General features: G+C 43.8%; 64 protein-coding genes and 6 long non-coding RNA genes across 178 annotated transcripts; 35 read left to right on the top strand and 35 right to left on the bottom strand.

Moving 5' to 3' along the window:
- Positions 1-556: 556 nt before the first annotated feature.
- Lnpk (zinc-ribbon metal-binding protein lunapark) lies at positions 557-7,804 on the bottom strand. Its single transcript, XM_076322669.1, has 14 exons — positions 7,666-7,804; positions 6,747-6,788; positions 6,489-6,673; positions 6,210-6,396; positions 6,093-6,104; positions 5,707-5,968; positions 5,297-5,458; positions 5,019-5,204; positions 4,579-4,666; positions 1,787-2,054; positions 1,583-1,702; positions 1,282-1,377; positions 1,031-1,189; positions 557-828 (listed from the first exon to the last, which is right to left on the bottom strand). The coding sequence occupies exons 1-14, from the start codon at positions 7,690-7,692 to the stop codon at positions 814-816; spliced, it is 1,809 nt and encodes a 602-aa protein (XP_076178784.1). The 5' UTR covers positions 7,693-7,804; the 3' UTR covers positions 557-813.
- Positions 7,666-10,483, bottom strand: LOC143152474 (malate dehydrogenase, mitochondrial). Of its 2 annotated transcripts, none has more exons than XM_076322668.1 (3): positions 10,049-10,483; positions 9,579-9,692; positions 7,666-9,070 (listed from the first exon to the last, which is right to left on the bottom strand). In XM_076322668.1, the coding sequence occupies exons 1-3, from the start codon at positions 10,466-10,468 to the stop codon at positions 8,696-8,698; spliced, it is 909 nt and encodes a 302-aa protein (XP_076178783.1). In that variant the 5' UTR covers positions 10,469-10,483; the 3' UTR covers positions 7,666-8,695. The 2 variants fall into 2 exon arrangements, with proteins under 2 accessions (XP_076178783.1, XP_076178782.1); XM_076322667.1 differs by having other exon boundaries at positions 9,303-9,692.
- A 34-nt stretch (positions 10,484-10,517) lies between these two features.
- On the bottom strand, positions 10,518-14,016 carry LOC143152473 (condensin complex subunit 2). Its single transcript, XM_076322666.1, has 4 exons — positions 13,866-14,016; positions 13,318-13,441; positions 10,979-13,055; positions 10,518-10,756 (listed from the first exon to the last, which is right to left on the bottom strand). Exons 3-4 carry the CDS (start codon positions 12,979-12,981, stop codon positions 10,750-10,752), a joined length of 2,010 nt encoding a protein of 669 aa, XP_076178781.1. The 5' UTR covers positions 12,982-13,055; positions 13,318-13,441; positions 13,866-14,016; the 3' UTR covers positions 10,518-10,749.
- On the top strand, positions 13,754-17,863 carry Naa35 (N-alpha-acetyltransferase 35). The gene is made up of 10 exons (XM_076322665.1): positions 13,754-13,965; positions 14,144-14,205; positions 14,491-15,026; positions 15,120-15,312; positions 15,379-15,560; positions 15,629-15,961; positions 16,040-16,432; positions 16,513-16,686; positions 16,752-16,868; positions 16,944-17,863. Exons 1-10 carry the CDS (start codon positions 13,886-13,888, stop codon positions 17,097-17,099), a joined length of 2,226 nt encoding a protein of 741 aa, XP_076178780.1. The 5' UTR covers positions 13,754-13,885; the 3' UTR covers positions 17,100-17,863.
- Positions 17,864-18,052: 189 nt separating this feature from the next.
- Positions 18,053-21,241, top strand: LOC143152476 (IQ motif and ubiquitin-like domain-containing protein). The gene is made up of 6 exons (XM_076322670.1): positions 18,053-18,475; positions 18,672-18,899; positions 18,962-19,509; positions 19,601-19,801; positions 20,288-20,666; positions 20,852-21,241. Exons 1-6 carry the CDS (start codon positions 18,255-18,257, stop codon positions 20,955-20,957), a joined length of 1,683 nt encoding a protein of 560 aa, XP_076178785.1. The 5' UTR covers positions 18,053-18,254; the 3' UTR covers positions 20,958-21,241.
- A 1,108-nt stretch (positions 21,242-22,349) lies between these two features.
- On the top strand, positions 22,350-25,092 carry LOC143151911 (hydroxylysine kinase). 3 transcript variants are annotated; one of them, XM_076321409.1, is made up of 3 exons: positions 22,350-22,838; positions 22,956-23,070; positions 23,443-25,092. In XM_076321409.1, the coding sequence occupies exon 3, from the start codon at positions 23,457-23,459 to the stop codon at positions 24,534-24,536; it is 1,080 nt and encodes a 359-aa protein (XP_076177524.1). In that variant the 5' UTR covers positions 22,350-22,838; positions 22,956-23,070; positions 23,443-23,456; the 3' UTR covers positions 24,537-25,092. The 3 variants fall into 3 exon arrangements, with proteins under 3 accessions (XP_076177524.1, XP_076177523.1, XP_076177525.1); XM_076321408.1 differs by having other exon boundaries at positions 22,350-22,772; XM_076321410.1 differs by lacking the exons at positions 22,350-22,838; positions 22,956-23,070 and adding an exon at positions 23,091-23,319.
- A 67-nt stretch (positions 25,093-25,159) lies between these two features.
- On the bottom strand, positions 25,160-330,880 carry Nolo (ADAMTS-like no long nerve cord). 2 transcript variants are annotated; one of them, XM_076321406.1, is made up of 24 exons: positions 330,195-330,880; positions 152,008-152,124; positions 119,322-119,374; positions 115,718-115,817; positions 75,195-75,521; positions 63,116-63,257; positions 62,207-62,339; positions 52,849-52,951; positions 50,477-50,575; positions 39,612-39,753; positions 39,355-39,448; positions 35,173-35,564; positions 33,770-33,899; positions 33,063-33,276; positions 32,502-32,812; positions 31,895-32,022; positions 31,662-31,829; positions 31,266-31,435; positions 30,975-31,064; positions 29,401-30,436; positions 29,062-29,144; positions 28,473-28,862; positions 28,018-28,171; positions 25,160-27,757 (listed from the first exon to the last, which is right to left on the bottom strand). In XM_076321406.1, exons 1-24 carry the CDS (start codon positions 330,228-330,230, stop codon positions 27,657-27,659), a joined length of 4,713 nt encoding a protein of 1,570 aa, XP_076177521.1. In that variant the 5' UTR covers positions 330,231-330,880; the 3' UTR covers positions 25,160-27,656. The 2 variants fall into 2 exon arrangements, with proteins under 2 accessions (XP_076177521.1, XP_076177522.1); XM_076321407.1 differs by lacking the exon at positions 30,975-31,064.
- A 47,531-nt stretch (positions 330,881-378,411) lies between these two features.
- LOC143151951 (uncharacterized) lies at positions 378,412-383,343 on the bottom strand. 2 transcript variants are annotated; one of them, XR_012993468.1, is made up of 2 exons: positions 383,033-383,343; positions 378,412-378,742 (listed from the first exon to the last, which is right to left on the bottom strand). It is a non-coding gene; the product is annotated as an uncharacterized LOC143151951 (long non-coding RNA). The 2 variants fall into 2 exon arrangements; XR_012993469.1 differs by lacking the exon at positions 383,033-383,343 and adding an exon at positions 379,030-379,597.
- On the top strand, positions 380,293-386,055 carry Start1 (Steroidogenic acute regulatory protein-like). 2 transcript variants are annotated; one of them, XM_076321500.1, is made up of 11 exons: positions 380,293-380,606; positions 382,631-382,908; positions 383,050-383,130; positions 383,248-383,325; positions 383,410-383,463; positions 383,537-383,669; positions 383,760-383,962; positions 384,056-384,211; positions 384,294-384,398; positions 384,467-384,572; positions 384,763-384,916. In XM_076321500.1, exons 2-11 carry the CDS (start codon positions 382,666-382,668, stop codon positions 384,777-384,779), a joined length of 1,176 nt encoding a protein of 391 aa, XP_076177615.1. In that variant the 5' UTR covers positions 380,293-380,606; positions 382,631-382,665; the 3' UTR covers positions 384,780-384,916. The 2 variants fall into 2 exon arrangements, with proteins under 2 accessions (XP_076177615.1, XP_076177614.1); XM_076321499.1 differs by having other exon boundaries at positions 380,314-380,606; positions 384,467-384,642; positions 384,763-386,055.
- Positions 386,056-387,525: 1,470 nt separating this feature from the next.
- Positions 387,526-503,429, top strand: Dgk (diacyl glycerol kinase 1). Of its 5 annotated transcripts, none has more exons than XM_076322730.1 (18): positions 387,526-387,765; positions 438,734-438,862; positions 442,455-442,543; positions 481,227-481,361; positions 481,885-482,101; positions 484,315-484,476; positions 493,087-493,209; positions 494,007-494,056; positions 496,300-496,374; positions 496,644-496,881; positions 497,829-498,034; positions 498,340-498,513; positions 498,895-499,186; positions 499,324-499,448; positions 499,537-499,824; positions 500,264-500,465; positions 500,561-500,742; positions 501,036-503,429. In XM_076322730.1, the coding sequence occupies exons 2-18, from the start codon at positions 438,799-438,801 to the stop codon at positions 501,123-501,125; spliced, it is 2,712 nt and encodes a 903-aa protein (XP_076178845.1). In that variant the 5' UTR covers positions 387,526-387,765; positions 438,734-438,798; the 3' UTR covers positions 501,126-503,429. The 5 variants fall into 5 exon arrangements, with proteins under 5 accessions (XP_076178845.1, XP_076178846.1, XP_076178847.1 ...); XM_076322731.1 differs by having other exon boundaries at positions 498,931-499,186; XM_076322732.1 differs by lacking the exons at positions 387,526-387,765; positions 438,734-438,862; positions 442,455-442,543 and adding an exon at positions 451,166-451,292.
- A 4,230-nt stretch (positions 503,430-507,659) lies between these two features.
- Ge-1 (Enhancer of mRNA-decapping protein 4 homolog Ge-1) lies at positions 507,660-512,234 on the top strand. Its single transcript, XM_076321479.1, has 9 exons — positions 507,660-507,831; positions 507,940-508,015; positions 508,320-508,525; positions 508,596-508,975; positions 509,054-509,322; positions 509,384-510,924; positions 511,013-511,220; positions 511,289-511,582; positions 511,666-512,234. Exons 2-9 carry the CDS (start codon positions 507,963-507,965, stop codon positions 511,853-511,855), a joined length of 3,141 nt encoding a protein of 1,046 aa, XP_076177594.1. The 5' UTR covers positions 507,660-507,831; positions 507,940-507,962; the 3' UTR covers positions 511,856-512,234.
- A 1,262-nt stretch (positions 512,235-513,496) lies between these two features.
- LOC143152500 (rRNA-processing protein UTP23 homolog) lies at positions 513,497-515,051 on the bottom strand. 2 transcript variants are annotated; one of them, XM_076322735.1, is made up of 4 exons: positions 514,863-515,051; positions 514,495-514,708; positions 514,165-514,397; positions 513,497-514,091 (listed from the first exon to the last, which is right to left on the bottom strand). In XM_076322735.1, exons 2-4 carry the CDS (start codon positions 514,612-514,614, stop codon positions 513,656-513,658), a joined length of 789 nt encoding a protein of 262 aa, XP_076178850.1. In that variant the 5' UTR covers positions 514,615-514,708; positions 514,863-515,051; the 3' UTR covers positions 513,497-513,655. The 2 variants fall into 2 exon arrangements, with proteins under 2 accessions (XP_076178850.1, XP_076178851.1); XM_076322736.1 differs by lacking the exon at positions 514,863-515,051 and adding an exon at positions 514,781-514,797.
- On the top strand, positions 514,953-515,948 carry LOC143152502 (putative small nuclear ribonucleoprotein Sm D2). Its single transcript, XM_076322738.1, has 3 exons — positions 514,953-515,150; positions 515,327-515,582; positions 515,665-515,948. Coding segments are annotated over exons 1-3 (363 nt in total). The 5' UTR covers positions 514,953-515,148; the 3' UTR covers positions 515,770-515,948.
- On the bottom strand, positions 515,940-517,253 carry LOC143152501 (proteasome subunit alpha type-6). Its single transcript, XM_076322737.1, has 5 exons — positions 517,097-517,253; positions 516,834-516,928; positions 516,660-516,741; positions 516,138-516,567; positions 515,940-516,045 (listed from the first exon to the last, which is right to left on the bottom strand). Exons 1-5 carry the CDS (start codon positions 517,170-517,172, stop codon positions 515,988-515,990), a joined length of 741 nt encoding a protein of 246 aa, XP_076178852.1. The 5' UTR covers positions 517,173-517,253; the 3' UTR covers positions 515,940-515,987.
- A 476-nt stretch (positions 517,254-517,729) lies between these two features.
- Galt (Galactose-1-phosphate uridylyltransferase) lies at positions 517,730-520,276 on the top strand. Of its 5 annotated transcripts, none has more exons than XM_076321940.1 (7): positions 517,730-517,930; positions 518,554-518,619; positions 518,700-518,869; positions 518,950-519,155; positions 519,223-519,451; positions 519,570-519,658; positions 519,882-520,045. In XM_076321940.1, exons 1-7 carry the CDS (start codon positions 517,915-517,917, stop codon positions 519,904-519,906), a joined length of 801 nt encoding a protein of 266 aa, XP_076178055.1. In that variant the 5' UTR covers positions 517,730-517,914; the 3' UTR covers positions 519,907-520,045. The 5 variants fall into 5 exon arrangements, with proteins under 5 accessions (XP_076178055.1, XP_076178051.1, XP_076178054.1 ...); XM_076321936.1 differs by having other exon boundaries at positions 517,731-517,930; positions 519,570-519,786; positions 519,882-520,276; XM_076321939.1 differs by lacking the exon at positions 517,730-517,930 and adding an exon at positions 518,167-518,313 and having other exon boundaries at positions 519,570-519,786; positions 519,882-520,275.
- Positions 520,249-523,210, bottom strand: Uba4 (Ubiquitin-like activating enzyme 4). Of its 5 annotated transcripts, none has more exons than XM_076321931.1 (6): positions 522,621-523,210; positions 521,793-522,350; positions 521,412-521,625; positions 521,040-521,338; positions 520,500-520,967; positions 520,249-520,434 (listed from the first exon to the last, which is right to left on the bottom strand). In XM_076321931.1, the coding sequence occupies exons 2-6, from the start codon at positions 521,968-521,970 to the stop codon at positions 520,283-520,285; spliced, it is 1,311 nt and encodes a 436-aa protein (XP_076178046.1). In that variant the 5' UTR covers positions 521,971-522,350; positions 522,621-523,210; the 3' UTR covers positions 520,249-520,282. The 5 variants fall into 5 exon arrangements, with proteins under 5 accessions (XP_076178046.1, XP_076178049.1, XP_076178050.1 ...); XM_076321934.1 differs by having other exon boundaries at positions 522,591-523,210; XM_076321935.1 differs by lacking the exon at positions 522,621-523,210 and having other exon boundaries at positions 521,793-521,999; positions 522,207-522,553.
- LOC143152146 (ras-related protein Rab-39B-like) lies at positions 522,620-524,692 on the top strand. The gene is made up of 3 exons (XM_076321948.1): positions 522,620-523,110; positions 523,684-523,793; positions 523,959-524,692. The coding sequence occupies exons 1-3, from the start codon at positions 523,003-523,005 to the stop codon at positions 524,395-524,397; spliced, it is 657 nt and encodes a 218-aa protein (XP_076178063.1). The 5' UTR covers positions 522,620-523,002; the 3' UTR covers positions 524,398-524,692.
- Positions 523,431-531,704, bottom strand: LOC143152137 (uncharacterized). The gene is made up of 8 exons (XM_076321912.1): positions 531,443-531,704; positions 530,362-531,186; positions 529,914-530,277; positions 529,533-529,836; positions 529,345-529,416; positions 529,172-529,242; positions 529,008-529,091; positions 523,431-524,108 (listed from the first exon to the last, which is right to left on the bottom strand). Exons 1-6 carry the CDS (start codon positions 531,568-531,570, stop codon positions 529,184-529,186), a joined length of 1,752 nt encoding a protein of 583 aa, XP_076178027.1. The 5' UTR covers positions 531,571-531,704; the 3' UTR covers positions 523,431-524,108; positions 529,008-529,091; positions 529,172-529,183.
- LOC143152150 (uncharacterized) lies at positions 528,016-529,409 on the top strand. The gene is made up of 3 exons (XR_012993515.1): positions 528,016-528,447; positions 528,549-528,777; positions 528,924-529,409. It is a non-coding gene; the product is annotated as an uncharacterized LOC143152150 (long non-coding RNA).
- On the top strand, positions 531,470-532,163 carry LOC143152149 (uncharacterized). Its single transcript, XR_012993514.1, has 3 exons — positions 531,470-531,509; positions 531,623-531,790; positions 531,899-532,163. It is a non-coding gene; the product is annotated as an uncharacterized LOC143152149 (long non-coding RNA).
- Positions 532,078-548,464, bottom strand: LOC143152131 (DNA mismatch repair protein Msh2-like). Of its 6 annotated transcripts, XM_076321888.1 has the most exons (15): positions 548,232-548,464; positions 547,198-547,932; positions 535,817-535,940; positions 535,479-535,735; positions 535,231-535,398; positions 534,946-535,134; positions 534,455-534,849; positions 534,175-534,386; positions 533,770-534,087; positions 533,475-533,696; positions 533,154-533,386; positions 532,981-533,072; positions 532,688-532,910; positions 532,510-532,602; positions 532,078-532,365 (listed from the first exon to the last, which is right to left on the bottom strand). In XM_076321888.1, exons 1-15 carry the CDS (start codon positions 548,352-548,354, stop codon positions 532,210-532,212), a joined length of 3,540 nt encoding a protein of 1,179 aa, XP_076178003.1. In that variant the 5' UTR covers positions 548,355-548,464; the 3' UTR covers positions 532,078-532,209. The 6 variants fall into 6 exon arrangements, with proteins under 6 accessions (XP_076178003.1, XP_076178008.1, XP_076178007.1 ...); XM_076321893.1 differs by lacking the exon at positions 548,232-548,464 and having other exon boundaries at positions 535,817-535,903; positions 547,198-547,229; XM_076321892.1 differs by lacking the exons at positions 547,198-547,932; positions 548,232-548,464 and adding an exon at positions 537,546-537,558.
- Positions 538,011-544,988, top strand: LOC143152130 (uncharacterized). Of its 2 annotated transcripts, XM_076321887.1 has the most exons (3): positions 538,011-538,166; positions 538,389-543,349; positions 543,437-544,988. In XM_076321887.1, exons 2-3 carry the CDS (start codon positions 538,405-538,407, stop codon positions 543,862-543,864), a joined length of 5,373 nt encoding a protein of 1,790 aa, XP_076178002.1. In that variant the 5' UTR covers positions 538,011-538,166; positions 538,389-538,404; the 3' UTR covers positions 543,865-544,988. The 2 variants fall into 2 exon arrangements, with proteins under 2 accessions (XP_076178002.1, XP_076178001.1); XM_076321886.1 differs by having other exon boundaries at positions 538,389-544,988.
- Positions 545,126-563,327, top strand: LOC143152144 (uncharacterized). 5 transcript variants are annotated; one of them, XM_076321946.1, is made up of 6 exons: positions 545,126-545,721; positions 545,798-545,998; positions 546,177-546,308; positions 546,404-546,544; positions 562,978-563,110; positions 563,182-563,327. In XM_076321946.1, the coding sequence occupies exons 1-5, from the start codon at positions 545,632-545,634 to the stop codon at positions 563,071-563,073; spliced, it is 660 nt and encodes a 219-aa protein (XP_076178061.1). In that variant the 5' UTR covers positions 545,126-545,631; the 3' UTR covers positions 563,074-563,110; positions 563,182-563,327. The 5 variants fall into 5 exon arrangements, with proteins under 5 accessions (XP_076178061.1, XP_076178059.1, XP_076178058.1 ...); XM_076321944.1 differs by lacking the exons at positions 562,978-563,110; positions 563,182-563,327 and adding an exon at positions 548,108-548,241 and having other exon boundaries at positions 546,404-546,720; XM_076321943.1 differs by lacking the exons at positions 562,978-563,110; positions 563,182-563,327 and adding an exon at positions 547,331-547,909 and having other exon boundaries at positions 546,404-546,720.
- On the top strand, positions 548,293-557,119 carry LOC143152148 (uncharacterized). 2 transcript variants are annotated; one of them, XR_012993512.1, is made up of 3 exons: positions 548,293-549,998; positions 550,460-550,959; positions 551,041-557,113. It is a non-coding gene; the product is annotated as an uncharacterized LOC143152148 (long non-coding RNA). The 2 variants fall into 2 exon arrangements; XR_012993513.1 differs by lacking the exon at positions 548,293-549,998 and having other exon boundaries at positions 550,005-550,959; positions 551,041-557,119.
- Positions 549,104-555,931, bottom strand: LOC143152133 (uncharacterized). 4 transcript variants are annotated; one of them, XM_076321895.1, is made up of 8 exons: positions 555,773-555,931; positions 553,497-554,210; positions 551,355-552,598; positions 550,836-551,003; positions 550,516-550,756; positions 550,285-550,411; positions 549,804-549,985; positions 549,104-549,724 (listed from the first exon to the last, which is right to left on the bottom strand). In XM_076321895.1, exons 2-8 carry the CDS (start codon positions 554,157-554,159, stop codon positions 549,479-549,481), a joined length of 2,871 nt encoding a protein of 956 aa, XP_076178010.1. In that variant the 5' UTR covers positions 554,160-554,210; positions 555,773-555,931; the 3' UTR covers positions 549,104-549,478. The 4 variants fall into 4 exon arrangements, 3 of the variants coding, with proteins under 3 accessions (XP_076178010.1, XP_076178009.1, XP_076178011.1); XM_076321894.1 differs by lacking the exon at positions 555,773-555,931 and adding an exon at positions 555,216-555,540; XM_076321896.1 differs by lacking the exon at positions 555,773-555,931 and having other exon boundaries at positions 551,355-552,226; positions 552,299-552,598; positions 553,497-554,197.
- LOC143152138 (putative fatty acyl-CoA reductase CG5065) lies at positions 556,944-561,980 on the bottom strand. The gene is made up of 10 exons (XM_076321913.1): positions 561,843-561,980; positions 561,198-561,413; positions 560,890-561,138; positions 560,652-560,797; positions 560,322-560,431; positions 560,049-560,241; positions 559,510-559,758; positions 559,236-559,415; positions 559,000-559,080; positions 556,944-557,202 (listed from the first exon to the last, which is right to left on the bottom strand). The coding sequence occupies exons 1-10, from the start codon at positions 561,846-561,848 to the stop codon at positions 557,085-557,087; spliced, it is 1,548 nt and encodes a 515-aa protein (XP_076178028.1). The 5' UTR covers positions 561,849-561,980; the 3' UTR covers positions 556,944-557,084.
- LOC143152135 (dynein axonemal intermediate chain 7) lies at positions 563,202-569,532 on the top strand. Of its 5 annotated transcripts, none has more exons than XR_012993511.1 (14): positions 563,202-563,585; positions 563,714-563,900; positions 564,835-564,975; positions 565,038-565,112; positions 565,177-565,376; positions 565,780-565,964; positions 566,472-566,768; positions 566,829-566,990; positions 567,387-567,540; positions 567,652-567,943; positions 568,026-568,121; positions 568,723-569,015; positions 569,109-569,216; positions 569,278-569,415. XR_012993511.1 is itself a non-coding variant. In XM_076321907.1 (14 exons), the coding sequence occupies exons 1-14, from the start codon at positions 563,482-563,484 to the stop codon at positions 569,416-569,418; spliced, it is 2,400 nt and encodes a 799-aa protein (XP_076178022.1). In that variant the 5' UTR covers positions 563,203-563,481; the 3' UTR covers positions 569,419-569,532. The 5 variants fall into 5 exon arrangements, 4 of the variants coding, with proteins under 4 accessions (XP_076178022.1, XP_076178024.1, XP_076178023.1 ...); XM_076321907.1 differs by having other exon boundaries at positions 563,203-563,585; positions 568,723-568,980; positions 569,278-569,532; XM_076321908.1 differs by having other exon boundaries at positions 563,206-563,585; positions 568,759-568,980; positions 569,278-569,532.
- Positions 569,533-574,958: 5,426 nt separating this feature from the next.
- Positions 574,959-608,875, bottom strand: Syt7 (Synaptotagmin 7). 16 transcript variants are annotated; one of them, XM_076321928.1, is made up of 11 exons: positions 596,171-596,431; positions 593,727-594,463; positions 581,850-582,081; positions 581,223-581,234; positions 579,388-579,730; positions 578,334-578,474; positions 577,286-577,433; positions 577,086-577,195; positions 576,811-576,979; positions 576,468-576,680; positions 574,959-575,096 (listed from the first exon to the last, which is right to left on the bottom strand). In XM_076321928.1, exons 3-11 carry the CDS (start codon positions 581,912-581,914, stop codon positions 574,996-574,998), a joined length of 1,302 nt encoding a protein of 433 aa, XP_076178043.1. In that variant the 5' UTR covers positions 581,915-582,081; positions 593,727-594,463; positions 596,171-596,431; the 3' UTR covers positions 574,959-574,995. The 16 variants fall into 16 exon arrangements, with proteins under 16 accessions (XP_076178043.1, XP_076178036.1, XP_076178030.1 ...); XM_076321921.1 differs by having other exon boundaries at positions 579,388-579,742; XM_076321915.1 differs by lacking the exons at positions 581,850-582,081; positions 593,727-594,463; positions 596,171-596,431 and adding exons at positions 600,683-600,933; positions 608,249-608,875.
- Positions 608,876-623,214: 14,339 nt separating this feature from the next.
- LOC143151815 (uncharacterized) lies at positions 623,215-636,400 on the top strand. The gene is made up of 38 exons (XM_076321257.1): positions 623,215-623,298; positions 623,832-623,975; positions 624,070-624,216; positions 624,332-624,501; positions 625,471-625,685; positions 625,758-625,862; positions 625,937-626,690; positions 626,929-627,100; positions 627,220-627,249; positions 627,332-627,373; positions 627,439-627,578; positions 627,640-627,706; positions 628,113-628,176; positions 628,252-628,319; positions 628,381-628,388; positions 628,461-628,539; positions 628,650-628,783; positions 628,949-629,081; positions 629,203-629,343; positions 629,397-629,543; positions 629,617-629,786; positions 629,863-630,077; positions 630,150-630,254; positions 630,343-631,084; positions 632,238-632,270; positions 632,394-632,401; positions 633,014-633,079; positions 633,236-633,324; positions 633,466-633,533; positions 633,617-633,679; positions 633,789-634,046; positions 634,140-634,182; positions 634,286-634,426; positions 634,486-634,635; positions 634,700-634,869; positions 634,954-635,165; positions 635,435-635,539; positions 635,604-636,400. The coding sequence occupies exons 1-38, from the start codon at positions 623,230-623,232 to the stop codon at positions 636,257-636,259; spliced, it is 6,123 nt and encodes a 2,040-aa protein (XP_076177372.1). The 5' UTR covers positions 623,215-623,229; the 3' UTR covers positions 636,260-636,400.
- On the top strand, positions 631,155-632,359 carry LOC143152145 (cytochrome b-c1 complex subunit Rieske, mitochondrial). The gene is made up of 4 exons (XM_076321947.1): positions 631,155-631,470; positions 631,555-631,732; positions 631,805-632,133; positions 632,238-632,359. Exons 1-3 carry the CDS (start codon positions 631,245-631,247, stop codon positions 632,094-632,096), a joined length of 696 nt encoding a protein of 231 aa, XP_076178062.1. The 5' UTR covers positions 631,155-631,244; the 3' UTR covers positions 632,097-632,133; positions 632,238-632,359.
- On the top strand, positions 632,260-633,200 carry Med11 (mediator complex subunit 11). Of its 2 annotated transcripts, XM_076321951.1 has the most exons (3): positions 632,327-632,521; positions 632,610-632,750; positions 632,827-633,200. In XM_076321951.1, the coding sequence occupies exons 1-3, from the start codon at positions 632,446-632,448 to the stop codon at positions 632,946-632,948; spliced, it is 339 nt and encodes a 112-aa protein (XP_076178066.1). In that variant the 5' UTR covers positions 632,327-632,445; the 3' UTR covers positions 632,949-633,200. The 2 variants fall into 2 exon arrangements, with proteins under 2 accessions (XP_076178064.1, XP_076178066.1); XM_076321949.1 differs by having other exon boundaries at positions 632,260-632,521; positions 632,610-633,200.
- A 722-nt stretch (positions 636,401-637,122) lies between the features above and the next one.
- Positions 637,123-642,366, bottom strand: Rtgef (Rho-type guanine nucleotide exchange factor). 9 transcript variants are annotated; one of them, XM_076321904.1, is made up of 12 exons: positions 641,741-642,330; positions 641,524-641,650; positions 641,267-641,444; positions 640,987-641,202; positions 640,712-640,910; positions 640,405-640,641; positions 640,233-640,311; positions 639,977-640,101; positions 638,094-638,241; positions 637,863-637,964; positions 637,688-637,772; positions 637,123-637,612 (listed from the first exon to the last, which is right to left on the bottom strand). In XM_076321904.1, exons 1-12 carry the CDS (start codon positions 641,807-641,809, stop codon positions 637,450-637,452), a joined length of 1,728 nt encoding a protein of 575 aa, XP_076178019.1. In that variant the 5' UTR covers positions 641,810-642,330; the 3' UTR covers positions 637,123-637,449. The 9 variants fall into 9 exon arrangements, with proteins under 9 accessions (XP_076178019.1, XP_076178021.1, XP_076178018.1 ...); XM_076321906.1 differs by having other exon boundaries at positions 637,123-637,554; positions 638,046-638,241; XM_076321903.1 differs by having other exon boundaries at positions 638,046-638,241; positions 641,741-642,328.
- A 692-nt stretch (positions 642,367-643,058) lies between these two features.
- On the bottom strand, positions 643,059-664,250 carry LOC143151924 (uncharacterized). Of its 3 annotated transcripts, none has more exons than XM_076321452.1 (10): positions 664,018-664,250; positions 659,947-660,356; positions 658,679-658,953; positions 658,391-658,456; positions 655,610-655,817; positions 654,085-654,336; positions 653,286-653,488; positions 651,277-651,368; positions 648,003-648,195; positions 643,059-647,677 (listed from the first exon to the last, which is right to left on the bottom strand). In XM_076321452.1, the coding sequence occupies exons 2-10, from the start codon at positions 660,291-660,293 to the stop codon at positions 647,352-647,354; spliced, it is 1,962 nt and encodes a 653-aa protein (XP_076177567.1). In that variant the 5' UTR covers positions 660,294-660,356; positions 664,018-664,250; the 3' UTR covers positions 643,059-647,351. The 3 variants fall into 3 exon arrangements, with proteins under 3 accessions (XP_076177567.1, XP_076177565.1, XP_076177566.1); XM_076321450.1 differs by lacking the exon at positions 664,018-664,250 and adding an exon at positions 661,579-664,007; XM_076321451.1 differs by lacking the exons at positions 658,391-658,456; positions 664,018-664,250 and adding an exon at positions 661,579-664,007.
- Positions 664,251-664,297: 47 nt separating this feature from the next.
- LOC143152028 (uncharacterized) lies at positions 664,298-668,787 on the bottom strand. Of its 2 annotated transcripts, none has more exons than XR_012993477.1 (2): positions 668,740-668,787; positions 664,298-664,622 (listed from the first exon to the last, which is right to left on the bottom strand). It is a non-coding gene; the product is annotated as an uncharacterized LOC143152028 (long non-coding RNA). The 2 variants fall into 2 exon arrangements; XR_012993476.1 differs by lacking the exon at positions 668,740-668,787 and adding an exon at positions 664,989-666,231 and having other exon boundaries at positions 664,572-664,622.
- LOC143152029 (uncharacterized) lies at positions 664,563-668,729 on the bottom strand. 3 transcript variants are annotated; one of them, XR_012993478.1, is made up of 3 exons: positions 668,409-668,729; positions 666,238-666,577; positions 664,563-664,695 (listed from the first exon to the last, which is right to left on the bottom strand). It is a non-coding gene; the product is annotated as an uncharacterized LOC143152029 (long non-coding RNA). The 3 variants fall into 3 exon arrangements; XR_012993480.1 differs by having other exon boundaries at positions 664,593-664,695; positions 666,423-666,577; XR_012993479.1 differs by having other exon boundaries at positions 664,600-664,695; positions 666,406-666,577.
- A 1,894-nt stretch (positions 668,788-670,681) lies between the features above and the next one.
- Positions 670,682-679,324, bottom strand: LOC143152182 (uncharacterized). 3 transcript variants are annotated; one of them, XM_076322012.1, is made up of 13 exons: positions 678,590-679,324; positions 677,286-677,386; positions 676,074-676,206; positions 675,918-675,985; positions 675,570-675,827; positions 675,379-675,481; positions 675,155-675,285; positions 674,823-675,072; positions 674,689-674,756; positions 674,553-674,627; positions 674,109-674,489; positions 673,778-674,041; positions 670,682-673,712 (listed from the first exon to the last, which is right to left on the bottom strand). In XM_076322012.1, exons 2-13 carry the CDS (start codon positions 677,383-677,385, stop codon positions 673,594-673,596), a joined length of 1,950 nt encoding a protein of 649 aa, XP_076178127.1. In that variant the 5' UTR covers position 677,386; positions 678,590-679,324; the 3' UTR covers positions 670,682-673,593. The 3 variants fall into 3 exon arrangements, with proteins under 3 accessions (XP_076178127.1, XP_076178126.1, XP_076178128.1); XM_076322011.1 differs by having other exon boundaries at positions 678,319-679,324; XM_076322013.1 differs by lacking the exons at positions 677,286-677,386; positions 678,590-679,324 and adding an exon at positions 676,617-677,231.
- Positions 679,325-680,017: 693 nt separating this feature from the next.
- Positions 680,018-689,765, top strand: LOC143152469 (5'-3' exonuclease PLD3). 4 transcript variants are annotated; one of them, XM_076322659.1, is made up of 13 exons: positions 680,045-680,103; positions 681,132-682,131; positions 682,225-682,354; positions 682,802-683,044; positions 683,144-683,319; positions 683,444-683,792; positions 683,869-684,003; positions 684,151-684,342; positions 684,970-685,098; positions 685,160-685,299; positions 685,483-685,648; positions 685,746-685,887; positions 685,978-689,765. In XM_076322659.1, the coding sequence occupies exons 3-13, from the start codon at positions 682,238-682,240 to the stop codon at positions 686,172-686,174; spliced, it is 1,986 nt and encodes a 661-aa protein (XP_076178774.1). In that variant the 5' UTR covers positions 680,045-680,103; positions 681,132-682,131; positions 682,225-682,237; the 3' UTR covers positions 686,175-689,765. The 4 variants fall into 4 exon arrangements, with proteins under 4 accessions (XP_076178776.1, XP_076178774.1, XP_076178775.1 ...); XM_076322660.1 differs by having other exon boundaries at positions 681,132-681,588; XM_076322661.1 differs by lacking the exon at positions 681,132-682,131 and having other exon boundaries at positions 680,018-680,103.
- Positions 689,766-690,697: 932 nt separating this feature from the next.
- On the top strand, positions 690,698-700,450 carry LOC143152471 (fatty acyl-CoA reductase wat). 2 transcript variants are annotated; one of them, XM_076322662.1, is made up of 9 exons: positions 690,698-690,854; positions 693,991-694,363; positions 696,913-697,161; positions 697,235-697,380; positions 697,545-697,654; positions 698,486-698,681; positions 699,089-699,349; positions 699,437-699,694; positions 699,775-700,450. In XM_076322662.1, the coding sequence occupies exons 2-9, from the start codon at positions 694,031-694,033 to the stop codon at positions 699,872-699,874; spliced, it is 1,653 nt and encodes a 550-aa protein (XP_076178777.1). In that variant the 5' UTR covers positions 690,698-690,854; positions 693,991-694,030; the 3' UTR covers positions 699,875-700,450. The 2 variants fall into 2 exon arrangements, with proteins under 2 accessions (XP_076178777.1, XP_076178779.1); XM_076322664.1 differs by lacking the exon at positions 690,698-690,854 and adding an exon at positions 690,861-691,011.
- A 2,619-nt stretch (positions 700,451-703,069) lies between these two features.
- Positions 703,070-712,887, top strand: LOC143152289 (uncharacterized). 3 transcript variants are annotated; one of them, XM_076322237.1, is made up of 8 exons: positions 703,070-703,272; positions 703,345-703,440; positions 703,954-705,309; positions 705,387-705,553; positions 705,677-705,747; positions 707,528-707,623; positions 707,695-708,038; positions 712,825-712,887. In XM_076322237.1, the coding sequence occupies exons 3-7, from the start codon at positions 705,162-705,164 to the stop codon at positions 707,738-707,740; spliced, it is 528 nt and encodes a 175-aa protein (XP_076178352.1). In that variant the 5' UTR covers positions 703,070-703,272; positions 703,345-703,440; positions 703,954-705,161; the 3' UTR covers positions 707,741-708,038; positions 712,825-712,887. The 3 variants fall into 3 exon arrangements, with proteins under 3 accessions (XP_076178352.1, XP_076178353.1, XP_076178351.1); XM_076322238.1 differs by lacking the exon at positions 712,825-712,887 and adding an exon at positions 709,150-709,556 and having other exon boundaries at positions 707,528-707,627; XM_076322236.1 differs by lacking the exon at positions 712,825-712,887 and adding an exon at positions 709,150-709,556.
- Positions 705,753-707,544, bottom strand: Pasi2 (Protein pasi2). Its single transcript, XM_076322235.1, has 4 exons — positions 706,942-707,544; positions 706,739-706,868; positions 706,303-706,634; positions 705,753-706,176 (listed from the first exon to the last, which is right to left on the bottom strand). The coding sequence occupies exons 1-4, from the start codon at positions 707,137-707,139 to the stop codon at positions 706,075-706,077; spliced, it is 762 nt and encodes a 253-aa protein (XP_076178350.1). The 5' UTR covers positions 707,140-707,544; the 3' UTR covers positions 705,753-706,074.
- Positions 707,769-709,334, bottom strand: LOC143152286 (formylglycine-generating enzyme). 2 transcript variants are annotated; one of them, XM_076322231.1, is made up of 4 exons: positions 708,585-709,334; positions 708,332-708,503; positions 708,062-708,248; positions 707,769-707,983 (listed from the first exon to the last, which is right to left on the bottom strand). In XM_076322231.1, exons 1-4 carry the CDS (start codon positions 709,171-709,173, stop codon positions 707,828-707,830), a joined length of 1,104 nt encoding a protein of 367 aa, XP_076178346.1. In that variant the 5' UTR covers positions 709,174-709,334; the 3' UTR covers positions 707,769-707,827. The 2 variants fall into 2 exon arrangements, with proteins under 2 accessions (XP_076178346.1, XP_076178347.1); XM_076322232.1 differs by having other exon boundaries at positions 708,049-708,248.
- Positions 709,274-712,607, top strand: Meigo (Solute carrier family 35 member B1 homolog meigo). Its single transcript, XM_076322234.1, has 2 exons — positions 709,274-709,986; positions 710,169-712,607. Exons 1-2 carry the CDS (start codon positions 709,600-709,602, stop codon positions 710,748-710,750), a joined length of 969 nt encoding a protein of 322 aa, XP_076178349.1. The 5' UTR covers positions 709,274-709,599; the 3' UTR covers positions 710,751-712,607.
- On the top strand, positions 712,703-719,155 carry LOC143151816 (sodium/potassium/calcium exchanger 3). Its single transcript, XM_076321259.1, has 6 exons — positions 712,703-712,716; positions 712,802-713,321; positions 714,082-714,295; positions 714,855-715,034; positions 715,132-715,440; positions 716,305-719,155. The coding sequence occupies exons 1-6, from the start codon at positions 712,703-712,705 to the stop codon at positions 716,598-716,600; spliced, it is 1,533 nt and encodes a 510-aa protein (XP_076177374.1). The 3' UTR covers positions 716,601-719,155.
- A 640-nt stretch (positions 719,156-719,795) lies between these two features.
- On the bottom strand, positions 719,796-730,389 carry Hk (potassium voltage-gated channel subfamily A regulatory beta subunit hyperkinetic). 2 transcript variants are annotated; one of them, XM_076322230.1, is made up of 9 exons: positions 730,254-730,389; positions 728,735-728,985; positions 726,874-727,087; positions 726,030-726,157; positions 725,697-725,903; positions 725,519-725,616; positions 724,655-724,711; positions 724,347-724,553; positions 719,796-723,947 (listed from the first exon to the last, which is right to left on the bottom strand). In XM_076322230.1, exons 1-9 carry the CDS (start codon positions 730,376-730,378, stop codon positions 723,846-723,848), a joined length of 1,389 nt encoding a protein of 462 aa, XP_076178345.1. In that variant the 5' UTR covers positions 730,379-730,389; the 3' UTR covers positions 719,796-723,845. The 2 variants fall into 2 exon arrangements, with proteins under 2 accessions (XP_076178345.1, XP_076178344.1); XM_076322229.1 differs by having other exon boundaries at positions 724,347-724,556.
- On the top strand, positions 727,765-728,328 carry LOC143152308 (uncharacterized). The gene is made up of 3 exons (XM_076322277.1): positions 727,765-727,837; positions 727,931-728,068; positions 728,156-728,328. The coding sequence occupies exons 1-3, from the start codon at positions 727,765-727,767 to the stop codon at positions 728,326-728,328; spliced, it is 384 nt and encodes a 127-aa protein (XP_076178392.1).
- On the top strand, positions 728,314-752,473 carry LOC143152282 (sodium/potassium/calcium exchanger 4). 2 transcript variants are annotated; one of them, XM_076322227.1, is made up of 10 exons: positions 728,314-728,324; positions 745,348-745,618; positions 747,708-747,929; positions 748,064-748,251; positions 748,833-748,980; positions 749,062-749,163; positions 749,241-749,294; positions 749,802-750,011; positions 750,143-750,244; positions 751,807-752,473. In XM_076322227.1, the coding sequence occupies exons 3-10, from the start codon at positions 747,863-747,865 to the stop codon at positions 752,139-752,141; spliced, it is 1,206 nt and encodes a 401-aa protein (XP_076178342.1). In that variant the 5' UTR covers positions 728,314-728,324; positions 745,348-745,618; positions 747,708-747,862; the 3' UTR covers positions 752,142-752,473. The 2 variants fall into 2 exon arrangements, with proteins under 2 accessions (XP_076178342.1, XP_076178341.1); XM_076322226.1 differs by lacking the exons at positions 728,314-728,324; positions 745,348-745,618 and adding an exon at positions 746,569-746,816.
- Positions 733,746-743,974, bottom strand: Zyd (sodium/potassium/calcium exchanger zydeco). The gene is made up of 8 exons (XM_076322228.1): positions 743,863-743,974; positions 738,716-738,889; positions 738,308-738,495; positions 737,931-738,174; positions 736,680-736,808; positions 736,262-736,477; positions 736,063-736,164; positions 733,746-735,536 (listed from the first exon to the last, which is right to left on the bottom strand). Exons 1-8 carry the CDS (start codon positions 743,909-743,911, stop codon positions 735,193-735,195), a joined length of 1,446 nt encoding a protein of 481 aa, XP_076178343.1. The 5' UTR covers positions 743,912-743,974; the 3' UTR covers positions 733,746-735,192.
- A 17,783-nt stretch (positions 752,474-770,256) lies between the features above and the next one.
- LOC143152204 (lysosomal phospholipase A and acyltransferase) lies at positions 770,257-772,783 on the top strand. 2 transcript variants are annotated; one of them, XM_076322052.1, is made up of 7 exons: positions 770,257-770,683; positions 770,767-770,909; positions 770,987-771,221; positions 771,309-771,536; positions 771,605-771,776; positions 771,877-771,999; positions 772,118-772,281. In XM_076322052.1, the coding sequence occupies exons 1-7, from the start codon at positions 770,578-770,580 to the stop codon at positions 772,140-772,142; spliced, it is 1,032 nt and encodes a 343-aa protein (XP_076178167.1). In that variant the 5' UTR covers positions 770,257-770,577; the 3' UTR covers positions 772,143-772,281. The 2 variants fall into 2 exon arrangements, with proteins under 2 accessions (XP_076178167.1, XP_076178166.1); XM_076322051.1 differs by having other exon boundaries at positions 770,262-770,683; positions 772,086-772,783.
- A 368-nt stretch (positions 772,784-773,151) lies between these two features.
- LOC143152203 (TBC1 domain family member 20) lies at positions 773,152-775,760 on the bottom strand. The gene is made up of 5 exons (XM_076322050.1): positions 775,174-775,760; positions 774,710-774,953; positions 774,384-774,587; positions 774,079-774,298; positions 773,152-773,995 (listed from the first exon to the last, which is right to left on the bottom strand). Exons 1-5 carry the CDS (start codon positions 775,592-775,594, stop codon positions 773,690-773,692), a joined length of 1,395 nt encoding a protein of 464 aa, XP_076178165.1. The 5' UTR covers positions 775,595-775,760; the 3' UTR covers positions 773,152-773,689.
- Positions 775,761-777,125: 1,365 nt separating this feature from the next.
- On the top strand, positions 777,126-777,881 carry Ox (ubiquinol-cytochrome C reductase complex subunit oxen). Its single transcript, XM_076321315.1, has 2 exons — positions 777,126-777,405; positions 777,750-777,881. Exons 1-2 carry the CDS (start codon positions 777,262-777,264, stop codon positions 777,783-777,785), a joined length of 180 nt encoding a protein of 59 aa, XP_076177430.1. The 5' UTR covers positions 777,126-777,261; the 3' UTR covers positions 777,786-777,881.
- LOC143151855 (uncharacterized) lies at positions 777,875-784,774 on the bottom strand. Its single transcript, XM_076321314.1, has 14 exons — positions 784,191-784,774; positions 783,204-783,400; positions 782,339-782,521; positions 781,809-782,022; positions 781,425-781,642; positions 781,162-781,347; positions 780,679-780,829; positions 780,403-780,597; positions 779,665-779,732; positions 779,404-779,586; positions 778,727-779,152; positions 778,450-778,644; positions 778,235-778,373; positions 777,875-778,147 (listed from the first exon to the last, which is right to left on the bottom strand). Exons 1-14 carry the CDS (start codon positions 784,210-784,212, stop codon positions 778,020-778,022), a joined length of 2,505 nt encoding a protein of 834 aa, XP_076177429.1. The 5' UTR covers positions 784,213-784,774; the 3' UTR covers positions 777,875-778,019.
- Positions 784,775-785,876: 1,102 nt separating this feature from the next.
- Fancm (FA complementation group M) lies at positions 785,877-792,537 on the bottom strand. Of its 3 annotated transcripts, none has more exons than XM_076321312.1 (14): positions 791,963-792,537; positions 791,575-791,802; positions 791,324-791,491; positions 791,081-791,253; positions 790,911-791,000; positions 790,592-790,816; positions 790,357-790,510; positions 790,142-790,263; positions 789,953-790,072; positions 789,713-789,878; positions 789,461-789,615; positions 789,100-789,346; positions 787,080-789,010; positions 785,877-787,004 (listed from the first exon to the last, which is right to left on the bottom strand). In XM_076321312.1, exons 2-14 carry the CDS (start codon positions 791,741-791,743, stop codon positions 786,738-786,740), a joined length of 3,987 nt encoding a protein of 1,328 aa, XP_076177427.1. In that variant the 5' UTR covers positions 791,744-791,802; positions 791,963-792,537; the 3' UTR covers positions 785,877-786,737. The 3 variants fall into 3 exon arrangements, with proteins under 3 accessions (XP_076177427.1, XP_076177426.1, XP_076177428.1); XM_076321311.1 differs by having other exon boundaries at positions 791,907-792,537; XM_076321313.1 differs by having other exon boundaries at positions 787,080-788,641; positions 788,759-789,010; positions 791,575-792,537.
- A 190-nt stretch (positions 792,538-792,727) lies between these two features.
- Positions 792,728-795,487, bottom strand: LOC143152390 (uncharacterized). Of its 2 annotated transcripts, none has more exons than XM_076322438.1 (4): positions 795,397-795,487; positions 794,749-794,826; positions 794,527-794,670; positions 792,728-794,444 (listed from the first exon to the last, which is right to left on the bottom strand). In XM_076322438.1, exons 2-4 carry the CDS (start codon positions 794,809-794,811, stop codon positions 792,921-792,923), a joined length of 1,731 nt encoding a protein of 576 aa, XP_076178553.1. In that variant the 5' UTR covers positions 794,812-794,826; positions 795,397-795,487; the 3' UTR covers positions 792,728-792,920. The 2 variants fall into 2 exon arrangements, with proteins under 2 accessions (XP_076178553.1, XP_076178552.1); XM_076322437.1 differs by lacking the exon at positions 795,397-795,487 and adding an exon at positions 795,105-795,280.
- Positions 795,488-797,122: 1,635 nt separating this feature from the next.
- On the top strand, positions 797,123-802,016 carry Mbt (serine/threonine-protein kinase PAK mbt). 2 transcript variants are annotated; one of them, XM_076322019.1, is made up of 7 exons: positions 797,123-797,205; positions 798,170-798,542; positions 798,625-799,021; positions 799,110-799,523; positions 799,615-800,147; positions 800,226-800,379; positions 800,459-802,016. In XM_076322019.1, exons 2-7 carry the CDS (start codon positions 798,178-798,180, stop codon positions 800,618-800,620), a joined length of 2,025 nt encoding a protein of 674 aa, XP_076178134.1. In that variant the 5' UTR covers positions 797,123-797,205; positions 798,170-798,177; the 3' UTR covers positions 800,621-802,016. The 2 variants fall into 2 exon arrangements, with proteins under 2 accessions (XP_076178134.1, XP_076178133.1); XM_076322018.1 differs by lacking the exon at positions 797,123-797,205 and adding an exon at positions 797,655-797,885.
- A 981-nt stretch (positions 802,017-802,997) lies between these two features.
- On the bottom strand, positions 802,998-838,873 carry LOC143152396 (RING-box protein 2-like). Of its 3 annotated transcripts, XM_076322452.1 has the most exons (4): positions 838,766-838,873; positions 838,316-838,448; positions 837,735-838,251; positions 802,998-807,748 (listed from the first exon to the last, which is right to left on the bottom strand). In XM_076322452.1, exons 3-4 carry the CDS (start codon positions 837,886-837,888, stop codon positions 807,564-807,566), a joined length of 339 nt encoding a protein of 112 aa, XP_076178567.1. In that variant the 5' UTR covers positions 837,889-838,251; positions 838,316-838,448; positions 838,766-838,873; the 3' UTR covers positions 802,998-807,563. The 3 variants fall into 3 exon arrangements, with proteins under 3 accessions (XP_076178567.1, XP_076178568.1, XP_076178569.1); XM_076322453.1 differs by lacking the exons at positions 838,316-838,448; positions 838,766-838,873 and having other exon boundaries at positions 837,735-838,256; XM_076322454.1 differs by lacking the exons at positions 837,735-838,251; positions 838,316-838,448; positions 838,766-838,873 and adding an exon at positions 820,269-820,687.
- Tret1 (trehalose transporter 1) lies at positions 815,027-837,413 on the top strand. Of its 2 annotated transcripts, XM_076322435.1 has the most exons (7): positions 815,027-816,033; positions 823,674-824,147; positions 830,710-830,835; positions 832,719-832,842; positions 833,613-833,786; positions 834,115-834,494; positions 835,062-837,413. In XM_076322435.1, the coding sequence occupies exons 1-7, from the start codon at positions 815,962-815,964 to the stop codon at positions 835,644-835,646; spliced, it is 1,935 nt and encodes a 644-aa protein (XP_076178550.1). In that variant the 5' UTR covers positions 815,027-815,961; the 3' UTR covers positions 835,647-837,413. The 2 variants fall into 2 exon arrangements, with proteins under 2 accessions (XP_076178550.1, XP_076178551.1); XM_076322436.1 differs by lacking the exons at positions 815,027-816,033; positions 823,674-824,147 and adding an exon at positions 829,079-829,490.
- Positions 838,848-840,453, top strand: LOC143152395 (cobalamin trafficking protein CblD). Its single transcript, XM_076322451.1, has 5 exons — positions 838,848-839,021; positions 839,158-839,296; positions 839,388-839,800; positions 839,914-840,130; positions 840,229-840,453. Exons 1-5 carry the CDS (start codon positions 838,968-838,970, stop codon positions 840,318-840,320), a joined length of 915 nt encoding a protein of 304 aa, XP_076178566.1. The 5' UTR covers positions 838,848-838,967; the 3' UTR covers positions 840,321-840,453.
- On the top strand, positions 840,316-853,293 carry Tilb (touch insensitive larva B). Of its 9 annotated transcripts, none has more exons than XM_076322440.1 (7): positions 840,316-840,450; positions 840,759-848,364; positions 848,451-848,712; positions 849,066-849,343; positions 849,612-851,267; positions 851,323-851,617; positions 851,937-853,293. In XM_076322440.1, the coding sequence occupies exons 2-5, from the start codon at positions 848,036-848,038 to the stop codon at positions 850,039-850,041; spliced, it is 1,299 nt and encodes a 432-aa protein (XP_076178555.1). In that variant the 5' UTR covers positions 840,316-840,450; positions 840,759-848,035; the 3' UTR covers positions 850,042-851,267; positions 851,323-851,617; positions 851,937-853,293. The 9 variants fall into 9 exon arrangements, with proteins under 9 accessions (XP_076178555.1, XP_076178559.1, XP_076178558.1 ...); XM_076322444.1 differs by having other exon boundaries at positions 849,612-851,185; XM_076322443.1 differs by having other exon boundaries at positions 849,612-850,952; positions 851,024-851,617.
- Positions 840,710-843,095, bottom strand: LOC143152394 (clavesin-2). Its single transcript, XM_076322450.1, has 4 exons — positions 841,863-843,095; positions 841,394-841,704; positions 841,213-841,306; positions 840,710-841,140 (listed from the first exon to the last, which is right to left on the bottom strand). Exons 1-4 carry the CDS (start codon positions 842,245-842,247, stop codon positions 840,992-840,994), a joined length of 939 nt encoding a protein of 312 aa, XP_076178565.1. The 5' UTR covers positions 842,248-843,095; the 3' UTR covers positions 840,710-840,991.
- Rhp (GTP-Rho-binding protein rhophilin) lies at positions 844,818-847,531 on the bottom strand. Its single transcript, XM_076321260.1, has 9 exons — positions 847,526-847,531; positions 847,107-847,490; positions 846,919-847,020; positions 846,329-846,599; positions 845,916-846,242; positions 845,542-845,870; positions 845,311-845,358; positions 845,112-845,264; positions 844,818-845,018 (listed from the first exon to the last, which is right to left on the bottom strand). Exons 1-9 carry the CDS (start codon positions 847,529-847,531, stop codon positions 844,818-844,820), a joined length of 1,821 nt encoding a protein of 606 aa, XP_076177375.1.
- On the bottom strand, positions 850,243-873,062 carry Dia (diaphanous related formin 1). 10 transcript variants are annotated; one of them, XR_012993562.1, is made up of 19 exons: positions 873,007-873,062; positions 872,493-872,729; positions 871,802-871,883; positions 868,081-868,263; positions 867,707-868,005; positions 867,581-867,601; positions 866,744-867,053; positions 866,143-866,489; positions 865,656-865,947; positions 865,050-865,415; positions 864,833-864,975; positions 864,483-864,750; positions 864,161-864,400; positions 863,817-864,071; positions 863,411-863,575; positions 863,073-863,316; positions 860,511-860,592; positions 850,483-850,598; positions 850,243-850,374 (listed from the first exon to the last, which is right to left on the bottom strand). XR_012993562.1 is itself a non-coding variant. In XM_076322434.1 (17 exons), exons 2-17 carry the CDS (start codon positions 871,835-871,837, stop codon positions 860,263-860,265), a joined length of 3,273 nt encoding a protein of 1,090 aa, XP_076178549.1. In that variant the 5' UTR covers positions 871,838-871,883; positions 872,493-872,859; the 3' UTR covers positions 859,273-860,262. The 10 variants fall into 10 exon arrangements, 1 of the variants encoding a protein (XP_076178549.1); XR_012993564.1 differs by lacking the exon at positions 873,007-873,062 and adding an exon at positions 872,875-872,933; XR_012993565.1 differs by lacking the exon at positions 873,007-873,062 and adding an exon at positions 872,218-872,274 and having other exon boundaries at positions 872,493-872,860.
- LOC143152393 (uncharacterized) lies at positions 860,792-863,062 on the bottom strand. The gene has a single exon (XM_076322449.1). The coding sequence runs from the start codon at positions 862,990-862,992 to the stop codon at positions 861,850-861,852; it is 1,143 nt and encodes a 380-aa protein (XP_076178564.1). The 5' UTR covers positions 862,993-863,062; the 3' UTR covers positions 860,792-861,849.
- Positions 873,063-874,795: 1,733 nt separating the features above from the next.
- Positions 874,796-880,977, bottom strand: Patr-1 (Protein associated with topo II related - 1). Of its 2 annotated transcripts, none has more exons than XM_076322168.1 (9): positions 880,860-880,977; positions 880,041-880,235; positions 879,563-879,968; positions 879,373-879,476; positions 878,763-879,277; positions 878,481-878,661; positions 878,191-878,391; positions 877,864-878,127; positions 874,796-877,777 (listed from the first exon to the last, which is right to left on the bottom strand). In XM_076322168.1, the coding sequence occupies exons 1-9, from the start codon at positions 880,896-880,898 to the stop codon at positions 877,520-877,522; spliced, it is 2,163 nt and encodes a 720-aa protein (XP_076178283.1). In that variant the 5' UTR covers positions 880,899-880,977; the 3' UTR covers positions 874,796-877,519. The 2 variants fall into 2 exon arrangements, with proteins under 2 accessions (XP_076178283.1, XP_076178282.1); XM_076322167.1 differs by having other exon boundaries at positions 878,481-878,697.
- Positions 880,978-881,349: 372 nt separating this feature from the next.
- Positions 881,350-892,318, bottom strand: LOC143152069 (43 kDa receptor-associated protein of the synapse homolog). 4 transcript variants are annotated; one of them, XM_076321745.1, is made up of 10 exons: positions 890,109-892,318; positions 887,521-887,737; positions 885,814-885,965; positions 883,575-883,721; positions 883,294-883,459; positions 882,784-882,984; positions 882,526-882,624; positions 882,243-882,434; positions 881,971-882,170; positions 881,350-881,890 (listed from the first exon to the last, which is right to left on the bottom strand). In XM_076321745.1, exons 1-10 carry the CDS (start codon positions 890,144-890,146, stop codon positions 881,683-881,685), a joined length of 1,620 nt encoding a protein of 539 aa, XP_076177860.1. In that variant the 5' UTR covers positions 890,147-892,318; the 3' UTR covers positions 881,350-881,682. The 4 variants fall into 4 exon arrangements, with proteins under 4 accessions (XP_076177860.1, XP_076177861.1, XP_076177862.1 ...); XM_076321746.1 differs by having other exon boundaries at positions 883,300-883,459; positions 890,109-892,317; XM_076321748.1 differs by having other exon boundaries at positions 881,732-881,907.
- A 3,152-nt stretch (positions 892,319-895,470) lies between these two features.
- On the top strand, positions 895,471-911,219 carry Nau (myogenic-determination protein nautilus). 2 transcript variants are annotated; one of them, XM_076322184.1, is made up of 5 exons: positions 895,471-896,680; positions 897,679-898,006; positions 900,199-900,369; positions 904,832-904,910; positions 908,868-911,219. In XM_076322184.1, the coding sequence occupies exons 1-5, from the start codon at positions 896,337-896,339 to the stop codon at positions 908,999-909,001; spliced, it is 1,056 nt and encodes a 351-aa protein (XP_076178299.1). In that variant the 5' UTR covers positions 895,471-896,336; the 3' UTR covers positions 909,002-911,219. The 2 variants fall into 2 exon arrangements, with proteins under 2 accessions (XP_076178299.1, XP_076178300.1); XM_076322185.1 differs by having other exon boundaries at positions 896,331-896,662.
- Positions 911,220-911,597: 378 nt separating this feature from the next.
- Ints14 (integrator complex subunit 14) lies at positions 911,598-914,353 on the top strand. Of its 2 annotated transcripts, none has more exons than XM_076321423.1 (7): positions 911,598-911,956; positions 912,054-912,314; positions 912,390-912,714; positions 912,804-913,015; positions 913,089-913,343; positions 913,420-913,749; positions 913,819-914,353. In XM_076321423.1, exons 2-7 carry the CDS (start codon positions 912,138-912,140, stop codon positions 914,044-914,046), a joined length of 1,527 nt encoding a protein of 508 aa, XP_076177538.1. In that variant the 5' UTR covers positions 911,598-911,956; positions 912,054-912,137; the 3' UTR covers positions 914,047-914,353. The 2 variants fall into 2 exon arrangements, with proteins under 2 accessions (XP_076177538.1, XP_076177537.1); XM_076321422.1 differs by having other exon boundaries at positions 911,598-911,960; positions 913,819-914,352.
- On the bottom strand, positions 914,058-915,158 carry LOC143151915 (pyroglutamyl-peptidase 1). Its single transcript, XM_076321424.1, has 2 exons — positions 914,691-915,158; positions 914,058-914,625 (listed from the first exon to the last, which is right to left on the bottom strand). The coding sequence occupies exons 1-2, from the start codon at positions 914,907-914,909 to the stop codon at positions 914,236-914,238; spliced, it is 609 nt and encodes a 202-aa protein (XP_076177539.1). The 5' UTR covers positions 914,910-915,158; the 3' UTR covers positions 914,058-914,235.
- A 121-nt stretch (positions 915,159-915,279) lies between these two features.
- Positions 915,280-919,397, top strand: Socs36e (Suppressor of cytokine signaling at 36E). Its single transcript, XM_076322183.1, has 6 exons — positions 915,280-915,573; positions 915,826-916,444; positions 916,536-916,849; positions 916,931-917,170; positions 917,247-917,513; positions 917,609-919,397. Exons 2-6 carry the CDS (start codon positions 915,973-915,975, stop codon positions 917,942-917,944), a joined length of 1,629 nt encoding a protein of 542 aa, XP_076178298.1. The 5' UTR covers positions 915,280-915,573; positions 915,826-915,972; the 3' UTR covers positions 917,945-919,397.
- Positions 919,398-920,585: 1,188 nt separating this feature from the next.
- On the bottom strand, positions 920,586-921,440 carry Apf (purine phosphoribosyltransferase family protein Apf). The gene is made up of 2 exons (XM_076321752.1): positions 921,186-921,440; positions 920,586-920,967 (listed from the first exon to the last, which is right to left on the bottom strand). Exons 1-2 carry the CDS (start codon positions 921,292-921,294, stop codon positions 920,651-920,653), a joined length of 426 nt encoding a protein of 141 aa, XP_076177867.1. The 5' UTR covers positions 921,295-921,440; the 3' UTR covers positions 920,586-920,650.
- A 7,293-nt stretch (positions 921,441-928,733) lies between these two features.
- LOC143152190 (ankyrin repeat domain-containing protein 16) lies at positions 928,734-930,408 on the top strand. Its single transcript, XM_076322022.1, has 3 exons — positions 928,734-929,288; positions 929,359-929,622; positions 930,029-930,408. The coding sequence occupies exons 1-3, from the start codon at positions 928,979-928,981 to the stop codon at positions 930,388-930,390; spliced, it is 936 nt and encodes a 311-aa protein (XP_076178137.1). The 5' UTR covers positions 928,734-928,978; the 3' UTR covers positions 930,391-930,408.
- Positions 930,409-936,699: the final 6,291 nt, after the last annotated feature.

The raw sequence follows: 936,699 nt of genomic DNA on the forward strand, positions 1-936,699 counted from the left end.
CGATCTTATCACATTGCTAAAACTATTGCGCGGATTTCTGAAATCGATACACCATTAACAAAAACATTCCGCGAAGATTATCTCACCTTCTTGGCTATGATGGTCCACTGATACTAAAGTTCGAAGATCGACAATTACATTTGAAACTATCATCAAATTACACTTCGCAGAATTTCTTGGAATTGTAATTTCAAAAAACCCGCGAAAAATGAATACCTCCTCGGCTATCGTGTGCTCCTGATACCAAAGTTCCAAAATGGGCGAAAAATTCTAGTAAACGTTCAGAAATTCGCTTGAAATTCTCGCCACAGTTTAATTCGCGGAAATTCATACAAATGACGTTATTACCAAGAAATTCCGCGAATTGAACTGTGGTGGGAATTTCAAACTAATTTCCGAACATTTCTCGATCTTCCTCTACATGCATTACAAACGGAATTACTAAACCGAGGAGATGGAAGGAATCGAAGTTGCTTTGTGCATCAATACTTGATAAGTATTACGTAACATTGTCCCCGATTTCGTAAACTCAATTTCACACAAAAAATTCATCAAATAAGATGCCAGCGAGATAGTATCCTTAGTGTATTTTTTTTTTTCTTTCATATGAATTATGTATATACATGTGGATTTTTTTGAGACAAGCATCACGGCCTTCGTGCGAACTCTGATCTCTCTGTATTCGTGCTTATCCTTTCAATGTAATGAGACAAAAAGAAGAATGATGTATTTTCTTGATGACGCAGATGATAAAATAAGACGACCTCACAATGCGAGCTACGACGTAGCACATCCTATTGCTAAGCAGCCTCATCACATCGTCAATTCCTGAAACGCACGAGAATCGCTACATCAATTTTTTAAACTATGTAAAGTGAAATGTTTATTGCATAAAAGCTTTTTTCAGTCTGCCAAGATTTTCAACATTATTTTAATTCTGATTGTAATAAAAACAAATGCGAAACCATAAAATGAATCATCATATAGAATTCTGAGAAATAGTACTATATACCTGGTTTTGAAGACTTACCATAATAGCATTGACAATGTCGTTTTGATTATTTTTGAGAGCTTTAATAGCTTTCCCTCGAGACACATTTGCTTGACTCATTACTAACTCAATATCCTTTTCTTCGACGCCTGTTTCATCGACTTCTTCCTCAGATTCTTCTTGTATAGGTGCAACGACCTGTAACGAAACAATATTCGAGAATAAAGTGCAAATATAATGTAAAATTGATTACTACTTTCTACAATAAATGAGATAGTAGTACATCTTACCATAGTACTGCCACCCGCTTCGGTTGCTGGAATAACTGGTGGTTCCTTGAACTTCTCGGCTGCTGCCATTTGGGCCTGCTGACTAAGATCCTCGATCTGCAAAGTATTCTTTTATTATATACAGATGTGGTAGAATAACTGTTGAAAAGGCTGAATTATTTACAAAAAAATATCAGTCTGCCAAGGAATTTCTCAACAAAATTTTTCAGTTAATAATTTGCGAAACTGTTAGAGATCATCATTTACTTGAAACAATAAAATTACAAACACATAATTTTAATAAATATTTTAGAAATTTCACCTTGGCTTCGCCAAATACTATATAAGTATCTGAGGCTGGATTCTTCAATACATCTGGCTTGTTGATTACAAACAGAATATTCTTTGATTTACGAATTGTTACTCTATTGACACCTTGAATCTGTGTACAATAATGAAAATGTTAAAATATTTATTTCCACGATAAAGCAATACTATGATAAAAGTACAAATACATTCGACGTACAGGCTTCAATCCTAGTTTGCTCATAAGCTTCCTAGCCTTTTTCTCTCCGCGACTTTGTTTAGCCTTGGATACAATATCGATTGGAAGACCAGTAACGGTCGGTCCTGGAAAGCCAACGGTACCACCGGTACCTGCATCGTCCAAATCTGGAAGAGTATCGTCCGAGTCTGTGTCAGTTCCAGATCCTGCTGCTGCTGCTGCTTCAACCTTGGTAGGTTCGGAGCTAGCGGCTTTGACAAGTTCAGTCAGTTCTGGCATATTTGTTGATCTGCAACAAATCATGACGAAAAAAGTTATTTTAATGATAACATAAAATATATGGATGCGTTGTATAATTAAACGCTATCTGATCTCGTTCTTGTTAAAAACAAAATTTCTAATACGGTTTATAAATTAAATTCAATCATTTTGTGAAACACAATCACACGTGTTTGATACCGGGTTAACAAAGTCCGCCCCACCTCATGCACTTACCGAACGTATTACGATTTTCAATGAAAATACGCGATTTGGTGTATGCGAATGAAAAGTTAACGAAATCCGGCAACAAAGTGGAAATTACTTGTGACTACAAAGAAATTATACGAGAATAGTAAACACTTATCGCACAATGATTGTCACAGACAAATGGACGTTGTTATGGCGCCCACTGAAGGTAGTCGGAAAATATTTGCAGCAATGCGATCAACAATATTTTTCGTTACTTGGACTTAACTATCGCAACATGTTCAAGGAAGTTTCGACAAACACGAACAACACGTTTCGAGCCTCTTTACGATCGCATACGTTTTAATAGTGTTATCATGCACGGCGAATTTCGCGAATGAAGATCATTGAGGCACAAACATCTCGTACGTTCATCATTGACAATAAGTCATATCATACGGTACGATTCGCATGGAAAACTACGTTGGTTACTTGTCTCTCGATATTCGCGCTCTTTTACCATCATTGTAGAACGATGGCGAAAAAATCGTTAGATTTACCTCGAACGATAGTCCGTCGACGACCGAGCACTATTTTTACCATGTAAACTAAGACCGATTCACGCGTATACCCGAATGAGCATAGTTTTGCACTTTTGTGAACGCAGAATGCTTCGTTAAATCAGCACCCGCAATTGGCCACGCGAAGCGACAAGAAAAGTTAACACAACTTTATGAAATCCATTTTTTGTAACAATCAAAAACAGCAGCTATTCGTTTGAACATCTTTAATTCTGTTTAATATTTTGTTCTCATATAATTAAATATTGTCATAAAATTATCGGACATAGCAATAACGTTCAGATACTAAAAATATATTGAAAAGTTATAAAAAGGCTTTATTGCTATTAATACGTTCAAATACAAATTAAAAACTTTCGTAGAGCTTTTCGAAGTAATAGTTCTTTAAGTTTCCTTCATGTTTGTTACTTATTATTATTTATTATAATTGAAGATACTAATGTTATGCAATTTCATCGAAAAGTATATTTTCTTTAACAATTATTCAAACAGCTTTGATTCATCATATAAATACAAGTTTTAAATCACATTAAGTTTTATATTAAATTAAAGCATTAAGTAACAGTCGAAAAGAAGGTAAAACGATATCATTTTTTCTAAAAGCAAGAACTGCTTTTAACGACTTTCTGGTTCACGTAAGTATAAACTGAAAATCAAGTGTAGGTATCGCGTCTTTCACGGACGCCTAATTTTTTTCTGGCGTGTGAATAAATTGTATTCATTTCCAACAAGTATTAGTAGGACACAAAATACATGTCATCACAACAATACTTATACTAAGAGTCTATCTTCTTTCACATTTTCTTCCTTTACATACATATGGATATAAAAAAATTCGTACCCTCCACAATAAGTAATATTAAAAATGTACTTAATTTATCAAAAATATTATCAAGCATTCAATTTGTATTTCTTGAATGTTTTGTAAGGTCGAAAAACAACATGCACTTAATAAGAGAACGAAATACAGTAGATTATTTGACATTTAAAACAATAAAAATGCAAAGAAAAATCAAATTTACTGTTCTCAAAAAAAAAAGGAACGATTTTTTAACTACTATAAATACTAATGTCCACTATTGACAAGATAAGCAGTCTTGCATAAAATTGGTTATTGACTACAATTTTCAACGTGGGCATTTTTGTAATGCTTCCGATAATTTACGATCTTTACAAGAATAAACGATTTCTAAAAGTTCTTAAGTATATTATAAAATGTCACGATTTTATAGGTAACAGATAGATGAAGCAAAAATCTTTTGATAGGATTAACAAGGTATTAATTCAACAGTATCTTTTAAGAACTTGTGATAGTTTTGCTTCATTTTACAGTTACGCAAAATCCTAACAAGAATTAGACAAGAACAATTTGGAATGATTTTTCATTCGAATACGAGAATATAGTATTTATATAGCTTATGCAAATGCTATATTACTATCTGCCACTGAGTATGATACCTTTTGGTTTTTCAGAGATTATTTAAGTAATATAGTATTTACATTTTTGCTATACATATAATATACCTGTACACCAATATACTACAACGTTAATTGTATTGTAGTATGGTTCATAACAAAATGTTTCATGTCGCAAATTCGTTGAGAATATGTTCTTGTTAGGAGAAGGATTCGTCGACGTCCATTTTTTCACCTTTGTCACATTGATTCGCTTCTTCTTTGTTCGTCTCTTTTTTTTCGTTGACTTTTTCTGTATCAGACTCATCTACGGTTTATAATTATTTATGCAATTAGAGAAATATTAAATCATATTAATAAAATCATTACTTACCACATTCTTTCTTTATTTGTTTAGTCATATCGTCAGCATCTTCTAATATTTCCGTTGATCTCTCAACTACTTCGATATCCGAATCTAAAAAGTATAAAAAAAAGTATTTCAAAATTTGTCATATCTATCAAATCATTTTATAGAAGTTTTCTTGTACCAAAAGCAGTTTTGCATTCTTCACTTTGTTATCTGGTACTTCAACTTTGAAATAAATATCAAAATATGCTATATAAGTTTAGCCCACATACAATTCTTTCCTTCTTAATATTTAGGCAATAAAATGCATATTCTAAATATGTATACAATAAAGTATCTTTTATTCGGATCGTTACATATAAATATTTTACCTAAATAATGCCCAATTCTGTTCATGTATTATGATAGAAAATTATACTAAAATAAAGTATTATTAAACGCAAAATAAATTTGCTCAAACCTGTATCTGATGAACTTGGTAGCTCCATTTGTACAAGCTTCATTGATTCTGTATTTGCAATAGCTGGCAAATGTTCAGGCGTATTTGAAGGTGATGGACTGAAATAAGAAGTTACAGTCAATTTTGGTGTAGTGGGCTTCTGTTTTCTTGCAGGATTCCAAAAGTTGCAATAACAACATCTGTATCCTGTAAAAGGAAAATACATATATTTTACACATTTATTGCTATAATCGAATCTTTATACTTAACTCTCTTTGTAGTTTATGATAAATGTTTACCAAAATATTCAAATTCTTCTTTCAATGCCATTCCATTATGCGACTCACAATTTTTGCAAATAAGTGCATATCGATTCGATGGTCCATCGCCCACTATATAATCAACCAATCGATCGAAAGCACTTCTTTGATGAGGTAACACCGGCCGCGGTAGAAACGATCCTAGTAAACAATAAATTCTATAATGTCCTGTTATAAGTTTGTACATTTATAATGTCTATGTTTTGTTATTATAAATATTTGATCTTTATAAATTCAAATAAAAGAAAATATATTTGTAAAATAATTACGTAACTTATGCAGTTAAAAAATATGTTTAATAGTTTTAAAAATTTGGAATGTAACGAAACTAACGGTGCTGTTTAAATAAAGAAATTAAATGTAACAATTATAATCCTAACAGTACTAACGATAAGCCATAGCTGGATTAGTAACTGGTTTAACACCACTCTGGAAAGGAGTGATTGGTGTATTCCGAATGGGAGCCGTGCCAATGGGGACAAGGCCAGTGTTAGTGGGCATTCCACTTTGCACATTTAATAGTTGATTTTGACTTGCTACTACTCTTCTTCTTAGTTCTCCAGAACTAGGCAATGGGGATATTACATTTTGTGGTATACTAGATTTTACATTTGGAGATGTTTCTACTGGTGTTGATACTCTAAACGGTGGCTAAAATAAAAGTTTCTTTTACTATAATTTTTATCTTCTCCATTTTTTACTACTTTTAAGAATTTTTTACCCACAAATGAAATTTTTTTATGCAAAACGAAATTAATACATATAAACTACAAACCTGTGGAGATAACTGCAAAAAATAGAAACAAAATTTAATTAATGAAAATAAATTTAGGTATAAAATATACATAATAATTGAAATAATGAAAAATGATATGATGGTATTCTTACTCACAGGTGTCACGTTTAACTTATCTGGAGCATACTTTAAGAGAATTTCCTTAGCTTTTTTATATGTCTCTGTTTCAGTAACTTCATCTAGAATTCTTTGTTTCTCTATCAGCATTGTACTTAATTTTTCTTCATTTTCAGAAATTTTACGTTTATAATACCATGTAACAATCTTTTTTGTAAGCAATATTCTGTGACAACAAAATATCCAATTAGAGTTTGAAAGTAACATGAACAAATAAATGAATAAATAAACAATTTTGTACAAAGACAAAAGACTTACAGAATTGGGAAGATCAACAATGGAATGATATAAAATATTTGATCATATAATGATGCCGGAAAGAAATAGAAATAAAAAATGAATGCTGTTATAATATAAAGTATGCTATAAAGAAAAAGGGTCCCAATAATTTTTTTGCGCCTTTGTTCTGTGGTATGTCCATATCTTTCTATTTCTCTAATATTCTGTTAGAAAAGATATTTATTATAATACTTAAAGTCTTTGTGCTACATTTAAAAAAGAAAGTAAGTTTCTTACCTTATCAAGGTCCTCTAAGATTTCAATGGTTGTTTTCTTTCTCTAAAATGTGCAAAATATTCATATTTATATAGGTTTATATAGTTTATTAAATTCTTTTATTTAATTTTTAATTAGACATAAGAAAGAATAATTATTTGCATAATATTAAGCATATCTATGTACTCATACAAATGTAAAAGAATACTGAACTCTTTCATTGAATTTATTCTTATGGGTCACACATGTTTATGGAATAATAATTAATGCTAAACTTACGTTCAGCATATTAATTCATATCTTTTAATAATCCGTGTCAAATTATTACATTAAATTACTAGTTTTATATTTAAGTAAAGAAATGTACAGTTGAATCATAGCATATGTATAAATTTCTTAATAAAAAGTCACTTAAAAATAATGTAGCATTATAATGTTTTCACATATTTTTGATTTGACAATGAAGAATTCAAATACGATCCATGCAAAGTCATTGAATGGTAATTCTGTAATGCATGATAATTCTGATGCATAAATTATATTTCATTTTGATTAATCATTGTATACTAGAAATTTCAATTGTATCAAGTTATATCGTTAGTATCGTAAAATACAGTATTATAAAGATACTGTCTACTATTTAAATTGTAGAAAGTTACACATATGTTACTTTTTCATTAAATTTCGTTTAAAACCTTATCTTTGCGCCTAACCTCAAAAAGCTGTCAACCGTGATAAACCCATATTTTTATTTAGATTTAATCCTAGCATTGAGAAAATACAAAATATCATACACTAACGGTAACTAATGCGCTACAGAAAAGTATGGTTGCAAAATAATTTTTAAACGTATAGTAAAAGAGCATGATATGGTAGAACGTTAACCTTAAAAACAGAAAAGATAGTTAAATAATTTTTGTAAATATTGACACAGACTTACACGAAATTTTGATAATATCATTCCCATGTTGTAGATACTTTAGTAGAGTCCTCTACGAATCGAAAATTGTTTTGTTCGACAGAGATAAAACAGCTCGCACAAAACGTATCAGTCAAAACAAGAGATTCGTGTAAATTTTAAAATAGACTAGCCGGGCGGTATCTATGTGCAGTTGTACGACCCATATTTAAATCCTTCCAAGTTTTGTTTCGATATTTATAGATCGAATTATCTATAAACACTTCCCAAACGGCAATAGTAAGAAATTCAATATCAAACCGATGTATTTTCCGTCGATGTACGGATTATTCATATAATGCGAAAATATATTAGCGAATCAACAGATGTGATGATTCCTTTTCTTACTTGTCACTTTTATACATTACAAAGCAATGGAGTATAGAAATATTTCTTCGATAAGATTACTGTTCGTTAAGTACGTAGTAACGAATTTTGGAGACCCGTTAGTTCAGTTCGTTCTTGAAAATTAACCGGAGTCGTAATTGTCGCACCGTTTGAAACTGCAAACCGAACTGAGGCATGAACGACCATGCATAGCATCAGAGGCGGTTTTGCTCGAAGAACTGTACGCTTCCCGTATCGATAAGGAAGAAATGCAACAAGCAAAATAAACGTTAGCACCGCTGAACATAGGCATGCAACATTTTAGTGAATATGTGTATCTATAAATAGATCTGATGTGATACACTCGATCGCTTAATGAAATCGATATGTTAAAATTACATTTTTATTTAAGTATAACGATACGTGCTTGACAATATACGATGAAGACAAAGATAAAAATTATTTTGGCATCGGTGAAAATCCAGAAAATGTAACAACCAAAATTAATATCGATATTTTAAAGTCACTATTTAAAGCAATGTTAAAATATTAGTATTTAGCATATTTCTGTATAAATCTCTGCTTCTTGCGTATCTGTTTACATTCCAAAAATTATGATATCTATGTGATAACATAGATAATGCTTTTATTAAATGATGCAATTCTCTCATGGGAAAACGTGAATTTATATATTTTTCCGCTTGACGTATCTATGGCTGAAGACCGCTTTCATTGCCGTTTCGATGTATTCATTAATAAATGGGATCGCTTGTTCGATAAGTGCTACTTCCGTAGGTGACATTTTTGGTAGTCCAAAATTTTTCTTTACACCGGCTGGACCGAAAAGTAACTCGTTCGTAAAATATCGGCACCCTGGTAATACGTTCGATCGAACATAAGCACATGTGACGACGTTCGGGAATCCCCTAAGTCCACCGGCAAGCACGAGAATCAACTTAGCAGCGGCTGCTCCAACGGACAATATTGGCCTTCTGGATTCAATGTTTGCCATTTCTTTGTCTCTATCACGAAAAGATTGCAACAGCATGCTTTGTTGTGCCTAGATATAATATTTTACTTAGTTGGAAATTTGATCAACCACATGTAAAAATTAAGCAAAGAAATATTGACAGAATACTACAGACATGCGTTAACATTATATTCTACGTTATACTATCTTTTTTATATCTGTCGTAAATCTTATTTCGGGATATGCCAACGTTTGATCAGTATTGTATTGTCAATATTCGTTCAGTGGCAGAAATTTAATCCGAATGACAGTACTCTCGTACATTGGTAAACCGGTTGACTGGACAAGCCCGCGATAAAAGCGGAACAATGGTATACGGATCTGCTCCACCGACCATAGGGATTGACAGGAACGCAGGATTTAAATTTAGAAGATTCGCAGTTGTTGCTTCCATTCGCATACGGTCAAGAGCAACAGAACCGACGATTCGATCCGGATCCCACCATCCAGCGAGTTTATAAATCTCTGAGACCATAGGAAGCATGACTGTGACTGGTCGAACGAAAACGACTACCAAAGCGTTCGAGCTGACTGTTACCATTTGTTCAGCCATTTCACACGTGTACGCCGTGGCATCTTCGAACTGAGCCTCGGAATTCGAGTCCATCATTGCATTTGGTTCTGTTTCGTCCATCAGCGCTATAATGTTCGTCTGCAGATAATATTGATTTATGCATATCAATCGTATTTAGTAACACTGAATTAAATATGATATATCATTACATTCTCGATTAATTCATATAAGATTAATGTTAATACTGCGATTGCAGTGACCAATTTAGTATTGTTAAGTAGCTTTAGGGAATCTCATAACAACTGTTGTAAGTTTTTTGCTTGAAAAACAATACTCTTCTTTCATACTTTATGGCTCACTGATACCGAAATACATATATGCAAGAGACAGAAATGAACAAATTATTGATCCCTCTCATATTTTTAAAGGGAAAGACACATAAACATTTTACATTTTCCACTAATTGTGACCGGAAAATGATAATAGAAACGTACGTCTTTTAGAGCGTGTTTTATACTTTTCCTTTCAAAGTATTTTACACGAGTCGAGGTGTCGATATGATTTGTATCTAAAACTGCATCAGCCATTGAGTTGCGTATGTCTACTAGGTGAACGCATTTTATCATTCGAGATTGCTTTAAAAGAACAGCCGTGTAAATCGATGCCTCACCTCCTCCGATTATACAGACTTGTATGTCACCTTTCCGATCTGGTAGAAAGCAATCATAACCATTGAATTCGGGTTTCTTTAGGTTATTAGGATTTGATTCTTTTTCAGAATTTTGATCATTTTTATTGCATTTTTTGTTTTTGGTTTTTTCATTGTCGGTTAACATTTTCGAGGTGTTTCGACGAAGACAGCATAACATACATTTCTTGGCGAATTTTAAAAGGCACTGTTGTGTTCCAATCATGTTCGACCGTTTGCTTTGAAATGCGATTCATTGACGATAATTTTTTGAATACTGTTGAGATTTATAAGATACATCGAAAATAAAATTTGGTGAACATTCAGGTTATTGGTTTAATATTGACCAATAAAAATATATAATGAACAATTGAAAGACTTTGTATAAATAAAATATGTTGCAGGTTTATGCAAGTGGTAGTGATAACAATTTTTACAATTTTATTTTTATTTTATCGTTAATCCATTGAACGAGATGGCTGAGATTTCGCCGTTGCGTGGCCAACTTCAACATCTGCAAGAATGATGATCATTTATTAAATCATTACAAGTTTATAAATAACAGAAAAAGATGCACATTGATAAAGTTTTTCTTTATTACACTGTGTATATATTTTTATAAAAAGGTACAAAATTGATTACACAAATTTAGTAAAAACAAATATAACGATTAACAATTTTTTGTATTGATTATAGTTATATTTTAATAATTAATAAATGTATCATGTATATTTACTTTGATACTATAATAATATCGGACATATCTGGAAGAGATTGTATTTCTAATGTTTTTTCATTTGCTAAATGTAGCAGGGATACAAAGGCAAGAGGAACACTTAGTGCCTCTGTATTAGCTTTTGTCAATAAGTCTGGTAGTTTCTTATAAATGTCGCTAAAATATTTATTTTCCTTCATTTCATTCTCTGTTTGCTGTTGTCCTGCATTCTGTATATTGTCATTTGCGTTTTCACTGTTCGAAATCAGAGCTTTCCAAATAGATTGTTTCAATTGTCGCATATCAATTCTTTTTTCACAAACGCTATATGCGATAGATGTTTTATTTACTAATTTAGGAACCAGAACTAGATTATTTGCATCAAAAATCATTTGAGTTCCTGGTGTACCATCTTCATTGCAATTATCATTATCTTCGTTTGTTCCATAATCATCATTAGGAATATTAGGACAATAGTTTGAAATGTCATTTTCATTACTGTAATTGTAATCTTCTATGTCAGACACATGAGCAGCATTTAATTCATCTCTGTTTACTAAATCTGTGTGTATTAATTGATGATAATACAGGTTGGTAGCAGATACAATATTGTAATGCATATCTCGCGGTAGTGTGATCATTTCTTCCTGCCACTTTTTTCTGACAGACTTATTTTCGAACCTTGTACTTTTAACCACCGAGAACTTTGGTAGTATACTTTCTTTTGTAATGTCATCATAACATATTTTTATTTCTTTTCTTTTTTTACCTTGTTCTTGGTGGCATTTTTCTATGACTTTACTGTCTCCAAAATGTTTGTTGAAGTTATAAAGTTTCCAGTGAGATGGACCAGCCCAATGAATATTCATATTTTTTTGAAGAAAAGAATATTCAGACATTTTTGTTGCTCCAACGTGAGTCACAACTTTATAAAAATCAACAATTTTTTCCACTGGTTTTTGTACTGCAATGCATTTATTTACATTATCCTCTTCATTCTCAATATCAAAATATTTAGTATTGGTATAAGGTGCTTCATCTTCAGATGGTAAACTGGCATTCAAGTCAAACTGAAATCTGTTCTCATTAGTTTCTTCTTGTTGTGCATCTTTAGTTTCGTCTTTTTCTTCTTCATCATTATTGGTCCAATTAAGGAATTCAAAATTAGTCAAAGATGAACATATATTCAATCTAGAAAAATCATCTATCTTCTGTATATTTCCTTTTATAGTTTTAGTATTTGTTTCAGACTCTATTGTATCGACAATGACATCTTTGTACAAGTGTAAATAAAACTTGGAATTTGCATGAATTGGCAGTATTACTTGGTACAATGTATCTGTAGTTTGTGAATCTTCATTTTCCAACATCCACAATGAAGGTTTCAATATTTCAACAGTTCCTTTTAAACTATCTACAGAACTAAGAATTTTTCGTTTATTTCTTCTCCTTTTTGTTTTTTTAGTTTTCTCTGAATCATTTCCTTGCATATCATTCGTGTTTTCATGGCAACTATCAGTTGGTGTTTCAGACTCTTGTTTATCCAATCCACCAGCTAAATTCATTATTTCTGTATGAATACCATCTACACGATATCCATAAATTTTAGTGCTTACATCTAAGGATGTACTGGCTACCTGCAAACTAGACATGTCAGCATCTTGTTTTTTAATCATAAAAGTCATAAAATCAATCATTTCAAGGCTAAAAGCATTTTTTATATTAATCTTGTTTTCAGTGTTAAGTTTAATGCATTCGCATATACGATTTCTCATTTCAAGAGATGAAATTTGTGCTGAAACACTCAGTTCAAGAGATTGCCGTTTAGCACTGCTTACATTTGTTTTCAATGTGTTAGAAATATTCATCTCACGGCGCAGACATAAACGTTCTTCTTCATCATTATTTTCTAATAGTGTATTTTGCGCGTACATAGATTTTCTTCTTAGAGAAGATGAAGAGTTTAAAGGGACAACTACCGGACTGTCCGATGATACAACTTTTTCATTTTCATGAGTTGCCATTTTGTAACTTTATTTAAACTAATATTTAATATTTAGATTTATAAGCAATCCCAAAAGTGTACATATTTACTTTCCTGAAAGAAATATTTCTATTTGTTCACTTTGTTTTGCTTTGTATCAATAATATAGTTTTTGTACACATAAAAGTATTTAAATAAACATTTTTAGAAACAGAACTATTATTTCTAATTGTATAATACTCTGCATGCAATATTTAAACTAATTTTATAATTAAATTACCTTAGAACATTGTATTATTTCACTGTTTATTATAATTGTTTATGTTTACCAACCCACATTTAATCAAGTAACAAATGAATCGTTAAAAATATTTACCGTTTAAAACGATGAAGTTGTTCATAATCTTTTCCAAATCGGTCCTCATTAATTGTAATAAGGTGTAGTATTGTTGCAATTCGTGATGTACTTGTTGCAGTAGCTTCAATTCTTTTTTATGATCCTGAAAGTATCGCATAAATAATTGCGTAAACTTTAAAACTGTAAAAATAACAGTCGGACCGAAAGACAGATATTTTCTTTATTTCGTTGTACCTTATCCATTTATTCTAAAATTCATAAAAACAAAGACACAGAAGAAATTAAAAAAAAAGAAACCGTAGGCACATTCAACGGTAATTGGAACAGAATATACCATAAATTCGAATAAATTTGAATATACGTGTTCCTAAAATCATTTTATTCGAACAGTCTAGTCAATCTTGATTTTCATTTGATACATAGGTATGTCACTCGTGATTCGTGTAAACATACTTTGTCCGTAAAATGGAAGAACACTCTATATTTCTATAAAGCTTGAAAAACTTAAAAGCTCCACGAGTAAATATAAAAGTATCTTTTAATAAAACGATAACATGGTTCCTTACTGTTGGTAGTGCCGTTAAATATGACAGGTCAGTCTGCAAGAATGGCGACCATGGTTGAAGAACAGAGTTCGGTTGACACGAGTGACGATACAAAATTACAGTGAGTTATAAGACATTAAATATAACAAAAAAATCAATCTACATGTTACGTACAATCCCGAAAAATTCTAATGAAAAGAATATTACAATCTTGATCGGGCTTTTGGAAAATAACCTAACGTACATCTTTCGTGATCCTCGGTAATATTTTTTAATTTATACATTCATTTACATTGCAGATTCGACCAAGTTACTTACAATTGGGTGGATATTACCCAAGAATTTTTCGAAGCTATCACAGGTGCTTATTTTAAAAATTAATTTTTTCCTTTACAAACGCTTCTCGAATTTTTTCACCCTTTTTATTTGTGTCGTTCATGTAGAAGTAAGAGAATAAAATTCAATCTGTCTGCAATTTCTTTCTGTTTAAATAATATTGCACTTTTATCAATGCATTTACGTATCATGTTTGAAAAAGTATACAAAGGGGTTATTCTCTGATATTTTAATTTCCACCGATGCATGGTAGATATTAATTTGAATGGTTGTTATCAGTGTAAAATATTTTATCAATGTGTTTATTTAGAGTTGGAACTGGGAGAACTTTTACACGATGAGCTGTTTGGATTATTTGAAGCAATGTCTGCAATTGAAATGATGGATCCAAAAATGGATGTTGGAATGCTATGTAATCGAGGCAACAATAAACCATGTACTTTTACGCAAGCTGTTGATTCGGGTGCATTGAAGCTGGACAATTTAACTCCATCCGAAGTCATAGGAATAATTGATTCAACTTATGCGTGTATAGTATCTTGGCTAGAAGGTCATAGTTTGGCACAAACAGTTTTTACTAATTTGTACCTTCATCAACCCAGTCAAATAGTGGATAAACCTTTGAAGACTTTTTGTTTTGCTGTGTACAAAATAATTGAAATAATTAAAGATTGTATCAATAATGCATCAGTGTTCGAGGAAGAAGACTTTCAAAGTGTTACTTATGGCTATAGATTGCAACAAGATATTGCGGAACAAAAGACTATATCCATGTTACGCGAGGTAGAAGAAGAATTACATAGGAAAAGTAGAATAAAACTAGTTGATGTAGAATCCGAGAAAAAAGTAGGTGTAATAGAAATAAAATATATTAAATACGATATAATTTTATTAATTAATTAATGTAGTTGCTCAAGTATTATCGTTATTTTGTTTCAGTATAATGATGGGTTAGCCTTGTACGCAAGAATTAGATTTACCAAATTGTTTTATCAAATATTATCATTAATGGGGAAGAAAGAACAGTTGCAGCAGAATTTAAACGATTGTCATAGATTGTTAAGCATGTGTTCATACATGATTCAAGTTATGATTAAGACAGTAAATCGTGGGGAGAAAGCTGACGAGATATGTGAGTGTTTAAAAATTACTTTTTCATTTACTTGTAGAAGTATATTATATTGTATATTAATTTTAGCAAATTATCCAAATATTATGGGGTTCGATCCCATGGTGAATCAAAGATTATTGCCACCAACATTCCCTAGATATGCTAAAATAAAACCGAGGACAGAGGCTCTAAAATATTTGGATGAATTAATAAGTAGATTTCGAATGGTTACTATGATAACTATCCAGAATGGATTTCATGCAGCTTTGGTAAGAAATGACTTGCAAGTTAATAGCAATTTTTGGCATAAATACCAAGTACACTGATTTCTTTTTAGGACTTTTTTTTAGAATTCTCACGACAAAGTCCCTGTATATTATCTAGATCAATGCTACAAATAGTTTATTTGCCTACAACAAATCGAGTGTTTGGTGTGCAAAATTTTGTTGATGTTTTAAAAGACGCGGCACGGAATTTCATAGCGCCGCCGGTTTTAATGCCAAAGAGCACGTTACTTCAAAATCATCAAGCCAAGGAATACGTCGATAGTTTCATGTCCCATTGTGTAAGCCTCTTTACTAGTTTATTACGGCTTACTGGTCACAATAGAGCAAGACAGAGAGATAAATTAGCTCATTTATTGGAAGACTTTGCTGCATTGCAAGATGAAGTAAGTTTAAAAATAATTTAAATTAGTTTAATACAATAACTTAAGAATTCTGTTATTCAAAATTTTAAATTTCGACAGGCTGAAAGAATAGATGGGTTCTTGCATACCTTGTCTGTAAAAAGTGTTACACCCAGATCCCATCTAGCTTGTTTTGGAACATGGATTTTGTATCATACACTACGAGTTATGGTCATGTATTTGTTAAGCGGCTTTGAGCTTGAATTGTACTCGGTACACGAATATCATTATATATTTTGGTATCTGTATGAGTTTCTTTATGGATGGCTTGTATCAGCTATTACAAGAGCTGTTACATTTTTAATGGAACAGGATGCACATAACGATGCGCAGAAAGGCAGAGGAGCCAGGAAAAGTGCTAAAAATAAAAAAAAGAAATCGACGCCGAGACCATATGACTTTGAAATATTGATGTATCAGGCTATGCAAAATATATGCGGAGGATATTATAAAGTAAATTTTACTTGAATAGTTCTACGACATGAAAGGAATACGTAATTTAATGTAGAATACAAAATCCGTTTATATTATAGGCTTTAGTTGGTTTTCGTATAGATGGAAGAATACCACTTCCTGAGATACAATTTGATTCGGAACGAGTCCGATACGAGCACAGGTTAATACCGTTTTCTGTATTATTGACACCACCACCGGTACATTACCAAGAATTCTTAGATATGACTAATGCGCAAATGCATAAAAGAAATGTGAGTGTAATAGTTTTTTCTTCATGCAATACTGAGCTTTTCTTTCTTACCGTCTATTTCTTTAGGAAAAGGGCACTGGTGAAATGCAGTACTTAGCAGGCTGCCGACATTTTCATCAAGCTAGAAATTTGTTGGAACGAGCACTGCCTCTTTGCCCACCAAATGCCAGTACTGTAAACGAGGTAGGATAATTGAAAACTTTCCTAGAATTTAATTTTGTTAAATTCATTATTCGTTGTATATTTTTTGCTTTACAGATTAATGACTTATTAAGAGTGGCTAAAACAAATTTTGTGGTTCTAAAGTTACTCGCTCATGGACATCAGAAGGATTCCAAAGAACCTCCAGTATTCGATTTTTCTTGTCATCAACATTTTCCACTGATAAAACTCACTAAAAGAAAATCTTTGTAATAGCTCTCACTTCAAGCTGCAAATGACATATTATTTATTTTAGCTTTAACCGTACAAAAAATATTTTTGTGTTGTTGTCTTTTAGATGCCTTTTTTCCGTTTAATACAACCTTTAAAGTCCCTCCCCCTCTATTTTTTTTTTTCTTTCTTTCATTAACGAATGTCCCTTCATTGTACAGATATGTATTATTTGCCGTATATATTTTGTGGATAAATTTCTATACTAAATGAAAATGATGTTTGTATATAGGTTATCGCAAATTGTATATGTTTTAAGTGAGTTCATGTGGATATTAAGGATGAATGTGTCGATCGTTTGAGGATAAGGTTCGTGAAATTTACAGATCGTTACGAAATGTAAATACAAATGTAGAATATATCGCCTCGAAATGTTGTACAGTAGTTACACCTTGTCAATGAAACTGTTACCAGTTTTTGTTAATGACATGTGCAACATTTTGAATATATTGCAGGCTTCAGCTATGAAATAACCATTCATGTGGATATTCTGTTTTACAATAACGATCCCGTAATTTCATTAATCTCACGATCCAATTTGTTTGCGTGTAAAATCACAACGGTTTATACATTGTTAAAGTCTGTATAATACAGAAACGCAAATACAGAAAAGTGAATTTGATTGTAAAATTGACAGATAAATACGATTGAGAGGTAAAGATACTTGTAAATCACAAAATTCACGCGAGAAAGTGATGTATGTCTAATAAAAATAATAGTCCAAGAAGAGAATGAAACGTACATAATAGCATTTATTATCTTGTATATTTAGATTACCTTGGTCGAATTAAATTTCACCAAATTACTAACAAATTTTAAATATTCAAACGTAACTGAATCGAGCTTCGGAACTATTGAAATTTAAATGGCCTACGAAGCGATAAATTGATTTCAAATGTCCCAATTGCACATCTACAATCAAAACGATTACGAACTACACCATATCTGTACTATACATACTTGCAAACAAAGAAAAATGAACAGCAGATTATTTTATGCTGAAAACTGAACTCGATCCTCGATTTGATAATTTCCCGAAAATCGAGTGAAATAATTTTCTGTCATTTTAAGTAGACGAATATCTCCGATTTAATGAATTCTGGTCCGTTTGTTTCCGAGTGAAGAATATTTCACAAAATGGTTTGCGCTCGAGACACGGTAAAAGATTCAAAAGCAATGAGACCCTATTTAGGCGGATGGCGGCATAAATGCACTGGCGTGATATATTTAAATGTCCAGACTCAGACAGAGACACTGAAAATGCTAACAAAAGAAACATGCACCAGATTTGTGCAATACATCTGGATGATAGACAAGGAAACACAAACACCATGTGATCATCCCACACAAATGTGTCGGTACGGTATTCTGTCCAAATTTTCTCTTTATCGCTCGAATACAATACAATAAAATCGCGTTTTTCGTTATTCGCGGTACAATATTTTTCTTGAACGGTTACACATGGTTTTACAGTGGAATAATTTTGATAACATTAATTCAACATTTTTTGTATCTTATTTTGTTTTTTTAAATGTCTTCTTTGTCTCTATTCAGATCGGATTGTTTTATATCGAACGAATCAGACAAGTACTTGACATCGAAACCCTACGAAACCCACAATGAAATGATACGGCGTATAGGCTACGACGAGAAGGCACGAATTATTCAAAGGAGTTACAGGATGTACAAGTTGCTGAAGCACATCAGAGAGTTCGCGAGACAGTACCGGGAGCTGGTCGAGAATTCTAAAAAGTACGAGGAAGAAAAGGCGATAATATACAAGTACGTACGTATTTGAATGCAATGGATTCCTTTGTAAACGATACGTCTTCGATTGTTTACAGGAAAAGACATCAAGAGGAAATTCTTCGACGAATCGATCCCAAGTCTCGGCTGGATTTTGATATGCTGTACGATATTGTGGAGAAATGGCGACACGATCGCCTCGCTTCCATCAAGAAACGTTTCTTCCGCGCGGCAAGATGCGCGGAGAATTATTTGATCTTGGAAAAAACTGTGGAGATGTTGAACGCGATTGATCGGAACAGGCAGAAATTGAGGAACCGTTGCAGGATTCAGAAACGCGTGAAATTTCTGACGATCAACTGCAAGTCGGTGTCCTGGCACGGTTACAAGGGGAAGCTGGTGAAAATGGTCACCATGAGGAATCAAAGAGCGCGGGAGCTGAAGACTATTTACGAATCGTTGACGGACTACAGCGTCACGCGTGGCGAACGCATGGAGATACTGACGATGCTGAAGAAATCGTTGGAAGTGCACAACTGCGTCGCCGTGTTCCACTTGATTCGACTTCTGGACGAAGAACTGGACTATCTGTCGCGAGGAATGACGAAATACATGTCATTGAATTATTTCAGGGAAAGAATAGCTTGTAAGAGAGTAAATTCGTGGGACCTGTGATCCTATATTGTTGCTTGCGACGCTCTGTAAACCGTGATATCTTTTCTCGTTCGACAACGCAGACAGTTATTTGTACTTCGTACGGTCGTCGCACTCGTGTTGTTGCCAGAACGACGACAAAGATTTCTGTAAGAACGTGGACGATGAAAAGCTGCGTGAACCTGTCGTGGGTAGGACGAGAATGTGTCACAGTTGCTCGAAACTGCTTCCGTATAACAAGTTCACGGTTCATGGGAGAATGACAAGGCTGTCCACTTGCATTGGTACCTGTATCGTGCTATCCGTAGGTCGAAATATTCTTCAATGGGTTCTGCGCGGAAATTTCAAACAAGGAAATCGCTCGTTGCTAAATGACTGTACAGCTCGGCCAAGCGAGAACGAGACTCCAAACGCGCATGCGTGAACCGGAGTGTGCAATCGGCACAGTCCCGTCCCCCACCACTTTCCATTCCGTGTCTGGTGACATCAACCGACTCGCCGATTGCTCGTGAATTTAAAGTCCATCCTCGGATTCATCGAAAACTTCATCGAATTTCACTCTCGCTTGATCGAACTGGATCAACTTTTAGAAAAATAGATGTTAGAGTTAGTCAATACGATGCAACGAACGAGGTTCACAAGTGTCGAGATTCTATCGCGTTTACGTTGACCACTACCGTTTTGTCTCGCTAAGCCCCCTTGAAGAATGTTTTAACAGACGGGCTATTCGACGGACAAAGCAACTAAAAATAATGTACAATCGTTTCAAGCTTGCACCTGGTTGCGCGAGCGAAATACTATGCACGTGAATTACGATTCCTACATGTATCTTCTAACTTGCGTGCGCTCCGACGAGAAAGCAAGGGATCCTTGTTCAGCGATCGCATTCATGATGCAAAAACACGATATGTACCACCTGGTGAACAATTTGTGGCACGGCCACTCGATCGTCAGCGAGAACAGGGACTTGTTCGTCTTGAGGATGATTCGATACGACACGAACAAGGAATGGTCGCCGTGGAATTGCATCCTTTTGACGATAGAGGAAGCCGAGGTCCATTGCAGGATCAAGGATCTTGCGTCTGTCTACTCGAAGCCCCTGATCGAGCAAATTTTATTGTCCCATGAGTTAGCGAGAAACCAATTTAAGTAGGTGTACGCTTTTAGCATTATTTTTGTATAGAAAGGGGTCGTGTAATTTGACGACGATAGGGGAAAGTTGTAGAGGAAAATGTTGAAGGGTATGAACAATGTCTATCTTTCAATGTTGTTTCGATAAAGACTGCTAAGATGATCGAGAAGTGGAAATAACGCATCGTTTCAATTCGTTGCAGACACTTGAGAAAATTTGAGAACAAGTTCCGAGAAATGTTTCACGATATTGAAGATAAATTGGTGTACAAGCCGGCAATTAAAGTGGACGATTATAATTTCACGTAACGCGAAAATGTACGTGAAACACACTCGACAAAAGTGTTCCGAATAGCCGAATGCAATATGGGTGTCTTAAAACTTTAAGAATTGTCTTTCGTTCGTGTGGAAATTATATTTTTTGAAACTACATAATGTGCGTCGCAATGTAACCAATCATTGAACAAAAAGCTAAACTACTTACAGAAGATTCAATGATTTTTCTGTCTAGGAGTAAAATAAATTTACTTATCATATTGTACACAAAACGAAACTTAAAATTTATTAAATATTCTGATAGAAGAGAAATCATATTTCTTTCGATGTTCGATTCTTGTCGTCCTTGAAATTTCTTTACTTCTCCAAAGAGAAACAACGTTCTTACGAACAAAACGAATTTTAAAGAAATGTCACATTAACGTGTCAAATAAATAATTATCATTTTCCATGTTTCAAAACTTCAATTATTTAAAAGACAGCCGAGTAACCATTTCTTACTTTGAAACTCAATCAAAATTTCTATATATATATATATATATATATATATACATACACTAATTAAGTGATTTATAATGCATAAATAACATGCAAAATGTAACGGTACATTTAGAAAATGCATAAATATTAATAATAATTACAATTGAGAATAAAAATTTATCGAAACCTTAAACCTTTACAAACTTCTCTATATCTTGATCTTTATTAATCATAATTATTAATCATTTTTATCGGACAGTAACTAAAATAATTACTAACAGTCTCTATCGTACAAGTAATGATTGTGAATATCGTGTTACCGAAGCATCGACTGTGTCCATAATAATTTTTCAACGAATCGATCGTACTCGTAGGAAGAATTGAAACTTGGTGAACGAATTATAGTCTCTTGAACAGATTGGGCGTGAAATATTAACGTTTAAGAAATTTCTTTAAGAATATCGAACCTTTAGCAGAAAATACAACTTCGGTGTCTACTCGAACTGTAAGCGTTGTACTTCTAAGAAGCAACAATCCTTGTGCTAGTAACAGCAACTCTGCACACTCTGTAAGGGGATTCCCTTTCGGGGAGAGACATTCTCTTAATTGTATCGCTTCCAGTGGTTGAACGTGATTCCCAGAATCACCGCTGTAGGGTGGCCTATGGAACCACTAGATTTTTGGTTACCAACTCCCATAAAGCGAAACGTTTATGCTACACTTCGTGTCTTAACAGGAACAAAGTGTCGAAACAGATCCAGCCACGAGAACTGTCTTCTCTAAAGCCAGATGTTAAAGAGCTTTGTACAAATATCAAACAATATCCCAAGTTACGGTGATTTAGTATCATATATTTATCAAATTATGTAGTTGTAGCCACAAAGTTTTTAAATTTGATATTATACATCGACAAGGTTCAAGTTCTAACACGATAAACATCGATAAATAACAGAACCCGTACGGTTGGATCGTAAAGGACCCTGAGGAGCGATAAGTTTGAGAACCGTTGCTTCGAGACATTGTGCTCATCGAGCAACATAAATTTCAATCATCGCGCATTTACGCCCTACCGGTGAAATTGATTGAGCGTCAACTGCATTTATTGCGTACGGCGATCAGTACAGTTTGCTTCCCGAACTTCGTACGCGGTGCGCGTCTCTCGTTTCGTGGCGACGTATCTATTCTCGGAGCGAAGGCATTCGAATAGAATTTCGAACATAATTATACACTTTCGGAATTTTCTCGACGGATCGGTGGTGGACACTTCGTTTTCATTTTTTTGTTTTCATACTTCACGGTCAACTTCTCGAGTTCGTGTTCGCGAACCCGACGAGCTGTTCGTACTTTCGAAACGAATCCCTCGTGTAGGTAAGAGAGAGGCAGGAGTGTGTGACGATTCTCGATTAAAAACAAATTCGGAAAGGAAACGAACCGGTTTGATTCTCTAATTTGTTTAAAATTTTGAAACGCTCTCGTCTTATCGTTCTTCCAGCGATAAACGCGCGCACAAGGTTTTCTCGTCTAATCTTATCTCTTTGTTTGATCGTTTAGTGCACAATTGGAACAGGTACACAGATGAATGAACCTAACGATGTCCAAAGATACTATTATTGAATCGTGCTCCGCGCTCAGGTAGAAGATAATTGCGGACAGAGACAAATAAACGGTAATTAGAATTGCTCGTTTGCTGTATTTTGATTATACAGGGTGTTCGTACGCGAGGAAACGTTTCCTTGATCGTTCTTCGTGTAAAATCGCTCGATACCGAGGCAAACATTTTAATCTCTCTGCACACCGTCTCGACCACCGTCGTAAGATTACGTTCGTGAACGAAACACACGGAGCGATTTGAAAACGGAGATTGCCAAGATCAGGGAGAACGACGAACTACTGACTAGTTGGGTGATCGATAGATGTCAGTACCGTAGAAAGTACCCTGTTTCGAGTGCTAGCAACTACCGGAATTCCCTTACGATTCGTCCGTTGCATCGGTTACTCGAACAATTTTCCATTTTACCATCCTTTGAAACGTTTTCAGAGACAGCCCGAAGAATGGAGAGAGAAGTACCAGCGTTGATGCCCGGTCAACGTATACGTCCACCGGGTAGCGATCAATTGGCCACGGACCTCCTCGAGAAGCTTTACGGATTGAAAGTGACCCGAGTGACCGAGTTGAACGCGTACGACGATAGAAACTACCACGTAATGTGCGAGGTTTCGCGCGAAAATCCCCGCGCCGTTGTCGTCAGCGAGCACGGCTACGTGTTGAAGATCGTCAACTCGCTGGACTCGAAGAAGTGTCGGGTGCTGGACGCACAGACCGAGATGTTGATTTACCTGAACCAACGGAACGTCACTTGCCCGGCGCCGGTGGAAAACATCAACGGGACCTACTACTCCCTGGAGACGTTGACCGTGGACGGTTTCACGGACACCTACGCGGTGAAGCTGCTGATCTATCGTCCTGGCGAGTTGTTGCATCGCGTACCGATCACCGATCGGTTGCTCCGTAACGTGGGCAGTTTCACGGCCAAGCTGGACCACGTTCTCATGGGTTTCTCCCATCCGGTCTACGACGACCACAACACCGTGTGGATGTTGAGCTCGGTGCCCAAGTTGCGTCAGTTCACTTACGCGGTGAGCAACACCCACGAAAGGCTGCTCGCACACCAGGTGATCCAAGTCTTCGAGCGAGACGTGCTGAGGATAATCCCGTTGCTCGAGCAGAGCATCGTTCACGGCGATCTGAACGAACAGAACATCGTGATGTGCCCGAACCGTACAGACATCGCCGCGGTGATCGATTTCGGAGACGCTCACAAGACCTGTCTCGTCTTCGAGTTGGCCATCGCTTTGTGTTACATGATACTCCAGGCGGGTGACGTGACGATGGGCAAACACGTGATCGAAGGCTACCAGGACGTTCGAAAATTGACGGAACTGGAGAAGAGGGTCCTGAAGATCACCGTCTGCGCGAGGATCTGTCAGAGTCTCGTCATGGGCGCTTACTCTCACGTCCTCGATCCCCAGAACGAGTATCTGCTCGTCACGCAGAAATCCGGATGGAGTTTGCTGAAGAAACTTTGGCCCATCGACGAGGAGGAAGTGCTCCGTATTTGGGGCTTGATATGACGATCGAAGACGATGGTTAAGAGGAACTTGAACTTTTATTTACGGACGGATTGCAGCAACAGGGTCGCTTTTGAAGATCGTGGGGGGGTCTCTGGTAATTAAAAAATGTTCAGGTGGCGGTCATTACGATGTAGTACGTGCTTTAAGAATTTATATTTTTCGAGAAACCACATTTTACGGCATATCATGATTCCGTCGATGTGGTTTCCGATTTAAATTTACCACAAGAATAGTACGAATAGTTTTAAGAGTACATTGAAAGAAACTGGATATCGTGGCTGGTACAATTACGTTTGTTTATTTGTTATAAAATGCGGATGCGATTAACAATGAGTGTACGGGGTCCTTTAAGCGAGGTGCGAGTGCTCCGTTTGCTCAGTGCTGAGAGTGGTATTGTATAGCAATAAGGGTAGGTTTAACATAGCTGTAAACGTAGTAATAGCGCTGCTGAGCATTTTATACCGTTTGCATCGTTACGGTCAATTTTGTATCGTCAATTATTAATGCCGTCTGTACACCGTTGTCAATTCGTTGAGCAATAAATTTAATACGGACAGCGGGTTGTAAATTATTCGCGGTCTCCATATCGTATCAAAGCTGTCGAGAAATTATTTAAGGTACTGTGCAGTGATATATCCTCTGGTTTTATTCGTATTTAGGCAGTTACATATTTACATAGATATAATGAACAATAATGCTCTTCGTATAATAGTGTGGAGTCACTTTACATAACTAGATCGTGGTATATACAAAAATGCGGGTATCGGAAATCAATTATTCGGGAAATTGTGTTTACTGGCAGACGACATTAAAGAAACGCGTACGTTGTGTGTAATTGGATCGAATAACAATTACCGAGGACTTGAGTACCGACTAAAATCTTTGTCGAAATATATCGATAATGTACAGAATTTGCACGTAAGTTATACCGTAAGACAATATATTATACTTCGATCCTGAATAATTACGCTCATACCTGCGCTTAAGGTGTAGAAGTTAATTTTTTTTTTTTTATCCGCGTGCGCTTTCATCTTATTTACGTAGCTTGTAATATATATATGTGTGTATGTATATATATATATATATTTTTTTTCTTTTTATCTCGATTTCAATAATATACTAATTTATTTATATCTCATTTCATTTACGTCAGCTCGTTTTGGCAAACTGTCTAGCTGTGTCGAGGCAAATTCGTTGATAGCGAAAATCTGTTCACAATACCGTACAACAACCGAGATTAATGCAAATTGGAAAAATCACTGTACAAAAAAAAAAAAGAAACTGAAAACTCTGCATGGATCCGTGTTTCGTGCTCGAACGAAGTAGACGTTTTTTCTTATACACGTACGTATTATATTCGCGTCGATATGGAAGAGAAATTAAACAGCGCAAGAGAGTAATCATTGATATTCTCATGGTCGAGATTGTTCGTAAATGGTCGCGCAAGTAAATCCATCGAGGTGTCTCGACTAAACAATGGAACGTCATGTTAACGAATTTTCGCCAGAGGTTATTAACAAAATAGTATATTACAGTACCTATATAATTTTATTGCTTAGAATCTATTGGCTTACGTACGCCCGACGAGGCGCCCGCAGGCGCGTAATAATTCATTTATTTAACTTATGTCGTTAGTAACTTCAATAACTTTTTCTTCTTTATCATTTCGTTATAACTCAACATCCCCGTCGTTCGTTAATATAATTTATACTTTGCATCGTCGAAATCAGAGGTAACGTCGCAATAAATACCGCCATATATCGTTTATACTCCCGAGGAAACGTTAACAAAGTAACAAACCTGTACGGAACGGTACGCGCGGAATGTATATCGAAGACTCTTATTTTTTTTTCTTTTCTTTTTTTTCGGGACGAATACGGATAACGGAAAAAGTGGTTCGCGAGATCGTTTCGTTGGTGCCCGGATCTGGGAAACGAACACCGAGAACAGCTTACAGAAGAAGCGTAGAGCGTTTCAGTCTTCCGGTTTGAATGATTCCGCCGCGCGTTTTTTCTTTCTTTCTTTCTTTTTTTTCTTTCTTTTTCTTTTCATTTCTTTTTCGAAACCCAATCGAGCGGAGTCGTGCGTGGTCGAAGAGTACGTAAAAAAATAAAGCCTCGAAGAACGAATTTTTCGTGACGTCCTTTTTTTTTTTTGCGGAGCGCGGTCGAGAGACATGGCTGTACCGTTCAGCACACACACACATACATTTACACACACCTCACCCCCTCCACCGTAACAGTTTCGTTCCGTAAAATATTCGAATAAGCTTCGAAGCTCGTCTTTGAATCGCTCGCGCGACAGCTTCGCTCTCCTTTCAGGATACAATTACATTTTCTACTTATTCCCCGTTCTCGTTCAACGTCAACAATATAATTTCTCGTGCTTCGTTTCTCCGTGTTTCTTCTTTTTCTTTCTTTTCTTTTCTTTCTTTTTTTTTTGTTCCCCCTCCCCCCTCTTCTCCTTTTTCTTCTTTTGGACGTACGCCAGGATTCACTTCGTTCTATTCCCCCCCTTCGGGTCACGAGCGTGCGCAATTAGGAACGGTGCCAAACTAACGCGTTACACGCGTTTGAAAATTATAGCTTTAATTAGCACACAATTAGGAATCAGATTCTTACTGGGGTTTCGGGGGAGGTCGCGCGAAGAATCTCGGTACTTGGACGCGAATAGGTGCAACGTTTGGTTCGAGGGGGCACGGCGCGAAGCGCTGTGGGGGGAGACACGCAGGAAGGATTTTACGGGGTACAATTACGAACGGAAGTAATTTTGGTCGCTCTTGAATGTCTTGAATGTCTTTCTTACGTATCCGTAGTTGCCGGACGAACGTTCGCTCGATGAGTCGAACACGTTCAACCGCGAGAAGGTGGTGGTTCTCTCACCCCTTCCCCCATTTTCATTATTTTTTTTTGTTTTTGTTTTTTTGAATTATTTCCCTCTTTCGTCTATTCGCGGACAAATCGGTGTTACGGGCCGCGTACCGAAAAAACGCCGCGAAGACAATCCTCGTACTCGTTGCCTTGTACCGACGTACTTCCTTCGCGCGTTTCTCGACGCGTCGATTACGACCTGATCTTTTTTATCTTTCGCGCAACAATCGTTACCGATTGCTTCGGGAACCTAGTGACACGACCGACAGCACTGCTTCTGGTAGGGGAACACCCTGCACATGTTCATCGTCTTCACCCTGCTGCACAGTGGCGTCTGGTCCTTGCAATCGTCTGGAAGCATCGTGGATATCGGTTGATTTTTCCGAGAGAACAGTACTCGAAGATGGCCGTATTTAACCACCTCGTACACACGAAGATTCGTTTTAGGTTAAGCGAAACGAGACTCTCCCTAAATAATTATTGTGCCCTGACTCTTCGTGATGGTCGTCCACGCGGACATTCTTCCTGTTCGTCGAGTACCAAACACAGCCATTTTCGAATACTGTTATTTTTCTAGCCGAGTGTCGCAGATTTCATCAGGAGTGTCTTACTGGACACTTGAGGACACGATGAACCTTTACACGTCTTCATGACAGGCGGTCGAGGGATGTCCCTGCACGCGTTCCCGGCTGGTTTCTTCGTTCCGTACCAAACGCATTGCAGGATTCTGTACTTGATCCCGCCTTCCTCGCAGGACGCCGTGCACTGTAGACATTAATTAGCGAATATTTTGCAAACTTTACAGTCACGGTTTGAACCGTGAAACTTCACGGATGTGTTGCGCAAAGAGCGGTAGGAAGATCGAATAAGCTCTCGTGTCGTTACAGAGCTGACACTTTAACATCGAAACTAAAATACGAAAATGTATTAGACATTTTGCTTTCGAGAACGATTCCCGTTTATCTCGAAGATGTCTTCGTAACGAAACGTCCGACCGGAAAGAGTTAAACAAATCGTACAACCTTGGAAGCGAGTTAAACAATTTTAAGATCGACGAAGAACGTACCTCGGACCATTCACCGACTCTCCAGACTCCCTTGCAGGCGTCGTTGTAACACTCTTGCCTCTGTAGGGGTCTGGTGGTGTTGTCGCATTTGTTCTGATCGAGTAACGTGATGTTTCGTTGCCCGTTCTCCGTATCCTCGATCAAACGACAGGTCACGTTGCGTCTCTGCATCGCTGTTTTCCAATTGAAACACCTGGACGTCTCGCACGGGGACCACTTGGTTGCGTGCCATTGGGGACATTTACCGAATCCGCATGGTCTCACCTTCTGGGGCATAGGGTGTCCCGCGTCCTCGCACAATGCAGCTCTGATCACAGTTCGTAGTACCGAGGTGCGTGTTGAATTTCCAAGTGGTTTCAACGAACGTACCGTGCACTGGGCCTCGCGCAACTTGACACACGCGAAAACAATTTTATTAGTAGATTCGCTTTTTTCTTTTTAACTATCACAAGCATGGACGACTCGTTGCGGATATCGTTAAGGCGAACAACTTCTTCCCAAGTCTTAGTTTCAGAGATACTCGCGACAAGATTAAAGTAAACTAGGTCTACCTAGAGAGACTCGGTTGTCCGATCGGAAATTTCATTACCTGGAATCCGCTTCCTCCGCAATTTTGAGAGCACTTGGACCAATCCGTCATCACCCATTCGAATAAAAGGTCTTCGCTGGTATCTATACATTTTCAGTTCGATCAGAGGTGATAATTTACAGTGTCATAGTGGAATAGTTTTGTGGAAGAGGTATGTCTTGGTTTCATCGAGCGACGTAACAGAGTCGCGTCAATTATTCGTTGAACAGTGCTAAAAGGGATATCGGAGAATGTAACGTTGACGAACAATTGATTCGACTTTACCACGTTGTTCGACGCAACGAACAATACATAACTCGACTAACTCGAATGGTAATAACGTTCAATGTGATGTTCTACCTAACATGGTAAGCGAGGCTACTGTAGACTCGATGGTGGTGTTCGGTCCATTCGTTGTGCTAGCCACGACATCCAGCGATTTGTTCGTCTTGAGTGTCTCCTCGTTCATCGATCGTTCTCGAAAATCGATCGTGTCCTCCGAGGCGGTGTCGCGATCCTCGTCGGCCGAGTAGTTCTTCGCCTCTTGGTTCTTCTCCGTTGAGATCGATCCTCGATCCTCCGTGGACGCCAAATCGCTGAGATCCTCCTCCAGGTCTCTGCTACTGGCTGTTCGATCCACACCATCGTCTACGGTGTCGTTCTCCACGTGGAACCTTCGTTTCTTCATTTCCTCTTCGAGGATCTCGCCGTAATCCTCCGTTCTGTCCAATACCTCGGTTTCTTCGTCCTTGGTGTTCGCTTTCCTCGAGTCGTCGAGACCTTTCAGCGACATCGTGGAGAAAACGTGCTCGGTCTCGGAACTGTCGCGATTTCTCCGATTGGTGCCTTGCCTGTGGGATTTTACGGACGTGTCGTGGTCCGAGCTCGAGTCTGGAATGTAATACACCTCCAAACCGATACCATCCGAAGTGGTCTCGGCGTTCATGGTCTCCTTGCGTCGATCCTTGGCCGTGGAGTTCCAGTGGCCGTTAACATCCGGGATGTTCTGCCATTGTCTCTTCACGTTTTTCAGGGATTCCTCCACGTAGTCGATCTCGGGGCTGGTTGGTGTCCCTGGATCGTCTTTCTCGTCAACAGGTGTGATCTTCACCGGATCGTTGTGTTGCAGACCGAACATCGACTCGTCCAAGTCGTAGGAATCGACGTTGATGAAGATCCTCTCCTCGTCCGGTCCGAAGGTCTCGTCCGGTATGGCAGTGTTGCGGTACAATGTGTCCAAGTTCTCCTCCACGTTCTGATACCTCAGACCGGATGTCCTGTCCGGCATGGTGCGTTTCGCGGCGACCGTTTCCTTTTGGGTTTCGTCGACGAACGTCAATGGGGCGGTTCTGTGGGACCTTCCGGAAGTGGGATCGCTCTGGAACGGCCAGTACTCCTGTTGGAAAATTAACAATTATCACAAGGTCCGCGTTTATCGTTGCGCGCAACAACATGAATATTTATACGACGAGTAGGAGACACGCGCGAGTTTTCGGGCGATAAAGATATTTTCTCGAGGTAAAAACGAGTAGAAGGTAGAGTCGTGGAGAGAACGCAATTATCGCAGAACACTGCGGCTTGCGTTTCTCTTTACGTAACGTTTACACGGTAATGAAGACACACGTGATATCTTGTCGAGGTAAAAAACGCGTGGAAGGATGAGTCGCGGGAAAATGAAATTGTCGCGGAACATTTGGTCCCGCGTTCGTTTCGTTGAACGTGACGATACACGAATATTTACAAAGATGATGGGCGCTTGGACGACGGAGATGTGTTTTATCCCGAGTGAAGACGAGCGAGAAGGGAGAGTTAAAGGAGGAGATGCAACAATCTCGAAGAGGTTTCACAATTTTTTTTAAACGAAAATCCGGAAGATGGGAAACTTAACGATCGACGATTAGTCCTGGTTGTGTAAATTGCTCGGATTGTCTCACCTTTAAGCTCGATATAAAATAAGTTAAGTGCGGTACGAGAGTAGAGGCACTTGACGATGCAGTAGACTCCACGGATTCGTGGTAACCCGGCTGATACATTCACACCGCAGATATCCACCACCGTGAAAAGATTTTGTCCACGCATATAGGAAGCAGGAAAGTAAAGAATCATAGACGGAGAATTAATTCACTATGCGTTCGTCGAGCGAGTAGTAATCTTTCGATAATATTTCACCAGGTGGAATTTAGGGAAGCAAATTTATTCTCGAAGCTTCGATCTAACGATCTTACCTGATTCTGGGAGGTGACTGTGTGCTCCTTGTGCATGATCGTGGAATCCGGTGGTGTCGGGCTGGTCTTCTGTTTCCTCTGATGGGGTTTCGACGTCGTTTTACTGGGCACTGCTCGCTCGTGGCTCAAATCTTCGCTGTCTATGGGGGCGAAACGATTCCCGTAAGCAGCTGCAGAAAAAACGAAAGTAGTGCCAAAGGGATTCGTTTGAAGTTTCAATTACCGTCGCGACTCGCGACTTTCCCGATATCTGATTCCTCGCGTCGTACAAATTCAGTCTCTAAACACGTTCGATAGACCGTAATGGAAATTGTACGGTGCACAGTGTAATCGACAACGCGTGGTATAGTATTCTCGATCACTGTTCGACGAATCGGGATATAATTAATTTTTTACCCGCCCGATCGGTGTACAGACTCTCGCCAGAGTTCGCCGGCGCCGAGTCCAAGTTCGTGTTTCGTTGCAGGTGGACGGAATTGCTCAGTCGTAAATATTCCTCGCTGCTTATCTGCTCCTTGGAACGAAATTTTACGATCAGCCGCGTCTCCGCGTGCGAGCTGCCAGCTGGAACGAAAATTTACATTGTACTCGAAGCCGAATTCACTCGTAGCCGAGCGCCGCCTGTTTACCTATGCACGCGTACACGCCCGAGTCCACGTCCGTGATGACGTTTATCTTCAGCGCCCCCTTCCTGCTGATCTTGTATTTCCTCGATCTGCGTAATTCCTTGTTGTCCTTGGTCCATTTGATCAGCGATCTGAAAGCGTGTTCCAGTACAGACCGTGGTCTCGTTTCGAGAATCAGGCGATTTTAATGTACACCGAGAGACTCGAGTCTGAAAACGTTTCGGTTCTACCGTGAATCGTAGGGTTAATATTTGAAAGTGTCTCGATTCTACTGTAGGCTAAAGGGGTCGAAGGGTCCGAAGCGTTTCCATTTTAACAGAGATTGAGAGTGTTTGAAAGCTCTTCGAAGTTGGTACACCCTTTAGGTGTTAAAAGCGTTTCAATTCTATTACAGGCTGGAAGTGTTTCGAGCCTGTTGTAAGCCAAGATGGTTTTGCGCTCGGTTCCACCAGCTCGAGAGTAGCCGCGTTAAAGCAACTGTCTTCAAGTTGGAAGAAACTATGAATTAATTAATCGTAGACACGAAACGAAAAAAGTAACGAGGAATCGATCTTTCATCGATAGAACTGAGTAATAACGGTGTTGCCGAACGGAGAACAAAACTACTCACTTGTCGAACTTCCTCACGGGGCAACGTATCTTGATGGAGTGCGTGCCTTGGAAGACCTTGGCGATCCCACCGATTTTCAGATTCACCTCGGCGTTGAGATCGGTCTGATTGTACGTGGTGTTCTGGCTGGAGATGATCGGCATGGGACCGGAGTTCAGGTCGTGGCAGGATCTGGTGTTGCAGGGTTCCTCGGTGGCTGGTTTCTTCGAGGGGCATTCGCGATCCTCGCGGCTCTGCTCGTGCCCCTGGGCCATTATTTGCCCGCAAACCACTTTGCGTCTCTTCACGCCACCGTTGCAGGTCCTCGAACACTGAAACACACGCTCGATAATGTCCGATTCTCGAACTCTTTATCGTCAATAGTTCCCGTTCGTGAAACTTGATCAACGATTTTCTTCGTGCACCACGCGCATCAACGATTTTCGATGCACCGGTACCTCGACCGCGCGATACCTCCACCCCCGAATTTTCCTACGATCGAGTTCAGACCGAAGGTAATCGCGATAATTCGATTTTCGATCCAATTTGGATCGCTTAATTCACCGAATAGACAGAAAGTACCTCGCTCCATTCGCCGGTACTCCATTCAACCGGGCAATCCCATACATTGCAGTATCGTCTGTCGGCCGGCTGTGGTTGTGGGCACATGTGGTTTGGCACAGGGACTGCCTTACCTGTGGAGCCTCGTATCACTTCGTGTATACACGTGACGTCGCGTGTCTGTATACCGATTCCGCATGGGCTCATGCACGGCGAGAAATCACTGTAATTCCATCTGCGGGCGGGAAATTAATTGCAATAATCAGGTTCACCGACGACACGATGCTTGAAACGGTATCGGGCCAGACGGGGGAGAACTTTTTCCAACGAACCGCACGATCTCGTTCCTCGTACAGGGACGATTGTTTCGAAATACAGAAATAGAAAGAATCTGTTCTGAACGCGATCTTGATCCATCTAGGAACGATGGCAAAATTTTGTAATTATCGCGAACGTGGCAAAATTTTTCACCGAGCTATCGATCGATTCGATCGAACATTGAACTCGGGTAAGACGTTCGTCACGAATTTGGAAAACGATTCGATCGAAAATTAATATCTCTTGGGAACACGAATACGTTTCCGACGATTACCTTAATTTAATTAATCGATCAGAATTCCGGCAAACGAAGGATTCAATTTTATATCTCGAATCCGGAGATCGTCGGCTCTCCCCTACCCGGCGGTTAATTTCTCTCGATTTTAATTAATACTGTGGTTTCTCGTTACCTGGGGGGACAAGGATGATCGTTGCAGACTCTTATCCTGGCTTCCGGTTTGGTCTCCGATGTGCACAGCAACGGCATCACGGTTTTCCCCGTGTCGTCTCGTACGCAATTTATTATCAGCTCTTGAAAACCTACAAGATCAAAGGTACACGTCGATAACCGTCGATTCATGGATCGATTCGTTGCACACGGTGGAAATGTCTCTGTGTTTGTCACGGCTAAGTCGATACAGCTCGTTCGACTTTAATCTGTCGGATTCGATGCAATTCAATCGGCTGACTCGTTACTAAGCGCTGTTAATTGCACAATCGTGTCGAATTATCCCGGATAATTAAACGCGCTATGTGGAACGAACGCAGATCAGTTCCGTTAATCTTTCCTGATCTGATCATTGATAATTCCCTGACTTATGCTTGCGACTGATTACTGACGACTGAATACAGAATTCACAGAGCAGCGATCGGCATTTAATGGCTTTGTACCGAATAGGTAATTCCGTTAAAGGATTTTTCGAGAGTCGATGACGATTTTCGAAAGGGTAATTCGATAGTGGAGGAATAGTGCAATCGGTAATAGGTAAATTATCGGTTAAATTACTCGAAGAACGGGAAAAATTGCAACACGCCTTTACCGGATAAATATACTTTTATCGTTGGTTTCTCTGTCCGAAGAAGTTGCAAAAATTCGAAATACTATTTTTTAATACCAAGGATCAAAGAGTTTCTTGTCTCCGCTGCGAATTTGCATTCAATTTCCGCGCAGCCTTCATGAAATTTCAGTCCCATCTTCGGAGGGAATTTATCGAATTTTCTCGCGAACCGTGTCGAAGTTTGCGCAAGCTTCTTTTTACCATACGTGGAATCGCATTTATGCGTCGAACCATCTCGATCCTTCTTATTGATTGCGCGGAAGATTTCGACGACATACTTCGCTCGGGTAATAAATCGTTCGAGTAATCGAATTTCTAGACTTGCGTCTTACATTCATTTAACTCTAGAGTAGTCTGATCATTAAGGTTAAGTTACGAGATAAGTTACAGAAGAAGAATCGGTAATCGAAAGGGTCCCGAAAATACAATAAAATTACTTTTAACGTTACACGGACTTCGTTGGACCAAATACTGTGCACGACTCGCAAGAAGTCTCACGAGATGCTCGATGGTACGCTACAGCGGAAAGTGGGCGTGTCGCAAGGCGTGTCCTTGCATTCTGACGAATAAGACTCGCGTTCCTTCGGCGGGACTTCTCGCGCACAGTACCAGGTCTAACGAAGTTTGTCCAAAAATAATTTCTCTCTACTACCGAGTCTTTTTTTTTCTACCGATCCTAGAGTACGTTAGAATTTTTATCCTACTCGAAAGTTAATCTCGTCACGAGACGAGTGATTGAACAAGAAATCTCTTACCTCCGAGGCAGGTGGCACTGCAAGGGGTGTAACCTGACTGCTTCCACGAGTAGGTGGTTTGCACGTCGCTGCCTGGTGCGACCTTGATCCCTCCATCGTAACCGCTTCCTCCGGAACCTCCCGCGGATGATCTGTAAGTGTCCGTAAGACTGGGCTCGGCGTATCCGCTGTCACCGACTGTGTCGATGCCGTAAGACAAACTGTTCTCGATCATGTTGCACGGCTCCATCACGCATTTCTCGACCTTGGCCGGCTTGGGACCCGAGCACTGTCGATTCGGTAGATTGGCGATGGTACGACTGAACTCGAGGAATATTTGACAACGGACGTCCCGATGTCGCGTTCCCTCCCCGCAGGTGACGCTGCACGGCGACCATACGTCGGCGATGAACCTGGAGGGTCGTTCGTTCGATGATTCGCGTTCGAAACGATCCATAATCTTTCCAAAGCCCGTTACGAGTTTCTCACTGGCTCAGGAATCTTGTCTCGGGGGTTTACTCGTGACTCGAATCGTCTAATTTTGGACTTTTTATCACGATTTTCGTTGTTTCGACGATTAACAGCGACTCGAGAACAAAGCCGATTCCCGATTGCAAATTTCACGAGACGCGGCAGAATGTATTGGCCGCTCCGGGTCACCGAGCGACTACTCCCACTCCGTGTTTCGACCACCCTTTCCTCGAGTCTCTTCGCTCCGCCCCCTCCCCGACGATGTATTCGATTCAAGGCGTGGCGCAACGACGAGGAAGAAAACTCTATTTTACACGCGTCTTTTCTCAACAATCGCGACCGGTGAATCTTGAAACACGATGTATATGTAATACCACGTTGCACGGTGTCTCTGCAGTGAAGTTTTGTTTTCACTTTAGTCGTCGATTCACTGCTATCGTTTTAAAAGTCTTCAATCGAGCGATCACTATCCATTTTCAGTGGAAATATTACTTTACATAAAAGAGACGAACTCGCGAACGATAAAAGGATATATATGTCTCGTGGGAACGGTATCGAGTCTCGATGCCACGCTGATTTCAAAAGCAGTCTTTCGCTTTGGATGCCTAAACAAACGATAACAGCGAGACACGGGAGAGACAGAAAAAGGAAATCGCGTACGACAAAATAAACCATCCAGTATCTACATATAATAGACCGATGCTCGGATCCATCGTCTTGTTCGTGTCTTCGACGACGAGAGGGCGTGTCCAAACTGCGACGCTCGAGTTCGGTGTGATTTGCAGCGGGGGAAGTGACCTTGAGTGGGCAATATTTTCTACCGTACCGTGTAAACTGAATATTTTACGCCCGAGCCCGAATATACGGTCGATGACTCTCCATTTATTCTTAGACCGTAAGATTCTCTCGATAATTTCCTAATTGACTTTTCTTTTTCGTTGAACGTTTGTTCGAAGATACGTAGAGAAATGTTTGTACCTTTCTTAGTTATTTCCCTACGTACTTTCGAACAAACATTTTCGAATTCCAATCGATTTCAGCGAGCTCTCGAAGGGTCCACGTTCCCTAAAGGTGAAGAAACCTTCTCCTCTAGACGGAACTTTGGAGAGTCGTGTAGAGTTCGGTGAAGTTTCACAGCGAATGCAAAATCCAGATTCGAATTTCAGACCGGATGAACTTTCTCTCCAGGCTGTATGACGAGACGCGGACAAAATATGACGGGGATCGACTTTGTAGGAATGCATCCGGTTGTCCGTGTGTTCCTTTTTTATTCTCGAGTCAAACGTCGCGCACGATGTAGAATTTATTGAACCTCTTTCAACCGGTTCGTAGCTCATAAAGCGACGTGCATGTACGTCTGTCCCGTCATCGATTGAATCGTATAAATAACGGCCAGTTATTCCGGAATTACGCCCGTTCGCTTTTATTCCCAGTGGATTCAACGTGGATTCGAAACCGACTCATTGAAACTTATTCTCGAGTACCCGTTGTTGTCCATCGATCAACAATATCCTGCCGAAAACAACGTTCTCGATTCACATCCACCGAGGAGAGACAGAGAGCGTTCGTTTTCGATTTTCGTATTTGCCCACCGATTCGACACCATCGTAAACAACGTGCGCCTTTCCCTCGAAAACGATAAACTTTTACGACTCTTGAGCATTCTTTTATTCAATTTTCCTAAAAAAGGGGAACCGTCGGGACACAAGAGAGTCTTCCTTGCGAAAGAGACGCAATTCCCGCGGTTGACGATGAATCTGGCCGAGACTCGTGTAAAATTTTCCGGAGAAAGAGAGAGAGACGGGGGTGAGGGGGTGGGGACAATTCTACGTTATAAATTATGCATGCCAAGTCTACCAGGAGAGTACCGCGAAATAAACGCAAGCCGGAAAAACTGGAAAAAACATCGGGTGGGGATAGAAACGACGGTAGCCAGTCTACGTAACATTATCATCGTAAGTCTATGCTAATGCTTGTTCTACGGCATTCGGTGTTATGAGCTAATTAAATCACGGTAAATCTCGTAATCTCGTAAATGCATTAGGAGCAAGAGCCAGGAAAAAGTTTGCGAAAAGAACGAACAGGAAAGGAAAAGGGATTAAGCTTCCCTTGAATTTAAGCGGGGACGAGATCCAACTTGGGGAACTGTTGTGCGTCAGCAGAAAATGTCGCGCTAGGTCCCGGAAACTATTTTTTCGCGGATAAAAGGAAATTCCATTCGGAAAGAGGAAACATCCACCGACGAATTATACTCCGTTAATTGCGACAATATTCCTGCTGACGCACGATGCGAACGTTCAGGCGGACGAAAGAACCAGCGTTAACAAAAATTGGAATTCGTGAACTTTGGGCCCGAGGAGGGGTTCGTAACGAAGGTACAAGGAACCGGAAGCGGTGGACACGAGGATAGTGTACACAGAGCGAATCGATGAGAAGAATCGTAAAAATCGTACGATACGTAGTCTTCAATTTGAAAGAATTAAATACGTTGAGTATCTAAAACATTTCGTTTAACGCACCCGAGTTACCCAATTCGCATTTCGGAGAAATCTAATACGGAACATTTAGACACTTTGTTTCAAACACGATGCTTCGTAACCTAAAGCGTTCCAATTACCACCGAGAACAATCGTGAGTATTTAGAAAATGTACACAAGTACTCGAGGTGTATTATACGCAGAATGATAATACTTTTCGACTGTTGGTACAAATGTTACTGTTGCGAACGCATCGTACAATTTTCCCAGAGCAATTTTTCCAATGTTTCCCAAACCCTTTCCAAGGATATCTCGTGCAATTGTTTCCGTTAAACCGCGACGTATTTTACAATTTTCACGTAAACGAAACTTTTGTACTCTCGTCCGTCCTACCGTTCGAATACTTTCGTCGTTCGCTACGAACGAGGGGGGAGAGGGGTTGGTAGCAAAAGCGAGGCGTTCGATGGGAAAGTCATCCGGGGAGTTGGCTGGAGGGTAGCGGGGCCAAATGCTTCTAAAACTCGCTTAGCCCTGATTTCGCTCCCAAAAGGAGAAGCGTCGTCGGGCTTGGCGGCTCTGCGGTGAGTTACACAAGCGTGCGGGGAATCTACGAAACTACCGACACACGGTGGAGGGGATAGAGTGGGCTTGCTTATTGGCTCGGGTAACAAAGAAAAATAGAGGAAAAATTCCACCAGAAGGGGGTCGGAGGAGAGGAACGTCGGTGTGGTTTGCACCATCGTCTGGATGGCAGGCGACGGAGTTCGGGGGATGCGAGAAGCGAGAGAAAGAGAGAGAGAGAAAGAGAGAGAGACGCGAAAGCAGAGGGTGAGGAACCGTGAAAAAGAACAGAGCAAGTGTACCGGGGTGGTAGCGAGGTACTGGTGCGAGCGAAAGAGGAAGAAACAAAAGGTAGACGAAGAAGAAGAAGAAGAAGAAGAAGAAGAAGAACAAGTTAAAGTAATAGAAGAAAGAGACACCAATAATGGGATACCTCAGATACAACCAGCCACAGGCAAAGTAGTTCGTATATCTGTCGGGACAGACCAATTGACGTCAAGAAATGAACGCTTTTTGGACGGAGATGATAGTCTGTACGCTATCCTAGCTTGTTTTTGTACGCGTTTCGTGTGTAAAAGGGTAAGGCGCGTAGCGAGGCGGCTAGAGAGGTTTGTTCGCGACGACGAGGTGACGTCCTGGCCATCCGAGAGTGTGTCGCGTGTCCGTGTGTCTGTTTTTGCAATTTTCTACTCACGTGGATTCCGAGGGTATCGGTTGATCGACCAGCTTCTCCGAGACCGGTGGCGGTGGGTATGGCTGCATCAGCGGCTGCGTCATTTCCTCGCCATCTGAACGAAAAGGTTTCGTAGTACGGGGTTGGACTCGCGTTCTTCGCGCGAGAACAACCTCTCGGGGTCAGGTTGGGTCTCGAACGATACCCGAACGCGACGTCCCGAACGTTACCGATGCTAGACTTCGGTATATGGAAATTGGTGACTGGTAAGAACTTACATATCGGACAGGCGATGTTTGTCTCGCACTCCTGCTCGGTGTGAGGCCGTTCGACCAGATCGCACTCCTTCGAGATGGCACCGAGAGCGTCCCTGCACTCGATGGTTCTCGTCCTGACGCCGGTGCCACAGGTCACGGAACACTATCGATCGTACGCGAAAAAGTGAATCTCGTACCGACGAGGAATCGCATCTGGACAAGGGGGACACGACTCGGACGAAAGAGACCCGAAGACACGATCGAAAAGCTTCACGGTGGTTACGCGAGTCCGCTTGTACTCTCTTCGAAGTGTCGGTACCGATAGCTTTAAGAATTCACCGCTAAGACTTTTCTACGAGAATGTCGAGCAGACTCGAAATTGCAGGTTCGAAGGTTCTATATTATTCTTGACTCGGCGACCGTCGAAACGAATCAATCTGAACAACAATACGCGTCGATATTCTCGTCGCAAGATTCCTCGACGAGATTCGTTTCAAATTAAATACCATCGAGGGATCCGAAACGTTTCGTAACCTGTTTCATTTTTAACATTTTATTTCGGCGAATGTGAACGGCTTGAACTCGGTACGTACGTGTTCTCGGACGGAACGGGGGTGAAAGGGACGAGAAGGGGAAAAGAGCACGGGTCAAGATAATACTCTCGGTGCAGGATAAAAGTCCATAGAAACGGAGAGTACGGGCGGAGCGCGGAGAAAAGGCAGAGCGAAGGAACAATAAACCCTCGCGACGTTACCGTGGAATCTAATTTCGTATACTAAGTGGTGTTTGCAGGGTTCCGTTCTAACGTTCAACAGATTTAAAAGATCCTTCCAGGGCAACTCGAAACCCCGAGATCATTATCGTAGCGAGGTGCGCGCCGAGGGATGTTGGAGAAGGGACGGGAATCGAAGCGGAGGAGACCGAGATTCGTGTACCGGTTGTTATCCGCGCGAGGATTTCGCGATCCGGGTTGTTGATCGCGGTGATTTTACATTTCATTTCGGCCGGGTCCTCGAGCGGGAACCCGTGAGCGTTTCGAAGAGCGCGAACGTTCCACGTCGGGGTTTTCTATCTTTTTTCTCTTTTTTTCAAACTTCGCGATATCCGTGCTTCATTATCCGCGGTACGTGCGGACGTCTCGCGGTGTACACGGTGGCGGACGAGGGGGGGAGTACGTGACATGCAGAAACCATCGAACGGATTTCCTCCGCGCGCGTTGTAAATCCGGAAACAAAGCGCACGAGGCCTGACCTCTTTGCTTCCCGTCACGGAAGACACGAAGTAATTGCTTCTGTTGATCGCTTCTGACGTAGAAACTCTCTTCTTTTCAGCGTTCGCGTTACGCCCGCGAGGGCCCGCGGAACGCAACGGGGCGCGGTTGATACTACAACGAAAAGCCGCTGATTAAATTCCCTCGCGTGCGGAATTAACAGTCAGAAGCCAAGCAAATTCCAATCGGGAACCGTGTGTCCCGCGTTACAGTGGACTGCGCGTTCTGCGCAGCCCGGACACGATATTTTCGAAACGGTACGAATGGGAGCGATCCGTGTTAACGTACCTTGTGCTGGATCATATACCGACGAAATAATTATAAAGTGGAAAGCAATTGTAAAGTTTTTCATTTGTATTCGAACCGAATATGTAATTCGTTTGTATCGATAAAAAAAAATATATATATACATTTGAATCTTGCGAGATTTCTTTTACCCTTCGATTCGTATTATTCCGCGGAGCAAGTGTATTAACGAAGAACGATTATTTCGGTACATACCCACTATTGTGCGCGTCGAGTACTGTTCGTTCGTGAGAAGATTGCAAACGAGCGTTTACGTCCCCACTCTGGTTCGCGGTCTACCTGTTCCCCCACCATTGTCGCTATTGGTTCGATCTCCAACGTCCTCGGCCAATAGAACCGGTGGACCGCGAACCAGAGGCGTAACCGCTCGTTGGCTCTCTTCTCGCGAACCGACGGTATATATTCTTTCTAAAATAGCGAACCGATCCTTCCGCGTGTCGTCGAGCGATGCACGCACAGTACACAGGGCGATGCAAGATGTATCGAATACGTTTCACGGTCGTACGGTTTCGAATTGATTAGCGCGGAGAGAAAAGGCGATCGAAAATCACCCGGCGACGCAACGATTCGCCTGGCCCCGTATCCCCGCGCTATTTTATCCGGAACGATCAGATTCGCTTTTATGTCGAGCCAAATCGCAGCCGAATCTCAAGTGGCAGGGTACCGTTTTCAGCGCGCCGGTTCACAGGAAACGGGACGTCTCGTTCGAGGCGCGCGGTGGCCTCAAACTTCTCTCAGCCAGAATAAAGTCTGCTTGATCGGGAAAGTAAGAACCGTGGGGGCGGGCTGAGCGGTTTAGAAGCGAGCGAGCGAGCGAGAGGGACGCCGAACAAAAAGCCCGGACGCCGGAGCTATCGTTCAAGACGTCGAAGGTGGAAAGGTAACATGAACGGAAAAGCGGAAACCCGCTCGACTTAGGCACTCTGCCTTCTCTTTTACCACCTCCATCGTTGTTTGCTTCTATCCCCCGTTCAACCTCTCACCCTACCCCCGATCACCTTTTTCTTTTTTTTTTTACTTTACCTTCCCCTTGTGCTCGTTCTACTCGTCTATCACGCTTCCCACTTCTCCTCGAGTTCCATCTTCCCCGTTTTATTTCGATTTCTTCTATACACAGTGCGTTCGGGGAACAGGGCGCTCGTTTTCCAAACGATTCCCACGGATAACGCGACGAAGAACATTCTTCGGGCGAAATTAATCGAACTTCCATCACGTAAGACGATCGAGAATTCGACGAAGAGGATTTACGTTATTGTACATTTACGAGTAACCGAGAAATAATCATTTCTTCTTCGATGAAATGTAAATTAAAAGCAATAACGAACAGTGGCCCCTGTTTAGCGATTCGTTTCGGATGTTCGATAACGCGGTTTCGTTTATAAAGAGATTCGGTTTTCGAAACACCACTTCCATCGTCGCGAATTAATCGATTTCACCTACGACTCTTCTTCTTTCGAGTTGCGTCAAGCGATCGTGGAATCGCGAGTACCGTACGAACACCCTGTACACACCGGTTCTCTACTTCGCCAAACAATTCTCCCTCCTTTTCAATCTCTATTTTTGCCTTTTCCTTTCAGTTTCTTTTCGCTCTACTTTGTTTTCGCTTCATCTACTCCGTCTTTTCCTTTTTTTTTTCTTCTCCCTCCACCCTTCTCCTCCCTCTGTTTTCCAACTTCCAACCGTCTCGATGTTTCCCCTGATATCCCCCACCCACGCAGCTCAGTTCGTTGCTTTCCCTCAACGTCTTTCTCGAAACGTTCCTACCCCTTTTCCACGAGGAGCCCCGAGGAGGAGGTCCGATATCGCGGGGAGTGCTTTAAGGAGCCCTGCGCTTTCAGTTCAATATTTGCATGGCTCCTGGGCGCACAAAAGGGAGAAATCTATCAATTCCTGTCTTCCGGGGGCGGTTCTCTCTCTCTCTCTCTTTTTTTCTTTCTCTCTTTCGCGCGAAGCCTCGGATGAAATCATTACCGCGCTGACGGGTATAAGAGGCTGCCTTTATGTATCGCTGGCAAAAGGATACCGACGTCATCTCCTCGTTCCTGGCAGCCAGCACGGTTTCCTTCGTCAAGAGGAGCGACGGGGAGCGCCATTGTGTATCGATCAAGCGCGAAGATGAGCCGTAAATCACACCGCGGGCAAGACTTTCGCTTACACGTGACTAGGGATATTTTTGTGCCGCGCGCTTTTCAAAGTACCCTGTTTACCGTCCTGTTATCGGTCCCGATAACAGAACGAGCGAGGTTATCGCCCGAGAGACCCGGTCACCGACTCGTCGCGTGCTTTGCCATTGTTCCAGACATTTTGCATTTCTCGAGGAGCTCTCCGAGGGAGGGATCGTTGTTCGATTTCCGTTCGTTAATTTCCATTACTTCTTTTTTCCTTTTTCTTTTTTCCCCTCTTCTCTCTTTAGCAAGATATCGCGAATTTGCATCGTTCGTTTACCATTTCTCGACGAGCTCTCGAGGATCATCGATCGTTGCTCGGTCTCCTCGTGTATCAATCTCGATTCCTTTTCCTTTCTTTCGCGATACATCACGAATTTACATTTACACCTCAAACGTCGTGGAAAAGTAATTTTTCCAGACGGTGAACTCTCGAGTAGAGTGAAAAAGAGGATTGTTGGGCTGTATCCACCGAAGAACGAAACGTCATAAATCATACGGACCGCTTTCTTCGTACGTGACTAGAATTTTTTCCTTCACCGAGTGGTTACGCTCGCGATAAACCCTCCTGACGTTGCCCCTCGGTGATTTTAGTACGTGCATCGACGCGCGATTTTAGTGTTCCCCCTCCTCTCCGCGAATCAATCCGAAACCGGGTAGGGTAACATTTACAATGAACTATATTTCCTTTCACTTTCGAGGGACTTCGACGGTGATTTCACCGCGCGCTCTGTCATCCATTATCGAAAGATCGCCTCTCCTCGGTTTCGAAACGTTCTCGTTTACAAGATTCTACGAAGACGAAGACACGGTCGAATTCACGATAATTGTGCATCGATCGAGAACAAAAATTCTTCGCAAAACACGAGACGAACACTGCAGTCTCACCGATAAATTTTCGATGAAATACCTAGGAAAAGACGAACGACGCGTTCAAAATTTCGTTATGGAAAAAATAACAGTAGAAGTTCTTCCCGATGATTGAGCAGAATCGACAAATGTTTTTTTTCCCCCGGTGTCGTACTTACGCGAAACCGGCATTGTACACGGTGAAGATCCGATCGCGGCGTAACAGTAATAAATACGGTATCTGGGATCCGCGAGTGCATTTAGCGGGCTCATGAATAAAGCATAACTCGGAGCTGGATCTCGCGGGGAATCCCCCGTTGATTTTTCCCACTCGGCGTGTACCAGTTGGAAAGTTCCCTCGTCCCGAGCGTAGAAACGAGGGGCGGCGCCGGTCTCGACCTTTCTTGTACAACTTGTCCCTTTATTGTTGCATCTCTTTGCACCTCTTATTGCAGCCTTATTCCACCCCCCGCGCTCCTCTCGAGGTTGCGTCAACAGCCCGGGACCGCGAGTCACTTTTCCCCGCCGCTCGTTGCATTCGCGAACGCTTCCCTTGTTTCTCACTCGGGACGCTGAGATACGATGCTGTAAAATTTTATTGTTCCCAGAACTTTCTCAGCGTTTCCAGTTTGTCCCTGAATATAAACGAAACGGTCCGGAGCGCGCCAAGTTACGGAGAAGTTACTTTAATTTCCTACACCGAAACAACGTCGTCGTGACGCTCGCGTCCCGATGATGTTACGTACTCCGTACGCGTCACGAGGATCTCGGTTTATCCGTGCTCTGGACTACTGGAGTTTCGCTACGGTCGGTTAGCCACTGTCGGTGATTTTTTCGCGTTGATCGATCAACGTGGACGGACTTGGATTCCGTCTCGGTTGGTTATCGACTCGACGAGTCCTGTGTCACATATTTTTGAACGTTCATTGCTCGGAGAGAGCAATAAAATCTTTGCTATTTCAAAGATTCTTTATCGACAGACTGGAATTCGGTAGGGTTAGAAGCTTGTCGAAAGGTTTTCTGTATTACAATCACGTTGATATCACGTGAATGGAACGCGATGTAGATACGTGAACCGAGTAACAGTGCGCGTACGGTACACGTATCGGTACGAGTGAGATATTTAGATAAATTGGAGAGATTAATTTCGAAGCCTGGTTTACGAATAAGTGGATCGAGGTACGAATAGTAAAGGTAAAATTGGATAGTGAACTGTACGAATGCAAGCGTTGTCTCTCCTCGAAAGGAACGTCTTTCCCCGTGGAGTGTTCTTCGACGTTGTAACTTCCGTTTCGACTGGAGAAGATTGTAAAACTTGAGAAAAATTGAGAAATTGCAGGGCAAAGGCAACTCGACTGCGACGATTATCGCGGCGAACGTTGGATCCCGTTCGCGGGATGTTCTCTCGCGTTCGAATGCATTTTCGATGCATCGTGCCGAGCCGGGACAAAGGGTAGGGAAGAATCTAAGAGGGCCCGAGTGGACTTAAATTTCCATAAACGCATGAAATCGGACGTCCCCGAAACCAAATGTCTGGAACGCTTCCAGCAGATATCGCGCTTTCCAGGACACGGTCGTCCGGCCAGACAAGAAATGGCACGAGTTGCGAGTCGGTCATCGAGCATCGTGCCAAAACGATGCCAACCACCCTCTCCATCCAGCGGGAAACTCCCACGGGCGCCACCGAGTCGTTGAAACCGTCCGCGATGTGCATCCTCTGTATCTCAATCGCAATTCGTTACTACGACGACGACGACGACGAGGAGGACGACCACGACGACGACCACGACGCACCGATGAAATTTCGTGGGATCGTCGACGAGTTTCTGCATGTGCAACGCTGCAACGGCGACGCACTTGGCGGCGAGGCTCTCGATGCAGCGTCTCGAATCGATTTGCGTGTTTCCTCGGTTTCTCTTCGTCGCTCTCGTCGATTCCACGTGCGCGACCACGGTTTTCAAGACGGTGTACAATCGTCCACCGCGATCGCCAAGGAAGATGATGACGGTGAATTCGACGAGACGTTTTCCGCGAGAATGCACTCCTCTTCCATTTCCCTCTCTCTCTCTCTCTCTTTCTCTGTGTTCCTTCTCTCGTCTCTTTTTCCGCCTCTCTCAAACCTCTTATCGCTTCTGTATTTTTTTCCTACCCAACCCCGTTTGTCTTCCACTCGTTCGTAGCTTCTCGCGAAATGTCCCCTTAAACATCGCGAAATTGCCCCTCTCGGCTCGAGAACCCACACCCGTTTTCCATCGCGCGTTCTTCGTTTCCGTACGCTTTGAGACTACGATTTCCGTGTTTACGGAGCGGAACGATGGAATGAAATTCACCTCGCGAGTACCTGTAATTTCGAGGGCAACGGGAATTTTACCACGTTACCGGTACGCTATTCGGATTATCGTTCGAACGTGGCGCGTTCACCGGGAATATCTATTGCCAGCTCGTCGATGACGATCGATGTTAATTTTGCATCGGAATTTTACCGCCATGGGATCTCTTTAATCCAAAATTCAATTACGTTCAAGTTTCTCATCCTGGAACCTCTCACCGAGAACTTACCAACGAGCTAGCGATGATTACGATATTTCGGAAAAGCGTTCGATCGAAATTCGACGAAATCGTTGAAAACTTCGAACAGGTAGTATATAAAATCGACGAGCAGTCCCGGGCTCTGCTTTCAAAAGCACGAACACGGACGAGGAACTTGCGAGAAGCGTCTGCCTCTTATTTTTTTTTCTTTTCTTTTTTTTCAACCCCCGTAGAAAAGCGTCGAAGAGACGCGCGGAACGGGACCTGAGGAACGCGGATAAGAACGAACAGGGAGGGACGAGGGGCGGTGGTTATTTGACGACTAAATTGTCCTGTTTGATGTCGACGATGCGGCCTGAAGCGTTCTCAAAGAGCCAAAGAACCGAGGGGTCAGAGGGGACGACGAGAGAAATCTCTCGCGAAACGGAAGCGGAACGAGCGCAACGCGCCGCGCGTTTATCGCCGCGAAGCTTAGACGCTCCCGCGGCAGATGAAAATTTATCTAGGTTTTGCTCGTTGCAGTTTTACGCGCTCGAATGTGTCGCCTTTCCCGCGGGTTATTGGGCGCGGTTCCGTGGCAGCAGTTATGTTTCTCCGATTCCCTCAGTTTCGAGAAAATCCGATTTCAGCGAATTTCAGACGCCGCGGTCGGAGGAGGAGTCCTTTGGGCTCGCTCGGCGGCGACGACGACGACGACGACAACGTCGACGATTTAGAGGGGTGCTAATGTCGTTAGCGGGGCGGGCCAGGAGCCGAGGGTGAGCAAAAATGTTTGGGGAAAACCGAGAAGCTCGACGACCACCGAGCGTGGAGCAGAGATATTAAGGGAAACGTCTTTCGGCTGGAATTCCTATTTGTTTGTAAATCGGTACGAATATTTCAAATTGGAAGCGTTTCGTCCGGCGACGTATTGCTCATTGGCACAGTTCGCGTAACGTTTCGACGACACGAAACAGTAAGAAAGAGAGAAACTTTCTTCACATACTTTACAATAGTTTCGATGTACGATAAATATTGTTCGTTACGAATAAAAAGCAATGTTATTCATTTAACGTTTCCACATTTATTACCCCATGATTCCGTTGTCCGTTTAATAACGCTACTTATGGGGAAAAAATTAGACAAGTTTAAGTCTGATATGGGTCACTCTCGACCCAACGTACTCCGATATTTAACGATGTTACCGATTCTAAACGTTAACGGAGAGTAAGATCGTTGGAACTCGTTCTCGGTTGGTAGTTTAGATGAACCGCAGGTGTGGTCGGACAGAGGGAAATACGTGCACTCTTATATGCAACTGGGTGCAAGTTGTACCTAAATTAAGGAAAGAAAAGGGAAAAATGTTCGTGGGAAGGTTCCCTGGGAATGTGATTCTACAAAACCGCGGTAAAGCTAATGGAAAAACGTTTCCTCGTTTCACTCGTAGGATTCTTCTCCTAAATTCATAAAGTAGAATACTCCTGTTACGTAACAAGTACCTACGTGCGGCGTTATTTTAAAGAGATTTTACCTAATGGTCGTTTACACAATAGGACCGCGGAATATCGTCTTTGTTACAGTTTTAACGGGCGGTAATATTACGAGGTAGCTAGCATCTTCCTTCTTTTCGACGTTTCAGCTTCGCAAGTTTGTTCCCTTCTGGAGAGAGCGAGGGAAGTTCGCGGAATTACTCAATTGCCGAAGTTCGTGTCGACCTTAGTTGGAGAAGTTCGGTACACGTACAGGTGTTCGACTCTTTGTCGGTCTTACGGACGCGACGATTCAAATTTCCTTCAACACCGATGTATCCATTCTTGGGCGGTATCGGAGGATCCCGAACGAGCGCAAGAAAACGTCTAGACGGATGTCTCGTTTCTCTCGAAGTTTGCGCGCGATAAAAGAACGGAACGGGCGATCCAATCGCGGGCGTTCATTTTTTCAACCAATTGGTCGCGCGGATGAATTCAATAATGGATTCATCGCTCGTGTCTATTTCATTTCCAACGAATTCGTCGCGATTTAAAACCGTTTGACGGTAGCAGTCTCGTTTCTCTCGCGTGGTGCGCACAGTCGCGTCGTGCATCGTTAAACCCCTAATTCGAAAGAATCCGCGCCTCGTCCCACGGGAACGAGAAACATCATTTCGAGGAGTTTCGAGTCCTCCGGCTCAAAATTCTCCAGCGGTTAAAGAAGAAACGGAAAATTGCATTCGACGGTACCCGCTCGGGCCGATGTTAACCTCCCCGACGAAACGCGATAACAAAACATCCGGCTCGCAACAAAGCAAATTGTAGAACGAGTTTCATTTCCCTTTGCAACAATCAACCCGACCTGTTTACTGTTCCCGGAGGAAATCGGATTTCCTGATACGAATAGACAGATATAACTGGATAGAGAAACGTTACGCGTTCGTCCGCCTCATCCTCGAAACCCGTTAACGTCCTTTTAAGAGACAAAAGGTCCGTCTGAACTCGTGTAACGTTGTTAACCTCGTCCCGGATAGAAATTGTTACTCGTTGCTTATCCGACGCGAAATTGCGCGCTTTATCGCGTAACACTTAACACGCGCGCGAGCGCGAGTGAAAATTATCAATTAACCCGTTCATTGCGCGAGCGGTGCGAGTTTGTCCATCTTTGTTACGAGAGACAAAAGACTTTTGTGTTTCGATCGACGCGAAAAGCTTCACGAACCGGCTCGTTGCGTTTAATAACGTTTATCGGTTGTCGAATCGTCTGTCGTCGAATATTTAAAAAAATTTTGATTTTCAGACGCGCGAGGATATCATCGAGGACGATTTTCAGACGCATGAAGCTATCGAGGACGATTTTCAGATGCGTGAGGTCATCGAGGACAATTTTCAGACGCGCCAGGTTATCATCGAGGATGATTTTCAGATGCGCGAGGTTCTCGAGGACGATTTTCAGACGCGCGAGGTTATCGATGACGATTTTCAGACTTGCAAGGTTAACGAGGACGATTTTCAGATGCGCGAGATTATGGAGGACGATTTTCAGACGTACGAGGTTCTCGAGGACGATTTTTAGACGCGCGAGGTTCTCGAGGACGATTTTCAGACGCGCGAGGTTATCGAGGACGATTTTCAGACGTCCAAGGTTAACGAGGACGATTTTCAGATACGCGAGGTTCTCGAGGACGATTTTCAGACGCGTGAGGTTATCGAGGACGATTTTCAGACGTGAAAGGTTAACGAGGACGATTTTCAGATGCGCGAGATTATGGAGGACGATTTTCAGACGTACGAGGTTCTCGAGGACGATTTTTAGATGCGCGAGGTTCTCGAGGACGATTTTCAGACGTGCGAGGTTATCGAGGACGATTTTCAGACGTGCAAGGTTAACGAGGACGATTTTCAGACGCGCGAGATTATCGAGGACGATTTTCAGACACACGAGGTTATCATCGAGGCCGAATCCTCTCGCTGAAAAAATTCCACTCTTATTTTCTTGAAACGTAGCAGACTCTCGAGAAACAAGGGCGAGAAACGAGTTCACGATTCCTCCGATTTCGCGCGCGTACCAACGAAGGACTCATCCGAAGCGCTAATAAATACCGGTACTCAGGACCCCGTCGGTCGCGACACTGTCACACCAGCCGGCAATAAATACTCCTTGAACCCCACTCCGGTGTCTCGTAAAGCCCTAAATTCCTGCGTGAAGCGTATGACTCTTTCGTCCGTCTGTACGTGTAACTCCCCCGTTTTGCATGTTCACGGGCCGCGCCAAGGGTCGTAGTTCCGGGTAGGTACCTGAGATTGCCTTCTACTCACCTCGCTCCATTTATTGGTCTCCCACATGGGACAAGAGATGGTGTTGCAGGTCTCCTGGCTACGTGGCTTGTGCGTGTTGCTGCACTTGTGGTCGGGCAACTGTAACGAGAAGGATTTAAAGCTCTTACGCGATTCGTCTTGTTGGACGTGGTGTTCCACGGTGTGTCTAGAGGGTACTTTGACTTCATCTTGACGAGGGGTTTCGACCTTCTTTCTTTCGCGTGGACATACGGGGTGTTTCGAAAATCAATCCCGTAACTTGACCACCGCCATTTCGACACTGGCCGGTCGTTCGTTATTTTACAATTGCGAAGTAGACACGCGGTAGATTTATCGCGAACGTGGACGATGATAAACATCGTCGACCCCGATGATTTATATCGGTCGCGTCTCTTCGAATTATTTAATTTTATACCGCGCGATGGAAAGAGAAAATATTTCACTTCGCGATGAATATTTTTTTAGCAAAAATACGAGAATCATTTTTTTTTTCAGAACACCGAAATTGTTTTCAGATACGGTGCGCATTACGGACTGTGAAATCTCCTCGAAGATTGTAAATGAATGTTACAGCGAGTTGAAATAGATACAAGTCGACAAGGATGTATTGTAGCAAGTAGGTGGGAAACACGTCGTCATTATCTAATAACACTTACGCGAACGAAAAATATGTTTTCTCAGAAGTTACGTAAAAATAAAATTAGAGAACCAATTCGCGGGACACCCTGCGCTATAAATTTATGTTTGCTTGGAGTTACCGACACTGACAGCAGTAAACTTGCTCCGCTGCTTGAAACATTCAAGTGCTCGAAACTCGAGCGAAAGTTATTTCATCGAATCGAGTCGGGCGTTCGATCGTTCGACGATACGTTCGAAACGTTTGTTCGATCGATTTATCTCGCTAAAGAAAAAAAATCATGCCCAATAATAAACACCGTCTTTTTTGATCACAGATCATTTCGATGCTTGTCCATTCCCAGAATTTCAAACTTTCGCGTGGCACTCTCGCGTCGTAAAAGTGAATAATTCTACGAGCGTAAACGTACCTGGAAATAATTACGACGTTAACTCGTCACGGTCCTCTCGCTATCTCCACGCTCGTTACAACCGAGTTCAATTGCAATTAAACAAAAATTTCCCGTTTAGGATATTCCGGTGACGAGAAACTCGTAACATCGTTCCAAGTGGGACAAACTGCTCCATTTTTTTATTTACACCCCGAGTCGAGCGAGCACTTGTGTTATAATCCTATAGTTTCTTCGTCTCCAGTGAATTTCACTCTCCTCGCACGCATCCATTGTAAATCCTCGGATTCAAAAATGAACGCGTTTCACGAGCGGTATATTCGAACCGGTAGACGGTAACCGTGGGCGCGCGTCGTCGTTTCCTAATAATCGCACGAGCCAGGAAACATTATTACACATATTATATCCTCCATTACCGGCTCGAGTGTTATCCAACCGTTTTCCCCGGGACAGGCACACGGTAAACGGTAGGAGATGCAAATTCTCGCGAGGCACACGTCCAACCGTACATATTTCCCGGTCGTACGTGTGTTCCAGGTGCTCGTGGAGTCTCGGATGAGAGGATTTTACGGTGGCTGACAGAGAACCGCGAGCGGCCCTTCCAGTTTAAACGAACCGAACTGGGTTAGGGTTCGCGATGGTGGCGAGGGGTAGCGGGCAGGATGGTTTTCCAAGGCTGTCGTAGGCACCGAATGGATGGACGGATGGATGAGCGTGTATCTGCACGACAGTTCCGGAGACACGAGCACGTCGTAAAGCCTCAAAGATGGAGGAAATTATTAACCCATTTATGCGGTGTGCAACCTCGAGGAACACGGAGACGCGTGGAGAGGGGAAGTGGGATGAATTTCTCTGGATTTGTATTAACGGAGCACGGGATTATGAACCGTAAAAGTTTCGATATTGCGATCGAAATTCCGCGCCCAATAAAAAGTAGGGTTCGGGATGAGTTTTCGATCGCATTATCGTTGCACGTAGTCTCGCGAGTCGGAAGTATCGGAGCGATAAACTCTACGAGCGAAATCGAGGGCGGAAAAAAAAAAAAAGAAAAAAAAAAACACCACACACAGACAGACACACGTGGAAGCCAACTTTCGAGAAACTGAATCCACGTGATAAAACAAAGCGCGTGGAAATTTACACGAACGCTTCTCTCGCTTTTTCTTTCGTTCTTTTTTTTTTTTTGTCCTCTTTCATCCAGTGCCCCTCCCGCACGCCACGAGTCGGAAAACACTGCACCGTGTTTTCCACGGGAACGAAACCAGGTCGGTTTCGAGCCGAAATCCCGGAATTTAATATAAAGGGATTCCGCGTATTTAAATTATCTCTGTTCCGCCCCTTATTTACCTTTGTAGTCTCATTGCCATTCTCCTCGGTGCAGAAAATGGCTCTGGTCCTGGATCCACCTCCGCAGCTCGCGCTGCACATACTCCAGTCGCCGGTCACCCACCTGGAAACGTAAAAAGAATCAATTGAAACACGCAACGCGGGACCAGCGTTCTCCACGTTCGGTGGCAGGAAGCCACGATGTTACGTAATGTCTGAAAACGCGAGCGTTCACGAGCCTTTCGGCATATTTTCAAACCGGTGGGGATCATTTTTCTTTTTTTCTACGCGAACGACAAGTATTCGCGCGTTCGATCATCGGTAACATCGAGCGTTGATTCTTCGTTTTTAAATCAAAAGCTAGGAACGAGCACGTACGTTGTTCGTTGAGAATACGAGAATACTTTTATTTCTTTTTTTTTCAAACGGAGCCTTCGTTCGGAGAGAACAATTTTTTCAAATTTAAAAAATTTCCACTCGTTTCTGTTTCTACACGTTCGAGAAACGATCGTAAACATACTCCGGAAAATTGTACTCGGGAAAACGACTAACAGCTGGGTACCCGAGTATAGAACGAAATTTTCCACGGCGGCTCGAAAAGTCACGGGGCGGCGGGCGTTGTTGTGATTCTTCGGCGGCAAAATCACGCGGTCCCGTAAAAAGTTATTAACTTAGCAACCCCCCGTGGGAAGGAAGAGCTCCGGGTAGAGGTCGTCGGTGGAATGCTTAAAATTCATGTATGCCCTCGGTAATCCTAATATTTGCATGCCTTTTTACGGGGAAAACGAATATTTTCATCAGCGGAGGATCAAAGGACCGGGGAACAGCCCCGACAGACGTCGTAATCGTTTTAATATTTTCGAACCTCTCTCCCTTAGAAATCCGGGTTACACGGAGTTCCACGAGGTCCTGGGGATCTCCCCGGCCGTGTCCTGGAATTATAATCGAGCTTTCGTTTCGTCGAGAGTTACCTTTGACCCGATTAGAAATTTAAGTTCCATCGTTCGTGGGGGGACGATGGAAAAGGTCCTTGATTAGGACCTTTGATACCGACGATCGAACTTTGGCTAAGATTAGTTTCAATCGGGGGGCGAGTTCCATCGTTCGGATGACTCGATTAAGTACGAATGGAAATAGATCAAAAAGTTTCGTTCGGACCTGGCTTCGGATCCGTGACACGGATGTTCCGATGTCGGGAAAGATTGGTCCCAATTAGAAAGTAAGTTCGGTGGGAGGACGCGCGATAAAAGTAAATGGAAAAGTCTGGGGCAGATCTTCCGGTTTAGGATCTTCGACGTCAACGATTGAACGTTGGCCGGGGAAAGATTGATCCCGATTGGAAAGTAAGTTTCATCGTTCGGAGATACGAGTTAGGGACGATACGCGATGGAAACAGATCGGAAGGTTTCGGTCGGACCTTGGATTAGGACCTTTGACACGAAAGTTCCAATTGAAACCCAAGTTCCATGATTCGTAAGGATACGCAACGAGGACGGGTGAAAAGGTTCGGGTCGGAAGCTTGCACGGAGAGGATCGGACGTCGGGAGAGACTGGTCCCGATTAGAAGGTAAGTTCCGTCGTTGAGAAGAAGGTTGATACGCGATGGAAACAAGGGAAAGGTCGTCGTGTCGATCGAGACGACATTAATTATCGTGGACTTGTTCAATTTCCGAGTGCATCGCGTGTTTCTCGTGGCGAAAGTGTACCACGAGTGGCCAGATCGATCCGTCGATCGTCTCAGAGAGGGTAGCTCGAAACTTTCGCTCGATACGCGGGTTTCCTCTCGCGTAACACGTCTACGGAAGCGTCTCGATGCGTTCCGCTCGATTATTTTCATCGATAGTGTCCCGACGTTAAAGCCAACTGGAATTCCGAGAAAGTAGATCCTCGACGTACGCGTCCCCTTCGAACAACCGCTGGTTCTTCTCGTTTCGTTCTGTTCTCGCAATCTTCCGACCGTTGGCTTCCTCGTTCGGTAGATAATCGAGACAGATCTCCTCCGAAGATTAACCTCCGTGAAACTACCGCGAGATACAATCGGAAAGAATTTCGTCCACGTACCGACCAAATGTCCCGCAACGATCAACCGTTTCAAAGGAAACACCGTGTTCCTTTAACAGCAGACCCCGATAGGATTCGTTGCGGGACTCGGCTCGCAAGATTAATTACCGAATTTAGTTCGCTGGATGTTTAAGACTCTGTAATATGCAAGTCGTCCCTTTAAAGCGAGACATCGACTCCTTGGCCCGATTTAGCCCAAGATTGATCGTTGGATTAATCTCCAAAATCTGTCGGACAGTTGGGAGTATCAACGCGAATAACAGTAGCTCGGGACTAAGCGGGAGGAACGGTCGTACAACGATTGCAACAATTTGGAAATAATCGTCAACCAACGAGAAACAATCGATAATACATTCGTTTATCGACTCCTCGATGTAGACTTTACAGGGAGTCGTTTACGACTTCTAGACGCGACGACCAAGGCGTGTTCCTCTCAGTGTCTTTCTCGCGGTATTTTTAAATACTCTCGTTAATCGGGCATCGATTCGTAATCACCGTTGATTACCGGACCGATTGACGCGCCGAATTTACCGTTACCGTTTCCTCCACGATTTCCTCCTCGTCGCGACAAGTCCGTCGAGCGTTGTTCGTCTCTACGCTATATTCCCAAGCGTTCTCATTAGCCAGACAACGTCTTGGCAGACGTCTCCGCGACTTACCATCGTGTTTCACGTTCTCTGTCAATTACGGAATTAGCACGATTGACATCGTTTGTCGGTAATAACCGTATCTACGGCGACCAGACGGGGCACGGAACGGTGTCGTCGTCTTCCTCTTCTTCTTTCGGCCTACGGGACCGTACCTTGTACGACGTTTAACGGAATCGATCACGGGCTGCAAGATCAACCGTCAAACTTCCGGATAATAGAATTTAATTGGGGGTGTATCCCTGCCGCGACACGGAATAATGGCCGCTGAAGTATTTAGTGGCTTAATACACAGTTGCGGGTAGGCAGCGGTTTAGGAATCCCCGGTCCCTCTTGGGGGATGGTTGAAACGCCGACCACTTGGCTGGCCTGGCCAGGACCAAATTAAACTAAATTCTCGGCCGTGGCAATTAGCGCCAATTTACCGTTGACGAGGCCCACTCCACCGATGATTTATTAACGCCGGTGCCCGTTAACGTTGCAATCACCTCCCGCGACGTCTGGATTTTTAAGCACCGAACACCGCGATCGATCGCCCCACGTTACCCCGTGGACGCGAATATTCCGCGTAATTAACGACGAATACCGGTGGCTGCTCGATTATTCGTACTCGGAATTGGTACCATCGCGATGAAGCGATCCGAGCAATCGGTACTTTCACGAATGGTTTCACCTGTGGTGATCACTCATCTTCGACGAACCTCGAGTTTCGATTATTCTTAGAGGTGTTCCACGGTCGGGAACGTGTAGAGGATCGATGATGGGTACAGAGGATTCTTAACTTCGATCTTCAGCACTTGGAGAAGTTTCTCGGGTCGTTGCTACCGGAGTTGAAGAAACAATGGTCGAGTAACTGGGTCTTACAACGACCCATATATTTCGATTTCGTAAGGGATGCGATTTGTAGAGTACAAGCTCTACGATTCTCTCCGATTCTCTCCGATCTTCACTTCGACACTATCGATCGAACGTGAAATTGATATCACAGTGTCGATCCTCTCTGCGTCGATTCTCCACTTTCGTAGCGGAACGAACGATCCGGTTAAGTGTATCGTCGCATTGTCCGCCGTGACGATTCTCGAGGAGGTATTTCTGTCCCTAAGGAAAGCATCCTGTCTCGTGGAAAGATCCGACGCGGTGTCTACGTGGAAAATATGTCGCGAATCAGTCGCGTCGACTCGCCTCTCGCGGAAAGTTAAACGAGAGTTCGAGTAACCGTAGCCACTCGAGATTCTGGTCGGTGGCGGCGTTAACCCACGAGTTCCCGGATACGTGCGTCATCGAAGCACCGAAGTTCTCGCGCCCCGGGTGCATATAATAACGTTCAAGAGACGGTCTCGAGACAATGGTGGAGGACTCGTGAAATTTTCGTACGTCGGGCCCCCGCGACGCCTTTGTTTCTCGCTCCGAAGCGAAACGATATGCAATCCCGAAGCGAAAATTCGGATTTAATTCGGACAAATTTCTGACGATATAACCTGGAACAGCGTGGAACGCGGTTAACTCGCGACGTGGCCCACGTACGCGTCAGCTACGTGTAGAAGCACAATTTATTTTCCACTTCTCTTGAGATTCTTCAACGCTCTGGAAAACACGAATGCGAACCGGTAATGGAAATTTCTACCTACCGTAGAACGTGAATATTTGCTTCTCGTTTCCTTCGCACGTGATTCAGCCTTGGATTTTAAATTCGTGGGAATACAGGGGCTACATGTACAACCTGGATCGCTTATAGGCTACTCGTTGGAAATCCGCGAGATTAACGGCAACGTTTATTCTTCGCTGAGTGAATTTCTTTTTTCTTTTCTTTCTCTCTTTCTCGTAAAATAGGTGGTGGATAATTTTTCAAACTTTACAGATTAGGATTAAAAAAGCAAAGGTTCCGCGTCTCGGTACGCGTACGAACACATCGGCGAGAGAGCGATTACACACTTTCGTACACTTTACAAGTAGGTAATTTGGGTCGTGGCTTTCACTGGGTGTGCGAGCCGAAAACTACGATCAATTCGGACCCGAATTCTACCAATTTGCTATCGGAGCTGTCGTTCGTGATCTGTGCGACGGACTCGAAACTTCACGATAATTTTTTCTCATTTGTGGGCGGTGATTGGCGCACGTTTTCGGAGCAACCGAAGAGATTGTATATTTACTCGCGACGGTGTCGTTCCATCGATGGTATCGCCCGATTCGTGGAACACTCGCGAAAGAAATAAAACCCAGCGCCGATTCCCCGGAAATAAGCGTCGCGTCGAGGCGGACCGGCGAGCCTTTCGTGGACATTGAACCATAATTTCGATCACAAAGGAACAGGTCCTATATACACACGCCTCTGTACGTTTCAGCGCGACGTGCTGCGTTTTCAGCGCGGCTGTATATCCAGTAAGAATGGTTCGCGGCGAGTTTTTGTCCGAACTTCGTCGCCGACGTAGTGTCTGCTCGTCCGGCGAACGATTCTCATCGAGAGCGAGCTTTAAACCACCGCTTTTTATCCCCCCTTTCCTTTATCCGGACAAAGAACAGGCCGTATCGTTCCGAGAACTAAGATTGTTTCTTCGAAAAAATATCCTCGGGACGTTTTGCCCTGCCCCTCCACTCTCCGCTCGTTCCCCTCCTCCTTCAGCTCGTTCCTCTCCCCTCCTCACCGCGTGCTTCCTCGTTATTTCGTTCGATCGTTACGCTTTATCGAGAACGGTTTACCCAGCGTGGACGGTCCGTGTTATAAATCGAAGAAGCACGCTTTATGTTCGAGCGTCGTAGCACCGAAACCACTTGCCAACTTGCTGGCCGACGAAAAAGTATCCTACACACACACATATATATGTGTATGTACGTATAGAAATTCCAAGAATTGCGAAACGATTTCTCTCGATAAAGAGCCACGAAGGAGAAACGTGTAGGGCAAAACTCCTCGATAAAACGCCGCGTTGTCCCTCTATAAAGCGCATCGATTCCTCCCCACCGTCGTTCACCTTGTTACTTCGGTAGCTACGGGCTTGGAAACTTTTCCGTTTCGCGTTTTACCTTCGCGAAAGTGGCGCCAATGAATCGACGAGATTCTCGCGATGAAAAAGAGGCCAATCGTGACCATCCTTCGACTATTTTCAATTGTGAATGTTTGCGAAAACTATTGGTACAATATGCGAGTGAAAATAATCCGAACGCTGCAAAGTTTGGTATATTGATGATCGAATGTACCGACTGATCGTAATGGTACGCTACAGTTAAAATTGTGCATCATGGTGGGGGAACCGAGTATGATCAATTGTGTTCCTTAGACTCCTCAGCTCCGAATAGTAGCCGGTGTTTCGCAATTTTTGGAATTTTCGAGATGCAAATCTTCTCTGCCACGTTCAGTGTACCAATGATCGAATGCACCGACTGATCGTAATGGTACGCTATAGTTAAAATTGTGCATCAGTGGAGGGGGAACCGAGTATGACCAATTGTGTTCCTTAGACTCCTCAGCTCCGAATAGTACCTGGTGTTTCGCAATTTCTTGAATTTTCGAGATGCAAATCTTCTCTGGCCCGTTATAAATCGTCGCGAGTTTTCTGCACCGCGAGAGTGCACCGGCCATGTTCGGTGCACTAATGATCGAATGCACCGACTGACCTAATGGTACGTTACAGTTAAAATTGTGCATCAGTGTAGGGGGAACCGAGCTACCGTGACCGACCGTACTCCTTAGAATCCTCGGGTCGGTGTAGTACCCGGTGTATCGCAATTTTTGGAATTTTCGGGTTGCAAATCTTCCCGGGGCCGCTATAAATCGTCGCGAGTTTTCTGCACCGCCTCGAGGATCGAGAACGCAAAACCCACGGTGCCGTGGGCGCGGGTGATAAACCGTCTTGGTTCTTCCTCGCAACCAGTCGTAATTTCGAGCCGGAACGATACAACGAGCATCATCGAGTGGAACAGGGAGTTGTTCCACGGCCGTGAATTCGCGTTTCGGTGAACAGTAAACGTCGTGGTATTCCGTTGAATAAGTTTTTCAGGAGCACCGCGTCGAGGAGAACCGGTGATACTTTCGTTGGTCCGATCTCTCCCCGTGGCCCGTACTTTATTGCCGTACGGCACATCGTTCCGCGGAGTTTTCTTACAGGCCACTCTGATCGCGACGAACGCAAGAAACAACCTTCACGTCGGCGCAATCCGTCCCCTTGGAAAAAGAGTCATATCGTCGGACGAATTGTTTGCTCGGGAGTCAGCCGACGCTCTCTCGTTTCTCCGTTCGCTCGTCTGTTTTTTTTTTTTTTTTTTCATCGACGATCGCGATCGAGGGAAGGTAAAAGGAACGCTAGGCTCGATCGAACACGCGAAGTTAACGCGCGGGAGAAAGATCGAATCGCGGGGACGATATCAATTTTTACGCCGGATTTATGGGAAGAACGATCGCGGGGAAAAAGAGACGAATCGAACGAAGAGAGGAGAGCAACTGTCGGAAATTTTTAATCGCGTTGTACGGAGATCTACTCGGAGTGGAAATAGTACGGTGCGAATCTATCGTCGTGATTCCCAAGGAAACTTCGAAACGAGTTCCGGCTGAATTTGACAATTTCTTCTGTGATTAAGAGCCTGCCCGTCTTTTGGGACAATTGCCGTACTGTACCGCGAATATACAAGACCGTTGGATCGCGCACTTGACGCTCAAGCAATTATCTTGTCGCAAAGCTCTGTCTCGAGCAACGAGAAACGGCTAACCGAATGCTGGAGAATCGATAAGAAAATAGGTCCACGATGGAAAAGCAACGGTCGTCCACGTTTCGCGTTTACGAAACGATCGATCCCCTCCGCGTTCGATTATTTCGGCGCAACGTTACCGGAAATGTCACGACACGAATCGTACTTCCGCTTATTGTTAGCCGTTAAAAATAATCACCTCGCGACGAAACTCGCCCCTCGACAATGAAAACCTACAACCGAGTGCCGTAGCAATCGATAAGAAATAAGGTCCGATAAAAGCAACGTAGCTCGCGTTACGAAGCGATCGATGCCTCTGTGTGTTCGATAATTTCGGAATAACATTCCGGGGGAACGCCAAGCGCTTCCACTTATTGTTAGCTGTTAAGAATAATCACCTTGTTACGAAACTTTTTCTCCGGCAATGAGAAACGCTAACTACATTCGAGATAATTGATAAGAAAATAGGTGGAGTGGCAATGTAACCAGAGTTTCACGGTTACTCGTCGATCGATCCCTCCCTCGTTCAATAATTTCGGTACAATGCTCTAAGAGATACCGAATCCAATCTATATCTATTCGCGTAGGTGTTAGTACCGTCGCGAAATATTCTCCAAAAATAAAAATACTATACCAAAGAAAGATAGACAATTTGCTGCGACACTGTGTTACACGAACGTTGGAAAATCGCCGGGAAATCATCACCTGAAATTAATGCAAACCTTCTCACGGTTACTCATCGATCGATTCCTCCCTCGTTCAATAATTTCGGTACAATGCTCTAAGAGATACCGAATCCAATCTATATCTATTCGCGTAGGTGTTAGTACCGTCGCGAAATACTCTCCAAAAATAAAAATACTACACCAAAGAAAGATAGACAATTCGCTGCGACACTGTGTTACACGAACGTTGGAAAATCGCCGGGAAATCATCACCTGAAATTAACGGAAACCTACTCACTCACGGTAACTCGTCGATCGATTCCTCGCGCGTTCAATAATTTCGGTACACGTTGGTTTCCGTAACGCGGCAAGTACGACCCGTTTCGATATTCAGGCAGCGATTGTCGCGGGCAAAGTGTTCGCAATCGGTGCTTTCCACGGCACGTTGCGCCGTGTATCTCTGTTGGAAAGGACCGGGCTTGTTTTTCCAGGTCTCTTTCAGAAAGAGGCCCGCCGGGCTTTTGCTCTTTCCCTCCCGTTCTCTCGACTAATGGCCGTTCAGTCCGCTTGAAAGCTCCGGCCCATCGTTCGCGGCGAGCGTTTCGAGACTACGCGGCCACCGCGCCGCGCGTATCCATTTCTGTACTCGCGCCCCTGCACACGGTTCTCCTTGTGTTCGTCGGGTTGCCTTGTTCCAACGATAATCGGAACTGCTCGCCTTTGTTCGCGAAGGAAATTGGTCAGGGAAGATTGGCCGGTGTTAATCCCAAAAGTGGGAATTCCGATTTCCTAGAGCGGGGATTTCGAGCACCTGTTCGCGAATACGTCGCAGACCGATTCCACGAGGGGAAACACGCACGACGTCTCGACGGCTGCGCGATTCAAGAAAACTTCGAGCATTCGACGTTCGAGACGTCGTTACGTGTTACACGTTATCAGTTATTCGTTATACGTTATCCGTTATCCGTTATACGTTATGTGTTGTGTGTTATACGTTATTAGTTATTCGATATACGTTATACGTTATACGTTATACGTTATACGAGACCTGGCGAGTAATTGTACAGCTGCCTTCGGAGATAAGTGACCGCGTCTCGAAGTAAGTGCGCTTCTTTCTCGATACTTTACGAGAAACGAGCAGAATTCACGATCTTCCGTACGAAGCTCCTCGAAGTCGAAAATCGAGTTTATCCGAACGTGTACGAGCTGTCCGTTCGAGTTCGATGGGAAAATCCGCGCCGCGAGCGCGAATAGTTTAACGTTCTTTGACGCGGATAATGTGCACGCAGACCCGGCGGAGAGTTCTCTATGTCAGAAAGTACTCACTTTGCAGTGCAGGGGTGCGTGTTGCACGGCATCCGGGTCTTCTCCGGTCTGCTGTCCGGATCGCAATAGCTGTCGCCCACCACGCTCTCGTCCGGTTCGGTGCTCTTGCACACCGCCATTGCCAATTTGAAGCCTGGTGGAAAGAGTACATTGTTCACCTCGCGGTACCGAAGAAAACTTTCAAACAAATTTCAAACGAAAATTCTTCGCACCTTACGCGTCCAATAGATCAAATTTTCGCCACGGTGGAAATTCTTTAATACTTTTGAAAATTTAACCACAACTGTATCGAACGTACACCGATTACTCTATCGGCAAAGATTTTCCGTACGATAGAAAATATTCGAAGAAATATTTCCTAAATCGTTCAAAGATTTGGACCGATTTCTCGCGTATTCCAAAAATTCGAACACCCGTATTTTTTCATTCTCGCGGCTCGTCGCGTATGCTTCCAAAGAGGTACATTTCGAAATCACCCACTGTAAGAAGGGTAGGGTAGCGGTTCGTAACCACCCAATTTTCCGCTATTTTCTCCGCGGAACAAATAGAGAACGGAAACGGTAGTTTCGGTGGCGTTCGGTCCCAAGGAGCAAAGCAATCTCGACTCGAAACGCAACACCCCGGATAGGTGGAAACCGACCGGTTTAAGTAGTCGTTATTAATTTCGGGCCAAGGGCCGAGGGAACGTTTAACGATTCGCGGGGCTCAAAGTTCATTAGAATTCATTGCTCCCAGTGCCGATGTAAATGGACTGGCATCGCCCGCGCAAGCTCGCTCATTCTCTCTCTCTCTCTCTCTCTCTCTCTCTCTCTCTCTCTCTCTCTCTCTCTCTCTCTCTCTCTCTCTCTCTCTCTCTCTCTTTGAGAACCGTGGCGTTTCGAGCAAATGAACTTGGTAACCGCTACTAACCTCCGCCGCATGATTTCGAGCAAGCGGATATCGATTCCAAACTCCACGAGTACCGCGATTGGCAGCTCGATCCGTTTCCACCGCACACGCCGCACGCGTCCGTGTTCTTGTTGCTCCCGACTCGTAAGTCGCAGCCGACCTTCTGAAACAGAAACCCCGCGCGCTCGATTAATAATACGTTTCCATCTCTACCGCACCGCGGCCACCGACCGCCCCGCCTCGCCTCGCCCCCCCTCGTCCGTCGGGTACAAATGGCTCTTTCACCGTACGCTCGCTATTACTCACGCCGCGCTGAATTAGCAAAGAAAAATTGACCTATAGAAATACACCGCCCCTATTTTACCAGCGGGGTTTTATTGTCCTCGTCGAATTCTTCAATGTCGCCCGCGAAAGCGTTACTTCGCTCCTCGAAGGGCGAACGCGGCCGTGGTTTATTTTCAACCGTGGGGAAAAATGATTTTTCACGACCGTACCTCGATTTTTGGAGGTTAGGACCGAGTCTCGCGGGGATACGTGTTGTAGCGTGTCGGTGAATTCGCGAGGGTGAGCTCGTGAGATCGTTCGATATTCAGAATCGAGCGTATCGTGACTTAGGGCCGGGTACAGGAAGAAATTTCGAGTTTCGTTGTTCCATTTAATAAAGTGTTTTCAACTCTTTGGCGGCTCTATATTTGAAAATGTATGAGAAAGGAATAGGAGCGGGGAGAGCGTTTCATCCGGGGCCTGTTGGTGGATTCGTCAGTAAGGCATCCTAGCAGGCCCTGCCTTATACGCCGGGACATTGGAAGATCGGTAAGGGATCGTATATATACCGATCGGAGCAGGTACGGGAACTTGCGGGAAACGGTTGGTGGTGAGTTTCCCTCTGGTGGCAAGTGTGGGTAGCGCCGCCACAACTCTTTCCACCGTGTCCCTCAACGGTAATACGAGCGGACCGTGACTCGAACGAGTCGCGATGAAGACCGAACGGATGAAACAACGGAGCTCCAGAGGATTGTAGTTGCAAGAAAGAGGATTGTCGCGTCCCTTGTAAAAAGATAAAATTTCTTCTTACGATACACCGAGACCGGATGTACATCGGTACGCCCCGGTGTGATCAAGTGCGTAACGAACTCGATATGTTTTTTTTCCTCTCGAAAAGAGAAAACCGAGAAATTGTACCCGCGTCTCGTAGACATTTCGGAAGGAACGGGGAAATGCTTGCAGGACTCGAGTAGCTGGAGCGTCAAAGCTTTAAAGATTGATCAACGAAAGGAACGAAAAGAAAAAAAAAGAAAGAGCAAGCACTCAACCTGGATGGCTTCTATTCGCAAGAAAGAATCGTCCGTAAGAATAAAATAAAATTTCTGTAACGATAAACTCGAACAAGACTTTCAACGCCCCTTTACGAGAACCAACCTGCTACTCTTGATGTTTTTCTCTTCTCGACAAAAAGAAAATGAAAAAAAAAAGAAAAATACGAAAAATTACGTACGCGTGTGTCGTTGTACGCATACGGTGAAAACCGCGGGAAAAACGAGCAAGTGCTCCCAGGACGTAGCTCGAGTACCAAAAGCGTCAAAGCGTTAAAGATTAATCAACGAAACGAGGGAAAAAAAAATGGCGAACCACTCGACCTAGCTGGCGTGGAATCCGGATGCGGGCTGGTACGGTTCGACGTTGCACGGTACAAATTCAGAAGCCTCGTTGGAAAGAAGGGAAAAGGCAGAAGGAGAAGCTGACGTCGATTCGTGACCTGGCTCGGACGGTGAACTGATTTGTCATTCAGGCTGCATGGAGGTTTGCTCCGAGGTCGGGGAGTACATTATTCATCCCTTATCCGGGCGAGAAGAGTGAACCAAACTGGTGGCAAAGGTTCCGGGCGAGGGGGGCTCAGGAGATAGGATATAGATGGGAGACGGGGAGGAGGGGGGCAGGAGAGCCTAACGAGATCCTTGGAACGATCGACTGCCGTACGTAGATAATCCGAGATTTCGTTGAGCGACGTCTATTCGGATAAATCTTTGCGCTCATCGTTCCGCTCGTCCTAACATCGTTTGGTAAAGTTATACCGGATCGCATTTACGTGGACAATTGACGCTACGGGGTCAATAATGCAACTTTACTCCAAAAAAAAGGTACACGCAGAGATAGTGGGAAATACGTGACATTTATCATTTGTTACAGAAATATTTCGCGATAGGGGAGTAATCTCTAAATATTGTGAACGTATATTTTGAATTTTTTAGGAATAGATAACAGGAAATGTCGGTTTACTTCGAACGAAATAATTAGTTCACGAATTAGGGGATGAGAAGGTAATATTGATGTTTTCAATCCTTCAGGATCTAAAGTGGGGATTCTAGTATCACCGAAGACCTCCAGATGTCGTTCGAGGGTTAATTTTCACATTTATTGCAAATAATGTTAATCGTAGATCTCTTCCACCGATCGATATTCATACGAATTTTTATCCCGCGTAAATTTTGCTCCTAGAGAACTCCACTTCTTCTAAAAGACTAGCAAACACACCGAGGAGACAACAAATGAAAATATTCGAAGGAAATACCAGAGAAACGACTTATTCCCAACGTCACCGTAAGCGTACACCTTCTTAACGCGCGTACATTAGGACGATGTTTACGACAGACGTGTTTCGCGCGTGGATCGTTGAAAATTTTACATCCACGGAACGGTACTTTGCTAGACGGACCGGGGAACGGTTAATATTCAATTTTGCGCCTTTGCGCGGGGGAATATTTTGAAAAATTCTGTCAATCTCCTGTCTCGCTTTGCCAGAGGAGGCGCGTCCCCGCATCGCGTTCTTTAGATCGAGAACACGTTCGGTTCTTCGTCAGCGTTTAGAAACTACGTTTATACTTCGGTGAAAATTCTTCGACAGCTGGAAACGCGCGCTGTCTGCGGAATTTACGTGGAAAGTAACTTCGACGAATCGTGCTTCCCGATCGAAGAAGGAAAAGAAAAGAAAAGAAAGAAAAAAGAAAAAAAAGAAACAGAAAGGAGGGAAAAAAGAAAATAAGAAGGAAAGAAAACGTACAAAGGGGGTTTAAAGTCCGGAGTTTGTTCACCTGTGCTACGATTTAACGGAACCACCGAACGGCATAATAATTCCGCGTGAAGAGGGGAGAGTGTTACAAGGGGAGGGACGAGGTGTGGAAAAAAAGCACGAGTTTCGAGAAATCGAACGGAACGACCGCGGGTTCGAAAGGACGAATTGAGAATTAATTTTACACGCGGGCTTTTTCTTCGTTGCACGCACCGGTGCAACGGTGCAACCGTTGCAACCGTGTGGGAGAGCTGGCTTCGAGTGCAGGCGCCACCAGTTCGAATGGAGTTTTAAATCTGGGATATACGATTTTAGTAACGCGTCGAAACAACGCTCGCCGTTTTCCCTTCGCTCCTTTTTTTCCCTCCCCATTTTTTTGTGTTTTTTTTTTTATTTCACGGCTCGACTCTTTAACCTCGTTCTCGAAACAAAAAACAATCCCCCGATATCGTTATTTCGAAACAGCTCCGACGAAGGATTGTTTTACAAAAACGATAAAAATCAATCTTCTCGGGCTGTAACACGGTTCGAAGATACCTAGAATTTTTCATCGACGTTGAAAAGCGACGATTGGCCCCCCCCTCCCGAGAAAAAAAGAAAAGAAAAAGGAATAAAACGATCGTCGATAATTGGCACACTTATCGCGACATTAATATTGAACACCTGAAACGTCACATATCCCCCGACGAGGTACACCCGCGAACATCGAGGACGATTAAAAATGCATATCTCTTCCTCCATTCCATGCTCGAGCGAACTTACAATACGGGTAGAAATTTTCGCGATAGAAATCGTTCGAAAATTCGTACGAAATTTCATCGCACGGTTCTCGAAATCGAAGATTCCACGTTCCTCGATTAAGAAACAATCGATGCCTTCGGTGATTCGAATCTATCGGAAGCGATTATCGTTTACACGTCGAAGAAGAAGAAGAAGAAGAAGAAGAAGAAGCAAAGGAAGAAGTAGAGGAAGAAAAAGAAGAATAAGAAGAAGAGAGAGCACACGTGTTTCTCAAGTGCTGGAAAACGGTTGGAAGTCGACCGCTCTTAACCGTCGAAAAATCGCTCTTATCTCTCGAAATCCCATTTCGGGCTGGTAAAAAATTCATAGAGATTTCCTGGTAGCCGAGAATCTCGACGGGCTCGACGGGTTTTTAGATCCTGTCGGGATCGCAAACGTTGAAAGGGACAGCCCGCACATACGCGCGCCTCCTGTGTCCACAAGCGAGCGAGCGGGCGGGCGCGCGCGCGTACTCGCTCGCGCACGCTCGCAAACAGAACGGGAAGAGACACACAATACGGGCGCTCAGGATTAGGTTTACTTTGCCCGAGAAGTGGAAACCTGCAGCGGAGAGAGAGCCGTAATTGAAGGATAGGACCATCGAAGCAACCGGTTATTTCTCTAGGTAAACAAGCCGAGAGAAAAGGGGAAGCCGGTCGGGCGTGCAAAATGAAATATCGCGGAACTTAACTGCGTCGATCCTACGGTTCCGCGATCCTCACTGTCCCTGTCTCGATCCGTACAAATAATACCTTTGCATCCGTTAAATGCCTTCACCAAGACGTACGGCGGCTTATACGCGCGAACGACGAACGTATACAACAACCGTCGATAGTTTCCAAACGAGGGAACCGCTCGCGAGAGGATATTCGCGAGCAAATTAACTCTGGAAACGGGGTGCAGCGTCTCGTTTTCGAAAGAAACGAGGATTATATCGCACACCTTCCCGCGACACCGGAGTTATCGTTAACAATCGTTACTTTCGAGAACCCAGCGAGGAGAAGGAGGAACGTTGGTTGGTAAATTGGTACGTTTAACCTAATCGGTCTCTCGGTGTACTTTACAGAATCTATGGTATCGATCCGTAGGTATCAATTCGAGTATAAACGGGTCGTCGAGTCACCACAGAGAACTGTACTCCGAACGATACCGGTGAATCTTCTCGATGATTTCACGATTCGAAAATTCAAGATTTTCGATAGAGAGAATCGACGTTACTTTGCGAGATGTTGAACCTAACCCAGACTTAACCCAGACCTTGAACAATCCGATTTATAATTTCTTCCTCGGGTATTCTCCCGATATAATAGTAAAGCTCTCCGCGTCGAGTATTCACTTGTACTCGAGGGCCACGAACGAACGAACGAACGAACGAACGAGCGAACGAAAAAAGCTATAAAAATAAATTCTCTTTTCTATTTATTAAACCTCTCTTCCCTTTCCAACGAGTCTTCCCATTCACCTGTTAGATAACAAGATCCCGGTTGGAAGCAAATCGACGATCTCCGCGACTTTTCGTCCCTCAGCTATTTCGTTACGTAAATTTGACTGGCGTTCAATTATTCAAACCGGCTTTCAAGGTTCCATTCGACAGTCGGTACACCTTCCGCAGCCCTTACCGCCCGTTGGAGTTAGCCCATTACGTTCAATACACCCTTCCACGGTACACCCCCTCTCGCCCATCACCCGAGCCACCCCCCATCGGCCTTCTTTTCTCTACACTCGTTTCTGCCTTTTAACATAGTTTCCCGGAGAACAGGATTTCCTCGGCTGCGAAGCGGGCTTTGCCTCGACCTCCTCCCTCCCGTCATCTCCAGCCCCCCGATCACTTTGTCCGCCTTATTCTGGCCGTTTTCACTGAAACGACGGAAACTTATTGCACACAGCCGTCGAAGCCCGTGTATCCCTAATTTCTTGCATACTTTTTATCCGTATCGAGTCCCTCCTTCTGCTCCGCGAATGCAAACGGATATTACGAGAGTTTTGTATCACGAGCCGAGTAACTGAAAGGAACTGAACATAGGAGAGAGAGAGGGGAGTGATAAGGGGGTAGAGATAAGAAGCTACTTTCATCGATCTCTCTTTTTCTCTTTCTCTCTTCGTTGGATGCTCTCCGTGGACTCCTTCCAACCAACGATTATTCGCGAGTTATGGATATTATATTTAAGAAAGTTATATACGCAGACGTTACACGACCCGGTGAAAATAGATATTCAAAAGAGGGACGAGTGGGGGGAGAGGTGGGTGTGGAACGTTGAATCCGAGATGCAGCTCACGATCGAATCGTGTTCTTCCGGAAGACACGACGCAAGTTCCGGAAGTCTCTTGGAAAGGTAATGGAATAGCGAGCGAAAGACCCTTTCGATGAAAAGGAGACAGGTTAGAGAGATCGAATTCTCTTTTAAGTTTTACTCGCGAAAACCTAATCGATACTTCTGTCCGCTGCTCGAGTGCGATTTCTTCGCGAGGTTGCGCGTCGGAACATCGAGATTATCCTCGATTTTAGTTAACAGCGAAGATTTATACGGTACAAATATTTATCCATTGGGTCGTTCGGAAAGTGTTTCCGTTTTTTGTTTTTTTGGTGAAAATGAAACACGATTTTTTTTAGAATGTATAAACATTCTACTAAATTATATATTCTCCGTTTTGGAAAACGAAATGACTTTCCAAAAGATCTAACAGAATATTAACAAAGGTAATTATTTCGATAATTCGTCTAGAATGTTGGCCAATTGTTTGGACGTTCTATCTAGAATAGGTGATGATTGACGATGATTTCACGAACCTTGAAATTTCGTAGATACACCGAAAAGTGCGTTTAGAACTCCATCTTGCGACAACCGAGACATTGTATTCCATTTCGGTACGATATCGTCCGCGCGTATTTACATATTTAATGTGCCATTGTTTACGCCACAAGGGCTGTGTTCCAGCTCGAACCGACGTTGATTATTATCTTACGTCCGCGTTGCTGACCGCCTCTGGCCAGTCGGATATTAATTCATCCCGACCTGTAACCCGTGAAATTTCCTCCGTGTTGATATTAAAAATGATTATCACCATCGAGTGCGTTGGTAAACTCGAATCAAATTTTTTGCGTACACCTCGACAATTAAGGTCGAGCGGCGGTCGTACGGGACAAAGTTTAATTATCATTCTCTACAGAGTGGCGTGTTGGAAAGTGTATTCTGATTTTAAATAATCGTTAACCACGAGAGTAGCAAACCGTGTGTAGAAATCCACCGATAACTTTTCACTCGTTTGTAAGAGGAAACACGTCGAGAGAGATAGAGAGAGAGAGAGTCGAGATACACAACGATTCGCGTTACACGCCAACCAGAGAGGGGGACAAGCGGAAAGGCCACAGAACGAAACAATTGGAGGAATTTCACGGGGAAGACAAACTCTAACGAGTCGTGATAGCACAAAAGCGTTGCCCACTTATCGAGCGTGTCCGACGCGAAAGGAGAACTCGCCCCGTCGCTTTAATAATGCAAAACCAGTTTGCGTTCGTTGGAGCTCGGTTAGTGCTTAATTACGTGGACTCGTCTGCTGATTAGATATTGTCCTTCCAACTTCACCGTCACTGTCATCGCCATGAAAATCTCGTTAATTATTTCTTGACGGACCCGCGAACATACCCACGAATCGTTCGTGCTCGTCCAGTCTCCTCCTTGAAACGCGTTTGTCCTTCTTCGTGACGAATCGACTCAACAATCGGTTGAATCTAAGAAGAATTTGAATTTCAAAGTGTCGTCTCAGGTGAGATAATTTTCCAGTCGATTCGTCGCGAAGAGTTACGCACTTTTGCCTGTCCCGATCCTAAGGGATCGTTCGAAACGGAAATACAGGTGTCGCGAGATTCGAAGTGTGACGGTTTTGCGTCGTAGAAAATTCCAAGTGCGGTGAAACCAGATCGAATCGAACGATCGGACGCAGGATCGGTTCTCCGGCTTAATAGCTTCGAACCGATCGAGAGGTCCGAGCAGGGAAAGAATTTGTTCCAGGTACGTGAAATTAGATCGAATGGATCGGGTAGACACAGAATCTTGACAGGCAGCTTGATTCGTTCGAAACGGTCGACGAAGTCAAGCAAGAGTTTCTTCTCGAAAAAGAAAAAGGTCGAATATAGAGGAGGGTAGATCGGACACGAGATATTCTAGAGTGTAATTGATTACAGAGTGGAACCGTGTTAGGTGGAACCGAAGGTAGGAGAGCGTAGCTGACGGTAGATAGTTTCTTGGAACCGATATAATAGTTACATCTATTGTATTTTCGTGTAATTTCGCCTCTCGGTATATCAAAGGAACACGATTCTTCGGTTGTCCACGGGACTCGATATCGAACGATAAAAATTCTTTCGTTGACCAGCGTTTTTTTCATCCGAAAATGTTATGTAATTTTCGTTTTCCATCCCAGGAAGAGGTGTACGGCTAGCTAATGTCGGTTGACGTTCATTGTCAGAACAATCGGTTCGCGTTGGTCGCGACTACTTAAGGGTATAATCGACGTGGCAGCCCTTCTCCAAGTTCCTTTCTTGTTTCTCGGTACACAGAGTCGCCGGTGGTGCAAAGTAAGATCGAATTAACTTAATGGACGAGACGTGCGGGCGTCGCGACGCACCCACGGTAAATATTGGCGGAAGACGACCGGACGCGCGCCTCGTTAGCTCGCATTTTCTCTGACCCGAGGAAAAACGCGGCCGCGTACAATCGTAGCGGAAACCAAAAGTTATAAATAAGTTCTGGACGAGCTCCGCTCGGGGGACAAGTGCAGGGGCCACTGTGTGTGCTCCACCTGAGCAAATCTCCGGGCCCTCGAGTTTCCAACCCAACTTTCTTCTCCTTGGTCGAGTTTCGACAAGAGATGCAACGATTGCGACTTAATTCTTCGGCCGCCCTTCCGTAACCTTGAGCCGGAGGGATCTCGAACTTACTGGGAGGGAGTCTCTCTCGATCAAAAACTCGTACTTGTTATATTCTTCTTTATCGTTTATAATTTACAGAGACAATTTTAGGGAGAAATTGACAGGGTTACGAGTGTTCGAAACGGACGATGTTCCGCGGGGGATTTTTACCGAAGACTTGTTCAAGTTTGGGAAAGATTTGCGATTTCTACGACTCGTGGAAAACACTATTCCGAACCGGAGATAAATTCCAATGTTTCGAGCGATCGATCTAATTTTTCATCACGATCATTTCTCAAAAAGTATTTCCTAGGATCTTGTTTGTAATTTCCTTACTCGGTGTTTCGAATCGACTTTGAGAAGAGGTTAAAAAGAAAAAAAAAAGGAAAAAGGTACGATTTAACGAGAGAGACAAGACTTCTATTTACGCTCCTCTTTTATATTTGAAATTCGCGAGTTGGCTGCCAATAAATTTGGCAGACACCCACGACTCGGGTGAGGAAATAAAGTCCGTCCGCGAGTAGAACCGAGCCGGATATTTACACGCGCGGAGGTTCTTTGTATACGTTAATCGCGTATTAACGACGCGATAAAACTTGCAAACGAAAAACTTGAACAATTTCACCGGTGTCCCGCGACCGTGAATGCGAAATTCGTGGCTCTGGTTCGGGTCGACGAAAATATTTTTCCGCGTCGAATGTTTCGGGACGATCGGTACATATATATACATATATATTTTTTTTTTCTATGAGTCGCGATTCGGTGTCGCGTTTCCGAAATTAACGTCCCGAAATTGGTCCGGTAATTGAGTCGGTTGTTTTTGAAATTGGCCGATACGTCACGCGCAGTTTCGCGCGTCTGATCAGTGAACGACCTCCACCACTAATTAGAGTAGCATCGGCCTTTCGATCCGTGTGTATCCGATGAGAAAGATTTCGTTTCAGGAACACCTATCGTTCGAATGCAACACTGTTTCGCAATTACCGTTAATTGTCATCTTTGAAATTAATTCCACAATGAAAATTTCAACGAGCCCAATTTACAGTCGAGTATCCGAACGTGTGCGAATGGTTCATCGTTTGTACGTTGGTTAGTTCAACGCGGTTGCGATATTAGACAGCTGCTTCGATAATCCATTGAATTCGATGGAGAAATTTTCGTGAGCGTTAACGATTACATTGTCGAGCAGCCGCGATAAAAATGATCGAAACAAACGAACCGTATTACGCACGCTGTTGTATTATTTTTATAAATCGTTAACGAGGGGTTCGGTAATGTTTCGAGCCTGGTAAATAATATTTTAGACGAGAACCGAGTATTTGTATCGCGGAATTATTCCATCGAAATGTTTTTAACTCGCGCTTGTTCCCTCACCCTTTCATACTTACTCCCTTTTCTCTCGATATCGATTGTTTAATTTCTAAAATGAACGAGCGGTGGTATTTTCGGTTAACGAACACGGAAGCTTAAAAAGTCGACGTCATTTGTTTGCGCAATTCCGTGTCTGTAACAAACGGCGCCGTTTTCGTTTTGTTTGCGCGCAGTTCCTCGTTATGAAATTATGCAGCGCGCGCGTACGCGCATGCGGGGCTATAATTTGTTCGTAACAAATTCAATCAAGTATAATAAGCGCAACCATAGGGGGTTGTCCATTATTGTTAATCAATCCGAAGATTACAGCGCGCTTCAATTAATGGGAAACGAAGTTTCATTCGGTCAAAGTAAATTGCGACGAGCTTTAACGGAGAGACGAGAGGGATCGATACGCGAGAGAATTTCAACGTGTAACGTCATCGAAAAGGCTTGCATTCGTTCTGCATCTTGTCGCCAGACACAAAAATCCAAGATCGCAAACACCTCAATTTTCGTTTAATTAGAATCGTCGGATCGAACAGTACAAACGGCGAATATTTAACGAACGTATTACTCTTTCTTCGATTATTCGATACGATTTTCTGTAATTATCGAATAGAAGTTAAAAATCGAAGAGGATTCGAAATAATATTCTTCGTTTCGTTGTTCGTTGCTTTTCAGTATAATATCGTGAAAAGAGAACTTCTAATACGATATTTTACTCGTATTATAATAGAAAGATTTACCTTTGTATTATATTTCAATTATTACGAACCTTGGACGTAATTTGTATTCAAGATGTAAGAAAGGAACGTAGCATCGAAACGTAGAAACTTCGTAACGCGTGTGCAACTCCACGGAACTCTAAATATTTCAACGAAACGGGAAAACACAAATTGCGCACCGTTGACTCACCATAAATACGTTCTTGGTATCGCAAACACACTCGTCTCCTTTTGTTTGCCCTCTAAGCAACCACCGACACTCCGACGTATACTTTGCGATCCTTCGTCTACGGGTTCTATAATTAATTTGAGTAATTGAATTTGTAACGGTGTCTGCGATGCACTACGCTCGATTAAATGCGAACCGGAAACCGCGGCGGTGTGCGTGAAGCGCAAGATTGGATGGAGCCCCGGTTTGGCCTGCCAAACCTCGCGAACTTTCGCGCGTAGCAGAAAATATGGCGCATCGGAAGCGATACCGACGCGGCGCAAAAATTACGCTCCCTCCCGGGAGATGAACGTTTCCGGGTCTCGTTGGCGCCAACTTCCCTCAAATCGAGCACCGCACGGCGGTTCACTTAACAAATTGGATTTTTAACCGGACTGAATTTTTCACGAGAGAAACCCCCGCTAGTTTGGCGTTTCGATTAGAACCAACAGTTTCTTTACAAAGCAAAGACAAATTGGATTTCCGGGGTACTTGGTTGCCCACCGAGTTTACCATTTTCACCCGGATACGTTATCTCGCTTGAATCCTTGGCGCTCTTGTTAAAAGCACGATCCTCTCGAACGATCAATCCGTTTATTCTCGATCGAGATTTCGGCGTACAGAAAACGATGGGTCACGATTCAACCGTCTCGATTCATTCACGTATCGCGCAAATTAACTTCCACGTTAGGATCTACCGCGAGATCCATTCATCGTACTTTCATACCTCTCCAAACGACTCTTCCAACCTTTTCTCTCGTCTCCACTCGCGAAACATCCAGTCACCGACCGTTACATTTCTGCAACACCCTGTACGTTCTCCAAGATCGCGTGTAAAAAATGCCAAGGCGGTGAAATACCCCGTGTAAATCTCGCGAATCGATGTATTAATTAAACGAGCTTCACGAAGCTCGATATCTCATTAAACGACAAGGTAACTGGAATTAAATGTAAGACTTTTTTCTCCCTCCGCGTTTGCTTTCGTTACGTGGCTACCTTCTATTACGTAATTAATTTTCCGTAATCGGATTTAAAGACTGGAGAGAGACACTACTCACCATGCACTCACCGACGATACAGACGTCGGTGCCATCGGTGTAACATTTGGTACCGTCCTCCACTTTGTCCGCGAGCTGGACCACGATGGTCTCGTCGCTGTCGAGCTGCAATGCCTCGGTGGCGTCGCGCGGAAGTGTCTTTTCGGCGGACGTTTCCTGCCTGAGTCGGTTACCAGTGTTCTCCAGGGATTGCTCACCGCGGCAGATCAAAGCGCACGGTCTCGCCGGATCGTAATGCGGATACCATTTTAGTAGCTGCCCGCTGTAAGGTACGTCGTCGTACGCCGCGCATTGCTCCGCCCTGAAGTCGCTCGGTTTCTTGCACGGCTGAAATCAAAGGAGAGGATATTGTCTCGAGAAAGATCTGGTCGGACATCACGATCGAATGACTGGGATTTGGCGAGACTACATTTTTTTTTTGTTTCTCATTGTGTCTTCGTTGTGCTCCGCAATTTGTCCACGGAGACGTTAAGTGTTATAGATTGTATTTTGTGGTATGGATGGTGAGAGTATCTACGAGGGTTGATTCTAGGGATCTATTAGGTCTGTCGGATGAGTTTTTCGAAATCTTTGAGAAATATTTCTCTTATATTTCTATTATGTTTTATAGTACGTCTATGAGGACTTTGAGTGTTATACTTTACTCGATAGAGTAGACAATGAAAGTGTCCACGAGGGTAAATTCTATGGATCTATTAGGTCTGTCGGATGAGTTTTTCGAAATCTTTGAGAAATGTTTCTCTTATATTTCTATTATGTTTTATAGTACGTTCATGAAGACGCTGAGTGTTATACTTTACTCGATAGAGTAGATAATGGGAGTATCTATGAGGGTAGATTCTATCTATTAGGTCTGTCGGATGAGTTTTTCGAAATATTTGAGAAATGTTTTTTTTATATTTCTATTATGTTTTATAGTACGTTCATGAAGACGCTGAGTGTTATACTTTACTCGATAGAGTAGATAATGAGAGTATCTATGAGGGTAGATTCTATGGATGTGTCAAGTCTATTGAGTTTTTCGAAACCTTCGCCAAGTACCATTTTTTTTTAAATTTTATATAATGATGTATCGAGTAATAATGTACGAAATACTGTACGTATCGAGTATGAACCGAGTGGTTCGAGTTTTTCGTTTATACAGAGTTCAGATTTCGTTGACAATTAATCGCGACGTTTGTCTCCTTTGTAATCCAAGTTGTACAATTTGTACGGTGTTTAATCGTGTTTGTTAGATGTAAGCGCGTATTAAAATTCATTCGAACATCGCGTGATTTTTAATGCACCGACTCGGGAATAGAATGGGCTGTAATTTTTGTTGCAATCAATTTGATAAAACAGTGGAACAAATTACAGTACGGACGCGTACGGGAATCGGGGAACCGAACAATAATAAACAGGTTGTTAATTCATCGTTTAGGGTATCGCGTTTTTTCACGTAACTCCGTTTATAATTGTTTCGTTTTTCCAGTCTACCGGTTACCCATCGTTTCACCGGATCCGTTCTTTCTTTATCTTTACCGGTGGTTCTAATTAATCGTAGCGAGGATATTCGAGCACGATATCGCGTTACGATAATGAAACATCGTTTTAACAATAACGGGGATTATTTTGTCGAAACGGCACGTTGTAACGCACAACGAGTATCCCACCATTATTTCCGTTTTAGTTATCCGTAAGCTGTTAAACGAACCGTGACGAGCGACTCTGGAAATCGCTCGGATTTTCACAGGACCGAAAGCAAAGGCGCAAGATTTCGTCGTGGCGGATCATTAACCAATTAGGTCGAACCATTATCGATATTTTAAGATGTCCACTCTAGCCTCGCGGCCGGGTAATCGCGTTTATTAATGTCCCGTTTAAGTCAATGAAACGATAAAACGCTGATGGCGTAACGGCTCGGTGGACTTTGTTTTTCCCCGTGTAATTTGCGGGCCGCCTGTAATTTCAACACAAATTATTTAATTGGAACGATACGTGCTTCCGCTGAATTACTTGCACGATTCGCGTGCCTCTGTTGCGTTTCGAAAACATTCTATTCTGCGCAGTCCCATTGTTTTATACCCGATGGCTTCATTATTTCTCCAATATTTTTGCGCGCCCGGCACCCGGAATTGGCTTGCTTTCACGATCGAAATAATTCGGGAAATTACATTTTAACGGAGACCCCGCCGTTTTATTTGCGTTTCGTTTACATTCCACTCCTGATCGCGATTTAACGTTAAAATCGTCCGTTTTTCCCGGTTTTACCACATTCGACTCCCTGTAACCCCACCGCGCGCGACTCCGAAATCACGCACCGGTTTACCCATATTTTCGGTGTCTGATTTTTTTATCATCGCGGCTACGAAACAATAGCAATCGGTCGCGGATAATCGTTAACTGGAATTTCTCGAATCAGAATCCACACGGTTTACAATTTCTTCAGTTCGAAGCTACTTTTATATAATTTCGGTCGGAGAGCATTTTATACATCGATGTCAGGAACTTGTCGTTTTTTTCTCGACGATCTTCTCTCCTCGCATTACGCCACGAATTGGCTCGATAGATTGGAAATCGATCGGAAATTTTAACAACGGTCAGCTTTAACGATTCAACGACTCGCTTCCTTATCGTTTCAAATTAACGAAGAAAATTTAGAAGGTGGAATCGCTCGAGGAAAAGAAAAGAAAAAAAATTGAATTCACATGATCGTGACTCACGATCGGAAGAATACGGAGAGTAAAGAAGCCGGATTAAATCGATAGGTGATCCCCGTTTACGGTTCCAGATATTCGATCATCCATAGTTCACCGAGGCGAGCCAGTCAACAAACCGAACCGAACCGATGGCCGCTAATTATCGATGTAATTAACGGCTTCGTAATCAGATCAGATATGACCCGAGGGCATATCGATTGTACGTTTTTGCCGGCGTTCCGAGTTTACCTCGTTCTCTCATCGAGTGAACGTCCTAGAATGTAAATTGACCAAAGTGGACGATAATCGATCGTTTCGTTCATTTTCCACTCGTTCGAACGCGAACGGAACCGGTGAATACGAAAGGAATTGAAGAGGATTCGGTTAACTATGTAGCTTGGAACATTAATTTTGCGGAAAGTAGGTCGATTCGGAAAATTCTTCGAAGATTATCCGACTCGCGTTGACCTTGAGAGTTGTTCGAGAAGAGAACTTAATTAAACTTTGTCGTCTTTAATTTTATTCCAGATTCAATTACCCGTTTCTACCGTTGAATTCTTTATTTTTAACTACCCTTCGACCCTTGTTTATCTCTCCAACGAATTATAAATTGTCTCGATTAATTTCACACTTTTCTTGGCTCGTTTTTTTCGAATTCTTTCACGTTGACTGGCTCGTATCGATCGAAGGGAAAGATTCTCCACCCGTTATGGCATCAATTTCGAGCGATTAGTTCAAAGATTATTTCCCAGGCCCCGGTCCTCTCTGTTGACGTGATCTAATAAATTGTTGGAGTACGAGCGGGTATTAAGACCAACGTGGAACGGTGACTTTGTTATTAAAATGAATTTTCCACGAGACACGAGCAGACCGTGTCTCGAATTAACGAAATCAAGGCGAAATCATTGGTCGTGTTCACGGATCGGATGAATCGCGAGTCTGCAGTTTTAATCCCATTACGGGGTATCGAATCCTCTCGAGACACAATCAAATTATCCACCGATAGATCCTAACGGGGTGAGAAGTTTCAGATTCGAGGAATGGCCGTGTTGCGATTCGTGCTCGGGGAAACTTCGATCCATAGACGAAATTAAAACTTTCCCGATCTATGTAAATACTAATTCGCGGCGAACCTCTTTGAATTCCCCGCACGGAATACGCTAAGAAGGTACTTGTCTCCAAGCACGATTTCAACCATCTCCACGATCGTTAGCCAAGAGAATAATTGTAGCTTCTTTGTTCTTCAGTATCGATACTGAATTCTTATAAGCCACACTTGTAAATACTACGGTCTGCAACGATATTCGATGTACTTTGTTAAAAAGATACGTACACTACCGCTTTGGTAGACGGTACAAACATTCCCTCGACAATCTGTACTATAGCTAATTATTACTTTTAAAATTCACGATCATTGTAAATATCCTACGAAACTAATATACTCGACACATGTAAATACTACGGTCTGGAATGATATCCGATATACCTTGTTAACAAAATACTTCTAACATACTTAACGCCTTGGTCGATTGTACAAACATTCCCTCGACAATCTGTACTATCCCTAATTATTACTTTTAATATTCACGATCATTGTAAATATCCTACGAAACTAATATACCGACACTTGTAAATACAACAGTCTCAAACGATATACGATATACCTTGTTAACAAAATACCTAACGTACTTAACGCCTTGGTCGATCGTACAAACATTTCCTCGACAATCTGTACTATCCCTAATTATTACTTTTAAAATTCACGATCATTGTAAATATTCTACGAAACTAATATACCGACACTTGTAAATACAACAGTCTCAAACGATATACGATATACCTTGTTAACAAAATACCTGACGTACTTAACGCCTTGGTCGATCGTACAAACATTCCCTCGACAATCTGTACTATCCCTAATTATTACTTTTAATATTCACGATCATTGTAAATATTCTACGAAACTAATATACTCCACACTTGTAAATACTACCGTCTGAAACGATATTCGGTGTACTTAACCGTAAAGTACTGCGTACATTATTGCCTCGACTGATACCCTCGACGATCCTCGCCACTCTTAAATTCTCCGAACTGGATCGTAATTCATCGTCGACGTAAACACCTTCGAGACGACACTGTCCGCCGAACGAGTAAACAACCTTCACCTGGAAACTCGATTCGTCTTATATCGTCGTCTGTCTATCGAGAATATTTATAAACACGGATAGAACGTAGAAAACGTACGACGCGCTCGTTGTTGCTTCTCTGTTTCCAGTAATTATCAAACTCGAGGAAAAACATACACTCGGAGGAAAACCGGAGCAACGAGCGACGACCTCGCGACCAGAACCGTGAAACTCGCGCGAGTTTCGGTGTTGACAGAGTCGGTCGATTTTCAACAACGGGGCCATCGAGGTTTCGTGTCACTTTCCGTGTTCTAACGAAGCTGATTAGCAACGGTGCCAATGGTAATTAATTAACGCGGTGCGCCGGCTGTAATTTAGTCGGATCGGCAGCCATGTGTTTCTGTCGCGATTACACAACGGCACGGTTTCTTTTCTCGCGGTTGCAATTTCAAGGCAAACTGCAAATTAACGTCAAGCTCGACGCTCGATTGTAACTTAACCACTCGCGCTGGAACAACGCGGTACCTACCACGCCTGTTTGTTTGTTTGTTTGTTCGTTCGTTCGTAACGTGACTGAAAACCGGTGTAAATACCTCCTCGGGAAACTTGGAACAAAAATACAAAAACAAATCGTGGAATATAATATGGAACGTTACGAACAACTTCGATTTCAACGAATTCGATTCGAGCGGGTCTCCTTGCGGACACCGTGATGTTCAAAGCTGTGAAAAATCGTGTAAAAGTTTGCGAGGAAAACAAAAATTCAAATTGCAACAGATTCCGTTTCTCATTGCATAATTGCTACCTAACCGACGCGATTTCTGCCTCAGAATTAAAGCGATTAACCGGGAAATAATCCACGCCTCTTTCTGGTTTCAAAAGTAAAACTTTATTGCTCTTAAGAACCGGAAAGGACGTACGTAGTCTCGCAAGGTTAATAATTTCAAATACTCGAGCGAAAGGAATCCCAATGAATTTATATTTTTAAATTAAAGTCAGAAGGAAAGGTTAAAGTTAGAATCGGAAAGTAGTCTACGTAATTCCCGGTGTTAATAATTTCAAATACCGGCGAGAGTACAACGAAAAATTTATATCTCTAAATTAAACGCCACCGGCCGAGACTCGTGTGGATTTCCAGGGACACGTTCGTTCGTACGAGAATTAAAGATACATTTCTCGTAACGCGTTTCGTCTCGGCGTCGATACGTCGTGTTTACGATATCGATGGTGTAACATTTATTTTGATCCTGATTTTGTATTTCATGGCGTGACGAAGCAGCGATCTAGTTCTTTTTTTCATAAACGGTTAATCTTCATTTACACCGACCCGGGATCAGCGTGGACCGATGATAAAGAAGAAGAGGATGACGAAGAAGAAGGTACTTATAACGAGGAGAGGAAAGAAATCTTCGTTTCTCTCCTCTTTGCATCTGTTCTCTCCTCTGTCCTCCCTTGCAGTTCATACCTTTTTTTACGGGGTGAAAGAGGAGAAAGAATATAAAGAAGAAGTGGAAGAAATCCTCGTGTCTCTCATTTTTACATCTCTCCCCTGTTTTTCCATTTTCGATGTTCGAGCTATACCTTTTTCGTAGGATGAAAGGGAAAGTGGAGGACAATAAAGAGGAGGACGATACAAAGGAGGAGTATAAAGAAGAGGTGGAAGAAATCCTCGTGTCTCTCATTTTTACATCTCTCCTCTGTTTTTCCATTTTCGATGTTCGAGCTATACCTTTTTCGCAAGATAGAAGAGAAAATGGAGGACGATAAAGTGGATGAGTATAAGTAGGTGTATAAGGAGGAGCAGTACAAGGAGAAAAAGGAAAAGCTACCCTTCGTTTGTTCCCTCTCTATATCTGTTCCCTTGTACACTATATTCGCGGGACAGTGGCGTCGAATTACCCAACGATGCATTATTTCTCGCACTTGGAATGCAAAAGGCTACTTACGAGACACCTGTTACTGAGCCAATCGATACAGAAGCGAGACGCACCCGTCGAAAGTATCGTCGATACCGCCTGTCGCGAACCGTGTTGTTGGTAAGCGTGGAACCGACTGCGACCTCGAGAGCCATTGGACCGAGTGAAAATTTCGACATTGTTCCCCCCACTCCCGGACAATGTTTATTCGTTACCTGGTTCACCGTTCTCTCTCTATCCTTCACCATCACGTAGAATGAGAAAAATATTTGCAACCCGGCCCGAATTATTTGGGACTCATTCTTTGCAAGTGTAATCGAACGGAAAAATGTACAAATATAGTTCTTAACGATTTACAAGTGTATTCATTTATTTATCCTTGGAAGAACTACGTCCAAAGAGAAATAGTTTCTACATCGTTTAATCTGTTATTAAATTGTCGAGTCCTTTGGATATTTAACGTCACGTTTTCTGATTCATTTTACGCGTTATGTCCCACGTATCGTTCCAAAATTATTGCCAATTGGGTTATAATCGAAATCTAATATCGCGTAGATATTCGATAATTTTAATTTACTACGAAATAGGGGTACGTTGAATTTTGTTCGCTGGTTGTTGTTCAGAACGATGAATTACAGTTTCGTGCAAGGAATAAACCGTGCTCGATTCTCGTTCGGGATTGAGATTCTCGAAGGGATGAAAAGAATGTTCAGAGTCTCGACTTTCACGAAGAAGATATTTTCATGCGCGAACGAGGGGACAGAGAATATTCAGGGATTAAACGCGGTACACGAGCGTTACTCGAGCTACGTTTCCTAGATACAAACTCGCTATACCCACCCGCTATCTTTCAGCTGTTATTTCAAAGAATTTCCTCTCCGAGGGCGTTGTTATTTAGCTCGCGTCGGTGAAAGTAGTTTTCACAGACTGAAAGAGGGTGACAGTCTCCTCCTTCCGGTCGTTCGCTTTGCCTACGTTTACGCAGACACACCCCCTGCTATTTCACCGCGGCCCGAGACGCGAGGAGCTTTAAATTCTTAATCTCCCGGGATTACATCACAATTACGACAATGGGATTCAAACCGCTTTTACTCCGTGTTAACATACTATTACCATTCCAGTCGTAATAATTATTAAATACAGACGCGACCGCGGGACACGGAATTTCACGAGCCAAGTTCGCGTGAAAACCGGGAGAAAAATCGAGAGAAGAGTCGTTTTATTATTCTTCGTCGATGTGAAAAGAAAATTTCATATTTACCGCGACGAGATTCGCATCGATCTCGAAAATTCTCCAATGGTCTCCATTGGTCGACTCGAGATCAACAGATAATAAAAAAAGATTAAAATAAGAGGATTGTAAAGTTTAGAGAAGACATTCTCTAAAAGGAAAAAAGAGAAAATCACGATTTATTCTCACGCTGTAACTTACCAAGAGGAAATAAACAAATAATAAAAAAAGATTAAAACAAGAGAAATGTGAAATTTAGAGAAGACATTCTCCGAAAGAAAACAAACAAAAATGACGATTTACTCTCGCGCTGTAACTTATCAAGAGGAAGGTTGGTCACGGTGTAACACATCCGTTACAATCTTTTAATTATTTACTGGACTACCCATCCACGGTGCATTTTTTTTTCTCATTTCCACTCGCAATCTTCCAGCACCGGGTTACCCATTCAATCCCAAGACACTCTGCGTAACGTAAAAAAAACCCCGGTACAAGTGTCCCGGTATCTTAACCGAAAAGGTTAAGAGGTCCTCTCTTAAAATAACGACACCGATGGAACCCTTTTTCAAGTCAGCCGGTGAAAAATACCTGCGACCCTGAGACTCGAAATGGATGACGGATACCCGGGTTAACAAAAGAAGTTCCACGCTCGTTCCGTGCGGAGATCCAGCGTTAAATCGGATCCGGTCTCACCTGGTGAAAAACGAGAACGTTTTCCTCTTCGGTGTTCGTTTCATTGTTCCCCTCTCCGCGCGGTAGCGGTAGTAGACGAAGGGGTGTTTTCACGTAGCGTTCAATTTTTAATTCCACCCTCTCGAAATCGTTCGTTCGCGAAAGTTCTGCTCCGTGGAAGCAACTCGCGTGACGATGCACGATATATCGTGGACAATCTCTCATCGGGGGTCAAACGAATGCTAGTCTGGTTTCGACGGCGTGGATTCGGTGGGGGTTGATGACAGAAACGGGGGAAGAAACTATGCGAAACGCCGAAACCGGTTTAGGAACCGCGAAAACCGCAGCGCGGAGTTCAGACGCTCCTTTAACAAGGAATCTCAACTACTCATTACCGGAGAACGTTTCTACATCCATCGTTTCCTGGGATACCCGGCGGCCATTCGCCAGACGTTTCAGACGGTTGCGGTACTACCGGGCCCCCCTTTACCCGGAAACAATGGATTATATCTTCCCAGTGACACGGTTGTCGTCGTCGTCGTGGAAAAAGCCATTGACCAGTGCCGCTTGTTCGTCCCGATTGGAGCAACGTTATCTATCCATCGTCGAGCTTCCACGAACTACCCCTCGAGTGGATCGAGATTCTTTGGTGTGGCAGAGGGTACTTCGAAACGCGTGAAATGTGTTCGTCGTCCGAACGCATCGGATCATTTGTGCGGTTCTTGAATCGATTTGCCGAAAGATCGGAGAAATATTCTCATCGATGTAATTTCCACCCAAAGGAGAGAATCATTTACACGATGATTCTCCCGAAAGAATTTTCTGGGGAACAGAATCGTCTCGATAGCTTTGATTCTTCGCGAGGTGTTCCACCGTACGCGAAACAGACACCCTGTGTACAGGGTGGTTCCAGAAACTGGGACAAGCTCCCATCCAGGCGGAGACGCGAAAAATTCATAGATGAAAAAGTTCAACCCATGTGGGATCGTCTTCGGACGGCATCGTTCTTCTCATCGGCGCGATGTGCACTTTTCACGAATTAAATTTTTAACTCCGAATTTTCACTCGCTTCCCCGCGACGAAGGGAAACGTTCCAAACGAAATTTCTTCCCTCGAGACATTGCAACTTATTCCCGCGTAACGATTCTAACGCGTCGATACCGTTCCCAACGAAACAATTACCATAGTCCTCTTGTCTTCTCCTTCCACGTGCAAATCCGCGTTCCTCGACGTTCGTTCCGCGTCCCAACCGGTCGAGAATTCGTGGAAAAAAGTTCTTCAGCGATCTCGCCTCGAAATACATCTGTCGAAATTTCTCAGCCCGCGGCGGAGCTCGGTCCTCGTGAAATCAACCTCGAAATTCCTTCTCCTTGTAGCTGCTTCGCGAGCCCGTTGCGCAGCGCGGGATTCGAGGGAAGGCCAGCTCCGAAGGAAACCGTATTTCCGCAAATTTCCCGAATCATCCCGACGAGGTAACAGGATTGCTCGAGCCACTTGTCCCGGCCGCGGTTTCAAAAACGTTATTTTCGCGAGCATTTCCCAGCACCGGGAGCACCAACCACCTTGTATCCGTTTCCCCGGTTCGTGGCGGTGGGTCCCCCCGCCTCTTTCGCCCCTTTCCACCCCCTCGTTTCTCACCGTTTCACCGTCACCGGGGGATCGGGTCCTCGTCCGTGAAAAAGGAACGGGCGGGTGTTATCGCAGGAATAAGGCCACCGCGACCGTGTGTTTTCCTTTATACACGTCTCTCGGCACGAAGAGACGTCACTTGCTCGCCGGATGGCGAAAATGACCTTCCGCCGGGCCCGTTTCCATCATCTCGAGAGATACCGTCCGATTCTCGTTCGCGTTACGGCCCGGGGTGGGGGTAGCTCGGGGAGTGGACCAATGGGGACACGGGACGACGGGCGCGTCCTCGAAGCGTCTCCCTCTTTATTTTCGCCGCGCCTCAACGAGCCAGGCTATTCACGAGCGTGCTCTCTCTCTTTCTCTCTCTTTCTCTCGGTCTCTCTCGTTGCGACTTTGACATCGTCGAAGGTGAAACGTATTCTTTTCTCTTGTCGGTCGGCGTACGGCTCTCCGGACGACGCTTCTCTCTCTTTCTCTCTCTCTCTCTTTCTCTCTCGTGATACTCGCGTTTCCGCGCTTTGAAGCCGACGCTCCACGGGTAATTTACGCCGCAATTGCGGCCCCGTACCCTCTTTCGTCGTGGCTTGGAAACTGATACTTTGAAACGGACCTCCCTTGAAAGAGCGGAGGAGAAAAAACGAACACGCGTTTCGGCCCGCAACCCCTGATTATTCCTTTTAATTATGATTTTCGCCGGCAGAGAAGACGCTTCTTCTTCTTCTTGCCGAGCGTTTCGACAAGGGGCTGATTTTTCGGGGAGTGGTTTCTCTTCTATCGACGAGAGATCGCGTTTCGTTCGAAACGAAGAAACATCAGCTTCCTCCGGAGTCGTAAATAAACGCGTTGTTAGGGCACGGTGGGGTGTACGCGAAAATATTTTAAAGAGACAAGAGTTCCCGTGTTGTTATTCATCATTTTCCGTAAGGAACACGATGGCCCCGATTTCGACAATAAAGGCGAACCTCCTTTGTGGCGGTGAACATTTCAGACGACGGCTTTTCAGAGTCACTTTATACGCGGAAAATAAATACAAAGCCATGTAAAATTTCGACGCGGTTCAACGAGAAGATTGCGCGGAAATTTTTATATTTCCCGGTTTTCTTAATTCCATCATTTCCCGCGAGGAACACGATGCCCTCGATTCCGACAATAAAAGCCGATCCCCTTTCCGGTGAGACACTTTAGACGACCCAGCTTCTCGGAATCACTTTGTACATGGAAAATAAATACAAAGTCACGAAAAGGGAAGACTTCGACGACGAGATTGATTTTGACGTTATCCTATTTCTCATTCTTATCATTTCCTGTAAGGAACACTCGGCTCTCGATTCCGACGATAAAGGCGACCCATTTTGTAAAGCGACATTTTAACCGAAGCCGGTCTTTCGGTATCGCTCGGAAAATAAATAGAAAGGTAACCAGAAATATCGACACAGCTCGATGTGTACAATTTTAATATTCTCCTATTTCTTAATTTCCTTATTTCACCCCTCAAGAAACACCATGTGTCCTCGATTCCAACGATAAAACTTCGGACAACTCGGTTTTTTTTCCTCGATCGTTTTGTGTCTGAACACCGATTACAAAGAGACAGGAGACCTCGAGTTGGTAATTTTCGATCGTTCTCTTAATTACGTTCTTTCGATACGGGGCTTGGAAAACACCGAACGTTGGAGCTTCGAGAAACGCTGCAAGAACAATTTCGTGGCGGAGATCCTGGTCGTCGATCGATAGTCCGCGAAGTGGAATCCATCAGGGGGGAGTACGGGGTTACGGGGGAAGAAAGGGAAACAGAGGAAGCTGGCACGTTTCTCGATTATCCGTATTTACGGAAATTCCGTGCACGTTACACCCGATAACTTTCGTAACGGATTACTCGTCGAAAGTTTCTCCCGGTTGGCTCACCCCGACAAACTACACCGTGCGAATCGTCAATGCAGTCAAATGGACCCTGAGGGCTGCCGTTCGCCCAAACGGATGGAAACGTGTCCGTCCACGAGAGTTTTCGCTCTCGTGGAATTTCACGACGACTCTGCTTCCGTGCAGTTTACACGACCACCCTTCTTCTTAGGATAGGATGTGACTGCAAACACGTCGACCCTCGAAATGTTTTTCTCCGGTGAATACGCGAGTCACCTTCGATTACGTACCCGTATCCGATCGTTTTTCCCGCCATCGGTCCCAATCTCCACCGAATTTTTATTCCCAGACCCGCGTCAATTTTCCGAACGAATATTAAACGTTGGAATTTTCCACCGTCTCGGAGCTCATCTTTCGCGCAATATAAATAGATCTCGTCTAATTGTAAGAATTTCAGGAAACGAGCTAGATCCAGGGTTTACTATTAATATCGGGGAAATAATATTCGGGGAGTTCTGAAAAATGAAGCGAGCTACTTTCGAGATAGTAACTATATTTGAAGTAGTAGATTTGTAAATTCCGTGGAACGATACAGTCACCGTACGTTAAACCGTGTATTGGTAACAGCGAGGAAAGTATATTCCTCAACCGGGAATATTTATTCGGAGTTTGAACGGTTTCGTGTTTTAAAATAATTTAAAAATCAAAAGGTGCACCGATGCACCGATGTTCTCCAAGTGGTTCGAAACTTGTACGTTAAAACGATGCAGCGGAGGTCTGGGGAGGGAAAATCGAAAAACTTCCAGAATCGTTCGACTGGTTTCCGAACGAAACGGCCACGGGGTCGTTACAAAAGTAAAATGTTGTTAATAAAGTTTTCCAGGGAAGACAGGAACCCGTTTCACTGGTTCCGCGATATTTTTCCCGACGGTTATCGCACGGATCGGCTCATTGTGGAACGAAAACGGCAGTCGATATTATCGCGCGGAACGAGCGGGACAGAAATTATTTCACCGAACGAACCTACGAGACACACGGAAAGAAAACGGCCAAGTTTATGCAATTACGTAGAAACGCAATTTCGTTATCGTCGATCTCGGATCCGGATCGCTCGACCTTTCACGTTTCGGTTGTTACGTATCGAAAAGTTTCCTGTGTCGCGGCCAATATCCGAAAACGACACTTATTGCCGTGGATTGAAGATCGGGACGTGCAAACCCTCTCCTCGCTATTAAAGCTACTCGACTGGAACAGGAATGAACTTCGAGAAAAGACTGATCCCCACCGTCGACGAAATAAAACCAGCTTCGATTAGAGAGACTACGACATTTCCACGATCGAATCGATACGGCTCACTTTCACCGTTCGTTAAGCGCGAAAAATGATTTGGTATTTCGTAATTTACCGTTTTCATGGATCGGAGTAGTTTCCAATCTTAGCCGCGGTACGCGTAGAAAATTCACTGTTATCTCTCGGGCATTGGATTTTAATATTTTGTAATTTTTGTAATTTTCAGGATACGAAAAGTTTCTTGAATCGGTAATTCTTTTGCAATAAATATCTAAGTTTCGCGACTAATAACACGCTATATACGCGAATATATTTACCACGTATCGCGATGCTGTCGAAATTATAATATCGCGCACGAGTCTCGCCAAAGGAATGAAAGGCTACTGCATCATCGTAGCAGTGTTTTATAAATAACGATTGTTTCGTTATTCAGGTAGATGCTCTTTTATGGGGGTCGATGTATTAAATTCAACGGTTTCGTTGCTGGTGAAACCTCGCCCGTTCACTGTTTCATTAAACAATAAGTTTGCTCAAAAACAGGGCTCGGATTACCAACGGTACAAAATCGAAGGACCGAGAGATGTTAGTGCAACTTTCAACGCTACGATTGCAACGATTCCACGAACTGTATCATCGTACACACCGGCAACTGTATTAACCGTTTGCGTACGATCGACGCGTTCGAGGAATTTATAACGTTTCCATACGTGCTCCGTGAACCATATTGTTTCACCCTCTTGATAAAACTTGAACGAGATCCTTCTCTTCGAACGAAACAAGCGTGTCTGGCGAATATAGAAAAAAAAAAAATGAAATGAACGCAACGGAAGAAACTCTCGCGTATTGCAAGTTCAACAGCCGGAGAACAGTGGGGCACGGGGTTACGATAACCGTGGAGTATAACGAAGAATATCCACGTTTCTCGGTAAACAAGAAACAGAACGATGATGCATCCGGCTACCGTTGCCAAGTTTACACGGCGAAACGGTCGCGTTAATTCCAAAGACAGATCCCCTCGGATAACAAGAATCGCCGATGCAGCCCGTAACACGAGCTCGAGGTTCTTCAGGACGCCCAGAGGTTTCCACGATTTTAATCCCGAAGGCCCCGGGATTCGACTTGATCCACCAATTCCCACTGGTAGCCCGCTACCCTCAGCGCAAACAGATTCAACCCCGTTCTCGGCCACGTTGTAATGGCCGTTCGTTCTCCTTCCCTACGATCTGACCCCGATTCCGCCCCCGTGGTCTACGTTTACACCTCCCTTCCCCGCCATTCGAAAGATGTTTCGATCACAGTCGTTGATTAGCTCCGCGAACCGATCGAATCTTTCCGAATGTTCGAGTCGTCGATTTTTTATTACATCTTGGAGGATTAGGGTGGTGAATATTAAACAATGAATCGAACTGAACGAAGAGTGAAAAAGGTGATTCATAGGTGTGATATTTACGGTAAATATTCTTGTCGATGGTACGACTCTGACCGTTTTCTTCTTTATTGTTTTCGAGAACTGTGGTCGTACGCAAAGAAACAGAGATTTGGATCTTTTACGAAAATAAAACGCAAAGGGGTTTTTATCGTTGTTTAAAAGTAAAGTTAAGATTGAATACAGTTTTGCGTTTAGTTTCTTTTATTATGTTTCTTGGTGTGCTCTGTACCAGGTTGGTACGATCGTTGTCGATAAACTTTACTCTCGGGGAACTTTCATAGATTGTTCGATCGGATCACCGTAAACGTTCACTGCGCTGTATTTCTAACTGTACGAAGCTTCTTCTTAAATGTATTTCTTTCGATCCTTTTGAAACCGGAGTGAAGTTATTCGATAATCCAAAGAACGAACGATCGTGTGCGGCGTTTGGAACGCGAAACAACGAGCGGTTGGAAATTCCGGACGATAGAAAACTTGGAAATTAGAGGTCAGTGGGAAAACGAACTCGAGAATTTTTGCCACCGGAATCTCGGTATCTTCGATTCCGTGGAGACCACGATTATGAGAGTGCACGGAAGATGGGGTTCGGAAGAAATGACGCGATTAGTTGTCGATTTAATCTCACGAATCGCTTCTCCCCAGAACCGTCGGTCGGATCACGGGCACCGATTTATTAATTGGATTAAGGGCGCCGCGAGTGCAACAAGTTCAGCCTCCATTTTAGGCCGCGATGTAATTGCCCCTGGTTTCATCGAATTTGACCCGATTCGGGTCGCCTGATACTCTTCGTCGAGCTATTGACGTCAAACGATCTGCCGCGTTTCGATTATGTCAATTATCGTGTATCGACCGCAGCACCGTGTTCGTTCGCATATCCCCCGTACCCCTGTTTGTTTTTTTTCTTCCAAATTTTGTTTCGCGGTTTCGTTCGAAAAACAAAAATAAATGAATGAATAAATAAATGAATAAAAAAAAAAAAAGAAATACCATCCACCACGACGTTCGCCAGGCGAGAACTGCGTTTGAAAAGCAAATTAATTTTTTTTTTCGGTCATTTATTCACCCCTACCTTTTTTCAAAAGCGCTCTCACGGTTCTTGCCAGCCCCCCTCCGCGCTTCCAATTTCAAACTTTCATGGAAAATAACCACGAACTCGACTTCGATCGACCCAAGTTTCCCGAGCTTTGCACGCTGGAAAAACATAAACGAACTTCCATTTAATTCCTTTCTCGTTCGTCAGGTCGCCGCGCGGGATCATTTGTTGCCTTTCTTCGTCTCTCTCTCTCTCTCTTTCCCTCTCTCTCTCGTTTCTTCTTTTTTTTCCAACCTTTCCCCACTCGATTCCGGTTGAATTTTTCATCCCAGCACCGCGAACGTTTTCCAAGCGGTTTCGGCTCGCGAATCCGTAGGAAAAGGTTCGCACGAGTATCAGGACGTCGTTGAAACGACACGATGGCAATCGATCTCTAATTAAAGCTCGAGCCCACCGATGGAAAGATACGAGCATTAGAGGCGAATGCAACATTGTTATCGATCGCGGGGTGGTCGTCTGGCCTTGGTTTCATGGAAACTGACCTGATTTCCCATCGTGTTCTTCGTCAGGTATTGACGTCAAACGACCTTTCGCGTCGCAACCGCGGATGCTTTAATGGTATGTTTATAGGCCCTGGATGCATAAATAATTTCCTCGGGTCGAGGCTGCGCCCCGTCCCTTCCCGTATTAATTAACGAAAACCGTATCGACGTCGATGCGGTGAACCGTTCCGCACGAAGACGACCAGTCGCGGGCCAAAATTCTCCAACGATCACGAATGTCCGAATTTTAACCCAATTGGTCGTTTAATCGCGACGAGAAAAGTTCCTTGTAAATAAATCCGTCTCGGTCTGCGCAACGTTGTAATAATACCAACCATTTGACCCGATTTCGCTCGCGGCTGTTCGTGCGCCAATCGTGTCGGATAATCTCGCACGAATCGACCACACGTTAACGCGGCTTTAATTCCGCTCGCGAGTGGAAGACGTTCTCCGCGTGGCTGGGCGGATGATACGTTTTTTTTCTTCTTTTTTTTTCTTTTTTTTTTTTTTTAAGGAAAATCTTGCCTCGTTATTTTCGCGGCACGAGGAGGCTCCGTTCGACGACGCGTTAATTGGTGGTAATTTTCTTCGTTAGCGGATCGCGCATTGTCAGCAACGCGGCGTTCCGATATTTTTCAACGTAACGATTCTGATTAACCCCGATACGAACGACGAATATTGGAAAATGTTGCAAGTTTCCTTTCGCGGCCAGACCGGCCGATAACTCCTCGCCGCGCTCTTATTAAATATTCGTATTTATCATTTCTCAATTGTCATTTCGATAATTTATTCTTCCGATTACGGATCACCGAAGATTCGGATTTTCTTCGTATCATCGTTTCGGGTATGTTCGCGAGCGAAATCTGGAAAATTCTCTGTATCGATTTCAACGATTTCGCGAACGCGTTCCTGGCAATTATTCTCGCTTTCGTATTCGTCGCGTTTCGAAGGTCGAGTTCGTCTTTCGTTCCGTATGGTATCCCGGCTGGTCGTCGCGCGCACGATTTCTCCGAATCACGAGGATCGGGCCCGTATCGCTCCCAAATGGCATCAATTTGCCTCACCGGGTGGTCTCGGCCATTTTCTTTCGGTTCTCCGTTTAATTCGCGCTCTCAGTCCTTTGCGAGCGTTGACGATGTGGGCTGCGACCGTACACGCAGGTGCACACACACACACACAACACACACACAGTACAAACGGCCACGTACGCATGCACGCACAAAGGGATATTCACGTGGCAGAACGCGGACGTCTGGTGCACGGAAATGCACCACTCCACACGGTTCGCTGAATGCATTTCTGTGATTGCCATCGGACACGGGACCGTTGCTCGTCAGAATGGAACGCGGATTCGGGATTCTGAGCGAACGTATCTCGTCCCGTTGTCTTTCGAGGAACGAGAACCTGGACACTTCGCTCTTTTATTAGGAACGAGGACACGGCCAGCTATAAAAATCAACCGAGCGCGGAGCGATCCCGGGGAGTCGTTCATCGTCGGAGGAGGTATCGTTTAAGTTTTACGCGTAGAAACGAACGAAGAAAGACGTTTCAAATGTATTATCAACGTCTACTAATAATTGAGTACTCGTGACGGGTTATCCGTCGATATCGAACGCGTAATAAATTGGAGAACGAACGAGCCAGTTGGTGAAGCGCACTCGAATTTTCTATGTTTTTTCATTTTTAAATTTCCAAGAAACTGAACAATTATTTTATCACGCTCACTTAATAAGATTCATCGTGAAAGATATCGCGCGACTCGATTTCGATACGCTCGTAGACCATCGAGCCGAGATACACTTTCCGGAGATTTGTCCATTTGTTACGAAATATTTGCAGCTCGTTCATTCGAGAGTTTGCGCATAAAATAAATCTTATTTAAACCGTCTGGCGTGCCACTTTGGACACACGTGCTATTGGTTCGCCACCCCTGGTTTATGCTCTCGAAAGGCGCGAACAATGTGCAAAACAGGCACGTTCGTTTCTCCGGTGCGCCTTTTTCCTTTGTTTCTTTTGCAGGACCGTGCACGTTCGTTTCGCGCGGAATCTCGGGGCTCTCGATTCGGCGGTGACGCGTCACGGTGCCGCTAAAAATGGTTGTTTATCGATTTTGCGGGACGGAAATGTTTGACGGGACGCGATGTCCCGGCAGGAAAATAATATTCGTTGTTTGTGCACGGGAGAGCGCGGCGCCGGTAAAATATTTATTTTTGTCGGGCGACGTGGCGTGGCGAAAATACGGGGAACATTCTCGAGTATTTTCCTCGGACGTGCATAATAATATTTTGGCGCGCCGGGGCGCTCGCTGAAACCCCCGGTGGATGCACTTGAAACGAAATCGGACCGTGTTTCGTTGTAACGCGGTGTTTTCCAAAGTGAATGGGCGCATAAAAACCAACGGTGGTGGTGGGGAGAGCTGGAGCGCCCCGGAAAATTTCGAACGCGGAAAAATATGAAATTTTGGAAAACCGTTTCGATTTGTCTGCAATCGAAAGCTGAAATAGGAAGCGTAACGGGATCAACGTATCGGATAAAATGAAAAGTACGACTTGATCAACGAGGAGTATATTTTAGCAAAGGAAGTAATCATGGTATTTTTATTTTATAACGTTGCAAAGGTGTTTAATAATAGTTACTGTTACTCTCTAGAATACTATCGGATAAAACGAAGAGTGAGTCGATCAACCAAGAGTATATTTTAGGAAAGGAAGTAACTATGGTAATTTTATTTTATAACGTTGCAAAGGTGTGTAATAATAGTTACTGTTACTCTCTAGAATACTATCGGATAAAACGAAGAGTGAGTCGATCAACCAAGAGTATATTTTAGGAAAGGAAGTAACCATGGTATTTTTATTTTATAACGTTGCAAAGGTGCGTAATGGTAGTTGATATTTCTTTCTAGAGCAAGGACAGCTGATCGAGATTTAATTAGAAATCGGCAAATTACCGTGCACCGTGTTCTTCGAGTTCGTTATTGGTCTCACCGTGGTCGAATCGTGCCGCCGTAGTTAATTACACCAATAATTATTTTCGATATCGGATTACGTTACATTAGTGCATAAATTTCAGAAATCGTATTAACCCTCTACCGCGCAAATTCCATTTTATTTTTCAAAAACGACCGAACGGAATTATTTCGCGGTACGCGTTCACGAATTAACGAACATCCAACGTAAACTATAATCGAATTCCGCTACACGTTTCGTATTAAAATATCAAACTGAAATTCCTCGAAATTTCCTCGGCGAACTTTACATACTTTCTTTTTCACCTAGTCCTCGATTGATCGCTTCATGCAACCAACGGGTCACGCGATCGTGAATTCTCGTTAAGTCGCGATTAATCCGGAATCATCGAAAGTATTTCATAAAATTGTCCAACGTTTGAATTACACATACACGACCTTGGATAAAATCAAAGGAATTGCAATCCTATCGTCGTCCACTGAACCAGAAACTTTTCCCTCGATTTTTCCCCTTGGCTACACCTTCTCGACACACGAAACGAACAAAATTCCTTCGTTGCTCGTTAACGGAGAACTTGGAACAACGATGGTACACGAAACCGTAAAAATTCTTTCGTACTCCACGTATCGGTGTTCCATCCGCACGGAATCCGTTTCTCTCGCGGCAAGAATGCCAAATCTACCAGCTATTAATTCAACGTTTGATTCTCTCGTCAATTATTCCCCGTCCACCGAATATAAAAAGGTAACAATCCCTTTATCGCACGCCAATGGAGAACACGGAATAACCACGATGGTAGGCGAAACGATAAAAATTCTTTTCGTACTGCATTAACCGACATTCTCTCCGCGTGGAATTCGCTTTTCTCCCGCGGAAAGAATTCGCCAGCGGCGTGTGGCTAGTTAATTTCACGGCACGTGGAAGCGATGATTTCGACGCATTTCATGACACCGCAACGCCCTTGAAACCTAATCGAGCCAAAACCGCGATCTTCTGTCCTGACCGAGATTGCGGTTTCGCGGCATGCACGCGGCATCCGGTTCGTAACGCGGCCCCCGACGCCGCTTGTACACGTTAGGAGAGACAAAGGCGCTCGATTATCGAACCATCGATGAAAAATACGACCGGGCAACGTACCATCGACGCGCGAACCCCATGATTCAACGGGATTTAGGAGTCGCCAAGTCGCTGAAACGCGTCACTCGGATCGTTTCGTTCCCCGGCGTCTTTCAGGACGCGAAAATCACGAACGAATTTTTCCAGCGGAGAAACACCTACACTTGGGATCGAATTGAACGGTTTTTTTAATACTTGCACGGGAGGAGAAGGAAAAATTAACGATCATTGGGTGCTCGTTGTTCTTGGTCGCGTGTCACTATTTCGCGACACTTGGGTGAAGGTGTATCGTTTAGAAATTGTTGAGAACGAGTAACAAGCTTGTAAGCTAATATAAGTTCGAATGCTGATAAAAGTTTGAATATTAAAGATAGGTCTTCGTTGCACGGAGTCGTTAGTCAAGAGAGGAATTACGATAGAAGTAAAAGTTGAAGAAGCTAACCGACGATTCTCGGAATATTTTTAGAAAATTCGTCGAGATCTTCGATCGAATACTTTTTTTTCTCGTTTAACGCGGGAATTTGTGCACGATTCGAGACACTCAGGTCGAGGAATCCACTTTCGACGTTCTCGTCACGAAGATACGAAACGGAAGAGAAATAGAAGCTTCGAAACGCCCGCGCGCGCGCGAGCGCGCTACGGGGAGTCTCGATTTTTTTTCTTATCGCGATTCAACGATCGCTCGACTCCCCGGAGAGAAGAGGAGGTTTCGTGTAAACGGGTCAAAAGTCGTCGTCACAGTCTCTAGACGTGCCAGCCTCGATCGTAAAAAATTAATCGCCCGGAAAGCGGAAGTACGGACGCATATGTCGTTGGTATGTCCCTCGTGGTACGGCTATACTGTACAAGCGACGCGTCGGTGCATTATCGAGGTTGTTGCACCGATTCCGAGCCCCTAGCGACGGACGTGTTTAGGAATAATTTTCCGCGTCGTTCGATCGATTATTTCGGGATTATCCGTCGCCTGGAAAAACACAACGAAACGCGGAAAGACACACCGCGAACTATGGTTCTTTTTCCATCTCTCCTTGCGAATTTTCAACCCGAAGGAAATTAACGCGACACGTATAGAAATTTCACGGGGACAACGTTACCGCGGTTTTCAAAGGCAACGGAAAGAAATATGGTGGCCGTCGCTGCTGGTAAATCTGCATGCATCCGGAATTTAAATACAAATTCGATAACTTTTGCGGAAGCTTTCGTTAAATTTGGAAAAAGTTCGCCGGGCTTTGTGACCCACTTCTCTTTCGTCGAGTTTTTCGACTCGTTTATGAAACGTTGACGGCTTCGTTCGAGCCGTTTCGCTTTGCTTTTCGAAGAATACTAAAATATCGTACGGGAATAATCGGCGCGAAATGGACTATTATTTCTAACGAGTTCTCGACGCTGAACATTACGATTTCGATGTAAGTTCTCGTTTGATCAATCACCTTGTCGTACCTGCGATTCTTCCCTACCAGATCTTCACTTTTTATTTCTACACACTCGAACTCTCCATAGTAAGTCTCGTTCGTTCTGTTGCATCGAAAGCACGTTACGCGTAATCTAAACGGAAAGGTGTGATAGGAGACTTTTAAAAGTCTAGGAAACTTTGTTGCAATCGCAATTTTTGCATCGCGTTTCAAGAGGATCCAGCCTACGATTTTCTCGCATAAATTTAATCAGTGCACCGTATTGTCGTCCTGTTGATGACGCGTTGCAACAACCATACCGAATTACTTCGACACTGTGTTCGTACACTGTTACTCGTTACTACTCGTACATTTAATAGCAATTTTATGAAAGAACAATTTCATCAACCGGTCACGTTGGTTACGAACAGAAACGTTGCTTTTACCGCGCGGGGAACGAGCAGCGCGAGTTATTTAATCGAAGGACAAGAAGATCGCACGATGCAACGATTTCAATGATCGTTTAGCCGTTGGCGAGTTGCGGTCGATCGACAATAAAGATCGAGCGGCGAGCAACGTTCCAATTGACCCGATGAAACTCGTAATTTCAGTAAATCGTAGGTACACGTTGCCTCGTCTCTCCTCCGTTGCGTCACGCTTCTTCCCGCGGCACGGAAATCGATATTTCGATTTATTATTATCAAGGGGACGAGTTGGTCGTGGCTCATTATTGTAAAGCCCGGGTGGAACGTTGCCGCCATAAAATCACTGCTAACCGAATTACCGACACGATAATGCTCGATTCCGTGGCGTCGCGTGTACGCGTTACGCGCGCGCGAAAATTAATTAATGTCCATTGCATCGTCGCTGGATTTTATACGTGTCGGTTTATTTGTAATTTTCGTGGTCTGGTAAAGGACGATTGGAGGAACAAAGCGGGAAATATTGCGGAGGCACGGTGGTCCCGTTTTGTTCGATCCCCGGCGAAATATTATTCGTTCGGTAGGGTCACCGTGATTGTTTCAAACCTCGTCTCTTCTCTCTTCTTGTTTGTTTATTTTTTTCTTTCTTTTTCTTTTCCATCACCGTTGTAATTTTGCCCGGTGTAACCCCCCTCTCCCCCCTGATACATAATTTTCGTTCGTGTGTACGTTTTCAGAACGATTCTAGGGATTTGCGCGACACACTCGTCTCGTTAAACGCGCTTGTTTTCTCACGCGTGACACTTGAGACTGCGCTGCACCGTTGGTGATTTCAATGCTTGGCGAAAAACCATGCGCGTTTCGTCAATCGACGGTGCATAATTCATTTCTGGCGTACGAACGAGCCTCGGGGTTCTCGATCAGTTTTTTTCGTAAATTGAAACATACGTAGGCTGTTGAGAGAATCGCGATACAATGGACAGAAGGAGGGGGAATCTGTGAAGAAATAAGTGGAAAACGTGGAACGAAATTTGTTTAGAGAAGGTTTCGTCGACGTGACGATCAACTGGGACAAGTTTCGCGTTAACGAAACGACGATCGCGGAATTTTGTTTCTCAAGATTAATTATTCACGAACTGGGTACGTTTCTTCGAACGAAGGTCAAGGTACCGAGCTGGAAATGCAATCTCTGCGTAAGATAAAAAGAACGCATCGTCCAGATTGGAGGTTTACATTACAAACGAAGAACGAAAGAACGCGTGACATTTGATAAAATTTTCATGTAACCTCGTACCGGTTGTAATTCGGCGTTGACCGCGTTTTCCGGGAAGTTTTAAGCAACATGGCAGATAGAACTTCCGAATGCACGGTTTCGCGGGTCACGCGATTCGTTTCCCCAGTTTTTTGTTTCGAACATAATACGCGCGACCTTCTGACCCTCATTTTTCACGTAATAAAGTCGATTTGGCGCACCGCGCCTGGAAGTTTCGCAAAAATTCCATTCACACGAGGAGAGGAGTGGGAGGAGGGACGGCGGTGGTGATGGTGGTGGTGAGTATTCGAAAAACCGCTTTAATTTATCTTTAAAATTCGTGCACTAAATTTCCCGCTGCTAATTACAAATTACGCGTACCACTCCACGGGAACCTTTGATTCTACTTGGAAAAGCTCTCTTTCCCCGTCTCTTTAATTCAAACGAACTTTGGTAATTATAAATTACAAAGTATGTCGGTAATGCCCGAACATCGTTCGGAGAACCGATTCAGCGTAGAATACGTTTCAACCGCCTTTATTTCGTTATATTGAATCGTGGGTCGCGTGTATCGTTAGGTTCGTTGATAAAATTGCACTGATATATTATATAACAACGGTAATAATAATGTTTTATTAGATCGCACGAAAAGAAAGTAAACGTAGGCAGAAAAATTATGTTGAATCTTTTCTTTCCCACCGCGTGGATTTCGTTTAAATATACCTTCTTATATTATTTGCGCGGTATAATTTCTTACCATAAAGTCAAATTCGCATGATTACCTACAATATCTCGCTACGAAACACTCGAATATTTATAACAGCTCGCTGTAAAATATTTCAAGATTCGTATATAGTACCTCGTTTCAAAATATGTATTCAAATACCTACGTGTAACGCCTCGTTGTAAACTATTCGAATATTAAATTATTCGGATATACCCAGGCTCTAATCACCGTTCCCCGAGAGTATTTAATTCTTTTCAAATCCCTCTCTCCGCATCTCTCCCCGTTGCTTATCACTTTACGCGCACCGTTAACGGAGATTGTCCGTACATTTTTGTCGCGGGACCGCAAACGAATTTCCCCTGTTTTCACCGCGGGCGAAAGCGGAGGGGAAGCAGCAGTCACCACGCCGGGTGAAATACACACTGGGCCATTACGAGCGTTAACGGAGTACAGCAACCGAGGACAGGAGACAGAGGGAAACCGTAGGGGTTGGAAAATCTGAATTCGCAGCACGCCTCTCCGTTTCGTTATGCTAATGGTGTTGTGTCCCCTTTTTCTCGTCGCTCGTTTCAACCGTCTCCCATCCCCACTCCGCGCGACCGTGTGATTCCACCGCGGTCACGCGGAGTCATTCGGCGTCACCTGACCGCACTCTGACCGCACTCTGACGCCCGTTTTCTTTTTTCACGTCGCGGCGAGATCACGCGACGATACCCCGTCTCGCATCGATGTTCGAGCGTTCCCTCGAACTAGAATTATTTAAACAACGATCCAGCGCGGCGAGTTTCGGGCCTCGAATATTAATGGACGAGTATGCGAGGAACTTGTCCCGTCGCGGGCGCCATTTGTACCGTTTTCGTTTAATATCACGGCTGACACCCCTCCACGAGTGTTTCGGCCCGTTCGATCGGTACATTACGACGTTGTTTATAGGATTACGTCGGCGGAAGAGAGTCGTGAATACGAAATTTCACGCGAGAGGAAGAATTCCAGACGACACGATACACACACACACACACACACACATATTCGTGGAGCCACGAGACGTGATTTTCAAAGTTATTTCGCGGAGAGAATGGCGACGCGAAACGCGTTGAATTTGCGATCGCGAGGTGGTTAACGAACGTTGGAACGTCTCGGTGTATCGCCCGCGTATGCTAATTTTTGCAAACGGAAACTGTGTTAACGACCCTCGTATTTATCGAAGGTGAAGGGCTTTTCGTAGCCTGGCTTCGATTCAAACGCGACAACAAATTCAGTCGCGGTGGCCGTGGGTGATTATCTCGACACCGCGGAAACGGAAGAAATGCATTACACGCGCGCTAAATGCACTCCGCTTGGCAAGGAAGTTCTATTATTTATAATTGCGCTACCGCGACCTGGTGAGGTTGACTGGTGGGGGGGCGGGGGGTTGGGTGGAACCTCGATGTTGCTCCACGCGGACCGAACGCGATATTAATAACGCGCCGAAGTTATAATTACGCCAGCTGTAATTCACAAGCGAATAAAAATTCCACTTTGTTTTCACCGGGGAATAGATACGTTGTATTTGTACGGCGTCTACCGTGCGCGAATTGTTTTTCTATTTGCCAACGACGCGAGAACTTCGAGAGCAATTCGGGAAGACCTACTCGAAGCGAGCGAAAGATTGAAAATAGAAACGAAGGCGAAACGGTTAACGGGAAGAGGAATCAGTTGTCATTCGGTTCTCCGTTTTCGAAGGAAAAAATATGAGAAATAAAACCAAGATCGAACTTATTTGGAGATATATATGTATCACGCGGTCGATCGTAATTCGAACAATGGTGGATGGGTCAGAAACGAGAAGGTACGCTAGAAGCTAGAAATCCTCTAATGGAGATACGCAAATTGAGGATATCGTATCGTACGAAACCACCAGTGAATACTTTGTATAATAACAACGCCATCGAAGACTCAAGAGGAAACACCCCCGAGACCTAGTAACATCATTGATACAGACATGACCTGTAACTATGATGCTGCTCCATTGGGTATAGCATCCACTCGATATCTATCTTTACCTGCTACAGTTAACCCAATGTCCATTTGGATATATCTGTAAGGATTAATTTATTAAGGTTACGCGAAGAAACGAACCTTTTCAAATCTCGATTGAACAACGATCGAACGACTCTTCGTTTATTTTCGAATTGAATTTGCCGAGCGTTTCATGTTTTTATTCAACGACGATCGAATATCAACGCGATATTTCGACATAAATTCCCATTCTCAAAGCTCGCGCGACAATTCATCGTAATATCCCGACACGGTCGATAATTAGTAGTAGGTACTTGTGGTAACTGCGTTAAAATATTGTTCATCGCTTGGAAGAAGTGTTCCGCGGTTTTACGATGCGACGGTGTAACGGCATTCGTCGTTACGATACGAACGCGACATTAATGTCACCGTAAAGTTTCGATTACTTTAATAAAAGTTACAACGATATCATTCTCGCGTATTGGATACGATTTTATCTGCGAAATTACGAGCGCTCGTAGCGCGCCCCTTTCCTTCGAATCGCGACGATCTGCGCATCAGTGGATACGAGGATTGGAACACGATTCTTCTCAAATAAATAGTTACATATATATATAGTTTCAGCATTTCGAAAGAAAATTTCTGTCCGAAATCCAAGTTTTCAAGACCGAGTTTTCAAGATCAAAGTAATTCTTCGACTCTCGGTTCTCGAAACGTATCCCACGACCCAAAGAACAAGTTACCTTTTTGTAAATATAAAAATCGTAGGGTCGCAAAGTTGAAGGTAACCGTGAAAACTTGCCAAACTTACACTCGTTCGTCCAGTCGCTGGTTGTTGTCCACGAAAGAGAAGCCTCTCGAATTCGAACAACGTCCGTTAAGAAAGGATTCATTCCGGTCGCGTTTGACACAGACTATTCGCGTACAATTTATCTCTCAAATTGGTAATTAAGAATCCCCGGAAATCACTGCGCACCGTTAATTTGGAACACCGGGAGCGTTGGTTTGTTATCGCGGCACGGTGTATCGAGTAAGTGGAAGAGTAAATCGGAGATTCGATTTTGCGGCACGTTGAAGCAGGTGAGTCTAGAAATTACTATCATCCCGCGGAATGATTTACCGCCCCCGGAGTTGGCGGTTGGGTTGTACGTGGCACGTGGTACCGATTGATTCTATATTTTTTTTAAGCATCCACCCGGCTCCGGTGGCTCGCGGAGGCCCGGAGATAAAAATCCGCGTTTTATTGTGGCACGTGCGGTGGAATCGAAATGTTTAGAGCACGATCACAGGACCCCCGGCTCTCCCGGTTCTTTGTTTCCTTTTTATTCCACGAGATGGAGGCGGCAACCCTTCGCCGAAGTCTCGATTTACGCGCCTCGAGGTAGTACCGAAAAGATCGAGAAATGATCTCGAAATCGCGTTCTTGTCTCGGCGAAATATATTCATACTGTAACTTGCACGCACACAATGTAGGCAAAGGATTCTCTATCCACTGTTCTCGTTCACGTGCACCTTCGCGGAGAAGCTTGCTCCGTTTTCCGTGCAACGACGTCGATTTTATAGTCTTACCCATCCAACGTACGAGATTGATATATATCTATAATATCTATAATATATATTCAACGTAGAAGTGGCTCGTGTCCTAAAAATTAATCCCGTGCTTCCTACTATTACAGTAAAGACACCGAGGAAAGAGCTTTCGTTTCTCTTATTTAAAATAAATATCGCGCTGGAAAGTTTCCCGTATCGTCACCGTGGTGAATTCGTCACGGTCGTGAGACGCGTGTAGAATTAATTCTCTAACTAGGACACCTAACAATTTAATACAAATACTATTTGCGCTTCCGGGAGCAAAAGGATTCGGGGCAAAGCAAACAGAACCAGCGCGGAGAGTGCTGACTAAACACTACAATACAACTTTTCACTCAATCTGTTAAATTCTCCGGGACCCGGTTCATTGAAAGGATAAAGTACTCGAGCATTGTCTTCACCTTTTCTCGGGCTCCTTACGCGTCGATGAAAGAAGACAAAAATAATGGACGAAAGACCCTCCGGTGAGGCGAGAATAAAGAATTTGGAGCAATTTGCGGCCGGCCCGTGAAAGGGTGGAAAATGGAAGGCACTTTGTATTCTCTCGTCTTGACTTGTATCCTTTTCTCTTGTTTCTTCGATTCGGGGATAGAGGATCCACGCTTTGGAGACCAGACCTCTAAAATCGAAGTTTCCGCGAAAAAGACAAATAAACGGGGTAATACAACGCGGGTGATCCTTCTTCGATTCGGGACTTTTCCAAAATTCGTCTTTCACTTCCGATTTTGCCAGTATCGAAATTCTAGATATTTCTTTTCTCTGTCCACGAGTACGTTTTCGATCGTGCACCATCATTTGGAACGTACGAGCGAAAATAAAAGACTAAAAGACAAACGATGCAACGAAACAGCAGACGACTTCGTTGCAAATCATAAATACCTAATAGTCTACGCCTACGAAACGATATTTCTCAACTCGATTTTTAATTCTCGATCGCGCAATTTCTTACCACTCCTCCGATTATCAATACTCGCACGGTCTGCGTATAGAATTTTTCGTACCAAAGATTTCAAGTATCTCGGATTCACGCACGCGTACTTCTCTTTATTCCTTTCCCTTTACGTCGCGCGAGTTTTTTTTTTTTCTTCTTTTTCATTACTCCACCTACCACTCACTCACACGCTCTGTCGGCTTTAGGATCTTTCGTATCAAAGATACCGAGGGTTTTAAATCCGCGCGTATTTTCCTTTTATTCTTCTTTCGGAGATTTCTTCTTTTATTTTTTTAATCAGTTCTCTCGCCGCCGACTCGCGCTCGAGCGTCGCGTCAAGTTTAGAATTTTTCGTATCTCACGGGGGACCGGATCGAAGTGGGCCAATTTCGTTGAAACGGTAGCCGGAAAATCGCGAAACACCACGGTTACGGAATCGCGTCATTAATAAACGTCGAACGACTAATCAGAATTCTCTCTGGGTTTTTTCCTTTTTTCTTTTTATCGGACACGATTATCGCGCGGCGCATTACCCGCGAAAATGAAACGATCCTATCCATATTCGACGCGACTGCGTTCCCTTTTTTTGCCTGTTTTATTTTTCCTTTTTTCTTCTTTTTTTTTTTAGTTTCTCGTGGGGGGTTCCACGCGTGGATCCGTGATATTGGAATTTAAAAATTCACTCTAGCCGTTACACCGCCCCGTGGAATTCATATAACGCGCACTCGGCCCGCGTTGAAACACAAGCAGTGAAATTGATACAGAAGTGCGAGAATTATTTAACGGTCCGATATCTGAATATACATACACGTTTTCGTTTTTTATTCGTAACAAAGGGAGCACCGGGGAGAGAGAAATACCGGATTTTATCGTCCGAAAAATTTACCCCACTGTTTTGTAATAATGAGTAACGCTACCTGAGAGACCTTCGGGGTTTTCACGGGACTCGGCGTACGGGTACAATGCGACCATTCCTATTTGATTTTTATTCAGGTGGAGGCGTTCGATGGATATTTCCATGGTCCGTAACGGGTCGATTCGATATTTTAACGCTCACGAGTGAATATTACGACGGAAAGTTTTTTTTGAAAAAAACACGTTATCGGTGACTCGAACTCGAAACGAGTTTTTGTTTGCAATTTTCCTTGGAAACGTTTCTCGACATCTTTTCTAATTAGATAAAATTGCAACGAAGTGGTTCTGGTATAACCGTGTACAGTTCTAATCGTCAAAAACGATACTCTTTCGTATCGAAATAACATCGATTACTTAGGTAAGTCGTGAAACAAAAATTGCCTATTACATATACATTACAAGTTACATCGACGAATATTATCCCGTAGAAAAAGTTGGCGAGATTGTTCGGAGTTTTCTAAACAAATACAATTACAACTTCCATCACCGATTCTCGAGTAACCCACGATTAATACCTTGAGATAATATTACCGAAACGTTCGCGTACCCGCGGAAAAAGGTTCCGTGTGCACGAAAGATCAAAGGGTGAACTTTCGAGGTGCACCATACCGTGTACTTGTACACACAGTGAAAAAAAGGAAGTACCTTTTCTATCAGTCGAAACGGGGTCACCGGGTCTTGGAAACCCCTCCTCGCGAAGAATCTTCGATCGCGTTACTTTCCTGGCCGGTGGATCGGTGTAAAAAGTTCGTGGAATGCGAAACGACGAAACAGAAATCGTCAAGAGAGAAAAGTATGGAAAATGGTCGCGAGCAACCCGGTGAACGAGCAGGACGGAAGCAATGTCGGGGTAAAACGAGCGAGAGAAACGTGGAATGACGCGAATAGAGGTCTCCGGGTAACCCGCGAACGTAAATCCCTTCCGGCTGGATTTTAACGTGAAATTTATCGTTGCACCGGTGAAATTATTGTCCGTCACGGTCTCCCGTAGGACCTCCTGGTCGATGCCGGGCTACGGTGGAAGGGTTTCCAGAGCTCGTCGATCGAACCTGCACCCTATTAATATTTCGCCGAGGCTAACGTGTCTTTGATTGCTTTATAAATACTCCGGGATGTAGGGGCGGTGGGGGTTACCGAGTGCACCGTTGCGAAACGAACGACCAGGTTTTCATAAATTTTCCAATTCCGCGGCCGTCGGCCCGTGTAATCCCTCCTTTCAGCATAATCCTTCCCTTGGTTTTGTATTAACCGTTGGCTTGGTCAGTGCTTCGCGAGCCAAATTTACGTTCGCGGGCTGACGAGCTCCGCTGAAACGCTATCGTTTGCGCGGGATCGCGAATTAAATATTTCCCGTGTACGTTTCCCATCTTCTTTCCCCTATTTTTTTTCCTTTCGTTTCTTTCTTTCCTTCTTTCTTTCTCTTTTTTTCTTTCTTTCTACGCTCCCTCTCCGCCCGCCGAACTATGAATACCCCGTTCCTCTTTGTTTCTCGCGTTTTCTTCTTTTTTCGGGTAACGAGCTACGGTAAATCTTGCCGGTTCACGAGTCGCGGATATCCGCTCGCGTAATCTCGCGTTTTATTTCCCGTCGCCGGCGATAGATTTATACGCCCTGTCGCTTCCCCTACCTGCCATCCCCGAACCCACCGCCACTTCGTATCTCTTTGATCTCGACTCGAACCACGCGTTCAAATGTTTTCGGGATTCTTTTAACGTTTTCGAACGCAAAGTCTATATACATATATGTATATATTTTTTCTTTCTTATTTTTCTTTTGTGGTTCGTTGTGTAATTTTTTTTCCCCTGGTTGTTTCGCGGGTTCGAGGATCGTTCGAGCGATGGTGAACTCTCGATTGAAATTACGCGATCACGCCAAGTAAACTGGCGCGAAGTTGGACTCGATTCGATGCATCGTGTCTTATTTCGCGCGAGGAGTCGAATCGAGGATGGAAAATAAATGAAAGCAAGGCGATGGTGCTCGAGAAATCGTCTCGAACGTAGTATTTTAAGGGACGGTGTAATTCGACGCGAGAGTTCGGATATAAATATTCGACTTTTGACGACCTCGTTTCGCTTCGAGATCGAATTAGAAGGAACCGTCGCGAATCGTTTTGCGGAAAATGAGCGAATAAAAAAAAAAAGAAAAAGAAAAAGAAAGTTTGAAGTTACGTATCGGAGAGATTTCAATAAGAAGCACTTACGGTGTCCAATTGGAGCGTAGCTATAAATGTTTGTCTATTACGGACGAACTGGTTTCCCTCGGGTCCTCGAGATCGAATTAGAAGGAGAAGTTTCGAAATAGGAAATACATATCGTCGGAAATAAAACTCGCGACAAGGAGAGAATAGAATTTAAGGTTAAATATTCGTGAAATTTCAATAAGAGACGGTTATAGCTTATCCCGACCGGTGCGCGAATTAAAATATTTTTATATTTTAAACGACCTCGTTCCGCGTCTGCTCTCTCGAATGATAATTAAACGCTAGGGTTGGAAAGACGAGAAACGACGACGTGTACCGTAGATGAGAACGAGAGAAGGGAAAAATCAAATTTTAGTTTAAACAGCGATTCGGATTCCATTCCGTTTCTCGAGTACTTTGAATAAAACGGTTCCGAGTGTGATCGTAATTGGTCGGCCGGTAAATTTTCCTTCGACCGAGGTGTCGAAAGCAGTCGCACGACTTCGAGCCCCAATTTCGTGACAAAACACACTTCTCGACCAGGGGAAGGTTCACCCTCGAAAGAAAAGTCCAAGTCGGACACGTCGTCCCCAATTTTTCCCCAGTTTCGTCACAGGCGAGGTCGTAACTTCACCGTACCTAAACCGCGCGATATCTCCAGCGATGTCTAACAGCGAACGTAGAGATTCCAGTATCGTCGATACCGTGGATAAACTCGTTACCCATGAAACGAACGAGTCTCCGTTTATTCGGGCGTTTCATCTCGAAGGATCCTCGTGGAAATTGGCGTGGAAGACCTTTTCGTTCGCACGAAACCTTTTCCGCGAGACGCCGTAAAAAAAAAAGTATACACACTACCCTCCGTTATTTCTACCGTATCGATAGAAATAGTCGTCGAAGCTGCGACGTTTTCCACGGTGTCCTGAGGTGGGGACGAATCGATGGGATACAGGGGGTGACGTTCGACGATCGTCAGATTTGTCAGGCCAACGTTTCGACTCGTTTAACACCGCGAGAAAATCTGCGCCCGGATCCGCGTTGACCAATCGCGCTCGATGGGATTGGTCCTTGCGTCGTAAAGAAGATCAGAAACGAACGGGTGCGGCGCTGTGAGCGAGGCTACCACGGAAAATTGTCCATCGTGGCGAATGAGAGATGTCGCGAGGTCGCCTGGAATCCGTGTCGTTTTGACGCTCGGAGGTCGCGAACGTGACGAGACTTAAGAGCGAACTGACTCGAGCGCGCTTTCTTCGTCGATGGAACGAACCAACTCCCACCCTCTCTCTTTCTTTCTCTTTCTCGTTCTTTCGAGCGAGCTGGTGACCGACTCGAGGCGATTTCGATCGTAATTAGAGAGGGGAATTTTTTCACCAGTGATCGCGAGGTGTGAGACTCGAATCGAAGATGCGTCGGTTTAAATATTTGACGATTTAATTTTCTTTTGAGTTTTATTACCAGGGGATATCAAGTAGGGTTTATCAAGACTCGACCAGTAATCTCGACTGGTTAATTTTTCTATAATGTTCGCGAGGTGTGAGACTCGAATCGAAGATGCGTCGGTTTAAATATTTGACGATTTAATTTTCTTTTGAGATTTGTTACCAGGTTATAGCAAGTAGGATTTATCAAAACTCGATCAGTAATCTTGATTATTAATTTTTCTATAATGTTCGCGAGGTGTGAGACTCGAATCGAAGAGCACGTCTGTTTAAATACACGTCGAATGAATTTTCTTTCGCGTCTTGTCTTAAACTCGACCAGTGATCTTGACTATTAATTTTTTAAAGCGGCGATTCATCATGTTGGGTGACGGAGTTGGCTGTGTGTATTCTCGAACGCATCGTGAATACATTTATCGTACAGCTCCGATCGATATTACGTTCACCGTAATGCAACGAATCCCCGAAATCTCGAGACGAGGTCCACCATATTTTTATACCTCTTAAATCCTGGGCTGCGCTTTTAGCGAGATTTTCGAGGCGCTCAGGGACACGACAGTGGTCCATACTTTTCGTCTATTTCCGATTTCAAGACTCTTCATCGATGCTTTTAATGCACCATCGTTCGGCGAGGAGTCCCGCTCGAGTAATTCTCCAGCCGCAGTTTTTTACCGAGCTCGCGACGTTGCATTTGCATCGGTATTCGTGCCGCGGAGGGTGTAAATGGCGCGAGAATCTAATTTAAAGTGCAATCAAGACTGCAACGGAGTAAATGAATTTGTAAGACAGAGGTGGGTTGTGTACCGTGGTCCGTTCGAGTGGTTAACTTCGAGAACCCGTTAAATCTTCGGTGTTCTCGTCTGGAAAATGAAAAAGACAAAACAAAAAAAAAAACTGCCTTTACGTTGCTTAAATTTTCTGTCCTCGAACGACTTATTTACCAGCGAAGACCGAATTCGACGAAACGAGCTCGAAACGTGAAGATCCTTCGGTTCGTTTTCTTCTACGAATCTTTCCTTCGATACACGAAACACAATTTTCAAATTTTCAATACACGATAAATTCTCTCGAAAGAAGAAAACATTTGTTTTCTTTTCCGTAAGGAAATTTTGTTTCTTAGCTGAAAGTATCAACGACTTCAAAATGATATTTCACATTTCCAAGAATCGTGATCGCAAGATTAATGCAATTACACGCGAGAAACCTGACTCGTTCCACAATATTCTATCGTACGCTCTCGGGTCGATCTTTTCTTTTCTCCTCCCCTTCAAACCATTTTCTGTTTCGTCACGGCGCAACGAACGCGTTCAACGCGAAAGAAACTACACGAAACCTAATACAAGGAATCTAATAGAGAACGCCAGGAACGGGAACGTTCTATCGAGCGATTTCGCGAAATTAATACCGTCATTGTCGAGCGGTTCGGTCGCTCGGTCGATTTCGCGCGTTCTCGAGAAAATTCCACGAGCGGAATTCCCGAGGAGTTCGACTTATTTCTCCAGTGGGTGGTTCTCTGTTCGTTGGCCGTAATGGACAGCACGTTTACAGGTCGGGTCGGTGAGCGTAAACGCGGGAAAGAGAATCGTCGGTTCGGGTTGCAGCAAAGCTTCGATGGAGCTGGTTCCGGTTGCCGCTTGAGCGAAAGATATCGCGCGTTACGTATGCGGGGGCCGTAGCCGTTTGGAAAAAGGGCAGCGGGGATCGACGTGTTGGCTTTGGGAAGGGAACCTATCGACAGCTTTGTCGGTGGCGCATTTACGAAGCCGTCGAGCGCAGGCCTCGCTACTCGGAAGGCGAGCGCCGCGACGTCGGCCCCTACGGGCGAAATGTCACGTCGGTCGCACGGTAGACGGGAACCGGCTTCTCACCTGGGACCCAACCAGACCGTTTCGCGACCATGCGAAAACTCCAGGCGCAATTTTGCATCCCATGGTGTATCCTCCATACGCGAAACAGAAAGAGAGATCGCTACAGAGATACGGAGAGACGATCGCGACGATGATTTTAACGCGTTCCAGGCGCTTGGTTCACCGTGTCCAGAGTTACGCTCGATATTTGTTCCAGTTGCAAGCTGGAAGTTAGAAATATTCTTGAAAATTGAACGCGGTGCTCGGTAGGTGTTTCGTAGAACGTTCAACGACGATGCAAAGTCGCGCGGAAGTTCAAGAGTCAGAGTATTGACGGGTGAGAAGAAGATTCACCTGGATAGGGATGATGTGACATTTGTTACGGTTGCACGGCGGAAGAAATATACGAAAATTTAACGGCGTATTTGGTAGGTATTTTGTAGAACGTGAGAAGAAAATTCAACCGAACAGGGGTGATAGAACATTTAGGTATTTTGCAGAGTTTTCGATTTAATAGAGTTGGAGTATCGTGGAAACGGGATAAAAGTACGATTGTTCGATCATTCTTGGACGTACACGGTATGCGATATTGTCGAGACATTCAATTGGGTACATTTAATGGCATCGGTTTCCGTATTAAAAGGCAATTGTACACGTACCGGTCCGTATCTTCGAAGAGCTCGAGATAGTTACCCATTTTTGGGTAACACGAGCTGCACTGCGTTAAAAAAGTCGTTTTATCCGACGGTAGCCTTTGCTACCATTTTTATCGTCTTGGCAGAAAGTTAAGTACTATTTCGCGTGGTTTCTAGGCGAGGGGCCAACTGGAACTTTCGAGCCAAATATGTGTTGCCTCTTCCTCCGTTCTCGCGGGACAATAAACCTGTGCACCGAAAGAGTATTCTAAAAATATTCATACAGCGTACCAAAGTGTACGCTGTTAAACTCGATCGCGGACACGTAGTCCACCGTATTCGATAATTAACAAAATATCGCAGCTCGTTCAAAGTTCACCGGAGCTCTTATCGATTTTTCGTATATCAGTTTCCTTTGTAACGCAATAAATATTTTCTTAATTGTTTCGATAAGTATTTGTCAGTAATTCGGTACACTTCTTACCGTGGATCTTTCGTTTTAAACTCGCGGCGGTCGTTGAATTTACCTTATTGTTTCGCAAACTTCCATCTAGAATTGTAAATAATACTTTGCGTACTCCCCGCAAACAAGTATCGTGAATTGTTACGTTCAAGACTCTCGAGACCGGTTATTCTGGAATTTGAAGAACAAATAGTTGCGCGAATGATTGGTCACGGAAACACACAGACGCTTCAAGAGGGGAGGGAAACGGAATATCGAATCGTGACGTGCATCGGAAATGACTGATTAACCATCGAACAATAATAATTTACATCGTGCAATATTCCACGGTTAAAAGTACCACGTCTCGTTCGCGATATTCATGGAACGTTCGTAGAAATCCCTGGCATCGAATGAAATATAAACAATTGAATCTAGACACCGTAAATAACGAATGATTTATTCGTTTCCTCGCGGAACGGGAACGCTCGCTTCTTACCGTATAATGAAACGCCGATTGCTCCTCGAGAGCTCCGGGAAAAATTGAAAAAAAAAGAAAAAAGAAACAATCTCGAACTCTTTGATTCCTCACCTATAAAAAGTAAACAAACGTATGCCAATTTATTTTCTCCCGCAGAGTAGAAAAGCTCCACCGAACACCGACGCGATCGTTCTATCGCGTAAGATCGATCTCGAGCTAAGGGGAATATGACAGTCCTTGGTCCGACTCGAACGTCTGACTCGACACTGCTAGACAATCCCCACCACGTTCTTTCCCCTCAGTGGAATGAGCGCGCAATGCACGTACACGTCCCAACGACTCTCTCGCGCGCCCCGCACGTTTTCGGATTCAATTTTCTCGAAAACGAAGCCTCGCGCGAAAAAATCTCCTTCCACATTTTCGATGTATTTTTACGCGTGAAATCGCCTCGACCGTCTTATTACGTCAGCCGTCCCCGAGAATTCACCCGTGGACTCCGGGGCCGAGTATCGGACGCTCTCGAAAACAAGGAGCGACGTTACGTAAACGGTGGAGAAATATCGTGCGCAAAAACCCGGGGACACTTTTACGGGGCGCCAAGCGTCACAAAGGGTTCGAACGGGGTGGTAGGGGACCGAGATCGATTTTCACTCGGGAATTTACGATCCGCAGCGAGGCGCAACTTTTCTGCGGTCCGTCTTTTTTTCTTTTTTCTCTTTTTCTTTTTTTTTTTTCCGTTTTTCGTCCTGAGGAAATCGAGTCCGTTCGCCCGCGGACAGAGGTAACAGGCAGCGAAAGACAATGCCGCTCGCGAGGAGGCTTTCGAAAATAGCTTGGGTAAATTCGACAGGGGGTGGAATATCGAGTTGGCAGATATCAATGGGGGATGGTCGCGTGTACGCGGCGGGGGTCGAGACTCGGCCCAGATTCGAATGTGGGTCGGGTCACCTGCATCTCTACATCCCCCGGGGGTTGCGCCCGGGTGCTGCGGAGCGCGATGCACTTGCAGCACGGGACACGGTCGTATGTGTCAACCGCAGCTGACCGTCAAGCGTCGAATTTGAATTGATAATACGCGTAATATCTGACCGTCGTGTTGGCGGTCGTGATAACGGAGGAATAATTAATTACGGAGCCGGCCGCGCGTTGTTCTTCGACGCGTAAACTGCACGTCGCTTTGCCAACGACAGGGTTGCACGCGTGTTTGGAGTTTCTTGAACGATTCGCGCCGCGTTTGATCACGAGACGGGGGTCGAGATTTCAAACTCGAATTCGAGAGAAACTCGTTCCGAAGAGTTTTTCTTCAACGTAGGTTTTATACGTACGAGGAAAAACGTTCCACGAAACTTGCCTCGTTAATTTCATATTGTTGGAAGAGGACCGAGGAAATGCAGGTGCATCTTGTCTCTATTGTAGAAGCTCCAGTTGTGGAAGTGTGTATTACGATGGCTAGAGAACGTCGATGTAAAGGAAGAGTGAGTATATTGTACCTTTGAATATTATTTTTCAAGTAGAAAGAAGGTACTCGTATGTTTGCACTATTTAAGCAATACGGATATCGGTTGTATATTTGAATATTGGCATCGGCCGTATATCGGATCACACACGCGGATAAACCGTTGCGGTGGAATCGATGATGCTTAAAAGATGTTCGATAATTTGTACATATGTGTACACAGTCGTATATAAAGGTACACGGATGCGAAATTCTTTCTAGAATTTTGGAAGAACGAAACGAGGAGTTTACTTGGAAATCACCTATTTCTTGGAGACATAAAAATGTCGTACGATGTTCCAAAAAATTCCAGGACGAGATAATCGACTCCATTTATTAAACTTCGAATGACATTCAGACTTCGTGTCGCGCGATTATTCACTAAACAAGGTATTCCACGGTACGATAGAAGGGTACAAAAAGTACAAAGACAAAGAAACCTATTACCAATCCTAACGCTAAAAACCGTAGCCAAAAAGAGAAGAATACAAATAAAAAACTTCAAGGTTGCATTTAAAAAATCGACGAAAGATCGAATTTCCCGCGTAAAAGCGTTCTCCTCGCAGATGATACACGTGAAATCGATATCGACTACCACTCGAACCGGAGTATTGTACCACCGTGAAATTAACATTCGCGACTTCCACTTGCGGTGCATCCCACGGGTTTGGCGTTGCACCAACGACGCTTGGTCCCCGCGAGTCGGAGAACTAAAAACGCTCGACTGTTTTGCATAATCGGTAAAAATTCGCTCCAGTTTATCGGAAACTCCGCCAGGTTAGGGATCGGTGTTCCGATATACGAGAGAGACGTCACCAGCGTGGATGGATTCCCGTTTGGTGGATCTACGCGCCAGACGAAGCGAATCGAGGCTATCGCTGCGGGGACACCGAGGCCTCGAAATTTCTCGGTTAAACGACGAGGTGAACTTCGTTTGGTTGTTTGCCGCGTACCGCGAATTTTCACCGGTTACTCGAACACCAAGGGTTGGCTCGCAGTTATAATCGCGGGGAGAATGCACCGAGCGTTGTCTGTTGTTGTTGGTGGTGGGGAAATGGCGAGAGGTGCACGATACTCGAGACGAAAGGGGTGTACGACGTCCCGTTTTCCCTTCGCGTGACAACTTGCTCGTCGTGCGCTTCGTTCGCGATAAAGGATAGGCGGTTAACACACCGGTTTCCAACTGCACCCGCGGCTCCAGTTGCATCTCCGCGCGGTACCGCGCTCTCTCATAGACCGCTGTGTCTTCCAACGCGAATAGAATTATATCGATAAGGCCGGCACCGCTTTCAGCGGAATAATTCAATTTAGGGTGTACACGAACTTGGGTATTCCCTCACGCCGCGGCGGGGAATCCCGCGGCTCGTTCTTTTCTCACCGGGACCTCGTTACGCCGGCATTCAATCGTAAATGGAACGACGGATAGACGAGTTCGTGGTTTACTACTCCGTGGCGGTGGTGGGGGTTGAGATACACCGATTTGGTCCAACTGTCGCGGAGGACGTGTATCGATTATTAAAATTGAACGTTTCGGTCTCATTGCGGCCGAATTATACTTTTTCGTTATTTACGATATGGGTTAGTTTTATTACGATTACTGGTTTTATTACTTATTGCGTTTTTTGGCTTTTTATAACGGCCTCTTGTTCACGGTCCGCGCAACGAAACGGAAGAATAGTGATTTCGTTCGAGATTGCGCAGCACGTAAAATTACAATTCAAATTTCGACTGTTCGAATTTATCGGAACGTGTTTTTCGGTAAATTACGGAGCAGGTCGAGACACTTGTTTCGGGGACTTTTTAACTCGTGTATTTGTTATTCAATTCTGTTTCTCTACGATGGTGTTTTTAGACGTTACGTGTAATACATGACCGATAGAACGCGTCGAATTTTCGAATTTAAATATTGATGCTTGTAGGTGTACAGAACGGAGCCATCGATTTTGTTTTAGTTTAATGTGACGATAACGGTGTTTTTAGACGTTACGTGTAATACATGATTGATAGAACGCGTCGAATTTTCGAATTTAAATATTGATGCTTGTAGGTGTACACAACGGAGCCATCGATGTTGCGTTACTTTGACGTGAAAAATGTAAGAGTGATTATTACGAAAGGAGCGAGAGAACGAATAAATCTTGACCCGGATGTTGCTCCGAAGGATCAAATTGCTCTTCAACGGTAATGATATCGTAACGATACCGTGAGATAAAACGAACCGTTGGAGGATCGCCGTGTTCGAAAGTAATTAAAAATCCTGACGGTCACTTTTGATAACGACTCACCTCGGGATTGCAGATCTTGTATTTCGTGCTCCATGGTCTACCTTTGCATGGCTTCTTCCTGCATCGCCTCTGCTGCCGAGAAATTCCACCGCCGCAGCTCCTGCGAAGTGGGACGAGCATAATTAAAAAAACAATAAACTATGCGCTAACAAGGAGCATACGTGAAATGTCCGACACCGTGTTACAAGAGAGGCGTGTTCGCGTGGTGGTAAAAAAAAAAGGAAAAGAAAAAGAAAAAGAAAACAAAAATGGCGAGTCACGAATTCCCCTTCCATCGGTGAGAATTTTAAAACGAGGTATATACATTGTTCGATTCGGATCCGATGTTTAAAAGTTGGCGTCATCGCGGCGTGAAAATTTTTGCGAAATTGGTCCTCGCGTTACCATAAATTCGATTCTCAGAATCGAAGTTTATTCCCGTACTCACGAAATTACTCCGCGAATGATTACTCCGGATTACCACAGATTTCCACGATCGGTGGAATCGCTGGAATTCGAGACGGTTTCAAAAATCTCGCTGGATACCCTATGGGTTTCGAGGTTATCGATGGTTCTAGGATTTGCAGAATTTCTGAGATCTCCGGTACACCTGGGACTTCTGACCTGTTACGACCTCCTTAAGTGTCAGGAGTTTCTGTACTTTCGGGACTCCCGGATTTATCCAGACGCCTCGGTGTCTCTCGTGACTTCGGGGTTTTCTTAGTTTTACGGACCATCGGACCACAGAGACACCCAGACACGATCCTAGCGATCTCCGGGGTACTCGGATTTCGAAAAAAATGTCGAACCTTGTGATCTCCGAGAGCTTCTGGAAAATCTGGGGATCTTTGAAAAAATCTCTGGAACCTGGAAAAATCTGACTTCTCGTGACCTCCGGTAACCTCGAAACCTCGAGAACGTTAGAAAATCGAAACGCTCGCGATCTTCGTCTCGTGTATTTGATTCTGTATATATTTTATATTTTGTGTATTTTAATCTCGTTCGCAATTCTGTTCTTCAAGAAATCGTGATCGGTGATATATCTTTTTCCCGATAAACCGTCACGGTGCCGCCAGAGCGGCGGGAAATTCGAAGGAAATTCCTAAGCACCGAGCGAAGTTACGCAGCACCGTTTTCTTGATCGTGAACGACTCGCTACGAGAGTTTAAGTGGCACTCGTGCTTTCGGTAGACTGCAGAGCTCGGTAGTTCGCAGCAGTGACGTCGTCGCTGCTTAAAATTTGTTTCAGACGCGGGCCGCGGACTTTAATATTTAAAAGCGACGTAATACAGAGAACATGCATAACGAAGAGCGCCGACTAAACGAAGAGGATCCTCGAGTCTGCGACAACGAAACGTTTGTACGAAATTGCCGTCAAAGGGAGCTCGTTTTCGAAAGCTTTCGTCGATGGCTGGAAATTTCGTTCCACGATGGTCGGTTCGACGTTTATGCGTGTTTCAATTTTCAAATTAAATCCACGTTATAACTGGATAATAATTTCTCGGCGGAAGAGCTCGCGATAAACGAACGGGCCACGATTTTCGATCTTTCGGTCCAACCTTCGGTGAAATTATTTCGTACGCTTTGTGAACGCGATCCGCTTGGTAACCGGTCCGCCGAATATCGCGAAAATATAATCCTCGGGACTGTCTAAAATTATCTATGTTACGCGAATAACGGTCGGCGCGATTCGAACAACGCCAACCGTCTGAAATTTCCGAGTCGTCGTTTCCGCGTTCAATGAACGTCGTTTCTAATTTTCCACCGGTAAGTTTATTAAATTCCCGAACAAACTCGGTCTTATTCGATGGCAGCCAATGTTCCTACCGACTCCGTTCGGGGGAAAGTTAACGAAATCCCGCGGAAGTTTCGATTCGGTTCTTGGTTACGTTCGAATTTGAAATCGAAATTTATCGGCTCGCGAGCGGCGCGCGTGCCTCGCGTTTGCGATTAATTAACGGGGAGTTGCTCGTATCTTTACCGGGGTACGGAGTGCGAACGATCCTCGATCTAATTCACTTCCGTGGTTCGTCTCTGTTGCTAAACGATTCGTACAGTTTCTACCGGAAAAAATCACGGAAGAAAAGTCGTTATCCTCTTTCTTTCACTTTCCTCGAGATTCCTCGAGTCGTTATTTTCCACCTAGAAAACCATACCTTCCGCACAGGTGGTCTCTTCCATTCGAAGACCCTCTTGTACACTCTAGTTCATCGCATTTTCCCTAGTCGTCTATCTCTCGTAACCTCTCGATTCGCGTACTCGAGTTTCTACAACTCGTTTCCACGTACGTGAAACGTGGTGTACACTGAGAAATTCACCGGGACACCCTGTAGATCGTGCGACATTAGTCGGTCGTGTCGCGGGGCTCACGAGCGCAAATTTCGAAACGGGCGATCGTAAATCGAGCGTGCGCGTTCGCGGTAACGGGAAAAAATTTTAATAATTGTATCGGGGCGAACGCGGAACGAAGATTTACCGGTCGGTGGCTGGAAGCGTCGAATGTACGGCCCCGTACATCATACAATAAGCTTCTCCGGAGGGGAGAGGGGAGGGCGAGTGCAGTTCACCAGTAGCAAGCGTCATAAATTATTTGCCGGCGCAGTCTGTGCCGTTTCTGGCCGGTTGAAAAACGAGCTGGCCGCCAACCGGAACTCGCCTCCAACGAAATGAGTTCTGAAACGCTTAACATTCCGTCGGTGTACCGGCGACCCGATATTAGACGCTACGAAACGACCCTTCCAGGATATCGAGTCGCGATTCCCGCGCGAAACACCACCACCCGACACGGACAAGACCGATCTCGAGATTCCGTACGACACCACGTCCATTGTGCATTCGAATGCACGCGCCACGATGCGAACTGCAACGCACGGGCCAACGTACCCGAAATAACCACCGATTTCGATGCAACTTCCCCGAGGTCTACAGACCGGATGAAAATTGAGATTCTTTCGTGTCGGGTTACGCGAACTTTCGAATTTAATCGTTTAATCGCGATCGAAGTTTCGACGTCGCGACGAAATCTTTGGAATTACGAGTAGGTAAAAAGACGCGAGGATTTTAACGCGTGGGCGGTAAAAATAGAAAAAATGCGGGTGTATATTATAGGTATCGATAAATTTGGCACACTGGTGAGGATTTCTAACGGCCGTTTCAACCAAGCTGAAACGTTTTTCGGAAAGTTTTCGAGTTGACTTCGAATACCCCGACACTTTTTCTTTGTAATCTGTTTCTTTGTCCCGAGTAATGAATTCCTTTAGAAATGTTCCGATTGAAAAACCGGCTCACGGTTCGAGCAGAATTTTGAGAACAGGGGTGGTAACAGCTTGACTCTTTAATTAATGTTCTCTTTCACCGACGTGTACACTACGTTTCGTTAAAGGCTATAGAAAACTTTCCGAACAAAATTCTTCGTATCTCCGGTAGTTTTCCAGATAGCGTTAAGGGGTGAACTTTCGAGGGTAGTTTCGCCCCCTTGAACCGAGACCGATCCGCAAGTATCAATGACGATGGAAGAAATCGTTCCTTGGAGATTTTCGCAACGTAAATAATACACGTGGATTAATTTCATTCGGTGTACGGTGTTCACGAATTTCTCGATCGTTCAAATACGGGATTTACTCACCTGGAGCAACCGGACCACTTGGACCAAGGTGACCACTCGCCCCACACGATGCTCTGAAACCAGAAAACAATTTGTCATGCGATTAAATTGTATAAATAAAACGCGCGTCCGCGAAACGGTGGCGCGTGTTTATCACGTCGCGCAAAAATTCGGACATTCAATTATACCGCGCGCTGAATTAATCAGAGATAGTATTTGCGGAACCACCCCCGTCGGTTCGACGTTACTTTTAACGAAATTGGAGAATCCGCGTCGAGCGAACAAATTTGTTAAAACGCCGACCGGCGGAGAAATATTCGAAAGGTAATTGAACCTGCCCCCATGAAATTGTTGGACAATTTGTCCGTGTAACGAGAAATTTCGTGTTTACCGCGCGGATCCGTTTTGTTAAACAATTCTCCGCCGGTGGTTAATTACGAATCGGACGTCTCGCGACACTAATCGTTTCCCGAATCGATCGCGATGCTTATCGAAAGCTCGTTTTTCGGGTGTTATTCGAGAGAATCTTAACAGGTCGACGAACCTTCCAAACTGAATATCGTTCTCTGTATTTCCAACGAATATATTTCTTTCTTTTCCAAATTCTTCACTCAACTATCGTAGAATATTTCCTTCGAACGGAGTCTCCACTTCCTATGAGTATCTTTCTAAATGTTTCATTTTCCTTCGCAAAGTATTTTCTCTCGTATGTTACTTGAACAAAGTATTCTGAAATTTGTTCCACGCAAACATCAACTCGCACATCCGGTGATATCGAATCGATTTCCCCGCGGCAATTAAATTTCTACGGTTCGCGCTAAACAAGCACAACTTAGCACCGTTCCATGAATCGGGATTAAGAAACAGGAAAGGTATTCGACGTTCCGTTTCGCAGATTTACACGAAGATACTTTGAGGGGGGGAATGTAGGAACGTTGGTACAGGGAGCAAAGCTCGACGATAAAAGTGCAGCGGTAAGAACGTCGATATATCAAAGTATTTAGCGGCCATGCCCGATACGGAAACAGAAAAATCTCGTCCGGAGGGTTGGCACGGGAGGGGTTTGGCTTGCACATCGATATCCCTCTACGAGCAATAAGTTCGCCGCGAGACGTGATAAAAATTTCGGCGCCCCTCCAGGACCTCTCGCGAAATGCTCGGCACGTACGCGGCCGAACTGAGCGGATTTCGAAAATTCACTTTTGCCAGTCGGCTCGAGACCCCGTGGTGGTGAATTCCTGCTCGGATATTTCGCCGAGGGGTGACCACGATGACGGCTCGCGGCCATTCAACAATACACGGAAATAAAACCTGGAGGGATCGATGAAGGGATTAATCGGGCATCTCGATGGATCTTAACCGTGAATCTCGGGGCTTGTTCTTCGAGAGAAGATTCTTTTGTACGTGTCGCGTTTGTTTTATTACGAGGGAAGTTAAAGGAGCTGAACGTTTGGAAAATTTGGAACACTGAGTATAGTAGCGAGTGAATAAAATTTGAAAGAGGGTAATACCATTCGTTGAGAAGATTGAGCAAAGAACGAATTAATCGGGTCTCGAGAAGACTTTTTCATAGATAGAGGACACGTGTCGCGTTTGTCTTCTTACGAGGGAAGTTAGAGAAGCTGAACGTTTGGAAAATTTGGAACATTGAGTAGAGTAGCGAGTGAATAAAATTTGAGAGATTGTAATACCATTCCTTGAGAAGATTGAACAAAGAATGAATTAATCGGGTCTCTCGATGGATCCTAACTGTGGATTTTTGGGGTTATTCTTCGAGAGAAGATATTTTCATAGATAGAGGATACGTATCGCGTTTGTCTTCTTACGAGGGAAGTTAAAAAAGCCAAAAGTTTGGAAAATTTGGAACACTGAATGGAGTAGTAGTTGGTCCTTAACCCGGAGAGTCCTCCTTGGAACTATAATAAAATTTGAAGGGGTAGCACCGTCCCTCTAGAAAGTTAATCTTTTGCTTTCAGATCTTAAAAAATACTCGTACCCTACAGTGGTCCGTCCTTAAGGCGAAAGATACTTTTCGTCGGAGGTATAATACAATTTAAAAGGGTGAGATCACCCCTTAAAAAAAAACCGTTTCGTTTATACCTTAAAGAAGAGTTGCACCTTAGAGTGGTTTATTTTTAACGCGGGAGATATTTCTCCTAAGAGCTGTAGTACAATTTTAGGGGGTGAAATCACCCCTCGAGAGGGCCAGTGTTTTCCCTTTTATATCTTAAAAACGAGTTGCAAGAGAGAGTGGTTCGTCCTCAACGCCGAAGATACTTTTCGTTGGAGCTACGATACCATTCAGCAAAGCTTGAAATCACCCCTTATCGAGAGAATCCTCTCTCGTTTCGTTTGTACCTTAAAAAAAGAGTTGCACCCTCTGTTTCGAATCGTCGAGAAATCCGTACGTTGCGTTTCAGTTTCTCTCGTAACTTCCTTCAACGCGTGCAATCCTCTCCAATTTTATTCGATTAAACTCTGGTCGTTTGCTCCTCTCGTTTGCAACCCTTCGTTTGTACCATTCTTTATTAAACGAGATCGTAGGACAGGTCATCGGGTACGAATACCCTTGTACGCGAGTCGCGAAAGTAAATTTGATCATGGGATGGTAGTTTAGCGAAAAAATATCAACGTTCGCATTGTCTTCCGATCGTATCAGCTACCATTCAACTTCTTTCTCCCGGTAACTTCCTATTTTCTTTCCTTTTTTTGTTTTCAATTTATTTTCAGCCCCTTCGTTTCGCGACTCTATCGCCATTTTCATCTTCGATTGGTCCCTGTTCCACTTTCCTCTCGCGGGGTGCTCGTTCCCCCTGAATCTTCGCCCTCTTCTCTCTCTCACCCTCCGGAGGGACGGTAATCGGATAAAAAGGATTAATCGCCGGCTCTTCGAGTCCCTCTTTCGGTAGAAAACCGATACAACAGCTCATTATCAGGCAGTCGTGGGTAAAGTGAGCGAACGATCCGCGTAAAATCGTCGGGGGAAGATATTCCATATTTTATTCCGCTCCGTTGCCCCCACTCCCCCTCCCACCACCTTACTTTCCTACCGTACGGGGAAGAGTGTTAACGATTCCGCGTAGATTTAGTAGATTGTAAATTTTAATAGTCGCGTCGGGATAACCGTGTTCGTTAATTGGAGGTAGCTCGGGCTTCTTTGTCAAGGGGCACGAGGTTAACGTAATTTGTCGGGAAACTATGCACTGCTGCGCACCCCGTACCCCCTCCCCCCTCCCTACTCCCCCTCGCGCCGAGTTTTGAAACATTTAACTTCCGGCGGCGGTAATGGAATCAGGAGTGATAATGCTGGCGGCGCTGGAAAAGATGTTCCGTCGCGATTCGCGATACACGACCGTGTAAAATTTTGCGGATTGCCTCCGAGACGAATTAACCCTCCAGGGTTAATTAACTTAAGGGTTGTACGAGCAGTCGACAACCCTGTACGGGTCATTTCGACGCGAAAGTTTCTTATCGGAGGAGATTTGAAAAGTATCTGGTTAGAAAAGTCATTTTATTTTTTTTTTGGTGGAAATGAAACACGATTTTTTCAGAGTGTATAAATGTATTTTATTAAATTATATATTCTCCATTTTGGAGAACGAAATCACTTCCCGAACAACCGAATACAATCGGTGGTTTCACCGATCGGTATTTTTTTCTTTCTTCGGGATTTTTGACAGCTCGAATTTTCGATCGAAGGATTCAAAAATATTTCTCAACGGGCGACTACGCGATCGCGGCGTCACTGATTTTTTCCCCAAATTTTTCGTACAGCAGAATAGGAGAAATTGCGCGGAAAATTGATTTTCGTTTTCCACCACCTCCGAGTGGAGATACAGAATTTATTCTCGGCTCCAATGACGCGAATCTCTCGCTGGATAAAAAATTGCGCGAGAGGTTCGAATCGGGACGAAACCCGAATGTTTTTTAGAGATTGAAAACACCGGGTGTTGCTGGATAATTGAATGCAATTGGAGGCGATTGTTCGATTAAACAAGCCGCGTTGTGTTCGCGTAAAACGCGGCTGGTTCCCGTGTAAACACGCTCGCGAAGCAAGTGCACGCGTCTGTCGTAAACGCGCACGCTCGTTCGTAAGTATCGTGACACCCTGTATTTTTTTTGTGAAAAACAAGCGCGACCCCCTTGAAATCCGCGTGGATATCGAAGAATATAAACGCAGCAATTCACGCGGGTATTTTCGTGAATTGTTATTATTTTTCTAGGTACGATTTCGTTGGAATTTTTTCAATTTACGACGAAAGAGCCTTCGTCGATCGTGACCGCACACGTAGTCCTGATAAGTAATCGAAACGGAAAAGAAAAAAAGAATCGTCAAGGAACGTTTTCGATAGAAATTTCTATTAAGAGTATTTCGTGTATACAGAACGACAACACGATGTACGATCTCGTTTCTGCTTTGTTTACGTAACGATCACGATCAGCGTAGACAACGAGGACGACGATAAATTCTGATCGTGAGAGGGAAAAATCGGTGTAGCTGTACCAGAATTCGGTCCCGCGTTCTACCCTCGCGAGACAATAATCCCGTAGCTAGCCGCGTCATTCTCAGATTCCACGTCCTCGCCCTAAAATTCCGTAACTACCGGTCCGGGGGTTACCCGGAGCTTGCGGCGTTTCAGAAATTGTCTGGTACAGCCACTCGGGGACTCGGAATATCGTAAGTGGCAGCTATCCCACGCACCACGAGCTACGGTTCAAGACCCGTGTACAGGTTTCGAGGTGTGGTCGTGGTTCGTATCGGGTGGAACGATTAATAGGGATCAGGGAGGAGTTTGAAAAAGCAACCGAAGAGAAATTGTTCGCGAAAGAAATACGGGTCGGCGTGGCTGGCGTGGAACGTGTTTTATCTTCGAATTCGCTCGATAAACAACCACTGATCCCCGTGCCGGTCGACGATCGTCATAGCTGCATCGATTTCCGTAACGGGAAAAAGCCGCGGTATCCGAAAACGAGCGGCTCGTTTATCTTCTGGTGTGGTTATTTCGCGAAAGCTCGTGTCACCGGTGGTCAGATGTTTCGGTAACGATGTTAACGCGACCGATGTCGACATCGGTCGCGTTGACATTCGTCGAGGGCCGGTACGTTGAAAAGAGCCGCGAACAGGCTCGTGGCGCCCTCGTTTGTTAAAAATGTTCCACCGTGGTCGCTTTTCCGATCGTTGTACGAAGAAATTGTGCTCCTTCGTTTTTTCGTTCGGTTCCCTACGTTTCGATCGGGTTCGCGCGAGTTTTAAGACACGACGACTCCCCTCGGATCGCGTTGCCGCTATTATTGCCGGGGGATAGAAGTTTGTTGTCCACGGTCGAGGAATCGTGATACGAGCCACTGTTGGGACTTTTGTTACCGAGGGGAGCGAAGTTTCCTCTTCACGGTCGAGGAATGACGATACGAAGCTTGAATTGAACGCTGGGGGTCGTTGAACGCGGACTAACAAGCAACATCGTCCGGGAGATAATCTCCGATTTTGATGGAACTTGCCAGCCCGACGGAGCATTGAAAAATATACGATTTCTATGTTTTTTTCATCGATTGAATGCTCGATGGCTGGAAACCGTTCTCAAAGGGTGAATAAAAATTTGCTTAAACGCTTCAAGAAGCGGCAGAGATAGAGAAAACTATTGAACAGGGACTAGGATTTTTCTGCTGGCATCCACGACTACTTTGGACCAGCTTCTCGAGTGACCAAATACGTAACAAAGTCAAAATAAAGTCTTCTATTAAAAGTCAAATGTTAAACACACTCTTAAAAGGAAAGTTTTTGAAATTAATCCAAGGTATTACCTAAAGTACCCGACTAACTCGGTACTAGGAGTAACTTCAATCGTACCAGGTCACTAGAATCCCCTGAGAACCGAATCCTCTAAAACTCTAAAAATTGTTCAACGTATCGCCTAAACTACCCAACTAATTCGTCACCAAGAGTAACTTCAATCGTCCAGGTCACTAGAATCCCCTGAGTACCGAATCCTCTCGAAATCCAACTCTCGAAAGACACTCCCAAATACGAACTACACTTTTCAAAGGAAAACTCTAAAAATCGTTCAACGTATCGCCTGAACTACCCAACTAATTCGTCACGAGGAATAACCTCAATCGTCCAGGTCATTCGTATCCTCCGAGGCACCGAATCCTCTGAATAGATCCCCCGCAATGCAAAATTCACTTCTCGAGAAATGAAAAACGCACTCGTTAATCGCACTCGGCCGAACTAGCGACCAAAGTACCGAAAGTGTCTCGGAAGCGTCGGTGTCGGATTCATTTACGATCGTCGAGGGACCAGAAGGTTCTCCGCGAACCTGAGCATCTCGTTACAGCTACCTACAGATAGGTACCCGTTGCGCATTGATTTCGTCGATGAACCAAACCGGTCCCAACAGTCTACCGAGGCACAACAGGGGTGGTCGTCGTTGAAAAAAAAACGGTCCATCCTCCGTTTCGAAGACAGAGACGATCGCGTTGATTGGCGGAAGGTGGGCACTCGATGAGACGATTCGTCCTGGAGGAATCCTGGGGGGATCCTGGGGGGTTACGAGAGCCCGATGCAAGAGGCAAAGTGGCTACGGCACCGCGGCGTATATAGGGCGGTGCAAAAGCCCGCATTGCGGAATGAGAGATCGCCTATCGGCCTATTGGCCTGTCCTCTCCGCTCGTCCATCTCCTCCTCTTTCGCTCTCGCAATCCGCTCGTCTGCTCGTATCTACCGTCTCTGTTCAGCTGGCTCGACACACACACCGACCACCGCACCCTCCCCTCGCGTCCTTCCTCTTGCACCCTCGTGCTCCTCTTTCGTTGCCAATTTGCGAGAGATTCGCAGCTGGAGGTGATACCGTAGCTGCGACGTGTGCGTGTCCGATAAGAATCGCTTTTCGTTTCCGAGCTATCCATAGCTACCGAGCGATCGCATAAATCGACGCGACGATCCGATCGGGACGCGACGCCCGGAAAGATTTAAACGACGCGAACTCGCGGAGGATGTTCGTTCACCGTTCTTTTTTTTTTTTTTTTTTTTTTTTTTTCGTACAGCTCCTTCGCGATAAGCGGCCTCGTGGAATTTTTGTCGGTTAACACCGCCCCTCGTGTTCGACAGGGGGTGGTGTCTTCGCCGTGGGTCGAGAGGCGGATCGTGGGTTCGAACGTTCTTTATTTTCCGGTCCCCCGTTGGCTGGACGACGAGTTTCCTGGATTATTGCGCGGCGAGCCGGACATTGTGAAATCTCTTTTCAACCGGGTCTCTCGCTTTTATCGTCGGAATTGATTAAACGATTCTTTAAACACCGCGCGACGGTTCACGAGATTCGAGTTTCGCGCGAAGCGTCTCCACCAAGGGAACATTTTCCAGCACTCTCCAGTGGGATCGTGTGATCGGTTTTTAATACACTTTCAATATGTTTCTTGATGTTTCTCGTACAATTTTTACGGTTTGCGCATCGTGTAAAAATTTCTCGCGATGTTGGTAATACACTAAGTCTCTAGTTGGTCTTCTTGGGATCGGTATAATTTAATAGTAATTTTTCAGTTTATTTGAAAATTGAAGGGGATGTTTTAGGTATAATTATAAAGATGTCTCAGGATTTAGTTGTCGTATTTATACGAAAAATGGATTTGTAAAAGGAATGGTTTAATTCCATCGATTGCATTTTTCGATTCTTGCGAGTAGATGTTTCGCAAATTGTCGATCTTTGATTCCACGGTCGGTCATTTTGCATTTACTTTCGATGGAAAATTGAAACGCTACAAGACGCGGGACGAGATGAATCAACCGTAATGTCTAGTAATCCGGTAATTAATTTGTAACGCCCCCCAGACCGGACGGGGGACGGGTTACCCGGAACGAAAGCAAACATTGCTCTTCTTTGCATATTGCGCGTGCATCTCGCCGCGGTCAGAGGCTTGCATCTGCCGCGGGGATTCCGCGTATTTATGCATGCGAATCTTTGCAGCGGCGTGCAATCGCCCCCGCTTAGTTTTGCGTCTGGTGTTCACCGATTTTGCATATGCATGCGTAAATGTGGCCGCGTGTTAAATATGGTTGGCCGAACCGCGGATATTTAGACGGGAAACAGGTTTACGGGCTTCCTATAATTTGTCGTCTCCCCTCTCGTTTACAGAAAAACCGTATAAACGAGAAATACTCGATCCACGATCCTCGTTCATCGATTTATCATCGATTTATCATCCAGAGAATACTCTGGATCGATTTTGATTCTTTTTAATCGTCGAATCTGAGATCAATTTTGATTTTTTCCCGGAACATTGTATTTTTCATCTTGGTAAAAGTTGCAGCAGTGCTCTTCTCGCAGATTATTTGAAAAAATATTATTTTTCCAGTGGTAAAATTTATTCGAACGTCGTTCGATCTTAAAGGTACGCAGTACAATGTTTCGGAACACTCAAAATTATATTTGAGAATACTTTGAATTTTCTAGTCTACGATTATTCCCTGTTGAATTTCTTACTCCTTTTCTATGTTTTATATCGGTGTACCGTGTAAGCCTCTTACGATCGAAAAATTTGTTCCCTACGACAAAGTACTCTTTCCAAATTCGGTGCTCGACGGGTTACGGTAAGTGCAACGATCCATCGTGAAAAATTTCCACGCGATTTGCAACCTCGAACGCGACAGTTCAAGCTCGGTAACTACACCTTGAACAGCTCGCGCAACCTGGCGAGCTTTATAATTATAATTCGGCCGAACATTAGAATAATCCGGTAATTAAACTATGATACGAATACGAGTAAATGTATATTTAAATTTTCAATTTCACCGTGAACCCGGGGCCACCTCGAATTTCCCAGCTACCTCTTTACTGATACGATATTAAATTCCGTCACTCCGTGCTGCAATTATCACTCTGATATAATTCCAACTAAAATATTGCGTTAAACGTAATTCGAATCCCACCGAAACCGCGTAAAACTGTACGCAACCCCGTACCCGTATACCTCGCTCTTTACCTTCCGCGGGATCTCTTAAGCGACAAAATGATTTCACGCATTCGCAGCTCCTTTCAAAGCATTCCGCCAATTTACATGCATACAAGCTCATACCGCCCGCCAAACGGGGAACTTTAATAAAATCAAGCAGCGGGGTAGATAAAAGCGTAGAAGTGGAAAGAAGGGGTTGAGAGTCGCAACGAGAACGAGAGAGCGAGAGAGAAAGAGAGACAGAGAGGGTGAGAAAGAGAAGGGAGGGTAGTGGGGAGAAGTGTGTTACCAGAGAGTAACGGGCCAGCTATTCCCAATTCCCACCCAATCTAAAATCAATCTTAGTTCGTGCTCTTAGACGAACTGGAAGTAGGATTCTAAAGGGAACCGCGAGGGGTTGAAGGGAGGGAGGGGGTCGGACCGATCACTTTTAAGCAGGCTTGCAAGTCTGCATTATTCAAACTCCGGCGCCAACCAAACTAGAGCTCCTATCGGCACCTTCTAAGGAACCTTGTGTCTTTTCGCGCACCCTCTCCCCACCTCCGGCACACCTTCCATCCCTTTAACACACCCACCACTTTCCTCGCCATCCATTTTCGTTTGGGTAAATGCGCGAGGCTGAATTTTTAATTGGCCCTCCGTCCTTGTCGGCGGTGCTGCCATCTACCTCGAAATGTGCTCGTGATTATTTATGTACGAATTCCTTTTACGGTCTTCTCGTTCACCCTTTTGTATCTTTTGTATACGATCGAAGGAACGTACGACAGTGACACTCTTCCCTCTGAAGAAACACAAAGAATTTAGAGAAATAACGAAGAGTCTCGGATGAAAACGAGTGAAAAAATAAGGTGAACGTGTCCGAGAAGAAGCGACAAGAGCCCGACTCCTCCTATCGCGAAAGATAAATTTGGATAAGCAGGGTAAACAGCTTGCTTTCTCGCAAAAAACTCCCCGTTAAAATTACCCTCCGGGAAGATTTACACTGCGATCTTGAAACCGAGTAAAATACCGCCAAAGTTACGGGAACATCCCGAGGATCTCGGTTACTCGGACGCTCGATGCATAATACCAACGATGAGATCTTACGCCATTGCGATCGGTGGAGCCGATTATCGATAAGCGAGGCACAGCTTGGAATTTGTTACTCGAAAGGGAGCCGGGGGGGGGGGGGGGGAGAACTCCCGATAGACCGAACGAATAGGATACAAAGCTCGAGTCGAAGAAACACGAACACCGGTAGGGTATGACTCGTGATCTTGAATCCGGGCAACAGGCTTTATCGATAACCGAGACGTTGCTCGCCTAAACTAACATTTTTACGACGCAATAAAAGCACTAAGGAAACACGGGAGCAACCAGTTGCATCTACTGCGATAGCTTTAACTATGGAAAAATAATACCAGAAGAAACCAGACCCGAGGAACACTCCAGGAATAAAGGTAATAGGTTACGCGGAATCACCGGTGAATGGAACAAAGAAACGCAGACGGTGTTCCGATCTTGAATCCGAGCAACGAACTGTATCGACACCACGTGACACCACCGTGTCGCTTTGGTGTTCCTCGTAAGAGATCCGTCTTCGTTGAGAAACGAAAAGCGATATTCTTGGATGCTTAATGCAGTGCGTATTTGTCGCCAGATTATTTCCAGGACCGTTTCAACGGTGGCGAATAACGATGTCGAGAGTAACAAGGGATTATGGGAGTTTATATATATACATATATATACGCGGGTTCACCGAAAGCGGCCACGGAGGTGAGAGGAGTCGTGGCGTCGGTTCACGGGCCGGTGTCGGGTTAAAAGGGACGCGTAATAGGCTTAAAAAAGACTGATGTCTTAAGCGGGATAAGAAATAAGCCGCGGAAATAAATCTCGCGGTGTAACCGAGGACAGAGAGAGTTCGACGTCCACGTAGAGGACCGGTTATCCCGCGTAATGATATTCGGAAGCGCTTATGGCTCTCGAGTGTTTGGAAATAAATGCCCCGATAGTAGATAGCGAGTCGTTTGCCCGATCGTTTAAACGTTACGGTGAAATCCTTTCGCGGCGGAGAGAGAATTTAATTTGGCGCCGCGACGATAATGGCCGCCCGATTTTAATAACAATGGACCACTGAATATTGAGGCAGGAAAAGCAACTTGTAAATTTCAACCGTGCATCGGATAATCACTCCTACCGTAAGAGGATTAGGGGGTTCGTGTGGATCTCGAACGAGAAGTGTAATAGATATTTTTAATTTTTTCGCTGTACAGGTATCCGCGTTATTTTATCTAATGACGAGAATAAAATTCGGGTACAAGGAAGAAACTCGTCACAGAAACAACCTGACCTCTGGTCGTCGGTTCGAGCAAAATGGCGACGTACGATACGGAGAAACAACGTACAGAAAGAAACTTTTTCTCTACCATCGTAAGAAAAATCTTCGTTCGCTTTGATGTAATTCGTTTTTCGCTTTCGAATCGTTACCAACATCCCCACGAAGTATACTTTTGGATAATAAACGGTGGGAATACTAAACTATATATGTACGCGTTCCACTTTCAAAAATACTTGTTCGCGAGGTATCCACCCGTTGACGAAGAGAAGCGATCAAGAATCCGGGGCGCGCGAAACAGCTCGAGGATTCTATATCTCGTTCTAGATCACTCTTTCATGGCTAACTCTTAATCGAAGTTCGCCGGTGGCGCGCAATCGGCGATAATGTTGCCGAGTGTTTTCTTTTTCGGGGTCCGTATCGACAAGAGGGGGCCAAGGGGGTTGGTTGGGTAGGTATCTCGAAACGTTGGGAATAAAACGGATGATCGGACTTTTAAGCAGGGATCCTCGCGTCGGTTGCATTATTCAGGCTTCTCTTCCTCGTCGACGCTTTCGTCCTCGCCGCATCCTTCGATTCGAGGGAGGGCGGGGAGGGGGGAAGGAGGGGGGTTGCTCGCGTGCAGGTGTCAATTTGTCTCCGTCCTGGTCTCGCGCGCTCGATCCCGGTGTTTTCATCCCCGGACCGTCTTTCTTCGATCTCCGATCTTTCCAGAGAGAGTCGGGATGCTCTTCCGCGACGAACGGGCCGCATTAGACTCCCAAATTATTGAAAGCAACAGCAGGATAGCGAGAGGGACCCTCGCCGCGTCCCCTTTCCTTTAAGCACGTCCGTCCTCCCGTCATCTTAGCGATTCCATCTTCGTCGGCCCCGTTGCTAATGGAGGCCCCGGGACTGCGACCGAATCCGAGATCCCTATCCAAGGAGGAGTGGGGATTGGGAGGGACAGGGAGCGCACTCTCGCGGCCGTTTCCAACGTTAATCGCATCGTCTGGAAAAGTTAACGTGGCTCGTGGTGAACCAACGATCGTTGGAACGGATCACGGGCCCAATTTATCGATGCGAGCCTATCGAGCGTGACGGTCCCACGTCGAAGCTAATGTCGCGATATTCGCTCGTGGAACAGGACCGGGGAGATCATCGCGCTTGGGCGTTAATCGCGGCACGAGAAGTGGAACGAGCACTTTTCGAGGAATTTTTCGAGCAACGCGAGACTCTTCAATTGATAGAAGTGGAATTGAGACCGGTTATTTTTTCTTTTTTTAGTTCTTTTTCACCTTGGCGGGGTTAAACTTCCCGACGAGGATGGATGGTATTTTTTAAATCTATCCCCGAAACAAGGACACGTTGCGAAGATATTAAATACACGATTATTCTCCGCGATTGAACGCGATTCGTCGTTGAATTTCGTCGCGCGAATATTCGAGCTCGTCTCACGAGTAACTCGTATCGTTTCATTGAAACGTCTCGTTCAATTATACGAAACATTCGTTCGGTCCGCGATACTTTAATTACGCGCGTAACGTCGCAAGAATTCCCGCGGTATCGCCGCTGGAATTTTGTACCAGTTCGGTTGATTCGGAGACCGAGAGACACCGTGGATCGAGACGGTAATTAAAAGTATCTCTTGCACGCAAAAAGTTCATCGGGAGGCTCGCGAGAAACTTGGCGAATTATCGCGTATCGACCAACTGCTCAATTTCTAACCAATCGGCCGAGTCGACGAGTCTCGTCGGTGTTTAACGGGGACCCTAACGAGCATCGAAGGACGCTCACCGTCGCGACGACGCGGGACGCGAATTTTTCTTTCCAGAACGAGCTCGGTTCGGTGTACGTGCGTTAAATACGGAATGATTCTACTGCGAGAGGCTTTACGGGCCGATAAAACCGTGAGGGCCGGGCCCCGAGTTCCCAGAGCTCCCGATAGCGCAGGATTAACGTCTTATATTTATGATTATTCGCTGTTGATCTCTGTTCCACCTGCGATTTCGGCCAGCAGCTTCGTTAACCATTTTCGACGATCATTCCGCGTCGATTAACGAAGCGGGCCCTTCGAAGACCCGGTACGAAGACGAGATTCTGTTTCTTTTTCTCTCTCGCGCGGCAACGCTTTTCGATTGGAATCTGATACGTTGTAATTAATGTTCGGGGAAGTTTGCAAGGGAGAGGAGAATTGGAGCGCCAAAAGCTACGGTAGAATGCAGTCTCGAAAAGGGATCCTCGCAATGTTATCTGGACGATTGAAGACACCGACGATTTAAAAATATTTGAAACAAGGGACTGGTTTCTTCATCTTGGTCGTACATGTCCACGTATCGTGTTTCGACGGTGGATTACGTAACGCGGAGTGTATACGCGGTACTGTAAATTTTATTTACAGTTTTCATTCGATACGGTTATTTGTCGAAACGTCCACAGTATTATTCATTTTTGTTTTACATGCTTTATCCGCGTTGCAACGGATTTCGCACAAATTATCGCGCCGGATGATTTAACGTTCGCGAAAATATGAATCGGGGTGGTACGAAACAGGTGAATATTACAATAAATCGTCACCGTCGTCGATAAATAATTCATTAATTCGACCTCGTTCCGGTTCGTATTTTATTTCAACGAAAGAGGAGGCGGGGATCTTTTAAGAAAGAAAATTCCCTTTTCATCCACGGAGAAGCACCAAAGGGATACGGAATAAAATGTACAGCATGGTTTATTAGAAGCAGAAGACTTAATTACGTCCCTCGGAGTTAAAAAATAAAAATCCTCCGGACAGAAGCTGAATGGCGGACAGGACGACCGAGCTGCGTAGATAATTCTTTGAAAAAGTCACTTCTACCGAAGCACGCCGACCGAGAGAACACTTTTTCCTTGTTTTCGGTCGGCTCTTTCATACGTACACGGGCGTTGCTTGGTTTTCAAGTTGTTTCGCGACGTAAATTTTCTTCAACAACCGCGTAAATTTCCCTTCCGCGATCCAAGAAAATTTCTATCGTCGTTTTCACAAACTTGCCGCAGAAAGGTTTCCGCGGACGCGTTTCGAATAGAATTCGAAATTCGATCTACGCGACCGTGTTCGTCGATCTTTGCCACGCAACAACTAATGGTAAATATCCGCGCGATATTCGCGAAGGTCGCGCGATCGATTTCGAAACAACGGAACCGTTTACAGTAAAACGGGGGGGTTTCTTCTTTTTTGGTCGGTGACCCGGTTACGGTTTGGAAAGGTTAATTTCCAACGAACACCGACGTTACACCGTACGGATTACTTGATTAAAAGCCGGAGTTCCACATTTTAATGAAACGCAGGGGAGCGGATATTATACCGGCGCGCTTTTAAATAATGGTTTCCGATGTTTTATCCGTGAAAAGCGGGCCCGGTTAGGGAAACGAGGATACCGGAGGGGGATAGCTGGAAAGAGCGCCGAAGAGAGAGAGGGAGAGAGAGAGAGACGGACCGTTACACCCTCTGGAATCCCTGCACCCCCTCCGAGGGTGGGTTAATTTAACTTGTTCCCATCGAGACATGCTCAGGGTACCTCGAGGAGGAGGGTAGGAAAAAATGGCTCCACTCTGGGGTTAATTTGTAAGCGGTGCTTCGTTTAAAGGTAGAATCGATGCCCGAGCATGAATTCGCGGAGGGTTGGAAAAGGTTGGAGAACGTTGGGATCGGTCTGATGGGGAGGGGTGGGTTTCGCGCGGTGCCACGGGGATTATTACACGTCAGTCACACCTCTCTCAAAATTGCGAAAGTTTTATAAGACACAACGATCCTCGTCCGATTACGTCCCACGCGACTTATGACCGGGGCTTTATTATTGCGCGGAGTCTCGCCTTTATATTGCATCCGCGAGAAACAAATTGCCTCGGAGTCCGCCGCGGCATCCGTTTCCGCGGAGACAGGTTTCCGTGTCCCCCGTTCACCCTCCCTGCAACCAGATTCGAATGGATCGTACCCGGTATAACGGTGCTCGTTATTGGCTAAGATCGAAAATTTCGCGGTGAAATAAACGCGACGATTTCACCGTGGCTCGAACCACGAGGAAACCAATGAAAACGAACGAAAGAACAAAGACGAGACGAGGAGAAACGTCGCGAGGAGAAATTTTACACGCGTCGCGCGTGAATTAAAAGATACAGAAGGAAAAGCTCGAAGAAACGAAGAAATTTGTTCACCGAGTCGTCCCGAGTGAATTGAAAAGGACGAAAGTGCAAGAGGAAATATTAATGCGAAAAGATGCAAGGGAAAGCGAAGTTTGGAAATGATCAATCTGAGTAGAATTGAATCGAGTGGTCGTAGCGTTTTCTAGAAAATAAATATTCAGTCGTAATTGACAGCCGAAAATATGGCTAATCAAATTATTTCTGTATTCTGGCTACGATGGAACCGGTTTTCTTTCGCGAGGAGAACACGTGCGAGCGAGTGTCGCATCGCGAAACTTTTTGATGAAAACGCGACGCGTACAAGCCGCACGCACTTTCGCAAAAGTACGTCAAGGTGGAGGAAAAGTAGCGTGGTCGTTCCGGATATCCCGAAATCTAAATTAAACGGGGGTACCGTGTGTGTACGCGAGTGTGGCTGCCGCACGACGAGTGCTTGTATAACGAGAAGCGAAAAAAGTTGTGAAGAGCCGTAGCAGAGGAGTAAACACTCGTGACTCGATCTGTTTTTCTTCGTTTTGCCGTCGGATTCAGCAAAGAGGGTTGATTAACTAAACACGCCTCTAACTCGAGATCGTTTTATTTTAATAAAACGAGAACCACGGACTCTTGGCGATTTTCCTGCTCGGTAGGAGGAAAACAAATCCGTCTCTCTGTATCCTCGGCGACGGTGTTTGTGAATTTTGATTTTTATTCGGTAATTCGGAGGGAAGAAACGATCCAAAAAAGAAAAAACAGGCGAAGTGTCGGGAACGCGTGTCGTGGTTGAAGAGGGTGAAAGCAGACGGAGTTTTACGACAGGTAATGCCCAAGGTTTTGTTGCTCGGTTTTCTTCCTGGCCGACACGTGCGCTGCAATTGACTTTCATTCGGTGAAAAACATTTGGAAAGCGAGAAAATTCTCAAGGGAAATGCTTCGAGAGCGATGTTCACCGTTCAACGTTGCCCCGTCTCTCGAACTCGTTCGTTAAGAAGATAAATAATATATCGGCCCGTGTAAAAGTTTCTCGTGGATACTGTAAACGGTCGTGGGAAACGGTACTTAAAAATAAGACGATTACAGGGAATGTTCACGGCTACTTTAAATCTTATTACCGCGTCAATTGTCGCGGAGGATTGCCAAGTGGCTTTAACAAACGATTTAGAAGCACGACGAGAGCTCGAACGACGAATGTTGTACAACTTGGAAGAGAGTCGTTCTACGGTATTCAAGAGGATGAAGACGATGCAAAAAGTAGTCGCTTTGACGAACTACAATTGCTCATAACGTGCACACACGTACACGTGCACACCCAAACGAGGAAAGAGAGAGAGAGAGCGAGGAAGAGAAAGAGCACACACGTAGAGAGAGAGAGAGAGAGAGAGAGTGCGCTTGCATCCAGGAACTGGGGAAGACATAACTGATATCGCGTGCACGGCAGAGTGAGGTTTATCGTTCGGTGATATGAACTTGGCGTATGCGATGTCTGAAGAGAGAGGAGGCAGACAACATTCGAATATGAAAGTCGAGGAAATTGAGAGCAACTCGAAAGGAAAAGTAGCAGGAACGATGGAATCGCGCAAACGGAACAACCGAGGGGTACAATTTAAAACGATGGTCCTCGATAAAACAATGCCCTAATTGCCTACTTTGTCGAGCATTTAACCGTACTCGTTCTTTATTTTGCAACCGTGCCACGTGTGGATCACGTTAACAACTCGAAGCCACGCCGTAGTAAAACACGACTTCCATTCATCGCGAATCGAAAACTAATTCCTTTTTTTTTAGACGATCATTCGTATTTACATCGGGGACAAATAGAGCGATCGTTAATTAGATTGCTATTAATGTAATATCCACGAAATTCCTTGTTTATTCTGTACGCGGATTCGGGAATTTGTAATTCGGCAACCGCTAATATTTATCGAGTCAATCGTTATTCTATTTATACATTTGGCAATTTGTAATTTGCCAACTCGTAAATTGGTCACTATTAATACAGTTAACCAAACGAGTGGTTATTCCGTTTGATATGGACACGTGAACGTTACGTTACTTTCCTTCGCAATCGAAACGCTCGCTTTGGAAAAAATGATGAAATTTCATATTTTTCAGCAGCTTCCGGAAACTTAACTTTTATTAAAACACTCCCGGTCGTGTTTATTCGATCCCTGCCGGTAAAAAATATGTAAACTTCGTAACGCGAACGTACATAAATTGCGAGCGCACAGAGGAGGAACGTGGACGATATAATTTCTGTTTTTACGTCTGGAGAAAGGGTGGTTGAATTAACGAGTATCTCGCACGTGGTTAATTATAATTTAACTTCGATCAAAATTAATCTCGATGCTACGAATTTTTACGAACACGACACGTAATAAGAAATAATCCATTACCATCTACTATATGTATATTCCTACCGATTAATTGCAGCGGATGCACCGATAACGCAGTGCAGAAAATCGAAGTTCGGTTACCCAGAACCATCGAAAAACAACTGGAAACCATTCGATGTACTGACCAGTACCGTCATTGGACACGATCGAAACAAACCGGGGAGAGGAAACGTTTACACGGGCGCTCTTCAAAATTCAAGGAAAATAGATTCGCGGGCCAAGTGGTCCACGTTGCCGTTGAATTAGCAAATGTACACGAGTGGATGGTCGTCGATATCCGCTGGCAAATTCCAATTATTCCATGGAACGAGGCGTCGGGCGATTCGCGAAATTATTGGCTCGCGAATAGATCCCTCGAATTTGTCCCTGACGTTCTCTCCCTTTCCCGGTTGAACCCCCAAGGCACGCGACACCGTAAAAATTGTTCAAACACCCGTCAAACCGCGCAGCGCTTTACGAGAAACAGAAATATACGACTCTTCTTTTTTTTTTTTTTACACACCCACTCGTTTCGCAGGGCAGAGATAAAATGGGTTACTCAAACACACGAGTCGACGACTATGGGTTAAAATTAATAAATTTACGAACTCCGGGAAAGCTACACCTAACCAGACTCGCGCGTGAATATTACAAAAGTTATTGTACTTCCCTAAGGGGGTTGCTCGCGCAACCGAATGTTCCAAGAGCTTCGTACAAGCCAAGGATAGTCACTCACACGTGTGAGTCGTCGACTATAGGTTACAATTAACAAATTCACCTATACCTTGCACTCTCGTATACAGAGTACTCCGAAAGTTACATTCCAAGGAGTGTTACTCGCGCGAGTCTTCCTCGACCATGGGTCACGAATAATAAATTTATACACAGTCGACTCAAATCCAACCTGGACGCGCGAATATTTGAAAATTTACTCCCTTAGGGCACTGATCGCGAGTCGTCGATTGTAGGTTACAATTGACAAATTTATCTATACCTTAGACTCTCGTGTACAGAGTACTCCGAAAGTTACGTTCCAAGGAATGTTACTCACGCGAGTCTTCTTCGACCATGGGTCACAATTAATAAATTTATCCACATTCGAAAAGTTGCTCCCTTAGGGCACCTTCGTCGACCGTGAGTCGCAATTAATAAATTCACCCGTACCTAACCCGTACCTAACCCGAACTCAAACCGAGTGCTACTACCCTAGAGGGATGACTTACGACTGCAGGGTCGAGATGAGCAAATTTGCGGAAACTCCGCCCTTGGGAGGTAAAATTGGCGTAGAGGGCCGATGGAGAAAATTCGAGAATCGAGATACGCGTGATCGAAGATCGTGGTGCCTCGAGGACAATGCACCCTGCTCGAGAAAGCTGCGGTGCAAAAGCTTGGCCAAGTTTCGCGGCAAGACAGCCGGACGGGAATTATTCAATGATTTTCCGGATAATGCAATAACGCAGCCCGCGCACCACGGTGAGAAATTAGCGGCATGAATTATGAATGAGACCGACTTCCCCGGCCGTTTATCTTCTTTAATGTTTCTTGGCGTCTCTCGGTGGACGAGTACGCTCCGAGTGGTATCCGGCTGCACGGCGCTGTGTGTCGTGATTTTCGTCTCCCTCTGCTCGCCGTTTTGCGAATGGAACCGGTAATTGGGACCGTGGCGGGAAACGGTGAACAGGTGCACGACGCGGGGTGGGTATTGTATCGCGATGTGAAATTTCACCAGCGCTATACCACGAGCTAAGATCTTCCGTCGATTATTTTTCGATAGCTCGAGTGGAACGAGTAGAAGAGAGAGGAAAGATCGTTTGTCGCATACTCCGGGACGAGATCCTCCGAGAGGAACCAACGATACGTCAAACGTACAGGATACGAGATGGATGGTAATTAATCGCGATCGGAACGTTTCGTTTGCTCTCGGAACCAAAGTGAATCGAATTAACAACGAACAGGGAAATACTGTCGATAAGAAAGTAAATAACGGTCACGATCGTACGGGAACTTGGACCGAGAATACGGTATTGAACGGTAACGATGAATCTCGAGGCGAGCCGTACCCGCTGGTACGATTTTTATCGCGCGTTTGAAAAGTCACTCGCGCGTAGCGAAAGCGCGTGCACGTCGAGTAGAAAGTTTCCGTACGTACGAGAACACGTATTAAAAAACTAAAAATTCCGTCCCGGTACGGCAAAAAAAAAAAAAGAAAAAAAAAATCTCCACGGACGGGGAAAGTTTCGAGAAACGAACTTTTAAATTATTCACAGCGCGATTCGTTTCGCGTTCGACGATTCGATTACAAACGATCTTCCGTAGGGGGGTTACTGCGGAATCGTTGGTCGAGTCTTTCGATTCACCCGCCCCCCTGAAAGCCGCGCGCCAGCTCGCGTTCGCGGTTTGCCAAAAAATGTCCGGGGAAAATCGATGTATTCGCTGGTCGGGTTGCCCCCGAGTCGTCGAACCCTGGTTCTCGACTAAATAAAAACGAGCCAGAGACACGGGAACGTTCCCCGAGAGGCGAGTTTTCTCGTTCAACGATGCCCTTGCCCGTTCCGGGGGCGGTGCTCGGGGCACGGGGCGAGTGCACGCTGTAGCACGCGTTGCATACATTTTTACGCTCCCGGAACGATTACGCGAACCGTAAACGTGGCCGAGGTCTGGGCGTTAACCAACCTAATAGCGAGAAGGGGATCCACTTATTTCGGGGCCGTGTTCGCTTGTATCTTTCAGTGGCGTCTCAGGGAATGATATTAGCGTCGGTTACGGTAATTCCAGCGGCGTTCGTGGCCCCACAGCACCGCTTCAAACGACCGCCATTACGTATGGAACGCTTCCCTCCCCCTCACCGTCCCTCCCGCTCCGAACACGAGCGTGCACCGCCAACTCCGTTTCCAACCGTAAGCAACCACCTTTGAAATCGAACACCCGTTAAATGCAATTAGACAATTAGCCCCCCGGAAGCACGATAGACCGAACCGGAGTGCTTCGTCGACGCTTTTCACCCTTCTGTTCTTCGAGAGCGTCCACTAGAGCCGAACGACGACGCGGAGCGTCGTGTTCGCCAAGGGTGAGATAGGAATGTTCATTGTCGCGGCACGCACGGTCCTCCGTCGAAAGACCTTTCGACGCTTGGCGTCCTCCTTCTTGCATTTTCTTTGTGGTCGAGCTAATTTTCCTTTCTTTTTCTTTTCTCTTCCCCCTCCTTTCTCTTTTCCTCCCCACCTCTCGTTTTATCACCGCGCGTGACAAACCTCCGCGCGGGAAACAACCGACGGAACGTAGGTTCGCGATCGATTGTGGAGATTTTTTAAAAATTTGGAGATGCAATTTTGCAAAATGGTGTACATCTCTTCGAAAGCGTTAAGAGAAAATTTGAATTAAGGGAATAAGTGGTACAAGAGGGTCCAAGTTTGTCGTACGTTGAAAGTAATCGTGGAATCGTCGACTTTTTCGTACCGTGTTACGCGTTGGTGGAAGCTGAATATTATTGAAAAATTTTCACGAAAGTTACCGGCGATAAGGTATCCGATAACCGTATCGTGCCCCCCACAGTGGTACTGGGAACGATATTAATGGTTGTTTCGGTTCATTTGACGCGAAGGAGCGTAATTATCGCTCGGTAAACGGTGACTTGTCCAACGAAGAGAGATAGCGGTATCTAATGCGCGATTTGAAGTTTGTTAATTATTCTCGGCTTGGCCGAAGTAACGACTCGAAGATACCAGACGGTCCGGGGAATTTCGTACAACTACGGGGAGTTATTTTTAATTTCCTACGGAGATATCAACGATATCGCCGCGTCCGATTCCGTAGTGGTAATATTTATTTTAACAAATGGGTCGATAATTCACGCGAGAGAATTTCTTATCTTTCGCACCGAAACGATACTTCGCTAGCAACGATAGATAGAAGTGTTCTAACCGAAATAAACTATTTTACAAATCGAGAACTCTTTTTTTTAGAAGAGCACCGAAAAAATATCGGTACAAAGATAGGAAGAATTTCTACGCTCTTTTGATACAAGCCGTGATATTCCGTGACAAAATTTCGTGACATTGTATTTTGCGTTTATCGTCGTGTTCCGCGGCAAAACGTGTATAACAGAATATTCCCCATCTCGCCCGACGAACAAATTAATACCCACGTATCGAAACTTATATATTTTCCCCAATATTGCAAACGCGCAAATTTCCCCGACTTTTACCACGGTCCACGAACAGGTACCGATAATTAAAAAAAAAAATAAAACCGAAAAAAAATCTCCCGCGTCTCACGGAATTATCGTATTTCGTTTTAAAATATTCGTTTGTCACGATCGGTCCCTCGAACTTGGTTAATCGGTGGCACTCGTTTTAGAAACGTTTCACAGGAGGCATTGAAATGCGGGCTGTTGAATCTTTGCGTAATAAAAATTCCAACCGTAGGAGAGAGGCGTTCAATGGATAACTCTCGAGCTTTGATTTTGAGCATTGATTGCGTTCCGCGTGAATGCGTTCAATTAAAATCTCGACGGGAAGGAGAACAAAAAAAAAAAAAAAAAAAATAAAATAAAAGAAAAAAGGAACGCGAGAGTGGGTGGGCAACGATTGTACGGGAACAACGCGCGAATGGTCCACAATGCGAGGCTAACGATAATTTATTAACCGAGTCGATTACACCGGTTCGCGGGTATTTCGTCGACGATCGGGGGAGAAATCGAGCGAATCGTTACCGGGTGTACAAGAAAATTCAATCGCGACGGAGAATCACGATTATCGTCGTCCCCGAGATCGATTATTTGTCCATCGACGAGAGTGGAAGCCGCAGTGCGCAACGATAACGACGAGCCACGGACCTCGTTATCATTTTCATAAAAATTCAGCTCGGTCCCCGCGCGTTTCGTTCGCGTCTCCTTTGCGTTGGAACACACCGCGCTTGATATATCAACGCGTTAGTATTACTCGCAATGAAAATTAATCTCCCGTTAATCCCGCCTCCCATCGCTCTTATAATTAGTTAAGTGCGCAGAGGCAAGTTTTATCGCGATTCCACGATAAATGTACACGCGACGTTTTTTTTTTCCTCCTTCTTTTCTCTTTTTCTTCTTTTTTTTTTCAACGGGACGCGAGCTGACTTCTTTTTTAATTTTCCAGATCACGGAGGATAGCGAAGCTTCCACGTTTCCGCGGGGATAAAGAGCTTTTGAAATTACGCAGCGCGCGACATACGACCGCGCACCAGATTTCAACGATGCCTTGTTTATCGTAAATATACGCAGGAATCCAGTTTCGCGTACAACGATCTCGTTTCGAGGACCGAAAGAACCTTTCGAAGCGTATTTACCACGCGCGGGGATTTGTTTTTTTTTTTTTTCTTTTTATATCGAGATCGAGATCGTAGTTTTCTTCGTGAACGAAGAATTTTTATCCCAAACGAATCCGGGGTAGGGATCTTTGAATTTCGCGCGAGACTTGGTCCCTTCGACGTTCCTTTTGTTCTTTAACGGAGAATATTGTATCGCGTAGAAGTGTATCGATTTAATTGAAACGCGCGACAAGTGGTCGCGCTCGAGCTACGGAACAAAGTTGACGATTTACGTTGCTCGATAATAAAGTAATTACAAGTTGGACGAACGGATTCAACGCGGCTACTTTTACGGGAATAATTGCCAGCGATAGACAACCGTTCCCTCCCGATAACTCTTCTGGCAATTATCCAAGTAACTCGTGTTAACGTGGACGCTCATCAAGACTTTCCACGAAGTTCGAACTTTCGGAGTCTGGATAACATCGTAGTCGAACGAATTCGCGAACCATCACAATTCCAATTACGATTCTGTTACCCTCTCGCGCGACCTATCGTGTATCGATTCGGAATTCACAGAGAGTTTCGAGTTTGTTGAATTTTTACCTTCAAGTTTCGGATCGTCGTAAAAATTCCGCTCGATCGAACAACGAACCGTTGCTATTTCAATTACGTTTCTTTTTTTGTCTACGGTCCATTCAGAATTCCGCACTTTCGTGGACAGCGTACAGAGGGAATCGGAGTTGGCAAATTTTCCAAGCATCGGGAAATTCGCCATCGAACATTGGCAGTGACACAATGGACCATCACTATCCCAATTATGTTCTTTTTCCATTTCCGCTCGTGGCTTCCGGTTTCGTTCGACGTGAAACGGACAGGCGTCCCGAAACCGTGTTAATACACCGTGGATAGTTACCAGAAGACGAATCATTCATTTGTCTACGAGCCCTCAATTTTCTCACATGGGATGCATCGTTCAACTCGTCTCGATTTTTCTAATATCAGTTCTTCGACACTCGTTGGCTCGCGAAAAATTCAAGGTTTACGTTTACAAAAGTCGAACCTGACTTACAGAACTTACAAAAAATCGAATACCATCCTCTCGAAGGGAACTTGAAAAACTATCGAGCTTGATAACGAAAAAAATCGAATCAGCAATTTGCAAGAAAAACTCCCTTGTTACACTGTCCTCTTTCTCCGCGTACATTTCCAATACTTATCCCAAAGAAATTCGTGTCGTCCCCGACAAATATCGACTACCATAAAATATTGTATCCCGAAGCACCGATTACATCTAAGTACCCCACAAAATATATCTCCACGAGGGGTTCCCCGCTAACTTTTCACCCCATCTCGATCCGATCTCCGAACCAAGGATTCTCCAAGGCTCTTGCGCGTGTCTCGAGAAATCACCACCGATTCGAAAACAAAGAAACTCGAACGATTTCAATTATCTCTCCATTCTCGTCCGTCGACTCTTTCGGGTATATTCGCGTATATTCGAGCCAAAGTCTACCGTCTACGAGACACTGTATCAGAGAAATCGAGTTGCCAAATTTTCCAAGCTCGCGAAAGTTCGCCGCCCGATGCCTCCTCCCTCATTCGGTATTCGCGACGCGGCAAAAGGAATTCCTGAAAATACGCGCGGTCCCGAGACAAACGTTATTTCGATACTGCCGCGACATCCTAATTCGCTTGCAAAATCCGGCGTGCACAGCCAGCGTGCACGGGGGTAAAGAGAACACGGGGGTACAAAAAGAGAGAGAGAGAGAGAGAGGAGGCCATAGGGCGCAGACTGCATTCGGGCGAAGTTAGTTTTACGCTCGGGGTTCGGGACGCGCAATGCAATCACCGCGAAACAGTGAAATATCCGAAAGGAAATGTACGGGAGCGAAGGATACACGTCGAGCACGATTTCCTATACGAGATATGACCTTGTTCGTCTTATCTGTACCGGTGCCCGTATCAAAGCTATTTTTCTATGCGCATGCGAAAATAGTTTCGCACGAGGATTGTCTTACAGGAGCGGTCTTATTGTCCCTGAATTTCGTCGGTGGCCGCATTCCTGTGACCGGGGACACGTACGCTCGGATTATGCTGAAATCTGATCACGGATATGTCTCCTGCCGGGGTGAAGCTACGTACGGTTGCGTTTTTATTTCAAATTTTTCCTGTCGAAGAGCTGAATTCGAGACGACTCGCAGAGAGATGGCACGCGAGAACTATAATTAAAGAGTTTTCGGTATCGTTCGACGCTACGGTGGGATTGGTTCAATTCTTTATTCACGATGTAGATAAGCTTCTCGAGTGTAATGTAACTTTGTGGCGCGAAACTCTAGTAGAGAATTAAATTAATTGTAACTCGTGTTTGTCGGGTGTGAATAACGGGCAGTTTCTCGGTAATTTTCGGTAAGTAATAGCAATTTCTTTTTAATTGACATCGAAGTTGGTGTAGGGAAAACTACAAGGCTTTGGTGTAATAGGTACTGTGATAGGCAAATGGTTGAATGGTTTAATTTGTATTGAGAATATTGAGCGGTTAAGTTCTTCGAGACTTAAAAGTGAAATTTTGTCCATTGAGTACGCTGCGAGACGTCGACTGGAAGTTTATTCGATTACGTTCGGATATTATCGATAATGTGTATCGTACGAGCAGCGTGTAAAAATAAGCAACGAAGAATCTCACGAGTATACGTCACCCGAAATTACTTTATTTATACCGTCCCTCCCCCCGCGATGTTACATCGTGTATATTTTGATATCTGAATACAAACCAGTTTCGAATACGATACATTCATGCATGATGTGATAGCGCGAGTATACCACGGTCATCTTCGGGGATAGCATCACTGCTTACAGAAAGCCCCGCGCGCGAGCGCGCCATAGTACGTATCGAATTCATAAATTCTGATTTGCGTATTCAAAACGCGATAACGTTACCGGTGCTTCCGATGATACATGCGCGTTAAACCGAACATTTCGAATTTTTGTAATTTGTAGTCGCTATCTATCGTGTAATTCGCGTTGTTATCGATCCTGCGGGTGCTGTTCCTTTCCCCGTGACAAAGTATTTATTTTTTTTTACGTCCATACGTTTCATCGATTAATAGAACGATCGAAACGCAAACTTTCGGAAAATCCAAGACGGTGGCTCGAGTTTGATCGAGCAACATGGGGAGGACATCTTCGACGAGATGCGTATCGTTGAGCGATCGATACGATTCGTTAAGATTCCACGCGCGATAACTTTCGCACACGGATTCTAATTAGACTCGAAGCTTCGAAGATCAATTCACGCAAGGTCGAAGTTTTATTCCTTGGGTTGCCCCTCGTAAAAATTCCATTCCCCTGGTAAATATACATCCCCATGTCGGAGCGATCGTTCTCGTGTAAATCCGCGCGCGTTCAAGGCGATTCACAGCGGTGACCTTGAACAGCCGTTTCTTCCATGCAGACTGTACACTCGTCGAATTAAAAACTGTCTCCCTATCTCTCGTTCGGGAAAGAATTAATTTCATGTCCCTTGGATCATCCTCAGCCCCGTGTTCCTTGTACTCCACGCGATTTCATCCCTTAACCACCGCCCCGGAAAACGTTTCATCGTAAACGAAAAAACGAGCGTCCACATTGCGGGCACTTTGCAACAGCGTTGTCCCTAGTATCGATAAAAAGAAGCCGACCGATTGCTCGATAAAAATATCATCGTAAAATTCTGATCGCGTAGAAATGGAGGGGATGATCGAGGATGATCAGTGGTTCTCAACGTCGTGGATCGAAGGGAGCAAGGGTGTCGATTTCACGCTCGACGCGGAGGAGGACTTCCGGTCTGTCGGAGAAACGGGTCGAAATAAAATCACGCGCACAGCGGAGGGTCGAAGGGAGGGGAGGATATCGCTGGTAGCGATTTTCCACACACAAACACGCACACCTTCTCGTGGCGTGTCACGACCATAAAACCGGTCGTACGTTTTTCGGGCGTTTCGTGTCGCCGCGAGCGTTTTACGAATGCGCGTCGCGACGCCGAACGATTCTCGGCGGCTTCCGGCACGTCGGGAATCCGGCCCGATGGAATTTAATAGCATCGGACAATAACGAAACAACGTCGCAAAGTTTACGCGAACGTGGCCACGGGAGACGCGTTACGATTTTTCGAGGACCTACGTCTCTGGAATTAGGATGGATGAACCGCGGACTGATAGAAATTTTTCATACCTTTCCACCCTGGGGAGGGGTGACTCCGCGGAGTTCTAACTACGAGATCTAAAATGTTACCCAAGGGAGGATATTTGACGCAGAGTCTAACGAGAGTATACTTATTAATATTTAGATATTTCGAGTGTTTGGGTACCTAACCTCGACCACACCTAGATCCATTGTTAAAGTAAGGACGAAGAAGAGAAATTCTGTAAATAAGAGTAGAGCATGTTCACACGAACCCTGACAAAGTTAACACGATGTTGCGTCTTTCCATAGACGTGAAAAGATTCGGGATCCGTAACGCGAAGAATTTAATAACGAAATTTTCAAGCTCGTTTACGTAAGTTTATTATGTAATGCCATCCCGGCGTATCCGGAAGCTTTGACCCCCGATCGAAAAGTTTTAATTCATTTTTCCGACGGATTGAAAATTGGTTAAGCGGCCGGCTGTTGAGTGAGCAAACTTTGAGCGCAGATAAGTGTGGGGCTGGGAAAGGGGAGGGAAAATTGTCAGACCGACCTACATAGGAACGACGAGTGTTCTCCGTTCCTTCGTATAACTTCGCTCTCCGCGCGATTGTCTTTTTTTTTTTTGCCCCTCCCCCGGTTAACAAGTGCATTTAATTAATGCAGCCCTTTCGAGAAAGAATGCACACTAATTAACGGTACGACCACGACCGCTGGAGAAGCGTTATCTCTCGGCGTTAAATTGAAACGCACGATGCGTTGTCGTACACGCGCTGGTAAATTCACCCACGCGAACAATTACACCGTCGTTTACCGGTATTATATTATTTTTCCAAGTATTTCTCTGCTTCCCCTTTATTCGCGCGCGAAACCTCCGAGTACTTCGCAGTCCTCTATCGTTTCCGAATCTTTGAAACTGGATCTACGATAAAATAGATAAAAATATACCGAATCGTTTGAAAATATTGACAAATTATTTTTCGTACGACAGATCTCGTTTAGAAAAAGCATCTTCCGCCCGGAAACTTCCCTTACTATAGTTTCCAAGTTGCAACGAGAAAATCAAAAGTAACCGAACTCATTGGATCGAATTTGTAATCATTGGAGCGAATTTCGGCAGCGAAAAAAATCGCGCGATACGTATCTACGTTTACCAATATGTACCGATATCTACACGTAGCCTGTGTAAGCGAAAAGTTCCCCAATTTTTGGAATTTCCAAGTCGGAGGGAACATCCGTTGTTAGTACTGTGCGCGCGTCTCGACGAGTCACAAGTGACTTCGGGCACTGTACTCGGAGGGTCAGACGTCGACCGGTCAGTGCTCGTGATCGATGCGCGTAGCTTCCTGCGCGGAGATCTGTCGTCGACGTCGCTGGAAATAATGGCGGCGGAACAGGTTCGCGCCGAAACTACCGAAGTTAAGCGTCGCGATGATTTTTCTGTTTTTTTTTCCCAGCGAAATTACGCGCGAGAAACGCTTCGAAATTTTAGAATTCCCCGCACAACCGGGCTGACAACGGAAAGGAAAACGGAGATAGAGATAGAGATAGAGATAGAGATAGAGATAGAGAGTGAGAGAAAGAGGAGAAGAGATCCCCCTTGCGTAATTTACGTACATTCGACGCGAAATTGAGCGCGGACACGCTTAACTTTCTCGCTTGCCGATGCATTCACGGATACGCGTGGCCAACACATGGGCCGAGAACATTTTTTTCAGGATCATCGAGTTCGCCCGGCTACAAGGCTTTCGCGAGCTTTGCATTTTTTATAAAAGCTGAACAACGAAATGCTGTTGCAAAAATTCCCTCGGAATATTGAGATCGAGCTTCAAACCACGGAACGGTGAAATTTGAGAATTTTTTCGTGCAATTGCAAGCGAAGGTATCTGGACGAGCGAAGAGGGTTGGGAAGAGTTTGAAATACTTTCGTGACTCGCGGAGAAAATTGTTGTAAAATTGAAAATGACGTAGGGGGCACGTTTTTTTTTTTTTCGAAGAGTGTGAACACTCCCGATCGCCCAAATCGATTCACACACATTAGTCGTCGGCGCTTTGAAAGCGATTTCGTGTAAGTCTTTAAGGGTATTGGAAAAGTGTGCTCCATCGTCATTGTGTAATGTACCATTATCGCCGTACCAGATGGCAGAGGCTATCAACTCTTTCCTCGCGAGAATTTTCAAGCCTATTCCGGCGAAGCGTTTCGAGTTACGTACGAGCGTAATGGTAACGATACCGATTCGAAGATCTCGATTTCAATAACGGTGGCAATATCTGCGGAAAATACGTTCCGTGGAATACGACGAAGAACCGTGTACCATTTCGACGAAATTAATTATTTGCAATCGTCCGGTAGATCATTGAAGAAGAATCGTTACGTATCGACGATAATTTTCTGTAAAAAAAGAAATTCTTAGAGAATGTTCGGTGCACCAAATTAGGCGCTCTTGATTCGGGAGCGAGCATTCTTTCCCTCCCACGATGCAATCGTTCCGGTGACCTAATCCTGCACGCGGACACATTATGCCACACGGAGCAGCGGTACGCTAAAAGCGGGCGAAGGACCATCGATCCAGCGAGTTGGGCCACGACGACGATATTCAAAACGCGTTCCGCGTCTAAGAGGAAATATGAAGAAGTGTTACACGTGTATCGACTGCGATGCATCGCGGTGCATTCGTGTCTCGCCTTACCGCCAGGCGAAACTAGGCCAACGGAGCTTCCCAAGCCGCGCGTTCTCGAAGCTCTCAAGGAAAGTGGAAATTCCTCGTTGGCGACGTAGGGGTGTAGGTAACCCCCCCAGTTGCGAGAGGACGACGCGATCGCAGTGGAAAAACGAAACTGCTCGCGAATTTTCCGCGAGGGTGAAAAAAAGAAACGAGGGAAGAAAAAAAAGAAAAACAAGAAGGAGAACCGAAATTACTCGCGCGGAACACGAGCGCGCGCGTATCTCAAAGCGTAGGATTTCCGGAGGAAAGGCGTCTCGATTATCGTGTAATTTACTTTCGCTTTGCTTGTAAATCGTCGCCAAGTATTTATTATCGTCGAAAGTATTTTCGAGCGGGGCGTACACTTATGAAATACGGATAAACGAACGAACCGGACGAATCGATACCGTGTTCCCCGAGACTCGATGAAATTTAATTATCGATAATCGAATCACATCGTTGGCTAGTGCGCTGAATAATTTTATGGCGAATTACTTACCGAACGTTCCGACCAAGGTTATATATTTAAATCAGTCGTGCGCGAGCGATGTTGAAATTGTAACTACATTCAAACGTTTTCTAACTTTCCTCGAATAAAACGCTTCTTCGTACACTTTCGTTTGTCAATTTTTACTTCGTCTCCTTCCCGACATTTTACCACGTTTGCGTATTCGATTTTCATAGATTTATACTCGACCGAGCGTTTCGAATATACAATTTAAACGCGCATTTGGCGAATATTGCGCAAAAGAATATTTCGTAGAACACTTTGTAGAATATTTCATAGAATATTTAAAAGAAAAAAGATTCTACAGCGCAGTTACAATTTCTCTACGTACCCATTAATATACATAACGTAACGATAATTTCGATTAGAGAAAATCAACGTGGAAAATTCCCTAAGAAGAAAAGGGTCACGCGAAGATCCACACCATCGATAAACGTCCACGTTCCTTCGAACTCGAGTATTTCGGTGAGGGAAAAAAATTGAATCTCGGATTCCCGGAAGTAATCATCCGATCGGTTCGAGTTAATTCGCGCGGTCCAGGTCGTACGGGAGAAAACGGGATCGAATCGACGAGAAGACAAAGGGGTTTACCGGATAAAGAACGACGAATAGAATTGACCCCGACGCTCGTAGGAGAGAATCGGGTCGCGGTGAAATATATAGGGGAGAAGATTTAAAGCGAAATTATGCAAAGCAGTCGGTCTCGTAGGGTAGGAACGAGTGGCACCAGGGTGAACGTCCACGGAGAGGTAGACCCTTTCACGCGAGTGTATCCCGGAAAAAAAGGAGGGATTCCAAGAGGGCGTCCGCAACGTCATCTTGAGATTAGTCGAGTCGCGCGGAGACCGTACAAGACGCCGGAAGTCCCGTTGACGAACTGCCGGCTAAACAGAGCACGAAAGGCCAACGAGGAGGAGGAGGAGGAGGAGGCCTCGCGAGGCGTAAAAGACTTTTGCACGAGGCGCTGTGTTTTGCTTGGGAGGGAAGAAAAGGAGGAAAAAAAAAAAAAATTCTACCAGAAAGAGGGAGATAAAGGTGTGTAGAGAGAAAGAAAGAGAGAGAGAGAAGCAGCTACGACGTGTTCGGCGCCCGGTGTAACGGTTTCTGCGACCTATTTCCGGTTGGCTGGCATGAATAAAGGTGTTTATTTTTCCTGCAGCTCCGACGACGCCCGCCCTTATTCTTTCTGAAATCCACAGGTACGAGGCACCGGAAACCGGTGAAATATACGGGCCGGAACGTGTGCGAGACGTTCGCGCTCGGATGGGATTGATGCTTCAATTTGCCTCACTTCAGCTGTGAGAGGGAATTATATTGGGAGTCGAGGGGTTCAAGCGATCCCCTGTCGTTGAGCTTATCGAGTGGCGATAGGGGTGGTGGGTTCCGCTTGGAACTTGGAATTAAGCTTTCGACTCGGGAGAACACGGGTTAGCTTATCGTTTTTCTGGTAATTGTTTGTCGGTACACGGTTCACAGTCGGGACAGTGTTTCTCAAGGGGATGCTTCGTTCTTTCCACGGTGAAATTATACACGGTGAAACGAGACCGACCAAGATTCTTTCCGATGGAAGAAACAACTATCGTTATTACCGTTTACGATTCCTTGATCCCGGATTCGAGAGACGATTGTCGTTTCTGTGCACGATTCGCAAATTCCTCGAAGAGGTAACGATTTTTATTTCCATCGACGATTCGTTAGTTTACGACCGAAGAGACAACGATTGTTATTTACTATGCAGAATGTACGTTATCTAGTATGTGGAGTGTACGTTATCTACCATGTAGAATGTACGTTATGTACTATGTATTATAGAATGTACGTTATCTATTATGTAGAGTGTACGTTATCTACCATGTAGAATGTACGTTATCTACTAGGTAAAATGTACGTTATCTATTATGTAGAGTGTACGTTATCTACCATGTAGAATGTACGTAATCTACTAGGTAAAATGTACGTTATCTACCATGTAGAATGTACGTTGTCTACTATATAGAATGTACGTTATCTAGTATGTAGAATGTACGTTATCTACCATGTAGAATGTACGTTGTCTATTATGTAGAATGTACGTTATCTACTATGTACAATGTTTTGATTTATTATCAAATTCTATTCGTCGTATTCGACGACTTATAATACGTTAAGTTTTATTTCTCCTAACCAAAAATGTTACGCGTTAACTTCTTCGAGAATTTTTTGTTTCAAGGCCTACGTTCTGTCGCGAAAGGTTTCGAGATTCGAGCGAAAGAGCGTAATTTTGAAAATTCTCTCTCACCTGTTCACCCGAGTCTGCGTTCAGATTGTTGCCCGTGTTCGCAACCTCCGAGACATCCTCGATGACTGAATCGCCAATGGTGCTGTTGTCGCTCACGACGAGGCCCAGCAGGCATATCTAGAACATCCAACGAAAACATAGTTAGCGCGCGATTCAAAATTTTTCCTTCCAGAAATCACGCTAGAATATTACAAACGATTATTTAACCGATTCCAGATGCCACCTCACCTCACCTGCGCAAAGATAGTATAATTATTCGCTATAGACGTACAAACTAAACGAACCCTCAAGACGAGATCGTCGAGAAGAATCGTCCTTGAGAAACTTGAAAAATTCCCCTCGATTACAAAAACAAGAGAAACGAAACAGAAAATTCGATCACGAATCTACATTACATTTCAACGTTTAATCACGTCTCGATTCCCCAGTAATCCTAAGAATACACGAATCGAGTTAAAATTCGATTACAGGTCAGAAATCTAATACGCACGATCAATAACCTCAAAGGTTAATTAACCGCGCGGTACAATCGTGATTTTAATCACGGTCGATGGGATCACGGTTCAAGGAGGACTTGTCGACCGATTGTTTCCGGTAAAAACGCATTCAGGTGTCGCGATACACGAATCTGCCTAATACGGACAGGGTTGAGTATCCTACGAAATTTCCCGAAACGAGGTGTACGTGCACCGGGAAAAGCGGCCGAGCCGGTCGGCTTGTTATAAAAGTTCTACCCTTGCAACGCCAGAAAGTGGGTATCCGTTTTCGGACGGAAGTGCGGCTACAATTAAATTGCACCGTCCCCGTTCTCCAGAAGCGAGGCGTCCCCTTTTATTTCGGTGAAACGCCGCCCGGTCCACTTTTCGGTTTCCATTGTCTCGGGGATCGATCGCCGAACGATTCGTTTCTCCAACGGTGGAAATGTTTGCGCAGCGATGTTTTCAAGGAGAACGAACCCGAACGAATGAGAGTCACAGCGCGCGATACGTTCGGCCGGGTAAACAGACGAACTGAGAATTACAACCGCGTCGAAATACCAGGAATAGTAATAATTTCGTAAACAGACTCGACGTACCCTTGAACGCGGACGACGATAACGTCGTTTCGTAAACACTCTTGCCAGTGAACGTGTATCGTCCATTGGCAATCGAACTCGCGTCGAGAGAACGTTTGCACACGTAAATTTCTGAACTAAATATTGCTGCGAATATTCTCCGGAGAGGCACGAACCGTCCCAAATTGGTCGGAGATCACGATGCGTCGAGTTCGATTGTCCTTTGTAATTCTAGTTTGTGAATTATAACTGTGATTTCTACTTCCTCGAAGAGTTTATCCAGGAAGATTATCAAAGGTGGAAAATCTGAGTAATTCTTGTTCAGAAGTGATCTTCTTTTGAAACTTCTCTGCATTCTTTGAAATTTGTCTACGAAGATATTTGGTAAGTTGTTAGAGCGAGTGGATTCGATAGCACGTGGATCGAAAATTTTATCAAGACGTTACGAAGTGATCACAGTGGTTGTACGGTACGAAGAGAAAAATTGAAAGATCGTGGAACGTTTGCAAAATTTGTTGCTCACTTCGATGAAACGAAGTGCTGTTGTTCGTAACGCGGGAAGAGTTCGATTGTGAATCGTTCCCATTTATCGAGAATATTTGCGACGACACTGTATCCACGCGTGCAGAATTTTCGGTAAACGCTACGAATTCGCAATGAGTAAATTCACAGGTTCGTTTCAATTCTCGCGCGACAGGAATATATTCGCCATAGTCGGGCGTTGTTTCGACGTTGTTTTAGCGACCTACGAGATAGAACCTAGGAGACTGCCACGCGTTATTAGCGATAAATTTAAACGCCTGGTCCGCCCTGTAATTAAAGGTTAACGATAGACGCCTCGGGGCTCCAGAAAATGAACTCGTACGGATTGGGATTAGTACGGCGGGGTAAAGATACCTACGGCTTATGGACTTTACGATCATGATGTTGTGTTTACAGGCTTGTTATTAGCTGGCCGCGATTAGATCCTGAACGCGGTTGAAATCGTTCACAATGCACCCTTTCCGAGCGTGGTTTCGCGGACGTTATTAAGAAATATCGTTCGACCATCGTTACCGTTGGATCAGTATACACGGGATCGAATTATTTCGTACGTAACGGAGAGGAACTGAAACCGACCTCGACTCACTTACCACGATTAATTTAATTACGATCGTTTAAAACGAATTAAAAAGTAAAAATCACGCGACAGCTATTTCCGAAAAGCTTAATACACGTCTATTCGTACGAGGAATATTTTCAGATAGTCAAAGATCAAATTACGGTGAAAGTTTCGTACGACGGATGTCTCCTACGCAGAGTTCGATAATTATTAATTAATTAATTACCGCTCAACGGAGTCGTTAAGGTTGCGTAAACGAGGATCGGAATTTACGCGCAATCGTAGAGACCGGTCGTTAACGAGCCATCGAACGAGGAAGTTTCAAAATATTCGGGATCGTAATTCCCGCGAAATTCATCAAGTCGTAATACGTGGCGGGGCTTCCCATTCAAACTGGAAAGTCATTATTCATCTTCTAGTACGATCATTATGATTAGCCAATCGACCACCTAGGGCGTTCGCCGGGCGAACCTCTGCAACGTGCCTTCGAAAAAGGAGAAAATTATAGTGATCGGGGCCGTCGATCGATTAGGCCGATCACCGTTATTATCCCGGTGGTAATGCGTGCACCTAAACGTCGATATCGTTTAATCTCGGCAAAGTACTCGTTGTCACCGATTTGTTAGGAAAACAGCAACTAATTGTCCCGCGCGAGAATCATCTATTTATAAACACATAGACAACTCGGCCATTCTCGAAACGGTGTTTCGGGCGCACGGTTCAACGATGAATTCGGCGTTCAGTATTTTTTGAAAATAAATATCGCACCACCGTGAATAACAAGCGATACATTTCACGCCGATACAAATCGCCCGATGGGATTAGATCGCGCGATTAATTTTCCATCGTGGCTTAGACGTTTGTTTCGTAGCTAGTCTCGTTCCGAATCATTTTCAATTTTCTTCGTTCGCTGTTACAAATCTTTCGAATAATTTTCAAGTTTCTTCTCTCGACGTTCCGAGCCTTGCTCCGAATTATTTTCGAAAGCTCTCGATACTGCAAGTTCGATATCAAATAATTCTCGAAGCTCTCCGTGGTACAAATTTAGCTTCCCAATAATGCCCGAAAGATCGTAATTATTTTGATCCATAGCGACGTATGTTCGTGAAATTCGTAATCCAGACCTAACATTTTCCCACTGTTCGCATATATCGTCCGGCGGAAGACACAAAAGTGCAGCGTATTCCCGTCACGCGTACACGCGCACGGTGGACAATAATATCGATGAATAACCCAGATTACAATTGAAATACGCGCGGCCCGAGAGATGCCTGCCGATATGGAATTCCATCGGACATCGGCGCGAACCCGCTCGAACGAACCGGCTTAACGCGAAATTTATGTCCGACACGGTACGACTAACAAGGCGTCGTCTGTTCGATACCATTTAATTCTTATCTGGCCCCCTTGATTGGCTCGCGTGCCGTGCCAGGATTAACGCCGCCGGTCCGTATTAATTCTGGTAATTAACTTAGTCCCGCCTCGACACGACCTGGATCGCGCCGCATCGACACGGAGTTCGGAAACTTCCGCGGTCTCGGGTCAAAAACGTTGTCGTGATTGAATCGATCGTTTCACGATTGTGGCGCATCGTCGATACGGATTCAAAACACGCTACGTACCCGAGAATAAATGAATCACCACCGTGTTCCCGCGTGGAGAATATTATTTTGCCGGTGTACGCAACCGATAAGCCGAAAGAGGTCTCGAGATTCTTCCGAAGGGTCTATTTAGGGGGCTTGAGCATCGAGCGATACTTGAAATTTCTTCTCAAGTACGCGAATACGGTACGGAAATGAATATAGTATCGCGCTGTGAACAAATGTTCAAATTTTACCACCTTGGAAAAGGAAAGAGGTAATTTTCTTCGGGTGTAACGAGTACTCTCGACGTCTCACGAGTAGGATCGTTTTGTTACGTGAAATATGTAACGGGTAGAGTAGAAAGGGTCTTGAATTTGTTCTATAGGGACTACTTGGATATTTGATATTTATCTTTGAGTGCATTTAGTACCGAAATAAGGAGGAATCTATCAAAGTTTTACTGTATTGTCAATTTTTTCGAATCTTAATGCTGTTTTTTCAAGATAGTTCTCTCAAGGGTTGAATATAGAAAATGTAAAAAAAGAAATCAATTTTTCTGGGGTAGTACGAAGTAGTGTCGAGTGTATGTTATTATATAAAGTTGTACACGTTCAATTAGAACGGGATATTGACCCAATTTGTGGAAATCTGGTTCACGGTGTCTGTTCGTTATATGTAAACTTTTTGAAGGTAAACAACTGGCTACAATTCTGCACGGTGTTCCGTCTCGATCGATGTTTCGGCGCGCTCTCGTTCCTTTTTTATCAAACCTCGAAGCACATCAAACAGAACGTTACCAAGAGTATTTCTTTGCCACGAATAAAGAGTTGCTCCGAATGAAAAGTTGTAGCCGTGTATCGGTCGGTTTTCGAGGTTAAATTTTTTTCAAGATCGAGTACCATCGATGGAAATTTCGATCTTTCGGAGCCACGCGTGCAGAGCAACGATGCACACGTGTGTCATGAACGATGTCGAGAATGGCTTGTTTCCGATACATGCAAATTCCTCTTTCACCGAACATTCGCTGCCTTGTTTGCCCGGGTCCCGAGCGAGAAAAAGCGTACCGGGATAATTATGATGAATAATGCGAGTGGCCTGTAATTAAATTTCGCGCGAACGTAGGTAAACTCGGCGCGTTTCGCTGGAGCTAGGAGTATTTTCACTTGTCTCTACCATTAACTAAATTCAGATCTTTACGATTACAATATAAAGTACAACTTTGTAAAATACTCCTCGCATTTTACCATAGTCGATGCATAGATGTCGTTTCACGTTGTCCATTAATTCAATTACGAATGTTCGCAATTTTAGCGACTTCTATGCTCCGATATTTAAAATAATTTGAAAAGTAAACGTGGAAAGTATAACAGTAAAATTCAGCGTGGAGTATTTGCTTCGAGGTAATTAAAAATCGATCGAATCGATGAAATATTGTCGCTACACATTTTACGCGTATTTGCAAGCATTAGCAGTGATCGATTCTTGCACGTTTCGCGGGACGAAACGAGAGAGAGAGCGGTGGGGGTAGCCGAACGTTGGAGTGGGGATAGCGCCTCGGTGACCTCGAGCGATCAATTTATTCGACTCTCACTCAGTACCCTAGCCAAGTCCGATCTAACAGGTTCTGGCCCTCTTGTTTTCAATTATTTTCCAATCTATCTTCGTCGACATCAGCCTAAATAATCTTCCGACCTACCGAAAGATTACTAACAAATTTCTACATCGAGCTCCCAGGAAGAATCATTTCAAACGTCTCGTAGATCGAAGCCAGGGAATCCAAACGAGGATTTTCCCCCGAGTCTTCGGATCCGCGTTAACGCGAACAGAGAAGAACGTATGCATTTAGGATGCGCCACGGATCATCGTTGGTCGTAAACGTTCCACGAACAGAATCATTTTTCAGTCCCCTGGACAGGAAGCGCCGCGACGATTTATCTCGTCAATCGTTGGGGGGACGCTTTATCGTCGTAGAAAAATTGATATTCGATTACGCGGCTCGCACGAGCAACGAGGATACTTTCGTTTCGAGCGTTTACACGGTTCCTGCCTCCTTGCGCAGTCGAGACGGGAACAAAGGATCCTGGACGAGAACACGGGACGCTACTTTGTGGCCGAGTGTGAATAATATTAATTTTCTCGCTCGTTGGAATTAATATCGGAGGCTCTACCGTATCAAGATTATTTGTGGGAGGACAGGGGAGGGGGCCTCGCTAAAAGGTACCTCGTGTAAACAGATTAGATCCTCTACCGATGGACCGACCTAATCTCTCTCCAGGGAGGACTATGGACAAAGCGTCGAAGCCGATATACATGTTGTATCGCTTAAGATAACTTCTTTATTTATGATCGGGGAGGATCTTTCGCGTATTAGAGGTAGTCGAGAGACGGTTGTTTATTTGTTAGAGATTCGATGTCAAACTTTCACGTAGGCTATATTTCCTCGAATAGTATTCGCGAGCGTCGAATATGGTACGTACGATCGTTTCTGATCGAAATAGAGTATGTAATTCGTAATATTTCTCCCCGGGGGATGTAACGTATTTTCTGTTCACAATGGTTACGTATTTTCACGAACGAAAATTGGTTACTTTACTTTTCCGTACGGTGGTACGCCGCGTCGAACGAAAGTTTTTAATATTCGGGAGTTCGTTTCGCCTCGGAAATTTGAGATCGCAACGCGAATAAAACACGGGCGATTTAGATGTTAATATCGAACAACACGTTTCAAAGAGAACAATATCGGTTCCGCGCACGTGGATAATGTCCATCGCATGATAATAACTCTGTTTATTTAGCACGGTCTCTGAAACGCTTTGATCGCAATAACAATCCCGACGCTGTTTCGCATAACGAATATGTTATTTCAGCATTCATGGACGATCAGGACCACATTGAACCGAGAAAGACAATATTGTTCTTTATTACTTCTCATTCCTTGCTGTTGAACCGATCGATCGACAATAACGAAAAAAGAGACGACGTTTAAACGAATCGAACGTGGGGAAACGTTCTCAACGTAAATTCCTTCGTACGAAGATTCGTGAAAGAGTATTGTTCCAAATTACCATAAAATCGCTTTTCGCAACGCCTCGAGACGCGCTTAAAACTCTCGGGACACTTTTAAAATTGTCAAAGAAAATAATCGATCGCTTCTCGAGGAAAAAGTAAGTGTTCGAGGATCGTTATGGAATTTGTTTCGTCTTCGACGAGATCGTCCGCAATCAGTTACACGACTACGACGAAGAAGATCGACGCTCCTCGAGCTCGTTCAAGTTTTAAAGTCACCGGAAGTCCGTCGACGGCGGAAACTACGTCGAAATTGTTACGTCATTGTGGGGCTTCTCGGACCGGAGGATAGATTTTCGCAAGAAGATTGTCCTCTTAGAAGAACGACCGTCTACGACATCGACGCCTCTCAGAATCTTCGGGAATAACTTGGAGACCTTTGGACGGTTTATAATTCGATACTTTCCGCAAAAATGACCGAACGTAATGGGTCGATTTTTTCAAATAATTCCTAACGCAGGTTGGGAGACTATTCGATTTATAAATATTATATCGTGGCTTCAAATAATATGGTATCTGTTAGGTCTCTGTCCGTAAAAGAGAAATACAGAAGCCATTATATACGTTGAATAATCGTTACGTCTCCTTCTGTAGCGAATAAGATATCTAAGAATAATTGTTTCGACGAGAACCCTCTTTTAATATTATTTACAACCCTTCGAACTACTCGTTACGAGTGCAAGTTTTCCATCGGTTCCGATAACGTGATAACAATTTTCACTTTGAAATAATTATCTACGCAGCTGTAACGAAACGTTTGCAAACTCGAACCGATTTAACGAGGATCCAATAGCAACGCGAATGTCTCTAATTTCAAATGCCTGCTCCTCGTCCCGTAAACCCGTGGAACAATATGCGGACAATTCGAGCCAGAAGGTACCAAAATGGCGACAGCGGTGGAAGACACCGGGGAAACCACGAGGAAAAATTGCTTCATCCGTGGATACAGGAGTTGAAAGATTACTTCCCTCTTTTGGTACTTCGTTTCACCGGCGTCTTTATTCGCGGTAATGGAAAGAGCGCGGGCTACTCCCATTTTCCTATTCGCTTTTAATGAAATATCGTCAGGGAAAGTTAATCCGTGGTTACTTAGCGAACCCTTTCCGGTCCACTTTTCTCATCGAAATTAAAATTAAAATTAATCGGACCAGTGGCGCGCAACGAGCACGGGAAAACGTATCATTCTCGAAGACATCTCGCCCGGAGGGGAAAACGTTTCAACGTGTATATCTCGTGGACCGTTTCAACGTATTTTCTCTCGAGTGTTTACCTTTCTTTTCTTTTCTTTTTTCTATTTTTTTTTTTTATTTTCACGAGGAAAATACTTACTCCCGGTACCGCGATAAGCGCGTGACAGCGTAGACTCGAATACGCGTCCATCAGCTCCTTTTGGCCCGCGGTGGGAAATTTATCAGCGGGAAGGACGGCAACTGGAATCCGACTGTGCAAATTTTCCTACGTTTCCCCTTTGTATACCTCCCCTACCCGCTGTGACGAGTCGTAAAAGAAACGGCGCCATTTGCTCGACATCGCGACGGTCAGATACGCGCCGCGCGTATTAGAACCACGTGTATGCTAAACCCTGTCGATGTTCGTGCACCATAACCGTCCAATAGTTGTGCGATAAAATCTCTCACCGTGGACCTCCCAGGGACGAAAGGTGTTTTTCTACCGCTTAAACGGGGCTAAACTCGTTTACCTATCTGCTCCATCATCTACAGACCTAAACACCTACCGCTCCCTTATTCTCGTAAAGTATGATTGGAGCGTCCTAAACGCGTTCTCCTGCGGAATCTTTCGTCGGTGTTACGAATGTTACCATTTCTGCTTTAAAGTATGGCGATCTGGTCCAACGTTTCGTCGAGGTTACGAAGAGATCTTTACTGGCGTCACGCGTGACTCCGTTTTACGAGCGTCAGACGTGACTCCGCTTTACGAGTATAGGACAAAGACGAGAATAAGGACAAAGCGTGTATATATATATTTTTTATATATTCCCTAGAGACCTACTCCATACGTTCACCAATGTTCTCGAAATTACGCTCGTATTCACGCAACGCGTCCTACGATTTATTTCGGTCCTGATCTTTCAATGAGCGAAAATCTTCGTTCCCCGATGGGAGAAGGGTGCAATGATCCTGGTTATTTCGCGACCCTGTCTTTACCCTTATCTCAGCTCCAGACTGAGCCAATTAAAGTGGCCCGTGAATTTTACAGCCAATCGAGCTCGTTCGCTCTGAATAATACATCCAGGAGGAGGAGGGGGATAGGAATCGCTGTCCATTCGCTGTCAAACTTTCCCGTGGCATTCTTGCGTCTGGATTCACGGTGGATCGATCGTTGCCTCATACTCGCAGATGTTACGCGCGTCGTTCTCCAAAAATAAATCGACCGACCGTCAGACGCCTTGATATCGTTACCAACAACCAACATCTCGAACCGAGAGAATCTAACGAAGTTGCTCGAATATATTTATCTCCGACTGCGTCTATATCTGGCGATCTTTAATATTCGAAAGATATGCTTCAACGTCTAGAGGAAAGTTTGATCCAGAGTGTAACGTTTAATCTTGAGCACGCAAGCGCGCGAAGCGTCGACGTGAAACGTTCGTCGTTCGACTTTCAACGATTGAAAAAAAGAATCTACGCGCACTTTTTACTTCTCACGGGACGTTTGCGTTACAAAACCAACCGGTAGGTTACCGCGAGGCATTTCAATCCATCCGCTAGGGTTACTACGAGGCATTTAAATCCAACGGGAATCGGTTAATTGAACGAAATCGATCGTAGCTTCCCGGTATTCGATAATTTAGATTTCGTTCGGGTAAATTGGCCGCTGTGAAATTTATATTACGTTCGTTCGATCGCTCGTTCGATAACTGTGTCACGCGGAACGGAACATCCCCTCGTTCATCGTCGCGATCGTATCGTTGGGTGCCCGTGTTTCCTTCGTTCCCCCCCGGTTCCTCCTACGCCCTCGAATCGGTGTAATCGAAAGATTCCGCGAGGGTTGGCTTTTCAGCGCGGAAACGGAATAAGAGCCGGCCGTTTCCACTTTCGTTCGGTTATCTGGACGAATTCTGCATAGCGGATAAGGCTAGGTATGCGCGACGCGGAGAATTTCAGCGAGATAGAATCTTTATTCAGGGGGATGCGGAATCAAGCAGTCGAAAGGGAAGCCCTCGCGACCGCGCTGGAAAGAGAGAGAGAGAGAGAGATTGAAAAGAAGACGTGCCGTGGATAGGAAAACTGGCTTAATTTACGATATTCCTCCCCGCGCCCGCGTATCGGTTTTCATTACGCTCCGTACGAACTTTTGCGCCGCGTTTTCGGGACCGTGGAGCCCGGTGATGTATTTCGTGCAACGTTCACCGATGAAAACTTTCTCGACAACCGGATTCTCGAACCGGATAACGTTCGCGAACGAGAATCCATTTCAAATTTGAAATCTTCGAGACCGAGCGACAGGGGGGCGACTGGAAAATGTCGAATCGATGGAATTTTGAGCAAAACTTTTCGGAAAACGTAGTTGGGACGGAAGTAGGGGGCCAGAAAACGTCGAGTAACAGTCGAGATCGAAGAAACCTTCCGAAAAGTGGAATCTTGTCCGTCGACAGTGGGAAAGGGTGGAAACGAGGAAATTTCAACGAGAAACGGATATGTCCGTAGACCCACGATAAATTTCACAGCGTGTCGCGGGATGGAAGACAAAGGGTAGACGGGGGAGGAGTTTCCTGACAGATAAAATCGGTTTATCTCGTCCGTTTGGAGCGATCCGGACCGATAACGGGTACACGCGTGGACTTTGAACTTTCGGTTCGTGTCCGGGTAGGATCTTCCTCGTTACGCACAAATTGATGTAGCGCCGAAACTTGTACCCCGGGACGAAGCGGAAAACGTAGGCGGAACAGTTAAGGGTTAACGAAAATCGATTTCTGATCTTCGTTCTCGCCGCGTTTCCCTCGTTTCTTCTTTCGGTCTTGTTTGCAGTCTAACTTTTCGCTCCTTGGAGTACCATCTTCTATTCGCGAACTCCCTTCTCGAGACGCGTTTCTTTCGTTCAATATAATAACGCGCGATGTATCGAGTAACGCGTTTTCGGTTCCACGAAGTAGAATTTTGTTTCCGGGTCGTTCGAGCAGACGCCTCGAATGCAATAATTATCATCGAACGTGATTATCGTTATCACCAGGAGTACGCGAGTAATTAAGAGACGAGTACCAAAATGTTGTCAAAATCTAAAAATCTGACCTAAATAATATTCACCCCTTGGCTTTCTCTTGTCTCTAATTTTTTCTCAGCGTCGACCACCACTGTCGCGGATCTTTCCCCCTTTTCTGGATACACCGGGGAGCGAAGAGATTTCACGGCTGTTTCTTTCTCTCGCTTAATAATCTTCACCTTCTTTACTTTATTCCACCCCCCCCCCTTACGATATTACTTATCCTAATTACTCCTATCTTCCGTTTCTTCCTCGTCTCTCCGTACAATATAATATTTCTACTCCATCTTTTTCACTTCATTCCTCTTGGTCCCCCACCCTTCCCAAAGTAAACTACGTTCACCTTCCACCGCCATACTTGTTACCTCCCGTCTCTTTTTATCTTCCTCGGCACTGTCTTGTCCTTTTCATTTAATCCCCACCACTTCGTTTAATAATAATCGTCTCTCCGCAACTTGTACCTTCTTTGTTTCATTGTCTCTCCTCAACGTTTCTCCTCTGTTCCTTATTTTCACTCGATAACCCTCCTCCGTTTCTTTCTCTCTCCCTGAATATTATTCATCCCCCAATTACCCCTATCCTTGGTTCCTGCGTGCACAATAACTGCACCTCTCCATCTTCCCAGTTCCGCTTCACCTTTTCTCCCACTCTTTCCAAGTCAACAATGTTCATCTTCTTCGTACTCGTTTTTCGTCCCAGTGTCTCCCTACCCTCCATTTTTTTTTTGTTGTTTTTCGTTCTACATCGGTACCTTGTCCTTCTTACTTCACCTCCAGTTCTCCGTTGAATAATAATCGTCTTCTCTCCGGCTCGCGCCTTACTCGTCTCCTCTCTGGCATCGTACATTGTCGTTCACCACTCCTCGCACCCTTCCCGCTCGTTTTCCCTCTTCTCTCAACCCTTTCCCCCTTTTTATCCCCGGCTCGATTCCTCCACTGTCGTTTCGCACGTCCAGCTGCATTTTTCATCGCTTCAAGCTGCCAGCGCCGTTATTTTCCCCGCGATGGCGTCTCTCGCACGTACCGGTCGGTCTTTCTTCTTCGATCCTCTTCCGCGCCCTCTGTGTGTACGAACGTGGTCGCAGAGGGTGGGTAAAGCGTGGAAGAAAAGCGTCCCGTTTAATCACGCTGGCACCGGTAAATTGAATTATCCCAAGGAACTCGGGGGGGAGGGCAGGGTGGCCCGAATGTGGAGGAAAAAAAAAAGAAGAAGGGGTAGAAAAAAGAGGAACGAAGGAGGACGCCGAGAGAGGAGTTTGCGCAAGGCTCGAATAGGGGATGGGTTGTAGGCAGGGGTGGTTTATCGAGGAGGTCGCGTAGACCAGATCCGCTAATGATAGGTTATAATGGAGCTGCCCGTGCCACTGGTTAACCTCGAAAATGGAACGCGAATTTAAGTGGTGCGCCCCGCTACGGGATTATTTCTCGGGTAAACGGAAGTCAATTCCGATGCCTCGGATAATGCGATCGATCGACCGATTAAACAACCACCGATTCCCCTATTCTTCTTCCTATTCGCTCCGGAGTGCTCCCGTGATCTAGCCAACGATCGAATCGTCAGAGGCCCGGGATAGATTTAAAAATTACCTCGCTTTCAACTCGAAGCTGCTTCGGACGCCATTGTACCGCGATGGAATCCGGTTACGGTCAGGTATGATCGACCGCGTGAAAATATTCTTGGGAAATTAGTTAAAAATATACGGGACAATCGATACGAGTTAGCATCGATGCTGGAAAGTTTCACAAAATTTGGTCCTTTCCGTGTTTGTTAAAAAATACACCTTTACCGATTAGTTATAGATAAAATTCAATATTATACAGGGTGTTTAAAGGAGGCTATGTTTTCCTATTAAAGTAGATGAACGATAGAAAGAAAACGAAAACATTTTCTTCCGAGATACTTTTGCTTTAAAATCATTCGAAGAAATATTTCTCGAACGTTCAACCCTACATTTCGGACTCAGAGATTCACCGTTCTTAAGTTCGTAAAGTGGTCGCGCAATCGATTACGAATATTTCCCCAACTAATTCGCGATCATCGAGGAATCGGAGTTCAGAAACCGCGCCTCGATCACTGGATCGAGAGTCAAGATTCAATTTCGGATCGTTTACAAATCGATCCCGTGTCTCGATAACGTCGTAAATTTCACAAACTTCACGAAACGAGGGATCCCGTCTCGGTGGTCCGATCGTAAATTTCGTCACGCGCGGCGGTATTTTTTTGAAGGACGCCGTGAGAATCGAAACAAATCATGGTGGTCAATTAGGCGCTTGTCCCAACGAGTCCACGGGACGTTCTCGGCCCGATATTCGTGTTCTCGGTCTCCCAGTTGGATTAGAAATTTATTAGAACCCCTCGAGGGCGAGGTCTCGTCCCGTGTGGGCACAACGATGGGTCTTTTACAATTTTCGGGGAGAAAATGGAGGGCGTGGTCCGTGGTTCGCTCTCTTTGACCGGACAGAGGGGAAAGAAACGCGGTCGAATTTATAACCTGCCCCTTTGTCACTTTCCCGTGCAACAGGGTGGATCCGAAGGATGCACCGCGCGTGCACCGTGGGCGTCCTCCCACCACCTTGAAACCACTCGATTTTATTCGACGACTGCTTTACGGAAACTACGTGGAACTGTTCGTAATTTTACGAAGGACCGTTGGACATTTTCGTATCGCGACGCGCGACGTTATTATTTCGTTTAATCGATCCGGACTACCCCCCGGGGAGATTTTCGATCGTGGAAAAATACGAAAGAAAGATAAACGAAACGTTTCGCTCGCTCGAGGACCGGTGTGTATCGATTAACGATGTTAATTTCGCGGTACGAGTCTCGAGCGAAAAAGTATTGGCAGCTTGGTAACGGTAGAATTATTTACGAGACGTCTGTTTTCTAGAGGACGATCTATCCCCGAAGAGTGAACACACTTCGGTCTAATTATGTAATTATAATTCAGCGAAAATGTTGCCAGCAATCGTCACCGAAATATATAGAGAGCGGGCTCGGTTATCGTAGAGCGGATGTACGTAAACGATCGATTTAAATTCATGAGTGCGGGACGATCTCCGTCGCTAGAACGTGTTAGGTGTTTTCAATTTGTAGGGACGTCTCGATAGACGATCGAGTCGAACACAAAATTAAACGGCCGAAATACCATGCGACTGGCACGTACAACGAAGAAATCCCATCAGGGATAGCTCGGGGCTCCGGAATCGACTTAAATACGAAAAGGTGTTAAGGCGCTTAAGTCATCAGGCTTTCGTCGAGCGATCAGGGCCAAATCCAAGAACGTTTTGTTCGAGCCGGAGATCAGATAAGGTGGAACGATGAGCGCGGTATTGCTTTCAAATTGGTTTCCGATTCGAGCGTACGATAGTACCGATCCACACCTTGGCTATACTCGCGTCTATTCATCTACTCGATCTCGCGTTATTAGAGCCCCGTCCGTTTTTCTTCCTCCTCCTCCTCCCCCATACACCCTCTTCTGGCCGTTCTTTTTTCGGTTCGTGCCACGATTCGATTCATCGCGCCGGTCGATTAGCCGGTAGATCGATCTCGTCGATCTGGCCGACTCGTTCGGCGATCACTCACGGTGAAGCGTAACGCCGCAGAAAGTGGGGCTATCACTGCGAATTTTCTAGCTCGACGACTTCGAGGCCCCTCTTTCGCGTGATTTAAGCGCGACCCCCGTTCAACGCGGCCATCGGTCCGCCGGTCAACCGGTGTAAATGATTAAAGACAATGGATTCCTTCGCGGGGAAAATTATCGCTGGAACATTCGATGGTAATAACCGAGACGTTCGTGATCGCGATGTAAATAGCGCGCTGGATACCGAGAGAGCGATCGATTGCGAACGGAGACGCGATTTTTGCGAGTTTCAACACGCAGAGATTATACTTTGGTGACTCCGGAGTCATGGAGTCGGTACACGTTGGTCGCGGAGTCACGATGACCCAAGTTCGACGTCACGGAGTCACGCAGACCCAACTTCGGTGACGATCGAACTTTAGAGATCGTACGTCAACTCGTGGAACTCTCTATCGATGAACGGACACCGAAATGAATATCGAAAGTGTTCGTATCTTTTAATTTCGTCTTTCCTCGGTATCGTTACAGTCGCTCGATGTTGTTTCGCGTTCGAGTACCGGGGAACCGGTAAACACTGAAGAAGGTGAGAACACGGGTCTCGAGTGGCGCGCGAGAACATTATTCGAGGATACACGATCGGGCGATAAGCAGCCAGCCGAGAACGACGAACCGTTTAATTTTCGCGCGTATGAATCAGGACGCTCCTTAAGGCTCGACGAAAATTGGTGTCGCTTCGATTAAGTCGCAACCGGATCTCGAGTGCACCACCTTCTACCGGGGACGTGTACTTTCTAACTGCACAACTGCAACCAACAGCGAAACTTGTTGCGTGTTGTTCACAGGAACGCCGTGAATTTAACGCCCAAGTTATAATTAGACTACACCGGGGAATTATTAATCGAACGAACGTATTCGGAGCGGTATTTGTCCGCGGTTGGTCTCGATGGCGATACAAACTGGTCCCCGCGTCGCGATTTTAAGTAGAAAATAATTAATAAAACGCTCCCGTTTCACGAAAGAACGCCATTGTAATTTCCCGGTTGAATTATGCCCGCAATAAACTGTCCTCTCGCGATTGTCGCGAGGCCGGTACCACGGTAACCGCGTGCGAGATATCGATGGCTTTGTACCCGTCTACCGGGATTCTCGAAGCTAACGAGCGTTTTAATTGCGCATCGACCGCGGAATTTTTCGAAAAGCTTTCAGAAAGCAAATAGACGCTCGCGGACCGTTGTTCGCCGTTAAAAAAAAAAGCTGATAACAATCTAACGAGTCACGTGTCGCCAATATGTGCTCATCAATATTCCGCTGTACGTGTTCTTTTTTTTCCATATTTTTTTTCTTTTTTTTTGCCCACCCACGATAAAGGAGTGTTTTTCACCGAACCGAAGAATTTTTCTTTGGGCGTTGCTCGCGCGTTTCGCGATTTTCTTCCGCGCGGAAAACGCGTTCGCGCGACTGTGCGCGATACCGCGTTCAGGTTTTATCAGTTTTTAGCTTCTGTTTCAGAGAACAAAGGCATTTTTCATCCCGAAAAAGGAGCAACTCGTATACAATCGACGCGGAATGGAAATTTCTAACTAAAAGAATTAGTGTCGTTCTTTAATTGAAACCACCGGAACCTCGATCGACACCGCGAGAATAATTGATCGAGTTGTCGGCACGGGGGAACGTGAAATGCGAGAAAGACGTTCGATCTCGTCGGTTGGGCGATTTTCTAGAGAAAGATACGAGATGCGAAGAGAAAGGAAAGAATTCGAGCCTGAGAACGACAAACGAAGAAGGTAAACCGAAGAGGAAACGAGACAAATTAGTCGCACCGACAATCGTGTCGTTCGTGCGAGAATCAAAGCGAATTAATGCGGTGTGTCGAGCGTAATGACCAATCTAGGCTGGGTGAGAGCACACTCGAGTAACCGCTCAAGGCCACTGCCCCCACCGTACCGACTGGCCGCCCCCACCATTCCGCCACTCGTTTCTCAGCGTAGAACCTGCAGGCATACCGCTCTCCGTTTCTCGTGGGGGGAAGCTAGCGTAACATAAAAGTCGGAGTCATGCTCCGCGTGATTCCTTACTCGTGAAAGTGGCTTTGAGCCGCCGGTTGACTTTCTTTCCGCTACAATAAACTCCTACCGTATTCGCGGAGAACAAACCGTCTCGTTCCCTTCAAGTTTCTTTGAACTTGCGACCATTCTTTAAAACGGAATTCCGTAACGAAACGAGATTCGAATATTCGCGTACGTCTTCCGATGAGTGATCGTCTCTTCGCGCAACGCGATTCCTTCGAACACAATTCCATCGAATCAGGAACAAAATGATTAAAAATTTGATCTTTCGCACGGTACAATTCCTTAGACTAGGATTCCATCGAATGTAAAAAAGAAGAAGAAGTATTTACCTATATTCTAAAAAAAGATAACCTCCACTCGACGATTCTTTGAAACACAATAACACAATCCCAACCAACCGACAAAAGAAGAAACAATATTATTCCCGTATACACGTACCATTCGAAAAGACTGAAATTTCTAAAAACCATCGAAAGTTGTCCCCCGTGGAAACGTGACGAATTAAAACCCCATGCGCAAAGAGCGGGTAACTTCCACTGACCCCCTATATTTCCCCGTGAAATTCGTTTCCACGGTAAAACCTTCATGGCCACCGTCCCGGGGGGCGGGGGGCGGCGTAACGCCGATAAATCGGGGAAAGGAACGGGCATTGTTGCACGTACGTAACAATGACTACTTGACAGCGGAAAAGATTCGAGAAGTTTCGCCAGCTGCAGTCGCTCTCGCTGGTCGCTCTTTTTTCTCATTTTTTTTTTTTTTCTCTCTCTCTCTCCGTCCTCCGACCTCCCGCACCTTCACCTCCGCCCCCGCGGGTTTCTTCTTTTCATTCGTTCGCGGAAGTTTCCGCGTAAGACCTCGAGAGGAGTCGGGAGATCCGGGAGAGCCAGCCGATGCTACTCGTCGAAAGTCTTAACGATCTCCAAGATTCCGGGGTTCCATGGGATCCACCGCCCCTGCCCCACCGTCCCGTGGATAGGTTCCCCTTCGCGAGTCTGCAGAAAACCGGAGAAGTGCCGCGCTCGAAGTTTTTCTCCGTCTACCGTTGCTCCTCTTCGGCCCCCCTTCTCGCTCCGTTGTTTATTTTACAGCGGTCGCGGCACAGAAGCAACGGGTTCGGGGTTCAGTTGTTCGAAATTTTCGGATCGTTAACGGTTCTCGGAACGACTTGCCCGTTGATCTTTTATTCAACGTCGTAGGATAGAATTTTTGAGGACCGCGCGAGCCCCGTGCACCTCGCTCTCGTTGCATCGTTTCTGTCCTCGGTGGGTCGGCCGCGTTCGTATTTATGACGTTTCGCGTCGCTGGTTGTCAATTTTTTAACGCGAGAAGGATCCCGGTCGGTTGGTCGTTACACTCGTCGGGAGAACGTTCTCTAACGAAGATCTACGGAGCACTCGCCCCGTGAGCGTTTCGCACCGTTCGTGATTACGTCTTTAAAGAGTCATAAGTTCGCCACGCAACCGTCTTTCAACGAGAGCTTTCCAAAATTCGGTGAACGATGGTCTCGTAATCCGGCCGCACCATTTGGGAATCTTTTCGTTTGGAAATTGCCGAGTTAAGTCCGGATCAACTGTACCGCGGATTTGATGCATTTATATCGTACCCGAATATGAGAAGGCACGCTCAACGTATGCAGAATAGATTCATTTATGCGAGGTGCAATATGAATATTATTATATTAATCTATCAAATATATTCCATATGCATTTTGCATACGTTTATCCCCACCGCAGTTATCACTGTCCTCTGTTTAGCAAATCGTCGAGTTCGCACGGTCATCGATCCCAGCTTCTAATTGTTGCGAAAGGAAGGGATAAACGAACGACGAAAGGAGTATCGAATGGATGGTACGATCACGAGGGTATCGATTGCGTTCAGAGGAAGAAAAGAACGAGGAAAGATTGTCGATCGATCGACGGAACGATCGTCGTTATGTACTTTGGCTTATTGGCGACGATCGGTAGTACACTTCGGTTCGTGGACATCAAACAACGTTCATCGGTTTACCGGTCGGTGGAAGTGTACCAACGCGGTATGAGGTGTTCAACGAGGCTGCGCGTGTACTGCATATTTGCAGCTAATCCGATCGATATGGAAGGATTATTCAATTCGAATTCCAGCTCGACGGGCGACCCATACCGTTCTCGCCCCCCATAGAATTCTGTCAGCTGTCAGAAATTCTAGAATCTTGGGTGTCTCGATCGTTCGCCTCGACGAACGGTCTGAGCGTTTACCAGTTCGACGTTTCCGAATTAAACATATACCGTGGGTTGTTTTCGATTTTTTAATAATAATTACAATTCCTTTGCTCCACCGTAGGAAACTTTGGGAAAGACATCGTCTTCGAAAGAATATCGTTGGCCCTTGCGACGAATAACGCGAGTGTCGCAACCGTTCCACGCTCTGCTACTTAAATATCTGAAGACAGTTGTAATTGCACAGGGTGTAGTACCAGGTCCCCCATACTTTCAATAAGCAGGTTAGCTCGGCCCAGACGTGGACGAATAGATTTGGCGTAGGTCTGGTCGATATCTTGGCTCTAAATTAGCTCTCAACGACGTTTGTACTGTGTTCGAGGGGGGTTAGGTTTATGTTATGTCTATATGTGTCTGGTCAGCCCTATATTAGGTCTTGTCAGCTCTATATTAGGTCTCCTCGGATCTGTGTTGGGTCTAGATTAGCTCTATCCAGATGGTCTCTTCTCAGCCCGTAACTGCTCTCCTCCGCGCTCTCGACGTTTGGAAACGTTTCGTTCCTTCTCTTCTAAACGTATGGACTCACCATCCGCGTAAGAGTCGGTTCGTCGGATGGTCCAGTTGCAGACGCTTCGTAGCGAGGAATCGGTCTCGCTAATTGCATTCGTTTTTACGCGTCACGTTGTTCGACGCGAGCAAGGACGCGTGGACGTATTACCGATTCGTCGTGACGCTTCCCCAGTTGGAGGAGAGAGAAACGGGGCGGTGGTGGGGAGAGGAAACGACGGACTTATTAAAATGCCGCGCGCGCACCACGCCGTGAAGCACAATAACATTTTGTTCGTTAGGTACGGGAAGAAAACAAATTGAAGCCGCCAACGCGGGACCGTTTTTAACTTTTAATTGGATCGCGTGGACCGGGCTTTACCCGACAGACGCGGCTCTCGGACCCGTCTAATTAATTCGCGATCGCGTTCGATGCGATGGTTCTCCGAATCAATTCGGAACGAAAAACAAAAAAAAAAGAAAGGAAAAAATTGAAAAAAAAAAAGGAAACGTTTCCTCGCGTGGAATTATCGCTCACCTATCGGTTTCCCGACTTCCGGCGTCTCTGTTCGGAAGCCAATCGTCGGTCGAGTGTCATTGATAATTTCGTTCGCGAATTAATCTTCCCGGAGCTATTCGCGCGTACACTCGAGTATTCCCGATATTTTTCGTACGAGTCGTATCAAAGCGAGATTCTCCCAAAAGGGACACCGAGTATTGAATATCGTCCATCTTACACCACCGAAACAATTATCCTGAAACTAACTGAAATCTCTACCCTACTAAATTAGTATCCTCTCAGAATCTTTCTAAACGGAAGTCTCTGTATCAAATAACCCATCGATTCTCCACGATCGAACGAATCGTTGAAACGATCCTCGGTTACTATCGTTACTCGATCAAACTCCGTTTCCCTTTATTTCGAGCTGGATTCCGAATTCTCCACGCGGTGACTTCAATTGGCGAAATTACGTGCACCTGACCGAAGGACGTCGCGTTTCGCGATGAAGTCACGTTCCTCCTCTCGTCCCCTTCCTCTCTCCTCCCCCCGGGGAGGGTGACGGTGGGGGCCACCGCGTATTAACATTCGCGGAGACGCGCCACTTTGCGGCTCATATCCGGCTTAAAGGGCCGACGTGCTCGCGAAACATCGCAAACCGGCTCGCGATCGATTTTCCCGGTGGCCGCGCGGTCCTCGTTACCGAGCACCGGGGAATTCGATATTAATCCGAGATGGAAGCCTGCGGACGACAGGCTTGATCTCGCGTTAATCAACCACGTGGAGAGCGGGGCCGAGTAGCATCGACGTCGACGATCTGTCCGGGATATACACGGCCGATATATCAACGCGCATCTGCCCGCGCGATAATGTAGCCTTAAGCCTTCGCATACGATTCGACGTGGGCGCTGGAAGGTGCTGGGAATTGCTACTCTAACCTGGGCACGTGAGCTGTTCCGTAATGCGTCCTTAAACCTTCGATCGACGGTGGTGGGGAGCAACGAAGGGGGTTGCTCGCCACCGACGTCGACGCCGCGCGATTCAACCGTGGATACCGACCGGCTGATCAATGTAATTACCTCGATCGGACGTTATTTGCGTTGCTACCTGTCGCGGCGCGCGTCCGAGCGATGATAAATTCCCCGGATCGACCATACGGGTTAATTGCACCAACGAATTATACCGAGACGCGCACCCTGCGTCGAAACATCGAGATCTGGGGATCCTGGAACGAAGTGTCGTACGCGAGCGTACGTTTATTTGGTCTTGGATCGAATGGATCGTACGTGGATCGAGAAAATTCTCTCAATTGGCACGCGGACGATCTTTGATCGGTGGACGGAATTGGTAGAGGGAAAGTGCGCAGGGTCGACGAGAGTAGGATCATTTTTGCGTAGATTACACAATCTGTACCGAGTGTGTATAGAATCTGGAAGAATGTAATCATTTTGGTAAATAGGAGAGAATTTTTACTAAGTGTGTACGATCGAGAATCTATGATTGGCGATAAAAAGTAAGCAGTAATTTGTATGATAATTATAAGATTCTTTCGCATAAATATCTACTCCTTAACATAGCTACTATGAATCGAAAAAATATCTACTCCCAAATACAGTTACCATGAATCGTAAAGATATCAAGTCCCTAACATAGTTCCTATAAACACAGTACGATATTACGTACCCTAGAAAATCGGTACGGTTACATCGACACTTTGGAATGCGTTGGAAACAGTTGACGCGCACTTGCGCAAAATAGGAAACACGCGCAGAGTTTAGAAACCGGAGATTACGCGAATTAACCGAGAATCGTCAGCTACAAGAGCTCGACCGCTATTTGAATATTCGTACCGCTCGAAAGTATACGAGAGGTCGAGCGCCGTGTACGGTGAACGCACAAAGGTGTTCGGCGGACAGCCTTGGTAAACACGACTACGAGGCTCACGCAAGACCCCCTGTCGAGTCTTCGTAACAAAACAAATCGTGGTTTGCAAACAAGCGGGTTCCGAGTACTCGTCACGATTCCGGTGATAAACGTCACGGGGGTCCTTCCGCGAAATTGGCCGGTGAAATTTCGACGTTTACCGTACGGAGCACGGCGACGGTATTCGACGCAAGACATCGAGAGAGAAAAAAAAAGATAACGCGCGGGAATTTCATTGGACGTGTCTAGCACTCGGCGTGTTGCTCGAGATATCGTTTGAAGCGGTGCCAACGATAATAAGATTTGCCGCGGTCGACGATTCCCGACGACTTGCCGCGTTTTCATCGAGTTTCGTGCCGTTTCGACAGCGACCCGGTTCACCGTAGTGTCGCGGCCCGGCTACAGTCGATAACGCGATTAAAAATGGAAGCTGCGTTCAAAAGGTGCAGGCGGTGTCACGGAATTCGATCGAACGTCTACAGTTCATTTTGTGTATTTTTTTTTTTTTTTTTGTTCAATATTGTACCGTTAAAAGCTTCGATCGTCCTTTGATGTCCGGAGTTTGGAAATCGCGCGGTGCGACGAACACTCGCGATTAAATATTTTTTTCCCCCGAGTGTAAAATTCTACTTAGTACACGACACTTGGACACTGTACTATTCTCGACGATCACCACCCTTCATCAAACCCCGAAGAGATCAAAGCAACCGTCCTCGTAATTTTTCCGAGCAGATCCATCGCGCACCGAATATTAAAAATGCACCGCGGATGCACCGTTGGTCCGGGTAAAAAATCATCGGTATCGGTCGTGGAATCACGGGGGGTTGTGGGCGACGTAATATCCAGTTACGTCGAGAAATCGTTCGGAAAGAAATTCTTCCTCGGGAATGGCTCGCCTCAGCGATCGGAATCATCGATTCCAGCGGAGAAGAGACGGATGGCGAATTAACGCGTATTCCTTCCCGTTCGTTTCGAAAATCGTTCACGTAGAGAACAGCCAGCCAGCCCCGGGGGGTTGCGTTTCGTTGATCAGCGCGCAAGATGGGCTTCCCTGCTGGAAGAGAATCAAGCGATCGAGTCGCCTGGGTGGAAGAGGGGCTTGGTCGGGGGACGAAGCCGAGGACAGCCAGGAATCTCGAGACGGTGGATGCGATCGTACACACCGGCACCATCTGCTGCACGCTACGGGAACGACGGCAATTCCGACAAATTGGGCCGAATATAATTTTTAAGGAATCGAGCGGGAATAGACGGAATTCCAATCGGGTTTTCTTCCGCGCGCCGGAGGATCCCGATATCGATACACTTATGGATACGCTTGCCACGTAGAGTCTGCCAGGTGAATGGAAATGGGACAGGGGTTATACGACGGCTAGGTAATACCGAATTCAACGCGGATATAATACGAGCCAGTTGGGGCAATCAGGTAAATGCCGAGGGACGCGGGTTTTCCGCGTTGCTGGCAGGACAGCGTTGACGTATCGTTGCCACGCGCCGTCTGCTGATGCACCCTTGTGCAGTTGCCGGGAGAGCACCCGTGTTACACGAGTCCACGGTAATTAATCACGGTACCGGGTAGTTGACACTTTTTTCGAGAAAGAAAATACGAACGGTGAAAGGGGACACTCGTTACCGTGTTTCGGAAAGAAAAGTAACGTTGCACGGGCACGATTATTGTGTATCGCACCGTTTCGAATTAATTAGAATCGATCAAATGACATTGAGGAGTATTTTTTTTTTTATATTTTACTAAAGAACGTACCGATATACGTTACGATTCTTCAAATTGTTTTCTTTTAGATCCGAATAGGTGTTTTCTGTGAACGAAGGTTTTTTTAATAATTTCTAATCGTAGATTCGATTATTTTTCGTTTCAAATGCACCAGGGAGCGTTCGATACCGCCGAATATTATCCATATTGCGTTACCGGCGAATATTGCCAGGAATTCTAATTCTAATTCCATTCGACTGTTTACAACGCTCGATATCTCACGCACGGCTTTGTTGGCTATTTCTGAACACTATCTTACAGCACTCTATGAATCATTTCGGTTTTGTTGATAAGAGCGTTGCGTGTTGGAAATTTGCGGGAGCGTTTGTGTAATGTACCAGCCCTTTTAAGTACAGCTAGTCACACAAGTCTAGACACGCTCGTATAATATATTATGAAAAGCCAAGGTAACGATGCACGCGGTTACACGACTATTTGTATTTACCATTTATCTGCGAAACGGAAGGCAATAAAGTTTACCAACGGGAACAATTTCCCTTCTCTTTGATGTACCCGGGATATTGTGCGTGAATTTTTTAAAGGATGTACGCGGATCGTACTTAATGTTTCAAAATCGTATCTAGAAAATAAAATCGTGGTGTATTATTCACTTTCATACGTTACTCGCTTTAACCTTCGAATGCACATTCTCCAATTGCAACTTTCGAAAAAAGTCACAGGCTCTCAATTTACCTTCCCTTTCTCCAACAACGAATAAAATACCACACAGTCCTTATCTTAGCTCTAGAAATAATGTATTCAATTGAAAAAAAAATAATAGCCAATTATCACGCTGCAGAATAAAATGCATCTCAGTGAGGGGTCTAAAAAAACTCCCCTGCGCGCTTATTTGAAATCCGCCAAGATCCACGGAGACCAACGGATCGATTTCAATTTATTGATCGCTCGTTGCAACCTTTGTTACCAATATCGGGACAACATCGCGACTTCGCGCGAGTTCTCCGCTTTGAAGTGTCCAGCTCCGTATATTATGCTACAAGCTGTACACGAAAGACTGACCGGATGAAATTGAAATGGTTTGTCAATACGCGTTAGGAGGAAGGGTGCCGTGTTTGCTGCGGCTTGTCGATAATCCCCAGTGAACCTGTTAATTGATGAACGCTCGCTCGACCCGCTCGTCGCGTGGCTTCCTATTTTTTTTGTTTTTTTTTTCTCTCTCTCTCTCGTCTGCGAAGAGAGCGGGGGGAGAAAGGGTGGGGCCACCGACGGACGCGTAAATAATAGTTATCGTTCCGAAATGGTACGGATCCCGGCGTCGCGGCGCGATTTCGTTGGCGTCGGTACGGTTTTCAATCCGTTCCGAGCCGCGCTGGCGAATTGTTTTCGCGGGGATTGATGTCGGGAGGAAATCTCCAGAGAGACGAAAGAACAACAGGATCGGAGAAGTTCGACGATCCGTCTCGTTGACGAATTATTGAGCGCCGAGTCGCCAGACATGATTTCAAGGCTGTCGCGCAGCGAGCGACGGGACCGATTTAACGATTGTACTCGTTAATACAGATGGCTATGGATTAGCGATGATATCGAGTGGATATCGAAATTCTTTGTTAATCGATCTCCGTTAACTTTGCACCGATTCTTCGTCGTTGAGGAAGAATTTTTATTCCGTATCGTCGTTCGCGAAAAAGTTGAAATTATTTCTTTCCTTGATTTTCAAAAGTTTGCAGCGATCGATCGTGGAGTTGATCGATCGTTGATCGAATTCTAAATTTAATGCGATTACGATTGACGAAATAAATAAAAGAATAAAGGAGAGAAAAGGTTGAGAATGTTCCTTGGAAGTACACGAAGGCTAGAGTGTTAAATTTCATACCTAAATGTGTGGACGGAATCGGAACACGTCTCATTCTCGTCACTGTGAGGCGCCAATGAAGATACCATAACTGTTACCCAGGATCGTTACGCCCATATATTGGCGGTTCGATGACAAACCATGCATACCTAATGGCAGTTATCGCGCGATAGTTATTATCGTTTAATTACCCTTAATTTACTGACGCGCCGGCCTAATTAGTGTTTATACGTTGGACACGGTGCGGGCGAATTTACCAGGTCCACATATTCAATACGCGACAATTAGTCGCGTTTATTTTAGCACGGTGCGCAACTAGTCTCGTTCTAGTTCGCGCGGCGCGCCGAAATGATGGAATTTCAAAGCGGTAACGATCCCGCGATGGTCAAATAATCGCTGATAATGTTACTCAACGCGGAATACGATCTACGCGCTACGCTGGAAATACTTTTCGCTTAATTTCCGAGCCAACTTGGTCGCCGAGCCAAGGATTTATCGATATTCCGACGTAGTCTCCACCGGTCTTACATTTAATTCGCGTACGTGGAAATCAAGTGGACATCTATTATCAATTTCCACCTGTATCGTTTAAGAATATTACGGATTTAAATTCTAGATTCACCTATGTTGAAATAATTCTCGAGAGCAACGGTGTAACTCGGTTTCTAAAACGACTGCACACGTTTCTCAAGTAATTTCTAGCTAAGAAAAGTATGTCGTTTAAATAACTCAGGTTCGCCCTGATGTCTCTGTAAAACATACAAAATTACAGTATTTTTTTCAATGTACCTTTTCGAGTAGGAAAATGTTCACACGTGTTCACAAATCTATTCGTTATCCAACTTTGAATGACCCGATGCTAAGGGTTCGAAAGTCGCGATTAGAAATTGTCGAAACGGTGCACCGAGAATTTCAAACGAAGAAAAGAAATTCTTTCTCGAAGCGTTCTTCGTACGTTCTCGCGCATCGTTGAATTATACGCAACGCGGAACAGACGAGGTAAAAAGCCGTGATTCCTGATCAACGATTGTAACCAGTTGCCGTGCGGTGGATCCACGGATACGAGTCGGCTTCAATTCCGGTTTCAATTCCAGCGGGACAAGGACCCTGTGTCGTGGAACATTAACCGCCTAATGCGAAAGGGGGCCCTAGGTATCTCAAACAAGGGACGAGCTTCGATTCTCGGTGTTCGACGTTATTTGTCAGCCGTAATCCCTCGAAACGACGATCATCGTTTTCGAAGGACAGCTGATAAACGGGCTGGTTATTGCGCGCGTGTAATCCACTTTAACGCGGTACCATCGCTTCGCACCCCGCCTCGGTATTAATCCCTCCTGTTGGGAATACTATTGGAAATCGTAAAGTCGCGGCTCGTCCGATATTTCACGTTGCATCATAATTGACTCGCGTTGCGTACAGCCCGGTTACCCGTAAGTGTAAACAACACGGAGAACGTACGTGCAAGTAATCCGCGTTTAACGCGATATAATTTGTCGCGCAATTTTCCGCCAGCTCGCGAGTAGGTGGGGTAGGTCACCAGGTTTTCCAGAAACACGAACGAGCGTAACTCCGAGTCGGAGTTAACGACCACCCGTATAAAATAACGACCATCCTCCCCCTCTACCCTTTTCACGAGGTTGAACAAGGTTCGGGTGAACGCGAACGATTTGCGTTCGACAATACGAAACGGAGCTTCCGTGCGCTCGGTGAATCACTGCGAGTAAACGGTGTTAAAAAATAGAAAAAAAAAGAAGAGGAGAAGTCTTTGGTCGTTGAACGAGGACTATAACGGCGCGAGAGCTTCCGGGAGGGGTGTAACTCGAAGCGTTGACATGGAACCGTTAAGGATGCGATTGATTGATTATTTCGAGCGAGTAAGTTCGGTTCGAGGTGTCGAACGTTGATACGATTGTTTAATAAGTGTTATTAATGTCGATTGTTTAATCTCGAAGTGGATTTAAACGTTTATTACGTTGATGGACAAGTTTATTATAAGCAGGGATATCTAATTGTTTCTGAGATTGGTTCAATTAACTCGAGTTGCACGACAAAGTATGCACGATTTATGCACCGAGTCCGATGTACCGTGCTTCTCATATTTTTTTTTTCGACAAAGCGTCAAGGTACCTCGAATTCGAGCTTTTCTCATATCGATCAGTAACGGAGAAAGCTTTCGCAGGGATATCTAAATCTTCCGAATTGATTTCACGATTTATTCCTCGATGATTGTACCTCGAGACAGACGCGAGAATCGAAAGAAGTATAAAAAAATCTTACGGACTTGTGCGTAGCAGCTAAAAAAGTTTACGTAACCGATGTTTCCTTTAACTCGAGAATCTGGAATAGTATCGTTACACGTGCTAGACAGTTAAAGGTATACTAGAAAGCACCGGTTAAAGATATACTCCAATATAACGGTTGAAAGTTGAAAATATTTTTCAACGCGAAGAAATTGTGAATCGAACGTGCACCTAATTAGACACATATTTCTCGCTTCTTCGAAAGTCGACGTTGCTTTTTTAACTGCCTTCGACAACGGTAACCATCCCTGCCTGTGCCCCAGAATTTCTACTTCGTCTCGATAAGAATGTTCTCCGATGAAAAATTATCTTCGACTTAAAAAACTTCCAGCGTGAAAAAAATGAGTCGATATAGGAGACGTTCGGTCACTTTGCGAAGGTTCGTAGCGACTACGCTTCGGCGACAAGCTGCGTATCGGAATGTCTAAAAGCATCTCGATAAAAAAATGTTCTCCAATAGAAAACTATCATCGACGGGACTCCTCTCGCGAACCTGTTCAACGTTCACGGTGAAACGCTCGCTCGCGAGTGGATCGCGCGGCGCTGCGCGCGTTTACGAGCTTTAATGCGAGCAGACCCGACGCGCGTGCACGCAAAGAGGGAAAAGAGGTAAAAGAGAGAAGGTACGTTACCCACTACATCGGGTCAGCCGGTGCTTTTACGAGAACGATCCATCGTGGGTCGGGCGCCTCCATCGTGCACAACAAATGTCATAGCAACGATGCTCGCGGTTTTTACGAGGAGCCGGCCATTGTTTCGCTGGATTTACACGAAATCGATAAAAATATGGAACATCTAGCTTTCGAGTCGGGGGCAGGCGAGCAGCGGTGCGCCAACGACGGGGAGCATTGCCTTCCTATTCTAGTTTCTTGGATGATGTACACGGTCCCACGATTATTTTCCCTCTTCCGTCGAGGGAGGAGGAGGAAGAGGAGGGGAGGGGAGGGGTGTGTGCGCGGAGGCTACATATGTACCCACCGGTGCACGTGTGCCCACGTACCGGTTATCAATGCGAAACGGTGCATATAGAACACCGCGATTATCGCCACGGTGTGTATCGCGCGAGTCAAGGTACAACTGGTCCGCGATTCGACTCTTGGACTACTCTCGGTCACCAGGGAGTTGTTTCTCGAATATCGTTAGCCCGATCGCTTCGATCGGGTTCCCCGTGGGATCGGAATTCGATCGGATGTTTTCGAATTCGGTTGTAACCACCTCTCGAGACTTTTCGAACGTTCGAGCGAATTATCGGTTCTGATCGTGGTTCACTGCAACGTCGAAGGATCCGAAATCAAGGAACCGCCTTCGGGTGGAGAGCAACGAGAATTCTTCGCTCGAACTTGCGAAAACGAAATTTTTCTCGCTCTTGGAAACAAATGGCTCGGTGTTTCTTTTTAATTTCGCGTAGAATCTTCTCTCCTCGTTATCCGAATCGCGTAGCAACTCCAACAATTGGAAAAGACGTTTTACTCTCGGAGAATCTGCCGAAGTCCAAGAAGATTCCATCGTTGAACTTCACTACCATCGAGAAGAACGATAAAGGTTGGCCCGAACTTCTATCGGTCGAACGCGATTGCCCGTGTTACGGGAGATGCTCGAGGACTGCAGCGATGGTACTGGGAAATAGATAAAACGAGACGATCTCGGTACAGTTCTTGGATCTTTTACAAATTACTGCGCCGTGCCGCGTCAGTCGAGAATTCTCGCCGCTCAGGGCCATCGAGAAGTCATCTCCACCGTGTTCGTGGAAGTTAACCTTGTTCCGTAGGGGTAACCCCCGTCCATAGAGATAATTCCCACTGTGTTCGTGGAAGTTAACCTTGTTCTGTAGGGGGGTCCATAGAGATAATCCCCACCGTGTTCGTAAAAGTTAACCTTGTTCTGCAGGGGTAACCCCCACCGTGTTCCATAATCCCCACGGTGTTCAGGAAGAACACTCTTGTTCCAAAGGGGTAACCCCGATGGTGTTCAACGAACCATGGAACGTTCGATCTAACGCTGGTCGATTCGTCGTTTCTTTAAAGAGAGATATCGCGACCCAGCATTGACCTCGTCTCTGTTTACAAGCTTCTCGAAGAGAAGAAAATAAAATCGTACACGGAGTAATCCCATTAATAGCGCGAAGATAAAATTTCTATACTGCTGTTAATATAGTCGTCCGTGCTACGGAAGAACAATGGACCCTACCGCGATGGCACAATTGAGGAGGTATAATAGAACAGTGTTGGTAGGGTTCTCGGGGTCTTCTAAAAATGATCGTCCGAGGTTAGTCGAACGCCTGGTCTCGCGCTCAAGGAATTTAGGCTATCGAGAGACTCCCATGGTGTCTCTATCGTTGATCAATCGTTTGCTCTCTATCTTTTCTCTCGAAGAAAGGAAGCTTGAATATCGTCGAGGGGGAACGAAAGGAACGAATGTCGTCTCTCGATTAATTTCACAGCGAGGTAAAGTTTCTATCGTTGACACAGTCGTCGGTGTACGACCACACTTTTAGAGGAAGGAAAATTACGAAGATCTCGGTCCGTTTGTTAGGCGAACCGTCTCTCCGATCGAGCAGCATTCTCGGAAAACAGAACGGCCGGAATTCGTTTCCCTCGGTCTCGATTCGCGCGTGTACGGGCGTATTGTTGCACCTGCAGCTGCGAGAAGCCCGCACGCGTCTCAGATTTCCTCGAGTTGCCCCGAGTTGCCCGAGGGACCACGGTGAAAAGCTCCTCGCGAACCTGGCTCCCGTTCGCTCGATCCCTTCACCGGCGATTGAATTCGCACGGGTCCGATTTCCTGCCACGATTCGCGACCCCTTTCCAACCTGGACAATACCAGAGAAGGGATTTCGTTTCGTCGAATTGTGCCACGGTGACGTCGCGGCTGATGGATACCGGGCTGCACGTGCGTAAGAATATCGTCCGAGGATTTCACGGGAATCGCGCGATAGGGGGACGTCGAGGTTGATGATGGATACTGCAGGGGCGGGGGAGGAGATCCGAGCGAGTTCTTTCGTTTGCAAACACAGAGAGAGAGAGAGAAAGAGACACGCAAGAAATTGGCCATCGAATGCAGTTATCGGTGCAACGATGCATTTTGTACCAATCGAAACTTTACAGCTACGCAAACGATAACGGTTACCTCCGATTAGTTTCTCCGCAAAGAGGCAAAGAGCAAGGGATAAAATAAATGGAATTATTCATCGATCGTGGCCCCTAGTTGTAATTTATCCGAATTTTACAAACATTTTCTTCCATCGAATTCAGGGGTCCCGATTCCCTCGTGCATCGAGTTTTCTCGTAAACATTTACCTTCCCAAATCTCCGTATTTAGGTATAGGTAGTACAGAGGGTGAACCACCGCCATTCACCCCTATTAATTTCCTTCTCGGGTTGGACCTCTTCGGGAGATCCCTCGAAGCGATAACGTACGTTTCCAAGGTCGCCCTTTTACGCGCCATCGCGTGCCATTTTAAGCTCGTGTTATTGCGGTGGATATCTTTCTCGCGCAACGATATGCGAGAAATAAAAAATAGAAAAAGAAAAAAGATAAAAGAAAACTCGATGTTGATTTTGTTCCCGATGAACGATACCGCGAAGAAGAAAATAAATACAGAGGGAAAAGCCAGAGTGGAGACGAAGACTCGCGACGACAAGGGCCTCATCTTGCGAGATTTCCCCGATGTCTTCTTCCCCTCGTCGTCGTATTCCGCTCCGATTCCGACCAGTAGTCGTTCAAAGGTTTCCACGGCGACTGACGGTGTTTTAAGACGTACTCGGGCTTAGCGTAATCACGGAATCTCGCTCGAGGACGAACGAAGCGGACCGAGGCTGTACGGCGCGGCGTATCCGGTGTTACTCTCGATCGCAGGAAAATCCTCGCGAGACGATCAAACCGAGACCGAACGCGGCAATCGAATTTTCGAACGAACGCTAGGCATTTTCGTTTCGGTGCAGGTGTATTTCTAAAGGGATGACTGCACTTTTTGGAACGCGTCGCTTCAACGTCAACGTCGATACCTGCGAATCGAGGCGGGGGGGTAGACACGAAACGTGCTCTCGTGACAGCCCGAACAAAAACGAGATCGAGTGTAATCGAAAACGTTCCAGGGGGATACCGACGAACCGAGAACGACTCGTTCGAGCGTCCTTCGCGATTATCCGAAACTTGTGCACCGGCAGCGTGACACGTGCCAGATGCAAATCGCTCGAAACGAAAATAACGCTAGTCTCTCGAAAAACGCCGGAGGAGGGGAGAAGGGCAGGAACAGAGGAGGGAAATTTTCATTCGACGGGATCCACCTCCCCTTAACCTCCACCCATCGTCCAACCCGGAGCGTGTGTCCACGTTCGGTCAATTTCACGCGTTCCCGCGTCGCGTATGTTAATCGATCCGATCGAGGTATCGCGCCAGCGAGCGAGCGCGCGCACGTTCGAAAATGCAAAAGCTCCGAGCGCCGATTTATCGCACGCGTCCGGGAACGTTCACCGTGACGAATTTTCGCGCGCTGAAATATTCCTGGGAATGGCCATAGACCGAGCTCGATGTTTCGTTTGATAAATTTTCTATGAAATGTACAGGGTGGCCACGGACGAAAACGAGTGAAACTCGAAAATGAAATTCAGATACCGCGGGAGAAAGTGTGTTCCCGTTGGAAGTTTCGAGAGGCACTGACTTTCGAAATTGTACGGCTAATGATTTGGTCAATGATTTGGGTTTGTTTATCGTTGTTTCGAAAATACGATCGTTAAGTATTCTTTTGTGAACACTGACCGTCTTCTTGTTGCTACGCAAGAAAGTTGAATATTTTTCTTGTTTTCGGAACGATGGAACGGGACGAGCGTTGCACTTCATCGGTGAGAGTGATCGACGAGCGGAATTTTTTTTTACACGCTCGCACAATTCTCTACTTTAACGATCGAAGGTCATTAACTTTGTACGGTTTTTTGCTACGGATCAGTGTACATAAAAAAAAAAATTGTCCAACGCTGTTAAATCCGGTGAACGCGAAGGCCAATCCACAGGTCCAACAACACCGATCCATCTTCCGGGAGGATGAATATTACAATGCAAACAAAAACATATCGGTAACCATCGATCTTCGAAACAAACGAGATATTTCGATGTTATTTATTCCTATAAATAATCTTTGAACTTTAGAAGTCGATATCTCGAACGAATCGTTTGCGAATACATTTTCAGTGGACAATTTTTTTCGTTCGTCGCTCCTGAAATCTCGTATTTCACATTTGACTATTTCGTATTGACAGTACCGTGTAGATTGCTCGATGGCCGTTTGAACAATCTCGAAAGTGTGGCAAATGGATAAAAGGAGACAAAAATTGTTCGACGAACGACAAGTACAAATTCGAATTGCTTCGATAAACGAAGATAGAGGATTATTCCTTTAAATGGAATTACGATGTACAATGTTCAAACGTTCGGTCGCTCGTTGTACGTACGCCTAACAAAAGAGTATGATCACTATTCTCCAGTAGCCAATAGCGTGCGTAATATTACCGTCTCCGTGGAAACAAATATTTGTCGTAAGGGCATATTTAACTTGAAAGCGGTGACATTCTTTTAAAAAATAAAAACAAACGTGGGACGCGCGATAGACTGCGATACGTTTGTATATTTTATCGCGATGTGCATTGTTTAAAGCGACGGAGACCTGTCCGATAACTATGGATAGGAACGCAAATAGAAACGACCGGTACCGAACAGACACGACGGAACGCACGCGCCCCGAACAACTCTTCGAAATTGATTATCTCCTGAACGAAGCCTCGTACGAACAAACATTACATCATATTTTCAACTTATTTTTACATGACTTTGGGACCTCCGTTACCAAACCGGAAGTTGAGGACTTCCGGTTCCAGGGAACTTCCGGTTCCAGGTAACTTCCGGTTCCAGGGAACTTCCGGTTCCAACCGGAAGTTGAGGACTTCCGGTACCAGGGGACTTCCGGTTCCAGGGAACTTCCGGCTCCAACCGGAAGTTGAGGACTTCCGGTACCAGGGGACTTCCGGTTCCAGGGAACTTCCGATTCCAGGGGACTTCCGGTTCCAACCGGAAGTTGAGGACTTCCGGTACCAGGGGACTTCCGGTTCCAGGGAACTTCCGGTTCCAACCGGAAGTTGAGGACTTCCGGTACCAGCCGGAAGACTTCCGGTACCAAGCGGAAGTTGAGGACTTCCGGTACCAGGGGACTTCCGGTTCCAGGGGACTTCCGGTTCCAGGGGACTTCCGGTTCTAGGGAACTTCCGGTTCCAAACCGGAAGTTGAGGACTTCCGGTACCAGGGGACTTCCGGTTCCAGGGAACTTCCGGTTCCAAACCGGAAGTTGAGGACTTCCGGTACCAGGGGACTTCCGGTACCAGGGAACTTCCGGTTCCAGGGGACTTCCGGTTCCAAACCGGAAGTTGAGGACTTCCGGTTCCAAACCGGAAGTTGAGGACTTCCGGTACCAGGGGACTTCCGGTTCCAGGGAACTTCCGGCTCCAACCGGAAGTTGAGGACTTCCGGTACCAGGGGACTTCCGGTTCCAGGGAACTTCCGGTTCCAGGTAACTTCCGGTTCCAAACCGGAAGTTGAGGACTTCCGGTACCAGCCGGAAGACTTCCGGTTCCAAACCGGAAGTTGAGGACTTCCGGTACCAGCCGGAAGACTTCCGGTACCAACCGGAAGTTGAGGACTTCCGGTACCAGGGGACTTCCGGTACCAGGGAACTTCCGGTTCCAAACCGGAAGTTGAGGACTTCCGGTTCCAGGGAACTTCCGGTTCCAGGGGACTTCCGGTTCCAGGGAACTTCCGGTTCCAAACCGGAAGTTGAGGACTTCCGGTACCAGGGGACTTCCGGTTCCAGGGAACTTCCGGTACCAGGGGACTTCCGGTTCCAGGGAACTTCCGGTTCCAGGGAACTTCCGGTTCCAAACCGGAAGTTGAGGACTTCCGGTACCAGCCGGAAGACTTCCGGTTACAAACCGGAAGTTGAGGACTTCCGGTACCAGCGGACTTCCGGTTCCAGGGGACTTCCGGTTCCAAACCGGAAGTTGAGGACTTCCGGTTCCAGGGAACTTCCGGTTCCAGGGAACTTCCGGTTCCAGGGGACTTCCGGTACCAGCCGGAAGACTTCCGGTTACAAACCGGAAGTTGAGGACTTCCGGTACCAGCGGACTTCCGGTACCAGGGGACTTCCGGTACCAACCGGAAGTTGAGGACTTCCGGTTCCAGGGAACTTCCGGTTCCAGGGAACTTCCGGTTCCAGGGGACTTCCGGTTACAAACCGGAAGTTGAGGACTTCCGGTACCAGCGTACTTCCGGTACCAGGGGACTTCCGGTACCAACCGGAAGTTGAGGACTTCCGGTTCCAGGGAACTTCCGGTTCCAGGGAACTTCCGGTTCCAGGGGACTTCCGGTTCCAAACCGGAAGTTGAGGACTTCCGGTACCAGCCGGAAGACTTCCGGTTCCAAACCGGAAGTTGAGGACTTCCGGTACCAGGGGACTTCCGGTTCCAGGGAACTTCCGGTTCCAGGGGACTTCCGGTTCCAAACCGGAAGTTGAGGACTTCCGGTACCAGCCGGAAGACTTCCGGTTCCAAACCGGAAGTTGAGGACTTCCGGTTCCAGGGGACTTCCGGTACCAGGGAACTTCCGGTTCCAAACCGGAAGTTGAGGACTTCCGGTTCCAGGGAACTTCCGGTTCCAGGGAACTTCCGGTTCCAGGGGACTTCCGGTTCCAAACCGGAAGTTGAGGACTTCCGGTACCAGCCGGAAGACTTCCGGTTCCAAACCGGAAGTTGAGGACTTCCGGTACCAGGGGACTTCCGGTTCCAGGGGACTTCCGGTACCAGGGAACTTCCGGTTCCAAACCGGAAGTTGAGGACTTCCGGTACCAGCGGACTTCCGGTACCAGCCGGAAGACTTCCGGTTCCAAACCGGAAGTTGAGGACTTCCGGTACCAGGGGACTTCCGGTACCAGGGGACTTCCGGTTCCAGGGAACTTCCGGTTCCAAACCGGAAGTTGAGGACTTCCGGTTCCAGGGAACTTCCGGTTCCAAACCGGAAGTTGAGGACTTCCGGTACCAGGGGACTTCCGGTTCCAGGGAACTTCCGGTTCCAGGGAACTTCCGGTTCCAGGGGACTTCCGGTTACAAACCGGAAGTTGAGGACTTCCGGTTCCAGGGAACTTCCGGTTCCAGGGAACTTCCGGTTCCAGGGGACTTCCGGTTCCAAACCGGAAGTTGAGGACTTCCGGTACCAGCCGGAAGACTTCCGGTTCCAAACCGGAAGTTGAGGACTTCCGGTACCAGGGGACTTCCGGTTCCAGGGAACTTCCGGTTCCAGGGGACTTCCGGTTCCAAACCGGAAGTTGAGGACTTCCGGTACCAGCCGGAAGACTTCCGGTTCCAAACCGGAAGTTGAGGACTTCCGGTTCCAGGGAACTTCCGGTTCCAGGGAACTTCCGGTTCCAGGGGACTTCCGGTTCCAGGGAACTTCCGGTTCCAAACCGGAAGTTGAGGACTTCCGGTACCAGGGGACTTCCGGTTCCAGGGGACTTCCGGTACCAACCGGAAGTTGAGGACTTCCGGTACCAGGGGACTTCCGGTTCCAGGGAACTTCCGGTTCCAGGGAACTTCCGGTTCCAGGGAACTTCCGGTTCCAGGGGACTTCCGGTTCCAAACCGGAAGTTGAGGACTTCCGGTACCAGCCGGAAGACTTCCGGTTCCAGGGGACTTCCGGTTCCAGGGAACTTCCGGTTCCAAACCGGAAGTTGAGGACTTCCGGTTCCAGGGAACTTCCGGTTCCAAACCGGAAGTTGAGGACTTCCGGTACCAGGGGACTTCCGGTACCAGCGGACTTCCGGTTCCAGGGCACTTCCGGTTCCAGGGCACTTCCGGTTCCAGGGAACTTCCGGTTCCAGGGGACTTCCGGTTCCAGGGAACTTCCGGTTCCAAACCGGAAGTTGAGGACTTCCGGTACCAGGGGACTTCCGGTACCAGGGGACTTCCGGTTCCAAACCGGAAGTTGAGGACTTCCGGTACCAGGGGACTTCCGGTACCAGGGGACTTCCGGTACCAGCGGACTTCCGGTACCAGCCGGAAGACTTCCGGTTCCAAACCGGAAGTTGAGGACTTCCGGTACCAGGGGACTTCCGGTTCCAGGGGACTTCCGGTACCAGGGAACTTCCGGTTCCAAACCGGAAGTTGAGGACTTCCGGTACCAGCGGACTTCCGGTACCAGCCGGAAGACTTCCGGTTCCAAACCGGAAGTTGAGGACTTCCGGTACCAGGGGACTTCCGGTACCAGGGGACTTCCGGTTCCAGGGAACTTCCGGTTCCAAACCGGAAGTTGAGGACTTCCGGTTCCAGGGAACTTCCGGTTCCAAACCGGAAGTTGAGGACTTCCGGTACCAGGGGACTTCCGGTTCCAGGGAACTTCCGGTTCCAGGGAACTTCCGGTTCCAAACCGGAAGTTGAGGACTTCCGGTACCAGGGGACTTCCGGTACCAGCGGACTTCCGGTTCCAGGGCACTTCCGGTTCCAGGGCACTTCCGGTTCCAGGGAACTTCCGGTTCCAGGGGACTTCCGGTTCCAGGGAACTTCCGGTTCCAAACCGGAAGTTGAGGACTTCCGGTACCAGGGGACTTCCGGTACCAGGGGACTTCCGGTTCCAAACCGGAAGTTGAGGACTTCCGGTACCAGGGGACTTCCGGTACCAGGGGACTTCCGGTACCAGCGGACTTCCGGTTCCAGGGGACTTCCGGTTCCAAACCGGAAGTTGAGGACTTCCGGTACCAGCCGGAAGACTTCCGGTTCCAAACCGGAAGTTGAGGACTTCCGGTACCAGGGGACTTCCGGTTCCAGGGGACTTCCGGTACCAGGGAACTTCCGGTTCCAAACCGGAAGTTGAGGACTTCCGGTACCAGCGGACTTCCGGTACCAGCCGGAAGACTTCCGGTTCCAAACCGGAAGTTGAGGACTTCCGGTACCAGGGGACTTCCGGTACCAGGGGACTTCCGGTTCCAGGGAACTTCCGGTTCCAAACCGGAAGTTGAGGACTTCCGGTTCCAGGGAACTTCCGGTTCCAAACCGGAAGTTGAGGACTTCCGGTACCAGGGGACTTCCGGTTCCAGGGAACTTCCGGTTCCAGGGAACTTCCGGTTCCAGGGAACTTCCGGTTCCAAACCGGAAGTTGAGGACTTCCGGTACCAGGGGACTTCCGGTTCCAGGGAACTTCCGGTTCCAGGGGACTTCCGGTTCCAGGGAACTTCCGGTTCCAAACCGGAAGTTGAGGACTTCCGGTACCAGGGGACTTCCGGTTCCAGGGAACTTCCGGTTCCAAACCGGAAGTTGAGGACTTCCGGTTCCAGGGAACTTCCGGTTCCAAACCGGAAGTTGAGGACTTCCGGTACCAGGGGACTTCCGGTACCAGCGGACTTCCGGTTCCAGGGCACTTCCGGTTCCAGGGCACTTCCGGTTCCAGGGAACTTCCGGTTCCAGGGGACTTCCGGTTCCAGGGAACTTCCGGTTCCAGGGGACTTCCGGTACCAGGGGACTTCCGGTACCAACCGGAAGTTGAGGACTTCCGGTACCAGAGGACTTCCGGTTCCAGGGAACTTCCGGTACCAGGGGACTTCCGGTTCCAGGGGACTTCCGGTTCCAAACCGGAAGTTGAGGACTTCCGGTACCAGCCGGAAGACTTCCGGTTCCAAACCGGAAGTTGAGGACTTCCGGTACCAGGGGACTTCCGGTACCAGGGAACTTCCGGTTCCAGGGGACTTCCGGTTCCAAACCGGAAGTTGAGGACTTCCGGTACCAGCGGACTTCCGGTACCAGCCGGAAGACTTCCGGTTCCAAACCGGAAGTTGAGGACTTCCGGTACCAGGGGACTTCCGGTACCAGGGGACTTCCGGTTCCAGGGAACTTCCGGTTCCAAACCGGAAGTTGAGGACTTCCGGTTCCAGGGAACTTCCGGTTCCAAACCGGAAGTTGAGGACTTCCGGTACCAGGGGACTTCCGGTTCCAGGGAACTTCCGGTTCCAGGGAACTTCCGGTTCCAGGGGACTTCCGGTTACAAACCGGAAGTTGAGGACTTCCGGTTCCAGGGAACTTCCGGTTCCAGGGAACTTCCGGTTCCAGGGGACTTCCGGTTCCAAACCGGAAGTTGAGGACTTCCGGTACCAGCCGGAAGACTTCCGGTTCCAAACCGGAAGTTGAGGACTTCCGGTACCAGGGGACTTCCGGTTCCAGGGAACTTCCGGTTCCAGGGGACTTCCGGTTCCAAACCGGAAGTTGAGGACTTCCGGTACCAGCCGGAAGACTTCCGGTTCCAAACCGGAAGTTGAGGACTTCCGGTTCCAGGGGACTTCCGGTACCAGGGAACTTCCGGTTCCAAACCGGAAGTTGAGGACTTCCGGTTCCAGGGAACTTCCGGTTCCAGGGAACTTCCGGTTCCAGGGGACTTCCGGTTCCAGGGAACTTCCGGTTCCAAACCGGAAGTTGAGGACTTCCGGTACCAGGGGACTTCCGGTTCCAGGGGACTTCCGGTACCAACCGGAAGTTGAGGACTTCCGGTACCAGGGGACTTCCGGTTCCAGGGAACTTCCGGTTCCAGGGAACTTCCGGTTCCAGGGAACTTCCGGTTCCAGGGGACTTCCGGTTCCAAACCGGAAGTTGAGGACTTCCGGTACCAGCCGGAAGACTTCCGGTTCCAGGGGACTTCCGGTTCCAGGGAACTTCCGGTTCCAAACCGGAAGTTGAGGACTTCCGGTTCCAGGGAACTTCCGGTTCCAAACCGGAAGTTGAGGACTTCCGGTACCAGGGGACTTCCGGTACCAGCGGACTTCCGGTTCCAGGGCACTTCCGGTTCCAGGGCACTTCCGGTTCCAGGGAACTTCCGGTTCCAGGGGACTTCCGGTTCCAGGGAACTTCCGGTTCCAAACCGGAAGTTGAGGACTTCCGGTACCAGGGGACTTCCGGTACCAGGGGACTTCCGGTTCCAAACCGGAAGTTGAGGACTTCCGGTACCAGGGGACTTCCGGTACCAGGGGACTTCCGGTACCAGCGGACTTCCGGTACCAGCCGGAAGACTTCCGGTTCCAAACCGGAAGTTGAGGACTTCCGGTACCAGGGGACTTCCGGTTCCAGGGGACTTCCGGTACCAGGGAACTTCCGGTTCCAAACCGGAAGTTGAGGACTTCCGGTACCAGCGGACTTCCGGTACCAGCCGGAAGACTTCCGGTTCCAAACCGGAAGTTGAGGACTTCCGGTACCAGGGGACTTCCGGTACCAGGGGACTTCCGGTTCCAGGGAACTTCCGGTTCCAAACCGGAAGTTGAGGACTTCCGGTTCCAGGGAACTTCCGGTTCCAAACCGGAAGTTGAGGACTTCCGGTACCAGGGGACTTCCGGTTCCAGGGAACTTCCGGTTCCAGGGAACTTCCGGTTCCAGGGAACTTCCGGTTCCAGGGGACTTCCGGTTCCAGGGAACTTCCGGTTCCAAACCGGAAGTTGAGGACTTCCGGTACCAGGGGACTTCCGGTTCCAGGGAACTTCCGGTTCCAGGGGACTTCCGGTTCCAAACCGGAAGTTGAGGACTTCCGGTACCAGGGGACTTCCGGTACCAGGGGACTTCCGGTTCCAGGGAACTTCCGGTTCCAGGGAACTTCCGGTTCCAGGGGACTTCCGGTTCCAGGGAACTTCCGGTTCCAAACCGGAAGTTGAGGACTTCCGGTACCAGGGGACTTCCGGTACCAGCGGACTTCCGGTTCCAGGGCACTTCCGGTTCCAGGGCACTTCCGGTTCCAGGGAACTTCCGGTTCCAGGGGACTTCCGGTTCCAGGGAACTTCCGGTTCCAAACCGGAAGTTGAGGACTTCCGGTACCAGGGGACTTCCGGTACCAGGGGACTTCCGGTTCCAAACCGGAAGTTGAGGACTTCCGGTACCAGGGGACTTCCGGTACCAGGGGACTTCCGGTACCAGCGGACTTCCGGTTCCAGGGGACTTCCGGTTCCAAACCGGAAGTTGAGGACTTCCGGTACCAGCCGGAAGACTTCCGGTTCCAAACCGGAAGTTGAGGACTTCCGGTACCAGGGGACTTCCGGTTCCAGGGGACTTCCGGTACCAGGGAACTTCCGGTTCCAAACCGGAAGTTGAGGACTTCCGGTACCAGCGGACTTCCGGTACCAGCCGGAAGACTTCCGGTTCCAAACCGGAAGTTGAGGACTTCCGGTACCAGCGTACTTCCGGTACCAGGGGACTTCCGGTACCAACCGGAAGTTGAGGACTTCCGGTTCCAGGGAACTTCCGGTTCCAGGGAACTTCCGGTTCCAGGGGACTTCCGGTTCCAAACCGGAAGTTGAGGACTTCCGGTACCAGCCGGAAGACTTCCGGTTCCAAACCGGAAGTTGAGGACTTCCGGTACCAGGGGACTTCCGGTTCCAGGGGACTTCCGGTACCAGCCGGAAGACTTCCGGTTACAAACCGGAAGTTGAGGACTTCCGGTACCAGCGGACTTCCGGTACCAGGGGACTTCCGGTACCAACCGGAAGTTGAGGACTTCCGGTTCCAGGGAACTTCCGGTTCCAGGGAACTTCCGGTTCCAGGGGACTTCCGGTTACAAACCGGAAGTTGAGGACTTCCGGTACCAGCGTACTTCCGGTACCAGGGGACTTCCGGTACCAACCGGAAGTTGAGGACTTCCGGTTCCAGGGAACTTCCGGTTCCAGGGAACTTCCGGTTCCAGGGGACTTCCGGTTCCAAACCGGAAGTTGAGGACTTCCGGTACCAGCCGGAAGACTTCCGGTTCCAAACCGGAAGTTGAGGACTTCCGGTACCAGGGGACTTCCGGTTCCAGGGAACTTCCGGTTCCAGGGGACTTCCGGTTCCAAACCGGAAGTTGAGGACTTCCGGTACCAGCCGGAAGACTTCCGGTTCCAAACCGGAAGTTGAGGACTTCCGGTTCCAGGGGACTTCCGGTACCAGGGAACTTCCGGTTCCAAACCGGAAGTTGAGGACTTCCGGTTCCAGGGAACTTCCGGTTCCAGGGAACTTCCGGTTCCAGGGGACTTCCGGTTCCAGGGAACTTCCGGTTCCAAACCGGAAGTTGAGGACTTCCGGTACCAGGGGACTTCCGGTTCCAGGGGACTTCCGGTACCAACCGGAAGTTGAGGACTTCCGGTACCAGGGGACTTCCGGTTCCAGGGAACTTCCGGTTCCAGGGGACTTCCGGTTCCAAACCGGAAGTTGAGGACTTCCGGTACCAGCCGGAAGACTTCCGGTTCCAGGGGACTTCCGGTTCCAGGGAACTTCCGGTTCCAAACCGGAAGTTGAGGACTTCCGGTACCAGCCGGAAGACTTCCGGTTCCAAACCGGAAGTTGAGGACTTCCGGTACCAGGGGACTTCCGGTTCCAGGGGACTTCCGGTACCAGGGAACTTCCGGTTCCAAACCGGAAGTTGAGGACTTCCGGTACCAGCGGACTTCCGGTACCAGCCGGAAGACTTCCGGTTCCAAACCGGAAGTTGAGGACTTCCGGTACCAGGGGACTTCCGGTACCAGGGGACTTCCGGTTCCAGGGAACTTCCGGTTCCAAACCGGAAGTTGAGGACTTCCGGTTCCAGGGAACTTCCGGTTCCAAACCGGAAGTTGAGGACTTCCGGTACCAGGGGACTTCCGGTTCCAGGGAACTTCCGGTTCCAGGGAACTTCCGGTTCCAGGGGACTTCCGGTTACAAACCGGAAGTTGAGGACTTCCGGTTCCAGGGAACTTCCGGTTCCAGGGAACTTCCGGTTCCAGGGGACTTCCGGTTCCAAACCGGAAGTTGAGGACTTCCGGTACCAGCCGGAAGACTTCCGGTTCCAAACCGGAAGTTGAGGACTTCCGGTACCAGGGGACTTCCGGTTCCAGGGAACTTCCGGTTCCAGGGGACTTCCGGTTCCAAACCGGAAGTTGAGGACTTCCGGTACCAGCCGGAAGACTTCCGGTTCCAAACCGGAAGTTGAGGACTTCCGGTTCCAGGGAACTTCCGGTTCCAGGGAACTTCCGGTTCCAGGGGACTTCCGGTTCCAGGGAACTTCCGGTTCCAAACCGGAAGTTGAGGACTTCCGGTACCAGGGGACTTCCGGTTCCAGGGGACTTCCGGTACCAACCGGAAGTTGAGGACTTCCGGTACCAGGGGACTTCCGGTTCCAGGGAACTTCCGGTTCCAGGGAACTTCCGGTTCCAGGGAACTTCCGGTTCCAGGGGACTTCCGGTTCCAAACCGGAAGTTGAGGACTTCCGGTACCAGCCGGAAGACTTCCGGTTCCAGGGGACTTCCGGTTCCAGGGAACTTCCGGTTCCAAACCGGAAGTTGAGGACTTCCGGTTCCAGGGAACTTCCGGTTCCAAACCGGAAGTTGAGGACTTCCGGTACCAGGGGACTTCCGGTACCAGCGGACTTCCGGTTCCAGGGCACTTCCGGTTCCAGGGCACTTCCGGTTCCAGGGAACTTCCGGTTCCAGGGGACTTCCGGTTCCAGGGAACTTCCGGTTCCAAACCGGAAGTTGAGGACTTCCGGTACCAGGGGACTTCCGGTACCAGGGGACTTCCGGTTCCAAACCGGAAGTTGAGGACTTCCGGTACCAGGGGACTTCCGGTACCAGGGGACTTCCGGTACCAGCGGACTTCCGGTACCAGCCGGAAGACTTCCGGTTCCAAACCGGAAGTTGAGGACTTCCGGTACCAGGGGACTTCCGGTTCCAGGGGACTTCCGGTACCAGGGAACTTCCGGTTCCAAACCGGAAGTTGAGGACTTCCGGTACCAGCGGACTTCCGGTACCAGCCGGAAGACTTCCGGTTCCAAACCGGAAGTTGAGGACTTCCGGTACCAGGGGACTTCCGGTACCAGGGGACTTCCGGTTCCAGGGAACTTCCGGTTCCAAACCGGAAGTTGAGGACTTCCGGTTCCAGGGAACTTCCGGTTCCAAACCGGAAGTTGAGGACTTCCGGTACCAGGGGACTTCCGGTTCCAGGGAACTTCCGGTTCCAGGGAACTTCCGGTTCCAGGGAACTTCCGGTTCCAGGGGACTTCCGGTTCCAGGGAACTTCCGGTTCCAAACCGGAAGTTGAGGACTTCCGGTACCAGGGGACTTCCGGTTCCAGGGAACTTCCGGTTCCAGGGGACTTCCGGTTCCAAACCGGAAGTTGAGGACTTCCGGTACCAGGGGACTTCCGGTACCAGGGGACTTCCGGTTCCAGGGAACTTCCGGTTCCAGGGAACTTCCGGTTCCAGGGGACTTCCGGTTCCAGGGAACTTCCGGTTCCAAACCGGAAGTTGAGGACTTCCGGTACCAGGGGACTTCCGGTACCAGCGGACTTCCGGTTCCAGGGCACTTCCGGTTCCAGGGCACTTCCGGTTCCAGGGAACTTCCGGTTCCAGGGGACTTCCGGTTCCAGGGAACTTCCGGTTCCAAACCGGAAGTTGAGGACTTCCGGTACCAGGGGACTTCCGGTACCAGGGGACTTCCGGTTCCAAACCGGAAGTTGAGGACTTCCGGTACCAGGGGACTTCCGGTACCAGGGGACTTCCGGTACCAGCGGACTTCCGGTTCCAGGGGACTTCCGGTTCCAAACCGGAAGTTGAGGACTTCCGGTACCAGCCGGAAGACTTCCGGTTCCAAACCGGAAGTTGAGGACTTCCGGTACCAGGGGACTTCCGGTTCCAGGGGACTTCCGGTACCAGGGAACTTCCGGTTCCAAACCGGAAGTTGAGGACTTCCGGTACCAGCGGACTTCCGGTACCAGCCGGAAGACTTCCGGTTCCAAACCGGAAGTTGAGGACTTCCGGTACCAGGGGACTTCCGGTACCAGGGGACTTCCGGTTCCAGGGAACTTCCGGTTCCAAACCGGAAGTTGAGGACTTCCGGTTCCAGGGAACTTCCGGTTCCAAACCGGAAGTTGAGGACTTCCGGTACCAGGGGACTTCCGGTTCCAGGGAACTTCCGGTTCCAGGGAACTTCCGGTTCCAGGGAACTTCCGGTTCCAAACCGGAAGTTGAGGACTTCCGGTACCAGGGGACTTCCGGTTCCAGGGAACTTCCGGTTCCAGGGGACTTCCGGTTCCAGGGAACTTCCGGTTCCAAACCGGAAGTTGAGGACTTCCGGTACCAGGGGACTTCCGGTTCCAGGGAACTTCCGGTTCCAAACCGGAAGTTGAGGACTTCCGGTTCCAGGGAACTTCCGGTTCCAAACCGGAAGTTGAGGACTTCCGGTACCAGGGGACTTCCGGTACCAGCGGACTTCCGGTTCCAGGGCACTTCCGGTTCCAGGGCACTTCCGGTTCCAGGGAACTTCCGGTTCCAGGGGACTTCCGGTTCCAGGGAACTTCCGGTTCCAGGGGACTTCCGGTACCAGGGGACTTCCGGTACCAACCGGAAGTTGAGGACTTCCGGTACCAGAGGACTTCCGGTTCCAGGGAACTTCCGGTACCAGGGGACTTCCGGTTCCAGGGGACTTCCGGTTCCAAACCGGAAGTTGAGGACTTCCGGTACCAGCCGGAAGACTTCCGGTTCCAAACCGGAAGTTGAGGACTTCCGGTACCAGGGGACTTCCGGTACCAGGGAACTTCCGGTTCCAGGGGACTTCCGGTTCCAAACCGGAAGTTGAGGACTTCCGGTACCAGCCGGAAGACTTCCGGTTCCAGGGGACTTCCGGTTCCAGGGAACTTCCGGTTCCAAACCGGAAGTTGAGGACTTCCGGTTCCAGGGAACTTCCGGTTCCAAACCGGAAGTTGAGGACTTCCGGTACCAGGGGACTTCCGGTACCAGCGGACTTCCGGTTCCAGGGCACTTCCGGTTCCAGGGCACTTCCGGTTCCAGGGAACTTCCGGTTCCAGGGGACTTCCGGTTCCAGGGAACTTCCGGTTCCAAACCGGAAGTTGAGGACTTCCGGTACCAGGGGACTTCCGGTACCAGGGGACTTCCGGTTCCAAACCGGAAGTTGAGGACTTCCGGTACCAGGGGACTTCCGGTACCAGGGGACTTCCGGTACCAGCGGACTTCCGGTACCAGCCGGAAGACTTCCGGTTCCAAACCGGAAGTTGAGGACTTCCGGTACCAGGGGACTTCCGGTTCCAGGGGACTTCCGGTACCAGGGAACTTCCGGTTCCAAACCGGAAGTTGAGGACTTCCGGTACCAGCGGACTTCCGGTACCAGCCGGAAGACTTCCGGTTCCAAACCGGAAGTTGAGGACTTCCGGTACCAGGGGACTTCCGGTACCAGGGGACTTCCGGTTCCAGGGAACTTCCGGTTCCAAACCGGAAGTTGAGGACTTCCGGTACCAGGGGACTTCCGGTTCCAGGGAACTTCCGGTTCCAGGGAACTTCCGGTTCCAGGGAACTTCCGGTTCCAGGGGACTTCCGGTTCCAGGGAACTTCCGGTTCCAAACCGGAAGTTGAGGACTTCCGGTACCAGGGGACTTCCGGTTCCAGGGAACTTCCGGTTCCAGGGGACTTCCGGTTCCAAACCGGAAGTTGAGGACTTCCGGTACCAGGGGACTTCCGGTACCAGGGGACTTCCGGTTCCAGGGAACTTCCGGTTCCAGGGAACTTCCGGTTCCAGGGGACTTCCGGTTCCAGGGAACTTCCGGTTCCAAACCGGAAGTTGAGGACTTCCGGTACCAGGGGACTTCCGGTACCAGCGGACTTCCGGTTCCAGGGCACTTCCGGTTCCAGGGCACTTCCGGTTCCAGGGAACTTCCGGTTCCAGGGGACTTCCGGTTCCAGGGAACTTCCGGTTCCAAACCGGAAGTTGAGGACTTCCGGTACCAGGGGACTTCCGGTACCAGGGGACTTCCGGTTCCAAACCGGAAGTTGAGGACTTCCGGTACCAGGGGACTTCCGGTACCAGGGGACTTCCGGTACCAGCGGACTTCCGGTTCCAGGGGACTTCCGGTTCCAAACCGGAAGTTGAGGACTTCCGGTACCAGCCGGAAGACTTCCGGTTCCAAACCGGAAGTTGAGGACTTCCGGTACCAGGGGACTTCCGGTTCCAGGGGACTTCCGGTACCAGGGAACTTCCGGTTCCAAACCGGAAGTTGAGGACTTCCGGTACCAGCGGACTTCCGGTACCAGCCGGAAGACTTCCGGTTCCAAACCGGAAGTTGAGGACTTCCGGTACCAGGGGACTTCCGGTACCAGGGGACTTCCGGTTCCAGGGAACTTCCGGTTCCAAACCGGAAGTTGAGGACTTCCGGTTCCAGGGAACTTCCGGTTCCAAACCGGAAGTTGAGGACTTCCGGTACCAGGGGACTTCCGGTTCCAGGGAACTTCCGGTTCCAGGGAACTTCCGGTTCCAGGGAACTTCCGGTTCCAAACCGGAAGTTGAGGACTTCCGGTACCAGGGGACTTCCGGTTCCAGGGAACTTCCGGTTCCAGGGGACTTCCGGTTCCAGGGAACTTCCGGTTCCAAACCGGAAGTTGAGGACTTCCGGTACCAGGGGACTTCCGGTTCCAGGGAACTTCCGGTTCCAAACCGGAAGTTGAGGACTTCCGGTTCCAGGGAACTTCCGGTTCCAAACCGGAAGTTGAGGACTTCCGGTACCAGGGGACTTCCGGTACCAGCGGACTTCCGGTTCCAGGGCACTTCCGGTTCCAGGGCACTTCCGGTTCCAGGGAACTTCCGGTTCCAGGGGACTTCCGGTTCCAGGGAACTTCCGGTTCCAGGGGACTTCCGGTACCAGGGGACTTCCGGTACCAACCGGAAGTTGAGGACTTCCGGTACCAGAGGACTTCCGGTTCCAGGGAACTTCCGGTACCAGGGGACTTCCGGTTCCAGGGGACTTCCGGTTCCAAACCGGAAGTTGAGGACTTCCGGTACCAGCCGGAAGACTTCCGGTTCCAAACCGGAAGTTGAGGACTTCCGGTACCAGGGGACTTCCGGTACCAGGGAACTTCCGGTTCCAGGGGACTTCCGGTTCCAAACCGGAAGTTGAGGACTTCCGGTACCAGGGGACTTCCGGTACCAGCGGACTTCCGGTTCCAGGGCACTTCCGGTTCCAGGGAACTTCCGGTTCCAGGGAACTTCCGGTACCAGGGGACTTCCGGTACCAACCGGAAGTTGAGGACTTCCGGTACCAGGGGACTTCCGGTTCCAGGGAACTTCCGGTTCCAGGGGACTTCCGGTTCCAAACCGGAAGTTGAGGACTTCCGGTACCAGCGGACTTCCGGTTCCAGGGGACTTCCGGTTCCAGGGAACTTCCGGTTCCAGGGGACTTCCGGTACCAGGGGACTTCCGGTACCAACCGGAAGTTGAGGACTTCCGGTACCAGGGGACTTCCGGTTCCAGGGGACTTCCGGTACCAGGGAACTTCCGGTTCCAAACCGGAAGTTGAGGACTTCCGGTACCAGGGGACTTCCGGTACCAGGGGACTTCCGGTTCCAGGGAACTTCCGGTTCCAAACCGGAAGTTGAGGACTTCCGGTTCCAGGGAACTTCCGGTTCCAAACCGGAAGTTGAGGACTTCCGGTACCAGGGGACTTCCGGTTCCAGGGAACTTCCGGTTCCAGGGAACTTCCGGTTCCAGGGAACTTCCGGTTCCAAACCGGAAGTTGAGGACTTCCGGTACCAGGGGACTTCCGGTTCCAGGGAACTTCCGGTTCCAGGGGACTTCCGGTTCCAGGGAACTTCCGGTTCCAAACCGGAAGTTGAGGACTTCCGGTACCAGGGGACTTCCGGTTCCAGGGAACTTCCGGTTCCAAACCGGAAGTTGAGGACTTCCGGTTCCAGGGAACTTCCGGTTCCAAACCGGAAGTTGAGGACTTCCGGTACCAGGGGACTTCCGGTACCAGCGGACTTCCGGTTCCAGGGCACTTCCGGTTCCAGGGCACTTCCGGTTCCAGGGAACTTCCGGTTCCAGGGGACTTCCGGTTCCAGGGAACTTCCGGTTCCAGGGGACTTCCGGTACCAGGGGACTTCCGGTACCAACCGGAAGTTGAGGACTTCCGGTACCAGAGGACTTCCGGTTCCAGGGAACTTCCGGTACCAGGGGACTTCCGGTTCCAGGGGACTTCCGGTTCCAAACCGGAAGTTGAGGACTTCCGGTACCAGCCGGAAGACTTCCGGTTCCAAACCGGAAGTTGAGGACTTCCGGTACCAGGGGACTTCCGGTACCAGGGAACTTCCGGTTCCAGGGGACTTCCGGTTCCAAACCGGAAGTTGAGGACTTCCGGTACCAGGGGACTTCCGGTACCAGCGGACTTCCGGTTCCAGGGCACTTCCGGTTCCAGGGAACTTCCGGTTCCAGGGAACTTCCGGTACCAGGGGACTTCCGGTACCAACCGGAAGTTGAGGACTTCCGGTACCAGGGGACTTCCGGTTCCAGGGAACTTCCGGTTCCAGGGAACTTCCGGTTCCAGGGGACTTCCGGTTCCAAACCGGAAGTTGAGGACTTCCGGTACCAGCGGACTTCCGGTTCCAGGGGACTTCCGGTTCCAGGGAACTTCCGGTTCCAGGGGACTTCCGGTACCAGGGGACTTCCGGTACCAACCGGAAGTTGAGGACTTCCGGTACCAGGGGACTTCCGGTTCCAGGGAACTTCCGGTTCCAGGGGACTTCCGGTTCCAAACCGGAAGTTGAGGACTTCCGGTACCAGCCGGAAGACTTCCGGTTCCAAACCGGAAGTTGAGGACTTCCGGTACCAGGGGACTTCCGGTTCCAGGGGACTTCCGGTACCAACCGGAAGTTGAGGACTTCCGGTACCAACCGGAAGTTGAGGACTTCCGGTTCCAGGGAACTTCCGGTACCAGGGAACTTCCGGTTCCAGGGGACTTCCGGTTCCAAACCGGAAGTTGAGGACTTCCGGTACCAGGGGACTTCCGGTACCAGCGGACTTCCGGTTCCAGGGCACTTCCGGTTCCAGGGAACTTCCGGTTCCAGGGAACTTCCGGTACCAGGGGACTTCCGGTACCAACCGGAAGTTGAGGACTTCCGGTACCAGGGGACTTTCGGTTCCAGGGAACTTCCGGTTCCAGGGGACTTCCGGTTCCAAACCGGAAGTTGAGGACTTCCGGTACCAGCGGACTTCCGGTTCCAGGGGACTTCCGGTTCCAAACCGGAAGTTGAGGACTTCCGGTACCAGGGGACTTCCGGTACCAGGGGACTTCCGGTTCCAGGGGACTTCCGGTACCAACCGGAAGTTGAGGACTTCCGGTTCCAGGGAACTTTCGGTTCCAGGGAACTTCCGGTTCCAGGGGACTTCCGGTTCCAAACCGGAAGTTGAGGACTTCCGGTACCAGCGGACTTCCGGTACCAGCGGACTTCCGGTTCCAGGGCACTTCCGGTTCCAGGGCACTTCCGGTTCCAGGGAACTTCCGGTTCCAGGGGACTTCCGGTTCCAGGGAACTTCCGGTTCCAGGGGACTTCCGGTACCAGGGGACTTCCGGTACCAACCGGAAGTTGAGGACTTCCGGTACCAGGGGACTTCCGGTTCCAGGGAACTTCCGGTTCCAGGGAACTTCCGGTTCCAGGGGACTTCCGGTTCCAAACCGGAAGTTGAGGACTTCCGGTACCAGCCGGAAGACTTCCGGTACCAGGGGACTTCCGGTTCCAGGGGACTTCCGGTACCAACCGGAAGTTGAGGACTTCCGGTTCCAGGGAACTTCCGGTACCAGGGGACTTCCGGTTCCAGGGGACTTCCGGTTCCAAACCGGAAGTTGAGGACTTCCGGTACCAGCCGGAAGACTTCCGGTTCCAAACCGGAAGTTGAGGACTTCCGGTACCAGGGGACTTCCGGTACCAGGGAACTTCCGGTTCCAGGGGACTTCCGGTTCCAAACCGGAAGTTGAGGACTTCCGGTTCCAAACCGGAAGTTGAGGACTTCCGGTACCAGGGGACTTCCGGTACCAGCGGACTTCCGGTTCCAGGGCACTTCCGGTTCCAGGGAACTTCCGGTACCAGGGGACTTCCGGTACCAACCGGAAGTTGAGGACTTCCGGTACCAGGGGACTTCCGGTACCAACCGGAAGTTGAGGACTTCCGGTACCAGGGGACTTCCGGTTCCAGGGAACTTCCGGTTCCAGGGAACTTCCGGTTCCAGGGGACTTCCGGTTCCAAACCGGAAGTTGAGGACTTCCGGTACCAGGGGACTTCCGGTACCAGGGGACTTCCGGTTCCAGGGGACTTCCGGTACCAACCGGAAGTTGAGGACTTCCGGTTCCAGGGAACTTCCGGTTCCAGGGAACTTCCGGTTCCAGGGGACTTCCGGTTCCAAACCGGAAGTTGAGGACTTCCGGTTCCAGGGAACTTCCGGTTCCAAACCGGAAGTTGAGGACTTCCGGTACCAGGGGACTTCCGGTACCAGGGGACTTCCGGTTCCAGGGAACTTCCGGTTCCAGGGGACTTCCGGTTCCAAACCGGAAGTTGAGGACTTCCGGTACCAGCCGGAAGACTTCCGGTTCCAAACCGGAAGTTGAGGACTTCCGGTACCAGGAGACTTCCGGTTCCAGGGGACTTCCGGTTCCAAACCGGAAGTTGAGGACTTCCGGTACCAGCGGACTTCCGGTTCCAGGGGACTTCCGGTTCCAAACCGGAAGTTGAGGACTTCCGGTACCAGCCGGAAGACTTCCGGTTCCAAACCGGAAGTTGAGGACTTCCGGTACCAGGGGACTTCCGGTTCCAGGGGACTTCCGGTTCCAAACCGGAAGTTGAGGACTTCCGGTACCAGCCGGAAGACTTCCGGTTCCAAACCGGAAGTTGAGGACTTCCGGTACCAGCCGGAAGACTTCCGGTTCCAAACCGGAAGTTGAGGACTTCCGGTACCAGCCGGAAGACTTCCGGTTCCAAACCGGAAGTTGAGGACTTCCGGTACCAGGGGACTTCCGGTTCCAGGGGACTTCCGGTTCCAAACCGGAAGTTGAGGACTTCCGGTACCAGCGGACTTCCGGTTCCAGGGGACTTCCGGTTCCAAACCGGAAGTTGAGGACTTCCGGTACCAGCCGGAAGACTTCCGGTTCCAAACCGGAAGTTGAGGACTTCCGGTACCAGGGGACTTCCGGTTCCAGGGGACTTCCGGTACCAGGGAACTTCCGGTTCCAAACCGGAAGTTGAGGACTTCCGGTACCAGCGGACTTCCGGTTCCAGGGGACTTCCGGTTCCAAACCGGAAGTTGAGGACTTCCGGTACCAGCCGGAAGACTTCCGGTTCCAAACCGGAAGTTGAGGACTTCCGGTACCAGGGGACTTCCGGTTCCAGGGAACTTCCGGTTCCAAACCGGAAGTTGAGGACTTCCGGTTCCAGGGAACTTCCGGTTCCAAACCGGAAGTTGAGGACTTCCGGTACCAGGGGACTTCCGGTTCCAGGGAACTTCCGGTTCCAGGGAACTTCCGGTTCCAGGGAACTTCCGGTTCCAGGGAACTTCCGGTTCCAAACCGGAAGTTGAGGACTTCCGGTTCCAGGGAACTTCCGGTTCCAAACCGGAAGTTGAGGACTTCCGGTACCAGCGGACTTCCGGTTCCAGGGAACTTCCGGTTCCAGGGAACTTCCGGTTCCAGGGAACTTCCGGTTCCAGGGGACTTCCGGTACCAGGGGACTTCCGGTACCAACCGGAAGTTGAGGACTTCCGGTACCAGGGGACTTCCGGTTCCAGGGAACTTCCGGTTCCAGGGGACTTCCGGTTCCAAACCGGAAGTTGAGGACTTCCGGTACCAGCCGGAAGACTTCCGGTACCAGGGGACTTCCGGTTCCAGGGGACTTCCGGTACCAACCGGAAGTTGAGGACTTCCGGTTCCAGGGAACTTCCGGTTCCAGGGAACTTCCGGTTCCAGGGGACTTCCGGTTCCAAACCGGAAGTTGAGGACTTCCGGTACCAGCCGGAAGACTTCCGGTTCCAAACCGGAAGTTGAGGACTTCCGTTACCAGGGGACTTCCGGTTCCAGGGGACTTCCGGTACCAACCGGAAGTTGAGGACTTCCGGTTCCAGGGAACTTCCGGTACCAGGGGACTTCCGGTTCCAGGGGACTTCCGGTTCCAAACCGGAAGTTGAGGACTTCCGGTACCAGCCGGAAGACTTCCGGTTCCAAACCGGAAGTTGAGGACTTCCGGTACCAGGGGACTTCCGGTTCCAGGGAACTTCCGGTTCCAGGGGACTTCCGGTTCCAGGGAACTTCCGGTTCCAAACCGGAAGTTGAGGACTTCCGGTACCAGGGGACTTCCGGTTCCAGGGAACTTCCGGTTCCAGGGGACTTCCGGTTCCAAACCGGAAGTTGAGGACTTCCGGTACCAGGGGACTTCCGGTACCAGGGGACTTCCGGTTCCAGGGAACTTCCGGTTCCAGGGAACTTCCGGTTCCAGGGGACTTCCGGTTCCAGGGAACTTCCGGTTCCAAACCGGAAGTTGAGGACTTCCGGTTCCAGGGAACTTCCGGTTCCAAACCGGAAGTTGAGGACTTCCGGTACCAGGGGACTTCCGGTACCAGCGGACTTCCGGTTCCAGGGCACTTCCGGTTCCAGGGCACTTCCGGTTCCAGGGAACTTCCGGTTCCAGGGGACTTCCGGTTCCAGGGAACTTCCGGTTCCAAACCGGAAGTTGAGGACTTCCGGTACCAGGGGACTTCCGGTACCAGGGGACTTCCGGTACCAGGGGACTTCCGGTTCCAAACCGGAAGTTGAGGACTTCCGGTACCAGGGGACTTCCGGTTCCAGGGGACTTCCGGTACCAGGGGACTTCCGGTTCCAGGGAACTTCCGGTTCCAGGGGACTTCCGGTTCCAAACCGGAAGTTGAGGACTTCCGGTACCAGCCGGAAGACTTCCGGTTCCAAACCGGAAGTTGAGGACTTCCGGTACCAGCGGACTTCCGGTTCCAGGGGACTTCCGGTTCCAAACCGGAAGTTGAGGACTTCCGGTACCAGGGGACTTCCGGTTCCAGGGAACTTCCGGTTCCAGGGAACTTCCGGTTCCAAACCGGAAGTTGAGGACTTCCGGTACCAGGGGACTTCCGGTACCAGGGGACTTCCGGTACCAGGGGACTTCCGGTTCCAAACCGGAAGTTGAGGACTTCCGGTACCAGGGGACTTCCGGTTCCAGGGGACTTCCGGTACCAGGGGACTTCCGGTTCCAGGGAACTTCCGGTTCCAGGGGACTTCCGGTTCCAAACCGGAAGTTGAGGACTTCCGGTACCAGCCGGAAGACTTCCGGTTCCAAACCGGAAGTTGAGGACTTCCGGTACCAGCGGACTTCCGGTTCCAGGGGACTTCCGGTTCCAAACCGGAAGTTGAGGACTTCCGGTACCAGGGGACTTCCGGTTCCAGGGAACTTCCGGTTCCAGGGGACTTCCGGTTCCAAACCGGAAGTTGAGGACTTCCGGTACCAGCCGGAAGACTTCCGGTACCAGGGGACTTCCGGTTCCAGGGGACTTCCGGTACCAACCGGAAGTTGAGGACTTCCGGTTCCAGGGAACTTCCGGTTCCAGGGAACTTCCGGTTCCAGGGGACTTCCGGTTCCAAACCGGAAGTTGAGGACTTCCGGTACCAGCCGGAAGACTTCCGGTTCCAAACCGGAAGTTGAGGACTTCCGGTACCAGGGGGCTTCCGGTTCCAGGGGACTTCCGGTTCCAGGGGACTTTCGGTTCCAGGTAACTTCCGGTTCCAGGGAACTTCCGGTTCCAGGGAACTTCCGGTTCCAAACCGGAAGTTGAGGACTTCCGGTACCAGGGGACTTCCGGTTCCAGGGAACTTCCGGTTCCAACCGGAAGTTGAGGACTTCCGGTACCAGGGGACTTCCGGTTCCAGGGGACTTCCGGTTCCAAACCGGAAGTTGAGGACTTCCGGTACCAGCCGGAAGACTTCCGGTTCCAAACCGGAAGTTGAGGACTTCCGGTACCAGGGGGCTTCCGGTTCCAGGGGACTTCCGGTTCCAGGGGACTTTCGGTTCCAGGTAACTTCCGGTTCCAGGGAACTTCCGGTTCCAGGGAACTTCCGGTTCCAACCGGAAGTTGAGGACTTCCGGTACCAGGGGACTTCCGGTTCCAGGGAACTTCCGGTTCCAACCGGAAGTTGAGGACTTCCTGTACCAGCCGGAAGATTTCCGGTACCAACCGGAAGTTGAGGACTTCCGGTACCAGGGGACTTCAGGTACCAGCCGGAAGACTTCCGGTACCAAACCGGAAATTGAGGACTTTTGACGAATTTTTACACGACTTTTCGCTCGCACTACGAAATCCACTGCATTCTCTGCGAGAAGCTTCTCCATTAAAGATCGCTTTAAAAATCCTTCTTGAAAAACGATGCTCCGATTTTAATCTTGATATTTATCCTCGTCACCCTCTGATAACTTTTACTCCGTACAAATTTAATTTAGCGCGTGACAGAATTTTTTCCATCAACGCAATTTTTACACACTCCTCTGGGAACAATTACAAATAAATAAAATATGATTTTGGCACACCTGGTCTACGCAGTACCATCGGTAATGGATTATCAAATAATCCCGAAAGGGAAACCAGGGCTGAGCACTGGCTCCGATTATACAGATAGCAGTCTTGATTTATCCTTGGCCGTCTGTTCCTTCCATTCAGCCGGCGGCTACTTTGGTAATTCGGATCGTAGGGTGAGTAGAGGGGGGAGAGTTAAGACCGTGATTGTCCCAGAATGTACATTGCAGCGATACAATTATCGAGAAGTCCATCCCGATGGATACGAAATCGTTACCCGTGTTAATACCCTTTGACTTTGCGTCGCGAGATCCTCCGTGTTCGCTACGCGCTCGAAATGTAACGTAACGTTTTGATCGAGTACATACGCCGCGCTGTGCGGTTCTATTGACTGCGAAACGCTCGCTAATTACCGGTAAAATGTTATCGATTTTACCGGAGTCGAAATTGTGACGAGACCGAGGGGTGGATTGATGTATCTCGCGACGATAAGTGCGCACGATCGAACGCCGCGAATTTTGACGTAATTGTCGGTAATGAAAGATACAGGAGCGGACGAAAGTCGAACGAGAGGCGTTGGATAATTGATACCACATCTTCGTGAATAAAGCTCCGCGGATAAAACGCTTCTCCAGTCGCTTCTTCGAAGGTATCTGTATGAACTGGCTCCGAGTGTTCTTTTCGTTTCGCTTTCATCGAATCTGTTAAAAAGAACACACGTTCTCGATTCGTAGATCGTTCCAGGCCCCTCTGAATACATCAACCTTCGAATATTATCTTCTACTTCAGTTTCGATTGATCCAATCGCTACAATAATCCGTTTTCTCGACCAACGGATAATTCTCCGGGCGAAGAATTATCCTCGCCAAGAGCCCGTTTCTCGAAATAATTCCCAGGTGCATCGATTTTCGAGCGAAAAAACCAGGTAGAATCTTGGCCTCGGTATCGCGGGCGGCCATTTTGCAACGCGAGTCGGCCGATCGCGTGCTCCGTTTCGCGGCAGACCCCTCCACGCCCCCTCTGGAACGACGAAACGGAAAATTGAGGGTAAAGTGAGAAACGACAATGGGTGCTCGGCCATGCTGTACACATCTCTCGAGGAGAACGACCGGAAGTGGAACAACGACGGCCAGGTGGATCGTCGAGACGAGGACGATCGAGAGAGCTTCGCGACTCGGGAAACTTTTGGATCCGGATACAGGAAGAAGTGGGGGGTTGGAACGGGGGTTAGAGGCGAGGACTTTTTGGGAAATGAGGGCGTTTGAATGCCGCCCCCGAAAACGGGTTATCTCGTTATCTTTAGGAGGTTGTTTCACAACCTACCTTCCCCCACCACCTCTCCCGATCCACGCGCTGAATAAACGGGTTTTATACCGAGACGAAAAAGTGTATTAGTTCTCGGCCCCCTGTCCCGTAACTTTACGGCCGAACCACCCAATCCGAGCGGATCCGAGAAATCTTCGGGGATGGCGACACGACCAGGGGTGGAAGGTCTCCTACAGAAACGAAAAAAAAAAAAAATAAAACAGTATCCAGAAACCTGTTTCTTGTCCCGTGACCGTGGACGTAAATGTAAATATCGTCGCGAGATCACTCGAATTCGAACGTTCGTGGACTCCTGAAGGGTGTGCACGATTTTCTTTTCAGTCTTCTGGACTCTCTTCGTTAACAGTTCAACCCTTCCTCGAAGGAGATTCGTGTTTCTCGGAGTACGTTTTCGAATCGAATTAAATTCTTCGTTCGTTTTGGTTGCTCTTCGGTGAGACTTTTTGCATCGTTTTAGATTGGAAACGCGCAGGGTTTTCGTGAGGTAAATTTGTCTGGTTCTAGGTTGAAGAATAAATCGAAAACGCGGGATAGATTTTTCGCGTACCGTGTTTCGGTTTTCGAGAAAATTATTTTCCAAATGGTTTCTAGGCGAGCGAGTAACGTAGAAGTATTTTATATTCGCACGTGTAGTACTTGGAAGCGATGGTACCGTATCCAGAATTTTTCCATTATCGACCACACTTTGCGTACAAACCGAGAATCAACTACGGTCGAGACTTATCGGCGAATCACGACCGACCTATGCGTCTTCGAGATCGATTTTCGCGAAAAGACCGTACCTAAAAATATTGTACCACGTTCTCGATCTATTTTTGCGCGTGGAAGCAATTTCTGACGCTACTCTCGTATACGTCGCGACGATAAATTTCAAAATTAATGCGAAACGGCTAACGAATAACCGATCAAACGCGTAGAAAAAAGAAAAGAAAAAAAGAAATACTATTCTCGATTTGTTTTTGCACGTAGAAGCAATATCTCTCGGATTCCCCAAATACGTGACTTCGCTTATCTTAAAATTAGGTCTCGTATATACCTTCGATTCGACTACCGTGTCCCCGCTCGCATACGATCGTTTCCGAGTTATCTTCGTCCCGGTATGGTCGGTTTCAAGTTAAAGAGCCGTGTTCTAATAAAACTACCGAGCGTTAAGACGCTCGAAAACCATCTGGGATTTAAAATCGAAATTGGCCACCCTCGTTGTCCACGGTACCACCCTCCATGGTATTTCCTTGGCTTCGATTTCGTATTTCATTTCGTCCCGTCCAGCTACGTTTCCCCTGTCTCTTGTTCCTGTCCTATTCCTCTTCCGTTCGAGGCGACCGACTCTCCTCTTTCCACGCCGGATATCGCAGCCGGGGTAGATTGAAATCGTGGACCGTCCGCTCGGTTATGCTCGAAGGATGCTCGCGCTCGTAGCATCCGATCGACGCAATCGATGCTCGGAGAGAAGCTGATTAGATTAAGGTCGCGGCGCGAACTGAACGGGGGCCGAAAGGCGAATAAATTTTTGAGGCGTTGTTTTTAAAGCAACCGAACGGATTTCTTTTTTTTTCTTTTTTCTTTTACAGGGAGCCGTGTTTTCGTGAGCTCGCTTCCGCGGGATACCTTGTTTCGAGGATTTATTCAACGCGATTCTCGTCCGATACGAAAACCGTATCTCCCTCCATTTTGTTTTCTTTTCCTTTCGGCTTAGCGTCTCCGGAACGCGAGACGAAAAGAAATTAAAACGAACCGGTGTACTTCGACGAGGATGTACCTGCTCGCGTTCGACGGGAAGAACACCGCGGGACATTTATCAATTTTCGAACGAGACATAAATATTCGAGTATCTTTATTTTATAAACAGCAACGAAACGCGTGAGAATTTCATTCAGTTTCACGGTTTCGGTCGTTCGTCGGTTTCGCACCTCGTGTTCGAAATATAAAATTTATCGTTGCGATATTTGCATCCGGATCTATTTCGCGGTTATCACGTTTCGTTACGGTGATCCTCGAAAGTTGTATTTTGATATCGCGCGGATACTTAGTTCAATTAATCGTATTCCCTCCCGTAGGATCGTATTCGGGCTCGAATTAAATAAAACGTATCCTCGCGAAAGGGATCCCTTTGATACCGAGGAGCGAAAAGAAACTACAATAATTATTATTCCCTTCGCCATTAATTTTGTAGCTTCCTTTAGCGTTGAATTTATAAGGGAGGAAGACATCTTCTTTAATTCGGAGGCCGCTTCGTTAGCGCCCCTTTTCAGCCCTTGAACGCGAGAAATATAAATTAAAAAGGATCTGGAATGAATGGAAAAATTTGGACGTTCGCGGAGTCTTGAACTACAAAGGGTATTGTTCGGGGTGAATGTATAAAAGATATATAAATTTCGGGACGTGGTAGCCGAGTCTGTGGACGCGTTTGTTAAAGAAATAGCGACAACTCGTACGCACGATTACGCTTCGCACGAAACTCCTATTCAAAGAAACATCTCCCGCTTGGTTTCGCGGTAGGTGAAAAATCATCGAAAAAAAAATATTTTGAAAAATATTATGATCGTTTGTATCAATTTTTCACCAGATGTACTGAAAGTAACTTATATAAATCGACAAGAAAGTTACAATTATTCGTATCAATTTTTCAACGATACTTGACTAAGTTGCATCGTAGATGGTACATATTATTTCACATAGATCGAACATAAGGTTACGGTTATTCGTAGCAATTTTTCAACGAGAGATATTTCAGTCGTTTGGGAAGTAATCTAGAGGGAAGAGCGAAAAGTATACTCACCGATCGATAAATTATAGTAGCCGTGTGTTTCGCGATCGTGGCAAGCACCGTTGAATAAATACCCTTGTTTCACGGTCTAATTTCGACCGATGGGGCCATTCGCAAAGATTATCGAAGTTCTCGCGCAGACGGGGCGGAATTTTTTTGTTGGAATTAACTGGCGCCGCGGCGCTCGCCGGTGGACCGGGCCCCGGGAAGAGAAACGACCGAATTTGCATTCGATCCTCTCTTTCGTGGAAACGCGTGTTAAGGATACGGCGGTGTAGAAACAATACAGAGAAGAAACGAAAGAGGTATCGAACTGCATTAAAGAGGACGACGCCTAATGATACGGTCCCGTAGCGCAAATGGCCATTATAGGAAACATCGATGCAATCTTGTTACGCAACCGATACAGAAAGTCCACCTAATTGCTGTTATGGAGCCTGGGGTAATTTAACCGCGACTGGACGATTAAATTGAATGTCTTAATCTTTGGGATTTTATCGTACCGGTTCCCGTAGCCACCACCGTTCCGAACACAATAATATTCTTAAAATTCTCGAAACGATACCGCCTCTGATCGTTTCCGTACCGTGGAATTTTCTTGCGTTCACTTTACACGCGATTATTTTTATATTTTACCGTTCCGTGCCACGGTGAGTAGAATTTTGTAGGTTTCATCGCATTGTTCGCGAAGAACGAACGGATCGAACATTTATCGTGTATAAAATTGCAGTTTAAATATTACGTTAGTTGAAACGCAAATATTAAAATTCACAGGCTTCGGTAACCGACGAACACTCGCGTTATTAATTTTCCACTCGAACGATATTAACATTTCAACGTTTTCTAGACTTCGAAGACCGACGGAACCTTCCGCGGGATCTAATTGCCTGTCGCGAGCAGCGTTAATATTTTTATCGGACGAATATTTGTACAATTGGGAACGTTTAAATTTGAAGAGAACGCGTCGTTAATTTTTTCATTCGAACAATATGTACGGATTAAACTTTGACAGAACCTTCCGCGAAATCAGTGTTCCACAATAGCTACCAAAGGGATCGTTAATTTTTCTCGCGATCAATGTGCATCGAGTTCGTAAAATTTGAACGTTGACGGATCTTTGGGAGCAGGTAGCCTAGAACGACCAACGAGCGCATCGTTAATTTCTTCCTCGATCGATATCTATCGAATTTGTGATATTTAAATATTAACGAAACTCTTCTCGATGATAAATGGTCTACAATGATTTAATCGCGCGAGTGCCAAAGTGAGTAACGTCTTCAGTACGGAGAGTGGGATTAAACAAGGTCCCCTCCTGTTCTGAATCACCATATAACCTTTCCATCTATTGCTCGAACTTGGCGATGAATCTCCGCGCTCGACAAACCGCGAACGAGGGACCATCGAGACCAAAATCCATTCTATCTGACCGCAAATAGACGAAGGAGCGAAACAATACCACTCGACGGTTCCACAGAGAGGGGCATAAAGATGGGGAGGAAGGAACACGATGGTCGTGCGTTAAACAGCCATAGGAAGGGGTCTTGTTAACTAGATTTATCTTCTTCTTTTGAAATCCTAATGCAGATGGTGTTCCGTATGTGTGGCAATAAATGGGAGTTACATAGATCGGTACATTGCTGCAATAAGGACAATTTTACTGTTGTACCATAGACCACAGATATTTACAATTCGACCATTAGACCATAGACCACAGATATTCATAATTCGACCACTAGACCATAGACCACAAATATCCATAATTTAACCACTAGATCATAGACCACATATATTCATAATTCGACCACTAGACCATAGACTACAGATATTTACAATTCGACCACTAGACCATAGACCACAGATATTCACAATTTAATCACTAGACCATAGACTATAGATATTCACAATTCGACCATTAAACCATAGACCACAGGTATTCACAATTCGATCATTATTAGACCGTATATCACAGATATTCGTGAAAATGGACGTGAGGAAGAAATTGGAACGCGCCTTTGGAAAATTTTTATATCGCCACACGCGGATCGGTACACACGGGGACGAGTAGACAGTCGAGGTTATCAATGGTGGTCTACGCGTGCAAAGTGAATCCATGACCGTTCTCGGGGCTTTAAAACGTTTCGTTGGCTTCGTCTTTCGCGACGATGCATCGCAGACCGCAGACACCTCCTCCGTCGGCATCGACGAGCCGGTTTTCTCGTGCTCGTTCCCTCCTCCTCCCCCGATCCTCTCATCCCTCGGTTTCTTACTCCATCGTTCCCGTAGCTCGTTTCACCGGCTGAAATTCACGTTCGGGGAACCGTGGACGCGAAACGACTCCGGCAGCCTGTTCTTAACACCTTCGTACCCGGTTCCTCGATTTTACCCGGTTTTCGACGAGCTTCAACGTCACGATGGGTTACCTCCACCGGTGGATATTTACGAGCCGAGTGCGGTGAACAGCGCGGGAAATTTCTAGCTTAGGTCCCGGACGATGGCGGTCGTGGTGTTCGATGTGTACCCGCGAATACAAAAATTTCGTCGAGAGCACTCGATGGAGTTCTACGTTCGAAATTTAAAACTCGAACACTGTACCGAGTCGGTACAGTCAAAGTCATCGTTCGAAACAATTCGATCCCCGTTGAAAGAAATCTACGAACGCGACAACCCGAAGCTCAGGTCCGCGTACAACTTAACGACGAGACGATAGAAGTTTGCCTCGATAATAGAGCCAATAATTGCCCCCCTCCCGCGCGATTCCAAAACGTTCGCGAAACGAACAAGAGCGGGGAACGCGTACTTTCGCGCGCGTCGAGCGGAATATCTTAATTGCTGGCGAGCAGAAATTTGCCAACGAGAATCGCGGAACACCGTTGGAAATTTGTTTCGCGCCGGTGGCGACATTAATTCCTAGAAACAGAGAGGAGACCCCCGGAACCGGGGCACACCGTCGGTTTTCTTGTTACCCCCGTTCCGGCGTACCCCCCTCGGTGTCACGCACCGTGTACGACGCCGCGAGATAAGAAGTTCGCGAATTATTCAAAGTTAATGCCGGCGTAAACGCCGCAACTTTTGGTTGTTATTGCTACCGCGAAGACCGTGCAGTCAGAAAAGAGACGGGGATCCCGCGGACCGGAAGTCATCGAGAGAATTATGAAGTAGACCGCGAACTGAGAGGGGATCGTGAAACTCGTCGGGGAACTTTCCTCGTTTTGCACCGAGACGATTCTTTAACCGGTAGACACAATTATTTGAAAATTAAGAATCAATGTTACAAGTAATTCTCTGGTTCTGAGAATTCCACGATGTCAATTTACGAAAGATGTGAACTTTTAACTGTTGATCTCCTGGATCTGGAGGACCCATAATTAGATTTCTAGATCTCTAAAGGAGGACTATAGTTCCGGAGAAATCAAATTCAGCTCCGCAGCGAGAGAAAAGATTTTCGTAACGAGATCGTGCGGAAGAAAATTTTATTTTCCATGTCGGACAATAGAAGGGGTAAATTTTTCTTAATTCCTCCTGGCGATCCCCGGACGAGTCTACGAGCGAAGCGTGCACTCTTTCGACATTATCAACCGAACGAGAGATTTATGACCACTCTCCTACCGAGATATAAGTGCCGATACGAACGTATCGCACGTATTCGACCATACTTGCCTCGTTCGTAGCTCCTCGTCGAGCTAACCAATCTGCCAGAACTCCGTCTCGTGCGCGCAAACTTATGCAAACTGCCTGCAAAGTGCAGTCGTACAGAAAAAAGAAAAAAAACGCTCGCAGTTTCACGAGACAGAACGCACATACGTGTATCCGCGAATCGGAATTCATCGGGAATCGGCGCCACAATTGTAAAATTCATCGGAAACGTTTATCCGACAATGGTGGTGAATATTTCACCGCGCGGTAACGATTTATTCGGGTATATACACTTTCGTCACGAGTGGAGGACCGAAGTGGGTAGCGGGAGTTTAGATAAACACCGAGTGAGAATAAAGAACGTTGCACGGTCTCACGGTTTCGGTTATGCGAGAGCTTGTAAAGCTCTTTCCTTCCCATAAACACGACGACGCTTTCTTTCGGTCATTGTCGCTCGTATCGTTAAAATCCCCACTCTCTCCGTGGTACTCCAACCCCTCGCGTGTCTTCTCGTGGCAGACACTTGCATTCTCGTCGTACGGTATCCCCTGTACCGCGACGCAGATTCAATCGAACGAATAGTTAACGTTATCGGTAAACGATGCTGTCTATTCGCGACGAAAGCAATTCTTCGTCGCGGGTAGTCCCGAGCTAATTGGCTGCGAATTTAGAGTAATTGGTATGTAAGAAACAATTGAATATCTTAATACAAAACATTGTTGTGACGCGCATTAAACACTGAGTACTTTGGTCCAATGTAACAATACGAATGTAACATTAATGCATGTCGATAAATTCATTAAGGAAAGCACGAATAGCATTTTCATTTCTCCTTCTATGTTCCACTTCCTATATGCGGACTTAAATTATAAGCCAAAGGACGATATATGCAAGTTTAAACTCACGGAATTCCTTCTCAATATTTCGCAAATAATGAATAACTACCCCGCGATTATGTTCTCCTGATTCCAAACTGTTTAAATTGGACAAAAATTTTAGAAATGGCTCGATTTCGGAACTTTGGTATGAGGAGCACATGATATGCGAGGAGGTATTCCTATTTCGTGGATTCATGGAAATGACTTCAAATTCCAGGACTTTCTGCGAATTGAAATTTTGTGGGACTTTTGAATGAATTTCTGAACTTATGCTAACATTTATTGCTGATTTTGGGACTTTGGTATCAGGAGAACATGATATGCGAGGAGGAAACCGTTCGCCTTTGCAGATTACTCAATATCTTGATGTTTATTCATCATAAGTATTAACAATCATCGTCGGACCATAGTTTAAACAATTATTAACAATGTCCTAGTATAAATAATAGCTTAAAAGCCATCAATTTCTTGAAATATCCGCTTAAATCGTACAAATAAAATGAAATCGAAGTAACGGTAAGTCACCTTCTCGAGGGTATAAATAGAACCGCTGGTTGCCGAAAATTTCATTCGCCCGGAAGCCTCCGCGGCGGACGGAGCTCCCCGTCTCGGGGACCTCGACCCTCAGGGGTGGGGTGGCCCGACGCGGAGAAGGGCGGATCCGCGGCCGACGGAGCTTCTCCTCCGGGGGACCGCGGACCCTCCGTGCCAGGGGCCCCGACGCGTACCCGCGGAGGACGGAGATCCTCCTCTGGGGGACCTGCACCCTCCGGGCCAGGGTGGCCGGACGAGGAGAGGCGCGGTAACGCGGCGTGCTCGAGGAGGAACCGCGAAAATTCTCAGAAATGACGTCATTTTCGCGAAATTCCGAAAATTCTCAGAAATGACGTCATTTTCGCGACATTCCGAGAATTCTCAGAAATGACGTCATTTCCAAGAAGAGGCACGATAGGAGTACCTCCTCGCACTTCATGTTCTCCTGATACCAAAGTCTCGAAACTCGTTTAAAATTCGCGCCTAGAAGAAATTCTTGGAAATGACGTCATTTCCAAGAAGTGGCACGATAGGAATACCTCCTCGCACATCATGTTCTCCTGATACCAAAGTCTCGAAACTCGTTTAAAATTCGCGCCTCGGGGAAATTCCTGGAAATGACGTCATTTCCAAGAAGTGGCACGATAGGAATACCTCCTCGCACATCATGTTCTCCTGATACCAAAGTCTGAATTTCGGACAAAAATTTTTGAACTTTCGCTAAAATTTTCGTCAATGTCGAGACTTTGGTATCAGGAGAACATGATGTGCGAGGAGGTATTCCAATCGTGCCACTTCTTGGAAATGACGTCATTTCCAGGAATTTCCCCGAGGCGCGAATTTTAAACGAATTTCTGTACTTTAACTGGAATTTTTCACGGTTTTCGAGACTTTGGTATCAGGAGAACATGATGTGCGAGGAGGTATTCCAATCGTGCCACTTCTTGGAAATGACGTCATTTCCAGGAATTTCCCCGAGGCGCGAATTTTAAACGAATTTCTGTACTGTTTTCGAGAGTATGGTATCAGGAGAACATGATGTGCGAGGAGGTATTCCTATCGTGCCACTTCTTGGAAACGACGTCATTTCTGAGAATTCTCGAAATTTCGCGAAAATGACGTCATTTCTGAGAATTTTCGGAATTTCGCGAAAATGACGTCATTTCTGAGAATTTTCGGAAAAATTTTAGCAAAACTTTTGGTAATTTACGACGCGGTTCCTCCGCGAGTACGGCGCATTACCGCGCCTCTCCTCGTCCGGCCACCCTGTCCCGGAGGGTGCAGGTCCCCCAGAGGAGGATCTCCGTCCTCCGCGGTTACGCGTCGGGGCCCCTGGCACGGAGGTTCCGCGGTCCCCCGGAGGAGAAGCTCCGTCGGCCGCGGATCCGCCCTTCTCCGCGTCGGGCTACCCTGGCCCTGAGGGTCGAGGTCCCCCAGAGCGGGAGCTCCGTCCGCCGCGGAGGCTTCCGGGCGAATGAAATTTTCGGCAGCCGGGGGTTCTATTTATACCCTCGAGAAGGTGACTTACCGTTACTTCGATTTCATTTTATTTGTACGATTTAAGCGGATATTTCAAGAAATTGATGGCTTTTAAGCTATTATTTATACTAGGACATTGTTAATAATTGTTTAAACTATGGTCCGACGATGATTGTTAATACTTATGATAAATAAACATCAAGGTATTGAGAAATCTGCGAAGACGTACGGTTTCGGTGAATGTTTTTTTCCTTTCCGTGATTGTTATTAATATTTACGCACGTTCCCAATATTAACATTACAATATGCACCTTGTTCGTGTATTATAAATCATTAATTACTTTACAAATATTAATTTTGATCGATAGTCGTGAAACATCTGAATACCACGTTTTATTTTAATTTTCGATCAAATGTAATTTCTATAGGCAAATCAATGATTTACAAGGCATAAATAAGATTCATTCTGCAACACAAATGTTCGGAACATGCGTAAATGTTAATAACAATCGCGTGGATATACAAAAATTCACTGAAAACATTCCCCTTTGCAGTTTTCGCAATATCCTGTAGTTTATTTATCATAATGATCAACAACCGTCGTAGGACCGTCGTTTAAACAATTATTAATAATGTCCCAGTATAAATAATGCCTAAAAATATCATTTTGTTTCAATATTCTTTGTTCGTGATGGAATTTTTCATTGATCTACAATCGACATTGTCAAGGCTACAAGTATCGATTATCGATTCACAAGTGATTATCACGAAGATTTTTCTATCTAAAAAAGCGATTAATTGAATTTCGGCGCTTTCAAGTAAAAAATGAAACATTTATACGTATTGTGTAAATTATAAGAATTGAATAAATGGTAAATTAATGTAACAAATAGACAATTATTAGTTTCCATGCTTAAAAACTTTACGAAACACTTTTTACTTCGAATCTCGATCAAAATCAATTTCTATAAGTTACTTAATCATTTGTAATGTATAAATAAGATGCACATTGTTCGATTGATATTGGGAACATGCATAAATGTTAGTAACAATCGCGGAAATGAACAAACATTCACCGAAACCGTTCGCCTTCGCAGATTTCGCAATATCTTGACGTTTCTCTTGACTTTTTCAAAATTACTCAATTATTAACGGTGTCTTTGGCTACTATATTCGTGTACAACCAATGAAAGAGATAAATACTGGTATCTGCAAATTAATTTGCCTTTTTCTCGTCTAACTTCGATGATACTTATGCGATCCAATACAAACAGGAGTACATTCACGATCTCCACCGCGAAAGTATCGGCGGGCATAAAACGAATGGATTTCGCGAGCGAACGGGTGGGGGAACACGACGCTTTAATGGGGTATTTACGATATTGTTTTCGAGGGAAACTGCCGGCACCGCAGCCGACGCCGCGCATCCACGATGAGACGATCGCTCTATTTTCGCGCGGAACGCGGCACCGGGAATCTTGATACGTCGAAACGATAAACTTCTGATAATCGTTCAACCGGGGACGCCAGAGAACGATAAGAGTTAAACGAAATTAGTAGCGAACTTTCTTCTATTTCTCGACTGGGATCTGGTGGATATTACGAAGCAACGATGAAACGGATTCTCGAACGGGTGAAAGAAGAGATATTTTTCCAACAAATTTCTTCCTACCCGACTCTTACAAGTTTGACAAATTTTTGAATCGAAAATTCGTATTGTATTTACTTCGATCGATTCGAGTGTTTTACAATTTTCTTTTATTTCTTCGTTGTGTTTGGAAATTTTCCGAATCAGTGTCTCTCTGTTACACGGTCAGTGTGGTCGGAAATAATGACGACGTTAATGACAGACACCCGTTCGGTTGATAATTGGGAGAAAAGTATCGAGTTGAAATAATACCAACGTTACGGTGCACCGAGAGGAGATTTAATTTCAACGAAGACGGTATGAGGATGATGTAACGCGGAAATTAGCGAAAAGAATGATCGTATTATAGTTATTACCCTCGAGGACGCGTTTCCGTGACTTTGATTCGATTACGTCCAGGGCCGATAGGAGCGGGATCTAATTGTTCGTGTTCGTGGAAAGTAAAATCACGGCGAAGGGGACCGTGGAATTATCCATCGCGAGTTCCATGAAGAAGCCAGGCAGACTGCTGCATTAAACGTTGCCTGGCCGGAAATACGTGTGTCTTACGTAACTTAATATAATTACACGAACGAAGAAAGTGGATAAACGGGCTGGCTCGCGTCCAATTGGCCACCTGAGAAAGAAACGACGTTCACCGATACTTTCCGGTGTACTCGTCGCCTCGTCGATAAATCGAACAAACCCTTAATTGTAAGACTGAATTGCAAAAACGGGCACGTGGACCCTCTTGAATATCGAAATCGAGCCGGAGACCAATCGAACAATTTAACACGATACTTCGGTGCTGGCTTTTAGAGAACCGTTCCAAGACTCTATCCTGTCGCAACTTATTATTCTTGGCTCGTTGTATAATTCAACGTTTATTGTAGCTGAGACCAGAGGTGTTGATAAACATTCCAGACTCGATCTTGCTAATCTTTTTTAATAGACGTTGCCAATAGCTCTCTTCGACACTCCACTCGATCGTGTTTCGAGCAAAAATGGTACAAGTAGTTAAAACCACCGATATTGGAAGAGTTGGAGCACAGAAAGGACGGAGTACTTCCTCGTAAAAAGAGGATTAACCTCGAACCTGGCTCGAAAAATACAACGCGATCCCGTACGTCCGCTGATCCTCGGGAGCAACGGGAGGGGGAAAAAAAAAAGATTTCTACGTCTTATCGCACATTTTTCTGCTTCCTCTTCCGATAAACTAGGTACTCCGATTCGAACAAATGGACCGGACCGGCTCGAAACGCTACGCCAAATTTTAACGCGTCGTATTATTCGTTTCCCGTCGCTTATTTAACTCGACCCCTGCACACCGAATTAATGAGCATTATTATCTATTAAATGTCACTCTACGTAAACAAGTAGCGATGTATTTTCAGAATCGAATTGCAAGCGGAGCAAAACCGATCCACGTGTACTCCGTATCACGTTCCATCGAACGAACACACAACTAGATGTCAGTTTTGAATAATAGGGAAATTTGATGAAATCCGCTCGAATTATTTTCTTCTTATATTGCTTGGAAATTTAATCGCGAGTATTCGATCAAATTAACGTAAGGAGCGTCTCGAGAAATCAATTTTCCGTTCTCAATTACTGGACGACTACATTACGAACGCAGCACCGTGCCTTTGCCAATATTACAATTACTCCGTAGATCGTCCGAGAGAAATCGAGGAGGTTAGAAACGGGGTTCTCACCGCTCCGAACACGGAGTTCATTTTTCGACACTTTCTACTTTTCACTAGTCCTTCCCGATAACTCGTGCATTAGAAAATATCACAGTGACGAATATACGTAACGTTCGACATCGGATATGTCTCGTAACTTTCTCAAAAAAAAAAAAAAAGAAAACATTCCTCACCGTACGTGTACGCGTGATCGTCAAACTGGTGAAAAACGGGGTTCTCACGAGCCGGAACACGGAACGCAGTGTTCGACAATCTCTGTCCAAGAGTCGATCGAGCTTATCGGTGGTTCCCGGAAGCGGTGGAATCGGTGAGACGATTTCCAAGCCGTTTCCCTGACATTTTCCCGCAAAGGGTCGGACACGGGTTTTCCCGGTAGGGAAAATAATTTAGGAAACGTCCTTCGTCGCGTGCCAACGGCAGTGGTTCAATATGGCGCACGCGTGACATAAATCACAGCGTGCTCGCTAGGTCCAAGTAGAAACGGCGAAATGGGCCGTGTTTTAACCGGGCAAATAACCAGCGATGCTGCGCGCCGCTCGTTACAGGGCGGAGAAAGGCCGCGAGCGCTCGTTTGCGAAAATGCTCGGAAACTCTCGAGACGGACAATCATATTTTTCCCCCCCTCCTACCTTCGGCTCACATTTTTCCTTTTTTCGTCCTTTTTCCCTTCTCCCACTCTCTCTCTTTTTTTCTCATTCTCTCTCTATTTCGAAACCCGTACCGCTTTCGTGGTCGCCGCCACTCGAATCGTTCGCTCGTTGGAGCAGCGCCTGAAGAGTCACTTTGCTGAATAAAAGGAACATTTTCCACGAATCAAGATTATTCGGTTAATGCACGGGAATCTTTTCTTTTCTCTGTGCTCGTTTTCGTCTCTACCTTTCCTTCTTTTTTTTTCCCCCTCCCTTCCCCGTTACGGTTTTCGAGAGCATTACGACCGAGAGTCGCGAGTGTTTGTTCGAGAACGCGTCGAGAAAGTTTCGCGTGGCGAAAATGGGCCCCCGACGACGACGGTAGACGCGAGAGAGGGAGACGCACTCGTATTGTTTCCTTTCGCTGGAAAGAATGGAACAGGGTGTTGTTGAACTGTCTGGTTAAACTTCACCGGCGTATTTTACTAATCGGGCCGGTGAAAAAGTGTCCGTAGAACATAGTTCCGTGGATTCTTTCTTCCCGAGTTTCTTTAAAGTTGCACGATGGAGGACGATGCTCCGAGTGGGCTACCAGGGGAGCTCGAACCCCTACCGAAGTGTACGCTCGTCCATATTGTAAAAAGTAACGAGCGATTATCGGATACCGGACAAGTTGTTTTTTTTGAAAAGTCTTCTTCGGTGACAAATAGCTCCGACTCAACCGACACCCACGGGTATATTTGTCGATGTTATAAATAACGATTATCAGATGTCAAAGAAGTTATTTTTCGTGACGACCGAAGAGGTTATTCTTTCCAACGGCTCGAATTAAACCAGCGCGGAGGAGCGTGCTTGTTCGTATTATAAATAAGCAACGATTATCGATTATCAAAGAAACTGCTTCTTCGAGCAGCCTAGAAAATGAGAGTTTATTTTTTTCAACGACAGCTTGGATTCAATCGGTACCCGTGGGACAGGCCTGTCCACGAAAAGGGAACCTGTTTAGTCTTTCGCCACTGTCACGGACAGACCGGGATAGTTTAAAAAGAGAGAAACAAATGAACGAGAGTCGGTATTGGACGCTGTCAGCGGTTAACGTCTTTGTAGCAACGCGACGAGGGTGGAGCGGGAGAAGCTCTCTAAGCTCCGAAGCTTAGCTGGTGTAGGTCTGACCCAAGTGCTTGTCGATGTTACGAATAAGCAACGACCGATTATCGCCGGTCGAATCGACGTTCGATAAGATTTAGAAAATAGTGTACCTTCTCGTCCGTAACCATCTTAATACACGCACGATATTAATGATCCCTGGTGTCTCGGGATGGATCCGACCTACATTTGCGTAAAATTTCTTCGCCGATACGATTAACGAGACACGCGAACGAATCTCGATGGAAAGATTTCGGGGTAACTCGCGGATATCGAGAATCCATCCCACGGATGAAAAGATTTTAAATGGAGCGCCGCGAAAAATTTCACAGGGGGGACGTCCACAGCTGGAGTCAGAGAGGGGTCACGATTAGGTCACGATCTACTTTCAAAACTGTGAGCCATTAGCAAAGCGATTTACCGTCCAATCAGAATATCCATCACACGGCTCGGGGATTATAATATAATTTCGATCCATCGGGTAGATAATATCGATGGGAACTTGCCTCCGTCGCTGATCAGTGATTCGATATTTCTTGCACGAAAGGCCCCCCTACCACCCCCACTCCCCCCCATCCCTTTTCTAGTCGCTCGAGAACTTCCATCCCCGAATTTACGCCAACGAGAGACGCCAAAATTAAAGCTCGCGCGGGTAAGCGAATTGCTTTCGGCGCTTTCCAGCCTGGATTCCCGAAATCAATTTCTTTGCACGCGACGATCCATCGTCCTCTTGTGAAACGCTTCGGACGATCGTTTACCAAGACTTGACGGTTGTGGAACACGTTCCCCTCGGCAGAAATAGAGACGCGAGTCGCGTTCAATTGGTCGCGCTGTAATAATTCTCGGCACGCGCGCTAATCGAGCGTAACGTTTCGCAAAATGAAAAAAATATTCAAAGGAGGAGGTTTAAACGTATACGACTTGCTTGTTTAACGCTCGCGTTGAATTTTCCGGCTACGGATGATCCTTTCGCGAACGTATCTTCACCGAGGGAAAATTTCAAAGTTCGAGAGTGCGGAGAATATTTAAATTACAGAGTCTCGAGTGAAACAAATTAAAATACTATATAAGTTTACTTAATTCTTTGGCAGGTTACGATTTTTCAACATCTCGAAGACTTGGAATTTAAAAATTGCAAAGTTTCAAAGTGTGGATCGAAATTGAAATCGTAATACTCCGAGAAAGTTACGAGAAGTATATCTCAATTGTAGCCTAAAGGTTCAGTGTGTTTGAGTAACGTGACGAATTACACCTAGGGGAAACCGATAGCAATGTCCATAATTTTTGTCCAGTCGTCTCGCGTTCTACGACCACACGTATCAATCATTTTTGACCATCGTTCAACCGCCACGGGGCGCAGCAATTTTTTTCGTCACCGTTCGCTCAAGACGCCGAATTCGAAGCGCGATTCTTTATCAGACGAGGAGATACGCGTCTCATAAATTATTCACGAACTTTCCCAGTGCGAAATTGCATGTAAACGCAGTCTGGTTGCGTGGCGGGGCGATGCAAAGGAGGATGGAAAAAAAAAGAAAAAAACGCTGACAATAAAACGAGCTTTATCTTCGAACTAGCTTGTAGGAAAACAATTTCGCGTGGGTAGTGGGTGCTCGACCCTGATTACGATACAAGCATAACACCGTACTTACATGAATGGCTCGTACGAGGAAACGGCTGTCGGCCCGTAGTTCGAATCGATAAGTCGATTTGAATATAACCGGCGACGTACAATATAATGCGGCGCGGCGTGTAACCGGCCGTGAACGTTCAACTATTTTAAAATCCGTTAATTTTACGCTCCAAATATTCGACAGCCCATTTCTGTCCGTACGCGGGCTCGTACGCGGGCTCGTTAATGCGGAAAGAGCGAAAACAGGAATAAAAAAAAAAAAAAAAAAAAAAACAAAAGAGAGAAAGGGAAAGAGAGAGAAGAAGGGAGAAAAAAAAGATCGATTACCAACGATGAGCCAGCATTCTTACAAAAAAATTCGACAGCGATTCGCGAACCGTGTTTTCGATTTCCAAACGTTCGAAATTTCCAACCGAATTCGAGGGGGTGGTTGCTGTTTCAATTGAAATTGTTAACTCGCGCGTCAATGAGGATTTTTGTTCCGTGATATTGTTCGGACAACGACATTAATTACGCGAGGATTTCGGTGTTCTTTCCAAAAAAAGAGAAACGATTCGCGAATTATGAACGCGTAAGGAAAGGACGAGAGCGGAGAGCGTTTAACGGGACCGCTGGAACCACTTTTAATTAAATGTAATTTAATCGGCCGCTTTTGGACGCCAGGTTGCTCCCATTCGATGAACTTTCCCATTGTGAAACCTTTACCAGCGCGGAGGGTGGGATTTCAAGGGGGGGAGGTGGAGAGCGTTTATAAATGAGCGCACGACGATATATCGCGGGGCTTATACGCGGAGCTTCGTGTAAATGTCACGAGTCCGAGGGAATGAAAGCGAACGTCGGGTTACGTTGAAACGAAATGAAAACGGAATACGGATACCAACCTTTTGTAACGGCTACAAAATTACCACCAACGATTTTCGTTACCGTTACCACTGTTCCTACGTTTCCTGTAACTTCGATTATCGCCGCTATTAATACCATCGATATTATCGTTGCGCATCGCAACGAGCGTATCTAATCCTCGTGGGTACAGATTCGTGTACGCACATACGGTACCGTGTTTCGATGAATTAAAGTTACATCGGTTTAAAGAAACCTGGTCTCACTTTCTCCGCGCATACCCTTTCCCTTCGATGCTACGATTCGATCTCGTGTATGTCTGGAATTGTAACTTCGTTTCTCGTAACGAAAATTTTCCATTTCTCGACGAGACGTTTCGATCGATTTCGAAATCGGAATTTCAAGTTTGCGAGAACGCGACAGCCAAGATCGTGATCCTGGAAATTCCACGAATTAAAATTCTCCTAAGACGCACTCGAAATTTTCAAAGTGTCTAATCGAACGACTCTAGCCGAGATACTCCGAGACCGTGTTACCCACTCGAATGGAAACGTTCGTTTCTCGCTCGTTGTTGAAAATTTCAACCGTTCAAACGTTCGTGAAATAATAGCCACATCTGTACACACGTTATCGTGTACGTATTTTGAGGGCGTTACGCTCCTCGAAGCTTTACGGTCGGCTCAAGGGCTGAATAGGCTCGAGGGTTGCGCCGGTCCTTGATCCCGGTGGGTTGGCTCTGAATTACTTCAATGGCTGGCTACTCGCGGTGGTTATTGGGTGTCGGATGGTATTGTTTAGAGAACTTGTTTATCTCGTTTGCCGGAAACTCCGCTCCGATCTCTTCGAAGACAAAGCCGAGTAACGCTCCGCCCGCGAAACACGTCGCGGTCGATCCTTAAAGTGGACGCGGGGAAACGTGCCCGATCACCGTCTGTTTCTCGCAATCCTCGAAATTCCAGCTCTTTTATCCCGGGTCGTCACTGCGTTCCAGCGAAATTAAATCCCCGTGACTCTCGCGCCTTGCCGGCGAACGGAATAAAATCCAGCGTTAATCGAATGACAGTTCCCCGATGACTGGATATCTTTTAACGAATCCGATAGGATCGACCCGATCCGTCTCTGCAAATTTTATGGCAGCTCCTAATCCGCGCGACCGTTCATTATCGAATCGTTCGACGCTCGAGATACTGCTGATACTTTCCCCGAAGCGCGCCACGGCCGAATTAATTGGCCGCTCAAGGCCATCGAGGAGCTATCCCCACCACGCGGGCTCGAGACTTCGCTGTACCCCTCCTCGGGGTGGAGTGGACGAAAAAAGGGACTGAATTGGGTTCGATCCGTTTATGATAGTAATAAACAACTCTTTTTTGTTGGTACATTATAATATGGTTTACGAAAGTTGGGGGGAGAAACGAGATCCATTTTTTCAGATTTTTCGTTTCACAACACGTTTCGTTCACGACGAATGGGACTAAGGATTTCGTGTACCGGTTAAGAATAGAGAATATCCAATCAGTATTGAAACAATACGTTATCATTGTTTAACAAAAAAGGAAAAGACAAAGTGGACGGAACTTTACGAAACGACCGGACTCTGTGTACCCATGGCATGTGACTACAGCAAGTCGTGAATTTGTTCACCTAAAGCCACGTCCTTGCACGTCCAAACACGAGTTGTCCCTTTTACGTGAAAAACTTTCGAAAAGTGACAAACAATCGCGCATCTATTTTTCTGCCACGCGCTATCAAGGCTGTTTCCGAACGTGTCGTGCATCTAGCATACGATAACGTGGGTGAAAGTCGAGTATCGTATTTAAAAAACTGAAACAGTCCGGGGATTAAAATTAGCCCCAATGATGCTCGCGCTTGCTCGCGCGAACGAACGCACGGGTCTCTGTAAATTAGAGTGTTCCAATTTCATACGGTCCGAGCTTCTTGGCGTAGAAGAATATTTCTGCAATGCAGCATTTTAGCAGGGGGAACGTAATTATGAAATTCTGTTGTTCTGCTTTTCTCGCGAACCTGTTGGCCGCAATATGCACAACATCTGGCGGAAATAAGTCGGGGTGCATTAAAACGATCGGATAACAGGGGAGGGGGCAACGAAATTAAATTAATATCGTTATTAATCCGTTAGAATCGGATACGATTGTTGTAAAATAACAACGAATCACCGGCACGATCCGTGAACGCGAACGAATTCCATTTTAAAACGTAGAAAATGAATCGTCGAAGAGACGGGGACGGAATAACGGGCCAACTTAACGCGGAAAAGATATTCAGCCTCGTTACGGAACAATCGCGACCCCTCGACCGAGAAAACGAACTCAATGACTCGCGCATCCTATCCACCAACTCTGACGAACATGACAAATTAGTCGTTTTATATGCAAATCGAGCTTCTTTGCATCGCGAGCGGCGCGCGTGTGTCTAATGACACGTGTCACCGAGAAAAGAATCGTTCGCGTCGGTGCATCCGACTCGAAAATTTCATCGCGCTCGATTGCTCGATTCGAGGACCGTTGCAACTTCTCCGCGACGTTTTGCATAATGTGCATCGTACGTGGTCTCCGCGTTTAATCGGATACAGACACGGTGGTTACGTGGGAGACATTTACGCGCCACGTCATCCTGATTGTTAATGATCCGTCTTCCTAGCTGGAACAAGATAAACGAGTTATCCTGGATGTTCTTTGTCCAAAGTGTACGCTGTTCGATAATTACGCGACGGATGGAGTTGTTGGAGACGTCTTACTTAGACGTCTGTTCACCAGGGCACGAAACTAGGCCCCGTTTGCTGCTTTTTGGAAATCTTGGTCAATTCCTCGAAGAATATTCTAATCCTAGAAACGATCGATTCTCTATGCTTCTATAAGTTCTTCGATGCACAGAATGTATCCTCCAAGTTTGACATTACTTCGAAACGTCTGCTGAGCTGTCGAATAAATAGACGTCGGTCGGCTTGGATAATAAAAATGTCTTTTTCCCAAAGAGTCAAGGTCACCGAGACAGTCTTCGGTTTAGAGTTGTACTCGGTGGGTTGTATTTCCTTCAACAACGAAAATCTAGGAAATGGTAGGACACCACTGTGCATGTTGCGCCGGAAACTCGTAGATAGTTTACAAAGACGAGTCGAGTGCATCTGGCGCTATCTGTCCAAAATCTCGGTTATAACTGGAGGCAATAACTCTGCGGTACGGGTTTTCAAGTGGCCCACGGTTGCTTACTTAAGCAGTTGGCAACGGGTGTTTAACATTGGATACTACGACCCAATAATCGATTACGAAATTCAAGATACTGGAATCGCTCTGTGTTTTTATTGGTCAAAGATTGCACGAATTTTTTTCAATGTCCGAATCTCTCTCATCGATGGAATGTAATGTATTCTCCGCAAAAGTAGTGTATCGTTAGCGAATGTTGAAGATCGGTGATTACCGTCGCTGGGGAATCTCACATGTGAATTTCAAAGTCTCACTTGAGAGTTTCAAAGTCTCACTTCTGAATTTCAAAGTTTCACTTGTGAGTTCCAAAGTCTCACTTCTGAATTCAAAAGTTTCACTTGAGAGTTCCAAAGTTTCACTGGTGAGTATCAAAGTTTCACACGTGAGTTTCAAAATCTCACACGCGAATTTCAAAGTCTCGCGCGCACACACCGCTTCCCCAACGGTGAAGTACAAACTAGAAGAATACGCGTCTCGAAAATTAGCAAACGCTTCGTAAACCTTCGCTCTTGAGCGCCACGGAAAATCCCGGTTGCGAACGCCATAACTTCCCTCCGTCCTTGCAAACTTTTCCACTCGCTCGCACCGCTAGTGGACAACGGGCACTTCGACCAACGGCCGAACCGTGAAACCCAATAGAATCCGACGAATCGAAAGGGGAAAGGTGGAGGGGTGCGAAAAACGCGAAGGAAAGACGTTCGATAACGAGGAAGGATCTCGGCGATAAAGAGCAACGATGGTGAAATATCTCTTCGAATGTGGCGTAGAGCCGGTCGAGCTCGTAAGAAACTGCGTCGCGAGCCGTACGGGGGTGGGGGCGGCGGAGGGGATCGGAAAGATGAGAAAGAACCCCGAGAGCCAAGAATCGGATATAAAAGAACGGTCCGGGCGAAGAAACGTTCGACGTTCAACGAGGACGGAGAATCGCTCGGTAGGGGTAAGATAAGGGGAAGGAAGAGGAGGAACGCGAGGGAGCACGCGAAACGTGGATGGGGCAGAGGGGGCACCGACGGCGCCGAGACGGCGGGAGCGTCCTCCGTACGCCGTCGGCGAAACGCGACGACCGAAAACCAAAGGTGCATTAAACTTTGGCAACCGTACCGTACCGGGGGTAACGTCGCCATCCGCGTCCCGGTTGTGCGTAAAAGACGACGCGGAGCCGCTGCACGAGGAGGCGAAGCGGAGGCGAAGCGGAGACGAAGCGGAGGCGAAGCAGAGGCGAAGCGGAGGCGGTGCAGACGACCGTGCACACGCGGTGAGACACGACGTTCGCTCGGTGCTCTTCTGGGGGCTGTGACCCTACTTCTCCGCTCGCGAGAACGATCTTACCCCCTTGGCGATCGTTTCTCCGATACGACACGACGAGTAATTCCGCGCGTCTCCTCCGTTGGCTACCCTCCTCCCCCTTCCTCCACCGCGTCCCTCTTGCGACTACCGTCATTCACCACTACCCAAGAACGTCTCCGGCCGCACCGACTGACCCATCCGATTAAACGGCTCGTTGGGTTTCCGAATCCCGAATCGGGGAGGACCTGTTAATCGCGAGCGCAGGGCAAACACAAGTTTCACCCGGACAACGAAGATGGCGGAGAATCGTGGTGGGGGAACGTTTAACCGGAAGTTTTCCTTGTATTATGGTCCGGGAATTATTCTCGGATAGTGGAGAAATTAACGTAACTTTGTCAGGGAAGTGCCGAAAGTTAGGGGATGTACTGTCGGGAAATGGAAAGATGTCACCTGACAGGAATTGCGAATCGTGGTGGACGATTAAGCCTTCGAAGGTGTATAGATGGGTGTATAGATGAAAATTGCTCGATGATTAACTTTTGGAATATCTCGTAATCGAAATCGAGATAGATGTTGAAAATATCGTCTCGCGTTCCTCTTCGCGTTCTCGTCCTCGTTCTCGTCTTCTTTGCATCCACGAGCGAACACACACCTGAAAACATCGTTTCGGTCGTCTGCCAACACTCGACCTCGGTAATTTTCATCTCCGGCGTTTGCGCTCTTCGTCTACTTTGTAGCCGGCGTCGTATTTACGACTCCTCGCCGATTTACTCGGCGAAAGCGCTTTGTAGAAGCCCCACGCGATGTGTAACGTCGGCAGAGTGGGCGAGGTACTCGTGTCGGGATACCACGAATACCCGCGTACTCGACGGCACGAACATTCACCGGCCATGTCGGACCGAGTCAAGGCACGCGTGAACATCGATTCCTGATCGTTTCGGTGCCAGACACCAGAAGGTCCTGTCACGTGATCGTATATTGCACGGACAGAGCCAGAGGGCGGGAGGACAGGGTGATTTCCATCGTTCTTGATAGGCGTTCGTAACTCGCCCGAACATCCCGATACGATATCAGATATCGAGCACTCGACAACGTTTTTCCTCCCGTTTGGATTCGTTGCAGCGAATATCGATCGAAAGCGTCACCTCGGAATTTTCAACGCCTTTAAAAGTGGTATATCGATCGTTCACCCTTCTAACGAAATTTTCAGCTTTATTAAACTGGATGTCAATTATCTACGTAAGGGAATTTCGAGCGCTATCGAACACGATATCGAGTAACTGGGCAACGGAATGTTGAGAATCTAATAATAGATTTAGTAACCTTATAGATTGTATCGTCTTATTGTTCGAGAACTCTATCGATTCACCTTAGTTCCGGATCGTATAAATAGCCGAGAGAATTTTATTGTATATAATTTGTGAAAATTTAATAAAATTCACGCAACGGAGGGTTAACTTCTCGCTAACTTTACCATCGAAAATCTTCTTAATATCGTGTACCAGTTATGGGAAATATTTTCCGTAATTCCAGGGAGAGGAAAAATTTCTGATAGTAAACTTGGGCTGAACGCTCCGCTCCGCGGCGGTATTTATTTCCACGCGGAGGGAACTGAAAGTAAAGTTTTAATTGGCTAATTAATTGTTGCAGTGGCCTAGTATGGCAGCTGCCCCACTTAACCGAGCCGAGTGATTTTTTTTCCTATATTCGACCTTTGTGAAACTTTCCCGAACGGAGGATCCTCGCGAGTGGATCGATCAATCGGAGCAATTGTACCGTCTGGTTATCAGAAGATTTGAACAATCTGCAGTTTAATCGCGAGTCTACCATTCGAGGAGTCCAATGCCTCCCGTAGGTGCAAGTTCACCGATAGTCGATCTTGGATAACGCAAAAAGTCTCCGATCGTACGTTTCTACGATTCGTCTCTAACAACGTCGACGAGCAATTGTGTTCAACACCGCCGCAGACGCAAAAGACCGAAAGGGCAAACGTGCTTCTGGATGCAATCTCGTCCACTTAACCCGGACCAATTTCCATTGTGTGAAATAATGCACAGTTTGAACTGCCGCACCTGGACCGTAATACATCGTTGTTGTTAACCCTGGCACAGGTCAGCGCGGAATCCTCTCGGATCTATGGTTCTCCGGGGACGTTTACTTACAGTCCAAACGAAAACTAGCACACCCGCGGGGACGGAAGTATGTAACGGTCGACTTTGAAAATCGGCGACACGTAACGATTGTTCGTTGCACCTTGAGGACCCCTGGCAACGAGTGATCGAACTTCACCGAAGATGCTCCGGAAAAACACCGATAGTCGAGCAATGTCGAAAGTCACCCCTGCTTTAATTTTCCGCATCGCTGAAGGATTCCTAGTATCTAATCGAGAGGTTCTATTCTCCGATCCTATCGAGCCTAAACTTACCAGAACATCCTACAATTCCATCGTAAACCCACCGTTCAATTTCGTGCCCCTAATTCTCGATCTTAACTCGATCTTCGAAAATTCAAAGAGTGTCTATTCTTCGATATCCCCGTGAATTAACGTTACCGATTTGCGCAACGAGACTGTACATTCGTACGCAAGAAGACCGAACAGCGATCCGTTCGATCGTCCAACCAGAGGATCGGTGTCTCGTGCCCCCGTAGGAGCAAGTTCCCTCGATCTCGGAAACTCCGCGAACTTTCGGTTCCCCGATCGTAATCGTACTAATGTCCGACATGGAATACCTGAGCGAGCAGCGATCAGAATTCCGAAGAGTCTTCGTTACCCTCGACTAGAGGGTCACCCCACCATCTCGCGTTGTCGTCGTAGGGCGCGTTTCGTTCGCGCGCAACTTCCACCGGCAAGATAATTACGTGCAATCTTGGAAGTTCGACTGGATATCCATCCAGTCCCATCATCCTCGAGGTACACGTCGTTTTCATGTAGCGAGCAAGTTTCCACGCGGCACGAAAGCCAAGCGACCGCACCGGCGGCAGCGGTAGCGGGCTACGGCGCATTATGGGGTCCGAGCACTGTCAGTCGCACCTTCCGGCTGCACGCGATTCGACGACGTTTACAATTTCCGGCAGACGTCGTGCGGCACGGCGTCGATCCCCGCCCGGTCCCCCCACGAGCCCCTCCTCGCCATCCCGTGGCGGCAATCGCTTGCGCAACACGTCCCGGGTAAACGGGTTCTACGCAATCGTGCTGTAATAATCCGGAAAGCCGAATTGACAGAAGACGTCGGTTACCGTGTACGTGCTTGTTCGTATCGACGTCACTGTTAGCGTAATGGGGAACGCTCCCCACGATGCCGAGCTTACGAATCTCTGGAATTTTGATCCTGACCTTTGCTACTATCCCGACGAGACTGAACGTTAGGGTACCACGGAGTCGATTCCCTTGCACCGATTCACTGATTTCGTTTCGTACGTTACCCCGTTATCTGTGGGATTCGATTCTACTCGTAGATGGTGCGACGATGTTTTTGAAAACGGACATGGAGGGATCGATTGCGGAGGAATCGAAAATTAGCGAGACGGGGAAACATCAGTTTTCCGCGGAGTCGTTGTTGGGGTTTCTCAAGGGGGTAGTGTGGTATTTTGAGTCGAAAATTTGGGGGTCTTTTTCAAGGAGAGTGATAATTAGCGGGCATATGTCTCTTGCGACGAAGTTTAACGGGATATGTATTATTTTCTTTGGAGGAATTGTTTTCGTTACTTTTCCTGTTCGATATTTTGAGCAGAAAATCGAAGTGCTTTTCTCTGTGAAAGAATAATCGAAGATTCAGCTTTCTCGACGTTGTAATATCAAAGATTAAGAGGTGTCAGATCCCAATGTGCAGAACCGTGGCCAGGTTAAATTTTCGGTGACTAAAGCTTGGCAGCCAACGTGTTGAACAGTTCGAGAGTCGTTCAGGTAGTTTGGTTGGACTTTCGGTTTAGTGTAACTTTGTCCTTAGAGCGGACCAACTTCTAAGTGAATATTTTTGTTTTCCAACTCAATCTGTTTTTACGTCAAGCTCGCGTCACCGAATCCCGAGTCATGACCCGGGACACCGTGTCCCGAAGTCCGCGTTGTTCCCTCGAAGCGACACTCGAAACCTCTCGACGATTTTTAAATCACTCGACCGGTACGCGTTTAGACAGCCGATCCATGTTCGGTCCTTATCGATTCGGTGTTCGATCGTCTCCGAACAACTGTGCCTTATTCTCTACCTCTGTATTTCGTTATCCGTTACTCTGCCGCGTAAAATCCTAAAGCAACAACTATATGTCAACCTTTTGTAAGATTCCCACTGCATCCTCCGCTGCACTTAAAATTTCATACAGTGTGTTACGATCAAAGGAAATCTATACCCTCCAGGTGCACGTACCCGGTGCTGATATTTCTCTCTTCGAGCGTGTTTGATCAAGAAAACCCTATATTTATGATCTCCGTCGAGACTCTGGCCTCGTGCTTGAATATTACAAATTATTCGAACCCCGGCCCTTTTCTCCGACTATTTGCTACGCGATATACGATCTAACGGACGAATGCGTTAAGGTTAAAAGCGAAACCTTCTATTTATGACTCGCACCGAGACCCCGTGGCTCTTGAATATTGCAAATTACACGAATCCGTACCTATCTACGACTATTCGCGACTCGGCGCGCAGTCGAACGGTAGAAGGTATCCTGGATAAGGCGTAACTATGAAAGATTCCACGAGATCTAAGTCGTCTCGTCGAACAGCGATACGAAACATCGACGTCCCGTTGGGATGTTGGCCCGTTCCGGCCAGACGGAATAACTTTACGCAAACCGAGGATCGTGGTACGGTACGCGCAAGGTCCAATTAACAGAAGACGACAGCTGTCAAGCGCACAGAGGACTACCCACCGAGCCGCGGGATGCGTATCAGAAGCGATCGATGAATCATTAACGTACGGCGCGTGTTCGATTGTCGTAGACAAGACCTTTGTTCGTTGCTTAATTGATAATCCTCATTCGATGGCAGCCAAGTCGACCGAAGTGAGCCACCTGTGCGATAGCGGTCTGACAGCCGCCGCCGCTCACCGGGACCAGCTTCCCGATCAACTAAATGGGAATCGCTCGTCACAGTGTCTAGCCTTTCGTGCAAGATTATATACGATATCGCGTCTATACCGTAACGTGTCCTGTTGCCTGGATGCAACTCGCGTTTACGTGTCCCGCGCGGTGATACGCTCGTCCGAATTGTCACTCGGGGAACGACACGCGCGGTGCAACCAACACGAGACGTCCACGAAGACGGTTAGTTAACAGAGACGCGCGATATTTTTGCAAATGGGATTCCTGTACACGGAATGAGAATCATTCCTCGCGGAAGTTTCGCAAGTTAGAGCTGTCGAAGATCGACGAAGATTGAAGACTCACGCGAGCTGCAAGGGTATCGTTGAACGACGTCTCGCGTTGGATGTCGGTGACTTACCGATTGTCCTACGCGACGAGGAGTAGACATTTGGGAAACAAGAATTCCTAGCTGCAGGATTTTTTTATGGTAATTTTTAATTCGCGGAGATACGAAGTGGTTCAATTTTTTTGTTTTTTTATCCCAGTCGCGATAAAATTTTACCAATGCTAATGCGTAGCTGGAAATACAGAGTCGGAGATAAATTAAATTCGACGGTGGAAATGTAGCAGTAGGTGAGAAACTCGTTTGTCCAGGTTAACGAATGACAAATACGTTACAGTTACGCAACCGTACGCGTTGAAAAGGTTAAAAAAGGTTAAGCTCGACGTAGCGGAGTTTATAGCTCGCTCGAGTTACGTTTGCGCGCGAGTCGTGTATTCCAGGAGAACGTTGAAACAATCGCAACGGGATATCCGAGCGTCTCGGTGAAACGTGCAGCTATAAACGATTTAGTTCTAACGAAGTAGCCGCGAGGAGATACACCACCTCGGTTTCGTTTAATATAGTTTATTTAGCGAAAGATAATATCCCGTAAACGAGGAACACGCGAACGTCTTACGTATCCACTTGAACGCGTACCACCGTTGAAATTAATTTCACTCCTCCCGTTAACTTATACGTGTCGAAAATTGCTCACCGTTCACCTCCATTTAATTCTTCTTCCGTACAAATACAATTCATCGCGGAACATTCACCCCCAAGGTCATTAATAAATACTAATACCCAAGAGATAACCAAACGCACGCGAACTGCATAGAATTTTCCAGCTGCATTTTTTCCCCCCTAAGTACTATTCATTCTTTCCTACTTGTTTTTACAAAAATCCTGTTCTTTCTTTCCGATTTATTTTTACCAAAATCCTACTCTCTCTTCTCTTAATCTCCGCGTAAGATTTTCATTTGTACTTCTTCACCTAAGATTTTCATTTGTACTTCTTCACCTAAGATTTTCATTTGTACTTCTTCACCTAAGATTTTCATTTGTACTTCTTCACCTAAGATTTTCATTTGTACTTCTTCACCTAAGATTTTCATCTCCACCTAAGATAGTCCCTCGTCTGTTTATACCACGTGTAATCCCTTCTCTCGTTCCGAGAGGTGCGAAATGGTGGTCGAGAATTTCGCACGAAATAAACTAGCCTCGTTCGTCGCAAAATTCGCATTCGAAACTCGATCCGGGGAAGGCTGTAGATCACAATCGCCTCCTCCCCGATCGTCTCGCGTTCCACGGTGGCGCGTTCCAAGATGCACCTGGTAAATTTTCCGCGTTCCAAGCGCGAGCGAGCGTGCAGCGCGCCAATCGAGCTCGTTAATCCTGGCCAGGAGAGGGCAGGTGACGTTGCATCCTCCAATTTCTCATCGAATCGGTCTTCCTTCCGGCTTTCAGCGTCTCAGACCGAATTGCGTTCCCCGCGTTTCGCGGTCCCGTCGCAAACACTCGTACCCCTCGTCCCCCTTTCGCCCTATCTTTTTCTACGCCCCGCGCGTCCCTCGGCTACGAACCGAGCAATACCATCGGAGAACAGACACCACGGCGCCGGAACTCGCTCGTAGATCGCGTTCGCAGCCGGGGGGGAATGCGGGGGGTTCTGGAAACGCCTCGCGAGGAATCCTCGAGACACACGGCCACGAATCGCTACCACCTCGTGCCCCCCTCGATTCACAATAATCTCATCGATACCGGTGGCCGTCCATCTCGTCGCCACCGTTCAAGCGTCTCGAGTAGCGAACGATGACTTCGCGAGTACGTTTTCTCTCGCGAATCGCGGACCAGGGGGACGAATGTAATTTTAGGGGGCACCTTCCGTGTTTCACGAGGCTGGACGTCGTAAATATCGAACGAATTTATCATTGAAACGTAACGAAAACTAGGAGAGATTAAAATCGAGGGAAGAGTTAAAAGTCGAGGGGGGCCGAGCAATTAAGAACCCCCTTGAATTTATCTCCCGTTTTTCGTCATTCCTGATTCGACAGGGGGCAGAGAGGTTTCCGGAGTTCGTTTGGAGTTCGTTCTTCGAGACTTTGGGAACGTCTCGTGCGTTTTATCGCGCGTCGAGGTTTTTTCATCCACGTCGCGGAGTAGAGGATCGTGGGTATTTGTACACGGGACCCGGATAGCGGCGAGCGTTTGGGAAACGCGCACGTTGGACACGGTGCAACTTGTGAGTCATTGCTGCGGGAGTGGATGTTGCGACACCGAGTTCGTGAAGGCTTACGAAACGGTACTCGCGAGTTGACGGTGCATGGATTAGAGGGGTATCGTGGTCGTGAGCTGCTGTGTTTTATTTCTCGAGTGATATAATTGTGGGATGCGCGATAACGTACCGTAACGCGCGCCGAAACACCGATTTCTTCTACTTTTTATTTCGAGACTTCCAAGGTACCAGATGTACCCTTTTATTTTTCAATCTCCAGATGCAAATCGTACAACTAACTCCTTTTAGACATTTCACGCAGAAGACGAAAGGATGCTTACAAATTTTTAGCGACGACTTATGGATATTAACAAAATTCAGAGTTCAGTTTCCAGCGAATGCACGCGAAACCTTCTTTCCAGATCCAATAGTACTCCGAACTTTCCAACGGCAGTTTATCCATATCGATTACTTTCAAAGAACGCGCAAAAATCGAAGAGAACCTACGGGAGTGTCACAATTCGCGACAGTCACGGTTCCGCTCGATTCAATTATCCCCGGTTACGGTGATCGTCGCGTGGTTGGATCACGAAGGAACACGGGGCGGAAAAAGGGGGGTTTTAGACGAGCCACGGGAGGCTGGTGGAATCGTTCTCTAAGATTAATGAGGCGGATCGCGCGTACGTAACGTCCGCGACGGAATTTTGAAAGCACTCGCGGGAGGACACGGTGCCGCGCGGTTTCGAAAGGCGAGGCGAGGCGAGACGAGGCTGCGCGCGGATAGGCATCGGGAGAGCCCGCGCCCCCGTCCTCATTTGAATAAGACGGCAGTTAGTTGTGTTTACGGTGTACAGCGGCTGACAAACGATTACAAATTGTCCCCGTGACAAATCGCCGGGCATTACTCGTGCACTTTTGGCGCGCGAGGCTACCGCCCGCCTCGCCGACTACGCCACCCACGCGCGCGGTGAACGCGGAACGACGACGCGACGTGTCCGACGCTTCAACCACGGGGGGATATACAAACTGGCGCTGCGTGATCGTCCTCTTCCTGTTTCGTCGCGTACACCGAGTTACCGAGTCTCTCGAGCACCTGCTTTGATCGAGACGATGCGTTTCCTACACTTTCAGAGGAGGATGGTGAATCTTGGAGAATTAATCCTCGCGTGTTGATGCGTTTTCTACACTTTCAGAGCAAGAGATGGTAGACCTTGGAGAATTAATCCTCGCGTGTTGATGCGTTTTCTACACTTTCAGAGCAAGAGATGGTAGACCTTGGAGAATTAATCCTCGCGTGTTGATGCGTTTTCTACACTTTCAGAGCAAGAGATGGTAGACCTTGGAGAATTAATCCTCGCGTGTTGATGCGTTTTCTACACTTTGAGAGCAAGAGATGGTAGACCTTGGAGAATTAATCCTCGCGCGTCAATACGTTTTCTACACTTTAAGAGCAAGATGGTGGAACGTGGAGAACTCATACGTAAGATTCTTATGCGTTCGGTAGATGTGGAGTAAGAATGGATAAAAGAAACATCTTCCTTGAAACTAGGCATTATATTATATTTCTAGACTTTGAGAGGAAGATGGTAGACCTTGGAGAACTCACAAGTAAGATTATTGTGCATTCGGTAGATGTGGAACGAGGGAAAGTGAAAGAATCATCTTCCTTGACCCTAGCATGCATTGCATTATCATTCTGCACTTTGAGAGGAAGATGGTGGACCTTGGAAAATTAATCCTCGCGTGTTGATGCGATTTCTACACTTTGAGAGGAACATGGTGGACCGTGGAGAACTCTCAAATAAGATTATTTTGCATTCGGTAGACGTGGAATAAGGAAAAGTGAAAGAATCATCTTCCTTGACCCTAGCATGCATAACATTATTATTCTACACTTTGAGAGGAAGATAGTGGACCGTGGAGAACTCGCAAGATTATTCTGCACTTGGTAGATGTGGATCAAGGATGGATAAAAGAAACATCTTCCTCGGCCCTGTGCATTATATTATATTTCTAGACTTTGAGAGGAAAATGGTGGACCTTGGAATAAGGAAGAGTGAAAGAATCATCTTTCTTGACCCTATTATTTTTCTACACTTTGAGAGGAAGATGACGGACCTTGGAGTACTCACAAATTAAAGCACCGAGTGCTCGGTAAACATGGAACACAAGCAAGTAAAAGAATCATCGTCACTGGATTCCTGCGCGCATTGCATTCCATTTGTATAATTATATCTATCGGAAAATAACGGAAGCAACGTTGTACACCTAATAAAACTATCGCGATAGATACAAGTGAATGCCGCAGTATTCCCGTTACACGCTTCATCGTGTAATAAAGTTGGAGAACTCGAGTTCCGTGCATTCGGGACATTTTTGCCCCGAAGACTTTGCGTGGATACCGGATATATACGGAGGAGAACGCTTTAAGGTTAATATCGATCGATTAAAGTTACACGGTGTTCCTCGGGAATCGGCCAGGGAGGGTGGATACTTTTGAGTAATATAATCTGGAAAATTTAGAACGCCTTTGAATCTCCATTTAAATCCTCCCGGAGCGTCTTCGGGAGAGAGACGGTTACTTTACTTCGCAAGTTATGGACAGTTCGTTCGGAGTGCCCAGGGACCAGCTAAAATTAGGACTTTGTAGGAAGTAAGACTCCGCGAGTTGTTGGTTTGTCGACGTTAAATCGATTATGTATTTTCCGCTCGAACTACAATTAGATCTCTTTCGAGTTTCCCCTTACGTTCCCAACACCTGGCATTTGTGTTCGAGCTATGGCCAGGTTAACGATTAATTGGCCAGAGAAATGGAATTCGCTAGGAACGGCTAGGTCTATAGTTAACTTCGGCGTGTGGCTCGGTGTTACTGGGTTAACTACTAATTCACTAAAGTACTAATTAATAAAGTCGAATCAGGCATTCAGGCAATCGGGAATTTGGATAATTGATGTCACGCAGCGTTTGCAATATGCGTATCTATAATTACGCGAGAAGGGGGAGGGGGGGGGCAACATTTTCCCGTATAAATGTGCCCTCCGCGCGCGCGGAACGCCGTGATTCGCGTTCGTTTGCCCCATTTCGCTTCAATATTTAAACCTCGTTTAGATAATTCAGTTAGCCGGTCCTTCGAGCATCGTTAGCGAAACTAGCATTAATTTCTGCGGGTAAACTTTCGGGTAGAGAACCGAACGCGGAAACAGGCTTTTCTAATTACCTCGACTCGAAGATCTCGAAGAACCATCGATGTTCCTTTACCGATGGAGGAAGAACCTTTGTATTTCTTCGAAAACGAGCCACCGTGGACCTTGAAATACGACGATCCCTCGAACGCGTCTTACAATTAAACAACACCATCCCGCTTTCCGAAATATTTCAACGAATCTTCGAGGATTCCCAAAGATCTCGTCAATTTCGCGAAGATCGTCACGGTGACGGTACACCGTAAAAACGCGCCGCGAATCACGGTAGCGATTTCGAACATTTCCCGGAATATTTATGAAAGCTCGCGAAGCACTGTATCAATCTTTCCCCGTCCGCGTCGTCCCCCTAACTCCTCTAGTTTGCATTCCAGCGCGGAGCACGATATCATTTATCTTCTATTAACATCGGGATCCGTGTAAGGCAGACAAATTTTCGATGCTGGGCGATTCACCGTTGCGGGATCTAACCTTTTTAGGTGCCGTGAGCCGGGGGAGCATGATAGATACATCGCGATACACGGACACGTGTATTGACGCAACGAGCATTACTCGCTCTATTCTCGCGCTGTCGAGTGGCGCTCGAGTGGCGCGCACGAAATAGAGAGAGAGAGAGAGAGAGAGAGAGAGAGAGAGAGAGAGAGAGAGAGAGAGAGAGAGAGAGAGAGAGAGAGAGAGAGAGAGAGAGAGAGAGAGAGCTCGTCGTTCGCCGCGTGCTCGGAAGCATGGAAAGATGTACGTACGTTTCTATGGAGGCCCTCGCTCGTGGCAAATGACAAGAATCGACGATAACAAGGACGTTCTCGACGATTTGTTAATTAATACCGCCTCGACGATTCTTACGGATGGTAAGACGACTACCATCGCGATGGTCGCGAGCACGATCGAAAGTCGGTTACGAAGAAAACCTCCAAGTAGAGAGAAATCGAACGGCTCGATTCGCGCGCGCGACACTTGTCCGCGCGCGTGACATTTGTTTCCAGCGTTGTACGTAAACCATCTATCTGCGAGCATCGCGCTCGGATCACCGATACACGGTGTCGGAAACAACCGTAGACAGAAATAGAACGATCGCTATTTTCCGACCGTACGCTGTTTCTTTCCCCTTCTCGCTATACGCGTCAAAAAAAAAAATCAAAATAAATATCATCTCCCTCTCCTCGCTTTCCCACCTCTCATACTTTCGTTTCTATGCATTCGAAACTCGCAACTGGAAACTTCGACGTTCGAGCACTCGCCAAGAATATCGTCGGACCTCCGAATCTGCGAATCGGTTGTTTCGAATCGTTGAGGTTTCTCTTCGGAATCATCTGTCAATTCGCCCGTGGAAGCTTTCGAAATTTTCGGTAATTCTCGATAACGAGAACACAGTCGCAAAAATGTCCGACCTTCGATAAACCCAGGCCCGCGTCTCCAGCGAGTGTCCCACGAGATAAAACTTTCGACACCCGGCAACCCTCTCCCACCGCGTTGCAACCGAAACTCTCTTCTCGAAGCAACAATCCCGATGGCCGGCGCTATCCCACGGATCCTACGGATCAACCTCGACTTCGGCTTTCTCTCTCTCTCTCTCTCTCGACTTCGTGGCGAAGACTATGGCCCATTAATCGATTCCAGGAGGGGTGTAGGGGCTCGGTGGGGCGGAGAACAGCTCAGCCGTCGCGCATTCAGCTCGCCGACCCACTTTCGCGGGGGATAATAGCAGCGTCGGTCGACGAGTACGCAAAACTGGTCTTTTCAGAGCCGGGGAGCGAACGGGACCGCGTAATTTAGCAAGACGTAGGACGAGAGAGTGACGGAGGGATGAAGGGACGAACCGAGGGGGCTAGACAACGATGATCCGCGATATCCCAGCGACGAGACGCGTGGTTATCGACCCCTCGTGGAGGACGACTGGCTCTGGCCAGGGGTAGCCATTCTGGCGCCTAAAAGACCGTTCGGACGCCGCTCTCACCCTTGGATCGTGGAACGGGGGGTGGGGAGGAAAGCTGGTTACATCATCCGACAGCCGAGTACTCGGCCGATGTCGATGATCCCGCGTCTGTTCTTTAAAGGAGTTCATCGTTGGGAAGACTCTATCGCCCGGTGGTAGTCTGCGACCGGTCAGGGTTCACGTGTGCTACCAGCGTAGAGGATTTGTTTTTCTTTCGACCGAAACCGGATGCATATTTATGCACACGAGGAGCAGAAAGGCGAAAGGGGGATCTCTTCCTGGAGAGAATTTGGTAACGAGTCCGATGTTTACTCAGGGGGTGAACGAGATTGATTTTTGGACGTTATGATAAGTCTTTGGAAACGTGATACGCGTTGGATGCGATGTTTGTCTCCGCGAGAGTGTTATCAATGGATCGGCGTGATTCTCACGGTGGAAACGAGTACAAACACGACCGTATTCGAATCAATTTTAATCGCGCGCAATGGAGACTTTCTCGAAATTTATTCCGTTTGAAAATAAATCGAACACGGTCGTGTTCGGTCTCATTTTCACCGGGAGAATCTTCTTCATTCCTTAAAGATACTTTCACGAAAATACGACGAGTGATGGAAAGGTTTTTTAATTCGCAGTAGCGGCTGTCACCGGTGCGCGATGGTCGCTTTGAAGTTCGCCGAACGAGGAGCACTTGTAACGCGACACTCCCTCGCTGTTGCGCGCGCTCTCGATGTACGGTTACGCAAGACACTCGGTCGTTTCGTAGACACGGAAGGTCGATTCCGGGAACAAATTCGATACCGTCCCCCGTTAAAGCGTTTCGAGTTGCCCCGAAAGTTATATACGTTTCGAGTACCGGGATCGTTCGCGGAATAATCGAACAGCTTCTAGAGTTTCACGGTGTATCCGATCCACGACTGGCCTCCGTTTTATTTGGAATATTCAGCTCGACGCGAGAGAAGCGTACACGTCGAGACGCTCGACGTCGCCGCGGAATATGTATATCTCCGTTGCTTTTAGCGATACGAAGAAATATCCGAGGAGGAAAATATTTACTCGGCGGGGGTGGGTGGAGACGAATGTTGCGAAAAAGTTCTCCTCGTCAAGGTCGGATTTCCCCGCGGAAACTTCTTGGGGGGAGGATACAATTCTTTCGTCGGGTTTAAGATGGCGGCCGCGCTACTTAATTGCCGCGGACATAAAGTTCGAGCGAATCCGAAAAATATGTTCCCGCGGGACGTTTCAAATTACTACAAATCTCGAATGCGCGCGTCAGCTTATCTCCTGTCCGGAGGTTCAACGATGTACGACCCACGGAGGAAGTCGTGATTTACAGTTTGATTTAGGTAGGCACTGGATTAAAGCAGCGTCTTTCAAGAGACCGTTTCGTCGGATTTATTACAGTTTCCCTCTCTCTTCTCTCATTTTTTCTTTTCCTTCCTTTTTTTTTTTTCTCTCTCCCCTCTTCTCGCGTTGGAAAGAGCGAAAGAGGGAGAAAGGAAGTTGGACAACGATCATTTCTCCGGCTCCTTGTTTCCGATGGAACGAAATTAGGTCGTAAGCCACGGTGAAGCGATGAAAATGAAGCACGACGGGACGCAACCAAAGTTCATTTCGCATTGGACGACAGCTATTTAAGAAATCTATCGGAAGAAAAATTATTGCCGATATTACGAAAATTGTTCGAGCTTCGTCGGTACGTACGAGATTCCGTTACGAGGGAGGGAGGGGCAAAATTTGAATACGGATTTCGGTCAATCCTCGGGAAAATTTCGGGGCGGGGAAATTTTTCGAGGAAATTATTTCCTCCGTTGAAATCCGAAGCACGCCGCGTAAGATTAAAAATTCTGGACGTTATTGCATAAACATCCTTTCGACGCGCGCCTCCTTGCGAATATATCGGAGAGGGACCGGAGAGAATTCCAGAGATTTATCATCGGTCGAAATCTTATCGAATTTTTCGCCATTGATCGTCGAACCGATAACTATACACGAGAAGATTGCGCTCGCGTCTCGATCGTCGTTCGCTTGCATTCTTTCCAGTTGCTTTCGGTACATTCTTCTCAATGTACGAATTTTCTCTCGGTTTTCCCCCCGAAATGACTGATTTTCGTTCGGTGAATAATTCGATACCGGCTCGCGAACGTCCCAAATGACTCTCTGCTCGTGAAAACTAATCTATGGTTAATTTCTCGCGATGGCTTCGAGTCTCCGGGAAAACGGGCAGTTAAATCTGAGGATAAAGCAACCGAAAGCGTCGCGAAAAGTTGCTGCCTGCGAGCCGTGTACGCAGCTGCGACTGGGAGAAAAACTGGCGCAAACCGGATGTTGTAAAAATTTCCAGAAGCTAATTTTCCTTCCACATTTTCTTCCCGCGATAGCTGGAGGGGGAGAATTGACCGACAGACTCACCACCACGACGACGACGCGCCCGTTAATGGATTTTCTATTAAAATTCTGGAACTAATTCGATCGTCGATAAATACTCGCTTCCATTTAGAGGGGACGGGGGAGAACGGGGTATTCGATCACGCTTTCGGAATTTCATTGCTTTCGAGAAAATTTTTTTTTTCCCTTACGTTTCTTTTTTTTTCTCTACTCTTCGTAACACCGTGGAAACAGACTGAAGCGGAAAAGGTCAATTTTGGGGTGAAAAAAAAAAGAAAAAGATAATACCTCTGCAGGAAATCCGTATTCGGTATCCCGCGAATAATTCATCGTCGCTTGATTAAATATGAGCAAGGGTCGCTCAAAGGTCGGGTATCATCTATTTTTATCGAAGAAGTTCGTAAATTTTATATACCTCGCGTTAGACCGAAATATGATCGGTCTGTGCATATTTCATGTGAAAAAAGTCGAAAAATAGTGCATTTGCATATTATTCATGCGGATGACCGAGGGGAGTTTTTTTGCTTCGGTTTATTCCGAAAAATCATCCCCTGACTTTGCACTCTCCATCGTGGGAGACATAAATCATCGATTGACAAAGTTTCTTTCGCATTCAGTGTTGTCAAATTGTGCAGTAACGATACTGTATTTACCGGTGAGAAAACCGTAAACGTAAACGTTGAATTGACAAAATACAAAGGTCAAAGATTTCTTCCTGTTTGATGTTTTACAGCAAACAAGAGTCCCTCGTTTAAAATACCGGTACGAGATCAATCGTTATCTCTCCTGACAATTCGAAATATTCAATTTATACGGAGCGATCAACGTTTTTCACCTTGGTTTAAAATTAAAATACTATAAATTATACAGGGATTAATGTATCTGGGTTAATCACGCGGAGCCGTGTTTGCGTAGAACGACATTATAAATTACACCGTTAAATAGAAATTACAGGTCCGAGTGGCGCGGTGTGTTTTGAAAACGAGCGGCGATTAATCGCTATATCGAAGGAAACCTTAATGGGCTCGCGTCGAAGCGAGACCGCCGGTTCGTGGTTCGCGTAGAAAAGTGCGAATTCGTTGAAAAAACGTGATTAATCAATAGGACGTTATTAATTACTCGGTGCACGGAACGTGCACGCGAACGGAACGCGAACGGGAGAGCGCGTGCGTGCCGCGAAATCGATTCGCGTGCACGCTGTTAATGTGTTATTCGCATAACAATAACAGTGAAACGTTTCGTGAGCAACGTACGAGAAATATTTCTAGGTCAGCGTCGTCTGGCCGTTACGTCGATCGCGATAATATCGATCACGTCGCAACAACGATACGCGGATCACGAGGTGTTCCGCGATCGCGAACAGAGTATTATTATTATTATTATTATACCGTGGTCGTGTTTTAAGAGAAGGGACCTGAATCGAGAGAAGACGATCCAATAGATAGGAGAACTCATCGGATATCGGGATTTGCCTCGCGACATCGTGGTTTAGTACGAGGATTCAACGAAACGATTTCTAGCCGAGCCAACAGGACTTTCCACGGACTACTTCGGTGAAACTCGAGGATTCCACGGGACAGCTTTTAAATCTTTGAGATATTCAAATCTTATGTAGATAGTTACCGATCCTCTTGCACCGTTTCAGCTCGGTAGGAAATTCTATTCAACAGGATCTAGGCCTGTTAAGTACAAATTGCGCTATATTAAGTTCCCCGGGTGGAAACGAGAGCGGTTAGAATAGGCTAAACGATTTAGGGATCTAACAGGATTCTGGTACACTTTTTCCAAATCCCCAAAATATTGAAATTGTCGCACGGATGATACCTGCTGCTCCGTTCGAGTCCCATGGAAGAGTTTTAAATCCAACAGGGTCTATTAATTAACGATTGCCACTGTCTTAACCTAACTCCCTCCGTCTTAACCCCGAACAGAAGGGAGAACGGTTACAATAGACTGGGTGGTTTCGGGAAAATAATGGAACTAAGTCCACGGTGTGATCACAGGCACGAGAGTCATCGTGTGCGAGGATTTTCCTTGTACAATTGTGGTTTAATTCGAGAATTTAGCGGAACGGTTTCCAAGCGAGCTAACAGGACTACTTGGGTGGAACTTGAAGCTTCCGTGACACAGCTTTTAAATCCCTAAGCTACCACTCCCGTATTACATCGTTTACTATTTAATCACCTCGAGCCTCTCTTAACTCCGTTCGAAACCCCAAACAATAGCACCCTGTGTTCGATAGATTCCAGGTCTACCGATCACCAAACTGGGCTATTTCAAAACCCAGCCTTCCAGCTTGTCCCAAACTCCGTATAAACCGGGAGAACAACGGAGAAACGACCTCGAAGTAAAAATTCAACGACGAAATGAAAAAGTTTCCAACAAGTAGAGACGCATCTCGAACGTTTCATCGTTAGCTCGAAACACGAGTACGACTCGTCGGTGGAAAGACCGTAATAATTTTCGCATTCGGATAATATTCCAGACCCGTGACTCATCGGGCCGTTGGATCGGTGATATCGAATCCTGGTTTCGAAGTTCCAGGGCACTTAACGCAACCAGAATCTTTCAGGAATGGCGAAAGCCGAGTAGTCGGTTACCTCGTCGAAGCATCTCCCGTCCAATCGCTGACCGACGCCACCGAGTTGTTTTCATTTTAGCGATCGACGTCGATACCACGGCCGACGATTCATCCGTTTTATTTACCCTGTACTTCTCCGCCGATGGCCGATTATTGCTCTTCCGCTCGGTTTGGTCTCATTAACCGGGCTGGAGATATTCGTTTCGTACTCGGCCGCGGACGATTCCTCTGCTTCTTTCTGTACGCGAGGCGCCACGTTGCTCGAATGGAAACGAGGCTTCCCCCTTTTCATGGAAACGGCCACGGATGCGGTAATCGGCGAGCAAGTAAGCCCGGTTCGCGCGTAAATCGAATTCCCCCGGCGAGGAAATAATTGATCGTTCCCCTTTGACGTCGAGACGCTTCCAATACCTTCGACGAACACCAACGGCTTCGTGGCGTAAAATATTGTCCGTAACGATTAATTATTTGCCCATCCATTGAGAGTAACCTCGGCCATTGTTTCCAACGGACGGAGGAACTGGAGGATCGTTTCATTTACGCGCGGTTTTCTTTCCCGTTTACCACCGAGAGGTCGCTGAATAATGAAGTACCGCGGAACGGAAGGACGAAGAGGGTCGGGGGGCGAGGGGCAGGGCGCACAGCTTTGCGTTTCGAAAGGTTCGTTTCGGTGCACGATCAACGTCGAAGCAGCTCATTGAACGCCGAGCGCGGAGAGCCACGGTTCGTTTCACGGTAAGCGTTACACGATCGGAAACGAAAATCGTGGAAACCGTTGTACCGGTTTCGACACCTTTTCCTTTCCCCCGGAAACGCGCTAATGGACGTTACGTGGCCACTCGCACGCGATACACAACGGTTATCTGGTTGAATCCTACTTTGTCGCAACGTGTAATTAGTATCGCGCCAACGAACTCGTAAAATTTCGATCTCGACGTGGAGCACGAGACGGTGGGGGCTATCCGAGAATCGCGATTCGTGCACGCTCGAGGACCAACGGGAGGGGTAAGGGGGGTGTGTCCTTCTGCAATTGCAGAACCGCGAAAAGTTTGTTAATTAGTGCCCGTATCGAGCCAACTTCCCGGAATCGAGTTTTACGCGCGTTTCTGGGACAAATTGCGTGCAACAATGCGTCGGTTCCGCGATGGAGCACGCGGCGAGCTCGTGTAACCGGGGAAAATGAGAATTTTCCGTTACTCGTGGCCACTCACCCCCCATACCACACCCCCTTCCATCATTCTGTCCGCACCCTCGCCTTTTGCATCGCGTGTCGCGCAATAATGTCGCGGTTGTAAATCCCTCTTGAACCGGTTCTTGCGCGCGCATCTCTTTCGTTTCTTCGTCGCTCGTTCCTGTCGTACGCGTTATTGAAAATGAACGACCTTCAGGTTTCAAGGACGACGAACTCGATGGAAATCTCCCAGCCGCGATGGATGAAATTTTTGATCCTTCTCGACGTGCACGGAGCGATGAAATTTGCCTCCGCCGCGGATTCGCGATCTCGTCTCGAGTTATTTTCTAGAATGTACAGGGTGTGAAAGTTCATTTTGCGCCGAAAGATCGACAGACCTGAATCGATTGGAAACTTTCCTCTCGATGTGTGGTACAAGCCCTTCGAGGTTTGAACTCTTTTCTCGTCACTCTGTGTACGATACAATCTCTGTAACATTCACTGCGCGTAAAGAGTAAGTTTTTGAAAAACTGTAAAATTTTGAAAAGGAACTAACGAAAAGTAACGTTAGAAAATCATTCGGAACCTTTCAAATTCTATGGTATTCTATCGTGAACGTTTTTCAGGCTGTTAAAAGTGTGAGAGATATTTAGGTGGGCTTCTCCGAGCCAGACACCCTGTATATTATGAAAATAAAACTGGGTCGGCCGAATTTCCTCTCATTGTATCCCATTCATCGTTCCCTTCGAGTGGTCGCTTTCAATTCGACCAGTTCCGATAAAAAAATTCTCAACCCGTGCCTCGCATATTGATAATTGGCGGTCTCGGTTTTCGAACGTTACGCGCACCGCTCTACACCCAGAAATAAATTTCTCTCCCGGGTTTCGGACCCGTGGCCTCGTATTCCGCCCGACAGAAGGTTCTCCAGCAATCCCTATTCTTAAGAGATATCGCGTAATCGTGGATTCACCTAGATCCGCGGTCATAAACGCCCGAGTGTTGCGTCTAAGACAGTGTTTGGGTTAAGTAGGCTTCTCGACTTATCATCGGGGTACGCTGTTCTCGGTTTCTACGGTTTCAGCCACTGTCATCCGCGATAATTACGACGGCAGCGTTGAGAAAGGAACACGCTACGAACAACAAAGACTTTTCACCTCGCGATCGTCTGCAAAAAATTACGACCACGTCGAGGAAGAAATACGAACGTCAAAGATGTTTTCATCTTGAAACTCGAGGGATGATTATTCGTGTTACTTGTAAGTAAAACGAGCGAACGAAACATCTGCATTGTTAATTCGAATAGCCGTAAGATTGGTCTTGCCGTTGTTTTCGTATCGGGTTAAAAAGTATATTTGAATTCTTCGCATGAAAAGCTCAACGTTTCGAAAATCAAATTTCGAACAACGCGCGAAATCGAGACCAATCTACGCGAATCGTAACACGTACTCGTTGCACGCGAGTACTGGCACGTGTGCGCGTAATAATTTTCGTAATTGAAAATCGTATGGTTGCTATCTAATTGATAGATTGCAAGATATAACGTTGTAACGCCGCGTTATAAACGTTTTCCAACGGTGGAACGTAATTACAAGTATGGTGACCGACGATGAATACCTGGGTAATACCGCGATCGTTCGATCGAATTCCCTTTAGTTCGCGCTGCCGAACAGAATGGGGGAATTGTTCTAAAATATGATTGATGTTGCAGCGCGCATCTGAGCCTGTTGCGAGGGCGTACAATGCCAATGAATTATTTCAATGTCTTCGCCAAAAGCGTCCCAAAGCCGAAAATGTAATTGAAAGACGAGCGAGTCAGTTTAACGGGGACAAAGCGACAACGCGTCGGATTTCGCGTAATATTAATCCACTTTTTCACGAAGGGTAAAGCTGTTATCGATAATAACGTTCGACAAGGTGAATTGCACCGCTGTTAAATGTGATTGGACGCCATTGTTCGATGTAAAATCCCGTTCGTTGAACCTCGAGGACAATTTCAGACACGGAACTGACAATATTACGTGTCGTTGAATGAATTTTTGCAATTCTCTACGATCAAGTAACGTTAAAGAAACCCTTTCGATGGTTAACGAACTGCTTTCGATACTCGCGAGTGTTTCGTGCAACAGAGACTTATCAGAGGTGAAAATCAATTTCCAATGGTTGATTTACGCGCGAATTCTAAACTCCGAGATACACGATCGATCCAACGAGATCGACCATCGTTGCGAGTAATCTAGCATTGGTACACTTTAACCGTATAAATTCCTTTAAATTGTATCTCCCCTAGAATATTTCCAAACCGCGGTTTCTTCCCTAGAATGGTTCCCAACCGTGCTCTTTTCTCGCCAGAATTTGTTTCCATTACGAGAATATATTCGAAACGTTCGACTCCCGATAACGCTGGTTACCAAATAGCGAAATTCCGATCGGTAATGAAATTTCCCGAATATCGGGGTCGCGGTGTGAAAATTGTTTCGTCACGCGGGAAATTTCCACTCTTGGAGTAGCACTCGTAGGTGGTTCTCGTATCCGTAGACGTTTCGATTAACGTCACGACGTCACGCGAGCGTAATCGAGCGCTAATTTTCGTGTCGCGTATTCATTTCATTAGCCGGTGGCTAATTGACGTAGGAAAGTCGCGTTCGCGGAGGGCAACCGCCCTCGTCTTCCGCGTACGCGACACCGTTACGAGCCCGTGGGATTTTTATTCCCGGCCAATTAATTCCGATGCGCTCGGTGTGTCCGCGACGCTCCGAAACGCGACGAACGGGATCGCAAACTCACGGTGAAAAATAATCGAAAGAAAAAATCGGGCAAGTATCTCCCCACCGATACGTGGGAACGTCTGCTCGGTAGCCGGGGAAGGTCCGGGTCGAGATACAAACACCCCGGTTGTAGAAATAAAAACAACGAGCACGTTTTATATCGAGGAACGGGAACGTTTTCCACGACCAGCCCTCAGGAACACTTTAACGCACGGCGCGACTCGAAGCGATAAACGTTCGACATTCGACTGCTCGAACTTCCCAGGAGAAAGGGAAGACGCGATCGAGAGGGTTTGGTTCGATCTTGGCAACTCGATAACGAGGGTGGAAAGGGTATCAAAAAAATCGAGTTAAAAGTTTGCACAAGCTGCCAGCGGGGCGGTTCGGCTTTTAATAAAGACTTTACGGTGAAGAAATCCCAAAGAATAATATCGGCGAAGTAGCCGCGGAGAGAAGAGAGTAAAAGGGAGTACGAGGGAGGGAAAAAAAAAGGAAGAGAGAGAGGAACAGAGAGAGAGAAGGAAGGAGAGAAGTTGGCCGACTACCGCGAGCTCGTCGACCACGCTCGATTTCCTCTATTTTTCCTTTCCGGAATTATCGATCGTTCGGGGCGCGCACCGCTCGAGCTCGTGGGGCCGTGGCGGCGAAATCACGTTTACCACCGTGGAAGCTTCCCTCGGTTACGAGATAAAAACCGTTTTAGACCGTTTAGCGGCCGTTCCGTGAGTGGAAAACGGTGTTTTCGGAGGGGAAGGATCACACGAAGGCGATCGTGCGTTCCGGGCCCCGAAGGCGAGCTCTCTCTCTCTCTCTCTCTTCTCCCGCGAGAAGTCACGGCACGCTCGTAAAATCGTGTTTGAATTGTTTTAAGCCGAGTGACACGAACGCTCTCGTGTTTTCGTTTCCGTGTTAAAAGCGCGGCGAATCGAACCAGGGGAACGGGCCACGGGAATTCCTGTACCTGGGATTAATACCACCCAACCCCGTACCTCGCCGGAACCCTTCGCACCTTTGACTCTTCGTCGAACGTTGTTTCTAACGGAGGATGTAACCGTGACTGGGTCAGTATACAGATCCTCTGTCCTTTTTTCTAGTTCAACGTTCCATGGATCGCCCTACCGAGTTTGAAATGAACAGCACCCGGGGTAAAATTACTCGAAATTTCGCGAAACATTTGAAAGGGTTGAAAGATCATCTCACGGACTCGACGATAGCGTTAGAACCACAGCTGAGATTCTACTGTCCAATTGCCTTGGAATATTTTCTGCAACTATCGCGTGGATTTTTCACCGTTTTCTTCTTCTTCCATGAAGTTCAATTATTTATTTTCAGTCGTCTAACGTGGGTAAGAATCTCTTCGGTACGAGGTAAAGTGGACACAGATGAGAGAGAAAGCACGAATAACTAAACGGAAAGTTTAGATCGATGGATAAGAGAAGGAGAACAGAAGTTAGTTGACAATCGGAACCACCGGGACTGGTACTATCGTTCGAAGAATCTCTTTCGGTGGAGGATGAAACGGGAAAGAAAGAAAAAAAAAAAAAAGAACGGTACGTCGACGTACATTATTCGAACGGGTAAACGATAGCCGAGATACTCGAGCACGAGGAAGAAATAAAAGCCAGCAGACACAGAGTAACTCGTACGTAACTCGCGGGTACACGTTGTTCATGTTCCTGCTTATTATCCCCCCAAAACTTCCGTAACAAACTTCACTCCCGCGCGTACGAGATTCGCGATACACATTCGCGTAGCCCGCGTTTCAACGGTGGGTATACTCGCGCGAAAGAACGCTCGGTTCACTCGCGGAGAGAGAACCGTCGTCTTCGATTCGCGAATACGCGTACGCTTCCATCCAAGCCCAGAAGTCCTTGACCCGTCTTTGTCGTTCGCCTCGACGAACCGCCCCTCGTGCGAGCCACCCCCGTGTTCCGCAGTAACGATTCTCGTCCCGCCTCCGCCGTAACGGCACGCGTGGAATATTAAAATTGACAGAGAACGTAACTTTTCTCGAGGCGTTGGTGTTCGTTATGGCAACAAAGCGAGCGGAACTCGCCCCGCGTCGCGCCGGGGAGGGTACCGAAGAGAGAGAAAGAGAATAAAACGTATAGGGGGGCCCTAAAGGGGCCATTTAAATTTCAGAAGCAAACTTCGCGAATCGATAGGAGAACCGGTCGTTCCTTCTTCGGTTGTCTGCAAAAATAAAACATTCGAGCAGGAAGAAACGGGTTGGGGGTTACGGTTCGACGGTTCACGGGGGGACGCGGAGAGGAGGAGGTGGAGGTGGTGGAGGAGCGGCGAGAAACAGGGGGAACGAGGGTAGAGAAAAGTTGGATGGCTCGATGCTCGGGTTGCCAAATGGCGCTTAGTATTCCGCGGGACGATCGGACTTCGCGAGTACCCGCGAGCGGCCCACTGTGACGGAAGTGCCAAGTACCCTCCCGAGTAGGAAACCCCCGTTGCGAGAAGTGACTAAGAAGCGGGGTTGGCCGAGTTGAAAATAGCCCGGTGAGATGTGACCGGCAGTTTTAAAGGTACGAGCCACCGCGAGTCCAAGAGGGGGGGTAGGAATTAACCACGCTAAACGAAAGATTTAGACGACGGCTGCCAGGGGCTCGTTCCCCGCGAAACTCCCGATTAAATTAACTCGTCTGGGTACCCTTTCTCCCCTACCGACGTGAACTGTCCCGAAACTCGGTTAACGTTCGCAATAGAGAACCTCGCGAGTGAGAACCGGTCCACCTATATCGATCGATGTTCCACGCGCGAAACCAATCTCCATATTCATACGCGCGGGCTCACCCTCGAAATCGACGGCTAATCTACAGATGGAAAGACGTTTTAGAGACCGGTGTATTAATTGGAGAAGTGGGTAGCGTGTACCGGACGGTAAACGGCTCGAGGAACGAGATATACGACTCCGTTGTTCGGTCTTCGACGGTAGAAACGTTCAACCGTTCGGAAGTCATCGAATACTTGGATCGGATAATCTTCGGAGAGGTTTCGACTATCGGTGTATCAATTAAGGGGAATGTTCGTATCGACCGAACGATGATTCCAGGAGCGAGAAATTCGATTCTTAATTTCCATTTGAGGAGGGTGGACATCTGGAATCCATTGGGGGTCGTTAAATATTTACAAAATCGGTTACTCTTCAGAGGGAGGTTTTACCCACCAGTTTATCAATTAGAGAAAACAGGTAGCATTCTTTTCAGTCTTGCGTGGGTAGACGAACCATGAAAACCGAGCGGGTTGGAAGTCATCGAAGACTCGTGGAATCGGGTAATCTTCTCGGAGCGACTTCTTAGCGACAGGTGTATCAATTAAGGAGGATTCGAGTTCCCGGTCGAGTGGCCTTGAATCGTAGAAGCGAATCCATCGGAGCATTGTGACGAGGCACGAGCCGCCACGCTCGGGACCCCCGACTGTAAACCGACCTTTTAGAGTTTAAGTTGACGCCGCCAGTCCGGCCGTTCGGGCGAAGAATACACAAAAAGGTCCGAGGGAGGACGAAAGGTCGCCGCGTTCCTTTGCATAAGCAAGCGGGCACAAGTTTGTTTGCTCAGCTTTCCGCGACACTCGGTGTCCTTGAACCGTGGAAGAATAATACGCTCTACGAGGGTACCTCTAACGTAGACACGGACACGAATCGGTCTCACGAACGAAGCGGTTAGGATCCGAGTTCGTTCGGTGAGTTTCGATGGACGGACGTTCCGAACGAATGAAGAGATCGAGGCGGGAACAGGGGGAGAGAGGGGGATGGTGGACGAAACGACGAGGAAAGAAGAATCGAAGCACCATCGGTCCGTGTGGAAAGTTTGGAACACGAAGCGATAGAACCATCGGCGGCGTGTCTCTCAGGAGAGATCCCCGTCTTAGTTCGACCTGCGTTGGCTGACTCGCAGGTTAGCAAACGGGTCCCAGAACGGATCTCTCCGCTTTTAACTACGTCCCGACGCTGATTGCTTGCAAATTGCCTTCCTTTACCGTGCACACCATCTTTCTACCTCGTTCCCCGTTCCCCGTTCCACGGTAGACGACGACGACGCGATCGTGCCGCGACGCCTTACGATCAAAGTCTGAACTCAAAGGTAATTATAGGATCCGCGGACTTCTGTCGGAGGAGGACGAAGAAATTGAGAACTCTCGACTAAATATCCGTTTCCGGCGTCATCGCGACGTCCCGGTACCGTGTTTCCCAAGTTCTCGCGTTAGACGATACTACCGTGCGAAATTCGGATGCTAACAACGAGAATGGGTAATTAAATTTGTCGGAAATAAATGGCACCGAGTGCTACACCCGTTCGAGGAATATATCGCCCGGAAGGAACACGATACTGGTAGCTTACAGTCGGTAACGTTAGATGGGAAATATTCGGGCCGAGATGTTTCGAATTCTTACCGAAATAAATGACCTCCTTGCCCGGTTCGATCTCGAGAACGTTCAACTTGTCACCGATTGTACGGATAAGTCCGCGCCGAATCAATTTCTCGAATCTTTTAACGATCGTACTCGTAAACGAGGATACAAAGGAAACGAAGAGACGAAGAATTTTGAACAATCTACTCGTGGTTTTCTTCGATTCGAGCACCTAGAATTGTATTCGAAACGAAGGCTGCAAATGTTCCAATAAAAGTGACCGAAGAAGAGATATCACAAAGCTGTCTAAGGATTCTGCAAAATTTACCTACAGATGTTTGTACAAATCTATCCAACGAGTGTTTCGATCCACTCGCTACAAGCTTCTCGGATTTTCTTCGATCGATCGAAGAGATACTTGGAAAATTCATCTTCCACGAGAATCTTCTTCTGATTTTCCCCAAACGGAGGAAACGTTTCGTTGATTTATTTATTTCGTTCGATCGAGGATGAGATCGAACTAATTCGGGGATGACTAATTCGGGAAAGCGTCTTCGACGACCGACTTTCATAATTATAACTTCCGTCACGTGCCAACAGTCCGCGGTGCACCGTATTCTTCGGCAAGTTGTAATTAAACGACGCCCGTTCGCGAACTGTCGCGGCCGCGGTGACAATCTGCGAGCGGAAACGTTTTGAATGCAATTAACGTGGCGCTTTAACGAAGTTCCGTTGCGGGCGAACGGAGTCGTCGCTCGCCCGTGGAAAGAAGCCACCCCCGTTCGCCGAAGTAATTCCACTATCGATTCGTTTCCGCGTCCACCCGAACACCACCCCCGAAAAGTCGTCGAATTTACCGCCTCGCGGGGAAGAAGCGTTCTGTAACCAAATTTTACATCGACCACCCCCCGCGATAAATTCGCCGTTAAAACTATTTTACGAACTCGCCGCATCGAATGTATTCTACGTACGGTTCTACAGGGTCGTTTACGCGGGAGAAAATGTCCAACCTCGCGATTTCTCCATCGACGAAAGCAATGTTCCACGTTCGGTATTCGCCATCGACGTTCACCGCGAATGAGAACAAAAATTCGGAATTGGGAGTTTTGTTTCGATTTGTCACGATTTACGAGAGAAATAATCTGTGAGTGTTTCTCAAATATAGATTCTATATAGGTTTCCAGAATGTGGTGTTGTGGGGGATGTCTTGCGAATTTGTATGTGCAAGCTGTACATTTGTTGGGGGTAGCAACGAGAAAAGGTGTTTCTGCTCTAAGATACATCGAGATAGAAATTTGTAGAAATTGAGTGGCTCGTGTAATTCTAAGGGTTGAAGATTTGTATGAAATAATACGGTAAGTTTTGTCAAAGTACGAAAATTATTTTGGGAACACCCGTATGTTATAGCGATGGAAAGATATTTAATTAATTAGTATCCGCTCCGGAGTAACCAAATTTCTACGAAAAACATTATCTATGCTGAAATTGTTTGGCGCCAGTGTTCCCCAAATTGTAGCCCGCGGACCCTTGGGAGGTGTCGTAATTCGAATTATTAATATTATTAATCATTCCCGGTTTACGCTGTATACCAACGCGGACGATTATTCGGTAATTTTATTAAAACTCGAATGCGGGAATCGAGCGAACAACGGGATCGGAAGCGAGACCACTTTCCAGCGACGTTTCAAAATTTATCTCGACGAAAAATATTACACGGCGGAAGAAAATTCGGATCGGTATTTTTGCACGAACCCGTTCGTCGCTGATGAAAAAAAAAACTCTACCTTGTAAATGTTATCAACCGGTGACGCAAACGTCGACGGAACTCTACCTCGCGATCTTCAACGGGATTCGACGTTTATGCGTTATAAAAAATCTAGGTCGCAATTTCGTATCGACTAGTGATTTGCATGTTCAACAATTTTCCACGTTGAAAGTTTCTCGTGCCATTTGCGCATTGGAAGAATTCCGCGCTCCGATTTTGCATCGACTTGACATTTTCACTTTGAACTCCGTGCTGGAATGTTTCATCCGCTCGCCACTTACACGGATCAGGGAAAAATTCTGTGCAATTCGAGAGGAGCTCCACGACGCGATAAAATTATTCCATCCAATTTTTGGAATCCGATAAAAATTGCTGGCAGTCGTAACGAATCGTGGTTGCACCTTGTCCCCTACTCGCGTATGTTACATGTACCCTACCATTGTATCCATTTCTCTGATAAATTTTAAAATTACGTTCGATTCTAATTTTGTTTTCTTTCGTCGAGTTGTTCTTCTTTTTTTTCCATTAATTTCAATTTCGAAATCAGGAGTTCCAAACTCGTGTGGAAGTAACGTCTCATTGTCGCAGAATGTGGACGCGGAAGATCGCTGGTTTTGCCGTTTAACAATTAACTGATAATTACCGGTAGCTTCGGTAACTTTTACCGCCAAAAACACCGTTTCTTCACCGATCCCCAAGACCGCGAAACGAAGGGTTAATTACCACCGAGTTAACTAACCACCCAACTAAATTGCAAGTCAACCGAATCCTCTCTCCGTACCCTAGATCCCGGGCTAACTTTTCCAAGAGGGTGCGTCGTCGCGCCGGAAAAACCGTAGTTCGCCTAAGTGCGCGTTTGCTCATTCTGGGGGCATTCGGCGATGAAAACGGTGGTTAATCGCCGCTGAGATCTTCAAGGATCACCGAAACGCGAGAGGAACTTTGGCTTCCGTTGCATCGGTTCGAAGTTACCTACCGATGGGAAAGTTGCAACTTCTTGGACACCCTGGATCGTTTCTTCGCATTGTCGACGCCGAAGGCGCGTTTACGTGCAATACACACGGTGAATCTCGAAATAAAGCATCAACGAATGATCTTGAATACCGTCCGAAGTACTTTCATGGAATTTCAAACGCATGGAAATCTATTATACAACAGATACAAGACTACGTTATCTAGACGCGAATACCTCGCGAAGAATAGAAACTTTCGAAAATATAAATTATTCGATCCGGAGAACCATCTCGGATAAATAATTTGTCTCTACTGAACGACATTCCTGAACAAAATTTTCGTAACGTTGTCTCCGAATTTAAACGTCGTTTGTTAATTATGAGACCTTCCACCGTGTCGAACGGTGAGGCACCATGTGTATTCGCAAACATATAAATTACAAATAAGAAAAGTACACACCCTTGCGATACTTTCGTCGATGTACAATACACTCACGTTAATAATACCCAAACCCTCTGTATAAACACAGATTTATCAATTCTCTTACTCAGAGACAAACACAACGCGCGATCAGACTATGTGTATTCGCTGCGTGTAAACGCACCTTAAAGCGACCACGAGCGGTGGGGTGCACGGATGGAATGTAAACGAGGGAGAAGAAGGTAGGCCGGTGAACTGTTTAAAAGAGTTTGGCTCGGTTACAAAATTTGTACCGCGGCGCCCGTGGCTCCTCGGACTTCCACTACTCGAGCCCTCGAGGCTTGCATCTTTCGCCCCCTTTATCCCGGTACGTTTATTGAAAGGCTTTCTTTGGCCGAGCAAAGGACGATTCTACTGGAAATACCGCAATCCCTGAAGCCGCTCGCCGAATAAAGACGATTCTTGAAAAACTCTTGCTAAGAGGGGGCGGAGAGATCCCCCGAAACGTCGCTTGTCTTTTGTAAATACACTCCGCGGCATCGGTGGCCCGAATTGGAGAAGAAGCCACGTTTCTCCTCTCGAGGTAGACGCGTCGCGTTGCGACACGGTGGCCGACAGCTCGGGACGACGTTAAAATTACAATCGATGGGAAGTTTCGCGTTAAATCAATCGCCTTCAACTGTCATCGTTTCTTCCTTTCCGAACTCTCACGTTTCGAAGCACACATAGATTCTCGACGATACACTTTCAGAATGGATCTGAATCTTCCCAGCGGTGAACAAAGAAGTGAACAATTCCGACCCAGATTTTTCCACTTCTCTATTTCCTTTACTAAGTGTACCCAAGGTGATCCAAGTGTTAGAATAAATTATCTACTCGTCGGTAACAGCTTCTCGTTACCGATCTCGCGTTCCAAGCGTTCAGTGCGCACCCTGATTCGAAACGATCGCTCGAACATCGTCCAATGGAATTCTCGCGGAGTTCTCGCGGTCTTTGATTCTTTTTCTTCTCGCGTGGTTACGCGCATGCCTAAATCTCCGTGGCGGTGAACAAAGCTGCGAAGGGACCGCGATAGACTCTCGACAAAGCTGGAATCCGCGCGGAGGCCACAAAATACGAATCGTTGGCCCGTCGAGGCTCATGAAACACTCGACGAGCTGCGGCACGGTTCCAGAGCGGCGGCCCATTCCGGCTCGTTCGAGCGTTAAGATCGCCCGCTCAATTACGAAGAGAACGAACAGGCCACGAGGAGAGAAAACGAGCACCGGGCCAACCAACGGAGGACTCGGTTACACGCCGGGCCTCGACTCTTCGTGACGCTCGCCGACCCCAAAGGGCAAGGACGCCAGATATCTACCGATGTTTCGTACCCTTCGGAGGCCGGACGAAAGTTAAACGGAAAAAAGAAACTGGTCTACCTTTATCTCGCTGGGAAGAGAGACACCGCGGAACGGTGTACGGTGATTTCAAACGGACGACTTGTACAGGGGGTTTCAAAAGGAACGTTGACGATTTCTCGTGGCTAGTTACTTTGGAGAACTTTGTTCGTTAGGAGGAAACGAAATACGAAGCGGAGAAGGTACACGACACGGTGGAAAAATAGAAAGTTTAAGCTTCTACGATAGGTAATCTTCTAGAGAATACTTTCACGGTACCAGGGAAAACTCTCCGATCAATGTACAAGGGTTCGATCGGTATACGATATAGAATCCTACGATCGATCATTTCGATGTAAAATTAACTGTGGACAGGGAGAAGAATCATAAAGTAGAGTAGGGAGAAGAATCAAGTTCCACCGCGTAAAAGATGCATAGTCTCCGTGACAGGAAAAAAAAAAGAAGTGCAACTGCACGTTGCACTTGTGTACGGTATATATAACGTTCTCCAGCCGAGAGAAGAAAGACGCTATAGGTCTCGTCCGGTCGTTTAACTTCTTCTAAGTATATACACACGGGACTATGGACTGTTCCAGTTTAACCACCCTGTACGGAGCGGTGAATAACTGATGGTAGCCGGTGATCGTAGCCGATTCCGCGTAAAGGGGGTTGGAAATCGAGACGATACCAGAAACGGAGACGGTGTAAAATTACAAAAGCGGGTTGATTTCTTTCCGAGAAGGGACGATCGTCGCTTAAATAACTTGTGGAACGGAACGACGTTCGTCGACGCGACGTTACACGCGTCTCCGCGTATCGTTCTCCTCGTGTTCAATTGTCGCGATTACGAGATAGAGTAACAGAGGTAATACCGAAGCCGCGTTAGCAGCGAGTGCCTGTTGCAACGGTGCATCCGCGAGCTGCCTATTATCGCAGACGGTAATTTACATGTTTTCCGCGTTAGAAGCGCGCGCAGAGAATAGCGGAGCCGTTTAGCATCTCGCGAGTGTTCGGTATCCCGCTCGTCGGCAAATGGTACGTCTTGTTTACCGGTGTACTCGAGAATCTGTTCGCTCGACGCGCTCCCTTTTTTCCTTTCGAGCGTAAATACAACGGTCCCGCGAACTTTTCGATTCGTGGAACTTGGAAGAAGTTGAACGCTGGAGTTGCATTAAGGAAGCTTCGTCCACGGAACGCGATCGAGTGTACACCGAACTCGAACGAATTTAAACACTCGACCGAGATTGATTTCCACGACGGTAAGGTCAAAACGAGACCGAGCGTAGCATCGCCTGCGTGCGTTCATTCCGCGTTTCTTCGCGGGTCCGCCTTTATTTCTCACCCGGTTTCTCGGCAGGCGTCTAAGCAACGAACCGACCGAAGGATAATTGCCGAGAGGAGCGTGTCATTCGAGACCCAGGCCGGGGGCGAAGAGGACAAAGGTGACGCGGAAGTGGTCAATGAAGAAATGATGAAGCGAAGAGAAAGAGAGGGAACGAAGAAAGGAGCGCCTCTCTTTGTAAAGAGTTCTAGGCCACAGGACGCACCGAGACACACGCTTGGAAGGTGTCGAGCCTGGATCGTTTTAGAAATTTTCACTTGGACATTCTTCCTCGGGAAAATATCGATCGTTCGCGCGTATACCGAATACTTCTTCGATGTTTCATTAACGTGAATTTTAACGAAGAAACGAAGAAATTGAACAGTGCGAAGCGAAGTTCTCGAAAATCGCGACGAAAGCGATCTTACCGAACGTAAGATGACTTTTGGTGTTGAGTGTGTACAATTTGCCGCGCGATCGGTGCACGCGTTCGTGCGATCGTTCGTAAGGTTCAAGGCGCGGGGGAAACCTCGCCAGGGGCGTGAAGAAGACCGAGGACGCTGGCCACGGTTGTATCAAAGGAAGGAAAACGAAAAACGAAACGGGGGGAGGGTATACCAGAAGTCCCGTCGAGGGAAAGAAAGAGACGCGCGCGGGCGCGCGAGTATCACGGTGAAAAGGCAGGAGGCCTCAAAGTGTCTCGTACGCTTTTGAAAAAGTAATCGGCTCGTCGAAAGGAATTGCGCTAATCTCAGCCTCGGCGGTGACTCTTCCTTTTTAAACGGCGCACTCAAACGACGCGGAGAGTGCCGGCGTCGTCGAGCGAAACTCCGCGAAATCTTTCATCGTCGCTTCTCTTTTGTACGGCTATTCTTCGTCACCCTCTGTCGCCCACTCTCGCGCCTTTCAAACCTTCGGTGGGGGTTACGGAGAAGAAGACCACGACGAAGATGAGGAAGATGACGACGACGAAGAAGGAGAAGAATAAGAAGAGGAAGCAACGAGGGGAATACCACGAGGACCAAGAGGAGTGCGCTCCAACGTATTTCGAGTGGTCGAATCAAAAGCCGCGTCGATTACCAGGAGGACACTACCACCGCCGCCGCCGCCGCCGCCGCCGCCGTGGGAAACGCGAATCGATCTTTCTCTCCCTTCTCGTTCACCAACCCCCGTATCTGGTGTTGTGGCGCGCAGTTGAAGGCCCGTAGGGGGCCACGAGGGGGGTCTGCCAGCCGCGGACAACCTACAATTACCTCAGGCGTCGTTTAATTTCATTAACGACGCCGCGGCGTTCGTCGCGCGAGCCGCGCGCGCGTTTCGCCGAATTCTAATTGATTTTCCACCGGTACGGTCAACATTAGGATTCAATTAGACACGGTGCCGCGGAGTCCTGGTCCCCGGATCGAGTTTGCAAATTCGACGCGAAAAACCGTGCTCTCTCCAACATTCTCTGTCCGTTTCTCTACCATAGGTCCCTGTCTCGCTTTTTCCATCGCGGTCTATCGTACGAACGAACGGCTCGTGTTTATTGATACACGAACGGAGCGACGGTGTATTTGGCTCCGATATTGCGCGTTCAATGTTCAGACGTCGGTCCGGCTCTGTTCATTTCACCGTTTTAAAGGGAATGTTTCAGCGAGGCGGTGTTCGCCTATCGGGATCCCGGGGTTACCAGAATCGGTTCCCAACGTTCGATCGGGATAGCTCTTCGCGACACCATCGCGGTGGATCGTGTACGAATTTGCGGCCGATACGGAAAATACCTATTGCATTATTTCGTATCGTTTATTCGTTTCGCTCGCAGGTGTACCGATGATGGATTTGGGTATATCGAAGTGTTCGTACCGTGTCTCGGGAAAATCAACGATCGAGGAAAAAGAGGAACTTACGAAATTGAATTTAAAGAAGTCGCGACGTGTTTCGAAAATTTGCTATGGAATTTTAAAAAAAATTTCTTCGCGAAAGAGTCGAATTTCAATTGGTAAATCCGGTGTTAATCGCGGTGATCTTAATTCCATTTGGGTCGCGACGTGTTTGGAAAATATACTATGGAAATTAAAAAAAAAATTTCTTCGCGAAAGAGTCGAATTTCAATTGGTAAATCCGTTGTTAATCGCGGTGATCTTAATTCCCTTTGGGTGGTCGCTTCCCCTCGATCCCGCGTAATTGTTCACGCTAGCTCGTACACCATCGTTGATAAAAGAATTCTCACTCGGGCGGTGTTTCCGATATTATCGCGAGCGCCGGTCGCGAATAAACAAAATCTCCCCGAGAACCGAGCCGAGTTCCCACGAACTCCGCAAACCGAGCGCTGAAAAATACACAGACGAGCGCGCGAAAGTTTACCCCCGGGTGCAGGTCGATGCAGAATGCAGCCGGAAAACTCTCCCCGGTTGTCTTTCGTTTGACGCACGTCGAGGTTCGAGGTGGAAGGTTTAAAGGTGACGTTCGGGGCTCGTCTTGCATCGTAATCTTGGCCCGAAACCCGCGACACGTACCGAGTTCCCCAAGACAAATGGAACTTTCGCCGAACGGGGGTAGAGTCGGTTTGGAAGAAAAAAAAAAGAAAAAAAACGCTCGATTCCACGGCGGTGACGACTCGAGGGCCAGGTAGGGGGTACACGGAGAATTAAGTCGTGCTAATCCGCGCGGATACGCGAACACGGCGGGGTAAATTTACTCGACGCAAGGCAAACAGGAACTACCCCCCCGACTAGAATCCACGCTTCAAAATTTCACGTCGTCGTTCTCGTTCTCGTTCTCGTTCTCGTCGTCGTCGAGCGACCGGGCGATTCCGCGCGACACGATCCTCCATCCTCTTCGGTGGATGGTCTCTCAAGTATTAATCGCGATCCCGTGACGGTTCGAAACACGAAGCACGGGAACGATCACCTAGCGGCGTTCCATCGCCTCCTTCCGACGGACACGGAACAATTTAAAACCGAGTCCGTTCGCAACGAACGTTTCCTGCTCCTTCCGCGATGCATTATTTCGCGGTACTCTACCGTGGAAGCGCTCCACGCGTTACGTTATTGAATTTCCACCGGCGAACAACACGCGACCTTAAAAATCTGAAAACCGTGGCGACCGGGCGCGGATACAACATCGAGCTCGATCCTCGAGGGATACCTGAAAAATTCAACGCCGTTTTTTTCGCAACGCCGAGTCAACCGTAGAAACGGGCCCGTTCCGAGAGACACATTGCGAGCGAGCGAGGTGCTAAATTGCAGTCGGTGGATTGTTCGAAATGGAGATTCCCGTTACAGAAACGTTCGTCGATTCAACGGAGTTGCGTTTTTTTCTTTTTTTTTCTTTCTTTCTCCAGTCGAGCGAAACGAAGAGATCATAAATGCGTTCCCACGGGATACACGGTGAATTTAATCGCTCGTTCGATCGGTCCTCGACCCTTCGTGCGATCGAGCTGGACGTCACTCTGAATTCGAAGCACGGATTCTGAGACACGTGTCGCAAGATGTCAGATTGTACTCTTTTCGTAGAAAATTCGAAACGAAACTTCGAGTAACAAAATATTTATCGTACGGACGAGTTTCGTTCTCGCGAGAGACAATTACTAGATCGTGTACCATCGTAAGACACATTTGTCACCAAAGATACCTTGATTTATCCTCGTTCCGGTGTCTCCGTTGCTAACGATCGGAGAATTACACAGCGGTCGCGGAATCCTTCCGAGTGAAACAACGAAACAACCATTCCGTTCCTCACGGTTTGGAAAATAAAGGGAACCTTCGTTACCCCCCTATCCTGAGTTTCTTACCCTCTGCTACCACCTCGTGAAGCATCGATACGCAAGGTGGTATCACCGTGATAATAACACGGAAAGATCGAAACAAAATCGAGCAACGCGTTGTTCTCGCCGAGAGTTGTTCGGGCATCGGTTTCGATCGATACTTGGTGGATGAGTGGCGATTGTTCAGGGTCTTTTGGTGCTCCGCTCACGCTCTACTTGGCGGCAACAACAACGCCCCACGTCCGTTGGAATCACGGCTAGCGGCATCGCGAAGTCGTTCGCGAGGACCATTCCCGCGAAACTGTATCCCTCCCTACATCCCCCTACCCAACCTCTTCTTTCGAACGAAGAATGTCGAAATCGTTTTCTCCAAGATGACGAACGCAACCCTCCGGCGGTGTATTCTCGTTTGGAGGACGCAGCCGTATCTACCCTAGCTCGGGGGCGCGACGAAGAAATCGAGAGGGGTGGAGGGATGAAGTCGTTTAGTCGCACGGTTTAAACCGCAGAGCTTCGCGCCGGACGGATTCATCTGATCGCATGAAAATCCAGGAAACGCCGTGAAAATATCCCCCAGAAATTTAATATGCTCCGGGCGGGCCTGGGGAATAGAGAAACGAAAGAGAGAGAGAGGGGGGAGAGAAAGGGAGAGAGAGATAGGGGGGATCATGTAGGTTTCCGGGTCAGAGGGGATCACAGAGGGTGGAAAACGGATAAGACAAAGTAAAGCCTCTCGTTACGATTTCGATCTAGCCCGGGAAAATGGAATCGCGTAACATCCGTAGTCCAGTTTTGACCGAGATTTTCGTCCCGATGCTTTTTATCCGGTCGTTTCTGGAATCATTTCTACGGGAGTACGTCGGTAAATGTACAGAAGGTTTTAGTCGAATCGTTCAAAGGAAACGATGCTTATCGAGGTACAGGGGCGGTGTCGAAACTTTCCGATCCGAAGATCGTTCATTCCTGTAATTGGTGTTCCATCGAAATCGAAACTAACGAGAGTGGTTCGGAGGTTAATTAGATCGGAAAACGATGTTGGACGTTATTTCGTAAATGTGAGATAATTGGTTGGTAAATATTAGTAGGACGAAAAGAACATTTTCTTGCGCGAATTTTATCGAACCGGGAAAGAATGGTAGCTCCTCTCGAAATGGTTTAACGGGCAATTGATAATACACGTATCTTGTGTAGAGCTTTCGAGATACAAGGGGATACAGCCAGCCATCGTGACGGTTGCAAATTATGTCTGACAATAGATGATCCGCATTCCCTTGTGTCTTGTCCTACTCTCGGTTACATATTGTTCTCGTTTGCTACGTCTCGCTGTACGTAAGTCCTATCTCGTGCATTGTTTTACAAATTGTTTCGGGATAGAAGTTGTACGAATTGATAAAAGCTCCGAGGAAGGTGTTCGGCGTTAGCGGTGCTCGCATTCGCGCTCGCGGAAGGTTTTTTTCCAGCAACAACTGAACATTTTGGGATTAGAAGTGTTCTTCTTCCCTTAATTTAACACGAGATATTTTCATCCATGAAAAAAATTGTCAAGAATTTTATTCGAACCTACTCAAGATCAACGAATAGTGCCTTAAGAATATTTAAAGAAAGTTTCATATACTATGTTTATCCACGATTCGAGGATTGAGTGTTGTCTTGGAATAGCAATAAATTTCTACAAATTCATTGTAATTACAACCAAGCTTCGTACCCGTTGGACAATCTTTCATTCATAATAAGAAAATTAAAATCGATCGTAATTGCAGCAAGGTTCGATCGGTTTCTCGGTTAAGAGCGTATCGAGGGCTCGGTTTCTAACTCGGTAGAAAAAAGCTCGGGCCAACGACGGTCTTGTACACTATTCTCTGCCCCGAACTCTATTTTCCCCGACTCTGGTGGAAGTTCATTCAACTGTCACGACTCCGGAATTCACTTCAGGGGGAGGAAATTTATAACAAAAGCTTTATGCAGCGGGGCGACTTTTAACGTTACTGGCTGAAACAACTCGTTCCCTTGTCGACCGTAGCTGGGGCTCTTTCAGAGGGAAGTTGCGCGAAAAGAAGACACCGAGTCTCGCGGAAAAGTGAACAATCAACGTACCTCGGCAAACGACGAAACTTGATTACACTTTGTCGCATAAATTCGCCGTCAAAGTTAAGTTACGCTTTACATCCGAAAGAAGGAGGAAGAGAGAGGCCCGTGGAAGAAGCGAAAGAAGAGGAAGAAGAAGAAGAAGAAGAAATAATCACCGCACAGACTGCGGAATAATTTCAACTTTTATGTAACGTGTTTTCCTCCCGCATAGGAGGGAGGGTATAGGGGCTCGCGAGAGGGAAAAAGAAACAGGAACGCGGAAAATGGTCGATAACGACCCGGTGGGGAGACGGAAGGGAAAGACGAGAGGCAAAGAGGATAAGGACGAGATGAACGATAGTTTACTCGGCTTAACCCATTCCCATTCCATGCAAATCCTTTGAAGGTTACCGGTTGAAACGCGTCACGGTTTTATTTTAGCATCGACGTTTACCCTGGATCCTCTTGTTTGCGCGGCTTACCCCTTTGTGGCCAGGGGAGCAAGGACGAATCGACTGCAGCTCTCGTGAGCACCGAGAAAGGGACCAAGAGGGGGGACACACCGTCGGTTTCCTCGATGAGAGTCCAAGGCGATCCTTGACGGAAAAGGGAGGACACACCGGGGAACGTAAATAACCCCGAGGCTCGATTATTCGCTCACGTGGGAAGATGTAGGTCGAAATCGACGAGATGTCTCGTAGAATAACGATTCCCGCCTTTATTTAGAGACACGGTCTGCCCTTGAGGACCCGCGACGAATCGTAAATATCCCGGAAGGATTTTTATCTAAAATTAGCGACCGTTTTATACGTCGTTCGTCATAAATATAGAGGTTGAAGGGCTGTTACGCGCGGCTCACCCCGTTGAATAAATAATTCATAGGGGTTCCTTCGTCCCGTTTCGTAGGAAAGTGTTGTCACGGGAGATGGAGAGAGAGAGAAGGAGAACCGAGAGGGCGAAACTGTAGAGTAACGCGGAATATAATGCGATTCGAGGAAGTAAATATTAGAGAATCGGTACGCGTTCGCGTTTTCAATCGACGGCCTCGCCAACGTGGCGGCTATAAACATTTTTACAAGCCCGTTCGAAAAATATTTTACGACCCCGATAACCTCGCGCTGCACGCTGTCTAACGATCGAATTCTATCGCCGGGAATGAAATGGTCGAAATCAAAGGAGAACCGTACCATGGAAACACCTACTTCCCCGATGATAGGACCGTATACACGGTTCGTGGATCGCGAGAGAGAACCGGGTTTGTTTAGCACTTGAAAACAGAAACTTCCCGAAGAGCTAGTTAGAAAACTGCTCCGACACCCGGTATGGAATTCTTTCGTCGTTTGCTCTCGCACGGAGATTTCGTATTTCGAATCAACGATGTCTCGCGAGAATCTTGAAACTGATACATTTAATATTATAAAATCGAATATTAACGCACGGTGAACGAAAACGAACGTTGATAATTGGTAAACACGTTGCGTTCGTCTCGTCGAGAAAGCAGAAGGAAAGTAGAAGTTCGATCGATGTCGATTGAAATTCGAATTCGTCTCCGAAACGCTCGATGGTTCCGCTCACGATTCAATTGGCAACGCGCGGTGGTTAATTACCGGACGCGAATCATCGAGCGACCGAACGGAATCTTTTCGAAGCAAATAACATCATCGATGAAACTTGGGGTCGGGATATTCGTCCGGTTAATCTTCCGGGAGTAATTCGTAGTCGCGTATCTCGCGCGTTACAATCGGGTGTTTAATTATGATATGTACACTCGCAAATTCGTGTCGCGTACACATCTGGCCTGGACGCAATCACCGGTACCCTCTCTACCCGCTCAGAGTTCGTCGATCGATTTTATTTAACGCGAACGCGCCATTAGCGGACACACGGGGCTTCCACGACCGAAAACACGGACGAACGGAGTTCGACGCGAGCTGATAAATCTTACGGTTGTTTGAACACCGGTAGCCGATTACCGTCACACTTCGCTCGGTGGAAAAAAAAAAGGAAAAAAAAAAATAACTTGTTGCGTTCGTTGGTTGCACGCGTCGCTCGAAAAGCCCTGGGAACATCTGGGCGTGAAAACGTTTTTATTCGTTGCGGTCGGCCGCGCCCCGGTTTGTCGCGTCTCCCCGAGCGAAACGTTTGTTTCGAAATCGTTCGCGAAAATTCCCGTGCGCGTCGAAAACGCTCGGGAAATCGTTCCGGGTTGTGACGCGATTCTCCATCGAATTTTGTCCGTTGCGGGACGAACGCGAACACGTGGCGCGACGAGATACGTAATCGTAACGTCGACGAAGCGGGAACCTCCTCGACGAACCGACGCGACCGGGCGTTACTCGCTTCGATCTTCGGGAAAATTTTCCACGACGCTCCGCGCCGTATTTTCGGCCAGCACGTGGCCCGAAGAACGCCGAATAATCGAACGTAAACGCCGCTTTCGCGTACGGTGCGAATTTCGTCCCGCGGACCGATGTGACTGGAATGCGACGTAACCGCGCGGCCCGCTGCTCCACGAGTTTACACTCCGGGGCGACGTTTACGGGCTCACCTCCGACTGTAAAATATAACCTAACGGCGTACGGGGATTATGGGAGGGGCTGTACCCGCTGAGTTACGGGCCACGTACGAAATGAGCTGCGATACGGGGGAAATTTTGAGAAACACACGGCGAACCGTTGATCCTACTTTGGTAAATTCTCGTGGTGATGTACCTTTTTGTACTTTAATTTCTGGAACGACTTCGTTTATGTATATTTAAATGTGTATGAAAATTATAACCGATGAGAAACTTACTTTTGGAAGCTAATTACGTATTTTTCTGACGAGTTTGCGTTTCTAATTGAGGGTCGAAAGCTGTTGGTGGAGAGGGGATAAAATTCGAATAGATCCTTCGCGAAAACATTGAATATACCTAACCCTACCTCTCCTCTAGAGGTTAGGTTTGCTAGGTAACTTTTACGATACTTTTCTTCAATATTCTTTCTTTCATTTTCGTACCAACGTTGTGGGGATTCTGTTAAACCGTCAAACGTTCGAAAAAGTTCTACAGTAAGAAATCGTGATTGTAACAAACGTAAAATTGATCGGTCATTGCAAGTGCTCGAAATGCTTGAACAAACGGTGCTTTAAGTTCGCGAAATTCCTAGCGTGCATCAACTATCGTAACTAACGAGGTGAGGCCGGTTACAGGTATTCGTTGCATCTCCACTCTTTTTGCTGTACACGCCACTTAATTAGCACGCACGGTTGTATGGAGCCTCTCTCGAATACGCACGAATACGCAGGATGGAAAGTTTCGGGAGTTAGATGTGGGCAAACACGGTGAAAGCGTGCGCCCGTTTGAAAGCCAAAGAGCTAAAACTCGTAGTATGCACAATTCGCGTAGAACGAGGTAGAAATAAAACAAATATACGCGTGTATAAAATTGAAATTTTCCGATTAAAATAAATTCACCGTCGTTTCGTTCGAACGATACAAATTATACCGAAAAGGAACCGATTGCGTTCGATCGTGTCGCTTTATCGTACGTTTTCACGATTGAAATAAACTCGTCGCGATTACTTCGCGCGAACTTGCATCCGAAATAAATAATCGCGAGTCTTTCGCACGGAACAATTTCAGTCTCGGGCGAGCCGCCGTACGAATTATTCCAAAGAGAAGAATCACACTCGATTATAACTTTATCGCGTATTCCAACGGTTCGCGATTATCGCGTCACAATATAGGGATAAACACGCGCAAATTGCTTCGTTTAAATTTGCGTCGCTCGTTCCCAAAACAAATAACGTGTTCCGCGATCACCGGTTCCCGGAAACTTCTTACCGTTTCCCCGTTTTCGGCTCAATTTTCGTCGTTCGTCGAACCGATCGTGCAATTACACGCTTCGGTTCGTTCAAGTACATCGCTAACTGCCGCTGATCATGAGCAATCAGGCTTGCGCTAATGACGATCGTCCGTTATTAAATAACACGAGTCCCCCCACTGGTGTCGGACGAGGGAACGCGGGTGGGGGGTGTTCGTATGCGAAATGTCACGGCTCTGTGGACACGCCCCCTCCGCCAACGAAATATTTGACGATAAATGTTTGCATCGGAAATGGAGCTCGATGTATTCGACAGTAATCAGGCAAACCGTGTTAATTGCGCGATGACGCGAATAATTGCGACGGGATCGTCTCAGGTTGCGTGGTGTGTGCACGTGTGCGGGTCCGTTCGCCCGTACGAATCGTGTAAAAAATTTTTTACGACGTCCGTTTCCTCGCGCTGTTCCAATTATTCTCGTCTACTCGATAGAGACAGAGAGGTGTAGCCACCAGGGAGAATTCATTTTCCGTTCGCGACACGTTGATAAAATCCTCCGAAAATGCGACTCGTTCCCCCTCATTATTTTTTTATTATCGCTTCGAATATTCGTATTGCACTCGAAAACGACGGATATAAAATTCGCGCTTGCGATCCAATTAAAACGCGATTCCGACGCTCTTCGCGCCCGTTGGCTACGTGCCTGCGCGCGAAAATTTTCACCGGAAAAGAGCATTTCCCACCGATGACACGGATTACACTTCGATATAATTTTCTCGAAGAATTCCACGACAACGCGTCCGTTTCGTCGCGATGTCTACGTAACGGTGGTCGCGAGACGTTGGGGGGGAGAAAGAAGAGAGTAATTTTGATTCGGTGTGCTCGATCGAACGACGTCGAGGGTCGTGCACCCTTCGACGCGTCTGGAAAAGGTGAAGGAGAGATTCGTCCCGGAATACCACGACCTCGTGGGGTGTTTATACACACCCGTGTTACACCTCCGCGGACTCATACGGGAGGAATTAACGTTTCAGAAGCTGTCCGTGGACTTTTGAACGGCGAACGCGACCGTAATCGAATGAGTTCGATCGATGACGCAAATGGAACCGTGCATTCGCGCGACGCCCACCAGAAGCGCATTAATGTCAATCAAGGCCTGGCTCTCCCCCTCTCTCTCAATCGGGAAGTCGAATTTATCGAGCCCCCGGACGTTTCGGATTTATCTACGATATATTTTATTATTTATTTTGCGAAATCTGAATTTTACCGAACGTTGCTAACGAATTGTACACCCCTCCGACCGAGCGGAAGAGAACAGTTGCGGGAAATTTGTAACATTGACGGTTTAGTATTTTTTATTCACCCAATTCTCCCATTATTTCATCGGTGATTTTCTCTCTACAGATGGAAATTTACCTGCCAAGTATTACATCATTTATTGCCGGAATATTACCGGAGTGAAAATTCGATAAAATCTCAATCATTGTAAGAATAAGAATTGGGATCATCTCTCTTCCCTCCTGTTCGTCGATTCATCGATTCTCTCGTCGTTTAATTCGAAAAGAATGATTCTAAACCACGAGAACGATACGCGAGTTCCCGTATTACGCTGCGCTTCGGAGGGTCCCATAAATTCTCTACTTTCTCAAGCCCGTTATCAAGGATACTTAACAACAACCATCCAAACTACGATCCAACGCGTATCCGAAATTACGCGAATTAGTTCGAAAGGGCGATAAATCGTGGGGCCGGTGGGGCAGGGATTCGCGAGTCTTTCGTGTGACGAAACGGCAAAAAGTCAACGGCTGTGACGCAGCCATTAACTGAAATAACTACAGTGGAACGAAAGTTTTCGTTCCGGTCTTCGGGAACTGAAAACGAGCAACGGGTCCGTTTCGCCGCAAAATCAACGCAATTTAATTGCTTAAAACTGGTCGGCCGGTCGGTGATCCGTGATTTTCCACGGACGATGAAATCCGTGTTGAACAATCACACGTCGACCCGAGGCTTAATTGTATTTTAAGCTCCGTGGCGTTATTAAACGGTTTTTGTCCGGTACGGTGTCCGTTCGAGGCGAACTTCCATGCCGTACATTACCAATTCTCCTCTCAGTTTTTTCAACGGGGTTAAGCTCGTTCCAGATTTACGATAGGGCCGCTAATACCGCTTTGAATGTCTGATACGTCGTAACGCCGGAAACTCCACACTGGAGGCTTCGCTTCCGCTCGGTCGTTTGGAACTTGGCCGATAACACTATGTTGCGGCGGGACGAGCCAGTCCACCCCTTTGCACCGCAGTTAATTTGCGCTTAATCTCTTGATGCCGCCTAATTTTTTCCTTTTATTTTTGCCCCCGCGTTGTAATGCCTGTTTCGGTGTCGCGTCGTCCACCACCCCCAGCCCGATCCTCCCGTACACGCGCAAACGATGCTTTTATTTTTTTACACTTTACTTTTAACGATCTTTAGTCCCGATAAAGATACACCGATACGCGACGATCAAATACAATCGTCGCGGGTGTGAATTTTCTCGTCGCGTTATCAATCTCGGAGACCAAAAACGAGATCATTCGTCGGGATCTGGAAACCGGATCAACTTCAAACGGGATACTTTTATCACTTCGGGGCTTTGTTTCTTAATATTCGTTCAAGATGTGGACAATTAATTCTTCTTTTATTTATTCAGTCTCTTCGATATTATATTCTTCTCAAAATTCAATTCTTGCTTTGCCTTTATGTTCCATTTACACTCGTCTCTGAACAGTACTCTGAACAGTATGCGCAAACATTGTATTATAAAGGGTTGCAGAATTTATTCGGCAATTTTTGTGGAGTTGTGTGTCTAATTGTTTTATTCAGAGAATGACTCGTTTACGATGATCCGGTACCGGATAATTGAAGTCATTGACAAGAACTCGGAGAACTTTCGGACCAAGTTTATCGTAATTCGGGGACTTCCGAGTCCGTGGCGATATCTCGGCGATATTAAGCTGAATTTTAAAGACGCGGAGTCGGACAACTCCTGTTGGACGTTCACTGAACTTCAATAATTACTTGGTGTGGAATTTACAACGACCGATGTTAAACGCGGGGGTTTCCGGTAGCCGAGTAGGAGGTGTGCACCGTGGCCATCGCGAATTAAACATTTATTAAACCCCGCTGGTAGCAATAACAAACACGCAGGGACGTAAAAACGTTTGTGCTCGCGGGTTAAAACTTTAATTGCGCCCCGAGAATGCTAATTAGGAAACGTTGCAACTACGGGAAGGAAGTTCGTTGAACAAACCGTCCGATCGTGTTGCGAAATCGACGTGCGTACGTTCCGCCTTCTTGCAGTTTCTTGTTTTTTTTGTTTTTAATACCGAACCTCGCGTTGCTACTACGCTAACGCTTGTTAAAAAATAAAACAGTCCTTTCAAGGTGAAAATTTCACCGATCGTCGAAGGTTCGAGGAAGGTTAAATTAAAATCGCGATAGAAAATTGCAACTGGCGGTGCAACATCGATCACCTTGAATGTCTGCTGTATTCGCAAACGCGAAACTTTCTCAAAGGATGCAGAAAAGGGATGCTAATACGGGGGTAGTAATTTTTCTATAACCGGAAGGCTTTCTAAATATAATCGCATCTCTAAAAATAACAAAAAGTATTCAAGGTGTACGTTGAATATAATCGAAACAATCCTCTCGGAAGATCGCGACCCTCTTATTAACGTCTAAGCGCTTCTAATTACTCGAATGGAAAACAATCGATAAAGATTGTTCCGCAAAGTGGACGCGCGATAACAGATCATCCGTGATTCTCGTAAGCTCGATTATCGGAGCGATTCGCAACCCCCGCGTTCCCCAAAGACAAATTTCGTTTTCCGAAAATAAAGAAAAATCCTTTTCCCACGGAGTTGCTGAATCATTGTATTCCCGATGCGTACCGAGCGTCATTTTTTTTTTGGTTATATTTCTCGTACGAGATGATCGGGGGTGGGTCAGAAATTGGTAAAAAATCGCCCGTGCTCCGCGCGAAATAATTTATGCCCGTGGTAAGTTCAATAGGGAAACAGTGACGCTCGATCCTAAGTGCTTGCAGTCCAGGAGCGGTCTCGAAACGCTTGACCTAAAAAACGGGCGCAGAAACGCGTCATCGGGTTGCGTTCGAGCGCGCTCGTGATTGGTAAACGAACGCTTTTTTGTATCGACGCGGTGTACGTAGGGGGAGGAAGGAGGGTGCAACGCAACCTCGAGTGGAAAAAGAAGCCGAGATTTCGGTGTCAGCCGATTCGACTTCCGTCGGGTAGCGCGTGCCCTGCCCGCGAGAGAGACTCGGCGGCGTCTCCGGTAATTTTGAATCTGTATGCAGCCGAAGAGGAATCCACGGGCCAATAACGCCCGCGTATTATTATGCAGATTACACCGTAACCCGTATTAGTTCGTTATCACGCCCACATCTTGAGCAGCCAACTCCCGAGGCCCTCCCCCACGCCCCCTGTCTGTCCCCTGTATAGATCGCGCTAGGAAAAAAAGGAACCGTGGGGTCACGAACAAGACATCCACCCACCACCCTGGAACGCGATCAGCATCCACGCTCCGATCGAGCACGGTTCAACGTCAACGATTCCCGTGAAACGCGTCACAATCACCATCGACGAGCTCCGATTAAACGTTACGGTGTCTCCTGGTCGACGAAATGTCGGTGATGCACTCGTCGCGAAAACCGTGGTTGTTTGGACATGGGGACGATAGGACATCATCGTCGCTTAGACGAGACGAGCGAATCGCAGGATCATAGAACGACGAATTTTATGTAATTCGAGAACAGGAGGAACGTGTACCTCGATTCGTTGAGTCGTAGGCACTTCTCGAAACGAGTTGCTGCCGGTTTGAAAATAAGTGCAACTGACGCGCGTCGGTGAGCTCGTCTTGACGTCAGTTGCAACTCTGCGTGGTTCGAAGATGATATTTAAAGTTTCGATCGAAATATTTCACCCTGTCTACCGTGATTTAATTTTTCTTCGTATTTATTTTTAAAATCTCTAATATACGTCGAACAACGTTGGCAGAGCACCGTCTAGATCGTACTTTCGTTCGAATTTATTACGAATATACTGTGTATAAAATTGAGGGAAATTTACGATTCGTACTGTACAAAATTAAATAAAGTTTACGATGTACGCTGTACAGAATGAAATCAAATTTATTATATATATATATCGTGTACGATATACATCATATATGTGTGTACATCGTACACAGAATTGAATCGAATAAAGCGATCGTATCCTTTTTCTGTTTCTTGCAATTTCGCGAACAGACGCGACGATCAAATTTTCCCTACCGCGCTTCCTCGTACGGATTCGCCCTTTCGAATTGTTAATACGTGATTGAAACTCGTTCTAAATAAAAACCTCGGAGGTTCGTTCGAAATAAAAATTCGCCTCGTTCCGTGGACGCTGCAACCTGTTTGAGCTCACCGAGATCCGATCGGTAATGAAACTGCTTTATCCTTTTGTATCCGCGCGAAAAATAATTTAATGGTTTCATCTCCGCTCCGCGCGTTGAAAACTGGTGCCGGTACGATGGAAATCATGCTGTATTCACCGAACGTTCGCCGGTCCCGCTTAAAACTCGAACTGCCCGATAATTGTGTTTCGATTAAACGTACTTTCGCTCGGTTTTTCGTCCCGATTAAACTGCCAGGAGCATTCTTCTGGCGCCGCGCTGCGTAACGAAGAGAACTTTTAAATTAGTTTGATATTTCTAGCCCGGGCACTACGCGCCGTTGTGTGCACAGCCCGAAGTGGGTTAATAGAGTTCGGTATTTTGCGAAAGCCTGGCTGGAATCGGGGTTACGAAAAGACCGGGCCGGATCAGCCACCATTCGTAGATGACAGTTCTATTTGTTCGACGGCAAACGACGTCGGGAAGTAACTTCCGACGAGTGCTTAATAAACGATAAACGTAAAGAGTTTCGATGCACGTTCACGGGAATTGCCCTGTTATTTTCGATCGAAGATATCGCAGCTTCAAGCGTGAAAAGTGACGCCACTCGAGACAAACGTCGCTGTTCGAACGACCAACGAATCGAAACTGTTGCAGTATTTTTTTCGTCTCGATTCATTTTCCAATTCGTAAGTTCATTTAATCCCCATTCTTGGACATTCTTCGCGGCGCTTGTTTATCTCTTGCACGATGGTCGCTGATAATTTTTCCACGATTTTCCTTACAGCCGTGCAATACGCTCTGTCCAAATATTTGTTCCCGAACGAGAATATTAAAGAGGAGAGAGAGAGAGAGAAAAAAAAAGTATTAACATCGAATATTGCTTACGAAATGAAACAGTTCGCGCGTGCTCCGATTCGATATGTATGCAATCTCTTTGGTCGAGATTTGTTCGTACTCGATATTCTATAGCGTAACGAACAAGTATCGCGTAGATTCTACGCTCAGCGGAATAGCATCTCCGCAGCGGTATAATTCGTAGTATATTCGGATGATTTTGTGTTCTCGATTTGCACCTCTCTAGTAGCTGGAATATTCCTGCTGCCGCAGAGAGGACTCGCGGGGTGTCTCGTCGTTTCTGACCATCGAGTTATAACCATTCAAAAACTGTCGACCGTTGAAATTCAATCAGGAGTAACGCTATCGAATCGAAGGAATTCCGTACGGATTGGACGGGAATGAAACGCGTATTAATTATCGATAATGGAACGTACCGCGTGCAGCCTGTCAAAGGCTCTCGTCGCTCGCATCAATCAGTGACCCCGTCATCGATCACGGTGTCGCGGCGAACAAGACGGGACACAGTTCGCGAGCAATTTTTCGTCGAAAAATCCCTTATCCGCGAAACGCACCGCGAACAAAACAGGGAACGATCGGTTCGCGCTGCTTGTTCCCGGTGGCAGTTGTTTCCCGGTAGCGGGTTGTTTGCGCTGGCCGCGCGTCGATTACGCCGACGCGTGTTTTTCGATTAATGAGACGGGGGCCGATGCGCGTCCAACGAGCGATTCCGCATATTTGTACGGAGATAACGTCAAACAGGAGCAATTCTGTTGTGTAAATCCGGCCGCGCGAACGTGCAAATAAATGATCGTCGAACGACAGTTAAATAACAGGCGTTACGCGATGGCAACGCAGCGTCACCGTTCACGAATCACCTGGAACACCCGTAGACCTCAAAATGCTCGGGGATTTTAAGTTGTTTTGCGCGGGAACGGTGTTTCCTACTCGTACCGGTCGATCGTTCGTTAATTTTTCCATCGCGCCGCGGTCGAGCGTTCAACGGCTCGCTCGAGAGGATTTTATCCACGGTGTTTCCACGCGTAACATTTTCGCCCTGTATATCTACGAGGCGAACGCAGAAGCCCACGGCTCGATTTTAAGCTTTCGTACGCTCTAGAAGCTACGTGATCTCTATTTACCCGTCCTGAACCCGTTTTAACGATCTCGCGTTCCGTCGTCTACTTAAAGCGCGTTCGTCCGGGGGCGCGGTTGCACGTGCAACCCGGAACATTTTCGAAAGAATCGAGCGCGCGAAATTTTCGCTTTCGCGGGCTCCGAACTGTCTGCGGGTTTCCTCTCGACGACCGCGTTGATTTTTCCGTGTTCGCGGCCCGTGTTCGTCGAACAGCCGAAATAGACTCGCTTTTGATTCAGTACACCAAACGGGAGAGAAAGTTCCGCGTTGAAATCACTAGCGTTTTTTTATCTCGTTACGGTTGCACGATCATTTTTTCTTCTTCGTAAACTGCCCGATAATCCCGCGGTATTCGTCGTCGTTGACCAACGACTTCGAAACCGGTCTGGGTTGGGTCTCTTTTATTATTGTACCGTTGATTTTCTTTCAAGAGTAAATCCATACTCGATCTCCTTACCTCTCTTTTGTTTCTAATATTTTCAATCGACGCGGATCAATATTTTCGTTCAAATCGCGCAATATTAACGCGCGAATCGCCGAGCGGAAAATTGAACCTTCCGTAGCGTTTTAACGAAGCTCCAACTTCTGGAGAATGACCAAAAAAAAAAACAATTTTTTCTTCATCGGATGAGATTAGCCAATTTTTCAATTCCTTGCAGCGTCGAGTTCCCCCTCTCTCTGTTGGAAAGCGACCAGAACGCGAACGTTCCGTAGATCGTTCGCGAATCGACGCGTTCCTGGCGTCGCTCGAGGATGTTCAACGTGTCCCTATTGCGCGCGGAGGATCCCGGGGAGTGGTGAAAAAACGAGGAGAGGCAACGCGATAAAGCGGAATATAAATTTCCCCGCGACGAGGCCATTATATTTCAAAGCGGCCGTTCAATCATGATTTAGATACTCCCGGTGTATCACCCGCGGGGTCAATGAAAAATTCAAATCACAGTTTCGTCGATACTGCATGCGGGATTCACCGTCGCTTCCTCCGTATCCCGGTACCCGGGCGCGAAACTGAAAACTTCGTTCGAAAATTCCAACTCCCACGGTGTTTGCTGCTCAAATTTTCACCGATCTGTGGAACACCGACGGTGTACCCGCGTCTTCTCGCCAATGGTATTCGCGGTGACTGCGAAACAGTTTCCTTCTTCATTTTGCAATAACTTCCGATCCGACTTGGGCTATCTTCGCGGAAAGAAGATGTTCGACCGTCACTCCCGGGACTTGTACAACTCCGCGATACTTTGTATTCCAGCTGTACTCGAGAAAACGTTGTTATGATGGTGGTCCGTCCCGCGGGAATACCCGAGAAAGAGAGGAATAAGAACACGGGCGAAAGAGGGCGAGAGAAAGAGATAGAGGGCAAGATTGAGCGAGGGAGAGGTGGAGAGAGACCTGGAGAGACATGGAGAGACATGGAGAGACATCGAGAGACGGATAGAGACGCGGAGAGGCGGGGAGAGACGGGGAGAGACAGGGAGAGACGGGGAGAGCCAGGGAGATCCGCGAACGAAAGCGAACGGAGGACAGGAGCGAGATGGTGGCAGTCAGCGCGAGGAAGCACAGTTTTATTAACGTTCCCGAGTTAAAAAGCCGAGGACGAGGGTTCAAGGCGCCGCTTCCGAGTATAATTAAATGTTTCCATACCCGACGTAACAATAATTCCAACGTCGCGAGCCCAACCACCCTCCCCGGGTCCCGCCCGTTTTTCTTCGCGCGTCGTGAAATTTAATTGCGCACGCTGGGAAAGATACGAGAAAGATAAGGATGAATTATATTCAAAGGGTAGAACAAAGAGGGGTTGGGTAACGGTGTGAGGGCTAGCAAGCGACAGGAAGAAACTGACACGGCGATAGTGCGCGAGAATGATGCGAGTTTCGCCGAGTACTTTGATTTCGCTGCGGTTGTTCCAGTTTCAACTGCATTTCCGCGAAATGGTTCCGTGAAGGTCTTAACTCGGTTTTGTATTTACGATTCGGAGCCTTCTTTGCCAAGATAACGAGAAAGAGTTCGTTACTCGAATGTCGTACGCGTTTGTTCCATCACGCGGCTAATTATATTTTAAGAATTGTATTTGTAGACCTGTGTCGACGAGTCGTACTATTCGTCCACAGATACGTGCTATGAATTTTTTTTTTTTCCTGTCTAAAGGGCACCCTGTAATTTTCGTCGTTCGTAGATGAAAATTACGTGCATCGATTATTTCTCGAATCAAGATCTTTTGGAGAAATCTTTTTTACCGAGTTATCCGTGTTCGAGACGAATTTGTTTCCCCCTCAATATCTAAAGTTTGAAAATGGCGCCTCGTATCTCGAAGCAAGCACGATCCTCGCGATCTTCGAACGCAGTCCAACCGACTCGAGTAACGTTTCCATTACGTGAGATTCAATTGGCGAAATTTCGGTCCAGAATCGATCCATCGATCGAGCAATTTCGGCCGCACCGGAAACCGACGGTACTATAAATGTTGCCACCGTCGACACCAATGCTCCGGCTTCGCTGTTAACTTTAACGGAACAATACTTTAATACGAGTGTCGTAAAATCCAAAGCCTGTTACTCGCGAGTAACCGCAGCCTGAGTTTCTATTAGGAAGTTCGTGCTTAACGACGATTATTCGGAATCCCCCTCCTCGAACCACGAGAACTTCCCACGATTTTCGAGATCCCCGATCCGAGTGGATCGATAAATATTCCCATTGCAAGATTCAATCGTCGAAATTTCGCCCGTGGAATCGTTCTGTCCATTAACCTTTCGTGAAACTTTTCCCACGAACTGGTAGGTACTCCAGAAACGAAGATGGCGGTCCCGATACAGGTTACAACCGTTCGAGCCAATGTTCCCGTTCCCTGGTTAACTTCGCTACGGAAACTATCGACAAATAATTTGTCCATCGTGGGATTCAATTGTCGAAATTTCGCCCCGGAATCGTTCCATCCATTAATCGGACAGTTTTGAATCGAAATACCAACCCCCAGACACGAAGATAGCGGTCATGGAAATGTTTCACCCGATCGAGCTAACGCTCGTGTTATCTCGTTAACTTTATTACAGAAATCACCGACAAATAATCTTTCCGTTAGCAGATTCAATTGCCGACATTTGACCCAGAATCGATCCATCGATCCGATTCGCCGTCGCGGTCAGAAGTTTCTGTACACCACAATGGAAATAGATGCGTGATAAATAAAATTTCACGCGCAAGTAAATCGAGGTTACGTTTGGAATGCACTTCGCCTCCGTGGTGCACCACGCCTTCTTGTATTTCATTTCTCGTGGCAGGCTGTTTACAAGGCTGCGAACTTTCTGCAGCGAAGACGTTTCGGGGAAAAAATAAATAAATTTCCAAGATAAATGTATCCGGAATCGAAAAAGACTCGCGGGGAATGTTTCAATGTCGAAACGAAGTTAACCCAGAAACTGAAAAACTTCGTTGGCGTCGAACATTCGCAAAGTAGACGGATATCTAATTATTTTTCAATAACCTCGAAGATTAACGTGTTTGCGATCAAAGGACCGGCGGATATTACGGTAAAATTAGCTGGAAATAATTTAATCGACGGAGTGCCTCGATTATTTAGAAGAATCGTTTCCAAACGTGACGAGCGTCTAATTATTTTGAATCGATTTCGTTTATTTTTTTTTTTCAAGTTGAACGTCGTCTACGATCAATGAACAATTTACGAAATATATTGCAGGGAATAAAATTACTTCGAGAAGTGCTGAGAAATTGAAACGACGGAGTACCTCGATTCGAAACAATGATCTCCAGACGGAGCAGGTGTCTAATTATTTCGAATAATTGATTTCGTCCATTTCTGAAATTTTCAATCTTCGACCAGTTCCTAACACGTAAGGTCGAGAAACGGTTGCATCGGTGGAAACTCGTACTCTCTCGATTTTGTTCCAGCGTCGATAGTCGATACCGCGAACCTAACGCGACTAAGGATAAACGTCATTGGCGCTAACGATATTCCCTAGATAACGCAGGAGTATTCCTCGTTCGTCGATCGAGAAGTTTCGCCACATATTAAGCCGAGGATGGACTCAACGTCGCCGCAGAGCAGCGGTCTGCGCTGGCCCTCGTGAAACTGCATGCTGCACCGAGCGGATGTGCAGCGCGCGACGGCTGCAGCCGCAATGCAACACGCGCGCGCGTCGAACGCGAACCTCCGCACCGCCAGGAGGCCGCATATCGGCCAGGAGGACGAATCTGCAAGGAGAGCAGGTAGAGGGGGGTAGAACGACGAGCCTCGATAATGTCACGGGTGATCCATAAACGAGGATCGGACCGGAGAGGTTTCAGCGACCCGGATGTCGAACACAAATGATATGTAATCGATTTTATTGCTCCGCCGAGGGATCATTACTCGAATGGGAAAATTATATTTCACGGTAAAGCGTGAAAAACATTTACAATGTTCTTCGATTTCAAAAGAAATTATCCTAACGTTCGAACTCGCGTCTAGAAGATTCATTGTGAACCTCTCGTTATCCATATGCAATAGATAAAGTATAATACGAAAATAAAATTGAAGACAAATGCTCTGGAGAGAAGATAATCGATAAAACGGTACAAAAATAAAATTTGAAAGGTAGGTTAAAACGGAGAGGAATTTTCATCGAGAACATCGGAGCTCTTTGAGATTGATCCTTTTAAATGTTTACACATCGAAACTTGCAGGTTCCTTGCAACCATACTGATTTCTACACCCAATACGGTAGATGCGTCTCGTCCGAGCGACAAAGATGCTTCTTACGCTCACAATGGACGACTACGTGACAGTGGAACCGTGGTGTAAATTCATCGGGAACACGGAACGTCCTACTCGTCGATGAACAATAAGCAACATCGATACGATGAAAGATAGTAACGCGACGACCGCCACCGAAACAGACCACGAACTTCCACAATGGTATCGTCTTCGATGGACCAGTACGAGTTAGCAAACACACTTCCGAATGGTAAATTGTGTCAACGTAAACAACGGTCCGATTCGAGTCGAGTAATTGTAATCGTGTACGTATAAATCCGTTGCCACGACTGCAAAGTTCATCGGATCTCCGGTAGAAGATAATAGTTGGAGACGCAACAATTCCAAATACGAGGGAACTCGACCCAAGAAGCACGTGTCATCGTTCAGCGGTTGATAAATCCTTAATGGTTGCTCGCGCGTGTTCCGAAGTTTATCAGGACACCGAGTGACAGCATTTCGAGGACTAGTTCCCGCGTAGTTCTACGCGAAAGGATTATACCGATGCGCAACGATCGCGAGCTCTTGCCCTGGTTTACTCCAGGGGGCACAGAATACGTAGAACTTGAGTAGAATTTTTTCCGCTAGTGTGTATACAAGGAGATTTTCAGTGACAATATCTTCTAACGATAACAGTTTTCAAACGGAGGAACCGTTAGGTTCCGTGTCACTGATAATATTTTTCCTAGGATTTGGAATTTGGAATACGATTGGTCTGTACCTTTTCCCTGAAATTAGTGTTGTGATTTAAAACGTAAACCGTGTGTGCAAACGACGAGACAAGATGCTCGTACGATAATAATTTTTGAACGGAGGAACCTTTAGGGTCCACGTGTCGATGATAATTTTTTTCCTAGGATTTGCAATTTGGAATACGATTGGTACCTTTTAGAATACAATTTTTTTCTCAGGATTTGCCTCGCAATTTAGAATACGATTCGTCTGTACCTTTCCCCTAAAATTAGCGTTGCGATTTAAAACGTGAACAGGGTCTGTTATTTTTGACGTCACTCTGCTAGTGGGATTACACGAGTGTGGGATTATACACGAGCAGTTTTGTCGTGTTTGCGTGGATTTCTAACCGAGTACAAGCACGTCACGAGAGTTCGTCGATTGTACGATCACGATGTCGACAAGATCCTGAAGTTGTTCGCTAACGAGGTTCGATACAATCCCATATTGTCTGGATGGGACTATGACCATCACAATCGAGATCGATATTAACGCTCGCCTTAACTCCGAATCTTGTACAACGTGATTGCTTTCGGAATCTACAGGGTGATCCATAAAGTGCGTTACGGGATGTTTTTTGGGAAAGTAACTTATTTTACTTATTTTTAATTAAATTAATCGTGGAGAATGATCTTTTCGCGAGGAACAAATTTTTGAAAAGTCGACCGATAAGAGACTAGATTTTTTTTTAACCAAAGGTGGTATACGTTTTGTTTCATTTGGATTCATCACGGTACCGTGAGCAATTTCTCTCGTGTACAAATCATAGTGACGCACCGTGTGTACGAAACATTCAGTTACGTAAACGTAGAAAACACATTACCCTCCACGTGAGGAACGAAACGGAATACATCGTCGAATAATTAGTGTCTGGCTCGTAAATATTTAGAGATACCGACGATGACACGTGTACCTACAAACGGTGTGAAGCCACTCGGTATTGGAAACGCATTTGTAAATGGAATCGAAAGTTGTACCGGGAAAAGTAAAAGGTGTAACTTCGAACGGGCGCTTGTGTGAAAATTGTTTAAAACGAGCTGCACTTACGGAAGTTGTCTCGGTAACGAACATACCCGGAAGAGAAGTTTCTCGGTCGTACGTATGAAAACGCCTCGGGGTGATCGAGCTGTCTTTAGAAATTATTTTTGAATCGCGAACGAACGGTGCTCTCGCTCTCGTCGAGCATCGAAAGCGACAAGAATCGATAACCTCCGTTACAATCGATTGAACGGAAAATTCGCGCGGAAAAGAGATTCCGAGTTTCGAAATTTCATTTCCAAGGATTTTCGTCGCCGACGTTCCCTATCCTTAAATCGTCTCCGTGAATTCGTTTCGTCCTGATTACAGGAACAGTCAGATGTATTTTGCGATTCAACGACCGAGCGATTGACTTTAAAATCGAACCACTCGTACCGACGGATTTCCCTTAACAATGACGCCGCGATCGAGTTGTTTCTTACCCGAGAACGAGCTACCACGAAACTATGTAATCCAGAATGTTTACGGTGTACGAAGCCAGTAAAAACGATAGTTGGGTAAAAGTTGAAGAGATTGCGAAAAAGCTGTTTGCATTTTGAAGGAGTTCTCAAAGAGAGCTAGCATCGCGTGGCGCGTGCAACCTGACTCAGGTGTGCAATCTCTGCCCGCGGGGCTATCGATTTTCGTACTTTTCGTTTAACGACGATTCTTCTGGCACGCTGTCTTCGCGCAGCTAATTATAGACGAGACTCTCCGGTATAATTAGCCCAATTTTGAAACAACGTTTCGAGTACTTCCCGAGCCCCGATCACTGCGCCAACGCGGCATATTCCCGGCCACTCGTACGGACCCGCTTTCAAATTTCAACGGTCTCAAATTTTATTTCGCACAACTTCCGAAACGAATAAAACTCGATCGATCTCGTCCATTATTGATCGAAACTTTGGAATTGAATACGAAAACCGATATGGATCGGATATCGTGGAAACGTCTCCAATTTTCCAGCGGTATCCATCACAATTTAATAGCTCCTGAGTTTGACTTTCAGCGCGGAACCTCTTTAAAAAAAAGTCTCGAAGATAGAAATCGGGTCAGGTGGAGCGACCCGGACAGTCCTCGCGATAGTTTTTAAATAAACAAACGAATCTCCCCTGGGCAACCGTGACGACCGTAAACCGATAATCAAGTTTACGAAACTAATTTTCGAAAGACTCTGGGTAATTAACGGCAACTTTAAAATTACCTCGGAGGAAAATTAAATAAAATACGAGCGAGGATCGATCGAACGCCCCTCAGATTCTCTTCGCGGTTAACGCGGCGTTTTCGTCGATCTGGTTGCAATTTTCGTTACCACGACTCACGTGTGCGGTCTCGATCTCGAAAATGTTGCACGACCATTATTCGCGAATCCCTGGACGATCCTACCTAACGATCGTACCTAACGATCGTACCTAACAGAAGCAAAAATCAGTTTCCACGGAATCAATTCCGCTCGGTTCCGGGCATCTCCGTCCATTCGATGCAAAAAAAACATGGAACGGGTACACCTCGTCCGGCCACGGTCAGATTTACAGAATATACCGCGACAGCGGCAAGAGTCGCTTCGTGATCGGACTCCATACGAGCCGTTGGTTCCGGAGTTTTTTTTCGCAAGGATGACGAGTGCTCGGACAGCAACCACCGGAAGCCACCAACATTTTCCCGGCTGGTTTTCGTACCCTCCACGTCGATTCCTTTTCGTCGTGGATGGACGACACATCGTGCCCGTGCACTGTGCTCCTACTCTTCGCAAACGCTCGTATTTTCCATTTTTCCATCGATGCTCGCGAGAATCCGGCTACGTAGACGTCGATTCGCTTTCGACACAATGGGCCAATCGGCACGCAAACAACAACCGTTCGTTTCGGCGTGCCTCGAATCGAACCGCGCTTTTTAATACCGTAAGGTACATTTTTCTATCTCCCCAATGGCTGTTGAAAAGCGATAAATTTTTGTATACCCCGTAGAGACCGTTCCCTGTATGTTTAACGACAACGGTGTGTTTCAATTTTTTTAATAGCACGGATGCAAAGTTATCGAAGCAGTATTGTAGCGGTGGACGGTTACGGGGCACGAACCGTGCTTTCCTACAAATTTCTAAATTTTTCTATTCGTTCCAAGTGGATGTTTTTATCGCGAGCGATAGAACGTTACGATCACGAGCGGTTGAAATTCACCGGTGAAGTTTGCAAAAATGAAACGACGGTGATGGACGGTTCTCGAGAACTTGTACTGTTTACTTTATAGTATCGCATCGTTCTCGAAATTGAAACCAAAGGACTAGTATTTAAATCGCGAATTTTCATTTTGAATTCTAGATCCAAGGTCGACGGAAGGTCGCCCTTTGGATTCTTCTTTCGATTAAGAAACGGTACCGTAGAAACAAAAATCGCCACTTGAGAAACTTAACTTCGATATTTCGGAAAATACAAGCTAAACGGTAGCTTCGCAAAAATTCGAGAAACTCTCTCGGCAATATTTTGTCACGAGTCCGATGGATAACGAATCATTTCGGGGCGGTGGTTCTCGTCGACTGAGGCGGTGTGCGTCGATGTGTCTCGGCTCTCCGCGCGAAACTCGAGCCTCTCGAGAAATTGTTATTTTATTTCGTTCCGCGCGGCTAACGAGGAAAGGTCGAGAGCGCCACTGATTCCCGTCCCGAGTAAATAAACTTCCACTCGGTATCGGAACGCGTATCCGCGAGATCTCGCGATAACGTTGGCTTCGAAATCAGTGGCGGGCGACTCGCGTTCCTTCGGTTCACGATCGCGTCGTTTTCCACCCGGCGTTTCGAGCGAGAAAGCGTTCGATGATCAGCTTTCCTCGCGGATCAACGAACCGGCATCGCCGCGAGTTAAAGAAGATTTACGAACGAGCACCGAGTCCCTCCCGTTCTCCGGGACAAGCGCCACTTTTTACGGAATTGGATTGTAGCGAGATTTATGCGCCGAGCTTTCATCCCCCTCCGCGCTGACTCGAGGAGGATTAATTAAGGGGCGTTAATTAAAATTCACCGGGTAAATGTAAATCAGCCACCGGGTTCTCGCGTTGTTGTCCCGGGTCCCCCCGTTTGATCCCTATCGATTTTATTAATTTCGCTACCGTCCCAATTTCTCCACGGAGACCCAAGAACCTGAAGTTACGAACAATCGTGTGTGTATTTATGTGTATATACATATATGTGTTATTTCTATACTATGCTTCTATTTTCTATACTTGGTCAATTTGTCACGCGTCTCGTTATTCTCGACTCGGGAAGCCTAAACTTTCATGTTCGATCTTTTAGCGAAATCACCGCAAACATTCCACCGTTCGTGGACGAGAGACAGTATACGATCTTTTCCTTCCCTTCGAATCTTCTCGGAATTGTCAAGGGTCGGGAGTTAATTTCTCAGATCTTTCGGGAATCCGCTCGGACACTGGGATTTACAAAGAAACGGTTTAATTATTTTCTCTTCTTCTCCCTTATTTCTCGTCTCGACGTATTAATCAACAGTGTACCGCGACCCTTGGTGTTCACCTTATTGCAAAATTCCACGAGCGGAGGAGCGTACCGCCATAGGCGACGATGGTGTTCGCGGCACCCTTTCAGAACGGAGACTGGAATATTCCTCGTGTTCCTCTTCGTTCGTTGATAAGAGAGCGATCAAGGATTTCGCGAATAGAATCTCCGCGATAACCGATTCTCGTCGAATTGAACGGGTTCGTTCTACGTCCAACCGAGGAGAAATCGCGAGACCGGATTTCGGAAACAGCGGTACACAAGAGCCGTGAGCCGCGTTTAAAACTCGCATACTCGATATTCCCTGCTCTCGATTCCAGGGTGCTCAAATTTCTCCGCGTATATCGGGAGTTATTTCCGGATCGATATCCGATTCGCTCGTTACGATCGATATTAATACACCCGTAACGGGGGTGGTTTCACGAGCTGACTGCGATAGCGAGCGAAGCGGGCCAGGTTAGGGAGGAACGAAGTTATTTTTCCTAGGTCACTTCACGTAGCAGCGAATACTTCCGTATTTAATATAGAGAGGTTGTTCCGCAACGTATCTTCGTTATTCATCGACCGGTGCCCTCTTCGGATGCCCGCGAAACCATCACGGTCGAGGAAAGTTAATTTTATCCGTGGGGCTCGGATCCTCCACGAATTCCATAACTTGGTACGGGTACCGCCTCCTACGGAACTACGGGCCACGGAGGCCACTCTTTTTCCAACGATCGTTCTCCCCCTGTTCTACACCCGGTACCCCCCACCAACCGGCTTCTTAATCGATAATTGATTTACTGGGAGAGGCTGATTGGAAGAAACGGGACCGAATCAACGCCGGAGTTTATCGAATTAACCGCGTAACCGCTCCGACGACATTATTTACCAGAGGAGGAGGAGAGAAACGGTGAAAAAATCCGGTTAGTCGTTTGTTTTTTTCTTTCTTTTTTTTTTTGTTCTTCTTCTCGCTCCCGTTTTTACCGGCGTGACTATTCGAAAGACGGTCCATCGCGCGACTTTTTCGCGAACGTTTATTCGCGGAATGGATTCGGTGCTGCTTCGAGGGAAACACCTTTATCCCGTTAAAGATGTTCCCGAAGGCTCGCAATTACGTTAAAGTAGCCTTAACAATGGCCGACGGGGGCGGGGGAAAAAAAAAAGGGAAGAGGAGGAAGCCTGCAGCACTTCGAATTACAATTTGCTGGCTTAAGCCCCCGTTACTAAGTCGCCCTCTATTACCGGGAACGACGGAGAAAGAATTGAACGTCGCGGCGGGATAAAGTATCGGGGACGTAAGAATTTGAAAATTTCGTTCCGGGGACGTTACGGGGAATCCGTGGAAACGGGGGTAATAGATTGCTCTCCGCGACGAAAGTTCTCCTTCCCTGTTTTTTTTTATTTCAAATTACGCGAAATCGATCTTTCTCTTTCCGTTCCGCGTTCGCGATATTTGTATCTCGATTTTTCGTACACCGTGCACTCTATTTGGAGAATAATATCACCAAAGGATCTTCGATTCGAGTAATCGTGTACAGCTCTGCATTTGGAGCGTAATTTTCTAACTGTGCTCGAATTCTTTTTGTTTTTAGAATATTCGAAAATTTGTACTCGTTAAAAGTACAATACGGACCGTCGTCATTACAGAAACTTATTGGTCGACTTGTACGAAAATAACAAAAGAAAAGACCGCACGAAAGTGCACGGTGAAGTTTCGTTCTGCGCGTAGATAACCCGAACACTGGAACGAATTGTCCGCGTAGAATATTCCATTGTGAAGTTAACTTCTCGAAACAACGCGATAAGAATGCGATACGATGATACACCGAAGAAAAACGAAGAGAAAAGTACACACAGGGTCTGTGATCCGTGTACGTTACGAGGAGAGAAGCGTAAAGTGTGTACCAATTTAGAAAACGAAGAATAGAATGAGTATCGTTGATAAGAAAACAAACGTCGAAGGTACGAAGTCAAAAAGTACAACGAGAGGGAACGAAAAGAAGAATAACCGAGAATCGTTAACGCGTGTTCGCGCGAGGTTCGAAATTTCTCGGAGAGAAATGATTCCTCGATGGTCTCGATGACCGTGGGACGATTTTGCACCGTTTCGAGACTCGTTGTCTAACGAGCGATTAACAGCCACCGTTTTACGTATACAATTCTTCGCCATCTTAATTGCAAGGGAAACGAACCTAAACGCAATTTAAACGCCATCAACGGCCAGCTACAACGAGATCGCGCAGTCTTCGAGGGGATTTCGTTCGGCAATGGTAATCGTTACGGCCCGGAGGAACTCGTGTCCTCCAACGGGAAGCAAATTCGTCGTAAACGAGAAAGAATCGGGCCAGCTGTCGGCTTAATCGGCAACGATTTACCTTCCCGGATACGAAAGCTCGCGACTGGCGTAAATGCGTACAAAACCACCGTGTGTCCCTTCAACGAGCCGCGACTTTATCGCCGCGTTTCGCGAAACAACCATCAGGGCTTCATCGTTTTAACAGCTTTGTCGCTTCTTCGGCCACGGTTTATCGGATTTCGATCCGATTATCGTCGTCGGTGAAAGAAACGGTGACGTGCCGAGCGAATTCAAATTTTTTTGGTTTCCACCGTGAAACGAGAAACCGGGAATAGGGGAACGAACGGGTGGAAGGGAGGGAGAGAAATCGAGAATGAAATCGTCGAGCGAGCGGGAAAGCTATGACAATATTTTTTAAACGATCTTCGCCCGAGTCCTTTTATAAATCAATGATTCGTTCAGCGATTGTGGAACAGGAACGAATCGATATATTACCGAGTGAGTGTTAATCAAACGGTTGTTAATCCTTTGAAGGGTTTCTCGGGTATTGTCGAGGGTAGTGAAAATTATGAAATATTTCTTTAAGAGGTACGCGAAGTCTTGATACCCTGTTGTTTAAGTTCTCGAGCACTCGTCTCGATCTTGTGCAAACCTTTCCAACGAGAATATATCGTATCGGAAATAAGAAAATAATTAAGTACAAGGAAAGAATTGATTTTTATTAGTGTATTTATATCTTCGAAACGACGCAAACGAACGAGCGATCGCGACGAGCCGAGTCTCGAATTAAGAGGCTCTACTCGCGCGTGAGCGAGTTACCGAGGAAGTCCGAGTAGTCGAACCGTGTCTCGAAAGTTACATCCGTGCGGTGGGAAGCTATAATTTCACGGAAATTGGTTCCCGGAGATTATCAAATTGCGAGCGAGGTTCGACAAAAGTTCGAAAATACGAGGGGCTTCGCGGTGCGGGTTCCCGTGACTCGTACACCGGTGGAGCTGATACGCAATCGCATTGTAACGAAAGATCGTTCGAGCGGAATCGATCTCATTTGTGGCAACGGAACGTCTCGATGAGAACGCGACTGGGACTATTTCGCGTGGCGAATCGCGAAACATTCCGCGTATGTAATGGAATTGGTTCGTTCCAGATTCCACGTTCGGTGATCATCGTTCATTTCTCCGGGTTTTTTCTTCCCCAAAGCGAGAGAAAGGATCCCGTCGACCGAAGACGACCGGAGTGGTTGGTTTTCACGACGATTCATTTCTGTAAAAATGAAAATGATGTCTTCGTGCTGAGGCAGGACTCGAGACCCCCCGGGAGAATTTCAGCTAGTACGTGGAACGATCTCGACGCTTCGTCAACGTTACGGCTTCATCGAAGATCCTTAAACTCCGAGCGGGGAAACTTTTCAACGGTCTTGCGGTTAAGAACTGAAACCGCGCTATTATTTGTCCTGAAAATATTATTCCCGACAGCGACGCCCCGGCCATGATATTCTTACCCTTATTTTCCCCGCGACGATCTCCTCGACACACGTGGAAAGGTTTCCAGTCGACTCGTCGACGGGGTTACGACTGATCGTCCGAGTTTTTTTTCGTTACAAATGGTCCAACACCTTGGGCGATTCAAATATTCCCGGAATGTCGTTCGAATACTCGATAATTTGAATATTGTTCCAATACTACTGATTATTCGAATACTATTGAAATACTACTGATTATTCGAATACTATTGAAATACTTTACCATTCAAATACGATTGAAATACTATTCATTAGTCGAGTACTATTGAAATGCTACTGATTATTCGAATACGATTAAAATACTTCATTATTCAAATACTGTTAATACACTTCATAATTCGAATACCATTGAAATGCTTCGTTATTCGAATACGATTGAAATACTACTCGTTAGTCGAGCACTATTGAAATGCTATTCATTATTCGAATAAGAGTACCTACCGAGTAACATTTAAGAAATATTCGAACATCGTTCGAACTGTTCCCGGTCTGATCGCCGATCGTTCGGTGACGAGAAACATTGGTCGAATGCACGCGGTTTTAAATATAAAATAAATTCACTTTGATTGACCGCGGTCCTCCAACAAGTGGAGGCTCGTTCGAGGAAGCAAATCGGCGTACCTTTATACCCGCGTAATCATAGCCGTGGAAAATCAATAGAGCCCGATTCGGGGGAGGTTCTTAAACCGTCGTGGAAACAGTTAGTCGACGATATTTCTCCGTTGCGGAGGCCACCCCGAGGAAACGGAAGAGGATCTTATGCCCATCGAGTCGCCAATCCCTCTGGAGATAGGGTAACGAAGGGCTTCCTGATTCGATTCTCATTATTAGCGGGCGACGGAGTTTGTTTAACTGGCTTTATCACGGTGTTTCGCAATTACGGATCTTATTACGACAGTTTACCCCGCGGTAGACACTCTTGAAAACTTGTCGAATCGCAACACGATTAAACCACTGGGAACTTTCTTATCGATATTAACGATGTTCCGAGTTCACCTTTTCTTTCGCGCTGCGGTCACGTAGCTATAGATATTTAACCCCGTTCAGGTGGCAATTTCGTTTGTTTCCAAACGAACAAAGTTTCGAACTGACACCGACACGTGACATCTATCGATCCCGCGAAAATCTTGTCGCATCACGTCTTTCAATGTTACCGAATATTTTCAATTATTCGCGAACCAACGGTTTACGTGTACACCGATTTTCGTATCTACGTGTGCGTACACCGAAATATGCAAAGTAAAAGGAGAACGTGGAACAATATTTTTTCATAGGTGAATTCGCATTCGGGAGAAACCGATTTGAGAAGTTCCTAGGGAACATGTACGCTCGAGTACGGACCAACGCGTCTGACTATTACTCGCTCGTTCTACTTGTCTCGATGTTCGTAGACATTTTCCATTCATCGTTACACCGGCTTTGTAGCTCCCGCGTAATAATCTACTATTGCACGTTGCTCTGCAATGCGTAATAAATTATCGTAATGAAACTCGCGGATAAAAACGAGGAACATTCTCGAACGTTTTCGAAACGTTCGAATAATTTTGTAAATGGAAATATTTTCCGTACGCGCGTTGAATTATTTGCGAACAAAGTACACCGATTATCACGATTCGCGGATCCCGGTTCGAAACTAATTTTCCTCGAGCTAATTGACCTCGATATTTTTCTTGCGCAAGAAAATTCTAACACGCTCGAAATAATGGTTCCGCAGCGAAGAACGCCGGGTCCGCAACTGCGGGCAACTAGTTAACACAAAGAGCTCGCCTTTGCCGCGTACCCCGTGCAAACGAAACCGAGCCGTGTCTGGCGTTAATTTCGCGCGTTGCTCGCACGAAAAGACAGCGAGTAACGCGGCTCAGCCGACAGAAATAATTCCGACGGTGGCCGCAGTCGCTCGTATTTGCGACACGGACTCGAGACGCATTCGACAGAACGTACCGAACCTACGAGTACATCGGAACCGGTGCCACCACGCTCTCTCGAGGAATCTTGCACCCGCGAACGTGACACGAACAGGTGAGTGCTCCGTCAACATCGATAAACTCTACGCGGTTTAGCATCCAGACTGCTCCTGATCCGAAGAACCCCTGTCCTCGAAGATGCCACTCAAAGACGCACTCAAAGCGCACGTGCAACGCGAGCATCGACCATCGGAAGCTGCGAACATTTTTCCCATTTTTTCACCAACACACACTCTCGTTACGCGAGAAAGGATGCTACTTCATTTTATTATTACTCCAAGGCGAACGACACAACGATCCTCGAGATCGAGTTCCCGGAAAATTGCGAAAAATCTTTTCGAGTTTCCGAAAAATTGCGACAAATCTTTTCGAGTTCCCGAAAAATTGCGAAAAATCTTTTCAAATTTTCTAAATAAATTTCATCCCCCTTGTATCGTAATACAACTGTAACAACTTGCAGTGTCGAGTACCGAAAATTAGACACGGTAGAACCTCGCTATAAGAAAAGGGACAGGGAATTGGTACAATAAACGAGGTAACATTCAACGAGATGGAGCCACGTCCCTCTTCGATAACTGTACTCGTTGCTAAGCGACCTTCCCTTTCACTTGGGAACGCGTCGCGACGAACGAGGCCCTCGCGCAATTATCGAGGTTCCACGTCACTCGACGCACAATTTCTCCGTTGGAATCGCTCCTCCACCTTTCTCAATCCCTCCTCGCTCTGTGAATTTCAATTTTTGGGACCAGGAGAGAAAGCCCCGTGCCACATCACCCCGGAAATAATTTCCTTCTCGTTTCCTTTTGATCGCGGGAGCAAAAAGCCACGTCGGGGTCTCCGAAACTGCTCGAAACTCCATTCGAAATTGGAACTGGCCGCGTTCCGCGGCAATTCGTTGTATAAATGAGGCTAACTGGATTGGACCAGACAGTGGGGTGCATCAAAGGCATCGAAAACTGCGCGACGCGTCCACGAGAGCCAACAGATATAATAAAATCAATTCGAATGTTTATTTTCGTGGCGCGCTCGTACGGTGGTCGTTTTCTCTCACCGTTAGGGAAAATTCGCCGCGAACCGAGCCCCCACGTCCCTCCGCCCATCCACCATTCCGCGATTGGTGACGGCTGCCAGGTAGTTATTTAACGGGCGCAGCCACTTCCGTCGTGAAATAAAAATAAAAAAAAAAAAGAAAAAAAAAATTTTTTTTACCACCGCGCGCCAGTAATGCGAGGACCGTCTCTTTTTTCCTCTCTCTCTCTCTCTCTTCTTCTCTCGATATGACGAATCGGTGAAATCAATGTCGAGAGAGTGAACGAGAAGAAGAAGAAGAAAAAAAAAAAGAAAACGAATATAGGCGACGAGTTGAACGGCCTGAATTAAAAAGCAACGTGACTTTCCTGTCAAAGAGTTTATCGAGGAATCTACGGTACGTTCCTGGCGCTTCTGACGAGTCTTTGTCCCCCTCGGAGCGTAGACAGTTCCGGAGGAATGAATTCCAAGACTTTAAAACGACGAGGAAAGTTCAAGTACAAGTGTTTCCGAAATTGTTACCGAGTTACGAGCTCTTCCACCGTCTCGCGATAATTGCCGGCTGTGAAAATTTATGAAAACGGTCGTTTTTCACTCGAACGCAAATCCAACGAATAAAAAGGTCCCCGAAGTCTTCCGGTTAGAATTCACGGGTCGTGGGTTATTTTTGGTGAATTATTTTTCGGTATCGACAGGTAGCTTTATAAATAATCCGATCATTTTTAATCGAAGATAAAATACTATCAAGCTTCGGTTACGACAGGTCGGTGTGTCGATAAATACTAGATATTATTTGAAATGATAAAATTCTAGGGACACGTGGGGGCTGTTTACGGCCGATGCTATCGATCGAGCTGTACCAAATTGCGTTATTTTTGTTGCTCGTAAGATGATTTACCAGATGACAAGAACCGGTTGATTAGAAAATAACGCGGAGACAAACTTTGTTATCGTCCCGCGACGAATCCACGCTCGCGCGATGCACCGCTACTATTTTGGTAGCGGCAAATTGCTTCAACAACCTCGATAATTCGACTCGCAAAATGTTACTTTTCCATCCAAACGCGACCATTCCATTTCGAATCACATCCGTAACGAATCTAATTCTGAACACCAACCCGATTCGCTTTCAATTAAATCCACTCTCGTTTCTCAAACATCCCGTGTCGTTTAATCCGTCCGATCGGGGAGACGCGATAAATTTCCCGAATAAAATCGGCCATTCGCTTCGAATGTACAAACGGAGTCTTCTTTACTAATAAATGCTCGAATCTCTCTATCGTCTTTGTTTATCTCTTCTCGATCCCGATCCTCTCCGCATATTTTCCAAAAATAGTATACCCAAGTACGATACAAGCTTAAAGTACCGCTTACCGTGGAACAACGATTTCCTCTATGTTCGATGGGTAAATAAACAAAGAAAAAAAGGGTGCATAGGTAGCATGACGCGATGAACGAGAGAACGAATGAAAATCTCGACGTTCTCTACCCTTGGTAGACCCCCCTGAAACGGGTTGGTGGTGGTCTCTCTCGCTTTGAATATAAAAATGGAATCTTCTTTGCTAATGAATGGTCGAATTTCTGTACGTTCTTTGTTTATTTCTTTTCGATCCCTATCCTCTCCGCATATTTTCCAAAAATATTATACACACGTACGATACAAGCGTAAAGTACCGTTTACCGCGGAACAACGATTTCCTCCGCGTTCGATGGGTAAATAAACAAAGAAAAAATAGAGTGCATAGGTGGCACGACGCGGCTAGGCGATGAACGAGAGAACGAACGAAAATCTCGACGTTCCCGACCCCCATAAACCCCCCCAACGGAGTGGTGGTGGTCTCCCGTGTATCCGTGCACGAGAGAACCGAGAGAGACGGATCGAATTTGTCCGGTAAAAAATTGCGCTCGCGTCCGTGGCCATCCGCCCTTGTTTTCCAGTCTTTTAAGCAAGCCTGGGGGCGGCCAGGAAGTGTTCAGCTATAGCCACTCGGTCGAGGTCGACGTCGTCGTCGTCGTCGTCGTCGTCGTCGTTTGCGAGACTCCCCTTTTCCTTTTCTATCGAGCGACTCGCTCCGCCGAGGGAAAAATGTCGACGATAGATAAATCGTTCCGCGGTGTCGGCAAGTGTCGCGTTGCCCTTCGAATTAGCCGCGATTAAGATTGGTGGGCCACGATAATTAATCTCCAAGCGACGACGAGCACCCCGCCGACTAATCTGATCGTTTATGCATCGAGCACGCGTCGAACGAAAGCCCCTTTCGATACGTTGTTCCGCGCTGGTCCCGCTTGGTCGAAGGACTCCACGGAGATTCTTTTCAGGATTATTTCGAGCCACGGAAAAGTCCCTCGACCCCTTAGACGCCGGGTATCTTAAGCTATGATTAATCTTTTCCAGAGGGCCGGAGAATAGACGACGAGCTACGGAGACACTGTTAATCTTTATCAATACGAGCGACGCCGGAGCACGCTCCGATAGTTTCTTTGAGGGCCGTAATCCGGTTCAAGCCGCGGAGATAGCGATTCTCGCGAGCCACGTAATTTCGTGCGTTGTAAATATTGAAGTCCCGGGGTATAACGCCGATCGTGGCACACGCGAGCCGGTAATTGCATCGAACTTTGCGGTCGGACGGGGTATTATCGTTTGCGATGCACGGTAGAAAAAAAAGAAATAGTCAAAATCCTAACGTATATAAACTCGACGTATATATACACACCAGTGTTTCGAGAAAGAACGCAACAATTTTGACGCAATTATCTCGCGTGTTTACAGAGTTATTAAACATTCCCTGTACCGTGCTCTCTCTGTCTCGTAGATGTTCCTCGAGACACGATCTCTTCAGCTCTTCGAGATTTCGTACGAAAAACAGTCCAAGATCTCAAAAAATCTCTCCTACGTTCACCAACTTGTTAATTATTACCCCGTGGTGTGCACCGTTACTCAAGAACGGATTCTTTCCGGTTTGTCGTTTTCTCGGTTTCGTAGTTCCGTTTCGAGGGTCGCTGATTTGCGTACAATACTTCCAATTTCCACGTTCGAGGTACCGAGAATTAATGGCCTCCGCTCGCGAGATTCTTCGATCGAGATAAAAAAAAAAAAAAGAAAAAAAAAGAAAAAGAAAGAAGAGGGGTCGCGGTTCTCCCAGCAGACCGGAGCTCACCTGATAGAAGACCGCGACGCTCGTGCGACATCGACGCCCGTCGCTGCCGGTAAATCTCGTCCAAAAAAAGTCCTGTCCCCGTTTCAGGGACTCGTTGGTGCCGCGGTTGGACAAAAGTTACGCGGTCGCGGCACCGACGGCACGTTTCGCCGCATTTATCTAGATGTATCTTCTAGTTCGGGGCGAGGTAAAAATATGGCAACGGGAATCGAGTTTGGCGCGGGTGGACTCTCGCAGTCCTCGCTGCCTCTTCGTCTCTCCGTTTAACGTCCCCGCACCGCCCCCGGCCCGCTACGGTAACACTTACGCAATTTCTGCTGCCACGGTCCGTAAACAGCGGTGTCGATCGGCCGTGAAACGTGTTAATTTTCTCGAAACACTCCACCGAGCTGTTCACGACCGCAGCAACCGCGTCTCTCGTTACTCGGAGCCAAAGCTCGAACTTCGCGAACACGTTCGTCCGAACAACTTGCGTCCTTCGACGAATTAATTCCACTTTCGATCGATTTTCGTTTTTCGAGAGAGAGAGAAAGAGAGAAAAAAGAAAAACTTCCAGCGGCGAATCTGGACCGTGAACGGAGAAGAAAACGTTACCAACCGTAACGTTGCTGCATTGTTTCTCGAGTTACGACGAGCGAAACAAGGAACGCGCGCAGCACCGAGATAAAGCCACGTTTCCACTTGAGCTGCGCGCGGTGTTGAATAGACGCGAGACGCATTCTTCGGAAAGAACGGGGACTATTTTTAGGTGTTTTCGTCGCTCGGTGTTTGTTAACGTTGTCATTTTTTCTTCTCCCCGGTGCACGGTGCAGAGAAGTATCAGGTACTTTGGGATTGTCACGAACGCGAGATATTCTATTGAGAGACTTTAATAAAGTGGGTAGGGAAATATTTTTTTTATTTCGCGAAGTTTAAATAGCGTGCACCCGAGGCCAAAGGGTACGAGACCGAACGTTACCGAGATCGGTAAAATACGAACGTGTTCGATTCGCGTACGATATTGTATATAGGCGGTTAAAGTGGCTTGTAACCGATCGAATTCGCGTGCATTCGATTTAATGTATTTTCCAAGCATCTTGGTGAAGTAAGGAGCAACGTTGAAGAATTTTGCGCGTCGGTGGTTGATTTTGCGGAAAAGTCACCGAAAGGTTCTTCGGGAAACCGACGTAGCTGGATGCACGAGGGAGGACGCGGTGAAATTTGCATCGCCCGTTTATAAGAAAAATGTATGTTGATTTAAAAATTGCGGGAGAATGGGGCGAAGTATTTTCATGCAGTTCACACAGCTCGACAAATTCTCTGGCGAGTTTGCTCGAGTTACGTATTGGTATTTCTATTCGAGTACGTAGAAGCGATTTCGAGAACTTTCCCGAGGAAAACAGAAGCAAAAGGAGGACGGTTCGGCGACTAGGGAGAAATTGCAAATAGAAGGCAGATCCACGGTGCCGTTTTATTGCAACTTTTTATCTCCCTTGGCGACGAAAAGAAAAAAAAAAAGAAAGAAAGAAAGAAACAAAAGAAACGAAGAAACAACAGACACGAATATAAAGGGGAACATCGAAAGCGTAAGGGAAATATGAATGCAATTGAAACCCGAGCGAGGAGATAACGCAAAAGTACTTAGAACAACGATGTCGGAAAGAACGGATACAAGATTTAATTTCGTCGACCGTGGTGTACCTTCTTTCCATCGAAAAAAAAAAAACTATCCCGATTTATTTCCCTCGCATTGTTCTATTTTTAACGACCGAGCGGATCGAATTCCGTGTACATTTCCACCGTTTGTTTCTTTTCTTTCCTTTTTTTTTTCGCGATTCGATCAAAGTCGAATCGCGACATCGAATTTGTTATGAACAAACCCCGCGGCTACGAGAACTCTTCCTGCTTCCGTCTTTTCGTCATCGAGAAGAAAAAAGAAAGGAACGGAGGGGGGAAAATATCGATATCGTCGGAACAACGAGAAAGAAAATCTCCATTGACGCGTTCGGTTTATCCGCATTGTGCCGCGCCAACGTGAAATTCGAAATTGCGGACACCGTTGAAAGATCGGTCGGTAGACGCGGAGAAAAAAAAAAGGAGGAGGAAAAATCGTGACGGTGATAGGACGAGGGGAGGGGGCACAGAAACGAAGAGGGGGACGCAAACAAGTGGAGGAAAACGGGGACAGAGAGACGCCGATTAAACGGGCGAAAAAGAGGAAACGCGACCGGAAAAAAAATGCGGGGGAGAAATATAAAAGGAACCGTCGAAAAATAGAGGGAAGAATCTGACTAGCCGACTCTGCAGAAAGCTGTTTAAACGAAACAGACCGATGGTACGTGGAGGAGGGTAGCAGGGGGACGAGAGTGGAACGGGAACAAAATCTGGCTTGGTCATTTGGCCAAAAGAAGCCTTTCATTTTTTTTCTTTTTTTTTTCTTTCTTTTTTCCTCTCTCTCTCTCTCTCTCTCTCGTATTCTGCTTCCCTTTACAGAGAGCCTCCGCGAGCCCGGTCCAAGAAACTTCCATGGAAATTAGCTCCGTGTGGCTCTTTCGGAACGATTCGCCGTGGAATCGCGGGGCGTTATGGAAAAAACCAATCGACTCGTCGAAACAATGTGACGCGAACGAACGAACGACCGGGAAACGTCGCGTAGCATCGACGATTCCTGGAACGGATGCACCGACTCGATGCACCCAGGTAACTCCAGTCAATTCGGTCGATCAACATTCGTTCCATCGACCGACTGCTCCGTCAAATATTCCTTTCGAACGAGCACGGTGCTCGCGCGAGTAAATGCAGAACAGTTTCTTCGTGCTCGTCAGTGCTCGACGAGGATGAGGACGACGACGACAACGTCGACGACGTCGACGACGTTCCCGACACGCTAATCCAACGATATCGAATTCTTGATTTCCGACCGTCTATTCTCATACGTCGATAGACATCCATCGTGACTATCCGCGATCGTTGCGCGAGATTGCTTCGGGAAATCGGTGAACGAAGACTAGTTCCATGGATCGGAACATATCCGAACTACCATCGGGTTATATTCTACCGGAAAAATCAGGTGTGTATAAGAGAAACGAAAATTGTGGAGCACGAAAACGGGACACCGAAAAACTTCTCGGGAAGGAATCACGCGACTCGAAGAATTTTTCAGATTCTTTTCACGAGATTTAATTCGTAACGAAATACTTTGGATTAGATAACGTAATTACGATTTTAATCTAGGAGAGACTTGGTACAGGCAACAGACACCGTCCCATCTGGTGTGTTTCAAAGATCTTCGATATTTAAGATCCGCGTGATCGATACCGATTCCAGGATTGCTTCTCGAGCCGGTGTATTTTTCGTGTAAATAGAAATACAAATCTGAACGAAACCCGAGTATTTAAATAGTCAACCAGAAATATAGACCGGGATAGTAACCCCTATACCGTTCAAGGTCGACCTAGAAATAGAATGAAATTACCGTATCTCGAGGAGGACCCACCCCAAAGGATCGATTACATTACCTACGATCGAAACAACCGATACTGAGAACTCGAAGATTTCGCTAAGTGGTCCGAAACAATTATGGTAACTGTGCCCTTCGAGATCGACCACCGACACGTATATTGCGTTCAAAATTTGAGCGTGCATTCGTGAGAAGAGCAGGTCGGTCAGGAAAGCGGAGAAAAGTCAAGTCGACGATCGTCCACGCGTTAGTAATGACGCACAGCTAGCCCCAACCAAGATCCACCCGAAAGATACGATGCACCTGCGAGCCAGCTTGCAAGAGACGTCGTGGTAATTTCTAGCTCAATCTCTATTCGTACCGCGTGATTGCAGGCCCGAGGACTATTTTCTAATCCGTGAGACGATCACGTAGCGCGGACCCGTGTGTCCCCGGGTGTCCTCGGTCCCGATCGGCTCCAGCAGAAAGACATCAAAGTGACGTCACCTCGTCTGCGTCTTCGTCGCCATGGAGACGCCAATCAATGAATGAAATTGCATTTGCATCTCTCCCGGCGTCATCCCGCGCCGCCTTTCCAGGGCTCGCCTCCTATATAGGCCAGGACAATTTATCGGATAAGGCAATCTGGGATCACGGCGAACGAATAAACAAGAACCCCACCGAGGTAGCACGGGGTGGGGTTTGCGGCGTTCCTCGAAATATCGACGAGCGGGTTCCGCGCGATTTCCGTGGCTGAAGCAGGGTAAACACCGTCGAGCCACCGCGCCAAACCGTGAAGAGGATTTCGGCGGAGGGAGCCGGAAGATTGATGGACTTATCCGTGTAACGGTTTGCATGATGCAGCGAGAAGGGGACCACCCTACCCCGACCCGGTTCCGGGATAAGGTCGAAGAAATGAACTGTTTGATACGGTATCGAGGGGCCTGACACGCGGAGGGAAATGCCGTGTTGCTATCGACACCTCGTGGCGAAAAATTGAAATGCAGCTACGTTTAACCGGCCCTCGCGTGCAAAGAAGCTCGCCCAGTATCGCTGCAATTGATGATCGGACATTTTTCAACGTTTCCCTCGGATACGGGAAATACGCCTCGCTCGGACGAGATCGGTCTCGAGGGCGATAAAATGCGTACGGAGAAACGGCGGAGTGGAGAGAGAGAGAGAGAGAGAGAAAAAAAAGAATTGGAACCAACGGGGGACCTATTAGTCGGGTTAAGGGGAGGGTTTACGATTCGGCGAACGATACCCGAACGCGTCGGATTCCCAACGATTTCGAGTCGCTCGCTTCGGTGCATTAACACTGCGCTTCGCGGTGCATCGCCGGTAACGCGATTCTTTTGCTCGTTGAATATTCACGCACGTTTTAACTCCGTTCCTGGACAATACGCTTCGATCTTCATCCCAATGATATTCGATCTTGCGTACGTCTTTCTTTCAGAATTTCCAGGGTCATACACATCGTTTTTCTCCTCTCAAAATTTCAATTGGTTATATCCGATCAGATACACCTCACCTGATCGGTGGAAAGAATAATAGAATTTTGCACAATGTTGAAGACGACCTTTGTACAAAATTCTATTTTATGAGTTTCTAAGTTAAAGATGACCTTTGTAGAAAATTCTATTTTCTAAGATGACCTTTGTACAAAATTCTATTTTGTAAGTTTCCAAGTTAAAGATGACCTCAGAAACCCCCGCGCGAAGAATCTTCGAAACCCTTTGAACGAATCAGTTGCGGAAAAAAATCGAGACGGTCGACCCTAGGCGCAATCGTAGCCTCTCGCGTTACCCCGTGAAATATTTATCGCTACGTCGATGAACCCGGACCAATGATCGGGCCTGTGGTCCGTTCGTGGTCGTTCGGTGCGCGTGAACGTGTCTTAAGCAACGATCTAACGAGCGGGCGAGAAACACGCCGGGGAAGCTGTCGCGCGATTAATAATTTCGCGGAGCGTAGCAGGCCGGCGGCTGTTCGAGGAGTACGCGCGTGTAATTCAGGACGCCGAGTCCAGGCTGCGTAACACGTTATTTGCGCGAAATTCAACGAACGAACGTTACGGAACTTCGTGGCCCGTTTATAATCCCCCGCCGCGCGAGAGTATTCGCGCTCGTACAGGCTGATCAATATAAACGGCGCCTCCCCGGCCACCCCTCCCCCGTGGCACGCTCCCCCTCCCTCTTCCTCCAGGCTCGTTCCTCTCTCGACTCGAGCTGGCCCGGCCGAGGGAGAGAGACTTAAGGCGGAATTTAGAGCGAAGCTCGACTAGAACTCGCGAGAACCGTGGAATAAGGATATTCGTGCGCGCAAGTGGTTCCCTTGGAAAATGCACACATCCGTGGGCAAAATAACGCGGAGCGTGTTGAGTTTCTCCGCGCGGGACGTTCCTGGTAGCGACCGCGACGACGCGTGGAACCCCGGCTCGGTGCCACGGAGAGGAACATTTTCAATATTTCGTTTCCTCGAGGAATATTTTTTGCTCGTGCGGTGTGCATCACGGAACGACTCTGGATCGTTTCGAGTGCATTCGTCGCGCGTGTTCGGAGCACGGGCCTCTTCGAGGCACGAGTCCCATCGCGCGGTAATCTTTTCTAACGGGGATATCGATGCACGGATATACGCGTACGTTTTCGATTCGTTTCGAGTGTCGTGACGCGTAAATGACTCGTGGCGCAACGAATCGACGAACCGTGTTCCATTCGATGCAAAACGTTCGATCGGGCTCGCTGTTACGACAGGGATGTATAATTGATTAACTCGAAGTGAGTTACGGCCAGGTACCACGCTAGCTCGTTACTTAGTTAAGGGTAGCGCGCGTGTTCGACGTCATAAAAGATCGCAATCGGGGAAATAATTGGCAGTCCGACCGCCGAGTCGTTTATTTGTACCGGGTACCATGGATCCGGGGACTTCTGCACCGTGCTGGATTCACCGATCTATGAATTTCTCTTGCGGATGTCACGAGACACCATGTTGGCTAAGTTTCGCGAGACGTTCCGTAGGTGGTTATCTATATATCGCGTAGGTCTCTGGATATCTGTATTACGTTCTATGTACTCCGATCTACGAGTTTCGAGATTGTCGCTATTAGGTCCCGCGAGTTCTGGCCTACAAGTTCAAGATCGTTACTATTGACTCCCGCGAGTCTCACGTTCTTCGATCTCGTGTGTTCGACGTTGTTACCGTTGGTCTCGATTACGAGTTCAAAATTCCCGCTATCAGGGTCCCGTAAGTTTCGACCCGGAACGAAGATCATTCCGCGAGTTCAAGACGCACCCAACGAATTCAAGATCGTCGCCATTAGCCCAGATTCCACGAGTCCGATGTAATCTACGTTGCATTCCACCGGCTGCGAGATCCTCGATACCCAGTCCCGCAGGATCAAGATAGTCTACATTGCGTTCCACGATTACAAGATCTGCCCTATTACGCGCGTCGGAGGTCTTCCATATTGCGCCTCGAGTCTTCTACACCGGGTACCCCGAATCCAAGATCGTTCGTATCGCGACTCGCGTCAAATTCCGTGAATTCGAAATCCGTATCGTGGACCATCCCGTCGGTGTTTAGACACCAAAATTCAAGCTCCGTTCCCGAAACGTTCCAAGTCAAACACACGGAGCTCCCTCCAACTTCGACCGCAACGAAGCTCGAAGCTCCGGCGAGTTCCAGCGAGATTTTTCACGCTGATTCGCAGACAGGGAGAACCACCGACCGAATGGTGTCCCGTGAAAAGGACTCGTCCTCCCCGAGAGGACGCCTATGTCGGCCTGTGCGCGCGCGCGTAAATTCTATTTAGCCACGGACGGCGCTCGAACGCGCGCGTGATTTACACCGCGCGCGAATCGTTTACGCGGAACGCTCTCGCGAGCGAGCGAGTGTAACAGGAGGCTAAGGTACGCGGAGAGAAAAAGAAAAGGGATCTCCGGAGTGTCTCGTATCTCACAAATCTCATTAACTGGCGGTTGCACTCTTCCATGCACCGCGGAGAACTCCAAAGTCTGTCGTCGACGGTCGATGCACGCTTCTCGGAAGCCTATGGTCGAGAAGCGAAAAGAACTTTGGATCGATGGGTAGGGGATTGCGTCGAGAGAACGTCAACTTTCGTTCGACGGTCGAGGAATTGCGAATTTTTCGACACAGAATGAAACGATGATTCAAGTTCGTCGATCCATGAGCGAACGAACAATTTTGTCTCAAACCTAGGTGAGATTCTAGACTCGAGACACCTGGAAATACGAGTCTAACTGTGGATGAAACATTTATGCAGAAATATACGTTTTCAACCTCCGTTCGACCGATCGAATATTAATGCTGTAAAATATTCGCAGGGTCACCTTAAACGGAATATACCGGTACAATGTATTTCGTCCGGAGGGAAGATACCAAAGAACGCGTACAAATTATTCGTGTTACGAAAATTCAACTGTAAACAGATGGCGCACGTTACGCGCCATTGTCCTTTTCGTTCCACCTTAATCCCCGACTTGAAAATCTTCTTGTTAATATTTCCTGACTTTCCAACCGCGAAAGAACGCGTGTCGGAGCAAAAGTTAGGGGGCACGCTGTTACTGTTTCAATGTAACCGAAAATTCTACCACGGCGTACAATGTATTTTAATAAAGTATATTTTTCATAAATCTACGTATCGCGACACTTGTAAAAATAATTTAAAGATTAGATACTTCCACTGATAAAATTACGTTCATTTTCTACGAAGTGCGAAAGTAATCAACCGTAAGTGTCCACCCAGTTGTTGTTTCTCCCTGTACCTTAATCTCTCTCTTTCTCGAGTTCTTTTCCCAAATTATTTCCAAGCTTCCTAATTACGAAAGAGTACGCGCGCCGAAACAAAACACGAGACTGATGCTCGCCGGTGTTTCTCGCCGTGAAACGGTGGCGTTTAGTTCAAGTTGGCATAACTGTTGGGAAAACGGTGGTAAATAGACGAGTGTACGCTTGTCTTCCCGGTCGGTCGCGTGAAAACGACGATTCGGGATAGTTCGAACGGAACGCGGAGCCGGCTACGTTTCGGTACCGTACGCTTGACAAATTGACGCGAGACTCGAGCAAGTTTTCCTATTTTTTTTTTCTCTCTCTTCTTCTTCTTCTTCCTCTCCCCTTTTCCTCTTTTTTTTTTCTCCTTCGAACGCCTCTCGCCCCGGTGACGCGAACTTAGCGCATTACTTGGCGCAAGTTCACGAGGCGGCCCCCGGTCGCCCGACGTCACGGGCTCCCAGTTATTTCTCGGTGCTGGACCGTTTTCGGTTCCCCCCGTTCGATAAAGTATGAGAAACGCGGAAAACTTGGAATTTCATATTGTCGAAAGTTGCGTGCCGCTCGAGACGCGGAGGAATATTGGAAGGAAACCGATAATAAACGCCTCCTTCTCTCGTCCGCGATCGATCAAACCGATATCCGTCATCCCTCCCCTCTTCGAATTGTCATTCAACGTCGAATCGATCCGCGTCGACTGTTTCTTTTTCTTTGTTTTCTTTTCTTTTCTTTTCTTCTTTTTCTTTCTTGTTCTCTTTACGAATTCGCGCGGATAAAAATTATTTTACGACCCGTCGTGAATTGACCGGTGGACGATGGTACACGGTGTCATCTTCCTTGTTCCTGTTTTCGTTTTAGAGCAACGTAAAGATGAAAGGACGTAAATTTTACGCTCGAGGATTCGATGTTATTGGAGCTGTAACGCTTCCACCCAAATATTCCCCCCGATTACGCCCGCAAAGGCCGGAGGAGATCCACGCGTTTAGGATACGTTTAACCGTTTGCACTCCAGGTGTTAATTAGGTTGGCTTTGAGCGCTCAGCCTTTCCACGGGGCGTGACAAAGTGACGGGGGCCTTCGTTGTGGCTGGAACGGAACAATCCCCCTTATTTACATGCTTTACGCGAACAATCTCTTATCCACAAAGGTGTATACCGATGGTATATTCGAAAACATACCACGCGTGCTGTCAACCGCGGTTAATTCGAACTCGAGAGTGTACCGATTCTGAGACTCGGCTCGAGATTTCCTAAAGGAAAATCAAGATCGCTGACACGAAACGACGAATCTTCCCTGATCGATTTCCGAAGATGTTCATCGATCGTGGATGCGCTTCGTTCGTAACGTGGGGCGTAATCTTTGATCGATGAAAAAAAGAAAAAAAAAAAAAATATACGCCTCTTGTCGTTTACACGTTCCCTTCTGTGCAATTACCACGTCCGTACTCTCTTAATTACAAGGAGTGGTAATTGTTCGAGAAACACGGCGCAACTTCGAAGATAGTTATCGTCCCTCGAACCTGAACAACAGCTGACAAAAGAGATACGCGTCTTCCTTGTCATTTGCGCGCTGCTTCACCGGTCATCGTTTCTTTTTGACAATTTCCTGCGCGATTACACGTCCGTGGACACCTAATTACGCGAGCTGGTAATTGTTCGAGACACACGCCGCGATAAGACACCACGCGAGACCGATACGAATCTCGGCGATCGAAGCGTCGTCAATAGTCCCGAAGCGGTTGCAATTGCGCGCCGCGCCGCGCCGCGCCGCGCCGCGCCGCGCCAACGCGAATGTCATTTGCGTAAGGGTAATTAAGGTCGGGCAAACGAGGAGGATCGACCACGAGATTCAATTCGTCTCTAGGTTTCCAAAGGGTGACGCAACGTGGGATGCACCAGGGCACCATACTTCGCTAATAATTCCGGCAAACGAATTTTTGACTAATTAAAGACCCCGCGACGAATTGCCGCTCGCTCGCCGTGCAAGTGACGAACGACGAAATCGTTTCCACCGATCGATCTGCAACCGGTACCCGATTCGAGATCGTTGAAACTGTCGGCAACGGTCGGCGTGCACCTTTATTTGTTCGTTCGCTTTTTACGACGCAAGTTCGCGCGGAAACGCGTGAAATTCTTAACGACTCGGGAGGTTGTTACGGGAAACCGTGGTCGATTTGAAAAAAAAAAAATAAAAAAATAAAAAATAGTTTGCTTCGGAGAATTTCACGGTTACCTTTAATTCTAAACTCCCGGGGGAATATTGGCTCCGCGAAGCGACGCGTGTCAGTTCGTTTCACCCTCTGTTACGCATTAAACAGTAATCGCTTTGCTTTGACGCGAAGTTAATTTATCTCCCAGTCATCGTGTTTTTGCCCATCAAAGAGGCGAGCGTAGTGTGAAACCTGCGGTAAATGTATATTCGTAAAATTCGACCGGGCAATAAATGCCGCGTCACGGGTGAAATCACGTGGATTGCTGGAAATGTAAATAGAGGCTCGCAAGAAAATTTCACCACGAGCTGAAATTTCAAGCTCGAGAATTTCCACGACGAGACGTCGACGTCGAATCGTTTAACGTGTCGGGTGCTCCGAAAATCGGTCTCGTGCATCGATGGCCAGCAATTTCTCTCTTTGAAGTTCACCCAAAGCGCCAAAGTCCACGTTAATAAACTCGATGCCGCGAAGCGATTAAGAAAATTGGAAAAATTTCCCTGGAAGCCTTTGGAAACGTGTCGCGCGAAACGCGTCCGAAAATGTTCGAATTTGTGTCGGCAACAGAAGCGGTCATCGGACCGATATCGTTTCCCGTGTTTCACTCCCAAGCTTCGATAAATAATATACACACGTGTGCAAGTTATTTTTATTTTCGTTAAAAGTTATTCGAGAGCGAGATATCGAAGTAATTTTCGGGACTGCAGTGCAGATGTTTGCCTCGAGTTATCGATACCGATACCGGGGCAGAAATTTTATTCCATTTTATTCCAAGTTTCGCTCCTGAACTTCGACAAAGTGCACGCGGTAAAAAAAATCAGCACTTTTACGAAAGGAAAATAACAACGATAAAAATAGTCATTCTTCGTCCATTGTTCCACCGATCTTGGACGGTAATAAAAATATTCGCGGTTCATTCGATATCATTGACACGATCCACGCGAGATTTCGATCTGGACGCCTCTCGCGTTGAACCAACCACTTAACAAAATCGTCCTTCCCCATCCCGCAAGTGGAGGGGATCGATCGATCGAATTAGATTACGCAACTTCCATTTTCAATTTCCAGGTACACGACCGGCCAATTTCGGAAGGGAGGGGTACGATGGCGGGTGGGTGGGGGTGGAAAAACTTTCCGCTCACGAAGGATGGTACCCCAGGAACTGTTCGATCGAACAAGATATTCACGATAACGAATCAAACGCGTCCGTAATTAATCTCCTCGGAAGTTCGGTGTTGGCTGGCTGCCGAGGAAGAACCCGACGGAGCCCGCTCGCGATCCTCCAAGAGTTCGTAGAAAATTTCAGCGTCGAGTTGAAATTATATCGACGGAAAAGGGATAACGGAGGACGCGAGAAGACCAAGAGGAGGAGAAGGACCGGCGAATAGGGAAGGAGTGGCCACTCGAAGACCGAAAGTAATGGGAGAATCTCTTCGCGCAAAGATTGCCCGATCGAGAACAGCCTGGACCAATCTCGTGTGCCCCCCTCAATTTTTTCGTTGTCTCGTACGGCCGTTTCTATTTCGACGGGGCTAAATCGCGCGATCTATCGGTCGAAGGGCCCTCGATGATTCCATTTCCCCCCTACGAGCTCGTAGTGTCACACGGCCGAGAAAAGACGTTCGTCGAACGGTTCGAAGCTTTTCGCGCTTCGAGGTTGCCCCCCCTGTCCCCCGTCCTCTCTGTGAACCCTCTCGTGCGTCGATGTATCGACGAAACGATTATTCGTTCGATGTTTTTGCCCGGTGTCTGGACGAGCGACACGAATGATTCTCGGAACCCTCGTGTCCGAGTAATTGCTCGAGCGACGGTTCTTGTGTCGAGAGATCGGGAACAAGCGGGAAACTTCCTAATAACTATATAGTTAAGTAGCCGCTAATGGTGCTTCACGGTTAACCAGTTGTACAACTCAATCGAACGGGGCACCGGCGCTCGACTCAATCCTGTTTACGCGGTAATTGTTTTTGCGGATTAACGAGGGCCGGGAACAGAAAGTCCTAATAGGAGAAAAAGCGACTGTTCCTGACCCCTTAGCGATCCAATTATTTGGCGCGAGTAGACCGCTCGGCCGCGATCAACCTCCAATGGATTTCGTCAGATTTAGATGGCTAATTCGCTTTTTTTATTTCCCGTGCCCCGACCAATCGACACGTCCGGTCCATTGAGTGCCGAATTATTGCTCTTTTTTCTTTTCTTTTTTTCTTTTGCTCCAACATCGATATTCCTTTCTTGCGCGATGCACTCGTTTTATCGATTATGAATTTCGGCGAGACGAAGCTGGTAATTCGGGGTAGAATCTGTAACAGATCCGTAAAAGGATATTTCCCGAGGAGGTTTTTTTCCCCGATTATTAATATTAACGCGTTTACTAATTAGACGACTGATTAAGCAGCATTATTTATTTCCAATATCGTAGCTTGTTCGGTGTTTCGAGCAATATCGATTCTCTCGTTTATTTATAACCAGGAGACCGCGATATTTCGCGAGCAATATTAAAAACTGGGTTACACGAACGTTTTAACGGTGCATCGAGATACTGGATATCCTCGACGAATTTACTCGAAGAGGTGTCGTTTCGTTTTCACCGATGGGTATGTTTAAAAAAATTTCAATCTATTCCAGGAAAATCCTAAGTGAGGATATACAGAACGTTACGCAGAGTATGAAAATCGTGCGAGATTAACCGAAATCTCGAGTATCCGCGATGAAAAGACCCGAGACTACTCAACCAGCTGCAGTAGCTTTTTGCTCCAAAGACCAAAAATTTCTTCCGATTGAACTATTTAACTTCGTCCTCTGTCATTCGTCTCCATTTGCAATTAACGAGATTCGTCTCCGTCCCCCAGAATCACCCCTGTATCCTATCAACCGTTTTCAATATTAAACTTCGAGAGAAAGGATAATTGGTACTCATCGTGTCTCCCTCTGTCGTCCGTCAAGTACAATAATTATTCCCGGGAAATTTATTCTCCAACGAAATTCATTTTGAAGGTAAAGATCATCGGTCCCGCGATAAAAAGAGACGTCTCCTCTCGATATGGTTGTCACCCTCGACACCTACGAAGCGACCACAATTGGCAGCCGATGATCGAATGCAGCCGTCCCGGTGACGAAACTACCCCGCGAACCGTCTCGCTAATAATTTTATTTACAACGCGATCCGTTTTAACAAGTGACAAACCTATACGTTCCGCTTGACAAATTACCATCGTCGGTTATCACACAGATCGTTAACGTCCACGTCCAATCCATCCTCACCGGGACGAATTGCTCCTGTCCGTCTATACGGGAACACTCGCGACATCGTTTCACCGAAATTTTCCACATTTTCCGCAACTCGTGTTCTTAATAAACCTCGCCGTTACCGTGACAAAGTGCCCGGTTCCGTTTCACAGCATTTCAAACACGTCGCCAATGTTTGCGGTGATATTTCGCATACCGTGAGGGAACTATGGAAAACCATGGAATCTCTCATTCGCATGGAGTCGCATACCACTCAACGCGGAAGTATTCCTCGCAGGGCGAGAGAACACACGGCTCGTTGAAACGACCGTGGCTCGTTCGAGATCGATGATCGATCGTCGTTTATTTGTAATATCGGCGAGCACGCTCTCTCTCTGGATATCGAAAGGCTCGATGTTCTCTTTCAATTCGAAATTCATTCCCGCGTAGCTACCTCGTTCTTTTTCTTAAATTCTCACAATTTCGATCTTCGTGTTTTACGGATCGCGCGATTGCGGTTCGCACCGAGGACGACCGAAAACGAGCGGTGAAATAAAAAAAAAAATAGTTCGAGATCGTTGCTTGTCCGAAGCAACGACCAGCCGAGGGTAGAATAAAACCGTTCGAAACGAATCGCTAACGATAAGCATTTTACGATGACATTTAGTACCAACGATACTTTAGTATCGACGATATTTCTTGAATAATTTGTAACGAAATATCGACAAGGTTTCGTTACACAATTCACGATCGGAACGAAGCGAACCAACCGCGCAAGACACGTCAAGAGTGATTTCAATGCTTTTCTGTTCGTCTCTCTGGAAGACGGAGACCTCGTGCTATCCCTCGGCTAATAACCACCTTAATCGAATTTATCTCGAAGACTTTTCATTGACACAAAGGAACGATGTATCCTATAAAGACTACCATCGTTCTTCGATGAAAAATTAAGCTAAATCCAACCCCTCTGTAAAATTGTCGCACCAGATGCACTCTAGACACTGCCATCTTTTGCAAGAGGTGCGTATCTCTTCCGCGAAAAAGACACGGACTATTTAACGCTTTCGTGGAGCAACGTCAAGATTCCGATCAAAATTTCACCACCCTCCCCCCTGTTCCTCGATAATATATTTTACTATCGGACATGTATCGAATAAAAGCATCGGGGGCGGTTGTAGGCGCGTCGGGACGTATTAACGTCGTAAAATGGTCGTTCAATCAGAAATTCTCTATAAAAATTTTATACCGTGTTCGTCGTCGTGTCACGTCTCGACGAGACGCTTATGCCACTGCTGCGTCATGTAATCAGCCGCTTAAAACGAGCATCGTCGAGGCCCGTTACGACGCTCCGAGGAACACCGAGGAATGTAAGCGCGGCTCGTCGTTCCTCCCGCGGAGGGAACGGAATTTTTTCGCGGCCTCGTTTGTCGCTCGTGGCACCGTGAAACCACCGGGTAAGGTGGCTCCCACGGGAGGCGGTGGTTGGAGGAAACCAGCGACGAAGAGAAAACGAACGAGGACCGCGGCGGAAAGTAATTAGAAGAAGCGACGAGCGGCAGTTAGCGACGATTATCGCGATCGAAATATCTCGTCGAGGTAATCCCGGAGATTCGTATCGAGCCGGCTACGATTTCCATAATCCCTCAAAGACAACGCGAGATTTCGTCCCGTTGCATTATTCTTTCCATAACTGAGGCGGCGTAATCTCGTAAATTACCCGCCCGTGCACGGGCGAAGTCATTGCGGCGAGCGTGGCTCGTCACGACCGATTGGGAAACAATGGACGACCGATAAAACACCGCTTACGAAACGTATTTTTGCAGCTCGAAGAGGTCCCCGTCCGGTACCTTGGTCGAGGCATGTGGAACCACGTTCGTCGCTGCATCACGCGTGCAAATGGAACACGGACTCCCACCCCACCCGGTTGACCTTAATTTCTTTTCTGCTTAATGTTATTGTCTTCGGCCACCGCACCGTTTCCCTGGAATTTCAACAATTTTAACACCGCACCGTACAATTCCCCGTTGCTCTCGTCCCCCTTGTTGTTTCCCTCGAATCTTGACAATTTTCATTTTTCCGTTTCCACGGACTGGCCAATATCATTCTTTTCCATAGTTCTCTTATTTAAACGCGTTCTCTATTACGTTTCTCCAGAAACGTTTCCAATTTTAATTTCAATCCGCACTTTCTATCTTTCGATAATCGCGTCTAAGATTACTCGAAAGTCGACGTATCCCATTGCTATCGAAAAACATTCGGACGGATCCAGTGTTCCGCTCGATTGTAAGCGTTTCTGGATGTCTCTGGATGTTTCGAAGCCCCGCGAAAATTTGACGAAGCCTGCTCGCCAACCCAGACACAGACGATCCTTAGAATTAATTCACCGAGCCACGAGGATAACGTCGGTGAAAGCTTTTTGTACACATCGGGGAGCGGTTGCGCGATAATAATGAACCCAGCCGTTGTAATCGTGGACCAACGTGTTATGGTTGCTGGATTGTCGACGACACGAACCGTACAGCAGCCGAGCGTTAATAAAGTGCACGGTGAGCCTTACAATACGCTCGGCGCGCGAGCATGTGCTTCTGCATATACCGCGGCGCGGGTTTGCGAAAGCGAGGGACTCGCGGTAAAATTCGATGCAATTACCGGGGCGACCATAATCATCGCGGAACTGCACGTCCACCGGGGTGATTTGAATCGTTCGACGTTGGCCGCACCGTGGCGTGGAGAATTTGAAAAACATTCCGCCACGGTGATTTCGCCGTGCGGTGAATTTCGAAGTCTGAACTTTAATTGAGTCCGGATATAACGGAGAAATGAATTCGTCGAGCGAGAATCTCGAAAGGTCTCGCGATTAAAACCGGTACGGGTGTCTGGCCGTGTACCGGTGTTACTTTGAGAAACTCTTGGACAATTTATAATTTACTTTCGTCGATTAAAATTCAACGACTTCGCGTACGATTGATCAACGCCGTGTACACGTTTGTGAAAAATTCAAACGGATGTAACGAACGTACCGTGATTTGTACATTCGAGTTTAAATACCGTTCGCTGGTTTTGTTACGTCACGGCTCGAGCGAGTACAACCGAGCTTCAACGACGCGTAAGATACGAATCAATCGAACCTCGATCGTCTCGACGATCCTCCCTGGCCGTTATAATCGAGTCGGATGGTAGAGAAGGAGAGAAGAACAGGGGGCGATTATTTTTCGCTGTCCCATCGATAAAATCGAATCCGTAGTAATTCGAGCGCCACGCGGCCATTACAAAACCAATTTACTCCGTTTCACGCCCAATCGCGTGCAAAATGGCAGGGGCCGATATAAAAATTTTAATTCCCCGGTTATAGGCTCGTAAAAGGCGCGTCCTGGCTTGTAACTCGGCGTATGTGTGCACGGGTACCTGCCGATGAATATATTCATACCTCGATAACGTGTGCACCGCTCTCCTACGCGAAAGTGGAATTCCTCTGGTAGCCTCGCGCCTTTTTCATCGATATGGATTGTATATTAATTGCGTCCCGACGATGGCCGGGGGTGGGGCAGCGACGGTGATGATGGTAGCTCGTCCACGAGAGGCGGGGGCCAGCATCTGGGTACCGTGTCAACGTAGACGGTGTAACAGGGTCCGAAGTCGTGGCGGAAAATCGAAATGGAAAAGCTCGCGGCACGAAACTACCGTGTTAAACGCTGTGTCGATGGATATTCGTATCCGGGCGTACTGTACCGCGTTGCCAATGGGGTACGCGAAATTCTGATTTTACAGCTATAATTCTATTCATAGCTTCGGGGCCTTTTTCGTTGATCAGGGTGTGTTCACTGTGTTTTGTAGCGTCTACCGGCCGATACGATGGGAAAGTGCACGACAATGATGTTATTACCAAATTGACAGATCCATCGAGTAATTGCATACAGTGCTGTCAGTAAACATTAGTCGATAGTGGCGATACCGATGCTTTCAGCAGATATTCGCGTTTCAACGGGGTGCTCTACTCGTCAAGTCCCGTACTTTAACGATACACCGTTCGCGAGTGATTAAAGAATCGCTCGCTCAAACGTGGTAACCAATACTTTCGAATCTACGAGCGTGTTTCTTGGTAATTTTATTTTTTTTTTTCGTAAAAATAAAAAACAGAAAGTTTCCTCGTGAAGAGTTTCACGATTGCGACGTCGCGAACGATACGCAACGAGGAATGCACAATAATTATCGGGAACGTCGAGTTACGTCTTCCCTTACGAATGTTTATACGTTGTTAACGTTTCGAAAACGTATCCAGACCGAGCTAAATCGTTACTTTTCGTTGCGGAACCTTTTATTGTCTTGGAAACAAAACCAGAACGACGCACGGCCATTACTTTTCGCTCTGTAATGGTCTAGCTCGGTCTGGCTCTGTTTTCGAGGCAATAAAAGCTTTTCAGAGCGAAAAGTAATGATTCGGGTCGGTCGGTTTCTGCTAATGATTCGAGTCGATCTAATTTTCGAGACGATGGCAAACAGGGACCGAAATTTTAAACAATTGTACCTAGAGAACTAAACGATCGTATTTCGCGTCAGAGTCATCGCGAACGATATCATCTTACGCTTTGTTTATTTTTCGGACACAACTTCCACTTCCAATATTTCGAGCGGTGTTTTCCATACGATCGATTAAATCTTTTCACGCTAACTCCACGTGTCGTTCCACAGACACCGTGACGCACCAATTACGGCGAGATCGATCTCTCGACGACCTTGAGCGGCCGAAACATCTGGCGCAGACCCGAGGATACCGCCGCGCGCCTCGCACGACACCGAAATTGGCAACGAACCGACATCCGAGCTATCGAGAAACGATTTCCTAATGAGAGGAACAGAAACGTTGCTCGCGGAAGGCCGAACAGTCGCTAGTCGTACGAAACAATCGAAGTAACGACCCTGTCGATAGATAAGGCGGGTTTGTAACCGTCGATAAAGGCCACCGTATACAAAGCAACGACCGCGCGAGGCATCGGTGTTGCACGTGGCAACACTCGCGCGCGAATCGATTCTCGTAGAAATCATTTCCTCGAACTTCCACAATGGGCTCTCGCTGCTACGGAATACTTGTGTACACGCGTCTTATCGCTCGTATCGGTCCGCATAACGTGACACCCTCGAGGAATCCTCCTCGCGCGAGATTAGGTCTACCGGTAGGTACGTAGGCAACCGAGAGCCAACTTTAAGGTTGCTTTCTCACGAGGAGACCGGCTCGCTATCGGGGAAACAACTGTCCCTTCACGAGCGTGAATTTACCAAGCGATCGGTGTACTTTCGACCAGATACCGCTGGGATTCTCGAATTTTCGCGCTCGTCTCGAATCGAACGCTTTTCCGTTTCGTTTCCCTCGATGGAAACGCGGTACCCTCGTTATTGGGAATCTGAATTTACCCGGCACGGACAACGAAGACTTTAATTGTATTAACGCGACGCATTAGCGATCGCGCCGATTTTCCGTTAAAATATTCACCGGTTACAATCATTTACATCCGTAAGGTCGATGACTGTTAATGGAACGTGTAACGAGACGTCACGGTTCTAATGGACCGATAAGTACTGATTATCGAAGTTTCGTTTATTTAACGCCTCGATAATGATACTTTCGCGCGCCATCACCGTCTATTCGAACGCGCGAAAATTCTTCGACGTATTCGGAACGCACTTTGAACGAGTGCGAACCATAGAGAAGCACCGGATATAGAAATCCATCGAGGAGGAAGTGACGATGGAAGAGAGCACGGATATGAATCGTCTGCTCGGTGGATCGTGTACAAGAAAATACAAAAATAGCGCGTACCGATAAGGATGATCGACGTACGATAACGGGGCAACATTGAAAAAAGTATGGCGTCACAGTGGACGGAATTGTCCGTGTTAAAAGGTCGCGAACTAGAATTCTAGTAACTGTACCACATCCGGTAATAGACCACGGCTAAGAATATTGCTGCCCCGGAGGGGAAAAGATTTTAATCGCACACGGTATTACCATATTTAGTCCCGTAAAGGATTTAAAGTTTACCTATCTAATGCTCGGAGAAAGTCACTTCGCGTTTGAACCGCTTGCATCCAGCTGGTCGATTCGAGGTTAATACATGATACCAATTCGAGCCAGAATTAGACGATTACGAATCGCCGTGGCCCCGTAATCGACGTCAATAACGACTCCCGGGGTTTAATAATAGACGCGAAACCGAGTATCGAAACTATTTTCCATTTTAAAATCGATTCTCCTTATTCGTTTCCTCCAGGCATTCCCTCTCCATCGTGTTGGCCGTCGGTCGAGCAAACTATCGTTTCGTCCGCAGTGCGTGACATCGATGTAATCGATATCTAATCTCGTCGTCCTCGTTACCCGGTGCGCCAGCCCCGAAATCCCGAATTCCAGGATCGATCGACGATAGACGAAAAATCCATCGGGAAGTAACACGAAGGAATCCCGGACACGCGTCAACAGGGACGTGCACAGTCCGCGTTCGTGATTTCTCTCGGAGGTATTGTACATCGTGGTTCGTTGTAAACGAACTAAGAAAAAGTCCCTTTGAAGTCTTCCTTTAAAATAACAGAACCACCTTGCGTATCGTATTGTTCCTGAATCCCTTCGAAAGTGTATCGAAGGTTATCGTAAACAAAATAGAAAACGGTACCTTCGAAGTCTCTTACTCTTACCGCGATAACCTGTAACATTATCAGGCTCGCAACTAACTCTTTCGCTCGTTATCCCTCTACACGACCTTCGAAACCACCAACGATAAAAATAATAGAACACGTTACTCTCCACACTGCCCGTGAATTCCCTTGGAAGTGTATCGGAGGGGACCATTGTGAGCAAAACGGCCAAGGTTTTCTATATATATACATATACATATACATTTTTTTTTTCTCCTTCTTCCGCAACAGCTCGTAACTTCCGGTAGAACCGGGGTACTCTATGCAAAACGATCTCGTCGCGGGCTGGCTTTGTGCCGTAACGATTCGCCGGCAGCGAAAATCTCGAGAGACCCGAAGATTCCTCGTGATCTTCGTGGCTTTGGGGCGTCGTGGGGGGGAAGTTAAAGGGCCGACCCGATCCGGACGCGTCCGAGGTAAAATTCCATTTTCATAATACGTTTCACCGACCGGGTTCCACGGAGCGGGCAAACATTTGTCCAACGTAACGTCCGGGGAAACTCGGCTTCGCAAATACGAAACCGGAGTATTTTTACAACTAGCGGGCCCGATCGTTACGAAAGCAACTCTCGACCGTTCCTTGTTTATAGACAGTCCCGGTGATTCCCGCGGGAGGAACGTGGGCGGTGATCGGGGCCCGAAACGACTCGTAAGAGTGTATAACGTCGTGCGAGACTATCAATCACGCTAGAAGAAGCTGGCCGGGTGGAGGTTGTCCGTTGGTTGTGTCCCACCTCCGGGTTGTTTTGTTCGCCGGGCTCGCTAACGTTTACGCGGGTAATTGCTTTCGAGACACGTGTGCACGACGACGTCGTGGCCGGACGATCTTCTGAATACGGAACACGAGAGAGGAACAGAGAGAGAGAGAGAGAGAGGACGGTGTGTTTAATCGCGCGCGATAAATCTGCCCTACGCGCTCAAGAATCGCTTATTGTTACGTTAACGGTTCACGTTTAAAGCGAACGACAACGCGTCGAGAGCGACACCGACGCGTGCAATCGCACACCTGCGATTTTTGGCGGGATTTGAGAACGACTTCGTCGAGTGCTCGTCGAACGAAGATTTAGATTTGAGAATACGTGGATCGAAACGGAAGAACTAGGTTGCGATTTCGTATCGGGGTAACCAAGGTAACGTGGAATTAGGTTGTAAAATAGAGACGTCCTCCTGTGTCCTCGCGAGCTGGAATTTGCATTTTGTAAAGGTAGCAAATAAAGTCCGTTGCGCGAGGGAAAAATAACCGTGACTTCGCTCGGTATTTGTCGAGGGAAGATGGTAAGAGTCGTGGGCCGATTGAAACGGATGAATAAAATTGTGAGTTTCGAAATAAAGCTAAAGGCTGGCTAACGTAGATGTAGGTTGTAAAACGAAAATTCTTCTTCCATGGTACGCAACGTTATTGTGACGTGGAATTTGCATCCCGTAACGACGGCGAATAAACTCGTCGCGTAAAAGGAATAAGTAAATACTCGGTGGCTGTGTTCGAGGGAAAGCGTAAGGTCGACGCCACCGATTAAAAAATGTCGAACGTTCTCAACGATCGGGCAAAATTCCCGAACCGATCGTTGCAGAAATGTTCCGCGATCGGTTTCCACGCGATGTGCGAATTTTACGCGTACGAAAATACCAACGGAGTGATATCACCATCGCTTTTCCTTTCCTTTGTTTCAATATTTGCCAAAACCGTGAAATCGTGTCACGTATTCCCGTGAATTGTAAAGAATCACCGTTAGAAATTATAGGAATTATCAGGAATGCTTTCAACCGGTCCGCGCGAACTCTAACTCCCGATTGTGCATCTATGAATAACGAAGAACGGCAAATTTTGAATTGTCATTGTTCGAAGGGGAGTTAACGAATCAACTCTGCATCGTGCATCGAACGATACATTGCGCTCTCGAATTGTACGCCGTGCTTACAATATAATTGGTGACCGAATCGCTCCAAGATTTTGTTGCGCGAATTATCCACGCGTTCGGTGATTCCGTCATTATTTCGAAAACGCGGTATTATTTCGTCGAACATTTCGACCATTATTTCGGGAAACTGGATAAAGAGTTTCGATGCTAAAGTAAACGTACGAACGACTATTTCGGTTGGTAATTTGCGCTATTGAGATTCGCGGACTCGACTGAAATTCGAATTCCGTCGAACTTACGCATCCCCCGAGACCATTGGTGGATGCACCCTGCCCGGTGGAATTTTGTTCACCGAAAAATAGAAGTTGGCCCGAAACGTTACATTTCATTGAAACGTCCCCGGCGAACAGCGGACGCCAAATTACCGACCAGACGAAGGACTCGAGAATACAGCATACAGAGTATCCTGACGTTACTGGCCCATTACCAGCTCGCAACGATGAAAGGAGACTGTACATCCACGACTACCGACGTCTCGCTGGTAGGTGGTTGGATGTACTTCGATTCACGTCATCCGAAACGTCTTGGTCGTATCGATTGGCGCTAGAGAATCCATAAAACGCGAGAGTGGCTATTACCGTAGGAGAGCATTGTGCTTCTTTGGCACGTAAATCGGTCACAAAGTTAGACACGTCTATACGCCTCTTACTGCGACGTTAATCGCGCTGTCTGCCCATTACCGTCTTCATCCACGTATGGACCCTGAGCTCGTTCCTCGAGTCCTTGGTATCGGTAGACTCTGGACCGCGAGTAGGCGGATACGAGAAGGGAAATTTTTACTCGACGAAAGGTCGATAATTACGTACATCGGGATAAACGAGGAACGCCTCGAAGCGTACCGTAGACGTAATACTTTAAAAGGGCGTTCCAGAAGTAGCGACACTCGGCTCCGATTGGACTCTCGTTACCATTCGAAATTTTCATCGACGCGCGACACTCGTAACGAACTTCATCCGTGCAAGTTTCAGTTACCCGTCGAAAGATCGATTCGATTCCGCGATCGATCGATCCCCGAGAAATCATTTCGAAGCGCGCGGCAATGATTCAACCGGCCACGCGCTGAACGTATCCACGGTGACTATCGCACACGGTTGGGTGATTCATAGATCGTTTCGTAATCTCGGAATCCACGGAACATCTCACCTGCACGGGAATACCAGCGGTGGACCACCGATTGGCAGACGACGGAATCCATAAAACGCGAGTGGGGTCGTTAGAGAGATAAGCTCGGGGAGCTTCCACAGTTAAATGCTGGTCTCGCGCGTGGTCACGCCGGATCGGCCATAATCCTTTTAGGCCGGCAGCCCTTCGTTCTTAAAACATTTTCTGTACAGCGGCGGGCTTAACGGCTTACTACTTGAGGGCAATCTGTAAAGTGCCCGCTAGGACCAGCGGAGTTGCTCCTCGACCCATTAACGGGCCACTTACCGCCCAGGGCCGAGGCGGAGGCTGATCGAAGGGACGACCACTCGCGCGCCCCGACGATCGCTGCCCGCTTCGAGGACTCCGGTAATGAGCGCATTTTTTATCGCGAACGCGCTCCCGAGACTCCACGGATACCTTCAATTTGTATTTGCACACGGTGCAACGAGTGTCCCGATACTCGTTCCAACGCGAAAAAGAGTGTTCTCGCGTTGCACGGACACCGATGCAACGGATACCGATAACGACCTACTCCGCTCCCTCCGTAACCAACGTTTCGACCGAACAAAGTGTCGAGTTAACGCTGTTAACGTGTTCGAGGGGTTAGGAACACACACGGTACTCGAAGAATGCGATCCATCGATGGAACGGGCTAGTTGGAACTCGCGTCACGGTGATCGAATGGATACGGACTCGGTCGTAGAAGAAACGATTGTTAAGGATGCGGTTGTCTCCCGAGGTATTACAGTTTCTCCCCAATCGTATCGAATCTTAGCAACGAGTATTCAAAGTTTCGTTTCCGGAGGGTTTCGGGCGTCGAAGTCTCGGTACTCGTAAACGCTCCGCGACTTGATACTTCCAAGTTCGGTGCTGGAGGTTCCAAAAGTTGTCGCGTCATTGTCGCGGACCGTCTACCCAACCAACGAGAAAGAATCCGAAGGATCGTAATTGGAGGAGTCCCGGTTTTGAAGAAACAGGGAGAAACGGCTCGCTAACGGTATCGAGACAAACGATCGAGTTCCAAGCTTCACTGTCTACGTAGGTTAAATTTAGAAACACTTTTGCGACGGTGTCTCTACGGTCGAATCGAGATCGAAGTGGAACACCGGATTCGGGTAACATTAACGTTATCGAACCAACGGAGGACGTCGTTTCTATTCTTGAAATCCCGTTCGCGATAAGGTTCGTCACCCGGTGCAATATTCCCGTCGACCTGACCGGGGTTCGCGGCAATCGGTCCACCGGATTACCTCTGCGGGCATCGGGAAAATTTAATCGAAAGTCTCGACCGTACGGGACACCGGACCAGAATTCATTCGCAAAGCATAGTAATAATCCGAGGAAACCTCTCGAAATTCTCGCAGCCATTACCGATCTCGGTGTCCCAGTCACTCGTGGAACGCGTCCATAGAATGTTTCCTTATGCCTCGCGAGCGACTCAAGGGTCGCTGCAACGTCGGAGATGCTCGCAGAGATTTCCCATGGGTGGCCGTGTAACTAGGACCCACGGAACAAGTTGGTCTGTAGGCCTTTGACGTGCTACTTTACATTGAATCGCGTCACAATTCCGATTACGGTTGGCGCGACATGCCGCGTCAATTAGGGAGAAACAAACCGGATTTGCATAAATTGTAATTACCGTGGAGGCGAGGAGTGCTCCGTTTGTATGCAAATCGAAACGACCGAAAAAAAGAAAAGGTACCCTCTGTTTTCGAAATCTTCTACCGCGAACGGAGACTAGAGTGATTCACGAATTGCACCGTGAAACTGTGTATCGAAAACGTGGACGACTATGTACCGAAGGACACTTCCTTTTTGGAAAAATCTACTTTTTTATCATTTTTAGCGAACAACAAGATCATCGGTGTACAAAGTTTCCCGCGACGAGCAATAAAGCCAAGAGCAAACGATCCTAGCTACGAACGACGAATTCCACGTAAACATGGAATACAATTCTTTTTTTTTTTTAATCTCTCGATGTACCTTTTCTCGTGAAAAATCGATTCGAAGTTTCGATGGATTGTTAGCGACAGTGATAGTAATCGCGCGGTGGTACGCGGCGCGAAAAATTCTCCGGTATACCGTTGGCTTCGACCGACGGAAGTGATATCAGATGCATATCCTGTGGCACGTGCAACGCAATCGCCCGATGCGGCTATTCGGCTTGGTTTTCTCCGGGATTATCCGATAGCTTGACAGTAACATTGTCGATCCTCATCGTCGAACCTCTAATTACCACGTTTCATCCGACACTTCGATCGGCAAAATACAACAGGTTGGGACGGGAGGATGGAGAGACACGATAGGGAGAGAGAAAGAGAGAAATACGGAGAGAGAGAGGGAGATAGCAGAGTGAACGGATATCGACGTGAGAATGGTCTACACAACCCTCGCGCGGGTTCGGCCGCTTGTAATTCCGCTCGCAGAGCGAACGTTCCAGCTCGTTAGAAAACGAACGTGGCCGAATTCATCGGAGTTGCACGACAAAGCGTGGATCGCACTTGGCCGACGACCTTTGCCGTTTCTGCCAAAAGCCGTGAACGAGCCCCCGATGAACACCACCTGGCAGAACTGTGCGAACAAGCCGTACTACAGGCCGCAACAAGCTGTCTCGAAACACGGGGAGAAATTGGCACGTACCGTCGTTCCCTGTCGTCGTACCCGGGCTGCAAGGGTTTGCAAACTCTTCTGAAAATACCTCCGCGCCACCCCTCGCTACCCTGTAATTATCGTCATCGCGACAACGGGTATACCATTGCCACGAAGACATCAATATTGCCGACATAGTCGTCGCCAAGGGCCACACAATTTCAAATTCTCGTTTACGCTCGTGTTTATATCCGGGTAATCTTCTCCAACGAGATAACCGGTATAATTTCGTTGCGATTGGACGAGATTGTTTGTATAAACGTCGATGGCGTTGCGTAAGATTATTTCTATCGACGATTATCCGTCAGGAGATGTATAATTTAAACGATACTCGAATCCCTGGTGCTTCCCCCGAGATATTTCTCCAACCACCTTTGCGATTATTTTTTACAATTGCATTACAGCTAATGCAATAGATACGACTGTTTCGATACTCTCTTAGTCGTACGTTACCAAGTTAGAAAATCGAGTTCCGCGCATTAGAAACATTTTTGTATCTGGTATTTACGCGTCCGGTGGAACGGAAGAACTGCTTTAAGGTTAGAGGTCTTTAATTTGGATCCTTTCTAACGATACCGTAATGTAAATTTAATATTACACAAGTCCTCGATAACTGCGCGGTAAATGCCAGTATCGTGGCTACGAATTACTGTAGGTCTACGCAGGTGTAAATTTCCACTCCACCGTCCGTCGTTGGCTATGAATAATTATCGACGATTATGAATAATCACCGTCGCAACGAGAAGACTTATTTCCACGAAGTAATAAATATTACATAAATATTACCGACGGAAATTCTTGACAGAGTTCGTCTTAACTTCAGACTGAAGCCGAGTCACCGTTGAGGGTACTATCGTTTCAAATGCCTTTCTAATTGCGATCGTGTTGGTATCCAGGTAATTTCGTTGCCGAAGAAAACTGGAATAATTCGATTGGCGGACCTTACGTAAGAATCTTTCCAGCGAAAGGTTGCTCGTCTGATGCGAAAACGGTCGACCCGCGATAAGACAACATTGTACTCGAACGCGTCGACCCTAATTTGGATCTTTGTAGGTAAAATCTCGCGCAAGACCTTGTCTGTTTGGTAAACACGGGTGTGAATCACTGAACGTACGTAAAGTCGCAAGACGGTCACTCTACTACCCGTCACCACCTATAAATAATTATCGACAATAACACAGCTGCGACGGAATCGAGCTCGAAGACGTAAACATTGCAATTACCAGGAATTCCCAGCGGTCGTAAGAATTATTCATTCAGAGATTGCTCGTTTGAATACCAATGGACGAAATAACATTACCGCGCTCACGATTTGTCGACGTATTGCAACCTAGGTTCTCCGTAAGCTCGTTTCAAAAATATAAAAAAACACTACTCGACGAACACAGTATCACCTTCGATTCCAAGTTCCCTGTAAGCTGCTTCGAAAATATACAGAAACGTTACTCCGAACGTCTCGGTGATCGTTATCGTTCTCCACGAGCACGAATCATTTCTAGCCCGGGGGAACGGTCACTCACCGTCTTTAAGGATATTTAACGCTTCCTGGGAACTCGAAAATTCTCCGTGCACAGTGTTCGAGACGGAGCCAAATGGGTCACACGATTGCACACGAACCGCTTCTATTATCTTTTTGCCCCGATTCCAGGCCTCCGAAGCGCGATTCTCGCTCCGTAACGACACGTCGTCGTGTCGTCTCCCTCTCTGGGCTCGCGCGCGTGTTTGTCGACCGTTCTCGAAACACGTGATCAATACGGAGGAAAAAATAATTTCATGTCAAGCGCCGTTCCCACCATCCCGTGGCAACGGATAGCGTCCGCGATGAATTTTCTGCAAGCGTCGGACCACTTGTGATCTCGGCCCGGTGTCGTCATTAACACGGCAAGCACTTCGGTGTTATTTTTTCTCGTTTCTTTTTTTTTTTTATTTTTTCCACGACACCGTCACCCCTCCTCGCGCGTTTCCACATCGGAGGGCCCCTGTCGCCCTTCGACTTATTCGCTTCCGCGCTCCCAGTTATCCGTTCATCTACGTCCCTGGTCTCGTCCAGAGAATACCTTTTTATTTCGTCGGATGTTTGCGGGCGGTTGGCTCGTGCTGATTTCGTGTCCATTGTCTGAAACACCTTCCCCGAGCCCTTCAGGCCAGGTAGGGTGGGAAACGGAGAGGCCAGAGGGGCGACAGGTCCGACGAGAAGAGGCCTTACAATGGTCCCTCGACCAGCGAGGGTTGTCTACAGGGGTGGTCGCGCGAAATCGTCCAGGTAATAAAGCGGAGACCATTTTTGCTGTAGACAGTGTCTTCACGGTCCCGAAAGGTGAGAAAATGTTCCGAGACACGGGTAACCGAGACGTTTCGGCATTGTTGGAGAAGAGGAGGCGTCGATGACTTCGAGATTTGGCGATATTAAAGGTTGAGTAGGGAATTTGGAGAATCGATCAACTTTAACCGATTGTTGAGCATATTCTTCAAAGAAAACGACCGTATGTACGAGATGGTAGCAAGAATAATGAGAAACAAATACGGTTGTCACCTGTCCTAGACTAGATTTAAATATCGCTGCTTCTTAAACTCTCTGTCGTGTACTCCATCCCCTAGAGCACGCGTAAAAACAAATAGACGCATTCTAGATATAAACCTCGAAGTGGTTTTCGGTAGAAAAAAGTTGTTCTCGAAGATTCGCGGTGTAGAGTGCCTATCGTTGGGCTTGTTTACCAGAGAATAGAAACAGGGTCAGAAATTTCCGTCGGAAGACGGGAGAGCGAACTCCGACGGTAGGTACGATAGAGCGCGAAGATGGGAGTGTTTTGCGAAGTATTCGCGAAGTTTCGCGAAAACAGTGGACGAGGGGAAAAAAGGAAGCGATAAAATCGGAACCGGGACGCAGAATTTCACCGAGTCGATGGTGTTCGTATCTTGCGCTTTTAATCTACGGTTACATCGAAGACGACGTAGAAATTGCAACCGAGAAATTATCCAGTTTCGTCGAAAGAATTCTCAACTTTTCGCGACTCAAAAGCGAGACGAGAAAATAATCAATGTTCGTATTTTCACGAGAGATTCCGTCGATTCGTCCGACGAAACGCGAGACGGTATTTGTTTGTTTGTTTGTTTCTTTCTTTCTTTTCTCGGGGTTGGCCGTAAGAATGGCAAACAAAGGCAAACCGTACGTTGGATATTCGCAGATTCGCGAGTTCTTTCGAAGCACCCCTACGAAACGAGGAAACACCGGAAGAAGCTCTTTCCTCGGGCATTGTACGTAGCGGAGCGTCGCTCGTAAGTTTCGGACAAGTTTCTGCAGCGTCAAACAGCCATGGCCCAAAATTCGTACAATACGATTCAAAAGGCATATAACTTTCTTCGGAAACTGAGGATACAGTTGCGAGAACGACTGTGATTCCGTTGATGCGAAATCCACCGCTCCCTGCCAACTTCGCGACACTGGCGTCGCGATATTAATTAGAACGCGAAGCTTACGTACGATATCGTATCGTCGAAAGATTTTCGAGGGCTCGTTGTTCGAGACGAGTCGAACAAGCGGAGAGAAAAAAAGGAATTGAAACGGGAAAGGGGACATTGAAATTCGTTACACGGAACTCGATACCGGTGGATAATGGTCGAAAATTGATAGTAATTTGCTACGTATTCGGAACGCAATCAATAACGACTGTTTTTCGCGAAACACCCTCCTTTGTCCGCAGATTTAACTCCCATTTTTGCCCTGTTACTTTCGTGCGACGATTCACGGTATAGCTTCCGTGCGCGCGACCTAAATATTGTACAAGCTTGGAAAATTGATCATTCATTCCGAGTCTATACAACTGCGCTTTCAAATTCTGATTTACCGTAACCCAAATTTCTGACCCGAAATATCAACGGTAACGAAAAAAAAAAAAAAGAAAAATATTCCACCGAGCCGAAATTCAAACAGTGGCGATAACTTCGGGGGGGAAACCTATCCAATTCCATTGAAAACTTATAAAAACCAGGGAGAGATGCAGGGCGTATCTCTTCTCTCGTGCGCGTTTGCTATTTTCCGACGAATCCCGACTGATCAAAATCTATTAATCATTGAACCGATAGAATCCGAAGCAAAAGCAATTAACTGATTTCGAAGAGTACCGGGCTTAGGGAAATATTAAAGATTAATTTTGTTTATATTCCTCTGCGGTACAGTGCAGGTTATCGTACGTGAAATATTATAGAAATTACTCGGGCAAATACTGACATTGATTGAACTCTATCCGAAATTGGACGAAATAAAAATCGGGGACAAAAGTGTTTCACGTTCGGTGAGGAATGCGCTTGGAAAAATATTCGATATACAATTCCTTTAATGTTCCCGTACGATATGCGCGCTGATCGTAAAGAAATTGATTGAAATCTTTTAATCACCGACCGAGTGAAATTCGTGGCCAAAGATAATTAACCGATTTCGTTGAGAACCGTGTACGGGGAAGCACGTAGTAACTAATTTCCTCGATAAATAATTCCTTTAATAATTCTCTATGACACGTACGCGGTATCGTACGGGAATATTATAAAAATTACTGGGTCGCGTACCGATATTCCTTGGTATCGAAGACGAGGATAATTCAATTTCGGCGAGAACTACGGTCAGGGAAATATTAAATTAACGAGAGAAATTATTTATCGAAAATTGTCCTAGTTTCCATAGAGATCGATCGATCGATCGTGTGCGTCGCGTTACAGATTTTCAGCCCCCTGTTCAACGACTCACCGATCTCCCCGCAATTGCCAATTTAAACATCGTTAATGTTAAGAGTAAGCGGTGATACGTTCACCGGGTCTCTGGTGGCCCATTCGCAAGGGTTGAATTCCGCTCGTAAAACTTCCGGGTGGATTTCTCGAGGCCCCCGAAAAGTCTCGAAATCGACATTGCGCGGGTCGCGTGCACCGACTGACCTCGTTCCATCCTCGAGCGGAAGATAGTCACGTGGCCCGTTAATTTCACCGTTCTTTCGAACGAGGCGAAGGCCCAGGACGAATGACTCGCCGTAGACGCGAAGGGATTCGGGGAAAGAAGTGCACGCATCGTCCTCTCGAAGCGAGAGAAAAAAAAAAAAATAAAGAAGCATCGCGAAGAGGGGAAAAAACGGTAAGAAGAAGGGAGCAAAGACGCACCGGATTCCGCCATTGGCAGATTAAAGCGACGACGGTGGTCTTTGATCTTTGGCGACCGGCAAGAAAGAGCCAAGAGAAGCGTGAAACGCGAGCATTCGCGTGCTAGATGCTGGGGGTCGTGGGGGGTTGTTGGGACGGTGACAAACTCCCCGGAGAATACCAACTCGCTTTTACCGTCAACTTGCAAGTAACGACAATCGGATGAAGGAAGGAAACGGCCTGCAGAGACGAACGAAGAACCGGTGGAAACGAAAGAAAAGAAAAAAAAAAAAAAAAAATTAAAGAATGAACGAAAAAGAAGAAGACTCCAGTACCCCGGAGCAAAGTCGAAGAATGGGGCACGCGCTCCAATACGGGGAACACTCCAATCAGACCTTCGGGTCTTTTGGTCGTGGCGCGCGCGCGCATCCCCCCATAGAATAAAAGAAAATTTTTTTACTCACGAAAACGAGGTAAGATTTCTTCATGGTCCCCGTCATCTTCCTCCACGGCTTCGTCTTCGTCGATCGTCGAGGCTGTTTTGTTTCGCGTAGAGTCGTTCTCCTCCCTGCACGCCTATTCAGCGCCGCGACGCCTCCGCTCGCTCGTACTCTGTCCCGCGAGCTTTCGTCAAAGGTTCTCGGTTTCCCACCGCGTACAGGCTGCGCCCTCCAAGAAAGGGCGCATCGAGGAACCGGTTACAACCCTTCTCCACGACGCAACTCTCCAACGGTGGTCGCAGTGTCTCACTTTATCAAAATTTACATACCACGCACTCTTTTCCTTTTCCAATTATTTATATTTATTCTCCTTTTTCATTCACCCTCGTTCGCGGTGCGGTTCACACATCGCCACTTGAGAAACCGGGTGTCGACGCGCGAGGGGAACTACAGCGAGAGAAACGCGAGAAGAGAACCGTTTCGGGGGAAACTTCGGGAACTGACGCGAAACGGAGCGACGCGACGACGATCACGACGACCGTGTTCAGAAATATTCGAGTTAATATTCCAAAGAGCGTAGGACGAACGATTCTCGTGGCGCGACGATTTACGATCGTCCTTCGTTACGCGTGAAGGATCTCGCTCGAAAGGATACCGAGAACGCACGTGTCCAACGATACCGGCCGATGTCGTCGGGCCGAAGTGCGCCGCACGAGTGTCGGCCTTAACGTCTCGAAAGCGCTTGACGTTGGCGCCCGTGCGGCCAAGGTGGGGGCTGGAGGGGTTCGCGGAGAAACACAGTCTGCCCTTCCCCCCCTCCGCGGCTAACCGACTCCAACCCTCGTGCACCCCCACCGCGACTATCTCTCGCTCGCTCGCTTGCTCTCGTTTCGACGGTGCTCCGTCTCTGTTCCTCTCTCACCCCTTTGGCGAAACCCGCCGACCCCGCGTCCACCCGTTTCGCGTTGGTGCCGAGGTTGGAATAAAGTGCTGCCGTAGGGGGTGGTTCGGATGCACGACCAACGGGTAAGAGCAGCGAAAAGGACACTCGCATCGAGACGTTGAAACGTACGAGAGAGAACGGGACAGCGCGAGCCGCGAGGTTGCGGCGATCGCGCGGCCCCCGAACATCGAGTTCGCTTTACGTTTTCGTCCGTGCACGGTGCCTCGTTCACGGGGGAATTCTTAACTCTTGAACGGAGCACTGGAGAACGGTCTCCAGCGAGAGAGATCGAGGCACGAGTAATTATTGTATATTTCGGGTATGGAAACGTACGCGACGGTTTCGCGCGTTACGAACCTCGCGAATAAAGAAATGTATTTCATAGATCGCTTTTTTCCCGCTCTGCTTGGAATTCCACGAGTATACTATTAACCAGTTTGAGTACACGTGACAATTTCGTGCGTTACGAATGACACGAATGAAAACGAGTATCTCGATGATCGGTCTTTTTCTAGTTTTGGAAGTATGTATTATTTTCTCGATCGAACGAGAGACCATCTTGCTTAACGAGATACACGTTTAGAGTTCGACGAGTGACATTGTATCGTCTCGCGCGTAGCTTCTACGCAAAAGAAGACCAAGAGTGTCAAGAAGGGATGCAAAACCAAGGTACGCACACGTTGGATCCAATCGCGGCGTCTTTCGACCATCGGTTGAGAAACTTGTTTTCACCGATTCTCGAAGAAACTCGTTCATCGAATTCTCCGATCGGCAATGAAAATCTTTCGTAAGCCGCGTGATTAATGCATTGTGCCCGGAATTATGGGAGTAAAGTTTTCAACTACGGTTGCGCAACAAAACCGATACCAAAGTTCTAACCCTATTACACAGTGTAATACGCGGTATAACCCCGAGCGTCGTAAAAGGGTAGCATAAATTCGTTACGGGTACCATGGAGACCCGGTAGCGAAATAAATGAACGAAAAATACGGAAACCGGCCGTAAATGGGCGAAAATGAACCTCCATCCGCGGTTGGTTTCTTAAATCGTATTTAATACGGCGAACGTCGGAGCCCGCGAGCATCGAGGATACCGCGATGATCTTCGTCGGTATTGTTCGGGGCAATGATCGCGGGGTTGCGTTTCAGGCAAAGAATACAGACTGCGGTATGGTTGTACGTAATGCGCCCCAGGGGTTTCCGTCCTTCTTTTTTCTGTTTTTTCTTTTCTTTTTCTTTTTTTTTTCATTTTTACTTTTTCACTTTTCTTTTTTTTCTCAACCGAGGTAGGAATTTAATTCTGGAAAATTTCTCGAGAGTCTTTGTACGTCGTTTGGATGGCGCTTCACGGTCGTTTACTTTGTTGGGAAGTTGAATGATTGTCGTCGGAACTTTCCGGGGGAATAATATTTTTTTGCAATTTCAGATCGGGAATAGGTAGTTTAACGAGGAACTTTCCGCAACCGCACAATTAGGAGAACAATACTGTGCCGAATCCGGCGCGTTCGAAAAATTCAAAAGCAGCTTCGAGAATATTAAATACTCGATTTGAGAATATTCGGCTCACCGTGGAAGACGTCGGGAGGAAATGGCCGAAGACTCGAACCTCGGTACTGATCGAATAAAAGGTTGGTCGGTTCGTAAATGACGAGCAACGTTAAAAAAAAAAAAAACATGGTACACCACGTGGAGAACGCGGAAATTTTATGCGATCCCTGTAACAACACCTTTGGATTCAACGAAACCTAATTGACTTCGTGCTTTTTTCAATCCCTCGAAAATTTGCATTCCACCCCCCTGAATGAAAGGGGAAACCTATACGCGGGATTAAACAAGTCGTTCGATGGGTATCGATGTTACCGACAGGTGGATGAGAAAAAAGGGTTGTAAATATTCTTGGGGCGCGCGCGCGCGAGCTGGCCCGCACACACACACACACACACACGGAGAGAATTTTATAGCTCGGCGAATTTCCTGATTTACCAAGGAAATATCTTTTGTGAAACGGCCGGGGAAGATGGATTCCGGTGACGGAGATTGAAGCGGCCCGATGGAGATTTATCGACGTTGAAAATCCAACGGGGTGGCGTCAGTATCCGGGACTATTATTTGAAAGCTTGTCAATGCGTCAAAAAATCGGTCAGCACAGAAATGATTACTGTCGTGTACCGTGGTGCGTTCGTTGTTTGATGAACGTTAATCGAAACGTTGACCCAGTTCGCGTGTGTGCACGCCGTGCTCGAGAGAGAACGCGCGCGCGGGCGCACGCGCGTGCACGGTTACGCGCGCGCGTGTGTCCGCCGATTACGCACACACGCCCCGAATCGAACGTCTATTTGTTCTGCGTGCACGCAGCGTGCGTGAGAAACGGTGCGTGCGACCTGGGACCACCGACGTAATGGGGAAGGTGTATTGTTAAACGTTGTTGATTTTTTTTTCCTTTTTTTTTTTTTTTGGAGGGATAGGGGTGGGGACGAAATATATATATATATAGCTCGTAACAGAAATTTCAATCGGAGCCCCACAGGTGCCATCTTCGCGCGCGTCCGATTCAATCGTCGATCAGCGCACTTTTTACCCGACCGAAACGCTTTTCCACGATTTATACGTGTTTGTGCAACCATGACAGGTAGGTCCGACAATTTTGACAGCCGACTTGTTAAAAGCTCGATACCGAAATATTGGTAATAAATACCCCCCCTGGTTCGAAACACTCGAATCTAACCTAGACCTATAAAAAGAACGTTAACCCACGGTGAACTGTTCAATATTTGGTAGCGCGTTGCGTGTTTCGCGATATCGCCATTGTTTTGCACCCGTGCAACCCGTTTGTTCCCGTGAAACTATTTACAAGTTGCACGAATATCAATACAGAGGTGCCAGCCGACGTTCTGTCAACGAACGTCGTTAGCGGAAACTGCACCGTGGCGAACGCGAACGTGTTAATATTTTTCGAAGATATTGTTCGGTTAGATATGCATACAATTTCGTACACAATCGTGGGGCAGTAATCCGAACTTCTTCGGGCGGGGACCGTTGCTTCGTTGCAATCTCAAGTTTGCAAGGCAAGAACCATTGTACGCAGCTTCTGAGCATATATTGCACGTTTCTTTAGATCGAGCGTACTATTACCGTCGCGCATACAAAGCGTTCCCTGGTAAATAAATGAATAATGGTTTAACTAACATTGAATAACCTCGGATGGTTTTCTAACGCCGACCGGTACTAGTGAACGTATTCGAAAACGAAAATCGTTCCAGAGACCGAAAGAGACGATTAAAAATGAATCAGTCGATGAATCGAGCGTTGTGTTTCTTACCACGTTTGCGAAAAAATCGGTGCACGGTCCAACACGTGTTCTCTCGTAAATAAACGAACGATAGTTTAACAACGGGACAAAAGAAGGATTAGAAGTAAAACTCCATCGGTGAATTAAATATTGCATATTTTTTTCCATCGATAGAAAAGTCATGTCCAACACGTGGACTCTGGAAAAGGGTGGATCTTTGTGTCGAACGAATTTTAATCCTCGCACGTACGCGAAATTGCGGTTTGAAGTAGCCGGCGTGCCGTTCGATGTGCAACGAAGAAAGAAAAAAAAAGAAGAAAAAGAAAAAAAGAAACGCAACGTTTCGATCGCATCGATGTTCGGTAGCCACCGGCGAATCGATAGGTACAACAACCGTGCTCGAGTTTCCTTAGAACGTGTGCTCGATACGAGACAAGGTCGTACGACATACCGGTAGACGAGATCCGTATACCACTACGGATAAGCCGTGCTCGGACGATCGCCGTTTTAGATAAACGACATCCGGATAAACTGGATCCCCCTGCATCTTAAATCGAACCGTGCACTTTGTACACGCTGCCCGTGCCGCGTTTTTTCGTAGCTTTCTCTTATTACGAGGGACGACCGCTGCGACGACGAGACGACGAACGCGCGCGAAACGCGGAAAGTCGATCGTTCTTCCCACGGTGAACTTTCTTCTGGCGAGGATTCGAGAGAGGTCGTACGATCGACGCGCGTAACGACGAAAGCCGACTAAGATCGTTGAATTCGATCATCGATTCGATACACATCCGTACCGCGAAGATGCAATAGCCGTGATTCATACCGGCGACTGAATAATTCAACGATCGTTCTCACGATACGACGGAACGGATCGATCGTTAAAATATGAATTTCGATACGCGTAATTAAGCACATCCGGTATTACGCGTGGACACGAAATTATCGAGATATTTGCTCCAAATTCTCCGCGCGATGTTTGTTTAACCCCTTTAGGGTCGAATAATTTCGTACGAAGTAAACTACAATTCAAAATTACATTTACCCGACTAACAAACTTGTAACTAGTTCGACGCGTTCTATCGTTTGGGGAATTTAATTACAAATATTTGTACGCGCGGCGATGTTTAAAATAATCGAAAAACACGGTACACGGGAACGTACGTTGGTTGAATAGGTTTTGTAATCCGGTAACGATTTACGTTGGAAAAGTACGTTTTCCACCTCGAAGAATACTCCCGGCTTAATTAAACAATAATATAATATTAATCTTTCGTCGTTCAAGCGAGTCCCCGAACTCCAATTCCAAGTCCAACTGCTCCAATGGGACTCGTTCGAGTATAGTTTCACCCGAGAACTTTGTCATCTTATTACAACAAACTTTCTGTAATGTCGAAGAATACATACATGGTGTTTCAAAAGTTTCTAGATAAACTGTGCCAACATGTTATAACGTTTTCTTTTTATTTCTAGTCGTAAAACCATACCGGTAGCGTTTCTTCGATGAATCAAAGAACACTATGTGTTCTTAAAATATCTTTCAATTATTCGTCACGAATCGAAACGTGGAACAATATTCTGTTCCGTTATAAGAAAAAAATGCGTACGTTCGACGTGCATTCGTAGATTATACTCGATAAATAATATTGCAAATAACCTATTCACGGAACCGCGAAATGCGACACTGGATCAAGTACAACCCCGATAAACTCTCAAAGTTGTCTATCTCGATAACGCAGAGTTATAGGGAAAAAAAATTATTCCACATTTTTTAGATATATTTTCGCGTAAAATCACAGGCCCTGTATTATTCCGGAAACACGGTATCGCGTGGTATACGAACCGAGAAAGACCAAAGAAACTCCGCCCCGAGAATTACTTCTAAACAAGTTCAATGAGGAAAAACTTATATTATCCGAGCGACGTTAACACCGGGACGATAAGAAGCACGGAAATCGAAGCGCCTTAAAGTCTTTGACATCCCCTAAGGTGCGAAATCCCAGACGGTCCCTTCTTTGGGGGCGGGATAAGCGCTTAGCACGGGTTGAAGGGGTCGCCAATTTCGTATAAAACCTGCTTTCTCTTTCCGGTATATTTATTTCGATGAAAGGCGGCGTGTTACGGCTCGTGTATCTCAGGGTGGAAGAGATGGAAGAAAAAGAAACGACGAGACGAGGGAAGCGAATATTCAAGATCGTTCGCCGAGTAAAGGCCGCAACGAGGGAACATCGAACGGGGGCGAAATCTTGGCGTTAAAACTGACCGAAGTTTATTATTTCGAGGTGAAAAAGTTTTCTATTAATTCCTGAAGCGCGTCGGAGAGAGAGAGAGAGAGGGAGAGGTAAAGAGGGTAGAGATGAAATCAAAAACTTTGAAGTAGCTCCAATTACCGAATAAAAATGAAAATCTCATTATACCGGTTCTCCCTCCGCAACGTTTAATATCGAAGTTAGTGCAACTTCTTGTTTTCGGTCAGAAATTGCCCGATTATAAGAGAGGCGCGCGTGCAATTACCCGAGGCAGTACGGGAACGTTTACAAAAATTCAACGATAGAAAATGTGTTTTTAAATCGCGAAATAAGGGATCGTCGTTGTCGTTCGATTGCTACTGGTGGACGTTTTCACGGTGGTCTTCGAATTAAAATTCCGAAATTTCGTTTGGCACGCGTCGAAGCGGTTCGCGTAACCGCTATTCTGGAACGGGTTCGAGGGACAAAATGAAAAATCCTGCGATGGAAATCTACGAAACAAAAGGTTGGGAAAAAAAGGAAAAAAAAAAATGCACATTCTTGCCACCGCGAACGATCCTAACGCGGAACACGTTAAAGCTGAAATAAAAGCACGAACCGTGGGGTGTCCCTTCGCCCCTATAAAAATCGATTTCCATCGATGACTTGCGTCGCGAACCGGACCAAAAACGGAACCGTGGAAATTTCAACTTGGACGATACGCTGCGAGCTTACCGCGTAACTATGCACGTATGACCGTCACCGGTGCATTTTTACGCCGCTGTTTCGCCAGTGGCTCGCGTCAGAACGAAAGCGGCAGTGCATCCAGTTTCCGGTTTATTTTATCCCGGGCCAGGTGCGCGAGCCAACAGCCTACTTTTTTCACTCCCTACCTTTATTTATCTACGTACGCGTATTCGGAGCAACGGGTCCGCGCGCCGGAACAGGCGTTACCTGTCCTCGACGTTACGTGCCCGAGCGCAAACAAAATATCGCGCACTGATACGGGGACAAATTCGAACGTGGACGCATCGGCGAAAAATTATGTCGATATCGGTGCGTTCCCGTGGAAAAAAAAAAAAATATCGGGGTACGTGTAACCCCGTTGCAAAAAGAGCGACACGGGTAAAAAAGAATTCAATCAATGTAGAAACGAATCAATGAATTTCCTCGGCGGTTCCCATATGCTGCAGGACACCCTGTACAATGTACAAGAGATATTGTCCATTATAGAAATACACTCTCTTGTAAAAAGAAGACTTGTATTCATTTTATTAATGGAAAGTTTTCTTTCCTAGAAGACGACTCGGTGCTCCGTTTGCACATACAGGAAGTCTTTGTGGATAAAGTAAGCAGGTGATATTTTCTTTCCGCGTTATCGTCCAACTTTTAAAAATATAAAAGATATTGTTACTCGGAGCATAAGTGGGTTAAAGGAACTCGGGTTACGTCGAGTCAAACGGTTTTGTCACCGATGGAATCGTGTATTAAAGCAACAATTACACGAGACTAAACTTCCACGCAATTACCAGAGCTCAGAGTTTCGGATTCCCCGTAGTGGACACTAGGGTGTAGATACTTTCATGATCTCTGTACAATAGGGTGAACAAATATCAGAATCCATGAGCGTTACGATGCACGGAACTTACACTCCATATATTTTGTATCTTCTGATTCTATGCAACAACTTAAGAACAAACATCTTCTCAATCGTTCAAGACTAGATTCTAAGACTTCTAGTTATTCCGAGTTATTCCCTAGGAACGATGGATGTTCAGTATCATAAAACCTTGGTGTTCTAAAAATGATTCAATCTCTCCGAATCGTTCTCCTAAACTTTCTAATCACCTCAACGTGGACCAAAGAATCTAAAAAATCTGACAAATACGAACAAATTATTTACAGAATAAACGCAAAAGGTCACCGTCCCTGTCGCGAACTTTCTAAAAATGAACCTCGCAATGGTTCAAGTTCCAATTACGGTCAAGTTCCAATTCTTCGAAGAGGATTTCGCGAGCGGTCTCGTCGTCGTTACCTTTCATCTTTTCCTCGTACCTTTGGTGCAAAAAAAAAAAAAAAAGAAAACAGTCCGAGGCATCTGCCTCTTCCGGGACAGAAGCGACTCGTATCTTTACAGCCCCGGGGCGTCGAACGAAATCACCTGCGGAAATTCACTTGCGTCGCGACGCGCGAGCCCGGACCGTTTACGGAGGACGCCTGTGCCGCCTCGACGTTGTCGTAGCGCGTTGCCAGCAAGGCACAATGAACAATAGACCTCATCTCCTTATATCTACACGTGTACGAACGCGGTCGCGTGACACACGGGGGTTGCCGGTGTTTCACGCACGTACGGGAACGTGACGCGTGTACGACCAGCCCCCACGATGTCGCACCGAGTAGACACACCGGGGGGGAACGTGAGGGGGACCGCACCCCCTCTCCTCTTCGTCGACTCGTATAATGTCGCCGTTTATGCGGCGCACGTGCGCGAACAGCTGCATTTTAAAATCACGGATTCCGGCGGGCAATTTGTCAGAAAATTCGCGCGACGTCCCCGTTGGAAGTCAGCCTCGCAGAACGGTTCAACCCTACCACGAGGAGGGGGGTTGGAAAGGGCCCCACGACGCGAATCCAGCCGTTCTCCGAACACCCCTCCCTCACCCGCACCTCGACGACATCAATTTCCCTCCTTCGTGTAAGGACAATCGATTCCCACCCGCGAAGATCCTAGCCGACGAACACCTGAACGGGCAGCAGCATGGGGGCTTGGTAGGGGGTTAGAGGTGAGAGAAATCGTCGACGAGATTTCTCTGTGACGGAAATACGACGCAGACGTTGCAACGTTCGATTATTGACGGTTGAAGAATTTTATACTCGTGACGCGCAAGGGGAATTCCTTTGCTTCCTCGAATCCCCGCCACGGGCGAAGAATGACGATGACAGCTCGAACAGTGATATGCGCGCGGAGTAAGAGGAGGACGATTGACGCGAGAATTGCAGATTTTTAGCTGCTCCTCGGTGGCTTCCGAGTATCGAATTTTCGTTGGGGAGATGTTTCTACTCGCGAGCGATTTTTACCGCTACCCGGATTGCCGCGTTCTATCTCACGTATTAAAATATTAATCCACCGGTTGGCGAGGCATCTTGAGAAGCAATCGTGGGCCAGACTGGGTGTAAAGGAAGAAGTCTCGTCGGTCTTCCGTGAAATACGAACTTTCGTACCGTTTAAGACCAGCCGGAAGAAATTGCCAATATCGCCGGGAAAAGTTAATAAATTTGTCTTGCGCGTAGTTGGGTGTACTGTGTCGAATTTTTGTGTACACCGTGCGATGAGATTGGCGTGATCAAATATTCAATGTTGATTCGCGAATTTACCGCCGGGCTCTGGTCTCAAGAGTTGATCAAGGGAATATTAAATTTACGCGGGCTCCGTTGTCGCGTTTTGTTCCAGTGAAAAGAAATCTAAGCCTCGATCTACGTCGAAACGATCATCGAATCGGGGATTCGAGATTCGATGTATTGACCAGTCGAAAAATAATACAAATCCTAAAACTATATTTCCAGATATTCGAAGAAACAACTTTTCGCACTTTGTAGAGTGTAAGGTGTATAAAGTTCTTTTACACGTGTAATTCCCAACGTGTAGTTCTGTCAATTTTACATACAGTATCGAAATTGTTCGAAAGTGATTCATTTTGGACTCGAACCTTTCTTCGAATCCTCCGATCAATTACGAAGCACAGCGATAAGAAATCGCGACCAAAATGGAAGCCATGCGATCGATCGTACTTCGAACAATAGCAAACGAACCATACGCAAGGATCTACGAGTCCTCTCTATAGATTAACAGAGAGATACAAATTGAGGACATCGAATCATCCAAACCTGCCATGAATACTTTGTATAACAACAGCATCGGAAGACTCGGGAGGAAACACCCGCAAGACCTGGTAACCCAATCATCGGCACAGACACGATCTACTATGCAAAGATGCTGCTCCACTGGGCATAGCATCTACACGACACCTGTTTCTCGCGCTATAGCAACTTCATCGATACGACCATCCGGTTAAATTCTAAGGATTAATTTGGATTTATGAAAAAATAAAGTGTCTCGCGATAGATACGTACGTCGTTCTTATTTCTGGAACCGTTTCGAATGATCACGAATGCGAATATCGTGAATCGAAAAGTGATTTTAATAGACGATGTTCTTGAAATTTTCGTAACAACGTATACTCGTGTTTTCTCGTTCGTAACAATTTTACATCTCCCGCCTCAAAAGTAGACGCGAAGATTGCATAAATACGAAACGTTGAGAGAGGGAGAAAGAGAGAGAGAGAAAGGGAGAAAGAGACTTTAAAACGATTTCCAGGGTGTTTCACGGGAACGTTAGTGTTCTTAGTTTCCCGGGGTTTTACGCGCGTTTATTTTCTTCGAGAAAAATGGCGAAAACGTGGCGGCGCGGAAGGCCACGCAAGCCCCCGGAAAACGAACATTTCCTTATCCGCGGAAAATTTACTCCGCGACGAAAAGGATTCGAGGAATTCTTTCCTGTTTTTTTTTATCCGCGTTAAAATTAATTTCCCTCGACATTAAAATCGTTCAGGACGAAGGAACAACTTGGAGCGGGGTTTAAAAACGCGGTTGAAATCTCGTCGAGGAGTCTAACTGGTTCGTTGCTCTACAAATTCAGCGATGTTCGAGATTTTTCAGAGAGAAACTATCAGACTGTTAAATTTCTTAAATTGTATAAATAAAACTGATGAAAACGACTTTAAACTTGTATCGTGGTACATTAAATGTCAGGGTACAGGGAGAAAGATCGCCAAATTCTCAAATTCAACGACAATCCTCTCAAAGACGATGCCTTTAACGCTTCGATCCTCGAGAAACCGTAGAAAAAAAAAAAAAAAAATAAAATTATCTCTCACCTCCGAACTAGGTAGAGCGCATAAACGAGAACCGGATATTGTGCCCTCACGAGCGCGTGTTCGCGATGATAAAGCTCGAGCATTGCGCATAATTCGATCCGGCACGGAGTTACTTGTCGGCTTAATTACACACTGCTCTCGTACTTCAACCGGCATAATCATGAATTTCAGATTAGACTTGGGCAGAGTCGGTGGTCCACCCCGGAGATACGGCGGTAGAAGCACCGCGGAAACCGCGGTGCGTTCTTTCGAATCGACCGATAACGTCGATAATTAAAATCGAACCCCCGGCAACGGTTACTAGTTGCGAGCGAGTGTAATCCCGAGTTATAGATCCGTGACAACCGGGTGGGGGGAGTAAAGATGAGAGAAAGCAACAACGGTTGAATGCTAATAACCGGGCGTAATTGAATTTCAATATAAACTTTCCATTCGTTTCGCATTCAAAGACCCGTTCGATCGTTTGAGACGAACCCGGTGCCGCGGGACCGTCGAACGCGGGAAAAGGAAAAAGCGTAGGGGGTCGGAGGGGGCACGTAAAAAAGAAAAGAAAAAAGAAGAAAAAAAGACGAAAGGATCGAAGGAGGAAGAAAAATAATAAAAGGACGAAGGACGGAATAATACGAATAACCGAGGTCTCGGTACACCGATTACGTTCCGGGGTTAAAGACCCGGAGAGCGAGTCTCAAAGTTCCCTTCGTTAGCGGAGTCGGTAATAAAGGACGTCTTTTTTGCATTGAAAGCGTTTACTGTTGCCTCAGCTAGTCTTTCTGAAAAGCCCTGAGACCCACTTACGCGGGCGAGACCCTTGAATTCGCTAATTAACGCGGCTGAGTCATGATGTCACCCGTCAGGTATACACTCACCCGGAAAGGTCACGTCCAGTTGTGTGAAACACTTGACCGACACTATATCCCGCCATTATTCCTCCGCCCAAGCTTTTCCACGTTCCCGAGTATTCTCTGTTCCGGCCACGGTACGCTGCAAGGGAAACACAGGCCTGCCGCGATCGTAAAGTACACAACGGTATGCCAAGAAACTCGAGACATCGTCATATTTCTGGTTTCTCCAGCCGGAGTGCTCGGCTGTTCGCTTAATTCGTTTCGCGCGGCCGTCCTATGCGCGTTGATACCCTCTGAAAATCATCCACCCACGTCCTCCTCCCCTTGGGTCTGCCTCGAACACTGCACGGTCATGGAACTGTTTGCGACAAAGTTACCCGACGCTGTTGCTAAATACGATGTATTACTTTCGCGCGAAATAATATCGGCGACGTTGGAACGAGAGTCTGCTCATGGTCTGCCCGAGAGGAGAAAATAAACTTGGAACGAGGGACCGGGAATACGCGTCCAATTTTTTCTCCGCTCGAATGTTCCGAACGAATATTCAGTGAGCCGAATGCGATCAGAGCAGTCGAATATTTCGTGCAACGATCGAATATTTTCGCGTTAGTATCCGAATGTACGAACACTTGGGTGATTCAAATTTTCAGCGATTATAATTCAAATGATATCGAAACAGTCGAGTATTGTACACCCAATTGAGTATTCGGATATTCGTAGTATCCGAATACTTCGAGCACCGATCGAGTATCTATATATTCGAAGTGTTCGAATACTTTGCGTCACGATCAAGTATCCAGACATTGTTCTTTGCCAGTGTCTCCAATGTTTCGTCCCTTTAAAGGCAATTTTCTTACCTCTAGCATTGCTGACAACGATGTATACAAGAATTATATTCGAAGGTACACGAAACGAATGCAGGTCGTAAACAAGAGTGTTTTATATTTGAATTTCAAAACAAGAGAACCGTAACGACGAAACATCGAATATGGACAAAGTCGAAAATAACTACACTTCGTGTTGCGAAATGTAGCAATTAGAGAGAACAGATTTAAAAAAGGTTCCCCCGTCTCTTCGAAATATAAATTTAAACTCGATAGCATATGGGCGGAGCGATTGATTTATCATTATAGAATATTAAATCGTCACGATTCAATCGAATCTCCATATTCATTAGGACATCGATTCGGGACCAATTTTATGTTTTCTTATACCTTGTAATTAGCCAGGGCCGCGTGTCGCAATCGGGAATTGGCCGAGCGAAACAACGAACCCTCTTCGGGGAGAGATCCTTCGTTGTACATAGATCACGACTACTTACAAAAGTGTCGCCATACACGCCAAACGGGGCGAATAAACGGGCAACATTTATACGTAAATTTATAAAGATCCTTCGATTTATATTTTGCAACGCGGGTATGCCTGTTGCAAATTCGAAGCGGTGCCAGCAGCCGTTCCCCGCGAATTTGTGGAAGAAACTTCGGAATGCTCGGAACTGGCTGCACTGGCCAAGACTAATTTCAACTTTTCCCGTGAAGTTTCCAGTGACAAATTATCCCCGGTGAAAATGGAGTGCCGCTTGAGATTCAACGAGGAATTTTATTGCGTTACACTCGTAAGACCCTCCTACGCGTTCTCGAACGCGAAAGGGGGAGCCGGAACTGCGTGTATACAAATAGGAGTGAAAAATGAACGCTTTAACGACGACGCAGAAACATCCCGACGTGCAAATGAATTTGCAGCAACGTAACGGGTCAATAATGTCACGCGCAAATATTTACTTCGCGCTGGATTTGTCGTTACGCGACACTTCATGAAAGAGCGCGAACTGTTGCACAAATATTGTCGCATCGAATGAAAATTAATGTTTCCCGTTATGTGTCGGTCGTCTCTCGACGACACAGTTGTCCTTTTTAAGCATCTCGATTCTATCTTCGAAGTCGAACACGGACCGTCCTCAATTTTTACCCGTTAACATTTAATATACAAGTATCGCGTTTCCATTAACACAAGTATCGTCCGATGCTTGCCGAGTACACAATAATTTATTCCTTCTCCAAACTCCTCGTTCACCAGATTACGAATTCTTCGTTCACCTCCAAGTCTAAGAAGGCTCGTGGCTCATCCTCCAGATTAAAATTTCTCTTTCAAAATCGATCAAACCACTTTCCGCGCGTACGAGCCGATAAAACACCACTACAACGTGACTTCGTATCGGGTATTAAATGTAAAATTCTTACAACGTCACGATCTACGACGTTCGAATGCCTTCTGCGAACTAAACCGAAGTATAACAATTTAGTCACCGAAGTCTCTTTGTGTCCGTCTCTTCTCTCTGTGTTCATAAAACGTAACGCGAGAAGTATAAACACACCGCAGTTCGAACTTACAGGACGACCTGATATTTATTCTCCGATGTTCTCTATAGGAATTACAACATTTTTTCTGTTTACACAGTAATCAAGTAACGCGGAAAATCGTACGAAAAACAGACAATTTTCAACGGTGGTTTACCTGTTACTCGATACCGTTCGATTCGTAAATTCGAAATCGTTGTACAAAAATCGAGCAACCTTTCCACCTACTTAACGTTCGCGAATACAAAGATTTCCTTTTCCTTATTTCTTCGTATTTTACCAGAGATACGTCAGTGTATCGGAAGAAAGGTTGATTACGCTCCGAAATAAAGTTTCGTAAGGGTATAATACAAATTTCATTTAAACCCGTGGAAAGTAGTTTGGAAGTTAAATTAATTTTAGTATAAATATGCAAATTCCGTAATATTGTGCAAGCTACTCGGTTGGCAGAGTGTCAAGTAATTTGTCAGAAACTTTGACCAAGTATCACCGACATTATCCGTAACATTAATTATACAACTTGTAACTTCCGTGTTCCGTCGTTCTTTTACGTTCTTTGAACACGCGCGCGAACGACGCAATTTTATCATCGAACACTTTTCGGTTACGATACTCGGCCCGTGAAAAATTAAACTAGTTCGCGAATTTCTTTCCCCCTGTTTTTTCTTCTTTCTTCGTTTTTCTTTTTTTTTTCAACTACGCTCTTGTTCTCGCGAGAACTTTATAGACGAAAGTTTACAACCCAGCTACGACCCTCGGGGAAAACATAAACGAAGAAACTCAGCAGAAACGGATCACATTACTTTTCGCTAGACGAACGCGTGTCTGCTGGACTCTGGCAGAAGTCAAAGCACGAAGCAATCACGGCACTAGTTGAATCGAGTTTCGTACCAACAGTAACGTCTACATGTAATTCGACTTCTGTAAATGAGCCGCGCGTTAACTTGCACCTGCAACCCTGGTAAATTGACGTCTGATTGAATGGCTCGTTCGAAATACATGAATATCGTTTGAATGGATCGTGTGTCGCGTTCATTTTTAATGCATCGGCGTTGCTCTCGTTCGGTCGAAACTTTCCTTTCAATGGGAACAGATTTCCTTACTGTCTGGAAACATTAAACGCAAGAAACGAACGTAATACCCCGGAGCGAGGGAAAGCAGCACTTTTCGCGTTATTCCATTACGGTAACCGTTGCGACATTCTCGGTACGTTGAAAAATACAACTTTATCGTCGTTGCTCGTCTTCTTGTTATTGGGCAAAATTTGTTACCCTTCCCTCGAACGAAACGAAATTATCTACGTCACTGTTCGTGTTTCAAATTTGTATATTCGCGCTTTTGTCTCCACGTGAGTATTATCGTTGAATTTACGTAGTTCTCAAAAAATGAACCCAAAAACGAACTTATTCGATTAACACGTAACGGAAAGCTTGTAAAAAATATTTCCAGCAAATTACAATTAAAATATTCCAAAACGAGTAACGTTCGGATTCCTTTCCACCGAAGAAATCCCACCGATACGTTGACAACTGTCTCGTGAAATTACAACGAAAAATAAAAGAATCTTGATTCCCATTAGAGGACTCATCCACGGCTGGGACTACCCGTTGAATTTTTCGAATAATTCCGTACACTCGAGTACCTTCCGCGAGTAACCGAGACGTTGAGGACCCACTTCGTTCCAGTCATTTGCATTTTACAGTACTTTGTTTCCATCTTTCCTCCCGAAGAGACCGTATAACTGTAAGACGAACCAAAATATAAAGCATCAAACAGTAACGTACATTCACTTCCACAAAATCTTCATTAACCGCTCAATTTGCTCGGTACGTCGTATCAAGATTCCTCGGATGAGTTCTAGAAAGTCTACATTGTCCCGAAATACGCGTTTCGAAATTGTACGATACTCGAACGATACTTCGAACGACGATACTTAAAAAAAAATGCGTTTAGAAGTAAATCCACGTGAAGAAAAAATTAAAAAAAATCCCCCATCGATGTCCTAGAAATCGCGAACCCGTGGACGTAGCGGATCGAACCTATTCACGAGCGATCGAAAGATAAACGTCTCGTCCTGACGAAACGCAACAAGAAGCCCTTAGGGTGGGAAAGTCTCGCGCTGAGAGACGCCCTGCGGAGTAGGGGTTGCGCGTTCGCGGTAAAATCACTTGGCCGTTCTGTAACGAGAACTGGTCGTGCCGCAGAGCAGTTTCCGGGTTAAAGATTTCGTTGGAGCCACGGCAAAAAAGTCGTGGTGAGTGGTGGATCGATGCCACAGCAGCGACAGCGTGGCTCCAGCCAGCAGACGTCGTCGCCGTCCCGTACCGCCGCGTGTATACACCCATACACCCCACCCCATACACCACCCACCCTCTTCCACTATCCGCCCCATTGCCATTCCCATTCCAACGATCTCCTCATCTCCATCGCCATCTATGTTCATCCCCCTTTCACGTTCCACTCCTTTACCTCCGGGCTCCGAGGGCATCCTCGTCGCCGCGTTCACCCTCTCTCGTCCGCCCCGTATCCTCCTTTTCCAACCCCCGTTGGTTCCTGCACACCCCCTGCTAGTTCGCCCGTGGGCGTTCTAATACGACTACGAACCACCGCCGCTGTACTTATGAGAATGTAACCCATATTTCGAGCTAACGTTACTTCCGGTTTCCACGGGAAACCGTATTGTGAGTTACGTTCAATGCCGTTTCGATATCTGTCACCGTTAATGCCATTAGCAACGGACAACGGAACACTCGATCGGTAAGTTTTACCTAACGGTTCGAGTACACCGGAACGCTGCAAATTTTAACCAATTTCGGAACATTTCGAAAGACCGGTCGCGCAAGATTACGCGCGATATCGCCTAACGTGGAGGATGGTTCTCAGGGTACTCGGTAAGTTTCGCAAGAGGATGGTATCCGTTCGAATAGGGTAAACAACGTTGATCGGTAACGAATAGGAATCGTTTGGTAGGGAGTATTTTTCCGTACGGGTAAATTGAAATTGTTGAGAGATTTAACGAAATGAAAATTACGCTTCAGAGGGTAGATTTATAATCGAATATATCTTAGGGTACTCGGTGAGTTTTGCAAGAAGATGGTGTCCGTTTGAATAAGGTAAATAACGTTGATCGAAAACGAATAGAAATCGTTTAATATGGAGTATTTTGCCGTACGAGTGAATTGAAATTGTTAATAGATACAACGAAACGAAACTTACGCTACGGAGAATAGATTTAAATCGAATGTATCTTCCACGCGGAAATAACGTAACTCTGGTAATTTCTAACGATCGAATTAATAGTATCCGGCGTTAACGTTGAAGTTACAAAGGAGGCAACGTGACGCCCAACAATTTTGCAAGGCTGCGTCGCAGTTCTGTAATTCGGTATACATTAGACCAATATCTGCGCGGTTGTTGCTTAATTTCGAGACACGTGAACGTGCCGCCACAGAGCGATGGCTCCGAATACCATTCGAAGTTTCATCCGTCCCTGGCTACTCTATTACGACTATATCGTGTTCCGCTAGACGCATTGGGAATAGGAGCGCAATACACATTCCGGAATGTTACAACCACTCCTCGAGCACTGTCGCGAATACCGGCTGTCTTATAACGCCGTGCTCAATGTTATCTTGTCTTGTTTCGACTGTTTGCGAGAGAGAAACTCGTGGCACTGAATAGAAGCGAAGAGTGTTCGACGAGGAAAGACATCCGTTAATGTTTCGCGACCGGTGTTATCTAAATTCGTTTACGTCCAACTTGGTGAACGTTCGAGCGCGTTAACGCGCTGGTTCGTTAACACCGAGAACCGTAATGCCCAGGTACGTTAACATCCACGAACGTTAATGACCGTTACCGTTGATATCTGAAATCGTTGGCATCCAACTTCGTTAATGTTTCAATTCCTCGACGTGGTAGCCTCGATAACATCACGGCCGTCACACTCGTTAACTTGCACGACCATTAATCTCCGCATCGTTAAGATCTAAATTCGTCAACGTCCGACTTGGCGAACGTTTAAATTCCCTCGCATCCGAGCTCGTTAACGTTGTGAATCGTTACGTCTAAATTCCTTATCTTCCTTACGCAACCGTTAATGTTCGCAACGTTAACAAACGACTTCGTTAACGCGAAGAATTCGTTCAGGTTGAAGAATCGCGACTTACGATTTCATTGATCGTTCAGAGTACCGAAGAGTACAGTGTTCCGAGTTGAAACCGTTAGATGAAACTCGGTGTCGCACAGAGCACGAGTATTCGTCAAAATTAATGGAACCGTGCTTACGGAAACCATCTTGCGAGAGTATCGCACGATGGAGGATCTTTCGCGATTTTGGTACCGCGCGTTACATCGAAACGGTATTTTCGAGAGTCGCGATAGGATCGAGTCGTGACCGATTTCTGTATCCAATGACGAAAAGTCTGCCCCGTTTATCGGAGTAACGCAATCACGATAGCGAAATCTGGCGCGACTCGCGCGCTCGCCAAGTCCGCTCGCCAAATAAAAGCCGATGACTCCGACGATATATCGGCGATCCATTTCTTAAATCTACGCGATTTGTTCCACGAAAGAATACAACCTAATAGCGCGAGCATTTATCGAAGAATGCCACTCGTTCCAAGGATCTCGTCTCCGTTTCCATTGGTTCGCTCCTCACCCTTTCCAGCAGGCATCCTTGTCGCCCAACCCCTGCGTAATGCGGTCGTAGGTACCTGCCGGGAAGTGTTCCTGGGAGAAAAATGTAACCCACATTCTATCGGAATGTTATTTCAAAGGCGCTCGATAACGACCGCCGTGAACGAACACGATTCTCGATTCTCGAACATTCCAAGTGCGACCGAACGAACGCTTCGACAATTAATACGTATCGTTCGTAATCCGGATCCAAATTCCACGATCTCCAGAGCCCCGTTTCACGAGAAGTGTACGTTCGAATTTTAAAGATCGTTCTCTGGATCGTAACCGCGCGTTCGACGAGACTCTCGACCGATTTGAAACATTTCGCACAAATTCTTCCGGACGACCGTGAACGCCTATTTCCACGTCTAATCTTTTCACCGTAGCTCGGTAACAAGGTCCGGGCATCTTCGTCTGTCCGTGTCGACGGCATTAAATTTTTATAAGATGATTACGATAAGATTGCGAACACAATATACGGGCGGGTCTCGCGGGGTAAGTAAAAAGGAACGGTAAAAGCCCTGGTCTTCCATTCTCCCTCGCTACTCCATAAATATACACATTTCGTCAGACTGCAGTGTCTTTCCACGGACCTCGTAGATGTCTTTTTAGCGTAATAATATCTTTTTTCTCCCTCGGTTCCGCGCTCGTCCGCTTCTGCTTGCTCTGCCGCCCCTAGACGGGAGGGGCGGAGAAGCCGGTAGAGTTTGTAATTAATTTTCACGGCCCGGCGACGTAATATCAACCCTTCTCGGTAGAGTGTTCTCTGTTAATCTCCCGACGAGAGAGAAATTTTGACCTTCATGGTTATCGTACCGGTCCCGCGTTCCGTCGGTCTTTGTTCCCGCGCTTTATTACCGCCAACTTACGTACCGGCCGCAAGACTTTTCGAGTTCCTTCGTGGAATTTACGAGCATTTATCGAGTCCTCCCGTTAATTCTACGATTCGTGGCAGATTTGCTCGAGGAGAATTTCGCACGGTGGAACGACCTCTTAATCGCCAATCGCGACGACTTTCACCGAGGAGAACAAGGGAGAATTGCGAACAAAGGGTTCGCGCGAAAATCGAAACGGTGTAAATAAACCGATCTTCCACCGGTGAATCGGCTACCTTCATTTTCGTATCGATCGCGAGAAACTGTTGGGTAAAAATTAACGGTCAATTCTTGAGAAGCTCAATTAACATCGAAGACAGTGATACGATAATTTTACCAACACCTGTGCATTATCTAGCACTCGTTACACGCGACAATCTATCATACAAAGAGCGAAACGATGTAATTTGCACGCATAGAATTGCGAGACTACTGGTAGAATAATTGTCAAACTTTACCGAGTGCATATGGCACTCGTATGCGACAATCTACAAAGAAGCAATGAAAATAATAGCGAGGACACTCGTAAGATAATTTTCAACGAAACTGATCGAAAACGTATACGTGTTTCCTTCGTACGTATAAAATATTTCTTTTCGAAAGAGGAATGTACGTACCCGCTCGGAGTTTTCGATGTAAAGTAAGAACCGTAACATCGATGACAACGTACGAAAGAATTTTGGTGGCGCGTTCCAGTCGATCGATGTTCCTCGATCGTGGATAGTTGTACGTTTTAAATTCAATGAAACGTAGATACGAAAAGGATCCCTTTATCGACGACGTTCCCCCGAAATAATGAATGGAAGCGAGATTTAAAGAAGACGGTGGCGTGGGTGGAAGGAGGACGAGCAGCAAATAGAAATCCTATGGTAATCTTAGCATGTTCTAGCACACTGACGTTATCTAGCCGGATCGCTATTTCGCGCCTCGCAGTCGGATAATTTATTATTGCAGCGCCGTTGCATGTGTTATCGATCGACGGTGGTGCTTTTAACGTTCGACCGAAGGCGTGTGATTCTGGCAAGCTTGTTTCTTCGACTCGAAACCGTCGCCTCGATCTTTACGACGAACATTCTGACGCTGGATGTTTCCTTCGAAACGGCCTATACTTCTTTTTTTTTTTCTTTTTTTTTTTGTCGAGAATAATCGCCCGACGAACCGGGAAAACCGAACATCGCGAACACGATCGATTCACGAACCGTAAATTTTGTTCGTCCATTCGAATCGTATCGACCAACCAAATTTCTACTTGCGCTTCTACTCACACGTTTCGCGATTGGAGATCAATGTTCAATGGATATAACAATCGATTCAGGAAGATTGTATGAAAATTCTACGAGAATAAAAAATTCTCAACTGACGTTTCGTAAAGTATTTTAAGCTGTAACTAACGTTTCCACGAAGCTTCCTTTTTTCCATTACGCGTTATCGGTTACGGCGGCTGCGTAAACAACAACTTCTACTCACACGTTTCACGATTCGAGATCAATGTACAATGGATATAACAATGGGTTCAAGAAGATTGTATGAAAATTCTACGAGAATAAAAAATTCTCAACTGACGTTTCGTAAAGTATTTCAAGCGGTAACTAACGTTTCCACGGTGTTTCCTTTTTTTCATTACGCGTTATCGGTTACGGCGGCTGCGTAAACAACAACTTGCGCCGCTGATATGTATATATCGTAACGAACGGGATATCTTGCATCCGAAATTGGAGAAAAATGTGAAGTGGACCGCGGAGGGAAGAGATAAACGTAAAAACTTGTTCCATTCCGCGACCGTGCTCAAAATTTTCGACGGAATTACAAGGCAAGCGTCCGTTTTAACGAGAGAAGTAGACGAAATTTTGTCGCGAGCTGTATTCGCGACCGGGAATTTAAAGTTTCACAGGAATTGAAGGTAAGTCGAGCGGATAAACTTAATCCGATTCGACGATCCGATTAAAATAACCAAACGATATCACGGGAGTCGTTTAAAACGCTTCGAAATCGTGTCTGCGTACAATTTTTCGATAAATCGTTTAAAATTCCTAAAACACCGATCTCTGAACAACGAAACAAGTACACTCGTTCCTTAAGAACACCAACGTTACACGTTTCTTTATTTAACATCAATCGAGTCGCCCTTTAAACCCTCCTAGAAAATTTCCAACCGTTGAACCATCTATTACGAAACGTTACTCGAAAACTGTCCAGACAGAATCGACTATATTCTAATCGTCGGCGACAAAGTCCCATCCGGAACCGTATACAGAAACCCACGAACGGAAGCCACGATTATCCTTATTCACTTTGTTCGCGGCTTGAAATCCACGAGGAATCGCGTGGCAGGATTCGTTTGATCCCCCATCCCTGAAACCGTAAGACTTCGAGAGCCCGGTATCCTGCAATTTTCACAAAACGAGGGTACCTTGCGGTTATGGAAGGGACGCGCGTGAAACTCGTGCCTTTCTATTACCAACGCGAGAGCACTTTTGCATTCCTTTCCGTTCTTCCTGCCCTCTACTTTTTACTACGTTACACCGACCGAACCGTATACACAGCCAGCTGCGCGAGAAGCGTTAAATCATTTCCACGGTACTGTTTCGTCGCAATCGGAGCCCACGAATGCTCCCGGAGTTCTTTCGCGCGAACATTTTAATGAATTCGGCTCCTCTGATGCGCGCGAAACCGTCTAGTACTCCTCCAACGTTACAATGCACGGCCCTTCACACCCCCACACCCCCACACCACACCCCCTTGGGCCCCGTTCTCGCTTATTTTTCCATTTCGAGAAAAGAAAGAGAGAGCTCGTACCGTCATCCAGAGACGAGAGGAGCGAGAAAAACCATCGACGATTCTTTCACTTCCAACGGTTAAAAGGCTAAAAAGCGCGAAACCGAAACTCGATGCGAACATCTCTCACGGATACGCGTCGAACGAGATTAAAGAATCTCGTTCCTCCCATCGCGGACCGTTCCTTTCCGCTCGGTCGGTCGCGCGCTTTTTTACGCTCCGATCGCGTTCAGGAGGGTGAAAACGTCCAACGTACAAACCAACGAATCGAGAAGCGACTCGATGTTAATCTCGAGACCAGAACGCGGCGGTATGTACTCGAAATTAACGAAATAATTCCTTTCGTACGATTTCCAAAATTGCAATGTTTCGTGCAATGCAATTTTGCGTAAGGTTTCATTCTTTTATGGATCGAGAATGCAATTTGAAGAAATTTGTTGAAAAGTTTACATCGATACCTCCTTTGACACCGCGTATTTGATAGCTTCGCCGTCCAGTTTACGAATGTGTCGAAAATTGATTAATTTTGCTCCAATGCGAGGAAACTTGCGTTTGCACGCGCGAAATTGTAAGATAATCGAGCGAACCTATCGAAGGGGAAGGTTTCGTCGATTTTGAAGGCGATCGAACGTTGAGAAGTGGTCGAAGTCCAATGAAGAAAATACGTTTACGTGAATTTTTCACCGCGCGCGTTTGAAAAGTAATATTACAGGGTACGCGGTCGACTATCGCGTCAGAAAGTGCAACGCGTCGAGTTACACCGCGGAATTCAATTTTGAGGAGTTTAATGTGACTCGTAACTGGGGAAAATTGCCAGAAACACCGTTTAAAGTACTTTTAATGTATGTATGAAACGTTTGTAACGGTTACTCCGTTTCGTTGGGTGAACTTCCCAAATACGAAGGGGATGCACTTTCAGTATTACGCGTTCAATAGCTTAGTAATCCAATTGAAGAAAATATCGAAATTGTTCTTTTAAAAAGTGGTGCAACAATCCCACGAATCGTTCGAAAATTATTATCGTTATCGTCAGAGAAGTGAACGAGACACCGTCATTTTTCGCGTGCATTTGCAACGTTGCGATTCGCGATCGAGTTCGATGCAGAAAAGTGCAACGCGTCGAGTTACACCGCGGAATTCAATTTTGAGGAGTTTAATGCGACTCGTAACTGGGGAAAATTGCCAGAAACACCGTTTAAAGTACTTTTAATGAATGTATGAAACGTTTGTAACGGTTACTCCGTTTCGTTGGGCGAACTTCCCAAATACGAAGGTGATGCACTTTCAGTATTACGCGTTCAGTAGCTTTGTAATCTAATTGAAGAAAATATCGAAATTGTTCTTTTAAAAAGTGGTACAACAATCCCACGAATCTTTCGAAAATTATTATCGTTATCGTCAGAGAAGTGAACGAGCCACCGTCATTTTTCGTGTGCATTTGCAACGTTGCGATTCGCGATCGAGTTCGATGCAGAAAAGTGCAACGCGTCGAGTTACACCGCGGAATTCAATTTTGAGGAGTTTAATGTGACTCGTAACTGGGGAAAATTGCCAGAAACACCGTTTAAAGTACTTTTAATGTATGTATGAAACGTTTGTAACGGTTACTCCGTTTCGTTGGGCGAACTTCCGAAATACGAAGGGGATGCACTTTCAGCATTACGCGTTCAGTAGCTTAGTAATCTAATTGAAGAAAATATCGAAATTGTTCTTTTAAAAAATGGTGCAACAATCCCACGAATCGTTCGAAAATTATTATCATTATCGTCAGAGAAGTGAACGAGTCACCGTCATTTTTCGTGTGCATTTGCAACGTTGCGATTCGCGATCGAGTTCGATGCAGAAAAGTGCAACGCGTCGAGTTACACCGCGGAATTCAATTTTGAGGAGTTTAATGCGACTCGTAACTGGGGAAAATTGCCAGAAACACCGTTTAAAGTACTTTTAATGTATGTATGAAACGTTTGTAACGGTTACTCCGTTTCGTTGGGTGAACTTCCCAAATACGAAGGTGATGCACTTTCAGTATTACGCGTCCAGTAGCTTAGTAATCCAATTGAAGAAAATATCGAAATTGTTCTTTTAAAAAATGGTGCAACAATCCCACGAATCGTTCGAAAATTATTATCATTATCATCAGAGAAGTGAACGAGACACCGTCATTTTTCGCGTGCATTTGCAACGTTGCGATTCGCGATCGAGTTCGATGCAGAAAAGTGCAACAGTTGATTCCTCGCGCGGTGCAACGCGTTCCCAAAGGGTTCGATGCAATATTAAGACCACGCGATTACAGTAGGTTTACAATCGGATTTAAGAGAGTGGCGAAAGTGATCCAGTTTAGGCAGCTTTGCCTCAATAAGCTTACGCGTCACGTTTGGATTTACAAAGCGGGGGAAGATACGTTGCAGCCGATTGTCACGTGCACGAACACCCTCGAAAATTGTCGTCGACGTTTCGCTTCGTTTCATCGCCAAGCTCGAAATTCACCGCTGGCACGAATTCATTTTTTTTTTTTTTTTTATTTTTGACCGCGAGTTGCTAGATTTACCGGCTCCTGTTGGCGACTCGTCGTCGATGATCTTGATCGGAGAACTCGAAACGAACGGAATGGAAATGAGGTTTGCTTTCGTGTCGGCGCGAAACCGAAGTTGAATTTATAATTGTTGGAACGAATGCAACAACGATCTTAAGGGTGCCAGATGTCGATGACAGTTTTAAGTATTGGCGCGGAAGGGTCGTCTGCCACGCGGTCAACGGTTTGGGTTAGGTTTGGGTTAGGTCTGGGTTAGATCGCTTTTCCTTTTGGCTTTTCTTTTTAGTCGAGTTCCAAATCCAGAGTCAGAAAGACCACACGACATCGTCGTCGTTCACGTCAAGACGTATCACTGTATACGCATTTCTTCGAACTTTATATTCTTATATATACAATAACTATACTACTAGATACGCGAGATCCCTGCATATTATAATAAACTAGATATTATAATCTGAACTTTACAACAATAATAGCGAAAATCTGAGGAAAAGAACAATTGGTCGATCGACTTCGAGAAGTGGAGAAAAAAAAAAGAAACAGATATCGACGTGTTGGTTAAATTTTAATTTCTGAACGGGAACGAATTACGTTCGTTATTGTTTTGCAAAATGAAATTAAACGTGTTCACGGGTTTGATCACCGTTGCATTCTTTCGAATTTCGAGGAAATTCAGATTTCCCCGAATCGATCGTTAAGGAAAACATCGTCGCCTCGCGGTATTGTACTTTCGAGAAAGAAAGAAAAATCGACTTGGAAATCGGTGAAAATTCCACAACACGTCGAGGGAAACTTGCAATTTGGAAAAACGTTCGAAAACAGTCTTAAAAGCGTCGAAACGAAAGTTTAGAGTCAGGAATATTGACGATACGTTTATAACGTCCCAGGAGAGAGAGAGAGAAAAAAAAAGGGGGGCAAGTTTCAGTCTCAATTTGAAAAAAGGTTCGAAAACAGTCTTAAAAGCATCGAAACGAATGTTCCGTATCGGGCGAGACCCGATCAATTATTTTTATAACGAGTTTTCAAATATTCGTTTAATGAAAAACCATGGTGCAACGTGGATTACGTTAGGAATCGTCTGTTTGAATTTTTCAACGGTAAAACCGGAAGCTCTCGTGTTAACAGAACGGGCCGGAAAAATGATGAAAAATAATAGCGGATCGTGCCGTGGACGAATTCGTTGTTCGCTTAACGGTGAGATTTCGAGTAAAACTGTTCCAACGATGAGAATATTTGATCAACTGTCTCCTATTTAATTAATAATACTCCGACGATCCTGTGATAATTTCGCAAAGATTACAATTTCAAATTCGTATACTGTCCATCGTACCGATACCTTACAGTAACCGAGGAAGAAAAAAATATAATTTACGAACGGAACGTTACAAAAATTATAAACCACGACTCGCGGAAGATTTCATCTGTTGGAATACGACATTGAACCATGCACTTGAGAAGTCAAGGAATGGTATCGAGCTTGATACCGGCTTTCCTATTTTTTTCGTTGCTGTGCCGACGTAACCGTTACAATCTGCACGACTGTAATAAATTTATCTAAAAATAAACGTCCTATTTACATTTGTTCTCTTGTGCTAAACAATTCCATAATCCCACAAGACAATACACTATAAAAATTCTTATCCGGTTCGCCATTGTTTCTCCACTTCTTCCCAAAATTGAAATCGTTCAGTAATTGAAATCTCTTACTTTTCGATAACAATTTTTATCTTCGTAGTCTCGACGTGCACGAGAATCTCCCTCGTCCCACATAATCCCAACGTGGTTTCTAGCGAATTGCGAGACGAGCGCGCGTCGAAGAACAAATACTCGCGAATTTCCGCTCGTTCTTCACCCGGCGTTGAAATCTTCGCGACTCGAGATCACGCGAGTCGCATCACTTCTGGTGAAAAAATCACTCGAGCCAACGCTCGCGGTCCCTTTACAATACTTGACGAAGGAGCACGCGGAGAAGAAGATCTAGGGCTCAACGACGAAACGTGAAAGTTGTCGACTCGCTGGCGAGTGTCCCTTGAAGGGCTCGCACAGCCGGACATTAAGTACGGATTCGTATCGCGCGACGTGACGCTGGTCATCCAGCTAGTCAGCTTTCGGTTTCGTTTATTTCTCGCGGGGCAATTGTGCTCCCACAACAATACGGGAATCACTGTCGTCTGCAGCGTAAGACGAGAACGCACCGTTGAGGGCTTGTCAATTAGAACAAAATCGAACCGCGCAACCCTTCGAAAACCCGCGAAAGGATAAGTACTATTGTCGCGTGACGCCACGAGACACGTCTGGGACGGATATAACGACAGAAGTGTCAAAATTCAAGGCTCGCGAACAATGAACGTAATGGCACAATGGTGGAAAGTGAGAGCGCTTTTGTTGAAAATATTATATCTAGGAACCGTCAATTTCTAACCCTGGCGAGCGCGAATGGTAGAAAAGATCGAATTCGTTTCGGTTTGCAGGGCGTGAATATTTTCTTTCGAGATTTCGATTATTCGAGATGGTACAATTTACGGATAGATTTCTTTCGTTTGTTGATTTCGTCGTTCTCTTCGAGAATTTTTGTGGAAACGTTTCGCTTTCGACGAACGTTACCAACGCTGGAATATTTTCCTTTGTTTAACCGTCTGGGTGTGAAGATTCCGGCAACGATTCTGACACCACGATGTATCGTTTCGAGGAAGAAGGATCGGTAAGAGAACATTATTATCTGATTATTCGTGGTAACCGAGTCATTCGTCTCGTGGGCCAGGAAATCCATTAGACATGGTCTCCCGATGATTCACAGCTCCGGGCAATAAAATTTACCGACCTCTTTCCGTTACGAGGCCGTTTAGAACGTAAAGTTTCAGTCGCGAGATTAACCCCGTGCGTATCAGGAAAATGGACCCCCATAGACACGTAATATGTCTGTGTCGGGCGTAACAATGCGGCCCGTGGCATAAAGAGCTTCTATTCGTATCAAATTCTTTGGAGCGTAGCGACATGAAAGGTCGAGTGAGGAATATTGACGATACGTTTATAACGTCGCAGAAGAGAGAGAGAGAGAGAGAGAGAGAAAAAGGGGGAAGAAACGATGTATTCTAAACATTGAATAAACCGAAAGGATTTTCATCCGTCCAGCTTGCAACTGTTCACGGAAACGAACGAAACGTACGCGAATCTTTTCCGGTTCGCATTAACCCCCTGTGGATCAAGGCAACAAGGCGAGAGAATTGTTTGCAGAAGAAGACGAGCGATCGACAATATTAATTTGCTCAACAGCGGGGGTGTTACTTCGATGTAACTTTCAAATTGATTTTTTTTTGAAAGTTGCACTGAATTTTTATTCTGAAAGTTATTTTACATTCCTGCAGAAATGGAAGGTCTCTGAATAATCGTGTATTGATTTATACGACGAATTGTTGCGCAATTGATGCCGTGGCGGAGATGAGAAATATTTAGGAGAGATTGAAAACGATTCGAAGATTTAGAAACATTCGATTGTGGAACAATTTTTCGAAGAATTCCTCGAATGTGAGTACCTCGAGCCTCGGGCACTTCGCGCTTTAACGTTATGGAAATCCCTTGGAAAAAAGATTTACCTCGAGTGTGAACGTAGAGACGATTCGTTTCAAGATTACCAAATCATCGAAACTGTATTCATGATGTACTGAACACCGATAACGACTGTAACATTATTCGTACAAACAAATTTCGTAATTTGTTGACAGTGTGGAATGTCTACGTGAACACGTGTCTGAAGATTGGAATCGTACGAGGATATTGTGTAAAAATTTTGTATCGATAAATCATCGTGGAAAAACACTGTGTGAAGAATAAGAAAAAATGTTGAAAATCAATTGAATGTAGAAAAAAACAATAATTAATATCAATCGGGAATCGGAATTATTATTTATAATTTTAGAGTATTGTATATTATTGTAATGTATATAATATAACACGAAAATTTGAATTTATTCAAAAATATCTATATAAAATGTATATCCAAATGAAATGAGTCTGTTTTTATTGGAGATTGTGTAAATTATTGCATATATAGAGGATTTCTAACGATTGCTTGCAAAATAATTTAATAAAATAATTATTTTCCACATATAGTGTAAGTGGCGCCATCTATGGCTACTAGGCCAAGTTTGTCGAGAAATAATTACCATTTCTACTACTAGATGGCGAAACAAGAATAGTTTTGACATTTTAGCAGATTTAAATCGCACTTTAACGTGAATAAACAAGTTGAACAAGCAATTGGAATACTAGAGAATCTTAAGTGGAATTATTTAATACTACAGAATCACTACAAAATGAAGAATTGCATAAAGTATTATGAATTCTCGCGCGATAGTAAAAAATTATTTTATGTTACGAAACCTAATGAAAAAAGATACTTAACGCACCGATAATTCAGTTTATACACGGTTCAGCGGATTTCTAACGATTTTTTTCCAAAATAATTAATAAAATAATTAATTACCACATATAGTACATGTTGCGCAATCTATGACTACTCGGCCAAGTTTGTCGAGAAATAAATCCTGCTTACCTCGCTAGATGAAAATACAATGATTACATTCCATTTTCAGCTGTATTACTTAGCTTTTTAACATAAACAAACAAGCAGGTGAAGAACTTGAAAAGCTAAGAATGAATCAATATGTCAATCACTGTTGAATGAAATAAATATACCCTTTCATATGTTATTAAAAAATGACTTGTATAAATACATCAATTGATTTAACCTAAGTTTCTAACGTACTCGGATATGTTATTTGTCTACGAAACAAAGCGAATTAAAACTGCCAGAATATGCATTGTTCTGCCATCTAGTGACATAAATAGACAATATTCCTCGACAAACTTGGCCTATTAGTCACAGATGGCGACACCTGTATTATTTGTGCAGCAAAATAATTTTATTAAATGATTTTGCAAACATTTGTTGAAAACACTCTGAATCATATATAAACTGTACAATTGTGAAGTTAAATTTATTTTCCACATTAAGTTTATTATCATGCAATAATTTTGTAGTATACTATAAGAAGAAATGATGATTTATACAGGTATTCAGTAGCTATTCATTCTGCGACATGTATTGATATATCCTTAGCGTTTCAAATACTCCAATTAAGTGTTCATTCATCTTGTAAAGCGATTTAAATCTGCAAAATAGCAAATATAGTCCTTGAGTCTCCATCTGGCGACACGAACAGGAATCATTTCTCGACAAACTTGGCCCAATAGCCACAGATGGCGCCTCCACCCAAAAAAACGCACTAATTGAAAATGCAAGGACTTCGTAAAATGGCTATAATTTCGTTAGAAATCACCTTATTTTAATGCCGTCGCGCTTATTTGAAAGGCAAATGATTACTCTATCCGAAAATGTAGCCAATTATTTACCAATTCAATTTTCTACCAGCAAAATACCACCTCGAAAACTTGCAACTTTAAAATTTAACAACACCCTATTCAAGTGGCGATTTCCTTACTCCTCTGTAGACCGCAATAAAATAGGCCATAGTACAAACGAAGCGGAAGGTTTAAGCTTCAATTTGATTACCGTAGCAATAATCTGCGTTCAGTATTAACAAAGTTATAGCTGTCTGAATTCTACGTTGCTACAGTACCCTAGTAACGAACGAAACGCAAGGATTGGAAAAGCAAGGGGTTCGCAAAATTGCTTTAACTTCGTTGAAAATTACATCATTTTAATGTTGCTGCGTTTTTTCGAAGTGCAAATGATTACTTCATCCGCAAATCTGGCCAATAATTTACTAACTCTTTTTTTGTACCTAATAGTCTGAATATATACGCTGACATTTTCCACATGTTTGACCATAGACGAGGGGTAATACTACTTGTCCGACCATGGACTAGGTTTATGCCACCAGACTGACCAAGAACGGGGATTATACTACATGCCTGACCACGGACGGGGATCATACATCATGTCTGACCACGAATGGGGGTTATTCTACTTGTCTGAACACATACGGGGTAATACTACTTGTCTGACCATGGCGGGATATACTAGTTGTCTGACAATAGACGGGAATAATACTACTTTTCCAATCATGAACGAGGCAATACTACTTATCTGAACATGCACTCGCAAATCCAGTTGTCCGAATTCTACGTTGCGACAGTAATCGAGTAACGAAGGAAAACCAAGGACTGGAAATGCAAATGATCGTCGAATGACTATAACTTCGTGAAAAATCACGCGAGTTCAATGCTGTTACGCTTATTTGAAAGGAAAACGAACTAGCTCAATGAAACATTGTCTAGCTTGGATACACTGATGTACACTAGAATCAAACTAGGTATATGGTAAAGCCCACAAGAAAGACCGCAGCTATTAGCTCATATTATTCGTATGTAGTTAATAATTGCATTATGCTGATATAATGTAATTAGTAATTACATACTAAATAATATAGATTGCCCAGGTCTCACCACGTGGAGGTTGCTGCGTGTGGAGACCTACCCTAACCCTACCCAACCACTCTCCATTTACACAGAATTTTGATTTACAACTTTCCTAATATACGAATCAACAAAGCAACGATCGTGGTTAGATCGTTGTTCGAAGAACCAACAACCGTTAAAGTTTTCAGAAGAATCTGCCTTGAAAAGGCTAACTACGACACAAGTCGATGGAAAATGGAGTACAAGTCGATGGAAAATGGAGTACAAGTCGATGGAAAATGGAGAACAAGTCGACGCAAAATGGAGAACAAGTCGATGCAAAATGGAGTACAAGTCGATGCAAAATGAAGTACAAGTCGATGGAAAATGGAGAACAAGTCGATATAAAATGGAGTACAAGTTGATGCAAAATGGAGTACAAGTCGATGCAAAATGCAGCACAAACCTACCTAATTAAATTCTAATTATTCGTACCTAAGCTAGTAATTGCACTTAATAGTAATATCCTCCCTATATAAAAGCTAATGTTAAATTGTCCTGAAATATAAACTGTGGATATTAAATACAATGTCATACCTAGGAGCCTACCTAACTAAACATCTAATTTCATTTTCATCCTACCTAATAGAAATATCTAGAAATATAGGAGGAAACATTATGTTTCCTTTTTGTTTTGGTGATCGGTGCCACGAAGATTGTCCTGAAACATAAATTGAAAGATATTAGACCAAATGTCATAAGTTTTACCATTTTTTCCTCTTGGCTATAGTAAGTTCCATTCTGAGCTTCTCACACTTCATTTCCGATTCCTTTACCCTTATCTATAGTCCCAATTCAAAATGTGCACACACACATACCCTAAAACATAACTTATTTTATCGATTAGTAGACATAGAAATAAAAAAAAGGAAATAGCTGAAAATAAAATTTGTTATTAGACAGAAAAACAAATTATGCACAGTCAAAATTGGTATTCTACGTCAATCACAATAACACTGACACCGAAAAACTAACATTTTTATTGTATCCTTGTTATATAAAAATTGAATTTCCATTTTATTTCATATATTATTTAACGAGAATCCACAAATTTAAAAATATTTTTAACGTCATTGATATTGGAATAATCATATTTTACTGGATTTAATCGAAATTATTTTTGCATCTAGAAGTAAACGATAACGACGCGATAATATAGACTCTACTTGAAAATTTATTATCAATACAAACTATCGAATTGCAGTTTGCGTACTTTTTCGGTACGAGTCTTTTAATTTTTCATTAAATTACGCAACGATCGCGAGTCGACTTTGATCGATGCAAAGAACTTCGAATATTTATAAAATAAATACGCTACTTCGTTACACAAATTTTTGTGTAAATCAACTACGCTTGCAAAAATAATATATCCCGTAGCAAACTTAACAACGAAAACCCTCTATTGTAGAAGCTACAATAATTCGTTAAATTTATCATAGTCATCGTTTTACTGGCACCGTACCAGAATTATTATACAAATACACCAAATGTGTAATAAATATGTATGATTCGTAAAAATGATATTTCAGATACGATTCTACGTTTCAGCAGTATTTTCAGTTACAAACGCTCGACTTGCGCGACAATTGCAATTTATTTGCAATGTGGTCCACTTCTCAAATATGCAAACAAACCCGTGAGTGGACCGCGTTTTTTTCGCAACTCTACTCTACTAATTATATAATAATGAGAAAAAAGAACGATACTCCCGAGAGCAACCAAATCGGTATGCTTTCATATTCGTGAAGTTAACTGATCGAAATATAAAAAAAATTCGCAATAAAAATCGCGCGAGGTGCTTCGTTATTCGCAACACTAATATATATAGTAAAATGCAAAATGAAAAGACTCCCGAAAGCAACCACGTTAGGGCGCTTTATATTTCGCAACGCTAATTGAATACCGTGCACCAATGTTTGTTAAATAATACGCAACGCTAACATTAATAGTTATTTTGTGCAGTCATTTCAGACTGCGGGTGGATCACGTGTTGGACAGCTGATTCAGCTGTTTCGTGATTCCAACAGGGATTCCAGTGGCAATTTTTGGGCGTTTAGGGAGTCGCAACGCTAATTGAAAAAATACGCGATCAATCGATATCGCAACACTAATTGAAAAAAGACGCGATCGATCGATATCGCAACGCTAATAGAAAATACAAATACAACCGCGATCAATATTCGTCGTTCGCAACGCTAAAAGTAATCGCGATCGGTCAGTACTCATCGAACGCAACGCTATTTTAGAAATAAATGAAATCTGCATTCAGATCTCGCAAAATGAAAAGCAAGCGCGCTCGATATTCGTTCGCAACGCTAATTCGAACTATAATTACTATTTGTATAGCTAATTCCAATCGCGATTGATATTTGTTCGCAACGCTAATTCAAATCGTGAAGATTTATCGTCCGTACAGCTAATTGCAATCGCGATTGGTATTTGTTCGCAACGCTAATTCAAACGCGATCCTTCCTCATTCGCAAAGCTAACTCAAATCGCGATCATGGCTTGTTCGCAACTCTAATTCAAATCGTGACGATTTCTCGTCCATGTATCTAATCGCAATCGCGATTCCTTCTGATTCGCAACGCTAATTCAAACCGTGATGGTTTCTTGTTCGCAACGCTAATTCTAACCGCGAATTGCCCGATATAATGGGGGGATCAGGTGCCACGGCACGTGTGATACACGCAAGTGTACACGTGCCAAACAAACTAACTACTACAGAATTACGTGCGAGTACAGTGACAAAATAGTAATAGTAATGACTTTCCATCCTCGGATAGATACATCCGAAGATGGAGAGCCATTCGTTGCAGCCCACTCTTGAGACGATTTGTCTAGGGCCTCTTCGGCTTCCAGCCTGTTCTCTCTTCGGGCGGCATTGCCCGATCTGAAACCCTACGGTTTCGCGAAATCCGCGTACAAAACGCGTGCGACCGTGCAAACGATTCAGAAATCGTTGGTCGTGCAATGCACGCGTGAACAAATGGAATGTCGAGCGTTCGTTCGTTTCGAGGCCCTAATTCGACGCGACCGCGTCCGCGAACAATTAAAGCAGAGAAACCCGAAGAATAGAAAGCTACGCTAGATGCAAACGATATTATTCGTTTGCACCAGCTTCGCTATCAATTCTTCGAATTGTCCTACAGGTGCAGGTACGTCACGCGAAAACGCGCCTACCCGAATTGAGAATGTGACGACCTGCCCTGGTCCTACCTACCCGTTCATAGCACACATACGAGAAGGTAAGTTACCTGACCTCCCTAGACCTATATTTAAAAAATGGCAAAACGCATTCTCTCAAACACAAGCACTCCACGGTTCTCATTCATAACGCTCGGGTGCAATAAGCCTAACCTAGGGAGGCGTCCCCGGGACGCCTCCGACACCCGAGCTTATCACAACATACACACTCTAAGGGTACATACCAAGTTCCTGAAATTGTCTGACAATGGCTGGCGATCTTTGCGTATATCTACTCGTAACGAGCGTAAGAATTTATCGCGTGGCTCTTTAAAGAGAGCAATCGTCGCGTGAATAATCGTCGCGTGAATAATCGTCGCGTGAACAATGGTCGCGTGAACAATGGTCGCGTGAATGTAATAGCAAAAGTTAAGTCAATATAGATAGTTACCGTCATTGATAATACGACGTAGTCATATTACAAGAATACAGAGTATTCTTCGATTCGTAGTCTCTATGATATAATTTCGCGAAACGACGCAATTCCACAGCCTAACCACACATACATATGTGATAATTACGTCGTGCACGATACGCCAGCGCATTGTCAGACACTCATATATATTATTATTATTAATCTTACGGACTAAGAAGTCATCGTGCCCGTTGCCCTCGCTCGAGCAAGTAGCACCTGGGCACTTGAACGAGTTCAGGCAACGAACACGGAAAATTATGCTGAAAATCCTCAACTAGAAACGTGTGGTTAGCTTAACTAGTATCTAACGAGATTCTTTTATTCTTTCGTTCCGATAAAATGACTCGACTTTTTATTTGTGAAAAATCAAGAGAAAATTGAAAAATACTACTATGCAAAGAAGTTACTCGTAAGTGAATTATTCGTAAGAAAAAATTGAATAAGTAGAATTGAATAATAGAAAATCTAATATAGAATATTTAATTATTGAAAAATTTGAATAACCCTTGGTCGATTTCGTCGTCAAAGTAAATTATTTCAAAGTTGGAAAATTGTGTACAAATCTGTTACTTTGACTCGGAAATCTAACCATCGCGAAATGCCTTCTTGTATACGAAATGTAGCATAAAAGCTACGGATAAACGTTAATACTCGAATAATATTCTAACGCGAGACTCGAACAATATATAAAATAATCAAATATACGACAATATCGTTTTCGCGTAATACTAATCGATAGAATTGCGAAGTCGGAGGGTATCCGACTTCTTCGCTAAATAATTATATCGCGGTACAAAGAACGCGGTATACAAGAAGGCCCTACAACCTCAACTAAGAAATACGTACACGTAAAACCAGAAATATCGTTGCTCGCGAGTATATGGTTAATATATTCGCGGTCACTGTACTCGCAAAAATCAAGAAATATAAATACAACCGGTCACCCGTGTCGATTCGGACCTTTCGTCCTACGACATGATGGGGGACCGGAGGAATACAAAATTGCATGCGACTCACCGATCGTAGAACACGAACTGGTGAATACCTCGGCAACGTGACATCGTAGTAGACCCAAGGTGGAGGATCTGTAACAAAAAGAAATCAAAAAACGTGACGATCTGATTCTAAAGTTTCAAAATGGTTTCAATTCTAGTGCTGACAGATAGGTACTTACGTTGTGCGCTGGTGGAGCCCGGCCCGATGTCCCAGCCAGATGTCATCGTGGAAGTCCTCGGACCCTGGAACTAAAAAAATCAGAAAACACATATAGTAAACTGCAAGGGCTGACATGCATGCATTTCAGAACAGTGGCGATAGATACTTACGTTGGTCGCTGGTGGAGCCCGGCCCGATGTCCCAGCCAGATGTCATCGTGGAAGTCTTCGGACCCTGGAACTAAAAAAATCAGAAAACACATATAGTAAACTGGAAGGGCTGATATGCACGCGTTTGAGAACAGTGGCGATAGATACTTACGTTGGTCGCTGGTGGAGGACTGCCCGAGACCCTTCCTGAGTCAATGATGCACCGACTCTAATACCGGTGACGATTGATTTTAGATATTAGAAAAAGAAAAAAAAAAAGAAAAAAAATAAACTAAATTAACAACGCGACCGAGTATCAAAGCCGGCGAACAAAAGCGAACAACGAGCAAAGAGAGCCACGATGCTCTGGAAAGAATTTACGATACGCGAGAAATACTGAATCTATTTCGCGTGGACCTAAACTCTGTACGAGACTCTACTCGGAGCCACTTTGCTCCGAAATACATTACAAATTTACGCAACAAACACTGATTCTACTGGCCGCATTGCGCGCGGCCGTCAAAATTGCTGAAAGAAAAGATGGGAGGAAGGGAGGAGTTGTTTATCGGGCGTTTGTAAAGAAAATACTGCTTGTTCCTAATGGTTCGCACTTTGTCGTGCCAAGCAACAAATTGATTTAATTTGCAATTATTCGATAGAGGGTTTTCGTTATTAAATTTGCGAACGTGTTCATTCTCGTCGAGAAATACATATCGCGATTTTCATAGATATTGGAAAACTCGTTGCAAAGATCAAAGTCGATCGGTTCTTACTCGTGTTCCAAAGACACGTAAATTCGCGGCTACGCGTAGAAAAACTCGCATCCGAAACGCGTACGCAAACGCAATTACGATGGGTTCGTAGAGATAATTTTATGGTACATTGATTACATTATTTGCAAAGGAAAAATATAAAACCACGACCGAAATCCAGTAATATACGAGTTATTCCAATTATCAAATTGGTACTCGCATCGAAATCGAAATTAGATCCGAGTTAATCTATTTTTATTTGATTTGTGCACTGATCGAATACGAAAACACATATGCTCGCGATAAATCACACTTAAGTGACAGACGATTGAAATAAAATACACATATACGTGTTACAAGTATGCAATGAATAAAGAGAAATATAATTTGTAATTCTTACTACTTGGAAGATTTTACCAATGATCCTTAAGTGTAACAGCGTCCGTCAGTAGTACGACACCATCGCTACCATTGGTGATCTGCAACAAAAGAAACTATAAATGTAAAACACATTTATCGAAATAAACATTGTTCTTTATAATTAAGTAATAAGTGAAAACGAAATATTTTACCGAAAATTAAAATTTAATTCGATATACGGTTTTATTTCTATAGATCCGCACTTTGTAATGAATAGAAAAAGCACAAATACGATTTGTTTCACTTGCATTGATTAAATTTACAATTAGAAGTGTAGCAATATTATACGAAACACCGATAGGAAGTAACGAGAGTATTAGGAATGATTAGACACTATTAAATATTAGAAAACTAATGCTCACTTACTTCCATGCTCTCAACACGTCTTAGCCTGTCAACTAATACGAACTGAAAGCGTAAACTACTACTAAAAGTCACTGAATTCTGTTTCAACTTCGAACGAGAGTAAAAGCACAAAAACAATTTAATTATTTCACTCGCTTTGGTTAAATTTACAATTAAAAGTGTATTAATACCATTCGAAACACCGATAGGAAGTATCGAGAGTATTAGGAATGATTAGACACTATTAAATATTAGAAAACTAATGCCCACTTACTTCTATGCTCTCGACACATCTTAGCCTGTCAACTAATGCGAACTGAAAGCGTGAACTATTACTAAAAGTTACTGAATACTGTTTCAACTCCGAACGAGGGAAAAAGCACGAAAACAATTCAATTATTTCACTTGCTTTGGTTAAATTTACAATTAAAAGTGTATTAATATTATACGAAACATCAATAGGAAGTAACAAGAGTATTAAGAATGATTAGACACGATTAAATCGTAGAAAATTAATGCTAACTTACTTCCATGCTCACGCATCTCTCGACACGTCTTAACCTGTCAACTGTTACGAACTGAATGCGTGATCTACTACTGTAAGTCACTGAATTCCGTTTCAACTTCGAACAAGGGAAAGAGAACGAAAACGATTCAATTGTTCCACTCGTGTTAATAAATTAATAACTAAAAGTGTATTAATATTACACAGATCACCAATAGGAAGCAGCAGAAGTATTAGGAATGATTAGACACTATTAAATATTAGAAAACTAATCCTGGCGTACCTCTACACTCGCACGTCTCTCGACACGTCTTATCCTGTCAACTGTTACGAACTGAATGCGTGATCTACTGCTGTAAGTCACTGAATTCCGTTTCAACTTCGAACAAGGGAAAGAGAACGAAAACGATTCAATTGTTCCACTCGTGTTAATAAATTAATAACTAAAAGTGTATTAATATTACACAGATCACCAATAGGAAGCAGCAGAAGTATTAGGAATGATTAGACACTATTAAATATTAGAAAACTAATCCTGGCGTACCTCTACACTCGCACGTCTCTCGACACGTCTTATCCTGTCAAGTGTTACGAACTGAATGCGTGACCTACTACTGTAAGTCACTGAATTCCGTTTCAACTTCGAACAAGGGAAAGAAAACGAAAACGATTCAATTGTTCCACTCGTGTTAATAAATTAATAACTAAAAGTGTATTAATATTACACAAATCACCAATAGGAAGCAGCAAAAATATTAGGAATGATTAGACACTATTAATATTAGAAAACTAATGCTAACTTACTTCCATGCTCTCGCATCTCTCGACACGTCTTAGTCTGTCAACTGTTACGAACTGAATGCGTGATCTACTACTGTAAGTCACTGAATTCCGTTTCAACTTCGAACAAGGAAAACTTACGAAAACCATTTAATTGTTCCACTTGCGTTAATAAATTTATAACTAAAAGTGTATTCATGTTACACCGAACACCAGTAGGAAGTAACGACAGCATTAGGATTGATTAGACACTATTAAATATTAGAAAACTAATGCTGATGTACCTTCACACTCAGCGCGTCTCTCGATACGTCTTATCCTGTCGGCTGTAGCGTATACAATGGCGACCTTCTACTGTAAGTCACTGAATTCCGTTCAACTTCGAACAAGGAAAACTTACGAAAACCATTTAATTGTTCCACTTGCGTTAATAAATTTATAACTAAAAGTGTATTTATGTTACACCGAACACCAGTAGGTAGTAACGACAGCATTAGGATTGATTAGACACTATTAAATATTAGAAAACTAATGCTGATGTACCTCCACACTCAGCGCGTCTCTCGATACGTCTTATCCTGTCGGCTGTAGCGTATACAATGGCGACCTTCTACTGTAAGTCACTGAATTCCGTTTCAACTTCGAACAAGGAAAACTTACGAAAACCATTTAATTATTCCACTTGCGTTAATAAATTTATAACTAAAAGTGCATTTATGTTACACGGAACACCAATAGGAAGCAGCAAAGTTATTAGTTTCGATTAGACACTATTCAATATTAGAAAACTAATGCTCACGTACCTCTAAAACTATTTAATTGTTCCACTCGCGTTAATAAATTTATAATTAAATGTGTATTAACATTCAACGAAACACCAATAAGAAGTAACGAGAGCATTAGGAATGACTAGAAACGAATAAATGGTAGAAAAATAATGCTAACTTACTTTCATACTCGTACATTTCTTGATGCGTATTATCCTGTCCTCTGCCGCGAACGGAATATTTACCTCCGCTATTGTTAGTCACCGAATTTCGCTTGAACTTCTAGCGAGTGTAAAAACACCATGTATTGATATTACACGAGACACAAACACACAGAAACAAAGTTGGTGGGATAAGACGCCAACTGTCTATCTTTGTCTCGTCTAATATTAATACACCTTCACTTGTAAATGTAAACAACGCGAGTGAAACAATTAAATTTTTTTGTTGCTCCTTCCCTCGCTTCATGTTCAAAGGGAAATCAGTAACTAACAATAGGAGGGGTAAACATTCCGTTCGCGGCAGAGAACAGGATAATACGCATCAAGAAATGTACGAGTATGGAAGTAAGTTAGCATTATTTTTCTACCATTTACTCGTTTCTAGTCATTCCTAATGCTCTCGTTACTTCTTATTGGTGTTTCGTTGAATGTTAATACACATTTAATTATAAATTTATTAACGCGAGTGGAACAATTAAATAGTTTTAGAGGTACATGAGCATTAGTTTTCTAATATTTAATAGTGTCTAATTAATCCTAATACTTTAGGTACTTCCTACAGGTGTTCCTTGTAACATAAATACACTTTAAGTTATAAATTTATTAACGCAAGTGGAACAATTAAATGGTTTTCGTGAGTTTCCCTTGTTCGAAGTTGAAACGGAATTCTGCGACTTACAGTAGAAGGTCGTCATTGTATACGCTACAGCCGACAGGATAAGACGTGTCGAGAGAGCTGCGAGTGTACAGGTACGTGAGCATTGGTTTTCTAATATTTAATAGTGTCTAATCAATCCTAATGCTTTCGTTACTTCCTACTGGTGTTCCGTGTAACATAAATACACTTTTAGTTATAAATTTATTAACACGAGTGGAACAATTAAAAAGTTTTAGAGGTACGTGAGCATTAGTTTTCTAATATTTAATGGTGTCTAATCAATCCTAATACCAATGATGCTTCCTATTGGTGTTTCGTTGAATGTTAATACACATTTAATTATAAATTTATTAACACGAGTGGAACAATAAAATGGTTTTCGTGATTTTCCCTTGTTCGAAGTTGAAACGCAATTCAGCGACTTACAGTAGAAGGTCGTCATTGTTTACGCTACAGCCGACAGGATAAGACGTGTCGAGAGAGCTGCTAGTGTACAGGTACGTGAGCATTGGTTTTCTAATATTTAATAGTGTCTAATCAATCCTAATGCTTTCGTTACTTCCTACTGGTGTTCCGTGTAACATAAATACACTTTTAGTTATAAATTTATTAACACGAGTGGAACAATTAAAAAGTTTTAGAGGTACGTGAGCATTAGTTCTCTAATATTTAATAGTGTCTAATCAATCTTAATACCTTTGCTGCTTCCTATTGTTGTTCTGTGTAACATAAATACACTTTTAGTTATAAATTTATTAACGCTATTGGAACAATTAAATGGTTTTCGTGAGTTTTCGTCGTTCGAAGTTGAAACGGAATTCATTGACTTACAGTAGAAGGTCGCCATTGTATACGCTACAGCCGACAGGATAAGACGTGTCGAGAGACGCGCTTAGTGTGACGGTACGTCAGCATTAGTTTTCTAATATTTAATAGTGTCTGATCAATTCTAATGCTTTCGTTACTTCCTACTGGTGTTCCGTGTAACATAAGTACACTTTTAGTTATTAATTTATTAACTGAAAGGGAACAATCAAATCGTTTTAGTGTTTCTTCTCTTCACTACAGAGTGCGGAGCTATATATATTAATTCGTATCTTCGATTTGTAATTCCCTGCAAAATATTTCGAGTTCACTTATTGCTTAATTATAATACGACAGTGATTATTTAGATAAATGCGTTTCAAATTTATCGTTTCTTTTGTTACAGTGTGTCGCACTATCGATGGATGCTATGTCACTTCAGGATCAATTCACGGATTATTGGTAAAATATTCCAATGTAGTAAGAATAACATATGATATTTTCCTTTATTCTCATTGCATATTTGTGACATGTATATGTGTATTTTATTTCAATTGTGTGTCATTTCGGATTCGATTAATGCAAAATCATATAAGAATAGATTAACTAGAATCTAATTTCGATAATTATATCTATTTGATAATTGGAATAACTCGCATATTACTGGATTTCGGTCGCGATTTTCAATTTTTTTTTTTTTGCACATAATGTAATCAATGTACCATAAAATTATCTCTACGAACCCATCGCAATTGCGTTTGCGTACGCGTTTCGGATGCGAGTTTTTCTACGCGTAGCCGCGAATTTACGTGTCTTTGGAACACGAGTAAGAGCCGATCGATTTTGATCTTTGCAACGAGTGTTCCAATATCTATGAAAATCGCGATATGTATTTCTCGACGAGAATGAACACGTTCGCAAATTTAATAACGAAAACCCTCTATTGAATAATTGCAAATTAAATCAATTTGTTGCTTGGCACGACAAAGTGCAAACCATTAGGAACAAGCAGTATTTTCTTTACAAACGCCCGATAAACAACTCCTCCCTTCCTCCCATCTTTTCTTTCAGCAATTTTGACGGCCGCGCGCAATGCGGCCAGTAGAATCAGTGTTTGTTGCGTAAATTTGTAATGTATTTCGGAGCAAAGTGGCTCCGAGTAGAGTCTCGTTCAGAGTTTAGGTCCACGCGAAATAGATTCAGTATTTCTCGCGTATCGTAAATTCTTTCCAGAGCATCGTGGCTCTCTTTGCTCGTTGTTCGCTTTTGTTCGCCGGCATTGATACTCGGTCGCGTTGTTAATTTAGTTTATTTTTTTTCTTTTTTTTTTTTCTTTTTCTAATATCTAAAATCAATCGTCACCGGTATTAGAGTCGGTGCATCATTGACTCAGGAAGGGTCTCGGGCAGTCCTCCACCAGCGACCAACGTAAGTATCTATCGCCACTGTTCTCAAACGCGTGCATATCAGCCCTTCCAGTTTACTGTATGTGTTTTCTGATTTTTTTAGTTCCAGGGTCCGAAGACTTCCACGATGACATCTGGCTGGGACATCGGGCCGTGCTCCACCAGCGACCAACGTAAGTATCTATCGCCACTGTTCTGAAATGCATGCATGTCAGCCCTTGCAGTTTACTATATGTGTTTTCTGATTTTTTTAGTTCCAGGGTCCGAGGACTTCCACGATGACATCTGGCTGGGACATCGGGCCGGGCTCCACCAGCGCACAACGTAAGTACCTATCTGTCAGCACTAGAATTGAAACCATTTTGAAACTTTAGAATCAGATCGTCACGTTTTTTGATTTCTTTTTGTTACAGATCCTCCACCTTGGGTCTACTACGATGTCACGTTGCCGAGGTATTCACCAGTTCGTGTTCTACGATCGGTGAGTCGCATGCAATTTTGTATTCCTCCGGTCCCCCATCATGTCGTAGGACGAAAGGTCCGAATCGACACGGGTGACCGGTTGTATTTATATTTCTTGATTTTTGCGAGTACAGTGACCGCGAGTATATTAACCATATACTCGCGAGCAATGATGTTTCTGGTTTTACTTGTACGTATTTCTTAGTTGAGGTTGTAGGGCCTTCTTGTATACCGCGTTCTTTGTACCGCGATATAATTATTTAGCGAAGAAGTCGGATACCCTCCGACTTCGCAATTCTATCGATTAGTATTACGCGAAAACGATATTGTCGTATATTTGATTATTTTATATATTGTTCGAGTCTCGCGTTAGAATATTATTCGAGTATTAACGTTTATCCGTAGCTTTTATGCTACATTTCGTATACAAGAAGGCATTTCGCGATGGTTAGATTTCCGAGTCAAAGTAACAGATTTGTACACAATTTTCCAACTTTGAAATAATTTACTTTGACGACGAAATCGACCAAGGGTTATTCAAATTTTTCAATAAGTAAATATTCTATATTAGATTTTCTATTATTCAATTCTAGTTATTCAATTTTTTTTTACGAATAATTCACTTACAAGTAACTTCTTTGCATAGTAGTATTTTTCAATTTTCTCTTGATTTTTCACAAATAAAAAGTCGAGTCATTTTATCGGAACGAAAGAATAAAAGAATCTCGTTAGATACTAGTTAAGCTAACCACACGTTTCTAGTTGAGGATTTTCAGCATAATTTTCCGTGTTCGTTGCCTGAACTCGTTCAAGTGCCCAGGTGCTACTTGCTCGAGCGAGGGCAACGGGCACGATGACTTCTTAGTCCGTAAGATTAATAATAATAATATATACGAGTGTCTGACAATGCGCTGGCGTATCGTGCACGACGTAATTACTACATATGTATGTGTGGTTAGGCTGTGGAATTGCGTCGTTTCGCGAAATTATATCATAGAGACTACGAATCGAAGAATACTCTGTATTCTTGTAATATGACTACGTCGTATTATCAATGACGGTAACTATCTATATTGACTTAACTTTTGCTATTACATTCACGCGACCATTGTTCACGCGACAATTATTCACGCGACAATTATTCACGCGACGATTATTCACGCGACGATTGCTCTCTTTAAAGAGCCACGCGATAAATTCTTACGCTCGTTACGAGTAGATATACGCAATGGTCGCCAGCCATTGTCAGACAATTTCAGGAACTTGGTATGTACCCTTAGAGTGTGTATGTTGTGATAAGCTCGGGTGTCGGAGGCGTCCCGGGGACGCCTCCCTAGGTTAGGCTTATTGCACCCGAGCGTTATGAATGAGAACCGTGGAGTGCTTGTGTTTGAGAGAATGCGTTTTGCCATTTTTTAAATATAGGTCTAGGGAGGTCAGGTAACTTACCTTCTCGTATGTGTGCTATGAACGGGTAGGTAGGGCCAGGGCAGGTCGTCACATTCTCAATTCGGGTAGGCGCGTTTTCGCGTGACGTACCTGCACCTGTAGGACAATTCGAAGAATCGATAGCGAAGCTGGTGCAAACGAATAATATCGTTTGCATCTAGCGTAGCTTCCTATTCTTCGGGTTTCTCTGCTTTAATTGTTCGCGGACGCGGTCGCGTCGAATTAGGGCCTCGAAACGAACGAACGCTCGACATTCCATTTGTTCACGCGTGCATTGCACGACCAACGATTTCTGAATCGTTTGCACGGTCGCACGCGTTTTGTACGCGGATTTCGCGAAACCGTAGGGTTTCAGATCGGGCAATGCCGCCCGAAGAGAGAACAGGCTGGAAGCCGAAGAGGCCCTAGACAAATCGTCTCAAGAGTGGGCTGCAACGAATGGCTCTCCATCTTCGGATGTATCTATCCGAGGATGGAAAGTCATTACTATTACTATTTTGTCACTGTACTCGCACGTAATTCTGTAGTAGTTAGTTTGTTTGGCACGTGTACACTTGCGTGTATCACACGTGCCGTGGCACCTGATCCCCCCATTATATCGGGCAATTCGCGGTTCGAATTAGCGTTGCGAACAAGAAACCATCACGGTTTGAATTAGCGTTGCGAATCAGAAGGAATCGCGATTGCGATTAGATATATGGACGAGAAATCGTCACGATTTGAATTAGAGTTGCGAACAAGCCATGATCGCGATTTGAGTTAGCTTTGCGAATGAGGAAGGATCGCGTTTGAATTAGCGTTGCGAACAAATACCAATCGCGATTACAATTAGCTGTACGGACGATAAATCTTCACGATTTGAATTAGTGTTGCGAACAAATACCAATCGCGATTGGAATTAGCTATACAAATAGTAATTATAGTTCGAATTAGCGTTGCGAACGAATATCGAGCGCGTTTGCTTTTCATTTTGCGAGATCTGAATGCAGATTTCATTTATTTCTAAAATAGCGTTGCGTTCGATGAGTACTGAGCGATCGCGATTACTTTTAGCGTTGCGAACGACGAATATTGATCGCGGTTGTATTTGTATTTTCAAATAGCGTTGCGATATCGATCGATCGCGTCTTTTTTCAATTAGTGTTGCGATATCGATTGATCGCGTATTTTTTCAATTAGCGTTGCGACTCCCTAAACGCCCAAAAATTGCCACTGGAATCCCTGTTGGAATCACGAAACAGCTGAATCAGCTGTTCAACACGTGATTCACCCGCAGTCTGAAATGACTGCACAAAATAACTATTAATGTTAGCGTTGCGTATTATTTAACAAACATTGGTGCACGGTATTCAATTAGCGTTGCGAACTATAAAGCGCCCTAACGTGGTTGCTTTCGGGAGTCTTGTCATTTTGCATTTTACTATATATATTAGTGTTGCGAATAACGAAGCACCTCGCGCGATTTTTATTGCGAATTTTTTTTATATTTCGATCAGTTAACTTCACGAATATGAAAGCATACCGATTTGGTTGCTCTCGGGAGTATCGTTCTTTTTTCTCATTATTATATAATTAGTAGAGTAGAGTTGCGAAAAAAACGCGGTCCACTCACGGGTTTGTTTGCATATTTGAGAAGTGGACCACATTGCAAATAAATTGCAATTGTCGCGCAAGTCGAGCGTTTGTAACTGAAAATACTGCTGAAACGTAGAATCGTATCTGAAATATCATTTTTACGAATCATACATATTTATTACACATTTGGTGTATTTGTATAATAATTCTGGTACGGTGCCAGTAAAACGATGACTATGATAAATTTAACGAATTATTGTAGCTTCTACAATAGAGGGTTTTCGTTGTTAAGTTTGCTACGGGATATATTATTTTTGCAAGCGTAGTTGATTTACACAAAAATTTGTGTAACGAAGTAGTGTATTTATTTTATAAATATTCGAAGTTCTTTGCATCGATCAAAGTCGACTCGCGACCGTTGCGTAATTTAATGAAAAATTAAAAGACTCGTACCGAAAAAGTACGCAAACTGCAATTCGATAGTTTGTATTGATAATAAATTTTCAAGTAGAGTCTATATTATCGCGTCGTTATCGTTTACTTCTAGATGCAAAAATAATTTCGATTAAATCCAGTAAAATATGATTATTCCAATATCAATGACGTTAAAAATATTTTTAAATTTGTGCATTCTCGTTAAATAATATATGAAATAAAATTGAAATTCAATTTTTATATAACAAGGAAACAATAAAAATTTTAGTTTTTCGGTGTCAGTGTTATTGTGATTGACGTAAAATACCAATTTTGACTGTGCATAATTTGTTTTTCTGTCTAATAACAAATTTTATTTTCAGCTATTTCCTTTTTTTTATTTCTATGTCTACTAATCGATAAAATAAGTTTTGTTTTAGGGTATGTGTGTGTGCACATTTTGAATTGGGACTATAGATAAGGGTAAAGGAATCGGAAATGAAGTGTGAGAAGCTCAGAATGGAACTTACTATAGCCAAGAGGATAAAATGGTAAAACTTATGACATTTGGTCTAATATCTTTCAATTTATGTTTCAGGACAATCTTCGTGGCACCGATCACCAAAACAAAAAGGAAACATAATGTTTCCTCTTATATTTCTAGATATTTCTATTAGGTAGGATGAAAATGAAATTAGATGTTTAGTTAGGTAGGCTCCTAGGTATGACATTGTATTTAATATCCACAGTTTATATTTCAGGACAATTTAACATTAGCTTTTATATAGGGAGGATATTACTATTAAGTGCAATTACTAGCTTAGGTACGAATAGTTAGAATTTAATTAAGTAGGTTTGTGCTGCATTTTGCATCGACTTGTACTCCATTTTGCATCGACTTGTACTCCATTTTGCATCGACTTGTTCTCCATTTTCCATCGACTTGTACTTCATTTTGCATCAACTTGTACTCCATTTTGCATCGACTTGTTCTCCATTTTGCGTCGACTTGTTCTCCATTTTCCATCGACTTGTACTCCATTTTCCATCGACTTGTACTCCATTTTCCATCCACTTGTGTCGTAGGTAGCCTTTTCAAGGCAGATTCTTCTGAAAACTTTAACGGTTGTTGGTTCTTCGAACAACGATCTAACCACGATCGTTGCTTTGTTGATTCGTATATTAGGAAAGTTGTAAATCAAAATTCTGTGTAAATGGAGGGTGGTTGGGTAGGGTTAGGGTGGGTCTCCACACGCAGCAACCTCCACGTGGTGAGACCTGGGCAATCTATATTATTTAGTATGTAATTACTAATTACATTATATCAGCATAATGCAATTATTAACTACATACGAATAATATGAGCTAATAGCTGCGGTCTTTCTTGTGGGCTTTACCATATACCTAGTTTGATTCTAGTGTAGATCAGTGTATCCAAGCTAGACAATGTTTCATTCAGCCTGTTCGTTTTCCTTTCAAATAAGCGCAACAGCATTGAACTCGCGTGATTTTTCACAAAGTTATAGTCATTCGACGTATCACTTGCATTTTCAGTCCTTGGCTTTCCTTCGTTACTCAATCACTGTAGCAATGTGGAATTCAAACAGCCACAACTTTGGAAATACTGAATGTAGATTATTGCTATGATAATCAAATTAAAGCTTAAACCTTCCGCTTCGTTTGCACTATAGCCTATTTTATCGTGGTCTACGGAGGAATAAGGAAATCGCCACTTGAAGAGGGTGTTGTCAAATTCTAAAATTTGCAAATATTCGAGGTGTCATTTTACTCGTCAAAAATTGAGTTGGTTAATTATTGACTACATTGTCGGGTAGAGTAATCATTTGTCTTTGAAATAAGCTCAACGGCATTAAAATAAGGCGATTTTTAAAGAAATTATAGCCATTTTACGAAGCCCTTGCATTTTCAATCGCTGCGTCTCCTTCGGTGAAAGCGCCATCTATAGCTACTGGGCCAAGTTTGTTGTGGAATGATTTCTATTTATGTCACTAGATGGCAGAACGATGCATATTCTATCAGATTTAGATTGTTTTTTTACATAAGTAAACAACTAATCCCAGTTCTTTAGAAGCCTAGGTTGAATCAATTGATGTATTTATACAAGTAATTTTTGTTAACATGTGGAAGGGTATATTTATGTCAATCAACAGTATATAGTCAGAGTTTTTGAAGTGTTTTTAAAATAGAGCATTTTTGTGATGTAATTTATAAGTAAAGGATTAATTGTAACATTATTTTTAGTCGATAGATTTGATTTCAATAGAAATTTTGATTTGAGTTTTCGTTTGCAGTTATTTAGTTGTAAGTAGTTCTCAGTATCCCCGTTTTGAAACGAAGAAGTCGCACCATAGTTATTGTTATTTTACGTGGTCGGTATTTCAGATCTTTCAATGCGACCTCAATAATATGAAATGTCTGTTCGCTATCTCATGTGTGGTTGTACTTCCTCTGTGATAAGAATAATCGAATAATTTTAAATCCGCATAATTGACGAAATAACTCACCTTTAGGTGTATGAACAATTCAAATTCATTGTGCTTTATTAATTATTTTTTTCTAATAATATGCAATATACTCGAATTATGATATTTGCAAACATACATTTCTTTTTATTTTTAAACAAATTCTGCAATGATATGAAATTTATCAGAATAATTCAGCTTTAATGAAATGTGTTAACATGCGTTGGTAGAAAAGTAACCAAAAGGTGTCAGTTTGATGTGCCTACCTCATGGCGTCTCCGTCACTATGTAAAAAGTTCACACACAACTCTAATGGAGAAGTGGACCTTTGCATGTGTTTATTCCTGCTACAACAAATCGTGACGTTAGTGGTGCTCTTTATATTTATAATATTTCCCTGAGAATTGTGTTTAGCGCAATGATATGCGAGTGTAACACGTTGATTCTTGACTCTTCATCAACGCAATTGGATTTATGAGAATTCACAAGATTTGAACGGTAAATAGTCTTTGATTGCTTGGAATTATTTTGTAGCGATTGAAACATCATAACTTTTATTCTTTTTAAGTTTGAATAACTATAAATGCATACTTTCCTTGAAATTTAATCGTGTAATTGGTGGTAATATAAAAACTGACAGCCTTCTAAATTATATTGACTGTCCCGTAGTCGATTTTGAGGTTAGAATGTATCGTTGACGTGAAAAAAGATGACCAAGCTATGAAAGCTCTTTCAATGTCAATATATTATCATTGATTCCCCCATTTATATTGATTCATGAAATATAAATGCTAATATGAGAAAATTAATACAAAGACTGAACAATTTGCACGAAACGCATTCTATTTCTATGGGAGGAAGGAGTTTCTTTATTCAGTAAGGCCGTCGACCGTATCAACTGTTGCATTTTGTTCGTATTAGAGGCTTAAATTTTTTACTTTTTTTAATATCAGTTTACAAGATCAGTATTTAAGATCTTTCGATGCGACCCCCATAATATGAAACGTTTATTCGATATCTCGTTTGTACTTCCCCTGTGATAAGAATAATCCAATAATAGTAACTGATCTTTAGTTGCATAAACAGTTAAAATTCATTATGTTTTATTAATTCTTTTTTTCTAATTACAAGCAATATACTCGAATTGTGATATTTGAAAAGGTATATTTTTTTATTTTTAAATAAATTTTAAAAAATCCAGTAATATGAAATTCTATTTACGAAGACAATTTTAGCTTTAACAAAGTGTATTTTCATTTGATGACTTCTTATTTCCAATTTGTGACACGTAAGATCTTACTTGAATAAGTAATAAATGAAAAAAAGTGTACTAAAATCATTCTGAAACAAAGGTTTGTGTCACTATCTCTATAATCACAATTAAAGTTATTCTATATTTTCTTTTAATATAAACTTTGATTTTAGATTTACAAAAAAATGTGATTTCAATAATTTCTTTCATATATTAGTAGTTTTAATTAGCGAATTCCCGATGGACTTATACAGAGTATTTGTGATAAAAACCATAAAGTATGAATTTACCGATTTCATTCGTTTTTTATCTTCTTCAAATATCAAAAATTAATTTTTACGCTTAGGAAGTTTGTTTCTCATTAGAATTACGTCATCGTAAATTCACTCTACTCGCTTATTGATGCATTTGTTGTTTATCATTTTAGTTATCATATTATTTTGGTATTTTCCTAGTATTCAGGTTATCATCATAAATTTGAAATACAACTTGCTTTTTATTATTATTTGAATAATAATAAAAGTATATTATGCAAGATAATCGTAAGAATGTATTTTCTTAAAGTTACGTTAAAGACTGTAATTTCATTGTAAATGATGCTAAAAATAGATAAAATATATCCAGTAATTTAAAGGAAACAACAATTATAAGTACAATTTATAATAACGATTTTTTTTTTTTAATACGAACAAGCAACTGTAATTGAAAAAGTTTGTTCGAAGATATTATTAGTAACGACCGATTATTAAAATAACATTCTTATAAAATGAGCGTGCAATAATAAAAAGTGTTGCGAACCATGTTATCATGTGTTGATATTCTTGGCAATACGATATCGAGAGAAACTTAAGGAGGAGTGAGCGATAGAACAAATCGCCTGTTCATAAGAAGGGTGATACAATTAAAAAATGTTCGAGTCTCAAGATTTTAAGGTCAATGTACATCGAAGTAAATTATTTTTTAGCACAAAATACAATTCAATGATGATTTTATTTTCAGTATATATCATTAACATAAATATATATTATTAAGAGAAGATTTCTGAATTTAACTTTCAATTTATTCGTAATTCCTTCGATCGAATTGGAAAGCATTCTTTATTGCGATACATTGCGAGTTTAATTTTTAATTTATTAGCGACGATTTCGATTGATTTCCATTGATTTTCATTGGTAATGTTCTCAGGACGAATCAATCGCGTAATGTTATGTATCATGACGCGTAAAATCATCCGTAGTACTACTAACACGTGTTCAATTGTTATTTTCAGGCTACTGTCGCGGATATCAACGAGACACTCGTAGAATGGCAGAAGATGAGAGGCAACTTAGAGCTGCCGCAGAAAACTTGCTGAGCAATTCTATTAACTCCCAGCGGAGTTCGTACACTCAGTCGAGTTTAACGCGAACACCGGATATCATTCTAAGCGAGGATCTGATCGCGGGTGCAATGCAAAACGGGAGAATATCGAATGTTAGGCGTTTCTTTTGCCTTTTTGTCACCTTCGATCTATTACTCATTTTTCTTATGTGGTTCATTTGCACGATGGTAAGTAAATGGTATAATTCACACGATAATTACAAATAGATAAAATTTAATTCAATAGAGACTTTTCACGTGCCGCTTAATCCCCGATTAAACAACAATGTATAATATTATTATTTATACTTACGTGAAACATATTTTCAGATCGCCGGCGAGGATTTGGAGTCTGCCTTTATGAATCAAGTGGTCCATTATCATATTAAAACTTCGCTCTTCGACATCGTGGTAAGTATCCGTGTTTGCACGGCGAGGTGCAAAAATTTGTCGAAGATGACACTCAGGTTGTCATAATTTTTCATCGTTCGTCGGAAAACGGACATTTTACGGATTTCATCTTCTCAGATGACAGCGATTTGCAGGTTTATAGTCTTGATCCTTTTCTACGCGTTGTTGCATTTGAATCATTGGATCATCGTAGCTGTAAGTGTAACGATTTTATTAAAAATTGTATTTCACTTATTTGTGCAATTTTATACAATGTATGTATTATGTTGTTTGTTGTAGTTATCAACCGCCATTACGTGTGCCTTTTTACTTGTCAAAGTATTTCTTTTCGATGTAAGTCTCGTGTGTATCGGTTACGCGTTGAATGCCAATAAAAAAAATTCTTATTTTATGATTCAAATTTTAGTGGTCAACGTGCAGTCAACCAGTATTTCAAGTTCTCCTCATCCTTATATCTTTTGTATTATCCTGGGTGGAAGCTTGGTTTTTTGATATTCGTGTATTACCTCAAGAAACACAAGCTAGACATTGGTTTAGAAGTACGTTACTGTATCGTTAGTTTCGTAACTCGGTAATGTAAAAAGCAACGAGTATATCAAGTGATTGATACTGTTACTATGTATTTTCAGATTACGTAGAAAACGAAAGACAACCGCTGCTTCGAGGTGCTGCTTCAGAATCGCGACAATACACTAACGTTGAACCTACTGGCACATTTTTTACGCCTGTGGACTCGCCGAATCATTCCGATGAGGAGGAAGATGAACCTTCTGGAAGGTCAAAGGGATCTAAAGATTGGTCTAAACCCATACAAGAACTAACAGCAGAAATGGTGAGCAAGTATTGTTGTTAGACAGTAAAAGTTTTAATCAGCTAACAGTACACTTATCAATCCCCTTTATAAGTAATCTTTTTGAATTTGTAGATAGCAGATTACAGGAGGAAGGCGTTTGTATTAGTGCAAAATTGTCATGAATTACTGCAATCTAAAAATTGGAAAATTAAAAGTATAATGCCAAATGGTGATATTATCTTTTCAATGGAGCGTTCTAAACCAGAAGGGAAAATTTTAAAAATAGTGGCGAGTTTCGCTAAAACATTGAATGTTTTTTCAAACGATTTCTATATTGCATGTAATTAATTTAATCAATTATTGCTATTAGGGAACCGTCGATGTCTCTGCTAGTGTACTTGTAGATCAATTATTTGATGAAATTGAATCGTTACCGTCATGGAATAAGTTGGTCACGGAGTCGAAAAAGATACAGGTAATATATTTTGATTTTATATTTCTCGCTTTAGCTACAATAAGTTATTTTACTTATTTGTTGATTAGCATATTGACGAGAATACGGATATTATTTATCAAGTTGTCAGCCCTCAAGGCGGTGGCATTATTGGTGCTCGAGATTTCGTTATTCTAAGACATCGCGTTCGTTATGGTAACTATTATATTAACACTGGTATGTCAGTGCCTTTTTCATCATTACCATGTCGCAGTAACATTATCAGGTAATAGTAAGAGAAGGGAATTTTTAATTAAATTATATTATACAAATTATATGTTCAAATACTCATACTAATGTACTATTTTCTCATTTCACAACTACATCATCGAACATTTTGTTCAAGGGCTGAAAATAATGTAAGCTGCTGTGCTGCAGAAGAACTGCCAAATGAATTAAATAAATGTCGCTTCACGTGGATTATCGATACAAATTTGAAAGGGTGGATACCACAAAGAATCGTAGATAAATCAATGTCTACTGCATTGGTAGATTTTATGATTTGTGTAAGAAAATACGTGGATAAGCTGCAAGGATCATCCGCTTAGTGCAAGATTCGCATCGATAATCGATCGAAAAACCAAGATCTTTCATGATCATGTTCTGTATTTGTGTCGTCAACGAAATTTTGATTTTGTATAGCATTTCTGATGTGTTTTAAAAAACGCGAAATCCTCACAAAATCAAACACAGCTTCTGCAATCTTTCCCATACGTTATACCTATGTATAGTAGTGAAAACTAAGTGACAGATGTAAGAAGAGTCTGTGAATGTTTTGTGTTGGAGAGCTGATAAACTGACGGAACAAAGGCAAAAGACTTTTTTTACACGCTCTACATTTCGTAATCAAGATTTCTTAAAGTTAAGATACACGCGTTATGTATAAAGTATATAAAAGTCACGTTTTAATTTCCCCACGGTTATGTATTAAATTAATACAGACATTTTAAGTTTTCTAATGAATGTAAAACAACGTAGCGTATAAACTGTTTTTTTTTTTATAATTACTTTACATTAAAAAATGATTTAATCTTTGCTTTTATCGTGCGTTTATAAATCATGTATAATTAATTTTATTACGATAATATCAATATATCTGACTTATGCAATTTAAATGTTTAATTCTTCTGTGTAACTTCGCGATACTTGCATTTATTCTGTATAATATCTGTTTCTGAGATAAAAATGATAATCTTTGAACTTAAAATAGTATGAAATGTAATGTTCTGTGTTTGAGGAACTTTAACTAAATTGCAGTGTACATACACAAATGTATATTAATGCATAAGTGCTTTGAAGTTTAGACAAACTGTTACATATCTAGATATTTCACAAACTTTAATCATATATTCATGGTATACATAAAACCGCAATTCATATACAAATGCAATTAAATCTGTTTTCTTTCATTATAGCTCCAACCATAAAATCATTACTTTGACGTGTACATAAAATGCAGCAATGTCTTGAAATGTATTAAATAATAAAAGAAAGAGAAACCTTGCAAAGTGAATACCTGATTATATAAATAATTAGAACAAATTTCATATTATTTGATATTGTTGAAATAAATGAATAAAAATTACTATTTACACTATTAGAACGAAACAAAAATATATGTATATAATGCCAATAGTAAATATTTTTTATCTTCTATCAATGTACTAAGCTCTATTAAATACTATACAATATATATGAAATTTAACATCAAAGCTGTTTCTATGTTAAATTTTCTTTTATTTATAATTACGTAGCAAATAAAGTTGCAAAAATTATAAATTGTATTGTTATACGTAAATATGATTAACCAATTTTGTTCCTACATTTTATATTTTTTGTTGAATATATTAATTAGAAATATAATAATCGTGCACTTGATTCGAAGGAAATGTGAATAATTTACAATTTCAAAGGAACAATGACTAATCGTTGATGTAGTTATAAATAATTAACTCCATTGTGTCTAATTTTATAGGCCTAAATAAACACTAATGCTTGTACGAAATGATGTTAACTGCATGAGAATAATAAAATTGAGGAATTACATTTACCTAACGAATTTTGTATAATTTTTCAATTTGAAAATATTTATTCTTGCGTAACTTTTTGCGATGAAAATCATGATTTAATTTTAATAAAACATACTCAACTGTTTGAAATTAAATAATAATGCTGAGTAATACTACTAAATTCTAAAGATTATCGATAGAAATAATAGAAATTTATTTTTAATACAAATTTGCAACATATGATATGCGTGTAATTAATAGCATCTAGATCAGTGTAATCAAATATTACTAATAAATACGATTAATTTTTGCGAATTATTATAGAACAATTAGCAGACGCTTGCATTTAAGCGAACAAATTGTTATAGCTTATATTGCAATCAATGAACAAATTTAAAAAGATTACTTACTCTTAATTTCCATAATTATGAACTATTTTCAAGAAATAAACGTTTCGTGCTTATATTCCAAAAGTTCTCGGAAATGTAAGTGCGACAATGATCTGTGCGTCTATGATTTCGCGCAATTTTAACAAGTGTTTTGATTCTGATTTTTACCGCCTCAATTAGTATCTAAATATTTATCGTTCTACTAAGATTCTTGTAAATACTACAAGAACTTGTAATCTAGTTAGAATACCATAATCTATCATAATCTGTGTTACGAAAGAAATGAGATTTTTAATGAAGTTATAACTTATAACGTTATCGTAATAGTTCAAACTTTTTTAAAGTTTTATGAACACACCAGAGTTTACTTTCTATTTCAGTTCTTGCGTTCGCGGAATAGCGTCAAAGACAGATTTCAATGCTTATGATATTTATATCTAAGTGCGAAAGATGACAGTTACCGTAATTTCTTCGAGTTTCAAGAAGTAATGCATAAACTTAACTTTATTGTTGTTGTTGTTGTTGTTGAACATAGTTTCAACAAAATGAAGAAGACAGAGCCACGAAGAAAGTTATTAATGTACTCTCAACAATGCGCACGCATTTGTGTGACAACAGATATACAATCGGTGGGACGGTCGCGTCGAACAGGTGGCGCTAGTGCAGGAGCCACGACCGAGATCGCAAGAGTCAGTCAGTCGGTCTCGCGCCTCACGCGTATGCGTATCTGGTTTTGCGATTCGTTTACTGCATCGAGGGCATCGTGTTTCGCGCTTGCGTATTCGGTTTCAAGAAGATTGTCAACGATTACTGTGACGACAGATTTCCTGTTGTTCGATCATACGAATCTACGACTGCGATTTGCATCTCAACAGAGCGACGCCGGTCCAGGACGATACCGGAAACATAAAGGACGCTTAGGAGCGTCTGCGACAGGATGATGTAGAAATGGTAAGTCCGAATGATTTTCTTCAGACTTTCTTTATTTCAAAATGTGCTTTAACCATACCGGGAAGTATTACATTGGTAGATAAAAAATCATTTTATTTTCTACGCGTTTTTCGTACAAAAAAGGTTCCTTAATACGCCGGTTGCGATGTTTTTTCTCGACGAATTCGTTCATTTATACGAACAAATGAAAATTTGACTCTTTACGAGTGATACTTAACTATACATGGTTCACAGATCTATCTGTAAACGTATACTACGCGATTACTTTTAAACTGTAGTGCATATGTGTAGGAGAATACGGTTTTGACATAGATGTTGATTAAGATCGATTTGAAATGGTGAACCCTATTGACGAAAGATTACAAAATTCGTAGGGAGTCGTCGATTTTCCAAGCTCGACGAGCCTTCGATTCAAAATCGCGCGAGACAGACGTTTGATAAATCGACATTTCTGTCTTCTGGCATTCGTTTCTCGTTTATCCATCTTGAAGAGCATCGGGGTCGCACAGTTCGACGTTTATCCCTTTCCTTCGGGGACGATCCTTTTGACCTTCGACCTTCGCCGAGCGACATGCATATTACGTATCTATGTATAGGTGTACAGAATCATATGTACGAGGACTCACGGCAGAATCCTCCCGTTTTTTCCGTAAAAGATAAGATACTGCGGTTTCGAATGCATTACCGTTAGGAAAGTAGTGCCCCTCCTTCCTCCTCGCTGCACGCGCACTTCCGTTCCGTGGTAACTTAGTTTGAAACTAGTTCCTGCCGCCTTTTTCTCTGGGGAATTTTTAACGTCGCTGGGAAAAACTTTTTCACTCGTGTTCGTTCAAAAGGACTCGCGCGAGTTTAACCGTAGAACGTTTCGTAATAACATGTACACGGTTACACTTATGTTTTTCGATACCGGTGAAACGGTTCTTTTGGGGTTAGTTTCAATCGGCTTTCGACGTTGCGTGTAGTGTCACGAATCTTTCGACCTGTCCAAAACTGACCAATTAAGGTTATGTTCAATAGGTTCGACGAACTGAATTTCAAATCGAACGGAAACCAATCAAGATTCTCGTTCCAGGGCGAAAGAGGTAACGATATTTTTCTAAAACGATCGATGTAGCTCGATTCACGGCGATTAAATTTACACAGGGACGCTTTCGAGACGCGAAATTGTAGATGTCCGCGTAACCTTTGCACGCTGGGACGCACGTTCGACGAGTATTTTTTTCTTTTTTTATTCGTTTCAAAGGGTCTCTCTTTTTTTTAAAGAAATTCTCCCGGGTGTTCGGCCCGCTCGCGCGGAAGTAAACGAACGACGACACCGCATTGGCTTTTGTTGACAATCGCGTAGACGTTGACCTTTGGCGGAGACGAACGGTTTTCTAGGCGTGACGCGACGCTACCCAAGGTGAATCGATTTCGCGCGCTGCTTCGAAAATTTAAATTTAAACACGCGGATCGTGGCGCACCGAAATTTCTCGTTCGGTTTGTGCAATCGAGAGCGTGGAAAGCTGATCAAAAAGCGAATCGTTCGTATATCCGTCGTGCACGCGATAAAACTGTTATCGATTTCAATTTACGGATGTTGTCCAATCGACTGGACGAAAAAATTTCGTTTGCAACACGAACGTTGGCCACGATTTAAAGAATTCGTTTCCAGTACCGCGGGACAGTTTCGTATGAATGGTAATTACTTCGGTTTCGAGTGTTCCAGGTGGTTCGGGGTTTCTCGCGGGGTTCGACGTTTCTGAAAATTTACGCAATGTGCCAACTACTTTAACTGTTTAAAATTCTCGACGGTCTCGAGTGCGCGTAAGAGTTTCTCGCGTGGAACTCGTCCCTCGATGGGAATACTTCTAAACACGGTTCGAATTCTTTCGTAGCGGCGTGAAATCAGCTCAAGATCGAATATTCGTGCAAAGTAACGTTTAACCGAGATCGATGTCCCGGAACTGTCGCGAATCTCGCTTGGTCAGGCTCGTCGTTAGCGACGCCCTTGGGTTTGTCTTTCCGAGTAGCAGACCATTAATCCGACGTTGGCATTATTTCAAGAGCAACTTCTGCTTTTCATTTGTAAATAGCCCGTGGTTAACGTTTTCTCGCGCCGCGACACTCGGTTCATTAAACAGATTTAATTTCCTCTCGTTCAACCATATTGAGCTTTCTTTCTCCCATAGAGTGTTCAATGTTTCCATCTCGCGTACTTCCCCCGTTATCGTTCCTTTACCGAGTTTCCATTACGAACCATTAAATACAAAATGGAAATTTAGTAATAATCTTCGAATTACCGTGATCACCCGTGTTGTTGTATTTTAATCGTTGTCCAAAGAAAAGGTAAATGCATTCTTTTGAAGTACACACTATGCTACAAGTACACTGTAAGTGGACTTAAGATGGAAACCACATCGACAGTATATTCCTCGCTAAAGCGATCAATATCTGAAGATTTTTTAATTACATCGGAATAGAAATACCGGCATCTACAATCTCTGAAGGCGAATGTATACAATTTCTTTGTAGATTTTATCGCGCGAGTAATTAATTTCACTACGAGTCGCCCTATTTGCGATCGAAACTCGTTTCTTCGTTACGAAACGTGTCGGAAATCTTTATACGACTTTTGGGCCAGAAATCCTTGCGTATTTCTGGGGTTGATATATCGACGATAATCGTGACAAATGATCGTCGTTATGTAGACGAGCAATACGTTTCCCCAAGCAATATATTAATATTACATTAGCAAGGAGACACGAAGGCCCACGAAACGTTCCGATACGTTTCAACAGGTTGTTGATACGCTCGCTTATTTTTCTTCCCCTAAATCATCGAAGACGATTACGCACAACTCCCAACCGTTCCCTCCCTCTCGTATGACGATATTGTTTCTATTCTGGAATTGCTTTCGGTTATACTGCCGCGTTACTGGGAACAGGAATAAATGTACTGCTCGAAAGGAGCGTGATACAACCTCGGATAATTTTAGACGGTTTACGACTGTTTTGCGATAAAACGAAATTCGTGTGAAACGAAGTTGACGACTGCTGGGGTAGTGCGTACATTAATACGCGTGTTCGCTTGTCTCTGGTAAATTATCGCCCTTTCTCCGCGGAGCGAGTCAACATCGAACGTTGTGTCTCCATATTTTTAAATCACACTCGGACAATGGTGACTTTGACCGATTTTCGAATAAAACTTTCAACCTTTTCTATCGTTGTGTTCTACCTTGAGTCGAAGCACCGATACGTCTCTGAATCGTTCGAGCATAGATCTTGCTTAGAGAACGGTGAAGATAATTACGTTATCACCAAATTTGAAAAATCGCGCGGAAAATTTCGACACGTGGCGACATTCGTCGAGAATTTTCGACTTTGTACAGTTCGTCGACGATTGTTTACGAACTTGATTATCACTAGTTACACCCGGGAAAGAGGGTGACTCTACCTCGTGAAATTCCCCTTTTTTACACCACTTTTGAACATCAATGGAGGTAGTAATTATCCTCTTGCTGGAGGTTGGAGAAAATGATGGTATCCAATCGGAAAAATTGCCTAGATAAATTTCGCGCGTGGAAATTTTCATTGAGGATCTTCGAGAAAGAAAGTTCGTTGTTATCGGATACTTATATACGATATTTAATTTATTTTTGAAGTTATTTTTGTCGACGACTGTTGGTAAATTTAAATTTACCGCCAGAAAACGCGAGATCATTTGAGCTGACTTTGTCCTATTAAATTTCCCCTTACTTTTTATGCCATTTTTAAGCAACCTGGCTGGGTTACGGGTGTGGCAAGATTCTGTGTGGAAGGGATGTAGCATGACCAAAACGTTCTAGGCACGGCGCCCCATAATTGGACGAAGATCAGTCTCGGGTGGGTTAAGCTCTCCAAAACACTTCGTTTCCTGGGACGACTGCGCAGTTACGGGCATTTTGTCCGCTAAAACAACAATTTCCTCGGTATAGTCGGTTTCCTTCACGAGTAAATAAGACGGTGAGGGATTGACGGCCCACAATTGTGATTTTAAAGGTTTCTTTACGAGAGACTCTACAATGGGACAAAGTCACCCTTAGTTAGCGCGCGACTTTGTCCATTCTGTCTTTTATTTATTTAATCTCCGCTCGTTCAAAAATTGATACACTACCTCTGATTGGAAACAATGAGAAAAACTAAACCAGTTGACATTTTTTTATAGAAATTTCGGGAAGAAAGTTTATTCCCCCAGAGATGTGAGAAATTATTCGATAGAAAGTTCGCTCGTAGTACACCGAACGATCTGTAAATTATTTAACGATAAAGAGGATCAACGATCGACGACGGAAAGGATTTCCAAAGATTTGTCAATGATGTCTCTCTATCGTGGCTTCGAAGAGTTACGGTGCACGTTTTGATTCAATGAAACGACTCGCAATTAATCGAAAGCTCGACAGCTGCGATAACTCCGGCTGGAAGATCAAAGGCTCAAGAAAACGCGTAAAAGAGCGGCAAAAGTCGCGTAAAGATTTTATGCAGTTTTTCAGCGTTTCTAATCCTTTGAGACCACCGTTACGCCGTTATCCTCAAAGTAATCTTTAAATATATCTCCGTACTTATTTACATCGTACTCCCGTTATTTTTCCACGATAAATCGGAACGTTCCGGTGCGCGTACAACGCGAGATACTTTTGATTTAGATTTCCTATTACCATACGGTAACCGTTCCTTTTGTCTCTTGATTTTTTACCGAGCGGAAATTGAAGGTTTCCGGTGAAAGTTTAAAAACAGATCGACGAGTTACGACGCGATACTTAATTCCCAGAAATCGAATATACACGACGAGGCGAAAATCCTCTGTCCACGGTGTTTATCGTGCGTTCACTTTATCCAAAGACGTTTCTTTTTTTCAACTCGTTACCGAAAGTATCCAACGGAAAGTTTCTCGGGATATCGAATCTCAGTTGCTTGGAAAAACAGAAAAGAACTTGGGACAATTACTTTCACCGTTCCTCTATTCCCGCTATCTCGTAACGATCAGATTCTCCTATTGTCGAGTATACTTAGTATCGACGTCTGTCCCGGTTTATATATCTATACGTTGTAATCGATACCTCTCCGTATTTTCTCGTAGGTATGGAAACGATTCGGACCGAAACCGCACGCTTCGTTCTTCCGGTATCGAAAGTAATATTAATCCAATCGTCGCTTACGGGTCGACCGAGAAAGCCCTCAACGCGACAATGGTCTTTCCCAATCCCTTTTCGATCCATCCCTTTGTTACTTCCGCTATCGTCCGTGTGTAGAGACGACTCGAGCACGGGAGGATTCTCGGGTCATCGGAGAGTTTAAAGTAAAATCTTGAACCAATTATTTTTTACGCGTCTCGTCAACGACGGTTACCAAACCCCCTCCAGGGATCGAGGGGTAGTGGAAAAATTTCCTGTTGGGGCCGTAAAGAACTTTTTTAACGTTGTCCTGGTTCTCTTCCCCGCTCGATCCTCGTCACTCCCCGAGGATAACCTCTGTAACACTTTTGTTCCTCTTGCTCCCTCGGTATCGTTCCCTCGACCAAGGTCAACCAACGGAGGTTACGTTACCATGGCGACGCACAAGTTCAGGTTGATGCGACGCGCCCGTTTTCATCCCTTATCCGCTCGCTAATCGTGCCTTTGTGCGTTTCGCGACCAGAAATAGGCACGAAACACGGAACCGCGCGTGTAATTTCCATCGGGCCCCCGAAGCGTATCCCCACCACGCGGTAGATTCCCCTTCGATACGGTTTGGGCATCGTAAGCTCCTCCCCCCGTGTTTCCTCGCGCGTTCATTGGACGAGGAGACGACGATGTCCCGTCTCGTTCGCGTTTCGAGCGAACTGCCATCCCGTGATTAGATTTCGAGGACTTTCGCGACCGCAGTTCTTGCGGTTTAACGTTGTTTCGGATTCTCGAGCCTTCTCCCCGCGGATGAGCACTTCGGTGTCTCGCTCGCGTCGTCTCCAGCTTTGTCAGATTTTGATCGGGTTCGATCGATGACGAGGACGCTCGGAGCATTGTTCGGAGAGACTTATACGCGAACAATACCCTGTAATTCGAAGCACGGCCCCCCAAAGGGGGTACCGATGGTGTCTTTGGAACGATTGATTGGAAGGTATATTTAGTCGAATTAATCGTTGGAGCGTATATATTTTGTAAACTTAATTACAGTCGGAATATTGCAAACGATGTCCACCGTCGAGAACTCAGGATCTTGGTGGTCCTTTTGTGCTCAATTTGTGCGACAACGATGGTTCTATTCGTAACGGTTTTGATCGTTTCGAATTGTGTTTCATCGAGGTTCTCGATCCCGACACGTTCTGCAACGTGCTTGCGGATGTTGCGGCGTTACACGCGGAATTGTTGTAATATCTACATTGACCGAGCAATTTGTGCCCCCTTTGCCACCCCGTGTACGCTAGAATCCCATCGACAACGGCCACTGTCCGTCGAATGTCCCGTTAAATGCGTTTAATAATCATCGTTCCGTCGCCAAATTGTTAATTGTTGGCCTTCGTTGTAGGAATATTCACGATCGTGCGTGTTCTCCAGTATACTCGTAACAAATTCCGTACGAAGCTTTGAAACGAGACATCGATCGTTAATTTTGTTATTTCGTAACTGTAATGTTGCAACCAACATCGAAACACTCCTCGAGCTCTTCATTTCCAACTTGTGCATCATCGAGGATAACATCGATGACCCGAAGGCAACAGCTTCATTTTATGATTTCACCCTTTACCTACTAACAGGGAAATTTGACTCAATTGAACAGTCATCCTTGTTTGATCGGTGTTATAATTCGAAATTTGGGGAAAATTTCATTTGAAAATTGATTTGTACCATATTTGAGTTCGCCATCTTTCTTAACTCCTGAAAATAAGATCTTAGGAAAATTTCTTCAGTTCGACTACATGTTTTCTCAAAGATTTACGCAAGGAATTTACTTTCGACTTTTCTGTTCCTTGAGAATATTTCATTTTCCACGTACCGAGTGTAGTTTTTACGTTATCACTTATCGTCTACTTTGTATTAATTGTAGACTGTGTCTTTTGCCAAAATTTTTACACTTCGCAGTTCTGCGGTGCCCATTACACTATTTTACACATGTTTAAAATTTTCCGGTGTATGTTTCACGTATTATTTTAACGACCCTTGTCCCAAGAGTTTGGAAAAGGTTATCTACTCCCGGAGGTGCGCTCGTTTCCTAGTAAAATACGTTATCACCCACGTCGAGATGTACATGAGTCTACTTTTTCAGACAGGACATTCGTAGAAAAATTCCACATTTTTTACTCATTGACGAATTAATTTACAATGTGTTCCCCACCATTAGTAACAACTTCTTGCCGAGATGATCGTAGTGGATCATTGCGTAAGAAAGCTTTGAAATTTTCACTAAAAGCAAAACGTCTTGAAGATGTTCATTTTTGTTAACTCGATGCTCCATATTTCTTGAAAAATGAATCGCTTTGTCAGACAAAAAACGAATCGGACAAAAAAAAAGAAAACAAAAGCTATCGAATGACGTACGATAGACGATCATTATCCGGGAAATCTAAATAGCGATAAAAACCGCACGAACTTCTGGATCGAGCCAGTGATAAAAATATTCGTTTCGTGGGTTAACAGAAACGAGATCACGAAATTGAAACCGATTCGAAATCGCCTCAAGGTTTACTCGAACGGCAGCAAGACCGCGTTTGAAGTTCTGCTTTCGAGTTTCGACTCGAACGAATAAGATTAGTTTATTTATAAACACTTGTCAATGAGTTTCCCTTATCGCGAAGTTGGATTGGTCTCGAGATCGTTTACCGTAACTTCGCTTGTATCTCTTTCAAACCTTCTCGTTGATAATAAGATCGAATCTGCGTCTATTGGTACCGAAAATAGTTTCGGTAGGAAATTTAGCAACTAGAGGTAGTAAAATTTGCAATTTTTGTTCAACGTTCGCCTCGCGTTTTCTTGTTTGCGAAACAAGCGCGGTAAGGCGATTCGACTTTATTTTATCGCGCAACTCGAGGCTACGATCCACGAATCGCGCGCGAATCGTGGTGTCGTTTTCACCGCGAAATCGTTAGCGCGGCGCCACGGAGCTCTTATAGCGCTCTTTTAGATTTCGCGTAACGTTGCCAAGAGTTTCGTAACAGGAGCTACCGTGTAGATCCGACCGAGTGCCATTGACATCGAGAATGCCAACCGACCACCTGTGGGAACGAACGTTCAAGCCAAACCACTGTCGTCGCCGGTTGTCGTTCTAACATTGGAATTGTGTTACGTGTACACCGAGTGTCGATGAATGGCTGTCGACGGACCAACCGAGGAAATTAGTGCACGAACACGATGGCGAATTATGCGCGGTACCGGGAAATTTTTTCACACCGGGGGAAGCAATAATAAAATTATTCCCGACCTTTTCCCCCAATTTTCGCAATTTTCGCGCGTTGCGATATTCTCGCTTACGTATACACGTATACGTATAAATTCACCGATATTTTATCAGCGATTCCACGCCACTTACTCAAATAATTCAAAGCGTGACGAATAATTTGAAAACGTAACCGATAATTTCGAATACCATCGTCGGTGTTTTCAATATTCGAACTCCGAATGCGCGAAACTGGAACATTCACGAGTCATCCTCGATGATGTAATCCTATCCATGATCGAACACCGTTTTATCGCCAACGGTGACACGAATTCACGGTTCAACGTCGAAACTCGAGTGGATTCGTTGATCGTGCATTCTAGTGTCGCGCGAAATTTAACGGTAAGTGAATTTTCAGAGATTGAAAATTTAAGATCACGTACGCGTAAACAATGATAATCGAGATAATGATTACCGTGTTAGCGAATATTACCAATTGAGCGGTGCAAAGCCGAAATAGAGTTCGCGATTTGTAATAAAGTTTCAGTTAGATTGGACAAAGTTCAAAGAACGTGGAAAAATTGCATTCTTTCACGACTTGAATCGAAGTTGAATCAGGAGACAATTTCGTTCGTTCGATTTTATTCTTCTATTTTATCTTCTCGATTAATCACTGTAAGATTGTTTCATTATTTCGAGGTTCACATCCATCACCTCTTTAGAAGTAGTATAGTCTCGTCACGGGTCAGACGAGCCTCGGTGCGGTCTTGGAAGTTTTCTTTTTTCTCGAACCACTTCCATTTATTTCTCTCAATTATTGTCGAATTCCACTTTACAGAATGTATTTGCCCCTGCCTGAAACGGGGCAGAAATTCCCTCTTATTTCCAAACAATTTAAATCGACTTCGAACAATTCCGTACGATTATTGCTCGATTTTTCGGTCGAAAATTGGACAAAGATGTCGTTTCCTCGTGGTCTCGTGTGCGTTCGCACGACCCGATCTTACGTACCTTAACGATGTATCGAATGTATCAGAGGCACGATCGAACTTTGGATTATTCCGTGAGCGAATCATATCGAACACGTGTCGAGCGAAGCACGTGTTTCGCACGAGATTGTTCGGTTGCCAAAAATTTCGAGCGTGTACGCGATCTCCGCCGTGAGCCAAGTTAAATCGAATTCAATCTTCCTCGAGCTTTCCGAATAAATTTAGCAAGTTTTATGGAATTTTCTTCCGAGTTGTCAGCTACGATTTTTGAACATTCGCTAGGTATCGGTAGCGACCAGCGGCGTCCAACCGCTGCCTCGTTTCGTAGATTTTCCAAGAATTTGTTTCCTAACACGCGCTCCGTATCGTTGAGCGTGTTCTCGTCGTCGCGTTACAACGTTCCGAAATTATAGGTATGAGCTCACCGTGTTTCGAAGCTGTTTGTTTGTCACGCGAATATTCGAAATTTTCGCAAAGATCCGTCGCGCTCGAAAATAGTTTGAGAATTCTAAACACGATTCACCCCACTTATCGATGTTTTCGAACTTGTTGGGAACTGTTATCATAACCGGGAACCGTCGAATACCTTCGCGAGTCGGAAACTGTTCTCGCTCGTGCCAAATTCGACCTCGTAGCGTGCTTTCGTTAGACGTCTATTGCGGAAGTTTATCTCGTAACGTGTCTAAGACATTGGTGTTCAATCGCGTTCGCGACTACCGCAACGGGCCGCACCTCTTTGCTTTCGTTCGCGACTCGAATTACCCAAGATACGGAAGAACAATAGAACAACACGGATATCGCGAGGAATGAATTGGATCGCGAGCCCGAAGCAGTTAACCGAGTTCCGTGGTTACCGAAAATTAAGAGGGCTGAACAACGGAAACGTATTACCATACTTGGATCGTGCTCCGTAGGAACACCCTATCGATTTTTTCGTTACCCTGTAGAAGCCATTCTTTCGTAGCTCACCCACCATTTGTACTCCCACAAAGGGGGATCAAACGGTCGAAACGCCGAACCCGGTAAACATATTTTCATTACTCCAACCGAGTGGAAAAGAGGAACACATTCCTCCTGATACTTATCCGGCGATTTTCAGGGGTAAAGGAATCTAGAATTATTACTTACTATATATAGCATTCTATGGTTCCATTGTGTTTTATATAGACACTTTATCGATCTCTTCTGTACTATACGCACCACTTTTGTATTCGTCTTACGCCGTTTGTACGCCCGAAGATCGCATGGTCGAAATGTGACTCGAGTAGAGCTATTTTCTTTGCCTCTCTTGGACGGAAAAAGAATATTCTTCTTTAGAATATATATATATATATTATATATAGATTTCCATTGTTCTATTGTGCGCTACAAGCACACTTTATTGATCTCTTTTATATCATCGACGCTACTCTTTTGTTCGTCTTTCTCCATTTGTACACCTAAAAAGAGTAGACATATCGCTCCAATTTGAACGAAATGAACTCCAGACGCTTATCGAGTAATCTCGAACGGCGAAAGAATCGAGGATTCGATCAACGCTTTCGTTATTCCTGAAATATATATCCATTGCTTCGATCGGTGTAATCGTGTCGATTAATGTCGTTTGGAAATTCAACTCGTGATTGCGTTTCGGGGTCGTGTCGGGATTAGACGATCGGTCACAACCATCAATCCAAGCACGACGAACACGCCCACGATCATTCGATCACGAAATATTGCATCGTTGCGTGGCACAATGACGCTTGATTTACAAACGGGCCGGTCACGGTGCACTCACATTGCGGACGGATATTATTCGAGCGTCTTTCGAGCAGGTTAATCGCGCAGTGTTCACGCCTCGATCGTGTTCGCGATCGAATCGTGATGGACCACAATCGTAAATCGCGTAAACATATGCCCGATGTGTCCGTACAAGCATCGGCTCGACGATAGAGCCATTTAAATAATGTGCCATCGATAGGACGAGGAAAATATATATATCGTGCGATATTTTATCGATCCTCGGTATCGGCCGATCGCGTGCCGTCATCGAAACATATTCAATTTCCATCGACTGAAAAGCACCCGATTGCCAGTTAATGGGTACGGCAATCGATAACAGCGGCTCCCGATAATGTATAAATACACACGGAATATAATTGCGATAGTTTATTACTCGAGGGAGAGTCTATAACTCTTTGCTGTTCAAACACACCGATGTTTAATTCCGTGGCGGTGTTTCCAGTCGAAGGTATCAACGAAGATCGATATTGAATTAGTCCCGATCCTTCACGATAAAGGGTTACTAAATTTCCAACCTACTAAATTGCATCCATAGATTGCATCGGTTGCATCGAGTGTAACCTCGGTTGAGCGTCGATGAACGGTCGGAATCGAGTTTCAAAGACGTTTTTCCGAACGCGCAACGATTTTTATTTCGTTCGACGGTGATTTTCAATACGTCTTCATCACCTGATCGGAAAATTCGCCGTGCTCGCGGTACGAGCACCCGATAGAAGCCCGCACACCGAGAACCTAGACGTGGTAAACATATACGCGTCGATACCAATAACCGTAACTCGACAATTCCCTTCCATCACCGTAACGCGTTTCATCCTATCGAACGGCCGATATCTCGTAACTCGTCAACATAACACTATTCCGAGAAGTTCCCTCGCGAGCCCACTTGTATCCATTTCACCTCGTATCTATTGCAGCCCTTCGAGCGATGCAAAACGATCGATCGAGATTTCCTCGTATCTCAGACTCGGGGTAATACGTATCACCGAGATAAACTCTCGGTCGACGATTCTTGCGAAACGTGTTCGCGTACGAGTAATTCGAATAATTGCTTTTTTTTTTTTACAAAACGAGCCCCACTCTTTCGGTAATTTAACGCCAAAAGTGAGTTCACTCTGTCGATTGTCCGTGGTATATTTGTATTTACGGTGAGAGGAGCGACTCAATCGATGAAAGAATTCTGAACTGGTTGAGTTCTACTGTTCGATTTGAGTTCTGTAGGTTCGATCTAACACTCGTGAGTCCTGGTCGAGATTCTGGGTGAACGAACAGTACAATTTTTCAATTGTCGTGTTCCACGAAGCGTTGTTGGCAATCTTGGAAACCGATCGGTGCACGTACGCGAGCTCGCGACGCGTTTCGGTAATAATTTTCGACGTAGAGGTTGCTAACTTTCGCTTCCAGAAACTGGGTATTGTTCCCGGAGTTTTGGAGTTCGTCGTTTGTTAACAATTATGACTGTCCTTTGGTCGGGGCTGCAGCAGCCGCGATATACAACCGTCCAAGAATCCCAAGTTTCGTCGTTTCGAGACCATAAACCTAAGCCTCGAGACGAGGAGCACTGCTGTCGAATTGCCGCTCCGATGCGCGACTCTTGTGCAATAAAGCAGCGAACTGCAGGGCGTCCGAGAAGGAAATTCTTATTTCCACACTGGAGAACGGTGTGTGAGTAGAATGAATACGGATTCCACTTGGTCAGGAATCGACTTGGCCGGGACCATTTCGCGAAGATCGCAATAATCTACGAGTCACAGGCTAAATTAATCTTGCGTGACTGGTAAATGAATTGTTCGGAGGTAGTTTGCGCTTAGGTGAACTGGTTCACGATTATCATAGTTGGGTACCGCGTTTGCTGTCTGCTCCGCTTCGATAGTTGCATCATGCTTGGCTAACTTCGAAACAGGACGAGCTCGGATTCTACAATTGTGATCTTTGAAATGGGTGAATCTTTTTTCTTTTTTTAATACGGATAGAAAATATTCTTGGGAACTATTGGTCACGCGACGGAATAGAGCGATGACACGAATTGTAAATTTAGGATACACGACACGAGTGATACACTTTTATCGTTGCGCAACGAGTCGATCCCCTTCTTCGCTGTCCAGAGATTTCTCCAGACATCTGCATTTACAACGGTTACGTCGGTAATAAAATTCCGAACGTAGGAGGTACTGAAACCGGAAGTTGCGCCGGTTCACGGGGGGTTGAGCTAGCTCGTGTCCGGAGTATCTACACGAAGGCAAAGAGCCTCGCAATCGACGCTGAAACGTCGCCGACGCAAAGTGAAGGTCTGAGTGGCCACTTAAAATCTTACGGTGACGGGATCCCTGCACCGCCTCCGTAGATCGAATAAAATTATCTCCTCGAGTGCTCGCGGCAGCGAGGATTTTTACCAAGGGTACGGAATCTCGTCGAGATGCTAACTCGCAGTAAAAATGATCGTTCGACGTTCGCGGAACGTTGGCGTCGATCAACGCGACGCGGTAGAGACGAAATATTATGGCCGTTCAAGGCCAAACGTCCCCACCATCCCGTTTATCTACTCCCACCATTTAATCTTGTCTTCTCGGGGCGATAGGGAGTTCACGAGCCTAGAGATACCGCTGTTTGTATAATATTATAGTCTGGAAGATCTTATATTTGAGTTTATATTTGACGATCTTGAGGGTGATTGAAGAAAAGTATTCTAATTTCATTTTTAACCCTTGTCGTTCGTTAAGTACTATATGCAGTGTGTTCGTTAAGTACTTCACTGATTAGCTTGTTCTTAATTGTTTTCGGTTACTCGACTCTATCGTCCAGTTTCAAATGCACGTACTTGCATCTCGGTTGCATCGAAGATTATCATTTGCGCGGACGTTTAAAATATCGCGAGTATGTATAGAGAATAGGTTAAACTCGTCGGTCGACAGTGAGCGGTAGTGAAAACGCGAAACGGGTGTTTAAAAGACGGTAAAATAGGATTATTGTTCGAGGAGTCTGAGAAATACACGCGAAGCGTTTGAGTGTCTCGTGATCTCACGGATTATGTACCATTGCTACGGAGTTACGATACGCCTACACCGTCCAGATTGAAAATGTCATTTCTCTACTACAATTTGACGTAGCGAAGTTCAACGCGACTTTTGGAATTTTCCTGGAAAGATCGAGTGAAATTAGGTAACAGGAAGTTGAGCTCAACGATGTTACGTAGTTAATAGCTATTGGAAACTATCCGATGACCTTAGGTAATCTTGTCGATGGCTTTGCTAATCGTAAACTGTTTAAGTGCAGCCCTACGCGCAAGTGGAAAATGTTAATCCCGCATACGATCCGCATCGGTTATGCTAATCGTGTAATAGACCCGGAACGCGTGCGCGGGAAATACCTATCGTCTAGCTTTTTAAATTCACCATTCGATTGAGTTATAAATTCGGTTTAACGCGGATACGTTCAACGTACGTCCTCCTAAATGGTACTCTAACTTCCTATTTAAGACGCAACCATAAATTTTGGAAGTATTCGCAATTCGGTGAAATTGGTTCGTAGGATCTGAACGAAGTACAGGACGCGTTGGTCGAGACAACGAAGGTTTGTTATTTTTTTTACTAATTAAATGTCCTTATTGTACGCGTATAGAATAAGTGAACAAAATATGTTTGTTCTGTTTGTTGTTATACCGACAATTGTGCAAAAAATACGGGAGTAAAAAGTCGCAGAAAAAAAATTAAAATAAACTAATTTAAGTGTACACGGTGCTACGAACGATATTAAAGCTTCTCGGTTTTACCTTTAACTTGCACCGATAATTAGAAGAGAACGATATATAAAAAAAAACGCGAGAGAATTGGGAAATTGAAAGATCCGGATTAGGAGAGGAGAGTATATTAAGGGTAACGAAGAAGGATATTTGATTCAGGATCTCGGTGGACAAGACGGTTCTTGAACGCTTCACGAAATAATTGGAGGATTACGTGAGCGAATACCCTTGATCCGTCCGACTCCCAAACAACAAACAAGGACACCGGGGTTGCTCAGAGACGTTTCGAAAAATTCTAGATATTCTGCCGAAGACAGACAATTAACGACCAATCTGTACCTACTCAATGTTTCCCCCACGAAATGGACCACCTAATTATGTAAATACCGGTACACAACCCCTCTGTTAAGATTGGAACGTGCCGAATAAGAAGTTCCGAATTCGAGTGCGGCCGTTTCAGCGTCGTTTTCAATCCAATCGTTCCAATTATATCGAAAGTTTCTAATTACTTCGTCCGCGGTATAGTTCGCGACATGAAATGCGAACGTTTCGGGATTAAACCGATATCGCAACTTCGAATTAAGGGATACAGATGGGCGAACTTTTCGACACTGAATTCTGGGTTTTCAATGACGCGACAATAAACGACGGCGCACCGACACGATTACGGCGGTCGTAATTAATTATCGTGTGGCCGGGGACCGGTTGATGATGGTTCTCCGTGGAAGGTTATCGGCTACACGTATCCATCGCGTGCAATAAATGTAACTTTAGGTGTTCGTTTGTGGAAAACTTCGAAACGTATCCACGTCGAAGTTTTCCCGGTTCAATGGAACTGACGATGGTACGTTTATCGGGAATCTCTGCTAGCCGGAAATTTTCATTGCTCGTCACCTGTTTTCCGACGATGGAATCTGCAGTGTCAACTTCGTTACGTTCGAGTATTTCTCTCACGACTTCGTAACCCTTCCTCGGATTTGGAACACCGAGGCTATCTCCCCTAGAGCGCAGCCTGAACACGTATGGCATAGCAATATCGGAACTTTTCCGGTAAGGCTCTCGAACGAAGCGACATAATTCTCCGTCAGTTTTCACGTAGAGTACAGGTTTTCCACTTCCATTGGCGAGAAATCTGTTAACCGTATACGAATACGTTGATCTTCCGAGATGTTTGTATCTCTTCGAATTTGATAAGGAAAATCAGATCGAAGGATCACACTTGCGGAGGAAATTTAACCACGTTCGAGAATCAATGTTGATCTTTTCTGGATAAATCGAACGCTTGGAATTGAATTACGGTATCCGAAAAACTGTACCACTGGGATGTTCAATTCTAAGTTTCGAGTTCTATTTATTCACTCAACGGTCATCTCTATGGAAGACCACGAGAAAAAATTGCAATTTTCGTTATACAAAATGATAGTTTCACCCCGTAAGAATGGTACAAGAAAGGTCTCGCGATGAAAAATTGCTATTGTCGACGAAAGTACAATGCCTACAGCGAGAACCTTATTTCTTACGAACACGATTTTCGTTCCATTTTCACGAAAAATATAGTGTATCCTACCACTCGCGAACGGAGGTAGAAATGTAAACTGTAGAAATAATTTTCAAAACTGTACGATCCACATCCGTAAGCTTCGGAACGGTTTCAATCTCGGTTTCGCGAGTTGGAAAACACACCTCGCCAATCTCTCGAGTGGCAAGATCTGGGTGTCACCGATGTCGAGTTCGCTGTTCCAGTCATTAGTTTCAAAATTTTCCAGCCACGCGTGTCTTCCAGATAAGGACCAGCGACACGATGGAACAATCGGGGGAGAAATTGATACGCCTTGAAGGCGGAAGTAAAGGGTGAGAAAGAGGATGACGTTGCACTGCCGCGAATCCAGACCTCCATATGCAAGACTCCAAGTTCGATCCTCGTTCCAACTCACTTAAACTCTTCTTCGAACTTCTCATTCCAACTCGCTTAATCTCTTCTTCGACGCATGTTCTCATCCCGAATCACTCGATCTCTTTTTCAACGTTGTTCTCATTCCGATTCGCTCAACCTGCTCTTCAACATCGTTTCTACGAAAGACCAAAACGCCTCTACGGTCTTTGGACCTCGCGACTAATCGAGGCTCAGGTTCTTATGGAAATTTCCTCATTGGAATTCTATACAGATCGTATATCCTCTATTAAAACATTACCCTTGAATGTATACTACTCCAATGATCGATACAACGTGTATACGGAATATTGAAAAGAAATCACCGGTGCCGCGTTATTTCGCTGATATAATTCTAGGTTGTCTAGGTGTACGGAGACCGACTAATGCAATCGTTGGAGCAGTCTCGTCCACCGATAGATCGTGTCGCTTTAACGAGCTCCATCGGCGTCCAGTAACGAAACTTCCATGGGGATTTAGGTTGAGGATGTAACCTGGGCCAACCGCCCCGCTAATAACGCGGCACCGGTGTCACGTTTGGTGTCGCTTGACGCCGGGGTTCGATCGCTTTGGGACTTGTCGATCCTGGACTGGTTATAGGTACACTCGCGGATGACGGCGTAATCTTTATTATTGGAAAAATATGTCGTCGGTGACCCGTGGATTGGGTTCATCTGCGTGGAAACGGTTGCAGATAAATCGCAGAGACAGGACACGTTTTTCGAAATAGCGTCGCCGTGTGCAGAGAAAGATCGTGCACGGTTCGTTCGTAGAATCTTTCGCGATTGTTTCGACCGATTATGGTCTCCGTATCGTGTAAAATTCATTTCTTCCTCGTGTTCGAAACGAACATATCGTGTTCTCTTTCGTCCTCCGTGGGTTTCAACGAAGGTGTTTCGTCGTAACGATCTATCGAAGGTTATCGGTGGTTCTAGTTCGCTTCCAATTAATGGATATTCTTGCCGGTGTAATGGCGAGACTTAGAGCTCGTTAGGAAGTTGTCGGTATCATGTTTGAGATTGCCTTACGTAGAGTTTGATTGCTTTGCGAAAGTTCGCTCTCGGTTCTCGGCGTTGGATACTTTGTATGCGCATGTGTCGCGCGAGATCAGGCGCGGACAGATAACCGTAGTTGCCGAAACTCTTCGATATACTATACACCCCCGTCGGCTTCGGATTTGAATTGATGGCCTTTGTTCGACTGCGGACAGCTCGACAAAGAGAGCCACCGGATGCTTTTCGAAGTATTCTTTTAACACACGCGTGGGCCTTGGTATTCGTACACGGGACCGGATCGAATCCCGAACGGTGTCAGGGTGTGGTTTCGAGAGTGAACAGGCGCGGTGGGATCGAGCTCGGTTTTGAATCGAACGACATCGAGCTCGTGTAATCCGAAAACATCGTTTACGAATCGAGCGGGCCGAGCCACGTGCATGGTGCAATTGCACTTTCTTCTTGAAGCGAAAGTGCAGCTTAATTGCACCTTTTTCCCTCGAACGGAAGTGTCGCGCAATTGTGCCACTCTCTTGAAACAAAAGTGCACCGTAATTCTTTTGTTTCTTTCTTCTTCTTTTTCGAAAAAAATTGAAGTGAAAATCGATTCTCTCTATTTTGTATACGTACGCGTCCTCGTCTCTCGAGTCACCGTTCGAGAGAAAAGCTAATATCGTAGAGAAGTAGATGTTGTCTCTGGAATGTTTCCTTCGTCGGTTTTGTTTTCTTTCGTCGTGCAAGGTCCACGGTCGTTCGAAAACAGGGCCAGGAACGTTCTGTTTACAGTTTCATAATTCAAGGAAATAAATTTCCCGAACGGAGTTTCACCAAGAGACACGCCTTCTGTCCACTCGATCGCGAAGATTCGACGAAGAAATCGTAAATTTTCTCGACGAGCTTTCCGTTACACCAGGGGAGGCAAAGTCCAATAAGGATGTCGGTGTACTCGGTACGGGTATTTATAATCGAGTTGCGTTCCACTGTCGACTCTTCGGGTAAATTGGTCACGACGTTTCGCGAGGAGCGGGCCAGCTCCTCCGTGTCCAGGTTCGTTACGAACTCGCGCTTTTCAAATTTCGCTTCCGGCCACGTCTCTAATTCGCCACGGTCGTTAAGCGCCGGGAATTATAAGTCTCCCCCGGAGCGTTCTTTACCAATTCTTCTTTCTTTATTTCTCGCCCACCGTTTCCTCGAGCACCACTTGGACGCGATGTTGCTTCATAATTCGTCAGTCCCCGTTCGTGATTTCGCCCATACCGGGCCCGCGGCGGTCGACGATGTTGTACATATCTACGAGTTGTTCGGAGAGTCGTTTCGTTTTCCAAAACAGAGAACGTACAATTCAATAGAACGTTTACACACCCTGAAAAAAATCGTGTTTCATTTCCACTCGAAAAAAAAAATCCAAATGACTTTTCGAGCAATCCGATACGAACGATTCATCGGATCTAGAATTTCATTGGAAAATCGTATCGAGCGCGTGAAATAATCTCTTACCGTTTCCTCGCGACTGTATCAAAAATTGGGTAGAAACGAAGCGATCATTCCACATCGATTTACCCGAAAAACCCCACGGATAGGTCCGAAAATGTACCGTTTTTTCGATTCAGTTTTCCCTCCGGAATCGGTTTCCTTCCGGTGGTGACCACGCTCGACCTGGTACACCCTGTGTATTTATATACCGCGTTACACGTACGTCCCAGGTTTCTCCTAGTTCGTACGTCCGCGGGTTTCTGGCTCGATGGCACTGCACTGTCTGCTGCACCTACTGCATTATTCCGCGTCGCGCCGGTCGAAATTTGTGAGTCGAATCCGCAAAGTATACGGGGGCCTTAACGCGAACGATAAATATCGTCCGCGATATATCACGGTTTCGAGGATGGGATGTGGCACGCCAGCATCCGGAAACGGTACGTTGATATCCGTCGAGAGTATCCGCGATCGATCCGGCGGACCGAGCGGACGGATCTCGGCCAGCGAAATCTCACGGATCACGAGCCTTTCGAGGGACTTTGATCGGGGTTTTGGGGCGAAAGCTGCGCCGTGGCTCGTAAAAGTTACGTAGACGGTGGCTGCTCTAATTTCCCGCGGTCCATCGATAATGTTGCCCATCGTCTCGGTCTCACCGAGTAACCCGCTCGCGGTGTTTCCGTCGAGGGTTCCGTTCGTGCGATTCCGTCGAAGGTTCGCGCGATTCCGTCGATTGCTCTCGGTCGAATAGTTCGCGGAATAACCAACGTTCGAAACAATTGGAGGAACCCACACATTCCAGTGACTTTATCAGTGGGAAAGGTATTCGATAACTTAGATGCTGTTCAACGTGGTATGGAACGATCCGGGTCCATTAAACGTGGCCAGGAAATATTGGCCGCTCAAGGTCACCGAGCGGTTACCCCCAAGTGGAATACCTTTGTCTTTCCGTTAAAAGTCCAACGAACGGGGGATCGCAACGACGAAAGAGTTATATTCGCAATCGAGGGTGCGATCTCGAGCGGTTGAAATATTTTTCTCCCTCGAGCGCGGCGTACCTTTTGCATCCCTTCGCGTTTCTTTTTTTTCCTGCTATCTTACGTTTCGCTCGTAAGAACCGTGCAATCTCTGTACCGCTTCTAATAAAAAATAAACGTCGGATACACCGGATGTTTTCCAACCGGTGGTACAAGAGGGGTGAATCAACGCGGAAGGATAAGTTGAGTGGCGAATTTTTCCTGTTGTTCTGTTGCGAGAATGTACAGTGCAATGTACATTGTATACGCAAGTCGGTTCTTGGCGCGTGTTTTGAAGTCGTTGTGGAGATACAACGTAGAAGATTGTAATTGCAACGTAATCGATCGATGTTGGGTCTTTGTAGCGTTAAACTTGCGTCACGTTGGGTCAGCTTTGCGTTACTTCCCCGTTGGATTTCTCACGTTTCCACGGACCGTCGAGATCGTGACAAACAAAAGCCAATCTCGTCGCGCGAAGCGTGAAGTTCGTCGAAACGACACGGACCATGCAAAATTTCGTACACCAACTTTCGCGAGCCTCTCGAGACCGGTTCGGTACGCGTCTTGAACAATTCCCCGCGGAACGAGGCAACGAGTTTTTCATTGTAATTGTCGCGAAACTGGCGCCGGAACAACGAGGCACGGCGATCTGTCTCTAATCGATTTTCGAGAACTGTTCACGCAATTGTACCCTCGAAAACTCGCGACGGCCATTTCGAGCGCACGAGAGTCCCGCGCGGATCGTACGACCGGGACGAGAGAAGTCAACGACGACGACGACGTTTTTCAACAATGCGTTTAATTCGCCGCGAGATCGATTCGGGAAACGGAATTCGTGTACCGAGAAACACGTTGAAGGGAACTTGGGAAATTGGAGCAACGGATAAAGGACGGGACGAGAAACGGGGAAATGGAAAAATACGAGGGGCCGACCAACAACGAGAAGAATTGTTCGAAGATTCCCGAGTGTTATACCTAGCAGACAGATCGCGACACTTTCCCGGGAACAGTTTCCACCGCGTCGGAACTTTTGCAACGGTACAACGCTCGTGAAACAGAGAAATAGCCTGAGCATGATTGCACCGTGCATATTGCATCCGTCGAGACTATGAACTTACAGAATTACTGCGATATTTGCGCGCGAGAACTATCCGCGACACAACACGAACTTAAGGACAACTCCGTTTGGAAATGTTAATCGACACATTACGAGAATTGTTGATTAGCAATTGCTCGCGAGTACAGTTGTCCGCAATCGGGTAAGGAACAAGGGGAAACTTCTCGTACGAAGAGTACATGTTCACGATCTTACATAAATATTCTAGCGTACTTAAAATAAACGAATCCAGTTCCAACAGAAATTCGATTCGTACCGAAAATGTCGTATTTCTTACCGTTACTCGCGCCGATAAATACATTGCAAGATCACTTCGTAGATATTTACAGACTTCGTAGCGTTCGTAGGACGAGAAGGGTGAATTTTTCGAATTTTTGTTTCCATAGCGATCGATTCGAAACGAGGGGTAGGGTGAGAGGCAACCCTGTCCGTGAATCGGACTCGATCGCGAGTCGATTTCCTCCGCTTCGATCAGAAACAAAGATATTCGCGGGTAATTCGTCGTTCGATCCCGTTTTTCGGGTGGCCGCGAACCATGGAAACGTTTCACCTCGATTTCTCACCGGGCGAGTACCTTTTCCTTCGTGCTCGCTTCTCTCGGGTTATTTGTCACGTACACCGGTCGGAGCACTTTATTTTCATTGGTTCCTGTAGCTCGAGTTCGTATCGAGAAGAATGGAACGTTGTCGGCCAGAACCTATTGAGAATCGAAAGGCGTTCGAATTTCCCGACGCGTGAACTCGCAGCTTCGCCTTTAGAATTCCCTCGGATATTTATTAAACGTATTACGGCTGGTAGTTTATTGCCTCGGAACTGCGACGAAACGTTCTACGCGCGTCTCGTTTATGCGGCTACTCGCCCGTTTGAAACATCGGCCAACTGTTAGCTCCGGCTTGATCCGCGAGTACCCTCTTCTCGGTAAAAAAGAGAGGCACATTTTTCACGGCGGTGGAAAATCGGTGTTCAACGTCACCGGATTCTTCAACGTCACCGGAGTCTTCAACGTCCCTTTCACCGGTCATTCTGATGCTAGTTTTTTCGTTGAACCGACACGGCCATTCATCCGTGAAAGTTTAACGATGTGTATTTAAGGTTGTATCCGATGCAAAGCCGGTCCGGCGCTCAAACAGAATGCGTCTTTGCCCATTACACCGATAGAGAGCTCAAATGGCGTAGTTTATAATCCTCCGGGTATGGCAAACTCGATTAATATTTAAACCGGGACCACCACCGGTTCTCGTACCGCGGTCGAACGAATGATTAATCGTAACCAGCTGCGCGAACCGAACAATGCGCCGCGCAGATATTAATTAAAAGGGCTGCAAAGGGATTGCAGAAACAGGTGTAATTAGCAGTGGGTCGAACGAAAGGACTTTGGGTAAAACCTAAAGCTTCTTTCGTCTCGTTTTCGAGCATCAGACACGATTTTGTTAATCTCGGAGAGGACTTCTACCCGCGGTCGACGAATAAGAAAACCACCCCCTCTTCCGGGGGCTTGTTTCCTTGCCTTTATTTTCGGTTCGGCTCACGTGGCTTTTAACCGACCGTACACACCAACGTTTCTCTCGCGAGGAAAACGGATTTTGCGCGAAAAGAACGCCAGTTAGTGCGCCACGAAAGGATTTTTGTTCTAATTTTCTTTTTCTGTCTTTTTTACAAGTTCTTCGGGTTACTGGGTTACGAAAGGATTACGTTCCTCTCGTACATCGGATAACCATAGACTGTAACTACTAGCGAGGGAAACATGTCCAGTCATCTCGTCCGTGATTAGTATTCGCAACCTTGGCGTAATTTCTTCGTCAAATCTCTCTACGTTTATAGTTCGACGCTACCAAGGTTCCCGGTACCGCATTCAAAACACTTGGTCGCGTATGTAGAGGAACCAGGCTCTTTGGGAATGTCAACACTCTTGGTTCTTCGGTCTCGTCTCGAGTACTGCTCCATCGTTTCCGCAATTTTTCTCCGAACGACCACCTGATTATCACCCTTCTTCTCTGTTCCCTTCGAAACGCTTTCCACGGAATTTTCGTCACCGCAGTGGCGTGGAATTACCAAAGTGGCTCTAAAAATTCGAGTGAAAGAAGTTCTCCGATCGTGATATTTTTAACAATGACGTAGAATATATAATAGATAGAATGTTAGCAAATATTGTTGGAAAAATTCAACGTTCTTCGTAAACTCTCGCACACTTGTCTCTGTCGGAAGCTCTTCCAAACTGATGGTTCCTTTGACTCTCGAAAGATGACATCTTCGAGGACTGTACGGTCAGCTTTTGTTCCTCGAAAACAAACGAGCGAGAAATGGGCAAACTGCGACGAAACAATAATATATTCGAAGTTTGCGTCGATCGAAACGCGTCAGCGAAGTGGACGCCGACGTCGATGCGTGGCGAGATAGTCGACGAGTTTCAGCACGGTCCATTGTATTATCGATGCGAGAAGTCTGGCGAGAGTTTCCGCGACAATGGTTGCCGGGGAACATGTACCGTGACTTTCGAGCGTGGATCGAAATTGTTTCGGTGGCACGTCGAGCGGTAAAGACCGAGTTCGCGATCCGTTTTCGAGAGATTCGCGCGCACGCGAATTGCATTTCGGTATTTTCGAGTCGCTGGAAATTCACACAAGGTGTTTGATTTTCCAGCGTGTGTGATTTTATCGGAAGGAACATACGGACCGAATTTTTTCGCGCGGTGAAAAATTCCTTGTCCTCGTTTGGGAAGTAATTGCAGAAAAATATTGCATCGCGTTCAGATTGGCGAACACGTACTCCGTAACGACTGAAAGGATTAAGGACACGTGCAGAGCACTCTGTCCCGGTGTTCCCACTCCTGAGTGTCCACAGTACCCAAGAATTCCCGGAGAAAGAAATTAGAGTCATCCTTGGACTCTAATTATTCACCGAGCGGAATTTCGTTTCTCGTTATGTATCAAGTGTGTCATTGGACCTTTAAGGTGTTCGAAAACTAATCGTAGTCGAACTTTTGGAGTATTCGAACGTCGTGGTCGAACTCCGAGGATATTCGAACGCGGCTTGGTTGAACTGTCGGGTTATTCCGATCTTTTTACACGGAGCTCGGTTCGACCTGACCAAGTTGAGGCTCCCACCCACCGTCCGTGTACGGAACATGTATTCACGTGGGAGTATGTTAAGATCGATGAGAATTGGGGCGGTTTCCTCATTATGTAACACCGACGAGGCTGGAATCGTCCTACGAGAGGTCTGCGAAAGGACGTCGAACACCTTTGTTCGTGGAAACTGTCCTGCGACATTTCCACGAGTCCTTTTGGGCACGATGATGCATCGTGTACTGTTGAGAATGCATTCTCCGACTTTCTCTTTCCGTGGACAAAGTCAGCAGATATTTTCCAGCTGGATCCGTGTCCTTGAAAATGTGGACGAATTCCACGTACGCTCGAGGAACGATCTCTCCCTCTCGAAAACGACACGGTTCTCTTCGATGGGATCTAAAACGAGCCACGTGGCCTCGTCGGGCTCCAATTTGCTGTAAAATCGTTCCCAGGAACCCCGAGTACACCGTTCACGGAGCTTGCGAGTTAGAAACGTTCAGAACCCTCGGACGTACGGTTACTCGGGCTACGCGCATCTTCGGAACCAACCCGTGAAGTATTGCATCGGATTAGCCTGGAGGTTACTAAAAATACCTCCCACGGTGCTGTATATTGTTACGCGACCATAACCGATGAGAATTCACGCTGGACGTCGGCCAAACACTAAACAACCGCGCGTCCAACTTCGACGTTTGCGTTCTCACGAAACCAGTGGGTCCTCGACTAACCGTCAACCTCTTCGGATCGCGACCAGTTTTTTTTTTTTTTCTATTCGGTGTTTGTCAATTACCGTTTCGTCGCGTAGGCGGTTTATTTGGTAACCGTAGAGTCGTAAACTCGACAGTTTTTGAAACGTAGAATCGAACGCTCCCGATATATTTGCCAGATAGAACACGATCGCTTCTACTGTTGACTTTCGTGATCTTTTCAGTAGGTCAGGTCATACGTAACAGGGTTAAAAAGTTCCGATTTCCGTAAAAATTTGAAGAATTCGTCAACCTTCACGTACGAAACGATCGACCGATATTTTTCTAATGTTGTTTCTCTTTCGATGTGTACATGTACTGTACGAAGCTGAGAAGTTGACCTTCGAAAGGAAATTCGGATCGTGTCGGGTCAGACGTTCTGGTCAGCCTTCCAAGGTTCACGACTGAACAATAATCGATACTGTTCACATTCCCCTTACACACGATACTCTACATTTTCTTTCATGGAAGAGTTATATTTCCAACTTTTAACTATACATTGTCGCTGAAAAGTTTGCACCCCTCGATTTTTACAGGAAGGAAGCTTTTTCAAGTAGAAACAAAAACACCGATGTGGTGCAGAGTGCTCTGCACGTATTCTTAATCCTTTGAGTCGTTGCGAGTACGTGTTCGCCGATCTCGGCACGATTTTTCTGTAATTACTTCTAAACGAGGACAAGGAATTTTTCATAGCGCAACACCCCCCTATCCGATACTTTTCTTCGTCGTTGTTGCATTTGTTCCACGATCGTGTTTCGTTTAATGTTCTCCCAACGTTTATTTGGCAGCTCCCAGTACACAGGCAAGGAACGGTTATCTAGTAATCCGTACTGCCCATTTCTAGGATTATAACAACAGCACCGTTAGAGTCGCCTTTCGGTAATCGTACCATAGAATATAATTGAGAGTAATATTATCCAGCGCTTTGGCCGGCAGTGTACCGTCCAAAATAGGTAATTCGAATAATATGTTGCCTAATTGGGACCATAGAAAAATATAATCCACACGTAATAATAAATCCCCTGTACTTTTAGCGTATACTATCTAAAATATTTTAAATAATATTCTTGTCCAATTGCGACAATTAGAAAAATATAATCCATAAAATAGTAACAGATCCGTTAGAGTCACTTCCCGTTAATCGTACTACGAAATATACAAATTTACAGATCGCAAACTTCGTGTACACGGTCTACAAAGTAGTACAAAACGATTGGAATAACCTTCCGCTAATTATTTGCTATAAAATTTGCGTTGTTCCTCAAGTAATTTCGTTTTTTTTTTGATGGAAATGGAACACGATCTTTTCAGAGTGTATAAACATTTTATTAAATCATATATTGAATATATAATATAAAAAAGACCAAAGTGGTCGCAAACTTGGACCGGTAGTGGAGTTCGATGCGGGTCCATCGCACTCGCAGGCGTTTCGACCGATTTAGGCGAGCGGTCCGCGTGCGTTCCGTCAGCGCGCGCGGGCGCGCACCTGCAGGATGACGTTTGCAGAAGACCGTTTCGCATTCCCGTTGCCGGATGACGTGCACGTCGAGCAGCCTGCGATTCCTCAGTCTGGATGCACTTTCGCGGTGTTTATCGTTTCGATCCCACCTTGATTCGAGCAATTTTCGGACGCAGCGCCGCGACGTCAATCCGGGCGGGCTACGGGCCTGTTTCTCTGCAACGTATCACGACGTACCGACGAAACGTTCCACGCGGCGTTGTTTGCAAACAAGTAAGTTACACGCCGCTTAAAATAATTGTTGGCCTGCGCGTTCTAACGAGGCGATCGACACACCTCCGGTACTAACCACGGTGGTGTTAAATGCACGATATTTATTTCTCGGGCTGAGAATCGTTGTTCAACCGCACGGTAAATATTTCGGAAATCCGTGTTTAAATAGGACTCGGTTGGCACCGTTCGCGACATGAAAATAGGTCCGCGTATTTAGACAGAATAGTCGTATTTAAGCACAAATTTCCGAGATATTTATTCGTATTTATTAATACACCTGTCCGCGTATAAATAAAAGTACACCCGGGGCGAGGTAATCTTCTTTTCCTTGTTGATATTCATTCGATTGTTACCCCGCGTTCACGATCGCGCAATTAATATGGATTTTCACGTTTTTGCTCGCGCGCTTCAATAGTCGGAGACAATTCCGCACAGAGGTTTACATCCATCCTCGTTTACGATCGAATTTGTTTCGTTTCGTTCGATAGTTTTTTCTCATTTCTTTCGTTTTCGCTCGATCGTGCGCGTTGTTCCTCTTTCGCGTATCCGTTCGCGCGCGTCGCTCGTTCGAACATTCGCTTTTATATGTTTAATTTTCGTATCCACCGATAGAGTAACCTTTTTTCTTTCCTTTTGTTTGCTGTTCGACGCCCGTGTCGCGACAACCGGCCACGTGTAATAACGCGGCAGAGATACCCGCGCGCGGATCTTACGGAACGAGTAACACGGTTCCGCGCGACCGTGGATCGTCCATCGATCGAATTTACAACATTTTTCATTCTCCGGGGTTTTTCGTGAAATCCGGTGTCGGCGCGTGAAACGAATTTATGAAAGTGTCGGTGCGCGGGTGTATTTACGAATTATCCTCACCCACGCGCACCGACGCGCGAATTTCGCGGATAGAGGCGAGCGAACGATAAATTCCCGGCGAATTATCGCGTTTCCTCGGACAGCGAAACAGCCATCGTTGCGTCCCTCGATTAATTACGCATTGCGTAACGAACCGCTCGTATTCTTCTCGTTGCAACGAGGATCGTCCACGGAACGATCCGTGAATTGCATCACCGAAATTTACGAACGTTGTTCGCGCAGTTCGTAGCTGTTGGAGATTGTCCGCGAAACTTTCGTTTCCGCGACACAACCGCCTCGAGTTCGCCGCGGTGTTTCGTTTCGCGAAGTAGCTTGTATCGTCACGATCCAGACCGAATCAAACGACGGTCGAAGGTTCCTCCCACCACGTCCATTTGCGACGAAGAACGGATTTATTGCCGGACAATGCACGTAACGAGAGTTCACGTTTATCGTAACGAGAGTTCACCTTTATCGTAACGAGAGTTCACGTTTATCGTAACGAGACACTGAACGAGAGAAGCGCGACATGGCTGTTTGCAAAGTCGAGTTTGCCTCTTGGAGCGTGTGCTCGCGGAGACGATAAATAGAGCGTTGATGCGACGAAACGTGTGGTGGGGGGATCCTCGGTGACCTTGCGCGGCCAATTCATTTCGTTCGGAGCGTAATATCCATAATCGTCGCGTACGAACGACGCACGATGAATTTATAACGAAATACACTACCGATGTGGACCAATCGTACGTATAAAAATCGATAGAATTCGTGCAAGAGTGTCGGTTTGATTGTGTGCACCAGTGAACTGGAAATGAATTTTGAAACTGGAGAGTTTTCGACGGATGCTTGAGAAATCGCGTTAAAGAAACAAAAATGAAAGCAAAGTCGAGAATGTATCGAGTGGACGAAACGAGCACGCGTCGAGTCGCATGGATCATCTTTCGCGTCCTTCCCGCGTATTTTCGCCACGTGAAAATAGCTCGACTTTCCGTACGATGATGGCCTTTACCGAGCGCAACTTCTGAGATACTATTTGCGTAAACCTGTGCACGACTGGTAATTTACGAAATTGTAAGCTTCCTGCATCGATATCAAAGCTGTGTCAATATTTACATTATTCCGATGCATCGAAAAGGAATTGCATTTTTCCAACCTCGATGGAATAATTTTCATTTACTGTTGTTATCGTAAGGGTAGAAACCCTCTGGTAACGGTACATAGAGAATACATTGTAAACAGAAACTTGGGGCACAAATAGATCCAAGTATAATACCAGAGATTGGACAGTGTAAGCAAGATTACGTTTAAATTTTCTCAACGAATTTCAACGAGCAATTGATAACCCATTTAGTTGATGATGAATTTGATCGAAACTGCTGTTTAGTAGGAATTGAAGGGATCCTTTTCTCGCGGTATACCTTTATCGATAAAATAATACACTTCGTTCGTAGGCACAATGTGTCGAAATGTTTGAACATTCGTCGAAATTGAACGTCCACAGGGACGCGTGTAGTTGAAATCGAGACTCGTTAGGGAATGTCGACTATCGAGTAGCGTGCTTTCGATCGGTGTACAATAACCGTTTGCGTTCACACACGCGCGCGCGCGAACAGTAGCGTATAAACAATGGTAATATTCACGCGAGGCTCGCCGGCGTCGATTGCACGCGGCGGAGACTCGCGGTTTACTTACGTACGCGAGCAACGATCGACGTGAAACAGTAAATTGAAGGTAAATAGACCGGTGAAATATTTTTGGATCTATCGAAACGGAAAATTCCAATCGCGGGAACGCGACGCGCAACTACTTTCAGTGATTTCGATCCTCATCGCGAAATTGCACCGGTAGCTTCTGCAACCTGTCGTTGCGTTCATCGATCACCAGAAACGCGTTTAAAAACATACGGTGATTTATATCTGACCCGAAGTTCCGCCCGAAATACTCGAAACGTTCCTCCTTTCGAGAATCGCGTTACGAAAGATCCACGAGTCGGTTCCCTCGACGCGTTTCTCACTGTGCGCGACGAAATTGATACTCTCGCGACGTTAGAGAAGAAAATTTGCAATCCTTGCTCGCCGTAGGTGAAAATTCCGTAGGTTACCTAATCGTGGCATCGATCCCCATGCCGAGGTCCAACGTGGAAAAATGGAAACCCGGATCGAAAGCTGGTTCGACTCGACGCGAGAAAAGAGGGGAAGAAGCCGAGAAAAAAAGTTTCCTTCTCGCGATAACGTGCCAACCGACCATTTATCCCCTTGGAGCATCCCTTATCTCGCTTCTCTCACGTGGTACGTGCCGTTCGTACTTAAAAATCGTCAATTTTCCCCCCGAGTCCCTCCTCGCGATTTTCCTCCCTAATTTTCGAACAACATTTTCGCGATTCCACACCTCGAAGATCCATAGTCCCTCCTCGCGATTTTCCTCCCTAATTCTCGAACATTTTCGCGATTCCACACTTCGAAGATTCTACTCTCGTGTGAATACGCGCGCGAAAATTTCGAATAATCGTAACCGGTACAACGGAAGCAAATTCGGAGATTTTCGGCGCGTCCGTTCGTTACTCGCTGTTTCTACTTGCTCGATCTGTCCTCCCACCGGTTGGAACCCAGACGCGAGTGGAAACAGTGAGCAATGGACAGACGCGCCGGTAGAGGTGCTCGATCGCGCACCCCATGCATATTGAAAATTCATTTACTCGAAAACGATGTTTCCTAGGAGAAAAATTCATTGTACGTTTTCGATTCGATTTTACGCGACGAATCGCCTCGTACGCGTTTCCTTGTACCGTACGAGTCGCACTCCGCGGAACGATGATTCGAAATTTACGCGCGAGTATTCGCGAGCTAGTAGAACATTGTTCGAATCCGTGCAGCTCTTTCTTGCCCTCGGAGTTTCGATTTTCGGGTTCACGGATTGGCGAAAACGTTCTTCGAATCCACCGTGACGATTCCACCGTAATTTCAACGGTGTACTTATAGAACGATATCGCGTTATTAAAAATATGCAACGAAATCAACGGTGTCTCTCATTTCGGTTAATCCTCGTTCCCGATAGTTCGAGGCTTCGTCGACCCCGCTTACCGAGGATTATCGAAACTCCACTGTACACAAGTCCGCAGAATTCCGTGGATCAAACTACCGAACACATCGTGGTGTGGGTCGAGAGTGGTGGCAGTCTTTCCTGACCTCAGTCGACCCACATCGGACCCCTGTCGTTCCTCGTGATCGTGGCAGAACAGCGTGGACCCGTCTTGGCTGGGGGTATATGTTCCACTTAATTCCACCTTCGACCTTCTCTCTCTCTCTCGAAAGAGAGAGGAGGAAAGGGGTAAAAAAAAAAAAAAAGAAAAAAGAAGCACCACCGATCGCCGCTGCCTGAAACGGCTTTACGGCCGAAGCTCGTAAATTTGTCGGCGCTGATTCGCCTTTCGGGTCGCGTCGACTGGCAATAAGCTCGAAAACTGGAGCTCGCGCCCACGTGATTCACTATCGGGACGCAGAATCCACGGGATTCGTTCTTATTTCGTTCGAAAATCACCGAAATGTGTTCGCGCGTCTCGAGCGATACACAGAGAGCGACTGGAAAATCTTGTTGAAAATGTCCGGTGAACGTGGAGAGTACAGAATCATTTTTCGTTTCCATCCGATTCGAGTTACGGTGTTGATTATATCTTCGATATCGATGTTGAAAGAGATCGAGGGGAAAATTAATATCCTCACCGAAATACATCGGTTCGGTTTGTACAATATTTAAAGGGTCCGAAATCCTATTGAAACTCTTCGATAAACGTGGACCGTGTGATTCGAGTTGCAGCGTAATTAAAGCGTCTTTGATATCGACGTCGAAAGTGTAGCGGAATATCGAAGAGGGAACAAAGTTCGTTCGGAATGGAGAATTTGAATTACAGAAGCAAGTATTATTTCAAAATTCATTTCGTTTCACGAAACGGAGATTCCAGTGAGAAAGAAAGATCAGTCTCGGGGTAAAGAGTAGGTGTTTTTATTGTCGTTAAATAGAACGTGGACAACGTAGTGCTCGGAACATTGACTTCCAGCGATGTGACTGCGTCTAGAGAAGAAACGGTTCAGGATCAGGGTCTGTCGGAGGTTTCTCGTTAGACGTGGATCCGTCTCGCGACAGGAGTTTTAAAAACACTCGGTATAGTCGCGTTTCGAACATCTGAGGATGTCTTGGCCCGTGGTGTGGCGCCTCTTGGCAACGATTCCCGAAAGGAAAATTGATAATTCCGGCTGCCTCTCCGGCCGAGAAAATTGACGCTTCCGTACGGCGCGACGAGCGTTCCAAAAATTTTGATGAGATGCTGTACGTCGAACGTCGCTGGCATCCGACGAATGCACGATCGAGGGCAGTCGGAAAAGGTTAAGGGAAACCACACTCGGGCCTTGAATCGCCACGAAGCTGGAAATACACTTCAATTATATGATTTCGTTGGCGCGTGTTCCAGCGAGCCGGGCGTTATTAATTGCGAATTATCGCGTTGCATTGGAATCGGTTTCGAGAGGTGATTTTTGGTAAATTGTATGCAACGCGCACCTTCCCTTTTCTATAGGAATTTCGGTGATTTTATTCGTTCGTCGTCGTTCGTTTATTCATGATTTCATTGTTATCTGGCTCGGGGTGTTCCACGCGCGAGAAACGCAATTCGTATCCGAATCTTGAAACGTTCGTGGATCATAATGCAAAGCGAGCAACGATGTTAAAGAGAAGAACCGAATCGATCGACAACGGTGTAAGTCTGAAAAAAAACATGACTGGTCTTTAAAGAATGGATATTTCGATATTCGAATATCCCCGAGCGATATATTATGCGCGTTTATTTACATGTCATACATCGCGTTACGTGTACGTATATACAGGTAAATACTCACAGTCTGAAAGTTAACGCATTAAGCATCGCGCGAGCTACCAATCACACGGTAGATTAATTCAAATCGGCGACACGAGCCATTTTTCTCATTTCACCATGGAAGAACAATTCCATTTTTTCTACTATTCGCGAGTCCAGCGTTCCAGAAAGTTGCGCAAAGTTCCTTTATTTTTCTGTCATCGATCGTTACAATCACCGTGACTTTTTGTTTTTTTTTTCTTTTAAATTGAAAAATTCCCTCTCGCGTGTTCATTACGCGAAATTTCATTCGACTATTTTTATCGACGACCGTTCACGAGACATTACTCGGTGCTCTTTTGTCGTGAACGCAACGAAGAGGTTTTCTTTGATAAAATATTTTAGCCCCGGCTTCCTTGCCAGCTATTTTTCACTTTTCATTAAGTCTTATGTTCTCGTAATAGCCGCGACAACCTTTTCTTGCCCCGCGGTATTTCCCTCCGGTTTCAATTACACGGTGCTTTGTTTCGACGTTCGGATGCCCGTTTTGAAAATTTCGGCTCCTCGGTTATACGCATAAACTCGCGGACGGTACTTAACGCGAGAAATCCGCGTTACGAGCATCAACGCGTACCCGTGTGTGTGCCCGTGGAGGAAGAGAAACGCTTTATGGGAAATGAATGGAACGCGAAATGAATAGAACAATGGCGGAAAAAATGACACGATCTTCGTTGGAATACGAATATGAACGCGACGGTGATAGAACTGTAATTAAAGGCGGGAATTCGGCGAGCCATGTTCTTTTTTTTTCTTTTCTTTTTCTTTTTTTTTATTAAACTAGAAAATTCCCTCCATTATTCGTCGCGTTGGAAATTACGTCTAGGGGGACCGGTCGCGATAGAAAAAAGTAAAAGAAATTATTTGAAAACATTCGATTACGGTAAAATGTGTTCTATATAATTTGTTTTCGCGCGTGCTGTCGACCTTCTGTATTTCATAAAGCTTGAAATGTTTTGGCGATCGTACTGTACCAAACAAACAGGCGATATTGAAAGCACGAGGAATTGGTTTTTCGGGATTCCGGAATTTTTGATAACGTCTATCGTTAAAGAAAATGAGAAATCCGAATTGGAGAAACGGGAAAAGCCGTTTCGAGCTGGCGAAGCGTGTTCCACCGTGTAATTTGTTTATTAATCGCAGTTTGCACACATTTACCGACGGATTGCATTTTGTACGTACACTCGGGATAAACGTTGTCAACAAGAGTCGAATCGATTCCTCGTTGTTTCGCAAAACATTGAAAACACATCACGGATGATGTGAGTTATTTACGTGATTCGAGGAACGGATAAACTTTATTTTCTTTAAACGTTGTCTTCGATACAATAGTGGTCGACGATCATGTTTGCGCAGCAGTGGAAAACAAACTACGCATCGGTGATTGGAGAAAAAAAATAGGAAATATTATATACAAAACAGGAGAATATTTCCGTTCGATTGTAAATCTCTCTCGAGACTACAAACTTTTAATCGAACACCAGGCCTTTCGTACATACTTGATCGACACTTTGAGCTCGGTAACGCTCGCCGTAAGTGAACCTCGATATTGGTAGTATTAAAAATACTTTAAACTTCGAAAGTTCACCGCAAATAAACCTCGATATTTGTAGACCTTTGACTGACACGCATTAATGCCATTAAAAATACTTGAAACTTTCGAAGCTCGCCACGAATAAATCTCGATAATTATCTAGACCTTTTGCTTGCGCGTATCGATGCCATTAAATGTACTTTGAACTTCCACAACTCCCGATAAATAAATCTCAATATTTGCACACCTTTCGTCCCTATCTGATCAAAAATACCGTGAAATACACACGTGGAACGGTTTCGATCGTCGAGGAAACATTTTTAAACGAACGCAACCCTACGAAACGCCCTTGGAGGGCGATCAGGTGCGATTGGAAAGACGCGAGGAATTTGCCAGGCACTCGACGCGTTAATTGCGTCTCCGGTTAGATTAACAAGCGTTGCGTGGTAGCAGAGATGGGAACGATCGGTTGTAAAATCGAGTCCTTGATTTCGTCACACCGAGATGCCAGTCGAAACGCGTCCCAGACGGTTAGTACGTATTGATTCCTTCCTGGCAAGCTTACCCTCCCACTGGAAAAGCATCCTTTGCCCCGCACGGATCTTCCTTAAACGTCCTTACCTTTAGGCGGAGCTCCCTTTGATCTCGTCGGCTGGATACATAACGAGACTTCCGTACCAGCCATGCTAAAAAGATTTCGCGGGACACGAAGAGTGTGAGATTCCGCGAGACGAGCTCTCCTTATTTTTCCACCACGGAATCAACTAACGAGGAAACATTATATAAGTACGTTACCTTTGCGACGTCTCCCGCGACTTCCTTCTGCACGGTTCTCAGCATTGCCGTGGTAGACTACAGTGCCCGAGAAGCTTTCGAACGTAAAAATTCGGAAAAGGTGGAACCAACGTGGACTCCATGGCGTGCAAGCTGCTCGCTGGAAATAAATTTATCTCGCGGAATGAAATTGCAAAATGGTTCCGGGATTTATTTACGTTCTCAACAGGGTATAAACGACCAATAGCCGAACCGAGTGTCTTGGTTACGACACGATTTGATCATTTCGATCAATATGGTGACATTTGGTTGTACACTCGTGGTGTGGACGCTCGGTGGAAATAAATTATTTCGCGGAATAAAATTGCAAAATAGTTTCGGGATTTATTTATATTCTCAACGAGGGTATAAACGACCAATAGCGAACCGAGTGCTTCACTTGTGATACGATTTGATTATTTCGATCGATATGGTGACATTTGGTGGTACACTCGTTGTGTGGCTGCTCGGTGGAAATAAATTATATCGCGGAATAAAATTGCAAAATGCAATCGACATTAAAATTAGAGATCCTCTGGTAAGTGGTACGAGACAGTGGTCAGACAACGCAGTGTCCGATCGATCGTTGTCTCGTACTACTTGCCCGTGGTATTATGGGCATCCGGTATTAAAGGTTCGAGCGCGATGACCACGTGCGGATTGTTAACGTTAATCTCTATATTCGATCTCGGAGCGAACGTACCCCCGATGCACGATAAATTCGGACGTATGAAATAATAATCGTTTCACCGGGCCATCGTTTTAACCGGTTCGTTTCGATTTCGAATCAATTTACGGCAAACGTGTGCGTCTCGAAAACGTGATAATGTAGATACGCGTAATCGATTCAACCACGACGTTAAAAGCGACCGATAAACGAACGAGCAAAAATAATTTCGCTTCCCGTGCGGTGTACGAATTAAACCCTCGAAAGCTGATTCCATTTTCTTTTTTTCGTACGCGCGAATAAATATTCCAGATCGCCACGGTTCAAAAGTGACCGTAAACGTTCGGTCTGCGGGGAGATCGTTGTTTCAATTTCGAAAACGATTAACGACGAGTATCGGTGACTATTAACCGGGCATTTCTAACGTTACCGCGATAATACTCGACTCGTTCGTAAACAATTCGAATCGTGGATTCTCGTTACTCATGGGGAACCTGTCCGGTGGGATTTTGGGTCACCATTCGTTCGGCGAATCGCGAGAAGATACGAATCTCGCGACGGGGAACGATACAATTCGCGTACGATCCCGCGTAAACGTTATCCATGAGCGAGCAACGAACGTTTTCGAAACTTCCTTTTAACGAGGTATCGAATTACAGTCGGCGCGAGAAATGCATTCTCCGCGTTACGGTGGATGCAACCGTGCAAGCGTCAACAGTGTAGAATTCCTTCTCGATTGTAGTAATACAGTTTGTTATCGGAGTGGTGTAACGATGTTAGGCGAAGAAAACGATATTAGGCCAAGAAAACTGAATTCGTGAGCGGTCAAAGAAATACGGTAACGAAGGTAGCGCGAGCGCAATTAAAGCGCGGTGTATGCGTTCTCGCGTTGAGAAGTAAATTCCTTGGACGTGGACAGTTCTTGGCGACGGTACGGTTAACGAGTTTCCGTCGTGGATAATTAATGCAAACTTGCGTTTCGGGGTATCTCGCGATAAAGCACCCTTGACTACGAAAATCGATTGCATATTTCATCGGGGACACCGTTTTGCGAGAAAAAAACGAACCAGCGTCGAACGACGCAATTCTGCGGAGATTGACGTTGACGAAGCTGTCGAAAACCGGGCATCGGTCGCGGGATTATTTTTACAATCCCATCGGCGCGAATTTGCGTCTCTCCCGCACCGGTTCCGATCGTGATCGTCGATAACGTTAACGACGAACGTTAACTGAAAACGTTTTTCGAGCGTACGACTCGACAAACGTCCGAAATTCTCCAACGTCGAAACCCGATCGGGTTGAATCGATCGGTAAGAAACGATCGGGTAACAGTTACGATGATTGTTCGTTACGCGAAAGATCCGCTTTGAAAATGTACACCGTTCCGTTCGCGGAACAACGAGCGACACGATCTCGCGAGAAATCGAAGAGAAAATTTATTCCTTTGTGATACTTCCGATGGTACCGGGAACTAATTTTCCGCCCGATCGACAAATAGAATAACTTCCCGCGGAAGGTGAGTCGATAAAAATTTCCGCGTCGAGTATCCCGTTCGTGGAACCACCTCGTGGAAATGCTCTTTTAATTTTTCATGGACACATTCCCAAAGATGTCACGATCGCGTGTTTCCAAACTCGACTCGACATCACCTCTATATCATTGAATTCGTTCGTTCGAGAAACCAAAGGCACTTCGACATTCCTGAGAATACAATTTGCGAAAAAATTGAAACCACGTTCGTTCCATAAACCCTCTCGAATATGTATCTCGTACGAAACCTGTTTCATAGAATCGGACGGATAACGAGATACTTCGAATGGGATATTCTCGTTGACCGAACCTCTCGTAATAGTATCGATGTCGAGGAATTCTATTACTTAACGATTCTTTCGTCGCTAGCACGTTACGTTTCGCAGTTACGAGGACCACACCACACCACGTACGCATTAATCACGCGGAAGATGCGTTCGATCGAATTCCTTTCATCCCGATCAGAGGATTTTTCCGTTCCATCTCGTAATGGCAGGCCTCCTGTGTACGTTTCGACAACGTGTGGTTGCTTTAGCTGCTCGAGAGTGTTCCCGTGAAATTTGTCCGACCATCGTGAACATCCATCGGTTTTTTCACGGTGGCAAATAAATTCCACTGGTTCTGGTATACACTCTTTGGTCCGGCGAGTCCGCGAGAGGCACACGCCCTTCGTTTTTAATTAAATGCTCGCTAACCCCACACCGGTCGGCTTTGCCCCTTTCTCTCGTCTTTTTCCGCCCTCATTTATTCCTTCCGTTCATCCGACCGTTGCTTTTTCCCTTTCGTTAATCCTATCTCTGTTTTCAAGCCCCGAGAACCCTTCGTCCCGGTTCCTCTGGTCGTTTGTTGCTCTTCGAGTTTCGTTTCCTCGGCAAACTCCCCCGCGATCCGTTCTTTATCATTTTCCTACGATTGTCCGCCTTACCGTGGCTGCTCTAAACGTATACGAATGTCACGCGTTTCATATCCATAATTTATTAAGTTCCTTCCTGTCCCTTTTTTCACCCTTCCCTCGCGTCGTCGTGTTATTATTTTTCCTCGTATTTTCTCCTTCGTGTGTCCCGGCTCGCTCCCCCTCGCGATCTTTCCCGTTAACTTGTCTCTCTTCGTCGGTCCTTTCTCCTTTTCTCCCGTCTCTTCGTACATCGATCGCGGCGTATAATCTGTAACGGTACCGGAAGTCGAAACGCCGACCGACTTGTTTACCGCCACGTATCGCGAGGAGGGTGAAAACGAGGGACGTCGATCACATTTTTACAAGACTCGTGGCAATCGACTGTGGATACCCTGACGAACAACCGTCCGGATATCGCGTCTCGATATCCACGTGCTTCTTCTCGATGGAAAATTATTGTTCTTTTCTTTTTTTTTTCGAGGTATCTTGGCCGGTTGCTTCCGTCGATCGTCCAAAACTGACCGCGGAGGATGTTATCGTTTCGATTTTGTCCTCCGAGTTTTATATCATCCGTGCGGATTTTCGGTGGAAGAAACGCTTCGGAGTTCACGCGCTCGACGACGCGAACGTTTCGAGGGCGAAGTGTTTCGCCGTAGACACGTTTCGAGGGCGACTCGCTCGAGATCGTATTCGCAGCTCGTTCGTTCGCCTGAATTTTACATTCGGCCCGTTCGAATGTCGAGAAACCGATGTTTCGAAGCGTATTATTTATTGGCTGCTCGGAACGCTCAAGTACGCGGCATTGTCGAATCGGGGTTAAACGCGAGGAGTGTTCCGTCGATATGACGTCGACTTATTTACGGTTGAGCGACGTCTTCGTGAAATGTACTCCAAGGGACTCTCGCGAACTTTTACCGAGTACTACAAACTACTGAAAATTATTAGAAATTACTACAATCTACCAGAAACTCTTCAACTCTTCTATATTCTTAGAAACTTTTATAAACGTTTACAAACCCTTCGAAACTCTTATGCATTCTTATACACTCTTGTACGTTCTTGTACATTCTTATACATGTACATTCTTATACATTCTTATATATTCTTATACATTCTTATACATTCTTATACATTCATATACATTGTTATACTTTCTCATACATATTTGTACATTCTTATACATTATTATACTTTTTTATACATACTTGTACTTTCTTGTACATGCTTATACATTCGTGTACATTCTTGTACATTCTTGTACATTCTTGTACATTCTTGTACATTCTTATACATACTTGTACATTCTTATACATACTTGTACATTCTTATACATACTTGTACATTCTTATACATACTTATACATTCTTATACATCCTTATACATTCTTATACATCATTGTACTTTCGACCTAACCGACCAGACTCGAACGTTAATCGAGTGATTCTTTCCAAACGATCAACAAAAGAAACCTCGCATCAACGAAACCGAGATGTTGATTCTCCCCCGGTGTGACAAAGTTGGATATACGAGTATACCGTCTGCGGGACGTAATACTTCTCGTTAACGTCTTCCACTCGCTTTTCCAACAACTTTTCACAGCACGGTCTTTGAAGCGATCTCGCGATCGGGGACCACGTAGAAAAGGTTCGTAAATGACTTTCCGTCCTCGAGGAAACTTTAATTTCGTGGCCGAGCATCGCGACGCGCGGACACTCGCTCGTTTCATTTTGACTTTTACATTTAAATGGGCATTGTCACCGTTCCCGCGAACGACGGAAGTTCTTATCTACCAAACTTTCGACTTTATCTCTCGTCAACGAGCCTCTCCGTCCGTTAGCGGTGGTTTATTAACAACGGCGCTCGCCGGAGAGCCTCTCGAGTTGCGGCTCGCGCGGAATAAACGCGCGGCAAATTTTTTTTTATCGACTCTCTCGCCCGGTCCGGATTCACGTTCGTGTGAGAAACGTTTTTCCACGAATATTCCTAGTGTTATTCGAACGACACTGCGTATTTTCGTAAGGTCGAGTCAATGTTAACCCGCTGTCGATCATCGAACGATCCTTTCATCGGCGGTAACGAGCTGCTAAAAAAAAAATGTACCCGCGGTGTGTCGTTTAGAAAACTCAAGGTCACCACCTTGACGTCTCCGAAAATATAATAAGATACAAAAATATTGCGAAGCCTGTTCGTTCGATAGACCCTCTCGAATACAATGTGCCTCTTGTAATAGGTTTTCGATCGATCACGAGATACTTCGGATAGTAGTTCTGGTTGATTGACTCGCCCCGTGTACAAGATAATCGTATCGGTATTCGTATATTTTATTATTCAACGATTCTTTCGTCGTTGATATCGCGATGTATTTTTACGAGTGTGTCACGAACCCGTTGACATACCGCGGAAAATTTCTTTCACTTCCGTTAACGGTGGTTCATCAACAACGATCCTCGTTGAAGATCCTCTTTCGAGCTTCTTTTACAAGAACGATCGCTCGACGAATTTTCAACGAATCTCTTAAAAATTTCTCAGCGCTACCTCACGCCCCCATTGATCAAATTCAAGAATAGAATTCTACTCGTTTCTTTCTCTCTCTCTCTCTCTCGTCGATGGCTGCGCGAAAGCCATCGACCCTGATTGAACCTAATTTATTTCCCGCCACGTAAACAACTTCTCATCTTGGACGGGTAGATACGAAACGGGCCCCGCCACCCTCGATAATTCACCGACGATCGGTGTCGTTATTGTTTAACGGGATCGACCCTGGCGAGAAACGAGCAAAAAGAAACCGGGGCTCGATTAAAAACAAACAAAAACCACCGCACGCGCAAACATATACGTACGTGCACGTACATACGCGCGCGTGGTTCATCATCGACCAATCGTCTCTGGGTCTGCGCGTACCGCGTCGATAATTGCCCCGGTAATCGAAAATCCACAATGAGCCCTCGTTTCGTCTCGATTCGCTCCGAATCCCGTTTGAATGGAGGAACACTTTGGCCCCGTGCAATTTCCCGGACCAATCGCGATTTAACGAGGACGCTCGACGTCAAGAACGTCCGAGAAAACATCTTATTATGTCCCAGTTCTGTGGTAAACACCGTCTTGGCGTCGGCCTAACTTAGTTGTGTGCGACCAACGTTGCCTCCGGCTCGTACGGTCTGTTCCTCGTTACTGTTCGGCTGCTTCGATCGACCAATGGATCATTTACTCGAGACGCGATACCACACGGTCCACGAACTTCCACGGATGATTTTCTTTGGACTGTTTAATCCTCGAATGCATAGTTTTCGTCGAAAGTCGCTTCCAACTCGCGCGGTTTATTTACGTTGTTAATGTTTGGCTGCTTCGATCTACCAATGGATCATTTACTCGAGACGCGGTACCACACGGTCCACGAACTTCCACGGATGATTTTCTTTGGACTATTTAATCCTCGAATGCATAGTTTTCGTCGAAAGTCGCTTCCAACTCGCGCGGTTTATTTACGTTATTAATGTTTGGCTGCTTCGATCTACCAATGGATCATTTACTCGAGACACGATACCACGATGTTCCACGGATGATTTTCTTCGGACTGTTTAATCCTCGAACGCACAGTATTTGTTGAAAGTTACTTCTGGCTCGTAGGGTCCGTTGCTTTGTCGATGTTTGGTTGCTTCGATCGATCAATGGATCGTTTACTCGAGACACAACACGCGCACGGTATATTTACGAAGTTTCGGGATTTATTTTCTTCAGTCCTGGATCACGTGATCCTTAAATGCATAGTTTCTCTGGCTCGTACGGTCTGTTCCTCGTTAACGTTTGTCAATCGGTGCGTGGATCCGGAAGGGGACAATGTCGATAACTTAGAAGGAACGAGGTTGTTTTTTCGTTGGTTGAAAGTCGTTCGGTATTAATCGCGAGAAAAAATATGTCACAGTTCAGTAAGCAGAGAGAGCGCTCTCGAGCTTCGTTATTTTATTCATTCGAAAGCACTCTCGCACTCGCGCGTGTACTTATCAGCTCGCGAACGTTTCAAAAATTTACGTGGATCTTCGTTGCAACTCTATTAGAATGTTACTTTTACCGAGGAAGGCCCCGGAACGTTTGCGAACGTTCCGATAAACGAAACTCGAGAGAACTGTTCGCTGGATCCTTCATCTCCAGAATAATCTTCTAGCTCTAAAAATAAATGAATTAAACCATTCGAATACTTGGCTCTATTGTTACTGGCGTTCCATACGTAAATCGGCAAGATAAAATACACCACACTCGTACCGGATACGCGATACCTCTTTATTTTCGGCTCAGTGATAACCACAGTCTCGTTTTTGCTCCAAGAGAGAATTTTCTCCGCGAAAATTCCGGAGAAATTTCTTTCGACGAACATTTCCCCTGATCCTTACATCGTGCACGGTAGTAATCGGATTGCTCTCAACGTTATAATAGGGCCATAGATAGTGCATCTTTGTTATCAAGCAGGAAGCACATTACTCCATCGAGGCCGTGCTCTACGAAACGATGCCTTAGGTGCTATCGTACCTTCGTTAATCCGACTAATAGCAGTTTATTAACGGCCATTACCTACCGCACAGAGCCAGCCCCGGCCGTCTGAGTGGCTCCGACTCGCTCGAACGACGAAGATCGACGATATTGCGGGGGTGTGTTGAGAAACGAGTATTTGTTTTTAATGGGACGCGTCAAGTCTCGTCGTAATTTCCAGCGTGACATACAATTAGTTCCAGTTTGCGAGCGAGCCGGGTGATCGTCGAGCTCGCAATTTCGCAACACGGTCGCCGGCCTCCGCTTAGCGAAGTTCGCGGAAAAACCGCACCGATTTCGCTTCTCGTCTCGCGAATCGCTCGCGAGATCGAGGAGACCGCAAATTTTATAATTCGAACCAATAGAATACCATCCGAACGAATAGAAGGTGACGTAACGATCGTTCATCGGGTGAACGTTAATTCGTTGGGCGAAATTAATTCGCGCAACGGGTCTACCGGACAACGATCCAAGAACACGAAAAAATAAAAAAAAAATACATTCCGATCGATAATTGTTTTTAACGTCCTGTTGCGTGCAAAGTGACCCCTTAGGTGCAATCGCGACTTCATTAGCCGGATTAATTACAATTTACCGGCGAGCGTTCGTGAGTAATGGAATTCCCATCGCGTTTGTAATTCTTTTATTAGCGCTCGCTACGACGAGGTATCTGGGACGATTTTCATCGGTGGTGTATTAAGTTACTGTCAGAGATCGTTTCTCTCGGGTTTGAGCAACGTAGAGTAGCATTTTAATGGTAAATATGGTACGGGGATCTTCATCGGTTTGTAATTTTTTTTATCAGTCTATGAGGAGGTATTAGGGACGATTTTCAACGGTTTGTTAATTTTTCTATCAGTGTTCGTAACGAGGAGGTATCAGGGACGATTTTCATCGGTTTGTTAATTTTTCTATCAGTGTTCGTAATCTGGAGGTGTTAGGAACGATATTCATCGATGAATCGTTGGATTACTATCAGCCACCGTAATTCTGTTATCAGTGTTTGCAACGACGAGGTATTAAATACGCTTTTCATCGCGGAATCGCTCGATCGTTCTCGATGATCGTTTCCGTCGTTCGGTACGACCGATGTAAACCAAAGTTTCGAAGATGAAACGCGAGTTTTCAAAGATAGGAAATTTTCGGGAAATCGAAAGCAAGAACTCGATTAACGGTCCGAGTTGCGCGAAACCGAAGTTGTGTTCGAAGTTCGAGAATTCACGATATTAACCGAGTTAAAAGTTCTTGACCAAATTCTCCGGTACTCTTCGTCGATGGAGTTTCTCTGTTCGGAAGTGATTTAATTGAGGAATGTTCCGGCAAAGGAGTACGCAAATTCGGTATCTTGATAACCAAGATGGATTCGCGAAAGAAAACAGCCCCCGTTTAGTGCGTGAACGCGTAATTATACACAGTCAGGGCGGGGTGCCGGTTTATGGAGCACTTAACTCGGCTAATTTAAATAATTGATGCAACGCCGGTGTACGCGGTCCCGAATAATTAGTGCATTTTCCACGAAAGAAGGAAATTTCATTAAGAGAAACACTAACCAAATTGAACCTTTCGCGGGCACGTTTATTTATGGAAAGTAATTGTTTCCAGGACGCGCGGTCATTTGTCTTTCCATTTTGGATCTATTTAGTTTTCTAATTAACCGAAGCTTCGTAAAACGAGAAGTTAAATTAGCGCGCTGTGGGGTGAAACGCACGTATACAACCGCGTTGCGAAGCGATCGTTGCCAGGTTGGCGCTTCGTTGTGGTTTTGTTTCTTTTTTTCTTTTATTTTTATTTTTATTTTTATTTTGTCTCGTGCTTTTTCTTCTTCTTTTTCTTTTTTTCCTTTTCGTTTCGACATCGCAACGCCAAACGTTACCGTTGTAGATACTCGAAGACGCGCGCCGCTGAAATGGAAAATATCAGCCCCGTGAAATTAACATAAATTACGATACTACGTCATGCATTATGTAACGGGAATCCACGCCTTAATTTACATGACGCGAACATAATTGCGAGTAGTTATCAACGCTCTTACGATTACATTATACACGGAACGGTAAGTTCTAGGTTAAATTAATTATTCAGTTAATCTAACAAATTAGCTACCATCGAACGATCGTTGTCGAACGAAGAATATAACACTCACCCCTCCCCCTCCCCGATCGTGATGGAAAGTCGAAAATTATCATACGATAATACGGTAGTGGCCTCAAAGTTCATCGGGATGTCCGTGGAAAATGGTGTCAGCCGGCATTACCATTTCGTTATAAAAACTTTCTGAAATTACTCCGATTTCCAGAAAGCGAAACGAAAAAGTGGGCAAACTTTTCCACCGAGAGAACGAAGAGGTGGCGATTGAGCCGCGACTGGTCGGTTATATCGATTAAAAATTTTCCGTTCGGTTTCGCGAGATTTTACAGCTGGTAGAGGTGTACTCGTTCGGAGACAATCGAACAACGATCGTTCGATCCTCGTAACGTTGCGAAATTGTTAGAAATATTCACGCGTTGTTGCGAAATTGTACCGGGAGGATAAGTGATTGGACGCGATGCGTCGATGGATCGCGATACTCGAAATTTCATCCGCGTTCTCGTTCGTTTGAAAATATCGCGTGAACGTTAACTTGTAATCGGTTTATTTGTCAAGTTGCTCGAAACGTGTCCGATTCACGGGAAGAAGAAGCACGGTAATTTTCGAACGAATACACCAGAATGAAACTTCCCAACGATACGGGATTAATAGATGTCATGGGTCAATATCGGTCCGAGTTTCTGTTTAATTCGAGCAAAGTAATTCACCCCTGAAGAGATTAAAACCATCCAAGCCTTCCGCTACCCTGATCTAATTCGCGTAAAGGTTACTAAATCTCCCTTTTAGATTAGCGTTCGTGTCAATAACCAAAATGTTTCACGGATGTTCGATAAATGGGTTAACCCAAGTACCCGGAGCACGTTTTATTTGGATAAATCGAATATACAGAGACTATTTCGCCCCCTTATTGGCTCGGGACTCTTTCCTCGCTTGGTTGACGGCCATAACTCGATACCAGAATGTCGCGGGAATTGCAGATTCTGCCCGGTCATTTACAAATACAATATTCCTAGCGCATCGAACAATACAGTAGTAAAAATTTACTACATTTTCCCTCGAACTCGGGTCAAGAACCAAAAACCATGATACTTTACAAATCTGTTTCTATACACCACACTGACGATTCTATAATTCGAGACAATGCTCGATCTTTTTATATCGGATTACAAAATACAAAATTGTATCGTCAAGCATTTTTATCGACAAAGGCTGTAAAATAACAAATTTCTTCTCCCAAGTTCTTTTTTCCATTTTCTCTCGTTTAACGACTTCGCTCGTTCATTGACATATCGATCTTTAAAAATTCCCTGAATCGGCGCAGATTCGAATTTCAAATATTTTAAATGTTTCAAATGTTCCAAATTTTGAAGTTTTTAAAATTTTAAATTTTTAAATTTTCAAATGTTTCAAATGTTCCAAATTTTGAAGTTTTTAAAATTTCAAATTTTTAAATTTTCAAATGTTTCAAATATTTCACATGTTTCACTTGTTTCACTTGTTTCAAATGTTTCAAATGTTTCAAATGTTACAAACGTTTCAAATGTTTCAAATCTATTTCTTTCAAATTGCCCGATCGTCCACGACCGAGATTACGGTTACTCTTATCGTAGCATACGGATCTGTAAATCTGTCAGATTTGATCGCAATCGGTATCACACCTGTACAGCGCTCGCTGCGACCGGTGCACGTGTTGGTGTTCTTCGGAAACGGAACAAGAGGATCCGTGGGACTGATAACCGGTTGCGTTTCGTTCGCGGTCGCGGCCGGGGGAATAGTAAATTCGCTTAACTACCCCTCGTTGGCGGTTTTGTTCACGGTGGTGCAAGCTTGCGTTTGCCGCGTGAAACTTGCCACCGCAACAAAAGCTCGCCGGTCCCGGCGACTCGCGGAACGCAAATTAAAGCCCGCGACGCGTACACTCTCACGATAGGGAAAACCTCGAAACGTCCAATGGTCGTGTAATCTACCGTTCGTTTTACGAAAATTCACCCTTGCCTCGCGAATCTTTCCCTGAGCTGGATGGAATTGCGGTTTTCCCGTTCGCTCCCGCAGCTCGTACGCGTACGAACGAGAGAGCGCGCGCGCAAATGCGATTTTGATGTGTTTGCGCGGAGAAACGAAGGCCACGAGAACGAATTAGTTAAGAGGATCGCCCGAAGTTCTGTTTATCGCGCGGAATCGTAATCAATTATCTTCTGTCGCGTGCGTCTAGCTTTCTCTGCTCGGTGGGAATTGGAATCGTGCGGTAGTCGATGTTCTGGTGAACTTCGGAGCATTTCGAGGCTGAAAGAGATCATTTTGTTCGAAGTTTCGATGCGACGAGATGAGTGGAAATAATGGATCGGGTCGAAAATGACCGGAGGAACTCAACAGGATTAACAAGTGAGAAGTAAATTGTTACGAAAGGATCGTTCAAACCCGTTTGTACGTATGGAATCCCATTGCGAGAGTAATTGTACCGAACGGTTGAACATCGTGTGGAAAAATGATCGAATCGTGTTAAATTTTCAAAGGATCGACGTTGAAAATAATCCCTCGGATCAGTTAACTGTTTCGCAATTGGAATTTTTTTTTTATTTCCTTTTTTTGTGATTCGATTGATAGAGTTACGGAAGAAACACGGATGTAGAAAAGTGAATAATTTGCGAGGTATTTATCAAAGATAAAACGTAACCAGTAGGGCGGATAAAGCACATAACATTAGAATACATTGGTATCGTGAAACGATTCGTCAATTTGTATTCCGGACGTAGAAAAAAAAGGCGATAACTCGTAAGTTATCCGCGGATAAATGCAGCTAAATGAGAGTAAAAAAAGAAAAATATATATATATATATATATATCAACAAACGTCGCGATAGGAAATTTATGGCTGCCAGTGCAAATGCAAGGAAATATATAAATACACCGTTTCGAGATAAATTCCCAAGAGCAAATATAAAATACATTATCGTGGAATTTGATAACGCTCCAATGAAAGTGCACGTTTAAAAGTATTATCGTTATTCGAGTAGTAAAACCTTTGCTAATAATCTGAGTGCATATGCGCGCGAATTGATACAATATTGATAAATATACGGGCGGACAGTGAGCTGAACGTTGCGTATTAATTTTCCATAATGAATCTTTTCAAAGAGTCGATAACGTAGAAAAAACCACGACACGATGGAGGAAAAGAAAATTGTTACAATGGGCGTACAATTAAGCTCCCTTAATAATTCGGGAAAATCTACCGTTTAAAATCTATTCTTCGTTAACACCCAATATAATTTCCATCTCGTCCACGATGGTAAGAATATTATTTCCTAAAGTTGATCAATTTGATTCTTCGTTTACCAAATATCCACCGACTCTCGTGCAGCATCAATCCTTTGCAGTAAATTTTCTTTCGTAACCTGAAATTAATTCTTCGTTAATTTTCGCGTTAATCATTCGACAAACTACTATAGCACAAAAGACGATTATCGCCTAGACGCTATACCCAATAGACTAACGTTATCGCGCGCTATAATTCGTGTCTACATCGAACAATTGTATTACCGAGTCTTGGTTGGTGTTTTCTCTCGAGTATACCAATACTGTTATTATTGCGCAAAGTATTCACCGGATCCGCGCGACTCGATGTCCCCAATTCGTATCTCTCGGTTACAGTACCCCGTTTCCGCTATTATTCTAAATTTCAAACCGCGAACAACAAACGACACAAATCCACGTCGTACGAGTGCGAACGAACCGAGAGTCTCGAATCTTTCTCGCGCGACACCGATCGAAAGTGAACAGTTATCGATCTTCGGGAAACTCTCACGATCGTTCGAAAATTTCTCGTTTCGCGATATGCAGTTTTCACGCGTAATCGCGCCGGTGCATCGATGCGTTTCCACCAGCTTCGTATTTCCGGCGGTGTGAATTATACGCTATCCGGTTGAATCGACCGAGTCCCATACACTGTCCAGAGATCACGTATGGAGCGTCCATTAGAATTAAAACGACCACGTTCCGCCGCTTTCGTCGATTAAGCTTATTATCGGTTTCGCTTTGTGTAGAGATTAGGTGGCCCCGTGACGCGTTCGAGCTCGAGTACCAGGAAAATCTACATTCCGGGAAAAGTGGAAGGTGCGGAGACGAAGGGAGTTGTCTCATTACGGAATTCGAGAGGTTTTTTTTTAACTTTTTTCTTCTTCTTTTTTTTTTTACTCTTGCGTGTTCGCAGTGAAATTCGTAACCGCTGCTCGCTTCGAGTTTCTTTCTTCTCTTTTTCGCAACGGAACTTCTGGAACGGTTTCAACGAAATTGTATCAACGTCGGTTGTACTTCGACCGTTTTATCGTTCGATCGATGACCAACGAATCCATCCGCGTTAAGAATCATCGAACGCCACCCGCTCCGAATATACGTCGTCGGCGTTCCTCGAATTCGTCGGTAAACTTCACCGCGTTTCCGGTGAAAACTGATAACTTTCGGTTTCCGGAATGTTCGCCCGTTTGGAGAGAATCGTTAGCACCGGGTTCGAGTTTCCCCGCACGGCTGATTCCGTAGTTGAGAATTTCGAAGTGGATACCGATCGGGGAATCAACGAATATCGATTCGCGACACGTGGAATCGCTGTTCTCGCGGATCGGTGTCTCGATCGGCGGATGAATTGTCCCTTTACGGTGGAAGGGCGTACGATTGAATTTAGGGCGACTTTCGTGTCGCGACGTGGAAAATTGCGATACATTCGCGTTCGAACGTCTTGTATAATGCAAAACCGTACCAAGTATGAAATGTAGATAGGTGAAATGTAAGTAAAAAATTGAATTTGTATAAAAATTAGGTGTACAAAGGAAGAAGATTTCGTTGAATTTTCTTCTTCGTCGGAGAAGACGGGGATAAAGTTTGCATAGATTTCAATACGAAATTCAGTTCTCGATTACGTTTAATTACGATTTTTCTCGATTACTTTCCCTACAGATCGAGAAGTCCTCGTTAATTTATACAGTTCGAAAGACTCGACGCTCGAATAAAATTACAGATCGCAGTACCGTGATAAGTGTCGTGTAACACAATGAAGATATTAACTTCAAATTACGACTAATCGCATACAGTACAAAAAGAAACTTTCAAACTCTTCGACGTTCGTTGGCGTCGACTTGGTCGTTCCCTTTCGAATTTTCCACGATTCCCGCTTTGATAACGCAGATCTGTAGCTACAATTCACGTCGAAAAAATAGCTCGAGGCTCGTTCTTCAGCGTTTCATCTCCGAGTCCTTTGAATCGCGAAGAATCCGAGGAATCGTTCGCGGAACGACGCTGTTTGATGCAAATTCAAACGAACAGGACGAGAATGGCTTCCTGAGAAGTATAATCGTATATTCGACGAAATCCTTTACCGGTTTGACGACACTCGAATTTGGAAAATCTCCTTTTGTATATCGAGTTTTGCCAGATCTCGCGCCAATTTGAAAATAAAAATTCCCTCCCGAGTAAATAAAACGGAGAAAGCGTCGATGCCTGATTCTCCTCGATATTTTGCCAGGATTTTCTCACCAAGTTTGTTGATCTATCGTACAAGTGGTTTTTGACGACTGAAAAGAAAAATTTATTTCTCAGACACAGAGGGAAACAACCATTGCGATCATACGTCGAGTGATTTCTCGTTGCAAATTATATCAGTTCGTTAAATGAGAAAATACACGTGTAGTATAGTGTTCGTATAGAAAAAGAATAAGAAAGCAATTCTACGAAAATTTCTTTCCAGGAATTGCGATATTTAATTCAAAACCTTTAGGTATACTTTAAACTTTGAGAATTAATTATACCAGATATTGTATTAAATATTTTCGTAAGACACCTGTCCTAAGGGATGTGTTTGGAGAAACGCTCTACCTTCCATCGAGTTTCATTTCAAACTATCAATAATCAAGTCAGGAAAAAATCGCTGCAAGTATTCGAATAACGCTAAACGAATATTATTGAGTTGTTCGAAAAGTCATTTCCTTTTTCCAAAACGGAGAATATGTAATTGAATAAAATGTTTGTACGCTAAAGAAATAGTGTTTCATCTTCACGAAAGAAAAAAAAACGAAACGACTTTCCGAAGTAGCCAATAATTATAAAAGTTATCGTATCGCGATGGTAAAATCGTAACGTCGTAACGTTCAATTTATTCATGTACACGCGCAACTCTCGGGAGAAGGTAGTTGGGGAAACCTTTTCCTAATCCGGCAATATCTTTCTATCTACAGGTGACGGTCTTCGGTATTCAGCGACCGGGCGTTCGTCCTGTGGGAGATAGAGACCAGAAGTAAGGATGGCCTTTCACTGGGATAAGCTCTCACCAACGGAATTTCAACAGCTCCAGAACTTGGCAGCTTGTAAGTAAAAAGTGAAACAACTCGGCTGCCGTGAGTTTCGCAGCCGGTCGAACTCGGTTACAACCGAGGGTACGACAGCCAGGGAAAAGTAAACTCTCGATGTAGGTAGTTTGTTGCGATGCGGTATGAATTTGCAAATACAAATAACGGAAGTACGTGGCCGGTCGAGTACTCGTGTCCCGCGAACGGAATATCTTTCCCGTTGCGCTTCGTCCAATTATTGCACCGTCGAGGATCATAATTGCTCCACGGTGGTTTCTCATTGTCTCGTAATTTAAATAGTTTCCCCGAGGGTCCCTGATTGCTCGAATAAACTTCCTCGTCGAGGAACAACTACATAAGAAACGTCGTTACCGTTGACCGTAGTTGGATTTCAATTTTCACGATAAGATGCTCGCGTACGAAACGTACAACTACGAGATAAGTTCACTCGAGTTGCTCCGAGTACGAATTATTCATCTCCTGAAATTACTATTTGTCGATCACCAAAATTGCTCTCGAACCATCCTTTGTGCAAAGAACAGTACCTTCTGATACCCTTTTCATAAAAAGAATACATTCTCGGTAAGATATCTATTTTATTTACCGACACGAGGAGCTTCTTCGGTTTCTCGTTGAGGTCGGTGATAGTCGTTTCTTTAGATTTTAGACCAGAGTGCAATTTGAAGGTCGATTCTCGTCGAACACACGTTACGTTTTACAAAACATACTTTACGTTACTTTCTGCGATTGTTACGCATTTATGCGATCATTTTTCCTCTTTTATTCATTATTTGAACAGTCACCCTAACCAACGTATACGTACACATTGAATTTAAATCACAAGTGTCCGAATTCGCTTTCCAATCCTGAATTTCGCGAGGTTCAGTCGCGATCGGACATCACCCGGTACAAATCCAAGTATTCCCATTTCGGACGTCGCGACGTCCATCTACGAAGTCCTGTACATAAATTCAATGGTGTTTTGTATCTCGTTTCAGGCGAGTCGCCTTTTTTTCGCGTTTCTAATTAACGTTTATGCGCTGACGTCGGATTCGTGCCACGAAGCTGCTGTTTCTGCCTACTCGGAGGAAATTAATAACGCACGCTAGGTCCCGTTTCTACCTAACTGTGCCCACCGGTGTCCATTTATCATCCCGATGGAAAATAAAATTCGCCAGTCTTGACGAATGATCGTGCAGCCCCTTCGAGAAACAATTTCGGGGAACACTCTCGCATAATTCTCGACCCGACTACACTGCGAATGCATTTCCGTGATCTCGAGAGGGAACATTTTTTGGAAAAATCCTCCCCGATCTAAAGAAATTTATTGTATATTTTTTGGTTTATTAAATATTTGAGTGGTTTACTTCTCCCATGGACGCGTTCTCCTAGATCTACCTCTGTGCGTCTTCTTTCAACGATCGCAATAAATAGCACGGTTAATGGGCATGGCCTCTCCGAGATATCAGCGGGAAACTAGCGGAACGTCGTGCTCATTGTTTATGGAATTATGGTAATTCCCGGCGACATCGTCCGAGAGGAAGTGAAATTTATTCCGGACGGTACGAGACATGTCTGTCCCCGACATGAATTCAAAATTTCGTGTACGTAGTCGCTTTACGTAAGACACGTGCACCCTTATGTTGCGGAGGCTGAGCTTATTAATATCGTCGAGGGAATCTCGCGCGTTAAAGTTTCTTCATTTATCACCGTGGACCGCGTTAGAACTTCGCGTGGGTCTCGATCGGAGCAAGTCCGAGTCAATCGCACCGATAACAGTATCAAACGAGCACCGTAACGTGTGTTCCTTCGGTGTCTGACCGAGAACGTCCGCTTCCACTGTGCATCCACCTAAACCTTGAAATTTACAATACAACTTATCCGTCGTTAATTTGGAAACACCTCGATGACCGTCGATTGCTCGACGAATCGACGATTCGATTTTCGCTTCCATTCCGTGTCCGACCGCGACTATCCGTTTCTACTTGAAATCGTAAATTTCGCGAACAGCTCGTCGAAAACTTGTCCGTCACCTATCGGAAACATTTCAACGGCCCTCGATTGTTCGACAAATCGACGAATTAATATTCGATTTCGTTCCACGTCTGACCACCACTGTCCACTTCTACTGTGTACTCCACCGAGCCTCGAATCGCAAAATTTCTGCGAATTTTATCTGTTACCAATCCTCACCGGACGATTGTTCGGAAAATTACATGAATTAATAAACCGTGCGCAACCTCCGTACACTACCATTGAAAATTGACCATTGGTCGAGAACCCGTAGATTGTCTATTAGGAACACCTCGAAATCCTTCAATTGTTCGACAAACCGCGAAATTAATGTTGCTCCGTAACACGATCGGTTCGTTCTATCGTTAAAAGATAGAGAACCCGAGCGCAACGCTCGAGGATCGCTCGTGAAGACACGATCGTTTCGAATTTCTGACGAACGACAATTTTCCCCGGTTTTCCTCGTCGAGGGCGGTTCGGGGCCGATTTTCGGACGGAAACGTAAATTTCCGACGGTGAACGTTAATCACGCGGCCGTTCGAGCCACGATCCATCATCGTTCTCGGTCAATCGGCCCGAAAATAGTCGACGTCCGAAAATATCCTGTCGGTTAAGTGCATTATGACGTCGACGGGGGTAGATTAGGCCAACGGTCTCCTATTATTAGTCAATTCCTCGAGCGTTGTTTCCTCTGCAAACAGTCGAATCCCGGTTGCCGGATCGATCGATCGTTCTTCTCGTTCGCCATCACCGCCATCACCGCCACCACCACCATCCCTCTTCACCACCGCTGTTTTCTTCCTTATAGGCGACGCGGCAATAAAGCAACGTGCGCGTACCTTTTTCTGTGGTCCCCCCACTTTTTTTTCTTTTTTTTTTTCCACCCCCCCCCCCCCCCCCCTCCCGATACGTTTGAGAACGGCTCGTCGAGACGAACGAGGCAATATCGCGCTCATATCGCTTTAATTACCACCAGCTGCCAGCGATATCGCGAGCTGTTGACATTCGCTTCATTTTTCTTTTTTTTCTTTTTTTTTTTGTTCCCTCCCCCGTTTGTTTCTTCCTTCGCTCCCCTTTCGAAGCGAGATCGACGTTTCACGGAGTAATTTTTGAGGCTTCGAGAAATTAACACTAGAGCTTACACGAGTGCGAACGTATTGCTATTTGTATCGAATCCGTATACGTATCCGCGAAGTTGAACGGAAAGAGGGTAACTTAATTTACTTGATTCACGAGTATCGTTAATTGTCCGTTTTGATAATCGTTCGTGGATATTGCAGAGACATCGTTGATTATTTAGTAATTCGAAACAGAAGCTCGAAACAAGCGAAATCGACCACTTTGGCAGTTCCAGTGTTAAGGGTCAGTACACGGGTTGGGTTTACGAGGAGTACGTGATGCTTGATCGTTTCTCGGGAGATTAAGTGTATTATTCCGTGCACTTTTGCTTAATCATTTTTATTTCCAATTGTGATTCCGGTAACGGAAGCACGTACGACCCGGTAGCGAACGAGATTTATTAGAAACTTTGAATAAAAGTTTGACGAAATATTTTTGCCTGTTCGGAGTGTCACAGGTTTCGATACCATTGTTTCAGATTCCACGCGAAAGCTACAGGATGTCCTCACCGAGTTTTGCGGATCGAACACAACGCCCAGCGGTGCACCGAAATATCATCCAGATGGAGTAAGTTCAACCAAAATTCAATCTAACCGGTGTAATTACAACCTTCAATGTAATTATTGCCGGAATATTTGAATTATCAATTGATCAAAGGTATACCGAATTACCTGTACGCACGGACCACGGAAAGGATTATATCACCGAACGAATTCCTTCGTAGATTGATCAAAGAGGCAAAAATTCGATTGTTCGACGAAACGTTGAAACGATAATAAACGTTTCTCGTAGGGTTACGACTGCCGGGGACCATGGAGAGAAACCATGGTTAATTACTATCGAAACCGCTGGGTGATCGTCGTTTCCAGCGATTCCATTCGAAATTCAGTGAATTCTCTCGTCGATTTTCTGTTCGCTTCGCGCGGGAAGAATGCGCGCCAATTAAATATTTCTGATTCTCCGATGGGAGAAATAATTGGACGACGTTCGTCGACATTTTCTAGATTTAAAACAGAAGAAGAAACACACACACACACACGATTGGAAAGATCGTGGTCACGGGAGGGAAAAAGTTCTGAAAAAAATGGATGCACGTTAAATCGGTAATTTCGTCCCCATTCTTCGTCGGTACTCGATCATTGGGAGTACCGGTCGACGAAATTTGCAACGATACGCGACATAATGCACTCGCGATACGCATTTCCCCGCGTTTTTCCCACTTTGAATGCACGCGAATGGAACGACCGAAACAATAGCGACGAATAATGAAGCGACATGGAAGAAATTATCTTTGGAGTTTCGCGTAAACAATTTCTGAAACACAATTATCGCGTCGCGCGATAATTTCTTTTGTATTTCCGTCTGTCCATGCACCGATCGGTACATCATCGAGTCGATTTTTTGACGTTTCGTTTGTCAAAATCACCTTTCAACTATCTTGTACGTACAAGAATTCTTTTCGAGACCCTTTTCACGAAAGAAAACCATTCTCAGTAAGGGATAAAAATATTCGAATGTTGGTAAAAATTTTCGAAACTAATTGACGCGTCTTCCTTATGGGCTAAAATCACCCCTCGTCTAAGGAACGGTTTCGTTTGATGTTATTTTCGCAAAACAGAATAGAGATATTAGCCGTGAAAAAAATGGTCTGAACATCGATACCGGTTTTTTGGAAATTTAAGACACTTTGAAAGCAAATTTTCAACGCAACGACGTTACGTCAGCGCGACCAATTCTGAAACACGAGAACGCTTCGTAGCCAGACGCGGAATCGATATACGTTAACAAGGGACATCATTGTGTTGCGGACAACCGTCCCGCGCGTTCGTTTCGCGACTTTTAATACGTTCGCGGAACAGGAACACCGCACGAAGCGTGATCACCGGCGTCGGATGAATATAAAAGTCCACGATCGTGAAAGACGCGAACCAGCGATTCGAATCGCGTCTATGTTACACGACACCGTTTTTCGCGAAACATCGTTGTCGAACGTTGTTCGATACCGTCAGCCGCACAGACGCGCGCACACACGCGCGCGAAAAACAGAGCGTTAGCATGCATCAAGGAAACGCGGGTCCCATAAAATCCCTGAACTATTCCTGTGGCTATTACAGTGGGAATACGTCTGGATCCAAGTGAACAGGTGCGAGTTATTGCGAGTTTATACCGCGCTGTGTGTGTGCGCACGAGTGCGTGGGGTTGTAGTCGTTCCTGGTTTCCACCACGAATCGACGCGACCGCGTACAAACGCGCGTCGTTTGCCGAAAGGGTCGAACATTCGCTCGGATTCTGCTACGGGGATCGAACGAGTTGTTTATTATTCGTGGTAAATGTTATTGTTCGCCGAAAGGGTGCTTCCACGCGTACGGTGAGTCGTAAAGCTCGCGAGCGGTCGCCGTAAAGAGAATTCCTCCGTACGTATCTAAGAGAAACATAATTGTTCGTTTGTTGGTCGGACTACATTGGCGCATGGGAATGACGTAAGTCGCGATCTCGACCGTGAGGCCGGTCGAGGCGAAATAAAGCGTCCGCTCAGGGTAACCCGGCGGTTACCCCCACCATGCCGCGCGACCGCGGTCACCGATTGGTCGCGCTCACGCGCACCTCGTGGCCTCCCTCCCCGCTCCGTCGCAGCGTTCCGTAATACGGAACGTGGCAAGTTGGTGACGCACGTGGCGGTTCTGTCTCGAAAAGAAAATTCGACACCGAGCTCGATCCGAAGCGTTCTCGAAGCCTGAATCGATTCTACTTCGACCTCCGGGTCTCGAGAAGGTTGTAACACCGGTATCGCGTTCTACTCGACGAAAAGTGACAACGTTTTCGTGCTTTAAAAGATAATATCGGTGCTCCTGAAACTCGAGTGTCGACCGAAAGTCCTTCGATGTGTACGAGTCGTTACCCGATACGCAACCTCTCGACGGTGTCGCTCTGTCTTCCGCGTTGAGATCTCGACCTGTGCAGACATTTCTCCACGATCGCGGAACTATTCGCGCTCGTATAATAGAAGGGAACACGCTGACGCTGACTCGTGTGAGCGTAAAGCGTTAGTTCCAAGACGGTGGAGTAATCGTGCGGTGAGAATGGAATTTCTCGTTATCTGTTATCTTCGGATACGTACATCGAAACTTGGAGATTCGTTTGAACGATGATGGGGATATCGGGGTTAAAAATCCGTGAGATTATTCCCGATTTCGAAGTATCGAGGATTAATCGTATCGACGAAACAGGAGAAGGAACGATTTTTATCGGCAGGCGGTGTCAATAATGATCGGTTATTAGTGGAATTTACGGCGACGTTTCGCGCGCCGAGTATGAAACTATAACGACGGGGTTGTTATCGCGTTTGACACGATGGCTGATAATGTTCCAACGCGTGATGGATTGTCGGGTGACGCACCAGCCACGGAGAAACCGTGAAAGACGAGTATACATCGTTATCCAGCGCCCAGGATAACGATCCTTTATATCGAGCTCGTTCCACCGCCTCTGTATTTACTTTCCTTTCACGGTTACGTCGCAACAGCTTGAACGAACGTTGCGCAATTGACTTCTGGGCATCGATCTTCGTTCGTTTCTTTTCTCTTCTTTCTTTCTTCGCTTTCCTCCTACCTTTCTTCCTCTTTTTGTTTTCTTAATTAACCACCGAACTAATTCCCCTCGGTTTGCACACCGTTCGTACGCGTTCTCCTTCTCGCGTGGCAAAAATCGTTCCACGTCTCGCAACACGTACGTGTGTGTGTGTGTGTATGTGGCACTCGAGAGTATGATTTATAGCCGAAACACACACCGAAGTAGAATTTCTTTCGCGCGTTGTCGAACGATCGCCTCGTAAGTCCAATTTATCCGCGTTTCTCATCTCTCGAGGTACACACTGGCTGCAACTGTCTCGGATACATAAACAGTGGACGAGAATCTTTGATCGCCCGAGACCCCGACTATTTCGTTCGCGCACGAGCGTGCACACCGTGTGAGAAAGAGGCCCGTCAGGACCACCTTGCCCTCGGAGGAAATAACATCCAGCAGCTTCTAAGCGATCGTCGAATGTAATTCGAACCTTCTTTTTCGCCCCGTTCGAAGAGAAACGGTTAAATTCGCCGAGAGAGAAACTATCGACGCTAAAAAGAGCAGGGAACGATGCTCGGGCGATAAATCTTTCCACGGGTTGGTGTTGGTCGAGAGCCGGACATCGGAGTCGAACACGCGCGACGAAAACGGGTACCGTGGGGATTAATTTCTGCTCGCGAATTCTGAACATTCGAACGGGCCCTCGAAAGCGTGACGATCGCCCCGGTACCCTCGTTTATCGCCGCGTTTCGAATCGTTTCAATATCGTAACGAGTAACCACCGAAATCGAGTTTCGAAATTAATATCTCGCGAATTTCAATAAACACCGAATCATCGGTAGGTAAAAAGTACGCAGTTGGTTACACCGTGTAACCGTGGTAATAATAACGTCCGTGTACTCGAGGACGGTGGCTAAACGATTCTCTGAGAAAACACGAGACCGCGAATTGTTCGTGGGTCTTTTCGCTGTCTTGGCTTTATCTATTCACAGTCGAGACACTTTGTCGAAAAGCACCATCGACGTTAATACCAGCGTAAATATCGCGCGTTAACCGTAGCGGGCGATGCAGTTAGCTCGTAGCGCGGAGTAATTAGAGCGAAATTGTTCAAAATCTTTAAAATTGCGTCCACGGACCGGGTACACGGTGAACGAAGAACCTTTTAGAAGCGAAACGAAGCGAAATACCAGCAATTTCCACTCGAGGTGCCCCTGTTCCGGTAATTTCGTAGCGAGCACGGCGACCTGGCGCGCAAATGCATCGTTTGTTACGCGGCCGGACGCTTTCGTCCTTTCCGTCGTCCAGGATCACCGGCCGTGACTCATAATTGAACATGCCAGACATAGTTAACTATACAGCGTCGGTCGCGATCGACCTCAAATCTCCGTCTCTGACCGCTACCGAGAGAATTCAATTTGCTCTGTCACGCCACCCTCTAATATATGCAATATTAATTACACGCGCTCGAATTAGAATATTCGAACGACGGTAGCCAAGATTCAAGAAGACCCGTGGTACGCGACTACGATGATTCAACGCTGCTGGAAGTTCGCGATCGAGCAACCTCGAGATCGATCGCGTTTCTTCGCGACCGGCTATGTGAGAATACAAGTGAACGACGTATTAAAGATAGAGGAACTACATTCTCGACAAAGAATTTCACTATTCGGATCTATGGACGAACAGTGACCGAAATAGGAGAATATTTGGGAATTTTCTCCAATGACGCGGAACGTCTAAGTGCAAACGTTTAATAGACGCGTTGAGAGTACGCGGTTCGAGCGATATTTTGAGAAAATTTTCACGCAAATATCTGAACGCGCGGAGAAAGTACAAAGCGTTTCCGTACCACGATACCCTAAGAGTCTCTTTTTCTTGCGCGATTTTTCGTCCCCGGTTCGCATCGAAAATTCCTGCCCGCGATTCCAGGAAAATGGATTCCTCGTACTTTCATATTCGTTGCAAGGTTCGCGGGGCGGTCGCCTCCGAAAGTTCCGCGTATTTATACGATCTACGTCTCACGAACCTTTCCGTTGAATCTAGGGAAGCTTTAGGAGCTTTGGATAATAGGTTACGTGGCTTTCGTTGAATTTCACCGTACCCTCTCCTCGTATTGCCGAGCATCGGGCTCTCTTCTCCGGTACATCCTACTATTTCGCTTCTATTCGATACACGATCTTTCCAGTCCCCCTTCGAACGCGGTGTTCTTTTATTTTTATTCAATTACCTTAATCCCGTCCCAGCCCTGTCTCGAGCTCGGCGTTTGTTCCTACGGTAACAACGACCGATCGAGTATTTTTTTTTCGTTCGTGCACGCGACAGAACCGAAAACCAATATTTTTGCACGCTCGTGCCTCGATAAAAGGACCAACTTCCCGCTTTTCGAGCGAAATTTGGAAACGAACGCAACCTGGTCCCTTCTGCTCAATCCGACAACGTTTCGCTCCTCGTATCGTTCAACGACGTAAAATATATTTCAACTATTATTCCAAACAAAGCGAATCGCTCGTTCTGCGATACTGGTAAAATACCAATTCGAATATTCATGTAGATTTACAATATAAAATCGAAGTTCCAGGGGAGAAACGATCCTAATTCACATTTTTCTTTCCAGTACCGGTCTGTTCACCGAAATAGAGATCCAACCGGTGTGTGGTAATTCATTAAGCACGTGTCACGAGGAAAGTTAACGACTCCTAAACCCCGGTTTAGAATTCGAAACGCCCCCGACGGTAACGTTACGAGGTTTTCTCCTTCGGATGGGGAGGGCTTTCGATTCGTTAGAATTCTAACGAAACGTTTCACGAGTCGCTGTATCGATTCCAAAGGGAGGAAACTCTCGAAGAATATCGTAATCGAACGATCGAGGTAGCCACCCGCGAACCCGGAGCTCCTCGTCGAGGACTCGCGATTAGATTCGCGGTGCAACGAATTAAGCGAGGATCGCTCGGTTCGTTTGTGCAGGCTCGTTTGGCCGTATATTCCTGGCATTAGCCAGCCAGATGTACGGATGGTAGATAGGTAGAGGCTGGTTGCCCATCAGCTCGCTTGTCGACCAATACAAACGTCCCGATAACGATTCACCCCGGAAATATGAGCAACTCTATCGAAACGCGGCCGACTGGCAAAGCGGCTTAGGAGCTCGCGCCTTTCGCGTCGTTGAACGCGTTAAATCAGCTTTTCCCGGTCCTAGCAACGAAATTCTTTCGGCAAAGACGAGTGGGAATCCTCGTACCCGTGACACGGAAAACTTGAGCCAATTTTCCGTGAGTTTCCCGCGAGGGAGCGCGAACCGTCTCGAATTACACGCGTTCGAGTCTTTTATCGAGGGTACTTTTACCGAGGGAGAACCACACCTAACCCGGCACAGATACCAGCTAACGATGGTTCGGAGCAAGTGGTTAAATTTACGTTCGAAGATCTGAAAAAAGTATCGTTAATAAATTGAGACACGAAATGTTGAACAAACATTGATCCGATAGGGTAACGCAATGTATTTCCCGTGACACTGTTTTTTCGATCGAATCGATAGGTATTTCGGTCGACAATTCGTATCGAGTCACCCTGTATACCCACGTGAAAACTGTAACGAGCGCAGGACCATTATGATTCTAATTTACGCGTATTTTCGTTACAATTGTCCCCTTTTCGCAACGAGCCCGCCACACGGAGAAATATCAAAGTGAAATCTTTTTCAAAAGCTAGTGCTTTCGACACCAGAGTACATTCCTCCTTTTGTTTCGCTCTTCGTGATTGTACCAGTAGGTAAGCATGATTTCACTGGTTTATCCGGCGACTCTGTTCGCGCTTTGACGTGAAAGCAACAATTTTTCCAGCCAATATACGCGACGATGTGAAACGCGATCGAATCCTCCGAACTGGTATCCGTTTCGGCGTTTTTCAAATCCAGGATTTTACAAATGCTCCGGGTGAACGTTCGACACCTTCTCGAAAAGCTTTCGAGTCAGGAATCGAGAATCCGCTCGAAAAATTACCGAGTTTCACGAGCCATCAGATCCGATCGTCCCAGCTAGGAAGTTCGCGCCTTGTACGCGCTAGATTCGCGGTCCCTTTGTTCGCGGAAATTGGATTTGGACGTTGCTCTTTGGCCAGTTGCTCAAAAAAAAAAAAAAAAAAGCTGCAACACGTGTGGCAACGACTTTTATCCGTTGATCCGATCGTCAGAAGGGTTGAAAAAAGTGTGAAATGATTTCTGACGAAATCGGAACACGATTCTGAATATCGATCGTACGTCGTGCTTTTAAACTCGATAGATTTCATTCCTGGTTGTTGGCTCCCGGATACGATTGTTTCAGGATTAAAGAACAATAGTTTCTCTCTTCGAATTATTTTTTTTTTTTAGTCCGTGCGCAAGCTTGTTTCTTTTAGTCGCGTAGATTTAGTTTCAGTTGCATCTAAACGATTTAGTTTTCGTTATATCTACGTAGATTTAGTTTCGGTTACATCTAAACGATTTAGTTTTAGTTATATCTACGTAGATTTAGTTTCGGTTACATCTAAACGATTTAGTTTTCGTTATATCTACGTAGATTTAGTTTCGGTTACATCTAAACGATTTAGTTTTAGTTATATCTACGTAGATTTAGTTTCGGTTACATCTAAACGATTTAGTTTTACTTATATCTACGTTGATTTAGTTTCAGTTGATATCTAAAAGAGACAACTCTCGAGACAATAATTTCGCGCGCCATTTAAACGCGATAATTCCGACCGATGCGTCGGCAAGATCCTAACTAAGTCGCTCGTGAAAACGCTCGGAGTTGCTTTGGCCCTGTGCCAAAAACCGACAGCGTGAAAAATCGCGCGCGAACCGAACTCACCGGAATCGCGCTAATTTCCGCTCGTTTCCCGCGCGCGGTCTCGCCCGAGTTTCTGAAACGGTCGTTTAACGCGCAGTTGAAAATTGTCTGCGCGGAGCGGATGGTGAGAAGTAATCGGACGAACAATTAAGGGAACCTTTGTTCCCTTTCGAAGAAGCTAGAATGTGTTTCGCGATACTTCTTTAACGCGATCTTCTCCCTCGTGTTCTCGAGCGCAATCTTTATCGCTCATTTACTCTCGATCGTAATGTTTATCGCTTATTTATTCTCGATCGCGCTGCAATTCGAAACGAACCTGATTTTTTGGGAAAACTAGGTGAACGGAACTTGGTACAATATATAACGATAATAGATCGAAGTGTGCAGTATACGATAAGTGTATAATCGTTACATGTCTGACCCAATACGAGTCGCAGCTACTTCCAAGATCGATCTCACTGTCTCGTGACAACGCTTCGATAATTTCACTGTTCAAAGTTGCATAAGAAAGTTTCACGTTCAACTGGACCCAAAGTGTCTATTCTCGTACCAAGTTTCCATCAAGGTGGATTCGACCGAGGCTTGAATTTCGTACAATTATACGGAACGACACCAGACGTTGAATGTCGATGAACGTTAACATTTACTTAACTGGAACGCCGAAGAATCGTGAGAACGTATAAAATAATATCCAGAAACTCTTGGCGATTTTTTGGTTCGTTTCGAAACGATGCTCTCGAAACAAATTGCGAGATAAATATTCTTCTCTCGCGTGTAACGCCGAAAATAGAGGATCTCGTGTTCGAGAAACGAAACCGGACAACAGGAATCGGAGAGACGTTAATATGTTTACCATAGCTGTTCCATGGAAAAATCGTTGCGCACGACAGGAGTATTTTTTCAGTGGACGATCCTTCAATTATTTCGACAAGGTATTGTTCCGATACGAGAGAAAATAAAGCAGCGTAGAATATTCATTTGCCACGGTTTCTCGAAATAAACCGCTTACGTTGATCGTTAACGACACAACACTAGAACACGATTTACCGAATCGTAAACGTTTTGTTCGTAATTCGCACGTGAAACGGTCCTCCCGTTCAATTTGAAACCCGGTTGAAACATTCGCGCAGAGATCTGTTTACAAACACCGTATAAAATTTCATCCCGCAGCGTATTCGGAAAAATACTTATCCCGCAGTAGTGCATAATACAACGTGTACCGTGGCCGATAAAATAACGGGTCGGTATTCTGAGCAATACTGCCCTCGGGCGGCTTCATAAATATTCGTTAACTAGCTGAATTATCCGACGTTGGCCGGAATAAGAAATATTGTTCGTATGTAAAATTTATTCGTTGTATTTCCTGAAAAAGAAATTAAATAGGGATTTACCGCGTTCCTGCGTTCCCGTGATATATCAAAGACAGGAAATATCCAGTCGCTGGAAAGTTCGCGGGGAACGAAAGAAAATTCTATATTTAATTTACAATCGTTCTCCCGGTACAATAGACCCACCGAGTCCAGGAACAACGATAAGCGAGATAGGTACTACGGTTTACGATCGGCGGTACGTTTTCTCGCTGTTAGAATTTAATGACGTCATGCAGCAGAGCAACGTCACACGATAGCAAACAATCAAACTGACAGACGGAGCTATATTTTATTTATACGCCCGAGAACGTAACGTTCATTTTATTTTCGCCTATTTATTTTCGTAAACGCGTTTCTTCCTTAAACACTGTCCCGATCCGATTCGAGTCGTCGTTCTCGACGGGCCTAACTCGTTCACCGTCGATTCTATCGAAAGTTTACACAGAGGGAAAAAGTTTCCACGTTTAATTTACAATCATTCTCCCGGTACACGTTCCAGCTCTAGAAACAACGGTAAACGAGATACGGTACGTTTTATAGTTGGCGGGCACCGAAGCTTCCTCTCGTGGCTCGAATTTAATGACGTCGTGTAACTCGGCGACGTCACGCGCGCGATAACAAACAATCGAACGTAGAAAGCTGCATTTCGCGTATACACGTACGCGCTAGACCGCAATGTTCGCTTTGTTTTCGCCTATTTATTTTCATACACGGCGTTACTTCCTTGACCACCGGCCCGATCCGCTTCGACGCTTTCGTCGTTTTCGTCGATCGGGCTCGCTCGTCGTCGATTCCAACGAAAATTTCCACCGAACGAAAAAGTTTCTACGTTTCGTTTCCAATAATTCTCGCGGTACGCGTTCCGGCTCTAGAGGGAACGATAAGCGAGATACGGTACAGTTTACAGTCGCGCGCACCGAGGCTTCTCTCTCGTGGCTAGAATTTAATGACGTCACTCAGCTCGGTAACGTCACGCGCGCGATAATAAACATCCGAACGGACAGATGTAGCTGCATTTTATTTATACACGCGGGACCACAATCTACTCTTTGTTTCCACGTATTTATTTTCACGTACCCGTTACTTCCTTAAACACTCTCTCATTCGTTCCAATTCGGGCCGCCATTCTCATCGACCAAGCTCGCGAATAAATAGAAAGAACGTTTTCGCTCGTTTTATTTCTCGTTTCGGTGATTTAGTCCCGTACCGCCCGTTCGCGACTGTTATTTATGCACCATTTCGTGGTCGAAAGTTTCGAAAGAGCTCAAAAAAATATTCCGTAACAAGAGTTTCGATAGTTCGTCGTCGGGAATAAAACACGTCCTCTCCGCGCCGGAAAAATCAATGCAGAATTTACTGGCCCATAAAAGTTCCGATAAATATCATCCACCAGTGTTGCACAATTTTCGTCGAAACTGTAGACGTCGATATTTCACGGTCTCGGTGCTCCGATAAACAACGTTTTCTTTAATCCGTGACTTACGGAGAATCGTTTCGATTTTTTTTTCATATTTTCCAAAGCTCTCGCATCTCGAGAATCGAATTTCGTTCCCCCCTCGATCGTCGTTTCTTTCTCACCAGACTCGCGAATAAACGTTCCAGGAGTTTTTCACCGACTTCTGCTCGCGTTTCGGGCGATCATGGTCGCGAGCTGTGGATAGAGCTCAAACAGGATGCATTTCTCTCTCTCTCTCCCTCTCGTTGCATCGGGTTTCGTGCATGTTGCGTTATTTCCCCCGGGTGAAGTTCCAAGGTGCGATCCTTTGAACGGCTCTATTATCCTGAAAAATGCAATAACCTGAGAACTTTAAACCGCTTGGAACTCGAACGAGTGTAATTGACGGTACTTTCGCTCGGTAAACCGGATTCAAACGGGGCAAACGTGAACTTAGTTTCATTTCTTTATCTCCGTTCCTCGAGCGCGTCATTGTTAAACTCCCGCGGAGTTTCGCGGAGTCGATACAGCGTATAATGAATTGTACTTGACAAGTTGAATAGAGAAATAGAAGGTTAACGGAAGAAATAGACCCACCAAACTGCAGAGGATTCGATCAATGACGAAACATTTACGACATCGAACCAGATACGGCCCTAACGTCCAAGGACCGTACGAGAAACGCTTCGAAGTTCATCAAAGACTCGAATCAATGGTAGAAAATCTAAAGACGATAATATATACCAACAGCACCGTGAAACATCGCCATGTCGTCGATGCGAGGTAAAATAAATCTAGTTGAAGAAAAAAGGAGGAAGAAGAGGAAGAAGAAGGATGTGAATTTCCCGGGAACTTCCATTGGTCGCCGTTAATCCTTCGTTAAATCGAACGATACCTAAATGTCGAGATAGACGTCCCTGGGAGACACCTCACTTCGATGGTCCCTAACGTATACCTGGCCTTCGAAACGTCGCAACACCCTCAGTCGACAAAACGCGGCTCGACGTTAATCCGATAAAGCTACACGCGACTAGTTGCGAATCCTCGACGTGTAAAATAATTATGTGCTCGCGTAAAAATCAGCTCACGCCCTTCGATTCTCCAAGGGTAGGCACGCAAAGTAACCAGCCCGCAGAAGACAAGAGAGAGAGAGAGAGAGAGAGACGCGCGCACCCATTTATTATAAGACAGTTATTTCTACGAAGAAAAAAATACCTGTTCCTGACCCTTACTCTGACCTTCATCTGCTCCATTTCTCTCTCCCTCTTGCGCCGATTAAACGCCACTTTGCCCTCCCGGAGCATCGTGTAATTATCGATTTATCAAGCGTACGCTTTATCCGCGCCGCGCGGAGACGAACGAAGAGGAATGCGGATCCTCGCGGTAACGAAGCATCGAATGGACGGGAAAAAGATCCACGAAAGATGAAACAGAGATTCACTCGCCCTCTTCATCCGTCAGGTACGAGGAAACGCGAGTCAGGGGGTCGGTTCTTCCCTCCGACACGCGGGCGAATTAAAAACGCGCGACCTAACGAGATCCAGATTAACCGAGACTTGTTCGTTAGTGGATAATTACGAGAATAAAACGAGGGTGGTATCGTCTCCGTTGGTCGGTGGCCAATTAGGGGAAGAGGTCGTCTAAATTAACCCTAGAAAGACCGAGCTGCCGCTGACTGTTCTGTTGAACACTAAGGGGTGTATATTTTTAAACGGGAAATCAATTCCGAAAACTATTGCACTATTCTGGTACCAATCCTAATCTCCTACCAGACGAATCGTACGAAAGGGAGAGAAACATCAATTGTACGAATTAATTTCATCGACACCTGACTTTCGCGCACCTCAACGATATTTTCTATCCAGTAGAGGATCCACCTTTCACCCTTCCTTTCTAAGATTAAATAAGGAGAGAAATAGGGAGAGACACCTTAATTATTCGAATTAATTTCATCAACACCTGACTTTCGCACAACTCAACGATATTTTCTATCCAGTACTCCACCTTCTACCCTCCCTGTTCTTTCTAAGATTAATTAAAAAAGAACCAGTACAAAAAGTAAACAGAGAATCAATTTCGTTCCATCAACAACCGACTCTCGCTCATCTCGACATTTTCTGCCCGGTGTATTTCAACATCTCTTCGTCCCACCCTCGTTTCTACTCTTCTCCTAGGTTAAATCGAGTGTCCGTATCAAGGAGCCTCGGATTAACGAACTTCCAACGTAGAGTATTATTAAACGAAGCGTTACGCGTAGCTGTGGTACAACGTACACCAGTTCCTCGTTCCCTCGTCGCCCCTCGTCCCTCACCAATCCCTTCTGTAACAATATCCGGCCGCGTTCGGTCGGCCTCCGAGGCTCGTCCTTCGTCGCGACGAGACCAAAGGACAGGGCAGGCCAGACCAGAAACGAAAGGTAGAAAAAGTCTGCTCGCTCGTGGACCACCAGAGCGCGGTTGCCTAGCTACTACCTGACGTCATCTCTGACGCACTCGAATAAGAGACCGTCGGCAGGGGCGAGACGAAGAAACGGGACGTGGAAGCGAGGTCAACGCGTCATCATCCACGGGAACCCCACCGAAGGTGGATTGACCGGATTACGTCGTATCTTTTCGGGGATCCAGGGCCGCGTTCCTTTGCTACGCGATTAATTTCGGATCTGAGGAACAGGGAGAGCCAAAGGAGCCACCACGAACAACACAGCCTGGGTCACTACTAAGTAGAAACGTATCGTTTCCGGTAGACGCGTAATTTATTACACGAGAAAGCTTTGAGGAAACATTCGAGGAAAACTAGTCCTGTGAATTAATTCCATTCTTGTTTCGTTAGATGGGTCGGGTACATTGTAGATTAATTTCGAATGTGAGGAACAGGGAGAGCCAAAGGAGGAGCCACGAACAACACAGAGTGGGTTACTAGTAAGTAGAAACGTATCGTTTCCGGTAGACGCGTAATTTATTACAGGGGTTTCATTGTATCAGGTTGTTCGGTATACTCTAAAAGAATTGTGTCTCATTTTTATCAAAAGAACGAAATGACTTTCCGAACAACCATATAGATTAATTTAGGATCTGAGGAATAGGGTGAGCGAAAGGAGGAACCACGAACAACACAGGGTGGGTTACTACTAAGTAGAAACGTATCGTTTCCGGTAGACGCGTAATTTATTACACGAGAAAGCTTTGAGAAAATATTGAAGAAAAAGTAACCGCGTGAATTAATTTCGTTCTTGTTTTATCAGATGGAGGGTAGATTGTAGATTATTTTTGAAAAAAGTAGTAATTGTACGTGAGCAAATATGACGGATGAATTAATTTCCGAGGAAGAGAGAGCAAAAAATGGAGCTACGAATGACGCAGAATGGGGTACTTCCAAGTGGAAACGTACCGTTTCCGGTAAACGCGTAATTTATTAACAGGGTACGTACCTTCTTATCGACGAAAGAAAGCTTTGAGGAAATATTCGAGGAAAACTAGCCCCGTGAATTAATTTCGTTCTTGTTTCATCAAACGGGGGGTAGATTGTAGATTATTTTTGAAAAAAGTAGTAATTGTACGTGAACGAATATGGTCGACGAATTAATTTCCGCGCATGCATGATGTATGATGTCTCCACTGTCCGGGCCGTTTAAGTCTTCCACGAGGATCCAATTTGAAAATGGATTGAATTTTATTCAATTTTATCGCGTAGGCTACGACCCGTCGAGGTCAATTTACAAATTTAAAAACTTGGAGAAAACGACCTGCTCTTTGAAACATTGAAAAGTGGACCCGACGAGTTCCCTCTTTCATCGGTGAATAAAAACTTGAGTAATGAAGAACCGTGTGCGCCGAATTTTCGCGAAAAAATATTGAAAATTGACCGAGTTACCTCCGGAAACTTCCCAACTAATCGTTTCAAGATCTACGAACCCTATTTAAGGTTTAACTATTTATTCCTACAATGATGACTATTTTTCACCACTTATTCCGTTTTCGTACTCACGAAGAGAGGAAGTTACCCCGATAAAGGTACACGTGCCCTTTAACGACCCCGTGACGAACAGAGCAACGTGTATTGTTATCGATAGTAGTGGTGCTCGATCGTCGACCGTACGTCATGGATGTCCGCTCGAGTCACGGTTCGTACTACTTGGCCGCAAATCGAGAGCGACGGTTGCCAGAAATTCTGGAATTCGGATGCACGCGTAATCTCCGATTCATACGGTGGATTCAAGCACGGAAAATTGAACGAATTAAGCCACTCGTGTGTGCGAAACGAGAGAACGGTGCTCGATTAATTTACATACACGTGTTTTCGTTTGGAGGTCGCCAATCTTTTCGATCATCGTCGCGACGATCGCTCGTGAATCGTCTCTTCTCTTAAATACGGAAACTAGTCGCGTTTCACTTAACGTACCCCTCGTAGATGATTAAAATTACGAACACGGTCATCTCGAGACGAGAGAAGTTCTCCCTTGGCGTACACTCGTCGAAAACTCGGCACTCCCGTTACATTTCTCGAAAGTGCTCGGTCGAAGTGCATTCCACTTTCAACGTGCCTATCAATTATTAACGTCAGTACGAACAGCGAGTAGAATCGGACCGTCCTCGGTGGACAGACATCGTTTAATCCGATCACGTCTCGGTGCGCGTTACCTGCTCGTAACCCTCCGCGAATGTGTTCAATTTTTCATCAAAGAAGTTGTTTACCCGTCCCGATGGAATATTAACAAATCCATTTCGCGGATAGTCGAGCGCGTGACCCGTTTCCGCGTAGTAACGAGCAGTATTCAATATATATTATTAGAAACGGCGGAGACATTGGTGAATCGTGTACCGGATACGTACGTTCCGTTTATGACCGATTGAAATTCCGCGCGCTCGGGACACTTCGGAATAACCTGGAAATTGTACACGCGAGACGTTCCCACTGTTTTTGGTAGCGTCGTCGTCTCGGTGGCAAAAACGTGAGAAACGTTTCCGCCCGACAAATACCGTAAGTAGTATATACTGGCCATGCTCGGACACGTAGTGTACGTTACCGTAAATCCGTACGGTTAAGGAACGTCCTCGTTGCATGCACGAATCGCGATGGAAAATTCGAATGGAGGATCTACAAGGGTAGGACATTTATTTATCGGTTCGCCCTCTTGGGAGACCACCGCGAAAAGATTATTTTATTCGCGAAAAAATTGACGAAAAACGAGCCCTCGATTGTCCCGTCTCGGTCGAAGGGAAAGGGGTTTTATCTGGTTCGAGTGGGAGCTAAATGAAAAAGTTCTCCGAAAGAAATTGAACACTTTTACGGTTAAGGTCGCCGTGTTCGGAAACGCGTGGTTGAGAAAACAACGGGCCTCTATTTCGAGGCCCCGGGAGAGAGGCCTCTGCAACCTCGGAATCATACATCACGTTTAAAGGGGTAGAAAGAGGGATGCAAAGAACACCCCTACCGGGGAAACTTCTCGTCGACACGACACGAAAGAGCCGACGGATATTACATTTTCTACGGGTCGTCTCATCTCGCCTTGCAACGATTATGGCCACTGATGTCAAGTTATTCACGCTCGATGAAGCGCATCACCGTCCCCCTGTGTTGCTTCTGAAAACGATGATGAAAAAGACGAGCCGCTCAAGTTAGACGCTCCTCGGGGGCCTTCTTTAGAATCCACACTCCGTGAACGCGACCGAACGAACACGCACGTTACACGAGCTACTGAATCGGAGACCCTTCGACTTGTTATCCGTTCCTTCAAATATTTTCGCGGCGACAACGTCTGCAATTTTGAAAGATACGCGTAAGCGGGATAAAGGGTCGATAAGCGAATCGGGGATCCTTCGATATTTATCCTCGAAATATTTTCGTGGCAGTAATGTACACAATTTTCGAAATACTTACGAAATAGAAAGTTGATCGAATCGGGGATCCTCGAACTTTGTATCCGTTTGTTGAAATATTTTCGTGGCAGTACACAATTTTCGAGATACTTACGAAATAGAAAGTTGATGATCGAATCAAGAATCCTCGAACTTTGTATCCGTTCGTTGAAATATTTTCGCGGCAATATTTTACACAATTTTCGAAATACTTACGAAACAGAAAGTTGATCATCGAATCAGGAATTCTTGGACTTGGAATTTGGAAAAATAATTATCGAAAACATCGCGGTAACAATTACTAACGAACACGAAGATCGTCGCGGTGAATTTTCGCGGGAGGAAGGCACAAAAACAATCTGAAAAAAGTTTCTAAAATTTTCAAACGCAATTTCTCTACTTCTTTCTAATATTTGATAACACGGGCCGGGGGTCAATGTCCCTGGTCGCATTCGTTGATTTCCCAAACGTACCCTTTGAGTATCATTATCCCAAAGCACCGAAAATTGCTCCGGCTCTGGAGCAAAGGCTCTTATTTCGAAATACCTGTTTTCACTTCCTGGTAATAATTGCCCGCACATACTATGCGCCCTTAAAACGTCGTCGAACGACGTTTGGATGAAACTGGGTCACGCTGGACAAATACACGACACCGTCCAACTTGGAGGTCCGCGGAAATGAACGATGTTTCTCCAACGTACAACGATGCGACCGCCAACGTCCGGTGGAAAACTCGTGGAAAAGCTCACCGTGTCTGGAGAAACCGACACCTCGTTTTCGCGCTTCCCTTTCGCGAAATCTTTCATTAAACCTCGGACGGGAACAAGCCCGGACCGGTTGCATCGCGGCGATAACGGGCTATGCTCGGCCCTGGATGAAAATAACGGATTGGAAACGTCGAGGGGGATGAAAACGTAAGCAATAATTGGAACACTTGGACGAACGAAGGTCTCGAGGCGACTCGTTACGCTTTGTACGACCGATATCGCGCGATTTATTCATACCGCGGAAAATTAACGACCGCTGTTCGGAATCGCGAGACATCCAGGCGAATGTCTTCGCGGAATGTTTCTCGCGTGTACGACGAGGGAATCCGATCGAAAGTGAATACGATTGGAAATACGATCGGAATTATCGATGCAAGAAATTCATAATTCCGTTGTCGCGGCGTGCCACCGATACGAGCGGATCTGATATCACGTTTCAATGGGGAAGGATCAGGTATTTAGATACTTCGCGGAGGAATTTAATTCAATCGTTTCTTCTAACTGGATCGAAATTTGATATGGAAAGAGAAGGGATATTTATATTGGGGAATATTTTTCGCAAGTATATTTTTCCACCGGTTGACTCGTGTTTCCGTAATTTTTAAAAATCCACCCCACTGGGGATTCACTTCGCGCGACCACCGGAAACACACGGGGAGGAAATCGAACGAGCGAAATCTGCGACAATTCCGCGTGAAAATCGCCGCCGGTACTACGGTGTGTGCGCACCTTCGAACGAAAATATTACGCTCGATTTACGTATCGGTGCGTGGTAAACGCGCCACGCGGATTCCGAGCGGCTAACGAACCGCCTGAACGCGATCGACGATAAAAAACCGAACGAGCGGGACAAGCCGACTTCCTCCGTGGCAATGAACGGTGTGCTCGGTTCGCAATTACCAGGCACGAAAATAACGCAAACGGGACCGCGGCGTGTCGCGGAAATTGCGAATAAAAAGCACGGAAAGACCGTGTGATTCACGGTTCCCGCGTATTCCTGCTGAATTTCTTCGCGCGGGGACAAGAAACGAGCGTTACGAAACGACGCGATACGATGAACACCGTTCGCGGATAATATCGGGCTTCTTTACGACCGCGTTGGGGTTTTTCGAGCTTTCGAAAAATTCGCGTCCACCCACGATGGTGAGACTTTGCAACGCGACTCGAGAACCGATCGAAAGTGGTACGAGTTAGAATAGTTTCATTGATCGAACTTTAAATATTGTTCAATTTACGTATCAATGAGAACGTTGCATTTTTCGGTGAAAGTAACGCAGTTTCGTAAGTGTCGAAACAGAGACGAGTATTTTAACGGTACGGTATCGTAAATATACATTTTCATTAAACGAACGATAAGTACCGATCGAAGATCTTTTCCGAGTCGCGTTACGAGAACGTTCCAGTTTTCGATGAAAGTAACGCGAATCCGTAAGTGTCGAAAGAGAGACGAGTATTTGAACGGTACGGTATCGTAAATATTATACATTTTCATTAAACGAACGATAAATACCGATTCGAAGATCTTTTCCGAGTCGCGTAACGAGAACGTTGCAGTTTTCAAAGGAAAGTAACGCGGCTCCGTAAGCGTCGAAGGATAGAGGAGAATTTTAACTGCACGATATCGTAAATAATATATATTCTCATTAATCGAACGATAAATATTGCCGTAGAAGAAAACGAGTATCGCGCGACGCCGCGCCGCGATAAATATTTGATGTTTTCATTAATCGAACCGTAAATATCGTTGGAAGGTCGTTTGGTGCCGCTTTGCGGAGAGCGTTGCATTTTTTAACGAACATAATCACCGAAAGTAACGCGATTTCAAGTGGCTCGGAGAGAAGGAACTGGTACCGCGCGACGATGCGACGCGATAAATATTAAATATTTTCATTATTCGAGCGACAAGCACCGTTCGACGCGATCGTCTCGAGTTCCTTCGCGGTGCGTATATTTTAACGAAAGTACAATCAAGCCTGGGGATGCATTTATTGTCGGAGAAGAGATATCGTCGTAGGATAATTCCGAGCTTCCTTGCCGGAGTGATGCATTTTTCAAGGGAAAGTGCTTGCACAATGTTCCTGGGATACGCGTAACGGTAAAATGTTGCAACAATTTATAAAAGGGCCACGCGAGAAACGAGTATTACGTAATGGCACGAAACACGTTGAATATTGTTCGAGAATAATTCCCGGTAGTTTACGGGCGTGTTAGCTTTTCGCGAAAGTGATTTCAAAACATTCGTGCACTCGACGCTGCGCCTCGATAATGAAATGTTAAGCACGCGAACCCCGACCCCGAGACGACGAAACTGCAACCGCTGCAGTACTTCATCGAGCTAAATGAAACATTCGAGCGCGACAAGGACCTAAACGTCTAGCGAACTGCTTTATTACCAGCAACTCGTAAACTCGGATTTTTTGACAGTCGATGGAAACTCGACGCTAGCATTCCGGAACAATATTCACGGAGAAAATTAACGACCGTCCCATTCGCGATGGACTCGTAAAAGAATTCGAAACAGAAGAATTTTTCCAACGAATTAAGTTTCTCTTGCCTCTAACGCGACCGTTCCCGCGAAATTAATCCTCTCGAATAGTTGACGCCACTACAATAAAGAAAAGTCGATAAAAATAATCAAGGATCGTCCCTACCGCGATGGAATCGTAAAAGAATTCGAAATAGAAGAATTTTTCCAACGAATTAAGTTTCTCTTGCCTCTAACGCGACTGTTTCTACGAAATTAATCCTCCGGAACAATTGACGCCAGTGTAATAAAAAAGAGTCGATAAAAATGATTAACGATCGTCCCTCCGACGATGGAATCGTAATAGAATTCGAAATAGAAGAATTTTTCCCCGCGAATGAAATTCTCTCCAAAAGCTGTAAGACAACCGTTTCCACGTAGTTAATCCTCTCGGATAGTTGACGCCGCTGTAATAAGAAAAAAGTCGATAAAAGTAATTACTCGCACCGTTTCTGCGTCTTGGTTACGATTTCCAATAGCGTCGATGTTTCCCGTGTCTCGTTTCGCAAAACGATCAGTTTCAAAAAATTGATACAGAACTGCGTCGACGCACGTTGCGTCGATATTTTCACGTAGGTGTTGCAACCGTCTCGCGCGAAGCGATACTTTATTACCTGGCGCCAACAGTATCCATACGTTACCATTCGCCTTCGTAACGTTCGATCTGTATTTCCTTTTCTTTTTTCTTTTTTGTTTTTATTTATTATTTTCAGTTGATATTTACGAGCGGTCTAAACCTGGCGCGACGTCGTTCGAACCACGGGGACCGACCCGGATATCCGTACCAAGTGTATTCAAATTAGTCCCGCCCCTGTTTCAAGTTTCAATAGCGGACAATACGCGTCCCCAGGAATATCCGGTAGTGTACCGGTGAAGTTCGTGCACGACTTTACGAAAAACCGTGGACGCGTTTTGCGTCCCGAGACCGATATAAAACTCGCATGCGAGTATCGACGAAAGACGGAAGCAGAAAGGAAGGGATGGGAAAAACGCGGAACAAATACGAGCTCCGAAGTCGCGATACGATGTTTCGAATGCAGGTTGCAGAGGGCTGTGTGAATTTTTCTGCTCGTCGCTGAAAGAAATCTAGAGAGAGAGAGAGAGAAATGGAGAGAGAAATAGAGACGGAAATGTGAAAAGAAACGGAGAGAGGAATAGAGGGAGAGAGGAAATGTAAATAGAAATAGAGAGAGAAATAGAGAGAGGAAGCAAATGTGAAAAGAAACGGGGAGAGAAATAGAGGGAGAGAGCAAATGTAAAAAGAAACAGAGGTAGAAAAAAACCGAGAGAAAGAATCAAGCGTCTCGAAGAAACCCTGCAGCTGAATCTACTATACAATTCCACGTTGCGCCAGCGCCGCGACGCTTTCCTCCGCGTCTCACCATCCCTCGTGCTCTTTTCTTCACCGTCTGTGTTTAGCTTTCTCTGTCTTTCGGATCCGTGTGTTGCATCCGTCCGTCCGTCCGTTTCCACCGAAGTTTCCTCCGGTAGCGAGAAAATATTTACCCCCTCACCCACTACCGGCCCCCGTCGAAAGCTGCCGCCGGAGGCGCAGTTTTTAACGCGGGTCGAAGTGGGGGCAGTGAGGGCCGAGCGAACGCGCGAAATTAAAGCGACGCCTCCGGAGATTCTCGACTAATCCGAGTCTGATCTTCTCTCTTTATTGCGTTTCAATGCGTTCGTTCTTCTTTTCGCTTGCTCGTCTTCCACTATGAAAAACGCAACGAGATCGACGAGATACCCTCTCCTCGTTTCTGATCAGTTTTTCGATGAGAAAAAAATTCGACGAGAAACAAATTCGCGGAGAAATAAATTCGACGAGAAAAAAATTCGACGAGAAAAAAATTCGTCGAGAAACAAATTCGACGAGAAAAAAATTCGACGAGGAAAGACACACTGCACCGATCGGGAGAACTGCAACAGAGTGCACCGTAACGTAAGCGGTGCAGCAACTCGGAGTTAATTTCGTCTTGGATTTCTGTACACTCGGAACTCGATATCGTTGCAATTTTTCTCCCGGGTGTTCATTAAGAGTTTCCTCGACAGACACCGAAGATGACACCTACCGAGTTCACGAGGGACCAACTCGCCGCGGGGAAGTTGAGAAAACGTACGGGCGGAAGTCGAAGGAACACACGCTCTGGGAAACGGAGCGGTGGAAAATTTCGCCGAGGATTTCTTCGTGACGAGGTCGACGATTCGTCGTATTTACGTTAAAAAATTAACCCGACCGTTTCCTCGAACGGCGATTCAACAAATGGTAAATGTTCACCCTCGTCGCGAGTAATTCAATTATACATCGTTGAAGTTTCAATTTCACGAACGGTGCACGGACAAGTCCGGAGGTGTGAAAATTGATTTAAATCGCTGCTCGAAGAAACTCGGCTACTTCGTTTCGGTAATTCGTAAATACGTGAAGAAATCGAGCAGTTTGCTCCGTACTTGAACGAGCGTTGATCGCTCTAATTATATTCCCCGTCTTATTTACCGAGACTCGTTGGATTTTTAAAATTACCCTGGAAATTCACCGACGATCATTTTCCACGTAAATTAACCAACGACGCTCGAACCGAACGTTCGGTGCAAACGATCCGGACTTTATACACGGACCTTTACAATGCTCCTGGAATAATTAACGAGTCTGTTTTCCTCTGAACAACCGTTTCACGCTCGACCGGACTTTTTCGATCAAGCGAAGAGCATCTGGATCGAAGAGGTTCGTGGAGACCTTCTCTTCTTCCGCTTGGAATACTCCGGTGTAACTTACCATTGTGCTAAATGTTACAGCGTCTTCCAAACAACCAACGGTGGGGTAAGAATGATCGAAAGTCCTTCTTCCTGGTATTCTTTTCGAGGTGTCGAACAATGGCTGAATAAAACATGGACGAGCCGGTTGAACGTTGTGCGAGAAAGTCGGTCAACTTTCGTATAATCTTCTCGATAAATTTCGTCGTTTCTTCCGCAAGGAGGGTGAATTAATACGGCCCGTGGAAAGTCGGCTGGAAAATAAAAATGTCCGTGAAATTATTCGCGGCTTAATATCAGATCCGTAATTATGTAGACGGAATTGGCCGTGATCAGAAAAGATTTCCTCGCTAATTGGAAATAGTCGACGACGATGAGCTGGGGGTTGAAACAGGGCGCCGTTCCAAACTCGCTGCTAATCAGAGTTGACCGAATCCGTTTCTTTGGTTACGATCCACCGTTCATTTTCATCTTACGGGACGGGTGACAGAATTGAGAAGAATTCCCGCGTTTGAGATACAGACGCGAAATTAAAATAAGAGCACGAGGGAGATTGTTTTTCCACGAGGGAGATTGTCATCGAGTGAAAATGACGCGAGAAACACTACCGGCGAGAGATACGTATTTAACGAGCCGCAGAATGCTTGTATTTTAAATACAATTGATCCTTTCGTTGACTCTTCTTCCTCTTAACGTTTATTTCGGAAACGAAGATACAGTTTCAAATGGTTAGTAGTAAAAAGGAACTGTGAGAACAGATACTCGTGAAACTGATCAATTTCGACATTTACAATTTTTTAATAAGTGTTTAGAGAATTATTTCGGACGAAACATTGATATTTAACGTACCAATCTTTTCCTTTTTCCCCCGTATCAATTGTTTCGGAATTAAAGGTACACCTTTAATCGTGTTCCACAAATGATAAAAAGAAACCTATTCGAAGGTTAATACGCTCTTTTAATCGAATTTACGCAATTTTATAATTACATTAGATTCTTCGGAAAGTAATTTCGTTTTCCAAAATGGAGAGTATATAATTCAATAAAACGTTTATACGCTCTACAAAAATCCTATTTCATTTTCACCAAAAAAGAAAACGAAATAACTTTCCGGACAACCCAATGGATTCGAGATGCAACGTTATGCAATCGAGAAAAAAAGATTCCAATCGTACCTGCAAACGAACAATATTCCAATGGAAAGTTCGGTAAACGTCACGTCGGAAATGCATTACAACAAATGAAACCGCGATATTTGCGAGTATCGAACGTCCAAGGCGAGAACATCTGCGGCAGCAAGGAATGATGCAGTGACGTCATTGCACAGTTGCACACCAGATGCAGCGATGGGTGCACCGACCTTTGTTCCGTCACCCCGAACTGCAGCTAGTGACGTCGTCGTTTCCCCCTTCCGTTTCCATGGGAACAATGACGTCGTACTTTTCGGACCGTGAATATCTACTAGCTCGTCTCGGCCGTTGAACCGATTCGCGTTTTATCGAAGGCGAATCGCGTCTGATCGCTCTTTTCAACGGAGAATTCCATTGTGAGAAAAAATGAACTTCCCACGGGTGGTGGTAGATATTTTTCGTGTACTTCCGCGTTAATCGATCCTGGATAAGGGTGCTCAAAGATTCAAGAGGGTGTCTCACCGCGATATAACGGATGTCCCACTTATCTCGAGCGTCTTAAATATCTCCGTGGCTTTCTATGATACTTGAGAACGTTCTACGAACAAAAATTATCCGTTTCGACGGAACCGGTGACACCGTAAACGGTATATTATTTCATTCGAATTCATCGATTCGTTATTTTCGAACGGTACCCACGTTTAACGAACAACGTATCCGTGGATCAGCTGTGATCGATTACAGCAACGCGATCAAAGTGTCGATCGATTAAATCTCGTGGTGAAAAAGAATGCTACTTCTTACGTAACGGTTCGCTCTTAAACGTCGTCCCGAGTTCGTCGTTCGTTCTAGAGTCTTGCGTCACGGTGAAACGAAACGAGACAGTTAAGATGTCTCAAATTAAGCGTAACAATCGTAATACGCGCAACTACGAGAGTTCTTGTGTTTTTGATTGTTCCTCGAGAGACTCTCTTTAGACTCCGAACTTATTAAACTAATTTCACTCTGAAAAACTCACCTCCTCGGCGTTTGCACGTGCACACAAGCCGCGTGCACGTGTCCCGTGGATCCACGCTTACCAGTTACAAACAACTCGGCTCGCTACTTAATGCGGGATACTTTGTGCACCGAGTCGCAATATAACAAGACAGGTAGGTAGAAATACGCTGGCAGTAATAAATACATTAGATGCGGTTTAATGTCGGAATAATTCAAGAAGCGGGGGAGTAATAATAATCAGATATCGATAGAGGAGCTTAAACGTGAAAGTACGAGGGAGAGAGAACATCGACTCGAGGAGAAGCGACGTGGGAACAATTTTCAATGGACGTGTAATCGTGAATTGGAAAAGTTTCGGACATTGAACAAGTTAAGAAGTAAAAGTTACGCGTGTAATTACAATGTTAACGATTCGGGTCCGTTTCTTCGTTACTTATCGATTCTTCGTAAAACGTAATCCGACGTAAAACGTATGAAATACTTGGGAGCGAACAGAAAGAAATAAGATTACGCGAAGCGTTAAAATAACGTAACGAGAATTGCTCGCGAGACTGTGAAGGCATTTACCAGCAAGGATTTGTTTAGAATCTCGAAGTGCGGCCCGAGAGTCTCGAGGAATCTCGCGTTCTGCTTCATTAAGCGGTTAAAGCGGAGGGAAAGAGACGACGGGTGGTGGGCGGGGGGATAAAAAAATTCCGTCTTCGTTGAACGTCGATATATTATCCGCGAAAAATGTTCCCTCGCGTCATAATCGTATACCCTGCACGTAACGACCGACCTCCTTCGATCTGACAGCACATTATATGCCACTTACGCTCCGATCTCTTACGGCGGGTTGGGGTTGCAAAAATAGGAAGGCTAGGGTCGCCGCATGAAATTATCGCATACATTTTCGCGCGCGATTCGACGACGCGTCGCGAAAGAATGCGTGAGATTTAATGCTTGTCGAAAAATACGAACAAACGTGGGACGTGGAGACGATACTTAAAAAACGACGCGTAAATTTACGCGCGCTTATTCGACGCGGTTGCGTTGAAACGTTCTTCGGGATCTTATCGAAGGAGAAAGAAGAGAAACACGGTGTTGTCAATTTACACGGGTTTACTCGACACGATATTGTCGAAATTTTTCTTAAACTCTTATCGAAGAAGAAAAAGTGAAACACGAAAAACAGCATGTAAATTTACAGATGTTTATTCCACGCGATAGTGTCGAAATTTCCTTCGAAGTCTTATCGAAGAGAAAAAAGAACACGGAGAAGAAGGTGTTGTAAATTGACACGCGTTTACTCGACACGATAATGTTGAAATTTCCCTGAGACTCTTATCGAAGAAGAAAAATTGAAATACGGAGAACAAGGTGTTGTAAATTTACACACGTTTATTCGACGCGATAGTGTTGAAATTTCCTTCGAAGTCTTATCGAAGAGAAAAAGGAACAGGGATACGAAATCGATACTAAATTTACACGCGGTTATTCGACACGGTAGCTATAAAATCTCCTACGAAACCTTATTAGAAACAAAGGAAAAAGAAAGTCCCGGATACGTGATCGATACGCGCTACGTCGATAGCGTTAAAGCATATATAGTTATCAGGAGAGAAACAAACAGTATAGCGATCTATTTTCGGAACATCAGTCGGTCCACTGTATATTTAGATGAAACGTACCCGTCTGTCATGCTCACCGTGAACGCGTATGCCTACGCAACTATTCCCTTTCGAGTGACGCACTCGAGCAAGGGTGTCACTGACCTCCTCAATAAACAATACCAAAGAAACGCGAAAACGTTTCGTTGATATTTTTCCTCGTATTTGGCGCTGGTTGATCTTATCCCTCGAATTTTCGCCACGTTCTAACTTGTTAATCCTTCCCTCCGGAGCTGGTCACCACCCCGCTCGTCGTCTCACGATCCTCGCTTCCTCTCGTCGGTTTGTTTCGCGAAGTCTCGGACGTTTCCCGGAAAATATCACCGAAACGTTGTTACTCGGCTACGAGAAACACCGTGCAATATGTTTTGAATATTACTCACTGGATAAAGTATCCTTTTGTCACCGAAAGACTTCCGTGTTCCATAGAAATCGAGAAAAATGAGATTCGCCCGGAGATCGATACCATACTTCACAAGCTAATGGACAGCAGAAAAAGGGCTGTGTGACGTCCTGGCTGTCGTCAAAATTTCTCGTCGACATCGTCAAAATCTGGACACTCTCGTTCCAGAGGAAACTTTCCTACCTTGGTAGCCATGAAGTCGAGTCTCGTGTTGCTCTCGCTGACGAACACTTTGCGTCTCTCGATTCGAATTTCCAAGTGTTTCTAAACCCTAAGCGTCTTTCGGATCACTCCTCGTTGTTCAAATTACAGCAAACGTTAACATTCCGAAGGAAATTCAATTTCTCTACGGTTGATTTCGATCATCAAAACGTAAACGGATATCGTTGTTTCAACATTCAATTCCGTCAATTTCTCGACGCTCAAGAATTCAATTCCATAAATTTTCTAGCGTTCCAAAATTCAGATCGATTCCTCAACGTTCCAAAATTCAATTCGATCGATATCCACGCACCCGTGTTCTTCGATTTCATTGAAGAACGAAGCTCGTCGGTTCGAGTCGCGCTGCAGATATCCAGCGACTAGGAAGAAGACGTCCTTTAATATTCCTCTCGGACGAGAACGGATGCCAGGGATGCCTTTTGTCGTTAACTTTTAACAAGAATCGCCTCTCCGGGTTCTAAAGCATCTCGGTGGAACCGTGGACAGATTTAACGGGCCGCCTTTGAGCCTCGCGCAGAGTCCTTTTTTAAATTCAGCTACACGGACTATTCTTAGTCGGTCGCACCCCTTTTCCGATTTCAGTTTATTTGAACGTTTCTAAACGGAAAGGAGCCAAACACGCGCGAACCGTCGTCCCCGATATTTGTTTTAATCGATCTAAAATATGGTCTGGACTGTTCGCCGTCTGTCGACGCACCGATCATCCGAAGAGGAGAATTTTTTCATCGTTGTCCGTGTCGCGCGATACGATAATAAAATATTTGAAATACTCACCGGGCGTAGTTTCAGCGACGAAGTTCTCTTCCGCCTCGAGAGATCCGCTCGAGTCTCGCCCCTTTGTCGGACATTTCTTTTTTTTTTTTTCCATTTTTGCCCCTTTCGTTCTCCCACCGTTTCAATCTGAAAAGTTCGAGGCTCGATCGACGAGCCGTTTAATTTCTCCCCGGTTCTTCGTACCTCGGAGAACGCAATTTCTTTATTTTACGCGATCCTTTTCTCTTTGCTGTTTTTTTCTTATCTTTTTTTTCTCCTGTTATTTTCTCCTCTTTTGTATCGGGAGGATAGTTTCGAAGACAATCCGGCGCTTGAAATTTAATATCTGTCCGACGGTTCGCGTGCCGATACCGCTTTCCGTGGCTTCCACTCGTTTTCCCGCGCTTCGTGACGATATTGAATTTAGAGGCAGGAGATTTCAGTTTCCTCGCCTTCCTACCTGAACCGTTCTCTCCTCGCAAGAGTTACTTTGATGTAATCCGGCCGCTATCGGTTCAAAAAGTATCCGGCGATACTTATTCGCCTTCTACGAGCACTCGAGAACCTTCGAGCGCGGTAATGGAACACCGTAAATAGATCGAACGAGACTCCGGTGTTTTTAATATCGACGAAATCACGGTTAACGCGTTTCGCGCCGAGCTCTTTCTCCACGACTTTTCATCCAGGCTGTTCGATGTTTCGACCAAAGATCGATGTATCATCTCGCGATCATATCTCATCGCGTTATCGATCCACGAGTAATTAGCTTGTGTACAGTTGTCTGATTGTATACAGCTGTCGGATTGTGCACCATTCGTGGTACACTGGAATAAATTTCAACGAATTGAGTCATTACACGTATTCGTTGATTATTCTTTAGGTAACGATTGCGCACACTCATTTCCTTTCTTCTATACGACATTTTTTTGTCTCCTTCTTTCGGTGGAAATATATCCTTCGATATTGAACTTATTTTAAAATATATACTCTTACGCGTACGTACATTTGTTCTACAAACGCGTACGCTTCTTTCGTTCTATTAAACGCTAAACGAGAATATCCCTTTGAATTTATTAGCACGTATTTTTTACACGTAGATATATTTATTCTACAAACGTGTACACTTCTTTCGTGCTATGAAACGCCAAAGGTGAATATTCCTTTGAATTTATCAACGATTTCGTAATTCCTCGTGGGCTTACGCGAGACTCGGTAACTGTCCAAAGATTTTTTAACAGACATGTAAATCACATCGGAAAGCTCGTTACAGGGCCGGTGGTATTATTCGAGGAGCATGGTTGCCGAAAGTTAACCGGGAAAGGGATGAAAGTTCAATTTAAAAATACCGAGTCGAAGGTTAAAGTTAAATCCCTTTTATCGGAGTGAAATTGAAATTGGAAGAACTTTAACCGTACATGAAAACATAGAACCGACGCGTGCATCGGCGAATTAACTGCAACGCTTCCCCTGCAAGCTCACGAGTTACTAAATTATTCAAAAACTTTCTTGTATTTCGCCCGGTGGGCTGTAACGAACCTTTAATATCCAATGGATTTCCTGGGAGAAGGTACGAGAACTTGAAAATCCTCCCTCGAAACTTCATTATACGCAGTTGCATAGAAAGTTCGAAACTCGCGAAAGCGTCTCGAAAATAACAAATAATTCGCGTGCTGGTACGAAGAGCTGAAACAAATTCGCCGAGCAGTAGCGTGTAGAACCCGGGGTAGAAACTTGGGGAATATCGAATAAAGCAACGGAATAATACAAGTATATTGCTATTTATAATAATACGATATTAAAGTTCTCGGTCTTGGCTTTGACTTTCATCGGGAGAAATTATTACGAATCTAGAAAGGAGAGTGTAGTAAAAAAAATTAACAGATATTCTTGGAAAAGATCCGAACCCAAGATCGAGACGTTTATTGTTGCAAATGATTACGGATTCTTTTGTAACTACAGATTCAACTCGTAGAAGTTGTGAAATCTTCTTGGATCGAAGAGTGTCTAAATCTACGATAGAGACGTTTATCAGGATAAACGATCATAGATTCGTGGCGATAAATTTTTCTACTTGAATATTCCAACTCGTGGCCATCCAGGGTAATTTTATTCCTCAAAGTTGGTTCGATCCGGTGACTTCCACTTATTCGTCGTTTAAACGAAGAGGCGATTTACCTGGGCGATCTTTTGAAGTCGAGCCCTGTCGTCGAGACAACGAACCAGAAGCAACGTACGCGGTCTCGCAATGAGACTTTCGAGTTTCCAAGTAATGCGCGAGAGGCATAAATCTCATCGAGCTGAAACAGCCGGTTGGTTCGTACACGAGATAAAAGACGTGCTTGTGGAAATAGGGTCGAACCGAATTACGAACCGTCCCGGTTTTTTATTCGTGATCCTCCGCTTTGCTATGCGTAACGCTGCGATGCATCTTGCGAAAAAAATAGAAGAGAAGATTCCTTCCAAATTGAGAACCGAGACGTGTATCTCCGACGGATAATTTCCAACTTTCGGAAAATCGACAAATTATTGTCAAGTAACTTGGACACCTCTACACCAGCATAGGTTGAATCCGTCTAATCAACAACATATATATTCCACGAGTAAAGACACTCTGTACGAATAATTCCAAAATTTCGATTTACCTATAACTTGACGTGAAACTTGGGTATCTTTCGTTTCAACTGCTCTGCGTCTGGAAGATAAATTTGAAAATTGTTTACAAAGTATTCGGGTACGATGGATAAAACCAATAATCAATTCTTAATCCAAAAATAAAGCAACACGAGGCTACCAGAGAAACCTGTACCATCGAGAGCTAGAGAAACGTCTTTGGCACAAGTAGAATGCTTCGTTCTCGTTTCGAGTGTTTCGTTCTAATCGTGCACACTTTTTCACGATGTTGCTATTAGTTATTTAAAGACGATCGGGTGAATATTCGCGTAACTTCTGTTGGAGCGTCCCGATCGTTCGTGATGCAATTTGTTCAACTTCGTTGGATAGTCTCGCGTTATGAAAAATTCCTCTGGAATTCGAATTCCGATCGACAGAAGCGTAGCTCCTCTCAGCTGCAACGAGCCGCGAAAACGATACTGACCGTGCAACTGACTCGAAAGATATTCCTTCGAAGAAGTCCTTCGCACGTACGGTAGAATCTGCCCGTGGTAAACGAGAGAGGGGTATGAGTGAGAAGCTTATTATGTTTGAGCAAGGTGTGGATTCTCCACATAAGTGCTTTAATTGAAACCAACCCACCTTCGGAGCAGACAACCTTTAAGGTCTCCTTATAGTCAGATACATGGACAATCGAGCTATTCTTGGTAGCTGAATTGTTGACACTGTGTGCTCCACCCCCTATCGAACGATCGAGCGTGTGCGGTTCGCGTAATATATGTAAACGCGTGCAGAGTTGACCTTAAGCGCGTTTCATAAGCACAGGTGAATGGTGATGGAGTCTTATCCGTCTACCGTGAAGTTTCCCTCGGATCCCGATCAAAATCGTGTCATCCAGCTCCGCTTTGAAACGCGTTACGCCGTAAGTTTCACTTTGACGCTCCTTCGAGTGAATTCGCGCGGTTCCTTCAACTTCTACTTGCGTTAAAAAGTAAAAAATCCCATTCACCGGCACCTCGAAGTTAACGTTTTCACGGTCGCGTGTATATCACGCGAGAGGGTCGTCCGCTGTCGACGACTTTCCAGTTTCGTTTTTCTTCTCCAAAAATAGTCTCTATTCGAGACACTTCGTAACTACTCGAGCATCTGCTTACCGTGAACACGTTTACTGCCCCGTCGGTTTTCCATATTTAAAGACGTCCTCGACATTTGTTCAAACCGTAGCCTAAAAATAGAAAAATTCGATACTTTCTCGGTGTACTTGTTCTATAGCTGCTTCAAAGTATCGAGGTTCGTCCCTTGCGAGCCCTTTGAAGAAACGTTGTAAATTCGGAGCACCAGTGACCGTCACTGTATTCAAAGTGTCGATAAAAAATTAAATTATCCAATTCCGTTGAAGTACACTCGACGAAGTTTCGTCGAGATGTTTCCTTTCGCGTACCAACAGTCTTGTTCGTGTACTTGTTCCATAGTTACTTTAAAGTATCGAGGTTCGTTCCATGCAAACCTAACCCAGACCTAACCCAGACCTAACTATTTGGAGAAACGTTGTAAATTCGGAACACCAGTGACCGTGACTGTATTCAAAGTGTCGATAAAAAATTAAATTATCCAATTTCGGTGAAGTACACTCGACGAAGTTTCAACGAGAAACGTTTCCTCTCGCGTAGCAACAGCCTTTGAAAAATGATCGGAAGAACGTCCGAAAGATGAATTAATTGCTCAGTGTCCGAGACACTTGGATTTTGAATCGATGTTTCGACGGTGGATGGAATCTGTTCTATCCAACGTACGCGAAACATCCGGCGTGTTCGTCGTCGAAGCTTTATCGCTCGATCGATCGACGCTTATCATCCCGCGCTATCTGTTTCTCGTATTGGGACAGCTCGTATACGTATACACTGAATCGTGATCGTTTCTCCGTGTCCTCCGTGCCGCGTTAACGGGGCAATGAGTCAATTTTACGACGAGACGACGTGACATTTGAAAATAGCAGCGATCCGCGTAGAATCCGGTGGTAGGGTATCCTTCTCCTCTTTGACCTATATAACCAGCGGCCTTATCGGGGTTATGACGACCTCACGATGATGTCATCGGCCCGCTGACGTCACCAGCACTCCCTTACGTGACCATTGAGAACGACCCCGTTTCTGTCTCCCTTCAAACTCCGCCCCACCTTTCGTCCTCCCCCACCGTTCACGAGCCCCTCGGTCTGTGTCTCTTCCCAAAGCTTAATGGCCGTGTCCTGTCTCATTCATGCGGATATTCCTTCCACCAACGGGCGTGACCCAGTTCCACGGGATGGTTCGTGACGTTGAATCAACGTTAATATCGCGATATCGTTCCTTAGTCGAAATAATTCCGCGGCTTCGATCGTCCGGTTCGCGAATTTCCTATACACGGTGACCACCAAACGTGGAAGACCAACGACGTTTCGTTTCTCGGTGTTTGGGTATCCCGTTTGGTCAAGTGTACGGTGTTACGGGAACAAACTTGAAAATGTTCCAACCCTACGCTCGACCTATTCTTTCGTGAAGTGTTGTATTTTTTTCTTTAGAGGAGTTGTATCTACTTGTCGATGATATTTTACAGAGAATTGTTATTTTGAAACGAAAATCTCGCGCGTTGATTTATTTCGAGAACAGTTGTATTTACTCGTCGATGATATTTTTTACAGAGAATTGTTACTTCGAAACGAAAAGTTCGAACGTTGATTTTTTTTTAGAAGAGTTGTATTTACTTATCGGTGATTTTTTACAGAGAATTGTTACTTCGAAACGAAAAACTCGCGCGTTGATTTTTTTTCAGAAGAGTTGTATTCGCTCTTCGATGATATTTTACAGGGAATCGCAATTTCGAAACGAGCCGGTTACACGTTGACGAATTTTGTACGGACGAACCGACAAATTTGATTGGATGTAGTAATTAAAGGGTCGAGATTTCGATAAATTTGTAAAAATTGCGTGATTTCATCTACTCGCTTAAATAATGTAAGCAGCTGCGCAACCGGAGCAAACTAAAGTTGTACGAAAGAATTTTTCGAAATAATGCAGACGAAAGTACACGCGAATACGTGTATCTGGCCGGATTAGTTGCGATGCGTGTCTGGCCATGTACGGTCCGTTTTCCCTTGAGCCTTTTTCCTTCTCGCTCTGCGTTATATTTTACATCCACCTGACGTTCTAATCGTTGGTGTCAAGCATACGGTGTCGTATCTCTTGATACGTGTATTATTTGCGACACGGATTAAAAAATCCACAAACTGGTAAGAGTGTTCGAAAAAATACAGGAACGGACCGGTTCGAATTCGCGATTCGTATCGTCGTTCGTCCCGGTCGCGAAATATCGTCACGTTTATCGCCGTCTGTTTTTCGTATGCGCGTTTCGAATCGTTCGAAATTACGTAAAAATCGCGTTCGAACGGTGTACGAAAGCGTTGTTTCGTTAACGCTTCAGCTGCATTGCAGTGACACACGAATATCGGAAACGGTCGTTGAAAATTTGTATTCGAGCAACTAAATCAATAATCAACCGCCTGAATTCCTTAATGCCCCCTCTAACTGAGTTAACGAAACACACTCCGCAATCGAACTACTTTTTCCGTTGGGTTCCGCCGCGTAACAAGTACTTCTTTCGTGGCACGCTCCAGTGTCGAGTAATTCGTTTAAACCGTCTCGGTTTTTGTAAACGCGACCAGATTCGAGGGTGTTGGGAAAAGACAAGCTTTTCGAGCGCCATTTCTCTCGCTCTCTCTCTCTTTCTCTCGCCAGAAAATTGAATAGACTCGTTAAAGTCTTCGTGTACCCCTTTTAAGGCACCGGCTCGACCGACTGGTTGCCCGGTCGTAAACCATGACGCTGGCACAATCGTTAGTTAAAGTTACGATAGGGTTGAATCGTCTATTTCACTTGAAGAATGTTTGTAATTGACCACGCTCGGTCGGTGACAGTCGTTAGTGTCGTGAAAACCGGACGTAAAATACGATTGCGGCGAACGCATCGACACTGACTGCTCGCCTGCGAAACGAAATATTTTCAGACCAGGTACACCACGTTGCGAGAACGTCTTACACGATACTGAATTCGTTCGTTGCTCTGAATCCGTGGTTTACCAAAACTTTTCAACAATGTCCACTCTGATGAAAAAAATGGGGAATCTACAGACGAAGAATTTTTGTTACGTTTAATTTCATTCGTTGAAAATTGTATCGGTCGTTTTCCCGGACCTCTTGAAACGATACGGAAGAAATATACCCCGCGGTTGTCAAACTTCGACGATCAACGTATTTAATATACATGGACGTTTACATTATTCATATTTCTCCGCATTAAAAATTTTCTTTCGCGCCACCTTTGGAATACAAGATGCGATGCTCCAACTAGCATACCGTCTACTTTGGAAAACATTGCTCGAAACCGAGCAGCCAGCTGTAACGGAGCTGTATAAATTTTTAGACGTGCATTCGTAACAACTCGACCGCGCTGAATCTTAAATTATAGGATTGTTTACCAGAGCGTGTCTGCCCATTACTCACTACTTCTACTCGTCCCGGTGTTTGTAAACATTGACAGTGATATTATCTGTTTCAACTGGGTTACAACTGGAAGCCAGTAGCACGAACGAGAAATAAAATCCGAGCGCAAGTAGAATTAGCTTGCAATGGACAGACAAGAGTCACCGCGCCCGGACAAATTTCAACAACGATTTTCTCGTAAACGCAGCCTCGTATTGAAAAATCGTATACCACATTTTCGATTCGTTTTTAAACGAGGAATCCTCCGACCGGCGTTACAATATCTTTTACACCGAATCTGAACAATGAACAGACGCAACGCCGGTGCACTGCTCAAGAAGAACGCAATAAATTCGGTATTCTCGATGTACCCTCGACGCTAAACCAGGGTTTCTTGACACAAAAACAATACAATCGTAAGGTTACGATAAGATTTAAATTTCTCGAATACCGTATGGAAGGTTTCTTCGATTTTTGTTCGTTCCTCGTCGCATTGTGCAACGTAATAAAGTCGAGGATCGCTACTTTCGAGGTAATCCCGCGATTCGAGACGACGAGCGTTCGACTATCAGCTAGTTGCCGACGAAGCAACTGTGCCCTTTTCTTTTTGTAACCGTTCTCGACCCGGAGCTTTATCGTCCGTGGCGTTGGACAGTGGCGGTGGTTTAGCGGGGACCAGGAGGAGAGTAAAAAAAGAAAAAAAAAAAAAACAGCAAAGGAAAGGTAAAAGGCAACGCCCTCCGTCCTTGGTACGGAACATCGATAAATGTCGTTCCGCAACGTAGGTAGGCTGGGGTAGGGACGAGGAGGTCCCTCTTCAAATAAAACGCGAAACTGGGTTGGTCGTTAGCGGTTCGCGGCCGGCTTGTTTCCTCATTAACTTCGCTGCTCAATTAGGAGAAGCGACGATGACTGTGGAAACGATTAGCTGCTCAACATTTTTAAACGTTGCGCTCGGCTCGATTCGTTTTACAGAGCGACGAATCGGTAACGGGCGATATTTCTGACGCGCGATAGATGCCACGTTTACCATGGATCCGTGGAATTGAAAGAGTTGGACGTATCTGGGTTGAGGAAGATCGAGGGGCTCGTTCCGCGACGTGTTCCCACTTTCGAAAAAGTTATCGAAACGACCCTCTTATGAAATGTCTACATTTTTACGTACGCTGTCGTCCTTCGTTGCACATCGAATCACAGGATACGAATGTCTCTGAACTTGTACCGGGAGCGCGAAGGTGAGAATTTTTATAAAAATGAAAATTTGTAAGATACGAATTATATTTCAGAGTGTTCCCACGTTAAACGAATGAAAGGCGGCGTGGCCTAATTGGGAGAGGGCCCTAAGGAGTGCAGATCTAAGGGGGCCTAATTGGAAGGGGGCGTGTCTAAATGTGGAGGGGCGTGTCCTGAAAGGGGGCGTGTCAAACGGGGGTGGGTCTGAAAAGGGGGCGAGTTCGAAAGGGGCGGGTCTGTAAAGGGGGCGTGTCCGAAAGAGGTTTTTGTTCGAAACTCATGAAACGCGACAAAGCGGGTACGTGATTATGAAATTATGATATTCGACGTCCGTGTTGTTTGTTAAATACCATAAGTCCCGAGAAACAATCATCTCCGACCGAGGACTGAGTTTTCGTAGGGAACACATTTCGATAACAGAGGTGGGTACGCGAAATCGTCGACTGATAATTGAATTATTAACACGACAACGTTTCAAGAACAAAGTGTCCAAGACTTCGTTAAATTATCACCGAAATAAACATCTCGCCACTTTTAATGGATATTTACGAACGTCAACGTCGGCTAACAAATACCGATTAATTTCGCGGGAATTTGCTTAAAGGCGTCGATGTTTATCGATTATGTTAATAACAAGGTCCCCGTGCGTGTATTCGCGAAATATTATGCGTGGAGAGGCAATTAATTAACGGGCGACGAGGGCCACGGTAAAGGAGTGTTTACGCGTTTACAAGCACGCGATAAATTCGAAACGAAAACGGTACGAAAGAACGAAGGGAACGAAGGACAAAAAAAAAAAAAGAAAAAAAAAACGAGTAAAATATACAAACAGCGCGAGACCCGTTTACCGAATATTTTCACAATTTCCATCCGTTTCGAGCGATGTTGCGATTTTACGTGCTTTCGATCAACAGGTACGTTTCCGTGCGAAAATATCGAACCAATTAAAGCAATTAGTTCCTTAAACAGGCGGCTCGAGTAACTCTCAACCTCGTGCCCTCTAACACTGCGTCCTCGTGAAATTTAATTCAAACGTTGCAACGAGTGCCATTGAAATTTTTCATCGCGCCTCGTTAGAACCAACGGTACCGATCGTCGTTTCGTTTGTAACGCCGCGTTGTAATTCTCCCTCTGTTCGCGAAATGTTCAACACGTTGAACACCACAACGGTCACTGGTGTAAAGCGTGCGCCAGGACACGAACTCCGATAGATACTTGTAAACTTTTAAACGGTACCACTCCCGTCGTTAATACCACAAACTAACAAATATGTCGACCAAATTATCGAATATTTCCACTTTTTACGCGACAGTTCGTACAAATATCTACCGACGAAGGATCATCATCCCCTTTGCGTTGTACGTCTGCACACGATGATTCAGAATACGAGATGAAATCTCATTTTCTCCAAGAACCTCGTATATCCCTTCTGTATACGGAAAGCTTCTGCGTTAACAAGATTTGGATCACGGTATAATCTGTGTACAATAGGCGTTGATCCAGTTCTGGCTAGTCCGAGCAAACTGTTTGGCATTGCTGATTACAAGATGGCTACTGCTATTATCGGGTTAATACATTCATATTGCATCTGGGAAACCGCTGGATTGCTTGGTTAAGTGAATTGAATAAGGAATATCCTACTGGATCGCGAGTTTATAGCGATACGTACCTTCTCGAAGAAGAACTTCCTTCGAGAATCCATTCGAGAAGAGCTGCTCGACAATCGATCCCATTGTTTCTTCGTTCGAAAGGGGATATATCGGAGATTGTTGAAAAAAAGATGATCCAATTGCAGAAAGTACAATAATAGAAATATAAAGCGTTATCCGCTTAAAAAATATCGTCGCCCGCTCACTATGCGCGATTATACAATTTTAATTACAATTTATAATCTTGGAAATGTTCTCCTAATATTTTCACAGAATAATACACGATTGAGCGAGTCGATCTTAAATATCGCCAATATCCGATTCCGTGAGCCAGTTCGGAGCACCATAGAACGTTTTTATTAATCCTTCCACGGTAAAATTTCTTCACGTATCCGGTCCTACGTGGTTGAAGACACCTGTATCGTATTCCACGAATTCAAGATCGTTCGTATTACGTCCCGGGGGTGGTAGTCGTATTACATCCCAAGAGCTCCGGAATCTTCGACTGAGAATATCAACACCTGTGGCCAACTATATCGATCCCACGGGTCTTGGAATCTTTCTATTCGAACCTGCCTGCACCGCTGCAAACGATGCAACACTCGTTTCGAACGAACTAATCGACGGATAAGCGAATCCGACCCTAACGATGCGCGTTAAATGTAAATTCCGTTGCGATAAGCTTTCAAAATAGACATTCATCGGGTAGGAGTAAGTAAATTAAGTATCATCGATCCGACGACACGGTTCCCGGTCTCCAAATAGGTTTCCGTAAATAATCAACTTATCCCGTATTTATCGACGAATATATATTTCCCTGTTGATCGTCCGGCCCGGGAAATCGATTTTTGAACGAATTAACGCCTGGAACTCGGCCCCCGCGAATTAATACGTAATCGGGTCACCACGGTGATATAATATTTATCATTTACGTTGCGATCGTCGCTGCGCGCGACGAGCAACGGTGGATCGTTTAACGATTACTGAGAAATCAATTGTTCGGTTTCAGGACATCGATTACGATGGATTTCGTAAATTCCTGGACACCTATCTCGAAGTTGCACCACCCGACGAACTTTCACGACACCTTTTTCTTTCGTTCGTCAAGAAGGTGCCGCGCGGAGTCGACGGGAAAGCTTTCAAGGTACGCCTCTTCGCGTTGTAAACTTTTTTATCCGTCTCCCACGAAAATTGTCCACCATCTTGGATGGAAGTTCACCCGTACCGTTCATGTTAAATTGGATCTTTTCCCCCGTTTTTCGAATCCTCGACGGTGAAAAGAAACTACGTAATATCGATAAGTATTTCGAGGGAACTCGATACAAATATAGACTCTCACTCTATACAGAGAGATTTACAAACACTTTATTGTCTTGATGAAAAATTGTAACTTCGATACACGATCGAAGTGTGTCGCGTCCACGCACGATTCCCGAGTATATTTATCGTAAAATACGTTGAAAGAATACAATTCGTCGCTCGGTGTAAAATTTTCCTAAACAGTTCTCGTTTTTCGATACGAGAATTATCAACGTTAACGTCTTTGATTCTCGTTCGGTCCACGACGATGGACCATGGGGAGACGATCGACAACGAGACGCGAGTTTATTTAAATATTGAGTAGTCGAGTATATCGTTGTCGTTGCAAGTAATAATTCTCGCATAAGGAAATGGCCGTGTTATCGTCGACGACCGCCTGTGCCGCTATCACATCGCACACAACGTCCAGCAGCAACGTGAACAGCACCGGTCTTCCTGGTGGAACATCCATAGAGAGTCACGGTGGTTCTTCCTTGGCCGATAAAATCCACGACCTCACGGAGAAGCTTCAGGCTTTGGGACACCATAGAACGGAAAGCGAAGCCTCCTCCAGAGCCCGTACAGGTAGTTAAATTAATTCTAGTCACGCGAAGAAAGAGAAACTATAACCGATCCATTTTCACTATCGACTCTCGGAAAATCCTTGGATTAAACTTGGTGTTTAAAAATAATTCCACCGTGTTAACGAACTATCGTCGAAAGGGCGGAACGCTCGAATTTTCAAACGCGAGAGCAATTTCGAACGATAGCGATCGTTCGTTTTTAATCTCGCGCGCGGCGAAAAGCGATTATTGTTGCTTTAATTATTCGTTCACTCGTTGAAACGTTATCGATGCAAATCCACGTTCACGGTGTCCTCCGGCGATAAATTTAGATTTTTAATAAAGGTATTTACAGCGTCAACAAAGTCTACGTATGTAAACGCGCGGAATCGCGTTTCACGAGTGCGAATTTACAGCGATATTACGTAATATTAACTTCCTCGTGCCGGGCGAAAGCGACCGGTTTATTTACCCGAGAAGCGAAACGATTAACGTTCCGAAGATCGTTTGCCATTAATATCCTCTGGTAATACCGCGCAACCCGCGTTATGAAATGACAATATCGCGAAAGCTTAATGTAATTTCAACATTTTTCCAGTGGCTTCGATACCTGAGATTCCACATCTACGATCTTCGAGTTGAAATTTTACGATCTCGTTTAAAATCTCACCTGACCGAAAAAATCGAAGATAATCGATATCGCGAATACTCTCGAGAAAATGTTACTTTCGTAATAACGGGATTCGAATCGTAATCTGAAATTTTACAAAATTGCGAAAGAATCTTCGGTTAATCTTCGATAAAATTTCTTATCGAGGATCGACCAACATCTTCGCTGATAATATCATCGAGAAAATAGTCATCGTTTGTTTTTCCTATCGCGAAAGTTACGATACCTAACAGAATACATCTGTCGATCTGATACATATCCGATATCGTCAGCTGGACAACCATCGTGGTTTCCGGAAACGTGGTATAATATAACGAAAAAAGAAAGAAAACAAAAGAGAATCGATCATCGGATGAAGTGGGTCACCGTCAATGATTACTGGTTTCGTTCGATGATTTCATCTCCGGCCGGGAGTCGTTCGCGATGTCAATTTTTATCCGTCCGGGTGCACCGTGCATCAAAGACCCCCATTGTTCGCTCGCGGGCAGATGGAGAATCATAATCGACGCCACGAGTACGAAAAAAAAAGGAAAAGAAAAAGAAAGAGAAAAAGAAAAAAAGAAGAGAAAACGGAAAAGAGAAACAGAGGAGAAAGAAGCATTGCGGGACGCACGATCTCGTCCGAGCATTGTGCAACTGTTCGTTAAAATAAGATCTCGAGCGTGCACGGGATGCACTCTTTCTTCGCGAATCTCCTCCAGCCGTAAACAAAGGAAACTGAAGTGGAGTTACGAGAGACAGCCGTCGTGCTCTAGCTTTTGCGTTTGTTTAATGCCGCCTTCCTGAAAAATTAAAGCCAGTCGAATTTCGCGCGATGTTTCTTCAACATTGTCCCTCGTGTACCGTGCCCGCCGCGGAAATATCGTGTTGCTCGAACAATTTCGTTACCCATTATCAACGATCAACCGACAACGAGCGATTCGTTGAATTATTTTTCAGCCGTTCAACGATCCGTTGAATTATTTTTCAGCCGTTCAACGATTCGTTGAATTATTCTTTAGCCGTTCAACGATTCGTTGAATAATTTTTTAGCCGTTCAACGATCCGTTGAATTATTCTCCGGTGACCGGACGAGAGATGCGTTGAATTATTTCTCAGTGGGCATCCAACGATCGTTGGACTCTTATTTTTTAAGTAACTCTTTTCAGACGATTCTCCAAGCTGGAAAATTTCGATTCGAAGATTCTAGCGAAGTCTCTGAGTAAACGGATCAGTTTTCAACGATCATTCGGTACGCATCTATTTCACGGTTTCGGTGTAACCTGTTTCCTGGTAAACCATTTCGAACGCGAGCGAACGTCCACGATATCGCGAAATCCAAGACGCGGCGCAGATCACGGGTATCGGTTTACCTTTGTTCGCGCATTTGATCGATCGAGATCTTAGACAAAAGGGAGGAGAAACTTGATGAACCCCCCCGTGCGTCCATTAGACCGGTCGCTTTCTGCTTGGTAAATGGAGAATCGGTAGTATCTTGGTAAATGATCCTTCGGAATCAAGGAGCTCCCCATTTGGTCATCCGATCATTCGCTCGGTAATATCCTCTTGTTTCGCTGGGGTTCAAGGAAGCGTCCATCCCATATTGATGATACAGCACACCTCGTACAGCTGTCATGACGTCATCGAGAAGAAGAGCACCGACAGCAGCCCAAGCCACAGCCAAATGTCACGGAATTCGTCCAGGAAGTCGAACAATTCGCTGCTCGTCAACAACGGGAAATTGGAAGGTAGGTCGACTTCGATGTTAAATGGCGCGCGAATCAGATTTTACTTTCGAACGAAATAGCGTAGGGAAACACGATTCGATGAACCGGTTTTTCTATTTTTTTTTTTTTTTTTTTTTTTTTCGTGCCATCTCGTAACAACCATTCGTCGATAACTCGATCCGAAGTGCTCCATTAGCGATACGGAAAATTTCATCGTAATTTTAAAGTGTCCCGCTGCGAGAGAACGGTTTCGTGAATTGTCGTCCAATTGCGATTCACAAGTCGATACGTTTGTCGGTGAAAAGATCAACGACGACGAATAGCGTGTCGCGGACTCGTTCGTAAGTTTCACGTGGAAGTGTTGTTGTTTCGTTCGCGTTGGAAAGTCAAATTTGCATTGTCTTCGTCGCGAAAATATCGACAATGCGACGACGAGGAACACGCGATTCGATAAAAAGGCAAAGAAGAATCCCCGCGACCGTAACCCATCGTCCGCGAGATAAACAACGGAATCGCGAAACGATCGTAACGCGACTCTTTATGATCGTCGTAGGATTCTTTATGATGAGACGTGATACACACGTTGGCGAACAAATCGATGCCATAAAGCGAATAGCCAGCCACCGTAAAACCTCCGCTAACGCGTACGACGTAATGGACGCGTCTATGTTAGCTGGATGATGTCCTAATCGATTTTTCATTTTTTTTTCCCCCCCTCACCGTTGCGTCACAGAAGGAAACATAAAAACCCTTGACGCAGAAACGCGCGTACATCGCGCGACAAAATTTATTTTTCCAACGAGCGTATGTTTCGCCATGTTCGACGAAACAGTTTCTCGACGATCGCGCTACAAGGTCGTGCGGAACGAAATGGAAGAGTGAGAGAGAAATTGTGAAAGAATAATTAAGATTGCTAATTGAATTTTTTTTTTTCGTATAGAACACACGTCGAAGCCTCTCTTCCACGTTTGAATTTTTAAGAATAAATTTCACCGGAGGAACACCGTGCTAAACTTCGTTCCGTGAGACGATAGACGTAAAATCTTCTTATGCCTCGGTACTAAACTACCTAGCAACAAATTCCGCGGAAGGAATTTTAAAGCAAACTTTCGCCCGCAGGTTGTTGCACACCGAATCCTCTTCTCCTAGTGCACATCTTGAACTACCTAGCAACGTATTTCACCGAAGAAAGTCTAAAAACTTTTTTTTACCCCCCTCGTTGGTTGTTACACATCAAATTCTCTTCTGCGAGTGCACGTCTTAAACTACCTGGCAACAGATTTCACCGAGGGAACTCCAAACGAAACTTTTTCTTAGCGGGATGATACACGCGAAATCCACTCTTTATGCATGTGTCTTCGAACCTCCACTCGGGCAATAAGTCCCGCTTGGCGAACTTTTAAACTAAACTGTTTTCCGTGGTACACGATACGCGTAAAATCCCCGTGTCCTGTAACCGTCCAGCGTGGAGCATCATCGAGGAAATACTGATAAAAATTTTCTCCCATAAAACGACACTCCTCTTCGTCCCCCGTATCACCTAAGTGGCGATACTCGCGAGCATGATTCGACCGTAACGCGATATCTCAGCCTGAATTTCGCGATAAAGCTTTCAATTCGAACGCGAGACTCCGGAATATTATACCCCGTACCGATGTACAATGCGTCAACTGTACAAGTTCGTGACAAAATTCGTAATTTCTACATTTTTTAATTTTCAACTCGACACCTCTGATATCATCTTGAAGAGAACACAAATATCTCCGTCTATTAGTACCAAAAAATAGTTTACTTCGTAAATTACTGGAAGTTACATTACTTGTATAATATAAAAACGAAATCATTCTTACTCCGAATCTGAACATCGGAGAGAATACTTCAAGACGAAATATTGAGAAGATTTTACTTTCGGATAGAATTAATCGGAAGAGTGCTTTAAAATACGAAACGCATCGTGATGTTGCAATAAGATCTAAATTTGTCGAATGTCAATTTTTTACACTGTACGACTCGAGGGGAGGGGACGAGAATTTTTGTTTCGTCGAAACGAGCGAAAAGTAGAAACAACGTAGAATTTTCCATAGCGAGGAGGGAGTTGGAAAATTTATGCTCCTATGTGTGTCGCCGATACCACGGAATCTTCTTTATCGTGGAAATCGCATCACGGTCGAAATGATAAGGGGTTCGTGTCGGGCGCCATCGTTTTTACAGCGAGGCATTATCCTCGGAATCGCGATCGTAAATGCAGTTGAGTTATGACGGTGACGAGACGTCATCTCGACCGGAAGTGCACATTGTTGCGACACGATGACGGTCAACGTAATCGAAAAATTACGAGCCGTTCCTGCGTTTCGTTTCCCTCTTATTGATCAACGATTCCTCAAAGGAATCGCTCTCTTTTCATATTCGAAGATAAATTCGAGAAGAATGTTTCGATTCGAGACGGTTTCTTTATCGGTGTTGAAACGTGTAAATACTATCCACGGGAAGTAGAAACAACGTTTATTAAAAATCGGTAAACAAACAGCGACATTTCGAACTTCGTAGGTACCAAAATATTCGGCTCGCTCGAACGAGGAACATTTGAAAGGAAATGTTTATCTAACTTTGACGCGGGACATCGATCGGGCAGACTAAACCTTTACCAAATTGTGAGTACAGAAACGTGTAAATTGCCATTTATAAAGCAACACACCTTGATCTTCAAGAAATGTCACGACATCTGGTGAAAATTCAAGATCGGTTATTTGTAAGGTTGTTTAGACTGGACCTCTGACTTTATCGTTTACCACGATTTGTGACGAAATCGTGGATGAAAACGTCACCAATTCCTTGCATCAGTGGGTATTTTCGAAACGCGGAAAAGTCTAGAGAGAGATCTATTTGGCAATGACGCGAGATACGTGAAAATAATATTAAGTCGTAATATTTTGGCGAAAAAAAGCACGTCGACGAATCACAACCATTTTCTGTGTCTCTCGCAACTCCCCAATTCAACGATAGAAATTTTTCCACGTTGTGAGAGTTATCATTGAAATTGAACCATTGAACGAAATTTCACTTATATAGATTTATAAGTGTACGTAGTAATTAATTCCTACGTGAGAAATCTCGAGGACGAATCACAACCATTTTCCGTGTACCTCGCAACCCCCCAATTCAACGATAGAAATTTTTCCACGTCGTGAGAGTTATCATTGAAATTGAACCATTGAACGAAATTTCACTTACACAGATTTATAAGTGTACGTAGTAATTAATTCCTACGTGAAAAATCTCGAGGACGAATCACAACCATTTTCCGTGTACCTCGCAACCCCCCAATTCAACGATAGAAATTTTTCCACGTCGTGAGAGTTATCATTGAAATTGAACCATTGAACGAAATTTCACTTACACAGATTTATAAGTGTACGTAGTAATTAATTCCTACGTGAAAAATCTCGAGAACGAATCACAACCATTTTCCGTGTACCTCGCAACCCCACGTTTCATCGATAGAAATTTGTCCACGTCGTGGGAGTTATCATCAAAATTTAATTAACACAAATTTGCAAGTGTACGTAATCGTTAATTCGTAACGGAGGAAAATTCTCGATTAGTTTCCCGTCGTTTTCCCGCGTCGATCGTTCGATTGTCCCGCCTTCGCGATGAGTCTGCGTATTCGTTCGATCCCCAAAATAACGCGAGGAACCAGTATCATCCGATATAAATAACGCCACGCTTCGAGAGCGCACCACGACCCCTCTGGCTCAAAGCTCTCGCGATACACTTCCTCAGTGTCTCCCGAGTCACGCGTGAAGCAACAAGTGCCAACCTTCGCGTTTCCCGTGCAGTAATCATCGATCCGCGATTGATCAACAATCGACGCCGATCGAGTACACGGCGCACCGGGTTCGGATCTATCGTTACTTCCAGGTTCTCGAGTTCTTCAACGAGCTTCCCCTCGATCGTAGTAGCTTTCGATATCTCGCCAAATGGTGTTGAAGAATGGACGACCGCGTTTACCGAACGTGTCGGGTGTACTCCTGAAAGAAGGTGAGTGGAGAATTGAAAATTTCTCGAGATCTCCGAGATAGATCGTATCCTCGACGGAACGATGGGAACGCAAACAAGCGAGAACGAAAAACTTGGGAGAGGTATTAACCCTTTCGAGCCCTCGAAATTTCAAAACGATTCTCGATCGGATGTTTCCCAATGGTCGATCTCGTCCGGAACGATTCCTAATAAATACCGAATTAACGTTGAAATGTACCGTGAAATGAACTTGGTGGGTACGCGTCGATACAAAGGGTCGAGAAACGTGAGAGTTTTTCAATTGTTCCTTTATTTATATACGAGTACCCGTACAAACGAGACAGGGGTTTATTAATAGAAATTTTCGTTAACTAGTGTCTTGTCTCTTACGATATTTATAACGCGAAACGAAACGTCAGCGATTTTCACTTTGACGCCAAAACTCTTGCGTCAGATGCATTTGTCGCGGTGGACTTTAACTTAGCGAATACGTGTTGAGGATTATATATATATATGTACATATATACATATGTATAAACGTGTGTGCGTTTTTTTCTTTCTTCTTTTAACGCACAAATCCCGAAAGTCTGGCAAACGCCGGCTCATTGCCCCGAGAATTAATCGCCGTGAGAAACAATGCACGCGGAAGCCCGAGATGATTCTATTCATACGCGAAATGAAATCTCGTCGGGAATAACGTTCGAATAAGTTGCCCTCCGCGTGCCCCCGCCCCCTGACGTCCGTTATTCATTACGCGTGATCGTCGTGGTGGAGCAATCAATCGTTGCCATCCGGTGAGCATCGATGGTTTCAATTAAATTAATTGTTTGCCGTCGTTGCTTTATGTCGTCGCGAAATGAATCGCGACCACCGCGACTTCGAAGGAAATTATCGATGGTTTTCGAATTTTTTTCGAGAAGACTCCCTTAAAGAAAAAAAAAAAAAGAAAAGAAACCTTCCACGACCGTGACATTTATATCTTTGACGAAATATTTGTCTCCGTTTCGAGCGATTCGAGAGTAAACGATTTTCATCGATTTCTATATCGATTGCATTCTCTTCTCGTCGAATGTAAACAATTCGTTGACGAAAACCTCTGATAAAACTAAATGCCCGCAAAACGTATTTGATGAGCGACATTCACCTCGCTACGTATTGCGAGCAATTTATTGTATTCGTGCATCTTTCACGGATGTCATCCCTACGATTGATACAATTATTCATACTTTGTCACGCGAGTGAATCTCTCACGAATAATTCTCCATTGTTTCTCACCATTGTACTTCCACGATATATTTTTGTCAGTTTCGATTCATTTCTCGGTCAGAATCTACCCGTTAATATTATACTTTCTTCGATTTTATTTGCATATTTCGAAAAGGAACTGTTCGCTCAAGGGTCACCTTCGCGACAATTTCGTCTTTAACGAAGAGAACGCGAACAAAAGAAGTCCGCACAATGGAGTACCTATTCTACTCGTTGTAACGAGTGAAATACTTTCTTTAATTTTATTTGTATATTTCGCAAAGAGAAAGAAAAAAAGAACTATACGTTTAAGGGTCACTTTCGCCACAATTTCATCCCGACGAGGAAAATTGATTATCTTTATTGAAATCGCGAACAAAAGGAGACGACACAATGGTTTGGAAGAGAACACTGTTCATATGTTCGCGGGAATGAACTTTACGGTCGGTCCGTGCGTCGTCGCGAAATAAATCGCGACATCGCCATCACGAGAATCACGGACGCGGTTAAAATGGACGCCAAAGAGTGATATTATAGCCGGTGAATTTGTTTTAACGTTGTTGCACGCACCGAATATAAATCGTCTCTCCTTCCACGATTGATCAGCCGGGTTTATTTCCCTCGTGACCGGTGGGGCCAGGTCTCTTCTTCTTCTCTTCCTCGGGCACACCTCGACGAACGTTAACACTCATCGAGAGACTCGTAGAACCAATAGAGAAAAGAATACAAAAAAATTTTCGGCACACTCTCTGTTGGGATCCCTGTAAAGCTCCGTTGAGTCTCCCTGACTTGTGACGCGAATAAAAAAAAAAACAAAAGAAATACACAAACGTGAGATAATGATTTAAAAATATTGTAATTTCAAAATGATATCGGATGTGCAGTGCTGAAGTATTGACGCAGTACTCGATGCAAGTGTTTACAACTGTTACGAAACTTGTCTCGAAGAAAACATAACGTTCGTTCGTTATCTGACCTAGTGTATCGCGCGATAGAGGCAATAACGTAAATAGAGCGATGCACGGAACAATAACAAAAATATAGCATTCAATGAACGAGGAGTGTGCGTAGAAATTAGCGTAACCTGCGCCCAGCACCGATTAAATTTTCTACGAGCGGTTGACGTATTTATCGCGCGAACGACGATGAAAAGGTTGCGTTACCGTTGCACCGAAATTAGGTTTATTTGGAGCGAGTCCGAGATACTATAGAGAGTACGCGCGCGTTGCAAAGATGCACGGAGTTCAAACGCGATGCCGCGATCCGACGTGCACGTGTTCTGTCAAACGTTAACTCGATCAATTTTCCATTACACGGTGGATTTGCGTCGGAAAATTTCGTCCCGTCGAATTTCGTTCCGACAATCGTTCGCTTTTAGGGAGAAAATGAATTTACAAGGTGATTTTAACATTGGCGCGTTCCTCGGGTCTTTTTCGACCCGTTGCTTGTCGTTTCACTGCAATTAAAGCTAACAGGATGACGCGAACAACTTACGTTTCCTTGGCAGTATGATTCATTTCCTCGCGATTGGTCACGATAGTTCGATGATCTTCGAGACACGCTCGTTCGAATCGTGATTCACGTTCTGCGAATTAGGTGGAAGAACAACGTAAATGTGTCGATAGTAGATAGGTTGCGGAAGGGGACGACCCGATAGAATTACTGGCAAAATACACGTCACTACAGGTGGTTTCCCGTGCAAACTTCGAGGTACCGGCGTGCAATGACTGATACGATGAGAGGATATTCTATCGGTGCTCGAGAATCTAGATATTTCGACGATAGCACGAATAATAAGAATACCGAAAGAGGAGAGCTAGAATTGAGAATTGTGGTTAAAAGTCGTCCCCTCGACGGGGAGAGAAACTTTCGAACAGAATGCAACACAGAATGGAAATAAAATTTTAATTTCAATTTATACACAGAGGACTGCCACGCTAATCTGAACCCTGGGTCTTCGATTCGCGAAGATAAAAGATCCAAGTCTCAGAGAATAACCGACCCGATTTAAAGTAGCGTTTTCGAAACAAATGATGAAAAAGTATCCGATCTACGGAGAAATTTTTCACCATAGAAATCTCGGACTCGTTCCCGCAGAGAATCGTTGAAATCATTAGGGAACTAAGAAGGTCTCGATCGAAGGTTTTTCAACACGCTTCCGAGTGTGATAAAGCGATATCGACTGTCGGAGGGAACACGGTATCTTTGTAAGAGGCTCGTGACGTTCAATGTCGTCTGGCCGGGTATCGCTTACAGCGTCGCTCGAAATTACGTACACATCAAACATCTGCTTACAAATATCGTTCTAAGAATACTCGTCATAGGCCGTCTATCGGGCCGGCGTGCACGTGCAACGGTTGATCGTTATAATTAGAGCGGCCGCTTGCACGCACGCATCGATACTTGGCTCCTAAATCCTTAAGCGAAGCAACAGGTTCTTCGCGGAGGCTCTTGGATACAACCTGACGGAAACCACTTCGTTGCGGTCTAAAAATAATGCACCGTCGGACTTTCCATTTCGTATTCCGCGGCGTGAAAGCGTCGAAACTTTTCTCCGAGAAACGTAACCGGGAATTTAGAACCGATTCCCGGGTTAACGCGATAACATTTTCAATCACCGAGGAAATATTCGAAGAAACGAGTCCTCGTGGTTCGTACGAACTGTTCGCGTCGTATTTAAACCTGGTGAAAAAGTCGGATTCGCGAACCCGATGGACGAGTCGAAAGTGCGTACAGACGTTTAAGAAATCGTGCAGAATTAAATTGAAGTAAATGTTTCGCGTTCGAATTCGATCCCGCGTGTGATTTTAAGGCCTCGCGCGAACAATTGGAACGCATTGAAATGAAAATACAGGGACACGTGATCGTAACGACATCTTCGAGACGAATCGGAACGTAGAATTCGAAGAACGCAGGTGCGATTGTTCTCGAACCGATATGTTTCCTACCCGACGTCTTTATACGTTTGTTTTCGACGCGTATTTTGTTAAAACAAACGTACGATGGCACTCGTGTGATTTATCCCGTCACATTAGGAATATTGGCGATATTCTTAGCCGGTTCTGACATCAAACGTAAAAATACGTCCGTGTGTTTCTTTTTTTCTTCTTTTCTTTTTTTTTTTTTTTTTCCTCGCCGCTTTATTTCGCGAGCCGAACAAGCTCGTGACATTTCGAGACACTTGCATCGTTCGCAACTTTCCAGTTAAATGTCAACTATCGTTGTCCCGAGGAGATTAAATCGTGACCGGTGTACGCTATTATTCCCTAGTGTTTTTATCGATCGGGCTTTGAAATTGTTTTTATCCGCGCGCCGTGGTGGGTAGCCTGCTCCCGTGCACTTGTTTACGTGTTATTTTTCGATTTACAGAGATGAGACATCTTGTCAGAAAGCAGAGCACGATAGACGTTCACTCGGTTAAAGTCAGCCTCAAGGATATCGTGTGTTATCTTTCTCTTCTGGAGGCTGGCAGGCCCGAGGATAAACTCGAATGTAAGTAATCCTTTCGTTCGAAGATAGAGACCAATTACACCCCGTGGAATGTACATTGGACAGTTCGCTTAATTGCACGAATAAAGTAAATTACAAAACCGAGACTGATACCCTTGCAAAAAGATAAGAGATTCATCCCAAAGTTCCATTCTTTGTTTCCACCCTGTTAAAAGAAACGATTTACTTTCCTGCGTATAATTTCTCTCCGTAAAAACATTCTTCAAATACGTATCCACGCATTGTACAATACGTAAAGAAGTATCGTTTCTTTTCTTCTCTTGTAGATGAACAAATAATTACCCACTTTACAGAAGACGTTGACGATTGGTAGAATTACCGATCAATTGGCAAAACTTTTTGTTCTTCCTCTCTAATTCCTCACGAGTTTCATCGAGGAAACCTTGATGTTAAATCAACGTTTAATTTGTCAACGATACCTCGTTGAATAAATTAAATTCGGTTGCATTAAAATCGGTGCAATTTTAGTACCGTATCGTGTACACTTTCTTAGTCTCTCGGGAGCATCGTTGTGCGAATTCGTACTTTGGAGAGCATTTTTAACGCACTACGAAACGCATCGTATCGATTGAGAAATGAAATCGATACTCGTGTTATCAGAAGTATTCGAGTTTCTCGAAGTTTCAGGTTCGCGTGACCAACGTGAGAAATTTCCAACGCTCCTTTCAACCGAGCTACGCGCTCGTACACCGGCACTCGAGCACCGTTGCACATCTACTGCAACTTGTTGCACGCCAATTTCGACGTGCATTAATTCGTTTATCCCTTTTTGCTTCCAGTTATGTTTCGGCTGTACGATACGGATGGGAACGGAGTTCTTGATACCAACGTGAGTAAAACGACCGAATCGGGTTTGCATTTTCTACGCGCGATCGAACCTCGCCCATCGGGATCCTTCGTTTTTAATCGTTTCGACGATTTCCATTTGGGATAAGGGAAACGGGATCGAACCGGCGAGAGCCGAGAGAAATTAAAGCTAGGTGCACACATCCGTTTCACCGGAACTTCGGTTCGGTATAATAACCGTTAAGGATCTCTCAGACCGACGAGACGTATTCCTCAGCGGTATGTACAGGGTGTCTGGTAACCGGTAGTAATTCTCGGTTATTCTACGGGGGAAAGTGAATCGAACACGTGGAATGAAATCAGTTCGTTCGAGTTCCGATGCACGAGAAAAATAACGATCGAGATTCAACAGGTACGCGCGCAATTTAGTAGTCTGCGTGTCTGACCATTACCGGCCACTTCTACTTGCGTTAGTGTTCGTAAGCATCGACGATATTATTATTTGTTTCAACTGGTTCTATCTAGTTGGACGACGAGATCGACGAAGAATACGTAACGCTATAGAACGATCAATGTTCGAAAACATCGACGTGTTTACATTAACTTGTTAATCGGTATATTATAAAACTATATATCGTGATCAATATTTAGAAACATCGACACGTTTGTATCGACTCGATCGATACGTTACTGAACTACGTACCTACGTGTTCGATACTCGTGTTACGTGTCAGTTTAAAAATTCGAAAAACACGTAACACTATAGAACGATCAATGTTCGAAAACATCGACTTGTTTACGTTAACTTGTTAATCGATGTATTATAAAACTATACACAATGATCAATATTTAGAAACATCGACACGTTTATATTGACTCGATCGATACGTTACAGAACTATAGTCTACGTGTTAAATACTCGCGTTAATTGAAAAATTTGTCATACACGGAGACATTTTATCGTAATTCGGAACAAAGCTTGCGAACAGGTGACCCGATTTACGGTGTTAGAACGACCGGAGACTTTGAGAAATGGATGTGTGCATCGAGCCTAAACAGAATCGTGAGTTTCTCGGATCTTAACCGCGAAACAAAGAGTTAACGTCGATGAATAATCACGGTGCTCGTTATTGGACGTGAAACTTGGATCGGTGCTCTCGATAGGGGCCTTGATCTAAATTCTCTCACCTGAGAACTCGCGAACTGTCCTGTGGCACGCCCGCATCACTCGACTCGCACGGTATCGAGCGAATTTAAAAATAATTGTGTGTATCGAACGTGATCCCGATTAATTCGATTCCTCCGACACCGACCGGAACTCGCGTGTCGGTACAGCGAATCTAGTCTTCGAACAAAGTTCCAACGAAACTCCCCGACACGCTGTCGAAGCCAATTTTATTCGATCGCTGTATAAATAAACGTTATCCTATCGATCCGATTCTCTTTGTAATCCAAGCTGACGGATCGATCGTTTAGCTCCCCGAAAAATTTACCAAAAGCTCAAAATATGCTCCACACGATGGACGATCGTTAACGATCGAGTTCTCAGACGCGAAATATTATTAAACAATATAATCCACATTGGCGTAACAAACGGAGCGTCCTTAATTCGAAGTTTCTCGTTCCGATGAAACTTTAGACCGACAGGCTGCGTCGAAACTAATTTTGTTCGATCGTTGTGTAAATAAATTTCACCGTATCGATCCGATTTTCTACAAAATCCATATCGACGGATTGCTTATTTTCGCGAAATGTCCACCAGAATGCAAAATGCGCTTTGCACGATGAAAGATTAATAAATAACGATCGATTTCCGTGATGGAAAGTTTTCTGGATTGTATTATTTTGTTGATCGATGTGGCGTCGGCGGGTTGTTTATTGGAAAAATTTACCAAACGCGATAATCACGTACCGCGATACGGATTCTGTAACGACGGTGATTGAAATTATGAACATTGTACACGGGAAATTTGAGCAATTAACGTCGACCAACCTGGACGATGCAAAGTTGTTAATGGTAATCGGAAAGTTGAGCTTAATCGGACAAGTCTAATTAGTCGACCGAGTTGAATCTCGAAACTTGGGAATCTTAATTGCCTGAACGAGTTCCCGTGAAATATACAACGGTGTTTCGACGAAATTTCTCTTTTACCGAAATTTCCACGAGGGAGTTGAAAATCACAGGTGCGACGAGGTGTGTCCGCGTCGTAACGTGAAACATTATAGATCGATGCATCGTTATCTGCGCACAGGCTTGCATTTAATATCATTATCGCGTGTCTCTAGGAGATGGACTGCATTGTCAATCAGATGATGAATGTCGCCGAGTATCTCGGATGGGACGTCTCGGAATTGAAACCGGTGAGTCAGAATATCGATGGTGTGATTCTTGTTATCGATGTTACGATAACGGCCCGCCTATTTCCAACGGTAACGATTCTATCGCGACGTAAACAGACCAACATCACCGTGAATAATTTTTTTCAAACGCCAACCTTCCCGATAAAAAACGAAACGATCCTCGAGTCTACTCGCGACGCGTATCGAAACGAATCGTCCCAAGGAATTATGGAGAAAACTTTTCTTTGTATCGAGGATTATTCGTATAAATAAATCCTCGTTATTTATAGATACTGCAGGACATGATGGTGGAAATAGACTACGACGCCGATGGAACGGTATCGCTCGAGGAATGGAAAAGGGGTGGTCTGACGACGATTCCGTTGCTGGTTCTCTTGGGTCTGGACTCGTACGTGAAAGAGGAGGGGATCCATCTCTGGAGGCTAAAACACTTTAGCAAGCCCGCCTACTGCAATCTCTGTTTGAATATGCTGGTCGGCCTCGGCAAGAAAGGACTTTGTTGTGTTTGTAAGTACCCGGGGTCTTTGACGCGGCGGCCCCAACCGCGCCGTGTTTCGTTAGAAAATATTTTCATTGGGCTCGGTTTCGCCCGTTTTGCTTTCTCATTAGCGCCCCAAGGCGCGAGGAATGCGATCTCGTGCTTACCATTATTATTCGTCGTTCGACTTTCATCGAACGGAGATCGAGCGCCTCCGAGCGACTCTTTTAATTCGTGTTCGGGTACACTTTCGTGGTCGAGACCAAAGATTTTGGCCGTTCAAGGTCACCGACTGTCTACCTCCAAAGAAGGTACTTTTCTTTGAATCTACCACCGAATATTTTCATCGTCGAGGAATTCATTCAAAGTCACCGATCATCTACCTCGAAAGAAGGTACTTTTCTTTGAATCTACCACCGAATATTTTCATCGTCGAGGAATTCATTCAAAGTCACCGATCATCTACCTCGAAAGAAGGTACTTTTCTTTGAATCTACCACCGAATATTTTCATCGTCGAGGAATTCATTCAAAGTCACCGATCATCTACCTCGAAAGAAGGTACTTTTCTTTGAATCTACCACCGAATATTTTCATCGTCGAGACCAAAGATTTTAACCGCTCGAGGTCACTAGCTTTCTCGAAAAAAGTGAGCTTCACTTCCAGAAGAATATTTCGATACCCTCGGGTATCGAATCAGCTGTTGAAAATCTCTAACAACAGGCTATTCCCGTTAAGAGAGTTATACTCTACACCGATGGACTCCAGACTCCAGCAGCTAAAGTGTCCCGTGGGTAAACATCCTTACCGCTGTTGGTAGACTGGAGTCACCCGTAAACATTGACATCCAACACGATTCGCGATCGCGAAAGTGGCCTTGAACGATCAATTAATTTCACCGTATCTCGAGCGTAAAAGTGTCTCGCACACGCGGTGGTAGAAAAGTAACCGATACACCTTGGTTGGTTGTTGCACAGTTTGCAAGTACACGGTCCACGAGAGATGCGTTCAAAGAGCGGCAGCCTCTTGTATAACCACATACGTGAAAAGCAAGAAGACGTCGCAAACAATGGTGCACCACTGGGTCGAGGGCAATTGTCACGGAAAATGTTCCAAGTGTAGGAAGACTATCAAGAGTTACAACGGTATCACGGGTCTACACTGCAGATGGTGTCAACTGACTGTGAGAAATCTTTCGTTGGACAGTTTACTTTATTTTCTTCAATTTTTTACGAACGAATGCTTCTGAAATCGATTTCGGAATTTACGATCTTTCCTTCTCGTATCTCGAACGGGGCTCTCCATCGTGGCGATCGGGAGAGATTTGCGTTTAAAATTTCGTAAACTTTATGTAAAATTATTCGCCGTCGCGTTACGTAGCCTCGAAACAATTACCGATACGTACGATCCGTTGAATTGGAACCTGTTACGAATACCCCGCGAAGGTATTCACGGTGGTCGTGTACTCATGCAACGGTAAATTTGCAGTTGCACAACAGATGCGTCTCGCAAGTGAGAGCGGAATGCACACTCGGTGAGTACGCGGTCCATATCCTTCCACCTACGGCGATTTGTCCAGTCGTCCTGGACAGACAGAGATCGTTGTCACGGGACAGCAAAAGAGGCAGCAAACACGGCCAGGATTCGTCGTCGGTTAGCTCGGTAAGTGCGATCGAACGAATTGCACGACATCCTCGAACACTCGTAGCTTTGCGTACAAAATTACACAATTGAGGAATCGTTCGAGTACAAACAATATCCGTGTTTAGAACGAAAGACACTACCGTTACTGAATCGATCTTACGAGCACCTAAACCGAGCAGTTAAGTACTACTCGAAGCTTAAAATTAAAATTGTCCATCAGTCTGGATCGCATCGTAATAAATTTACGATGTATTTTGACAAAGGAACAGCGAAGAGAACCAAAGCTACTCGCGTTTCGCAAACTAGTTCCCCGAACGACGAAACGGATGCTTCGTTTTACGTAGTTTTCGACTACTTCGGAAAAAAATTCGTATTTAAGCAGCAACGTTCTGTCTTCAGACTGGGTTTCTAACGTCCGGTAATGCTTCCAACCAGCAGCCAGCGATGTCCTTCCAAATCACACCACCGCCGGGTATAGTGCCGCTTCTGGTGTTTATAAATCCAAAATCTGGGGGCAGACAGGGCGAACGAATGCTGAGGAAGTTTCAGTACATCTTGAACCCGCGACAGATTCATGACTTGGCCATGAGTGGACCCATGCAGGCTCTGCAGATGTTCAAGGACGTGGAGAACTTCAAGGTGATCTGTTGCGGCGGTGACGGTACCGTAGGCTGGGTTTTGGAGACTATGGGTACGATTTTTGATCTCGATCACTCGTACGCGACGAAGGGGATTGGTTATTCGGAGCCGAACCCCTCCGAGATGGATCATTTTCGTTCGTGATTCTTCGCGAAATTTTTCACAACTAATCGGTACCGTGAATTTCAGATCGTGTCCAGTTCGAGCACCAGCCCGCTGTAGGCGTTATACCATTGGGCACAGGCAACGACCTTGCAAGATGTCTTCGATGGGGTGGTGGTTACGAGGGCGAAGCTATTCACAAAGTCCTCAAGGTAAGTACTATAAACGAGGCAACCGAGATACATTCTCGACTGTGTTCGAGAGGAGATTCTAAGCAACATGGGGATGGATCGCTTGCAGAAAATCGAGAAAGCGACGTCCGTGATGATGGATCGTTGGCAGATCGAGGTGCTGGATCAGAAGGACGAGAAGAAACCGAATCAAGATTGTATACCGTATAATATCATCAACAATTATTTCTCGGTCGGGGTCGACGCTGCAATATGCGTGAAATTCCACATGGAGAGGGAGAAGAACCCCGAGAAGTTCAACAGTCGAATGAAAAACAAACTCTGGTACTTCGAATACGCGACCACGGAACAATTCGCTGCCAGCTGTAAAAATCTCCACGAAGATCTCGAGATCATTGTGCGTATACATACCCACTTCTTGCGTCATCGGGTACGGAGTGTGTGCGATAACCGGTGATACAAAGCGGTAATACGTTTATTCTGCGCGAAAATGTGAATCGAAATCGTTTATGTAGATATAACTTTTTTGCGAAATATTTTTACACTAGAATTTTTGTACGATATAATCTTTTCTGCGAACAATTCTTTTTACGTTGTACACCATGAATTAAAATTCGTGGCACAAATGCGGTCAGGAAGATTCTACAGGGAATTTTCAAAATTGACGTTCTCGAGGACAAAGACTCTTGTGAAAAAATTTCATTTGAAATTTACGATTCACTTCCTCGCGTGGAACTACCATATCGCCCTTTGCGACACCAGTTACCCGAGCCCTCTGTATATTTATTATTATATCGACGTGTTCGTTAAATGTTTCTTACTTTTTACTATTGTAGTGCGACGGAACTCCTTTGGATTTGGCTCACGGTCCTTCCCTTCAAGGAGTCGCCTTACTGAACATTCCTTTCACTCACGGGGGCTCGAATCTCTGGGGTGAACATCATTCGAGGCACCGTCTTGGCAAACGGAAAAAACGACCCGACAAAGAACTCAGCACCAGTAGCTTTAACTCGGTAGATCTCACAGCCGCGATACAAGGCATGTATTCGAGCAAAAGCAATTTTCATCGATTTTTATTCGATACCGATCGCTCCAATGGCGAACAACAAGCAATGTAACGGAACTGTTTGCAGATATCGGAGACAATCTCATAGAGGTGATCGGTTTGGAGAACTGCTTGCACATGGGTCAGGTGAAAACAGGACTTCGTCATTCCGGTAGGAGATTGGCTCAGTGCAGCAGCGTCACGATCACCACGAGAAAGCGTTTTCCGATGCAGATTGACGGTGAACCGTGGATGCAGGGTCCGTGCACCGTAAGTCGACCATTTACGAACATTACGCGTTGAATAACGAAATAATTTATCAACGATTTCCTTGAAATTCGAAAGTATATTAAATAAATACCAACGAATATGGAATCCGAAAGTTTCCTGAAGAGTGCCCGGTGACTGTAGGAAATTATTGGATCGTTATTGTGTATACCGTGAACAATTCCGCGTTCCAAGGAAATCGTTGAATACGTGTATCGTTGGGAAATATTCGACGCGTTCGACTATACTTGAAACGAAATCAATCGACCCCTCATAAAAGTATTTCGTTGTTTCAGATTCACATAACGCATAAGAACCAAGTCCCGATGTTGATGGCACCACCGCCAGAGAAGGGTCAAGGTTTCTTCCGTTTCTTGAGGAGGTGAACTCCGCCACCCGGAGAGACCTAGAAACTGAGAAATCGGTTCACACCCTGCCCGTAGTCTTGAACGTCGTCCCCGTACCCCCTGTTTTATCTTCTCTTGATTAAGTCGAGAACAAGAAGCGTATCGGTTCGGTCGTACGTTAACGTACTTAAACAGTGCTTCAGTGCTGGTTCGAGCGCCAGTGAACGAGCTTCGACGTAACTTAGGTATTCTTGTGTACAGTATTTTTTGAGAATAATAATAATGAAACAAAGCATCTTTCATCTTAGAGTTAGGGTCAGCGGTAGGCTCGTCGGTCGTGTCGCGCTTTAAGAAACCGATTGCCTTGCGCGAGGTAAACAAACATTTTGATGGTTTTGTATTTGTAAGAAGCACCGGTGATCTTCCGTTTCGAACTTGAGTCTACCGCTTCACGTGCGCGTCTACCATCGAGATGGGAACGAATACAGCGAGGGTTGGAGGCACGCTCGAGGTGGTATCGTTGAATCGACACCCTTATGCCCCGGGTACGAGCCGCCAAATGTGTTTTTCCCTATTGAAAAGCTGTCTGCTGGCTACAGAGCCGTACACAATCGATCCGATATCACTATCACTTTTATTTCCCAATCACGGGACTTTGCTCTCTAAAGTTTCCCACGTCCTCGCTGTATTACTTCCGTCGATCACGTACAAGCCTGTATTATCGCAATCGGCCGTACCAACACGACGGATTGTACGGTATCATGCAAAAGAGAAAATAATCTCGTAGGTAACGGTTACCTATAAGTATCTAAACGTAACGATTACTTCTTTCGATCGTTGTTTTCCCCGTCGTACAACGCGTAGTAATATCGTATAAGGGTTTCATTTCTCCGACGAGATACGAGTTACTTAGTACAACTCGAGGATGAACAGGACCGTTCCCCACTTTCGTGATATCATTCGTTCCGGAAATTGCGAACTTTCGATTTAATCGTTGAACGTTTAACCAGTATCGTACACGTCGTGTTATTGATTTACAATTCGTTACCGCGGCCTGTACATTCTCGACTCGCAACGCCTTGTCGTCGTTTTTACTTTCACGAAGAGTCTAATATAATCGACTCCTCGGGCCATGAAACAATTTTTCAGATCGCTCCTCTTTTTTGCACGACTCCGTCCAACAATCAAAGATCTTATACTTTCCTCTCTTAACGTTAGGATTTTTGTACGAAAGCTTAGTCGTAACCGCTTAGACGTAAACCGTGATCGATTAATTTATTTATTTATTTATTTGTCAGATCTATTTATTTATCCGACGGCTGTCCCCAAGCCGGAGCAATATATCGTGTGCATATCAGGAAGACAGCGTGCGCGTATAAAGTACGTCGTATGGTTCGGTTGTTCCCCGTGTTTGTCCTTCGTATCGTAATCGCGAAGGCGCGCGTTAAAACGAAACTTACGCGTACAATCTCGATTTGGTGCATCGTGGCCCGAAGTCGATCGATGCAACAAAGGATGCGCGCCACTCGATGTATTTAGATCGTTAAGTTCCCTCCGTTCTTTGTTTTCCTTTCTCCGTTATCTACCTATTGCCTTTCACACGTTGGCCGCTCTCAACGACACCCGTGCGTCGATTTACAATTTTGCCAGCCACGGGTTGGTGAACGTTAGCGTTACGAGTCCACGCGTTTGAATCTCCGAAATGCAACTCCCTGACCTTGAATTTCGAGCTCGAGTTTCTTCCATCGCGCACGACGAGAGAATAAAACGTTAAAGGGACAACGGAATCCCTCGGTTGCTCTTTTTATTCCACGTTACCGAGAAGAATACTTCGGAATCGAAAGAAACAAGAAAGATCGATCTCGAACCTCAAGGACAAGGTTCACACCCTACTACTAGTACTACCACTGCGTCGCAGAAGTGGATCAATTGTTACCACGTACTGTATCGTTAGAACGTAGAGACAACGTATTTTACCGAGTTTAATCAAAACGAATCAGCCAACGTGTTAGATATAATCAGTATTGCAGTTTCGAGATTCACGAAGATTTTTCGTACGATTCTTCAACGACCGTGTCAACACGCATTTTCGTCATTAATCGTTTCTAAGCGCTTCTTCGCAGTATACAGTTTTCTTATAGTCGTGTGCACTCGTCCGCGCGGGTGCTCCGAAATACTTGCACACCACGTTCTCCGTTTCTCTTCTTGTACAAGTACCGTTCCATCGAGTGAGACCAGCGATCGAACGTCACCGATACACTCGCTTGGAAAATACTTTCCGAAGCATTTTTCAAATTCTCCGTCCGACGGGTAGTACGAATAAACGGTAATAAGTTTGCTCGATATTTTTCTATTTTTTTTTTTCTTTCTTTTTTCTTTCTTTTCGTCCCATTTTTTTCGCGCTCGTTTCGGGGCACTCGTCGGGCGCGGGTTTCTTCGCGCGCTCCGAAAGTGTCAATTTCGATGAGAGATCGTAACGAATCGTAATGTATTTTGACAAGAATCGTCGTAGCAATATCGAGTAGAGCGCTTCGATCACAATCGCAGTATAAAAAGAAAACGACAAAAAAAAAGAACACACAAACACACACATACACAAGGAAAAGGAAAAGAAGACGAGTTCTCGCGTAAATACACAATGAGGTCAATGTAAATCCACTTCGTACCGGTAAAGGTATCCACTTCGCTCTCGCGTAACCGTGTTTACAGGCGTGTGTCTCATGCTTTTGTATTAAAAGAAGAATGAAAAAAAAAGAAGAAAAAAGAAAAAAAAAAAGAAAAGAAAAACCGGAACCGAGAAGTGCGCAACAAAGAAGCACGAGACCGATTAACATCCCGCAGGGACCATCTCATCGTCGAGATCCATTTAACGATACAGAGTATAACTCCTAAATTTTATCTTCCGGGCAGTGATGACCATATTAAGCCTTGCGTAACGTTTCAATTCAGCGACGCCCAGCGATACGCGCGTTTCCAATAACGTACGTTAGATTCGATCGCGCGTGGAAAATTGTAGTAGACTTTTTCCTCCGTATCCACTTTCGTTCAAACCCTCCCCCCACCCCAGCCCCGTTCCCAATTGAGTGAGACTTTTTCCCCTTCGTTCGCGAACGAACGACCATTTTGTCGAAACACGACGTCCGCGCTAGAGCCAGAGGAACGTCACGAGTCAATAATACTTTCGAGCATGTATTTCTATTCACGTAGGTATTCACGTACAATTTCTTCGTCGCGTAATAATTATCGTATACGTGCACGAAACGTAACGATCCACGTATAGGTGTAGCTGCTCTCGTTAGACGAATCGAAATATTACGCTTACGTATAATGATACGACCATTAAGGTCTTAATCGTTAAGTCGTTTATTCATTAGCGGAGAAATTCGAACCGAGGATGGAGAACGACGAGACCCTACGGTGGATATACCGCCTCGCGATCACGTACGAGGCGTATAGGAAAGAATTAAAAAACAAAAGAAAAAAAAAAAACAAAAATAATAACCAATCGTCGTGCTCCGTCGTCGCAAATCTGTGAATACTATCGGCACAATAATTAAAAATATTGTTTTTCTATCGGATTGACGCAGTGTCTCGGTGTGTGCTTGTCGTTGTATAATGTTACGGTGTAAAGAGTCGAAAAAAGAAAGACCCGAAGAAAGGTGGGGAGAAGGGGGGGGGGGGAGAAAACGATAAACGTAAACGTCCCGTGGACGCGGGATAAAGATGAAAGGAACGCGTGAAACATTTTTCACTGGGACGAAAACAGGATGGTTTTCTTTCGTTTCGTTTCGTAACCCAGTCGGCGAAATAACGACACACAGAATCGTAATGCGTCTTCTATTTTCCCTTCGAGAATTATACCGACATCTTACCGATATACAGCGTGACCCATTTCAATCTGCGGATTCGAGGGGAATCGAGAAAATCGAACACACGTCGTGTACATATTGCGGTTAAAGGAATGGTCGACGTTGCCGTTAGAGTGTCCGGTGGGAAAGACATCTCAAGGTCGTTTGTGTTTCTTGCTTTTCGACAACAACAACAATTGGCGTACCTTTCGTCGTCGGCTCGACCAAACACCGGTGTGCAAAATCATTTAACGGACCATTGTAAGCGTTCGCGTTACTCGCTTCACACGATTCATTGAAAATTTTTAAATACGATGTTGGACAAATAATAAAGTTCGGTTTTATTTTCAATTGTTCCAATAACTCGTCGCACTGCGCCTTTGTTTTCTTTCTCTTGTTTGGCTTTTCGTTGCAAGGTGACGGAAAACGCTCCGAACGAGATTTGGAAAACGTCAAAGAGTGACCTTGACACGTTTTCGATACCCCTTACCACCGATTTTCATTAATATTCCAATGCTTCCTCGTATCCATTTTTTTTTTTCTCTTTTTTCTTTTTCTTTCTTTTCTGATAGATTTCAATCCACTGACAGATTAAAATGAGCCACCCTGTATACGAGATTAACGCGCGTTGAGTTTGACAATAGTGCTCGTCAATTATTCCCAATTTTTCTTTCATTATTACACGCGCATAGCTAAGTAACAAGTAAACGAACCGACAAGTTCAACGAGCAAGATTGTTGCGTTCAGTGGAGTAATAAAAAGTATCTTGGTAATTAAAGAAACGGATATATATATTTCTCGTCGACGATTGAAAAAAGCGCCGTGAAACATTGAGCTGAAAAGATCCACGAGGAAAGTGTTACGGTGATTCGGTTACTTCGGCCTAATTCGTCTAGTACGAAGTAACCAACAGAAGGTACGCTCGTTCTGGACCCCTTTGGCACGACAAAGGGCCGCGCGAACAGAAAATGTGAATGGGACGTAACGGAATAAACTTGAACATTAACGACGATTTTATCGATTGTGAGAAATTTTCTTTCGCTAAGCCGAATTACATATGCCCATGACCATCTATCCTCTCGACAGACTTTTCTTTATTCGCGTCTCTATCGTCGGTACATTTTCGATGATAAATACATTGATACCGACAGTGGTCGCGTGATTTACGTTGAACGTTCGATCGAAATTGAAGATGTCGTTCGAGTAGAGTTTCATTATCCCGTTTTACGAAGAAAAGAAACATATATTAACGATTTCAAAGATCGATTGTTTTCCGATCGATGTTTACATAGTTTGATGTGCCAACGAACAATGAAAATGCCAAATAATTAAGAATTCGGTGAAATCTGGGGAAAAAGTGTTTAATGTTTGTCCAACTCGCGTTCATCGAGGACGATTTCATTTACCCGATATACGGATTTGTAGTGATTAAGCGCAATTTGAAAATATATTCAAAGTAAATAAATTTACTGCCACTTTTCTTGGATCTACATACGTACATATGTTTGAGGACTACTGCCATTTTCCAAGAGATAGTCGCATATGGGGAAAACAGCCTACCTATTTTAGTGTAATATGCAGAAATAAAGTGTAAATTATGATACATGATTTCCTATAGGTTCTGTTTAAATAAAAAATCCTCTATACATAATGTCCTACAGGTTTCCATACAAATTTCGCTAGTTTGTTTTTCGAATAAAAATAAGACGAAAATTTCGTATAAACAGAGGTCTAGAAATACTTTATTAGAAAGTTGCAACAAATATACAACATATGGAGGCAACGACAAAAATCGTCTTGTATAACGTGGTACTGTACTATTGGGACATTTTTGCCTATATTCTCTAAAGGCAACTCGAACACTTCCCGTGTAGAGACCATAAACGAAACACATATTTGTGTATTATTTGTTCAAAAATTATTTTGGCATTTTGAAGATAATAAACTGTTCGCTTCGCGAGTCAGAATACAATCAAAAGTAAATTACTATCAAAGTGTACAATTTGTAGTCATATTGAACCGTTTCAAAAACATTAAACATGCTTGCATCGAGATATAACATAATATCGTTTAATTATTTTTGCAATACATCGCATGAAAAGTAAAAACCATTATCGTTTTCTTGACATTTCATATTTTTATTATAAGTTTTTAATAAAGTTATTGATAGAATTAAGTTTATACCATTTCTATCTCATTTTTAGCTACAAAACACCATAGCAAAATTTGTATAGAAACCTGTAGAACACTCTCTATAGAAGATCATTTACTATTAAATCGTACAAATAAACTAAGTAAACTTAAATTATTTATAATTTCACAATACCTCATATATATCTTAGCTAATTATCTTCGAAACAGAGTTGAAAATTTAACTGTACTAAAACGTTTATACATTATAGTATTATATAGATTGACGAAATGTTTTCGAAAACATATCAAAGACAAAACATTATTTCGTATTATATACATATATATAAAATAGTTGATGTTAAAATTATAATTTTTAAAAAAAGTCATTATAATCATTGACATAGTGTCACTGGTATTTCATAATATACTCTGATAAAAATAGTATCAGAAAAGTTTATATCATCTGTACCATGTAACCTTAAATCATAATTGTGCATTTAGTGGTTGATGCTTAAAATTAAGATTGCACGAAGCGCCACATAGCGCGAGGCATATAAAATACCGTCGATGTACTTCCGGTTCGTTTTTCTGACAAGTGGGTGATGGCTGCCTGACATTTCGCATTTGTTAATTTCATTGAACTATGGTTCATGAGGCACGTCATTCACTCTCATAAATGAAAGAATAATACTCGCAGCATTTATTCGAACAGGCGACACACCGTTAAAAAACGCTTTCACATCCGGCAGATATATGCACGAAAGGTAAGACCAACGAAGTATCGTTATCAGGCGTGCCACCGGCTGGTGTTAGAATGATCCGAATTCTGTAATGCTTATCGCTGAAATTTCATTAATATTACCACTTTTTAGAGTACGCAGTAACTTTCGGCAAAATGATCAAAACAGGAGAGGATAACCTAAAGCATCTTCATTATCAGCAAACAATGTAAGCTTTAATACAACTTCTCTTTCTACGAATTTCTTATTTTCATTGATAGTTTTGTGTATTTATATGAATTTCTTTTGATCATAACATTCGTTGTTTTAAGACTCTCTTTCCGTGCGTTGAATAATCTAAACATAAAAACAAAACTACTAATTTAATCATTTTTGTTCTTTGAGTTTTTTTATTCTAGTTTAAATGTTGCTTTTATGCCTATATTCAGAGGTATCATAAGTAAACTGTTCTTCTCAAATGTGTGATCTGTAACATTAATATATGCATATTAAGAAATACATCTTATATTTAGAGAATTCAGTGGACAGGAAGATCAACACTCGGTCGAATTATACAGCACTAATGTTACTGTTATACCTTCACCCGGAGGACATAATCATGGTAGTTCAAAGGTGAAACTAAAGAATATTGTTGATTTTACATGGGAACATGGTTTTTATCCCGGCCAGTTATTGGCTGTTCATATATCTGGAAAATATTTAGCTTATGGAATAAAAGGTAACCAAATTTAAATTAAAGTTATAAGTATTTTTTTATTCTCCAAATCTAAAAAACTAAAATTATTTAGTTGGCAATGGAGGAGGTATGGTGAGAGTTGTATACAAAGAATTGGAACAAAGAGCACTATTAAGAGGAATGCGTGCTCCGATACAAGATTTGGCTTTTGCACATGTTTCAAATGCAATTTTAGCATGTGTTGATTACTTGGGAAATCTTTTTATACACACCATTGAATCAACACCATCTGAACTATTATGTAGTTTATTACTACAAGTAGATGCAGCGGACATATCTGCAACTAGTCACCGTGTAATATGGTGTCCATATATTCCTGAGGATGTACCATCCGATGGAGACGAAATTTCAAAACTTTTAGTTTTAACACGTGGTTCAAAAGCAGAGTTGTGGTCAGTTAATACCGTTACATCAAGATTCAGATCAATAGAGGTAAATGTGTACCTTACTTACAGATTATAAAATCCATACAAAATGAACAAACTATCCAACTGTTTGACTGAATGATAGGCAACTGATGCAGCTGCAAAGGAAAATGGAGGCATGTTGGAAATTGATCAACATTCTGATACAATTATTGAAGCAACTTTTAGTCCTGATGGTACAGCTTTGGCTACAGCAAGTTTTGATGGAGAAGTCAAATTCTTCCAAGTTTACATACATGGTAATTCTCATGGTAATCAAGTACAGCCACGCTGTTTACATCAGTGGAGACCACATGGTGGACGACCTCTCTCGTGTTTATTCTTCCTAGATGACCACAAAACATACCATTCTGAGTAAGTGGTATCAAAAATATTGACATAAAATAATCAATTATAACAATATTTTGTTTTATAGTGTACAATTTTGGAGGTTTGCTGTAACAGGGTGTGACAATAATACAGAATTAAAAGTCTGGTCGTGTGAATTATGGACTTGTTTGCAAACCATTAAATTTGCACCAACACCTTCAACTGACAAATTACCAATATTAAAAGCAGGCTTAGATCTTAGTGCTGGCTATCTTTTATTATCGGATATATACAATAAAATTCTGTATATATTAAATCTTACAAAAAATAGTGGAAAAGCGTTAGCATCTGTAACTACTATATCAGAGTTCCTCCTACCATACCCAATACTGAGTTTTGGAATTGTCGACGCTGGTTTACGCAAAATACGTTCTACTGGTGAATCATTAGAAGACTTGTGTCCTTGTGAAGAAGAAATTGAAGAGCAACTTGTTATTCGAATGTATCTAGTTCAACCAAAGTCTCTACAAGAATGTCACATTGCTTTTAAACCTGCTTCACAAGTGAGTGGTAATTGTCTCATAGATACATTGATTCCTGGTTCATTGGATTATTCTGAAGACTTGCCAGATATGGGGACTGTTAATCACAATGCTATCTCGGGAGAAAATTGTGAAGAAGATCATTCTTTATCCACTACAATTGAAGCAACAACGAATCATAATACCGGGTTGAATTTAATGACACCTGATGCATTCAGTTCACCTGCCAAAAAGGAAAATAATGAACTTGATTCTCATTCCGGTAGCCCAGAAATGGGTAAAGTACTTTCTACTAGTCCTTCTCTTGCACAAGCTGCACAAGCTCTAAATACAACAGATCCTCCATTAGCTACAAGTGAATTAGAAGAACAAGCACCTGCTAGTAGTGGTAGTAGTCCATCCAGAGAAGTCAGGGAAATTTTATCTCTTACAAAATCAGATGAAGAACCTGAAACTGAGAATAAGCCAGAAGCTACTGATACAGTTGATGAAGATTGGCCTGACACTCCAACTTATGTCGTTACAGGAGATCTTGAAAACACTTGGGTAACAGCAAATGAATTAAATACGCTTCAATTAATAAATAAATTAGAATCTATTTTGGAAATAACTCAAGATCAAAGACAAAAAGTGAGAGAATTACGTACAGAAGTGACTAGATTAAGGCAAGAAACACCTATCTCAACGCAAATAGAATCTGCTCTGGCAAGAGTTTCTCAGCAGCAAAATGCAACTTTAGAGCAAACATTGTATGGCCAAATAGCAGACCAACATCAGTTCCTCAATACACTTGAAACAATGATCCAAGGTAAAATCGAAATGACTCTGCCGCGCATAATCGAAGACACGGTAGAACCATTGAAGCATCAACTTAGATTAGACTCCGTTCGAATGGATGAACTTTTAAAAGAAAACTTAACGGAATTAATCAATAGCACTCATGTGAAAGACGCGCTTGCATTGGCAGCAGCAAATGCAGCAAAACCAGCATTGGATGTAGCATTTAAAGAAGCCTTCACGAATGTACTGTTACCAGGAATGGAGAAAGCGTGTCAAACAATGTTTAGACAAGTACAAGATGCCTTTATTAAGGGCACTCGCGAATGTAAGAAGTCAATTGATATATTTATGTAAATGCAGTAAAATGCTCGCTCACTGTATTTAGATATGTATACAAGTTACATCTTTTACAGATCTTGAAAATATGAGTGTAATTGCAGACAAACAGTATCAACAACGAAATGAACAGCAAAGCGAAGCATTGTCTGTGTTAGTTCGCGAAGAATTGCAAACTGAGTTGAATAGATGTTTAACTTCCCTACAAGAAGAAACAATACGTACAATTCGTGATTCAATCAGAGATAATTTAAATCAACAACTTACTGAAATTACGAATGCACGGTGAGTGAATATATATAAAATTTATATCAAATTTTTTAGAAAATGTAAATAATTTACGTAACTTATAGTTCGCGAGCAACTACTCTCTCTATACCAGTACCTGCAGTTGCCGATGCTCAAGCACGGGTTATGTCCCTTCTTCAAAGAGGGCAATTAAATGCTGCCTTTCAACAAGCTTTAAGTGCAAGTGATTTAGGTTTGGTAGTATTAGTATGTGAAAAGACAGAACCCACCAGAGTATTTTCTTCTGTTGCGGGATTGCAGGGCCAAAGTTCAAGATGTATTTTACCACAACCTGTAATTCTTTCACTTGTACAACAGTTATCTGCAGACTTAGGACACCGTACAGAATTGAAACATAGGTAATAAGATGTTTTTGTTTTCCTCAAAAAAATATTTAATTTTGGTTCTTGAATATCTCTGGATATCTATAATTTTCCAACAGGTGGCTTGAAGAGGCAATATTACACTTGGACCCTAATGACCCAGTGACACGAGAGCACATGGGTACAGTGTTAATTACCTTACAAAATCAATTAAGTGCATTTGCAGCGGATAATCCACATCATAGTTCTACTCGACGTATGAGAATGTTAGCTATGGCTGCACGTGCACTTTTAACCCAACATCCTTGATATCAGATACGTTTAGAGTAAAAAGAACTCATTGATAAGATAACATCAGGTTTTATACGTTTTGTTTAACAAATACTTTAATCCGAAAACAATATCCATACTTGTCGTATTTAAGACTGGCAGACATTGACATAGATTGTGAAAGAAATATTATATAAATTTATTATCAGCAGTTTTATCCAATTTATCAAAACCTACTCTTGTAATTTGATTGTTTACAAAGTACATACGTTTACGGGATATTCGAGAGTCTACCAGAGAATTATTTTCTTAAGGTTAAACAAGTATTACATAAATGCATTATGCAATATAATTATAAAATGTGATACAAATGCAATTAAGTCTTTAAAATGTGAGCAATTTAGTTACTATAAATTATTAATTATTTACATTAATTATTGATATTGTATTAACAATTAATATTGACGAGTTTAATAATGATTTTTAAAATATATAAGAAAAGTTTTCTTTTTAATTATTACTTTCGTTGTTTGATATAATTTTTCTATGACGTTAAACCCAAATAACACTTCCTACATGTAAAAGAAATTTTAAAATAGTATTTTTATGCGTAAATTGACGTTCAACGAAATAGTACGCTCCCTAATTCTCCTAAACGTTGACTTTATATTAAATAATCTATTATAATGAATTTCATGACTTATTGTATAATAATATACATTAAACCTGCCATGCCCATAAGGATGAAGTAGTTCTAATATTTTAAGTAGATTTTAAGTTATCAGCTTTAACGATTTTCTGAAGGGAAATTCTTTACGTAAATCTTGTGTTTTTTACTATGTTTTAAAGTATTTTTGTTCAACATTATTTTACTTCACCTCAGTCTCAACCATATTTTCTGTTTCGCCATATGCTGCTAACTATATGTAATAAAACAAAATATTCTATATTTCTTACTATGAAAAAATAAAAAATTAAAAATTAATAAGTTGTATGTCGAATTTTATAATGTATATGTTAGTATAACAGAAATTATTTTTTTTATACCTTGTTTATTAATTATGTTAGTTTGGCACTTAACATATTTAAGTGAAAACTTGTTCCTTTTTCAAGCCATATAATGTCACTTGCAGTACTTCCATTGTATGTAGTAATCCTTGAAAAAGGACTGTACATAGTGTGCAATTCACGGATATTCATAGATTCCCTTTAAATTTTTGCACATTAAAGTTCCTAATTCTATATTTACGTCGTGTTCATTGTATTGTTAGGTATTGCAGTAGAAATGTAATATATTTAAGGATTATACATCTTTCTTAAAACTGGTGATTCTATTTACTTATTCTTCTTATTCTAATTAAATGTAATTCTTAGTACTATTTTCATAATACAAAGGAATATAAATACTAGGATATTTCGAAATATAACAAATCTAATAATTAAACCTCTCACTACTAAAATCATACTTTTAAAGGAATTTTGCAATATTGTATAAAATTTTTGAAACGATTTTGCAATGTTACATTTCATGCATTTGAGATTTTTCCATCGTAACAAATCCAAACATTAATTATGTTATTTGTCAAACACAGATAATATAATTGTGTAATAAGGGATGTATTAAGGGTTAACAATTTTATTATTAACATTAGCACCTGGGTCGTATTTGTGAATAAACTCATCTTGTATTAATAATAATATATCACAATAACATTCTATAATTAATTTTATGAATTGAAGAAAGACTATTATATTATAAATAAAAATGAAATTTATTTACATAAATTGATACTTGATCCATGTTCAAATTTCTCTTTATAGACATATTTTTACGCATTTTTAGTTTTTATGTTCTTTTTTATATTTATTTTTAATTTCAGCTACTAATGTTTCTTTAACATGTGTTGCTATTTTTATTTTCTTTCTCTTCTTCACTCTTCCAGTTTTGTTTTCAGTAGTATTGTTTGATGTTTCTGTTTGTGGTTTCTTCTTTTTCTTCAAACAACTAAGTGGGTTTGGACCTTTCTTTTTTCGTTTCTTTTTCAATTTCAGATCTAATTTTTCTGGTAGACCTGCTGTTTCTTTTAGTGTTTTAATATTTTGTATTTCCCAAGTACTCATCCCTAATCCTTTACGGATAGTTTCAGCATATTCACGACTTGCTTGTGACGGAGCTTCTAAAGTTGGTGCTTTACCATGTAGATATATTATTGGAACACCTGGAATCTTTCTCAAAATATCTTGAAGTTCTCGATCCTGAGTAGCCACAATGTATCTGTAATATACAAGTGATATATACACAATATCTTTAATATCTTTTACAAATTATTTAGTTTATTTTTATTTACCTGGCTGAATTATTTTTTTTAACCATTGCTTGTAAACATTTTGTGCCAGTTATTGAATATTTCATATGTCCACATTTATGTATAGGATATTGTTTAACTATTTGCATTGCACCACTAACTGCCTTAGAAAATGAACCAAGCTTTTCTGTCTCTAAAATTATACATGGTGTAGTTAATAGTTTCACTTCGGATTGAAAATATTTTGATAACTGTTCCTGAATATTGAATTTATTCTAAAAAATAAAATAAAAGAATATTATACACTAAAGTGAAACAATTTATAATCATTGACATTTTTATAAATTATAAATAAAGTATGTTAACACAAACCTCTAATGCAACGAATGCAAATGTGCCGTCAATAAGAATTTGAAACGGTGGTCTAAATTTAAAATTGTTAATAAAAAAACCTAAATGTTTTCTTGCTCTCTTTTGGCGAGCTGTTTTCATGATTTTATTTTTCTTATTATACTTAAGAAAACTTGAAAACGTATCACCTTTAAAAGTTCTTACAACACGTATATTTTCTTAACCCCTAAAATATCTGGTCAAAGTATTATAAATCAATTATGAATGAAATCTTATACATATATTGTAAATAAAGATAAAAAATTACTTAAATTTCAAAAGTCATAAGTAAAATACAAATGTAGTTTTTATAAGTTTTCTTTATTCTGTTTATTTATTTATTTACTCACGTGAGTACTTTACAAATATATATTTTATTAACTAATAAATTTTAGAACTGTACTGTCATTATTGTTTTGTACATTATACATATATGTACATATTATTGGATATGTAAAAAGTAATATAGGAGGTATAACCTATTACTAACATTGGTAATTGGTAAATTGAAAAAGTAAAGCTTTAGAGTGTCTGTTGCGTCTCGCTTTCAAATAGTGGTTGGTATATGGTGTGATAGTATTACTTTAAAAATAAAGGTCTTATTATTATTTCTATATATAGAAAAATAACGTAAAAATGTGAGTATCTAAAAAACATTTTCTTTTATTATAAACTATTCACGCGCTCAAATAGAAGATTATAACCTCAATTGTTTGTTTGTATTTTAATCTTTTACATAAATTCTGTTCATAGATAGTAAAGTTATTTTTAAAAATTCTGTTTATATTGATTTAACTAATATTTTTTATTGTAGGTCTTCATTAACTAAACCAAAGTCTGAAATGACTCCTGAAGAACTAGCAAAACGGGAGGAAGAAGAATTTAACACAGGACCACTTTCAGTGTTGACTCAGTCTGTTAAAAACAATACTCAAGTTTTAATTAATTGCAGAAACAATAAAAAATTGTTAGGAAGAGTAAAAGCATTTGACAGACACTGTAATATGGTTTTAGAAAATGTGAAAGAAATGTGGACTGAACTTCCACGTACAGGAAAAGGGAAAAAAAAGGTAAAATTATTAAGTTCTAGGTGTTTAAACAAGTTTTATAACCAAAAGTAAAATTAAAATTGAAAATTCTATTTTCATTTAGGCAAAACCAGTGAACAAAGATAGATTCATCTCAAAAATGTTTTTACGAGGAGATTCTGTTATTTTAGTTCTACGAAATCCATTGGCAACAGCATCAGGAAAATAATTTTCAGATAAGTTTACTACTTTATAATTTATAATAAGGATAATATACTGGAAATAAACTTTTTAATATAAATTACATGCGTTTATAATTTATTTATATATTAACAATGATATATAACCTTGTAAAATATGTACTCTTATATTTTAAATATTGGAGTAAAAAAACTATAGTAAGCAAGACATGACATTTATTTGTATTGAAAATTATACATAAAGTTATCAATCTTTTTCAGCAATTGCAGTAAGATGCTTATCAATCTCTTGTTCCGTTAAAATCCTGAAACAACAAAATATATGTAATACTTATTTATAAAATCTTCATGCATGAAACATAAATAGTACTTTGAATAATTGTTTTAATATACTTACCGAAATTTAGGATTATCTTTTGATACCACACCAACTTCTATTTCTGTTGGTTTAAAATCTACTGATAAAACAGTAGATAAACATGTAATAGCTAACTGTATTGTTTCATCATAATCATAATTTTGTTTCTTCTTTAGTTTTTTCTCAAGATAAGAATTAGCCTCAGTTTGTTTAGCACCAACAGATATGGCTCTATAACCGCAAAAATAACCTGCAGGATCAGCCTTATAAAGACATGCACCTTTTTCTTTATCATATGAAATAAGCATCATAGAACATCCAAGAGGCCGCATCTCTGCATTCTGTGTATACACTTGACTTATATCAGCAATACGACGGCACAATGCATCCACAGGCATTTCATAATCATACTTATACTTAAAATGAGCTGCTTCATACCGTGCACGTTGCACTTGTGATTTGCTATCGGCTGAAATTTAAAATATTATTCCATACAAAAAGAAATCCATAAATTATATAAAATTTATATTAAACACTTATTATATTGAGTAATTTACTCACCTATCATGCCTGTCATAAGGCAACCAATATGCTCTGTGAGTTGAAAAATGTGAGTAACACTGGAAGCATCGAGTAGCTTATCCTATAAAAAAATATTTTCAAAATTTGACATTTTATTCGCAAGAATATCTAAGTATTAAAAATAACAGTAAAGTGTTAAAGAGGTTATCTTACAGGTACTTTCTTCTGTGTCGTAAAAACAACTGTATCGACTCCTTTAACCGCAACGGATGTTAAACCACCTTGATTTATTGCTTTAAATGCATATTCTGTAAAATGTTTGTAATTATTTTTCAAGTTCAAAATTGCAAATCACGCCATGTCATGATTCCCGATTGAAGATATCCCATATACAACTTAATGAATAACATAAAAGTCACCGATAATAATTCAAGAACTATTTGTAATGTAATGTAAAATATTTTTATGATCCTTACCCACTTGGTAAAGCCGTCCTTCTGGCGAAAATATCGTAATATGTCTATCAAAACCAGCACTACTGCCTCGCGCCATGTTCACAAATACTAATCTTAATGGTTGTATTCGTTCAAAAGTTTCAGGCAACTTGAAACGTCAATCATACAAGAACTACATTAAGGTAGTTCACATTAAACGACATAACATTTCGCCGATATTTTTTCTAGTATTATTTTTATATTCAATCAAGGATAAAATCAAAATTAAATTTTATATGATTTCGCCACTTTTTCTTAGAAACTTGATAAGTGTTTAACGATTAACAGTGCATTTTGAATATATTCGTACTATGAATTATTTATTTTTCTTTACTTTTTTAAACAGAAATACTTTTCATATTAAATTTGATTTTGTTTTTAAACTGTACTGGAAACTATCGTATGCTTTTAAGTATATATAGTTTTAAATAACGTTTGGTAGATAACAGTTCTATTAAATTCATATTACAATTATTTAAAACATATGAATTAAAATTATAATTTATGTTTAATAATAGAAATGGGATTATTCATAAATTTTAATATAGATAAGGTTCGAGTGTTCTGCAGATCAAGATCGAATTTAATCAATATGACATGTAATAGATTTTGAAATGCTATAAGTGTAGTATAGTGTTTCGTAAGATACGCAAACGTGTCGTAAATTACTGTACTGAGTTATGTGAGTATATCGGTGGTGAGAAAATATAATACGTATGACTTCTTAAATGTCTGATACTAGACATTTTTCGGCACATAATTGAAATATAAAGAGGTTGTGTTCTTCCGCCGTAATATAAATGTCTGCATCAACAGGTAAAAATACTTCAATTGATAATATTTTAATAGAAATAAAATGTTATATAAAATAAATATGCATATAATATAAAAATAATTATTTTATTATTCATCAAATACTTCTCGCTATTGATCGAATGGTATTTTTTGAACAAGTAAATTCTTAAAGATAACAGGCATTGGTCATGTGATTTTTTGCAATTTTCTTTTCATTTTTCATACCGAAAATGAATTTTCATAGTAAAGTAATGATAATTCTCCAAAACTTTATTTTTTGAATTCTCTATAATTAAAATTAAAATAATATCTATGTGAGCTATTGCAAATTTCGTATTGTAAAGTTGAAATGAAATCCACGTGACTATTCAAGTTTACGTTGCGGTTTATAGTATTCTAAGAGTGTAAGTTTACTGTGTGTGAACATTTTGTATCGTTACAAAAAAGTTGTATTTTGTTAAATATTTTGTTATTATTTCGTGGTTATTATTTAAACGTAATTACCTAACAAGTTATATAATATATTGTACATGTATTATAAATAACAAACGTGTTAGTTTACATTGTAAATCATCTTAGTAAGTAGAATATAAATTATTTTTTTTTTTTCATTTTTTCATACACGTATATTTTTATAATTGCAGATGTTAAGAAGGAAAATGTTCCACAACATGGCACAGAAACATTAAAAGAAGAATTCAATCCTACTGGTTAGAGTTCTTCCATTTTTGCACTGAAGTTATTTTAAATTAGAGTCCTATGTTTCAACTATTAGAACAATATTTTATAGAACATCAACATATTCGATATAATCCCCTGAAGGGAGAATGGGTATTAGTGTCACCACACCGAATGAAGCGACCATGGGAAGGCCAAATCGAAGCAATTATAGAGGAAAAGCTTCCAGATTACGATCCTAATAATCCGCTTTGTCCTGGCAATGTTAGAGCCAGTGGTCAGGTAGTATTTTCATATTTTTACTTCTGAATTTTATTTTCTTTAATAATAGTTAATCCTATATTTCTTTTTACTTTTTCCAGATAACTCCAATGTATGAAAACACATATTCATTTGTCAATGATTTTCCTGCATTATTAGAATCGGTTCCCACTCCATCGATGTCAGAGGATGAATTATTTCAGATGGATTCTGCTAGAGGTACATGTAAAGTAATGTGCTTTCACCCAAAATCAAATGTAACAATACCCCTTATGAAAGTGTCTGATATCAAGGAAGTGGTTAAACGGTATGTCTGTGGAAAAGTTATTTCCTATAATCTAAATTTTTGTTCAATAAATATTATTCTGCGTCAGATGGATTTTTGAAATGCTTGAATTGGGAGAAAAATGGACTTGGGTTCAAATTTTTGAAAATCACGGTGCTTTAATGGGATGTAGCAATGCACACCCTCATTGTCAAATTTGGGCCAGTTCTTTTTTACCAAATGAAGCCAAAATAAAAGATAGATACCTTAGTGATTATTATAATCGTAATAAGAAACCACTTCTCATTGATTATGTGCAGAAAGAGCTTCTTAAAAAGGTGGGACACATTACTTATATGATGTATATTTACATAAAATATATTGCATTATAAAATACACCACAATTAAAAACCTCTATATTTAAATTTATATATAAATTATTAATTTATTTTACAGGAGCGTATTGTATTGGAAAATCGAGATTGGGTAGTTTTAGTGCCATTCTGGGCAGTATGGCCATATGAAACTATGGTATTACCTAAAAAGCAAGTATCTAGAATGCAAGATTTAACAGAAAGTCAGCAAGAATCACTGGCAGTTATTATAAAAATATTATGTACAAAATATGATAATTTATTCAGTTGTTCTTTTCCTTATTCTATGGGTTGGCATGGTATAACAACATTGTTTATTATATACATTTGCTAAAAAAATATCTTCGTAACTAAAGTAATATTTTGTTCGTGTTTCTTTTTTTGTCATTTAAAGGCGCGCCGACTGGTCCGAATGCTAAACAGGATTATCCTTATTGGACTTTTCACGGTATTTACTTACCTCCTTTATTACGTTCTGCAACTATAAAGAAACACATGGTTGGTTACGAGCTCCTTGCACAAGCCCAAAGAGATTTAACACCGGAACAAGCGGCAGAGAAATTACGAAGTTTATCTAATTCTCATTTCAAGTATCCAGAAACAAGTTTAACTAGTTATGAAATAGATAAATATTCTAAATGAATTAATTTGTGTCACATATAACAATATATTTGTAGATGTATATGTTACTTGCATATACATTATTTATAAAACTGAATCTTATTGAATTATGGGCACATGAATTTTATGAATAAAAACCAAAATAAATATAATTATATTTAAAATTTTATATAATTAATATACAGGAAATGTATGATCGATTTTCTTACTCCAAGCATGAATTCCACCAATTATGTCTTTTATTTCTAAATTACTTTCATTTAATATCTCTTGAAGATGTTTTACAGCCTTTTGAGAATCATTCCCTCTTCTACACATAACATACACTAAAAGAAGGAAGATTTACATTTTGAGTTTAATAAAAATAAAAATTTGATACTTATATACTTACAATCAATTTCGTCATGTTCTTTTCTCATTTCTTGCATCTTGTTTTTTATTAGCATTATCCTTTCGTAATTATGAATTTCGTACAACGGTACATTTACAGAATTTTTTAAATGACAAATTTGAAATTCTTCGGGTGAACGTACATCAATTAACATGTGAGGTTTTGTACCTAATTTCAGTGCTGCATTATATTCCTCCACACTTATCCTTTCTTCTTTCTTTAATATAGTTAGTTTTGGATCTTTATCATTTGCTTTTGCTCCACAAAACTGTTCATAATCAATTAACTTTTGTATAGTTGGATGTTCACCGCACACGGCACAATTTACATTTTTGGCACGTAAATTAAAATTACGAAATTTCGTTTCTAGTCCATCGTATAATAAAAGTTGACCAGAGAGTATGTGAGGCATATTAAGCAGAACTTTTAGAGCTTCCACTGCTTGCAGAACTCCAATAGTACCAACCACTGTAATAAAGTAAAATAGTAGATTTTCTTACATAAAGGAATAAAAAATGAATGGTAAATAATTATGAATACCTGGACCAAATACACCGCCATCTCCACAATTTGTTACAGTTTCTGGAGGTGGAGGTTTGGGAAAAATACATCTGTAGCAAGGTCCATGATAATTAAATACAGATAAGTGTCCCTCAAATCTTAATGCTGATCCCGAAACTAAAGGTTTTTTACTCAGAACACATGCATCGTTTAACAGATAACGTGTAGCTACATTATCAGTGGCATCTAATACTACATCGTAACATTTTATTATTTCTAAAGCATTACTACTATCCAATTGGACTTTATATGGAGTAATTTTAATGTTACTATTTAGGCTGAAATTAATATAATGTATTTTTCATGGACATTAATTACAAAGTCAACATATAATATTGTATCAATTCATACCGATTAAGGTTTTCTGCAGCAGCATTTACTTTTGGTGTCCCAATGTTTGTTTCTGTATATAGCAACTGTCTATGAAGATTATTAATCTCAACATCATCATAATCAATTATACCAATGTGTCCAATACCAGCAGAAGCCAAATATAATGCAGCAGGACATCCAAGACCACCTGCTCCTACAATCAGCACTGCACTGCTTTTTATTTTTAATTGACCTGTAATTAAATAATTAGAAAAAATAGAATTCTATCTTAAAATAGTTTAATCAACATATTGAATATAAGACTATTAGAAAACAGTGGTTAATAATTGTAATGTATACAAAATATTTTGGAATGTTTATTTTAATAATATATTCTAACATTTTGAACATACAATATACCTTTTACGCCAACTTCTGATAAAAAAATCTGTCTACTGTATCTTGATATTTCATCGTTACTTAAACCATTGTCTTGCAAAATTTGTTTTTCGCGCCTTAGGGCAGCCAGTTGAACTTCCTTTGCGCGTAATAATTCACGCAACTCCGTGATTTCATCAATCAATTCTTTTTCATTCATGTTAAATAGGCTTCTAGGAATTAATTATTCTGTTTCTTGAAAATTTAAAATGAAAATTAAGTTAAAATTCTTAAATAAAAACAAGGAACTCGTTTAGGTTATATCGACATCTATTTCAAAAGTAGGATAGGTAAAGGTATTATACTTGTGAAGCCAAGTAAAAAAGATTACACGATGAAACAGGCAATCCGTTTGATAAAATTTCAACAGGAAAGAAAACAGAATTACTCTATAACCTTCGGTATTCTATTGTTATTCCTCGGTATTGTTGGCAATAGTCTCAACACCTATAAACTGTGTATTTAAACGCCTGTTCACTACAAGTGGTTTTGCATGTTAAGCGTGGATGATATTTCTATTGCGTATTGGTGTACATGAAACTGGTCAATTAAATAACAGCAATTAATCTTTAATCATTTGGACATTATAGATAAAACGCAAGAATCTTTATCAACTGCAAGTAGTGTAACAAGATACAATAAGAATTCTTTGCAAATAGTAAAATATTTACTTTAAAATGGTTTCAATTAACTAGATTCATTGCTTAAATTATATATAGTACATTATTTAATTTTTTAAATATATACATTGGAAGAAATATTATATATATTGAACATTACAAGTAAAAATATACAAAATCTTCAACTAACAAAGATCCAGCGTGTTAAATTATATGTATTTTGATTGCATTATATATGATATGTATGTATGATCGCGTGATATTTTGTAAGCGTTTAAAAAAAAGATTAAAAGAGAAGAAAGCAGAGAAAGCTGAAACGACTGGCAGGAGCTAGTTCACTGGAAATCACAATGCACTTGAACGCAATGATCCTCGCAAGATCTGCGTATTTATTCGGACAGTGTCGTGCGCAATAAGCGCAGTACAGTCTTAGGCAGAGGCAGGAAGCTGATGATTAATGTCACGGTCAGCGAGGTTCTCGCTTTTGACAAGTGTATACAGGAAAATCATGATATTTTAAGTGACAACGCGAGCGTTGCTTGTGAAGAACTTTAATCCTAACAGACGTCAAGATGGTGGAACCAATTTTTGACTTCCAGTTCCGTCTGATACTCATTGGCGACAGTAGAGTCGGGAAAAGTTCGTTGCTGAAGTCTTTCACTGATGGGAAGTTCGCAGAGGTACGCAGCAACTTTAATCGTCTCGTCAACATGTAGAAATTAATTCTAAATGAATACAAATGCTATTGTGCTTTGCCCTCGTGTTATTTTTCGTTCCTTTAATGAACTAAACTAAAATTACAGCTGGGTTTTCGAATGATCTAATGATTTTATTTCCATAATCTAGTAGCACAATTGGAGCATCTCCAACTGTCTGGTTTAAAAATACTTACATATATTGATGGATTGGTATCGTTTGAAAAAATAATGTTACGATACAGTATTTTGAAATCATTTTCAATACTTAAACAAATCGATTTTATTCCTTATTTATATTTATAGTACATATTGTTAATAGGTTAGTAAATAATTAGGTGTGTCATGTTGCTTGAGTTAAAGTTTGTTTTACGAAAGTGTCTGTATTTTTATAAATTATAAAAATTGATTTCAGCCATTATATTCTTTCTGAAAAAAAGGTGAAACTTTCGTCCTTTACAATTTTTTTTTTCGTTTCATTGATTTATTAAGAAAATTACTGAGTTAATAAAATGCAAATACTATGTATACATGATAGATTTTGTTTCATTTTTCTAGATTTCTGACCCAACGGTTGGGGTAGATTTTTTTGCCCGATTAATTGAAGTTAAGGATGGGACAAGAATAAAGTTACAATTATGGGATACAGCTGGCCAAGAAAGATTTAGGTGCGTCAGATTTTTGTTATGTTTTTCATAAATTGCACATAAAACTTGTAATATTAATATTATAGTTGATTGTATTCAAATAAATTCATTTCTTTTGCTTTCTTAATGAATAAATTGAACTAAATTATTATATAATCTAACAGTAAAATACTCTGTTTACCTTAGGTCAATTACAAAATCCTACTACAGAAATTCTGTTGGAGCACTGCTTGTCTATGATGTCTGCAGTAGAGACAGTTTTGAGCATATTCCTCAATGGATGATGGAGGCTCGTAGGCATATTGAACCACACCGCCCTGTATTTGCATTGGTAGGCTGTAAATTAGATTTAGTTACTAATGGGGGTAGGCGAGAAGTTTCAAAAGAAGAAGCAAGAGCTTTTGCTGACGAGCATGGTGTACATCACATCGAAACCAGTGCGAAGACCGGAGTTAATGTTGAAGAAGCATTTCGAAGAGTCACACAAGAAGTTTATAATAGAATACAAACTGGAGAATACAAGGTAGAAGATGGTTGGGACGGTATCAAAACTGGATTTGCTAGGCCTGGTGGTTTAGATTTTAATCTAGTTGAGGCAGAAGCAGCAAAAACTTCTTGCTGTTAAGTAATTGTTTAATTTGTTGAAGAGGGCAACAGTTCATTAGAATGCAGTGGATGTTATTTCTGGACATCAATTAAATTCTGTGTATGTGATTACATTTAAACTTTCATAATATTAATTTCAATTGATAAACAAAATGAAAATTATTTTTATCTATTAAAGTTGCATTCAATTGCATTCTTGTTTTAGGAAAAAAACTAACAATGAATATATATTGTGTATAAGTCTCGTATAGACATTTTTGTACATAGCTTGTATAAACAAATCAATATATATCATTAAAACATATAGGCATTGAGCTAGGAGTGTTTTCTATCTCATTTAAAGGGCAAAATACATAAGCATAAAAGAAGTTCATGTTTATAGAATAAATTTAACTAAAGTGTTTTTATGTATTTTGTCATACAAATTAACTGTTCTGTTACATAAGGAAAATAACGGCTGTGCTTTATTGTCAAAATCATTTCTGTAATTATGCAACAAAAATCTATCTAAAAATTTCATGAGAAGAGATGCAAAACTCTTCATTTATGACACAAGATATTTATTTACAATAGATCAAATTTGAAACAAAATTTTCAGTATAAAAGTGAAATTGAAGATTACACATTGTATATACATAAATTATTAATGAAACGCTTATACCAGATATATTGATTTATTATTTCTTAAACATTACTAGCAACTTTTTGTTTTTAATGCCACAGTTTGTGATAATGTTATACATACATGGGGAGCTAAATTAGTACATACTTTTGCTATTGTTCATATATAAGTAAAGGCAAACAGAATAATAAATTATTACCTATTATAATAATTTAAATTACAGAAACAATATGAAATGTACAATAATATTTATTCTGATTTTAAAACATTGATCAGAGAATTATTCTGTACATACTATATCACATATTTATGTGAAAATCTTGTTCAAATATCTTGTTATGGAATATCGTGTAGCTAGTGTACCTTGATTTATCTTAGTATGAACTAATAAGTAACTGCTTTATTATATTTTTATCATAAGATGTATTATAAACATGCCAGGTTGAGTACAAGGCAAAAAAGGTTTTATATAATGTACTATAATATATTTCTAATATAACCATTTTTTACCAGGTTGTATGTTTTACACTTTTTCATATCTATTTTTAAAAACAGAACACCAAACTTTTCCGACTTTGATGATATAATTTTAGAATGAAAACACATATATTTTTAAGACAGAAGCAAATTAATGAGAGTAAATTCAAGTAAATGTTATTTATACGACTTGCGTATTTTTGTGCAAGACTAATTGACTAGGAAAATATTTATTTACATGCAATAACATTATTGTATGCAATGTATAATACTTTTCAGGTTAAAGAATGCAGTGAATTCTGCATTTGTATAAATCATAAGCATAAATGCAGCATGAATAGAATTTATTTGTGAATTTTTATACTTATCAACTGTGGCATAAAGCAAAGAAACACATACATATTAAAAATGTGAACAAATACTGTATAACTTGTCATCAAACTTGTATAGTTCTCCATACAGGACATTTAACTTTTAGTCAACAGATAGTACTAGGATATATGTGCAGTGTTACAAAATATTGATTAACAAAATGAGTTTTTATATCTATAAGGAATGTAAATTTGTTATATTAATACTATCCAAAGTTGTAATAAGTTCCTTTACATTTTTAAATATTTTCTTGTAAATAGAAATTGTCGATTTTACATTGAAGTTGTGAACTATTACAAATTTCTGTGCTATACTGTTCTAATATATGCACACATGCTTACATCGTGGGATATATACTTTCTAATAATTTCTTCATGAAATGTATAAGTTTATGTATTATTTGAAAAATTTCAAGATACATAAATTTTTGTGCACTACACATTTATATATAATCATGTTGAAAAATAAACAATATATCATAGAATTCCATATTATTTTTCTATAATTCATTGTATGTAGTTATTGAATATCACATTCTGTCCAATAACAGAAAAAACAATTTGCCATATTTACATATATTCATGTTGATATTTAACATTAAATATTATGTTTTATGTAGCACATTATCTACATTATATAAGACTGTGATTAATAGAACAACTAAAATATTTACAATATATAGATTCTCGTATTTAATATACAATAAATGAGAATGATTTATTCACAAAATGTACAAATGGCAAAATTTCATACATACATACAAACTTTTCAAATAATATACCATAGGTGTCAATATCTTTGGACTATACAAATTATTTTTAAATCATATATTCAGATCTGGAACCACAACTTGATTCATAAGTGTAAAATTAAAAATTTCAGTACAATAAATGAAAATGCAATAATTTAAATAACATTATTAACAGAATTAAAAATATTATTTTTTAGTAACAAAAAAATAGATTATTGTTGCACAAAATCAGTGCTTCAACTTCTAATAAAAAAATATATTTAAAACTTTCATTTATGTATTAGTTATGTACTATTAAATATTTTAAAAAATTTTAAATTGTATCAATAACAATTAAACATAAAGTCCAATTTATTATGCTACCTATATAATACATGTAAGTTGTTTTTCATACATGAAAAAAATAATTTAGTAGTAAAATACTATAGGAATAGATATTTTTTCCCTGAAAAATAACAGTAATTATAATAGCATCTATATCTTTGTAAATAAATTCAAATTATAACATTCATTACTTTCTTTTAGAAAAGGAACATTCAGAAACTTAAATTTTAATTATTGGAATATAAAGAAAATATCTATTTGATATCAAAGATATGTCCATGAAAATGATACTACAAATACTTATATTATTTTATAGTTTAAATAATTATATACATGTTTACATTATAGAGATGTTAAACATTTTACAAGGAGCTAGCAGCAAATATACTATTATAAATTACAATTTATTACAATAATGTAATAATTCATATGGATTCCCATTAATAAAAATGTGATTTATAATATGATATTTATAATATAAATATTTTTTTCAACTTGTACATTATTTTATTAGAATTTTTTTAAAGTAGTACTAAAATTTATTTTTTTAATTACTACTCCAATTACAATTTGTTAATCAATAAAATATCTTTACTGTACATATTACAAGTAATAACCGCATATTAAATTGTTCATAAAATTAGATTAAAATTGGTGAAAAATTATAATAATCATAATTTTATATTCCATGAAGTCAAATCTTAAAGATTCATATTCTTAGTCATAACGAATTCTTATTTTTAATAGTACTAAGCTCACTATTTTGGAAGAGAAATGTAAATAGTTAATTGTATTTTAAATGACTAGAAACGTTACTATTTTTTTCTTTTCTTGCTATTATTATGTATTCCTTATTTTGGCAAGAATAATGTAATGCAAATGTATGAAATCGTGGACACTTCCTTAGAAATACTATATTCAGGATGTATATAATACTTGTGTCTAAGTAATATTTTCTAGAATTATTAATCTGTACAGTGTAACTTAAGCAATTTAGCTTAGGTATTTTATATTTACAAAACAATTTACTACCTGAACTATGTACACAAAGATAATCTCATAAAGGAAAGGGGGAACTGGATTTACAGGATTGCAGACAATAAGTAGTTAATGGCAATCCACTATGAATGTGAAATGACAAGGCATCTTAGTGGAGCAAGTTGTAAAGTAAACTTAGAATAGGATAAAAACAAACTCGGAATAGAGGATATTGACTTAATTAGATTGAAGATATTCCACAATTGGAGTTTTTTTTTAAATTCCAGTTTAATATGGAAGAATTGAAATCTCCTTTATCAGACACACGAAGTTCGTTGAAGATGACAATACAGAGGAGGGTGGATGACTGATTAATTTAGGGTGGACGGAATCTATATTGTTGAATTTGGATGACTTCAAGTAGGAGGGAGCAGATTGAATGTTGATGAAGAATTTTAAGAACCAAGAGTCCTTTTTAAAAAATAAACTGTGATAACAATTATACTTTCAATACATATTTGACAGAAGAAACTATAGACAATATGGTAATATGATTAAACTGTTTCTGTTTGAGCCAGAAAATCCTGATTAGATTATTAGATCAGCTAAAGCTTTGGGAAAAATGAGGTTAATCTCAGTATTAAAGGACATTTTCCAGAAACAATTTAAGAGATCAAAATTCAAAGATCACTGATCGGATCAAGGACAATTACAAACCTAATTACTAAACAAAGAGGCAATATCTCTTGATGTGGCTATCGCAGATACTGTAGGTGATTCCTGATAATAGAGAGAATTGAAAGTTTGTCCTGAGATTCATGAAGAGCATAGAAGATGGATGATCAGAAACCCTCAGGTGCAGATCAATAGGAGCGGTAAGTTTGAATTAGGACGATTAGTATAAAAAAATGGAGTGTAGAGAGAAATAATGAATATATATATATATATATATATCAATGATATCTGGTGATTTTACGAAATTTATAAAATTCAAAGATTCAGTGCAGCTGACTTTGTTTAGATCAAGGACGGCATGATGAGAAAAAGAGGGGAAGTATAAATGGTTAGTGGGCATAAGAATAGCAATATGGATGCAGAGACATACGTCTACTCTAGTATTCACTGGATTCATGCTGGGTGAGTTGATACTTCCCGCCCCTTTGTTGTATAAACTGGGTCCCAGAAGCATCTGCAACACAGTATATAAAGTATGAAATTAACGTAGAAGAAATAAAAAAATAAGAAATTTTCTCAGTGATAGATGCTAACCAATATTTAATTTTATCCAAGCACCTCATCATGGAATGTCCTCTCAATGATCTGTGATTGCATGTGTCTAACTTAAAGGCAATTCAAGAAAAGAAGGTTTTGCATTTATATAATAAGTGAAGTATTAACATTGCAAAGGATCACTTATCAGTTTTACTACTTCAATGACTCACATCCAAATAAAACATATTCTTCTCTTGATAGCCAAAATGGACTACCTTCTTCATATTCAGGTGGAATTTTATCTGAAATAATTATTTATGTGAAAAAATTAGATATTCAATTAAAATATAATTATTTAATTTTGTCTACTTAAATATATGAACATATTATGTAAATAAAGATTATTGTGTGTACTTACCAGAATGCACAACTAAAGGCACATACGTGGAACCCATAGCTACATTCCAACTATGTGTACTAGGACAATTTCTCACTTCCAAAATTTTGCTATATTCAGGTAATAATTCTTGTAAGTCTTTAGTTAATCTTAGTTCAAAACCTGAGAGGTCTGTGTTACCTCCAGTAAGTAATATGTTTGAAAGGCAATTATACATTAATTCTCCTGATAAACCAGATGTTACATCTTTTATCACTTGTGGTAAACCAAGATTAATATACATCATTTCAGGAGCAATATATAATTCAGAACCCAAGGAAACTCTCTGAAAAATATTTGTATCTTATTACTGTCTTAATATTCCTGTATTTCTCATCAAAATTTTTTCCTGAATTCACTTACCCAAAATTGTTTATAGTCAGCATAACTATTAACTCTAAGATTAATATATTCTCTAGATTTTTGTCCTACTCGCTTTTCTTCATTTCTAATATTATAACTTAGTCTACACCTTTCTTTAACTGCTAATGTGTCCAAATATGATACAGGAATTTGATGATATTCTTTTGGCTGCCAATGCATAGCTTCTTTTAAATGATAAGCAACATGCCAACCACCCACAGGTAACAATCTCCAACGTTGTGGCTTAACACGACCTCCAATTACAACAGCTACCGTTGTACTGAGAGCTCCACTATCAACAACTACACATGTTTCTATACCCTGCATTGCACATGCTGCCAAAGGTTTTGGAACCAGACATACTCTACAAATTACATTTTTATAATAACTATAGTTCTTTGATTATCTAAAAAAATTATATTCCATATTTATAATTTCCTTATTATACCTTGCTATTTTAACTTCTTGAAATAAATAGTGCAGCAACTGTTTTCTGAGTGTTGGATGCATAGCTAATGGTTCACAGAACATAAGAACTGCATTGGGTTTTCTTAATATCGAAGTTAAACTCATCTGATGAAATAAGTGATCAACAAATGTTTTCAGAACCGCAAATGTCCCATCACTTAATAATGCTTCTGCTGGACTAACAACATCAACGTTTGGAATTCCAAGTACTTCAACAGTATCAGTGCAATATCCATTTATAAGTTTCTCATAAATTGGATTTGGCCTTGTGTAACAGGTTGGATCATTTTGGTGTGTAATTAATCTTTTTTTTTCTCTGTATAATTTTACAGGATTACAAAATACACAAAATGGACCACTAGGCCTTGGAATTTTAGCAGTCGCTAATTCCGATAATTTCAGTAATTTAAATTTTTTAGCCAATGATTTTCCATCACATTTTGGGTGTGCACTACTACTTGGTACATTTTGGGTTTGAGTCTGTTCCAAATGTGTTTCATTATTATATTTAGGTATACCAAACATTGAAAAATGTCTTCTCAATCCAAAATTTGGTGTAATAACCCATGTGTATTTATTTCCAATTTCAATTACCACTTTTGCACTGGAACCTTCAACACAATTTCTTTGACATGTGTAACCACTGCAGTGATGACATTTTGGGAAACGAATATTTTTTCCTAATGTGATTACCATATGTAATCTATAACACATTGCTTTAAAACTGATGCTAAGCAGTTGTAAACACTTTATGTCTGGAAATCTAAAATGCACCTTTGAAATCAATTGTAGCCACTTCATTTTCCTACAAAAAATACAAACGATTTTTAACGCATAATTAATAATTATGACTTCTTAAAAAATGTATGTAGCTTAAGTTATTAATGTATAAATTTCAAAAGGATCGACGAACAGAAAATCGCTTATATAAAGTTTGCAGAAGTTCAATATAAATTCTATTGTTTTCTTAAAAACTAAAAATAACACTAACTTTTATTTATTTACCAATTCAGTTATTAAACTTTAATATAACTTTGACGTAAACTTAACCTCAAACTTACCACAAGTAGTCTGTATCTGAAGTTTTCCTTAAATATTTGCATGTGCTGCCGAAAGCAATAATATCAGGTACATCACAATATAATAAAATTTTAATCCAAATTTCTTCAGGGAAGACTGCGGGATCCATAATTATTAATAAAAACGATACAAAAGGTACAATTAACAGTTACTAATACAAGATTGCAGACACTCCCCAGAAACGGCGAATACGCTAGTCAAGTTCAAGGTTACAATGGTGAAAACAGTGAATCAATATGTTATCAACGGGCGGTACTTCAATAAGAATTACTGTAATGGCTATTATATAACTGATAATACGCAGTATTACGCGATGAAAGTGTTTCATAGTATGTATGGGAAAGATATCGTAGATGTATCTTATGACTGTAAACCTCTGTAGAAATTAGATACTTAAAGCTTTTAAGGTTATGTTCTAACAGTGAATGCTATTTCAGGTTTCCGGTTATGAAGCAGTGTACTTTTGCAAAAACTTTCCGATATTATTAAAATGACACGCCGTATATTCAGAAACTACACGCTGTAGAATATTAATTTTTTTCGAATATTTGAATGAAATTACATGCATATATATTTATTTGAAAACTATGGAAACAGAGAAATAACACATGTTTATACAAAAATGAATGATTTAATACAACATTTATAAAATAACACCGTACCTTTCCGTGATTTAAATTAAAAAAATATTTGAAAAAATAATTTTAACTGTCATTGTTTTAATTCCTTAATATTATCCTATTTTTATTTAAGAAGCAGCAAGAAGTGCTTCTATGTAAGGATTTTTATGAGATAAAGTTTCTTTCTTAAATGTTGAAATTTTATCCTTTAAATCTTCATCGGACAAAGATTTATCTAATTTTTTACATTTATTAACAAATTCTGAAATAAGTCCTTCAGCTTCCTGTAACATTATTAATAAAATTATTGTCTAGCTAATATTCAGTAATAATACTTAATAAATTGTTTATTAACCAATGTAATCGTGACTTCTTAGACTTTGAAATAATTTATAAATTTAAAAATATTAAGAAGATGGTAATATCACCTTAATGATTTTTTGTTTCTTCTGTGAATTATCAGATCCTTCAAAAACTGAAGCTTGATAATCTTCAAGTTCTGCTTGCTTGTGTTTAGCAAACTAAAAGTAAAATTTACTGTTTTAGTATTATTGTGGGAAAATTTTAATTAGAACATACAAAATTTATAAGGAAAAGAATATTTACCTCTATCACACTGTGTGGAAAATTTGCCATTTTAGCAACATGTATTCCAAAACTTTGATCGCATACACCTGGTTTTACTTTATATAATAAAGTTAACTTATTGTCATTGATGAGAGCTGTAACATGTTCATTTTTAACAGCTGATACTTCTTCCTCCAATTTAGTAATTTCATGAAAATGTGTTGCAAAAAGACAATAGCATTCAATATTTTTTGCTAAATATCTATAAAAACATTGAAAAGTTGTGTACTTATGAATTATAAGAAGTGTTTAGTATAGTGTTTACAACTTACTCTGCAATTGACCATGCTATACCACAACCTTCATAAGTAGATGTACCTCTTCCTAACTCGTCAATCAATACAAGAGAATTACAAGTTGCTGTCTATAAAATTTATATAAAATTTCAAAAATGAGCATTTTCAGTATAATATTTTATATTTTAAAATTTATTATTTAAATTTACTCTTAAAACAGCAGCAGTTTCTATCATTTCTATCATGAATGTAGAAAGTCCTTTTAATTGAGAGTCATCAGCACCGACACGTGCTAATATACAATCTAATAAAGATATTTCTGCTTTATCACAAGGTACGAAACTTCCAATATGTGCCATTAATGCAGCAACACCAACAGACCGTATATAAGTGCTTTTACCGCCCATATTTGGCCCAGTCACAATACTGAAGTGGCATTGTCCTACAATTTTTATTTTCATCATTGTAAAAAAAAAATAGTAAATAACACAAATATTACACATTTTAATTACACATCATAAAAATATTACCTCTTTCAAAACTGACATCATTAGCTATATAGTCTATTCCTTCTTGAATTTCTAAGCATGGATGTCGAACTTGAATAAGATTTAATTTACCAGCTTCACTAGGTAACATTTCAGGGCGAACATAAGGTATATTGGCACTTACAGCAGCAGAAGCAAAGGCAGTAAATACATCAAGACTAGCCAATAGATTTCCAATAGCTTTTATTGGACTAATATATCCAGCTATAAGTGCAATAAATATAATTTACCAGATTATGACTACATATTTTTTAAGATTGTCATAATATACACAAACCTGCAATTTCAATTATTTCTGTCACAAAATTTTTCTGTTGTATTGTATATTTTTCTCTAGCAGCAATGTATTCTTCATTCAAGACAGTTAATTTATTGCTTCGAAATCGTACGCCACTTTTATTAGAATCCAAAATAGTATAATGTTTTTTGTTTCGTAACACTTTCTCATCTTTCAATGTAACGCGAAAATAATAACCGAATTGTTGATTAGATTCTAGTTTTAGTGTTTTACCAGCTTCAATTGAAAGTTCGTCAGCGACTTTACCCAACTGTACTTGTAATTTTTCTTCTACTTCATTCATAATACTTTTTAACTCTAATAATATGAAATTAATACGTTAATTTTAAATGTACATAATTAAACATTACAGAAATAAATGTAATTACGAGTTTATATGGACACCTTTTAATTCATCATCAAATTCTAATTGAACCAAAAAATCTCCTCTTTCAGCAGCATCTAAATCAACTGTTTCTTTAACCATTTGTTGAAATTTATCCATGTTTTTAACAAGTTCAGTTAAGGGATCAGTAAACATTGTTCGTAAGGTCACAATGTTTACGGTAGTCAGTCGTTCTATTAATCTTGGTAAATGTAACATACTTATGTAAATCCTAAATCAAAGAAAATATAAATAAATTCTGAATTGAGATATATAATAGAAATTGCACAATTTACCTACTTGTATAAATCTTGTAAAGTTGCTTTTTTACTGGACAATTTTTTTGCAAGAACTTGTAAATCTGGTATACGTCTTAAGTAATCTTCATTAAGACCAGATCGTAATTCATTATCATTTACCAATGCTTCGACAACGTCGTGTCTCTCTTTTATGAGAGACAAATCTTTAAGAGGTTGTCTAACCCATTGTGCTAGAAGTCTACGACCTTGAGGTGTCCTACATTTATCCAAAAGAGTTAAAATACTTGTAGGTACATTTCCATTCAATGCAGACGGAGTATCGATGCGCGGTTCAATGTTAAGTGCTTTCATAGCAGCTGCATCTAATCTTAAATAACGAGATTGTTCTATTTGGTCCATACTAAATTGATTCAAATTTCCTTCATCTGATGTTAACTGATTAAAGAATATTATATTAAATCACAATATAATAAATATTCTGCTACTACCAGTAGGAAAAATTTTACCATTATTTGTACAAACAATACTTACATCTAAATATTTTATAAGAGCAGAAGTTGCTGACATAGCAAGATTTAAATTGATTTCAGGCAAGGACTGTACATTCTGTTGTTGACCTTCTTTGAATTTTATCAAAGTATTTAAGTCTTGTACTATTGATTCACTGGAAAATTCATTTTTCTTCTTTAAAGTGACCATTACATTATTTCGTTCCATTACCTACAAGAACAAGTAGATACCATTGTTATATTCTTCAATAATTTTCAATTAACTAGAAAATTATTTTTATGTAAAAAGAATATTTTATTTGAATACTTGTTTCAGGGTTTGAAATTCACGGCTACCTTCGCCTTGAATTAATAAACATTCTTTAGGAGCAAGTGTAACAACAAGTGATTCCAAATTAGAAAATGATTCATTATCTTGAAATTCACAAACAGAAAATAAGGTTGCAGTGGTATCTACACAACTTAATCCAACAACCTGTAAAATAAAATATAATAAAGTTACATGTGAATATTCTTCTTAAAAGATTCTTATTAAGACTAATTATAATAACTCACTCTGGATTTGCCATCCATTCCAAGTTTCACGGCTATTACACGTACACTAACTGCGACGTCGTTATTACCAAATAATACATCTTCAAAGTGTGTTAAGTTGCCAGGAGAACCCTTATATTCCAGTACCCAATTTTGATTTTTTGCTGTACCTTGATTGGTATAAACTTCTATTCTATATTGCCTCACTAATAATAAATCACGTATGAAAGATTCAAAATGATTTTTATTAAGAATAACACCCTCAGTTTTATATGGATCTGTATCAGACATAAAATTTATTTGTATGCATGTTTTTTAAGCATAGAAATTAAATTAAACTATGAAATTTAAAGATTTACCTGATCCTAACATTTTACAAACTGTTGTTGTTTTAAACACTTCCTGAGCAGCAAATAGAGCATCACTACCATGCAATGTGTAATAATCTGTTCTATTAAAAAATCGTATAGTGGTATTGAGTTTCTGAAACAAATAATTATTTAAACATACTCATATTTTGTAAAATTTCAAAATCAATTTCAGTAATTTAACTACATGCAATAAGTTAAATGCAATAAATCCTTGTATCAAGAATTATATGACACAAGCTTGTTTTTCAATGTTTCCTTGACCTATTTATGTAAGCTATGTATTTCCAGAAATGATAAATATCATTCTAAAGCAATATAAATCTGCAGGTATTGTTATTTTACATAAGTATTCTGTTAATACTAAAATGTATTTTTCCTGATACATATTTTACTGCAAGTCTTAAATGACATAAAATACAAATTAATAATATTATAAAACTAACAATGATGTCATTATTTGTTTTTATAAAGCATCAAAGTCTTTCATGTTTTTTCATCAGTTTAAAATGATATGATATTTTGTAAAAAACCTAAAATATACAATTATTACTAACATATAAATTAGTTTTCACTTTATTGATAATTTGTTATTATGCAAAATATTTGAAATATGAATAATTGGTGTTATCGACTAGAAAATTGTAATAAGTACTACTAAATCATAATTATTACATTTCACATTTCCAAGAAAATGAAGGAACTTGTATATCTGTAGGTCAATGTGTATCTGGAGGTCAAGGCATCATGAATTGATATTAATGTAATGTGTATGGTTTCAAGGGAATCTGCTATTTTGTGAAATATATTTATTAATTCTTTAACATAATATGAAATAGTATGTAATTTTTAATTAATTCCTTTCTTTCTAAAATTATTATAGTATAAAACTATTAAAGAGTTCAATAAATATTGGAAAAAAAAAACAATGATCATGAGTGTGATATTAAACTTAGACATAATTTATTGATTTTGCATTTACTGCTATTTATTAATTTGAATTGTATAGAAAGCATAATAATGTAGAACGTGGCTCCCAAACGATTAAATAGTAAGAAATTCCAATAACATTCATTTTAATGACATTATCTTGGAAGTATTATTCATTCTTATTATGATAAGAGATCACAGTTCATATTCCAGGAAAGTCAATTAAATATGTTTTAAGTAGGCCGTGACAAAAACATCTTAAACTGACTTCTTATAAATATGTAATTGTTTCAATATTATTTTGTTAAATATAATAATATATCAAACAATAGTGAAATATTCAGCCATACAAATATCTACAATACTTTTCACTTTAATTGTACAATGAACATTTTTCTGGTTTAGTAATTATTAGAAGTTTTAAATGTATTATTTTATGTATATATTGTTCAATAATACCAGATTTACTATTTATTAATAGACTTCCCTGTTTATTAATAAGGTTTAAAATTACAACAGATAGTACATAGAACGAATAAGGATATACTGAAACATATTACCATCAAACAACAATTTGGCATTCAAAAATAAATGTGTAAACAATTGTATGTTAGATTTAAAACTATATTAACATTTAGACTCACTCATATTTCTGTGATAATCACCTTGAAATTATACCTATTATGAAATAAGAATAAATTAAAATGTTACAACAAGGATGTTACACATTCAAGATGACTTCATTGATGACACATCAAACCAAATATGGAAAAACATTCATTATTATTACCTGGAAATCAAAGTATTATATCTATAGGTTCAAAAGATACATAAGATAATATTTTTGTATTATGTACATAAAATTATTAAAAATTTATTTTTTAGATTTCCCAAAATTACTTTTTAAAATAATATATTTAACTTAATATCCATGGTCAATAGAGTTTCAATTTTTGAATTAAAGAAAAAGAGGCAATAAGAAATATTAATGATTCATACAACTCTTTTTTATGTCATACAGTATTTCTTCACATATTTTATTCTATACAATTTAATCAAAATATTATTATCCAATTTATTACAAATGAAATTAAAATTTAGGAGGCATTCAATTTAAATAAAATATTGTAAATATTTGTCAATCTTTCGTTTCACAGAAATGAATGTATTGCTGTGAATTATTGATACCGATAAGAATGGATATAAACTGGAATAAACGCATAGCGAACATTATCATCATGCAAGAATGAAGAGAATGTTCTCAGAAGATGTGGTAAAAAGAAGGGGAAACCAACATAAATGGAATTGCTGCAACCAACATGCAGTATATGTCAACATTTTCTGGTACAGAGAACATCTCAATTATCAATTATCTTGCTTGAATTAGTGAATGTTGGTCTTCTGTTAAAAGGTAATTTAATTTTTAACATTAATACATAATAGTTGTGATTCAAATGTACAGTGAACATCTAATTGTAAATACTGTTAACAATGTAATGTTTCTTCTTGTAATAAGAAAATTACAAATTATATTTTTAGAAAGTAAAATATAATTTTATTAATAAAAATATATAAGTATATTTAGTCATGCATTTTTTCCATAACAAATAATAAATTATGTTTTACATTTTAGAGACCAAATTATTAATATGGTGATACAAAGGATTGTCATTTTATTGCCATTAGTAACACAAGTATTATCTGCACCAAGTGGATGTATAGAATGTAATCTTTATATCAAACATTTTCAAACTGGTACACAAGCACCTGGTAGTGTTCAAGATCACAATGGTTTAACACAGACTTCAGCACGTTTACAAGGACTTGATTATTCAAGACCTGGTACTTGGTCTGAACACAATAATTACAATACAGACAATGGATATGGAAAAGTACATGAAGAACAGGGTCAGTACGTTACTGGCCCTAAGACAATAAGATACTATACGAAAAATTATTCTTCTTATAGTTCAGGTTATCCAAATGCTGTAGGATTATCAAAGATTGAACAAGATAATTATAGACATGGTTATATACCTAATACAGAAGAAAATTTTAATTCCCAAAGAGCATATGATTTAATAGGTAATACTCAATCAATTGCACAACATGATTATAATAAAATACAGAATCGACAATATACACAATCATCAGTCAGAAGAATTAACACTCAGAGTGAGAGGCTTGAAGATTTTGGAGAATCTGGTGGAAACTCACAAGTGATACAGCAAGGTACATCTAATTTGAATACTCAAATCATTCAAGAACCTTCTTATACAAATGTGCAACCTGGAAATTGGAGCAAAGTGAATTCATATGGAACTAATGGAGGAAATGGACGTGTGTTTGAAGAAGAAGGTCAATTTGTGTCAGGACCTAAGAAGGTCCGTTATTATAGAAAAAATTTCACTTCCAGTTCTGGTTCATCTAATAGTTTTGCTATACCTGAAGTTTCTGAGATTGAACTGCAAGATGTACTCAAAAAGGTAGAAGTTATTCAGAAGCCTAGTACTATTGCACAAACGAATATTAATACATATGGACTGGCCAGTGATAATCTTCACAATATAAATAGTAATACTCATAGAGAACAAATCGACTATGGAAGCAGTTTATCTACAATGCAGCATAATGAAGGACAGCACTTCACAGATATTGTCAATGGACCTTATAGAAGTCCTTCTAAGAATACTTATGGTACAAATAATTTCAATATATACGAAAGGCACGAGGGGTATGTATCACAAATAAAACCATCTTCTCAATTCGTTAATCCTACATCAAGATATAGTAATGTACATAGTACTGGAAATAGTGGTTATAATCGAAATATGTACAGTGGAGGAACTATACAGCAACAAACAGACAATCTGCAGCAGACAGAACTTCTGGATAGTCACCAATCTACGCTTGTTCACGATCAAATAATTGATGACAACTTGAGGCAGAATGTGTATAATCAAAACAATCCTATAACTTTGGGCACACCAAGGCAGGTTTCACATTACAAAGAACACCGGACTTCTAGTCATAGAAGAGAAACATTGCTCCCTCAATATTCTGCAGATAGGATACACATTAATGAGCAGAGTGGACAGTATAACAATAAACATACAGAAAATAGTTTTAATACGGCACATCAAACATTAGACAAAATGATGACAGAAGCACTTGGAGAAGTAGGACATAATACAGATTGTAAACATGGAACAGAGGAACACACACATACAAGTTCTCAATATCATAGAAAATACAAACGTAGTCCAGAATATTATAAATTAAGTGATATACAACAACAACAAACTCAAAGACTAAGTCAACAAAATATGGATTCTAGTATAGATGCAAATGTAGACTTGCTTCAACAAACAAGTAAACTTGATGATCTCACTCAACAAACATCTGGAAAACTTGAGTTTGGGCAGCAGTCACAACAATCTTACCAACCTTGGAGACCAGGTAACAACAATCAACAATCAGAAGATCTGACCCAACAAACAAGTAATTCTGATGATTTAACTCAACAAACATCTGGGAGGCTTGAGCTTGGACAGCAGTCACAGCAATCTTATCAACGTTGGAGACCAGGTAACAACAATCAGCAATCACAATATCTGACTCAACAAACTTCTGGGAGGCGTGAGTTTGGACAGCAGTCACAGCAATCTTACCAAACTTGGAGACCAGGTAACAACAATCAACAATCAGAAGATCTGACCCAACAAACAAGTAATTTTGATGATTTAACTCAACAAACTTCTGGGAGGCTTGAGCTTGGACAACAGTCACAGCAATCTTATCAACGTTGGAGAACAGGTAACAACAATCAGCAATCACAATATCTGACTCAACAAACTTCTGGGAGGCGTGAGTTTGGACAGCAGTCACAGCAATCTTACCAACCTTGGAGACCAGGTAACAACAATCAACAATTAGAAGATCTGACCCAACAAACAAGAAATTTTGATGATTTAACTCAACAAACTTCTGGGAGGCTTGAGCTTGGACAGCAGTCACAGCAATCTTATCAACATTGGAGACCAGGTAACAACAATCAGCAATCACAATATTTGACTCAACAAACTTCTGGGAGGCGTGAGTTTGGACAGCAGTCAGAGCAATCTTACCAACGTTGGAGACCAGGTAACAACAATCAGCAATCACAAGATCTGACTCGACAAACAAGAGACTCTGATGATTTAACTCAACAAACTTCTGGAAAACTTGAGTTCGGACAGCAGTCACAGCAATCTTACCAACCTTGGCGACCAAGTAACAAGAACCAGCGATTAGAAGATCTGACTCAACAAACTGGGGAATTTGATGATTTAACTCAACAAACTTCTGGAAAACTTGAGTTTGGACAGCAATCAGAAGATTTGACTCAACAAACAAGTGACTCTGATGATTTAACTCAACAGACTTCTGGGAAGCTGGAGCTTGGACAGCAGTCACAAAATTCTGATAAACCTTGGAGACCAGGTCACAATAATGAACAATCAGAAGATCTAAACCAACAAACTGGGGAATTTGATGATTTAACTCAACAAACTTCTGGAAAACTTGAATATGGACAACAGTCACAAAATTCTGATAAACCTTGGAGACCAGGTAATAAGAATGAACAATCAGAAGATTTAACCCAACAAACTGGGGAATTTGATGATTTAACTCAACAAACTTCTGGAAAACTTGAGTTTGGACAGCAATCAGAAGATTTAACCCAACAAACTGGGGAATTTGATGATTTAACTCAACAGACATCTGGAAAACTTGAGTTTGGACAGCAGTCACAGCAATCTTACCAACCTTGGAGACCAGGTAACAAGAACCAGCGATTAGAAGATCTGACCCAACAAACTGGGGAATTTGATGATTTAACTCAACAAACTTCTGGAAAACTTGAGTTTGGACAGCAATCAGAAGATTTGACTCAACAAACAAGTGTCTTTGATGATTTAACTCAACAGACTTCTGGGAAGCTGGAGCTTGGACAGCAGTCACAAAATTCTGATAAACCTTGGAGACCAGGTCACAATAATGAACAATCAGAAGATCTAACCCAACAAACTGGGGAATTTGATGATTTAACTCAACAAACTTCTGGAAAACTTGAGTTTGGACAGCGGTCACAAAATTCTGATAAACCTTGGGGACCAGTTAATAAGAATGAACAATCAGAAGATTTAACCCAACAAACTGGGGAATTTGATGATTTAACTCAACAAACTTCTGGAAAACTTGAGTTTGGACAGCAATCAGAAGATTTGACTCAACAAACAAGTGACTTTGATGATTTAACTCAACCGACTTCTGGGAAGCTGGAGCTTGGACAGCAGTCACAAAATTCTGATAAACCTTGGAGACCAGATCACAATAATGAACAATCAGAAGATCTAACCCAACAAACTGGGGAATTTGATGATTTAACTCAACAAACTTCTGGAAAACTTGAGTTTGGACAGCAGTCACAAAATTCTGATAAACCTTGGGGACCAGTTAATAAGAATGAACAATCAGAAGATTTAACCCAACAAACTGGGGAATTTGATGATTTAACTCAACAAACTTCTGGAAAACTTGAGTTTGGACAGCAATCAGAAGATTTGACTCAACAAACAAGTGACTTTGATGATTTAACTCAACAGACTTCTGGGAAGCTGGAGCTTGGACAGCAGTCACAAAATTCTGATAAACCTTGGAGACCAGGTCACAATGATGAACAATCAGAAGATCTAACCCAACAAACTGGGGAATTTGATGATTTAACTCAACAAACTTCTGGAAAACTTGAGTTTGGACAGCAGTCACAAAATTCTGATAAACCTTGGAGACCAGTTAATAAGAATGAACAATCAGAAGATTTAACCCAACAAACTGGGAAATTTGATGATTTAACTCAACAAACTTCTGGAAAACTTGAGTTTGGACAGCAATCAGAAGATTTGACTCAACAAACAAGTGACTTTGATGATTTAACTCAACAGACTTCTGGGAAACTGGAGCTTGGACAGCAGTCACAAAATTCTTATCAACCTTGGTGGCCTAATAACCAACAGTCAGGTGATTTCACGCAACAAACTGGAAAATTGGTGCACATACCATTGTTCTCAAATTCTGATAGAGCACCAAAATCAATGAATACTCTTAATTCAGGAAATAACAGTTGGAGACATGAAAACCTTTCTCAGTTAAGTAATGTGTATGATGTAAATGGACAACAGTTGAATCAACAACAAAATGAAGATTTACCTACAGAACAGCAAATATCTAGTGTTCCATTGCCTAAACCACTGGGGAAGCCAAAACCAAGGTCAAGATATTCAAGGATTGGAATATTACCCGGTTTACAAATTGAAAATCATAATACAGATAATTCTAACAGTCAACAAACTTCCAATGCTAATATTAATGATACATCTATTGTAAACATTTATAAATTACCACCAAAAATTGTTCCAGAGTCCGATGTACATAATACTAGGGATCAAATTACCAGAGGTGATCAAAGTACAAACAATTTCATGAATAAGAATTCTTTGAAACCTTTAAGTCGAGAGTTATACAACATTGAAGGGGCAAACATGGATCAAGGTAATTTGTTACACAAGTCCAATGATGCAACTGTTGGTTTACAGTGGCATTACACATATCACCCAAGTGATCAAAGACAATTTGTAGAACGAACAGATCAAAGTCTATTGGAAAGTCAAGTTGAACTTAGTCAACAAGCAATAAGTGACACATATAATAGACAAAAACAAGTTCCAAGCAATGAAAATAAACATAGCTTAGAATCAAGAATTTTAGAAGTTTATGGAGGTGGACCATATGATGCATCTCACAGCGATGATATATATAGTGGAATAACAATAAATCCCAATGCTGCACTACCACCAATTGATAATGTTGATCCATGGGATATTCGGGAAAAGCCTAAAGAAGTGGTATTAACAACTAGCGAAGTAATACCTACACCAATATTTGTAGAACCTTTAAATGAAAATGATAAAACAATACCTTTACCATCTTTTTGGTCAAGAGTTGGTAATAAAATAACAACTACTTTTGATAAAGCCAAAGAAAAAGCTAGAACCATTTTTGGATAAATATAATATTTAATATTATTAATTAATGTATATTCATAAGCAAGTTTCCTTAATAACAAGGCTTGTCATGGTATAAAATTTATTTATTAGTATGATGTAATGTACTGTTGTCATTTATTGTGTTAATTTAATAATTTCAAGAAGTTGACATAGTATTATGGAATGCCATTATTTTTAAATTATTATATATTTTGTGTTATTATTTAAATAGAAAAACATCTTATCTAAAAATTATTATTTTGCCCTTTGAACAATGATAGTGAAAGATTGTTTTAATGTAAATGTAAATAAATTCATACTAAATTAAACATAAAAATACAATTGGCGACAATAGAAAATCATAACAGTAGATTTACTTACATCTGGAAGATTTTTAAAGTATCTAACAAAGCTTTGTTGGGCCGGGGCATCTGAAATATTTGTTTGTACATTTATTTATAATGGACAACAAAGTCGAAAATCACTTAGACTTAGACTTAGAGAAATTAAACTACTTTACTAACCCATATGAAATTGTTGGTTTGGTTGTACAGCCATAATTTTATATGAAAAGGAATAATAAAATTTACAACTTTAATTATAAATAAAGTATAAAAGTTGCAGAACGGTATATAATACTTTAAGAGCTATTGGGAAAATGTTTTAACATTGTTTACACCTTCAATACATTCCCGCAAAAATTAATTACACCATAGGCTTGGTAAATTACAGACATGAACTGAAATTTATTTAACGTCATCAATTTTACTAGTAAATTGAAATAGCCAGTGATTGTACATTCGGTAATATAATTCGTTCCATGTGGGGAGAAAATTACCAGATACATATCGTTTCCCTGAACGCTCTCTAACGTTTTTCCTTCTATCTTTCGGTTGTTCCATGATTGAAAGACGATGGTAACTTGGTGACATTTAATGTTTATAAATAGGTTAGTACCTTAATAAATAGATTATTATTTATTAAATACGTATCACTGTATTTTAATATATTTAAGTATATGTCATTTAAATAAAATTTAAGTATTCCACTTCTCCCAACTTTGCGCCACGAACCACGCAAGTGTGGGCACGACTCAATTGTGCAAATATTTTCTTAATAAGTATTAAATAATACGTATAACTCTATACCTTTTATAGTTTTTAATGTATTTTGTGTTCAATGGTTAAGGTTAAATTCTTTATATACAGTAATGGGACTTAAATAATTGAAATATGTGCACTATCGTACTGCAATGTCGGAATGTAGACTAATGCAGTAGACGATTGCCATTGATACGTTTGACATAGGACATATTACATCTGCACAGAATAAGTATACAATTCATACTTCAATGAAGAAACTGTAGGAATATTAGAAATACTTTTTTATATTATGAACGTTTTAACTACTGATCGCTTGCGATGCTTATACTGCCATCTCGTGTTTCACTAATCGAAAGAGTAAAGTAGTGCCTTCATATATTTGTTTATTTTCAATTTACAGGGATTTCTTTCTACTGGCAAATTTTTCTTCGGTTCTTAGAGTTTATCATATTTCGTTTGATTTTTTCGAACCATATTAATTTTACTGATGAGTGTTTCTAATCGTGTCATTGATAATCGCTTATGGCTGACTTTACAGGTTAGAATTTCGAGGCAAATGCGAGTGCCGTGTTCGTTCTGTTGAATATACTTTTGTACGATTTCATCAGTTATCGATCATATTTAGTTTATTTTGTCATCTACCGCGAAACGCGAGTTCTTGTATTGTTCTCTACAGTGAAGTGCAATGAGTGTTTCTGAAGAATATGCAAAAGAAGAAATGCCAGTGTCAAAATCAAAAAGAAGTTTGGAAGATTCTTTATCTATGTTGTCCGAGGTATGGTCAATCCGATTTGTCGATATTCTAGGAGCTTCGAATTAAGTTTTACGTATTAAATTTTTTATTTATGTAGGAATTGGATGCTTTAGATATTAAACCGGTGATGCTGAATTCAAGCAATGGGTTTATTTCCTCTGAAACATTAGTCGATATATTCTTGGAATTGGTTGATGCAGCTTGGGAGTTGATTCACAAACACAGGTCACACATGAAGAAATATGATCAACTCGATGACATTCGTTGTAAAATCTCAAACAATAATTATAATCTTACGGTGAGTGTTTATTATTTTTTAATTTTAGTTGTATAACATCATGTTCTTTTCCATTACAAACAACTTAGATGTATAAAGGGTAAGTGTTGTGGCAAAAGGTTAATGGATATGTGCAACTGTCATTTAGAAGTATTACATAAATGTGTGTACTTCTTAAGTAAATTGTTTTGAATTTTAGAATCACGTCAAGGCATTAAAAAAAGCTTTGGAAAGGCAGGAGTGTACTTTGAATCAAGCTTTGGAGAGAGAAAGAAGAGCAAAAGAGGAAATTCAAAGGTTAACACGCGAGCATAAATGTCTAAAAGAAGAGGTAAGACCAATGGACTCGTTTCTCCTTGAGTCTATGCTTCTATTCTCTTCGCTTGTGTGGTCTTATTTTTGGCGATCAATGTCATGTTGCTTTAGATGATTAAACTGGGAAAACTACTACGGTCAAAGGAGGATCAACATGAACACAAATTGCGATGCATAGTACAAAGCAGAGACAAATATCGCGAACAATTGGCAAAGTTGATGGAATTTCGTGAAATGAAAAGCGAGAGGAAGGTACGAATGGATCTGGATGAAGGGCGGTTGAGTGGTTATGAAAAGACTATTCTTCGCTTAGAGGAAAATAACAGTGCTATGATACAAGAAATTGGTCGTTTAAGAGAAGCGCTAACTCTTTGCTCGCTGGAAGCAGCCGTGCGCGTCGATCAAGCGTTTGAACCGATATAAAATGTGTAAGATGTGTTTTACGTGATGGAAGAGCGAGCGAGACATTCAGGACTTCTTAATTATGATAACTCGTTTTACTTTTCGATAAGCTTTATGTATTTATAACGTATTCAACGTGTGACCTTCTTTCGTATTTAATTTTTATCGTGTATTGTATACAACATTTTTTACTCCTCCTATTAATTTTTATATTCGTATTTCCATCATTTTATATCTTTATTTACCGAAGAGGACTGATATTTCTGCCCAAAACGTTATAAATATATGAAGCTTATTGAAGACCAAGTTGTCATAATTTCGTACAAGGGAGTTCTAGTTTAATCGTTGGTTTGAGAATGCTACCGAAATAGTTAGGAAAGTGACGACAAGAGAGTTACCGGTAACAGAAATTGTAATACGAATGTTGTGACAATGAAAACGGCTGCACTCCGCGTACTCTCTCCGTTACTTTTCGGACATTTACAATCGCCAGCGATACACACCGTGTTGTTCCGTTTGACGAAATGCTCCGCGTCGCTTTTGTTTCCCTTGTAAACTATTTCGGTGGGCAGTCGATTGTTCACGCTTTTGATCTTGGTCGATGAAAGTCTTATGGAGCTTTTCCCGTCAGCGCAGTTGGCATGTAGCCAGATGTTGTTCGTGGCGACTACGTTCGTGCTGGCATTTGAAAAGATGCTGTCCTTGATCTGAACTAGATCGCTTTCGATCCATACGTGACCCGGCTTTTGGAGCCGAAATTCGGAACGAAGGATCTTTACGATCGCGAAATCAGCAAAGTTCAACGGACCGGTCACGTTTCGAAACACGCTGTCCTCTATACGCAGGATGTTACCCTTCTCCGAGAAATTTAGCTCATCGATGCGCTCGATCGTGACGTTGATCATTGTGAAATCGTTCACGGCGATGCTGGCAAATTGCTCCTCTAAATGATCGATTCGTGTGTTCTCAAGCCACACGCTCTCGATCCCGCCCAGATTGACGAACGTGTCCTGCGTAATAGAGGGTATCCACCCTACGTTGGACAATTTCAACCGCTTCAATTTCTTCGACATTAGGTACAACTCAAAGATCAAGCGTTCGCTGATATTCTGCACGATCACTTCCGCAATACGGTTTGTACTTATCAAACTAGAATGGTGGAGGTTTGCGGAATTGCAGGATGCGATCTGCAGACTGGTCACGTTCTCGTAGTTGTAGCCGTCTGGTAGGAAGAACTCCTGGAAGGAAAGAAAAGGATGTTTCGCGACAGATTCCTCGATCCATTTGCATTTAGAAGCGGAACAGGTTAAATCATGACATTTTTAAAATTCATTTGCGTTGGTAATTTATAATACCTTGAACTAACTATGCCATCGATACTCGGCTAACAATATCACTTTTTTCAAATCATAGATATCTCACTCGACGCCTGCGGATAATACTTCTATGTCCGATGTTACGGTCTGGAACTCCCGTACGGAATACTTCACTTCCCGATGCAAATGGTTCAACCGTCGTATGGTACAAGATCGCTTACCTCGTTCCCGACGCAGCGACACATCATCGTCGTTTGTTCGTAAAGTTTGCACTGTTCGCTGATGCAGTTCGCCGTTGCGAGCAACACCAGGCAACAACCAATCGGTCCCAGTAACGTCTTCATTTGCTACCGGTTTCTGTCTTCCTTCTCGTATACGTATCTCGACCGTTTCGAGCGGATTCTCGTTTGTTCGTCGCGCCTTCTCACACGTCACGAATTTACCGAGATTTAATGTCACGAGTTGCAAACAGAACTCGACGTCGAGCTCGCGCGCATTGCAGCGAAAGTAAAAGTCTACGCCACGGTTGTCTGTCGGAGGGTCTTCGTGTAGCACCGAATGAAAATCGGTTGTCGGGATGAAGATGGACAGTTCGTTTCGTGCCGCTTTTATGTTGAGTGACACATGCGCCGTCGCTCGATCGCGACGCGTTCCGTCCGCTAAACTCGTCGAGGCGGATGAGATGGACGTGAATTGTTCGGCTTCGGTGCTGTCGCGTGTTAGTGTTGAATTGCATATCGTTTCGTCGAGTGCACGGACATACGAGCGCGCGAGCCTGTTTGCGCATTTACACACACCGCAGCGATCACAACAAGCGTCCAATTGCTCACCCGTTGGTAAATAAGTCTGGGCAATTCCGGATCAGAAAAGTACCGCGTGACCATACCGGAACCGATTCACCGACCTTAGACACGGGTTTGTCGCTACAATGCCTCGGTAGTTCTTTTTTTACAGTTTTTCATCCTTCGTCAATGAATTTCCGTCAAGCGATTTCGATTCTCGTTCACTTAGAATTGTAACCTACGTGTTTTTTTCTTTTTTTTTTTTTTTTGGTACAGTAAAAGGGTATTCGCGTAAATAATCAAGACTCAAATATTGTAAAATAAAGGTAACGCTTGTATCATATTTATTTACGAACATTGTACATAGACAAGAAAGAGTGCGAAAGAGTTGTACATGCGAAATGACAGCGAACTCGTGTACAACGATCAGTGTACGACTGTAACGTGTTTCCTCTTTTTGTATTTTTTTTAAATTTTGTCTGTACGGTAGAACGACGGTTCGTGAGAAAAATTAATCATCGCACGGGCGACAAATCGGAGGAGAACGTGCGTCAGAGGATAAACGATAAACGTGACTGCGAACGTTGATAGACGGTATCCGGGTAGCCATATTGTACATGGGTAAGGTGCGACGACATTCATTGCGAACGCATGGCGTTTGTCTTTGAGCGGGATTTCAGTCGTTATCATAATCTTTTGTAAACGATTTTCCGTAGTTCGGGTTTCCGTTCCGACGAGACGAGCGCCAACGGTGTCTTTCCTTGGCGATTTGGTAGATTCGTGTAGCCTCCCGCGTGAACCAAGAGCCAGAAAACGTCTCGTTGCTTGTCCAGGGACACGCTATTCGAAATAGCAGCCGCTAGGTGAAGTGCCGTGTTGTGATTGTAATTGGTCGCGTTCACTAAATCGGAATCGTGTACAGTCAGCAACACCTGTTGAACACGAACGAGCGTTTAAAGAACAGGCATAGAACTTGACGGAATTGATTGTAAAAGCGATGAAAGGGCTTACCTTCACAAGAGCGGGGTCGCAGTTCAGAGACACAGCCGTGTGCAGCGCGGTGTTCCCGCATTTTGTCTCCTTGATTTTTGGATCGGCGCCGTACTTCAGCAGCAGCTTCACCGTGGCCACGGACACGACTCCCCTCGTCGATGGATCGTGCGACTGCACAGCGACGTGAAGAGCGGTTTTTCCTGCGAGAACCAAGTGGGTAAAATCAAAATCAGTTTGCGACGTCCCTTGGCGAATCATCGTTTACTGTGGCGCAACCAAAAATTGGAACAAATTTGTATTTAATTCTCTAAACGCATTTCAAAATTTCTGTTACGATAACGATTAGAAAACAATTTCTAAATTTCATAAGGGGGAGCACAATCTTGTCCATCTTGCAAGGAAAGATTTCTCTTTGTGTTCAATTCTGTAAATGTTCTTTCAAATTCTGTTTGCGTTCCGGTTGCGCTACTGTCCACTCAGGAAGTTTCTAGTTTCTAACCATCGTAGTTGCGTTTCGACAGATCGAAAACCGCGTTCCCTTGGATCGTTTTTAAAGCTAATAACTCGGCGAGGATTTCGCCGTGGGAATCCCCTTGCGCCGCGACCGAGTGTATCAGCGTGTCTCCCTACGAGCAAATTAGGTAGCGTGTAAATTGCGTTTGTGAATTGAACAGGTGTAGGGAGGAGAAGAAGTGGCGAAATGACACAGCATTGATCGTAAAAGGTTTACCCGGGTGTGATACAGGCGTTGACTGACGTCGATTCCTTTTTGTAACATAGTCGCGGCCAGGTAGCCGGTAACGTAGGAGAACTGTGGACAGTTCAAGGCAGCCAGGTAGAGAGCGTCCTCGTCGCGATTGTTTGTAACCGTTAGTGCTCCCCTGGCTATGCTCAATCTTTCAACGAGCGGCGCCAAGTATGCCTTCTTGTCCGCGAGTTCTTCCGGATTGCCCACCAAACACATCAGCATTCTGTCGAGAAACGCTGAGAAGTAAATAAAACCTCCATGGATGTACACGATGGATCGTTCACGATCACGAACGTTCTTACGTGTCTCCGTCTTCGTCCTGCTTGGCGAGTTCCTCCACCGATCGTTTCAGCAGACAGCTCATAGCTCTCTCCACCTCCTTAGGATCCAAACCCTCTTTCAATCTTTCGCTCGCCTTCACGGACGGTAAGTTCAGCGACGGCCAGGGCATTATGCTACGGCCGGAGTTTCTGTAACGAGGAAAATATTGCAATCGATTTCTTGCAGCTTAGGAACCATGCGCGGGTAAACGATCATCGTGCGATGCGAGTGCACCCATGAGATCGTTTACCACGTATAGATGTAACACCGTGCCGGACCGATGCGACTGGGATGCAATTTTACATAGATATCGATTCAGATTTGCCGCTGAACGCGAAGCCGAGTGTTCCACCTGGACACGATAATTTTATCTACGAACTGACACGACTGGAGGGCAATATGTCGTTACCATGTGTGGACCATGCAACGAACCAATGATATCTCGCCGACCTGACCCAACCCGAGTTCGCCACGCCCACTGTTCGTTACCGGGAACTCACCGTCGTCGCTGAGGACTTGAAGGCTCAAAGCAGGCGACCATTTTCGGTATTCGAAAGTCGTCGTTCGTGTCCGTCCACTTCGCGGGACTAAATTCTTCGTTGGTGTTCCTTCGTTGTCGTTCGAAGAGCGAAAGTTGAGCGTTCACATCGGGAACAACGGTGACATCCACCGTTGGCGATGAATGGCAAGCGGATTGAAATAACGAGGGAAAGTCGATGTCGCCACCGGCGCAGCTGTCCGTTCCGGTGGTTTTCGGTTGCGTTGGCCTACTTTGGTCCGCGACATTGATCGCGATCGGTTTCATCGTCTCCACGTAGGGAATGTTGCTCCGGGTGGTGAACGTAACGTTCGATTTGGACTCGGTCGCGGCAAGTCGATCGCGATTCGAGTGGACGTTAGATTCGAATCGCGTCAAGTATCTCTCCTCGACGGGATCCTCTCGAAGAGAAAACTCTTGACACGCCAAGGGATTCACGAACGAAAGCAAACCAGCGACGTTATCCGATCCCGACGTATCGTTTCGTCGCGTTTCCTGCTTCTCCAGTTTCTCCTCCCCCAAACCTCTCAGGACCTCCTCGATCAGCTGTAATTCATTGTTGTCGATGGTATCTACAATATCGGTTGCGCCAACGGTGTTACCGGCACCGTTCGCTCTGAGCGATTCGCAAGCGTCGTTCCAGAACGAGAGGTTCTCGAGATCCTCGCCCAGTTGTTCCTCGATACGTGAACAGAACGGCACTCGGCAATCGGTGGGACTTGGTGTGTCCCCGTACGATTGATTCGACGACGAAGAGAAGCATGACGAAGACGAGGAGGAGGAGTTCGAGGACGAGGAGAGAAGCTGCTGCGGCCTGTACGTCGTAGCGGCGACCTGTGGATACGGATCAAGTGAATCAGACGATTTCGAACGAACGAACAATACGAGAGAATAAGATGCGAGAACCTGAGGAGAACCAACTGGACTGTAGATGAGGTTCATCCGTGGCATTTGAAGAGGTTCCGCGTAGGTGACCGAGGCAGGTGAGCGAGCGCAGCTCGAGCCACGACTGTCGCATCTCGAAACAGTTGCGTTGCTACCACCGACGAAAGAATCCTGCCATTCTGTCGTCGTTTCCGGTAAACCGAGAAGATTGCTGTCCGAAAGATTTTGGGCCGGTTGAAAAGCACCGCGGGAGAGTATCTCCAGCAATGTGTCTTCGGTTGGATCGCTTGGACTCGGTTGGATCGATGAATCCAAGGTAAGCTGAAACAGTTGAGGTCTCAATGAATCAAGGCATTGAAGCTTCCCCGATGCTTGAACAATCGCGACACTCCTCGTTAGGTCGATTGTATCTAGAGAGGCAAACTTTTGTGGGAGTGAAACGCATACGAGAAGAAATTTTATCAGTACGATGTTACACTGTAAATACCCATGAACCTTCTTATCGGCCACGGAGTGGTTTCGAAAATTGAAATACAAATCGATCAGAACTTGAATCGAACCAGATCAGACACCGAATTCCGATCACTTGAATCGAAACTGCACGATGGATTCGATGCGACGGGGATGAAATCTTTAGATCGAGCCAAGACGTGGACAGTTTCCAACTTTTCGATGTTGCAAAAATATATACATACAAATTGGTCTACAAATAGCGAGTGCCGGAGATAAGACGCGTGTTTAAATAACACGAGATAAGTACGTTGTATGGTGATCGAAGAGGCTGCGCGAGCAAAGTCGAATCCATGCGACATGGGTCGATAATTACCGACTCAGCGAAATCATGGGCGCGTGATACCGGCCGTTAAAGTGTCAACTGCTCTTATCCCTTTTGTTACGACGGTTCTCTCCGTTAGAACCCTCTCGCTGAATGTGGCGACGCGCCGTAATTATGCGTTCGTTTCGGCGTTTAAATTTATCTTGCACTTAAAAAAGTTATGCTTAAAATGTTTGGAAAAAAAAAAAACAAAAAAAACTGAAGCAAAATATTTGTAAAATCTTAATAAACTTATTTTAATGAAACACCGAAGAATCTCAAGTTCGGAACGAATGTATTCCGTGGAGAGCGATTACAGTCGCTCGTCGTGCGCGAATGACGTCTTGTCGCGAGCGTTTACGCTCGTCGGTGGTAGCGAAAGGGTTAAGAAGAGATCATACTTACGCCCACATTGGTATTGCACGCTTCCAACGCGTTTCGGTCCTTGTCGCTCCAGGAGTTCCCAACCGTTTTTGTGGCCTCTTGGAGTTGATCGAGACACGCGTTCAGTTTCTCGCTGTACTCTTTGTCACGTAGTATCTGCACCGCGGTCTCGTCGTAATCGAGAACAGACGTTTCGTTTGTTTTCGAGTAGGAACGAATCAGTCCGCTGGTGGTCCAATATGGCCGATCGCGAGGCGTGGACAGAAGCTGCGATTTGATCGGTCCACGTTCAACGAGACGTTCGCAACGGTTGTCGCTGTCGCTGTTGTCGTCGTCTTCGTCGTCATCGTTGTCGCCACCGTCGTGCGTAGTCGAATTCGACGCCAGGGGTCCGCCATAATTTGGTCGATCGCCGAATTGTTCGCGATCGGCCGGTTCGCGCGTTTTTTGTTCCACCATGGACTCGCGCCACTTACCAGTGTCCCGCGCGAGTCGAAGACTCTCGATTTGCTCGATTATACCCTCGAAATCGTTCGACAAACGAAGAACGATCGAATCCGCCGGCGTATAAACCGGTATGGATTTTTTCTCGAGGCGAGGAAGGGACATCGCAGTAGCTTTCGCCATCTTCGATGAATCCTCTTCTCGGCGGTTTGCAGCAGTGGACGAATCGCCGTGCACCATCGACACCTACCGATTCCGTGTATTCTTATCTACCTACAATTCCTTGGCCGCCTGCGAGAAGAAAGTTTCTGTTGTTTTAATCGATTTCGACGGGAAATAATTTATTCGTAACTCTCTTATCGTAAAAATATTATAATAAAAAAAACAAATATACGGATATTATTACGGAGAGAAAACAGATAGTGTGTGTGTGTGTGTAATAAAATATAAAGCGGTTGTCGGAGGTGATACGATAATATAATGTACAAGTGTGAACGAATCAGGAAGTGATTTACGATTAAAGAAATCAGGAAAGGAATTTACATAATTAGCAAGATTATTGGCACGATTACGTAATCTAACAGCACAAAAAAATCGGTATAAAGAGAAGTTAATTTCGAAGTTTCGTGTTTTGGGAGAAATGTTTTTAAGCAAAAGATCTGCAGAGTATCCTCTGCCTTCTTATGCATCTATATTTAGAAGATAAAGAAGTTATTAAAGTAGAAGGATTTTTGAAACCGGGGCAATGTCGTTTGATAAAGTCGGGTGACCCGATCGAGCCAGTTAACAACATCTCCAATACGCAAAGTGAAAGAAAATTTATTATCGCAAGTTACGTCCAGATCGCAAACATCTTTGATAGATTCTAATGGTAGTATCGTATCGTCAACGAGCGACCCTTGTTACACAGTGGATAGAATTATTAAAATCGGGTCAATCGATTGCTATAACATCAAAATGTTCTTAAAGAACAACTTTCCAACTGGAGTGGCGCATTTGAACATTTTTCGTGTTCGAATGAAAACATTGCGATTTCACCATAGAGACCCATCGCCACGGCAAAACATCGTAAACTCGAAGGACGAACAAACGCTACAAGAACATGTATAATGCATACGTAATATAGAAGTAAAATCGGGGGAATCGCGATGTTCTCCGTTGCCTTTGCAACGCTTGCAGCTGTTGTCAAACGTTTCCAACTTGCGATAATCCCACTGAAAATATTCGGAGTATAAATCATGCTATTCGTGGAATCGCGCCGCTCGTTGTATATAATTGTTTCGCTCGAAGACCAACCCGTTTTTGCGTCACAGAAGTGTCGGGAATGAAGCAACAGTAGCTTATCCCGTATTCACGCGCGCGCTATCAATCGTTTCATCTGTAACCGGTTGCGTGGTCGTTTCGTAGCTGCGCGTCAATAATCTGCCAGACGCCTGGAAAGCCAAAAGCGACTATTGTTTAAGACCACCCTGTGGTTCAGTGAGAACAGCTGTCGTCTGTCACTCGCGGAAACACGATCTACAACGATCGTCGCGTTCACACTTTCGTCGTCTCTCCCGTTTCGACGTAACACGCTTTGTATCACTTTGTCCTGGGAATTCACGTGCAACTGGCGAGGCAGTGCGAGGTACGCGGGGACTGGCGTTGGCGCGCGATTCTCTCGCTCGTCGCTTGCTCGCACACGCATGCACGCATTCACGCACGCACGCATTCACGCACGCAAGCATTGACTTTGCGCGCCATCCGTGACACGATGCGTAAACCAATGCAACGCACTCTCGCGACACCGTAGATATGAATTTTGTTGGTTTCGCATCGTTGATTCGTTGAAATAGAAATACAGATCCACCTACCTGTTTTACGATTCTAGGATGAACGATCTGCCCTTTTAACCAGTTCGTAATGAAACGTGGCGGTGGCTGCGCACCTCGAACACGATCTTTTGACTCGAAACCGTCTTATTCATCGATCGCGCGAGAAATCGAGCTACGCTTGACCAGTCGGTCGCTCGATTCGCCGGACGATTACGATTCCAGTTAGACCGGTGATAGCGATTGCGCATGCGCGACCACCGATGACGAACGCCTCGAAGACCATCATTTGCATATAGATTGCGCGTGTACATTCGCTCGACGGGTGTGCAACCGTGAGCCACGAATTCGCGTGACCGTGCACAACGAAAAATATCATCCTTGGGTTTTTACTGCTCTTGTTCGTCTCGAAATTCGATCTCTACGGTCTAGTCATACTTGTTTTCCGGTGTTTCTAGAGTTTAATTGTAAGTTATCGCTCGACGTTTGGCGGCGACACGGACGAAGGACTTTCTCTGGCAGCGTGCCACCGTTGGTAACCCACTGTTGGTCATTAATCGTTTTCTTTTCTAATCGGAAGGTCGTATGTCAAATGCAATTGAAAATATTAATCGTTGGTTCTCGATTGCTCGAGACAATTGATTCTTTTTTTGGTACGGAATCGGTGTTCGGTGAATCGATAATTGTCAATTCAATTACATTTTGTTCGACATTGCGGTAAACGAACGCGAAGGAGGTCGAGGATAAGAGCAAAAGTAATGTTAGAAGCGCGAAAACGGTGCAACGCGAAGGGGGCGATATCGTCGCTAAAATGGAGGGGTTAATAACAGCCTTGCAGGGGGCGGTAGAGCGGCGAAGAGAACCGACTACGACGAAATCGTATCGATCGTCGAGATCTCGGTCGTTCCAGAAAGACGATCTATTTTTTTGTACCAGTTTTTCCATACATCCGAAAAGTATAAGTATATTACCAATAAAAATAATTACCCCTCAATCGCGCCAAATTTAAGCATTCTTTATTCTTCGCCGATATATTCCAAAATATTAAATGCTACCAGAAATTTTTTAAATTATTTCATATTCTCCCGTGAGAGGGCATCTGCCCCGTTGTCCTACCGGTACGCGTATGAAATGCTCGGTGTAAACAATAGCATTTCACCGAAGGAGTGACACGTTTGGTCGGAGAAGAGAAAAATTCACAAACTCGCGCGTGTACGCTGATATTTTCGTTTTATTTTTAACAAACGGCTCGACTCGCTCGGGCTCGTTCTTTTGTCTCGAAATTCAAAGCTCCTACGGTCAACATCTCTGAACGTACGAGAACACGCGAGGCATGGTACTCGTTCAACAACGACTAGGCCGCGAGGGATGCGAACTGCTCGTAAATGAACGAAAAAAATCCAAGTTTCCCGAGAATCCACGTAAACAGCAGTACGACACCCGCGTCGAATATCCTGTCGATCCACTCCATCCTGCAACAACGTAACCTCGAAAATTATTCGCGTTGTACGTTAAAATGCACGATGCGTGATCGCGGGGTTCGTTTCCGAGAAAATTCACCGAATGCAAATTCTAAAATTATTGCCGTGCGCGACTAAAAATATCGAACAAGAAGGAAACGACGCATGCTTTCGATTATTATGTGGGTTTAATACGGTCGGGGTTTCCCGCTCGCGATCGTACGTCACGAGACGGTTAATACTGTCTCATCCCCACTGTTCGCTGACAAGGACGGGAATTGACTCGCTATCGAGTAGTCGAGCGGACGAGTTGTCGCGAGCGATTCGTAAACACCGATCGGACGTAATGGAAGAAGGACGGAAGGAGAGACGACGGAATCAAGGGCAAAGTCTTCCGTTGTGTGTGGGAACGAAACACGGCGACGGTGGGGAGGCAGTTCGGGTGATCGATCAAACGAACTACGCGTGGAATATGTATTCCGAGGTAAGAGAGAATACTGTACTTTTGTGGTGGTAGCTTCGATCGTGCTAATAAACATACATATTTTCCGAGTGAAAATCGTGCATCACATACTATAGCGTGATCGAAAAGTGTTTGGAGGGGAGTAAATATTTATACCGTGGTTTGGTGTAACGAGTGATACCGAATCAATATTATCCATCATGAATTATGACATCGAAAGGTACCAAACTCGTTCGATGCTTCTAAGCGACCAACGATACACGTTCGATTCGAAATGTAAGTCAAGGAACAACGTTTGGTATCGCAAAACTATTCCGACCGGAATGGACATCTATTACCCGCGAACTATATACTAATTGCTCGAGTATCGATCGCTAAATGGTGCAGCGGTTGCGACAAAAGAGTGAATGGATCCTAAATAAGCACGTGCGGTTTTGGGCGCATGGTGACACACAGTATGATTGTGTGGTATGTGTGAGAAACTTGCACGTGGAGAGCGGTTGAGAATCAGTGAGAGTTGGAGGTTCGTGAGAGTCAGTGAGGTCAGACAGTTGCCGCGAGTCATAGAGTGCAGATCGAAAGAGCGCAGAGTATAGGGTTAGAGTTCGAGGTTACTTGTAGTTTTTTACAAGTATAATTATCGTTATTCGAAATAACTTGTCATTGATCGATTTTAGAAAATACTGTTTTATCTGACGAAACTATCTCACTTTTTTCGTATCTTGGATTTCCCGGGGTATCGAGGTGACTTGAAATTTTTCAAACAACACCACGTATTTTTGTTAACACTACTCTGTGGTCGATAGAAAAGATGACTTCAATGACCCAGTAGATAGCGATCTTACAGCGACGTTACTTCTTTTAACTTCTGCACTCGTAGGCCGATAACAGTCAAGATAATTTACAGAATTGATAATGACCGGTTCATTGCGTCATCGGTCATTCTGACATATTGAAGTCACTTGAATTTCTCTTTGGAAGCGTTTAAGAAATTAAAGGCTACCTCGAATGGCCCCGTAAAATACAACATAATTTGAAATAGATAATTAACGAGTTATTTCAGACAACGATACTTACTTGCTCACTCACCATGTACATATTTATATTATTATTATTATTTAAAGGAGTCCAATGTGTAAGAAGCTGTAAAACATGCCCTTGAATGGAATTCATATACCGTGATCGCAATTTTTTCGAACGAAAAAATTGTTTCACGTAATTCGACCAGCGTCACACTATTGGGAAAACACAATTTACGAACATCACTCACTGGAATTCTTTCTAGCTCCTTGCAGATACTTGCGAGCGAACTCGGTCACGCCTATCGTACTCGAGTGTTACTTTACCTGTTATAATGCCGCTTGAACTCATCCCCTCGTGTTAGGTCCTCGTTCAAAAGGTATCGTTTCGCCCCGATGAAACAGTTCCTGGTCGACAAAAGTGCTTGATCAGACAAAGTTAACAGCTACTCGAACGTGTCGAGAATGAAAGATGGTTCTCGACCATCGTCTAATTTACGAAACCTCGCTGGTTCACGAGATTCCACTCGTTCACGTTGATATCCGTGCCTCGTTCTACTCACTGGAAGTATTGTTCCATGTTGAAATTTTTATAGTCGAAACCGAAGATCGGTCGTTCAGCCGGTGGGATGTCGTCCGATAAGATGTTCAGCATCTTGGTGTTGCAGAAGGTCCATTCGTTCTCCAGGAAATACGTCAGTTGAACCACCGTGTTGTAGATTCTTCGATGAATGTTGATCAGCCTGCGAAACGAAGAGATAACGAAAAGAGGAAAAAAAGAAAACATCGAGTTAAAGCGAACGATGAGAAAGAAAAAAGAAAGAAAATATCGCCTACATCGGTTGACGGCCCGTTAGTTTCAGAACTCCATCTAGGAGCAAGGCGGGCAATACGTGAAGCAACATCGTTAACACGTAATGAAGAAAGCGATTGGTCGTCAAGTACGTCCGCGGGTACCAGATGATGCCCTCTAGCGGCATCTCCCTGTTGACCCTCATACCCATTGCCACCAGTTCCCTGTTGGTGAGGCGACGAATGTCGTAGGACGTGAAGTTGTAAACGTGAACCGAAGGATCCTTGGTTATCCTGGGAAAATGTTTACCAACTAGAACGTTGGAACGTAGATTCGCCGATGTTTGGTCTCGACTAACGAAGGAAGACTGCAGTCGGGACGTTGATTTTTCACGGAGCTTTGCGTAAGGATATTTTTTACCGATCTACTGTACCTAATACATCGAGACCACTACCACCTTTGGAAAAAGACGGACCAATTAAAATAGAAAAGTAGCAACGGAGCAATTTAAGATGGCTCGTAGAAGGAGAATCAACGAACGTGGTCCCGGCAGTCTACCCTCGTAGATTTTCCCATTTCGTACGTTTCCAATCCTCGTTTCCACGTGGCCGTCAGCATGCCTTTAATGGCAACGTCTACGGGTAGAAAATCGCTGGAAGCGATCGGGTCTGTATAGGAGACTCGCAATATTCCTTTTCCACCACCGATCAACATCCCTACCGGTCCGTTGAAATTGTCCAACCAGCCACTCACCGGTTCGTCGATCGACGAGATCACTAACCAACGCAACAACAATCATTTCTATACACAGTTTCGATGACGATACGACTGTATAGAAAGGAAACGGGTGCTTTACCTATCGATGGACGAAAGATCACCGACGGCAGATCTTTCGAGTAGTCGTTTACCACCTCCTCCGCCATTCGCTTGCTGAATGTGTACGTGTTCGGCATCGAACCCAAGTACCTACCGATCAGAAAGGTAAAATCAAACGTTAAAGTCAACGTTAATCCTGCTCGAGTTGGAGCAGTGAAGCAAGAACTGGTAGAAAAGAAACAGGAACGAGGAGTGATCTTTGATCGCGAATACGGGCGACGCAATTTATTAATACTTGGAACGTGGCTTTTAGCGGTAGGATGTACAATGGAGAACGATTATTTCATCGCGAGTACAAGGAGGAACTCACTTTGGGGAAAATATCCGTATAGTTCTCTCGTCCATGTTCTCGACCATGTGTATGACGTTCCTCCAATTGGCGATCAGTGGGTATACCTTCTCCTCGACGATAGGCTTGTCGGATTGCGTGTACGCGGAGCTAACGTGCATCAAGGCCTTCGAGAAACACAAAGCAGACACGTCGATCGTGCTCAATTGGGGATACGAGGATCGAGATAACCGCGTGAAAACAGTGACCGTCTACTTGCCACCAAATTCTTCATCGATCCCGCCAGGATGCAAATGTCCCTGGTGGAGCGAGTATTCGAGAGGATGTCCTTCTGGAGATTGTTCTCGAAACGAACGTTCGCGGCCACATTGAAGATCACCGAAACTCGATCGATAAGAGCTTGCCTCTCGAGGTTGCCCAAACCCAAACCTTCCACGGTTACGTCCCCGCGTATTGGAATCAGTTTCTCGAAGCAGGAGGGTCTCTCTTTTCGGACTCTGTCGAACAACTGCGAAACGAACACGTCGTGTTAGCGAGCAATCCGGTGTTCGATTACACGCGACTTACCGGGTATTCAAGCATCTTTCTCAGTCTATCGTCGATATTCATTCCTTTCTTCGGACGCATCAGCAGGAATATCTCTCGAATCCCTGGACACGATCTCAAAAGTTTCTCGACCAATACTTTGCCCATGAAGCCGGTACTACCCGTGATAAAGATACTCCTTCCAGAGTAGAACGTGACTATCGAGGCCCGTTCCATCGTTTTCTTGTCGCTGCGTGTCTGATCACGAATTATCATTGTGCGTTCAATGGTGGCGTAATGTTTGAAAATCGAAAGTTTATTAGCAATATGCGAAACACAGATAGAGAATCTTTTCTCTACTATTTTATCGATCTCTTAACGCGTGTTTAATTATCATCGTGCGTACAGTAGTGCCTCGCATAATGTTCAAAATTTGAAACGATTGATTATCAATACGCGAAGCACGGGTAGGGAACTTTTTGTCAAAGCTTGTCGAACCGAAGGAAAGAGGACAAGGAATTGGATTTTGTTTTCATAGCTGTCGTCCACTCGAGTCGAAGGAACGTAAATAAATTTTATCAATATCCGAGACGCTACTGTACTTGACCCGCAATCGCGTCGATCTAAATTGTGAACGAGATTCTACGAGTGCCGTGAAACTCGACGAGTAATTGTTGGTATACTTACGGCCATTGTTGAACGGAATTACGATTTTCTTTTTCCCCGATAGAACTTCTTTTTCAACCTGTCTCACACAGTCGGTTCGTGTTCTACTGAAGAAGAAACATAAATGAACGGGTTACCAAAGCATGCCGGAAATGATGACTTTCGAATAATTCTATTGCTCCCGATCGGTTCAAAGATCAACTCCTTGCATATGAATCGGCATAATGTTACCTGTCGTCACGATTATATACGATATTTACTTACTAATAGGTATACGATTATATCCACGAATATTTGTTCCCATAAGATCGAACTGTTCCAATTTATTTTCATTCAATTTCATTTATACGCATCTGATAAATTATCGATTTTCCTACTTGTCTTACTCGACGATAACAATAATTTCGACAGCTATTGGCTAAGATTTCGTTTCGAATAAACATGCATCTGTACGTAAGTTCTTTTAGTCCATTCTGAACCAATTGCTGTATTAATAAGAGACGAATGGTTATTATTTCTCCAAGAACATTTTAAATACTTATTTTAATAACAGCAGCTGACCCTCGCCTTTATCACCGCTCTTTAAATGTATTTTTCTCTCGTACGAGGGATAATAAGGACGCTATTATTTTTACTATCCTTATTCTCGCGACGTTATTATTATTACCTTATAGTCTCGTGACGTAATTACCCTCGTTACTATTATTATTTAAACTACCAAGACATTTTCCAGTGAATACGGCCGAGGAATTTGTTCTTTAACCAGCAAGTTACTTAACAAAGTAACAAATATTCCAATATTATTCCCGCTCGATTTTTCGATGAGAAAATTTCCGTTTCGATTCGGAACGATTGTTTCGAGAATCGTATCGCCGTGGTCGCTAATCGGTGACAATTTCAAATTGCAAAACGTAGTGTACACGTTGCACACTCGCTGTAAAATCTCTCGAAACCTATTATATAATCAACGCGATGTCGACGACGTTTTCGACATCACCGTCGACCATGACGAAATTGGATAGCACGAAAGCTTCCAGTGTTCAATCGACCCCGGAGCTCGTAGACGACGAACACGTTTCGAGGTTCGGACGCGCGTTTCACGCTGACCCGATTTCGTACGTTGATGTTACACATCGATGGTATTCCTTTGTTCCAGGAAATCGATAGGCGAGGAATCGACGGAAAACGAGGAGGAAACGAAACGACCATCCGTTCGGCCAGTAATCTTGTTCGACGAGTACGAAGAGGATGAGGAAAGACTCGCCAGGTGGAGGGAACGTCCAGGATCGGTAGAGAAACCGAGTTTTATTACACACTTGTCCCGCTCTCGATCGCTCACCGATCTCCTATTGTCTTTCAGCTAGAGAAATTACGAGAGTGGCAGGTTAGGTTCGTTTCAGCGTTTCGTGTATTCTTCACGACGAGAATCGATTTCACGGTATCTACGGCGTCTCGCGACCCGCAACAATGTCCCGGTTACCCCCCAAGTTGCTCGAGACGCGTTGAACGCGTCCGCGACGGTGTCGCGGTATCGTTGCGACAGTTTCGCGTCGCGCGATCGCCGAAGTCTCGTCTAGAAATCGTATCGATCCCGTTTCGGTCTCGATCGACGTAGAAGGCGGCTGCGCAGACGAGAACAACCACGAAATCGAATCTGGACATGAAGAAGAGAAGACGAAAGGATTCACCGAAGGCGGAGGTCACGTCGGTTGTCGGTGATGGCGACACCGTCGCCATCGGCGCCGAGGATGCCGGGAACACGAGGTAAAAAAAAACTTGGAAAATGGTTGGTGTATGTGTGGTGTCTGGGAGCCACTGCTTCCAGATTGAATGCCACTCGAACGCCCACGGGGACGAGACGATATTTTCGTAACAATAGTTTCGCGCCACAGGGATCGCATGATAAAGGACATGCAGGAACAAATCCGGCTGGAACAGTACAGCCAGAAACAGAAGGCGGAATTGGAAGCGCTGGAGGCGACAAATCGCGAGGCTCAGCTGCGAGGGACCCAAGAGATACTTTCCGAGCACTGGGCAGCGTACACGACCAACGCTCGTGTTCTCGAAGAGGAGGAAAACGTTGGTACAACGAGCTGGAGACACGACGTCTCGGGTTAAGAGTACCCCGAGTTAGGGGAATGAGTACTTTCGTCAGACTAGGTCCTTCGAACGACTGTAACGTCTGATCCAGGACGATTGGATTCTCCTTAGCTTCGCGTGAGGCAACAAAGGAGAGAAAGTTGAGGCGAAACTTTAGGAGCGCGTGATACCAAAGCGGTATAAAGGTCTGAACTTAAACGTGGATTTAAGTGTCGTTAGTTTCGCTATAATAGGAAACCGACAACTCCTCGATACTTGTACAGTTTCTGAACTCCGAACAATGAGATTATAGGCTATTATGGACTGGTTAAAGAAGAAAGTTCTTCGGTCGTTGCGATCCAATTACATCGGTTGTTCGCGACTATGTAACACTAGCGTGTATTACGTTCGCTTCGTTTCACCCGACAACTTACTCGACAAGTGCGGTAAAGTCTTTTATCCTTTTACGGGCTCGCAGTTGAAAACACCTTGTAAACTAACGATACTTGGATCTACGTGTATTCAAAGCTTTTTGATCGTTTGTACGAGTACTAAATGCTTTTGAAATTTGACCCCAACTTTCTGAGACACTTGGTAGATGCTAGACAGAGTTGAAAGGAACTTCAGTTCGTGCTGGGTCAGACTCTACGGTCAATCCGTGACTGTCCACATTCTTCTCGGATCTTTTCCAAACCATCGTGTCCTCACGATGTACTGTTCTTTTTTATAATTAAAGCTACAACGAATTCTCCGGTATTCTCTCAGTACTGTCATCGTGTTAGAAAGTTTCACTCTAGAAATTTGGCGCGTACAATCGAATGGAAGAACGATCGAAGGTTAACTCGGGGACTGATCCAGATCCCACGATTGTCTCGAAATTACAATCTCGATTACCATTGAATGATAAAATTGACCCAATATGGCTGAATTTCAGTGGTCCAGGTACATGACTTGCGACGGTTTACCGAATCCTGTATCGTTGTCTGAAATGAACACGTTTCTGTTCCTATGGACGATAGAAAACGAGACGATGAGCATGGACGCTATGGCGGACAAGTATCACGTGATCACCGATGTAGGTAGCCCGCGTTATCGCGATCGAGACGAAGATCTAACTGCCATCGACGTTTGTTTCAGCTCTTGTCCAAGCTAGAGGAGATCATTAACTTCTCTACGATCATCACGAAGGAATACGCCGCCGAATGCCGATTGGTGAGTAACCCCGGATACTAGTTACTCGAGAATTGGTCTCGTCGTCGTTTCATCGCGTTCGTAGATCGCCAAAGAGCTCCGCAAGAAGCTTCAAACGTGGTTAGACCTAGCGTGTTACCGACTGTTGCGTAATATCGAGGAGAACATGACCATGGAAGACATGAAAACGAGGAGATACGTACGGGTGACGAGTAAACTGGTGTGTTGCGTTTGGGCACCGATACCGTTGCCCATAGGTATGAAGCGACCCACTGACAAGGAGAGGTGAGAGACGAACGAACAAGTGAAATTTAAAAAAGGAGAATAACGACGAATAAAGTCGGTGATATTCGACGCGAGTAACCGGTTGTCCCGAATCTTCTTCTCGTAATCTTTGAGGATTATACGGGTGGAGAATTTCACCAGTGTAACAAATTATAATTTTAAAAAATTACGAGCGTACGGTTCATTAATATTATAAAAGATTTTGTACATCGGGTCTAGGAATAAAACGAAAATAATGTTTGGGATAAATACTTATATTTTACAACAAAAAGTCAATACACAATTTCTCCTTATATTTACACGCGTCTAGATTTTCATCGTGTATTTTCCATGTATTTTCAAAGAATCCTCATCGGTATAATAATAATAATAATAATAATAATTTTATCGGCAATTTCAACAGACAGCCCATCGTGGTGGAATTCCGGGAAATGAAATTGACGGTTAAAATGCCAGCGGACGTGGATTGCTATCGCATGGCGATTCGAGGACTCTGGCTGGCTTACGATCATTACTCGCTCGATACGAACTCGTGCCGGATTCCTGAGCTTCCAAAGGAGCTGCTCGATATGTGGGATTGTCCTCTCGGTGCGTTGCTTCGTCGATCGTTCGTTTTATTCTGCTCGCCACGAAATTCCTCGTTGTCGACAAGAACCAGTACCACCGAATCGGGAAAAACCCATTAGCGCGCGACAAATACCCTCGCCGTGGTCGTTCGCTCGAAACTCGCCTATCCGTAAAATAAAGAAGCGAAAATTGAACAAAGATTCCAGCGAAGGTGTACCGGGTAAATTCACGAAGCTAATTCGTAACGAGAACGACACGCTCGAACGAGTGCAACGAACTCCAAGCAGTCTCCGCGTTGTCCCGCAAAGTAAAGTCTCCGCCGAATATGTTGGCCACTCAAGGTCACCGACCACACGATACGCAACGGACGCATCCACGGGTCGTCGTGACGCGTGGATAAGTCGACGACTCGAAATTGAACTTCTCTCGATTACCAACGGGCAATAATTCACGTCGGAAATCCGTCGTGTGGTAATCGTATCTTTCGCGCGTTTTTTTTTTACTCACTCGAGGCCTCCTCCACTCCAGATCTTCTAGAGTTCTCGAAACGTGAGTACGATGAAAAGCTTCGAATACGGGAGGGGCAAGCCGAGGGCAGACGCTTACGGTTGGAAGAAAAGAAGACGATACTCGAGAGGATACAGAATCCACCGGCACTGACGAGTGCTCAGAAAAGAGGGAAACGCGGCAAGAAGCAGAGGAGACCAAGATCAGCGAAAGGGGGACTTCTGGAGTCGGAGAAGACACCGCTCGCGTATCTGCCGCAGGAGAACGAGCTCCTACCTTACCTGCCCACACCGAATGAGATTCTTCGACAGAGGGAAGGTGAGGGATTCGCGTTGGTCACCACCACCTGGGTCGTTCACCTCGTCGTTTCGGTTGCAGACGATTACAGACAAAAGGCACGAATGTTGTTGTTCACACGGTGCGAGACGACCGAGGTCAATTTACGTAAATACAGAATCCTCGGGGGAGTGTTCCACGTGGACCTCATAAATCAACCACCGCAACCCAAGGACCTGGGCCAAGAGGTCAGCTTGACCACTCGTGAGTTCTCGAGCTCGAAATCCGAAACGGGATGTCGCTGAATATTTTCACGAAATGTGTTCGAGTATTTATGGTGCACAAGTATTCGTTGATTTTTCTCGAACACCTTGTACAGCGTACATATTCAAACTTTCACCGATTTCATTCTGGAACATCTTGCACATGTATTGAAACTTCGTCAGTTTCTTTCTAGAATACTTCGTATATATATGTATTCAAACTGTCGGTTTCGTTCTGAGACACCGTGTATACTTTACGCAATCGAACTTTCTCGGTGTACTCGGAAGGTCATTCCGATCGAAAAGTGTTACACACGGCATGTGGTCTTCCTTATTGATATAATCGTCGGAGAGTTTTCGATTTCCATACTTTATGGACGATTACCGTACTTGACAGTCGAGCTGCCGAAAATACCGAGGTTCGTTCGGTTCTCGAGACGCTACGTGGCGCCACAGCCAGCTCCGGACGCCGAGAGGACACCGGAAGTCATCGAAGCCGAGATAAAGGCCCTGGAGACCGCGATGGAGGCGCTCGCTTTGATTACTCTCGAGTTGGTAACATTTTTATCGCGGTTTCCGCTCGATGGAATCATCGTCGATTAAAAATCTCTCCTCGTACTTTTTTCCCTCGCGTTTTGTCTCCCGGTGATTCGGTTCTCCAGGTTACCGGATTCGGTTTTCTGGTTCGAGCCGCCGTTGGTCGCTCATTGGATACCGGAGAGAAATATTTGGTCGACTGAGGACGTCCACGATATCAAGTACAACGAGGAGAAGCAGACAATCGCGTTCAGAAGCGGTAAATTGGGCGTTCACGGGCTAGCGGCGTACAAGTTCGCGAATTTGCCGTTCCAGAGCTGGGAAATGAAACCGGAAATGGGACGAAGCGGTTGCCCGAACGGCGGAGTCGTTCTAAACGTCACCGGAGCCACGGTTCAGGCCGAGTTCATCGTCAGAGTACGTTGTCCGATACTTACGAACGTCCAACCGATTAGAATACTTAGAAATATGCTTTTATTTTTTCCACCCCGATCACCAGAACGATCTAGTCTGCTTGCACTCGCTCGTTGGCGGTTCATCGACGCCCCTCAAAGGGATACTCGGAGAGTATATCGAGCTGGACCCTCTAATCGAAGTAGGTAACTCGTGGAACGTTTTTACCGCGATATACAATAACCCCTCGTTAGAAGGAACACTCTTGGATTCGCTGAAAAGGTTTTAACGAGGGATAATAGCGAATTCGTTCCTAGAATCGATCTTTCGTACCTCGAACCGAGACCCAGTTTGCACGAATCGTATTGATTTAACCGTCAGTGCAATCTGAAAATTGTTTCTGATCGATCAATGAATCGTCGAGATTCTCCCGATGAAAACGAGTCCAAACACGATCGTGTTCGAAGTACTTTCTCTTGTACGAATTATTTTTGAAAAATTTTTTTTCTTAAAAAGTAAAAATAGTCCGAACAGGGTGGTGTTTGGGCTCGTTTTCGACGGGACAATTTCATCTATCCGTCCGTGATATTCTCGCGACAATACAATCGAACGTACGAAAACGTTTGGCGCGTATCGGTAGCTGAGTACTTAATTCAAACCGAAGAGTATGAACAGTCGTGAGTACGATTCGATACGTTCTCTAGGGACGAACGCGGACGTTTTAACGAGGAGTTACTTCACTTCAATGCTACTTTACTGCTACTTTATTATAATTTGTCCCACGCTCTTCTCGCTTTAACGAGAATTTTTGCAAACTTTCGCGGCGTTACCGCTGGCAGCGAATGCAACAGGTCGGATGCGACCTATTTCCGGAACGAGACGCCGCCAGCTATTTGAAAGGACTAGCGACTAAGCATCCGATCGCGGAGAAACACTTGCGAGAGTGCATGGCATTGTTGTCCACCACCTATACCTTCGCTTGGTCTCGATGGAACGCGACCCGCGACTTTTGGGAGATCGTCTTGCAGTACAAAGAGGTGCACGGTTGCGTTGCCAAAGAGGTAACTCCTTCCACGAACGCGCCGCTCTCTGTCAGGTTGTCGCTTGAAACTTGTTACTCGAAAGCGAGAGGGTGTCGCGCGCGTGTTCCTTTTTTCTTACCTTTCCGATCTACTCTTCGTTTGTTCAGCGTACGAGTATAACGCTTCTGGTAACGCCATCGCGAACTATGCGCATAAATTGCACCGAAGTCAGCCCCGAGTTCTCCGATCTGCCCCTCGAAGACGAGGACAACAAGGTACGTGAAATATAGTACATTATAGATTTCTCGGTAGGGGACACTCTTTTCCTCTTTTCAGTACTACGCAGACCTCTACAACCTGGCGATTAACACCGCCGGGATCAAGACTCGGCTATTGATAGAACAAACGTCATTCAAACTGATGACGACGGTCGCGCGACTGCTCGAGCGTACCAACGTCATCGGCATGTCTTCATAGAAAAACGAATCGTTCGATTAGAGATGTCATCGTCTCGCGAACAGTGCAACAATACCAGGCATGCACGATGTAACGAACTAAAATTGAACGAATAAAAAAACTTCGAGAATCGTACGGAAATTGTGGACAGCCCACCCCAACTTGAAAGTGTCTCGGGGGATTCGTGACACTGTCAGGGATCGGTTAGTATGTTAGATATCCGACTACGAGGAAGAGCAAACCTCGTACAGGTGCTGAGGGATTTGAATCCCACTGGACACGTGTACCTTTAATCGAATTAAAGAAAATTACGTGAATCCAGTTAACGACGATGCTGTGCTAACGACTAAGTGACAAGTTGATTGGGACAAGGGGAGGAACGAACGTCGACACGGGTAAGAATTTTTTTCCGAAACGAAATTCCTTTTATTCGAATACATAACGTATATCGAGCATCAAAGCGATATTCAGGAAATAATAAACGCCTCCGTTCGATCTGCACTTGAACGCAAAACGATATCACGAAGGAAAACACACAGCGATATCGAGATTACGGCTAAGCGGCAAAGAGTTTAATTGATGCGCTTCGACGGGGGAGGGGGGGGGGGGGTGGTTGGTTGGTTGAGGGTGAGGGTGTCACGGGGGTCCGGGAACAAGGGGGAGTAACAATGGGGAACAACTACGGACACGGAAACGATACGTTATTTTTCAAACCCGTAGCCAGACCGACAGAGCTGGTGCGCAAGAACTGACCGACGGACTCGCCGCCAGGTACAACGCCCGCCTAAATGTCACACCCACGCTTTGCTCGCGCGTACTTTGCTTGTGTTTTATTATTTTTTTCATTTTTCATTTTTCAACATCCACGAATACATAAGGTTAGTTAGGTTGTTTGATCTGTTCTCTCGAATGCGATCGAGTGTTTTTTTTTTTTTACTTTTTGGTAACGTACGTGTATGCAATACGAAGCTAAAAAATATACAGTGTTGCGCGCCGCGAGGACCGGACACGCGTAAAGAGCAGTCCCGAACGATCGATCCGCTTCCCACTTTCGTCCTCCTCTATCCTCCGTACTCCATCCTCCTATCTAGCACCTCGTTCGCGCACTCCCCCCCGTCTCTATCCTCCACCCTCCCTCCCTGCCGCGTCTGAGCACAAAAATTCTCGGTTCTCCGTTTCGTCTCTTTCGTCTTCCCTCTTTCCCCCTCTAACGTTTCTCTCGCTCGAGCGCCGCTTGCGCGTGTCCGGCGAGCGAAGATTGCATCACTTTGTATCCGCTACATTCTCTAACTACGTATTTCCCTATACATATTTTCCGCCACCCTTTGTCTCGTACTGTTTGATATGCGTTCCAAGCCACCTCGCTCTATCCTTTGGTTTCTCTAGGTATTTGTATTTCTTCGAGTGACTCCAGTCTCGGCTGCTATACAGATCTATAGTCTGGCGCGCGCGCGCGCGCGTGTTCTACGACGAAAGACTCTGGAGCGCGTTCCCCCCTCCTTTCGCTTTCCCACTCTAACTTTCTCTCTCAGCCCCCCATTTTCCGCATGCATTTATCTCTATCGCGACACGGATGGGCAGCTCCGCCGAATCGGTACGCGTTTTGTTTGTTTCGTCGACTAAATGAAACTCGATTAAGTTAGAGAAGAGGGCGAGAGACCGAAGATTATCGACCGTGCCTCGGAGAAGAGTTTGCGCGTCGCGCGCGAATCGGACACTTCGCTCGCGATTCGCCCGGCACGAGTCGCGCGCGATGAGTGGTGGTGGTGGGGGGGATAGTGGTTCGTTTATTAGTTTCCACGGGTGCCGTAAATTACGGGGGGCGAATTCTACCGCGACCAGCTGAACCGGTAACTCGGATGCGGTAAAGGGGATTCGAATCGCTAAGCTCGTAAACGTCGAGCAACGACGATGCGTTATTTTTTCCTTTTTCTTTTTTCTTCATCTGCTTCTTATACGCCTTCTGTTGCTTCTTCGTCGTCATCATCATCACCATTATCATCATCATCATCGTTATCATAATCGTTATCATCATCGTTATCGTCGTCGTCGTCGTCTTCTTCTTCTTCTTCTTCTTCTTCTTTTTCTTCTTGTTCTTCTTACTCTTCTTCTTCGTCGTTTTTCTCGCGCGTATTAAAATTCTATTAGCGCTCGCTATCGTTTATCGCAAAACTCGAACTCGACTCTGTAAGCCGCTTACGATTGAGGTAATCCATGGTATAAGGCCCAATTCGCATCCAGTTCGAACTAACGCGTACTGTTAGCTGTATACCCTACCTATCTCGACGATTCGTTTGGCTCTAAAAGTTTTTTTTTTTTCTTTATCCATTTATTTTTTTTTGCTTCTTTAGAATTAACGCGCGCTTCCTGAAAAAAGCGTCGCGACGGAACGCGTTAAAAAAACCTGACGCGAATGTTGGTTGATCCAGCGGTCACGGAAAACGCAACTGAACTTACTAAAGACTAAACCGTGTGCACGGAGGGCAAACGTAACGGGGGCCGATCGTTGGCTGCTGGTCGTCGATGGACGCGCGAAAAAAAGGTCTCCTTTCTTCTCTTGCTCGTGTCCTGTCTCGTCCCACCCCTCCCCCATCCTACCCGAACCCCTTCTTTCTGGTTACTCGATATCGATACTTGTAAGCTCTTTTATCGTCGGTTCCGTCGTGACCTAAACCACGACGACGAAGGACTCGAAGAAAAAGCGGGAGTGTACGCGCGCGTGCGCGATTTTAGTTATTTTTTTTTTCTTTTTTGGCACTTGATATCATGGGGGACTTTCCAAGTCGCGTGTAATAGCTCGCGGATAAATTCCCGCTTCGTTGCCTCGTTTAGTCGACGACCAGAACCCCACTCCCACCCCCGTACGCGATCGATGACGATCAGGAGATCACGCGAGAACGAACAGGCGCGTTTTGCACGCTCGACCCCATGGGCGCGTAAACATTAAAACGAACCGACCCACAGGGCCGCCGTGAGAACGAAAAAAACGCGCTTTTAACGCGTCCCGTCTTTGACGCGGTCTGCGCCAAATTGAAATATATCTCCGGTTGAAATTTGTTTTTTTTCGTTTTTTTTTTTGCATTTCGCGTGCAACGGTATAATACACTGCTCTCTACACAACATACAAACGTTAGTCTAACTTGTATTTTTTTTTTACCATTTTTTTTTCTTGTTTGTGCTAGTCGATATTTGCGTGTACACATATGCGATGCGTGTACGTGCAGACCTGTCCCGAATTTTTTTGTGCGTCGCGCTGCATACGCCGTGTGTTTCTGTACGTGTGTGGGTGTATGTGCGTCAGTGTGATGCGACGAGTGTCCATGTGTACGTGTGTGTGTGTGTGTCAGTGTTCGTGATTAATTTAATCCGTGACTCTTTAAAAACGAATTTCGCGCGTCACGCGGCGAAAGGCTGCGCGTGATTTTGCGCGAACGTTCGCGCCTCCCGCCGTCGCGCATGCGCGGGAATCGTTCCCGTTTCGTTCAGCTCGCGATAATCGTTGAATGTAAAAATATTCGTCGACTGCGCCGGTCGCGTCCATACATCTTTGTTTTTTCTCATTAATTTTTTTTTGTTTTGTTTTTTTTTCTTTTCTTTTGGCGACGTACACACTCTCGAGACGTGCGCTCGTAAACTTAAAGCTATCCGAGAGGTTGAGTGTTCGGGGCATGGGAGTGGGGGGTTGTGGTATAGGAAGGTTGGTGTGATCGACGCTCGTTACGATCGCAGTCGTTGCTTCGTTCTCGTCGAGTACGTATCTCTTTCACGCGGCGCCGTTTCGAAATAGCACACGCAAACGCACACACGCACACACATACTCACACTCACCGAGCGCAAATACATATATATATGTATGTATATATATATTACGTATATATATAACCGCGAAATCTGCAATTTGCCGCAAAAATTCTGAATTTTCGATCATCGGGGATCGCTCTACGTTATCGTCAACAACAGCAAACTATTTTGGATGTGTAACTCTTAAGATTAATTCAAGGTATAACACCGATCACAATTTTCGTCGCTTCCAAAAAATCTCCGACTTTGTCGATACAAAAGTTCCGTCAAAAATATCACTGCTTTATCGTTTTCTACTAGTAAGAATTCAACATTACGTCCCGGTGTCCCGTTCCGATCGCTCGTCAAAAATGAACAAGTGACGCGACGCAACGCAGGATCGAAGAAACGGGCGTAAGAAAAGAATTGGGCGAAGAGGGTGGGTCGCGAAAACTGTGGAGTAAGGACAGGGCTGGGACGGGGGAGCGGGGGCGGGGAGGGGTGGAGGTTGGATAGAAGCAAGGACAAACGGTTGCTAGAGAGTTGTCCCAATCTTTGGGCAAATGTGAAGGAGACGACTGACGGACGGTTGGGAGGGGAGAAACAAAGGGGGTCGGTGAAGGAGTAAGTGAAACAGAGAACGTCAATCGATATCGAGGATTCGGAGCGATAAAAGAACGGAAAAATAGTAGTACCGAATTGTCGAGACCAGCTTTTCGTTCGTAGCTTTTCTCGTCGCTTCGACCGCATCGACCGCCAACGGACGCTCCGTGTCCTGTAGCGCCCGATGAAACAAAACAAACGTTCGGTCGAACGCGAAACTCGACACGACCGGCGAGATCCGTTGGTGGGGAGCGTTTGCGGTGCGAAAGAGAGACAGGGGAAGAATAACACGAAGCGGTGGGGAAAGCGGGTAGGGCGCTGGAATCGTAAGACACCGGATACACGAGACATAGGAAACGCTTGATCGCGTCAACGGGTTTATTCGAAGCAACGGTATTACGTACTCGGTACGTACTTACGCGTGCAAAACAGTCATAAAAATAACGTTCGATGTAAATGTCAATAAAGTCGCGAAAGTAACATCGATCGGTCACGTTTTCGAGCGTCTTGGCCGCTCAAATGTACATATGTATACCGCTCGCGGTACACGCAATCTCGCGTGAAAACGAGCTCGTTATCGTTCGTGTCAGAGGTGAATTCGAAATACGTTCGCCGTGAGTCGTTGTCGTGCACGATGGAAACGAAAGGAAAAGAAACAGGAAGTATCGTTGACCCGGGTTGGGCGGTTGGCGGGGATCGGGGGGGAGGGGGATGGGGATATGGTTGAAATATGTAAAGCGTCGGTCGTGACGTCGTAATAAACGCAATCGTCAACGCGGTTTAAATATATGGCGATCGAATATGTACGCCTCGCGAGACTTTTTGACTCTGACGGAAATACACGAGGTGCGACCGAGGTGCGTCGTATTGTCGGAAAGGCAGATGGAGCTCTTGGCTCGATCTGTCCGTTTCAGCGCGAAATAGTTAACCTAAAAGGAGTGATGAAACAACACGCTTGATCTCGTCACGGCGTGGATTGGTGGTTGAACGAAATAATCGGGAGTAAATACTTGTGTATTGGTCGACATTACGCGACCTCGTGACATCGGTCGACTCGCGACGCCGATAGTTTAGAACGGTTTCGATCGGTTTCGCGTCGTCGTAGGACAACGAATACCAATGTCGAGCAGGTTCGAGAGATCGGGAGGTACTGGTCTAGGTTAGATCGACGATTTCGCTCCCGCGAAATACAGATATTATCGCGCACTCGAACGTTTACTCGGGCTTGAGCCGATGCCATTGTACGATCGTCTGCCGTGGCTTTGTGATCATGTCCTGCCAATGTTTCGTTTCGCTCGCACCGCTGCCATTCTTCCCTGAAAACAGAACAGACGTCGCGAGATTATCGCGCCCGATTAGCGGGGATTTGGACCAGTGGTGCGCAACCTTTCTCCCTTTCACGTGCGGAGCCTTTCTTCGAAATTTAAAGGATACTTTTCTAGCCTCGAACGGTGTATCCTCGCTTGAAGTAGCATCGAATTTATTTTGAAAAAAAAGAAAAAAAAAGAAGAAGATATCGTCGAAGGTTCACGACGATACTTTGCCCTCTATCGGTTTCTCGATATCTCCCGATCGCGGTTCATAAATTTAAATTACTTTTCGTTTCGACCTCGATGATTTTATAACTAGTCCCGCCGTAATATTTAAATTCGATTTTCCGTGTTTCGTTTCTATTCCTAATCCACAATCATCGTGAATGTATAACGAATGCCGCATTGTTCGAAACTTTCGTATAGAAATTTTTCAAGATCGCGAACAGAGCGAATTAGATTATAAATACAACCACTAGTACCTCATTTTTGTTCCCCACCTACGGATTGTTGAACTTATTTTTAACTTTACAGCCGGAATAAATTAAACGAAAGGTCCTAATTGGCTCGCGAATCGGACTCTCTGCACCGCTGGTTTAGGCTTCAAGGGGCACTCTCGCTTTTACGCAATATTATTCCGTGTACTGTATCGCGCGCACACTTCCTTCGTTTGCATAATAAAGACGTTATCAATCAATCAATCGGTGTAGTGGGTCACAACTGACGACGAACAAAAGTTCCATTTGCTTTTCAAAGTCCTGAATCAATAATCGTGTTGAACTTGGTGCCACGAGGAGAAAATGAATCGCCGCAGCTTACGGTTAATGGATTATTCCCACCGAAGAATGATTTCGAAAAATTGGGTTCATCGGTGTTTTGTATCACAATTAGACGAGAATTATTAGAATTTAATGGGAAGATTCAATTAACATTATTACCATTCGCGGCGACCTTTCGTGTGAACTAGAATTCTCAACCTTGACTCGATTAAGAACAAAGAAAAACAGAGGTTTAATAATGCATTATTTAGATGTACGAGTAGCATTGTCCTCGTGGATTCCAGTGTGCAGTCAACTTATGAAAAAGTAAGCACGTTCATCGCGTTAAATACCATCCGTCCTACTTTAATTTCACGATTTATATCCCGGATGCTTTTGTATAATGCTCTGTTATCGAGCGTTAACCAAACAAAATCGAAAAGAACCCGATCCCGTTGTTATTACACTCGGTTGCGATTGTCCACGGATGGTCGCGGTTCAAGACTCTACTTTCCGTGTACTTTGGGGCGTAGTCGGGAAAAGTTTTGACAACCACTGCTTTGGATATCTGTCGTACGACAATCTCACGCGCGACACTGCTGGAAACGCTTTTGTTTACCTGCCAGTTGAATCCGTCCGATCAGCTCGTTTCGGCCGATGTTATCAAAGTCCATTACCATTACGTCCAATGAACACTCTCGAATCTTCTCCCACGGCACGTTGAAGGAGAACGCCTCGTTGAACACCGGGTTCAGAGTGCACTTGAATATGGGGGTCTTTCGTTTCTCGATTCTCTTGTCGCCGAATTGCAACCACACTTTCACGTACGGATCTAAACGCGTTGGACAGAAGGAAAAGAAGAAAAAAAAAGAAAGTAACAGGAAAAGAATCTTTCTCTCTCTCTCACTCTCTCTCTCTCTCTCTCTGCATTTATTATTTCTTTTTTTTTCTTCCCCTCTCACCTGATTTCCCGTTGATATCCTTCGCCTTCAGATTTCTTGCTTTCATGAGCGTCAGAGTCAGCACGGAATTGCTCGGGTGGTAGCACAACGAGCACAATAGCTCGCCGCATTTGTCCTTCGCCGGGGGCTTGAGAGCTTTCCAAAAGTTGGGCTTCTCCGAGAAATCGACCTACGACCGTGGAATCGATTAGCGCGGCGTGGAAGCGCTAGACTCTGCGGTAACGAGCCTCCGACGCGGCTTGGAAAAACGAAGATGGCGGTTTAACGAGAATTACCTGGCAGAGCGGCAGGAACATCTCCCCGATGGAATCGTCCCTCGAGAATCGATCGTAGTCGAACACGTGTAAGTGCAGCACTCGGCTCTGCAACTTTTGAATCGGGAAACCTACGACACGAGCACAACTTGTCGAAACGGTACGATCCACTCGTCGAACGAAAATCCAACCTCGCGGCCCCGATCAGCCGTCTCGCTTACCTTCGAAGTAAAATGTCTCGTTCCATCGAGGATTTAACGTGCGTCTTTTTATCTTCGTCTCGAGTCGATGCTTTTTGTCCGGCAGTAGGGTCACGCGAACATAAGGGTCCGACGTACCGGACAAATCCTTCGCTGGCAAATCTTTACCCTGAAATAAATGGACTTTTTGGTGGAGCTACCGCCTCGAACCGATGTCACCGAGCAGGATTCTTTCAACTTTATCGAGAAACTCATAGGGTACGGTTTCCTGTGCTTTCGCGCGGTCCAAGAGTCGCTCGACGAACGAACGTAACGTTGAATTCAGGATTCAAGGGAATTTTGACTTGAAAGCGACACGACCGGGATACAACTCGCTTAAATTGTACGAGAATTTTTCGAGATCAATTTTTACGACCTGTACGCGATGTAAAAGACGCTGGACGCTAGAATATGACGTTGGATTCTCAATTGGAGCGAAATTTTCACTTTAAAGCGATACGACTCGCTCAATTTCCTCGAAAGTTTCTAAGAAGCTGTTTCTTTCGTCGACCTATAATTCCGTCCACTTGTACGCGGGTCCAAAGAACGCTAACCCGTCGAACGTAATATCGTATTCACGATCGGAGTAGAATTCGGACTGCGGACCGATGCGACCGAGGTGGAACTCGTTTCCTCGTAAATTTGTAGGAAATAATTCCGTCTGTTTGCACGTGGTCTAAGTGATACCGTAGGGCCGAGCACAATGTTGGATTCCACGATTGAAGAGAATTCTGAACGCGGACCGATATGACTGGAAAGCAATATGCCGGCGAGTCCACTTTTCATACGACTTGAGTATCAGTCGGAATGAAAGTCCGCGCGTTATGCGCTTTTGTTCGAGTGGGGGGAGGAGGGGGAGGGGTGGTGGTGGTGGTGGTGGTGGTGTGGCGCGATCGTAAAAGTTTGAGAACCGCTGGTGGTGTGGAGCAATCGGACTCTCGCGATGCGACGCGAGAAAAATTAAAAATCCGAACTCCCAAACGTGGAAACACGACAAGAGCCTCCACCCTTCCGCATCGATGCCACTAACCTGTATAATACGAAGGATGAGCGTAGTGTTCTGGAAGTCGTATTCCAGGCTGAAATGAATTTGCCCGACGTTTTCGCTAGGTTCCGAGTTGTCGATGTACATGTCGACCAAGGACATGGATCTGCTTTGTAGGAAAGCTTTCTGAAACGAGACACATCGACACGGGATCGATCGTTGGTTTCCTTTCTTTTTTTTCTCTCTCTTCGATCTGCCCGAATAGTGGCTCGGTCCGGCAATAAAAGTGGAAACACATTACTCGCGAAACGCAAGCTCGAGTTTGCAGCTGTTTCTAAATTGCCCGGAGACACACACTGGTATCGCCGAACTGCACGTGACGTAACGTTCCACATGTAGATCGGCAGCACGTTATGCGGCTCGTTTTCGTTCAGGTTGGGTCACCGTTCTCTACGATACACGTACACTAGCCCGGTGTCGCAAAGACGTCCGTAATAACGTGCGGAATAACTTTCCGTCAACGCGAAAACATTTTCGCGCACCGTCTACGTAAGCGACGTACACACGAAGAAAATTACGAAACCCCTGTAAACTCCCGCGGAAATGTCGTGCTACCGGAGTATATCCCACGCGTAATTTCGCGAAATGTGTTTCCACATTGAGGGGCTACTCCCATTCGGAGACTGTAATTACGGATCGATAGTTGGGAAACTTTGCGTACACGTTGAATTTTCATAGCTTCGTTATCCTTGCCGTTACTTACGTAAGCGTGTGTTTCTTGCCCGGTATATCTTAAATAACAGCCAGAGGAGAAATATGAAAAAGAAAAGAAAGGTCGATCCTTTAACCCCTTCGAATGGGAATACCCTCTTGAGCGACCCTCGAGTCGGTGGAAACTTCGTTTCATCGATACACGGTAATCCCCGGTTAAACGATGATGTCAGCCCGAGATAAAAACTGATTAGGAACGGACCACCCGATTCTCGATCGGTTTACAGGGATTACCGTTTATCTCTCCGTTCTCGCCAGGCTAGCCAACCGTCGAATCGTCTCTACGAACGCCCACGCGTTTTCTTTTCTTTTTCCAACAAGAACCTACCGACGGGTGTTCCCCTTTAACGTTCTGTAGTTGTTTGTTTTGCGCGCTGGCGGTTGGGGTACGGGGTTCCCCCGTTCCGGCGGCCGCTCCGCTGACCCCGCTTCCGGAAATCGGGTTCCCGGCGGCCCCGATGCCGCTGGTACCGGCGTTCGCATTCCCGATACCAGATCCAGACCCAGACCCCGACCCAGACCCCGACCCCAAACCCGACCCGGCACCACCGGCACCGAGTGGCCCGCTCGACGTCGAGCCACTCGCGCCTGCGCTTCCCGCGCTCGAGCCGACCACGCCGCTTCCGCCGACGCCGCTTCCACCTGTCGTCGTCGCCGACTTGTTCGCCGGGCTGCCGGTCGTCCTGAAACAAAACCGTGCCGACCACTCCTTTACGTCTCCTTCGTGACCCCACCCTCCCCCCATCCTTGCCCCCAAACACCTCCCGCATCTCCCCTTACTTTCATCGAGGTCGTCGTTGTCGACGTTTACGCTATCGGTAGCTTTCCTAGCGTACTCTATTAATTAAACGAACGTTAGAGCGCAACCGGGAACCCCCCCCGTTGGGTACCCCACGTTGAGAAGTTCATCGGGAATCCCATTTAGAACTCTATTGGAAACCCCACTGGCAATCCCGTTCGGAACTATATTGGAAACTCCGTTCGGAACTCTATCCGGTCGTTCGTTCGACACTCTGTTCGGAACACGACTCGAAAGTCTACATGGAACTCTATCGGGAATCCCATTGGGTGCTCCGTTGGGTGCCACGGAGAACACAACGGACAACGACGACCAAGGTAGAAACTCTACAGGCTACGACGCGCACAATGTGGAACTGGAGTGTTCATCTAAAGCGCGCAGGCTACGAAGCAACGCGCGTACGTCTCATTTTCTACGGAGCTCTAACAACATTCAGTCTAAACAGGCGCGACGGTACGTTTTTCGAAGGATTGGTGGTTATCACGGTCGCCACGATGGCAAACACCTCGTGTTTAAGGGTCCCATCCCTCCCCCGCCCACGGGGGAAATGTGTCGTCTCGACGGGCGGGGGACAACGGGGGATAAACGATCGAGCGTCAAAGTGGAAATCGGGTGCAGCGTTTTGCTCCTCGGATCGTCCCGGTTCGATGTGGACAATTCGAGGAACGGGTGGATGTTTTCGGGGATTGTGCAGCGTTGCTTATCTCCGGCTCGCTCGCCTTTCTATGCACGTTCTCGTACACGATCACGCATCGTCGCTCGAGTTGTCGCAGCCTTGGGAACGATCCGTGACAACTCGAGAGACGGGTGAAAGTTCCGATCGCTGTTGTTCTCTCCGGCTCGATCGACTTTGCGTAGATTTGGGCCGGGACCGAGAGCGAGGAACGGTGAAGCGTGAAACGGTCGATGTAGGGGAATTGTGTGACAACCTGAGAGACAGAATACCGTTCCCCTGTCCGCGGGGAACGGGAGAAACACGAGCGAACGCGTGTAGTAACGTACCGAACGAGAAACAGGATCTGTGCGATTCGTTGCGGGACGAGTACGGTGGGGATAGTGACAACCTGAAGGACCGGTACCGTACGAACGCGCGAACGACAACGCGCACGGTTGTCGGTGATCGTTTAAACTCGTAAGGGCGGGGGGTTCAAGGAGTCAGGGGGACTAGAACAGACTGATTAATCGAAATAGAGCTACTTACGCAAGTTAAAGCAGCGCCCATCCGCGAACGGATTATTTCCATTAGGAAGGAAGAATTTGAAAGAGAAGATAGAAAAGAGTCAAGTGAAGCAGTAACGAGAGAAAAATAGGTATCGAGAATATAAAATGTTTTTTCGCTATTCTCCAACTCGTCGTATACTTACTCCAATTGCGCTCTGGATTCCAACGGTAACACGCCGAAAGTAGGCATGAAACAAAAGAAAACGAAACAGGAGTTAATGAGTTTTGGATGATCCTGAACACGACGTTTCCTCGGGGACCAAACAAAGGATTAGAGAGAGAAGAAAAGAAAAAAAAAAGAGAAAAAACGAATCGTTTCTTGGCTTCGACGGGAGATATACGAGAAGCTCTCGACGTCGGCGTGTCTCGCAGGGTCGCAACCTTAACCTTTCGACCGTATACAAAGTGTTTCGGTCCCGCTGACGCGAGGAAAAGAAGCGGAACTCGTCGCCCGGGTTTCGGTTACGCTGGTACGAGGGGAACAGCCCCCCTCGTGGACGTACCCGGGGCGCGAGCCACGTGCGTGGAAATCTCCCGGCCAAAGCAGCGAGATTAGGGAAAGCTACTCGGAGCAGGAGAGAACCGGAGATAGACAGGGAAAGTCAGAGTGAGTGAGAGAGAAAGAGATAGAACAGATATGCACCGGTGTTGCGTCGCGGTAGTCTCGTCCGAGAAGCATTTACGAGCTCGCTCGGGCGCGTTCGATTATCTATTTAATTTTTAATAATTCTATTCTGTATGTTGGCGATCGCCCGTCTGACGCTTCTTACCTGGCGGTGTAATACTCGAAGAAGGCGACCAGTATTTCCAGAGACCTCGTGACTGCAGCCCACATGGTTCTATCGTTCCGAGAGTCTCTTTGGTCACGATTATCGCGGATAACCGCCGACCCGTTCACATTCCCGTCAACGAGCTTTAGTCCGTACGAACGAGTCGAAGCGCGCGCGATATGTGCCCAGCACGCCTCACTCTCTCTTCCAAGATGTGTGCAGTCTCTTCTCTCTTAAATCGAAGTATACACGTCCCGTCGTTTTCAACCGCGAACCTGAACGAGGCCCGCTCGAACACGCGCGGGACTCTCGCTTCGCTTCGCGATCGTGTTCATGCCCATGCTCGCATGCGGACGCGCGACGGTCCCGAAACGCCTCGAAGCGTTCTTGGGGGCGGTACGATCGCGCGAGCATTTTCGGGGGGGGGGGGGGCACCGAACGAGACTGGCGTATCGGAGGGACTGCGAACAAATACTTCCACGCACGACGAATTTCTCTCGGTGAAACGCGACCGAGAAAGCTACTCCGCGAGAATTTGTTTCGGGGAAGGGGGAACCTTTGCGAGAATCGCGAAGAAATCGAAATCGTCGTTCCACGTGGAACAATTTTCGATTAGGGTTGGTACGAACGCGAATCGTGAAAGCTACGGGGACAATCTCGTCGCGAGAATTATTTTTTAGGGATTACCGAACGCGAGTTAGTCGTTTCTCGAGCGGAAAGTTTTCTCGAGCGGGGGAGAGAACGCTCCTAGCCTGTGAGGGAGTTACGAGAAGATCGAAATGTTTCTTTTTTTTCCTCCCCGTGGAAAATCGAACGGGAGCTCCGGGGAGGCTGCGAAGAAATCGAGATCGTCGTTTTTCCACGCGCGAAAGGGAATCCTACGAGGGACGCGGTGAGCGCCATCTCGAGTAGCGGCACGGCACGGTCCCTCTCGAGCGTCGCTTCGAGTTATTCAATATGGCGAAAATAACGTACGCCTAGGGCCAAACGACGCGGAGAATGTTCAGGATACATACGGACGATGATACAATGCCGGATGGCAGGTTGATGGAAAGGGAGAATTTGCTTGTTGGATTGGTCGAGCGAACGGTCGGTCGGTCGGTCGAAAGAAGGGGGTTGTTGGATCGATCTTAGCTACTCGCCGGTACCACCGCCACACCGCTTTTACCACCGCCACTGACGCCGCCTCGGCGGCCCACCAACCACCGGCTACCACTTCTTCCAACGTTTGATCGCTACCAACGCCAGCAACCGAACGAGAAAACTCGAGTCTCGAAATTTTCACCAGCTCGCATTGGTATACCAAACCGGGACGAAACGACCGTGAACGTACAATCGTCGGGACAACGGGCGCAACGTCTTCCGTGTGTACGGAGTTCGTGGAAATCAACGACGTATCCTAAATCGAGTCAGGGACGCATTGGGTCGCGCACGTGGCAACGATGCTCGCGAAGGTCGATAGACACGGCGCGCGCATCCCGCTGGACACGCGAACCTTTCTTTCTGGACCTGGCGTGTTACGGTTCAACCTCAGCGGCAAGTATCCGCTTTTTCGGTGGACCGAACCAAAAGAAAACAAACGGTAGTTTTTCCACCAAGATAATCACCTATCACTACCCCCCCCCCCCCACTTCTGTATATTTTCTTTTTCTCGCGAGGCAAACGCGAGGACGAACACTCTGCTCCCTCTCACGAAAAAGTTACCACATTCCCCACGAGAAGAGCAACCAGAAGCCCTGTTTCCCACCTACGGCGAGAATCGTTCACGGTTCGTAGATTGTCGGTCTCCTCCCCAGGCGGTGGACAACGAAAACTCGAAGTTTCTCGCACGAAAGGAAATTATCGCCGAGACGATCGATCGGAACGCACGCGCACGACAAAGCTAAGAGAGTTCCTGGCCGTGGCGCGGCTCGGTCAATGCCGAAGAACGTCCAAGCAACAGGTTCTTGGTCGGGTGATACGCGCGCCATAAATTCTACGAAAAGAAGGAAAAAGCACCGGGTTCGTTCTCGGTTATCCACTGTCTCGAAAACTTGCGTCCCGTACCGTACCTCGTTAGGGACGAATTACACGATCCGGCCTCGGTTACGCTCGAGCACGGTCCTTTTCACGAACAGCGTCGACGAATCGGAACGAATCTCGCGAAACGAGGAACCGTGAAGACGTTTTCAAACCCGGGGAAACGGATCGAGGTTAGAGGTAGAACACGTTCGCGCTCGAGAGGCGACCCTCGATCGTCGCTTAACTAATTTGGTCTAATTTATCTACAGAAGATCCGTCCGTCGTGAACCAACGAGACTCCGAAGTATTTATTTTTACATTCGGTGGAAAGTACATCGTCGAGGTGTGCCAGTTCCTCGCGGCGGAAACGCATCGAGTCGTGAAGGGTTGGAACGCGTACCTCGCCCTCTTTGCCGTGCTAGCTTGTATTTTCGTGTACCTCGTCTCCGTGCAACGAACGCACGTAGAACTAGTCTCGAGGTTCGATGAATACAGACGTTGAATAAATAAAATACAATTCTGTATTCTCGACTGTACTCGCTTACGTCGCGAGCGAAACACAGAGAGAGAGAGAGAGAGAGAGAGAGAGAGAGAGAGAGAGAGAGAGAAAGAGGTTACGGAAAACACTTCGGGACGATGGAGATACGTCTTCGACGCGAAATGATCACCGTCGATCGTAAATATTTCGCGAAGATCCCTGAAAGAACTCTGCAACTTCGACGTTTGTTGTCAGTTCGAAATATTCGCGATTCTCTACCCCGCGGAGGTGAACTGGAGAATCTCACGGAATGGTTGATCCAGGTTCGTGACGACGACGTCGAAAAAAGAGTAGGGAGCACACGATGCGCAAAACGAGTTACACAACCGTACAGGGGAAGAAGGTTCTTTCCCTTTTACGAAACGTCTGGTGGCTGCAACCCCTCGAGGTGGAAGAATCTTGCGGCTCTGACGGCGCACACGTAGTATCCGCAACGGAACGTTACCGATACTCGCGAATCCCGTATTTGTGCCACCTGTTACTCGTCGGTTCGCGTATTCCAAGAACGCGTCGCGTAGGTGCATACGGGATTGAACGTTAACGATCGCTACGCGGCACGCGACACGCGACGCTTATCGCCTTTTCTCGTGCCGCCGCGCCTACTTCGGCGAATCCGGGTTTTCCCCCACGACGAACGCTCTGTATCGACTCGTGGAGAGAAAAAATTTAAAAAAAAAGAATTGAACCAAGTCCTGGAAAAATATTACGCGACTCGAGTCCGCGGAGAACATTGGTTCGTGAGCTGTTCCCGGTCTCTCTCGCGTTTACCGCATTGCTCTCGACGGCTTTGTGCGGCTCGATGCAAAAAAAAGTATAAAAAAAAAAAGAAAAATATCTATCGTGCAATTCTCGTACCGACCTTCTTTCCGTAATTTTCTTCGTACGTGACGCGAATCGTCGCGCCACACGACAGAGACGTCGTGTGTTTAAGGTCGCAAAGAATTCCCCTCCGCTCGATCTTTCCGTCTATCCGCGAGATACACGAACACCGAACGTCTGTTCACCTCCGTTGACTCTCCGGATCGCGGAAATTGCGGAAAGACACGTCCCTCCCGATTCCACCCACGGCGATCCAGCTCCACCGGAAATCGAGACGTGGAACGGTTCTCAACGACGAGGAATGCGACGAGAGTGGCTGTTTCGCATCCGAGGTGTCCGTGGGTCAAAATAAACGGTGACCGGTGTTCGTCGCGCGAGCGATCGATGATACACGAGGAAAGAGTAACGATTGTCCGCGTAAAACGATTTCAAGCACGAATGTTAAGCGCGACTCGTCCAGGCCCGGTTATCTCTCGCGGAATCGAAGCTGCGACGCACCGCAGGCGACGTCCTGTTGCGTTCACCAGGGTATATATCGGCGGGCAGAAGACGCGCGGGAGAAGAGAACAGTCCTTCCGACCGCAACCGCGTCGCATCACCGACTGGAAGTTTCGTTCCTCTTTCCTCCTCGCTCCGGCACCGTGGAAAAGAGCTACCTACCTACCTACCTACCTACCCCCGTAGGAGTCGCGTACGCATCGATGCTTACGAGCCTTTCGATACATTGGCGCCACCTCGGTGCACTCTCGCCAAAAGGATTTTCTCTCCCTCGACACCCATGCTCGAGAGCCTCTCTCCTACGCACCGGGCATCGAAACCAACCATCCCCGTACGTCTCTCTTCGTCCTTCCCCCCACCTAGACCTCACGCCGGCTACCCTCGAACCGCCCCTCCGGTCCCCGTCCCTCTCTATATACCCCTTACCCTCTGACCGACCGACCGACTCTCCCCACTCTACGACCGGCCACGTCTCGGCTGGTGTTTCCCCTCTCTTCCGCTCTATCTCTCTAGCCACATTTCCCGCTCGTCGTCCTCTTTACTTCACATCTTCGATCCGCGCAGTACTTTCCATAAAATCTTTCACCTTATCGCGAATTCTCTCGCTCTCTCTCTCTCTCTCAGTCTCCGATTCTCTATCCCCCGTGAACGCGAGCCGCGCTCTCGGGCTCTTTATCTCCGGCGGATTACGCTCGCATAGCTAGCGGAGGCGCGCTCCGCGTCCCGCGGCAGACGTCCCCGATCGATATCGGGGGACGACGGTTTCGGTTTTCTATTAAGGTCAAATTTCTGACCATACGATCCGCATTTCGACTTGTCTCACCGTACACACGCGTGCCTACTTCTCCGATCATCCGTTCGTGATTGTCTCACTGTACACTCGCCTTTCCATTTGTCTGACCATAGACGGACGCAATACCGCTCGTCGAGCCATGTACGGGGGCCCTACTACTTGTCCGACCATATACGGGGGCCCTACTACTTGTCCGACCATATACGGCGGTCGTACTACGTGTCCGAAGATAGACGGGTCATACTACTCGAGCACTGTAGCAACGTAACAATTCAAACAGCAACCACTTTGTTAATACCGAACCCGGACTGTTGCCACAATAATCAAATTAAAGTTCAATCCTTTCGCTTTCGTCCAATTGTGGCCTATTTGATTGCGGTCGATACACAAGCAACGAAATTGTCACTCGAAGAGGGGGTTGTCAAATAGTAACAGTTGTTTGTCTTGGAGGTGACGTTTGGCCCATAAAAAATTCGATATATCGAAATTGAGGTACTCCAAATTCCCGATATATCGAAATTCCGGTGGTATGGTCAGACAATTAGACGTAAAAAAAAGAGTTACTGAATTATTGGTCAGATTGTCGCATAGAGCAGTCAATTGCCTTTCGAACGAACGCAAGAGCTATAAAGTGAGATGATTTTTAACGCAGTTATGACCATTTAACGAGGCCCTTGCTTTTTCAGTACTCGCCTTTCCTTCGTTACTCGAGGTCAAGTAGCACGAGCCCCGTCTGTGGCCAGACAACTAGTATTGTCCCCGTTTGTGGCCAGCCAAGTATTACCCCACCTGTGGCCAGACAACTAGTATTACCCCGTATATGGCCAGCCAAGTAGTATTACCCCACCTGTGACCAGACAACTAGTATTACCCCGTACATGGCCAGCCAAGTAGTATTACCCCACCTGTGACCAGACAACTAGTGTTACCCCGTACATGGACTGACAAGTAGCATACCGTTATGACCAGACAAATAGTCCAACTTCCGTCTATGGCCAGCCAAGTAGTATTACCCCACCCGTGGCCAGACAACTAGTATTACCCCGTACATGGCCATCCAAGTAGTATTATCCCGTACATGGCCAAACAAGTAGCATACCGTCATGGCCAGACAAGTAGTATAACTCTCGTCGAAGGGCCAGACAAGTAGTATCACCCCGTCTGTGATCAGATAAGTAGTATACCCCGTCCGCGACAGACAAGTAGTATTCCTCCCGTGCATGATCAGACAAGTGGTATAACCCTCGACTATGGTCAGACGAGTAGTATTGTCCCCTGCCTACAATCAGACAAGTAGTATTGTCCCCGTCTATAGTCAGACGAGTAGTCTGCGCCACTATCACTACAAACGCCTGCGCTGTACGACAATCTGACCGATACTTCACTCTTCTTTTTAAAATGCGCGATAAGATCGGTACGAGAGACTCGCTCGGCTTGCCCCGTCTGCGGGTCGTTAATCGAACCGTGCGAGTTCCGGTCTGTCTCGCGTCGTTCGCACCACCCTCACCCCTCTCCCCGCTTCTTTCCCGGAAATCGGCAAGAAACCGGACAATGGTTAGAGAGGACGCGCGCGATCGAAGAGGTCGCGTATCGCGAGAACGAGAAACGTCGCTAAACGACGGCCTCGCTGGCAGGTTGTTCCCGTTTTTCCCCTTTATCCTAAAAATGGCCCGAGGCGTCGCGTACAAACTGGGCCAGCGGTGTCCTTTCAATTACTTCGTATCTTCGTTCCGTGCGGGACAAGAGGGGGGAAAAAAACCGGATGGAGGAATAAAAGGAGCGGAAATGGGTTGCGGGTGCCCGCGCATGCGCGTACCCCTTCTTCCCTCCGCTCCCCCCTGTGGCGTTCGTTCGACAGTCGAAGGGTTACAACGCCACTTTGGCGACGACCGCGAAAAGGGGGGCCGGGGTGTATTTACGTATACTCTTTCGAGGAACGATATTGTACGTTTTCGTGAAAGGGACATTGTTCGGGGAACGAAACACGGGACGAGTTTCGCGAGGTACGATTCTTTCGCGAGTCGTACGCGGGGATACAAAATGGCGTTAGGTCTCGGTCGCGGTGCGCGCGGCGCGCATCGCCGTTCACGTCCCGTTCAACCGCTTCCGATCCAAGGATATTTGAAAATTCAAACTCGACGGAGATTGACTCCGAAGGCGGCCTCCGTCGCCCGACGGGCGCGTGATCTTTTCAATTCCAAGCTTCGAATCGATACCGCGAAGGGGCCCCCTTTCATCGAACGCGTTACAGCGTCTCGCGAACTCCGACCTTTTCGAATATTTTTTCGTCACTTCAAACGACACGCGACTGTGAATTACAAACGTCGCGAAGAAATACAGAATACAAATGAGAGTAGCGTTCTCGCAAACGGAGAGAAGACCTAGAGATCGAGTTTACCTCTAGATCGCCTCAAACCTCGTGCGGTCTCGTTTTCCCGGAAACGTACGACATTTAAGAAAGTAATTTAAAAGAAAGAAATCGTGGGTATGAGCGATGCAATCAAGAATATCGCTGCAAAGTTTCACCGGAATCGTTGCAACGGTACATCCGGTAGTTACTCGTTCGCGGGTGAGACGTAGACTCGAGGAAAAGAGCGCGTTCGAAAGTTCGCAGACTATCGCTTCGGGCGTTGTATTTTCGTCGGTGTTACTATTTTTGCGAACGGGATCCGTTCCGTATTATATTCAAGGGTTCGAACTATCGTCGCGGGAGGGGAAAAACCAAAAGTTTCGTTTTTGTTTCGCTGGAAGTTACAGCGAGCGGTGGGCGCCTCGATTCGGGAATGCCTTATTGCCCGGGGCGATTCGAACACCGATTGACGGGCTAACGCGCACAGACGCTCGATGCTCTTTGTCCCGTTCGCTCGGGGTCGTGGCGTGGCAAGGCTCGAAAACGTCGAACGTGAAAAGGTTCTCGCGTAGCTGAGAACCCCTTGTTTCCGGCATTTTACCGGTACGTTTGCACCTGTGGCACGGTCATTGTCGTCCCCGGTGGCACCGCGATTTCTCGCGTTCGCGTTTCCCGTTCTCCATTCGGATCTTAATAACCGTTGACGGTAAACGGTGCGCGGCAATCGAACGGAACGTTCACGGAAATGGTATCGACTACGGAATTACGACGTTCGAACGAAAGAATCGTTGGCCAGCGACGTGTACCTTACCGGCGAATCTCTCGTTTACCGACGATTCCCGATGTCTTTCCATCCGTGGAAACTTTCGATAAATTTCGAACGTTTCTCGACCCTCTCTCTCTCTCTCTCTCTTCCCGAATTAATTATTTTAAGGAAGGACAAAGTTATAAGGAGTATAAGTACAAGATTGGGTAATACATGTACGGATGAAAATGATTGGAAAAGGACCGATTGAAGAGTGTACGGATCAATGAATGGAAAACGTAATATTGAGAACGTATAATTAATGGTATCGTCCGTATCGGATTAACGGCAATTCGAATTAAAAATTGAGTACAGTATTTGAAAGTTTTCTTTGGAACGTAGAAGTGACCAAAGTTTGCCAAATGTCACCGTGATTATTGTATCCTCGAACGTTACCGATGCGAAACGAAATTATTCGGATGCTTGTACGCGAAATTACGAGGCTTGCGGTTAACGGTGCCGTATGGAATCGTTGGAACAGAAAGTGTTCACGGATGAGACAAACGAGGCGAACAAAAAAAAAAAAAAAATAAATAAAAGCCGAAACGATTGGTCGGTTCCGCCGCTCGAACGAGCTTACCTCGACCAGTGTCGCGATTGGTCTCGGTTAGGTCCGGGTTAGGTCGAAACCGGAGATGGATTTTTATTCGGATACAAATTTCCCGGGAACGAGTACAGGAACAAAGAGTTTGTCCGTTACACTCGGCCCGTAGAGACTGAAATTCTAATTACGGAATACATTAGAATATCGATACCGATCGAATTTACCGGTTTATTTTTCATCAACGAGTATTGAAATAAAACCTCTCGACCTTTCACGCACCCTTGTCGGATAATTTAATACACGTTTCCCGGTTTCCTCTTCCTCGCGGGGATATGGAAAAGGTCGAAACATCGTGTTCCAACTTTCGACGATAAAAAATTACCGATAAAAAGTAACTCGCGGAAATTTAATTCATATCAATCCCGTTGCGGTTATAAACTCGCGGCGATGAAATAGTAGTCGCAATGGAAATGTTTTCACAAGAGTCGCTCTCGGTGTACGAAACGGTACGAAAAAGTAATCGGTGGTCGTGGAAGCAAAAAATACGTAGTTGTGAGGGTGGGGGGTATTTGTTTCCAACGTATATACTTTCGCGAAGCGTCGAAATTAACAACTTTTCTATTGTTAAACGTTTCGACTATGTGTTTCTCACCCTTCTCGAGAGAAACGTTTAACAATCGCAAAGTTTCCGAATTAACAACTTCTCTGTTGTCGAACGTTTCCGTCTGTACGTTTCGCGTCCACTTCGGGAAAAATATTTAACAATCTTTTCCTATCGTTAAATATTTATCGCGAAGTGGATCGCGAACGCGCGATCGGAACGATGAAATTAAAACATTAAAAAACGCTTCTTTCTTGCTTCTCGCGACTCGATTGCTTTCTCCGCGCAACAAATAGGATTTCGTTTACGAATCGATGAGAACTTATCCGAGCAACTCCAAGTCTAATGGAATAAATGTCATAAATAAATCGCTGTACGCATATTTCTCCGCCATCCGTTTCGATGCAATTTCTCCCGTTTGCTGGTAACTCGACCAACGAGGGGACGAGGGGTCGAAGAGGTTGGGATATTTGATTAATTTTTATCGCAACGGACAGTTTCCTATGAAATTGGAGGCAATGAAACGAGAATCGAAATAACGTGAACTAACTGGCTCGGTGGCTGGCGGCATTAGCAAATTAGAGAAACGAATTCAAACCGAATTGGGACGCTTTTTTTCCGTTGAACGTTATTTCGTATCCGTGAACGTTCCGAAGATGTGGTGAAACTTTGATCACGATCCGAGAGGAATCGATCCGAATTGCTGGATCCTGATCCAAAACCTGAATCCCTTTAGCCACACGACTTTGTCGAAAGAAGAAACGGAATAACGTTAAGAAACGAAATTAACGTTCACTTAATCGTAAACCGTTTACGACCCGACGGTGACACGTGTCACCTTTTAAAATTAATTTTATAACGTACATATACACGTGCGTCTTCTTCACACTCGTGAAACTACGTATAAACGATCCAAACATTCGGAACGCCCTAATTTCAGCATTAAACGAGACGAAGTATCTCGAAACGTGGAACAAAATAACGCCCGTACGTGCATTCGTCATCGTGAAAACCATCGTCGAGGATCTCCTTCTCTAGCCACGATTACCCAGTGTTTTACACCGTGCTTAAAAAGACATTATCGGTTAATGAAACCGCCCCCCGTCCCGTTGAAAACCGCTGGTTTAAATACCAAGTCCGAAAGAATTAAGCTATCCAGGCCGTGGACGATTCCTTTCCCTCCTTTACGCCTCATAACCGCGCAATATGGCCGCCGCCTGCATTACTTATACCGTTCGAAGTGCTCGGTTACGTTTAATCGCATAACATTTGTCCCAGATGGTTGTTGGCAACGATCGTGAAAAAATTCTCTCTTTCTCACTCCCGATCATTTCGTCTGTCTTTTCAACCCTGTTTTCTCTACCGTCTACAATCTACGTTCACACACTACGTGACTACCTCTAGCTCTACGTCTACGTCTACGATCGCGTGTACACGCGGGATTTTCCTCTCTTTCTCCGCGCGTCGGCTCGCGACTCGTATCTATCGTACGCGAGCCGCCCGCGAAGACAGGATCCGGTCTACCGTTATATTTTCATCACGGTGTCGATGAAACCGGAGCTCGATCGCGGGGAAGATCTAAACAAAAGGGGCTGGGGGGGTGGTTGGACGGGGTTGGGTGTACAAGCAAGATCGCGAAGAGCCTTTCGAACGGGGTGACGCGTGGGCGATCGCTCGCGCGTTACTCGCCTCCGTATTGTCCGTCGCGCGAACAAAAGCGTAACTAAGAAAGCGGCCAACGAAGCTGATCGGCGAGCAACGTGCACGCCGTGTTTGGTTGTTACCCTGCGTTCAGCGTATTGCGATATCGCGCGGTCTACCCGTGTACGCGATGATACACGTACGTGTGTGATCTATACGTAATTTTACACAAGGTATACCGATTACGCGATGCCCCCGCGAGATCGTGTTCGCGTTCGGGCAAATACAATGCTCGCTTAAATTTAAGCGAATCGAGCGGGTGGGGGTGGAGGTTACCGAGACCCTCGAGTAGAAGAAGAATAAACACAGCGAAAATCAACGAGCTGGAATTAACGTGCGTTACAGGGTCGATCTCGAGCGTTTCACCGGCCACTATGAATCATCCAATTGGAAAGATTAAAGTTTTCTCTCTCCGTTCTTTCGCTTTGTCTTCGTAATAACGTCATCGACGGATCGGTGAGGTCCCACCGTACGAAACGAATTCGAGAATCGCGACACGAATCGTAACGAACTTTGTTCCCGATGAATTTAAACGTCTCGGTGAATAATAACGTTGGTGAAAATTTCTCCAATTTGTGCGGCAGGGCGTTCGGTGCCGTTTTACTCGGTGGAACTCTCCACGGTCCGTCGACACCGTAGTTCGTACTAACAGAATTGGAAAAAATTTTATCAGACGAAAATTTCTGTAATTGGACGATTCGTCGTAACGCTTGCGACGTTTCTTTGAAGCGCTCGAGCTTGATCATCGTTGCGTCTATTCGAGTTACGCCTCGGCTCGAGAGACCCCGAATCACCGCGGAAATCGGAAGCGGGGACGGTCGATCGAAATTTGGTAGGGACAACTCTATCGAAATTTAAGCGTGCATTGGGAGCATCTCACGCGCCCGACGAACGAATCGCGTGGGCATACGCGCGTAACCCGACCGATGGTAGTTTCGGGTTCGAAGGCAGCCTCTGTACCTCGCCGATTTGCGCGAAACTTTCACAGGAACTTTCGTACGCGTCCGTGCGCGTACACTCTCGTTGATAACGAGGGATAATAATAGATACGCGAGCGGGGACTAAATCGCCTAGAACGACGACGAAAACACGGGCAGAAGCAATAGACAACAGCCAAGCAATCAATTAGTGCGCGCTACGTGCCGATGCTTTCGAGCACCCTCGTTACTCGTATCGCGTCGAATCGATTACGTGCTCGTGACCAACGACCGGGGTTAATTTACTCACAGACTCTGCGACAAGAACCGCGACAGTGCCAACTTGCTGATTCGATTATTTTTCAGGCCATCCAACATTGCAGAGGCTGCGATTTCCATATTCGATCGTTCGCCGGCAAAAACCGAACCAAACCGGGAAGAAGGCAAAAGGTTTCGCCGTGCACGGGGCGGCGCTATCGATCGTTTCCACCTGATCGTGATACACAGGATCTCCTCCTTTCTCGGTTGTCGAGGATCCAACGAGGATTCACCCGAATCGTAACCGCGTCTGCTCGATCCCGATCACGGAGATCGATCTAGTGTGTATTTATATATTGGCGGGTGATCGATGCACTCCGACTTCTTGTATACCCAGATATATATATTTATATATATGTATATATATGTTTACATATAGATATATATATACATATATACGCGGACAGTTCCAGAGGATTACACGCTCCCGTCGCCGATCGTACGGCTCGCGTTTTCCGTGTTCTTCGTAACTTGGTCGCGTCGTCCCGTAAACGCGTACCACGACGAGCAGCCGTGTCGCATCGTTCGAATTCCTCCCTCCCGAAAGTTCCTTTCTTTTCCGTTCACGGTCCACGAATCCGCGCTACCTTTCTTCACGCGACCCAGGTCGCCGTATCCTCCGCTCGTTGATTTCGTTGTATCGTTTCCCGTATCCGTTACGTAGAGGGGTCGCGCGCACCGCGACGATCCGCTTCGAAACCTCGTTAACAAGTTCGATGCTCTCTCTCTCTGCGCGCACAAACAGGTAATTCACCTTCCTTTCCCGTTTTCTTGTTTGCCCCCCCGCCCCCTACCACCCGGCGCACTACACCACCCTCCCTCTATCTCTCTCTTTTTCTCTCTCTCTCTTTCTTTCGTTTCTTCGAGAGAAATACAAGCTTCCGTTGAATCTATCTCTCGCACGAGAAGTCCACGTCTGCGAGATTTCGTGCTTTCTATGGTTTCTATGGTTTCTCTCTCGTTCCGATTTTCTTTTCCACGTGTCTACACGTATTTGTGCGATATCCCTCTTCCCGTTTCCTCGTTCGTTTCACTACCAAACCAGAAAGAGAGAGAGAGAGAGAGAGAGAGAGAGAGAGAGAGAGAGAGAGAGAGAGAGAAAGAGAGAGACACTATTAATCGTACGAACGTTCGAGACGAGCTGTTCGCACTTCGTGGGAAATCGTCGCGATCGGAATTATACGAATTGACGGGGATCGTTCGATTTGAGCGCGTTTCGTTCTACCCTCGAGACAGAGTGTCACTCTCTCTCCGAATGTATCAACAGTGGTTCAGGATGGCGAGATTTTCGGCGAACGTGCGTTTTCTACGCGGGTCACCTTAGATCGATAAAAAAAGTAACGCGACGAATACCACTCGGCGGTACGAGTTCCACCACCGTGTCGCGTAACCGACAACGTATGAATTTTCCGCGCGACGGAAACAACAACGATTCTACGTACGAACAACGATGCAACAATCAATTGTAAGAACGATTCGTATCGCGCGCGCGACCGGACAACTTTTTCGCGGTAAACTCGACGACCGTGGCTTCGATTTTTGTCCTCTGGAAAGACTACTTTGTTCCTCCCTCTTCCCCCCGTTCTCACCCTATGTACGTATATATGAATATATAGATATATATGTGTGTATATGTGTGTGCGCGCGCGCGTGCGTGCGCGCGTGTTTGTGTGTACGTATGTATGTATATATATATATGAATGTATGTATAAATATATATATATATATATTTCTTTCTCTCTCTCTCTCTCTTTCTCCTGGTCGTTTCGTCAGAGTCTCCTAGATGCCGAGAACTATATTTCGAACGTGAAAAGTCTCCTCCGTGTTCCGTTCGAAAGCGTCCTCCGCCTCCCGGAAGAAATTCATCGGAAGAACAACGAGCGTCGAGCGTCGTCTCGCGTTGTTCTCCTTCTTTCCTCCATGTTCTCCTCAGTTTCCCTCTCCTCTTGGTTCAATTCGTCGCTACGGTGGATTGATTCGAGTTTCGCCGCGAAACGATCGACCGATCGAAACGGTTCACGCGTTCTCTCGTGAGGGTGAGCGGAACGTCGCGTCTCGTTGCGAATCGGGGAGCGACGAGCGAGGAGCGTTCGAGCGAGAAGGCCTCCCGGTGCGTTGGACGATGCTCGATCACGCACGAAGGAGGGCTTGGACGAAGAGAAATACGGTTCCTTCGTGTGTCTTCGATCGGTGAACGGGGAGATAGATCCACGTCGACGAAGGGGGGCAGGAGCGTTTTGGTAACGCGCGTTACCCTACGCCGAGGACACGGTCTATGCAACTGTTTCTTTCCCCCTAAAAAGAAAAAGAAAAAAAAAAAAAGAAAACTACCCGCGAGGTAGGTACCGACGGTCCCCCGAATCGAACGGTGGTGTATATATCACGCGAGTGATTACGAGCGCCGAATCCTCCTCGGGGAAATCGATGGAAATTTACTTGTCGTTGTTTGCGATCCGAGCCCCAATGGATCAACACGAGCGTCGTCGCGTCGCGTCGCGCGGCGGATAAATGTTCACCCGTTTTCGTTACGCGTGCGGTTTCTTCCTTCGACGTGAAACGACACCGTCACCTGTCGTTAAAACCGATCACCGAGGACGTCAGCCACGAAATGGGTAAAAAGCTTTAGCGCCGGTCGAACGAGAATCGCAGCTCCCGTCCAATCGAACGGACGAACCGTCAGCCAAACGCGAACTACCGCTCTCCTCTGTGGTGTGACCTACTCGCGTACTGCTCTCAGCTGCTTCCAACCCCCAGAATCCTATTGCTACCCCCCGTGTCGGTCCCCCCACCCTACCCGGTCGCGTTACTTCTCCTCCGTCTCCTCTTTCTCCTCCTGCCGCTGCCCTCGTTCCTACCGTAACCCGCCGCGAGACCGTCCTGTTCCTCGTCCGCCCCACCCCTCGCCTCACGCGGCTCCCTCCACCCCTCTCGTCTACACGCTCACCGCCTTCGAGACCCCCCACCGGCTCTCGCTACGGCCAGCCGTGTCTTCCCCTCCCTTTTCGACCCGCCACCACCACCGTGCGCCGCCACCACCACTGTTACCACCACCACCACCGCCGCCGCCACCTCCCGTTTTAGCCTACCAACCACCCTTTGCCGACCGATTCTACATCGCGACCACCGTACGCCCTTGCTCGCTCCTAACCCCTTGCTCCTCTCCATGCCCACCATTTTCTCCTCTTCGTCATTCCCGTTTCTGTCTTCGTCCTGCCATCTCGACCCCGCTCTCGATGTCTCGTTTCAACGTACGCGCATCGCCATCCTTCCCGAATCGCGCTTCTCTCTCTCACACACACACTCACACAATCTCTCTCCCTCCCTTTCTCTCTCTCTCTCTATCCACCGTTTCGTACACTCTCTTCACCCCCTCGCGTACTCCAGCATCCTGCAGCTTACTTTATCCTGTCCTTTTTCGTTCACTCCCTCCCGCCCCTTTCTCGCTGTTCCACCCTTCAACTCTTCATCTCTAGTCCAAAGTTATCGCCGCCACCTGTATCGGCTACGAGCATAGTAATCTTTTCACCTAAACCCCCCCACCTTCATCGACTGACGACGGCTGGCCGTCGGTCGTTCGGTTGGTGATTACCCGTCGTCGTTTGTCGGTACGTATAGCACAACACCCCCTCGCTCCTTCGGTTCACCCCGGCTCTCTCGCGTTGTAATAATAATTCTATCGGGTACGCTCGCGTCGACTCGAATCAATCCGTCTCGGTGTTACGCGGTTACCGATCGTTTTTGTTTATTTCTATTCAACGCGGTTCCGACCACCGGGCACAATTTCGGTTTTTGGAAAACCAACGGCCGCGAAACCAACCGCGGTTACGTTCGCGGTAATTTTATTCAACGCGTACACGTACTCGCCGCTCGGCGAGAATACACCGGGCCGTTCGATTTCTCGTTATCGAATCACCTCGACGACCTCGAGGAACACCCGTGACCTCGAGTACGTCCGAAAACCGACGACGGCTTTGCGCCGAAGGGATCGAGTTCGCGGTAATTGCGAAAAATTTTCGACTTCTTTTCCTCGGTATCGGAGCACGAGGATAAAAAATCGTGTTCGAACGAAACGTCGCCGTTGAAAGCATTCTCGATCCTACCTGTGGACTGTGTCTCGTCGTGTTCGGGGAATTGTTGCGCGTTGACGAAGAAACCAAAATACAACGTCTGCCAATAGCTGGCACCGACCACGGAAGCTTGGTCTCCTCGGGAACAAATTATTCCGTTCGAAGTACTCGGGACACTCGAATCTGTGTTATCCATCGATCCCGTGACAACGTTGCTTCCACGTCGTCGGAGCGTTCAATTATAAATATTTACCGACGATTGTAGGCGATCGTTCGTGTTAAAAATAAACGAAAAAGCGTGGACGGAATTCACGAGGAGTCGCGCGCGTGACGAAGGAGGGTTTTAAATTCTGACGAGTGCAATACAGTCGATTCGTGCTAGACGGTACTCTCGCCCTTCGACGTCCGTTACGACCCGTCCCTTGGAACGATATTCAGGGACGTTGAGTATCGAGAGGGGCGTGAATCGTATAATACAACGGTGGTGGTGAACGATTGCAACCAGACGGTTCATTGTTTCGTGTTTATCGGCAACGATCGTACACGTATAAAAAGACACGGGTCGTCGTGGCCAACGACCACGAAACGATCGTAAAAGCAACGCGATCGGAGATAATTATCGCGAGCGAGCGAATTATCTCTCGATCGTAAATACGTTGCCGAGAAACCGAAATAAATCCCGTACGCGTGTGACACGCGAGTAAGTATGCACCAACGTGGAAGATAGCTGTTCGGTGACATCGCGGCATAGATTACCTCGTACATCGCTTCAATATACCTGTCAAATGCACAAACAGCATAACGCGTTACCGGTGTTTGGCTGGCTCGTAACGAGGTCAAGATTAAATTTCCCTCCTCCTGTGCCTATTGTCAACGCTACACGTACAGATTCCTTTTATACTTTCATTTCGTGTCCAACGTTTCGAGGTTAGGTTTAAAAGCATTGGCTGTGCCTCGCTTTTACCCGATTAGGCACTCTCTTAAGATTCGCGCGTTTCCTTTTCATACGAAATAATATAGACGCAGCGATCCGACCGTTTTCATTATAAAGTTAACACGTTCCCTGTCGCGTCGTGCATACGTTCAACGTTACCGTGCACAACAGTTCTAAATATTAAAACGTGGCGTTTAAATTATACAACGGCCTCTACGGGGAACTTTCGGTACAATTCGGTCCATAGAACTTGTATTTTACGAGCGAATGTATCGTTAATTATGTCGAATAAAATTTCGTGCGAAAGTACCGTTTAAAGCCGAGTAATAACGGGCGATAGAGTCGCTGTCGTGGGTCTGGATATTTTTCGATTATAATAATAACGTTTACGCCAATGGTAATACGTGTCCGTTGCGATAGCGTAGAGAAAAAAAAAAAAGGGTATGGTCGATCGGGATAACGCGCAAAGCTCGCTCATGAGAAAAAGCAAATGGCCAATCCGGTCACGCAGGTACTTCATTGTCTTTTCTTCCTTCCGTTCTGAACCGATGCGGCTCGACCGTAATCCAATATCAAAAATGAACGAACGAAAAGCGGATACAGTAAGACCAAGCCAGTTATAGTATGCAACGTAACAAGTGGCATCTGTTGCGTTTCGTCGATTTAAGTGCTACGAAACACTCGACTGCTGGCACGCTTCCAATTGGCACCTTGTCGGGCATAACGGAATTTATAACGCGCTGGCTCTCCACTTTTTCCGTGTTTTCGATTTTTTTCCAAGCTGGCCGGTCGATCGATAACGCATCGAACGCTAATTATCGGTCGTTGTTAGCGGTAACGGTGTGGTACGCCTGGATGCCAAGCGCTTCTCGTTTTGCACCGGTGTTCGCTAATCTGCCTGATCGTATCGATGGTACTCGCGGGAGTCATCGATTTCCCTCTAGGCACTTTTTTTCCACGGGAATCGTCGCGATAACGACGATTCGCATCGCGTTACGATTCGAGCACACGTCGTGCCAGCTGCGCGTTCCATTTTTTATCGAACAACACCGCGTCGAGCCTGTTTTTAGAAATATATCGATTCGATGGGAAGCACGCGTGTCCGACCCACAAAAGAGACGTAACACGCGATGCTGCTTCGTCTCGTTGCTATTCGTTGAACGAATTCTTCGACTTTTGCATCTGTTTTCGTAATACATTATATCGTACACGATATTTACGAAAAGTACACGGAACACGACGTATACCTGACCGGAGAAAACTCGACCATTTAACCATAAATATGTGCTTCGACTTTCTATCGGCAAATACGGCTGGATGCGTAAGCCGATTGGCGATGACTCCAACGCATTGGTGGTAACACGGCCAAACGTCGAAGCTTAATACGAATGCGATATGTTCATTTCAGCGGATGAACGGAAGCGAATTGACGGATCTCGATTCAACGGGTACGGAAAAATCTCGTCCGTTCCATCGTCGGTAAAATCGTAAGCGCAACCGACCCAATTCATAACCGTGCGTCAGTAACTTTTCAAAAACTTTTGCGCCTTTCATACCGCCTACCGTATTTCGATTCATTCGCGAACAATACTCGAAGCGATTCGAAACTTCGTAGCCTTGAATGTACTGGAATCTTTTCAAGACCGAGCAACGCTTATCGTTATTGGCATCGTACCGTATTCTACTCGTTACTTTTGCGAACAATTTCATTGGACGGGACGGTTCGTCGGTCGATAATAGACAACCGGCGGTAACTTACGGCCACCTTTACCGACGAAACTCGCACGTTTTCGCGCGCGTTTACTCGTTCGTGTGTACACTTTTTCGAGAACGACCATAAGAGCGATTCTTCTTTCGCAGGATGCGTATGCACGACACTTAACCGATCCGAATTTTGAGAAACGATCGTAGAACGAGACGAGCAAGTTGACTGAAATGTCTGCTTACCCAAAAACTTTCGTACTAATTAAAGGAGTCTTCAGATTTAAAAAGCCATTTCTCTTCGCCGACTTCCCCTGTCGAGAGTCGTTAAAATTGTCTCCGTGTTCGTCCCGCGGCTCATCGTCCTCGTCCCGTTGTTTTGATTTTTTCGCACGCAGATAGAGCCAGCCAGCCAGACCAAGCACCACCAACACCGCCAGACCTCCGATAGTTCCGAAAACCGCCGTTAAGATTACGCCCTTTCGCTCCATGCCAACCTTCAAGAGAGAAACGTACACGTTCAATGTAAGAATGCCTTAAACGATTATAATTGCGCCTCGATCGCGCGCTATCGTGTTCCTTCCGTTTCCGTTGTTAGCCTTTGTCCGTAGTTAACCTAATCGTACCGTTACCGTGTCGTTCGTTGGGTCGAACGAAAACGCCGATAACGCAACGCGATACGAGAAAACAACACCACACCGAACGACGTTAAAAATATATTCCCTTCCGTTCCAATCCGTTTTCCCGCTTTTTTTACGCAGAAAGGGTGGTTCGTCGAGGACAAGGCAAGAATAAATAAACCCAACGATCGATTTCTTTGCGATCTCGCTTCGGATCCAACGAAAGCGTCGTTCCGAACGAACGCTCCGCTGCCCCTCTCGTCGTCGCTTCGTCGCGTAGTTCGACTTACGAGGCGTGCGAGTTTCGAATCGAACGAGCCAACGAACGATTATCGTTACGCGAGTATCGCACTGCCGATGTTGACCGCAGTTTTCTGATCGATCGACGGTAACCGTTTCTTCCTTTCATTATTCTTTTCTCTCTTCGACCTAACCTTACGATCCAGTTTCGCGGTAGACGCCTCGCGATGACATACCGCAAAACTTTCACGTACACCCGCGTGCGTATACACGTAAGTAATAATTTATAAAATTAGTGTCGGTAATTAACCTTTGTTTACAGGCAATTTAGTACTTTAACGACGCTTCTAGTACAATACACGAACTAATAATTTGATCGTCGTCTATTACAGTAGTTATTCGCCATCTAGTCGCCTACTCGATTACTTGCTTCGCGTTATTATGCATTACTACGAGCAATAAAAGATAAGAATCTTGTAAAAGAGAAAAACTCCACAAAGTCCGATGCGAAAGAAATAAAAAAATGTCCAAGTCGTTGAAGGAGAATTAGCATTATTTTCAAGAAAACAAAACGAAAGAGAAACGTACGAATACGAGGTCCCGATAATCAGTCGCGCGTGGCACGTGTAAATTTCGAGCGTCGAAAAATTGGGTCGCAATTATCGGGCGAGTAGTGACCGAGCTATGTTTCTCGCGCGTTTAATTTTTACGGAGAGTCTGATAAACAAAAAAAAAAAAATTGTTTACGCTCCGTGGAAATTGAAAATCAACGGAGAATTATTTCCCGTGGCGTATCGATCGAGGATATCACCGAATTACCGGTAATTGGAAAAAAAGAAGAAAAAAAAAGAATCGGTAATTTTGCAATCCCTCGGAAGCTAACAGCTCCCTCTGGGAGCACGAACGCGCGCTCCGCTTCTCGAATTCCCGAAACACGAGAATTATATAGTATACGCGTTCGTCGCTCGACCTAAATGCAACCACCACTTCGAACTTATGACTTTTCGTAAACGAACGACGCTACAATCGTCGTACAACTCGTTTAGTGGACGCTCGTGGTCGCGATACGTGGACGATTTCATGGAACTTTGCCACCTCGTAGTTCCACGATCCCCCACAGTTGGCCGATCGTTGACAACGACGAAACTCGTTCCAAGGAATCGCCTCGAATCGCGAGGCGTGAAGCGACACGGTTAAATCGATCCATCGATAATTTCTCCGATAGCTGCTGTACTTCCGGAATTGCTGATGCAACTACGCAGTTACCATCTAATTAAAGACTCGTCGCGAGAAACACCGTCCCGCAGACTAATAAAGGCGGGGGCTTCGGCTCGCCTCTCGTCTTGCGTTCCCCGTTCACCTTTTTCACCCCGGTCGTCGCGACAATCAGGATTTAACGAAGCGTGCGCAAGCTCGGTGATCCGGCCAATAATCGACCATTATATTAATAATCGTTGCCGGATCTACCGTGAAGTTTACGAAGCTTCGGGACCTCGAGCGACCGGGGGGCCTCCTTCGAGGTCCGGTAATACGCGACTAATTCTCTGGGTCTCGGGCCCCTGTTTCGAATACGGTGATTTATCCAAATTTTTGTTAATAAATCGTATATTTAAACTACAACAGCGTTCAAATAACTACGTATCTCTGTAACAGCGTTAAAGAAGAGATTGGATACAGATTGAAAGTAACACAGGACGTACAATTATGTAAATTAACAGTAACGAAGATATCACTTGATCTATTCCTGACAAAGACGACGACACGTGTAAATCGATCGAAATTAACAAAATTGTTCTATTTTCGGTCGTTTCGCAAAGCATTCAGATTTCTCCTCCGATAATCGACGTTCCGCCGTGACACAGAAATAAACTATTCCTTGATCCGGTGCCTATTTTGCAATATTTTAATTCTCGTGTCGTTAAAGCTTACTTTATAAATACACGTTCATTTTTCTTATCTCGATGTATGATATTTTCCAAGGTTGGTTCAATAAACAACCGTATCTCGCTTTTGGTATCGTAACGTGTAATTTTCTCGATCTAATAAAAACGTATTATTATTGCATTGAAAAAAAAAAAAAAGAAGAGAACAGTAATTCGAAGCGAGGATTGACCGCAGCCTTTCACCTAAATCTAGTCGCGCGATTTATGCGATTGCAAGCCACAGGTTCGTTTCGTTCGGGTAACGGTGACGTTACGATAATTAAAGTAACAATAAGCCACGGTAACGTCGAGCTTCCTCCGTCAACGTTCTCGAGAGACGCTGATCGATTCGCCATCGTGCCACCCTCTACGTGTCTCGATACGTGTCTCGATACGTGTCTTCGACAACGATCGATCCGGGTCGGTTCGGGTGGTTCACGATCGAGCTCGGTTTCGACGAACGCGAACGGAAACCCTTTTGCTTTTTTTTCCTTTTTTTCGCGCGAGCCACCGAAAGCCGGCCCCATTTAAAATTCGACTACTCGCTACGAGGCGAAACGACATTTATAATTCACCATCTACGGAGTGAAAAGCTCCGAAATTGGGTCGAGCGTAGCTTTTCTTTACCCGTTGCGCGCGGATACGGCGAACGAGGAACGCGCTCGCGAATGTTTATGCATTTATGGGAAATCGTTTCGCGCAATCGTCGCGACTGTTACCTTTCCCGAGCACCGGTACCGTTTCGTGCAATTAACGCCAATTCTCAGCTTGTTAATTCGTCGTTGGTACGTTCGTTCGTTCGTTGGTCCGTTCTACCGGAATATCAACCCCGTGTTGCGATCTCCGGTGAAAAACACGAAAGGAAAATGTACACGTGGAGAGCGTTAAAAGAAAAACTCGTCTGCACCGCTACAAACTAGTCTCATCGCCTTACTCGAAGCGTTTGCGGTTGGTTATACACGGGTTTCTTTTTTTGCTCGGTTCGTGTGAGTGCGCGGTGGCGTTGGGGCAAGAAAAAATGAAATAAGGAGAGAGAGAGAGAGAAAAAAAGAAAAACAACGGTATATCGCTCTCTTAAGGGCCACTTGGAAAGTTGGCGCAGTCCGGTTCACGTCGGGTATGTAATTCGATTTCTTCTCGCGAGTGTCCCGAGACAAAAGATATCGGGTTGGCGATATACCCGTGGCAGATTGTTCCCCCAACTTCGTTAACGTCTCTCCATCCCCCTTGCGACTCCGCGTGTGTCGCCATCGAGCCAGGGTATCGACGTCGTCATCGATACAGGGCACGCGCACGTTCCAGCTCGTTTCGTCGTGCTTTCGATTAACGTACAACGGATCGACGGAAAGATGGAAGCGCAAGGTCGAGTGGAATTAACCCTTAAATGCATAGTTTTCTTTCGCAACGAAAGCTACGAGCACAATGGAGGGAGATTATCTCGATCGTTACGATAAGTAGATACATCGACGAGGGGAAATAAATTAATCGTTTGCCCTCGAAGATTCTTCCTCAGTCGAGAAAATAATCGTTCGACAAAGTCGTGGAATTAACCCTTAAACGCATAGTTCTTTTTGGGATGAAATTTGCAAAGAATTTTGCTCGACAAGGTCGTGGAATTATCCCTTAAATGCATAGTTCTTTTTGGGATGAAATTAGCGAAGAAAATCGAGAAAAATTTGTTCACTCGTTACGATAAATAGATACGTCGACGAGGGAAGTAAATTAACCCCTTGTACTCGAAAATTGTTCCGCGACGGTGTATCTCGACGAGATATCTTCAAACGAGACTTACACATCACTTTGAACGTAACTTTTTCGCCACGTTGTTTCAGACATTTTTACATTTTACGAGACACAATGTTCGAACGCGAAGTCTGGCAATTTTCCACGGTGCAATATAACACAAGCTGCTGCGCTAAATGTTATGGCGACTGGGAGTCGCCTTACGAATATAAAGGGTCGAAATGGGGAAAAATATGTCGTAGAATGAAACGTTAGAGAAACGCTACATTTTCGTTACTCCCGTCTACCGAATTGTTGATCGTTACAAATTTCAAACGTGTCGTATAAAAAAAATGTGCCCTTAAATCGAATTTCACTCGTGATAGGTCGCTCGATAAACCCCCCCCAAAAAAAACCAATCTGTGTCAAGTTTCCATTCGGTATCTATACTTGGGTGGTAATAAATGGCTCGATGTCTCCTATTCTTTTGTATGATAAATTTTCACAAGTCATGCAACCGTACAGTTAGTTTCTACGATTTTGTGCAACCACGGATACACGATACGTTTCCTTTTCCGATTTGTGGAATAAAATTATGCGCGACTTTCTACAAGGTATTCGTTCGATAAAAATTATATATTGCGAATTGTATTTCACGTTAAACGAATAGAAGTTTGGCTCGATAGTGTTTTTATACGTCGTCCATTGTTACGATAAAATTCTGCACTTGTCCGAAACAACGGACGTTCGATTTGTATTGGTTCGTCATGTAAATGTTCATTTAGAGCTACAATAGATTTACGTCAGCATTCGAGATGGACGAGAAGACGAAGTCCACGCAGAAAGGAAACTTGGAAACGTTATTCATAGATGACCCATTCCATCTTGACTCCATTGTCGATAAGGAATAGTAACCTTGACCGATCCGACGGCTCTCAGCGAGGTACAGTTTTTCATCGATTGATAAGATTTTCCGTCCACTGTGAAAATTTTCTCGCCCCACCCTCCGTACAATATTTATAAAAATATTTTTGGCTTCCGTGAAATTCCTTCGACGAAATTTCATTCGTCCTGAACCGTATCGATAACCATTGTACCTTCACCGAGCGATGGAATCAATCCAACGACATATTCGATAATCGAAATAAATTGTCGTTTCGTAAAACATACTTCTCGACGTTAAAAAATACCCTGTACCCTTGTTTCGAGTTCTCTCTTGAATTTAACGAGTGCGAAAAGCTGTTTTCTCAAATATCTCGAAATATAATTTTTGGACTCTTCTTTGACCGATCGATTCGATTAAAGTGATACTATTATTACTACCCGATAAAAATGTCGACCTACCAATGGGGAAAGATATTACCTCTAATAATTAAGAACGATATATAATTGAAATGAAAATAGATCGTGATAATAAATTATCGTACACGAATCGTTGATCGACAATGTCAAATTTATCGGATTCTAATCATAGAAAATTTCCAATTATATTTGGCGTTCCGATTAATTGTCTAGCCACGTTTCTTTCATATCTGACGAGTTGTGAATGTAATTGGCGAGACACCAAACTCGATTTAATTGATAGGTATCGGTATGACGTTCGCTTATGCCAATAATTCTGCAATCGTACGGAAACGAAATCGACGATAGCTTATTTTTTCCCGTATTCGAACATTTCGAATTGCGAACAATTATTGAATCGACCTTACGGTGTATCATTGACGATATATATATATATATATATATATATATATATATATATATATATATATATATATATATATGTATCATTTTTTTAACGATAATAACTGACTTGCTTCGATACGGTTCTCGCTAAATATTTACTCGTATAGACTTTTTCTACCTTATTTGCACGATAACCTTTTGTACCGCGAACACGATTTTTCAAACTCGTTTCAATAGCGAAGGACTCGATATCGACAAACCTGTTCTCGAAACCAATCGTAATTACAATCGTACTTTTATTCAAAGTTTTAAACGTTTACGAACAGATTCTCTAGATATACTTACGATGCTCGAACAATAACGCCCTGGAAACGTCTATTCGAGGAAAAATTTCTTAAACGCCCCTCCGTACAACTAGGCCAATAAAATTGTATCGAGAGAAACTTCCAATAGCTCGCGAACAGCGTTGATTTCGTTGAAGATCTCGCGGTATCGTTTAAACCGTCCCTTCGTTTACATCGCCTCTTCCTTTTATCGTAACGTACAAATTTCTTCCCTGCGTACTAAAATTATACACCGTACAAAAGAGCTCACGCTCGCGAATAAACGAACTGTTAAACAACGCGTTCCCTTCCTGTGAGGGGAGACCGTACTCTTTGAAAACCGAGTCGCAAAAGCCGAGAATAAACAAGAATTCGTTCTTTCCCGAAAAATTTCGCGAGATTGGCTTCGATACGTCAATGTCGTCCAACCCATTTTTCGACACCGCCGAATAGGTAAAGGTAAAGGTCGCTGTCGAACGTAACCCAACCCAGACGGTCGGTCAATCGATGCTACATCTGGGTCCTCGCCTTATCCTGTGAAAGATCCTTTCTTTCGACGGGTAAATCTCGTCTCGAGGAGAACGAGGACACTCCGAAAGGTCGAGCTCGCGCCAAGTCGATTCTCAAAGAGGCGAGTTAGGCGCGTGTCCCGCGTACGCAACCGAGGGTCAAATGCGGAAAGTTCTTCAGCTGGAAAGGATCTACCTTGACGCGAGCGGGATTACGCCGCGCGTGTTGCACCGTTTCGAGGCGGCAACGACGACCACGCACACACGCTTACAGAACGACTTTCCATGCCGCGACCACGAGTACCCGCTTACGAACGGGGAACGGGACCGTGCCGTGAATATCGCGATGAATCTCGATTGATGGAGTCTCTCGTTGCTCCTTTTCGTGGAAACTGAGCTCTCTCTCTCTCTCTCTCTCTCTCTCTCTCGATCGATCGAATCTCTTTCGATGGAGAAATCATTCCGAGTAAAATATTTCCAAAAAAAAATGTTGTTCTATTCTTACGCTTGCGAGTCTCCCTTCTTTCGATGGAAGATAATATTTCTCGACAGAGATCCTTTCGATGGGAAATAATATTTCTCGACCGAGATCCTTTACGATGGAAAATAATATTTCTCGACCGAGATCCTTTACGATGGAAAATAATATTTCTCGACCGAGTACCTTTCGATGGAAAAAATATTCCGAATGGATTCTCGGAATCGTGACCGACGCAGAGAAACGGACGAGATTTGAAAGAAAATGGAACAACGGTAGATACCGGTGAACGTAAATGCGTGGTGTACTCACCGGAAACCGAGGAAACTGTCCTCCGCGACACGTATTAAATTCACGCTAGTCGAGGAGCAGCTTCCACGACCAGCGACATTTACGCGTTACAGTTCCGCGTTACGTTCACAAAACACCCGTGATACGCCACGTCCGTGAGACCTTTCGACGTATTCGCGCGCCTCTCGTCGCCCACCCCTTCTTACTTCACGGGCGTACCGTACCGGAAGAGAAACCGGATACGCGGGTTCGCAGGAACTATCAACGCGTACGCGGATGGAGAACTCGCGCGGCTCGAGTAACGCGACGTGGATGACGAACCAGGAGGAAGAAGAGCGGAAACATCGACGAACGGTTTGGATCGTGAAGGGTGCACGGAACGATCATAGGAGAAACGACCAGAGAGGAGAACGACAGGACCGGTTGAAAAGAAGTCGAGAGGGAACAAGAGAGAACAAGAGAGAGAGAGAGAGAGAGAGAGAGAGAGAGAGAGAGAGAGAGAGGCAGCAGGAGAATGTATAGGAGAACGGGTGCAAAGGAGGGGGACCAGGGGTTGAAGAGAAAGTTACGAGAGAAGAGCCACGAGACAACGATGAGACGCGACGGAGGGACGGAAACGATGAACGAACGACCAAGGAGAGAGCGCGTCACCGCGAAGAAAAGTTTCGAGATAAAGAGAAAAGGGATCGAGATAGGAGAGGAGCAGCAACCGCGTGGCAGCCAGCGTCGCGACGCACTGCTGCTTCGCGGCTGGTAACCCCCACCGTCGCCACCCCGCCAGCTTTCTACCCCTAAACGAGCTCGCGCCCTCGCTCGCTCGCGATCCCCCACCCTTTGCCCCGGCTACGGCACACCTTGCGAATCCTTCCCGCACGTTGCGACTCGCAACCACCCCCTCGCGAAAATTCCTTCGCCGGAAATCTCTCCGACGACTCGCGTGCGTTCAACTTCCACTTCGTTCCGAGACTTTCGACTTTTAACCGCTTCGTCACCGATCTTCGCCACCATAATCGAACAGAATAGTTTCAGGTGAACCGAACGGTTGGTTTTGCAAGAACGGTTCTCTTATTGCTAATTTTACGATTTTTTTTTTGTATTAGTAATAGTCGAATCGTGGTCAACGCACCGATAATCGACGTTACGAGTATCACTCGTGGCATTTCTACTCGCGAGAAGTAGAATTCGCACAATGTTCGATACCTCTCTCGAAACTCGAGTGCATTTTCGGGTAGGATGAGTTTTACACCTCACGATGAAAACGCGAAAAGGTCCGAGAAACGAATGTTTAAAGCGTTAATAATAGACACTTATCGTTACGGTAAACAGAACTCGACGATAACGTTGATATCTTCTCGAACGCCACGCCTTTTCAAACACGTTGCTCACAGGTTACGATCGAATCGACGGAGAACGGATACGAATATTTTGGAATATAGTTCTTCGCGCTCGTCGAACTCGAAGAATCGTTCGAGATACGCGTGGGTACTATTTCGTAGCTCTTGCTACCAATGTGTAGCCAAAAAATGTAGAAAGAAACCTTGTTCTGTGTATTTTACACAGTTTGGAATTAGGTAAGTTCGAAGTTGTACCGTTGTCTCGACTCGTCGATTCAAATGTACGAACGTATTATTGTTTCCTTTCCCTTCTCGATCGGTGTCTTCGATTTGGTTCGACCCCTCGATTCGTTTCGCTCGTTTCACGCCAACGTCGCCCCGAGGGCCAAAATTGTACGCACAGCTCGATAGGAACGAGCTCGTACCTCGCTCGAATTTTATTATCGTTAATCTCGCGTCCCCCTTCCGTTTCCTCTGTGTCCAATCATCGAACCACTCGCGACTAACAATGGACACCTACCGGGTTACTTATTACGACAAACGAACTCGACAATAGCGTTGATTTCTTTTCAAACGCCACACACCCCTTTAAACACGCTATTTACAGATTGGTAAAATACGTTTGCAGGCATCTACACGCTCGCTCGCAATTATAGACAGAGGAGAACCGCGTACTCGTCGCTGCCCTTCTAATCGTATAAATCAAAGGGGATATCTCGTTGAGCGAAATAGAATTTCACGAGGGGAGACGAATTGTCGTTTCAATTCACTGAAAATTGAATCACAACTTCCGGCGGGGATACAAAACTCTTGCGCCCAGAGTTGCGTTGAGATCCGAGGGTTCAGATAATTCTCGAAATCTCTCACGATCCACGGTACGAAAACGGAAGTGTTCGAATCCACTTGTGGTGAATGTAGTAAAATAAATACAATATGTAAAAATAAAGAAACGGGAGATCATACCTTTTGGGCTCGAACGTGGAGAAAAATTCACGGGACACTATAATTACTTTTATTCGCCCATTGCGGAAAATAATTGACGATCACCCTCAAAGTAATGCTGCACAGCTGTGTACCTTGCTGCCACTGTTCAAAGCAACGGTGCGGATCACTTTCTGCTAAATTGTTCGGGAGCTTTGTCGTTTTTGCCTTCACCTTTTCCACCAACGTAAAATGGCTTCCTTTGAGTACGGCTCAGATCTTTGGGAAAAGGAAGACGAAGCACGGAGCAAGATCCGGCGAATAAGGGGGTTGATCGAGCACAACGATATTTCTATCGGTTAAAAACTGCTTTTGCGGACAAAGCGTTCTCGCTTGTTCGCACAATTTAGCCAAGATTTTGATATAATGACGTTGATTGATTTTGGTTATTCTCGAAGCTCGTAAACTACGCGTATCGCGCCTTTCCAACACTGTTATCTGTGAGTAAGATACAGGAACGGTACAAGAGGTTCGTTATTTTTCGCGTTACTCCTTTGGGAAATTGTTTCCGTAATTTCAAAAAGTATGCGCAACTGTCGTGCAATTTTCAGACTCTAATTGAAAACTTTCCAGCGCTGATTTCTATCAATCGATCGGAAAGTAAATGTTAACGAGTCCTTAGTAATACCAGAACTACCGATCGTGAATGTACTCCTGTCTGTATTGGATCGCATAAGTATCTTCGAAGTTAGACGAGAAAAAGGCAAATTAATTTGCAGATACCAGTACTTATCTCTTTAATTAGTTGTACACGAATATAGTAGCCAAAGACACCGTTAATAATTGAGTAATTTTGAAAAAAAATGATTCAAACAGATTAAATTATATTAAGAACAGCTCTTTGGCAGTTCTAGTGTTAAGATTTTCGTCTGAAGCAACCCAGCGAAGTGAATCCAGTGAAAAACCTATCGCGCTATGACAATATGAATGTAAAAATTCCGCACAATTCTAAAGAAAAAGTCAGACACTGACTTCTTGGAGCAAAATGGAGCACGTAATTTTATCGATTTTCGAATTTAGTGTCAGTGACACATCACAGCGAAGTCACGGTGACACATCACAGCGAATATCACATCACGGGATATTTTTATTCATGACGTCACGATTACAAGAACACGCGCAATAAATTTAGCAACGAGATAGGATCGGGTTAAGGAATGAAAGGAAGCAAAGGAAAAGAAAGCTTCTGTTTTTTCTCACAATGAATTTATCGAAGTTCATCGATACATTGGAGGTACAACAGCATTCTTAGGTTTTATTAACATACACAGACTTTCGTAAGCATTACAAAAGTGTTGAGTTTCCTTTCAGTATTCTACTTGTTCTTGTATCTTAAGTAACTATTCTAAGTTCGCAGCCAATTAGCTCGGCATTACTCGCGACGAGTAATACTTCGTCACGAGTAATACCGATTACCAGGTCTCACCACGTGGAGGTTACTGCGAGCGGAGACCCGGAGAGAGATAGATGGAATTAAAGTTCCACCGATCTCCCTCGACACGCAATCAATGTTCCTTCGATCTCCCGGTTTAGTTTTGCCGAGCGATTACATTATGGAAAAAATGAGGTAAAATTGGGAAAGACGCGACGCGAACCGTATAGTTGGTCCTACTAGGTCTACCCCGTTTCCCCTCAGTGGACCCGATTCTCGAGGAAATGCGCGACACCGTCCACTCCGCTAGAGGAGTGCCCCGTTTCTCCCAACTCCGCAGCCAGGAGTCACGCAGAGCGTGGACCTGACCCACGGAGGATGACGCTGAGGGTCTTATGATGGATCAAGGGCTTCCGCAGGGACCGGCAAAAATACCTGTCCCTGTGTTCGCAGTATATTCTCTCTCCAAGCAGACGCACCGAAAGAAACGACGATAGACCGTTCGGACCAACTACACGGCCGGTCACTTGTTTGTACAAGAAGCGCCGTACAAGAAGTTTACACAATACGCGTAGAAGTTTCATTTTTTACTTGAAGTCGCCGAAATTCAATTAATCGCTTTTTAGATAGAAAAATCTTCGTGATAATCACTTGTGAATCGATAATCGATACTTGTAGCCTTGACAATGTCGGTTGTAGATCAATGAAAAATTCCATCACGAACAAAGAATATTGAAACAAAATGATATTTTTAGGCATTATTTATACTGGGACATTATTAATAATTGTTTAAACTACGGTCCTACGACGGTTGTTGATAATTATGATAAATAAACATCAGGATATTGCGAAATCTGCAAAGGGGAATGTTTTTAGTGAATTTTTGTACATCCACGCGATTGTTATTAACATTTACGCATGTTCCAAACATTTGTGTTGCAGAATGAATCTTATTTATGCCTTGTAAATCATTGATTTGCCTATAGAAATTACATTTAATCGAAAATTAAAATAAAACGTGGTATTCATATGTTTCTCGACTTTCGATCAAAATTAATATTTGTAAAGTAATTAATGATTTATAATGCACGAACAAGGTGCACATTGTAATGTTAATATTAGGAACGTGCGTAAATATTAATAACAATCACGGAAAGGAAAAAACATTCACCGAAACCGTACGTCTTCACAGATTTCTCAATATCTTGATGTTTATTTATCATAAGTATTAACAACCATCGTCGGACCATAGTTTAAACAATTATTAACAATGTCCTAGTATAAATAATAGCTTAAAAGCCATCAATTTCTTGAAATATCCGCTTAAATCGTACAAATAAAATGAAATCGAAGTAACGGTAAGTCACCTTCTCGAGGGTATAAATAGAACCCCCGGCTGCCGAAAATTTCATTCGCCCGGAAGCCTCCGCGGCGGACGGAGCTCCCGCTCTGGGGGACCTCGACCCTCAGGGCCAGGGTGGCCCGACGCGGAGAAGGGCGGGGTCGCGGAGGACCCGCGGCGGACGGAGCTTCTCCTCCGGGAGACCCGGACCCTCCGTGCCAGGGGACCCCGACGCGTTCCCGCGGCGGACGGAGCGTCTCCTCCGGGGGACCCGGACCCTCCGTGCCAGGGGGCCCCGACGCGTACCCGCGGAGGACGGAGATCCTCCTCTGGGGGACCTGCAACCCCCAAATTGCCAAAAGTTTTGCTAAAATTTTTGCGAAAATTTTCAGAAATGACGTCATTTTCGCGAAATTCCGAAAATTCTCAGAAATGACGTCATTTTCGCGAAATTCCGAGAATTCTCAGAAATGACGTCGTTTCCAAGAAGTGGCACGATAGGAATACCTCCTCGCACTTCATGTTCTCCTGATACCAAAGTCTCGAAACTCGTTTAAAATTCGCGCCTAGAGGAAATTCTTGGAAATGACGTCATTTCCAAGAAGTGGCACGATAGGAATACCTCCTCGCACTTCATGTTCTCCTGATACCAAAGTCTCGAAACTCGTTTAAAATTCGCGCCTAGCGGAAATTCTTGGAAATGACGTCATTTCCAAGAAGTGGCACGATAGGAATACCTCCTCGCACCTCATGTTCTCCTGATACCAAAGTCTAAATTTCGGACAAATTTTAGAAAATTTCTGAACTTTGGCTAAAATTTTTCGCCGATTTCGAGACTTTGGTATCAGGAGAACATGAAGTGCGAGGAGGTATTCCAATCGTGCCACTTCTTGGAAATGACGTCATTTCCCAGAATTTCCTCTAGGCGCGAATTTTAAACGAATTTCTGTACTTTAACTGGAATTTTTCACAGTTTTCGAGACTTTGGTATCAGGAGAACATAAAGTGCGAGGAGGTATTCCAATCGTGCCACTTCTTGGAAATGACGTCATTTCCCAGAATTTCCTCTAGGCGCGAATTTTAAACGAATTTCTGTACTTTAACTGGAATTTTTCACAGTTTTCGAGACTTTGGTATCAGGAGAACATAAAGTGCGAGGAGGTATTCCAATCGTGCCACTTCTTGGAAATGACGTCATTTCTGAGAATTTTCGGAATTTCGCGGAAATGACGTCATTTCTGAGAATTTTCGGAAAAATTTTAGCAAAAGTTAGAAATTCTTGAAGTCGAGGATCTGGGAAAAGAAAAAATGCTAATTATTTTTTACTTAATGAATTTATTGAAATTAATTGGAGTTACATCAATTTTCCTTCACATGTAATTTTTTCGCGTCCGCCGCGGGTCCGCACTAACCCGCGCCGGGCCACCTGACCCGAAGAGTCCAGGTCTCCCAAAGGAGGAGTTCCTTCCCCCGGGGGTCCTCAGCGCTTCCGCCCTTCTCCGCGTCGGGCGACCCTGGCCCTAGGGCTCCAGGTCCCCCAGAGGAGGAGCTCCGTCCGCCTCGGAGGCTTCCGGGCGAATGAAAATTTCGGCAGCCGGTGGTTCTATTTATACCCTCGAGAAGGTGACTTACCGTTACTTCGATTTCATTTGTACGATTTAAGCGGATATTTCAAGAAATTGATGGCTTTTAAGCTATTATTTATACTAGGAACATTGTTAATAATTGTTTAAACTATGGTCCTACAACGGTTGTTAATAATTATGATAAATAAACATCAAGAAATTGCAAAATCTCCGAAGACGTACGGCTTCGGTGAATGATTTTTCCTTTCCGCGATTGTTATTAATATTTATGCATGTTCCCAATATTGATCGAACAATGTGCATCTTATTTATGTATTGCAATTAATTAAGAAACTTATAGAAATTGATTTTGATCGAGACTCGATGTTAAAACGTGTTTCGTAAAGTTTTTAAGCATGGAAAGTAACAATTGTTCATTAAATGCATTAAGTTAACATTTGTTTAATTCTTATAATTTACACAATAGGCGTAGAAGTTGTGTTTTTTACATAAATGTGCCGAAATTCAATTAATCGCTTTTTTAGATAGAAAAATCATCGCGATGAAGACTTGTGAATCGATAATCGATACCTGTAGCCTTGACAATGTCGGTTGGACATCAATGACAACAATTCCTTTGCGAACAAAGAATATTTCAACGAAATGATATTTTAAGCCATTATTTTTACTAGGACATTGTTAATAATTTTCTAAAGTATGGTCCTACGACGGTTGTTAATAAATATGATAAATAAACATCGAGATTTTGCGAAATCTGCGAAGACGAACGGTTTCGGTGAATGTTTGTTCATTTCCGTGATTGTTACTAACATTTATACATGTTCCAAACATTTATCTTACAATATGCATCTTATTTATGCATTAAATATGATTGATTCGCCTACAGTAATTAATTTTGACCGAGATTCGAGGTATAAACGTGTTTCTTAATGTTTCAAAGCATGGAAAGTAACAATTGTTTATTAGATACATTAATTTAATATTTGTTTCGTTCTTATAATTTTCGGATTACGCGTGGAAGCTGTATTCTTGATGTAAAAGCGTCGAAATTCAATTAATCGCTTTTCTAAATAGAAAAATCATCGTGATGGACGTTTGTGAATCGATAAACATTTCCAGCCTTGACAATGTCGGTTTGATCTCAATAACAACAATTCCATCGCGAACAAAGAATATTTCAACGAAATGATATTTTTAGCCATTATTTATGCTAGGACATTGTTAATAATTGTTTAAACTGTGGTCCTACGACGGTTGTTGATAATCATGATAAATGTAAATGTTAATAACAATCGCATTTAGGAACGAATATTCACTGAAACTATGCGCCTCTACGAATTCGGCAATATCTTGATGTTTATTTATCACAATTGTTAACAACCGTCGTAGGACCATAGTTTAAACATTTATTAACAATGTTCTAGTATAAATAATGGCTTAAAATATCATTTCGTTGAAATATTCTTTGTTCGCAATGGAATTGTTGTCATTGAGGTCCAACCGACATTGTCAAGGCTATACGTATCGATTATCGATTCACAAGTGTTCATCGCGAAGATTTTTCTATCTAAAAAAGCGTTTAATTGAATTTCGGCATTTTTATGTAAAAAACACAACTTCTACGCGTATTGTGTAAATTATAAGAATTAAACAAATGTTAACTTAATGCATTTAATGAACAATTGTTACTTTCCATGCTTAAAAACTTTACGAAACACGTTTTAACATCGAGTCTCGATCAAAATCAATTTCTATAAGTTTCTTAATTAATTGCAATACATAAATAAGATGCACATTGTTCGATCAATATTGGGAACATGCATAAATATTAATAACAATCGCGGAAAGGAAAAATCATTCAACGAAACCGTTCGCCTTCGCAGAGTTTGCAATATCTCGATGTTTATTTATCATAATTATTAACAATCGTCGTAGGACCGTCGATGAAATAATTATTAACAATGTCCTAGTATAAATAATAGCTTAAAATATCATTTCGATTAAATATTCTTTGTTCGCAATGGAATTGTTGTCATTGAGGTCCAACCGACATTGTCAAGGCTATACGTATCGATTATCGATTCACAAGTGTTCATCACGAAGATTTTTCTATCTAAAAAAGCAATTAATTGAATTTCGGCGCTTTCAAGTAAAAAATGCAACTTCTACGCGTATTGTGTAAATTATAAAAATTAAACAAATGTTAAATTGATGTATTTAATGAACAATTGTTACTTTCCATGATTTAAAACTTTACGAAACACTTTTTACTGCGAATCTCGATCAAAATCAATTTCTATAAGTTACTTAATCATTTGTAGTGCATAAATAAAATGCACATTGTTCGATTAATATTGGGAATATGCGTAAATATTAATAACAATCGCGGAAATGAACAAACATTCACCGAAACCGTTCGCCTTCGCAGATTTTGCAAAATCTTGATGTTTATTTATCACAATTATTAACAATCGTCGTAGGACCATAGTTGAAACAATTATTAACAATGTCCTAGTATAAATAATGGCTTAAAAGTCATAAATTTGTTGAAATATTCGATTAAATCGAACAATGACATTCGAAGTAACGGTAAGTGATTAAGTGACCTCGAACAAAGACGATCGGAGTGAGGGAAGTAACCTTGATGTGGGTATATAAGGAGCCCACGGTTAACGAAAATTTCACTTCAAAGGGAGCCTCCGAGGTGGACGGATCTCTCGCTGTGTCGATTTTAGGTACCTGGAAGGGGGCCCCCCCACTCTTGGTAACCGGTACTGACCCCTGGTAGGGGGTGGTCAGTACTGGCGACCAGTCCCTTAATGCTTTCTTTTTTTTTTTTTACTTTGTTTAATTTATTTTATTTGTTCTCTGATTTTAATTTCTACTTGTTTTTAAATATATATTTTTTTCCACTAACCAACTTCATTTCTATTTTCTATCATGTCTTGACTTTAGGTTTCTCTTAGGTTTTTCTCGTCGCATCCGGGGATCTTTAGGAGAACTCCTAACTCGTAGGATCTTTAGTTAAGCTTAGACTAAGTTAGTTCTAAGGCCACCATGTACGAATATCTGTGATCTGCCGAGCAATTATCCAATCTTTAGCTTCTTTTTGCTCGCTTGCTCGTATCTCAGTCCGGCCACCTCTGCTTGTTGCATAAGCAAGTGACCGGCCGTGGAGGTGGACCGAACGCTCGATCGCCGTCTCTTCTGGTGCGTCCGCTTTGAGAGAGTATATGCTGCGGACACAGGGGCAGGTGTTCGCACCGGTCCCTGCGGAAGCCCTTGATCCATCATAAGACCCTCTCTTCGTCATCCTCTGTGAGTCAGGTCCTCGCTCTGCGTGGCTCCTGGCTGCGGAGTTGGGAGAAACGGGGCACTCCTCTAGAGGAGTGGACGGCGTCGCGCATATCCTTGAGAATCGGGCCCACTGAGGGGAAACGGGACCGACCTAGTAGGAGCAACTCCACGGTTCGTGTCGCGTATTTCCCAATTTTGCCTAATTTTTCCATAATTTAATTGCTCGGCAGAATTAAACGAGGAGATCGAAGGAACATTGATTTCTTCTATCTCTGCAGTTAGAATAAGTTAGTTTTAAGGGTGTGATCTGCCAAGCAATTATCTAATCTTTAGCTTAATTTTGCTCGCTTCGTCGTTCCTCGGTCCGGTCACCACTGCTTCTTGTACAAGCAAGTGGCCGGCCGTGTAAGTAGTCCGAACGGTCTATCGCCGTCTCTTCCGGTGTGTCCGCTTCCAGAGGGGGCATGTTGCGAGCACAGGAGCAGGCATTTTTGCCGGTCCCTGCGAAAGCCTCCGAAATAAGACCCTCTCGTCGTAAAGATGGAGAAACGGGGCACTCCTCTAGGGGAGTGGTAGGCGTCGTTCGTTTTCTCTGGAATCGGACCCACTGAGGGGAAACGGGATAGACCTAGTAAGACCAACTCCACGGTTCGCGTCGCGTCTTTCCCAATTTTGCCTCATTTTTCCATAATGTAATTGCTCGGCAGAACTAAACCAGGAGATCGAAGGAACTTTGATTCCTTCCATCTCTGCGGTTTAGTAACTTCGTTTGTATTGCGTGTCGAGGGAGATCGATGGAACTTTGATTCCATCTATCTCTCTCCGGGTCTCCGCTCGCAGCAACCTCCACGTGGTGAGACCTGGTAATCGGTATTACTCGCGACGAAGTATTAATCGCCGCGAGTAATGCCGAGCTAATTGGCTGCGAACTTAGAATAGTTACTTAAGATACAAGAACAAGTAGAATACTGAAAAGAAACTCAACACTTTTGTAATGCTTACGAAAGTCTGTGTATGTTAATAAAACCTAAGAATGCTGTTGTACCTCCAATGTATCGATGAACTTCGATAAATTCATTGTGAGAAAAAACAGAAGCTTTCTTTCATTCCTTAACCCGATCCTATCTCGTTGCTATATCCATTGCGCGTGTTCCTATAATCGTGACGTCACGAATAAAAACATCCCGTGACAATTATCTCATTTGCTTCGGCATGATATGCCACTGACACTAAGTTCGAAACCGTCGTTATCAATTTCTCGCGAAAACCGTTACAACGCAACTCCATTAACTCAATTGTATTCCTTTAACGATCGATCGACTCTCGCGAGACCGAGTACATATTCCGAAATTGCAGTTGCCTCGCTGCGCTCCACGGTACATTAAAACTTTAACGGCCGCTTGTTTTAGCCCTGCGCTCGATTCTAAAAGCCGACATTCGAACTAGATACGATCTAGGGACGGGGACATTTTATCGTTAAAAGGAAGATAATATCTGCGTAATTAATTTTCGAAGTTTAAAGCAACCTGTTTTGCAGCGACGTACATATTATTTAAATTAGATGCTATTACCTGAATCAGATTTCCCGTTTGAGAACGAAAAGATGTAGAACAGAAAGCCCGATTATCGACTGTAATATTATTGTACAGTTTTTTATATTCATCGATCAAAAGCATACGTTTTTCTTCTTATTTATTTTTATCCCTTGGCTCTATTCTGTTCAGAACGACGGGCCCCGCGCTTAGTTTGTACGATATTCGATCATCGATTAGCAAAATTTCCCGTTGAAACAAATTTCTTTTACGTTAAAACGACGGGGAACGTTGCGTTTACGATGTCGTCACATTCATGAATAAACTACGAAGCGTTTCGAGAGATATACCATACGCAAAACCGAATTAAAACCTCGCTGAAGATGTATCGAATGCTATTGAAAAAGAAGCGCAGATGGGAAGAAAATAAAAAGAGTAACGAGAACTTGGCGCGAAGATCGCAACGTTGGTTTATGCCCAAAACCTTGTCTCGCGATCTATCTCCCACATTTCGAAGCAGTATACGTAATAAAAATAGCGCAATGTAACGTACAAAATCAATAAAATCCTTCCACTTGTCCGAAATTTTTATTTTTCCTTCTACCTACCGTTAACACCGTACCCGCTACGAGTGAAAAACAATGAACAAATGTTGTCCGCGTTTTTCGAGGCGCAAATTGAAAAAGAACCCGGCCGTGGCCGGTTGAAGTGTTAACGTTCCTCTCGAAGCACGCGTCCGCTCGAAAAACACTGCGAACTTTACCCTTTTCTTTGTCTTTATCGAGCCCCGACGAGTCTTTGGAAAATTCTTTCCAGCGAACAAACACCGGCCTTGGGATCCCTTGGCGATACATCCACCAGCAGGCAATTTGCGACCGCAATGCGTACGGTCACGCGAATATTCGCGCGCGTGCAGAGGCCAAGAGTTCGATCCAACGAAATTCTAGATACGGGGATCCGACCGAGACGTAACGCGTTAAAAGTTCATTTCGACACGCGTTCACGTACGACACGAAGCACACCGGGATCGATGCGCGATTATAGAGAGCGTTGCACGTAAGACCGGGCCTTGCTCGTTGATCGAGTACACGATCCGCGTGTTTAAGAAAATCTTCGCTCGCGCTGCTGCAATGAAATCTACAAAACCAAACGTGCGTTCGAATTTGATTTAACTACGCAATTCACACGCCTGAGAAAATCTTCGAAACAATCCGTTCGAACGAACACTCGCACTTTCCAAATGGAATTTTCGTGCCGCCACGCGTCACGAATTTTTCGCAACTCGATTAAGCACCCGATCTACATACCTGGGAAAATCTTTACCGAACGACACGCTCTCTCGAGACACGAATTCATTCGCAAACCGTTAGAAAGGACGTTGCAAACGACCTCCTCGTACTCCCACGCATTACGACCTTTTTCAACTAGATTAAGTATACAGTCCGCACGTTTGAGAAAATCTTCGCTCGGTTTGCAAAATAAAATTTGCCAAGCGACGTGATAAATTGTGGCCGTTTCGGGACACGATTTCATCCACGAACCGTTAGAAACGCAACACGACGTTTTTCGGCTCAATTGTGGGTGGATCCACGTATTTGGGGAGAGCTTCACTTGCTCTCAGAAAATGAAACTTGACGAACGACGCACACTCTCGAGACTTAATTTTATTCATGAACCAAAAGATTCCGGGAACGACCTCCTTGCGTCTACGTGCGTTACAATATTTTTAAGCCTCCAGCGGGAAACTTGGAAAAATTACGTTTAGCATTGAAAAGGGAACCAGTTGTTCGTCGTTTCGTTATCAAATACTGAACAGCGCGACGATGTTCGTGAATTCAGTCGTAAATTCGTCATTTCACTCGTTTCCTCGTTTGTAGTGCGTTTCTCGGATCTTTCTCGATTCAACTTCGTACACTATATTTCTCTAAATAAATCGTTCTCGAAGTTAAATGACTCTCGACCCTTCTATTACACGGTTGATTCGTTTCTCGTTGTATCGAAACTTCGATACATATCAAGAGAATGTGTTTCTTGCTCGTACGAGGGTTGTCCAAGTTTATTAAACCGTATGTAACAAGAGTATCGAGTTACAGGAGGATTGTCGCAATTTTTCCACCGTGTTAAAAAAGGGTTGAACGTAATTCTTTCAGGGCGATTGTTTCGAGCGTGAAACGAAATAAATGATCGGTCGAGAGGCGGGGAACAATTTTACCTGCAACGTTCTCTACACTTTTTACACGGGAGAAGGAAGATCGTTAAAAATCTAATTTAGTAATTTTTTATTCGGTCGCTAGCCTCGCGATATCCGACCCGACACGAGTCGCAATACCTTCCAGAAAAGATGTTTCCTTCCCTTTCGCCGATTTATACAACCAACACGAATCGAAACGGTGTACCAGACGTCGCGCCAGCTGTCGACGCGACGAAGTTGCATGCACAGTATCGTGGAAAACACTATTTAGCTAAAACTGGAGGAAGAAAGGTAGGGTGGAAAGTTCCGAGCTTGGTAAACACGAATTGTAATAAAGGAAAGTGGATCAACGGGCGACAAATATTTGTGAGACGATAATACGATCGCGTAGATTGCGTACCGTATTGTATGTAGTTTTCCCGCGATTTATCAATTCACAATTATTATCCGAGAAAATCACGGTGATAAGATTCGAGACTAATCTTTTACCTCGCTTGTCCATAAATGTGATCGACGAGGTGATTCACCGATACTTATAAGGAAATAAAGAAGAGATAAATAGAGCCGAGAGCGCCGATATCGAAATAATGATTATAACAACAAAAATCGGGCGTACACAATGTATTAAAAATAAAAACGATTGACGGTAATCGGTGTCTTTAACGAGCGAAGAATCAGAATCTAAGGGAATCGAAGAAAAATCTTTGATACCGTTGATTAAAAACACAGACTCGAGAGAGTCGATAAGACAAATCTCCTGATTATCCCAAATCACATCCGGATTAGATAGACGCAACATTCTTGTAACATATTTACCGAAATTGTTTGAAATTGTTTCAGAAGACTTCATCACACGCAGGAGAAGCCGGCACGGTGACAAACGGTAGCAGGTACGGGGATTCTCGATCGTTTGTATTTTTATTCTGTTCCATTCGCCTGGTAACACGATGTATCATCGTTGCTCGCGTTATGAAAACATTACGGTGGCTCTCGCGAAACGATGTGTGTAAGAACGCGTTCCAATGGAACCCTTTTTCTTCTCTATCTGAAAGCACAACGCGGTGTTCTCTGTACTTGAAGTTCGTCTTCCGCGGGTAAATGTTGTTTCGCACTCAACGTTGACTGTGTGCTGGAAACTACACAGGAACCGTGACAAAATACCTCGATAAAGGTATCGTTGAAAAATGCGTTCGTTTTCCACGTTCTCATATGTCCGATTCTCAGAATAGCATTACGCGTACGAAGTTTCCGGTGTTCGGTGCAGAGTATAGAGTGGTGCACGAATATTTTTTTTCGGATGCTATACATTGTTCGTAGATTTCTTCAGCCTGGTGTACTTCGCAAAGTCACGTTACGGACAACGAATCATGAGTCGTCACCGGCAACAATGGGCCGCATTAGGGCTCATACTGATCCTTGTGCAAGATACGTGTCAGGTAAAGTTAAAACCTAAACGAGGATCGTGATCGAACGATCCAAACGATCAGGGGAACGGATGCAAGTGTCGCGAAACCATCGATCAGCGAAAGATATCCAATGTACAGTTCGGAGCTGAAAAAATGACTTCTGGATTAAGGGGAATGTAATATCGTGTTTAAGGAGAATATGTGTAGCGTAATTTTTGCAGGTCCTTAAAGACCGATTAAAACGTTTGGTATGACACGATTCGAGAGAAGTCAATTTCTCAGCTCCGTACATACTGTTCAGAGTTGGCAAGAAGACCAATTACGATTGTTGTACACGTAGAGTCCTAAAAGCCCGTAAAATTTCATTACAATCCGCGACGATCGGTGCATTCTAATTGCTGCGAATCTATCAAGGATACGCTACAGCTGAAATTGTATCGAGACGAGACTAACCCACTGGGACCGATCGTGTCCACGTTCCTCGGACTCGTCTCCTTTTCAGCTCGGAACAGTACAAAGTAACGATCTCCTCACTGAACCCTGTTATCATCTGTGCGACGCAGGTGACGAAGCAAGATTCCGAGACGGAATACTACACAGCGGCAGTGGTAGAGTACGGCCCAACTTACTTTGCGTCCAATGCGGTCAAAACTTTGGAGTACAACACGCAAAGATACAAGGAATATATAGCAGAAGCCAAAAGACAGGTGAAACTCGTCTCGACTCGACTAGACTCGACTCGACTGGACTCTGCTGAATGGTAAATGGAATCATTTACTCGCGTCTCGCAACGTTTTACAGAACGTGGACATTATCGTATTCCCGGAGGACTCCTTGACGACACTGGAAATGCCCCTAGCAGGGAAGATGGAACCATGGTCGACGGTGGTCCCCGACGCGGATGAGGAATACGTTCCCTGTACCGGAAATCGAAGCGATATCAGTCAAGTACGTAACACACCGTTAAGATGGATCATTATTGTTGTCGTTTCCTTCAATCGCAATCTTCTTTCGTATATCTGGTCTTCTTGATTCTAACAGCCTTCTATCTTCTTAATCTTAGACGTTGAAGCAGATATCTTGCGCGGCGATGGAGAACAAGATTTACGTGGCGATAAATCTAGTGGAAAGGAACACATGTGAGCCCGATTCCAACAGCAAGTGTGGTTTCAATGGGACGCGTTACCACAACACCAACGTGGTATTCGATCGTGCAGGGAAAATTATTGCCAGGTAAACGTGTCGTTTTTCTTTTGCATCGCATTCGCGAAAGCGAGCGATCGTGAATCATTCCTAACGTCACACCACGGGCGATACGGTACAAGGGAACCCATTGATGCGCTATCAGGGATGAGAAACTTCTCCGCTAGGAGCCACAGCAATTCTACGTCGGTACTCCCACCGTGGAACGTGTCGCGTTGTAGTCGTCTTTCTCCACTGCCTTCCATTAGCTAGTAATGGCATTCTGCGAGGAAAGCGTGTCATCTCACCCGTGGTTACTCCACTTCGATTAAATCGAAGCATTTGCGACGTCGTCATCCACTCGAAAACTTCTTCGTTGATTTTTGTGTCATTTTTCCCCCCCGTCGTTGTATCCTCCGCGAGAACTCCTGTAGGGGAACGGCTCGATATACGAGAACTCTTACAGAGAAACTTCTCGATGCACGAGAACTCTTATCGAGGAGCATCTCGATATACGAGTGGTATACAGAGGAACTTGTCGATATATGAGAACTCTTACAGAGGAACATCTCCGCACGCGAGAACTCATATACAAGAATGACCGAATATATGTCATCGAACTCTGCAATTTCATTCATCGATTATTTCGTGCCATCGTATCCTCTCGATGTACGAGAGTATCGTAATTTCTTCGTTAACCGCCGACGGAGAACCTATAAAAAAAAAATTACGATAAAAATCCTTCGACGCTGCACCAACTAGTGTTCCTTTCACGAGGAATCCGTTCTCTTCGTGGAAAGAACACTTGTGTACGGTTTAACTGTTCCATCGTTCGACAAGGTTAAAACAATAAACAAATCGACCGTCGTATCCCACTTTCTCGTCCCCGCACAGTGCATAATGCGCACAGAGGGGAGAGTTCCACGTTCGTGGAAAATAAGAAAGTAAGGGGACACGCTGTCCCTGCCGTACATAATAAAACTGTAACGCGACGAAAATTGATATAAAAAAAAATTACAGGTACCGCAAAATGAACCTCATCCAGGAGCCAGGATTCCACGTACCCGAGACGCCGAATATCGTTACCTTCGACACCGATTTCGGAGTGAAATTCGGTACATTCATATGCTTCGACATATTATTCGCGGTCCCGGCTTTGAACCTGACCAGATCGCTGGGTATCACGAATATCATCTATCCGAACGCCTGGTTCTCCGAAGTGCCGTTTCTAACGGGTGAGTCGCGTGTACGACAATCTTTTAAACGTGAAACGCTATCGAAGGATAAGCTTTCGTGTTTCGTTTCAGCTATTCAAATCCACTCTGCCTGGGCCTACGCCGAGGACGTGAATATGTTATCGGCCGGATACTACCGACCGGAGATCGGTTGCACCGGAAGCGGTATTTATTTGGGTACGTGTACACGCCGTTAACGATTCTCCAGATCGACGTGAATTATCTGATCGACGTTTCTCACGATGTTCCAGGTCGTGATGGAGTAGCCAAAGCAACGTTTAAAGTCGACCCGGAGCAACGTCTCTTGATCTCTCGGGTTCCAAAGACGCGATTGAGGCTACCGCAAACGGAAACGATAAGAAAACCGCTCCGCGAGGCGAATCAGTACTACGTGGCTCAAAAAATACCGATCTTGATGAACGGAATAGGGATGATGCGCGACAATATCACGCATTACAATGCTCTGCCTATCAACGGGAAACTGAACACCACAATCTGCCAGCAGGATTTCTGTTGCAATTTCGAGGTTAGCGAGACCCACGTCGATTCATCGGTCAATTATCGCGCCGTAATTTACAAGGATGGTCGTTTGTTCGGTGACGATATAAAAACCGGTATCCGCGTGTGCGCGGTGGTACAATGCTTGGACGATTCGCTCGTTTCTTGCACCGGCATCGATCCAACGGAAACCGAGTTCACCGTTTTGAAAGTTAGCACGACGTTCGACGATCATTCGCAGCTTCTTGTGACACCGAACAGCTTGAACTCCTCGATGCTACCGTTCGGACAGTGGACATACGCCGAAAGTATGGAGGGGAATCGAAAGACCTTCGCAATTACTTTGAACAAACCGACGAAGCATCTTAGCGCGTTTGGAATATACGTCAGAGACTTCGGCAGAGACAGAGTACTAACTACGGGATTCGCGGCAAATTCCTCCGCTCCTAATATAATCGTTTCGTTTGTATCGATCTCGATGTCTTTCCTCTGTCTGTACGTACTTAAGTACTAAACCTTGAACAAAGGTGGCAACGATTTGGTCGTTTCGTTCGAAAATAAAAAATTGAAATGGTATCTGAACGTTTATTCGCACTCGATCGTATCCCGAACGACTCGATCTTAACCTCCTAAGAGAAATATCGAAGCACGCGACACCCGTTACGACGAACTACGGTTCCGATGTTACGAAACGGTGTTTGTTTTTCATCGACTCGTACGGATTCTAACTCGATGTTCGTCACAGAGTTCTGTCGAAGATAAATATCGATAAACGTACGTATATTGGAAGAAATGGAACAACGTATATCGGAAGGTTCTTGATATTTTTATGGTTAATATTGTCGACGTTTCTCTGTATCGAGCGAATTTTACCAAATGTTGTCGCAACCAGATGGCATACTACTACTAACGCCACGGCTCGGTCGTTTCCGGATACGTTCGCGTAACCTCGAGTGTAGTTGCGTTGCATCATCTGTTTTTATTTTCTACCGTTTCCATTGGCTAATTATTTCTGTTCTTTATTCGGATCGTATAGTCGATCGTTCTTTGCGATGATATCGCGATAGTAATTAACGCTACTTTAATACATTTGGCCTCGAATTGCTCAATAATTTATTGCATCGCGTTACACGATAATTTTGGCAAAGCTCTCCATCACCTGTCCCCTTCTCGATTTCGATGATCTTCAAGTATGTACTAGAGGGTGAAATTTTGAACAACTTTTTCCTTTGGTAAAATTTTCGATTGGCTTTAGTTCCCGCGGTATTGGCAAAATCATTTTTGCACTAACCTGAATTTTGCCTATACGTACGCGTCCACAGCAAGCGTGTGTGTCAGCAGATCACTGACGCCTGCTGCTATTTTATATATGTACATAGTCTCTACGTTGCGACGGTCGGTATCTTTTGTTTGTATAACTTGAGAACTTAATAATCGAGTTTAATTTTCGTCCAAGCCTAAATCATTTCATAAAAACTGTAATATTGATATATTTTATGATACTAATTGGAAGATTTGAACAGGCTAGTTAGTATAGTAGATTTAGTCTTTATAAAACGGTTGAAAGTCGAGCTGTTTTTTCTCTCGCCACGCCAGCTCGAGTAACGCGTAAGGAAAAATGAAATTTGATAATTAAGTTCACCCGTTATACAAACATATAAGATGCCAATGGTCTCAACGAAGCGATAATATATCTGAAATAGCAGGCAATTGACAGTGTCTGCTGATATACACTGCCACGGACACGTATGTACAGGCTAAATACAATGCAGTAGTGGAAAATTGTTAATATCTCGGAAACTAGTGCCGATTGGAAATTTCGGTAGAGGAAAATGTTGAAAATTTCACCCTTTATAATACGTTTAAAACTCATCGAAATCGAAGAGGAGACTTTCGTCTTAATTTTTATCTTTAAAAATCGATAAACAGACATTGTATTTAATTATTTACTTATCTCAATTGCTGGTATATACAATGTGTTTCATCGATACACGTAATGGAGATCAATGATAATTACAACAGCAAAATAATAATTACATTTAATAATAACGTCAACGACTATCGATAGAAGATCAATTACTCAGAGATAAAAGAAGTGTGTCAGATAACGTATCACTGAAATGGATTGAATCCATGGTGAGTCAGTTTTACAACGCTATAAATTAATTCTCACGAAGTCCAATACGATGTGCAATAGAAAGTCATGTCAAATAACTGATAACTGAATAAACGAACCGCATTATCTCCATGAAATTCTACGTATTGTCTTTTCGAAAGGATTCAATGTATTACTATCTCGAATATTAAAACCATCGGTAGCGACAAAATGATCCCTATCTCTCAGTCTCGTACATATGTCATTTCTAATCTTACCCAGAACGGAGATTGATCATACGTCTGAAAAGCTCAAAAATTTGTAATACCATTTAAGTAATTAAGTCGATGAATGCAATCCACCTGGATTAGACAAAACTTGAAAAATTAACAGGAAAGAATTACGTCACACGTATGCAGATAGTTAAGCGTGCGCCATTTAAGTGGGGAATACCGAATCACCATTTCCCAACAGAAGTGCCAGAAGAAATCCCGCGAGACGAATAGTGGGGGAACTTGATACAGTCGAGTGGTGGTGGACAACGAAGAACTTCATTCTTGAGAGTTCTCTCGTGGGATGTAGAGCAACGATCCAACTCTGTTTACCGGAAATTAAAATACAGGAACGAATCTCGTTCGCAGGTATCCGAAAATTATTTTTTTTCCAAAAGTGTGATAACGATCATATATCACGGGCCACGAGTTACCGACAACGATCAACATGCGTGGAATTTGGAGTTACTCGGGACTCCTGTTGACTCTTGCGCACCTTTCGTATCAGGTAAAGTGAACACAACCGTATCGGTAATGAATCGAATTCGAAAGAACAAATTTATCGTACAAGATTGAGCAAAAATACGTTTAGAAGCTTACGAAGAAACGATCTCTCGTTGAGAGGTAACAGTATTTTTACTGCTCGAAACAGGTGACGGGGCAGGACCAAAATAATTACTACACAGCGGCAGTGGTAGAGTTCCCGCCAACTTTCGTTAAGGGAAATGCCGTTGAAACTTTGATGAACAACACACAAATGTACAAGCAATACATTGCGGAAGCCAAACAACAGGTGAGACTCTACTCGACGCGGTACGACTCAGTTTACTCTTGCGAATTTTACAGAACGCCGATATTATTGTATTCCCGGAAGACGGATTGACGACGACTCAGTTCACAACCTCGTTGACGATGAACGATTGGTCAACGGTGATTCCCGCCGCTAACGAAGGATACATCCCGTGCACAGGTAATCGAAGCGGTATCAGCGAAGTAAGTAACGTACCGCAGGGATGGTTCAAGGGTATCGTCTTACTCAATCGCAATATTGCTTATGTCTGCGCAGACGTTGAAGCAGTTATCCTGCGCGGCGAGGAATAATAGTATTTACGTGGTGATAAACATAGCCGAGAGGGAGACGTGTCAACGTGGTTCTAATAGCAAATGCTCTTCCAGTGGGACGATTTACCATAACACCAACACTGTATTCGACCGTACAGGAAAGATAATCGCCAGGTAAGCAACGGTTCTTGCGACAGATCGTAGTCACGACGATGATACGATGCATCTTTTGTTACACACGAAAACACAGGTACCGAAAAGTGAATCTCTACATGGAGAGCAATTTCAGTACGACCGAATCGCCAGAAATCGTGACATTTGACACCGATTTCGGTGTGACGTTCGGTACATTTATATGCTTCGATATATTGTTCGCTACGCCGGCTTTGAACTTGACGCGGAAAGAAGGGGTGACGCATATCGTCTATTCGACCGCCTGGTTCTCCGAAATACCGTTTCTAACGGGTGAGTCACGGGACGATAATTATTTTAACACGAAACGAGATCAAAGGATGATCCGAAGGTGTTTCGTTTCAGCCGCTCAAACTCAATTCGCTTGGGCCTACGCCGAGGACGTGAATCTGTTAGCGGCTGGATATTCGAAACCGAGCGCTGGAAACACGGGTAGCGGTATTTATTTAGGTACGTGTACACCACTCGTTATTTTCCTTGGTGACGTACGTTTCTGATTGACAATTTCTACGTCTCTCGTGCTTGTTTGATGTTCCAGGTCGGCGTGGTATAGCCAATGTGACGTTCAACGGTAATCCCGCGTACCGACTCTTGGTCTCCCGCGTTCCGAAAACAAGCTCGGGGAAACCTCGAACGGAGGATACGCACAAGGATACCTCAGACGCCACGTCGAGAGATTTTTATAGAGCTCAAAGCACAGAAACTATGGTCGATGAAATATCCCTTCTTCGTGACAATATCACGCAATACGAATCTCTTCCTTTGAATGGATCGATGAACGAAACAATTTGTCATCGAGGTTTCTGTTGCGATTTCAAGGGTCACGCGACCCTCGTCAATTCATCGATCAACTATCGTGCCGTTGTTTACAACGGAATCGTATTTTACGGCAGAGAAGTAAAATGCGGTATTCGCGTGTGCGCTATGGTACAGTGTTCCAACAACTCGATCGCTTCGTGTGGTGTTGCCAAACGATCGGACATCGCGTTCAACGATCTGAGAATCACGACGAAACTCGTCGACTACCAGAATCTTCTAACGATGCCAAGTCTATTGAACTCCATGTTGCTTCCGTTGGAACAGTTCACGTACACGGAACGTATGGACAAGAATACAACGACTCTGACACTCGCTTTAAACAAAACGAGCAAGGATCTCGTCACGTTTGGTTTCTACGTCAGGGACTTCAGTAGAGACGAATGGCTCACCGGTGTTGCCAGCACTTCCATCGTTGGCGCATCAATCTTTGTTGCGCTTTTGTCAATTTTCAGTATGCATATGTAACTCGATCCTAGCAGTATAAAAAATTGATGTCAGTTTGTAATGTGATTTATTTAAATAAACGATAAAAATATTAATTGAATTTTTATTCGCGCTCGATTGTTTCACGGACAGTTGAACAATTTCGGTGCACACGTTGTACGAAACGATCGTTGAAGAATGTCGCTCATTAATGTGTCGCGCGTCAATCTTTCTGTCGCGACAATTCGAATATTTGGGAACTGGTTAAACTACAATCTCGATTGCTTAAAAAATCGGCGGGCTCATACCGATGTGCCGGAACCGAATTTCCAAGAATTTCGTCGTAAAAGTCTCGAATCTCCGAATGTATCAAGAACGCGAAGCAACGACGAACGAAAAGCGACGACTTATGCGACGACTTTCGGTGAGCAGATTAAAATTTCTACATTTTTCTTTCAGACAAAGAGGCATTTTTAACGAAAGTAACGGTTACATACTTGTTTGTCAGTTGCCAGTGTTGCAGCCCTGTACGGAATAAAATCTCACATGTTGCATTGGGTGATGTTCCTAGCTCCGTCGCGAGAAATTCTAGCGGATGCACAAGTTGAAATGAATTTGCAGGTTATACCGGTAGGAAAAGTGTCGATTATCAAGTGGCAAGGAAAACCGGTTTTCATTTACCATCGGTAAGACGGAAAGTATTTATCGGCATCGCAAAGTTTTCCATTTAAAGCTAGTATCTTTACAATACATTTTAGTCCTCAGTCCATCATAGATCAAGAAAAGCTCGTGAATATCGCGGAGTTAAGAGATCCCGAAAGGGACGAGGAAAGAGCAAGAAGACCAGAGTGGTTGATCGTTATTGGGATTTGTACGCACCTTGGTTGCATTCCGATTCCTAATGCTGGAAATATACACGGTGGATTTTATTGTCCGTGTCATGGATCACATTTCGACGGATCAGGACGCATACGTTTAGGACCAGCACCTACTAACATGGAAATACCTCGCTACGAATTTCTCGATGACAATAACATTCTCATTGGTTGATTCAACTTCTGTTACGATGCTGTTCCTCTCTTAATATGTATTTTCTTGTCCTTATTTTGTTTACATTTATTGAACGAAACAAAACAACTGATTCAAAATTTTGTTTCCTTTATATCTTTATTATTTTTGTGTTTTTGCCAGCGTTTATAAAGAGGAAAGAAAATGCATCGCAAAGTATGAGGAGGAATACTACTAGCGCCACGGTTCGAGTATGTTCGGTTATATTCGTTTAACCTCGATCGAGCATTACCGTTGTTGTGCGGTTTGTTTTGTGTTTTCTATTGTTCTTTTGGTTAGTTCTTCGTGTTTTTTATTCGGACTGCACGGATAAAATTATTCTTTCTTCGCAATGACACCACCAATGGAAAGAATACAGATCTTGGAAACAATCGAAAAAGATATTATTGTGTGTTTACAAAGTGCAGGTCAGTAATGCTACGCTAATTCGACGATCAGTATCGACTTCGTCAACAATTTCCGCATCATGTTACACTAATTTTTATCGTTACGTAGGGCAAGCGTTCATGGAGCTTAGCAAAGAAAAATCCAGTTTGAAACAAGCTGAAGCACAAACTCAACAATTTCTGAAAACTCTAGGTCATGTGGAGTCCAAGTTGAGCGAACAAATCAACTATTTGACACAAGTTTCAACAGGTAAACCACGTATATCCATTATGCGAACTGATTATTATAATTTTCTCGTATGCTCATTCTTATTGCATTCTTTCAGGACAACCGCACGAAGGCTCTGGATATGCGAGCCAAAAGGTTCTGCAAATGGCATGGCACAGGTTGGAACACGCTCGAAGTAGAGTGAACGAACTAGAACGTATTAAAAATAAACCAAGATGAAAACAGATTGTGAATCATTTATGACAAATTGTAATTGTAATTATAACTGTAATGCTCAAATCTAGCCAATGGACATCAAGATGTTACAATGGTTGTCGATTGTGTAACTCCTATGTCTTGGTTCAATAATTGTGAACGATCGCTTTTGATCATTTGAGCGTCAATACATTTTCATTGTCGCTTATTTATGTGAATGGTGTAACAAGAAAGATCAATGTCATGAAAGATGAAAGAAAGGTATAAGTACTTCTATATGTTGTTTCTTTATTTGCCCTTGCAACATCTAGATAAAGAATATTTCCATCGTGAAAGTCAGATTACCAAATGCCTTAAAAATCTACAGAGAAAGAGACAAACACTGAATTTAAATCAATCTGTATTTCAAATTATATCTTTTTGAATAAATATAAACGTATTTTAAAATATTTTGTTACATTGCAAAATGACACTTCTATACAGTCTATTGTAAATATTTTTATGCTTGCATATTTTGCATAAACTAGTGCATATCTAGCAGATTATTTTTGCATGTATGACACATATTTTTGCAAAAATTTATCACTTACAGGAGGGAGGTGTAACTTTGTGCATACAATATTTCTCTCGTCAAAAAATTCAGACAGGAGTCGATAAGACAAACCATCGCTCAACATGATTTATCGACACAGTATAGATAAATTACCGACTCGTGATGGTTACACGATGTTGAGGGCAGTTCGAAAAAGGCGCTAGTATAATCGAGTTATGAATAAGAAATTTTTAACTAGAAGTGGGGGATAACTACCTTATCACAAGGATGATTCACCCTTCCCCGCGACCAATATACACTATATATTCTAGTACAAATTTAAAAATTTCCACTATACTTTATCAGCCCGGTTCTATAATACTCTACAGCTTCTTTATCGTTGAGGTAAGTGAGCAATATATACCCATCAATTATCAGTTTCGTTTTTCTTACTTACAATCGTTACATTCTAACCATCTACTATATTTCACTCGAAGCGCAAACAATCCCAATTCGCATGACAAACCGAGTCTAATCCGGCTCGAAGACAATTTTTATACCAAAATTGCCAATGGTTCAACAATTTACCCGTATTTACCCGGAAAGCTATAGAAACGTGTATTGTCCATAGGTTTCTTCGTTTAGTAGAGATAAATAACAACCAGTATGCGTGAAACTTGGAGCCGTTTGGGGTTCCTGCTGACCCTCCTGCACCTTTCGTATCAGGTAAAGTTAAAACTTTGAAGATCGAGATCCAATGATCAAGGGAACAGGTAAACAGCAGAAAATGAATGATAATTGCTGTATTATTATTTGCTGTGTGAAACAGGTGGCAGCGAGAATTCAATCGAATTACTATACAGCGGCGGTGGTAGAGTACGCGCCGATTGTCGTTGACTATGATTCCACGGCAACTATGATGGCTAATACAAAACAGTACATAGAGTTGATGGAAGAAGCCAAACGACAGGTGAAACACGAAACGACTCGAACGAAATTTGTTTACTCGCGCTTTGAAACATTTTACAGAACGTCGATATCATTGTATTTCCGGAATATGGACTAACATCGGCACTCATATCTACAAAATATGAAAACATGAGTCTGTGGACATCCGTGATACCTTCGGCGGAGACGAAATCCATTCCGTGTATGGAAAATCTGCTCGGTATGAGCCAGGTAAGTCGAGATAGATCGATCAACGAATTGTCTATTTAATTCGAAACGTTCTGTGTTCGCGAAGATATTGATGGCGTTGTCTTGCGCGGCCCGAGCGAACGAAATCTACGTGGTAGTGAACATGGCCGAAAAGGTAATCTGCGAGTCCGCATCCGACAATGCGTGCCCCTCCAATGGAACGTATTACTTCAACACGAACGTGGTGTTCGACCGTAAGGGAACAATAATTGCCAGGTGACCCTGTTTTTGGCGTTACGAATCTTTTCTACTATACTTCACAACGACGATATAACGAACCCCTTCTTACTCGACAAACAGGTACCGTAAAACGCATCTCATAATGGAGGAATTCAATGTCACCAAAACACCGGAAATCGTTACCTTCGACACCGATTTCGGAGTGAAATTCGGTACATTCATATGCTTCGACATAATGTACCCAATTCCGTCTCTGAACTTGACCAGAATGGAGGGTGTCACGAACATCGTTTATCCGAACGCCTGGAACAACGAAGTACCACTTTTAACAAGTAAATCGCCGAATGACAATTTGCTCGTGTACAATGGGCAGCTGAACATATGTCTCACCTGGATCAAGGGGGGACGTGGTAACGTGTGCACAGAGAGTGTGGACAGAGTCGAACAATTTTTCGTAATCGAAGATAAGAGTAACATCTGGTCCGATATGATTCGCAATTTCTGCCAAGTGGCATCATGTTCAAGCTCTTCATAGTACGCTGACGTATTTCACGTGCTTTTCACCGAACACGATTGAAAGATAACGCGTGTTTCGTTTCAGGCGCTCAAGTGCAATACTCCTGGGCCTATAGCGAGAACGTGAATTTCTTAGCCGCTGGTTACTCTCTTCCGGAGGAAAGTGTCTGGGGAACCGGTATTTATTTAGGTACGTAGACCCGTGTAAATGTAAATTTCGATTTTCCAATTTTTTACGTCGTTTGATTTTTCAGGTCGTCGTGGAATAGCCAAAGCGGTCTTGACCCGTAACAGCGAAACTCGTATGTTCGTATCTCGCGTTCCCAAAACGGATGTGAGACGGCCGCAAAAACAAACGATACAATTCTTCTCTAATGATACACCAGAGTCTTACTACAAAGCTCAACAGGACTTCGTTATGACGAATGGACTGGCGACGATGCGCGACAATTTCTCGATGTATGAAACAGTTCCTGTGAATGGGTTCTTGGCCGAAAGAATCTGTCATCGAGGTTTCTGTTGCAATTTTGAGATTCGCACCTCCACGAACGATAACTCGACCAAGTATCGCGCCGTGGTTTACAACGGAGGCCGTTTGTTCCCCGGTGGAATAAAGGCCGGTATTCGCGTATGCGCGGTAGTACAATGTACTAACGACTCGCCCGTATCCTGTACCTCCGTTAACCGATCCAACACCACGTTCGTCGATTTAAACATCATGGCGCCGTTCGACTACTCGCAATTTCTGGTAATGCCCGATTCGTTAAACTCCTCGATGCTTCCGATCGAACAATTTTATTTCAAAGAAGATAAACGGAACGATCGAATGATCGCGATGCTCTCTTTGAGCCAACCTACTAAGAATCTTGTCGAGTTTGGTATATACGCCAGAGACTACCGCCAAGATTAGGGATTGCAAATTTTATTTTATTTTTCGTGGAGCTGTCGATATTGAAAATAAAAAGCAGTGAACATCGATAATGATATTCAGTTTATATGTAACAGAGCATCGCAAAAAATATAAATAAAGTTGTGTAAAAAATTAGGTCGATCCGATGATTCTTTATTCAATTCAAATTATGAAACATCAATGATCGTTGTTGTTACGATTAATGAACGAATGCTCAATCTGAGCGATAGAACTATATATAGAACTCCCAACAAATTCTTTAATTAGTCGAATTTAGAATTTCATCTTTAATAAGTTTTTTTTCAATACTTCAATGTTTTTTTGGACTCGATTGTTGAACTTATTATTTGTCGACGTTCAATGCAGAAGATCGGTAGGTGATAAGTACATCGTGCAATGATACGCTATCGTTAAGTGGCATTAATGAGGGATTATGAGAGTCGAGTATCGTTTCGTCGATGCGCGTAACATATTTTTATCGACGTAATAATTTATCTAATTAGTTGCGATGTTGTTGTTCGTCGTCCTTACCGATTTCTCGTACAACTGATACAACGTAATTCCATTAACTGAATTGTAATCCCTTTTCAATCGATCGACTCTCGTTAGACCTATGTCGTATTCAAAAATTGCATTCGCTCCGTCCATTCCACAATACATATATTAAAACACTTTAATGGCCGCTTGGTTTAGCACGCGGATATTTCTGAGAACCACATTCACCTATTTAGAGAAGATTTGTTTTCGTCTTCTATTGCTCTTTTGGTTCATTCTCTAAGTTTTCATTTACATCCCACAAAAACAATTAATCGTTCTCCAAAGTGAAGAAATTTGATATAAATTTTGGCTAGTAAAAACAAACATTAAAGATTTGAAATGTTTATTACAAATTTCTCAAATTATCGATCCCGATTCTTCGTGTCGTTATATTTCCATTGTTATTTCTCCAATCGAACCGTCTAACATGAATGATTAAAGTCATGGAAGACGGAAGAAAGGTATAATTTTATATATATTTTATTTATTCGTACTTGCTACGTCTTTATTATAAAACATCGCGGTAGAAAATTTATGATCTAAGGAACATTCCCATCGTGAAACGCAGCGTACATTGTGTTAAAGGTTTACGAATGTTATTGAACATTTGTCGACTGTTGTGGTAGGGAAACGTATCTGTTGAAAAAAGAGAGTCAGGGCACTGATCCATCTACGACACCCATACTACGTTTCACTGTAGCAGCTAAAGAAAGTCTCGATCTTCTCTCTTCGTCCAGCTGTTTTGTCAGCAGAGACATCTGCGATTGTAAATCTGTCATTTGACTTTTCAGCGTTTTAACCGTTTCCGATAATATCCTACAGATGGCGCAAACATACACTTCCGACAATTACATTAAACATTTAAAATTAAAATTTAGAAAAAACGTTTACCTGTTGCTACAAAACTCCCAGTTTCCCCTGTTATGTGTCAAAGATGTCCTATCGCGTGCTTTGTGTGAACCATATTCCAACATTGCTAAAACGCAAATACAACAGATGATACCATGTTATTATTTGTTCAAGATCGTTTCACTTTAAGAAACAATCAATGCAATTGATGACCTACAAGTCGATTCGCCAGAGTGCACGGTGAATCTAGCATTGACGGAAAGACAATATGCCTCGATTACTTTCAGTATAATTGCATCTTCTTCAAATTGTCGTTCATCTACAAACAAGAAAGTATATCATTCTTTATACCAATATCCTTGTATTTCAAGAAGTTCAACTTGAAATCTTGAATTCGTACTACACAATCGTGGTGCGCGTGATAAATCCAAACTGGTATCAGTTTTACCAAATGCCCTGAAAGTGTACAGAGGAGGAGCTGGACGTAACGAAGCAATGCACCAAGATGTTCTAATCCCTAGAGGTGGACATTGTTCCGCGATTGATCGTTGCTGTTGCTGTGGTTGTTGCTGTTTCCCGTTCTGGTGACTGTAGATCTGACAGATCAGGAAACAAAAATTAAAGGAGTGAAACATTGTGTAATGACAACACAGATTCACTATGGTATGCTAGAATGAAATTACTTAAAAACATGCCCCGTTGTGTCGTCAGTATTCTACGTACATATTTGTCAAAGGTAGAGATTATAAAGAAACTAACCGTCTACGAGTTTAAGACGGATCCTTTCTTTCGATTCGATTTCTCGCGATGCGTATCAGTATTAGCAAAGCGAAAGCTTACTTCACACAACATGGCTGTGAAACGAAAGCATACGCTCGTTATATATGGTAAGGTACATACAATTAGTAAGTAAAACGGGTGAAGACGTTAACTGAATGAAAAAAAAAGAAAACAGCCATGCCATGGAAGCTTGCCTTGATCTGTGAATCCAGAAAACGGTATAGATTTCTTCAACCACCAATGAGCATACAGTCCCGACGTATAGACTTGACTCGTTCCGTCGTAATTGTCTTTGACGACAGGACGATCCGGTTGAATCGCATTTCTCCCAACTTTTCGTACGATGGTTTGATGGACGTACGGTATCGGTTGCGTAAACCTTCTCTGCGTCGAATGTTCAGACTCATCCGATGACACGTGTATCGCGTTCCCCTCGACTTGCGTTTCGTCAGCATCGTGTAAAAAGCGACTAGAACTTTCGGCTTTCGAGACGGTTGCATCGCGAATCGACGAACACAAAACATCATCGGCACTTTTCGATAAATCGGACAGATGCGCGCTATCCCTAGGAGTAGAATCAAAGGGCGAGGTACAGATGCATTGATACTCGAAGTTATTTTCATCGTTTTCACTTTCGCCGAACGAATTTCTCTCTGGTATTCTAATATCGCACTTTTTACCGTTGCACGTATACGATTTACACGAAGAATTGATCTCAGAGGAATTCATCCGATAGCTTTCGGCCATTCCTGAATCCGACGAACGCATGCTAGCATCCGCGCGAGAATCGATCTCGATCTCTTGTCGAGTAGATGTCCGATATCGGTGTTCACAGTCCGCGTCACACGCGCAAATCATCGAACGTTGAACGTTCGAAGTAACGGTGATCGGTTGCTCTCGAGTACATCCGATGCTCCTCCAACAGTTCATCGCGGCTGCAGCGCCTACGTGTTGTCTTTTTATATTACCGTGCCGATCTCGATAGAAATTACGAGCAATTGGAAATGAAACGGGAAGATCAGCTGTACGCGATCCATAACCGAGTTGGCTATCGGCAGCAGTCTCGTTTACGTCATCGGTGACGGGAACGATGCCGGGTAGAGCAATTGTTGAAGTATAAACGGTAATGGGTAAACTTTTGCTGGCCTCGCGTATACTGTTGCGTTCGGACACGAACTCCGTGAAAGACGAACCGTTCCTTATCCCCACTGTACTAAGATCGATATCGCCCACTGCATACTTTACATCGAGATGCAATGTAGATTTACGCAACGTCGATGTTTTATCGTGTCGTTGCTCCTCCACGATTTTGTTCGTTTCAAAACTCATCGTTTCGGAATCATTGGACCGAGATCTGTTACTATCTTGCATCGGATAAAGGATATAAGTCGTTACGTTGGGCTTTCGCATCTTTACATTACTTAAGTTCGGTTTCAAAACATATTGCAAATATAGTAATTTCTTCAGTAGTTCGGGATTGATAATCTTTCTCTTGACCAGCTTGGCAAAATACCTCGAGAGGCGAGCGTACGGAGGTAGATTACAACTCACGCGTGACGTGGTCGACGATTTCACTAGACTGCTGCTTGTCGTTTGTTCTTGTATCAAAAGTTCGATCCAACGCTGTTGATCCTCTTTTGTGGCACAGAGCACGAGAATGCTTTCGATCATCGGCCCTAAGGGAAGAAGCGAGAAGGGGAAGGAGAACGAGAAACCGAGAGACTTTTACGAAAGGAAAAGCTCGACGGTTTCCTCCGTAGAGATATATTTATCTTATATTTTATGGGAAACGGGTATTAACTCTTACCTGTAATTTCAAAAGCGTTTCTAATTTCATCAGTATCTTCCGTTTGAATAATATTAATGCCAGTCAACGGAAGTTTTCCCTGTAAAAGGAAATAATGTGCGATTTAAAATTGCTTGAACATGCATTTCTGTATTGAAATTGACGGCAAAGTTAAAACATATGTGGAATATACTTCGTAGACAAAAGAACTCATCCTCGGGCTGGCACTAAGCACCAATAACGTCGTGGAAAAAAGGACAAAATATCTGTCTCGACGGTCTAGCCCGGTCGTTCCGCTTGCTAAAGTGACAGATCCGACATAAAGTATTTCTCCGAGTGTGCTTAGCTCCTCTCCCTCCCATCCTTTAATACCACTAGTTAATACTTGAAGCGCCAATTCACGTTGTTTTCGTATGGATGCACATCGATCCTATAAAATAAAATACAACGAGAATGAATAGTATGTGTAGTAGTAATATAAATTAATTAAATAAGCATACCGCTATTTCTCTGTACACAGCTATACTGCGTTGGGTATCTCCTCTGTCGGGATGGTTCTTTTCCATATACCTTTCCAATTCTTGAAGCATAGCAGAGTATTTGTCCAATCTTCGAAATGGTTTACTGAGACCAGTCGTTAGTACCAATATACCAGGTGATATTGCTCCACTATCCTCCATAAATTCGTTCAGTTCATCTCTACAACAAAACAATAATTTTGAATATCAACTTCTTTAAATTTACATATAAAATCTCAAAAATTATTTGCGTATACCTGTAACGGTCTAAAATGCAGACAGCCCGTGGATGATTTCCACAATACGCTGTGTGAATGGACTTCAATCTTGGTGCAAGTGTTAAAAAAAGGTTACCAACTCTTGAAGAGCAACCTTGCGTCATAGCTGCTTCTAAGCTGGTGAGCAATCGTTGATGCACTTCTAAAACTTCGTGGATATTACCTAGAAGTTGCTTGTACTCCTCCTTGTTTAGTCTAAATGTAACATTTATAAATAATTTAACTCGTATCTATGATATTAAATGTTGTATTTACTTACACATTAGCTGATTCTAAAGGATGCAGGAAACTATTTATTAAGCCTTGCAACTCTGCTACGTTCACTCTTTCAGAATCAACTATGTCTTTTAACACAATATCACGATTAAGTTTATGTTGTGATGGTGACTCTTGTAGAGTTTTTTCTGGGGATGTTTTGACTGTTGAAAGTCCACCATCTAAGTATAAACAAGTATCAGAATAAATGACCAAAGTCATTATAATTGTTAAAATAGTTTATCTTGTAAAATCGAATACCTGGAGGCCTGCATTCTTTCACATAATTTGATGGAAACCAGCCTGTTTTATCATTCAATGTACCTTCCCACCAACCTTCCTCATCCATCTGAGTTATTGTTATCACATCTCCTTTTTTAAAACAAAGCTAAAAATAAAAATACAGAGACAATTAAAATTTAAAAGCAATCACACTTGTGGAAGAACTATAATAGCTGACAATAGCTAGCAAACATACTTCATCATTATTTTTTCCTTTGAATGAAAAGAGTGCAGTTACAAATTTAGGTGCATCAGGTTTTGACATGATTGCTAATTTAAATGGATAAAATCCAGAACGTCTTTGATAAATCTGTTAGAACGTGAAAGCACTTTACAAAGCCTCATATGTCAGAACAATTGTTCTGTTCCGTTTTAACCTTAATTGGTCTCTCGTCAAGTTAGTTGCACCTTAAATAATGAAACAACGTTGAACGAATTGAAGGCACTAATCGTAACATTCAATCCACGGTAATCGACTTTTATAAAAATACGTTTCACGGTACTATCTTTGAGCAATTAATAACATTGTAGGAACCAATCGTACGTTTAACCTTGCTTTATCGTACTGCACAATATTCGTTGTTGATTGTAATTGATCGTACTTGACTGCGTATAACGAGTATTTAACAGGTCGAATCGGAAAATCCGAAATTAACTGAGTATGTGCTGGATACATCTGTTATACGAGGAACGTAGAGGTTACTCTTATATACAGATGCTGTGACATCTCAGCAAGCACTATTAATACCCTATACGTGTATGCAAGGCAAGTAGACTACATATGCTGCATGTATATCATACATACTTCAACTGCATGCGACTGCTTCACAGGTTATATGAGGCTCCTACATACCTATTTACAGAGCTTACATATCCATGATCTTGGCATGAATATGATTTTTCTTTAGAATTACTGGAATAACTGCATTTTTTGTATAGAAAAGAGGGAAGATAACGGATAAAGCAAACATCTTTTCAGGATTACAATTTCATAACATAGTCGTGTTTGTCAGCTATAAATTTTAATAACTTCATACTATTTGTGAAACCATAATATCGACTCAACACTTAGATTTAATCTATAGGTTAAATCTCCTGTAGTTATAAATAACTGTTTAGACCTTTTCATAATCAAGTATTTCAACGATGTTCATCGATATACAGGTACCTATTTTACCTACCTATACCGATGGTTTTGAAACGACATCTTCGTTTCAAATCGTCTAACACTAACTCTCGTAAAATAAAATTTGTATCTCATTTGAACTTAGTTCTAATTCTTCTCGCTGATAGCGTTAAAATCTTATTTCATCCTGATTGGATAACTTGACAACATTACCTTCACATGACTAGAATTGTGTCATTGAGTGTATGTAGACGATCACAGATGGCACCACTTTTAGTAGAAACATTACGCGTGAATACTTTTCTAACTTATTTCTAAGGAATTTAGAGAATTTGTAGAAAACACAATAGAAAGGACTGTGCATATGATTTACAGATGAGACAAGGAAAATGAGAAAAATGGCGTGTCTTTATTTCACCAATTATACATGTATTCCGTGTCGTCTGTCTGTATACTATAGACACATCTCCGGGCACTTTTAGTCCGTGATCTAGGATAACTACAATCATTCGATACCATAAACATCACCCGAAAATGCAGTTTGAAAAAACAATAGTATGTACCTTTGTTGAATGTTAGAATTTTCAATTGTATGATTCTCAGAATAATGATCAATGGCTTTTCCTTCTGATTGTAACGGTAGACGGAAAAAGGAAACAAGTTCTGGGCGGTACAACATGTCGATTTAGAGAACAATACCGTTTCAAGCCAAGATACATACCCCGCGGGGTCGTAATACAAGTTCGGTAAAACGATCATTCAGATTTTCTCCAGATATATTGGACATACGTACAGATATAGAAATACAAATAGAAACGAATGGAATGTCCGTAGTGGTTATCATCGTAACGGTGTGTGTTGGTCGGTATCGTATTCATTGTCATCGCTAGCGACATCTTCGTGACGCAAGAAGGATCGGGATCGAGTTGCAAAATTCGTTCGCATTCGATTTCTCCGCGTATCCCAATCCGATGACAAATCGAAAATCATTTTTCTGATATTAACGATCGGCACGCAAATAACGATGTTCGATACGCTAACAAGAAGAGACAATAAAATCGGCGCAATATTACACGAATATAACAACGCGCACAGGTACGTATAGGGATATACATATGTATGTAATAACGTCGATCGAAGAAATCGCCTAATCGATAGGCTGTGGTCCGCAATGTGGGTTATCCGTCGGTGTATCTGGTCGCGTACGTATGTATCTAATTGTAAGAGGACATCCCGTTGGAAGGTATCCTATTTGTCCCCACGCATTTTCCTCAAGATTCTTAACCTCGAATACAATGCGCGGCCCGTCCCGTTCGGACAACGGTGTTCGGCTCCTTCGGGAGAAGCTCTTTTGGCTTTCACGCGTTTTCCTATTAAACCCGACTGTTGCTCACGAAGGATTCTTGAAAATTTACGTAGATGGACGGATAATCGTCACCGAACATCGTTCCCTTCGCGTAACAGGGATTGTTTCTGCGTCACCTACCACCGTTTTCTTTTCTTCGCGTATTCTTAATCTTTATCAATTTGGTCCTTTCTATTAGATGGCTCTCTCGTTTTCGATTTTCTTTTAAAAAGAAAAACGCGAGCGTGTCGTGGTGTTTAACGTCGCTGCTCTCGCCTTTGATACGATCGAGAGAAGAGCAGAGGACGGTATCGTCAAAAATGGAAAAAAGGAGACAGAAAAAGCGTGCCTGCTTGCGCCATCTGTGCACTCGCTCGTGCGTAGTAAACTAAGAGAGAGAGAGAGAGAGAGCTCTTGTTTCGTTTCTTAGACCATCTCTCCACGTGTGCATCACTCGACGTAAAATGCAATTAAAGATGGTCTTTGGTGCACGGTGTTGTTTAAAAGTGACCATCCTCTTTAACTAGTTCAACTGCATTTCGCAACGGCGTTGCACACGTGAGAACACAGCCTTACGTTTACGGAAGAGAACGGATGTGAATTACCGCGAATTCGATCCTCATTTCGTTCGGAGAATGATACGCGTTCGTCGTGTGTATTTGGATACAATTCTCTAAAATTCCCTGTCGATAAGATATCGTTCAATATCGTAAATACTGAGATCGATCGAGAGACCGGTCGTACGTCGAAGCATGGCAAGCCAATATCAGGGAACCATTTAGTCGAAGTTTTCAAAAGAAATCGCGATTCTTCGTAGACGGGTGCATTTCTTAACGACTACGTAGTTAAACGGTCGCTCGTGTACTCGGAGCGTTCAAATACATTTGTTTTACAAGTTAATCGTTAGATTCGTCGCAATGATGGCGTTCTAGAAGGTTGTCGTAGGTCGCAACAAATTTTGTCCACTCGATGGAGAGTAAAATACAAGGTCACGGAATTAGGTGGAATTGACAGAATCATTAAAGAACGTCACGTTTCACGGGACAATCTTCCGGAATACGCCATAACCACAAAAGTATTACGCGCGTACGAATCTCGCGCAGGAATTTATCACATCATACGCATGCATTTATGCATCCGCGTAAAAATTGAAATAAAGTCTGCGTGTCTGAAAATGGATCGTTGCATGTGAGTTCGATCCATAAATTTTACATAATCCTTGAATAACCGTAACGATTTATATTTCTTTTATTTTCTAGCGGCTAAATAACGAATCAAAGAGGATGGTAGATTTTACTACCGTTTTGTCCTTAGTTTTCTTCGATTCATCGATGAAGAAGTTTAAACTAAGGACACCCAAAGCGAATATATTCCTGCGTAAGTTCTCGTACGTTAATTTAATACGTATTTACTAGATTCATCCACTCTTTGTCTAACGTGCAATAAAATTCGATGGTAACCAGAATAGTTACCTTTCTCTACGCACCGTCTATACAATTCTGAAGAACATAGATCGCTTATTTAATTTACTTAATTCGCATTTATGTTGCACAATAGGACAGCAATACATCGAGCGTATAGTGAGAAAAGAAGGACATTGAGTGACGAATTGTGCATTGGGAACAACAGAAGGAGAACAAGGAATACGGAAAAAGTTAAAGATAGGCTGAGAGAAAGAACGACGAAGAGCACTACGATCCTCGGTTTTCTAGTTTCGACGTTGGTACGAAACACGAATCGGTGGGAAGAAAAGACCCCGTTTAGCTTCCTTTCTCTTTGATTGTTGTTTACGTCTCTGAATATAGTACCGAGGTGAAGGCGTCACGCTACGGTACGGTACGAACCGTGCTAAGCGATTTGACCGTTCAACAAGTACGTTTTTCTGCGCGTAACGTTTCGTTTCTATCACGATTGTTTTTACATATTTTTCGTATGAATTTACTTACGTTAAATACAAAAAGGGATGAAACTTACGAAACGTCCGTAATTACAACGACAAGAAATCGGGGGATGGTGAACATTCTATCGGAAATTTAATCGTTGCGTGCAACGTGCGTGTGCGTGTACAGTGTGCATGCATGCATAAGTGCGGGCGAGCGTCGCGTTTACGTGCATCGTGTGTATGTAATTGTTAGTATTATACATGTATACGTGCATAATCGATCTATGTATCTGCAAACGTGTGCGTATGCATATACTTGTGCTCGTTTGGTTATTTACGTTCGTATTGATCGTATCGATCCACGCGCGTGAGTTCGTACTACATATTTAGCAATCCATATTAGCTGCACTTCCGATTGATGAACAACAAACCGAGATGAGAGATTTCATCGTGCGCGTTTAGAAATTCTCACCACGAATCGCGTGATCGCGATCGAAATACATGAAGTGGGTGAGTCGAAAACGCGTTACCGTTGTTTACGTTTAACAAGGTCGCGACGTAAGTGCCGCTCCTATTTTCGCTGGTCTATTTCTTTCCATCCATTTGGTTCTTTAAGCCGTATCGGTTGTCGTTTGGTAATGGTATGAAATCGCGAACGCTTTCTTTATTTATCTTGAGACTAGAGAAATGATGGTCCGCTGACGGTAATAGCCCCGTGAGAAAAGTATACCACGAGGGAGGAGAGGTTAGCGATTCGGCGAGGGAAAGATAAAGACGGGCGCACACTATCGACACATTACGTGTGCCAGGGTCGCCTTGTTCTGGTATGCACTTTTTAGTAGGGCTATCTTATGAAAGTTTGTACAAAGGCAACCTTGACTCGAGTACAGACTTCCAAATTACTTGGGGACACACCATTATCACCATCTGCATTCCACACGGCATACGACGTCTCACGTGTCTCGTTTTCCGTGGGCACATACTTTTCGCAATTCGTGAACCGTAAACGATGGAAGAATTGCTGACAGAAAAAGTGTTGCACAATATGAAATCTAGTAATTATACAACGGTTAGAATATTCGACGAGCAAATATGTGGAAATATTAAAAGAGATTTAGGAATCGAGAGGTTACGCAATATCACGTGACACTAGTGTGTATTCCGTAAGTGATTTTAAAGGTTGAAGGTTTCGTGCATTCACGTGACGTGACAATAATGTGTTTCCGCCTTAATGGTTCCGCGATGTGAAATCTAAAATAGTCGTTCACGCGACCGAACGAACGAACGAACGAACCTAATCGAAGCAAAGTGGCGAAAAATGCGAACAGAGAGAGCACGCGAACAAAGTGATGATGGATGGAAAAACGTCGGAAAGAGAAGAGAGAAAAGATGGTTGTAGCACGAGTTGAAAAGACAAGGTTAAGAGATAGAGAATGATGCGAAGACGGACGATTTTAAAGAACGTGCAAGTTCTCGCAACTCTTGGACTTACTGTCTCTCGCCCACACCTTACCTAATAAATTTCGTACCTTCAGACTTGTACTCGTACGACTACCGCGATATTTTTTCGGCGAATTATTTTCAGAACAAGACCCTAATGGCGATTTGCTACGATTCTTTCGCGATCTCTTCCGAAAGAGGTCTCTCGTTCTCTCAGGATTCTCGAGCTTCAAACGAATTTGCGTGAGCAAACCTACCAATAGCTCGTCAACGTTATGATTAATCCCAACGGACGTCTCGATAAATTTGCAATCGTAAGACGTAGCCTTACACTTTCCCTCTGCAACACGAAATAACAATTTATTTTTCTTCCCCGAGCAGGTTGTGTCGTCATTTTTTTTTTTTTTTTATTTTTTTACGAAGGTTATTGCGAAACAAAGTTCCCTGCATGTTGATATACGCGAACATCTAATCGAGATACGATGTACACGCGTATGCACCACGATATGTAGTTAAGGTATGCGCTCTAAAGCGCGAAGAAACGAAAGGGCGTGATAATGCTGGCACGAAACAAACGCACGCGATGATTCGCGTATTTCGCGTATATCAGCTTCAAGGCTGGTTGCACGGATTTATCCGCGAGGGCAGGGGACTCGGCCTCTTACCTGCGGTCGAAACCAATCGACTGCGAACGAGGTCGACTTTGTTTCCAACAAGGATTACCGCTCGAGCCGACACGTGATCGCTGCACCAAAGAGTTTGCAGAAGCTTTTCGGCTACACATACCGAGGTTCGATCGGTCGTCGAGTAGACAACACAGTACGCGTGCGGTTCGTACGTCGCTATGCAAGTTTCTGGCTGTAAAAAGAAACGAATTCGGATTGCAATAGCTTACGACTGACTCTGTTTACACCGTACTCGTGATTCATACGCGGATTAAAATAGTGCGCGGCAAACGTTTATATTCCGCCAACGTTTAGATCGAACGATCGGTAACGTTTATCATTGAATTCAAAATCCCCTACAAATAACAAAATTACACAAGCACGCAACCTGTTGTGTGCTCGGTATGCTCTCCGGAACCATGGAAAAGTATATGGAAAAATATGTTGCGTTTCGTGAAACATGCCATAGACCCGGATGATCGTTACGAGATACGAGCGAACAAACTTAAACTTAATTCGAGCGTTGATAGATACGCCATTGTTTACGCCGACGTTTGGATTTTGGTACAGTATTTAGTACACCGTTATTAATACACCATTTTCGATTTACTCGTACTCTGCAAAGGGATAAAACGAAACGAAACGAAAGCGAGCGAGGAATAACGCGAGAGAGACGTAGTATCGATTCTTTGTCTCGTTTTGTATTTGGATTCCTCTCGTGTTCGGTAAGAAAGCAGCGAGAAACGACCGCTACGGGAATCGCGTTCTCTCTAGATTGTAGAGTATGCGCCGGTCCCGAGTCGTTTGCTTTCCAACTGCGTACAATAATGCTCGCTTAAATTTAAGTAAATAGGGGGTTAGCGTTAATATTATCGCGGAGCAGGTAACGATTTTACTTCAGGAATTGTCTCGAGCGCGAGTCTCGAGTCCCTCGACAAGGATAGAAAGCAAACGTAGCGAAAGTAAGCGAGAAGGAACAGTGCGCGGAGTAGGGGGTGGTCGATCTCGAGCACTTCAAAGGAATGCCGCGCGCGCTCCAACGAATCGTCCAATTATAAAAACGAACATTTTCCATTTTCGTTCGCTTTATCTTTGTAATAACGGTACCAATGGATCGTTGAAGTTCTCCCGATGAGAACGAGTTCAAACGCGACGCGAATCGGATGATGTTTATTCGCAATGAATTTAAATATCCCGGATAAAAAAAAAACAAAATAATAGACTCGGTGGTAAAATTTCTAAAACGTGTGCCGTGTTCGGACTCGTTTTAATCGGGAGGATCTCGGCGATCCGTCGACACCGTTGTCACAAAGATAAAGTGAAAAATATAGAAACTTTTCGAAAAATGTAAAAAAAATACTTTCGCAATTGGGTTACACTCGAGACATTGAATGGTGAAGAGTGGTGGGGACGAATCATCGAAACTTGGACTAGCGTTGCTATATCACGTTACACGGAACACTGTATCCGATACGCGTGTCGAACGCTCGGCGTAAACCAGCTCGTAGAATTCGACGAGATCGCGCGTGACCCGTTTCGGTCGAGCAAACGAAGATTGACGTTCGTGATCGTCGCTCTGCGCAGTAAGAGTTGACCGAAACTTGACTTTTTTTTTTCCTCGGTCCGGTCCAGTCGGGTCGGTGTATCATATATGGGCCGGATTCGAAGCAAAGGAGCCTCGAAGCGAGCGGTAGTCAATCTCATCGAGCAGGCAACACGGGTTGATCGATCATCGGGCCGCTTTTACGGTTGACCGATCGTTATGGCTCGATGCTCGTCAATCGCTGCTCGCCGAGCCCGGCTAACGCGCTTGCCCGTTAACCGATTAATGTTGCGCGCTCGACCGCGTTGCTCCCCTTTTCTACGTTTTACGTTATCGCTAGTTATTCCAATTATTCCATGTTTCGAGCGAGATTGATACGTGCACACCTATGGCCAGACATTTCACCAACGTATACAGAGCGTAACTGACACAGCTGGTCAAACTTCGGAAGCGCATTCTACTCGTAATCTTCACAGAAACGAACGAACCCCGCACCGATCAATATTGGCCCGTGACGTCCATTAATTCGGTGTCGGTGTTGGATCGTTGGGAAATTTTATTATTTTAACAACAGCTTGGTAAGAATTATCCGCCAAGTTCGCAAGAAGTGTTCGCCTCTTGGAAAGAATGAATTTCCAGGCCCATGTTTACACGACCTCGCATCGTTAACACGTGACCCTCCATGTGTATCCAATTGGATACGCACCTACGTTGGGGGTCCAGAGCGTCGTCGCCTGAATCAATTTGATGACCACACGTTTCTCGTTTACTGCCATTTTTACGTGAACCGAGAATACTGCATTGATTTTATACGGTATGTTGCGAACTTTGGAGAGGTCGGCTGAAGATTTTTTATTAAAAGGACATTCGACGTTTCAGAACTTATTATTTCACGAAAATGTTTATAGAACCACAGTCCGTAAAGTTGGATAAATGTTTCGCATAAAATTCTACGAAAGACAAATTTTCAAGTTTTAACCGGTCGGACAAGAAGAAAGATATGGAACGATTCATTGGTTATATACAAATTAATTCTGTAGCTTCCCTTTTTGTTTTTCACAAAGAAATAAATCGATTTACGAAAATTATGCATAAAATAAAAGTATATAGAATACGCTTATCGAATTTGTCCACCTGTTTCAGTCACATCGTGTATATATATATATACACCAATATAACCGGAGGAAAATTTCGAACAAACAATATTTGGGCGATACATTTAAATCCTCTTAACGTCCACTTATTGTATCATTATTGTTTCGCGACACACGATCAGCGGTTTTGCGTATACGTGTCGCGTAGATATATTGATCGCATCGTACACGGAGGAGACGATTTTTCCCGAACCGCAGAATCGTTGAACTTGATAAAATTCTGACGAAAAGAACGACTAACGGAGACAAGATCGGCGAACGGGGTTGGATGTAAAGACGGGCAAAATTTATATTTGGATAAAAGTCTGGAGCAACGAATAAAAAGTGAACAAGGTTTTATTCACTGGAACAAATATTTGAATTTCAACTACAAATATTGAATTTCAAGTACAGAATGAAACATATCACCGACGAACAAAGACAATTTAACCTCGCGAACGAATCGTTGTACGTTGGTATCGTTCGTCGTCTTTTACGCGAATAAAATTTTGCTCGTCCTCGATCGATGGATATTTAAGGCTGTCGCGATTCGATCATCGATCGTTTTCCCCTGGATGACTCGCGATTTGCAACTTACCGTCATCTCGGCGCAGGAGTGATCGATAAAGGTCAGTTCGGATTCTTCTCCGGCCAAAAGCACGCTGACGGTTTTCTCACCGGAGTCATCGTCTGTAACGGAAGAACGCGAGCAACGCATTTCGTCGCGTGGAACCGAAGGTGGTCCGAAAAGACGGAAAATAGAGTTGTCTCGATACAACTAGTGATGGGACTGATTCGATTACGTATCGCTGATGCTCAAGCACTTCGATATCACGGTACCGTAACCCATTTATGCCTCGCGTTCTACATACGGCCCTCCTTTGAAAAGTATTCCCTTGTATTAAGAGAAAATTTTCCATGGAAAATGACACGGCATTTTTTTTTTTTTTTTTTTTATACACACAATCACGGTCAAAGCGATCGTCCTTTTCGTCGAACGTCCAATAATATAAAGAAAAGGTACTTTATTTTCGAAACGAAATTCGGCCCTCGGTATTTCAGTTATCCGAGAAAAGATCGTTTCAGTTATCCGGGGAGTGTTGCAACACCGAGCCAGACATCGATATTATTGTAAACGTGACGAAAATTCAACTTGTCCGTCCTACCGCAAACGCTAGACTTGTTTACTTTGCGCAAACAACTGCGTTCTACGTTATAATCGAACGTCATAATGTCTCTATACGTTTGGTATAGACGACTTTTATTTTTTAAGTCGGTGTACGTACGCGCCAGGGCTTGAATGTTTGGTTCTGGGGGGAACGTGAGTTTTATTCGTCGGAACCTTTAATGCCTCGTTTATTTTCCGAAGGTGATCCAAAAGTGAAGGGTCGGAACGTTGTAACAAAGAGATTGTTTAACAGGGCATTTTAGCGCGGAACGTTAAAAACGATGGAATTTTGATAAATTTTTTTAAAACGGGCTTTTATAAGTATAAAATTTTTGTTTTATTTAAAAGTTTGTTTTTTCTTTTTGTGGTTGCGCGTACAGGATGCTCTCGGTTCAAATGGGCAAAATTTGAAACACGAATTTTGAAGCTCGAAGAAATAAAATTTTCTCCGAAAGCGTGCTTACAAACATTCGAGAGATGTTTACTTCTAAACTTATAAGACCACAGGAACGAATAACATCGAAGTATCTCGTTTGTTTTGAAGATCGAAGGTTATCGATACGGTTTCGTTTGCACTGTAAACAAAACTCCTTCCAAATAACAGTTCGTTGAATAAACTAGTTATAATCGTACCTCGTACGTATTCTGTTAGCGAATATACCGATTGGTGGTGTATTTATATGGATTTCGTGACGGAAATGCTAAAGCTGCTCGCCGCGAATACGTTGTGCAATTACCAAGGTAAATATTGCCGAATAAGTCGGTAGTCCCTTTAACGTTTCAACGACCGAAGGAAATTGGGTCGTTTAAACGGTTATTTTCAATAAAATATTTAACAATTACATTTCCAATCGCGTAAAGCAATTTCGATGCCATTCGTTCCTGTAGTCTTTCCGCTTTGGATGGTCCTAAATTCCTATTTAAAGTGTAATCGTTGTTTGATTGAAGAGCACCCTGTATAATTTTGTAACGAACAAACGAAGCTGCTCAAGACGTTCCGAGAAATATCACCCCGTAGCGTGTGACACGATTCCCCTTGTTTCGTTACAAGAATCGGTAACGAAGAACGGTTCGCGTTACAAAACGATACCATGCAGAGATCGTAAGTTGTCGACAAATCAGATTAGAATAACACGCATTTTCGTTATTGGCTAAGGCGATCGTATATACAAGTCTGTTGCGTGACGAGTGCCCACCCATTGGCGTAGACACGGGACATTAACTACCTGCAGAACGAAAAAACCTCTCGCGATGGAATCTCGATAAATTGTACGTGACGACAATTATTATCGGGAACGAACGTTTAAGTCTCATTTTCCACGATGTCGTTTTCACACGGACTCGACGACTCACGATATCCGCGCGACGACACTTTCGCGTTTAATCCGATGTCATCGATATTTAGTCCCATCACTAACGGACGCCGGGACGACACTTACCGATCGAAGTGTCGTAAGCGTGGAGATACTCGGAGGTCATAAATTGGGAAACCAACGAGCTCTTTCCTACGCCCGGCGCTCCCAACATGAGGACGCGGTACGGTGTTGGTCCCTGAGAGGCGCTGCTTTCGCGCGAGCTCGCCAATGAGCCAGCTGCCGAATTCCTCGCCGAACCAGGATACGAAGCCGTCAGGTGTTCCGTGCTGCACCGCCGTTTGGTAGTCACGTCGAAAGAGAGCGACAAAAGGACGAAAGAAAATAGAAAGAAAGAAGTACGTAACACAGATGCCGCTGACGAGACTAAAGAGATTCGCAGATGGCTCGCGAATACGGGAACGACGCGCGGGACACGATTATTTCTATTTTCTTATATTTTTTCTTTTTTTTCCTTTCAGTCACCTTGGCCCGATATCTCGACCTCGATACACGGATCCGATACCTCGACGTGTCGACGATGATACAGCCAGCACACGTCCCACTCGTGCTGGTCGCGTCGTGGATCCTCCTCTAAGGTCCAACACGTGCGTCTACGTCGCTGAAACGCTTATGCCACACGTAAACTCACGCGTTCGATTTAGAGTAGAATCGAACCTGGTACCTTAATCCACGCGATTGGTCTCCACTGTTTTCCCAGTTCGTCCTCTGTCCGCTCTCGTCGTCCGTAACGAGACCACGCGCGGATCGACGCGCGGATCGGACGTTCTATCGCGATCCACGGCTGATCGTTCTACCCCTGTTAAGAATTTTAAACCGGCCGGGAAGAGGGGCACGGAAATCCGCGGAGAGAGGAAAATCTCACCTCGAGTTGCTCGACGCGACGCTATTGTTGGACCGAGATCTTCGGCTCTTCAGGGAGTCCCCTCTGTTTACCACCCCTTTGCCGGTTATACTGAAGTGTCGTAGTCTATAGTATTCCTCCTCGACGCCGGTGTTCGGCATGCTCGCCACTCTCGATCTCTGTTGCGGAAGACACAGGTAATTTGGTCTGCCCGACGAACGACTGCCGGGCGTCTTAACCGACTGCGATCTGCTGTGATGCGGGCTACCGTATCTGCGAGCAAACGAGAACTCGCGATGCAGCCCCGTCTCGATGACCCAGCTGCTTTCTCGTGATTTTTGTTACGAAAACAGGAGGGGGAGGGGAAGTAAGAAGAACAAGTAATACGATTTTTCTCGCGAAAATAACGGAGAGGGAACAGATTATCGTAACTTTTCTCGCGAAACTAGGGGGGGGGGGGGAAGCGAGAGAGGAATTGCGGGCAACTGGGAGGAATTATCAGGATTTTTCTAACGAAAATAAGGGAAGGGGGAATTATCGTAATCTTCGTTCGAAAAACGAAGGGTAGGAAGCGACAAACTTATAGTTCCGTGTTACTCGGTGACCGAAAGGCGATAAACAGACAACGTGTAATTTCTCTTTCTCGGTGTGTATACCTCGTCACGGGTCCCGCGACCGATTGTGTCACGCGAGAGATCGAGCAACGGTGATTTCCTCCTGGTTTTAGTTTCAATGATACGTTAGTGATCCACGCAACGCGTGTAAGAAGGGACAAGTTCCCGTTACATGGAAATCGCCGACGTACGTATTGCAAATATTACAAGTGGTACTCGTAACAACGACGAGGTAGAGACTTTCGATAGAGGTGTTTCTTTCGAAACGTATGGTACCGATCGAGTTCACGTGCACATACGCGGACTTTGCACGGTACGATCGAACGCGAGTGGACAAAGAGAAAGGCCGAGGGTGTGCGAAAGTTACCGGATGCTGGCCATCGTCTTATTATTTAATGGCGCGTGTTGCGTCCAGAGGAAAACTCCGCGACGACCTTTCACGAATCGGGAACGAACACTTGGCTGTAATTGCGTAACAGCTGGCGTACAATACCCGCGCGGTGTGCAACGATCGTCGAATTTTGGAGAAAAAGGTTCGCGATAATTATTTTCGAGCAGCGGTACGAGTTTGCCCGCCGAGGGCAGTCCTCCAGTACCGCCCTTAGCGACCGCCGAACGTAGAAACTGCCCCTACGTTAGTTGCGTCTACGTTCTACAAGTGAACAAACGTAACTGTACCGGCCCAAGTGCACAATTTTTCCGATATACCTTCGCGATTGAATTCGAGAAAGAAAATCAACCGTTAAATGTAACTTACGGAAATATACAGATCTTTAAAGTACATAGCGCACTTCTACTTTAAAGTACAAGTACTTGAAACCTGAAAGTTTTCGTTAATTGTACCAGAAGTGGTGCAAACGAGTCTCGGAATCTCTAGGGGCGGCACTGGTGTCCCCTCGCATGGAAACGTAACCGAAAGATCGCGAACGAACCTCATCTCGAAGTCGTGTATCTCCTGTAACGTCAGCGTATTCGCGACGTCCAGCAACTGTCTCATGTTCTCCTCTCGTCTCCTGACGTCCACCTCGGGGTGCAAGAGTATCGTGGCAGCACCTGCGGATCCGTCCAACGACAGCGATGGTTGTTGGACCACGATCGTCGCAGCTTGCGTCGATCTCTTGCTCCCGGCCGCGTTCCCACCTTTTACGCCAACGAGAAAACCAAATATCCGTTACCATTGCTCCTCGAGGGTCGCCCGCGGCGTATTATTTGCGAATTACCAAAAGACCTCCGAGCACCGTTTTCACGCGTTTCAGTTTACGACCCTCGTTCGCTACGCATTTATACGCGATCTTCATTTCGGTCTATCGCCCTGGACAATTTTCAACACCAGTATTTCCCTGGTTCGAGCCTCTCCTATCCGATCGAGAGAACACGAAACCAATTTCAATATTGCGCAAGACCAAGGTTCCGCTTCCGACTTTTTTTTCACCTACGTCCCGATCATTTTTTTCGTTTCCATTTACGCTCGTTGCTCGTTGCTCGTTGCTCGTTACTCGTGCGTGTGTTCTTTTTTTTTCATTCCAACCCTTTCGGTGCCGAGGTCACGTCAGGTGGACCCTAGAGATTTTTACTTTTCACGTGTATTCAATCTACACGCATTTCGTAATTTCAAGTGCACGAAAGAAACCGCGTAGCTTGAACTATGGGTACAATTGTAAATCGCGTGATCACGTACGTGCACCGAGGGTTCCCTAGCGGTCCCTCTAGTATCGAAAGGGGTTTGAAACGCGATGGAAATTTTGTTTCAGGGATCGTTGGCAGTTCTGCGACAATTCATCGAGGAACGTACGATGCCGGGAGAGTCTTTTTCGCAAAGTGCTAAGCGTCGGACACATACGCGTGCGTCTTTTCATGCAGAATTGCCGCCCGTTTGATATTTTACCCCGAGATTCCTCGCGCTTGTATCTTTCTGCGCACGTAGGACAATCGCGACAACAATCCCGGTAACAATTATCGGTTACTCGGTTTGTCGATTCGAACCTTGACGTATACTTATTCAGAGCACGGGAGAACTGGTGTCGGTGAAGAATCGGACGAGCAAAGCGCGAAGGGATTGTTCAGGAGCTGATAAGAATTACTCCCATTGGTCAGAATTTTCCTACTTCGCGAAGCACGCGATTAATCTCTTCAAGGATGGACGTTCAGCTGTTAACCGTCAAATTGTGAAAAGAAAATTAATATCAAAATCGATTAATGACCGAACCTGTGGAGCGATTAGGTGATCGAAAATTAAGTGATCGAAATTCGTTTTGAAACGTAATAATTCGTCCCTGAAGAGGATGGGGGAAGACCCATCGAGAGTGTCTACTATTGGTCGCCAAAGGAAAGCACAGCCCACAAGCAGACCCGAGAAAAGTTTCCTTTATTTTTTGGTATCTCTCATTCTTGTCAGCTCCCAACAGTAGCCCAACAGCCTCGATTGCCCAAGTGGGACTTCTTCTCGGCAAGAAGAAAACCAAATCAACGCTTAAACGGGAAGAAATTGGTCTCCGTTATTCGGAAGCGAAAAGGAAACGATCCGTAGCGTGAAACGTATTTCGAACAATGACAGAGGGGCGGCAATTCAGCGGAGAACCTGCTGTTGCAAACGAAGCGCAATCCACTACGTTACATTTAACTAACGGCGAAATCGGCAGAAAAAAAACATGCGCTGTCTGGGACTGAAACACAGGGGCACCAACTTGTCGATTTTCGACAATAACAGAGCGATGCAACGAGAGGGTCGAATTGTCGATAATTGACGGCTCTCTGCTCCTCGAGGAGGGTGGGAGAGGTTATATATACATATATATATAGATATAGATATATAGATATATATATCTCCCCCACCGAGCGATTCTCGTTAACGGTTTCCGGTTTCCGGTTACCCGCTTCCCGTGGATAACGATTATCGAGCGTGGACTATATCGGTGGCAGCACGCTCGAACATCACGTGAGAAGAGGGTGGGGTTTCATACGAAAATGTCACCGAGACGTTGCAAGAATGTCACGTAACGGGGACTCGATCGTTGGTGAGACTCTGACCGACGAGCGAACAGAAGGAACGATCGGTCTGTTCCGCGATACGAGGAGAGAGAGCCAACGTGAGATCGTGTTACGCAACGAATAAGCAAGGAGAAACGAAAGAAAAGAACGAGAAATCATCGTGGAACGTCGAACGGATGCGGTGAATTCGAAAGTAAAGTAAAACTCTACGAAAACTCGACGCGTAAGCGAGTTTCGAGTGAAATGCATTCAAAAGGTGTCATTAGGCAAGGAGCGGACACGAATATGTAATCGCCAAGTGCGTCCCTCGTCTTGTCCACGGACAAGATCGCCACGAATCGAGAGATCGCCGCCGGATCGAGACCTATCGGATCCAAAATGGTACGATCTCTCGTTGAATTCGTTTCACGAGACACGTGGCTCCGTGTAACCCCCGTTCGTACGCCATCGGTTTTACCACGTTATGAAAAGGGGGTCGTCGTTCGTCATTGACTCTCTTCTCGATTCAAGATCGAAAAAAAAAAAAAAAATAATAAAAAAAAAACAACAACCTAAACACCCTGGAAAAGAACCAATTATCCTCCTCCCCGGATACACGTCGAGCGTAAGATGATCGGTGCCTAGAAGCGAGGGTTGTGTCGCGCGTACGGTGGCGCCATCCGGCGATCTCTCGGTTTCGTTAAAAGTCTCGAAGCGTAAACTCTCGAGCACAACCAACTGTATACCTATTGCGCAAAACGGGAAAAAGAGCCTGACCCATGAATGAATGGTCGAAACGAGGGGATGAGATTCTGAAAGAAAACAACAACAACAATTGATTTTTCTTAGCGAGAACAACGTATGTTCGACATTCGAGACGCGCGTGCTGTAACGCGCCGCGTACGCCCGTTTTCGAGCACTCGCGGACCACTCGGGACTGTGTCCAGACACGCTTTGCCCGCGATAACGCGTTCTCGCTAAATGTTATCGACGATCGTACCCGATTCAGGTACGATCGACACGACTAGACTCACCGGCGGCCGCTCTTCCTCGAAGCTTGCTGCCGCCGGTCCTACCTGGACCATCGGACGTACGCTCGTTGCTCGCGCATGCCCCTATCAGCGAGATGTCCAACGGATTCGTCGTGACGTTCACGTTCGGTTTCTTCTGGCCGTGTTTACCCTCGATGGACGAGGCGTTGCTTTGCCGACCGCCGCCATCCTGGGCTTTGCCGGTGATCAGCGACATCATCGGATTCGAGTTGCTCGGATCCGGTTGGCCAGCGTCCACCGAACCTCTCACCGGTGTACTGAGGGAAACGGACAGAGAAACGACCGGATAATTAGGAACGAAACTCGCGACAGTTGAGCGAGATTATTAGAGGTCGATAGGACTCCGTGTCACGGAGAACATCTGTACGGAGGTGTCGACCTCTGAACGATACTGAGAATCGTATTGGGTAAGATGACTCGGACGGTCTTGGGAGAGATCCGTGAGTAAGCGAAAATTGCTCGACGTTGAACACGGTGTTCATTAGAGAGAATGTGTTTTCGAGAGTCGGACGATGATTCGTTGTCGATGAATTTCCTGTCGTTTTGTTCCTCGTGGATGGAACGCTCGGTTAGTTGGAACATTGAAGGATGGAAAGAGACACGAAAAGATGAAACCAGCCAACGAGGAATCGGAAAGATCCGTACGTTAACCAACGGAGTTAAGGGGGAAACGGTAGTTTAGTGTTTCACAAATAACGGCTATGGAAAGAGTGTTATAAAAAGGATCGCTGGGGGAGAAAAGGGTATGCGCGTTGACGACAGAGTGGAAGCTGGCGAAAGGAAAGGACTAAAATTAACGACGCAGAGATTGGAGAAATAGCTCGACAAAGAGAACGTTACACCTCGACACGGAAAAATGTAGAGCACCGGTATTCCCGGCAGGGTGCGGAAGGAATGTCAATATTTAGGATACAAGACGAGAGCAAAGAGAGAAAGAGAGAGAGAGAGGAATTTCAAAGACGACTTCGAGAGGTGGTTTTCACCCCTACCTGACACCAACAGTCGTGTCATATGATACAGGGAGCGGGAAGAATGGAACTTGGAAGAATACCAACGACGCGTGTATACATTCGCTAGGTCTGGGACAACCTGAAAAGTCTTACAAAGGACCTTTTGGAAGAGACGGAACTCTCTTGTGCGTGGCTCGTTACTGTACTCGGTGTCGATGAAAGAAAAGAAAAAAGAAAAAGAAAAGAAAACAAGAAAAATTCTCTTCTCCGCGCGGACGATAAAGAAGAAAGGTAGCTTACCTAAAAAAGTCGGCGGTTCGAAGATCCGGGAGAGGCGGTGTTCTTCCGGAAGAGGAGACCCTGGTCTCGGTGACGGTGCCAGTGGCAGTAAGCATCGCGGCGTCGACCGGTGGAGCGTCCGTCTCCTCGAGGAGATTCGAGGTACTCGAGGCCCGGACATCGAGACGGGCAGTGATCTCCGTTCGCACAGTTGTGGTCAATGGGCTCGTTTTGGCACCCTTCTCGTCCGTGGTCGAGTAATCGGCGATGGGCGGAGAGGGTGGCGGTGGTGGTGGCGGCGGGGGTGGTGGTGGCGGTGGAACCGGTTCGGGCGGCGGAGCTGCCGACAACGGGGCAGGGGGTGACATCTCTGAGGGGATGTCCACCAGGTCGAAGCTGTCGTCGGGTTGCTCTCCGTCCGTGGTCGTCACCTGAGATCAGTTTCGCTCGAGTCTCTTTCCAATACCGAATCGTGTCGACTGGTTCGTTTCACGGCCGACAGCTAGCGATGGGTAACGACGGGAGCGACCCGAGGACACGTTCGTTGATAAACACATTTACCATCGAAAGGATCGACGAGCGTGCCATTGGATCGACCCTGTCCTTACGCGAGTCGAACGACAGCGACACCGAATTGGAATGCGTCGAGCACGATGATCCCGCTCTCGAGCGACAATTTTTACACCGGATTCGAGCTACGGAATCGCACTCCGTCATTATTTATGCAACCACGGGGCGCTAGCGACTCGTCGACCGGCGAGGACAAAGAACTCGAACCAGAACGACGAGATACGCGAACGGAATAGGATTTCATCCACCCGTTGGAAATGAAAACGTTCCCCTTGAAAATAGCTCCGAACGCGACCATTTTCGATTGCGCGCAATCGAAAGTCTTTCGACTACGTGGAGTCGGAAAAAAGTCGCGTTCGAACATCGACGCAAAGATCTCTCCTGGTGGAACGTTACCGGGTCTCGGTGGCCCGAGACAGAAATCATCAGCCCGCTTTCAAGCGAGAACACCCCCTTTCTGTCGCTTGAAAGCGGGAATCGCCGCACACTCCGTCGTCGGACTTGTGCATTCGTGGCGCACGTTGCTACGCGAAACGCGTGCAAAATATATTTCGTATAATTAATAACCGCGGTCACGTTACAAGGAAATGATCGCAAGTCGACGGTCGACCTCTACAGGTCCCCAACGAAACATCGAGTACGCGATACTTTTGGGCGACGGAGATACGCTGAATCGCTGGTTGCGCCCACGGTGTCACCTTCCTCGTTTCGTCTGAAAAAACTACGCGTCTGGGAAATACTTCGCGACAGGTTGACTCGACTGTCGTGTACACGTCTCTGACACGAGTGTGGACAATTTTAAACGTACGAACGTTTAAAATTACCGAGTACGTTCAATATTTCCATCAGGGACTTACGAGGCTACGCGTTGCGATCAAAGTCAAGCGCTACGGGGTCCCCCTCTCGCGGACTACGCATCGATTAACGGAACCGATATACGTTGTTTCGCATCGTAGCGATAGCCAATACTCTGCGTACGTTTCTCGTGTTCCGGTGCGCCGCGAATGCGCACAATCCGTGCGTTCGATCGTATAGAACCGAATTTCTGATCGCTTCGGTCCCCATCGCCGCCGACAACCTTACCATCGTGAGCATCGTGTTGGCGCTGTCGGTGCTAGTGTTGATCGTGGTTTCGGAGGCGGTGCTCGAGCCCATGACCACGACCTTCGGCACGTTGCGGCAGCTCCGACTGCCGCCGGCCGATTTGAAGTGCAGCCTTCGCAGCGCCGAGGCCGCGTGCGACAGCAAATCGGTTTCGTGCGAATTCTCCGTTCCATTGTGACGATGCGCCGAGCCGGCTCCGCGCGATGCCTGTGGCTGCGACTGCGACTGCGGCTGCGACTGCGGCTCGACCGCCGCCGCCGAATCGGGCCCATTCCCCCGCGAGCTGCCGCCGTTTCTACGGCTCGAGCCGCGACCATCCAAACATCCCTGCTCGCAAACCAACAACCGACGGCAAACGATGACCACGTCAACCCCGATCGTGTTGTTCACCGTCACGCGCCTCGCACGGGGGCGCCACATACGCGACGATTCAATACCCGCGCGTGGTACACACCTATCGGTACCAGGCGATGCTCGCTTAAATCTCGAGGGTCGATTTTACAGATTTTTTGTTTATTTAACGAAACACCGTTAACGTGTCTCGAGTTGGGGGTAATTCGAGAAAACGTTGAAAAACAAATATTTGTCGCAGCGAACGAGAGAGAGAGAGTAAGTGTATACGATCGTCGAAATTTCAATTTTTATATTTTTCATTCTATCGTTGCGACAACGGTATCGACGGATCGGCGAGGTTCTCCCGAGTGAAACGAGTCCAAACACGGTACACATTGGAGTTAGTTTGTTAGCGGATTGTTTAAATTGGTTACAAGATATGGTTCGTCTGATTTGCCCGGTGTTTGGACTCGTTTCGATCGGGAGGATCTCACCGATCCGTGGATACCGTTGTTGTGAGGTGAGAAAATGGAAAATTGAAATTCTTGTAACCGGACGATTCATCTTAGCGCGCGCGTGGCGTTCCTTTGAAGTACTCGAGATCGACCATCCCTGCAGACGTTATTTCCTTCTCGCTTACTTTCGCTGGGTTCGTTCATTGTCTTCGTCGAGGGCCTCGAGACAATTTCTCGAACAAAATCGCCGCTGCTCTGCGATAATTTCAACACCGACCCCCGATGTATTTAAATTTAAGCGAGCATTAACTGTACCGTGGACGGTTTCCAAGAAGTCCCGTGAGAAATCTCACCCAATTTCGATACGATTTCACCTACTCACTTTTTTCGTCGTCGCCCTAATTGACCCACACCAAGATACTCTTACGTTATTGAAAACGACACAAACATTCGTCCCGATCGTCTGTTCATTTTTTTTTTACGGTTCTCTGAAAAATTCTCTATTATTATCTAACGATGAAAAAGAAGAAATCAACACAGCTGCAATATTTATTATTTTACGTAACTTTCCACGAGACTTCTTCTCAACAGTGCACAGTAGTCTCGACTCGTAAACCGTGCGAATCGATAGAGAAGCGTTGTTAAATACGCGAGTTCGATATTCACGGTGTCTCTGTAAAAGTGTAAACATCTAAAAAATCGTACACTGTACGAAAAAGTGTTTCGGATAAATGCTACACGGTATCGAAGTAAACCTATCGCGACGATACTTGTTCGACCTTGCATTGACCTTGGAAAGCTTTACGAAGTTCGCGTTTCATTTTTGACCTCCGTGGTCGATGCAAGTTCGAATAAACATCGTCGCGATGCGTCTCCGTTCACACCGTGCAAAACTTCTCCGAAACGCTTTTTCGTATCGCGTTCAATTTTCAAGACACTTCCACGTTCCAGGAGAAACGAGCACACCGTATATCGCGTCCCATTGTCCTCCGACACCTTTGCGTTTCGTGTTTAATCCTGACGCGTTCCTCCGACCTGCGTCGACCTATATTACTCTCCTATAATTAAAACAATCCATCAAAGCCGTCCTTTCGCGAGTTTCATACGTTTAGAATACACTTCACCCGAACAAACGAACCTAGAAACGGAAGAACGCGTTAAGATCAAAATCGCACGAGGAATCTACCCGAGCCGAGCCACGCGTTCCAATCGGTCGGTTCATCGAACCTTCCGGTAACGCTCGTACGACAGGTTGCACCCTCTACTCCCTTTCACCCACGCGCTTTGCAATTATCGTTCGCATCTATGATACAACTTATCGTACGAGTCGAAATAGCCAGCCGTACAGCCTCGGTTTCTTCCGCGAGAACATTCGTTACTTCCCCCTCGCTTATCGTGATCCGAATTACGATCGGTTCGGCGGACGATCGCGTCGCGTTTCAACTCGTGTACGAGTTCCGCGTGTCGTATTTCGACGATACACGTAGATGATAAAAATCCTCTGGTAAACCAGCCCGGTCAGTGGTTCTCACCGGTAAGGAATTTCCTCGCGTGAAGAACGGCGCGTGTATACAGCCGGGTGTTCGGGTCTGTGTGCCGCTAGGATTGCTACGGGGTCACTGGTACTCACGTGGTTCTTGTGTTCCGGGGTGGAGGGCGGATTCGGTGTGTTTGGCAGAGAACCCCCCGTGGGGGTGCAGTGCCGCAGTCGCGCCAGGGCCGTACGAAGCCCCTCCGTCACGAGGCTCTTTTATTTAATCCTCGTGGTTGCCCTTCGCTCGCCTTACCTCGTTTCGCCTACACTCAGCGCAGCCGGCTTCCCGTGCACGCTTCGTTCCGTTGCGATTGCTCGGTTAGCTTCCTCCGTTAACCCCCTCGCTACCACCCACCCACCCACCCACCCCCCTCTCTCTCGGTCGGTTTTATCCGCGAGAAACGATGCACCGCTCTCCCCGTGGACTCGAAAACTCCGGGCTATCGGGGGATGATGACCCCTACGGGGCTGTGCAACCCTTGTCCAATGGCGACCGCGCACTTCCCCTTAACCGTCTTCGAGGATGTGCATCCGGTGGATCCTCGATCGTTGCTCGTTCAATCGATCCACGCTGCAACGCGAACAACCACCGGCACGTTGTCCCTCACGGTCTCGGGTGTCCTCATGCCGCTCGTTCCAGACCTCCCCTTTCAACGTGGACCCTCCATCGGGGACGATCGCGGGTTGCCTCGATGCTGCGTCTACAAATTCGTGGATCACTCACTCAGGAACGCGGCGCCGTATCGACGCGTTCGCGCGTCGATTTTGCCTACACTGTCGGGCAAAAATTCGAGTACACGTTAACGCATGTATTTATCACGTATTAATGGATGCGAGATACTTTTTAATTTTTCATCGAGGAAAATTAACGATTTCTTACTCTTTGTTTACGTACGCAAATAGAAGAAATTGTAGAAGTAAATTGTAACAATTGAAATATCTTCTATGGAAACGTTACGTATCGCTAAACGTTTCGTTCGTCGAAATAACTACTCTTCTTCTCGATTGATATTTTATGTATAATTTTAGTAGTCTCGAAACCAAGGCAGGGTTCTGTTTCTACTCACCGAGGGTAGAAATATTCGTGAAAGTATTATATAAAGTTTATACGGTGTATTTGACAGTTCGAGAGCGAGGTTGTTTAAATGTTTACTAGTATCGGGATGCCGTATCGGGTGAACACTTTGGAGAAACCTAAGTCCGGAGCGTTGATAGGTTACCATTATGTTAATCGCGTTAACCCGGATAAGGTTGAGGTTCTTTCGCCATTGCGAACAATATTTGCAGAAATCGTTCGGGAATTGGGCGAATTATCAATCTTAGGATCCCTAAAATTCACTTTTTTTAGAAGAACGTCAGTCTGATAAAGAGATATTTAACCTTTAAATATTGTTGTGTGAATTGTTACGTATCTCCCGGACAGTGTCTGCTCGTTACAACGATGAAAATAATTTTGTTCGATTGTACGCAATTTTTGAAAATAATTGTGCACCGAAGGGTTGGAAAGTTTATCGAAGATGGACTTCTGAAAGGACGTCGGCCTTAAGTGGGTTAAACGAGCCAATATCAGCCCGTATCGCGGTCGAGATATAGGGTGTTTCGCGCAACTGGGCCTAGCCTCTTAAACGATGGAGGATGGAACAAAATTTCATTAGGTAAAATTAAACGATATCGGAGGCATCTACTGCGAAAGCGGTGGACGTTTAGAAAATTTCGAGCTCGCATCGGTGGACGCGTTTCTTTGTTCCACGTGAAAAAGTTTTACAACGCTCGAAGATTGATTATCTTACAAGGTACTCGAACTTCGTAACGATGGAAAATTACCATCTCAATTTTCCAAGATAAAAGTGTTATTAAATACGAAGAAGAACACGCGCAAGAAACGTTCGAGCGTTCGTCCAACCGTACCATCCAAGATAATCAATTTTCGACCCGAGTACCCGAATACTTTTTCACAGAGAACAAAGTGATGTGTTCGTCGTTACTTCTCGAAACGTTTCCATTTCCGGAGTAGACCGGGTCACGCATCATCCAGCGTTATTTAGTTTCGCCTAATGGAATTTCTTTCTATTCTCAATCCTTTAAGAGCTACGGCCGGCTCGCACGAGATATCCGGTACAATTCCGTTGAAGAAAGAAAGAAAAAAAAATCGTTACGACCTTGAAATTTCGAAAAGGCCTCAGCTGGTAAGATAAACACATCGGATCGCATCTAACACTTTAAATCTCACCCGATGAAATTTTATTCCGATTTCTGTTACGGCCCAGTTGCACGAAACACCCCGGTACGCGTCCGTGTCGAAAAAATAGAAGCGACCTTGAAATTTTTGGAACCGTTCCACTTTCAAAGTAGACTCGTCGGATCACCACCAACTGTTTAATTTCACCCAATGAAATTCTCTTCCAACTTCTGCCCTTTAAGAGCTGCTACGGTCCGGTTGCGCGAAACACCTTGTACGTATCCGTTTCGGAAAATGGAAGCGACCTTGAAATTTTTCGAACCGTTCCACTGTCGAAGTAGACTCGCCGGATCACGTCCAACTGTTCAATTTCACCCAACGAAAATTTCCTTCCGTCTTCTTTCGGCGTTGAAGAATTACCGTCCGGTTGCGCGAAACACCCAGCACGCCGGAACCGTTTCGAAAAGTGGAGGTAACCTTGAAAATGTTCGAAACTTCCAAAGCGGACACATCGGATCGCGGCGGACACTTTAATTCCGCCTAATGAAATTCTGTTCCAACTTCTGCCCTTTAAGAGCTATGGCCCAGTTGCGAGGAACCCACCCCCACCGTGCGCCGAAAGTTTACTCGCGATCGACTGTCTCTCTCGCCGAAAACGGACCAAAGGATCGACCGAATCCCCGCGGAGAAATCTTCGTTTCTTATATAGTTTTTCTCTCTCTGTCCGTTCTCTCGTGGAAACGTGGCCGTTCTGTCACGTGATTCACGACCGGATACCACCGTACGGGAAGCTCCCGAATAGGAAAGCGTGCACGACAGAGGAAGGCGCGAAAAGCAGTGGCTCGCGTGCCGCAGGCGGCGTTTGTTGATCGAAGAACGCGCGGTGTGCGCGTGTGGCGCGCGATCCCGCTGCGTGGAACACGGTTATATATCCACCCGATGCACGGAGATGTATATCGCGCACGGATCGATAATTTAAATGCTCGTTACCGAACGACGACACCGGGACCGGAGAATCAACGCGGCCTCCTTCCTCCCGTACGTGAACCCCTGCACGAAGGACACGGCGAATCTCGCTCGGGGAATCTACAACGGTCCCCGGAGTGTGGTCGAATCGAGGAAAGTAACGGAGGGGTTGAGAGAACAGAAGCGAGAGAAAGAAAAAAAAATAGAAAGGGGTGGGAAGAGGGTAGAGAGTCGTAAAAGAACGGATCACGGAGAGGGAGAGACTGCGGCGATAACGCGACGCACCGATTTTCGGACCAACGGTTACGAGCCAAAACATCCACCGCGGCTCGCTTGGCAAACTTTCATTAGCGTATAAACCGGGCACCAGTTTTGGGCCGTCTCCAGAAAATAAACAAGATGCAACGAAAGCGATAGAGGAACCAGCGGACGGAATTGATACCGAGATAATTGAATAAAGTGGTAACCGAGCAGTAAACGTTACGAATCGAGGAAACGCGAAATCGGAGAGGAAAGCATCCGGGACTGTCCCGTAACTATCCTGTCCCGTTGGAAAAGTTTCATACAAGGAAAATGTACGGTGCGTACGACAGAGAGTAGAGATCTACGGGAAACGTAGGTGATAACGATAACGAAAACGACCGAAAAAGAAACGAGGAGACCGATCACCCGAGACGATCGAACGAAGCGGATGTTCGCGGAGAGACCGTGTCTCCGTGTTATTTATCGTTTCGTTTAGTCGCGGAATTGAACCGAAATTTTACAGAGACGACGCGTGCGATACATCGTTTGATTTCCCACAGAGATTCCTCACTGAGCTGTTACGATCGTTGAAGATGACCCAAAACTCAAGGGTCGGAAACGTTGCAACAAAGAGAGCTCAGGTTAAGGCCGACTCGTTTCTTTATTTACCGTATCTTGTCGAGCTCGAGGTTTTTCTTTTTTTTTTCTTCTTCTTCTTCTTAAATATCTTATTAGCGTGATCGCGATCACGTTGCCTTCGTCGAGACGACGGTCCCCGAGCGATTTCGATCGGGTCGAAACCTCGAAGCGAAATATCGTCGCGACGATCCGTTCGGCCACGAATTTTCGACAGCCACGTTGTCCCCGTTACGTTGGAAAATCGACGAATTCCCCGAGACCGCACGATGTCGCAGTCTCGGTGTTCGATTTAACCCGATCGGTCTCGTTCGGGGACACGGTTAAGAGACTCTCGTATGGGCGAACCGTGACCTCCTCGCGACGCGAGATGCAAGAGCACACGGCGCATTGCAACCCCCCCGTACGAGCCAGAGAAACAATGCGTGAAGAGTATAAAAAGTGGAAGAAATACACGACGAACGTTTTCAATTTTTTTCCTTTCTTCTCTTTTTATTGTCATCGGTTACCACTTGTCACGATCGAGGCGCGATCGAACGATGTTTCATCCGCGAACGACGGAGCCTGGTAAACAACCGAAACGAAAGACGATACGAGAACGCAACGACGGGCAGGAGGGGGGAGGGGGAGAAAAAAGGGGTTCACTGGATACAACAAGGACATCGACCGAGATGCAGAGTTGACGGTCGATCGTAGAAACTTTTTTGAAAACGCGAATGGCCAGGATCGTTTCGATCTATCCACGCGGATTCGCGACATCGAGAAACGTGTGAAAATGGGTTTAACTTAGATACCTTGCGTTCCCTCGGAAAAAAGCGCACCTTTTGCCTTCGCATTCCACGGATTACTGGCGTGGAGTACGAGCATCGAGAAAGGACACTGGCGCTTGCGCTTTTCCCTCGAGAGGGGGAGGGGGGGATGAAACCACCGAACCAGCAGCACCGTCGCAACCGACCCCGTATCCTCCCCCTCCTTTCGTCTTCTACTCCCCTCCTTCTCTGCACACGCTCTCTCGCTCCGCTATCGTACGGCCTCTCTCTCTCTCTCTCTCTCCCTCTCACATATTTTCTCTCGCAACTCCTTACTTCTCTCGTTAGCCTGCACTTTTTCCACCGTACCTTTTCCCTTTGGTCTTTGCAGTTCTTGATTTCGCGCGTGGTTCAAGCGTGCGTCACCGTGACGAGAACTCGGGTTGCGAGAAGGGAGGTCTCGTCGACGGGTCCCGAAAGAACGCCCCGAATGACCGACCGGACCGTGCCGCGAGCAGAGTGCAACGAGGGTGCAACGTGCACGAACACCTTTCAGGGTCGCTCGCGGAGAGTCGTCGTTCGAGCCGGAAAAGATCGAATCGAGATTGCACGAAGCGAAGGTTGCCCCGCGGAATCGATCGCGAAGTCAATTTTTCGCGAAGGAACGTCGGTGACCTGGAGAGGGTGCGCGAACGAGACGGAGAAATTCGCTCCGTCCCGAGGATTGAAACGATCGCCGGGTTTCGTGACAACGGATCGTCGAGTTCCATCGTATCGGGAAGCGTTGCCTTATTAGTGGCAAATTATCGAGCCAAATCCACGGAACATCTGCGCAGATGCGTAAACGTTTCCTACGCGCTAGTGCCGTTCACCTCGGCTACTTTTGTCCCACATTTCGTCCTCCGTCGTTCCAATTTCGCGTCTTCCGCGTCCGCGAATCGGCAATGCTTCCACACGCGCGCCACCGATCTTTGAGAACCGCTTGGTAGAGATTGTCCATCGAGACGCGAGGATACGATCGAATGGAATTTTCGATCGTACGAGATTTTCCTAGAAAAGAAACAAATCGATTTGGAATAAAAAGAAAAAACAAATGTCGAACGATGCACGAATTGCGCGCACGTGTATCGAAATCGTTGGTAACCGATTCAAAATACTACACGCCCCGTCGAGTCGAGTCGATTGGTAACGCGCGCGAGTTGATCGACCGCTTTGTCAAAACACCGAGAGCACAGTTATCGATCCACGTGTCCACGTGGCGCGACGTACACGCTACAGCGACGGGCTACCACCTACGACGGAACTTCTGTCCTCACTCGTTACGTGCACGCTTGTGCGCACTGTTGTATCGGATGCGTTCGAACAGCTTTCGCATCTTCGCAGCGAAGGGTCGTTTGCAAACGTGGACAAAGATGAAGTAAACGACGTCCGATAGGAAACAGCAAGAATTCTAAGAAAAAAAAGAAAAGAAATGGAATCATTGGTAGAACGTACGAATTGTTACAAATTTAAGATCGACCGATTGTTCGAATCGATAAATAGTCCCTCGATGCCTCGATTTTAATTAACATTTTTAAGAGCAATATTTAATCACGATCAATTTTTTCTATCTTTAATCTCACACAGTTTGAGTTTACCTTTTACGCGTATAAAAAGATCCGTGGCAGAGTTGGACCGTAATTAATTAACCAGAGTAATCACCGTAATGATAATCGATGACATTTACAGCCTGTAAATATAATTAATTCGAAAGATTATTTTCACTTTTGCCCAGCTGTTTTATTATCGGATCGGCTTGTTAATTACGCCGCACCGTTAATTAACGAGTTAATTACACGAGTTAATCGTAATCGGATTACAGTTTGCCCGACGCTTCTTCCTTAATACCAACCGCAACGCGGGCGCGTATCCATCTACGAATAAATACCATATATATATATATATATATATAGTATATTATATTATGGTAGGATAAAGATCTCTCTGGGTGCATTCTGTACATGTATGTGTATTTCGTCATATTCAAAATATAATAATAAACGTTACACACAGTGTAGCTCTTAGTTGTGGGTCACAACGTTCGATCAGCGGTCCTGACGAAACGAAGACGCGTCGGTACCACTTTCGACCGTCGACATTTGTCGATAAAGCAGTTGTATGTATTTGGTGCACGCGTTTCGTGCTATCAAATGTTCTCGAAAAAAAACGACACCGATTGTTTCGGACGCACGAAACCAAATTAGTTAACGTCGCTTTTCGGGTATATAACGTCTGCTTCGTCACGTGGGGTTTTTACCGTTTAGGAACAAACGGTCGGGCGATAGGATCGCCTCGAACGGTACCGTTTTGAAACGCCATTGCAATCACGTCTTCGCTTTAAGTATGCTTTTCGTTCGTAAATACGCAACGGCGCACGATCGATACATCTTCATTGGATACGTTCGACCGCTGAGACGAGCAACGCGCGAGCTTTCTTAAACGCTACTATTTTTTTTATTTTTTATTACTTTTTTTTTTAATTTTTATTTTTATTCATTTCGTATCGTATCATCTTTGTCATCAATCATCGTCATCATCATCGTCGTCGTGAACGTCGTTGTTGCGTTGACATCACAATAGTAAACAAACAATAGACTACTGTAAGCGCATGCACGCACGCACGCGTTTAGTTATTCTCCTGCACACACACTCCAGCTTGTAAACTCGCATCCGACATACAGAATGTACAAAATAGCTCGCGTACACACACGTTAGTAGGTCCTTCGTGGTCGGTTGTGATTTGACAGTCACTCGTATCTCTTGCGTATCTACGCGTCTCTTTTTATTCAGGATTTCGAAAACATTTCAACTCGGGAAACATTCGTTTTACATCAACAAGAACGTAATATTGGATCCTGTATCGTTGTTATATTGTAGAATGTACTCGACGTGTTCGAAACATAGACGTGACGGATATGTTTTAATAAAATTGTGGGTTACGTAACACTCGCATGTCAACAATTTGTTCGATCGATATCGATACTCGCTTCACGAACAAGTTTCTTCGTGTCGATGTTACAAAATCGCATGAATATTCGAAGATTAACATAACCGTCGTAGAAACGCGTAGAAACGGGGCAGTAAAACTATATCGAATAACACATTGCGTTGGACGAGACACGCGTTATCCGCTCGTTCCTTTCGAAAAGTATAAAATACCCCAGGAACAAAGTAAACTATATAAGAACAGAGGCCGAAGGGAGCGTGCAGAGGAACGGTAGGGATAAGTGAATAAATGGCAAGAGTATCCCAAGAGGAGAAACAAGTCGGAGAACGGGTGGTGCGAACGGGGATTGAACTGGGAACGATAGTTTTATGCGTATAAAAATAAAAATTTATCTCGATATTAAAAATTTGTCTACCTTACGGGTTAGAACCAATGCATCGTCGTACACGTATATTCTAATTATCTGAATTTCGGAACAGTCTCAATCTTTTATAAATGTGTGTATGTATATATGAATGTGTGTGTCTGTGTGTGTATCTGTAGAGTGTGTGTGTTGTAATAGAGTTCACCTTCATCGCGCTCGGCTAATTTATGTATAAACTTAACAAACGTTGTGAATGTAACGAGGTTAATGGACAGTCATATCATCTTGCGTAAATTTCACAACGTGTATCGAATACCTAAGTACGATATACTAATTAGGCGCGATACATTTGTGCGAGTGTAAAAAAAAAAGAAAAATCCAAAAGGGAACGAATAGAGAACCACGAAAACAATTCAAGTATACTCTGTTACTGTATCACGATAACAATTGTTTCAATGTCCATTAACGACTCGATACCGGTTATGGCATGTTTCGCGTTTACTCGTGGTGTAAAATCGAGCACTCCGCTCCACAAAATTTTCCCTTTTTTCGATGAACTAGTCGGTTTTACTTCAAGGGCGGTGCTCGACAAATCGGACGCGGTCGTGAGTGGAAAACTCTATACTCGTTAAAAACAGTCTTTATACAGTGCTTAAATTATTATATACAAAGTGTAGCTAGTTAAGAGGTAAAAAGTATTCTCTTATCGTAGTTGTTACGCGTTAAATTAAACAAATTCGTAGTTTGTAGGATTATATCGATTTCGCTCGCGATTAAATCGAACATGGTCTTGACTCGTTTATACCCTGCTTATATTTACAGAAGCTGCGGGTGCACGGTATTAGGTCGTCAATTGGGCGATACGTCACGTGCTTAAGAAATTTCGTATTCGCGACCAAAAGAATATATATATAAAAAACAAAAAGAAATAATCAAGGCCGTTGTTGCTCGCACTCTCGCTTTTAAACTAATGTCTGTAATTTTCCCGGCGCGTTGACGAACATTTTGCTTCCCTTTTTCAACGTACACCTACATATAAAAAATACAAGTGCAAATATATAAATTCACAGGATGTAGATTAGACATCGTCGCACAAAAACGTTCGATTATCGCACGAAACGGACGGGCCTAACAACTAGAATCTAAATACGTCCCTAAGTACACAGGAGTGGGTAAGAATGTAACAGGAAAATCGGTATGAGTATCGCGACGCTCGAGAAATCGGCGTCGTGTTTTAAAGTCGAAGAAAAGAGAAGGAATGAAAGAGAGCGGGGAAACGATGAATCGCACGCTGCCGATCAACAGGCCGGAAATAGAAAAGAAACGTAGTCGAACGTGCGAAGTCGGTTGGCCGTGTGGTCGAGTTGCGAGTCTTTGACGACGCGTATCGTCGCTCGAAACGAACCGCTTGCTCTTGGTCTCGATGGTTGAAAAGAGTGCGCATAATCGTTGGGGTTTGCCCAGCCTTGTTCCCTGCTCGTTTAGTGTAAGCGTTCGAGAGAACGGTTTCGATACGAGCATCGGCTTTGTTTCACTTAAAATTCGCATATCATCTCAATAGATATTTGTACGCCGCGCAGTTTCCCACGGTCACGACTAACAAGATTCTGGATAGGGAAAAGAGTGACGCCAAGCTGGAAGCTGCCTTCGTTACGTCTTCGCAAACACCTACAACAACGAAAAGCATACGATTACACCAAACATTTTAAAGGAAAATTAGTCATTCGCTATACCTTTTCCAACAAGCCTGTGGGACCATTCGTCCTCGCCAGCTGTTTCTCTCCGACAAACGCGATCTAATCTCGTGACCCAAAGCTCCTGTTCGGAGAGCTTCGTTCTACTGGCTTTTCCGGTCGTGGGTGGTTTATCCGTTTTGTCGTCGAATCGCATAGAGAAACAGAAGGTTTGTCCTAATCCCGCGGCAGCCTGATTAGTTTTCTGCGACACGATCGTGTACCAGGTGCCTTTTTCTTCCCAACTTCCGTGACAGTTGTACGCTATGAAAAGATCAATACGCGTGAATATTCCGTTAGAGCCGAATCATCGCGTTAGCGAGGTACTTACTCGTTTCTTCTGGATCACAAGTTTTTCTTACGACAATTTCGTTCTGATCCGACGAGGTACAACCGATTTGGACGTCTGTGCTCTTACATTCCTCTCCGTGTTGGTCCTGCTGTTGTTGCTGTTGTTGCTCTCCTCCGTGTTGATGGTGGTGGTGATGATGGTGATGTTGCTGCTGCTGCGATTGGTGTTGTCGTTGTTGTTGTTCATGTGGCTTCATTTGTTGCATATCGTCGTTCCAAGCCCTTCGTTTGATAAGCCTGGAGGACCGTTTATCGCTGCGACGTTGTCGACGGAACGACGTATTGGGCAAGTGAAATGGAGCGAATCCCACTATCACGTAACGCCCGGGATTGGGACACTTCCTCTGCCGCAACGAAGAGCCTACACGACCGACAAATTGATCAATCAAGTTCTTAATGGCAATCGACTGTCGCGAGTACTCACTTATTAACGTGGTATAGGGCATCGCGGATGTGTCCGAGAGGGAGCACGCTTCGTCCGGCATTATGGCCTTTTGATCTATGGACAATCGATATTTAGAAATGATAAAAGCACATAACGGGGTCACACGCATACTTACTGGACTGTTGCAACTCTATGACGTGTTGATCTCTTTTGTGGAATATCATGCAAACGTAACCAATATCGCTGTAACACATCATTTTCGTTAGTTTTCGTTTTTGGGCCTTTTGAACGTGAAAATCATCTACTCACCATCCACTGGTAACGTGGGCGATCAATTTTATTTTGTACCCCTGCGAATTATCGGTTGGATGCAACTTCTCCAAATTGTGGCAGACGATCTTCTCCTCGTGAAACGTGTCCCCTTCGGTGTCCTGTACTCGTACCTTGAGAGTCGCGTTTTTATTCGTGAAATGATAAACTTTCGTGCCGTCTAGGGAATGCCAGTCGTGATGCTCGGTAATCCACGATGGATACTTGCATCTGTTGTGCTCCTTGTCGACTGTCGAGATTTACCGAACGAATAAAGGCTTCTCCAAAAGCTCGAAGAAGATGTAGTCGAGTAAGATCAGAACGCTTCATACCTTTCATGAGTTTAATCGTGGGTGATCCTTCGGAAACGGTGGTTAGGCCGTTGCAAGTCGGTTCACCGGACTGAGCAAGCAAATACACTACTTTTCCCTGATGATGCGTCTTCTCCTCGTACAAGAAACATCTGTCCAAACGGTCACAAGTGAGAATAAAAAAATCCAAATTTTCGCGGACACAGTCAACCAATTGGAACGCGATTACTCTTAGATACCCGTACCTGTATGTTTTCTCAGAACCTGAGACGCTTCGTCCCTTCAATGTTCCAACGAGGTACTTGTTGCGACCGTCGTTCCATACGGCGAGACACTGCAATTCTTCCGCTGAGAAGAAAAAACAATTTAATAAAAAAAAAAAAAAAAAAAAAAACGAATAAACGAAAATGTACAATTCGAATTTTCAAGCGCTCACTATTGCTTTCGCTTCTCTCGACGTCGGGGCAAGCTTGATACTTGAGAAGCAGTTTACTCTCGTCGGTGCACTTCTCCCCGAGACTGACGGGCATCGCACATTCACCGTACCCCTTCTCATAGGTGAACGTGAACGATGGTCCGCTGAAGGGGCACGGTATCGGTTTGGAGTTCACGCGAAACATGGAGTACAGTGTATCGTCCGATTTGATGTTTTGACACATGTCCTCCAAAGCTGCCTGTTTCGAGTAACACCATCCTGGAACGATGGAGACGATGCATTGGTAAACAACGATTACGTAACGCGAACGTCTGACGAGAAAAAGATACAAAAACAATTCGTTCCTACCTTCACGGTACTGGATCACATTCTCGTGTCGATCGTTAACGATTATGCAGTGATAGCAGTTGTCGCCGCTGAAACCGAGAACAGATCGATTATAGTTTCTTTCTGATGTAAGTGAACTATTTGAGTATCTCGTTTTCGAATACTTTAAATACTTACTAGACAATGAACGAGTGTTTCGATCGTTCTACGCACGTCCTTTTACCCAGCATGGTCTCGTTTACGCCAATCAATACCAGTTCTCCATACTGATACCATTCTCCGGCCCAACTCGCTGGGAACTCGCAGGAACCTACGGCAATTTTTATCAGCTGTGCTCTTCGCTTCAACGTGTATATTCTTTCCTAGATATCTACGTCGCGATTTCGCGTTGTTCGGTGTCTTTCAGTCGTCTCGCTTTCGTTGCAAGCAAATTCGAAAACGAAATTTATATTGGAAAAACAGGAAGACGAATTTATGAACTCTGTTTTTTTTTTTTTTTTTTTAATTAGTACGCCGTATTCATTACACCAGGACTATTAGTTAACAGAAGTTAGAGACAGATTTATTTTTAGCAAACAACCGAGACTCTCTTTTTCCCACGATACGACAGATAATTGTCGCGACCTTATTGTCAGCCATCGATCCTATTCCAACGCCTGTCTATCGGGAAAATTAAAAGAGAAAACGACGAACAATGAGGTTACGGAGTATTATACATACGTGGTTACTTGGACGGAGAAGAGAGACACGTAGAAGTATAAATATGCATCATGATTTTATAATGCGAGGGAAATTAATTTTCATGTCTTTTCGTCCACGTCGAAAACTGTGATGTTCCGGATTTAGCCCCGACATTTGTTTGAATTAAGTTACGAAAATAGTCGCCACAACCTTACCATTATTTATAGCAATGAACGTTTCCACTTTAGGTCTAAGTCTTTTTCAGTAGGAATTATTGTAAATCTAAAAAAGAATAAGTAACATCGAACGGGCGAGAATCGAGTTATAGATATAAAAACAGTATTGTTAATTAAACGATGTTTGATTAACGATACTTTTTTACGCCTGTATAATTAATTTTTAGATTCATAATTTATACCGAAGAAGAGAAATCCAAGATCGAAATCATTATTACCATAAATAATAATATGATCGGTGCATCAAGTGTAATTTTATATTCGTCCAAATTATTTTACATTCTTTTTCCTAATAATCTTAATGTTATTCAGAATTTTGTAAGTGTCAGCGGTTATTTGTAGAATAAATAACATTTAAATAAACATTTTAAAGAAATATCGATCTTTGGAATCAAAGCTCAATATCTTAAAAGGCCAGTTGATTATCTTGATGTACCCCATTCTTTATCGTGTATTAAAACCAGCTACTTACCATTTGCAGAGTATACGTCAGTTAACGATAGAATCAAGAGCATCAACATCGTCGTCGGGCCGAGACTCCCTTTTCGATGCGGAGAGGAAGGTCCCAGCATCCTGAAATTAGAAAATAGAAACAATACGATTCGCCGCCCTTCAAGTTTCAATACGAAACGAAAAGATGCGAACATCACGATCGTCGAGATTGTAAACGTTTCAAAGTACAATATTTTGGTTACTCGCTTTTATCTACGCTCGATGAGACAGTCGTTTCTATTCGTTAATCCGATCAAATTTCAAGTCGAGCCTTGAACCGACTGAGTTAAGTGTTTTATTAAATTACTCGATAAAGATAACTGTGAGCGAACAACGATCGAATTCATCGATTCCGGCAGTAAACTTTCATATCAAACGTCTATATTAGTGTCGTCGTTTTCGTGGAATTATTTGAACGAAACGTCATACCAGCACGCGCGTGTCATTCGTTCTTCGAAAAGGGCCAATCGAACCGATCGGACGACAAAAAAAACGTTCACTGCGATTGCTGACGGTGACAATGTAGACAGTGTAGTAAAGGAGCTTTGAGATAGCCACGAAATGTACCTACAAACGAAACCTCCGAGAGAGATGCATTATTCAACGAAGTACACGTGTTCCGATCCGTTTCGTTCAACGTGTGCTCCCTTTACCGCGAACCTCATATATACCTGCTGCCCTTTCGTTCGAGCGATGCGCGAATAGGCGCGGATCTGCGCATAAACGCCGAACACGTATACGCTTTACCTTTTCCTACTTTCAAAGTTTCTCGACGCATTATAAAACGATTCGAAACTACCCGTACTTTTTCTCCTTTCCCTGTTCCGTGTTTTCCAAACCGGTCTCCGGCTTCCCCAATTTTTATTCATACCCTAAGTTGAAGTTCATCGATTCGAATTAATCGTATGAAAAAAAATCGAATTTTCTCATTTGAACGCGGGAATCGAAAAATTTCTTTCGTTTCGAACGGTTCTTCGTAGCTTTTCGTCGACTCGGCGTTAATGGGAACTAACCTTTGCACGTTCGGAATTGCAATCACCGTGGCGAAGAAAGGACGCGAACCTCCAAAAATCACATAATGTTCTGGGAATCGAAGCTCGTCGTCTAGGTTATAAAAAAAAGCTTTCACGTAAAGCAAACCGTCAGGATCTCAGGATGGTTCGTAAACGATCGTGATTCCACGGAATATTTAACGATTGCCCGGAAAGCTTTTTCAATGGGAGAGGTGCCGCATGCGGAGAATTTTTTGGGGGAACAAGAGACTGTCGTACGGCGCGAAATTACTTTTCCCGACTTGAATCTTCCTTGAGACGATCAGCGTGATCCGGTCAAAGGAACGAGCTGGACGCGTCCGATCTCTTCACTAAAACAGCATTCGCCGCACCGAACGACACAGAAGAGCAACACACTACTCTCTTTACCATCACTAACACCATCACCATCACCGTACAAAACCACGCTCGGTAGAAAAGAACACCGAACACTCGTTCTTCCTCGATGCACCCCGTGATCTTTGTAACGTTCCGTCGACGATTTTTTATGTTTACTCAGGCAATCAAGAGACCAAACCACACTTCGTGAACTAGAACACGAACACTTTTCATTACTCCAGCTGCAGAGCGGTTTTAACTTTTGACTGTCAAAGGAATTCGATGGCTGCTAGCGAGCGTCGTTTTTCCTCTACTTGCTCGCTCGTTCCCTCGGTTTGCTCGTTCATTCGCTCGTACGCTTGATCGCTCGCCCATGGAAACAATGGCGGCCGTCGGCCGATGGATAGCGAGCGAAACGCCGTTCCAACTATTTCGACGGTACAATGACACACTGCAGAACGGCAGAATACACGCCTTCATTCATCGACCGCGAGTCTGTGTTGGTATCGTCGATTGGTGTGTCGCGGTATTACAATTTAGTACCTTTTTCAAATGTACTCTCCCCCCTCCTCTTCTTACACTCTCTCGCTCTTTCTGTCTTTCCGTTCCCCATATTTTTCCCTTCCCTAATCCATTTTCTTTTCTCCTGCACGCCCCTGCATCCCGTTTCCAAGGATTTACCTTTTAGTTTCATCCCTTTTTAATAGTTGCTTTTATTCCAGTAAATTGGTCAAGCAAATGAGGAATAGGGAATTTTCCGAAGAAACAACAGTAATGACTAGGGATAACGTATACAAAGAACAAAGAATGCTTTTTCATTTTTGGACGCTGAATAAAAATTTAGAAGCATTTGTGGTTTTACGACTAGAATTAGGAGCTCCCGTGATTCGAGATCTTCTAATTCGAACATTTAACATTAGAAAACTAGAGAGTTTTCTTGTAACAGACGCTGAGCATTACCAACTTTCTAACGCACAAACAAAACGAGCGACCATGAGCAGGGCCGCAACAAGGTAGGGGCATTGTGCCCGTAGCTGACACGTTATGCGTCACAGATAGCCGTCCTTAAAGTAAATAAAATTACATTAACAATTTAAGACTTTATCGGTCACATAGTTTACGAAAATAATTTTAATCTATTTTGAGCTTTTCTTCAGAAATTAAAAATCTAATTTTTTTAATGACAAAGCAAAATACTCATGTGTATTTCACATTGCTCTGGGTGTCAATATATTTAGGCACGGCCATGACTACGAGGCCCTCTATACGGAGCCTCGAAATAAAGAAACACTCGTTCGACTAGTGTCGGTTAATGTCGGCTATATTCGGTCAGATTCGATGTTTTTCGACACCGTACGATTCAGATGGACGTGTTCCGAAGAACGCTTTTACCTGTGAAAAAGCGTCCAATCAGTTTGAAAGCAAGAGGTTCGTGAGGTTGTTTTATTCGTATCAAGACACAGGGAAAATAAATTAGTGATTACATTTTTGTAAAAAATAAAGATAAGATTCTCGATAGATTCAATCTGTATTTTTAACAACTATTTTTCTCTGGCCGAACGATTGAATGTTTTGTTTTCGTTGAAAGTAGACCGCCATTGAAGTTTTCACAATTAGAATATTTCGCGATACAATCATTCAACGCAACATTATCAACAAATTTGATTAAAGAAATCACTACGTTACAACTTGCATATGCATATGCGTATGCCTACACTGTTTATCTAAACCTTTCTCATTTACCATGTGATTTTCTTTCACTTTGCTGCGAAAGAAATTCTAAAGATTTATCGCTGCAATTTTACTGGATCGAGTTCGTGAGTCCTTTCATCTATTTTTGTTTACGTCGCCAACTATGTGTGTGCGGTGTGTGTGATCCGCCTAATTATTGTGTCTGTGCAAATCGTATTTGCGAGACACGCTATCCTTCATTGTTTGCTTTGACTTGACAGTCACGTGCATTTATGTGTCAGCCTGATTTTTTTTATCGAATTGTGTACAAATGAATAACAAGATAGTATATTTGCATACGTTCTATGAAATGGATTTATTCTGTACCGAAGTAAATGAACGAATTGTGCTAGATAAGCATTCGCATGATACATATGTTCGTTGTTCTGTCGGTCACAAGTAACCGACAGAACTATTTCGTTTAGTGCCGTTCAGAAGCACCTGCGTAATTACACTATACTCTATTACATTATTTTGCATGGCATTGCCTAAATTCTTTGATGACAAGAATAATTCGTAATACAACATTGCCGAAAGACCTTACCTTTTTTCACATTTCATTAGTAAACGATCCAAATATAGAATTAACGAAATAGCGTTTGTTGGAGGTAACATCTGTAGCACGAATCGAAACCTTAACGTCGGTCACTACTGACCGACAGAGTGATCAGACTTGGTGGTCCGTGCGTACAAAAGTGGATAACCTTTTTTCGACTGCTTTTCAGATGCTTGAATCCAATCACGGAATGTACATACAATGAGAAGTAGTATTACTGTATATACATGTGCGAGCATTCAATCATCGTCTTTTACATCCGTTTCCCTATCATCCGTATATACGAGAAAAATTAGGGGTCGAGTATAAAGAAGACTTTGCATACGTTCATGCATACATATCTAGGAAATTGAAACGTATCATTTCGACGAATTTGATCGAAATAAGGGGATAACTTCGAACGAAAAACAAGGGTACGATCACGGATGGTAAGTTAACCGCGTTGACAGTTGAAATCTATCTAGGACATGGAAAGCTCTTGAGCGCAAGTCCGTCGTGAAGCAAACGTGACTTTTCGATCGACACTGGTCGCTCCGCAAAATACATACGTCGATAGGTAGGTCAACAGACGCAACGGCTGGGACGCCGCGCGTACACGAATGTCAACGAACAGTTTTTCCGTTGAGGTATGTTTTCACCCGAACCTGGACACGATATTTCCATTTCGTCCGTGAACGCGTAGCGTTTCTTGCTTTCCCCTTTGTATCGTGAATGAATATTTTTCACGGGCGATTCGCGTTATCGTACGAGATAGAAGTGTAATTACCACGGTGGTGGTCGGAAACGATCGTGACCCCGTGCCGCGTCGCTTCTCTATATTGTTTTCGCTTTTATTGTCGTTTTTGTGTTTCGCGTAACGTTTCGTACGATCGAACCGTAACACCTTTACCGCGAATAGCGTTGCTTCACAGGCTACAACACGAAGCACGAAAAATTGTTTCTTTATACGTTTCCGAGGTATTCGCAATGGGGCAAACGGGTCTCGTTTAGATCGCATCGATTCCAAATTGAAAAGCACTCGGGGGAAAAAAGGTCGTACGCGTTCGTTGAGTTCTTCCAGCGCGTGCGTCGAACGCAACACACGCACACACATACATGCGCGCGCGCGCGCGCGCGTGAGACATCGGTGAACACAATCAACGTGCCAGCAGCGTTGAAACGACTTATTGGTACAATCTGGAGTTATCCATATATTTGTACGCTCGATGTTCCACTTTTCCGAAGAATGCGTAGCTCTACAGAAAGTTGCTTTCAAATTATAGCGAAAACATCGAAATGTCGTTCTTTGGCTGGAAAGGCAGCGGCCGTTCCGAAAGTGCTGAACACACAGGACGCAACTTACAGGACGGCCTCTTTCAAATCGCTTCCCAAGCTTGCCACATATTGGTGCAAGTAAGTTCGTAGTAAATCAAATTTCTCTTTCATTCTTTTTGTTTTTTTTTTTTTTTTTTTTTAACAATAAACCGTTCATCGACTATCGTTATGTTTAACCCATTCGGGTATTCCACTTTGTTCGCTTCGCGCGAACAAATTGCAACACCCTAGATGATTTTTGAGATTTTATTTAAATGTTCACAAGTTGAGAGTAATGTTACCAATTGTAACCGTAATATTTTCACATGTACAAATATAACTCTATGCGCTAAAATTGTTCGAAATCGAAAATTACTAATCTGACTCGTAGTAGCGCGTTTTGGTCCAAGATGTTATCTCGATTCTTCGTCACGAGCGTAGTGCAGATCGAATGGGTTAAATCGACGTTGTTGAACGAATTAAAACGAAACGATTCCCTTGCATCCATTCATTCGTATTTTCACCGACCCTGTAACGTTTCGAAAGGTGAACAACACGCACAACGTTTCCTACGGGGGCAGCAACAACGTGAGGAACATCGCGTACTCCAAGTGCTCTACCAAAGATGGTGACTCGATAAGTCTCGCGACTTGTTCCATGAATAGAGGACCAGCGTCCACGGTAAAGTCCTACACGAAGTACGCAAAGGAACGTGGCAAGGATCAGGACGTAGTGGTTTTATTGCCGCATCGCAAGAATAGAACCGCTCTGGTCAAGCATAAATTATCCGTAGGTATTAACAACGTTGATAGGTTTCAATGGCTACCTGTTTCATTAGTTAGCTTTTCATTTGTCGTGAAAAAACATTGTTCGAGGTATTTGTTACAGACGGTCTCCGAGAATGCACGATTAGAAGTGAATCCTACGAGTTGCAGTGGTGGTGGTGGTGGCGGTGGTGGCGGTGGCGGTGGCAACAGCGGTGTCCCTGACGATGATTTCGAATTATGGGACCAATCCGGTTTTATGTTGAGAAGCGACGCGGACGACTCAATGACAAACGGCAAGTTAGTATCCGTTTGAAAAAAAAAAACGTGTTTAAACAAATACGGAATAAAACCTACAAAAATGATTTAGAATGGCTGTGGCCACTTTCTAGTACCATTTTATTTTTATACGTCACCGAACCAGATGGGGAGGAGCTCAAGGATGGTGTAGACCCAGTTGCATTCCAATCACGGTCATCTTGATATTAATCGTACTGGTCGTTTTGTTGCCGTTACTGGACCACGCCGCGGACAAGTACGCCTCGAACAGCAGCAACGTGGGCTTTGACTCGAGTTGCATGAACGGTTGCAATTTATCGTTCGTAGAAAGTCTACCGGTCGGTCTGAATTACACCGACAGTAATGTACTTCACGAGAGCACTTACGATTCCTGGGTGGGATTGATTTCGTTAGCGCGGGAGAAAATAGAAATAGCGTCGATGTACTGGACCTTGAGACGGGAGGATGTTTATCCGGACGAAAGCGCGAAACAGGTAACGAAGACGGATTGGAGAGCGAAAGTGTCATTACAGACACGGTGGAAATACACGTTTGGCTCGATTGTTTTAGGGCGAGGACATATTTCGTATGCTTTTGGAAGCGGGTAGAGATCGTGATATTCGCTTAAGTATAGCGCAGAGCATGCCTACGCAGATCAATCCGAACGTCGATACGGAAATTTTGGCGAGTAAGGCGAACGCCGAGGTAATTGTAAAGAAAAATTTATTAGTACGAATGTACTTCTCCATAGTTTTTTCTTCGATACAGCTGAGCGGCATTGTTGAACGTAATTAAGCATCTGGACCGACAAATGTGGCTGATTTAAGAAATTGTTCGTTAATGTTCGTACAGGTGAGAAGTTTAAATTTTGCCGGATTGCTCGGCGGCGGTGTGTTGCACACGAAATTATGGCTCGTCGATAGAACTCACGTGTACGTTGGTTCGGCGAACATGGATTGGCGATCGCTCTCGCAGGTGAAGGAGCTTGGTCTGCTCGCTCTGAACTGCAGCTGTCTCGCGAACGATTATGCGAAAATTTTCGACGTAAGTCGTGCGTTCCCTTGACTCGACGAACGAGAACCCTGTATAAATTGTGGGCCAAAATTCGCGATATCGAGGCGGGGGAGATTCCGTGTCTCGAAATAGGACGAAAATAATGAATAGAGAACTTGCATCGGTGGTTTCGTTTCCAAGAGGAATGCGTTTGAAAATCGATACAGTACGTGTGCATCTAACCGATAGTGTTACACATTTTCTTACAGACGGCTATTATGATTATTTTTGTGTATCGGTTACAATGTCGAGTACCATCTTACATCTCTACTGAATCATCGTATCAAAAACTATGAATATAATATTCTCGATGCAAAAATCGTGTTTGTATACATACTCCCTGTTGACGTATAGTGTTACTCGTTCGTTAGAAACTGAGAGTCACGGTCGGTAGCATAAACGACTTTATAAGTTCTATAAAAGAATAATCATAATGACATTAGTCATCGGTAATGAATAGATTCATAATCACGCGTTAATAAATTAATTTTCAAATGCATCCTCAAAAACTTCTTTATTTTCGTCTTATCTCGAGACTCTTATCGACAGTCCCCCTGACCCCGTTTGTAGCACGAATTTTGGCTCACTGTGTACAATATTTTTCGCAACGTTTCACAGGTATACTGGACAGTCGCTGAGGACAGCAAAATACCGTCCGTCTGGCCAGATTTGTTGAGCACAAAGATCAATCTGAAGAATCCAATGACCTTCGCGTTCATGGGGAATAAGTATCGAACATACGTCGCGGTAAGTGCATCCTCGTCTCACGAACAAGACTGAAATTCTGTAAATCGAGTCGCTGTTTCAGAGTTCACCACCGCCTTTCTCAACGAAGGGTAGAACCAACGATGTCGACGCCATATTGAATTGTATCGAGAAAGCAGAGAAATTTATTTACATCTCGGTAATGGACTATTTTCCTCTGACCATATACACCGCGAAGATCAAGTACGTATACAATTAGCTTTCGCTCGCTATCTACCTCGTTTATCTGTTTACTATTTTCATTAATACACGCGAGAAAACCTGAACACGCTCCAGTGAGCCTGCGCATAAGCAATCGGGTTCCCTCCGCGTTGTGTATCTTTTAGTTGGCGCGGCTTTGAGTGTCGGTTTGGTTGCAACATTTAGGTATTGGCCAATAATAGACGACGCTTTGAGGACCGCGGCCATCGAACGGAAGATCGAAGTACGGCTGTTGATCTCATCTTGGAAGCACTCGAAGAAATCGGAGGCCTTCTTTTTAAAGTCATTGGTGGAGCTGACCGACAGTTATGCAGGCGTTAAAATCGAAGTGGTCGGTAAATCGCTACATATAAGAATGCTTGCTAATTTTTTCTCTTTTATCGAGAGGAGACAAACAATGTTACATTCGTGCGAACTTTTACTTTCAGAGGAGATTCGTGGTTCCCACCAGTCCGGACCTGGACAAGATACCGTTCTCCAGGGTGAATCACAATAAGTACATGGTAACGGATGTCGCCGCGTACATAGGAACGAGCAACTGGTCCGGCGATTATTTCATAAACACCGCAGGCAATTATCCGTCACAACCGTTTTCTAGCGTCGTTACGTTTCCCCGTATATTCAGGAGATTACAATCTTGTCGGTTTGTTTTTCTTTTAGGTATCGGTACGGTATTCGAGAACGTTGCGGATCAAACGCCGGATAACTTGAGGCAACAATTGGAGGACATATTTCATCGCGACTGGTACTCCGAATACTCTTTCCCGCTGAATGGAAGTTTACCGATCGTGGAACGACCGACAAACACCATCGCCGGGGATTACTACTCCCGATCATCTAGCTACGTATTAGCGTGACAACGACGACATCGTTAACGAGTATTCGACCGACGAGAAAAATGAAAATCGTCGCTGATCGATTAGCATCCGGACGGAGTTCTTAAATGTCACGTCCTCGTCATTTGCAAACTTTTAGCATTTTTTTTTTTCTTCTACGAAACACTTGGTTACGGTTGTCCGTACTCGGCAAATATCATCTTCGAGCGGACGTTTTGTTTGTTCCGCCTGCGTTACCTGCACCAATACGGACGCGCGTCTTCCTACCATTTTTCTTTACATCTCCGTTCCGTTTTGTCTCTACGAAATCGTGTCATCTCCGTTCCTCCGGACCGTGCGTTTCTCGCTCAACAGCAACGAGAGAGACGTACACATGTCGAATCTTAGACCTACGTGACTAATCTTACATAATGGATGTCCGCGTGCCTTGCCACAAGTGCCCTTGCAAATGTTTTCCAAGAGAGATCGTCTCGAGACGAGTGTCCATCGTTCCGTTCGTAAGTAACGCGGCAAACCGACGAATCAGTGGTACGGTGCTAAGGATCGTAGTAATTAGCACGCTTGCAGCATTTCCCCGCCCGACGATGAACCGAACGGTCCAGTTCGGTCGGTCGTGAACGGAAATTGGATGCTTATGGACGTCGTTCGTGCCTTAAAATCGTAAGCGGTTTTTTAATTCAGCCGCGAACACGAATTAATGCGGAACCAGTACATCACGAAGACAGCATTGAAGATTTACAATTTTTTGCCAACACAAATGGTGCATTACTGTCAATTATTCAGCTTGCAAAAAATCCATATGTCTGTGGCATATCTAAAAACTCTCAAAGTATACCTTTGTAGTACGTAAGCGTGACACAGCGGCATTTTTTCACAGCTACATGTGTACAAATTAACATACGTAAGAAGCGCGCTATTAGGTTGGTGCACATGAAACGGTCGCTTTTTTTTGCCGAACGTCGAGTGACGAACTTTGCGAAACGTCATGGAAGTTTTCGAAAATTTTGTTATAATTCGTTCGGCTATAAAAATTCCTACGTCGCACTTCTTTTTCTCTGGTCGTCAAACGACCCGACGACGAGATTGTTCCACCTTCGGACGAGAAAAACTTGTTCAATTTCATTCTATACAAATTTCGCCCGACCGTTCCGGTGGATGGATTTTTATTGATATCAATATCTTCGCGTCGACGTGATCCTGTGATACTTATTTTCATTTTCTTTGCACTATTAGTGTTCAATTTAAACGCGCAGTATGTTGCAAAATAACAACTATATTACATAACTGCGCAAGAATAGTTCTTATAAGCGCGTTGCAAAGAATATCCACCTCTTTCGTTCTGCGTGCGACAATTGAGGTTCGATTATCGTTCAATTTGTATTACGTCGCTGGAAAATTGAACTTCCACGAAAGTGGCAAATATAAACAAAATCGTGAATTCATCCTTTGAATACGATCAGAGAATTGTAATAGAAACCACGTTGACGAGAACTTAGAACAGGCCACGCGAGAGAACAAAAGTCATAATTACCACCATGGAAAGGACGAATCCATTTATTAGCGAAACATGTAGAACCCAATTCGTGATCGAGTGCAGTAAGTATGAGGTAGAAAGGTTAATTCACGATTCGCAACCCAAGCCCTAAGGTACTGTTGACTACACCCAGAGTCAAGGGAGAATCGTTGAATTTTTTACAACGATTAGAATATAAAATAAGTCTTAACAGGATCTGTGGTAGATGCTAATAGGTTTCGATGGTCGATGCGATGAAAAATACATATTTAAAAATTTTAAAAAAGAAAAAAACATTTAATATGCATCAATCTAATATTTTCCATAGACGTAATACATAATTCAGTGCGTTGCGTTAATCGTGTTTGTTTATGTGTTGCGAAACGAGTCTCGCGTGAAACGCACACACGTGATCAAAAGCCATATCATATCATCCCATGTCATACTGCCTCTCGCGAAGTCTCGTCCCGATGCGTCTCCTTTTTCGTTCGTTGCTTTTGTAGTTTCTTTTTTTTTTTTTTTTCTTTCCACGTATCCCGTCGTCGAGTGCTGCTTCCTGTTGCTCGTTACACAACGATCTGCCTTTGTGTCTTGCCTGTATATTTCTTTTATACTTCCGTCATATACGTGTATAAACACGCGCGAACACAGACATTTTTGTCGAAATAAGGAAAGAAGTATACATACTTGCGTGTACGTACCTACGCGTAAAGTAAATATTCTTAATTGCTGTCTCCTGTACTTATGCAATGGAACATTGACGCGTTGAACGTAAAGAAAGAAATGGATTTAGCGAGTGTTCGATCATCTCTGTAAGTTGACAGGTTTATTCATTGCAGAACGATAATAACGCATGAGAGGAAAAATCGGTCGATACAGTTATGAAACACTTTTAGCAGGGATTCATGCAAAACACGGGATTATGACGGACAATTTCCGATTACTATTGGATAATTCTCTCATAAATGAAAAGACTGGTATAATATTTTATTAATTCACAAAAATACCGGTATATCTCGATTTGTAACAAAAAAATTCTCGTATGCACGATTTGTTTTTCTACGGTCACAGTTTTTTCTTGTATAATTCTTATACACTTTGCATACTTCAATTTACAAAATAGGTAATTGTAACATTCCATATATACTGTGTATACATTTCAGGAAGTTACATAAATATCATATCGGATAGATCGAAACCAGAAAAATAACGGCATTAATCCTGCATGAATTTTAATATATTTTCAAAAATTATAGAAAGAAAGTATTTTTCGGTTATTTATGCGCCCGTTGAATGAATCGATCATTCAGCAAATTTCACTTTCGGTTAATTTCGATATCCGTATTTTTTGCGTCTTAGTTTTGCATATTTCGATTTAAACGAAATGTCGTCGAAACCGATATAATTCCGGTTTTAAATCCCTGCTTTTAAGGGGTCCCTCATGAAGCATGGGCTTCTGATATTGGGTTGAATATATATACACACACAATATGCGGTGAGTAATTCCGAAAACTGTAAGTTGCGCTGACGAAAGCATTTCGAGAATGCTGCGTTAAACAATTTATAAGTATATCAGTACTTGCAAACTCTAGAAAAGTCGACAGGTGTAAAATAATGTAGGAGTCTGTTTGACTCGTTAATACGGTCAACCCTTAGTACAGCAGCTTACTTTTCCTAATCCGCTTACTTGTTGCATTTTTATTGGTATTTATAGGATCGCTGTGCATGATCTAGATTTATATCGATACGGTAAACAAACAAGTACAAGTAAATTAAGGATTCCATTATTTCTACAAATATTTTGATCGTGTTCAAATTTACGTTCTATATGCATGTAAATATTAAATGTAAACGAAGTATATTTTTCGTTTGATATAATAAAAGAGACGAAAATGTACACGGAGGGTTTGATAGCGTTCGATCGATTCTATAGGGTTATACAGTTACCCTCCGAAACTTTTTCACTCTATTGTTTGCGTGAATTGATTAATATTAATTTTAGTAGTACCGATCGCTTAAAGCGTTGCCTTTGATTATACTGTGAATGTAATTGTAGAAACAAATATTTATATTTAAATTAGATAAATGTGCATGGATGCGTAAATAGTGCGCAATAGGTAAAACATATTTTAAGGTTAGATATCGATAATATCAATAGTCGATCGCGATCAATCGGTCCAATTAAGAATTTTACCATAACCTTTACGCGACCGTTAGTCGGTAACGCGCGCATTTGTTTCCGCGAGTCCGCAGACGACACGACGTTACTGAATATTGTGAAAAACGAAACCCGTCGAAGAAATTTGAGCAAACACGTGCAACATTTTCTGCGTCGTTGATTTTGGCCCTGGTACGAATCGAGGCTGAACTCGGTCACTCGAAAAATTTCTACCGTGACGGTATTTCTCGCTGACGTTTCTGGCTTTTTTGACGGTTAATTGTATTCGGTCAATGTTGGCAGGGTTATCGGCTGTTCGTTCGTACGGTCGCGATTTCGAGATTCGATTTTTTGCGATACTCGCAGAAATTGATGGCTTCTAAATTTCACAGTCGAAAAGCAACGGTCGGACAGTGATATGTAGTTACCAGTGTGTATCGTTCCGTCATCTCCCGCCAGATCATTTTGTAACATTTTCCGTTGACCGTGTATCGTTAAAACTCGCGCAAAATTCGTCGACCGTGTGGAGTCCACTTCGGATGCTTCGATCGTCTCGCGACGCGCACTTCTCGTCGACGATCTTCTCGTCGTATAACTATTGCGTAGTGTGTGTCTATCCGATGTCCAACGTACGATTCGTATTCCAACGACAAGAATAACAACCGTGTCGATCTTGAACTCTCTCAGCTCGACGAGAAAACGAAGGAAACGAAAAGACGATTAAAAGTGGAGAAGCTCCGCCGGTAGGACAAAAGGAATACAGGTGGCTAGAAGAAACGAGAGACAGAATAAGTTCTCGGAAGGGAGGTGGTGGCTGGGGGTCGAGTGTGATCGAGCTGTCAAGGAAGGGGAAGGAGAGTCGAAGGGTAAAGGAGAAGGGGCAGGGCAATAAGGAGAGTAGAAGGAGGAGAAAGGAAAAGCGAGACCAACGACGGCACGAGTGACAATTCTGAGGTGTATCGCTTGCAAAAGACTCGAGGTGGCATAAGAGGAGGATCGCGTAGATTCGCGCGAAGAGAAAGTTACTAAGGTACCTAGCGTTCGTTCTTCCGTTTTCTGGTTCGTTTATCGGTCTGTTTCTGCGTTCGTTAGACAGTTTGTTCGTCGAACGACAATCCGTTCGTTCCAGTATCGTTAAAGTTTTGAAGACGTCGCGCGGGATTTAATTTCACGGAACACCGGATAAGGTCAGTGAAATTCTAACCCTTTGCGCTCGATATCTCCGTGCTCGATCGCTGCATGCGCCGCGTGAAAATGACAAAGTTCCTCTCGTTGTTCGAGATTTTCGCTCGCCAAAATTTCGCGCACGATTTCGTATCCCTCGTACGAAACGCAACAAAAGTTTACAAATACGATCGATCCTTTGTGGATCGCTAGTCAGAACACGCGTCGTAGATTTCAACCAGACGATACCAGAGATTGGTGCGCAAATATTTGAAAAAGATATTAGACGCGAAACTTCGCACATTTTTGTTTTCTTTCCCAAGCTGTGCACAACGCTTTACGCTTCGCGCGATCGTTCGACGTTCGTCGTGAACAAACGTCGATTAATTAAAATAATAGTTTCATACAACACTAATCTAAATTCTACACAGGAGTGAAACGCGCGGGCGCGCAAACGATATATAAACGAACGCGTAATGTGTATTTTGATTCGACGCGCCTCGAGCTCTCTATACTCGGACTCTCGGGTCTCGGACTTTCTTCGTTAGACATTCACCGCGAGTTTGCGTGTCGCGATTCGTATCGACGGGCACGGAAGGAATCGCTCGAAATCGCGCGTTTCTTTGTGCATCCGTTCGCGGGATATCGTGTGTTTCGTCGATTCACGATTTCTATCGGTGACGACACGAGGTAACGTCTTGCTGGTATGGAACCATCTATTCGTGTCGTTTCGTGTTCTTTGGTGACCGAAATTCTTTCTTCCACCGAAAAGAATAGTTTACGGTGACGTACCGTTACACGCGTACCGTGCTTGCGCAGCATCCGTACCGTTATTTTGTTCTGGGTATTTTGACGTTTTCTCGTTGTTTCGTCCCTGTTGTTTCGTTCTCGCGGCGGAAGTCGACTCGAGATACAGCGCACCGTAGAACTTCGAGCAAGGGTCGCGGAAACGTCACGGTGTTTGCGGTGTAAACTTTGTGTATTTTAATATCGATATATTTACGTTTGAAATTGATACACCCGTACCAAACCATTTCAAGGAACTTGTTCAACGATAATTCCACGTATTTTCTCGACGAGCCACATTTTCGACCGTTTTATTTTTCGCTCCTCCACGGTAAATACATACCTACGGGTGATTACGAAAGCGACCTAAGTCAATATTTTTAAATTATACGTTCGCATATTATTACAACATACATCGATGTAATACAAATAAAGCGATACGTTCACTTTTTGTCAGATTTTAGACTTGGGCCACTTTTACAATTGTCGGCCGTACATCAAAGGTTAACCGTTAATCTAGAATAACCCAAACCGACCCACGCAACTGTTGATGTAACCATGTTTACCTTGTGATTTCATTTCTCGTTATATGTTATTCGTTCGTTTCTCGATTGATATTATATGTCCCCGTCGAGAAGAATCGAAATAAAATGGAAATCGGTCGATAGTAAAATTCTTTGGTAGGACGTTATTATTTAACAATTTTGTTTCACATCGTGCGATAAATTGTCGTTAGTGGGAACGTTTTCAAACCGTTTTTAGATTAATCGAGACATTGAACTGTCACGTTGACGGCCATTCGTTTCAATTTAACATTTCTTTGATTGTTATTGCGACACATAAGAAATAAAGATAGTCCCGATCGTCAGTTTCAATGTCGAACATAATTAAATGCTAATTACCACAGACTTTTTCTCGGTATAAAATAGACATTAGGTCCATTATCGGTAATTCGCAGTCTGTTACTCAATCCTGTTATCGCTTTACCCCAGCGAGTAAAATTTCTTTCTTTTTTTCATTTCAAAGGAATTTCTCTTCGTCCCTACATCAATCGTATCGAATCTTTCGAATTTGATCAGAAAAATCTTTTTCAATTTCCGATTAAAGAAATCGCGCGAAATTGCATTTCAAACGTAAAATATCGTACTTCGAAGTACCCTCTTCGGAACAGTTCTTTCGAAGTCATTTAAATATCCCGAGTAACTCCGATAGCGCTTTCGTCGATGCTGCAGGAAACGTAAACAAATACACATTATTAACGCGTCGAACACCACTGTGGTGGTCACTGGTTACCGACGTTCTCTACCGAACTCTAATTTGAACTTTTAAATACCATCACTCTCGTTAGTAAAATAACAAGTGCATCGACAAATCATCGAATATTTCTACACGCTGCGCTACATTTCGTGCAAATTATCGTGATCATCCTCGATCCACAAACTCTCGTTAGTAACACTCTGGAATAATAAGTAACATCGACAAATTGTCGAATATTTCTACGCGTTACGCTACGAGTATCGAGGACATCCTCGAGTATGGAAATCTGGCGTGACGGTCAACGTGTCAATACCGATGACAAGTTCCGTGCCGGAACGCTTCGGAACGACGACGACGGCTCGATGAGAAACGTAATTGGACCGATGGAACGTTCCGCGTCCAATTCCTTAGAAGAAAAAAAACCCGAACGAAGAAACGGCTTGCGTCGCGGTAACATTCCGCGCGCGAATCGAACCGGCCGTATCCGCGGACCGCGAACGACCGACGTGGTATCGAAAAAAACGCTTCCGTGTCGCCGAATCGGCGCAACGTTCCGTTTCCCAACGGTCGAGCGCGCGCCGCGTATCGTTTCGGTTTTCTCTTCCGATCGACGATTACGGGGAAAACCGAGTCTCGGTAAGAGGAGAGAAAAAAAAAAGAAAAGAAAAAACACAAACCACGACGGGAGATCCGATTCGTCGGAAACGATCGAACGAGTTTTCGCCGGAGATCCATACGGCGAATCGAATCGGTGTTTCGATTCGGAGCACGGGAGACACACGGACGAAGTTCACGATCAACTTTCACTCGACTACGGGTACGCGGTTTCTCTCCGCGGTAGCTATCACGGGAGCATCGTAACGAACCAGTAGTAGAGTTCCTTCTCGATTAGCGCGCGGTTCGAATCGCTCGGCGAACCACGGGAACTCTTTCGCGTCATACACCTTATTCGTTTCCAGTTTGTTTCCGTTGTCAGCGAAACGACGCGCGCGGACAACGATGGTCGAAGTCCTATTGGAGCCGTGCGGCCAGGATGTCGCGGTACCGGAGAACGGATGCAACCTGGACGAGAACACCACCACCACCACCGAGTGTACGCCGAGGGACGACGATCGTTGCGACTCGATCACGGAGGAATCGAACATGACGCCTATACAACGATTCTACAACGGGCAGAGCATATTCATGACCGGTGGCACCGGATTCATGGGCAAGCTTCTCATGGAGAAGCTACTACGCGAGTGTCCCGGTATCTCGTTCATCTATCTGTTGGTACGCCCGAAAAAGGGGAAGGACGTGCACCAACGCATCGAGGAGGTGTTCGACGATCCGGTAATTATTGATCCACGGAGGGGGGAAGGGGGTGGGGGAACTTTTAAATTTAGATCGTAAAGATAGTTTAGATTTTTAGATCTATGCATCGAGACAATGTATTGGATCGTAATGGTATTGGCGGTAATTTAGATCGTAAAGATGGTTTAGATTTTTAGTCTACGCATCGAGATAATGTATTGGATCGAGTGTTTGGTCTATCTTGTCGTAATAATGTATTCGACTACGATGGTACCGAGTGTTTGGTCTGCCATTACCTTTAATAATGTATTCGACTGTAATGGTACCGAGTTCCTGAAAGACTCTACCGAAGTGGGGAAATCCTGTGAGTAACGCACCGAGAGTGTTTTCAAAGAATTTTCCGACTCGGTGAAAAAGTCCGATCAGCAGGCCGCGAGTCGAACATTTCTGGGATACACTTCTGCACACGATCCCGCACTCTCGGTAATTCGAACGAGATTCGTAATTTTTCTTCGATACTAGAGAGTGTATCGATCTCGAGTATCGCGGTCGGTTCGTAATCGCGGTTAGCCCGATTTTGAAAGCGGCATAACGCAAGAACGTACTCTCTCCGGTGAATCGGAATGTTTCCAATACCAGACTGCTGTCCGTACCGTAGAGTCTACGATGTGGATACTCGAAACAATACCAACGCCGCGGAAACAGTTTCTTCAATTTGTTTCGTAACTCGTCCGAATAAAACTCGACACTCTTGGAGCCTTTTCGCACAACGTTCCATCGAACCGGTTCTTTTCTTTTTTTCTCTCGAGTAAGCGGTAAACGGCACTTAAATTTACAACGGACGATAACGTTGATTTCACAGTTGAACGCGAACCGCGGCGGTGTGCAGCTGTCGCGTTACGTTTTGTTTACGTTGAATGAAAGCTCTCCGCGAGACAAACGAACGATCATAGGCGTCGAGGGATCGTTTTGCAACGCTCCATTCATTAAACGAATTTACCGACTCTGACCGTACACGATTTTGCAACTTTGGTCGTGCTGCGGGTTTCGTTGGTTCTCGCTTCTGGTTTCCACTTCTGGTTCCGGTACCGCGAACCCATAAACTTGCAACGACTTTCTCGTCGTACCGACCGACTCCGTGTTCGCTGTCTCTTTTTTTTTATTTACACGCAATCCTCTCTTTCTCTCTCTCTCTCTCTCTCTCTCTCTCTCTCTCTCTCTCTCTCTCTCTCTCTTCAACCGCGTCTCGTCTCTTTTTGTCTCTTTTACCTTCGGCTGGCTACCTGTTTTATCACGGAATACGTTAACGGAGGAACTCGGAAGTAATCGACGCGTTCACGGGAGACACACGGGAACAACTCATCATTTATACTCGCTCGATTCTTTCAAGATTTTTTCGACACGCTATTCATGCACCGGTTCGATTTCTATCTTCGAGATTTATATTGGTACGAGTTGTTTGTGCTCGCATTTATTTACATAGGCAATCGCGATTAACAAACCACGCGATCTTCGTGGTAGAGCGGCCCCGCGAGTTCTCGGCTCGAAAAACTGGGAATTTTGTTAGAGGAAACCATTAAGACGTCGATACTAAATTTTACACGGTTCGTTTCAACGATGTTACCGGCTGGATTTTTCGGATTTCTTTCGATGGAAATTCATTTGAAACGAAGGCTTCACAGAACTCGTCGGTTGGAAATTTGTCGTACTTATTTGTGCACAGCGTGAGGAACTACAGGTGTTTCTTTCTCTCAAATACGAACGATAAGTTTCGTCCAGGTAACACCTGTCGTCGAACACACTCCGCGTGTAAAAATTAATCCGTTCCCTTCGATTTATTCTATTATAGAATTATCTTGTCCCGCGAATCGTCGAAAAATATTGAATTCAATTGTGTCGCCCGATCGATATGTAAATAATTTAACGAACGTGCCACGAGTCGATATTACGAGGCACAAGGATAGTTTTGCCGGCTTCCGATATATAGTTTCATACTCGCGGTCGTAACGATCCGTTCGTAAATCTTAACGAAAAGCGATACTTACCCAGATAACTATCGCAACGATGTTATTTAGCGGGAGATGCCTGCGGAGAAACTAGAAAAGTGAAAACTGGTAAGAATTGGTCGTTGAAAAGGAATCTTTACTCTCGTGTGAAATTGACACAGTTTCTGTTGTCCGTACGCCTGCGAGATAGCCTCCTCGATAGCCTCGCGTCTCCAGACTCCGACGTTGAAGACTCCTTTTCGAAAGTTGCAAAACTTTCTGTCTCGAGCACTCTCGAAATCGCGAAGAAAATTTTTTTCAAGCCTCCAAAACGATACATTATTCGTTGCATTAAAATATTTCGCTAGTCTCTTCCCCGATAAATGTTACCAATTTTTTTCTGTAGATTGTTCTGCTACAACTTTTCGACCGTTAAATTGAAAAAATACAGACATCAAGCGGTTAACGAACCCACGGGGATAGGTTTCGACCTAGATTGATTTACCTGAGAAATAATTCGCTTCGACAGACAACTTTCGCGAAAGAAATAATTCCGTTCCGTGGTCCCTGGACGATCGAATCTGATTTTCTCCGTTTCCGCAGCTCTTCTCCAAATTGAAAGAGAAGCAACCAAAGTTCAGACATCAGGTGGTGGCGATCGCCGGTGACTGTAGCCTACCGGGTCTGGGAATCTCAGCCAGCGACAGAGCACTCATCACTCGTGATGTCTCGATCGTCTTTCATGTCGCCGCGACCGTTAGGTTCGACGAAAAGATGAAACTCGCGGTGCCCATCAATGTACGGAGCCCCAAGGACGCGCTCGACCTCTCCAGGGAAATGCCGGGTTTAAAGGTAAGCGACGAGGAGCAAATGAACGTTGATTTATGCGAGTACTGTGTAATTACCTGGTGGAATTTTTTTTCAGTCGTTCGTTCACGTGTCCACAGCGTACGCCAATTGTCCCCTGAACATGATCGAGGAGAGGGTGTACGATCCACCGATGGAACCGGAGAAATTGATCACCTTGATGGAGTGCATAGATGATAAATTGGTCGACGAAATTACACCGCAGTGAGCAAACGTTCCAGACGACTCTTTTCTTCTCTTTCTTTTTTTAATGTAGATAAAACCGTCTGCGTCGAGTCCGGAGGGGTTACAGTTACATCGAATCGTTTAGTTATCGACGACGAGGGTGTCATAGCATTATTGTATGACAGTCCGATTAATTGTCATAGATTACTGGGCGAGTGGCCGAATACGTACACTTTCACGAAAGCAGTGGCCGAGAGCATCGTGAAGAAAGGGGCTGGCGATCTGCCCGTCGGCATATTTCGTCCTGCGATCGGTTAGTATTTTTAATCGAGGGAACTTAATCTCTAATAAGGTACATAGTTACACGCGAAAGATCATGTATCTGGTCTCTAATGACACGAGCGAGCGGCACAACGACGCGTGTGCCGCCAAGTATCAATTAATCGCGATAAGCCGAAACATCCTAATTTGAATTTTATGAAGCGTAGCCAGGGATACACTTAAGTCTCCAGATAAGATCGCTGCAAGGCTATTCGGTAAAAAAGAACCTGTTTCCACGGATACCTTAAACAGTTGACTCCTATATGTATATATATATAATAGAAGTTATTCTTAAAGACGCGCGATGTCTTCAATGTCAATGGGTTGCTGGACTAAATTCGTCTTCCTGATGAGTTCATTTGAATTCCAGAGAAACTATTAAAAATCTTTTTCGAGCGATTCGTAAAGAAAGCGATCCATACGAATGTACGTAACTAACTAATTTACTATTTATATTGTTGAGGAAATACCGAGTGAAATATTTCACTCGCAAATAAATACACTTTTGGTCCCCTTTCTATTTTTTGCCGCGTCCTACTTTCATCTCGAATTTTATTACTCGATTTATAATTGTCCATGTATACCTCGTTTTAAGGCAAAGAACTTATTTTATTTTAACATTCGAAGGTAACCAGGTCGTGGTCGAGAACGTTTACTATTTATATATGTCAATCTAGAGTCGTTTAAGTTTTTACTCGAGGCCCCTAAAAGGTGAAGATTATTTACAGCGCGCTTAATTGATACTTATAGGATATTGCTTTTTTTTTTTTTTTTGGAATTTCGTATCGGTCCAGGCTCGATGGAATTTATATTAATTTTTCAGTGATATCGACGTATCGAGAACCGCTACTAGGATGGATCGATAACTTGTACGGACCGACTGGCGTTGCAGCTGGTGCAGGTACCGGGATCCTACGATCGATACACTGCAACGGCTCGATACAGGCCAACGTTGTCCCCGGAGATTTAACGGTAAACGCTCTGATAGCCTGTGCTTGGGACATAGCAAACCGTCGAAGGTAAAATACGATGACGAGAGTCGTTCGATTTCTTTCCGATTCGTTCGCGGATTTGATCTCTTCCTACTCGTCTTTCGCAATAGCTAGCCATACACGGGCACTCTTTTCGCGAGAGAAACGGATTCCGTATGGAAATAATGATAGTCAGTACAGTACGAAAGGATTGATTGTTCACTCGACTTACATTGAGGGATTCTTCTGTACGAGTTCTCATGTATCGAGATGTTCCTCTATACGAGTTCTCGTATATATTGAAATGTTTCTCTATACGACATCCACAACAATCGAGACGTTCCTCTATCACGTATGCTTTCCTCGCGGAAAGAATGCCAGTGTATAGCTAGGCATTGTCCGTGCCCACTCGCTACTGTACTACAGTTACCGTTTTCCTTCGGTACACTTTGCAGATCCACAACCACGACCGAAGAGAAAAAGATCGAGGTACCGGTGTACAATTACGTATCACAAGACAATCCCATTACGTACGACCAGCTGAAAACCAAGTCCGAAAAGCACGGTCTCGAGTTCCCAACCGGGAAGGCGATATGGTATTATAGTTTCCGTAACAACAAGCACAAACTGGTCCACCTGTTCTACGTCTACATCCTGCACTTGCTCCCGGCTCTCCTGATTGACACCGTAACAGTTTGCCTGGGTAAACAACCAAGGTAATCTCTCTCGTTCCACCTGACTCCCGTCTAAGTTTCTGTTTCCTTCTGCTCTAACGAGTTCCAATTTTCATTTCGCGACCAAAGGATGCTGAAGATCTACAGAAAGATACACAAATTCATGGACGTGCTAAATTATTTTACCATGAAGGAATGGACGTTCCAGAACGACACTTACAAGAGGATGCTGCACAGCATGACCCCTGAGGATTACGAGAACTTCTCCTGCGACATCACGCGAGTCAACTGGGACAATTATTTCCGTATGTACGTGCGAGGGATTCGGATCTATCTGATCAAGGACCCTATAGAAACGCTTCAGCAAGCGCGTGTCAAATGGCAGAGGTAACTTAGAGCCAATTTATAACGTTCTTTTTTTTAGAAAACTTTGTCGTATCTTTAATCCCGACTTTCACTTTATACAGATTATATTGGATCCACCAAGCGCTAAAGATGATTCTCGCCTACGCTGTCTTGCGAATATGTTGGCTGACAATGTTCTACCTGTTTCGAGTTTACGCGTGACCCGATTTGCGTAGAAAATTATACGAGTATATTCATATTAATTATTAAAAGCTGCGTGCATGCATGCGTGTGCGTAAGTATGTACAGCGTCGAATGGATATTGTATCATCGAACCGAGTCACTTGTCGTGATTTGACGTTATTGGTCCACGCGGTCGTCGGCCAATAAGACGGGAGGAGGTTTGGGGGGGGGGGCAGAGGTGCAGCTTTCTGACGTTTTCTGGACAACTCTGAAGAAACGAAAGGGAAAGACGGGAAAAAAGATCGTAAGCGCTGAAATTCCTCGTTCGTGTACAGGCTATTTCGTAATCGACCTACCCCGTGACGGGGTAAGAGGACGCGCCGAGAGAACTGTAAGAGAACGAAATACAATATGTTTCCTTTCATTTCTCTTTCCCACTTTCTTTCTGTTTTTCTCGTTTTCACGAATGTTGTTCTTATAGGACGATGTTTTTTTTACACGCGCAAACAAGCACCCGATTGCGGTCGTGTTTTATACATAACGTGTACATTTGTTGTACTTTACGCTTTCGTTTTTAAATAAAGGAATATTGTATCATTTTTTTGTAGAAAACGACACGGCTCGATTTACGACACTTTTTCACTCTCACGAATGTCCACGGTTGTCCCTGTTCCCGAACACGTTAAACCGATACTTTTATCTTTCGCATCTCAACTCCTTTGTCTCCTATTTCTCGAACATTCCAATTGTTACGTTACACCATAATACCGCGTGGAAATTATTCGATTCGTTTCACGGAATTTTACCACGCGAGCAGAGAATGGACAAAATTTTATGCGGATAAAAGTTTCTCATAACAGATAAAAAAAATTGTCCTATAAACCCAAAAATGGCCTGCAATTCCTCCCGAAGAACATTCGTCTGACGGATTGTTTCAGGTGTTAAATGTAGCGTGTGGATACTAATTTCATCGGAGTAAGATAAATAGCTTTTAGTGCGTTGTTCCTTAATTAAAAATTGAAATTTGAATTATGGTACGTAATATTTCAAAATGAGCACTTAAAAAATTTTAATGTCCGATCGTATAAACGAATAAATTGCTTATTTGAATAAAATTCTGCCCATCTCTCGAATCGACGGAAAGGTCAGGTTGAAATTTGTAAACAAGAATTATAATTCCCTCGTATTCGTTCGAGGAAGTAGCCCAAGCTGCCAATCAAACGCGAAATACGGGTGAACAGGAATCAAAAATACGTTCTACGCGAATCAATGTGTAATTAGCGACCGGTAATAAGAACGATGATTAATCATTTTATTTCTCTCTCGATTCTTTTTCTCGTACCATGTGTTTGTGTTCGCATGGCTCACAATGACCGCATTTCGACCGCTGTCATTGGAACTGAAAAAAAAAAAAGATAACAACGTGCAAGGTCGTTTCAGAACGAAACCGACGAACTCTGTCAGCATATTTGGAAGGTCATTCTAAATATAAAGTGTTACACTGTTTTTCCCGAGAAACTGCAAGGACTTGATCTATAGAACAAAATAAGAAAAAAATGTTACACAAAGTTTGGCAATAAATGCTTCGTTACAGAGTTACAAACAAATACTGCGCTGACATGTTTTTCCATCATCCGGTGTTGTTACTGATCAGTATAATAAAAAATGATTACTTAGTATTTTCAATTCCTCGTTTCAATATCTTATCTTCGACCTCGTACATAAAGCATCGATAATGAATTACCAACTGCTAGTAAGAGTAATGGATTAACTAAGGACATTAGAGGATGATGAAAAATAAACTGCGCAGAGCAGCAGTGTCGCGATGGAAAATGCCTAGTTATATATTTTATGAGTTGCAATATTTGTTGTTTTTATTATTTTTGTCTATTGATGAAGTTCGTGCATACCCTCGGGGGGGAAAAACCGTATCGCACTGTACGAAATGTTATTGCAACAAATATTGTATCTTACGTGCTTAATTAATTTTTACAAGAAAATGGACATGCTCGAACTTTTCAGCTACGATTAATACAAATAATACGCATTATGCAGGCATTGAAGTCACCGAATGGTGTCCATTTAAATACTTGCGCGAGATGCAATGGCGATCCTTTCTCTGGGTTCTAAAAAGGTTCGCAAAGTCATGGCCTCTGGTGGAATTGTACTAGAATTGGCTATTCCGAATAGAATATTTTTTTCCGATAGCGGTGCACTAGACTCGAATTCGTTAAATCTCGATCTCGACAATGAATCGATAGAGGGTTAAGGGGAGGGAGATGTATAATTCTCAGCGACCTTCAAGGACCAATCGCACAGCCAATTGTACCGTTAATTGTTAACGAGCATCTCGTTGTTGCTCAGACAGTCAATAACGCGTGACTTCCTTGGGAATTTTCCTCTTTTTCTTTCTTCTCCCTTTTTTTTCCATATTAATTAACGACAGTCGATACCGACCGCCTCTAAGTGATCTTCACTAATTCATTTGAACCGGTCTGCATATTGTTTTTCCTCCTACCCACGTCAACGATCACCGTGTTGTTTACATTGTTATTTCAACGTCCGATCGATACAACAACATATTTATACAAACGTATCAATATTAAGTCACGTACACCATCGATGTACAAAAAATGGCCAATTAACGTCTATTATAGTACTTCGGAAATTTTTTTCCTTCCACGTTCTCTAGTTGCAGTTACATTTACTTTGTCACTTTTTTGTTTTGTTTTTTTTTTGTTTTTTTTTTAAACAAAATTGTTATTCCGAAATTTTGAAATCGAAGCCGGCGTGAGATCGTGTTTGCTACCACGCAGTTCAAACGCAAACGGTTTATTTGAACTCTCCTCGAATTGCAAAACACGCATCGAAGACAAAAAGAACACTCCGAAATGTGTATACATAGTGTAGATACGTGGTAATACTACGTGTTCTTGGAATCGCGTGGCATCGCTCAACAAATTGCATAAACTTCCACATAAACGTCGAAGAGTTCGTTCCATGCTTTTTGGGCACGGCTGACGTTTACGCGCATAATTTTTCTTCGTAATGGACAAACGTACAATCCACTAATCGTCACTTCTTTTTTTTCCAGGGCGGCGTCATTGGCTGGAATCGGATATGGAACACGTAGGAGAAGTTCCAAGCATCCCAATCACTAATTCTGTACCCTCACCCTCGTCAAACGTGTAATATTTACACGTGCAAGTAACATTGAATATCCTCGTAGCTAAATGTTGGAAAGATAACTTCTGGATTGGAAAAAAACGATGCATTGCACCGTGTATAAGGGGAATTTGGACAACGTCGAGTAATTTTTTGCAAATCTTCGAAGGCCACCCGAAGGTCATCTTCTCAACTGCGCACAGTACATACGCGTACCTTATTTCAATGGCGCTCCTTTCGTACGTTATCGGCCACTATAGCCGATACTCGGGGTAATTTAAATAATTGTACTATTACTATTCCATTTCTCCCGAGCGCGCGTAATTATTAACATTTTCTCGCAGAAAGCTGAACAATTTACAGAAAACCGCGCCAGTTGCGCACGATGACCGGTTGGAGCAGTGACTTGCATAAAATTCGAGAATCGAGACCGAACTCAGGTAGAGAACTCAGGTTTTTTTGCCACAATCTAAACTGGAATTATAAAATACACGAGAAATAATAAGTGCCTAAGTTTTTATTCTCGAGAACGTTTCTTCGTCCGCTTCCATGGGTATTCGTAATGGTGGTGCATTAATTTTAAAATGTTTCATTTAAATGGAACCTAATAAATCAGTTCTATAACTGTCTCGATTCCAAGTCTTGATGGTCGTATTTGCATCTTTCGGCGCTTTAGGTTTCTTTCACAAATACATCGTTGTCCACGGTCCTCTCGAGTAGACTGCGCGTTCCATCGATATTTGGCTCTCTTATCGCGCGGCATTTAAATCTGTCAACGCCTTCATTACCATTAATGATACAATTCTCGATTAAGTTTTTATGTTATTTAATGTTCCTGTTGCATAATTGATAAACGATAAATTATTGAAACAGTGTCCGCAGCGCCATTTTTACATATCAGTTAATCTTTTCTTTTATTATAGAAAAGAACATCGTTTCCCTTTTGTTTTCAGGAGGACGTTGTTGCTGAATGAGACACCGAATCGAGTGTAATTTGTATACATGACGTGAGATATCGGGACAACGTGCGAAAAGAAAAAAAGTCGTGCTTCTATTCTCGTTTCTGTTACGATCGTAAAAGCACACCCGAAACAAACGTAAGTATACGCTATTTGTGACATTCACCTACTTCGAAGCACATTCCTTTAGAAAAGCCTCGTTTGCAATTTTGCATCGATGTTACGCCACATTTAATTATCATCCCAAATCAGCATTAAGCAATCCACGGGCCTGCTTTTATTCGTTTTCGAAATAGAAAAGAACACGGAGAGGGGGCAGCACGATGTAGAAATATCGTTGCTCGTATGTTACACGTTATCTCGCTTTAAATGATTTCGCAAAAGTTATTTATTTACGTCTTCGGTTACTTATTAAACGCAGCAGTACCGAATAAAAGAGTTGCATTATCGGTACTATTAAATTGCAAAATTAAGATCGTTACACGGAGCGATAACGTCGAGATAACGTTCATCTGTCATGGAAAATTGACAGCACTGCACGTTTAATGAACTTACACGTACAGTATTTAACACAATGACCGGTGCACATTTCACGTAAAGACTGCTGCCTACCTCCAGGAAGTTTTTTTTCGTTGTAAATTTGTAAAATCAGACTTTTACCAAAGATATTAAAATATTACCAATAGCTGCATACTTCTATTGTCGAGGAAAGTTAAATAAGTATCAATTGTATCGAACTTGTACGAACGAAAGAATGAGATCACGTATGCGTGACAATGGCCGACAATCTCTGACTGACTGCGAATGGGGAGAGCGTTTACCTCTCAGAGTGAACAAATACTGCATTATATTATCCACAAAGAAATGTTGGATCTATCGACAAATATCTATCTTTCGAGATCTCGTTGTTAGCTATTCTCGATACATCCGACGTTTCTTTGTTATTACTTTGTCGTGAAAATGGGAAATAACGACGTGATTGCAAGACAACGGGCGAATAAACGAATTAAATAAAACATGTAAACGGTCGAACGATTGGAAACCGTTTTTGTAGAAAATGTGTCTCGCGATCGCCTTGTACGTACTAACAGCTACTTTCGGAGTACTTTGGCGAATATTTATAGCTTTCGGTATTTTCTTATTAATCATTATCGGAATAACCATTGATTTTTTGTACACGATTTTCCTTATGTTGATGCGCTATGCGAGTGGAGCTAACCGATCTCTATTATCCATCATACAATCGAACCAGAGTTCTGCGAATTTTCATCAAAATGCTGTTAACGTCGATGGAACTTCTTCCGAGTACAGAACGTATTCTCCACACCCAGATTTCGAAGAAATCGAATCGTATGTTGTTCTTATAGTTATGCTAATTTTTGATTCGGTGACACGATTGTACTTCAATTCTATGAATGTTGCAACAGAGACGGACGGATCCAATAAAAAGCAATGTCTTAAGGTTACACCTACAACTATAAGATTTCGGTTCGAGAGACAAGTTTGGATTTCAATGCCAATTCATCGAGGAGGAGTGAATCGAGTACAAGTTTCCCATCACGTTCAAGGTCTCATCGAATCCGATCCCAGTCAGGTAATCGATTTTATTTAATTTAAACGCCAGTTATTTAACCAATGTTTTATCGCTCGATAGATAATTTTGTACACTTCTTCTTTTCGACTTTATGTTAAAATTAAAAAATTTTACATTAACTAGAAACTGTTCAGTATAACATGGAATAACGAATTAGTAAAATGTACGTACAACGGACAAAGAGAAAGACAACCGTGAGTATATATTCGGACAAATTTTATTAATAAAAATAAAAGACGTAATAAAAGTTAATGTAAATATAAGTAATCAAGAGATTCATCTTTTCGACTAATATAAGATTTTGAGAATCTCGCTCGGCTTCGTACACTTACAATCCTACATTTAATTTAATTCTGGACGGAATTTGCAACAAATGGACGGTTGGAGAACGAGAACAGGCAGACAACAGATGCACGGTTAATGTAGATGTGCATCGTATTGAGTCAATATTTAGGTCAGGCTAGCCTTTCTTCTTTTGCATTGAACACGGTGATAGATAACGATGATGACAATTTTCATATTTAATTGGCTGGCATCGTCGATACCGCACTATGAGGTGTTGTTGGCCGAGAACCAGCGATGGAGTGAGTGGTAGACGCATTTAACGACTGCATGGTGCCAATCTGAAATTGAAATCCGTCAATTGCTTATGTTAGAATTTTCAAAAAAGCCTCACGGATAGCGCAAAAAAGAAACACAAATCAAGGAGTAGAAGTATTTCTTTTTCAAATACTTTAGGGAATACTTACTCTTAAATGTGCCAAGTCTTCTAATCTTGTAAGATCGCATAATTCCACATATAGAGAGTATACGATTAACCATCCGTAAACAGAAGTGACAATAAATACCACCCACAGAAGACACATCATGATATTATAGGCAAATATCATGTCATTTACTGTACTAAAGAATAAAAATGCAAACAATCTAAAACAAGTGAAAGCTGCGAAACTATACAGCCAAGGTACCATTTTTTTTTCATGTTCCTTTCGCAAAGCAGCTATCAATATTAAAGATGTCGCAAAAACTGCTGCTGCCCCAAGAGTAGAGAATAGGGCAAAAACAACAAGTGCATTACGAACTGAAATAAAACAATGAATCAGAGTTTTGTGTGTCTGTGCGTTCTTTCTTTGGTTTTATTATCTACATTTGATAAAATTTCATAGCTTTACATATTATTCTCACCATGTCGATTACCCACGTAGACAAATTCGTAGGATATTACATAGTAACCATAGTGTGTTGAACCTGGTGCAGCTTGGGAAAGACAGTAAAGGTCAAATATCGAGGTACAAATTGTGAAAATGGCCAAACACTACAAAAATATATATATTGATTATTATAAATTTGTCAGAATCCAATATATAGTTGATCAATTTAATACTTACAAGTGAATATGCCGCTGTAAGCATAGCGCCCCTTTGAATGTCGAGTACGTAAGCATGTGTCAAAATTGGCTTCTGATACCAGGGTATTTTGACGCTACGTACAGATCGCGAAGATTTTAAATTTGCACTGCTACGTGTGGTAACGTGCGAATATACCGAAGGTGTGCCCATGCTAGGTGATTTTTTTCCGTAATTCATTGTGTTGTTCCGTCAAAAAATTACCACCGTGATATAATTGAACCAATAACCTTAATTTTGTACAATTTCTTCTGAATTTGTCTTCGATCTTCTTTGAAATTTAATCGTGTTCTTTATCTTTCTACTTCTTCCTGTTTACTCTGTTGTCCCTTCTTTATCATATAAAGAGTTGACAATATTTTGAAACGATTTTTTTCTTGTGTCGTATACAATAAGGTTAAGCCACAGAATTCGTGTAGAATTATTTCGCACCAAGGTTTGTGCAATCAACACTATTTAAAAGAAATACACACAAATGTGTTCTACATATAATCACGATTGCATGAGAAAATTTAATCTATTTCTTGAAAATGTAAACATAAAGTCACATTTACACTCACCATTTCAGTGTCGTTGATCACGAGCCGACGCCCGATAGTTTAAATCAGTCGAACCGAGACATGTCGAAAAGAGTCGAATGCATCCGAAGTAAACATAGGAGTGCGTAAGTAGGTGGACTTACAATTAGGTAAACGGATAGACTATATATATAGACTATAATATGTGATAATTTAGTTCGCACGGAATGCAACCGATTACTCGATTTAAACCAGTCGAGTAACACAACCAAGGAAAAAGAAAACACAAAGTGGAAGATATCCGAGGATTGTTTATTCAGAAAAGAACTGATTATTTTGTTTAATAAAAATCAAACAGATAAGGCGCATCTGAAACCAAGATTTCCAGCCGTTGTGTCAGGTGTATTTTGACTTCGCGCGGCGCATCTATATCTAAAGCAATAGCTCTCGTGACAAAGGTAGGAACCACCTTTCTTTACCTTGTCTGTACCGTGTGATGGGCCAGTCTGGAAACACGTTTCACTTCGTAAAGAAATATCGCTACGGAAAAAAAATGAGAAGGTATAAGTACAATTTACGCATACGGGATTCGTGGGTCCACCACGTTTTGTATCGTCGATCGTCCACCAATCGGCCGTCCATTCCCAAACATTTCCTATCATGTTACGCAGCCCGTATTTGTTTCGCGGGAATTCTGTGACAGGCGAAGTACTCTCGTATCCGTCCTCTATAGTATTATTTTTTGGAAAATCACCCTGCCACGTGTTCGCTCTGAAAATCATTCCGTTTCAGTACGTTCTAGTCACGAAATAAATCTCGGTAAGTGTGTCACTTGTTTTTGCTTTCCTTTTTACCTGTATTGACCATTCGGAATCAACTTATTGCCCCACGGATATAATCTATCGGAGAGCCCCCCTCGACAAGCCACTTCCCATTCTGCTTCTGTAGGTAATCTTTTCCCTAACCAATCGCAATACGCAACAGCATCGTTCCACGATACATGAATAACGGGATGGTCCATCCTATCTGGATCATTTGATTTTATATGCTGCTACTCCCAATAGAGAATCTTGAACGATCAGAAAAAGGAGAGCAGAGTATACGTACGCGTTATATCAGAACCAGGACCTTCCGGATGCTTCCAAGTCACATTTTTTACCTGTAACCACCAAGGAGCCCGAGCAACGACGACCGGTATATTCACTCTGACTTCTTCTTTCAATAGACCACCGAACACGAAAGAATCTCCGAACGTTTCAGCCTCCGTCCGGTAACCGGTCGTGTCGATAAACGCCGAAAATTCACGATTACTCACTTCCAATTCGTCCATGTAAAAACTATCGAGATGTACTCGTCGTTTAGGTCCTTCACCATCAGCTACGAAAATTGGATCGTTCGTTCCGATCGTGAAAGTGCCCGGCTCTATCTGAACCATATTTTTCAAACGATCTACACGATTGATGTTTTTTTCTTTCGCAAATACACGAGGAGCATCGTTTGTCACCGGACAATAATCTCGGGTTGCATCTATTTGTTTCATTTGCCTACTTGATGTCTGCCCACAGTGAAAAGATTCTTCATTCGAATGATCATTTTCAAAGCTTCCCGCTATACGACACAACATAAGCACCATGCTTACGTAAACAAATAATACGGCTAATTTCGCTTTCAGAATCGATCGTATTGAATTCTTCATTTTGCGATTGGAAAATATTTATACGCAAAATCGGGAAAGCAACATAGGTCGATTGTTCGACAACGATTGGAAGAATCACAAATAATTATCAACGATGAACTTAAAGGAACACCACAGTCGACGACTAACGCGTCATTTTCCGTGGCAGACGATACCAATGTCGGCAAAGTCAATGGTGGGAAGATTGTAGAGAAATCAGAGATGCTGCCATCTATCAACGCGTTGATTTTTGCGAGCGTACGATGTGGTCGCGTGTGATTCGCGTGAAACATAACCTATCGTTAATTGCCACGTACCATATACGTGTCATTTGTGTAGAATGTTTAGATAATTTTTACTTTTGGCGCGAGTTTGATCCATGAATAAAGCCACATCAAAACAGAGATATTCGTGATCAGTTTAATATACTACGGGTGTACAATCACAATGGATTCTTCGCGGCGTTTCAAACTGTTGCTCTGTACCCTCGGTGTTTTTGTATGTTACTTCCACTATGCCATCTTACAAGAAAAAATCACCCGGGGACAATACGGAGATGAAAAGAACAGTGAAAAGTTTACTTATATGTTTACTTTGGTTTTTACTCAATGCTTGATCAATTACCTCTTTGCAAAGACTATTTTATTGACAGTCATGAAACAGGGTGAAGATACTACTCCAACAACATATTACGCGATATCTGCTCTCACATATTTACTGGCTATGGTTTGTAGTAACATGGCTTTACAGTTTGTCAGTTATCCAACTCAAGTAGTTGGAAAAGCTGGTAAACCAATTCCAGTGATGATACTTGGAGTACTGCTGGGAAACAAGGTATCGTCTTTGTCCTGCTTATTTGACTCTATCATTCTTCTATTGTTTTTTTTCTTTTTCAACTAATTTATGGTCTTTAAGATTGACAAATTTTCCAATTTGTTGATACTCTCAAATTTAACATACGCTAAAGTCAATAATTTTGGGAAATTCATTGTAATAATTGGTACATTACCTTGCAGGTTTATCCAATTAAGAAGTACTTTTTTGTCTTCTTAGTTGTGATTGGTGTAGTTTTGTTCATGTTCAAAGACGGCGCGTCAAGCAAACAAGCTGAAGCACAAACGGCATATGCATTTGGAGAACTATTATTGTTATTGTCGTTAACTATGGATGGTTTAACTAGTGCCATACAGGAACGAATGAGGGCAGAGTATAATTCCAAGTCTGGACACATGATGATGAACATGAATATATGGTCTGTAATATTCAGCAGTGCTGTCATCCTGATTTCTGGAGAATTTTTTGAATTTATCCAGTTTATATGCAGATATCCATCCACTCTGTGGCTCATAATTACTTTGTCTGTAGCGGGTGCATTTGGACAGTACTTTATATTTCTTACGGTTGTAGAATTTGGCCCATTACCATGTTCAATAATAACTACTACTAGAAAATTCTTTACAGTTTTAGGTTCGATACTTATTTTTGGTAATACATTGGCATTTAGACAGTGGATAGGTACATTTGCGGTGTTTACGGGATTGCTTCTAGATGCTATGTTTGGTAAAGACAAGTCGATCAAGAAAAATGTAGTAATGTAAGAAACTAAATGCCAACTCCCTATCGTGTGGGATCGTAAATCGTCATACTATGGCACAATTTTGTACTTCGACGCATGTACACTGTATACTTCATAATACGATCACGATCGTCGGTTGACACAGTAAGGGATTAATGTTACGGTGTTCTGTATGTTGTTTCGTAAATGGAATATCGAAAGAAATGTTTACATTACGTTCCGGAGACTAATACGCCTATATTATATGTACGTGCATGTGTACATGCGTATGTGTACGTGTATATGTGTGTACCTTTTTTTTTTACGTGGAGGAAACCTTCGGAAGACTTCCCTGACCCCTTGGGGAGGGGTCAGGGAAAGTGTGGGATTTCTTTCAAGCGAAACGTCCGGATGCGAGGCCTACCCATTAAAACCCACCACAGTGACCATCTTCGCACGTTATCGAGGGGGCCACCGGGAACCGAATCGCATCAACGCTTTAGGTGAACCTCCGTGTAGCGCGATCATCGCGCTCACCACTATTTATACGTGTGTACCTTAACACAAAATTGACGCACAGATTGTGTCGTTTTTCGAATAGTTACATTTTCTACGAGTTTACTCTACTTTTCGAATTTTTTTTATTCCACAATTTTTCTAATACGAGGGCTACCATAAATTATATCGACAAGCATATCTTATGCAAATCCGATATATTGCGAAACAACACAAACAGTATCGTAACTTACGATTCACGTGGGTAAACATGAATCCACGATAAAGATATGCAGTATTCCCGCCTTAAATGTGCTAAAGGACCTCACGTTAAATGTGAAAATGTTATCCCCGTTACTAAAGGGGGATAAAATATCCGTGTAAAATAATACTAAAAAACTTTTCTATATTTTGCTTTTTTTTTGCGTACAATTTTTTTTTTAAACATTTTCGCGATATCTTTCCGATTAAAATGAGATTAAACGTGATATAATTTGGACAATATTTACCAAGGCTACGATGTGTTTATTTTTCGGATATTCGTGAGATTGTTTCGGACTCTAGAATTCGTTTCTGACTCACGGTAAATATAAATACAAACAAGAACGTCAGTATCGCGGGGATATATGCGTTCGAAGCGAACGGTAAAAACACAAAGAACGTTGTCCCATTTGATAAATGTGGCTCTTCGGTCTCGAGGAACGCACACTTAAGGTAGGAACCACTGTACAATCGTTCCACGTGCGACCGAGTGCGTTTTCTTAACGTGGAAGCGATTTCTTCATGCCTTCCTTTTACTTCCGCTCGAAATTGTAGCCACAAAAGCCTATCGTATACTGGATAAGCAATAAATTATCGAGAAAACCGTCAACGAAGCGAACAAACGTACAAATTACTACGATACGCTCCACGGGACACTACCGCTTCACCGTTTACGAACCGTACGATATTGTTTCGCGTAAAATATTTTTTTCAAATGGGATTTCGCTATTGTTATCAACACCGTCGAGGACGTCAACGATGGTCAAGCAGATAATAGCGACGCGCGAACGGTCGTTAGGAAGGGAGCGTAATCAGTCGAATGTACCATAAGTGCGCAAACTGCTTCTTCAAAGAAGCGGTTACCGTATTTCAGTAAAGAAGTCGCATCGAAGGTCGATGTATTGTTAGACATAATCTGAACGATTAGTCGCAGAATGAATATACGGTATTTCAGATGTTGCGCGTGGATCGTTGTGTTATCTGTGTGCTTCCCGGGTACTTGTGCGTTTCTCGGGAACGGTGAGTGCTGAAAACTTGGTCGATTTGGACGACGTTTATGTATACATATATATATTTCTCTGTATGTACATAGATATACATATGCGTGTGTATATTCAAATTAAATTTACCCTGTAATTTATTATTCATGTATTTATTTATATACTCGCCGATGTGTTTACTGTTAATTATCCGTGGCGAAGCGAATAACGATGCAAATGTATGCTTCGATCGATGATGATGAGCGCGACAATGTGTCCCCCCCTCCCTTTCTCATTTTCCACGTGTGTCTCACATTCTTTGAATCCCGCGCGCCGATTCTCGATTGGCCGAATAAAGAAAGAAGCATTGTTTCGTTGTAGAGACGCTCTTGGACGATTCGTCGAACACAATTAGTTCGCGCGAAATCGAAAGGACGAAATTGGCGAGAAATGATGACGAGCGACCACTGGTCGGGAACCACGGGAAACATCTGTTCACGGACGACACGATCGAGCAAACGGAAGAGACGAAAGAAGAAAACGTGGATTTCCCGCGCGATCTGTTTACTTCCGAGCAACGCCGTTACGGGGCCGTAGTGTTGCACGCGTTCCTCGGATTCTACTGTTTTGTATTAATAGCGTTCGTTTGTGACGATTACCTGCTACCGAGCCTTTATCGTATATGCAAGGGCATGAAAATAAGCTCGGACATCGCCGGGGCAACGTTCCTCGCGATGGCCAGCGCCTTTCCCGAGATGTTTGTAAACGTAATCGGCACGTTTCTCACCAAGTCGGACCTTGGTGTAGGGACCGTTGTCGGCAGTGCCGTGTTCGACACATTCGCAACACCGGCTTGCGGTGCGTTGGTCACCCTTCACGTAAGTACATAACAATGATCTCGTTCTTAACAGGTAGTAATACATACAGGGTGTACGGAAAATCATGATACACTTAATTAGTCGACTCATATAAATGTTCTTTCTTCTCGATATATTTTTACACGTAGAATCGTCTTCGTGGCTGTACCGCGATTCTCGGTACACTCCGAATATTTCGATGTACGTATTTTTATTTCGCGAAACGATCGCTGTTCGATAACCTCTCAACGTTTATTTCGATGAGAAAAATAAAATAAAAGCAAATCTTAGAGCTACGTTTTCGACCGAGATTCAATTCGCGGAGACTGAATTTTCACTTCTGTGAAAATTATATTTAACGCGATTAACTTTAACAACGACCAAAATAACAAAGTTATTTTGAAATGTGTCGTTCCAAACAATCTATTTTTTCGCGGGACCTGATGCATATTCGTTAAAACCAACAAATATAGTAAAACCGATCGCTGGACACCCGAAGGGGGTAACAAGCGGCCTTGATGTTTCGCCGAACGCGGATAAAGATTTCTCGAATACATATACCGACAGTAGATAAAAAGCGATAAGCATCTCCATTATCGGCACTAGAATCCATCTATTTGATCTTATTTGCTCTAGGTTTTGTAATTAGAATTACTCGATCATCGATACTTTCTTCCGCGTATCTTTGTCATCTTCGTTGGGAGGGATCATACCTGTGGAACGTTCCCTCTTTTCTTTTTTATCTCTATTCTTTTTAATACCTTTTACGAACTTTCGACAGGCGATCCCGTTACAATGGCAAGTATTGTCACGAGATTGTATTGTGTACGTGATATCTGTTGGAACTTTAGTAATAGTAATGTGGGACGGCCTGATCAAGTGGTACGAAGCAACGATTTTATTGATTTTGTTCTTCCTTTACGTGGCCCTGCTGTTTGGTGGTAAATACATCGTGCATATTTTCTCCGATCGACGTACAGGCTCCATAGTGCGACGTGAGTGTACACGGTATATATAGTTTGTACGCAACCAACTTTACCCCGTTTTGAAGACGCGTCGGCTTCGTCGCTGACTCTGTTTGTTCAGCGCGAATTTGTGCAGTTGCAAGTGAGAGCAATCCTTATCGCACCGATGACTATTTAATCCTCTACTGAAAAAATAACCTTCCATATCGTTATATTTATTTTCACAAAAGAATTATCGGATTATTTCCGATAAAAATAAATCTGAATCCGATTTTTCTATTTTTTTGAAATAAAAATTCCGACAAGTAAGGTTTGACTCAATATCTCGTTGAAAAACCCTCAACAATTGATGAAGAAATATAAAAATTGGAATTTTCGTAAATTGTCCATATTTTTCAAAAAAATTAAACGAGCCTTCGTATATGTTCGGTGAGATTGTCTATAAAAAAAATTTACGTTTCGATAAAGATCGCCTTATCGGTACCTTTCCTCAAATTGGTTGAATACAAACAGGTGTTAGATTTTCGTTCGTTCTACTCGTCCAGTTTCATCGATATCGAATGAAAAGAAATGTAATCTTGATGATTAGTTTCCAGCGATCTCGAAAACTCGTCGCCGGTGGGTTCTTATAGGCTGTTTGCTCGGAACGGTTTAAGCGTGAGTTGTATAGACACTGTCAACATTGACGGACAGGAATGGCATCAAAATGGACTAAATGGTACAGAGAAAGCACGAAAATCGAACGCTTTCGAGGAAGATGGGGAATTAGGTATTTATGTATTTTAGATTGCTTTCAAACAGGAACGAGATCTTTCTTATTTATTATTTATCTCGACGTCTCTATCTTTTTATTTTATCGTTCGCAGAGAATCCGTTCGAATGGCCATTGGACAGAAACATTTTCTGGAAATGTTGGTTCGTCTTAACTTGGCCGTTGAAGTTTTTACTGTTTATAACAGTACCGGACGCCAGACGTCACGGTTTGAGGAAATGGTATCCGTTGACATTCGTCATGTGCGTAATATGGATCGCGATAGCATCCTACCTACTCTCCTGGATGATGACGGTAGTCGGTGACACTATAGGGATCCCCGACTCTATTATGGGTCTCACCTTCTTAGCAGCCGGTGGTAACATACCGGAACTCGCGACGATCGTGATCTTAGCGAGACAGGGTAAGCCTGTGTTTTACCCTTCATTTGTTCACGTACTGTGCATAGCTTGTAAGAAGTTTTGCGAGGCACAGGGGCTCGCTTTGCGCTATCTTGGTCGATCTCGATACGTCTCAACTACTATTCGGAGCAGGAAAGAGGACGAGGCTAAATAATGCGGGTCTGATTTAACATAGAAGCGTGGTTCTACCTCTACGCATTTTAGCTGTATCGTATTATTAACCAAAGCTATCTAGTACTATACAAAGCTGGAAAGAAGACGAAGGACTGTAGGTTTAACTGGTTAAAGTGGTTCCACCTCCATTGGCACACAATTTTAGCGTACTATGGCTAAAGCGATTACACTACTACTATTAAGGAATGCCAGGTTACCTGCTACCGCGTAGCAATTGGCTGAAATTTCACGATCGAGGGGAGGGGAGAGCCTTTAGGTCTCTCTCTACTATTCGTGTTCCGGCCAATGGCACGAAAGCTGATCCAGAACGATAACAGAGAACCTGATACTCCTTACTGCTAGTTGAGTCGCTTAAGTAAATGGAACAAGCGAGTGAACATTCCATTCATATTTTTTCTAGCTCCTAATAGTACTACTTAGCCGTGTGGTAGGGACACAGAGACTCCTCTTCCCCTTTTACCGTTTCATTCGCCTTCTTTCCAGCTTCGAACAGTACTTACAAGAAGTCTTGGTAAAACCTATGAAAACTTTAAATGTAATTTTTCCGGAAAACATCAACCGGTAAAATTTGCGCGTTTGCTGTATCATTAGCGCGTCCCCTGCACGCTGATCGATTATATCCGTGGGACTTCTTGCCTGCCGTGGACAGTACGAATAGAAGGACGATTATTTCAAGATTCCTGTCTGCGCAGGTGACGGAAACATGGCGATGAGCAACACGTTGGGAGCGAATATTCTCGACATCTTACTCTGTCTGGGTCTACCATGGACGATAAAGTGTTTGGTCACTGGAAGAGACGTGGTAATCGTCTCGGGAGCCCTGTCGTACAGCGTTCTTTCGTTAGTAATTTGCATAATCGTCCTTTTCTCGGTGATAGCGTTCTTTAAGTTCAAGCTGAACAAGAATGTAGGCATCATATGCCTCTTGTTGTACATAATATTTATAGTGTTCGCTTTACTCGCCGAGCTGAAGATTCTTTTTTCGTGAGATCACCACACGCACGTGTTACTTAATACACTTTGCGAACGTTTCGAGTGTTCTCCGTTACAAAGGTGGCCGATCTTGATCAATTTTTTTTTTCTTCTTTTCGTTCACGAGCGCGCGATCGACGACAATCGACGGAAGAACGATTCAATTGGAACGAATGTGTTGTTTACCTACCGATACTCACGAAACGTGTCACGTTGTTCGGTTTGTGTTCCTCGCTGAATGCGAACATCGAAGAGTACTAGCGTCAGTTGTGGGCGCAACGACGACTGAGGCAACGAAAGGGAACAAAATACGCAAAAGAAAATAAAAGAAAATCGTTAGGAACGATGGTGGCGATCGATAGCGATGGGACTGATAAGATTATTGAACGACAATACTCGAGCTATTGGAAGTCAAATTACACAAGATTGAATATCAACGGCTAATAAGATGCCAAGCATTGTGATATCAATTCTCGACATTGATATTTTTGTAACAAATATAAAAATCGTTCGTTACCAATATCGTATTAGTTAACTACAAAATCTAATCAAAGGTAATAGGTACTCGAAGCTGTATCGTTTTGTTCAACTATTTATTTTATAACGATTTGACTCCGTTTCTTATTGTTTATAGATTATTATAATGGTATGCCCGCTGGTGGTTTGTATACGGTATTCGTTAAGAAAATGAAGTATCGAAAATTGATATTATGTGGGTACACGTGATCCTAGGGAATCGTTAAAACGATACATTCTCGTATCAAAACTGGTTTTGATATAAAATGGTGCTTTATTATTTGGTATCGACATGATACCATTGACCCATCGCTAGCGATCGACTATTAGAACGTGTTAATAATAAATAGGCTCGAAGTATCCATCGACCGATGTCGTTAATCATGGACCAGGTTTAATCTGGGCTGACACGTACATTCTTAATAAAGAATAATTTATTTTTTTTTTTTGCATCCGACGAATTAATTCGACCAAAGGAGAAAACGTTTTAGCAGGACAATCGTTAATCGGCGAAGACACGCTAATCGTGTGTAACGGTCGGTTTCTCTGCACGAAAGCGTAGGATTCAAGATTAGAAGCGCGCGTGCGCGCGCGCGCACTTAAGTAGAAAGAATCTGAACGCATGTTCGAGCTCCGCTGTCGAGCTTCGGATTAGGACAAATTTTTAGATAAAATCTCACCGAAAGATTCGCAGCTTGGCTACCTCGAACGTTCATGGTCGGAACGAATGTAACGATTAAACTTTTACGGCGGGCCGTATCGCGTCACCTCGCGAGAAAACCTTCCGACACCCGTAATGTATATAAAGCAGAGTTGGGCAGTAATTGATTATTTTGCGATTACTTTCCTAACGGATTAATAAAAGTAATTACGATCGTAGGAATCGTTAATCATAAGTAACATTTATAATCTGTAAATACAATTAAGTAATTAATTCGCAATCGTTCAGTGAAAGATCTCCCTTTCTCTTTTTCACTTTTTTTTCATTTTTCTTTTTTACTTCTATTTAGCGTTTATCGGCTTCTCTCTTCTCGTCTCTTCCCCTTCTCACTTTCTTTCTTTTTTTAAACTCTCTTTTTTATTATTAACTTATTCGATTCAATGATAATTAAAAAGTGTATAATCATTCCGCGATTAACGATTACCGAATCTGTTACGTACGTTGGGTTGCATTTCGTTCTTAATTAATCGTATCTGCTTCTTCGTTATAATTACTGACCGGTCGGCGAATGTAATCGTTGATCGTCGATCAGATTACCTGTGTTTGCCCAACACTGATACAAACTATATCGGCGAAAGCGTGGAAAAAACTGGTGTTGGCGTGTTGGTGGTAATACGACATTGATACACGAAACGCAACCGCGTGGTCTATTCTCGAAGCGGCGTCGTGACGACGCGTACAATTAACGCACACGCCACATGCAACGCAGAAAAACGAAAGGAATCTTTACGGTGTTCGTCAAACTTATACGTATGGTCCCGCCAACACGTGAAATTCTGCGTATGTAAATTATGTGTACTTGGATAGGTAGGTAGGTAGGTAGGTAGGTAGGTAGGTAGGTAGATGCGTGTGCACGCGTTATCACATCCACCGTTGTGCACCTGGGTGGCCCGTGGTGTCTTACGTGAGAAAATTTACGGACGTGTTTCGCGACACGGGAGTAGTGTGTCCCGTTGATTGAACACGTCGTATCTCGAGGCTTCTGTTTCGGTGATACCGACCGCTTCGATCTACCCAAGCGGCTCCGAAAAATATCGTATCGTTGATCTCCCCGGGCTGCGCGTAACGCAAATAAACACACGTACAACCGATATCGATCTGTAATTTAATTCTGACGAAAAATCGTTCGATAACGTTTCGAAAGTAGGATGCAACGTGACGTCACGATTGCGTTTCGTTCGAACAAAAGATTCGCGGATCGTTTATCGGGACGTTGCTCGATACGATACACGCGAAACCCGTATGCAAATTCTCCGGCCGGAACTCACGAGCAATTCTCGCGTTTCCTTCGATTACTCGGTCTGTTTGGTCGGGTTGCCATCCATTGTCCGCTGTACGCGACGACGATCAAATCGACCGATGGACTACATTTAAGGACGGGTTCGAATCTCGACTCGGGGCCGATTTAATCAGTTTCGTCGATTTTTATTGCGGTTGACACAATTTTTCGTGTGTGTTTCGATATTAATTAACCCTCTAAGCGGTAGACGATAGCCAGGCGACGAGGCGAGTGTTATTAACGAGATAAGATAACCGACTACCGACCGTGCGGACGACCATGGTCGAAACCCATTCGAACAGTCGTTTTTAGATTCGCGAAACTCGGAGAGTGTTTTCCATCTTTGTGCACGTTCAGCTATCCACCTACCTACAACGCGCGGCCAAAAAATATATATATATATATATATATATATGTATATGCATATATATATATATATAAACACATGTGTGTAGGTGTGTGTGTGTGTGTGTGTGTGTGTGTGTGTAGGTGTGTGTGTGTGTGTGTCTGTATGTGTGTTTGTGCGTGTATATGTACATAATATACACACATATACGCAACACCCGTCGACTTGAATCGGTGATTTAAGCGACAAGAAATGCCCACGAGGAATCGATCGTTCGTCAACCGTTTAAAAAAAGTTTCGTATCGTCGCGATTGTTCACTCCTGACCTCCCGCGCTATATGTCTATATATATGTCTCTCCGCCACGCACTTGTCCCACTTTCGATCGGTTTCTTTTTTTCATTGCTTTTATTTTTTTTTACGTTTCTTCTCGATCGTTCGCGTTCGTAAAGTGACGCGCGATCGATAAGGGTTTCTAGATTTCAACAATCAACTCGTAAAACAGGAACGACGAAACGACGAACTCAACGACGGTTTGACGAGTTTCGCAAATTTGCACAGTTTCTTTTTTTCTTTTTTTCGGCCAGGTTTACGCACGGATCCGTGAAATGTGTCGCCGTTTCGTCGGTATCGTGGGGCGAATGCATCGTGTTTGCGAATGTTTCTCGCAATTATTCTTTTTTTTGTCGTTTCGATAAAAACATTCGTGGAAAACGTTTATTGGATCGCGACGTATCGGAAATCGGTGGTTAAGAAGTTTATAGTAATATCGACGCATCTTACCGATTTGATCGATATTTAGTATCGGCCGAACGACACTTAATTGATTACCTATCGGAGCCGATTCCGACGAGATCTCTATCACTGTTGGAACACGTTTGGGATTTAAGAAAGTCGTCAAATACCGATCTCACCTAATCTGCGACAACAACGCGCCCGATCATCAACGATCGTAAATAATTCCCGACTAATCTGGTCTATATTTCCTTTCAAATTCGATCGCCGATTAGATTTTTCATTCAAAGCATTTATCGTTAGTATTTATTTCTTCGCTCTTTAAACCGTTTTCTGTCCGTTTCATCGTGCATCTCAACAATGTTCGTAAAAAGTATCCGTGCATCGGGAGGCGCTCGATATTGAATGGCGACAACGACACGCTTACGGAATAATATGTTAGTAACCAGTAATACGTTAAATCTTGGTCGATCGAGGTAACTCTTACGCGATGTATACATTATTTAATAACGAGATTCCTGGTCAGGAATAAATATATTCATACGGTATCTAGTTTCACACAAATGGACGCAATAGCGAATAATATTTCGTAAGATATCCTTTATTGTTTGTAACGATTTGCAATCCCGTTTCTATAAACTTCCTCGAAATCGAATCTCTCTCCGTTGTTCCAAAAAATAGCAAACTTTTCGGTACGAACTTTTCAACTCGTTCTCGTGCGATTTGAATCTCTCGGCTCTGTCACTTATTATCGGTAAAAGCATACGTGTATATATCCTCGACAGCAGCGACCGTATGAATATTTCAATTTTACACTCCGCAACGAGTTACTCGATCCCCTTCGTAATTGTTTATACGTTAATTGGCAAAATTTCAACGCATCGGATCGTTAACACAGTATTCCGCGCGCAAAGTCTCTTCCCCCATTGGATGCAGAGTGCATCAAACGGCACGGACACGCGCAATGGTGCATGGTTGTCCGAGAAATATGAAATTTGAGCCGGCACGCGAGCGCGCATGCGCGAAACTCGATTCTCGATGATTTCACGAGGCTGCGCCGCGCCGTAAGGACGGTTTTTTCGTTTTTTCTTTCTCCTTTCTTTTTTTCTTTTTTTCCTCCCTCGTTTCTTCTTCGAATTGAAAGAACCGGCCCGCGAGAGAAGACGCCCGTTTTGTAGCATAAATGGTGAATTAGCAGAGTAACGAATCCGCCGAATTATTACACGTAAATACGAAATAAGCGTAGAGTAGAAACGTTTTCGTGGCTGTGCCGCGCTATCCGATCGACTACGAACACGAATCGCGAGATTCTCGTTTTCGTTCACTGTTCGTCCCACAATGGAGCGGTACCGCGCGCAATCGCGGATATTCGTCCTGTGTTATTCATATTGTTTTTTTTGTCTTTTCTTTTTTCCATTATCCACTTACCGTCGTTCCGTGCTTCCCTATCGCTATCTACTTATTTACATACTTACCTAACTATGAATTTCTCGACTACGCGCGTCTATCTATTTGCCTATCTACAACCGTCTACGTAGTTTTGACCTATCTATTTTTGGCCGGCCAACGAACTGTCCGATCCACGGAACGGAGACGAGCCTAAATGCGTACAAATTTCGAACGACCCTCCGACCCGTTGTTCGTCGAAATTTGAATCACGTTACGCGTTGAAAATAAAAATTTTCTCGATCGTCGTTCGAAACAACCCTTTCGATGTTAACGGTGACTAGAATCGTCCAGGACACTCGCTGTACCCCATCGATGGGCTACGGTCACCCGTCGGATGACTATAGTCATGCGCGTAGTTGTCTGTTCGAATTTTCTTTGACAAAATTTTCTCGTAGCAAGCGTTTCGCTTCGTAACGGAAGTTTGATTACTCCACGATCGTACATTCGCGACCAATACCACTGTATCGAAAAGGTTAAAATTCCGTCCGTCTCCGACTCGGGACCGAATAGTTCCGACTGTGCACGACCAGCCGGGGGACTGTCCCTTTCCGATAACCGAACGAGTACGGCGAGAGTTGCACACGTTCTACGTACTGTGAGCAGCTGAGAAGATGACCTGTGGAAGGAACCGATGGCCCTCGAAGGCCTGCGAAACATTTCTCGACGCCTGTCACACATTTCCCACACAATGTGTTACGTTCCCCCTTTTATCCAAACGACATCTTTTCAGCTGTTCGTGGTACTGTGCCCAGTTGGGAAGATGACATCTGGAGGAAATTACGTATCAATTCCCAATCGATACACTCCTTTCGCAACACGGTGTACCGTATTCCACTCGATCCGAGTATCACCTTTCCGGTTCCTCGTAGTACTGTGCGCAGCTGAGAAGATGACTTTTGTGGGAAATCGACGGTTTTCGATGTCCCGCGAGAAAAGATTCGACCGTTATTCGCATTCACCCCGTACCGCGTCCCTCTCGATCCGGAAGTCATTTTTCCAGCCCCGAACCGTACACGGAAATGGACCAGAGGGGGGAACGACCATTATTCTCGGCCACGTAGCGTCGGTGAACGACCCGGGCGTTAATTGTCACGTGATCGATGCGTTTTAAAAACTAGATTGTAAACCGGTCCGCGAGATGCTCGCGTACGTTTGCTCGCGGCAAGCGTCGGTGCTCCGGCTCGAAACACGCGCGCGGACTAAAACTGTTATTTAAATCACCGCCTCTCCCTCACGAGCACAGGAGGAGGAAATCGTGGACAACGGGGCAAAACGGCGGGTAACGAATGCCACGGAGCGGAAAACAGTAGTTGCGATGACACCGTTCTCTACGGCCGTAACGGATGGCGGCTACATCATACTATTTAGCATTAATGAACACTTGGCGCAGTGAATCGCGAGCGAGGATTCGACTCGGGGGACTGACTCTCGTAGCAAAAACCTCCGGAGGGTATGCGTCGTCTCGTTCCGTAAAACGAAAAAGAAGCTGACGGCGACGCGAAAATTATCCCACCCGGTGGGAACCGATCGCCATTGCGAATCTTATCATTTATCAACGGCCACGTACATTTACCACGAGCATCGCGTAAAGAAAATCGCGTTAGCTTCGTTGGTAAGGGATGGATAAAAATCGTGTTGGAGGATTTGGGTGGTGGGGTGGTTGGGGGGTGCGCGTTCGCCCGCTCGCAACGTTCGACGTTAATTATCGAATGCAATTATAAACGCGATCGCGGCCGTTAACCGTGACCGTAACCGTTAATCGTAAAGTATTGTCGTCGATTCATTCGAGAGCGGAAAAGCGCTCTCGCGCGTCGTGCGGGTCGCACGAAAAATTGGAAAAGATCTCTTCCCATCGTCGTCATCCTTGCTTCTTCGGAGCCGTGTGTGTGTGTGTACGTGTATGTCTTTGTCTGCACGGCTTGTCCCGGGTCGTTTTTAGTTTTGCTTTCGGTGTTTTGTTTTTTTTTTCCCTTTTTTTTTGGTTTCTCTTAGATTCGGTTCCGCTCGATCCGGATCGTCGATTCGACCGTGATCAAAGTATGCACGAACAAATACGTAAACGCGTCCGCGTGTTTGTTTCATTGTATCTCGCAGAACGGTAGTTTGCCGGTCAGTTCCTTGGTCTGCTCCTGATCTTGGCTGTTGGCGCCCTCGCTCTTCGGGCTGCCACCGTCTTCTAGCGAGCCCCCACCGCTACCGTGAGGGCAAATTGATTGTCATCTGAGCGCCAGGGTCGAGATCATCGGTGGTCGGGACGGTTTGTTGTCGAGAATCCTTTCGATTTCGTTCATTATGTTGGCGTTCAATTTCGGGATCAGCTGGAAAAGTGACGTGGATCAGTTTCGAGTAACGGTGTCGCGAAACGGAATCAAAGATGGTTATTTTTACACGAATAAAATCAAATTTGCACCGATTCACACGCTCGGACGGTAACGTTTTCATTTCGTTGATCCGGTAACTCGAATTCTCTAAAGCGTTCACGAAACAGGAACGCTGATACTTGTAAATCATTAAATTACTCTCGTCGATGATACTACGAAGTAACAAGTACATCGACGAATTATCCAATATCTTTACTTTCTGTACCACGGTTCAACATCGTGGTCATCCTTAAGTATGAAAAACTGACGTGACGGTGAACGTGTTGATGTCGGAGCGTAGCCGAGAATTCTCGAAGGAAGGACATAAATTGTTGAGTTTGTTAATAAGAAAATTACCTGTAAACTCTGTAGACTCTCGTACAGTTGATCTATGTTTGATGCACCGAGGAGAAGGCACTGAACACTTTCATTCTTTAAGGACCACGCAATGGCCAGCTGCCCGAATGAGCAACCGAGTCGTTCCGCAAGGGCGCACACGTCCCGTAATTTGTCCGAATATTTTCGCGTCTCGTCGTCACCGGTCTTCTCTTTCCAGCCATATTCCTGCTGAAACACAACGAAGGTAACGATCACGGTCACAGGCTGCACCTCCTATCTATTATTTGCATTGTACACTTAAACGTATCGGTATCGAGCCTACGCACCTCTTTGTACAAGGATTGCGTTTCGTCCTCCGTCCAACTGAACGACGAATATTTATTCTGAAATCGTAAACGTTTTTAATTTTAGTCACGAGGACTTTTATCGTTTGTATCTGGCGTCGTAAACGTTACGATTAAGCTGTTATTCCGATCCAGATGGTCGGTTTAGAAACGATCTTCGTAAACGAAAAACGTCAAGCAAACAAAATTTTCAGCAATTATTCTCGATGTTCCACGAGGTGTCGACCGTCTAACCGATGACATTGATTGGACCTTTCTTGAATATCCAAATCAACCGATTAAAATTTTTCTATCATTCGTACACGAGCGTTGGTGATTCACTTTACTATTTTCATCGTCTCTCAGTCCTCGGTTTGTGCAATATCCAAATCGAAAGACTAATGTGCTTTTGAAATCGGTACGGTATTCCTTCTGAAATTATACGCGCGGTGTACAACTCCCGTATATTGCGGAAGTTCGTTTTTTTTTTTCTTTGTATTACGTAATAGTTTCACCGACAACGAATAATGATGACTCTAAAAGCGATAAGTTTCCAGTGCTTGAAATGCAACCACTTTAAACGCGGTTACCGTGTGCGAACACTTATTAACATATAAAACATGTTTTTCTTTCATTTCTTATCGCGATCGGAGGCCATTTCGAAAGTGGATAAAAGTACACATTTTTTAAATTGTTTTTCGTAGTTTTATCGGATTGCGATAAAGTTAAGGCTTCAAGGACGTAATTTCGAGAAAACAATTACGGCTTCAAGAGCAACGATCGAAAAATCGATGTTTCGGATCTTCTGAATCGGAACACCGTCTTAAATTTATCGTTCGTGTTGGAAATTTTGTCCAGCAACGTTACCTTGTAAGAAGATCTCGACAAAAAGGAGACTCCGTAATCTTCTGGTTTCGCAGAAACCATACCAATCGTGACCGTGGACCATGCCATCAGACCCACTCCTACAAGGAGAGACATTTTTATCGAAACACCCACAGTATCGTCGATCGTGAAATTAGAATCTATTGTGTTTATCGCGTACCTATTTTGTTGTACAACTCCGGCATATAGAGTTCTGGCTTTTCTCTATAAAACAGATGATACTCGGCTTGTTCTACGATCGGTGTGACGCAGTTAAATTGACGACAATTCGTGTACGCTTCCATGATCTCGACCGGGGTCCAACGTGACGTTCCCCAGTACATCACCCATCCTTTGCTTATCACGTAATTCATAGCGCGCACTATCTCTGAAAGAGGAACAAGAAGCTGAAGAAAAAGGAAAAAAAAAGACGAAAGTGAGGACGAACAACGTGCGACCGCTGCGAACGCGCGCGAATTTTCGCCACGTATCGTTACACAATTGGAGAACAAACCTTCCATGGGACACATCGGATCGACTTTGTGAATCATCACTATGTCGATGTAGGAGAGCTGCAGCCTGACCAGGGACGCCTGCACCGATTCGATGATGTGTTTGCGCGACAATCCTCGACCCTCTGCCCTGCGATCGAATTTCCGTGAGTACGTTTCAAACTTACGATTTTCGAGTAATCCGGCAACTGTATCTACTTCGTGCATCGTACATTTACATTTTATTCCTACGTGGAGCAACCCTTTCGAATTTGGAATTTCGAACGCGGTACAATTTTGGAAGATTATATTTTCGAGATAGAAGGTACGAATCGAAAAGTGGACGATTTTACGCGCAACAGTGAACAAAAAACGCGGAACGAAATCTAAGCTCGTCGCGAGACACTCGATTTCGAACGTTAGTAAATAATTCGGTAGCGGTTGGCGATTGTGTCTGTCCATTACTCGTTATTTCTATTTCCCTTCGTGGTTGTAAATATAGTCGTATAGCATTATCCGTGTTCCATCGATCCTACTATCTTTTAACGAGTTATATAACCAGTTAAAACGGATAATACCATTCGTCCGTGAATGTTTACACCGACACGAGTAGAAACAACGTGTAATGGACAGACACGCCTGGCAAAGTAGAACCAGCACGCGCACTTACGCCAGGAATTGTCATACTCGATTCTCCACTGAATTCCGTATTTCATTTTCGCAAGAAATCACACTATACCGCGTTGGACCGTTTCTGTAACACCCAGTGCGTTGAACATCAGAAAACGACAACCGCGCACCACCAGCCTCGAAAGGGTTAATATCCTATTTGACTTCGATACAAGGTCGCGTTACGATCATACTCACTTGGTATTCCAGTATATCTTGGTGGTGACGACGTAGCTGGAACGATTCCAAGCGCGCCTCAACAAAATTCGCCCGAACTGGATTTCCGCCCGGTGACCACTGTGGGCTTCGCTCAAGTCGAACACATTTATGCCACTGTCGTAGGCGAGAGCGACCACAGCCTCGGCCGCCTCCTCGCTAGTGCAGCCTCCAATGCCAAAAGTCGTCCATGTACCTGCACGCGTAAAGCAACTCCGTTAGGTAACACGTCTACATCCAGGTGGAACTTTAAAATTCAATTTCCCATTTCCTTTCGAACCGAAGTCGTCGTTGCGGTGCAACTTTTTGGAAAATCATCTCGTTCGCTTCTACCTACCGCTTTCTCTTCGCGCAACATGGATACCGGGTCCGAGGATCGTTAGCGAAACGATGCGCATACTCGCTTACCTTTGATCTTCTCTCGTGGGTGGTTGGACAGAGATCACTGGAAAATTGCTGCTACTCTTACGTGCTTTCGCAAACGTTACGCGCGTAACTACTGTACCCTCTTGACAATTGCCTTAATCGCCGTCTTCTACCTTCCCGTTCTTTATATTTCGCTGCTTTTAACTCTTCGGGGCACAACAGTGGGTTAGGAAACGTCCCGCCTTTTTAATACCCCGATGTGCACGGGACACTTCTCAACCCACCGTGAAAAATTGAAACAACTCCGTACAATTTCCACCGTGAGATCGTTAACGTTCTCGATAATTAAATATCCAATTAATCGATCGTTTAACTTCACTTATTTTGTATCGTTTCGCGCGATCCATTCTACGCACCGTGATATTGTTAACATTCTCGTAATTAAGTATCCAATTAATCGATCGTATAACTTTAGTTATTTTGTTTCGTTTCGCGCGATCAGCGACTATGCCCCGAAGAGTTAATCCCTTCGTTCTTTCCTCCGTTTACTCGCAATTTCTACTGCACGGGGACAAACAGCGTACAATAAATTCACTCGGTTGAACTAGGAAATGCGTCTTTGGCTACTCAGCGAGCATCGAGTGACGTGTACGCCTACCCAATCGTCATCCAGTACCGTCTCTCAGGTTGCGACAGAGTGGTTTTCACCGTGTATCACATTCTACTTCGCGTCTACCTCGAGTGACACTTTCCACTTGTCTCCTGACGACAACCCGAGAGTCGGTGTCGTACCTTGAACACTCCCAGCACGGTTCGTCTCCACGAAACCAGATCCCGCGAAACTCGAACACTGTGACTACGTACACAAACACGACCGTTTCACGGTACTGTCTCTCAGGTTGCAGCGGAGTCGACGTTGAATCTCGTCCGTCTCTCGAGTGGGCACATCTGCCGAGCTCGCGACAACCGGAGAGTCAGTGTCGTACCTTGAACGTCTCGCTCGTGACCAGACATCGCGGGAAGCTTGCATGCGCTCGTATTGGCAGAAGAGAAAGCGTCGTAAAGCGGTAAGCAAACGTGGAACAGGGTAAAGAACGGATAGAAACGGTAAAGAAAAGGAAAGAGTGTGTATCGGTGGGAGAGGATCGAGAAGGAGAACGTAAGCGTGGAGAAACGTCTCTCGGTCGAGAACTATCGGGTAGCGGAGAAACGGCTACTTTCACGAATATTGCAACTCGCGAGACAAGCGAACTTCAGCGTACCATAGTCCGAAGCGATCAGAGAGTGCGAAGAAGAAGCGTATCACACCGAAAGAATGAAAGAAATTACTGACGGGGGTAGCCGCGAAAGATTCTTTTCTTTTTCTTTTTTCCGATTTTTCTTTTTTTCTCTCTTTTTGGTTTCGTTTTTTTTTTCTTTCTTTTTTTTTTTTTTCTTTTTTCGACTCTACGAAAGTGGGGGAAAACATTCAGCGTACCTAATCCAACATTGGAAACACGTAGACCGCTTTTGCCCAAGTTGCGGTAGCGAATACCTGGCGAAGGATGCTGTAAGCGTTGCGCTTGTGCGGCAATGCAGTTAGTCAGTAGCTGTTCCTTCGTTCCAGCGGTATTGCTGCAGTGCACGCCGGTGTCCACACCGCCGCCGCCACCGCCGCCGCCGCCTCCGACGCCGCCGCCGCCGTTGAACTCTTCCATGCAATCCAGACTCGCTATAGGTGCACGGCAGCTGCGCGCACAAAGTATACAAAGTATTAATAGGTTACGATCGATCTGAAGGCTCGATACAACCACGCGAAAACCTTTATGACTACACCTACCACCGTGATATATCGTTCTCGTCAAAGTCCGTTTACGTGTGTTCGCGTCAAGTATCGACTGAAAATAGATTGAAAAATTTTCGCAACGATCACGGGTGCTGTGAAACTCGCCGCCGCCACCGCCACCGCCGCCGCTCTCGCGCGTTCTGCACCCGAAGTTTAATTTAACGCGAAGGATGAAGAGATTTAAAGGTCTCCGCTGCCTACGAGCACGCTTATAAATCAACGAGGAAATTTATAAAGCCGTCGATGGCGTTTACGTCGCGATATTTTCGAATCGTTTTCGGCGGTCGTCGGAACCGGTCGATAAAATACCACGGAGACGGAGAGAGATAAATTGCGATCGATCGCAACGAACAGGGATATTCTTCTTTCTTTTTTTCCCGTCGTTAGAACGGCTGCGAACTGTTCGTTGAAGTGCATCGATACTGCATAAATTTCGAACCGAAGATTGATGCGTTTTAGAGTTCGATATCGGTTCGACGGAGAAGATAGATAAACGCGACGATGGAAAATCACGCGCAATTGCGATAATTCACTCGATGGTAAATTTTTACCTCTGTCACGAGCGTACGCGTAATTCCACGTTGTGTAACGAAAACACGATTTTTCGGTATACGAAAAATTGAAATACGAGCCGAGGACGATCGTACGACGTAGTATCGAGTACCGTTCTAGAATCGGAGAGAATGCCACCGTATTCGTATTCAGGGACCTTTGAAAAGGTTACTCGGCGCATAAATCAACCACCGATAATTATCTCCCATGGCTCCTCGCGATAGAACACGATGTCGATGAATATTCCCCGATTCTGCCCGGAACCGATTTTTCGATCTATACACGTGCATCCACGCGGGAGTTGCGCAGAGATGGGGTTCCTCGCGACGTGGTGAACGTGTCGAGTAATTCTTCGGTTCCGATTCTATCCGAGCCCGTCGTAATTTAATTCCACCGAGTATTCAATAAATTGTCATCTCCGATCGAGCCGACGTAGGTATTACGTAAAATACATAAGTCGAGCTGATCTCCGAACACGTCGACACCGGATTGTTACGGAACGAACTGATCCGTTTAGACAGATTATTTTAACGGAAAGTAAATTTGCATTTTTTTCGTTAGATCGTTTCTGGGCTTATCTTCCGAAACGGAGCGGAAAGCTGGTGAAAATCTTACTCACCGATAAATAGTAGGCAGCGAGTAATAGTCGTCATCCTCCATACTACTGTTCGTGTTCGCATTGTTATTCGTATCGTTCCCCGCCGTGGACGTATTGCCGAGATTGCACAGCATTAAACGAGACATTGTCGTGTACGTTGAAATACCACACCGGAAAGAGCGCCCACGAGCGCCTTCGAAGTAACGTGGAGAATTTCGGGGGTCGGATACGACGAAAGGGAGAAGGAGGATCCAATAAAATAGATCGATCGAGCACGGTTGCGGAAGGTCGGCTCTAAATTCTCTTCCCTTGTCCGTGAAACGGTACGAGGTTGGCCGTGGCTCGTTCCCGGGACCCGTGCCTCATAGTTCGCCAACGAACCGATCGGTGTCACGTTGCATCGTCGTCGTGGTAGTCGTATATGGTCGTCGATTTCGTTACGATCGGTGGCACGACGACGACAACGACGACAACAACAACAACAACGTGGATATCCACGATCGGTGAACGACGGGGGCGATCGGTTGCTTCCGGTGTATCATTCGATCGCAAGAATCGCTGCGAGCTTGGTGTAATTTTTTTCTTTTCTTTTTTTTTTTGTTTTTTTATTTTTTTAATATTATATGTTTCGAAGTTGCGTTAACGTTTATGATATATATATTTTATTGCGCATACGTTATTATAGGCACTAGTTTGTTCTTTACTTAAGTTATTTAGGCACCACAGTAAAGAAGTTATGAGTACAGGTTCAGCGACTATCTCCGGGTAGATGGGAACGGTGAACGTTTACCCCGTTTTCTTGTTTCCTTTCTCCTCTCCTCTCTTTTCTTTTCGTATTCCTGGCCTCCCCCCTGGGCACAGAAAACCCGTGTATCGTCGCGCGCGAGTGAAAAGTCAAAGAGAGAGAGACACACCACTTTTCTTTCTTGAACGCCGCCGTTACGATACGGAACGGTGGTCGATATGAGCTTTCGATATGTGGAATACGATCGCTGTACCGTGCGCAAGAAACCGGGGCAACTGGGCCCCTGTCGGCGATGTTACGTTCGCCCCGCGATCAATTATTATTTTGCCTGTTGGGACTCTCCTGGAGCCAGCTCGTGCGAAACGTTCACCGACGAAAGAAACGTAATCACTGTCGTGCTCGTTTCACCGGGCTCTAGTCCACCGATCCATCGAGTTTTCGAATTCCGTTATCTCCGTGGGGCTAGGCGTTCGTCGGAGTCGTCGATTCCGTTCTCGATCCGTTGTCGCGCGACAGCGGTAACAACGTTGCCTCCAGTTCCGCTTCCGGTTCCACCACGGTGGTCAACTTCTTCTTGGTTTTCGGCTTTGATCGCGATCTCGGCTTCGACTTCGATCTAGCGTTGAATCGCGGCTGCGTTTCGGTATTGCGCGCCAGTTCCAGCATTAACCTTCGTTCTCGATCGCGTGCCGTGCCACGTAAGAACATTCGACGCGGCGGGTACTATTTTAGCGATCCTCGTTTCGGTTGGATGTTTCTCGCCCTCCGTCGCGATCGGTTCTCTGTCCCGTGTTATAACCGTGTGCGCGCCTCCGTCTCTGTATACGTGTGATGTACACGCGCCCCGTTTCCTTACGAACGTGCCGGGGTTACGGTGTAAAACAACAGTTTCGCGAACAACGACAACGACTACGGAAACAGGGTACACGGTTACGGTCGAAATGAAAGGAACACCGAAACGACAGGGATGAACGTAATAAAGTTGTCCGGGTAAAAATTGTTGGTTTCGTTGAGGAATCCTATTCGTAGAAACGGGGGTGAGTGTTATACCTCCTACGTGGTAAGCAACACTGCACAACTCCTCTTCGATACAACGCGACTCCCACCTCTTTTTTCCCCAGCGGCGGAGGTGCTAGCGAGCGTGCGTGCCGCCTCCGTGCCACCGTGCCCACCGTGCCCACCGTAACACCACCGTTACCTCTGCGATATCCTTCTACGAGTACGCGTACGGAGCCGATCGAGCCGTAAGGCGCGCGCGCCTGCGCCCGCGCAACCCGTTCGCACCGTGTGCCGCGCAGCACCCTCTGAGACGGTGCGGTGGACCGTGGTGGGGGAACAGAGCGAAACGGACGGAGTGGGGAGGGGAAACGAGCAGCCTCGTCCCCTACGCTCGCAAGGGTTGCGGTCGCTTTCAGAGCGCATGACGTTGCCTACGTCGCATTCAACGCATTCAGCGCATTCGCCGCATTTGCCGCATCGAGTCCCTCTCGGAATTATAGTATCTCCCGATTCTCTGCCCTCTGCTCCGTTCTACCCCTTCCCTTCGCCACCGTGTCTACCCTACGGCGAAACAGAGACCTCTGTCCCTTACCACCGTACCCTTTGTTCACCCTCCCATGGAAAATGCGCGACTCGAAAACGAATACGGGCACGCTTTTCCACTTTTCATCGACAACGACGACGACGACGACGACGACGACGACAACGACGACGACGACGAAACAAAGTCTCGCGACCGGCTCGGTATTTTCGCGCGATCGATCCTCCCGGCCGAGAGGAGGGGGCACGTACAAAGGGGCCTTCGCGCATGAAACCGTGTACTTTCGTTTTAGTTCTTTTTTTTTTTCTCACGCACCGGGAATCGCAACCCGGGGTGTCTCGTACGTAACGCGAAACGGAGCGGAATCGAAAACGCGAACGGGCAACATCGTTCTCGCGCGACAACGCCGCATTGCGGATCCGGCGTGCTGACGTGCAACTGACCCCTTCCTGAACCGTTTATGACCGCCCACGTTGTTCGACCTACCGACCTAGTACGCGCTCGACCTACTGCCACCCCGACCCGGCTACGCCGACCCTTCTCGTTACACATCACCCTCTGTCACACGCCACCCCCTGACACGTCGCCTACGTTCGTCGTCCACCGCGTAGGACACGCGAGAACGTCCGAGAGGGGACTTCTTTTCTTTTCGCCTGGGTTTCTCTCTGTTTTTTTTTTATTCTTTTTTTTTAACTTTTTTCTCGAGTGTACCTCGACGATGCGCGACGATGTCTCGTTGCAGTTCGAACGTTCTCGAATAATCCCCCTCCCCCATCTCTGTAGTACACTCGCGAGGTGGATAAACGCAAAATATACTACGACGTATCCTGGTCTCTCTACCTACCTGTGAGGAAAATCCGCGCTGTCCCGACGTGAGTCTCTGCTCCTCACTGAAACGAGTCTGCGACGCGTGGCGATCGCATTCCCTTCTCGGGTACGAACAGCAGACACTCGGTTGAAATCGTGCCAAAGGTCTCGAAAACATTGATTACAATTGCCGACGCGCGCGAACACGTCGAAACTCTCCCGTCCGCAACTTTTCTCGATTATCTGGCGCGAGTAGCCGGTTTTGTTTGTCGTGGAACGCGGAGGGTTAAACCGCGCGCGTCTATCGAGGGCTAAGACGCTCGCTATGTACGTTCCGAAACGTTTATATGCATACGATGGTGTGTGCGTGTGTGCAGGCGCGCGCTCGCGCGCTTAGAGGATCGATAACTTCTTCTTTAATAACTTATTACAGTACTTTATTAAACTCGTTAAGTTCGTAGATTACCTAAATATACACTCTGCGGCGAATTTCGGTACACGTCGATTTCTGAGTCCTGTATCGTAACACGAATGGGTACGTGTGTGTATGCGTGTGTCGTGTGCGGGTGTGTGTCTTTCTTTTCCTTTTTTTTAATTCCTTTTTTTTTTGTTTGCGCGTTCGGGGCGTCGTCGGCGAACGACTTCGGCGCGTGAATCGTTTCGGCGCGATTTTTCTGTTCTCTTTTTCTTTTTCCTCGTTTTCTTTCTGTTTTTTCTCTCGTAGATATCGTGATTGTTCGCGTCCCGACGGTGGACGACGCTTGCGGAACGAGCGTTACGTATCGATGCATTTGTGCGGTTAGGCGATACGTTCGCGAAACGGCAGTCTTTTCTACGCTATCGTACGATCGAACGTATATGCAGTTTCGTTACAGCGCGCCGATTTGCCTGTTTCTAGCTCTGTTTTTTTTTGTTTTCTTTTTGTTTGTTTTTTTTTTTTTTTGATATTTTGTATTTTGTTACTTTTTTTTTGTTAGCACTCGATTACGGCGTTCTCGCTACCGCGCCGTACGGCGTGTAAATTATAAATTTGATCGACGTGCGTGTTACATCATCGATGGGACCGTCTTCGCGCAATTTGCTAAATTATTCGTTCATTTATTTCGTTACGTTACCGCCCCTTGACCCTCGAATGAAATTGTAAATTCGATTACGCGCGTGTTGCTTCATCGATACCGGGTGTCTCGTGTTTACGACATCGCGCGATCACGGTCCCCATTTTTCTTTTTATACAAAGCGCATCTTACATGTCAAAAATATGTATATATGTATATATTTATATGCGTACCACGCACGCGAGAAATTATGGTCGACGAGTGTCTCTACGTTTTACCAGAGGATGTAACCACCGCGTTTTCTGTATCATTATTTATCATGTTTTTCACGATCCTTATAGATTATTCGCTGTTCACGAGTAAGAGCAATAGCGCGACGATAAGACGAAAAAAGAAAGTGTACCCAAAGGGGTTCGAAATGTTAGGAAACGTGGAAAGTTAGCGGTTCGATCGCGATCAAAGAAGAATGAAGAGGGAGACAAAAAAAAAATAAACAATCGTGTACAGTGGGGGGAGGAAATGAATAGAATAGGGGACAAAGCTGTTTGTTGAGACGGATAAAAGATATTTTATCGACCGTGCCGGCCTGGTTCCGCGAAGAAAAGATGGCATGACATAATGGAGCCTCAGGGGGAGGGGGTAGGTGGATAGTGTGTCTCGTAGAGGGCGAGACGAAGAAAGAAGAAGTAGTTTTCGCGTAATATAAAACAGTATTCTTCGGTCCACGGTGTTGCTCGCAAGTTCTACGGAACGTGCGACGATCAACTAAAACCGTATCGAATATCGTTAAGCGTTTCTACTTTCGATCCCGTATCACTTGACCGTCCTCTGGCACGTGGGCAAGTTTACCCTGAAGAATACATTGAGCTCTATCAACGAGGCTAATATAAGGAACACGGCATACATACACAAACAGGCACGGCCTACTTTTCTATCGAGCTGAAACTTATTCGAGGCAAAAGCAATATAGAGTAGCATCAATGTGGACAACAACGATATGGCGCTGTACTCAAGCCCGCCGGAGTTTATACTGATGTAATGTTTTCCAGGCTGCGTCGGCGAGAACGAGGATTTAATTAACCACGGTAGTCCCAAGCACAACAGTATGTCGAAGGTGTTGGATCCTATCGAGTTGCTGATACCCATTGAGCCGTGTCCTGGATATGGAACAAAACCGATCGAAACTTTCAGTTACGAGCGAGCTGTGGTTCGACTTGACGGATTAACCGTTAATTGCGACCGATGTGTATTGCTCGACGAATTGAAAAAGATCACCACCGTGGGGGAACGTTGGTCCAACCCCCTTCTCTCACAGGACGATCTCGCAGAGTCATCGATTTTTAGTTTCATCGAAAATGAACCGACAAGCGTAAACTCTCTTTTCTCTTCCTCGGAGGATCTTTTCCAATTCGTCGAGCTATACATGTATCGCTACATGTATGCTCGACTAATTAAAAAAGATCCTCATGGTGGGGGAACCGATTCGGTCATTGCTCTCCCACCGGGTTAACCAATGGAATGTCTTTATTCTCGTTCGATTGTTCCAAATTCAAAAATGCTTTACCCCCTTCGAACAGTGTCGAATCTACGCGATCGCTCGATCATTACCCCCACCGCGCACAGACCACTCCCCCCGGGGATCTTTTTCGATTCGACGAGCTATACATACGCGTCCCGCTTTACCTTGTTTCGCCACTATGACGCTCGACACAGCTTCCGGGACGCTGGTACCAGCCGCGAGGAAAGTGATACCCATCACGGAATCCGGTATCTTCAGGGTGTCCCCTGAAAAAAGGAAAAGAAATAAAAAAAAAAAAAAGGAATCGTTGGCTCTCCACGCGCGATAAAAGTTTCTATTCGCGGTGGTCGGTGATTTCTTTACCGATTATGGTGATCATCCACGCGACTACGTAGCTCAACGATCCGATCCAGATGATGCACATGAGAAACGTGACGGGGAACCAATTCTTGAAACGGGGCTTCTCGCAATCCGGTATCGTGCACATGAATATAAGATGAATCGGCCATGTCATGATCCAGGCGGTTTTTCTGATCCATCCGGCTCGAGCTGGCCAAACTAGTAGCTCGTACTCGTAATCTGTCCGACATAGAAAGGAAAAAAAAAAAACATGCCGTTGAGGTTGCCAACTATCGGATATCCGGCAATGTCGAGGGTGTAGGCTCGCGTTCAAGTTCGTCGCGAAACCCGGGAACGCGTAATTCCACGAAAGCCAATGAAATATGTAAAGCCACGAAACGGGAACACGGTGGGCTTAAACCGGGCGTAGTTCTTAACTCACTTGGATCGGGATTCTCTTCTTGAGTCTTCGTTCCTCCGTTCTGTAACGGCACGTCTATATGCTCTGCTTGATTATCGCCGGCCGGTTGCACTTTGGCGGACCCCGTCAAACGAATTTCGGTGCTGCCCTCTGAAACGAAGATCAGCGATTAAGATATCGCCGCGTTGTTCGCATAATCTCTCTACCAAAGAGGTAAACACGTATTGTTGATAGACACGAGCGAAGCTTGCGATTAGGCGAACACAAACGCGCGGTGTTCCCGTACGTACACACGTACAGTTACTATGATTGTATCTACGTACGGCATTCAATAGCACGCGTAGCGTTTCGTAAGATTACAAATACCGAGGAGATATCGATTCGGTCGAATCCGAGACAATTCCGGCTCGAGAAGCATCCCGAGAAGGTAGATCGAAAGATCGCTCCTGGGTAAGAGGAATGCGATACCGTGAACAATGGGAACGTTGAGGGCTGACAAAACAGTTACTATAGTTATATCTACGTATGGTGTTCGATAGCGTGGCGTGTTTCGTAAGATTACAAATATCGAGGCGGTATCGATTCGGTCGAAACCGAGACAGTTCTGGCTCGAGAAGCATCTCGAGAGGATAGATCGAAAGATCGTTCCTGGCTAAGAAGGAGGCGATACCGCGAACAGGGGGAACATGGAGGCTGACTAGAACGTCTGACTAGGTACCGTTGAAGCTCCTTGCAGGATTGCTTTCTTTTCTCATCGCGCGTACAGCACGAATAAGGGAACACGTTAAACAATTTTTTCTCGCTCGTTCCTTGTACAACTAACTTTCACTCCTCCTTATTATATCACGTGTAAGTGGAATATGGACAAAGTTAAGTAATTTTTCTCGAAGCTTCTCGAAGACCCAACACCCCTCAGATTCCTTCCACATTCGATCTTTTCTACTCTGGTGTAACACGCGGACCGAATACAGCGATCTCGTAGAATCTACGACAGTTCTTCTACAAACTCGAACCCAGTACTATCCTCGTGATCCTTGGAATCGCTCGTCGAAAGTAAAAACGAGAAATTCTTCGCGAAATGAAAGCTTCCGAATCCGTCGAGTACGGCCCTGTGTGCGGCACCTTGGTGCGAAAACGCAGATTCGGAGGTTAGCGCACAGTCAAGGTACACCTTCGCCGCTCTCGAGCGTGCCCGATCGCTATATTCGTTCCACCCACTATATTTAGTACGGACGATTCTGTGTTCGTCGAGTGGACTTGTTGGTTTCTCACCCGCGGCGAGTCGGTGGTCGTCCGGTGACGACGGTTCGTCGACGTTGTGCGTACGGAATCGTGTGCACCGTTGAAACGATTTGTCCCAGTACATGACGGCTATGTAGACAATGTACAGTAACACCAGCGCCAACGCCTCGTACCATTCGACTCGCTCGTCGTGTATGATGCATATCAGAATGGCGACCGTGACGCCGTAAGCGAGACAGTCTCTGCTGACCGGCCACCAGTCCAGGGGAACTACCTGTGCACATCGATCGACATACGTGAACCGTTTTCGCGTTTCAATCGAACGATCTTTTCCCCCCTTCTCCGAGAAACTTGAAGGTTTCGATTTCAGGAGAAAAATAAATAAAGAAAGAAAAAAAAGAACTTACCATTCCGGCGCCAATGCCGCAGCAGGCTGGCACAGCGAGGATATTGAATACAGCCGAACCTACTATTGTCCCGACACCGATGTCACCTTCGGTGATAAACGTACCGATCGCGTTCACGAACAATTCCGGTGCCGACGTTGCCGCAGCCATGAATGTAGCGCCCGCCACGTCCTTGGACATCGAGAGCGCTGAAATTTCAAGAATTTCCCTCGATATTGGCAGCCGTTTCCGTGATACGGAACAGATCGTTTCTTTTCTATTCTCCACGGACGGAGAGAGACACAGAGAAAAAGAGAGAGCAGCCGAACAGCCCCTACGGTGGGTTCGTAGGATCGAGTCTGTCGAGCCAAAAAGCTCTCGCAAAAAAGAAATCAACGTAGAGAGAAAAGGAAGATGGATATTTCTTACCGTGACAAATTTTTTCCACTGCGGGAACAAAGAATTTGTCGCATACTACTGCTAACGCGATAAATAGATAAAGCGAAACGATCACGTGTACGACGACAGCTCCGCCTTGCCTTTGCTTCTCGTCGAAAAGATCGTGTGGGAAATCTTCTATCGCCGGGGGTGTACAATTTATACCTAGAACGAAGTGAAACTTTTAACAATGTGACAAGGAATTTAAAAAAGAAAGAAAACTATATATATACATATATATATTTATATATATATATTTATATATATATATATATATGTATATGTATATGTATATGTGTATGTATATATAGAAAAAGATGTTCGTTGGGAGAAGAATCGATCGATTTGAAAAATTCGTGGATCCGAGAACGGAGGTGCAAGAGGTGTACTCGAGGATCATCGAAGGGATGCTCCAGTTCTTCATCCCCCGTCTCGAAACGTCGATCGTCGATGACGTCGAGATTGCGCGTGGTTCGTCATCGATCGATACGGTCGTGTGTCCCTTTCTTCGCCGCGTTGCATCGTATTCGTTCCGTCGATTTTGGGCAAGCCCGTTGCATAAGTTTCGACGACCTTGCTCGCGGTAGCTGGGCAGAGCGCACTTGAACACAAACGTCGTACGCACACTTCACTCGGTGATTACGAATCACGGATAGTTGGTCACATTCGCTCATCGTACACGGTGAGCACAAACATAATCAGTTCACTGACCTTCGTCGTTCATCCAGCCGGATACGTACGTATTCGCTGTAAAGTTTCGCGTTCGTGGAGCTGATAGCTAAAACCTTAAGCGGTTAGAACTTGCCCCGCGACGACCGATGATGACGATGATTACTATCGCGGCTTGCACTCGTCAACAATTACACTCGAAGATAAACGATCGCCCATGGCTCGACAAACGGTTGCTCGTGTGTGTCGTGCGGACTCCGTCGATAATTCGAGTCAAATCTATCGTTAAAACGCGCACGAAGCCTCGCGATTTACGTTGGCTCGACTCGCGTCGTATAAACACCGGTGCTTTTAGAACGGAGCTACAATCCGACGAACCACGATGAAAAGTAGCTGGTTTGACCCTGACGGGTCTTTCTCGACCCGTCGCCCCTCCTCCACAACGGAAGCTGGTGCAACCAATGCTTCCGAATTTCCTCGGTTCGTGCAGCACGAGTGTGTACGCAACGACTGTCGTTTACATCTCGATCGATTTTTCTTGCAAAACACGAAAACCGTACTAAACGAGAATATTAACATCTAGGGAAGGCTGACGTACAGGATCGTGATTATTACACGAAACACGGCTAGAAATTCGTCCGATTTGTATAAAAATTGTACCGTTCGAGAACCATACACCAATGTACGAAGAATACTTTATAAGTTGGCATATGGATTTTTAAAAAAATATAATTTCCTGTAGGATCTTAGATGATTTTCGCACGTTAAGTACAATTTGTATATTTTATCGAAGAAATCCGATCGCTGGCGTACAATTTTAAGCGATGATATTTTTAAAGATCTCGAACCGTCGAGAGGAAGAACGCTTCGGGTTCGTGATAAGCGCGTAATGTTTTCGAACATTCGCAGAAGACGCGAGAGGACGAAACGTACGCGAGTTAACGACACAATTTTGTAATAATTTCCTCTGGTCGATACCCAATCCGTAATCCAGGTCGATGTTTACGAACGAAAAGCACAACACGGTGGCTAAACGGAGAAACACGCGGCCTCGATTACGCAAGTGGGCCAATCGCCGCGATAAACGGTGCTGCGTCGGATATAAAAATCTCACGACTACCGAAATCCAGGAGGCGGCTTGTTTCTCATTTCCACGAAGCTACTCAATGGAAACCATTCCCACGCGCACTCAAAGACAAATCGCCGAGCGGTCGTTGCGACCGTTCCCCCGATGGCGGTCTAGTTTCTCTCGACAAATGTGCATTTTCTTTCATTTTTTTCCCAAAATTTATCCACGAGAGGTAAGAAAGAAAAACACGCGAAAAAATTCGATGGTTTGGAAAATTTCAAAGCGCAGGGGAATTTTGTCGGTAATTTTTTTTGTTATTTCAAGAATACGCGCAAAGTTCGAATCGTATTTTCGTATCACCGCGGTGAAAAGCAGCACCCAAACCACGTTGCAACGACGATAAGCCAACGATGAAATATTATACACAAGGCCAAGAAGGAAACGCCTCGTTAAGGTAGCCCATTGCTTCAAGTTTAAAGAACTCGTTACGATACAACCGTGCTTTCGTCGAATTTCTTCGCAACGAATTACCCTCGTCGATCATCGCTCATTAACGGTTAGGCTACGGGACCGAGCGAGGGAACTGTCTCGAGACGTGTTTTCGTGCGAGCCTTCTTGCCAACGTTGTATCAATGGTTCTCCAATAGCGAGAGACACGCAACGTTTCCGTAATGCGACCGTGCGTGTACGTAAAATCGAGACGAAACACGATTTTTAATTACTCGCGATCGCTCGAACGAATACATACGTATTCTGTTCAACTGTCACGGACATTTGTGACGAAAAGACAGGGGGACAGTTACCAAACTCCGCGGGAAATTCGCAAAGAATACGGTTACGAAAGTAAGCGGAAATTTCTTTCGAAATTTAATTCCTTTGCGTTTCGCGCGCTGAAAAATTGAAACTACAGTCTAAACGAAATGTAACGATCGTATGTATTCGGTTCGAGCTCGGTTCAACGATTGGTGTATTTTTTCGCGTTCTTTTCAAGCGTGTACCGAGGATCACTTTTTTCTCTCCCGCGTAAGTACCGCGTTCATTTTCAATGTTTAATATTCTTTTTCCAATAATGTCCAGCACGGTGGTACGCGCGTCGTAACGATCGAAAATTCGAACTGTTTCGAACGATGATCGTTTTGCGAGCCGTTTCGAACGAAAATCAACGTAGTTCGGCCCGACTCCTCGTACTTTCCGCGTGTCCATTGTTTTTCGTACGTGAGTTCTCTCGGTGATTTTTCTCCTATGATTTCCTTACTGGCGACGTAACGAAGCGAACGATGCACGTATTGGTGTCTTGTACAGGTTATACAGCTGTATAGCTGATGTGACTTCCTACCGATTAAGCAACCTAAAGAAGTTAAATTGCTCTCATTCAAGTTGGCAGAGGAGATGCCATTCATGTCTAATGTACGTCGTATAAACTGGATGTAACGTGGCTTGGCCACTCGGTGTCGAACGGTTTCGTCCCGTTGGAAACAAACGAGCAGTCATCGGCTCGGTTGTCGATCGTTAATCGTCGGTGGTCAATTAGCGATCAATCGAACCGCCCACGCGTTGCTCCGTGCATCGTTTGGAAAGACCTCGATGATTTTTACTCGGTCGTTCGGTGGCAATTTCGTCGTTGATCGCGATCTACGACGCGCGACGAACGGAAAGAAAATGAAAAAAAAAAAAAAAAAAAGGAGAGAGAAATACGTATACAGAGAACCGACCCCGCGATTTTTCTTTCAGCGGTCTCTCGGCAATTATAACGATCTCGCTCGTTAATCCTCGAGTCTTGCACTCGACCGACTATTACGTATCATTGACATCCCGTCGTTTTTCCGCTAATACCGCTCTCCGTGGTTCGCGATTCGCGCTGATACCCGGGGCAAAAGGGGTCGTCTTATTAAATTTCCACGATGCAAAAGCGCTTCGACGTTTCTCTGTGTTTCTTTTCTATTTTTTTCTTCTTCGTCCTCTTCATCGTAACACAAACGACGAGCCGTCGTTTCTTATGCAACGATTCTCCCTCGAATCTTTTCGATTCATTTCTTGCATCCTACTCGACTCTGTTTTCGTGTCGGATCCACCTTTGAATTTGCCTCTCGTTAAGAACGGCGATGCGCAGAGAGAATTAATTCTGCAACGATTTCGAACGTAATCTCCCCTAACGATTTCGCGACGACGATACTTTTTCAAATTTTTACAAAAGCGACGCGTCTGCTTCTCGATTGTAAATTCGAACGATACGAGTCGCAACCCCCGACCGGTGTACGTGTTACGAATTCCACGATCTTCGCGAATACGATTGTGTACTCACCGACCAGCTGATTAATCGTTGACATCGATAATACGATTTTCGAACCGATTCCCGACGCACGTAGATCGCAGAACATCGAAATATACCCGTTGATAAATTACCAATAGACATCGTAGGAATATCGTGCACGAGACGGAAAGAAACGCGAAGTTGTTACAACGACACGGAGAGAGGGAATCGGGTACAATTTGTCGACCGATTAAGCTATTCGGACCAACCTATGGAAATACCTTCGATTCGCGTGAAATCCTTCCATCGTTAAACCACAGAGAACGGTTGCGAAACGACGTCTATTGAATTCGCTCCGCGACGACGCGAAAGAATTTGATCTATTTTTCTGGTTTTTCTTTTCGGTTTTATTACCCCCGGGTTTCGCGTGCGAGTCTTCTCGATCGCAAAAAAAAACCCCCGCTTTCCGTGCGAGAAGAGAAAGAGGTAAGGAAAAAAAAAACGATTCGTCGACGAACCGAATCACAAGTACCAGTTACGCGATATAATACGCAACGCCGCACGACACACCTGGTTCGCTCGATCCTTCAACGATTCAAGATGCACCATTTTTGCGAAAAATCTCTCTTATCTCTCGCCTCATACGAATCTTTTGCCATTCTTCTTCGGTTCTCCCTATGGTTCCACCTCCTCCGGGGGGTCACCTCCTCCTGTACACCTCCTCCACCTCCCAAAGCCTTTTCCTCTAGGTTCTATCTTCGTCTACTCTTTCCTCTGTTGTTGTTGCTCGCTGATGCTGGTGGCTGGTTCCATCCTGCTGTTCCTCCTCCTCCTCCTCCTCCTCCTGCACCTTCCTCCACCTTCCATCATTCTCCTCCTCCACCCGCTCTTCCTCCACCTCGTCCTCATCCTCCTCCTCCTCGTCCTCCTCCTCAGCCACCTCCTCCTCCACCTTCTCCTTCTCCACCACCTCCTCCTCGCGTTGTTCGATACTTTAATTCCCACTTTTTAATATTATCCAGGTTTCTACCTGTCACGAACCTCGAAACACAACCCTCACCTGATCGTCCCGATCGACAAACTGTTCCCGTATTGCGCCGCGGTGCTCATTGGTTTCCGATAATATTGCAAAAATATATTCGAACGAACCTCCTCCTAAGTCAGACGTATCCATGTTGTCAATCCCGTTGTCACACATATACTACATTAACAACTACTCCGAAGTCCGGCAGCGTTTGTTGGAATCGCCCCTCCCTCTGACTCTTCTCTTCTCATCTCTCGCGCATCGCGCCTGCTGAATCGTGCCGCGGTCAAAATGCGAAATCGTCATTGCACTAATCGTCGTTATGGCTTCCTCGAAAATTGAACGTCGCCGGCCTGTGTGTGTGTATTTCGTTCCGACCACTTGACGAGCCGAGCTGTTTTTCTTTTTTTTTTTCCTTTTTTTTTTCTTCGCATTCTTTCTGCATTCGGTTGCTTCTATGATCCAATTGCGCGAGACGGCCGGTTGCGCGAAACCCGGGCGTCTCTCTCTCCTTTCGACGATGAAAATCGTTCTCAAAAGGGGGCTCGAGGCTTTCTTGGAAATCTTTGAACGAAAAATCGGACATTTTTCCTCGTTCGATCGCATTTCGTCGATCGCGGCACACGAGAACGTCGTCCCGAACCGATCCGAGCGGACAGAACTCGACAATCGGTCGATTCCACGCGCGCGACGAAATTTGGAAAATTTTTTCTCTCGAAAGGAACTATATATTTCACGGTGTGCATTCCAAAAGCTACTCGACCGATCGAATCGTACGACGATATTTATCTAGAGAGCGAATCCACTGGTATTTTTATTCTTTGGATCGATTTGAGAAGAGACGGAGAAAAGCCAAAAAAGATGGAATATTTTTAATCGCAGGTCGATTTTCTTCGTTTTTCCAAACCCCGGTTTCGAGATTGTTGCGCCCGATCGATAAACTGATTTATCGTCTACTAATTTACGTTTCGATTCGTTTGTTCGTAGCGGAGAAACAACGTGAAAGAAACGAGTTTCTAAAATTCGTAGCTGGAATTCGGGGAACGAACCGAGTTATGCGACTTTAACGCACGCGCATCGTAGCTGGTGGTTGAGGACGCGTGGGTTTTTTATTTGATTTACGGCTATTATCTGTAATTACAACTATTTGCCTTATTATTGGAATTATTCTTCTACGAGTTATGGACCTCGATTAACGGATTAGGCTTCGTTAGTATTCCAAACCTCGTTCGAAGTGCACCGAAAACCGTCGAGCTGTTTTTCTCTTGAAATTATTCGGAATATTTGGAAAATCTATGGGACAGTTTTATACACATATCGCGGTTTGAATTGAAAAATAATTTTGCAATCGTCTCTAGCTTTAAAAAACGTAAACAGAAGGAAAGTAACTTTACACGATTTTTTACGTATATTCTAAACTCGACGTTATTTTCGTTAAGTATAGAGTAAAGATTAATTCGTAGAATATTGTACGGAAAACTTATCGATAAGGATTCAACAGGAATAATTAAAAAAAAAACCAAAAAAAACACGATTTACGGTAAATAATGCACGGTAGCAAACGTATTAACTTACACCCACAATGTTTTGTAATTATCTACTTTTTACAGTTTGACGAAAGATGCGATACGTTATCCAGGTGATTAAGTATGTTATCTCCGTGCGTACAAATTTGTGAGTCACTGTTTCGTGGATGTATCGCTGCGAACCGAGTAGCATGAATGCTGGTGCGATTACGAGGAACAGGAGAAGAAGGTAAATAAATAAACGAAACGAGCAAATCGTGAAGAAATCGTCGAAGCATCGAAAATGGAGTAGCAAGAATAAAACGATAGAACTTCGACAATTGCAAGAAGATGGAACCATAGAGCAAGCATCGAGGTGCGTGCAATAATCGAGGTAACCAATCGACGAAGAAACAACCCTACTTACACGGTATCGACCGCCACCATTGGCCACTGTTGTCCCTTCCACCTCCAACTTTGCTCGTTGCTAAGCAACAATGTTTTCGCGCAACTTTCAAGGTTCTACTGTCCCGATAAAATAATAGAAACGATAAATTACACTCGACCGAATTAACCGCGCAAGTTTCTTTTCGAAAAAAACCAATTCATCGTTCCCCGAACGTGCAACAATCTAATTAATATTTTGTACGCTCGTCCTAAGCCTCGATTAAACATTTTACACGGTTAGGCGTATCTCTCGATAGATCTCGGACATGTATCGTCAATATTTTTTTATCTTCGAGCCGTACTTTAAAATAACTTTTCGATAAGTGGCTTTGTTCTACTAATTTTCAGCTGCCTTCGACCTTCGTCTTGGTAAAACGATCTCCGCGGTTAGGCGTATCTCTCGGCATTCCTCGATCCAGTATCTTCGTGCCACGCTTTAATTAAACTTCCACCTGCTACCAATTTTCACCCGGTTTTAAGGCTACCTTCGACCCAAATTCGCGGAAAATTAAAATTTTCGCGTATTAATTTCGGCCGCGCAACACGGTATCGTTTCGGTCCTCTCTGAACTTGAAAAACCACGTTGCGGTTCGCTCTGGTATCTCTGGTATCTCTAGTATCTAGTATCCGACGACGATAGATACAAAACGTGTCTTCTCCGCGTTTGAAATCGGTAACGATTCACGATCGACGACGATACAACGCGCGCGTGTTTAATTATTGGCGCTCCAGTAGCGGGAACACTTACCTTTCCATAGATTATCAAACGAAGGGATGTCTTGTACTCGGCTTTGTGTAGTATCTTATCAGTGTAAAGTTGAGACCGATAATGGCCGTAAACGAAAAATATCGACGTGTTGTGCCGTTCGACAACGCGAATCGAAATCAGTATCGAAACGGAACGAGACGTCGTCGCATCGTTGACCCGATTCACTGAAAAGCTACCAATCGACCGATCCAAATCGAGAGACAATTAATTAACACAATGGCGCGCAAGCACGGCCGAATGTTGGGCTATAAATTAGTCTGCATGATCGTCGTACCGACGATATACTTGATTTTCGTAAACGCGTTAGCCATGTTTCTTCCAAACAGCGCGGAGACTGCGGTGAAACCTACGGACACGCGTAAGTTTCGTTTTCTCAATCCCACGAGTGTTTCATCCCTGTTCGTACGATTTCTATTCAAATACACGTACACGTCCGTAACGTAGCCAGAGAGACACGCATAACCAGTACGGAGTTCGCGAAAATGTTTTTCGCAACTCGAGCGCTCGGTGGTCGTTCGCATACCGCGAACGATTTCGTGCGTCCGGTTCCAGCGAACGAACGCACTATTAACGACCAGCGATAACGAATAAAACGACAATTACACGCGTAGAAGCGTTCGAGAAACGCGATCACAATGTGTGCACGTAAGGCGGTGTACGTACGACGTGCGTGGAACGAGAGAAAGAACGCGTATTACATCCACATATATCGCGATACGAAAATTTTAGAATGAATCATTACGTAACGTGCTTATTGTATAATATCTGGTATCATCTACGTCGCGATTTATACACCTATCTCGTGGTCAACAAATTACAAAAGTACGATGCACGAACGGACTGGAAGCATTCCCTTGGGCATCCATTTTTCTTTCCTCGTGTTGTCGGCGGTGAAAAAGAATTTTCCAGACGTTTGGAACAATCCTCTTCCCTTCGACTCGATTTTTTCACCACCCCGAATTGTTGTGCACGGCATCGCAAAAATTTCGAGGTTTCTTCCGCGCGACCTTCCCCTCCGACTCCATTTTTATTTCCTCGCGAAGAATTCGAGTACCTTTCTCCACCATTCCATTTCTTGTCTTCTTCATCGTATTGTTACACGTCGAAAAAAAAAAAAAATATATATATATATATATATATTTCCAGTTATTTCCAACTTGTTTTCGAACGACTTCGTTTGTTCCTTTCTCCTCTCCCGTATCGTTGTTAAATAGGCCACAAGGATTGACGAGAATTTCTCTCTTTCAAGGGTTTCGCAAGCTCTTGCAATTAGAGCCTGTTACCCTGGCACCAGATGCAATCAATTGCACTCCACCAGCGATCAAAGAGTTCCCTTCTGATGGTCTAACGCGGCAGCAACGACAATCGGGGCTGATAGTGATACATTTTCTTATAGCGATTTACATGTTCCTGTTGCTGGCCATTGTTTGCGACGACTTCTTCGTGCCGTCTCTACAAAAGATCTGCGAACGTGAGTTGTTTCTATGATTTTTCCGTTCGACGATGTGGTTGTTCGGTAAAAATCGGCTGTCCGAGTTTCGATCGCGAGCTCTTATCGCGTAGATTGGGGAACCGAGTCGAGAGAATTACGTGTACGGTTTCCAGGTACCAACGTGACGGAGGACGTCGCAGGAGCGACCATAATGGCGGCGGCCAGCTCCAGCCCGGAATTGTTCATCAACGTCGTAGGAACTTTCGTCACGGAAGGAGACTTGGGCGTCGGCACGATCGTTGGTTCCGCCGTCTTCAACGTATTGGCTGTGCCCGCCTGTTGCGGTTTATTCGCGAATCAGGTGAGACCGTTCGCAAAATTTTCAATCGCCCAAATCTTCCTCCCGAATCATTGGTTAATTTCTTTACGATAACATCTGTCCCACTCGTAACCGATCCTGGATGTTTAAATATACGGTGTCTCGGTCAAAGACTACACTCAAATATCTCTCTTTTCAACCACATAAAAATTGTTCGTTTCAAAAGGGGCGAACCGGTGACAAAAAAATGTAATACTCACCTCTTCTTATTTTTTTCGAGTTTTTCGAACGTTACACTATTCGCCAGAAACGCGTACTTTGCGATCGTGTGGGCCTTTGTTACTTGAGGTACTTCATATGTGGTAATTATCGCGAGAATTGTATCGCGAATTTAACCAGAAGTATTTTTTTCTTCTGTATTTCGATTCCACGCTCTTGTCGTTTGCTCGAAAATTAGATCGGTAGTTTGTTTATTTTTTTAAAGAGCCGAAAGTTCTTTATTCGTTGGTACGATTTAATGCGTGACGTCTTCGTCGATTTAAAGCGGTGCTTCTTTCTCAAATGCAGAGACAAGCGAGAGGAAAATGGAGAATCGTTGAGAAAAAAGAAAATTTTATTCGCAGGTATTGAGCCTGGACTGGTGGCCCGTAACGCGGGACACCATCGCGTACACGATTACGGTCGGGTTATTAATTTTCTCGCTGCGGAACGGCCGCGTCGAGTGGTACGAGGCGCTGATCCTCATCTTTTTCTACGTTCTATACATTTTGAGTACGTACTTGGTAAATCGTTCGACGAATCGTTCACGATCGAGAACCAGACTAGTAACCATATCCGTTTGCATCGTTTCAGTAATGTGTTTCAATCGCACCATCAACGAGTTTCTCCAACGTTTGACGTGCAGGAGGAAAAAGTACAAAAATCTATCCGAAGAGAGCCCCCTGATCGATAGTGGCAAGTAACACTCTCCTCGTTGCGTCGACGTTGCAAAAAGAAAATTGAAAATTGATACGCAACTTTTTATTTTTCAGACATGAAACACTCGGACATCAAGCTGTTGGAGTCCGGGGAAGTGGACGAGTCGCGTAAATAATTACTATACTTCGTATAACGTATTGTTAAACCTTAAATGCGTAATTGCTTCTACGAAACTCGCGCAAAGATTGGTCGAAGAACGATACGTGTCCAAAATTAGACACTTTTAAACAATTGGACATTTTCAAAACTCTGTGCAAAACACATAGAACTACACCGGGACCAAGAACGGTGCAAAAGAAGCTTCAAATTTAACAAGCGCGAACAATTGTTTTCTCAAATACCTCGAAATCTGATTCCCGGGCTCGTACCATTCTTCGACTCGTTCGATTGCAAAAATTATTTTGCTCGTTGTATAAAAAGCAAATAGAAACGCTGGTACGAAAATATGGCATAAACGCGAGAAAGAGAACACAGCGTTAAGAGACGCTAGTATACTTATCTGTACCTATCTTAGAACTTTGCAAGCACACGCATTTCAAGGTTTTCACGATGAACTCTTTCTCTGTCTCTCTCTCTTTTTCTTTTTTTTTTCAAATTCGTCAAATTCTTTTCAGTCGAGATCGTGAACATGACGAGCTGGCCAGAACCGATGTTGGAGAGATTGTGGTGGGTGATAACCTGGCCGATCAATTTCATACTCCTGATCACGATACCAGACTGTCGGAGAAATTCCTTGAAATCGTGGTACCCCGTAACATTCACCATGTGCATCGTTTGGATCGCGAGCACTTCGTACATTGTCGGATGGGTGATCACCGTGATCGGTACACAATTTTGACTTGGTTTCTTTTTTCGTCCGGTTCCCCATTCATCGAACGATTCATTCGGGAACGAACGAGGAGCGGTCGGAACTTCTGTTTTCGCAGCGTCGCGTGACGATCGATCATTATTTCAGGCGATACGTTCAGGATCCCCGACTCCATAATGGGATTGACCTTTCTTGCGGCAGGAATGAGCGTACCGGAGGCTGTGTCGAGCGTTATCGTCGCGAATCAAGGTAATTCCCTTGTCTTTTTAAGTGCTCGTTTACTCGCGGCGTTCGTTACAGAAGAATGTATCGGTTGAAATAAATTGTTTCAACACCGTATACACACCGTCGACCGTGACTTACTGCGAATCGTCGCGATAATAACGATCGAGAAATAATATATACAGGTTGTACCAAAACATGTGGACGCAAGTGAAAAAAATAAGAAGAAAAGTTTGCGTAGACGTACACGCTTTTCTGTCTTTCGGTGATTCTTACGATAGAGTGGAGCTCTACGTTATAAGCAATGTTTTCGAATCTACAAGCTTCTCGAATTTAGTCGAGGGTCACTTTGAACATTTTCTGTGTACAAAGTTAACGAAATAATAACAAAATCCGTTGCGTTTTCTAAACAAGGACAAATATTGTGAAACGCATCTTTGATTCGTGGTTATTGGATCCGTCTTGAGCTCGGTTATTACGTTACAAAGATAAGAGTATTCAGCCTGAAAGAACATCGACGACCTTAAAATCTCGGGAAATATGACCTTGAGGAAAAATCATTCCCGTCGTAATACGCAAACTTTCGAATCGAACGATTTATTTCTTTGGTATTTTCACGTATACGTTAAAAGTAACGATGGTACCCGGTAAATATTTCAAGTAGATTTTCTCGAGAACCGAGCCTCGTACGAGAAAACGTTATTCCAGATTTTTCACTCACTTTTCCGCGTAAAATCACCCCCCGTTTCCTTGTACCACCAGTTATCGAACACACTTACTCAACTGGCGAGTAACGATCGCGATAATGTTATCGTGAGAAGACTGGGTTATCGTAGCGCGGCACGTGACACTATCGCGACTATTATCAAATTTGGCCAATCTTGGAATCGTTTCTTTCAAACTCCGTTCATCGACGTTCGACCGTAATTAATACCAACGACCAACGAGTTTTACTCTTTGTTCGGTTCTGTTTTTATTTTATTTTTTATTTTCACGGTACACGTTTCGCGATAAATTGAATGCGACGCGATCGAATCGACGAGTCGAGGAACGATACGTGATAAAAATTCGAGGAATCTCGAAACTGTGCGTAAAATGAATAGAAGTATGTGTCAGGATTGAGAACAGTGCAAAAGAAGTTCCTCGAATTTGACCAGTGCAAATGTGATTTCCTCAAGTAACTCAAAGTGTGCTTTTCAGAATTATAATTGTCAATTTTAGATACGTATTCGAGTGGACGAAATATTTTAACCGGAGCCCCTCTTGAATAAAAAATGTATAATAATCGATCATGGAGAAGGTGCAGCTCCAAGGCTTAACGAACGAACAGGAAGATTATAACTATATATAATTATAACAATGTATAATTGTTGGTGTCTTTCAAATTGTATATTCTTTATTTGTTCCGTTTCTTTTTCATTGCAATACGGAAACTCGCATTATACTCCATCGTTTCCAAAATGACCCGGTTGTGGTCGAAATTGCTGAATAATATTCTCGGGTCTAATAGGCGCGATAATAAAATTACGGCTCGAATAGTCGCATAATTCTATCGATATTATTTAATTATAATTTTTGGTTATTTTCAGGACACGGATCTATGGGCATAAGCAACTCGATAGGTTCGAACGTGTTCGACGTTCTGCTCTGTCTCGGACTGCCTTGGTTCCTGAAAGCAGCACTGTTCCCCAAAGTGCCCAACCAGCATTCCGTGCAAATCAATTCGCAGGGACTCGTTTACAGTTCTATATCGTTATTTTCCACTCTCGCTGTTCTTTACATCTCCCTCGTGGTCGGTAAATTTAAATTGACCAAATCCGTTGGAATCGCCTGTCTCATAATGTACGCCATTTTCTTGGTGTTTGCTTCTATCCTTGAGCTTAATACGTTCTTCGTGGTTAATTTGCCAACATGCGTTGACTGACATTCGGCCAGCCAAACGCTCGCAAATCAATTTACCACTTACCCACTGGTGGTACTTACAGGACATTTCGAACGGATCGTGCTGTTTACATCAAATTATGATGACAATTTTTATTCCTGACACGTTGCATCGCACCGTTGATATGCCCGGTGCAATACTCGACTAAAATGACCACCGTTATGTACTCGCGAACAGTTATTTAGGCTTTGAATTGATTTTCTTAAACGCGCGCGTGCGCACGTCCGTCTTTGTTTGTGTATGTATGAACTCCGCATGTATATATGTATGCATGAATGCGCGTGCGTGCGTATGTATGTAAACAAGTATGTATATATCTACATTAGACGTGTGGAATATTTTTAATAAACTTGAATATATGATTTATCATTAACAAATTATTATTAACAACAAATTATAATTTGATAATTATTATTATCATAGGAAAATTTGCAGAAAAAGAATACCACTTCGACTATAATGCTCTCCTGATACCAAAGTCTTGAAATCAACGAAAAATTTAAGCAAAGCTTCAGAAATTCATTCAAAATTCCCGCAAAATTTTAATTCGCGGAAATTCTCGGAATTTGACGTCATTTCTAAGAATCCGTGAAATCGAGCCACTTCCTCGCATATCATGTGCTCCTGACATCAAGAATCATGTAGGAAATCATGTCATCCTCAAAAAATTCCGCAAGTTGAAACTTGCAGATCGCCTCTTTTTACTTAGTATTCAGCATTAGGTGAAGGGATAATGTTACACTTAATGAATTTATTGAAACGAATTAGACTGACATTCATATTCTTAAATTTGAGAAAAGTATTAAGACCTTAATGGGCGTCACAACAATGTTTTGTATTAAGATATTCAATTGTTTCTTACATACTAATTATTCTAAATTCGCAGCCAATTAGCTCGGCACTACCCGCGACGAAGAATTGCTTTCGTCGCGAATAGTACCGATTACCAGGTCTCACCACGTGGAGGTTGCTGCGAGCAGAGACCCGGAGAGAGATAGATGGAATCAAAGTTCAATCGATCTCCCTTGACGCAAAATACAAACGAAGTTACTAAACCACAGAGATGGAAGGAATCAAAGTTCCTTCGATCTCCTGGTTTAGTTCTGCCGAGCAATTACATTATGGAAAAATGAGGCAAAATTGGGAAAGACGCGACGCGAACCGTGGAGTTGGTCTTACTAGGTCTATCCCGTTTCCCCTCAGTGGGTCCGATTCCAGAGAAAACGAGCGACGCCTCCACTCCACTAGGGAAGTGCCCCGTTTCTCTCAACTCCGCGGCAGCAAGAGAGGGTCTTATTCTGGAGGCTTTCACAGGGACCAGCAAAAATGCCTGCTCCTGTGTTCGCAACATGTCCTCTCTGGAAGCGGGCGCACCGGGAGAGACGACGATAGACCGTTTGGACCAACTACACGGCCGGTCACTTGCTCGTACAAGAAGCAGTGGTGACCGGACTGAGGAACGAAGAAGCGAGCAAAAGTAAGCTAAAGATTGGTTAATTGCTCGGCAAGATTACAGATGTTCGTACATGGTGGCCTTAAAACTAACTTGGTCTAACTAAGCTAAGAATCCCGCGGCGGTTGCGACGAGGGAGTCCTCTTCTATGTAAGAGAAACCTAAAGTCAAGACGTGATAGAAAATAGAAATGAAGTTGGTTAATGGTTAAATACGGTGACAAGAAAATAAACATGTTAATTGTTTGAAATTAATTATGATAAATGAACATGTAACAAGTACAAATTAAAATCAGAGTACAAAGAAAAATATTAAAAAAAAAAAATGGATTAAGAGAGTGGTCGTCACTACTGACCACCGCCTATCGGCGATCAGTACCGGCTACCAAAAGGGGGCCCTCCTTCCAGGTACCTAAAAATGAGACATCCGTCCAGCGCGGAGGCTCCATGTGGAATGAAATTTTCGGCAACTAGGGGGGAGTGGGGGGCCCTATATACCCCAAGCAAGGTGACTTACCGTTACTTCGATTGTCTTTGTTCGATCTAACCAAATATTTTAAGAAATTGATGGTTTTTAAGCCATTATTTATTCTAGGACATTGTTAATAATTGGTCAAACTATGGTCCTACGACCGTCGTTAATAATTATGATAATATGATACCTCCTGATAAATAATTATGATACCTCCCTCGGTTTCAGCCGAGAAATCTGTAAAGACGAACGGTTTCGGTGAATGTTTGTTCGTTTCCGGGATTGTCACTAACATTTACGCATGTTCCTAATATTAATCGAAGAATGTGCATCTTATTTATGTATTACAAATAATCAAGTAACTTATAGAAATTGATTTTGATCGAGATTCGAAGTAAAAAGTGTTTCGTAAAATTTTAAAGCATGGAAATTAATAATTGTCTATTTGGTACATTAATTTAACATTTATTTTATTCTTATATTTTACACAATACGCGTAGAAGTTGCATTTTTTACTTGAAAGCGCCGAAATTCAATTAATCACTTTTTTAGATAGAAAAATCTTCGTGATAATCACTTGTGAATCGATAATCGATACGTGTAGCCTTGACAATGTCGGTTGTAGATTAATGAAAAATTCCATCACGAACAAAGAATAAATCGATCAAAATCAATTTCTATAAGTTACTTAATCATTTGTAATGAATAAATAAGATGCACATTGTTCGTTTGATATTGGAAACATGCATAAATGTTAGTAACAATCGCGTGGATAAACAAAAATTTACTGAAACCGTTCGGCTTCGAAGATTTCGCAATATCTTGACGTATATTTATCATAACTATTAAAAACCGTCGTAGGACCATAGTTTAAACAATTATTAACAATGTTCTAGTACAAATAATGGCTTAAAATATCATTTTATAGAAATATTCGATTAGATCGAACAAAGCAATCGAAGAAACCGTGCGATAGTATAAATGAATATTTCTCTACATATCGAAATTATAGTAGGCATGCATGCATATATGTTCTGAACGCTCAGTGACACACATATGTTACACGGCAATGAAGTGAGTTGCCATCTACTGGAAAATTGGTAAACTACACTTAAGATGTGAAAACCTCTGGCGGAGAAACGTTCAAGTTTGTCGAGGAATTGTTCTGATTTCCACGAATAGATAGCGCCACGAGCATAAATTTACCGACATTAAAGATAAGTAATTCCATTTGTATGATATTCCCTACCGTGCGATAAAATAAATAAATAGTTTTGTACAAACTTTTATATGTTTCATCTTTCGAATAAATGTAAAATTAAACCTTCCACGGTATATTCTAGCCTTCCTTTATACATTAAAAAGAATCTTTAATATCTCGAAATCAAGACTTCACGTATCGATTATCGACTCACAAGTGTTTATCACGATGATTTTTCTATATAGAAAAGCGATTAATTGAATTTCGGCGCTTTCAAGTAAAAAATGCAACTTTTATACATATTGTGTAAATTATAAGAATTGAATAAATGTTAAATTAATGTAACACACAGACAATTATTACTTTCCATGGTCTAAAACTTTACGAAATACTTTACTTCGAATCTCGATCAAAATCAATTTCTATAAGTTACTTAATCATTTGTAGTGCATAAATAAAATGCACATTGTTCGATTAATATTGGGGATATGCGTAAATATTAATAACAATCGCGGAAATGAACAAACATTCACGGAAACCGTTCGCCTTCGCAGATTTCGCAATATCTTGACGTTTATTTATCATAATTATTAACAATCGTTGTAGGACCGTTGATGAAATAATTATTAACAATGTCCTAGTATAAATAGTGGCATAAAATATCATTTCGTTAAAATATTCTTTGTTCGCAATGGAATTGTTGTCTTTGAGGTCCAACCGACATTGTCAAGGCTACACGTATCGATTATCGACTCACAAGTGTTTATTACGATGATTTTTCTATATAGAAAAGCGATTAATTGAATTTCGGCGCTTTCAAGTAAAAAATGCAACTATTATACATATTGTGTAAATTATAAGAATTGAATAAATGTTAGATTAATGTAACACACAGACAATTATTACTTTCCATGGTCTAAAACTTTACGAAATACTTTACTTCGAATCTCGATCAAAATCAATTTCTATAAGTTACTTAATCATTTGTAGTGCATAAATAAAATGCACATTGTTCGATTAATATTGGGGATATGCGTAAATATTAATAACAATCGCGGAAATGAACAAACATTCACGGAAACCGTTCGCCTTCGCAGATTTCGCAATAACTTGACGTTTATTTATCATAATTATTAACAATCGTTGTAGGACCGTTGATGAAATAATTATTAACAATGTCCTAGTATAAATAATGGCATAAAATATCATTTCGTTAAAATATTCTTTGTTCGCAATGGAATTGTTGTCATTGAGGTCCAACCGACATTGTCAAGGCTACACGTATCGATTATCGATTCACAAGTGTTCATCACGAAGATTTTTCTGTCTAAAAAAGTGATTAATTGAATTTCGGCGCTTTCAAGTAAAAAATGCAACTTCTACGCGTATTGTGTAAATTATAAAAATTAAACAAATGTTAAATTAATGTATTTAATGAACAATTGTTACATTCCATGCTTAAAAACTTTACGAAACACGTTTTAACATCGAGTATCGATCAAAATCAATTTCTATAAGTTACTTCATCATTTATAATGCATAAATAAGATGCACATTGTTCGATTAATATACGAACATGCATAAATGTTAGTAACAATCGCGGAATAGAACAAAAATTTACCGAAACCGTTCGCCTTCGCAGATTTCGCAATATCTTGACGTTTGTTTATCATAATTATTAACAAATGTCATCGCAACATATTTTAAACAATTATGAAGAATGTCCAAGTATAAATAATGGCTTAAAATATCATTTCGTTGAAATATTCGTTGTTCGCGAAGGAATTTTTCTTCGAGATCCAACTGACATTCTCAAGGCTACATGTATCGATTATCGATTCACAAGTCTTCATCGCGATTATTTTTCTATCTAGAAAAGCGATTAATTGAATTTCGGCGCTTTTATGTAAAAAACACAACTTCTACGCGTATTGTGTAAATTATAAGAATTAAACAAATGTTAAATTAATGTATTTAATGAACAATTGTTACATTCCATGCTTGAAAACTTTACGAAACATGTTTTAACATCGAGTATCGATTAAAATCAATTTCTATAAGTTACTTCATCATTTATAATGCATAAATAAAATGCACATTGTTCGATCAATATTGGGGATATGCGTAAATATTAATAACAATCGCGGAAATGAACAAACATTCACGGAAACCGTTCGCCTTCGCAGATTTCGCAATATCTTGACGTTTATTTATCATAATTATTAACAATCGTTGTAGGACCGTTGATGAAACAATTATTAACAATGTCCTAGTATAAATAATGGCATAAAATATCATTTCGTTAAAATATTCTTTGTTCGCAATGGAATTGTTGTCATTGAGGTCCAACCGACATTGTCAAGGCTACACGTATCGATTATCGATTCACAAGTGTTCATCACGAAGATTTTTCTGTCTAAAAAAGTGATTAATTGAATTTCGGCGCTTTCAAGTAAAAAATGCAACTTCTACGCGTATTGTGTAAATTATAAAAATTAAACAAATGTTAAATTAATGTATTTAATGAACAATTGTTACATTCCATGCTTAAAAACTTTACGAAACACGTTTTAACATCGAGTATCGATCAAAATCAATTTCTATAAGTTACTTCATCATTTATAATGCATAAATAAGATGCACATTGTTCGATTAATATACGAACATGCATAAATGTTAGTAACAATCGCGGAATAGAACAAAAATTTACCGAAACCGTTCGCCTTCGCAGATTTCGCAATATCTTGACGTTTGTTTATCATAATTATTAACAAATGTCATCGCAACATATTTTAAACAATTATGAAGAATGTCCAAGTATAAATAATGGCTTAAAATATCATTTCGTTGAAATATTCGTTGTTCGCGAAGGAATTTTTCTTCGAGATCCAACTGACATTCTCAAGGCTACATGTATCGATTATCGATTCACAAGTCTTCATCGCGATTATTTTTCTATCTAGAAAAGCGATTAATTGAATTTCGGCGCTTTTATGTAAAAAACACAACTTCTACGCGTATTGTGTAAATTATAAGAATTAAACAAATGTTAAATTAATGTATTTAATGAACAATTGTTACATTCCATGCTTAAAAACTTTACGAAACATGTTTTAACATCGAGTATCGATTAAAATCAATTTCTATAAGTTACTTCATCATTTATAATGCATAAATAAGATGCACATTGTTCGATCAATATTGGGGATATGCGTAAATATTAATAACAATCGCGGAAATGAACAAACATTCACGGAAACCGTTCGCCTTCGCAGATTTCGCAATAACTTGACGTTTATTTATCATAATTATTAACAATCGTTGTAGGACCGTTGATGAAATAATTATTAACAATGTCCTAGTATAAATAATGGCATAAAATATCATTTCGTTAAAATATTCTTTGTTCGCAATGGAATTGTTGTCATTGAGGTCCAACCGACATTGTCAAGGCTACACGTATCGATTATCGATTCACAAGTGTTCATCACGAAGATTTTTCTGTCTAAAAAAGCGATTAATTGACTTTCGGCGCTTTCAAGTAAAAAATGCAACTTCTACGCGTATTGTGTAAATTATAAAAATTAAACAAATGTTAAATTAATGTATTTAATGAACAATTGTTACTTTCCATGATTTAAAACTTTACGAAACACTTTTTACTGCGAATCTCGATCAAAATCAATTTCTATAAGTTACTTAATCATTTGTAGTGCATAAATGAAATGAACATTGTTCGATTAATATTGGGGATATGCGTAAATATTAATAACAATCGCGGAAATGAACAAACATTCACCGAAACCATTCGCCTTCGCAGATTTTGCAAAATCTTGATGTTTATTTATCACAATTATTAACAATCGTCGTTGGATCATAGTTTAAACAATTATTAACAATGTCCTAGTATGAATAATGGCTTAAAAGTCATAAATTTGTTGAAATATTCGATTAAATCGAACAATGACATTCGAAGTAACGGTAGGTGACTAAGTGACCTCGAACAAAGACGATCGGAGTGAGGGAAGTAACCTTGATGTGGGTATATAAGGAGCCGACGGTTAACGAAAATTTCACTTCAAAGGGAGCCTCCGAGGTGGACGGATCTCTCGCTGTGTCGATTTTAGGTACCTGGATGGGGGCCCCCCACTCTTGGTAACCGGTACTGACCCCTGGTAGGGGGTGGTCAGTACTGGCGACCACTCTCTTAATACTTTCTCTTTTTTTTCACTTTGTTTAATTCATTTTATTTGTTCTCTGATTTTAATTTCTACTTGTTTTTAAATATATATTTTTTTCCACTAACCAACTTCATTTCTATTTTCTATCATGTCTTGACTTTAGGTTTCTCTTAGGTTTTTCTCGTCGCATCCGGGGATCTTTAGGAGAGCTCCTAACTCGTAGGATCTTTAGTTAAGCTTAGACTAAGTTAGTTCTAAGGCCACCATGTACGAATATCTGTGATCTGCCGAGCAATTATCCAATCTTTAGCTTCTTTTTGCTCGCTTGCTCGTATCTCAGTCCGGCCACCTCTGCTTGTTGCATAAGCAAGTGACCGGCCGTGTAGGTGGACCGAACGGTCGATCGCCGTCTCTTCTGGTGCGTCCGCTTTGAGAGAGAATATGCTGCGAACACAGGGGCAGGTGTTCGCACCGGTCCCTGCGGAAGCCCTAGTGCCACAAGACCCTCTCTTCGTCATCCTCCGTGGGTCAGGTCCACGCTCTGCGTGGCTCCTGACGCGGAGTTGGGAGAAACGGGGCACTCTATATGAGTGGACGGCGTCGCGCATATCCTTGAGAATCGGGCCCACTGAGGGGAAACGGGACCGACCTAGTAGGGGCAACTCCACGGTTCGTGTCGCGTATTTCCCAATTTTGCCTAATTTTTCCATAATGTAATTGCTCGGCAGAATTAAACGAGGAGATCGAAGGAACATTGATTCCTTCTATCTCTGCAGTTAGAATAAGTTAGTTTTAAGGCTGTGATCTGCCAAGCAATTATCCAATCTTTAGCTTAATTTTGCTCGCTTCCTCGTTCCTCGGTCCGGTCACCACTGCTTCATGTACAAGCAAGTGGCCGGCCGTGTAAGTAGTCCGAACGGTCTATCGCCGTCTCTTCCGGTGTGTCCGCTTCCAGAGGGGGCATGTTGCGAGCACAGGAGCAGGCATATTTGCCGGTCCCTGCGAAAGCCTCCAAAATAAGACCCTCTCGTCCTAAAGATGGAGAAACGGGGCACTCCTCTAGGGGAGTGGTAGGCGTCGTTCGTTTTCTCTGTAATCGGAACCACGGAGGGGAAACGGGATAGACCTAGTAGGACCAACTGCACGGTTCGTGTCGCGTCTTTCCCAATTTTGCCTAATTTTTCCATAATGTAATTGCTCGGCAGAACTAAACGAGGAGATCGAAGGAACATTGATTCCTTCCACCTCTTTGGTTTAGTATCTTTGTTTGTATCGCGTATCGAGGGAGATCGATGGAACTTTGATTCCATCTATCTCTCTCCGGGTCTCCGCTCGCAGCAACCTCCGCGTGGTGAGACCTGGTAATCGGTATTACTCGCGACGAACAATAATTATTCGTCGTGGGTAGTACCGAGCTAATCGGCTGCGAGTTTAGAATAGTAATTTTTACGGTACAGTAGAGTACTTTACGGTACAGTACTTTCCACAAGTAGAGTACTTTAAAGAACAACATTTTTGTAACGAGTATGAAAGTGCGAATATGTTAATGGATCGAAGAAAAGCGATTGTATTTCCGATGAATGGATGTATTGAAATAAAATCAATTTCACTGACAACAGAAACTTTATTTTTGTCCATTATTTGTTTCCATTTCTTTAACCCGATCCTATCAAACTGCTAAAACTACTTAAAACTATATGTCCTCGAGTATCATGTTCTCCTGATACAAAGGAAATCGGGATCCATGATTCAGAAATTCGTTCGAAAGTCCAACAAAATTCCGATTCGCGGAAATTCTTGGAATTTGACGTCAATTCTAAGAATCCGCGAAATCGTGGCACTTCCTCGAATATCGTATACTGACACCAAGAGTCCCAAAATCAAACATTTTCTAAAATTTATGCCTGAATTTCAACCTTTGGTATCAGGAAAATACCAAAAATTTCGATTCTTCAAGTATTAATTAAATGTTAAATTGATATATCTCATAGACAATTATTACTTTCCATGTTTTAAAAGTGTAAGAAACATCTCTTTACTTTGAAGTTCGATCAAAATCAGTAGCTATAGGCGAATCAATCATTATTAATGCATAAATACGATGCACATTAATCGCGGAAATGAACAAACATTCACCGAAACCGTTCGCCTTTGCAGATTTCGTAATTTCTTCATGTTTATTTATCATATTTATTAACAATCGTCGTGGGACCGTAGATTAAACAATTATTAACAATGTTCTAGTATAAATAATGGCTTGAAAGTCATCACTTTCTGGAAATATTTGTTAGATCGAACAAAGACAATCGAAGTAACCGTGCGATAAAATAAATGAATATTTCTCTACATATCGAAAAAATAGTTTGTATATCTGCATATATATTCGGAACGCTCAGTGACACACATATGTCACACGGCGATGAAGTGGGTTGCCATCTACTGGAGAATAGGTAAACTATACTTAAGGTGTGAAAACACCTGGCGGAGAAACGCTCAAGTTTGTCGAAGAATTGTTCCAATTTCCACAAATAGATAGCGCCACGATCATAAATTTACCGACATTAAAGATATGTAATTCCATTTGTATGGTATACCCTACCGTGCGATAAAATAAATAAATATTTCTGTACAAAGTTTCGTATGTATCATCTTGCGAATAAATGTAAAGTTAAACAAAATCAGTGTAATGAAATTTCTCTGCATTCTAGCCTTCCTTTATACGTTTAAAAAAATCTTTGATACCTCGAAATCAAGGCTACACGTATCGATTATCGACTCACAAGTGTTTATCACGATGATTTTTCAATATAGAAAAGCGATTAATCGAAATTCAGCACGTTTCAGTAAAAAATACAACTTCTACGCGTATTGTGCAAATTATCAGTATTAAACGAATGTTAAATGAATGTATCTAATAAACAATTATTACTTTCCATGCTTTAAAACTTTACGCAACACGTTTTACTTTGAATCTCGATCTAAATCGATTTCTATCAGTTACTTCATCATTTATAATGCATAAATAAGATGCACATTGTTCGATTAATATTGGGAACATGCATAAATGTTAGTAACAATCGCGAAAATCAACAAATATGTTCTCCAAGAGACGACAACCTATATAATTACCACGTTACAAATGTTTGGAATTGCGCGTTCCGAATATATTTGCATGCATACAAACAATAATTCCGATATGTAGAGAAATATTTATTTATTTTATCGCACGGTAGGGAATATTATACAAATGGAATTACTTATCTTTAATGTCGGTAAATTTATGCTCGTGGCGCTATCTATTTGTGGAAATTGGAACAATTCTTCGACAAACTTGAGCGTTTCTCCACCAGGTGTTTTCACACCTTAAGTGTAGTTTAGCTGTTCTCCAGTAGATGGCAACACACTTCATTGCCGTGTGACATATGTGTGTCACTGAGCGTTCGGAATATATATGCATATATACAAACTATATTTTCGATATGTAGAGAAATATTCATTTATTTTATCGCACGGTTTCTTCGATTGTCTTTTTTCGATCTAATCGAATATTTCTATAAAATGATTATTTAAGCCATTATTTGTACTAGAACATTGTTAATAATTGTTTAAACTATGGTCCTACGACGGTTTTTAATAGTTATGATAAATATACGTCAAGATATTGCGAAATCTTCGAAGTCGAACGGTTTCAGTAAATTTTTGTATATCCACCCGATTGTTATTAACATTTATGCATGTTTCGAAGATTTATGTTACAGAATGCATCGTATTTCTACATCGTAAATAATTGATTTGCCTATAGAAATTAAATTTGAACGGAGATGAAAGTAAAACTTTGTATTTATATGTTTCTCGATTTTCGATCGAAATTAATATTTGTAAAGTTATTAATGATTTATAATGCACGAACAAGATGCAAATTCTAATATTAATATTTGGAATGTGCGTAAATGTTAAGAACAATCGCGTGAACATACAAAAATTCACTGAAAGCGTTCACCTTTACAGATTTCAAAATATCTTGATATTTATTTATCATAATTTTTAACAACCGCCGTAGGACCATAGCTTAAACAATTATTAACAATGCCCTGTTATAAATAATGACTTAAAATATCATTTTGTTGAAATATTCTTTGTTCGGGAAGGAATTTTTCTTTGAGATCCAACTGACATTATCAAGGTTACACGTATCGATTATCGATTTAGAAATATTCTTAACAACGATTTTTCTATCTAGAAAAGTGATTTATTGAATTTCCACTCTTTTAAGTAAGAAGCACAACTTCTACGCGTATTGTATAAATTATAATATTTAAACAAATGTTAAATTAATGTATCTAATAGACAAGTAACACTTTCCATAATTTAAAGCTTTACGAACCACGTTTTTACTTCGAATCTCGACCAAAATCACTTTCTATAAGTTACATAATCATTTGTAATGCATGAATAAGTTGCACATTGTTCGATTAATATTGGGAACAAGCATAAATGTTAATAACAATCGCGTAGAGGATCGCAAAGAATCACTGAAATCATTCGCCTTTACAGATTTCAGAATAACATGATATTTATTTACCATGATAAATGATAACTGTCATAGGACCATACTTTAAACCATTATTAATAATGACCTGGTATAAATAATGGTTTAAAATATCAATTCGTTGAAGTATTTTTCGTTCGCCATAGAATTTTTCATTGTTTCCATTGAGGTCCAACCAACACTATCAAGGCTACATATATCGATTGATGATTTTTCGACCTAGAAAAGGGATTAATTGAATTTCGGCGCTTTTAGGTAAAAAATATTACTTCTAAGCGTATTGTGTAAATTATAAGAATTGAACAAATGTAAAATTCATGTATCTAATAAACAATTGTAACTGTCCATGCATTAAAACTTTCCGAAACACGTTTTACTTTGAATCTCAATCTAAATCAATTTCTATAAGTTACTTTATCATTTTGAATGCATAAATAAGATGCACATTGTTCGATAAATATTGGGAACATGCATAAATGTTAGTAACAATCGTGGAAATAAACAAACATTCACCGAAATTGTTCGCTTTCACAGATTTCGTCATATCTTGATGTTTATTTATAATAATTATTAACAACCATCGTAGGAGCATAAATTAAACAATTATTAACAATGTCCTAGTATAAATAATAGCTTAAAAGCCATCAATTTCTTGAAATATCCGCTTAAATCCTACAAGTAAAATTGAAGTAACGGTAAGTCACCTTCTCGAGGGTATAAATAGAACCGCCGGCTGCCGAAAATTTCATTCGCTCGGGAGCATCCGCGGCGGACGGAGCTCTCCCTCTGGGGGACCTAGACCCTCAGGGGCAGGGTGGCCCCCCGCGGAGAAGGACGGAAACGTCGCGGACCCGCGACGGGCTCCCGGAGGAACCGCGGCGGACAGAGTTCCTCCTTTGGGGGACTTGGATCTCCGGGCCCGGAGGCCCGACGCGGAAAAGGGCGGAACCGCCGCGTACCCATGGAGGAGTCTTTTTTTGCTAAAATTTTTCCGAAAATTCTCAGAAGTGACGTCATTTTCGCGAAATTTCGAAAATTCTCAGAAATGACGTCATTTCCAAGAAGTGGCGCGATAGGAATACCTCCTCGCACTTCATGTTCTCCTGATACCAAAGTCTCGAAACTCGTTTAAAATTCGCGCCTCAAGGAAATTCTTGGAAATGACGTCATTTCCAAGAAGTGGCACGATAGGAATACCTCCTCGCACTTCATGTTCACCTGATACCAAAGTCTCGAAACTCGTTTAAAATTCGCGCCTCAAGGAAATTCTTGGAAATGACGTCATTTCCAAGAAGTGGCACGATTGGAATACCTCCTCGCACATCATGTTCTCCTGATACCAATGTCTCGAAATTGACGAAAATTTTAGCCAAAGCAGTAATTTTCAAAAATTTTTGTCCGAAATTCAGACTTTGGTATCAGGAGAACATGATGTGCGAGGAGGTATTCCTATCGTGCCACTTCTTGGAAATGACGTCATTTCCAAGAATTTCCTTGAGGCGCGAATTTTAAACGAGTTTCGAGACTTTGGTATCAGGAGAACATGAAGTGCGAGGAGGTATTCCTATCGCGCCACTTCTTGGAAATGACGTCATTTCTGAGAATTTTCGAAATTTCGCGAAAATGACGTCACTTCTGAGAATTTTCGGAAAAATTTTAGCAAAAAAAGACTCCTCCATGGGTACGCGGCGGTTCCGCCCTTTTCCGCGTCGGGCCTCCGGGCCCGGAGATCCAAGTCCCCCAAAGGAGGAACTCCGTCCGCCGCGGTTCCTCCGGGAGCCCGTCGCGGGTCCGTGACGTTTCCGTCCTTCTCCGCGGGGGGCCACCCTGCCCCTGAGGGTCTAGGTCCCCCAGAGGGAGAGCTCCGTCCGCCGCGGATGCTCCCGAGCGAATGAAATTTTCGGCAGCCGGCGGTTCTATTTATACCCTCGAGAAGGTGACTTACCGTTACTTCAATTTTACTTGTAGGATTTAAGCGGATATTTCAAGAAATTGATGGCTTTTAAGCTATTATTTATACTAGGACATTGTTAATAATTGTTTAATTTATGCTCCTACGATGGTTGTTAATAATTATTATAAATAAACATCAAGATATGACGAAATCTGTGAAAGCGAACAATTTCGGTGAATGTTTGTTTATTTCCACGATTGTTACTAACATTTATGCATGTTCCCAATATTTATCGAACAATGTGCATCTTATTTATGCATTCAAAATGATAAAGTAACTTATAGAAATTGATTTAGATTGAGATTCAAAGTAAAACGTGTTTCGGAAAGTTTTAATGCATGGACAGTTACAATTGTTTATTAGATACATGAATTTTACATTTGTTCAATTCTTATAATTTACACAATACGCTTAGAAGTAATATTTTTTACCTAAAAGTGCCGAAATTCAATTAATCCCTTTTCTAGGTCGAAAAATCATCAATCGATATATGTAGCCTTGATAGTGTTGGTTGGACCTCAATGGAAACAATGAAAAATTCTATGGCGAACGAAAAATACTTCAACGAATTGATATTTTAAACCATTATTTATACCAGGTCATTATTAATAATGGTTTAAAGTATGGTCCTATGACAGTTATCATTTATCATGGTAAATAAATATCATGTTATTCTGAAATCTGTAAAGGCGAATGATTTCAGTGATTCTTTGCGATCCTCTACGCGATTGTTATTAACATTTATGCTTGTTCCCAATATTAATCGAACAATGTGCAACTTATTCATGCATTACAAATGATTATGTAACTTATAGAAAGTGATTTTGGTCGAGATTCGAAGTAAAAACGTGGTTCGTAAAGCTTTAAATTATGGAAAGTGTTACTTGTCTATTAGATACATTAATTTAACATTTGTTTAAATATTATAATTTATACAATACGCGTAGAAGTTGTGCTTCTTACTTAAAAGAGTGGAAATTCAATAAATCACTTTTCTAGATAGAAAAATCGTTGTTAAGAATATTTCTAAATCGATAATCGATACGTGTAACCTTGATAATGTCAGTTGGATCTCAAAGAAAAATTCCTTCCCGAACAAAGAATATTTCAACAAAATGATATTTTAAGTCATTATTTATAACAGGGCATTGTTAATAATTGTTTAAGCTATGGTCCTACGGCGGTTGTTAAAAATTATGATAAATAAATATCAAGATATTTTGAAATCTGTAAAGGTGAACGCTTTCAGTGAATTTTTGTATGTTCACGCGATTGTTCTTAACATTTACGCACATTCCAAATATTAATATTAGAATTTGCATCTTGTTCGTGCATTATAAATCATTAATAACTTTACAAATATTAATTTCGATCGAAAATCGAGAAACATATAAATACAAAGTTTTACTTTCATCTCCGTTCAAATTTAATTTCTATAGGCAAATCAATTATTTACGATGTAGAAATACGATGCATTCTGTAACATAAATCTTCGAAACATGCATAAATGTTAATAACAATCGGGTGGATATACAAAAATTTACTGAAACCGTTCGACTTCGAAGATTTCGCAATATCTTGACGTATATTTATCATAACTATTAAAAACCGTCGTAGGACCATAGTTTAAACAATTATTAACAATGTTCTAGTACAAATAATGGCTTAAATAATCATTTTATAGAAATATTCGATTAGATCGAAAAAAGACAATCGAAGAAACCGTGCGATAAAATAAATGAATATTTCTCTACATATCGAAAATATAGTTTGTATATATGCATATATATTCCGAACGCTCAGTGACACACATATGTCACACGGCAATGAAGTGTGTTGCCATCTACTGGAGAACAGCTAAACTACACTTAAGGTGTGAAAACACCTGGTGGAGAAACGCTCAAGTTTGTCGAAGAATTGTTCCAATTTCCACAAATAGATAGCGCCACGAGCATAAATTTACCGACATTAAAGATAAGTAATTCCATTTGTATAATATTCCCTACCGTGCGATAAAATAAATAAATATTTCTCTACATATCGGAATTATTGTTTGTATGCATGCAAATATATTCGGAACGCGCAATTCCAAACATTTGTAACGTGGTAATTATATAGGTTGTCGTCTCTTGGAGAACATATTTGTTGATTTTCGCGATTGTTACTAACATTTATGCATGTTCCCAATATTAATCGAACAATGTGCATCTTATTTATGCATTATAAATGATGAAGTAACTGATAGAAATCGATTTAGATCGAGATTCAAAGTAAAACATGTTGCGTAAAGTTTTAAAGCATGGAAAGTAATAATTGTTTATTAGATACATTCATTTAACATTCGTTTAATACTGATAATTTGCACAATACGCGTAGAAGTTGTATTTTTTACTGAAACGTGCTGAATTTCGATTAATCGCTTTTCTATATTGAAAAATCATCGTGATAAACACTTGTGAGTCGATAATCGATACGTGTAGCCTTGACTTCGAGGTATCAAAGATTTTTTTAAACGTATAAAGGAAGGCTAGAATGCAGAGAAATTTCATTACACTGATTTTGTTTAACTTTACATTTATTCGCAAGATGATACATACGAAACTTTGTACAGAAATATTTATTTATTTTATCGCACGGTAGGGTATACCATACAAATGGAATTACATATCTTTAATGTCGGTAAATTTATGCTCGTGGCGCTATCTATTTGTGGAAATTGGAACAATTCTTCGACAAACTTGAGCGTTTCTCCGCCAGGTGTTTTCACACCTTAAGTATAGTTTACCTATTCTCCAGTAGATGGCAACCCACTTCATCGCCGTGTGACATATGTGTGTCACTGAGCGTTCCGAATATATATGCAGACATACAAACTATTTTTTCGATATGTAGAGAAATATTCATTTATTTTATCGCACGGTTACTTCGATTGTCTTTGTTCGATCTAACAAATATTTCAAGAAATTGATGGCTTTTATGCCATTATTTATACTAGGACATTGTTAATAATTGTTTAAACTATGGTCCTACGATGGTTGTTAATAATTATAATAAATAAACATCAAGATATTGAGAAATCTGCAAAGGCGAACGGTTTCCTACTCGCATATCATGTTCTCCTGATACTAAAGTTCCAAAATCGGCGAAAAATTTTAGGAGAAGATGAGAGAATTTGATTTGAAAATACCGCAAAATTTTAATTCGCGGAAATTATTGGAATTTGACGAATTTGAAATTTCTTGATGTTTAATTATAATAAACATTATTATCTATTATGAATAATAGATAATAGATAATAGATAATAGATAATAGATAATAGATAATAGATAATAGATAATAGATAATAGATAATAGATAATAGATAATAGATAATAGATAATAGATAATAGATAATAGATAATAGATAATAGATAATAGATAATAGATAATAGATAATAGATAAATAGATAATAGATAATAGATAATAGGTACTACATAATAAATAATAGATAATTGATAATGAAAGTCTGGATTATTTGGTTTATCCGTATTATCGGGACTATCCAGGATTATTCGGAGATTATCGCATCATCCACGGATTATCCGGATTATCCAGATTATCCGGGGATTATAGGATAAATAGATAAATAAACAGAAAAACATATAAACGTATAATCTATCTATTTCTTTCTCAGTTTATCTATTTATCCATTTATTTATTTATCCATTTATCCATTTGCGCTGCTCCGCCCCGCTCCGCTCCGCCCCACTCCGTCCCGCTCCACTCGAGATACCGTTCGATAATCCCCGGATAATCCGAAGAATCCCCGGACAGTCCGGACTTTCATCTTATATTATCTATTATCGATTATCTATTATCGATTATCTATTACCGATTATCTATTATGTAGTATCTATTATTTATCTATTTCTGTGTTTCTTTGTTTATCTGTTTATCTGTTTATCTGTTTATCTGTTTATCTGTTTATCTGTTCATCTTATCTGGTCGTCATAATTTAGTTGTTACTAGCCTTGGAAAGTATCGAAATAATAAATTTATCTCAAAATTTCTTGCATGAAAAAATATGATAATAATAAACATATTGAAAAATCAACGAAATCAGTGAGACTCCTCTTTTCTAAATAATTACCCATCTCCTTTGTTATATAGAACGCATTGGCCTGCCACAACAAAGGAATACTGTGCTTATTGTATGTCAATAGAATCGAGATTTATCCGAATAATTGAAAGATTATATATTCATTAAATATTGTTTAGTTTGCGGTTAATTCAGCATTATTAGAAAAAAAAAACATATTATTTATCAGATATTTAATAAGCAAAAAATGTGACAAACTCGTTCAATACACTTCTTGATAAGTTATTTTTTTTCCGGCCATAACGTAAATGTTTTCGTGCTTAACTTTCAATTGTGTGTGTCATCGATTAATTACGTACTACGAAAATCGAAATAACATTTGATAAAAGATTTTTTATTTCTTCGTTCACGCTTATACATTTGTAATCGTAATGACTATTCTAAATTCTGAGGTTATTCGTAAGAAATACAAAGCAATGTGCAGAATTTAAACGTAATTGAAAATCTAATTAGTAAAATTGTTTGGTGAATGATGCGCTTGTATTTTATTATTTACACAATAATTTTATTGTGGTGTATTTCACCTGTGAAACAAAGGCATTTAAAAACTAAACAAATATCTCCGGTTATATTTGGTAATCATTACAATTACCATTACATTAGATAATTTTCTATTAAATTATTTTAATTAGAATTAAAGTGATTTTTGAACTAAAAGTTCCAGGTGATGGGGGTAATCAAGTTGAAGCAAAACTCAATAAAACAACTGTGGTACATTATTTGTGCGAAAAGGTTTCAACTGATTATTTTAATATCTGGTTGAACTTGGAATTACTTATACCAATTATTATAGATTGTTGGGTATGTATTTTATTTTGATATTTTTTCTTTACATTATTGGCAATATGTAATAAATTATAAAAACGTTATTATTTTAGATTGATAATATGAAATTAACTTATGACAATGTAACAAGAACAACAAAAAATCAAGATGGAGTTGATATACGTATACCAGGCTGGGGTGATCCATTCTTTATTGAATATTTAGATCCAAGCAAAGCTTCTGCTGGAACATATTTTAAAGATATTGGTGACGTGCTAGTCAGTCAGCTTGGATATATTAGAAATCAATCTATACGTGGTGCACCATATGATTTCAGAAAAGCACCTAGTATGTATATGTATTCATTTATAAAATTACAATAATAGTAAGTTGCTGTGATTTCATATTTATTATGCAGAAAATCCTTTTCTTTAGATGAAAATGAAGAATTTTTCAATAAATTAAAAGAATTGGTCGAAGAAACATATAATGAAAATAAGCAAGTTCCTGTGACATTATTAGCTCATAGTATGGGTGGACCAATGTCACTTATATTCTTGCAGCGTCAAACTCAAAAATGGAAGGACAAATACATCAATTGTTTCATTACTCTTGCAGCTGTTTGGGGTGGTAGTATCAAGGCTCTTAAAGTTTTTGCAATTGGTAAAAAATACATAATACATACATTATATATGTTAAAGCATATGTTTTTAATTATTTTACAATTGTAGGGGATGATTTAGGTGCATATCTTCTACATGAAACTACTCTTAAAAATGAACAAATAACTAGTCCTAGTTTAGGGTGGTTATTACCATCAAGTTTATTTTGGAAAGAAACAGAAGTATTGGTGGAATCGCAACACAAAAACTACTCATTGTCTAACTTACGAGACTACCTAATGTACAGTATAATGTTTATAATACGTACTGTTATTTTGCACTACCATAATTTTACTTTTGATACGGTATAAATAATAACAACTAATATGTGTATTTTATAGAGATATAAATGTTCCAAATGCATGGGAATTTAGAAAAGATAATGAAAAATACCAATTAAATTTTGCTTCTCCAGGAGTTGAAGTACACTGTTTATATGGAAGTGCTATAGATACAGTGGAAAGGTACATTGGTTGGACTACATACAATAATAATAATTTTTAAATTATATATTCTTTTATTTCAATATTCTTATATAAACTGTTTTTAGATTATATTATAAATCTGGTATTTCAATACAAGGTACTCCTCAATTAATTTCTGGTGATGGTGATGGTACTGTAAACTTAAGAAGTTTGGAGGGTTGCAAATACTGGAAGAGTAAACAACAACAAAATGTTCATTCTCAAAAATTTCCTGGTGTAAATCATATGAACATACTTAGAAGTCCTGATGTTTTGAGTTATATTAAAACTATTTTAGAAGTGTGAAAATATTATTGAGGCAAGTATATTTCTATGTATATATCTTAGCAAATTGAATTATTAGCAAATTGAAACAATATATCTAATTATAACTATAATTATATAAAGTAGTACTCTACCGATTCCATGTACTATTCAGAGCTGGAAAAAAGACCAGTGGGAATGACACAGAAACAAAGGGAGTCCCTTGAATAACCCACACAACTAAATATTCTAATAGGTGTGACCACTTTGAGATAAATTTGTATTAATAGAGACGCACGGCCTGTATGAGTCCCACATTCCTTAACCTTGTCTTCTTTTCAGCTCTAAATATTACATATGTATACTTGTATTAAGTAAAACCAATTGTAAGTAACCAAATAAGGAAACTAAATCCTATTCTTGACCGATTAAGAGCAGTCATAAATAACTGATATTATTTTTATATATATTATGTTTAATGTTATGTTAATAAACTTGCACAAATGAATTTTAAGAAAAATATTTTTATTTTCCATGATAATTAAGATAATTTACAGTAGTTCGTAAAATTTGAATGCTTTCTAAAAAAATCCGTTTAACCCTTTGTAGACAGGTATTGGAATATACTGAAAAACTTTTCTGATTTTTTTGATACATATACAAACAGATCATTAATTTAAAATAAACTTTGTACATTGGAAAAATAATTTTTAGATGCGTAATCATGTCTTGTTATCTGCTCTAAAATCGGTTCGTCGTTTTTAATGTTTGTACTAACAAAATGTACGTACGCACAGAATTAATATTTCTGTAAATTTTATTTAGATATTGATTCTATGAAAATATCATTTACACATACAAATTACTTACAAACAAATATGATTGAAGGTGTAGAAAAGAATAAACGAAATTGAAAAATTAAAAGTACTTTTATTAATAAAATCTGTCTTGCTGTTGTAGGTTCGTTTTTTTCCGCAGATTTAAAGTACACACATAACTGCATCACAGATTGTAAAGACATAATTACAATCTAAACCATAAATACAATATATTCACTGTACTTCTAAATCTTATTTTATCATTCATAATATTCTTACTTCAGGAATATTATTTTCTCATGTGCACTCTTTGTTTATATTTCTGTCATAGTCAACATATATGCATAAAAAGTTAATGTTGAAGTTTTTAAGGACACAGCGTAAAGACAGCATAGGAATGCTCAAAATGCTCCTTACTTCACATTAAAAAAACAGGTTCATTTAATCGTCGTCGAGTTGAATTATCAACAATTCTTGATCACACATATTTTGTATTATTATAATCATTTATTATATTTATATGCTCATTAAATGGGTATATAAATAAAATATTTTGTTTCAAGGACACATAAAAGAATCTACTTCAAATAAAGCAAATTCTTTTAATGTCAGTTAAGACCAGAAGAAGACTTTAGAAAAGCATATAAACCTAGTGCAAAAATTGTTACCACCGTGATAGTCTTGTAACTTGCAATACGATACAATATTCTTGGTCTTGATTGCACAATTTTAAGTTGACGTTGTCTTTCCATTTCTTGACGACTTGCTTTCGCATTTATTTTCCATTCTTGTTCCTTACACTTTCTTTTTTGATCATATTCTATAACATCGTTACTTATAGATTCTGGAGGATACTGCTTATACAATTGTTTTGCTTCGATTAAAAGCTTTTCAAAAGGCAAATCATCTGGCAACTATAAATAAAGATAATTTTTCTGTGAATTGCTCGAGATAAAGTACAATTTTATTTGCACAACAATCACAAAACAATACTCACAGTACACAAAACTTTATGTGTAGGACCCATGTCAGGTGTCGTACTAAAAATTTCTGTTGCTCTATGTGCTACGATCACAGTGCTTAGATAAAGAGGCATTAATGGAGGACTTCCAAGAAAGTAATCAAATAATCTATGTAACAATTTTCTATTTTCCGCATATTTGTGCGCATACCACGTTGTGTATTCGGCCAAAGCAAAGTGCGGAAATAGTTCTACGCTATATTATAAAACAGTAATAGTAGTTGTAAGTGTTTCTTTTGTAAATAATGTCTAAAGAAATATACACATATCATTATACTAACTTTTCCAAGTGTTCTAATAAAGTGGGATGCACTCTCTCTAAGAGAGCGAATATATAAAATAATTCTTGATTTACTTTCTCCATTGTTTCTTCCATAAATCTTTCTAGAAATTCTAATGAGATACCCTCAAGTACACTCAAAGCTTTTTCTAAACCCATGACAAGTAGAACAGTTGCGGCTATGTCGTTATACCCCTGGTAGTAACTAAGTACGTATTATTTTATTTTGTATTATCTATATATTTAAAGCTAATGTTTCCAATGTATCACCAGACAGCATTTAAATATGGAATGCTCTCTGGTACAACAAAGGAATATAATACTGACTTCAATGTGGAATGTTTGTGAAGAACCCAACACATTAATTGCGTCAACTGTTTGTGAAAGCAATCTATCTCATGTTGTGTAGCATTTTGAGAAATATGATTGCCACTGCGTGCAACATCCTTCAATATTTGTTGATAAACTTCATTTGGTATACGATTGTGTATTGTCTCTAATCCATTTGTTGAAAGGATATTTTCTTCTGACAGTCTTAGAATCTTTGGCCATAAAACCCTTCGTATATCATCTACAGATTATTTTCATGATTTCAAGATTTAATTGCAAAGTATAACATTATTTTCATTAAGGAACTCATAATATTAAGTTCAATTAACTATATACACAAATTTCCTTTATTTAATTCGTTTTAATATAAACAGGTTACATATATGTATATATACATATATCATATTGTCTACATAGAGATTCCTTATTGATAATAATATATTGTTCTATTGATACAATACCATTAACAAACCCCTCGCTGCTACAACCCAGTAACCTCAGTTCTCCTAATGTCAGATTTGGATTAACAATGCTCCCTCGAATAATGTTTATCTTCATCTGTTCCCTATTCGTCAGCGTCTCAGTACTATCAAAATCACGTTCTAATAAACTACTATCATCTAACACCCCGCTTTGTTTACCTGACGAACTAAAATCCGCGATATCAGGTATTCGCGGTATAACATTATCGTGCCATGCCCTCGTAGAATCGGACATTCTTACTAATGGAACATTATTTTCGGAATTCGAGAATTCATTTTCTTTTACTGTTTCAATTAAATTTCTCCGCCTGACTTTTAGGTTATGTTTTTCAATAGAAATTTTCGTAGGTGTCCCTGGCAAAGTGGAATCCACAGATATTTCGTCCTCTTCAGTCTTCATGATTTTTTATATAACGAATTCATGCCAACAACTTGTTAAAATGTTTTATAATACAAAAAATTTTAAAGTGATTCCCCGAATTTATAAGTCACAAAAAATCTTACGAGGCGAATAGTGGGGAAAACTCGGTAATGGAGGGGAAAAATAGCGGGTGTCCTATTGTATTATATTGTTCTGAATAGAGCTTAAGATTAGGTTAGCTTAGGGATGCGAACAGTGTTAGACTTGCCTTTTCTAATATTCGAAGTTTAAATTTGGATAGAGTGAGACGATAAGTTATGAATATTTGTGTAGAAATTTAAATTTTAAGAAAAATAAATCAGATTTCAAGACCCCCAATACTCAATAAAAAAGATATTTAAGGACTATATTTATTAAATATTTGAAACATATTGAATGAACATACATATACTGTTTCGTTTTTATTTATAAAATAAAAATAACAATATTTTTGCTAACAGCACTATAGATATTGAAGTTGGAATTAGTAACTCGGGTAAAGTATATGTCCAATGTTTGTACTCAAGATTAAAAATTGAAGAAAGAAACATTTTTCGAGTAATCAATATTTTATTAACAGATATTGAAAACAGTATAAGTCTACTGTCTACAAAGAAGATGAATAAAAAACGATTCATTGAATCGTAGTTGGAGGATCCTTTCATTTCACCATGACTAGCTCAATACAAGAGAAATCCTTTCACAGCCAAATTCCTACTTGCAAAACAACATTAAAAGCAAACAAGAATGATCTAAAGGGGCAAGCTATTTCTGCTAGATATCAATCAAACGTAATAACCAACAAGTTCTTGAATTTATTCAAAAATGAAATGTATAAAAACAAATTTTACTAAATGAATTATATGATACAATCGTATTTTTCTATTTTTATGTAAACTTGTATGTACATTTCACGTATAATTTCATATATGTTTTTATATTATATTACATTATATTATATGTAGATTTTTGTGTATTCTTTTGTATGTTTTATGTATATTTAACATATATTTTTTGATTATTTTAATTTTACATATTTTTGTAAATATTTCAATAATTAATATTTTACACTACAATAATCTGAAGAAATAATTTTCTACTGAAAAAATTACCCTACCTGCACAATAATATAATGAAATAGAACTTATAGGACACCCGTTATTTTATCTCCTATTACTATTTCGTTACATTATGAGCCACGATATTAACTATGCTAAGTTCCCCCATTATTCACCTTGTGGGATTTTCCCGGCAACTCTGCCTATGACTGAATAACAATCTGTCAAGAATGACATTCATCGATCAGCGTTACTCACTTGTAAGATAATCAACTTAGTACTCAAAATTAAACGGATGTTGATATGACGTAGTCCATTGTGTCGCCATAGCTAAGATATATAATAGATTTAGCATCCAATAAAAGAATGTGCTACATGACTCGGGAAACTCTAGGTTTCCTTACTTATCGACTCAGAATGGAATAAGATTTCAGCGCTAATAGCGGTAGGAATATAGATGAACAGTTTCAGAAAATATTCTATCGAACAGTACTGTGGCGTAAGTTTTCACACTCAGGTTAATATCAGTTGATTAGAATTAACGGCTACATAAAGTTAGATTTTTAAACGAACAGTCGTCTTTGAAACTTAATCATTTGAGTCAGTGTAATGGCTGGAATAGCAAGTACTGCATATAAGTTGATTTTTAAAAGGACTTCTACGTTCGCCTTAGCCATTTTGGCAAGCACTTTTTTCTTTGAGCGAGGAATCAATGTCGTTGCAGACAGTATATTTGATAACGCCAACAAAGGAGTATGTATAAATAATATTCATATTTAAATGTGTGTTAAATTGTATGTTTACTATTTATTGCAGAAATACATGCTTAACTAGTTCCTTACCATGTACCACATTGTTTAAATTGATCGATTATTATACTAAATGATTTTGTTAAATAACTTATTGAAGTATTGTGAAAGTTTATAAATTTTATGTGAAAGAATATATATGTTATATGCAATTAGTATCTAGTTCTTTACAAATAACACAAAGTTGTAGTACAGTTGGAGAATATTGCATAATAGAGGGGCTTTAATGTTTTTAGAGAAGAAGACAAAATATTAGTAAAGTAATATTGATTGTAATTTTTGTTTCAGAAACTATGGAAAGATATCCAACACAAATATCAGTAATAAATGAAAAAAGTTATGTTTATATTTAATGTATGCTAAATAGGTATCACATAATCGTTATGATTATGTAAATAAAGAATAGCCTTAAATACAGTATTAGTTTTTCAACCTTTATATGCGATACATGACTATAATTCATTTCTTTCATACACATTTATTATTAAAATAGGTAGTCATTGCTTAAATTGGAAGGAGCAGAAAAGAAGCACTTATTGCTTTATACATTGAACATTGTTAAAGTGGATCAATAAAGCGACCAGAAAATATTGTCATACGTGTTACGGAGTCAATAATCAGAAACAGGAATGGTCTGTCAAACTTAACATCATTACCCCAAGATGCAAGGGGTTCGAATCCAGTTTCTGTTGTAATAAGTTTTATTAGAAATATGGCACTTGTAAATTCAAGAAGTGAATTTTATAGAAATGAAAGGTTTTTTTTCGAAATACCTGTATCAGCTGCAGCTAATGTTCCTTCTTCATCTACTTCTATTTTAACATTTTGCAATAAACTTGTTACTTGCAGAGAACCTTTGGTTACGATTTTAGTCAAATTTGCATCAGTTTTAAATATACTCTCGATACCCAACTGAAGTAACATTTTTTACAATATTTGACACTATTTATAAATTGACTAAAATTTAAACTAGAATTTCAAGACTCACATGTTGCAATGTAGGTATTAAATCAAGATTATTCTCAATAGTAAATTTGGGAAGATAGATGGTAACGTGTCTTTCCTTTAAATTTGCCAGTATTGCAGAAACAGGAACGGTGGCTAAATCTTTAGATAATATTCGAAGATATGGATCTCTTTGTCTTCTATTTGGCATTAACACCAACATGGATGTTTTGCCATCCTAAAAAATGTATATGCACATGTTTGTTATGAAAATTAGTTACTTTATATTTCGATTATTATTACTGACGAGTTTATCATACCGAATATGGAATTTCTAAAACTTCCGCTTCGATCGAGGATATCTGTGCGTATCGATAGGTAGACTCGTGTAGCATAAAGTTAATATTTCGACATTCACCGTTTGGGACATAGAAGCACTGTAGTTTCGTTTTCATTTTATCAAACGATTTTAACCAACGTCCTTTAAAGTAAATAGTTGAAGTCAATACTAAACGTGTGTTAGGATCAATACTGTTTACCAAAGGTGAGGAAATTTGATTGCGTGTTGCCTGACGAACCCAGTCATTAATAATACGCACAGCACTTTGTGATTCTACAAAGTTTACATTCTGAATATCTCCTCCGTAATTAGATTGTAAAGTATATTTGTAGCTGTCCAGCACGTTAAAATTCTTATCAACCCACAGACAAGTCGTCAAATTAATTTCTGTACCATTTTCGTTCCTCTGTAAATGAGAAAAATGTACGCGTGTAATTAGAAACTACCAAAGAGATCGAAACAGATTTCTAACTATTTTAATAGGCTTCATTAAATATTTTAAATGAAATTTTCTTAAAAAGTAGATTCTCGAACTGTAAGTTCTTGAAAGTCAGAATTTTAGTTCACAGATATTGAATACTGAGAATCTTGAAAAAATAATTAACCGTTTCTTTGGATTCCTGAGAACTATAAATTCGTTGATGTTTCTCGGTCTACCTTTAGAGACATCAGAACACGTTGTGTAACTTCTTTTCTACGTGATTCGTCTTCCGGTAATCTAAGAGCTGAAATTATTTCTGTTTTCGTATCTCCGCCTGCTCCTTCCACAAGCATCGTCAAAACAGCTTTAACGCTAGCAGGCGACGACACTAAATTTCCATTACGTACCTGGTTCAATGCCTGAGGGATAAAAATATGTTTAATATTAATTCGCTTTCTTCGTTCAACGCGGTACACAATACATATACTTTCTCTCACCTGCGAAAAGTACGTATTAAAGAGATTGTTCCGATCTTCGGCATTCAAGCCTGCCTGCAAGACTAAGTCTAGAAATATGTTCACGTTAATATCGAGCGTGGACCCATTTATTCGTTTATTGGAAAATGCTTGTTAAAGATAAAACATCGTTATAATCTGTATACGCTACCGGAGGATCGGATTGTGGCGAACACACGTTGAAAATCGTTTTTCTTTTTCACGGTGTTCTGGAAGAAATAGAAATTAAGCGATAGCTTCAAACATGCCTAGGAAAAAGAGGTTCAGAAAAATAGAAAAAAAGAAAGTGAGTGAGTGAGTGTTTGTGTGTGTGAGAGAGAGAGAGAAAGGAGAGTTTCGAAAATTATAGGAAAAGAAAAGAAAATGCAAGTGCAACGATTACAGTGAGTTAAAACATTTTTGTACTATATACTTTAAAATTAATTTGATAATTTAGTAATTATCTTTGGTACACAGTCATTAAGCGGTTAACGATCGAAATGAGTATTCGAACGTACAAAAATACATAGTTTCGTAGGTAAAGCGATAGAAACGTGATTGCAGCGCAATGTTACAGTTAAAGTTTGTTACGATTCAATTTGAATATGGCTGAAAAGCATCGTCCAAGGTGAGTGGACAAAAAAAGGAAAAGAGTAGTTTCGCGAAAGTGAACGTTTGTTCGGATTTGCTCAACGATTATCTCTAAAAGTTGCATCGCCGTATCGAGGTGAAGAGATTAACCTGCGTCCGGTATTCCTGGGCCAAATTTAGAAGGAAACTCTGGCTTCGGGTTACTCTCACTTTCGGTACCAACGAGTGGATTAATGATTTTGCCCATGTAGAGGATCGTTCCTGTGGATTCGTCCTCAATGTAGAACATGAACGGACGATTGGCGTGGAAGGTTTCCTCCTCGATTTTATTCACAAGATCTATCTCTGAAAAATAACATCACAGCACGGTGTAAGTGTCCGAAAAGTATAACGCGTGGATACGCGTACGAGAGAAATTTCAATTACCAGTGGCCGCGTAAGCCGTAGTTCCGTTTTCGTTTACTTCTATGCCAGCCTTTTGCACGATATTCGACACTTTCAGATGTTTGGAGGTGCGTTTGGTGCGGGCTATACCCGTCAACGTCGCCGTGTCGTCGAAAATGTCGCGGATACCAAGCTGATTGACGAGAAGCAACAACGTGGAATCAGTGATTAAGCTCCAAATCGAAGAAACTTCAAACGTATAGCTCAAAGAATTAAATAAGATCCTCTAGAATTAGACGACAACCTCTAGCTAGCTCCAAGCGAAAGCCAATGCTTCAGGGATCCTATCAAACTCGTTGAGGTAAAGGGGTAGTCGAGCCATGAATTTTTAAAAATCAACCCGATTTCCTCGAATGAAAATAAATTTCTTTATCTTTATTTTATTAAGAAAAATCAAAATTTTTATTTCTTATTCGAGGCTCGACTACACCCTTGAGTTATGGATAAATTGAACACGTGGCGTACTTCGCGAAGAACAGCCTCCAATTGGCTGGTGTACTCGAATTTGAATTTCGGGATAGAAACATCCACAGAGAGATCCTGCATTAGCCACACGTGTCGCATCAGCACGAACGGATTAATTTCGTTAACGAGCTGATCGATTCCGTACCGAGTGCGTGGTAATAGAAAATACATGGCGAACTTGTTTCCCTGAAATTTGGTAAAATACAATCAAGATTAAAAGATTACGAAACGCGTAGACCACTCAGGGTAGAATTTCCACTTACATCGTAAGGTATGCGTAGAATTTTCGCGTCCAGTTCGGATGACTCGGAATAATAGAATCGTCCAACTGTGCGCATAAACGGTACGTTCACAGTTTCATTACGATTCGGGTGAAACGGTCCCATTTGTGTGTTCTCCGGAGAGAAGTATTTCCGACGCCACGATCCTTTGAAGTAAAGCGCGTTCATGATCAGCATCAGCGAGTCCTTTACGTTCCTCTCTGGAAAAGAAATCTTGTCATCGAATGGTTTCAAAATAAAAAACATCATCGAGTTAAACGATATGTAATCAAGAACAGAAATTATAGTCTTTATAGAGTAAGAATGTAGAACAATGTTAGAAACTAAATCGACGAAATTGATCGTTAAATCGTCGCCCTTACTTACCATCTTCTATCATCTTATCGATGTTACCATCGGTTAGATTGCTGACCCAATTATTTATCGACTGTACCAGAGGGTGCGCGTCAGTTAGATTCGCAGTGACCACATCGGTATCGTAGAACGTCTTTATGATCGCCTCGTACCGTTGCCTGGTCAGAATGTTCATGTCAACGAATATACGCGTCCCGATGTTCAACTTGTATGCCGGTGAACTCGTCTACGGGAAGTACAAGACAAATTATACAGGGTGTTTGGTAACACTTACAAGGCGTATATCTCTGTTATTTTTAATGCTCTGTTATTTTTTTTTTTTTTGGACGGAAAAACATATTCTTTATCCTTACAACATAATAGCCGAGACTAAGATGAATTACACTGCTCTAGTACCATTATACCACCCTGATACTATTACTACTATATTTTTCTAATACAATTATCATGACCTTCGAGCGACTTCGAGTACAAAAACTTAAGAAATTTTTGGGAGAATCTGAATAGTGAATTAACGTCTATCGTTCGTGAAAGCATCTTACCTGAAGTGAGCGCAAAATTGAGGAAAATTTGTCTCGAGTCCCTGTACGTGTAACGGGCAGATGCATCACGTTAGAGAGCTCATGCGCAGTTTCGTCCTGGGCACCTTCGTACAGCAACACTAAAGCGAGTTTCAGAGATATGGGCGACACGAGAAGATTCCCCGGATGTCTTTTGCTCATGGCCTAATAACGCGAAAAGAACGATCAGAGTACAAGACTTTCATGAGATTTCGAGATTAAAGGGGACCAGGCGGACGAGTCTTCTTTGAATATTCCACTTCCAAGAAAATTTATACAAATAAATCTAAACTTTTCTTTTCGCACAATGTTCACTACTTGTATCTTAAGAAATCCCGATCACTCGACCGATATTAATTAAACGGGCACACTAAACGCGTAAATTTAAATATAATAAACTTATGTCGCTAAAATGACATCAATTTTGTTACATATACAGAGCAAAACTGTCTTTTAGATACAGTGTAAAACTGAAGGCAAAATAATAAATTAAAGTAATACCCACGGGGTCGTGTAGCCTTCGGAAAATTATAACGAGAATGCATTAAATTTTCACTCTCGTTTCGGTGAAATGTAATTGCGAATCACTGTAGATTAATCAATCGGATCGTGATTAGCAACGCAAACATTGATATAAAAAAAAAGCCACACTTTAGATTTGATAATAGCCGCTGATCGGTATTTCCCCATTTTCCTCTACGGGAAGAAACAAGTTCGCGCTGTGTTCGATCGCCTTCGAAGATTTTTTTCTTGGAAACGATTACACTCTCGAAGAGTGCGATAAAAAGAATTGAATTTCCTCGCTGCCTGGTCCCCTTAAGCAAAATTGGAACTTTGTGATCGTTACACGTAGCAGTGACCAGTCGAAAACACTGAAACGTTCTCCTTGGTAGGGCACAAAATCGTCCACGTCGTCGTCATCATCGTGATTGGTGACCGAAGAATTGGTGCTTTTAGTCGCATTAGGATTGATGGAAGTTCGTGTCAACAGGGATTTACAATCTGCTGTCGCGATTATCGCGATTATCGCAATTACTGCGTAGGCTGAAATTCACATATAATGATCGACTACTATTATTGATAACTCGACCAGCGAAATGATCACTGACAAACAGGAAAAAGTTTCACCGACCTTGATTGATCCACAGACCTGAGTAATTTTGAACCAACGTTATTTTATTTCACGGTAACTGCATCTTAGCTGATAATAATTACGTATTCTCGGTAACGAAACAACGAAACTACTCTTAGGAGCCGGTACGTATATATAATTTCACATACAAAAATTGGTAATTATTTATACAAATCTTAAACATACAAAATGTCCGTACAAATTTTCCTAATATATCGTACAACTAAAACGGAACGAAAATGGTATAGGTTCTGTTGTATTATTCGTGTATGTTTATTTCGGCAAATTTGTACTCGTATAACACAAATAGGCGTGTAAATATTTCTTCGTTATATAAACGATGAAACTATTTTTTCTGTTTTATGTACGCACGCGCGCTTGTTTATGTTGCGTTTCTTTTTAAAACGGATTGAAAACATTCGGGGAAATTATCATAACCGTTTGAGATATCGGTTGTTCCCATTCAATCTCTACTACATTGGTTCCCAAGCGATACGGCTGATACCAAAAGAGTGGAACGCGATCCATTATTTTTGTTTCGAAACAAAATTTACTCAGCTCCGAGCGAATGCAGTAGAATCGTGTAAATGTCAAGGACAACGTAGCCCCACACCGAGTACAAAGAAATACTCCTGGAACGCGAGAAGCCCGAGCTTCGTGCACGAATGGGAATAATAGAAGTAAAAAAAAATCTATCCTCACCCAATATTCCGGTGCACTTCATGGTCACCGATATGTTTTTGCGCGTAACCGCGAACAACGGACCTCCGCGCGATCTACACGAAAACTGTTTATCGAATCGCTGCTGGAAAATGCACAAGCGGCCTCTGATCTCATCCGACTGAGTTCTTCAAACGTAGAACCGGTCGGTCGGCTTGTCCGTCGGTCCGTCCCTTCTTTAGCCCACGTTAGTTCGCAGAGACGAAAGAGAAACAGAAGTGGGCAGGGGGAAGAACGTGTCAGGGAGAACGAATTAGCGGGAAAGGAACAAACAATCGTGACTCACTGTTTCATCGGAAACAAATACTATTCGTTTCGGATACAAAGTAACGCAGCATCATTCACGCGGCTTTTGCCTGGAAAGAACTCGTACGATTTGAATTTTACGGTAGAACTTTTATTCCAGACGGATCGAAGCGACGACGACGCTGCCTCGAATATTCCTATCAAACTTTCGAAGTGACGCGTACGACGCAACGACTCCGTAGGTCAAATTGGCAAAAAAATGTACAGATTTTTAAGGGAACGCATCGATTAGAATTAGCACGCAACGCACACTTTCGCTCCTGCGCGTGCGCGCAAGCATGACGGGTAGTGAGGATCTAGGCGCAAAGATGTTCAAGTTCTGAAAACGCTAGCCGATTTCTCTTGCCGTTTTGTGACGTCTTGTTTCTCCTGCTGCATCGCCGTATACTTTTCAATGGCTCGTGAAACCAGAATGGTTGCTGCGTTTATGCTCTCAGGCGTCACATAGGTCCGAGCCAGTTCCGCTACCTGCTCCTTTACCTGCGAAACAAAATTATTACATCGATATATTAGGAAGAATAGGGCAGTATCATCAAATATTCGAAATGTGGCTCTGTTTTATATCAATCTCCTTTGCGCCATCTAGTGTCAATCTGATCAATTAATTTTCTCTCTAAAATTAAAACCATTTTTAAAGCAAATAAGAAGGTAAATTAGATCCCCTGATAATTTTGATTTTTACATTTACAAACCATGGTTAAAAAACTGACCGATATTACACTCACAGGATCAATGCTGATTTTTCGTTCTTTTTGATATTTCTTATGAACGATTAACTTTACGCATTTCGTATTTTGTTATAAATGCAAACAATACGCTAAGATATTTATTTAAAAATGTACAATGAACTAACAAAACGTGTTACCTGATTCTTGGCTAGACCGAAGCCGAGAAAACTGATGCTGCAAATTGATGTGAAGGTACAAATCACGGTGGTGAAGACACCGCCGACGAGAATCGTAAAGATAAGATGCAACAGAAGAGCTCCGGCGCGAGCCCCGTACAGAAGAATGTCGCCAGAAAACGGAAGCAAAGTCATCGCGATTTCGGTGGCCCAATGAGAATCTCTTTGCGGCGACAAACCAGCGGGAACGAGATAACCCTCGTATCCTGTTTTAACCGCGTATCCACCACTGCTGTAATCCGTATAAGTAGGATAAAAATACTGACTGGCCGATAATTGATTCCCTTGCGAGAGCGCGTAAGCTTCCTGCTGCTGGTTGCCGGTTTGAGAATTCACGAACACTCGTTCGTTCGAATCTTTCTTCTGCAGAATCTGTTCGCTTCTAAGCTCTTGTCCAGTCGATACAGTCGCAGCATTACACCAACCGATCACTAATAAACAAATCGTCAAGCCGCAATACATTTTTCTTCAATCTTCTCACAGAGCTTCGAAATAATTCAACTCGTACTTTCCGACAGCTTGTAACTTGTGAACTAAGGGAAACATTTTCACCCCTGGATATATATATACCCGTGGAAATTCGTGAAACTACGTTTTTCTAAATCCCACTACCCTCGAATGGTTCGTTCCTTGCTAAATCGCATTTCAACTGGTATACCTGAGGACCGTGAAACACAGGTTTCGCGTTCATTGTTCGCTTGTATTCTTTGAGTTACCGCCCCTGAACTCACATTCTCTCGAAAAGAATTCGCCGAAAATTTCTCCGAAAAACGATTTACAAGTGCTTCCACAGGTAGAAAATATTTCGTTACTTTACAGCTTACAATGACCAAGGTTTCTTGAAAATCGTTTCAGGTTCCAGTTCCAAAAGATTACTGTCGAACATTTCGTTTATTCATTCTTCAGCCGCACCGTGGGTCAGAATTCATTTGTCGGATGTCAAAAATAATTAACCGATTTCAGCAAGGAAACAGTTTCGTAAATAATGATAATTATAATTTCTTTAAATTTACCCGCATTGTGCATTATTGTTTTCATATTTGTCGTTAATTTTCGTTTCTCAAAAACATGTCCGTATAACTAAAACTATAATCGTAATTGAAGTATTTGTGATGATTGATTTATAACTGTGACAACTTAAGCAAGAATAATGAAAACAATAATATACAAAATATTAAATATTTCTCTAGATATAGTTATCGGCGAAATCGGTCGATTATTTTTGGCGCGCTACGAATGAATTCTAGTTCACTGCGTGGTGGTATAAAAATAAGTCAATATAAATATACATCGCGATTTAAACAACATTCTCAAAACGATCATCTCCCACTCGATTGTGCCAGCAACAACGATTCGTCTTTAATCTGTTCACGCAGTTTCTCAGTTTCATCTTCACTGCTCGTACTGCAATGGATTATGTTTCTCCTTTTCGTTCTTCTTGTTGCGCTATCTTTCAATCTTTTGCCGCGACCGCGTTTTCTTTTTTTCCTTTCCAGCTCTAACTCCACTTTTTCCAATTCGGACAATTCTTCCGTTGAAATAGACGCATTTTTATCTTCGTCGTCAACCGCCACGCAGAACGAATCCTAAAAATACCCAGAGAAACGAAACGAAAGAATATCGAGTGTATAATTTTATGTTCGTAATATGATTTCACTTACCTCGAGATAGGATTCTTCCGTTTGAGTGAGTTGCTGCGAATAAATTTCTACATTGGGATTGGGCGTACGTGGTTGTTTAAAAAGAAATTCGTTATGTCTTTTGAGAGGGCTTTTAACGGTTTGTAAATAAACCGCGTGCATATTGGTAGTATCGTGCACGTTTTGCGTGTAGCTTACAAAATCTTCTAAATCCTGATCAGCTTCGGAACTTTCATCTGCCGAGTATTCATCGTTTGACGACACTTTTGCTTCATCGTCTATAAATTCATTTCTCACTTTCCTCGGCCTGCGAGTACAATTACGGCTTTTGACAGCACACGTACCGGAATGTTTCAATTTCCCTCGTGTATCTTCTCTCTCGTCAAAATTATCTTCTGGTTTATTAAAAAAGTAACTAGTTTTCAATAGTTCGTCTTTCTTACTGACGAACAAATTACTCTCGGGTTTAACTTCATTCTTGGTATATTTATTCGAGTTCCTAATGTCTGCCAATTTCTTCGCTATACTCGTCCTAGGAACATTCTTCTTTATAAAATCGTGCGTTTTTTCAACCGAAAACCATCCGTCGCTATCCGAATCCCGCTCTTTGACTTTGTTTTCGACTTCTTTAAATTGCTCGCATTCCGTTTTGGACGGATCAAATTTAGCGTAATTTCCTACATAATCAGTACAAATTTGAAAATCATCGTCCCATTCGTATTCCTCAACCTTAAATTCCGTATCGATCGCGTTTTTTTTATCGTCAAGATGTGACGATACATTCAGATTCTTCATATCGTTAGACACCTTATTTTCAGTCGAACAATCAATTATTCGATCAAAATTCTTCTCGTCGTCGATTTGCATCAAGAAGCTTTCGTCTTCAAACATATCGTCTTCGGAATCATAGACCGTGTTTGACACGTTCTTGTTTGATTTTATTCGCTGTATCTCGCTAATCGCCTGTGTTACACTAAGTAAACTTTGATCTTTGGTCTTGCAAATATTTAACGTAATATTGTTTTTAGTTTTATTCTCGTACTCTTCGATAATATGTCTACTTGTATGAGGTAGGGTAATATTATCGTTGAACTCGAACATTTCTTGTGAACACATAGTGTACAATTCTACATTATCGTCTACCTTTAAATTGTTGGTAGTCGTTTCAATGTTTACATTGTTACAGGTATCGATTTGTTTGAAATCTTCAGCACGAGCGTTATTCTCAGAATCATCGGATGTTTCGTTCAATATATCTTCAAATCTACTCTGATTCAAATCTTGCGAGTCATCTATATTTTCCGTAGTTTCTTTTAATACATCAATATATTGGTCTTGTGTCGATAATCTATTATTACTACTTTTTATTACTTCTTCAATATTATCTAATATTACAACACTATTGTCCGATTTGCTACTATCATCTAGCAAATCTTCAAATTTTGATTCTTCAACAGTGCACTTGGTGTCAACTTCCTCGATCATATTCGTCAATGTGTAACTATCATTATTATACGAATTGTTCCCATCGCTGTCATTTGCGCTATGATTATTGATACCCAAGTCGGTTTTTTTACATTTTGCTGGAATAATATCGGTCAATGTAATTAAACAATCAAGAATTTTAATGTCGGGTATTGTAAAATTAAAAAAGTTTTTAATTGGAGAACATTCAGGTACATAAACTTTATTAATGGTACCCTTTTTTTCTCTATTCAGTTCCCTCTCAGAGTTTCTCAAAGTGCACAATGTAAGAAAATCGACTGCGTCGCTATCGCAAGATAAAATCTTTACGTCGGATGGTTTTATTACTTGATGAACATTATTAGTTTGAGTTCTATTAGAATTCGATGTTTCAAAAGTATTGGTCGCGTAATTTTTATGCTTTTCACTTTTAAAGAATTTCACTATCGAAAATTTATTTTTATCTATTTGTGATTCCATGTTTGACTCTGAAATACGGATAAAGTATATATTACCATACCTAGAAGGATACATAAGCAATAGTCCAAATCAAACGTTTAATTATTTTTTTTATTACCTATAGCAGTAATCTTTTTTAGAGTATTTTTATGCTTGTTAGTCTTTTTATCCAATTTCCCTTTTTTTGTCTTGTCCCTCGTAATCGGCATTTTTGGCTGCGTATTAATGTACATTCTCAAACACTCAGGAGTAAAAATATCAGGAATCATACGTGGATTATTTTGATAAAGAGAAGAAAAAATATTACTCGTATTTAATATCTTACTGTTTAAAGAATCTCTCCTAGCCATTGTGGCTTTTAATGTCTGTAATATTAATAAAACAATATGTTAATATTTGTTAAGAATGTATTACACAAATGATATATGTAAGCTAATATCTCAATTTGAGATATTTTTGAATGTCAGCTTTTCAGTTACCTGGTGTTCTCTTCCATCTGTAACGAGAATAATGATATGTCCGTCACGTTTTCGACCTGTTCTTCCCATTCTCTGTACAAGTCGCGTAGGAGAATGTTGAGATATATCGAAACATATTATTAAGTCTACTTCTCCAACGTCTAACCCCTCCTCTCCTACGTTGAATATAAAAAAAATATTATTATTGCCGATACATTATTATCGTCATTCTATCTGATTAAGATAATAACTAACATAAATTGCCTTTCTTACCTATACTTGTGGATATAAGAACGTTAACATGATTGCTTCTAAAATCGTGTAAAGCTTTTATTTGCTGCTTTTGTTTCTGTCCAGCTTGACCAACGAACATTTGCGGTCTTATTACAGGTCGACATTGCAAGAGTAGAACATAAACCTCACTCACAATATCTCTGTACTGTTTAAAAGATAAATTAAATTTTGTGTACAAAATATTAATGTATTGTGTAAATGAATTTGAAAATTACGAACCTCAACGAAAACTATGGCTCTTGTATTGCTTTGTTTTTCTTGACTATTTTTAAAGTGATGTACAAGCAGTTCTTTTAACTTTTCAAATTTTGTATGACCAAATACAAGATTTTGTGGAATCTAAAAGTAGTTTTCAAATTACGCACAACATTTTAAACACCGTACATTTTTAAACTAATGTATACAAACGTCTACTGTAGATTGATCGGATAAAGATTTTATATCTGGAAACGGGCCGAGATACATTTGAATATCTTCCAGTAATTCCTGCAATTGGGTTTCTTCATTCATCCAAAATTTATCAGAATGATCTGCCAACAGTAAATTCATAAAAAACATTTTATTACAAGCATCACAATTGAAATAGAAAAATATATTTACTTAATAAATGTATATCCACATACTCTGATAGAATTTATGAAATGCTCGAAGACCATCTCTGATCATGAGTTCATAACCATGATACATTGTCATTAATATGTTTAGCGTTTTCATAATTTGTCCGTAATTTCCTGATTTATTTGTTTTCTTTTGAAATTCTCTGAGTAAATGAAATACCTGGTGAATAGAAAAACTCATTTTCATAATTTAATTTATAATTACAAATAAAGCAAATATATAATCAATAGCATAATTTACCCTTCCTTTAGAAATATTTGCTGTTTGTGTATGAAGAACATTATTTTGAAGTAGAACTTTAACATGACGATCCATAATGAAGATATACCTCTCTTTGTATTTAGCTAATTGATCATTAAGTGGCACCAAAATTATATCAATTTTTCTTTGATTGATATATGGTATAATATCGGAGGAAGTTTCATCTCTTAGCTCCATATGAGCAATGTGTAAATTTTGCAAAACCTATAGAAAGTATTACTTACTGACTTCTCCATATTGCGGTGCAATTGTAAAAAAATATAAATTCTTATCAGTGTTTCATATTAATAAATTATACCTCATGAACATTGTCAATTTTATTTCCTGGTGTAGCAGAAAGGGCCAATACTCTAAAATTTTGATTTCTTTCACTTAATATTCGAATGCACTAAAAATATAAAATATACAATGTTGAGTATGCAACTTTGTTAATAAAACAATATTAATACTTTTTTATCATATAAATACCTCGCAGTAAGAATGTTTTCCTAAAGCTTTATGAGCTTCATCTACAACTACACACTTTACTAAATCATCAGGTACAATGTTTTTCTCCAAATCATTGTGAAAAACTTGAGGAGTAGCAAACACTACTCTTTTCTTTGACCAAGCTACTTCCCGATGTTTTTGAGCAATTGCTCCTATAATACAAAATTTTAATAATGTAGAAAATGCAGGAAATATTTTAAAATATACAGACCATTTACTTACCTGTAAGTTCAACAGTTTCTATACTAGGTATACCCATTATATCATGACAAGCAAAAATCTGTTGAGTAACTAAAGGTTTAGTAGGTGCCAAAAATACAACTTTTCCACACGGATACCATCTCCAAAAATTATACATCACAACTGCAGCAATGAATGTTTTTCCCAATCCTAGTATGAATCCAGGAGAAAACTTTGTTACTAAATTTAGTAATTACTTTTATTTATAATAATGAAAAAATAATCTCTCTTACCAGTGGGTAAACAAACTATAGTATTCATGTACAAAGAAGCTTGAACTATTTTGAACTGATAGTCCCTGATGGGATAATTTTCTGGATAAATCCATGTTTGCCCAGCCGATAAATCAAATCCTTTTGTTTCCGGATCAGAAGAAATTTGAGGATTCTGTGACAGTTCCATTTGATCAATTCTTCTCCCAATTGATCTCTAATTATTGGATACTCAAATATTGTATAAACCTAATACGTTTAAATACATTTTAATGAAAAATATTATTTGATTTCAACTTTTTAAAATCGCTTGCATTTAAAAACAAACGTTTATCTTATCAGTTAATTCATACATAAACAGATAGGTGATGTTTACAATTGTTTTAGATCATTCCTATATAATATTTACAATAATGTTTTATCATTTTCATACACTTGATAATATCACGGTCACGCTGCAATAAATTGTTATAATAAATATGTACTCCATATATGTATACATTTTATTTGAATTTAAATATGATTCTTCATACTTAAAGTTAAAGGAAAATGTATTCTTCACTAGGGAATCCGCCATTTTTGTATTACTAGGTACAAGACAACATTTTTTTGGTTCGTGCGTAAACGCGGGAATTTTCAATTTAATTACACGAGAAGGGTTAAAAATTACTTTAAAAATATTCAATTAAGACCATTAAGATATTCATATTTATATTCACAAAATATGTAATATCATTGTAATATTTATAAAAAGTATAATCGTACAAACCGAAATTAATTTATAGAAAAAGACGTTATTCATTGCAAAGGTATTAGAAAGAATCGTCTTTGACTAATTAGAAATTAATTTATTGTACGTAAAGATATACAAGAAAGAATGCGACTGTTCGAATCAGTGAGCATATAAAACAGATGCATGTACTCGTAACCGCCTTTACGCAGCTACATATACATCAGTGACCACCAACCTTGAAGATCATAGAAAAGCTACTACATACATCTTATAATTTAAATATCTATGAATCATATAATTAAATATATATGTATATATATATATATATATATATAATATATATATTATATTTTATATATATAGATATATAGAAACATATATATATAAATATATAAATGACAAATAACAAAAATATGACAAAATGACAAAAAAGGGGGGAATTTTTTTGAAATGAAAAACTGTACTTTCATAATATATAAAAGTATACATATATATATATATATATTGACCCAACATATAGAGTGACCCAACTCGTTCTCACGAGTAATAAGCTGGCGGCCACTGATATAGATGTATACAGGTGCTTGATAAAAAGAAACTAAAAGCTGAAAAACAATGGACTAGATCCCTCAAATTAAGACGTATGATTTGTCGATAAATGACTATTTAACGCAGCTTTGTGGGCAAATTTTTTAAAACAAATCAGGCATTCGTGAGTTTTTTCGTTTATGTGCACCGATAAATGCTTTTTCAATGTTGCTTTGTCCTTAAATATTTTTTGACACGCACTACACTCATATGGTCTTTCTCCTGCGTGTACCAATATGTGGCTGTTTAAAGTCGTTTTTTGGGTAAATGCCTTATGACATACGTAACATTCGTATGGCCTATCACCAGTGTGACTTAACATGTGTTTCCGCAACGACGACTTCTCTTTGAATGTTTTCTGACAAATATGACAGGCATGTCTTTTGTCACCAGTATGTATAAGCATATGGGAATTCAGTCTAGTCTTTTCTCTAAAGGCCATGTCGCATAACTCACAAGCAAATGGTTTCTCGCCTGTATGTATTAAAGTATGCCGATTTAAGTCTGATTTGCGAGTAAATATTTTATCGCAAACTTTGCAATCATACTGGCCGCCAGTATGTAGTAACATATGGCTATTAAGATCAGATTTCCGTGCACACGCTTTGTGACATATGTGACACTCGTGTGGTTTTTCACCTGTGTGTACAAGCATGTGAGAATTTAATTTTGCCTTTTCCCGAAAAGTCATTAGGCATTCTTTGCATTCGTATGGTCTTTCACCAGTATGAACCATTGTATGCCTTATTAACTCTGACTTTCGTTTGTACGTTTTCTCGCAAATACTGCACGCATGCGGCTTTTCACCACTGTGCGCTAACATGTGATTGTTTAGCGCTGTTTTCTGCGCGAACGATCTGTGACACATTGTACATTTAAACTGTTTATTTCCTCCGTGCAATGTCATATGCATGTTTAATTTTGCTTTTTCCCTAAATGTTGCAAAACATATGTCACATTTATAAGGTCTTTCTTCCGTATGAGTAAGCACATGCCGATTCAGACTAGATTTTTCTTTAAACGTCGCGTGACAAACATCGCATTCATTTATTCTATCCTCTGCACTCATGGATTGGTCGTTTTCGGAATCCAGCCGCTTCATAAATGTTTGCTGCAACGCATCATTATCATACGGCTTCTCTAATATATGCATTTGCATGTGACTACGTAAACACCACTTGTAAGCAAATCGTTTTTGACAGACATTGCACTCCAATGGACTCATCCCAACATGTGTTAACATGTGAGCATGTAGACTCGAACTGTCCTGAAAATTTTGCTGACAAACCTCACATTGACTACCACTGCAGTGCATTCTTAGATGAGTAACCATCGAGTCATTATTTAAAAACCATTTCTTGCAAATGGAACATTGTATTTTATAAAACTTAGGTTGCTGCCCATTCGAACAAAAACCAGAATGTTTCTCAGCGTCTTGCACTTGTGCAAAGTTTGCATTTGTCAAACATCTTTGCATAGCTCCATCTTCCTTGTCACATAAATTTGTGTTAGCAATTTGAGCTGTCCAATTTTGATGACTACTGGATTCACCATCCAATTCAAGTTTTACCTAGAATTAATATATTCTGCTAGGTTCATCTACACTTGTATAAAAAAAAAAGAACTTAATTGTAGATAATTTTGAAATTTACCATTTCATTAGAAAAGTCAACTTCGTTATTTTCGATAGGTAAAAATACCTTCTCGAATGTCCCGGAACAGATGTCCTCCATGTAGTCGGGATCAAATCTATCGCCAGGTTCTTCCTTAAGTACAACGCTTACAATGTTTTCGTCCTTAAAGTAAGGTTTAAGTTAGAGTCCTTGCGGAAGCATTGTATTGTATGGTGCTGCTGTTTCATAGAAAACGTTTACCATAACCTGACTGTCTATGTTTAATGCATCCATTGGTTCATCTTTCACTTTAAAATCTTCCATTTGCTACACTTTGCTCTGAAAGTAAAATTGATTTATTTGCTCGATCACATTTTGCTACATTAAAAGACATACTAATTACAAGATAAAACACACGAATCATGTTGTAGGGGATTGGATGCAGCCAATATTATACAGAGTAAAATAACCTTAAACATGATGTTGCGCGACTCGAAAGATAAAAGAATTTTGACGCGTGAACTCGTTTCATACTGGAATGATTTGTGCGATGTACTGTTTAATTGTTCGTGCGGATAACTAGTCGTAAACGATGCTCTGTCTGTATCTATACTTACAGCGTAGATTACACATTTCACCCGTGAAACAGAACACGCAAACCAAAATCTGTTAATTCTGTTCTTCGTTTTTCGTTTTAACGTAAATGATTTCTTTTACGCTAAGGCCAAACAGATATCCAATTTTTTCTTGAGAAAATCAAATCCGTCTGATCGATCGATTTACTTCTGTATCACGAAACTATACTGCGCGTTCCACTACACACGACAGGCATACGTTACATAAATACCATGCATCTACTACGCGATTATACGTATAAGGTGCATACATAAACTCGATGCTTGACCATACCACTATGTAATAATACGTTATACACAGAATCCCGAGTTGAATGATCGCGCTCGATAACGATGTTTGGCTGCATCTTTCTCCAATATCCCCCGCGTATTTGTTTACGTATTTCTGAAAAGAAAGAGACATTAGGTTCATTTCTAAAATATTGAGGAAGAAAATTCTGCTAAAAGCTGATTATTTTCAACTTTCATTCTCTAATATTTTAGACAGTTCGAATAAAATTATAAATTTAAACCAATAATTTCGTTTTATTCTTGACATAGTACAGCATTTGACATTTCTATAAAATTTAAAGAAATTTGTTTAAAAAGAAACTTTTCACTTAGGTTGAAAACATTTTACAATTAAACCGCGTGTAATCTACCTGTATCGTGTTTGCTGCGTATAGTGTACGCGCACGCGTTCCTAGGCAATTACATAGTGTTTATTGAAAATTTTATTTTAAACATAATGAATTGGTCAAATTTTGTTATTCATTGAAAAAACATTTGATAAGCTCTATTCTAAAAATTGTCTTGATAAGTATTTCAATCGTACAAAGAGTAAAAAAGTACGTGTAACTTGTACATTTTATTAAAGATAATCGAATAACGCAATTATAAAAAAAAGAGGATTTTTATGGTATTCTATATATTACTGAGTTATCTAAATGTAAAAATTCATATCTAGATTTGGGAAATATTTTTTATTTTAAAAATAAACACAACGTTTCTGCTGGGAAATTTATAATTTTATAATAGGTGATATAATTTTGGCAGACACAACAGTGTTGACAAGGCTAAAATCACGTAAATAAAAACGTTATAAATACTTTTACGTCCGTTTAAAACTTCGCCTAATCTTCCACAATCATGTATACAACTGATAAGAAAAGAAGACAACAATAAACGAATTACGTTGAAATCACCTCGATATACTAATTATGGCTGTTGTTTTGATAAGATCTGAATGTGCTGCATGCGGATACCTGGTTGTCAGTTATCTTGGTTACCGATAGCGCTAATAAGGAAATGTTCATTTGACAGATGAACTTACCTTTCCTTCTGCTATAGATAATGTTAAATTTCATTAGCATTATCACAAAATATACAATACATATTCAAGATTATTTATAAATGCCATCAGATTATTGCATTTCATGATCAAAGTACAACATCAACGATTGTAAATACGACCGTTATTAATTTAAAAATTATCGTTATGTGCAACTTTATCAAAAATTTCCTTACATTGCGGACGTCTCGGTGCCAATCACATTTAGGTTGAAACGATTCGATTCAATCGCCTATTCGTGAGCTACAGTATTACTAACATTCGATTAAAACCAATGATAGAGACTACTCGAAGGATACAAATGAAAATATACCTGTATAATTCAATAATTTTGAGATTTTACGTTGAAAGTCATATCCACGATATATGTTGTCTCAACGTTCTTTTTTACGTGTGCATTGCAATAAAAATGTGAAATAGCAACGATAATAGCTCCATGAAAAATTTGTACAAAAATATGATGCAAAAAAGATATGAAAGCGTTTATAATTCTTCAGTTGGCAACGTCGTGTATAACGAAATTCTTCTGCACTGTATTGCGACACATACAAATATTGTTTCAAGTAAAGTTTTGAAATAAGGAAACACAGTTTATTTTGTTCGTGTATTTGCAATGTACTTTTATAACAACGCATGATCGATCGAATAAATTTTGTAACGACTTTTTTTTCGTTTTGAGCATCTTGATTTGCAAGTAAATGAAACATCCTATCACAAAAATCTTGCAATAGTGATTCTTTTCAACAATATTCAGTAGGTACTTCATTATTTAGGATTAACAATGATTGAAAACATTATTCTTTTGTCACGAATACATATGTGTGAACCTTTATACGCGTATTTACATGCATATGAACGAAAGTAGTGTTCTAACTGAGAAAGATTTCAAGGGTATTATAACGGTTAATGTATTTATAGTCAATTTACTATTCGTAGATTTGGTTATAACCAATTTATTAATTCATGGAGTCGAAATTCGATTTTATACAGTTTCAAAGATTCTTATTATTGGCTAATGAAAACAATCAATTGAACGTAACTGTACTAGCTATTACGATCGTAAATCGGTACATCTTCTCTTTTTGAATCGCGATCGACAATCGCTTTCTCTCGACACCGTTTTCTGTGCGTTACGTTCTTTGTAGTAATCTCATTGCAGGTGCTACCTCACGCACATTTAAGTAAATTGTCATGAGCCAAATGCCAGGAAAGATTCGTAAGCTCTCCGCGCGGAGCGCCGGTGTGTGAACGACCTGTCGGAAGGCTAAATGCCGTATTTACCTATTTTAACAATTAAACTCTCTTATGTTTCGACACTACCACGAATCTGCCGTTTTTTTGAAGCGGTGTAAAGTTAACGGAAAATATTAAGCCCTGGAAGATCTAACTCACAGTTCAAAGAAACCACTTTAAGGCGGTCGCATCACGTACTGGTAGGCGTTGCTGTCATTTGGCTTCCCTTCATCTCTATTATTTTCTCTTAATTTTAATCGACAATGCACTTTCCAGCTTTCTCTCAAAACGTATTAACATTATTGTTGGTACCTGTTCGATAATGTATAAAAATTGATCTTTCATAACTACGCACTTACGAATTCCGATTGACACATTCAATTGTGATTCTTTTTTGTAATTGCTTTCCTTATCTAAAAAAAAGCAATAAAATTCTACTCTAGTTAAATAACTAACATAAATATCTCTGTATTATTTACAATAGGAAGGGCGATGTTCGCCAAGAAGAAAAAGAAACCACAAATATCAACTCCAACAAATTTTGAGCATCGTGTACACACAGGATTTGATAAGCGCGAAGGAAAATTTATAGGACTTCCACTACAATGGGCCTCTATTGTTGGAAACAATCAAATTTTAAAGTCAACAAATAGACCATTACCTCTGGTAGATCCAAGTGAAATTACACCTACGGAGATTCTTGATTTAAAAACTATTGTTCGTGGTCATAATGATCCCAAAGGAAAAGCACCAACTGGTGACAAAAGTACAGAAAATGGATTACCTAAGACTAGTACTGTTGCCAGATCTAATTCTCTTCGTTCTTCGAGCCCACCAAGACTTAGACGAGACTATAGGTAATTATTTTCTAGCTATGAAATTAATGTACAATTGAAAATATTTGAACATTCTATTGTATTTTTGTTTGTATTTTTATAGGCATAACAGTAATTTGCCGCCATCTGTGCCAGAAGGTCAAGAGATACCGTCCAATGCTAATCAAATACAAGGATACACAAATTTTGGAAAACAGCATAATTATCTAGATAAGTTACGACAAAATTCACCTAATGTTGTAACTGTATTGAATCCTAATGTCCAGAATATGATTCCAAATCTCCAAAATCTTAATCCAAACATGCAGTCATCTCCAAATTTAACACACACTGGATCAAATGCACCAAATTTATCTTTAAATTTTCAAAATTTGAGTCCCATTACAAATCAACAAGGTCCTGTGCCAAGTCCAAGTACTCCTCAACTTACAGATTCTGAATATCATAGAATAAATCCTCAAATGACAATGATGACTGGTCAATACAATGGAAATGTTCAGGTAAGCAATATTATAACCAAATGTTATAGTGTTTCATCTATTTTTTACAATATTCCATTGAAAAAATAAACACTGGTTTTTAACATAGGTTTCAGTTACCGAATCATCTACAAGAGATCAGCAAGTACCTCAAAATGTCCTTTTGCATAAGTTACAACCTAAAATTTCACCAGTAGGATCAATAGCTTCGCAACGACCATTGAGTCAATTGAGTTCACATAATGTGAATAAGTATTCACAAGCATACAATATGCAAGAAAGTTCATCCATTTTGCAGTCTCACATGAAAAAACCTATTGAAACATCTCAATCGATGCATAACTTATCAAAGTCAAGCGTACCATCCTCTGGAAGTAGTTCAACTCCAGATCAAAATCAGAACATGAAAAGCGCTTTATCTTCGGGAAATCTAGCTGTTGGTTCAAGTTCGAGTACTTCCAGTAAACAAACAGCAGAACAAAGGCTCACTCATGAACAATTCCGAGCAGCTTTACAGATGGTGGTAAGAAAAAGGAATTTAATATTAACAATAAGTATGAAATGTATGCATGCAAATGTTTTTAAGATTTTTTATTCGTATATTTAAATTGTAGGTAAGTCGAGGCGATCCAAGAGAGAATTTGGAAAATTTTCTTAAAATCGGCGAAGGTAGTACAGGAACAGTGTGCATAGCCACTGAGAAAAACACAAATCGTCAAGTGGCAGTTAAAAAGATGGATTTAAGGAAACAGCAGAGACGAGAACTACTTTTTAACGAAGTGGTTATCATGAGAGATTATCATCACCCGAATATTGTCGAAATGTATGACAGTTTCTTAGTAGATGACGAATTGTGGGTCGTGATGGAGTACCTTGAAGGAGGAGCGCTCACAGATATCGTTACACACTCACGCATGGATGAAAGTCAGATAGCTACTGTGTGTTCCCAATGTCTGAAACCGCTTGCATATTTGCATTCTCAAGGTGTCATTCATAGGGACATCAAATCCGATTCTATATTGCTTACGGCTGACGGCAGGGTAAAGTTATCCGACTTTGGATTTTGTGCTCAAGTTTCTCAGGAGTTGCCAAGGCGAAAGTCTCTCGTAGGAACACCTTATTGGATGAGTCCAGAAGTTATTTCTAGGTACAACACAGTTCTTGGTCATTTTATAATCATTTTGCTGTTCGTTCGCGAGCTATATATGCATATTTCGTGTTTCAGGTTACCGTACGGACCTGAAGTAGACATTTGGTCATTAGGTATAATGATTATCGAGATGGTTGATGGGGAACCACCATTCTTTAATGAACCTCCTTTACAAGCTATGCGACGTATTAGAGACATGCCTCCGCCCAAATTAAAGAATTCTCATAAAGTAAGCTATGAATGTTTTAAAATTTTACAAGAATTTGTGCATACAAAGGGACGATTAATTAATTTATATTTATTTGTAGGTCAGTCCACGTCTTCAAGATTTTCTTGAAAGAATGCTCGTTCGTGATCCGGCACAAAGAGCCACAGCGACTGAATTGTTACAGCATCCGTTTCTTAGGCAGGCTCAAAGTCCAAGTATTTTGATTCCACTAATGAGGGGTTCTAGGCATACGAACTGTTGACAAGTCAATGTAAAAAAGCATGAGCGCGATAACAGATTCATTAATATGAATCACGGTCGTTTTTTAGTTTGTTGTTAAACGTTAAACTGTAGAATATGCAAGTGTCTAAAAACATTTGAGTGGCCTTTGTTAGACAACTTTACATTCCAGTGTGGCCTTAACTTAGAAGCGTTACATTATGAATTTATAAATGTCTGTGTTGCCTGGGAAAGGCATTTGCATCAGGAAAAATATTTTTTATATAAAATTATTTAACAAAATATTATACACCCAAGTGCCTTCGTAATAAGCACCGTTTCAACTTTGTTTTTGTTTACGCGTTTACATTGTTTACCTCGATTACGGTTCTACTATTCCTTATTTGTCGAATTATCTACGGGACAACAATTCGAAAGAAATCTATTGTTATATAGTTCAAACGATGGCGGGAATAATCGATTTAATAATAATATTTTTGTAAACGCTGCTATTATGCGTGTACTTAAAGTAATAATCGAATAGTCATATTTAATTCGAAAGCGTATAACGCGAATTAGAGCACCAAAACAAAGAAAAAAAGAAATGACTAGTGTCAATATACAGTGCTTAAATTGACGTTGTATGACCCGCCCTATTTTTTAAAAAATTAGTACTTACGTTTAATTTATTGGATGATATACTGCTACAAGCAGATACTGTTGCAAACATGAGTGTTCGTTTAACTTGTAGAGATTGACGAATTTGCGTTAAAATGATTGAAATTACTCGAAGATCGAATCTCAAATCCAGCGTGTTCGTTTCAGTATTTTTAATATCATTATCGAATAAAGAAATATAGTAAGTTTAAAGACGCGCTAGAAATAGAGTACTGTTAACAAGATATATTCGAGTGTAAGTATTTTACATTAAATTAGTGAAAAGTTTTGATCGACAAGTCATTCACTGTGAAGATGTTATAAGATGAATCGTAATAATACTGAATGCCATTAATTTTGATTAGGTAAGAGATCAAAACACAACATGGACAAAGGCCATCGATCGAATAGACGATCTACGGTCTCGGTTATTTAAGATATACATAGCAGTAAAATATTTACGAAGTGTAGATATTACCGAATATTGTTGCATAGATAAAAACTATGTACGCAAGAGTAAGTGATGCAGGACAACGTAACTCGTGTAGGTACATACATCTGCCATTTGTAAACAGATATCTTTTAAGAACGTTAGTAAATTGTGCGAAAGAAAAAGCGTGCGAAGGAACTGCTGTATTTTCATTTATATGCAAAGTAGTAGGACAAAATGTTTTCGATAATCAGATTTTCGTTGGGAGAATGAAAAAAAAATTTACTACGAAAGATTCGTGTTTATTCTGTAAATAATTAATTTGTAAAAATACACGTTAAACGTAATACAAAGCAAACAAAGTTTTCATTTTATTAGAACGCGTCCGTGCCGAATACTTCCATCGTATACTTAAATTGTCAACTTGAAAGCAAAAATTATCTTAGAGGAAAATAGTAATACATATCTACGGTGTGTTCCAGTGTCAAAATATAAATTATTTTAAATAAAATTAAAGATTATATATATATATAATAATCCATAATATATATAATAATACATAAAAATCCATATCTTCGATAATCGGTATTCAGATTGTCAATGTTTAACTATATTATTAATTGAACGTAAACTGCATTTTAATCAATACTGTTAACTATTAATTTTATTATTAGCAATTGTTCCTGATATTAGTGGAAAATTATTACAAGCTCTTTTAAATAATCGGTTAGCAGTACGATCAATCAATGTCAATAACGATAATTTTTCAATATTTACAAAATATTTATCAATCCAATCATTCAAACTGTTTGTAAAGATCTAAATGTTAAGTACTTTAGCGATTATTTTCAAAAAAAAAAAAAACACAATTATGACTAATTATACAATGTAAAAGGAACCAATTAATTTATTCGCGATGATGATTCGATAACACCATATATACGTATTCGATTCCGATAAACCTTGATGCACTTATTTCATTTTATATTAAAATATAAAACCATAAACTTTCTTTCCATTGTGACTGACATTGGAACTGGAATTGGTATGTGCTGCAAAAATATGTACTTACATAAGAGAGGAAAAAGCAAGTAGCGTAGTGATTGGTGTGTAGATCGTTCTAACAAAACATACAGTGGATAATATCAAACAGCATCAAGTACAAAATTGACTTCTCGTTTGGAGATATTTACTATTATAATTCTGTTAGCTCATTTATCAATTCACATTTCGAAGATGGTAGTTTTAGTTGGTCGATAATACTTCTTTCGAGGTTAAGTGAGATTTCAGATTTAATGGATAACGTAATAGAAAAATCCAAGTATGAAAGACGTAACGCATGAATCAACATTTATTAGCTTTGTACCGTGTTTACATTTTCAACAATTGTGTGTTCTATGAGATGACGCAAGAAAATGCCATCGACGAATGCTAAGAATTCGAAAGAAGAAACATAAAACCTGAATCGCCTCGTGTACGCAAAATCAAGTTGATATGTCTTGCCTTTTAATCGCGAGTGGCGCTAGTACTATGCCATTCCACACATATATGTATATGTATATCACTCGGATAGAAAGGCACTTTGAAATGCCATTAGCCGATTGGTGGAACGTGACGAGCCTCCGTTTGACCGAAGTGTCCTTCGTATTATACTCGATCTTCGGCGCCACTGACGTTTCTCGGCCAATTTAAGAGGGGATTCTCATCCAAAGGCATAAAATATCGATTTTTTTTTAAATTTAACTTCCTTAAAGTACATATCTCCGAAAATACATCCCGTGAATATTTAATCGAAATATGAAAAGTTTCCAAAGTTGGAGTACTTCGACCAAAAAGCAAGTGTAAATCCCCGCACGAAAAAGTTCACCGCCCGAATAGGAATATTCTTTTAAATTAATTTTTTCATTAATCGCGTTGAGAACTTTTATTAAAATCTTACATAAACTACGTGCTCCGAAACTATGTACTCGTATTCGCGAGACATGTTGTAATAATAAATGGTATTATAATACGGTAACGCGAACGGGATACCGTTGCAAGCTGATAAGAAAAAATGCTTTCCAGCAAAAATAATTAAGCATTAATTCTGTTCCAAAGATAGTATTGATATTATTCTACACATTGAGCAATTACGTCTTCCCGAACGATTTCATTTTAGATCTGTAAATTGTAAATGTGTTTAATGTAGAAGTTAAAGTGAATGAATCCGATGTTTTTCTGTTTTCGAAAATATTTTTGAAACGAGTCATTACGGGTGGTAAAAAAATACGGAGTGTGTACACCAACGTGGAGTGGAAAAGATCTCGGTGAAAAAACAATCGCTAATTTCTCCAAAAGCCAGTATGCATTCAAAGAAGATAATGATACTGTGTAGCTGATGGTATTGGAAGGGTATTTTGTATCAAGTTTCTGCCGCGCAACCAGACGTTGAATTCGGATAAGCATTGTTCTCAACTGAATCAGTTGAAGATAGTGATCGATGAAAAGACTCCGGAATTGACTAATCGGAAAGATGTCGTTTTACATCAGGATAACCTCAGACCTCATGTCTCTTTGTAGACTTGACAGAATTTGGTACAGTTTAACTGGGATGTCCTACTTCATCCACCGTATCACCTGACCTTACTATCTATTTCGATTCCTACAAAATTCTCTTAATGGAAAAAATCTCGATTCTCTGGGAACTTGTAAGAACCATATGGATCAGTTCATCGCCCATAAAGATAGCAATGTAGTACGAGCAAGTCCGGGCAATCCGTCAATGTACCCAATAGTCGCTCGTAGAGTCATTTAGTTTAGAACACATGCACGAAAGCCTTTGCATCGATCACTTATCTCTAGTAAAATAAACAACTTCAGTTCCAGTTATATTATATACGTGATTGGTCTTTAAATTGGATACGAAATTGACTTTGAAACAGATTGGATCGAACGTTTCTCCGTTACTGCTCGTGGCCTCACTGGTATCAGAAAATTTAGTATAATTTAGGTGTAAAATATTCCATTACAGATAGTGATAATTCGGTTGATTTTTAATCGATAAATGGTACAAGTGAATCGATAGGTGGTAAAGTTTTCTCAATTTTATCGTTCACCTAATCGGACGAATCGATCTTGTACATGGAAAAAATTCAACTGCACCTATTTTTTATATCATACTCCATACCGTTAAATATATTCTTCTTTAGAAGAAAATATCAAGAGACTTACGTACGTCTTAAAATAACTAGTTTAGAAATTCAGAAATATCTTTGTTGCTTGGAACATTCTCTGCTTATCGTATGGATATACGAAACTGGTAAATTTGAACGATAAAAAAAAAATACATATATATTTTTTCATGCATTTTTCAATATATTACACTGCGAAAGGGTTAAAGGAAGAGTGCATTCGCAAAGAGTCGGAAGTTGTTTCAACGGGAATTGGATCGAATGCATGGATTCGAAGGCGAGAGGAAAAAACCAACCGGTCTCGTGCTAGCGGGTATAAGTATGCGTGCATCAGTGCGTGTCACGTAGCAGCACGCCGGCGTGACAACGTTCCTGCTCGCTTGCACGTATTCATTCTGAAATACGCATGTGTGACATCGAAATTTCTTGTAGTCGTGAAACCAAACGAATTCATGCGTCACATCGTAGGGAGAAATCGTGTTGCAAGAGATGAAACATTCTACGTAAGTAATTACGCTCGTCGATACGGTTCGTCATAAGGATCTAGTTAATAACATTTATAACAGGTCATAGCCGTTCGTGTAGAATATATGGCGCGTGTCGTAGAACGAAAAGATACAAATTAACGAACACAAATCCAGAGCATATGCTGTTCAATAACTATACGAGTTGAACCAATGAAAAGACGGCGTACGTGGAGGCTCGACTCAAATTGACCTCGACTCGTGGCGGGTCCGCCTTTCAAGAGAAGCACGACGAACAAATTTGCCGGTTGTTGCGTCATTCCGTATCGATACCTAACTGTTATTTTCGTTCTTAACGTGTGTACGAATACGCGTAACCCCGATGATACGTTTCACCCACGACACGTGAAAACGCGTTTACATCGTGAGTAACGATCCTCGCAGAAATAAATCTACAAAACGCAGTTACTTTTAAGATGTTTTATTTAACCTCATCCATCGCGGTGGCGGCTCTTATCGTTTCAGTTTCTCTGGAGAAACTCGTCGAAACGTAGCAGTTTTCTCTTAAAGACAATGGAAAATTTTTAACCGCGCATTCTCATCGTTCTACGCATTGTCGCAGTCCGCTCGTCGATCATTCGTCGCATACAAATTTATTTAAAAAATTAACACAGCCTAAAGATCATTGCAATCAACGAAACACGTCCTCTTCAATTACGTAGTTATCCTTGAATAATAAACATGGTAATTCTAATGGTAAATGTTCCCGACCGTAATTCATGCGCGCTTTATGTAAGAGAAAATCGATTTTACTGCACAAAAAAAAAAATGGCGGCGTAATTGTACCACCGGCATGGTATAGCCGCGATCGTAAGTACAACCGTTTGTTGAGCGAAAATTGTAATTATATCGTACATTTGATTAGAATCAAAATTAGTTAACATTAACGAAGAAACGTCGATAAACTATCGCGTTTCCAAGCCTATCGTGGACGAATGTTAAAATACGTGTACCTTAAAACAGACATAGCAAAGTCCGAAAAGGTGGGGAGAGGAGAGTAGACACAAGGGGTGGGGAAGGGAATGCTACATGGTGGCCCGAGAACGGGAGAGGGTAGAGGGGCAGTGTGTACAGAAGAGAGAAAAGAGGCACAAGAGGTGGCAGCAACTGCGAGGTCGTAAATACACAGGCGCTGTTTTGCCCTTCTAGAATCCGATTGGTCGAGCCTCCGGTCGAGCCTCCGAGCTCGTGATGATACGTAACGCCGGGCAACGAGGAAAGCAGACAGGCAGGGGGAAAGAAAAGCAAAAAGATAAAACGAGACGGACAAGACGGGAATGGTAGGCACGGCGAGATGGGAGAGGAGAAGAAAGGAGCGACCTTCGAGCATTCGAATAGCGATTACATGCCCGTCGCGTGTCGCACCACAACGCGATACAGAGAGCCGAAATCATATCGAATCGTGGCTAAAATACTACATCACCGATTTCAAACGGTTTAACTGCAAACTCATCGTGGTCACTAGCGAGCGCAGCCCGTGCGGGTGACGCAACGATTTCGATGTATTCGAAATATAACGAGTTAAGAGAACCGTCCTCGCGCGGCACGCTCGCATACCGTTTCGGTTAAGGGTACTCGAACGCGATGCATGGACATTGAACCTTTCCCCCGTTCAGTATTTACCGAGAGCTGGATTTTGTCAATGACGTAACCCATTCCGGGGAATAATTCCGATATCGATCGGACATCGCGCAATCAGGCGATAACGCGAACCCAGACGGCGTGCACTTTGCGCTCTGGGATTATAACATAATTCGCGACGTTCCTGTGATGCATTGTTTGAACTTAATCGGTCACGATTAGCGAGACAAATTTAATCGTGATATTCGTTTCGAGACTGAAGTGTATCCTTTCGGGCAGAACGTAACAACGATAATTCGATGTTACACGACGCGCGAAGCAGGATCGAAAAGATTCGAAGAAATGATAAAATCGGTGCGGCAATTACGCATTTTTGCGTTTCGCTCCGAGTTCGACGCGGTGAAACTTTTACGCAACAATTCGACGATCGATCGCGAAAGAAACGAAAGAAACAATCGTACGATTGCAACGGGGATTGATTCCAAGACTTTCGAGCTGAGTGTCTGAAAATGCAGACAGACGTGGGCGTAGGATAAAAATGAACCGTTTGAGAGAGGATCGATGCAGGCGGCGGGCAAAAATGGACAAAAGGAAGCTGGTCAGCGATTCGCTTTCATGGTTCGATTATTTTCCCATTCGTTGAATGGACCACTCTTGCTGGCACAGCGGACAACGATTGTTCTGCTTCACCCAAAGGGACATGCAGCAGTAGTGAAACGAATGGTTGCACTCTCCCCAGACGACGACGCAGTCCTGCTGTCGGCCGTAGAAGTCCTTTTTGCTTTCCGCTTGACACCGGAGACACGCGTCTGAAAATTCAAAAGCAATCGAACGATAAATAAAGTGGTCGCCTTTACGTAGTATTTGAACAGCTTTAACCGACCAAGGAAACGGAAAGGATGTCTGGGTAACAGGGATAGATCGACGGAGAGATAATTCGAAAGAGACGATTACTTTCGATCGAAACCTCACGTTCGACCTCGGTCGGGCAACCGACATTGAGAACCGTAAGCCTAAACGCAAACGCAGCCATAAACGTGCCTATTCGACGAAAATGTAAGCGTTATCGCGCAATGCGCAAACTGACGCGCCGAAGTCGCTCCATGGTTTCTTGATATTTTTGGTCGCCGTGACGCACATATTTCGACGGTTCTCACGAAAGAAAATCCGTGGACCAAAAACAACGTTCAATCGGGATCACGATCCACCCGTTGCACGTTATTTTTTTTCCGATCAGAAGCCGATCCACCTGCCGTCGATGACAGTATATCGATATCGTCTCGGTTGGTTTCTGGTGTCTCGAGTATACGGAGTATATCCGATAAAATTCCATCAATTTAATCTAACCGACACACGCACTCACGCATGTGTGTTTTGTTGCGCGCGATTAACAACCATCTCGTACAAACAGCTTATGAACCACTTGCGTTGGACAATTAACCGGGACGTAACCCGCGTGTTAGACGTGGACCTATTGTACTTCTATTATAACACTGTCCGATAAAAATTTTGCCTTTAAGTATCGATTTTATTCGGATACGAGAAAAAGGAGGGACGAACGTAATGTTCGAAAGTAGCGAGTCGAGAGACAATGGAAATACGTATATAAACGTCGAGTACGACGCAATTTAATTCTTCTTTTGGATTTAAAGTTGCGTCAATCTTTTCGATATCGATCATCCGGTGGTTATTGAAAGACAGAAAAAAGTTTCTAATCTTTGTACAAATCTCGTGCTCCGAGTGAATACAGGTACTTGTATTTGTTTAAAAAAAAAAAAAAGAAAAATGACACCATAATATTGTAACGCGTACGAGATTTTGTCGCAAACTGATAAGAAAAAGTGTTTTCTAGCGAAAACAGTTAAGCGTTCAACTCTGTCGTGGAAGATTGTGTCGATATCGTTTCACGCGTAACACAATTACGTGTCTTTAGCGACAATAAAATAGTTTTTACTTTTCTTTTTTCATTTAACTCGTCCTCAGTAACGAAGGAAACTTTCCTTTCAATAATTTTCCACTGTATGCAGCAGTGTCTCTCAAACCTTGCGTTCCCATGGACCCGATCGATAAAAGAGAAACAGTATTTCTAATCAAAATAAACTACCACGAGTAAGTGATGTTTTTATTTCGTTTAAAGAATATGTTAATTTTCTACCCGTTCCGACCAGTAGGAAAGTTTGAGAGACACTGGGGCACAGGATGAACATTTACGTCTTTCTCGGTTTTCTTTTAATTTTCTCGCTAAATTATTGCGCAAATGAAAGTCAGTCGATAGAACGCTTAGCGCGCTCGATAACTAAATTATTTGGTCGATGTGAAATCATGGTCGGTGTTCGATTTGACTAAGCAGTTAAGTCGGTGGAAAAATCGATAGTATGCGCTGGGCTCAAGAGGTCGGTGTTCCTTTACGAGGTATAAGTTTGTTCTTCGTATTTATTTTCCGTTCGCTCGAACGAGTCGCGACGAGCGTCGTCGGAATATTTAACAAGAACATTGGCCAAGGGACAAGTACCAAAATGAATGCTGCGAACTGATCGACGGTAAACAGATCGATCGATGGCGAATGGTTTGTAGTCTGAGTTTGTGATTGACGACGTCGTTTCTGATGAAGCGCGACGCTCGGTCGATTAATTCCCCGACAATCGTTCCCGAGGGTTGCTTCTCTTTGACCCCGACCAGGGGATCCTTGGTTCGGGCAAACGTGTCAGCCGTGCCCCCAAGTCCTAGACGAGCAGGGCATCGGGCCAATTATCTTTGACAAACGAGTCGGCGACACGAGGAGAGCATCGAGACGAGCGCGAGTACGCCCCGCGCTACTTTCCACACGCTCGTATCGTACATCAGACCAGATCGACTGTTCTAGAGCATTCCGTTTCTCTTGGTTCTTATCTTCGTCATAATAATAATAGTAATAACGTTTATCGGTATTATAATCGGGACGAGCCCCTTTAAATACAATACAATACGGGGGTACAGTCCATGAAAAAAATCAAAACCGCGTAGGAATTATTACGTTGCATTATATTACGCTCTCGCGTTACGTTTCGCAATTCGGTAAGTTTCACACCGGAACGAAATTACCTGAATTTCACGCTGTTACGCGTGTTACGGGAAATTGACGGCCTTTGTACTTATTCGTCAGTGTGATTGATCGTGGAGACGGAAATTAGAAATAGATCCGCGAAGGAGTACACGAATAATTGATCGCGCGGTGGTAATAATTTATCGAACGTATCGTCGTAACGCACTTCGGGTTTTACGATTGGAATCCCGAGTATCGCGTGAACGATGATGAAATTGCGATAATTAACGCGGCTAGTTTATCGATCGCGGACCAAACGATCTATCAATCATTTCGATCCATCGAACGACCGCAACATTTTCGTGATGAGCGCCGAGCCCTGGCCGATGGTGTTTCTCGATTTTCGACGAGGAATCGATCGATTGGCGCGGGTCGCGTGCCTTTTCTCTCTGGGCGCGGTTTACCGCGCGAACGATTTCGAGCAAAGTGGCGCTTCTGTTTAAAAGAGGATCGTTTACGTTCGTTGTCGTTCCTGTTAGCGAGATAACGACGGGCGTGACGCTTGTTCAGCGTTCGCATACGCTATTGACTTAAGCGCGATCGTACATGGCCACGCATTTGCTTCAAGAGCGATTTGGACCGCGTCGTCTGCACGGGGTCGCTTCCAATGGATCTTCAACTTAACGCGCGAACGAACGAGCGAGCGAGCGAGCGAGCGAACAACCGACCGACCGACCGACCGACTACTTGCGACATGCTCTCCGCTCTGGCGTCGCGGAAGAATCAACGAGCTCTCACAATTGTGCCACCAATTAATTATTATTGTTATTATTATTATTATTATTATTATTATTATTATTATCCTTATTATTATTATTATTACAAATCTCTTAAGCGAATAAAGAAGTTGCACGCATGTTGCGCAAATGAGTGTCGCAGCTGTCTACGAACTCAACGTTAACGATACTTCATACGAATCTACGTAAATTCGAGTAAACAGTTTCGGGAAAAATTGGAGAAAAAAAAAATTTGGAAGTACAGAGTCGGGCCACTTTCCTCGTGGCTTATATCTCTTCGACGCGTTCGCTCCCGCTCGGTCGTGGTCATTTTTATGCAACGCGGTGCATAATTCTTAACTACGTATAGATAAAGCCTATTAAACGCGCCAATTTGAATATTCAGAAAATTAACGTATACGTTGAACCGGTCTGCGGTTCGTGTTTAATTTTTTTTTATACCGATGTAAAGTAGAGAATTATCACCGCCGAAAATTACCACGTTCAACGTTGATCTCCGTCTCTGAGAAACGTGCACGCGCGAGGTGCGGTACGGAACGTGTTAACGCGAAAACTACTCTCCTTATGGAATTGTTCGGTCAACTTGGCGCGTCGTTCGATACGTTCTCTCGTACGTCCGGTGCCGAATAAGCGAACAGAAACACAGAATCGTCTCAATTGCTGCGTGCGGTTTCTTTTCGTCTCGTTACGCATCGTTGCATCAGAACGACGCCCGCGGAATTGTATGGAGCCGAAGCTGGCAGGTAGTTTTCCTTCGATGATTGCTAACGATTCGTTCTATCGATTGACCCCTATCGATCATCGAATTGACTGTATAACGTGATGTAACGACGCACGACAATTGTCAAGGAACCTTGACGGTTCGGGAAACAAAGAGGAGAGAAAGGAGCGTGCCATGGTCTACGTGGTCATCTTTCGTCGAGGGCGTTGGAAAATTTGACACTCGTCTCAATTCGAAACCCTAGAAAGACGATGGGACGAGTGCTCGACGAGACCACCGGTTTGAAAATCTTAGAAACATATTGCTCGTTTCGTATAAAATGTACGGAAAATACGTGGGTTTTAAACACGGCGGGGTGAAAGAAGAAACAAAAAATGACGCGATATACGCGTAAAAGTAAATTAGTCGCACGAATGTGTTGTTAGTTACGAAACTGGTCTTGGAAGAGATCGAATGCATCCTTTGCGAATGCAGATAGAAACAAGCGGTGAAAAATATTGATACAGGCCACTTTTATAATCATCGACGCAGATTGGAGTCTGTTTAATATCTCATTGAAGCGCGAGCCACGGCTCGACTAACTAAATTGTTTAGTCGATGCAAAATAACCGATGGTGTACTTGATTTGACTGAGCAGTATCGTCGACAGAAAATCAATAGCAGGTACGCGCCAGGTCTTGATGCGCGCTCACTCGACGGGGATACTTCAGATACAGAATTCGTGGTCGCGACGATCAATTAATGGGTTATCACGGTCGTGGTTATGCAGCCCGGGGTCAAGTTCGTCCGTAATTATCGCGATAACGTTCACCTCGAGACGATGAAGTAAAAATGAATCGTTTATCTTTGTTTGCGCCCATTGACCTCTACGCGTCCCGTTTTTCTCATCAAAACCGGAAGGCAACCGAGTCTCGTGACTCCTTTGCGATCGTTAAGGACAAGTGGCTGGATTTACGGCTGTATCGATAAGAGTCGTATCGTTTTCGAGATCGTTGTTCCAACATTTCGATTTTTTCATTATATTTTCAAGGACTTCCCAATCTTTTGTGCCCTAATGTTTTCTTTTCTTTTTTTTCTTTTTACATTCTCAAGGACTTTGGACACTATTGGAAAATACGAGCTAACTTTCTCTGGAAAAGAGTCCACCAGCCGTGCCACTCTCAACCTCACTTGACGCTACGTAGTCCCACGCGCAGGCGAAAGAATTATGGCAATGTCACAGGACGGTTTCCTCGAACAAAGGGCTTCCTGTGCAACGTTCCTACGCAGCCTTCGTGCAGGACGATTGCATACGGTCTTGTAGGCGTTACATAATGAGCAAATATATGCTCTTCCACGAATGGTGGGAGGAATCTTGAACTTGGCAGGTCGAATCGAGCACGATGGAAAAGAATCGGAATAACCTTACGTATCAATTGAATCTCTATAGTACACGAACAAGGTCTACTTTAATAAACGCTCCTACTGTTTACCGCATAAGCCAATTACTGTATCGGTTGAATCGTATTCCTAATTGTTTTAGGAATCTAAAACACAGTTCTCTATAGTACACGAACAAGGTCTACTTTAATAAACGCTTCTACTGTTTATCGCGCAAGCCAGTTACTGTATCGTTTGAATCGCATTCCCAATTGTTTTACGCCTCCTTGTTATTGTTAAATCGTTTAGTTGCAAATGTGGTCATCCATTCGCTAAATAATCGAACCCTGTGGGAGCTGTCGGTGATTGTCACATAAATTTTTTCAACATCCGTCTCTTTTATCCACCGATGTCGATTTTTACGACGCTGAAAGCAAGTTCGCAATTGAAATCAGTCGCAGTAACCGTATCTACATATTTTACCCATAATGTGTCAATACATTAATGAAAATGCAATTATGCGAAAAGTATAAGCATCATTTTTCAACAATGTTTTTGACGTTGGGTGTAAACACTGCGCGTTAGAAAATCAATGTTTACGACCGTTGTCACCTGAAAAGGCGTTTTGCGCGTCGACGTAAAGTTCAAGATCGCGTGGCAAAGACGCGAACGGATTCCGAACACGGACTCGCGATCGGCAGTTTCTTTGAGAATTTCAATCGGGTCTCGAGTTGCCGATTCCCCGCGCGGTGATGTAATTCTAAAAGGAATACAAGAGCACGTCGTTTCGCGAAGCGTAACATTCCGCGAGTCATACGCAGAAACAGCGAAGCGATGCGAATTACCAAGCGCGATAGACGAAACACGGCACCGCCGCCATCTTTGATCCGTTCTTTCGAAAACGTTTGAAACGATAAATCTCGTTAACTTCGAACGAAATCGAAACTAGCGCCAAGTCGATATTTTCTAACATTTTCTTTTCTCGTCGTGTTATCGCGATGCAGTAATTTTGAAACGGTAACAAAGCGTTGCCATTTTCGAGTAAAGAAGATCCATTTGCAATGACAAAAGAAAGGATAACAAAAAGGGGACGCTCGTGGGGAGGTGATAAAAACCCGGGTGACGCAAATGAAACCGGTTATTCTGTATGATTTTTTGTTTTCATCATCGGAGCGTACATTGAACATTTGTCTATTGGCGTTACGCTTTACGAGAAACTGAAAATACTTGTAGACGTAGGAGGAAGAGAACGAAGAGAACGAGGAGAAGATCCGTCGCTTTTGCGACGTACCGAAACTGACGCGGACTAAGTTTCGCTGCATCGTTCGTCGCCCCACAATTTCCGCGCGGAAAGATATCGATCGGTGAACGCGGAACCATTGATTGGGACAGAAATCCTTCGTTTCGTTTGATGAGAGTCTTTCAACGCAGAAGAAAAGCGAACGGAGACGAGAAAGCGCAGTAGAAATGCGCGTACGCGTGGATAGGTTCGGAAGCGACTAAATACGGTCACGACTGAACGAGGTCGAACGACTGGAACCTTCCGTGAGAAGCCCAAAGGATACTGGCGTCGAAGCCTCATTGACGTCGTTTGATGCTACGGGAAATGCTACGTTTCGCATCCTTTCGACATCCCGATCTAGTTTCCAACCCGTCGATCCGTTCCCCGACCGTCTAATTCCCGAAAGAGAAACCGCGTTCGCTTGCCTGTTCTCGTCGATCAGCATTATGCGACCGTTGGAACTCGAGCTGAAAGCTGGACGCTAGCGTTGATAAAAAAAAAGATGTATAAGCAAAAAAGTAACGATAAATCGAAAAGATAAGGCACGGACGACACTTGTACATTTGTTTCGGAGGAAGGACCGCGGTAAAGATCGTGTTGGATCAATGATCCAGCTCATAGACTGTCCGAATGCGGAAAATACATACTAATTTGCGCGGGAAGTGTCCACCAAACTGCGATAAATTCGCGTGAGAAGCCGCCGACACGTCACAACGGAACGCATGCAACCCGCGCGGCGGTACGCCGAGAGGCAAGACGGTGGACGTGTGTTGAGGGAACTGTGGGCGGGTGAAGGGGCGAGGGGTCAGCGCGTGTCCCCCACCATCGGCGCGCGCCCCAGGAGAGGAGGCGGCGCTTACGACCGCACAGACTTCTATATAAAAGAGACAAACCCCCCGATCTGATTAGCAAAGTTCCAAAACATACGTAAAAGCACATTTCATTCATATTTTGAAAGATTTGAGCATATGGCGACACAAATACCAGCAGCGGGGAAAGTTCAAAAGCCGGGCACGAAGTAAACAACAATTTAGCGGTCTAGACGGATCGAAAATCGAGATCAATAACCGGCGACGGAAGTGAAACCTCTAATTATAGAGACGCGGAGCGAACCCTGCCATCGTAGAAGCAAGTCAAATCGGTCGGGAACAGTTCGAAAAAGCGTGAAGCGACTATCGACGCGCGAGAGAGGCACACGTCGTTGTCTGCAGGTGTAGCAGAAGCACCGTGAACGAGAACGGAGTGCAACAGGTGGGCAAGGCAAGCAGGGTGGCAGGCAACACGGCACGGCAGTGCACAGTACAGCACAGCACAGTACGATACAGGGTAGCGGTGGTATCGCTGGTAACGCTGCCAGTGGTGGTGGATTCAGGCTGCATACGAAACACGCTGGATCGTCCACGCGGCGACATAACGTTCACCTTTGGCCATTACCCTGCACAGTCTCGCAAGGGTGGTGTATATAGCGTGCAAGGAGCAAGAGAGAGGCTTTGCACGCGCGATTGTGCTACTCGAGAAACAGACTGCGTGACTCCACTAGAAAGATATTAATATCGAAAACCACTCGATCAATATCGCGCACAACAGAACCAGGCGTGTTGCGTCGGAATCCCTGATTCTGCAAACGAGACGCGGAAAACCGGACGACAAAGACGCCAACGGGACATCACGTGTCACAACAAGAACCACGAGCGAAAAGAAGGGAAGAGCAGAGGGAAGATATTGGCAATTCGAGGACTTTGATCGTAAACTCGGAAAAAGCTGTCGAAGTGGTTTACGACGCGACCTGCCGGCAACCAAACACCTAACACAACACGAGCGTTTAAGGGTGTATCTGCAAGATGTCCAATTCACAGAGAAGACAGATGATGCAGCCATGGCCTCTGTGCCTAGTGCACATGTCGAAAACGAAGGTAAGCCACGCTGTCCTATCTTTCACGTAACGCGTATTAGGCCGCTCGCAATCGATGAACCGACCGACCGTTCTCTGCCGGCTCGTTTTCGCCGCCCATGCCAGCTCGTTCGTGTCCCTTCGTCTCTCTCGACTCGTTCTTTCTCTGTTGTTCCCGCGACCGTTTCCATGATTCCGCACTCTCACCGTCTCGTTCTTCCTCCCCCTCCCGAGCACCTGGAAAGTTCCACAGTAACACATACTGTCCTCGTCGCTAGCGGTGCTCGTACTGGCCACAGCTACGGCCACCGTCGTCGACGCCTATTTCTTACGGTTTTTCGATTCGTTTACTCATCCGGGTGCTCGCTTTTCTCTCGCAATTGCCCCTCTATCATCCCGTATCGCCTCAAAATGCTTCTTTTCGTTCCAATCGTCACATTTTCATGCCTTTTCAATCGGTACGCTGTGATTGGTAGTAGCGCCTGCGGTGGTGTTTGTTCAGCTCTTTTCCCCTACTCTGTCTTCGTCTCGCGCTGGGTCCTGGCGTCTAACTATAGAGTTATCTCTAACAATTTTCTCCCTCCTTTCCACTTCATTTAACTCACGTATTCGTCGACTTCTCTTTTCTCGATTAATTCTAATGTTCGCACACATGATCCGTCGAAATTTACCGTCCTTCCGAAGAACGTATATTCGCTTAGATACAATCTCTATATTTGTTCCGCTCTAATCCTATTTCTCCTGTTTTAGCTCTATGCACATCGTTTCGTTGTTACGGAAATTTGTTCCTTCTATATTTAAGAGCGACGCCGCGACTGCCGTGCGTATCCATGTTCCGCGGAGGTTAACGGGGACGTATTGAGCGGTGTGCGCGACCTCTCGACGTCCATAGCACGAACGACGATAGTCCGTTGCGTCGTTTCTTTTTCGAGCTTGTTGAGTTTTCGTTCCGATCAACGGTGTTTACTTTGCGCATTCTTCGCGTCTCGGTACCTTTGGGCGTCCATTTACACTCCCATTCGTTCAGAAATATCGATCGTCGGGGTAAAACCACACGCTCGCGCACATTGCCCCAGTAAATGTCGATTCGAATGTACTCGCGAACCGCGGTGGTCTATTTACCGTTGCATATTCGGTCGTTTCCCTTATTGGCGTTATTCTCACGGTTTGTTTCGCGGAAACGGTACTTGGTAAATGTTCAAGAGATCGCATCGGCGATCGATCTTTGTATGCCACCCCGTTTTCGCTTAGACTGGCTGTTACCGTTCGGACACCGAATTCAAAAAAAGGAAAAACGCGGAACATGTATAATTTCGAAGTTTGGATTGTCTTTTAGGACTTGTCGTTCACCAGAATCGTCAGCCAACGTGTACCGAGTCTAAAGGTGGCATATTTTTTGTAATGCAAGAAAAAAAAAAATTCAATAAATGGTGTTTTATAAGCGTCATTATTAGTTCCTAAGTGTTGTTTTCGGACCTGCTTTCCATACCATTCACTAGAACTGTACAGGTACTCGATATTATGGATTCGAGTGAGCTCAAACGGGTACTTGAAATATCTAAACTCGCAGGTAACTCGATCGTTTCGATAGCCTGATCGTTTTGGACATTTCGATGTGTTCCCTGTAATCCGATACGTTCGGATCGATCCGGAAGAGGAAGAAGAAGAGATCGATGGTAGAGTAGAATCCGGAATTCCTACATTATCTTACAATTTTAATAAAATTATTTCATGATTATTTAATAACTCACGATTAGGTATTTATATAATTAACGGTTACGTAAAGACAGAAAAATTATTTTATTTTATTGTAGTCGTCAATTTTTACGTGAAAAGTATAAATTGAACATAAATGTTCAATATTCTGTGGCAATAATTTGATTCGGATTGAAGCGATACATGTTATCATCAATACATTGTCACATGAAAGAGAATTGAGATAACCAATGATTAAAAATTGTGGGTCCTTCGAATAATTTGTCTTAGAGATTAGTCGAAAAGGATAGTTATATAATACATTCTAGATATCGTTACAATAATGTAGAATTATAAATGCAAGAATTCCGATTCTATTTTACCGCCGTTCTCTTCTTCCTCTTCCGAATCGGCCCGAATACAAAGGATTGTCTGAAAGAATCGAGCTACCCGAAAGTTCAGATGCCTCGAGTACTCGGGCGAGCTCGGCCGAATTTTTCCGATCTGGACCGACAATTTGGGTACCCGCACACTTCTACCATTCACTTACTTGAACATTCGATCATCGACCGCGTTCGTCGCTTGCGATTACTCGGATATCGTTATTAATGTTCTGCTTTCGGTGTTCTTTCTTTCGATTTCACACATTTACGACTGATTGCAACTTTTCCACGACTACGATTCGCAGGACACAATCGCGTACTTAGTACTCGCGGGAACTACTCATAGGGGAAGAAACGCAGTTCGTTGTTCCTAGCGAAATTGATCATTTGTGTTCGCAAAGTCCAAATAAAACTGCATTGCGTTTCCAATCGAACAACAAAACACCTATCGGTTCGAGGTCCGCGCCACGCGGTCTTGTATTATTTTTCCTTCAGTTTTTTTCATATTATCGGCGCGGCATTAATCGCAACAGTTGTTTATTCGATGCACCAGAACACTTTCTTCGGTCTATTTAATTTCCGGATAACGCGTATCGAAAGACGATGAACGTGAAATCAACTCGTCGACGCGTGCACGATCTGAGAAACGAGGAGAGAAAAAAGTAAATAACGCTCCCGAGAGATATTCGTGGAAAAACTCGCCTTGTTCGATTTTTTGAACCGAGGCGTCCAATCCGAACGTCGTCCTTGATGGCGACGCACTGCCGCGAATAGACGAGAAACAAGGGAGAAATGGGGGAGAATAGGTAAGTCGGCGCACGCCACGCGGCTTAAAATGCGCTGATAACGCCGAAATGGAATCATATATTGTGGACAATAGCAACTCAAATACCTACAGTTACCAACTATTATCTAGAACCTCCCCGCTATGTCGCTTTTCGTAGCATAATATATTTCGGCCAGCAAGATGTGGGCACTGCAGTCGACTTATCTCTACGTTAATTGTCACGGACGCAGCGCTAAAATGCTTCCTCAGCCACGAGTGTCTACGCCGCTGGTACGTCATTATTGCTCTAAGTCTACCGCAACTTGGTTTCGAAATACGTTCGAGCGTGCATAGTTTCTCCTATCGTTCACGGGAACGCGCACTACCTTATGACGGAGCATCGAAGGTTCGCCGCGCCGAGGAAATCCGACCGACTGACACACGGATAGTTGATTCGATCGGCAGAACAGTAAAAAAGCGTGACGATCGAAAAAACGGTCCAGCCGGATTTTCTTCGCGCGACATAGTCGCGCTCTCTCCCTCCATGTCTCTATCGAGTACGATGGTCCTCGTTGACTCGATGTCCTTGGTCATTGCTTTCTTTCATTCCTGTCCTTTGTTTTTTGGTTTTATTTTTTTTTTGTTTTCGTTAAACACGTATATGTACACATTCATACATAAAAGGTTCACGACTTTCTTTTGATCAGTCTTTACCATTGTTTTCAAATGTCACCTGCGAATTCGCGTAAAGAGCATTTTTCGACCACCGGTGGATTGGACGTCTAATTTCGCGAGGCTCTTTATCTTCGACGTTCCTACCCAAAGCACGAGAAGTAAACGGAATAACGTATCGCGAAGTGACGAATTAAAGCCATTAATCGATCAAACGCCGATGTAGAGATTCGTTAATCTTTTCGGACTTTATCAAATCAGTTTCGCTAATAGATAATACTTTTTAAAATAGATTCCGTTAAGTTTTAATTTTACAATGTAAAATATATAGGAGAAGACGATTGCATAGTTTCAGAAGCAACACGTATACATAACACTTGTATGCGAATATAATTATCTAAACGAAAGATGGCTGAATTCTAATACTTGTTTGTGCAATAACTTTGAGGTTAGGTCGTAAAGCAGGCATTGTGCAAATTATTCTTTGCACGACAATATGTATACGCTGTACTTATTCGCACGATTAAGACGCATGATAATAATATATTGTATTATGCGTTACAAGATTATTCACTTTATATCACGTGCGCATACACGTGTTACCATCCGGTCCGAAAGGGTTAAGGTTTCTTCGTGTTTCGGTTCTTCGTCCCGATGACGCGAACTCACGCGCGAATCTCGTGGCGGAGTGAGAAACAGAGGGGACAGACACACGCCGATGTGTTGGAAAGTGGTACATACTGGTTAGATGCAGCTGCCTTTGATTTTGCGACGCGTACGTACGTCGCGTCTGGACTCTGTATCGAGATTTACGTAGTATGCAAACTTCCATTTTTAGGGTATTTACGTCGCGCATTGTTTACCATGGAATCAGGGTCAGGCGAAGATCGTTCCGATTCACCGACGACCACTATCACTGTACGATATTCGTTAGATACCGATCCCCGTTGGCTGTTAGACAATTCACCGCAAAAATATTTAAAATCGACCAGTTCGACCTCTGCGATATAGATATGTATATACGTAGTTTCGATTCTCGATTCTCGTATACAGTTCATCGACGCAACGACGCGCAAAGGTTAAGCACACCGTAGTGGTTGGGGAGAGGTTGCGAACAAAAATGTTTACGATGCCGTATGGGATGCGCGCTACCGTAACAATGCCCATGAAAGACAATAGACTTTCTTCTTACCTGTACCACGTTACTGTTCGCTGCTGAAAAGTCTGTGTCCCTTCCCTCTCTTCCTACCTTTTCGTACCCAGATACCTTAATCTCGACCACATGCTCGAACGGAAGAACGGAGATGAAAAAATACGGTAGCAGCATCGCGTCTGTTGCATTCGCGCGACGGTGGAAACCAACAAAGATTTATCTATGAGCACGCATCGTGCATGTGTTTACACCGCAACATGTAAAAAGATCAATTTATTTTACACGTTTCCCGGTAGATACGAATGACGCAACGCCTCGTTGCACTTGCGAGATACTCGAAATTACGATAAGCGAGAATCGATTTTCCGGTTGCCGAAATTCCACCAATAGTTTACGTCAATCCCGCTTACGCAAAATCGACGCACCTTTCTCTATCGTGTTTATTCTCTTCTCACCCACTTCCGTGCACCGAGTGCCGTATAGACGAGATCCAACGCGTCCTCTTTCTCTTTTCTAACCATTCGGTCGCTCGAATGGCGAAAAAACAACGGAAGCGGTTCAGTTGCATTCGGGGAGAAAGGCAACCGCGTTTTTCTTCTTCGCAGAAGAAACGAAAATAGGGCCCCGTCGACCGAACAAAACTACATACGACGGAACGTTAAAAATATATCGCGTGGGCAATGCTTTCTGAAGATGAAATGGCAAATCTAACCTTCGAGAACGTTCGTTCGAAACTTTACGTAATGTTATCCGAGAGTCCCGTGGCTTAAAAATTTACTCGCGACCATTTTTTCGATGAGTCTTTGCGGACTCGCGCGTTTTCCGCTCGCATGTTCGATTTATTTCGAAATACACCGCACGCCACGTGATCGAGCTATAAATATCACCGAACGAATTGACAAACAGAAGTTCTGCGTACACGTGGAACTCGTCATGTCACTAATCCCGTGCTGTATGACGCGTGTCTCAAAGAAAGACAATACACGAACGGAATGGAATGAAAACGAAAAATAATCTTCGCGGAAAGCTATCATTGTTCTCCGACGGTTGGCGGACGAGCAACGCGCTTGCTCTGTAACTGGTCGTCGGTAGGAGAGTGCGCGTGTTCAAGAAGCCATGCATTTCCGTGGTTCGTCGAACGACCTACGATCTTTGCGAGAGCGCGATCGTCGCGTTCAGAAAACGTCGATGCCCCCCCGATTAGGCGAGAGCACCGGAATCGAAACTCGAACGATAAAATTGTATATCGTACGCGCGATTCGTTCGACTCGAACTCTCGGGCAACGTGCCTCTCTGTTCACACTCTCGTCCCATGTGGCGATTTATTGGTACCGAACGAGTCTGTTAGATAGCGCCACCGTAAAACTCGAGAAGCGTTTATTCGATGCTCGAAACACCGTGGGGCTGAAACTTGTATACATGGGAGAGACGCGACACGTGGAAAGAAGCGCGTTCGATGTTTCCTCAGCGACGAGAACGAATAAACTCGAGCTGCGCAGCTGACGAAGCATCGATGTATCGAGGACAATCGGATATCAAGGAGAACGTTTTATCGTTGCGTCCAAAGTAGAGGCGATAGCGCGCGTAAACAACCAAATAGACAAAATCGTGATGTCACCGCGAACCGATGCGACGACGACGCTTTCTCGTCGAACGATCGGGCGAGAGCATCACGAACGTTTTGCGTTCAATTAGGAAAAATTTCGCGATCGATCGATCGTCGTATTCAGCGAAGGAAAAGAAGACGCAAAAAACCTAGGAGAGCCCGCGAAACCATGTCCTATACGTAAAAGTGCGCCACCAACGTCGGCCAGCGTGAAATCAGAAGCTGGCCGTGTTTGGGAACAGAGAGCATCTCATAAATTTGAATAGAGTATCGGAAACGAATCTACTTAAGCATAGAAACAATCGCGATTATTCGAATGCGTTGTGGGAACGATTATTTACAAATGTATGCCGATTGACGTACAACCTACGCTCGCTATTTCAGTTTATCGTAGAAACCGATAGAGAAATGTGCAGCAGGGTGGACGGTACGCGCATGATCGAACGTGTTGCATTTTCCACGGGGCGTTGATAAACGAAAATTTCGGTGAATGGGTATCGTGGTAACCCCTGTACGCGTAAGAGGCGCCGCAGCTACACGAGTACAACATTTGCAAAAGTAAAGAACTTTACAGTTTGGTCGTACGGTTCAGCGTAGGTTATCAGCAACCAGGGGTAAAAGTCATCTAATCGGCGAGCGAGAATCACGCACTTCTCGTCCGTCGCTTTTCGTCATTGGTCGGTTACGATAATCGTCGCGTCTCTCCTTCTCATGCTTTTGTTCGACATCGTTTCACTCCGAATGATTCTCGATAAACAGAACTAGTATAAATACTCCTAAATACAAAGTTTCAACCCTTGTTAGAGTAGATCGTGCCGCGTCGAGTATCGGACGAGTAAGTTCGCGCGTATCGTTCTTTCTCTTTCGTCGTCGGTTGGTCGCAACGAGCGCGTTTTTCCGATCGTTGATTTCGGGGGCATCTGCGATCGAAACTCGTCGATTCGTTTCGCGCGCGAAAAAAGAAACGATAAAAAAAAGGAAAAACCATCGGGAGATTTTCCACGTCGCTCTCGGGGTCCCGATATCTCGAGGTAGCCTCATCCACCGGGGCACGAAGCTCTTTCAACGAGTAACGCCACGTAAGTTCGATCGAGTTTCAGCGAGTAATTTTCACTTTGTTGATCGCAAACGGGAACAAGGGGGTCGAGTCTCGGAACACTTCCAGTGTATTCTAGTTGGAACGGTTCCACCCGGTTCTCACCGGTTCAGTTTCACGGGGGGACGATTTTCCATTGGCGAATCTCGTTGAAAAAGTACAGATCGTACGAAACGGTTCTTGCAAAACGATCGAAATATATTCGCGCCTCGAGAACGACCAAACGAAAGATTCTCGTTCCACGATTCGTACGAACGCGGTACTCAATGACAAATATTCGTCTGTTTCCAGGAGCGGAGCGTATTGTCGAAATATTACACGAAGGTGCCCACGGTGGCGAAAGCGTCACCGACCAGCTCGGGCATCAACCTAGACTGTTCGTCGAACACAACCCTAACGACGAACGCGAGCCCGTTCAACAGTCAAACCGCTCTTATCGCGGAGAAGAGGGCATACCCGGGCAGCATCGCCACCGATCCAGCATCCAATCATTATTATGCACAAAACTTGAGGAACAATCACCAAAAGGCCCTGAACGGGTCCCGCATATACGTTCCCTTGGAGAGAGATCTCGACAACGATTACAAACAGCTCGATCCGCTGTTGGACGTCGATCAGCCTCCGTATTCCCCGAACACGAAGCCAAACATGAGTACTCAGGATGGGAAACCACCGAAGGACACAACCGGGGTGGACCAATATCGGAAATCTCCCCACCAGTTCCAGAGGGAAGCTAAACCGTCACCGATGCGTTTCGCCACCCAGGTAACAATCCCTCTTACAGTTTGCGTCTCGTATACGTGGTTCGGCGCGTGCGAAGACGTATCGAGAAACGATGTAATCTTGAACTTTAACTTCTTTTTTGTTTCTCGTCTAAGCAAGTATCTCCCCCCCCCCCCCCGTACTTTTCGGCGTAGAACGATATTACGTTTCCCCCAATTATTACCAAAGAAACACTTAGCTCGTCGACCAAGATTCGGAGTCACGCCGCGCTTATCGTCGAATCGTCGAAGTTAAGTAAGAAGTCGGTTCGACGTCCTTATCATCCTTTTTACGGTGTCGTTCGTTTCGAGACGCGTGTAACGCGACGTGCGCTAGCTAGGTCATAGTCGAAAGCTGATGCGATAGCCTAATCGCTCGGTCTCGGTTGTACGCGTCATACGAAAAATTTGCCCGCGCGTACAACGTCGTGAAAATAACCAGCGAGAGAGAAGCCTCGATCGTTAAAAGTCGTTCCTGAAAATAGTCGCGTTAAAAAAGAATCGTGGACGGCTCGTGTTCTCTGGTTCCGTCTCGGGTACCGGAAGCTGCGCCCGCGCGTCGAAATACTTGCTCGATGTGCGATCGATCGTTGTCGCTTCGTCGAAAGACGAGTATTCGTGCATTTCTTTCGACGACGTCGTCGTTGGCCGGTTGTTGCGTTCCCGCGATGAGAAACGACGGAGGAGACCTCGTTCGTTTCTACTCGCGGAGAAGTCTCAAGGATGTGTACCACGACGAAACATCCTTGATCCATTTTTCGTTTCGCCTCGGCACATAGAATTCGAACTCGCGACGGTCTCGCGTGGAACAATGTGGACGCGTCGAATCGTTTCCTCGGCCGATCGAGGGAATTTCCCGATGGGGGATCGCCTTGCGCGATAACGCGCCAACTGGAAACGTTGTTGCGAGCCGGATCGATCGTAGCTCCGAATTCTCGCGTCTAAGCGAAAACAATGCGCGATCGCAACCCCGTGGCGCGCGTTCACGATTCTCGACACTTTCCGAGTCAAATTTACCACCACTCGTGATCTCGGAGCGGGTGAATTTTAACGAGAAAGAGGAACACCGATCAGTTAACCCCAGTTTATCTTCGAGACGTTCCTTAATTTATTTATTTACGGAAAACGCGGCTGTCGCGAGATCGCAGTTCTGAATTATCGAGTCTACGTGAAAATATTGCGCAGTTGCAACCTCGTCCGAGGAATATCCTACTCTCTCGAAGTAAAAGCTACCCTTGCCCCCGAGACGTGTGTACGATAAATTCGTGTACGAAGAATGGGGCGATATCGGACCGATTGCGGCCTCGAATCATCGAGTGTCGGTAAAAAAACAACGAGCGGCTCCGTTCGAGAAATCCTCGAGTCTTTCGGAGCAAAAATCGACCCCTGTGCTCGTCATCCCCGAGTCGATGACAGATACGAGCGAGAAAGTCCAAGCGACGAACCCCGGTTTATCTTCGAGTCGCCCACGGCGTACCGTGATTGATGTATTTATTTCCGAGAATTAGAGCCTTCTGGTGGAGCGACGGCAAGCAAAAAGAAAGCGAAACGAGCATCGGAGCAGTAGATAGTGTATCAAAGACAGACGAGATCGGAGTAGCGCAACCGGGCGTAGAAGAATCCTCGGATATCTATTCACGGATTGTTCGAAGTGCGAGGCATCCAATTGTCGTCGTCGTCGTCGTCGTTGTTGTTGTGCGTGCGTACGGCGCGTTGTTTGCTTGAAAAAGTTCCAGCATTTTTCGCTGCGCATCGCGTTCAAAGTTCTTCTCGGCCGATCGTAGCGAACGACTCAAGGTCGACGAAGGTGCGCGTGGGAAATTCGTAAAGACGATTCGAGCGGAGACGGCTCGCGCGATGAATTCGCCTCGTTGAAAGCGTCGCGACGTTGCTGTTCGGAACAGGATATCGTGTTGACCGATTCCGCGGCGTCTTCCCCCTCGCACCGTGCGGGTGATTCGGATCGGATCGGATCGCTTTTCCCGCGAGAGGAGTCGCCGAGCGGATCGAATGCCGCGCGCGTGCCCTCTTCTTCCCCCGCTCTCCCCCCCTTCGTTCGAGCTAAACTCGAGAGGATCGTGATCTTCGCGTTTACGACATCCATGTTGCGTATAATTGCACTTATTATTGCGCAAATCGTCGTACGCGAATAAACATCGCGAGTAAGCGATACACAACACACACCGTTGCTCGTCCCTCGTCGTCTTATGAAAGCTCAGCGGATCGACCGGCAGAGATTCGAGATGCTGTGCACCGCGATCGGTTTCTCGGTTCACCCGATCCCTGGAATCATCCGAGGCGCACGAGACAAACAAGAGGTACTCGGAGGGTACCGTGGAGGGGATTTATGTACTCGCGTAATCCGCGATTCGACACGCGCGACAATTGGAAATTAGATTTCCAACGATGTCGTCGGTTCTGGTCGCGCGAATAAATAAATTATCGCTCGAAGAATCGCGTTTCGACCGATGACGCGGTCCGGACGGGAGGGTGGGTCGACGAACGGACGGGGTGGGGAAGGGGTAAGGGGGGAAAAAACGATACGTAAATAACAAGCGACGCGTAGGAAAACGATACGACGCGAATCGAACAATACGCCCTGTCGATCCGGCGCGTGTGTTTCTCCGTTGCCCCATCGAAAGAAACAATTACGGGAAACAAAAGACACCGAATGCATGCATGCATTCGTGCACGCTTATGCTCGGCTGCTGCGACGGCCTTGCGCAATTCTGATAATAACTAACGACTTAATTTCTTTCCACGTACATCGCTGACGTTTGTGTCCCAACACGTAGGCGAACACATTAAACAATTAATAGTGCAAACCGAGCCAGTGGACAGACAGACCGACACGCTCGATCGATCGCCCCAAAAGCTCGCGCCAGCGCGCCAGCTTCGAACGATCGATGCGTTTCTTTTTTCTTGTTTTTTTTTTATTTCTTTTTTTTTTTTCTTTCTTTTCCATTTATACTTTCGACTCGTCGAATCGAAGGTAACGCGCGCGAGCGTGTCTCGATTATCCCGTAGACTGTGACTCCACCCAGGTGATAGAAGAACGCATCGGCCAAGTCTCGTTACGCGACTTGCGATATAAATTTGCATCGGTTTCTATTCGCGCGGAACGCGCGAGTTCCGCGCGAACGGAAATCCTCGACGCTCCGGCCGGCCGGTTTTCCTTGTCCCTTGACGCGCTAGAATAATGGCCACCGTGATCGATACTCAGAACTTCGATGATCGTTCGCAAACCCTAAAACTCCGTTGACTTTCGCGTAACGTTCGGAAACAAATAACTTTTCTTTCTCTTTTACCGATACCCTTACCCTACCTCTATGAATAATCATATCCATTTGGTACCAATAACAATTTCAAATATCGGAATATTTCGAATACATTTGCGGTCGATAAAGATCGATCCTCGGTTAAAAATAACCCGATGTCGAGTAATTTCTGCTTGGTCACGGTCCTCGTATAGACTGACTCGTAATTCCTTCCAAGACCGATCTTTCTTTATCCTTAGAGTACATTTGGTACACTTGGTTGCGAAAATTCAAGTTCGACACGTGCGTATGTACACTCGAGATAATGTAATATTTAAATACGTGTACACCCGAGCGAGGTGCCCGGTGTAATGTTCGTGTTTCTGTGATACTTTTATGGGAAAAATGGTACGCGCGAAAATTAGTTTTGTAAAACCGTTCGCGTTTTATGGGACATTTGGAATCCGTGCAATGTTCCACGGAGACGATTGCTCGATGAACGGACGATCGGTCGGTCGCGCGTTTTCTTTTCTTTTATTTTTTTTTTTTTCTTGCGACGCGCGTTCTATCCGTGAAAGCTCGAGTCGCGAATCGCACGGTCGACTGTTTTGCCCGCGGGACACAGGAAAAGAAGAGCGGCTCGTGCTCCGACAAAGACGATTACGCAACGCGAAAGAAGGTCGCGAGCAAGATCGGACGTTGACGACGAATTCTTCCGCGAGTTCTCGACGTGCGCGCGTAGTCGGTTCGGGCGACCAACGAATTTTAATTCGCGACAGAAAGCGGTGAAACTCGTTCGCGTGAAATTGCAACCTGTCTCGAAATGGGAGCCCCGTTCGCGCAACGATTTCTCCCTGGAACTTCATCCCTCTCGAACAAAGATCCGCGAACGATAATCGAAAGAAATTAACGATAGAAATGAAAGAAAAAAAAAGAAAAAAAAAATAGACACGATTCTTACGCGTTCTCGTAACGTATTATTAACACACTCGTTTATTTACCGAACGGTGCTCCGGGATCCTGACCGAAAACATCGTACGACAAACGTATACGTACAGTACGGAACAAATGTACTCGGAAAGATGCTTCGCGATACACCGAATTGTCACACGGCTGGCACGGAATCAATAAAACTACGTAGAAGGAAGCAAACGATGAATAAATCGGTGGATTCCGATCGAAAGGTTTTGTAACGTCACAAAAGAAACGGAGGAAAAATAGTGCTTCGTCCGTGATACCGTCCGTAGCGTTTGATCGTTGGCGATTCGATTCGCGAGTTCTTCGATGGACGTGGTGTAGCGATCGCCGCGCGACCCCTGGTGTATTTCCGGTGGTCTCGATCACATGTACAACAGGTTCTCGTGCCCGTAGTTTTCGACACGCAGCCTCCCCCTTCTCCCCACTCGTGGTGAAAACATCCCCGGCCCACCCTTCCTTCCGTCTCGTTCCCGTCTCACGAAATCGATCCCACGTGCCGCCGTCGAGTAAGAACGAAGGAATGGCACGAGTTACGCTTCGAGCGTAGGACCGCGTACGCGACTCGATCGCGCGCATACATACGCATACGTATAATCGTTCGATTCGCGGACGATGGGATCCTCGCCGCGGGAAGGGAAGGGATAGTCGCGGCCCCCCAGCATCGTTCCCTATATAAGCGGAGAACCACCCGTCGGTCCACGAGTGTCAATAACGCGTCAATATTACACGGGATACAACGTCGCCGGGCGACGAAAAACGTCGACGGGCGATAATAATAACAACAATAACAACAACGAGGAGACGAAGACGACGGATCCGCGACCGCGACCGGGAATCGTCGTATTCGTCCATAAACAGCTACGCGCGAACCGTGATCCGACCAATAAAATTAAATCGACATTGATCGGGCGCGCACACGGAGAGACGAACGTTTAGCCACGTTTCGTCACGGACGAAACCGAGCACACTTCGTGCCTTCGAAGTTTCTTTACCGATTCGACTGATTTGGCAGCCGATCACCCTCGACCATGAAGATTCTTATGCGAGCAGATACCCATGTGAACATCGAATTACCGGGCAACGCGCCAGTCGCTAAGTGCACCTTCACTCAGGTATCGACGTTGTGTAATTTACGGGAGGTGTTTTCGAACGGAAACCGTGGGGGGATTTCGCGCTCGTTTCCGTACATAAACGGGGTCGCGAACGGAACGATTTATCGCCCGATGAATCGTATCGTCGAATTGCAACGACGATGGCGTGACTGCGCCGTAGACCGTGCAACCGTACGCTGCATCGTACGTCGGGTTGAACGCCAACCCTGCGCCCGGTAACTTCGCAGTATTTCTTCTTCGTCTTCTGCTTCTTTTTTTTTCTTTCTTTCTTTTGATTAAACTGTCGCGAAACGACGCGCAACCACTCTCGATAACGATGCATTACGCGTCGCGCGTTTTCGCCTTCCTCGGTGTACATATATTAAGGTTCGAAAAAGATAATTAAAGAATACGACACAATGTTGAAAGACTGACAGCACGTTACGTAAGTAACGTCACAAAACTAGGCAAGACTCGTAACTCGTAACGATTTATCGAACGTTTGGACCGAAAATAATAAGTATCGCGTTAACGAGAGAGGAACACGTGCCAAGTGTGACAAACGGATAACGCGAAGAATCACGGGAAAAGAACGATTACCGCGGAGCAACCGATTTTCGATCGAACCGAACGAAAAAAAAAATTAGAAATAACCACGCGTAGACCGATGCCAAATTGCCGGAGATTAGATACTTGAAAAAGTGGCGTATTTAGGTACATTATTCCGCGGTAAGTGCCGGCTAAATATTTTTCTTCTTTTATTGTGCCTCTTCGCGTTAACCGTGTGTCGCATTTACACTCTATTGTAAATAGAGTCTATAAATTACACCATTATTCCGAGGATGGCCGTAAAAAGATGCCACTATGATTCAACGTTTTGCAATACGATTACCTTTCCAATTTATACGATACGTGTACACACGTGGATATCGATGAATAATGAGAAGAAAATCGATCGAACGGATTATAACGATATTTGAAAATTTCAATTAAATCCTACGAGAAAGGGTTGCCTGCAATAGTGTTTCTTTCCTGGTAGCTCGAGTTGTCGATCGAATGAATCACTCGGTGTTGATCCAACACTCGGATAACCACCGATCGTCCTTCTGTATCCAATATCTCTTAAGATTGTACTAGATCTCATAAACATTACCGCTTCGACTCACCCTTAGTCGAGGCATCTATTCCTCATTGACGCGCGAATCGATTTTAATTTTCGATGCGATTGGATTGTTTTCAGGTGCTGGCCGCCCTCTCGGTATCGATGGGCTCCATGGTAGTCGGTTACTCCAGTTCCTACACATCTCCGGGGTTGGTGTCCATGCGGGACAACGCCACGGCCTCGTTCGAGGTCACGAAGGAAATTGTGAGTAGTGTAATGCACGATGCGTATTTAATCTGTGACGTTGTTCTCCCAATTATTGTTAAATTCGATAGAGTGTTTTTACAGAGATGTATTTTTACATCTACGTATCGCGCACATGTTGGCTCTCTTCGAGACATTTTTCTTTTTACACAGAATCTGTACAGTTTGACTCAATACACACAACCAAGAATACATTCAATGATTTTATAAAATAATCAAACCTCGGTAACTTACTTTCAATTGAGTTCATTTGACCTTATACGTTCTATACTTTTATACCGAAAGGTGCCAACATGTCGTCGAACCGTATTAAAAAAAAAAAAAGAAATATATAGCAATCAGCTGTGTACAGTTCCCCTCGTTACCAAACGATGTTCGCGTACTCCGCAAGAATGCACGCTGGGGGTCGTAAACGCGGTATCTTGGTCGCGTCGGTAACGAGCCAAGCGAATCCCTCGCGGTCTGTGGTGGAAATTGTTTTCAAACAAACGTGCTTCAAGGGAATCGGTACAATCTCGAACGTTCTGGTGGAACGAGGAGACAACGTTATCCGGATTCTCGTCCTATCCGATGGACGCGAGTCAAGGTCCAATGATCCACAACAAGGCACGTTTGTTTTCGAACGTTTCCCGATTACGCGATCCTACGCGACTGACTCGCGCGTCGTCTTCGATAACAGGCTGGACCGTTTCTTTCCGTCGAGGAGCGAATTTTCCGCGTGCGCACGAGAGAGAAAGAGAGAGAGAGAGAGAGAGAGAGAGAGAGAGAGAGAGAAAAGAAGGGAGAGCGCGTGCGTAACGGGGGAGGGGGGTGAAACGCAACGATTCGATAGAGTCGCCGAAGACGAACGACGTCGCCGGAGATCGTTGAAAGTAACGCTACTAGAACTGCGACGACGCGAAAAAGGTATTCGTCGGCGAATGTTCGATATGGAAAGGGTCAATGGATGATTAAAACTTTAACCTCGAGTGCGTCAATGGTAGTCGACGTGGTCAGGGGCGTGATGTTCCGATTACGACCCCGTTGGTCCAGCATCCATTGGCATCGCCGCGCCTAACCGTACGCGGCACACGATTGGCTTCCTTGGCTCTCGTGGGCAGACGCGCCACGTTGCGAGTCTCTCTCGCAACCTTCGCTAACGATATACCCGTGCCGAGGTTTTCATTCGCTGCGAGAATAAGCCGAACACGGCGCTCGTGTACACTTCCGCGTTCTCTCTCTTGCTCTGTAACAACGTCTTTCAGGCACGCGATACACGGATCCCTGCGCTTCGTACGCGTATAACGCGTTTCCTTCCTTCCATGACATTTCCTTTCTTCTTCACCGTGCGCTTATTTATATTCGAAGGCCGGCGCACGATCGGCCGCACAATCTTTCGTCTCTAACGAGCGGTTCGGCGGTTTACCGAGCACCGTGCGTAACTCGCTCGGTCGCACGTCATTGGTGCGCGCGCGCATACTTACCCACGCTAGGGCTGGCACGGTTGTTCAATTTCTCTACGCTCGGATCGCCCGAACACCTCGGCGAATGTAACTCGAATACACGTTTCAACGCTGTTCGAATGTTTTTCGTATCGATCCGGTATCCGGGTAATCGTGGTCCTCGAACATTCCCAGCCCTAGCCCGAGTATACGAGCACTGCCTTGCACGAATAATAATACTCGAATAAGATAGTCGAATATCGACTCGCACTTTAGACCGAACGAGTGAAAAGATACTATTCGAATATTTTCTGCTACGATTTGGTAACATTCCTAGCTTCGGTCCAAGTATAATACTATCTAATATGGATGATGATATTCGAGTATTCCCTAATACGGTCGAGTATTAAATTGCTCCCTACTAGACTCGTACACGGTTGTGACGCAAAGTTCTGATTTCAGGGCATGTGGATAGGATCGATCATGCCGCTGAGTGCACTATTCGGCGGTATAGCCGGCGGTCCGTGCATCGAGTACCTTGGCAGAAGAAACACCATCCTGGCCACCGCTGTGCCGTTCATCGTAGGTACGATCGCGTTTTTTTCTTCCCCCAAGGTCACGCGCGAGGGTCGTCTCATTAAACAACGATCCGAATTCGGATCGGTTGAACTCATCGTTACCGATCCTGTCATCATTCATTCGGCATAAGTCCTCGCAAAACCTGACCTCCGTCCAACTTTGAATTTTGATCATGGTGTCATTGAGCCCCGTACCTCCGACGATTTCCTATGCTGTACGCGACTCGTCACCTTTTAAGTATTTCCCAGAAATCCCCCGTGCCTCAATTTCTACCAATCTCCCCCTTCGATTACATCGCACACGGTCATTGGTCGTCATCCTACCTCCTATATACGGCGGGCAAAAAATTCCCATTCCCGATTCTCTTGCATTGCAGAACAAAATATATTCGTCACTCTTCGGCTCATCGAAATGTCCGATTGGCCGAACACTTAACAGAGATGCAATTTGTCAATTTGATTCGTAGTAACCTTTATACCACTCCACTAATATCCATCCTACTTTCACAGTTGTCTATTTCTACTCGGTATCGTTCTACTTGCAGCGCGTGTCCGTTTCCGAGCACCGAGCCTTGTTTTCGATCGTTCGCCTCTCGGCTCTTTCAGGATCGTTTCTCTGGTTTCGTTTTATAATCGAATCGCTCGTACCGATATCATCGAGGCTCGACCTTTGGCCTCGTCTTTGTGCAATATTGTTCTACGTTGAACGCTTTCTTCGATCGCGTGGCGATGATGTTATCGATCGATCGGTCAATTAATAACCGCGATTCAATTGCAGCCTGGGTGTTGATCGCGCTGGCAACAAACGTCGCGATGGTCCTCGTTGGTCGTGCTCTATGCGGTTTCTGCGTCGGTATCGCCTCGTTGTCGCTGCCAGTTTATCTAGGTGAAACGATACAGGCCGAAGTACGAGGTACTCTAGGGTTGCTACCGACCGCCTTCGGTAACACAGGTAAGCATTTGTTAATCGTTACTTGACCTTTGACTGTTTAACACATACCGTGTCGCGTATACGCCTCGCGCTTAATTTTTCGTTCAAGTCGTTTGGGATTCACGTTGAAAAACGAAGAATTTATTCTAATTTCGTTGTAAAGTAATGTGCAAACGTTATCGCGTATACCGCGTCGATTTTTTCTTACTGATTATATTTTTTTCCACTATCGATAAATATTGTAAGCTGTCGGAAGCAAATCCATTAATCACAATAATGGCGTATTCGGTACGGAACGGTGTTAACCTAGTTTTTATAATTTCTAACCATTCTCTTTCATCTCGTATAGGGATCCTGGTGTGCTTCGTGGCCGGCATGTATCTAAATTGGCGGCATCTCGCGATACTCGGCGCGTGTTTACCGATACCATTCATGTTACTGATGTTCGCGATCCCAGAGACACCTAGGTGGTACATCTCTAAGGGGAAGACGAAAAGGGCGCGCAAATCGTTGCAATGGTTGCGTGGCAAGGGCACCGACATCACCGAGGAACTGACGGCCGTCGAGAGGTTGCACATCGAGAGCGAGAGAAACGTCTCGCAGGGCGCCTTCACGGAACTATTCAAGAAAAGCAACCTGAAGCCAGTTCTCATCTCGCTGGGCCTGATGTTCTTCCAACAGTTGTCCGGTATCAACGCGGTTATATTTTACACCGTCCAAATTTTCAAGGTAGGTATCCGTCTCGTCGAGCGTAACAAGTGGTTCCGTATTTAATTATTGGAACAATGAAGGGGAGTCGCAATCGAAAGCTCGTGCCCAAAGAATTAGAACGACGATGATCTGAAATGTCGCGAATAGAAATTCAACCCTTCGTATTTGAGAATGCGCGAATTAACTGGAATTTTTCTAATTAAAAAAGAATCTTGATTGAAAATCGAAAATAACGTGTCTCGTAAAGTACATGAAATATTTCGATAAACGAATTCCACGATTTATTCTTACTGTCGATTTAAAAGATTACTTCAAGGTCAATTTTCCGGGTTCGAGAAAAGCACAAAGAATTAATACCTACTATTTATATATGTATCGACAGAAAAAAGGTGAAACGCCCGGTATTTCTTGCTTTTCATTTCAAATTGCCACTGTCGTAATTCTCGAGGCACGAGTTTTCGATTGAAACAAACCCGCTTCTTCTTATTGTTCCAATAACCACAGTCGTGCCCAACGATTTAGTCGCGGAAATACGTTAAGAATGAATACCGAGTTGTTGGTAAAAATCCATTCGCATTTTTCCAGGACGCCGGTAGCAGTATCGACGAGAACCTCTCCACCATCTTCGTGGGTATCGTGAACTTTATCTCGACGTTCGTGGCGGCGGCCGTTATTGACAAACTCGGCAGAAAGATGTTGCTGTACATAAGCGGTGTGTCAATGTGTCTAACCCTGTTTACGTTCGGCGCGTTCTTTTATTTGAAAAACGCCGCGGGCGTGGACGTGTCAGATTTCGGTTGGATACCGTTGCTGAGTCTGATCATTTACGTGATCGGGTTCTCGTTGGGATTCGGTCCGATCCCGTGGCTGATGATGGGCGAGATACTGCCTGTGAAGATACGTGGCTCAGCCGCGAGCGTCGCCACTGCCTTCAACTGGTCGTGCACGTTCATCGTGACGAAGACCTACGAGGACATTGTTTCGGTGTTCGGAACGCACGGCACATTCTGGTTGTTCGGTTCGATCGTGTTGGTCGGTTTTATTTTCGTGATCATCTGTGTGCCGGAGACGCGCGGCCGATCCCTCGAGGAGATCGAGAAACGATTTGCCGGTCCGGTGCGAAGAATGAGCGCGGTCGCCAATATGAAGCCCATGCCGATGGCGTGTTAACCGTTGCTTCTTACGTCGATAGCTAGCCAATCAATCTGTTCGTTCGCCGGTAAATCGCGTCGACGCGTACCATCATCGTCTCGCGGTGCCCGTCGAACGATTCGTATAGTTCCTTCTACCGATAAGGACGCGCGAACAAGACGGTGGAGCCGTCTTCCGGAACGATTCTTCCCACGGATGTCCGAACGCGACCGTCTTCAATTTACTTTCTCTTTCTCTCCCCCCACTCTTCTTCACCCTCGATCGCGCTAACGATGTTTCGTTTTCTACTTCATTCTCTTGCTCGTCCAGGAACAACGAAATTCGATACGAAAGTAATTGTCCTCGAGTCGATCGATTCTTGGACGCTCACCGGGAATGAGGGGAGAAGGAGAAAGAGGAAGAGGAGAGCGCATCGTCGGGTGTTTTGCGGTAGTTTGACTTCCTGTGTACTTACAAGAAGCACTTACGGATAGCTGAATGTTTAGCGAGAAAGGTACGAAACGAGATACGACGATGTTGTCGTCTACGACGCGAGGTCAACGAAAATGAGTAGGATTCGTTGACGCGAAACGTCGTAGTCGCATATTTTTCTTATTCGATAGTTTTACAGGGTCTACCTCAAATTAGTACTTTTACGCAAGGTATACGTGTAGGTTAATGACAAGTGCGAATTATTTAATTAGTATACGCGTGCGTGGACGCGAGTACGACGGCACCGCGCGCTGTGTTTACGGATGATAATAAATATCCGTATACGTATACGAGTTGTGTATCGCCGCGTGTTAGGGGTATGTATACAATGCCGAAGGAGAAAGGAATCAACCCCACTCTCGGAAAGAACGAATGGTTCTTCACTATCGCGACAATAAATTTCAACGCGACGAGCCAATTCTTATTCTTGTGTATCTCTGTCGATACCGGCCGTCGAGTTTGTACATACTTACCGATATTACCGTACGCGTCAACGGACAATTGCATCATCAACGAACGAATTAAATCGTAAGTTATAGTTAAGAAACAGAGACCAAAATAACAGGCGTTTATTTTTCTAACTGTTGCAACTAGCGAGCAAACGAACGTGACCATATGAAATGAAAAGAGACGCACAGTCGATCTGTACCGAGGCACAGCGACGCCTTCGTTTTCGCCAATTCTAAGCGTGTATCGCACGATCGACCGCGACGTGCATGCAAAATCCTAATGGCGGTTTAAATAACCGTTACATCGTGTTCTTTGTAACGCGGCGGGAGTATTTACACGTTTAGTTTCCGTATTCCGATTCCCTTTCGATCGGATCGGATTGGATTGAATCTCAATTGCACGTATACCTTTCACCCATTTTTCGTTTTTCTTTCGTCGTGTTTTCATCGCGGAGGCGTTTCCAATACGTATGGATGTAACGATGTTTGTCGTTGCGATGTCATTCTGAATCTCTGCACTACAATGGGACAAGATAGCGTCACGAAACATTCCTATCGTACGGTTTAACGTACGATCTTCAACCAACGACGTCGCGAGCAATAAGTTTCCGTCGAAAATGTGTTTCGTACGTCAGTTCGGACATTCGAGTTACCTGTTTTCGACCGGTAATGTCGTCCGACTTTATATTTTTACCTTTGTATTACAGTTTGTATTTATCTGATAAACATTTGTACCGCGTGCCTCGTGAGCGTAATGATGCTTGCCAAATTCATCAAAATTCGCTGGAAATATGTTTGAAAACGTAATACTCGCGTTAAGTTTGTATGTAATTTATAAGTTGTTAAAATCTAACGTTTAACACGATACTCTTTCGTTGTTTTTCGTTTAATTTTAACCACCCTTCCTTCATAACCCCTTTCAATTCCACTGTCACTCCGTGGAATATATTATACGTTAACCACTCGATAACTAAGCCGCTGTTTCACTTGTTTCGAACGTATTCGTCAAAAAAACTTCGATCTTTCCGACAAATGCGAGCACGCAGGCAAATAAGCGGTTATGTGTTTCGCGAGAATGACCATGTCGGCGACGAATATATTAATTACGAAAAGATCGCTGCTTTTTTTTAAATGAGTCGTTGGCAAGTAGTTCCCTAACCTATGGACCGTCTATACACGTACTTACCCATTACTTGAACTCGGCAAATCGCGCAGGTGTCACATTCCACGTCCCAACTCCACATGGCCACGGCGTTCCATTTCTTCAATATAAACAGTTTGTCCGGCTTTAGATTATCGTTATCGCTACGATCACCGAAATCTTGTTCCGACTCGGCCATCTCGAGTTTTTAGGTTAGAAATGACAAAGTGACGCGAGCTACGACCGTTCGAAATCTCTCGAGACCGCTTGCGCGCGCGCCGCTTCTTGCACTCGTCGCTGTTGCGACTGCACGCGCGGGTACTCGAATGATATTAACGACAACACAGTCGATTCTAGAATCGGTAAATTTATCTCAAACGTTCCGATAACGTAGCTGCGCGTTGTCGGTAACAGTCTTTCGACACACATTCGAAAGCGGCCGAAGATAAAGTCTGACTGCCGTGTAGGGAGCGCCGCGGAGCGCAACTGAAGCGCTACTAGCGGTCGTTATGGATAACTACACTAAACCACCATTTGTAATATGAATGTTTGCACGTGCACCCTATAAATGAAGATCAGATTGTTATTGTCGAGTAGACGCACCTTAATGATTACTGCCGCTTTACCTTGTTGTCTTTAATTTTCAATAATTGCTGAGTACGATTTCCACACTAGTGACTCCAACATAATTTCTCTAGCTTGTCGACGGTTCTTGACCCCGTCCTGAATGATATTGGGGCATCGTGTATCCATAGATGTCTGAAATAAGCAATATGTTTGACGAAGTAATAAAGATTAAAATTTTTTTCACGGTATTACAATAAATGAATGGCTCTAACTGAATATGATTATAGAAGTAAAAATATAAATCTAGAAAACCGAATATGTATATCTATATATACATATTTGATTTTAATTTCTACACCTTATAAAATTGACATTTTATTTTGTTTGAAGCGGTAACGTTGGAAGTGATACAAAAATTATAAGGAAATTCTCAAACCTAGAGCTGTGTAACACCAAAAAGTATTACCTTCGAGTTTATTTTATATCTTATTCGTAATTTTATTTGATACCTTTCAATTTCCTATACCCGTAGAGTACGATTGACACCAGAGACGAACATGTTGTGCCATCTGGTGAGTAATAAACTTGCCTCCATTTAACAAAACCAATTGGATCCGTGGGTTGACGTTACATCAGGTATCCTTGCAAATTGTTCGATATGTATACGAGTTCGCAACGAAAAAAGAAAAGAGTTAGATAATCAAGTGCAAAATGGTGTTTTCGACAGGAAGTTTCTTGGTTCGATATATGAATCATGGATCAATGGTAATTATGAATCGATTTTACTTTATTCCTCAATGGTGGACATGACAATTGTAAACAAAGCAACAAGAATCATTTAACATTCGCATTGTAAAAGAGAAATTGCACGATATAACCTTCGCCCTACTATTATTTTTAGAAATATTGTATGAAATGTGCGAGAAATACTAACGCTGGAGTGCTACTTAACTTTCTATCGAAGAACCACTATTCCCGACGCAGTGACAATAATATGAACACGTATAAGGTTATCAAGTCGGACAGGGAAAATTTGGACGGTACAATTTATTGAGGTTTACATCGCTGTGATCTGTACAAGGCTGTATTCATAAACATTTAAATTATTTCGTTCCTGCTTACGCCTTTTAGATGTAGATGGTGCTGTACTTGGAATAAATTCCAATTGGGAATTGCTAATGCCAAGAGGCTTTCGGTTTTATCTACCGGGAAGTGTTGGACCTGGGTGGCTAAATGCAACCACCATTGCACATGTGAGAACGCAAGTGGTTGTTTCTAATAAAACAGAACAAGCCCCTGAAGATTATGACGAGAGATACCTTCCTGATCAAAAAAATTGTCTGCAAGGTGATTCTCAACGACCGACGCTTCATTGCATTGCTCAGGAATGTCCGTTGTTGTTGCGGAAAGGCATAAAAGAACTCTTCCCTGGATGTTTAGATGTTGGATCATCGCAGCTAACGATAATTAGCATCTGTCAAAAAATTAATTCAAAAACTAGTAGGTGGAGCAGAGAAATGGAAGTGGAGGAATTAGCCAAATATGTAAGTCTTTGCAATCATCTGACAGTTGTTGGAAATGATGATGGATACATTTCAAAAAAGGGAAACAAAGTAAAGTAAGGTAAAAGAACATTTGTCTCTTATCATTTTGATAGTTTGTACTAGCAGCTTCAGATGTATGTGCAAAATTAAAGATGTTCGGATACTGGGCAGACTTTATCAATCCATTTAGCGGTCAGCCACACTTGAATTTACAAAAGAGTAGCAGTCTTTATAAAACAGATGAACGATTTCGTTGTTTAGGATTTAAAATATTACTTAAAAACAATTGCAAAGTTATTTTATCTGAAAATAACATTAAAAATTTTATAGGTAAGCAAAGAAATTTACGTTTTATTTGTAAGGTCGTTTAATTGTTTACGAGCGTTGTGTTTACAATGCAGCTATGCATCCATTTTATACGTTTACAGGAAGTCTCTACACTACAGCGCCAGCAAGTACAGAATTTCTGAAAGAAATTCTGTACGACTGCGAACTTGTAAATGTTAACGAAGACAAATAAAGAGGAAATTATCGTAACAATTTACATACGTTTGGTTGTTGTATCAGTGCTTTGGTTCGACGCAGATGTAGTATAAATTTTTGGATAAAACCTGTATAAATTCTGAAAGGAAAGATCATTAGAAATAATGGTACGCAAAGTGTTTTTTCTTTTACGTTCCACGTCATCTATCGTTTCGTTTGTCACGAACCAAATTGTGTACTCGAACGTACACAATTCGCGAGCGGAATGTATCAACACACGCACTGTTCTCACGTATCAACGTTACACACACACACACACACATATATACATATATATATATATACATATGTATACATATATATATATATATATATATATATATATATATGTATGTATAAATAAAATTACTTGTCTAACGACGCGCAGAAACGTCGCATCTTATTCTAAGCTGTATATAAATTTAAACAATTGTAGGTAACTAATACCACCGGCAGGAGAAATGCTTCGTACCTTTCGTAAAGGTTAGTAATATTAACAGCGAAGTCTGGTCGTACGCAACTGTTGTCACGTGACTCGCATAGAGATCGTAATGCATCATGAAGAACTAAATATTTAACTGGGAGCGCGATCGAGGTCGAAGACAACTGGATTCTACGGGGTGCAGAAAGGAAATTGGAAGTAGCTACGCTCAAGCGGAGAGGAAAAACTTAATCCACTTCCAATTTACGAAACGATCCGGCCATACCGCTTAAATTATCCGAAATCTGGCGGTAATCCGGCGACAAGATCTCTATGTACATATCGTCCAACGCTTTTATATCGTCCCTTTGTTTCTTCAATGTTTTCTTGAATTCCGCTGTAAAAGAAAAACGACGTCGCTAACGTGACAAAAGAACGTTCAAATTCTACGCAACTTGGATTACAGTACCTATCATTTCGGAAAGCGGCATGTCTCCTCCGTATTCTTTTGGTAAACTCGACGGGTCTATCGCAGCCTTCAACTCCTTCAAGTTCTTGTGCACCTGAAGGACAGTATAGAGAAAAAAACATTACCTCTAGGTCGATCAATTCACGATAGACGTGAACAGAATACAAAAAGACCCGCGTACCGAGATTCGGGCCCTTAGCTTGTTGTTGAGAAGCGAGATAGCGAATTCGATGATCTTAGTCGCGCAGCTTGGAATATTAACGAAGTGCGTTTCCTTGTGCCTCATCGGTGTGCTGTTTTGAATGCATCGTAACATGTTACGAATGTCCATCAGGGACCAGGCGCTTAGGTGACCCATGGTCAATCCGGATTCATCGTTGATGTATGTGTAACCGCGCACCTGGTTCTCCTCGTCGTCCATCAGAGCCTCTACCACGAGGCTGTGAGTGCGAGCCATTTGCGCGGATGTGTATTTGTACGGATCGAAGCGGCCTTGAACCGTGGAACGAACAGAGGAAACGGAACGGTACGGTGAAAATGGCGCAATGTCGGAAGAAGAAGAAGAAGAAGAAGAAGAAGAAAAAAAGAAAAGAAACAGTAGAAGGGAAACCGCGAACTAGGTCGATATCCTAGATCGGTTCGGTGCTTACCGGCGCAAGAAAGTATCACTCGTCGACCGTTGCGATCGCGGTCCGGTAGCGGTACCAGATAACCGGCGTCTACGATCGCCTCGATGTCCGGGTCCTCGATATCCAGATTCTGGAACCAGTTCGGATACCGTTGTCTGATGGACAGGTACCGTTCGAGCATCTGCTCCGCCATCGGTAGATTGAACTTTTTAGTCCTGAGGAACCGGAGCAGGAACGCTGCGTCCGTTCGGCAACGTTTTATGGACGGATGTGTCTGTATCCAGTATCTGAATTGATCCAAGGTTTGTTCCCGCGTTGCGTCGTCCTCCCGCAGTTCGTCGCGCGCAATTATTTTCGTCGTACCGCTCAACACGGAACCATAATCCTTTTCGCACGAGTTAGCCATTGTCACCGCACCGTTGTCCAAGCGAACAACTAGCGAGCAGATTTCCTACGGCGTTTTGCTTCCACTCGCGCGAGCTTCGTGTTTTCGGCCCCCCTCCGCTACCTTCTCTGTATATCCGTGTCGCGTCCTCGTTTCGCTCGTTCGAATTTCAAGCGAGCACCCGGGCGATTACGAGACGCCCGACGACTTCTTACGACATTTCTCGATTCCCTGTCCAGGAGAAAGTCCGACACCGATCTACTCGCGAGAGAATAGCCGTCCGCGCGGGTTCTCCGGCCGCCGCGCTTTCTATCGCGCGCGCGCACGCGCCTACCAAGCCTACCTCGTCGAGTGGTCGTTCCCTCTGTTACCTCGATATTTATTCTAAAAGCACGCTGAACCCCGACGCGTTCTTTTCTGATCCCGCGGCACAATAATAAAGTGATTCGTAAGGATCTGGATTCGCGAGCAGATTCCCGAACGCTGCGCGCACTCGTCTCGAATACCGCGCACTACGACGGTAACATGTTTCACCGAACGCGTAATTTCTTTCGAGACGGTCGTTGGAATCGCCCTCGTTTGATCGGAGCACAGAGTGGCGGGGATTAGGCGCGCGAAGAGACGTTCCTCGTCGAGCAACTTGGACCGAAGTAAACCCGCTCGCTGGCTCGCGCGATCAATTTAAGGCGCCGCTCTTACCGCTCCTTCCGTTCTTCCCGCTGCTACTCCGGTCGCCTTGTTGCACGCGTCTTCCTTCTCCAGCTGACCGCTGCCGTCTCCTTCGCCCACACGACGCAAACACGAAGCTATTTAGCGTTCACCGCGGTCGTTACGAAAATCAATTACTAACCGTTGAACGAAGGTGAACAGAAAAAAGAAAAAATCGTTGACCGACTTACGACCGTGGACGAGCGGTGTTCCTTGGAAAAGACGGCTCCGCTTGCGAACAGTTTTAAGTCCGTATCACGGATGAAGCAGTGGTCGAAGATTCACTTTCTTCTCGTAATCCTACATTTTACTTTCACCGAGGGTCCACTTTCGATCGCTTCGATGAACAACGAGGCTGTCCCGTTTTATTGCCATCCCGAGAACGCCAGGAACCTCGGACAAAAAGTACGCGAATCGTCTTGCGGTCCTTACTACCGAAGTCGAATTTGTAAATACTTTCATTTTACACCGCAGCGCGAAAAAGTCGCGTTCAACGAATCGCGGTCAAAAAGTCGCAACGAGCGTTAGATCGCGACTAGTCTCCTCGTCGAATCGACTCGCGCTTGCCGCGCAGCGATCTTTTCAAAATTCTATCCCTTTTTTTGTTCTCTCCTCCTTTGCTCGGTTTTTCTTCAAATACCCGTCGATCGTTTCGGAACATATCTATGTTCACGATTGCGCGTTACACGTGACTAGAGTTTCTTTACATTCGCCCCCGATTGCGTAATCGATCGTGTGTCACGACGTTTCTCGGCTTGGTGAAAGTTGCGCTTCGGCTGTACTCGGGACCCCGCGCCACATTTCTACTCTTTCCAACCTCGCAACTCCGATACCGTGCCGACGTGTCCGCGCTTTCTCGAACGACGAATCAAAACCGCCGGAAGCAATCCGCTATCGGAACGATTCATTATTATTATAACGTCTTTATTACCTAAATAAGGAAAGTGTGCATACATTGTATATGGAATAGAACGATATTGCATAAAAGCGAGATCTAACCTCAAAGATAATCTACGAACGATTAAATAGATAGCGAACGTAAATAGACGGGATACATAGAGTCGCGCGAAATGTTGAGCGTTTGAAAACAAACAAGGTTAGGTAGTTGTAGTAACGAGAATCGACGAAAGGTCATATAATCAACCGTGAAATATATTCGTGGTTTCAGTGTTGCTAGTCGCGCTTCGTCGGTTATTTCAATTACATTGGTCTTGGACTTCGACTGCGGAGTTCGGTTTACAACGATAAAGAGAACGTACGCTTGTTACCGATTGAACGGGACGGTTGTCCTTCGTGAAACGTTCACCTCTGTTTCGTAACCGAGCAGGTACGCGAGAAACGAGCGTGTCTAGTAGGAATCGTTTCGTACGGGAGAAGGAAGGAAGGACGGGACAGGAAAAACAGCTACTTACACTTTCTTTTCGAACAATATGTAATTGGCGTATGACGTATGCGTGTACATTCGTGGAGAATAACATCGATCGAGTTCGATGAGACGGTACGTTTATCGCTCGATACGTTTCACAAGATCGTTTGTACAGTACCGCGTATCCGTCCGTCGAAGAACGTCGAGTCCCACGGTGGTCGTTTTCGCGTGTACCATCGTGGCTCGAGATCCATCGATCGGAACTATTTAGCCTCGAGATACGGCACGCGATAAGTTTCCGAGCGTACGAGCGCGCGGCCGTGTGTTCGCGACACGTATAAATATACGCGTGTGTACATTTTAGTGAATGCGTATTATTGTACAGAATCGTTGGTATGTGTGTGTGTGTGGACGACGCAGGGAGTCCGGTGCGCGCTTCGTGGCGTGCGTTTTCGAGGCTCATCCGTTATTACGTTCTGTTGTCGCGGAAACCCAAACGCGCCCAATACTCAACGAATCATCTCAGAATAACGTTGTCAAACGTCAGGTCCCTGCTGTCGCGTTGCGCGGTCGATTTTTTGAACGGATTCCAAGGTAGCTTCTTAGCCACATGAGCAGTGGTGACCGAACCGGCGGGGCTCGGTTGACCAGAGGAGACGCCGGAAGAGCTGCTCGCCGATACGCTTCCCCTGTCTTGCTGATTGGTCTTACCCGGCCTCTGAAATCGGTACGCGTCTCTCGTTAGCTGGTCACCGAGTCGAGTCGAGGGATGTTGCAAACAGCGAGAACGACGCCGTTCGTAAACCTATACCTTCAAGTAATTTCTATCCATCGGGGTGACCAGCTTCAAGTTGATAAAATCCCCCGATTGCTTGATCAACCGCACCACCTGTTCGTGGGACGCCCATTTCACATCTTTGTCGCCGATTCCCACTATGAAATCCCCTTCCTTCATTCCACCTAACTGAAGAGAGGGAGAGAGCGAGACAGAACGATCATTTATTACATACTTCGGGATAAGATCCCCTAAGAGCGTGTAGCCGATAGTGAAGGTAACGCTATGAAATACAACGCATTGGTCAGTCCGAATGAAATCACAGACAGACAGATACAATTACTCAATAGATAAATATGAAACTCTGTACTATAAAAATAGATATGAAGTGGACGAAGAGAAAATAATAAATGGAAGAAAGTCAACAGTGTCGCGTGTTTTTAATCGAGGATGAGTGCGTGCTTACGTCGGCCAGCGAATTGTGGTCGACCGCAGCTATTATCACGGGAGCATCGCCGCGAACGCTGAAACCGAAGCCTTCGCCGTCGGGACCTCTTTGAAGTTGTATCAACCGTGGAGCGGTCCAATGTCTCTTGGCCGAGAATATAGCCACCGGACCTAAGGATCTGAAAAGATCATCCACTCCGTGCTGACCAAAATCTGGATGCGTGATGTTCAATTGAAACTTGGTGGATGCTTGTTTTAAAAAAAGAAAGATAACAAGAAATGGTGAGGACAATGTGTTGGTAGAAAATCGGTGGTCAAGAAAGAGTTTGATGTCAGATATATTGATCGCTGAAGGCCACTTTCACGTCAGTGAATGACGTCATAAACTGTCACCTCTTTTACAGTACCGTTTTGCATCACAGGCTTGCGCAAAGAGTTGGACAATTCTCTCGATTATTTGCACTTCGACGGCCTCGAGCGGCCAAAATATCTGGCGCTCACTTGGTAGTCTCTCGTTCTCCTCACCGATAATATCCGGAGGATCCAATAATCCACGGAAGTCATCTTCATCTCCGATACCGTTGTAACTCTCCACGGTTGATTCTTGCACTCTCTTTAAAACTTTGGCGAGTGCCTGTTTCGCTTTGAGGTCTCTGCACATTCTCTGTAACCTCTGGCTCTCCTCGTGAAGGACCAGAGCCTCCCTTAGATGCGCTTTCCCTGAAGCAAATGTTTCGATCGTCGAATCGAGTGGCAAACGAAAAAGAAAAATACGTCAACCATTCACCGTATATCGCAATACACACCTAACAATTTCCTCTCGTTCTCGTCCCGCGGCAGGATCACATCCAGCTGTGTTTTTCCGTCGCTTTTTTGCGCATGCTCGAGTGCGAGCCTCGTCTCCGCGCGCCATTCGGCAATCGGACGATCGAACAATCCGAGCGCAAGATGCTTATGAGCGAGAGCGAGGTGATGTTCGCGTTTCACCAAGATCAGCGAGATCCAAGTTTCTGGAACGTAGTCCCGGACCGGTTCCCGAGAGATGAGCCCGTGAACGTCGTTGTAGACCGCCGCAACCTAGGCAATCAACGAACGTTCTTATGCAAGCGACGGTGAAAAAGGTTTGACGAATTTACAAATCACAATCACAAAATTGTCCCTTGTACATGTAAATTAAGATGCAAGTATGATATTTAACGGTAACTCTTTAATAGAATAAAAAATAATAATATAATATAAGATAAAATAAACTAGACGCGTAAAATCAAAGGCAACAAAAATAATATGCAACAGTAGTATATTGCACGAATCAAGTCTGTGCTACGACCTAGCGGAGCTTGAGACAACTTCTTGGACAATACCGTTCGAATCGCGTGTACAAAGTTCACGTTCTCACTACCTGTGACGCTTCCTGCGCGAGATCCAGAGAAACGTCCACGTTCCTCCCCTCCCCCGATTGAAGCTCCAGCTTTTCGAACAAACATTCTCTCGCCTGGGCCTGAAAACGAGGAACTCGCGTGAAACTCTCAGTTCAACGATCATTCTTTTCGAGGAAACGTCGAATAAATGCGAACACGTCGTTACCAGCATCAGTTGAACGAGCATCTCGAGCATGTCCGGCCCGAGGTCCATGCTCGGCGCGTTGGTAAAGTTTTCGTGTATGTAACGAAAGGTACCAGCGGCCCTAAGAAAAGCGTCGATCGCCTGGTCCAAACCTCGTGTGGACTGACGATCCTGTTTCGCAGCCAATTGAGTGTACAGACCGCCGGCATTAAACAACACAGACGCCTTCTCAAACGCAACGGTCCGTTGACAGCTGGGGACGCCGGTCAACGAATCGAACCATTCGAAGTAAATACCGAGGCTGCGATCCGGTGGAAAGAATCGCCGCTCCACGAAATACAGTTGGTTGTAGTAGCGCAGAAGTAACGCGATGCCGGCCGCGTCCCTCGTCGGCGTTCGAGTCGCCTAAAAATGTATACGCATAAATGAATTACGTATACTGCCATGCTTGCACACTGGAGCGATTTCGGGATCTCGAAAAGCGAACCGGAGCCCGAATGTAAGGTTCTCGCGTCTCACGAGCCGCTCGTACATTGTCGGAATATCTCGGATTTTTTCGTGGACGCTAAGCGGTCCGGAGTTCGGAAGGACCTTGTTCTGTGACAGTTCGATTGTACACGAGCGCTTTGTAAGATGTGAGAATCTTGCTTAGATTGTTGATTTCGAAACAGCTCCTCGCGTGTGTACCTTTTTCGACGGGATTCGTTTTTTCGCTCACCTGCCTAGTTTCCATAAGATCTGCGATAGCTTCCTCGTAGTTTCCTCCATCCTCGCTGTAGTGCTCGAGAATAAAGTCCTGCGCAACGCGAACAAGGCAGAGTGGTTGGGGGATTTATCGAGTCAAAGTAGCGAGAAGAATCGCGTTAAATCGATAATTACCACCGTTGCTTAGCAATCGCGAGTGACCGTTGGCACGATATGTTTATCGCGTTTGGACAGCCGAGTAAAACATGCCGAGGATTACCATCGATCTCATACGGAAACGTTCTGAGCACAATGAGGGTGAAATATGCACGCTCGAGGAAATCGCTTTACATCAGGAGAATATCGAGAAGATCGAACTGCTCGGCCGAATATGTAAGGACTTGAAGATTCTGTTGTTGCAGAACAATCTCATTGCGAAGATCGAGAATCTGAACAGACTGAAGAAACTCGAGTATTTGAATCTGGCGTTGAATAACATAGAGACAATTGAGAATTTAGAAGGTCTCGAGAGTTTGAAGAAGTTGGATCTGACGGTTAACTTTATCGGCGATCTACGGAGCGTTAAGAGGTTAAGGTAAAGGTCGGACCCTTCGTGGGTTAGGTTAGATATGTTGTTTACACGTCGCGTTGCATCGTTTATCGGTCATCGTTCGAAAACAGGTGCAACGAACATTTGGAAGAGCTTTTTCTTATGGGAAATCCATGTGCGGATTATGACGCATATAGAAAATACGTGCTGGCGACGCTGACACAACTGAAAGAATTGGACGGGAAGCCGATCGAACGATCCGAACGTATCAAAGCGTTGCAAGTCTGCGCTCGGATCGAAGGAGAAATCATCAGGAGTTGCGCGAAATACGATAAATTCAGGAAAGCGGATATAGTTGCTTATCGTGAAAAGACAAAGTCGGAGGCAACTGTGGTAAGTGTGTGAGTTCAGGCATTAAACGCATTATTGTCGCGTCGCGCGAACGCACGAATCTTTGATAAAATATTTCAAGTCGGTCGCGCGTGATGTTACATAACCCCTAATTTTTAAATCTCCGTTTGTATGTTGTCACGATGTGACATTGTATAGCAGTTTATACACGCGCATTCGTTCTATAAATAATTTTTTCATCATCGACGACTCACATGAGCATATTTCAACGGAATGCGAGACTCGTGAGACGCGATCTGATCCGCGTGATCACGCGACACGACAGTAACGTATTTTCGCTATTGTTCGACGTACGTCGATGTATGAGACTCGATAACGAGCGAACGGGTTCGCAGAACGCGAATGAAACCGAAGACGACGAAGAGGAAGACGAAAAATTTTGGAAACGAACCAGTCGCCACACACCAGAGGAACGCGTCGCCATTGCCGAGCGTGTTCTTCGTAAGGAAGAACGAAGGAATCGAGAAAAAAATCGAGGAAACGAAAAGCCAATCTACGTGCCGAAATTGTTCAGTCCAGAGGGCAAACCGTACAATGTGAACCAGCCTAAGATACCGTTTAAGTTAAACGACGAGCATAACCATTGTATCATTCTAGAGGTTACCGTGTACAAGTACGTAAGAAATCTCTAATATAAAAATGCAAAACAATTTTTTCCGCAATAGGTACAATAATGCTCGCTTAAATTTTAACGTACCCACCCTCACCATTTTTCCATTACTACACAGTCTTAAATTTAAGCGAGCATTACTGTGGTAGGTACCAAAAAAAATATTACTCGTTATTATTAAATTTCGTGTAAATTTGGGGCTCTTGTAAACGCGAGACACAGTTGACCTGTGATAGATTCTGAATTGAGTGATCGGTGAATCGATTTTCAGGTACCTGGATACTGAATACGTTGACGTCGACGTACAGCCCGAGTACGTTCGAGTCACGATAAAGGAAAAGGTTTTGCAGTTAACCCTTCCTTGCGAGGTATCGGTGGACAATAGCACGGCCAAAAGGAACACTACGAATGGTAAGCTGGTGGTGACGATGCCGCGCTTGAAGCCGATACCCATTATACGAACGAGAGATACGAGCAAGAAGCCTTCCGGAGAAGAGAAACGCGTTCGTAAGTTGGAACGATCATCGACGACGATGAGAGAGTATCTAGAAATAGGTCCTGCCACGGACGACCTAGATTTTTCGAAGATCGTCAATCGAAGGAAGACTATGGTTGAACCATCCGCTGTTAGAGTACAGACTGAAAGCAACGGGGAACACGACGATGCTTACGACAATCCGGACGTACCGCCATTGGAATAACGAACCCCCAGAGATCCTACCCGGTAACACGCTCACCTTAAAGGGATCTCGAAAATCGATATCTTTGGTTTCCTTCAGACCCAGAGGTATCATCGGCATCGCCGGTTCCACGCTAAAAGAAAAAAAAATAATACATGCACAACGATTTTTAGACTCTGCGAATCACCTAAGGGCTCGAGTCGCCAACAACTTCTCACCGACCTGTCGACATTCTGATAGAGTTCGACAGAGCTGTTGAGCTCGGCGAGCTGTTCTTTCAGTAGCTGCAGATTAGAGTTAACGAAGCTTAGTTCCAGAGCGACCGTTTCCCGGAGCTTCCTGTTCGTGGTAGCCCTGAAACGCGAGACATCGTGGTCAGCATGGACCGAAGATCAGAACCGAAAGTGCAGAACCATCACTGGGATATTTTTCATAGCGTGGTCGGGTCACGCGTAACCTTACTTGAACAAATTTTCCGCGCCAGCTCGCAACCGGAGTTCCTTGTTTATTTCCTGGTTCAGTTTGCTCCGTTTGTTCTGCAACTTTCCCCGGCAAGTCGCCACCCTCGGATCGGAACCCTGTGCAACATGAAACGGAAACGTTCGTCGTTAGAAGATGCGGTCGGCCACGTGTTTAGACGAGAGAATCGCGTGGAGAGGATCTTTAGACGGGTCCGCGAGGATGTCTCGCGCCGTTAAACCGAACGACAGCAAACGTACGAAAGTGGTTGCAACGTGTACCACGGTATCAAGAGGTTGCGTGGTTAACACACTGATTGCCAAGTGTTGGACGAAACGGTGAACGCAACGCTTCTCGCAGGCGTCAGCTACGAGATCGTTCGTTATTTATTTTACTTTCGAATGTACAAAGTATATCGTAACACGTGGGAATCCATATCGGTGGTGGATCGAGGACACGAAACGATGAAAAAGGTTCGTATAGACGCGTGACCTACTTGATTTTATCTTCAAGTGATATCCATTAATCTTAATCTTAATCTCAGACTAGTACAACCGCTTCCACTAATACTTTGATATCTCTCAAGCTATTCACGGTCGAGTATGTTCGGTAATCGAATTTCAAGCACTTCTTACGAAGTGAAGCAGTTACACGTTACTGGAGTAGAAAACTTGCTAACTGGGGAACAAGCTCAACTACGGCACACGTTTGTACAAATTTGTTTTGTTGCTATTCACCGCTAAAGCGAGTCCTACGTGTTACACACACTGTATACTTGGTTCTTCAAGGTATACTGATCATTATTCTTCCTTCGAACGCGCATTATTCAGTATTTACTCGTAGGTGGCGTCTGGTGGCAGATCGTCGGCCACAAGATAACCGATACTTGGCAGCCAACGTGTTAAAGACCGAAGACAATTGCGGCGCCACGACGCTGTGTACTTGACGCCAAATCAATTGGCCGGTCGGAGTCGCTTCCCTGGCGTCAAGCGACGTCGGACGTTTACCTCCTCTCTTACAGTACAGTAGAATCTCGATTATTGCACGAGAGCCTCGTTCCTTGTACTGCGTTAACAAGTGGAAGGGATAGTCGACGAGCAACGAGCGAAGTCAGAGGGGGAAGCAACCAGTAGTCACGGTCAGTGAAGACATATACCGTCTAACCGTCGCTTCTTCGCATAAATCACCTCGATTATTGCACGAACCTCGATCATTGCAGGCGAATCATCAACCACAGTTTTCCTGCAATAAACGACGTTCCACTGTATCGCCACGGGATACAGGAGAGTGTCACCGTGGCGCCACCTTCGTTTGTTTTCGAACCGTCATTGATACCTATTCACTTTTCCCTTTCACTCTTACAAATATATATATATATATATATATATATATATATATATATATATATATATTTGTGTGTATATATACATATATACTTTCTCACTCTTCTCCCGCAGATGTTCGCTTCGTTACCGCGATGTTTCTGTTCCATTGACTTCGAAGCAACAACGAGGGCGGAGCGAATGTGGAATAGGATCTACCCCTCGACAGACTCGACTAGTCAATTACTACAATTTTGGCGCCAGGGAATGTGCACGTCGTATTACATCGGATGGTTACCATCACGTGTCTGCGGATACCACAAATTGGAAACAAAAGGACTGTGTTGCTCTCGTGTTGTTCCTCACCCCGAGATATTTCCTTGCCAACGAGGGATCTCGCAAAATTTCTATGTCCTCCGATCGAGAAGGGGAAGCGTTTCCTATGCGCGAAAATCGCGGTGGCGGCTGCGCAGTCGGCAACGGTGTATTTTCACAGTCCGTCCTCTTCTCCCGTTCGTCCAACGGGGTCGGCGGAGATGCGCGATTCTTCGACAGAGGCGCATAGTAAGCCCACTTCAACATAGTATTCGCTCTCGCAGCCGCATTGTTCGCCTCCGATTACGCTCTATTCCATGCCCGTTCGGAGTAACGACGATCCGCGGGTAACTGCGAATCGAAAAGTCGCTTTTCTTCGATGATCGACGACGAGAGGGGTCGAAGAGAACGAGACGCGCGCGGACCAACGTCCTTCTGGTCGACGTTGCGCGATACTATTACTGCGTTCGACTCCGTGTCACCGTAACCGCGTTCCGGTCCGACGGAGCCTAACCGCGGATCTTCGATCGCGGGGGATAAATGTGTCGCGATACGATTCGGTCAGCGTGTATCCTACGACACGGTTTCGGTCGCTGGGCGAAGTTCGTCTGCGAGTTCTTTCGATTTTTACTTTCGTCGACGCAACCTACAGCCCAGAGACCGTCTAACTGTAATGTTCCTTTGTGGAGATTGCCGCGAATTCGAAACGATTGCAGCGTACGACACTCTCGGTGCGAAACGATTCCGTAACGACACAGATGTACGGAAGCCAATCGGCATTCGGTACGCACTTCGCGTGCATCTGCGATCGGACGACACAGACGAACGAAATTCTTCCTCGGATTGTAATGTTTCGAATAACGAAAGAGCGAACAAAATTTTTCACTCGTTGCGCATCGAATGAAAATTATTATTCGAATCGCGTGTACAACCTGAATGAAATATTGCTCGTCTCTTTAGCGCGAGCAGAATCGTTCGAACCATTCAGATGTTTGTACAAAACATATGGTCGCCTTTGTCAATATTCCATCTTGTGTGAAATATTACCTCGATTCTCTATTTACCTACTTTCGTCGAAATTGGGACAAATTTGAAAGAAAATCCAAAATTTAGGTAAAAAAAATTTTTGTTCTATCTTTCCTAATAAGGAATAAAATTAAACATCTCGTGCTACGTTTTCGTCTGTGTTAATTTTTGATACGCGTTCGGAGAAAGGTTCACCACCCCTGGTATACCGTGTATACATTGTACAGAATTCGTCCTTTGGTACTGTTCGTTCGCTAAATGTAGTGAACGCACCTGACCGAGAACGAACGAACGAATGCGTTTTCGGAGCAACGAGTCCGAGACGGAGCGGCGGGAAGAGGCCGGCGTACGACCGCGTCGAGATTACCGTTGCGCGCGGAGCCGTTTAGCGACTAAGAGAGCTGTCTCTTGGTTCGGTCCCGTCGCGCCGTTCCACGCTGAGACTCCCCGAAGAGACATGGACCGATTCCGCGGAACCAGCCGGCTCTCGGTGAAAGGAGAGAAACTCCGTGAACTACGGTGGGGGGAGAAGGATAACGTCCGCTCTATCTCTTCGGGCGCGGTTTCTGCGTATCGCGGTAATTTTAAGGTCGGCACGCTTCTTCGTCGATTAGGGATGCCGACTCCTACCGATTGGGCCGAATTCGTTGCCGTTCCATACGCGCGCGCGTTTCGAGTGGCTGAGCGGAATGAAGCTGGCGAACGAGGCAGCGGGAGGGGGTGGGGGATAGCGGGGAGGGGAGCAAAGAGAGAAAGACGGTGTTCCGCGTCCAGCGCTAGGACGAGAAACCAGGACGGAAGCGGAACCGAGATACGCCGAGGAGCAGCGGGAAACGCGGTCGAAGACCTTCGCGCGAACGCGTTCCATCTGGACGTGAAGATCGAAGAGGACGAGTTCGGCACGACGTAAAGATGCGGGCCACTAACGGGATCCATTCTCGAACGACGTTCGAACCTGTCGTCGGCCCCAGATCGTTTCATCCACGTCATCGCGTCTACGCGATGAAAATAAATACGTGGATCTCGGTGATCGCTTCGGAACCGTGTACCGGGAGACACGTTCGAACATCGTGATCCGCGATCGCGATAATCGTTACGCGTTACGCGTTGCATCGCGCCGCGAGTTCAGCGGACCAGGCACGCTCTACCGGATTCGAGGCACGCTGTTTACGCTCGCGTTGCAACAGGAAATGCAGGGTTTGCCTGTTGCGCCGCCTCCTGCGATTCCAGCCGTCTGGTCGGCGACGAAGCATCCGCTGTCTCGCTTCTATCCGATCAGAGTCGTTCTCTCTCTCTCTATCTCTTTTTCTCTCTTTCTCACTCTGTTTCTGCGCGCTCGTTGGAACGCGTCTTAAAAATTTTGTACGAACGCTCCTCGTCCGAAGGGACGTGCGAAGCGTTGCGACGCGCAGCCGGGATCTTTCTCGAACGATTGAAAGAAGGATGGTTGGGAAAACGATCGTTGTAATCGTGCAACGCAATCGTCAAGGGAAAATACGGAACGACTTGATCGAAACGCGTACAGCGAACGGGCGCAAGGGAAGAAACATCGCGGTCTGGCAACGAGCAAGTCCGATTTACCTGTAACTTTAAATCCGGAAGGATCAACATGGTTCCGGACTCTATCAGAAAGCAGTCTAAACTCGGTAAAACGTTACTCTTCGATTCGTCTCGACCGTTCTGCGCTCGTGGTGTTTCCGTACGAATCCCCTTTGCGTTCAGTTGCTTCCTGTCCCTGCGACGTGCGTCTGCTCGGGGGCAAACTCCAAGATCCTTGGACGCGCCGACGGAATTACTCGTTACGAAGTACGACGGCATTCGGTCAGAAGCACCAGCCCGAAGCGATCGCGTTCGCCCCGCAACGATAAATCCATTTCTCCGGTTACATAGCTCGCCGCGCGATCAAAGACGTCTGATCGGGCAGGACTACGGGGAATAACCGCGGGCTCGCGTTCCACTCGCGACCACGAACTAGACGCACGAAACACGCTGCCCGCGGAAACGCGTCGTTTATGGACGAGAACGAAGTACGGCGGCGTTCGACGTTTCCGCGGAACGTTTCTTTTCTACGGGAAAGCGGAATTCCCAGGGCCGGGAACGGTGTTGCGTTCGCGAATAAAGTGGGAGAATCGGCAAGGGTGGGGAGAGAGGAAAAGATCGTCCGAGAAGATTTACGGATCACCGTTGACTCGCGTCGTTCGGCGCGCACGGCGCAACGCGCAACACGGCCCACCGGTTGCTCACCTTCCACGATATTCTTTCTAGCTGACGACCGATCGGGGCCGTATTGCCCTTCCCCCACTACTCTCACGTCTCGTCACGGTCGGTTCTCGTCTCGGTAAGTTTCGCTCCGACTCGTCGCGGCTCGCTCGACTTCGCCTTCGCTCGGATCGCGTCGCGTCAAGGATCGAGCTAACCTACCGAGCGTTTCGCGATTTCAATTTCGTTGTCTCGGCTCTAAACACACGAGTTGCTCGAATGATTCGCGGGTTCGAGATCGATTCGTGCGATACAACTAGCATTTGTCGAAGATATTTAAGAAACATTTTCGATCGTTGTATTTCGTGAATCAAACGTGCGCGACATCGCCCGATGTTTTCGTCGAAGGCACTATCGACGAGAAGCCGTAAACAAACTTTCCGTCGATACGCGTCGTCTCGTTCTCCTTCCGATTCGCTCGACCCGAAACATTTAAACCTATCTACGTTGATAGAAAAGCATCGGGGACGACTCGTCGCGAGCAATCAACTTTTATGTAATTGATTACGCAAGAGAATCGATTTCTACGTTCTGTATTCGCGTAGCTCGTCAGGCGAAGACTGTTTATACATGCGTCACGTATTGGACGCTGTAACGAATCACTTAGAACTCGTCCAAGTAAAATGCCAAGGAATCTCGTAAGAATTTACGAAAGAAACGTCTACGCGCTTTCCATTTCGCAGTTTTAACCATTTTGTTTATCGTTGCGCCACAGGCGTGTTTGCCTACGCCGCGTGGAGTCAGGAATACGTTTATCGTATGCGTATGTTTGGAACTAATTGGAGATCGATTTTGATTACTCGATCTCGCTAGTTGCATTTTTGCCGGGTTAATCTTTGTATCGAGATTCGACAATGTATCTTCGATATAGACTATCGATCATGTGTTTTCTCAATTTCAATATCCTTCCGGGAGACATTGCGCGCTGGATCGATATTCTACGTCGATGGGCGGAGAAAGTCGAAATTCGATCTTCCGCGTTTCACCTTTCGACGATCGGTAACCGTTTACAAAGTCGAAAAACATCGGGACGTGACCGTGATTATTTCACGTTCGTAGTTTTCCATTGTGAACGATTGCAAAGGCAGAGAATTCAAAGATGACGCACGTACGAGTAATCAGCGTTCTGCGTTTCAAACGTACCGAGTGCGATGCTCCTGTGCGTGTCAATCAGGTTAACAACATTTACCAGCTTGTTCGGCGATAAGGTGCAAGATGGCGTACGATCGAGAACCGTTGCACGTTCGGTATCGATTTTTCGGTATCGACGAAGAAATTTTCGCGCGTTGCCATCTACCGCCGCTACGATGCCAACGCATGCCAAGACCGCGTAGTGCACGGAATGTATCTCAACGTGTATTTTTTCAACGGTAAGCCTAATTTTTCTCATTTCCGACGAAAACAGAACCGATCGCCCTAAAAAATGGGACAGTACGTTAACGTTTGTTACTCCGTATGTACCCGTGTACAAGCTTCCCTTCCTGCGAAACTTTTCTTATCTTAAGATAAACAACGGCGAGCGGATCAACGCCTGCGAGTCGGACGGCCGCGTCGCGTAACGCGCGTGAAGAAATTCAAACGGAGAGGTAGTCGGACATCCTCGCTCTTGATTCCCTATTTCCATTTTCCTTCACAGATCGCTTCTCTTCCGTATCGGTTCGTCGACGCGGACGTTGATAATAACCCGATAACGGGCGGCCCGTAAAGCGAAAGGTATGGAAAATGGAGGGGGTTTAACCGAGACGAGGGGAGAGGAGGATTGGAAGGAAGCGATAGGAAAATAGTTTGACGGTGATTCGTGGATTCCCGCGACTTTACTTACCCGAACGAAACGCGGTTTGGGGTTATCCTCTTCGACGATGTCTCCCGACACAATGGGGACGTTCATTGTATCCTTCTCATTCTATCGTGCGGTCGAGACGTTTCGCCGTTGAAACGCGACACGATTCGACGACCAGAGGGTAACACCGTGCACAGCCCGAAAATTCTCCGTTGCTTTCGCCCAACGGATATGTTCGCGAAACGTCTACGAGCGAACGGCCAGCACGCACGATCGAACGGGGACACGACGTATCGGTGTTGACGAGGATCGAGTGGCCAGGTTCCTGTGTCGATTTGTCGTCCGGTCGAGATTCGACGTAGCACCGCCGAGGATTCGATGTCGCACGAAGACCTCGTACACCTTTTCCTTCCCGGTAACGAGTCTGAACAAGGTCGCGCCGCGAGCCATCGGTTCAAGATATTTCGACGTTCGAAATCTCGTGGACGTTGCGGGCGCTGTCGTTCGCGCTCGCGTACCAGAGGTTTCGAACGACACTAACGAAAACGTATTGTACCGTCAGCTGTTGTCGCTTCGGCAACGGTCACCGGACGGACCAGGATCGGCGTCGATCGCGCCAACAATTCGGACGGCGTATTGTGTTACAACGGGGCGCGTACACAAGGGGAAACACTACGTTCGCGCGTCCGTCTATTCGTTGTTTGTCCCACACACTCGTTCGCCCAACGCACGCGTCTGCCCTGCCGAGAAAGGTACAGGGTACTCGCACGAATACGCGACCCCGCCTGCAGATGGATCAACCGTTCTCCCGCAGGTGTGCTCGCGCGTGCGTACGCGCGTGTGCGCGCGCGCGATACACTGGGCACCGGTGTAGCCGTTGCGGGGCTTCGCGATCCCTATGTACGCCGGAAAGAATCAAAGAAACGGAATATAGTATAGCGTGGTCGATAAAAGTTACACCAAACTGTAGGAACAAGCAGTTAGACGTCCAAGTAAACAAAAAATCATCAACAACAAACAACGGTCCAAGAATTGTTTATTGTCGAATTACAACAGATTTAATTTCACCCTTTTCTAAATCAAACACTCGAGACGTACATCGTTTCAATATACGTTTGTACACGTCTCCTATTACGCTCGAAAATTTTCAATTTCTCCTTTATGTCGCGAGAACGACTCTCGGTTCGTTTTAATTCCTGTGTCGTATCAACTGGTGAAGTGTACACCGTATAAATAAATATGCAGTCATTCGGTGTTACCAGAAGAGAAACAAGAAAGTCTTGTTACACGAAAGCAATTAATTTCTGGATCCGTGTTAGTTGAATATCTTTTGTTTACTTTGACGAAGACTTTATGTAAACAGTACCCACGTGACTGTGAGAGTTACCTTGGTACACTGTGTACAGTGGGTCGAGAGAAAAAAAGATCCGATTAACAGTTAAAATCACCGATGGCGGAGGTTTCGTTAGAAAGCTTATGTAAACATTGCTCTTGGCACGATGAAATATTATCTGTTGTCAATATCCGTTATCGTCCATTAACTGATTCCAAGGGCGAGCAATTTCTTCATCGTTGTAAACTTGCGTGAATATTATCGCGTCGTTATCTATCGGGGACACAAGGCTTCTGCCATTTTGGCCCTGTTTCAGTCACGTGGTTTTGTTTACACGAGGTCCTTCAAGTCGAGCGTAGTACGCATGTCACTGAAGTTTGGCAATGACCGTTTTTTAAATCCGCCATACCCCCATTCGATCCGTGCAACGCAAATCAAATGAAATGCTCGCGAGTCGAGGGACGCGGCCGTATCGATTGAACGAACGTCGAACGAAGCAGTCGGATTCGGACCGTTCATAATTCCCTTCGGATGTGTCGCTGTTACGCCAATGCGTCGCACAACCCAGCCTCGATTCCCTGGAAGCCCGTTGGCGGATATACGCGTGCGTACGCGCGCGCGACACTCTTGGCAACCGTGATCGTCGCCCGGCGACGATCGAACACACTGCTTTCGCGATCTAACGAACTTCGAATTCGCCAGGCGTAACTTTCCCCACAGGTATTTCTGTTGCATTGTGAAATAAAAACACGACACGATCGATTGTACTGATCGCAATGTATTGATGCTATCTAAATTCACATATTCACAATATAGATACAATTTGATTCTTTAAAATTCAACGTAATTACATACAATATAAACAATCGTCGACCTCGAGATTCGAAAAATAAATTGATTTCTCCTAAAAATTAGCTGCGGCCTATGTGTACGGTTTTGGTATTTTTTTTTTTTTAATTTTCGTTTTATTCTTGTAAATTTCTATGACTCGATTCCATTGTTTACTTTAATGTCTATTTTGCGCAAGAATGCGCAATGTCGTCGCGCGATTCGATTCGTCTGGAGTGTTTTCCGCAATTTGGCACGGCTCTCGAACTTTAACGGAGGGCGCACGCGTTGCGACCGTGCTCGAGATTAATTCGCGGACAAACGTCGACGAAAGGAAGCCGTACGTATCGTATGTTCGCAGCCAATGTCCCGTGAAACGCGACTTCGCGCAGTAAAAACGGGCGCAAAAAACGTGATTCGTGTGTATATCTATATGTATATGTATTTATGTATGTACATTGATTCGCGTTCGCAGAAAATGGTCCGCGTATCGTTTCTTTTCTGCGATATCGAAGCTAAACGTGTTAAAAATACAAAATCGTTCGTTATTGGTACAAAATGTACAAACTCTACTAAACGCGGTTGGTTTTCTCCTTCCTTTACATTCGAAGCTTTCGCACTGGTCGTCGTAAAAGTGGTCGCCGTCGTATCGTACACGTACGTGCTGTGCAACGTTTCGTTTCAAACGTTCCAGCCAGCAGAAGGAAGACTTTGTCCGTTTTAATTACAATTCAGCGAAACATGCAACTTGCAAAAGCAACGGTTGTGTCGTTCTTGTGAAAAGATCGACGCAGATTAGACGTTTCTCGCGTCTTTTGAAAATTATTTCTGTTTTACCGGCTTTATCGTTCTTTATGCGTATCGAACGATTCGATCCATCACAGTTTCGAGTTTAGGACGGAAACGGGTTATTCCATGGATTATGCCGAGCTTAAAAGTTCTCTGCAACAATGATTATTACACAGGTATTATTTTGGAAAATAGCCCCCTACCCCTAGCCTAACCCCATACGCATCCCATCGGCCCTTAGATTAATCGATCAGGTATCGAGTATCGTGGCGATAGCGTGGTATGTACAGTACATGCGAAAGCATCGTCGCGAGAAGCGTGCGGTTTTACGATGTGAAACGGAAAATTTCAATGACGTTTGTCACGTCGAAATACTTACGTCGAAAGTTCTCTTCCCAGTAAACCAGGCCCGACTAATCCTGTTCGCGATCGACTTCTATTTAGTTGAGCTCTTCTCTCTGCTGCAAAAGTAAAGAGAAACGTTTACGTCCGTTTACATTCGTGCTTAACGTTTCTACGTTAGCTTAGCTCGGTCGGTTCGCGCGTGCACGTTCAAGATCGATGCGAATTAATCGATGAATATCGAGTGACATCGTTCGATCGGGATTAACCTACGTTGCTCCATCGGCCGTTGCAGCGAAAATAGTTTACGTGTTGATCAACAGTGCACAAAATATCTCTTTATTAATCTCTAAAATTACGGTATGTACAAAAACGAATACGATTTACAAACGATCGATACAAAAAATTTACGTGCGTGCGCATACGACGCGTACGAACTTTTCGGATTAAAATGACAGATTTGATCGTTGACATAACCTATCTATGAACGAGGTAAACGGAATATAAAATTTTCTGCAACTCGACGCACGAATTCAAACGATCTTCGCGTTACATCGAAAACTATCACTATCAATTTGTCTCGTTTCGTATTCCAATTTTATAATATATCTCTTATTATCTTTTCTTCATTTACTTTATTTTGTACTTTTCTTATCACGTATTATATACTTTGCACCAATGAATTCTCCCGGTAATAATAATAGTTATAATAATAATATTTATAAGAATAACAACTTTTAGGTATATTTGTAAGAAAATTAACGCTTAAAATTCTGGTTTAAAAGTAATCAGTCTATATCAGTCGGTCGTGTCAGTCGATTGTTAAAAAAAAAAAAAAGGAAACGATAAGAAGCAATAAGAAAATATAAGAACAAAAGAATAGAAGTAGCGCGTGTTAATACGATCGATTATACTAGAAAACCAAGTGAAGTACGAAAACAATGCAAACCCGTTATCGTTTATAAACCTTTCAACCTTCTTCGGTATAAATAAATCGTTAAGACCGCAAAATGTATATATATATTTTACAATACCAAAGTGTAATTCCTTTTATCGATTTATAGCAATGTGTACCACAAACATCGAGAAGTTTACAAATAATAACGCGTTTGCGCTATTTCCGTATCTTTGTTTGGTTTTCCAATTCACAAGCATCGATTGTGTAAGATTATAATAGAGCCTCAGGGACAATTAAACGCGTCGCGTATCGTCGTTGGGTTTAAAATACTGTAAAGAAAAAAAAATAGATGTAAAAGCAGGGTTAACGCTCGGAGTTGAAATGCTCGTTGGCAGTGTAAGACGTTCCCAATCTTGCAATAATACAAAGGATACGGTGTGGTCTCGTTACCGATCGACCAGATCATCTTTCGCCAATTCTACCAAAATTTCCAAATCTTTTTCTCTCGTTTCTTTCTCTTCGGAGGAGTCGGCCCACTTCCCTTGGCGATTGGTGCGCCATCGTGTTCTCGTTTGACCAACCCGGTCTCAAAAGTTGCGCGACGAATGTCCGCGTCGTTCGTCGGTTCATCGTCTACGAGAATGATCTCGGGATCGGTCGATCGGTTCGGAACGGTACGCGTGGGAGTGGACAATGCCGGCTGCGCCGCGATGCCGATGATCTCAATTCGCGTTTCGTCAAGTCCGCTCTTCGAGCATCCCACCGAAACGTCATTCTGATTCTCGTCCTTCCAACGAGCGATATCATCGAAATTTCTCGTACGTATCAACGATCTCAATGGATTGGAGATTGTTTTACTGATTCTTGTCGCGAGACTGTCCACGGACCTCGATATACGGTTGCACACGTTTGCCGGCGCGCGTACGCAGATGTCGCTCGGATGTCGATCGGGCAACGAGATGCTTTCGCTCGCCGGGCTGTTCAGGGAATCGAACGATTTCCGTGATCTGCCGTTGCGGGCGCATCTGGAGTGTCTGAGTCTACGCGTGCGCACTGCGCGACGCACGATGCTGTTCCGTTTACGCGTTTTGCTCACTATTACGCGTCTCTCTCTCACCGGGGTAAGTCTGCGCGCCTGGCCCAACAACGTCTGCTTGTACAGAGACGGTGATTTCATCCGCGGTGTCTCGCGCCGTTTCAGTTCGTCCACAACGGATCGGTACGACGACGCGACATTACAAAACGTTTCGGTCTCGTCGATGCTGCGACACGCGATCGCGGTAACGTCCCTCTTGGGTGTTTCCGCGATCACCGGATGAACGTCAAAACGTATTCTCCTGTACGCGACGTCGTTGTGACGTGACTTGCGCTTAAACGAGCTGACCCGTGACAGAAATCTCTCGCGTTTCGGCGTTCTCGTGGCATTCTCGATCACCAGACTACAGAGCTCTTGGTTCTCTTCCGGTGTCGTGTAATACGTGTAATTGTCGCCGGCGTTCCCACGCGCCGTTTCCGTTAACACCGGAACAGGCGAACTCGCGGTCGCGCCGTTTCGCGCGACCACTGCGTTCGCGAGAAGCCGTTGCTTGGCCTCCTTCGATTCGTACGGTTTAACGAGCATCGTCAACCTCCGTCGACGCGCGAGATTCGTCTCCTTCCTCGCAGGTTTCGGCGAAGCGTACGTAGTCCTATAGAACTTACCACCAGCGGCCCGTGCTTGACGTTTGCGTCGTTGATCCGGTCGACTGAACGCGGAACCAGTTTGCAGCGCCTCCATTAAGCTGTCCATAACGCCTTCCTGCGTTTCGTGAGCGTTCATGTCGACCAGAGCGCGTTTACGAGCTGCTCGTGCCGCTTTCTCGGCTTCCGCTTTTTCACGCGCCTCTCTTGCTCTTCGCTGCTTCTCCTCGCTCTCCCGCAGTTTTATTATTTCGCGTTGTGCTTGCTGCAAAACGGGGGAAACTCGAATGAGAGGACTGGTTCTGGATTCACTGCTTTCCGCTCTGTCGAACAAAATTCCACGATCTTCGTGTACTTACCATGAAATCGTCTTTGAACGTTTTTATGTCACCGAAGAACTCCTCGATCGTGTACTTCTGTTTGTCGAAGGAGAAAAATTCCGAAATCTCGGTGTACAAGCTGTCCATGTTCTTGAACATGTTCTGAAGAACCTCGTACGATTCTCGGGCTTTCTTCGCGAACGGCTGTAACGGAAGACTGTTAAGGAAAACAAAAAACTTTGTTTACATTCGGAAAAAGAGACACAGTGGCAAGGATAACTCTGACTCACAACCTAAGAGATATCGTACTTTTTGAATATTTGTATTCCTTAATAGGTGTTATTAGTAATTTTCATAAAAAAAAGTGCGATATTCGAATCTAAATTAAGACTACTTTCACTTAGATTCGAACTGCAACTATCGATAGCGAGAACAAAAAGGATACACCCATAACATCGACAAACATATCCTCGTCGGATTGAGGAACTTTGGCATTCGACAGATCTTGCTCGAGATTCCGGATGTTCGAGTCCATTTGTCGCAACGTTTTTTGGACGTTTTCCAGCGATACCCGGCTAGCCTTGTCCACGTGCGTCAGCTCTTCCGGGAAGCTAAGACATTCCGGGAACTCCCGTTCTATCGTACCGACTAAATAGTGCATAAGAGTCAGTTTGTTGTCGATGTCTTTTGTACTGGTCAACTGAAAGAACGAAAAGCAATTGGGAGACTCTGGATTCACCAAGGAATCGAGGAATCCGGTATCGACATTATATAGAACGTAATGCCAACCTTGGTGAGGAAATTGATCTCGAATCCAAACGCTTGAGCGTTCTTCGATCCGGAGTTCATGTAGTTACCGAGCAACAAAATTAATTCGAGAATTTTCGCGAACTTTTTGCTGCCCTTCACCTCTTCGCAGGCCGCCGTGCCCGCTACTATGTCGGGTTTAACGTCTTGCACCAGTTCTTCGTATCGTAGCATGAAGCTTAATGATCTCAGTCTGGGCAATAGCCTCTTGATGGTCGATATCTGTGGAATCGCGAACGTTTGACGATTATCTAGAAACAACGAACTCGAGGTGGCTACCTGTACGATAAATCAAACCACTCACGGTAACGCAAAACTGCTCAGCCTCCGTCAGCTCTTCGTACTGATCCTTGAAGACTTGCAACTTTGATAGTTGATCAGGTGGTGGTAAATACTGTATCAGTCCTTGCAGTATATTGTCCGATATAACGGGGCCTTCACACTTCAGTAAGCAGGATTTCACCTGCTCGTAGGACATGTGCTTCAAGGTGCCGCTGAGGAGTATCAATATATTCTGCGCTGCTTTGCCGTCAAGGACCTTCAGATCCTTAGCTTTCTTCGACGGGGCAGACCTGCGGAAATGTAACGCGTGTTAATCGATCTCGCTTAATCGTCTCGTAATAAAAACTCGATTGGAATTATCGAAACCAATACTTGTCTACGACGTCGTCCATTTTCTTCCCGCTCGGCTTCGACGCGAATTTTTGAGCCAGACCGTCCAGTATCTCAGGCCTCGCCAAACTGTCTTCTTGCACTTTCATCCAAAACGATTTTTCGGTAAGCTTATGTGGCAGAATCTGCAACGCGTCGTTCGGGATAGTCTCGCGTATATTTGGAGTGGAGCGAGGTTACGTTGTCGAGGGTTACTCACCACCTTCCAGTTGGCTCTCTTCAACGGAGCTTCGACTTCCCATTTCTTCTTAGGTTTTAGACCCAAGGGAAGCGGTGGTGTGGCACCGAACGCGGGGAATCCGGGCATCATCGGTGGGGGAGCTGGGCCCATTCCAGGCATTGGTGGTGGGGCTGGTCCTCGTATTGCGCCTGGCATGGGCGGTGGTGGGGGTGGTGGTGGCCCCATCGAGCCGGGCATCGCCGGAGGACGCGGTGGACCGCCACCAAAAGGTGGCGGTGGTGGTGGTGGTGGTGGAGCGACAGATCCACCCATGTTAGGCAATGGTGGCGGTGGAGGTGGCGGGGGGCCTCCCATTCCGGGTGAAGTCGGACACGTTCGACCTTTCTGTAAATCATCGGGATTGGAACAAAAACTTCGACGCAGAGAGAAGTACACTACAATGAGGTACTACAATAAGTGTACTATGAAGCGTTGGAAAGATGTCGCTTGGATCAAGGAGAATGTGAACACCGTCGTGCAATTTTTGCTCGATTACAAGCTTTTAGAGGCTGACCAGAGGGTCTGATCCGACACGGTTGGCAATTCCTGCCAAGTGATATCTTTCCAGTTCTTCGAAGTACTCACCATGCTACTGCCTCCAGGCCGCGTCACTCCCTGTTCAAGCTCCCTGATCTTGTTCTCCGCGTGTTGAAGTTTCGCTTCGGCTTCCTGCTTGCTGGCTATCGCCTCTTCCAATTTTTGCGACACTTCGACCAGTCGTCTCTCTTCCTCTGCCCGCGACTTCTCGACCAACGTATCGATCAGCGGTTGCACATCGATTTGAAACCGCTTGGTCGCGCTGAAATCCGGGTCACAGCCTGAACGGTGCAGCACGATTTGCGATACACACTCCTCTATCAGTTTGTAGTACGCTGGTCTGCGGATAAAAGAAACGACGTGTTTCACTAGGATCTCGCTATTAGGATGGTCAGACACTGGTCTGCCATCGATGAATATTTCACCGGGTTTCAGGATCTAGTTGATCTTGAAAGAGGGTGAATGATTTCAGAGATAGATGTGTAAAGTAGGTTGAGGGTATTGCCTTCTAGTGACAGTTCTCCAACATTCCTACCTCACTAAGGCATCGTCCCTAACGAACAGGAGATGCTGAAGTATGGACAGAAAATACGGTTCGGCAGACGTGTCCATCACCATGTTCTTGATCACCTCGAAGCAATCGTTCACATCGTCCAGTTCCAATCGAACGTGATCAAACCTCTGCACGAATTCCTCGTAATCTTCCTCCTTGTGATCGCTGAAGATTTTCAGATGCCTCGCGAGATCCTCGGATTCATCCTTCTCGAGCATCTCCAGTATATCCGCCAGGCCTACCCGCATGATCTCGTTCCGTAGATGCAATCTGAAGTCCAATTCTTCCGCCGAGGAGATGATGGAGTTGATCAGTTGAAGGCACACCACCTGTTTGGGCATATCGTGCTTTTAGCAATGACCTCATTGTCGGGTAACCTTCGAATCTCCTTCTATTCTACCATACACGAAAAGTTTCCGTGGCAAAATGGACCCGAATTTATGAAACTCAGATTTTTAACGTTACAACCCGATCAAGGGAATACCATCGGAGCATTCGATTGCATTCATTGCAATAGTTTTAAGAGAATAGGTCGAAGAACAAACGAGGAACGCATGAAAATTAAAGACCCAAAGAAACACACCCTCAAGTTCTCGTTCTTCTTGTTCATCAGTCCTTGAACGATGGGCAGAAACCTCTCTCTTCCCTTGAATTCCCCGTTCATCGTAATGGCGTCCAAAACCTTTTTGTGACTGTCGCTAGAGATAAGGCAAACCGCGCCAAGGAGTTTCACAGCCTCGGACATGACGGAGGGTTTGGTCGGCTCCAGGGATCTTGCAACAATGGTTAGCGCTTCGTGATGGGCCAACATCTCCTTTATGCCGACGGTGTTGTTCATAATCGCCTTCAGGCATCGGATGCATTCGTACTGTATACGCTCGTAGCGATTATCACTGTTAAACGATAGAAAAACTTGGCTTTAACTGGGCACGCAATTGCCGCGGCGAATCAAGTAAATTAAACTTGTGGTTTGGTATATTGTATGCCGCATAGCCGGAGCATCGCACAGGCATCATGCAAGGAATCGACGAATAGAAACTATGGGTGTATTGCTATTTGTCGCTAATTACCGAAGCGTTAATCAGGACTAGGTACTCTCTATCTCTCTCCAGCCGAGAAAGATCGAACCTCGACGTAAAAACAATATTCGTGGGATTCGGCGTGCCTCGCCTATGAGGGTTCGTTACTCGATACGTGTGCGTGCACGCACGCACGCATAAACACACACACATACAAACACGCGCGCGCGCACACACACAGAGAGACACGCGTGCACACGCACGCAAAATACTCGCTCACTCCGCCTCTTGCGTACGTTATACCGAAAGCTAAGAGCGAAATGGAGAAAAAAAAGAAATGGTGCAGAAAATTCTATCGCTAACAAAATCTAAAGCGAGAATAGTATTTTTACGTGAATTACCTATCGTAATATATGAAGGCACTGGAATAGAACAACAGGACGATTAGAAATTCTTAGTCGGAACTGATATCGGGTTACCCGATGCCGTGACATAACACAACAATTCGTCACTACGGGTATACTTACTTCCGATAACACTCGTTCAGCGTCGCTAAAACCTGTTTCAGTCCCTTCGTTCCGAATTCTTGTACCCAGCTGAGCGGATTGTTGGTCAATGCTATTCTCAATGATTCCACGCAACTGTAGATCTTGTTTACGCTCAGATCGGGTTGCGCCAAATACTGAATATAATCCGCCGGTTTATCGAACTTTGACCTGTTCCCCTGCATGCTACCTTCGTAATGCAGCACCAACATTTCCTTCTTCTTCGCTTCCGACTGTTGTCGTAGGGGCTCTTTCTTCTCCTCGGACAGGTTCATGTTGGCCTAACCGGGTAAAAAGTGTGTGGAATTAAACAACGTTTTTGAACAACGAGCATAAAAGTATCGAGTTTTGCTCACCAACATTTCCTCGAATTTATCGTTCACCGTTTCCTCGTCCATTCTCTCGATGATGATCCGTTGTTGTTCGATCTCATTGAAATCATCACCAGAGTGGGGTCGGGGCATCGTGTGGTTTCCCGAACCACTTCTGACCCCACCTCCACGCCCGGACTTTTTTGGTCGGCCGAACCATGTGTCCAGCTGAAACGCAACAACGAAAAAATCAATTAGAGAAACACACACCTACGTTTTCAAATTGTTCTCGTGACAAACGAGAGTTTTCCACGGACGCGACCACCGCGCGAAGTACCGTACGAAAATTCATCACGAACGTGTAACAGAGCGACTCTTACCCAATCCGCGATCATAGGTCGAATCGTTTAAAACAACGGATCGAGCGATATCTTTCACCTGGTGACGACAATCGCACGATTCATCGGACAGCGTTACGCGAACTCGCGACTACCCCTGATGTCCAGCCGATTTCCGACACCTCCATCGATCGCGGCCACAGGTTTCTTTCCGCTCGCGACGGAACGTGTTACCGACGTTATCGCGAAGTTCTTCGCGCACCTGCTGCGCGCACTTCTCAAGCGGCTCAAGAGAGATTAGCTTCGAAAATCACGTAGCGGTCGACGAACGTGCGAACGAAAAACGCGATTTCGCCCCGCGTCGCTCCCTCTCCTCCCACGCAACGATACTTTGAAAATTTCTTTCGTTCGTTCGTCCGATCAAAGCCGACTGTACGCGACCGGGAGAACAGCGTCCGTTTTCTCGATAACGAGCGCCGAGCCCGATGTACGTAAGATTAAGGTAACGGCATCAGCGGCGGCGAGTCATCGAACGGACCAAAAGAAGGGAAGATCGGAATCGCGGTGACTCGAGTGGAGTGGAGTGGTGGGACGCGCATGCGCATGCGCAGTCGTAGATTGTCCACGTCCAGCTGGATCGCTAGCTCGCGTGCGCCGTACACAGTCGCGCCTTTCGATGTTCATCGACGGAACGAGAAACCGTTTTCTCCACGCCGCTGTGCGCTTATCGCGAACGACTTCGCTCAACGGACTTCAACGCACCCGTGATCGTTCCGTTTCTCCTTCCACTCCCATTCATATCCCCCCCCTCTTTCACTCACTCACTCCCTCTTCCTCCCTCTCTCATTCTTTCCTCGTTCACGACCAACCATCCTAGAAATAGCTGCATCTTTTCGAGCACAAGATTATTGTTGACAGTTGCCCGGTGTCAACGCAACTATTTCATCCCGGGAGACACAATACGCAGGATCGTGAGTCACGAGTTGTTCTTTTGGATGAACGCATCAGGATCCATCCGATCGTGTCATACTCGCGAATAGCTCAAGGTTTCGACATTTCGATGGAAATCGTCGGACTATGGATCGGGCATATCAAACTTGTTTTTGCCCGGGGGGTAATTTGCCCTTTACTCTCGTGTCACGGACAAGGCATATTTTTCTGTGATAGATAGTACCGTTTGTTAAAAATAGTTTCCAAGGAAATAAGAGAAAGGATGTAGCCATTTATGAAAAGGGGTACTTGACAAAAAAAAAAAAAGGTTTTTTTTTTCTTAAATATCGTACCGATGTTATTTTCAAAAAGTGTAGAAAGGTACTGATCGGTGAATCTTAATTTTTTCCTGTTTTTTGTCGCTTCTTATTATTGAAAATTGTTGTTCGCATAAATATGCATTCCTAAAACACAGATAGTATAGGAGTGACGAAACTTTGTATAATAAGAACCGCAATAAAAACTCCATGCATAATGCGGCAGCATTGACGAATCGCAGAGCAGTGTTTGACTAAACTTTTCTTTTCAAAATTGTTAACGAACGCAGTTTTACCAATTTTCGTTCGCCATCCAAACGTTTCGAGAAAAATTCTATTTTTTTATGTAATTGGATTTATTAGAAAATTACAATATGCCAGTTAGATTACTGAATAATTATACTTAAACTCGTGGATGTAAATTTCTGTTACTATATTGTTTCAACGTGTTAACGATCGAAATAAAAAAAATTAAAAAAAATTCAAGCGAGCCGCAAAATCCAATGCACACCTGTTATACGCGATCGAAGCGTCGCTGGTGCCGGGCGGTTGAAATTTGAGTCGAAGGCTTTAGCATACCGGCGCATAAAATAATAATATTCTGCCCAACCGCTGGAGCTCAATTTCATGGACGCGAGTCGCTCGTTGAATCGCACGATACCACTGTTATAGCCTCGCGAACGACCGCGAATTCAAATTGTTTTCATTTCAAGAATGTTTCATGGCATTCTTTATCGTGAATCACGTGGCTTGCCCCCTTCTCTCTGCGAACTCTTTCCGCGAGCGTTCGATCCACCGCTGTCACATTTTTCGAAACGATACAAATAAAGGAATGCGTTTGTCCATGATTTTTGGTCGAATGCGGAGAGATACGACGACAACGGCGTGAAAAAAAGGTCGCACGCACGGATGAGATCACTCGAGCGAACACGGTCGATGATGTAACCGACCGCGACCAGTGCTCGCGTGCTTTCGTTTCGTTTCGTATTCTTTTTCCTTTGTTTTTCGCATTCCCCACATTTGAACGTTAGAAAAGAAAAGCACGCTTGAACGTTAACGCTCTTCCCTCGTTTCCGCTCCTGTTCCAGGCCGTTAATCGAGTAGAGGACGCGCACCGAACATTTAAAAATTTCGTGGAGTGCGACAGCTTGGATTCCCGTGGAATGACGAAAAGAGAGAACCGGTTTTCGAGCGACGGATTACCTGGGAATTTTACAAAACGTTCGATTTAAAATTGTTACAGTTGAATCATTGAACTGCGCATCGACGGTTAAGCCGTGATCACGTTTAATATTCGAACTGCATAGATTTGAGGCAGAGAGAGACAGAGGGCGCGAGTTAAGATGATAAAAGCGCGGATGGTTCGTCGCGTTAAATTGTCACGACCCTGATAACTCGTTACCTTGTCCTAATAATTTGTACGGTCTTATTGCACGCGGTTTTGCGCGCATAGTCTTTTCCGTACGTGGAACGATTTACCTTGAGCGATTCGCCATGACTCATACCAAATAGCGTGGTTTATCATCGATTACCGTGCTCGAAAACTGACGCGATTTTTTTTGCAATTGCAAATGTATGCCAATTGTAACCGTGTGCGGTGCAACAGTTTTTTCGTTATCGCATTTCTCCGGACAGAGCCGATAACTGCTCGACAGGAAACGCGGAAATGTATGCCTACGTATTACTCGCTTATCGCTGTCGAGTAGCGTTTACGTTTAATACGCTTAATTAGATGCAACGCGTCTGGAACGTGCATTCCACGGAAACCGTATTTAATTTTGCACGGTACCGGCCACGCCGCTTCTTTCGCGCCTTTTTAACAACGTCGAACATCGTTGCATTCGTGGTCTACGACTTCCCGGTCAATTTATTAATTCGTATGGGCGCGAATACGATATGAAATCTATTTAGCATACTCTTACGTCATTGCCACGAACGACCACCACATATCGGCTTTCCAATTGTCTACCTGTTTATCGGTAAATTTTATGCAAATTGACGTAGCAAACTTACACATCACTCAAACGAGAGAGAAACCGTATCTGAATGAGAACGAGAATCGAAAGTGTGCCGATTTTAACGTCTGTCGTTTAAATACGCGTGTTCGCAGCAGAAATGCAGTGATCTTTAATATGTACATAGGTGAGTTACAGTTTTAATGTCAAACCCACGAATACTTACAAAACCAGCAGACGATTTGTCTTTTCTATTGGCCATAGTTTAATCTTCCACGATTGTTACCTTCTAGTATACATTTTTTTTCCTGTAACAGATAAAGAAATATCCATTAGATTTTTTCACGTTCAGATAACAGATAAGCATCTTCCAATAGATATATATCCTATGTATATTTTTTATATATATTTTGATATATAAACAATTCAATCAATAAGGTTCTTTGTTAATTTTGATATTCTTCAATTCGACGGTGTACCAAAAACTAAGGTACTCTAAATTCACAAGAAATCTAACAGGTGGTTCCCAGCCAAATTTATCTACCACCGTAAGCATGTTCAAACAATTACTACAACCTTGATGTCACAAATTGAAAAATGCAAACCTTGAGCTAATGACAACTGACTTTGTTTTGTATATACCTTGGATAATGTAATGAGAGCCTTGACAAGGTATTATGAAAAGAATATCCAATGATTCTGCAATAATAAAAGAGTAAAGTATTGCTGTAACAAAAATAGAATGAGACTCTTTTCATTGTTTCTAGCATTTTAACAAAAATTAGTAAACTCGATGAAGGAGAAGTAAACATTGGATGTGGTGAAACTGTCTGGAGAAGAAGAGAGGATATTTACACGCATCGTATTTATTTCTCAGATTGAATAGACAAATTCTATCTTGTGACTCTCGTACTTACTTGGTTCGGTTGAAAATTTTTTTCGTCAAAACACACTTTCGGTGATTGTAGATTCAGCGTTGTTCACATTCGTTCGTAAATTGTATCGGATCAGCCGGCAACGTACATTAACAGTTTGCCATAAATCAAACAAAGCGAACTCGCAATTTCTTGGACGAAATAATATGACCTTTCCAGAGAAAAATATTCATTTCATCCGTTATGACAATGAAACACCTGCCAATACGAAGCAACCTCCTAAGGACAAGAATCGCGAAGTTATAAAGTAGAATTCTTTCTCTTTTAGGATGAACAAACCATTCACAAAAGAAACGCCAATATCGAGTTATATACACTTAAACGATAAAACCGTCGCATCGGTTAATATTAGTCAAAAGAATACCCGTATTAGAACCAGCAACACGCGAAACGCTACGAAAGAAACAACAGCGCCAACGAGAGGCGAAGCGCGAATGTCATTCCTTCAACGCAAGTTTCTATGTCGGTATTACAGAAATTTTTGGTCGTTACTTACTGTTCACTTCCGTGGCCTTCCCTGATACTGCCGCAAAGCAGTTCCTGTGACACTATTTGCCTTTTGTTTTCGCCTACGTCTACACGATAATTATAGACATGAATGTATATTTCCATTTACATATATACTTGTTTTTATTTATGTCATAAATATAAATTTCTTAACCGAATTGCAAAGAGCGTTATTAGAACAATTGCTGTTCTTATAAACGTTTAAACAATATCGTTTTAGGGTTTTAAACAAATATTAAATTACATATAGGATTATTCAATGAGGTTGAAAACACGGATTCGTGCCGCGTGAGGGGAAACTCACTAGTTTCCGTTTCTCCTTCAGGATTTTGGTGTGCTTCTATTAGTTGCCGCGCAACTGAAATGCTAGATGACGTTATTTGAACTTTCTTCGAATAATGATTCAAACTTTCGTACCAATTATTTAAATAGACTGTAGAACATGTTGATTACATGTATTGAGATTTTCTCTTTAAAATGTTACGATGTGTATTTTATAAAAGTTGTAATTGGTAACACATTACGAAGTTAAATAGATAAATATTGTGGAGCTACTAATAGTCTTTATTTTGAAGCACTCGTTGTGCCTAAATTACACGTACCGGAATTCAATATCAAAATACAATGATACATATGTAAGAAATAACAGTTTAATCCTTCGATTGAGAGTCTATTTTAAACGTTAAATATCAGGAAGTAATTGCTAAAGTGTTGTTATTTCTTAGTGATTCATACAATTGGTCTTATATTGATTAGACGCATTGAAATTTATTTTTACGATTTAATCATATATATTGAATAAATGATAGTTTAATTCTTGAAATATTTTATTTAGAAAATATGTACATGGAAATGGTAGAGCCATCTAGCAGTAAATGGATGAAACTACTCTTATAACTACAATGTTTGCACTCGAGGTAGCGCCATGAACAACAAAACGGCAAGTTTGTAAAGAAATAGTTATAATTCTTTATCGTGTGATATATCGAAGTCTAGTTCTCGAGAAATATGAAAAGGTGAACATATAGAAGAAATGCTACTGGAAAAGTATTATAACAATACGATCTGTACTCTTTATCTGTTGACATTTAATCGCTATCAGTCGCTATTATCACTCTCGTTTAGTCTCTATCGATACTTTCATCTAATGTTAATACACTGTTGATTTTAAATTCAATTGATATTGTGAGCAAATTTCTTCATACGATGCCAATTGGTACTATAAATTAAATTACAATTTTTTGTAAGATGTTTTGAATTCGATTATTGTGTAATAATACACATCTGTATATTATGCTTTAAATTTGTTGCTCATTTTGTTACACGTTCAAAATTCGAGCAAAAATTCGCGCCGTCGTCGCCATGACAGTTGTCGATCAATTTGAACTCAAACTTCACGAACTGTTGGTAAAATGTTTTAATTTAATAAAACAAGCAGGTCGTATATATGTACACTTTTATTCATCTAGCTACAAATGTGATACATGATTTAATATCGGTTAGTACCAAGATTAAGAAGGAAAAAATTATAAAGTTATCATAAAGTTTAAATAATGTCATCTAGCGCTTCATTTGTGCGACAACTAAAAGCCACGAAGGAGAAGGGGTAATTGAATTGGTGATTTTCTCCTGACTTGGCATGAATCCATGTCACCGCGTTTACATATATATATATATTATATAGTAAATATCTTAATCATATCTATTTAGATGTTCTTTAAAATATATGATTTAAGGAAATATCGTTGAATTTTACCGTAAATGTGAAAACTAAATAATCATGTTTCATACAATGCAAAACATTTATTGGAGACACTGTTTAAAAGTATATAGGTTTTATACATACATGTTAAGTAGAATTATTTTCCTTAATCGCATTAAAAATTTATAAGACGATTCTATCGGGCTTGCGTTACAGGATATTATTGGGTACAAAGTGACATGGAAATATTAATCTTTCTTGGAATTTTCTACCAAAAGGGATTCTATATTTCGGTACACGCCTAGAGTTGCTTGTGTAAACGCAATAAACACGGTATTGCTATAAAAATATATCTTTAATAAAAGATGAAACATATCTCTTCGATTTGTTTTATCTAGTATACGAGAAAATATTAAGTTCTCCTATTTTCGTTTCTCTACATTTTCTTCCTTTTATCCCTGTGAGATCCCATGCAATGTTCAATTTTAGTATCAACTGTAAACAGATATATCATTATCTCATACAACACACTGACCAGCCCATAAAGGTGTTATTAAAATAAAAACCGAAAGGGAAAGAAACTACTTTCGCGGCAGATATTGAGGGGAAAAACAAAAATACGCAAGCATTATAATCTATATGCGCTTCCTGCAATTAAAATAGATATGCGCAAAAGCGTATAATTATAACAACATTTAATTTTGTACCGGAACATTACGCAAACGTTAAGGATACAATGATCGCGTGATTGTTGCGCACCCAATACTGCCTGTAGCCGAGTAAAATTAAACGATGAATAATTTGTAAGATGCGCAAAGGATATCGCGAATTAAACTTTATGATACAGTTTATTTTCAAAGATTAAAAAATTTGTACAGGCTCAACAAATATCTTCCGAGTAAGGAATTGAAACGTGCTTACTCCAGCTCGGTTATCGTTTGACCGTTAGTTTACAAAATAGTAAATATAATTAATTTCTCGTGTAATTCCAACTGAATTCGGTTCGCAATGGAAATAGAATTAACATTACGTCTATCTACGGAACCGAATTTCGATAGTTAAGTCAGAGAGATAAATTTGTTAGAATTACTAAAAAAAACGCAGATATTCGTAAAAACTTAAAGACAATTCGATTAGATACAGTGGAACATACATTTGAAAAGAAAGAGATTTGTAAAACTTAAAACTAGATTCTTACATTACAAGAGAAAAGTATGAGTGTTGGACTGCGACGTAACGCACTGCACGGTTTAACCGATGTTTGATGCACACTATGCAATTTAAAAGTGTCATGTCAATTCATCGATTTTACAACCATTACAGAGATTAAAAAATAACGCGATTAAATTTTTTTTTTTATCACTTTATGATCTTTCCTGTCCTTTCTTTTTTTTTTGCAAAAATGACGTAGTGCTATATCGCGGAAGCGAAAAATAAATTTTCTTTCGCATCCAATTACAAAATATATGAAATCATTCATTCATCAGAGTCGCTCTATGTACAGGCTAAATGTACATAAGATTTTATTAATGTGTACTGCGATAGAAAGTAATCACTTACATTGTATACTAAAGGCCATGTCGTCGTATATTTTAAATCGCTGTCCGCGCTCTCGCTATTTGTTGCAAAAATCTTTGCGGTCTTTTCGTATATTACGATCACGAATTAGGTACGCAAACAGTTTACCTGACAACGACAATGTATTAAAAACGCACATGAAATAGTCTCTAATTTTATGATTAGACGATAGTTACGACAAACTCGTTGCAGTCGCATGTCTCCGATGCTGATGTTAATTACATTGATTGATACAATTTTTTGCTATTTAATACATTAGTTGTTATATGAAAAATGTTGCAATATTTCTGTCCTTGATGTAGAAACCTATACAATAGCTGTTATTACGTTTCTCGAGCCTTATAATATACTGTTATTTTCAAAATGTTAAATTAGGTTAAAAACCTACACATCCTATGTTGTTTAGCTTTTCACGAGTTCAGTGAGCAAAGTAATTCAATCATTCGGTGAATACGCGCGATCTGTACATTTCAAAAGAAATACAAGAAAACTTTCAACGTCAAATGCTTAATACTAAAAGGGACAAAAATAGCAAACGTACGAGGCGCGTGTACAGCTGCAGCATTCGATTTCATGTCTATTCCATATAAAGATGTAGCTTCGTCTAATGATTAATACTAATAATGTAATGTTCGAATCGTGTTCGAACAATTCTTTACTATATACCTTCGAGATCGCAGATACGATGCTAATGCGCAGAGAAATTTGATCACACACAATTATAAATCGTTTATATTTTGACGATATTGCTAAACGTATATCTTAATGTTATGCGAACGCAACTAGAAATATATTTTACATAAAAAAAAAAGAAAAAGCTACTAACAAAGATCATAGGAAGATAGGATGTGTAGTTTATATAATGGATATAATCCAATATCAGTTTTACATAGTAGACTTGCAATTAGAGAGGAGTCAAACACATTTGTAATAAATGTTACTTCACAGGTCGAGGTAGACGTATTGTCTTGAGTATAAATCAATAGCGATCGACATACCTTTGCTACATTTAAAATAAAGACAAAATGCATAGGTCTACTCTGTGAAACATGGATATCAATCATGCTAAAATATACTTGTATGCAAGAAATATTCGATTAATATTAATGATGTAGCAATATTAAAATATCTGCGATTCTTCTTCCTCGGTATTTGTTTTTCGTTCGTAACAAAAATCAAATTTTGTGAAACACTACGGCGGAAAACATTTAATAACGTCCGACTATTGGGAAGTGTTGGCATCGGTTAGTAGAAGCTCCAAGGTTGTGTACCTCTCGCTTTTTAAATGAGATAGTCGATTTAAATGCCGATTGAGCGTATTTGCAGCCATTGGTTGACAAGGTGTGACACAGGGCGGCGTTTCACCAATTATTTTAATAATGTTTTCTATGAAGGAGGACCATTCCGAACACAACGAATCATCTGTAGGGTACAGGTTTTCCGCTTGTTCCAACATTGAAGCTATTACAGATACACCAAACTAAACAGAAAAATATTCAGACATGCAAGTAGTTGTAAAAAGGAACACGATAAATCGAAATAGTGGTCAATTAAATTTTAACAAACCTTGTTCGTGAGAGCAAAAGCTAAACTGTTGTTCTTAACCGACTGACTAGCGGAGTTGGATAGTGATCGAGCTAGTCGAAGTATCGCATTAAAGTTTGACACGTTAGCGAACCAACGTTGAAATTCCGAATAAAAGACTACCAATAAAAGAGAATCTCTACGACCTATTATAGCTAGTCCTCGAAATATTGCGTTCCACAATTCTTCTAATTGAATACGATACTCCGTTAGATTCAAGTATGGCAAGATCCTCAACAACAGCATCTGCGATACAGATAAATAGTAATATAATAATCGAAAATTCATTGATTGTTTGAGTTCACTTACTTTTCCCTTTCGAATGCTTAATATACTCGTTAATTTATCATCTTGTATCAACTGAAGCAAAGATAATAACAGCATATTTATTAACTCCGGGCTGGTCTTTTTAACAGTACTTGTTTCATTTTCTATTTCCTGATTTTGTTGTTCACTAAGCAGAGCCAATGGATTGTGTAAATCTTCGAGTTGTAATTGGATTACATATAACTGGAAATATTATTTTTTATGTAAGATGTAAATAGGATATCCAAGTACAACGTTTTATCAATTAGATAGATAAAAAACAATAGTATTACCCTTTCAATTTCAAGCAGTAACTGTCTTGTTCTTTTCGTATCTTTCTGTTGCATTTGCGTAACCGATTGTGGATCGCTGTTTGGTACAACATCCATATCGATAACCTTACGCGGTGCCGTTACACTGGCGAACTGTAACTTTCCCAAAGAATTTTCAAATTGCGCCGGTACATATATCGCCCTAGAAAGAAAATGAGGGTTTGGTTGCTCTCGATCCCTAAAAGTCACAAAACTTTAATCAATTTCGCCAAGAAAAAAGCGAAAGAACAAAAGAAAGATTACCTTGAGTCTTTATGATAGCCGTTATTATTATTGTTATTGGGATGTTTTTTATCTTTCTGGTCTTGATTTGCACTTTGTTTATTTTTTTTATCGCAGAAAACAGTATAATAATAGTCGTCAACATATGGTTCGTTTGTGTTCAGTTGCAATAATTGGATGTTAATTAACCATTGTTTTTCTCGACTACTCATAAGATCAGCATATTCGTCACAATCTCCTGCATTTATTATTCCATTTATTCCTTGAGGATGATGGTAATGATATTGCCGCTGAAAATTCCTATCGTGATTACGATGGTGTTGATTATTTTTAAAAAATGGCTGATGGTTTCCTTGTTGCTCTCCATGATGAAAAGGCCAATTTTGATTTCTTTGATTTCCAGAATGAGCAAAAGGATGATTTCCAGGATGTGGTTGTTGTTGTTGATGACTGGTTTGATTACTAGGAAAATAAGGTACCATTCCATGTTCTGGTCGTAAAATTAGAGGAGGTCCTAAACTCAAATGAGGAGGTTGCTGTAAAAAGGTTTTCATTTCATAGAACATTCACATATTTCATATAAGATAATCGTTTTTACAAAGTTAGCCTTACACTATACAAAGAAACTTACAGAAAAATTATTGCAAAATGAACCATGAATCGGTTGTCTCTGGGTAGGATGTGGTAGCATTAAATGTGCTGGTGCAGGATACCTTAGTGCATTTCCAGTTTGATCTATGAGAGAAATTGTTTTGATCTCACTAGTTCTTATTTGTTTCATTTATTGCTATTAAAATTTGTTTACTTGGATGCATACTTACTAGGCAATAATCTAGGATGTTGTATAAATTGTGGGTGTGGAAATCTCATATTCGGTGGTAAAACAACAGGATGTGGAGGTGGTATATTCAATCTTGGTGAAAAACGCGGTGGAGTGGACAAACAGTCGAAAAGAAGCGATCCATCGGATTGTTGTTGCTGTGGTTGTTGTAGCAATTGAACGGGCTTTGGCAATCCTGGAGGAGGTCTATTCGCGATCAGACCTTTTTCCAATTCTTCTACTGTTCGTACATTTGTTAAGGTTGATGGGAGGGTCAAAGGTGGCCTGGCTTTTGGAAGTGATAAATTAGAAGGACTATCCCATACTCCAGGACGGGGAACAATTCCTTCTTTCTCATCCAATACTAGGTGCGATAAATTATCTTCGATGTCTGCATTGACTTCATTCTACAAGAATCATTCATTTTCATTAGATATAATTGACCAATGAGAAAAAGATACAGTTTGTATTTTATTTACCTTCTTATCCGAAGTAGTCTGGTGTTGCGGGCGACTCGATTCTGTAATTTCCGCAAGCTTTTCATGGTCTTTCTCCCAATCGCCAATAGTGGCTTCTGAACCAAAAGTTTGATCGTTCAATGCGTCATATTCTTCTTCTTCCCCTATATCATCTTCTTCTAATAGACAATCTAATCCATCATCTAAACTACTATTCTATAAGAGTCGTAGAAAATAGAAGAAACAAAAACAAACATTATTAAAGTAACAACATTGTTACAAAGACATTAGAGGTACATAACAATTATTTCGAACAATTAGAAAAAATATTTCAACACAATAAAAATGCGCAAATGTTGCAAAGTATTTGACTACTCTTTGCTTACGAAGTTTTATCAAAGACGATACTCTCGATGTAAAACAGAAGGGAGACAAAGTATGGGAGTAAAAAATAAAAATGATTGCAATTAGCATGAAGGTAGCAGTGTTAATGACCTTTCGGAGAAACGATAGATCGGTGAGGTTATGCGACGTACCTCCATGACCGCTTGAGGTAGTAGTACGTAATGTTGTATTTTGGAAACGATATACAGAGAAAGGGTGGGTAAACGTTATATATCGGCAATCCGATAAATAGGTTTTACATTTACGCGCCGTCTAATGAGTTATTTGTTATCGACCGAATACTTGAATGATTTTAATTCTTTGTGGTCCGTTAAACCGCGACGCGGCTGTTCATTGAAAGCGAATACGATCTTGTACTTTCGTTGCATCATTTTCCACTCTTTCATAAAAAACCTTAAAATCAAAGTTACGTTCATTAAGAACAAGCTTACTTACAGCAAGTGTTGTATCGAAACCGAAAAAGAAGTCTGCCATTTGTTGAAATTAAATGTGCAAAATGACATATTCTGATCAAACGTCAAGCGATACGAAAAGCATCAGCTGTCATGGCGGTCATAACGTAAATCCACAACCATATTCTAGGTGTCGCGCGTGTTCCCAAGAAAACTAAAATGCTTTCACACATAAAGATCGAAGCGATCATCCTAGGTCCAGGTCGGATCGATTTTGCTCGCAATTAGATCGAAGAAGATCCGCAAGTTTAGAATTTTTATTCGTATCGGATCGTTTGATACGATTTAGTTCGAAATGAAAAATTTGTCCACTTGACAATTTAAATTCCAATTATATTTACGAACGTTAAGAAAAGTTTTTTCGTTACGCAAAAAATGATCGTCGAGTTACTTTGTTTCGATGACGAACGTAAAGTACGATGCTAATATCTACAGGACTAAATGTGGGAAAAATGATTGAGGAAGACAAACACTGTGGATGTGCATTTTTATTGCCATTAAGTCTTTTCGAATCGTGCTAGTTTCTTTTAAACTTTTTTGCCCTAATTTATTCGTAAAGTTATCGGTAAACCATAGTTAAGGTTTAAGAATGTTATCTAACGGTTTTTAATTGGCAAGTTGCGCATGTTCGATCTCGTAGAGCCCGCAAGGTAGGTGCACTTGTCGCGTTCGTCCTGTAATCTTGCCGTGGAAATTTGACGTGATCTTGTCTCGCATCGGGACCAGGGCATGCGTGTGCGTTCGATTTTCGCGGGATCGAACGATAATTGCACCCACATGCACGTAGGTGAGTGTAGGTGGAATACCTAGACGCTGCTGGTGGCGTGACAGTCGTCCAGTGTAGCTAGACTGCTGGCTCTCAACGATGCCAGACTCAAGGAACTGTGATTCAAAGTATTCATGCCGTGAGGGTCCTCGCAATGCAGGTACAATCGTGAACTAACTGACTTGTGACAGTCGGGACACAGACGTTTCTTCTTTTTGTCGCGTCTCTTCAGTATGTCGTACGCGCACCTGAAAATCGCGCATAGCTTGGTTAACGATCGAGATGACCGCGTTACTTTTTTAAATTTATCGCGACGCTCGCGTTTCACCTGGCATGTAGTATGTGAGAGCAGGGCAGGGCCTCCAGGGAGTCGGCTTCGAGGCCGAATGGCTCGTTACAGCCGCCGCATCGTAACTCCAGATCTTCCTCCATTGCCGCGGCTAATCTCTCGTGATGGGCCTTTTGTTCCTCGTCACCGAGGGAGCCATAAATTCGCGAGAGCCTCGACCTTACGGTTCGCACCAGGAACTGTTTCGAAAGAGCAGCGAATAAGGAAGGGACGAAAGAAGGAAAACAAGGAACCACGGTGTGGGAGATTACCTTAGCACCGACCGATCCAGCGACTTCGAGCAGTCTCGTGTTGAACTCGAGAGGTCGACAGTTGCATATTTTGTGTTGGAGCCGAAGAGCCTCGAGACACCTCGCGGCACCGTCCATCGCTTCCATTTGGCAGAGGCGATCACCGGTCGCCGCTGCGGATCCCATCGCGCTCTCGTACTGTCGAAACGCTTTCTACGATACACGTTCGGAAATTGGCGGCGCAACCGTATCGTTTTCGTCTTCTCTTTCAACGTTTCTCTCTCGCGAATTTACTTCTACTTACGTTTATATCGGACTTTTTCCTATAAATATCTCCCATTATACGTATACTCCTGGCGTAACTGGCTTGATCGCCGGAAACGAGCGACAATCGTGTTGCTTCCTGCGTTCGATTGGCAATTAAATAGAAAATTGATGGTACGATACAATACAACGCGATACACGTACAGTACAACAATTGATCTTTAGGAGGTAGAAGCGCATGCGCGCGTGTACGATCGTTTAAATTCGGCTCGATTTTAATCGCCAGGTGGAAACATACCGAACAATAATCGTGAGCGTCACCGAGTTCTCCTTTCTTTCGAAGGGCAGCGGCCATTTGAAGGAGAGCCGCTCTGTGGTGCCGCGAATTCAGATCGCCGAGCTGCAAACTCCTCGACAGATCGTACGCCCGTGCCGCGTACCTCGCACTTTTATCGGCATCGTGTAATCTGCAGAAAAGCTCCGACAGGCCCACGTACACCTGCGAACCGAACGATCGAAGCTATTGGCTACGGACATTCGACACGACGACGATCAAGGATATTTTCTGGTAAGGAAGGTACGAAAGGAATCTCTTTAATTATTCCATTTTTCAACAAATTACAATCGATATAAATAAATCAATTAATATCGGTAAATAAATACAGCGATTCGGAAAAGGACATCCAGGTCTGCTGCTAAAGACCGTTGCTGGAATCTTTAACGAGGAAACACGCACGTGGGCTACGCACCGTTTCTTTCGATCGGCAAAAATCGTATAATCTCGAGCGAAACGCTCTCTTTGCCTTACGTTTACCTGCAATTCCAACGAAGGGTCTTGAATGGAGTGAGCGATTTTGTGGGCCCTCTGAAAGGCTTCCAGAGCCTTGCAGAAACCCGCCAGCTCCAAGTGTACTCTGCCCACGGTCAGGTGAACCAATCCGGCGGTCGCGCATTGGTCGCATTCGTTGTACAAGCTGCGAAGTTTACGTAATGAAACGTGCGGATCGCGTCCGGTGTTAGATCCGCGGAGACCGCGAGTACCGTAAAAACTCTCGAGTCTTTCTGGCTAAATCGAAAAAGCCCGGATACCTGTGTCTCGCGTAGTCCAAGGCCCTGTCGAGCGCACCCAGTCTCTCGTGGGCCCTGGCCAAGTTCAAGTACGCCTCGGCTCGCATATTGGGCGAGTCCAGCTCTTCCGAGATGCACAATTGCTTGTGACCGAAGTCGATGCTGTCCCTGAAACGACACGATTCTTTGCACCGACCCTGAAACTTCAAACGTACGAGTATCCGTTGAACCCGAATCCGTCCGAATGAAAATCGTGCGTCGTTAGCTTCTACGTTTCAAGCACCGTCGTCGTGCAGAAACACGTTGAAAAATACACCAGGGTACGTGGTCAATCGAGATTCGATAGAGTCGCGCCCCACCCGTGCGGAAATCCGAGCGTCGCGTTCGTTGCACGGGAACACCGAACGCCTCGAGGCGTCCACAGCACATGGAGCACCGTTCGAGCAGGGTTCAGCCGCGATCGAAGGTATTAAGCGACGAACGAAACGTCTCGGTGCTCGTGTACGATTTCCGACGACGAGCCTCGTCGAAACGGACGCGTACGCGCGACCGATCCGCGACTTCCGCTCTCTCGTTTCCGTGAAACGAAGCAGAAACGCTTTGTTAGCGTGTCAAGGATTTTCGAGCTTCTCCTTCCCGACTTTCGCGTCTCGCGAAGTAAATACTATCTCTTGGCTACGATCTCTCTATTAAGCTCTTTTCTCTTCCTGGCCCGTACTTTAAGCTAGGAGGCTCGTAGTGCACTCCATGGCGGCCAAGTGGGTTGAGCAGTCCGGTCGACCACCGGGTTGCCTTTCGGCGGAACGAACCGACTTTGCGACTCGTTTTCCCCGCACGGTGCCTCGATCATGGACCGCTGACTTCCCTAACGGATCTTCCGTCCCTCTTCGTCCTCGTTTCTATCTTTTCCAATTAAGGTAACTGGGCTAATTAGGATTTTCAATTCGAGCGGGCGGAGCACGTGGAGCGGCACGCCAACGAAAATCGTACGTTTTTTCAACGACCGTTTTCCAGTGGGCGAGATCGGGTACCAAGAAGGTATAATAATCAAACTAGATTCTACCGGTGATTCTGATTACAAAATTTGTTAAGGAACAACGATAGGTATGTGCGAATAATACAAATACAAAATAGAAAAAGTTAACGTCCAAGTGTATAAGATTTCCGAGCTGTTGAAATTGATTGGAAAAAGGACGATTCTCGATTGAACGATGTCCGCTTTAAAGTTCTCGTTAACCAAGATGTAACTCGCCATTTCTTTTTTTCTTTTTTTTCTTTTTTATTTGGCGCGCTCCGCTTGCAAAAATAACGATAATAAAGTTCCAACTGATTCGCGGGACCATACGTGCCGTGGAACGCGGAAAGGAGAAGAAGCGTTCCCATATTCGCGTTAATTATACGATGCAAATGCGTCGCGGAAGTGGAGTGCGCGTCTCCCTCGTTTGCCGCGCTATTTTCTCGGTTAGCCGCGTATTCGACGAGACCGAGGCGTCGCGACGCTTCGGATAAATTTTCGATTCCGTTTAAGCGTCCGTGTATCGACGTTACGACGCGCCGTGCGAGATCGAACGAGGCTGTGAACGAGCGCGGCTCGAAGGTTCGCGGAACGTTTCGTTTGGTTCCATCAAACGATGGTTTTCCGATGCTAGGGTAATTCATAGAGATCTGTCCGCGATCGTCGAGGATGAAATACAAAAACAGATGAAAAAGAAAACCGGACCGATTGTCCGCGAAAGTAACGATCAGAACCACCGCCGACCCTAGAAATCGCAAGATCCTTGACAAACTAACGATCGGGATTGCAACAACTACATCGGTGAGGTCCTCCCGATAGAAACGAGCTGAAATACGAACACGAATCGGACGAACTTCGTTCCCAATTTAAATATTCCAAAGAACGAGAAAAAAAAAAGAAAATCAAACGAAAAATTTCTCCCATCTAAGCCGTGTTTGGACTCGTTCGAATCGAAAGGAGCTCGTCGGATCCGTCGGGAAGAAGAATCGAAAGGTAGAGAAACGAAAATTTTTCCTAACGATTTCCACGAAGCGTTCGAGCTCGTTTCTTTCTCGCTCGCGTTACACAAAATCACCGTCTTTCGCAGGATCGGATTACGCTCGGCTCGAGACACCGAAAGGAGTACAGATCGTTGAAATTCGATAACTCTATCGCAGTATCCTCTTCGGTGTCGCTCGGGACGATCGGATGGAAGGATCCGTAAACGCGAGAACGAGTTTCCAAGTTTTTCGACACGACGGATACCTGTACTTTCCCCAATCCATGTAAGCTTGATACAGGTAGCCGAGGAGAGCGAACTTGTCCTCCCGTTGTCTGATGTTTTTCAGGGCGCCCCTCCATTTTCGTACGGCGGCCTGTTGTTTGTGCGCGCGGTACAGCTTCAGGCCTTGTTCCACCTGGGGGACAGACACGATTCTAGGACGAACAGGAAACCGGGATGGGGTTGTCGCGCGGCGACCCTTCCCGCCCACGGTGGATAGGCAGGTGGATAGGTAGATAGGTACGCAACGATCGAACGCGGACGCGTGTGGCTAAACGCGGGAAGGTCGTATCGATTCGACCTTGAACGTTCTCCGCCGATGATTTAAGATCCAACGATCTCGTGCAACGTAAATAGCGACACGACCTCGACCGATAGCGGCGGCGAGCAAAGCAAAGGAAGGTAAACGCGTACATACACGAGTTGATTCGCGATCAACCGGAAACACCGCGCTCGCCCCGTTGCACACTCTCTTCTCTCTCTCTCTCTCTCTCTCTCTCTCTCTCTCTCTCTCTCTTTCTCTCTTTCTCACTCAATTTTGCCCATGTGTTCGACCACTCTGCTTCGACGATTTCCGCGCGAAAAAGGTACGCGTGGTCGTTGCATTCGTTGTTCGCGAGCGTTGAACACGAGCGCGAGCGCAGGGCGATTCTTCGCGCGAAAAGGAACCGTAGACCCCGTGGAGTATTATTTCTCGACGGCAGTTTTCGTTTAAGAGAAAAATACAAACGCTGAAATCGAGTTTGGAAACTCGGTCGCGCGCGATTCGGCACGACTCGGGCATCGCGTCTGTCCATTACTCGTCGTTTCTACTTGCGGCGGCGCGGCGTTTGTAAACACGATCGCGTTACGACGGTGGCTCGACAGTTGGGAGGAAACGGAGCTGAAAATTCTAGCATTATCGAGGTAACCGATCGAACGAGGAACTCCACTCACATGGGAACTATGGCCCTTGGTACACGTTCCTTTCGTTTTCGAATCGACTCGCTCGTTAAGCGTCTCTTTCGTTCGTCGACGAGCGACACTTGTCCAGTTTCCGATACGGGTACGTATCTGTCTTGCTTCCACGGCGAGCACACCGTCCGAGATTGGATCATTTCGAACTCGTTCGAAGAATTCAATTCGAAAATTCGAACACCGGGCCTCGTACGTTCAAAATCGTAACTCCTTTCGCGCGAAAGATCACCCGTTCGTCGATCTTATCGTTCAGGATCAAATTTTTCAAATATCGAACTCGCGAACGAACGACCGGCGCGTTCCGAGATCTCTCGTGGAAACGTTTGAAAATTCGAGACTCGAACGTTACGATCTTGCGTCGCCCCAATCGCTTGGAAATTTCCCGAGTGGAACTATCGGGAATTTAAAAATTCTGAACTGGTGATCATTGTTCTTGCGGAGAGCGTATTCCGCGGGAACCGATTCCGCGTATTATGCCCGCGGAGAGCACGCGAAACGTAATGGCGGATAGTGGCGGGATTCGCGGGACGCGTGCAGGTAGCGTGACCGCGGGCATCGCGTGCCACGGCGCTTTGGTAGCACCTCGGCTCGACAATGACCGAGAAAAAGCCGAGTTCGTCGAGGTCGCGGGAAACGAACGAACGAGAAGAAAGCGCATCGAGATAAAGGAGGGCGGAAGGTCGCGTGGTATCGCGGTGGAATCGAGCGGGAAGAGGTAAACGCGAGCGACTCACCCGTCTTCGGGCCAGGTGCTGGTCGAATCGTCGTCTGCAACCGGTCAAACATTCCCACAGACCAGTGCCGGATCTTCCGTTCTGGTAATGCCCGTTCCCGTTCGAACTCTGATGCCGATAGTCCTCCTCGGTGAACTCGCACACGTCGAGCGGATGACGCGACCCGTCCGGACTACCCAGCAGAGCGGTCGCCGAAAGCTGATGGCTGGCCGGACCGCTACGAATTCGTAACAGTGATTCGTACGATCCCCGAGCGAGACAGAAAATCATCACATCGAGGGGAGAGTCCCGTTAACGCTCGCACGCCGCTCAGGCCAGCGCGGCTTTAACAACCCCCATTGATCCGAAAAACGCGAACTAAAAATATACACGATGGGTCCACCGGCTCTACCAACGACCCGAATCTCTCGCGTTCGAGTCACGAGGAACGAGAATCCGTTCGTTCACGGATCGTTTTCACCGTCCTCGTTCGACATCGAATTCGAAACTCGACGGACGGTTCGCGACTCGGAGCAACTGTGTTTTATTTTTCTTTTTTTTTCTTTCGCCTATTATTTTCCTTCTCGTTTCGAAACCGTACACAATGTTCAACGTTTCGCCCGGCAGACCGTGTAATTTATCGATCGCGAACGCCCGCGGACGCGTGGCTAAAAATGAATAAAGGCGATTTAACGCATTCCGCGCCACGGCAAGGGCGAATATGACATAATTCTTAACGGGTAAAAATATCACGGTTAATCCTTGGAGACGCGTTTCCCCGTGGGTGTTAATTCGTGGATCTCGCGGGGATTAAGAAAGTTCACCGTAGCCGGAACGAGTAAACGAGAAACAACGAGAACGCGCGAACGTGTACGTCTTTTACGGAGCATCGTCGCGAACAATGGCGACCGGATTTCGTTTCTCGCCGATTTCTCGAGACCACGGGTACCGCGACGAGAACGTAACGCGGTATTGTCGAACGATCGAATGTTTCGCGACGTCGAAGTGTCACGGTTACGCTTCGAAGAGTGAGTTTCCCGTGGGCGTTAATTGATTTGATAAAAACGAGAACAATGTCCCCGTGGATAACGACAAGAAAACAATCGCGCGTCCACGTTCAAGACGCGATTGATTTCGCGAACTCGCGATTGTTGCACCGATCTCACGAAAAAAAGGAACCATCGATTTCAATTTTCGCCAAGTCAATGGTCGAACCGTTACCTATTCTTCGTTTTCACAATCTTTACCAGCGTTTACGTCACCTACTGTTGCATTTCTACGAATGGTGCCCCGATCGCGACTCCACTCCCTCCGGCGATGCTACTTATCACGGTGACGTACAATTTCTTTTAATTTTACCCGCGACTCTCCGACCACGCATTCGCAAGGGAGTACAGCTCGCGGAGTATCGCGGCGAGGATCGTTCGACTACCGAGCGAGGTTCGTTGCGTTAAGTTCACGGATGCGTTACACTGTTGGTTGTTCGAGGAACGATTCGAGTCGTTATTCGGAGTATCGAGGACCGAGGATCGTGACGGCAACGTGTCGTCTAACGTGTGGCAGTTTGCGAGGCGTTTGTCTCCTCAACGGAACGAACGAAGGATCGCGGGCAATGGGATTATCGCGCGATACGGCACTCGTTTGTTCGTCGTGCAGCGTGGAAAAGGTTTGTTCCGACTCGCGGGCCTAACGGGCGCGAAGACAGCTTGGCGTCGTCCCAGCGTTCCACGCGATCGGTGTTCTTATCCGTGGTGTTCGTATCGGGCGTACCGCATTGCGACCGTGCGTTTACTTTTACCCCGCCCCGCGCGTCCGTGCATACCGAACACGAAAAACATCCGCGGAGGGAATCGAACGGGCGTCGGGACGTCTCCGCGGAAGGAGCATCGCACACCACCCCGATCGCGCGGAATCGCCCCGTGGATTCGGTCGCGCAATTTCGGCCCGCGTCTCCCAAACAGGCGCCTGCTAGTCACGGTGGGCGAGGCACCTGTGACCTCTTTTCCTGACCTATTTACGCCCCGAAGAAGGTTTGCGAACGCGGCGGCCACCGGTCCTGCCGTGACCGACGCTCCCGTGCCCGCATCGTTCGCGTTTCGACGAAAAAACTAGCTCCCTCGATGGAATCGCGTGGGCCTCGAGAACCTCTCGGTCCCACGAAAGGACACCTCGAGACGCACGGGACCCTCGAAAGGGCCCCTCGGGACGTTCGGATGCCTCGAAATATGGAAGGAGTCCTCGAAACGCGAGGGTCCCTCGAAGAGACGCGTCGAGACGTTTGGGTTCGAAGAAACGTGTCTTGAGATATTCGGGACTCTCCGAGGGAGACTTCGAGACACTCCGGTCCCTCGAAGGAACGCCTCGAGACGTTCGAATCCGGAAAGGTACGCCTCGAGACATTCGGAACCCTCTCGAAAGGATACCGCGAGACATTCGAGTCCAATGGAAGGACGTCTCGAGACACAATCGTCCGGTCGAAGGACCTCGGGACCTCGAGACCCCACGAAACGCCAGAGTGTCCACCGCGAAGGGACACCTGTGCCTCGCGACCCTAGAATCCTACGGAAGGGCACTATCGGATTGCACGCGTCACCGAATTCGGTACTTGCCCGAGGTAGTCTCTCGAAGAGATAGATTCCCATGACATGACTGCGTCTGCCTTGTCACGTTACTTATCCCACGGACTGCGTTCTTCGAGGTTCCCGCGAGCATATCGATTGTCCGTTTCTCGTCTCAATCCCCTTCGTCGCCAGCGACATATTATCTCCGTGAGCCGTTTGCTCAGGGATGCTGGATAATCCTTTCCGGTTTCTCCGTCTCCCCGCACGGTAACGGTGCTGTGTCCGGTCAACGTCGAATCCTTCGTGTCTCCGTGAGTCGGTTCGAGGATTCTTACGGTAACAGGAGCAACGTATACGAGAATCGTTTCAGGGTGCTGGTACTCGTATCGTCCTGCGATCGGTTCGGCGTGTCGACTCTCGCGAAACTGTACCGGAACGAGTTCCAGCGATCGGTCGATGTACGGTATTCGTTTTGAGGTAGCTCTCCCTTGTAGAGGTCCGCGCGTTGGACAGTTCCCTGGTGTCGACGGAGTGTGCGTGCGTATAGTAATTTGTACTCAGGCGGTACGGAGAAAAATAGTTTTCGCTTGGCGGCGCGATCCTTTTTGTACTTGCGGCTAATTGAGCATCGAGAGAACACGTTAACGTACTTTTCCGACGGTTATCGAGGCGGGACGCGATCACGGTTGTAAGAAGTACGGGAGAAGGAGGACACGGAAGAGTGGAGAGGATCGGTGCTGGACGAGAGGGTAGCGTGTGGGTCGCGTGGGTGGTGTCGGGGCGGCGGTGTCGGAGAAAAAGGAGACGATTATCAATCGATAGATAATTAACGGTGCGGCGGTTTATTATTATTTTTTTTTTTAAGTGGATGATGTACGCGCGACGTCTACGCGGCGACGAACTTATTATTTCGTAGAGCTCTGTCGGCGGCCCGCGCCCACGGTTTTCCCCCCTCGGGGAGATTTGATTATCTTCGAACGCGTCGACGTAACATCGTTAGAATTCTGCGATTACAATGGCAACGAGCCGCGATGGAACGCGTCCGCAGCGATCGACGCCCGTTTTACGACGGTGTCGAGCACAATTGGATGGCTACGATAACTCGCGCGTTTCAACGAGAAAGATGTTCGCGACGCCGAGCGTGTCGTTAACTGGTCGGTCGCATCGCGCGAGAACCGCGCACCGCTTCTTCTTCGATCGCGATCAACGACCCTTTCTCTTCGATCGAAGCGGTAATCGTCGATTTATTTATCGAATTTTTTTCTTTTTTTTCTTTTTCTTTTCACAAGGACGCGTATACCACCCGTTCGTTATCGTTTGTTCGTCGGTCCGGTCTTCCCCATGTTCGGGCCCGCGTCGCGTCCCACTAACGCGCGAAGATCTCTCGCAACGGTGGCGAACCGAACGGTGGCGCGTTTTCGTCGCGCGCGGCCAACGCACTGGCTGCCAATCGTGCTCGTTGCGTTCGAACAACGATCAACGAGGAACGTAAACGGCATCGAACGCGCTCGCGGAGTCGATGGTACCGCACGGTTCTCCTCTACGATTCACAGCGCGCGCGATTAAACGCGATACGAGACGGCGAACCGTACGACGCGCGTTACGCGGATCGAGCGCCCGAAGATCGACGATTTCCGCTTATTGGTTCGCGTTTGTACGATCTCCGGACGGTAGTAGGTGTCGGGCGCCCATCCCCCGTGGTAGGCTCGCGGTGGTTTGGGATTTAAACGCGTGACACGTCGTTTCGCGCTCGCGGTACGGCAGCAGGCGACGATCTCATTCGTTTCGAGGCGTTTCCACATGCCGCAGCTCCTCGAGGCCACGTATCGTTCGCCAAGACGACCGTGGTCGTTCCGTGGTCGTGCGTGAACTGTTCCTCTTTCCCCTCCTCCTTGTTTTTCTCGTCTCCTCTCCGCTCTCCGCTGCCCCTACGCTGTGTCCCGCTGTCTTCGCGTCGCGTTCTCCGCCGCGTAGCACCATGCGTTTCTACCGAACGACCGCGATCGCGACGATAGAGGGAAACGCGCGACCGAAAACGATAAATAGGAACGATCGCGGGAAGGATCTCGAAAACGGCGCGTAGAACGTTAAACGGTGGTAGCGTTACGCGTCGTCTCGCGATTCCACGATCGGGGAGAGACTCCTCGAAATAAAAGGGGGGTTCCTTATAGTCTCGGTACGGGCCGCTCGCGAAAGTCAACCGGCAATGGTTGGGGTAGAACTGTCGCGCCCGAGCCGCAGCAGCCCGCAACACACGACCCGACCGACTCTCTCTCCTCTCCGCGCCGCTACTCTCTACTCTCCTCTACTCTCCACCGACTCGACTCTTCCTCTCCTCGCTTCTCTTCCCCCATGTTCTCGCTTTTCTCCACTCTCTCTCTCCCCGCTCGCTCCCGCCCCGCCGCGTTTTACCCTCGCCCTCTCCCCCCGCCCTCTCCTTTCCACCGATCATTGCTATTCTCCCGGCCCCTTCAGCCTCATCCTCCTTCTCCACCTCCTCCTTCTCCTCCTCCTCTCATCCTCCTCCCCGTTTTCCCTTCGTACATATACGGGAACAGAGACCGCGGCTCTCTCTATATATCTCTCTCTCTGTCGCGCGCCGGCGCCCGAATCTCTTCCGTATCCGGCGACAGTCCATCCTTCCGTGTCTCCGCTACCCCTGTTTCAGCTGCCACCGAGAGACTACAAGATCGTCCCAATCCTCCTTCCTCTGTTTACGGAGCGCCTCGATTTTCCGCCTTAACGGTCCCCCACTGGCCGGGCGTTAATGTCGCGCTCGCCGACACGGTTTGTTTTTCTTCCCTTTTATCTCGTCGCGAAGAACGATTCTCGCGAAACCGTGGCGAACGCGGAGCGAAATCTCCGGGCTTCGCGATTACGGGATTCGATAAGACGAATCGAAGTTCTCGTCGGAGCGCGGGTGGGGGTTAGCGAGAGGGAATCCGAGAGAGATCTGTCATCGTCCGTGATGGGATCCGCGTGAAATCGGCGTCGACCCATGGACCGGGCGGTCGGATCCGTTGGGGTGGGCTTCTCTCCACCGGTTCCATAAAAATGGGCGAGGCATTGCCCTTTCGTGAACTTTCAGCTTTGGCGGATGTAGGTATCCCAGCCGACCGAATCCTGAAAGGAGGAGAGCGTGACCCGTTTTTCGTCTCGCTTCTCCAGATCCGGAGCGTTCGTCTCGCGCGATCATTCCGTCCTCGTTCGCGACACGAGCGCGTCCGAGGCGAGCCGAGATTTCACGAGGAGTAGGACGACTGCGGGAGGAGAAGGGGGGGAGCGGTGAGAGTGGGACGAGCGGTGAGGCGCGATACAGAGAGCCACCCCTACGCGTTAGTCTCCTTCTATGCTAACGTATTTCCATTCCCAACCCCAATTGCGCGGATACGCGCGCTTGCAGCTGTGCGAAGGAGACGAGCAAGCGAGCGAGTAAGCAAGCAAGCCAGCGCGCGCGTGATCGTCGTTTCCGGAGATTACCGTTCTCGTCGTCGTCATCGTCGTCGTCGTCGTCGTCGTCGTCGTCGTCGTCGTTGTCGTCGTCGTCCCGTTGTAACGTCCGATCGACGAATCTGAATCGCGAACTCGTTTCACCCAGCGACGCGATTTGCGCGATCGCCACCGATCCCGCGATCAACGCGCTCTCCCATCCCCCCCATTAACCCACCCACACCCCTCGAGAAACGGTCGTTAATGCGCCGCGCTACCCCCCTCGTCCCTACTTCCATATTATTTTTCTATGTAGGTAAAGGGGTTATCGGTTCAAGGTTGATCCTGGCCGTTCGAGGAACCTAGTCGGCAAGATTACGCCGCGCTGCGGCGAACTCCGGTTTCCATCTTGTCCCACTTTACTCTACAAATCGAATTTTCCCTCGTTTCTTCTCGAGGCGCGTTCGTTCCCTTTTTCCTGCACGGTCACCGTCCATCGGGCTGTCGCTAATTCAGTCCCAAGATCGTGACAACCCGATGGACGGGCTAGGGAGATTCCAGTTCTCTACGATTTCGTATTCGGCTTTGTGCGCGGAGCGTAGTTTCTTTTACGGTTCGAGTCGAACGGGCCACGTTCAATTTAACAACACGGTGTCTCCTTTTTTTTCCACAAAGCGTAATTTTATGTTCGAATTTTTCTCCTCGTCGGATAAATCGATTCTACGTTTTCCCGTACGAAAATTACGGGACGGAAACGTGAAACTCGAGGTCGTTCGAGGTGTTAGCGTCTATCGGGCTGTCACGGGCTCGGGACCGAGCTCGCGACCGTCCGAGGAACCGGCTGGCTGAAATTCGAGCCCAGTTTCGCTCGGCTTTGTGTATAGGGTGAGTCAGCCGAGTCGTGTCTCTCTTATGTTTCGAGTTGAGCTGTTTAACGTCTAATTTCCCATGACGTCTCCTTTTCCCCAAAGTGAAACTGTATGCTCGAACGGAGTTGTCTTTTTCTTTTACGCGAATCAATTTCACGCGTTGTTACGCGTACGAATAGCAGACCTCTCGACGAGAGACTCGCGGCCATTTGAGGCGTTCCGTGCCTTTATGGATTATCGAACCTCGAAGTGTATTTTAATCGATCAAAACGAAACTATCGATGATTGGGTATATACCGATGGATCCGGGTAATAAAGTTCAGAAACTATAAACGTATAACATTTTCTTCTCTCTTTAAATAAGAAATTTGTCCTCGTTTTGCGTCGTTAAAGCGTTACAGAATACCGCTTCCAGCGCTCGTCTTTCACGCCTAACGTAAGCGCCCTTATAATCATAGGAGGGTTAAAGCAGGGTGTTAAAAAGTTACCAGCTCTTATCGTGGCCTGCGTGTTACTATTCTCGTTTAACGTAAATTTTTGAAAATTTCAATCCCAATGCATGGATATTAAAATCCCGATCGTTACGTTTTACGCTCGTACACCGATACCTTGTTCCTTACGAAACTAAATGCAAAATACATAGTAAAAAAAAATAAAACTTGCACCCCGTAAGACACACGGAAACTACCCACTAATTGTCCCATTATCGTTTGACACCAACTTCCATCGATGTCTCCGTAATTAAGTAGATTTACCTCGTTGCCCGGATTCTCGGATACTATCAATAGATCTGAAACGGTGTTAGCATCGAGCCCGTTATTTCGTTTTTGCGGATCACGAGCAGGATTTACCAACCCAAAAAATGACCGATACCGAAATAATTTCGGTTCCAAGTCTCCGGATTAAACCACACCCCGTGACAAGATTTCGCCGGCCGCTAGGTCGGACTGGGTAAGAGAAGAGGCGGGGCAACGGTGGATCCGTGAGGATTTCGATGGGCCCTAATTGGTCGGCTTCTCGTCGAAAATAATCCAACTGGGTGTAACCAGCCGCTAAACGCCGCTCGTAAAGTATTCGAACGGCGTTGGCTAACGCGCGCGTTTCGCCGGGACGAGAAGCGTGGCCGCGAAGCGAGGGCGAAGCGAGCGCGCGCCTACGATCGGCTACGAGTCTCAACGAGCGCGTACGAGCTTGCGGGTCGCGACTCGCCCGAACGCTTCGGAGCCACGCGCCCGGCCCCACCGAAAGCTCGCCGCTTCAATCTTCACCGAGACCTCGCTTCGATCTCCGGGCTCACAGAGGCATTTTCGGGGTCCGATCGCGAATCGCCGCGCGCCCGCGCGATCATTCTTCGTTGTAGTTCCGCGCGCGGTCCGTACGTCGTAGTTTGCCAACGGGAATCGATCGTCGAATACAGTTCAACCGTGATTCGATCGCGACGCGTGATCGATCGTGATGCACGCGTCGATGCTCGCGTCGATACGCACGGTATGACGGTGGATCTCGCCGCGAGCCGCTCGTTTACACGTGGAGGAGGAGATACTCGGTAAAGTTTCGAGGAGAGTTTTCGGGGTGCACCGATTTTTGCCGCGAAGAGAGACCGTTGAGATAAGAAAGCTCGCGGAGGAGAGAACCGAGAGGACAGCTCGTCGAGAAGAAAGAGCGGGGAAAGAGAAGCTCTGGCAGGAGAAAGCTTTCGGAGAGTTCGTGGGAAGACAATCTTGGGGAGGAGGAAGCTTTCGGAGAGGAAAGCTAGTGGAAAGAGTAGACGAGAGAATCTCGTGGTGAGAAAAGATCGAGGAAAGTAACGATTGCGGAGAAGAAAGCTCCCGAAGAATAAGAATCGCGAAGAGGATAGTGGTAGCTCGTACGGATGGTAACTTGTGTAAGATAAAGCTCGCGAAGATCGTCGAAAAGGAAATTGAGAAACGCGTCGGGAAGCTCGTTGCTCGCCGGTCCGAAGCGCTAGCCTCGAGATATGATGACCCTCGTGACGGACGCGGTGTCTTACGCGTGTCAAGCGACCGGTAGATCGTCCTACGACTCTTACCGGCACCATCATCTCCAACTTCGGCATCACCCGCATCACGGTCACCATCATCACCATCGTTACCACCATCGTTACCATCATCACTATCACCATCATCGCCGTCGGCGCGCCTACGCTTCCAGTGAGCATCCGTCGATCGACTACCTACAAGGAGGATACCTGTCCGAGGGAAACGTGGACGAGGAAACGAGAAGCGTCGCCGAGGCGACGGAGCACGTCTCGCCGTTAGAGTCGACCAGCTCGCAGCATTACCGGTACGATCATCGTCTCGGGTGAGAGATTCACAAGTTAAGCGATTACGCGGCTTTCTTTTCCTTACTCCGACAACGAGGAGTCTCGTCTCTCTCTCCCGTTTGAAAATAATCGTCGCGAAAGCATTCTCGCGACTCGAACCGCGCCAAAGAGTTTTCCCGTGTAACCGAAATCACGACGGGACTCGAAACCGTCGGAGCGAGTCCGCCTGTCTGTCGTTATTTTGAACGAAAACGCGTCGATGGCTTTATCGCGCATTAAACCATTTTCACCTCGTATTTCGCGTTCCTTTTACCCGTGTCTACCAGCCTCTGTCTCTCGTCGCGCCGATCAAGGTACAACGAGGAGGCTCGCGGTTCTACCGACCACCTGGAACGATTCCAATCGGAGGAACGGAGACGTTCCCTGTTGTCCGTAGCGACGGCCGAGAAGAAGACTATCGCGATCCCCTTCGTACGTCTTTTCTCTCCCTTGCCGCGAGTCTTTCGAAAATCTCCTCGATTGGGACGCGCGAAGCTCGCGAACAATGTCGCGCCGGCGAAACTTTTCCGTCGCGCGCGAGTACGATACGAAACGGAAGGGAACGACGAAAGCCAAGCGGAATTAACAACGATAACAATATCGTTTAAACGGAAATGTAGAAATTGTCCATTTCGATCGATAGATTGGATGTAAAACGAACCTTATCGTGGGTTGGGAATTGCAACGATTCGTTACTCGGTTACGAGTCAAATTTTCATTTATTAACACCAACGGGAGAATACATCGGGAAGTATAATACAAAATTATGGTCGCAGCGATGGGAAAAAATTTGAACGCACTTACCGTAAAAGATTTTATCGCACTCGCGGAGAATTTTTCCACTTCGCGTAAATTACGTACGAATGTCGTTCACGATCCGCGAAAGAATCCACGAATTTACGAATGATCGTAGGGGATGATTCTACGTGAAAGAATAAGTCGAAAAGTGAATGTTGTCGTAGCCCTCTCCTTGACAATTTGGTGTACGTGTCGACAGGTCGCAGTCGTCCAGATACGTTCTGGATTCGGACGACGCCTCGTCGATCGTCTCGGTAGACGCTTCGGCCGATCTCGAATCTGCTTCCGTCGAAGCGGAGGAGAGCAACGAGGGTAACGAGTCGAACGAGCCGAAAGAACCGAACGAATCGAACGAGAGCGAGTCGAGCGAGCACGTGCCCCACCCACACGCGGCATTGGACGCCGCAGCTTCGGCCCACGGACCCCGAAGATGCCTACTTTGGGCCTGCAAAGCTTGCAAAAAGAAAACCGTGACCGTCGATCGAAGGAAAGCGGCGACCTTGCGAGAAAGAAGGCGCTTGAGAAAGGTTAGTAAAGCGCGAAAACTTCCTCTTCCTCTTGTCTTCGTTTCGTTAAATAAAAGGGAATCCCCGCACTCATCGTCGGTTACTTTTACATTTTGTAAAAGATAAACGATCGTAATTGTACCCGTCGAAGCATCCAGTTCTTGTTTAAATTAGAAATTATATGAACGGAATCGATATCCGCGAAAGCGATCAACGCTTGAAAACTTCTAACGGTATTGGAATAGCGGGCCCCGCGATCTTTAGGGGCGGCACTGGCTTCGAGTCTTCCGTCGATCGTTGCAACCGTAATCGTAACATTTGTCGAAATGTCGCCGGTAAACGTAACGATTGTAAAATATTTGAAACCGCGCCAACTTACGAGCAATCCCCGCGACAATTTTTACCCCGGATTCGTGCAACGGAATTATCCCTTCCACCTGTTTACGTTTCCATGGTGTAATATTCGGTAGAAATATCGTCGAGCGAACGCAACGACTCCGAAACGTTCGAAAACGCGTTAAATTACGAACGATTCTCGTTCTCGAGTCGATAATTTTCACCCCGGATTCGAGCAACGGGATCGTCCTCTCCGACTGTTTACGTTTCTTCGGTCGCAATTCGTCGACCGTTGTGGCGTAATTGTAAAAAATATCCGAGAGAGCGCCAAATTACGAGCAATTCCTGTCTTCGAGTCGACAATCTTTACCCCGGATTCAAGCAACGGTATCCCCTCCACCTGTTTACGTTTCTTCGTTCCGAGCAACCCGACGACTCGCGCAGCTGGCAGCTGTGTAAGCAAAACTCGGCTTGCTTCCGAATGCGATACGTCTCGCGCGTCGGATCGAATTTCATCCACCGGTTGAATTAAAATTGTTCTATTTTACATTGCATCTGCGCGAGAATATCGCCAACGGATTGGCGAGAGATTCCTGGTGAAAACGAGCCCAAACACGACCTCGTCCGAACGATTCTTTTCTTTCGCGTCTTCGACCGAGTAATGCTCGGATTCAAGACTCCTTAGGTTCGTTATAAAGTTTCCGAGCGTTAATTAAAACTTTTATTTCTTAGATTTATTCAGTAGAAGGTTCCACGAATACATTGAACCACTATATTCGCATACATTACCGCCAAACAATTTGAGATATCGATGGAAAATTATTCTGTTTTACTATTTGGAGCAATTTATTTTATTTTCGCGCGCTGTCGTCCGATACGATACGCGATGAAAAATTTCTAGAACTCGGTGCACAGACCATTTATTATTAACGCTATCGATAATTACATTCGAACACCTTCGAAGTAGTTTCCATCCGCCCTTATGCGCCTTTGAAATCTTTTCTCCCAGTCTTCGAAGGCTGCGTAATAAGCAGATGCCGGAATCGAATTCAACTCTTTCCACGATTTTTCCATTACTGCCTCTTGCTCGTTGAAACGTTGTCCTTTTATCGCCTATTTCAAACGAGGAGAAAGGAATACAAAATTGGGTAAATACGGTGATTGTGGAAAAAGGAAGCGAATTTTTTGCTAAAAACATTTGGATAATTGACTTTAAAAATTGAAAAAAAGAAATTGATTCAACTCGTTACGTTATTCAGACATTAACCGAGAAATGCACACGATATTGACAGAAGTATATTGTAGAAATACAACAGCGGGCGAGAATAACGTCTATATGAACGAAAAGTAAATATGTCGCAGTTCTCCAACCATATGCATTTAAAGGTTAAAACCGTGGGACGTTTCGCGTTATCGCGGTGTAACAGGCCAGCTCTTCTCGCGCCACAAATCTTTTTCTTCGAACATTTTCACGCAAACATTGGGCCACACCTTGATAAAATATTGCACCGACCCGTGTGCAAATACTCTATTTGGATTTTCTCTCTGTCGTCGGTAATCGCGATCGAAAGCTTACCTGATCGTCTTTGATCGATGTTGTCCGTCCACCTTTGAATCCGTCGTACAGTTCGAGAACTCACGATCGGCTTCCAACAGCGACCTCAAAGGACATTCGAATCGTTCGGGAGGTTTCTCTGCCAATTCTTCCGCGCTAACACAATTTAATGCGAGTTCTTGGTTCTCTCGTGTCGGACATCGTGGAAAATTGCAACAGGTGTAAACACGTTCTTGCGAAACAATGATAATTCGGTAATTTTGTCAATCAGCCAAACCAAACACCGGGGATTCATAACCGAAAGAACGACACTCGGTTTCAGGTGAACGAGGCGTTCGAAGTGCTGAAGAGGCGGACGAGCAACAACCCGAATCAACGGTTGCCCAAGGTGGAGATCCTGCGTAACGCGATCGAGTACATCGAGGGTTTGGAAGCGTTGCTACAAGGCAACAGATCCACCGGTGCTCAAGATCACGGTTTGACCAAGAACGCGGTAAGTTCGCTTCGTGTACCGTGAAGAGCTGAAAAGTAATCGTTTCGATCGAGGAAAATGTACTGTTGGTTCGCGAGAAGAAAGCCAACGAGTTACAGTCCACCTCTATCTTTCTTTCCTGTTACCCTCCCCACTCTGGCTCAGGGTGTCAGCTTTGGCTACGGTTTCCCCACGAATCTTCGAAGATCGACCAATGTATCTCGATACGATTCGCGATTCCTTCCGTAGGTAAATTTCTCAGTTTCGCACAGTACGTTCGCTTTCCGACGTCCTTGCGGTGACCTCTTTTGTGCTGCGAAACGCGCAACAAAGCACGCTACCGTCGCTATCACGGCCGTCGCGACGCACGATGAGAGGAGGAGTAGACGTCGAGGGCATGAGTGAGGGGGACGGGGAACGAAGAGGGAGAAAACGTTTCAACATCGTTTCCGCCGATGGAGTATTCGCGTCGCTTCTCGGCCAAGTCGCTATCGGTTTTCGATACATTCGTGTTTCCCACGCGTGTCAGAAATCGAAACTACGAACACAGTGTACAGGAGAGATGGGATGAGAAGGGGGGTTTGCTGGGGTATCGGTCCGCTGTTTTCGTCTCCTCTCGACGACGACGATGTCTCTCTTCGATTCTCCTCGATGCTCTTCGATCGTCGATCGTAACAGAAGCGTTGTCGTCGTTGTCGTCGTCCCACCGGGGAGGTTTCGGTTCGCGCGGATCCGACGGGACGGACATATTAATTTCGTGTAATTGTTCGAGAACCGCCACGGGGATCCGGCCACGTGTTGAACACGTGTGTACACTAAAAAGGAGTCGTCGCGAGCGTATCGTACTTTACTATTTTTTTATTCTTTTTTTTTTTCTTTTCAATCCGTCACCTCGTCGGTCGAAAGTAGCCTCTTCCTCTTTCGAGAAAGCTCGGAATCTCGGAAGGAGAGCGCGGGGTCGAGTGGCCACTCGAGAATTTGAACATCACCGATCGATCGATCCGGTCGAGGTATGTACAATAGTTGTTCGCGAGAGTAGCGCGGCGCGGATTGAAGCGGTCGCAAGGATACAGAGTCGTGTGGAGGAGGACGAGAACGAAAGGGCCACGAGCGGATGTACAGCTCGCTAGCTAGCCAGCTAGTCAGCTCGTCGCGCACGGATGTTTCGGGGAGAGGCCAACCAGCCAGCGCGAGCCACTTCGGGACTCTTCTCGAGGGGATTATACAATGAAATATATTTCCCTGGCCTTTCGTGTAAAGCAGTCGGGCTCGTATCCTCGCTAAATATAAGCTCGATGCCCGGCATCGATTCGAGCCCCGCGATACCGGCGCGCATTCGTTCGGAAACGAAGGGAAAATTTTGGTCGCGCGCGAGATCCACGAGGCTCGATCTATTCCAGACCTGGACGACGACTCGTTCGATCTACCTTTCCTCCTGTAGGTCCCACTCAGATCGAATCTACGCCTTCGGAGATCGAAGTTTCACCCGAAACTTACGTAGAACACTGTCGCGCGAGCAAACTGACGACCGTAGAAGGTTTTGTCGAAGAACGATTCGTCTCGAAGTTTGTTCGAATCTCTTCTTACGAATGAAAATTATTCGTCGTGCATTGACTCGAAAACCAGGGGAAATTTTGAGTTTTTTCGGTCGGTTGATTCTTCGTATCAAAATTTTCGCGCGAAAAACTTCTTCGGGGATACGATGCGTAGGTACGTGATAAATAATGCCGCTTCGCGAGAGTAAATAGGTATTTTATTGAACGATAACACTTATATAACACTTTAATAACAAAGACGAGGTTCACCCTTCGACGGCCGGAAAAAATTTACCTTTTACTATATTTTCGAGCGTCCTTCGAGCGTGGGCGATCGATCGTCGTTCCGGTGTTTCCGAGGCCAATTCTTGCGATCGTCTTCTTAGACAGCGGTCAATTACCTTAGCCAGGTGCAGGGCCTTGTTGGCAAGAAAATGGGCAATGTCAATAAAAGTCCACTACACTTCCATAAAGTACAATTCCACGAGCAAGCTGACTACCGCAGAGAGCTTTATTATAGAAAGATACGTCTCTTTTTAACGATGAAAATTGTCCATTGTGCATTCGTTCGAGAAATTTTCCGCTTTTTCGGTCGTTCGATTCTTCTTGTAGCCGAATCTCTGCATCGGGCATGGAATATCGAAGTTTTCGCACGAAACTTCCATAGAATTACGGTTGAACGAGTGAACTAACGATCGTAGAGAGTTTCGTCTCAAAGTTGGTATACCCGGTGTCTTCTCGCGGCTGAAAATTATCCACCGCGAACGAATTCCGAGCGATTTCAGACGTTCGACGAACCGAAATCACGAAAGTTTGGAACGCTCGAGTTTATCTACACCAGGGGGGAAGTGTAGTTGCATCGACCTCCGGCATCGAGGCCGCGGAGCTATCTTCCAGAGCAAACATCGCGCTTATTTAAAGCAGCCGTTTTAGTCGCGGAGCACCGAGCGGTTAACGTATCCTACTTTACGATAAAAGCTCCTCGATCTCGCGCCACGTCTGTCCCTTTGCCGGTACCAGACGTCGCGACTCGTCGATCTCCCGAAAAACCGTCGCTGTGTCATCTCTCCGCTCTTCGTTCCACTCTCGCGAAACAAAATTTCTTTCATCGACGACGGACAAATCGGTTGACGACGTTGGTAGTCGTGGACGGTTTCCCGTGTCTCTGCATTCGCGCCGAAGAGACGTTCCCGATTCGATCGTTCGCATTATCACAAAATAGAAATTTCATCGAGAGTACCGTTTTACGATACTTTCGTTCAATGTTACCACCGGACAACGTGTACCGAATGGACCTCGTGTTCTTAACTTCGAAGTACCGTAAAAAGTCTGAGGAAACTCCGGTGTATCTATTACAGTAGCTTCAATTATAAAAAAATAATATTCCGAGGTAATAATTGTAATTTTGATTAAACCGTTCGGTTGTGAAACAGTTTTCGCCAGATCCCGCCGGTTTGTTTGTTTTTTGTCTTTTTGTATCGTTACGAGGAAGAAGAATTCTCGACTTGTGAGCGTTGTACGGAAGTTTTGCGTTTACGCGACCGTACTCGATACACGATCCGCGTGGGTGTTTCGAGAAATCGAAATCGAAATCGACAGGGTGGATAACGGCGAAGCAGCGCTCGATAACGGTGAAATATCAATGTTTAAATACGATTCGATGCGCGGTCTCGGTAAACGCGCGCGCGCTCGCTCGTCCTCCCGAAATGTATCTTCTCGCAGAACACTGGTTGTCAGAGCTAGTTTCTCGTAACAAGTTGCGAACGCACGTACACGCGCACGCAGTCACGCACGATGCCAGGCGGTGGACAGTGCGGCGAGGAACTGCTTTCACTCCGAGAATAGTTGGCCGCGACGCCGCATATAGATGCGCCGAAACAAATAAAGGAACCGGGAGTCGGATAAAATGTGTACGGAGTGTTTAGTGGTCTGTAGAGTGGAGGAATGAATGAGAGAAAGAAGGCGAAAGAGATCAGAGAACGCGACGCCGATCGGCATTCCAACGACGACGACGACGACGACGACGACGATGACGACTCGTGGTTCTCTCTCCGGCCACTTACGTCCGACTTTGCAATCGCTTCCGATTTCCCTTATCTTTTACCGATAGCCGCACGACCGCGAATAAACGCGAGATTGCACTCGCGACGGGTAAAAAATAATTTATCGATTCCCAACGATAACCGTGACCGGGTGAATCGATCGATAAATGATTCTCGTATCGCATCGGGATTTATCCGTGGTACCGTCACGATGCGTTAATAAAACGAAATACCTCGGTGACGATTATATATTATTTATATATTATTTCTTTTCTGTTGTCTGTATCGACAACATTGTTCTTCGAAGATAAAAAAAGATTGTAGATTTTATCGAAGAGTTAAACGGAAAATTGTTTCCGTTGTTCGTTTTTGAAAATAGGTTGCCACGAAAGGAAAGTAGAACGATAAAACGATCACCGAATGGTGGAAACGAGCAATCGAAGATACCGTTAATCGAATATTTCCTATTACACGGGATGCGATTGTCACGGAAATCAGTCAATTATTTTTGACGCTGCGTGAACAAATTGTAGCGCAGCTTGTACCGATCGCGAGCGTTTTCCACCGTGATCGGTCGGCAAAACGTTCCACGTACATATTTGCATTTTCGGGTTTGTTCAAAAATTTCCACCCCTCTTCTCGCCAACTTTCACCCCTTCTCACCACCTCCCATTCCGTCACCGTTTCTCCCTCCAATCGGTGGGCGACGTTTGCGCGAATCCCTTTGCCGAACGGCCACACGATTGACCTACATTTCGCGAACGATCGAATCGAACGAGGCGCGACAACCGCGCGCGTCTCGTCCGTTCGTCAGGAGAGACAACCGCCACCGTTGTTCTCGTTGTGCGATCGCATATACAAAACAAAGAAAAAAAAAAAACAGGTCTCTTTTTTTTGTTTCCGCAGGGCGCAGATTCGCCGCGATACGTGACGGAAAGGCTCAGGCAATTCTCGGACCCTTTGGCAAGGTTTCAACCCATCAACGGTGAGTGAGATTCTATCCGCGAAACGGTAATTTACGTTCGCGGTACGGCGCTGAAACGCGTGGAAAGACGGGAACCGTCTATTAAGGAGACCGTGGACGCGAGGCCGACGCGACGCGACGCGACGCATCGACCAGCTCTTCGTTCTCGTCGTGGTCGTGGTCGTCGTCGTCTTCGTCGTCGTCGTCGTCGTCGCTTCCAAAACGGTAGAGATCGCTCGCGATACTGGTATTTTTAAGTAGATTAATGCCAGACACGAGACGGAGCATTAAGCAGATCGGTATTAATGAGTTTTGTCACCCTTGAGTGACACTCGGTTTCTATTCGGTTACACTCGCTGCTATAGATAGCCCACCCGTGAGCTTCCGAGATGCAACCGTTTCTCCCGGTAGAGTGGCTCGATCCCTCGCGTTTCCTCTCACCCTCTGCCGCCCCCTCCAGTGGTCCATCACACCCCCACCCCCTCGTCGCTCGCGCCACGGAGTGCCTCGAGACGCGCAGCATCGGGTCGTCGACGGCCACGCGCCACGCGTCACGCGTCACGCGTCACAGGCGTACGGATCGCCCACGATCGCGATTTCCCATGGTCGCGATCAGTGGTTGGCGGGCCCCGTGCACGTACACGCACACGCATGATCTCCCGCGCGGACGAAAAAGCACAATCGAGAACAACGCCGTGACAACGAAACTCACCGGGTTCCACCGAAATTTTCGAACGTCCCGCTGCTCCACGGACCGATTTAGTACCCCGCCCCACCCCCCGGATTCTCGCTATTTTCGCGGCGCGACATTCGTAAAGGTTTTCGTTTTTCCGAACCCCCGTATACCGGCCGAAAATGTGGCGGAATTAATTGGCCTACATTCTGAAAATAGACGAGCACGAAGAGAGAGAGAAAAAGAGAGAGAGAGAGAGAGAGAGAGAGAGAGAGAGAGAGAGAGAGAGGGGGAGAGAAAGAGAGTCGTGTCTGTCCACGCGTATCTACGGCGCGCGGGGCCACGAGACGCGCGAAGATCGAACTTCGGGACGAATTCTCTGGTAGAGAGTAAATCGCGTCGCGATCGAAAGGTTCTTGTAGCGTCTCGCGTGACCGAGCCGCAGCCACCGCCGCTGGCGCCACGGTATAGATGACGCGTGGCGAGAACGAGATTGCGCGCCGGAACAAAAGGGGGCGCCGGAGAAATGGGAAAACATTGTGGTAGGGGGAGATCGGAGAGGACGGGACCGCGACAATGCCAAATTGGTCGAGCCGAGTCGGGACACGGGGCCAAAATCGAGCACGCGGAGAGCGCGGGACCGTTAAAATAACTCGGGATTAATTAGCGTTAATGAATACCTGGCCATTGGCAAGCGTGAAACATAACTCAACGGAACGGAAAAGAAACAGCGCGCGCCCCGAGTTATCGGTTGGCGGCGTCGCAACGCGTCGCGACGCGACTTAACGCGGGTCCGAGCCGTCGAGTGCCAAGCGTGTTCGCGCACCGATTTCACGTACACGCGGAAACTTATCGCGTCGAAGACCAACGGTGTTGGCGATTCCGCGCTCGGGGAAGGGTTGCACGCGTGAAAGATAAAGAGGGGGAGAAGGGATTCGTGACACGAGTAGTCACTCGTTAGACGCGACGGTCTATAATTCACGATCGCGCCGCGACGCAACGCCTACGCCGGCTCGGACGCCGCGAAGCGTGGAAAAAGAGAGTCCCACCGACCCCCTCCCCACACCTCCGCCACAGTAGTAGCGGGTAGGAATAGGCCAGGCCGCGAGAACGAGAAACAAGTTCTTCCCTGGGTAGCGAGCGCGTGTAGCGGTGCCAAACGATTTACCGAACCGTAACCGTAACCCACTACCGTGGACCCTGATTATTTTAATTGATGCCTCGCGGTTGCGTCCCATTTAACCGGCGTTATTTCAAAAACACTCGTCGTTCCGACCGAACGCGTTCGTCTAGCCCATTGGCCACACCCCGAACAACCAGCAACGGAGACACCCCGCGGGCCCGTTGTTACATCTCTTCGGCCATCGAACCGAGCAACATTTTCGTTCGGGATCCGCTGTCGATTTCTTTGGGCCGCGTCGCGGAGAACCCACCCCCATGGACCCGTTATCGATTTCTCGCACCACCGAACCGGGCTAACTTTTCCTTCGTCTTCCACCCGGACTGAATTTTTCTGGAAAATTCGCGCCACGAACCACGATTCGTCGAAGCCGGCCAAACGTAACAATTAGAATTCGCGGGTGGATGGAATTTTATTCGCGGAGCGACGCAACTGGAACGCCTCGTAAGTCGAACACTCGATTCGTTTCGATCTTGTAATCGGTGTCCGTTCGGAAGTACCGAACGATCCTCGGTTTTACATTTGCGACGGTGAAGTACGACGTATCGACAAGATGGAGTTATTAAAGGGGCGGAGAACTTCGATAAAGTTTCCCAACGGCACGCCGAGGCTCTCGATCGTTTTTTAAAGGGAAAAAATGTTAGTCTCGCGAAAGTTTCGCGGTTGTCGTCGACCTCGTATATCTTCACCGTTGCGTTATACGAATATGGAATACGCGAAAGTTTGAGAAACACTGTCAACCGGGGGGGAGAAAAAATTCGTCTTGTCGTTGGGGTGCGTTGCTCGCCCGCGCAATCTCGACATCCGAGATCCGCTCGCGCGACGATCGTCGCGAGAAACTCTCTCTCGGTCGCAGTTCGGTGGATCGTCGAAGGATGAGAAAATTCTAGCCACCCTAAAGTGCCATATATTGCCACGGTACATTAGTATGACGCATCGTCGCCGGACCATCCTTTTGCCGACGGAACGCAACGTGAGTTTAAACGCGGCGGAAACTGCGGCCAAAATACATACTTTGCCGCATCCAGAATTCGCTAATGTCTCTCGAAAATCTCGTTTCCTCTGTCGGTTGGCTTGTCCTCGTCTGGCTCTTCTCTTTCGCTCGCTTTCGTCCCCCCAGCCCCCCCTCCAACCCCTTTACAAACTACTCGCCCAAGTTACACACGTTGCAACCATCCCCCGACTTCCTCGTTGCTCGTATTAATAACAATAATTTATTTACGGGTACGGGAACACTCGAGCTTCGATTCGTTGCGCGTAGAAATCGGGTCCGGACCAACTAGCAGGAGTTTGGGATAGACGGAAGAAGTTCACTGACTTATCAATCTCGTTTGCAACGATGTTTCGTTTCCCCGATGAGGATGATACGACTCTTTCTCTTGATCTCGAAACGCGTGTATCGCGTTCCCCATCTTCCATGTACGTTTCCTGTTCGTCTTGGACCGATTCGAGAGGCGGACCTCTTCTCGCGACAAGATTTCGACGTCGTTGTTGCGTTTCCCGCCTAATGAGGAGGAATCAAAGGTTCCTTGTTCGTTCGAGGGAACACCCGGTGAGAACGAATCGAGCGAACCGAGTGTATTAGGGGTCTTTGAAGACCGAGGGATGCAATTAAGTCGTCTCGATTTATTCCCAGCGAAGAACTCGTCCGCGATTCGATGTCACCGGCTGACTTTTCGACAAAACGACGCACGTATATATGCATATGTATATGTATATGTGTGTGTATATATATATATATACACGCGCGACGTTGCTCGACGAAGACATCCGAGTGCATTCTTTAGCCTTTTTCGCGTCGATTCGAACCGTGCCCTACGAGCTCTCGTTCTTCTCGCTCTCGTATTTATATAAGAGTTTTCCACCCTTAAATATTCACGTTACGCTTGCATCGCGCCGCGAACGTAAATGGAAACCGATGGACCGAGTCGTTTTTATCGCGATCGTTTCCATCGAAAGATTCATCGGTTCGTTCGTTCGTAAATTCGATGCGATTCAACGAAACGACACGGATCAAAAGTAATCGAAAAATAATTACTGGCGATCAGCGCGTTCATCACGATACGATAACGAAAATCGCGCGTTGCGTGAGACGAAACAGCTGATGGGATCCCTTCGTTCGCAGGATTCGAGCAAACGGAGCCGCAGTCGCCTCAGATCAGCGGTAGCAGCTTGGATCGTCTGAACATGATCGTCCAGAGTATCAACGATCCATCCCGCTCGACCGGCGAAACCCATCGGTACCCTTTGCATCAATGAGAACGACGAAAACAGTATTAAAGAGGACCGAAGAGCTTTTATCGACTGTTCCTGGACACGCCAAGTGGATACCAAGTTCCTAAATTTAAGCTCCGACGAGCCGCGTACATCTGTACACGAAGATTCGTCGATTCGTCGATGTTCCATCGATCCACGCGTCCGTCGCGAAACCTCACCGCGCGTTCGTCCCCGTTTAAAATATTTATATCGCTAACCATGATACGACAACATTGTCCGAACGAATCAATTCGTCGCCTCGGTTCCTCCGATCTCTTTTGCTTTCCGCTGGAATCACCGCGAGTCGAAGCATGCAATTCTAGACAAAAAACTAAACGAGTAAAATCGTACTCTGTAAGCTACTCGCGAGACACATCCGACGAAAGTTTGCACGTTCGTCCTTTAGTGTTCGCGAATCTAATCCCGCGTAATCCCGTCTCCCTCGCGCGCGCAAGCGCGTGTACATGTATACACACACGGATACGTTTATTCGAGCCACGCGACAATAAAGAGCATCGAAATCGTTTAAATCCTGCGCGAGAGATTCGCGTGTTTATTTATTTTTCCGTCGTTCCTCCTTCGTTCTATGTTTTACCGTTCTTTGATTATGTTTCGTTTCGCTCCCTTCCATTCCGTTCCGTTCCGTTCCGTTTCGTTTCGTTTAGTTCCGTCCCATTTTATTCGATTCCATTCCGTGCCGTCGGGGTTAGCCACCACGCGCGAAGATACACTCGATTCGCGAAAGACTCGGAATCAAACGAAACGATTATCGAAACGAAATCGAACCACTCGATCGAATCGAGTGTCCTTCGATTCTCGAGAAGTTCGAACCGAAAAACACTATTTCCCACGCAATCGGGACAACACGACATCGAGAGTTGTGTAGTCGAGATAGCAGATGTTGCGTACAGTCGACTCTGTCGCACAAGCAAGCAATGTGTCCGTGAACACGCACGAACCCGCACGATAGAAGTTAGTCGGGACAACGATGCCGGTGCGGTGCCTACGTTGTGCGTTCGTCGATAGGCGCTTTCTCTCTCGCTTCTTCCGACCCTAATCGCGCGCGACTCGTCCACCGAGACAGCTGGAGTCCCGGTCGATTTATGGACGTGACTTCCGAAAGCCGACGGCGGCACGACCAAAGAAACTAACACAGGAAACAAGAGATCTTTTCTGGGCTGGTAAATCGGAAAGCTTGTAAAGTTTACGTATCGACGCGTTTGCCCTGCCGTGATATCGGCACGTTTTCAAAACATACGTGATGGTTCCCTCGAGAACCGGTCTGTGCATCTGTCTTGGTTCTTCAGGATTCTCTCGTTATTGGTGGAAAATTCCAATCCACTGTCTATGCCGATTCAAAGAACGAACGTGTCTCACGATCGTGCTTCCTCCCGCGCAAGCGAACACGTACACTTGCCCCTACTCGCCGGATCTAACCTCCTTGAGTCTCATTGCTGTCACCTTACATAAATATCCACGCGGTACATATTTCGAATATGCTCGATACTTGCCGTACTACCGTCCCGCTTTCGTTATTATCGCGGTCAATCCTACTATAGATCATTATTTATCCGTGATTCCAACTACGCGATTTGCCACGATCTTTACTCAGCGTTTCACAGTCCAGTCAGTTTGTTCACAGTCACCCTCCATGTGATCGTCGTTCCCCATGCTCGTCGCAATTGTCGAAGCATCAGGGGGATAACATCGAAGGTTGGCATCGATACAAGGATGAAGATTTTTTTTCGGTTTCATCGTCGCTTTTGACTGCGCGACGAATCGCTGTAATTAAGGGAAAACGAGAAAACGCGTTGGCGTTCCGTACGGGGGTTACCCAACATTAGCCGAAAATATCCATGTCGCGGGAGTAAGAATAGTTGGGGACGACATAAATATTTTCGGAGTTACTGACCCGTCAAAACTCTCGGCACTTTGAGCCGAGCACACGTCCTCCCGACAACTGCAACAGTCCCGCGACGGGACCCCATCGTTGCTCGCTATTAAACTATCTTTCAACTGCGAATGAATCGCGCGAAAGAAGGACAGTCTCGTTCAATGTTTTGCCGCCTTGGTCGTCGATTCAATTGCATTCAAAAGTATCGGAAGAGTTGACCGTAGATTTTCCGGTAGTAGATAGAAGTGCATTTATTTTTGTTATTTGAGGAAAATATACGTAACATACCAAATGCATCCTCTTCACTTGCGCAACGTGCTCCTAACTATCAAACAGCAGAAACTTTTAAAATTAAATGGCTTTATTTAAGCTTTATAATAAGTTACCAATCTAACAAACAGATTATTTATTAAAGACGTATATTTGCACTTTAATACTTTTTTATTTATATCGTTTAAATAAAATATTCAAAATATTGTTTGCACATATTAGAATTCATTTTCAAAATGTAATGATATATATTATTAATAAATAATAGTCTAATCATTGAACGGATAATCTATTTCCAAAGAAACTGGGCGATGAAATAGTATAGCCATCTAGCGGAGAACTATAGATAGCCGGTACTAATTTTTCTACAAACTTGAGCATTTTGCCGTTAAGGGCACTGTCTGTACAATAATAGTTACAATAATAGCTTTAAAGGTGGTTCGGTCCATTCACCGCTAGATAGCTACATCGTTTCACTGGCCATGTTCCTTGTAAATAAATGTCGGTTAAAGGATAAAACTGTTATTTATTAAATATGTATCATTGCGTTTTAAGAATGAATTCCAATACGTGTAACCAATATTTGGTATATTTCATTTAAATGATATACATAAATGTATTAAAGTGCGGTTATATGTATTTAATAAATAATCTGTTCATTGGAACGACAACTTATAAAGTTTAAATAACGTCAGCTAGCGTTTTACTCGCGCAAAGACTAGAAATTTATAAAGAAGAATATGTATTTAGCGTGTCGTATTTCCCTCAAACGGCAAGAATTAATGGACCTCTGTGTATGTATGTACACAAGTCAATTTACAGCTTGTAATAAAATTAAACAGTGTGTTTAACCTAAATATTTCATATCTTTATTAACCTACTGACTATTAGTTTTAGCCAACCAATGTACAAAGTTATTCTAAAGAACGGGTCAATGTAGACAGAATTTAACATTTTGATCTTTTGTGTACAAAAATGCCAACAGTTATAGCATTAGATGTATCTCTGTCAATGAGACGTCCAATATTAGTAAGTGGATCTGGTGACAATAATCAAAATGAACAATTGACAAGGCATCATTTAGCTGTACATGGGATAAATGCATTATTACATTATTTGCAAGTGAATTCAAAGTTGGAATTTGTATCTTTAGTAAGCATGTCTGTTTTCTAAGAAGTATTGCTTGGTTATTATTTTGAATTAAATATATTCTTTTTGTTGCTTCAGGTTGTCTTTTCTTCGTTGTATGAAGTTATTTGTCCATTTACTCGTGATTATGACAGCATACGTTCAAAATTACAAAACATAGAGGAATGTGATAAGACTTGCATAGAAACTGCTCTTCATGGTGTTAATAATGTTATTATGGCAGAGTGGGGTAATGCCACAGCTTGTCAAGTAGTATTAATCACAGATGGCAATCCTGGAGTAGGTCCAATGTCTTTAGGTGACTCTTTGAATTCTTTAAATGTAACAAGAGACGTAAATCCATTTCCTTTGCCTTTTCCTTATCCAGGAAAATTAAGCGTTGTATGCATTGCACCGCAACAAGGTATATGTAAAAAACAAGAGTTTTCAACATTATTTATCAAAAATTTATTAGTCCATAGTATATTTCTAAACTTTGATATACATTGTTAGATGCAGGTTTACATATGGGTTTACCACTTTATCAGCGATTAGTTGAGTTGGCTGGTGGTGATAGTGTAGTACTTGTACCTGAAGCACCACTTTCAAAGCATTCTGTCACAGCTTGTTTTCAGAAATTGGCAGAAAATAATTATGTTTCTTTTCAAGGATATTTAAAATGTGGAAATTTAGGTTCCTGCATTCTTTTATCGCCAGCACCTATGGTAAGCAATAAAATATGTAAGAAATGAACATTAGTTATTCTAGACTTGGCACAATATATGCATATTATTTTAGCCTTATACTAAAAAGACAGATTTTGAGTTAGTATCTGGCTTGATGATATCTAAAACCATAGAAATTTGTGGATTTATATCAGTAGCAGATGTTGGCAGTCCCAGTGCTATATCTAGACATTTAGTTTTACCATTAGCTACAGAGAAGAGTCCAAGTATGCAAGGTATATCTCTAGAAGAAGATTCAGATACAGATGAAAATGGGGATGAAGGAAAAATACCATCCTTCTGTGTATTATTACATGGAGCATTGAAGGTAGTACTTCAAAAAATTTAATTTTTATTCTTTAGTTACCAAAAATATGTTATAGACTAATGTATACTTACTACAGGTTGAAAATATGGTAGCGCTTTGTTTGTTAAATAATGAATGGTATGGTTTTATATACTCATGGGCAGATACCAAAAAAAAATCAAACTTAATGTTAACTGTATTAGAACCCGGCCTAGACGTTGTACCCTGGTTAGGTAATTTCAGTAATTTAGGTCCAGTTGATGCAGCCAAAGGTGCAGCTGTTAGTTTTCCAGTTAGACCAAATGAAAAAAGAAGTTACACTCAGAATGCACCTTCTTGGATTCGCCAAGTTGGTTTGCAATCTGATATTCAGAAAATTTTAAGGCACGCGAGAAAATTGCCTGAAAAAACACAAAACTTTTATAAGGTAAGATGATTGTATGTAAAATGTGAATTGTGAAATTCCTCGACCTCTGATGTTCAAATTTTTATACAGGAAGTAAATCGATTGCGTAGAGCTGCTGCATCAATGGGTTTTGTGGAACTTTTAGAAGGATTGGCATGCATTTTAGAGAGAGAATGTACATTACTACCTCCAAATTTGAATCCTGACTGTACAATTCAAATGGGTCATGTAGCTTCTATGATAAGAAAATCTGAATTTCTGGAACTTAGATATAATATACCTCCCGCGCGTACTAGATTTCAACATGGAGGATCATAGATGAGACAATAGTATTTGTAATACATTATTATATTTACATAAAACAATAATAATTTCTATATTAAAAACAATTTGAATGTTTTACATTTTGCCAATTTTTATTAAAAATACATTTCATAAGCTATTTCTGAGAAATCACTTGAATTATAACTTTAATGTCAAAAAGCCTTATTCAGCAGAACTTCTTAATTATGTTTCGCTCACGCATTTAATCATACAACATAAAATGTGATGTAAGCCTTTTGCAGTTTGAAGGCTTGAGTATTTATTAAAATCAGGAACATGAACAAACAGTGTCTTCATAGATTCTATCTGTAGAGATTTGTAAAATATATATTCACATAAATATCTGCCTGCATCATATGAAACACAGGCATTGCACTTTGTTTTACTTGAATCTTTATTAACTATATCACAAATTGTATCGACATCAATGTTAGTTTTTAATATCTTGGGTGCAATTGTACTTTCATCCGGACATTTATTATGTATGTCTTGTCTTACATACCCACTACTATGTGCACAAGATTCTAGAGTTAAACAATTTGCTTTGTGTGATACACCTACATGTAAAATTACCTGCAAAAAAGAATTCCTTATACTTTAAATAACGTGATACAATTAAATTAGAAGTAAAGATTTACTGTAGGATTGTATTCTTTCCAAAGTTTAGGTAGATAATTTGCTACATCCTCGTACGAAACTGGAATTTCTTTGATTATCAATTTAACATCCTTTAGCTCTTTCGAATTTACAGATAATTTACTTAATTCTTTCACAGCTTCCCAGCTGGCGTTAATAGCGTGATTGTCAAATGGGCCAAATCCTGTTATTAAAGCTGTGTATTTAAAATTAAGATCCATTATTAATTCCTGTTATTACATTAAAAACCGTCCATCTTTGTTTTACATTTTTGAGTAACTTAAGTCTATAAATATGTAATACTTGAAATCTATTTTTGTTTGCCAAAAAAAGAATTTAGTTATTCCTTTAGCAGAAATAAAATGAGCACATTGTATTTTTCTTTTTTTTTAATTCCCATTTAAGATATTTACGCATATGAACAGTATACACTATATAGAGGGCATTTAAAACTGTTGTTTGTAGTGTACATACACGTCTCTCTATATACTTGAAATCTAAACTTAATTTCTTATTCCAACGTATGAAACACTATCTAGTTTGTGCTTTACCAATGATACACGAGAAAGAACCAGTTAGGGAAAATGGCTGACTATGCATTAGGTCATGTTTTGACAATTTTACTTCTTTGATTACAATAGTTGAAAAACAGTGGGTTATATTTTAAAATATGATTTTGATTGTGCCGTGAGACAAATACTTCAGCGAAGATTGAAAATATCTGTCAATGCACGTGTTCTGATAGGCCAAGAAAATCCTGTCAAAACTTGTCTGGACGTGTTTTAAGTAGCTGCCATCAGGAAATATTCATTATGAACGCCTGAAAAAGTTTCTTAACAGCCTTCGTGAGGAAATTATTAATATAATAGAATTTTTATACTATTGGTAAATATATATTTACATTTATATTTTGTAAAGGATAATAGGTTTATTATTTTTTGCTGAAACTTTTGTATTAAAATCTAAACAGTTTGCAACATGATTTTATTTCATTAAAAAACAAAAAATACATAAATTGATTAACAATTGTTTTGTGCATGTATATGATGTATATGTTAAAAACAAATATTTTTTATGTCGTATAATGTTAAATATTTTACATTATAATAAATATCAATTTAACATATTTTGTTTTAGATGATCAAAAATTCATACTGATTAGTAACTTATGTGATATAATATAATGATATCGTATAATATGAAAGTATTTATAATATTTCTATAAAAGAGAGATATAAATGATATACTTTTGAGGCAATAAGATGCCTGTCAATCCATTTAATAATGGGACAGCATTTCGCTAGTCTCAGAGAATTTTTTAGAATGGATGGTGAACGGCAGTCTTCCGAAGTATGTACTAATGTTATTCAATCATCACAATTAGAAATGATGAATCAAGATGGTATAGAAAATTTACATGATAATAAAAATAATGGAAATGTACCTGCATTAAACTCAAATTTGTTCTTGCATGGTGAATGCAAGCTGGATGGAAATTTGGACAACGATCGTTTAAATTTAGATTTAGATAACCATAATTCTAAATTTGAAACCTTATATAGTCAACCAGTTGAAACTCAGGATTCAAAGCAAATTTGTAGCAATGGAAATGTTACTAGCGATATACGTTTCAAACAACAAGAGGCATGTTGCAGCAGTTCAGAGGGTAGTAATACTAGTAGTAGTTCAGAAGATAGTCCTGTAAATCCTCCTTTAAGAAGATCTTCTAAGACTTTATCGTTTGGAAAACGAAAAGGTAGGAAATATGTTTCTTTTATTCTTTTCTATTCATGTGTTTGCTTGTTAAAAGTTTCAGTCTTTTAATATATATGATTTAATGTGTTTAGGTAAACAACGTAATAAGGATCAAAGTCCAGTGTGTACCCATGTTTTATCTTCGAAGAAGAAACGAAGCAACTGGGTGTTAAAATTTAACTGTGCCAAGAGCAAAGGTTCTAAAAGTACGGACATTATTCCCGGTCATGGAAATAATAGTTCGGATTGCGTGTGCACTGGTTATAGAAGAACTGAAGAGCATTCTATGGGCGCTGGTGTTATATTTAACAGTCGATCTGCTCCACAAAGTCCAGTGCTTGGGCCACTTCCACCCAGTCCTGTAATTGATCTTTCAAGGTTCAATCCAGAAGAGTTTCCAATGGAAGTATGTAATTTTTTTTTTTTTTTGTGAAAACACTTTCATGCGTGCACGTGTGTCACATTATTTTGATACATTTTATTGCAGGATTGTGATGAAAGAGCTCGATTACAGCGTGCACGCGAAATGGAGGAAGGTGTTGAACCTCCTCCTGGTTATAAGCCTAATTATCCTTCAGGAATACAAGTTCATCCAAATGGAATAACAGTAGATAGTTTAGCGGCGTTATTTCAAGCACATGCTGGCATACAAGCTGCTGCACTCACAGCATTATCACAAATCGATTTCACTTTAATTCCAAACATCGAAAGGCTGGCACATACACAGGTAGACTAATCAGTTTATATTTAAAAACAACAAAGTAAATCATATCCTGTGGTAACATACATTTACGTACTTACAGGTTGATTACGTTCATTGTCTTGTACCAGACCTCAGATCAATTACAGCTTGTTCTTTTTATTGGGGTAAAATGGATAGATATGAAGCAGAACGTTTATTAGAAGACAAACAAGAAGGCACGTTCTTGTTGCGAGATTCAGCTCAAGAGGAGTACCTGTTTTCTGTTAGTTTTCGAAAATATGGACGTTCTCTGCATGCGCGAATTGAACAGTGGAATCATAAATTTAGTTTCGATTCGCATGATCCAGGCGTTTATGCTTCGGAAACGGTACGTCGAAGAAATATTTTGGTAGGAAAAGAAAGATGTTAAACTGTAGTCAAAATATTTAACGACATTTTAACGCTCAATGTATGCTTTTGCAGGTGTGTGGTTTAATCGAACATTATAAGGATCCATCTTGTTGTATGTTTTTTGAACCTATGCTCACGATACCATTGCATCGAAATTTTGCTTTCCCGTTACAACACTTGTGTCGAGCAGTAATAACTACGCGAACGACATACGACGGTATAAATAAGCTGCAATTGCCAAAGACGCTTAAAAGTTATCTCAAGGAATACCATTACAAGCAAAGGGTACGAGTCAGGCGATTGGATACTGAAAACGATTTGCAGTCAGATGGAAGATCCATATCATACAGTAGTTCCCGCTGTCAAGTAGCAAAATCGGGACCGCCAATTATCTTGAAAGCGGGTTAAGGTAGCGAATTTTGTGTTGCATCTGTCTCGAACTCAAATAAGCCGCTCGAAGAGGAGAGTGAATGAATGGTATAGATCGAGAGTGAGCAAGATCGAACAATGGCGAATAAGCCTCGCATTATTTGCACTTGATGATCGAAACTTTAAAGTGATTCCGCACGCGTATTGGTGTATTGACCGCTAGTGTAAAATAAAATGTTTTATATCTTCCATTTTATCTTTGTGAGATTATTATCAATGAATTGGCGAGGTTTTCTCGATGAGAATGAATCCAAATACGATGTGATTCGGACTATTTTAAATTATATATTATTCGAATCATTTTTAAAAAACTTTCAACTACGTATGATTGAAACTTGTTCAAATAAAATTGTTTTTGGAGTCCGTTTTACAGAGGAAACTGAATTAATCTATTGATAATACTCTTACGAATATATATGGACAAATATAAAAAATGTTATTTTCATTAGAGGATACATGTGCGTAGTTTATCGCTCTCATCTGGGACGGTCAGCTCCCCGAGCTGAGTAAATATAAACAATGACGGAAACGATTCGAAAACATGAATCTGAAATAAGAATTGGCTCTTGAAAGCGGGAACTGCTGTATTTATCTTTAATATGAGTCTCTGTATTCATATTCAATAGAAATATCATATGTTACTTTATTAATTTTTCATTCGCATCTACCACTTTATTACAGTTATACATGGCATATGTACAGTATTGGGACCAATATCACTGCCAGGAGTGTCGATACTTACAAAAAATGTATTGATTTTGCGCGACTGTTGAAAAATTTAAGAAATTATCTTTTTCTTAATATTGTCCGTCCTTTTTTTTCATTCTACATTTTTGAATAAGATTCTTCTACTATTATGGGCTTGCGATTGTATTTACATTCCTATGATAAGTATCGATAATTTTTTAATGAAATATCTGATTTAAGGATTGCAGAAAAGAACGATTTGGATCCACTATTATCATATGCACAGTATTATAGGGCTGAGTCGGAATTCTTTTCGACTCTTCTTTCAAGAAAATGATTGCAATATTAGCAAGTAAACCATACATATTCTGCATAAAACAGAACAGTAGCTTAATTTAAACAGTAGCTATCATTTTAATCCTATCAACATCTACATTCACATCACAGATATATAAACTGATTTGGAAAAAGCAACATGTAAATACATTACAATGGCCGCTTGAGATACACAACATACTCTAAGTTTTATGTGTTTTAGTGATTAAATTTTTATTATTATGTTTCTCAACATTTATTTGTAATTTAACTTAATCAATATTCATACAGAATACAATTGAATTTATACGTTAATTGTGTTTGTAAGAAATTATAATGCCCGAAGTCCAATATCAAGATTTATTTGTTTCTGAATATATTCATTAAACTTTACCTTTCAAAAAATTTGATTCATATTACTCCTATTGTGCCTACTTACATGCAAAATATCATTATTGAAAAACTGTCTGTGTTCATGTTTATCAAATTAAATATAAAAAAAAGATGAAATTGTGTACATATAAGTTATCTTTGACCTTGATATAGTAATTTCCATAAAAAATATATTATTCAGTTTTTAGAAATCATTAGAAATCAGTTTTTCATTTTAATAACTAACAACTAATCATATTATAAAAATATGCGTTAAACTATAAAATGCATAAGATTCAGTTATTTGTTCTTCATGTAATGATTTTTTAATGAAAATAAAAGTCAGATATTTTTCAATTGCACATACTTCACCTTTTAATATCTAATATAACAAATTACACGTACAATTATAAAGAAAAACATGTGTTTCACTTTCTGTATCATGTAAAATGATTTTGTGCTTTTTTTTCTTTCAAGTATGCACTGTATATTGCATAGCTGGCAGTAATACTTTATAATTAAACAAAAAAAAGGCAAAGAAAATTGAAATAAAAAATATATCTATATTTGATATAGGAATTGATACATTTTGTTTTTCAAATACATGTTTATGAATAAGAATAATGATTCTAACTTTAAAGTTTTACACAATGTTTAAGATTTGTACACTATACATATATTAAAATAATTGCAAGAAATTTTGAGATTTTGATTCTTAATATTAGAAGTAATGGAAAATCCTTTCAGTAAAATTACACAATATAAGGTCCAAAGTAAGAAATAGTAAAGAACAATTATAAATAACATGACTTTATGAAAAAATTGTGATAGTCGTTTATGTAAAACATCAAGTAATGATCATTTTAATGCATGAGTTGCAAAAAAGTTTATACATTTTTAAAAGGATACGGATAAAATTTCTTTCCCATTTTTCAACCATATATAGTTCCGTAACAAGCATGTATCTAAAATACCAATATTTTAAGAACGACAATAACTTTCGTAAAGGATTAATCATATTTGCAAATGTAACACGTTTAAATCAAAGCAACAAGGTTAAGTTACTACGTAAAATGTACCGCGCCATGACACATTTCAAGCTATTTACCAACTCTTAAAAAGATAAAAGCTGTAAGTCAAGTTCGATCATATAAATTTTAAACCAAAATTTTGAGATGCTCAACCAAGAACTTGGTTGAAGCATCTTGCAGCATTACAAAAGGATAAATAATAATATAGTAAGAAATACAGTTGAATATATTATTTTTATTAAGTACAGTTAACAAGTATTTCGGAAAAGTACTATATACATTAAGAAATATTCCTAAGTATATAATCGTCGAAAGTTTTCAACGTGTTCTGTAACTCTTCATACTTAGCCACGGAACAAGCTTCTTCAAGTGGAAGCCATTTGAACGCTTGATGTTCATGTGACAATTGGATAGGCTTATCACAATTTTTTAGTTCTGCTAGCCAATAAATGACAATTTTCGGTAATCCTTTCACTTTATAATTCAATTCTTGTTTCGCATCTTCGAAAATCCTGAGATCATGGGCTACTAAGCCAGTTTCTTCCTCTGTTTCACGTAGTGCAGTTTCTAAGTTCGTTTCCCCACAATCTGCAATACCTATGAGCAAAATACGGAAAATAAACGTGTTATTCGATTGTTTGTAAACGGAGCATTTTATCGGTTTGGTTTCCTAATTCCTTTAATTTTGAATAAAGGAGACGTATCCCTTTTCGACGTGAGTTATGGAAATTTTAGTTACTAGTTGTTTCTGAGTAAAGGTTATGTGTCAAGCAGCTACACGATGTATAAAAATGATCTCATTATGTCGTAAGAACCTTTTGGTGGTGTCCAATGACGTTCGTTGTATGAGGTTTGTATTAAAAGATATTCAATTGTTCCCCGTATTCGACGAAATATGACGAAACCACAAGCGAGTAACTCCATGATATACTCGTAGAAATTAACTGCAATTATTTATTATCCCTTACTTGTTTATATATATTATAAAGTGATTTAAAACTGTTAAAATGTGAATATTCAGCCGTCACGCTTATGACAAGCATGGGTTTTGATTGGAGAAAGTTAAACTCCTATATTTAAAAGTAAAAGAGAGAGTCATCTTCTGTTTGATAGAGGCGTCAGGTACTTGTTGTCTCAAGCCTCCGCTCGGCAAGGTAGAGCGACGGTGTCGCAACAGATGTAATTTTTGTGTCGATATCTAGCGTAAATAGAAATTATTTCTCGACAAACTTGGGCGGTTCGCCACAGATTGAGCCACTTACATTATATGTGCAACGAAATTGGTTTATTAAGTGATTTTGTAAACAATTGTTGGAAATTCTCTGAACATTGTCTAAGCTGTATTATTGGTCTATTAAATATATTTTTTATATTAACTTTATTTACTTGTCTACTCGCCTATCATGTACTCCTAATATCAAAGTTCCAAAATCAGCGAAAAATTCGAGTAAATGTACAGAAATTTTCCAAAATTTTTGTCCGTAATTACGACTTTGGTATTAGGAGAACATGATGTGCGAGGAGGTATTCCTATCGTGCCACTTCTTGGAAATGACGTCAAATTCCAATAATTTCCGTGAATTAAAATTTTGCGGTATTTTCAAATCAAATTCTCTCATCTTCTCCTAAAATTTTTCCATAACTTTGCAGATTTCTCAATATTTTGATGTTTATTTATTATAATTATTAACAACCATCGTAGGACCATAGTTTAAACAATTATTAACAATGTCCTAGTATAAATAATGGCTTAAAAGCCATAAATTTCTTGAAATATCCGCTTAAATCGTACAAATGAAATCGAAGAAACCGTGCGATAAAATAAATGAATATTTCTCTACATATCGGAATTATAGTTTGTATGTATGCAAATATATTCTGAACCCGCAATTACAAATCCCTGTAACGTGGTAATTACATGTGTTGCCATCTATTGGAGAAAGGGTTAAACTACACTTAAGGGGTGAAAACACCTGGCGGAGAAACGCTCAAGTTTGTCGAGGAATTGTTCTGACTTTCATCAATAGATGGCTCCACAAGCATTATTTACCGACATTACAGATAAGTATCTCCTTTCGAAAGCCATTCCCTACCGCGCGATAAAGTAAATGAATATTTCTCTACATATCGAAATTATTGTTTGTATGCATGCAAATATATTCTGAACGCGCAATTCCAACCATTTGTAACGTGGTAATTATATGGGTTGTCATTTATTGGAGAACATGTTTGTTAATCTTCGCGATTGTTACTAACATTTATACATGTTCCCAAAATTAATCAAACAATATGTATGTTATTTATGCATTATAAATGATTAAGTAACTTATAGAAATTGATTTTGATCGAGATTCAAAGTAAAAACTTGTTTCGTGAAATTTTAAAGCACCGAAAGTAATAATTGTCTACTTAGTGCGATAATTTACCATTTATTTAATTCTCATAACTTACACAATACGTGTAGAAGTTGTATTTTTTACACAAAAGTGCTGAAATTCGATTAATCGCTTTTCTATACAGAAAAATCATCGTGATAAACATTTGTGAGTCGATAATCGATACGTGAAGCCTTGATTTCGAGGTATTAAAGATTTTTTTTAATGTATAAAGGAAGGCTAGAATATACCGTGGAAGGTTTAATTTTACATTTATTCGAAAGATGAAGCATACAAGAGTTTGTACAAAAATATTTATTTATTTTATCGCACGGTAGGGAATATCATACAAATGGAATTACTTATCTCTAATGTCGGTAAATTATGCTTGTTGCGCCATCTATTCGTGGAAATTAGAACAATTCCTCGACAAACTTGAGCGTTTCTCCGCCAGAGGTTTTCATACCTTAAGCGTAGTTTACCAATTCTCCAGTAGATGGCAACTCACTTCATTGCCGTGTGACATATGTGTGTCACTGAGCGTGCAGAACGTATATTCATGCATGCAAACTATAAATTCGATATGTAGAGAAATATTCATTTATTTTATCGCACGGTTTCTTCGATTGTCTTTGTTCGATCTAATCGAATATTTCTATAAAATGATATTTTAAGCCATTATTTGTACTAGAACATTGTTAATAATTGTTTAAACTATGGTCCTACGACGGTTTTTAATAGTTATGATAAATATACGTCAAGATATTGCGAAATCTTCGAAGCCGAACGGTTTCAGTAAATTTTTGTTTATCCACGCGATTGTTATTAACATTTATGCATGTTCCCAATATTGATCGAACAATGTGCATCTTATTTATGTATTGCAATTAATTAAGAAACTTATAGAAATTGATTTTGATCGAGACTCGATGTTAAAACGTGTTTCGTAAAGTTTTAAAGCATGGAAAGTAACAATTGTTCATTAAATACATTAATTTAACATTTGTTTAATTCTTATAATTTACACAATACGCGTAGAAGTTGTGTTTTGTACATAAAAGTGCCGAAATTTAATTAATCGCTTTTTTAGATAGAAAAATCATCGCGATGAAGACTTGTGAATCGATAATCGATACCTGTAGCCTTGACAATGTTGGTTGTAGATCAATGAAAAATTCCATCACGAACAAAGAATATTGAAACAAAATGATATTTTTAGGCATTATTTATACTGGGACATTATTAATAATTGTTTAAACTACGGTCCTACGACGGTTGTTGATAATTATGATAAATAAACTACAGGATATTGCGAAATCTGCAAAGGGGAATGTTTTCAGTGAATTTTTGTACATCCACGCGATTGCTATTAACATTTACGCATGTTCCAAACATTTGTGTAGCAGAATACATCTCATTTATGTATTGTAAATCATTGATTTGCCTATAGAAATTAAATTTGATCGTAAATTAAAGTAAAAGGTGGTATTCATATGTTCCTCGATTTTCGATCAAAACTAATAGTTATAAAGTGATTAATGATTTATAATGCACCAACAAGGTGCACATTGTCATGTTAATATTCGGAACATGCATAAATGTTAATAACAATCGCGGAATTGAACAAAAATTCACTGAAACTTCCTCCCCTCGCAGATTTCGCAATATTTTATTGTTTATTCATTATAATAATTAATAACCGTCGTGGCACCATAGTTTAAACAATTATTAACAATGTCCTAGTATAAACAATAGCTTAAACGCCATCAATTTCATGAAATATCCGCTTAAATCGTACAAATAAAATCGAAGTAACGGTAAGTCACCTTCTTCTCGAGGGTATAAATAGAACCTCCGGCTGCCGAAAATTTCATTCGCCCGGGAGCCTCCGCGGCGGACGGAGCTCCCACTCTGAGGGACCTCGACCCTCAGGGCCAGGGTGGCCCGACGCGGAGAAGGGCGGAAACGCCACTGATCCGCGGCGGGCTAGCGGAGGACCCTCCGGGAGGGGGTTGGCCGGCGCGGAGTAGCGCGGAACCGCCGCGTACCTGCGGAGGACCCGCGGCGGACAGAGCCCCTCCTCGGGGGACCCGGATCCTCCGGGCCGGGGTGGCCCGACGCGGAGACGGGCCGTACCGCGGGGTACTCGCGGAGGACCCGCGGGTGATCTGCGCCGACCAGCGCGAAGGAAGTTTGTTGGGTTTTTCCAAAAATTCTGAGAAATGACGTCATTTCCGTGAAATTTCGAAAATTCTCAGAAATGACGTCATTTCCAAGAAGTGGCGCGACAGGAATAGCTCCTCGCACTTCATGTTCTCCTGATACCAAAGTCTCGAAACTCGTTTAAAATTCGCGCCTAGAGGAAATTCTTGGAAATGACGTCATTTCCAAGAAGTGGCACGATAGGAATACCTCCTCGCACTTCATGTTCTCCTGATACCAAAGTCTCGAAAACCGTGAAAAATTCAAGTTAAAGTACAGAAACTCGTTTAAAATTCGCGCCTAGAGGAAATTCTTGGAAATGACGTCATTTCCAAGAAGTGGCACGATAGGAATACCTCCTCGCACTTCATGTTCTCCTGATACCAAAGTCTCGAAAACCGTGAAAAATTCAAGTTAAAGTACAGAAACTCGTTTAAAATTCGCGCCCAGAGGAAATTCTTGGAAATGACGTCATTTCCAAGAAGTGGCACCATAGGAATACCTCCTAGCACATCATGTTCTCCTGATACCAAAGTATCAATTTCGGACAAAAATTTTTGAAAATTACCGAACTTTGGCTAAAATTGTCGTCAATTTCGAGACTTTGGTATCAGGAGAACATGAAGTGCGAGGAGGTATTCCTATCGTGCCACTTCTTGGAAATGACGTCATTTCCAAGAATTTCCTCTAGGCGCGAATTTTAAACGAGTTTCGAGACTTTGGTATCAGGAGAACATGAAGTGCGAGGAGGTATTCCTGTCGCGCCACTTCTTGGAAATGACGTCATTTCTGAGAATTTTCGAAATTTCACGGAAATGACGTCATTTCTCAGAATTTTTGGAAAAACCCAACAAACTTCCTTCGCGCTGGTCGGCGCAGATCACCCGCGGGTCCTCCGCGAGTACCCCGCGGTACAGCCCGTCTCCGCGTCGGGCCACCCCGGCCCGGAGGATCCGGGTCCCCCGAGGAGGGGCTCTGTCCGCCGCGGGTCCTCCGCAGGTACGCGGCGGTTCCGCGCTACTCCGCGCCGGCCAACCCCCTCCCGGAGGGTCCTCCGCTAGCCCGCCGCGGGTCAGTGGCGTTTCCGCCCTTCTCCGCGTCGGGCCACCCTGGCCCTGAGGGTCGAGGTCCCTCAGAGTGGGAGCTCCGTCCGCCGCGGAGGCTCCCGGGCGAATGAAATTTTCGGCAGCCGGGGGTTCTATTTATACCCTCGAGAAGAAGGTGACTTACCGTTACTTCGATTTTATTTGTACGATTTAAGCGGATATTTCATGAAATTGATGGCGTTTAAGCTATTGTTTATACTAGGACATTGTTAATAATTGTTTAAACTATGGTGCCACGACGGTTATTAATTATTATAATGAATAAACAATAAAATATTGCGAAATCTGCGAGGGGAGGAAGTTTCAGTGAATTTTTGTTCAATTCCGCGATTGTTATTAACATTTATGCATGTTCCGAATATTAACATGACAATGTGCACCTTGTTGGTGCATTATAAATCATTAATCACTTTATAACTATTAGTTTTGATCGAAAATCGAGGAACATATGAATACCACCTTTTACTTTAATTTACGATCAAATTTAATTTCTATAGGCAAATCAATGATTTACAATACATAAATGAGATGTATTCTGCTACACAAATGTTTGGAACATGCGTAAATGTTAATAGCAATCGCGTGGATGTACAAAAATTCACTGAAAACATTCCCCTTTGCAGATTTCGCAATGTCCTGTAGTTTATTTATCATAATTATCAACAACCGTCGTAGGACCGTAGTTTAAACAATTATTAATAATGTCCCAGTATAAATAATGCCTAAAAATATCATTTTGTTTCAATATTCTTTGTTCGTGATGGAATTTTTCATTGATCTACAACCAACATTGTCAAGGCTACAGGTATCGATTATCGATTCACAAGTCTTCATCGCGATGATTTTTCTATCTAAAAAAGCGATTAATTAAATTTCGGCACTTTTATGTACAAAACACAACTTCTACGCGTATTGTGTAAATTATAAGAATTAAACAAATGTTAAATTAATGTATTTAATGAACAATTGTTACTTTCTATGCTTTAAAACTTTACGAAACACGTTTTAACATCGAGTCTCGATCAAAATCAATTTCTATAAGTTTCTTAATTAATTGCAATACATAAATAAGATGCACATTGTTCGATTAATTTTGAGAACATGTATAAATGTCAGTCACAATCGCGAAGATTAACAAACATGTTCTCCAATAGATGACAACCCATATAATTACCACGTTACAAATGGTTGGAATTGCGCGTTCAGAATATATTTGCATGCATACAAACAATAATTTCGATATGTAGGGAAATATTCATTTACTTTATCGCGCGGTAGGGAATGGCTTTCGAATGGAGATACTTATCTGTAATGTCGGTAGATAATGCTTGTGGAGCCATCTATTGGTGAAAGTCAGAACAATTCCTCGACAAACTTGAGCGTTTCTCCGCCAGGTGTTTTCACCCCTTAAGTGTAGTTTAACCCTTTCTCCAATAGATGGCAACACATGTAATTACCACGTTACAGGGATTTGTAATTGCGGGTTCCGAATAGATTTGTATACATACAGACTATAATTCCGATATGTAGAGAAATATTCATTTATTTTATCGCACGGTTTCTTCGATTTCATTTGTACGATTTAAGCGGATATTTCAAGAAATTGATGGCTTTTAAGCCATTATTTATACTAGGACATTGTTAATAATTGTTTAAACTATGGTCCTACGATTGTTGTTAATAATTATAATAAATAAACATCAAGATATTGAGAAATCTGCAAAGGCGAACGGTTTTCTACTCTCATATCATGTTCTCCTGATACTAAAGTTCCAAAATCGGCGAAAAATTTAAGCAAAATTTCAAAAATTCATTCGAAAATCCCGCAAAATGTTAATTCGCGAAAATTCCTGAAATTTGACGTCATTTCTAAGAATCCGCGAATTAGGAATACCTTCTCAGCTATCATGTGTTCCTGATACCAAAGTACGATTTCTGACCATACAACCGCATTTGAACTTGTCTGACATACACTCACATTTTTTACACGTTCGATCATGAATGAGGGTCATTCTACTTGTCTGGCCACGGACGGGGGCTGTACTACTTGTCCGACTAAGGGACGGGGACACACTACGTGTCTGGCCATTTACGGGACAATACTACTCGTCTGAATATAGACGGCACCATCTATTTGTCTCACCATTGACGGGGCAATACCACTCGTCTGAACATAGACAGGGCCACCTACTTTTCTGACTATGGACGGGGCAATACTACTTGTCTGACTTATCGGTATACAGTTTATCGGTAAATATTAACGAAACGATAAATGTTCAATTAGCGAAGCTCAATCGAAAACCGCGTTTGAAATCCAATTTCGGAAGAGCGAAAATATTACGCAAAAGATTTGTGCGATTTATGCGGGAATTGCGTTTTAATTTTGATTCCTGGAGTTTGTATTAAAAATAGTGTTCAGAATTGATGATTTTGTTCACGCGCTATAATCGAGGGATGTATCGATTATTTGCGCGCGCTCTAACCAAGGGAGGTATCAATTTTTTTGCACGTTGTGACCGAGGAAAGTATCAATTTTTGAGGACTCAAAGAACGAAGAGGACTTCATCGCCCTAACCAGTGTCGGATCTTTAATTTTAAACTTAGTCTAAACTAGTTTTAAGACCACCGTGTATGAATCTCTGTACTTTGTCAAGCAATTACCGAATAAGTATCTTATCGTTGCTCGCTCGCTAGTTTCTCAGTCCTCAAATAAGATGTCGCTCTTGGACATAGATATTTTACGAGGTCGGTATTTCAGATCGTGTAGCATCAACTGTCGTATATTCTATAATCCGTCTGTGCATTGTGTACACAAATGTTCGGTGCTCAACATACTTTGATATCCTATCGGATTTTTTAGAAGTATACTGTTCTCTTTCTTCGCCTAATGTGTATTTGTCTTTCATTACCGATTAAAAATTAAATATGTCTGTGGATATTAACCTATCGCGAGAATTCCTCCGTGCATGTCAAAGTGGGAACTTACCTAGAGTGGAAACTCTCGTGGTAAAACACGATCTCCAAGATTGGACGTTTCTTCGGCATTCTACTTCCGGCGACACTGCATTACACGTTGCCGCGCGAGAGGGCCATTTAAATGTCGTTCGCTATTTATGCTTGGCGTTTAAGAAACCGGATTTCCGAGTCGACGTTGCCAATAAAGATATGAAACGGCCGTTACACGAGGCGGCGCAATTCGTTCGTATCGACGTCGTTAAGTTTTTGATCGTGGAAGGTATTTATTTCGGAGGAAAATATCTTTCGACACCGGTGTACAATTCGTGTAACTGAATTTTCATTTAAAGGTGCAGCCGTAAACGCTTTGAAGCGCGCCGATTGGACTCCTCTTATGTTAGCGTGCACCAAAACCGGAACGGAAGCATACGAATGCATCGTTGCGCTCTTGAAAGCGGGAGCTGATCCATTTCTACGAAACAAGGATGGTTGGACGTCACTGCACATGGTTTGTCGTTCCGGCGATCGAAATGTTTTCGATCTATTGTTAAAACGATGCATTTCGCGCATTGATGATCGAAGTAATAACGGTCGTAGCGCTATGCATATCGCTGGTACTAATCACGCTGATATTTTTCTACGATTTAAATACAGGGAGAAAGAAAATCGTACTTATCGTCGAATTAATATTTCAACCCGATACAATTGATATTCAATCTCAATTTTAAGATCAAAATTATCAAAACAATGCGTATAGTAATCAAGCTGTTCAAATATCACGTAGATTCTTTCTTCCTAATTCTAATTGTCAATATGGCGACGCGTTCTAACCTGTACCCCTATTTTAACGATCCGTGCAAGTATAGAATAGTAGAAAAATAAAGACAAGTTTCGAGAGTCTTCCTAATTTTGATTCGACTATAGCAAACCGATTATAGACTGCCTAATAACTACAGTCGCTGTATTGAAACGATAGGTCCTAAATATATAATTTGCAGAACGAACTTTTAAACGTTTCAGCGTTTCACGGCCATAAGGGTATAATCGAACGACTCGCGGCCGTTTATCCGAGTTTGGTAGACGCCAGAGATTCTTCGGGGAACACTCCTCTTCACGAAGCGATAAAAGGAGGTCATCTAGCCGAGGTGGAACAAATCATCGAATTGGGGGCTGATACACGAGCGACGGACAATGTTGGTCAGACTATATTGCACGTGGCCGCTTTAACCGGAAACACGGACGCTGTTCGGTACATTTTGAAAAATAACCTAATCGATATTCACGCGGAAGCATTGTTCAACGTGACACCGCTGGTTGCTGCTTGTAGGAGCAACCGTGTAGATACGATCGAATGTTTGAAGGAGTTTGGAGCTGTAAAATAAGACCGTACTTTTTTTTTATCGTCGATACACGAGATATTTTTTCAATACTTCCACGTACGAGATGTTATCTTTATCGATGCTGACGTCAAAGTTCGTTTGCTGGTCAATACGTACGACTTCTGGACGATTTTAAGCACGAAATGCATTAATAAGAAGAGGTTGTAAGAGGATGGGATAGATTTAAGTGTACAGGCGGAGAGAAAAAGATCTCGCTTCACCGTGCAAGAGCGTGTAGGTTTGAACCAAGGAACGAGAGGTGCAGCGAAAGAGGTAACGAGAACGATATGGTGGAGGTAGTGCCTCGGGTGACCTTGAGCAGCCAATCCATGTGGGCACGTACTAGAACGCGTCGCGGTTCTCAACGTAACCTTATCTTATTCGCGTAGGTGATATCTACCAATTACGTTGACGAGTCACTTTTTATTCAGAGATTGGTACACATTTATTTATCCTTTTTTTTCCTGTATCAGACAGTCTTAAAGAAGCATACAAAAATGAAGAAACGGAGGCTCTTAGTAGATCGGAGATACCTAGATTTTACATTCTTCTTGTTCGGGTCTCTTCTTCTTTTCCTTTCTTCTTCTCCTTCTTCTTCTTCTTCTTCTTCTTCTTCTTCTTCTTCTTCTTCTTCTTCTTCTTCTTCTACTTCTTCTTCTTCTTCTTCTTTTTCTTCTTCTTCTTCTTCCTCTTCTTTTTTCTTCGTCATCCTCTTCGTCTTTCGCTGTTACGCTCTTCGGTCCTTCCCCTTTTTTTTCGTTTATTTCGCGCAGCGTACGCAGGCGGGCGATGGATTCACGGAGAAAGTTAACACGCGCGCGCGTCACGTTTCACTGGAACGTGTCCCGTGGGTTTTTGCCATCCTTCGACTATCACTTACGAAGAGAACATAAACGGTAAGATCACAGAATCTTTCATCGAAATTCTATGTATAATCGCGCGCCAGTTTTGTTTCGAAATTCTGCAACTCGACCGCTGCCGCTGCTGCTTCGTGTGTGTCTTTGGGTAAAACGGTTTAGAAAAAAGCCGATTCGAAAAATATTCCGACACTTTCAAGAGGTTGATGAGGGGGTTGAGCAGGAGTTGGACTGGAGGGGGAGGGTTTGGTGGGCGGTGTTGAGAGACAGGGGGTGGTTTGTGTGGGCGTGTGCGCGTACACAACATCCTTTCTCTGGCCGCCTACTCTGCTCCGATGCTTTCGTTCTTTTTTCAATTTTTTTCTCTTTTACGCGCGCGAAACGGAAGCTTATGGTTCGCTAAGTATCTCGTGGGCACGATAGCGGTTCGTTTGGAAACTCGTTCGGCTGCGGAAAGGAGACGAGCAGGGGGAGGGGATGGGGCAGAAAACTAACGAAGAGACAATGCATACGATCGAAAGGAACGTATCTCGAGATTGAACAGTACGGACAGGTGTACTCGATCAGAGAGAAGATCAGCGTTGCGCCTGTTTCGTCGCGTGAATGAGGACATGTCAGGAAAGAAATAGACAGAGATGGATAGATGGATAGATGGATAGATGGATAGATGGATAGATGGATAGATGGATAGATGGATAGATGGATAGATGGATAGATGGATAGATGGATAGATGGATAGATGGATAGATGGATAGATGGATAGATGGATAGATGGATAGATGGATAGATGGATAGATGGATAGATGGATAGATGGATAGATGGATAGATGGATAGATGGATAGATGGATAGATGGATAGATGGATAGATGGATAGATGGATAGATGGATAGATGGATAGATGGATAGATGGATAGATGGATAGATGGATAGATGGATAGATGGATAGATGGATAGATGGATAGATGGATAGATGGATAGATGGATAGATGGATAGATGGATAGATGGATAGATGGATAGATGGATAGAGAGAGAGAGAGAGAGAGAGAGATGTGTGTTTGTGTGTGTGAGGGAATGAGTCGGGAGAGGGAGGGAGGAGGATATTTATATTTATAAAACGGCTAAGGATAAAACATGCACTGTATATCTGTCCATCTGATTAATTGTTGCACATTTCCATCGTCTTATTTCTTTTTGCTTCTAAACCCTCTCGCATGGCTCAATACTTTCGCTTTTTCGACCCTATTCCCCTAAACGTTTCTCTCTCGTGGCGGTATCCTAAATGCACGGACAAGTGTGCTCCAGTTCGTGTTTAATTTTATTCTCTTTCTTTTTTTTTATTGCGTCCCCTCGTTCTCTCGTCGAACCTACTGTTCATTCCTTTCTTTTGTGCTCTTAATGTCTCTTTAGTGGAGTCGTTATAAATATCCAATGATTACTTGGGCTTTCATTTAATATTTTACTTTTTCGCTTAATTTATGTACACATTAACTAATTACGCTTGGGACTTAAGTTAACCGCCTCACGCATTCGCCATCACGATTAATAGTCACTGTAATATTCACTACTTACTAGTAACTTGTCTTATCTAGTGTATTTTTCTTCCGTTCATATTAATCGTTTGGGTCGTCTCCCCAACCTCTTACCTCGTCTCATCTCGTGCACACGCAACACACATCCACACACACACATGCACACACTCTCCCTCTCTCTCTGCACCCTTTCGCTCTTGCTCGCTATCTATCTTCCACTCTATCTTTTACTCTCTCTCTGTCTCTCTGTCGTCCTTTCTTTCCGCGCGTTTTCCATTTACATTATAAGTGTTCAACATGTACAAAGCCCTATTTACATTATGTACACCTTGCTTCGAGAGTTTCCCGACGATAAACGCTTTACCCCTTTTCACACGCGACAAACCTTCGAGTAGGCGTAACAATACAAGTACGTGTCTGTATGTAGCTGTGTCTGTCTGTTTGTGTGTGTGTGTCCTCCTTTCTTTTTTTTTTCTTTCCTTCAATGGCCCGCCGGTTGCGCCGTTATCGATGCAAACGAAAAGGGAGAAAATATAGCACGACGATACGCGAATCGTAAATCGGTTCGGCCCTATAGTCACCAGGGCACACTGTCGCGCTCGAGGTTCGTACACCACTCCCCACCCCCCTCCCCTCCCCCCACGTTTACTTGGCTCGTACACACCTCTCTATCCCCTTATCTCTGTCGATTACGATAAGTTCGAACGGATGGAATGTGGCTGCATTTACGATTTTATCTGGCAGTAGTCGTTGTCGTTTTTTTTTCTTTTTCGTTTTTTTTTTACTCTTTTTTCTTCTCTTTTTTTTTTGAACGGGCAAGACTTTCTCGCGCGGAAATCATAGAACTGGCCTGGACGATCGCGGACACACCCCGTCGAATAAACGTTAACGCGGTTGCACGGTTCTCCGTTCGTGCGACACGGTCGCGGGTCGAGCACGTGCCGAGAAAACCCGGCCGTTGCGAGAACTGGCGCCCGGTGATCGTTGTTCGCGTTCACTCGGGCGCGCGTCGTACGATCGAGACCTTGAAACCGTTAAGAAAAAGAAAAAAAAGAAAAAAAAACAAGAAGAGATTGTCGTCGCGCATCGTGACGCCTGTACGCGCGCGAGGATCCTCGACGTTCAACGGCACGACGCCTGGTTTCGCGTACTGAACGAAACACGGTGCACGTTGAACGCCTCGAATTTCCCTGGCGCGTTGCCCTAATTGACTCGAAAAACACCTCGTCGGTCGAGAACGAAGGAATGTAAAAACGTGGAACGAAAAGTTTGCGTTCTTTCGCCCAATGGGGATCTCTACGGTCCTGTACGATGATGATCTCTTCGCGGCGAACGATGCGCGACGATCGAGCAACAAATTACAGGTAGCTACGGACACGGAAACGAGGCGGCAGAATTTCGTGGCTTAATCGACAAAAAAACGCAATGTACACGCTCTCGTTCTCTACCTCGACACCGTGGACGAAGACGGCTCTCTCTTTCTCTCTCTCTCTCTCTCTCTCTCTCTCTCTCTCTCTCTCTCTCTCTCTCTTTGGCGAGGGAGAGAGACACTCTCGTCGTCTCGTCGTCTCGCTATAAACGCTTGTGCGAAGGGTCTATCGGAACCAAGTTACCGCGAACTGGACTTCTCGCGACGCCAGTGTGAGCAAAAATTACGTTTCACGCGGTAATCGGAGGAAACGTTTTTCTTTCGTATGCTAAATATAGGTGGTACCCTTAACGCTGATTATCGCTATTTTTTTTTATAATTCGCCTATAGACTTAGTCGCCTTAACGTACGATTTGCCGGAGAGAAGGATCACGGCCGGTCCGACTGAGCAGAGAAATAAATAAAACGATGTGCAAACGTTGTTGCTACCGCGGGAAAGAGCGCGTCGGGTCGAGATTTTCTTCGTCGACGGGATATTCTTCGTCGAGATTCTTTTCGTCGACGAGATATTCTTCGTCGAGATTTTTCTTCGTCGACGAGATATCCTTCGTCGTGATACTCCGCGCTCATCCGAGAAGAATTTCGCCGGTTTTTCTTTCGCCGGAGGAAACGTACGATCGTCGATCTATACGCGACCGTGTCGTCTCTTTCTCGTCGAATCCGGTCGACCGAACGTGTCTTTCCCCCGGTCACATCGGTCCGGGAGTAGCACCGAGTTCCTCCTCCTCCTCCTCCTCCTCCTCCATCTCGTTTTCCCCGAGAGAGCTCGGTGCCTGCCCGTGTAGTCTACGGTTCTTTTTCCACTCGTCGTCGACGAAGGGTCTTCTTCTTTGCAAGCATAGAATTTCGCCATCCGAAACGTCGACGATCGGACGTTAACCTGGCCACGGCGTCCCGCGCCAGCGCCGATCGTCGTACTCTCAAAAAACACGATCGCTAATTATACATTAGATAACACTCACGGATGATAAAAAATAAATAGCGCGCGGGGTTCCCTTAGTTACACATTAGATTACGCGGTTACGACATATACCTTTTTGTTTTTTAAAAAATAGTAAAAAACAGTGACTAAGTTTTCTTCGCAATTCTTTCCAACGTCGCTCGGAAAATCGCTTTTTGTATCACTATGTATATATGTATACATATATGTATATATACATATATATATATGTATACCACGCTCTGTACGACTCGTTCACCCGCGGACACGCTTTCTCCTCGATTCGCGTTTTTATATATATATATATATATATACACACACACACACACACACATATATATATATGCACATATATATATATACATATATATATATAATATCGTTACTGTATACATACATATACATTTATATATACCTTTTTTTTTATTTATAAAAATAACATTCTGGAGACTAAAACGTAACGTTCCAAAAGCAATGTACAATGAGGAGCTGGCTGGGTGACGACCGATAAAGGTACTCTAGCCGTTGTCCTGCGTTTCGCGTAGTGTTTACCTTTCATTTCACCGGAAGCGTGCGTTTTCCTTTCCTCGTTTGCTCGTCGCGATCGTTACGCGCCGGAAATCGGGTACACGCGTACCTCCCCGCGTACGAAAACTCGAGGATTCGTCGCGCGTTTCCCTCGGGAGCTACGCGACCCGTTCAATAAAAATTAGTCGTCGTCTTCGCGATCGAGGGACGATTCACGGCTTCCTCTTCCCACTCGTGGGATCGACGAATTCGCGATACGTCACCGAACGCGTTGTCCGCGGATCCGACGACGTTCGATGGAGAGAATTCATCGAGCGGAAACGAGCTTCGTATACACTTTATCGTGTCGTCGCCGATTCCCATCGGGGATCGAGATGATCGATCACAGGAGTGGGGATGTCCCCCGGTCGATCCACGGGCCCCGTTAACGAGGAAACGCGACTTCGAAAACCTATCCTCCGCGTCCGATATGTCTGCCGATTCGTGTCCAAGAGTTCTCGTTCGCGTTCGTCGCTGAATCTCGTTAACCAAGGACACTATCGGGGCGCCGACGATCGAGGAACCACCTCGTTGCACGGGGATCGGTTTCGAGGCAACGGGAGAGAGAAAAAAAAAAAAGAGAAACACATCGACGATCATCGTCCACCGAAATCGATCCCCCGAACGATTACGTTCCCCGTCTTACCCCCGAGAGGACTCGTCACGTTTTGTCGTTGATCGCAGCGGGTCTGGGACCGATGCTCTCGACGTTACAACGACGTACTTATCTCTAAAACAAGAGGTCCGGCTATTTTTTAGTTCTATCGGTACCAGTATTCGAATCCCCTAACGATGAGGGGATGGGGGGTGGGGTGGGGGCGGTGAGGTGGGGCGACGATTATCGCACACTCGCGAATGATTCGAAACGGGACACGCATTCGTCGTAGTCGGGATTCTCGACGAGATGAAACGCAGAAGAAAAAAAAAAACAGAAACAAAGGAGTGGGGTGGGGGCACGGTGTATTTTTGATCGTTATGGCTAGACGAA

Source organism: Ptiloglossa arizonensis, chromosome 10 (assembly GCF_051014685.1).
Source record: "Ptiloglossa arizonensis isolate GNS036 chromosome 10, iyPtiAriz1_principal, whole genome shotgun sequence".
In the NCBI taxonomy this organism is placed as follows: domain Eukaryota; kingdom Metazoa; phylum Arthropoda; class Insecta; order Hymenoptera; family Colletidae; genus Ptiloglossa; species Ptiloglossa arizonensis.

Bases quoted from the DNA above. Each gene is read 5' to 3' on its own strand.
- LOC143152145 (XM_076321947.1), top strand. From the start codon at position 631,245: ATGTCGCTCATTAATGTGTCGCGCGTCAATCTTTCTGTCGCGACAATT. The intron at 631,471-631,554 runs GTGAGCAGATTA...CTTGTTTGTCAG, and splicing joins GACTTATGCGACGACTTTCG to TTGCCAGTGTTGCAGCCCTG. The intron at 631,733-631,804 runs GTAAGACGGAAA...AATACATTTTAG, and splicing joins CCGGTTTTCATTTACCATCG to TCCTCAGTCCATCATAGATC.
- LOC143152190 (XM_076322022.1), top strand. From the start codon at position 928,979: ATGTCTGTGGATATTAACCTATCGCGAGAATTCCTCCGTGCATGTCAA. The intron at 929,289-929,358 runs GTATTTATTTCG...TTTCATTTAAAG, and splicing joins TAAGTTTTTGATCGTGGAAG to GTGCAGCCGTAAACGCTTTG. The intron at 929,623-930,028 runs GTACTAATCACG...TAAACGTTTCAG, and splicing joins TAGCGCTATGCATATCGCTG to CGTTTCACGGCCATAAGGGT.
- LOC143151816 (XM_076321259.1), top strand. The intron at 714,296-714,854 runs GTGAGTGTACAC...CTTGATGATTAG, and splicing joins TACAGGCTCCATAGTGCGAC to TTTCCAGCGATCTCGAAAAC. The intron at 715,441-716,304 runs GTAAGCCTGTGT...CTGTCTGCGCAG, and splicing joins CGTGATCTTAGCGAGACAGG to GTGACGGAAACATGGCGATG.
- LOC143152130 (XM_076321886.1), top strand. From the start codon at position 538,405: ATGGTGATACAAAGGATTGTCATTTTATTGCCATTAGTAACACAAGTA.
- Ox (XM_076321315.1), top strand. From the start codon at position 777,262: ATGGCTGGAATAGCAAGTACTGCATATAAGTTGATTTTTAAAAGGACT. The intron at 777,406-777,749 runs GTATGTATAAAT...TTTTTGTTTCAG, and splicing joins TTGATAACGCCAACAAAGGA to AAACTATGGAAAGATATCCA.
- Fancm (XM_076321312.1), bottom strand. From the start codon at position 791,743: ATGGAACTGTCACAGAATCCTCAAATTTCTTCTGATCCGGAAACAAAA. The intron at 790,817-790,910 runs GTATAATTTATT...TACTTTCTATAG, and splicing joins AAATTGACAATGTTCATGAG to GTTTTGCAAAATTTACACAT. The intron at 789,616-789,712 runs GTAAGAAAGGCA...TATTCAACGTAG, and splicing joins TCTTATATCCACAAGTATAG to GAGAGGAGGGGTTAGACGTT.
- LOC143152471 (XM_076322662.1), top strand. From the start codon at position 694,031: ATGGTCGAAGTCCTATTGGAGCCGTGCGGCCAGGATGTCGCGGTACCG. The intron at 694,364-696,912 runs GTAATTATTGAT...CCGTTTCCGCAG, and splicing joins AGGAGGTGTTCGACGATCCG to CTCTTCTCCAAATTGAAAGA. The intron at 697,655-698,485 runs GTTAGTATTTTT...TTAATTTTTCAG, and splicing joins CATATTTCGTCCTGCGATCG to TGATATCGACGTATCGAGAA.
- Nolo (XM_076321406.1), bottom strand. From the start codon at position 330,230: ATGACGGGGACCATGAAGAAATCTTACCTCGTTTTC. The intron at 62,340-63,115 runs GTTAGTAGCGGT...TCTTTCCACCAG, and splicing joins CTCGAAATCATGCGGCGGAG to GCTTCAAATTGGCAATGGCG. The intron at 31,830-31,894 runs GTAAACAGGCGG...TTTTCGTTCCAG, and splicing joins GGGCGTGTACGCGTGCATAG to CTGGCAGCTCGCACGCGGAG.
- Patr-1 (XM_076322167.1), bottom strand. From the start codon at position 880,898: ATGGCAGACTTCTTTTTCGGTTTCGATACAACACTTGCT. The intron at 878,698-878,762 runs GTAATCTTTCTT...TGTGACTTTTAG, and splicing joins GGCTATCATAAAGACTCAAG to GGATCGAGAGCAACCAAACC. The intron at 878,128-878,190 runs GTAAGTGAACTC...TCTGTATCGCAG, and splicing joins TAAGCATTCGAAAGGGAAAA to ATGCTGTTGTTGAGGATCTT.
- LOC143152286 (XM_076322231.1), bottom strand. From the start codon at position 709,173: ATGAAGAATTCAATACGATCGATTCTGAAAGCGAAATTAGCCGTATTA. The intron at 708,249-708,331 runs GTAAAAAGGAAA...AATGATTTTCAG, and splicing joins ATTCCGAATGGTCAATACAG to AGCGAACACGTGGCAGGGTG. The intron at 707,984-708,061 runs GTATGCGTAAAT...ACGTGTTTCCAG, and splicing joins GTGGTGGACCCACGAATCCC to ACTGGCCCATCACACGGTAC.
- Hk (XM_076322229.1), bottom strand. From the start codon at position 730,378: ATGTCTCGTTTAATGCTGTGCAATCTCGGCAATACGTCCACGGCGGGG. The intron at 726,158-726,873 runs GTGAGTATGATC...ATTCGATCGCAG, and splicing joins AAGATATACTGGAATACCAA to GGCAGAGGGTCGAGGATTGT. The intron at 725,904-726,029 runs GTTTGTTCTCCA...TTCCTCTTTCAG, and splicing joins TCCGATGTGTCCCATGGAAG to AGATAGTGCGCGCTATGAAT.
- Ge-1 (XM_076321479.1), top strand. From the start codon at position 507,963: ATGATCAAAACAGGAGAGGATAACCTAAAGCATCTTCATTATCAGCAA. The intron at 508,016-508,319 runs GTAAGCTTTAAT...TCTTATATTTAG, and splicing joins CTTCATTATCAGCAAACAAT to AGAATTCAGTGGACAGGAAG. The intron at 511,221-511,288 runs GTGAGTGAATAT...CGTAACTTATAG, and splicing joins ACTGAAATTACGAATGCACG to TTCGCGAGCAACTACTCTCT.
- LOC143152203 (XM_076322050.1), bottom strand. From the start codon at position 775,594: ATGAAGACTGAAGAGGACGAAATATCTGTGGATTCCACTTTGCCAGGG. The intron at 774,299-774,383 runs GTTAGTATAATG...TTTATAATATAG, and splicing joins TTATTAGAACACTTGGAAAA to CGTAGAACTATTTCCGCACT. The intron at 773,996-774,078 runs GTGAGTATTGTT...CTTTATTTATAG, and splicing joins CACATAAAGTTTTGTGTACT to TTGCCAGATGATTTGCCTTT.
- LOC143152133 (XM_076321895.1), bottom strand. From the start codon at position 554,159: ATGGTGCACGGCGATTCGTCCACTGCTGCAAACCGCCGAGAAGAGGAT. The intron at 550,757-550,835 runs GTAAGAACGTTC...GTTTCTCGACAG, and splicing joins CAGGACGAAGACGGAGACAC to AATGCTGATGTGTTTGGTGG. The intron at 550,412-550,515 runs GTAAACCTTTTA...ATTTGCTCGTAG, and splicing joins AACGCCTGTATCACACCCGG to GGAGACACGCTGATACACTC.
- LOC143151815 (XM_076321257.1), top strand. From the start codon at position 623,230: ATGAGTCGTCACCGGCAACAATGGGCCGCATTAGGGCTCATACTGATC. The intron at 625,686-625,757 runs GTGAGTCGCGTG...GTTTCGTTTCAG, and splicing joins CGAAGTGCCGTTTCTAACGG to CTATTCAAATCCACTCTGCC. The intron at 629,787-629,862 runs GTAAGCAACGGT...ACGAAAACACAG, and splicing joins ACAGGAAAGATAATCGCCAG to GTACCGAAAAGTGAATCTCT.
- LOC143152135 (XM_076321907.1), top strand. From the start codon at position 563,482: ATGAAGAAGAGAAGACGAAAGGATTCACCGAAGGCGGAGGTCACGTCG. The intron at 563,586-563,713 runs GTAAAAAAAAAC...TTCGCGCCACAG, and splicing joins GAGGATGCCGGGAACACGAG to GGATCGCATGATAAAGGACA. The intron at 568,122-568,722 runs GTAGGTAACTCG...CGCTTTAACGAG, and splicing joins AGCTGGACCCTCTAATCGAA to AATTTTTGCAAACTTTCGCG.
- LOC143152069 (XM_076321745.1), bottom strand. From the start codon at position 890,146: ATGTCATGGGAATCTATCTCTTCGAGAGACTACCTCGG. The intron at 885,966-887,520 runs GTGAGTCGCTCG...TCTGTCCCCCAG, and splicing joins AGCACCTGGCCCGAAGACGG to GTGGAACAAGGCCTGAAGCT. The intron at 882,171-882,242 runs GTAATCTCCCAC...CTTTCGAAACAG, and splicing joins CTGGATCGGTCGGTGCTAAG to TTCCTGGTGCGAACCGTAAG.
- LOC143152282 (XM_076322226.1), top strand. From the start codon at position 746,675: ATGGCGCGCAAGCACGGCCGAATGTTGGGCTATAAATTAGTCTGCATG. The intron at 746,817-747,707 runs GTAAGTTTCGTT...CTCTCTTTCAAG, and splicing joins GGTGAAACCTACGGACACGC to GGTTTCGCAAGCTCTTGCAA. The intron at 749,164-749,240 runs GCAAGTAACACT...TTTATTTTTCAG, and splicing joins GAGCCCCCTGATCGATAGTG to ACATGAAACACTCGGACATC.
- Lnpk (XM_076322669.1), bottom strand. From the start codon at position 7,692: ATGGGAATGATATTATCAAAATTTCGT. The intron at 6,789-7,665 runs GTAAGTCTGTGT...TGCACATTTTAG, and splicing joins TGATATTATCAAAATTTCGT to AGAAAGAAAACAACCATTGA. The intron at 6,674-6,746 runs GTAAGAAACTTA...CTTTTCTAACAG, and splicing joins TCTTAGAGGACCTTGATAAG to AATATTAGAGAAATAGAAAG.
- Apf (XM_076321752.1), bottom strand. From the start codon at position 921,294: ATGGAGTTACTCGCTTGTGGTTTCGTCATATTTCGTCGAATACGGGGA. The intron at 920,968-921,185 runs GTTCTTACGACA...TTTTGCTCATAG, and splicing joins TCATTGGACACCACCAAAAG to GTATTGCAGATTGTGGGGAA.
- Start1 (XM_076321499.1), top strand. From the start codon at position 382,666: ATGGCAGAAGATGAGAGGCAACTTAGAGCTGCCGCAGAAAACTTGCTG. The intron at 382,909-383,049 runs GTAAGTAAATGG...ACATATTTTCAG, and splicing joins TGTGGTTCATTTGCACGATG to ATCGCCGGCGAGGATTTGGA. The intron at 383,963-384,055 runs GTGAGCAAGTAT...TTGAATTTGTAG, and splicing joins AAGAACTAACAGCAGAAATG to ATAGCAGATTACAGGAGGAA.
- LOC143152308 (XM_076322277.1), top strand. From the start codon at position 727,765: ATGCCCCGAAGAGTTAATCCCTTCGTTCTTTCCTCCGTTTACTCGCAA. The intron at 727,838-727,930 runs GTACAATAAATT...ATCGTCATCCAG, and splicing joins ACTGCACGGGGACAAACAGC to TACCGTCTCTCAGGTTGCGA. The intron at 728,069-728,155 runs GTTCGTCTCCAC...ACTGTCTCTCAG, and splicing joins CCTTGAACACTCCCAGCACG to GTTGCAGCGGAGTCGACGTT.
- Ints14 (XM_076321423.1), top strand. From the start codon at position 912,138: ATGCCAACAGTTATAGCATTAGATGTATCTCTGTCAATGAGACGTCCA. The intron at 912,315-912,389 runs GTAAGCATGTCT...TTGTTGCTTCAG, and splicing joins AGTTGGAATTTGTATCTTTA to GTTGTCTTTTCTTCGTTGTA. The intron at 913,344-913,419 runs GTAGTACTTCAA...TACTTACTACAG, and splicing joins TATTACATGGAGCATTGAAG to GTTGAAAATATGGTAGCGCT.
- Tilb (XM_076322439.1), top strand. From the start codon at position 848,036: ATGCCGAGGATTACCATCGATCTCATACGGAAACGTTCTGAGCACAAT. The intron at 848,713-849,065 runs GTAAGTGTGTGA...ACGGGTTCGCAG, and splicing joins CAAAGTCGGAGGCAACTGTG to AACGCGAATGAAACCGAAGA. The intron at 849,344-849,611 runs GTACGTAAGAAA...ATCGATTTTCAG, and splicing joins CTAGAGGTTACCGTGTACAA to GTACCTGGATACTGAATACG.
- LOC143152501 (XM_076322737.1), bottom strand. From the start codon at position 517,172: ATGGCGCGAGGCAGTAGTGCTGGTTTTGATAGACATATTACGATATTT. The intron at 516,568-516,659 runs GTGAGTAAATTA...TTTAAATTTCAG, and splicing joins CCTTATGACAGGCATGATAG to CCGATAGCAAATCACAAGTG. The intron at 516,046-516,137 runs GTAAGTATATTA...TTGTTGTTTCAG, and splicing joins AAAGATAATCCTAAATTTCG to GATTTTAACGGAACAAGAGA.
- Meigo (XM_076322234.1), top strand. From the start codon at position 709,600: ATGGATTCTTCGCGGCGTTTCAAACTGTTGCTCTGTACCCTCGGTGTT. The intron at 709,987-710,168 runs GTATCGTCTTTG...ATTACCTTGCAG, and splicing joins GAGTACTGCTGGGAAACAAG to GTTTATCCAATTAAGAAGTA.
- LOC143152393 (XM_076322449.1), bottom strand. From the start codon at position 862,992: ATGCTCGTTAAACCGTACGAATCGAAGGAGGCCAAGCAACGGCTTCTC.
- LOC143152138 (XM_076321913.1), bottom strand. The intron at 560,242-560,321 runs GTAAAGCACCCG...TGCGTTGGTTAG, and splicing joins GATCTTTCGTCCATCGATAG to TGATCTCGTCGATCGACGAA. The intron at 559,416-559,509 runs GTAGGCGATATT...TTCGTTTCGCAG, and splicing joins CTAACGGGCCGTCAACCGAT to GCTGATCAACATTCATCGAA.
- Rtgef (XM_076321900.1), bottom strand. From the start codon at position 641,809: ATGTCAAAACCTGATGCACCTAAATTTGTAACTGCACTCTTTTCATTC. The intron at 640,911-640,986 runs GTATACGCAAAT...GTTTTGTTGTAG, and splicing joins TGCATTTTAGACCGTTACAG to AGATGAACTGAACGAATTTA. The intron at 640,102-640,232 runs GTAAGAGTTAAT...TTCTTCCCTTAG, and splicing joins AAACGCTTTTGAAATTACAG to GGCCGATGATCGAAAGCATT.
- LOC143152474 (XM_076322667.1), bottom strand. From the start codon at position 10,468: ATGATTGGAACACAACAGTGCCTTTTAAAATTCGCCAAGAAATGTATG. The intron at 9,693-10,048 runs GTACGTTTCTAT...TATTATCTGCAG, and splicing joins TAAAACACGCTCTAAAAGAC to ACGAACATTATAGCGCTGAT. The intron at 9,071-9,302 runs GTACGAGAGTAC...TATTATATCTAG, and splicing joins CAGTCAACCGGTTTACCAAT to GCACAACAAAGCATGCTGTT.
- LOC143152394 (XM_076322450.1), bottom strand. From the start codon at position 842,247: ATGGCTAACTCGTGCGAAAAGGATTATGGTTCCGTGTTGAGCGGTACG. The intron at 841,307-841,393 runs GTACGCGGGTCT...ACTGTCCTTCAG, and splicing joins AGCTAAGGGCCCGAATCTCG to GTGCACAAGAACTTGAAGGA. The intron at 841,141-841,212 runs GTACTGTAATCC...TTTCTTTTACAG, and splicing joins GCCGCTTTCCGAAATGATAG to CGGAATTCAAGAAAACATTG.
- Med11 (XM_076321949.1), top strand. From the start codon at position 632,446: ATGACACCACCAATGGAAAGAATACAGATCTTGGAAACAATCGAAAAA. The intron at 632,522-632,609 runs GTCAGTAATGCT...ATCGTTACGTAG, and splicing joins TGTGTGTTTACAAAGTGCAG to GGCAAGCGTTCATGGAGCTT.
- LOC143152204 (XM_076322051.1), top strand. From the start codon at position 770,578: ATGATGCGCTTGTATTTTATTATTTACACAATAATTTTATTGTGGTGT. The intron at 770,684-770,766 runs GTAATCATTACA...TTGAACTAAAAG, and splicing joins AATATCTCCGGTTATATTTG to TTCCAGGTGATGGGGGTAAT. The intron at 772,000-772,085 runs GTACATTGGTTG...AACTGTTTTTAG, and splicing joins GCTATAGATACAGTGGAAAG to ATTATATTATAAATCTGGTA.
- Socs36e (XM_076322183.1), top strand. From the start codon at position 915,973: ATGGGACAGCATTTCGCTAGTCTCAGAGAATTTTTTAGAATGGATGGT. The intron at 916,445-916,535 runs GTAGGAAATATG...TAATGTGTTTAG, and splicing joins ATCGTTTGGAAAACGAAAAG to GTAAACAACGTAATAAGGAT. The intron at 916,850-916,930 runs GTATGTAATTTT...ATTTTATTGCAG, and splicing joins CAGAAGAGTTTCCAATGGAA to GATTGTGATGAAAGAGCTCG.
- LOC143152396 (XM_076322452.1), bottom strand. From the start codon at position 837,888: ATGGCCGAGTCGGAACAAGATTTCGGTGATCGTAGCGATAACGATAAT. The intron at 807,749-837,734 runs GTAAGTACGTGT...TTGAATTTTCAG, and splicing joins TTGCCGAGTTCAAGTAATGG to ACGCGTGTCTCCGGTGTCAA.
- Uba4 (XM_076321931.1), bottom strand. From the start codon at position 521,970: ATGAATGAAAAAGAATTGATTGATGAAATCACGGAGTTGCGTGAATTA. The intron at 520,968-521,039 runs GTATTCATAATT...ACTTTATTACAG, and splicing joins TGGCGGTGTATTTGGTCCAG to TGGTTGGTACTATTGGAGTT. The intron at 520,435-520,499 runs GTAAGTATATAA...TCCTTCTTTTAG, and splicing joins AGAACATGACGAAATTGATT to TGTATGTTATGTGTAGAAGA.
- LOC143152146 (XM_076321948.1), top strand. From the start codon at position 523,003: ATGGTGGAACCAATTTTTGACTTCCAGTTCCGTCTGATACTCATTGGC. The intron at 523,111-523,683 runs GTACGCAGCAAC...TCATTTTTCTAG, and splicing joins CTGATGGGAAGTTCGCAGAG to ATTTCTGACCCAACGGTTGG. The intron at 523,794-523,958 runs GTGCGTCAGATT...TGTTTACCTTAG, and splicing joins GCTGGCCAAGAAAGATTTAG to GTCAATTACAAAATCCTACT.
- LOC143152289 (XM_076322237.1), top strand. From the start codon at position 705,162: ATGCGAGTGGAGCTAACCGATCTCTATTATCCATCATACAATCGAACC. The intron at 705,310-705,386 runs GTATGTTGTTCT...ATGTTGCAACAG, and splicing joins GATTTCGAAGAAATCGAATC to AGACGGACGGATCCAATAAA. The intron at 705,554-705,676 runs GTAATCGATTTT...TACATTAACTAG, and splicing joins TCGAATCCGATCCCAGTCAG to AAACTGTTCAGTATAACATG.
- LOC143152182 (XM_076322012.1), bottom strand. From the start codon at position 677,385: ATGCTGGGACCTTCCTCTCCGCATCGAAAAGGGAGTCTCGGCCCGACG. The intron at 674,757-674,822 runs GTGAGTAGATGA...GATGTGTTACAG, and splicing joins GCCCACGTTACCAGTGGATG to CGATATTGGTTACGTTTGCA. The intron at 674,628-674,688 runs GTAAGTATGCGT...GATTGTCCATAG, and splicing joins CATAGAGTTGCAACAGTCCA to ATCAAAAGGCCATAATGCCG.
- Naa35 (XM_076322665.1), top strand. From the start codon at position 13,886: ATGACAGGTCAGTCTGCAAGAATGGCGACCATGGTTGAAGAACAGAGT. The intron at 13,966-14,143 runs GTGAGTTATAAG...TTTACATTGCAG, and splicing joins AGTGACGATACAAAATTACA to ATTCGACCAAGTTACTTACA. The intron at 15,027-15,119 runs GTAGGTGTAATA...ATTTTGTTTCAG, and splicing joins ATGTAGAATCCGAGAAAAAA to TATAATGATGGGTTAGCCTT.
- Dgk (XM_076322730.1), top strand. From the start codon at position 438,799: ATGGCCTTTCACTGGGATAAGCTCTCACCAACGGAATTTCAACAGCTC. The intron at 481,362-481,884 runs GTACGCCTCTTC...TTCTCGCATAAG, and splicing joins TCGACGGGAAAGCTTTCAAG to GAAATGGCCGTGTTATCGTC. The intron at 500,466-500,560 runs GCATGTATTCGA...AACTGTTTGCAG, and splicing joins TCTCACAGCCGCGATACAAG to ATATCGGAGACAATCTCATA.
- LOC143151911 (XM_076321409.1), top strand. From the start codon at position 23,457: ATGGAGAGAGAAGTACCAGCGTTGATGCCCGGTCAACGTATACGTCCA.
- LOC143151924 (XM_076321450.1), bottom strand. From the start codon at position 662,019: ATGTGGCGCCCCCGTGCGAGGCGCGTGACGGTGAACAACACGATCGGG. The intron at 660,357-661,578 runs GTAAGGTTGTCG...AACTGATCTCAG, and splicing joins CCAACACGATGCTCACGATG to GTGACGACCACGGACGGAGA. The intron at 653,489-654,084 runs GTGAGATTTTCC...ACGGCGGTGCAG, and splicing joins GTCGCGTCGAGCAACTCGAG to CACGGAACACCTGACGGCTT.
- Dia (XM_076322434.1), bottom strand. From the start codon at position 871,837: ATGGCCAATAGAAAAGACAAATCGTCTGCTGGTTTT. The intron at 867,602-867,706 runs GTAAGTATACCC...GTTCTATTCCAG, and splicing joins CTGAACGAGTGTTATCGGAA to TGCCTTCATATATTACGATA. The intron at 864,976-865,049 runs GTGAGTAACCCT...GACGCGTTGCAG, and splicing joins AGAGAGCCAACTGGAAGGTG to ATTCTGCCACATAAGCTTAC.
- LOC143151855 (XM_076321314.1), bottom strand. From the start codon at position 784,212: ATGAAGTGCACCGGAATATTGG. The intron at 782,023-782,338 runs GTAAGATGCTTT...TACTTCCCGTAG, and splicing joins CAATTTTGCGCTCACTTCAG to ACGAGTTCACCGGCATACAA. The intron at 778,374-778,449 runs GTGAGTCTTGAA...ATGTTACTTCAG, and splicing joins TAATACCTACATTGCAACAT to TTGGGTATCGAGAGTATATT.
- LOC143152473 (XM_076322666.1), bottom strand. From the start codon at position 12,981: ATGGCAACTCATGAAAATGAAAAAGTTGTATCATCGGACAGTCCGGTA.
- LOC143151915 (XM_076321424.1), bottom strand. From the start codon at position 914,909: ATGGATCTTAATTTTAAATACACAGCTTTAATAACAGGATTTGGCCCA. The intron at 914,626-914,690 runs GTAAATCTTTAC...TCTTTTTTGCAG, and splicing joins GGAAAGAATACAATCCTACA to GTAATTTTACATGTAGGTGT.
- LOC143152390 (XM_076322438.1), bottom strand. From the start codon at position 794,811: ATGGAAGATTTTAAAGTGAAAGATGAACCAATGGATGCATTAAACATA. The intron at 794,671-794,748 runs GTAAACGTTTTC...CCTTACTTTAAG, and splicing joins ACATAGACAGTCAGGTTATG to GACGAAAACATTGTAAGCGT. The intron at 794,445-794,526 runs GTAAATTTCAAA...TATTAATTCTAG, and splicing joins TTGACTTTTCTAATGAAATG to GTAAAACTTGAATTGGATGG.
- LOC143152502 (XM_076322738.1), top strand. The intron at 515,583-515,664 runs GTAAAATTATTA...ATTTTCATTTAG, and splicing joins CAGGAAAAGGGAAAAAAAAG to GCAAAACCAGTGAACAAAGA.
- Zyd (XM_076322228.1), bottom strand. From the start codon at position 743,911: ATGTGTGACAACGGGATTGACAACATGGATACGTCTGACTTAGGAGGA. The intron at 736,809-737,930 runs GTGAGAAACCAA...TCTTCGTTTCAG, and splicing joins CGACCACCGACTCGCCGCGG to AGGGCAGCACCGAAATTCGT. The intron at 736,165-736,261 runs GTAAAGAAATCA...TCCTTTTTTCAG, and splicing joins GTGGATGATCACCATAATCG to GGGACACCCTGAAGATACCG.
- Pasi2 (XM_076322235.1), bottom strand. From the start codon at position 707,139: ATGAATTACGGAAAAAAATCACCTAGCATGGGCACACCTTCGGTATAT. The intron at 706,635-706,738 runs GTGAGAATAATA...GTTTTATTTCAG, and splicing joins CTACGTGGGTAATCGACATG to TTCGTAATGCACTTGTTGTT. The intron at 706,177-706,302 runs GTAAGTATTCCC...TTTCAATTTCAG, and splicing joins AAGACTTGGCACATTTAAGA to ATTGGCACCATGCAGTCGTT.
- Mbt (XM_076322019.1), top strand. From the start codon at position 798,178: ATGTTCGCCAAGAAGAAAAAGAAACCACAAATATCAACTCCAACAAAT. The intron at 799,022-799,109 runs GTAAGCAATATT...TTTTTAACATAG, and splicing joins AATACAATGGAAATGTTCAG to GTTTCAGTTACCGAATCATC. The intron at 799,524-799,614 runs GTAAGAAAAAGG...TTTAAATTGTAG, and splicing joins GAGCAGCTTTACAGATGGTG to GTAAGTCGAGGCGATCCAAG.
- LOC143152469 (XM_076322661.1), top strand. From the start codon at position 682,238: ATGTCGTTCTTTGGCTGGAAAGGCAGCGGCCGTTCCGAAAGTGCTGAA. The intron at 683,320-683,443 runs GTTAGTATCCGT...TCACCGAACCAG, and splicing joins GACTCAATGACAAACGGCAA to ATGGGGAGGAGCTCAAGGAT. The intron at 685,888-685,977 runs GCAATTATCCGT...TTTTTCTTTTAG, and splicing joins TTATTTCATAAACACCGCAG to GTATCGGTACGGTATTCGAG.
- LOC143152395 (XM_076322451.1), top strand. From the start codon at position 838,968: ATGGTGTTTTCGACAGGAAGTTTCTTGGTTCGATATATGAATCATGGA. The intron at 839,022-839,157 runs GTAATTATGAAT...TATTATTTTTAG, and splicing joins ATATGAATCATGGATCAATG to AAATATTGTATGAAATGTGC. The intron at 840,131-840,228 runs GTAAGCAAAGAA...ATACGTTTACAG, and splicing joins TAACATTAAAAATTTTATAG to GAAGTCTCTACACTACAGCG.
- LOC143152476 (XM_076322670.1), top strand. From the start codon at position 18,255: ATGGTTTGCGCTCGAGACACGGTAAAAGATTCAAAAGCAATGAGACCC. The intron at 18,900-18,961 runs GTACGTACGTAT...GATTGTTTACAG, and splicing joins GAAAAGGCGATAATATACAA to GAAAAGACATCAAGAGGAAA. The intron at 20,667-20,851 runs GTAGGTGTACGC...AATTCGTTGCAG, and splicing joins TTAGCGAGAAACCAATTTAA to ACACTTGAGAAAATTTGAGA.
- Tret1 (XM_076322435.1), top strand. From the start codon at position 815,962: ATGTCCAATTCACAGAGAAGACAGATGATGCAGCCATGGCCTCTGTGC. The intron at 832,843-833,612 runs GTACGATCGCGT...ATTCAATTGCAG, and splicing joins CGCTGTGCCGTTCATCGTAG to CCTGGGTGTTGATCGCGCTG. The intron at 833,787-834,114 runs GTAAGCATTTGT...CATCTCGTATAG, and splicing joins GACCGCCTTCGGTAACACAG to GGATCCTGGTGTGCTTCGTG.
- LOC143152137 (XM_076321912.1), bottom strand. From the start codon at position 531,570: ATGGATCCCGCAGTCTTCCCTGAAGAAATTTGGATTAAAATTTTATTA. The intron at 531,187-531,442 runs GTAAGTTTGAGG...TATTTTTTGTAG, and splicing joins TCAGATACAGACTACTTGTG to GAAAATGAAGTGGCTACAAT. The intron at 529,417-529,532 runs GTAAGTACACAC...TAATTATTTCAG, and splicing joins GCCTTTAGTTGTGCATTCTG to ATAAAATTCCACCTGAATAT.
- Syt7 (XM_076321914.1), bottom strand. From the start codon at position 600,927: ATGGAGCGAAAGGGCGTAATCTTAACGGCGGTTTTCGGAACTATCGGA. The intron at 577,196-577,285 runs GTAAGCGAGACG...CTCGTGTCGTAG, and splicing joins CGAGACATTTTACTTCGAAG to GTTTCCCGATTCAAAAGTTG. The intron at 576,980-577,085 runs GTAATTCTCGTT...CCACGGTCGTAG, and splicing joins TGTTCCTGCCGCTCTGCCAG to GTCGATTTCTCGGAGAAGCC.
- Rhp (XM_076321260.1), bottom strand. The intron at 846,600-846,918 runs GTGAGAACGTGA...TTGATTGCCTAG, and splicing joins CGCAGGAAGCGTCACAGGTA to GTTGCGGCGGTCTACAACGA. The intron at 845,871-845,915 runs GTGACAGTTTAT...AGTGGCCTTCAG, and splicing joins AAAACGGTACTGTAAAAGAG to CGATCAATATATCTGACATC.
- LOC143152144 (XM_076321944.1), top strand. From the start codon at position 545,632: ATGAGTGTTTCTGAAGAATATGCAAAAGAAGAAATGCCAGTGTCAAAA. The intron at 545,722-545,797 runs GTATGGTCAATC...TTATTTATGTAG, and splicing joins CTTTATCTATGTTGTCCGAG to GAATTGGATGCTTTAGATAT. The intron at 545,999-546,176 runs GTGAGTGTTTAT...TTTGAATTTTAG, and splicing joins ACAATAATTATAATCTTACG to AATCACGTCAAGGCATTAAA.
- Galt (XM_076321936.1), top strand. The intron at 519,452-519,569 runs GTGGGACACATT...TTTATTTTACAG, and splicing joins AGAAAGAGCTTCTTAAAAAG to GAGCGTATTGTATTGGAAAA. The intron at 519,787-519,881 runs GTATAACAACAT...TGTCATTTAAAG, and splicing joins TTATTCTATGGGTTGGCATG to GCGCGCCGACTGGTCCGAAT.
- LOC143152500 (XM_076322735.1), bottom strand. From the start codon at position 514,614: ATGAAAACAGCTCGCCAAAAGAGAGCAAGAAAACATTTAGGTTTTTTT. The intron at 514,398-514,494 runs GTTTGTGTTAAC...TTTATTTTTTAG, and splicing joins TTGCATTCGTTGCATTAGAG to AATAAATTCAATATTCAGGA. The intron at 514,092-514,164 runs GTAAATAAAAAT...TGTATATTACAG, and splicing joins AAAAAAAATAATTCAGCCAG to ATACATTGTGGCTACTCAGG.
- Nau (XM_076322184.1), top strand. From the start codon at position 896,337: ATGATGACCCTCGTGACGGACGCGGTGTCTTACGCGTGTCAAGCGACC. The intron at 898,007-900,198 runs GTTAGTAAAGCG...ACTCGGTTTCAG, and splicing joins AAAGAAGGCGCTTGAGAAAG to GTGAACGAGGCGTTCGAAGT. The intron at 904,911-908,867 runs GTGAGTGAGATT...CTTCGTTCGCAG, and splicing joins AAGGTTTCAACCCATCAACG to GATTCGAGCAAACGGAGCCG.
- LOC143152131 (XM_076321888.1), bottom strand. From the start codon at position 548,354: ATGAAGACGTTACTGGGACCGATTGGTTGTTGCCTGGTGTTGCTCGCA. The intron at 534,387-534,454 runs GTAGGTAAATTG...TCTTTGATTTAG, and splicing joins ACTTTACAAGATTTATACAA to GATTTACATAAGTATGTTAC. The intron at 533,387-533,474 runs GTAATATTTTTA...TAAAAATTGTAG, and splicing joins TGATGTCAGTTTTGAAAGAG to GACAATGCCACTTCAGTATT.